Raw genomic sequence first — 1,126,437 nt, 5'->3', positions numbered from 1 at the left:
ACGACTACAGAAAATATGACATACATCGATCAGAATCTAGAAAGGCTATATGGGTCTTGCACTTCCCATTTGCTAAGTGACACAAGCTTGGGGTGGGAACACACTCAGTTGACACAAGAAAATACAGACCTAAGCATAAAACGCTTTTTAGAAACTATGGGAACCGGCAAAGCGTAGGCCTTCCAGGGTGTGAATCCAACCTGAGGTTAAAAAACGCCAGAATAGGTATGCAGGACACTGGAATGGAAAATACAGGAGCAAGGCATATTTGGATCACCAAACAGCTAAGCAGTTGACACTAACAAAATCTGCCAGTGTCTTGTAGGGCCCCAGGGAACATGCAGGAGTGTGAGGGACTCTAGGCCTTAATTAAATGAAAACGTGACGATGGGGAGAGTAAGGAAGAGCCTCAGGGGTAGAAGGACAGGGCATGTTGCGTGAAGACAAGTCTCAGTTATCCCCATGGGTACGAAATGCAGGAAGTGGCTCTATGGGACAAGACAGTGCCCTAACTATTAAAAAAAAGGCTTTCTGTGAGTGTAGGGCTTGATGCTCAGTTCCACAGCGTTGGACTCAAGCTTGGAAGTTTCTCCCAGCTTCACTTAAGATTCTATTAGAGGCTAATATGACGCTGAGTCTGCAAGCTAAGGTTAAATGCCCAGAACTACGGAGAGAATGTAGTTACAGAGGCCGGGAACCAGGAAAGGCCTAAGTAAGGGTTTGCCTAACTAGATTGGATGTTGAAAGTGAATATTTTCTTGTATAAACATTTGACTGCCACCTGAATTTGTCTTACCACAATTGTTCCAATCTTACGTCACCCACCCTAACCTGCAGTAGCTCTGGATCCCCTTCATTTCCATGGGAACATAGAAAAAAGAGAGAGACTGGTTTAACTTGCGGATATCTAGGATATGTTGTTAGCCTCCTGTTACATCCTCATGTCAGGGAAGTAGGCTATTTGAGGTATGAAGCTGAGGGGCAAAAAATTTCAAACGTGAGCTCAAGCCATATCTCGACACTGCAACACCCTTCACAATTTCTCCTCGGGTAAACACCCCCGCCATCACTCAAAGCATTCACATTTCATAACAGGAAAAATAAGCCTATAAATGAAATGTGTGTCTCTGGAGGTCACATCTAGCAGCTATCTTCTCGTGGCCTCTGGCATCTTGGATCACACACCTAGGCATCCGAAAAGTCTGCCACCAAGGAAAATGACTGCATGCAAAGATTTCCTCCCCAAACCAGCTGACTCCACATACAAATCAGCAGCAACTCAGCCCTCGCCCACTGTCTCACAGTCACCAGAGTGGTTAGAGAGAAGAGCACTAAGCAGGGGCACAAAAGCAGAGGCTCCCAGGCCAGCCGGGTGCACTGCACACATCTGCTCCTTAGGCGTGAGGGCACCGTGCAACTCACCACAATGCTTCTCACAGTCCCCTCGTAAGTTTCTCCACAGAACCCTTCAGGTCAAGTTAGTTCATGACGCTTCAAAATGAACAATCAGCAGGAGAACAGCATGTGATCTGTCTCCCAGTGTTGGATCCTTAAAAACGGAACCAGGAAAAACACGGAGACAGACCCAGAGCATTTGAAAACGACCCATGTTCTACAAACATACCAATGAATAACATAAATCGTGCAATATCACATAAAACAAAATGAGGCAAAGTAATTTAAGGTTATTCTCTTAAATGTACAGAATTCGTGGCTGTTGCTGGACCATCCAGTGACATTAAAAAATATATACTGAATTGTCAGTTCCGTTAATACAAAGTGAGGCCAAAATGTATCAACCTGTTTCTCAAGAAACCCAAAAATCCACAGGCAACTCTCTTTTTCTGTCCCTTTCACCTTGCCTCTTCCCTATTCTCCACGAATGTCCTCCTCTTTCTCTCACTATTCTCCTCTGCATGTCGCTTGGCCTTGCCCACAACCATGGCCGACAGAGAACCCTAGAGGCCCAATGTTCTACAGTGGCTGTTTCCAAGAGGGAGGAAGCTACAGCAACTGCCACACCGGATACACTCAGAGGAGAAGGAAAGGGGAGGACCCCAAATGACTCTCACGTATAAAAGCGCAGGATGGCAGGAGGCCTGTGTGGCCAAATGAGCCAGAGGTAGCAAATTATGGGCAAAAGAATTGCAACCCAAGGCTGGAAGAGAAGACCTCTGCCCTCAGCTGTGTCTCTGGCTCCCTGGCATATGCTTCTAATGGGCAGACGCCATTTTCAGAAGCATCAGGCACTGGAAAGAAGACCTCTGCTGCTGGGATTGAAAGGAAGTAACATCCAGGCGGGGGAGAAGCAAGGGCGAGGCTGGTCCCAGAAACAAGGCCTATAATGCAGAAAAAAGAAAAGGGGAGCAGCAGAGAGATGCAAGTCCAACCTAGCCCAGCCCAGCCCAGTCCAAGGAAGGTAGGATTCAAGGAGAAGAAACTGAAAGAGAAGAGCCTTGAACCACATCATTCCCCACAAGGGGCACTCAACAAACCTCACCCTACTCTTTCACCAAGTTACAGAAAGAACTCATTAATCCCTTCCTTTGCTCCTTAAAAGCTTCAACAAGTTCACAGTTAGATCAACTGATAGGAGTTCAAAACAACTGTATTGAGTCAATCTACATGTCCCTTTCCTTCCTCACTAAGGATATTAATTAACTGTACCTAAAATTATAAATGTACAATAATTCAAAATGTATAATTTATAGACTAAAATAATCATGAGTTAATTATATTAATGAACATCTATAAGGAACGTTGAGAAGATTCCCTAATATAAGAGCCTGGGGAAGAGAGACTATGGCATCTGGCTCCTAGGATGTCACCTCCCCAGAGCTCAGCCACGCAAGTGCTGCTGTAGCTCTCCCCTGACTCCCTCCACCCAATCCTATCTTCTTGTGGGGAATCTGGCCGCCCTATTGGTTGTCTCTTACCTTTACACTGCCTGCTCTGTGACATCGTTCTCCCCCTGGACCTACTGCCACCTGGTAGAATCTTGGGGTTTCCATGGAGTTGCTGGTAAATAAATTTGGATCATTGCAAGTGACCAGTGTGACCAGCGACCTTCGTACTGGACACACCGCTCTTTGGCGGCAGCCACTCAGACTTCCTCTGGTATCGTCTCCTCATTCCTTGCATCTGCAGTTGATGCTTCCTCTTCTTTTCTCACCATGTCAGGTAGCGAAAGAAACTTTTAAATGTTTTTTGTTATGTCTTTTTGCCCCCAAAAGAGCATGGAAAAATGAGGGAAAGTATTGAATTAGAAACCTGGGAGAGTAATTTCACATTTTACTTTGACATGCATGAGCTGTGTGACTTTGGACAAGTCGTCGACTCTCTCACAAACTCTGTTTCCTCCTCATCTCTCACATCAGGATATTACAACTGTTGTTCCTTCTGCTCCTTTTCTTTTCTCATATTGAATCTTAAAGGGCACCCAGGTAGAAATGAAATCAGAGACTTCTTGAGAGTGTTCCCTGAGAAACAGAGAGAAATCCTAGGTGATGCAGAAAACTAGTAAAATATACCCAGAGGTTTCATCTGCAATGGTCTCCCTCCACTGACATTTCAACTCTAGTACTTCAAATTTAGGGTGCGTCAAATAGCAATATTCACATGTTCTGGAATTTTCTACCTAAATGAGGTGAAAAGGAAAATAGGGTAGGAGATGGAGAGTACTGGGCTACAGGGGGACTAGTTCTTCAAAGGTCAAGAAGTTGAGGATTGTTTTCATCAGCACAGGCCAACAGGAACCTAGAGGGCTGAGGAAATAGAAGAATGAGGAGGAGAGCGAGGAGGAGCTCTCCAGGAAAAAGAGGTGGTTTGGCATGAAATGCTGAAGGAACCAAAGATTTTCAATTGAAGCAGGAAGAGCACAGAGAGAGATGTGCTCAGAGCAGGATGAAGCACAGCTGACTTCAGCAAACGCTCACATTCATAGCCGAGGAAGGCGAGTAAGGCAGGGGAGGGCATCGCCCGGAAAAGCAGCTTCTCAGACTCAGACTCACTTGTTTGCTTTTTTCTCTTGCCTCTCTGAACATGGATGGCACCTGAGAGTTTGAATATACACATTTCAGAGATCTTTTAGGAATGACACTTCCTATAATCCAGAAACTGATAAAGTCGTTATCCAGAGGGCAGGAGGCAACAGAGTTTCTACTGTTTTATTCTCATTTTTCAACTATGCAGATGTTATGCCTGTTAAAAATAAAACATAAATTTAAAAAAAAATAATATCCCCTAACTTGAATCAGAAGGACTAATTCCTTACTAGCTGTTCCTTGCTGGGTCATGATCAGAGAAATAAGAACGGGCACAGTAACGGAATTCCTTTACACTTAGGATGTTGCTCTCAGCTTTGTACCAGTTTTCACTGAAATATCACTCTGCTCGTATTGTGGCCAGATGTACATTCACATTTATAGCATTTAATGCCTTTCAGGTGAGTTTTATTCATATAGCTTCTCTGTGGGCACGTAATGGCTAGGAATTCATTCAAGATCACCTTCCACTCTGGGCTGGTTTTGGTAAATAGTATTCACTACAATGGAGGCAGCAATACTCACTTTCACGACACAGTATGTGTGATACAGAATTTCATTTATTAGTAAACTTATTATGCTTTAGTGCTTGCTACATACCTCAGTTTTCATATATCAGTATAGTTATTTTTAGTTCTGTGATAAAGGTTTTCCATGATTTTTTACAGAAATTGTCTTTCTCCCTATAACAGATATGCCACATACAACTTTCATTCATGTATGAATTATTACTAAGATTATAATCATTATTACTATAACTACAGATGAGTAACCCGATGCTCAGAGATTAAATTACAGTTTTCTTTCAAAAAGCACTTCTTGGGATGCACACCCTCAGGCAATCCTGTGGAGGTAGGATCAGAAACCAGGCTTGAAGAGGGTAAGAGTGACCCTTTACACCTACCACCCGGACTGACTACTGGGTGAACTCTAGGGAACAGCACGTGAACTGCACGAGCAAACAGACCCTGAAGAAGACAGTGCTAACAGCTGCACTGTTTTCTAAGGGACCAAGAAAACACCTTATTAGGAGGTCTCCTTCTCCCGGGTTCTGGTAGTGGAACAGTCAGAGCAGAGTCCTGGCAAGAAGTCAGGAGACAGGCTCTGTGACCTGGTGATGATGCTGCCATAATGGGAGAATCGGACCACTCCAGCTGACCTCTCTGAGCCTCAGTTTCCTCACTCGTACCAGGAGAATGTTAGAACAGAGCATCTCTGAGGACGTTCTACTTCTAAAATGCTTCTATTCTAGCAAAGAGTAGATGAGTCAGGACTAGGGGAGGCTCAAGGGAAGGATGGACAGCGAGAAGGGGCTTCCAGCCTAGACAACAAGGTGTGAACCACACCGCTTGGGGCTTCTGCACATCTCTGCCGCAGCTGGGAGCACAGGCAGTTACACAGAAAGGAACAAACTGCACCCGGCCTTACAACCACCATAAAGGGGTGGATGTTCGCTATCTCAGTGAGCAGGGGATGAGAGGCTTCCTCATGCAGCAACCTTGAGATGATGCTTCTCAAACATTGTCAGAGTTGATCAGTCTCACTGAGTTTTTCTTCACCCTCTTGTTCCCTACAGAAAATTTCCAAAATCCATTTTTACTTGGAACTCCAAGCTCCCTGCAGCTCTCTCTTCCTGTGGTGAGCGATGCAGCTTCCCTAGCAGGAAGTGTCTGCAATTTCTCCAGAGTCTCTGCTCCAGCCGTCAGTTCAGGATGGCTACTGCCATCAGCCTCGGGCACCTCTTCCCAGCCACTCATGGGCAGCGCCTACCTTTACCAACATTCTAGCACAACCACGCTGTCTGGAGTGACTGGCCAGAGCCAGAGCTCCACCTCAGCTGCTTCCTATCCGGGTCTCTTTGAGTGGGGTGTCCCAGGAAGCACTGCACAGGAGTCCTCTTCACTCGGAGACTGCACTCTGTCACTGGCCACGACACAGCGGTTTCTTCCATGTCTATGGCAGCACACTATGACAGAACTTCAGGTGCCAATAACCCGGTCCCACTGTATCCATCACTTTCCACCAGCCTTGTTCAGGGAACACCATCTCAGGTTCCAAATCAGGGACACAGCCTGTCACTTCCCTACCAGGAAGGAAGCCAGGTGTACTACTATGGTCACGGCACACTGGGGCCTCTGCTGTCTGGAGAACTTGGCCCCTGCCTGCAGTCCTACGGCTCTGTGTCCTACACAGGAGCTGGGGCCTCTGCTCCTCAACCAGAAATGGTGTTGGTACTAAAGGAGATTCAGCCCACACATGTCCTTCCACCAGCCTCCACCTCTGGGGTCTGCTACGCTGCGTCTGCTCCAGCCATCCCACAAACCAGATCTCAAGGTGAGTACAAACAGCAAGAAGGCAGAGAAAGGAGGTCTGCATCCAAAATCAGGGTCAAATCTGCAGCTGGGAAGCGGCGAGGCCACAGACAGGTAGAACTGAAGTCCTGACACGTTAGTGCACACTACCCTCGCTCAGTGCTCCCCATTTCAGACACGACATAAGAGCACATAATACAGGTCAGAAGGGGGCAGTGTAATGCCCACCTACACTTCATGGCTGAGAACCCCAAGAGCACACCAAGGGACCCCACAAGTCTCATTGCTCCACCTGCTAAGTGCCCTGTACCACCACACACAAATGAACTCCCTGTCCTGATGTACAAGTTCAGTCTCCTGGGAAGGCGCTTCAGAACCCTCATTCCCATAGCGTCAGGTTAACTTTCTGCCACTTTCCTGATACCGGGAATAAGACCTTGTCTCCCCAGATCCCGTCCAAACTCAGTGGGCTAAGAATCTGTCCTTACTTATAAATTTCATCAGGAAGAGCTCCACTCCCTATCCTGGTCCGCGGTGCGAAGTGTTCTTATTCTCTCAGGAGAATGCTAGGAATTGTGAAATGTCTCATACTTCAAAAATCTCTTTTACTTTTTAATTCTCCTATGACAATCCTATGAAATACAAAGAAAACCAAGGGACAATGACATCCAATGATCACCAGTAAGAACCAGAACACTCGCCTCTTATCTCCTAGTACAGGGCGCTGTCCATGATCCTTAAGAGCCAGGAGAAACGCCTTGCCCATCGGGGGAAGGGACGTGGTTGCTGCACTGGTGTCTAAGGGGGAACACCTCACCCACCGAGGACTCACTTCATCCTTGCTTCCTTTGTAGTGGTGGAAACGTCCCTGGGGATGGAGACTTCCCTGGGGCTGGAATCGCCAAGCCAGAAAATTTACCTACAGCAAGCTCCAGAATTCCCCAAATCCTGCAGTAGCAGAAATACCCAGATGCTGCAGAGTGACCCACCAGCTGAGCTTGGGGATCTTTCACTGACAGCTCCAGTCCACACTTCTAACAGTGACCTCCTGGCACTGTCTCCAAATCCAAAGAACTGGGATGAGTTTAACACCAACCTTGCAAAGCCCCTGGATCCCGACCAGATCCCAATACAAAACCAAGATCCGCTACTACAGCCTTTAGAAATTCCTGATATTCTCCAGCTCCTGGCCTGCATCGATCCCCTCGGGCCAGAGGACCACCCTGCTTCCGAAAACGCTGATCTGGGAAAGAGTAGCCTGAGTCTTGAGGGCCAAGGGACACTGGAAAACGGGACCGAGGCTAGCGGTGGCCTTGCAGACATCGCTACACTGATGGAGGATGGTCACCTTCCCCAACTATTCGACCCCTTGAAAGACCTTGATCAACCCCAAGGCCCCGAGCTGATCCAAGCCAAAGAGACAGGAGCCATCGAGTCCATCCAGCTGTAGGAAAAGTCAAGTAGCAGAAAGGATGCCTCCGATAACACCAGGAAGAACAAACATCAGGCCTCTGAGCCTCTCGATGGTGCTCCCAAGGCCAAAATCCAGCCAAAGGACCCGGAGTGCCTGTCAGGGGGAGAAGGGCTTATTTGCAATGCTGCAGCCAGTGACAGGGCTCCTGAGAACGAGGCCGAGCACTCCAACAGCAAACCTCAGAAAGCCGCACCCAGCAGGATCAGTACAACTAAGAGCCATGGGCAGGAAAGGACCAAGAGGACCAGAGGAAACAACCCCAAGAAAGCCGGAGAGAGTCGGCAGTCAGGGACTGAAGTCAGGGTGGAAGAGAAGCCAATGATGCCCAAGATGAAGCGGAGGAAGAATCAACCCGAGCTGAGCCAAGAAACCTTTAAGCGGCCTCGAACCAGCCTCGGCCAGCACATGCTGGAGTCGGTGCAGGTGTTTCATGCTCTGGGGAGGAAGAGTGAGAAGAACACCGGGCCCTCTTCCTCCCGGGCCCTGGGAACCTGCAGCAACCCCAAACACCCCCAGCCCTGCCCAGCTATCAAACCGTGGCTGGATACCCCACTCAAGCGTCAAGGTCCTTTGGAAACTCGAGTCCAAGCTCAGAAACCAGATGGCAGGGCTGAAAAACAGTGTCCACCTCCATCCCGGGATGAGCTGACACCTCCTGGGAAGGTCAGGTTGGTACCTTTGCCTTTTCTGTCCGTGGACAAGCCTCCAGCTCGACCTGTTCCTCGGAGGCCACAGGCTCTGGCCTCACATCGGCCTGCTGTGGCAGACCCTGCCCGGCCTGCTTCCATCAACTCAGCTCAACCAACTGCAGTCAATTCCACCCACCCAGCTCCTGCATCTTTGACAGGTCCTGCCAGACCAGCTCGGCCAATTTCCACCAACCCCACCCGGCCTAGCGGCCCTCAGTGTCCTGCTTCAAGGCCTGCACCTTACAGAACAGCATCTTGCACTTCTCTCCAGCAGGAGCCCGTTCCCACTGCTGTGCCCATGCTCCAGGCCCCGCCCAAGCCTCCCGCCCAGTATCTACTGGAGGATTTCAGCAAGCAACCAATTCCATGGAGGAAACCCGTCATTCCAGGGCCAGTGATGTCAGAGCCCATCACACAGGAACAGAGGCCAGAGCGGGAGGCCATGAAGAGGCAGGCTCAACAGGAGCGTGAGAAGGCTGCCAAGTACACCTCTTGGGGGAAAGTGCAGTTTTTCATTGAGAGGGAAAAAGAAATGGAAATTTCTCGATACTATGGCTACGCGATATAAGGCTGCTAGGGCTCTTGGTGCCCCTTTGGGGTCCAGATGTTTTTCTATAGATAGATAAGAGTTATATATTTTGATATTTTAAAAATTTACTAGAACAATAAATAGCAGTACTAGTTAATAGATGAGTAATAAAGAAGCCTTTTGTCTTGGAGATGCTGTTAACTGTGGTTTCTCTTTGGTGGGGGTGGGGATCAAAGGCTTCATGAGAAAAAAGAAGTGACGTTGGATGGGAGAAAGAGGGAAAGGCATACAAAATGATGAAACAGGCAGGAAGTGGGTCTAGGGCTGGGGTAGCCAAAAGGGGAGAGATTTTAGGGGTTTAGAAAAAGAAGCAGGAGTCATGAATGGCAGAAGTCAGAAGCAGGGCCTGAGAGGAGCGTTAAAAGAGTAAAATTGGAATAGAGTTGAAGATGGCAGCTGACGAGTCTAGGTGGACCAGGACAAATGTAAAAACTCTCTCAGGGAGGCTGTACTTATGGCTCGTGATCACATCAGTGTTCTGGGAAACAAGAGATTCAGGACACTTCTCCAAAAGCCCTGGGTCACCTCATCCATGAATGACTATGGCTGAGGACGGTCAGTATAAATCAAAAGGGAATCTATGAGATGAATGACCAGGGCTGAGTCACCTTGGGGGCAGCTGATAACAGGGGCCTCCCCATGGGAGCTGCTGCAGCAGGAGGCCCACCCAGGACAGGGCAGGCAGAGAAATCGCCTTTCCCCGACCCCTGTGCACCAGGCCCACGAACTCACTACTTCAGTTAACCTTTGCAACAACACGCGAGGCCAGGGTCACTGAGCCGCTTTACTACTGATGTTCTGCAGTGGGCTGCAGTCACACTGCCTGCGGAGGAGCAAGGCCTCAACTTGAGACCTGCATGCCAGCAGTGCTCAGTATTGGCTAATGCTTGTTGGTGACCAAGCTGGCTTTCAGATCAAAGCATCTGGACGTTACTGGTGGACGAGATCCAACTTCTGGAGGGGCCTAGATTTTTCTTCTTTAGATGTACTTCATTCTATTTCCCCTTCTGTACAGACTACATCATGTTCCCCACCCAAGTCTAACTGCCATATGTCATCTTACACATCTGCCCCTTACCCCTTTCCTCCTCCTCCCACCCTTTTCCTTCTCGTATCTATGTGTTTGTTTATCTTCCACATATGAGTGAAGCATAGGGTATATGTCTTTCTCCATCTGACTTATTTCACTTAGCATAACACCCTCAGGGTTCATTCACGTTGTCGCAAATGGCAAGATTTCATGTTTTATGGCTGAGTAGGATTCCACTGTGTGTGTGTATATATATATCATCTTCTTTATCCATTCATCTCTCAATGGGCACGTTGGTTGTTTCCAAGTCTTGGCTATTGTGAATAATGATGCAACGAACACAGGGGCACATATATCTTTTCCCATTAGCGTGTTTCCGTGTTCTTTGGATAAATACCCAGAAGTGGAATAGCTAGATCATATGGTAGTCTTATTTTTACTTTTTTGAGGAATCTCCATACTGCTTTCCATAGTGGCTGTACCAGTTAACATTCTGACCAGCACTATACAAGTGTTCCCTTGTCTGCACACCCTTCCAACACTTGCTATTTCTTGTTTTTTTAATAATAGCCTTTCTGATGGGGAGGAGGTGATAACTCATTTTAGTTTTGAATGCATTTCCCTAAAAACTAGTCACGTTGAACATCTTTTCATAAGCCTGTTGGTCACCTGTATATTTTCTTTGGAAAAACATCTCTTCATAAACATTAACTTGAGGCGCCTGCCAGGGCCTCCGCAATCCACCTGGTCTGTTTCTGCCCTCTCTAAACATCGCCATCATCCAAAAGCACACAAGAAAAATCCACTGGAAGCGTCGATCACAGGGCAGGAGAGCGGTGGGAGCACGTGAGCACTGGGTCGCTGCTCCACGAGGGCAGGACGTATGTGCCCAAGGGTCCAGAGTCGCATCTTGGGAGGCTTGTAGGGCACCTGGAGGGGGTGAGCCAGGGGAGGGGGGGCATAACAGGGAATGCTGTGGGGGGTGGGGGAGAGAAGGGGATAGCAGATAATTATCATGGGAAAATTGGTAATTTACATTTCTAAAATTATTTTTATTGAGATATAATTCACATACCATAGAAATCCATCTTTTGAAATTGTAAATTCAGTGGCATTTAGTACATTCACAAGCACAGGCAACCACCAGCATTATCTAACACATCACATTTTCATCACCCCTAAAAGAAACCCCCCTAACCATTAGAGGCTGCTCCTCATTCCCTCTTCTCTCCAGCCCCAGGCAACTACTCAGCTGTTTTCTGTCTCTATGGACTTGTCTTTTCTAGACATTTCATACATATGAAATACACCACAATATGTGACCTTTGTGTCTGGCTTCTTTCACTTAGCAGAATGTTTTCAAAGTTCATCCATGTTGTAGTATGTGTCAGTCTTTCATTCTTTTTTAGGACTGTAAAATATTCTATTGTATGGATCCACCACACTTGTTTATCCTTTCCTCAGTTCATGGACATTTAGGTTGTTTCCCCTAGTAATTTACATTTATTGAGAATTTATATTGTGTTAGGAAGCACCCCTTGGGTCATCAATTCCATTTCACAGATAAGGAGACAGGCTTGGAGAGTGTCAAGAATTGGCCCAAGGTGAAGAGTCAGCAACTGGGGGAGCTGGGGTTTCAACTCAGGCAGGCAGACCTCAGAGGTAATAGATTCACAGGAGAGAACGTGAGAAAGGTACAAAAGGGGATTCAATGGAAATTCACCCTTCTCCCCAAGTTCCCCACCCACCCAATTCCTTCCTCCCTTAGACACATTTACTTTTGCGATGCTGTGGATCCTTCCAGAGAAATGATTTACACCCCAACACGGATGTATCACAATTTACTGACTAATGGGTCCCACTGATTTGAAGTGTCACTCTTACGGTACACTAAATTCTTACATTATGTTTGAATTACTCTTCATAACTGCCCTGACTGTGTCGCTTGTCTCTAATATTTGGCATTTCTCTAGAATTCTTTTTCTCTTCTTATATATTTTTTAAAACTTCCTCCTTTTCTTATTTCTATTAAGGCATTATCCATTGTGTTCATTCACTCTTGTATTATCTGTAATGTCGTCTTCAGACCTGGTTTCTTCAAAGAGTCAAATTCGAGAGGAAAATAAAAAGAAGGTGAGAGACACATGGGGGGAGAACCCATAGATTAAATAAGATGTCAGAAACCTAACAATGAAATGCAAAGTGTGGACCTAAGTTAGACCTAACTCAAACCCCTAAAAACAATTTCTATGACATTTAGGAGGCACCTGAGAATTTGAGAACTGACTGGATATTTAATAATAAAGGAGGATATTAAGGAACAATAGTCTGACACTTTAAATATACATACCAAAAATGGACAGGTGAAATTATATGATATTGGGCATCTGCTTCAAAAAACTATGGAATACGGTGAAACACGTAGGGGTAGAGAGGAAACACGACAGCCATAAGCTGATAAATATTCAAGCTGGATGAGTTCATGGGTGGTCCACGAACACCACAGCATTAGGTCTGCTCCTGTATAACTTCAAAATTTGTGGTAATTGTTTAAAAAGAGGATGACACTGTGGAAAAGTTGTTGGCACTTTCCAAAGGATAGACATACAACTCCTTTGTGATCCAACATCTCTACTCCTACCTATACATCTAACAGAATTGAAAGCAAAGATCTGAACAAATATTTGTACACAGTGTTCACAGCAGCATGATGCATAAGAGCCACAAGGTGGAAACAACCCAGCTGTCCATCAACAGATGAATGGATAAACACAATGAGGTATGTATACACAGTGGAATGTTATTTGGCCATAAAAAGGAAAGACATTTTGTTACATGCTGTAACATGGATGAATCCTGAAAACATTATGTTCAGCGAAATCAGCCAGACACAGAAGGAAAAATATTGCATGATTCCGCTAATGTGAGGTACCCAGAACAGGCAAATTCATGAAGACAAGAAGTAGAATAGAGGTCACCAGGGGCTGAGGGAGGGGAAATGGGGCTGTTATTTTGTAATAGTTACAGAGCTTTTGTTCAGGATGATGGAACTTGTGGTTACAGGCAGTGGTGACGGCTGCACAACATCATGAATGCACTTAATGCCACTGAATTGTACACTTATGAATGGTTAAAATGATAAACATTATGTATATTTTACCACATCAAAAACAAAAGCAAAAGGAATACCCGAGTTCAAGTTTCAATTCTTCCTTTTCTGGGCCTCAGTTTCACCATCTGTGAAGTGAGTCACTGTCACCGTCTATGCTCCGGGCTCAGTGCAGAGGAAGCACTCAGGAGGGGACGTTAGTACCACTCCCACTTCATCAGCAAAGGCCTGCTGTGCGGATTCACTGCCTTAACGTGTGTGCACACACTTTTTAAATGGCAGCTGCTGTACAGGCCTACCTCACTGTACTGTGCTTCGCTCTACCGTGCTTCACAGACGCCGCATTTCTTACAAGACCCCCATCAGCAACCCGATTACAACTCGCTGAAGGCTCAGATGATGGTTAGCATTTATAGCAATAAAGTATCATTTAATTAAGGTATGTACACTGTTCTTCAAGACCTAATGCTATTGAAACTTAACAGACTACAGTGTCGTGCAAACATAACTTCTACATGCACTGGGAAACCAAATTATTAGTGCCACTCACTTTATATTGCGATATTCACTTTATTCAGTGACCTGGAACAGAACCCGCAAGATCTCCGAGGTAGGCCTGTACAAATGTTAAGAGACATTAGGTGTTATTGTTTCCCAAGGCCATGGAACTGGTCAGAAGGAGGATAATTCTTTCTCACTGATAATGCCACACAGGCCAACAGAACGTATGAGTTTCCCTGGTGTGTCCAAAGATATCAGGAAAAGAAAGCATAAAATTTAGAGAACTGTCTTCTACCGAGATGCTTACACGTGCTCTGACAACTATTTAAAATAACTGCTAAAGACATCATGGATATTCCTTTCTTTTCTTTTAGGCTACTACTTTTCTTACTAAAAGTTGACTTGACGTTCAAAATATAGAACAGAGGGGCTGGCCCCGTGGTGTAGTGGTTAAGCTAGGTGCATTCTGCTTTGATGGCCTGGGTTCGCGGGTTCAAATCCTGGGCTCGGACCTATACTACTTGTCAGCCGTGCTGTGGCACTGACCCACATACAAAATACAGAAGATTGGCACAGATGCTAGCTCAGAGCTCATCTTCCTCAAGCAAAAGAAGAGGAAGGTTGGCAACGATGTTACCTCAGGATGAATCTTCCCAGGCAAAAAAAAAAAAAAAAAATATATATATATATATATGTATATGTATGTATATATATAAAGAGAGAGAAAATGGAAGTCTATAGTATTTCTCAAGCATGTACAGAGGCTATTGCCAAATATTATATTTCGATTCAAGTCTCTGATCTCTTTTTGAGACAGCAATTAGAAAAGTGTAATTAAGGAAACCACTTGGTTCCCTTTTTGAAATACTACCCATAAGAGAAGGCCAGCATTATAACTACTGAATTACTATGATTATTACACTATAAGAACAAAGATGGTCTTTTCACTAAGGGTTCCATTTACCTCTGGTTTGTATTAGTGGCGAGTGTGTGTTACATCAATAATCAGTCCAAGTTCTTCATTCTGCTCTCAGATTTTGCTAGAAACATCCAAGGGGTGAAAACATTCTTCTGGAGCAAGATTCTTCTCCAAACTCTGTCAGAGAGAATGAGGTAAGAAAGAACAAATGTGTCCTTAAAATCCTTTCTTATACCACCAATTCATTCAAGCCCTGTGATGCTAACAAACAGTGTGATTCAGAGGAAAGTTTCCACTCTTCTGGAAGTTATGAGCTACATTACAATCCTTTCTTCCAGGGATTAGAGGGAAGAAAATAAGCTCACGTCTATAGAGTTATTTCTGTATTTGTTTCATGTGGGTTCCCAACCAGACTGTAAACTCCCAGAAGGCAGGGACCACATCAGTGTTGTCCACCACTGTACCTCCAGCTCCAAGTGGAGTGCCTATAAAAAGGCACTTATAAATACTCCTAGAATATCTAAATAAATGAAGGATGGCTCTTACTGCTAAATATTCTTTTCTGTATTTCTTTCATTTATGTACTCTGTTCCATCGATCTATTTGGTTATTCAAGTGCCAGCAACACATCTTTTAAAAAAGTAATAGAGGGGGCCAGCCTAGTGGCATAGTGGTTAAGTTCACAGACTCTGCTTCAGCAGCCCAGGCTTCGCAGGTTTGGATCCAGAGTGGTGACCTAGTACCGGTTGTTGAGCCACGCTAGCTGGCATCCCACATGAAACAGAGAAAGATAGGCACAGATGTTAGCTCAGGGCCAATCTTCCTCACACAAAAATAAAAAACGAATAGACTACTTTTCAGAGCAGCTTTAGCTTCATAGAAAACAGAGCAGAAAGTAAAGAGTTCTCACTTTAATCCTCTCTCCTTCACCCCACACAGCCTTCCCCACCATCAACGTTCCACAGCAGTGTGCCCCATTTGTTAGGATCAGTGAACGAACGTCAACACATCATTATCAATCAAAGTTGATAGCTCACATCACGCGTCACTCTGTGTTGTATATTTGATAGATTTCGGCCAATGTACCATGACATGTATTTACCCCTATAGTATCAGACAGATTAGCTTCACTGCCCTAAAAATCCCTTGTGCTCCAGCCACACTTCTAATGTGGCTTAATTTCTGGTACGGCTACATGAACCCCTTCCACTGCTCTTTTTTTTTCAGAATTTTCCTGGCTATGTAAGTTTCTTTTTCTATACGAGCTTTAGAATCAGATGATATGAGATGATGTTAAATTTACAAATTAACTTAGGAAGATCTGACAGAGCTACGATGCTGAGTCTTCCACCGAACATTGTGAAAGGTTTGAAGACTGTATTAATTACAACAAGGCGTACCATCTCTCCTGTCAGTTTCTTCCAGACTTGGAGCTGGAGGATCATTACCATCTCCAGCTATCGGAACAACAGCCAACCTGAGGTAACTCATTTAGTCACAAACCGCTTAGGGAGCCTTCCTTGATTAACCCTGTCTGTTGTCATTTCCCCCTCCTTTCCATTCCTAGGCATTTCTGCTGTGGCATTTCTGTGACACATCATTTGCCACTTGACAGTCCACTGTGCCTGACACTCGACTGCCAAGTACTGAGGCAGCTTTGCCTTGGGTGACTTCCCTCAAACACCCAGGACACCTTGTCCCATTCCGCTGCCACGCAGGGGTCATTCATCTCCCTACCTCTACTGCGTGAACAGGGACTGCACTGGGAGTGGCCCTGCAGCTTCGCAACCCCCTTGATGGCGCCTTAAACAGTCCCAACACTGAAGAGTGCACACAGAACTAGAAGAGGCTTCCTATAACCACGTCACACAGGAAAGATGTTGGCTGTGCGGAAGAAAGGAGACTGAAGAGTCTTCCTGCTTCTCTCTGCTGATGTCCTTGAAGAAAAGGGGCTGAGCAGGGACCCGGGGGAACCTCAGGATCCCCTTGCAGAGACCGTGGAGCAGGGACCGAGGAGTGAGGACAATCGCGGAGAGGAGGAGGAATATAGGAGGAAATTCACAGGCACCGCCAATGCGGGTGGGGGTGGGCCGTCAGTTCACTCATTCAACAAAGACTGGAAAGTAGTTATGATGTGTCCAGGACCACGTTTGGTGTTGCCAGATGTGAATCAGAACTATTTGCTTATCTTTAAGAACTCACTAATGTTTAAGTCCAGAGATGCAGAAGAATTGACAGAGTAGGTGAAAACCCACTCCTGACCTACGAGACACAAATTAAATAAATTCCCAGTAGTCAAAGTGGGCTCTCCCTGACACTAATCCCCGCTGTGCCGGGCAGGGTGATGAGACATGGAATCTCTTCTCACCTTTTTCATGTCAGTCAAATGCCTTCCCCACCTATTCCTTTCTTCCTTCAAACAAAAACACAGTTTTTCAGAGTTTCCATGCTGAAATCCTGACCTTGCTGATCCGGGGCATTTTTGTGGTTGTGAGGATGGGATGGGAGGGGTTTTACTGGCATTTAGTGGCTGACGGGCATGGGTATAACGCATCTTGCCAAATTCAGAACACTCCCACAAGTGGGTCTCACACCTGGATGACTTTTCAAAGTCTTATTCAACATCCATAGAGGTGAAAAACTGTTCACAAGTATCTAAGCCTTAGAACCTAACTCCATTTCACACATAAACACAAAGGGTTTCTTTGCAGTTTTCACGGACATTGAATGTCCAGCATAGAAACCATCTTATCATCCTAGTGAAGACCGTACTTTGTTTTCTTTGGAAATCTACTTAGCGCAGCTCACAATCATTGAAACTCCTGCCACTAAGGCAACATACCCACCCAGATCAGTGAGCATGGGCAGCTTTGGCATTCGTGGTGCAAGCAACTGACAATTCCTTTATTTTTAGTGAAGCCATGCCCAAACATTGACATATGGAAATGTAAACACATATTACTCTATTCTAAATTACTTTATTTTATTTCTCCTTTATTTTATAGTTAGAGCATTACACTGATTTTTTCCCTTAAACTTAAGTGTGGAAGCACGTTGGGTATATATATGAATTTCACTTCAGGAGAGTAAAGGGGATATTACAAAATATTACTATAAAAAGGGGAAATGGAGTCAGATAGGGTGGGAATCAGAGTTCTGCACGGTGAATTCAGATTTCTGAAAGAATACTGAATTAACTTTTCTTATCTTTTTGATAGGAACTTTGAGAACAAGGACACAAGTCCTAGCTATCCGCTGTCCAACTGGGAGACAGTCTTTCCACCTATTAATACACTTTCTGTGAGCCAAATGTGACATTAGACTGTCTCCCTGCGCACAACGGGGCTCCTTGAAAACGGAATTCACAGCCCACTCAGCAGGTCCCCTCTGCTCTCTGCTTGGCATCTTGCTGCTCCCCTTCTTCAGCCCCACCTAGTAACCACCTGTTCTCCCCTTCTTCCTGTTCCCCATCTTGAAAAGATGCAAGGCAACCAAACAGAGCAAAGGTCTCCACAAACAAGGCCTAAGACCACAGACGGCCAGCCCTTCTCTAGCCCTGATAAGCCAGCCCAGTCCTGAATGCTAAGGTTCATCGATACTCACATGCTGACGGAAATCGTTTAGATTCAGTTCTTTCACTTCACGGTTTATTTTTAGTTCTCATACAACTGAAGTCATCAAATTCATTACGTGCGGACCTTCAAATTCATATTTTAAAAGAAAATCAGATGGGAAAGGGGCTGTGAACTTCACTTAGTGCTAGGAGTTACAGTGAAAAGTAATCTTTCAGCTGACCTCTGCAGGATGAGGGAGAACTCACCGAGGTCAACCCAGTGAATCTGAAGCACAGACAGTGAGGGCAAAAGGGGCACAAGACCCGGCCGAAGAAGCAGAGAGGATTCTAGACCAGGCAGACTCTTCAAGGCCAGGGTCAAGAGTTCGTTTTCACTCTGAAAACAACGTTTTTGAGTGATGTTTCTGAGCAATGTTCCAACTTGCATATTAAAAAGATTTCCTGCGTGAAGAATGCATTGGAAGGAAACGACAGTGGATACACGCACACTAGTCAGGACCTACATGCAAAAGAACAGGCACATTCCGTATGAGGATGCTGAGGGAAGTCGGGGGACAGGTTCCAAGATATTCAGGAGGTCAAATGAAAGGGACTTCATGAGGTATGAGCTGGACGAAAGGAAGGTCTCAAGGAATAAAAACGAGCTCACTGCACACAAGAGCAAAGTCTCACAATTAATCGTTTGAACGTGTAGAGGAAGAGCTCTCAGATGAGACCCGGTAGGCAGCTACTGCTGCCCTTCGTGATTCCCGGCAACGACACAATCCAACATTTTCCGCAGACAGTTCAGCGGTTGCGGAGGCCTTCTTCACTCAAACCTGGTTCTCATCACTCACATTTTCCGTGCCCAAACAACACAGTTTGAGGAACTGAGCGGGACTCAGTTTCGATATTTAAGTACCGTCCCCAGCACTGACAGACCATCCTAGAAAGCAGTCCCTCTGCACTTGACCCGAGCAATGGCCAGAGCCTCGCTTTTAAAAGCACGGGGAGAAATCAGAACATCTCATACCGTCCGTTTCAGCCACTGTACGCGGAGCAGCCAGACGGTCAATGCCTCCGAGAAAGGGGCGGAGGGGCCAAGCGCGCGGCCTCAACAGTGACAGGCAGAGACCCCAGTGGACGAGACCCAGACCCAGGAGCCGAGAGGCGGCAGGGCTACGCCCAGGGGCCAAAGCGTCTTACCTTTCGGGAACGTGGTTTCTGCCCTTCCTCTTGGCTGAAGAAGGTCCGCAAAAGAGGGGTCCGTGGACCTGGCCGCGGCGGGCATGAAGCCATTGGCTCATGTGGGCCCCAAGATGCCCCCCTGCCGCCGAGACTGACAGACTCCCCAGTCCGGCGCCCTCGGTGTCAGAACAAGACCCCCAACCACAAGAACCTGCGTGGCAAACCAGGCAGCGCCCAAATCCCTACCACAGCGCATGCGACACCGCCTGTCCTGATGACGTCACCAGGCCGGCTGCCAGAGAAGCCCGATCAGGGAACAGCACTCTGGCGGCTACGGCGCCCTCCTTCGCCGGAGGCCGGTAGTACAGCTCATGCAGATGAGCGCACGCTTGTCACCGCCTTGAGATTTCAAACACTGCAGGCCATGCAATGAAAACTGAAGTCAACTCCCCCAGTTCCTTGTGTGCTTCTCCAGATGTTTTCCAAGTGCTTACGTTCACTCGCATATTTTATATAAAGATTTCTTTGTACCTATATGCATATCCTCTATTTCATGTAAAAGCAGCGTACTCCACATGTTCCACAATCGACCTCTGACCCTCAACTTTCCAGTCCATTTATTCATACATCCATTCTATTCCTTTTAATGCTTGCATACTATTCCATTCAGTACAATTACCAAAATTTATGAGTCCAATATTGATGGACTTTTAGTTGTTTTCAGTACTTTTGTCCTCTGCTACAGAGAGACTGCAGTGTGAACATCCTCACGCGTGAGTACAGCTACTTTTAAATTCCTAGAAGTAGAATTGCTGGAAAGGATATGCAAACTTAAAATTTTTAAAGTACTCTCTAATTCCCCTCCAAAAACACTGTAACAACCTACTCTCCCACTTAGAGTGAAACTTTCATTGGATTCCTACCCTGTGCCAGGTATCATGTTACAGGGTGATGCTATGTATATTTTCAAAAATACCGATAAATAACTGAGAGGGATAAGAGTGGAGCTGAAGACTAAGATTTCCACACAGCATCAGGCACAGGGAGCTGTCCCTGTTAGGAAAACTCTGAATTTGGCTACAAGTGGAACGGCAAAGGACAGCACGTCCTACAGTAGGTCTGAAGGCAGAAGGGGCAATAAATTTCAGATTAACCTGTAGATAATTGCAATAGTGAATGCTTTTTACTGCCTATTTTCTAGTTTCTGAAAATATCTTACAAACACTGTTAATAATCTTCACAACCATTGGAGAGCTAGGTAAACAACAGGTCAGAGAGGTGAGAGTTCTGGAATAAAGGAATAAATGAATGGGTAAAACGATCACTAGCTCTAACATTTCTGGGATAGTCACAGTCTAACCAAGTTGAAATCCACAAGCATCTACAACTCAGGAATATTCTACATATTTCCTAGTAGGTGAACATTAGTAAGTTGCTATTTGCAAAAAGAACGACATCAGTTAGCACAGCAGAGTTTGCAAACTTACAACTTGGCACCTTCAACTTTGAAGTTACATCAAAAAATATTCCTGGGGCCAGCCCCGTGGCCGAGTGGCTAAGTTCGCGAACTCCGCTTGGCGGCCCAGGGTTTTGCTGGTTTGGATGCTGGGCGCGGACGTGGCACTGCTCATCAGGCCACGTTGAAGCAGCATCCCACGTGCCACAACTAGAAGGACCCACAACTAAAATATACAACTATGTACTGGCGGGATTCGGGGAGAAAAAGCAGGAAAAAAAAAAAAAAAGGAGATTGGCAACAGTTGTTAGCTCAGGTGCTAATCTTAATATACATATTCCTTTGGAGTTTATGGAAAAAAATACACCATTGGTGAGCAGTGGCCTAAAAGTACACAGGGTACAGAAAGCTATAGACATGACCACACAAAATGTAACATGAATTGATCAGAACCTAGAAAGGCTATATTGGTCTTGCACTTCCCATTTGCTAAATGACACAAGCTGGGGTGGGACTACGCTCAGATGACGCAAGAAAATCTAGACCTAAGCATAACAAGGTTTCCAGAAAGTATGGGAAGCAGTAAAGTGTAGGTCTTTGGAGGTACGAATCCAACATGAAGTAAAAGAACGCCTCCATGGGTATGCAGGACACTGGAATGGAAAATATAGGAGCAAGGCATATTTGGAGCACCGAACAGATAAGTAGTTGACACTAACAAAATCTGCCAGTACCCGGCAGGGCCCCGGGGAACATGGAGGAGTTTGAGGGATGCCAGTCCTTAATTGAATCAAAAAGGGACAACGGGGAGAGTAAGGAAGAGCCTCAGGGCTAGACGGACAGGGTGTGTTACACCAAGACAAGTCTCAGTTATCCCCGTGGCAACAAAATGCAGGAGACGGGTCTATGGGACGAGACAGTACCCTAACTATAAAAAAAACGCTTCCTGTGAGTGCAGGGCTTGGTGGTAAGTTCCAGAACATTGGACTCAACCTTCTGACGTTCCTCAAGTTTCATTTAAGATTCTTTTAGAGGTAACATGATGCTGAGGCTGCAAGCTAAGGTTAAATGCCTGGAATGACGGAAAGAAAGCGGTTATAGAGACTGGGAACCAGGAAAGGCCCAAGTAAGGGTTTGCCTGAACAGACTGGAAGCGGAAAGTGAATATTTTCATGTGTAAACATTTTACTGCTATGAGAATTTGTCTTACCACAGCTCCCACAAACTTATACTACCCACCCTAACCTGCGTTAGCTCCGGATTCCCTTCATTTCCACATGACATAGAGAAGAGAGAGACCAGTCTCACTTGTGGATATGTTGTTAGCCTCACGTTACATCCTCATATCATGGAAGTAGGCTATCCGGGGTATGAAGCTGAGGGGCAAAACCCTTCAAAGATTTCACGAGCCCCAGCCATAGCTCTACACTGCAATACCCTTCACAATTTCTCCTCGGGTAAGCACCCCCCGCCATCACTCAAAACATTAACATTTCATAACAGGAAAAATATTCCTATAAATGAAATGTGTGTCTTTGGAGGTCCCATCTAGCAGGTATCTACTTGTGGGATCCTGGCATCTTGGATCACACACCTCCTACTCATTTGAACTATGAAAGTCTCCACATAGGTCCACCCAGGCATCCGCAAAGCTTACCGCCAAGGAAAATGACTAGATCCACAGATTTCCTCCCCAAATCAGCTGACTCCACATACAAATCAGCAGCAACTCAGCCCTCGCCCACTGTCTCACAGTCACCAGAGTGGTTAGAGAGAAGAGCACTAAGCAGGGGCACAAAAGCAGAGGCTCCCAGGCCAGCCGGGTGCACTGCACACATCTGCTCCTTAGGCGTGAGGGCACCGTGCAACTCACCACAATGCTTCTCACAGCCCCCTCGTAAGTTTCTCCACAGAACCCTTCAGGTCAAGTTAGTTCGTGAGGCTTCCCAATGAACAATCAGCAGGAGAACACCATGTGATCTGTCTTCCCACGTTGGATCCTTAAAAACACAACCAGGAGAAACATGGAGAAAGACCCAGAGCATTTGAAAACAACCCATATTCTACACAATTACCAATGAATAACATAAATCATGTAATATCACATAAAACAAAGTGAGAGAAAGTGATTTAAGATTATTCTCTTTAGTGGACAGAAACTGCGGCTGTTGCAGGACTACCCAGCAAATTGAAAAGCTATATACTGAATTTTCTGTTCTCTTAATACAAAATGAGGGCAAAATGTGTCCACCTGTTTCTCAAGGCCAAAAAATCCACAGACAGCTGTTTTCCTGTCCCTTTCACCTTGCCTCTTCCCTATTCTCCACGAATGTCCTCCTCTTTCTCTCACTATTCTCCTCTGCATGTTGCTCGGCCTTGCACACAACCATGGCCGACAGAGAACCCTAGAGGCCCAATGTTCTACAGCGGCTGTTTCCAAGAGGGAGGAGGCTACAGCAACTGCCACACTGGATACACTCAGAGGAGAAGGAAAGGGGAGGACCCCGAATGCCTCTCATGTATAAAAGCGCGGGATGGCAGGAGGCCTGTGTGGCCCAAGGAGCCAGAGGTAGCAAATTATGGGCAAAAGAATTGCAACCCAAGGCTGGAAGACAAGAGCTCTGCCCTCAGCTGTGTCCCTGGCTCTCTGGCATCTGCTTCTAATGGGCAGGCGCCATTTTCAGAAGCATCAGGCACTGGAAAGAAGACCTCTGCTGCTGGGATTGAAAGGAAGTAACATCCAGGAGGGGGAGATGCGAGCAAGGGCGAGGTTGGTCCCAGAAACAAGGCCTATAATGCAGACAAAAGAAAAGGGGAGCAGCAGAGAGATGCAAGTCCAACCCGGCCCAGCCCAGTCCAAGGAAGGTAGGATTCAAGGAGAAGAAAGTCAAAGAGAAGACCGTTTAACCACATCATTCCCCACAAGGGGCACTCAACAAACCTCACCCTACTCTTTCACCAAGTTACAGAAGGAGCTGCCAATCCTTTCCTTTGCTCCTTAAAACCTGCAGTAAGTTCATCGTTAGATCACCTGGTAGGATTTCAGAACAACGGTAATAGGTCAACCTAGATGTCCTTTTCCTTCCTCTCTAAGGACATTAACTAACTGTACATGTAATTACTAATGTACAATATATATTATAAAGTATAATTCATAGAATACAAAGAACTATGAGTTAATTACATTAATGAACATCTATAAGGAACGTTGAGAGGATTCCCTGACATAAGAGCCTGGGGAAGAGAGACTAGCACATGTGGCTCCTAGGATGTCACCTCCCCAGAGCTCAGCCATGCAGGTGCTGCTGTAGCTCTCCCCCGACTCCCTCCACCCAATCCCATCTTCTTGTGGGGAATCTGGCCGCCCTATTGGCTGTCTCGTACCTTTGAACTGCCTGCTCTGTGACATCATTCTCCCCCTAGACCTACTGCCACCTGCTAGAATCTTGGGGTTTCCATGGAGTTGTCTGTAAATAAATTTGGATCATCGCAAGCGACCAGTGTGACCAGTGACCTTCATACTGGACACACCGCTCTTTGACGGCAGCCACTCAGACTTCATCTGGTATCGTCTCCTCATCTCTTGGATCTGCGGTTGATGCTTCCTCTTCTTTTCTTGCCATGTCAGGCAAGGAAACTAACTTTTTAAGTGTTCCGTTATGTATTTTTGCCCCTAAATTTGGTAGTAGATTCTAATGTAGCAGAGAATAATGGGAGGAAAGTATTGAAGTAAACCTGGGGACCTAATTTAAGTTTTGACTTTGACATTTATGAGCTGTAGGACTTTGGGCAAGTCGTTGACTCTCTCACAAACTCTGTTCTCTCTCATCTCTCACATCAGGATATTACAACTGTGGTTCCTTCTGCTCCTTTTCTTTTCTAATATTGAATCTTAAAGGGCACCCAGGTAGAAATGAAATCAGAGACTTCTTGAGGGTGTTTCCACAGAAACAGAGAGAAATCTAGGTGATGCAGGAAGTTAGCAGTATATCCCCAAAGGTTTCATCTGTAATGGTCTCCCTCCACTGAAATTTCAACTGTAGTATTTTAAATTTAGTGCTGTTCAAAAGGCAATATGCCCATGTTTGGAGTTATCTACCTAAATGAGGTGAAAAAAAAAAAAAGTAGGAAGAGACAATGGAGAGTACTGGGCTATAGGGGGACTAGTCTTCAAAGGTCAGGAAGTTGAGGATTGTTTTCATCAGCACAGGCCAACAGGAACCTAGAGGGAGGATAAAATAGAAGAATGAGGAGGAGAGCGAGGAGGAGCTCTCCAGGAAAAAGAGGTGGTTTGGCATGAAATGCTGAAGGAACCAAAGATTTTCAATTGCAGCAGGAAGAGCACAGAGTGAAATGTGCTCAGAGCAGGGCGAAGCACAGTTGACTTCAGCAAACGCTCACATTCATAGCCGAGGAAGGCCAGTGAGGCAGAACAGGGCATCGCCAGGCAAAGCAGCTTCTCAGACTCAGACTCGCTTGTTTGCTTTTTTCTCTTGCCTCTCTGAACACGGACGGCACCTGAGAGTTTGAATATAAACATTTCAGAGATCTTTTAGAAATGACACTTCCTATAATCCAGAAATTGATAAAGTGCTTATCCAGACGGCTGGAGGCAACAGAATTTCTAGTGTTTTATTTCATTCTCATTTTTTTTTTTTAAGATTTTATTTTTTTCCTTTTTCTCCACAAAGCCCCCCAGTACCTAGTTGTATATTCTTCATTGTGGGTCCTTCTAGTTGTGGCATGTGGGATGCTGCCTGAGCGTGGTTTCATGAGCAGTGTGATGTCCGCGCCCAGGATTCCAACCAACGAAACACTGGGCCGCCTGCAGCGGAGCGCGCGAACTTAACCACTCGGCCACGGGGCCAGCCCATTCATTCTCATTTTTTTTACTATGTAGATGTTTTGCCCATTAAAAATAAAATATAAGTTTCTAACAAATAATATCCTCTAACTTGAATCAGAAGGATTAATTCCTGTGTGTGATACGTAGGTTCCAAGTCAAGGCTGCTTTTCATCTTTATAAACATTTTCTTCCTGACATAGAGCGCGCACTGAGAAACGGCCACCATCTCTTTCTAGATGTAAGCTGCCCGAGAAGAAAAAGCAAAACTCAAGTGCCCCATCTCTGACTCCACATTTATCTCAGACAATTTCGTGGCATCCTTGGGGTTTTCCTACATTAAATTTTTAAAAATTGGATTCTAGCGATGACGGTGTTTTTAGTCTTTGGGGATGACCCCTTCCTGGATCTTGAAGGTGATAATAATTGAGGTTTTAGGATAAATAGAAAAACCTTCCTGATACCTTTTAAGTACTCTCTTCTGCATCTATGTGGTTATACTAATTGAAGTATGGATTTCTAGTAGGCTTAACTAGCTGTTCCTTGCGGCTCATGGTCAGAGAAATAAGAACGAGCACAACAACGGAATTCCTTTACACTTAGGATGTTGCTCTCTGCTTTGTACCAGTTTTCACTGAAATATCTGTCTGCTTATATTGTGGCCAGCTATACATTCACATTGATAGCATTTTGATGCCTTTTAGGCCACTTTTACTGATCGACTCTGTCTGCACGTACTGGCTAGGAATTCATTCAAAATCACCTTCTTCTCGGGCTGGTTTTGGTAAATAGTATTCACTACAATGGAGCCGGCAATATTCACTTTCATGACAAAGCGTATATGATACAGAACTACATTTATCAGTAAACTGATTCTGCTTTGTTGCTTGCTGCATACCGCAGTTTTTATGAATATCTATATGGTTCTTTTTACTTCCTTGATAAATGTTTTCCATGATTTTTCACAGAACTTATCATGTCTTCCTCCAGATAACAGATATGTCATATATGAATTCATGTATGAATTACTATTATTGTTGTTGCTGTTGTTATTGTAACTACAGATGAGTAACCTGAAGCTCAGGGAGATTAAATTACTGTTTTCTTTCAAAAAGCACTTCTTGGGATGCACACCCTCAGGCAATCCTGTGGAGGTAGGATCAGAAACCAGGCTTGAAGAGGGTAAGAGTAACCCTTTACACCTACCACCCGGACTGACTACTGGGTGAACTCTAGGGAACAGCACGTGAACTGCACGAGCAAACAGACCCTGAAGAAGACAGTGGTAACAGCTGCACTGTTTTCTAAGGGACCAAGAAAACACCTTATTAGGAGGTCTCCTTCTCCCGGGTTCTGGTAGTGGAACAGTCAGAGCAGAGTCCTGGCAAGAAGTCAGGAGACTTAGGCTCTGTGACCTGGTGATGATGCTGCCATAATGGGAGAATCGGACCACTCCAGCTGACCTCTCTGAGCCTCAGTTTCCTCACTCGTACCAGGAGAATGTCAGAACAGAGCATCTCTGAGGACGTTCTACTTCTAAAATGCTTCTATTCTAGCAAAGAGTAGATGAGTCAGGACTAGGGGAGGCTCAAGGGAAGGATGGACAGCGAGAAGGGGCTTCCAGCCTAGACAACAAGGTGTGGACCACACCACTTGGGGTTTCTGCACATCTCTGCCGCAGCTGGGAGCACAGGCAGTTACACAGAAAGGAACAAACTCCTCCCGCCCTTACAACCACCATAAAGGCGTGGGTGTTCGCTATCTCAGTGAGCACTGGGATGAGAGGCTTCCTCATGCAGCAACCTTGAGATGATGCTGCTCCTCAGACATTGTCAGAGTTGATCAATCTCACTGAGTTTTTCTTCACCCTCTTGTTCCCTACAGAAAATTTCCAAAATCCATCCTTACTTGGAACTCCAAACTCCCTGCAGCTCTCTCTTCCTGTGGTGAGCGACGCAGCTTCCCTAGCAGGAAGTGTCTGCAATTTCTCCAGAGTCTCTGCTCCAGCCGTCAGTTCAGGATGGCTACTGCCATCAGCCACGGGCACCTCTTCCCAGCCACTCATGGGCAGCGCCTACCTTTACCAACATTCTAGCACAACCATGCTGTCTGGAGTGACTGGCCAGAGCCAGAGCTCCACCTCAGCTGCTTCCTATCCGGGTCTCTTTGAGTGGGGTGTCCCAGGAAGCACTGCACAGGAGTCCTCTTCACTCGGAGACTGCACTCTGACTGTCACTGGCCACGACACAACGGTTTCTTCCATGTCTATGGCAGCACACTATGACAGAACTTCAGGTGCCAATAACCCGGTCCCACTGTATCCATCACTTTCCACCAGCCTTGTTCAGGGAACACCATCTCAGGTTCCAAATCAGGGACACAGCCTGTCACTTCCCTACCAGGAAGGAAGCCAGGTGTACTACTATGGTCACGGCACACTGGGGCCTCTGCTGTCTGGAGAACTTGGCCCCTGCCTGCAGTCCTACGGCTCTGTGTCCTACACAGGAGCTGGGGCCTCTGCTCCTCAACCAGAAATGGTGTTGGTACTAAAGGAGATTCAGCCCACACATGTCCTTCCACCAGCCTCCACCTCTGGGGTCTACTACGCTGCGTCTGCTCCAGCCATCCCACAAACCAGATCTCAAGGTGAGTACAAACAGCAAGAAGGCAGAGAAAGGAGGTCTGCATCCAAAATCAGGGTCAAATCTGCAGCCGGGAAGCGGCGAGGCCACAGACAGGTAGAACTGAAGTCCTGAGACATGAGTGAACACTACCCTCGCTCAGTGCTCCCCATTTCAGACTCGACATAAGAACACCTCATACAGGGGGGCAGGGGGGACACTGTAATGCTCATCCATGCTACATGGCTGAGAACCCCAAGAGCACACCAAGGGACCCCATACCTCTCACCACCCCAGCTGCTAAGTGCCCTACTCCACCACATACAAATGGACTCCCTCTGCCGATTTACGGGTTAGTCTCCTGGGAAGGCCTGTCAGAACTATCACTATGATAGAGACACGCAAACTTTCCCTCGCTTTGTTCACTCATACCAGGAATAAGCCCTTCTGTCCCGAGACGCTGTCAAAATTCAGCAGGCTAGGAATCTGTCCTTGCTCATATATTCCATCGGAAAGAGCTCCGCTCCCTCTCCTCGTCCACAGTGTGACGTGTTCTCATTCTCTCGGGAAAATGGACAGCATCAAAAAGACTCTATAGGAGAATGTTAGGACTTGTGAAATGTCTCATAGTATAAAACTCTCTTTTACTTTTTACTGCTCCTATGACAACCCTATGAAATAGAAAGAAAGCCAAGGGACAACGACATCCAATGATCACCAGTAAGAACCAGAACACTCGCCTCTTAGCTCCTAGCACAGGGCGCTGTCCATGATCCTTAAGAGCCAGGAGAAACACCTTGCCCATCGGGGGAAGGGACGTGGTTGCTGCACTGGTGTCTAGGGGGGAACATCTCACCCACCGAGGACTCACTTCATCCTTGCTTCCTTTGTAGTGGTGGAAACCTCCCTGGGGAGAGAGACTTTCCTGGGACTGCAACCTCCAAGCCAGACATTTTGTCTACAGCAAACTCCAGAATTCCCCAAATCCTGCAGTAGCAGAAATACCCAGATGCTGCAGAGTAACCCACCACATGAGCCTGCAGACATTTCACTGACAGCTTCACTCCAGACTTCGAACAGTAACCTCCTGGCACTGTCTCCAGCTCCAAAGAATTGGGATGAGTTTAACACCAACCTTTCAAAGCCTCTGGATCCCGACCAGATCCCAATAGAAAACCAAGATCCTCTACCACACCCTTTAGAAATTCCTGATATTCTCCAGCTCCTGGCCTGCATCGATCCCCTCGGGCCAGAGGACCACCCTGCTTCCGAAAACGCTGATCTGGGAAAGAGTAGCCTGAGTCTTGAGGGCCAAGGGACACTGGAAAACGGGACCGAGGCTAGCGGTGGCTTTGCAGACATCGCTACACTGATGGAGGATGGTCACCTTCCCCAACTATTCGACCCCTTGAAAGACCTTGATCAACCCCAAGGCCCCGAGCTGATCCAAGCCAAAGAGACAGGAGCCATCGAGTCCATCCAGCTGCAGGAAAAGTCAAGTAGCAGAAAGGATGCCTCCGATAACACCAGGAAGAACAAACATCAGGCCTCTGAGCCTCTCGATGGTGCTCCCAAGGCCAAAATCCAGCCAAAGGACCCAGAGTGCCTGTCAGGGGGAGAAGGGCTTATTTGCAATGCTGCAGCCAGTGACAGGGCTCCTGAGAACGAGGCCGAGCACTCCAACAGCAAACCTCAGAAAGCCGCACCCAGCAGGATCAGTACAACTAAGAGCCATGGGCAGGAAAGGACCAAGAAGACCAGAGGAAACAACCCCAAGAAAGCCGGAGAGAGTCGGCAGTCAGGGACTGAAGTCAGGGTGGAAGAGAAGCCAATGATGCCCAGGATGAAGCGGAGGAAGAATCAACCCGAGCTGAGCCAAGAAACCTTTAAGCGGCCTCGAACCAGCCTCGGCCAGCACATGCTGGAGTCAGTGCAGGTGTTTCATGCTCTGGGGAGGAAGAGTGAGAAGAACACCGGGCCCTCTTCCTCCCGGGCCCTGGGAACCTGCAGCAACCCCAAACACCCCCAGCCCTGCCCAGCTATCAAACCGTGGCTGGATAAACCACTGGAGGGTCAGTGTCCTGAGGAAACTCAAGTCAAAGCCCAGAAAGCAGAGAGCAGTGCTGAAATGGAGTGTCCACCTCCATCCCGGGACGAGCTGCCACCTCCTGGGAAGGTCAGGTTGGTACCTTTGCCTTTTCTGTCCGTGGACAAGCCTCCAGCTCGACCTGTTCCTCGGAGGCCACAGGCTCTGGCCTCACATCAGCCTGCTGTGGCAGACCCTGCCCGGCCTGCTTCCACCAACTCAGCTCAACCAACTGCAGTCAATTCCACCCACCCAGCTCCTGCATCTTTGACAGGTCCTGCCAGACCAGCTCGGCCAATTACCACCAACCCCGCTCGACCGGGTTGGACCAACCCCACCCGGCCTAGCGGCCCTCAGTGTCCTGCTTCAAGGCCTGCACCTTACAGAACAGCATCTTGCACTTCTCTCCAGCAGGAGCCCGTTCCCACTGCTGTGCCCATGCTCCAGGCCCCGCCCAAGCCTCCCGCCCAGTATCTACTGGAGGATTTCAGCAAGCAACCAATTCCATGGAGGAAACCCGTCATTCCAGGGCCAGTGATGTCAGAGCCCATCACACAGGAACAGAGGCCAGAGCGGGAGGCCATGAAGAGGCAGGCTCAACAGGAGCGTGAGAAGGCTGCCAAGTACACCTCTTGGGGGAAAGTGCAGTTTTTCATTGAGAGGGAAAAAGAAATGGAAATTTCTCGATACTATGGCTACGCGATATAAGGCTGCTAGGGCTCTTGGTGCCCCTTTGGGGACCAGTTGCTTTTCTAGAGATAGATAGATAGATAGATAGATTTCTCTTATTCATTTTGATATATTTAAAAACTTAGTAAAACAGTAAATAAAGTACTAGAATGAATAGATGAGTAATAAAGAAGCCTTCTGTGTTTGGAAATGCTGTTAACTGTGTTTTTTCTGTGATGGGGGTGGGAGGGAACCCAATTCTTCAGGAGAAAAAAAAAGTGAAGTTGGACAGGAGAATGAGGGAAAAGGGAGACGAACTGACGAAAGAGGCCATAATTGGGTGCAGGGCTGGGGAGGCCAAAAGGGGAGAGATTTGAGGGGTTTATAAAAAGAAGCAGGAGTCGTGAATGACAGAAGTCAGAAGCAGGGCCTGAGGGGAGCGTTAAAAGAGTAAAATTGGAATAGAGTTGAAGACGGCAGCCGATGAGTCTAGGTTGACCAGGAGAAATGTAAAAAGTCTCTCGGGAGGCTGGTCTTATGGCTCACGACCACCACATCGGTGTTTTGGAAAACAAGAGATTCAGGACACCTTCCAAAAGGCTTGGGTCACTTCATCCATGAATGACTACGGCTGGGGACGGTCAGTATAAATCAAAGGGGAATCTACGGGATGAATGGCCAGGGCTGAGTTACCTTGGGGGCAGCTGATAACAGGAGCCTCCCCATGGGAGCTGCTGCAGCAGGACAGGGCAGGCAGAGAAATTTCCTCAACTTCTGTGCACCAGGCCCACGAGCCCACTACTTCAGTTAACCTTTGCAACAACACGCAAGGGCAGGGTCACTGAGCCGCTTTACTACTGACGTTCCGCAGTGGGCTGCAGTCACACTGCCTGCGGAGGAGCAAGGCCTCAACTTGAGACCTGCATGCCAGCAGTGCTCAGCATTTGCTAACGCCTGTTGGCGACCAAGCTGGCTTTCAGAGCACAGCATCCAGACGTTACTGGTGGATGAGATCAAACTTCTGGAGCGGGGCCTAAACTTTTTTTTAGATGTACTTCATTCTATTTCCCCTCTGTACAGACTATGTCGTTTTCCCACCCAAGGTCCAATTGCCATACATCGTCCTACACATCTGCCCCTTACCCCTTTCCACCTCCTCCCCCGCTTTCCCCTCTGGTATCTATGTGTTTGTTTATCTTCCACATATGAGTGAAGTATTAGGTATATGTCTTTCTCCATCTGACCCATTTCACTTAGCGTAACACCCTCAGGGTTCACTCATGTTGCTGCAAATGGCAAGATTTCATGCTTTTGATAACTGAGTAGGATTCCATTGTATATATACCACATCTTCTTTATCCATTCACCTCTCAGTGGGCCCTTAGGAGGTTGTTTCCAAGTCTTGGCTATTGTGAATAATGATGCAACGAACATACGGGCGCATCTATCTTTGCCAATTAGTGTTTCCACGTTCTTTCGATAAACACCCAAAAGTGGAATAGCTGGGTCATATGGTAGTCTTATTTTTAAATTTTTCAGGAATCTGCATTCTCTGTTCCATAGTGGCTGTACCAATTTACATTCTGACCAGCACTATATGAGGGTTCCCTTTGCTCCACACCCTTCCAACACTTGCCATTTCTTGTTTTTCTAATAATAGCCATTCTGACGGGCGGGAGGTGGTAGCTCATTTTGGTTTTGAATGCCCTTTCCTAAAAATTAGTCATGTTTCATACCTTTTCATGAGCCTGCTGCCCACTTGTATATTTTCCTCAGAAAAGCGTCTGTTCATAAGTATTGACTTGAGAGACCTGCCAGGTCCTCCTGAATCCACCTGGCCTGTCGCCACCTTTTCTCAACATCACTATCCTCCAAACCACATGAGAAAAACCTGCCGGAAGCGTCTGTCACACTGCGGGAGAGTGGTGGGTGTGCCTGTGCACTGGGTCGCGGCTCCACCTGCACAGGACTTGTGTGCCCAAGGGTCCAGAGTCACTCCCTGGGAAGTCTTGTGGGGCACCTGGAGGGGCTGAGCAGGGGAAGCGTGGGGGACAGGAGGCATACAAGGGAATGCAGTGGTTGGAGGGGAGTGATGTGAACAGTAAATAATTACCGTGAGAAAATTGGTAACTTACATTTCTAAAATTATTTTTATTGAGATATAATTCACATACCAGAAAACTCACCTTTTGAAACTCTAAATTCAGTGGCATTTAGTACATTCACAAGCTCAGGCAACCACCAGCATTATCAAACCCAACACATTTTCATCACCCCTAAAAGAAACCCTCTTAACCATTAGAGGCTGCTCCTCACTCCCTCCTCTCTCCAGACCCGGCAACCACTCATCTGCTTTCTATCTTTACGGACTTGCCTTTTCTGGACATTTCACACATCTGAAATATACCACAATACGTGACCTTTGTGTCTGGCTTCTTTCACTTAGCAGAAGGTTTTTCAACGTCCATCCACGTTGTAGTGTGTGTCAGTCTTTCATTCCTTTGTATGACTGCATAACGGAGCCACCACACTTGTTTATGCTTTCCTCAGTTCATGGACATTTGTGTTGTTTCTGCTGGTCATTTACATTTAATGAGAGCTTATATTGTGTCATGAAGCACCACGAAGTCACTCACCCCATTTCGCCCATAAGGAGACAGGCTTGGAGAGTGTCAAGAATTGGCCCAAGGTGAAGAGTCAGCAACTAGGGGAGCTGGGGTTTCAACTCAGGCAGGCAGACCTCAGAGGTAATAGATTCACAGGAGAGAACGTGAGAAAGGTACAAAAGGGGATTCAATGGAAATTCACCCTTCTCCCCAAGTTCCCCGGCCACCCATTTCCCTCCTCCCTTAGACACATTTACTTTTGCCACGCTGCGGATCCTTCCAGAGAGGTGATTTACACTCCAACGTGGAAGTATCACAGTTTACTCACTAATGTGTCCACTGATTTGAAATATCATTTTTATGCCACACTAAATTCTTACATGTGTTGGCATTACTATTTTCAGAGTTGGCCTGACTTTTTTGCTTATCTCTAATATTTGGCATTTCTCTAGAATTCATTTGCTCTTCTTATAGAATTTTTAAAATTTCCTCCTTCTCTTATTTCTCTTAAGACATTATCCATTGTGTTCATTCACTCTTGTATTATTTGTAATGTCATCTTCAGATAGGACAAACTACCTGGTTTCTTCAAAAAGTAAAGTTATTGAGAAAAAAAGAAACAAAGACAAAGAAAGTGGAGAGAGACATGGAAGGAGAACCCATAGATTAAATCAGACATCCGAGACCTAACAATCAAACGCCAAGTGTGGCCCTAACTTAGACCTAACTCAAACTCTTCAAAACAATTTCTATGACATTTAGGAGACAACTGCGAATTTGAGTGCTGACTGGATATTTAACAATAAACCAGGATATTAAGGAACAAAACTCTGACATTTTAAATGTATATATCAAAGATGAACAAGTGAAAGTATATGATATTGGGGATCTGCTTAAAAAACTATGGAATAGGGCGAAACAGGGAGGGGTAGAGAGGAGACACGACAGCCATCAGCTGATAAATATTCAAGCTGAAGGAGTTCATGGCTGGTCCACGAACACCACACCATTATGTCTGCTCCTGTAAATGCTTAAAATTTGTGTTAATTGTTAAAACAGGATGACACTGTAGAAGACTTTTTGGCGCTTTCTCAAAGGTTAAACGTAGAACTTCCACACGATCCAACATCTCTACTCCCACCTATACATCCAAAAGAATTCAAAGCAGGGATTTGAACCAATGTTTGTACACAATGCTCACAGCAGCATGACGCATAAGGGCCAAAAGGTAGAAACAACCCAAGTGTCCATCAACAGACGAATGGATACACAAAATGTGGTATGTACACACAATGGAATGCTATTCAGCCCTAAGAAGGAATAACATTTTGTTACATGCTGCAACATGGATGAACCTAGAAAACATTATGTTCAGTGAAAGAAGCCAGATACCGAAGGAAAAATATGTCGGATTCCGCTAACATGAGGCACCTAGAATAGGCAAATTCACGGAGACGTGAAGTAGAATAGAGGTCACCAGGGTCTGGGGGAGGGGAAATGGGGCTGTTAGTTTTTCAAGGTGACAGAGCTTTTGTTGAGGATGATGAAAACCGTTTGTTTACAGGCAGTGGTGACAGCTGCACAACATCATGAGTGCACTTAATGCCACTGAATTGTACACTTATGAATGGTTAAAATGATAAATATTGCTTACGTACATTTTACTACAGTAAAAAAAAACAAAAACAAAAACAAGGAATACCTGAGTTCAAGTTTCAATTCTTCCTTTTCTGGGCCTCAGTTTCACCATCTGTGAAGTGAGTCACTGTCACCGTCTATGCTCCGGGCTCAGTGCAGAGGAAGCACTCAGGAGGGGACGTTAGTACCACTCCCACTTCATCAGCAAAGGCCTGCTGTGCGGATTCACTGCCTTAACGTGTGTGCACGCACTTTTTAAATGGCAGCTGCTGTACAGGCCTACCTCACTGTACTGTGCTTCGCTCTACCGTGCTTCACAGACGCTGCATTTCTTACAAGACTCCCATCAGCAACCCGATTACAACTTGCTGAAGGCTCAGATGATGGTTCATATTTTCAAGCAATAAGGTATTATTTACTTAAGCTATGTATGATGTCCCTTTAGATATAATACTATTGCAAACTTAACAGACTATGGTATCGTGTAAACATAACTTCTACATGCACTGGGAAACCAAATCATTAGTCTGACTCGCTTTATTGCGATATTCACTTTATTCAGTGACCTGGAACAGAACCTGTGATATCTGTGAGGTAGGCCTGTACAAATGTTAACAGACATTAGGTGTTATTGTTTCCCAAGGCTGTGGAACTGCCTAGAAGAAGGATAATTCTTTCCCACTGATAATGCCACACAGGCCAACAGAACATATGTGTTTCTCTATTATATCCAAAGATATTAGGAAACGAAAGCATAAAACTTAGAGAACTGTCTTCTATCAAGATACTTACACGTGCTCTCACAACTGCCCAAAATAAGTACCAAAGATACCATGGATACTCCATTCTTTTCTTTAGGCTACTACTGTTCTTACTAGAAGTTCACTTTACTTTGAAAATATAGAACAGGGGGGCCGTCCCCGTGGCGTAGTGGTTAAGCTTAGTGGGCTCTGCTTCGGTGGCCTCAGTTCACGAATTCAGATCTAAGGCACGGACCCACACCACTCGTCAGCCATGCTGTAGCACTGACCCACATACAAAACAGACGAAGACTGGCAGAGATGTTAGCTCGGGGCTCATCTTCCTCAAGCAAAAGAAGAGGAAGCGCGGCAACGTATGTTATCTCAGGGAGAAATCTTTCCTCAGCAAATATATATGTATGTATTTTTTATAATATATACTTTATAAATATACATAGAACATGGAAGTTCATAGAATTTCTTAAGCACATACAGAGGTTATTGCCAAATATTATATTTCAATTCACATCTTTACTCTCTTTTTCAGGTAGCAATTAGAAAAGTGTAATTAAGGAAAGCACTTGGTTCCCTTTTTGAAATACTACCCATGAGAGAAGGCCAGGATTACAACTACTGAATTACTATGCTTATTATACCATAAGAATGAAGACGGTTCCTTTCAATTAAGGGTTCCATTTACCTCTGGTTTGTATTAGTGGGGAGTGTGTGTTACATCAATAATCAGTCCAAGTTCTTCACTCTGCTCTCAGATTTTGCTGGAAACATCCAAGGGGTAACAACATTCTTCTACAACAAGATTCTTTTCCAAACTCTGTCAGAGAGAATGAAATAAGAAACAGCAAATGTGTGCTTCAAATCCTTTCTTATACTGTCATTCATTCAAGCCCTATGATGCTAACACACAGTGTGATTCAGAGGAAAGTTTCCACCCTTCTGGAAGTTACAAGCTAGATTACAATCTTTTCCCCCAGAGATTAGAGGGAAGAAAATAAGCTCACTTCTAGAGATTTACTTCTGTATTTGTGTCACGGGGGTACCTAACCAGACTGTAAACTCCCAGAAGGCAGGGACCACATCAGTGTTGTCCACCACTGCACCTCCAGCTCCAAGCGGAGTGCCTATGAGTAGGCACTTATAAATACTCCTAGAATATCTAAATAAATGAAGGATGGCTCTTATTGCTAAATATTCTTTTACGTATTTATCTTATTTATGTACTCTGTTCCACTGATCTGTGGTTACTCAAGGGCCAGCAACACATCTTTTAAAAAACTGACAGAGGTGGTCGGCCTGGTGGCGTAGTCCTTAAGTTCACCAGCTCTACTTCGGTGGCCCGGGGTTTGCAGTTTGGGATCCAGGGTGTGGACCCAGCACCGCTCATCAAGCCGCACTGTGGCAGCATCCCACACAAAAGAGAGGAAGACTGGCAGAGACGTTAGCTCAGGGCCAGTCTTCCTCATAAAAAAAATTAAAAGTAAAAAACTAATAGACTCATTTGTAGAGCAGTTTTAGCTTCATAGTAAAACGGAGCAGAAAGTAAAGAGTTCTCACTTTAACCATCTCTCCTTCACCCTACACAGCCTTTCCCACCATCACCATTCCATACCAGTGTGCTCCATTTGTTGTAATCAATGAAGCAACATTGACACATCATTATCAAAGTCCATAGCTCACATCACGGGTCACTTTGTGTTGTATAATCTATGGGCTTTGGCCAATGTACAATGACATGTATTTACCCCTAGAGTATCAGACAGATTAGCTTCACCACCCGAAAAATCCCCTGTGCTCCAGCAACACTTCTAGTATGGCTTAACATTTGGTAGGGCTAGGCAACCCTTTTCTACCTTCTTCCTTTTCAGAATTTTCCTGGCTATGTAAGTTTCTTTTGCTATACGAGCTTTAGAATCAGATGATATGAGATGATGTTAAATTTACAAATTACCTTAGGAAGATCTGACAGATCTACGATGCTGAGTCTTCCACCGAACATTGTGAAAGGTTTGAAGACTGTATTAATTACAACAAGGCGTACAATCTCTCCTGTCAGTTTCTTCCAGACTTGGAGCTGGAGGATCATTACCATCTCCAGCTATCTGAACAACAGCCAACCTGAGGTAACTCATTTAGTCACAAACCGCTTAGGAAGCCTTCCTTGATTAACCCTGTCTGTTGTCATTTCCCCCTCCTTTCCATTCCTAGGCATTTCTGCTGTGGCATTTCTGTGACACATCATTTGCCACTTGACAGTCCACTGTGCCTGACACTCGACTGCCAAGTACTGAGGCAGCTTTGCCTTGGGTGACTTCCCTCAAACACCCAGGACACCTTGTCCCATTCCGCTGCCACGCAGGGGTCATTCATCTCCCTACCTCTACTGCGTGAACAGGGACTGCACTGGGAGTGGCCCTGCAGCTTCGCAATCCCCTTGATGGTGCCTTAAACAGTCCCAACACTGAAGAGAACACCTTGTGCACACAGAACTAGAAGAGGCTTCCTATAACCACGTCACACAGGAAAGATGTTGGCTGTGTGGAGGAAAGGAGACTGAAGAGTCTTCCTGCTTCTCCCTGCTGATGTCCTTGAAGAAAAGGGGCTGAGCAGGGACCCGGGGGAACCTCAGGATCCCCTTGCAGCGGCTGTGGAGCAGGGACCGAGGAGTGAGGACAATTGCATAGAGGAGGAGGAATATAGGAGGAAATTCACAGGCACCACCCATGCGGGTGGGGGTGGGCCGTCAGTTCATTCATTCAACAAAGACTGGGAAGTAGTTACGATGTGTCAAACAATAAGCCTGGTGTTGCCAGATGTAAATCAGAACCATTTGCTTATCTTTATGAAATCACTAATGTTTAAGTGCAGAGATGCAGCAGAATTGACAGATTAGGTGAAGAAGAAAGAAACCCTGACCTATGAGACACAAATTAAATAAATTCCCGATACAGTCAAAGTGGGCTCTCCCTGACACTAATCCACGCTGTGCCAGGCAGGGTAATGAGACATGGAATCTCTTCTTACATTTTTCAAGTCAGTCAAAAGCTTTCCCCACCTATTCCTTTCATATTTCAAACAGAAACACAATTTTTCAGAGTTTCCATACTGAAATCCTGACCTTGCTGATCCAGGGCATTTTTGTGGTTATAACGAGGGGCATGAAGGGATCTTATTGGCATTTAGTGGGTGAGGGTCATGGGTATAAGACATCTTGCCAAATTCAGAACACTTCCACAAGTGGGTCTCACACCTGGATGACTTTCCAAAGTCCTGTTCAACGTCCATAGAGGTGAAAAACTGTTCACAAGTATCTAAGCCTTAGAACCTAACTCCATTTCACACATAAACACAAAGGGTTTCTTTGCAGTTTACACATACAGCGAATTTTCTAGGATAGCAGTCACCTTATCATCCGAGAACACTGTACTTTGTTTTCTTTGGAAATCTACAAAGCGCAGCTCACAATCACTGAAACTCCTGCCACCAAGGCAACATACCCACCCAGATCAGTGAGCATGAGAAGCTTTTGTGTTCATGGTGCAAGTAACTGACAATTTCTTTATTTTTAGTAAAGCCATGCCCAAACATTGACACATGGAAATGTAAACACATATTACTCTATTCTAAATTACTTTATTCATCCTTTATTTTATAGTTAGAGCATTACACTGATTTTTTTCTTTTTCTTAAATTTAAGTAGGAAGTAGGTTGTATACATCTATGAATTTCAGTTCAGGAGAGTAAAGGGGCTATCACAAAGTATTTACTATAAAAAGGGGAAATGGAGTGAGACAGGGTTCAAGACCAGAGTTCTACATGGTGAATTCAGATTTCTGAAAGAATACTGAACGCTATCTTACTTTTTTGAAAGGAACTTTGAAAGGAATGAAACGAGTCCCAGTCATCCAACGTCCAACTGGGATTACAGTCTTTCCACCTGCTGATACATTTTTTGTGAGCCAAATTTGACGTTAGCCTGTCTCCCTGCGTACATCGGGGCTCCTTGAGAATGGAATTCACAGCCCACACAGTGGGTCCCCTCTGCTCTCTGCTCTGCATCCTGCTGCTCCCCTTCTTCAGCCCCACCTAGTGACCACCTATATTCCCTTTCTTCCTGTTCCCCATCTTGAAACTAGATACAAGGCAACAAAACAGAGCAAAGGTCTCCATAAACAAGGCCTAAGACCACAGATGGCCAGCCCTTCTGTATCCCTGATAAGTCAGCCCAGTCCTGAATGCTAAGGTTCGTCAATACTCATACGTTGACTGAAATTGTTTAAATTCAGTTCTTTCACTTTACGGTTTATTTTAGTCCTCATACAACTGATGCCATCAAATACAATCTGTGTGGACCTTCAAGTTCGTATTTTAAAAGAAAATCGGATGGAAAAGGGGCTGTGAACTTCACTTAATGCTAGGAGTCACACTGAAAAGTAATCTTTGAACTGACCTCTGCAGGATGAGGGAGAACTCACCGAGGTCAACCCAGTGAATCTGAAGCACAGACAGTGAGGGCAAAAGGGGCACAAGACCGGGCCGAAGAAGCAGAGAGGATTCTAGACCAGGCAGACTCTTCAAGGCCAGGGTCAAGAGTTCGCTTTTATTCTTACAACGTTTTTGAGTGATGTTTCCGAGCAATGTTCCAACTTGCATATTAAAAAGATTTCCTGTGTGAAGAATGGATTGGAAGGAAACGAGAGTGGATACATGCACACTAGTCAGGACCCACATGCAAAAGATCAGGCACCTTCTGTATGAGGATGCTGAGGGAAATTAAGTGACGGATTCCAAGATATTCAGGAGGTCAAATGACGGGGACTTCATGAGGCATGAGATAGAGGAAAGGAGGGTCTCAAGGAATAAAAACGAGGTCACTGCACATAAGAGCAAGGTGTCAAAATTAATCACTTGAACGTGCAGAGGCAGAGCTCTCAGATGAGACGCAGTAGGAAGCAACAGGTGCCCTTTGTGATTCCCGGAAACGATACAATCCAACATTTTCCGTAGACAGTTGAACGGTTCTGGAAGGCTTTTTCACTCAAACCTTGTTCACATCACTCACATTTTCCGCGCCAAAACAACATAGTTTGAGGAATTGAGCGGGACTCAGTTTTCATAGTTTAGTGTCCCCAGCACTGACAGACCATCCTAAAGAGCAGTCCCTCCGCATTTTACCCGAGCAGCAATGGTCAGAGCCTCCCTTTCAAAAGGATGGGGGAGAAATCAGATATCTCAGACTCTCCGTTCCAGCTGCTTTGGCCGGAGCAGCCACAGTGGACGAGGTCCAGTCCCAGGAGGAAGAGGCGGCAGGACCACGCTCAGGGACCAAGGTGTATTACCTTTTGGGGACGTGGTTTCCGCCCTCCCTCTTGGCTGAACAATGTCCGGCAAACACGGGTCCCTGGACCCGGTCACGGCAGACATGATGTCATTGGCTCATGTGGGTCCCAAGATGCCGACTACCCGCCAAGAGTGACAGACTCCCCAGTTCCACGCCCCCAGTGCCAGAACACGCTAGCCAACCGCGGGCGCCTGGGCAGAAAACCAGGCAGCACCGAAATCCTTACTACTGCGCATGCGCCACCGCGTGTCCTGATGACGTGGCCACGCCGGCTGCCAGAGAAGCCCGATTAGCGAACAGACCCTCTGGTGCCTACAGCGCCCTCCTTCGCCTGAGGCCGGTAGTACAGCTCATGCACATGAGTGCGTTTGTCACAGCCTTGAGATTTCAAACAGTATAGGACACGGAATGAAAAGTGAAGTCTCACCCTCCACCCCCAGTTTTTTTGTGGGGTTCTCCAGATATTTTCCAAGTGCTTACATTCACTCATTGTGTATTATATACAAATATTTCCTTATATATATAGGCATATCCTCTATTTCATGTAAAAGCAGCGTACTCTACATAGTCTACAATCTATTTCAGACTGAACTTCCCAGTCCATTTATTCATACATCCATTCTATTCTTTTTAATGCTTGCATAGTATTTAATTGAGTATAATTACCAAACTTTATATAATGAGTACAACATTGACAGACTTTTGATTGTTTTCAGTTCTTTTGTCCTCTATTACAGACAGACTGCAATGTGAACATCCTCATGCATGAACGCAGCTACTGCTAAATTCCGAGAAGTAGAACTTCTGGAAAGAAGGACATGCAAACTTAAAATTTTGAAAAGTACTGTCTAATTACCCTCCAAAACCATTGTAACGACCTACACTCCCACTTACAGTGAAACTTTTATTGGATTCCTATACTGTGCCAGGTATCAGCTAGAGGTTGGCGGTATGATTATTATAGAAAATACCAAAAAATGACTGAGAGTGGTAAGAGTGGAGCTCAAGGCTAAGATTCCCATACAGTATCAGGCACAGAGAGCTGTCCCTGTTAGGAAAACTCTGAATTTGGCTACAAGTGGAACGGCAAAGGACAGCATGTCCTACAATAGGTCTGAAGGCAGAAGGGGCACTAAATTTCAGATTAAACTGTGGATAATTCTAATGGCAAATGTTTTTTATTTTCTATTTTCTAATTTCTGAAAATATCTTACAAACACTGTTAACAATCTTCACAACCATGGGAGAGCTAGGTAAATGGAGGGTCAGAAAGGTCAGAGTTATGGAATAAATGAATGAATGGATAAAATGATCACCAACTTTAACATTTCTGGGACAGTCATAGTCTAACCAAGTTCAAAACCCCAAGCATTTACAGTTCAGAAATATTTACATAATTAACACTGGGTCAATATTAGTAGGTTGGTATTCGGAAAAATAACGACAGAAGTTAGCACAGCATAGTTTGAAAACTTACAACTCGGCACATTCAAGTTTGATATTACATCAGAAAATATTCACTTGGAACTTATGAAAAAAAATATCCAATAGGTGTCGTATTGGCATAAAAGTACATAGGGTAAAAATATCTATAGACATGACTACACGAAATGTGACATAAATCTATCAGAATCTGTAAAAGCTATATTGGTCTTGCATTTCCAATTTGCTAAATGACACAAGCTGGGGTGGGAACATCTCAGCTGACACAAGAAAATCTAGACCTAAGCATAACAGAGTTTCCAAAAAGAATGGGAAGCAACAAAAGTGTAGGCCTCAGAGGTATGAAGCCAACATGAGGTAAAAGAATGCCTTAATAGGTACGCAGGACACTGGAATGGAAAATATAGGAGTAAGGAATATTTTGAGCACCAAACAGCTAAGCAGTTGATACTAACAAAATATGCCAGTATGTGGTAGAGCCCCAGGATACATGGAGGAGTTTAAGGGATTCCAGGCCTTAATAAAATCAACAAGTGACAATGGGGAGAGTAAGGAAGAGCCTCACGGATAGATGGGTGGTGTATGTTACAGCAAGACAAGTCTCAGTTATCTCCATGGGAACAAAATGCAGGAAGTGTTTCTATGGAACAAGACAATACCCGAACTATAAAAAAAGACTTTCTGTGTGTGTAAGGCTTGTACTGTAGAGTGTAGAGCATTGGACTAAAGCTTCTGAGGTTCTTCCTGCTTCATTTAAGATTCTCTTAGAGGTTAAGATGATGCTGAGGCTGTAAGCTAAGGTTAAATGGCTGGAACTATGGAGAGAAAGTGGTTATAGAGGCTGGGACCAGGAAAGGCCCAAGTAAGGGTTTGTCTAAGTAGACTGGATGTTGGAAGTGAATATTTTCATGTGTAAACATGTTACTGCTACCGGAATTTGTCTTTCCAGAGCTCCCCCAATCTTACACCACCAACCCTAATCTGAAGTAGCTCTGGATTCCCTTCATTTCCACAGGAACAGAGAGAAGAGACAGACCTGTGTGTGTGTGTGGATATGTCATTGGCCTCACTTTACATCCTAATGTCATGGAAGTAAGCTATCTGATGTATAAAGCTTAAGGGCAAAAACTTTCAAAGATTTCATGAGCTCAAGCCATATCTCTACACTGCAACACCCTTCACAATTTCTTCTCAGGTAAGCATCCTTTGCCATCACTCAAAACATTCACATTTCACAACAGGAAAAATAGGCCTATAAATGAAATGTGTGTCTTTGGAGGTCACATCTAGCAGCTATCTTCTCATGGGTTCTTGGCATCTTGGATCACACACCTCCTACTCATTCACACTAGAAAAGTCCCGAGACACGTCCACCTAGGCATCTGAAAAGCTTACCACCAAGGAAAATGACTAGATCCACAGATTTCCTCCCCAAACCAGCTGAATCCACATACAAATCAGCAGCAACTCAGCCCTCGCCCACTGTCTCGCAGTCACCAGAGTGGTTAGAGAGAAGAGCACTAAGCAGGGGCACAAAAGCAGAGGCTCCCAGGCCAGCCGGGTGCACTGCAGACATCTGCTCCTTAGGCGTGAGGGCACTGTGCAACTCACCACAGTGCTTCTCACAGACCCCTTGTAAGTTTCTCCACAGAACCCTTCAGGTCAACTTAGTTCATGACGCTTAAATGAACAATCATCAGGGGAACAGCATGTGATCTGTCTCCCAGTGTTGGATCCTTAAAAACACAACCAGGAGAAACACGGAGAAAGACCCAGAGCATTTGAAAACAACCCATATTCTACAAGCATACCAATGAATAACATAAATGATGTAATATCACATAAAACAAAGTGAGAAAGAGTAATTTAAGGTTCTCTTTAGTGTACATAATTCGTGGATGTTGCAGGACCATCCAGCAAAATGAATAAATATATACTGAACTGTCTGTTCTCTTAACACAAAATGAAGGCAAAATGTGTCAACCTGTTTCTCACTGAAACCCAAAAATCCACAGACAGTTGTTTTCAGGTCCCTTTCACCTTGCCTCTTCCCTATTATCCACGAATGTCCTCCTCTTTCTCTCACTATTCTCCTCTTCATGTTGCCTGGCCTTGCACACAACCATGGCCGACAGAGAACCCTAGAGGCCCAATGTTCTACAGTGGCTGTTTCCAAGAGGGAGGAGGCTACAGCAACTGCCACACTGGATACACTTAGGGGAGGAGGAAAGGGGAGGACCCCAAATGCCTCTCATGTATAAAAGAGAGGGATGCAAGGAGGCCTGTGTGGTCCAAGGAGCCAGAGGTAGCAAATTACAGGCAAAAGAATTGCAACCCAAGGCTGGAAGAGAAGAGTTCTGCCCTCAGCTCTGTCTCTGGCTCTCTGGCATCTACTTCTAATGGGCAGATGCCATTTTCAGAAGCATCAGGCACTGGAAAGAAGACTTCTGCTGCTGGAAGGTGACAGGAAATAATATCCAAGAGGGTAAGATACAAGATCGTGGCTGGTCCCAGAAATAAGGTCTATAATGCAGAAAAAAGAAAAGGAGAGCAGCAGAGAGATGCAAGTCCAACCCAGCCCAGCCCAGCCCTGTCGAAGGAAGGTAGGATTCAAGGGGAAAAAACTGAAAGAGAAGAGCTTTGAACCACATCACTCCTCACAAGGGGCACTCAACAAACCTCACCCTACTCTTTAACCAAGTTACGGAAAGAGCTCCCAGTCCTTTCCTTTGCTCCTTAAAACCTGCAGTAAGTTCACAATTAGATCAACTGATAGGATTTCAGAACAACTGTAATAGGTCAACCTAGATGTCCTTTTCCTTCCTCTCTAAGGATATTAACTAACTGTACATGTAATTACTAATGTACAATATATATTATAAAGTATAATTCATAGAATACAAAGAACTATGAGTTAATTACATTAATGAACATCTATAAGGAACGTTGAGAAGATTCCCTGACATAAGAGCCTGGGGAAGAGAGACTAGCACATGTGGCTCCTAGGATGTCACCTCCCCAGAGCTCAGCCATGCAGGTGCTGCTGTAGCTCTCCCCCGACTCCCTCCACCCAATCCCATCTTCTTGTGGGGAATCTGGCCACCCTATTGGCTGTCTCGTACCTTTAAACTGCCTGCTCTGTGACATCATTCTCCCCCTAGACCTATTGCCACCTGGTAGAATCTTGGGGTTCCCATGGAGTTGTCTGTAAATAAATTTGGATCATCGCAAGTGACCAGTGTGACCAGTGACTTTCGTACTGGACACACCGCTCTTTGGTGGCAGCCACTCAGACTTCCTGTGGTATCATCTTCTCATACTTGGATCCACAGCCAATCCTTCATCTTGTCTCACCATGTCAGGTAAGGAAACTAACTTTTTTTTTAAAGATTTTATTTTTTTCTTTTTCCTCTCCCAATGCCCGCCCCAGTACATAGTTGTATATTTTTAGTTGTGGGTCCTTCTAGTTGTGGCATGGGGGATGCCGCCTCAACATGGCTTGATGAGCGGTGCCATGTCCACGCCCAGGATCCAAACTGGCGAAACTCTGGGCTGCTGAAGCGAAGCATACGAACTTAACCACTTGGCCACGGGGCCAGCCCCTGGAAACTAACTTTTCAAAAGTTTTCATCATGTAATTTTGTCCCTAAATTTTGGAGTAGATTCATATAGTATGGGAAAATGAGGGAAATTATTGAATTAGAAACTTGGCGACCTAATTTCAGTTTTGACTTTGACATTTACGAGCTGTGTGACTTTGGACAAGTCATTGACTCTCTCACAAACTCTATTTTCTCTTCATCCATCACATCAGGATATTACATCCATTGTTCCTCTGCTCCCTCTGTTTTCTAATATTGAGTCTTAAAGGGCACCCAGTTAGAAATGAAATCAGAGACTTCTTGAGGGTGTTTCCACAGAAAGAGACAGAAATCCTAGGTGATGTAGGAAACTAGCAATATATACCAAGAGGTTTCATCTGTAATGGTCTCCCTCCACTGACATTTCAACTGTAGTATTTAAATTTAAACATTTTAATTAGTGCTGTTCAAAAGGCAATATTCACATGTTTGGAATTTTCTACCTAAATAAAGTGAAAAGAAAAGTAGGGAGAGACGATGGAGAGTACTGGGCTGTAGGGAGACAAGACTTCAAAGGTCAGGAAGTTTAGAATTGTTTTCATCAGCACAGGACAACAGGAACCAAGAGGCAAGAGAAATAGAAGAATGAGGAGGAGAGCAAGGAGGAACTCTCAAGGAAAAAGAGGTGGTTTGGCACAGAATGTTAAAGGAACCAAAGATTTTCAATTGAAGCAGGAAGAGCGCAGAGTGAAATGTGCTCAGAGCAGGGCGAAGCACAGTTGACTTGAGCAAATGCTCACATTCATAGCTGAGGAAGGCGAGCGAGGCAGAAGAGGACATCGCCAGGAAAAGCAGCTTCTCAGACTCAGACTCGCCTGTTTGCTTTTTTCTATTGCCTCTCTGAACATGGATGGCACCTGATTGTTTTGAATAAACACATTTTAGGAATATGTTTTAGAAATGACACTTCCTATAATCCGGAAACTAATAAAAGTGATTATCCAGGTGGCTGGAGGAAACAGAATTTTCACTGTTTTATTGCATTCTCATTTTAAATTGTGTAGATGTTTTTCCTATTAAAAATAAAATTGTTTTTAAAAAAATAATATCTCTTAACTTGAATCAGACAGACTAATCTCTTTGTGTGATAAGTAGGTTCCAAGTCAAGGCTGCTTTTCATCTTTAAGTCATTTTCTTCCTGACACAGAGAGCGCACTGAGAAACAGCTGCCATCTGTTTCTAGATCTAAGCTGCCTAAGAAGAAAAAGAAAAAGTCAAGCCCCACATCTCTCATGCAACATTTATCTAAGGCAATTTTGTGGAATCCTGTCAGTTTTCCTATACCAAATTTTTTAAAGTTGGATTCTAAGGATGTTGGTGTTTTTAGTCTTTGGGGATGACACTTTCCTGGATGTTGAAGGCAATTATAATCAGGGTTTTAGGATAAATATAAAAACCTTCATGATGGCTGTTAAGTGTCCTCTTCTCCTTCTAATGCAGCTATACTAAGAGAAATATTTGTACTAGGCTTGACATCTGTTACTTAGTCATATTCAGAAAAATAAGAATGAGTACATAATGGAATTCCTTTACACTTAGGATGTTACTCTCTGCTTTGAACCAGTTTTTACTGAAATATCCGTTTGCATATATTGTGGCCACCTATACATTCACATTTATAGCATTTTTCAGCTTGCTATGCAATTTTTACTAATATATCTTCTCTGTCTGTAATGTACTGGCTAGGAATTCATTCAAAGTCACCTTCCACTCTGGGCTGTTTCTTGCTAAATAGTATTCACTACAATACAGCAGGTAATATTCACTTTCAAGACACAGCGTGTATGATAGAGAATTTCATTTATTAGTAAACTTACTATGCTTTGATGCTTGCTACATTCCACAGATTTCATTATTATGTGTATATTTCTGTGATATATGTTTTTCATGATTTTTCACTTTGGTTTTACATATCTTATATCTTCCTCCATAGTATCAATCATATGTAATATAAACATTTATTCATGTTTGATTACTACCATTCCTGTTGTTGTTGTTGTTGTCATAACTGCTCCACAGATGAGTAACCTGAAGCTCAGAGAGATTAAATTACTGTTTTCTTTCAAAAAGCACTTCTTGGGATGCACACCCTCAGGCAGTCATGTGGAGGTAGGATCAGAAACCAGGCTTGAAGAGGGTAAGAGCGACCCTTTACACCTACCACCTGGGCTGACTTCTGGGTGAACTCTAGGGAACAGCACGTGAACTGTACAAGCAAAATGAGACACTGAAGAAGACAGTGGTAACAGCTGCACTGTTTTCTAAGGGACCAAGAAAACACCTTATTAGAAGGTCTCCTTCTCCCGGGTTCTGGTCGTGGAACAGTCAGAGCAGAGTCCTGGCAAGAAGTCAGGAGACTTTGGTTCTGTGACCTGGTGATGATGCTGCCATAATGGGAGAATCGGACTACTCCAGCTGACCTCTCTGAGCCGCAGTTTCCTCACTCGTACCATGAGAATGTTAGAACAGAAGGTCTCTAAGTACGTCCCAGTTCTAAGACACTTCAGTTCTAGCAAAGAGTAGATGAGTCAGGACTAGGGGAGGCTCAAGGGAAGGATGGACAGCGAGAAGGGGGCTTCCAGCCTAGAGAACAAGGTGTGACCCACACCACATGGGGCTTCTGCACATCTCTGCCGCAGCTGGGAGCACAGGCAGTTACACAGAAAGGAACAAACTGCTCCCGCCCTTACAACCACCATAAAGAGGTGGATGTTTGCTCTCTCAGTGAGCACTGGGATGAGAGGCTTCCTGATGCAACAACCTTGAGATGATGCTGCTCCTCAAATATTGTCAGAGTTGATCATCTCACTGAGTTTTCATCACCCTCTTGTTCCTTACAGAAAATTTCCAAAATCCATCTTTACTTGGAACTCCAAACTCCCTGCAGCTCTCGCTTCCTGTGGTGAGCGATGCAGCTTCCTCAACAGGAAGTGTCTGCAATCTCTCCAGAGTCTCTGCTCCAGCTGTCAGTTCAGCATGGCTACTGCCATCAGCCTCGGGCACCTCTTCCCAGCCACTCATGGGGAGTGCCTACCTTTACCAACATTCTAGCACAACCACGCTATCTGGAGTGACTGGCCAGAGCCAGAGCTCCACCTCAGCTGCTTCCTATCCAGGTCTCTTTGAGTGGGGCATCCCAGGAAGCACTGCACAGGAGTCATCTTCACTCGCAGACTGCACTCTGACTGTCATTGGCCAGGACAGTAGTTTCTTCCATGTCTATGGCAGCCGAGTATGACAGAACTTCAGATGCCAATAACTTGGTCCCACTGTATCCATCACTTTATGCCAGCCTTGCTCAGGGAACACCATCTCAGGTTCCAAATCAGGGACACAGCCTGTCACTTCCCTACCAGGAAGGAAGCCAGGTGTACTACTATGGTCACGGCATACTGGGGCCTCTGCTGTCTGGAGAACTTGGCCCCTGCCTGCAGTCCTACGGCTCTGTGTCCTACACAGGAGCTGGGGCCTCTGCCCCTCAACCAGAAATGGGGATGGTTCTAAAGGAGAGTCAGCCCACAAATATCCTACCACCAGCCTCCACCTCTGGGCTCTACTATGGTGTCTCTGCTCAACCCATCACACAAACCAGATTTCAAGGTGAGTACGAACAGCAACAAGAGAGAGGAAGCTGGTCCACATCAAAAATAAGGTCAAATCTGCAGCTGGGAAGTGGTGAGGCCACAGACAGGTAGAATTGATGTCCTGCAACTTTAATAAAGCACTACCCTGGGCCAGCTCTGTGGCCAAGTTGTTGAGTCGCACATTCTGCTTCGTCAGCCCAGAGTTTCGCCGGTTCAGACCCTGGGCGCAGACCTACCACCGCTTATCAAGCCATGCTGAGGCGGCATCCCACATAGGAGAGCCAGAAGCACCTACAACTAGAATATACAACTATGTAGTGGGGGCCTTTGGGGAGGAAAAGAAGAAGAAGAAAAAAAATGAAGATTTGCAACAGATGTTAGCTCAGGTGCCAATATTTAAAAATAAAATAAAGTAAGCACTACCCTCACTCAGTATTCTCTGCTTAAGACTCCTCATAAGAACGCCTAACACAGGTAGGAGAGGGGACACAGTAGTGGCCATCTACGCTACATGGGTGACAACCCCAAATGACAACAAAGGACACCACATGTCTCACTGCCCCGGTGCTCAGTCCCCTGTACTACCACACTGAAACAGACTCCGTTCCCTGATCTATGGCTTTAGTGTCCTAGGAAGGCACTGCATAACTCTCATAGTAGCAGTTCAGGGTTAACTTTGCCTTCATTCATTGACATGAGGATTTAAGACTTTCTGTTCCCAGATCCTGTCCAAAGCAAGCAGGCTAAGAATCTGCCCTTGCTCAGGACATGTCCTGATTTTATTAGAAAGAGCTCCACTCCCTCTCCTGGTCCACGGTGTGAAGTGTTCTTATTCTCTCAGGAAAGTGGACAGAATCCAAAGGACTCTACAGGCGAATCCTAGGCTTTTTAAAACATTTCATAGTTTAAAAATCACTTTTATTTGTCCTATAACCCTATTAAATACAGAGAAAACTAAGGAACAATGACATCAAGTGATATCCTGTAAGAAGTAGGACAGTTGCTTTTGTCTCCTAGCACAGGACACTGTCCACGATCCTTAAGAAGAGCTAGTAGAAATGCCTTGCCCACTGTGGGAGGGTGCATGATTGGTGCACTGGTTTCTAGGGGGGACATCTCACCTACAGTGACTCACTTCTTCCTTGCTTCCTTTGTAGTGGTGGAAACTTCCCTGGGGATGGAGACTTCCCTGGGCCAGACATTTTTTCTACAGCAAACTCTGGAATTCCCCAAATCCTGCAGTAGCAGAAATACCCAGATGCTGCAGAGTAACCCACCACCTGAGCCTGGGGACATTTCACTGACAGCTCCACTCCAGACTTCGAAAAGTAACCTTCTGGCACTGTCTCCAGCACCAAAGAATTGGGATGAGTTTAACACCAACCTTTCAAAGCCTCTGGATCCCGACCAGATCCCAATAGAAAACCAAGATCCCCTGCTACATCCTTTAGAAATTCCTGATATTCTCCAGCTCCTGACCTGCATTGATCCCCTCAGGCAACAGGAGCAGCCTGGTTCTGGAAACGCTGATCTGGGAAAGAGTAGCCTGAGTCTTGAGGGCCAAGGGACACTGGAAAACGGGACCGAGGCTAGCGGTGGCTTTGCAGACATCGCTACACTGATGGAGGATGGTCACCTTCCCCAACTATTCGACCCCTTGAAAGACCTTGATCAACCCCAAGGCCCCGAGCTGATCCAAGCCAAAGAGACAGGAGCCATCGAGTCCATCCAGCTGCAGGAAAAGTCAAGTGGCAGAAAGGATGCCTCCCATCATGCCAGGAAGAACAAACATCAGGCCTCTGAGCCTCTCGATGGTGCTCCTAAGGCCAAAATCCAGCCAAAGGACCCAGAGTGCCTGTCAGGGGCAGAAGGGCTTATTTGCAATGCTGCAGCCAGTGACAGGGCTCCTGAGAACGAGGCCGAGCACTCCAACAGCAAACCTCAGAAAGCTGCACCCAGCAGGATCAGTACAACTAAGAGCCATGGGCAGGAAAGGACCAAGAGCACCAGAGGAAACAACTCCAAGAAAGCTGGAGAGAGTCACCAGTCAGGGATTCAAGTCAAGGGGGAAGAGAAGACAAGCATGCGGAAGATGAAGTGGAAGAAGAATCAGCCCGAGCTGAGCCAAGAAAACTTTAAGCGGCCTCGAACCAGCCTCGGCCAGCCCATGCTGGAGTCGGTGCAGGTGTTTCATGCTCTGGGGAGGAAGAGTGATAAAAACACTGGGCTCTCTTCCTCCAGGGCTCTGGGAACCTCCAGCAACCCCAAACACCCCCAGCCCTGCCCAGCTATCAAACTGTGGCTGGATACCCGACTCGAGGGTCAAGGTCCTGAGGAAACTCAAGTCAAAGCTCAGAAAGCAGAGGACAGTGCTGAAAAAGAGTGTCCACCTCCATCCCAGGATGAGCTGCCACCTCCCAAGAAGGTCAGGTTGGTACTTCTGCCTTTTCTGACCGTGGACAAGCCTCAAGCTCGACCTGTTTCTCGGAGGCCACGGGCTCTGGTCTCACATCGGCCTGCTGTGGCTGACCCTGCCCGGCCTGGTTCTACCAACTCAGCTCAACCAACTGCAGTCAATTCCGCCCGGCCAGCTCCTGCATCTTTGATAGGTCCTGCCAGACCAGCTCAGCCAATTTCCACCAACCCCACTAGACCAGGTTTGACCTACCCCACCTGGCCTAGTGCTCCTCAGACCACTGCTTCAAGGTCTGTACCCTACAGAACAGCATCTTGCATATCTCTCCAGGGGCAGCCTGTTCCCACTGCTGTGACCAAGCTCCAGGGCCTGTCCAAGCCTCAAACCCAATTTCTACTCCAAGACTTCAGCAACCAACCAATTCCATGGAGGAAATCCAATGTTTCAGGGCCAGTGGTCTCAAAGCCCATCACAGAAGAGCAGAGGCCAGAGCGGGAGGCCATGAAGAGGCAGGCTCAATGGGAGCGTGAGAAGGCTGCCAAATACACCTCTTTGGGGAAAGTGCAGATTTTCACTGAGAGGGAAAAAGAAAAGGAAATTGCTCGATACTACAGGTATGCAATATAAGGCTGCTAGGACAGTTGGAGCCACTTTTAGAATCTTCTATTTTTCCAAATATAGATATACATTTTTATTTACTCTGATACATTGTAAAACTTAATAAAACTGAATAAATAAATGTAATATAATTAACAGATGAGTCATAAAGAAGTCTTTTGAGTTTGGAGATGCTGTCAACTGTGGTTTCTGTTGGTGAGGGTGGGGATTTAAGGCTGCATGAAAGAACTGAGAGCTGGACAGGAGAGTGAGAGAAAGGGCATACAAACTGAGGAAGAGGAAAGAACTGTGTCCAGGGCTGGGAAAGCCAAAAGGGGAAAGGTTTTAGGAGTTTATAAAAAGAAGCAGGAGTAGGGGAAATGGCCAAAGTCAGAAGCAGGGTCTGAGGTGAGGGTTAAAAGAGTAAAATTGAAATAGAGTTGAAGATGGCAGCAGGTGAGTCTAGGCTGACCAGGAGAAATGCCTAAAGCCTCTCAGGGATGCTGGCCTTATGTCTCATGACCACTACATTGGTGTTTTGGAAAACAGGAGAAACAGACCTCTCCAAAATGTTTGTGTTGCCTCATCCATGAATGATTATGGCTGGGGATGGTGAGTACAAATCATAAGGGAATCTACCAAATGAACGGCCAGGGCTGAGTTACTGTCGGGGCAGCTGATAACAGGGGCCTCCCCATGGGAGCTGCTGCAGCAGGAGGCCCACCCAGAACAGGGATGGCAGAGAAATCATCATTTCCTCAACACCTGTGCACCAGGCCCACAAATCTCCACTTCAGTTAACCTTTGCAACAACACGCGAGGCCAGGATCATTGAGCGGCTTTACTATTGACATGCAGCAATGGGCTGCAGTCACATTGCACTTAGAAGAGCAAGTGACATTGGAGTCCCCAGTATTTGCAAGCGCCAGTAGGCAGCCAACTTGGCTTTCAGAGCACAGCATCCAGAGGTTACTGGTGGACGAGATCAAACTTCTGGAGGAGCCTAAATCTTTTTCTTTCAGGTGTACATCGTTATATTTTGCCTTCTGTATAGACTACATTGTGTTCTCCACCAAGAGTCTAACTGCCATCCATCATCATCCACATGTGCCCCTTTACCCCTTTCGCCTTCCCCCCACCCACTGTCCCTCTGGTAACTGCCAACTTGTTCTCTGTATCTATGTGTTTGTTCATTTGTTTATCTTTCACATATGAGTGAAATTCTATGGCATTTGTCTTTCTCTGTCTGACTTATTTCGCTTAGCATAACACCCTTCAAGGTCCACCCATATTGTTGCAAATGGTATATTTCATCATTTTTATAGCTGAGTAGTATTCCATTGTATATATATATATACAACATCTTCTTTATCATTCATCTGTCAGTGGGCACTTAGATTGTTTCCAAGTCTTGGCTTTTGTGAAAAATGCCACAATGAACATGGGGCGCATATATCTTTTCCAATTAATGTTTTCATATTCTTTGGATAAATACCCAGAAGTGGAATAATTGGATCATGTGATAGTTTTATTATTAACTTTTTGAAGAATCTCCATACTGATTTCCACAGTGGCTGTGCCAATTTACATTCCCACTAGCAGTGTGCTAGGGTTCCTTTTTTTCCACATCCTCTTCAAAAGATTGTTTCTTGTCTTTTTAATAACAGCCATTCTGATGGGCATGAGGTGATATCTCATTGTGGTTTCGACTTGCATTTCCCCAAAAATTAGTGATGTTGAACATCTTTTCATGCGCCTGTTGGACATCTGTATATCTTCTTTGAAAAAAATGTCTGTTCAGACATATTAACTTGAGGGGCCTGCGAGGTCCTCCTCCATCCACCTTGCCCCCTGCTGCTTCTATAAACATCACCATCATCCAAAGCATAGAAAAAAAATACGTTGGAAGTGTCCAGCTCATGGGGCAAGAGCGGTGGGCGTGCATTCACATGGGGTCGCTGCTCCATCAGCATAGGACGTATGTGCCCAATGGCCCAGAGTTGCTCCTTGGGAGGCCTCATGGGGCATCTGGAGGGGGTGATCAGGGGAAGAGTGGGAGGACATGGAATGGAATTGGAGTGGGAGGAGGGGAGAGATGGGGACAGTGGATAGTTAACATGGGAAAATTGGTACTTTACATTTCTAAAATGATTTTTTGAGACATAATTTCATACCATAAAATTCACCCTTGAAACTGCAAATTCAGTGGCATTTGGTCCATTCACAAGCCTGTGCAACCATCGTCGTCTACCCCATCACATCTTCATCACCCCTAAAAGAAACCCCCTTAACCTTTAGTAGTTACTCTTCATTCCCTCCTCTCTCCAGCCCCCGGCAACCACTCACCTGTTTTCTGTCTCTATGGACTTGCCTTTTCTGCACATTTCACACATATGAAATATACCACAATATGTGACTTTGTCTGGCTTCTTTCACTTAGCAGAATATTTTCAAAGTTCATCCATGTTTTAGTGTGTGTCAGTCCTTCATTCCTTTTTATGAATGTATAATATTCTATTGTATGGATCCACCACACTAGTTTGTTCATTCACAGTTCATGGAAGTTTGGGCTATTTCCACTAGTAATTTACATTTATTGGGAGTTTATTCTGTGGCAGGCAGTACCCCACGAAGTCACTCACCCCATTTCACAGATAAGAGGACAGGCTTGGAGGGTGTCAAGAATTTGCCCTAGGTGAAAAGTCAGCAATTGGGGGAGCTGGCATTTGAACTCAGGCAGTCAGATTTCAGAGGTAATAGATGCACAGGATAGAACATGAGAAAGGTACAAAAGGGGATTCAATGGAAATTCACCCTTTTACCCAAGTTCTCCAGCCACTCATTTACCTTCTCCCTTAGACACATTTACTTTTGCCACGCTGCAGATCCTTCCAGAGAAATGATTTACACCCCAACACGGATGTATCACAATTTACTGACTAATGTGTCCCACTGATTTGAAGTGTCACTTTTAAGGCATACTAAATTCTTAACATGTATTTGAATTACCCTTTTCAGAATTGTCCTAGATTTTTTGCCTATCTTTTATATTTGCCATTTCTCTAGAATTCTTTTTATCTGCTTAAGATTTTAAAAAATTTCCTCCTTTTCTCGTTTCTTAAGGAATTATCCATTATATTCATTCACTCATGTTATTTTTAATTCAATCTTCATTTTTCGAATTTTCTTCTACTTTTAATTCTGTTCTTTGTTCTATCATCTTACCTAGTTCTGATTTATGTTGTTCCTTCATCTTTTTTATTCTGGTAAAATATACATAACACAAAATTTACCATTTAAGCATACAATTCAGTGGCATTAAGTGCATTTACGATGTTGTACAACCATCACCACTATCCAAATTTGTAAAAATTATGTCAAAAGATTGAGCAGGACTTCAGAAAGATGGAGGCAGCAGGATAGGTTGTGATCGCCCCAAACCCTGTCGTGGAAATAGATCAACCCAAACCAAACACCCATGGGTAGCATTTACCATTTCCAAAAGTTTTTCATCATCCCAAACAGAAACTCTATACCCATTAAACAATAGTTTCATTCCCTCCTCAAATATGTTCTTTCATCTTTTGCACTGTTTTTCCTAAAATCTTTTAGCTCATTTTGAATAGCAGGTGATGGTTTTGATCTGGTTTGTGGGCCTGTCCTTTCTGACTTCTTTCATTGTCTGATGGGATGCTATTCTGCTCCTTATTCTCTTTTTTCCATACTACCTTTGTATTGGATCTGATCTCAATCCTTTTCTGTTATTCATTTTTAGGTGAAATCAGTTTTAATGCACTTTGAAAAGGAGGTGTGGTTGAGGATCCTTTTTGTAACTTCACAGAGCTTCTGTGTGTGTTTCCAAGGTATTATTCAAAAACATGAGGCTTGCTTTCTGTGGGTTTTTGGCTCTGTTCCCTTCTCTAACTTTTATCAAGACGTCTCTCTTTGTGTCTGTTCATCCCAGAAGTTTCTCCTCTGTGTGGGCCACATCTTGGAAAGGAGCTCTGGCAGCTCAGTTTGAAGATGTAGAGGGTAGACTGCTCCGGTCATTCAGACTCTATCCCGGGCCTTTCATACTTCTTACTCTGGGGTTGGGCAAAACTCTTCCCAGTCTCAGCTGCTGTTCTCAGAGTGGCCCACAGCACTTTCCAGTGAATACATGCTGGCATTCTGAAGGCCTCCTGCCCTCATGTCCATCAGATGCTTCCTCCTGTCTGCTGCTTTCTCTGGTGCAGATGATGTGACCAGGCAGCTCTGTGCCTGTTAGTGGTGGTCTGCCTCACCCTCTTGTTTTAGAGTTCCTAGTCTCGTGGCAAATGCTACCCGTGGGCATTTGGTTTTGATTGATCTATTTCCATGAGAGAGTTTGGGGAGATTCAAAAACTACGCTGCTGCCCCCATCTTTCTGAAATTCTTCTCCATTGTTTGACATAATTATTTTAAATTTGGGGGCCCTGTAATTTTCAGTTCCAAAGCATAGCCCTGTTTGCCTCACCCTCCTTAGGACTCTGGGTCAGATGAGGCTGTCTGAGTCTCCTCTGTCTAACATGGCACCTCATGTCTGTATTTGCTCAGTCCATGGGGTTTTTTTCTTTTTTTTTAGGAAGATTAGCCCTGAGCTAACTTCTGTTGCCAATCCTCCTCTTTTTTCTGAGGAAGACTGGCCCTGAGCTAACATCCATACCCATCTTCCTCTACTTTATATGTGGGACGCCTACCACAGCACGGCTTGCCAAGCGGCACCATGTCCACACCCGGGATCCGAACTGGCGAACCCCAGGCCGCTGAAGCGGAACGTGCATACTTAACCACTGTGCCACCAGGCCGGCCCCATCAGTCCATGTTTTGAATAAGTCAAAACACTATAACCTAAAGTGCTAATGGGCAGAGGGACATTTGGCCACCATGAGAGGTAAAGCAAGCCTGTGGGCAGGTGGATAGGCTGGAGGCAGGCCCTGGTTAGGAATGTGTATCTTTTCCTTCTCTTTGTATCTACTTATCTAAACAGATACAAAGCGGAACCTCCAATCTGCCCTCCTCCCCAGCAAAGAAGCTGGTCCACGCACAGTTTTCTTCATCTCAGTTCATGGCAATGCCGTTTTCCCAGTTGCTCAGGCCAGAAAGTTCTGAAGTCATTTGACTTCTCTCTTTCCCTCCCAACCACACATCCAGAACATAAGCAAATTCCATCTGCCTTACCTTCCAATTGTATCTAGAATTCGTGCACTTCTAACCACTTTCCTACATTCCCACTCTAGTCCAAGCCTCTATCATTTCCTGCCTGGATTATTGAGAGAGCTTCCTAACTCGGAGGTTCCTAAACTTTCTAGGTTCACAGAACTCTTTGCATTTTATCTGTAGGCTAAAAGAAATACATAACAGTCCCATTTATTAAGCAGTTAGGTTCCAACAATTTAAGAAGTATGTATGCATTAGTAGGCTGGATAATGGCCATCCAAAGAGATCAGGTCCTAATCCCTGAAACCTTTAAATATTACTACCTTATTTAGGAAAAGGGTCTTTGCATATGTGATTAAATTAACGGTCTTGAGACGGGGAGGTTATCCTGGATTATCAGGATGAGTCCTAAATGCAATCACGCATCCTTATAAAATGGAGGCGGAAAGAGATTTGATGCAGACAGAAGAAAAGACAATGTGACCAGGGAGGCAAAGATTGGAGTGTTGTAGCCACTAGCCAAGCAATGCCAGCAGCCACCAGAAGGTGGAAGAGGCAAGGAAGAAAAATCTCCCCCAAGAGCCTCCGCAGGGAGAGTAGCTCTGCTGACACCTTAATTTTTCCCCAGTGATACTGACTTCAGACTTCTGGACTCCAGAACTGCGAAAAAATTAATGTCTGCTTTTTAAGCATTACTTTTTAAGCAGACCAAACTGTGAGAAGCCACAGAAAAAATGCTGCAATAATATAACACATTGTGCAGTCATACAATGTTCTAACAACTAAGTAGACATTTGAAAAATAATACATATAAATTAAAAGAAAAAATATTTTTATTTCACTTTTAACCACAATCACTTGGAATGGAATGTGACTGTTGGGCACTGTCCAACATCTCAAACCTTGGAATTAAATTGGACACTGCCAGCTTCATTTCCTGCTCTACATTGATTTTCAAATAGCACTCGCTTTTTATTACAGCACCTGCCAAAAACCCAGCTTCACAAAGATAAGACAGCATTGAAAGGAATATAGCATGGCCTAATGTTGAAACTGTGAACTACCTACTAGCTAGAGGCTCACACTATCTAACAGTTATCAAGTATTGCTGTGAATCCTTAAAAATTTTTAAATATCCTGCCACACCTCAGTGAATTTTTTTGGTATCCTGGGGGTATCCCAGTGTACCTCATGAGCCCCAGTGTTAACTGGTTCCCTGTTCCCACCCTTTCTTTCTAAAATTTGTCAACCCAGCTACCCTAATGATCCTTTCAAAACATGTCAGATCCTGACCATCTTCTGCTCAAATCCTCCCATGGCTCCTCACTTTTCTGAGTCAAAGCCAACATCCTTATAATGGCCCTACCTACATCAGGGGTCAGCAAACAGTTTCTATAAAGAGCCAGACAGTAAATATGTTAGTCTTTGCAGACCAGATTGTCTCTGTCTCAGCTACACAACTCCGCAGTTGTAGCACGAAAGCAGTCACAAAAAATACATAATTGGACATGGCTGTGTTCCTACAAAAGTTCATTTACAAAGAGAGGCGCACTGTAGTTTGCTCACTTGTGCCCTATGTGATCTACTGCTGTACTTCCTTTCGTTCACTCCACTCCAGTCATGCTGAGCCCTTGCCCTTCCTTAAATACACCAGCAGGCTCCTGGCTCAGGGCCTTTGCACTTGCTGTTCCCTGCCTGGAATTCCTCCCTACCTCCTTCAAGTCCTTATTAAAAATTTTCAATGAGGGTTTACCTCACCACACTATTTGAAATTGCAACTGCCTCCCTGCACTTTTCCTTTCCTTCAATCTTATCCCCTTTACCAAGACCCACTTTCCCATAGTACTTAGAATCTTCAAATACACCATGTAATTTACTTATTTATCTCAATAATTATTTATAATCCATCCCTCCCTCACCCATCACTAGAATGTAAGATACTTGAGGGCACGGTTGTGTTTTTTTGTCTGCTTTGTTCACTGATATATGTGCCCAATGCCTTGAACAGTGTTTGGCACACATTAGGTACTCAATAAATATTAATTGATTGACTGGCTGAATTCTTTCAAAGAGTATAAATACAGTGGCATGCAATTCTTTATCTTGCATTCAAAGCTATGGACATATGCCATAGGACATAGGACAAAGTGCCTGGACATATGCCAATATTTTTGCAGAGAAATACGTAAACCAAATATAAAATGATAAAATCCCTCAACCCAAAGTATCCAACCCAAATAGCCCTAAAGTTTCTTATCTCATTTAACTCTTGTTGAAATATACAACCTTGAGAATGGTGCTCTTATCTAAAACAAAAGGCTTTGAATCATTAGGAAATAAATTATAGAATTCACAGGTAACTAGCAGGTAACAAAGGAAGAAAATACATCTAAAATAAAATCGACCCCTTTTGTACACATTTAAGCATTAATTGTAACAATACACACACACTAAAAACCTTTCCAAGTATGCATAAGAACTCATTTTCCCAACTAGACATTTTTCTTAGCAACAGGAGATACGAGTCCTCAAACAAACTATAGGTGGAGCTCCAAACCTCAGATTCATCTTAATGTTACTGGTTTTACCGTAGTCGTCTTCTCAAGGAACAACTTCTCCATCACATAATTTCAACTCCAAGTGAAAAGGAATACAATTTGTGTTCATTCATAATACACATAAAAGAGCCCGGTGTACTTTCCATATTTCCCTTTTTATGAACAGCTCATACCAGATCTTTTTCTTCCCAAGTATTTACTTTTCAAATTCTATTTGTTATTTTATATTCCCAGTGGGTTCACAGAAAAAAATTGAACAATGTGAACAATTGGTCTTCAGTACACATTCCATTTCTGCTTTCAGAGCACCCCCATTTCCTAGCAATGTTCAAGATAGGCTGTTTTAGTGTCTTAATGCATGGAGCTCACCTAGCATGCCCTTGAGAAACTTACTCATCTTTTAAAGATTTTTTTTTCCTTTTGATGGCTCTAAGCCCTCATCCATGAAGGCCTTAAAACAACAGGAACTAAGTTTTTCTTTTTCATGATTGTGGACCCATCACCTGACATAGATCCATTAACACGATAGGTAGTCAACAAATATTTGCTCAATTAATGAAGGCATTTAGCTTTGGAGGCTTTCTGCTCCAAGCTCTAATTGCCTTGTAGTGAAGACTTGGTCCCAAGAACATAACGGCCACTGTTTTTCATTGTTCATCTCAGTTATCACCATAATTGGCTACCATTGCTTCTGCCTGGACTTCCACAATAACAGTATTTGTTCACTGATGTATCCCTAACACTTAGAATGGAAGCTGGCTCATAGTAGATGCCCAGCAAACATTTACTGAATGAGAGGCTGAATGAGTCAGATTTTGTCCTGTGTTGGCTCCTGCCAGGACCTCACCTGCATCGTGTGCCCTCCCTATGACCAGCACCACCAGTACACCAATTTCTTTAAGTGGAATCCACTGTTTACATTCAGAAGGGAAAGAATTAGTAGAGAAATAGAGTTTTGGAGACACAGTAGAGTGTTTTTACAACTGTCTTCCCAGAGTTATCTGCAGGGGCTCCTGGAGAATACCAACATGTGTCTTTATGCTTGTAGAAACAAAAGAACCTGATAATGGCTTTCAGCCATAAGTCTGAAAAGCCAATGACCACACAGAATCACTTCAAGGAAATCCAAGAGAAATGTGCACAACAGAATAGGAGAAATTGGAGATCTGATGCTGGCCTGGTGGAGGAGGTAACACCTGTGCAGGGATTTTAAGGTAGACCTTGAAGCATAGGTCATGTCATCACACTAACAAACATACAGGGAGGCTCCCAAAATTTGTGGGTAAAGTATCCCAGGTGAGCTACACTTTCAAATCAAGGCATTGTTTCAGAGTGATGATATACAAAGTCTCCTGAGACAGAATAACTAGTGGGTTTGCAAGACCTTTTTGGAAAAAGGCTGTTCATATATTCACACATCCACACACAGAATGTGCCACACTGTTTGTATCTGGTATAAACAACCGCCTTGTCCTGGTGTCCCTACTGCTTTGCACAGTGACCCTTAGAGATGCAACACGCATTTTCGATAGATTTTATTGGTGTTCTGAATTAAAAAGTTAGTCTTATGTTCTTTTCTAGGCAATAAAAGGACTGCCTAATACCTTAAGCCACCAATTTTGTGCAGAAAGTAACACAAGCTGAAATTTTCAGTTTTCCTTTCCCCGACTTAGAAACCCCAGTTAATTTAGCCAAGTACTCGGAAGAGCAATCCCTCCTTGAACTCTGGATTTGTGTGAGGGGCTATCTGGCAGGTAACTCCTGCCCCAAATAAAAATAATTCTAAAGACAAGTCAGCCTGGTCATCGGTTCCTTTAACTACTTGGTTCCCTCTTCTTCCCTGTTGAGTTTCCTTTACCAAGATGGCCGCCGTCGGGCTCTCTCCTCATTGGTCGGTTTCCCGCAGGTGGAGGCTCTAGCCCCGCCCGCCAGCTCGCGGCCCCGGGCGCTCGGTTCCCGGGAATGGAATTGTCAGACCAGCGGGAGTGGGCGGGACGGGACGGGACGGGGCGGGGGTCGGATGTGACGTTTCCGGAAGCTCCGACTGCCATCCGCGGGGACAGGTGGGGAAGGGTCCCGGGAATATGGTGGGGCCGGGGTGCTGAGCGTGGTCGGACCGTGAAGTGGAGCGGCCGCCGTGAGTGTGGGGCCTGCAGCCTTCTCCTCCCCCACGCCCCTTGCCTGACCCGCTGCGCGCGAAGACCCTTAGGGCTCCGGTCCCCAGCCAGGCCCAGTGCTTCCCCGCCCACCGCCCTCGAACGACCCGAAAACGGATGATTTTGCCCCGGCTTGGCAATTTGGGCTTGAGTGCCTTCAAGAAGGGAGCCTCAAGCAGGTGTCAGGAGGTCCCTCCCTACAGTATACGCCCCTCTGCTCATTCCTCCTACTTCCTTTCGCCGCCTCCTCAGTGCTTTACGCCACCTTCCCCTCTCATTCGCGGATGCTACATCTCCTCTTTGGAGTGTTGCTCAGCCCTGTAATACCGAGTACCGAGCTGGCGTCAGGAAGGGGTCCCATTCTCGATCCAAAAGATCCTCTCCCTAGAGGTACTGAGATGCAACAAACATCCTCTCCTTCCGTTAGCTTTAATGGGCTCTGCGCTGAGTTTGCTAATTAGGCGACTAGTGGAGGTTTTAGATTTGCTAGAAGCTTTCTGAGTCTCTAAAAAGGCTTTGTGGGAGATGGAATACCTCTGCCTCCCTCGTAGTCCCTACAGCTTTTGTACTATTAGTGAGGGTGTTTTAGAGAGGAAGCTTGGTGGAGCAAGTGTGACCTAGAGATAGAACTGGCCGAGAGAACACTATCTCTGAGGGAGGGCTTGAGGTGGAAACGGAGAAACAGTGGATAGACAAATGAAACTGAACAGTGAGGATTTCTGGGCACATCAGAATCCTGACTGAAGCGAAAACTCTGTTGGAAAGGAGTAAGGTATAAAATTGAAAAGACAAAATAGGGACACAGGGCCTCGAATTGCAAAATGAATTCTACCGTAGCTTGTATATTCTACAGTGTGCTGGGTAGAGTGCGCTGAAATTCAATATGTATCAAATTCCCAGATTCTTTTTGGAGATGATGTAGAGTAATATCTGATTGGAAGTTGGAATCCCATTTCAATCGCAACAATATCTAGAAAGATTGTAGAATTATTGCAGTTTGAGACCCAGGGTGGGAAAACCCCCAGGTTGTTTGTTGGTTTGTTTTTTGCATTCCAGGTTACCTTCATGCCCTTTTGTGATTCAAAGACTGCTTAGTCTTTGAAGATAGATTTGAGTAAATTGTTTTCAAAATCTGAATTCCTTGCCATGATATGAGGAATGATGTTGTAGATTGACTGGAACAGTGGTTTAGTGAGCGGAGTTAGGATTATGAGCGTTCATTCCCAGACCAGTTCCCCTAACAAACCTTGTGCTCAAAGATGAAAAAGTACACCACCGAAAAAATGTCAGTTACTCTCAGATGAAATAAAAGTGATCAAACTTGAAGTCGGTTAACAATCATAATGAAAATTCATTGAGTACATTCTGCCAGGTACTATGTGGATGGAAGTGGGTAGCCAGGAGGAGACATAATGCAAAAAATAGAAGACACTGTCCTTGCTGTTATGATGCTGAGGGCAAGGCCACCTAATGACAGGGAATGATTAGCATGAAGACTGGAAATGAACCCCCTGTGGCCCAACATGGTTATACCACCTAATTATGGCATAGGGACTGTGTGGTTTTGAGTCTGCCAATCATGATATGGGCTTCCTTGAGGGTCTCAGCCTTCTTGTGGGAAGGAGACCTTATTTGATATGAACCACAGCATATGGTATTTTTCTCTTAATTTATTAGTAAAGTAAAGGTTCATGGGATAAACATACTGTATGCTAGGCTGTCCTGGGATGATGGGGGCCATGGTGTTGATGCTATCTGTTTTCTCCATTCTGTCTCAGAACTTCTTGGCCCTGATGTCTGACCATGGAGACGTAAGCCTCCCACCCGAAGACCGGGTGAGGGCTCTCTCCCAGATTGGTAGCGCAGTGGAGATAAATGAAGACATTCCACCCCGTCGATACTTCCGCTCTGGAGTCGAGATTATCCGAATGGCATCCATTTACTCAGAGGAAGGCAACATTGAACATGCCTTCATCCTCTATAACAAATATATCACGTAAGACACCTCCAGTTTCCTTTTTCTTTTCCGATGACTGGTGCCTTACTTATCCTACTCTTGTGCTCATTTATTCTGCTCAGAATTGCTAAAACTACAGAACTTTACAGCATCATTATCATTAATCATTTTTGCTGGCATCTCCTACGTATTGGCTGTCCTTGACATTCAAAGACATGAGTACTGAAAGTATTATTTTCATGACTCAGTAATTTCATGAGTAAGAGACCTAGCTCTTTGGCCTGTGCCCACATGGCCCAGCTGGTAGGTGAAAGAGTTGGTGGTTAAAGTACACATGTTTTGTATTGATGAATGTTTTTCCTGTCCTTTCTCTATTAAGGCATCCAGTCATAGGATTATTGTTGAGGTTCAGCAGAGGGAAAATTCCTCACCTCTACTTATTTTGTAGCAAATTAAGTGATTCAGAAAAAGTTTTTTCTTCTTAGCCTTTATCACAATCATGCAAATCATCAGATAAGTATTACCACCTACAGTTTGTGTGGCTCATCATAAGAACTTTCACCTTGAATTGCTTAGCATCTTAGGGTAGGCAGCATAAATAGATTTCAGTACAGTCAACAGGGAACAATGCCTATAACCCCAGTGACAATGCAGTGATGTGTAATTTAGGAAGGGAATGATGTTAAGGGGTTTTATTTGTAATTTCTAGGCTTGTTCTTTCATCATACTGGGACTTTTTAAAAACTAATCATAATTACGATGTATTTTTTGGCTCTTAATAGTTCATAGAGTGTTTCACCTGCATTATTTTGTTTGATCTTCGCAGTTCTGTGTGCATTGAGTTGGGTGTGTCATCCTCCTATTCTCCACATGAGGAAACCAGCTCAAGGTTTAGTGATATGCTTTGTTCCACAGTTTGGAGTGACAAAACCCAGATTTTCTAACTCTTAACTCAGGATTCGTTCTACAACATAGGTCCTACCTATTCTTTTTGTTTTCCTTTTGGTAATGTTCTATGAGTTGAAGGCAGTCTTGAGATAATAGTCTTGAGGCCCACTAACTATTTTTTGGTTATTTTTTATTATTGTTTTTTGAATAGGTAACACATACATATGGTACAGAATTCAGAAGGCACAAGAGGGTATAAATATTTGAAAACTAAGTCTCCCTACCACTCCTCTTTTCCCCTAAACTTTCATTCCCCTCCCCAGAGACATTCACTTTTATTAGTTTCTTATCTGTCCTCCCAGAGATGATATATGTATACCAATTATATCACATTTTTTGATCACATACTGCTCTAAAGCAGCGTTTCTCAACGTTGGCATCATTGACATTTTGGGCTGAATGATTCTTTGTTGTGGGGACTGTCCTGTGCATTGTAGGGTATTTAGCAGCATCCCTGGTCTCTTCCCACTAGATGCCGGTAACATCTCCTCCCCCCACAAGTTGTAACAACCAAAAATGTCTCCAGACTTTACCTAATAGTCTCTGAGAGGCAAAATTGCCCCAGTGGAGAACCAGTGCTCTAAAGAACAATAGGTGATAAGAGTGGACTACTTAGGATTCACATTATAATATTAGAGTGGAGAAAAGGAACTACTGTTGTCTTTTTTTTTCTTCCAAGTTTAGAAGTAGTGCCATTTCCTCAAAGATCTTGCAGTCCATCCATGTCATCATGCTCTGACATGTGGCCTCAATGTTGATAAAATGTCATAGAATTATAATTACATTCCTGCCTCTCTTTGCTGTTGTGAGGTTTTCATTCCTAGACACAATGGGCACAAAATTTATTTTCCCGAGAAGTTTCTTTGGCTACTGTCCCTCTCTTCATATACTCTGTTGCTGGTAGAAATAGTATCCTTGTATATTTCCAATAATCTTGTAGATAGTTCTCCTGGAATGAGACCCAGGAGCACCATTCTTTTCGAGAATCATAGTTTAGAAAGTTCAGTAGACTCATGGAATCACTCTACCAAGTATTTTCTGAAGGGCTTTCTGGATCCTGTTGCCCCACATAGAAAGTGCTTTGAAGGCAAAGATCATATTCATTCAACAAATATATATTCTGTGTACCTACTGTCTACTTGGCACTGCGTTAGGTCCTGGACCTAATTAAAATTGCCCCTGCGCTTATTGGAGTACCTTTCTAGTTACAGAAAAGAAAATAAACAGCTAAGCAAATAAATATATAGTCACAAAATAAGGTAAATGCTATGAAAGCAACAGAGAGAGTGCTGTGACAGAATAATCAAGGGTATCTAATTAACTAGGGTAGTCAGAGTAAGGTCTGTCTGAGAAGGTAAGATTTAAACTGAGACTTGAAGGATGCCAGAGAGTTACTTATTCCAAAGCATGGGGCAGAACATTTAAAACAGACGTAACTGTGTGTTCAGAAGCTCTTAGGTAGGAAAGACCTTAGTGTGTTCTGAAGACTGAAAGAAGATCGTTGTGTTTGGAATGTAGCAAGTAAAGGGAGAGAATGACTCCAGATGCAGTTGGAGAGGCAGGCAGGGCCAAATCATGCAGGATCTTATAGGCCATGTTAAGGAGTTTGCATTTTATCTTGAGAGCAATAGAAAGCCATTGAAGCGTTTTAAGTGGGATTGTGACCCAATCTTACTTATGTTTTAAAAATATAAGTTTTGGCTGCTGTGTGGTGAATGGTGGAAGGAGTGTTAAGAGAAGGCAGGGAGATTAGTTAGGATACTTATAGCTGTTTAGGATGGAGGCTGCTGGCTTTAAGGAGTATAATGGCCTGGAAAGAAGCAGATGGATTTGGCATTCTAGAGGCAGAGTCTGCGGGACTTACTGATAGTCTGGGAAAGAAGACAGTATTAAGGTTGACCTCGGCTTTCTGCCTTGAGCAACTTAGGATGTTGTACTCCATTTACTGAGATGGGGAGAATGGTGTCGAAAAGGGACTGGGTAGGGGTCAGGGGTTCAGGTCTGGTTTGTTTGACATGTTAGGATGTTAACTTGAGAGGCCTGTGAGATATACAAGTAGACATGTGCAGCAGGAGGCTGGATGTACCAGTCTGAACTCAGAGGAGAGGTCTGGGTTGGAAATACAAATGCAGAAGTCCTCAGCATACAATGGTTCTGAAGCCATGAGAACCGCTGAGACCTTCCAGCACAGAGGTTCTTAATCCAGGGTCCAGGAACCCACAGGGATCCATTGATAGAATTCGTGGTCCATGAACTTGGTTGGGAAAACTTTTCTTGTTTTTACCAACCTCTAACTGAAATTTAGCATTTCCTTCAATTTTGAATGTAGACCTCAAACCACGCTAGTATTAATAATAGTTGTAATTTTGTCACCAGTAGAAATCAGGGTATTTTCGTATCATACCACAATTGTTGCTGATATCTCAAAATAACATTTACACTTATCACTATGCACAATTTCAGTATAGTTATTAAACCCATGACTAGATCCTTTTTTAAAATGTATTAACAATGCATTAATAAAGAAGCACATATCATAATTTTTTATATTTTGAAAACTATATTTCAGTAGAATTGGTTTCTTTTGTAATCCTTTTTGTTTTGTGTTATATCTTAAAAAATTATTCTGAGGAGGAGACTGTAGGCTACCTCAGATGCCAGGAGGATCCATGGCACATAAAAGGATCAAGAATCCTTGATAATGAGATTGTAGGATGAGAAAGGAAGGAGCCTGGCACTGAGTCCTGAGGTTGGTTAGTGCAGGGAGGGCCAGCAGAGGAGACTTTGAAGGAAGGTTCCAGAGGCAGGAGGAAATCCAGGAGAAAGTGATGCCATGGGAACCAAAAGAGGACAGTGTTTGCAGGAGAGTGGTCAGCTGGGTCAGCTGTGTGAGGATTTGGGTTTGGTTACATGGTGTCATTGGTGATTTTGATAAGCAATTTTACTAGAGGGATTAAAGAGACACTAGAATGGGTTGAAAGATGAATAGACAGTAAGAAAGTGGACAGTGAATAGACTATCACCAAACTTTTTCTGGAATGGGCCACATAGTAGATATTTTTAGCTTTGCAGGCCATTTGAGTCTGTTACAACCTCTGCTTTGTAATGTGAAAGCAGCCATAGACAATACATGAAGGAATGGGTGTGGCTGTGTTTCAATGAAACTTTATTTAGAACAACACATAGTGAGCCAGATTTGACCCACTAGCTGTAGTTTGCCAAGACCTGGCATAGACAACTCTTTGTAGAAGTTTGGGTAGGAAGGAAAATGGAAAAATGAGGAAGCAATTGAAGGAGGACAAGGAGTGTGACAATGTGTGGTGTGTATTTCAAGATGGGAGATTCTAAAGCGTATTTTCTGCTCCTATAAAGGATCCTGTGGAGGAGTGGCTGATGGTATAGAGGGTTTAACTGTAGCAATAAACTCTTCAATAGGCAAAGGGGGTAGGATTAAGAGTACACAGATACTTAAGAAATGGATTTTTTTCTGTGAGTTGGTGTCTCTTTGAGTGACATGATTATCAGTGTTAACAGTGAGACTGATATGGGGAGTCTGTTCCTGTATATGGTTACACTTTTACGACCCTTTAATATGATAAACTAGGCGTGGAGGAGAGCTGAGTTTGAGGGGGGTGGGATGTAGCAGCTCATTTACTTAATTTGTTAGATTTAGGGTTTAATTTAGGACTTGGATTGGCTTTGCCTGAAGCAATGAATGTAGCTACCTTCATTTTTTCTGCAGATTTCTTCTAGACCCTAATTCTGATTCTATGAACTGAACAAGCCCTGGGAGTTGCAAAAAAGTTCTCGGTCTGTTTTTCTAGCGCATTTTACTTGGTATATTCTTGTTGGTAACAGTGGCTCCCTTTGGCAATTAGTACAACCAGGCCGAGAAGAGGGCGGAGGCAGGCACCTAGCTCACGACTCCTCTGCCTCCTCCACTACTAAGAGATTTTCTAGACCTTTTGTGGATACTTTAGTTCAGGATTTTAAAAGGGCTGTTCCTTCTTTTCCCTGGAGCAGTGCAGGCATCTTAATGATCTCAAGCACATTTCCCCCTCGCTGGCTTTGCCTACTGCAGGAACGCTTTGCCTTTTGCAGACCCCAGTATAGAAGAAGGATCTTCAGCACATTAAATCAGTGCATATTTTCATGATGACCACAGATAATAATCCAGGCAGTGGATTCTTTCACAGCTTTTTATGGTCATTGACTGGGCTGCATAGAAGGGAGTTACAGAGGACTTAGGCAATTCCTGTCTGCTGGGTGAGCCTTCTGTAACACAAACCCACTTTCTGAACGTGGTCTGTCACCTGCATTGAAAATATTTACCACTGGGATTGGGGCTTATGCCGGAAGAGGGTTTTCATCTGTGATCATGCTTACTTTGCTGATTAACTTTTAAGATTGGAAGAGATGATATGAGAATCCTTGCTATATCCGTGTTAGAGAATTTCTGCTTGATTTTTTGGATTAGACATTTTTATACACAAAATTAATATTGGCTCATGATTAAAATAATTTTTCAAATCGTACAGCAATGGAGATATTAAAGTGAAGAGAAAAGTCCCAACCACCAGAGGTAACCACTGTTGTGTTTCCTGTGTGAACAAGAAAATGTTTATGCCCATGTAAGCACACAGGCTCACGTTTATCCTTTTTTCTTAAAGCATGAATGACATCATACAATATATCCTGTTCTACAACTCGCTTTCTTAACAGTCTGTCCATATCAGGACATACTGATCCATCTCATTCTGCCTTGGTGTCATTTTTTCTGTTTGGAATCATCTTATCCCAGATCTCTTCATAGCTTACTCTCTTCAGGTCCTTTCTCAAATGCCACCTTCTCAATGATGGCTTCCTTAGCTGCCCTATTTAAAATTTCAGCCCTTCCCCTGTCACTTCCTATTCCCCTTCCCTATTAATGACTTTTCCCTAGCACTGATAATCCACATACTTTTTGTTTTGTTCATTGTCTGTTTCCCTACTGTAAAGTACACTCCATGGTAAGGAGGAATTTGTGACTGTGTCGTTCACTGCCAAATCCCCAGCCTCTACAATAATGCTTGACCCCGTAGTAGATGCTCAATAAATATTTGTTGACTGAATGAATGATTATGTTGTTTTTCACATTTGGGTACACTGTAATTTATTAAATGATCCCCTAATGATGGACATTTCAGTTTTCAGTTTTCCCTACTTATACGAACAATGCTGTATATGTATAGCATTATAGTCTTGTACATGTATCTTTGTACTATTGTGTAGGATAAATTCGTAGAGGTGGAATTGTGAGTTTAAAGGATATACTCATTTTAAATTTTCCATAGTTGTCTCCCACCCCACTCCCTCCCCTAAGAAAAAAGTTCTTATCAAGTGACAGTCAGTCCTGCTAAGAGTGTGTAAGAACACACATTTCCCTACACCCTTGCCTGTACTGCTGATAATCTACTTTTAAACCTTTGCCAGTGTGGTAGATGAAAATGGTATCTCCTCTTAATTTGAATTTCTTTCATTATATGTAAATTTGAGTACCATTTCATGTACTTATTCACCTTTCGTATTTACTTTTCTGCATATCTCTTTTTTTCTACTGTTATATTCGGTTGTTTTGCTTGTGTTTTTGCCAATGCATCATTTCCTCTCTCTAGGCTGCAACTGGATCTAACCCCAGAGAACAGTGTCCATCTGGGCCACAACTAGTCTCTGGCTAGAATGTTTCTGCCGCATGTGAACATCTTCATCTCTTACTCTTGCTCCCATTTTTTGGTTGTTTGTTTATTAGTAAAAACAATCATATAAGCACGTAGCAGATGTTGGCTCTGTGCTAGGCACCGTGCTTAGCACTTTGGGGTTTTTTAAATTTCTTTAAGCATCAAAGCAGTCCTACCAGGTAGTACTAGTTTGTCTCCATGTATATATAATTGATATATATAAAGAAACTGAGGGATGGTGAGGTTAAGTAATTTGCCCGAGGTCACACAGCTGGTAAATGGCACAGCCAGGATTGGAGCCCAGGCAGGGTGGCTGCCGAGCCTTCCCTCCTACCACTGAGCTCTGCTGCCTCCGGTATGGGGCAGAGGTTATGTGACCCATCCTCTCTGCCCTTCTGCCCGTATGTCCCCATTCAGGAAATGGGCTACAGTTGCTAAAACAAGGGAAAGGTTTCTTGTACTGGTCTGAAAGTTTTTATCTTTACGTATAAACTAGATCCCATTGCGTGGTTTAAAGTCGAAATAATTTAGAAAGATTTATGGTGAAAAGTTTCACTCTCCCTCTTATCTCATCCACCCTATTTCCCCTGCCCTCTACTTTTATTACTTTCTGTATATACTTCCTATGTTCCTTTAGATACTTGTAGGCAAATAAATAGATACGTACACACATATATATAATTTTTCCCCTTTCTTATACCTAAGTTAGTGTACTGTATATACTTTTTTACACTTTGGTTTTCTCCCTCAGCTCATCCAGAGGCCTTAAGACCATTTATTCATCAGATGTGTATTGAGTGCCTCTTTCCACAGGGCACTGTGCTGGCTGTAGAGGAGTACAGAGAAGCAGGAGACACAGAAGTCTCTGGCCTCAGGGACTTTACACTCTATTCCTTCAGGTTGGGAGCTAAGTGAACGTAAGGTGTGGGGTTTCTATGACCTGGTACTTTCCTACCTGATTTGAGCTTCGAGGCAAAGCACGTTCAGCCTGCGGAAGGTAGTGAACATGTACCTTGGTCTGTAGGGCGAACACGAGAGAGTTGCTGAATTGTAAGTCTCTTGAATACAAGAACTATCTCCTATTTATCTTAATATCCTCTTCAGGACTTTATGGTTGAACAAATGAATCTGTACTTGTTTTAAATATAAACTTCAAGGAAACTGTTTATATCTTTTTCTTGAACCCAAAGGGAAGATTTTTAGAATCATTTTGATTTTAGAATTCATTCCTGCCTGAGGGGACTCTTCAAATTGGATTGAAGTGAGTTTTCATGTGCCTAGTATTGTACTGAAGGAGGAGGGCTCATCTAGAGAGGGTCTGTGTGGGTAGGGGTCTTCTTCTTTTCCCTTACTGGGGCAAAAAGTGGAAAAGAGCCAGTCAATCCCAGCTACAGTAGTCTTTCAGGACTGTGGGCAAGCTACCCTCAATTTATTTGTTTTGGATCTCAACTTGTATTTATTGCAACTTAATTCTATCAACAGATTCCTTTTTCAGAACCCCTCCAAAGGTTCTGGACATTGCAGGAGCCATATGGAGGCAGTATGGTGTAGTGGTTAAAAGAGTAGACGCTGGAACCGGCCTGCTGCTCTTGGGATTCTGAATCCACCACGCTGGGCTGTGACAAGTTACTGAACTTCTATTTGTTTTCACTGTACCCAAGTAGATATCATAAATGTTACAGGTCTGTGAATTGATTCAAGTTATTTTTCCCACCGAGCTTTATAGCCAAGGACAAGAATTGAGAGAGAAAGTCTAGCATCTTATGTTTCTCTAAGCACTTTTCATCAGAGATCATAGTGCATATTACACATATAACATGCGCATGTCACACACATGCAGCGCATTTACTATCTAAGCATCTTGGTGCTTACTATGATGTAAGGAATATTCTTCATATGAGGGAACATGAATCCCAAAGGAAAAAACCCTAAGTTAAAGGTCACCCAGGGCCAGGAGTACTAATAGAACATGGGTTTTCTCTTAGCCTCCTTCCCTTGCCTGCCAAACTGTCCTCTGGAGAATGTTTTGTAACAGAGACCCCTTCCTTTGGAAGCCTGTCACTATTGCAGCAAGAAAAGAATCTCTTTGGAGGTATATTTTTGGGCACAGGATAGGCTTTGTTCCCATATTTTTGTTGTAGGAGTCTGCTGCTTGCTGCTGCACACTTGCTTTGGGAGGAGAGGGAAATGCTCTGTTCCTCTTTTACAGGGATGGGGATGGGTGCAGAGTACGGCCTGTCTGGGTGTGCCTGTTGCCCCTCCCCTGCGCATCTGGAAACCCGTCACGCAGTGGCTGCAGGATACAGTTCATTGCTTCAAAAGTCTTTCTGACATTTTCTTTGCATCATAATCGTTCTGGTCTGTTCCCTTAGGCTCTTTATTGAGAAACTACCAAAGCATCGAGATTACAAATCAGCTGTCATTCCTGAAAAGAGAGACACGGTAAAGGTGGGTCTTTACTTTCACCGTTGCCCATCTAAAAGCTTCAGAGTGGCACAGACTGCCTCCAAGGTAAAGCTAGTGGTGTCTCATCTGAGCATCAAATCCTGCAATAGGAGCTAAGGCCATTTCACCAGATCAGTTAGGAAGTAGCAGGGACGGGACAGTAGGGGGATTTTAAATTGTTTTTGGAAACATTTTTGCCATTTGCCAACTTGACTTAAGTCTTTTTACTTCTCTACTTAATTAGCTGGAAGTTAATTGTTCAGTTAATTGATCAGAGAATTGTTAATTCTCAGTTTTGTTGTTTTGTGTCTCAGAAATTAAAGGAGATTGCATTTCCCAAAGCAGAAGAGCTGAAGGCAGAGCTGTTAAAACGATATACCAAAGAATATACAGAATATAATGAAGAAAAGGTTAGTATATAACAGCAAAGAAAAAGAAAAGGAGATTGTTTTGGTTTCTTAGACTGTGCCCTGGCCTTGTAATATGATATTTCAGCAGATTCTGTGATTTTAATGTGATATTTTACTTTTTTTGGCAAAGGCCAGAAACTCAAAGAAGTAGAACATAAGTGTTTAGGCTGAGGATTGTACCACAGATTTACTCTGCTTGTCCAAGAGAGTCACTTGAGGGATAGGAAATCCATTGCCTGTCTGCTGTATCCAGAGCAAGAACCTAAGAACATTGAAAATTCTCACTAAAACATAGGCTTTTATTTATTTATTTATTTTGAGGAAGATTAGCCCTGAGCTAACATCTGCTGCCAATCCTTCTCTTTTTGCTGAGGAAGACTGGCCCTGAGCTAACATCCATGCCCATCTTCCTCTACTTTATATGTAGGACGCCTGCCACAGCATGACTTGACAAGTGGTGCCATGTCCGCACCCGGGATGTGAACTGGCGAACCCTGGGCCACTGAAGCAGAACATGCAAACTTAACTGCTGCACCACCAGGCTGGCGCCTAAAACATAGGTTTTTAGAGCAGAGAAGTTTGGGGGTTTGATTCACAGTGGATTCTGCCTGAAGCTGTTTATAATAATTGATTTTTTTCTCAAGCTATTTTCAAATGATTCTTGTTAGGAAGAGTCAGTTAAAGCACATGGAGGACCTCCCAAGGCACGTCCGTGGCCTGTGTCAGATGTGAATACACACTACAAGCACTTCCCCATTCGTTTGCAGCTGTCTGCTGAGCTCTATTCTGGACTCGTGTTGAAGATCAGCAGAGGGGTAGACAGCTATGAGGCATATATTTCTAAGGCACTGAGTGAGGGAAAACCTTAGTGAAGGAGGTTATTACTTGCTATTTCTTACAGTTTAAAACATCACTCTATATTGACCTGATCACCACAAAAAATTCAGAAGCTTCATTTTGGGTGACAATTTGATAGAGACCCCAAACATAGCAGGTATAAGTTTGGATTTGGTTCTATTTTACAGCTTTACTCAGGATACAGAATGTATACATGGCACAGAACATAAAACTGTACGTGATACAGATTATGAGGTGCAGATAATAAGTTGCACCGAGATTTTGGTAAAGAAGAAAATGCGTTGGTTAGAGTCACTGAGGAAGGGCACTGAGAGGACTGTGACTTCGTCCTTGAAGACTATGTATATCGTGGCGAGATTGAAAGGAGTGTGACTGCTCCATGGGTCTAGAGGTACTGAGAGAAGCATGAATGCTGTCCTTAGAAATCAGCCCAGAGCAGAAGGACATTTTGGGAAATCTCCCTGCTGAAAGGCCTGGTCCTCCTGCGGTGTGAAGTCGCCTGAGTATAAAGTGTTAGCCTCACTCCTATTCTTTCTTTGTAGAGGAAAGAAGCAGAAGAACTTGCCCGGAACGTGGCCATCCAGCAGGAGCTGGAGAAGGAAAGACAGAGGGTAGCGCAACAGAAGCAGCAACAGCTGGAGCAGGAACAGTTCCATGCCTTTGAGGAGATGATCCGGAACCAGGAGCTGGAAAAAGAGCGACTGAAAATTGTACAGGAGTTTGGGAAGGTGGACCCTGGCCCGAGCGGCCCACTGGTGCCTGACTTGGAGAATCCCTCCCTAGATGTGTTCCCCACGGCCCCTGTTGCATCCACACAGCCTTCGGACTGTAATACAACTGTGAGGCCTGGCAGGCCACCCGTGGTGGACAGGTCCTTGAAACCTGGAGCGCTGAGCAACTCAGAAAGTAGTGAGTCTGTTTGTTCATGTCCTCTTCCATCTCAGCTGCAGCCAAACAGAGTGTCACTCTGGAGGATCAGCCTAAGATTACCTCATGTTCCCACTCATTAGGCCCTGGCCACAGAAGCCATTTGGTCAGTATTGCCATACTGTGTCCTGTCACACCGGCTATATTATGAAAGTGGCCTTCACTTCAGCCATATAATTCACCTGAGGCCAGGTTGATTTTCTGAAGAGCTAATAATATCCTTGCAAGTCAGACCCTCAGCTTTTAAGAGTTATACAGACATTTGAAATGTTGGATGAATTAGAGACCACTGTTGGCCTGTATGTAAAGGGAATTTGAAAATTATTGTGCCACTTTGCAGTTCAACAACCAACTATTTAAATATAAAAAAAGGCTACTGAATTGTGCTTGCCCTGATAGCATTCCTAATCCTGGAGGAGCTTACTCAAGATAAATATTGTGTATAGTTGGTGATGATTCAGTCTGACCATGAAAACTACTCTTTCCTCCTCTCACCAACAATGGGCTATCTGAGAAAATAACAGTAGCTGCAAAAGGAATGTACCTTGATCATTAGAATAGATTTTTGGGGTAGGAATCAGCTTCAAAGTTGTCATTTAAGGAAGTCAGCTTTGCAGAAGGTCCACTTAAAGGAACAGGAATGGGCAAGGGGGCTGGACTCTGAAGCCGGGCCTTCAGGGTTTCTCCCCATTTACTCGGCACGCTTGTCTCTCCCTACTGTTTCTTCATACATATTCTGTGCTCTGGTCAGACTGGACTCTCGTGTTCCCAGAACAGTCCCTGGATTCTCTTACCCAAAGAGGTTTGTTAACGTTTGTCCTGAACCTAAAATCTCCATTCTCTGTTTCTGCGTTCCCTGCTTTTCTTAAATTTTTCGGTCAGATTCATTCTGTTCTCCTGAAAACTCCCAGAGCTCTTATTATCTGTAATGCAGCAGAGATCACTTACCTGACAGTGTAGCCATTTGTCAATAACTAAATTTTAACTTCTTGCAGATTAGGGCTTGACTTTTATTCACATTTGTGTTCCCTGTGGGCTGAGCACAGTGTCTGCTTGGGGTGCACTTCGTAAGTGATTATTGAACTGGAAGGAAAGGGCTGTGTCAAACCTTAATTCAGAATCCTCAGACACCATCATCAGACTTCCGTGTGACCACATGGCTCCTGGCCTGATGTCGTTACCTCTCCAGGAATTCAGATCTTGCTGTTGAATATGCAGAAGCAGAACATCCTTTTTCAGTTTTTTTTGTTTTTAATGAAAACAGTACTGTGAAAGACACCCCCTAACTTCAGCCTACTGGCTCTCTCTCAGGGTTTCTCCATGGTGTTCAGGGACAGGGTCCCTTCGTGGCATTCTGAAGTAGGCTGACAAGCTGCTTTGTTCGTTCATGCCTGTTTTTGAGCACCAGAATATGTTTTTTGTTGTTTCGTTTTGGCATTTTAACTTTCTTCTAAATGAAAGTGTTCGGAAGTAAATAGTTACCCAAATTAGTTTCTGTTTCTAGAATATATCCTGGTGTATTTCATTGAAAGTCATACTCTCTCATGTTCTTATCTGACATAAAAGAGGTTTAAAATAAAAATGAAAGTTCAGTTGAATGGGGGAGGTTATTGTTTAATCCTTTGTATTAGAGTGTGACAGAATTCCTGAATAGCTCAGAAACTTCTTTTAAGTAGTAGTTTACCCTTGTCTTAACTTGAATGATTAAAGCTGCCTGTCTTTTCTTAAAATAATGTACTCCCAATGGCCATGCCCAGAGATTGGAGAAGAGACTTTACAACCCTTTTTCTTCTTCCATTAGCATGAGATCCCCACTTTCTGCCTACAGTTGGGGAGACCGCAATGATTTGGCATTGCTCTCCCAGGGCTGCCACCTCGGAGATCTGCTTGGGGAGGCTCTGCCCCGTGGCCTCACGCTTTCCCTTTTTCTCCATTACAGCTCCTACAATTGATGGGCTGCGCCATGTGGTGGTGCCCGGGAGGCTCTGCCCACAGTTTCTGCAGTTAGCCAGTGCCAACACTGCCCGGGGAGTAGAGACATGTGGAATTCTCTGTGGAAAACTGGTAAAGAAAAAAACGCTTTCCTGAGCTGAGACCATTTCTTCCCCCTTGGCCTCCTGTGAATCTCAGAGAAGATATCCAGGGTCAGTTACTCTTTGTGCTGATCCCTCTGCCAAAGGAACTATGGATAGCACAGTGTCACTTTGAATTTGGTGACCCTGTATTTGATTGATTTTCAAAGTCCCTTAAATTAAACTGACTATTTTAATGCTAGTAGTAAGAAATACCTAATTCTACCTGAATACCAATTTTTGAGCACCTGCTTTATGGTGAGACCTAGGAATATGAAACAAGTAAGGCACATAGCATGTGTCCACAAAAAGTACCCAAGCACTTTGGAGTGGTGGGAGATATGCACCGAAAGATAAGTAGCAGGCTGAATGGTATGTACAATAAGAGCACAGGGAATCTTGAGGAAGGAAAGATCATTGAATGAGGCGCTTAAAGAACCCATTACTAACTGCTGAATGAGTAAGTGACTAAAGTGGAATAGACTTAAGCTGAGCTTTAAAGGATGAGAAGGACTTAGGGAAACAGTAGAAGAGAAACTACTTTAGACATGAACAAAGCAAGAGAAGTGGTACTATACCCGGAGCTTCTCAAGAATCAGGAGTAGACCCGTTTGGCTGCAGCAAGAAATTCCCCCAGGGCTGTGGGCATCTGTGGCTTTGCAGAGTGCCCTAAACAATGTGCACGAGCAGCCAAGGTTGTGAACCACTGAGGTGAGGGAGTCAGGGAGCATGAAGAAGACTCGTGCCGGAGTGGGAAGCGCCTTCGCTTGTATCGATGTCTAACTTTCCACTGCTGTGGTAGAGTGGGGTTACATAAGTGCCAGGGAATTGTGACGAGCTGTTTTCTCCTTTGACAGATGAGGAACGAGTTTACCATTACCCACGTTCTCATCCCTAAGCAAAGTGCCGGGTCTGATTATTGCAACACCGAGAACGAAGAAGAGCTTTTCCTCATACAGGATCAGCAGGGTCTCATCACACTGGGCTGGATTCACGTAAGCAATTCCGAGCTCTCTGAGGGTTAGTCTCTTCTTCTCTCATGGTGTTATGAACACACAGCTTGTTTCTTTCTTCGAGCAAAGTGAATTGTATCCAGACTATTTCTGTTGGATGCAGACTTGACTTCCATAGCAAACTTGACTGCTTGCACTCCAGTATTGATTTCTGGGAACTATGTAGGGCTAATTTTTTTAATTTTTAAAATTTTTTTCATAATAATGAACCCATTTCCGTAAAGTCCCAATTGCCCTGTGAGTGTGAATGGTGATAGGATGCTGGCCTCATGTATATGGACATTGACTAGAGGCTATGCCTCCTTCATACAAATGATCTTCCTAAAAGGTATATAAATCAAAATATTTTAAATGAGTCAAGGAAGTTAATTCAGATGCTTACGTTTGATCTTTCTTAAAGCAGCATATACCTTTATGTAAACCAGAAGGGCCACTGATATAGGTGATTTTCAAGTGTCTGCATATCTTATGCAGTCTTCTGGTAATGTTTAGGTAAAATATAATTCCATCCCTAAAGATTATTTCTTAATTTTTCTTTCTATTCCTTTTTAACCCCTCACTCTCACAGACCAAGCTGATTTTCATGTTGTGTGACAGGGTTACATAGAAACAAGTTGGCTCATTTCTGGATTGGGGAAGGTTACACATACTTGGATGTTAGAATTTGGGAAATCCTGGCCCATGAGACAGTCCTGTGTGCCTCTGTCCTTTCTTCAGCTCAATAATACGAATATTTGCCTCTTAGTGTGTATGCCCCATTATGGTGTATGGGGGATAGAAAACTTGTTCCTTATCTGCCAGGGGGTACAGATTTGAGTAAGATACGATTTTAGTCTTATAAAGGAGATTAGACAAATAGACAAATAATACCTCTTCCCATGAGGCAGAACGTGCCATGTGCTTCAGGAGGCGCAAACAGAGCACTATGGGAATCAGAGAAGGGAAGGGTCACCCCCCTCCTCCCTGGTATTGATTTTACTAGAATGTTGACAAGAGGAGCCAAGGGAGAGTTCTGTGTGGAATGGACAGCATTGGAATCGGCAGGCTGTGTCCCCGGAGCATGGAGTGGTCTAGTTTGCTGGAGTTCATGGTTCACGTCAGGGACAGTAGTACTAAGCTTTAGTGTGATACATTGGAGCAGTGCTCAAGGGGGTCCTGGGTGGACAAGCAGAATAATTCTGCTTTTTAGTAAGTGCAGAACTCCTAAAGTTTTTGAGTAGAGCAATGGTATGATCAAAGCCATACTTTAGAAAATTTAACATAAAAGCAGTTTTAAGGTAGGCTGAGGCAAGGAGATGACTTAAGAGGTTAGCGTGGTGAGAAAGTCTAATAATAATGAGAGCTGGGGTGTTGGCAGTCTGTTTGGGAAGGAGGACATGAATGTACAATTTCAGAGGATGTGGGGAATGAGTAAGAGGGGATGATGACTAAAAGTCAGTGATGACTTGGAGATTTGGGGCCTGACTCACAGGAGTGGCAAAGATCATCTCTTAAGGAGACACAGGGGCTCCAGGAGGAGAACTCACCTTGGAAATGGGGCAAAGGATGTGTTCAGTTCTGAGCATGTTGAATTTAAGGTACTGGGGAGACATTCAATCGGCGGGAGTGGTTCTCAGGCATTGGAAATGTGGCTGGAACTTGGGAGCAAGGTCAAGGCAGGAAAGAGATCTGGGAGTCCTCTGCATAGAACTGACCTTGGAAGCCTTGCAACTGGAGGAGAGTGGAGAGCCAGAGGAGATTCATTGGCAGCTTGGGGCCAGGCTACCTAGGGGAGCATGGGGAGTAGTCAGTAATGACACAGAGCTCTAAGAGAAGGGTGACAGTAGTGGTAAGGGACAAAAGCCAAAGAAGGAGGAACGTTTTAAGAAGAAACTTCAGGATGTTAACCATATCACGTGCTGCAGAGAGCTCCAGAATGATGATGACTTGGATGAGCCTGTTGGATTTGGTGAGGTCATTGACGACCTCAATTTAGTGGGTTTTAGGCAGTGGTGGGAATAGATTATAAGGGTTTAAGAGGTAATGGGGAATGAGGTTGTGGAGATAATGAAATGGACACTAATTTTCTGAAGCGCTTAGCTCTAGAGGAAAGGAAAGAGATGGGATGATGGCTTAAGGAGTAGCTGGGTTGAGAGAAAGTTTGCTTGATTTGTGGTTCAGTGTGAAAGCCTTGAACATGTGTTTTGTTTTGATTGTGTTTTTTTGAAACCTTTATATTTGAAATACAACATGAAAAAGTACATAAACTAAATGTATGCTTCAGTGAGTCATTAAGCAAACATCTAAGTACATACAATACCTAGGCCAAGAAATAGAACATTGCCACAAGCACACCCCCACCCCCATGCTTCTGCCCAGTCACACTTCCTCCCCAAGACAGGTAATCCCTCTCCTGATGTTTCTGGAAATCCTTTGCTTTCTTTATGGTTTTACCATCTAAATGTATATCCCTAAACTCGACAGCTCAGTGTTGCCTGGTTTGGAACTTCATATACATGAAATTATATAATGTGTATTCTTCTGTATCTGGCTTCTTTTACCCAACATTTTTAAGGTTTATGTACGTTCTTGCATGTAGTTGTCTGAACACGTTTTTATGCCCGGTGAGCCAGTGGAGCAGATATAAAAGGGCAGGAGAGACAAGGTAATGTGGAGATAGCAAGGTATTAAATCAAAAAACACCAAAAGGGGGTTCATCTTCATGTGGGGGAGAAGGCACTGATTCCTCTGAGACAGAGTTGAAGAGAGAGAGAAAGCCACAGAGAGACTTTGGAGGTTGTATTTGGAGGAACTGAGGGAATCATTTTAGGCGATCCTGATTTCAGCAAGGTTGGAGTCTGGAACTGGAAGAGATGGGGGAAAGTTAATAATTACCGTCTAGACTTAGGTAGAAGTTAGCCGCAAATGAATAAAAGAATTTCTAACATCAGTGAGTGCCCAACCAGGAACAAATTTAGAGCCTAAAGTGATAGTATTCCAACTTTTTTTCTCATGATATTTCTGTACCACTCCTTCCTAACTTGGGATTAAAAACAAACAGAAAGTAGACCCTAAAGTTTGCTCAGATCTTAAAATTGGCAAGAGGAGAATGCAAAAGATCAATTCTTCCTTCTGTACCTCGCCAGCTGTAAGCAGGTTCTCTGGTCAAAAGCTTTGTGTGGTCATGTATCGCTCGCCAACTATCGTGTAACCCCAACTCAGTATGCAGGGCCCTCCTTCGCCTTGTCTCGGCCCTGCCTTAGGTCTCATTCCTCTCCCTTGGCTGCTCTGCCCCCATCCATGCACCCAGGCTGCCCTCGGCATTCGCTCTCCTTGCTCATTTCTGCTCCTTTGGTGCATTGTTTTCTCTTCATGAAAATGCCTTCCTCTCCCTGGCATGGTGGACACCGTGGCCATAACTGTTTTTTCAAGAAACTCAACGCTGAAGGGAAGGAGAGAGAGAAGGCACAGTAGTTACGGGGGAGCAAAGGCTCAAGGCAAGGTTTCTTGATTCAGTTTAACAATCATTTCTTGAGCCCCTGTCTCTGCATTGTCTTTCTATCTAACCCAACTTTAGAGCAGAGGTCTAGATCGGCTTTTGTAGGCCTCGTTTGTTACCAGTGAGAACTCCTGGCTCTGACCGTGGGGTGAAAGGTGTTGGCACAGACCATTTGTCCCTAGCAGTCCTATTATCATCCTGTAGATCATATTATTATCAGGTAGAAACTGATTTTCCCTTGCTGTCACCAGAGTTCTTACCTGCCCATGAGGACCGGTGTGTGGATTTGCTGTCAGCACTCAGCTGACATGTCCCTGTCCTGCAGACCTCTTCCACAGGGAGCTGGTCACAGCATTCTATGGAGGTGGTGCTTCTCAGACGAGGCTGCACATAAGAATCATTTAATGAACTTTTTTTTTTTTTGCTGAAGGTGATTACCGCTGAGCTAACATCTGTGCCAATATTCCTCTATTTTATATGTGGGTCGCCACTGCAGCGTGACTGACAAGTGGTATAGGTCCACACCCAAGATCTGAACCCATGAACCTGAGCCACTGAAGCACAGCATGCCAAACTTAACCACTGTGCCACGAGGGCAGCCCCTAATGAGCTTTCTCTGCAGAAAAAAGTTTCCTCTCAGGTTGGATCTTTCCAGGGGTGGGGCACAGGAGTCTGTGCTTTTGACAAGCTCCTCAGGAGCTGCACTTTTGCACAACAGGTTTGAAAACACTGGTCAAGTACGCTTATTTATTTTTTGTGCTTTTCTGTCATTGAAGGTTGGTGGTCTTTTTGAGTCATATTGGGTCCTTCTTTTTGCATTCTTGTTATCTAAGATCACACACCCTCTAAGACGAACATACATCATTATATTGGTGTTCTTTTGTGTACAGAGAATGTGCTCAATAAAACATTAAATGTATAAAAACAAATGAGAATAACTGAATGCACGTTAGATGATGCTTTAACTAATTACCCTCCAATTTCGATATCTTGGTTCTTTTCCCAAATAAGACAGGGTCCTTTGCATGACTTGACTACGCTGGAATCCCAGTCGCCCCTGCCTCTTGTGCCTTGGATGACATGCTTTGACCACAGGACAGCTTTTGCCACTTTTGCCTCTAGAGCCCCAGGCTCATGTTTGACCCTGTAAGACCTCTGTCAGGAAGAAGTCAGTTATCTAACTGTGGTTTGTTAAGCCCTTGACATCTGCCATCTTGAAGTATGGGGCAGCATGTACCCTCTATTCCAGAATGGAGTGACTCTCTGTTGTATGGAGAGAGCTTGTGAGGAGCCAAATAAATCTTGACGGTCAATGGAAATTCTGAGTATCTTCACATACTCGTGTTAAACTATACTTGTTTTCAGTGCTGGACAGGAAGTTCATCACTTATTATGAACTTCGAGCATATCCCTCATGCTGCAAATGCCTTTGTACTTGGGAAGGAAGTTGTGGTCAGCTGTTGAGAACTGTTTGGCTCTGCCTTCCTCCGTGGGCCAGGCTTGGCTGTGTGGTCTCACTGAGGGGGTCTCTGACTTTTTTTCTCTTAGACTCATCCCACACAGACCGCCTTCCTCTCCAGTGTCGACCTGCACACTCACTGCTCCTACCAGATGATGTTGCCAGAGTCAATAGCCATTGTTTGCTCCCCCAAGTTCCAGGAGTAAGTACTTAGGACGTGGTTCAGGTATTATGAGAAGATAATGGGGGAAAAGCCTCGGAGGAAAAGACCTTGTTCTCTATAAAATATATAGATTGTAGCATTAATTGGCTGTTCTAAAAGGCTTCCTTATAAGCCCCATATCCTGATAAACCTACGATGCTTGTTTAAAAATATAGCCAAGCAATGATATAGGTGCTTTTCTAAGAAAAGGACATGAGAAATTTGAAGTATTTGACTTGAAGCAGTAGGAATTTCAAGAGATTGATGTCAGAATCTCAAAATCAAACAGATTATAACTTCTTTTTCATTCTAAATGCTGTTATTTGCTGTGAATTCTCCCAACAAAACTAGTGTGATGTCAGTGATGAGTCATTCTCTAACTCTGATTCATTTGCTGGAGAAGAGACCTATGAGCCAGCATACTTTTTTTTTTTTTTTTTTTTTTGGTGAGGAAGATTGCCCCTGAGCTAACATCTGTTGCCAATCTTCCCCTTTTTGGTGAGGAAGATTGTCCCTGAGCTAAGAGCTGTGCCCATCTTCCTCTACTTTATATGTGGGATGCCTACCACAGCAAGGCTTAATAAGTGGTGCATAGGTCTACGCCCGGGATCCAAACCACTGAACCCCGGGCCGCTGAAGTGGAGTGTGTGAACTTAAGCACTATGCCACCAGGCTGGCCCCATGAGCCAGCATGCTTTTGAAGCTGTCTCAAAATGGGCCCTGCCCTGCCGTGTGTGTGTGTGCTGTGCGTGCGTGTGTCTGTTAGGGATTTGGGGGACATTTTTTCTTGATTCTAGGCCTGCTTTTTTTAATTTCAGAACTGGATTCTTTAAACTCACTGACCATGGACTAGAGGAGATTTCTTCCTGTCGCCAGAAAGGATTCCATCCGCACAGCAAGGATCCGCCTCTGTTCTGTGTATGTATCTGTGTGGAAGAAATCAGGGCTATGCTTCAAGCAGGACGGACAGTCAGAGCTAAGGAGGTGCACTGTCCTTTCTGGCCCACATAGAAAATCAGCCTTGTCATTTATATTTCCAAACCTTCCTAATAAGGACGTATATGGGAAGCAGGGTGGGATAGGAGGGAAGCTGAGTCTTAGCGCTGCCACTCAGTGACTGTGTACCTTTCATCAAGCTTCTTAACCTTCCTGGGCCTTAGGTTTCTCATCTATAAATGGGGATGATAGTAATTAGAATATCCGCTTTACAGGGCTATTGAGAGGATTAGATGAAGTAATGTACAGAAAGTACCTAGTGCAGTAGCTGGCTTACTAAATGTTAGGTTTTTTTCTTCATCAACATAAGTTGCTAAGCCTGTACTTCAATAAGAGATTTGAATTCAAAGAGAAAAAGCCACTTAAGACAGGTAAAGTATACTTGATTGTGGAACTTTGCTTAAATAATACGGATTTTTATGACCTTCTTAGGACGTTTTTTCCCCTAAGTTGTATTCTGTGAATTAAAAGTTTCAGTTGCTGATAAGATCAGCACGTTTCAGTTTGCCCCTCAAGTCTAATGTGATAGTGTTGCTTTACTCCATGCTGACCATGGAGTATTAGTATTTCTTTGGGTTCAGTGAAAAGTGACCAGTATTGAAAAGGGACCCAGAACCTTGTCACATAATAGGAACTGGGTTTGTTTAGAAGAGAAACCCCAGGGAGGATCTGAGAACTGACTTGAAGTGTTAGAAGAATTGTTGTATGAAAAGGTATCAAGTGTATTTCATAGGGCTCCCAGAACTAAAACTAAGACCTCGTGGGATGACAGTTTTCAGCTGAGTATTAGAAAGAACTTTCTGACAGATCTGTTCAGAAATAGGTTCGTCTGCCTTGGAATCTAATAAATGTCTAGGTACCAGGATGTTGAAACAGAGGCTGCACCAGCCCCTTAAAATGTCCGGGTTTTCAGTTATAAAGACCTCTTTTGCATGTTGGAAGTGAGCATTCCCCATGTGAGAGGAAGGGTACTTTATTATCTGATTGACATAACGACCCAAAAAACTGCAATGAATTTAGCAATTCTTTTAAATAAATGTATATTTTATGAATGACTCTAGAATATACATACCTTGTGTGGATGTAGGTATATGGGCCTACGTTGATTCAGTCTACGGGTAGGGCTTGGTGGAAGTAATGATTCCCAGACCCCTTACTAAAGTTACCATTTATTTAAGTAGCAGACTGGCTTTGAGAGTGAGAACCATTAGCTAGAATGAGCGTTTTAAGTAAGGAGTTCTAAAAAATGACTTTTCCAGATTTTCCAGGACTTTCCCTTTCTTTTTTTTTTCCCCACTGCAGAGCTGCAACCACGTGACTGTTGTGGACAGAGCAGTGACCATCACAGACCTTCGATAAGAGTTTGACTCACGCACCTCCCAAGAACTGTAAAACCATATCAGTGTACTGTGGCCCCTAAATTTAAACTTTCCCGAAAGCTCTGGAAGCTTTTTTAGACAGAAGGGAAAGTGAGTATCACCTAGGGGAGAACTGATTTTCTACTTCTGGTTTGAAAAGAAATCGTTGACTTTAACTTTTAGGCAAGTCTGGAAAACAGCACGATAATGCTAAAGCAACTTTTCAGACTGCCTGTAACTAAAACATTAAGTTAGAAGGATGGTATAATGAACACTCACTTACCCTTCATTCTAGATTCACCAATTGTTAACATTTTTCCTCTCAGCTATCCTCCTAATTTCTCTGCCAACTTGTTTCTTGTTTACTTTTGGACTAATTAAGGGCATCTATGCAGAAATTTGGAAGCCATTTAGAAAATCTTTGGGTTTTCCTGTGGTTTGTGGCAATATTAACGAAGCTTATCACGAGGGTGAGGGACAGCTGACCAGATGGTGAGGCTTGAACACCCTAAAGAATGATTTTGTCAGGAATTATTGTTATTTAACAAATATTTCACGATATTTTTTCCTCTACAATAAAATAACAATTAACTTATTTTTTTGTGCTCTAGAGTGATGTATTTGATCAAGCATTGTCTAAACAGGTTAGCCAAAAGGGCTAGTGGTTTTGGGAAAGGTGAGGGGAAATGGAATTTGAGATGTACTGACATCGAAGGGCTGTCCCAGTTCACTTTTAATGGTTCGGTGTTTTTTCTCTGCCTGTTGCCGCCTTCCAGTTCTGTGAAGTCATCTGTTCTTTTGGTGCTGTCTCAAGTGGGTCATCCCATTCACTTCCACCTTATGCCCTAAAAACTCTCAGCTTAGGATAATAGAGCCTTTATTTGGGGTACCAGGTAAAACTCCGAATAAATGATTACATTCCCTAGCCACCCCAACCTCCCAATTTTATTGTATTGACTATTCTTTTCTGACTTAGGCAACATCTAAGAAGGTGTTTGAAGCTGAAATTGATTCTGTATTTTTCTTTCTATGATTTGGGCCTGGTGTTCTAAGGTGGCCTAGAAAGAATGATATTGTTTGTGACCCCACAGGTGAGGGCAGGAGAGTATATACCTTGCACAGGAGAAGAATGATTTCTTTTTATATCAATATTCTGTGGGGAAAAGAGTTTGCAATCGTATAAAGTTTTGCTTTATTTTATAATTTTGTGGCCTGAATATCTTCAGTCTTTATCACTTAGGTTAGTGGTCCATAAACTTTTCCGCTAAAAGGGCCAAGTCTCTATATTCTTATTCTTCTCTTGGGTTCTTAACTCCAAAGATATTGGAAATTCTTTCTCCTGCAGTTTTGGTGTAGGTGGGAATGTGCAAGTGGGTCTGGGCAAAGGGAAGAGCAGCTTTCCTCTGTCGACTTAAAAAAGCAAATTTGCCTGTTATTTTATCCTGAAAATGACTTTATTCGGGAATAGCCAAATGAATTGCAATTCAGGATGTGCATGCTATGGCACAGCACAGGCAAATCCAGCAAAGAAGGGGAGCTGCCTTATAGAGAAAAAGGGGGAGTGGAGAGGGGCTGTTCTACAGGAAAGTCCACTGGGGGAAAGTAACATCGGAGGCGGCAACAGCTTCTCATTGGCTGAGCTGCAGCATTTCTCATTGGCTGCGCTGTTGCCAGGTGGGGAGAGAAATCTTCCTTCAGTGGTAAAGTAGTTTTATTCCTGTACAAGATCTAAGTGTCATCTGGTCTCTTTCTGTTTGGTGTAATTGACGATTTATAGTAGGGCATGAAAGCTCACCCTGCAGGCCTTCCCAACTCCAATTTAGTTAAAGTTTCTTTTATTAATTTCCGTACCTGTCACTGCCGTCCCTTCCCTACTGTGGCCGCAGAGGCAGCCTAGACTGTTCCACCTTGCCCTGACAGTGTTGCCAGTCCTGTGCTTTCCAGGAAATTCATCTCTCTTTCCGTTCTCAGGGCACTGCTTCATTTAGGGCTTTATTACCCCTTACTTGGACTATTCCAATAGGCTTTTATGGGTCTGGGTTTTTTTTAAGTATTTCTTGACTCCAATCTGTTCTGCTCAGTACACTCAGGGAGAACTTCCCACATTACAGCCATCCTCATGTTTCCTCTCTTGCTTGAAAACCTTCAGTAGCTTTCCGTTGCCTAAAACCTAAATTTAGCATTTATTCAGAACTTTGTACATATGGCCACATGAAGTTCTTGCCCCTGGCTACACATTCAAATACCTGGGGAGCTTTTGAAAAAATACTGATATTTTTGCTCCACACCACACCAGTGAAATCCGAATCTCTGGGATGGGGTTCCAGACATTGTTTTTGTTTTGTTTTATTCTTGTCTTTGTCTCTAGAGCTGCTAGAATTCTCAAGCACAGCCAGGGTTGAAAACCACTACCCCAGTCACTTATTCCTAAGATTTGTGAGCTCCCTTAGTTATCTCTGCACATCAGAGATGTTCAGCAAATGTTTGTTGAACCAAATTGAGCTAAATGTATCATATATTACAACCACATTTACTGTTTACCAGATGGCCACATTTTCTTGCCTCTGCACCTGTGCCCAAGAAATCTCAGTGGTTGGATGGGAGCAGGAAATCGGGCTGCAGATGCCTTCTAAGCACGTGCTACCGTCTAGCCACTGCAGAGGCACTTTGCACAGGATTGTTTCCATGTCTCCCTCTTCGCCCTACCTCTGTGGGAGAGATGTGGTTCAAGCCAGTCCACGAGGAAACAAGAGACTGGGTAGGGCAGTGAGAGAGAAAAGGAGCCAGACTTGTAGGGAAAGGAGGAAAGGTATATTGTGAATAAAAGGGAATCAGACCATGAAACCCAAGAAAAGAAGCTTATATTGAGAGTAACAATGATCAGTAAAGAGACTGACTCCTGGGAGCCTGAGCCTCAAAGGCTAGGAGCCTTTTTCGCTCTCCTAAGCTGCACAGGGACCATGCTTACTGATCCGGGCTGAGTTGGGTGAGAGAGGCAGTGTCTGGTTGCATCCAGTTGGCTTCATAGGCACAGACCCTCCAAAGTGCCATGGGCTGGGTCCAGAGAGATTCTTGGGAAGCTGCTTTATTGGGAGTCAGGACAAGGCTGGGTTTTTTCAGATGATCACTTTCACATACTCCTAGTTAAATTCGACCTAAGAGGAAGAAGAAACCGCTTAAGCCTTTATAATGCTGTCTTGGGTACCAGACACCTTAAAAGGGAGCATAGGAAGAAGGAGTCCCTAGTGAGGTTAGTGCCGTGGTGGATATTTGTTTCTTGAGAGGCAGGGGTTTCAGCTTTCATTTTGCCACCTCAGAATTTAAAATCGTAATGCCTATCCCTTTTGACTGTTGGTCACTTCTTCTGGGTTTCAGTTACCCCAGTGGAAGGAGAAAGTTTTCATGTGGGGATTGAGAGGGATGGAGACTGCCGAGAGCGAAGCTTTAATGACATGAAAGCCCAGTGAATCCTGCAACTGTGGTCTCTTTCAAATGGATTTTGAGGGGCCAGCCCCCTGGCTAAGTGGTTAAGTTCCCGCCCTCCACTTCAGTGCCCCAGGGTTTCACCGGTTCAGATCCTGGGTGCAGACCTGGCATCACTCATCAAGCCTTGCTGAGGCAGCGTCCCACATAGCAGAACAAGAAGGACCTACAATTAGAGTATGCAACTATGTACTGAGGGGCTTTGGGGAAAAGAAAAAAAATAGAGGAAGATTGGCAGCAGATGTTAGCTCAGGGCCAATCTTTAAAAAGAAAAAATTGGATTTTGAGAACAGTTTTAGGACCAGACCAGATGTTGTTCCCTAGAAAACAGTTTGTCAGTTGATATTGTACCTCCCGACCCCTCCCCCGGTACCTCAGTGTTTTAACCCTACCTGGGGTTGGAGACCATTTGTCCAAAAATCTTTCAAGCCTGTGAGCCCAGTGGAACTTCTGAGTCAAGGCTCATTTTTTGTGAGGAGCTTTGCTTGGGGCACGAGAAGGCCTATTTGGATCAGGACCATTGACACATTATCCTCTTGAGAGGAAGTGCCAGGTTGAACATTTAAGACTTTCCTTGTAGGCCCAGCTGTTCATTCACCATCAAGTCACTTAACTTTCCAGAGTTCTTTAAAATCTATAAAATGAGGTCGGTCTAATATACCTACCTCAAATGAGGACAGAATGAAATCCATATGCAACTGTGAAAGTTGTAAAATGCTGTAAAGATTTAAGGTACTTGTTATTTCTGTCTTTGAAATGTTAGCTTTGAGGTGCTGTTGCTTCCACCTACTAGACCTCTACCCCACCCAGCTTCCAGCTAGAGGGCTCTTCAAGCAGATCCACAATCTTTATCACTAGCTGGGCCTCAGCTCCAAAAATCTTATCTGCTCTGCTCTGCCCTGATATTCTGAGCTGAAAAACTGAGAACCTCAAGAACCAGAAGAAGCATTCCAAATTTCTCCTCTTTTTCCCTAAGACCTGGAGCAGAGCCAGGACCTAGAGATCGCACCATATCCTTTATCCGTTAGTTCCACCACACTCTTGTTTGAACCTCCCACTCTTGTTATTCCAACTACTTCTTGCGATGAAAGAAGAGGAAGAGAACTTTGACCATCTTCACGGAAGTCTTCACTCCTCAATCCAGGGTTGAATTTTTTGTTCACTTCAGCCTACTTGGGGTTAGAAGCGGGGCCTTACACATCTAGTTTGTGTGTAGTATCACTCATGGTGCCTGTTAGATCCAGAAACCAGCCCTGTCACACTGCCCCACCATGGGCTCTTGTGTCCTTTGCTGACAAACCTGCTTCCCGTGGAGCTTGGCTCAAGTTCTGCCTCCTCTAGTGTCTTCCCTCATTGGTAAAATCATTCCGAGGGCTTCCTTCTTTGAACTCTAGTGACATTTAGAGCCTATTTCCCACAATTAGATGTGTGTATTTTTTTGCTATTTTGCAGTGTTTTCTTATTGCCCTCTTCATGAGTCATGTCTCTGAACTACCACGTAAACTCTGTAAGGGTAGGGACCGTATTTGCCTTCTAGCACTGTGTTGAGTGCCTTTCAGTCACCATAGTGCTTCCTTTCTTCCTTTTGCTTAGCCCTTCCTTGAAATAGTGTCTGTGGTGTCGAATCGTGCTGGGAAGCCAGTTGGACCTGTGCCCTAAGTTAAGCTCTCCTCCACCTCGTGGGAAGCCATCTTAACACCTTGACTCAGACAGTGTATCTTGGGCCTGTGCTGCCACCCCAGTGTCACCTTCTGCCAAAGGGCTGAATACAAACAACAGCTCTCAGCAGAGGGAGCCAGCAGTTGAGCTCTCTTTCCAGCTGCTAGGGCAGGTGTCGTCCTGCCCAACAGGCTCATTTAATGGGTGGTTGAGGGAAGATGTCCCTGCCATGAAGGCTGAAAGGGGGAGATGAGAGAGGTAGGAGGAGAGTAGGAGATAGTGACACCACTATTTTGTTACAGAAACCAAGGAAGGCAACACTTCAAAGAAGGGAAAGTGAGTGGTGCCAAATGGCCCAGGACAGGTTTTCTGGGCCAAGGACCAAGATGAGTGCATAGGATCTGGCAGTTAGCGGAGGTCTTCTCTGACAACTCCATCTAAAACCCTTCACCCCATTGCTCTACTGCATCTCTTTCTTTCCTGTCTGTATAACACTGTCATTAGCCAAAGCCATCCTGTTTGTTTACTTCTAGCTTATGTATCTAAAGCATACTCCTTGAAAACAGCAACTTTCTTGTTTACCCTTGCATTCTCAGCTCCCAGAATAGTGCTTGATACTCAATAAGATAGGAATGAAGGCACAGACTTGTCCAAAGTCACCAGCTAATAAGTGGAAAAGCTTTGGTTTTGGGGGGAACAGAGCAGTAAAAGTGTACACATTTTGAATAATGGTTTTAAAGATTGTACAATTTAAAAATTAACAAGTTAATTATAGAAGCTTACCTCTAAGAAATTAAAAAAGGAAAGCATATGAGAAGATAAAAACTACATAGATAACTATTTGACTTTATTTAGAGATGAATGATAATGCAGTATCACAAATTAAAACTTCTGGCATTTCTACAAATTGTACAGAGAAGGAAATTTCAAACTTTAAATGCTTTAATTATTTAATAAAGAATCAAAAGATATGAATTAAGCCTTTGACTCAAATTAGAAAAAAGAGTACCAGAATATACTAAGAAAGACAGGAAGAAAGAAATATTAAAGCAGATAATACTGAATTTAATGTGAGATGTACACACACACACACACACATGCTGGAATAGTACTCAGCCATAAAAAAAGACGAAATCATGCCATTTGTGACAACGTAGATGGACCTTGAGGGTATTATACTAAGCAAAATAAGTCAGAGGGAGAAAGACAAATAGTGTATGATTTCACTCATGTGGAAGATTAAAAAAACAAACACATAGATGCGGAGGACAGATTGGTGGTTACAGAGGGGATGTGGGTGAGGGGAGGGTGAAAGGGGTAAAGGAGCACATGTGTATGGTAATGGATGGAAACTAGATTTTTGGTGGTGAACACGATGCAGTCTATACTGAAGCAAAAATATAATGATGTACACCTGAAATTTACATAATGTTATAAACCAATGTGACCTCAAAAAAATGTAAAAATAAAGTTAAAAATAGAATTGGTAGAGAAATTCATAAGATCATTCTTTTAAAAAGCAATAAAGTAGCCAAAGAGGAGAAAGAAAAACACGTACAAAATTAGAGATGAAAAAGGGATACAACAAATGCATGTTATAAGAAAGTCCTGTGTATAACTAGGCTAATGAATTTGCTACTCGATGAAATAGATGATTTTCTGTTAAAAAAAAATTATACATGTGAATGGAAGCAAAATTATCTTAAGATAAGTGGCAGACTTGAAAGACGAATAATCAATGTAGAAATGGAAATAGGTGTACAAGTATTATCTCCAGAGGTTTTTATGAATCAGTTCTTTCAAACTTTCAAGGAACAGTTAATTCTCATGCCATTTTTCTTATTATTGTAAAAAGAAATCACGTGACATAAAATTTGCCATCTTAACCATTTTTAAGTGCACAGTTTAGTAGTGTTAAGTATATTTACTTTGTTGTGCAATCTCCAGAACTTTTTCATCTTAAAAAACTGAAACTCTGTACCCACTGAACATCTCCCCTTTTCCTCCTCCTCTCCAGCCCCTGGCAACCACTCTTTTATTTTCTGTCTCAATGAATTTGACTTCTTTAGATACCTCTTATAAGTAGAATCATACAGTATTTGGCTTTTTATGACTGGCTTATTTTACTTAGCATAATGTCCTCAAGGTTCATCCTGTTGTAGCATGTGTCAGAACTGCATTCCTTTTTAAGGCTGGATAATATTCCATGGTATGTGTGTACTACATTTTGTTTATCCATTCATCCATCCATTGACATTTGGGTTGCCTCCACTTCTTCGTTATTGTAAGTGCTGCTGTGGACATGGGTGTGCAAATATCTCTTGCTGTTTTAACTGTTGTAGAGCACAGGAAAATAAGAAAACCAATATAATTCTTTTTTGTGAACACAGCCTAATAAATTGTGTACAAACACACATACATACACTTTACACCAGCCTCAATAATACAGATACAAAAATCCTAAATAAAGTACTAACAAATTCATCAATATAGTATCTTAACTGCCAGTATTTATCGTGCATCCCCATTTCAAACCTGCCCATGATCCTTCAGCTAGTAAGTGTTATGTTAGGATGGCAGCCCAGGTCTGCCTGACTCCAGAGCCCCTGATGTGTTTGGTGAGTTTGTTGAGAAGGTAATGATGGCCCTATAAAAGACATCCACCTATATAATACATCACAGAAGTAGGTCAAAGGGAAAAAAACAGACCCAAGAGTCTCTCATAGATAAGTATTTGAAGATGAAAATCAACATTTTTTCTTTATTTTTAAAACTTCCCTAATAATTTAGGAAAGAAAGAAGCTCCATTAACAAGATAAAATATACCTTCTGAAACAACAGCATCATTCTTAATAAAGAAATAGTGTTGTCAGGGATAAGACAGACCCATTCTAACTGCTGTTATCTAACAGTGTCCCGAAAGGATAATCTAGCCAATGTAATGAGGCAGGATAAAGAGTTTACCATTGGATATGGGAGAAATCTGGAGATAATCAATCCTGAAAAATGGTTAGACCTAATAAGAAAGAGCAGCAAGGTTGTCCACTAAAAGATAGATAGATAGATAGATAGATAGATAGATAGGACTTCTAAAATAGCTTTCTAGTACAGATAATAACCAGTTTTAATTGGGAAAAAAAAATATCATTCACCCTAGCAACCAAAACTAGAAAATGCCTTGGAACAAAATTTACAGGAAAGGTGCAAGAATTACATGAAGAAAACTACTGAACTTTACAGAAGGACATGAAGAAAATAAATGGAAAGAGAGAGATGCTATATTCCATAAGGGGAAGAATTAATGCTTTAAAGAGGTTCATTCTTCTTTAATTAATCGTACATTTAAATGCAAGTCTACAAAAATCTCATTTTTTTAAATTGAAAAGATTAAAAATTGAAAGATTATTCTGACATTAATCTGGAATAAGTGAAATAACCGTTTTTTAAAATTGAAAAAAAATTGGGGGGGGGGATTTTATTACCAGATAACTCTTATTATATACCTAGAAGTTAAAATAGTATCATACTGGTAGAGGACTAGATTAAGAATCAGCAAACTTTGTTGTTGGAGTTAAAATTTAAAGAGATAAAGTTGCCAAAGGAAACACAACTAAATGACTGGTGTCAGACTTCCAAACCCACACTCTTAACCACAACGGAATACTGCCTTCCTAAAATATACATAGATACGTGCATTCACAAAAACTATAAGAAGTATGCTAAAATATTAATATTAGTTATCTGTAGATGATGGAATTATGGCATGATTGGTTTTTTTCCCTCTATACTTTTTTCGAGTTTTCCAAATATTCTACAGAGAACATGTATTGCTTTACAATTGGACAAAAAGGACAATGCCTGCTATTTTCAGAAACCAAAGCTCCACTGCCCTTTCAATGTGGGAATCTAGCCAAGACCTTATTCTTGGACAGCATCAGTGAAAGGGCCTTGGGAATGCTCTTGGGCGCAGCAGTGGAGGCATGTCATATATGGAAACCTTCCATGAGGATGACCTCACCACTGGAACCCATTCAACATAAACCTTGCCTGCAATAGCTAGCAGAGATCTTTGGACAAAACCCCGAGGGTGGAGAGCTGACCTAAAGAAGAAAGAACATCTAGGCTTATGGCCTGAGGAAGTCCTGTGTATCCATCTGGGTTCGGCAGGTCTCCTCTGTGATCAGCTCCTAGGGGTGGATTACTTTTCCCACCTCACCCTCCTCCAAAAAAGAACTCCCACAGTGGCCCAAGGGTTATTTCTGTCTTTTTCCTGGGCCTGGATGAGAACGAAGGATGTTACTTGTGTTGAACAAATAGTAATGGGTCATTGGTGAGTGAACAAAGTGGAAATATCACCTAAAGGAAGTAAGACTATTCTTGGATATTCCTCAGTCCTTCCCTGTGGTTAGCCTCCTTACCCCTGGCAGTCTCCTCTCTTCACCTCACTTTGCCTTTTAAAAAGCCAATGGCATCACACCAAAGCACAATTCCATCAAAACATAGCCTGTGCCATCTACAGCACTGGCCCCTTTGCCTGCTTGAACAGCTCTTAACAACGCTGCTTGCTATGCTTAACCATCTGTGTCTGGAACTTCTCTCACCAAGCCTAGTGTTCTACACCTTTTCCATGGTTTCGGAGTTTTAAATTATTTTTAATTGACCATGGTAGACTCAGGATAAGTTCACACAAATAATTTAGTTCCAGATCCCAGTGTTGCTCTGTAAGCACCAGGCCTCTGATTGTGGTGCTTGGGTCTTCGGCATGGCCCAGGAAGAGACCATATAATGAGAACAAGATCCTGTGTTAGTTTGAATTCTTTTCATTGCACTGACAGAAAACTCAGTTGAAACCGATGTTCAGACACAGCTGGATCCAGTGCCCATTGTTATCAAGACTCATTTTGTATTCCTCTCTTGGCTCTTATATACTCAGCATTTGTATATTTAATTAGGTTTTGTGAATATGCTAGCTTTGACAGCTATAAGTTTATATCCTATTGTCTTGGTAAATCCAGCAGGAAAAAGAGAACTTCTGCGTCTAACAGTTCCAACAAAAGTCCTGGAATTTAGTTGTTGGGTCATGGGTTTGGTCAGGACTTCGTTCTAGGACCAGTTACCATGGCCAAGGAGATGGAATGCTCTGATTGGCCAGGCCTGGGCCATGTGCCTATACCCCATCCGAACCACAGGCACTGAAAGTTGGGGAGCATTCATTCCTCAAAGAAAATTCATGTTGGTAGTAACAATAGAAAGGGGAGTGGATGCAGGGCAGGCAAAAGCAACAGATGTCCACAACAGGTGCCTAGGAGAAAAAGTTAGCGCCTACCGTCACTACTGTGGGCAGTATGACCTAAGGTGAGCAAGTTAATAAAATATAAATGCAAACACCAAGTGCTACTGGCTTTAGATAACAGCATCTGAACTATAGAGTGATAACCCTTTCATTCTCAAAAAGGTGGGACACACATCCAGGCCATGCATTTATTTAATTTGCATTTATTGAGCACCTGCTGTGTGCAGAGCACTATTCAAAGTATACAGACAGTAGATGCTCTGGTCTCTGTCTTCAAGAAGCAAAAAATAGAGGAAGACAAAGGAGCCATACTCCCGTGAAACAGCACAAGAGCAATTTCTTCATAACTGATGCGTGTACACAAGATGAGCACCAACCTCATGCCTGAGTGTTTAGGGAACCCAAGTAGGAGAGAAATGAATGTTTCCATTTTAATCTATTTATACTCCATGTTTGTAAGTTAATTTATACTCTTTATAATTATAATTTATTTGTACTCTACTTTTAATTCTTTCAACAAATATTTACTGAATGCTTACTAAGTGCCAAGCCCCAAGCTAGTAAAAAGGTTTTCCAGGATATGTAAAATATTACAAAGAGAAAATAAATTGAATGTAGGGGGAAAGGAATATAGAATACAAGGATGCGACAAAGTGGATCCAGTAATAGAGCAAAAAATGTGAACCATGATCACTTACATTCCCACCACGGACGGGCCACGTGATGTGTGATGTCATAAATAATATAAACATTTGTGTAATAAACCCAAAGAGCACATAGAGGGTTCTTGTTTTTCCACATAAAAGATGGCATCTCACTAAAGCACAATATAGAATACAAGTAATTCTACTGGAACTCAGGTGGGTGCGGGGGGTGGGAGCAGCACAGCTCAGCTCAGGTTTAGCTGTTTGCTAATCCGGTTTAATGTGGGGACATACTTTGCCGTATCCGGGAGCTCAGATGAACTGCATGGATTTTGAATAATCCCAAATTTCTCTTTGGTGATATTTTAATAAATATTTAGTGACAGTGAACTTGGAATTATAATCTTCGGCAAGTGCGTGGGGTGCCACTGCCGTTCTTTATTGGTGGCTGAGCAAGATCTGAGGATCTTGACTCAAATTGTTTCTGTTTTGTTTTAACACAGTTCACCAAGGGGGAGTAAGAGAGCCCAGAGCCCGCTTACTACATGGATTCCCACTTCACAGCAGGACAGGAACTTACAGCCACCACTGAGGATTTCCGTACAAGCAAATTTGGGAAATCAAATTTTGGACAACGTGGTTGTCTCCTTATTTAGGAACTTGGGAATAACAATGGGAATACCTACCCAGGTGATAACTGTAACGTTAGAGGTTTTGATCTGTAGGCATTCTTTCTGTGCATAATTACTAGCAGGGTATGTTGTATATACAGACCATTCTTTGTCCAGGAAAATAAAGCTGTATCTTCAGAGTAAAAAAGACTATCTCCCTTTCTTTTTTTTATAGCAAGTGGCTATGCAACCAACTCATCCAAAGATAGATTCAGATTTTTTTTTTTTAATGAGTGGAAAAATACTGGTGTCAGAACTCAGCCTGGGCAGCCCGCAGGAAAGCTGTGCCCCCGCTCTGGCCCATGAAGTAGAATAGCACTGCTGATTCCATTCGTCCATGGCCCAGACCAAGGAAAGTCAATAAAAGTTGCAGACAGTTTGATATTATTCTTGCCACTGTAGGGCAAGGATGATGGCAGTGACCTGTAGTGGCACGGCTGTTTGAAGCGCATCTGCTCCATGTGTCAAATGCTGATCTGAGAATCCTGAATTTGCACAACTTGTTAAGGAGCTGGCATAGAATTTGGGTAGAAGGACCAATAAACAAATAGACTTCTAATTTGAGTTGCAGAGGCACAGGTTGTTCTTACTCAAGGAAGATAAACTGGGCTTTGGGTCCAGCTAAACAGAGGTAACTCCAAAGAGTAAAAATAACAATAATAATAATAAACACAATCACTGAATAAAACTGGGGATGGAAGTCCACCATTCAGGAGAAGCATTAAAAACTGCAGAGGCGAGGCCGGCCCGGTGGTGCGTAGTTAAGTTCGCATGTTCCGCTTCTCCGCGGCCTGGGGTACGGATCCTGGGTGCGGACATGGCACTGCTTGGCACACCATGCTGTGGTAGGCGTCCCACATATAAACTAGAGGAAGATGGGCACGAATGTTAGCTCAGGGCCAGTCTTCCACAGCAAAAAGAGGAGGATTGGCAGTAGTTAGCTCAGGGCTAATCTTCCTCAAAACAAAAACAAAAAAAACTCCAGAGGCAAAAAGTCATCCAACGGGCGCTTTTTTTAACTCGAGTTTTCAAATTGTCTGGGCAGGGAGGGACCACAACTGGCGGTAGTCAGAGACTGGCCACGTGTTTATAAAAATGGGGGTGGTTGACTTCTTTCGTGAGCGCTGGAGAAAGTGAACTTCCCGGGTGTTATTCAACATTTGGCCCCCACACAAACTCACTTTCCAGGATAACAGCTCAAAACCCTCTTCTGGAGTCTGCCCTTGTTGTCAGATTCCATTCTCACCACAAGGTGTTATTGAAGGAAAGTATTTTTAAGACAGTGAAAAATGTATTCTGAACTTTAACTTTTATGAGGTCCTGAGTGGCCTCTTCCTATTTTGGTTTCTCACAGCTTCTTCATTTGACTTGCTAAAGGTTATTTTGGCCACCCAAGAACTCTTAAGCCAAATGTAGGAGAAGTGGGCCCTGCATTTGCAGTAATATTTTGAAGTTCAGACTGACTCTGAATTATTTGCATTATGTTGTTATGAGAACTTCACCTTCAGAACATTGGAAATGATGCTTCTACCATTCTCAGCTAGGGCAAGCATATTTTGCCCTGAACATGGAATGCTGAGGGCAATGCAGGAGGTGTAATGCCGAGTGAGGAGCAGGTTCCAGAGCTGGACTGGCCTTGGCTGGACTCCTGGCTTCCTCACTTCCTGGCTATGTCACTTCAATAAGAGCCTTACCCTTCCCTGCTTCGAAGTCCTCAACTCAATAAAGGTGAATAATACCAGCATTAAATAGAGAATGCATACATAGGGCTTTGTACAATTTGTGACACAGACGCAATTGAGTAAATGGCAGCTATCGATAATAACAATAAGAGTAATCATAACAAGGTCCAAGGCCAGTAGTTTGTTCCAAACAGCCCTCTCCACTTTCCAAGCGTCCCAAGCCTTGGGCTGGCCTGGGAGGTGTCCCAGGATCCCTGTTCCTTCCCTCCCTCCTCCCCTTCCCATACTCCTCCTTCTTGGCAAGCATTTGGAGGATGCTGCCCCAGGTCTCTATCCTCAAGTAGGGAGACAGGAAAAGCTGACGGGGGCGACCTCTCTGGGGACTCTGGTTTTGCAGGGGAACATCCTTGTCTTGCCTAGAGAGACGGGCAGAGGATCCTAACAGCCCAGGTTCAGCTGAGTTCCTACATGCTGAGGTCTTTCCCAGGGAAACCACAGCCCCTAACCACACAATGCGGTGTAAGGGGGATCCGGCTTTCTTTCGTTAAAAGCCACTCCTCTGGGTAGACAGGGCTGAGTGTCAGGTAGAGCTTGACTTTCAAAAGAACCATCCAGCAGGGAGGCTACCAGCCCGGCTTTGAAAGCCCTCTGCCCAACCCCCCTCTTCCGCCCCCCAGCTTCTCCTGTCTCTGTATATGAGGATAGGGACCTGGGATCCCGGGGGGACCACCCCCCAAATGCTTGCCAGGAAGAAGGAGTGTGGGAGTGGGAGGAAGGAACTGCCTGATAATAAGTAAAGGAAGGAGTAGGCATCCTGGGGCACCTCCCAGGCCAGCCCGAGGCTCCGGACACTTGGAAAGTGGAGAGGAATGTCATCTGTTTCTAGCTCCTCCAGAGTTGGGTCATCCCAGAGGGCTGGTGGGGAAAGGACTGTGTCTTTTTAGTTAGCCGGCCGATAGCTTTGCAAATTCTCCCCTCTGGCAGTCACTTCTCTGTTTAGCACTGACTGTCCAAATGCTGGCTTGCTTGTAGGGATTGCTTGTGGGGTTTTCTGTGGGTCCTGTGCAAACGGCGTCCCTCACTCAAACTGCACACCTCCTGGACGTGGGGAGCGCGGTCTAGCTCAAACACTTCCACGCTCCCTTATCCCCACCCGCTCCAGGAGTACACCCACAGCCTTCCTCCTGGGTGGGTATTGGCAAGAGGCTCAAGCCCAACCACCTTCCCTTTGCCCTTGGACCTGTGAGGCCGCCCCAAATAGGGAGGGGTCAGTCTGCTCTACAGCCTTCCCCTCTGACTGCCCTGTCTCATCGCCTTCCCCCAACTCCCTACATACACACCTGCCCGGTCAGGTGGGCTCAGGGCAGATCAATACAGCCGCTATACGGGCAGACCCCCAAACAGAGAATGAGAACTATTGTGGGCACTTGGATCTTCCATACTGTCCAGCCTGACTTGGCTGGGGGTGCAGCCCTCCCCACCGAGGAGGGAGAGGATGCCCCCTCCCCACAATGCTGCTCTCCCCACAAGACTGAGGACCCGGACTGGGAAGACTCAGTCTCCTCCTCCCTCCAGCTTTCTCACTGAGATACACGCGGGCTGGCGGCAGCAGCTCCCGGGAAGTAAGGTGGTTGAGCTGCCTTGCAGTCAGCCCTGGGGGAGGTGTGGAACCCCATTTTTGGCCATCTCCTAGAGCCTGTTGTTTGCAGTTGGGGGCCATGGCGACAATGTCAGGGAAACGGAAAAATATTCACTCAACATTCTATCCACAGCTAAGATTCAATCCTGTTGTTCAAATCTTCTATATGCTTCCTGACTTTTTTGTCTCCTTGTTCTATCAGTTACTTAGAAAGTTGTGTTAAAATTTCCCAGTAGGATTGCAAATCTATTTCTCCTTTTGTTTAGTCAATTTTTGTGCTCTCACTGGCTCTCTCTCTCTCTCTCTGCTATTAGATGCATACAAATGTGGAACTGTTATATCCTCTGGGGGACTGGCCCTTTTATATTTTAAAATGTCTCTCTTTATCTTTAGGTCTGTTCCTTGTCTTAAAATCTACTTTGTCTGATGTTGGTATGACTTTCTTTTGATTGTGCTTCTTGTTTTTAATTTTACTGTATCTTTGCATTTAAGGTGTATCTCTTATAAGCAGTATATCGTCGATTTAGTATCACCAAATATCCAGTCCAGCAATCTTTTTCTTTAAACAGGAATATTTACTCACTTTGAACACTGTAATTACTGATATAGTTGGGTATAAGGTTATCTCCTCACAATTTGTTTTCTTTTTTTCCCACTTGTTTTATCTTTCTTTTTCTCTCGTTTCTTGATTTCTTTTGGATTAATGAAGTATTTTTTTATTATTCCAGTTGTTTTCTCCTCTATTAGCTTATAAGTTATACATTCTTTTTCTTTTAGAGATTGCTCTAGATATTATAACACTGCTCCTTGGCTTATCAACATGTGATGTAAAATAGTGACTTTTCTCCTTCCAAGACAATGCAAGGAACTTAGAACACTTTCATTTCATTTACCCCCTCTTGACTTTAGCGTCACTGTTATCATGCACTATAAACCCACATATATTTAACTTTTGTTTTGTATAGTTAATATTCATGCAGATTTATGCAATACTAACCCTTTTCATTATTCTTTATTCCTTCTTGAATTTTTGTGCTTCCTACTGGAATGATTTTCCTTCTCCCCAAAGAATTCTCCTTAAGGCAAGTCAGCTGGTGATGAGCAATCACAGTGTAGCTTCTCTGGAAATGTCTCTATTTTTTTCTTAATTTTTCAGGATATTGTCACAGAGTATATAATTATAAATTGCATCTATTTTCATTCAGCGTTTTACCAATGTCATTCCATTGTGAAAAGTCAGCTGTAAGTCTTATTCCTGTTTTTTCAAAGGTAACATGTGTTTGCTCAGTTGCTTTTAAATTTTTTTTCTTTATCTTAGATCGCCCCAGATACCATGGTTCCACTATGATTTGCCTAGCAGTGGTTAGCTTTGTATTTATCCTGCTTGGGATACAGAGTACTTCTTGAAACTGTGGCTTAATGCCTTTCAACAGCTTTGGAAATTTCTTGGCCATTATTTTTCAGATATTCTTTCTGTCCCATTCTTTCTCTCTTCTGCTTCTGGGATTGCAATTACATATATATCTTTTCACCATATTCCAAATTTCTTTTTTGTATTTTTTATATTTTTCCAAAATATAGATCATCTGTGGTGTGTTTCTATTATTTGGTTTTTTCTCTTTCATTCCTCTTTCCAGATATTCTTGATAATTTTAAAATTGAATACCAGATAGCATGAACAAAAACTTTTAGAGGCTCTTAATAGTATTATCTTCCTCTGGAGAGGATTTACTCTAAATTTTGGCAAGAAGTTAGAGATCACTATTCCAACCCGGAACTGAACTTATTCAGAACTGGGTTCAGTCTTTGTAAGGTCTGGTCTATTTCTGGCTTGCTCTTACTCCTAGAGCACAGTTTTTTAAGGGACCTGTATTAGGCAGGGTTGTCCAGAGAAATAGAATCAATAGAATATGTGTGTGCATACAAACCACCAGCAGGCTGGAGACCCAGGGAAGAGCAGCAGTTTGAGTCCAAAGGCAGTCTGCTGGCAGAATTCCCTCTTCTTCCAGGAAGATCAGTCTTTTTCTATTAAGGTCAACTACTGATTGGATGAAACCCACCCACACTGTGGAGGATAGCCTGCATTGCTCAAAGTCTACTGATTTCAATGTTAATCTCATCTAAAAAATACCTTCTCAGAAACACCTAGAGTAATGTTTGATCAAATATCTGGGTACTGTGGCCCAGCCAAGTTGACACATAAAGTTAACCTTCCCAGGTCCCAGGGGAAAGCCCGGAGTGTTTGACACTGCCCCTCCTCTACAGTGGGCTCTGAACTCCAGTGTTTTTCTCCCAAGTCCGGTAAATCTGCCAAAAGCACTGATAAACTTCTAGTCTCTTAGTTACTGCGTCTTGCTCAGCTTCTTGGCCTCTGCCCTGTGCTGCTTAGACATCAAAAGTTGTCTCAAGAGGAAAATGATATAGAATGTCAGGTTCACCCAAACCTAGAATGTAGCAATACTTCCTTAATATGAAAAAGGATGTGAATTATATTAAATAATATTTAATGGGGACACACTAGAATAGGGTCCTCAGTGGTGTATCGGGACAGAACATGCTTCAATATTACCTGTGTAACTAACAGAACACAGTTGCCCGGGCCCCACTTCAGATTTAATGAATTGGGGTTGGGGTTGTGGCAGATGGGTTAAGAACACTGAACTAGAGGCATTCTCATTTAAGGACAAGGATCCCAGTCACAAGGGCAAAACATCAAACACTGTTCTGAAAGTTCTAAATAGTATAATAAAAAAAGAAATAAATAAAAGGTAGAAATATTCGTTGAAATAAGTATTATTTTCAGATGATATGTTATCTACCTAAAAAAGAAAAATGTCAAAGTCACGAGTTTAGCAAGATGACTAGATATGTATACATATATTATGTGTGTACATATATGTAATGTATGTGTGCATAATAAAATGTAAATATTTGCTATATGCCAGGAATCAGTTAGAATATATAACAAAAATGTTGATATAGCAGCAACAAAAATATAAAAACCTAGTTTAAAAGCAGCAGCATTGTGTGAGATCTATATGATGAAAACTTTGAAATGTTATTGAGAAACATAAAGTTTTGAATAAATCAGAAGACATAAATGGAAAGTCCAATAATGGAAAGATATAAACATTTTCTAAATTAGTATATAAATTCAACGTAATTCCAATTAGGATCTCAAATTTTTCAGAGTAGGTGGAGAGAGAATTTTACAAAATGATTTCAAAGTTTTCCTGGGAGAATAAATGAGCAATACTAACCAAGAAATGTTTGAAAGAGAGTAATGATGCAATATTTACTTCAGCATACATTAAAACCTAGAGTTATATTTAAAGTGGTGACATACTGGAGCAGAAACAAATGGACAAAGGAAGACAGCAGAGTACAGAAAGAGGGAACGTTTCAAATTGTGGCGAGCATGTTGACTCATTTACAAATGACGTCAGCTAATTAATAAGTGGTGTTGGGTAGTAGCCCTTGAGGGAAGAGAGAAGACAGGGTAGTTTGAACCCTATCTCATAGTTCAGAATACCTTAGAATGCGTTTCCGCTGGATTAAAGATTTCAGTATAATAAATTAAATAACAAAAATGCCAGAATTAAATGTAGGCGAGCATTTACATAACTGTAAGTTGAGGAATTCTTTTCTAAACATGGCCCAAAAATAAATACCATGAAGGATAAGACAGACATTATTATGATGAAAATTAAAACTTTATCTTTAGTGTTTACCTTGGGAGGATTATTGATTGGGAGAGGTTACATGGAAACTTGATTTGGGTAGTGGTTATGTGGGTGTAGAGACTCATTGTGCACTTAAAATTTGTGTACTTTTCTGTATGTATGTTATCTCTCAATGTCAAAAAATTTTAAGTAAAACTTCAGTTTGGAAAAAGACATTATGAAAATAATTTTAAAAGAAATGACAAACTGGGAATAAATATTTGCAACATTCATGACATACAGAAGGTTAATATCTTTAATATATAAAGAGCTATTGTAAATCAACAAGAAAAGAGTACGCACTGTAATAAAAATGCAAAAAGCAGAAACAGGCAATTCACAAAAGAAGAAATACACATGGACAATAAACAAGAAAAGATGCATAACTCACTAGTAAGCAAAGAAATGCAAATTAAAACCCAGTACAGCACTATTTTTACATATTAGATTGCAAATATTAAAAGGTTTAGTGCCCTCCAGTTGGGCTATAAGGAAATGAGCACTCTCATACGTGAGTGGAAAAATAAATTGCAATTACTTTCTGGAGGTCTGGCTTAGCAAAATGACTTACAGTTAAAATGTGCCTTCTACTTAACTGAGAAATTTCTCCTTTGGGGATGATCTAAGGAGATAATCCCACAGGTACACAAACACAAGTAAAACATATTAATTACAGTATTATTTATACTAATGACAAGTTGGAAACCACTTACATGCCAATCAGTAAAGGACTGATTTGCTAATTACATTGAAATATATGCAGCCAAAAAAATAGATGACGTTGAAAATCTATATTAGTAGATGCCGAAAAAAATTCCAAGACATTTTTTAAGTGCTAAAAGCAGGATTTAACAGATATTTATTGAGTGCCCATATGTGTCATGCTCTCCTTTAGGCCCTGGGGATACAGTAGTGAGCAAAAAAGAAAAGAAATTACTGCCTTCCTGAAGCTGACACTCTAGTGGCAAATGAAAGTTAATAGGGGACCAGGTGTAGTGGGTTCGGCATGCTCCCCTTTCGTGGCCCAGGTTTGTGGGTTCAGATCCCAGGTGTGGACTTACACCACTCATCAGCCATGCTGTGGCAGCGACCCACATACAAAATATGGGAAGACTGGCACAGATGTTAGCTCAGGGCTAATCTTCCTCAACAACAACAACAACAAAGAGAAAAAGTGAAATAAATTATGTAGTATATAAAGCAGTGTGTACAGTATGATACCATTTTTCTAAATATGTATATATACTGAAAAATGTCTGGAAAGGTTTTTGTTCATAGTGGTTATCTGGATGGTGGGGATTTTTATTTTCTACTTCACATTTTTTTTCCTTAAATTTTTGAATGAATATTCCTTTTAAATCGGGAGAAAATTAATGAATTTCTATTTTGACAAAAATAAAATGACAAAAAAAATTGTTTTAAACAGCATCTGACTGATTGATAATTGTTATTTCCTTCCCTCAAAGAAATTAAAGATCAACTATCAAGTGGGAGAAATTCTTTGACATCAAAAAGAAGTGCATAAATGCAAATCAAAGCCACAATGATGTGGAACAACAGAAACTACCATTTATTGCTGGTGGGAATTCAAAATGGCACAGGCACTTCAGAAGACAATTTAGGAAGCTTCTTACAAAATTAAACATACTCTCACCATATGATCCAGGAATTGCATTCCTTGGTATTTATTCAAATAAGTTGAAAACATGTCCACACAAAAACCTGCTCAAGGATGTTAAGAGCAGCTATATTCACAACTGACAAAACTTGGAAGAAACTAAGACGCCCTTCACTAGTTGAATGAATAAATAAACTGTGGGACACCCAGACAATGAAATATTGTTCAGCACTAAAAGGAAATGAGCTATCAAACTATAAAAAGACATCAAGGAATCTTACGTGCATATTATTAAGTGAAAGAAGCAAATATGAAAAGGCTACATTCTTTACAATTCCAACTATATGACATTTGGAAAAGCCAAAACTATGGAGAGAGTAAAAAGATCAGTGATTGCCAGGGGTTGGTGGGAGTGGAGAGGGATGAATTGGTGGGGCACAGAGGATTTTTAGGAGAGGAAAACTATATGATACTACAATGATGGATACGTGTCATTATACATTTGTCAAAACCTATACAATGTATAACACCAAGAGTGAGCCCTAATGTAAACTAAAGACTTTGGGTGATAATGATGTGTCAGTGTAGGCTCATCAACTGTAATAAATGTACCACTCTGGTTGGGGATGTTGATAGTGGGGGAGGCCATGGGAGAGGGAGATATATGGGAAATCTCTGTATCTCCTGCTCAATTTTGCTGTGAACCTAAAGCTACTCTAAAGAATAAAATCTATTTAACTTAAAAAAAACACAGTGAGATACCACATCACATGCATTAGGATCTCTAATATGAAAAAAAAACAGAAAATAACAAGTGTTGGTAAGGAGGTGGAGATATTGGAACCCTTGTGCTCCGTTGGCGGGAATGTAAAATGGTGTAGTTGTTGTGAAAAACAGTATGGCAGTGCCTCAAAAAGTTAGAAATATAATTACTATATGATTCAGCAATTCCACTTCTGGGTATATATCCAAAAGAATTGAAAGCAGGGTCTCAAAGAGATATTTGCACACCCATGTTCATAGCAGCACTATCCACAATAGCCAAGAAGTGGACATAATCCAAGTGTCCTTCATCAGATGAATGGATAAGCAAAATGTGGTACACACATGCAATGGAATACTATTCAGCTTTGAAAAGGAAGGAAATTCTGACACATGCTGCAACACGGATGAAACTTGAGGACATCATGCTAAGTGAAAGAAGCCAATCACAAAAAGACACATACTGTATGATTCCACTTGTATGAAGTATCTAAAGAAGTCAGATTCACAGAGATGGAAAGTAGAATGGTGGGGCTAGGGGGAGAGGGAAAAGGGATGACAGTGTTCAGTGGGTACACAGTTTCAGTTTTTTAAGATGAAAAGTTCTGGAGATTGCACCACAAAGTAAATATACTTAACACTACTAAACTGTACACTTAAAAATGGTTAGGGTGGTAAATTTTATGTTATATGCGGCCACAGTTAAAAATAAAATTAAAAAAAAGTGCTCGGCCTTCCTAAGAACGTTATCAAACATAGACACCAAAAAGGAAAGACATTTGATGAAACTTGAATAACGCAAATGCTACCAGACAAAATCAAAGGGCACGTGTTGAACTGCAGGGAAATATTTGCAACCCCTGTGATAGGCAAAAGGCTATTAGTATCACTAATGTAATGTACCAAGAACACCTATAACTCAAGAACATCAGAGTGAACCATCCAAGAGAAAAATAGACAAAGACATGAACCAGCCGTTCTCAGAGAAAGACCCCTCATAAAAGATTAGCAAAGGCCAAACATGTTCATTCTCATTAGTTACCACGTAATTTAAAATTTCAATTTTAAAACAAGAAAATGCTGAGTTTCTCCTTTAGAATTTGGAAAAAGTAAGAAGATGGATAATTGCCAATATTCCACATGGGTCTCTTGGGCACAAGGAAAACCAGATGAGCAGAGTGGCTCAGTTGGCACCTATTTCCATATTTCTTTCTTTCTTTTTGTTTTTTTTTTTAACCATTGCATGTTTTACTTTTGTAATCAGGAAAAAAACCTAAACAATCCTAAGGTGGCGATTCATATGAAAATTAACATGTTTCCAAATGTACGAAACAAATGTACTGGACAAAAGAACATTGATACTCAGTGTCTGAAAGCGTGTGCAGAAGGAAACGGTCTCATACACTGTTGACTGGAGTGTAAACTCATACAACGTTTAGGAAGACAATTTGACAGTTTCCATCCATATTTCAAGTGTTCTTGCTTGAACAAACAATTCCACTTTAAGAAATTTACCATATAGATATACCCACACACGCGCACAAAGGCACATATAAAGTTTTATTAATTACAGCAATTTGAAATTTTGCATAAGTTTGCATTAAGTAAAAAATTGGAAATGACCCAAGAGTCCATTAACAGGATATGGGTTAAATAATTTATGGTATAGCCCTACTATGGAAAACCATGGTAAGGTTTTAAAAATTATATGAACAGATGTGGGAAAACATCCAAGAATATTATTAAGAGAACATGGCAAGTTTCAGAACAGTTGTAAAAATATGTTATAACATTGTCCTATTTTTATAAAGTAATATAAAAATGGGGGGGAAATCTGAAAGAACACACATCAGACTGTTAACGGTGGCCATCTCTGACTCAGAGATTGTAAAGGGTGTTTGCTTTCTAAAATACACGTTTTTGTGTTCTTTGAATTTTTGCATTGATTTTTGATGCCAGGAAATAAAAACAAAGAAAGAAATGTTAACGGTGGGTTTCCTCATACTAGAAAAAATTGAGTACCTCTGGCACCTGGTTTAGCCTCCTGCCTCCCCCCCACCTTCTTCTCTCTATCAAAGTCAAAGCAGACTCCACCTCCTTAAGCATTTCTAAGGGCTTCAGTTTTTCCAGGTGGCCTTCCTTCCTGACCTGTGGACTCTTTGGACCCTGAATCACAACCAATCCCTTTTGACAATAGGCTCTTTATCGTTTATCAGCTTATTGCACCAACCAAGGTGGGAACATCCACCCTGGCCACAGTGCCGAGTGATCAGAAGAGAATTCAACCAACCCTAACTCTGTGAAGGAAAATGATGTCCCTTCTAGATCCCTGATCAGGGCAAGGGAGACTGGCACCCTGTCTGTGCCCAGGGAGGAAGACTTCTGGGGGAGCTCACTACCGGGGCACTGGTTTTTAGCCGCCTCAGCCCATCAAGACTGACAGCACTCTGTCCCTGCTGGACAGCTCCCACCTCACCCGCTGCTGCCTTGCCTGCCCCCACCATCCACTGGGAGGGCTTTCTCCAGGGACCTAAAGGCTCAGGGAAGCTTCCCAGAGAGCCTGGAATTTAGACTTAGCCCTAAGCACCCAGGCCAGTGGTCAAAAGATGGGTAAGTATACATCATAAGGGCTACAGTGTCCTTTCTCTACAGGAGACAAGCACAAGCCCTCTGGTAAAGCCTCTCCCAATCTTTCCTCTGGCTTCTCTCGGCAGCAGGCACTCCTTATCCACACCTCTGCCCCTCTCAATCCTCAGTTAACAGGGAAGACAGACCTGCATCCTGCCATTGTGCTCAAAACCACCTACAACTGCCATGCAGTGTCCCCTAAGTGAGCGCAATTGTGCCTTGTCTGGTGCAAGCCCAGGACAGCTAAAAGCCAAGGGGAAATGCCATCCATACCTGGGAAAGAACTCCTGTTTGCCCTCCTCACCTGCCGCCCCTCACACGAGCTCCTAAGCCCTGGGCTGAGTCACCGGGGGGCCCAGGACACCTTAAGCAGGTATTCGATGTATGCTTCTTCTGGTGAAGGGTAGGTATCTTGGGCACCTTAGTGGAGGGAGGTTTGTACAACACAGATGGCTGAGCCCCACCCCCAGAGTTTCTGATTCAATAGGTCTGAGTGAAGCCTGAGAATTTGCATTTACAACCCAGTCCCCGGCCATGCTAATGCTGCCTTCCAGTGAGCCTGGGGACCACACTTTGGGAACCACTGGGTTTGAAGATGGGGCAGAATCAGGAGAGCCAGTCAGGAAGCTATGGCGGCACCAGAACAGACAGGACCAGAGCCTGAAGCAGGGCAGGACCAGCAGGGATGGACCAGAAGGGCCAGAAGGGAAGATGCAGAACCAGGAGGCATTTCTGGGAAGAGGGTCACCAGGAAATGTGTCCCGATGGTTGTGGAGCAAGAAGAATGAGGAGGCTACACTGACCCAGGGGTCTCTAGCTTGAAGGATTGAGGAGAAGGACTGTGAGGTAGGGAACACAAGAGTCACAGCAGAGTTGAGGGTAGGGGTCAAGGGTTCAGGATGTCCAATAGGTAATCAGTAATTTTAGTCTGGATCAGGCATGAGGTATTGGGACTGTGGGGAATGTGGAGTTGAAAGTAACTGCCACAGAGTTGGTAACTGACGGTGTGGGAAATGAAACAGCTACCCAGGGAAAGGACATGAATTACAAAAAGAAGAGCAAGAACCACAGGACTGTGGAAAATTCTGCAAGCTTGTGAGTCTTGTTAGATGTTCCTCAAACCTAAGGTAGCTCCCTTGGTCTGTAACTCCCAATACGTAGGGACCGGTAGAGGGAATCCAGTAAAGAAGGGGGAATGATAGGAGGCAGCGGAGTTCCAGAGGAGGCTTAAGGTGTCCTGGGACCCCTGGGTGACTCAGCCCAGGGCTTAGGAGCTTGTGTGAGGGGTGGCAGGTGAGGACACACAAGATTTCTTTCCCAGGTATGGATGGCATTTCCCTTTGGCTTTTAGCTGTCCTTGGCTTGCACCAATCAAGGCACAATTGCACCCACTTTGGGGACACTCCATGGGTGTTCCAGGCCAACCCTGGGGCAGCGGGAAGCCGGGCCTGAAAAGGGAGGTGTGGAGGGAGGAGGCCCACTGCCATTCTTGGTATGGTTCTCTCTCCAGGAGCAGAGCTGCATCTGGCCTTGCTCTGGGCAGCTTATAAGGCCTGGTGTGAGTTTTGTTTATGCAAGTGCAGCATAAAAGGAACAAATCCGCCAGCACTGGGGTTGTTGCCACTCGAGTCCTTTTGCATACATTTTTCAAATGATAATTCACTCTACCCAACCCCCTTCCCCACCCCCCAAGGCCGATTTATTGAAAAAACCACCTTATATGGTAATATTGCTAACACACCGTCAGCTGGCCTTTTTAGGGACTCTGTTTAAAGAAGATCCGCCTCTGGGGTTTTATATTGCTCTGGTATTTCTGCCAAAGACACACCAGCCCTCAGTCACTGGGAGAAGGACCTCTCATACCCTCGGTGAGTACTGTACAGCTTCTGCTGTCTCTTCCTTTCTGGGGCTGCCTGGCCCCCTGGGTGTGGAAGGAGCCTCCAGATTGGCCTGGCTTCTATGACGCCGGCCCAGGTCACACGTCAAGGCCCTCGGTGGGCAGTGGTGCCTGCAAGCACACTGCTGTCCTCCAGGCAAAGGCATTTCTGGCTCGGGGGCATCCTGGGCAGAGGCAGCCTGGAACTGTGCTCCCTGCCTTCCTAACTGGATGGTAGGTGGCATGTAACACCTGCGGCCTCTACTCACCTTGCTCACCAAGGCCAGCACAGATCTACTCCCTCGGGTCTTTAGTCCTTAGTCGTGGCTCAGAATGTCTGGGAGGCTGTTTGAGGGGAGCAGATGCTTTTCAGAAAAATGGCTTCTTCTCAGAGTATTTGAATCAAATCCAATGGTGTCCCGGGGTCTGTGCGATGTCTGTCCTGAATGGGAGTGCATTTCCTTCAGTCCCCCTGTGGCTCCCACTGTCCTCTGATTCATGCTTGGCTGAGATGAATGGAGAATTTTCTCATTCCTTGAAGGCTCCAGGGTCCCTGGGAGATACAGTAGTCGGGCGGGCAGCAGGGAGGCAAGTGCCCCGTGGCATCATGAGGTTTTGGGGGGCAGGAACGTAGGAACCATGTAATTCATTCTATGAGGAGCACACTGAGGCCTAGAGAAGTTAAGCAAATTGTCCAAAAGATTCACACCCAGCTGTGAAACCACCTGCCGATGCCATTGTCCATCCCTCCCCACAAACACTCTCACAGACATATGCACACAAATAATTAACAGGAAAATGAGACCAAGGGGCTGTTTCCCCTTTGGTGGCCAGACTCTGCTAACATCTCTTCACTTCGCAGGCTGGTGCAGTGGTGCAGGCCTTGGAGGCAGACTGCTGGCTCCCAAAGTTACTGAGGGACCTCAATTTCCTCACCTGTAAAATGGGAGGAATAGTAATACTGTCTACTTGGCAGTTGTGTGTAAGGATTGAATGAGATAGTACATGTTATAAAGTGCTCAGTCAGTGCTCTCAGGGCCTGGCGCCCAGTATGCCAACTTTAAGAATCACCTGGCGGACTAGTTAAAACACTGCTCTTCACCCCAGCCCAGATTCTGATTCAGAGGTTGGGGTGGGGCCTGCTAATTTACATTCCTAATAAGCTCCCAGGCTGCTGGTCTGGGACGTTATTTTGCGTAGGGAGGTTCTAAGGCCTTGCTTTTATTATTCAAACGGGTTAGCCGTTGGGCTGAAAAGAGAGCTTCCTGTGATGGAGATCAATGGATGACGGAGAAACTGTCATGAGCAGAGAGATTCTATAAGCCAGACCTGGGGAACCAAGATGGGCAGTATGACATTGAGTATGACCTCGAGGCAAGATTTCTTTCCTCCTTCCCTTTGTTCATTCCATCAACATTTATTGAGCACTTAGGTGCCAGACACTGTCCCTGTCCCTTAGGGACTCCTTATGGGGTCTAGCCACGAATTACAAGCAAGCAGCTGAGGAGGCTTTAGAATGTCTCCTGCCAGAGCCATTCCAGGAGAGCCTGGCTCCACAGTAAAACCCTTCTTCCCAGGGCAGCGCGGGCCTGCAGGCTCCTCTCCAGACTGACAGCCCTAACCCTGCCCTCAGCCCCCTCCCTTCTCATTTGGTTCTGCCTTCAAAACAGCTGGTTTAAATCCACCTAAAGTGCAGCAGAATGGCATTGTTGACAGCTTTAAGTTGCTGGGTGGCTTGTCTCAGCCGCTGGGAAACAAAGTCTAACACTCCTTCTGTGTGAAGGGAACTCAGCGGGAGACAAAAGCCTTCACTGAAAAGCCAGACAGGCTTGAACTATCAATCACACGAGAGAGGGATGCTGAGGGGACCCTGGAGGGAGACAGTCCCAGAGGGGCAGCTTTGCCTCTTGGCCACCTTCTAGCTTGCAATGTTGCTTTCCCCTCAAGGTGGACCACCTGCTAGAACAGGGAAGCATAACTGTCCCTGTGTGGTTCCAAATCAGGCCATGGTGACCAAGCTGTCATAAGACTGGACGGTGGGGACTTGGGGATCCCAGGGGCAGAACAAATCAGATCTGGGACGGGGCCACTCAGGTGGTGGGATTGTCATCCAACCTTACTGAGCGCCTACTATCTGCTAAACACCGAGATGGGTACGGGGGCTGTAACGTAAATCTAGATGCCGTGGTGGCGTCAGAGCGCTCAGAGGCTCAGAGAAAGAAAAGAACACAGACCCTTTTGTTTAAGAGCTTTTGCTGCCAACAGCTCTAGAGAGACACAGAGGCAGAAGCAAAAACACCAAACATGGAGAAGTTACGCCAGTCTCACCAAGGTGGTGAGGAAGGTGCAGGCTCAGTCCGCAGCTGTCCTGGGCTGGCGCCAGCCCTGCCTATTCCTGGCCGAGACCTTGGCTAAGTTCTTTCACTTCTCTGAGGCCTGGTTTCCAAATCTGTAAACGGAAATAAAAATATCTTCCCTCAAGGCTTTTGTGAGGATTAAACAGATAATATGTGTGAAGAACCCTCAATTTTTTTAAATTAAAAATATTTTTTTACCAAAAATGGAAACACAGAACATACTGCTGTGTTTCACCTAACAAAGCAGCTCGTGCCTTTTCCATTGTATTAAATATTCTGCTCACTCCATGGTATGGAGGTTTCTGGCAATTAATTTACAAACTAATTTATTATTTAATAGCTTTTTTTTACATTACAGTTGTTTTTGATTTCAGTTATTTTAAACAAGGCTGCGAGAAATTGGCTCTTGGCCAAATCTTTGCACTCTCCCATGAGTGTTTCCCAAGGATAAATATTCCTAGAGGTGCCTTTGTGGAGTCAAAGGATATTTACATTTTATATCAAAAGATATATACAGTCATGTACCACATAATGATGTTTCAGTCAACAACAGACCGCATATATGACAGTGGTCCCATAAGATTAGGACCATAGAGCCTAGGTGGGTAGTGGGCTATACCATCTAGTTTTGGGTAAGTACACTGTGATGTTCACATAACAGAATCACCTAATGATGCCTTCCTCAGAACGTATCCTCATCATTAAGACATACGTGACTGTACACTATACACAAAAGGTAAACAAACACACACACACACACACACACATACACACATATACATTTTAAGGCTTTCGATTAGAAATTTTCTAATTCCCCTTCCAAAAAGTAGTTCAGTTTGACATATGTCGGCGGTGAATGTGAGCCCACCTCCCCCACACCTTTTCCAGCAAGGGTGGAATCGGGCACAGGACTCCTGCCAGAGGTGGGGTTAACTTTTGTCCTGGCCACAGCACCCTGCTGACTCCAGGTCCTGCTCACAGATGCTGAACAAGAGCTTTCGCAGTGTGGTTATTTAGACGCACATGCAGAACCTCATATTTATCCCATTAAATTTAATCTTATTGGATTCAGCTTATTTTCTCTGCTGTCTGAGATCTTCTTGGATGTTGATTCTTCCATCCAACGTACTTAATATTTCTCTCTCCCCCAGCTCTGTTTTATCTGGAAATTTGATCAGCGTGTGCTCTATATTTTCATCCAACTCACTTATAAAAATGTCACATGAGAAGGCTCCACCAAGAGTGGAGCCCTGAGGCATTCTGCTGCCTCCAGATTGACCTTGACCCATCAATTAATACCTTTCAGTGACAGCAACTCAGGCAGCTATGCCTAATTGATTTATTGTTCAGCCCACATAGCTTTATCAATAGGGATATCACTGGAGACCTTGGCAGATGCCAAGATCAAGTTAAGCTCAATGTCTTCCACCTTCTCCTGCGTTCTCAGTCCAGTGATCCTGGGGAAAAACGAAGAGCTGTTATTCTGACAACGTTTTTTCTTGGTAAACCATTACCAATGATAAGAAATCACTGCCTCTTTAATAATGCTTTCTTTAATATTGCCTTCTGGAAACCTGCCTAACTTGCACATCAAGATTCTCTGAGGTTTTAGAAATCTGTCTTCTTTCCCTTTCTGAACATCAGAATGACATTTGCCCATTTCCAGTCTGCTGACATCTCTCCACTTCTCCCTTCTTCCCAGATGGTAGGAGGTTGAGGATCTTCTGTGTAACCTAGAAACTGTTCAGACCCAGAGACGATATTGTTTTCAGCAGCTAGGTGCTTTCCTTCAGCCTCCATCTCATCTCAGACCTTGATTTCCTCTTACCGATGTTTGTTCTACCTTTGTTCTGAAAATCTTCTCCTTGACATCCATTGATTCATTCACTCGTTCATTTTGACAAAAATTTAAGAGCCCGCTTTGTGAGGGATATTGTGTTAGGCACATTGAAGAATAGCCTGGGCATAAAACAGACCCAGCTCCTGCCTTTGCAGAGCGACGGATGATGCGGGATCTGCAGAGCTGACCATTGCTCGGGCAAGTTCAAGGTGCTGTAGGGTGCACTGAGACTGGTGTCCAGAGACACCTCATGGGAATGCGCTGTCGACACAGGACTGACAGGTGACAGTGGCAAACAGGTCGGGGGAAGTGTGTTCCAGGCCTTACGTCAAAAGGTCCAGAAGGGAGAAGAGATGACACAGTTTAGAAAATAAGAAGAAACTCCATACAGCCTGAGTGAGAAGGCCAAGAAGGGGCAAGAGGGAAGATGAGCCTGGAGGCAGGGGCTAGACCCTCTTGAGCCCTGTGGGCCGAGTTAGAGAGCTGGGACTTGATCTCCGTGGCTGGGGGAGCGGGTCATGAGGATCAACAGGGACAGAAGCAGAACTAGACACGAAATCATAGTGGGCCTCTCCCCTAGCGTGCACCCTGCTTTGAACATAATAGGGAAGAGCATCCTTTTAGCCTTAAAAATTTTGTTCAGAAGCTTCTGCTAGTCTCTCCCTGGCCTTTCTGACCTCGCATTCACAGGCCCGTGGCTCTGTGTCCTCTTTGCTTTGGTGTTGGTTTTCGCTGTCCGTCTTCAGCATAAGGCCATTGAGGGGCTAAAGTCACAGGTTTCGGTAGCACCTATCTCCTTCCCCTGCTGTGGTCGCACATTCTGAACGAAGCTTCCGTGGGCCTTCCTCCTCCGCAGCCACCGTCTCGTCCCACACCTCGTGCCTCTCTTCTCCAGACTCCTGAAAGTCGGCCTTCCCAACCTCTCAGCTAGGACTTTTCCCACTTCCACTTTATCCCACCTGGGGCTTCCCAGGCTGCGAGGCAACCTGCTCACCACCTCCTGAGCTGCTGTTGCTTCTCCTTTACCACCGTGTGCCAAGAATGCGTCAGATGTTGTCTTTTAACCAAAAAGAAAGAAAACCTGCAACAGACATTGGAAAAATCCATTCCCTTATCACTTTGCAGCCATCCCAATTCAGATACCAGCCTTGGCGGGGGCTTCTCTGTTTCCTCCGTCTGAAGCGACAGGATGCATTGAGTCCAACCCATCGTGAATTCTCTTCCTTTCCTCTCTCCTCTCAGGCTGCGCCTTCCTCCTCAAGGTGCTTCTACCCTTCAGATTGTACATTTCACCAATAACTACCGCAACTTTGTTTCCTTAATATGTTATGTTATTGATTTTAATTTTAAACCATACGTGAATACAGTCTCCTCGTAAAAATTTAAAACATAACAGCTATAACCCGGCACTTCCTCTCCCAGTCCCATTCCCATCTCCAGAGGTAGTTACTATGATTAGTCTTAGACTTTTTTCTAGAACTTTTTGCTATGTGTTCACATCCACTAATGGAAAAGTTATGGAAAATACTTGATATTGGTTTTTTTGCTTTAAAAAGAACTCGCACAAATGGTTTTATGCTCTACATTCTATTCCGCAACTTGCTTTGTTCACTCAGTGGCATGGTTTAGAAACGTATCCATGTTAGTCCATATAGATCTGCCTGGCTCTGCTCTTAACTTTAGGACAGTATCCCCTAATCTGGAGCTTTGGGTAGTTCCAAATTGTGTGTTTGTGTGTTCCTCTAGGTAGAGAATGACATTTTTCCTACATCCTTGCCAACACCTATCATAAAACTTTGAATCTTAACACCATGATGGGTGAAAATGGCCTTATTTCATTTGCATTTTCTTGATAACGAGTGAGGCTGAGCATCTTTCCATATAGTTCTTGGGTATTTGTAGTTCCTTTTCTGTCAATTATCTTTTCTTTCTTTTTTTTTTTTTTAAAGATTAGCACCTAAGCTAACATCTGTTGCCAATCTTCTTTTTTTTGTTTTTAATCTTCTTCTGCTTCCCAAAGTCCCCCAGTACATAGTTGTATATTCTAGTTGTGAGTGCCTCTGGTTGTGCTATGTGGGATGCCACCTCAACACAGCCTGATGAGCAGTGCCATGTCCGCGCCCAGGATCTGAACCAGTGAAACCCTGGGCCACCGAAGTGAAGCACATGAACTTAACCACTCAGCCACAGGGCCATCCACTCAATTATCTCTTCATAGCCTTTGTTCTTCTTTGGGGCTGTTTATTTCTCTCTTATTGATTTGTAAACATTCTTTATATATAGTAAATAATAATCCTTTGTTATGTTATGGATTTTTTCAACTCCCTTCTTAACCTTCAAGTCTTTCAGAGATTCTTTCCATTGGATTAAAGCTTTAGAGCTATTTCAGGTTTTTAAGAGGCAAGTGAATTAATTTGCTAGGGCTGCCATAACAAAGTACCACAGACTGGTACTTAAAGAACAGAAATTTATTTGTCACCGTTCTGGAGGCTAGAAGTCCAAGATCAAGGTGTCAGCGGGGTTGGTTGCTTCTGAGACCTCTCTCCTCGGCTTGTAGCTGGCTGTCTTTGCTGTGTCTGACATGGTCTTCCCTCTGTGAATGACTGCGTCCTAATTTCCTCTTCTTATAGAGGTACCCATCCTATTGAGTTAGTCATATTGGACACCAGTCACATTGGATTAATGACCTCATTTTACCTTAATTGCCTCTCTAAAGAGCCTATCCCCAAACACAGCCACATTCTGAGGTACTGGGAGTTAGGACTCCAGCATGGGAATTAAGGGGGACACAATTCAGCCTCTAACAGCAGGTAGAGGGAAGAAGCTCAACTCCCACAGAGTGGGAGGCGGGGTCCACACCTAGTCCCTCCTGGAACTGGACCCTGGTTGCCCACGGGGTGGAGCCCCAAAACCAAGAAGACTGGCTCCAACATGATGTTGACAAGTGGGTAACGTTCTCTCCTCCCCCAACCCCAAGGTGCTCCAGCCCCTGGTTTACTCGGCCACACTCACCATGTGTGAAGAGGAGACCACTGCGCTTGTGTGTGACAATGGCTCTGGCCTGTGCAAGGCTGGCTTTGCAGGAGATGACGCCCCCCGGGCTGTCTTCCCCTCCATCGTGGGCCGCCCTCGCCACCAGGTGTGTGCTCATTTGGACCCAAGTCTTTGAGCTACTAGGAGTAAGTGCTGCATTGTGAAGACTATGCTGGGCTGTGTGTGCATGCGTGTGTGTGAATATGAATGTGCGTGTGTGAGTATGCGCGTGTACGTGTTGGGGGTGGAGGAATCTCTTCTGAGTTAGTAAATAGAAACACTCAAGACCAGAACCAACCGCTATCAGGCCCGTAATGATAGTACTGTGTCTGGCTTAAGTCTGTGGGGTTGTGAGGTGTGGAAGAAAACTTTTTGAAATATATGTAATCAAACAAGCCCCTTGCCTTTAAGAAACTTACACTCCATGAAGATATACACACAGCTAACTTGAAGTCACAGGCTGAAATAGAGGCTAAATATTACCCCAGGGGAGCACAAAGGAGGGAGAGATTAAATCTGAAGGGAGGGACTAGGGAAGAGAGAGACTATAGAAAAGGGGATAACTGAGGATGAGGTGGGTCTCAGCAGGTGGAGAGAAGAGAGGGAGCAAAGGCTCTCGGAGGAGGGCAAGTACAAGTCCTGTGTGTGTGTGTGTGTGTAAAGTAAGCAAAGGGGAAGAAGTGCATGGATGGGCTTTGTTCTCTCTCAGAAAATTACGTAGTCTTAGGAAAGAGAAGAGAGACAAGTCCACAAGAAATCTTCCACCTTCCCTTCCATCCCTGCCACGTTCATCAGTATCTGCCCCCATCCTTGTCTCCTGCTGTCCTAGTTCCAGGGAAAAAAGGATGTCTTTCCTATCTTCATCCTTCCTCAGAGACCCTGTAATGCCTGGATCCCTCTGAGGGGAGCCCTCAGCCAATTCATGTCCCTCTCCTCTTTTGCGTTGCAGGGTGTAATGGTGGGAATGGGCCAGAAAGACAGCTATGTGGGGGATGAGGCTCAGAGCAAGCGAGGAATCCTAACTCTCAAATACCCCATCGAACACGGCATCATCACCAACTGGGACGACATGGAGAAGGTATCCGTGGACGCCCCATTTAAAGTGCTCATTTTAATGATAATACATCATCAGGACCCTGTCATCCCACAGGCTACTGTGCCCTGTCAACTCTTCCTCTAAAATGTTTCTCACATCCTTCCTTACTTCCTGTCCATTCCATGGCCATTCTCCAGCCTAGGCTGCCAACATCTCTTGGTTATTGCAATGGCCTCCTGTCTGATTTTTTTGTCTCCTGCCTCACTTACCCAATTAATTCTCTATGCTGCTGCAAAGCTTATCTTTCTAAAAACAGATCAGGTCCTCCACTCACCTCCCGAGGAATCTTCAGTAGCTCCTCACTAACCAACAATAGGTTCCTAACTCTTTCTTTGGCATCTGGGGACCTGGTCATGCCTAACTCCCAGCTTCGTCCTTTCACGCAGCTTTCACTCCAGCCCAGTGCTTATTCCATCTTTAAAATGCTGATGCTGCCTTGAGAGAGGCAAATAGACTTCTCTCCCTTTTATTTTCCCTGTCATGACTTCAGATATGTGCACTGATGCTATATTATGATGATGATTCTCTAATGAAAATTTTAGGTAGGAACGTCTAGGGGTTTCTAAAACCTTTTTTTTCTGCATAAGAAAATGCAAGAGGGGTTTCAATTTTTAAATGATAATTGTGATAAACAAAATCATGTGTGCAAAATGCTAATAGAGTCTTTCTAATATTCTTTTGATAAATTCTGCTGACAGTTGTCTGAGAGTTCTCGTTTCTGCAGTGACTGCCTCCTGAAATGTAATAGAGAACTAATTGAGCAGACTGCCCCTGGGAATAGAGACTGTAGATTTGAAATCTATAACGCATACAGACTTCTCTAAATCCTCGGTTGAGTCACTCTGGATGTGAGATAAATAGATAAAATACAATAGCTTCCACTTCACTCAGCGGAGCGGTTAAGAGCACACACGCTGGAGTCAGTGGCAAGGAGACCTGGGCTCCACCCTTCCCTATAAGCCCCAGTTTCCTCATTTGTGGAGGTAAAAATACTTTCTTCATTAGATGGCTTTGGAGATTGAATTCGGTAAATACTTAGTGTAATCCCAAGGCATGGACCATACTTAATGCTCCATAAACAGCATACATCATTCATATATATCTAACAAAACGTAAGTTGAAAACACGATAGACAAAATTTTTTTTTCACAGTAGTAATATGTGAACTCCTTAAAGAAACCCCTAAAAATATGTTCTGGGCTTTAAAAGGAAAACTGAATGACTAAAGCTGTCAGATCTTCTAAAATTAATTAGTAGGTTCATGGCCATTCCAATAGAAATCTCACAATTTTTAAAATTGTATTCATTTAAGGTGTACCACATGGTGATCTGATACATATGTGCATTGTGTAACAGTCACCGCATTCAAGCTGATTAAGGTATCTATCACCTCACATAGTTACCTTTTGTTTTTTTCTTGTAGTGAAACCACTTAGGAACTACCCTCTTGCAAATTCCAAGTATACAGTACACTATTGTCACCTATAGTCACCACCCTATACATTAATCTCCAGAATTTATTCATCCTGGATAACTAACACTTTGTACCCCTTGACCAACATCTCCCCACTTCCCCCTCCCCCCAGCCCCTGGTAAGTACCATTCTTCATCTACTTCTATGAGTTTGGCTTAAAAAAATCAGTTTTTAATTATGCAAAGTAATCATAAAGTATGTTTGGAGAAATAAATAAGGCAAAAATTATGAAAACAAAATGAATAACAAAAATTATGAGGAGATTTGCCATATCCAAATATTAAAATATAGTTATAAAAATTAAAACAATTTGGTATCAGCACAAAAGCAAAGAGGAAATATATGATAAATGAAACTTCCAACACCATAAGAGAGAAAGGATTATTCAATGAATTATTCCGGGACAACTAAGTAAATAACTAATTTGGGGGCTTGGGAATCTTTGTTTATTGCCCTTATCTCATACTATTTTCACTAGGCACATATCAATTGGATAGAAAAGTTAAATATAAAAATTCAAATAATAAAAAAACGCAATATAGTAAGTGTGAGTATTTATCAAATTTCTGGTGAAAAAAGTCAGAGAAAAAGAATGACAAATTTGACTTCATAGAGGTCATAACTTCCAGCATGTGAAAAATCAAATTTAAAAGGCAAATGACAAGCTTCAAAAAAATATTCACAAGTGCAATGAAGGATTAATATAAACAGCAACACAAACTGATAATTAAAAACATCCGGTCTCCCCCAGACAAACAAAGGCCAGGAATAGATAATTTGCCAAACAGAAATTATAAAAAGTCGCCAGTCTGAAAAAGTTTAAACTCATTTGAAACAAATTTAAAAATTCAAAGTAAACCAACTAGGTATTATTTTACCTATCAAATTATTTCGTATTTTAAGAGTGAGAACACTGAACGCAAGTAAGGTGAGGTAGAACAGACCTTTCTTGTCCTGGAGTAAAGAGTAATTTAGTCTTTAATGGTAACAGAAATCAACGTCTTCCAATTGCTCTGCGCTTTAGCCCAGTAATTCCACTTTTAGCCTTCTTTTCTTTGGGAAACATCCTGAATAAAAAGAGAAAATGTTGGGGGCCGGCCCGGTGGTGCAGCGGTTAAGTGCACACGTTCCGCTTCGGCAGCCCAGGGTTTGCCGGTTCAGATCCCAGGTGTGGACATAGCACCGCTTGGCACAAAATGCTATCGCAGGCATCCCACATATAGAGGAAGATGGGCACGGATGTTAGCTCAGGCCCAGTCTTCCTCAGCAAAAGGAGGAGGATTGCCAGCAGATCTTAAAAAAAGAGAAAGTGTAATATGCACAAAAATAGCTACCATAGAATTATTTATAAATGAAAATTGAAGATACCTGAATAGTAATGTGATTAAATATATGATGGAACATAAGGAAATGTTGTGTAAGTATTAAAAATGAATGTTTGTTCAATTTACTAAAAATAAATATTTACTATGAAAAAGGAAATTACATTAACTGAAAAGTGGCAGGAAACAAATTTCAACATAAAAGTACAATAATAATATAATAACAAATAAATAAAAGCATATGAAATAAATAAATGCTAATAATAATAAATTTGAAAATACATAAAAGTGAAAGATTAAGAAAAAGAAAAAACCCAAAATATTAACTGTTTATTGTTAGGTGATAGAAATATGGGAGATTTTTATTCCTCTGAAAAATATTTTTTCTAATTTAAAAATGATCAATATCTTTAATTTTTAAAGTATTTTATAAAAACTCCAAAAGAATGAAATAAAATGCAGTGCAGACGCTTGGGCCAACACCCAGAAATTCTGACTCCTGGGCTGGGACGCAGCCTGGGGACTGCACCTGTAACAATTCTCGAGGGTGGCTCTGGGACAAGCCATCTGGGGCCCACATCTGAAGAAACACTGGCATCACCTCATTAAGCCTAATTGCCATCTCCTTCTCGCTCCTGTGAAACTTTCACAGTCCAGGGCTTCTGCCCGTGCCGTTTCTGCTGCCTCAGATGCCCTTCGAAGCCTCTGGAGACCCTCCTTTGTCTTCAGTGCCTGCTCAAATCCCCCAGAAAATGAACTGCTCCTGCTGCTTCTTTCATCTAAAAAGTGGATATGTCTTTGTATTTTGTCATTTTGCCTGTCTTTCTCCCCTCCAGACTTTGAAACTAACATCTAGGAGCCATGTCTGATTCTCATCAACCCTCATCACATTTAGCACCATCGGAGCACAATGCCGGGGTCCGTAAATATATGGGTACAATGGAATCAAATGACCCTCCGCCCCATCTCTGGGGAAATCAAAGCTCTATGTCTCTGCCACTCTTTGCTGAATCCCTCTGAAATAAAGACTCCTGTTTGGTCATCCCAGATCACTGAAGAGGGAACTGGACACAGAAGGAAGAAATAAGTTCCTCCAAAGCACTGGTTCTCCACCGGGGCAATTTTGCCTCCCAGGGGACATTTGGCAATGTCTGGAGATATTTTTGCTTGTTATAGCTGGAGAGGTGCTACTGACATCTACGGGGTAGAGGCCAGTGCTGCTGCTGAACATCCTATAATGCACAGCACAGCCCCCCACAGCAAAGAATTATCCAACCTACAATGTCAAAGCGCAAGGTTGACAAACTCCACTGTAAAGCATCAGCCTGGTGAACAGTAAACTGAAAGTTCAAGTGTATCTGTCAGGTTCCCAGCAGGAGACAGTACATGCTCAGCTGGGGTTTTGAAATTAACTTAAGGAAGGACTACTTGCAGAGGTGCAAACAGGGTTAAGGCAACCAGAAAGGGATGTTGAGGCACCCAAGTACTAGCAACAGAGGGACGCTCTCACACCCCTAAGGCTGAAACTGGGAAGGGAGGAGGGGCAGTGTCACTAGTGCTCAGTGAGAGCCAAAGCCCTGGAAGAAAAGGAATATAACCCCTCCGTCTGGGGCCCTGTTGAAAAGGAATATAACCTCTAGATGTCAATCAGAGATTCCCAAGGCTGACAGGTCTCCCTCTCCAGATCCAGCCAATCTTGTGAACATTGTGCCACACTCCCCCAGCATGAACATGTCAACTGGAATTTACCAGACCAATGGGAATCTGCTGGGCTCATTTGACTTTTGTCTCGACCAGATCTGGCACCACTCCTTCTACAACGAGCTGCGAGTAGCACCTGAGGAACACCCCACTCTGCTCACGGAGGCCCCCCTAAATCCCAAGGCCAACAGGGAGAAGATGACTCAGGTAAGAGGCCAAGAAGACTTGAGCACTGGCACAACAGCGCAACATGGATGCTAGGCCAGATTTTTCTCCCATTCAGGTATCAATGCAACAGAATTTTCTGAGGCCCCGCTATGTGTGTAGTCCATGCCAGGCCTTACAGAAGGTGGTAGTGGGGAAGTAGGGCACAGCCCCTGCCCTTAATAAGATTACAAACCATCCTGTGGGCCAAGAGGTGCTGTCAATGTTGCCAATCTTTTATTCTGCATTGTCCTTTCAGATTATGTTTGAAACCTTCAATGTCCCTGCCATGTATGTCGCCATTCAAGCTGTGCTCTCCCTCTATGCTTCTGGCCGCACAACAGGTGAGCAGCCCTGTAGTCCTTTCCCTTTCTGACTTCAGGGGGAGGTAAGGAGAAGCTGGGCTCCTGCAGAGTCTCCTGCTCAGAAGAATCAAATGGACAGCCCACGTCCAGGGAAAATCTCGCTTAGGGATAACAGAAGGGAATGCCCACATAGAATGCACGTGCAAGTCTAGCCAGTACAGCTGGAAAGAGTTTACATGAACAAACCATGACTAGTATATCCAGCAAGGGCCATTTCCCTCACAGTAGTCAGTCTGTGAGTTTATACACACTTTGCAACAATATTGGAATGTTGCTGCTCATGAAGCCTCAACGGCAGAAACTGTGATGGTAGATGTATAAGTATGTGGCCGTGGTATAGAAAGGTGCTCAGAGAAACAGAGGGAATTTCAAAATAAAGTGATTTTTAAAATTTTTTTTTAAAGATTTTATTTTTCCTTTTTCTCCCCAAAGCCCCCTGGTACGTAGTTGTGTATTTTTAATTGTGGGTCCTTCTAGTTGTGGCACGTGGGATGCCGCCTCAGCATGGCTCGATGAACAGTGCCATCAGGATGAGCACGCCCAGGATTTGAACCAGCGAAACCCTGGGCCGTCGAAGTGGAGTGCGCGAACCCAACCACTTGGCCACCGGGCCGGCCCCTAAAGTGATTTTTAGTAGGGACTTGACAGCTTCCATGAACATAGTTCAAACATTCAATCATTTTTGTATTCATTGATTTACCTATTCATCCATTCATTCATCAGATATTTTCCATTACTCCCTACCACATGCCACACACTGCACCAGGCCGTGGTCACACTGACAAACAAGATTGACCCTGCCATTATGGAACTAACAGTCTAGTAGGGGAGAGACAAAAGTAAAAGAGAGTTTCACTGCAGGTGACAAGGACAGTATGGGGAAATCTGGGGTGTATACAGTTTTGTATCCTGCACTTTGCACTTGATTTTATGTTGTAAACATCAAATTTAATGGCCACATGGTAGTCATTTACTTATTAATTTATATAAATTATTAATATAAACTGTTAATAATTTACTTACTTATCATTTCTATATTGCTTGACCTTTAGGTTGCCTCCAATTTTTATTTTTCATTATAAAATATGCTGAGATCAACATCCTTGTACAAGAGTAAGCTACAGGTCTCTGGATGTTTATTTTGCATCTGGCCCTCACTGAACCATCTTGTTAGCTCTAATCACTCCTCAGTTGATTCTCTTGGGTCTTCCACGTATACAACCACATCATCTGCAAATAATGACATCTGCTTCCCTTTGATAATAATACCCCATTTCTATTTTCTGTCTTATTGCATTGGCTAGAATGTTCAGGACAATATTAAATAATAACAATACAATAACAATATTAGTGTTTCCCCATCAATTATGATGTGGTCATTGGATCGAAAGAGATTTCTCATCATGTTGAGAAAGCTTATTTCCCTTCATTGTTTACTAAAAATTTCATTGGTAGAGAATGTCAACTTTTTTCAAATTGGCTGGTTTTTATAGTCCTTTCAAGATTTAACGTTCTAAATGCATGTGCATATGTGTTAGTTTGATGCCTGAAGGATGTGTAAATTATCTAGTCCCACTTAAACAATGTGCAGTCTAGATGCAAATTGACAAGTGTGCATTATTGTGAAAGTGTTTCAAGAAATACAAGAGAAGGAGACATTTTACTTGCTTCCAAAAGCCTACATCTCATTTGGGAGAATAAACTGATGTACACAAAAACCAACGTATACAAAAAATATTATGATTCTCACGGTGGGTGAAATTTCTTAGCTGCTGAAGAAAAATATGGTAGTTGAAGACCATTTGGTAACTCATCCCAGAAAGAGACAGATGAAAGACGAGAAAAGTTTTCATAGGTCCTATCCGCTCTGTCCATAGGCATTGTCCTGGATTCAGGGGACGGCGTCACCCACAATGTCCCCATCTATGAGGGCTATGCACTGCCCCACGCCATCATGCGCCTTGACCTGGCTGGCCGCGACCTCACAGACTACCTCATGAAGATCCTCACAGAGAGAGGCTATTCCTTTGTGACCACAGGTATCAGCCCCTTTCCTGATTCTGACTTGAGCTCAAAACCAAATCTGATCTAGGACCAGAAATTCTCAAGACTGATGAGAAGTCTGTGGCCCCATGTCCTCAGACTCTCTTGGGGTAGACAAGGAAGCCTTAGGCTGGGGCTGGACCTCTAGACAAGACCAGATGGTCAAGGCAGCCTTATTTAAAGAGGAAGGTTCTCGACTGACACCCCAGGGAGGGGGACAAGGCTTAGTTCTACTTACCCTAAACAGCATTCGGCTGAGCCCTCCTTTAAGTGCCCCAGGGACCTGCTACATCTGCCCACGTCCACACCAGGATCAGAACTAGTTTTTACAGGGCTGAATGGTAGTAAAAATCTAGTGATGCATTTCATTTCCTAAGGGCATTTATGGTTTGTCTCAGGACACATGGAATAAATAAGGTCTGAATTTCTAAGGGGAAGGTGTCATGCCTCAATGACCCACCGGGGCAAGAGGAGTTTTTAGGTAAGGACATTCCTAGATTCTGTAACATAACATATAAGCCTACATCTAGACTGGAAATGTATCCTGCAAGGCCCTCAGCAAGGCCTGAGCTTTGTCAAGGCAGAGTGAAGGCGGCAAGGAGAAGAGCCCGTACAAAGTTTTGCTTGGAAATCAAGCTTTTATACTCCCACTTTAGAAAGAGGAATGAAAACATTGACATTCATCCTAAGACTGAAGCCGGAGTAGAAATAAGGAGGTTTTCATGGTGGTCAAAATGGGAAAACCAAATTAACAGAACTAAGGATTGACTTTCTGTCATTTCTACTCCTTCCAGCTGAGCGAGAAATCGTGCGAGACATCAAGGAGAAGCTATGCTATGTGGCCCTGGATTTTGAGAATGAGATGGCCACAGCTGCCTCCTCTTCCTCCCTGGAGAAGAGCTATGAGCTGCCAGATGGGCAGGTCATCACCATTGGCAATGAGCGCTTCCGCTGCCCCGAGACCCTCTTCCAGCCTTCCTTCATTGGTGAGCTGCTTCCCGTGGTCCCTGTCAATCGGGAGAGTGGGGGATGGGGGTGGGTGGTGAGGGATGGAAAGAGAAACACCGGGAGTCATGCACACTTTGTTTATTGTTTACAAATAGCCCATCTTTTCCCAGGAAGGGTCAAAAATTTATAAACAATACAAATAGATAAAATCTAATTTTAAATAAAAGGGTAAGGAAAATCAAGACAAAGAAAAAGCAGGACAAGGAATATAACATGGAACTGAAAATGAAGTTAGTATACAAAAGACTTCTTGGATCACTCAACATTTAGGTCAGGGGGGCTGAAACCTATAGTAGTAAAGAGGATGGGTTTGGGGGTCAGACCTAGTTTTAAGTCTTGATTCTTCCCCCATAAGCCCTGTCACAGTGGACACGTTACCTTCTTCAAACCTCAGTGTTCTCATCTATAAAATGGAAATAATGATAGTATCTACTAGATAGGGTTACAACAAGGATTAAATAGGATAATATCTCATACGACAACTACTTTCTTGAGGAATGTATAAGAAAAGAAGGGCTTGCAAGCAAATGTCGGTATACAGGGTAGTGGTAAATAGCAAATTAACTGGACAGAGTGCTATAAGCCTAAGAAATCATTTAAGGCTCCTTAGAGAAGGTGAACATATGAACAGAACCCTGAAGAAGGAGTATCATTTTATGGTATGTGGGGACAGCATGAGCACAGAGCGGGGCATGGCAGGCAAGGCAGATGGAATGGTATGTGCAAAGGTGTGGAGGTGTGTGAAAGGTCATATTCTCTTTGGGACACAATGGGAAAGTTCTGTGTGTAGGTGTGTGTGTGTTTGCACACAGGGGAAATTGGCGAGTTGCTCAACCACAAAAAAAGCATGAGGGTTAATCATATCAGCAGTGGAGATCCCCTGGAAGTTTTCAGGTAGCAGTGTAGCAAGGTCAGGTTTGTATTTTAGGAAGATTCCTCTCTCTGCGTTGTGGAATTTATATCATGTGGAAAAAAGACTAGAGGTGGGGGAGCCCAGGTAGGTGGGCATGAGCTGTTTTGGCATGCAGGGCCTTTCACTGTGGAAGATCTTGGTGCCAGGCTAAGGCAGCTACATATCAACCTGTAGGCAATGGGGAACTGTCAAAGATGATATGAGGATGTCCATACAATGAAATATTATTTGGCGACAAAAGAGAATGCAGTACTGACACATGCTATAACATGGATGAATATGCTTGCAAACATTATGCTAAGTGAAAGGAGCCAGACACAAAAAGCCACCTATTGTATGATTACATTTATATGGAATGTCCAGAACAGGCAAATCTATAGAGACAGAAAGTAAATTAGTGGTTGCCTGGGGCTGGGGAAGCGGTGATGGGAAAAAGTGGGAGTGTCTTCTAATTGGTATGGTGTTTCTTCTTGGGGTGTTAAAAATGTTCTAAAATTAGATTATGGAGATGGTTGCACAACTCCTGTGAATATACCAGAAAGTACTGAACTGTAGACTTTAAAAGGGTGAATATTATGGTAGATGAATTATATCTCCATAAAGCTGTGGGAAAAAAGATGATGTGATGAAAGTGTTGCTTCAGAGACATACCTCAGGCAACAGTATGAAAGATAGACTAGAACAGGTGAAACTAAAGGCAAGGCGAAGACCCGTCAGAGGATCTGATCTTGCAATCCATTTGGGAGGTAATTAGGGGCCTGAACTAGGGTAGGTGCAACCACAGAAGGAGCATTGAGGAGCTGGAGGTGTGGGTATTTATGAAGCAACGGGTGTTGACTGTGGTCTCCACTAGGCATGGAGTCTGCTGGAATTCATGAAACAACCTACAATTCCATCATGAAGTGTGACATTGACATCCGTAAAGACTTATACGCCAACAATGTCCTCTCCGGGGGTACCACCATGTACCCTGGCATTGCTGACAGGATGCAGAAGGAGATCACAGCCCTGGCGCCCAGCACCATGAAGATCAAGGTGGGTCTTGCCCCAGTTTTTCTCCATCCTGTTCTTTGTACAAAGACCTGTCTACTTGAGAGATGCTCAGAGTCAGGCTACCAGGCGAGTAGCTTGGTGATCTCCTGGGTTCAGCATCATCCTGGTCTGGGAGAGTTATATCATCTCGGGGGGTTATGTTCCTTGGGCACTGATGGGCTGGACATACGTTTAGCATGGGCTCTCAAACGTAATCACATGGACTCTATACAGGGACAGGGTGAAAGAATTTGGGATGAAGAGAATATTGAGGAGTTTGGGGAGGAAATCAGAAGGAGGGAAATAAAGGGGAAGAAAAGAATGAGACAATGCTACAGCATCTTTAAACTTTAAAAAGGGCTTGCGTGTTACCCCAGAGGAGGGTGAAATTTCCAAAGAGGGAATGTTTGGCCATGGGGCAGGCTGCTGGTTCAAACTCACAGGGACATTTCTTGAGTCCTGGAGAACCTCTGATCTGCCCTCTTGGCTGGGCCACAGCCTCCCCATGCTGCTTCTCAGCAGGGCTTCTCACCTCAGAGGCTTCGGAGAATGGCAGCCCACCTGTCTTGCTGCTTCTCCCCAGCCTCTGGTCCCCAAGCAATAATACAGACCATATAAGAGCTTCTAAGGACTTTGTTGCTAGCAGGTTTAGAAAAAGAGTTAGGCATAGAACAGAGATAACAAATAGGTTGAAAGTTACAAAGTCTCACAATAAAGTTGGTCTCTGGGGAGCAGGTCTGATCTGAGGACGTGTATTCTCTATGTCAGTATTCTAAGAACCTGCTTCGCAAAGGAAGGTTGCCCCAGGCCTTCCCCCGCCTAGCAGATGGTGCTCAGCACAGGGAAGGAGAGTGGGCCCCCAGGAAATAGGTGCAAACTTGTGGGCCCTTCTCCTCACCCAGAGCCACTGGAGTAGCCATGTTTACTGAGGCCTACCTTATGAGGGCATTATGCCAGGCCTGGGGCAGGGCTTTTTACCAGGACCACGTGTAGCCTAGCCTCACCCCCAGGTTCCAGTTCAGTAGGTCTACACCTACAGTGATAATGAACACCAGTGATTTGATGCGCATCCCAATTTGTGATCTACTGCCCTGAGTTTAGCAACATGTGTTGGCCTTCAAGGAGTTTAGGTGTAATTAGTAGACACAACCAATGGAAGGGCAAGACAAGAGGAGGGGAAAGGGCACTCCAGGCAGGGGAACTAGAGTGAGAAAATGTGCCCAGGGGTACGTGTGCATGTACGAACACCCCAGTCAAATTAGACAGCAAGGTTTGTGAAGAGGAATTGAAGGAGATGAGGCAAGCCTTAAGGATATGGAAGAAGAGATGTGGGGTGGAGGTGGGCCTGAGATTTAGGACCTCCATCCCAAGATAAGCCAGAGTTTTCTCACAATTAAAACTTCCCAGCAATAAAATCTGTCACCTTTTTAGTGGCTGTGCTGGTCCTTGAGGCATCTATCCAAGGAGTGTCTGGGTGACTTTTGTCTGCATGAATAATAAGATAACTTCTAAAGACCCTTCTATTCTGCAATCCCATGATTTCTGCAATTTAGGAAATATGTAGAGAGATTCTAAGGAGATAAAAAAATCAATTTAGTGTCTAGTTTGGTCTAGCACTAAAATTCTTAGACTCTTCAGAAACTTGGAAATGAGTTGACGAGTCACAGTCCTTCTGCATCCACTTTTAGGTGGAGCTCAAAGTTCTTTGATGTGACAATCTATTTCTAAATGCTAAGCTGAGGACTCCCAGTAGCAAGAATGAACAACGTATGTATGAATTTGAGCACATCTCAGATACAAGTGGCTGTTGACACGTGAAGCTCAAGACAGGCCCTGAGCAGACTGGCTTAGACTTAGGAATGGAGGAAGCCCGGCCCGATCTGCCCATGTATGCAAACTAAAGGCAGGAGCAGAACAGCGCTCCCCCTACAGATGTATGTATTGGTCAGTTATCCATGAGCAGCAAGCCGCTATGAAATCTCAGGGTAGGTAATAAGTATTTATTGCTCGTGCATCTGCAAGTCAGCTCGTCTAGGTCAGGCTTAGCTAGGCAGCGCTACAGGTCCAGCCAGCTCAGGTCAGGTCCACATCTCTCAGTAAGGGGTCCAGGCTGAAGGGCCAGCAGCTCCTCAAGGGGAGGTCTTCACAAGAAGATGGCAGAGGCACAAGAGAGCATGCCCTACTGCATGCCTGAAGCACATTCCAAGGCCCTATTTGTGTCCTATCCACTGACATCACATTAGTCAAAGCAAATACAGGGTCCAGCCCAAAGTCACAGGGTGGAACATGCACTCTTCCCACGGAGGGGCAGGGGATAGGAGGAGGGAGAGTAAAAATTTGAACAATAATCTAATCTACCCCAAGATTTCCACTGTTCGTTTCTGACCATGAAGGCTGTCCTTCTCCGGGGCAGCCTGCAGTGTGGTAAGATGATTCCTGGACCACCTTCCCTAGTCCTTGGGGACTCATCATGGTTTGCAACACTTGCTCTTTGCAGATTATTGCTCCCCCAGAGCGGAAGTACTCAGTCTGGATCGGAGGCTCCATCCTGGCCTCTCTCTCCACCTTCCAGCAGATGTGGATCAGCAAGCCAGAGTATGACGAGGCCGGGCCCTCCATTGTCCACAGGAAGTGCTTCTAGACTCAGAAGAGATTCTCTGGGGACCTCCTTGAGACCACCCTATTACCAGTCATGAAACATTAAACCCTACAAGCCTTACTTCTCTGTGTGGGGCTCATTTATTTCCTGGGCTGTGTCTCACATGCGGTGCTAAGGGCTTTTCACACATTCTTTCTTTCTTTTCTTTTTTTTGAGGAAGATTAGCCCTGAGCTAACTACTGCCAATCCTCCTCTTTTTGCTGAGGAAGACTGGCCCCGAGCCAACATCCATGCCCATCTTCCTCTACCCCATACGTGGGACGCCTACCACAGCATGGCTTTTGCCAAGTGGTGGCACGTCGCACCCGGGATCCGAACTGGTGAACCCTGGGCTGCTGAGAAGCAGAATGCACAAACCTAACTGCTGCGCCACTGGGCTGGCCCCTCACACGTTATTTCTAATTCACACAATGACCCTGTGAAGTAGGTACTATTATCATCCCCATGTTACACATGAGGCAACTGAAGCTCAGAGAAGTTAAGGACTTGCTGAAGATCACACAGAACCAAGATTAAAATCCAAGTGTAGCTGACTCTAAAGCTAGGACTCCTACTATACCACCTTGTTTCCTTTTCCTTGACCATGAGTAAGAATGAGGGCTAGAGGATTCTTGTGAGGGCTAAGAAATAAGGGCTTCCAGAGATGTGAGGGCAATACATAGAACAGCAACAGGAGAAACACAGCCTTACAGGATGTGAGTTATGAGTGGTTCAAACACAGCGTTGTTTGAACTTAGGTGAAGGAAGTTCATAGTGGGCTTAAAATCTCTCTGAGGTCCTTTGTCCTTGAGGATTAGGTTATATTTTGCCCCAAAACTAATCAAAAAAGGAGCAGCACCCTTAAGAAGGATATTTTCTCTCCTTCCCTCTGCATCTCCCCCTCCCCCCTTCTTCTTTTTCTTCTTTTCTTTCTCTCCCTCTCTGTCATGATTTGCTCCCCACTCCCTGTCCTTGGTTAATTCTGTTTAATTTCACAAGTATTTACTAACTTTTTGGCATCTAGAATTGCTGGGTAAGGCCCCATGGGATTTAGGTACCCCACAAAAGTGCTTCCTGACCCTCCAGGTCTCACTGCATAAAGGGGGAGACAGACACATACCTACGAGATAATGATTTGAGGTGAAACAGAAGCCCTCACAAAGTACTATGAGAAAATAAGGCACAATAGTGATAGTAACATTTATTGAGCGCTTACAAGATCCTAGGCACTAGATTAAGAGCTTTACATGGATTTCCTCATTTAATCTTCACCACAACACTATGGGTCAGGTACGAGTATCATTCCCATTTTATAGCTAGCTTACTAGTTAACTTGATCACCCAGCTACTTAATGGCAGAACCGGGTCCTCACTTCTTCCTGGTGTACCCCTCGCTCTCTCCACCTAATCAACTCCCATCCTTGGTGCTCCTGAGCAGATCCCACTTGGTCCATGAGCCATCCCAGACACACCTATTTGGAGACAGTGGAGCCCATTGGAAGCACATGGACCTCAACGTCTGTCAGACATTCCTCCTCCCTGCACTTGCCCTCTTGGGGTGGGGTGGAGTAGCACATTTTCAAAAACCCCTAGAGGATTTATGTTTTAGGATGAGTTTCCCAGAAGCAGACCCTGAAATGAGGATTCACATGCAAGTGATTTATTAAAGAAGTGCTCTCAGGAGAAACCAGTGAGCAGAGTGAGAGAGGCGGGACAGGAAAGGGGAGGAAGCCCAGCAGGGGAGCTCTCAAGCAAAGGCTCACAGAAGGTGGCTTCAGCCTGGTCCCCAGGGAGCTCTGGAGCATAAGCCTGACTACAGGTAACAGAGCCAAGCTGTCACTGTCAGCGATTGGCTTGGTGAAGGCACACTGTTGGGATGTCAAGTCCCAGGCTTGCCTCTGGAGCAGTGAAAGGGCTCCAGTAGGCTGAGGGCAAGTCTCCAAAGAAGAGCTACAGGCGCTGGCTATCGGCAGAGAAAGCAGAGGGAGGAGGCTGGAGGATGACAGACGCGCGCGTGCGCACACACACACACACACACACAGGGGATGAGAGGAGATGTGGAGCACTGACAATGCCCCCTATAGAGGGGTGCATTAGAAGCTCCATGTTGGGGGAGAAGGGGAGGCTGACCAGTCATTCCCCCTCCTTGCCCGATGCCGTCTTGCCCCACTTCAAGAAGAGCTGTCCTAGAATTCTTCAGTTGAACTTGTGTTATGTGCTGATAGAGAGGGGGAGGTTACAAGGGCTTGAGGGGAGTAGAAATCCAACAGCAAGTCAATTAAAGATAAATAGAAATACTGTCCCAGGCACTGAGGGCCAAGCTGAAGACAGCCATTACTTATTACGTAATGTCTATTGGGTGGTAACTGTGTGGCAGGCATCGTGTTAAGTGCTGCATGTGGGTTATCTTTCTTAACGGTCACCCCTGGCCATCTGAATCCAGGGCCCACACTCTTAACCACTCCCTAGATGCCTCCCTTTATGACTAGGTGTATCAGTCAGAGCTCATTTAGGGGAGCAGTCACCATGCACATTATAAGGGATTTATTATAGGAATGAGACTTTACCTGAAGGTGGGAAGAGCTGGGGATGTGAAGTTCTGGAAGAATTGTGAGATGGTCAGAGAGGAGTCACCAAGGCCTTGAGGACTAGCTGGGATCCATTGATGGGCACCTCTGTCTGTCAGAGTATCTGATCCCAGAGCTCTCCCCCGAGGAGTGGCTCAGGCTCCCATTCTGCCTTCCAAATCTCATACCAGGTCCTCTTTTGACTGACTCTAACTCAGAGCCCTGTCAGGAGGGGATTCTGGAAACACACTTCCCAGTTTAACCAAATTGATTTAGCACAATCCAGCCCATTAGAATATCTCTGATGTAGATGAGAATATAACTAATCAGACATCCAAGAAGCAGAAGAAAGTCAAGGTCACGTTGGTGTAGGTTTATCTCCCCATTTTAATGGCTGCATAGCATTTTCGTACTATGGGTCGCTATTTTTTTTGTCACAATAGCACTTACAAACACTTGAAAATAGTAATTCCTTCAGAGCTCCACTCCAGGGGTTAAATAGAGGGCCTGGTGAATAGCAGATGCTCAGCACATATCCGGTGAAGAAATGGATGCTGAATGGCTAGAGTCCCCTTAGGACAACGTCTACTTTTACTCAGAAACTCCAGCAGATATCTGACAGCCTCCGGGAGCAGGAAGTGGCCTTATCCTCCAGGTAAACAGGAGGTAATTCTGCTCACCAACATGCACTACTTTCTCTCTTCTGGCCAACACCTAAGGGAGGATGAAAACACTGTGTTTACCACTTCCAGGAGGAAGTGATCACCACTTTTCTGGGGTGTCTTTCTTGCTCCTCACAATCCCTTTAATCACCTTCCTTCCTCGTGCACAGGGGTGGGGCCCCAACACTCACGGCTGTTCCATGAGACCCTATCTTTTGGCCACAGCTGGGCTAATCAGATTCTCCCTCCTGGGAATTAGGAATTAGGACCAAGAAAGATATTGAATTTTTATGCATAGTATAAGATACTAAAACAAGCAAAAAGAAATAAAGGGGAATGGAAAGATCATCACTAATATTGAGATAACCAATAGGCAATTTAGGTAAAAGGCCAGTTAGTTTCTTCGCACTATACATCAAAAAATTCAAAAGCTTTTAGAAGCAAGGAAGAGAGTGAGAGAAAATATTCACAAAGGACCCATATCAAGAGTATATAAAGAACAATAAGTAAAAGGCAGACAACTAGTAGAAAAATGGGCACAGGATTTGAACAGGTGCTTCAGAAGAGAGGTTCCTGAAATGGCCAATAAACATATGAAAACGTGTTCCACTTCATTAATGGTCAGAAAATTGCAGATTTAAACTACTATAAGACACCATTATGTACAGCAGAATGGGTAAAATGAAAAAAACTGACCATACCAACTTTTGGGAAGAATGTGGAACAACCAGAGTGCTCACTCACTGATGGCGGCAGCGTCAGTTGGTATGAACACTGTGGAACTATCTACTCTTTGGGAATATCTACTGAAGCTGAGTATACAGATAACCTATCAGACGGCAATTCCACTTGTAGGTATACACCCAAGAGAAATGCACATTTAACTTTACCAAAAGACATATTCAAGAATATTTGTAGCAACGCTATTCATAATAGTCCAAGTCTAGCAACTCTCACATGTCCACCAATAGTAGCATGGATAAAATACATTCTGGTCTAGCAATAGAGAGGAATACTTCACAGCAGTGAGAATGAATGAACCACAACATATACGTAACATAAATCTCACGGATATTATGTTGAATGAAAGAAGTACTTACTACGTGATTTCATTTATATAAAGAACAGGAAAAACTAATGTCTGTTATCAGAAGTCAGGCTATTGGTTACCTTTGGAGAATAGCAACTGGCAGGGGAAATGGATTCTGGGGATGCTGGTAAAGCTCTATTTCTTGATCTGAATCCAGGTAACATAGGTGGGTTTGGTTTGCGAAAATTTCATTAAACTGTGAACCTATGACACATGCTGTTTTCTTCACCGCATATTATACTTCACTGTAAAGTTTTAAAATAATGATAACTTTTAGGAGCTCTAACTTTTAGGAGCAGGTTATTTGCCCATCTGCACAGAAACCTGCTGACGATTTCCTCATTTAACACGATGACCCTGAGGGCAAGGAGGGCAGCAAGACCTTGGAGGCCCAGAGAGCCTCTCAAACTTTTTTTGGACGAATATTTTCCACGTCTGAGTTTGCATAAAGAAATGTAGGCAGTATTTTTACATAGAGGTGACTGTGGGAGTGGAAGTGGGGGATGGGGCAGACTTTAGCTGCTCCAATATCCATTAGCGCTCCACCCAGGTTATCCTAAATGAATTTATAATCTATTTTTTAAAGTAATGTGCTTAATGTACAAAGGTCATTTCAACCATCCCAAAGAACCATTAATATAGGAAAAAGGTCCTGTGCTTGCTATGCGAACAGCTTCACGACAGGTGTTCCAGCCACCTACCCCTCCCCACCCCACTTGAAATCAGATCGCTCTTTCCTAAAACCTCCCACCTCTAAGTTTGCTGCCCGAATGCCGGTTTGCCTGTTGACTGCTGGTTTGACTCTCGTGGAAGTTAAGTGTGGAAGGCGGAAGCACCCTCCGACAACATTTTATAAATCATTAGTTCTGAGGTCGTTATGACGATGGGGTGTGGCAGGACAAAGCCACAGGGTCTGACCAGGTGGCAGCGGCTCAGAACTGTCCCTGCCCCTCTGCAGAGCACAGTTCTCCACCAACAGCAGGATTCCAGTTTTACACACCAGCGAGTCTCTCTCTATCTGGCTCTTCTCAGCCCTTTACAAATCCCATTCATAATCCCCCCCACCCCGCCCCGCAACCCACTTCACCCCAGCCACCGTTCACGCCCACAGAACCCCATCTATCCTGTTTAAACAAGTTCCAGTCATATCCCTGAACTTCCACTCACTTTAGCCTAATGGGATTTTTGGCCACTATGCAAATCGATTGAGCGAACATTTATTCATTCAAGAGACAAAGTAAGAGGTGGGATGTAATTGAACTAATTTGTTGATTTTTGGAATAATGTGCCAGCATCGTGTGGCGCGTTACAGGGAATGGAAAAAAGTTAATTTGTGTAAATCATCAGATTGCGTCATTTTCCTACTTAAAACCGTCCAATTTCTTCTCTTATTAGAACCAAAACCAGACTACACGTGGAAAAAAGAAACCTTGTTTAAAATGAGTCATTTTGATTTGTCTTTGAAAAATTATGAAATTTATTTTAAAGTTAGACAAAAATGCAAAGGTGGTGGAATTGTTATGTCTCTTTAAAATGTTATTTGTCCAATGAACAAAAACAGAAGGGCTCATCGCGCCGCGGCAGCTCCAGCCATCAGCAAACTGTCCCGCGCCCGAGCGGAAGCCTTTTCCTCCTCTCAACGCTTCTCTGAAAAAACCTGACAAGCACAGAGCCCTCCCTGGGGCCCCTCCCCCTACGCAGTTCAACCCCACCCACTTCCTGCCTGGCCATCGCCTGACGTCAGAGGCGCGCCGGAGCGCGTGAACGGCTCCACTGGGGGCGGAAGTGCTCTGGGCGGAAGTGACTGTTTCGCGGATCGTGGGTGGGATGACTGCGAGCCGAGTCTTGCTAAGGCTGCTGCGAGCACCCTCCGGTTGCATGGCTCAGCGGCCACCCGAGGGCGTGCCCCTCTCCAGGGGCCTGCACGCGGGGCACGAGCCCCGAAGGCTCTCCATCGAAGGCAACATTGGTAAGGGCCGCAAAGTGGCTGCCAAGCCTTGGCCTCCGCCGATCCGGTGCCTGTGAGGCTGGGAAAGGGACCTGGGCCCGGAACCCCCTATCCCCCGGTGTGATGCGGTGGGCCTGCTTGTTCTGAGCTGCCAGGGCCGTTCCCTTCCCAAAGTGCACTGTGGGCCTTTGCCGCTTTGATTTTTAGGACGTCAGGCCTCTGTTCTCTCCCATAGGAGCACATTTGTTGCGACATAAAAGCCACGCAGCCTGTAGATATAACAGCAGTTCTAGCTTGTACTGACGGATCGAAATGGAAGGGACAAGGATCAGGTGCCATTTCTTTGCCTTCCTAAGATAGGCTTGCCAGATTTAGGAGGGGAAAAAAAGGGATGCCCATGTAAAATAGGATTTCCGATAACGAGTAATTTTTCAGTGTGTGTCTCATGCAGTATTTGGGGCATACACTAAAAATACCATTCACTGTTTATCTAAGATTCAAATTTAACTGGGTGTTCTGTGTTTAGTCAGGCAACCCTACGCTGAGAGATTCTAAGCTTCGGTCATTCAGATAGCACTCTCCCTATTTTTGCCATGCCTCTTTGCTAGTCCCACCATAATTTCTTAACGTTTTTCTTAGAAGAAACTCAGCTTTTAAACTTAAAAAATGTATTAAATTGCAAATAACTAAAAATGACGAGAGTAAATAGAAACCCAGTATCTTAAATAAAAAGTAATCCAAAAACAGAATGAAAGCAAAACCTTTCAACTTAATGTTACTAAATTCTCACTTGATGCTTTTACCTGCTAAGGTGCTGAGCCCTAAAAGATTAGCAAGTCTTGAGTTTTGAAGACATACTAGCAGCAAACTGAGAATTTCTCATTTTATTCATTCAACAAATAACCCCTTGAGCCACTTGATATGTCAGCACTCTTCTTGGCCCTGAGGATACAGCAGTGAACAGAGCAAATAAAAGTCTTGGCTCCCTTAGAACTCTAATAGAGAGAGAAAGACAATAGACAACATAACTTAAACAAAATAAACCATGTGTTAATAATGATCTAGCAGAGAGAGGGAGACAATAAACAACATAAATTAAGCAAAGAAAACCGTATGTTAGGAATGAGTGGTAGAGAAAATTTGGGGATGAGGGATTGAGGGAAGTTGCCATTTTATAGGGTAGTCAAGACAGGCCTCACTGAGAAGGTGACATTTGAGCAAAAACTTGAAGAACGTGAGAGAGTGAACCGTGTGGATAACTGGGAGAAGAATCTTCCAGGCAGAGAGAAGACCAAGTGCAAAGGCCCTGAGGTGGAAAGTGTTCAGGGAACAGGAGGGAAGCCATTGTGGCTGGAGTAGAGTGAATGAGGAGGAGAGTGGGATGAGTTGAGGTCAGAAGGTAAAGAGTGGGCGGATTGCGTAGGCCTTGTAGTCCATCATGGAGTATTACTCTGAGATGAGAAACCATTTTTGAGCTATCAAGTGACATGATTTGACTTAGATTATAAAATCGCTGATATGTTGAAAGTAGAAGGTTTGAGGAGGTTATTACCATGATGAATTAACGGTGAGTTGGCCCAGGGTGGTGGCAGTAGCGGTGGTGAGAAGCAATTGGATTCTAGTTACATTTTAAGGTAGGGCCAGCTGGATTTGGTAGCAGACGTGGAGCGTGAGATAAAGAGTGTGGTCAGTGATGACTCCAATCATTTTGGCCTCAGCAACTTGAAAGATGGAGTGCCACTTCTCTTAAATGGAGAAGAATGGGAAGAACAGACTAGGGGCAGGGAGTTGTTTCAAGATTTTGGTTTTAGGCACGTTAAGTTTTTATGTGGTTATCAGATATCTAAGTGGAGATGTTGAATAGGCAGTTGGGTATATGAGTTCAGAGTCTCCCTGGACTGGAGTTATAAATATAGAGATGGTATTTAAAGCCAGGAGACTACGTGTATTGAAGGAAAGAACTAAGCCCTGAGGCACGCAAATGTTAAAGAGATTGGGGAGATGGGAAGAAACCAGCAAAAGAAACTGAAAGAGAATGACCGCTGAGATAGGAGAAAAACCAAAATAGAATGATACCCTGAAACCCAAGTGAAGAAGTCTTCAGGGAGAGCAAATGATGTAATGCTGCTTAAGTAATGGAGGTCTTTGGTGAGCTTGAACAATTTTTAGGAGCAGTAGAGGTGAAAGTCTGGTATAAGTTCAAGGAGAATGAGAGGTCAGGAATTGGAGACAGTGGGTTAAGACAACTGGAAGTTTTCCTAGAAAGGGGAGACATGAGCGGGTAGCTGAATTGGGAAGAGGGTTTGAGAGAGTTGTTTTTATTTTTTTTTTCTTTTTGTAAGAGGAATTAGATCATATTTGTAAGTGGACATGGTCTAATAGAAAGGGAAAAAAGTGGTGACGCAGGAGAGAGGATATGCTGGAATGATTTTAAGTAAGCAAGAAGGAATGGAATCTCTTGCCCAAGTAGAGAGAGGTCGGCCTTATCTTGGAACACAGTTTATCCCTCATAACAGAGAGAATGACGAAATAAATGAGAACTGACTCGAGTAGGTGTGGAGAGAACTTGGGGAAGGTCTTTGGTTATGTCCGTTTTCTCAGTGAAACAGGAAGAAAGATCGGCTAAGAGGGAGTGTGAGGAGAGAGGAAAGACGAGGAGTAGTCTAGTGAGCGAGCGCGAGAAGTGTAGACTTGCTGGGCTGCATTAAGGTCCACTTGGACTTGGTAATCATGAATGTAAAGTGAGACCAGTCACCACGGCTGTGTGTGTTTCTCCAGCCAAATCAAAAGGAATAAGAGAGGGTCCTGCTACTTGCCTGCTGGTGCTGTTTAAAGATGTTCTGTCCTGTACTTTGAGAAACATGTCCCTCAGAACCCAGAAAGGTACCAAAGTACTTCACAAAATAAGTACTTTGGTCTGGCCTTCAGATGAGGTTTGAGCTGCCTGTCTCAGTTTTCCTGACCTTTGCTTCCTAACATTTCCAGATTTCTTGGCTTTCTTGCTTTCTCATTCATCTTAGGCTCACTGAGTGCCTCCTATGAGCATGGACTCGTATGTGATACAACACCTGTCCTTTAAGGAGCTCACAGCTAAATGGGAGAAGCAGACTTCTAAACATAATCTCTCTTCCATGTGATGAGCATGGAAACTCATCCATGTTGGGCATGGAAACTCCGAGTCTCTGGAGTAGGAATTCCCAAGGGGGAGAAGAGGAAAGAGTGTTCCAAGCACAGGAAGTAACATCGGCCGAGGCAAAGCCTAAAGAAACGTGCAGTTTTAATAACAGGGAAGTAACTGGATGTACCTGGAGTTTAAAGGGCCTGTGAGATGATGGCAGAACAAGAGGGTGGAAGGGTAGGATTTGCCAGATGTTGAACAGCCTGTGGGCCATGCTTCTCCTGCAGGCACTGAGAGGCTGCTGAAGACTTGAAGCCAGTGTGTGCCATGACCAGATTAATTTTTAAAAGGAAATTGGCTAGAATGAACGACTAGAATGAGCTTGTCTTGTTTGCTGCGGTACCCATAGTGCCTTGCATCTAGATTGTTGAATGAATGAATAGGAACAGAGTTTGGAGTAGATAGACTAGTTTTGTGGCTGTTGTGGTAGTTGAAGGGAGGGAAGATGCAGGCCTGAACAGAAGGAATGGAGGGACAGAGAAGTGATTGAGAGAAATTTTGGAAGTGGGATTGGCAGGACTTGGGCGCCACTTGAGGTGAGGGATAAGGAAGCAGTGGGGTAAGGAGGGATAAGAGTATGGCAGTGAAGTTTATAATTTGGCTACTGACTCTGAAAACTGAGGATGGGCATGAAGGAAGAGGCTGTCTAGGGAGGGAAGAAAGATGTTTTGTATGAGGTGCCTCTGAGACATACAGAGATAGATGTCTGAGGCACATCCCTGAAGTCAAGAGAGAGGTGGGAGCTGAGATTCAGATATGGAAGTTTTTGGCCTGTGGGGGTAGTTGTTGAAGCCTGGAAGTGAATGCAGTTGCCCAGGGAAAGTGTGACTGATGAGAAGTGGGTGGGGTTCTTAATCTGGCTCCTTCTGGTTTTATCTCCTATTACTGTCCATCACCCCACACACCCTGATGACTCTCCCCAGACCGAATTAGTCACTGCCTCCTCTTCGTGCTCTCATTACATTTTGTACCGACAACTCTGCAGCACTTGAGTTCTGTGAGGTTGTTTGCACATTCACCACCTTCCCTGAGTTGGCCACTTAGTGTCTTGTTCATCTTTGTATCATCAGCACCTAACTGCTTGCCTGACTCATTCATTGTTTACCAGATGCTTGAATCTATGCTGTGATATCCATGTGGAAGTTAGTCATTGATACCTACAAAGGAATTATGTTAAACTGTGTTTACAATCAAATCAGGAATTATCTTGTTCTCTAATCACAGGTGGCATCCCCAGACAAATGGGAATGAGTCCCGTTCAGAAAACTTGAACGGAGGGAGAAGGCAAACCCCTGTCCTAACTGAAGTTAGGGATGTTTAGAGGGGCTTTTCCTGTGGTCCTGCTGCTCTAAATCCTATTAATCTTATCCTGCAGGTGTAGACCACAGTATGTGTAAGGGAAGTGAGTCAGTGAAACAGCAACTAACGGCATCTAGCATGAGTTACAAAGCCCTATGCCATGTATGATTGAAAGTCAAAAGCTGGGTACCTAGAATCCCTTAAAAATCTAAAATGTAAGTACCTAGCCTCTCTTCTAAGTGTATTCATCACTAAAGTGTATTATCACCTTCCAAGGCTAGTTGTTTTATGGTTACAAACCTAAACTGAAGAAAGGGGTACTGTTTGAAATGTCATCAGCAAGTCATCTCAGACCATTCTCACTTTGATTTTAAAGACCCAGCCAGAGAAGAGGAAACTGTTTTACACTTTTGCAGTCTAGAGACTTGTACATAAAGTGCTGGAGAGCTTCCCTAATAACATGTTTCCTCTAGCATTTAAAGTTAGTCACTTAACATCACTAATATGCATCTTTTACTTTTATTGAGTATAAACAGTTGGGCAAAGAATCCTAGGGAAAAAAGACCTATTAATTCCAAACGTATATTCGATTCTCTGTTTCTTTGATTCACCTCATTTCATCCATCTATCGCCATTCAGTACCTGGCTATTTACTCAGGATGCTAAAGAAATAAGGTCAGTCTGTGTCTTCAGAAAGCAAGCTCCCAGTCTAGCTGGAGGGGGTGATGAGTCAACAAATAATTACAGTGTAATACTTTGGTAAACCAGAGCAGGCAGTCATTAACTCTGCCTAGGGATGAAGTGGAGCTGGAGCAAGTTGAAGGAGGCTTCACTGAGAAGGTGACAGTGAAAGGATGAATCATCTGGTGGGCAAAGTGGGGAGGAGAGCATTCCAGATCAGCAAAGTGCTCATGCTGAATGCGTGAGTTTGGATCTTTCTCTGGAAGCTGTGAGGAACCTTTTTTTTTTTTTTCGGTAAACATCATTTCTCATGAAAAGAAAATAAAAGGAATTGGAGCAAAAATATATTAAATTTCTTTTAAGCCTGCTGAGTGATTTTTGTTAAGTTTGCCCAGAATGCTTTTAGGCTCGGGGCCTGTCTGATCCTAGGTACTTAGATTCACAGTTGGAATATAAGTTCCTTGAGGACAGGAACTCAGCTAGTTCATCATTTTAGTTATGGTACCTACTACTTAGTAGCTTGAATGAATGAGTGAATGAATGCAGCATCAAATCCAGTTTCTAAAATAAAGGCTTTAAATTTTCTTTGAATTTTTTGTTTAAAGATAGACTGTTTTATATTTACTGCCTTTGTTTGCTTGTTGGTAAAAGGTTTCAGAATTGGATTTTTCCCTATGTTTTTCATCTTGTTCAGGAGAAGAAGATACCTGGAGGTGATGGTATGTTTAAGAGGCTCCCATGAAATACAATTGTGTTAAATTTAAATACTATAATATGTTATTTTGGGTGTTAAATCAAATACTATCTTACTATTAGATTTTAGCATAATGTAGTATCAAAGTTTGTAGAAAAATTTGTCAGAGGAGAAAACCATGACTTAGGAAAAGATGGACATTAACAAAGGAACTCTTTGGTCCAACTTGTGGGATGAGAATCCTGGTGCTAATAAAAATCAACATGTTGAAGTAATGTACTCTAAGAAAGTACCTCTCACCCTTTTTCAAGTCATGGCACATATAATAAAGTACAGTAATAGCCAAGGCCCAAAGGGAAGGTTTGGTGCTCACATCTGAGGTCTGATACCTCCCAAATTTTATGATATTGAAAAGTATATTGAAAGATAACAGTTAAGCTGAGATCTAACTAACTTGTGATAATGATATCATAGGAGGCTGGTGCTCTGCAGAGACCAGACAGAGAGGAATTTGTCAGTTTGCCTAGTGTTACATGAAGAAGAGCGGCTGTCAGTGGACGTGAGGGTTTGGGTCACTAGGAGGAGGCCTGTGTAGCAGTGGAGAACGAGACACCGCCACTCTTACGAAGCCCCTGGGAACATTTTTAAATGTTTGTCTTTTTAAAAAAAACAGCAATCAAAACTCAAGCAGGAAGAAAAAAAACTGTTACAATCAGGTATCACAGCACTAAAAAGTTATGCTGTCTGGTTGTCATATAAATATATAACTTTGAGTTGTTTTTTAAAATAATTATTCTACATCTGTGGGTGGTGCCTGGCACAGCTGAGTTCCATCGGAATGCAGGTTAAGAAATACTGCCCTGTAGGTAAATGACCCAGGCTCCAAGCCCTACAGCCACGGGGATGGCACAGCCCTTAGGACCTTCTACCACCATTTACTGTCATTGTTTCCTGAAGCTGACTTTTGATTACTAAACTGGCTTTCCAGAAGCTTTGGAATGGGGAGTGGGGTACAGGGTGGGTGTGTGGCCCTGGTGTGATTGTTCCAGTAATTGGAACTGTGTGTTTCCCATTACATCTCATTTGTTGGCATTCCAGGTTTTGGGTGTTTAAATGGCATGAGTCGGTTTCTCAGACTCCTGACTGCCCTTTGATGAACTAATCGTGTCTGATCTCAGAGTTGAACTTCCTAACCCTCAGGGTCCTTCCTTTCCATCTGCAATAGTTTTTTAGGTAATTGTTTTTAACTTTTAAAAAATTTAAATAATTCTAACAATCCTTTAATCCCACTCATTTAACAACTCATTTACCTTCATCTTTTCATATTAATTAAAATAGCTTTTCAGCTGATAGGCAGGCACCATGTTTTAGTTTTAATTCACAACCTGCAATCTAAGTATTGACCATCTGTGCCACATATTTTCAGCTAGGGGCTATTAAGGGCAGGCAGGTATCTGATAATGTACAAACTCAACCAATTTGTAATTCCTGCCACTCTGTTAGGTACTTCCTGATGAGCCCAGAGGGTTTTATTTCGTAGTTTGGTATGTGGTTTTGGAACCTATATTTTTAAAAAACCACCTGTGTTGATTTTGATCAGATCATTCTGGATAACAATCTCAAATGTAAGTATGCATCAGGATCACTTTGGGCATACTTTAAAAAATGTGGATTCCTGGGACCCAACCCCAGAGATTCAGATCCTGTTAGGAAACCAAAATTGAGACCCATGAAACAGTCGAAGCAATTAAATGCTAACCATTTCATAGGCAGTTAATTCTTGTTTGACTGAAGTGCCCAGGGTGGTAGGAATTGGGTGTGAGCTAGAGAAGTCCTGAACTTCCTGGAAGAGGCAGGACCTTAGGCTTGGTGGGGGAAAGGGTTTAGGCCTAGGAGAGCAGGGGAAGGCGTTCATTCATTGAAGTGTGGGAAGAGCAGAGGCTGAGCAAATTTGCAAAGGCACACATGAGTTGGGTGGAGGGGGGACTGTGAGAGGAGCGTGACTGTGCAGAATGCACAGATTCATGTTGTTTGTTCTTACCCTGTGTGTTCAGAGAGGAGTTGGAGTGGTGTGTAATAAATATCACATATTGCCTGTGTAGGCTCTTCTGCTGAGGCATCTCTTCACTTCCAGTTGGTAACCATGAGTGGCTGATAGAATTGACTAGAAGGGTGCCTCTCTTCCTTCTCTTGGTTCCATTTGGATTCCTCCTAAGGCTGGAACTCACTTGAGAAAGGCCATCTCTGATAGAGGAGATTGAGCTCCAGACACATTCTTAAGGTTCACTTTTTGATTTTTAACAGATGTGGGTTTCAGAGGGAACAGAAATTAATAACATATTGTGTTTTATTCATTGTCAGGTTATTAGACTGGGCTTTGGTTCCTGCCCTGGAGGAGCCCCATCTTCTACCTGGAGAAACAATTAAAATTGCAGTGATGGAGTCTTACCCTGAATCCCAGACCAAGCACAAAGGAGGATTAGCAGATCCAGCTTAGAAGTGTCAGGGTCTGGAAAGGCTTCACGCAGGAGGTACATCTGAGCAGAATCTTAAAGGTTGAGTAGGAGCTGGCCAGGTGAGGAGAGGAGGTGTTTCAGGAAATGGGAGAGCATAGGCAAAGTCACATTCGCAGGAGAGAACATGGCATGATTGGAGTTGCAAGGAGTTTGGTCCAGCAGGAGCTCAGGATGCCAGAAGGGAAGCTGAGGCCTGAGTGGTGTGTGCGGGGGCCAGACCTTGGTGTGTCTCCTAGACCATACTAAAAGCTTGGGTTTTGTCATGAGGGCAATAAGGAGCTGTCAGAGGGTTTCAAGCATTGTTATTTTGTGTTCACTGTGGCTGTAGTATGGACGGAGGATTAAAGAGGGCAAGACTGGAGTCAGAGAGGCAAGAGATGATGAGAACCTGGTCTTGAGTGTGGATGGAAGTGGGAATGGAGAGAAAAGGACAGATGGGGAAAATTGGGGATGTGGTGGGAAGTTCGGTGTGGTAGGGAAGATGATGACTTCATAGGGAGTGTACTGACTTTGGAGTGTTTGTGGGACATCCAAGTGGAGATGTTTGGAGGGCTCTTGGATAGTGAGTCTGGAGCCCAGGAAGGTATGGGCCAGACGTTGGTGTAAATGGGAGAAGATAACCCATTGCCCTTAGAATAGATTCAGACTTCTTACCATGGCTACAAGGCCCTGCGTGACCTGGCCTGTCCTGCCTACCTGCTTCTCCACACATCTGGAGCCACTCTTCTCCCTCGCTTGACCATGCTATAGTGGCTCAGGCTTCTTGTAGGCCTGATTTCTCTCTTCTATCTTGTTGTGCACTAAGTTCTTTCTCTTTTCCCAGCCTTTGTTGATGCTGCTCCCTCTGCCAGGATTACACGTCCCCCACCCTTGGCCTGACTAACTTCTTATCTTTCATGTCTTACCTCAGATATCATTTTTTTTAGAGGAAACTTCTCTGACCTCCTGAGCTATAAAAATTCCATCTTGAATTTTTATTTCCTAGCACTTAACACCATTTGTTATTAGCTACTTCTGTGTTTGTTTAGTATCTATCTCCCATACAAGCCCTCTGAGGGCAAAATCCATCCTGTGTTTTGTTTACCATCTACCCCCAGTGCTGGACAGTCCTGAGCACGTAGTAAGCACTCCATGAATATTGGTTAGATTTGTTGAATGAATGATGGCCATAATCTTTATTTCCTATCTTGAAAAACTTGCAATTTTTACAGTGTCACAGAATAAATAGAACTATGATTTAAGCTTTATAAGTTAAGTAGCTGATTTCATCTGCTTTTGATAGTCTAGTACATTTTCAACTGTTATTAAATACACTTTGCCTCTGGGAGGTTGGGACGTTAAAATTGCAAATCAAGGGGCTGGCCCCGTGGCCGAGCGGTTAAGTTCGCGTGCTGCGCTGCAGGCGGCCCAGTGTTTCGTTGGTTCGAATCCTGGGCGCGGACACGACACTGCTCATCAAACCACGCTGAGGCAGCGTCCCACATGCCACAACTAGAAGGACCCACAACGAAGAATATACAACTATGTACCGGGGGGCTTTGGGGAGAAAAAGGAAATAATAAAAATCTTTAAAAAAAAAAAAAAATTGCAAATCAAATCTTAAGGATATTTTTTCTCCCTGTTCCCTGTGGTCATTATGATGAGTCAGTTAACATGGCCTAACCCATCGTCATTCTAACAGTGGTATGGCTGCTGAGTTTTGAAATTGGAAAAACTGGGACTTGTTGCCTTGAGTTGGGCGTTTGTGGCAGAGTTTAGTAGCAGCCTTCTCCTTCAGCCTTGATTTGGGAAGTGTCCCAATACGCGCTGTTTGCATTGCAGCTGTGGGAAAGTCCACCTTTGTGAAGTTACTCATGAAAACGTACCCAGAGTGGCACATAGCTACAGAACCTGTAGCAACATGGCAGAATATCCAGGCTGTTGGCACCCAAAAAGTAAGTTTTCAGTTGTGGTGGGTAGTTGTCAGGGCATGGGTGAATAAACTAATTGTAATAATCTAATTTGCTCTGAGTAGGTGAAGTAGCCCAGTTTGTCTCCTTCTTAAAATGCCTGCATTCCAGAAAACAGACCACATACACCAGAGAGGATATGACTTGTTTGAATATGTTTAGTTTTTATTTTTGTGGTTTTTACATGTCTACATAAGTGACCGCCTCTGTTCTTTGTGGTTTCCCAAAGCATGTCCAGCCATCCTGGCTTTGAAGATTAATTTTGTCATTCCTACCCTTAAGTATGTTACTGAAGCTGAGCATCAGGATTAATAGTTAATTACAGTGATTTTAACTTATTTATGAAGTCTTAGGAATTAGAAGGGACCTTAGAGAGCCTCTTGTCACACTTTGAGTCAATGCAGAAATAATAGCTAACATTTATAAAGTACATACTATGGGCCAGACATTATACTATGCCAAGCACTGTACATTTCACCTGTGCCTCGTACCTTAGGCCCTGGTGTTAGGTCTACTGCTTTGGGAAGGGCCATAGTGTTGTTTTCAACACCAGCCACATCCGTGTGAGTAGGGAAGGACCAGTTAGGACATGAACCTTAGAGGGAGTGGAGAGAGTGGCAGCACCATACCTCAATCTCGGCATACTTCTCCTGCAGCCACTGAGAACATTCACTGAGTGGATCGTTCTGGTTTTTAACAGCTCCAATTGTTAGAAAGTTCTTGTATGAGCCACTTTGCATCCCTGTGACTCTGGCTCGTTGATTCAATTTCTGCCTCTTAAGTCTTTTAACTTTTCCACCTGGCAGCCTTTCCTATAGTTGAAGGCAATGATTTTCCTGCTCTTTCTCCCTATTAGGTCTTCTCTGTTTCAAGCCAAGCACCATTTTCCTCCAGACTGTGTCTCAGTCTGGAGTAACTTTGTCTAGGTGAGGAGCTCCAGTTTGATAGTTTTCCACTTAGAATTCACTGAGAGTAGGACTCAGAGATGAACTGGACATTCTGTCTGGATGTAGTCTTAAACGGTACAGAGTATCATAGAACTAGTTCTGGGTTCCATTTTTCTGTTATTCCAACGCAGAATTGTGTTACCTTTTTTGGCAGGCACATCATGCTTATTGAGGATATTTGTTTTTTAAATTGTTTGTTTATATGTATGTATGTGTGGGAGTATTCGTGAAATTAACTTTTCCATTTAGAAAACAAATTATGTGTCTTTTCCTGAGTATGCCATAGGTCACCTGCTGTGGGGATTTAAAAATATGTCCACAAATTGTTTGATACTCTTTCCTTCAAGATACTCTTTCCTTCAAGGTCAGGGGGACCTTAGTTCTCCCCTTGAGTGTGGGCTGGACTTAGTGACTTACTTCTAATGAATAGAATGTAGCAGGGATGACAGAGTGTGACTTTCTGGGGTAGGTCATGAAAGACATTGTGTCTTCCATCTTGTTCTCTCTCAATCACTTTGGGCTCTGGGGATGCCAGCTGCCACGTCGTGAAGCATCCCCTGTCTGTGAAGAGGCCCACGCAGCAAGGAACTGAGTCCTCCTGCCAACAAGTATGTGAGTGAGTCTTCTTGGAAGTGGATCCTTCAGCCCCAGTCAAGTCTGCCTTTGATGTTAAAGTTTAAAAAGACCTCTCACAGCCCAAGATTATAAAAACGTGTACCTACATTTCTTTCTCTTGCTTTTACTTAGTTTTACTTTTTTGTGCAACTTTAAAAATTATAGAAGTCTAGTTTTCCCCAAATATTTACTTGTCCCAGTAGTATCATTGTTAGTTTATTCCTGAATGGTTATATGTTTTGTTGTTGTTGTGACTGGCATCTGTTTTCCCATCATCTTTTTCAAACTGCTTACAGTCAAGCATTACCTAATGACATTTTGGTCAGTGAGGGACTGTATGTACATTGGTGGTCCCATAAGGTTAGTGCCACATAGCCTGGGTGTGTAGTAGGCTATACCATCTAGGTTTGTGCAAGTGCACTCTATGATGGTTGCACAACAATGAAATCACTTAACAATGGATTCTCAGAACGCATCTCCGTCATTGAGCAATGCATGACTGTATTGCTGTTTTTTAAAAATGCAGTTGATTTTTGTATTTGTTTTGTGTGACTTAATTCTCATATTAATTTTTATTTTTGCTTTATTTGAGGTTTAGAAAATAATAGTTTTCTCTAAATACTAATCATTTGTAAGAGTTTTCCAATATTCATACCTCATTTCTATTTTCTTGTTTTCTTTCATTGGATAGAAGTTCCAGAACAATACTAAATAATAGCAATGATGGTAGTCACCCTTATCTTGTTTTGTCTTTAATGAAATTACCTCTGTTGTATCACTGTTAAGTTCTGTGATTGTTACTCATTTCAATAGACCATGTGGAGGAAGTACCCTTCTATTACTAGGATATTAACTATTTTTTTCAGGATGAATTGTTGAATTTTCATCAAAAGCCTTTTTAGCATCTAGTGAGATAACCGTGGGGTTTTTCTTTTTTAATCTCTTCGTATTAGTCATAGATGTGATGATGGTACCATCTTCACATCCCCAGAATGAACCCTGTGGTCATGGTGTACTGTTCTACTGATTTGCTAATATGTTGTTTGGAATTTTGCATGTATATTGATGTTTAATTGGTATTGCTATTTGTGTGTACAGTTTTTGACAGGTTTTACCATCAGGGTTGTGAAAATGAAGTGAGAAGCTTTGCATTGTTCTTAGCGTAGGAACGATCTATTCCTTGAAGGTATGATAGAAATCATTTTTGAAATTATATGTATTCAGTGATATTTGGGGGAATAGTTATTGGGCAAGTGTTTCTTTTTCAATTATTATTCAGGGGTTTTTTTTAACCTCCTTGAGTCAATTTTGATCATTTTGTTTTCTTAGAAAATTGCCCTTTTTTGAGATTTTTGAAATTTAATAGTGTAAAATTAGTATGTATCCTTTTATACTTTAAACTCTTCTGTATCCAGAAGTGTTGTAGCTTTTGTCTGATATTGTTTATTTGTGTGACTATTTTGGGAGGGGTAGATTTGATGGATGATTTTCTATTTATTTGACCTTTTTTTTTTTTTGAGGAAGGTTAGTCCTGAGCTAACATCTGCTGCCAATCCTCCTCTTTTTTGCTGAGGAAGACTGGCCCTGAGCTAACATCCATGCCTATCTTCCTCTACTTTATATATGGGACACCTACCACAACATGGCTTGGGAAGCAGTGTGTAGGTCTGCACCCAGGATCCAGACTAGTGAACCCTGGGCCACCAAAGTGGTACGTGCAAACTTAACCGCTGTGCCACTGGGCTGGCCCCTGTCCTTTTTTAAAAGACCCAATTAATGGATTTTATTTTTTAATTCTATGAGAGCTTGCATTCTAATTCATTAATTTTTGCCTTTAAATTTGTTCCTTTCTTTCTCAGAATTTCTTTGCATTTTGAAAGCTCTTTAAATTGAATGATTAGGTTGTGTATTTTCTTTTTTCTGCCTTAATAATAGAAGGATTTGCACCTGGAAATTTTCTTTGTGGGATAAATTTTGGCCCTATCTTCTAGATTTTGACAGATTTTAACTGAAATTTCTAAAGAGTTTGTAACTATAGGTTTGATTTATTCTTTGCCCAAAAATTATTTTTAAGGTATTTTACATTTTCTGAGTAGATTTTGTGCATGCTTTATTTTGTTATGGTCAGACAATGTGGCTTAGCAGTTTCTAATGGGGGAACTTACTGAGGTTTTCTTCATGGCTTATGTATGATCAATTTTTTTGTATGATCAATTTTGGTAAAAGTGCCATGGACTTTTCAGAAGAATATGTATTATCTGTAAGGTATGGAGTTTGATGTGACATTTTATAAATTCTAAGATGCCATTGATTGTATGGCGTATAATTTAATAACACTTCTAAGGAATAATTAAAATGTCTGTTAATTTTAACTTAATAAACATTGTAAGATGTATCTCAGTTTCAAATATATGAAAAAAATCATGATTTAGGGTCTTATCCTCCAAGTTCTCATTTTTGGGGTCTACTTCTTATGTTAAATTCTGAGAGAAGTCTGTTAAAGTTTTGTGCTTGTATTGTGTTTTGTCCGTTTCTCCTTGTATTTTTAATTGGTTTTTCTCTATTTTTATATATCTCAATGCTTTGTTATTCCGCATAAAAAGGTTCATGACTTCTTTGTGGCATATTTATTGGGTTATTAGTATAAAAAATTCTCTTGTAGCGTTTAATGCTCTTTTTTTTTAATGCAGTTTTGCCGCATATATTTCCTTTTTATTTGCGTCTCCCTGATGGATTTTGCGTTCATTTCTCTTCAATTATGTCTTCTTGTTTTAGGTGTTTCTCTTATGAACACGATTTTTAGTTTTTCCCCAATCTGAGAGTTTGCCTTTCCTGGGAATTTTTCTCTTTTATTATGATTATGTTTAATTTATGCCTGCCACCTTATTTTGTGCTTTTATCTCCCTTTTTTTCTTTTTGCTATATTTAAATTTTTCTTTCATTTTTCTCCTTCATTCATACTGGAAATTCACTATTTTTATTCTACCAGTGGAAACATTTAAGTTAAAAATACATATGTTTAAACCTGTCTATCAATGTTAATGGAGTCTCTGTGAAAGAAAAAAAAACCCAACTCTACTACTTTTTTATTACCTTCTTCTCCAGATTCTATCCCCCAGATATATTGAAGTCATCTGAGATTGTGTAGATCCAGAATGTTTTTACATTGTGAAATTTCTCCTTTAACAATAGGAATTGGCATTAAACTTCATAACCACATTGATAATAGTTACTTTATACTTAACTCTGTTCTACTGGTTGGTCACTGACCACTGTTTTCTCATTACCACATCTTCCCATTTCTTAACTCTTTATTTTGATTATTTTTTTCAGTTGGTTGAAATATATTTTAGAGAAATTTTTTTTAGAAAGGGTATGTGGGTGTTGTAATTTCTGAGTGATTGCTTGTCTAAAAATGTCTTTCTTTTGCTCCAGAATGTAAAAAGTAGTTTCTGTGCTAGAGAAGGCTCTGATCCTTTTTTCCCCCCCAAAATAAGTAATTCGTGTTTTTCTCCCCACTAGGTTTTTGTGTCATTTTTATGAATTGTCGACGTTTTACCAGGATAGGTCCAGTTGTGGGTACCTCTGTGTGTGTGTGTGTGTGTGTGTGTGTGTGTAAAAGCTGTATATGTAAATATATAAAAAATCTTCTCTGGTACTCAGTGAATTTCTCTGGTGGAAAGTCTCATGTCTCAGAGATTTTCTTCAACTTTTTCTTTGATTTTAGCTTCTTTTTCATCTGATCAGTTCCTTCTAACTATAATTCCTACTGTACCATGGTTTCAAACTTTATTTCTGTTCTTAAATACCTAGAGGTACTACATGTTTCTCTTAAACAGTGATTCTCAGTGATGGTGAAATTTGCTGAGAGGGAGACGTATCTTACAAGTTGTGGTCTTCCTCTGCTCACCTCTTTTTTTGTTGTGGGTGGCATTTCACTTCTGTGTATTGGACTCTTGTCACATGAGAATGAAAATTGTTTCCTTGGTTGGGTAGCTTTGTCTAAGCTGTGGGTACTGTGAAGTTACAGATCATTCTAACCCCTATTTGGGAAGTTGTTTGATACAAAATTGTGTTAATTTCTGTGAGGTGAAACACAAGTGACATTACATCTTGATGTGTCTCTCCAGAGTAAAGAAAGAAAAAGCAAAAAATTACCCTACCACTATATTACAATGTATATTGGATCTCCTCATTGTAGCCTGCATGTCTTTTCATTTCTTTCTTAATTTTCTGCTTTTTTTTTCTTGTTTAGGAAGAATTTCTTGAGCTGATATCATATGTGACATTCACTAAATAGGTTGACTGCAGTGTACGGTCTGCTGGTTATTCTCTTCAGTGGGGGTTTTGTTTTGGCAATTCCATTTTCCCTTCTAAGAATGTTCTTTTCATATTGCTCCTTTTTTATGATAGCCTGTTCTTATCAATGTGGCAATCTCTCGAATCTCATTGAGACTTTTCTGTTTTCTCCTGTTTCTGACTACAACCTTGTCTCCTAAGAGGGTGCTTGTCCAGAGCACGTGGATTGGTCCTCTCCTTTTAAATTGCTGAATATTTTTATGTCCAATGATTGTCCCTCTGTTTGTGTATATGTTTGAAGGGGTGTTTGCATTTGTTCTGTAGCTGAGATGGGTTCTTTCAGAAGTGATGCAGGCCTCTGTACAGTTTTTGTTCTGGAACAGTCTCCCTTTGGTAGCCCAGAGCCTGCTGGTGGAATAGCCCCCGCCCAGTCGACCTAGTACATTCGCCAGCACAGCACCCCACTCTATTCAACAGGGTTCCATGCAGTCTCAGAACTAAGCTACACACCAAGGGCTCCACCGTCTCTAGTGACACCGTCAGATACTCGAGGAGATTCAAATTTGTCCGCCTGCTTCTACCTCCGCTCTCAGCCAGGAGCCATCTCTGAGGCTGGTGTGTGTTTGTGGTTTGGGGGATTGGAAGGAGGGAAATCATTTGGTGATCCACTCTGCTCTACTCATTGCTCCTGCTGAAGCCTCCCAAAGGGCCGGGACCCTTCTTGAGAATCTAGGGGTGATGTTGAGCCAAATTGTACCACTTGTTACCTAACTTTTTCCCCCTCCTTTATCTTTGTCTCCACCTGAAATGCTTTCTTAATCCCCATTTCCACCTGTGGAAATTCCACATATCGTTCACTTCCCAGCTTAATGCTACCTTATTCCAGAAACTTCCTCAGATTTCCTCTACCGTATGTGGTAACCTCTTCATCACAAGTTCTGCCTTGTATTCTAGCTCTTTATATCCTTTTCACTCCCTTTCAAGGAGCATCGTGAGCTCCTTGAGTTTGGGAGCTGTGTCTTGCTTGCCTTTATATGAAGTATTAGAATGAGGAAGTTAGAGAAAGCCAGGTTTGAATCTGCATTCAATACTTACTCGCCATGAGACTTTGGACAAGTAAGTTACTTAACCTTTCTGAGTGGATTTTCTCCTCAGGAAAATGGGCATAACAATGGTACCCATCTCATAAAGCTGTTTTGAAGATTAAATGAGATAACATAGCACAGTGAACGTTGAAATAAATCTTAGTTTTGTCTTCTGTCCTCTTTACAGCACCCAGCCCATGTAGGCCTCATCCACACAAGCCTTCCGTTAGTGGTGACTGAGTGAATGCAGATCCAAAGTGCTTTGTGCAAAACTCCCTTTGGCCCAGAGTAAGTGGCAGAGCCCAGGAGAGAATCCAGGGTTCATGAGTATCCCACACGTGTTCCCACCCACACGGGCCGAGTAAGTGGGTCTTCAAACGCCTTTCATAAAATCTCTGGAAAGGCGGAGGAAGGTTTCTTTAACAAATCATAGCCCTTCTATGAGAGAGAGAACTGGTTGGTTGGTTGGGTTTTCAGATAATCAGTTGCTTTCTTGTCTGGGTTGAAGTTTTATAAAGAAATAGCCACAAATGGAAGATCAAAAGAGAGACAGCGCAGTGTTACAGTGGAAAGATTGGATTCCAGATAGAGTTCTAGGTGGTTGTTGATTGTTAACTCCTCCTCAGACCGACTCCTCAAACCCAGCAATCAGCGAATGCGCTAATTCTGTGTGTGGTTCGTCCTCTGCTCCTCTCTGGTATGTTAAAGGTGGCGTGTCATCTCCCTCTGTCAGATTCTTATCTTACAAGGTCAGAAATCTCTTCCTTGATGATGTGGTTTCGACTAAGTGGGGGATGTGACTCTATCTTTTTAGTGGAAGGAAACTTTTGTAATTGCTTCCCTCATTGATTATTAAACCTGTAGGGGAGGGGGAGAGGTAAACACCATGAAATAAATATGCCTTCTAGGAAATTCTCCTCTTTTGTAATTTCCCCGTAGGCCTGCACTACCCAAAGTCTTGGAAACTTGCTGGATATGATGTACCAGGAGCCAGCACGATGGTCCTACATGTTCCAGACATTTTCTTTTATGAGCCGCCTGAAAATACAGTTGGAGCCCCTCCCTGAGAAACTCTTACAGGCCGGGAAGGCAGTCCAGATCTTTGAGAGGTCTGTGTACAGTGACAGGTAAGACCCGGAGCCCTCCCCGGACACAGGCCCCCATGCTCCGCACTGCTTGTTTTCTCTCTGGTGAAAATTGTACTTTGAAAATTTCCCTTCTTTGTAAGAACAATGCTACACAGATTTGTTCGGACTTATAATTTCACAGAGTTACCGTATATATCAAGAAAGGAAATTGTGTTTTTCATAAACTGAATGCATTTAATTTCCCTCATTGCCACTGATTATGTTTTCTTATTCTTTTCTGGCATAGAGGCAAGCTGGTAGCTACCTACTACAACCGTTACATGCAGGAAGGCAGAATACACACTTAAGTAGCAGCATATGTTCTAGGAAACCAAATGAATCAGTGGTTGGGTTATCACCTTGAAGAAAAAAACGGGGAATTACAATTTGCATTTCTAAAATGACATGAGAAATACATTAATCCTTTTTTTATTCTTCAAGAAAGGATTTCTAAGTAGAAGTAGCACATTTGTGAAACTGGCTTCTGTCTTGGATTTAAGAATCCTTTTTCGACCCCTTATTATGTGACAGGGCTTATGCTGGCCAAAGTCTGTAATGGACATCCAGTGCTGATGTCAGGTCAAGGGAGGGCATCATCTTGACCCCTGAGAGGGTGATGTGGAGTCACCGTGAATGAAGCCTAGCAGCTAGCTTGGGAATTCCGCCGGTGGTTCCAGAGGAACTAGTCCGTCTAGGCTCCGGAGTCCCTGGCTCTGCTGCAAGAACAGGCTGTGACTTGTGTTTAAGCCGTTTGGAGACGAAGTGAGGGTGCCTGGCTCTGGACACTCCTGAGAGCTTTTTTATCTGAAGGCTATGAATGCCTTGTGTCACTGTGAAATGGTGGCTCAAAGCATGACAGTCTATCTTAGCCCCTTTGAGTTATCAAAATGGAAAATGCTGCGTTTTCATTGTCCATTCACTTCTGAAGACACTAAGTTGGGTACCCATTAATTCCAAATTAGACAAACTAGTTCTACTTCTTAGTGCTCCCATAAAGCCTCCTAGAGGAAAAATATAAGGGTACGTTTATACGTGTATGATTTTTTTTTTTAACATTACCTAGAAATCACACAAGATATGTAAAACAAACCGTATGGGCTGCGCATTCCTTCTCTATGTGCCCCAAGAGAGAGCCTACTCTTTATAAAAGCTAACTATGAATTATGAATGGTTGGGCTATAGATTTGGGTTCTTTTTCAACTGTTGGATATACTACTCCCTATTTTCCTCTCTCCTCTCCCAAGCCATCCCTCTTAGACTAGGAAAGTGACTTGCTGTAACCACCTGGGTTGCTTGGAAACATATTAACTGTTGGTCTTTGGATTTCCAGCCCTTTAGTAAGGTAGGCATGTGAGTGACCCCTCAGAAATAGAAATACTTTGTTTAGAAGCTGCAAGATCTTAACACTTACTTGTAAAGGAAGAGATGAGAATTGATTACTCTGTAGGCAGGTACCACATTCTACATGTTTTCTTCAGAGGGGCATTTTTGAGACAGAAAGGATAACTAATTACACATTCTCATCCTGAAGGTAATTGAAAGCCTTTCCAGTCTTTTAAAAATTCATTCATTCATTTGTTGGCTCAGCACAAGTTTATTGAATGCCACCTGTGTTCAGGCACCAGGCTGGGTCTGGGGGCTGCAGCAGTAAGCAGAGCAGACCCAGGCCCTGCCTTCATGGTGAAATCAGCCTAACAGGGGACTCTGAGACTGCACATGTGCTCATGTGTGTTTTTTGTGTTCCAAAGAAGGAGCGCAGGTAGGTTGGGAGAGTGAATAACAGGGAGGAAGAAATCTAAATCTTTTCTCTTTAAATTAAAGAAAACAATAGCATGTGGTTTTAGGGCAGGGACCCTGATGCCCAGGTCCTTAAGCTCGTTCCTCTCTGTAGCCCCTGTACTCAGACTGCAGTAGTTCGCTCCCCTTAGCTCTCAGCACCACACTCTTCTGCTCCCTCTCCCCAGCAGCACCAGCCTGGGAGAAATAAAGAAATACTTATCCTCAAAAAAGGGGAGGGCTCCTTTTATAGGACTTATTAGCAGATGTTTAATTTTTCTTTATAAGATTTAATTTCCATATTGCCTGTGAAGAAGCTGAAAACATTTTTCAGAACTTGAGTTACAAAAGTCACCTTTTTTTCCTTTGTTGCCATCGCCTAGACTATAGCTAAATCATTCCAGACTGGGAGAGTTGACTACTGGCGCTCCCAAATTGGTCTTTTCATAGCCTAGCAAAAAAGTAGTTATAATAACAACTAAGATGTCTTGAATACTGTGTGCCATTCACTCTTCTAAGCACCATGTGAGGATTATGTACCATCCTCATAATGACTCTATGAGTTAGGTTCCTCTGTTATCTCTTTTACAGAGGAAGAAACAGGCAGAGATGGTTTGATGACTTGCCCATGGTGACACAGCTAGTGAATTTCGGAGCCAGGTTCAGACTCAGGAATGTGACTCTGCAACCCATTCTCTTAATTGCAACACTTGTAGCCTCGGATGTGTACTTCCCTGAGCCATTTGTACACAAGGATTCTGAATTTCATTTTCCCAGAACTAGCTAGTTGCTGAGCGTTGCCTTAGAAACTGGAGTTCATTGTTTAGGATGTAAATTGTGTTTTGTATTAAGATGCCTGAGGTTTGAGAGCAGAATTGACCCTTCTGAAGTAAGGGTTTCTGCTTAGCTCCAATTTCCTATTTACCAGATGCTCCTTTAGTTGTGGACGTAAGCAGGGGGCAAAGCTAGTTTGATTTTTAGATTTCGCTTTCTTGTATCTGGATTGGAAGCTCAGCAGCAGAGGAAACGAGTAAATAAGAGCCCATGTGTGCTTTGGAGGAGAGTCTGCTTACTTGGTAATATTGCAGTCAGTAGGAAGTGCGCTTCCTGCTCCAGAGGTGACACCTCTTAAATGCAGTTCCTTCTTCACTTCTCAACTAGAGGAAAGGCTGGCTTAGCAGCCTGAAGACTCAGAAGCCCTCAGTCCTTAAATGAAATGTGGTGGGTGCTTTACACTAGATTGTTTTTTTGCTTAGGAGCTTGCTACAATAATAATAAGGAAATCTCAAAAGTTTGAGTTTACTTGCACCATTTGCTGTATGTTCTGACTGGTTTCCAGAGGGAAGGTTGTTAGGGACCACTGATAGTCTCTTCCAGGGCCCCTTTTCTTCCAGTGGAGTAATCCATCTGGAGAGCTGTGATTTGGACCTCTAAAGGCTAGATGCTATTTCATACCTTAGTGTTGAGCAAGGAAGGAGATAATAGGTTAAAAATTCAGATTTTTTACAGATTTATGAGGAGCTAGAAAGATTAAGTGGTTTGAATAGACATGGAACAAGTTGGTTATTGATTTGTCTGCTTCTCTTTCTCTTTTGCCTTTCACTCCATTTCTCATTTTTCTCCCCTCCCCCATCCCACTTACATTTCCAACCAGGTATATCTTTGCAAAGAATCTTTTTGAAAATGGTTCCCTCAGTGACATCGAATGGCATATCTATCAGGAGTGGCATTCTTTTCTCCTGCAGGAGTTTGCCAGCCGGCTCAGATTACATGGCTTCATCTACCTCCGGGCCACTCCCCAGGTAACACAGAACCTAAAGCTTTAGGCTTTAGGGCCATATTAAACTTAAGAGGTGATGTTCTCCAAGCCCCTGATTTTCTGGTTGGAGAAATTAGATTGCAGGTATTATCTGAAGCACAGAGAGTCATGGGTAAACAGCATCCCATTCTACCACTGAGCACCCATTTCCCATAGGTGTTCTGCAGCAGAAGGCTAAAGCAATTGACTATTCGTAGAAAGGGTTCCTCCTAATGTAGCAACAATAGAGAGAAAATTGGGTGTTGTCTTATCACCCAGGGTTGGCAGGTTGGACCCTCTGACCAGGTAACCATAATCAGTTGTCTCAGCTTTTCCTTCCCTCTAAGTGGGTCATCAGAGTCTGTGGTGGTCTTGATGGTTTCCTGAATAGGATGTAGAGAGGAAGAGATGGAGGGTTTCCTCACCTCATCCTGATACTGCCCTAATTTGTAACCTCCTTTTGAACCTTGAGAATGCCACTGGTAAGGCAGGAAGGACTACAGAAGTTGTATTCCAGGACTCTGACTTGGACCATGGAGCCATTCTAGCTCACAACAGGATGACATCATGGCAGGAGCACTAAAGTCTCTGGAGACAGCAGTGGTCCCTGGCCTCTACTGACAGGCAGTGACTGTGGGCGCCCCTGGAAACCTTTCTCCTGGAGGGGTCCTTGTCTGTCAAATCCAGTGGCTCAGTCGAGTGATCTCTAAGGACTCTTCTGGAGTACAATTCTGAGTTAAGGCAGGAGGTGTTTTTTGAGAGATGTGTTGCTCTCAGGCTTTGAGACATATAGGTAGTGTACAGTCAAATGCCAGATATACCACATAATCTTGGGAGGGAAAGCTCTCTTCAGTCTAGAGGCCGTGCTTTTTAGAGACAGGACTGAGCCTTGTGGACAGGAGGAAGCCTGAGAGCAGACCGGGTCAGAAAACAGCTGGGAGAGGCCCTGTCTGTTGCACAGGCTTGCAAGAGCTGGAGAAGAGAGGACTGGAAAGAAGGGCCTCACTTCAGGAAGGTGGCAGCCTGGAAAGAGGCCCTGGAGTGTGACTGGGACCAGATATTGGGCTCTTTGTGTCGGCAGTTTCTGGAGATTGTGAGGCAGAAGCTAGGTCATGGGAGGAAATCAAGAGATTCCACAGAAATAAAGGTCTAAGGTTTAAAGTGAAACTCAACTAGAGATGCAGTGAAGCCAGAGGGCTGAGAACCTTCTGTGAAAAGAACCAAGCTGAAACTGGCTGGGTCACATTTATATGACTTCTTTCAGTAGTCTTCACTGCCTGGAGCAGGAATAGAAGAGGTAAATTACGTAGGTGACCATCCTGTTGGGGTGGGAATTGGTGTTGGTGTAGGGGAAAAGGAGATCTCTGCCTAAGGGGATGGTTTGAAGTAGCTGAGTGTCGGGTTCAGGATGAGAGGAAAGTCTTGGTCCTCCAGAAGGCTCATGGCCTGGGCAAAAGTTGAAGGAGAGCTCCATGGATTTGAACTGAATTGAGACTATGGTTGGAATTTGAAGAGGTGGCATGTTTTCCAGTAGGAGTTGTGGGATGGATGGCTGAAAAAGCAGTAGGTTGAGGGGCTAAGCATAAGAAGAACTGAGAGTGCTGACCTGATCTTTTCCAAGAGAAGCAGAACTTCAGCGTAATCAGCTCAGTGCCGTGAAGGCGGTGTCGGCAATGAGGAAGTGGGTGGACTTGTTCCTGAGAGTGAAACAGGGTGCTGGGCTGGCTGTAGAGGCTTTGTTTCTGGGGAGCTGAGATCGAACTCAGACACCGGGACCCAGCAAGGGAAGCAAGAAAGTCTGCCTCACGTCTTTGTGCACCCGGAATGACTTTCTGAGAAGGGGACGATGATGACGGTGGTGGTGGTGATTATTACGGTGTGGCTGATACATCTTTTTTGAAGAAACTAATTGAGATATTTCAGCTAGGGTAAAATAAGGGGAGTTGAAGGATTTTTACAACTTAATGGTAGAAAAAGAAAAACTGCATATTCATTTTGAGATTGGATGGGGATTTTGGTGCTGTTTTGATGGCATTAGAGCTGGGGACTCAGGAATGCCGGTATCCTTCCCCTGAAGTCGCCCTGACCTCTTTTGTGAGATTCAAAGGTAACTATATCCAAGAGAAGAGCAGAACCGAAGTGAAAACATCTCTATGTAAAAAGCTATGCAAGTACCCAGTACTTCACTGCAGAGCCCTGGTAAATCTGGAGTTTAGCGCATGAGAGATGGACCTAAGTGGGCCCTTTTGCTCCTGTCCACCTACTCTCCTAAAGTCTAAAAAGTGAGCAAGCCAATAACAAAGAAGCATCAGAAAAGAAATGGCTGGGCCTCAGTGTCCCCACGCAGACCCATGGGATCAAGGAGAGAGAGTGCAGCCAACCAGTGTGCCTGACAGAGCCAGGCCCTGCCTGGGACCGTTTGCAGCTGAGACGGCATGCTGGAAATGCCTGGGAACAAATGGCACCTGAGTTTGGGGCTTGGGAAGCACAATGGCCAGACCCACCAGCAGTCACAGTCTCGTTGCTGTCTCTGATTCCAAGCAGTCTGAGCAGCAGCTCTTCCTAGGGGGAAGTAGGTGAAGGGGGAAGATAGGCAGAAGGGTCCCTCCCTGGCCGTTGCAGCTGCACTATCTTCCCTGTTCACATTCAGCTGTGTCCTGCCATGAGGACTGAGAGGAAGAGGGACCAGACTAAAACACTGTTTGCACAGGATTTTTTTTAAAAGAATTTGTTGTAGCCGTATCAGTAAAGCAAGAATCACGAATTATGCCAAATGCTTAAAATAGGAGTTTAGCTAGATTTCTAGGGGGAAGAAAAGTTTGCTCTGTTAAGTAAATTAATGGTCAAAAGGGAAATGTTAGCCTATTTTAATAGGAGAGACCTTAACATCAATGTTTGCCTGCCAGCAATGAATGAATAATTATAGCTTTTATAAAAAGAATTGCCCTGCCCTTGTGTATAATTGAAAATATAAAGCCACATTTTAAAAGTATGCATTTTCATTAATTCTGATAATATTTTTCTCTCAAGGAGGAAAATTAGGTAGCTTGGCTATGTTTAGAAATCCTGAAGCTACGTTGCTGGTGGCCATGTAAATTTGTTAGCCTCTAAGGAGGCAGTTTGGGAGTGTATATTAGCAAGTGCACATACCTTTTGACCTATTAATAATGCTTCTTGAAATTCACTCCATAAATATGCTCCCACTTGGGCATCATGGCTCATGTGCAAGGCAGCATTGTTTGTAATAGCAAATTATTGGAAACAACCCAAGTGGTCATCAGTAGGGACGAGTTGAATATATTATGCTCCATCCATGCACTGGAAAATTCTGAAGTCATGGAAGAGAATGAGAAAGTACTGTACAATCTCCAAGACATATTGTTAAGTGAAGAAAAACAAAAACAGAGTGTATGGTAGGACACCTTTTATATGTATGGTTAAAGAAAAAAAAGGTGGAGGTAAGAATGTGTGTATGTGTCGAATATTTCTGAAAGTACACAAAAAGTTAATAACATTGGTTGTCAGTGGGGTGGAGAACTGGGTAGCTGGAAGTCAAGAGTTTAAAGCTGTGTGACTGGGGAGGTGGGGAATAAGGGGAAATGTCTTGAAGTCATCAGCAGTAAGGGTGGGGGTGTAGGAGCAGAAAGAAGGGGGAAAAAAGAGGCAGGTTCAGAGTGAAGGAAGTGGAAATGGAAAAGAGGAAGGTAGGAGAAGAAGGCAAATGGAGATAGACTAGTCAGAAATTAAAACATTGAATATATGTGACAAAAATTTATTGACCAACTACCCTGCCAGGCCTAGTACTCAACCCTGAACAAGACGGACTCTGGCCTGCCTCCTGGGTGTCCGCCAGGCACTGTGCCCTCAGAGCACCCTCTGCAGACCTCCCTGTGTCATCCGATTGAGCTGAAATGCCACTGGTGGTTTGTGTTTGCCCAGGGCGTAGCTCAGCTCTCGGAGTGGTGCTCGGTACGCTGGTACCAGAGATAAAGGGGGAGCTCCTGCCTCTTCCAGGAATCGCCTCTCTGACTGCTGGAGCCCATGCTGCGCCCTCCCTTATCTGAACTGCTGCACTTAAGATCCACACCTCACAGTATAGCACTTGATTTGCTATTTTGCATATTTCGTTTTACTTATTATCTAACTAAATTATAGGCAGGGACTTCATCTAACTTGGGACAATAATTGATTCAGGGGAAAGGGAGAAATGTGAGGGGTAAGTGCTAAAAGTATTAACCTATTAGATTTGTCTCTGTTCATCAATTTGAAAAGTTGGACATAAGATCATAAGTGAAATTTGCTTGTATGATTTCGTTTCCTTAGAGGAAAGGTAGGATGAGAAGGAAACTGCAAGGACTCTGCATCTTTGGGAATACTGTGCACGACCTTTAGAAAGTTTTTTAAGTGCTTCAAAGAGGGAAGTCCTAAATCAGTGAGTTAATCCATCTGTTCTTCCCAGGAGAGATGACATTGAATAATGAAATATTTGCCGGGTAGAGAGAGGAAGGATGGAGTTTGGGCAAAACAAACACTTGGAGCAAACATTTTGAGGTGTGAAAGAGCTTGGTCTGTGCTGCAGACAGGAGGTCAGAGCCCACTGCTCTAGCAGTGAGCCCAGGGCGGGAGCTGAGGACACCGAGATGGAGAGGGAGGAGGGGTGCCAGACCCTGGGAATGGCCTTGTGTGACAAGTAAAGGAGAAGATGACATTCTCTGAGCCACTCTGCTTCCAACGTTTCTACCAGGCGAAGGCAGAGTAGAATTATGCACACTCTGGAACGAGGGTTAGTCTCATGTCACTTTTTTTTCTTTGACTTAATGCAGATTTTGCATTGTGCTCCAGAGTGAGTGTTTGATAGGAAGTGAAAGATGTTTCAGATTACTTACCCTTTTGTAAATATGATGCTACTCAAACTTCCTTGAACCTTGGCTGATGGCTGTAGGCAGTAGGGACCCTGTGAAGTCTTTAAGCAAGGAGAGTAATGCCATCATATTGCAGTACTGTGGAAGGGTGGACTGAGGGGGACCAGCAGGAAGGAGAGAACAGCCTTGGCCAGAAACTTGACGTGCCTTACCTCTGAATCCTCACAGCGACCTGTGGGGCAAGGGGAGAATGAGGAACTGGAAGCCCACAAGATTGCACCGCTAGCACATGGTGAAGACAGGAATTTAATCCTGGACTTTCTGGCTTTAAGGCCTACACTCTTTCCATTCACTTCACCGCCTCCAGGAGGCAGAGAGCCAGAAGGCTCTTGCCATAGTCCAGATGAGAGGTGATGAGGACCTGACTAAGGCAGAGGTGAGAGGGAGGCAAGGAGAGAAACAACTAGAGAGAGATTAAAGAGAATTTAGTGACTTCCTGGATGTGGTTGGGAGGAGGAAAAAAAGGGGTAACTTCAGGTTACCGGGGTGGATGATGTTTGCTATTAAGCTGTGATTGAATAAGAAAACAAGACCGCAGAAGCAAAGTCGTGGTTTACAGCGCTCAGGATAGACATCATGAGTGGGTCTGAGAGCCCCAAGACTGCCTTGTAACAGCCAAGATAGCAAATGAGCTCCATGAGGCCCGGGAATTGTCTTTCAGGTGTGTTTGAAGAGACTGCACCAGAGGGCGAGGGAAGAGGAGAGAGGAATTGAGCTGACGTATCTCGAGCAGCTTCATGATCAGCACGAAGCCTGGCTCGTTCACAGGACAACCAAGTAAGCAGAGCAGAGAGCAGCGGCAGACAGAGGCCGCCTCCCACAGCCAGTGTTAAAGTGCAGGCGCTTCAATGTGCAGCCCCATAAGAAGATTTAGAATGTACTGGAAAAGTCAAGCATTGTCCAGCTCAGAAACTTAATATTGGATATAATCTGTATATTCCAAGAGACTTTTTATGAGATTCTATTTCTGCAGCTTTTTTAACATTCCCCTAGATTGAACATGGTGATTGGTGATGGTGGTAGTTGGCTCAGGGTGAAGGGCTGAAAAATTTTAGAGAACTTGTCAGTTTACGAAGTTGACATTGCTAGTTTTGGCCTTTACTCCCTTCGGGCTTGGTCTGCTGTCCACTTAAAACGTTTGGGGCTCTGACCTTCAGTATCATTCTCAAGACTAAAGAGAAATTTCAGCCTTCCTCTTTCCAGCCAGCTTTATTGAATTCTTTTTTTAAACTGCTGTTTGTATGCAGTTTCATTGAGAAGTCACGTGACTTTAGATCTGTTCTCTGAATTACTAAGGCTTGGTGAGTATGTGAAGCTTGGCTCAGCTCTCTTTTTCCTGTTCCCTAAATGTTTGTGCTGCTTATAGGCTGCACTTTGAGACTCTGGTGAACATTCCTGTGCTGGTGTTGGACGTGAATGATGATTTTTCTGAAGTAACTAAAGAAGAAGAACTCATGAGAAAGGTGAGGAGGACCTTAACTCCTGCTTTCTAATGGTTTTCCTTTATTGCACTTTTATCTCTGCTTCAAACTTCAGTGCCATGGACCTTGGGCTTTGCGCCTCAGATTGCATTTCACACTCCAAAGCCTGTGGGGCCTTGTACAAGTTACAAATAGAATCCCTATTCTCTAAAGTATTTTGGGCTAATAATTGTTACATAATTGACTTGTAATATGTGTTTCCCAGCTATCTTCCTCCTCTAAGGTATTCTAGAACTAGGGAAATGAGACTTCTGGATGCTATTCCCAGCTCTGCCACTTGATGCTCTATGACCCTGGGCAGGTCACGTTTCCTCTCCATACCTTTTTTCTCCTTGCTCACAGAAAACTCATGGGCTTGGCTACCTAGGCATTGTGGATATCCTCTTGTACAGGCTACTGAAAATGTGAATTTGATTCTTGGTTTTTCTCGTTCCCACAGGTAAACACGTTTGTGAAAAATCTGTAACCAATACCGGCACATTCTGGCTGTGATCTGGGCTCCCTGACTTTCTGAAGCTAGAAAAGTACTGAGCCACACACCTTTCCCTCCCACTCCCATCTCCTTTTACCCCTGGAGTGCTCTCACACTCAGTTGTATGGCTTCTGTTATCCTTAGACTTGCCATTATCTTCTTTTATATCTCAAGGACTTGTGAAATAAAGTTTCGCTTATTTTGTTAGTCCAGTTCACTCATTTCACTGTGTGTCTGTCGGTGCCTGCTCTAAACCCCCTCTAGACTAGGCTTTTCGCTTGAGAAGAGTCCTAGGTTTGTTGCTTCATGATTTCTTCACCAGCTGGACTTCCCTCTGTGTTCACTCGTTCCCTCTGACACGCCAGGTCAGGAACTGCTCTCAGGACTCCTAACTGAGCCCTGCCATGGACGTGAAGAAGGGAAGTGAAGTGGCTCAGGAGCAGATGGACGCCCAAGTGTGAGCCCACAGAGCTAGGAAATGGAGCCCGAACTCCAGGAAGCCCTTTTATCTCTTCCCATCCAGCACTCTTGGTATGGAGGATGCGATGGGGATTTACACCTTTGTCCTAGAGCTGGAGAACCTCGGCGAAAGAAAAGGAGGGAAAGAACAAATCAGGAGCCCAAAAATTCAGCGTCTGACATTTAGGGCTTGGTCATCCTGGCACTCTGGCAGCCTGCTCTAACCACCTTACCCAGTGAGTTTCAAGTGACCTTTTGGAGTGAATCTGTCTATGCTGGAAAGAAAGAAGGAAAGTAATGTTTTGTGCTGCACTTTAAACTTCAAGGACAATTTACTGTTAAGAGAGAAAAATACATGGCTCTCCAGAATTGAGTGCTCCGTTGCAAGAAGCCTGCAGGTCCATGATTTACTGAGAGCAGAATTCCTGCCCTGAGCCCTTGACAGGTGTGCAGGCACACAGGAAAGTGAATGAGCTCAGGACTCGGTCCCAGAAGACAGAAACTGTGTTTTCCTTTGTGCTTGGGAAAATGAGTGTGGGATTGGTTTCTAACACAGGTGTGATGTTTTGAAATAACAGCACAGCATTTCTTTAACCTACTTTTAAACTTTTTAACAGCTTTATTGAGATGTAACTCACATACCATACAATGCACTCATTTAAAGTGTGTAATTCAGTGGTTTTTAGTATAGTTATAGGGTTGTGCAACCATCACCACAATCAAATCCAGAATGTTTTCATCACCCCAAGAAGAAATGCCATACCAGTTAGCAGTCACTCTCCATCACCCACCCCCCTACAATCCCCACCCATCCTACTCTGCCCTAGGCAACCACCAGTCTACTTCCTGTCTTTCTAGATTTGCCTATTCTGGACATTTCATATAAATGGGATCAAATAATATATGACCTTTTGTGATTGCTTCTTTCACTTTAAAAGTTTTTAAGATTCATCCATGTTGTAACATGTATCTTTATTCCTTTTTATGGGTAAATATTTCATTTTATGAATATACCACGTCTATCCATCCGTTGATGGACATGTGGATTCCACTTTTTGGCTGTTATGAATAATACTGTTATGAAAATTCATAGACAGTCACACATTGCTTGACAGGGAAACGTTCTGAGAAATGGTCATTAGGCAATTTCATTGTTGAGTGAATATCATAGAGTGTACTTAGACAAACCTAGATGGAATAGCCTACTACACACCTAGGCTATATGGTAATAATCTTACAGGACCACCATTGTATATGCAGTCTGTCATTGATCAAAATGTTATGTGGCGATGATTGGATAAAGAAGATGTGGCATATATATATATGGAATACTACTCAGCCATAAAAAAGGACAAAGTCATCCCATTCACAACAACATGGATAGACCTTGAGGGTATTATGTTGAGTGAAATAAGCCAGACAGAGAAAGACGAACTCTGTATGACTCCACTCATAGGTGGTAGTTAACATATGGACAAAGAGAACTGATTGGTGGTTGCCAGGGGAAAGCGGGGTCGGGGGAGGGCACTAGGGGTGAAGTGGTGTAACTACAACATGACTAATAATGTACAACTGTAATTTCACAAGGATGTTAACTTTCATAACCTTAAAAAAAAAGACTACGCTTTCAAAACACATTAAAAAAGAATTAGGTACAAAACAATTTATGAAAATATTTTCTTTCAAATAAGATAGTAATAGTGCTTCTTTTTTAAAATTTACATATAACAATATCTGATTCTACAGTTGAATGATAGTAGTTTAAAAATAACTCAAAAGCTGCTTCTCTTAAAATTCAAAGTAAAATTGTATTTTGGCCTCATTGGAACCTTTTTTCCTTGAGGTAAGTGTTAACCATGCTATTCTGTATATGCTGTTAGAACTATCTTTAGTATTTCTGATCTATTTAGTCATTCTTTTATGCTTCCGGAAAGTGAATAAATCCAGGTAAAAAGAAGGTGTCGATTAAAAAAAAAAATGTTATGTGGCTTGTGACTACAAGTTTTTGTGTGGACGGATGTTTTCATTTCTCTTGGGTACATACTGAGGAATGGAATTACTGGGTCAAATGGTAACTCCATGTTTAAGTCTGAGGAACCGCTAAACTTTTCTGAAGTGGCTGCATTATTTCACATTCCCTCCAGCAATGTATTAGGATTCTGATTTCTCCATATCCTTGCCAACACTTCTGTCATTTTGAGTATAGCCATCCTAGTAGGTGTGAAGTCAAATCTCATTGTGGTTTTAATTTACAGTCCCCTGATGGCTAATAATGTTGAGCATCTTTTCATGTGTTTACTGGTCATTTGTATATCTTTGGGAAAATGTCTATTCAAATTCTTTGTCCTTTTTTTCAATTGGCTTATTTGGCTGCTTCTTAGTGAGTTGTAAGATACTTTATGTATTATGTATACGAGTCCTATCAGATACATGACTTACAAATATTTTCTCTCATTCTGTGGGTTGTATTTACATTTTGATAGTGTCCTTTGAGGCACAAACTTTTTTAATTTTGGTGAAGTCAAATTTATTTTGTCACTTGTCCTTTTGGCGTCACGTCTGAGAAAGTTTTGAATAACCTAAAGCCACAAACGTCTACTCCTATGTTTTCTTCTAAGAGTTAGATAGCTTTAGCTCTTACCTTAGGTCTATGATCCATTCTGAGTTAATTTTTGTGTATGGTGTAAGGAAGGGATTCAACTTCATTCTTTAGCATGTGCATATCCAGTTGTCCCAACACCATTTGTAGAGAAGATTAATCTTTTCTCCCGTTGAATTGTCTTGGCACTCACGTCTAAAATCTGTCCCACTTGTTCTGCTGTTTGTTAGCTGCTCCAGGCTTTGGAGAAGACCAGGGATGAACACGGGGTGTTAGGAACTCAATGGTTTTGGTCCTTTAGCTCTGAGGGGCCCAAATGTTTAATTCTCATTTCCGTTTCCAGGAACCATTAATATGGAAATTACCTGTAAACCCAGAGCAAGAGCACTAGGCCCCCACCCTTCATTTGTTTATTCAATCATCAACAAATATTTATAAGTATCTGCCACATGCAAGAGACCAGGAGATGACAGCAAACACAACAGTAGGCAGACCTCGTCCTTACCTCGCAGAATGTGTCATCTAAAGAGAAGGCGATAGACACTGAAGAAGTCATTGCAGGTGTGGGGAACATTTCTGAAGAAGTACAGGTGTACTGTGGGGGCCTGTCATGGAAGGAGCCCATGTCATCTGGGACAGCCCCTCTACAAAAGTGACAACTACTCTGAATTCTGAAGAATGAATCAGGTAGAGTATTCAGGCAGAGAAAACATCAGGCGCCAAGGCCTTCATGTGAGAATGAGGCATAAGGCCCAGGTTGTCAGAACCAGATGAAGTTCATGAGTTTATCGTCTAGGAACACACTCCTCTCCTTCAGATTCTTCACTTAGTCTTAAAGCCTGAAAATCTACAAATTCGGCATTTCTTTCCATTCCTAAACATTGCCTTTTAGAATGTAAATATTTTCTAAGATAGTCAAAGCCATCAACAGTCTCACCTGGGTGAAATAATTTGCCATTTTCCAAATTGGTAGCTGAGGTGGTGTGCGGAGAGGAAATATTTCAATGAGGAGCAGCCGCTTTGAACCTTCCCTATGGGAAACGGATAGGTCTGCGTGGAGCATTCACATCGGAGATTAGGACCGCAGGCCAGTCCGGGTGCTGTTGTCTCATGCTTTAGGCTCTCCCCCCGAGTCAGATAACTTGTGTGAGCACATAAAAAGAGCTCCATTTCTTTCCCGCTTACAGTGTGGCAAAAAAAAAAAAAAAAAAAAAACCCTGCCGTTCTGGAACCAGAACATTACCTTGATGGGTTTACAATGTGGATTGAGGTTGTGAAAGTTCGCAAACTCTCAGGCTTTTAATGTGAAGGGTTAATTAGTCTTTGGGTGGCGAACATGCTATAATCTACACAGAAATCGAAATATAATCCTGTACATCTGAAATTTATCTAATGTGATAAACCAATGTTACCACAAAGAAAATTAATTAAAAAAAAAAACATGAATGGAGGTGGTGACAATTTCAGGTGAAAGAGGCTGTTATATGCAAATGATAGAATCACAAGGAAAATGAAGCAAGGAAATAACATGCACTTTAAATTGAAAGACTGTTTACTGTCCTTCAGCTCTCACTTTAAAGAGCAGGCCGTTTTAATCTCAGGACCCCTTTCTCACGCTTGGAACTTCTTGCTTTGTTGGCCTCTTCTGGCTCTTCCCCTGCTGGGTGTTTCCTTCTCTCCTTGGCTGACTCTCCTTTCTCTCCTCTGAGGAGCTGGTGTCCCCCAGGCACCCTTGGCTCATTTCTGTCTTCACTCACACCTCTGGGTGATCTTGTATTAGTTTTCTATTGCTGCCATATCAAATTACCACAAATGTGGCTTAACGTAACACAGACTTATTACCTTACAGTTCTATAGGTCAGAACTCTGACATGGGTCTCATTGGCTACAATTAAATTATCAACAGGGCTGCGTTCCTTTCTGGAGGTCCTAGAGGAGACTCCGTTTCCTTACCTTGTGTGTCTTCGAGAGGCTGCCCACATTCCTTGGCTCATGGCCCCTTCCTCCATCTTCAAAGCCAGCAACATTGCACCTCTGACTTTTCTCCCATCGTCACATCTCTCTGACCACAGCCAAGAAAGTTTCTCTGCTTTTAGGGGCCGACATGTCAACATTGGGCTCACCTGGATAATCCAGACTACTCTCCCCGTCTCAAGGTCCTTAGCCTTAACCGCATCTGCAAGGTCCCTTTTGCTAGGAAGGTAACATTCACAGGCGCCAAAGATTAGGATGTGGACATCTTTGGGGTTATTATTCTGGCCTCTTTAGATCTCAAACACTGTCATGGCTCATATCTTGGGGTCAGGACGTTTTAAATGCTTAGAAATGTTATGGAAAATGTGAATCATTTGCAAGCACAGAGAGAAGAGTACAAAGAAGTCCCCTACCCCCATTACCCATGTCCTGGTCCACTCAGCCTAAGATCGCTAGGAACAAACATGTAGTTTGACAAAACCAGATTTATTAACTCACTGCAAAGAAGGAGACCATACACCAGCGGAACTCTGGGGGGTCTCACCGAACAGGCAAAGAGAGAGTTACAGGATTCGGTGGAAGGGTAGCATTTAGCTAACACTTAAATTAAGCAGTATTTTGATAGGCTCAAAGCAAAGCAGGAGTCAACATCTGGTCGGAACTGCGCAGGAGACCCAGGTTCATCTCCTTTGGCAGTACAAAGTTAAGATAAACGTGGAATATTGTGTTCAGAAGCCCCTTATCTGAACCTCTGAACCTAGGTTGCAAATCAGGACAGCTTCTCCGTGTCAAAGTGACTTAGATCCTCTGGGCAACAGAAGGGTTTTTCATTTTTACTGATAAAATTTCAAACGGCCAAGTTTCTGATGGTCCATCATTTTAGGGAACAAGTTTTCTCAGTGAGTCAGAAAGCGGTAGCCACACAGAGAAGGGGGGTGGTTCTGACACTTAAACTGTAGCCTGCATTTGGGAGGAATGTTGTTTCATGGTAACTTTGTAGCTGGCCTTACCTATGCCTGTCCTCCAGCCAGACGAATGGCAGGGCAGCTTTTTTGTTCTTAGTTGGGAGCTAATTGTTACTTTCTCATCCACTTCAGTTATCTACTCATAGCCAATTTTGTTTCACCTATAGCCGACCCGCCATTCTCAGATTATTTTGAAGCAAATCCCAGACAGGAGGATGACCTTTAAAGGTAGAGCTGTATTGACCTCTGGATATCATTACCCAGATATCCCTTATGCCCAGTGTGTACAAACAGAGTACCTACCCCCACCTTCACCCCCACCCCCCTGAGCCCACAAAGCCTGTTTCTCCTCTTCTCCATTCACCCGGTTGACCACATTAGAAGCCTTGGAGTCGTCTTTGGCTCTCCAGCTCTCTTGTTACACCCTTTCTCACCACAATCTGCCTGTTCATCTCTGAAATCTCTCAAACCTTCTCTGCACCTCACTTTCTGTTTCTCTAGTTGAACGTGTAGTGGTCATTGTGGTTGACTCCCAACAGTCCTTCCCTCCACCTCCTCTTTCTTAAGGATCATACAGTTCCCTTCCTAGCAGGGCCAAGCCAAGAGTGGCTGGAACGCCTGTGCCCCTCACTTCCACCTGTTACTACTACCAGTAACCGTCTCTTCCCCAAGCCACCCCAACTAAACCATGTACAAAAAAAGCTGTGGTGGTTATGCAAAAGCACAGCTTCGAGTCAGCTCCCCCACCCCGCCCCTGCCGCCAGAGAGCTGCCCCTCAGCCCTTTGTGTGCGGAAGTATCACAGCTGCCATGTTTTTATAACCTCCTCTCCCACCGCTCCTTCCATAAACCCCACAAGACTGCATACGGTCCCAGAATACATCTTGTGTTTCCCGCGTGATGAAGTGCTTCTCTCTGTCTCCCTCTCACCTCCCCACCTTTTCTTACTGGAAGAACTGCTCATTCTGCCAGTCCCAGGTCTACGCTCTCTGCGAGGCTCCTCCCTCCCCCCACACAGAAGTAGCCAGTCTTTGTGCTCTTGGGCGCCTTGCTTATTAAACTGAGTTAAACTATGTATCAGACCTGAAGGAAAGTTGTCTGGAGACAGCGCTCCCTTCCTAGGCTGTACCATTCTTGACACAGACCACGTCTTGGTCACTTAGCACCGTGTCTGGCTTTTATCTATTTATTGCTGTGTACTGAGAGCCTAATATAGACTTGCTAAATAAATGAATGATGTAACTGGAGACATGATCTGCCCTTTCTGAGGTCAGTGGGTCTGTGAACTCTGTACTACAATCATCAATTTATGAAGTTCTTTCTGTGTGTGAAGCACTATGAAGATATGCAAGAAAATTACAGGCCCAGACCCCACCCTCAGGTTGTCAAAGGAGCTGATGATTATTGAATGCCTACTCTGTGCCAGCTACCCTACTGAACACTTTTTTTTTTTTTTTGAGGAAGACTGGCCCTGAGCTAACATCCGTGTCCATCTTCCTCTACTTTATATGTGGGACGCCTACCACAGCATGGCTTGATGAGCAGTGCCATGTCTGCACCCAGGATCCGAAGCAGCGAACCCCGGGCCACCAGAGCAGAATGTGTGCACTTAACTGCTGCGCCACTGGCTGGCCCCATGAACACTTTTTAAATGTTAATCCTCTCAATAATTCTGTGAAGGAAGTTTAAGCTCTCACTTTTTACCATTGAGGAAACTAAGGCTCAGAGAAATTCAGGAACTCACCCAGGGTCCCACAGTCAGTGGTGAAGCCAGGATTCAACCCCTGGTCCAACCTGACTCCAGAGCCTGTTTTCTTTCCACAACATCAAGGTGCCTGGTAAGGGAGACAGACTGGACTCTCAGAAAAGAAGGCAAGCACACATTTCTTTGGCTGCCTGCCTGGACTTACCAGCCCACTTTGGTGGCCTAGGCAGGAAGGCCTAGCTGAAGGCCCCCAGGTCCATCCTAAAGATGCCTTTGGCCCACTGAGGCCCTGAGCGGGCACAGAGATGCTTCCAGCGGCCTGGACTTCCTCTTCCTGGCAACTGCACCTTCAAGGTGGTAAGCACCTTCAGGCACTGGGCATCGGGGTACATTTGGAAATTTGGGGAAGTTCTGGAATGCCTTTACAGATGCCTTTCTACCTATTTCCCGGTCCAACCTGTCCATTGCTATCAGATGATTCTCTTAAAACACCTTTAATCATGTTAAGATTCTCCATTAAAAAGGTTAGCATCTAAATACAAAGTGGCATCCTAGGCTGGATCTTGGACTAGAAAAGAGAGATTAGTGGAAAACTAGCGAAATCTGAATCAAGTCTAGAGTTTAGTTAATAGTGATATGCCAACGTCAGCTTCTCAGTTTTCACAAATTGGCCACATGTTGTAAGATGTTAGCATTAGGGGAAACTGGATGAGGGTATATGGAAATTCCCTGTACCATCTTTGCAACTTTTCTGTAAATCTAAATTATTCCAAAATAAAAGTTGTGGTCTTTTTAGAATAATACACATTTTAAACAGGTTTTTTTGTGTGGTCTTTTTGGTTTTGTTTTTGCAGGGGAAGATTCACCCTAAGCTAAAATCTGTTGCCAATCTTCCTCCTGTTTTCTTCTTTCTCCCCTCCCCCCCAAAATCCCATTACATAGTTGTGTATAGTTTCGAGTTCTTCTGGTTCTTCTACATGAGCCACTGCCACAGCATGGCTACTGACAGACGAGTGGTGTGGTTCTGTGCCCAGGAAACAAACCCCGGCCACCAAAGTGGAGTGTGCCAAACTTTAACCGCTAGGCCATCAGGGCTGGCTCGAAAACAAAGGTTCATCTTTTAAAAATGTTGGTGCCTTTTACGAGATGATGACCCAGGCTCCTTACTGAGCTTTTGGGGTCCTCCAACCTTATCTTCCCTGCCCCTGTGAAAGAATCCTTTGTTCTAGCTAAATGGCTTATTCACTGTCCTCTGAACACAGTTGTGCTCTCCTCATCCCTGCCTTTGCCCTAGCCCTGTGCCCTGCTGGACTGAGCAACTGCCAAAGAGTCAGTCAGGGTCCTTAATTGCAAACAGAAGCAAGTTACCTATTGAAGCTTCAGCTTCAGAGCCCTCATCTGCAAGGCCCCAGAGGATCCACCGTGACTGTCATGAGGATGTGATGCCCCTGCAGCTGCTGCTGTCTCATAAGGTTCCTCACGGACCCAAGATTCTGCTAGGGATGTCTGACTTGCAGAGTCTGGGCCACATGCCCTTGACATGCCAAGTAGCTGCAAGGGAGTCTGGGAAAGACAGTATCTGATTTTTTCATCTTCACTGTGGGAGGCGGCTCTGCCTCCAACCAAGATGGGTAAGTCCCCAAACACAGGAAGGAGATTCACTCACTGGTTCTCCACAAAGTGGCAGATGTTGACTACAGGTAGGTTTTCTAGAGCCAAAGCTTCCACTAGGGACCATGGAGATCAGGTGACACTTATGACACTCCAACTTGATTTGGCCTCAAGGTTGCATGGTATGGACTATGCTCCTATATTTGGTTCACTAGACCAGGGTCAAGGGGACTTCATCTCCTGAGGGCACTTGAATCAAAACCTTAAAGTGAAAATGGTCCCTGTGCATGTCTTTGGGAGCAGCAATGGGAAAAGGCAGCTCTGGGGAAGTGAGAGCCTACTCCGAGGCTGGGGGCATTCCCTGGGGCAAGAAAGCACTGTCTCTGGGGGGAGACCCTGTGCTCTCTGCATCCGTGGTGACCCCATCACTCCAACCACCCTGCCCCACCGGGAGCATATGACCCCTCCTCTCACTCACCCCTAACATCCAGGCAATCATCTGGGCTAGCAACTCCTCCCCCCTAATATTTCTCAGATCTGTCTCTTCAGCAAGCACCCTCTTCTGGGAGCCCCCTCCCCCCCTGGGTCAGGGGCCCTGCTGTCGTGTTCCTGGAGAGTGCCTTTTGCCTGTATCTTATTGTTGCACTTAGCACATAGCATTAAAATGATCTCTTGTCTCTTCATTAGAGCTCAGGATGCATCTTCTCCCTGTTTGTATCTCCAGTGCCTGGCACATAGGAGTGAGTAGCTCAATAAATATCAGACAAATGAAAAGAAGGAAGAAAAGGAGAAAAGAAGAAGTAGGCTGAGCTTGAGAAGGGCTCCTTGGACTAAGAAATGAACTGTCCCCACACCCTTACCCTTTATGCTGCCAGCCACATGCTACATACTTGCTGAGTCCCAGGCTGGCTCCCAGCAAGGCTCCGAGCAGCCTCTCCACCTCTGGACTGGATTATGTGATTGTCAGATCTGCAGGGTGAATGATGGGGATAGAAGATAGGCAGTGAGCCCTTTGGCTCTGCTCTCAGAGCCCCCCCAGGTGATCCTGGGGGCCACTGTGAACCATGAAGTGCCTCACGAGGAAGGCATTGCTGAAGACAGAAGAAACCCCAGGCTCTGACTCGGTGAAACTGTAACATCAGACCTCCTCAGACTTCTTTTACATGAGAAAAACGTAAACTCGAAGTCACTGTGGTTTGGGACTGTGGCATTATATACAGCTGAGCTAAGAGTCCTGTGGCACTGAGCTTGTGGCAGTATTTTCTCTCGCCTAATTTAGGGCCCTGCTTGCAGGGCAGGTGTGTGGCAGATGGCTTGCAACTCGGGACCCCAGGGAATGTTACTAGGTACTGGGGACCCCCTGTAGTTGATAGGTAGTTCCTGGGCCACCTGTGCTGGCATGGGACCAGAGAAGGAAAGGGGGTAGGGAGAAGCGGTGTCACCTTGGGCAAGTCATCACGCTTCTCTATACTTTAGGTTGCTTGCTTCAAAAACAAGAAAGATGATTTACAAAGTCCTTACAGTCTCGTGCTCAAAATATTTGCCTTACAAATGAAGAAGTATCATGGAATAGATGGAGGGCTTGGGTTTAGGCGTCAGACAAACCTGGGTTCCAAGCCTGGCTAGGCTACTAACCAGCAGTGCAACTTGGACACGTGCCTTAACCTCTCTGAGCTTCTGTCTTCCTTAAATCTGAAAGTGAAACTAACCTTGCGCCTATTTGCAGGGTTGTTCTAAGGATCAGAAATACTGTAGACAAAGTTCCAGGCACAGAGGTAGGTCTGTGTGGGTGGAGACATGGAGAGAGCTGGAAAGTCCTTTACAGAGAGTCTAGCTGAGCTGAGCTTTGAAAGGCGAGGTGAGGAACATTTTGGCAGGCGTGATGGTAAGGACACGCCAGGCAGGTGAGCAGCATGGGCAAGGGAGGGAACATGCACGATGTGATGGTGAAGAGTGGATACAATGTGGTCCCAAACGGGGAGAGACAACATGTCCCTAAGTGTGATGCAAGACAAATTGTAGCAGGTGCCACTTCCAGCCAAAGGAGCCTCACAGATCACGTAGCATTTGAGCTGGGCATCAAACCATAGGGTTTTTAGAGTGAAAAAAAAAAAAGTTGCGGTGAAAGCAGCTTTGGAGTAAACACCACAGGCAAAGACAGGGAGCTAAGAGAGTGTGCCTGGGGGAGGAGAGGCCCTGAGGCTGGAAGAGAGGGCAACAGAGGGCGAGGAATGCTCAAATGCTTTAAATAGAGAGCTCTGAGCTGCTAAGGCAAGCGGCCGAGCCTGCGAGGCTCACGCTGACTCGTACCTGCTTCTCGGCAGCACCTCCGTGTGGGCTGTGTCTGTGAGGCCGGACCTGGAATGCCTGGGTCTGGAAGAAGCCTCTGAGGTCCCCTGAGCGACCTGGCACAGGGGCTGATGCGGGACTTGTGTTCAGAAGGCGGAGGGCTGGGAGAGCAGGCAGGCATTCACTGCAGCTTCCTTCCCGCCTGGCGGCTGGCTGCGTGCCCTGAACTTGACCTCAGATGACCTGTGTGTTCCCTTCCTGGAAACGGTTCCATTGCCAGGAGTGGTTGAGCTCCATCTTTGGCTCTCTTTCTTCGTCAAAGCAGGGACTTTGTCTCAGCTGAAACTGGCTTCTGTGGCTCCCAAAGTCTCCCCATAACCTGAGCGGGACCTTGCCTTCCTCTCTATCGCACGCCAGCTGGGTGTCTGTTAGCAACCTGTTCTTGCCTCCTTGTCAGCCTGCATTGTTCCTAGTTTAGAATGATAACTCTAAGAGTGCGAGATCATCATATAGATAAGGACATAAAGACTAAGGAGGGAGATGTGAAATGCCCCCACCCCCATGCCCTGACCACACAGCTAGTTAATAGCTTAGCTGGACCAGCAAAGGAGTTCTGACTCGCAGGCTGATGCTCTCTGTCCTGGCTATGAATTGCTTAACTCCATACTCCTCATATTCATTAAGGCCTGGAGATGTGGACCTCGGCTAATTTGTAAGTCTGGATTAATGTCAGCATCTTGAAATTGTCCTTGTTAACAACACCATGCTTGGATGTTTTGTAGATTGGGTTGATATGAAAAATAATTCCAAAAATGCCTGGATTTGCCCAGTGTCACTGATTAGCGTTGCCTTAGGAGACTAAATCCAGTATTAGCCTCAGTAAGGGGAAGGAACAGCAACATTTTCTCCTCAGTCAAATGCGTAAGATACACACAGAGCATACTTACCAAACAAAGAGACTGATTTCTAATCAGCATACAAACTAGAATTTATTAATTCCAAATAGGCTGCAGTCGCTGAAAAACCTTTTCAGACTTACCTTTGGAGCCAGTTTATGGGTCCCAGTAGAGAGCCAGGCTCTGTTCGCCACTCAACAAGAATACGTTCAACATCTGGGTCCCAGGCGCTATGCAGGGCGCTGGGAATACAGTGGGTAGACAGACACAAACATGTAGCTTATAAGTGACCTCTTCACTTCTAAACTAAAATGTCTTACCTTGGTTTGAATACCACCTCATCATCAGGTTTGGTTCTAAAGATATTTTTGGCTGTTTTCTAAAATTAAGCTCCTCTTCAAAGGATAGAGAATGAGTTCACCATTGAAAATACTGAGAAAAAATGTAGCATAGACAAAGACAATCTCAAAAGAGGAATTCCCAAGACGTTTTAAGCAATGGCCGCATAACCTCCCAGGGAGCCAATTTAGATAAGAACATTTATTTGGAAGTAGACATTCTGGGGTGTTTAAAATGCAAAGGCACATTTTCACATTTTCTGGAGGCCAGCCACCTCTCAAGCAAGATGACCAAATGGTCTGAACCAACTCAGATCTATTGGCTGCTGTCCACCGCCTATGAGCCCTCGGGCTAGGACTGCCCCTGGGCATCCACATGTGACAGCACCTGCCTCCAGGATCTCCGAATCAAATCAAATTACAAGACTGACACAGCTTAGAAACAAACCTGCTTATTTGCATGGGTTCTCATGTTGCCAAGGATATTGCATTGATCAAAGATAATTGCTATCCTCTGAGTTTCCAGGAGAGAACAAAGAACACATTCTATATGCTTTCTCTTTCACATGGCACTTTCTCATTTATCCTCTCCTTGAAGCCACACCTCAACTTGTGCGGCAGGCATTAAATTTTCCCATTCTACAGATAGACAAACTAAGGTTCAGTTAAACAACTCACCTGAAGCACACAGCTCGAGAGGGCCACTCATGGGGGCTTGAAACCATGACTTGCAATTCCTCCTTCACCAGACCACTGAACTCCTGCCCAAACTTGAGATCGTGAGTGTTCATAGTGGTTCCCAGTCTGGCTGCACATTAGAACCCCACCCAAAGCGTGACCAGATGTTGCCAAGGACACGAGTCTCAGACCCCCATCCAGGTCCATTCAACCAGAATCTCTGAGTGGCCCCTGGGCATGGGTACACCTTAAATTCTCCAGGTGGTTCCAATATGCAAAGTCACAATCATTCTATTAGGAATCAGGATTTGCTTCCTTCTCTCTCAAGGACTTGCTTTAAGGTATAGATGTTCCCCTTGCCTTTTCTCAAAAATAATTCTCTATTCTATTATAGGAATAATATCTATTGTTGTAGAAATTTTAGAAGAAAGTTATGAAGAAAACAAAAATCATCCAGAGATCCATTGTTAATATTTCGATATATTCTCTCCCAATCTTTGTGCATATTTAGTTTTTTTCTTTTTGCAGAAGAAGATTTACCCTATGCTAAATCTGTTCCAATCTTCCTCCTTTTCTTCCCTCCCCAAAGCCCCAGTACTTAGTTATGCGTATAGTTGTAAGTTCTTCTAGTTCATCTGTGTGAGCCACCGCCACAGCATGGCTACTAACAGGCAAGTGGTGTGGTTCCATGTGCGGGAACCGAGCCTGGGCCGCTGAAGCAGAGCATGCCAAACTTTAACCACTAGGCTATCAGGGCTGGCTCACAAATTTTTGATAATATAATACATACAGATTATTTCATTTTTATTTCATATGGTAAATACTTTCCAATGTTACCAAATATTTTTCAAAAACTATTTTAATATTAAAACATAAAAGACTTTTAAAGATATGGTCCACGTCATGAACAGTGATTAACACTGGACTGCAGATTCTTTTAAGATTTTCCTTTTTGCTCATTTGTGTGTTCTTTTTTTTTTTTTTTTAAAGATTGGCACCTGAGCTAACAACTATTCCCAATCCTCTTTTTTTTTTTCCCTGCTTTTTCTCCCCAAATCCCCCCAGTACATAGTTGTATATTTTTAGCTGTGGGTCCTTCTAGTTGTGGCATGTGGCACGCCGCCTCAGTGTGGCCTGGTGAGCAGTGCCATGTCCGTGCCCAGGATCTGAACCAGTGAAACCCTGGGCCAGAGTGCACGCCCCACTTGGCCAAGGGGCCAGCCCCCATATATTCTTATTTTTCTATAACTAACCTGTATTTGTTTAATTTTTAAATAATTTAGATCATTATAATGGCTGCATCATGTTCTAATGTGCTCATATCCTATAAATTAATCATTCTTTAATGTTAGTCATTCTTTAATGAAAAAAATAAAGGAAAGTTTTCACCTGGGGCCCATGGTACAATCCTAAGACTCCCTCCCTTTTTGAATACAGAGCAGAAAATGGGCTTTGTCACTTTCAGGGTGGGGCAGTCTATTGCGAGAGGCTGCACCCTGTTCTTACTATAAAGTCTTTCACGAAGATCCTTGTGCCTAGATTTTTGTGCACCACTTTCCTGGAAGTGAAATGATTGAGTTAGAGGGTATAAACATTTTGAAGGTTATTGATAAACATTGCTAAATTGCTTCCCAGAAGGGTACACGCGATTATGGTCCCATCAGGGGCATATCTTGGGAAAGAAAATTGTTGCAGTCTTTGCAAAATTGAGTATTTTCATTGCGTGATCTGTCAATTTGCTACGATTACTAATGAGATTGAATGTTTTATATTTTTATTTATATTTCTTCTTTTGTGAAGGTTCACATCCTTTGCCCTTTTTTTCCCTTTTGGGTATTCATCTTTTTCCTTACATACTATATAACACTTCAATGTATATAACACTTTTCCTGTTCATTTCTTTTGTAAATATTTCCCCTTGGTTTATCGTTTAATTTGGGTTGTTGACATACAGAAGAGTTTATTGATTTTATGCTTAGAAATACCTTTAGATTGCTGGATCAGGTAAATAGTTACCAACATTTTCTTCCACGGCACTCAGTGAATACATGCCTGCTTATATAAGAACAATTTGTCTGGTTCAGTAGGATTTTATTGGTTTGGACTAAGAAACAGTCCATCTCCTATAGGAACCTGACTTGGAATTATCAAAGCACAATTCCTCGGTAGTATACATTCCTTGAATTACTCTATCCGATACAGGATAATGTAAAAAAAAAAAAAAAAGCAAAACATGTTGGTAGTTCCCACCTACTTTGTAGGGCAAAACATTTTACAAAGCAAACAATAGTGAGCAGTTTCTCACAATAGACAGCCCCACCCCAAAAGTGACAATGCTCATTTCTGCTCTGTATTCAAAAAGAGGGGGAGTCTTAGGATGGTGCCACGGGTTCCAGGAGACTTTCCTTCAGCCCAAACCTGCCTTGCTCCCATACCCTGGGGACAGACTCTAATCCTGAGTAGGGCTGCTCTGGCAAGGTCATATTGGACATATGCATACTAAAAAATTATTTGTTTCTCTGACATTCAAATTTAACTGGACATCCTGTGTTTTTATTTGCTAAATCTGGCAACCCTCACCCTGAGGTTTTCTTTCAGTGTTGATGTTGGGGCCTATGTCCCAGGAGTGCCCACAGGAAGCAGTAGACAGACCTGGCACCTTTGGCATATACCACATGGGGAATTTACCTCATTCTCCAAGAGCGCTCTCAAGGCCAAGGGCAGCTTCCTCCCTGGGCCACTGAGATATTCTCAAAAAGACCCACTTCTCTACACACATGGCCATGTGCTTATAAACCTAAGCTCTTCCCCTCAGCCTCATGGGTTGCTCCCAGGCTTCCCGCACTTCATTGTTCTTCCTCCTTTTTCTAGCAGCTGTGAGGCTCCTCTTGAGCCCGTGGGTCACTGCCTCGCTCAGGTGCCCTTAGCCCACTGCACGTTCATGTTTGAGTGGCCAGTCTACTTGTTCTCTGTGGCCTCTTTCTGCCATTAACACCCTATTTTCTGTCTTACAGGCTTTTGATTCACTACAGATAGATTGCTTTCCAAAGGCTAGATGTTCATTTTCATTTGTTGTGGTTTGAGATGGCCGAATATCAAGTGGATGCGGGTCATCGCCTAGTCATGCCACCATTAGGACAGTCCTAAAGAATGGCAAGAAGACTGAGAGACATCAGCTGATAACTCCCTCCCTGGTTTAGCAGATAAATAGTGCAATGTTGGGAATACAGTGTATCTCCCCAGGAATGATGCTAGAGTGACTTTGAACGACTTGATCCATATGTGCAGGTGTCTCCAAGAATGCCTCTTCCAGCTCAGCAAGGGCTGCCTGTGTCCTTTTTATCTCCAGCCTTCTTAGCCCTGCTCCCTGAAAACTTCTAAGGCAGAGCTGCTCAATCTTCAGGGTGCCTATGAATCACCTGGAGGTCTTGTCGAAATGCAAATTCTGATTCCGAAGCTCTGGAACTGCTGAGATTCTGCGCTTCTACAAACCTCAGTGGCGCCACTGCTGCAAGTCCACTGCTCGCGCTTTGAGCAGCAAGAGTCTGGAACTTCTTTTCCCCACTGGCTGCAGGATGGCCCAGGCACCTGGTCTTTTCAATTCCGGGACTCTGGGTGGGACTGCCCGGGACCCAGGAGGTCTGAATCAAAGGCAATATGATCCACATCTGTGAGAAAGGAGAGCACGATGAGGGCAAGGGAGGGAGGCTGGAGTGGGAGAGCAGGGTAGGGGCAGGAAGCCTGAGGGAGGGGACGAGTTCAGGACCCTTTAGAGTGAAGCTGACAGGACCTAGGGCTGATTGAACGTGGTGGGAGGGAGACGTTTGGAGAACTACTCTCTCCGGCTGGGGAGGCTGAGTAAGGGCTCCACTCAGCGCCAAGCCTCACCCAGGGCACCTGGATATCATTTTCTCTGCTGCCTTAGATAATACAATATCCTCTCTGATTACTGTATATATTTTAACTCTGGTTGTCATGGCTACATATGGTTAAAATATTGGAAGACCCTTTCCCTATGAAGTAGGAAGAGGAGTCAAGGGAGGGGGGGGGATGGAAGAATGAGACAGTGTGAGTGCCTACTGTATACCAAGGTCTGAGATGGGACTTTGCCAGAGCGTGGCTCATTTGATCCTCTGCAAAGGAATCTGCAAAGGAGGCATCATGAGCCCCACTTTCACAGATGGGAATGAAGCTCGGAGAGGGGAATCACCTCCCCCACAGTCATAAACCAGAACATGGAGGAGCTGGAAACAGAGCCCAGGCATCCAGAGGGAGAGTGTCAGTGTGCGGGCGAAGGGGAGGTGTTGTGAGGGGGCACAATGGCCAAGTGGGAAGAACGGGGTCTCTGAGGATTGGGCCCCCTGCACTGGACAGTTCCTGCAAATGGGGCTGGACTCACCCATAAGAGGATGTGCGGGAGGGGAGCCTCAAGGATGAAAGAGGTTTGATATCAAGTTCAGGTCTCAGACGGGACAAGCGGGCTCCTGCTCAGCAGGAGATGGAGTGGGAGCAAGCTGTGGAGGTAAGATAACGGAACAGACCGGTGGAAGCTCAACCTATCTTGGAGGGACCCTCCGTTCTTCCTATGAAGCCTTTGCACTCCTCTGACTGGATTCTTGGGATTCATAGTTTAGGAATTTCACAGTTTTTATGCTATACATATTTTTGGTGGTTTCCTCTCCCTTACTCCCCACCTGTTTTTTGGTTTTGTTTTGTTTTTTAACAAATTCCTTTAAAAAATGCTGACCTTATTGGAGGATTTGATGTTGAAGTCTAACCAAGAGATGGATCACAGGATCTGGGCCCAGCCAGTTTCCCCCATCTGAACCTCAGGCCCCTATATGCACTGCTTCCTGGATCTCTCTGTGGGAATGTTCCATAGGCACCTCAAACAGGACATTGTCCTCATTCGGTAACTTACTCCTCCTCCGGCACCCTTGGTGCTATCATCTACCCTGTTGCTTCTCCAGAAACCTCCTCCTTCTCTCCTCATCCAATCAGCCCCTATCCTGTTGATTTGACTCCTAAATCTTTCTCGCATACTTCCTCCATCCTACCACCACTCCTGTAATGGAGACCATCATTTTTTCTCCTCTGGGTGCCTGCAACAGCCTTCCCGCTGGTCTCTCTGCCTCCATTCCCCATACCACAGCCAGCATCGAGCAAGACGTGGTCCCTGTCCACAGCCTGGTGGATAGAACAGACCTAGGCACTCTTACTACGTGATTGGTGGGCCCAGTCTCGTGAGACCATCAAAGGCTTCCTGGAATGTCACCTGAGTTTAGCCAGGAAGGATGAGTGGAAGCAAATGGCAAGAAGGCAGGAAATGCTTCTGCCAAAGCTATGCTGTTTTAGAAGCTTCCTTTAGCAGGCAGGCCCCAAGTGACACATACACTCTGAGTCCTTTCCTTTGCTGGATTCTTTCTTTATTTACAAATTAATTTATACTGGGTTTGCCCTACTGCTGCTCACCTCTTCTACCATGCTTCCCTCAACTCACGTATCTTTCACCAGGGTCTAAATCTCTGAACCTGCTCTAGTGCAAGGAATGACAACCCATTAGAGTGGGAATCTCAAGTGTATGTCCCCAAAAGGGAAAAGCACCCTGGAAATGGGTAGAGCTGATTGTATTACACATACCTCAAATGCACACATACACATCCACCTCACACACACATATTCCCTGTGTGTTAGCTATTAGTGCTGTTAACCAAATATTTGTGCTTCTCCTTTCAGGCCCACAGGAGCATTTGCATCTATTGCACTTCCCTGCCCCTTGTGACTTGCTTTGGCCAATAAAATGAGAGGAGAAGTGATGTAGGTTACTTCCAAGTAGAAGCTTTCAGAATCAGTGCTCAATTTGTCCTATCCTTGTTTCCTGCCTTCAGAGTTAAGTAGGCAACACGTCCAGTTGCAGCAGCCTCTGTCTCTGAGTAGGTACAGGAAACAGAGTTCCATTGACCCACGATGGCTATATTTCATGATTGAGAAGTAAAATTTTGTTAAGTCAAGCCACTGAGATCTTGGGATTGTTGGTTACTGTGGCACTGCCTAACTGATCCTGACTGATACACGCAGTTAAATCAAGGATGAGGGCACCAGGACCTGTATCCCTGGTGAGTATTCAGTAACCTGAGCCTCTGAGTCCATCAAAGTTCCCTTCCTCCTGCCCAGCGCCCTTAGGCTGGAAGATTTCCAGGTTATTTCATCTCTTTCCCATTACGATGGGGACCCTTGCATTCTCCTTGTAAGTTATGTAGTCTTTTTGATTCAATCTAAATTCAAAATGAAGTCACAGAAATAGTTATAAAACGTGAAAGCATTTGCTGGGCTATTCAAAAGCATAGTTTAGATACCCTTCACATGTTGCACTAACCAATGCATGTCCAAAAGCAATCCACTAACGAGTCTCCCTTTCCCCAGGAGCAAAGCACCAGCTTCTGCCCCATATCAGCCCCGGCCCTGGGAGGCTAGTTTCAGAGGTTCTGGATTATAGGCCTGATGCTGCCACTTAGTAGTGAATGACCTTGGACAAATTACCTCTCTGGGTCCCAGTTCCCTTATCTGTAAAATGACGATGATAATAGTAATAATAACTATGTCACAGAAAGAAAAGGAAAGTAATATTTGCACGTTTGGCGTATTAGCCGCTCTGTGCAGACAGAACGGTAATGTGTGTGGAAGTGCTTTGAAAAAGAAAGCTCTATGCAAATATTAGCTGGTGTTATTTCTCAACCAATACATGACCAAGGAAGAAACACATCCCAAATCAAATGAACTTCCCAATGCCCTTAATCTTTAAAACTGAGCCCAGGTGTGGACATCCATGTATATTTACATTTCTGCAAAACGTCCCATTAGTGCAAAGCTCATTTTTCAAATAGGACAAATTGCTTATTAGCTAAAGACAAGAAGCCAAGTCAAGCACCACAGACAAGGTTAGTAACAGTCATGTGCAGCTTCCGCAGACACACAGCAGTGTTGGTTCCACGTGGTGACATCCCTAAGAACCACACGTGCACACCCAAGTATACTTCTTGCGCCCTTTGCCAAGTGCTGCGTCAACTGCAGTTCATCAATGGAGCTGGAAATCCTCCTTACTCCCCAGCCCCACCTCCAGCCCCATGCCGGGAAACGCCCCCTGCGCCCGGATAGTGCCTGCAGTCCTGCAGGCTCCTTCCCCTGCTTCCAGCTTTCCCTTTCTAGCCCTTGGGGCCTGCGCCGCCAGGTCCTGACCTTGCTGGAGCCGTGGCCTCAAACGCTCTGCCCTCGGCCGCTGGGGGTGGGGCCCGCCACGCCAGCTATAAAGGGAGCCTCCCTCTGTCTGCCTCCTCTAAGCGCCTCAGGCCTGATCTTGGCCGCTGCCTTGGTGCTGAACTTGCTTCTCGCCGGCTTCCTCTAGTCCAGCGCTTCTCAAACTTGAGCCTGCATCACCTGAAAGGCTTGTTAAAACAGAGCGCTGGGCCCCACCCCCGGAGTTTCTGCTTGAATAGGTTTAGGGTGGGGCCCGAAAGCTCGCATTTCTAACAAGTTCCCAGGTGTTGGTGATGCTGCGGTCCGGGAACCACGCGTAGCGAACCACTGCCTCTAGCTTAATGCGGCTCCCAGATAGAGAGGCTCGCTCTGCGCCTCCACGCCGGCGCCAGCTGCTCTCCGGCCCTGAGCGGCTGTGCGGACAGGGAATAACGGGGCAGCACAGGAGGCAGCCCACCGGGGAAAGCAGGGCCTGACGATCTTGGGCTTTATCTTGGGGGTCCCTGAAAGGTTGTGCGGCTAGGAAAGCAGGAAGGAAAAAACCTTGAAAGTCTGTAGGTTCTCGGTGTTACCGTGATATTTGATTGATCAGGTTCTACTGACCTTCATTCAACACATATTGATCGGGTGCTACATCTAGGGTTGTAGGGGTGAAAAGACAGGGTCCCAGCCCTGTAGGAGCTCATAGTAACTGGGAGGGAAATGCGTAAACAATTGCAACGCTGATAAGATAACCGTTCCTAGAGAGGGAGTGTCAAACTTCTGTGGAGGGAGGGTGGGGTTCTGGAAGCTGAGTGAGGAGTCGGAAAAGGTTTCATGGAAGAACCAGCATTTATGCGGAGACTTGCAGGATGAGTGGGAATTTAGCAGGTGGAGGGGGTAGGTGGGAGGGGGCGAGGTGGGGAGGGGTTTCCCCAGGCAGAAAGCATGAGCAACAAGACTGTGGAAGTGCACAGTTCCAGGGCGGGAAGCAGCTGGGAAGACTTGACAGGCAGGTCTCAGGCCTGGGCCCTGTTCCCCTCTTACCTCTCTGGCGGCTCCTTCTCTCTCTTGCTGGCCCCTTGTCAGCTGCTGTCCCCCATGAGCTGGTGTTCCCCAGGGCTCTGTCCTGGCTGCCACTTCCTCTCACTTTCCATGTCCACTCCTGGTGAGCTCCTCCACACCTGAGGCCTCACTTAAGATCTGCTCACTGACGGGGACCACGTGTGTGAGTCCAGCCTAAGCCTCGCCCCCTCGGCTCCACACTCACTTCCACACGGATGTTGCCAGGCATCTTTTGTCTTCTACTATGTCTTGGTGAATGGCAGCAGCATCCACCTAGTTATCTAAGCCAAAGGATTTTGTGAAATGACCCTCTTGTAGATAGCTGGTGAAGAGTAAACTGGCCCAGTAAATTGCTGGTGCCATTCCCCAAGACAGAATACAGGAGGAAAGATGCCAGGCTCAAATTCTGAGTCTACAGTTTACTAGCTGAGTGACCTTGGACAAGTTCCTTAATCTCTCTGTTTCCTTACCTCTAAAATGGGTTTAATGGTAGTATCTACCTAAGGATTAAACAATAATTGATGCCATTTATTAAGCCCTATGTTAAGTACTTTACTTGGATTCTCTCTCGGAAATGGTGAGTATGTTGTCCAAGGTCATGCTGCTAGCAAGTGGGGGAGCCAGGTCTGGAACCCAGAGTTCTCTGGCTTACTGAAGCTACCTTCACTTCACTGTCACACTGTCTATCTGGAGATTGTATAACAAAGAGGGAAATGCTTATGGTATAACGTTAAGTGAAAAGAGGACAGCAAATTGCATAATCAGTGTGAGTACAACCCTGTTATTTTAAAAAAAGAAACTAATCTACAAATAGAAAAGGCTAGAAGGAAATATAGCAAATGGTTAAATCTGGTTATATATGGGTGATGTTTGTCTTCTAATTCTCTGTATTTTCTACATTTTCTTTAATATATGTAATTTTTTTTAAAGTGAAATTATTTAACACGTTAAACATTTATTACACTAAAAACAGTTACAAGTCCACAACCTGTTCTCATGTTTGACTGAAAATTACACTCTATTGGTGTCTCTTCTCATTTCTAGGCTTAGTTTCCTGAACAGATACTCTTCAGTCCGCTCCAAGGCCAGGGTAGGAAGTAGACATTGCAGTGGTGTTCACTGCGCGCCCCGCAGCTGACAACCTGGCCACTCGAGCAGGCTGTCAAAATCAGGCCTGTGAGGAGGCAAGTTCCAGAGGAACTCGGGCTTCTACCGCCTAGGGCTTTCTGGACAGCGCTACTTGAGATCAGTTACTTTTTTTTTTTTTCCTTCTAAATAGCCGGCCGAATGCTCTTTTTCCAGTTCTGGCTGAGTTGTTAGCTTCAGCCGGTTGGGGACGCCTGCCAGGTACCTGGCTCCCTGAGCACCGCCCAAACTGGTCAGGCCAGTCAGCCCCTTGGTTGTTTCTGCCAGAACTTGCCCGCGTGTGTGCGTGTGTGTGTTAGAGACCCACCCTTCTCCCCAGCAACCCAGGTAGGTGGAAGGCAGCTGCCGGCACCAACCTGGCAGTCAGGCCAGATGGGTGGAGCTGAATTAATCTAACCTGGAATTTCAACTTGGCGGGCACAACAGGTGAGGGGAAAAAAGCAGCAGACAGAACGGGCAGTTTGGCAACTTGGAAATATTCTTGTGCCTTGCTCCTTGCCCCCTGCCTGGAAAATAGCCCGGGGTGACTTTTCAAAGTGTCTGCACCGGGTTATAGGGCTCGGTTGCGCCACGGCCCCCACGGAGGTTGTCCGAGCCTCTCCTGAACGTTGTCCTCCTCGGTTACCCTCCGCGACGCGCCCGTTCCCCCTCCTCCGGGAGGCAGGGCGGGGGTATCGGATTAGTCTTTGTTTTCGACGCGAAAGAGCCGAGCGCGGCGCGGGGGAGGCTGCCTATGGCAGGGCCCCGGGGTCCGCCTCGGAAGGGCGCTCGGCCGTGACTCCCGCGAGGGTGCCCCGCAGCCGGCCCGGGGCCTCTCCCCCCGGGGTCCCCTCTCCTTGCCGGCCAGGCTGACTCGGTACGCAAACGCGCGATGTCCCCCATTGTCCTGCCTCGGAATGAGTGAGCGGCAGCCGGGAGAAGGGGGTCAGCCGGGCCCGGAGCTCAGGGCTCCCAGGGGCGCCCGGGCCGTCCCGGACCGCTCGGGCCCGCAGGGAGTGGCAGGAAGTGGGGACACCGAGGCTGGCTCGGCCGAGGGCCTAGGCTGGGAGGTCCGCGGGCTCCACCCCGCGCGGCCCGCCTCGCCCGCCCGGGCTGCAGAAGCCCCGGAGGGCGGGAGCGGCCAGCCCGAGGGGGGCGGCCGGGCCGGGCGAGGGCCGCCCGCTGGGGTAGAGAGGTTCTGCAGGTGCAAAGGCGCGGCGCCGGCCGGGCCCTGCCCCCACCCGCTCGCCGGCCGTCCGCTCCGTCCCCTCCCCACCCCGCGGGCACTCCCCCCTCGCGCAGCCCCGGGCCCAGCGGAGCCGGCGGTGGCGAGGCCGGCGGGGCTCCGCGGGGCCGCACGTGCGCGCCCTCCCGGGCGGGGGAGTCCCCGGGCGAGCACGTGCCGCGGCGCGCGGGGGGCGGGGAGTCCCGCGGACGCCTTCATTGCTGCTGCTGCTGCCGCCGCGGCCGCCGCTGCCTCTTCCTTCCTCCTGCGCCGTCCCCTCCTCGGCCCGGGCGGGGGGCTCCGCGCGCCGAGCTCGGCCGGGCCGGGCGCTCCGGGAGGCGGGCGCCCCAGGCGGCGGCGGCGGCCGCGACGGTGGTGGCAGCGCGCGGGCCGGGAAACTTTGCCCCTTTGTGCGCTCCGCCCCGGAGGCGGCGGGCAGGTCGGTGCAGTCGGTGCCTTTCCGGCTCCGGGGTGGGGGAGGGGCGGCGGGGAGGCGTGGGGGGCCCGGCCCGGGGGGAGGGGACGGCCCGGGGGCAGGCCGGGGGGCCGCTACTTTGTTGCGGGGGCCGGGGGCGGGGGTGCTACGGGTCACAGTGTAGCGGAGCCGGGCGGGGGCGGCGGGGCGGGGCGGGGGCTGCGGAGCCGCCGGAGCCGAGCGGCCGAGGCCCCAGAACAAAGGAGCCCGAGCGGCGGCGCGCGCGCGGCCCGGCCCGAGCTGGAGCGCGCCCCCCTCTCCGCGCCCCCTCGGCGGAGCCGGCCACCCTACCCCGTCTGGCCGGCGGGCGGGGGGCGCGGCGGGGCGGCCCGGGCGCGCCCCCCCTCCAGGCCGCTTCCGTGCCGGGGGCGCCCGGGCAGCCCCGCCGAGGGAAGCGCTCAGCAAACTTTATTTTGTAAGCTCTGCTCCCATGGGGAGGGCCCAGCGACCTCCAGTGACTGCTCTGTGTGGGAATTTTGGTGAAACTCAAGCAAGCCCGTGGGGCTGGGGCAGAGGACAACTTTCTTAAAAATCTTACCTTGACCACCCCCTTAAATTCATGGTCCAGGTCCCTTCAGCCCCCAGTCAAGCCCTGGACCTCCTCACTCAAACAGGGAGCGGGTGCTGGTGCGCCCTGCCAGAGGTTTTGCGCAGAACTTCATTTGAGCAAGCCCCTTCTCTTCCCCCATTTTCTGTTTTCCCAGAAGCAGGAAGAGGTAACATGTGAAAGTTGTGCCTGAGCCCCGAGTGATGCGCTTCCCCTTTCTGTCTCTTTTCAGGCAGCGCTGCCTTCTCCATCATCCTGACCCTGGAGGAGAAGTACCGGGAGGAGAGACTCCTCACCCTGCCCTGCCCCAGCACGCACCCACCTGCTCACCTCATGCCTGGGTCCAGGGCGGGTGAGGGTGAAGAACCCACCCAGCCAAGATGATTCCTTCCCTGGGGACTGCTGCTGTTGTCCTCCCCCAGATCCTGGGAACCAGCAGGTGGGAGAGTGGCCCCCAGCTGAGCCCTATCAGACTGCTACAGAGAAGGTGAAGAGGGGTTGAGAAGAGGCGCCCATCCCGGAGACTGGAGCTACTTGCCTTCACCCTTGCAGACTCTTGACTGTTGTAGAAGAGAAAGACCTGTTGGTGGCCTTGGCAGGCAGGAAGCTGGACTGTGGCTCTGCCCTGGCACCTATGCCCCTACCTCTGGCAGCGTCATGAGCCAGTTTCAGGTGCCCCTGGCAGTCCAGCCAGACCTGCCAGGCCTTTATGACTTTCCTCAGGGCCAGGTGATGGTAGGGGGCTTCCAGGGACCTGGGCTCCCAATGGCCGGGAGTGAACCCCAGCTTCGAGGGGGTGGAGATGGGCGAAAGAAACGGAAACGGTGTGGTACTTGTGAGCCCTGCCGGCGGCTAGAAAACTGTGGGGCTTGCACCAGCTGTACCAACCGTCGCACACACCAGATCTGCAAACTGCGCAAGTGTGAAGTGCTGAAGAAAAAAGTCGGGCTTCTCAAGGAGGTAAGCTGGCCCTTGCTCGGCTGCCCCGTCCCTGGAGGGTGCTGTGTTCATAGGGGTCTTGCTAAAGACAGTTAAGCCCTTACTCCCGTTTTGATCCTATGGATCCAACTTTGCCTGGGGCCATGTGTAGGAATGTAACTGTCATTGGAATCTGGCTTGGGCTCCTTCGCCAGGTGGAAAATTTGTGAGAGAGTCACTGGGCCGCAGAAGGCTCTAAGCTAGCCCTCTCATCGCTGATGTTTGCATTTGACGCGGGACCATGATATCCAGCTCTGTCTCTGGAAGTTTCTTGTCCTGCTTGAAGCCTCAGGTGTATTTCAAGGTGCCACTAATGCTTGGGTTACGTGGGGGAATTATGGTGTCAGGCAAGGGATGGAGGCTGATGGATTTGGAAAGATTTGGAGTGACAGGGTGGTTTTATGCTGCCCTGATGGAGTGGGATGTTTCTTTCCCTAAATCTTTTTTTGGGTACCCTCATTTTTCTCAGAAAGACGGCAGGAGAGCCAGTTGAAATGGTTTGGGAATTTAATAAGAAGCCCATGATTTGGTTTCCCCTACTAGACTGAATACTTCTTGAAGTCAAAGACCATTTATCACTGTGTGTTCAGGACCTGGCTCAGTTCCTTGGCGTGTAGTAAGCACTCAGATACCAACTGACTGAATGAATGATGTGCTGTTGAGACACTGTCAGTCCCAGGGAGGAGTACTCCCTTTATTTGGGGCAGACGTAGAGAAAGGGAGGGAGGAGTTGGGATGAGAACAGAGGAGGGAAATGGAGAGGCAGTGACCCTGCGTTGGCCATCTTTCCCTTCCATCCTGGTGGCGGGCTGCCGGCACGAGGTTGGTGGCAGCCGCGACAGCGGAGAGTTGGCAGAAGTAGGGACAAGCGAAGTTGAGCAGCTTGGGAGGAGCGATGTAGCGGCTGAGGTCGCTCCAGGCAGCGGAACTGGCGCTGGACAGAGACGGAGGCCTGCGCTGTCTGCAGGGCTTTCCCGCTCTGCCACTGATTTGTCCAAGAGCTCAGACAGCTCAGGCCCCCTCTCTGGGCCTGTCTTCTCCCTGGGGAAATGGAGGGGTTGTGCTTGATGCCCTTTGAAGCCCTTTCCAGCTGGGCTGGGAGCCGCTGTGCTTCTGAGGGCCAGGGCACCTGTGGCTTCGATGGGCTGGCAGCTGGCGCTCGGGATTTCCCTGACCACTGCGTGCAGGGCTGTGCCGTGAGCGTGGTGGGGCAGTGGTCCCATGAGGATCCGAGTGTAGGGGGCAGGGGAGGGGTGTTGCTGCGCTGTTTCTGCCCCTTCTCACCTTCTCTTGTCCACTCCCTGAGGAAGCTGCATGTCATGACCCAGGGACCACAGACTCAGTGCCCTGTTTCGCCTGTCTCTGTCTGGTTAAAGCAGACATCTGGGTCACATTTGCAGCTCCCCACCCCAGCCTGGGAGACAGTGTCCGCCACTTACGTTGCTGGTGTTGGGGGGAGTTGGCATCCTGCTGCCCTAGTGCCCTGTGGGTCGTTTCTGAAAGAGGGGTGGGACCAGGGATAGGCTTCGCTCCTGGGAGTGAGGTCTGGTGTTTTGGTGTAAGCTTGGTGCCTTTGCTTCCTCCCTTCCAGTGCTCACCCCCTTCTCCACCCCTGTCTCATTCCGTTCCTCCCATAATCAAACCCCAGGCGTAGGGGGGCTGAGCTTTCCGGGCTGGATGTTCCTGGAACGAGATGCCCTTGTGAACCGTGTTTAACTCTTCTTTGGGCAACGACGAGGCATACCTGAGTGAAAGGGGCTGGAGGGAGGCCAGGGTCCTGTCATCCTTGTGTGTAAGCTGCCGGGTGGTCGTGGTTAAGATACCGGGGATCTGGGTTGGTTGAGGCTTCGAGCCAACCCTGCTGAGGGACGTCTGCCTCCCTGTGGACCTTGCCATGGCTGGCTGCCCCTCTAGATGCCTTCGTGTCGGGGAAAATGCGGCTGGTGGCCTGTGCTATCCCAGGACAGGGTCCACGTGCTGGTCCGTGGAGCAGTGCTGGCCCATGACAGAGTTCTCCCAGTCTCCAGAGAAACAGTGGAAAGCGGACATGGGGTGAGCTTTTCTTCTTAAAGCTAACTTTCTTTGATTTAAAGAGCAGTACTTCATTTTAAGGATAGGTCCTTTCTACTTCTTGATGTTTAAAATGTGCTTTCTTTTCTGAAAGGAAGGTGTTGATAGAACCTTGATAGAATGTAGATTTTTTTTTTTTTAAGTCTTTACTTGGCAAAATCCAAAAGGGCAACTAGTGTCTGTCTCCACAATTTTTTTATTGGTCCGTGAAGGCTGAAAGCGTGGGAACCACTGTCCGGGCTACCCTGCGCTTAATGAAGGTCTCTCTGGCGTAGGCGCGTAGCTGAGACACACCCAGGAGGCTCTGCCTGAGTGAGCCCTGAGAACCAGCCTGGCGTTTACGGCCCCTCAGGGGACTGCTGGGACCTTAACCATTAGATCCGAGCAGCCATGTAGCAGAGAGAGATTGGGAAAGGGGGAGACACATTCCTGGCATCTGAGTTTTCTTTGGTTTGGGCTCAGGAATAGAACTTTAGAAGTTGGCCCTGACTCTTCAGATGGGGTAAGACACCGCATCCCAGGAGGCTCTTGGGAATCAGACCATCTCCTTGCATCTCTGTTCCCTGGGTTTCCTCTGCTGGGCACCCTTTCCTTACTCCCATCCTGTCTCCACCTCTCCCGGCTCCCTTTGAGCTATCTTCTGACAGCTGCTTGGTATCATCCTGTAAAGGGGAGAATGTAATCTTGAGTTTCCCGTCTTCCTTCCCTGCTCTTCACTATTCCCAGTGGGGGGACAGTGGGGGTGTTGGCTGTGGAGCCCCTCTACTCAGAAGAAACGGTGCAGTGTTTTAAGACTAGAGATGACGCCCGGCAATGAGCCCTCCCACCACAGAGGCAGGTGGCTACATCTCTGGGTCCTAAAGTGAGATACCACACCTGAGGGGATCCGTTCCTGTACTGTGGTCTTCCTTCCTAGTTCCAGGAAGGGTTTAGATCCTGGGCTGATGTCGGAGGCTGTTTGACTTCCACATTCTGTTTCCCTGAGTATTGGCTTGGAATACGACGAAGATGGCTGACTGAAAAAGTCAGGTTTGGTGGTTGTGGAGACACAGTAGGCCTTAGAACCCAAAGTAAGCGCCATGCCACCTACTCTCTTGAGATCGGTTTTCTCCTTTGTAAGATGGGGGAACCCTTCTTTGCAGGGTTGTTGTGAGGGTTGAGATAAAATATGCATAATGTCTGGCACATAGTAGGTAACCCAGTGTATGTGGCAAAACAGTCCTAGAATGTCTAGAAAAAAATTAATCTTTGTGCATAAATAATTGCACACATATGCAGTTAGTTTCTGAGTCGTAATTGTAAAGATGCAATACGAAATAAGTGTTTATCTCAAGACATCCTCTAGCTTACTCAGAGCACAACCCTGGGGCCAGGCAAAGGGAGTTAGGAATTGCCAGTCTCTTTGCTGAAGGAGGCAGCTGGACATCCAGGAGCAAGGAGCTGCTGTGGTCCTGGACCTGAATGAAAAGTTGCTCCTGGGTGAGGAAGTAAACCTGATAGGGAGGGTAGGAGAATAACCCTTTGTGGAAAAAAACCTGCATAGAAAAATGTATGCCTAAGATTGGAAGCAAGACTGAGAACATTGTGGGTAAAAAATTGTAGAGAAATAGAAATATATATGGTGTCAGAACACTGTCAAGCTCACAGCCAAGTGGCTTTAATGGCTGAACCAGATCTCTGTGCCAATTCTGAGACAGGATAGCTTGGAATTGGGGATCTCTCAAAGATAGGTGAATACCTGATGAATTCCTGCCTCGCCTGCTGGTAGTCTGTCTTCTTGAAGACAGAGGGTGTGAGGAGGAATGCTTCCCACCAGCAAAGGGAGAGTCAATGGGTGAAGTAGAAGTGATGAGACTCTTTAGAGAAAAGACCCCATCTTGGCCCCATTTGTGAAGCCAGAGAGAAGGCTGGGCAGGAGAGGTGTTCACCAGAGACTTTAGAAAATTGTTTTTCAAATGCAAACAGTTTTTAACCCCATGACCACAGACTCTAAAAGGGAAGTTAGCTGGAGGGATAGCTTTGCTCTTTCAAAAGGCAATGCTGACAGAACAGCCCTGAATGGTACCCTAAGGAGGAAGGTGGTGGGACTGGGGAAGAAATGAGTCATCTGTGGGGCTGCATGGGCTGCTGTCTAGTGAGTGCATATGGTAAAAGACCATGCTCCCTGTGTGGAGAAGGGGTGTGTGTCACTGAAGGCAGATTCAAGAGTGGTCTGACCCCTTACGAGGAGCATCAGGAAGTCCACCGGCCAGAATGTGCTGAGATTGGTGGAAAATACTCAAGACAATAAAAGTCTTACACATTCCCAGCAAGAACGAGAAGGAAGGGGTTGGCTTACAACTTCGGGGAGCAAAACTAGTGACAGAGGGAGAGCAGCCAGTGGGTCCCTGTCGTGTTAGGTGGTATAAACTGAGGAAAGACCACAGCATGTGTGGTTGGGAAAAGAGAACCAGCCTGCCGCCCTGGGTCTGAGTCATTCACTCCCTACTGAACACCTTCGGATATGCTCTCTGACATCTGTACAGAATTATGATGGTTCAAAGAGGGCCGAAAGACAAGAGACAGGCAAAAAGTCCAGTTTTTGAAAGAGATTTTGGGAATTTTGAACGTGTAAGCTTGATGTCAATTTTTGACAGTTCTAGAGCGGATTTTTAAAAAGGTGGCTTGTGGGACTTTAGAAAGGTGAGTGCTGAGCTTTAGGGGTGCCTGTGGTTCTTTACAAAGCAGCCCAGTCAAATGAACGGATCTGGATTTCTGCAAATAGATGGTGGTATCTCCTACCAGCTTCTTGGTCAGATCAGAGGGCCAGTTTTTGATTTAAAGTCATCCTGAAGAGAGGGCACTGGTATAGCTGTCCTGTTCAGACTTTATATCAACCATGTAAATCGGGGGTTCCACATTAGGATCACCTGGGTGCCACCCCAGGGATTGATTTAATTGATGTGGAGTAGACCCTGTTGGGCTGGGGGCTCCCCAGGTCTATATAATATGTATTTAGAGTGGAAATCCTCTGATGCAGTACGGGCTGAGGTGATGGGCACTTATCTGGACTCTTCTACTGCACATGGCTTGCTTGAGTCTTGGGGCACCTGAATGGTTTGCAGCCATACTTCCACCTTGCTAATCACTGGACCAGCAGCATTGGCATCATTAGAATGCAGAATCTTGAGCCCTACCTCAGACCTGCTGAATTAGAATCTGTTCTTTAACCAGATTCCCCGGTGATTTGTATGTCCATGAGAGTTTGAGTAGTTTGAGTTGTTTACAGCACTTTGTAACTAGGAGAAGGGATGGGGCATGGAGAAGGGGACAGAAATAAGTTTTGATGAATAGGTAAAGAACTGCAGTTGCCAACCAGGGTGAGGAGGATGACTCAACCCACTTCTTTGCCCTGTAGGCCAGGGAGACAAGAACCTCTTGAGATTTACTCCACGTTTGTTCTTATTCTTCTGGAGTCCATTTCCTTCTAGCCTAGTGAGTTATCAAGAAAACTCTTTAAGAACTTGTGTATGTGTCCTGGGAATAGTCAGGGAAGGGCTCTTAGAAGATGTTTGCTGCTCAGCAGCCTGGCTTAGGATGTTGGGACCCCATGAGAGAGTTGTCGCTGGTGGTGGTTGTGAAGAGGAGGTGTGTGTCCATAGCATCTTGGGTCTCACAGAAGGGTGTGGAGGCTTCTGGAGCTGAAGGGATTTGTGCCTTCTTCAAATGATGTAGGTAGTAGCGTGTCAGAGCGTGGGTGGGTGAGTGGTGGTGGTGGTGGTGGTGGTGGTGGTGGTGCAGATGTTAAGTTGGGTGATAGAACAGGGGGTTAAGGAGATTGGGACAGTCTGGAACAATGGACCCAAGCCAAACTTGATGGAATTTAATTAAGTTAAATCCACAGTCTGTACTTGTTTAAAAAAGAAAAGAAATAAATGCACAAGTAAGGAACCCTGGTTTCCTAGCAGGTAGAAAGAGCTGAAACTCTAAAAGGGATGTGGATGGTCTGTCTCGAGATCTGTCAGAGTGGTCACATGCAGCACGACTGAAGGAAACAGGGCTGTTCGGCTTGGAAATAAGAAGAGGAACACAGGTTGAGGGGAGTCTTGTGTGGAAGAGTGAGTCAATTCCTTCGTGTAGGGGGGTGTGCAGAACTTTTATTAGTGGGTGGAAGTTATAAGCAGATAGACCAAATCCATGTTAGAAATAAGAATTGTCTGACATTTACAGCTGTTCCAAGAGTGAAGAGCCAGCCCTGTGGCTGCACGTGTCTACGTAGAGGCTGGGTGTCCTGGCAGGGATGTTATGAGGACATCCTCTGTCAGGTGGGGGCTTCCACACTTGGTGTTTCTTGCTAAGCCTATGTAAAGTATAATTGAGGTCTATTTTCATATTCCTTAGACAACTACATTGCAGAAGAAACATCTCTCTCTTACGCCCTAAAGTTTTTGGTCAAGTTCTAGACTTAATCTTATGCCTAGACCTAATCTCAGACCTGGGTTGAAATAGAGTCTGAACTTTCTGAAAACTTTAGCCAAATGTTGTGTGAACATGCGGGGGTGTGTTTTCTCGAGTTAGAGCTCCGTGGTTTTCAGCAGATTCTCAAGAGTATTCGTGACCTCTAAATTTAAGAAGCAGGCTCTACCTGAGCTGTCCAGTATGGTAGCCATTAGCCACATGTGGCTATGTGAATTTAAGTTAATTAAAATTAAATAAAATTAAATTCGGGAACTCAGTCACACTAGCCACCTTTCAAGCGCTCAATAGCTGCATGTGGCTGGTGGCTTGTGTATTGGACAGTGCAGACATAGAACATTTCCGATATCATGTGACATGGAGTTTTCCTGCGTGGTCTCTGAACCCTCAGCAAGGCCTCTTTGTGGGTTGGAGAAATAGTTATTCAGGTTCACCTGTTCTCAGAAGGATTTTTTAGGTTAGGATCCCTGTTGTCACTCTGGTGTGAGTGGTGAGGGCTGTGGCCGGGGACAGTGCAATGGTTAGAACCCCATTGCAAAACTCATTGCTTCTCTTTGAGGGCAAGGGCCGTGTTTTAATTATCTGCTATGGGGAAAGAACAATAGGAATGAGGTGTGGCTCTCCAGAGACTTTCTCTGAAGCTCCACAGCGGGAAGTAGACTCTCTCACCCACAGTCTTGACTAGTAGCTCTGGTGAACTTTGACCATGTTTACTTCTGGCCCCATGCTTACTTCTCACGGACCCCGTCCTGAGTCAGTCATGACCTCTCCGCTGAGCCCTCATTCTGGTGAAGGCAGTGTGGTGACTGGGTGAGTTGAAAGACCACCTCAGGGGTCTCAGGAGCTGTCACTAATTCCTCACTCCCCTCCGCATCACTGCTTTACAGCTCCCTTGTGGGTGGCGGGCAGGGTACTCAGGAAGAGAGAAGGTGTTGGAAAAGAAAGGGACCCCTTTATCTCCTTGACCCTTGCTGCTGCCGGGCTGCCTGTTTCTGGAAGAGTCTTTCAGGGTTAATCTGGGCTTCGACCTGAGTGTGTCTGCGCAGGGCCAAGGCTGCTGGCACACCTGGAGTGGGGACACCCCTCTGTGGCCCTGTCTCTTGTCATTTACATAAGAAATCCGATAACCTAAGTTTTTATTAGTCACTCAGGGAGGGGAAAAAAGAAAGCCGGTGGCCCAGGGTGGGTAACTGGCCGGCCTTCCCGTCACCACAGGTCTGGGGTTGCTGGCTTGCTTCGGGTCACACAAGCTGTGTTCCTGCCTGCTGGCTCTGACCTGTGCAAGTTCGAACCCCGTTGTGTCCCTGCCTCCCCACACCCAGCCAGGGAGTTCATGGGCAGAATACTGCCCTTCCCACTGCTGGTAGAGCAGCAGTTCTAGACTCTCTGAATGGAAGGGGAGCTGCGTTGAGTAGAGTCATTTGGGGGCATTTGCCAGACTGCCTGTGCCCCATAGTCCCCTATTCCCCCTACTTACTGCTGGAGGAAGCCTCAGGAGGGGTGTGGAGATGCTGGGTCAAAAACAGTCACGCGGTACTGGATTAGAGTTTGTTCTCCTTCTGAGCCATTCGTGTGGACAGGATGTTGGGTGGCTCTCTCCTGTCTCCTTTTTTCTCTCACTTTTTATTGATTGCTCTGCCCGCTAAGGGTAAGCTCTGGATGCCCCAGTTCCCTCGTTGATGCTGGAGCCCTAGAAGAGAGGGATGGCGGACTCTCACCGTGAGGGCTGGGTCCTGCCTGGACTGTGTTCTCGCTCAGGATGGGGTGGGCTGCAGTGGGTGGGGGCATGGGGAGCCAGCAGGAGAAGAGCTGGTGTGGTGCTAGGAGGAGAAGGAGAAACACCTTCCTGGAATGTTTCTTCTGTCCCAGGACCTACAGTGTCCCCTGTGTGGGGGAGGGCAGCTCTGTTCTCTGGCGCTGCTTCAGTTTCTGGAGGCGGGACGTCGTCTACCTTTGATTTGTAGACCCACAGTCGCCTTCCCAGCCTCATTCAGCAAATCGCCTGCGACTGCCTGTGTGCGAGGTGCTGGCTGAGCCTGAGGCGCAGGTAAAGGGGAGGCAGCATTTACTCTGTCCTTAATGAGCTCACAGTCTGGGGAGGGAGACAAGCGCGGAAACAAATAATTACAGTACAGTCTGGTTGGGCTGTAAGGGAGCGATGCCTTGAGGGAAGAGACCAGCCTTAGTCACTTTTGGGCCCACAGAGCCCAGCGGGGAAGGGAAGGAACACATTTTGAGAGTTTCAGTGTAGTGATATGTGAAGGATGACAGGGGTGGGGGGGCTGGGGGCGGGAAGGGTGGGGGATGGGCATGACCACCTTCCAAGAGGAGGGAGGCATCTCCCCTGAGCCTGAGGTGTGAAGAGATGCCACTCTACTGCTGGTGGCTGGTGGCAGGGGTGTAGAGGGACTCAGACAGACCACAGGGCGCCACCGGAGGGTGTTCCCAGATCCTTGAGGTGAAATATAAGATGCTTTTGTACTAATTCTTCTTGGAAGTCTTCCCCGGGGCTGCCCCCAGGTTTCTAAACCACTCAGCATTCCTGTCCCGCCTTCTCAACGACCTCTTCAGGTCCCGTGTTATTTGCTTGGGTCCTGGAACATTTGATGGTTCAAGGCTGTTGAATTTGGGGTGGGGAGACCCTGATGAGGTTCACAGACTGTCAGACCTTCTCACAAGCATCTCCGATGGTGTGCAGCTGTGGGCAGAGCCACATTGCTACCTGTCAGCCTGGGCGGCCAGGTGCCTCCTGTTTGTTGGTATGGAAGCATGCAGGAGGAGTTGCTGGCTGGCTCTCTTCCCTCGGACATTGCCGACTGCCAGGGTTCAGTCTGGTTCTGCTGCATCTCCAAGGAGGAGCGTCTTTTCTTTTTCTATTGCTGCTGCTGCTGCTACTGCTGCCGCTGCTCCCCCCACCCTCCTCCTCTTCCTCGTCCCTGCGATTGCTGTTGACACAGACTTCCGCTGCCAAAGCTAATTGTGAGGCCTGATCAGTGAATGAAGGCAAAGGCAGTTCCCATGACAACCGCAAAGAGTTTCAAATATAGAGGATGATGTGTGTGATGGGCTGCAATTACTTGGGTGGAAATTGATGCGTGGACACCGGGGACTTCAAACATAGACTCTGAAGGTGGAGGGGGTGTTGGGTTTCTTGGCAGGATCCTTTGTGCGATGGAGAGGGAAGGGAAGGAGGTCACAGACTTCCCCCACAGTCAATTCCAAGTTCCTTTAATGTGTGGAATGTTGGGCAAAACCCCGTAGGGGCTCTGGAAGGGCCATGATTCCAGCCATTCTGGTTGGAGAGGCAGAACACCCAGAGAGACAAATAGCAGTACCAAGTGTCAAATGAGAAACATTAGAAGTGCTGTCGGCTGGCAGAGGACTGTGGTAACCCGAGAAGGCTTCCTGGAGGAAGTGGGGCTTGAACTGAGCTTTGAAGGAAAGCTTTGTGGGGAGTGACCTCATTCAGGACACAGCCATGGCCAGGGAGGAGGGAAATCCCGTCTACACCTTGCCAGCTCTAGAAGAGGTGGGTTGATATGAAATCATAGAGTTACACAGAGCAGCCCTGACAGTATTACCAAGAGTGAGAGGGTGGCGAGAGCCCAGCCTAGTCATTTTCTAGTTGTGTGGCCTTGGGCAAGGTGCGTTGCCACGCTCTGTCCCCATTTCTCCATCTATAAAATGGGCAAGAATAATTCCTGTCTCATTGGTTTGTTTTGAGGGTTAAATAAGATACGGTACCTCATGCTCCCACTATGGGGCCCGACATGAGGTTGGGGCTTGGTTGATGCTTTTGCAAATCTTCTCAGATCTATGTCTGCATGTGTCCCCATTCCCTAGTCTTTGTCAATCTGTGTGGGTTCTGGCCTGTGGGTATCCGTGCTCCTGAGGTTCTCGGTCTTGGGGTATTTTGTGTCTTCTGAGAATGAGTGAATCCATTCACTTCTCCCAGTGGGAAGGGCTGTGGCCCCATTTCTCCTGCTGGAAGTGCAGTGAGACTGGGGGTCATAATGGAAGGTGGGGAGGGACCCTTGGCCTCCATGCGAGAGACCCTCAGCCCCCGGGCAAAGGGGTCCCAAGTACCTCTGGGTCAGTCACTGTGAAGCCCCAGATGTAGAAAGAGGGGCAGATAGAGATGGGAGAGGGTCAGGTGTAGGGTGTGGAGAGTGTCTCTGTTGGAGGCAGAGCGGCCCCAGCATGTGCCTTTGTGACTCCTTGGAGCTCTGGCATTCCAGGTGCCTCAGAAAAGGGCAGAAGCCCAGGGCAGGACAGAGATGGGAGGAGGTAGACTGTCTCGGGGACCATGGGCTCCTCTAGGGTATCCGCAGGCTGCTGGGGGGTGCACTGGGACCTGTGGTTGGGGTAGGACTGAGTTAGCACTGGGGGTGGGTCAAGCAGAGGATCAGGGTGGCTCCTGGAGGCTGGTAAGGAAGACGTGTGCTGGCTGAACAAGGCTGGGACTCAGCTATCGTTTGGTTGTGGCAGGTCCTGCCACCCAGGGGAACAGGTGTCCCCCCCGATCCTTGGGGACCTCAGAGAGAAGGCAGACCAGGAGAGTGGCCTCTGTGTCTCAGCGCCCAACCCCCCGCCTCTCCACTCTCCTTGTGTAGAAACTCAGCTCAGCACATTCCAGCTCTGCGCAGAGCCTAGTAAAGTGGGGAAGACAGGGCCCCCGCCCACGTGGGGAAGACGGCCGTGTAAATAAATAACCGCGCTTGGTTGTGACTGGTGCTCCAGGAGGGGCCGCGCACTGCTCTGTGAGGCCCCGGGAGGAGTGAGTGATGCTCACGGGGGCTGGATGAGCTGGGAAAGCAGCAGACGGAGGTAACTCTAGGATTGAGCCTTGCACCAGGCAGGGCAGGGGAAGGGAACCCAGGCAGGGAGCAGTGTCTGGAAGGCTCTGAAGTCTCCAAGCAAAGTGGTTGGGTTCAAGTGACCCCACCCCTCTTTGCATTTCCCTGGGGTTGGCAGAGAGTGGGGGTTAGAGAACTGGAATGAGAAAGGCCTAGACTGGAGTTCTAGCCCACCACTCATCACCTGTGTGTTGACAGGCAAGTAACTCAACATCTCTAAGTCTGTTTCCCCATAAGAGGCGAGGTTTTGGTGGAGTAAATCGAATGAGATGCTCCTGCAGCATGGTTGGCACAGGGCCTGGTAGGTAGCAGGGGCTTGATAAATTGTGGCAGCCGCAGCAGCAACAGTATTAATTGCTACTGTTCAAGCAGTGTTGGTCGCTCTTATTCAGCAGCAGACTGTGTGTGGAGTGGGGAGGTGGGGCAGGAGTTTTAGGGACCAGGATAAAGGAGGAACTCCACTTGGCCTGGCCAGGGTAAGATCTAAGAGGTGAAGGAGCCCAGTTTCCCATCTTGAGCCATAGCTCAGGACATGCTCCTTGCCTTGCCTTGTCACCTGCCCTGGGGAGGAGCCCAGGGGGCTGCCCTTTGTCCCCAGAGGCGAGGCAGGTGTGGGCTCCAGTGCCTCCTGTGGTCTCTTCATCAGAGACCAGCTTTACTGTCTCTCCTAGGGCAGCTCGTCTCATTCTGAGTACCCCCTTGGGGCCCCAGGGAGTGGGCAGCAGTGGGGCATCTGTAGTGGAGCAGGTAGCAGAGCGCATCACTGAAACAGGGGCTCTCACACACCTAATTAGTCCTACAAGTCACTTCTCTTTGGCCTCAGCTGCTGCTTCTGCAAGATGAGAAGTAGCACACAGTGAGCTCTCCCAGAAATTGAGTGACAGTAGCCAGCAGCACCTACAGCGTGGCAGGCACGGTGCTGCATTTCTTCACAGAATCCTCACAACTGTGTATGAGGTAGCCGCTATTTGTAGTTCCATTTTACAGATGAGCAAACTGAAGCTAAGAGAGGTAAAGTACCACCGCCACGGTCCTGCTGCTAGGTAGTGGGTGGAGCCAGGGATGGAACTAGATCTGTGAGCCCCAGAGTCTATGGAAGTCCCCTTCCTGGGAAGTGGAAGCTATGGAGTTCAGCTTCAGGGAGGGGATGAGGTAGAGCAGGATGTGCCCAGGAATTAAATCCAGGAGTGGATTGCGGGGCCTTCCTCTCCCCATTCTGTTCTTTCTCCTCCTGCCCATCCTTCAAGCTCCTGGGTGTTGTACCTTCAAAGGCTCAGAGTCTGGGAACTGGAGGCTAGGGCTCTTGGAGTCTGGGGCATCTCCCCTCCTCAGCCTTTCCTTGGCGAAAGGGACCCCTAAGGTCTGGGGAGCCCTTAGGGCCTGGGGGGTTGCCTCCTGTGGCCTTTCTAGGAGAGGAGAAAACATGGAGGCGGGGGTGGGGGTGGGGGCGAGCGCTGTCTGCATGGCGTGGATATGTTCAGGCAGAGGCGTGAGTGATCCTAGGGTGAGGTGTGGGTGTTCTGTGTGTATGGCAGGGCAAGGCCAACTCGGTGAGGCTGTGAGCCACAGGCAGTGTGGGCTTCAAGAAGTCTCTCTTCTGAGGAGAGCGCTGGAGGGAGGGAGGAGTAGGACCGCATAATGGTTAAGAGTCTCATCTTTAGAGCCAGACAGACCTGGCTTGGAGTCCCAGCTCTGCTGTGTTTTAGCTGTGTCACCTTGGGTAAGTTACTTCACTTGGCTTGCCTGTTTCCTTGAATCTGCAAAATGGGATAAAGGTTCATCCAGCCAACGTTTTCCTTTTTTTTCTTCGAGGATTGCAGGGGCCGTTGCTCTTCATGCTGTTATCACAGCGCCCGGCACTGTCCTAGCTGCCGCTCAGATGTGGCAGTTTGCTGGTATCCTGGGGTTAGAGAGTGGCCGGAGGGGAAGTCCCACCAGTGTCTGCTCGCCCTCAGGCGCTGTCTGTCATCTTTGACCTGGAGATGCGGAGGATGCCTCTGGGTATTACCTTCGGGGTCCCCTACGCGGGAGGAGGCGGGGGTGCCCCGGGTTCCCCGGCCTGCCAGGGAGCGTCGGCGGGCCTGGGCAGCAGCCAGCGCGGCTCCACGGCACCCTTGGCGGCGTCCCCGCCTCCTGGCTGGGCAGGTCCAGCCCCGGCGGCCCTGCCCCCGCCCGGCCAGCCACCGGGATTGGCTGGCTAGCGCGCCGCCCCCTCCACACCAGCCTCGCCGGCGGCGGGGAGGGGAGCCAAGCCGGCAGCTGGCCGCCGCCTCCTCTGCAGTGCCTCCCTCCGTGCGCTCCGGCGGGGATAATGGGAGGCCCGCCGGCCGATGCACCAGAGGAGGCCGGCCGAGGTAGAGCGGGCAGGGCGGGGAGGGACGAGGCCAGACCGGACGCAGGAGGAGGGGCAGTGTCCTCCTGGATCTGGGGAGGGTGGAAAAAGGAGAAATGAAAACAAAAACACACTGGAAGGCCAATGAGCCCATCCACCGCGCTTCTGGGCGGCAGCTGGAGGCAGGAAGATGGTCCCTGCTCTCCTTTCTTTCCAAGGCCCCCTCCCTCCCATTCTCCCTCTTCCCCTGCAGCGGGGTTGGGGGTGCAGCAGCAGGACTTTGCTTCTTTCCTGGTGTCAACCTGGCTCATCAGTCTCTCCGGCTTCTTTTGCAGGTGGAAATAAAGGCTGGTGAAGGAGCCGGGCCGTGGGGACAAGGGGCCGCTGTCAAGGTACCTTGTGTGTGTGTGCGCGTGCGTGTGTGTGTGTGTGCGCGCGCGCGCGCGCGCGGCGCGCGCGTGTGGCGGGGGTGAAGTGTTTGACTGGATTGGATAAAAATAAAGGGTCTCCTCGGGTGATCCCTTAATCTCCCACTGTGTGTGTAGCAGCAGCTGAGGGGGAGGGGCGGCGGGGGTGTGGGCGGCCAATGAATTCTCAGGCCTGTGTGGGTTTTGTTTGGATTCTTTTTGCTTTCTCAGCTGGACGGTTTGGGTGCAGTTGGGATTGGGTTTGTTGAACTGTTTTTTTTTTTTAAGACATGCATCCCACTCCCCACCCTTGCCTCTGGAAATCTCCCGAGAATGTCCCTGGCACTGTTGGTTTGCGTCCAATCTGCAGAAATCCCGGGGGGAGGGGGGTGTAAGAGGGAGGGGGAATTGCTCCTGAGTCTGAAGCTGATAGGGTGTCATTAGTCATGCTGCTGTCACCATGGAGATGGCTGGAGAGGAGAGGAGGTGGTGGGGGTGAGGATATTTTGGGTAGGGTGGGGGCTGATGCAACATCATGACTGGGAATCCGGCGGGCGGGCGGGCGGCTGCTGCTGTTACTCTGTGCCGCTTGGTGCCTGGGGGACTGAGAAGGGAATGTTACCAGGTGCGTGGGAAGTGGAGAAGGGGGCACTGAGGTTCTTCATGTGCTTGTCTGAGGGCCAGGGCTAGGGTATTTGGAGCAGGGCAGGGCAGAGTCTGGTGGGGTATCAGCCATTACAGGGAAACACAGATGTTCCTCCCGGGTTGGCAGGGACCAGGATCAGTAGGTTTCCTTGGGCTTTGCCCCTGTTTTCAGGGCTGGGGACCCGCCGTGAGTTTGGGATTACTCAGCAGTATCCTCTGCTGGCCCAGGGTGGAGAAAACAGAGCAGGAGGCAGCTCCATGTGGCAGCCTCTCAAGTTAAGAGCAGAGAGGCTGGGGACTGAGTGTGGGGAAAGGTGGGTAGGGGCAGGACAAAGTGGGACTTCTCCTAGGAGAGAGGGAGCCCCTGCCTCAGCCCCAGTGTCCCCTTCGGCCCCTGGAGCCTGTGGGGAGCTGGGGGAATCTGGTTGCTTAGCAAGCAGGTGGGCGAGCTGCTCGTGTCCCCAGACGCTCTTAGACTTTCCTCCCTGGAAATCCTCCTCCCGATTCCTGGGAAACCTGTGGGAAGCTCCGTGGAGCTGCTGGATGTGGCACCCTGCCTCCTCACTGCCTGGGCGGGGACAGTAGCAGGGAGGGACTCTGCTTCCCCACGTGGGATGGGGGCTCCTGGGTGAGGTGCATCAGGAGCCGGGGTGGTTCCCTGGCCTCCTCCCAAAGAACTTGAGGCAAGGAAGTGCTTGGAGGAGGGCAAGAATTTTGCTTCTGGAGCAGCTGCTAGGGGAAGGAGAAGAACCAGGTGGTGTTGGCTCTCCTGGAGAGCTGGGTGTGCCTTGGTGAGGCTGGGAGGAGTGGGCGATCACCTGGGACAAGACCGTGGGAGGCTCCTGAGGCAAGCAGGGGGTGGCTGATACTGGTGATGCTGTGGGTGGGGAGGAGAGAGCTATGAGCTCACTCCACGCTCTTCTCCGGAGCTGAACCCCCAGGTTCCACCTCCGCTTCCTCCCCTGGCCTCCCACTGCTGCACCAGCACCGTGTGTGCTCTTGAGGGCTGTGGGCACGGAGATCATGGAGTGCACCTGTTCTGCCCCCCACCCTGGGGAAAGCAGGACAGGCGAATGAGGACAGATGGGCTCAGGGAGGGGCCAGTCCCTCCCTCGTCTGTGTCTCCGGCCTTGTGGGCCAGAGCTTCCCCCTCTGCTGGGAGGAAGGACTGCTGGCAGTTTTGTTTACTCCCAAAAGCACCCCTCCTGCCTGGCAATGGCTTCTCTTCAGCTCTTTCCAAGTGTGTTCTTCGTTTCTCCCTGCCTGCGTTCTGCGGGTCCTGCAGTCCTGCTCGATGCTCCCAGCCTAACACCTTGACCCTTAGTGTGGTGGGCATGCGGCAGGGCACTTGAAAAACCAGAGGAAGCCCTTCAAACAAGTCTTCCTCCTTCCCCTTTCTCAGAGTGGGGCCTGAGCTGGCTGCATTTTTAAAACTCTGAGTTCGTGTCGTGCTTGTTCTCGTCATTTGTTGGAGAATCGTAGCTTCCTCTTGGCCCTGCTTGGGCACGGCCAGCAAGCACTCAGATCTGAGCCCCCTGTTCCTGGTGCCACCTTCCCCCCACAGAGTTTTCTTAGGTGGCCAGTTTGGTGCGATGTCCCCTATGCCCTGGATGAGGCAGTTTTGCCAGCTCCTCTTCCGGCATCAGGTCGTGGTGTAGGAAGAACTGTCCAGTGTGTGAGCTCATTCTGAGTTCAGGCCAAGACTGTGGGACACAGAACAAGGGGGTCCCACATTCTGTGTTCCCATGGGACGGGTGCAGGATAGGTTACCCCCGCGGGCGAATGGTATCTGGCAGCCAGTGAGAATATGCTCATCTACTGTGTGCTGAGTCCTCTGTGGTTGCGAGAAGATCCGTGATGCCAGGTGTGCCTAGTGCCTAGCACAGGCACAGAGTTGAGCTCGATAAACGCAAGTTGACGTTTTACTGTTTAGCATGTTATGTGTCTACCCATGATATGCCAAGGAACATGCCATAGCACACACTGTTGCCACCTCCTCCTTCTTGGCAGCCTGGACAGGAGTGAGTGCCCATTGCCAAGAGTACCAGGCTGCCCTGCTTTTGGGCTCCCACACTTCTCCCACGCTCTGCCCCATGGGAACCCTCCAGTGGCTGAGGATGTCTGGGAACTATTTTGGGACCATGCCCAGGATCTCTGCCTTCTGTCTCTCCTTTTGACCACTGCAGAATGGCCCTTTGTCAAGGATCTGTGATTCTCGACTTTCCACACACCGTGGGTCACTCCTACTAGTTCTTTCTTGCCTGCTCTTCCCACTCTTCAACCCTTTGTGAGGGTCCAGCAGGAACTCTTTCCTTCTGAGGTACGCTTACAAGCAGTAGTGAACTTGGGGAGATATGGAAGCAGGTGAGCGTGTCAGGCTAGAGTGGGAAGGGAACCAACCAAGAGGATCCCAGAGCTGGGTTTGAGGATGGAAAGAGAGAGGGCTTCCCTCATGCATAATGAGAACTGGAGTTAGCGTCCCAGAGCTCAGCTCAACCTCCTTGGTCACCTGAACCGTTTTTGAATGACATGGGAAAGGGAGAGGACTTTGCAAGGTAGACAGATGAGCTGAAGGGAGAGCCTTCCTGCAACCGTGGTGCAGGGCCCTGAGCTGCCCATGGGGATTCCTGATGGCTCCTGCAGCCCTCTGGCTGGGCTGGCTGAGGAGGGGCCTGGGCACTGGGCTCCCTCCAGCTGCAGATGGATGTTTCTCTAGAAATGGTCTTTGTGGTCTTGCCAAGTCCCCTCCCATATGCCTGAGGCTGTAGCAAATGGTTGGGCTGGCTGGGGGTGGGGGCAGGGAGTATGGGGAGGGGCTTTGGTTTGGCTCAGCTTTTGGGTCTTCCAGTCCTCTCAAGTCTTGTCTTTCCCACCCTGACCTCTTGGGCTTTTGGCCTCATTTCCCACACACTCTGGCATCTGGCAGTCAGCTGAGGGCTCCCCCTTGTTACCAGCAGGTCTGCAGCCTCTGAGGAGGAGATGGCTTCCTTGTGGATTAGTTTAGGAAGCCTTTGGGCCAATAGGGGACAGGGATGGCTTAGACGATTAGCATCTATAGGTGATCATGCTCTCTAGGACTGTGACGCCACCCGCATTCACTTTATCTCCCTTTTTCCCTCTCTTGGTTGTTCAGCATTTACATTTTTCCAGGTACAGTACTAGGTCCTGAAAAAATAAGAGAGATCATTATTATTTCATCTTCACAATACCACTGGAAGGAAGAGATAAAGACTACCTAAAACCATAAGTCTAGGTGGGAAACCCAATATTGGCAGTTCTTGTTTTTATACCGTGAGCACTTTTGATCTTTGTGTTTAGGGCTGTGAACTTGCACGTGGCAGACCAAACTCTTCACCACTAGATGTTTGCTTTCATCACTGGCTCAGTGGACCTCAAGGGACTTTAAAGGAAGAATCAAGATGCCAACCTCTTTTTTCAATAAGTCAGCATTTCTGGGATCTGGCAATTACCGATTAGAGTAGGAGGATCAGAAATGGACCAGTGGGGAAGAGAGCTTAGCTTTGAAAGGAAGGTGTTGGCTGTGGCTGTGTTGAGTTTGAGATTCAAGTAAAGCTGGATGGAAATACTGTGCCTGGGCAGTTTACCTTGAACCTGAATTTGTCTTCTCATTCGGAGTGTGTGGGTCCCGCAGCCCTTACTGCTTCAAGGGGCTCCCACGAGACCACTGGCTGAGACGACGAGGGTGAGAAGTGCAGTTGGCCAGTTTCTTTTCCTGTCTCTTCCCAGCTCTTGAGTTCTGTCATTAGCCATGGGGCAGTCCCTTAATGTCCCTGGACTTCAGTTTCCTCTGTAAAATGAAAAGATAGCCTTCCAAAGTAAGTTTTGAGAAAAACTTACTTTGGGCCAGTTTTCTTTTTTTCTTAATTTCCAAAACATTGCAGACAGAAACAGGTCCTGCTTTGTACAGCTAGTTTGCGGCTCACACACACACACGGGAGTTCAGCACCATCCAGTTCAGCAGCAATGGTCTGTGAGCCATCGGACGAGGAGAGTCTACAGAATGCGTTCTTGGATGTCACGGCAGGTTCAAATCGCTGTGACAGCCTCCAACGGCTTACTCTTGGTTTCTGTGTTTACGTTACGGTGGACTGGTCATAAGCAGTTACGAGCCATTTCCTGAACAGCATTACTTTTAAACTTTCCTTCTGGGAGAGCAGAGGGTCTCTGTTTTGAGGACATGACTTCCCCTCTCTTCTGTACTCTCCATCTTGTGGACAGAGCCACCAGTTGGAAGAGTAGAGATCTTGCTATCCCGGAGATTCTTTTGGACTACCTCGAAAGATTTACTTGCATCTCAGCTTCTGTAGATAAGGATGCGTCCTGCCTGCCCTTTCATCTCTGGTGGTGGAGTGTCAGAACCTTCAGAGCCCCCTGAAGGCACAGGACTCTGTGTGTGTGTGTGTGTGTGTGTGTGTTTGCGCGCGTGTGCGAGTAAACTACATGGCTCAGAGGAAGAGAACAGCTAAAGGAGAGGCCAGGTGTCTTGTAGATGCCAGGGTGGACTTGGGCCCTGCAAGAAACTAAAGCTCCATTGCCTCAGGCAGGGCACCCTGAATTTTGAGCTTTTTCCATTCAGGGGCTGTTAATAATCTAGAGGTAAAACTCTTTTCCTCTGAGGATTGATCACAAACTGCCCTGATTTCTGTAAGGACAGACCTCTCAATATCGATTGCATGAGTTTGAGCATCTCCTTCCTACTTCGTGCTCCTCCCCTGCCACACACTGTAAATTTTTTTTTTATGCTGAGGATCTTTGGCTTTTTCATTTAAGATGCTAAAGATTAGACAAAATATAAAAATACTAATTTCCTTCTACCCCGGCTGCCTCTTCCTAGAGGAGACTGGGGAGGGGCTAAGGAGTAGGTAACAGAGCCACAAAAATTTTCCTTAACAGGCACACATCCCAAGGACAGTAAGATTAGGGTCTGAGCAAATCCTGGTTCCCTCTGTGGCCTGGAACTCTTGTGCCCTCGGTGCTTGAGTAATTGGATTTCTCAACCCCACCTCCAAGCATTTTTCACGTGTAATCCTAACCTCATGGGCTTTGCGAAGGAAACAAAGACATTGAAAGGGTTTGCGACTTGTCCCTGACAGTGAGCTCCTAAGCGCCCTGGCCCATTGACTGAGTTTTCTTGCTTTGCCTCCTCCGCAGCATGCACACCCCACCCCGCCACCCCCTCCCCAGGAGTCTGCTCTTTCAGCTTGTGGGCCTTGGTTCCCAGCCCCGCTAAACTGACAAGCATTTACAGAGGAGCTGTTTCCTACCAGTTCACCTTCCTGTACCTTAGGAAGTTTCCTTCTCTGATTCTTGCTGGCCACTCTGCAGAAGGAGGAAGAACTGGGAGGCTAGTAACTCCAGGCAGAGGCAGAGACCCTGGAAGGGGTTCAGGCTGAGAGCCTGGTCTGCATCCCCAGACAGACTCCCTCTGCTGCACCTTCTCCCTTGAGTGGGACCCCTGGGCCAAAAGGCTTTTGTCTGCTGGCTTGACCAAGTTCAGGCTGGGTGTAGAGGGTGCCTGTGCCTTCACCAGGTTCTCTGGACCCAGAAACGGGGGACGGTGTCTTCCCAATCGGGATCGTTGTTGCTCTACACCTGAGCTCTGGCGGGGGGGGATACAGAAATGGATTTTCAGTGGAGTGCTGGAGATTGTGCCTGACAGAAGCCCATGCTGTTTTCCCTGTCACTACAGATCCCCTTTTCTTCTCCCGCTGTGCTCTCCATCCTAGGACGCTCTTCATGGCCTCAGCCCGTCCCCACTCTGGCTCCTCGTGCTTCGAGCTCAGCCCCAAGTTCTAGACTGAGCAGAGAGGGCCTCTGACTGCACTGCTTTGCGGGGCGTAGGCCAAGGACTCCTTGTGTCAGAATTATCTAGGAGCTTGTAAAATGCTTCAGGGCTGCTCGGCCAAGATAGCCGTCTGCTGGGGTCAGACCCATGGGTTCCTGTCGCACAGTTAGGTAGAGTGGAGACAGGATGAGGGTGGCATGGGGGCCCCAGAGATTACTGTTGGAAGCTCTGGGCAGGTGGGCCATGTGGCATCCCCTTGCTCAGTGACCCTACCACTTGTCTCTGAACCAGGTCCTACCTGATGATTGCGCTGTATGCTGACCTCTGCCCTGTGGCCTTTCTTCCCACTATTATTTCTCCTTGGTTTCCTGTTTTCCAGCTGTGGGTTCCCAGTGGTGTCATTTGGACCCTGGGTAGTAGTTAGGGCTTAGCTCTGGGGTTGTGTGGTTGGAGTGGTGTATGTCTTGGGGCTGTACTGGCAAGTGGTCCGGAGCAGTCTGAACACCTGGCCGAGAGCCAGAGCCCAGGGTTCTGTGTCCAACCCCCTCACTTTCCAGAAGCTGCCTCCTCCATGTGGGGGGCATTGCTCCCTACTGGGTCTTTGCCTGAGGTCTGGAGGAGGCGGGATGTGGAGGAGGACCTGGGTGTGTGCCAGGGCACTTCAGCCCTAAACACTCTCACCCCCACAGCCTCCACCAGGATGGGCCGGGGCCATGTTTCAACTTGCCTAGAGAGTTTCCAGTGGCAGTCACTCTGGTTCAACTAGTTTAGTGGTTCTCAGTCCCACTGCGTATTAAAATCATCTGGGGAGCTTTTAAAAAAGGAAATATCAGTGCCTGGGCCCCAGCCCCAGAGACTCTGATGTAATTGGTCTGGAGTGGAGCCCGGGCCCCAGCGTTTTTCACAGCTCCCCAGGTGATTCAAATGTGCACTTGGGGCTGAGAGCCACTGCCCTCATCCACTTTGGCCTTCCCTGTGTCTCCATACCCCTGGCTTGCCCCAGAATTTTTTTTCATCCATTGATAATTTTAGTGATAATCAATATAGAGTCTGGAAAAATCAAGACAATGAGACACATCAGACAAAATACTGGATTGAATGTTTTGGTCCATGAAACTTATCTATGAGTTCATATTTATTAAAACCAGAATTTAAGAGGGAGACTCTGTAGCAGATGATGGAAACTGAGTGTATTCCTCTCAGTTTTAAATTTTTTAAAAACTTTTTATTGAAGTATAGCATACACACAAAAAAGCATGTACTGCCTACAGCTTGGTGAGTTCTCACAAAGTAAGCGCACCTGTGTAACCAGCATCTGGTTTGGAAAGTGAGTACCCTCACCCCATTCCCAGTCCAGAATTTCTATGGCATTTGGGCAAAGTCAGGTCAGGCTATGCATAGTAAAGCAGCGTGTGCTGGCTCTGGGCCTGGAGGGCCTCAGCTTGTCCTCCAGCAGCAACGCCGCTGCACGCCTCTGTGGGTACTTGAAACGGAGTTGGTGCACGGTGATGGGTTGCAGGGCCGAGGAGTCTCTCAACCCCCTCCCCAGTCTTCCTTTCTTCTCTGTCACCCTTAGTGCCTTTTCCACCTTGGCCTTTAGGCTTGCCGGTCCTCAATCTTGGCTAAATCCAAAACCTCTATATCATTTCTTAGCTTTTTATTCTCTTTTTTGATTATACAGATAATGCGTGTTCTTGGGAAAAATTACAAAGTGGAAATAGAGTGGGAAGAATTTGCCCATAATTTCACAACCCACTTAAGCAGTGTCAGCTGGAGTATCTCTCCAGACTTGATTCTATCTGTACTATATACTTGTTTTGTGTTGTTCGTAAAAATGGAGTAAGGCCGCGTTACAGTCCACTTTACTCTGTGTAATGACTGGCTGTGATGCTGTTTATGGAGCGCTTACCGTGTGTGGGGCACATGGGGTAAAGTTTTCATAGTTCTCTTCTTTAGTTCTTACGACAACTAAGGCAGGTGGTGTCTCCCCACCTTTCAGATAAGGTGACTGTGATTCAGGCTAGTAGTGGGACCAAGGGCTGACATTTCATAAGGGAGTGGAGCTGGAATTGAGGCCAGGGCTGGCTGGCTTCCGAGCTGATCTCCTTGTCAGTAGACTACTGCCTCTCTCCTGGGACCGTCCTTCCAGGTTAAATTCATTTGGCAAATATTTAGTGAGCAGAGGACATTGTTCTCCTTAGTGATTTTTTTTTTTCCTTTTCACTTTAATGTGCATGTCTCTAGTGTTTTACCCATAAGTGTGGCCCTGCTGATTGCTTGGGTCTTCTATATCATATTAAGGGCATGGTTTCCCATTTCATTTTATTAGGAAGTTTTTTTTCCTATTAGTAGTGGATTTTTCGTTTTGTCACATCTGTTTAGCGTGGTTTGAATTTCTCCTTTGCCTGTTAATAAGATGAATTGTGTTAATACACTTCTTAATATTGAACCATCTTTGCATTCCTTAAATATACCATACTTGGTAATGGGGTATTTTTTTTAACCTGCTGTTTGATGTTATTTATTAACATGGGAGTTTTGCATCTATATTTGTGAATGAGATTGACCTATAATTATCCTCTTGTGTTTTCATTATCAGATATTGGTATTAGAGTAATAGTAACTTCATATAATGGATCATGAAACGTTTATTCTTTATGCGCTGGAACTATTTAAATGATACAGTTTAAAGAATAATTTAATTCCTTAAGGATTTGAAAAAAAATCTGCTCTTGAAACCTTCTGAGCCTGGTACCTTTTTTGAGGGATGGTTCTTTTTTGCTTTCTGATTTATTTTTTCCCTGTAGCTATTGGTATGAAACATTTACTTTGTGCTTTCCACGAAAATGATCTGTTTTCAAATTTATTAGCATAATGTGTATACAGTTATTGCTTTTTAGTTCCCTCAGTATTTATGATTTTTTTCACTTTCTTAATTCCTATTGTCGTATTTAATTTTTTCACTTTTCCCTCCTCAGCTTTGCCAGAGTTTTATGTAATTTAAAAGTGCAGAGATTTGCCAGTTGTGCCTTCTGTTTTCGAAAGCATTAATTTCTGCTTAGTCTTTATTGTCTTTTCTTTAGGTTTATTTGGTATGTGCTTTTTCCAGATTCTCAGTTGGATCCCTAGGACACTCTATTTTTTCTATCTTTTTCTACTTTTCTTTTTCTTCTTTGATCACAAACACATTTAAAAATATGACTCTTTCTCTAAGTTCTACTGTGGCCTCATTCTCCAGGTTTTGATGTTTTGTGTCTTCTAGAGTTCTTTGGGATATGCTGATGGCGTACCCAGGGTCTGAATAACAAGTCCTGATTTAGCCCGACTCCCCCTCCTCCCTACAAGGGCCCCGCAGAGAATCCTTGTACCTGGGACAATGGCAAGGCCAGACTATGTAGCGCTTGATTACTCTTGGGAGCTTTGCCTCCAAACCCCTAGATAAGGACCTAGTAATAGCTTATCAGCTTAGCCCCCAGGACCTGTGGAAAACTTTTTTTTTAATCTATGCAAAATCGGGTTGAATTTATTGTCTAGGATCAGAGCATATCCTAAGGCCAAAAGGAAATTTTAGTAGTATTTAGAAAAGCCTCATGCATTAGCACCAGAGGAAATGAAGCTAAGGACAGTGAGAGAGAGAGGAAAAAAAGTGACCCAGAGCTCAAGGCCCAGTGGAGCTTGCCTAGGCTGTGGGTTCAAGTCTTCCTCTCTGCTTCTGTCTTGTACTTCTGGAAGATAGGGCCCAATTGGTGTCCACAGGCTCAGAAGAGTGTCCTAGGATGGAGAGGATAGTAGAAGAAGAGTGAGGGATCCATAATACCAGGAAAAGCAGGATGGGCATCTCTTGGGGACAGTCTCCAGTGCTCCACTGGAAATCTATTTCCATATTCTCCCCTGGAGCTCAGGAGCTCAGGGTGCAGGGCCACAATGATCCCAGTTGGGAAGGCACAGACTCCCCTCTCTGGGTCTAGCCTGGTCTGGCATGGTGGGGGGAGCCCTCTGTACCCAGCCTGAACTTGTTCAAGCCAGCAGAGAAATGACTTGGCCCAGGGGTGACACTCAAAGGAGAAGGTGCAACACCTTGGGGAGTAGATTATCTTACGTTTTATTTTGACTCTTCAGAGAGCAATAAAGGCCAGGGGGAGGGTATGGGCTGGAGCAATGGACTTTGATGTTCAACCTAGAAACCAATAGCAATATTATTATTCTTTTTTTCCCCAAAATGGAAAAGAAATTTTTAAGCTTTAAATAAAAGTAATACATGCCCATTTAAAGAAATCAACTAATGTAGAAGTATATGAATTGGAAACTGAAAATCCCTGTTTCTTCTCCCTCTTGGTGTAATCTCTATTAACAATTTATACAAATCTTTCCAGACTTTGAAATGAGCACATGAACTTACTACCTTTCCTGCGGTAATGTGTTCATTTTTTTTGCATATTCTTTTATTTGCTCATTATTGTGTTGAGGACATCTTTCCATGTCGGTATGTTTTTCTTAGCCTTTTAAATGGCTGCAGAGTTTTTCATTTTATGGGTTTATTATAATTTTCCTGTTGATGGACATTTACAGTTCCAGTTTTTCACAATTATAAATGATGTAATTAACATATTTTTACATATTTTTGGGTTATTTGTTCACATATTTGTGTAGGGCAAAATCATACATAAGGGAATTTTAATTGACATTACTGATTTATGCTGCCAAAAGATAATTTGATAATATCTATTAAATTTACTGTCTTGGGGGCCAGCCCAGTGGTGCAGCGGTTAAGTGTGCACATTCTGCTTCGGCAGCCCGAGGTTCACCGGTTTGGATCCTGTGTGCAGACATGGCACTGTTTGGCAAGCCATGCTGTGGCAGGCATCCCACATATAAAGTGGAGAAAGATGGGCGTGGATGTTAGCTCAAGGCCAGTCTTCCTCAGCAAAAAGAGGATTGGCAGCAGATGTTAGCTCAGGGCTAATCTTCCTCAAAAAAAAAATGTACTGTTTCACCAACACTGAATAAGGGATTATCAGTCTTTAATTTTTGCCATTTTAATTTCTTTTATTAGTGAACTTAAGAATATTTTTAAATGTTAGCCACTTCGCGTTTATTCTGTGTATTACCTGTTATATGTCCATTACCCACTTTTAATTAGATTGCCCTTTTGTTGATCCTTAAAAGTTCTTAATATATTATCAATATTAACCTCTGTTATAGTTTGAAAAAAAAATTTTGGTCTCTCATTTGTCTTTCATTGTCATATGGAAATTTTATTTTATTTTATTTTATTTTGCTAAGGAAGATTTTCCCTAAGCTAACATCTGTTGCCAGTATTCCTCTTTTTGTATGTGAGCCACCACCACAGCATGGCCACTGACGAGAGGTGTAGGTCCATGCCTGGGAACCAAACCTGGGCTGCTGAATGGAGTGTGCTAAACTTAGCCACTAGGCCACTGGATCTGGTCTGGAAATTTGATTTTTATACAATTGGAATTCATGACTATTTTGGCTTCTGAGTTTTTACTTTATAGTTTTAGATATTTAGATCTCTAAGCTGAGATTTATTTTTGTATATGATAAAAATGGGGATGAATTTTTCCCAGATAGAAAGCCTATTATCTCCAGCCTATTTATTGAATATTTATAGTTTTCCAAATGGTTTATAATTCCATCTGAAGCATTTTATAAATACACATGTATTCATGGGTGTTCAAGAGCCTCTCTTCAGTTCCATTGAATTATTTGTCTGATTCTATGTCACTATTTCATTGTTTTAATTACTGCAGTTTTTATGTAACAGTTTGGTTTAAAAAAAAAAACCCAAAATTCATTTTTTCCACAACATTTTTTTGGCTTTTCTTCTGCATTTTCTTTTCAAAATAAGCTTGTAAGCAGCTTGTCAAGTTCTGTGAAAAATGTTGGGATTTTTCAGTAGGAATCACATGGAACTTAGAGATTATTTTGGGGAGAATGGACAGCTTTATAATGCATCTTCCCATCCAGGGAATGGGAAGTATATCTTTTTACTTATTTTAGTCTTTTTGTGTGTCCATCAAAGCCTGAAAGTTTTCTGCATGTAGATCTTACACGTTTCTCATTGAGTTTATTCCTAGGATGTTGTAGGTTTTGTTGTTGCTGCAGTGAACGGCATCTTCTCTGTTCCCCTTTTTAACGCGTTACTGCAGGTGTGTTGGCAATGCTCTGGTTCTTGTCAGCTGCTCTGTGATGCTGTCCCTGACACGCCCACTCCCTGGGTCCAAGCAGCCCCTTGTTCCCTCAGTCCCCATATGCATCGCCTCTAGCTCTGTAGCAATACTTTAGTGCCTGGTATGAGTTCCTAGTGGTGAGGCGCTCATTTCACTCAGTTTCATTCCCCAGACCCTGGCACAAAGCCTGGCATGCAGTAAATCCTTTTAATAAGCGCTGTGGAATCAAATTGATGAGAGAGAGAGAGTGAGCTTCACCTCCTCAAAGTGTGACAACCTAGGCCAGTGTGAGGAGCAGAATCGAAAGCACCCTGGCCCCAAGCCTGGAGGCTGTGAGCTGGATAACAGAGATGGGGCACCTGTCCTGTCCCCACAGTACAAAGAAGGTTGTGGGCCATTTCCCCACAGGCAGAAATCAGGGAGGAGCCCTCTGAACCCCCCCCCCCAACCATTACCCTGGGACCGACAGGCCACTTGTCGTTAACCCTCATTAGTACTAACCAGCAGGGAGAACTACCTTCTTGGTTCCCAAACACCTGAAGGTAGCATAGAACACAGACTGATCTGCAGCTGCTCTTCCGGGATGAGCATTCATCAGGGCTAGAAGCAGAGCTTGTAAAGGCCACCGGTGAAATGGGCTCCACGTGTATGTGCTTGCCCTCCTTTCTCAAAGGTAGTGTCTTTCTTCTCCCCTTCCTGTTCTCCTCTGACCCCCACCCCCACACAAGTGATTTCTAGGTGAAGTTTATTCCTCTCAATGTGCTAATCCTCCTCCTTGTGTTTGCATTTGAAGCTCTTACTTGTAATTGGGGAATGAAAGGCACCATTTCTTGATGGAGCTGTCCAGTGCAAGCCACTCTGCCCTGCCCCACCACTGTTGTCCCTTAACTCCATAACCCCAGGTCCCTGGTCGCTGCTGCTGCAAGAGCTAGGGTGGAGCTATCTGCCTGCCTAGGAAGGCTGGGTCCACTGGGACCCATGAACGAGAGACCCCCCCCTCATTCCGGGGGCATAGGGGCTACAGACCTGGAGACAGAAGAATTCCCTGCTGCTGTTAAGCAGGAGTCAGGGTTCCTGCCTCTTGCCCTGCACAAAAAGAAAGTAGGGGGAGGGGATCTACTTGGCTTGCGCGTGTAAAAGAAATCACAAGTAGACCTGGGCTGTGAGCCGCTTCCCAATCACTCTGTAACATCGTGCGTCTGGTTCAGTATGTCACCGGGTTGCGTTTGACTGTAGCAGCGAACTGTTCTGGTTTAGGCAGTGGTCTGTGCTTGCCCTCCCCTTCGATGCTTAGGGCGGCAAGGGAGAAGATACGCTTTCTCTGGCTCCTCTGCGAGTTTATTTAAATCCCCCGGGGAACAGTGGAACCAAGAGTTTGAGGAGGGAGGTGGGAGTACTGCTCTGGGCTCCAGCCTATCCACATCTTGCTCCCTCTCCTGGTGCCCACCTGGAGAGGAAGAGCAGCCCCAGGGCTAAGGGAGGTCACCATGGACCTCCGCTTGTGCAGTGCCAGGTCCTCGGGCCGGCGTGGCAGCCATGGCTGTATCTCTGCCAGCTCCGGAGGAGCCGCCTTCTCAGGGTGCGGAGCAGAAACTCTGACAGATGGACCTCGGTGAACCCGTGGAGCTGTTCCACATGCCTTCTCTCGGAGCAGAGAGCGTTCTGGCAGTGAGGCTGCCACGCCGGGCTGCTCAGGGCTTCAGCTCACCTGTTGGAGAAAGCCTTTTCCTCCCCCTGCATCCCCGCCCGCTTGCTGCTCTCTTTCAAAGAGCAGAGGCACTGACCACTGACTGGCGAGCTTGCATGTGCTCGTGGTGGGTGGAAGAGAGTGCTGTTCCCTGCCAACTTGTAGGACCTTCAGTTCACCCAATTTCTGAACCAGTTGGGACTTTCCCCTTTTCTACGCCCATCCTCAGTCCACCCCGTGTTATTGGAGAGGCATTCTCAGAGGGTTGTCTGGGGAATGACTACCTGTGTACCCACATCCCCTCCATAGACACACAAGGTTGATCTCTGGGGGTGGGACCTGGGGGTCTGCATCTGTGCCAGCTTCCTACAGGTGATTCCTCTGCCCACTGGAGTTGGAGAACTGCCCGTCTGTGGACTAATGTAGAAGGGGCTCTGTTTATTTGGGGCTCTGAATACATGTTGGGGACTGAGAAGATACACCTCGAAGCTCTGTGATGGTTTGTGAAAAGGCCAAGCATTATGCAAACACTTGTGAAAACCCAAGAGAGACAGGTGTCAAAGCTGATAAATTTCAGAAAAGATCAAACTCTAGGAAATAGTTAAAATTTTTTTGTTGTCCGTTAAAAAGAATGCAAATTCATTGTAGAAAAATCAGGAAGTTCAAATCAGCAAATAGAGAAGCTAAAACATTCACAATTTTACCACTCAGAGAGAACAAAATTTGGTCTTTCTACAACAATCATATTTTTAAAATTTTAAGTGTGTTTTTTGATTTTTACCCCTGATTATTCAAATAATACGTGTTTATTATAAACTATTTTTGGTGTAAAAATTGGCGTAAAATGTTTAGATTTGCAATTCTTTTATTGCTCTGTTTAGTTGTGATTTGCGCTTCTTTGTGAATCTATTTTTCTTCTTTGTGATTTTTCTTCTGAATTCGTAAGAGGGCTTCAGATATTAGAGGTATTAACGCTTTATCATACCTTGGCAAATATTACAAACATCTTTCCTTTTTTTAATGTTTGTTTTTGTTTTATTTTGCCAAACGTTTTTTTCACATGTTTATATGATCAAATCTCAGTCTAGTAGTTTATCAACTGGTTTTTTTGTTTTTGGTTGTGCCAAACAGAACAGACACAGCTTTCTCAAATTTTAAGAGGAATGGAAAGAGGTTGGACAGATGTGGGCCAGGCCCATGCTTCTCACATGTTGATCTTCATCCTCCTCACCTGGGACTCTCTTTACAGCGCATCTTCTCTTCAGCAGGTGTGGGGGGGGCCTGAGATTCTGCATTTGTTACAAGCTATCTGGTGATTCTGATGCTGCTGTTTGTTGGACCATATTTTAAGTAGCAAGGGGCAAAAGTTTCCAAACCTGACTGATCACAGAGGTTCCTGAGGAGCATTTTGGGACGTGGAGTTTTTCTGGGCCTTATCCTAGAGATGTCAGGCTGGGAGACTGAGTCCCAGCTTGGTCACATCTGGCTGGGTGACTTAGGGACTATGCCTTGGTCCTCTGAGCACTCCGATTCCTTGTCTATACAGTGGAGAGATTGGGGTCGGCCTGGTGGCATAGTGGCTAAGTTCATGCGCTCAGCTTGAATGGCCCTGGGTTCACAGGCTTGGATCCCGGGTGTAGACCTGTGTACCACTCATCAAGCCATGCTTGTGGCAGCGTACCACATACAAAATAGAGGAAGATGGGCACAGATGTTAGCTCAGGGCCAATCTTCCTCACCAAAAAAATAAAATTAAATAAAATGGAGAGACAGTATTTACCTCCTAGGGATCTGGGAGAATTAAATGAAAGAATAAATAAAAGAGATCAACATTTTTTATGAGCTAGAAGAATAACGTAGTAAACAACTACTGGGCCTGGTGCCCTTTTTTGAGGGTAGTTTCTTTGACAAATGTCTACTTGTTTGGTGTTTGATATTTTCAATATTTCCACCTCTTCTTTGAATAAATTTTTCTAAAAAGTCCTTTCATCTATATTTTCAAAGTTTTTAATAAAGCACTACATCTTATTCACTGATGATGGTTATATTCTTTTTCATATTTCTAATATTGTTTATTTATGTTTTTCTTTTTAAAATGATCAGCCTCGCCAGAGGTTTGCTTATTTTATTGGTCTTTTGAGAGCCGTTTCTTAGCTTCATTTGTAAATACCACTACATTTTGTTTTGTAATCAGCTTTTTCTGTCTTTATCTGTGATCCCTTTTTCCTCCCTTTCTTAGTTTTTATTTTCTAGCTTCTTGGATTGATGTTTAATTTATTCCTTCTTATTTAACAAAAGTGTTTATAGAAGCATGAATTTTTCTCTGTTCATAGCTGTTGTTTTCATTGATATTCATTAATCTTCAAGTCTGTAATTGTGATTTTTTTCTACAGAAACAACTCTATTTTCATGCTCATATCAGTTTACATAGTAATAATATTTAAAGTCCATATGTTCTTAACCGTAACAAATACAACTAACATAAACAGATTGGAAATAAATGTAATTGTGATTTTGATTTTTTTTTTTCCCCTTGGCCCCAGAGTTATTTAGGAGACTTAGGATTTCCAGATGTTGTGTTCCTTTTGGTCAGAGAGAGCTGAAGGCTGCCCTCCCGGGGCTGAGCTGCTGTCAGTGCAGGCTGTGGCTCTGTGCTCCACGTGGGCCTGTGTGTTCCGGTGGAGCTCATGTGTGTGTGCTGCTGAAGCTTTGGGTTAGCCCTTTCGGGTGTGCACGAGAGGAGCCGTCTGTGCCCTGTGCGTGTGGAGGGAAGGGGTCTTGGGAGGAGAATGGGGTGCTCCCTGTTCTGAGGTTCTCTGCTGCTCCTGACAGCCAGCCCGACACTGTCCAGGTGGCCCCTTTCTTACTTGCTTTTTGCTCTGTGGTTCTCATCCGGTGCCTGGGGTGATGTCTGGGCTTCCCGTCCCTCGTGGGCGGGAGCGCTGGGTCTGGTGGAGGGCGAGGACTTGAGTTGGAGACCCTAAGTTCTAGAGCTCTCCCACTTCTGCAGAGGAGCCGTCCTCGTCCTGTTTCCTGTTCCCCATCTGTAAAATGAGGATAATGCTACCTTTTCACAGAAACTGAAGAGTCTTAGAGATCATCTAGTAACAGAACTCTTTTAAAAAATATTTTCATTTTGGCACAATTTCAGAAAAGTCGCAAGAATAGTACAAAGAATTCTCTTCACTCAGATTCCCAGATGTTAACATTTTACTACATTTGCTTTCTTCTTTCCTATCTCTTTCTCTATAATTTTTATGAACCGTTTGAAAGTAAGTAGCAGACATGACGTCCTTTACTTCTAAATACTTGAGTGTGGATTTTCTAAAATCACATAACCACGGTGCAATGATCAAAATCAGGAAATTAACATGGATACAACAGACGTAATCTACAGACCTTATGAACATGAATAACACCGATCTACAGACCTTATCCAAATTTTGCCAGTTGTCACAACCTCCTTGGTAGGAGAAAAATCCCCAGATCATACATATTTAGTGGTCCGGTTTTTTTAGTCTCCTGTAATCTGGAGATCTTCACTTTTCCCTGACATTTTTAAAGAATTTTTTAAAAGCAGATGAGGAATTTGAGGCCCAGGTAGGTAAAATGACTTGTCCAGGGCTTTACAGCAAGACAAGGACAGTCTTAGAAGGCCTGGGACTGGGAATCTGGTCTCTCTGCTGAAGGGCTTGCCTAGTCACCACCCCCACCCCCAGCTGCCAGGTGAGCACTTAGCTCCTGGGTCTTTATCATCAGCCGGCTCCTCAGGCAGAGAGGTGGGGCAAGCCCGGGTCCCCAGGGAACTGCCTTCTCCTGCCCTTCCCTTTGCCCCTCTATCTGCAATACCAGCCCACAGAACCTGCCCCCACCCCTTGCCTGACTGGTTAGGTGTTGGCCAGGGATCGAGGCCATCACAGCTGGGGAGAATGAAGGACTTAAAAACTGGTCTAGCAACTGCCTCTCCCTTGAGAACAGGGCTGAGGAACAAGGATTGCAGCCTTGGGTGGGGCACAGCTGCTGCTTTGAGAAGTGACACCCTCGGGTTGGGGCTGTGGGTATCGAGCCCCCTTGGCAGTTTTGGGGTTAGTGGCTGGGCCTTGTTCATCTCCAGCCAGAAGTGGGAGCCTGGGATGTGTCCTGATGCTGGACCAGAGGCAGCTGGTCACCTGTTCACCTGCCCCAGGACCCCTGCGGAGATTCTGGAGTGTTCATTTACATTACAAGGGGGACACCTAACAGATAATTGACTGTAAGGTTATCTTGCTGTGGCAGCATCCTCTTGTATTGTGGGTATTAAAAACATGATTTATTTTTTCAACAAAATGATTTGCATTTAACTTGTTAAGGGCATGCTGATTGCTTAATGTATTTTCCTTGTCTTAATTAGGTTTTATTTTACTGAATCTCTTGCAAACTCACCTCCCCAACTTTTTTTTTTTTAATAATGAGGACCTTTTGAACCAACCTAGATTTCATGTCTGATTGTTGTCTGTGACTCTATTCAGCTGATCAGTGGGTTTTATGTCCACAGTTCTTTGTTTCAGCGACCCCTGCCTCCACATTTTCAGAGCTCGTCTCTTTCTCCCTCAACCCAGAGCTCTTGGCCACAGCAGCTCACTTCCTTCTCCTCTCAGGAGTTGCCAGGCCCTGCTGTCCTGAGGGTTCTTCCCTTCAAAGCTGGGCAGTGCAGTGGGAGGTGGTCTCCCCATCTTGACCGCCACTTTCCCTGAGATAAGACTGCTGCCGTTTTCACGTTCACTTGTAACTGCATGGGGAAGTGAAAGGAGTGATGAACAGTTGTGAGAGAGTCATCTTGAAGAGTTTTCTACTGACGTTCCGGTCGTTTCTCTGTCCCTTTACCTCCACCTTTGGGGTGGGCTCACCAGCTCAGCCCTCCCCTCCTTGAGCAACAGCTCAGTTTCTGCTTTTGTCTTAAAACTTCTTATGGAGATGGAGACGAAGCTTTTCCCTAAAGGTTTTTTATTAATTAAAGTTTTATTGAGATACAATTCACATAACATATAACTCACCCATTTAAAGTATGCACACAATTCAGGGATTGTTAGTATATTCAGAGCTGTGTGACCATCACCACTATCTATTTCAGAACATTTCTGTCACCCCAAAAAGAAACCCAACACAGTAGCATTTACCACCCTCCTTGTTACCCCCAACCCCCTCGGCCTTAGACAACCACTAATTTTTTTGTCTCTAGGGATTTGCCTAGTCTGGACATTTCATATAAATGGAATCACACAACATGTGGCCTTTCCTGTCTGACTTTTCACTTAACATAATGTTTTCAAGGTTCATCCATGTTGTCGCATGAATCAGTACGTCATCCCTTTTCACGGCTTCATAATATTCCACCCCCCTAAAGGCAGACTAGAGACATACCTTCTAATTTGTCACCCAAATGAGATGAAACCCTTGTGCTCAGGTGAGAAAAATTCTACCTGTTGTTACTGAGGTTATTACCTACAGCCTTTGGGGCTGGTAGAGTCTTTCCATTCAGCCAACCAGAACCCTGACTGAGTGCCAGGTTGTCTATCACTGTCCGCAGAGGAGTCACAGCCCCAAATAGAGGTGGGAGGAGGAGGAAAGAAACTACCCCAACAGTCAATACGTGACATGGGAATGTAGCAAAACATGGGGGAACCTAGGCTTTCAACCTCAGGGGCTGAACGTATGCTGTATACATACCAGGGAAAGCAGTGCAGCTATTAAAAATAAAATTCTTGAGGAAGAGTCAACACTATGGGAAAATACTTATGATACACTAAGGGAAGAAATTAGCATTAAAAAACCCAGAATATCGGGGTTGGCCCGGTGGCATAGTGGTTAAGTTTGTGCACTCTGCTTTGGTGGCCTGGGGCTAGTAGGTTTCGATCCCGGGTGCAGACCTACACACTGGTCATCAAGCCATGCTGTGGAAATGTCCCACATACAAAATAGAGGAAGATTGGCATGATGTTAGCTCAGTGTGAATCTTCCTCACCAAAAAAACAAAACAAAACACACCCTGAATATCCTCAGTGACCCCAATTTTGTAAATTAAATGTATGTTGCATAGGGAAAAAAAGGTACGAAATGTAAGCTATGTTCATCTCTGGGAAGTGGGATTTTCCTGTTTTTATGTCTTTTTTTTTTTTTTAAAGATTTTATTTTTCCCTTTTCTCCCAAAGCTCCCCAGAACATAGTTGTGTATTTTAGTTGTGGGTCCTTCTAGTTGTGGCATGTGGGATACCGCCTCAGTGTGGCCTGACGAGCGGTGCCATGTCTGTGCCCAGGATTCAAACTGGCGAAACCCTGGGCTGCCGAAGCAGAGCTCGGGGACCCAACCACTCGGCCATGGGGCCATTGCACTGACAGAATCTCCTGTTCTTCCATCTCTTTCAGCATCTTCTACTGAAATGATTCTTTACCGTCCATGTCATTCTGTTCTTTTGACCTTTATTCTCTTGGGTCATTCACAGGGGTTTTCCCTGGCTCTATAATGACTTTTACTATCAGCTTTCATATTCTGTCAGTAACTACAGAAAGGGCAGCTTCACTCAGAGGTGAACTCACCGTTAATATCCGTTTTCATCACGTAACATAGATTTATGCTGCCACATGCATCAGAGAGCGTGTTCCAGCACCTGCCCTACAGGAGCTCACCTTGGGATGGGACCCAAGACGAATCCAAACATCTAAAAAGTCTCTGTCCACAAGGCTCCCTGCTGTATCCCCAGTGCCTGAAATGATGCTCAGGTCATCAGTGCTCAATGCATATTTGTTGGAGGGAGGAATAAATGAATGAATACGTAATTATATATATGCATGTATATGGAAGGTCTGATGTTCTAATGTGCTGATAGCATCAGTAGGTAAAATTTCCTAATTCTGTGGGGCGACTACAGCTATTTTCACTTTTTTTAAAACTGCCTTCCCCCTTTGTCATTTGCATGCATGGTTTTACATAGTTGTCATCATAACCTTCACATAATGTGGTGTTCTGCTATTTTTTACTGCCCATTTTATCCAACATTTTTCCTTGGTGTTCATAATGTATAGGTTTTGATGACTGTGTAATATTTCACTGAGTTGTGTCACAATTTACCAAACTGTTCCCCTCATCCTGAATTTTCAGTTTCCACTAAGGTAGAAAAGATTTTTTGAAGTGCAAATTTATAACCCTGAGTTCCCAGGAGCAGCTCTATGAGACGCAGAGATATTGATTGCCCTTGATACACTTATTTACCTGATTATTTGTTTGTTTATTTTTACCATTTGAACCAAAAGAGAAGATTGAAGTAGTGGATTAGAAAGCACCGTGGCCTGGGAGTTAGAACGTTCGAGGCTCAAGGGACTGAATATGACTCTAACAGTGGTGTGCTGGCGTGAAAGCAGAGGTGAGGTGGCCATTCAAGGAGCCTCCTACTGCCACTGTCCCCATGAGAGAAGTGAGGAGAAAACAGAGAGCAAGTGGATCTGAAATACTCTCAAGGGGAGCAGTCGACAGGGCCAGGGTCTGCTTGCATAGGGAAGCATAAAGAGGAGGACATCAGAGATGATGGAAGGTTTGAGCCAGGACACCCAGGAGAACGACTCTTCACATGAATTTTAAACAAGGAATGTCTCGAGGAGGAGTTGCTGGAAAAGGGGGACAGGTGCTGAGTTAGGTTTTAACTGTGTTGGGCTTATGTTGCATCCAAGTGGAAGTGTGTCTGGGAGCTGGAGATGGGCCGAGAGCTGGAGGAGCAGTCCAGGAGAAAAGAAGCTTTTGGGTTATTGGTACAGGCTGAATGGCAGAGATTGGGTGGTGGTGAGATTTCCAGGAGAGCTGAGAGGGCGAGGGTGGAAGGATGGAGAGTAGCTCTGTGGAGGAAAAGAAGAATGGAGGAAGACCGGGATCCAGCAGCATCACAGAAACCTGGGGAGGGAGGTGTGGGGGGTGGGCTGGAGGCTGGGGGACTGCCACAGAGAGGCCAGAGGGACGAGCACGCCCACGGCCTTCCTCATCACCCCTAACCCCAGGGAGCAGGTCATGGATGAGGAGGCTGTAGTTCCTTTGCCCTTCTCCTCCAACATCGCAGACCAGACTTAGCCCAAGCACCCAGACTACTGGCATTTTACAGTTATCTGGGCTAGCAGACCAGCAGTGACTGCAGATAATGAGACTCCACACTGAGATGTGTTGTGGGATTTTCCAGGGATTTAGGATAAATAGAATTCATTTGCACTCCCTAATTTCCTGCCTTCTGGACAGCAGCAGGCTTCCCTAAATGACCTATTCTCCCCTCTTCCACTTACTGTGTGAAGTCGGTGTTATGACTGATGGGTGGAAGCCCCTCCACCAAAAATTATTTTCCAGGGGCCGGCCCCATGGCTGAGTGGTGAAGTTGGTGCGCTCTGCATCGGCGACCCAGGGTTTCACCGGTTCCCATCCTGGGTGCAGACATGGCACCGCTCATCAAGCCATGCTGAGGCGGCGTCCCACATAGCACAACTAGAAGGACCCACAACTGAAATATATAACTATGTACTGGGGGGCTTTGGGGAGAAGGAAATAATGAAAAAAATAAAATCTTTAAAAAAATGGAGCATTACTATAAATACAGCAAAGAAAAAAATTACTTTTCCTCTAGGTTTTTGAGTGGTGGCTTATAGATTCATTTCTTTCAAGGAAAAAAATTTGTCTTGTTGAGTCCTTGAGAAAAGAATGGATGGGGCAAACTCACTCAACAGGGGTCCGAGTGAGAGGCTGAAATCCATAGTTCTTACGAGACTGATACGGATGTGGGAGTTCATCCTCCAGAAGATGAGAACCGTGGGAGCCGGGAGGCCACGGGCGTCCCCTCTCGGCTCCGATGTTAGATTTGGCTTTTGCCGGTCGCCAGTTGTGAGCCTGGGAGAATGTTAGCCCGTGCATGCCTCGTCTGCTCGTCCACTGATGAGAGATGTTGGGTTGTTAGAAGACTTGAAAAAGTTACATTTAAACGTGAAAACGCTTACTTACTCCAGAGTTTGGCATCCAGCACTCAAAACTGTCAGCTGCCATCATCGTCCTCACTGTCGTCACCCTGTAGCCCTCGTCCTTTTGACACACCTGTACAGTGGGTTTTGTGGGGTTTGGGGCCCCCTTAGGGAAAGTGCATGGCATTGTTAGTGGTGGACTGGCTGTCAGTGGACTTGGTGTTGGCAGTGTTTCCTTTCCCATTTCCTTACCTTTTTAGACGTTTGGGGTAGGAGGTGGGTGGTGAGAACTGGGTCTGAGCAGCCGGGTGGGTGGAGCTGTGGGAATGCCTGGCCTCGCCAGGAACCGATGGGGGCTTTTCTGGCCACAAGACGTGCACTGCGTGGTTTGGGCGATGGCCCCGTGGCGGCGGCGGCTGGAGGGGTGTGTGTGTGGGGGCGGGGGGGGGGGACGGGGGGGGGAGTCGGGGCTCTTGCTGTCTGGCTGAGGAGCGGCCCCAGCGTCCTGACCTGGTTCTCCTGTGCTGGCGGCTCCCAGGCAGCTGCTGCTCCTTCGCCCAGGCCTCAGATGTGGTCGGCTCGATTTCCTCCTGCTGGCCTCGGGCCGGCCTCCACCGGCTGCTCTGCTCGAGGCGGGGGCTTCCGTCAGGAGTGCTGGCCCTCGCTCCCCTGGCTGCAGATCAAGAGGCTGGCGGGGGAGCCTGCGGCTCTGCTCCCTGCTCCCCGGCCTGGCTGCCTCCAGCTGCTTCAGGGGAGGAGCAGCTGCTGCACGAGGAGTCTGCGGGGGGCGGAGTTGCAGGGCTTTGCTGTGGCTTCTGGGCGGAGACCAGCAGGCTGCAGAGAACTTTGCAGGGTGGGAGTCGCGGGCTCAGCGCCGGCCTCCCCCAGACCTTCTTTCCTCCTGGAGTGCCACTCGTCTTGTAGAAGGTTTCTTACTTTCTGCATTTGTGCGCTCTGTCTGTGAGTGTGTGTTGTAACACAGACAGCTCGCTTGCAACAGAAATAGCAAGAAGCTTCACCCACGAATTCCTCTCCCGGAGGCTCTTCCGGTCCTGGTCCTGCTTAGAGGCATGCATGGTTTGTGCAAAGTGTCAGGTGTGTTGTGGGTGCTCTATTCTTAAACCTTTTCCCCCTAAATAAAAGTGTAATACCTACAGTAAATTCTGGAGACTATGAACAAGGAAATATGCCCCTTCTCTACCACCCAGAGATGAGCCCTGTTAACATTTCTGCCTATTTCCCCTCGGTGTTTTGTGTGTGTGCACAGGCGTGCATTGTTAATGGAAGTGAATTCTTAAATTGGGCAATATCTGGAATGCTGTTTTCTCCCCCTCTTCAAATAGTGTAAACAAATCGTGTTCATCTGTCATAAAAACCCTCAGAAAGCGTCTATGTGTGAGTACACGTACATTCTTGTTTCATTTTTCATTGAAGATATTTGTTTTTGTTCATTTTTTTGAAGTTTTCCCTCTGTTTTTGTGTGTTTATTCTTTATCATTTTAAGAGTTATGCATCTACTGATGAAATATTATATACAGGTGTCCCTCAGAGAGATTGAGGATTCTGTTCCAAACCACTGCCATAAAGCCAATATGGCAATAAAGCGAGTCACGTGAATTTTTTGGTTTCCCAGTGCATATAAAAGTCATGTTTACATGTAGTCTATTAAGTGTGCCATAGCATTGTGTCTAAAAAACGTGTACATACCTTGATGAGAAAATACTTTATTGCTAAAAAATGCTATCCATCATCTGAGCCTTCATCGAGTTGGAATCCTTTTGCTGGTGGAGGGTCTTGTAGAAAACGCAGGACCTGCGACGTGCAATAAAGCAGAGCATGATAAAAGGAACGATGCCTGGATTATCATTTTTTGGATGTACTATTTGAAACATACAGTAGACGTAGTGTTTTATATGGGTTAAACAGATAAGACGTAATAATAAACACACGTGAACTCTCCACCTGTGTTACGATCTGGAACCTTGCTGACGTCGCTGGATCCACTGGGATGTCTCCCCAGCCCTGTCACCCACTTCCCCTCCAGAGGCTGCCACCACCTTGACTTTTGTGTTTATCATTCCTTTGCTTTAAAAAAAAGTGTTAGTTACATATGTTTGTATTCTTATACAATGTATTTATTTTGGCTTTTTTGGTTTGAGCTCTTTGGAATTGTTGGGTGATACATAGTCTTTCGAGGCTTGCTTTTTTTTTTTTACTTGGTGGTGTTTCTCAGATTTTCCCTGTTCCTGTGGTTCGTTCATTCCCACTGCTGTGTAATATTCCACTGTCCTTTCTGTGGTTGGTGGGCACTTACAATATTTCCACACTTTGGTTTTGATGAGTGATGCTGCTATGCACGTGTGTGTACACAGCTCCTGATGCACACGTGCAAACTTTCTCCAGGAGTGGAGTTGCAGGACCATAGGGTACATGCACGTTTAACATGTTATCGAACTAAAATACCCTTTCATGGTGCTTACTGTGTACCTAGCGCTGTTGTAAGTGTTCTTCATATGTTAATTTGTTTAATCCTCGTGACAACCCTGTGAGATTAGGTACTGTTATTAACCTCCAATTTACAGATGAAACAGAGGCACAGAGAAGTTAACTTTTAAGCCCAGATTTACAGACAAAGAGATAAGGCACAGAGAGGTTAACTAACTTGCTCAAGGTCACACAGCTAGTAAGTGGTGGGGGCAAGGTTTGAACTAAACATTCTTGCTCTTAAATTCTCTATTATGGGTATGCAATGGAATGTCACAGCAGTCTTATTTTGGATTTCTCTAGTTACTCATGAAGTTGAATATTTTTTCCTATGTTTATTCCTCATTCTCTTTTCATGAAGAACTAGCGTGACATCTTAAAACCATTTCCCTTTTGTCAGGGCACTTAGGTTATTTGTAATTCTTTGCTATTAATGCTTCAGGGAAAATCTTTGGTGCATGTAACTTTTTAATTTCTTCTATTGTCTTATTTATTTTGTTTACATTTCCTGAAATGAGATTAAGAATACTTAGTAGTTAAAAATGACTGTGCTCTTCTGGATTGCTGTGTGATCTTGGGAAAGTTACTTTACTTCTCTGTGTTCAGCATCCTCATCTATGGAGGTAAATCTCTACCTTGTAGTTTAGGATGACTGGAGGAGAGAAGTGAGTGTGCAGTGGTTGGCATGATCCTCCCCTATTGTAAGAGTGCTCCATCAGAGTTATGCAGAGGCTTTTCCTAGTTCCTCCTCTTCCTTTCCTTTCTCCCCTGAAACCACATTAAGTACCATTGGGTCAGAGGGCATGAACAGTCGCAGTCCTGTGCTTCTGCCAGATATAGTGACCTCAGGGAATTGCCTCGTTTCAGTTTTTTCCCTGTGCATCACCCCAGCCACTGAGATATTTGCTGGCTCTGTCCATTTTGCAGTAGGAAGAGTTAGATTTTGAAGTGTTGTATTGCTGTGTACATAGTAACCACAGGAACCACTGTCTCCCCCCGCCTCACACGAGAATCCCTCTGCAGACGCATGACAGTCTCGAGAAGCTGGCTGTGACCTGCTGAGATTTGCTGTCTGTGGAGAGGGCTTGGTGTGGAGAGTGCAGACACGGGACCGGGCCAGGGTACGCACACATATACACGCTTGCACCTGCCAAAACAGGCAGGTGTGCACATCCTCTGAAAGGACTCCCCTAAAAGTCTCTTTCCCCACTATCTACTGATAGGGATGTTTCATCAGGAAATCCCAGGAGGGGGGAATCCTCTTAAGAGATGAATAATTGATGAACTCTAGACAGACCGTGCCATAAATACAACCCGTGTGCCGTGAGAGGGAGTGGAGCCGTCCTTTTAGGGGAAGGGAGGAAGGAATTGGCCTCGTGTGGAGGTGGCTGCTGAACTCTAGGACGGGGGAAAAGGATGGAGCTGGAAAGTCAAACATCTGAACAGCTGCTGGAGGAACAGAGGAGTTGAGCTGCTGGTGCAGGCGGTGGGGAAAGCACTGGGTGGGATCTCCTGGCCTGCTGGGCAGGGAGAAGCCACCACTATCTTGGAGTCCCATGAGAATTCATTCTTGGAGATTCCACTGTAGAGGATGTGGCCCAGACTGGCCCTGCGTCCGGCCACAGGCCCCTATGGAGGTTGACTGCAGGCTTGTTCGTCCTGGCTGAGAACACCGTCTGGGACATGCTTCTTCTGACGTGGTGTGTGAGTGCTGATGGTCAGCAGCACAGCCTCTGGACCTGTGCCTCTTTAACTTCCCCTTTCCTGGAGGCCCTAAGAAGGTGTGGTCAGCGGGGACGTTGGTCTCTCAAGAGAACGGTCTTCGTCTTCCTGCCCCCTGTTTCCTTTGGTCGAGGACTGCCGGTCTGGTCTCCACGTGTTGATGCTCTGAGAGGCAGGGAGACCTGGAAGACCCGCTGTCGTCCCTGTGCCTCTCGCTGTGCTGTGGGTGGAGCGGAGTGTTTGGAGGGTGGAGTTCCTCACTCTCCAGCCTTGCCTGGCCTCCGGGGTCTGCAGCTCCTCGGGTGGGAGGGCAGGCTGTGGCTGTACACCTGCAAATGTCTGGGGGACCAGCTGTGGGCATTGGGGAGCCTAGAAGGGAGTGGGCCGTAGAGGAGGAGGCAGGTGGGACTTCACAAGGTGCAGGGACAAACAGTGACTCCTGCAGGAAGACTGGAGTCTTCTGAAGGTGAGAATTGTGACTGGGGGTGCCGATGCCGTCTGGACAGGTTAACTCTTCATGAAGTGGAGTGAGGGGTTAGGTCTCTGCTTGGATCCTAGAAGGGCGTTACTCTGCCTGTCTTCCGGTAAACTCCTGCTGCCCCCTGATGAGGGGTGCACACCCCCAGCCTGGGCAACTCGGGGCCTGACATGGGTCAGATCCCTCCTGGTGATACCGTGAGGTAGGGAAGACACTTGGCACGGTCGGATGTGCAGGTCCCAGTGAGGGCAGGGCGGGGTTTTGAACCTGGAACGTGGTGCTAAGAAAGGGGAGCACCAGCACCTTCACTAGGCCTCCCTGCCAAGGGTGAATGGGGAAGGGCTGTTCTGCGATCAGTTGTCAGGTTCCTGAGTCCTGTGTGGCAAGGGCATTCCTGATGGCACGCAGGCAGCTTTGCAGACCTCTACCATGCATGCATTGTGACAGGTGCCGTAATGGAGGAGCGACCACCAGCTCTGCCCAGAGCTTCGTGGGCCATCCTCTCAAAGTCCAGGGGTAAAGACACTTGTCCCAGCCAGGTCTCAGCAAGAAGAAGCATCAGATCTTTCTGAACACGTGCGGGGCACTCTGCTGGGTTCCAAAGGTGCGATGGAAGCCTCGTCCCCTTGGAGCTTACAGAGTAGTTGGTCCTACTCCTAGGAAAAGATCCCCTACAGAAGGTGGCCATGTGTGGTGACTGTGTGGCATCTGGTTCGGACCCTGTGTGGGCAGGACTTTACCAGGAAGGGGTTGATGCCGTTTCTCGTCTCACCCCCTACGTGTATTTAATCATTTGCCTCCATAACCATGCTTCGTCCCCATCTGTCTGCTCTTGACTTAGTTCAGGCCCTTCTTATTGCTGAGCTGGACAGTGGCATTTGTCTCCTAACGGGTCTTTAGGCACCAACCTTGAATCTGCAGTCTGAGCTCTTCAGGGACCCCTGAGTGCCCCTCCTGAACTGTGAATCTGCTCTATGGTGTCCGTGCTGTGAGACACACACCTGCCCTCCCCACACTTTCGGCTCAAGACACGTCTACAGCTTACCCTTCCCTGGGCCTGCCAGGCCTCTCGTGGCTCTGTGCTTTGCCGATGCCCATCCCTCCATCTGGAGAGCCTCCTCCTTCCCCTCCTCCAAAATCCCTGCCCATCTTTCAAGCCTCATCCTGAAGATTACTTTGAGGTAAACCTTTCTGGACACACATGTCCACCTGCCCAGATAGGGGTGGCCCTGCTCCCACCCGTGCCCCTGGCCCCTGTATGGGCTGCTTTGCTGCACTGATATGCTTTAGGGCATTTTCTGTTTGTAGTCTATTTCTTTCCTTTCACCTTATAAACTTCTTGATGTTCCTGAAATATAGTCTGATCTGTTGTTGGGTAGGAAGTCATCCCCAAATTTAGTGGCGTAAAACAATAGTCATTTTGTTATGCTCGTGGGGTCTGTGAGTCTGGAAGTCAGAAAGGACACAGCATGAGTAGCTTGTCTGTGTTCCTTGATGTTAGGACCTCAGCTAGGAAGGCTCAAAAGCTAGAGGTGCCTCAATCACTGGTCTGGAATCCTCCCAGGGCTCCTTCACTCCCACGTATCGCAGATGATACAGCTGTTGGCTGGGACCCTAGCTGGGAATGTCGGCCAGACACCCACATGTGGCCTTCCATGTGACCTGGGCTTCCTCACAGCATGGTGGCTGGGCCCCAAGCGTGTCCCAAGAGAACCAGGCAAATGCTATATATTGCCTTTTATGATCTAGCTCTGAAAGCCATATAGTCTCACTTTCGCCATTGTCACAAGCCCACCCAGATTCAAAGGGAGGGAGCATAGACCCCACCTCTCCATGAGAAGTGCATGTGGGATGGAGGGACAGTCGTGGCCGTCTTTGGAAAATATCATCTGTCACACATGCAGATCACTTGGTGCATACAAATGACATTCTTCAAGTCTAGAGGTTGAGCAAGGGGGGGATATGAGGAGGAGTCATGAAGTTGGTGACTGGGGCTCTTGAAGGATGATGAGATATGACCAACAACAGAGATTGTACGGGGGGAGGGCACTTGAGTGTACAGAAAGTTGCTTACAGGAGCCACGATCAGGTTGGACCATTAAAAAGTGTGTGCACACACACTACAGCCCAAATTAGGAGGGCAGGAGTGGAAAGGGAGGAGGCAGAATAGAGAGGTGTCCTCGTTTACAATTGTTGGATCTGGTGACTGGGCGCGTTGGCAGAGCATGGATGACGTTTGGGCGGGGAACACTGGGGAGTGCAGAGAAGACTGGCAGAAATGGGAGAGTCCAAAAAGGAGCTGTTGGAGGTGGGGATGGGAGTTCAGGTCCATTTTAGACAAGCTGACTCTCAGCGGGCTTGGAGCTAGCTGGAGGGCAGCTGAAAGGCCAGACAGAAAGTGGACATTGAGGAGCATCCTGATGGTGGTGTTTGCTGAGCCCAGAGGGGGATGAGAGCTAAGGGCGAAGGTGTGGAGGGTGTGGGGGTTGGGCCTGACGGAGCCTCCACCCTCCTGTGGCCCAGTCCTGCCTCCCTGCCCGTCATCGCCAAACACCTGCTTGGTTTCCTCTTCAGCACCCCCTGGTTGTTGCCGGGACGGGGTTCAGTGCATTTTTTAGTATCTCTAAGTATTAACACTCTTCCCTAAATTGGGCCTAAGTTCTTCTCTCTAAGGCTTTACCCATTTCCTAATTCACCCCTTAGGGCCCCTTGAAAGGAGTCTAATTCTTTCCCCAAATGATAGAGCTTCAGCTATTTAGGGACCTTCTTCAGCATCGTCTGCCTCAGAACCACGGGAGACGCGTTCCTCTTGTACTTTTTAACCTGTCCTGCTCCTTCTCCTCTGTGCCCCGTCAGAGGGGGCCGCCCCTGAGGGAAGCCTGTGTTTGGGGGGGACTGTCTGGGCAGAGCAGGGCCATCGCTGCCTGTGCTCTATGTCCTGTTGCCGTCAGGTCATAGCTGTGGGTGTGTCCACTTACGGCTTGGGACCCGTTAGTGGACTGTGAAATCAACTTAGAAGGTTGCAACCTTGCAAGCAGAGAGAGAGGATTCACGGATCTAGTAAGGGGAAGTGCTATTTTGCCAACTTGTCATATATATAAATATATAATGGATCGTGTTGTAAAATGTATTCCTTACTGTGGATTGTAGTAAAGAAGTTTGAAAAAACCCTGGGTTATAAGACCTTTTGAGGCTGCCAGATCACGTCGTATTGTGTGTCTCATCAGTAGAGTCTTTCCGCCTTCCTGATTCCTACGACATTTTTGTGTGCACTGTTGCCATTGTTATGTGCTGCTTCTATTTTTAGTTTGCACATATGTGTTTTGAGGCCTAAGTAGAAAACCCTATTTGACCCTGTTTTCTCTCCATCCTGTGGACCTTTTGGTACCTGATCCTGTCACTCAACATGGCTTTATTCTTATTTTCAACATCTGCCTGTTTAATGAGTGTGCCTTCTCTATCATTATTGATAAGTTGAATAGGACAGTTCTGAGGACAGAGCCCTGTGGCAGACCTCTAAAGACTCTGCCCCCAAGTTGATACGCTGCTCATACTTTGAACATGGTCGTTCAGCCAGTGGTGAGCCAGCCTATCTCTGTGGCTGGCCCTGAAAGGGATCACTGGCAGACCTTGTGAAACTTGAACGTCTCCAGCCCGAGGGGCAAACTCAGCTGCCCGCAGGGGCTTGGCAAGTAGTGCAAATGAATGAAGTGGTAATTAATTCAGGCAATTGATAAATAATCCCTGATCCCTGGCCTTGGTTTCACGAAAGCAGAGTCGGGTGACAAAGCTTGGGTGGCTGGAGCGGTGGCCGCTGCTCTTTTGGAGACAAAGTTGCCAGGCAGAAGTGTGGACCTTCCAGGAAATCTGGGTTTCTTGTGAAATTTGATTTTTTTAATGTTGGCAAAACAAACAAACAAAACAGATCTGTGGCAGGTTTGGCTGCAGCCCTCGAGTTTGTGACCTGTCAGCCAGGACGTCTCCCCATCTGCTGGTCCAGCAACCGCACGACGCAAAGCAATGAGATTAGTTGGACATTGATGGGGTGATGGCCTTTGTTGAACCTGGCTCCCTGTGGTTCCTGTTGTTACCCAATCAGGAGTCTTTCCTGGGGCTGTGCTCACTCAGTGGACTGAAAGTTGGGGATGATGCTTGTCCTTCTCTCGCAGGTCTGAGGAGTGTACCAATGGGATCCCGCTGGCTGGGAATGGAATTTAGAGTTTCTTAAAATCTCTGCACCTATCCTGGCTTCGCTCCCCTCATTTCTGTGTCTACTCCTCCCTTTCTTCCTCTTTTTGGTCCAAAGAGCATTTTTCTTCCCAGGGAATTCAGATGCTCCAGAGCCGGCTTAGCCCTTTCTCGCTCTTATTCACACACCAAAAATAACTTTTAAAATCCTTTTAGTTGTCTTGACCATTTTGGGGAAGCCTCAGCTGCTGCAGCATTCGTCTTTCTGACACTGTTTTTGTAAGTCCATGCTGCTCCCTCAGGCTCCCTCTTGGTCGTGCATGTTGTTTCTGTCTTTTCTACGTAAGCAGGTAAAATTTGACCACTTCAGATTTTGTGGCCTTTGCAGCCACATTAGGTTAGGTTTCTAAGAAGGAAAGAAGGGAGTCCTGGTGATCAGCCGCATTCCTAGAGGAAAGGTGGTTGTTCCTAGTTCTGAAAGGTAGTCTTCCATCAAGGTCTGGGAGAGGCCGGCATATTCCATGGCCAGTGGGGGATGGACTGGGAGCGTGTTGCTGCTGCCGCTGTGGACAGGACGCACAGAAGTCATTACGATGTGGACCTCATCTTGAAGGAACTGCTGTCTGGTGGGAGAGGCAGCTACTTGAAGAAATAATAATAGTGGCATGTGATCGGTGCTGATAGAGGCATATGCAAGGTGCCACAGGGCCACAGGGGAAGGAGCCGCAGGTAATTCTGCCAACCAGGTTAGGGAGGAGATGACACTGAGTCGATGAAGGATGAACCAGAGTGGCCTCTCACAGAGGCTGGGAAGGGCATTCCAGGCCATAAGAACTGCATATGCAAAGCTCGAAAAGCATGTTGGAAAAGCATGAGGGTCCTTTGTGACCAGGGTTGGAGCACTGACAAGGATGAGGTGGGAAGCAGAGGCTGGAGCCTTTGCTCGCCTCTTGCAGGCCTGATTCCAAATCCCACCCTCTCCACCACTTTAGAGCCCATGATGGCCATATTTGACAGTCTCATTTTAATCATATTTTTAATACACTTTGTGTTCTACCTGAGGAACTAATTTCTTTTTTAACTTTTTATTTTGGTAGAGTTTTAAAACTTATAGAAAAGTTGCAAGAAGAGCACCTGGAACTCCCACATCCCCAAATTGTTTACATTTTGCCTTATTTGCTTTATCATTTTCTCTATGTGTATATATTTTTATATATGCATGTAACTTTTTCTGAAGCAACTGAGAGTCAGTCGGAGATCACTGTGTCTCTTTATCTCCAAATACTTCAGAGTGTATGTGTCCTAAGGACAAGGATGTTCTTTAGCATCCCTGTGGTATAATGATCTAAGGCAAGAACACTGAGGTTGACACAGTATGATCTTATCCACATCCATACTCAAATTTCACCAGTTGTCCCAGTGATGTACTTTATAGCTATTTTTCCCCAGTCCAAGATCTAACCTATGAGCACGCATTTCACACTCCTGTCTCTTTAGTCTTGTGAAAGCTGGAAGAGGTGTTTATCTTTTTTCCCGTTGAAATTTTTGCGGAGACCCATCCAGGCACTTTCCAGTAGGCCCTCCAGTCTGGGTTTATCTGCTGTTTCCTCATAATTAGGTACAGGTTATGCATTCTGCTGGAGCTCCGTGTGAGTGACGTTACACCTTCTCAGTGTATCGTATCAAGAAGCTCGTGATGTTGGCTTGTCCCAATATTGGTGCTGATGGTAATTTTGGTCATTTGGTTAAGGTGATGTCCAGTAGGTTTCTCCACTGTGAAGTTACTATTGTAATTCAGTAATTTTTGAGATGTTTTGAGACCATGTATATATCCTGTGCCTCATCAAGCTTTCACTTGCTAGGCATAGCATCTGCTGATGACTTTCTAAATCCATCATTCCTTCTGTGTTTTCATTGGCATTCTATTGTAAGAAGGCCCTTTTCTTTCTGGAGGGACAAATCTTGCAAACTTAATTCCACATCTTTGTATTAGCTTTTAACTTGGGGGGCTGGGCCCTCTGGCCCCCTTCTTCTTGGGCCCTTCTGTGTGCTTTGGGGAACATCAAGTAAACAATGATGGTTTCTGGGCTCGGGGAGAGGCCTGGATCTTCTTCCATGCAGCACCTCACTTGTCATCAACATGACTGGCTCAGCATGGGGCTAAACGCACATGGTGTCGGATCATTTGTTAAGTGTTTCCCTCGGGCCTGGGGCTGTGAGTGGGAATGTCATCTTGTCACCAGTTCTCTAAGCTCAGCCTGGGCTTAAGTGAGGGCATTAACGGGCAGAGAAAAGAACCGTTCCTGCTGAGAAGCTATGGCTGACCCCTTGTCCAACCTGAATTTGTTAATCAAAGCTGCTCATTGTCTATCCATACACACACCCACCCTGCACTATGGCACATTGTTACATGGTGTACTTGGTTAGCTTTCTTTCCCTCTTGACAAAAAACAAAGTCAACATGGTCCTGGTGTCACTTTGCTCATTGCAAGTTAAAGACCTTTTTGTGTCCTTAACAAATACTTGATTTCAGGGGAGCCTCCTCATCACTGTGATTGATCTGAGGCTCTCAAAGGGTCTGAGCAACATTCAGAATTCCGCACTAGGATCTCCTAAAGATCTGCCTTCCATTTCTGCCGGTGCGCCTAGCTGGGAAAGGAGATATGGGAAGATGAGCTGAGGTTCAGGCCGTATCAGAGGCAGAGGGCGTTTGCAAGAAAAGCAGGGCTTAGTTGTGCAGTGAGTGGTGTGAGGCAAGACAGTGCTTTTCAAATATTATGTCTCATCCTTTTCCTTTTTTTTCTCCCCATCTCTCTTCAGACAGGCTCAGAGCTCAGCCCAGTTGATGGACCTGTTCCAGGTCAGATGGACTCAGGGCCAGTGTACCATGGGGACTCAAGGCAGCTAAGCGCCTCAGGGGCGCCGGTCAATGGTGCTAGAGAACCCGCTGGACCCAGTCTGCTAGGGGCTGGCGGTCCTTGGCGAGAAGACCAGAAGCCCGACTGGGACGCTGCCCCAGGCCCAGCTCACACCGCTCGCCTGGAAGATGCCCACGATCTGGTGGCCTTTTCGGCTGTGGCCGAAGCTGTGTCCTCTTATGGGGCCCTTAGCACTCGGCTCTATGAAACCTTCAACCGTGAGATGAGTCGCGAAGCTGGGAACAACAGCAGGGGACCCTGGTCAGGGCCCGAGGGCTGCTCTGCTGGCAGCGAAGACCTTGACACACTGCAGACGGCCCTGGCCCTCGCTCGGCATGGCATGAAACCTCCCAACTGCAACTGCGATGGCCCGGAATGCCCTGACTACCTCGAGTGGCTGGAGGGGAAGATCAAGTCTGTGGTCGTGGAGGGAGGGGAGGAGCGGCCCAGGCTCCCAGGGACTCTCCCTCCTGCTGAGGCTGGCCTCCCAGCACCAAGCACCAGGCCGCTCCTCAGCTCTGAGGTCCCCCAGATACCTCCCCCCGAGGGCCTGCCCCTGTCCCAGAGTGCCCTGAGTATCGCCAAGGAAAAAAACATCAGCCTGCAGACCGCCATCGCCATTGAGGCCCTCACACAGCTCTCCTCTGCCCTCCCCCAGCCTTCTCACGCCACCTCCCAGGCTTCTTGCCCGCTTCCTGAGGCCTTGTCCCCTCCTGCTCCTTTCAGATCTCCCCAGTCCTACCTCCGGGCCCCCTCGTGGTCTGTGGTCCCCCCTGAAGAGCACCCACCCTTCGCCCCTGATAGCCCTGCCTTCCCTCCAGCAACACCTAGAACAGAATTTCCTGAAGCGTGGGGCACCGACACCCCACCAGCCACCCCCCGGAGCTCTTGGCCCATGCCCCGCCCGAGCCCTGACCCCATGGCTGAACTGGAGCAGTTGTTGGGCAGTGCCAGTGATTACATCCAGTCAGTATTCAAGCGGCCCGAGGCCCTGCCCACCAAGCCCAAGATCAAGGTCGAGGCGCCCTCTTCCTCCCCAGCCCCATCCCCATCCCCAGTTCTCCAGAGGGAAGCTCCCACGCCATCCTCGGAGCCTGACACCCACCAGAAGGCCCAGACCGCCCTCCAGCAGCACCTCCACCATAAGCGTAGTCTCTTCCTGGAACAGGCCCGTGACGCCTCCTTCCCGCCTCCCACGGAGCCTCCTGCTCCTGGCTGGTGGGCACCACCAAGCTCACCTGCCCCGCGGCCTCTGGACAGACCACCCAAGGAGAAGAAGAAGAAGCCCCTGACACCAGCTGGAGGTCCCCTGGGAACCGAGAAGGCCACCCCTGGAATCAAGCCCAGTGTCCGGAAGCCCATTCAGATCAAGAAGTCCAGGCCGCGGGAAGCACAGCCTCTCTTCCTGCCTCTGCGGCAGATCGTCCTGGAAGGACTGAGGTCCCCGGCCTCCGAGGATGTGCAGGCACATCCACCTGCCCCCGTCCCCACCTCACAGGGCTCTGCTGTCCCCCTACCCCCAGAACCTTCTCTTGCGCTATTTGCACCTAGTCCCTCTGGGGACAGCCTGCTGCCCCCTACTCAGGAAATGAGGTCCCCCAGCCCCGTGGCAACCCTGCAGCCCGGCTCCGCCGGCCCTCTTCCCCCTGCCGATGACAAGCTGGAAGAGCTCATCCGGCAGTTCGAGGCTGAATTTGGGGATAGCTTTGGGCTTCCTGGCCCCCCGTCTGTGCCCGTGCAGGACCCCGAGAACCAGCCAACGTGTCTCCCAGCCCCCGAGAGCCCTTTTGCTACTCGCTCCCCCAAGCAAATCAAGATCGAGTCTTCGGGAGCTGTGACCGTGCTCTCAACCACCTGCTTCCATTCAGAGGAGGGAGGCCAGGAGGCCACACCCACCAAGGCCGAAAATCCACTCACTCCCACCCTCAGTGGTTTCCTGGAGTCACCTCTTAAGTACCTGGACACGCCCACCAAGAGTCTGCTGGACACACCTGCTAAGCGAGCCCAGGCCGAGTTCCCCACCTGCGATTGCGTCGGTAAGTCTGCCTGGGTGTCAGGGAAGGCCAGCGGATGTGGCCTGGTGGGCTTGGGTTTCTAGACTCGGTCTTTCATCTGGCAAACATTTACTGTGTGCCAGCCACCCCGGTGGGGCCTGGGGACACGCAAATGAGCTCACAGGCTAGTAGAAAAGACATGGAAGGAAACCAGTAGTGATGCTGTGTGGTGTGTGGCGTGTCAGTGAAAGTGGACACAGGTGCTTCGTGGCACAGATTGAGATAAAGGCATCCTGGAGGCCTTCCTGTGGGAGGTGGTGCTTATGCTGAGGCCTGAGCTCACTGGCTGTGAGGGTGAGGCTTATTTGGTCTGCTCTTGGTCTGCAGGAGCAAAAAGGGAGAAGTCTGTGTAGGGATGAACAAAAGGTGGTTTGAGAGGCAGGCAGGGTGCAAGGTTGGGACTTTGACTTGATCTCAGAGGTAATAGTGAGCTTCTGAGGGTTTTAAAACAAGTAATGACCTGTCACCTTGTTCTTCTGAAAGACTATTCTAGCTTGTGGTGGGGAAGAACAATTGTTGGGGGCACCTGTAAGAAAGGTGTTGTCATGAGCCAGGTGAGAACTGACAGGGGCCTGGACTGAAAGAGTTGGGTGGGTGGAGGGCACAGAGTGGGTTTGAGGGCCTCTGAAGGAGGGGGGCGTGAGGGGATGAGGACAACTCAGGTCTCCTCCTCGGTGGTGGTGGTGGTGGTGACTGAGAGCGTAGGTTTGACTTCTGTTTGGACGAGCTGAGTTTGAGGGGCCTGAGAGATTGGGGGTCGGGCCCTGGGTTATGGGTGGGCGTGGTTAGCTTTTAGGTGTGGTGTGGGTAGCGGAGCTGAGGAGTTGGGTCCATTTCTGAGCCTTGCCTTCTGGATACAAGCAGGGCCCCGGGGCCGTGAGGACTGCTCTGTGGACCTCTGCTGTCCCGGTGGAGGTCGCTGACACATTGCTAACTCCAGGTCCACTCTAGGCTCCAGCTTCTGCTATTTACAGAGTGTTGTGTAAGAGATACATGTGTTTCAGACGTTGATCAAAAAACGCATTGATGCTGGCAATGAGCATGTTGAATTCTTGTGATTTTGTGATCACAAACGGGTCTTATGAAAAGGCTGTCTTCCTGCCTGTTACGTGTGACTTGTTGGGATGGTGTGTCCTAGTTGGTGAGGAGGACCTGGGCTGTCCTGCCCAGTCCAGCTACTCCAGACTCCTGGGGCACAGGGCAGAGGGGTTGTTGACAAGGAGTCACTTGGGAACAAGGAGAAGATTGAACAGATGTGCAGGGTCCTGCAAAATGCTCACGGACGGGCTCCGGGACCATGGTTCCCACTGACGGGTAACCCTGTTCATTGCTGGATCTGACTAATGAGGACAGGACTTTGAGGCCCCTCATTTCCCAGCACTTGGGAGAAGCTTGTTCTGGTCATAGGGACGGGGCCCCTCCTGTGTTCTTTCTTTCTTCGTGTCTGTGTGTATCTGTCCCGTCTGCTTCCTTAGGTGTTTCTCCCCGTCCAGGGTAGGAAATATCCCTCCCTAGCGCCTGGGACACAGCTGATCCTTAATAAATGTTTTAATTGTTGGATTCAATTATATGGATATTATGTTTGATCAGACTAGTTTTTTTTTTAAATTTGAATTCTAATTCCATCACTTCCTCATGCATAAAATGAAAATGAGAATAGTACCCCCTTCACAGGGCTGTGGTGAGGATTAAGTTGGTTAATGTGTGTAAAGTGCTCAGAGCTGTGTCTGGCTCATAATTACACACTATAGGAGTGTTAGCTGTTATCAAGCCGATTGAGTGCAGTAAGGCACGAAAAAGAAATAAAAACGTGTATCATAGAGGAAAAGTGTTGGCTATTACTTTACCCGTCAATCATTTATTGATTACCTAGCTCTGTACTAACTACCAGGAAGGATAAAAATAAGATATGGTTCATCTTGAAAAACTTTGTGGTTGATTTGAAGAGACAGCGTGAACAATAAAATACTCAGTCACCCATTCGACAGTGTCTGCCAAATGCCCATGCTGTCGTATGGAAGTGCCGAAACTTCTAAGGGTGCTCTGAAACACCAGGCTTGGGTGTCATTATGGAGGGTAATGTTTTACCTAGCAAAGTCTTGTTCAGAGCTGGGTTTTGAAAAATGTAGTGAACACAGATGGGGAGAGGTGAGAAGGTGGCCCCTCCAGACCGAAGAATGCAAGAGCACAGTCTAAGGAGCAGCAAGGAGCAAGCCAGGAGGATGTAAGGCCAGTAGCACAGGAGAGGGCCGGAACGCTCAGCGTTCTCCTGCATTCCTCAGACCAGAGGAGCCCTCCAACCCGAGAGGATAAGTCTCAGCTGGAAGCTAGTGACAGGCGGTGGACTGTCAGCATGAGGGAAACCCAGTGGTTGCAGCACTGGCAGCTTCTGCCTTGGCAGACCAGGAAGGGCAGGGGCAGGGGCGAGAGACAGGGGGAGCAGAGATTCCCACCACTGCCAATCATTTATTGCTCCAGTTTGTATTTGCTGCTAAACAAACCGAAAACTACCCTGTGTTGGTAAATGTTAAATTGTGGGAAAATACTTAGATGAAAACAGCACGCACAAATAGTGTATAAACAATCATCTCACCTAGGTTAAAAAAAAAATTAGAAAAAAAGCTATAAGGAAATATATCAACAGTGATTGTCTCAATGGTCAGACTTTGGGTGACTTTTCCTTCATATGGTTTCTGAATTTTCCATAAGGAAATATGTATTTTATAATCAAGAAATACTTTTGAAAGTGTGTCCTATAAGTAGCATGGGAGATGGATTGGTGAAGGATAATAATCCTGTGGTAAGAGACCAGTTGGGAAGCTATTCATAATAATAATAATATTTAATAATAATATTTATGAAATACTTGCTCCGTTCCAGGCACAGTGCCAAGTACTCTACAGTTACCGCCTCATTTAATCCTTGTAACGTCTATATATGAGGTGGGTACTGTCAGTAGTTCCATCTTAATGATGAAGAAAGCAAAGTTAGACAAAGTAATTTACCAGGTCATAGAGCTAACAAGTGGTGGAAGTGAGGGTTTTGTTTTGTTTTGTTTTTTGGTGGGGAAGATTGGCCCTGAGCTAATGTCTGTGCCAATCTTCCTCTATTTTATATGTGAGATGCCTCCACAGCATGGCTTGATGAACAATGTGTAGACCTGTGCCCGGGATCTGAACTCATGAACCCCAGGCTGCCAAATCAGAGCATGCAAACTTAACCACTACACCACTGGGCCGGCCCCTGGAAGTGAGATTTGAACCTAGGGGTTGGACTCTTAACCACCGTGCTATACTATGATTGAAATTGTTGAGAAATGAGTCCTAACTAAAACAGTGGTATTAGGAATGAAGGGGGCCAAAGAAGAAGGGATTCACTTGGAAACAGTTTCTAGAGGTACTGGGGTTCATGTTAGGGAAAGCCGTCCTGTTTTCCAGAAATGTCTGGACAAGTGCTTCCATCAGCTGGTATGGCAGAATTTGTCTTTGTGAACTTGGGCTCAGGACAAGGGTCAGGAATAAAGCCACTCACTTGGGGATTAGTGTCAGGTTGGAACCATCTCTTATTTCAGAAACTCATCTCCTCAACAGTTCTAGGTAGAGAGGTGCAGATTGCAGGTCAGTATAAGGAAGAATTTTTCATAGATGTGACAGTGAAATTTGGAGACACCATGAAGTGTTCATAATAAATGATTGAAAATTAAGTATGGGAACAGCTTTGTAAAAGCATGAAAAGGTGCTATAGAGTAACAGAAAAACCCTAATATTCAAGCTCCCTGGTGGTTTTTGCCAAATAAGCAACTTTGCCCAAAATGGGCATCCAGGTGACCGAAAACCCAAACGCCAAGTGAAGGTATGGATAGAGTTCATATGGACTTGTTCTCTGAATTTCGAAATACTCTAATTAGAGGCAGCTCGGAAGCTTCAAAGAAATAAACTTAGGTGACATGAAAGAAAATACCTTACTCCAAAAGGTAGTATGGTATATACAGATTTGAGAAAACTTAGCACAAATTGAAGTTCCCTGTTGAATTACTGGAGGAAGAGAGCACTGATATATTTCTAATATTTTGTGGCACACGTTGGAGATCCCCCGACCACCCCTTAAGCGTCCTGTAACACCACTCTCAGAGATAGGACACTGAGCTGCAATGACTGTTGGCTAGGCCCTTTATGCATTTTGTCTATTCTCAGAAATGGGGAGATTCACCAGGAGAGCCAGTTTAGGACAGGGAATGAGTCCAGATGACTTTTTAGTGGGAATAGCACCCTTTGAGATCATCTGCTCCTCACTTTATAGGTAAAGAAACAGCTCTGTGCTGACTTTTAAGCCTTGTCCTGATGTCCCTGAGGAGCAGTCCACAGGCAGCTGGAGACATTAAACCATAGTAAAAGGAGCTTAGGAGACAGATTTTAGATGTTGCCTTCATAGAAATGCTGTATTTTTATCCACTTGATCATCCTGCCCTAAAGAGGTAGCCAAAGACCAATACAAGAACAACCATCTCTTTTGCTGGAACATAGCAAAAGTCTGGGCGAGGGAGGGATGTTGTCCAGTATCCACTGGGTAACTTCAGTGTGGACCACAGTTTTGAATGGGGACACAGAGACTTATCTCTGTTTACAATAATGTAAAGTCTATTTCCTATAGTTTTTATGAGAATGTATTCCCCCCCCCCCCACATTCAGTTTGAGATAAAAAGGAACTCCCTGTCTTTTAAGTATTATTTCAGACAACAGAATATTTGGACTCCAATATAAAGGTGGAGAATCTGACTCTGGGTAGGAGGGTGTCGGAAAGAACTTCTGGAGGAGGTGATATCTGCTCTGAGTTTTAAAGGATAAGTCGAGGTTTAATAGATTAATAGGGAGAAGGCAGAGTGTTCCAGGCAAAGGGACATGAAGATTATGGAGATGAAAAACCACTTAAAGATGTAGAGATGTGACAGCATGGGGAAATACAAGTAGTTCTGGTGTGACTGGTGTGTTAGGTCAAAGATTGGGAGTGGCGGGAGAGGAGAGTTTCAGGGGAAGAGAGGCAGAGAAACCAGTTTGCAAGCTCAGGCATAGTTCAGGCAAGAAATAATGGGTCCCTGAACTAAGAATGACATTGAGTAGGAGGGAGAAGAGAAGGAGGTGGATAAGAGAAGGAAGGAGAAGTAACTGGCTCAGCAACCAGTTGGATGTAGGAGCAAGGAAGAAGCAGCAGTCACAGTTGATTCCTGAGGTTCCAAGTTGGGCGGGGCGACTGGGCAGGGGGTGGTGCCATTCACCAAGATTTGAAATCCTGGGAGGGAGGCAGGTTTGGACATCCAGCCTTTGAGATGTCTGTGGGACCTGGAGGGGTGCATCCGCTTGGATCTGTGAATTCGAGGTTCTTCAGCAAACTCATGGTAGCTGAAGTTTCGATTATGGTCATTTCACCAGGCTGACTGTGTAGATCAAGAAGAGGCCTGAGAATGGATGATGCCGACATTAGGGGAGGGAATCTCAAACAAGAGGCTGTGAAGGAAGTGTGAAAGAGATGTGGAGAGAAATTGAGGAGGCGGTATGTTAAAAAACCAACAGATAGTTTGGGAGGTTGGGAGGGTTAACAGCATCCGTATTGAAGAAGGGTCAAATTTTTGTGCTGGATTCTTCTTTGTCTTCCATGATTTGTTACTATATGTGCACTAGTCTTTTCAGTTAAACCCAAGGTTCCTTAAGAACAGGAACTGAATGTTGTATTTCTATAGCATCTAGACTAGTACTGAGCATATGGTAAGTACTCCACATATTTTTTGGTTAACTGATCAACCTTATTCTACCTCCATATTTAAACTCTACAAAGATGTCAGATTGGTTTAGGCGTGTTCTCCTTACCTCTAATCTTTGTCATTAGTGCGTGTGCCCACTGTTATGAAGGTGTTTCTGTGTATTACCAGCAGGCCCAGCATGCTGCCCATGAGCTCACAGGCAGCTGAGCTGAGATTTTAGTTTTAAAAAAATTCATCTGACACACCTGACCCAGGGTAGGGCCCAACATCTACCTGCCCACGGCATGGATTTGTGACTGACAGGAGGCAATATGCTAGCTGTCAGTTACTGACTAGCATGGAAGTGGAATCTAATTAGTTGTGTAAGCTTAAGCTGTTCAGCTTTACGTCCGCTAAGATTACATCAGGATACTGAGGCATTATATAGGATTGTTTGGAAAAAGGAGATGGGTACAGTAAACCCTTTGTGTGAGCTCGACACCTGTGCATTAGTTGTAGACTGATGATGTACCAATGTCATAAAGAGAAGAAATGCCGCAGCCTAAATCTATACCTGGCCATGAGTTCCCCTCCTGGGAAAGTGTGGGTGCCCTTGTCTCTGTGTAGAGAGAGAAGGGGGAAGGGGGAAGGATCATTTAGAAACGGAGGGTCCTTCTTTCTGTTAGGCATTCGTGAGTAGTTTCTTGTGTTTAGTATCTCTTGCTGATACAGAAAGGACACACTCCATTCTCTCCTGAGCCTAGTGCAGAAGTGGAACAGAGCATGTTTTTCTATTTTAGTGAGTATAAAATTAAGTGCACAGGGCAAAGAAAAGCACCTAGAGCCACATAACGGGCGTTTTCTCAAAAATTGGATTTTGCTCTCCTGAGCTCTACCCCAGGGCTTTCCATTATGTATTTTAGGAAAAAACTTCACTTCTCCGACTACTCAAAGCGAGATGTAAAACCGATTTTTCTTTAAGAAGAGCTGAGCCGTTTCGTTGCCCGGCCACTCTACCTCTGTGGAGAAAGAAGAAAAAGTGGTGATTTACCAGCAAGATAGCCAAATACTCTTTTCCTGAAACCTGGCGAAAGGGACCAAAGGAAACAGAAACAGAAGAGAAAATTTCGTCAACTGAAATTTGGAAATTGCCCCAGTTTTAAACCATGTATTTCAGGGGCTGTCTGCCAGTTTAAGATCAATTTGAATTAAAATAAAGGAGGACATGGGGCATATAACTCCCAGTGTTGGGAAAAACAATAGCGGAGGCTCAGAAGGACCCCTCCAATTGGAGAGATGGCTGGGGACCACCCATCTAGAAGGCATGCTCTCTGGGAAGTTGGGAATGCAAACAGTCCCCTTTTCCCTGTCTGCTCCAGCTTCTGATGGGGATAAGGTCTGGGGTGAGGACGGTTGGCTGGAGAGATGGGAAACCATATCTTAGAAGCCAGCTTTGTAGCTGAGGGCCAATAGCACCAAACAATGGCCATTGTGCAGAGAAAAATATGTGCTGAACCACCAAACAAGAATCCTGTAAACCATGGGACTTCAGTTTAACTTAATTTCTTATCAGAGTGACCGGCTCACTCCCATATGAGGAAATAAACCCAAATCCTAGCCTCAGGACAGAGCACAACCCAACCCCCCCCCCCCCCCCCGCCCCCCGACACACACACACAAACATACATACACATGGAGAGGCGTTGGCCCCGGCAGACAGAGGGCGTGGAGATGCCGTTTCCCAGTCACAGCTGTCCACAGCCAGCCCCCGTTCCCCCATCCCCCTCAGGCTGCTGAACTTCTGAACTAATGGAGACTTCTACAACATCCAGCTCTCTAGCTTAATTTCTAAGGGAGGAATTTGAGCAGTGTCAAGGAAGTAGGAGTAAGGAGATTTTATTTTTGGGCAAGTGAGTCTAGACCAGTGGCTTTCCACTGAGGGCTAATGTATCCCCCTTCTTCCCGGGGCACATTTGGCAGTATCCAAGGACATTTTTGGTTATCACAACTGGTGTGGTACTACTGGCATCTAGTGGGTAGAGGCCTGAGATGCTGCTAAACATTCTGTAATGCACAGGACAGTCTCCACAACAAGGAATTATCCAATTCAAATTTAATAGTGCCCGGGGAGCGGGGGGGGGGGAACCCTGGAGATAAACTTCTTCCATTGAAAGCTTAACAGGCAAACAAAAAATTCAACATGCAACCCATTCAAATGCTGTGGGGAAAAGTGGAGGGGGTTAAATATCACATTCAAAATGAAGATTTACGGGGCCAGCCAGGTGGCGCAGTGGTTAAGTGCCCACGTTCCGCTTCAGCGGCCCCAGGGTTGCTGGTTCGGATCCCGGGTGCGGACATGGCACTGCTTGGCAAGCCATGCTGTGATAGGCGTCCCGCATATAAAGTAGAGGAAGATGGGTACGGATGTTAGCTCAGGGCCGGTCTTCCTCAGCAACAAGAGGAGGATTAGCTGCAGATGTTAGCTCAGGGCTAATCTTCCTTGGGAGAAAAAAAAAAAAGATTTACGTTAGAAAATACAAGAATTTGAACAACTGATTTATACTTTCAAGGAAGTTGGCTAAAATGGTGGTGGTGAAATCAGAAATGAAAGGTGAGGTGCTAGAATAGTTACAGAGGTCACAAGAAGTATGGATATTAAGCTCCAGAAGAAGCGTGCCATTGTACAAGCATTTATAACTGTACTTAGAAGCTGCAAAAAGCAGAATCAGAGTTACAGAAAAAGCAAATCAATAAGGAAGGAGGACAGGCTTGAAAGATCCCTCCAAAACAGGAAAAGAAAATGGAAAGGAGCCTAGCCAGAGTGGAAATAAGAGACACAGAAGAGAGTTAGGAGGGGTCCTACAGACAGAATCGTTCTGTCGGGGATGTTGGAACATTCCATGGTGTTCCCAGGAAAGAGCATGGAACAAACTGAACAAAGGCCGGAGTCAAAGCTAAAATAGAAAGCTTTTTCAAAATGAAAGAAAATGAATAAAAACCAACAAATAATGATCCTGATGAATTTACTGAATTTCAAGGATAAAGAATCGCCTACAAATAAATTAATTAAAAAAAAACTAAATTAGTCACAGGTACTTGGTTTTTTAACTTTTTTTTTTTTTACTGTTTAAAAAATATTTTTTAAGGGGCCAGCCCGGTGGTGCAGCAGTTAAGTTCACACGTTCTGCTACCGTGGCCCAGGGTTCGCTGGTTCGGATCCCGGGTGCGGACACAGCACCACTTGTCAAGCCATGCAGTGGTGGGCGTCCCAAATATAAAGTAGACGAAGATGGGCATGGATGTTGGCTCAGGGCCAGTCTTCCTCAGCAAAAAAAAAAAAAAAAAAAGTATTGGCAGCAGATGTTAGCTCAGGGCTAATCTTCCTCAAAAAAAAAAAATAGTTTTTAAAAACGTCCTTGTAATTGAAACACACATGTAAGAAGGTATATAAATCTTAAGTGTACAGCACAATACAGTTTACAAAAGGCACATACTTGTGTAACCACATCTAGATCAAGAAATGGAGCTTCACGAGAAGCACCCCTATGTCCCCGCCCAGTCTCTTACACCTGACTCCCTAAATCAAACTATGGCCTGCAGACCAACTCCAGCTCCTATCTGTGAGCCAGAAACGGTTTTGATGTTTTTAAATGGTTAAAACAAATCAAAAGAATAATATTTCATGACTCATGAAAATGATATGAAGTCCAAATTTCAGTGACCATCAAGTTTTAATGAAACATAGCCACGCTCATTTGTTTATGTATTGTCTCTGGTTTGTATTACACCGGCAAAGATGAGTAGTTGCCACAGAGACTGCATGCCCTGCAAAGCCTTAAGTGTTTGCCATCTGACCCTTAACATAAATAGTTTGCCGACCCCTGTCCAAAGGTAACTGTTATTCTAACTTCTGACCAGGTTGATCAGTTCTACCTGTTCTTGAACTTCATATGTATGGAATCATATGTACATATGTGTTTATTCTTGTATGTTCTGGCTTCTGTTGTTCAGTGTTGTGTTTGTGAGATTCATCTATGTGAGTGTAGCGGGACCTGTAGGTTATTCCTTCTCATTGCTATATAGTATTCTGTTTTATGAATATACCACCATTTATCCATTAGCTCGTTGATGGTCTTTGGACTGTTTCCAATTTGGTATTGTTATGAATTATGCTGACATAAGACATTCTTACGTATGTCTCCTGGTACATGTATGTATCCACTTAGATGTTGGGTATGTACCTAGGACTGAAATTGTGTACGTTCGGCTTTAGGAGGTAGCTATTTTCCGTTTTCCAAAGTGGTTGTAACAGTTTAAGCTCCCACCACCAGTGGCCCGCATCCTTACGAGCAAACGTGATCACCAGTCTGTCTACCACTGTGGTAGGTGTATGATGATATCTCATTGTGGCTTTAATTTACGTTTTCCCGCTAACTGATGAGACTAAGCACCTTTTTGTACATCCTTGTGGACTACCAGTTCAGGCCGTTTGCCCGTTTCTCTATTGTGTTTCTATCTTTTTCTTATTGGGCAGTAACAGTTCTTGTTTTATTCTGGATGTGAGTTCTTTGTTGGATATACGTATTGGCAGTTCTCAGAGTATTGAGATAAAAAGTTTGACCTGAGAATTCTATACCCAGTAACGTTGCCATTCACATGTAAAGGCTTCATAAAAACATTTCCAAATATGCAGGAACTCAGATTTTCTGGAGATGAATCAGATCAGTCAAGAGGAAGTTGTGGTGTGAAGGGGCTGGCAGTGAACGCTAAATGTAGAGTCTAAATTTAAATAACTGTGACGATTGGCTTTCTAAAACAAAAACAATGTAGCTTACCCTGTACTTGAAATACATTTATTTTATATTAAATATCTCTTTTTCTAATAGAGAGGGGGAAATATGTTATGAGGATACCAACAAAAAGCAGGAGGTAAAATGAAGGAGGAGGTGGGAGAAATTGGAAGAGTGCTAACTTTTTTCTCTCCGAAAGTACCGTTGACATTACTCAAAACATACTATAGATGTTCCAGATTACTGGAGGTCGGGGGTGGGGTAGAAGAAAATACAAAATTTATAGCAAAGGATAAGAAAGAAAGAAAACAAGGAAACATAACCATGGGAAACAAAGTGACAGAAGACAGTGCAAGAAATGTAAAAAGGGCAAACTCACTGAATTTAAGGTTAATAGCATTAAACAGCACCAAGAAGGTGAAGAAACCTTATTTCGCTATGAGAAAACGGAAGCATATATTGGGCACTGATTCAGAGCGTAGATTGTGGTCTATCCAACATTATCCGAACCTTGCAAAATACGGTTACCTGTCTGGCACTGTAACTGAGTACAAGCCCTTTGCCACACAGAAGACGTAGATATATATACAGAGAGAGATTTAAATATATGCAGAGAGAGAGATATATCCTCTCTCTGTATATAATGAAGATATATATATAACAAGGATATGTATATATGTATATATATAATGAGGATATATATATCCTCATGTATGTGTAAATGTGTATATATATGTTTAAATTAGGCTATTTAAATTTGTAAACGTATGCAGTACTAGTTTTATAACTAAGCATACTTGGTTGTAAGTCCAGTTTCTTCCCCTAGAATATCTTCTGCCACGTACAGACGTATGATCAAGGGAAGTGAGGTATACATATATATATGTATAAGGCTGCCTTATAAACTGCTGGAAGGGAGAGACTGGTTTATTGGGCGTTTGGTGCTGCGTGTGCCCTCTGCGTTTCAGTGCCCTCCCCACAGAAACCTGGCCATCCACTTTCCGGGTTGGTGGGGTTTTGCATCTTCCTATCTTTTTTCCCAGCTGCTGGGATGGAGTTGCCAAGATTAGGTTTGCATCTTCGCCCTGAAAATTTCCTTTCTCTGCCCTTAACTTTGTAAGTTTGAAGTTTTTCTGATTTGGGGCAGAAGGTAGTCACCAAAAGCTACATCGTGTTCCAGTTCTAGTGTAAGACCCTGCAGTCAATCCATTGCTTTGACTTTTCTCCAGACGATGGAAACTGAAATGGAGCCCAGAAGTTCTGGCATATTCTTAGGTCCTATTTTCTCTGAACTGTGTGGTGTCCTAGTGTGTATAAAGAACTTTCAGACCGCTACCTCCAACACTCGTGTTCTTACATTCTCTTTCCCTACGTGCCCCCTCTTGGTCTCCTCCCCTCCTCCACTTCACATGCATCCTTCTGCAATCGTCTCTCTCTTATGGTTCGAAATAGTGTATGTTTGGGTCAAGTCATTTTTAATCCTTTAGTTGAAAGTATTAATTCATTCATGAAACACTTAGCCATTGATAGGTTAAGAACTACGCGAGCGACCTTCTCTCTCATCTAATCCTCAACAATTCTGTAATGTAGAAACGTGATTTTTAACTGCTCCGAGGGCTCATAAAGGTTGCATGACTCGGTCACAGTCACACAGTTTGTTTGGCACCTATTGAGTTCCTGTTATGCGCCCAATGCCGCACTTAGCCCTTCACGCATTTTACACACGAAGGCATGAGGATGAGAGAGGCTGGGGAGATAACTCGTTACAGTGGCCAGGGTCTCTGCAAAATCCTTGTTCATTCTGCTGTGCCGTGTTAACCATTGATCTGTGCTGTGATACGTGCTTTGATATTTTTGTTGTCTGCAAGGTGGTCTAGGAGTCCAGAGGGAAACCAAGCCTGAGAAGTCCGATAGGGTTTCACAGAAAAGGTGGCGTTTCAACTAGGCCTTAAGAAAGGAGGTTTTCCAAAGAGAGAAATAGAGGAAGGCACTGTTGTCAATGAGAAGGCATGCTTAAAGACACAGGGGTGTCGCACGGTTGTGTGGAAGGGGCTGTGGTGGCTGTTGCAGGATGCGAGGCCAGGAGGCATGCAGAGGTGGCCTGGTGGGGGCCTTGTGGACTGTGCTCTGGAAGTGTGGGTTCTGCCTTCTGTCCAGCATGGAGTCGCCGCTGGGAAGTGGTGTGACTGGATTTCTGTTTTCAGAGTGTAACTGGTGTTATTGGGTAGGATGGCCTAGGCGGGCCGACTACTTAGGAGATCATGACACTAATTCTGGCAAGAGCCTGACCCAGGACATTAGTGGGGGTGAAGAGCCTCTGTGAGCGGAAGCCGTAAGTGGTAGACAACTTTCATCAGTGCCTCTGCTGTCGCTGCACACATCATTGCGAATCTTTTTTGTTGTTGTTTTTATAAAACCAAGAACACAACTGAACTCATTTTCACAAACTTGCTCTTGCTCATACTTATTCTAGGGTGAGTAATGACGCATATACCTTCATGCTTGCATATGTGTGCATGTTTACTAATGTATCTATGATTGTGTGTACACTAACTGTGGCATGTTATACAGTCTGTGCTGAAATTTGCTTCTTTTCCCACTTAAAATATCTTGGAGGTCATTTTTTGTTAGTAAACCTGGAGCTGCCTAATGCCTCTTGATAGCTGCTTAGTGTTTCATTATATGAATGTGCCATAATGTATTTATAATACATAGTGTATTATGATGGACATTTAGGTTTCTTACATCTTGCCATTTCAAATGATACAGTGAGTATTCTTGTATCTACATATCACTTTGTGCATACGCAAGCATATCCAAATTTCTAGAAATAAATTCTTGGAAGATTTGAAATTCGTTGAAATTGCTGAGTCAAACAGGCTCACGTAATTTTAATATATTGCTGACTTACTTTCCATACTGCCTGCTTTCTTATTCTCTCACCAATACAAGGAGCGATCAGATCTTGATGGTGATTCATCTGAAAGGCAAAACCGGTACCTTATTGTAGCTTTAATTATGTTGGAACCATTTGCCTTTCCCTTTCAAGGAATCATTTCTATCTCATTTTTCGTTTTTCTCTTGTATTATTAACCTTATTTAGCTGCAGGAGCTCTTGATATATTAAGGAAATTAGCCGTTTGTCTGGTATGAGTTCCAAATATTTCTTCCCAGCATGTTGTTTGCTTTTTGGCTTGACTTTTGGTAGTTATTATTATAAAATTTTCTTTAGTTAAACTTATCAGGTTTGCGTGTGTATGTGTGTGTCTGTGGCCTCAGAATTTCATGTTCTACTTAAAGAAGACCTTCTCTCTTCCATGATTATTTTTTAAAACTCTTCCATTGCTTTTCTTCTAGAATTTGTATAGTTTCATTTTTTTTTGTACTTAAATCTTTCAGCCATTTGGGATATGGTATTAAATATGGATCAGACTTTTTTTCTCAGTTGTCCCAACACCATGCATTGAAAAATTAATCTTTCCCTGTTGATTTGAAATTAGGTATCCTTTTTTGTGTGGGTCTTATCTGCCCAGGTAGATCATAAACTTTTTTTTTTTTTTTTTTTGCTGAGGATGATTGTCACTGAGCTAACATCTGTGCCAGTCTTCCTCTATTTCTATATGTGGGATGCCACCACAGCATGGCTTGATGAGTGGTGTGTAGGTCTGTGCCCAGGATCCGAACCTGTGAACCCTGGGCTACCAAAGCAGAGCATGTGAACGTAACCATTACACCAGCAGGCCAGCCCCTATAAACTTTTTAAAGGCAACAATTCTGTGTTATCCTGTCTTGTATTCCCCATGAATCTGCACATAATGTTCTGCATAAAATAGATATGACATTAAATTTTTTACATTTTAAAAATTGTGAATTACATATATAGGAAAGTACACAAAACCTTCGTATACAACTTAATGAAAATGTATAAAGGAACACCTGTGTAACCGAAACTTAGATCAAGAAATAGGCCATTTCCAGCTCCCGGAAGTCCCCTGTTTACCATTCCCAATTGCAGTCCTCTCCCATCCCTCGGAGGTAACCACTCTTTTGACTTGTGACAGTGATTTCCTTGTTTTTCTTTTTATTAATTAAGGTTGACCCATGTGAAATCACCATTTTTTGTAGGTAAAAAATCATTGAGTATCTGCAATTTCATAAGTCAACCTAGCAATATTACCACCTATGGATGGATCTCTAAACAGTATAGTTTAGTTGAGCCTGTTTTTTTTTTAATCTTTTTTTTTTTTTCTGCTTTATCCCCCCAAACCCCCCCCCCCCCCCCCCCCCCCCGGTACACAGTTGTATATCTTAGTTGCACGTCCTTCTAGTTGTGGGATGTGGGACGCTGTCTCAACATGGCCTACGACTGGTGCCATGTCTGCACCCAGGATCTGAACCCTGGGCCGCTGCAGCGGAGCACGTGAACTTAACCACTCGGCCACAGAGCCGGCCCCAAGTTGAGCCTGTTTTTGAATGTTATTTCAATGTAATCTTACCCTATTTGCTCTTCTGTGCTGTCCTCCTTTCCCTCGCTAGGATGTAGTATTCCGCCATGTTGTTGCAGGTTGTCAGTTCTCCTTGCTGGATGTATCCCATCTTATGACTCTACTACATTTATTTATCCAGCCCACTCTTGTTGGATTATGAGTTGTTTCCAGTTTTGAGTGTTGCAAACCACGTTGCTGCAAAAATCCTTGGACATGTGTTTTGATGCATGTGACCAAGATTCCTTCTAGGGTAGGATCAGCAAAGTAGGGCCTGCTGCCTGGTTTTTCGTTTATTTTTTTAAAATGTTGCATTTTTAAAAACTTTTACATGTCTAGAAAAGCAGGGAAGTTGGTACAGAGTTCCTCTGTACCCTTTACCCAGCTGCCCCTAATGTAAACATCTTACATAATTATGGCCCGTTGGAAACGAACACGTTAGTGTTGGTACGGTGCTGTTAACTACAGACTCTTTGGATTTTGTCAATTTTTCCATTAATGTCCTTTTACTGTTGTAGGACCCAATGCAGAATACCACATTGTATTTAGTCGTCATGTCTCCTCAGATAGGAGACAGACTTGCCAACTGTAGCACAGTACTTGTGTAAAGTTCTTTTTGTTTTCAGCCTTAGAGTATCCAGTCAAAACACTGTTTTCCGAAGCTCCTGTCTTTGGGGTCTCATTTCTTTCACTTAGAAAGATTCATTTAAAATTCATCCGTGTTGTTGTGTGAATCGATAGCTTGTTCCTTTCGTTTTTTTGTAGTTGTGGTGAATTTGCTCATTACATAAAATTAACCGTTTTGAAGTGAGCAGTTTAATGGCATTTAGTACGTTCATAATGTTGTGCAACCACCACGTCTTTCCAGTTCCAGAACATTTTCATCACTCCCAGATAAAACCCTGTGCCCGTTAAGCAATTACTCCCCATTTCTCCCTCCTCCCAGCCTCTGGCAGCCACCACCCGGCTTTCTGTTTCTATGACTCTGCCCATTCTGGATATTTCGTATGAATGGAGTCATACGACATGGGACCCTTGTGTCTGGCATCATATTTTTGAGGTTCATCCCCATTGTAGCACGTATCAGTACTTCATTCCTTTCTTTTTTTGTAACTTGTGGTAAAACATATATAACAAAATTTGCCATTTTAACTGTTTTAAGTGTACATTTTAGTGGCATCAGTTACATTCACAGTGTTGTGCAACCATTACCACTATCTATTTCCAAAGCTTTTTCATCACCCTAAACAGAAATTCTGTTACCCATTAAGCAATAAGTCCTCAATGTCCACCCCTCCCAGCCCCTGGTAACCTCTAATCTGATTTCTAGTTCTATGAATTTGCCTAATCTAGATGTTTCATGTAAGTAGAATCATACAATATTTCTTCTTTTGTGTCTGGCTTCTTTCACTTAGCATGATGTTTTCAAGGTTCGTTCATGTGGTAGCAGGTGTCAGAACTTCATCCCTTTTTATGGTTGAATAATATTCCATTGTATAACTATATCACATTTTGTTCATCTATTGATGGACGCTCGTGTTGTTTTTGCCTTTTGGCTCTTGTGAATAGTGCTGCTGTGAACGCTAGCACACAAGTATCTGTTTGAGTCCTTGTTTTTGATTCTCTTGGGTATATACCTAGGAGTGGAGTGGTTTGCCAACCCCAGGTCTAGAACGTGTATAACAGTAAACTGAATTCCAAGTGGTGAGATCACAGTCTAGACAACACTTGGTTTTACCAGATTTAAAAATTTTTGCCAATCTAGTCTGTGTGTAATGGTATTTCGTTGTGATTTGAATTTGTATTTCCTGATTTCTGATGGAGTTGAACACATTTTGACATGTTTATAAGCCATTTAGATTTCCTCTTTTGTATTGTGCCCGTTAATTTTCCTATTGGTGGTTTGCCTTTCTAAGTTAGTGTTGATGAATTGATGTCTCCAAATAATGTTTACTCTGTGTTTCTGCAGAACAAATAGTGGAGAAAGATGAAGGTCCATATTACACTCACCTGGGATCTGGCCCCACGGTAGCCTCTATCCGGGAACTCATGGAGGAGCGGTGAGTGATGCACAGATGTCCAAGGAGAAATGGGCAAGTTGTTAACAGAATATGGATTTTAAGCAGCTGTCATTTTCGTTGCCTTGTACTAGATAGTCTACAGAAAGGAAGCCCTGGTGTCCAGACTGTGGAAGGATGAATGTGGGATTCTCACCCCCTATGCTGCTTCTGCGTTTCTTTCTATCTGTAGGTCTGCCCCCTTATATCCCCCTCCCCCACTCTTTTGCTCTGTCTTTCTTGAAATATTTTTTATTGAAGAAATGGGGTTAAATGGTATATGTCCTAAAGAGGTTCCCATGGTCTGAATTTTGCTGCTGGCTTTCTTGTAGTATTGTGTAACAAGTTCTTCTGCCCTCTGTAAATTGGTAGTTAGATCTAAAGACTTGATCTAAATCAGGTTGCATTTCCATTCTTTCTTGTTTTCAAAACTACTTCATAGGTGGTATTTTGTACCTCTGTTAGAAGGAATGTAATGTCTTGTCTTTTGCCAGTGGGTGTCTCTTCAGGTTGTCTCCTCAGTCCTTTTGACATGGTCCTAGGAGTGTTTAATATCTTTCTTGATTTCTCATATGACAAGGTGTTCTGGGTTCACGTTGTGCATTTATCCAAGAAGTCCTGGTTTTTTTTTATTGGAGGAAAATGTATTGAGAAAACAGATTCTGGGTACTAGGGGTACTCATTGCTACTGGGGTGCTCATTGTTTCTAGGCTGTTGCAGTTGAAGGAGCTAAGATATATGTGTAGGTTTTTGATTTTTGTTTTGTTTAGTGATTTAATATATCATGAGTTTATATTGACGCTTCCAATTCAAACTCAAGACCATAGGGTTTTTACTTAATAGCTCTGTTTTGTTTTTGTTTTTTTTTTACAGCAGTTTGTATAGATAGAGACTTTAAAATCTCTGTACATTTCCACAGCGGATATTAAATAGTGTGAGTTCCAGCATATGGAGAGGTAAAATAGCTTGGTGATTGAGAGCGTATGGACACCAGAGCTAGATTAAGGTCCAGTCCTGGCTCTGCCACTTGCTGCTGAGTCCTTGCTAAGTTTCTCTACTTCTCTGTGACCCAGTTTTCTTATCTGCAAGATGGAGACCGTGATAAAAGTACATACATTGGAGGAAAGTTGTGAGGATAAACTGAACTGATGTCTGGAAAGCACTTAGTGCTTATTAGTAAGTACTGCACGCAGGGTGTCTACCTCATATACATGTGTACTGATTACATTTTTTATAACAAGCATTAGTATTTTAATAATAAAGGCAAAGATTCTGTAGACAGAAACATGTTTGCTCATACATACGCCTACAGATGTGTGGAAGGTTGAGGCGCTTAGAGTTTCTACAAATTTGGAACCAGATTTTCTCTGACCAGGGGAGCCAAATTAATCCTGTCATTAATACAGCAGGGAACATGAGTTTGAACTGAATAACTGTAATGGCATCCTGAATGAATAAAAGGTAAGAGGAATGGAGGACAGTGATCTGCTGTGAACACTTTTAACAGATGGAACCCTGTGCCATCTGGAAACATTTATATTCAAAAAGCATTTGATCAAAGACCCAATCTGCAAATTCAAGCTTGATTGAAGGGGCACCTCTGAGTCCCTGAGAATGAAACATTTAAAACAGGGCGTGTGTTGTACATGTATGCCCACGTGTGCCCACCTACGTATGTCTTGCAGTTTTGAGGTTGGAGCGGGCATCTCTTTGGCCGGTGGTTTTGTAAGGAATCTTGACCCTGTCGTTTTCAAGTTGAGGGCTGTGGAGGAGTCAAATCTTCGAGTTGGATCTGGGACCGTTTTTGTATGTGTTTGTTTCTTGGTAACAGTTTATAAGATTTCTAGAGAGCTCTCTAAATAACTTTTAGTTATAGAAGAGTATGTTTTGAAATGAGGATTAAGAGAGAGTGATAAAGTTGAGATTTGTCCTTTTCTCTCTCATTGCTTTAAAAATAACAGCCAAGTGTGGATTCTCTAGAAACTGATCCAAGGAAGGAATTCCTCTCAAGACCAGGAATACTTGTGTTTTTCCTGAGCAACTGGTTTATTTTTATCTTAAGGACCTTGTAAATCATATAACAGATTGCGATTCCATCTTTATGTTGGCTGCTAGTAAGCTCAGAGCCAGATTTGTGTACCCCCATTAGGAGGCGGGAAGTTTCTCATCTTTGGCCCAGGGGAGCCTATTCACGTTCACTCCTGAGTCCTTTTGCTGTGACCCTAAGGAGTCTTCATTAGCTTGCTCGATTTCTCATTTGTTGAAATATTCCAGACTCATCTTTCAAAATACGCAGAAGACCCCAGTGTTTGCGTTTTGTGTACCAACATCACGTCTGTCTGTTTCTCCTGTTATTCTGGTTTCATCACCTGTTATTTTTATCCTATCGACGTCTTTTTAAGTTCCTTTCCAGAACAAGGAGAGGAATGAACGATTGATGAAAGTCACCTGGCTGGTGGCAGAGGGTGGGAGGGGTCCACTTTGTGAATGGTCCAGGCTGTCTTTTTCCCTAGCCTCTCCCCTTGACCCTCTCTCTGCAGGACCACCCTACTGCCAGGAGCTGGCCAAAGGCAGGGAGAGGGAGGGAACTGAAATCGAGGAGACGGTGCTCTTAGCTTATCTGGCAAAGACTTGGAGAAAGGAGGGGGAGGTTGATAGCAAATCCTAAAATATTAGCCTAGTTTATTTATGGGTTCCATTCCTCCTGGGTAGCCGGGTCCTCATTGTCATAGATACTTGAAGTCAGTTGTTCAAACCCACATCTGAGAAGGGTGTGCTGCACAGAGCCACGTGTCCTCCAGCTGGGAAGGGAATTCTCTGCAGCCTAGGAATTCATTAAATGTTCGTTCTGTACAGGAACAGCTGACACCGTGCTAGCAAATCTGAGTTCAGGGTAACTGGTCTCATTGCTGTGTGATGGAGCTAACGCCGAAAAAGCAGTTTCAGATCAGTGTTTCTCAAGCTTGAGTGTGCTTCAGAGTCTCCCACAGAGCTTGTGAAAGCACAGGTCTCTGGGCCCCAACCCAGTTTCTGACCTAGCAGGTCTGGGATGGGACCCGAGAGTCTGCATTCCTTCTAAGTTCCCAAGTGATGCTGGTCCCGGCCCCATCCTTTGAGAGCCACTGGCTAAAATGATCAGGTTACGCTTTAGAATAAGGTTTCAGCCTGTCCTTGCAGACTTCGCTTAGGGTCTCGGAGTTCATGTGTATACTAGAAGGGCCTCTTAATGGTAGCCAGAAAGTAAGACATTTAAGAAAAAATCCTAAATCCAGAGTCAGTTGGTTCTCTTTAAACACAGAGACAGTTCTAGTTTGAAAAAAAGTCTAGCTGGTCAGTCGTGCTTGGCCCTCTAATTTCTCTTGAATGTCAAGTTCACGGCAGGAAGCATTTCTCACAAGGGCAGGATGGTGGGGCAGGTCCTGGTCAGAAGGCCTGGTCTGCGTCCTCAGCTCACCCTCCTGTGGGGAACCCGATATCCTGTCCCTTGGAGCGAGAGCGGTGCGGTCACTGTTCTTCCCACAGCGACCCCAGGACACACTGAGTGCCCAGGCTCTGTACTTGTGGGCTGCTTCCTGATAAATGCTTGTTCCACTGAAAGTTTTCCAGGAACCAAACAAAAGCAGCGCTCTCTGGTCCTTTCCTCTTGAATCAGCCCAGGCTATGTAAACTCCCCAGGGTCCTGTCTCCAGACACCTTCTGTAAGGGACTGACATAGCCTGGGAATTTTAATGTGGTCATTAGCAGAAACACTTTTCACCTCTTCACTGAGACCTGGAGTGAAATAGAGAACATTGAACTCAGAGAAACCTTAGATCGGCTTTTTTAAAAATATTTGTTTTCTTTTCCAATTACAAAAATAAAACATGTCTATAAAAGGCCTTTTAAAAAAAGTTTAGAGTGAATAAAGCTGTCTAGCAATTAAAGTTGTCTAGCAAAACGAACTTTTTAAAAAAATGTTTGATGCTTACCTTTCAATTTTTCCTAAACATTTACAAAGATATACATATGTATACAGAGAAATTTTGAACCAAATGGGATCAATCATAATATACCCACTACTTGCAAATCTTTGTTCCCCTACTTAATTTCTTCCATGTCAGTACGTATAATTCTGCCGAATCCTTTTTGATGGCTACATGGTTTTCCATTGTATGGAAATTTATTTCATTATTTTATTTAGCCAGTTCTATACTGGATATTTAAGTTAATGAATATCTTGTTCCTAAATCTTGTATTTGTACAGTTCTTTCTCAGGTAGAAATTCCTTAGAAGTGGAATGAGTGAAATGGAGAATATGTGCAACTGTCTATGGATGTATGTAAGGAATATGCGTAACTAATAGCTATGATAGCATTACCCTGTATTAAATAGTTTTTTCTTTAAAGATTGGCACCTGAGCTAACAGCTGTTGCCAATCTTCTTTTTTTTTTTTCTGCTTTTTCTCCCCAAATCCCCCCAGTACATAGTTGTATACTTTAGTTGTAGGTCCCTCCAGTTGTGCTATGTGGGACGCCACCTCAACGTGGCCTGACGAGCGGTGCCATGTCCGCAGCCAGGATTCAAACCAGCAAAACCCTGGACCGCTGAAGCAGAGCGCACAAACTTAACCTCTTGGCTGCCGGGCCAGCCCCTAAATAGTGTATTAATATAATACACCATGACCAAATTGTATTCATGACAGAAATACAAGGATAGTTTGATTTAGACAGTCTGTTAAAATAGCATACCATGTTAATTGATCAAAGGAGAAAAACCATTCAATCGTCTGTGTCCTTAGACATTAGAAATGTATTTGGTAAAAGTAATCAATCCTTTTTTTTTTTAGGTTTTATTTTTTATTTTTCCTTCTTCTCCCCAAAGCCCCACAGGACATAGTTGTATATTTTAGTTGTGGGTCCTTCTAGTTGTGGCATGTGGGACGCTGCCTCAGCATGGTGCAAGGAGCGGTGGTAGGTCCGCACCTGGGATCAGAACCGGTGACACCCTGGGCCGCCGAAGCAGAGTGCATAAACTTAACCACTCAGCTTTGGGGCCAGCCCCAAAAGTAATCAATTCTTGATGAAAAATCCTTACAACAGGAGACCCTTAGTAAAACCCTAAAAAGTAAGGAAGTCTCTGCTTGTATCCCGAAGTCAGCTAGGTTCATGCTCAGTGATGAATAGTTGGGAACATTTCTGGTAAAGTCAGGAAATAAGCAAAGATGCCTGCTAGCACTTCAGAAGCGCTGCCAACACAGAGACAAGACTGAGATAGAGTGGACAGGAGGAGGTGGCAAATGACCCTATTTACAGATGATGTGGTATTGTAAAGAGCCTGAAACTAAAGAGCCGTTGAAAATAAGACAATTCAGGGACCGGCCTGGTGGTGCAGTGGTTAAGTTCATGCTTTGGCAGCCTGGGATTCACAGGTTCGGATCCGATGTGCAGACCTAGCACCACTCATCAAGCCACACTGTGGCGGCATCCCACATAAAATAGAGGAAGACTATTATTAGTCTTAGGAAGATTATTATTAGCTCAGCGACAATCTTCCTCACACACACACACAAAAGACAATTCAGTAAGATGGCTGTTTACATTATTAAGAGTAATTAGTATTGATTGGGGCTCTTCCCTCATACCAGTAACTTGAAAGCACTTTAGATAATGTGTTCCCTGTGGATTATCTCATGTGATCTTTTTCCAAGCCTAAGAGTTAGGAACCATTTTTAACTCCATTTTACAGATGAAGAAGCTGAGGCTTAGAGAAGTTCAGTCATTGGGCCACTGTCCTGTACAAGAAACTGGCTGGGCTGGCATTCATCTCAGTCTGTCTGCCCTTGGCCAAGGCTGTACTGTAACTCGCGTGCCCCCAGGTAGTTGTGTGGCCTTGGGCAGGTCGGTTCAGCTCTGGGGACCATCGTTTCATCACCTCTGAATGTGACGTGTGGTTAGTTAGATGGTCTCAGGATCCCTGAGTGTGTGCATGTGTGTGTGGGCCAGGGCAGGAGTGTGTGCGGTAACCAGACCTGTTTACCTTCCGGGGGAGCCTTGGAGCCCGTTTGTGCCTGGTGGGGTCCCTTCCTCTCGCCTCAGCTCTCTGTCCTCATATTCACGTGTCTCTGCTGGGATTCTTGAAAGAGAACAGTGCGGGTTTCCCCATTTCTTTTCCTTTGTTTATTGAGTTTATAACTAACTCACTCTGAGGTGCCTTAGCAACAGGGCTGGATACAAATGCTGCATTTAGCCTTTCATTTGAGACCCCTTCCTGGAGGCTCAGAGGTAATGTCAGGGACACTCTGCTAGACTGCCCCTCTGCCCTGGGACAGAGCTGGACCACGTGGACCAGAGGCCATAGGAACCTGGGAGGTAAACCCAGCCACTGTGTCTCTGGAGGCTGTAAGCACAGAATAAACACTTAAACCTTTCTCTTTCTTCTCCGTTGCCCCCGTGGTAACTAGAAACCCGAGCTGCAGCACACTGAGGCCCACCTTCTTACCGTAAGTTGCTCTCCTTTGGGGTTCCACTGTGCTAACGGTGGCTTCTGTGTCCCTCTCCAGGTACGGAGAGAAGGGGAAAGCCATCCGGATCGAGAAGGTCATCTACACCGGGAAGGAGGGGAAGAGCTCTCGTGGCTGCCCCATCGCCAAGTGGGTGAGTGTCAAGACCCCGCAGCTGAGGCTGTGCCTCAGTCTCCCCTGCAGGCCAGCTCAGGCTGTGTGGAGGAAACACGTGTTTACTGTGCAGGGGAACTGCAGAGCCAGCATCTGGTGCTTGGTTAGGGCCATTTCCCCCCGGTCTCAGCCCCGTTTGTCCTCATTTTGTTTAAATGCCAGCTCCTGGTGTCCTGGGCTGACCTCAGAACTGCTCTGGTCATTATGCTCAACTCGCAGCGTCCCCGTGGTTCAGGGTTGAGGCTGCAGATGTTGTCTCACCAAGGCTGGCCCCTGCTGGGGACCGTTTGACTGCCCTGCCCCTCCGTGTGCTCTGGAGCTGCGGGTGTTCCCGTCTCCTGTCTGGAGGAGGCGAGGCCCCGGGCAGGGTCGGGGACAGACTTGCATCCGCTTCACTTCTGAACTGCTGTTTCCCTGGAGGCAGCCTGAGTGTCTCCGCAGGGGGAACGTCGATGACTCAGACCCCAGTTTCACCCGAACTTTCCTGACCTCCCCTTAAGTCCTCAGAGAGACGGTTAGGACCACTGCAGGCTCAGTGCTCAGGAGAGCAGGGTCGTCGGGCAGCCGTGAGCTCCGTGCTGTGCAGGGGGCTTGGTAGGGGGAGCAGGCGTGGAAGATGGAAGGCTCTGTCCCCGTGTTCCAGCTGCTTGTGGTACCCTAGAGACACATAAAGTCACGGAGACCCAAAAAATCGAGGGTTAACTTCGAGAGGCAGACTTGGTGTTGTAGAGTTCAGGGGCAGGGGACATGCGTGGCGGGAAGAACATCAGGCTGCGTTTCCCAGAGAAGGTGGACACGCGTGGGGCCGTGAATATGGGGCCGTATCAAAGGGGCTGAGGAGAGGGTAGAAGCACTGCTGGTGAGGAGGGTCGCGTGAGCAAAGGCACAAAGGCTGTGAACGGATGCGTGGCTGCTTTGAGCGAGGCAAGGTGGCGAGATGACCTTTGTGAGCCTGTGTCCATCTGTGCACGTCCTTCTTCTTATCTGGTATATACCCCCATGCCTTTGCACCTTGGGTTTTACTGAAATAGAAGGTATCTGAACCTGAACTACCACATACATATTTGTAGCAATTTTCAGTTGGTATTGCAGAATTATAAACAACAAAGGAATCCGGAACTACTTAGAGCCATCACAGGTGTGAAGAAGCACGTTGTCCCTGCCCTCGTGCAAGATGGTCATTGCAGCGGGAGGTGGACTGATCAGGGTCGGGTGTTATCCACCCAGAGAACCCATCAGGGAAATGGCGTCTGCCCCTTTCTCCTGCTAATTCATGCGGTTGTCAAGGAATTCCAAAACCTTGGGCAGGAATCTTAAGATCCTTGGGTCACAGGTAGAGTGAGGGACTTCTGCAGCTTCAGAAACAGTTGGCACTTTAAGGAAAGAAAACAGCTGGCTGGGGCCGGCCCAGTGACACAGTGGTTAAGTGCACACGTTCCGCTTCTCGGCGGCCTGGGGTTCGCCGGTTCGGATCCAGGTGCAGACATGGCACCGCTTGGCACGCCATGCTGTGGCAGGCATCCCACATATAAAGTAGAGGAAGATGGGCACAGATGTTAGCTCAGGGCCAGTCTTCCTCAGCAAAAAGAGGAGGATTGGCAGTAGTTAGCTCAGGGCTAATCTTCCTCAAAAAAAAAAAAAAAAAGAAAAAGAAAACAGCTAGCTATGGGGGTGGCATTGAAGAAGAGAATATGCATTTCCAGCCCCTGGATGCCTGTGGTGAAGGGTTAACTCTTGCCAGCGCTTGCTTGTGTGGCTCTGCTGAGGACTGAGGAGGGAGGCGCCCAGGTAAAGTGTGAGATCTCCTGGGACTGTGGCAGGAAAGCAGAATGATGGAGGGGAGGAACTCAGTCCTCAGAACGTTGGTCCCCCGGGGTCTGTGGACGGATGCCCAGAGCAGAGCACATGTAGCACAGTGAACTTGAAGTTTTGTCCAAAAGGTGGAACAGCTTGTGGGCATCATGGGATCTGGTGTGCGATGCCGGCTTTGAAAGAAAAGCCCAGGTAGAGGGAAATGCATAGCGACAGTGTTCCCAGGTGTTGAGAAATTCCTGTATCTGATGCACAAAGGAAAAAGGAGAGAGGAAAGAGTTTCTTATGAGAAGAGCAAGTGATGGTAAATCATAGAACTATCACAGTGGCAAGAAAATGACAGCGCTGAGTTATGTTTTTTGTTCTTTTCTATCCATCTCCCTTAGTGTCATGCACCACTCCTATTTTTTGCTAACACAGACGCCAAATACCCCAGTATTTTTGTGGTAGGGCTCATCTGAAGAGTTCCACCTCCTTGGCAGTTGGAGAGGGGCAGGTGTTCCCTTTCCTTGGGGAAGTGACCCACAAACGCCAAGGACAGGTTATTCTTGGTGGCAGCATGGCATCAAGGGCCCAGGCGGTGGTCTGTGGCCATGGGCAGGTGGCAGCATCCAGCTGTCCGTGGTGGGCGGTGCCTCTTGTGCTTCTCCCTGCCCCCTCGTCCCATGTCCAGAGCCAGGATTTTCTTCCAACCAGGGTTCATGTCTGTGTTTGCAACCTGAACACCCAACCAGTACCTTCAACTAAAAGCAGTGCACCTGACAGGTTCTAGATGTAAATGGCCAGGATCTTGAGAGGCAAAGTCGAGGTGCATCATGGGTTCCCAGCAAATGTGTGTTAAGAAAATGATGTGAGAAAGCAGTGGGACGACCCAGAGAGCCCGCTGGTGATCTCTGATTTTAAGGTGTCCTGTACGAAGTATGGAAGTCACCAAGCATGGGAGTAAGAGCGTGACCTGGGTAGCATTTTGAAGGTTCAGAGTAAACAGAGGCATGTCAGAAGCAAATGCCACGGACAGCAGAAATGGGCTTTTGGTAAAAGAACCTCAGAGATGCTTCTTGGGCCAGTCTGTAAGGGTCACAGAGGTCAGAAGGCAGGTATTTGGAGGCCCGTCAGGAGCTTGGTGGAGTGGACTTCTGGGAAGATCCCAGGGGTGGAACTAAGTACCAACGTTGGAGTGATGAGAGGACACATGTGAGTTTCTGCGGGTGCTGTGCTCAGGGTCTTCCTGCCCAGAATCTGGGTGAGAGGTGTGTGATTCTGGGATGGCACATGCACCATCTATGTCACCATGCTCAGTTGTTGGTGTGTCTGTGCCATCTGTTGACCTTTGACTTTTGCCCCTTGTGCATGTCATCCTGCTGGGTTCCTTTGTAGAGTGTGGGTCGGGAGCTCCTCTTGGTTTTCTTACAGTTTTTCTGAGTGTACCCACAGGCCTGGGAGGGTGTGGCCACAGAGGACTGTCTCCTTGTGCCTGGTCACGTTTATGTGTTTGCCACTCAGAAAACAAAAAGGACGTGGCCTCAGTCTCAGCTTTGACAGGTCAAGTGTCTCCCCGTGTGCTCTGAACACATGTAGCACATGAGTGCGATTAGCTGGTCGCTGCCCCGGGCACTGAGTGGAGGTTGACAATAGTGCCTCAGAAACCCTAGTCACAGGGACCGCTGTGTTTGTTATCAGTACCTACCAGGTATGCAGATGCCCTGCTCAGTCTGTGGGAGGCCGGGCAGTCATACAGGGAGTTATAACACCGCAGATGATTCAAGGGCATTTTCATGTGTTACTGCTCCCAGAAGACAGTTTTTAAAATAATGATGTGATTGATGCTTCCATGGTGGGATACCATTATGGCTGTGACTCAAGCAGGAAGCCATCACCCAGAGATGTGTTTTGTTGAGCATGCAAGGTGTCCTTTAAGGAAACTCTGACACATGCTACAACATAGATAAACCTTTAGGACACTATGCTGAGTAGAATAAGCCAGTCACAAAAGGACAAATACTGTGTGACTCCTCTTATATGAAGTACCTAGAGCGGTCAGATTCATAGAGTCAAAAAGTTGAATGGTTTTCACCATGGGCTGGGGTCGGGGGAGAAGGGAGAGTTAGCGTTAAATGGGTACGGAGTTTCTGTTTGGGAAGATAGAAAGTTCTGGAGATGCAAAAGGTGCTGTTGATAGTTGCATATCAGTGTGAATGTACTTAATGTTACTGAAAGGTACACTTAAAAATGGCTAAGACGAGGGGCTGGCCCCGTGACCGAGTGGTTAAGTTTGCGCGCTCCGCTGCAGGCAGCCCAGTGTTTCGTCGGTTCGAATCCTGGGCGCGGACATGGCACTGCTCGTCAGACCACGCTGAGGCAGCGTCCCACATGCCACAACTAGAGGAACCCACAACGAAGAATACACAACTATGCACCGGGGGGCTTTGGGGAGAAAAAGGAAAAAATAAAATCTTTAAAAAAAAAAAAAATGGCTAAGACGGCAAATTTTATGTTACGTATATTTTGCCACAATTTTAAAAAATTGAATCTGGTGCTCACATCTTTAAAAGGAGAGATTTCACGTAAAAATCTGGATTCCTGTTTTCTTCTTGTAAAATTGAAAGAGGTGGTGCTGGCGTTCCCACCAGGTGGTGGTTGATGGGAAGGCCGAGCCTCCCCCTTTGGAAGGGCAGATGCTTTTGCACTTTGCCACGGTCCACGCCACTCCCTAGTGGCACCAGACCTGGTGGCACCAGACCTAGTAGTCTGGCCCCTTTCCCTCTTTATATTACCTGCTGACTGCCTCTTTCGACGTCTCCCTGCCCTGACATACTTGTGACCAAGTTTTCCTTAGCCCCATCCTATTGGGACCTACTGGAAATAGCCACTCAGGTGTTGCAAAGTACCTCAACCTCAGCACGTCCCCAGTCAACTCGCCAGTGAGCAGCAACACCCACACCCACCCACTCTCCTGCGCTTCAGAATGTAGAAGTCTTGTGAGACTTTTTTCCCTGTCCCTCAGCCCCTAAAGTCAGGTCGTCCCAAAGTCACCTTTCTCCTGAACGTCTCTGGAATCCATTCCTTTTCCTGTTTCCTTCCCCACTGCCCTGGTTCAGGACTTTATCGGCTTTTGCTTGGGTTACGTCGGTGGTCTTCCAGCGGGTCTCTTCGTCTTCCCCTCTGCCACCCGTCTGCCCCCCTCTGTAAAGCATGCAGCTGTGTACAGAAGTAAGCCCCCTTCTTGTGGTCCTTTAGGGAGCCCTTGCCTCGAGTCCTTCTCCCTCAGCCTGCCACTCAAGGCCCTTCCCAGTCTGCCCTCATGCCTCCCCTCTTCACAGGCCCCCACATCTTCCCTGGTCACAGAATTGCTTGGGATTCTTTGGGCAGATTCAGCCACCTTATTCCCCAGCTCCCAGGACCCTTTGCCTTGACGTGTCTTTTTGTGAGCCAGGATGCTGTCTAGGGAGTGAGTGAAGAGTGAGGTGAGAACCTGGATGAGGGCATGGCCAGATCCTCTGGAGCAGAGCAGTGCCAAGGCCTTTGCTTTTTTTAACAGCCTTATTGAGAGATAATTCACATACCATACAATTCATGCTTTTTTTGAAGAAGATTAGCCATGAGCTAACGTCTGTGCCCATCTTCCTCTACTTTATGTGGGACTCCTGCCACAGCATGGCTTGACAAGTGGTGCATAGGTCTGCACTGGGGATCCAAACCCATGAACCCCCGGCTGCTGAAATGGAGCACACGAACCTAACCACTGCACCACCGGGCTGGCCCAAACTCATCCTTTTGATCTATACAATTCAATGGTTTTTGGTAGATTACATTATTAATTTTTAAAAATTGTTGGGCCCAGCACCATGGCTGAGTGGTTAAAGTTCTGCATGCTCTGCCTCCGTGTCCCAGGTTCGCAGGTTTGGATCCCAGGTGCAGACCTGCTCCACTCACCAGCCACGCTGTGGAGGTGTCCCACATATAAAAAAACAGAGGAGGGTTGGCACAGATGTTAGCTCAGGGCTAATCTTCCTCAAGCAAAAAGAAGAGGAGGATTGGCAGTGGATGTTAGCTCAGGGCAGATCTTCCTCAGGAAAATAAATAAATAAAAATAAAAATTGTAAAAGTGTACAAAACATAAAATTTGTCATTTTAACCTTTTCTTTCTTTTTGAAAGATTGACACCTGAGCTAACATCTGTTGCCAGTCTTTTTTTTTTTTTTTTTTCCTCTTCTTCTTCTCCCCAAAGCCCTCCAGTACATAGTTGTATATTCTAGTTGTAGGTCCTTCTGGTTCTGCTGTGTGGGACACCACCTCAGCATGGCTTGATGGGTGGTGCTAGATCCACGCCCAGGATGCAAACCAGCAAAACCCTGGGCTGATGAAAGGGAGCGTGCGAACTTAACCACTGGGCCATGGGGCCAACCCCATTTTAACCACTTTTAAGTATACCGTTCAGTGATATCAGCTACATTCACATTGTTATACAACAGTCGCCACAATCTATTTCCAAAACTTTTTGACCCCGTACTGAAACTCTATGCCCGTTAAACAGTAACTCCCTGTCCTCCCCTCCCCCCAGCCCCTCGTAACCACTGTTCTACTTTCTGTCTCTATGAATTTGCCTATTCTAGGTACCGCGTGTAAATGGAATCATACGATATTTGTTATTTTGTGCCTGGCTTATTTCACGTAGCGTAATGTTCTCAAGGTTCATCCACGTTGTAGCATGAGTCAGACTTTCCTTTCTTTTTAAGGTTGAATAATATTCCATCATATGGCTATGCCATAGTGTGTTTATCCACGCCTCCATTGATGGACGCTTGGGTGGTTCCTACCTTTTGACCGTTACATAATGCTGCCCTGAACGCGGGGGTGCTGGTATCGGTCCAAGTCCCCACTTTCACTTCCCTTGGGTGTATTCCTAGGAGTGGCATCGCCTGGTCATATGGTACTTATATGTTTAGCTTCTTGAGGAACTGCCAAAAACTGTTTTCCACAGCACCAGGGTCCTTGCGTTTTAACTAAAAACATATGGGTAGGTGGCATTTTCTCTGCAGGTGTTTTAGGACAAAATGAAAAACTCTGCATATATTTTGGCTTACAATTTCATTTATGTATTTTTACTCCTAAGTCTATATAAATCATCAATAACTTAGATCTTGTGGTGATTATTTTTTATTTTGCTCTTAAAAAAAATAACATTTGTGTTTTTCGTTCCGTAATTATGACGGTCTTTTAGCCTATGTGGTTGCGGACAGCAGGGTGTGACCCCAGGGACACTGCCCTGAAGACCTGCACCCCCAGATCTAGTTGGCAGGGGAGCGTGGGTGCCTGGCTCCCGCGGTTAATGGTGTCCGCCCTGCCCCACCCCGCATCCCCGCAGGTGATCCGCAGGCACACGCTGGAGGAGAAGCTGCTCTGCCTGGTGCGGCACCGGGCGGGCCACCACTGCCAGAACGCCGTGATCGTCATCCTCATCCTGGCCTGGGAGGGCATCCCCCGCAGCCTCGGAGACACCCTCTACCAGGAGCTCACCGACACCCTCCGGAAGTACGGGAACCCCACCAGCCGGAGATGTGGCCTCAATGATGAGTACGTGGGTGGAGTCCCAGCAGGTGGGGTCGGGGCAGCCGGGCCAGGGTTCATCAGCAGGGCTCCAGACGGCAGATGCAGGGGACTCTGTGCAGCCCTGGGAGAGCTCTGGCCCCATCCAGGGCCCTGTTAGTCCTGCAGAGTTAGGACTGTGGTGGAAACAGTGCTTAACCCCGGGTCCCATCCTGGGCTCTGGTCCTGGAGCAGAGGACTCGGCCCAGCTTTGCTTTGTGCCCCAGATTGACTCTGAGGCTCTGATGATGGTAACAGGTGTGAACAAGTGTGAGTGCCCCACTAACATAAGGCATCGATGGTATGCACGAAACCTACCCTTATAGGGTTTGTCCCACTTTTTAAATTAAGGTGTATTTACCTACAGTACAATTCATCCTTTTAAGTATACAATTGGAAGAGTTTTGACAAGTGTTTACAGTCTTGTAGCCACGACCACCACAATAAGATACAGAACACTTCCATCTCCCCTAAAATTTCCTGTGCCCCTTTATAGGCAGACCCTTCCCCCACCCCGGTGACCACCAGTCTTGTTTCCTTCCCTGTGGGTTTGCCTTTGCAAGAATGTCATATAAACGCAGCCATGCAGGGTGTGGCCTTTTGAGTCTTCCTTCTTTCCCTGAGCACAGTGTTTCTGAGCTTTGTCTCTGGATGCGTATCAGCCGTTCCTTCCTTTTTACTGCTGAGTCGTAGTCCACTGTGTGGGTGCATCACGATTTGTTAGCCATTGCCCCACTGAGGGGCATCTGGGTTGTTTCCAGGTTTTATTAAGCGTTGAATTGTAAGGTCAGTGTTTATTTGTTTAAAGGCTTGTCAGCATCTGGGCCTGCAGGAAGCAGGCATGCTCAAACCCTGTGGATCACGTTATTCCTCTATGTGTGTGGTCTGTGTTGGATCTGGTACAGATATTAGAGTTAAGAAAAAATATAAACCTTATTGGGTTTTTATCTAGATTCCTCCCACTCATCTCGAGCAACCCCTGTGCTTCTCCCAACAACAGACTCTCAGACCTTCAGGCTGAGGGGTGGGAGCAGAACAGACAGCTCAGAGCTGGCTCTTTACCCAAGGAAGTTTGGGAAAGGAATAGAGATGCTGGGGAAGGATGTGGTCTCAGTCACTGGGAGGCCAGTGGATGCCGGGCTTTATCTGGGCCGCCCCCTGAGGGAGAGAAGGAAGATTCTGGAACAAAAAACCCAGCTGTGTGCCTAACATGCGATGTGTGTTGCAGCCGGACCTGCGCTTGCCAAGGCAAAGACCCCAACACCTGCGGTGCCTCCTTCTCCTTTGGCTGTTCCTGGAGCATGTACTTCAATGGCTGCAAATACGCTCGGAGCAAGACGCCTCGCAAGTTCCGCCTCGCGGGGGACAACCCCAAAGAGGTGAGCAGAGCTCCACAGGGAACAATGGGACCTGCCCACGTATCTTTAATCGTCCGAGTGGGAGGCAGGATTAGCACGCCGTGACTCAGATGTGCAGAAAATGAAACTTGCTTCATTTTTTTAAAAACTGGCCGTATCTTGCTATGAAACAAAGTATGTGGGGTATGTTGTGTAGGGGTGCAGGGCGTGAAAAGTTAGACTTTCCAGGTACAGGTACCTCACGCCCTTCCAGTTCAAACAGTCTCTTTATGGTAGATATTTATATTCCCCATCAGAATATGACCGTCTTAAATGGTAGTTTCTTCCCTCCATTTTTCCTAAGACATCTTTCTGGGTGTAGGAAGAGGGGCATCTGGGCCCTCGGCCACCTTCTGGGCCAATGCTGGACTTCCCGAGCTGTCCCTTATCCTGCCTGGCTGCTGGGCGGACATCTCTGTGCACTTATCCGTTTATCCAGGCCCTTGCTGTCTCCTTGCTGGGAGCCTGGCCTGGTCCTCGGGCACTGGGCTGGCATCCACACAGTATGGCCTCTAGGCCTGAGGCCTCCTCTCTGCAGCCTCCTGTTCATGCCTGTGCTCAAGGCCTGCTGGGAGCCCCCACAGCCCTATGTGCTCCCCTCAGAGGGCCAGAGAGAGGCTCTGGATACCTGAAACTCTGCCAGGTGTAGGGCTGCTGCTTCGGCTAGGGCAGCACTCTGCCATGGAACTTTCTGTGATGATGGAAATGTTCTCTGTAGAGAACGTGCAGCCACAGGAGCCACATATAGCCACTGAGCATTTTAAATGTGGCTAGTGCAACGGAGGGACTGAATTTTTAATTTTATTTAATTTTAATTAAAACTGATTTATATTTCAGTTGGCACATGTGGCTTGTGACTAAGACATGAGATGGTGCGGGGCTAGAGGATAGAGCTTTGAGGTCTGTGTACCTTTCTCATCACAGGCTCTGGGCCTGGCTGGCTGTGGACTTTCTAGCACAGACCGTGACCACCTCCTCTGCCTTTATTTCCCTGACTTAACACCAGAAGAAGGATCCTCACTTTGTTGCTCACGTCTCTACATGCCTACCACACCACCCCTCTGACCTAGAACATTGAGCACTCAAAGCAAGAACATGCTTTATGGGTTCTGAGTGGCACTGGGCTAGAGGCTAGAAGAGCAGTGGCTTAGCGGTCAAGATGACTAGACCTTCAGACTGTAGCTTCTCCTGGTGAGCTTCAGTGTCTCCAGCTTTAAAAAGGACTTGGCACCACACTCCTCCCAGAGAGACTGCTGTAAAAACACCTGATGACACTTTGCTTCCTACCTTCCTGGTGGCATCCCAATGATAGTTCGTTTCCAGTGGGCAGTTTTCTGGGCAGGGCTGCTCTGGATATGTATGACTGCTCTTCTCTCCACAGGAAGAAGTGCTCCGGAAGAGTTTCCAGGATCTGGCCACCGAAGTCGCTCCCCTGTACAAGCGGCTGGCGCCCCAGGCCTATCAGAACCAGGTACTGGGTCCTGGGTCTCTCTCTGCCCACATGTCATCCACGTGTCTGCCCAGGTTCTGTGAAGGTGGGAATTGGGAGAGTGACCTTTTCTGTGCTCCTTATGGGAAAAGCCCAGCCAGAGAGAGAGCAGTGCTGTAGGTCTTTGATAGACCCGTTTTTCACACCAAGCTGACAGCATCCCAAACCCTCTCTCCTCTAGCCCTCGTCTTCATCCCTTTCCCCTAGTAACCCTCCATCCCGTCTGGTCTGGTTTCTACTGGGGAGGTTCGGGTTTCTCTCCACTGTTACCCCTGCATCTCCCAGACAAGGGGAGGGGGACTCGAGATAACCCGGAAGGAGGTAGTTCCTGCAAGGGCTTCAGCCAGAAAACCGCCTCTCCTGCAGCCCAAGTACAAGGCGGCTGAGGTCCCTAACTGCCCTCCTCCCTCCCTGGAAGACCCGCCCTCCCAGTCCAGAATCAGGGCCACTCACCTCAGGTCACGTGAGCAGTTCTCCTTGGCCATCCACACAGGTGACCAACGAGGAGATAGCGATCGACTGCCGCCTGGGGCTGAAGGAAGGGCGCCCCTTCTCGGGGGTCACAGCCTGCATGGACTTCTGTGCCCACGCCCACAAGGACCAGCATAACCTCTACAACGGGTGCACAGTGGTAAGGAAGCCTGTGACCTGTCACAGCCCGGCCCGTGGGCCAATCCTGGGAGACTGATCTTTGCAGACAGCTGGGCTCAGAGTAGGGAGGGACCTGGAGATGCGATTCTCAGGACTCTGGGAGGAGCCTGCCCGACTGCCTGCTCCCACCCGCTTCTCTGAGAAATGCCTGGGCCAGATGCATGGACAAGGGTGGCCTTGTTTCCATGTCTTAGGTGGAGGCTGCATGCTTGGGCGTCTGGAGTCCCCATTCTCTAAAGCGTGGTTCCAGGTCTCTGTGGACACTAGGATTTAAATCCAAACAACCTCTGATTCGTTCGTTGAGCACATGTTTACTGTGCCTCAGCTGCCACTCCAGTTTCCTGGAAATAAAATGGACTAGGTCCTACCCAAGGATGTGAGATAGTGTCTGTTAGCAATGAAGGCTGTGAGGAAAAGGATAAAGTGATAGCCATTGCTGTCTTAGATGGGGTGGTTAGGGAGGCATCTCTGAGGAGGGGGCGCCTGGGCTGAGATGTGAGTGGAGTGAGAGGATGAGGGCTGAGTGTCTGGGGCTAGAGTGCTTAAGGCAGAAGGACCAGCACAGGCAAAGGCTTGGGGGTGAAATTAGAGGGTGGACCGGGGGCAGGTGGCAGGGAGCCTGGAAGGCCAGGGAGGCTGGTGGGTTGCGCTCTGAGTGTGACGGGAAGCCCTGGGGGCTTTTCACTAGGAGTGGTAAGATCTCATTATAAAGTTAGAAGCGCTCTCTTGCTCCTGCAGATGGAGAATAAAGCATGTGGGGAAGGGGCGAGTAGGAGAGAATCAGAGAAGAAGGCCAGGTAGGAGGCTGGGACAGTTGCCCAGGCTAGAAGTGACAGGGCTTTGGCCGGAGTGAGGCCAAGGTACAGGGCAATTGGACAGATTTTGGATGATTTTGAAGGTATAGCTGAGAGGATTTTGCTGAGGAACTGGGTGTAGGATGTGGGAAAAGACTTGAGGACCACTGCAGTTGCTTGAGCAACTGGGCGAGTGTTGTTATTTACGGAGTTGTGGAATGATGGGAGAAGACCAGTTTTGGGGGGAAGAATCAAGAGCTCTGTTTTGAGATGCCTGCTAAAGGTCGAGGTGGAGATGTGGAGTAGGCAGGGTCTGGAGAAGTGACCTTGGGACTGGGGAGCATGTAGTTCAGTTGGAGTCCTGAGGCTGGTGCAGTCACCAGGGGAGGGAGTGGAGATGGAGCAGGGAGGAGGTTTGGGCTGGGCCGCAGACACCCCGCAGGGATGATGCCAGCTCTCTTCCTGCCTTTGAACTGGGTCCCGGACAGGTAGGGCTCCCAGTGGAAGAGGCGAGGGCACCGGCACATTCATCTGACGGGGAGCTCCCAGAGGCTGAGGGTAGCTTGTGTGCCTGTGGATGGATAGCCCAATCCCAGGATTTCATTTCTCCACCTTGTCCTCCTTCCCCATGTCCAAGGCTGAGAAGCCAGATAGGGAGGGTCGTGTCTACACTGTACTGTGAGGGTTTCTAGCTGAAATATAGAGGAAGGGCGTGCACTCCAGATTAGGAGAGGGACAGGGAAGGAGGAAGGGGCACTGGGAGACAGGAGAGAGCAAGAGCACAGTGAGGTTATTTGGATCCCAGAGCCTCTAGAGTTTGGAGTGAAAAGAAGTAATATTTTTGGGCCAGTGGTTAAGTTCAGCATGCTCCCCTTCAGCAGCCCGGGCTCGGATCCCAGGTGCAGACCGACACTACTCTGTTATCAGCCAGGTCGTGCTGGCAGCCCACATATTAAAAAAAATAGAGGAAGATTGGCACAGATGTTAACTCAGGGGAAATCTTCCTCAGCAAAAAAGAAAAAAAAAAGGTAATATTTTTCCAAAATGAATAATATTGTTTTTCCCCAATTAAACAGCTACTCATTATTTTAAAAATGTAAGTGATATAAGAAAGTAAACAGTAAAAATTTCCTGAAATCTCAGAGATAAAGAATGTTAGCACTGTGATGACCATCCGTTCAGACACCTGAATGTGTGTGTGCGCGCACCTGTACAGCCACATCAATTTTACACAAATGGGATCACATTACATGTACATGCTGTTCTGTGACCTGCTTTTCTTAACTCAAGGGTACGTGGTGGACAGCTTTCTGTGTCCCTGGATGTCGGTTTCCTTCAGCATGTTCTAAGGCTGTGTGTGTATGGCTCTGCCATTGTTTATTTGACCAATCCCCTATGGATGGACGGTCAGTGCTTCAGATTTCCCCTCTATAAACCACAGGGAGGGGCCGTCCTGATCACTTCTTTATGTAGTGGTGTAGTAATCTCCTTGAGGTCCCAGGATAAGGACATTTACGGGCTTTGAATGCTTATTCTCTGACTGACTTGACAGCAAAAGGTTTTCTCGATCTTTTTAGTCTTTGCCTGCCTGAGTGGCAAACATATGATCTCATTTTAATTTGTGTTTCTTGTGTTATTTGAGAGGTTGAACATGTTTTCCTATTTTTCTTGCCCATTTTAATTTCATCTTTGTGACTATCCTATTTATGTCCTTATTATTATTATTATTTTAACTGTGGTAGCCATATCTGTTGACATTTGTAAGGTATCTCTATCTGTTAGCAGTAGAAACACAGCATCTGTCCTATCATCCTTTGCCTTTTTCCTTTGCTCTGTCATGTGTGACACTGGGTTTTAGAGAATGGTAGGAAGCAGGTCTGGTGGTCAGTCCAACCCAGAAGGTATGCAGGGGTCCAGTCAGAGCAGAGTAAGTCTGAAGACCCACACAAACTCTGGAAGCAGCAAATTTGGAACAGCATGACACCGGTGGAGAAACCGTAGATGAAAGGATGAATACAGTTGACCGCATAAAAATGTAGTTTCTGTTCGATAATAAAACACCATGGTCAAAATTGAAAAGCCAATATGAACTGGAAAACAGTATTTGTAACAAGTGACAAACGGAATGATAACCTTCATATGCAAAAATTACTTTATATAATTGATAACAAAATGAATGATCTAGTATAAAAATGGGCAAAAGAAATAAAACTCCCAAAAAAGGGAAGATGATTAGAGAGTTGTGTTAAAATGTACCTGGGGTTTGTTTTAATCAGGTATGATAAGACAGGCAGACGCAGAAACAATTGTCATGAAGGAAAAAGTTCGTACTTGCAGAGCCCTAGAAACGGGACATGGCACATGGCATGCTATGCAGGGCCACATGGGGAAGCCCCAGGGTCACTCAGGAGGCAGAGGTGGGGAGAGAGGGGAGAGCGTGGCCCAGAGCCTTCATTGGGGTTTTCCTGGGAAGGAATGGGTGAGGCAGGGTAAGTAAACTGAGTAAGCTTAGGAGTGGATAGTTTGAAGAATTTCTGTGGGCTCTGGCTTATAGGGGTGGTCCCTCATTGTCTGTACCTGGTCCTGGGGTAGCTTAGGGCAGAAGGAATGTTGGTTTGCTGTGTGAGAGTGTGATAAAGGAGATGGGTGGGGTGTGGGCTCTGGACTGGTTAGTTTGTATGTCAGAGGTACGCTCATGGGGGAATCATTTGCTCTCTCTGGGACTTAGCCCTCAGAGGTGCAGTCCTACAGGATCAAAGCCCCAAATGCCAGAACACCAAGAATACAGAAAATACAATATAATCGGTATGAGAGTAGATACTTGAGAGAAAAATGAAACCTCGTTAGTAATCAGAGAAATGCAAACCAACAACGAGAAACACTTGGATAATGAGCAAAAGGTTTTTAAGAAATTAATGGCAAAATTATTGGCAAAAATGTAGGAAAAGTGAAACTTGGATTCTGCCAATATGAGTGAAAAACTGATGGTAATCATTTCGGGGGACAGTTTGGCAATATGTGTCAGTTCTGCTTCATAGCATTTATTCTAAGGAATTAAGTATTTTAGAAAATTTAGCTGAAAGGATAGAAGTATTATTTATGATAGGGAAAATTGGAAATAAGTTTAAATAGTAATGAGGGATTAGTTAAATTAACTCACTGATACAGTAGAATATTATGTAGCTCTTAAATCATATTGGAGGAGAATATTTAATGCATAAGAAAATATACTATGTTAAAAAAAAAATGAAGTTCTTATAAAACTGTATGCATAATATGATTCTATTTAATTACTAAAAAGTGAATGTGGGGGCCGGCTCAGTGGTGCAGCGGTTAAGTGCGCACGTTCCTCTTTGGCGGCCCGGAGTTCGCCAGTTTGGATCCCGGGTGCGGACATAGCACCACTTGGCAAACCATGCTGTGGTAGGCATCCCACATATAAAAGTGGAGGAAAATGGGCACGGATGTTAGCTCAGGGCCAGTCTTCCTCAGCAAAAAGAGGAGGATTGGCAGCAGGTGTTAGCTCAGGGCTAATCTTCCTCAAAAAAAAAAAATGTGAGTTTATATGTATGTATGCGTATGTGTATGTGACTCTAAATGTTGGTGCTTTTGTTAGTCTGTGAACCAAGAGGAATGTGCTTTTCCGACACACTAGGAAGTCATAGGGAGCATTAGGGCTGAGCTGATGGCTGGTGTCAGGCCTGTGCGGGGGAAGCAGAGGTCACATACGCGGGATGCTCAGCCCCTCCCTCCCAGTGCTGGGCTCCCCCAACCCTGTGCACCCCCCTCTCTCTGCTTGGGGCAGGTCTGCACCCTGACCAAGGAAGACAATCGCTGTGTGGGCAAGATTCCCGAGGACGAGCAGCTGCACGTGCTCCCCCTGTACAAGATGGCCAACACGGATGAGTTCGGCAGTGAGGAGAACCAGAACGCCAAGGTGGGCAGCGGGGCCATCCAGGTGCTCACCGCCTTCCCCCGCGAGGTCCGGCGCCTGCCTGAGCCTGCGAAATCCTGCCGCCAGCGGCAGCTGGAAGCCAGGAAGGCGGCGGCCGAGAAGAAGAAGATGATTCAGAAGGAGAAGCTGAGCACTCCGGAGAAGATCAAGCAGGAGGCCCTGGAGCTGGCCGGCATCACCACTGACCCAGGTGTGTGGGGAGAGGGTGCCCTCCAGGGGTGGCGTTGGCACTGTCGGGTGGAGGCCCTGGACAGCCTCCTCACCGCCCCTCTTCCTGCCTTGAGATAGGACCTCAGACAGAAAAGTCCCGGGGCCTCTCTCAACCATCTGGACCATCTCATTCTCTTAATTTTGTCCGGGCGATATCTGCAGCAGCCCCAGGACACCACACCTGATGGGAGCACCTGGAGAGCCAAATGCAAGGAGGTCTTCCTACCTTCCCAAAGAGGAGCTGGGTTTCTCCTCTAGCTTGCCCAGCCCCCTCTCTGAGAGTCTGTGGAGAGTACCACGGCTTCAGACACGGGCACTGCAGAGGGGGCGGCAGGGTTTATGGGCGTGGGATGGCTCTCGTTTCTCCCGGCCCTTGTCCCTGCAGTGATCCCCGACTGGGGGAGGTGGCCAGCATGAGGAGGGTGCTTCTATGAGGACTGGTGGAGCTGGCCAGGGTAGGGAGGAAGAGGAGCGACCCAGAGGGGCTGTGGGCTCTGCGAGCTGCTTATCCCAGGGCGTCAGTGGGCTGGGTGTAACCGAGCAGTGCCTGGAGCAAGTCCAGCCTCATCTGTCTTGCTTGTCCCGCAGAGGAAACATCTTAGGGGAAGAGGAAGGTTCCATCCTCAGTCCTCCTGCCCAGGATCTTTGCTGCCTGTGATTCTCTCTGCTTCTTCTCCGTCTTGCCCTCTCTTCTCCCCAGGCCTGTCTCTGAAGGGTGGATTGTCCCAGCAAAGCCTGAAGCCCTCGCTCAAGGTGGAGCCGCAGAACCACTTCAGCTCCTTCAAGTACAGCGGCAACGCGGTGGTGGAGAGCTACTCGGTGCTGGGCAGCTGCCGGCCCTCCGACCCGTACAGCATGAACAGCGTGTACTCCTACCATTCCTACTATGCACAGCCCAGCCTGCCCTCCGTCAATGGCTTCCACTCCAAGTATGCGCTTCCGTCGTTCAGCTACTACGGCTTTCCATCCAGCAACCCCGTCTTTCCCTCACAGTTCCTGGGTCCTGGTGCCTGGGGGCACAGTGGCAGCAGTGGCAGTTTCGAGAAGAAGCCAGACCTCCACGCTCTGCACAACAGCCTGAGCCCAGCCTACAGTGGTGCTGAGTTTGCCGAGCTGCCTGGCCAGGCTGTTCCCATGGACACCCACCACCCCGCTCCTCACCACCAGCAGCCTGCTTATCCAGGCCCCAAGGAGTATCTGCTTCCCAAGGCCCCCCCGATCCACCCAGCGTCCAGGGACCCCTCTCCCTTTGCACAGAGCTCCAACTGCTACAACAGATCCATCAAGCAAGAGCCAGTAGACCCACTGGTCCAGGCTGAGTCTGTAGCCAGAGAACCTGGTAAGATGGGCAAAGCGCCTTTGCCCGAGGCATCTCAGAATGGGGGACCAAATCACCTATGGGGACAGTACTCAGGAGGCCCAAGCATGTCCCCCAAGAGGACTAACAGTGTGGGTGGCAGCTGGGGTGTGTTCTCTTCTGGGGAGAGCCCTGCCATCATCCCCGAGAAGCTCAGTTCTTTTGGGACCAGCTGCCTGACCTCCTCCCACTTCCCGGATGGCCAGTGGGGACTGTTTCCTGGTGAGGGGCAGCAGCCAGCCCCCCAGCCTGGAGGACGGCCACGAGGCAAACCGTGGAGCCCTTGCAAGTTTGGGAACAGCACTGCGGCCTTGGCGGGGCCCGGCCTGACTGAGAAGCCATGGGGGGTGGGTGCCGGGGATTTCAACTCTGCCCTGAAAGGCAGTCCTGGGTTCCAAGACAAGTTGTGGAGCCCCCTGAAAGGGGAGGAGGGAAGGATTCCAACCCCGGGCGTGAGCCAGCTGGACAAAGCCTGGCAGTCCTTCGGCATGTCCCTGGGCTCCAGCGAGAAGCTGTTTGGGGCCCTGAAGTCCGAGGAGAAGCTGTGGGATCCCTTCAGCCTGGAGGAGGGGCTGGCTGAGGAGCTCCCCAACAAGGGGGCGGTGAAGGAGGACAAGGCTGGCCAGGGCAGTGGCGTCACAGAGGAGGAGGAGGAGGAGCTGTGGTCTGACAGCGAACACAACTTCCTGGATGAGAACATCGGCGGCGTGGCCGTGGCCCCCGCCCACGGCTCCATCCTCATCGAGTGTGCCCGGCGAGAGCTGCATGCCACCACCCCCCTGAAGAAACCCAACCGCTGCCACCCCACCCGCATCTCGCTGGTCTTCTACCAGCACAAGAACCTCAACCAGCCCAATCACGGGCTGGCCCTCTGGGAGGCCAAGATGAAGCAGCTGGCGGAGAGGGCGCGGGCTCGGCAGGAGGAGGCCGCCCGGCTGGGCCTGGGCCAGCAGGAGGCCAAGCTCTATGGGAAGAAGCGCAAATGGGGGGGCGCCATGGTCGCCGAGCCCCAGCATAAGGAGAAGAAGGGGATTGTTCCCACGCGGCAGGCGCTGGCCGTGCCCACAGACTCAGCAGTCACCGTGTCCTCCTACGCCTACACGAAGGTCACTGGCCCCTACAGCCGCTGGATCTAGGTGCCAGGGTGCCAGGGAGCCAGCGTACCTCAGCGTCGGGCCTGGCCCGAGCTGCCTCTGTGGTGCTTTTGCCCTCACACCTGGGGGCGGGTTGGGGGTGCAGAAGTCTTTTTATCTATATATACATATATAGATACGCATATATATGTATTTATGGTCCAAACCTCAGAACTGACCCGCCTCTCCCTTCCCCCCACTTCCCCAGCACTTTGAAGAAGAAACTACGGCTGTCGGGTGATTTTTTTGTGATCTTAATATTTATATCTCCACGTTGTTTTTTTTTTTTTTCCTCCCTTGTTTGGGGGGCTTTTATTTTCTCTTGTTTTTAAAACTCTATCCTTGTATATCACAATAATGGAAAGAAAGTTTATAGTGTCCTTTCACAAAGGAGTAGTTTTAAATTCCATTTAAAATGTGTATTTATTGGATTTTTTAAAAGCGACAATAGTAATGGTAAAGGATGGGCAGGAAAGGCCAGAAGCACTCATTCCTGCCCAGTCTTGCTGGGCCCAGCGAGCCTGGCCGTCTCGGGAGCTGACGAGGTTCTCTCAGCCATCTGCCCCTCATGAGCCGAGTCCAGACTGTAGCCACCGGTCCATCCCTCCTGACAGATACACCTTCCCTTCAGGGGAGGGAGCCCTCAGGACAGCTTCTGTCCTCTGTAAGGATGGGGGAACCTGTAGAAAAACATGGGGGATCCCTTCTGCAGTCACTGGCTTGGAGTCGGGGAGGGAGGGGCAGGTGCACCCCAGGCCGAGCACCTGAGATGCTGGCGTAGATTTCCCCAGAAACCAGGTTGGAAGTAGACAGCTTCAAGCTTGCTAGTCTCCACACTGAATCCTCTCTGTCCGTTATTTGTCAAGTCACAGGATGTCATGGGTCCCTAGGCAGCACCTCGTGATGGAGCTGGAGTCGAGAGGCTCTTAGGAGCCTTTTCCACCAAGTTGATGAGTCAATGAATACTGGGCTGAAGGAATTTGTCTTAGTGGCAGTTTTTTAAAAAGAAATGCTCCAAAGTCTATGCTGATACTGAAAAAGGGCTACTGTATCTTTAAAAACAAGAAGTCAAACCCAAGCTGTGAAAAGCCAGCGTTGCACGCTGTGCAGAGCCTGGTGCTGTAGTATTGTGCTGGGGCTCCCTCGCCTCTGGGGCAGGCCCCGTCCTGCAGGAGCTCAGCACACCAGTGTAACAGCAGTTAACGCATCTCTCCTTATTCCTGGATTTCCACATTGAACAATGGTGCATGCCTCCCCCCTGAGCCCACCCCCTCTATGCTATCATCTGGGGAGTGGGCCTACACTTAACAATTTTAAAATGCAAGAGTCAAACGTTTTCAGCAGGTAGCTATGATTTTCCTCCCTAATTGGTGCCATTTCTCTATTTGATCATTTTCTCCTTTCCTTCCTCCCCTCTCCACCCACTTTAACACCCCCATTCCAAAATTCTGGTGCATTCGTTCAGTTCTTTGAAATGAGAATGTGGTGCTTCATTTCTGTGACACTGTCGAGAGAGGTTAGGCCTGACAGGTGGAAGCAACATTCGTCGACAGCAAGTCAGACTTCTTGGAGTGTTTGTTTTTCCTGTGGTATTAGCAGAAATTATATCAAACTACCCATGTGGATGTGTGTGGTGAACGGGAGGCTTTGTCAGGACACACCGAGGGGAATATGGCCACACAGTGAATGACAGCCAAGCCCTGAGATGAACGTCATATATTTATTGAGCAGTTTTATTCAGATTCAGATGTGGGTCTTCATGAAATGAGTTTAACAATCAGATGACGATGCTAGAGGCAAGTTCCTGAGCTTCCAGGTGCCTTGTGTAAGAGCTGAGAGCCGACCCGCTGGGCGTGTACTGTAGCTGACCCAGAGCACTGGCGGAGAGTCGCTGTAAGATGTCCTGAGCATTTATGTGGTCTGGTTTTAACTGTAAATAGTGAAAGATTTTTTTAAGCACTTTTGCCTAGATTTAAACAGCAACTTGAAAAAAAAAAAGTATGTTTTAACATGTAATTGTGGGAGAAATTGTAAATAGTAGCTGAATATTTAACATGCTTTGTCTATCCTTCACTTTTACCATATTCTGTAAAGTTGCATTTATTTTACAGGACAAAAATGAAATATTATTGCTTTTGAAATAAATACCCAAGAGCTTATCAGGATTTAGAATTATTCAGAACTCAGATTTATAGGAAAACCTCTGACCTTCAGTTTGACAAGCTAAAGGAAGCAGAGTCTTCAATGAGCACGCTAATTTTCTAGTTTTGAGGAAAAGTTGGGTCCTTTAAATGCTATTTTGCTTATCGCATCAGTACTTTTATGCAGGTCTCATTTGACTCTGTGCTTAGGTAGATGCGGGGGTGCCTTGAAAACTTCATTTTAAATTATCTTAAGCAAGAAATACAATATTTTACAAAACATTTGGAGAATGTGACCGTCTGTATGACCCAGGAAAGCCCCAGGTTGGCTGTTGGTTTGGAAGGTCCCGAGTGTAACCCAGGTGATTCTGATCCTTGGCACGTGTGACCCTTCCTGATGTATGTTAAATATGCTCTTCCCCTCGTCACCCTTTGGTAGCAAAGCCATTAGATGAAAGGAGAAACCAATACAAGCGAAAAGCATGTGATGTCTGTCCCCCCACAGCCCAAACAGCCTTTAGTTCATAAATTTCTAGCTTAGCGAACAGGCTGCTGAGAGGAGAGTCAAGAGGCAGTCTCCATTGGATGTTCCCATCCCCCTCAGAACGGTGTTTCAGAAATTAGGTGGTGCTGGTGCCATGCTCAAGCCCATGCTGATTTTCACACACTACATGTATGACCTACCTCAAATCTCAGTCATTGAAATTAGCATGCTTTAGACATATATTTAAAAAGTAACTATGCACAGCTCTTTATCCCCCCTTGCTGCTGAAGGTTTCTTAAAGAGAAAAATCAAATTTTTATTTTTTACTGGCACTATCATTTTTTAAGTCCTAAAGATGATTAACAGACATTTTTATCATGAGAAGAAAAATAAAGCCATTGCAACTAAAGAACCTAACAGCATGACCAAGATTTAAGAGTAATATTATAGCAACGGGAACCGATGGAGTCTTAAGTCATCTCCTCAGTGCACCCTGTCCACAGACGCCCTCCATGGGCGGTGCAGACGTTTGCTTCCTCTTTTCTGTTTTGTTTTCCCTGCCTTTTGTGTGCAAGGGAAGTGCTTGCAAAGTTCTGTGCTAAGAGATTTTTAAAATAAAAATCGCTTCGCGGCAGGTTCTCACAAAATAACTGGTGCTAGCTCAAGAAACCATTATCTAACCATCAGAAATCTTGACTCAAGGTGTTTCATGGATTTTGAGGTTTGTTGTTGTTATTTGGTGTGTTGTTTGGCAGGGCCCAAGTTCCCCTCACGCTGGCTCCGTGGGTGCTGCTCTGCCCTCACCGGGATGGCAGTGGTGTGCGTGGAAAGAGAGTGTGCCCTGCCCCCTCTGGGTCCTTCCACCAGCCTCTTTTGGAAACGGTAGTTTACACAGCAAGGGATTTTCAAAGTGCTAAAGCAAGGAAATTGGTAGCAGAGCTTAACTGCTTTGTACCAGACAGTCGTAGGTGCGCGAGGACGGCTGACGATGGGTAGATGGTGACCTGATTTCCCCAAGAGAAGTCCAGCCAGACTTTGTGAAGTTTAACCACCGCCGGATGGCAAACCAAGGCAGTGTTGGTGGGACGTTAAAATGATATCCCTGACGTGCCTCAACCGATCTCTCTCCTTTTGTTACTGAAGTGTGTTCTATGGACTAGGAAGCATTTTTATGAATTGAAATAGTCTAAATAAAATGGTGCTATGGTGTTTTAATGTGACTGTCCGTGATCCTGTCCTGCTGAGGTGCTATCAAGGTTCTGAAACCACAACCAACCAAAAACAAGGTGGGCTCCAGTCTCTCTCGGCTCCCCCCCTCCCCTCCTTTTGGTGCTGTCTCCTTAGACCTCTGTTTACCGTGCTATAACCTGCTCTGAGCAGTTTTTCTTTTGTCTTACTGTTCTTCCTTGGTGGCCAAACACAGAAGGGCAAGTTGCAAAGGCAGCCAGCTCCCTCACTGCAGACGGGGGTGGGCCTGCTCGGCGCAGCAGGTGCTCTGGTCTCGTGTCCTCTCGGGCCTCCTGAGGAAGGGAGGGTGAAGGGCTCTGTTTTGAGGAAGGGGAGTTGGGTGCGCCTGCCTCTTCCAGCATAGGTATCTCCACAGCCAAGGACACACGTTTTCCTCCTGCAGCTCGGGGGGCCAAGTAGACATCTCTGAGGGTCCCAGAGGCACTCTGCATGCCAAGGTGGACCAGATGGATCGCCTCCCTGACCTGGCGCTGGCTAGGGACATGGTGGGCAGGGGGCTCGTTCCTTTGCTCCTCACAGCCTTTGCCCCAGCATTGCTTCTGCCTCTCCCTGGTAACCCCTCCTGTTCAAACGAAAGGAAGGAGCTTTCTTTGCTCACTCGATGCCACTGAGGCTGCTTTTTAGTTGGTGCTATTCTACCTTTCTTCTTGGGTCCACAAAAGTTGACGTCTGAAAAACTCAACAGGAAGCTCCATTTCGTGTCATCCACTGTCACAATAATTTTTTTAAATACCTCAAAAACAAGACATTGTGACAACTTGGGGAAAGTAGATTCCACGAGGGTCTGGTACCTGCAGGTTGTCCCTCTGATGACATACTGGGCCTGGAAGAACCTGGGGTCATTTTATTTTTTCATTCTTCAGCAGTTAAAATGGCAAAATGCCGAAAGGAAGGAGCGTGGTTGACTTTATTGCGTTACCTTTTTACGTTTTGCTTTTGAATAAAATGTGAATTTCCTATGCCCATCTCATTGAGCTTTTTCCGTCACTGTTGCTGTCATTTGAAATGACTCCCTCGAAACCTAGTGTCATTAGCCAGCTGCATGTGCTGTAGTGCATGGCCAATGTCCACATACCCTGGACCAAAAGGAACATTCTTTGAGGTGCGTGCCCCCAGCATAGGTCATCCAGTCCCACACCCACGCGTGCACAGAGAGCTTTTCCACGGGGGCGGCCCTGGCGTGGTGCCCCCCGCCCTTCCTCCCGCAGAGCTGCCCACAAGAGCAAAGCAATAGGCTTCTCCCCTGAGCAGAGACTGCAGCACAGAAACGCCAGGTCTACAGTTGCTTTTTGCCTAGGAATCAGCGAGCGATTTGGCCGACTTCTAGTTTGCTTCTATTCTAATATCAGGGATGCTTTTTGTAGTGGTATTGTGTGCTCTCTCTTCTCGTTTTGACTACCCGTCATTCAGGGATTACTCATCACTATTCACATGGGGATCTAAAAAAGTACTATTTGGCTCATTTGAACATCCAAATTTTCTTGGTTCCAGTACATTTTTTTTTCTTTTGAGGGGAAAAAGGAGGAGAAAAACAGGAGTGATGTCATTTCTTTTTCACGTATTCTAATGAAAAAAAAGAAACAAGGGCAGGTCATATTGTGGCATATTAACGCGTTAGACTTAATCTAGAGCCCCTGTCGCTTTTTGATGTGTTTTATTTCTTCTCTCTTTGAATTCCTGTTTGGTTACTTGGCTTCCAATGGAGGTGAACTTAACAACCATACTTGAATATTCCGTCTTGACTTTGTAACTGTGGCTACTTGAAATGAAGTTTATCTGGGGTTGATGGATGAATGGTAGATTTTTGCAATGTCTCAAGGCAATAGGATGTGTATTATTAAACTGTAGATATTCTTAGTACAGTAAATTTATGCCGATAATTTTATTTTGTATAATTTTTACCTTTCTGTTAATATTTTTTCCTCCCACCTGATTGGTTTGCCTCCTGAGCTGCCCTCCTGACCCTCCCTTCTCCCCCAGGGTTTCAGTAAATTTAATTTAGGGTGCCTAGAAATTGCAAGTATGTATCCTCTTTTGATTTGTATTTTATTATAATTTACACAAACAACTGGGTTTGTGAACTGTATTACTCCTGGTATCTTTAAAATATTGTGGGTGTTTTAATAAATTTTATATTTATTTTTTGCACTCAAATTCAGTGTGGGTCCATTTTTTCCCCTCCCTTGAACCAGGCCCAGATTGTGGTATTTAAGGTTCCTTTAATCCCACCCTGCCACTAGGTCGTAGATGCACAAACAAGAATTTACTAACAGCAATGGAAGAAGCTGTCCTTGTCCCCTTCCGCCACCAGCATAAAGTCACAGCGTAAAGCGGGAGACAGAGATGGGCTTTTCTCATTTGTGTTTCTTCTTTTGTTTTTTTTTCCCCCATTTATCTTCTGGTCTCCTTTTTTCATTCAATTTGGAGAAGACCCCCTCTAACCCCACAGATAAAGTTGTTCACTTCCTCCTGTAGTGTTTGCTAAACCATCACTGAATCATGCTGCCTCCTCATGGCCTGAGCACCACGTCCAGTAGGGAGGGCTAAATATGGGACCCTAGATTCTGCTCTCCTTGGGAGAGGAGCTTTCCCATAAAGTCCCATGCCTGGGGCTGCCTCTTTGAATTCAGATCGCCGGTTCTGGTGGTGGCCGATCTTGAAAAGGGAGCTATGAATTGAGGCAAAGAGAAGAGAGAAGGGCAAATGGGAGGGGAAACCGTCCCCTTCTGCTGGAGACATCTGCCTGAAACTGAGTCCGCATCTCTGAGAGACGAGCAACCCGACAGTCCACAAAGTCTTCAGCATCCTTCCTAGGTGATGCCAGCATCCCAAGAGGCCACTAGACAGGAACGCTCCTCTCTGAGGGCATCTGGGGCAATCTCCATTATCATAACAGGTGCCAGGCGACGGGCTCAGAGGTTTTCATCTTCATTTTGTTGTGCTTGCAAAGGAACCCTCTGGAAATGCCTGGGCACACATGGCTATCCGGGGATCCTCATAACACATTTGCATGTTTTACAGAAGTGGGCTCACCCTGTGTTTGGTGACCTGCTTCTTTCCACTGGACATCTTTGAGTGGAAAGAGACCTAGTCCTCTTGCCCAGCTCCCGTCTCACTGACCCCATTTCCAGGGCCTGAGGGGAGGGCTTCAGCGGGGGCTGGCTCACTACTGGGTAACTACAATTATGCCTTCATCTCTTCTCATACAAATTCCATGTTAAATATAGAAAAATTAGAAGACAGAAGTTTTAAAACATTAAATCCCACTACCAGAGAACCACACATTGGTTGCAAACATAGTTTCTGAGTATGTAAATATAACCATATTTGTACGTATATTTTTTAATGGAATAAAACAATAATACAATGTTGTAATCTTTTTTCACTTATGTCTTTAAATATCAGTACATAGAACTGCATCTTTTTAAAGAGCTGCCTAGTATTTCATTGTATAGCTGTAGAAGCATTTAATTAACCATATATTATTATTGAACTCTTAAGATCCCAACTCTTGCAATTATAAATTGAACTAGTCTGAATTTACCTCCATCTAAGTCCCGCCCACTGATTTCTTTCTACTTTAAGAAGCATCCCAATTAATCGCTCTCAGCCGCCTGACTACATCCTTCCTTCGCTGAACCTCCCGCAACATAGCGCCAGATCCCATCCTGCCCCCAGAGGCCTCAGTCTGTTCACACCTAGAGCATCATTCTTTGTACAGGGATCTTTAGAAATGAACTCTTCATTCCCCTGGGCTCTGGCTGACCCAAGGCAAGTCCAGAGACACCAAGGAGTCCCTCAATCTGGACACACCATCCTTATAAGTGCACACCAGGGTTTATTCGCTTCTTAAGCAGCTGAATCATGCTAAGGGCTGTGAAGCTCAGTGGAAAGAACACGGCTCCCTCAGTTCCCTATTGTGTGATGTGAGGTGAGCCGTTTCCTCTCCCTATGTCATCTTCTTTGTCTATAAAACGGGCTAATGATACCACGTAAGACTGGTGTAAGGATCAAAAAACTACTCTAGAAATAAAAGTCCCAGACATTTGGGACATGGCAGGTAACAGAAGCTATCATTATTACTTGGCACGTACAAAGCTTTAGGTCACTAAAGAGTGCAAGATGAGTTGTAAACCACATAGTGACTTCTTATGTGAACACTGCCAAGCCAGGTCCCCCAACTCTAGCCTTTATGCAATTCTTCTTGTGTTTTTAATTCTACACATGGCCCTTGAAGTTTAGCCATCATAAACAGCCTGTTTAACTCTAGTCCTCTGCCGATTTTCAGTCTCAATGTTGTCAATATTGGTTTACCCGGCCCAGTTGTGCGCACTCGCTCAGCAATCTCAGCACAGGTTCTTCTGCTGGTGCTCTTGTGGACTTAACCTTGGAGAGCTGCTGGTCATCTTTGTGTCTCCCTTTGTACTCGGAGAATAGTGGTCACTCACCATCCTGTAAGAGGAAATAAATCCTTTAATGCCCCTGGGGTTTGCCAGTTCAGCTGAAAATACACTCAGCACTTAGAACCCAGAGCACATTCCCATCAGGGCCACCAGGACACCGCAGGAGACATGATCAAAGCTTTGTCCAAATCCAGCTCCTCCCGACGCCTTCCCCACTCCCACTCCTGGCAGCTTTAGCAGATGCCTGCTCCGCGCCTCTACCAAGAACCCCAACCCCAGGCCTGACAAGCTTGCCCGATTTCCCTTACTATGCTTCAAACATCTAATATTTCTGCCTTTTTTCTTCACACTGATCCCTGCTTCTCCGAGCTGATCTGCCCCTTGTTTTCTCTTGAATTGCACCTCACTTCTCTGGGACAAACCTCATCAATTCTCCTCCTCCTGCGGCTCCTCCCCTCACCAGGCCCCCCTGCCTGCCCTGCTCACCACTTTCTCCCTATCGCTGCCATGTTTCCACAGGTGTGGACAACCTCCAGGCTTCAACTTCCCCACCACTCTCTTGCCCATCTCCTTGTGTCTCCAGAAAGCGCTGTCCCCTAGGCCAATGATTCTGCCCTCACTGACCTCTCCAAAGCCTTGACTCTGTGGACCCCCCTGGAAACCCCCTATTCCTAGGCTGTACTGCCAGGAGGATTTCATGGTCCCAGGACCCTGAAGCCCTCTGTCCCTCTCATGGAACCTCTGTGCCCTCATGTCCTTTAAACACAGAGGCCCCGAAAGAATCAGTTCCGTGCTCACTATGGCCTATAGGCTTTCCCTCAGAGGCCTCGTTTGGCCACCAGGCCTCAGCTATGACCCCAATGCCCATGATTTCCAAAACGATGTCTAGTCCTGACCTCCCTCATGAGTTCTGGCTGATGGATAGCTCTGGGTGGCTGTTTGGCAGGGCCAGAGTCTTAATACACCTAAAACTGACTTCTCAACTCTCTGCCATATTTTCCTTTGGCTGTTGATAGCCCCATCATTCCCTTGGTCACATCCTGACAACCTGCCAAATCTGGATTTTACCTACTCAGTATCCTCAATCCTGCCCCTCCTTGCCACTATTATTAGCAGCCCATACTGTACAGTTGCACAGGCTGTGTACTGCACAAGTTTGGGGGGCACCATTCAAACAGACTACCATGTGGACCTTGATCACTGGCATGGACTCCTCCCCCCACGGGCAGGGGATGCTGAAAGAGGACCACAGCAGGGCCTTCTAAAGCCGAGGGCCCAGGGTAGAGGCCTCTCATACCTTGGTCTAAAAATGAGACCTTTCAAAAAGATTAAGTGATTTGCCTGAGACCGCCAAGCTAGGAAGCGACAGAATCCAGACGACTCAAACCCAGGTGTGTCTGACACTAAAGCCTGTGCCCTGTCCAAATATACTCCTACTTCCTCTGCACTTATGAGCCATGTACCCAAGGGATGCACATTGCTCTCGCTGGCAGGAATCTGCCCACACGCAGAGCTTGCGGCATGGCAGGCAGCCTGGGGGTCTACAGGCGAGAGGCACAGGCTGCAACAAGGCGGCTCAGTGAGAAGACTTGTGCTCTTTAGAGCTTTTTCAACAGTATCCATATTTGAAAGGTTGCATCCTAGCCCCCATTTCATCTCTCTGCCCACCACCCCAGAGCCGACCTGGTGACCCAGCTGACCTTCCTGGAAACCAAATCAGATCATGCTATTTCCCTGTGATGCTCCCCAGTGCTCCCCATATGGTCCAGTTCTCAGGATCAACTACGACATCCTAACTTTGTCAGAGGGCCTGGCGGGACCTGGCCCCAGCTCACAGCTCTGGTACTGCTGCAGGCCGCTCAGTGTCTTTGTCTGCTTGTCTCCTCAGTGCCCCCCCAACACCCCTGCCCCAAAGTGGCTTCTCAAAAACGAAGGGCTTCCAGCCTGATGGTAGTGCAGGTAATACCACCAAAAACTCATCCTCTTCAAATCCATTAAAATATTTACATAAACTATAAAAAGGCTCCAAATAAATGATTAGTAAGAATAAAAAATCAGCAAGATTTGGATCAAGGAAGGAGGAATAAACAGGAAGCCAAGCTATGTGAAACCAAAGAAAAACTTCTACTGTACAAAGAACAACAAACATTAAGACTTCAGAGACTAGCAGCCAGTCCTTTGCAAGGAATACAAGAGGTCAAACAGTGATTGCAACCTATTTTCACAAAGATTTTTAAAAATCTCACCTACTCAACAAAAGCAAGATTACTAGATAACAGGCCAAGTAGTATCTGCTCCGAAAGCACAGTTGACGTGCAGAGGACAGAATCACCTGAGCAGGTCAGGAAACAGCTGCTTAACATGAAAGAATGGGTAGGGAGCTGCGAAAGGCCATAAAAGGGAATAGAGCCCTGAAATGCCTCTTGAGAATGCTGGGAATTCCCTGCAAAGAACACAGAATAAAGGGTTCTGAATCAAGAATGAAAGTCCTACGGGAAGAAAAAGGTTCTGAATGAGGTCAGATGAGAACAGACGCCTCCCAGGCTTGGCAGGTGTGGCTCATTCCACCCTGAAGTGAGAGTCCTGGAAATTAACTTCTTCCTAACCGGCTGCGGAGGCGTTTCTGCAAAGACATCTTGACTCTTCAGCCATGTCCTTATTTGGAACCCTGAGCAGAAGCTGCAGCCCCAAGGCCCACAGGTCTCGGATCCACTCACGTGGATGCGTTTAAGGTTCCTCCACGTGTTTTCGTGGCTTGATAGCTCATTTCTTTTTATCGCTGGAATTGACACTTTTTAATTGCATTAATATATGTTTTGAAAAAGGGAGAGAAGAGAGGGGTTTCTGTGGATGTCCAGTAAAGTGTTTCCTAAGGGCAGAGCTGCCAGCACCGAGCCTGGGCGGAAGCCCCGGAGACCCAGGTGAGTCGTCAGGGGGGCGGGGCCAGGAGAGGGCGGGGCAGGAGGGCAGGGGGCGGGGAGGAGTGATGGGCCCGCGTTGGGTTTGGACAGCATCACTCTGGCTGCAGGGTCAGCGAGGAGAAGTGCTGCTGGGAAACGGAAAGTCAGAGGGCGGCCGGGAGTCCCGAAGCCGGGGTCTCTGCCTTAGCGGGGTGCTTCCAGACCCCCGCCCTGAGAAGGCGACGTTGTCCCTGCAAGGTCTAACAATTGCTGTGGTTACTAACAATACGTATATTTCAGGTTAGCACATTTCTTAATACTTTTTAATAAATATTATATTCTGCAGGCAAATTAATCCCTAGTCAGCCCCTGACAAGCGGACCTAGCCGCACGCATTTTCTTTTCTTTTTTTAATTTTTACCATTATTTGGTTTAAAGTGAGTTCTTCCCTTGGCTTCTGTTTACTTAGCGATTTTTAAAATTTATTTTTTTATTGTAAAATATACATCACATAAAATTTACTATTTTAGCTATTTACACGTGTACAACTTCCGTGGCACTAATTGCATTCACGCTGTTGTGTATTCAGCACACGATCGATCCCCAGGACTTTTTCATCATCCCAAAAAGAGACCCTGTATCCATTAAACACGAAATCCCCATTCCCCTCCCTCTCAGCCGCTAGCAACCACCTTTCTACTTTCTGTTTTCTTTCTATTTGCCCTTCCATGCCTGGCTTGATTCACGTAGCATAATGTCTTCAAGGTCCATCCCTCCTTTTTAAGGGTGAATAATATTCTGTCACATGGACGTACCACGTTTTGTAAGAGGCATGCTTCAAAGAGTGAATTTGTAAAGGTTCTGAATCTGTGTCTTTCCACTGATTGATGTCTCCCACTCTCCCTGCCTCCTCCTGCTTTAAATAGTACACTGGAAATAAATGATGGAAGCACAGTGATTGTAAGGATGAAAACATAGAACTTTCAGTACTTCAATTCTGTCGTTCTGTGTGACCACTTGGAATTTTCTTGTACGTTTAACATTTTTAACTTGGAGATGATTTAAATCCACTAGAATCAATCTTGAAAAAACAGACATGGGCATCATTGCAATTTCTGGAATTTATTGTGAAAGGGGATTTTTATGAATCTCTGACAAACATCCATTTGTTTGCAACTCTTCCTACTTTTATATTTCTTCTTCAATAAGCTATAGACTGACATATCTGTCTGTACCATCTACTGAAATGAATATGCAAAGAACATCAGTTTTGACAAATTTGCAGAAATAAGGACTCTAAAGAAGAAATTATAATTTTATTTACTACTATGACAGACCAACATGTAGGTATAGATTTGCTCCTTTAAAAAAGATGTATATTAGGGGGCTGGCCCCGTGGCCGAGTGGTTAAGTTCGCGCACTCCGCTGCAGGCGGCCCAGTGTTTCGTTGGTTCGAATCCTGGGCGCGGACATGACACTGCTCATCAAACCACGCTGAGGCAGCGTCCCACATGCCACAACTAGAAGGACCCACAGCGAAGAATATACAACTATGTACCAGGGGGCTTTGGGGAGAAAAAGGAAAAAAATCTTTAAAAAAATAAAAAAAGATGTATATTAGTACAATTTAAAAGTATTAATCAATGTTTTCCTTTTTGTACTGTAATTTTTATTTGACTTTTTATATTAACTCCCGAACGTAGAAAGTTCTCTCTATAAGTTTTATATGTTGAAATTGTAGCCGTCAGGTGAAATAATGCATACTTCTTACTATAAAATTAATATGCCGCAATAACTAATGACCATTGTGGAAGCTGTGAATTATACAAAAACAATTCTTGAGAATTTACAGATAATTGTAAGTTTAGTGTGCAGGGAACCAGGTAGACGGTTAATACAAAGACTGAGAGGCGGGTTAACTCGGTAGCCTCGGAAGGACCCTATATCCTTTTCAAGCCAACAAATGTTTATACATTTTAAAATAACGTGAAGCAGAATAATAAAAATGAGATTATATCTTAATTCCAATCTTTGTTTGGCACTAACATTGGTACCTTTGGACATACTAAGCTTTGAGAACTAAATTAATTCTAGTTATTTAGTTACATTTAGCCCAGGAGGCTGCCGAGAAAGGACTATTTGAAAATTGCACGCATCACATCAGGATGGAGCCAAACATCACTGGTATACCTTTGCTGCCTCAAAACTTTGCAAGGACAAAAAACTCCCAGATTATGTACAAAAATATCCATGCTCAGTGAATTTCAATCCAAACGTAATAAGGGATATGCTGAAAAAAGAAACTGGCAGGAAAAAGTAGGTGTTCATTTCATTCTTACTAATCTGACTTCCAGACAACAGCCTTTATAAGCATGCTTTAAGGAAAACAATTTTTTATAGTTTTGAATCTATGAAAGTGAAATTTTCTAAATTTTTTTTTTTGCAAAATGGCAATTTTATAGAAAGGTTGCGCAAATAGTACAATGAGCACCCACAGACACTTCACCTAGATTCACCAAGTTTTAGCGTTTAGTTATACTTGTTTCTCTAATACACAGACACAGACACACATGTACATATATACACACCTACATTATATAAATGTTTACATTTACTTATATGTATATATCTACATTTACATATATATTTATGTATACTTTTTTTTTTTTTGAGGAAGGTTAGCCCTGAGCTAACATCTGCTGCCAATCCTCCTCTTTTTGCTGAGGAAGACTGGCCCTAAGCTAACATCCGTGCCCATCTTCCTCCACTTTATATGTGGGATGCCTGCCACAGCATGGCTTGACCAGTGGTGCCATGTCTGCACCCAGGATCCAAACTAGCGAACCCTGGGCCGCCAAAGCGCAACATGTGAACTTAACCGCTGCACCACCGGGCTGGCCCCTACGTATACATATTTTTTGATGAACCATTTGGGAATTCATTGAAAACATCAAGACACTTCCCTCTAAGTACTGCCTGTGTCTGCTAAGAACAAGGTCGTTCTCCTTCATAACCACAATACAATTATTGCACCCAGGAAATTTAACATCGATGTGATACTATCTAATATAGAGTTCATATTCAAATTTATCCAACTGTTGCAAGAATGTCCTTTATAATTGTAGTTTTCCCCCAAACCAGGAGCCAATCCAGAACTGCCCAGTGCATTCAGTTGTAATGTTTTTTTCATCTCTCTTCATCTGCCACTGTTACTCTATCACTGTTTTCTTTGGTGACATTGCCATCTTTTAAGAGTTCAGGAAAATTACTGTGCAGAATGCCCCTCAGTTTTGGTTTGTCTGATTGTTTCCTCAGTAAATTCAAGTTAAGCCTGTTTGACAGAAATACTCCCCAGACGATGTTGCGTCCTCAGTACCTCACACGAGGAGACACACTTGTCTCACTATTGGTAATATTAAGTTGTCACTTGGCTAAGCCAGTGTCCAGTAGAAAGCGCCACTGTGAGGTGCCCTTGTAATTAATAAGTCACCTGTGAGGTGGTGCTTTGAGGCTGTATGAACAACCGGGACCCTAACAATCTTTCACCCAGTGATTTTAGCTTCCCTTGACCATTCTTGCCTGAATCAATTATTAACCATGTTTGTTATAACAATAGAGATTTTCCCAATTTTACGATTCCTGCATATATTGGTTGGCATTCTTATATTTTAAAAGACACTTTTCCTTCTCCCTCCTTTTATATTATTATTAGTATTAGTCTTAATATTAGTATTAATATGAACTTGTAGATTCCCCTTTTTTTTTTTGAAAATTTGCCCTGTGCTAACATCCATTGCCAATCTTCCTCTATTTTTTTTTTCTTTTTGCTTGAGGAAGATTAGCCCTGAGCTGACATCAGTGCCAGTCTTCCTCTCTTTTGTATGTGGGATGCCTCCACAGCATGGCTAAAGACGGGAGTAGGTCTGTGCCCGGGATCTGAACCTGTGAACTCCAGCCACTGAAGTGGAGTGTGCGGAAGTCTAACCACTCTGCCACTCTCAGCCCTTCAGGGGGCAGATTTAGGAAATACATAAACATTTTTTTTAAGTCACGAGTTCAAATTAACACCTCTAATTCCAATCTAACACCACAGGGCTTTTCCTCTCTGTTCTCCATTCTGCATTTGTACTGTAAATGTCCTTCAGCCAAAGACCACTGGGAACACATCCGTAGTTGAACCAATTAGATTTACTGACTTGTTGCAAGAAGGGAAACTGTGCTAGGTGGGGAGCTGTGGGACACCCCAGTGAGAGGGGGTTAGAAAGGACTTACAGGATTTGGCCTTGTGGTGGGTGATTATGGGGGAAGGTTTGAGGAAGCGGGGCTTTGCTCTGGATATTTGCTGTCAGGAAGCATGGCTAATCCTAGAATCAGGTATCTTAATGATTCTCATCTAGAAAGCGAGAAGCATGGAAGCAAGGCGAACCCTGTGACTGGTAGAGAAACAGCAGTCACTCAAATGATTCAGAATACAGGGATGTTGGGCCGTTTTTGTGGTTTAAACAATGTTCAAGTTTTTGTCTATTGTTGGACGTGATTATGAAGTGGCCTTGTTTTTGTTTTAATCCATCACGGTCACAGAGTGGCCTTGTCTGATTTGGTGTTCTATGGAATTGTTTCCATTTCATAAACACCGCAGCCTAGCTCCGAGCGCCAGGCCAGCTCCCGGCCATCAGGGGCTATTTCTCTTTCTCAGTATGTCCCTTTTCCCACAGCGAAATCCTCCTTCCCAATAGTATCAATATATTTAGTCATTTGCTCAATCCTACAATACGCACAGAATAGTTTCAGAATTGTTACGCTCATACCACTACCAACAACAAAATACCAAGTAAAATTCAAGCTTTCTTTGTAGGGTTTTCCTCCTCAGAACATGTTCAGTTAAGAGTACTGTGTTCAAAGGTCCTTGAACTAATTCTATTTTGGTCTTCCGTATAGAGGATTTTGTTATCAATTTGATTTACAGCTAGGTTCATTTTAAAATGAAATTTTAAGTATTTCCCCCATCTTTGTTGATTTGTTTTTATTATTTGAATATGTGAAATATTGACACAGTTCAAAAGTCACAACTATATGAAAAAGTGTATTCAGAAAAGTCTTGTTCCTTTCCCCCTTCTTCCCACCCCATTCTCACCTGGCCCCTCCAGGTAAGCCATTTCACTAATTTCTGGTTCATCCTTCCGATCTTTCCATTTACAAAAATAAGCAGACACACATATAGACGTTTATTTCACTTATTTACACAGAAGCCCGCATTCAAAATATAGTTTTTAATCTTTTTCTGAAGTCAGGTTTATTGAAGTATGATATACATATTCAGTCAAATTCACCCTTCTTAAGTGTACAGTTTGATTGATGTTGACATGTATACAGCCAGGTAACCACCACCAAAATCAAGGCACAGGACATTTCCATCACTCCAAAAGTTCCCTGTGCCCCTTAGCAGTCAACCTTCTTCTACTCCCAGCCTCCAGCAAACACTGAGTTAATTCCTCTATTATTCTACCTTTTCTAGAATGTCATAGAAATGGGATCATACAGTATTTAGCCCTTCATGTCATCTAGCATCTCTCACGTAGCATGCTTTTGAGATTCATCGTTGTTGTTAAAAATACTAGTCGTCCCTCTCTTTTTATTGCTGTGTACTATTCCATGATATAGCCAGCACAATTTGTTTATCGCCCTACCAGTTCGTGGACATTTGGGTTGCTTTCGGTTGATTGCACTTTACCTTATATCTTAACAATATAAATTGGAAATAATAATTCTTTAACAGTTTATAGAGTTTGTGGCAATTAATAAACAGAAATTTCATTAAATTGGAGTCAGGAGGCCAAAAAGGGGAGCTCTTCTCCTGCCCTGTGGCCACCACAGAGCCCAACAGGAAGAAGAAAGACTTTTCTTGCTCAGTAAGAAGCTCAGCCGATGAGAGACTGTCATGACTCAGCCAATGAAAAGCCAGGACGCCTCTGAACTCTTTGTTTACAGCAGCCCTCCCAACTTCCTGTTCCCTCTATAAAGGGGTTTCTCCTCCCCTGCTGCTGGGACTTGCACGTGGCTTGCCATGGTTACAGACCCTGAGTCACAATTCTCTGCTGAACCTAAATAAACCTATTTTTGCTGTAGAAATAACTGGCTATTTTCTTAAGGTCAGTATTTTGGTGGCCCTTACAGGGATCCAGAGAAGACCCCGGATGACCTAGGCTGATGAGCCACCAGCTGTGGTACCCACAAAGGAGCCCATGAGCTCGCTGCTTTTCTGCCCGACCCTGGAGGTTGAGGGTGAGTCTTTCTCCTGGCTCTGAGCTTCTGTCCTTCTCATGTTTGAGGCTCTCCTGGCTGTATCCGAGATCTACTTTAAGGCTCCGTCCTTTTCCAGTTAAGGCCTTGTTCGGCAGCAAGTGCTGGGCTGGCACTTCTGCCTGACTCTTTAAATCAGGCCGTTCCTTGGAACAGAGCTAGTGTTCGGTCCAATTCCTTTTGGAACCCATTTCTACTGAAACTGTGTCAGCCTTTGGTCTGACTTTTGGACTGACTCATTGGAACTGTGCCTTCAGCCTTTTTGGCCTGATTGCTTTGGACCCGGGCTGATCTATTGGCACTGTGCTGTCCAGCCTTCCGCCTGACTCCTTCAGAATTATGCTGTTCCCTTGAACTGTGCTCATATTCATCCTGCAGGCTGTTGGAGCTGTTCGAGCTGTCTGAGTTGCAAGCTGTTTAAGCTCTTTAGGCTGTTTGAAAATTATTCTTTTACTCTAGGGAAAAACCTCTGAGAAATGGAACCCCAGTTATCCAAATATTTTAAGGGCACTGCCCCCTCCCCCCCACCAGGGACCCTGGCTAATTTTATGTTTAAAAACTGCAGTCCTTCCTCATGAGCATTTCTAACTAAACAAACCCACTTAACCAAAAGTGCCTCTTTGCAAAACAAGATTTTAAGATTAACTGAAGCAAACAAACAACTAAAGAAAGAGAAGATGGCTTCTGAAGCCTCACATTCCTCTCCCTGGGTCCTCCTGCTCAGGCCCCGCCTCTGGCATCATCTTCCTCCCTCCTTTCTGTACCGCCTACAATTCCCCTACACTCTCAGTTCCCCCACACCAACTCTCTTCCCAAACTTCCCCATTTCCCTGAACCCCTCCCCCCTCCCTCTTCCTCTGAACCTGTAAGAACCCCTCCCTTTAAATTAAGCCTTCTGAGGATCCAAAGGCTAAACCCTTAATTTCTTATACTCCTTGGACTAAAGCTGATCTGTGAGCCATGGTCAAATGTTTTCCCAAAGCAACCAAAGATCCTCACAGATTTGCTGAGGAATTTAATATAGTCATTCAAACTTATCTACCTGGTTTCTCTGACTCATATCAACTGGTTCATATGCTTGTCGGTGAAGACCAGGCCCAGCATTGGATGAAAACTGCTAATTGTGGAAATCCTGAAAGATTTCTAGAATTACACCCAGGAGGCCAACCTGCTGACCTGTTGTATGATAGGGCTCAGGTAATCCCTGGACGACTTCATCAGGCGATTCCTAGGGCTTTCCCAAAGCCTGGCGATTGGAGCAAAATCCAGGCTTGTGACGAAAACCAGATGAAGCTGTTCATGACTGCTACAATCGACTTCAGATTGTTTTTAAAGAAAATGCTGGCCTTCCTTCGGATGCTGGTTCCAGCTGGGCAGCTTTTAAATTCGCTTCTTAATGGGCTGTCCCAGGACTGTTCCCTTCTAGTCAAAATGACCAGGGTGGAATGGGAAACCATGTCCACTCTAGATTTAGTGAATCTGGCAAACCAACTCTCACACTCTAGATGAGTTACCTGAAGGAAAGACTGCTAAAATTCTTAATCTTCGGCTCCAGCAAATGAAGGCCCCTAAATGAAACCAAAAATCTCCTGGTTTCTATTATTATTGCAAAGATCCAGGACACTGGAAAAGAGATTGTGACAAATGTAAGTGCTTCAAGCGCCTTCAGCCCTCTAACCAGCCTTTCCAATGTCCTCCTAACTCCCAGTGATGGGGCTCCGAGGAGCCACAGGGGCTCTGCCCAACCCTCCCTCTTAGTCAGTCTGGAGAAGCATTTCCCCAGATTGGAGATGAACTGCTTTCTGTCCTTGTTGACGCCAGAGCCACACTCTCGGTGCTCAACCCCACTACCATAAAGTAGCCCCTGCCTCGGAGAACTGAACAACTCAAGTAGTTCAAAATAGTGCTAAGACAGTTCAAACAGCTCTAATAAACCTCAAGAAGTGCCTGTCTCTGACCCTGTTCCCTTTGTTTCCGCCCTGTGTTTATTAATGGGCTGAGAGACATACAGCCTTTTCTCCCTAGTCCCTCCACTCCTATTCATTTAGGCCAAGACTTCTTACAAAAATATCATGTCAGAATTTGTCTCTCCCAGAAGGGGGGCATAATGATAGAATTTGACAGTAGTCATCAGAACAGCCAACCAGGTGAATTAAATGACCCTTTAACATCTTTTATTTGCTCCATCTCTGATGGCACTACAGCTGATTCTGGAAACACAGATCATTTATTCCTACTGAATCAGCTACCACCTCTTTATGGGCAGAATCTCCACCTGACATTGGTAAAGTTCACAGCGCACCTCCCATCAGGATTCACATAGATCCCTCAAAAACCTGTCCCCAGAATTAATCAATACCCTATAAGTGAAGAAGCCCTTCAAGGTATAAAGCCCATAATAGAGGATTACAAAGTGCAAGGCCTCTTTATCCCTTGTTCTAGTCCCTGTAATACTCCTATTTTACCTGTGAGAAAACCCAAGGGCTGAGGATGGTGGTTTCTCCAGGACCTCCAAGCCACAAACAACATCATTATCCCTTGACGCCCTGTTGTTTCTAACCCTCATATGCTACTAACATCCGTTCCCACTGGAAGCAGACTCTTTACAGTAGTTATTTATGCAGTGCATTCTTTAGCTTTCCAGCTGATGAAGCTAGTCCATACCTTTTGCCTTCACTTGGGAAGGAAAACCATTCACCTGGACAGTGATGCCTCAGGGTTTTCCTGAGAGTCCTTCTTATTCTTCACAAATCCCGAAGGCTGATCTGGATGATATGAAGTTCCCTAGGGCGTCTACTTTGTTGCAATTTGTGGACAGTTTTTTCTCTTCCTCCCAAGTCTCTCACAGGAAGACATCATCCACTTGCTAAAGATTTTAGCCTTAAAGGGACAAGGAAAAGTTACAGTTTGCCCAAACCCAGGTTCAATATTTACGGCATCTGATAACAGAACAAGGGCTATGCCTGGATTCAGACAGCCTTCCTGGTGTCCTAAGTTTCCCCAAACCCAAAACTAAGTGCCAACTGTGAGGTTTTCTTGGGCTAGTTGGTTATTGCTGAAATTCAATTCCAAATTTCTCTCTTATGGTCAACCCTCTGTATATTTTACTAAAGAACAGCATTCCCAACCCAATTTTATGGGAAGAACAGGATGACATAGCCTTTAAAGTCTTAAAGGAGAGTTTGATGACCCCACCCGCCATTGGGCACCCCAATGGTCAGATTCCCCTTTTCCTTTTTGTACAGGAAAAAGAAGGGTATGCCCTTGGAGAAGTCACCCCAAAACACAGGGACTACCGTCGACCCATAGGGTACTATAGCCAGCAACTGGACCTTGTGGCATGGGAATACCCCTTGCCTTAGAATCACTACTGCCACTGCCCTTCTGGTTAAGGCCACAGAGAAAATTGTTGTGGGATCCTCTTGAACCATTTTTGTACCTCATGCTGTGGAGACGCTCCTGAATTTGCATCATGCTCAACATTTTTCAGTCATCTGCTTCACCTCCTATTAAACCTTTTTTGTTAACTGCTCCTCACATAACTCTTTTATGTTGTAATCACCTTAACTCTGCTATTTTTCTCCCCTCTGTGACTGATAAAGTCCCTCATGATTGCTTAATGCTGACGGATCACCTCCTGGCTCTTAGTGATGATCTGCAGGAAACTCCTTTGGGTAACGCCAGCTTCTGATGGTTCACCGGTGGTTCTTATTTAAAAGATGACAATGGAAAATATTATGCTGGTATGCCATTGCAACTCCTTTTGATATTGATGGGGCAGCACTTTTACCTATGGCTACTTTGGCCCAACAGGCTGAATTATATACTCTTACATGGGCTTAACTACCAACATTTATACTGATAGTAGGTATGCTTTCAAAGTAGCCCATGATTTCAGAATGTTGTGGCAGCAATGTGGCTTCCTTGCTTCCAACAGAAATAAAATTAAAAATGGCCCCTATGTTCAGGAATTATTAGATGCTATACTTTTACCGGCCATTTCAGCTATTATCAAGATCCCAGGGCATTCTAAACTTGACTCTCTGGAAGCTAAATGAAATCACCTTGCTGACATTTCAGCAAAGAATGCAGCCCTTAAAAGAACCAACAACAGCCAAGCCTTTGTCATGATCAAAAGAGATATTTCCCAGAATGATAGCTTAGAAAAAGTGACTAGAGAAGCCCAACAATTGACCTCAGAAAAGAAAAAGCAAGAGTGGAAATACAACAATTCTTGGTTTAGCAAAAAGAGAAAATTCTGGTGTGGACCAAGTAACAACCCAGTTCTAGCAGAGACTTTAAAATCCCTACCCCTAACCAGTGTACATTATTCTACTGACAAAATGTTAGCATTCATTGGTCTACTGACAAAATGGTAGCGTTCATGAATCAGTATTGGTGGGGAAATATTAACAAGGCTGCAAAAAGTGCCTACCTCATTTGTCCCACTTGTCCAAAATACAACCCTGGGAAGCATGGTCATACTGCTCCTGGACATTTTAAACTGCCTAGTGGACCATTCAAGGTTTGGCAAACGGCTTTCATACAACCTCTCCCATCTCATAGATATAAATATGTTTTAGTCATTGTCCACATGTTTTCTCACTGGACTGAGGCATTCCCTTGCAGACTACTGCTTCTTCTGTGGCTAAAGTCCTTTTCGAAAGGCTTATCTCTACCTAGGGAACTGCTCATGAACTTCATAGTGATTGAGGAACCCATTTTACTGGTCAGGTGCTTCAACAAGTCTGTGCTGTTTGGATGGTTTTACAACACTTTCACAGCAATTACCACCCTCAAAATTTGTGGAGACCCTCCAAATACCTTGGCCAGAAGCATTGCCATTGGTCCTTATAAATTTCAGATCCACCTGCTTTGGAACTCATAAACTCTTACCCTTTGAAATAGTCACAGGATGCCCAATGCATTTGACTTCTGTCTCTCTTGACCCCCAGCTGATAAAAGGAGATATACTCCAATATTGCAAAGGCCTAATTGCTTCTGTTAAGATTAACCATGTTTTGGTAGAGCAATCTTTTCACAATGTGCTCCAGGGAGACAAAAACTTTAAGCATGACATTTTGCAACCTGGATATTTTGTCTATTGGGAAAGACACCTCCAGAAGGACTCTCTTCAACCTTGCAGGGAAGACCTCTATCAGGTACGCTAACCCTTGTGCTGCCAAACTCTAGGGAATAGACTCTTGGATTCTTGTGACATACCTAAAGAAAGCATCAACCCTGACCAGACCTGTACATCAGCTGGTGACCTAAAGGTAAAGATTTCTAGGAATTGAAGCAGACAACATCTGATTAGGCAGCTTTCCAAAGATGTCTGAACCAGACCTGTTGGAAGTTTGTCTGCCAAACCTTTGATGATGACATATCACTTCAGATGATCTCCAGTGCCTATGATCTTCATAACACGTGGACTTCTATTTTTTATTTTATTTTTTTTCTGCTTTTTCTCCCTAAATCCCCCCAGTACATAGTTGTATATTTTAGTTGTGGGTCCTTCTAGTTGTGGCATGTGGGATGCCACCTCAACATGGCCTAATGAGCGGTGCCATGTCCGCCCCCAGGATCCAAACCGGTGAAACCCTGGGCCGCTGAAGCAGAGCATGTGAACTTAACCACTTGGCCATGAGGCCGGCCCCTGGTCTTTTGATAAAAGTTTCCTGAGAATTCTCCCTTCTACTCCTCTTAGTTACTCAAATGTGGCTAAGGTAGGTTTCCAATCTGTGTATTTTCCCTCCAGTGTGGGACATGAACCCAAGGAAAAGTCCTTCCTGGTGTTGAGAAAGAAAAGGCCAATGAAACTGGAAAAACCTGACTCTTGATCAGCTTTCAGAGAAAGATTTCAGTCAGAAGGGGAGAATGTGAGGGAGGGATGTCAGCATCATGGCAGAGTGAGCTCTTCCCTTAGTTTCTCCTGGCTAAGATACAGTGAAGAGGACATTCATAAACCAACAGAGAACATTCACACAATGCAATAGATGTCTGAGAGATCCACACAGCCATATGTCCAAAGGTGGGGGTGCTGGGCCCCCCCAAGAAGCAGTGAAGCAGAGGGCCCCCCCAAGAAGCAGAGGTAAGCAGATGTCCTCTCGCTCCTGAGTGGCAGCAATCTAGGATATGGGACCTCACATGGCGGCAGGTGTGTGACTCTGAAAAGAGATGGGGGAAAAGGCAGCCCTCTATGGGAACACTTGCACTCTCAGAGTTGCCTCTCAGCCTGTGGGAATGCTCCACACCGAGGTGGTTAAGAAATCATGGAGGTGCCCACACCAAGCCAAGCAGCCCAGGAGAGCAGATGGTGAGTGCAGAGTGAGAGTGTGCAGGATTGCACATGTGAGAGAAAGCACCCCAACTCCTCTCCTGCCTGGCATACTAGCTCAGCCAGTCAGCCAGAGCAGAGGACCCCGCCAGAGTGTTGGTGCCTACATGTGTAAAGCAGCAGTGACCAGTGGGCAAATGCAGATAGGCCCTGTTGGTACAGCTTCCCATGGACACGCACTGCTGGGGGTCACAGAGGGCTCAGAAACACCGCTTCTGCCACTCCCAGTAGTGGTAGGTGGAATCTATGACCAGATGCTACCACTATGCAGCAGCAAAAGTCCACCCCATCAAATAGCATGAAGTGTATATTAGCACTCCAGACAAGAAGGAAAATCACAAGTACCCAGAAACCAATCCTGAAATCATAGAAATTTACAATCTAAGTGACATTCAAAATAGTTATCATAAAGAAAGTCAATGAGTTACAAGAAAACTCAGAAAGACAGTTCAATGATCTCAGGAATAAAATTAATGAACAGAGGGAATTCTTCACAAAAGAGATGCAAACTATAAAAACTAACCAATCAGAAATGTTGGAGATGAAAAACACAATGAATGAAATACAGAAAAATCTGGAATCCTTAAAAAACAGAGCTGATATTATGGATGATAGAATTACTAATTTAGAGGACATACATATAGAAAAGCTGCAGATGGAGGAAGGGAGAGAACTAAGACTAAAAGGAAATGAAGAAATTCTCTGAGACATATCTGACTCAATTAGGAAATGCAACATAAGGATTATAGGTATTCAAGAAGGAGAAGGGAGGGTGAAAAGAGGAGAGAGCTTGTTCAAAGAAATAATAGCAGAGAACTTCCCAAATCTACATGAGAGCTGGAATTACATGTGAATGAAGTTAATAGAACTTCTAATTATATCAGTGTAAGAAGACCTTCTCCAAGGCATATATTAGTAAAACTGGCAAAAGTCAATGACAAAGAAAAAGTATTAAGGGCAGCAAAGCAGAAGATCACTTACAAAGGAACCCCCATCAGGCTTTCAGCAGATTTCTTAGCAGAAACCTTACAGGCTAAGAGAGAGTGGAATGATATATTCAAAATTCTGAAAGACAAAAACTTTCAGCCAAGAATACTCTATCAAGTGAAACTATCCTTCAGATATGATGGAGAAATAAAATCTTTCCCAGATAAACAAAAGTTGAGGGAGTTCATTGCCACAAGAACCCCCCCCCCAACAGACACACACAAGAAATGATCAAGAAGACCCTCATACATGAAAAAGAAAAGAAAGGATTTACAAACCCTTGAGCAAGGTAGATAAATAGACAGAAAAAAAACAGAAAATTGCAGCTCTCTGTCAGAACAGGTAAGCAAACATTTAATTATAACATTAAAGATAAAGGGAAGGAAAACATCAAAAATAACTATAACCACTTCGTTTTAATTACAAAATGGAATAAGTTGTGACAACAATAACAGCCAGGGAAGAGGAAAGGGATGGAACCTGCTTAGACTAAGGAAATAAGAGGCTATCAAAAAATGAACTATCTCATCTATGAGATCTTTTATACAAACCTCATGGTAACCACTAAACAAAAAGTCAGAACAGAGACACAAATGACAAATAAAGAGAAAAATGAGAAAACCATCATAGAGAAACAACAAACTGAACTGGCAGTCAGAAATACATGGAACAAGAAACAAGGGGAATACAGAACAACCAAGAAACAAGTGATAAAATGGCAGTATTAAGCCCTCATATATCAATAATCACTATAAGTGTAAATAGATTGAATTCTCCAACCAAATGACACAGAGTGGCTGGATGGATTAAAAAACAAGACCCAATAATATGCTGCCTCCAAGAAACACATCTTAGCATTGAAGACAAACACAGACTCAGAGTGAAGGGATGGAAGATGAAACTCCAAGCTAATTGCAAACAAAAGAAAGCAGGCATTGCCATACTTATATCAGACAAAGTAAACTTGAATATAAAGGCAATGAGAGACTAAGATGCACAGTATATAATGATAACCAGGACACTCCATCAAGAGGACATAACCCTTAATAAATAAATATGCACCTAACACAGGAGCACCAAAGTTTGTAAAGCAACTATTAACAGACCTAAAAAGAGAAATTAACAGCAACACAATAATAGTAGGGAACCTGAACACCCCACTTACATCAATGGATAGATCATCCAGACAGAAAGTCAACAAGGAAACAGTGGAATTAAATGAAAAGCTAGACCAGATGGACTTAATATATATAGAACACTCCATCCCCAAACAGTAGAATGCACATTCTTCCCAAGAGCACATGGAACATTCTCAAGAACAGACCATATGTTGGAAAACAAGGCAAGCCTCAATAAATTTAAGAAGACTGAAATCATATCAAGCATCTTTTCTCACCATAATGCTATGAAACTAGAAATCAACTACAAGAAAAAAACTGAGAAAGTGACAAATATGTGGAGACTAAACAACATGATACTGAACAACCAATGGATCAATGAAGAAATTAAAGGAGAAATTAAAAAACATCTGGAGACAAGTGAAAATGAAAATACCCCATATCAAATTATATGGGTTGCAGCAAAAGTGGTCCTAAGAGGAAAATTCATAGCAATACAGGCCCACCTTAACAAACAAGAACAATCTCAAATAATCTTAAACTAAACCTAACAGAACTAGAAAAAGAAGAACAAACAAAGCCCAAAGTCAGCAGAAGGAGGAAAGTAATAAAAATTAAAGCAGAAATAAATGGAACAGAAACGAAGAAAAAAAGCAGAAAGGATCAATGAAACTAAGAGTTGGTTCTTTGAGAAGATAAATAAAATTGACAAACCTTTAGCCAGACTCACTAAGAAAAAAGAGAGAAAGCTCAAATAAATGAAATTAGAAATGAAAGATGAGAAATTACAATGGATACCACTGAAATACAAAGGATTATAAGAGAATACCAATAAAAACTATATGCCAACAAATTGGACAATCTAGAAGAAATGAATAAATTCTTAGACTCGTACAACCTCTGAAAACTGAGTCAAGAAGAAATAGAGAATCTGAATAGACCAATCACAAGGAAAGGGGTTGAAAGAATAATCAAAAACCTCCAGAAAAATAAGAGTCCAGGACCAGATGGCTTCCCTGCAGAATTCTACCAAACATTCTAAGAAGATTTAATACCTATTTTTCTGAAACTATTCCAAAAAGTTGAAGAAGACAGAACACTTCATAACTCATTCTACCAGGCCCACATCACCCTGATCCAAAAGCCAGACAAGGACAACACAAAGAAGGAAAATTACAGGCCAATATAGCTGATGAATATTGACGCAAAAAATCCTCAAAAAAATATTGGAAACCAAATACAGCAATACATTAAAAGGATCATACCCCATGATCAAGTGGAATTTATACCAGGGACACAGGGATGGTTTTACATCCACAAATCAATTTTTGTTAATGTGATACACCACATCAACAAAATTAGGAACAAAAACCACATGATAATCTCAATAGACAAGGAGAAAGCATGTGACAAAATCCAACATCCATTTATGATAAAAACTCTCAATAAAATGAGTATAGAAGGAAGGTACCTCAACATAATAAAGGCCATATACGACAAACCCACAGACAAACCATCTGAAATATATATGTCATATGTGACATATATATTTGTCATATATTGTCACATATGACAAACTGAAAACCATCCCTTTGAGAACAGGAACAAGACAAGGGTGCCCACTCTTGCTACTCTTATTCAACATAGTACTGGAGGTTTTGGCCAGAAATTAGGCAAGAAAAAGAAACAAAAGATAGCCAAATTGTCAAGGAAGAAGTGAAACTCTTGCTGTTTGCAGAGGACGTGATTCTATATATAGAAAACCCTAAAGAATCCATCAGAAAACTATTAGAAATAATGAACAATTACGGCAAAGTTGCAGGGTACAAAATCAACTTACGAAAATCAGTTGCATTTCTGTACTCTAATAACAAACTAATAGAAAGAGAACTCAAGAACACAATCCCATTCACAATTGCAACAAAAAGAGTAAAGTATCTAGGAATAAATTTAACCAAGAAGGTGAAAGAGCTATACAATGAAACCTAGAAGACATTATCGAAAGAAATCGATGAAGACATAAAGAAATGAAATGATATTCCATGCACATGGATTGGAAGAATAAATCTAGTTAAAATGTCCATACTACCTAAAGCAATCTACAGATTCAATGCAATCCCAATCAGAATCCCAACGACATTCTTCATGGAAATAGAACGAAGAATCCTAAAATTCATATGGGGCAAAAAAAGACCCCAAGTAAGCAAAGCAATCCTGAGAAAAAAGAACAAAGCTGGAGGCATCAAAATCCCTGACTTCAAAATATACTACAAAGCTATAGTAAGCAAAACAACATGGTACTGGCACAAAAATAGACACACAAACCAATGGAACAGAATGGAAAGCCTGGAAATAAAGCCACACATCTATGGACAGCTAATCTTTGACAAAGGAACCAAGAACATACAGTGGAGAAAGGAAGGTCTCTTCAATAAATGGTATTGGGAAAACTGGACAGTCAAATGCAAAAGAATGAAAGTAGACCATTATCTTTTGCCATACACAAAAATCAACTCAAAATGGATTAAGGACTTGAAGTTAAGACGTGAAACCATAAAACTCCTAGAAGAAAATGTAGACAGTACACTCTTTGACATCAGTCTTAGAAGGATATTTTTGAATACCATGTCTACTCAGGCAAGGGAAACAGAAGAAAAAATAAATAAATGGGACTTCATCAGACTGAAGAGCTTCTACAAGGCAAAGGAAACCAGGAACAAAACGAAAAGACAACCCACCAACTGGAAGAAAATATTTGCAAATCATATATCCAACAAGGGTTAATCTCCAAAATATATAAAGAACTCATACAACTCAACAACAAAAAAGCAAACAACCCAATCAAAAAATGGGCAGAGATTATGAACAGACATTTTTCCAAAGAAGATCTACAGATGCCCAACAGGCACATGAAAAGATGCTCAGCATCACTAATCATTAGGGAAATGCAGATCAAAACTTCAATGAGATAGCACCTTACACCTGTTAGAATGGCTGTAATCACCAAGACAAAAAACAAGTGTTGGAGAGGATGTGGAGAAAAGGGAACCCCCATACACTGCTGGTGGGAATGCAAATGGGTGCAGCCACTATGGAAAACAGTATGGAGATGTCTCAAAAAATTAAAAATAGAAATGCCATAGACCCAGCTATCCCACTACTGGGTATTTATCCAAAGAACTTGAAATCAACAATTCAAAGAGATTTATTCACGCCTATGTTCTTTGCAGCATTATTCACTGCAGCCAAGACGTGGATGCAACCCAAGTGTCCACTGACTGATGAATGGATAAAGAAAATGTAGCATATATATACAATGGAATACTACTCAGCCATAAAAAAGACAAAATTGTCCCATTTGCAACTACATGGGTAGACCTTGACAGTATTATGTTAAGCTAAATAAGCTAGACAGAGAAAGACAAACACCATGTGATTTCACTCCTATGTGGAAGATAAAGAAACACATGGACAAAGAGAACAGATTAGTGGTTACCAGAGGGGAAGGGGTTTAGGGGATCGGCATAAGGGATAAAGGAGCACATTTATATGGTGACTGATAAACAATAACGTACAACTGAAATTTCACAATGTTATAAACTATTATGACCTCAATAAAATAATTTTTTAAAAAGAGGGGAAATGTGGAAATTAATAAACAGAAACCTCATTAAACTGGAGTTGGGAGGCCAAAAGGGCAAGCTCTCACTCCTTAGGATTGCAGAGCCCAACAGGAAGAAGAAAGTCTTCCTCTTGACTGGCAAGAAGCTCAGCCAATGAGAGACTGTTGAAACTCAGCCAATGAAAGCCACTACATGTCTAACACTTTGTTTACAACAGCCCTCCCAACTTCTTCCCTCTATGAAAGAGTTTCTCCTCCTCTGCTGCTCGGACCTGCACGTGGCTTGCCATGGTTGCAGACCCCAACCCCTGCACATGGATCCAAACCCATGAACCCCAGGCCACTGAAGCGGAGCGTGCGGACTTAACCACTATGCCACTGGGCCGGCCCCAAGTTCGCCCCCTTAAAGTGTACAATTCACTGGTTTTTAGTATATTCACAAAGTTGTGCATGGATCAACACTATATAATTCAGGAATATTTTCATCACTCCTAAAAGAAATTCCATACCCATTGGCAGTCACACCCTAACCTTAACCCTATCTACTTTCTTTTTCTAAGGATTTGCCTATTCTAGACATTTCATATAAATGAATGTTATATGTGGCCTTTTGCGTCTGGCTTCTCTCACTTCTGGCATAATGTTTTCACGGTTCACCCACATTATAGCATGTATCAATACTTTGTTACTTTTTATGGCCTTGTAACACTCCATTGTATGAATATATCACATTTCACACATGCATCAGTTGATGGATATTTGGGTTGTTTCCACTTTTTGACTATTATGAACAAAGCTATGAACATTCATGTATAAGTTCTTGTGTAGACAAATTTTTACTTCTCTTGGGTAAGTACCCAGGAGTGGAATTCCTGAGTCATATGGTAAAACTTGTTTAACCATCTGAGAAACTGTCAGACCGTTTTCTAAAGTGGCTGCCCCACCAGCCTGTATAAGGGTTCTGATCTCTCTACATTCTCTCCAAACTTGTTGTTGTCCATGTTCTTGATTCTAACCATCCTATTGGGTGTAAAGTGCTATCATGGCAGTTTTGATATTCATTTTCCCAATGGCTAATCTTATTGAGAATCTTTTTGTCTGCTTTTTGGCCACTTGCAAATCTTCTTTGGAGAAATATCTATTCAAATCTTTTGCCTATTTTTTAATTGGATTATTTGTCTTTATTGTTGAGTTGTATGAGTTCTTTATATATGCTTTCTTCTACTACTTGTGTGATTATGTTTTTAACATTTAGATCTCTGATCCATCTGCATATTTTTCTTGTGTAAGAAATGGGCCCAATTTTATCTTTTCCCAAGTAGTTCTCTAGTTTTCTCAACACCATTAATAAAAAATGTCTATCTTTTCCCTGATGCCCCTTATTATATAACAAATTTCCATACTCTGGTCTTTCTATTATATTTCTCTGGTCAGCCTATTCATGTGCCAATACCTCACTATTTTATATTTATAGTATATTTTAGTACTTAATATTAATATTTATAGTATATTTTAACATCTAGTAGGGCTAGTGTCCCCTTATTGCTCTTCTTTTTCAGGAGTTTCTAGCTCTTCTTGCATGTTTATTTTTCTCTATGAACTTTAGAATGAACTTGTCTAGTGCCAGAAAAAAAAATTTGTTGATACTTTTTTGACTCACACTAAATTTGTAAATTAACCAACAAAGATTTTTATGCTACTGAGTCCAGAAACAAGCATTTTCTATTTGTCCAAGTCTGCTTCTGGATCTTTTAGGATGTTTTAAAGTTTTCCTAGTATAAAATTTGCACGTTTCTTGTTAAGTTTATTCCTATACCACCTTTTTATGTTGCATTATAAATGGGGCTTTCTTTTTCTTTTTCTCTTCTACCTGGTTATTGGTTTTAATATGTGAAGGCTATTGATTTTTTCTGTTAATTTTATTCATTGCTAGTTTACTGAATCCTTTTATTGTTTGAGTTAGCTTTAAAGTAGATTTTTTGGGGATTTCCAGATATGCTGTCATCTGCATATAGAGAGAGTTTTACCTCTTCTTTTCCAATTCTTATGCTCGAATTGTTTTCCTGTCTAATTGCATTGGCTGATAATTCCAATACAATGCTAAATAGTAGAAGAGACTATGGGCATGCTTGCCTTGTTCCTGATCCCCATTAAGTTAGATGTTGAATTTAGAACTTATATATACATATATATGTTTAAAAACATCTGCCAATTACTATTTTATTGGGTGTTTTGATCAAGAATAGGTGTTAAATTTTGACAAAAGGCCTTTTCAGTGTACCTGGAGAATATATGGTGAATTACAGTAACATATTTCCAAATATGAGCTATCTCTGCTTTTCTTCCCCCACAGCCCACTTCACTTGCTCTTGAAGATTTATTTCCTTAATTGGCTGTTGGGTTAGGAGTGCAAAGTTTTATTTAATTCTTAAGTGAATTGATTTACAGTTTTCATTTTTGTGCTAGCTACGTCAGATTTATATATTAATTTTGTACTTGTTTACAACAGGATTTGGCAGTTTTCCTTCATTTCTTGGTCTCTGGAACAATTTATTTAGTATTGGGATTACCTGCTGTTTAAGAGTTTGATAGCATTTCCCTGCATATGGCATATCTATTTGATAAATTTCTCTAATATTTTATGGAGATTGGTCTTTAATACTTTCTTTCTCTACAGGGCTCAATTTTGGTAAATTGTATTTTCCTCTGAAATTACTCATTTTAATCTATATTTTCAAGTTTATTTGCATAAAGTGTACAAAATACTCTCATATATTTTTTAACTTCCTCTGATCTAGTGGTTATGTCCCTACTATGTGACTTCTTATTTTGTGTTTTTGTGCTGTCTTCCCTTTTTTTATTTTTTGGAGATTTTATTTTTCCTCCCCAAAGCCCCCGGTACATAGCTGTATATTTTTAGCTGTGGGTCCTTCTAGTTGTGGCATGTGGGACACCGCCTCAGCATGGCTTGATGAGCAGTGCCATGTCTGTGCCCAGGATTGGAACCAGCAAAACCCTGGGCCGCAGAAGCAGAGTGCACAAGCTTAACCACTGGGCCATGGGGCTGGCCCCTCTTCCCTTTTTATATTAGCTTAATTATTGGTTTATTGATCTTACTTTTTTCCAAATAACCAGCGTTTTTATTTATTATCTGTACTATCTTTTGTTTCCTACCTCATTAATTTATACTTTTATGCTTATTATTTCCTTCCTTGTACTTTCTTTTGGTTAACTTTTTTGTTCTTTTTCTAGCTTTTTGAGGAAGCTAAAAATTTAAACAGAGGATAGTTATAGCTTGCCAGCTATTTTCGAGTAAAAACAAAGGGTTTCTTTTTCACTTCTATTCAAGCTATGAATCCTAGAAACAAAGTTCTTTCTAGAAAATTTTACTGAAAAACCTCCTTCCTGAATTAAAGTTAATGATTCAATAAATATACCTGTGAATATGAGCACTTGTTTCAAATGGCAAATGCGTAGGGTACGGACCACAGGAGCAATCCCATCTGGCACTCCTCATCGTTTCTGCACCATACTTTTTCATAACTTTAAAATTTTAAACATAAAATTGCAGATTATTGAAGTTATTTATCCCTGAAGTTAATTCTCTAATAATGGTATTCCATTTCATGCTTAGCTTTGGCCTAACATTTATTTTGTCATATGGCCTGAATTGTTTGGTCCACTTCTACCAGGAAGAGGGCAAGGAGGTTGGGAGGATACACTCTGGTTTAGGGGGAGCCAAGAGAGAAAGGAATGAGGAGGCAGGGGTAAGTGAGGCTTGAGGTGCCAGAGTGAAGACCCAGTAGTGGCCCAGGGGGCCTGCTACCACAGGCGCTCTGGGGCCATCCATGGGCGCCTTTCTTTTCATGTGAAAGGCCTCGTGGATCTCCAGGCTCCTCCCCAGGGTGCCCCAACCCCGGGGCGCTGCATCCTAGGGACCGGTTGGACCTCCTCCCCAGGGTGCTCCATCCGTGGGGCCGGGATCCAGGCTCCTCCTCGGGGCGCTCCATCCCTGGGCCTGGCAGGTGGCCTCCGTGGCGGCAGGGGGCAGCCTCTCGGCAGCGGCTCTCTGCTGGGGCCCGGGTCGCGAGCTTCCGGGGCATCGGCAGGCGAGGTCCCTACCCCTCCATCTTTCTCTTTCTGGTCCTGTGCGCTCCTGCCCTGGATGAACGCGCGAGTCTGCGCTTCTGGACTCTGGCGAATACCCTGGGCGTTTACAAATTAAAGCACGGGGGCGCGGGGCGGGCCAGCTCCCTTTGGTGGGAAGCGCCCGGGAAGAGGGGCCGCTGAAGAGACCCTGGAGGAGGCGGCGGCCGGGAGGAGCGCGGGGGCGACGGGATGGCTGGGGAGGGCCCACAGCAGCCGCGCCCGCCGCGCCGAGCGCCCCTCTCCGCCCCCAGCCCCCTGGGGCACCGAGTTCGGGGATCAGTTTGACTTAGAAAACACATACAGTAGGAAATTGGTATTCTTGAGAAACACATCACGTTTGTCCGGGTAAGGACAGAGATTGAACTCAGCTATGCAAAGCAGCTCGGGAACCAGCCTAAAAAAAACTCGAAGGAGGAGGAACAATACAGGTATCAGTCACGTAAAGCTTTCCTTTCCTGTGTGTGAGTGAAAGGAGCGGTCACGCTGGGCAGCATGGACTTCTCTTTGAGAACTTGAGCTCCCTGATCCCTGTGGAGTTAGCGGGCTGTGTTTAAGACCAGAGCGGGAGTGGAAATCGCACTTTCATGTTGCACAGAAGGTGCAACCATCGATATATACCTGCTGGAAGCAACTTTAATCAAATAAAAGATGATTTGAGCGAGATTGCAAAAAGACTGACAGAGCACATCAGTATTTGGGGGAAATGATCCTGGCATGAACGTTTTAAAAAGTAGATGTTGAAAAGGCACACCAACAAGCTCAGAAGTGGCATCAATGGCAGAGGACAGCAAAGCAGATTACTCATCAGTTCTTCAACAAATTCGACCATGAGCTGTGTGAATATTATCATCCTCATATTTCCAACATTTCTCAGAAAATACAAGAGATGGAGAAAAGGAGGATAGTGAGAAGTTGAGAATCAATAAAGACATGCAGAGGTTGACCAACAGGCAGTAGCAATCAATGGGAAATCCTTGGATAGAATAGTAAAGGCAAATGAATCAATGATCCAAAGAACATCACAGCTGGTAGTAGAAACTTTGAAGTCAAAGTTTGAGCCTGCTGGAGACAGTTGAGGACAACACTTGCCAATGAAGTGTGCTGTGTCTGACAATAGTCTTTCAGATTCCAGAGAAGGCAAACCAGAAGTCAAGTCTGATAGCAAATCCAAAGGAAAGTTACGGCTGTTCATAAAAATAAATGTCTTCCAAACAGAAAATGGAGCTCACTTCTTCAATGAGTTTGTGATCTTAAAACCCCAAATTCTCTGCTTCAAAAGCCAAAAGTGTGGTGGGTGCAACACCAAGAACGTCAACAGTCTTCCTCCTCAACAAAGTAGGAAAAAGGAATAAAAGAAAGTCAATGAATTAAATAAAGAAATTCAAATGGAGATGGATCAAAGGGAAGGCATAACAAAGATAAAAGATGACTATCTAAAGAATCTCAAATAGGAGACCCAGACGGTTTGGGTCATGAAGTAACAAAAGTCAGCCAACAATATAGAAAAACTGTGACCAGAGGCCCAGAAATTTGAAATCTGGCTGGCTTTGGTTGAAGGCAGGCCCCCAGCACCAAGCAAACAGACCTGACAACAGAATAGAATGTACAAAACCCTGAATTACTGTGCACAAGATTGGGAGAACACAGGTGTCAGTCACCTAGAGGAGCAAAGTCAGGAGAGTGAGGGGAAGGTCCTGGCCATGGATTTTAATAATGAATTTGGTAACAAGGAACCCCTTCCCACCCTAGGGACTTGTAAAGCTCTCTACGTATTTGAAAGTCAGAATGAAGGAATTATTTCAGTAGTTGAAGCAGAAACATCGTATGTTAGAGAGGAACATGAAGGTGAATCTGCATCTGGAGTAATGAAGATGAAAAGGGTTACCTTCCTACTTTAACTGTCAAAGTCTATTTGGACAAAAATGCCAAAGGTGCTAAGACGTATATTTAATATCACTTTAAAAAACTTTTTAAGGGGCTGGCCCCGTGGCCGAGTGGTTAAGTTCGCACACTCCGCAGCAGGCGGCCCAGTGTTTCGTTAGTTCGAATCCTGGGCGCGGACATGGCACTGCTCATCAGACCACGCTGAGGCAGCGTCCCACATGCCACCACTAGAAGAACCCACAACGAAGAATACACAACTATGTACCGGGGGGCTTTGGGGAGAAAAAGGAAAAAATAAAATCTTTTAAAAAAAAAATTTAAAAAAAACTTTTTAAGAAAGAACTGGAGTTGTTTCTTCTCACAACCGTGACTGTTACAGGCAGTTCTTCGAAAGATTGGACGAATGGAGAGCACCATAGTATATATTTTTATAAAGTCACATAGTGGCCTTTTAGGCATCGTACACCTCAATTTTCCTTGGCCAGTTTTCACTCTGGTCAAGTTTATCTTGCTAAGGTGAAGTTTTATATTGAAAGCTGCCAACTGCCAATTTACAACTGTGTCATTTGAAATCTGATAAACATTTCTTCTTTTGGCAACATCTATAAATGACAAAAAAGTCAGATTCTACCTCCTAATCATTATTTCTGAATCAAAAAGGATAGCATCATGGGCACGCAGAGACTTCTGCTCTCTTATTTATATACAGTGTCTGCTGTAAATGGAAGTATATTAGAATGTTACATTTTGTAACTTGATAAATTGAACTGTGCTAGTCTATTACCTTTTACCATTATTCACTTAGAGGAAATCATGGACAAAATAAAATGTCACCCTTCTTGAGTAAAGACATAAAAATATTGGTACTAAATGTTTGTATTTTTCCTTGAATAGGGTTAAGACCGTGGTTACTTCATCATGACTATCTTGTCATGTCTATTTGATCCTAAATAACCAATTGAAGTGCAGAAAAGTTTGGGCAGTTAACTTGTTGATTTGACATACGACACCAATTGCTCTTCCCGCCACCCAATTGACACAGTAGATCAGATGTTCTAATGCTGTATAGACATCCTTATATGCAAGCAGTGCAGGTCTCCTTTTCAGCCGCCTTGGTTCTGTTTCTGTTGGAGGTTTTGTGGCAAGAGGAGCTGTATTCAGCCCACACTCCCCTGGGCTAAGCTATACCCGGAATGCAGTGTGGCAGTAACTACATTCACACACAGACCCAGAATTCAGCAGACTGCTTTTCAAATGGTAGATTTTTAAATCATTGACACCTTTAAAATCTCAGTTTGAAGCTCACTGGAATTTTTTAAAGGCAATAAATGTAAAGGCTCACTTTAGAAAATAGTATGATTAACTTTAGCCAGAATAAAATAAAATTTTCTCACCATCTTTAAAAAGCTGGCCCCATAGGATCTGCATTCTTAAATTGGCAGGGAAGCAGAGAATGGATAGTGAAACTAGTCACGTCCATGGACAGCTACCAAATCCAGTGTTTAATTCTGCTCAGGAATGAGATCTACCCACAGATCACAGAGAACCAGCTATAAATGGGTTAGAAGGAAGGTGTCAGGTTGAGATGTCCCTTGTCTTTGCTTTGAAAAAATGTTTATTCATATCCTTCCTACTTTTAGACAGGAAGATTAGCTTCTTGCCTCCACATTATGGGCTCATTTCATAAGCTCAGATCAGAAGATCCGAAAATGGCAGGAGGGACTCACGCTCCTTGCTCTGCATGGCCCGTGTTTCGAGGTTCCAGCAGTGTGTTAGCTCATATTCGGTAAGGGCTAGCAAGTGAAACCTAGTGGACTTTACTTAATGACAGCCTGACTTACAACTGTATGATTTTTAAAATTTTGTAATTAAAATTTCTTTTGAATTATTATGCCTTTACTGACACAATATTGATAAAGCTGCTTATCTTGAGGCAGACCTTGTCAGAGGAATTGTTCCAGTTCTGCTTTTTAAGTATTGTAGCAAGAAAATCAGCTGACCCTTAAACCATGGGGATTTGTTTTAATGAGCCGTAAATGCCTGCCTCCACTTCAGTGCCGCCGGATTACCACCTTTAGGCATTTAACCAAACGAATGGGAGACTGAAGATACTGGAATCTGACTTTCCTATATCAGCTGATGAGCTCCATGTCAAACTGTTAACCACAAAGAAGGCCATCCAAACCCTGAAAAAGCCAAACAGGGCAAGTCCACATTAGCTTCTAAAAAGGCTGCCTTGAAAAACATCCTGTTCTTTGAAGTTTTTTTTTTCTTTAGAGTTGTGCAAATTTGATTCAGAAAATAGCTCAACTGGTTTGAATAGAGCGGGGGCAGGGGGTGCCCTGTGCATAGATTTATGATCATTATTTTAAGTTGCATGCCTCAGTGCTGAGAACAGATGAAGACAGGGACATTGACTAAACACAGTTCAAGACATTTCGTAGTTTCAGTTCCTTTTGTCAATGCTTGAAGGGTTAGAAACAGTATTGAAATAATTTCCAAAGCATCAGGAATTTCCATTTCCACCCAAAGTAGTCTTTGTTTTCTTCCAGTAGGTCCCTGTTAAGTAAAAGAAGGAAAATGTTAGCTTGTTTATAAAGTTTGCCTTCTTTATTTCAGAGAGACACTTCCAGGTGAATAATGTGAGTGTACAAGCCTCTCCTCCCTGACCTTGTTTATAAGTCCACCGCACCTCCCCCCAGACAATGTCCTCCTTTAAACCCATCCTGTTTGGGCGAAGCTGCTACTTCCTGACGTCAATCACCCAAGGCAGTGGTTTTATTCTTAATAATGCCAGCACACTTTTTTGGTGTGGTGTCTAAGACACGATTAATTAACGTTTGCCAGAATGTTTAGATTAGAGTAACTTTCAGTTGGTCGACTGGATTGTGACTTTCTTCTTTTGTGGTTTTGTTTTTGTTTTTAAAATTGCTTTCTGTCAAATACATCTATAATTCCTCCCACGGAAAATATTTGTATGTACGGCTATTTAAAAACTAAAGGGTCATCAAAAATAGGGAAATTCTGAGAAACTGTCATGGCCAGGAGGAGCCTAAGGAAGCATGAGAACTAATTGTAATGTGGTGTCTTGGAGCCGATGCCTGGAATAGGACATTACGGAAAAATTAAGGGAATTTGAATAAACTATGGGCTTTGATGTGTAATAATGTATCAATATTGGTTCAGTAATTGTAACAAATGTACCATTCTCCTGTAAGCTGTTAATAATAAGGGATACTGGGTGTGGGGTATAGGGGAACTCTGTACAATCTTCTCAATATTTCTGTAAATCTGAAACTGTGATAAAAACAATTTTTTTTAAAAAAAACTAAAGTGATTGCTTAAACTTCAGTTGTTTTAACTTTTTACCCGTTTATCCGTTTGTTTAACTGGTGGTTCTGCTCGCTGGAGATCTTTTTGTTTGTATAACTGCCGCCCAAGGCTCTTCCCCTCCCGGCTCAGTGGCCCCCTGGATGCTGCAAACGAGACCATTATAGGCACTTAGGTTCTGAATAAATTGTGTTTGAATAAAGGTCAACACGACTGTTTCTTTTTATTCTTATTCTAAAAAGAAAACAACCTTTGGCATCTTTTAGCTGAACCCTCTTATCTGCCTCTCTAATAAACGTTATTTTTCTTAAAAAAAATTAAATTGCGTAAATGTTCTTTTAAATTCACAGTGAGGGGGTATCTTACTACAACCTAAGAAATGAGATCAATTCCCTGGAATGACGTGCCGAACGATAGAATTAATCCCACCAGCATTATCGGAGCAAACGCAAATACAAAAGATGTCAGAAGTCGGCTCGGTCGGCACTCCAGCGGGTCCCAGTGGAGGAGACTTGGAAGATGCGCGCGGTGTGGCTTGGAGGGTTCTTTAGGTTGCGCGTAAGACAGCCAACTCTGCTGACTCAAGCCGCGGGTTTCTGACGGAGGCCGACCTTTCCTAGAGTCGTCTGGGGGAAGCGCAGGCGAGGATCGCGGTGAGCGGCGGCGGGAAGCAGGGCTCCAGGCCGCGCGGGAACCGGACGACGCTCCCGGGGAAACGGTCCCGCTGGCAGGGGCCTGGCTGGGTCAGCCGCGGACCCTGCAGGCCGGCCCGGTTCGCCCAGGTTAGGTCGGGGGCCTGCGCCCGGCTCTGGTTGCATCGGCGCTCTCCCGCCCTTTACCCTGCGGAATGAGAGGCGTGGGGGCGGCACCCCCAGACGCATGGGGCATGGAGGGGAGATGGCAAAGGAACCGACGACGTGCTGCAGCTCCCTGGAGGGAAGAGAGGATGGGCTGGCCGGAGAGAGCGCTGGGGACAGCATAGCGGAACTAGGGGGAGGGCGTCCTGACTCCTGGGGCTCTAAGGGGTCTGGGCGGTTCACTTCGAGTCTACCTTTTAACTTGACTGGCTGGTCTCTGTAGGTCCACTCTCCCTGCCGCTCACCAGCCGGCCTCTTAGACCCAGGAGGGACCCAGGTATGGGCATTTTTAAATACTGCAGCTAGTTCTAATTTGGAGCCAGATTGAGAATTACTCTCTTGTTTATTATATAGTCAATGCCCGTCATGACATCTCCCGGGCGGTTTTCAACTTTCGCTTCTCCTTGATCAATCTGCCCATGTGTCCCGACGTGAACGCCGGCGTTTGCTTGCCCAGAGCTTTGCACCAGCCATTAGCTGTCCGTAGGTCATTTACTCACCCTTTCCAGTTTGGGTTCCCAAGAAAGGGAATTAGATCCAGTGACTCCTTGCCACTGCTGGTGTCTGGGTGGGGATTTGTGGCCCCAGATTCCTTCCCAGGTTGGAAGCCAGCCTGTCACATGACTGCTCGTTGAGTGGTCTCATCAGGGGGAGAGGGACACTACGGCACCCATGGAACAATACGGGCCAGGGAGGGCTGTGGACTGGGCAGAGTCCTTTAGATTGACCTGTCTGGTCAGCAGGCACCGACCTCGGGACACCTTGGATTTTCCCCTGGAAAACTCTACACTGTTCTTAAAAGGACACTTGGCTCAGAAAAGGTGTCATCTAATTCAGCAGTTTCCACAAGTAGCACTTAATCAAAAAGCTAGGAGTTGGCTGTATCAGATGCAATGTTACACTTTGGACACTAAGATCAAACAATTTTTTCTCTTCTTTTAACCAACTAAAAGGAAACCCTGAGAACAGCTGCAGGGCCAGGGGCAGGGTGTGTGTGTGCTACTTAAAAAAGTTCTTGTTGCCAGATTTGGGAGCAGACACGTGGAAGTGGTAGTAGGATTGACACATTTCACTGGGCCTGAAGAGTCCCCTGGGGTGTGGGTGGGGTGAAGCAGAGGGGAGATGCTGAGTTTCTCTGGTGACCCCAGACTCCTAGGACACCTGCGAGGGCACCTTTTCCTCCAGTCGAGGTCACATTTTGTCCCAGCTTCTTTGCAGAACAGAACCCCTACTTCTTTTGGCAACTGTTCCTCCCTCCACCCCAAACCAGAGTCCAGAGAGAGGCTGCAGTGGACACGACTCCTGGACTCCAGCTAATTAGTCCAGGGTGGCTCCTGATCCAAGAGGGGCTGATCAGAGGACTTCCTTGGCATTCTTTGAACCAGAACTTGGAGGGAAAATTTGCCCTTCTTATGGCCTAGACATTAAGATATAAAAATTGAGAGCTACCGGCAGTATGGACACTGCTGTGTGGTGGAAGCCAATCCAGAGTGAGAGATAATAAAGCTAATCTGCAGAGAGAGGCAGACAGGAGATGCCAAGAGGACCGGGTGGTGTCGATGACATTTAGCTATACCCCTGTCCTTTCTGAAGTTTGGCTCTTTAACCCTTCCTTCAATCTGTGAAATGTCCCCGTGTCTTCTCGGTAATGCACAAGTGTATCAGTTAATCTGTTGCTGCATAAAAATTGACCGCAAAACTTTAGTGGCTTAAAAGAACCAACATTTATTATCTCACAGTTTCTGTTGGTCAGGAATTGGGGAGTAGCTTAGCTGGGTGGTTCTGGCTTGGGTTGCAGTCAAGACATCAGCTGGGGCTACAGTTTTCTGAAGGCTTGATTGTGACTGTGACTTGGAAGGATCCACTTCCAAGATGGCTCACCCACATGGCTCTCGTCCTGACAGAAGGCTCAGTTCCCTGCTGGCGTTTGGCAGGCCTGTTTCCTTGCCTGTTGGTAAGAGGCCTCGGGTGCTCCCCTGGGCTTCTCCACAGACTGCTTGAGTGTCCTCACAACATGGCAGCTACCCTCTCCTCGAGCCAGGAATCCAAGAGAAATCAAGAAGGAGGCCACAGTGCCTTTTATGACCTAGTTCTGAGGCTGTGTATTGTCGCTTCCACCTTATTCTGTCCTGTAGAAGCAGGTGACTAGGTGCAGTTCACCTTAAAGAGGAGGACAATTAGACTCCATTCGTGCAATCAACATGCGTATAATTCTGTCGTCTCTCTGTTCTTGCTGACCGCTGCCTTCTGGCTTCAGGAACTCCAGTCTTAGGTGTTTCCTCACTGCACCACCTAAAAGCTGGCCTCTGGGGGGTGTCTAGCTCTTTCACAGATGTCTCAGGCCCTCAGGAGTTCGTTTTATCCTGTCTACTCAGCTCTGACACAACTGAGCGACTCTATTCCACGTAAAAGGCAGCTTTGCCCTGGCAGGACACCAAGCCCTTCACCCCACCATAGAGATACAGAATATTTTTAAACCAAAAAATGGGGACACAGTACGTGAACAGAACATGTAAAACTTGCGCTGCTCGAAAACTCTGGGGCTCAAGGTTGTTTTACCCACATATTCTTATTTCTTAGGGAGGTAGGAGGGGCCACTGACTCTGCTGCTGCCACCACCCAGAACACCAGACATCAGTGCCACGGCTGCCAGGTGGATGCACCACTGCCCTTGCTTCTTGGCGTCACTTGCTCCCAATTCAAAGTGCAGCGTAGTTCTGTCTGATTGCCTGAGTCTAGCTTGGCCTGTGCCTTATTTGCAAGGGAGCTAGGAAAGCAAGCCTTTTCAGCTTCTGTCGGGGAGGCAGGCTCCACCTCCCACCAAGATGCAAAGGGTGGGGAATTTTCAAACACGGGAAGAAGATCCTGATCATGGCAGCCCCAGATCCTCAGAGTCCACTCCAGGGAGCAAAAAACTGAGCATCCAAGTTCAGGCTTATGGAGGGGAGGGAAAGACAGTGGTAAACTAAGGAAACAGTAAAATCCAAGGATCTTTTCTTTTCTTACCTTTTTGGTAAGATTAAGGGGCCTGAGCAGTTTCAGGGAGGAAAAACAAAAAAGAGTCTTGACAGGACAAAAGGAGCTGGCACTCTGTCCTGCATCTGTTGCATCAGGACAGAACTGTCCAAAAACGAGACCACTTTGGACAAAAGGACATTGCTTTTGAAATAAAGGAAATAGAAGCATGACTAATGACTCTAAAAGCTTCAGTTGTCTGTTGCCATTAATTAACATCTAAATAGATAACAAATTCTTCTATAATTATAATACGGAAATGTCTATGAACAAAATAGATAACTTTTTTGGCAAATGCCTAGGAAAGAATGGTCAAGTTCATCCAAGGTTTTAAGCAACAGCATCTATGCAGCCAGGGCGTGGTCAGTGTTTGGGGACGGAGGTAAATATCCTCAATCCATGCATTCCTTTGATTTCTTCTTTAAGTGCCTAAGTGAGTAAAAGAGCATCATCATTTATTTTGTATCTGACATTGATTACAATAAGTCTCAATGAGAGTATTTTTATATAGCTCTGTATCTGTAAGAGACTCTGCACACACTTTCTTTTAGCAGTTTTTCCTTTTTTTGGACAACAATGTTTTATTTTTTTGAATCAGTATCTAACCTGGCTCAGAAATCAAAAGCTTTAAAAAGGCCTACAGTGAAGTCTCCCTCCCACGTCTGTCCTCCACCCCCCAGTTTCCACCTTCACCCCCAAAGAGAGAACTGTTGTTAGCTCCTTGTGTGTCTTTGTAAGGATTTAAAAATGCATATTCAAGCTAATATGAATATATCTTCTACCCCATTACCTTTTAAAAACAGCAAGGTTAGCATTTCAAACACAGTGTTCTACACTTTGCTTTCCCCCTAACCATGGGAGGGAGAGCTTCCCACCGCAGGCATGAAGAGCACCCTCATTCTTGTCGGCATCAGCATAGTTTTCCATTATCTAGATGGATCATAACTTTCCAGCCCGTCCCCTAATGATGAACTTTTAGGTTGTTTCCTGTGGGTTTTTTTTTTTTTTATTTCAAGCAATGAACAACTGTTCTTTAAAACCACACCAATTAGCACAAATTCCCAATTTTACTTTAGATCAGGAAATAAAGTCAAAGTAATTAGGAAACTTGTTTAAGGTTACAAACAATGTCAGGGCACAAATCTGAACGAGCCACAGTCAAATCGATATTTATTTCCCTGCAGTGCCAGGAGAACAGCAGGACCTGAGGGAGGCTTAGCCCACTGGAGTTTATCATCAGTGCAGAGGAGTCCAGGTCCTTTTACACTAGGCCGGAGCCTCGTCATCATAGTGGGGTGCATGCTTTTTCTCCAGTCTGTCCAGGAATCTCCCTTCTCCTGGGGAACAGCTCTTTTCCACTCTGTATACTTCTGGTGGAACTGCCAATTAGCCTGGTATTGAGGTAGCTACGTGCCCCTGCCCAAGCCTGATTGGTCCAGGGATAGCACATGACACACACTGGGCCAATCAGAATCTCCCCTGGGATTTTCCAGTGAGGATCCATGTCTCCTGGGTCACTCTACTGGAATACTGGCAGTTGGAGGTGGCTGGGGGCCATGTTCTCCACCAAGAAGAGAAAGCCCATCTCCAGCAGGAGGAAATGAGGCCAACACACAGAGAAGCTAAAGCTCAGAGAGAGAATATGAAAGAGAGCAAGCATATTCAAATATACTTAAGACCCTGAATCTAGATCTGCCAGAAACCAGATATTTCATTAAAGGGCCAACTAATTCCCTTTGTTTACTTATGCTAGTTTTAGCTTGGTATCTGTCACGTGTAACAAAAAGAACCCTAACTCATGTGGTTAGGTTTGTAGAGTCAGAAGGAGCCTTAGAAACAATCTAGTCCTGTCTCCTTATTTGATAAACAGAAATAGAGCTTATCCCTAGTCAGCAAGCAAGTGAGTAGCAGAATCAGGACCTGAACCCAGGTATCCTGATGTCCTGGCCATCCTTGGTTTCCCTGGGGTTCCTGTCTAGGCCTATGCCAGAGCTGCTGTTGTGTTGGGAGCCAATGAGCTGCCCGACCATTGACATTTTCACCAACAAGTCCCTTCAACGCAGCAGACAAGCAGAAATGCCTCTGGAAAAGGCCTCATGTCTTTGCTGGGGGAAGGGCACACAGCCCCTGGGCCACATGCACTCTGCTTCCTACAGGTCTGGAATGCTCCCTAGAGGCTGTCCCTGGGCCACAACCAGCCTCCCCTCCTTAAAGCTTCCATGACCAGGTGAGGGCCCAGCCACACCTTCGCATGACAGGCCTTGACCCCTTACGCCCTGCACATTTACCCTTCCCAATGCCTTCTCCCAGCTCTCCTGCCACCCTCAGAGGGCTCCCCAACACGGCTCACTGTATCTTACAGCTATAGAGGGCCTTAGACATCACCTAGGCCACTTCACAGCTGAGGAAACTGAGGCCTGGTAGGAAAGTGACTTGGCCATAGTCTCACAGTTTATAAGATGTAGCTTGGGTAAATGTTTTTTAGCCCACAGTATCATGCTGGGCGCTGGGGACACAGATGAAAAAGTCATAGGAAAATGATGAGAGAGGTGGGAGAATAACACAAATCCACAAAAAATGCACTCAGTGCAGACAGTGATGGACGCTGCCAGACCACAAGCCAGCTCGGTACGGCTGTGGGTGTTTACAGGAGGGAGCATTTGCGACTGCACTGTCCGTTCATGGAGGAGGCGGACCAGGAGCTGGACAGCCAGGAGTGGAAGAGCTGGAGACAGACAGGGCGCTGGGCCCGGGAGAACAAGGCGAGGGAAGGCTGGGAACCTGCCGCAATTTACCAAGAAAAGCCTGGCCTTGAGTCAGGTGCAAGCAGGGAAGATGGAGGCAGACCTCAGAGAGGATCGGAAATCACAGGCTAGGAGGTGGGAAGGGACACCGTGGGGTGCACTGAGGGGCTCTCAGCAGGGGGGACACGGGCAGAGGCACTCTTAGGGGAGGGTGATGGGCAACAGAGAGGAAAGAGGCCATATTGAAGGAGAGAGGGCAACTGCTGTGCACCGGATGCCTTCCATGTGCCAGCATGAGGCTGGACTCATGTGGCTAATACCTCAGGCAATGTGCCAACGAGGAAACTGAGGCTCAGATCCCACTGGGAAGCCAAGAGCCAAGATGAAACCAGCTCCATCCAACACAAAAAAGGGAACTAGGGGGCCAGCTTGGGGGTGTAGTGATTAAGTTCACACACTCTGCTTTGCTTGGGTGGCTCAGGGTTCACTGGTTTGGATCCTGGGCATGGACCTACACACCACTCATCAAGCCATGCTGTAGCAGACATCCCACATACAAAGTAGAGGAAGATGGGCATGGATGTTAGCTTAGGGCCAATCTTCCTCAAAAAAAAAAAAAACATAAAAAACAAAGGGGGAGCTGGTGCTCACTCTTCTCCCTATGGCTGCTCTCCAGGGTGGGAATAGGATGGGTAGAGGAGGGGCTCCTGGGAGGGAAAGAAAATTTGTCATCCTGGACTCCCTGAGCCTGGCCCAAAGCAAATGCCAGCGACTCTTTCAGAAGAGAAGGCTGCTGAACAGGGAGCTGGGAGAGGCTGAGCCACAAGTCGGCAGGGGTCCCAGGGAAATGGCGAGTTCACTCTTGAGGGCGGAGCAGCTGTGAGTTGTGATGCAGGGCACCCAGTCCTGGGGGAATCAGGCAGGGACTGTCTGATGAGAAGCAGATTCCAGCATCAGATGGGCCAGGTGGCCTTTTCTGGGCCTGTTGGGCCTGACAGTCTTGGTCCTACTAGGGTGATTCAACACCATCAACGAGGAAAGTTTCACCTGGCCCAGGACCACCAGGCCCCTCCGACAGCCTGGACACCCAGTGCATGTGGACGGGGCACCGCCCCCCACTCTCACGCACTGTGGAAGAAACCACTTACTCAGCAGCCATGGAGCTGAGGATGCCTTCTCCTCCCCTCCCCTTTCAGCCCTGCCTCCTCCTACGGGGTGCCTGTCAGAGTCTTGATTCCCAGCACCTCTGAACGATGCACAACTAACTCCAGGTCTAGCTCAGACCCCTACAGGCCAATAGACTTGCTCTCAAAGACGTTTTGTTTCACTCCTCCCACATGACTTATCCCAGCCAACACCCGCACACAGTCATCTGAAATGCCCATGACCATATCAGCACATTGGCACACACGCATTACAGCCCAACAGCTTGCTGTGGCTGTGGCCTCTGCTCCAGCTGAAAGTCAGGCTCTGGGATCTCCCTTCCTTCCCTGCCAACCTGCTCCGGTGGCTGTGGGTGCCTGGCTGTGACCTGCATCACCTCCTCCATCACAAGCAGTGCTCGGCCGGGCCAGGCAGCTGCTGTGGTGACCCGGGCTGGAGCTGCTCCAGGTTCAAGTGCACCGATGCCAGGACGTGAATTCTCTGAAAGGGAACGCCTGTCAGGCACCAAACATTCCATTTCTCTGTGAGCCAGTAACCAGGCCCAGGCCAGCTCTCCGTACTGTCTGCAGACTCCACAAACCATGCCTGAGCTCCTTCAGGTGCCAGGTCCTTTGTGAGGTGTGGGCGACATGGCAGTGCACAAAATAGACCAGGTCCACCTGCATGGGGTCCGCTTTCTAGGGTGACGACAGACAAGTGAGCGGGGCTCTCCTGCTCGGACGGTGCTGGGGGAAGGACAAGTTCTGTAGGGGCCCAGAGGAAACCCTGAGCCCCAGATGATGCCAGTGACTCCCCCAAACCACGGGAATCGCTGCCCTTGCCTCTGGACTTGGTGCAGTTTCCACCCAGTTTTGTAGATGACAAGATGGTGATGGAAATGGTGACAGCAGCTGACATTTCCTGAGGGCCTACTGTGTGTCAAGCACTGCTCTCAGTGCTTGGCGTGTACTTTCTCACTCATCCTCAAAACACCCCTGTGAGGCAAGTCCTGTTCGTCTCCCCAGTAACAGATTAGGAAATTGAGGCACAGGGAGGTTGAGTTAACTTGCCCAGGTTGCCCAGCTAGAAAGTAGCAGAGCCTGGATTTGAAACGTAGGCAGTCCAACTCCAGACCCTGCATCCTTCACCACTTGTAACTGTGGCTTCAGGCCAAGGGATGTGGTCAAATTACCTGCACCCCTGGGAGTCCAGTTGCACTAGGCAGCCTGAGTAGTTTTGAGAACAAAACCCAAAGTTCTACTGGTTGGGGAGGATTTGGGACAGTCAGGTCTTCCTTGTCTTATCTTCCACCTTGGTTCCGACCCCTGAGATCACATGGGGCTGGAAGGGCTTCTGGGGAGCGACGTGGTTGCTGTTCCACCCCAGACTGCCCAGGCCGACCACCAGCACACCTCAGGGCCGTAGGTGGTCCCATCCACATGAAGGGCTGACTCCAGGAGGAATCCAAAGATGGATCCAGAAGGGAACCAGCCCACAAAGGGCTGACAGGGCCAAAGGACAGATGGCGGGGTTGTAAGTAGCCAGGACCCAAGGCAGAAAACGCTGGAGTCAGAAGATGGAGGGCATTCATTTCCTGCCAGGCAGGGAGGGGAGGCAGCATTTGGGCTGGGTGGGAGAGGGGAGGAAGGGAACCCAGGCAGGAGGTCGGATCTGGGCAAAGGTCCAAATGCACAGAGAGACCCCAGGGCAGAGGCCGGAGTAGGGGGGTTGTGAGCAGAAGGGTGGGGAAAGGCCCGGAACAGCAGTCTGGGACTGAACTCAAACAGCAGAGCGGCCACAGAGGGAATCTCATGACCAGAGCTGTGCTTTACAAAAGTTAATTAGTTCACAGTGTGCAAGACACTCCAGAATGATGTCAAATACACCTGCTGAGGGAGCGAGTTTATAGACACAGGCCCAAGGGTCAAGGCTGGTACAAACTCCATGTAAAATAAGCCTGGATAATGAATAAACTGGGCCTCAGTCTGGTTAAATCTGATGTTCCAGCCTCCTAATGCCCAGTCACTGGGTCTGGAGCAGCTGGAACAATTCTCAATCATGTTGTGCCTCAATTTACCCATCCGTAAAGAAGTCCTAAAGAGAGGCTAAAAAAAATCTTCAACTCTACAAAAACATCCATCTTTAGTATTCCTATGTTTACAAACACTATTCAATATGTACCAATAACACTAAACATGGGTAGAATTATTTAAGGAAATGCAGAATAACTATTGGGTGACTTGTTTTCAATTGTGAAGAAAATTCCTATTTGCCCACAATCTGATTCCAGATTGTTCCGGATTACATCTTCCTCGGGTCCCGCGGCCTGTTCGTGTGACCGTGGTATTGCATTATTCTTTCCTAGATGGTGAAATACCATCTCCACTCGGCAGGCCCTTTCGGACGCTGGAGACCAGTGACAAAGGAGCGCGGCTGCTTCTACTGACCTGATTCACCATCCTGTGCTGCTGGACAGTTCTCTTCTCCTTAAATTCTTCTGACTCGATTTGGATTTCATACATTGCCCCACAGCCTCCTGAAATAAATGCAATTTGAAATCATTTCAATGATTAAGTTACAGCAGCCACAGGCCCGTATGTCCTTGAAGTACTGCATGATGCAAAGATGGTCTGAATATTACCATCAAACAGAAAGTTGCTAGGACTATTAGAAAAAGATCACAGCTTACAATCTGACCCCATACGCCTCCTGGCGGGCTGCCTCGACCAAAATGTGCTCTTCCTTTTGCAAGGCAGCTGCACTCCCGGGATAATTACTTATGGGGAAGGGAGGATAAGGCACAAAGCATGGAAAACCCAGGAGATGTAGGTTTCCCTCATATTTCCTTTATTGAGCCAACAAATGCCATGGAAGAGGGTGGGAGGGACTGAATTTCAGTGTTCCACCTTCCAAAGGATCAGCAATTGGTATTTTTAAAAGTGCAAAAATATACTAAAATTTGGGTTGAAAATCGTGTGTAATACTATTGAAAGAAAAGGAATGAGGATGCATCAGAGAGGCAGGGACACAGCATTATAATAAACACCGCAGACATACTGGTCACAGCCGGCGGGGGTCTCTCCAGCACCTCCTGCTTTACAAGCAGCCCTGAGTGTTATCCTGGCTTCTGCAGGGAGGGAGCCGCTTTCTGGTGAAGCTCTCCAGGCAGAGCTTGTGTGACCCATCCACTCCCTGCCCAGGCTTTGTCTCTGGCTGATGACTGATGATAAAATGTGCTGCTGTAGCATGACACAAGGTAGGCAAGAAAGAAAATGTCCCCTGTGCTTTTAACACCAGGCCACTGTATGAGAAGTGCAATTTATGCAATAGGCGTGGCTGTGCTTCTCTGATGTGCTCTAGGAGTCCAAGCTTCGGTGAAGCCGGGGTTCCCAGCCTCAATTTTCTTTTGGCATTCTGTCCAGGGCTGGGCAGAGCCAGACTGAAGGTCAAGTTCTAGCTCTGCCCTGCCTGGGCCTGGGCAGGAGCATGACTGGTGACATCAAGGCCTCAGCATTGCCGGAGGACCAACCCCAGAGCGCCCACCCAACCTACCATTCCAATGGATCTTTAGATTGATTAATTTTCTATAGTTTCTAGAATAAAAAGCACTTCCTGAACTTTCTTTCAATTCTTGTAAATGTCATGTTCTCAGAGAAGCCAGTGAGCCACGGTGGCAACGCAGAGTGGCAAAGACTGCGCCTGGGTGTGGGGAGATTCAGGTCGATGCCCATCTTGCTGCCCAGGGCCAGCTGTTGCACATGTGACCGGATAAAGGACCTCTCTTCTCTGTCCTGGGTGCTGAAGTTGATTCCCCAGCTGCTCCTAACACACAGCCAGCCGAACCTTCTGTGGTGCCAGTCATCCAAGAAAGGCGGGGCCTGGCTGGGGCTGGTAATGGGCTCAGGACAGTCTGCCCCGGGTCCTGGTTCTGGTTTTGGTTCTGCTGCCTCCTCCCTGTGAAGGGCTGGGCAGGCTCTTTGGCCAATCTGGGCTCATCTCCTTGTGGGGAAACCAAGGCAGTTACTTTCCTCAAAAGGACAATGTCTTCCTAGGGTCTGCTCCAGCTCTAACATTCCAGGTGTCAGAAGAATGTGGAGAATTAAAGTAAGGCCTTTCTCAAAGTCAAATTAAAGACGGTAGCCCTGAGCCCTGGGGTGACTGAGAGGGACCTCATCCAAGTTGGGCCAGGCTGGTGACTGAGTCCTCCTGGCTGTGGGGTCCCCACACAGTTTCCCTCCAACGTTTCTACATCCTTACTTCCACCTGTCTGGTGTGAGAGGCCGTGTTCCATCCGTCCAAAAGCCACACATATTGAGAAGCCCCTGATGGCAAATTCCCTCTGCTAACCCCCCCCGCCCTCTGCCTTTTAGAGGGCAAAATGCTCCCAAACCCCATGGGAAAGACGGGAGAAAACCTCACCTGAAATGTCGGTGACTTTGATCACTGTTGCTCGAGGAAACTTTTCTTTGAGAATTTGGGTCACTTTGAGCTCCCCCTCAGTCTGCGAGGCAAACATCCGCTGGGCACAGTGGAGAAGAGGAAGCTGCCACGGAACAGAGAAGAGTCACGGCAGAGCAAGACAATGCAACCCCAGGCCAGGCTGGGCCACCAGGCAGGCCCCACCTGCCGTTCCCCTGCAAGGCAGCACTCCAAGCCCTCACCAGCACAGCCATGGGCTAAGTCAGAGGGGCTGCATGGTGTCAGGTGTCCATTTAAGTGCCCCAGGACGCAGAATAAACTTTTCGGGTGCAGGGGAAGACCGTAAACAACATACTTTGATTCTAGAGACAACAAGACCCCAAACCTAATTCAACAGGTGTTTAACTCCCCATGATAATGCTGTGAGAGACCCTACCATGATAACAGTTTTATAGGCGAGGAATCTGAGGCACTAAGTAATCTGCCAAAGGCTGGATCTGCTAGCAAGATGCAGAGCCAGGAGACGTGGGCAGCCTGCCTCAGACGTGCCCTGCCAGGCCAGGGTGCCACTGACTGAGCACTGGTGCTGCCAGATGCCACCCACCCTTTAGGCCTGATTAACATTCCACACTCTCTCCAGTGGGATGTGACCTTGTGACCTACTGCTCAACAAGCCAGCTACGCTTTGCAGCATGTACTAATCCTCACTAGGGAGAGGAAGCAGAAGTCTGTTAAATGACCAGAAGGGGGAACATTTTTAGATTATTTACCACTGGCCACAACACTCCCTCTTCCCCCAGTGGCTACCACAGGGAGCCACTGCTTCTGAAGGGACTGTGTCTCAACCCTTAGGACAGGGGGTCAGAAAAGCAAGTGGGCAGCCCCTTGGCTGGGTCGAGCACATGTAGAAAAGGGAGACTGAAAATAGAGCATGGCAGGCCTTGAATATCAGGCTAAAGATTTTGGACTTCATTAGACAAAGTAACCTGCCCGAAACAGTGCCATCTGAAGCTCATCAGGAAAGATGCCCAGATGGGAGGCCTTAGAAAGGGAGCAGCCCCGGGAGTCGGGCCTGAGTGGAGGGAGAGGGCAGGAGGGAGAACACTAGCGCTGTTCATCAAGTGCTGGTGCTGAAGGTACCACCCTTTCACCCCCAGTCTGGCCCATCTTCAGGCCTTTCCTGATGGGTCCTGTGTTACAGAATCTCGGAGCATCTTCTTTAAAATGACCTGTGCACTTGCTCTTTCACCAACTGGTCTCAAAGGCCAAGACTGTGTCTGTCCTGTTACTGCAGCCCTCCAGAGCTGAGCCCAGGGCAGAGGGATGGATAGATGGATGGGTAGATGAGCAGGGGAAGAACTGTATGATTCAGGGCATGCTTACTGGGCACCGGCAAAGACATTTCGTTTCTGGCAGGCAGTTGAAATGCAGGTCAGGAGAAAGATCTGGACTTAGACCGTCTGAATACTGTGTGGAGGGACAAACTTGATGCTGTGGGCATGGGTAGGATTGGGGGGTGGGGGTGGGGATGGAGCCTCTTCTGAGGACGAGGCTTTGCCGTGCAAAGGCAGAGGGTAACCGGTGGCAGGCAGCAGTGGTCATCACTACAGAGTGAGGATGGATAGCCCTGCAGATTCCTCGGAAGAAGCCTTCCTTTTATCTCAGCAGATCTGTGGGCAGTGGCCTTTAAACCAGCAATCGACTGACAAAATCCCTAGATGCCCATCCTCCACGCTGAAAGTCCCCAGTAGACCTGTTCGGGGGAGGCAGGTCCAAGACCAGCAGGAGGGAAGGAAGAACGGGAGAGGAAAGTAAAGAAGTAGATGAAGTGAGGCAAAGGATGCAATCAGAAAGGGGGCGAGAAAATTAGGACAGCGCGTGTTGAGTGCCCTCTGCTGGGCTTCTACTCCGGGTGTGTGGGATTTGGGGAGGGTCAAGGTCACAGAGCTAGGGCGGACATTCCCAGAAAGCTGACCCCTCCACAGTCCTCCGCGTGGCACCCACGCCGTCGCTCCGCGCTATGACTCCTACGTCTGCGGCTGGGAAAATCGACATTGCTTTTTCCGTGCCCGCTGTACTATGACTGTTTACGTGTCTGTTCCCCTCGCCCCAACGTCCACCCTGCTCGGAAGCTCCCCCAGCGCGCGCCGGGGCCTGCCCTTTTTCCAAAGCCGGGGCCCACCGAACGGACGATCAATGAATGAAGGCAAGAAGGCAGGGGAGGCCCCCGGCCCTGCGCCGCGCCCTCGGGGAGCCTGTCCCCGAGCCCCGGCAGCAGTCGGCCCCGCGGCCGCTCCGCGCCTCCCTCCCCGGAGAGCAGCCCGGCCCCCGCCCGCGCTCACCCCGCGGATCCCGCGGAGCAGAGGAGCTGCTGCGGCCGGGCTCCACGCCGCCATGCCCGGCCGACGCAGCCCGTCGCCCGAGGTCGCCGTGTCGCCCGAAAGGCACGGAGCCCGGGACCGAGAGTCGCCGCCGTGGGAGAGGCCGCCCCCTGCCGCCCGGAGGCCGCGAGCCGCCAGGCCCCGCCCAGCCCGGCCCTGTCCGCGCCTGGCGACGCGCCTGGCGACGCGCCAGCCCGGAGAGCGCCGCCTGGTCGGCTCAGGGCCGCGTCCTCCGCGCCCGCTCGCGCCGCGCTCCCCCAGCCTCCCCGGGCCTCGTTCCCCCAGCGGGTCCTTCCTCCTCAGCCTAGAAACACGTCCGAGGGGCTCGGGCCTCCTTTCCGACTTGCCCTTATCCCGATGCCCCTCGTGCCCCAGGTGGAACTTCATTCCCACTCCCCCCACCGGCAACCTGGCGGTTCTAAACTGAGGAGTTTGGGGTTCTCCCTCCAGAAGGGGGCCTGGGAAGAATTTTAAGCAGGAAAGTCGTTTTCAGGTTTGCATTTTAGAACGATCACTCCGGCTCCTGCGAAGAGCGGAGACTGTAGGGGGCTGAAATTGGAGCCGAGGACAGAAGTTCCGAGGCTATTGCAGTGGTCCAGGCGAGACGCGGCCTGACCTAGAGCCGCGGCAGCAGGTATGGGAGGAGTGGAGTGAGACGCTTGGGAAGCGACTGGAACGGAGGGACTGGATTGGGTGGCGGGGGTGAGGAGGGCGTCTGGGATGACTCCCAAGTTTCTGGCTTGAAGTGGGAGTAGGAGAGTTTGGGCTGAAGGGGGTCGATGAACTCAGTTTCGGATTTGCGTGAATTTAAGGTGCCTGCAGGACACAGCCGAGCAGAGGCGTTGGCTGGAGCCACAGACCGTGGAGCCCTGGGAATGTAGCGGAAGCTGACACCATGAGGGATGGATAAGATTGTCAGCAAACCTGCCTTACCTCTGGAGAACTTCAGACAGATGTCAAGGCCGAAATCCAGCCAAAGCCCTTTCTCTCTCTAGCTGTACTTGTTTGCAGCATATGGTCTGGTATACCCTACAGGATTTACTAGCTCTTTTTGCTACTGCATTCTACCCTCTGCAATCAGGACGTTCAGCCCTGCACTTGGATGGGTGGACAGACCTACGGTTAAAGCGATCAGCTAAAACTGTGCTCATTCATTCCAGTATTGTGTGACTCCTAGGTTTGGCTCTCATAATTTCTCCTTTGGATTACTGTAATAGCCTCTCACATTTTTTGCTTGATTGCTTAAAAATTATGGTTGGTGGAATTAGGGATAATTTGCCAACTTTTAATATTTTCTCACTGATGTAATTAAAACCGCCCAAAGTATTTTTTCCAGTGGTGTAGCGCTGACCTACCCCTTTGCTACTCAAACCACATGGTTCAGATGAGGCAAACCCCTCCTCAGACATGACCTAAATCTGCACAAAGGGATTGGTTTAAGGTTGGTCACATGTCCTGAGCCAGATCAGTGAGAGTTGGCTTAGGGACCTTCTGGAACTAAGGAACAGAAATGATCATTTGCAAATGGATTGCTATGCTGGTAGAATGCCTATAGCTAGTGGCCATCTTCACAATCATGTGGGCAGCGCTGCTTTAGAAATGAAGCAGGCACAGAAAGCAAGGCTGAGAGGAGATGGATGTTTGATGTTGGTTGTGCAACTGGAAACAAGGAGTGCTAGAAATGAGCACTGAAATCATCTTAGTTGGGTTTGCTGCTTGTAACGAAGAGACTCGTTAAACTTACTGATTTGTATTTCCAGAATTCCTCTTTCCGTTTTTGAAAATCAGTACTTTTGCTTGTCTCCTACTTTCCTCTTCCCTGTAATTTAACAATTGCTCATATTATCTGCTATTTTGGACTGCCACTCTGCCCCAGTATCATCCCCTTACCCTGTTGCCACACTGCTGTCAGAGCCATCTGAAATGAAAACCTGTCCCTTATTTGCTTATTTAAATTCCTTCAGACTCCCCATCACCTACAGGCAAAAACCCACTTCTTTCATATGATTTAACCTCTACCTACCTGTCCAACTGAAGTCCAGCCATCACTGCTTCTGCCTCCCTGTACAAAATATGCTGCAAGTTTGGTTGTGCAGTTTCCCACCTTTAAGCCAGTTCAAGCCTCATCTTCCCTGGGGGGCCACCTCGGACTGCCCCACGGTAAACTAAGGGCCCACAATTTGTGCCTAACTTTTATTGCACATATAGCCCTTTAGAACTCTCAGTCTATGTGTCTGTTTTTACCACTGGTCCACAAGCTCCATAACAGGCTCTTGCTTTAGTCACCTACATCAATGGCCCAGCGTGGCAGGGGACAAAAAGTGCCTGCACTGTAATTATGGAACAGAACTGACAGTGGTTTAGCAGTTCCAGAGCATGAATCCGGAGCTTTTTAGAAAAGGATTTGAACAATCTCACGAACCTTGGGCTTCCAAATGAGTTTCAACTTAGCAGGTCGAGAATAAGTTTTTATGATTGAAGCAAATAAAAGATCGGTCTTACTTTGTTGAGGGAAAGTGTAATGTCTTTAGTCTCAATCCCTTCTGCATTTTACTTCTTTGCTCTCAATTTGAGATTCTCTTCTCTTCATCGGCCGGTGACACTCCCAGCTTTCATATTGTAAGACTCACATCTGAGCTACTGCAGGAAGCTCCTTAGGTAGGATCTCTGTGGATGCAGCTCCTTTTTTTATTACCTCATTGGGGTGATTTTTAATTGCATTCATTTTATTTTCTAGAGCTTCCTAGCACTCTTGAACAGAGAATTTTTACAAATACAACCCAGAGAAAGAGACCTACCTTGCTATGAACTAGATAGTTGAAGTCTGAGCTTCTCTGACACTGTCTGGAAAACACTGAAAAATTCCTAACATACTTGTAAATTGCCACCCCCTCCCCAAGTGGCTGTAAGGATTAAATGGGATAACCTGCTAAAGGGCTCTCCTAAAACAGGCAGGTTCCCCTAAGGAAGTGATATTCAAAGTGCTGGTCAGCCACAAAACAAGGAACTTGGCCAGAATCTGAATCAATAATCTACTTCCTTCACTTAGCAAATCTGCTACCAAAAAAAAAAAAAAAAAGTCAGCTGAGCTAAACAGTGTATTTGGATACAGTCTGGTGAAAAGCCCTTATCTTTTCACAGGACAGGAACAAAAAGCTCACAGAGCAGCAGCCAGTCCAAGCTTTTGGACCATCCATCTTAGAAACAATTTTGCTATGAGCTCTCAACCCCCAAGTAAAACCCAGAAACTTCCCCCAGCTTCTCTTTCAGCTTCGATAGCGGTATGTGACCTATGATCTGCCAATCAGAGGCACCCGTATGAGTTTTGATTAGGAACACACATAAAAGGAAGAAGTGCTAGGTAAACTCCTTTATTTTGGTCAGGATAGATGCATCCAGCTTTTGGGAGAAGCTGAGGTAGACTGACATCTAGCAGCAACGAATAGTGCAGGCTGTGGTGTCCATACGTAGCCGCCAACAGTGGGGTATTTGCTAGAGAAGGCCCAAGGCATGGTTTGGACATTAAACACCCTTACAAATGAAACAGTATTCTGATTGATTTTAAGCCTACCAAAATATAACTGTCAAAAAACCCAAAACTGATTGCTAGCTTACTTGTATCCTATACAAAATATGAATGCTAACCCACATTACTTAGCAATATTTAAGTTTTTAATTTTAATTCTACTCAAGGTCAAAACAATTCTAGCACAGCTATTTTGAATAGACCTAAAATTAGGCATCTGTAATTTGGACCTCTGAAAATAACTCTAATATTTCCCCTGCAATAATGAAAAATGGTTGGTTGAGGTGGGGGGTGTCTTACGCATATACTGAGTACTCAGTTTCAAGGACAGAAAATTAATGAATCCAGTCTCTCCTCTTCCCTTTTCTCAATCTCACAACTAGAAATGTGCAAAAGAGGTGGAGAGCGTGGTTAGTTTGGTCAGATGGAAACTCCTTATTTTTTGTCTGGGATGCGTTTTAGCCACTGTAATGGGAGGCATAGTTTTTTTTCTTGGGGCTGGGGTCCTGGTATTATAAGATATTTAGGAACTCCCCTTTCTTCTAAGAGTTAAAACATTTTCACTACTAAATGACAAGTAAGGATAACCTTCCACAGAACCTGCAAAAATTTCAAATTTCACATTTAAATAGAGGTTATGTTGAAACATAATTTGTAATCAGTCATTACCTTCTTTCAATATATTTTATTCTGATGAAGTTACAAAAGTAGATACAAAATACTTTTATTAAAGTACAGTTAAGTGACTTAGAAAAATAGATAAAGCCCCTAAAGGTTTAAAAATACAACATAAATTTTCATGTAAAGAACATTTAAAAATATTTTAGATGATAACCAAGACTAACTGATGCAAACTATTTTCAATGTAGACCAAACATAGAATGTTGTTCTATAATAACTCTACAGCACACTGGAAATCCATCTGGATTTACAGAATACTTGTTTGGAATAGAATCTGATAATGAGAGAAAACCCAAGTGAATTTCAATGCAGTTGCTTCAATAAAATTACTGTGATCACAAGTATCATCCCCCAAAGCATTTTACAGTCTGAAACATCACAATCTAATGCAAAAAACACAGGAAAACTGAGGGATTACTATTTTCCCTCTTTGCCAGAATTCTACAATAGTAGAAACCAAATCCATTTACTGAACTGATATCAGGAGGAAATAATGTCCCTGTCGAAGGTGCTCAGTTTGGTGTCCCAGTGGCATTTTTCAGGCGAGTTCTACAGACAGGAGACGGCCTCCTAGAACCAGGCAGGGGTAACACGAGCACCATGACTGGAGCTGCTCAGGAACAAATTTCTAGGACTTACACTCCTAGGCCTGATTTGTTTATGCTTATGAGGTAATGATTTTATGTTTAGAAGCATCACTTCTAGTATAACTGCTCAAGAGAAGGCCAACAGCATAGTCAGGAAACCTCAACAATGTTTGCACAAGTCAAAATCACCACTCGGGATTGCCCCTCACGCCTCTGCACTCCTAGGAAAAGCCCCCCTTTGTTGTTATCAAAGGCGTGAGGATATAGATCTGCATTTCTCCAGCAGGCAGCTACAGGAGCTGGGGCTCTACAAGTCTGAGATGAAAGGAGATACTTTGTTAGCTGGCAGCCCTCTAAAATCACTTATTCACTGTCTGGAGAAAAATAAAGGATACATTTGGCTGTCAATACAAAAACTGTAGTACAAGGAAGTGTCAATATTTAAACAAAAATCTGCACATCATTGTCCCAACGTTTTTTAAAAGACCTGGAAGTTCAAGCACCATAGGATTCCCTGCATAATTTAGCAAGTACGTTCCACCCCATGCCTGTAATCAGGTGTGAGGATCAGCGATCAGACACAAGGAGCTGTCTTCTGATTCGGAGGGGACAGGGGAGTGAGTGCTGTGCAACAGGCATACCCTGAGCCCAGGGAGATAAACCAAAAGTGAGAGGAGCCAAAGACAGATCGATATCTTCCAACTCTTATCAAAGACTGGTTGGCCCTCTAGCCAAGTCAGAAGGCGCTCCTCTCTCCCCATTCTGCCCCCTTCCTCAGTTCTCCTGCCCTTGGATGTAAACACATAATGTTAACACATGTTTAGGTGCATTGTGGGTTACGCCAGACTAGCTTCAGAACCTGGTAATGTTTTTATTTTTTTTTTTAAAAAGGCCATTCTGAGTCTCAAATTACGAACAAATTTTTAATTTACACCCCGTTAATAAGCTGCCTTTACTACTGTTCTCATATGTGACCATCTTTGGTAAGTTCAGGGGATGAGACGTGAAGAGAGAGGCAGGATTTCTATCATTCTAAATAAATGGAGAAAAGTAAGAACACTTTTGTTTGAGAATATTTGAAATATTATAAATGATGATAAAAGTTCAACCTTAGTTGAGAAATATAATTTCATTCCTTGCAGACTTATTAAAGCCAAGAAGGTTTAAAGTCGAGAGGCAGTAACATTCTAGGTGCATCTAGAAACCTGCTTTCTTGTCCATAAGTGATCAACGGAAACATACAGAACGCCTGACAAGGACCTTTGGATAAGCTTATAATGTGGATTGTGGAATGTTTTGGAAAGGGCTTTTCTCCTTTTTCCCTAAGTGATTATCCTACTTTTTAATTCCTGAAACAAATGATGTACGGTTTCAGCCTAAATTAGATGAAACGTTTTGTTTCCTTTAAAATTCTGGATATAGTTAAGAATTTATTGAAATTGAATTATTAGAAAAATGAAGTTTCTAAGCAATTCTTTATACTCTAGTGGAATAATAAAAATAAATAACAAAAAACCTTATGAAATTGAACCTTTACCGAAGCCATCGACGATGGTGAATACTTTGCAAAAAGCACAGCTCTCAAATACAGAATGCTGATGAACTTCAAGCACTGCCAGTCTAGTATTCTTGTGCCTCAATATGTTTCAAACAGCCAGCTAGAGTTTACTAAATTCCAGAAACCTAATGACAATCAGATCTTTCCTTCACTAATGGGGAAGATTCTTTTATCCCAACAGAAATAGAATAATTTCAAGTTTTTATACAAAAACAATTAAAACAGGATAAAACTCCTATGGGGGCTCAGTCCATCCTTTGACTATAAACAGAATGAAGTCAGATTTTTTTTAACCTATTCTTCCCACTTTGTCGCTTTTAAACACACACACTCACACACGCGCGCGAACAGGTAGCAGACTAAACTTTTAGCTGTGTTATAAAATGTGTACATCTTCAATGCTTTTTATTGTGGTTCTCAAGTTTTATCCTTACTGGGATAAAGTTTGTGCATTTCTACATTACTCTTAACTAAGTATCAAGTCACAATAAAAACATATAGAAGTAATTTTTTTTAAAGGAAACTCAAAACAAAATAATCAAGTACTCCGAGTACTTTCTTACATTCTCTTATCCAGAATTTCGAGGCCTCTGAAAAACAATGTGAATGAAAATAGTGGTTCTGAGACCTAAACATGTCAATTTTTTGAGTTTTCTTTCTCTCAGCCAAAAACTACCTATTAAAATTAATCTGAATGAAGTATTTTGAAATAAAACTCTACAAGACCATCCTTAGATGCCTTAAAAAATTATTTCTGATACACACACCCACTCCTAAAAATTTAGATAGGTTTATGTGAATAAAATTCCAAATAAAGATTAAAAAATAAAGTCATTTTAGAAATAACTTTGGTTACTCCCATACCTCATATGTCATATGATGATTTAAACTGCAATCATGGATTTTGAAAAAATATACAAATATATTTTATCTATAAAAACACTAGCATACAAACTTCAAACTAAAACGTTATCCAAAGTGACACAAATGTTCTAAATCTTAAGGAAACTTAAAAATACCTCTTCTATTTATAAAATAAAAGCAGAATAAAACTGATCTGACCGCCTTACTAGGAAATTCGTTCTGGGAATCGTTAATAAATTATCGGTGAAAACTCTTAACATCCATTTATGTTGTCACCTGAAACAGACTCAATCATTTTCTTCAGTAAAAGAATAAGAAGTAAACTAATAAATTACTGGTTAGTCATCACGTACTACAGCCAAGTATGACTCTGTGACAATAACAGGAGTGGTCACATAGTGCCTCAGATTTGGCTGTCCTGAATTTCTCACTCTGAAGGTATTAAGCCAATCTACGTTTGAGACAATTTTATCACGAGACACAGACAAGAGGTGTCTTTTTATCCTGTTTTCTTAAAGTTTGTATCACTAGTCTAGAACAGATAGCAATGAGATAGCTCTAGCAGTAGCAAGAGGGTAACTGTGTTCTAGAAGAAACATTTATCTGTCTTTTGATCCAAGCTTCTCAATTAACTCCTGAAGAGGTGCCAACTCCCGCCTATCAATCAGATTAAACTCCTAAAAAGAGAAGAAAAATAAATTTTAAAAATAGATCTAAAATTAAAACTGTAAATATCATTAAGAGAAAGGATTCCCAATCCTACTTTTCTGAAACCTGAAAGAATGATGAAATGGTCTCTGTAAACATTTTAAAATGGGATCATTTTTACCCCCGAATATAGGAGACTTATTAAATAATCAACTATATGTATTAGCATGATCCTCACTGTATAAAACATTAAAATCCAAATTGTACATACATTTGCATTTACATAGACATCATCTGAAAACTATACATTGTTAGAGGCCAGCCCTGGGGCAGTGGACCTTTTACTTTCATCTCTCTCTATTTCTATCTATACTATATATCTGTATCTGTGCCATGCACCAATCTCAGAAGGAAGATAGAGAAGAGCACAGTACATTCTCCTTTGTTTGGTACACAGAACTGTAATACACAATCTCTACTATAAAGCTACCATTTTTTTCCACCAAAAAGTAACATCCAGATAGAAATATTTATATTTTGCCTATAGAATTACACATCTCTAAAGTCAGGCTAAAGGAGTCCTGATTTTTCGAGATCTTTTCCAAACAATGTGAATTATTTTGACTTAAGAAAATTCCAATTCCAACTAAGGGCCCATAAGGCAATAGGCCACATCTCTGGAAGGGGATGTTTCTAGCTGCTGACTTCCTAGGATGTGGCCTGAAGTGGGACTTCTGAAAACTTAACTCAGGGGCGGCCTGGTGGTACAGTGGTTAAGTTTGCACATTCTGCTTTGGTGGCCTGGGGTTTGCCAGTACGGATCACAGGCATGGACCTAGGCAGCACTTGTCAAGCCATGCTGTGGCAGGTGTCCCACACATATAAGAAGAGGAAGATGGGCTCAGATGTTAACTTAGAGCCAGTCTTCCTCAGCAAAAAGAGGAGATTTGGCAGTAGTTAGCTCAGGGCTTATCTTCCTCAAAAACAAAACCCAAAACGCAAAACAAAACAAAAAATCTTAACCCAAGGTAGCAGCTAACAAATTCTTCCCAATCTCTTCCAGGCACAGACATCTCATGGCACAATCCAAATGCAGGCATTTTTCCACAGCATCCCTTCAACCAGCAGTGGCGACGGAACAGGAGGGTATGGATAAGCTTTCTTGGGTTTTTGGTGCTCCCTGTCACAAACTAACTAGAGACTTGGGGCAGCCAGAGGCAAAGGGCCTAAGATGGGGGTGATGCTTTCCAAGCTGCTATGCATACCAATGAAACAAACAACATGGAAAAGAGAACAGAATAGAGAACTCTTTTTATACTTAGCTCTACATGTATAAATAAGACATTGCTCTTATTAAAGCTACCAATCCAAGTAAGTCCAAGTCAAAGCACACAGAAGTCAACAGTGCCCAACTTACCTGAACAAAGAAAATAAAGTGCTTAAAGGAGGTGTTGAGGTGGGCCTCCTCTTGCAGCTGCATCACAGAATCAAAGTGCTGGTGATAAATATGGGCATAAACCCTGAAGAGACGCTTTAGAATGGTCTTTGCCACAGACATAAAGTTTTTGGGAAACGGGACACCTGTAATCAAATACACATATATATTGATCAGTCTTTTACCTAATTGAAGATCAGAAAGTGCAGACACTGCCATTAGCAACTCCAACACACAAACACACACATTCACAAATACAAGCCTATTTCCATACATTTTTTGGAAAGGCAAGGAAAAAAATCCCAAACCTAGGTATATGAGGTATCCTCACATACTGCACTTTTTTGGAGTGCCTTGTAGGCACAGGTATCAAGTTATATAAGATGCTACTGAATCAAAGTTAAAATAAACATAATGTTAGTTGTTTAATATTGGAGAGTTTCTTCCCAAGATTAAATGCAACAAGAATAAGTATTTGGACTACAAATAGAAAATTTTTATGTTTTGTAATTTCTAACTCTAAAAAAATTTTTTACACACACACATACATACTCAGCCAGGACTGGAAACTCTCCTAAGCAAAAGAAAAAGAAAGGCAGACTTTGAGTCATAATCTGCTGTTTACAAATAAGAAGTACTTTGTCTTCCGAATTACTCTGAAAAGCCAATTTTCTTTCTTAAACTAGGAGTCCCCAACTTTTTATTTTATTTTTTTAAAGTGCTATTTCTGTGTTCCTGTAGTCTAAGAAGGGGATATACTTCCTGAAAAAGGGAAGAAGGGGATCTCCTTATTTTTCAAAAACAATAAACACCTCCTTTGAAAAGAACAGGGAGAGGGTTTGGTAATCTCTCTCCAAGCAGTGCAGATGGGGATGCAAGGGGTTACATGCCTGAGAATTTGGGATGACAACATCAGAGTCTTTTAGAAAACAGTGACAGGAGAAAGACAATACAACTGGCACTGAGTACAGTAAATAAATACGTAAGGCGGCATCTGCTTCCAAAATAACCCAAATTAGTTGGCCTTAAAGGTCTGTTCCAGAACTCTACTCTTGAAACATTTTATTTTCTTCAATCTTTCAAAAAACCAAGGCTAACACACTTTTTCCTTCCCTGCATTTTGTTTTCTTTAGTTTATTTCTCAATCAGACTGTAATAGCTTGAAATTTAGTCTATTTTGCTCTTGTAAGCTGATTTTTGTGGGTTTTATTCACCAGCCTTGGCTAACAACTTGCCTTTTCAAATATTATTCTGGAGCTTATGGGCATGTTTTTTGAACAGGGTCTTGTACTCACGCATTGAAAAGATGAATTTTTAAGTCAAACTCCTTTACTCTCTGAATTTATAAATGGGCATCTTGCTAATAAAAGGAACAGTAATAACTTGGATATAGTACTTAAAGATGAATAATAAGCACAACCAGAGGCACTCACAACTAGAACATACAACTATGTACTGGGGGGCTTTGAGGGGGAAAAGAAAAAAAAGATCAGAAACAGATGTTAGCTGAGGTGGCAATCTTAAAAAAAATGAATAATAAACAATTCTGCCTAATAAGAATAAATAATCCTCATAAGTAAGATGTGGATAATAATAGTCTAATGAGAGGGAAAAGAATTCCACAGAACATTAGGATGAATTACTGAGAATGTGAAGCTGAGAAAAAAGAATAAAGTAAAAAATATTCCTTATCTTCCTAATGAATCAAGAAATACAAGTAATTTGTTTTAATCTAAGCACTTTTCAAGCTGAATTTAACAGAAACATTCAAGCACAATCAATATGCAATAAAGAATCTATGAGGAAGGAAATAAAAGGTTTAATAATGGAATTGAAAAGTTGACCAACAGCAAACAGACCAAGTGTAACAGCATGATGTACATTTTTCTCTTGAAAGATCCTCTGATTAGACTGCAAAAAGAATCTGCTATGTTCTGAATGTCTGTGTCTCCCCTAAAATTCCTATGTTGAAATCCTAACCTCCCAGGTGACGGTATTAGGAGGTGGGGCCTTTTGGAGGTGATTAGGTCACGAGGGCAGAGTCTTCATGAATGGGATTAGCGCCCTTATAAAAGAGGCACCAGAGAGGTTGCGGCCCCTCCACCCTGTGAGGACCAGGTGAGAAGTCGGCAGTCTGCAACCAGAAGTGAGCCTTCACTAGAACCCCGTCATGCTGCAGCCTGATCTTGGACTTCTGGCCTTGACAACTGTGAGAAATAAATTTCTCTTGTTTATAAGCCATCCAGTCTTTGGTATTTTTGTTATACCAGCCTGAACAGACAAGACAGAATCCAACAATATGTTGTTCATTAGACACCCTTAAACTGAAAATGACAAGTACCGATCGCATCCGTGAATACCAATGCCAAATCTTAATGAGAATATTAGATAATAAAAAATACTCTTCCAGCAGATCATTAAAAAAAAAATACTGGAGAAAACCTTATGGTCATCACCAACAGATATTGGAAAAGCATCTCATAAAATACCACCATAACTGATTCAGAAATCAGTCACACACCTCTAACCAAAAGCAACATTCCTTCTTAATGCTGAAATACTAGAAGCACTCGCATAAAAGTAAGGAAACAAGAAAAGGATGTCTGCCATCATCACTATTACTCAGCACTGTTCTGGAAGTACTAGTTGACGAAATTAGATAAGAGTTACACAAGAAGTATATATATCAGAAAGGAAGCAGCAAAATTAATATTATCTTAATATGAGGTGATTGTATACTTTAAAAACTCAAGAAAACCAACCCAAAACAACAGAAACAATCAGAACCTGATGATCAACTTATATAAAATTTTACATAAAATGTATGTAACAATCAACAGCTTTCCTATATACTAAACAGTAACCAGTTGGAAACCAGATATGAATAAAAAACATTAAATGCCTAGGAATAAACTTAAGAAACTTGAAGGATTAGCATAAAGTAAACTACAGAATTTCACAAGAAGAAATTAGAAATAAATAAAAAATGTGAATAAATGAAGAAAAATACCTTATTCTAGGATAGGAAGTCTCAGAATTGTCAAGAGAACAAGAATCCTGTATTAATCTACAAATTGAATGAAACCGTAATCAAAATCTCACAAAGGTCTTTTTTTTACCTTGGCAAAATGATTCTAAGTTCTTTGGAAGAACAAATATCCCAGAATAGCCATGAATATTCTGAAAAAGAAAAGTAAGGAAGAGAGACGAGCCCTAAAAGATGCTCAAAGATATATGGCCATGGTATTTAAAACAGTGTGGAATTTCCATAGGAACAGATAAACATTAAAAGACTCCAAAATATGTGGCAATTTGGTGTACACATATGATAATGAGGGGAGAAGAGACACATATATTTGATAAACGGTATTGGGAAAACTGGCTAGCATTTATAAAATTGGAAAAAAGTTAAAGGAGCATTGAGAAAAAAATTCCTGAGAGAACAAAGACTTAAATGTTTAAAAACAAAACCACAGAGCTAGTAAATGAAAACATGGGCAAATATTTTAATAATCTTGAAGAAGGGAAAACTTTTCTAATCATTGTATTAAAACCCAGATGTCATAAAGGAAAAGATTAATAGGGCAAAATAAGAAAGTTATATATAGTAAAAACACCTCGTGAACAAAAGGCAACCTGGGGAACACTACATACAACACGTGTGACAAAGAGCTAATACATTTAACATACAAAGAAATGGACAAAGGATATAAAAAGAAAACACACGATGATCAATAAACTAACAAATGCTCAATCTCATCAGTATTTTAAAAACATACACTAAAACAGGTATTTATTCACCCAAATTAGAAAAGATAAAAAAATCAGTATTGATAAAGAAACACAGGCAGACACAAACCTGGCTGGAGGAAAGTATGTATTTACAATCTTTTTGGAGAGGAATTTGGCAGTCTCTATTACATTTTTTTTAAAGTAATGAAGCATTAAAAAGAACACAACACATTTACCATCTAAAAAGAGAATAGTTCTACAACATTAACTCACCAATCTTAGAAGGAAAAAGAGTTTCATCATCAAGTTGATCCTGAACCCAAGTCATCAAATAGTCAATGTATTTTGGTGCAGAACATTTGATTGGCTTTTTAATATTAGTACCATCTGCCCAATGATATTCATATCTGAAGAGAAAAAAGTTTTACTGATAAAGTTTTCAAAAACATGAACAGATGTGCAACTTGTAATCAAAGTAGGTTCACATTTTGTCAAGAGAAGTTATATATATAACTTCAGTAAATTACCTAACGTTCTACTGAAAATCACTGAGAGTTCCCTATAGAATCATTCTGAAATGTGATGGCTATAATTGGAAGAGAAGAGAGAATGTGGCAGCTGGCAGTGCCGGAATTTGTGTTTTATAATGCAGCCCTGGAAAAGATAAAGGAACTGCATTCCTGTCTGCTAGGAAGAGTGCTGAGGACCAGGTATGGGGCTGATAGATCCACCACGTTCTGAGATCCTTGGCCATCAAGTTATCACCAATAGACCAAGACTATAAAACCTCGTTTCCTGGAGAGGGTGTTGAAGAAACATCCTTAGACATGAATCTTTTTCCCCCTCATCTTTGCTGAGCTAGAATTATTAACAAGACTTACACAAAACTTGACTAGGCAAAGCATTTAAGTCATGGAAAAGTTTAATTTTCCTATTTATTTTATTTAAATTTCTTTTAAGGAAATTTGAGGGATAAAACTTACAAGACAAAATAAAAATATCTCTCCTAAAATTATGTATTAAAAATAGGACTACCAAGTCATTGGGGACTTTTTTTTTCCTTTATACCTATACCAAATTCAGGAAAAAAAATTTTTTCCAAGAGGTAAATATCCTGCTAACCTCCATCATCACATAAAATCAGTCATTTATTACAGGAAAAAAGAATGGAAGGAAACACTAAAACATTAATCCCATCACACTGACTGAACATTATGGGTGATAAAGAGTTCCATCTCTTTCTTAATATTTCTTGAAATTTACTATAGTCAAGTTTTTCAAATCTAGCACCTTTAAACTAGATAACTAAAGCAGTACAATTTAGAAATACCTGACACTACACACAAGAAAAAATAATCAAATACTAAAGGTCAACTAAAAACTCTTCCAAGAAATTCATCTAAAAACCAGAAACAGAATTGTAAATGTTAATAAAATTGAAAAAATAACTTTTGCAATGCAAGATAAACCTAACTCAAATTTCTTTACTTTTGCCCCTATAACTGAATACTTACCATAATGCAATTATAAAATTAAAACAAGTACCACATACAAAAGTATTTAATAACTAAAAGTTAATAGTTAAGTATTCAAGAACTCATAAAATTGAACTGCTTTTACACAAGCAAACAGATAAGAAAAATAACAAGTCTTTATTATTTAATTTATATCAATTAGTGATTAGCTTTATTTAGTAATTCAAATACCTATATAATAGGCAGTATATGTACCTTGGACCTGCAGACATGACTGGGCAGCTTGCTTCAGTGCAGAATTCTGTAATAGTTCCATATAACATGTTGATCTGGTTGAAGAAATCCACAGCTTGAAAGATAATAGCAGAATTGTGTTAAAATGTCTGTGTAAACACGATAAAACATCAGATCTCTCATGTGAAGGAAAAATGGACAATGCATTCAAGTTCTTTGCTGAATCCTGGGGAGATTCCACAACCCAGGGGTACTATAAATTCTCTTCTTAAGCTGGCACACCTAAGTTAACTTTTTATATATATTCGCTTTTAATATAGTAAGCTTTTAGCCAGGATTTAACAGCAGGAGAATAAAGTGTCAGAGATAATTCTAACTTAAGGGTGACTGTTATGTCATTAGATAGACCATTTGATTATATCCAAGGGAATGAGAAAATCCATAGCTTCTTATTGACCTGCACCAGACAATACCATTTATGTTAGGAAAGAGATGAAATGTGTGGTGAAATATACCGTTGAGGGAGAAGGTGTATCAGCTGTATCAGGTGTTTAAAAAATCTAATTCATCATAAAAAATTGAGGCCTAATGCATATTGAGGACATAAAAAAGACACAGGATAACATGCCTTGCCCTGGAGTCTCCAGCTCACAGAATGGACAAAATTGTAAAAGATGAATAATACAACATATAAGATAGCAGCCAAAGGCCAACAACAAGTGCTGGAGAGTTCAGAGAAAAAGCGACATCTCTAGGAGCTGAGGCAGCAAGGAGAACTTCCTAAAGGAGCTTCAGCTAGATCTGGAAGAAAATGGAAGAGGAAGAGGTGAGTACTGAACTTAATGGAGTGAAACATATTACTCTGTGCAAAGAGAACCACGTAAGCCTTGGAAAATTTAAAAAATGTTTTAGTTCCCTATCTAAAGGAGTACCTAAAAGCCAACTAGGGCTTTTCCAAGTTTCTTAAAAAACAAGTAGATAGGGGCTGGCCCTGTGGCCCAGTGGTTAAGTTTGCGCGCTCCGCTGCAGGCAGTCCAGTGTTTCGTTAGTCCGAATCCTGGGCGCGGACATGGCACTGTTCATCAGACCACGCTGAGGCAGCGTCCCACATGCCACAACTAGAAGAACCCACAACGAAGAATACACAACTATGTACCGGGGGGCTTTGGGGAGAAAAAGGAAAAAATAAAATCTTTAAAAAAAAAAAAAACAAGTAGATAAAAAAAGTGCTATCTTGTCAAAAGGAATTTTATGCAAAACTTCCTCACTTACAAACTTCCGTCTTAACCAGTCATGTTTCCAAGAAAGTAATACTTAAGCACTCAATATTCATTCAAAACAAAGAATATGCCCAGATGGTGTGCTGGCTTATTGTTCTAAAGCAGCCGTTCTCAAAATGTGATCCAGGGATCCCTGTTTCAGGAGGGATCTGGAAGGCCAGAACCGTTTTAACTGCTCTTTTCACTTTCCTTCCCCTGGGAGGCACAGTGGCATAGTCCAGAGGATCCATGTTGACACCACAACAGACTGAATGCAGAAGCAGCTATGAGAACCCAGCTGTCACCTATTAAGCCAGACATTAAATAAGATTTGCAAACATGTAAAACAATGCCACACTTCTCACTAAAATTTATTTTGGAAAACGACTATTTTTCATAAAAATATATTTATGTTAAAATGTAATGGGTTTATTATTGTTATTCTTGGATAAACTTAAAAATAAGTATTTAAAATTTCTCAGTTGTAATGTCTAAGACAGTAAGTATCACTAGATATAACCTACATAATTAAAAGCTCTTTGGGGTTCTCAATAATTTTTAAGAGAATAAAGAGATCCTGAGAGCAAAGGGTTTCAGCACAGCTGATCCAGAGCAATAAGTCTGAAAGAAAAATCTAAGGCTGAAGAAGGCCAACGAATGCCTTCAGAATAAAAGATAATTTGAATAAGGTTAAAAAAAAGGGGGGCCTCTTTTCTCAATACATAGTCCTTCACATGGTTCACACATATAATGAAAAATCTAAATTCCATCCACTCCAACCCCACCCCTACACACAGGTAACCACTATATTAATTTTTTCTGTCTCTGCTCCCTAAGTTTCTTTATCCTATCTTACACAAAAGATAACATATCACATAGTTCTGCACCTTGTTTTTTTCTCTTAGTAATATGAATAAAGGTTTTTTAATTAATTGAGAAAAACAAAATTTTTCTTAATGTGCTACATTCTATTTCTATTGGACAGAGCTGATCAAGGCAATGATTATTAATAACTGATTAATACCACATAAAAAGACAACTAGACACTGGAAGTATCTATACTGCTGGAAGTATATACCACCACCTCTGCAGTAGTCTTACAAACAAAAATCAAATCTGAATTTGATCAAAGCTCCAAATCTGTGCTAACATGATAGTCACTAGCCACATATGGCTACTTACATTAAAATGAAATCAAATTTAAAATTCAGTTCCAGTCACACTAGCTACATTTCAAGTGCTGAAAGCCACAGCGCAGACATAGAACATTTGCATCCCACACAAAGTTCTATTGGACAGTGCTGCTCTAGATCCAACATTTACAGGAAATCAAAGGAGGAACAGAACATGATAATGGATGCCTTGGGGATATGATCAGCAAAATTCACACTGTGGAAAACAAATGAACTGATTTCAATAACAAAAAAAAAAAATAGAGAGGCAAAAAGGTTGCAATGAGGGAGAACCTATGAATTAACAGAGTTAAAAAACACACATATAGGCCTTGTTGGATCCTGATTTAAAACCACCACATACTTTTTAAAAAAGAAACATTAATAGGACAATCAGGGGAAACGTGAACATTGACTGGATATTTGATAATGTAAAGGAATGACAGTCTTGTCACTATCTTTAAAAGGGGAAGTTCTTATCTTTTAGAGATACTGAAATATTTATAGATGAAATAATATGTCTCAGATTTGCTTCAAAATACTCAGGGTGTGATATAGAAGTAGCACAAGCGGCCATGAATTGATAATTGCTGCAGCTGGACAATTGCTACCTGGGAATTCACTGTACTAGTTCCTCTCCTTTTTTATGTTTGAACATTTCCATTAAAAAGTTAAAAAAATTCCTGGAATATCTGAGATTCCTAACAGGTTTAAACCTCATCACTCAGAACTGGTCTCATGTCAGAAATGACAGATTAATATTCAAATCTCTAGCCTCAGCACACCCTTGTGTGTCATGTACTTACTTTCTTGAACTCAGAGTGACTTTCAGCTCATGAGTCAAGTTCCTCTTGACTACTCCTAAGTCACAACAATCAAGTGAGTGACGATATGAACTGCAATGACTTTCTGTAGACATGGGCAGATGACAGCTCTGGGAGTGGGGGACAACTGTACAGATGGATTCCCTACAAAGTCATGGTCCACCATGGGCAGAATCTTTGCATTTATCAATCTTTTCTTTGACTTTACTCAGCACCACTCTCCGCAGAAATTACCCACAAAGCACTCACCATCTCCCCTCCGGTCTCTGCTCAGCCACAAAAGCTACAACCAAGCACTCTAAAGAGAACAAAGTTTTGGATGTATTTGTACTTATGGTTTCTTTAAAGATAATCCATTATCTTACTTACAACAGTTATACCTATAAAATAAAATTAACAAAAAAATTTTAGCAAAATCTTCCTATAAACCAGCAAAGTTGAATGTTATTAAAAACTTACTGTTAACGGCAATCCATTCATTAAGGTCTTCTCCCTCTGGCAACATTACAGCTTGTCTCAGATTCCCACTTCCCAGAGTTGCTTCTGCATGTTTTAAGAGTTCATACTGATGAGACCCTTCAGGGATATTCTTCTTCGGTTTGAATGTTTTAGAAGAGCGGCTGCTGCTGTTAAGTTAAAAGTAAATCGATTTTTAGGACTGCAAGCAGAATGGCATAATTTTAGGTACACAAATTGCTCTACAAAATAAAATAAAAAATACTCCTTGAAAAGTGCCAGGATGGGGAGGTGGGGAGTGTATGATCACAATAAAAGAATGCTTTAATTTTTTTTTCCTCACATAGAAACAGGATTAGCAGCACAATTTCACACAGAAGGCAATTTTACTATGCCTCACGAAAGCAGTCTGCTGTAACAGAAAGGGCACTTTAACGAGAAGAAGAAATCTGGCTTCTAGTCCTTAATTGGCCCCTATCTCTGTGACTGCCTGAGAAACCTAACCTCCTTTCAGTCTCAATTTCCACCTACAGAAGATGGTGCTGGGAGGGAGGCAGCCCTAAGGTTCTCATAGTTCAAAAATCCAGTTTTCTGTATCAAAATATTTGGGATGCCATCAAAGCAAACCACAGAAGTAACACTAACATTTTGAAGTTTTTTAGCAGGGAAAATAAGTGAGACAGAAACAACTGGTTGTTGGGGGGAAAATAACTTTATTCCTATCTCACACCATCTGTAAGGAAGGTCCTCTTAACAAGACAAAAAACCCAGAAACTTAAAAAAAAAAAAAAGGACAGATTTAAAATCATAACAATTAAAACTTCCACAACAGAGCCAAAAAAACACATAACAAAAAAAGTACTTGCAATATATATTACAAAGGACTAACTGGATAATAAAGGGCTTCTATAATCTGTTAAGAAAAAGGTAAGGAATCCTTTAGAAAAATGGGCTAAGGAGATGCGTATGCAATTCAGAAGGGAAAATACAATGACCAATGAACTTCTGAAAACCTGTTCAATTAAAGTAAGACTTATTTTTCCTTAATCTGAGCATCAAAAGTTAAAACAATTACATTAAGTGTGGGTTAGGGTATAGAAAAATTAGTACTTTAATACACCATTGGTGAAAGTGTAAAGTGTATAACACTTTGGGAGGGCAATACAGCAGTATCTATTAAGACTGAAACGCTTTTCAACCCATTCCTTCTACTTCTAGGTACCTCTCCTAGACATTGATAAGTATGCGTTTTCCAAGAGTTTTATAGTGAAAAACATGGAACAATCCTAAAGCTTCTTAGTTGAGGAATGAATAAATAAACAAAGTATGGTACATCCGCATCGTGGAATAGTGCATAGTAAAGAAGAACAAGACAGAGCTACAGGTATTCACATGGAAAGATCTCAAGACACGGTTAAACACATTACAGAGCCAAATGTAGAGCTGCCCATTTTGTATACGCATAGAAAGTGTCAGAAAGGATACACATCAAACTGATTCTTACTGGTGATCACTTCTAGGAAGAGGAAGAGAACAGAAATGTGGACTTTGACGTTACCTGAGTAATCTGAATTCTAACTAAGACTGATTAAGAAGTAAAAAGGAATTATGAAAACACTAAAAATCAAATATGGAAAGTTTTTAATAGGATAAAGACCTACATTTAATGGGGAAGTACTAAATTAGAAAGAATGGTCCTTTACAAATAGAAAGAAGCTGTGAATGACAAGCTAAAATATGGAAAACTAACACAGAAGATTCAATATGATCTTCATCTAAATTAAGACTTTCATACTTCAAATGGCACTCTCAAGACTGTGAAAACAATCCACAAATTGGGAGAAAATATTCGCAAATCAAAGATAGGATAAGGGACTAGTGTCCAGGATACAAAATTCTTATAACTCAAAAACGAAAGGACAGGGGGCAGCCTGGTGGCACAGCGGTTAAATTGGCACGTTCTGCTCTGGCAGCCTGAGGTTCTCCGGTTCGCATCCCGGGCGTGGACCTACACACAGCTTGTCAAACCATGCTGTGGCAGGCGTCCCACATATAAAACAGAGAAAGATGGGCACGGATGTTAGCTCAGGGCCAGTATTCCTCAGCAAAAAGAGGAGGACTGGCGGCAGATGTTAGCTCAGGGATAACCTTCCTCAAAAACAAAACACAAAAACAAAAACAAAACAAAAACGATCAAAGGATCTGAATAGATGTTACTCCAAAGAAGATATACAAATGGCCAATAAGCGCACGAAACGATGCTCAGTATCATTAGCCATCAGGGAAATGCAAATTAAAATCATGATGAGATATCATTTCACACCCACTTAGGATGGCTATAATCAAAAAAACAATTAACAAGTGCTTGGGAGGGTGTGGGAAAATTCAAACTCACACAGCACCAGTAGGAACGTAAAATGGTGCAGTGCTTTGAAAAAGTTTGGCAGTTCCTCAAAAGGTTAAACAAAGTTACAGTATAACTCAGCAATTCCACTCCTAGATATATACCCAAGAGAAATAAACACATACATATATACAAAAACCTGTACGGGAAAGTTCATAGCAGCATTATTCATAATAGCCAGAAAGTGGAAATTCAAACGTCCATCAACAAAACAAAGTCTGAAAGAAATAAACAGCCTCACATTTAGGTCCAAAAAGCAGCTTAGCAACTGTGCATCCACAAACAAACCACTAACTAAACACTGACTCCTAAGAAAAAGACTTGGGGTGGGAGGGAGATAGTATTCTAGAAATACGGCAATTTGCAACTAAAATCTAAATCATACAGACTTTTTGACACCGTAATCATCCTTTGGAGATCACACCTTTAGGAAAATAATCCAAAGGAGGGAAAAAGTGGTTTGGACAAAGATATTCCTAGTAGTGCTATTTGAGAATAGCAAAATACTGGAAAGAATCCAAATTTCTCACAATAAGTAACTGGGTAGACAGATACACGCTGGTAGAACACCCATACGTAATCATCGGCCAACTGGCCTCAATCCTCTACTTCTCCCTAATTCTCATCTTCATACCACTCGCAAGCACCATCGAAAACAACCTTCTAAAGTGAAGAGTCCCTGTAGTATATCACACATTACCCTGGTCTTGTAAACCAGAAAAGGGGGAAACATTCCCCCCAAGGACTGTCAAGGAAGAAGCTCTAGCTCCACCATCAACACCCAAAGCTGAAATTCTACTTAAACTATTCCTTGATTTCCTCCCCTAAACGACAACAATCCATCCTCATGTGCTATGTCAGTATTAAACTGGGTTCTCAGTAGACAAAGCCACCCTTACCCGATTTTTTGCCTTCCACTTCATTCTACCCTTTATCATCACAGCCCTGGTAATCGTCCATCTACTATTCCTCCACGAAACAGGATCCAACAACCATACACGCTGGTTATGAAACACTAGGAAATTTAATAAAAACGCCAAGTATGTGGGTGATGTCCATAACTAAAAATGGATCTTTAGTCAACCACACCACACACATTTAAGCAATATAGCGAGCAGAGAGAGCCACCTGAGAATAATAAGGCGCCAGAGCAACGCTCCTCAAACCTTAACGAACTTAAGAATCATCAGAGAGTTTACCAACTTTTCCATGTAAGCCTTATTTGGGCCCAGGCGTTATCTCTAAAACAGGATTCTACCGAGGAGAAGTTGATTACAAAAAGTCACAAAGTGGGCTGAATCAGACGCACACAGCGGTGTGCCTGCAAGGCCCGCAGCTAGACCGCAAGCTTCTCAAACGGCCGCACTCCACATCTTCCTGGGGCGGCCTTTTTCCGGGGGGGAAACTTAATACTGACGATAATAAAACCGGACAAACGGGGGAGGAAAAAGCGAAGTCAGCGTGGATCGTTACTGGGAGGCTCAAAACGAGAGAAACCCGGAGCCCTCGGCGCAACCCGCGGCTCCGCCCTCGGGGGCGCTCAGGCGGAAAAGTTCCGAGGCGCCGCCGGCCCCGGGGCCTTTCTGCTCCCCAACCTTCTCGCTCCGCTTCCTTTGCCTCGAGCTTCATCTCCGTCTGCCTCCGCCCACGTCCCGGTCTCCCTCATGGCCCCTCCAGGCGGCCAAGCAAGCGCCGGCCGGCCACCCCGACCCCGACCCCGACCCCGGGCGCCGGTCCTCGCCTCAGGCGCCCGTTCGCCTCCTCCCCTGACCTCGGCCCTCAGCCCTCAGCGGGGCACACTCACAAGAGGAAGCTCATCTTCTATCCTCAACGGGGAGCGGAGGGGCCCCTGGCCCCCGCCGCGGTCAAAAGACGGAGCCGGCGCGGGAACCGAGAGAGCGCGACCGTCCTCAGCTCGCGGACAGCCGAAGCACGGGCCGCCACTGCTTCGAGCCGGGGGTCGAGCCGGTGCAAGCCAGCGCGAGCCGCGGTGCCCGCCTCGCCCGCCTCCCCCACCTCGCCGAGCCGAAATGCGGAACCAGCAAAATCTCGCGAGCGAAGGCTTCGCTCTGCCCCGCCTCACCGAGAGGGACTCGACGAGCCCCCATCAGCCCCGCCCACTCCCGCAGCTCAGCCAATCAGCAGCCTCCGGATCGGGACTTCCTTCTCGCGGAGGCGTGGTGGCCTCGGGGGCCTGGGCCGGGGAAAGTGCCTGGTTTTGTGCTTGGTACGACTTGTTGGTGCTGGGTGAAGTTCCTGCTCAGTGGATGGCGGGGTCTATGTGTGAGCGCTGCGATTTTTAAATTTTTAAATGAAGATATAATTCACACAGCGTAAAATTCACCCTTTAAAATGTACACTCGTGGGGTTTTTTTGTATATTCACAGAGTTGTGTAACCATCAGCTCTAATTCCAGAATATTTTCATCACCCCAAGAAGAAACCAGTCCCAATTAGCAGTTACTGCCCATTCCTCCCTTCTCCCAACCCCTGGCAACAACTAGTTTACCTTTTTGCTATATGGATTTGCCTAATCTGGACATTTCATATAAATGGAATCATAAAATATGTGGTCTTTTGTGACTTGGCTTCTTTTATTTAGCATAATGTATTGAAGGTTCATCCCTGTTGTGGCGGGTATCAGTACTTCATTCTTTTTTATGGATGAATAATATTCCACTGTATGAATATACCATATTTTGTTTATCCATTCATCTGTTGGACGTTTGGGTTGTTTCCACTTTTTGATGTTGTGAATAAAGCTGCTATGAACATTCCTGTAGCAGTTTTTGTGTGGACAAAAGTGTCCACTAGGAGTGGCTAGGTCATACGGTAACTATATGTTTAACTTTTTAAGGAACTGCCAGATTGTTTTCCAAATTGGCTACACCATTTTACATTCCCGCCAGTAAATGTCTGACGCTCCTAATATTTTCAAATCCTCAATAGCATTTGTTGTTATCTGTCTTTTTGATTGTAGTCATCCTAGTGGGTGTGAAGTATCTCATGGTGATTTTGATTTGCATTCCCCTGTTGGCTGATGTTAAGCATCTTTTCATGTGCGTATTGGCCATTTGAAACAGATTTATTTTCATCATCCTTTAGAGTTGCCTCAGGCCCCCAAAGGATGATTGAACAACTCAAAAAGAGATTCTGGCCCAATAACAGTCTCCATTCACTGTCTCTACGACATCACCATCCCTTTGTTCCTCAACACCTGTCAGTCCAGATTCTGTACTCCACCCACCCTCCCACAGAAACTTTTCTCACCAAGCTCCCTAGTGTCTTAATATCTAAATTCCATGGGCATTTTTCAGTCATTATCTTCCTTGCCACTTAGTTCTGTCTGGCCCATCCTACCAGACTCCTCAATTGATCACAGTGATTTTATTTTTCAAGAATCTTTTTTCCTCCCTGTGATCCAGCTTCTATAAGGTGGGAATGGGGGCACAGAAAAAGGGAGCTCATGGCCAGATAGGTCAGGAATAGTCTCCTTTAGCCAGGCTTTTTTGATAGCAAATGACAGAAAGCCACATTCTTCATATTTCTGTCAGAACTGTCTTACATTTTTCTCCCTACTAGAATGTGAATTCCTTTGGGGTCAGAGACACAGCCTGATCATTTGTCATCCCCAGTGCTCAGCACAGTGCCTGGCACACAGAAACTACTCAATAGATGCCCATTGAATGAATAAGGATTAGACTGGAACTCCCAGTATAATAGAGGAGATTAATACAGGAATAAATGGTAATCAGCGCAGTATTACCAGTACTGATAAGATGAAAAGCAGAGGAATTCCAGACTTTTTATGACTTGGCCTTGACTCATTTTCTAGCTTCATTGCTCAAGGTGATGCTCCATCAAACAACTCTTTGCTGTTTCCCCAGTAAGCCCTGGGCCTCCTTGAGTCCACGCTCTGTTCTTGTGATTCTTTCTGCCTGGAATGCCCCAATATCCATGTCATACTTTGTCCTTCAAGATCCAGCAAGAATTCCTCTTGCCATCCTCTAAACCCTTGTAGCCCTTTATCTATATCTTTCTTACAATATATAACTATATTTTGAGTTAAAAAGTTGTATTTACATATTAAACAGCTGTTGTGTTAGGGGTAGGAATTTGAGGATTTGTGTTCTTTTCACTTTTCCTATTCTAATGTTTCTTTAATAAGTAAATACTAATATTATTTCTTAACTTTTTTTTTAAGAAAAACAATATTGAATAGTGACTAAAAAGCTCATGTTTTGGAGATGACTGTCTGGGTTTGAACCCTACCGATGCTACTTAATGACCACATGACCCTGAGTATTTTCATAATCTTTTGCCTCAGTTTTCTCATCTGTAAAATGGGAGACAATCTCCTAGGATTGTAAGGATTAAATGAGTTAAAGTATAGAACTCAGACAGTTCTTGGAACATAGATATACTCAATTAACATTTGCTATGCAAAAAGGAAGAAATTTTGACATGTCTTATCGCTTCTATTAGATGACCACCTTCCTGAAAGCAAATTCCTGGTGTTTTTATCTTTGTATTTCACATATGCCTACTGGGGGGCTTTGTATCAAGGCAGATATTCAGCAAATAGTTGCTAAATGAATGCAATAGGATATTTGGCTAAATATTATTTTAGACCAATTTTTTAACCCATGCGGTCCCTGATTTCAGTAGCTTTCATGTAGCTAGGGAAGTAGTTGCATCTGTTTGCCCAGAGAATACATTCTCACTTTTTTTTTTTAGTCCTTTACCTCCGTGGAGAGCAATCTTTTGATCAAGTGGCAGTGAAATGACCAGATATGACAGTACACATTTTCTGGGAGGGATGAAAGTGCCTGGATCTTTCCCCCAAACACTGTTACAGGGAAACCACGTGAGAAAACCACAGAGATATATCACTAAGATATTGGAATGAGAGCCATGAGGAAAGTCCTATTCTGGTTCTGTACCCTTGGCTTCTGAGAAAGAACACAGACATTAAATGCTAGAGCAGTGGTTGAAACTCAAAACTAGATCTATATGTCTTGGATACCCGTGTGTTTTCTACGAGAATTTTTTTATAGGGTATTTTCAGTTTGTTGTACACACTTTCTCTCTCACACACACATACAATTATTCTAGACTGTGTAGTCTAATAGAAATATAATGTGAGCCACATGTGTAATTTAAAATTTTCTAGAATATATATGTATTTTAAAAAGCAAAAATAAACAAAAACAAAAATGGTGGAATTAATGTTAATATATTTTACTTAACCTAATATGTCCAAAATAATGTGATTTTAACATGGAATCAATTTTAAGTTTTTTAATGAGATATTTTACTGCTTTTTCATTCTAAGTCATCAAAATATCATGTGAGTATATTTTACATCTACAGCACAGCTTATTCAGACTAGACACATTTCAAGTGCTCAGTAGCCGTGTATGGCTGGTGGCTACCATATTGGACAGTGTAGTCCTAGATCATCTGTATGATCCTCTGATAACACAGTTTTAGTACCGTGGGTTCATTTGTGCTTGTTTATGTTGATACCAAAGTGCCAAGTTGTAATGATCTAATGAAACATTAACAGAAGCAAACAATATGAAAACAATGCATTAGCCCCAAGTGACCGTCACATGACACCATGGTGGAATGAAGAAATCAAAGAAAAGGAAGATTGTGGGAGGATCAAATTATAGCTCAGCAAATGACAGTGCAGCATGCCCAGTGCAAAAGAACTCACCCTGTACCTCTCACTACCATATTCACGTTGCAGGTGATTTTATTTCATCCAAATAGAACCCGTCACATTACGTATTGACGTTATTTTGATTTTATTAACTGTAGTAGTTTTCTTGGTGTTTAATTTATAACTGTGTGATTTGATAGCTATACAAAAGCTATAAGCATAAGGACATTTATAGATTTATACTTTTATAATAATTTGTTAGTTAAATAATGTAATTATCATAAAAAATATTTCCAGACAGCACGGGGAGAAAGGAATTCATGAATGCTTTTTCCCCATTTTAAAAATGAGATGGTTCTGGGGCCAGCCTGGTGGTGTAGTGGTTAGGTTCACTCTGTTTTGGTGGCCCAGGGTTTGCCGATTTGGATCCTGGGTGCAGACCTATACACTGCTCATCAAGTCATGCTGTGGTGGCATCCCACATACAAAAAAATGGAGGAAGTTTGGCACAGATGTTAGCTCAGGGACAATCTTCCTCAAGCAAAAAGAAAAGTTGGCAACGGATGTTAGCTCAGGGCTAATCTTCCTCACCAAAAAAAAAAAAGGAAAACGATGGTTCCTTGAGTTGGAGAATTACTGAGGATATAAAAGGCCAGCTATTTATTAGAAAACATTTAAACATTTCAGGATATCTCGTAGGTACATGGTGTGGGGGGAGGTAGGGTGCCTTAGGGGTTTGGGAAAAAAATCCTAGGTCGATGTTTGACCAGGATGTCAATATAGTTCACTGAGGGATTAAAGATAAGATTTGTGTGTGTGAGAGAGAAATTGCTAATTGCTACAGGTCAACCCCCCAGACATAGCTTATAGTTTGCAAAGACTGGGGAGGTTTTACTCCCTGCTTGGCTCAGTTGGCCAGAGAGATCACTGCACACCATCTGGTCACAGTAGATGCCGAAAGCAGAAGCCAAGCAGCAAATTATAAAGCCACCAGCACTGCCTTTTCAGAATCTCTCCTCCCCCCACCTCCACCCCCATTCATTGTACAGTTCCCCTTTCCAGCTCCCTCAGACAGGATTTGCAACCTTGCATTTTCATTCTGTGTCAGTGTCCTGTCTTATCATTTGCAAAACTCTAGCTTTACTGAACAGCCTCACCCACACAAGGCCTCCTCCTACTTTGGTTCCCACAGCAGGGTTCTTGCCCCTCTCAGCTAGTTGGTGCTCTTTGGGGCAGCTTGTGTTTTAGCCTGTGTCCCAAGTGAGTGAAAAAAAGAAGCCAGTAAAGCTGGTAAGCTGTCCCTGCTTGTTATCTCGGGACTCATGTTGCAGATTGTGAAAGAGAACTCCCAGTTTACCAGATGCCAAAAACTCACTCAGCAAAGAAGCCACATGAAAATTTCCTCTTGAAAATGTCTTAGGTCTAAGGTCAGACCTCTGTCAGTGATACACATTGGTGAATAAACTACATGGCCCTTGCTCTCCTGGAGCTTACTTTCACTTGGAGAGGATAGATATTAACCAAATAATCACATAGTTACTACCAGGAGGAAAAGCACAGAATACATTAAGACCATTAAGAGAGTTTAACAGGAGAGACCTAAGAGAGACTGGGGAGTCTTAGGAGATGCCACTTAAGCTGAGACACCAGAAGATGAGTTAGCTAAATGAAAAGAGAAGGAAGAGAGTCTCCTCAAAGTCAACAGCATGTGCAAAGGCCTTGAAGCAGGTAAGAGTTTGCTATGATCAAGGCACTGAAAGAAGCCAGTGTGATGAGGATGTGGAAGGCAAGGGGGACAGTGAAGGGAAATGAAACAAGCCACCAAGAGTCTTGGCTCTTATCTGAAGCAAGATGGCCAGCCATTGAAAGATTTGCAGGAGAAGGATGAGGCCATCCACATTTTAAAACGCTAAAGCGGGTAAGAGTCTATTGTGTCTGTCTGGGCAGAAGATGGAGTTGACAGGGACTAGATCAGTGGAGAGAGGTAGATGGAACTGAGATCTATTCCGGAGAAAGAATATGCAAGTCTCAGTGAAGAGCTGGATGTGAGTCAAGGCTGAGTCCTTTGTTTCTGGCGCAAGCAACTAACTGGTAGCTGATTGTTACCGATTACAGAGATGAAAAAGTCTGGGAGGGAAAGCAGCTTTGGGGGTAGATCAGGTGTTCCGTTTTGAATGTATTAACTCTGAAATGCCAATGATACAGATATATACAGATCTGCAGCTCAAAGAAGAGACCAGGATGGAGTCAACTTGGGAGTTTTCAGCATATAGATATTTACAACCATGGCAGTGGGTAAAATAGCTGAAGGGAAGGTAGAGAGTAAGAGGTACCAGGATAGAAACTCAACGAGTCCTGATATTTAAAGCCTACAAAGAAGAGAAGAAATAGACAAAGGAGGTTGGGAAGGAGAAGCCAGAGAACTAGGAGGGAAACTAGAAGCAGATGTTAAAAAATCAAGAGAAGAGTGTTGAAGAATAAGAGGAAGTCAACTTTGTGGAATGATCTTGAGAGTTCCAGTAAGATGAGGACTGAAGGGAACGGTTATGAAAGTGGTGACCTTGGGGAAATCTTCTGACAGCGTTCTCATCTTCATGCTTCACTGCAGTGATTCAGAAGAAGAGCTTTGTAAATGCCATCAGTGTGGGGGAAGGGATTCAGACAGGATCCAGTTGTAGTTCAGCAGCTGGCCATTTAAAAAATACTTTCACATACATTAACATTGTTAATCCTCACAACAATCCTTTGCTGATGAAGTAGCAGTGGCACTAAAATCTCCTACTGAGTGCTTACTATGCACTAAGCTCAGAGCATAGATGGTTACAATTACTAATTTTACAGATGATGAAACTGAGGCCCAGAAAATGAAGAATTGAAACTTGAACTCAATTATTCCTCCTTTTTTTTTTTACTGTGGTAAAATATACATAAGTAATGTTTATCATTTTAACCATTCATAAGTGTACAATTCAGTGGCATTAAGTGCATTCATGATGTTGTGCAGCTGTCACCACTGCCTATAACCAAAAGTTTTCCATCATCCTCAACAAAAGTTCTGTAACTATTAAAAAATAACAACCCCATTTCCCCTCCTTCAGCCCCTAGTGAGCTCTATTCTACTTCGTGTCTCCATGAATTTGCCTATTCTGGGTACCTCATGTTAGCGGAATCAAACAATGTTTTTCCTTCTGTGTCTGGCTGATTTCACTGAACATAACAGTTTTCAGGGTTCATCCATGTTACAGCATGTAACGAAATGTCATTCCTCTTTATGGCCAAATAACATTCCACTGTGTATACATACCTCATTGTGTTTATCCATTCATCTGTTGATGGACAGCTGGGTTGTTTCCACCTTGTGGCTCTTGTGAATCATGCTGCTGCGAACATTGTGTACAAATATTTGTTCAAATCCCTGCTTTCAATTCTTTTAGAGGTATAGATAGAAGTGGAGGTATTGGATCATATGAGAGTTCTATGTTTAACTTTTGAGAAACTGCCAGCTCTTTCCCACAGTGTCTTGTTTCTAAATAATTATCACATATTTTAAACATATACAGGAGCAGACATAATGCTGTGGTGTCATTGTCCACCCATGAACTCATCCAGCTGTAATATTTATCAGCTGATGGCTGTCATGTTTCATCCGTATCCCTAGCTGTTTCCCTCATTCCATATTATTTAGAAGTAGATCCTAGACATCATGTAATTTTGTCTGCACATTTTTGGTATGTATATTTAAAATATAGGACTTTTATTTCTTAATATTATTCTTTAATATTAAATAGCCAGTCAGCACTCAAATTTGTAAATGTCTCCTAAATGTCATAAAAATTATTTTTAAGAGTTTGAATTGGATTCATATAAGGCCCACACTTTGCATTTGATCGTTAGGTCTCTGAAGTCTTTTATAATCTATAGGTTTTCTTTCCATGTGTATCTCCTTTTCTTTTTTTTCCAGCCTTGAATTTTATCTTTTGAAGAAACCAGGTAGTTTGACCCACCTGAAGACCACATTACAAATATAACAATTACAATGAACACCACAAAAATACAAAGGATTTTAACAGAATATTATTAAAAGCTATACACCAACAAATTGGAATACCTAGAAGAAATGGATAAATTCTTAGAATCATACAACCTCCTGAAACTGAATCAAGAAGAAATAGAGACTCTGAAGAGACCAATCACAATAAAGAGGTTGAAACAGTAATCAAAACCTCCCCAAAAACAAAAATCCAGGACCAAATGGATTCTCTGGTCAATTCTACCAAACATTCAAAGATTTATTACCAATCCTTCTCAAACTCTTCAGAAAAATTGAAGAGGATAAGACACTTCCTAAATCATTTTATAAAGCCAACATTACCCTGAATCAAAAACAGGCAAGGATAATACAAAAAAGAAAAATTACAGGCCAATATTGCTGATGAACATAAATGCAAAGATCTTAAACAAAATACTAGCAAATTGAATATAACGGTACATTAAAAGGATCATACCCTGTGATCAAGTGGGATTTATTCCAGGGATGCAGGGGTGGTCAAACATCTGCAAATTAATCAATGTGATCTACCACATTAACAAAACGAAGAATAAAAATCACAGGATCATATCAATAGATGGAGAGAAAGTGTTTGACAAGACCCAACATCCATTTATGATAAAAACTCTTGGAGCTGGCCCTGTGGTCACGTGGTTAAGTTCATGGGCTCTGCTTTGGTGGCCCAAGGTTCACCATTTCAGATCCTGGGCACGGACCTATATACTGCTAATCAAGCCATGGTGTCGCAGCATCCTACATAGAAGAACTAGAATGACTTGCAACTAGGATATACAACTATGTACTGGGGCTTTGAGGAGAGGGAAAAAACCTCTCATAAAATGGGTATAGAAGGAAAGTACCTCAACATAATAAAGGCTATACTCAATGGTGAAAAACTGAAAGCTATTCCTCTGAGAATAGGAACAAGACAAGGGTGCCCACTCTTATTCAACATGCTACTGGAAGTTTTAGCAGAGCAATTAGGCAAGAAAAAGAAAAAAATGGAGCCAAATTGGAAAGGAAGAAGTAAGACTGTCACTGTTTGCAGATTACGTGATTCTATATATAGAAAACCCTAAAAAATCTTCCAAAAAACCATTAGAAATAATCGACAAATACAGTACAGTTGCAGGGTACAAAATCAACATATAAAAATCAGTTGCATTTCTATACACAAACAATGAACTAGCAGAAAAAGAAATCAAGGATACAATCCCATTTACAATTGCAACAAAAAGAATAAAATACTTAGGAATAAATTTAACCAAGGAGGTGAAAGACCTATGCACTGAAAACTTTAAGATGTTATTGAAAGAAATCAAAGAAGACATAAAGAAATGGAAAGATATTCCATGCTTATGGATTGGAAGAATAAACATAGTTAAAATGTTCATATTACCTAAGCAAACAACAGATTCAATGCAACGTCAATCAGAATCCCAATGGCATTCTTCAGGGAAATAAAACAAATAACCCTAAGATTTATATGAAACAACAAAAGATCCCAAATAGCCAAAGCAATCCTGAGAAAAAAGAACAAAGTTAGAGGTATCACACTCTCTGAATTCAAAATATACTACAAAGTTATAGTATGATACAGGTGGAAAAACAGACACACAGAACAATGGATCAGAATTGAGGCCTAGAAATAAAACCACACATCCACTGACAGCTAATCTTTGACAAAGAAACCAAGAACATACAATGGAGAAAGAAAAGAAATGATCAAGAAAGCCGTCATATCTGAAAAAAAAGAAAGGGTTTAAAAGCCTTGAGCTGGGAGATAAATAGACAAAACCAGAAAATCACAGCTCTCTATCAGGACAGGTTAGCAAACAATTATAACATTAAAGATAAAGGGAAGGAAAGCATCAAAAATAACTATAAACACTTCATTTTAAACACAAACTCACAACACAAAATGGAATAAGTTGTGACAACAATAACTTAGATGGGAAAGAGGAATGGGATGGAAGCTTCTTAGACTGAAGAGATAAGAGGCTATCAGAAAATGGACTATCTCATCTATGAGATCTTTTATACAAACCTCATGGTAACCACTAAGTAAAAAATCAGAAGAGAGACACAAATGACAAGTAAAGAGAAAACTTGGAAACCCATCATAAAGAAACACCAAACTAAACTGACCATCAGAAATACATGGGATGAGAAATAAGGGAAATACAGAACAACCAGAAAACAACTGATAAAATGGCAGTATTAACTCCTCAAATATCAATAATCACTCTAAATGTAAGTGGGTTGAATTCTCCAATCAAAAGACACAGAGTGGCTGGATGGATTAAAAAACAAGACCTAGCAATATGCTGCCTGCAGGAAACACATCTCAGTGCTGACTACAAACACAGACTCAGAGTAAAGAGCTGAAAGATGATACTCCAAGCAAATGGCAAACAAAAGAAAGCAGATATAGCCGTACTTATATCAGACAAAGTAGACTTCAAGATAAAAAAGACAATGAGAGACAAAGAGGGACAGTACATAATGATAAAAGGGACACTCCTTCAAGAAGACATAACACTTATAAATATATGTGCACCTAACACGAAAACACCAAAGCACGTAAAGCAACTATTGACAGACCTAAAAGGAGAAATTAACAGCAACACAATAGTAGTAGGGGCTCTCAACATCCCACTTACATCAATGGATAGGTCATCCAGACAGAAAGTCAACAAGAAAATAGTGGAATTAAAGGAAGTACTAATCTAGATGGACTTAATGGATATATATAGAACACTCCATCCAAAAGCAGCACACTACACATTCTTCTGAAGTGTACATGGAACAATACGTTGGGAAACAAGGCAAGCCTCAATAAATGTAAGAAGACTGAAGTCATATCTAGCATCCTTTCTGATCATAATGCTATTAAACTAGAAGTCAACTACAAGAAAATAGCTGGGAAAGTGACAAATATGTGGAGACTAAACAACATGCTACTGAACAATCAATGGATCAATGCAGAAATTAAAGGAGAAATAAAAAAACATCTGGAGACAAATGAAAATGAAAATACACCATACCAACTTATATGGGATGCAGCAAAATCAGTCCTAAGAGGGATGACATAAAGAAATGGAATGATAGTCTATGCACATGAATTGGAAGAATAAACTACTTAAAATGTCCATACTACTTAAAGCAGTCTACAGATGCGATGCAGTCCCAGTCAGAATCCCAAGGACCATTCTTCACAGAAATAAAACAAAGAATCCTAAAATTCATGTAGCGTGACAAAAGACCCCACGTAGATAAAGCAATCCTGAGAAAAAAGAACAAAGAACAAAGCTGGAGGCATCACAATCCCTGACTTCAAAATATCCTTCAAAGCTATGGTAATCAAAACAGCATGGTACTGATACAAAAACAGACACACAGACCAATGGAACAGAATTGAAAGCCCAGAAAAAAAACTACATATCTACAGACAGCTAATCTTTGACAAAGGAACCAAGAACATACAATGGAGAAAGGAAAATCTCTTCAAAAGATGATATTGGGAAAACTGGACAGCCACTAGCAAAAGAATGAAAGTAGACCATTATCTTTCACCATACACAAAAATGAACTCAAAATGGATTAAAGACTTGAAGGTAAGATGTGAAACCATAAAACTCCTAAAAGAAAATATAGGCAGTACACTCTTTGACATCAGTCTTAGAAGCATATTTCAAATATCCTGACTACTTAGGCAAGGGAAATAAAAGAAAAAATAAACAAATGGGACTACATCAGACTAAAGAGCTTCTGCCAGGCAAAGGAAATCAGGAACAAAACAAAGACAACTCACCAACTGGGAGAAAATATTTTCAAATCATATATCCGACAAGGTATTAATCTCCAAAGTATATAAAGAACTAATACAACAACAAAACAAACAACCTAATCAAAAAATGGCCTGAGGCTATGAACAGAGATTTTTCCAAAGAAGACATACAGATGGCCAACAGGCACGTGAAAAGATGTTCAACATCACTAATCATTAGGGAAATGCAAATCAAAACTGCAATGAGATATCACCTTATACCTGCTAGAACCGCTACAATTACTAAGAGAAAAAAATAAATGTTGGAGAGGATGTGGAGTAGAGGGAACCCTCGTATACTGCTGGTGGGAGTGCAAGCTGAGGCAGCCACTGTGGAAAACATTATGGAGATTTCTCCAAAAATTAAAAATAGAAATACCATATGATCCAGCTATCCCACTACTGAATATTTATCCTAAGAACTTCAAATCAACAATTCAAAAAGACTTATGCACTCCTATGTTCATTGCAGCATCATTCACAATAGCCAAGATATGGAAGCAACCCAAGTGCCCATCAACTGATGAATGGATAAAGAAGATGTGGTGTATATACAATGTAATACTACTCAATCATAAAAAAAGACAAAATTGTCTCACTTGCAACAACATGGATGGATCTTGAGTATATTGTGTTAAGTGAAATAAGCCAGACAGAGAAAGACAAACACGGTATGATTTCACTCAAACATGGAAAATAAACAAATATGTGGACAAAGAGAACGGATTAGTGGTTACCAGATCGGAAGTGGGTTGGGAGTTGGGCATAAGTGGTAAGGGGGCACGTATGTATGGTGACTGACAAATAATAATGTACAACTGAAATTTCACAATGTTATAAACTATTATGACCTCAGCAAAATAATTTTTTAATAAAAGGAATGAACTACTGACATATGCTACAACATGGATGAACTTTGAAAACATTCTGCTAAGTGAAAGAAGCCAGACACAAAGGTCACATGTTGTATTCTTTCAGATATATGAAATGTCCATAAAAGGCAAGTCCATAGAGACAGAAAGCACATGAGTGGTTGCCAGGGCTGGAGAGAGGAGGGAATGAGGAGTGATTGCTAATGGTTAAGGCTGTTTCTTCTAGGGGTGATAAAAATGTGATGGGGTAGAAATGGTGATGGTTGCACAAGGTTGTGAACGTACTAAATGCCACTGAAGTTACAGTTTTGAAAGGTGAATTTTATGGCATGAAATTATGTCCCAATAAATTTTATAAATGTAAATTACCAATTTTCCCGTAGTAACTATACGCTGTCCCATCTCTCTCCTCCCGCCACTCCGTTCCCTTTTACGCCCGCTCTACAATCTCCCACCCCTCACTCCCTCCAGCCGTCCCATGAGGCCTCTCATGGAGCAACTCTGGATCCTTGGGCCCCTGCATCCTGTGGCTGTTGGAGAGGTGACTCAGTGCCCACATGCTCCTACTGCTCTCACTTCAGGCAGTGGAATCTTCCAGCAGATTTTCCTGTGTGGTTTGGATGATGTTTACAGAAGTCAGCATGCACCCGTGTCCATGGAGAAAGACCTGACAGGCCCCTCCACAAGTTGGATCACGTCCACCAGTAACCTCCAGATACTGTACTCTGAAACACAGGTTGGTTGAACACAGGTACTTGCAAATACTGGGGACTCAGGAGGTGTATAGGCCTCGGATAGCGGCTTTACTTTTTGGCATACAATGTGACCTCAGTCCATTGCTGACTGGTGAACTGGCTCAGTGATTCTGGCCTTGTGTGTTGTTGCAAAGGTTAACTGAAGTAGGGACACACCCTGTGGTATAGTGCTTAAGTTCCACATGCACTGTTTCTGCAGACTAGATTGGTGAGTTTGGATCCTGGGGGTGGACCTACACCACTCATCAGCCAAGCTGTGGTGACGACCCACAAGAAAATACAAGAAGATTGGCACAGATGTTAGCTCAGGGCAAATCTTCCTTAGTAAAAAAAAAAAAAGGTTAGCTGAAGTAGTGTACTCACTGGCCTAGTGCATAGGTGCTGAGGAAATGGTGATTTTTCAGCCAGCCCTGTTCTGGGTGGGCCTCCTGCTGCAGCAGTTCCCGTGGGGAGGCCCCTGTTATCAGCTGCCCCCAGAGCAACTCTGAGTCTTGGCCACTCATCTGGTAGATTCCCCTATGATTTATACTCACCATTCCCAGGCATAATCATTCATGGATGAGGCAACCCAAGCCTTTTGGGGAGGTGTCCTGAAGCTCTTGTTTTCCAAAACACCGATGTGGTAGTCATGAGCCATTAGACCAGCCTCCCTGAGAGACAGTTTACATTTGTCCTGGTCAACCCAGACTCGTCGGCTGCCATCTTCAACTCTATTCCAATTTTACTCTTTTAACCCTCCCCTCAGGCCCTGCTTCTGACTTCTGCTATTTTCCTCACTCCTACTTCTTTTTCTAAAACCCTAAAATCTCTCCCCTTTTGGCCTCCCCAGTCCTGGACCCAGTTCCTGCCTCTTTCCTCATTTTGTATCTCTTTTCCCTCATTCTCCCATCCAACTGTACTTCTTTTTTCTCATGAAGTCTTTGATCCCCTCCCCCTCCAAAGAATAACCACAGTTAACAGCATTTCCAAACACAAAAGGATTCTTTATTACTCATCTATTAACTAATACTTGTACTTATTGTTTTATTAAATTCTAAAATATATCAAAATAAGAGAAATATCTATCTATAGAAAAACAACTGGTCCCCAATGTGGCAGCAACAATGCTAGCAGCCTTATCTTGCATAGCCGTAATATAGAGAAATTTCCATTTCTTTTTCCCTCTCAATGAAAAACTGCACTTTCCCCCAAGAGGTGTACTTGGCAGCCTTCTCACGCTCCTGTTGAGCCTGCCTCTTCATGGCCTCCCGCTCTGGCCTCTGTTCCTGTGTGATGGGCTCTGACATCACTGGCCCTGGAATGTCGGGTTTCCTCCATGGAATTGGTTGCTTGCTAAAATCCTCCAGTAGATACTGGGCGGGAGGCTTGGGCGGGGCCTGGAGCATGGGCACAGCAGTGGGAACGGGCTCCTGCTGGAGAGAAGTGCAAGATGCTGTTCTGTAAGGTGCAGGCCTTGAAGCAGGACACTGAGGGCCGCTAGGCCGGGTGGGGTTGGTCCAACCTGGTCGAGCGGGGTTGGTGGAAATTGGCCGAGCTGGTCTGGCAGGACCTGTCAAAGATGCAGGAGCTGGGTGGGTGGAATTGACTGCAGTTGGTTGAGCTGAGTTGGTGGAAGCAGGCCGGGCAGGGTCTGCCACAGCAGGCCGATGTGAGGCCAGAGCCTGTGGCCTCCGAGGAACAGGTCGAGCTGGAGGCTTGTCCACGGACAGAAAAGGCAAAGGTACCAACCTGACCTTCCCAGGAGGTGGCAGCTCGTCCCGGGATGGAGGTGGACACTCCTTTTCAGCACTGCTCTCTGCTTTCTGGGCTTTGACTTGAGTTTCCTCAGGACACTGACCCTCCAGTGGTTTATCCAGCCACGGTTTGATAGCTGGGCAGGGCTGGGGGTGTTTGGGGTTGCTGGAGGTTCCCAGGGCCCGGGAGGAAGAGGGCCCGGTGTTCTTCTCACTCTTCCTCCCCAGAGCATGAAACACCTGCACCGACTCCAGCATGTGCTGGCCGAGGCTGGTTCGAGGCCGCTTAAAGGTTTCTTGGCTCAGCTCGGGTTGATTCTTCCTCCGCTTCATCTTGGGCATCTTTGGCTTCTCTTCCACCCTGACTTCAGTCCCTGACTGCCGACTCTCTCCGGCTTTCTTGGGGTTGTTTCCTCTGGTCCTCTTGGTCCTTTCCTGCCCATGGGTCTTAGTTGTACTGATCCTGCTGGGTGCAGCTTTCTGAGGTTTGCTGTTGGAGTGCTCGGCCTCGTTCTCAGGAGCCCTGTCACTGGCTGCAGCATTGCAAATAAGCCCTTCTCGCCCTGACAGGCACTCCGGGTCCTTTGGCTGGATTTTGGCCTTGGGAGCACCATCGAGAGGCTCAGAGGCCTGATGTTTGTTCTTCCTGGTGTTATCGGAGGCAGCCTTTCTGCCGCTCGACTTTTCCTGCAGCTGGATGGACTCGATGGCTCCTGTCTCTTTGGCTTGGATCAGCTCGGGGCCTTGGGGTTGATCAAGGTCTTTCAAGGGGTCGAATAGTTGGGGAAGGTGACCATCCTCCATCAGTGTAGCGATGCCTGCAAAGCCACCGCTAGCCTCGGTCCCGTTTTCCAGTGTCCCTTGGCCCTCAAGACTCAGGCTACTCTTTCCCAGATCAGCGTTTTCGGAAGCAGGGTGGTCCTCTGGCCCGAGGGGATCGATGCAGGCCAGGAGCTGGAGAATATCAGGAATTTCTAAAGGCTGTAGTAGAGGCTCTTGGTTTTGTATTGGGATCTGGTCGGGATCCAGGGGCTTTGCAAGTTTGGTGTTAAACTCATCCCAGTTCTTTGGATTTGGAGACAGTGCCAGGAGGTCACTGTTAGAAGTCTTGTCTGGAGCTGTCAGTGACATGTCCCCAAGCTCAGCTGGTGGGTCACTCTGCAGCATCTGGGTATTTCTGCTACTGCAGGATTTGGGGAATTCTGGAGCTTGCTGTAGGTAAATTTTCTGGCTTGGCGGTTGCAGCCCCAGGGAAGTCTCCATCCCCAGGGACGTTTCCACCACTACAAAGGAAGCAAGGATGAAGTGAGTCCTTGGTGGGTGAGATGTTCCCCCCTAGACACCAGTGCAGCAACCACGTCCCTTCCCCCGATGGGCAAGGCATTTCTCCTGGCTCTTAAGGATCATGGACAGCTCCCTGTGCTAGGAGGTAAGAGGCGAGTGTTCTGGTTCTTACTGGTGATCATTGGATGTCATTGTCCCTTGGCTTTCTTTCTATTTCATAGGGTTGTCATAGGAGCAGTAAAAAGTAAAAGAGAGTTTTATACTATGAGACATTTCACAAGTCCTAACATTCTCCTATAGAGTCTTTTTGATGCTGTCCATTTTCCCGAGAGAATGAGAACACGTCACACTGTGGACGAGGAGAGGGAGCGGAGCTCTTTCCGATGGAATATATGAGCAAGGACAGATTCCTAGCCTGCTGAATTTTGACAGCGTCTCGGGACAGAGGGTCTTATTCCTGGTATGAGTGAACAAAGCGAGGGAAAGTTTGCGTGTCTCTATCATAGTGATAGTTCTGACAGGCCTTCCCAGGAGACTAACCCGTAAATCGGCAGAGGGAGTCCATTTGTATGTGGTGGAGTAGGGCACTTAGCAGCTGGGGTGGTGAGAGGTATGGGGTCCCTTGGTGTGCTCTTGGGGTTCTCAGCCATGTAGCATGGATGAGCATTACAATGTCCCCCCTGCCCCCCTGTATGAGGTGTTCTTATGTCGAGTCTCAAATGGGCAGCACTGAGCGAGGGTAGTGTTCACTCATGTCTCAGGACTTCAGTTCTACCTGTCTGTGGCCTCACCGCTTCCCGGCTGTAGATTTGACCCTGATTTTGGATGCAGACCTCCTTTCTCTGCCTTCTTGCTGTTTGTACTCACCTTGAAATCTGGTTTGTGGGATGGCTGGAGCAGACGCAGCGTAGTAGACCCCAGAGGTGGAGGCTGGTGGAAGGACATGTGTGGGCTGAATCTCCTTTAGTACCAACACCATTTCTGGTTGAGGAGCAGAGGCCCCAGCTCCTGTGTAGGACACAGAGCCGTAGGACTGCAGGCAGGGGCCAAGTTCTCCAGACAGCAGAGGCCCCAGTGTGCCGTGACCATAGTAGTACACCTGGCTTCCTTCCTGGTAGGGAAGTGACAGGCTGTGTCCCTGATTTGGAACCTGAGATGGTGTTCCCTGAACAAGGCTGGTGGAAAGTGATGGATACAGTGGGACCGGGTTATTGGCACCTGAAGTTCTGTCGTACTGTGCTGCCATAGACATGGAAGAAACCGCTGTGTCGTGGCCAGTGACAGTCAGAGTGCAGTCTCCGAGTGAAGAGGACTCCTGTGCAGTGCTTCCTGGGACACCCCACTCAAAGAGACCCGGATAGGAAGCAGCTGAGTTGGAGCTCTGGCTCTGGCCAGTCACTCCAGACAGCGTGGTTGTGCTAGAATGTTGGTAAAGGTAGGCGCTGCCCATGAGTGGCTGGGAAGAGGTGCCCGAGGCTGATGGCAGTAGCCATCCTGAACTGACGGCTGGAGCAGAGACTCTGGAGAAATTGCAGACACTTCCTGCTAGGGAAGCTGCATCGCTCACCACAGGAAGAGAGAGCTGCAGGGAGTTGGGAGTTCCAAGTAAGGATGGATTCTGGAAATTTTCTGTAGGGAACAAGAGGGTGAAGAAAAACTCAGTGAGACTGATCAACTCTGACAATGTCTGAGGAGCAGCATCATCTCAAGGTTGCTGCATGAGGAAGCCTCTCATCCCAGTGCTCACTGAGATAGCGAACACCCACGCCTTTATGGTGGTTGTAAGGGCGGGAGGAGTTTGTTCCTTTCTGTGTAACTGCCTGTGCTCCCAGCTGCGGCAGAGATGTGCAGAAGCCCCATGTGGTGTGGGTCACACCTTGTTCTCTAGGCTGGAAGCCCCCTTCTCCCTGCCCATCCTTCCCTTGAGCCTCCCCTAGTCCTGACTCGTCTACTCTTTGCTAGCATTGAAGCACTTGAAACCAGAACGTCCTCAGAGATGGTCTGTTCTGACATTCTCCTGGTACGAGTGAGGAAACTGAGGCTCAGAGAGGTCAGCTGGAGTGGTCCGATTCTCCCATTATGGCAGCATCATCACCAGGTCACAGAGCCTAAGTCTCCTGACTTCTTGCCAGGACTCTGCTCTGACTGTTCCACTACCAGAACCCGGGAGAAGGAGACCTCCTAATAAGGCGTTTTCTTGGTCCCTTAGAAAACAGTGCAGCTGTTAGCACTGTCTTCTTCAGGGTCTGTTTGCTCGTGCAGTTCACGTGCTGTTCCCTAGAGTTCACCCAGTAGTCAGTCCGGGTGGTAGGTGTAAAGGGTCACTCTTACCCTCTTCAAGCCTGGTTTCTGATCCTACCTCCACAGGATTGCCTGAGGGTGTGCATCCCAAGAAGTGCTTTTTGAAAGAAAACAGTAATTTAATCTCCCTGAGCTTCAGGTTACTCATCTGTAGTTACAATAACAACAGCAACAACAATAATAGTAATTCATACATGAATTCATATAGGACATATCTGTTATCTGGAGGAAGATATGATAAGTTCTGTGAAAAATCATGGAAAACATTTATCAAGGAAGTAAAAAGAACCATATAGATATTCATAAAAACTGCGGTATGCAGCAAGCAACAAAGCAGAATCAGTTTACTGATAGTTCTGTATCATATACGCTTTGTCATGAAAGTGAATATTGCCGGCTCCATTGTAGTGAATACTATTTACCAAAACCAGCCCGAGAAGAAGGTGATTTTGAATGAATTCCTAGCCAGTACGTGCAGACAGAGTAGATCAGTAAAAGTGGCCTAAAAGGCATCAAAATGCTATCAATGTGAATGTATAGCTGGCCACAATATAAGCAGACAGATATTTCAGTGAAAACTGGTACAAAGCAGAGAGCAACATCCTAAGTGTAAAGGAATTCCGCTGTTGTGCTCGTTCTTATTTCTCTGACCATGAGCCGCAAGGAACAGCTAGTTAAGCCTACTAGAAATCCATACTTCAATTAGTATAACCACATAGATGCAGAAGAGAGTACTTAAAAGGTATCAGGAAGGTTTTTCTATTTATCCTAAAACCTCAATTATTATCACCTTCAAGATCCAGGAAGGGGTCATCCCCAAAGACTAAAAACACCGTCATCGCTAGAATCCAACTTTTAAAAATTTAAATGTAGGAAAACCGGAAGGATGCCACAAAATTGTCTGAGATAAATGTGGAGTCAGAGATGGGGCACTTGAGTTTTGCTTTTTCTTCTCGGGCAGCTTAGATCTAGAAAGAGATGGTGGCCGTTTCTCAGTGCGCGCTCTGTGTCGGGAAGAAAATGTTTATAAAGATGAAAAGCAGCCTTGACTTGGAACCTACGTATCACACACAGGAATTAATCCTTCTGATTCAAGTTAGAGGATATTATTTGTTAGAAACTTATGTTTTATTTTTAATGGGCAAAACATCTACATAGTTAAAAAATGAGAATGAAGGGGCTGGCCCCGTGGCCGAGTGGTCAAGTTCGCGCGCTCCGCTGCAGGCGGCCCAGTGTTTCGTTGGTTGGAATCCTGGGCGCGGACATCACACTGCTCATGAAACCACGCTCAGGCAGCATCCCACATGCCACAACTAGAAGGACCCACAATGAAGAATATACAACTATGTACTGGGGGGCTTTGGGGAGAAAAAGGAAAAAAATAAAATTTAAAAAAAAAAAATGAGAATGAAATAAAACACTAGAAATTCTGTTGCCTCCAGCCGTCTGGATAAGCACTTTATCAATTTCTGGATTATAGGAAGTGTCATTTCTAAAAGATCTCTGAAATGTTCATATTCAAACTCTCAGGTGCCGTCCGTGTTCAGAGAGGCAAGAGAAAAAAGCAAACAAGCGAGTCTGAGTCTGAGAAGCTGCTTTGCCTGGCGATGCCCTGTTCTGCCTCACTGGCCTTCCTCGGCTATGAATGTGAGCGTTTGCTGAAGTCAACTGTGCTTCGCCCTGCTCTGAGCACATTTCACTCTGTGCTCTTCCTGCTGCAATTGAAAATCTTTGGTTCCTTCAGCATTTCATGCCAAACCACCTCTTTTTCCTGGAGAGCTCCTCCTCGCTCTCCTCCTCATTCTTCTATTTTATCCTCCCTCTTGGTTCCTGTTGGCCTGTGCTGATGAAAACAATCCTCAACTTCCTGACCTTTGAAGACTAGTCCCCCTATAGCCCAGTACTCTCCATTGTCTCTTCCTACTTTTTTTTTTTTCACCTCATTTAGGTAGATAACTCCAAACATGGGCATATTGCCTTTTGAACAGCACTAAATTTAAAATACTACAGTTGAAATTTCAGTGGAGGGAGACCATTACAGATGAAACCTTTGGGGATATACTGCTAACTTCCTGCATCACCTAGATTTCTCTCTGTTTCTGTGGAAACACCCTCAAGAAGTCTCTGATTTCATTTCTACCTGGGTGCCCTTTAAGATTCAATATTAGAAAAGAAAAGGAGCAGAAGGAACCACAGTTGTAATATCCTGATGTGAGAGATGAGAGAAAACAGAGTTTGTGAGAGAGTCAACGACTTGTCCAAAGTCCTATAGCTCATAATGTCAAAGTCAAAACTTAAATTAGGTCCCCAGGTTTACTTGAATACTTTCCTCCCATTATTCTCTGCTACATTAGAATCTACTACCAAATTTAGGGGCAAAAATACATAACGGAACACTTAAAAAGTTAGTTTCCTTGCCTGACATGGCGAGACAAGAGGAGGAAGCATCAACCGCAGATCCAAGAGATGAGGAGACGATACCAGAGGAAGTCTGAGTGGCTGCCGTCAAAGAGCGGTGTGTCCAGTATGAAGGTCACTGGTCACACTGGTCACTTGCGATGATCCAAATTTATTTACACACAACTCCATGGAAACCCCAAGATTCTAGCAGGTGGCCGTAGGTCTAGGGGGAGAATGATGTCACAGAGCAGGCAGTTCAAAGGTACGAGACAGCCAATAGGGCGGCCAGATTCCCCACAAGAAGATGGGATTGGGTGGAGGGAGTCGGGGGAGAGCTACAGCAGCACCTGCATGGCTGAGCTCTGGGGAGGTGACATCCTAAGAGCCACATGTGCTAGTCTCTCTTCCCCAGGCTCTTATGTCAGGGAATCCTCTCAACGTTCCTTATAGATGTTCATTAATGTAATTAACTCATAGTTCTTTGTATTCTATGAATTATACTTTATAATATACATTGTACATTAGTAATTACATGTACAGTTAGTTAATATCCTTAGAGAGGAAGGAAAAGGACATCTAGGTTGACCTATTACCGTTGTTCTGAAATCCTACCAGGTGATCTAACTGTGAACTTACTGCAGGTTTTAAGGAGCAAAGGAAAGGATTGGCAGCTCCTTCTGTAACTTGGTGAAAGAGTAGGGTGAGGTTTGTTGAGTGCCCCTTGTGGGGAATGATGTGGTTAAACGGTCTTCTCTTTGACTTTCTTCTCCTTGAATCCTACCTTCCTTGGACTGGGCTGGGCCGGGTTGGACTTGCATCTCTCTGCTGCTCCCCTTTTCTTTTGTCTGCATTATAGGCCTTGTTTCTGGGACCAGCCTCGCCCTTGCATCTCCCCCTCCTGGATGTTACTTCTTTTCAATCCCAGCAGCAGAGGTCTTCTTTCCAGTGCCTGATGCTTCTGAAAATGGCGCCTGCCCATTAGAAGCAGATGCCAGAGAGCCGGGGACACAGCTGAGGGCAGAGCTCTTGTCTTCCAGCCTTGGGTTGCAATTCTTTTGCCCATAATTTGCTACCTCTGGCTCCTTGGGCCACACAGGCCTCCTGCCATCCCACGCTTTTATACATGAGAGGCATTCGGGGTCCTCCCCTTTCCTTCTCCTCTGAGTGTATCCAGTGTGGCAGTTGCTGTAGCCTCCTCCCTCTTGGAAACAGCCGCTGTAGAACATTGGGCCTCTAGGGTTCTCTGTCGGCCATGGTTGTGTGCAAGGCCGAGCAACATGCAGAGGAGAATAGTGAGAGAAAGAGGAGGACATTCGTGGAGAATAGGGAAGAGGCAAGGTGAAAGGGACAGGAAAACAGCTGTCTGTGGATGTTTTGGCCTTGAGAAACAGGTGGACACATTTTGCCCTCATTTTGTATTAAGAGAACAGAAAATTCAGTATATAGCTTTTCAATTTGCTGGGTAGACCTGCAATAGCCGCAGTTTCTGTCCACTAAAGAGAATAATCTTAAATCACTTTCTCTCACTTTGTTTTATGTGATATTACATGATTTATGTTATTCATTGGTAATTGTGTAGAATATGGGTTGTTTTCAAATGCTCTGGGTCTTTCTCCATGTTTCTCCTGGTTGTGTTTTTAAGGATCCAACGTGGGAAGACAGATCACATGGTGTTCTCCTGCTGATTGTTCATTGGGAAGCCTCCCGAACTAACTTGACCTGAAGGGTTCTGTGGAGAAACTTACGAGGGGACTGTGAGAAGCATTGTGGTGAGTTGCACGCTGCCCTCACGCCTAAGGAGCAGATGTCTGCAGTGCACCCGGCTGGCCTGGGAGCCTCTGCTTTTGTGCCCCTGCTTAGTGCTCTTCTCTCTAACCACTCTGGTGACTGGGAGACAGTGGGCGAGGGCTGAGTTGCTGCTGATTTGTATGTGGAGTCAGCTGATTTGGGGAGGAAATCTGTGGATCTAGTCATTTTCCTTGGCGGTAAGCTTTGCGGATGCCTGGGTGGACCTATGTGGAGACTTTCATAGTTCAAATGAGTAGGAGGTGTGTGATCCAAGATGCCAGGATCCCACAAGTAGATACCTGCTAGATGGGACCTCCAAAGACACACATTTCATTTATAGGAATATTTTTCCTGTTATGAAATGTTAATGTTTTGAGTGATGGCGGGGGGTGCTTACCCGAGGAGAAATTGTGAAGGGTATTGCAGTGTAGAGCTATAGCTGGGGCTCGTGAAATCTTTGAAGGGTTTTGCCCCTCAGCTTCATACCCCGGATAGCCTACTTCCATGATATGAGGATGTAACGTGAGGCTAACAACATATCCACAAGTGAGACTGGTCTCTCTCTTCTCTATGTCATGTGGAAATGAAGGGAATCCGGAGCTAACGCAGGTTAGGGTGGGTAGTATAAGTTTGTGGGAGCTGTGGTAAGACAAATTCTCATAGCAGTAAAATGTTTACACATGAAAATATTCACTTTCCACTTCCAGTCTGTTCAGGCAAACCCTTACTTGGGCCTTTCCTGGTTCCCAGTCTCTATAACCGCTTTCTTTCCGTCATTCCAGGCATTTAACCTTAGCTTGCAGCCTCAGCATCATGTTACCTCTAAAAGAATCTTAAATGAAACTTGAGGAACGTCAGAAGGTTGAGTCCAATGTTCTGGAACTTACCACCAAGCCCTGCACTCACAGGAAGCGTTTTTTTTATAGTTAGGGTACTGTCTCGTCCCATAGACCCGTCTCCTGCATTTTGTTGCCACGGGGATAACTGAGACTTGTCTTGGTGTAACACACCCTGTCCGTCTAGCCCTGAGGCTCTTCCTTACTCTCCCCGTTGTCCCTTTTTGATTCAATTAAGGACTGGCATCCCTCAAACTCCTCCATGTTCCCCGGGGCCCTGCCGGGTACTGGCAGATTTTGTTAGTGTCAACTACTTATCTGTTCGGTGCTCCAAATATGCCTTGTTCCTATATTTTCCATTCCAGTGTCCTGCATACCCATGGAGGCGTTCTTTTACTTCATGTTGGATTCGTACCTCCAAAGACCTACACTTTACTGCTTCCCATACTTTCTGGAAACCTTGTTGTGCTTAGGTCTAGATTTTCTTGCGTCATCTGAGCGTAGTCCCACCCCAGCTTGTGTCATTTAGCAAATGGGAAGTGCAAGACCAATATAGCCTTTCTAGGTTCTGATCAATTCATGTTACATTTTGTGTGGTCATGTCTATAGCTTTCTGTACCCTGTGTACTTTTAGGCCACTGCTCACCAATGGTGTATTTTTTTCCATAAACTCCAAAGGAATATGTATATTAAGATTAGCACCTGAGCTAACAACTGTTGCCAATCTCCTTTTTTTTTTTTTTTTCCTGCTTTTCCTCCCCGAATCCCGCCAGTACATAGTTGTATATTTTAGTTGTGGGTCCTTCTAGTTGTGGCACGTGGGATGCTGCTTCAACGTGGCCTGATGAGCAGTGCCACGTCCGCGCCCAGCATCCAAACCAGCAAAACCCTGGGCCGCCAAGCGGAGTTCGCAAACTTAGCCACTCGGCCAGGGGCTGGCCCCAGGGATATTTTTTGATGTAACTTCAAAGTTGAAGGTGCCAAGTTGTAAGTTTGCAAACTCTGCTGTGCTAACTGATGTCGTTCTTTTTGCAAATAGCAACTTACTAATGTTCACCTACTAGGAAATATGTAGAATATTCCTGAGTTGTAGATGCTTGTGGATTTCAACTTGGTTAGACTGTGACTATCCCAGAAATGTTAGAGCTAGTGATCGTTTTACCCATTCATTTATTCCTTTATTCCAGAACTCTCACCTCTCTGACCTGTTGTTTACCTAGCTCTCCAATGGTTGTGAAGATTATTAACAGTGTTTGTAAGATATTTTCAGAAACTAGAAAATAGGCAGTAAAAAGCATTCACTATTACAATTATCTACAGGTTAATCTGAAATTTATTGCCCCTTCTGCCTTCAGACCTACTGTAGGACGTGCTGTCCTTTGCCGTTCCACTTGTAGCCAAATTCAGAGTTTTCCTAACAGGGACAGCTCCCTGTGCCTGATGCTGTGTGGAAATCTTAGTCTTCAGCTCCACTCTTATCCCTCTCAGTTATTTATCGGTATTTTTGAAAATATACATAGCATCACCCTGTAACATGATACCTGGCACAGGGTAGGAATCCAATGAAAGTTTCACTCTAAGTGGGAGAGTAGGTTGTTACAGTGTTTTTGGAGGGGAATTAGAGAGTACTTTAAAAATTTTAAGTTTGCATATCCTTTCCAGCAATTCTACTTCTAGGAATTTAAAAGTAGCTGTACTCACGCGTGAGGATGTTCACACTGCAGTCTCTGTGTAGCAGAGGATAGAAGTACTGAAAACAACTAAAAGTCCATCAATATTGGACTCATAAATTTTGGTAATTGTACTGAATGGAATAGTATGCAAGCATTAAAAGGAATAGAATGGATGTATGAATAAATGGACTGGAAAGTTGAGGGTCAGAGGTCGATTGTGGAACATGTGGAGTACGCTGCTTTTACATGAAATAGAGGATATGCATATAGGTACAAAGAAATCTTTATATAAAATATGCGAGTGAACGTAAGCACTTGGAAAACATCTGGAGAAGCACACAAGGAACTGGGGGAGTTGACTTCAGTTTTCATTGCATGGCCTGCAGTGTTTGAAATCTCAAGGCGGTGACAAGCGTGCGCTCATCTGCATGAGCTGTACTACCGGCCTCCGGCGAAGGAGGGCGCCGTAGCCGCCAGAGTGCTGTTCCCTGATCGGGCTTCTCTGGCAGCCGGCCTGGTGACGTCATCAGGCCAGGCGGTGTCGCATGCGCTGTGGTAGGGATTTGGGCGCTGCCTGGTTTGCCACGCAGGTTCTTGCGGTTGGGGGTCTTGTTCTGACACCGAGGGCGCCGGACTGGGGAGTCTGTCAGTCTCGGCGGCAGGGGGGCATCTTGGGGCCCACATGAGCCAATGGCTTCATGCCCGCCGCGGCCAGGTCCACGGACCCCTCTTTTGCGGACCTTCTTCAGCCAAGAGGAAGGGCAGAAACCACGTTCCCGAAAGGTAAGACGCTTTGGCCCCTGGGCGTAGCCCTGCCGCCTCTCGGCTCCTGGGTCTGGGTCTCGTCCACTGGGGTCTCTGCCTGTCACTGTTGAGGCCGCGTGCTTGGCCCCTCCGCCCCTTTCTCGGAGGCATTGACCGTCTGGCTGCTCCGCGTACAGTGGCTGAAACGGACGGTATGAGATGTTCTGATTTCTCCCCGTGCTTTTAAAAGCGAGGCTCTGGCCATTGCTCGGGTCAAGTGCAGAGGGACTGCTTTCTAGGATGGTCTGTCAGTGCTGGGGACGGTACTTAAATATCGAAACTGAGTCCCGCTCAGTTCCTCAAACTGTGTTGTTTGGGCACGGAAAATGTGAGTGATGAGAACCAGGTTTGAGTGAAGAAGGCCTCCGCAACCGCTGAACTGTCTGCGGAAAATGTTGGATTGTGTCGTTGCCGGGAATCACGAAGGGCAGCAGTAGCTGCCTACCGGGTCTCATCTGAGAGCTCTTCCTCTACACGTTCAAACGATTAATTGTGAGACTTTGCTCTTGTGTGCAGTGAGCTCGTTTTTATTCCTTGAGACCTTCCTTTCGTCCAGCTCATACCTCATGAAGTCCCTTTCATTTGACCTCCTGAATATCTTGGAACCTGTCCCCCGACTTCCCTCAGCATCCTCATACGGAATGTGCCTGTTCTTTTGCATGTAGGTCCTGACTAGTGTGCGTGTATCCACTGTCGTTTCCTTCCAATGCATTCTTCACGCAGGAAATCTTTTTAATATGCAAGTTGGAACATTGCTCAGAAACATCACTCAAAAACGTTGTTTTCAGAGTGAAAACGAACTCTTGACCCTGGCCTTGAAGAGTCTGCCTGGTCTAGAATCCTCTCTGCTTCTTCGGCCGGGTCTTGTGCCCCTTTTGCCCTCACTGTCTGTGCTTCAGATTCACTGGGTTGACCTCGGTGAGTTCTCCCTCATCCTGCAGAGGTCAGCTGAAAGATTACTTTTCACTGTAACTCCTAGCACTAAGTGAAGTTCACAGCCCCTTTCCCATCTGATTTTCTTTTAAAATATGAATTTGAAGGTCCGCACATAATGAATTTGATGACTTCAGTTGTATGAGAACTAAAAATAAACCGTGAAGTGAAAGAACTGAATCTAAACGATTTCCGTCAGCATGTGAGTATCGATGAACCTTAGCATTCAGGACTGGGCTGGCTTATCAGGGCTAGAGAAGGGCTGGCCGTCTGTGGTCTTAGGCCTTGTTTGTGGAGACCTTTGCTCTGTTTGGTTGCCTTGCATCTTTTCAAGATGGGGAACAGGAAGAAGGGGAGAACAGGTGGTTACTAGGTGGGGCTGAAGAAGGGGAGCAGCAAGATGCCAAGCAGAGAGCAGAGGGGACCTGCTGAGTGGGCTGTGAATTCCGTTTTCAAGGAGCCCCGTTGTGCGCAGGGAGACAGTCTAATGTCACATTTGGCTCACAGAAAGTGTATTAATAGGTGGAAAGACTGTCTCCCAGTTGGACAGCGGATAGCTAGGACTTGTGTCCTTGTTCTCAAAGTTCCTATCAAAAAGATAAGAAAAGTTAATTCAGTATTCTTTCAGAAATCTGAATTCACCGTGCAGAACTCTGATTCCCACCCTATCTGACTCCATTTCCCCTTTTTATAGTAATATTTTGTAATATCCCCTTTACTCTCCTGAAGTGAAATTCATATATATACCCAACGTGCTTCCACACTTAAGTTTAAGGGAAAAAATCAGTGTAATGCTCTAACTATAAAATAAAGGAGAAATAAAATAAAGTAATTTAGAATAGAGTAATATGTGTTTACATTTCCATATGTCAATGTTTGGGCATGGCTTCACTAAAAATAAAGGAATTGTCAGTTGCTTGCACCACGAATGCCAAAGCTGCCCATGCTCACTGATCTGGGTGGGTATGTTGCCTTAGTGGCAGGAGTTTCAATGATTGTGAGCTGCGCTAAGTAGATTTCCAAAGAAAACAAAGTACGGTCTTCACTAGGATGATAAGATGGTTTCTATGCTGGACATTCAATGTCCGTGAAAACTGCAAAGAAACCCTTTGTGTTTATGTGTGAAATGGAGTTAGGTTCTAAGGCTTAGATACTTGTGAACAGTTTTTCACCTCTATGGATGTTGAATAAGACTTTGAAAAGTCATCCAGGTGTGAGACCCACTTGTGGGAGTGTTCTGAATTTGGCAAGATGCGTTATACCCATGCCCGTCAGCCACTAAATGCCAGTAAAACCCCTCCCATCCCATCCTCACAACCACAAAAATGCCCCGGATCAGCAAGGTCAGGATTTCAGCATGGAAACTCTGAAAAACTGTGTTTTTGTTTGAAGGAAGAAAGGAATAGGTGGGGAAGGCATTTGACTGACATGAAAAAGGTGAGAAGAGATTCCATGTCTCATCACCCTGCCCGGCACAGCGGGGATTAGTGTCAGGGAGAGCCCACTTTGACTACTGGGAATTTATTTAATTTGTGTCTCGTAGGTCAGGAGTGGGTTTTCACCTACTCTGTCAATTCTTCTGCATCTCTGGACTTAAACATTAGTGATTTCTTAAAGATAAGCAAATAGTTCTGATTCACATCTGGCAACACCAAACGTGGTCCTGGACACATCATAACTACTTTCCAGTCTTTGTTGAATGAGTGAACTGACGGCCCACCCCCACCCGCATTGGCGGTGCCTGTGAATTTCCTCCTATATTCCTCCTCCTCTCCGCGATTGTCCTCACTCCTCGGTCCCTGCTCCACGGTCTCTGCAAGGGGATCCTGAGGTTCCCCCGGGTCCCTGCTCAGCCCCTTTTCTTCAAGGACATCAGCAGAGAGAAGCAGGAAGACTCTTCAGTCTCCTTTCTTCCGCACAGCCAACATCTTTCCTGTGTGACGTGGTTATAGGAAGCCTCTTCTAGTTCTGTGTGCACTCTTCAGTGTTGGGACTGTTTAAGGCACCATCAAGGGGGTTGCGAAGCTGCAGGGCCACTCCCAGTGCAGTCCCTGTTCACGCAGTAGAGGTAGGGAGATGAATGACCCCTGCGTGGCAGCGGAATGGGACAAGGTGTCCTGGGTGTTTGAGGGAAGTCACCCAAGGCAAAGCTGCCTCAGTACTTGGCAGTCGAGTGTCAGGCACAGTGGACTGTCAAGTGGCAAATGATGTGTCACAGAAATGCCACAGCAGAAATGCCTAGGAATGGAAAGGAGGGGGAAATGACAACAGACAGGGTTAATCAAGGAAGGCTCCCTAAGCGGTTTGTGACTAAATGAGTTACCTCAGGTTGGCTGTTGTTCAGATAGCTGGAGATGGTAATGATCCTCCAGCTCCAAGTCTGGAAGAAACTGACAGGAGAGATGGTACGCCTTGTTGTAATTAATACAGTCTTCAAACCTTTCACAATGTTCGGTGGAAGACTCAGCATCGTAGCTCTGTCAGATCTTCCTAAGTTAATTTGTAAATTTAACATCATCTCATATCATCTGATTCTAAAGCTCGTATAGAAAAAGAAACTTACATAGCCAGGAAAATTCTGAAAAAAAAGAGCAGTGGAAGGGGTTCATGTAGCCGTACCAGAAATTAAGCCACATTAGAAGTGTGGCTGGAGCACAAGGGATTTTTAGGGCAGTGAAGCTAATCTGTCTGATACTGTAGGGGTAAATACATGTCATGGTACATTGGCCGAAATCTATCAAATATACAAACAGAGTGACGCGTGATGTGAGCTATCAACTTTGATTGATAATGATGTGCTGACGTTCGTTCACTGATCCTAACAAATGGGGCACACTGCTGTGGAACGTTGATGGTGGGGAAGGCTGTGTGGGGTGAAGGAGAGAGGATTAAAGTGAGAACTCTTTACTTTCTGCTCTGTTTTCTATGAAGCTAAAGCTGCTCTGAAAAGTAGTCTATTCGTTTTTTATTTTTGTGTGAGGAAGATTGGCCCTGAGCTAACATCTGTGCCTATCTTTCTCTGTTTCATGTGGGATGCCAGCTAGCGTGGCTCAACAACCGGTACTAGGTCACCACTCTGGATCCAAACCTGCGAAGCCTGGGCTGCTGAAGCAGAGTCTGTGAACTTAACCACTATGCCACTAGGCTGGCCCCCTCTATTACTTTTTTAAAAGATGTGTTGCTGGCACTTGAATAACCAAATAGATCGATGGAACAGAGTACATAAATGAAAGAAATACAGAAAAGAATATTTAGCAGTAAGAGCCATCCTTCATTTATTTAGATATTCTAGGAGTATTTATAAGTGCCTTTTTATAGGCACTCCACTTGGAGCTGGAGGTACAGTGGTGGACAACACTGATGTGGTCCCTGCCTTCTGGGAGTTTACAGTCTGGTTGGGAACCCACATGAAACAAATACAGAAATAACTCTATAGACGTGAGCTTATTTTCTTCCCTCTAATCCCTGGAAGAAAGGATTGTAATGTAGCTCATAACTTCCAGAAGAGTGGAAACTTTCCTCTGAATCACACTGTTTGTTAGCATCACAGGGCTTGAATGAATTGGTGGTATAAGAAAGGATTTTAAGGACACATTTGTTCTTTCTTACCTCATTCTCTCTGACAGAGTTTGGAGAAGAATCTTGCTCCAGAAGAATGTTTTCACCCCTTGGATGTTTCTAGCAAAATCTGAGAGCAGAATGAAGAACTTGGACTGATTATTGATGTAACACACACTCGCCACTAATACAAACCAGAGGTAAATGGAACCCTTAGTGAAAAGACCATCTTTGTTCTTATAGTGTAATAATCATAGTAATTCAGTAGTTATAATGCTGGCCTTCTCTTATGGGTAGTATTTCAAAAAGGGAACCAAGTGGTTTCCTTAATTACACTTTTCTAATTGCTGTCTCAAAAAGAGATCAGAGACTTGAATCGAAATATAATATTTGGCAATAGCCTCTGTACATGCTTGAGAAATACTATAGACTTCCATTTTCTCTCTCTTTATATATATACATACATATACATATATATATATATATTTTTTTTTTTTTTTTTTTGCCTGGGAAGATTCATCCTGAGGTAACATCGTTGCCAACCTTCCTCTTCTTTTGCTTGAGGAAGATGAGCTCTGAGCTAGCATCTGTGCCAATCTTCTGTATTTTGTATGTGGGTCAGTGCCACAGCACGGCTGACAAGTAGTATAGGTCCGAGCCCAGGATTTGAACCCGCGAACCCAGGCCATCAAAGCAGAATGCACCTAGCTTAACCACTACACCACGGGGCCAGCCCCTCTGTTCTATATTTTGAACGTCAAGTCAACTTTTAGTAAGAAAAGTAGTAGCCTAAAAGAAAAGAAAGGAATATCCATGATGTCTTTAGCAGTTATTTTAAATAGTTGTCAGAGCACGTGTAAGCATCTCGGTAGAAGACAGTTCTCTAAATTTTATGCTTTCTTTTCCTGATATCTTTGGACACACCAGGGAAACTCATACGTTCTGTTGGCCTGTGTGGCATTATCAGTGAGAAAGAATTATCCTCCTTCTGACCAGTTCCATGGCCTTGGGAAACAATAACACCTAATGTCTCTTAACATTTGTACAGGCCTACCTCGGAGATCTTGCGGGTTCTGTTCCAGGTCACTGAATAAAGTGAATATCGCAATATAAAGTGAGTGGCACTAATAATTTGGTTTCCCAGTGCATGTAGAAGTTATGTTTGCACGACACTGTAGTCTGTTAAGTTTCAATAGCATTAGGTCTTGAAGAACAGTGTACATACCTTAATTAAATGATACTTTATTGCTATAAATGCTAACCATCATCTGAGCCTTCAGCAAGTTGTAATCGGGTTGCTGATGGGGGTCTTGTAAGAAATGCGGCGTCTGTGAAGCACGGTAGAGCGAAGCACAGTACAGTGAGGTAGGCCTGTACAGCAGCTGCCATTTAAAAAGTGCGTGCACACACGTTAAGGCAGTGAATCCGCACAGCAGGCCTTTGCTGATGAAGTGGGAGTGGTACTAACGTCCCCTCCTGAGTGCTTCCTCTGCACTGAGCCCGGAGCATAGACGGTGACAGTGACTCACTTCACAGATGGTGAAACTGAGGCCCAGAAAAGGAAGAATTGAAACTTGAACTCGGGTATTCCTTTTGCTTTTGTTTTTGATGTGGTAAAATATACATAATGTTTATCATTTTAACCATTCATAAGTGTACAATTCAGTGGCATTAAGTGCATTCATGATGTTGTGCAGCCGTCACCACTGCCTGTAACCACAAGTTCCATCATCCTGAACAAAAGCTCTGTAACTATTACAAAATAACAGCCCCATTTCCCCTCCCTCAGCCCCTGGTGACCTCTATTCTACTTCTTGTCTTCATGAATTTGCCTGTTCTGGGTACCTCACATTAGCGGAATCATGCAATATTTTTCCTTCTGTGTCTGGCTGATTTCGCTGAACATAATGTTTTCAGGATTCATCCATGTTACAGCATGTAACAAAATGTCTTTCCTTTTTATGGCCAAATAACATTCCACTGTGTATACATACCTCATTGTGTTTATCCATTCATCTGTTGATGGACAGCTGGGTTGTTTCCACCTTGTGGCTCTTATGCATCATGCTGCTGTGAACACTGTGTACAAATATTTGTTCAGATCTTTGCTTTCAATTCTGTTAGATGTATAGGTAGGAGTAGAGATGTTGGATCACAAAGGAGTTGTATGTCTATCCTTTGGAAAGTGCCAACAACTTTTCCACAGTGTCATCCTCTTTTTAAACAATTACCACAAATTTTGAAGTTATACAGGAGCAGACCTAATGCTGTGGTGTTCGTGGACCACCCATGAACTCATCCAGCTTGAATATTTATCAGCTTATGGCTGTCGTGTTTCCTCTCTACCCCTACGTGTTTCACCGTATTCCATAGTTTTTTGAAGCAGATGCCCAATATCATATAATTTCACCTGTCCATTTTTGGTATGTATATTTAAAGTGTCAGACTATTGTTCCTTAATATCCTCCTTTATTATTAAATATCCAGTCAGTTCTCAAATTCTCAGGTGCCTCCTAAATGTCATAGAAATTGTTTTTAGGGGTTTGAGTTAGGTCTAACTTAGGTCCACACTTTGCATTTCATTGTTAGGTTTCTGACATCTTATTTAATCTATGGGTTCTCCCCCCATGTGTCTCTCACCTTCTTTTTATTTTCCTCTCGAATTTGACTCTTTGAAGAAACCAGGTCTGAAGACGACATTACAGATAATACAAGAGTGAATGAACACAATGGATAATGCCTTAATAGAAATAAGAAAAGGAGGAAGTTTTAAAAAATATATAAGAAGAGAAAAAGAATTCTAGAGAAATGCCAAATATTAGAGACAAGCGACACAGTCAGGGCAGTTATGAAGAGTAATTCAAACATAATGTAAGAATTTAGTGTACCGTAAGAGTGACACTTCAAATCAGTGGGACCCATTAGTCAGTAAATTGTGATACATCCGTGTTGGGGTGTAAATCATTTCTCTGGAAGGATCCACAGCATCGCAAAAGTAAATGTGTCTAAGGGAGGAAGGAATTGGGTGGGTGGGGAACTTGGGGAGAAGGGTGAATTTCCATTGAATCCCCTTTTGTACCTTTCTCACGTTCTCTCCTGTGAATCTATTACCTCTGAGGTCTGCCTGCCTGAGTTGAAACCCCAGCTCCCCCAGTTGCTGACTCTTCACCTTGGGCCAATTCTTGACACTCTCCAAGCCTGTCTCCTTATCTGTGAAATGGAATTGATGACCCAAGGGGTGCTTCCTAACACAATATAAATTCTCAATAAATGTAAATTACTAGGGGAAACAACCTAAATGTCCATGAACTGAGGAAAGGATAAACAAGTGTGGTGGATCCATACAATAGAATATTTTACAGTCCTAAAAAAGAATGAAAGACTGACACATACTACAACATGGATGAACTTTGAAAACATTCTGCTAAGTGAAAGAAGCCAGACACAAAGGTCACATATTGTGGTGTATTTCATATGTATGAAATGTCTAGAAAAGACAAGTCCATAGAGACAGAAAACAGCTGAGTAGTTGCCTGGGGCTGGAGAGAAGAGGGAATGAGGAGCAGCCTCTAATGGTTAGGGGGGTTTCTTTTAGGGGTGATGAAAATGTGATGTGTTAGATAATGCTGGTGGTTGCCTGTGCTTGTGAATGTACTAAATGCCACTGAATTTACAATTTCAAAAGATGGATTTCTATGGTATGTGAATTATGTCTCAATAAAAATAATTTTAGAAATGTAAATTACCAATTTTCCCATGATAATTATCTGCTATCCCCTTCTCTCCCCCACCCCCGACAGCATTCCCTTTTATGCCCCCCCTCCCCTGGCTCACCCCCTCCAGGTGCCCTACAAGCCTCCCAAGATGCGACTCTGGACCCTTGGGCACATACGTCCTGCCCTCGTGGAGCAGCGACCCAGTGCTCACGTGCTCCCACCGCTCTCCTGCCCTGTGATCGACGCTTCCAGTGGATTTTTCTTGTGTGCTTTTGGATGATGGCGATGTTTAGAGAGGGCAGAAACAGACCAGGTGGATTGCGGAGGCCCTGGCAGGCGCCTCAAGTTAATGTTTATGAAGAGATGTTTTTCCAAAGAAAATATACAGGTGACCAACAGGCTTATGAAAAGATGTTCAACGTGACTAGTTTTTAGGGAAATGCATTCAAAACTAAAATGAGTTATCACCTCCTCCCCATCAGAAAGGCTATTATTAAAAAAACAAGAAATAGCAAGTGTTGGAAGGGTGTGCAGAAAAGGGAACACTTGTATAGTGCTGGTCAGAATGTTAACTGGTACAGCCACTATGGAAAGCAGTATGGAGATTCCTCAAAAAAGTAAAAATAAGACTACCATATGATCTAGCTATTCCACTTCTGGGTATTTATCCAAAGAACACGGAAACACGCTAATGGGAAAAGATATATGTGCCCCTGTGTTCGTTGCATCATTATTCACAATAGCCAAGACTTGGAAACAACCAACGTGCCCATTGAGAGATGAATGGATAAAGAAGATGATATATATATACACACACACAGTGGAATCCTACTCAGCCATAAAACATGAAATCTTGCCATTTGCGACAATGTGAATGAACCCTGAGGGTGTTATGCTAAGTGAAATAAGTCAGATGGAGAAAGACATATACCCTATGCTTCACTCATATGTGGAAGATAAACAAACACATAGATACGAGAAGGAAAAGGGTGGGAGGAGGAGGAAAGGGGTAAGGGGCAGATGTGTAAGATGACATATGGCAGTTAGACTTGGGTGGGGAACATGATGTAGTCTGTACAGAAGGGGAAATAGAATGAAGTACATCTAAAGAAGAAAAATCTAGGCCCCTCCAGAAGTTGGATCTCGTCCACCAGTAACGTCCAGATGCTGTGCTCTGAAAGCCAGCTTGGTCACCAACAAGCATTAGCCAATACTGAGCACTGCTGGCATGCAGGTCTCAAGTTGAGGCCTTGCTCCTCCGCAGGCAGTGTGACTGCAGCCCACTGCAGAACATCAGTAGTAAAGCGGCTCAGTGACCCTGGCCTCGCGTGTTGTTGCAAAGGTTAACTGAAGTAGTGAGTTCGTGGGCCTGGTGCACAGGGGTCGGGGAAAGGCGATTTCTCTGCCTGCCCTGTCCTGGGTGGGCCTCCTGCTGCAGCAGCTCCCATGGGGAGGCCCCTGTTACCAGCTGCCCCCAAGGTGACTCAGCCCTGGTCATTCATCTCATAGATTCCCTTTTGATTTATACTGACCGTCCTCAGCCATAGTCATTCATGGATGAGGTGACCCAGGGCTTTTGGAGAAGTGTCCTGAATCTCTTGTTTCCCAGAACACTGATGTGATCACGAGCCATAAGTACAGCCTCCCTGAGAGAGTTTTTACATTTGTCCTGGTCCACCTAGACTCGTCAGCTGCCATCTTCAACTCTATTCCAATTTTACTCTTTTAACGCTCCTCTCAGGCCCTGCTTCTGACTTCTGCCATTCATGACTCCTGCTTCTTTTTCTAAACCCCTAAAATCTCTCCCCTTTTGGCTACCCCAGCCCTAGACCCACTTCCTGCCTGTTTCATCATTTTGTATGCCTTTCCCTCTTTCTCCCATCCAACGTCACTTCTTTTTTCTCATGAAGCCTTTGATCCCCACCCCCACCAAAGAGAAACCACAGTTAACAGCATCTCCAAGACAAAAGGCTTCTTTATTACTCATCTATTAACTAGTACTGCTATTTATTGTTCTAGTAAATTTTTAAAATATCAAAATATATAACTCTTATCTATCTATAGAAAAACATCTGGACCCCAAAGGGGCACCAAGAGCCCTAGCAGCCTTATATCGCGTAGCCATAGTATCGAGAAATTTCCATTTCTTTTTCCCTCTCAATGAAAAACTGCACTTTCCCCCAAGAGGTGTACTTGGCAGCCTTCTCACGCTCCTGTTGAGCCTGCCTCTTCATGGCCTCCCACTCTGGCCTCTGTTCCTGTGTGATGGGCTCTGACATCACTGGCCCTGGAATGACGGGTTTCCTCCATGGAATTGGTTGCTTGCTGAAATCCTCCAGTAGATACTGGGCGGGAGGCTTGGGCGGGGCCCGGAGCATGGGCACAGCAGTGGGAACGGGCTCCTGCTGGAGAGAAGTGCAAGATGCTGTTCTGTAAGGTGCAGGCCTTGAAGCAGGACACTGAGGGCCGCTAGGCCGGGTGGGGTTGGTCCAACCCGGTCGAGCGGGGTTGGTGGAAATTGGCCGAGCTGGTCTGGCAGGACCTGTCAAAGATGCAAGAGCTGGGTGGGTGGAATTGACTGCAGTTGGTTGAGCTGAGTTGATGGAAGCAGGCCGGGCAGGGTCTGCCACAGCAGGCCGATGTGAGGCCAGAGCCTGTGGCCTCCGAGGAACAGGTCGAGCTGGAGGCTTGTCCACGGTCAGAAAAGGCAAAGGTACCAACCTGACCTTCCCAGGAGGTGTCAGCTCATCCCGGGATGGAGGTGGACACTGTTTTTCAGCCCTGCCATCTGGTTTCTGAGCTTGGACTCGAGTTTCCAAAGGACCTTGACGCTTGAGTGGGGTATCCAGCCACGGTTTGATAGCTGGGCAGGGCTGGGGGTGTTTGGGGTTGCTGCAGGTTCCCAGGGCCCGGGAGGAAGAGGGCCCGGTGTTCTTCTCCCTCTTCCTCCCCAGAGCATGAAACACCTGCACCGACTCCAGCATGTGCTGGCCGAGGCTGGTTCGAGGCCGCTTAAAGGTTTCTTGGCTCAGCTCGGGTTGATTCTTCCTCCGCTTCATCTTGGGCATCATTGGCTTCTCTTCCACCCTGACTTCAGTCCCTGACTGCCGACTCTCTCCGGCTTTCTTGGGGTTGTTTCCTCTGGTCCTCTTGGTCCTTTCCTGCCCATGGCTCTTAGTTGTACTGATCCTGCTGGGTGCGGCTTTCTGAGGTTTGCTGTTGGAGTGCTCGGCCTCGTTCTCAGGAGCCCTGTCACTGGCTGCAGCATTGCAAATAAGCCCTTCTCCCCCTGACAGGCACTCCGGGTCCTTTGGCTGGATTTTGGCCTTGGGAGCACCATCGAGAGGCTCAGAGGCCTGATGTTTGTTCTTCCTGGTGTTATCGGAGGCATCCTTTCTGCTACTTGACTTTTCCTACAGCTGGATGGACTCGATGGCTCCTGTCTCTTTGGCTTGGATCAGCTCGGGGCCTTGGGGTTGATCAAGGTCTTTCAAGGGGTCGAATAGTTGGGGAAGGTGACCATCCTCCATCAGTGTAGCGATGTCTGCAAGGCCACCGCTAGCCTCGGTCCCGTTTTCCAGTGTCCCTTGGCCCTCAAGACTCAGGCTACTCTTTCCCAGATCAGCGTTTTCGGAAGCAGGGTGGTCCTCTGGCCCGAGGGGATCGATGCAGGCCAGGAGCTGGAGAATATCAGGAATTTCTAAAGGCTGTAGTAGCGGATCTTGGTTTTGTATTGGGATCTGGTCGGGATCCAGGGGCTTTGCAAGGTTGGTGTTAAACTCATCCCAGTTCTTTGGATTTGGAGACAGTGCCAGGAGGTCACTGTTAGAAGTGTGGACTGGAGCTGTCAGTGAAAGATCCCCAAGCTCAGCTGGTGGGTCACTCTGCAGCATCTGGGTATTTCTGCTACTGCAGGATTTGGGGAATTCTGGAGCTTGCTGTAGGTAAATTTTCTGGCTTGGCGATTCCAGCCCCAGGGAAGTCTCCATCCCCAGGGACGTTTCCACCACTACAAAGGAAGCAAGGATGAAGTGAGTCCTCGGTGGGTGAGGTGTTCCCCCTTAGACACCAGTGCAGCAACCACGTCCCTTCCCCCGATGGGCAAGGCGTTTCTCCTGGCTCTTAAGGATCATGGACAGCGCCCTGTACTAGGAGATAAGAGGCGAGTGTTCTGGTTCTTACTGGTGATCATTGGATGTCATTGTCCCTTGGTTTTCTTTGTATTTCATAGGATTGTCATAGGAGAATTAAAAAGTAAAAGAGATTTTTGAAGTATGAGACATTTCACAATTGCTAGCATTCTCCTGAGAGAATAAGAACACTCGCACCGCGGACCAGGATAGGGAGTGGAGCTCTTCCTGATGAAATTTATAAGTAAGGACAGATTCTTAGCCCACTGAGTTTGGACGGGATCTGGGGAGACAAGGTCTTATTCCCGGTATCAGGAAAGTGGCAGAAAGTTAACCTGACGCTATGGGAATGAGGGTTCTGAAGCGCCTTCCCAGGAGACTGAACTTGTACATCAGGACAGGGAGTTCATTTGTGTGTGGTGGTACAGGGCACTTAGCAGGTGGAGCAATGAGACTTGTGGGGTCCCTTGGTGTGCTCTTGGGGTTCTCAGCCATGAAGTGTAGGTGGGCATTACACTGCCCCCTTCTGACCTGTATTATGTGCTCTTATGTCGTGTCTGAAATGGGGAGCACTGAGCGAGGGTAGTGTGCACTAACGTGTCAGGACTTCAGTTCTACCTGTCTGTGGCCTCGCCGCTTCCCAGCTGCAGATTTGACCCTGATTTTGGATGCAGACCTCCTTTCTCTGCCTTCTTGCTGTTTGTACTCACCTTGAGATCTGGTTTGTGGGATGGCTGGAGCAGACGCAGCGTAGCAGACCCCAGAGGTGGAGGCTGGTGGAAGGACATGTGTGGGCTGAATCTCCTTTAGTACCAACACCATTTCTGGTTGAGGAGCAGAGGCCCCAGCTCCTGTGTAGGACACAGAGCCGTAGGACTGCAGGCAGGGGCCAAGTTCTCCAGACAGCAGAGGCCCCAGTGTGCCGTGACCATAGTAGTACACCTGGCTTCCTTCCTGGTAGGGAAGTGACAGGCTGTGTCCCTGATTTGGAACCTGAGATGGTGTTCCCTGAACAAGGCTGGTGGAAAGTGATGGATACAGTGGGACCAGGTTATTGGCACCTGAAGTTCTGTCATAGTGTGCTGCCATATACATGGAAGAAACCGCTGTGTCGTGGCCAGTGACAGAGTGCAGTCTCCGAGTGAAGAGGACTCCTGTGCAGTGCTTCCTGGGACACCCCACTCAAAGAGACCCGGATAGGAAGCAGCTGAGGTGGAGCTCTGGCTCTGGCCAGTCACTCCAGACAGCGTGGTTGTGCTAGAATGTTGGTAAAGGTAGGCGCTGCCCATGAGTGGCTGGGAAGAGGTGCCCGAGGCTGATGGCAGTAGCCATCCTGAACTGACGGCTGGAGCAGAGACTCTGGAGAAATTGCAGACACTTCCTGCTAGGGAAGCTGCATCGCTCACCACAGGAAGAGAGAGCTGCAGGGAGCTTGGAGTTCCAAGTAAAAATGGATTTTGGAAATTTTCTGTAGGGAACAAGAGGGTGAAGAAAAACTCAGTGAGACTGATCAACTCTGACAATGTTTGAGAAGCATCATCTCAAGGTTGCTGCATGAGGAAGCCTCTCATCCCCTGCTCACTGAGATAGCGAACATCCACCCCTTTATGGTGGTTGTAAGGCCGGGTGCAGTTTGTTCCTTTCTGTGTAACTGCCTGTGCTCCCAGCTGCGGCAGAGATGTGCAGAAGCCCCAAGCGGTGTGGTTCACACCTTGTTGTCTAGGCTGGAAGCCCCTTCTCGCTGTCCATCCTTCCCTTGAGCCTCCCCTAGTCCTGACTCATCTACTCTTTGCTAGAATAGAAGCATTTTAGAAGTAGAACGTCCTCAGAGATGCTCTGTTCTAACATTCTCCTGGTACGAGTGAGGAAACTGAGGCTCAGAGAGGTCAGCTGGAGTGGTCCGATTCTCCCATTATGGCAGCATCATCACCAGGTCACAGAGCCTGTCTCCTGACTTCTTGCCAGGACTCTGCTCTGACTGTTCCACTACCAGAACCCGGGAGAAGGAGACCTCCTAATAAGGTGTTTTCTTGGTCCCTTAGAAAACAGTGCAGCTGTTAGCACTGTCTTCTTCAGGGTCTGTTTGCTCGTGCAGTTCACGTGCTGTTCCCTAGAGTTCACCCAGTAGTCAGTCCGGGTGGTAGGTGTAAAGGGTCACTCTTACCCTCTTCAAGCCTGGTTTCTGATCCTACCTCCACAGGATTGCCTGAGGGTGTGCATCCCAAGAAGTGCTTTTTGAAAGAAAACTGTAATTTAATCTCTGAGCATCGGGTTACTCATCTGTAGTTATAGTAATAATGATTATAATCTTAGTAATAATTCATACATGAATGAAAGTTGTATGTGGCATATCTGTTATAGGGAGAAAGACAATTTCTGTAAAAAATCATGGAAAACCTTTATCACAGAACTAAAAATAACTATACTGATATATGAAAACTGAGGTATGTAGCAAGCACTAAAGCATAATAAGTTTACTAATAAATGAAATTCTGTATCACACATACTGTGTCGTGAAAGTGAGTATTGCTGCCTCCATTGTAGTGAATACTATTTACCAAAACCAGCCCAGAGTGGAAGGTGATCTTGAATGAATTCCTAGCCATTACGTGCCCACAGAGAAGCTATATGAATAAAACTCACCTGAAAGGCATTAAATGCTATAAATGTGAATGTACATCTGGCCACAATACGAGCAGAGTGATATTTCAGTGAAAACTGGTACAAAGCTGAGAGCAACATCCTAAGTGTAAAGGAATTCCGTTACTGTGCCCGTTCTTATTTCTCTGATCATGACCCAGCAAGGAACAGCTAGTAAGGAATTAATCCTTCTGATTCAAGTTAGGGGATATTATTTTTTTTTAAATTTATGTTTTATTTTTAACAGGCATAACATCTGCATAGTTGAAAAATGAGAATAAAACAGTAGAAACTCTGTTGCCTCCTGCCCTCTGGATAACGACTTTATCAGTTTCTGGATTATAGGAAGTGTCATTCCTAAAAGATCTCTGAAATGTGTATATTCAAACTCTCAGGTGCCATCCATGTTCAGAGAGGCAAGAGAAAAAAGCAAACAAGTGAGTCTGAGTCTGAGAAGCTGCTTTTCCTGGCGATGCCCTCCCCTGCCTTACTCGCCTTCCTCGGCTATGAATGTGAGCGTTTGCTGAAGTCAGCTGTGCTTCATCCTGCTCTGAGCACATCTCTCTCTGTGCTCTTCCTGCTTCAGTTGAAAATCTTTGGTTCCTTCAGCATTTCATGCCAAACCACCTCTTTTTCCTGGAGAGCTCCTCCTTGCTCTCCTCCTCATTCTTCTATTTCCTCAGCCCTCTAGGTTCCTGTTGGCCTGTGCTGATGAAAACAATCCTCAACTTCTTGACCTTTGAAGAACTAGTCCCCCTGTAGCCCAGTACTCTCCATCTCCTACCCTATTTTCCTTTTCACCTCATTTAGGTAGAAAATTCCAGAACATGTGAATATTGCTATTTGACGCACCCTAAATTTGAAGTACTAGAGTTGAAATGTCAGTGGAGGGAGACCATTGCAGATGAAACCTCTGGGTATATTTTACTAGTTTTCTGCATCACCTAGGATTTCTCTCTGTTTCTCAGGGAACACTCTCAAGAAGTCTCTGATTTCATTTCTACCTGGGTGCCCTTTAAGATTCAATATGAGAAAAGAAAAGGAGCAGAAGGAACAACAGTTGTAATATCCTGATGTGAGAGATGAGGAGGAAACAGAGTTTGTGAGAGAGTCGACGACTTGTCCAAAGTCACACAGCTCATGCATGTCAAAGTAAAATGTGAAATTACTCTCCCAGGTTTCTAATTCAATACTTTCCCTCATTTTTCCATGCTCTTTTGGGGGCAAAAAGACATAACAAAAAACATTTAAAAGTTTCTTTCGCTACCTGACATGGTGAGAAAAGAAGAGGAAGCATCAACTGCAGATGCAAGGAATGAGGAGACGATACCAGAGGAAGTCTGAGTGGCTGCCGCCAAAGAGCGGTGTGTCCAGTACGAAGGTCGCTGGTCACACTGGTCACTTGCAATGATCCAAATTTATTTACCAGCAACTCCATGGAAACCCCAAGATTCTACCAGGTGGCAGTAGGTCCAGGGGGAGAACGATGTTACAGAGCAGGCAGTGTAAAGGTAAGAGACAACCAATAGGGCGGCCAGATTCCCCACAAGAAGATAGGATTGGGTGGAGGGAGTCAGGGGAGAGCTACAGCAGCACTTGCGTGGCTGAGCTCTGGGGAGGTGACATCCTAGGAGCCAGATGCCATAGTCTCTCTTCCCCAGGCTCTTATATTAGGGAATCTTCTCAACGTTCCTTATAGATGTTCATTAATATAATTAACTCATGATTATTTTAGTCTATAAATTATACATTTTGAATTATTGTACATTTATAATTTTAGGTACAGTTAATTAATATCCTTAGTGAGGAAGGAAAGGGACATGTAGATTGACTCAATACAGTTGTTTTGAACTCCTATCAGTTGATCTAACTGTGAACTTGTTGAAGCTTTTAAGGAGCAAAGGAAGGGATTAATGAGTTCTTTCTGTAACTTGGTGAAAGAGTAGGGTGAGGTTTGTTGAGTGCCCCTTGTGGGGAATGATGTGGTTCAAGGCTCTTCTCTTTCAGTTTCTTCTCCTTGAATCCTACCTTCCTTGGACTGAGCTGGGCTGGGCTAGGTTGGACTTGCATCTCTCTGCTGCTCCCCTTTTCTTTTTTCTGCATTATAGGCCTTGTTTCTGGGACCAGCCTCGCCCTTGCTTCTCCCCCGCCTGGATGTTACTTCCTTTCAATCCCAGCAGCAGAGGTCTTCTTTCCAGTGCCTGATGCTTCTGAAAATGGCGTCTGCCCATTAGAAGCATATGCCAGGGAGCCAGAGACACAGCTGAGGGCAGAGGTCTTCTCTTCCAGCCTTGGGTTGCAATTCTTTTGCCCATAATTTGCTACCTCTGGCTCATTTGGCCACACAGGCCTCCTGCCATCCTGCGCTTTTATACGTGAGAGTCATTTGGGGTCCTCCCCTTTCCTTCTCCTCTGAGTGTATCCGGTGTGGCAGTTGCTGTAGCTTCCTCCCTCTTGGAAACAGCCACTGTAGAACATTGGGCCTCTAGGGTTCTCTGTCGGCCATGGTTGTGGGCAAGGCCAAGCGACATGCAGAGGAGAATAGTGAGAGAAAGAGGAGGACATTCGTGGAGAATAGGGAAGAGGCAAGGTGAAAGGGACAGAAAAAGAGAGTTGCCTGTGGATTTTTGGGTTTCTTGAGAAACAGGTTGATACATTTTGGCCTCACTTTGTATTAACGGAACTGACAATTCAGTATATATTTTTTAATGTCACTGGATGGTCCAGCAACAGCCACGAATTCTGTACATTTAAGAGAATAACCTTAAATTACTTTGCCTCATTTTGTTTTATGTGATATTGCACGATTTATGTTATTCATTGGTATGTTTGTAGAATATGGGTCGTTTTCAAATGCTCTGGGTCTGTCTCCGTGTTTTTCCTGGTTCCGTTTTTAAGGATCCAACACTGGGAGACAGATCACATGCTGTTCTCCTGCTGATTGTTCATTTTGAAGCGTCATGAACTAACTTGACCTGAAGGGTTCTGTGGAGAAACTTACGAGGGGACTGTGAGAAGCATTGTGGTGAGTTGCACGGTGCCCTCACGCCTAAGGGGCAGATGTGTGCAGTGCACCCGGCTGGCCTGGGAGCCTCTGCTTTTGTGCCCCTGCTTAGTGCTCTTCTCTCTAACCACTCTGGTGACTGTGAGACAGTGGGCGAGGGCTGAGTTGCTGCTGATTTGTATGTGGAGTCAGCTGGTTTGGGGAGGAAATCTTTGCATGCAGTCATTTTCCTTGGTGGCAGACTTTTCGGATGCCTAGGTGTGTGATCCAAGATGCCAGAGGCCACGAGAAGATAGCTGCTAGATGTGACCTCCAGAGACACACATTTCATTTATAGGCTTATTTTTCCTGTTATGAAATGTGAATGCTTTGAGTGATGGCGGGGGTGTTTACCCGAGGAGAAATTGTGAAGGGTGTTGCAGTGTCGAGATATGGCTTGAGCTCACGTTTGAAATTTTTTGCCCCTCAGCTTCATACCTCAAATAGCCTACTTCCCTGACATGAGGATGTAACAGGAGGCTAACAACATATCCTAGATATCCGCAAGTTAAACCAGTCTCTCTCTTTTTTCTATGTTCCCATGGAAATGAAGGGGATCCAGAGCTACTGCAGGTTAGGGTGGGTGACGTAAGATTGGAACAATTGTGGTAAGACAAATTCAGGTGGCAGTCAAATGTTTATACAAGAAAATATTCACTTTCAACATCCAATCTAGTTAGGCAAACCCTTACTTAGGCCTTTCCTGGTTCCCGGCCTCTGTAACTACATTCTCTCCGTAGTTCTGGGCATTTAACCTTAGCTTGCAGACTCAGCGTCATATTAGCCTCTAATAGAATCTTAAGTGAAGCTGGGAGAAACTTCCAAGCTTGAGTCCAACGCTGTGGAACTGAGCATCAAGCCCTACACTCACAGAAAGCCTTTTTTTTAATAGTTAGGGCACTGTCTTGTCCCATAGAGCCACTTCCTGCATTTCGTACCCATGGGGATAACTGAGACTTGTCTTCACGCAACATGCCCTGTCCTTCTACCCCTGAGGCTCTTCCTTACTCTCCCCATCGTCACGTTTTCATTTAATTAAGGCCTAGAGTCCCTCACACTCCTGCATGTTCCCTGGGGCCCTACAAGACACTGGCAGATTTTGTTAGTGTCAACTGCTTAGCTGTTTGGTGATCCAAATATGCCTTGCTCCTGTATTTTCCATTCCAGTGTCCTGCATACCTATTCTGGCGTTTTTTAACCTCAGGTTGGATTCACACCCTGGAAGGCCTACGCTTTGCCGGTTCCCATAGTTTCTAAAAAGCGTTTTATGCTTAGGTCTGTATTTTCTTGTGTCAACTGAGTGTGTTCCCACCCCAAGCTTGTGTCACTTAGCAAATGGGAAGTGCAAGACCCATATAGCCTTTCTAGATTCTGATCGATGTATGTCATATTTTCTGTAGTCGTGTCTATAGACGTTTGTACCGGATGTACTTTTAGGCCACTACACACCGGTTGGATATTACTTTTCATAGATTCCAAAGGAATATTTTATGATGTAGCACCAAACTTGAATGTACTGAGTTGTAAGTTTGCAAACGATGGTGTGCTCACATATGTCGTTCTTTTTCCAGATAGCAATTTACTAATATTGATCCATGTTTAATAATGTAGAAGATTTCCGAATTGTAAATGCTTGGGCATTCGAACTTGGTTACACTATGATTGTCCCAGAAATGTTAAAGCTAGTGATCTTTTTGCCGTTCGTTCATTCCTTTATTTTAGAACTCTGATCTTTCTGACCCTCCGTTTACCTAGCACTGAAATGGCTGTAAAGATTGTTAACAGTGTTTGTAAGATATTTTCAGAAAGTAGAAAATAGTAAATAAACCTTTGCTATTAGAATTATCTACGGTTTAATCTGAAATTTAGTGCCCCTTCTGCCTTCAGACCTGTTGTAGGACGTGGTGTTCTTTGCTGTTCCCCTTGTAGCCAGATTAAGGGTTTTTCTAACAGGTACTGCTCCCTGTGCCTGATACTGTGTGGAAATTGTAGCCTTGAGATCCACTCTTATCACTCTCAGTTATTTTTTGGTATTTCCTACAATATACATACCATCACCCTCTAGCTGATACCTGGCACAGGATAGGAATCCAATAAAGTTTCACTGTAAGTGGGAGGGTAGGTCGTTACAATGGTTTTGGAGGGTAATTAGACAGCACTTTTCAAAATTTTAAGTTTGCATGTCCTCTTTCTAGTAATTCTACTTCTAAGAATTTAAAAGTAGCTGTATTCACGCACGAGGGTGTTCACATTGCAGTCCGTCTGTAACAGAGGACAAAAAACCGGAAACCAACTAAAAGTCCATCAGTATTGGACTCATCATGTGAATTATGGTAAATTATAAGCCATGTAATACTATGCAAGCATTAGCAAGAATAGAATGGATGTATGAATAAATGGACTGGGAAGTTCAGTGTCCAGGGTTGATTGTAGGATGTATAGAGTGTGCTGCTTTTACACGAAATCGAGTCTATGCATATAGGTACAAAGAAATATTTATATAAAATATACGAGTGAATGTGAGCACTTGGAAAATATCAGGACAACCACACAAGGAACTGGGGAAGTGGGAAAAAAACCTTTCATTCCATGTCCCATATTGCTTGAAATCTCAAGGCCTTGACAAACGTGCCGTGATCTGCATGAGCTGTAGTTCTGTCCTCAAGCGAAGGAGGGCGCTGTGGCCACCAGAGTCCTGTTTACTAACCCAGCTTCTCAGGCCGCCGGCGTGGTGACGTCATGAGGATGGGAAGTAGCGCATGCGCAGTAGTAAGGATGATGGTTGCCTAGATTGCTACCGAGGTGCTTGCAGTTGGGGGACTTGTTCTGTTCCCGAGCGCCCCGGACGGGGGACTTTCTCACTGTTGGCATTCGATGGTCAGCATCTTGGGCCCGCATGAGACAGTGGTTTCGTACCTGCCACGCCCAGTCCAGGGACCCTACTTGTCCGGGCGTTCTTCAGCCAAGAGGAAGGGTGGAAACCATGTCTCCGAAAGGTAATAAGCCTTGGCTCCTGAGCGCGGTCCTGCCGCCTTTTAGCTCCTGGGCCTGGGCCTCGTCCACTGGGGTCCCTGTCTGTCACTGTTGCCGCTGCAGGGCTCTTGGCCCCTCTGCCCTTGCTCGGAGGCACTGACTGGCTGGCTGCTTGCCAGCAGTAGCCGAAACAAACAGTCTGAGATGTTCTGATTTCTCCCCATCCTTTTGAAAACAAGGTTCTGGCCATTGCTGCTCTGATATGAGGCATACGGACTGCTTTTTAGGATGGTCTGTCAATGCTGGGGACAGGACTTAATTATCCAAACTGAGTCCTGCTCGATTCCTCAAATCGTGTTGTTTTGGCGTGGAAAATGTGAATAATAAGAGCTAAGTTTGAGTGAAAAAGCCCTCCAGTACTGTTGAACTTTCTATGGAAAATGTTGGATTGTGTTGCGTCCAGGAATCACAAAGGGCACCTGGTGCTTCTCACCAGGTCTCATTGGAGAGATCTTCCTCTATAGTTCAAATGATTGACTGCGAAACTTTGCCTTTGAGACCTTCGTTTCCTCCATCTCATACCTCACGAAGTCCGCTTCATCTTATCTCCTGAATATCTTGGAATGTGTCACCTTCTTTCCCTCAGCATCCTCTTACAGAACTTGCCTGATCTTTTGCGTTTAGGTCCTGACTAGTGTGCATGTATCTACTCTCCTTTCCTTCCAAGCCATTCTTCACACAGGAACTCTTTTTAATAGGCGAGTTGGAACATTGATCAGAAGCATGGCTCAAAAGGATTGTTTCAGAATAAAAGCGAACTCTTGACTCTGACCTTGAAGAGTCTGCCTGGTCTAGAATCCTCTCTGCTTCTTCAGCCCCGTCTTGTGCCCCTTTTGCCCTCACTTTCTATCCTTCAGATTCACTGAGTTAGTTTCAGTTAATTCTCCCCGATCCTATAGAAGTTAGCTCAAATACTGCTTTTCGCTGTAACTCCTAGCACTAAGTGAAGTTCACAGCCCCTTTTCCATTGGATATTCTTTCAAAATATGAACTTGAAGTTGTGCACTGATTGTGTTTGATGGCATCAGTTGTATGAGAGTTAAAAATAAACCATGAAGTGAAATAATTGAATTTAAACGATTTCAACTCTGGGACAACATAAAGCACACTAACATTTGTAGTATAGATGTCCTAGAAGGAGAAAAGAGAGACAAAGCAGCAGAGAATCTATCTGAAAAAATAAAAGCTGAAAACTTTCCTAACCTAAGGAAGGATACAAACAGCCAGGCACAGAAAGCACAGAGTGCACCAAGCCAAATAAACCCATGAGGCCCACACCAAGACACGTTATAATTAAAATATCCAAAATTAGAGATAAAAAGAGAATCCTAAAAACTGTGAGAGAAAGGCAGTAAGCACATACAAAGGAAACCCCATAAGGCTATCAGCTGACTTCTCAGCCAAAAGATTAGAAGCTAGCCAGGAGTGGCATGGTATTTAAGGTGCTGAAAGGAAAAAAAGAATACTTGGCAAGGTTATCATTCAGCATGGAAGGAGAGATAGAGTTTGCCAAACAAGCAAAAATTAAAGGAGTTTATCACCAAGAAACCAGTTCTACAAGAAATGCTAAAGGACCTTATTTAAGTGAGAAAGAGAAGACCACAATAGGAATAAGAAAATTATCCCCAAAAAAGTCAATGAAATCATTGGTAAAGGCAAAAATACAGTAAAAGTAGCAGATCAGCCACCTATGAAGATAATAAAAAGGTCAAGAGACAAAAGTACTAAAATTACCTATTTCAATGATAACAAGGTAATGGATACACACAAAATAAGATGTTAGATATGATATCAAAAAGAAAATGGGGGAGGAGGGGAGTAAAAGAGTAGAGCTTTCAGAAAGAAGTCAAACTAAAGAGGCCTTCAACTCAATATAGATTGCTGTATACCTAGATTATTATATATGAACCTCATGGTAGTCACAAACCAGAAGCCTATAATAAATACACAAATAATTAAGAGAAAGGAACCCAAACATAATATTAAAGACAGCCATGAAACCACAAGGGAAGAGAGCAAGAGAAAAAGAAAGGAACAGAGAAGAACTCCTAAAACACCCAGAAAAAAAGTAAAAAAGTGGTAATAAGTACATATTTATCAATAGCTGCTTTAAATGTCAATGGACTAAATGTTCCAATCGAAAGGCATAGGATGGCCAATTAGATAAAATAGTAAGACTGAGACATATGCTGTACATCAGAGACACACACTTCAGACCCTCGCAAACTGAAAGTAAAAGGATGGAAAGAGCTACTCCATGCAAATGGCAAAGAAAATAAAGCTGGGATAGCAATACTTGTATCAGACAAAATAGACTTTGAAACAAAAACTGTAATGAGACAAAAAAGGGCACTACGTAATGATAAAGGAAACAATCCGACAAGAGGATATAAGACTTGTAAATACCTGTGCACCCAACATAGCAGCACCTAAGTATATAAAGCAATTATTAACAGACATAAAAGGAGAAATAGACGGTGACAGAATAATAGTAGGGGACGTTAACACTCCACTTACACCGAAGGATAGATCATCCAAACAGAAGATCAATAAGGAAATGTCGGCCTTAAAAAACACATTAGACCAGATGGACTTAATAGATATATATAGAACATTTGATCCCAAAACCGCAGAATACACGTTCTTTTCAAATGCACGTGGAATGTTCTCCAGGATAGAACGCATATTAGGCCACAAAACAAGTCTCAACAAATTAAAGAAGATTGAAATAATACCAAGCATCTTCTCTGACCACAAAGGTATGAAACTAGAGATCAACTACAGGAAGAAAATCAGAAAAGCCACTGATTTGTCAAGATTAACCCTAATGCTACTGAGCAACAGTTGGGTCAATGAATAAATCAAAGGAGAAATCAAAAATACCTGGAGACGAATGAAAGTGAAAATACGACACGCCAAGATCTATGGGATACAGCAAAAGCAGTTCTAACAGAGAAGTGTATAGCAATTCAGGCCTACCTCAACAAACAAGAAAATTCCCAAATAAACCATCTAATGGTGCGCCAAAAGGACCTGGAAAGAGAAGAACAAACAAAGCCCAAATCAGTAGAAGGAAGCAAATAATAAACATCAGGGCAGAAATAAATGACATAGAGACTAAAAGAACAATAGAAAAAAATCAGTGAAACCAAGAACTCGTTCTTTGAAAAGATAAAATTGACAAGCTTTTAGCTAGACTCACCAAAGAACCAAAGAAGTCTCAAATAAATACAATTAGAAATGCAAAAGGAGACATTACAGCGGACACCTCAGAAATACAAATGATCATGAGAGAATACTATGAAAAGCGACACACCAACAAATTGGATAATCTAGGAGAAATGAATAAATTCTTAGACTCATACAACCTGCCAAAACTGAATCAAGAAGAAATCGAGAATTTGAATAGACCAATCACCGGTAAGGAGACGGAAACCATGATCAAAAACCTCCCCAAAAATAAAAGTCTGGGACCAGATGGCTTCCCTGGTGAATTCTACCAAGCATTCGAAGAAGACTTAGTACTTGTCCTCAAACTCTTCCAAAAAATTGAAGAGGAGAGGAAGCTTCCTGAGAAGCCAACATTACCCTGAAACCAAAACCAGACAAGGACAACAACAAAAAAAGGAAATTACAGGCCAACATCACTGATGAACGTTGATTCAAAAATCCTCAACAAAATATTAGCAAATTGAATACAACAATACATTAAAAAGATCATACACCATAATCAAGTAGGATGTATTTCAGGGATACAGGGATGGTTCAACATCTGCAAATCAATCATCGTGATACACCACGTTAACAAAATGAAGAAGAAAAATCACATGACCATCACAATAGACTCAGAGAAAGCATTTGACAGGATACGGCATCCATTTATGATAAAAACTGTGAATAAAAAGAAAGTACCTCAACATAATAAAGGCCATTTATGACAAACCCACAGCAAATATCATTCTCAATGGAGAAAAACTGAACGCTATCCCTCTAAAAACAGGAAGCAGACAGGGATGCCCACTTTCACCACTCTTATTTAACATAGTATTGGAAGTCTTAGCCAGAGCAATCAGGCAAGAAAAAGAAACAAAAGGGATCCAAATTGGAAAAGAAGAGGTGAAATTGTCACTATTTGCAGATGACATGATTTTATATATAGAACAACCTAAAGAATTGACTAAAAAACTTTTAGAAACAATAAATGAATATGGTCAAGTTGTACGATACAAAATCAACATACAAAAATCCATTGTGTTGCTATACACTAACAGTGAAGTAGCAGAAGGAGAAATTAAGAATACCATCCCATCTACAACTGCAACAAACACAGTAAAGTATCTAGGAATAAGCTTAACCAAAGTGAAAGATCTGTACACTGAAAACTATAAAACCTTGCTGAAAGAAATTGAAGAAGACACAAAGAAATGGAAAGATATTCCATGCTCTTGGACTTGAAGAATTAACATAGTTAAAATGTCCATACTTCCTAAGGCAGTCTACATTTTCCATGCAATCCCTATCAAAGTTCCAGCGACATTTTTCACAGAAATAGAACAAAGAATCCTAATATTTATATGGAACAACAAAAGACCCCGAATAGCCAAAGGAATCCTGAGAAAAAAGAACAAAGCTGGAGGTGGCCCACTCCCTGATTTCAAAATATACTAAAAAACTATAGTAACCAAAACAGCATGGTACTGGCACAAAAACAGACACACAGGTCAATGGAACAGAATCGAGAGCCCAGAAAGAAACCCACACATCTATGGACAGCTAATTTTTGACAAGGGAGCCAAGAACATAGAAAAGAGAAAAGAAAGTCTCTTCAATAAGTGGTGTCGGGAGAACTGAACGGCCACATGCGAAAGAGTGAAAGTAGACCATTATCTTACACCATGCACAAACATTAACTCAAAATAGATTGACTTGAATGTAAGCCCTGGAACCATTAAACTTCTAGAAGAAAACCTAGGCAGTACACCCTGTGACATCGGTCTTAGCAGGATATTTTCAAGTACCTTGTCTGACTGGGCAAGGGAAACAATAGAAAAAATAAACAAATGGGACCACATCAAACTAAAAGCCTTCTGCACAGCAAAGGAAACCATCAGCAAAACGAAAAGGGAACCTAACAATTGGGAGAACATATTTGCAAATCATATATCTGATAAGGAGTTAATATCCAAAATATACAAAGAACTCGTACGTCTCAACAACAGAAAAACTAACAACCCAATTGAAAAATGGGCGAAAGATCTGAATAGACATTTCTCCAAAGAAGATATACAGATGGCCAACAGGCACATGGGAAGATGCTCAACATCATTAACTATCAGGGAATTGCAAATCAAAACTCCGATGAGGTGTCACCTCACTCCGGTCAGAATGGCTATAATGAACAAGACAGGAAACAATAAGTGTTGGAGAGGATGTGGAGAGAAGGGAACCCTCCTACACTGCTGGTGGGAGTGCAAACTGCTGCAGCCACTGGGGAAAACAGTATGGAGATTCCTCAAAATCTTAAGAATAGATCTACCATATGATTCAGCTATTCTACTTCTGAGTATTTATCCAAAGAACGTGAAACACAAATGCATAGAGATACATGCACCCCTATGTTCATCAGAGCATTAGTCACAGTAGCCAAGACTTGGAAGCAACCTAGGTGCCCATCAAGGGATGAATGGATAAATGAAGATTGGTATGTATACACAATAGAGTACTACTCAGTCATAAGAAATGATGAAATCCGGCCATTTATGACAACGTGAGTGGACCTTGAGGGTATTATGCTAAGTGAAATAAGTCAGAGGGAGAAAGTCTCAAAACCCGTATGATCTCATTCATAAGTAGAAGATAAAACAATGAAAAACAAACACAGAGAAACAGAGATTGGATTGGTGGTTACCAGAGGGGGAAAGGGGAGGGAGAGTGGGTAATTAGGCATACATGTGTGGTGATAGATCGTAATTAGCCTTTGGGTGGCTCGATTCATGATGTAATCTACACAGAAAGCAAAATATATAATGATGTATACCAGTAACTTGTCTAATGCTACAAACCAATGTCTCCGCAATAAAATAATAATAATAATAAAACAATTTCAGTCAGCATGGGAGTATTGATGAACCTTAGCATTCGGGACTGGGCTGGGTTATCAGGGATACAGAAGGGCTGGCCATCTGTGTCTTAGACCTTGTTTGTGGAGACGTTTGCTCTGTTTTGTTGCCTTGTATCTGTTTTTAAGATGGGAAAGAAGGAAAAAGGGGAGTACAGGTGGTTACTAGGTGGGGTTGAAGAAGGGGAGCAGCAAGATGCCAAGCAGAGAGCAGAGGGGACCCACTGTGTGGGCTGTGAATTCCATTCTCAGGGAGCCTCATTCTACACAGGGAGACAGGCTAATGTCAAATTTGGCTCGCAAAAAGTGTGTTACTAGGTGGAAAGAGTGTCTCCCATTTGGACACCAGATGCTGGGGACTCATTTCATTGCTTTCAAAGTTCTTTTGAAAAGATAAGCAAAGGTTGATTTAGCATTCTTTCAGAAATCTGCATTCACTGTGTAGAGCTGTATCCTCAACCCTGTCTCACTCCGTTTCCCCTTTTTATAGCAGATACTTTGTAATATCCTCTTTACTCTCCTGAAGTGAAATTCTTAGATATATACAACCTGCTTCCATATTTAAGTTTAAGAAAAAAAGTCAATGCCGTGCTCTGACTATAATATAAAGGATAAGTAAAATAAAGTAATTTAGAATAGAGTAAGAAGTATTTACATTTCCATATGTCAATGCTTGGGCATGACTTTACTGAAAATAAAGAAATCGTCAGTTACTTGCGCCATGAATGCCAAAGCTGCCCATGCTCACTGATCTGGGTGGGTATGTTGCCTAGTGGCAGGAGTTTCAATGGTTGTGAGCTGTGCTTAGTAGATTGCCAAAGGAAACAAAGTACAGTCTTCACTAGGATGACAAGGTGACTGCTGTCCCGGACATTCAATGTCCGTGAAAACTGCGAAGAAACCCTTTGTGTTTACGTGTGAAATGGAGTCAAGTTCTAAGGCTTAGATACTTTTGAACAGTTTTTACACCTCTATGGATGTTGACTAGGACGTTCAAAAGTCATCCAGGTGTGAGACCCATTTGTGGGGCTGTTTTGAATTTGGCAAGATGTCTGGTATCCGTGACCCTCACCCACTAAACGCCAGTAAGACGCCCTCACTCCCTTCATCACAACCAAAAAAATGCCCTGGATCAGCAAGGTCAGGATTTCAGTATGGAAACTGAAAAATTGTGTTTCTCTTTTAACTAAAAAAGGGAATATGTGGGGAAAGCATTTGACCGACTTAAAAAAGGTGAGAAGAGATTCCATGTCTCGTTACCCTGCCCGGCACAGTGTGGATTAGTGTCAGGAAGAGCCCACTTTGACTGTATTGGGAATTTATTTAATTTGTGTCTCATAGGTCAGGGTTTCTTTCTTCTTCACCTACTCTGTCAATTCTTCTGCATCTCTGAACTTAAACGTTAGTGATTTCATAGATAAACAAATGGTTCTGATTCACATCCAGCAACACCAAGTTTAGTGTTTGACACATCGTAGCTACTTCCCAGTCGTTGAAGAATGAGTGAACTGACGGCCCACCCCCACCCGCATTGGCGGTGCCTGTGAATTTCCTCCTATTTTCCTCCTCCTCTCCGCGATTGTCCTCACTCCTCGGTCCCTGCTCCACGGTCTCTGCAAGGGGATCCTGAGGTTCCCCCGGGTCCCTGCTCAGCCCCTTTTCTGCAAGGACATCAGCAGGGAGAAGCAGGAAGACTCTTCAGTCTCCTTTCCTCCACACAGCCAACATCTTTCCTGTGTGACGTGGTTATAGGAAGCCTCTTCTAGTTCTGTGTGCACAAGGTGTTCTCTTCAGTGTTGGGACTGTTTAAGGCACCATCAAGGGGATTGCGAAGCTGCAGGGCCACTCCCAGTGCAGTCCCTGTTCACGCAGTAGAGGTAGGGAGATGAATGACCCCTGCGTGGCAGCGGAATGGGACAAGGTGTCCTGGGTGTTTGAGGGAAGTCACCCAAGGCAAAGCTGCCTCAGTACTTGGCAGTCGAGTGTCAGGCACAGTGGACTGTGAAGTGGCAAATGATGTGTCACAGAAATGCCACAGCAGAAATGCCTAGGAATGGAAAGGAGGGGGAAATGACAACAGACAGGGTTAATCAAGGAAGGCTTCCTAAGCGGTTTGTGACTAAATGAGTTACCTCAGGTTGGCTGTTGTTCAGATAGCTGGAGATGGTAATGATCCTCCAGCTCCAAGTCTGGAAGAAACTGACAGGAGAGATTGTACGCCTTGTTGTAATTAATACAGTCTTCAAACCTTTCACAATGTTCGGTGGAAGACTCAGCATCGTAGCTCTGTCAGATCTTCCTAAGGTAATTTGTAAATTTAACATCATCTCATATCATCTGATTCTAAAGCTCGTATAGCAAAAGAAACTTACATAGCCAGGAAAATTCTGAAAAGGAAGAAGGTAGAAAAGGGTTGCCTAGCCCTACCAAATGTTAAGCCATACTAGAAGTGTTGCTGGAGCACAGGGGATTTTTCGGGTGGTGAAGCTAATCTGTCTGATACTCTAGGGGTAAATACATGTCATTGTACATTGGCCAAAGCCCATAGATTATACAACACAAAGTGACCCGTGATGTGAGCTATGGACTTTGATAATGATGTGTCAATGTTGCTTCATTGATTACAACAAATGGAGCACACTGGTATGGAATGGTGATGGTGGGAAAGGCTGTGTAGGGTGAAGGAGAGATGGTTAAAGTGAGAACTCTTTACTTTCTGCTCCGTTTTACTATGAAGCTAAAACTGCTCTACAAATGAGTCTATTAGTTTTTTACTTTTAATTTTTTTTATGAGGAAGACTGGCCCTGAGCTAACGTCTCTGCCAGTCTTCCTCTCTTTTGTGTGGGATGCTGCCACAGTGCGGCTTGATGAGCGGTGCTGGGTCCACACCCTGGATCCCAAACTGCAAACCCCGGGCCACCGAAGTAGAGCTGGTGAACTTAAGGACTACGCCACCAGGCCGACCACCTCTGTCAGTTTTTTAAAAGATGTGTTGCTGGCCCTTGAGTAACCACAGATCAGTGGAACAGAGTACATAAATAAGATAAATACGTAAAAGAATATTTAGCAATAAGAGCCATCCTTCATTTATTTAGATATTCTAGGAGTATTTATAAGTGCCTACTCATAGGCACTCCGCTTGGAGCTGGAGGTGCAGTGGTGGACAACACTGATGTGGTCCCTGCCTTCTGGGAGTTTACAGTCTGGTTAGGTACCCCCGTGACACAAATACAGAAGTAAATCTCTAGAAGTGAGCTTATTTTCTTCCCTCTAATCTCTGGGGGAAAAGATTGTAATCTAGCTTGTAACTTCCAGAAGGGTGGAAACTTTCCTCTGAATCACACTGTGTGTTAGCATCATAGGGCTTGAATGAATGACAGTATAAGAAAGGATTTGAAGCACACAATTGCTGTTTCTTATTTCATTCTCTCTGACAGAGTTTGGAAAAGAATCTTGTTGTAGAAGAATGTTGTTACCCCTTGGATGTTTCCAGCAAAATCTGAGAGCAGAGTGAAGAACTTGGACTGATTATTGATGTAACACACACTCCCCACTAATACAAACCAGAGGTAAATGGAACCCTTAATTGAAAGGAACCGTCTTCATTCTTATGGTATAATAAGCATAGTAATTCAGTAGTTGTAATCCTGGCCTTCTCTCATGGGTAGTATTTCAAAAAGGGAACCAAGTGCTTTCCTTAATTACACTTTTCTAATTGCTACCTGAAAAAGAGAGTAAAGATGTGAATTGAAATATAATATTTGGCAATAACCTCTGTATGTGCTTAAGAAATTCTATGAACTTCCATGTTCTATGTATATTTATAAAGTATATATTATAAAAAATACATACATATATATTTCCTGAGGAAAGATTTCTCCCTGAGATAACATACGTTGCCGCGCTTCCTCTTCTTTTGCTTGAGGAAGATGAGCCCCGAGCTAACATCTCTGCCAGTCTTCGTCTGTTTTGTATGTGGGTCAGTGCTACAGCATGGCTGACGAGTGGTGTGGGTCCGTGCCTTAGATCTGAATTCGTGAACTGAGGCCACCGAAGCAGAGCCCACTAAGCTTAACCACTACGCCACGGGGACGGCCCCCCTGTTCTATATTTTCAAAGTAAAGTGAACTTCTAGTAAGAACAGTAGTAGCCTAAAGAAAAGAATGGAGTATCCATGGTATCTTTGGTACTTATTTTGGGCAGTTGTGAGAGCACGTGTAAGTATCTTGATAGAAGACAGTTCTCTAAGTTTTATGCTTTCGTTTCCTAATATCTTTGGATATAATAGAGAAACACATATGTTCTGTTGGCCTGTGTGGCATTATCAGTGGGAAAGAATTATCCTTCTTCTAGGCAGTTCCACAGCCTTGGGAAACAATAACACCTAATGTCTGTTAACATTTGTACAGGCCTACCTCACAGATATCACAGGTTCTGTTCCAGGTCACTGAATAAAGTGAATATCGCAATAAAGCGAGTCAGACTAATGATTTGGTTTCCCAGTGCATGTAGAAGTTATGTTTACACGATACCATAGTCTGTTAAGTTTGCAATAGTATTATATCTAAAGGGACATCATACATAGCTTAAGTAAATAATACCTTATTGCTTGAAAATATGAACCATCATCTGAGCCTTCAGCAAGTTGTAATCGGGTTGCTGATGGGGGTCTTGTAAGAAATGCGGCGTCTGTGAAGCACGGTAGAGCGAAGCACAGTACAGTGAGGTAGGCCTGTACAGCAGCTGCCATTTAAAAAGTGCGTGCACACACGTTAAGGCAGTGAATCCGCACAGCAGGCCTTTGCTGATGAAGTGGGAGTGGTACTAACGTCCCCTCCTGAGTGCTTCCTCTGCACTGAGCCCAGAGCATAGACGGTGACAGTGACTCACTTCACAGATGGTGAAACTGAGGCCCAGAAAAGGAAGAATTGAAACTTGAACTCAGGTATTCCTTGTTTTTGTTTTTTTTTTTTTTTACTGTAGTAAAATGTACGTAAGCAATATTTATCATTTTAACCATTCATAAGTGTACAATTCAGTGGCATTAAGTGCACTCATGATGTTGTGCAGCTGTCACCACTGCCTGTAAACAAACGGTTTTCATCATCCTCAACAAAAGCTCTGTCACCTTGAAAAACTAACAGCCCCATTTCCCCTCCCCCAGACCCTGGTGACCTCTATTCTACTTCACGTCTCCGTGAATTTGCCTATTCTAGGTGCCTCATGTTAGCGGAATCCGACATATTTTTCCTTCGGTATCTGGCTTCTTTCACTGAACATAATGTTTTCTAGGTTCATCCATGTTGCAGCATGTAACAAAATGTTATTCCTTCTTAGGGCTGAATAGCATTCCATTGTGTGTACATACCACATTTTGTGTATCCATTCGTCTGTTGATGGACACTTGGGTTGTTTCTACCTTTTGGCCCTTATGCGTCATGCTGCTGTGAGCATTGTGTACAAACATTGGTTCAAATCCCTGCTTTGAATTCTTTTGGATGTATAGGTGGGAGTAGAGATGTTGGATCGTGTGGAAGTTCTACGTTTAACCTTTGAGAAAGCGCCAAAAAGTCTTCTACAGTGTCATCCTGTTTTAACAATTAACACAAATTTTAAGCATTTACAGGAGCAGACATAATGGTGTGGTGTTCGTGGACCAGCCATGAACTCCTTCAGCTTGAATATTTATCAGCTGATGGCTGTCGTGTCTCCTCTCTACCCCTCCCTGTTTCGCCCTATTCCATAGTTTTTTAAGCAGATCCCCAATATCATATACTTTCACTTGTTCATCTTTGATATATACATTTAAAATGTCAGAGTTTTGTTCCTTAATATCCTGGTTTATTGTTAAATATCCAGTCAGCACTCAAATTCGCAGTTGTCTCCTAAATGTCATAGAAATTGTTTTGAAGAGTTTGAGTTAGGTCTAAGTTAGGGCCACACTTGGCGTTTGATTGTTAGGTCTCGGATGTCTGATTTAATCTATGGGTTCTCCTTCCATGTCTCTCTCCACTTTCTTTGTCTTTGTTTCTTTTTTTCTCAATAACTTTACTTTTTGAAGAAACCAGGTAGTTTGTCCTATCTGAAGATGACATTACAAATAATACAAGAGTGAATGAACACAATGGATAATGTCTTAAGAGAAATAAGAGAAGGAGGAAATTTTAAAAATTCTATAAGAAGAGCAAATGAATTCTAGAGAAATGCCAAATATTAGAGATAAGCAAAAAAGTCAGGCCAACTCTGAAAATAGTAATGCCAACACATGTAAGAATTTAGTGTGGCATAAAAATGATATTTCAAATCAGTGGACACATTAGTGAGTAAACTGTGATACTTCCACGTTGGAGTGTAAATCACCTCTCTGGAAGGATCCGCAGCGTGGCAAAAGTAAATGTGTCTAAGGGAGGAGGGAAATGGGTGGCCGGGGAACTTGGGGAGAAGGGTGAATTTCCATTGAATCCCCTTTTGTACCTTTCTCACGTTCTCTCCTGTGAATCTATTACCTCTGAGGTCTGCCTGCCTGAGTTGAAACCCCAGCTCCCCTAGTTGCTGACTCTTCACCTTGGGCCAATTCTTGACACTCTCCAAGCCTGTCTCCTTATGGGCGAAATGGGGTGAGTGACTTCGTGGTGCTTCATGACACAATATAAGCTCTCATTAAATGTAAATGACCAGCAGAAACAACACAAATGTCCATGAACTGAGGAAAGCATAAACAAGTGTGGTGGCTCCGTTATGCAGTCATACAAAGGAATGAAAGACTGACACACACTACAACGTGGATGGACGTTGAAAAACCTTCTGCTAAGTGAAAGAAGCCAGACACAAAGGTCACGTATTGTGGTATATTTCAGATGTGTGAAATGTCCAGAAAAGGCAAGTCCGTAAAGATAGAAAGCAGATGAGTGGTTGCCGGGTCTGGAGAGAGGAGGGAGTGAGGAGCAGCCTCTAATGGTTAAGAGGGTTTCTTTTAGGGGTGATGAAAATGTGTTGGGTTTGATAATGCTGGTGGTTGCCTGAGCTTGTGAATGTACTAAATGCCACTGAATTTAGAGTTTCAAAAGGTGAGTTTTCTGGTATGTGAATTATATCTCAATAAAAATAATTTTAGAAATGTAAGTTACCAATTTTCTCACGGTAATTATTTACTGTTCACATCACTCCCCTCCAACCACTGCATTCCCTTGTATGCCTCCTGTCCCCCACGCTTCCCCTGCTCAGCCCCTCCAGGTGCCCCACAAGACTTCCCAGGGAGTGACTCTGGACCCTTGGGCACACAAGTCCTGTGCAGGTGGAGCCGCGACCCAGTGCACAGGCACACCCACCACTCTCCCGCAGTGTGACAGACGCTTCCGGCAGGTTTTTCTCATGTGGTTTGGAGGATAGTGATGTTGAGAAAAGGTGGCGACAGGCCAGGTGGATTCAGGAGGACCTGGCAGGTCTCTCAAGTCAATACTTATGAACAGACACTTTTCTGAGGAAAATATACAAGTGGGCAGCAGGCTCATGAAAAGGTATGAAACATGACTAATTTTTAGGAAAGGGCATTCAAAACCAAAATGAGCTACCACCTCCCGCCCGTCAGAATGGCTATTATTAGAAAAACAAGAAATGGCAAGTGTTGGAAGGGTGTGGAGCAAAGGGAACCCTCATATAGTGCTGGTCAGAATGTAAATTGGTACAGCCACTATGGAACAGAGAATGCAGATTCCTGAAAAAATTAAAAATAAGACTACCATATGACCCAGCTATTCCACTTTTGGGTGTTTATCGAAAGAACGTGGAAACACTAATTGGCAAAGATAGATGCGCCCGTATGTTCATTGCATCATTATTCACAATAGCCAAGACTTGGAAACAACCTCCTAAGGGCCCCCTGAGAGATGAATGGATAAAGAAGATGTGGTATATATACAATGGAATCCTACTCAGTTATAAAAAGCATGAAATCTTGCCATTTGCAGCAACATGAGTGAACCCTGAGGGTGTTACGCTAAGTGAAATGGGTCAGATGGAGAAAGACATATACCTAATACTTCACTCATATGTGGAAGATAAACAAACACATAGATACCAGAGGGGAAAGCGGGGGAGGAGGAGGAAAGGGGTAAGGGGCAGATGTGTAGGACGATGTATGGCAATTGGACCTTGGGTGGGAAAACGACATAGTCTGTACAGAGGGGAAATAGAATGAAGTACATCTAAAAAAAAGTTTAGGCCCCGCTCCAGAAGTTTGATCTCATCCACCAGTAACGTCTGGATGCTGTGCTCTGAAAGCCAGCTTGGTCGCCAACAGGCGTTAGCAAATGCTGAGCACTGCTGGCATGCAGGTCTCAAGTTGAGGCCTTGCTCCTCCGCAGGCAGTGTGACTGCAGCCCACTGCGGAACGTCAGTAGTAAAGCGGCTCAGTGACCCTGACCTTGCGTGTTGTTGCAAAGGTTAACTGAAGTAGTGGGCTCGTGGGCCTGGTGCACAGAAGTTGAGGAAATTTCTCTGCCTGCCCTGTCCTGCTGCAGCAGCTCCCATGGGGAGGCTCCTGTTATCAGCTGCCCCCAAGGTAACTCAGCCCTGGCCATTCATCCCGTAGATTCCCCTTTGATTTATACTGACCGTCCCCAGCCGTAGTCATTCATGGATGAAGTGACCCAAGCCTTTTGGAAGGTGTCCTGAATCTCTTGTTTTCCAAAACACCGATGTGGTGGTCGTGAGCCATAAGACCAGCCTCCCGAGAGACTTTTTACATTTCTCCTGGTCAACCTAGACTCATCGGCTGCCGTCTTCAACTCTATTCCAATTTTACTCTTTTAACGCTCCCCTCAGGCCCTGCTTCTGACTTCTGTCATTCACGACTCCTGCTTCTTTTTATAAACCCCTCAAATCTCTCCCCTTTTGGCCTCCCCAGCCCTGCACCCAATTATGGCCTCTTTCGTCAGTTCGTCTCCCTTTTCCCTCATTCTCCTGTCCAACTTCACTTTTTTTTTCTCCTGAAGAATTGGGTTCCCTCCCACCCCCATCACAGAAAAAACACAGTTAACAGCATTTCCAAACACAGAAGGCTTCTTTATTACTCATCTATTCATTCTAGTACTTTATTTACTGTTTTACTAAGTTTTTAAATATATCAAAATGAATAAGAGAAATCTATCTATCTATCTATCTATCTCTAGAAAAGCAACTGGTCCCCAAAGGGGCACCAAGAGCCCTAGCAGCCTTATATCGCGTAGCCATAGTATCGAGAAATTTCCATTTCTTTTTCCCTCTCAATGAAAAACTGCACTTTCCCCCAAGAGGTGTACTTGGCAGCCTTCTCACGCTCCTGTTGAGCCTGCCTCTTCATGGCCTCCCGCTCTGGCCTCTGTTCCTGTGTGATGGGCTCTGACATCACTGGCCCTGGAATGACGGGTTTCCTCCATGGAATTGGTTGCTTGCTGAAATCCTCCAGTAGATACTGGGCGGGAGGCTTGGGCGGGGCCTGGAGCATGGGCACAGCAGTGGGAACGGGCTCCTGCTGGAGAGAAGTGCAAGATGCTGTTCTGTAAGGTGCAGGCCTTGAAGCAGGACACTGAGGGCCGCTAGGCCGGGTGGGGTTGGTCCAACCCGGTCGAGCGGGGTTGGTGGTAATTGGCCGAGCTGGTCTGGCAGGACCTGTCAAAGATGCAGGAGCTGGGTGGGTGGAATTGACTGCAGTTGGTTGAGCTGAGTTGGTGGAAGCAGGCCGGGCAGGGTCTGCCACAGCAGGCCGATGTGAGGCCAGAGCCTGTGGCCTCCGAGGAACAGGTCGAGCTGGAGGCTTGTCCACGGACAGAAAAGGCAAAGGTACCAACCTGACCTTCCCAGGAGGTGGCAGCTCGTCCCGGGATGGAGGTGGACACTCCATTTCAGCACTGCTCTCTGCTTTCTGGGCTTTGACTTGAGTTTCCTCAGGACACTGACCCTCCAGTGGTTTATCCAGCCACGGTTTGATAGCTGGGCAGGGCTGGGGGTGTTTGGGGTTGCTGGAGGTTCCCAGGGCCCGGGAGGAAGAGGGCCCGGTGTTCTTCTCACTCTTCCTCCCCAGAGCATGAAGCACCTGCACCGACTCCAGCATGTGCTGGCCGAGGCTGGTTCGAGGCCGCTTAAAGGTTTCTTGGCTCAGCTCAGGTTGATTCTTCCTCCGCTTCATCCTGGGCATCATTGGCTTCTCTTCCACCCTGACTTCAGTCCCTGACTGCCGACTCTCTCCGGCTTTCTTGGGGTTGTTTCCTCTGGTCTTCTTGGTCCTTTCCTGCCCATGGCTCTTAGTTGTACTGATCCTGCTGGGTGCGGCTTTCTGAGGTTTGCTGTTGGAGTGCTCGGCCTCGTTCTCAGGAGCCCTGTCACTGGCTGCAGCATTGCAAATAAGCCCTTCTCCCCCTGACAGGCACTCTGGGTCCTTTGGCTGGATTTTGGCCTTGGGAGCACCATCGAGAGGCTCAGAGGCCTGATGTTTGTTCTTCCTGGTGTTATCGGAGGCATCCTTTCTGCTACTTGACTTTTCCTGCAGCTGGATGGACTCGATGGCTCCTGTCTCTTTGGCTTGGATCAGCTCGGGGCCTTGGGGTTGATCAAGGTCTTTCAAGGGGTCGAATAGTTGGGGAAGGTGACCATCCTCCATCAGTGTAGCGATGTCTGCAAAGCCACCGCTAGCCTCGGTCCCGTTTTCCAGTGTCCCTTGGCCCTCAAGACTCAGGCTACTCTTTCCCAGATCAGCGTTTTCGGAAGCAGGGTGGTCCTCTGGCCCGAGGGGATCGATGCAGGCCAGGAGCTGGAGAATATCAGGAATTTCTAAAGGGTGTGGTAGAGGATCTTGGTTTTCTATTGGGATCTGGTCGGGATCCAGAGGCTTTGAAAGGTTGGTGTTAAACTCATCCCAATTCTTTGGAGCTGGAGACAGTGCCAGGAGGTTACTGTTCGAAGTCTGGAGTGAAGCTGTCAGTGAAATGTCTGCAGGCTCATGTGGTGGGTTACTCTGCAGCATCTGGGTATTTCTGCTACTGCAGGATTTGGGGAATTCTGGAGTTTGCTGTAGACAAAATGTCTGGCTTGGAGGTTGCAGTCCCAGGAAAGTCTCTCTCCCCAGGGAGGTTTCCACCACTACAAAGGAAGCAAGGATGAAGTGAGTCCTCGGTGGGTGAGATGTTCCCCCCTAGACACCAGTGCAGCAACCACGTCCCTTCCCCCGATGGGCAAGGCGTTTCTCCTGGCTCTTAAGGATCATGGACAGCGCCCTGTGCTAGGAGCTAAGAGGCGAGTGTTCTGGTTCTTACTGGTGATCATTGGATGTCATTGTCCCTTGGCTTTCTTTCTATTTCATAGGGTTGTCATAGGAGCAGTAAAAAGTAAAAGAGAGTTTTATACTATGAGACATTTCACAAGTCCTAACATTCTCCTATAGAGTCTTTTTGATGCTGTCCATTTTCCCGAGAGAATGAGAACACGTCACACTGTGGACGAGGAGAGGGAGCGGAGCTCTTTCCGATGGAATATATGAGCAAGGACAGATTCCTAGCCTGCTGAATTTTGACAGCGTCTCGGGACAGAAGGGCTTATTCCTGGTATGAGTGAACAAAGCGAGGGAAAGTTTGCGTGTCTCTATCATAGTGATAGTTCTGACAGGCCTTCCCAGGAGACTAACCCGTAAATCGGCAGAGGGAGTCCATTTGTATGTGGTGGAGTAGGGCACTTAGCAGCTGGGGTGGTGAGAGGTATGGGGTCCCTTGGTGTGCTCTTGGGGTTCTCAGCCATGTAGCATGGATGAGCATTACAGTGTCCCCCCTGCCCCCCTGTATGAGGTGTTCTTATGTCGAGTCTGAAATGGGGAGCACTGAGCGAGGGTAGTGTTCACTCATGTCTCAGGACTTCAGTTCTACCTGTCTGTGGCCTCGCCGCTTCCCGGCTGCAGATTTGACCCTGATTTTGGATGCAGACCTCCTTTCTCTGCCTTCTTGCTGTTTGTACTCACCTTGAGATCTGGTTTGTGGGATGGCTGGAGCAGACGCAGCGTAGTAGACCCCAGAGGTGGAGGCTGGTGGAAGGACATGTGTGGGCTGAATCTCCTTTAGTACCAACACCATTTCTGGTTGAGGAGCAGAGGCCCCAGCTCCTGTGTAGGACACAGAGCCGTAGGACTGCAGGCAGGGGCCAAGTTCTCCAGACAGCAGAGGCCCCAGTGTGCCGTGACCATAGTAGTACACCTGGCTTCCTTCCTGGTAGGGAAGTGACAGGCTGTGTCCCTGATTTGGAACCTGAGATGGTGTTCCCTGAACAAGGCTGGTGGAAAGTGATGGATACAGTGGGACCGGGTTATTGGCACCTGAAGTTCTGTCATAGTGTGCTGCCATAGACATGGAAGAAACCGTTGTGTCGTGGCCAGTGACAGTCAGAGTGCAGTCTCCGAGTGAAGAGGACTCCTGTGCAGTGCTTCCTGGGACACCCCACTCAAAGAGACCCGGATAGGAAGCAGCTGAGGTGGAGCTCTGGCTCTGGCCAGTCACTCCAGACAGCGTGGTTGTGCTAGAATGTTGGTAAAGGTAGGCGCTGCCCATGAGTGGCTGGGAAGAGGTGCCCGTGGCTGATGGCAGTAGCCATCCTGAACTGACGGCTGGAGCAGAGACTCTGGAGAAATTGCAGACACTTCCTGCTAGGGAAGCTGCGTCGCTCACCACAGGAAGAGAGAGCTGCAGGGAGTTTGGAGTTCCAAGTAAGGATGGATTTTTGAAATTTTCTGTAGGGAACAAGAGGGTGAAGAAAAACTCAGTGAGATTGATCAACTCTGACAATGTCTGAGGAGCAGCATCATCTCAAGGTTGCTGCATGAGGAAGCCTCTCATCCCAGTGCTCACTGAGATAGCGAACACCCACGCCTTTATGGTGGTTGTAAGGGCGGGAGGAGTTTGTTCCTTTCTGTGTAACTGCCTGTGCTCCCAGCTGCGGCAGAGATGTGCAGAAGCCCCAAGTGGTGTGGTCCACACCTTGTTGTCTAGGCTGGAAGCCCCTTCTCGCTGTCCATCCTTCCCTTGAGCCTCCCCTAGTCCTGACTCATCTACTCTTTGCTAGAATAGAAGCATTTTAGAAGTAGAACGTCCTCAGAGATGCTCTGTTCTGACATTCTCCTGGTACGAGTGAGGAAACTGAGGCTCAGAGAGGTCAGCTGGAGTGGTCCGATTCTCCCATTATGGCAGCATCATCACCAGGTCACAGAGCCTAAGTCTCCTGACTTCTTGCCAGGACTCTGCTCTGACTGTTCCACTACCAGAACCCGGGAGAAGGAGACCTCCTAATAAGGTGTTTTCTTGGTCCCTTAGAAAACAGTGCAGCTGTTACCACTGTCTTCTTCAGGGTCTGTTTGCTCGTGCAGTTCACGTGCTGTTCCCTAGAGTTCACCCAGTAGTCAGTCCGGGTGGTAGGTGTAAAGGGTTACTCTTACCCTCTTCAAGCCTGGTTTCTGATCCTACCTCCACAGGATTGCCTGAGGGTGTGCATCCCAAGAAGTGCTTTTTGAAAGAAAACAGTAATTTAATCTCCCTGAGCTTCAGGTTACTCATCTGTAGTTACAATAACAACAGCAACAACAATAATAGTAATTCATACATGAATTCATATAGGACATATCTGTTATCTGGAGGAAGACATGATAAGTTCTGTGAAAAATCATGGAAAACATTTATCAAGGAAGTAAAAAGAACCATATAGATATTCATAAAAACTGCGGTATGCAGCAAGCAACAAAGCAGAATCAGTTTACTGATAAATGTAGTTCTGTATCATATACGCTTTGTCATGAAAGTGAATATTGCCGGCTCCATTGTAGTGCATACTATTTACCAAAACCAGCCCGAGAAGAAGGTGATTTTGAATGAATTCCTAGCCAGTACGTGCAGACAGAGTAGATCAGTAAAAGTGGCCTAAAAGGCATCAAAATGCTATCAATGTGAATGTATAGCTGGCCACAATATAAGCAGACAGATATTTCAGTGAAAACTGGTACAAAGCAGAGAGCAACATCCTAAGTGTAAAGGAATTCCGTTGTTGTGCTCGTTCTTATTTCTCTGACCATGAGCCGCAAGGAACAGCTAGTAAGGAATTAGTCCTTCTGATTCAAGTTAGGGGATATTATTTTTTTTAAAGCTTATGTTTTATTTTTAACAGGCATAACATCTGCATAGTTGAAAAATGAGAATAAAACACTAGAAATTCTGTTGCCTCCAGCCCTCTGGATAACGACTTTATCAGTTTCTGGATTATAGGAAGTGTCATTTCTAAAAGATCTCTGAAATGTGTATATTCAAACTCTCAGGTGCCATCCATGTTCAGAGAGGCAAGAGAAAAAAGCAAACAAGTGAGTCTGAGTCTGAGAAGCTGCTTTTCCTGGCGATGCCCTCCTCTGCCTTACTCGCCTTCCTCGGCTATGAATGTGAAGTCACCTGTGCTTCGCCCTGCTCTGAGCACATTTCACTCTGTGCTCTTCCTGCTGCAATTGAAAATCTTTGGTTCCTTCAGCATTTCATGCCAAACCACCTCTTTTTCCTGGAGAGCTCCTCCTCGCTCTCCTCCTCATTCTTCTATTTTATCCTCCCTCTAGGTTCCTGTTGGCCTGTGCTGATGAAAACAATCCTCAACTTCCTGACCTTTGAAGACTAGTCCCCCTGTAGCCCAGTACTCTCCTTTGTCTCTTCCTACTTTTTTTTTTTTCACCTCATTTAGGTAGATAACTCCAAACATGGGCATATTGCCTTGTGAACAACACTAAATTTAAAATACTACAGTTGAAATTTCAGTGGAGGGAGACCATTACAGATGAAACCTTTGGGGATATACTGCTAACTTCCTGCATCACCTAGATTTCTGTTTCTGTGGAAACACCCTCAAGAAGTCTCTGATTTCATTTCTACCTGGGTGCCCTTTAAGATTCAATATTAGAAAAGAAAAGGAGCAGAAGGAACCACAGTTGTAATATCCTGATGTGAGAGATGAGAGAAAACAGAGTTTGTGAGAGAGTCAACGACTTGTCCAAAGTCCTACAGCTCATAAATGTCAAAGTCAAAACTTAAATTAGGTCCCTAGGTTTACTTGAATACTTTCCTCCCATTAATCTCTGCTACATTAGAATCTACTACCAAATTTAGGGGCAAAAATACATAATGGAACACTTAAAAAGTTAGTTTCCTTGCCTGACATGGTGAGAAAAGAAGAGGAAGGATCAACTGCAGATCCAAGAGATGAGGAGACGATACCAGATGAAGTCTGAGTGGCTGCCGTCAAAGAGCGGTGTGTCCAGTATGAAGGTCACTGGTCACACTGGTCACTTGCGATGATCCAAATTTATTTACACACAACTCCATGGAAACCCCAAGATTCTAGCAGGTGGCCGTAGGTCTAGGGGGAGAATGATGTCACAGAGCAGGCAGTTCAAAGGTACGAGACAGCCAATAGGGCGGCCAGATTCCCCACAAGAAGATGGGATTGGGTGGAGGGAGTCGGGGGAGAGCTACAGCAGCACCTGCATGGCTGAGCTCTGGGGAGGTGACATCCTAGGAGCCACATGTGCTAGTCTCTCTTCCCCAGGCTCTTATGTCAGGGAATCCTCTCAACGTTCCTTATAGATGTTCATTAATGTAATTAACTCATAGTTCTTTGTATTCTATGAATTATACTTTATAATATACATTGTACATTAGTAATTACATGTACAGTTAGTTAATATCCTTAGAGAGGAAGGAAAAGGACATCTAGGTTGACCTATTACCGTTGTTCTGAAATCCTACCAGGTGATCTAACTGTGAACTTACTGCAGGTTTTAAGGAGCAAAGGAAAGGATTGGCAGCTCCTTCTGTAACTTGGTGAAAGAGTAGGGTGAGGTTTGTTGAGTGCCCCTTATGGGGAATGATGTGGTTAAACGGTCTTCTCTTTGACTTTCTTCTCCTTGAATCCTACCTTCCTTGGACTGGGCTGGGCCGGGTTGGACTTGCATCTCTCTGCTGCTCCCCTTTTCTTTTGTCTGCATTATAGGCCTTGTTTCTGGGACCAGCCTCGCCCTTGCATCTCCCCCTCCTGGATGTTACTTCCTTTCAATCCCAGCAGCAGAGGTCTTCTTTCCAGTGCCTGATGCTTCTGAAAATGGCGCCTGCCCATTAGAAGCAGATGCCAGAGAGCTGGGGACACAGCTGAGGGCAGAGCTCTTGTCTTCCAGCCTTGGGTTGCAATTCTTTTGCCCATAATTTGCTACCTCTGGCTCCTTGGGCCACACAGGCCTCCTGCCATCCCACGCTTTTATACATGAGAGGCATTCGGGGTCCTCCCCTTTCCTTCTCCTCTGAGTGTATCCAGTGTGGCAGTTGCTGTAGCCTCCTCCCTCTTGGAAACAGCCACTGTAGAATGATGGGCCTCTAGGGTTCTCTGTCGGCCATGGTTGTGTTCAAGGCCAAGCAACATGCAGAGGAGAATAGTGAGAGAAAGAGGAGGACATTCGTGGAGAATAGGGAAGAGGCAAGGTGAAAGGGACAGGAAAACAGCTGTCTGTGGATGTTTTGGCCTTGAGAAACAGGTGGACACATTTTGCCCTCATTTTGTATTAAGAGAACAGAAAATTCAGTATATAGCTTTTCAATTTGCTGGGTAGACCTGCAATAGCCGCAGTTTCTGTCCACTAAAGAGAATAATCTTAAATCACTTTCTCTCACTTTGTTTTATGTGATATTACATGATTTATGTTATTCATTGGTAATTGTGTAGAATATGGGTTGTTTTCAAATGCTCTGGGTCTTTCTCCGTGTTTCTCCTGGTTGTGTTTTTAAGGATCCAACGTTGGAAGACAGATCACATGCTGTTCTCCTGCTGATTGTTCATTGGGAAGCCTCACGAACTAACTTGACCTGAAGGGTTCTGTGGAGAAACTTACGAGGGGGCTGTGAGAAGCATTGTGGTGAGTTGCACGCTGCCCTCACGCCTAAGGAGCAGATGTCTGCAGTGCACCCGGCTGGCCTGGGAGCCTCTGCTTTTGTGCCCCTGCTTAGTGCTCTTCTCTCTAACCACTCTGGTGACTGGGAGACAGTGGGCGAGGGCTGAGTTGCTGCTGATTTGTATGTGGAGTCAGCTGATTTGGGGAGGAAATCTGTGGATCTAGTCATTTTCCTTGGCGGTAAGCTTTGCGGATGCCTAGGTGGACCTATGTGGAGACTTTCATAGTTCAAATGAGTAGGAGGTGTGTGATCCAAGATGCCAGGATCCCACAAGTAGATACCTGCTAGATGGGACCTCCAAAGACACACATTTCATTTATAGGAATATTTTTCCTGTTATGAAATGTTAATGTTTTGAGTGATGGCGGGGGGTGCTTACCCGAGGAGAAATTGTGAAGGGTATTGCAGTGTAGAGCTATGGCTGGGGCTCATGAAATCTTTGAAGGGTTTTGCCCCTCAGCTTCATACCCCGGATAGCCTACTTCCATGATATGAGGATGTAACGTGAGGCTAACAACATATCCACAAGTGAGACTGGTCTCTCTCTTCTCTATGTCATGTGGAAATGAAGGGAATCCGGAGCTAACGCAGGTTAGGGTGGGTAGTATAAGTTTGTGGGAGCTGTGGTAAGACAAATTCTCATAGCAGTAAAATGTTTACACATGAAAATATTCACTTTCCGCTTCCAGTCTGTTCAGGCAAACCCTTACTTGGGCCTTTCCTGCTTCCCAGTCTCTATAACCGCTTTCTTTCCATCATTCCAGGCATTTAACCTTAGCTTGCAGCCTCAGCATCATGTTACCTCTAAAAGAATCTTAAATGAAACTTGAGGAACGTCAGAAGGTTGAGTCCAATGTTCTGGAACTTACCACCAAGCCCTGCACTCACAGGAAGCGTTTTTTTTATAGTTAGGGTACTGTCTCGTCCCATAGACCCGTTTCCTGCATTTTGTTGCCACGGGGATAACTGAGACTTGTCTTGGTGTAACACACCCTGTCCGTCTAGCCCTGAGGCTCTTCCTTACTCTCCCCGTTGTCCCTTTTTGATTCAATTAAGGACTGGCATCCCTCAAACTCCTCCATGTTCCCCGGGGCCCTGCCGGGTACTGGCAGATTTTGTTAGTGTCAACTACTTATCTGTTCGGTGCTCCAAATATGCCTTGCTCCTATATTTTCCATTCCAGTGTCCTGCATACCCATGGAGGCGTTCTTTTACTTCATGTTGGATTCGTACCTCCAAAGACCTACACTTTACTGCTTCCCATACTTTCTGGAAACCTTGTTGTGCTTAGGTCTAGATTTTCTTGCGTCATCTGAGCGTAGTCCCACCCCAGCTTGTGTCATTTAGCAAATGGGAAGTGCAAGACCAATATAGCCTTTCTAGGTTCTGATCAATTCATGTTACATTTTGTGTGGTCATGTCTATAGCTTTCTGTACCCTGTGTACTTTTAGGCCACTGCTCACCAATGGTGTATTTTTTTCCATAAACTCCAAAGGAATATGTATATTAAGATTAGCACCTGAGCTAACAACTGTTGCCAATCTCCTTTTTTTTTTTTTTTCCTGCTTTTCCTCCCCGAATCCCGCCAGTACATAGTTGTATATTTTAGTTGTGGGTCCTTCTAGTTGTGGCACGTGGGATGCTGCTTCAACGTGGCCTGATGAGCAGTGCCACGTCCGCGCCCAGCATCCAAACCAGCAAAACCCTGGGCCGCCAAGCGGAGTTCGCAAACTTAGCCACTCGGCCAGGGGCTGGCCCCAGGAATATTTTTTGATGTAACTTCAAAGTTGAAGGTGCCAAGTTGTAAGTTTGCAAACTCTGCTGTGCTAACTGATGTCGTTCTTTTTGCAAATAGCAACTTACTAATGTTCACCTACTAGGAAATATGTAGAATATTCCTGAGTTGTAGATGCTTGTGGATTTCAACTTGGTTAGACTGTGACTATCCCAGAAATGTTAGAGCTAGTGATCGTTTTACCCATTCATTTATTCCTTTATTCCAGAACTCTCACCTCTCTGACCTGTTGTTTACCTAGCTCTCCAATGGTTGTGAAGATTATTAACAGTGTTTGTAAGATATTTTCAGAAACTAGAAAATAGGCAGTAAAAAGCATTCACTATTACAATTATCTACAGGTTAATCTGAAATTTATTGCCCCTTCTGCCTTCAGACCTACTGTAGGACGTGCTGTCCTTTGCCGTTCCACTTGTAGCCAAATTCAGAGTTTTCCTAACAGGGACAGCTCCCTGTGCCTGATGCTGTGTGGAAATCTTAGTCTTCAGCTCCACTCTTATCCCTCTCAGTTATTTATCGGTATTTTTGAAAATATACATAGCATCACCCTGTAACATGATACCTGGCACAGGGTAGGAATCCAATGAAAGTTTCACTCTAAGTGGGAGAGTAGGTTGTTACAGTGTTTTTGGAGGGGAATTAGAGAGTACTTTAAAAATTTTAAGTTTGCATATCCTTTCCAGCAATTCTACTTCTAGGAATTTAAAAGTAGCTGTACTCACGCGTGAGGATGTTCACACTGCAGTCTCTGTGTAGCAGAGGATAGAAGTACTGAAAACAACTAAAAGTCCATCAATATTGGACTCATAAATTTTGGTAATTGTACTGAATGGAATAGTATGCAAGCATTAAAAGGAATAGAATGGATGTATGAATAAATGGACTGGAAAGTTGAGGGTCAGAGGTCGATTGTGGAACATGTGGAGTACGCTGCTTTTACATGAAATAGAGGATATGCATATAGGTACAAAGAAATCTTTATATAAAATATGCGAGTGAACGTAAGCACTTGGAAAACATCTGGAGAAGCACACAAGGAACTGGGGGAGTTGACTTCAGTTTTCATTGCATGGCCTGCAGTGTTTGAAATCTCAAGGCGGTGACAAGCGTGCGCTCATCTGCATGAGCTGTACTACCGGCCTCCGGCGAAGGAGGGCGCCGTAGCCGCCAGAGTGCTGTTCCCTGATCGGGCTTCTCTGGCAGCCGGCCTGGTGACGTCATCAGGCCAGGCGGTGTCGCATGCGCTGTGGTAGGGATTTGGGCGCTGCCTGGTTTGCCACGCAGGTTCTTGCGGTTGGGGGTCTTGTTCTGACACCGAGGGCGCCGGACTGGGGAGTCTGTCAGTCTCGGCGGCAGGGGGGCATCTTGGGGCCCACATGAGCCAATGGCTTCATGCCCGCCGCGGCCAGGTCCACGGACCCCTCTTTTGCGGACCTTCTTCAGCCAAGAGGAAGGGCAGAAACCACGTTCCCGAAAGGTAAGACGCTTTGGCCCCTGGGCGTAGCCCTGCCGCCTCTCGGCTCCTGGGTCTGGGTCTCGTCCACTGGGGTCTCTGCCTGTCACTGTTGAGGCCGCGTGCTTGGCCCCTCCGCCCCTTTCTCGGAGGCATTGACCGTCTGGCTGCTCCGCGTACAGTGGCTGAAACGGACGGTATGAGATGTTCTGATTTCTCCCCGTGCTTTTAAAAGCGAGGCTCTGGCCATTGCTCGGGTCAAGTGCAGAGGGACTGCTTTCTAGGATGGTCTGTCAGTGCTGGGGACGGTACTTAAATATCGAAACTGAGTCCCGCTCAGTTCCTCAAACTGTGTTGTTTGGGCACGGAAAATGTGAGTGATGAGAACCAGGTTTGAGTGAAGAAGGCCTCCGCAACCGCTGAACTGTCTGCGGAAAATGTTGGATTGTGTCGTTGCCGGGAATCACGAAGGGCAGCAGTAGCTGCCTACCGGGTCTCATCTGAGAGCTCTTCCTCTGCACGTTCAAACGATTAATTGTGAGACTTTGCTCTTGTGTGCAGTGAGCTCGTTTTTATTCCTTGAGACCTTCCTTTCGTCCAGCTCATACCTCATGAAGTCCCTTTCATTTGACCTCCTGAATATCTTGGAACCTGTCCCCCGACTTCCCTCAGCATCCTCATACGGAATGTGCCTGTTCTTTTGCATGTAGGTCCTGACTAGTGTGCGTGTATCCACTGTCGTTTCCTTCCAATGCATTCTTCACGCAGGAAATCTTTTTAATATGCAAGTTGGAACATTGCTCAGAAACATCACTCAAAAACGTTGTTTTCAGAGTGAAAACGAACTCTTGACCCTGGCCTTGAAGAGTCTGCCTGGTCTAGAATCCTCTCTGCTTCTTCGGCCGGGTCTTGTGCCCCTTTTGCCCTCACTGTCTGTGCTTCAGATTCACTGGGTTGACCTCGGTGAGTTCTCCCTCATCCTGCAGAGGTCAGCTGAAAGATTACTTTTCACTGTAACTCCTAGCACTAAGTGAAGTTCACAGCCCCTTTCCCATCTGATTTTCTTTTAAAATATGAATTTGAAGGTCCGCACGTAATGAATTTGATGACTTCAGTTGTATGAGAACTAAAAATAAACCGTGAAGTGAAAGAACTGAATCTAAACGATTTCCGTCAGCATGTGAGTATCGATGAACCTTAGCATTCAGGACTGGGCTGGCTTATCAGGGCTAGAGAAGGGCTGGCCGTCTGTGGTCTTAGGCCTTGTTTGTGGAGACCTTTGCTCTGTTTGGTTGCCTTGCATCTTTTCAAGATGGGGAACAGGAAGAAGGGGAGAACAGGTGGTTACTAGGTGGGGCTGAAGAAGGGGAGCAGCAAGATGCCAAGCAGAGAGCAGAGGGGACCTGCTGAGTGGGCTGTGAATTCCGTTTTCAAGGAGCCCCGTTGTGCGCAGGGAGACAGTCTAATGTCACATTTGGCTCACAGAAAGTGTATTAATAGGTGGAAAGACTGTCTCCCAGTTGGACAGCGGATAGCTAGGACTTGTGTCCTTGTTCTCAAAGTTCCTATCAAAAAGATAAGAAAAGTTAATTCAGTATTCTTTCAGAAATCTGAATTCACCGTGCAGAAGTCTGATTCCCACCCTATCTGACTCCATTTCCCCTTTTTATAGTAATATTTTGTAATATCCCCTTTACTCTCCTGAAGTGAAATTCATATATATACACAACGTGCTTCCACACTTAAGTTTAAGGGAAAAAATCAGTGTAATGCTCTAACTATAAAATAAAGGAGAAATAAAATAAAGTAATTTAGAATAGAGTAATATGTGTTTACATTTCCATATGTCAATGTTTGGGCATGGCTTCACTAAAAATAAAGGAATTGTCAGTTGCTTGCACCATGAATGCCAAAGCTGCCCATGCTCACTGATCTGGGTGGGTATGTTGCCTTAGTGGCAGGAGTTTCAATGATTGTGAGCTGCGCTAAGTAGATTTCCAAAGAAAACAAGGTACAGTCTTCACTAGGATGATAAGATGGTTTCTATGCTGGACATTCAATGTCCGTGAAAACTGCAAAGAAACCCTTTGTGTTTATGTGTGAAATGAAGTTAGGTTCTAAGGCTTAGATACTTGTGAACAGTTTTTCACCTCTATGGATGTTGAATAAGACTTTGAAAAGTCATCCAGGTGTGAGACCCACTTGTGGGAGTGTTCTGAATTTGGCAAGATGTGTTATACCCATGCCCGTCAGCCACTAAATGCCAGTAAAACCCCTCCCATCCCATCCTCACAACCACAAAAATGCCCCGGATCAGCAAGGTCAGGATTTCAGCATGGAAACTCTGAAAAACTGTGTTTTTCTTTGAAGGAAGAAAGGAATAGGTGGGGAAGGCATTTGACTGACATGAAAAAGGTGAGAAAGAGATTCCACGTCTCATCACCCTGCCCGGCACAGCGTGGATTAGTGTCAGGGAGAGCCCACTTTGACTACTGGGGATTTATTTAATTTGTGTCTCGTAGGTCAGGAGTGGGTTTTCACCTACTCTGTCAATTCTTCTGCATCTCTGGACTTAAACATTAGTGAGTTCTTAAAGATAAGCAAATAGTTCTGATTCACATCTGGCAACACCAAACATGGTCCTGGACACATCATAACTACTTTCCAGTCTTTGTTGAATGAGTGAACTGACGGCCCACCCCCACCCGCATTGGCGGTGCCTGTGAATTTCCTCCTATATTCCTCCTCCTCTCCGCGATTGTCCTCACTCCTCGGTCCCTGCTCCACGGTCTCTGCAAGGGGATCCTGAGGTTCCCCCGGGTCCCTGCTCAGCCCCTTTTCTGCAAGGACATCAGCAGGGAGAAGCAGGAAGACTCTTCAGTCTCCTTTCCTCCGCACAGCCAACATCTTTCCTGTGTGACGTGGTTATAGGAAGCCTCTTCTAGTTCTGTGTGCACAAGGTGTTCTCTTCAGTGTTGGGACTGTTTACGGCGCCATCAAGGGGATTGCGAAGCTGCAGGGCCACTCCCAGTGCAGTCCCTGTTCACGCAGTAGAGGTAGGGAGATGAATGACCCCTGCGTGGCAGTGGAATGGGACAAGGTGTCCTGGGTGTTTGAGGGAAGTCACCCAAGGCAAAGCTGCCTCAGTACTTGGCAGTCGAGTGTCAGGCACAGTGGACTGTCAAGTGGCAAATGATGTGTCACAGAAATGCCACAGCAGAAATGCCTAGGAATGGAAAGGAGGGGGAAATGACAACAGACAGGGTTAATCAAGGAAGGCTTCCTAAGCGGTTTGTGACTAAATGAGTTACCTCAGGTTGGCTGTTGTTCAGATAGCTGGAGATGGTAATGATCCTCCAGCTCCAAGTCTGGAAGAAACTGACAGGAGAGATTGTACGCTTTGTTGTAATTAATACAGTCTTCAAACCTTTCACAATGTTCGGTGGAAGACTCAGCATCGTAGATCTGTCAGATCTGCCCAAGTTAATTTATAAATTTAACATCATCTCATATCATCTGATTCTAAAGCTCGTATAGCAAAAGAAACTTACATCACCAGGAAAATTCCGAAAAGGAAGAAGGTAGACAAGGGTTGCCTAGCCCTACCAAATGTTAAGCCATACTAGAAGTGTTGCTGGAGCACAGGGGATTTTTCGGGTGGTGAAGCTAATCTGTCTGATACTCTAGGGGTAAATACATGTCATTGTACATTGGCTAAAGCCCATAGATTATACAACACAGAGTGACCCGTGATGTGAGCTATGGACTTTGATAATGATGTGTCAGTGTTGCTTCATTGATTACAACAAATGGAGCACACTGGTATGGAATGGTGATGGTGGGAAAGGCTGTGTAGGGTGAAGGAGAGATGGTTAAAGTGAGAACTCTTTACTTTCTGCTCCGTTTTACTATGAAGCTAAAACTGCTCTACAAATGAGTCTATTAGTTTTTTACTTTTAATTTTTTTTATGAGGAACAGTGGCCCTGAGCTAACGTCTCTGCCAGTCTTCCTCTGTTTTGTGTGGGATGCTGCCACAGTGCGGCTTGATGAGCGGTGCTGGGTCCACACCCTGGATCCCAAACTGCAAACCCCGGGCCACCGAAGTAGAGCTGGTGAACTTAAGCACTACGCCACCAGGCCGACCACCTCTGTCAGTTTTTTAAAAGATGTGTTGCTGGCCCTTGAGTAACCACAGATCAGTGGAACAGAGTACATAAATAAGATAAATACATAAAAGAATATTTAGCAATAAGAGCCATCCTTCATTTATTTAGATATTCTAGGAGTATTTATAAGTGCCTACTCATAGGCACTCCGCTTGGAGCTGGAGGTACAGTGGTGGACAACACTGATGTGGTCCCTGCCTTCTGGGAGTTTACAGTCTGGTTAGGTACCCCCGTGACACAAATACAGAAGTAAATCTCTAGAAGTGAGCTTATTTTCTTCCCTCTAATCTCTGGGGGAAAAGATTGTAATCTAGCTTGTAACTTCCAGAAGGGTGGAAACTTTCCTCTGAATCACAGTGTATGTTAGCATCATAGGGCTTGAATGAATGACAGTATAAGAAAGGATTTGAAGCAGACATTTGCTGTTTCTTATTTCATTCTCTCTGACAGAGTTTGGAAAAGAATCTTGTTCTAGAAGAATGTTTTTACCCCTTGGCTGTTTCCAGCAAAATCTGAGAGCAGAGTGAAGAACTTGGACTGATTATTGATGTAACACACACTCCCCACTAATACAAACCAGAGGTAAATGGAACCCTTAATTGAAAGGAACCGTCTTCATTCTTATGGTATAATAAGCATAGTAATTCAGTAGTTGTAATCCTGGCCTTCTCTCATGGGTAGTATTTCAAAAAGGGAACCAAGTGCTTTCCTTAATTACACTTTTCTAATTGCTACCTGAAAAAGAGAGTAAAGATGTGAATTGAAGTATAATATTTGGCAGTAACCTCTGTATGTGCTTAAGAAATTGTATGAACTTCCATGTTCTATGTATATTTATAAAGTATATATTATAAAAAATACATACATATATTTTTGCTGAGGAAAGATTTCTCCCTGAGATAACATACGTTGCCGCGCTTCCTCTTCTTTTGCTTGAGGAAGATGAGCCCTGAGCTAACATCTGTGCCAGTCTTCGTCTGTTTTGTATGTGGGTCAGTGCTACAGCGTGGCTGACGAGTGGTGTGGGTCCGTGCCTTAGATCTGAATTCGTGAACTGAGGCCACCGAAGCAGAGCCCACTAAGCTTAACCACTACGCCACGGGGACGGCCCCCCTGTTCTGTATTTTCAAAGTAAAGTGAACTTCTAGTAAGAACAGTAGTAGCCTAAAGAAAAGAATGGAGTATCCATGGTATCTTCAGTACTTATTTTGGGCAGTTGTCAGAGCACGTGTAAGTATCCTGATAGAAGACAGTTCTCTAAGTTTTATGCTTTCGTTTCCTAATATCTTTGGATATAATAGAGAAACACATATGTTCTGTTGGCCTGTGTGGCATTATCAGTGGGAAAGAATTATCCTTCTTCTAGGCAGTTCCACAGCCTTGGGAAACAATAACACCTAATGTCTGTTAACATTTGTACAGGCCTACCTCACAGATATCACAGGTTCTGTTCCAGGTCACTGAATAAAGTGAATATCGCAATAAAGCGAGTCAGACTAATGATTTGGTTTCCCAGTGCATGTAGAAGTTATGTGTACACGATACCATAGTCTGTTAAGTTTGCAATAGTATTATATCTAAAGGGACATCATACATAGCTTAAGTAAATAATACCTTATTGCTTAAAAATATGAACCATCATCTGAGCCTTCAGCAAGTTGTAATCGTGTTGCTGATGGGGGTCTTGTAAGAAATGCGGCGTCTGTGAAGCACGGTAGAGCGAAGCACAGTACAGTGAGGTAGGCCTGTACAGCAGCTGCCATTTAAAAAGTGCGTGCACACACGTTAAGGCAGTGAATCCGCACAGCAGGCCTTTGCTGATGAAGTGGGAGTGGTACTAACGTCCCCTCCTGAGTGCTTCCTCTGCACTGAGCCCGGAGCATAGACGGTGACAGTGACTCACTTCACAGAAGGTGAAACTGAGGCCCAGAAAAGGAAGAATTGAAACTTGAACTCAGGTATTCCTTGTTTTTTTTTTTTTTTTTTACTGTAGTAAAATGTACGTAAGCAATATTTATCATTTTAACCATTCATAAGTGTACAATTCAGTGGCATTAAGTGCACTCATGATGTTGTGCAGCTGTCACCACTGCCTGTAAGCAAACGGTTTTCATCATCCTCAACAAAAGCTCTGTCACCATGAAAAAATAACAGCCCCATTTCCCCTCCCCCAGCCCCTGGTGACCTCTATTCTACTTCACGTCTCCGTGAATTTGCCTATTCTAGGTGCCTCATGTTAGCGGAATCCGACATATTTTTCCTTCGGTATCTGGCTTATTTCACTGAAAATAATGTTTTCTAGGTTCATCCATGTTGCAGCATGTAACAAAATGTTATTCCTTCTTAGGGCTGAATAGCATTCCATTGTGTGTACATACCACATTTTGTGTATCCATTCGTCTGTTGATGGACACTTGGGTTGTTTCTACCTTTTGGCCCTTATGCGTCATGCTGCTGTGAGCATTGTGTACAAACATTGGTTCAAATCCCTGCTTTGAATTCTTTTGGATGTATAGGTGGGAGTAGAGATGTTGGATCGTGTGGAAGTTCTACGTTTAACCTTTGAGAAAGCGCCAAAAAGTCTTCTACAGTGTCGTCCTGTTTTAACAATTAACACAAATTTTAAGCATTTACAGGAGCAGACATAATGGTGTGGTGTTCGTGGACCAGCCATGAACTCCTTCAGCTTGAATATTTATCAGCTGATGGCTGTCGTGTCTCCTCTCTACCCCTCCCTGTTTCGCCCTATTCCATAGTTTTTTAAGCAGATCCCCAATATCATATACTTTCACCTGTTCATCTTTGATATATACATTTAAAATGTCAGACTTTTGTTCCTTAATATCCTGGTTTATTATTAAATATCCAGTCAGCGCTCAAATTCGCAGTTGTCTCCTAAATGTCATAGAAATTGTTTTGAAGAGTTTGAGTTAGGTCTAAGTTAGGGCCACACTTGGCGTTTGATTGTTAGGTCTCGGATGTCTGATTTAATCTATGGGTTCTCCTTCCATGTCTCTCTCCACTTTCTTTCTCTTTGTTTCTTTTTTTCTCAATAACTTAGCTTTTTGAAGAAACCAGGTAGTTTGTCCTATCTGAAGATGACATTACAAATAATACAAGAGTGAATGAACACAATGGATAATGTCTTCAGAGAAATAAGAGAAGGAGGAAATTTTAAAAATTCTATAAGAAGAGAAAATGAATTCTAGAGAAATGCCAAATATTCGAGGTAAGCAAAAAAGTCAGGCCAACTCTGAAAATAGTAATTCCAACACATGTAAGAATTTGGTGTAGCATAAAAATGATATTTCAAATCAGTGGACACATTAGTGAGTAAACTGTGATACTTCCACGTTGGAGTGTAAATCATCTCTCTGGAAGGATCCGCAGCGTGGCAAAAGTAAATGTGTCTAAGGGAGGAGGGAAATGGGTGGCCGGGGAACTTGGGGAGAATGGTGAATTTCCATTGAATCCCCTTTTGTACCTTTCTCACGTTCTCTCCTGTGAATCTATTACCTCTGAGGTCTGCCTGCCTGAGTTGAAACCCCAGCTGCCCCAGTTGCTGCCTCTTCACCTTGGGCCAGTTCTTGACACTCTCCAAGCCTGTCTCCTTATGGGCGAAATGGGGTGAGTGACTTCGTGGTGCTTCGTGACACAATATAAGCTCTCATTAAATGTAAATGACCAGCAGAAACAACACAAATGTCCATGAACTGAGGAAAGCATAAACAAGTGTGGTGGCTCCGTTATGCAGTCATACAAAGGAATGAAAGACTGACACACACTACAACGTGGATGGACGTTGAAAAACATTCTGCTAAGTGAAAGAAGCCAGACACAAAGGTCACGTATTGTGGTATATTTCAGATGTGTGAAATGTCCAGAAAAGGCAAGTCCGTAAAGATAGAAAGCAGATGAGTGGTTGCCGGGTCTGGAGAGAGGAGGGAGTGAGGAGCAGCCTCTAATGGTTAAGAGGGTTTCTTTTAGGGGTGATGAAAATGTGATGGGTTTGATAATGCTGGTGGTTGCCTGAGCTTGTGAATGTACTAAATGCCACTGAATTTAGAGTTTCAAAAGGTTGAGTTTTCTGGTATGTGAATTATATCTCAATAAAAATAATTTTAGAAATGTAAATTACCAATTTTCCCACGGTAATTATTTACTGTTCACATCACTCCCCTCCAACCACTGCATTCCCTTGTATGCCTCCTGTCCCCCACGCTTCCCCTGCTCAGCCCCTCCAGGTGCCCCACAAGACTTCCCAGGGGGTGACTCTGGACCCTTGGGCACACAAGTCCTGTGCGGGTGGAGCCGCGACCCAGTGCACAGGCACACCCACCACTCTCCTGCAGTGTGACAGACGCTTCCGGCAGATTTTTCTCATGTGGTTTGGAGGACAGTGATGTTTAGAAAAGGTGGCGACAGGCCAGGTGGATTCAGGAGGACCTGGCAGGTCTCTCAAGTCAATACTTATGAACAGACGCTTTTCTGAGGCAAATATACAAGTGGCCAGCAGGCTCATGAAAAGGTATGAAACATGACTAATTTTTAGGAAAGGGCATTCAAAACCAAAATGAGCTACCACCTCCCGCCCGTCAGAATGGCTATTATTAGAAAAACAAGAAATAGCAAGTGTTGGAAGGGTGTGGAGCAAAGGGAACCCTCATATAGTGCAGGTCAGAATGTAAATTGGTACAGCCACTATGGAACAGAGAATGCAGATTCCTGAAAAAATTAAAAATAAGACTACCATATGACCCAGCTATTCCACTTGTGGGTGTTTATCGAAAGGACGTGGAAACACTAATTGGCAAAGATAGATGCGCCCATATGTTCGTTGCATCATTATTCACAATAGCCAAGACTTGGAAACAACCTCCTAAGGGCCCACTGAGAGGTGAATGGATAAAGAAGATGTGGTATATATACAATGGAATCCTACTCAGTTATCAAAAGCATGAAATCTTGCCATTTGCAGCAACATGAGTGAACCCTGAGGGTGTTACGCTAAGTGAAATGGGTCAGATGGAGAAAGACATATACCTAATACTTCTCTCATATGTGGAAGATAAACAAACACATAGATACCAGAGGGGAAAGCGGGGGAGGAGGTGGAAAGGGGTAAGGGGCAGATGTGTAGGACGATGTATGGCAATTGGACCTTGGGTGGGAAAACGACATAGTCTGTACAGAGGGGAAATAGAATGAAGTACATCTAAAAAAAAGTTTAGGCCCCGCTCCAGAAGTTTGGTCTCATCCACCAGTAACGTCTGGATGCTGTGCTCTGAAAGCCAGCTTGGTCGCCAACAGACATTAGCAAATACTGAGCACTGCTGGCATGCAGGTCTCAAGTTGAGGCCTTGCTCCTCCGCAGGCAGTGTGACTGCAGCCCACTGCGGAACGTCAGTAGTAAAGCGGCTTAGTGACCCTGCCCTTGCGTGTGGTTGCAAAGGTTAACTGAAGTAGTGGGCTCGTGGGCCTGGTGCACAGAAGTTGAGGAAATTTCTCTGCCTGCCCTGTCCTGCTGCAGCAGCTCCCATGGGGAGGCTCCTGTTATCAGCTGCCCCCAAGGTAACTCAGCCCTGGCCATTCATCCCGTAGATTCCCCTTTGATTTATACTGACCGTCCCCAGCCGTAGTCATTCATGGATGAAGTGACCCAAGCCTTTTGGAAGGTGTCCTGAATCTCTTGTTTTCCAAAACACCGATGTGGTGGTCGTGAGCCATAAGACCAGCCTCCCTGAGAGACTTTTTACATTTCTCCTGGTCAACCTAGACTCATCGGCTGCCGTCTTCAACTCTATTCCAATTTTACTCTTTTAACGCTCCCCTCAGGCCCTGCTTCTGACTTCTGTCATTCACGACTCCTGCTTCTTTTTATAAACCCCTCAAATCTCTCCCCTTTTGGCCTCCCCAGCCCTGCACCCAATTATGGCCTCTTTCGTCAGTTCGTCTCCCTTTTCCCTCATTCTCCTGTCCAACTTCACTTTTTTTTTCTCCTGAAGAATTGGCTTCCCTCCCACCCCCATCACAGAAAAAACACAGTTAACAGCATTTCCAAACAGAGAAGGCTTCTTTATTACTCATCTATTCATTCTAGTACTTTATTTACTGTCTTACTAAGTTTTTAAATATATCAAAATAAATAAGAGAAATCTATCTATCTATCTATCTATCTCTAGAAAAACAACTGGTCCCCAAAGGGGCACCAAGAGCCCTAGCAGCCTTATATCGCGTAGCCATAGTATCGAGAAATTTCCATTTCTTTTTCCCTCTCAATGAAAAACTGCACTTTCCCCCAAGAGGTGTACTTGGCAGCCTTCTCACGCTCCTGTTGAGCCTGCCTCTTCATGGCCTCCCGCTCTGGCCTCTGTTCCTGTGTGATGGGCTCTGACATCACTGGCCCTGGAATGTCGGGTTTCCTCCATGGAATTGGTTGCTTGCTAAAATCCTCCAGTAGATACTGGGCGGGAGGCTTGGGCGGGGCCTGGAGCATGGGCACAGCAGTGGGAACGGGCTCCTGCTGGAGAGAAGTGCAAGATGCTGTTCTGTAAGGTGCAGGCCTTGAAGCAGGACACTGAGGGCCGCTAGGCCGGGTGGGGTTGGTCCAACCTGGTCGAGCGGGGTTGGTGGAAATTGGCCGAGCTGGTCTGGCAGGACCTGTCAAAGATGCAGGAGCTGGGTGGGTGGAATTGACTGCAGTTGGTTGAGCTGAGTTGGTGGAAGCAGGCCGGGCAGGGTCTGCCACAGCAGGCCGATGTGAGGCCAGAGCCTGTGGCCTCCGAGGAACAGGTCGAGCTGGAGGCTTGTCCACGGACAGAAAAGGCAAAGGTACCAACCTGACCTTCCCAGGAGGTGGCAGCTCGTCCCGGGATGGAGGTGGACACTCCTTTTCAGCACTGCTCTCTGCTTTCTGGGCTTTGACTTGAGTTTCCTCAGGACACTGACCCTCCAGTGGTTTATCCAGCCACGGTTTGATAGCTGGGCAGGGCTGGGGGTGTTTGGGGTTGCTGGAGGTTCCCAGGGCCCGGGAGGAAGAGGGCCCGGTGTTCTTCTCACTCTTCCTCCCCAGAGCATGAAACACCTGCACCGACTCCAGCATGTGCTGGCCGAGGCTGGTTCGAGGCCGCTTAAAGGTTTCTTGGCTCAGCTCGGGTTGATTCTTCCTCCGCTTCATCTTGGGCATCTTTGGCTTCTCTTCCACCCTGACTTCAGTCCCTGACTGCCGACTCTCTCCGGCTTTCTTGGGGTTGTTTCCTCTGGTCCTCTTGGTCCTTTCCTGCCCATGGGTCTTAGTTGTACTGATCCTGCTGGGTGCAGCTTTCTGAGGTTTGCTGTTGGAGTGCTCGGCCTCGTTCTCAGGAGCCCTGTCACTGGCTGCAGCATTGCAAATAAGCCCTTCTCGCCCTGACAGGCACTCCGGGTCCTTTGGCTGGATTTTGGCCTTGGGAGCACCATCGAGAGGCTCAGAGGCCTGATGTTTGTTCTTCCTGGTGTTATCGGAGGCAGCCTTTCTGCCGCTCGACTTTTCCTGCAGCTGGATGGACTCGATGGCTCCTGTCTCTTTGGCTTGGATCAGCTCGGGGCCTTGGGGTTGATCAAGGTCTTTCAAGGGGTCGAATAGTTGGGGAAGGTGACCATCCTCCATCAGTGTAGCGATGTCTGCAAAGCCACCGCTAGCCTCGGTCCCGTTTTCCAGTGTCCCTTGGCCCTCAAGACTCAGGCTACTCTTTCCCAGATCAGCGTTTTCGGAAGCAGGGTGGTCCTCTGGCCCGAGGGGATCGATGCAGGCCAGGAGCTGGAGAATATCAGGAATTTCTAAAGGCTGTAGTAGAGGCTCTTGGTTTTGTATTGGGATCTGGTCGGGATCCAGGGGCTTTGCAAGTTTGGTGTTAAACTCATCCCAGTTCTTTGGATTTGGAGACAGTGCCAGGAGGTCACTGTTAGAAGTCTTGTCTGGAGCTGTCAGTGACATGTCCCCAAGCTCAGCTGGTGGGTCACTCTGCAGCATCTGGGTATTTCTGCTACTGCAGGATTTGGGGAATTCTGGAGCTTGCTGTAGGTAAATTTTCTGGCTTGGCGGTTGCAGCCCCAGGGAAGTCTCCATCCCCAGGGACGTTTCCACCACTACAAAGGAAGCAAGGATGAAGTGAGTCCTTGGTGGGTGAGATGTTCCCCCCTAGACACCAGTGCAGCAACCACGTCCCTTCCCCCGATGGGCAAGGCATTTCTCCTGGCTCTTAAGGATCATGGACAGCTCCCTGTGCTAGGAGGTAAGAGGCGAGTGTTCTGGTTCTTACTGGTGATCATTGGATGTCATTGTCCCTTGGCTTTCTTTCTATTTCATAGGGTTGTCATAGGAGCAGTAAAAAGTAAAAGAGAGTTTTATACTATGAGACATTTCACAAGTCCTAACATTCTCCTATAGAGTCTTTTTGATGCTGTCCATTTTCCCGAGAGAATGAGAACACGTCACACTGTGGACGAGGAGAGGGAGCGGAGCTCTTTCCGATGGAATATATGAGCAAGGACAGATTCCTAGCCTGCTGAATTTTGACAGCGTCTCGGGACAGAGGGTCTTATTCCTGGTATGAGTGAACAAAGCGAGGGAAAGTTTGCGTGTCTCTATCATAGTGATAGTTCTGACAGGCCTTCCCAGGAGACTAACCCGTAAATCGGCAGAGGGAGTCCATTTGTATGTGGTGGAGTAGGGCACTTAGCAGCTGGGGTGGTGAGAGGTATGGGGTCCCTTGGTGTGCTCTTGGGGTTCTCAGCCATGTAGCATGGATGAGCATTACAATGTCCCCCCTGCCCCCCTGTATGAGGTGTTCTTATGTCGAGTCTCAAATGGGCAGCACTGAGCGAGGGTAGTGTTCACTCATGTCTCAGGACTTCAGTTCTACCTGTCTGTGGCCTCACCGCTTCCCGGCTGCAGATTTGACCCTGATTTTGGATGCAGACCTCCTTTCTCTGCCTTCTTGCTGTTTGTACTCACCTTGAAATCTGGTTTGTGGGATGGCTGGAGCAGACGCAGCGTAGTAGACCCCAGAGGTGGAGGCTGGTGGAAGGACATGTGTGGGCTGAATCTCCTTTAGTACCAACACCATTTCTGGTTGAGGAGCAGAGGCCCCAGCTCCTGTGTAGGACACAGAGCCGTAGGACTGCAGGCAGGGGCCAAGTTCTCCAGACAGCAGAGGCCCCAGTGTGCCGTGACCATAGTAGTACACCTGGCTTCCTTCCTGGTAGGGAAGTGACAGGCTGTGTCCCTGATTTGGAACCTGAGATGGTGTTCCCTGAACAAGGCTGGTGGAAAGTGATGGATACAGTGGGACCGGGTTATTGGCACCTGAAGTTCTGTCGTACTGTGCTGCCATAGACATGGAAGAAACCGCTGTGTCGTGGCCAGTGACAGTCAGAGTGCAGTCTCCGAGTGAAGAGGACTCCTGTGCAGTGCTTCCTGGGACACCCCACTCAAAGAGACCCGGATAGGAAGCAGCTGAGTTGGAGCTCTGGCTCTGGCCAGTCACTCCAGACAGCGTGGTTGTGCTAGAATGTTGGTAAAGGTAGGCGCTGCCCATGAGTGGCTGGGAAGAGGTGCCCGAGGCTGATGGCAGTAGCCATCCTGAACTGACGGCTGGAGCAGAGACTCTGGAGAAATTGCAGACACTTCCTGCTAGGGAAGCTGCATCGCTCACCACAGGAAGAGAGAGCTGCAGGGAGTTGGGAGTTCCAAGTAAGGATGGATTCTGGAAATTTTCTGTAGGGAACAAGAGGGTGAAGAAAAACTCAGTGAGACTGATCAACTCTGACAATGTCTGAGGAGCAGCATCATCTCAAGGTTGCTGCATGAGGAAGCCTCTCATCCCAGTGCTCACTGAGATAGCGAACACCCACGCCTTTATGGTGGTTGTAAGGGCGGGAGGAGTTTGTTCCTTTCTGTGTAACTGCCTGTGCTCCCAGCTGCGGCAGAGATGTGCAGAAGCCCCATGTGGTGTGGGTCACACCTTGTTCTCTAGGCTGGAAGCCCCCTTCTCCCTGCCCATCCTTCCCTTGAGCCTCCCCTAGTCCTGACTCGTCTACTCTTTGCTAGCATTGAAGCACTTGAAACCAGAACGTCCTCAGAGATGCTCTGTTCTGACATTCTCCTGGTACGAGTGAGGAAACTGAGGCTCAGAGAGGTCAGCAGGAGTGGTCCGATTCTCCCATTATGGCAGCATCATCACCAGGTCACAGAGCCTAAGTCTCCTGACTTCTTGCCAGGACTCTGCTCTGACTGTTCCACTACCAGAACCCGGGAGAAGGAGACCTCCTAATAAGGCGTTTTCTTGGTCCCTTAGAAAACAGTGCAGCTGTTAGCACTGTCTTCTTCAGGGTCTGTTTGCTCGTGCAGTTCACGTGCTGTTCCCTAGAGTTCACCCAGTAGTCAGTCCGGGTGGTAGGTGTAAAGGGTCACTCTTACCCTCTTCAAGCCTGGTTTCTGATCCTACCTCCACAGGATTGCCTGAGGGTGTGCATCCCAAGAAGTGCTTTTTGAAAGAAAACAGTAATTTAATCTCCCTGAGCTTCAGGTTACTCATCTGTAGTTACAATAACAACAGCAACAACAATAATAGTAATTCATACATGAATTCATATAGGACATATCTGTTATCTGGAGGAAGACATGATAAGTTCTGTGAAAAATCATGGAAAACATTTATCAAGGAAGTAAAAAGAACCATATAGATATTCATAAAAACTGCGGTATGCAGCAAGCAACAAAGCAGAATCAGTTTACTGATAAATGTAGTTCTGTATCATATACGCTTTGTCATGAAAGTGAATATTGCCGGCTCCATTGTAGTGAATACTATTTACCAAAACCAGCCCGAGAAGAAGGTGATTTTGAATGAATTCCTAGCCAGTACGTGCAGACAGAGTCGATCAGTAAAAGTGGCCTAAAAGGCATCAAAATGCTATCAATGTGAATGTATAGCTGGCCACAATATAAGCAGACAGATATTTCAGTGAAAACTGGTACAAAGCAGAGAGCAACATCCTAAGTGTAAAGGAATTCCGTTGTTGTGCTCGTTCTTATTTCTCTGACCATGAGCCGCAAGGAACAGCTAGTTAAGCCTACTAGAAATCCATACTTCAATTAGTATAACCACATAGATGCAGAAGAGAGTACTTAAAAGGTATCAGGAAGGTTTTTCTATTTATCCTAAAACCTCAATTATTATCACCTTCAAGATCCAGGAAGGGGTCATCCCCAAAGACTAAAAACACCGTCATCGCTAGAATCCAACTTTTAAAAATTTAAATGTAGGAAAACCGGAAGGATGCCACAAAATTGTCTGAGATAAATGTGGAGTCAGAGATGGGGCACTTGAGTTTTGCTTTTTCTTCTCGGGCAGCTTAGATCTAGAAAGAGATGGTGGCCGTTTCTCAGTGCGCGCTCTGTGTCGGGAAGAAAATGTTTATAAAGATGAAAAGCAGCCTTGACTTGGAACCTACGTATCACACACAGGAATTAATCCTTCTGATTCAAGTTAGAGGATATTATTTGTTAGAAACTTATGTTTTATTTTTAATGGGCAAAACATCTACATAGTTAAAAAATGAGAATGAAGGGGCTGGCCCCGTGGCCGAGTGGTCAAGTTCGCGCGCTCCGCTGCAGGCGGCCCAGTGTTTCGTTGGTTGGAATCCTGGGCGCGGACATCACACTGCTCATGAAACCACGCTCAGGCAGCATCCCACATGCCACAACTAGAAGGACCCACAATGAAGAATATACAACTATGTACTGGGGGGCTTTGGGGAGAAAAAGGAAAAAAATAAAATCTTAAAAAAAAAAAATGAGAATGAAATAAAACACTAGAAATTCTGTTGCCTCCAGCCGTCTGGATAAGCACTTTATCAATTTCTGGATTATAGGAAGTGTCATTTCTAAAAGATCTCTGAAATGTTTATATTCAAACTCTCAGGTGCCGTCCGTGTTCAGAGAGGCAAGAGAAAAAAGCAAACAAGCGAGTCTGAGTCTGAGAAGCTGCTTTGCCTGGCGATGCCCTGTTCTGCCTCACTGGCCTTCCTCGGCTATGAATGTGAGCGTTTGCTGAAGTCACCTGTGCTTCGCCCTGCTCTGAGCACATTTCACTCTGTGCTCTTCCTGCTGCAATTGAAAATCTTTGGTTCCTTCAGCATTTCATGCCAAACCACCTCTTTTTCCTGGAGAGCTCCTCCTCGCTCTCCTCCTCATTCTTCTATTTTATCCTCCCTCTTGGTTCCTGTTGGCCTGTGCTGATGAAAACAATCCTCAACTTCCTGACCTTTGAAGACTAGTCCCCCTATAGCCCAGTACTCTCCATTGTCTCTTCCTACTTTTTTTTTTTTCACCTCATTTAGGTAGATAACTCCAAACATGGGCATATTGCCTTTTGAACAGCACTAAATTTAAAATACTACAGTTGAAATTTCAGTGGAGGGAGACCATTACAGATGAAACCTTTGGGGATATACTGCTAACTTCCTGCATCACCTAGATTTCTCTCTGTTTCTGTGGAAACACCCTCAAGAAGTCTCTGATTTCATTTCTACCTGGGTGCCCTTTAAGATTCAATATTAGAAAAGAAAAGGAGCAGAAGGAACCACAGTTGTAATATCCTGATGTGAGAGATGAGAGAAAACAGAGTTTGTGAGAGAGTCAACGACTTGTCCAAAGTCCTATAGCTCATAATGTCAAAGTCAAAACTTAAATTAGGTCCCCAGGTTTACTTGAATACTTTCCTCCCATTATTCTCTGCTACATTAGAATCTACTACCAAATTTAGGGGCAAAAATACATAACGGAACACTTAAAAAGTTAGTTTCCTTGCCTGACATGGCGAGACAAGAAGAGGAAGCATCAACCGCAGATCCAAGAGATGAGGAGACGATACCAGAGGAAGTCTGAGTGGCTGCCGTCAAAGAGCGGTGTGTCCAGTATGAAGGTCGCTGGTCACACTGGTCACTTGCGATGATCCAAATTTATTTACACACAACTCCATGGAAACCCCAAGATTCTAGCAGGTGGCCGTAGGTCTAGGGGGAGAATGATGTCACAGAGCAGGCAGTTCAAAGGTACGAGACAGCCAATAGGGCGGCCAGATTCCCCACAAGAAGATGGGATTGGGTGGAGGGAGTCGGGGGAGAGCTACAGCAGCACCTGCATGGCTGAGCTCTGGGGAGGTGACATCCTAGGAGCCACATGTGCTAGTCTCTCTTCCCCAGGCTCTTATGTCAGGGAATCCTCTCAACGTTCCTTATAGATGTTCATTAATGTAATTAACTCATAGTTCTTTGTATTCTATGAATTATACTTTATAATATACATTGTACATTAGTAATTACATGTACAGTTAGTTAATATCCTTAGAGAGGAAGGAAAAGGACATCTAGGTTGACCTATTACCGTTGTTCTGAAATCCTACCAGGTGATCTAACTGTGAACTTACTGCAGGTTTTAAGGAGCAAAGGAAAGGATTGGCAGCTCCTTCTGTAACTTGGTGAAAGAGTAGGGTGAGGTTTGTTGAGTGCCCCTTGTGGGGAATGATGTGGTTAAACGGTCTTCTCTTTGACTTTCTTCTCCTTGAATCCTACCTTCCTTGGACTGGGCTGGGCCGGGTTGGACTTGCATCTCTCTGCTGCTCCCCTTTTCTTTTGTCTGCATTATAGGCCTTGTTTCTGGGACCAGCCTCGCCCTTGCATCTCCCCCTCCTGGATGTTACTTCCTTTCAATCCCAGCAGCAGAGGTCTTCTTTCCAGTGCCTGATGCTTCTGAAAATGGCGCCTGCCCATTAGAAGCAGATGCCAGAGAGCTGGGGACACAGCTGAGGGCAGAGCTCTTGTCTTCCAGCCTTGGGTTGCAATTCTTTTGCCCATAATTTGCTACCTCTGGCTCCTTGGGCCACACAGGCCTCCTGCCATCCCACGCTTTTATACATGAGAGGCATTCGGGGTCCTCCCCTTTCCTTCTCCTCTGAGTGTATCCAGTGTGGCAGTTGCTGTAGCCTCCTCCCTCTTGGAAACAGCCGCTGTAGAACATTGGGCCTCTAGGGTTCTCTGTCGGCCATGGTTGTGTGCAAGGCCGAGCAACATGCAGAGGAGAATAGTGAGAGAAAGAGGAGGACATTCGTGGAGAATAGGGAAGAGGCAAGGTGAAAGGGACAGGAAAACAGCTGTCTGTGGATGTTTTGGCCTTGAGAAACAGGTGGACACATTTTGCCCTCATTTTGTATTAAGAGAACAGAAAATTCAGTATATAGCTTTTCAATTTGCTGGGTAGACCTGCAATAGCCGCAGTTTCTGTCCACTAAAGAGAATAATCTTAAATCACTTTCTCTCACTTTGTTTTATGTGATATTACATGATTTATGTTATTCATTGGTAATTGTGTAGAATATGGGTTGTTTTCAAATGCTCTGGGTCTTTCTCCATGTTTCTCCTGGTTGTGTTTTTAAGGATCCAACGTGGGAAGACAGATCACATGCTGTTCTCCTGCTGATTGTTCATTGGGAAGCCTCACGAGCTAACTTGACCTGAAGGGTTCTGTGGAGAAACTTGCGAGGGGTCTGTGAGAAGCATTGTGGTGAGTTGCACGCTGCCCTCACGCCTAAGGAGCAGATGTCTGCAGTGCACCCGGCTGGCCTGGGAGCCTCTGCTTTTGTGCCCCTGCTTAGTGCTCTTCTCTCTAACCACTCTGGTAACTGGGAGACAGTGGGCGAGGGCTGAGTTGCTGCTGATTTGTATGTGGAGTCAGCTGATTTGGGGAGGAAATCTGTGGATCTAGTCATTTTCCTTGGCGGTAAGCTTTGCGGATGCCTGGGTGGACCTATGTGGAGACTTTCATAGTTCAAATGAGTAGGAGGTGTGTGATCCAAGATGCCAGGATCCCACAAGTAGATACCTGCTAGATGGGACCTCCAAAGACACACATTTCATTTATAGGAATATTTTTCCTGTTATGAAATGTCAATGTTTTGAGTGATGGCGGGGGGTGCTTACCCGAGGAGAAATTGTGAAGGGTATTGCAGTGTAGAGCTATGGCTGGGGCTCGTGAAATCTTTGAAGGGTTTTGCCCCTCAGCTTCATACCCCGGATAGCCTACTTCCATGATATGAGGATGTAACGTGAGGCTAACAACATATCCACAAGTGAGACTGGTCTCTCTCTTCTCTATGTCATGTGGAAATGAAGGGAATCCGGAGCTAACGCAGGTTAGGGTGGGTAGTATAAGTTTGTGGGAGCTGTGGTAAGACAAATTCTCATAGCAGTAAAATGTTTACACATGAAAATATTCACTTTCCGCTTCCAGTCTGTTCAGGCAAACCCTTACTTGGGCCTTTCCTGCTTCCCAGTCTCTATAACCGCTTTCTTTCCATCATTCCAGGCATTTAACCTTAGCTTGCAGCCTCAGCATCATGTTACCTCTAAAAGAATCTTAAATGAAACTTGAGGAACGTCAGAAGGTTGAGTCCAATGTTCTGGAACTTACCACCAAGCCCTGCACTCACAGGAAGCGTTTTTTTTATAGTTAGGGTACTGTCTCGTCCCATAGACCCGTTTCCTGCATTTTGTTGCCACGGGGATAACTGAGACTTGTCTTGGTGTAACACACCCTGTCCGTCTAGCCCTGAGGCTCTTCCTTACTCTCCCCGTTGTCCCTTTTTGATTCAATTAAGGACTGGCATCCCTCAAACTCCTCCATGTTCCCCGGGGCCCTGCCGGGTACTGGCAGATTTTGTTAGTGTCAACTACTTATCTGTTCGGTGCTCCAAATATGCCTTGCTCCTATATTTTCCATTCCAGTGTCCTGCATACCCATGGAGGCGTTCTTTTACTTCATGTTGGATTCGTACCTCCAAAGACCTACACTTTACTGCTTCCCATACTTTCTGGAAACCTTGTTGTGCTTAGGTCTAGATTTTCTTGCGTCATCTGAGCGTAGTCCCACCCCAGCTTGTGTCATTTAGCAAATGGGAAGTGCAAGACCAATATAGCCTTTCTAGGTTCTGATCAATTCATGTTACATTTTGTGTGGTCATGTCTATAGCTTTCTGTACCCTGTGTACTTTTAGGCCACTGCTCACCAATGGTGTATTTTTTTCCATAAACTCCAAAGGAATATGTATATTAAGATTAGCACCTGAGCTAACAACTGTTGCCAATCTCCTTTTTTTTTTTTTTTCCTGCTTTTCCTCCCCGAATCCCGCCAGTACATAGTTGTATATTTTAGTTGTGGGTCCTTCTAGTTGTGGCACGTGGGATGCTGCTTCAACGTGGCCTGATGAGCAGTGCCACGTCCGCGCCCAGCATCCAAACCAGCAAAACCCTGGGCCGCCAAGCGGAGTTCGCAAACTTAGCCACTCGGCCAGGGGCTGGCCCCAGGAATATTTTTTGATGTAACTTCAAAGTTGAAGGTGCCAAGTTGTAAGTTTGCAAACTCTGCTGTGCTAACTGATGTCGTTCTTTTTGCAAATAGCAACTTACTAATGTTCACCTACTAGGAAATATGTAGAATATTCCTGAGTTGTAGATGCTTGTGGATTTCAACTTGGTTAGACTGTGACTATCCCAGAAATGTTAGAGCTAGTGATCGTTTTACCCATTCATTTATTCCTTTATTCCAGAACTCTCACCTCTCTGACCTGTTGTTTACCTAGCTCTCCAATGGTTGTGAAGATTATTAACAGTGTTTGTAAGATATTTTCAGAAACTAGAAAATAGGCAGTAAAAAGCATTCACTATTACAATTATCTACAGGTTAATCTGAAATTTATTGCCCCTTCTGCCTTCAGACCTACTGTAGGACGTGCTGTCCTTTGCCGTTCCACTTGTAGCCAAATTCAGAGTTTTCCTAACAGGGACAGCTCCCTGTGCCTGATGCTGTGTGGAAATCTTAGTCTTCAGCTCCACTCTTATCCCTCTCAGTTATTTATCGGTATTTTTGAAAATATACATAGCATCACCCTGTAACATGATACCTGGCACAGGGTAGGAATCCAATGAAAGTTTCACTCTAAGTGGGAGAGTAGGTTGTTACAGTGTTTTTGGAGGGGAATTAGAGAGTACTTTAAAAATTTTAAGTTTGCATATCCTTTCCAGCAATTCTACTTCTAGGAATTTAAAAGTAGCTGTACTCACGCGTGAGGATGTTCACACTGCAGTCTCTGTGTAGCAGAGGATAGAAGTACTGAAAACAACTAAAAGTCCATCAATATTGGACTCATAAATTTTGGTAATTGTACTGAATGGAATAGTATGCAAGCATTAAAAGGAGTAGAATGGATGTATGAATAAATGGACTGGAAAGTTGAGGGTCAGAGGTCGATTGTGGAACATGTGGAGTACGCTGCTTTTACATGAAATAGAGGATATGCATATAGGTACAAAGAAATCTTTATATAAAATATGCGAGTGAACGTAAGCACTTGGAAAACATCTGGAGAAGCACACAAGGAACTGGGGGAGTTGACTTCAGTTTTCATTGCATGGCCTGCAGTGTTTGAAATCTCAAGGCGGTGACAAGCGTGCGCTCATCTGCATGAGCTGTACTACCGGCCTCCGGCGAAGGAGGGCGCCGTAGCCGCCAGAGTGCTGTTCCCTGATCGGGCTTCTCTGGCAGCCGGCCTGGTGACGTCATCAGGCCAGGCGGTGTCGCATGCGCTGTGGTAGGGATTTGGGCGCTGCCTGGTTTGCCACGCAGGTTCTTGCGGTTGGGGGTCTTGTTCTGACACCGAGGGCGCCGGACTGGGGAGTCTGTCAGTCTCGGCGGCAGGGGGGCATCTTGGGGCCCACATGAGCCAATGGCTTCATGCCCGCCGCGGCCAGGTCCACGGACCCCTCTTTTGCGGACCTTCTTCAGCCAAGAGGAAGGGCAGAAACCACGTTCCCGAAAGGTAAGACGCTTTGGCCCCTGGGCGTAGCCCTGCCGCCTCTCGGCTCCTGGGTCTGGGTCTCGTCCACTGGGGTCTCTGCCTGTCACTGTTGAGGCCGCGTGCTTGGCCCCTCCGCCCCTTTCTCGGAGGCATTGACCGTCTGGCTGCTCCGCGTACAGTGGCTGAAACGGACGGTATGAGATGTTCTGATTTCTCCCCGTGCTTTTAAAAGCGAGGCTCTGGCCATTGCTCGGGTCAAGTGCAGAGGGACTGCTTTCTAGGATGGTCTGTCAGTGCTGGGGACGGTACTTAAATATCGAAACTGAGTCCCGCTCAGTTCCTCAAACTGTGTTGTTTGGGCACGGAAAATGTGAGTGATGAGAACCAGGTTTGAGTGAAGAAGGCCTCCGCAACCGCTGAACTGTCTGCGGAAAATGTTGGATTGTGTCGTTGCCGGGAATCACGAAGGGCAGCAGTAGCTGCCTACCGGGTCTCATCTGAGAGCTCTTCCTCTGCACGTTCAAACGATTAATTGTGAGACTTTGCTCTTGTGTGCAGTGAGCTCGTTTTTATTCCTTGAGACCTTCCTTTCGTCCAGCTCATACCTCATGAAGTCCCTTTCATTTGACCTCCTGAATATCTTGGAACCTGTCCCCCGACTTCCCTCAGCATCCTCATACGGAATGTGCCTGTTCTTTTGCATGTAGGTCCTGACTAGTGTGCGTGTATCCACTGTCGTTTCCTTCCAATGCATTCTTCACGCAGGAAATCTTTTTAATATGCAAGTTGGAACATTGCTCAGAAACATCACTCAAAAACGTTGTTTTCAGAGTGAAAACGAACTCTTGACCCTGGCCTTGAAGAGTCTGCCTGGTCTAGAATCCTCTCTGCTTCTTCGGCCGGGTCTTGTGCCCCTTTTGCCCTCACTGTCTGTGCTTCAGATTCACTGGGTTGACCTCGGTGAGTTCTCCCTCATCCTGCAGAGGTCAGCTGAAAGATTACTTTTCACTGTAACTCCTAGCACTAAGTGAAGTTCACAGCCCCTTTCCCATCTGATTTTCTTTTAAAATATGAATTTGAAGGTCCGCACGTAATGAATTTGATGACTTCAGTTGTATGAGAACTAAAAATAAACCGTGAAGTGAAAGAACTGAATCTAAACGATTTCCGTCAGCATGTGAGTATCGATGAACCTTAGCATTCAGGACTGGGCTGGCTTATCAGGGCTAGAGAAGGGCTGGCCGTCTGTGGTCTTAGGCCTTGTTTGTGGAGACCTTTGCTCTGTTTGGTTGCCTTGCATCTTTTCAAGATGGGGAACAGGAAGAAGGGGAGAACAGGTGGTTACTAGGTGGGGCTGAAGAAGGGGAGCAGCAAGATGCCAAGCAGAGAGCAGAGGGGACCTGCTGAGTGGGCTGTGAATTCCGTTTTCAAGGAGCCCCGTTGTGCGCAGGGAGACAGTCTAATGTCACATTTGGCTCACAGAAAGTGTATTAATAGGTGGAAAGACTGTCTCCCAGTTGGACAGCGGATAGCTAGGACTTGTGTCCTTGTTCTCAAAGTTCCTATCAAAAAGATAAGAAAAGTTAATTCAGTATTCTTTCAGAAATCTGAATTCACCGTGCAGAAGTCTGATTCCCACCCTATCTGACTCCATTTCCCCTTTTTATAGTAATATTTTGTAATATCCCCTTTACTCTCCTGAAGTGAAATTCATATATATACACAACGTGCTTCCACACTTAAGTTTAAGGGAAAAAATCAGTGTAATGCTCTAACTATAAAATAAAGGAGAAATAAAATAAAGTAATTTAGAATAGAGTAATATGTGTTTACATTTCCATATGTCAATGTTTGGGCATGGCTTCACTAAAAATAAAGGAATTGTCAGTTGCTTGCACCATGAATGCCAAAGCTGCCCATGCTCACTGATCTGGGTGGGTATGTTGCCTTAGTGGCAGGAGTTTCAATGATTGTGAGCTGCGCTAAGTAGATTTCCAAAGAAAACAAGGTACAGTCTTCACTAGGATGATAAGATGGTTTCTATGCTGGACATTCAATGTCCGTGAAAACTGCAAAGAAACCCTTTGTGTTTATGTGTGAAATGAAGTTAGGTTCTAAGGCTTAGATACTTGTGAACAGTTTTTCACCTCTATGGATGTTGAATAAGACTTTGAAAAGTCATCCAGGTGTGAGACCCACTTGTGGGAGTGTTCTGAATTTGGCAAGATGTGTTATACCCATGCCCGTCAGCCACTAAATGCCAGTAAAACCCCTCCCATCCCATCCTCACAACCACAAAAATGCCCCGGATCAGCAAGGTCAGGATTTCAGCATGGAAACTCTGAAAAACTGTGTTTTTCTTTGAAGGAAGAAAGGAATAGGTGGGGAAGGCATTTGACTGACATGAAAAAGGTGAGAAAGAGATTCCACGTCTCATCACCCTGCCCGGCACAGCGTGGATTAGTGTCAGGGAGAGCCCACTTTGACTACTGGGGATTTATTTAATTTGTGTCTCGTAGGTCAGGAGTGGGTTTTCACCTACTCTGTCAATTCTTCTGCATCTCTGGACTTAAACATTAGTGAGTTCTTAAAGATAAGCAAATAGTTCTGATTCACATCTGGCAACACCAAACATGGTCCTGGACACATCATAACTACTTTCCAGTCTTTGTTGAATGAGTGAACTGACGGCCCACCCCCACCCGCATTGGCGGTGCCTGTGAATTTCCTCCTATATTCCTCCTCCTCTCCGCGATTGTCCTCACTCCTCGGTCCCTGCTCCACGGTCTCTGCAAGGGGATCCTGAGGTTCCCCCGGGTCCCTGCTCAGCCCCTTTTCTGCAAGGACATCAGCAGGGAGAAGCAGGAAGACTCTTCAGTCTCCTTTCCTCCGCACAGCCAACATCTTTCCTGTGTGACGTGGTTATAGGAAGCCTCTTCTAGTTCTGTGTGCACAAGGTGTTCTCTTCAGTGTTGGGACTGTTTACGGCGCCATCAAGGGGATTGCGAAGCTGCAGGGCCACTCCCAGTGCAGTCCCTGTTCACGCAGTAGAGGTAGGGAGATGAATGACCCCTGCGTGGCAGTGGAATGGGACAAGGTGTCCTGGGTGTTTGAGGGAAGTCACCCAAGGCAAAGCTGCCTCAGTACTTGGCAGTCGAGTGTCAGGCACAGTGGACTGTCAAGTGGCAAATGATGTGTCACAGAAATGCCACAGCAGAAATGCCTAGGAATGGAAAGGAGGGGGAAATGACAACAGACAGGGTTAATCAAGGAAGGCTTCCTAAGCGGTTTGTGACTAAATGAGTTACCTCAGGTTGGCTGTTGTTCAGATAGCTGGAGATGGTAATGATCCTCCAGCTCCAAGTCTGGAAGAAACTGACAGGAGAGATTGTACGCTTTGTTGTAATTAATACAGTCTTCAAACCTTTCACAATGTTCGGTGGAAGACTCAGCATCGTAGATCTGTCAGATCTGCCCAAGTTAATTTATAAATTTAACATCATCTCATATCATCTGATTCTAAAGCTCGTATAGCAAAAGAAACTTACATCACCAGGAAAATTCCGAAAAGGAAGAAGGTAGACAAGGGTTGCCTAGCCCTACCAAATGTTAAGCCATACTAGAAGTGTTGCTGGAGCACAGGGGATTTTTCGGGTGGTGAAGCTAATCTGTCTGATACTCTAGGGGTAAATACATGTCATTGTACATTGGCTAAAGCCCATAGATTATACAACACAGAGTGACCCGTGATGTGAGCTATGGACTTTGATAATGATGTGTCAGTGTTGCTTCATTGATTACAACAAATGGAGCACACTGGTATGGAATGGTGATGGTGGGAAAGGCTGTGTAGGGTGAAGGAGAGATGGTTAAAGTGAGAACTCTTTACTTTCTGCTCCGTTTTACTATGAAGCTAAAACTGCTCTACAAATGAGTCTATTAGTTTTTTACTTTTAATTTTTTTTATGAGGAACAGTGGCCCTGAGCTAACGTCTCTGCCAGTCTTCCTCTGTTTTGTGTGGGATGCTGCCACAGTGCGGCTTGATGAGCGGTGCTGGGTCCACACCCTGGATCCCAAACTGCAAACCCCGGGCCACCGAAGTAGAGCTGGTGAACTTAAGCACTACGCCACCAGGCCGACCACCTCTGTCAGTTTTTTAAAAGATGTGTTGCTGGCCCTTGAGTAACCACAGATCAGTGGAACAGAGTACATAAATAAGATAAATACATAAAAGAATATTTAGCAATAAGAGCCATCCTTCATTTATTTAGATATTCTAGGAGTATTTATAAGTGCCTACTCATAGGCACTCCGCTTGGAGCTGGAGGTACAGTGGTGGACAACACTGATGTGGTCCCTGCCTTCTGGGAGTTTACAGTCTGGTTAGGTACCCCCGTGACACAAATACAGAAGTAAATCTCTAGAAGTGAGCTTATTTTCTTCCCTCTAATCTCTGGGGGAAAAGATTGTAATCTAGCTTGTAACTTCCAGAAGGGTGGAAACTTTCCTCTGAATCACAGTGTATGTTAGCATCATAGGGCTTGAATGAATGACAGTATAAGAAAGGATTTGAAGCAGACATTTGCTGTTTCTTATTTCATTCTCTCTGACAGAGTTTGGAAAAGAATCTTGTTCTAGAAGAATGTTTTTACCCCTTGGCTGTTTCCAGCAAAATCTGAGAGCAGAGTGAAGAACTTGGACTGATTATTGATGTAACACACACTCCCCACTAATACAAACCAGAGGTAAATGGAACCCTTAATTGAAAGGAACCGTCTTCATTCTTATGGTATAATAAGCATAGTAATTCAGTAGTTGTAATCCTGGCCTTCTCTCATGGGTAGTATTTCAAAAAGGGAACCAAGTGCTTTCCTTAATTACACTTTTCTAATTGCTACCTGAAAAAGAGAGTAAAGATGTGAATTGAAGTATAATATTTGGCAGTAACCTCTGTATGTGCTTAAGAAATTGTATGAACTTCCATGTTCTATGTATATTTATAAAGTATATATTATAAAAAATACATACATATATTTTTGCTGAGGAAAGATTTCTCCCTGAGATAACATACGTTGCCGCGCTTCCTCTTCTTTTGCTTGAGGAAGATGAGCCCTGAGCTAACATCTGTGCCAGTCTTCGTCTGTTTTGTATGTGGGTCAGTGCTACAGCGTGGCTGACGAGTGGTGTGGGTCCGTGCCTTAGATCTGAATTCGTGAACTGAGGCCACCGAAGCAGAGCCCACTAAGCTTAACCACTACGCCACGGGGACGGCCCCCCTGTTCTGTATTTTCAAAGTAAAGTGAACTTCTAGTAAGAACAGTAGTAGCCTAAAGAAAAGAATGGAGTATCCATGGTATCTTCAGTACTTATTTTGGGCAGTTGTCAGAGCACGTGTAAGTATCCTGATAGAAGACAGTTCTCTAAGTTTTATGCTTTCGTTTCCTAATATCTTTGGATATAATAGAGAAACACATATGTTCTGTTGGCCTGTGTGGCATTATCAGTGGGAAAGAATTATCCTTCTTCTAGGCAGTTCCACAGCCTTGGGAAACAATAACACCTAATGTCTGTTAACATTTGTACAGGCCTACCTCACAGATATCACAGGTTCTGTTCCAGGTCACTGAATAAAGTGAATATCGCAATAAAGCGAGTCAGACTAATGATTTGGTTTCCCAGTGCATGTAGAAGTTATGTGTACACGATACCATAGTCTGTTAAGTTTGCAATAGTATTATATCTAAAGGGACATCATACATAGCTTAAGTAAATAATACCTTATTGCTTAAAAATATGAACCATCATCTGAGCCTTCAGCAAGTTGTAATCGTGTTGCTGATGGGGGTCTTGTAAGAAATGCGGCGTCTGTGAAGCACGGTAGAGCGAAGCACAGTACAGTGAGGTAGGCCTGTACAGCAGCTGCCATTTAAAAAGTGCGTGCACACACGTTAAGGCAGTGAATCCGCACAGCAGGCCTTTGCTGATGAAGTGGGAGTGGTACTAACGTCCCCTCCTGAGTGCTTCCTCTGCACTGAGCCCGGAGCATAGACGGTGACAGTGACTCACTTCACAGAAGGTGAAACTGAGGCCCAGAAAAGGAAGAATTGAAACTTGAACTCAGGTATTCCTTGTTTTTTTTTTTTTTTTTTACTGTAGTAAAATGTACGTAAGCAATATTTATCATTTTAACCATTCATAAGTGTACAATTCAGTGGCATTAAGTGCACTCATGATGTTGTGCAGCTGTCACCACTGCCTGTAAGCAAACGGTTTTCATCATCCTCAACAAAAGCTCTGTCACCATGAAAAAATAACAGCCCCATTTCCCCTCCCCCAGCCCCTGGTGACCTCTATTCTACTTCACGTCTCCGTGAATTTGCCTATTCTAGGTGCCTCATGTTAGCGGAATCCGACATATTTTTCCTTCGGTATCTGGCTTATTTCACTGAAAATAATGTTTTCTAGGTTCATCCATGTTGCAGCATGTAACAAAATGTTATTCCTTCTTAGGGCTGAATAGCATTCCATTGTGTGTACATACCACATTTTGTGTATCCATTCGTCTGTTGATGGACACTTGGGTTGTTTCTACCTTTTGGCCCTTATGCGTCATGCTGCTGTGAGCATTGTGTACAAACATTGGTTCAAATCCCTGCTTTGAATTCTTTTGGATGTATAGGTGGGAGTAGAGATGTTGGATCGTGTGGAAGTTCTACGTTTAACCTTTGAGAAAGCGCCAAAAAGTCTTCTACAGTGTCGTCCTGTTTTAACAATTAACACAAATTTTAAGCATTTACAGGAGCAGACATAATGGTGTGGTGTTCGTGGACCAGCCATGAACTCCTTCAGCTTGAATATTTATCAGCTGATGGCTGTCGTGTCTCCTCTCTACCCCTCCCTGTTTCGCCCTATTCCATAGTTTTTTAAGCAGATCCCCAATATCATATACTTTCACCTGTTCATCTTTGATATATACATTTAAAATGTCAGACTTTTGTTCCTTAATATCCTGGTTTATTATTAAATATCCAGTCAGCGCTCAAATTCGCAGTTGTCTCCTAAATGTCATAGAAATTGTTTTGAAGAGTTTGAGTTAGGTCTAAGTTAGGGCCACACTTGGCGTTTGATTGTTAGGTCTCGGATGTCTGATTTAATCTATGGGTTCTCCTTCCATGTCTCTCTCCACTTTCTTTCTCTTTGTTTCTTTTTTTCTCAATAACTTAGCTTTTTGAAGAAACCAGGTAGTTTGTCCTATCTGAAGATGACATTACAAATAATACAAGAGTGAATGAACACAATGGATAATGTCTTCAGAGAAATAAGAGAAGGAGGAAATTTTAAAAATTCTATAAGAAGAGAAAATGAATTCTAGAGAAATGCCAAATATTCGAGGTAAGCAAAAAAGTCAGGCCAACTCTGAAAATAGTAATTCCAACACATGTAAGAATTTGGTGTAGCATAAAAATGATATTTCAAATCAGTGGACACATTAGTGAGTAAACTGTGATACTTCCACGTTGGAGTGTAAATCATCTCTCTGGAAGGATCCGCAGCGTGGCAAAAGTAAATGTGTCTAAGGGAGGAGGGAAATGGGTGGCCGGGGAACTTGGGGAGAATGGTGAATTTCCATTGAATCCCCTTTTGTACCTTTCTCACGTTCTCTCCTGTGAATCTATTACCTCTGAGGTCTGCCTGCCTGAGTTGAAACCCCAGCTGCCCCAGTTGCTGCCTCTTCACCTTGGGCCAGTTCTTGACACTCTCCAAGCCTGTCTCCTTATGGGCGAAATGGGGTGAGTGACTTCGTGGTGCTTCGTGACACAATATAAGCTCTCATTAAATGTAAATGACCAGCAGAAACAACACAAATGTCCATGAACTGAGGAAAGCATAAACAAGTGTGGTGGCTCCGTTATGCAGTCATACAAAGGAATGAAAGACTGACACACACTACAACGTGGATGGACGTTGAAAAACATTCTGCTAAGTGAAAGAAGCCAGACACAAAGGTCACGTATTGTGGTATATTTCAGATGTGTGAAATGTCCAGAAAAGGCAAGTCCGTAAAGATAGAAAGCAGATGAGTGGTTGCCGGGTCTGGAGAGAGGAGGGAGTGAGGAGCAGCCTCTAATGGTTAAGAGGGTTTCTTTTAGGGGTGATGAAAATGTGATGGGTTTGATAATGCTGGTGGTTGCCTGAGCTTGTGAATGTACTAAATGCCACTGAATTTAGAGTTTCAAAAGGTTGAGTTTTCTGGTATGTGAATTATATCTCAATAAAAATAATTTTAGAAATGTAAATTACCAATTTTCCCACGGTAATTATTTACTGTTCACATCACTCCCCTCCAACCACTGCATTCCCTTGTATGCCTCCTGTCCCCCACGCTTCCCCTGCTCAGCCCCTCCAGGTGCCCCACAAGACTTCCCAGGGGGTGACTCTGGACCCTTGGGCACACAAGTCCTGTGCGGGTGGAGCCGCGACCCAGTGCACAGGCACACCCACCACTCTCCTGCAGTGTGACAGACGCTTCCGGCAGATTTTTCTCATGTGGTTTGGAGGACAGTGATGTTTAGAAAAGGTGGCGACAGGCCAGGTGGATTCAGGAGGACCTGGCAGGTCTCTCAAGTCAATACTTATGAACAGACGCTTTTCTGAGGCAAATATACAAGTGGCCAGCAGGCTCATGAAAAGGTATGAAACATGACTAATTTTTAGGAAAGGGCATTCAAAACCAAAATGAGCTACCACCTCCCGCCCGTCAGAATGGCTATTATTAGAAAAACAAGAAATAGCAAGTGTTGGAAGGGTGTGGAGCAAAGGGAACCCTCATATAGTGCTGGTCAGAATGTAAATTGGTACAGCCACTATGGAACAGAGAATGCAGATTCCTGAAAAAATTAAAAATAAGACTACCATATGACCCAGCTATTCCACTTGTAGGTGTTTATCGAAAGGACGTGGAAACACTAATTGGCAAAGATAGATGCGCCCATATGTTCGTTGCATCATTATTCACAATAGCCAAGACTTGGAAACAACCTCCTAAGGGCCCACTGAGAGATGAATGGATAAAGAAGATGTGGTATATATACAATGGAATCCTACTCAGTTATCAAAAGCATGAAATCTTGCCATTTGCAGCAACATGAGTGAACCCTGAGGGTGTTACGCTAAGTGAAATGGGTCAGATGGAGAAAGACATATACCTAATACTTCTCTCATATGTGGAAGATAAACAAACACATAGATACCAGAGGGGAAAGCGGGGGAGGAGGTGGAAAGGGGTAAGGGGCAGATGTGTAGGACGATGTATGGCAATTGGACCTTGGGTGGGAAAACGACATAGTCTGTACAGAGGGGAAATAGAATGAAGTACATCTAAAAAAAAGTTTAGGCCCCGCTCCAGAAGTTTGGTCTCATCCACCAGTAACGTCTGGATGCTGTGCTCTGAAAGCCAGCTTGGTCGCCAACAGACATTAGCAAATACTGAGCACTGCTGGCATGCAGGTCTCAAGTTGAGGCCTTGCTCCTCCGCAGGCAGTGTGACTGCAGCCCACTGCGGAACGTCAGTAGTAAAGCGGCTTAGTGACCCTGCCCTTGCGTGTGGTTGCAAAGGTTAACTGAAGTAGTGGGCTCGTGGGCCTGGTGCACAGAAGTTGAGGAAATTTCTCTGCCTGCCCTGTCCTGCTGCAGCAGCTCCCATGGGGAGGCTCCTGTTATCAGCTGCCCCCAAGGTAACTCAGCCCTGGCCATTCATCCCGTAGATTCCCCTTTGATTTATACTGACCGTCCCCAGCCGTAGTCATTCATGGATGAAGTGACCCAAGCCTTTTGGAAGGTGTCCTGAATCTCTTGTTTTCCAAAACACCGATGTGGTGGTCGTGAGCCATAAGACCAGCCTCCCTGAGAGACTTTTTACATTTCTCCTGGTCAACCTAGACTCATCGGCTGCCGTCTTCAACTCTATTCCAATTTTACTCTTTTAACGCTCCCCTCAGGCCCTGCTTCTGACTTCTGTCATTCACGACTCCTGCTTCTTTTTATAAACCCCTCAAATCTCTCCCCTTTTGGCCTCCCCAGCCCTGCACCCAATTATGGCCTCTTTCGTCAGTTCGTCTCCCTTTTCCCTCATTCTCCTGTCCAACTTCACTTTTTTTTTCTCCTGAAGAATTGGCTTCCCTCCCACCCCCATCACAGAAAAAACACAGTTAACAGCATTTCCAAACAGAGAAGGCTTCTTTATTACTCATCTATTCATTCTAGTACTTTATTTACTGTCTTACTAAGTTTTTAAATATATCAAAATAAATAAGAGAAATCTATCTATCTATCTATCTATCTCTAGAAAAACAACTGGTCCCCAAAGGGGCACCAAGAGCCCTAGCAGCCTTATATCGCGTAGCCATAGTATCGAGAAATTTCCATTTCTTTTTCCCTCTCAATGAAAAACTGCACTTTCCCCCAAGAGGTGTACTTGGCAGCCTTCTCACGCTCCTGTTGAGCCTGCCTCTTCATGGCCTCCCGCTCTGGCCTCTGTTCCTGTGTGATGGGCTCTGACATCACTGGCCCTGGAATGTCGGGTTTCCTCCATGGAATTGGTTGCTTGCTAAAATCCTCCAGTAGATACTGGGCGGGAGGCTTGGGCGGGGCCTGGAGCATGGGCACAGCAGTGGGAACGGGCTCCTGCTGGAGAGAAGTGCAAGATGCTGTTCTGTAAGGTGCAGGCCTTGAAGCAGGACACTGAGGGCCGCTAGGCCGGGTGGGGTTGGTCCAACCTGGTCGAGCGGGGTTGGTGGAAATTGGCCGAGCTGGTCTGGCAGGACCTGTCAAAGATGCAGGAGCTGGGTGGGTGGAATTGACTGCAGTTGGTTGAGCTGAGTTGGTGGAAGCAGGCCGGGCAGGGTCTGCCACAGCAGGCCGATGTGAGGCCAGAGCCTGTGGCCTCCGAGGAACAGGTCGAGCTGGAGGCTTGTCCACGGACAGAAAAGGCAAAGGTACCAACCTGACCTTCCCAGGAGGTGGCAGCTCGTCCCGGGATGGAGGTGGACACTCCTTTTCAGCACTGCTCTCTGCTTTCTGGGCTTTGACTTGAGTTTCCTCAGGACACTGACCCTCCAGTGGTTTATCCAGCCACGGTTTGATAGCTGGGCAGGGCTGGGGGTGTTTGGGGTTGCTGGAGGTTCCCAGGGCCCGGGAGGAAGAGGGCCCGGTGTTCTTCTCACTCTTCCTCCCCAGAGCATGAAACACCTGCACCGACTCCAGCATGTGCTGGCCGAGGCTGGTTCGAGGCCGCTTAAAGGTTTCTTGGCTCAGCTCGGGTTGATTCTTCCTCCGCTTCATCTTGGGCATCTTTGGCTTCTCTTCCACCCTGACTTCAGTCCCTGACTGCCGACTCTCTCCGGCTTTCTTGGGGTTGTTTCCTCTGGTCCTCTTGGTCCTTTCCTGCCCATGGGTCTTAGTTGTACTGATCCTGCTGGGTGCAGCTTTCTGAGGTTTGCTGTTGGAGTGCTCGGCCTCGTTCTCAGGAGCCCTGTCACTGGCTGCAGCATTGCAAATAAGCCCTTCTCGCCCTGACAGGCACTCCGGGTCCTTTGGCTGGATTTTGGCCTTGGGAGCACCATCGAGAGGCTCAGAGGCCTGATGTTTGTTCTTCCTGGTGTTATCGGAGGCAGCCTTTCTGCCGCTCGACTTTTCCTGCAGCTGGATGGACTCGATGGCTCCTGTCTCTTTGGCTTGGATCAGCTCGGGGCCTTGGGGTTGATCAAGGTCTTTCAAGGGGTCGAATAGTTGGGGAAGGTGACCATCCTCCATCAGTGTAGCGATGTCTGCAAAGCCACCGCTAGCCTCGGTCCCGTTTTCCAGTGTCCCTTGGCCCTCAAGACTCAGGCTACTCTTTCCCAGATCAGCGTTTTCGGAAGCAGGGTGGTCCTCTGGCCCGAGGGGATCGATGCAGGCCAGGAGCTGGAGAATATCAGGAATTTCTAAAGGCTGTAGTAGAGGCTCTTGGTTTTGTATTGGGATCTGGTCGGGATCCAGGGGCTTTGCAAGTTTGGTGTTAAACTCATCCCAGTTCTTTGGATTTGGAGACAGTGCCAGGAGGTCACTGTTAGAAGTCTTGTCTGGAGCTGTCAGTGACATGTCCCCAAGCTCAGCTGGTGGGTCACTCTGCAGCATCTGGGTATTTCTGCTACTGCAGGATTTGGGGAATTCTGGAGCTTGCTGTAGGTAAATTTTCTGGCTTGGCGGTTGCAGCCCCAGGGAAGTCTCCATCCCCAGGGACGTTTCCACCACTACAAAGGAAGCAAGGATGAAGTGAGTCCTTGGTGGGTGAGATGTTCCCCCCTAGACACCAGTGCAGCAACCACGTCCCTTCCCCCGATGGGCAAGGCATTTCTCCTGGCTCTTAAGGATCATGGACAGCTCCCTGTGCTAGGAGGTAAGAGGCGAGTGTTCTGGTTCTTACTGGTGATCATTGGATGTCATTGTCCCTTGGCTTTCTTTCTATTTCATAGGGTTGTCATAGGAGCAGTAAAAAGTAAAAGAGAGTTTTATACTATGAGACATTTCACAAGTCCTAACATTCTCCTATAGAGTCTTTTTGATGCTGTCCATTTTCCCGAGAGAATGAGAACACGTCACACTGTGGACGAGGAGAGGGAGCGGAGCTCTTTCCGATGGAATATATGAGCAAGGACAGATTCCTAGCCTGCTGAATTTTGACAGCGTCTCGGGACAGAGGGTCTTATTCCTGGTATGAGTGAACAAAGCGAGGGAAAGTTTGCGTGTCTCTATCATAGTGATAGTTCTGACAGGCCTTCCCAGGAGACTAACCCGTAAATCGGCAGAGGGAGTCCATTTGTATGTGGTGGAGTAGGGCACTTAGCAGCTGGGGTGGTGAGAGGTATGGGGTCCCTTGGTGTGCTCTTGGGGTTCTCAGCCATGTAGCATGGATGAGCATTACAATGTCCCCCCTGCCCCCCTGTATGAGGTGTTCTTATGTCGAGTCTCAAATGGGCAGCACTGAGCGAGGGTAGTGTTCACTCATGTCTCAGGACTTCAGTTCTACCTGTCTGTGGCCTCACCGCTTCCCGGCTGCAGATTTGACCCTGATTTTGGATGCAGACCTCCTTTCTCTGCCTTCTTGCTGTTTGTACTCACCTTGAAATCTGGTTTGTGGGATGGCTGGAGCAGACGCAGCGTAGTAGACCCCAGAGGTGGAGGCTGGTGGAAGGACATGTGTGGGCTGAATCTCCTTTAGTACCAACACCATTTCTGGTTGAGGAGCAGAGGCCCCAGCTCCTGTGTAGGACACAGAGCCGTAGGACTGCAGGCAGGGGCCAAGTTCTCCAGACAGCAGAGGCCCCAGTGTGCCGTGACCATAGTAGTACACCTGGCTTCCTTCCTGGTAGGGAAGTGACAGGCTGTGTCCCTGATTTGGAACCTGAGATGGTGTTCCCTGAACAAGGCTGGTGGAAAGTGATGGATACAGTGGGACCGGGTTATTGGCACCTGAAGTTCTGTCGTACTGTGCTGCCATAGACATGGAAGAAACCGCTGTGTCGTGGCCAGTGACAGTCAGAGTGCAGTCTCCGAGTGAAGAGGACTCCTGTGCAGTGCTTCCTGGGACACCCCACTCAAAGAGACCCGGATAGGAAGCAGCTGAGTTGGAGCTCTGGCTCTGGCCAGTCACTCCAGACAGCGTGGTTGTGCTAGAATGTTGGTAAAGGTAGGCGCTGCCCATGAGTGGCTGGGAAGAGGTGCCCGAGGCTGATGGCAGTAGCCATCCTGAACTGACGGCTGGAGCAGAGACTCTGGAGAAATTGCAGACACTTCCTGCTAGGGAAGCTGCATCGCTCACCACAGGAAGAGAGAGCTGCAGGGAGTTGGGAGTTCCAAGTAAGGATGGATTCTGGAAATTTTCTGTAGGGAACAAGAGGGTGAAGAAAAACTCAGTGAGACTGATCAACTCTGACAATGTCTGAGGAGCAGCATCATCTCAAGGTTGCTGCATGAGGAAGCCTCTCATCCCAGTGCTCACTGAGATAGCGAACACCCACGCCTTTATGGTGGTTGTAAGGGCGGGAGGAGTTTGTTCCTTTCTGTGTAACTGCCTGTGCTCCCAGCTGCGGCAGAGATGTGCAGAAGCCCCATGTGGTGTGGGTCACACCTTGTTCTCTAGGCTGGAAGCCCCCTTCTCCCTGCCCATCCTTCCCTTGAGCCTCCCCTAGTCCTGACTCGTCTACTCTTTGCTAGCATTGAAGCACTTGAAACCAGAACGTCCTCAGAGATGCTCTGTTCTGACATTCTCCTGGTACGAGTGAGGAAACTGAGGCTCAGAGAGGTCAGCAGGAGTGGTCCGATTCTCCCATTATGGCAGCATCATCACCAGGTCACAGAGCCTAAGTCTCCTGACTTCTTGCCAGGACTCTGCTCTGACTGTTCCACTACCAGAACCCGGGAGAAGGAGACCTCCTAATAAGGCGTTTTCTTGGTCCCTTAGAAAACAGTGCAGCTGTTAGCACTGTCTTCTTCAGGGTCTGTTTGCTCGTGCAGTTCACGTGCTGTTCCCTAGAGTTCACCCAGTAGTCAGTCCGGGTGGTAGGTGTAAAGGGTCACTCTTACCCTCTTCAAGCCTGGTTTCTGATCCTACCTCCACAGGATTGCCTGAGGGTGTGCATCCCAAGAAGTGCTTTTTGAAAGAAAACAGTAATTTAATCTCCCTGAGCTTCAGGTTACTCATCTGTAGTTACAATAACAACAGCAACAACAATAATAGTAATTCATACATGAATTCATATAGGACATATCTGTTATCTGGAGGAAGACATGATAAGTTCTGTGAAAAATCATGGAAAACATTTATCAAGGAAGTAAAAAGAACCATATAGATATTCATAAAAACTGCGGTATGCAGCAAGCAACAAAGCAGAATCAGTTTACTGATAAATGTAGTTCTGTATCATATACGCTTTGTCATGAAAGTGAATATTGCCGGCTCCATTGTAGTGAATACTATTTACCAAAACCAGCCCGAGAAGAAGGTGATTTTGAATGAATTCCTAGCCAGTACGTGCAGACAGAGTCGATCAGTAAAAGTGGCCTAAAAGGCATCAAAATGCTATCAATGTGAATGTATAGCTGGCCACAATATAAGCAGACAGATATTTCAGTGAAAACTGGTACAAAGCAGAGAGCAACATCCTAAGTGTAAAGGAATTCCGTTGTTGTGCTCGTTCTTATTTCTCTGACCATGAGCCGCAAGGAACAGCTAGTTAAGCCTACTAGAAATCCATACTTCAATTAGTATAACCACATAGATGCAGAAGAGAGTACTTAAAAGGTATCAGGAAGGTTTTTCTATTTATCCTAAAACCTCAATTATTATCACCTTCAAGATCCAGGAAGGGGTCATCCCCAAAGACTAAAAACACCGTCATCGCTAGAATCCAACTTTTAAAAATTTAAATGTAGGAAAACCGGAAGGATGCCACAAAATTGTCTGAGATAAATGTGGAGTCAGAGATGGGGCACTTGAGTTTTGCTTTTTCTTCTCGGGCAGCTTAGATCTAGAAAGAGATGGTGGCCGTTTCTCAGTGCGCGCTCTGTGTCGGGAAGAAAATGTTTATAAAGATGAAAAGCAGCCTTGACTTGGAACCTACGTATCACACACAGGAATTAATCCTTCTGATTCAAGTTAGAGGATATTATTTGTTAGAAACTTATGTTTTATTTTTAATGGGCAAAACATCTACATAGTTAAAAAATGAGAATGAAGGGGCTGGCCCCGTGGCCGAGTGGTCAAGTTCGCGCGCTCCGCTGCAGGCGGCCCAGTGTTTCGTTGGTTGGAATCCTGGGCGCGGACATCACACTGCTCATGAAACCACGCTCAGGCAGCATCCCACATGCCACAACTAGAAGGACCCACAATGAAGAATATACAACTATGTACTGGGGGGCTTTGGGGAGAAAAAGGAAAAAAATAAAATCTTAAAAAAAAAAAATGAGAATGAAATAAAACACTAGAAATTCTGTTGCCTCCAGCCGTCTGGATAAGCACTTTATCAATTTCTGGATTATAGGAAGTGTCATTTCTAAAAGATCTCTGAAATGTTTATATTCAAACTCTCAGGTGCCGTCCGTGTTCAGAGAGGCAAGAGAAAAAAGCAAACAAGCGAGTCTGAGTCTGAGAAGCTGCTTTGCCTGGCGATGCCCTGTTCTGCCTCACTGGCCTTCCTCGGCTATGAATGTGAGCGTTTGCTGAAGTCACCTGTGCTTCGCCCTGCTCTGAGCACATTTCACTCTGTGCTCTTCCTGCTGCAATTGAAAATCTTTGGTTCCTTCAGCATTTCATGCCAAACCACCTCTTTTTCCTGGAGAGCTCCTCCTCGCTCTCCTCCTCATTCTTCTATTTTATCCTCCCTCTTGGTTCCTGTTGGCCTGTGCTGATGAAAACAATCCTCAACTTCCTGACCTTTGAAGACTAGTCCCCCTATAGCCCAGTACTCTCCATTGTCTCTTCCTACTTTTTTTTTTTTCACCTCATTTAGGTAGATAACTCCAAACATGGGCATATTGCCTTTTGAACAGCACTAAATTTAAAATACTACAGTTGAAATTTCAGTGGAGGGAGACCATTACAGATGAAACCTTTGGGGATATACTGCTAACTTCCTGCATCACCTAGATTTCTCTCTGTTTCTGTGGAAACACCCTCAAGAAGTCTCTGATTTCATTTCTACCTGGGTGCCCTTTAAGATTCAATATTAGAAAAGAAAAGGAGCAGAAGGAACCACAGTTGTAATATCCTGATGTGAGAGATGAGAGAAAACAGAGTTTGTGAGAGAGTCAACGACTTGTCCAAAGTCCTATAGCTCATAATGTCAAAGTCAAAACTTAAATTAGGTCCCCAGGTTTACTTGAATACTTTCCTCCCATTATTCTCTGCTACATTAGAATCTACTACCAAATTTAGGGGCAAAAATACATAACGGAACACTTAAAAAGTTAGTTTCCTTGCCTGACATGGCGAGACAAGAAGAGGAAGCATCAACCGCAGATCCAAGAGATGAGGAGACGATACCAGAGGAAGTCTGAGTGGCTGCCGTCAAAGAGCGGTGTGTCCAGTATGAAGGTCGCTGGTCACACTGGTCACTTGCGATGATCCAAATTTATTTACACACAACTCCATGGAAACCCCAAGATTCTAGCAGGTGGCCGTAGGTCTAGGGGGAGAATGATGTCACAGAGCAGGCAGTTCAAAGGTACGAGACAGCCAATAGGGCGGCCAGATTCCCCACAAGAAGATGGGATTGGGTGGAGGGAGTCGGGGGAGAGCTACAGCAGCACCTGCATGGCTGAGCTCTGGGGAGGTGACATCCTAGGAGCCACATGTGCTAGTCTCTCTTCCCCAGGCTCTTATGTCAGGGAATCCTCTCAACGTTCCTTATAGATGTTCATTAATGTAATTAACTCATAGTTCTTTGTATTCTATGAATTATACTTTATAATATACATTGTACATTAGTAATTACATGTACAGTTAGTTAATATCCTTAGAGAGGAAGGAAAAGGACATCTAGGTTGACCTATTACCGTTGTTCTGAAATCCTACCAGGTGATCTAACTGTGAACTTACTGCAGGTTTTAAGGAGCAAAGGAAAGGATTGGCAGCTCCTTCTGTAACTTGGTGAAAGAGTAGGGTGAGGTTTGTTGAGTGCCCCTTGTGGGGAATGATGTGGTTAAACGGTCTTCTCTTTGACTTTCTTCTCCTTGAATCCTACCTTCCTTGGACTGGGCTGGGCCGGGTTGGACTTGCATCTCTCTGCTGCTCCCCTTTTCTTTTGTCTGCATTATAGGCCTTGTTTCTGGGACCAGCCTCGCCCTTGCATCTCCCCCTCCTGGATGTTACTTCCTTTCAATCCCAGCAGCAGAGGTCTTCTTTCCAGTGCCTGATGCTTCTGAAAATGGCGCCTGCCCATTAGAAGCAGATGCCAGAGAGCCGGGGACACAGCTGAGGGCAGAGCTCTTGTCTTCCAGCCTTGGGTTGCAATTCTTTTGCCCATAATTTGCTGCCTCTGGCTCCTTGGGCCACACAGGCCTCCTGCCATCCCGCGCTTTTATACATGAGAGGCATTCGGGGTCCCCCCCTTTCCTTCTCCCCTGAGTGTATCCAGTGTGGCAGTTGCTGTAGCCTCCTCCCTCTTGGAAACAGCCGCTGTAGAACATTGGGCCTCTAGGGTTCTCTGTCGGCCATGGTTGTGTGCAAGGCCAAGCAACATGCAGAGGAGAATAGTGAGAGAAAGACGAGGACATTCGTGGAGAATAGGGAAGAGGCAAGGTGAAAGGGACAGGAAAACAGCTGTCTGTGGATTTTTTGGCCTTGAGAAACAGGTGGACACATTTTGCCCTCATTTTGTATTAAGAGAACAGAAAATTCAGTATATAGCTTTTCAATTTGCTGGGTAGTCCTGCAATAGCCGCAGTTTCTGTCCACTAAAGAGAATAATCTTAAATCACTTTCTCTCACTTTGTTTTATGTGATATTACATGATTTATGTTATTCATTGGTAATTGTGTAGAATATGGGTTGTTTTCAAATGCTCTGGGTCTTTCTCCGTGTTTCTCCTGGTTGTGTTTTTAAGGATCCAACATTGGAAGACAGATCACATGGTGTTCTCCTGCTGATTGTTCATTGGGAAGCGTCACGAGCTAACTTGACCTGAAGGGTTCTGTGGAGAAACTTACGAGGGGTCTGTGAGAAGCATTGTGGTGAGTTGCACGCTGCCCTCACGCCTAAGGAGCAGATGTCTGCAGTGCACCCGGCTGGCCTGGGAGCCTCTGCTTTTGTGCCCCTGCTTAGTGCTCTTCTCTGTAATCACTCTGGTGACTGGGAGACAGTGGGCGAGGGCTGAGTTGCTGCTGATTTGTATGTGGAGTCAGCTGATTTGGGGAGGAAACCTGTGGATCTAGTCATTTTCCATGGTTGTAAGCATTTTGGATGCCTAAGTGGACCTATCTGGGGAGTATTCTAGTCTGAGTGAGTAGGAGGTGTGTGATCCAAGATGCCAAGAGCCCACAAGTAGATACCTGCTAGATGGGACCTCCAAAGACACACATTTCATTTATAGGAATGTTTTTCCTGTTAAGAAATGTTAGTGTTATGAGTGATGGCGTGGGGTGCTTACCCAAGGAGAAATTGTGAAGGGTGTTGCAGTGTAGAGCTATGGCTGGGGCTCATGAAATCTTCGAAGGGTTTTGCCTCTCAGCTTCGTACCTCAGTTAGCCTACTTCCATGATATGAGGATGTAACATGAGGCTAACAACATATTCACCAGTGAGACCAGTCTCTCTCTTCTCTATGTCATGTGGAAATGAGGGGAATTCAGAGCTACTGCAGGTTAGGGTGGGTAGCATAAGATTGGGGGAGCTGTGGTGAGACAAATTCTCGTATCAGTCGCATGTTTACACATGAAAATATTCACTTTCCACTTCCAGTCTATTTAGGCAAACCCTCACTTGGGCCTTTTCTGGTTCCCAGCCTCTATAACTACTTTCTCTCTATAGTTCCAGCCATGTATTCTTAGCATGCAGCCTAAGCATCATGTTACCTCTAAAAGAATATTAAGTGTATCAGGAAGCACCCCACAAGGTAGAATCCAATGCTTTGGAACTTAGCATCAAGCCCTAGGCTCACAGGAAAACTTTTTTTTATAGTTAGGGTACTGTCTTGTCCCACAGACCCACTTCATGCGTTTCGTACCCATGAGGATAACTGAGACTTGTCTTGGTGTAACACACCCTGTCCATCTACCCCTGAGGCTCCTCTTTACTCTCCCCATTGTCCCTTTTTGATTCAATTAAGGACTGGCATCCCTCAAACTCCTCCATGTTCCCTCGGGCCCTACCAGGTATTGGCAATTTTGTTAGTGTCAACTGCTTAGCTGTTTCGTGCTCCAAGTATGCCTTTCTCCTATATTTTCCATTCCAGCGTCCTACATACCTGTTAAGGCCTTCTTTTCTTTAGGTTGGATTCACATCTCTGAAGGCCTACACTTTGCTCATTCCCGTACTTTCTGGAAACTGTGTCATGCTTAAGTCTAGATTTTCTTGTGTCAACTGAGATGTTCCCACTTCAGCTTGTGTCTTTTAGCAAATTGGAAGTGCAAGACCCATATAGCCTTTCTAGATTCTGAGTGATTTATGTCACATTTTGTGTAGTCATGTCTATAGATGTCTGTGCCCTATGTACTTTTAGGCCAGTGCATGCCTATCGTATATTATTTTTCATAGATTCCAAAGGAATATTTTATGATGTAGCACCAAACTTGAATGTGCCATGCTGTAAGTTTGCAAACTCTGCTGTGCTAACTTATGTTGTTCTTTTTTCAAATAGCAACTTACTAATATTGACCCATTTTTAGTTATGCAGAAGATTTCTGAATTGTAAATGCTGGGGGATTTGGACTTCGTTAGACTATGACTGTGTTAGAAATGTTAAAGAGTGTGGTCTTTTTACCTGTTCATTCATTCCTTTGTTCCAGAACTCTCACCCTCCATTTACCTAGCTCTCAAATGGTTGTGAAGATTATTAACAGTGTTTCTAAGGTATTTTCAGAAATTAGAAAGTAAAAAGTAAAAAACATTTGCTGTTACAATTATTTACAGGTTAATCTGAAATTTAGTGTCCCTTCTGCCTTCAGTCATATTGTAGGACATGCTGTCCTTTGCTGTTCCACTTGTAGCTGAATTCAGAGTTTTTCTAACAGGGACAGCTCCCTGTGCCTGATATTGTGTGTAAATGTTAGCCTTGAGCTCCACTCTTACCGCTTTCAGTCATTAAATGTTAGCCTTGAGCTCGACTCTTACCGCTCTCAGTCATTTTTTGGAATTTTCTAAATATACATACCATCACCCTTTAGCATGATACCTGGCACAGGCTAGGAATCCAATAAAAGTTTCACTCTAAGTGGGAGTGTAGATGGTTAGAATGTTTTTGGAGGGTAATTAGAGAGTACTTTTCAAAATTTTTAGTTTGTATATCCTTCTTTCCAGCAGTTCTACTTCTAGAAATTTAACAGTAGCTGTATTCATGCACGAGGATGTTCACATTGCAGTCTGTCTGTATCAGAGGGCAAAAAAAAAATGAAAACAACTAAAAGTCCATCAATATTGGACTCATTATATAAATTATGGTAATTATAGTCAATGGAATACTATGCAAGCGTTAAAAAGAATACAGTGGGTTCCAGCCCGGTGGCACAGCAAAGTTCACAAAATCCACCTCGGCAGCCCAGGGTTCGCCCATTTGGATCCCAGGTGTGGACCTAGGCACTGCTTGTCAAGCTGTGCTGTGGCAGGTCCCACATATAAAATAGAGGAATATGGGCACGGATGTTAGCTCAGGGCCACTCTTCATCAACAAAGAGGAGGATTGGTAGCAAATGTTAGCTTAGGGCTAATCTTCCTCAAAAAAAAAAAATAAAAAATAGAATGGATGTATGAATAAATTGACTGGAAAGTTCAGTGTCCAAGACAGATTGTAGAATATGTAGAGTATGATGCTTTTGTATGAAATAGAGGATATGCATATAGGTACAAAGAAATCTTTATATAAAATATACGAGTGAATGTAAGCACTTGGAAAACATCTGGAAGAATCACATAAGGACCTGTGGGAGTGGGACTTCAGTTTTCATTCCATGTCTTTCTTGTTTGAAATCTCAAGTCAGTGACAAACATGCCGTCGACAAGTGTGTACTGATGACTTCTTAGCATTCAGGACTGCACTGGCTTATGAGGGATACAGAAGGGCTGGCCATCTCTGGTTTTAGTTAGGCCTTGTTTGTGGAGACGTTTGCTCTGTTTTGTTGCCTTGTATCTGTTTTGAAAACGGGAAAGAAGGAAGAAGGGGAGAACAGGTGGTTACTAGGTGGGGTTGAAGAAGGGGAGCAGCAAGATGCCAAGCAGAGAGCAGAGGGGACCTGCTGAGTGGGCTGTGGATTCCATTCTCAGGGAGCCTCATTCTACACAAGGAGACAGTCTAACGTCAAATGTGGCTCACAAAAAGTGTATTAATAGGTGGAAAGACTATCTCGCAGTTGGACAATGGATGCCTGGGACTCGATCCTTGCTTTCAAAGTTCCCTTGAAAAAGGTAAGCAAAAGTTAATTTAGTTTGTTTCAGAAATCTGAATTCACCATGTGGAACTCTGGACCTCACCCTGTCTCACTCCATTTTCCCTTTTTATAGGTAAATATTTTGTAATATCCCTTTTACTCTCCTGAAGTGATATTCGTAGATGTTTAAAACCTGCTTCCATACTTAATTTCAATGAAAACAAATCAGTGTAATGCTCTAACTACAATATTAAGAACAAATAAAAGTAGTTTATAATAAAGTAATAGGTATTCACATTTCTATATGTCAGTGTTTGAGTATGACCTTTAAATATAAAGAAATGATTTCTCAGTTACTTGCACTGTCAATGCCAAAGCTGCCCATGCTCACTGATCTGGGTGGGTATGTTGCCTTAGTGGCAGGAGTTTCAGTGATTGTGAGCAGCGCTTAGCAGATTTCCAAAGAAAACAAAGTACAGTGTTCTCTTGGATGATAAGGTGACAGCTATCCTGGAAATTCGATGTACATGAAAACTGCAAAGAGAACCATTGTATTTATTTGTGAAATGGAGTTAAGTTCTAAGGTTTAGATATTTATGAACAGTTTTTTCACCTATATGGAAGTTAAATAGGACTTTGAATAGTCATCCAGGTGTGAGACCCATTTGTGGGACTGTTCTGAATTTGGTAAGATGTCTGGTATCCATGACCCTCACGCACTGAATGCCAATAAGACGCCTTCCATCCAATCATCACAACCTAAAAAAAATGCCCTGGATCAGCAAGATCAGAATTTCAGCTTGGAAACTCTGAAGAATTGTATTTCTGCTTGAACTAAGAAAGGAATAGGTGGGGAAAGCACTTGACTGTCATAAAAAATATGAGAAGAGATTCCATGTCTCATTACCTTGCACAGTGTGGATTCGCGTCAGGAAGAGCCCACTTTGACTGTATTGGGAATTTGTTTAATTTATCTCTCATAGGTCAGGGGTGGTTTTTCACCTACTCTGTCAATTCTTCTGCATCTCTGGGCTTAAACGTTAGTGATTTCTTAAAGATAAACAAATGGTTCTAATTCACATCTGGCAACACCAAGTTAACATCGTAACTACTTCACAATCTTTGTTGAATGAGTGAACTGACGGCCCACCCCCACCCACATTGGCCGTGCCTGTGAATTTCCTCTTATGTTCCTCCTCCTCTACGGGATTGTCCTCACTCCTCAGTCCCTGCTCCACGGTCTCTGCAAGGGGATCCTGAGGTTCCCCCGGGTCTCTGCTTAGCCTCTTTTCTGCAAGGACATCAGCAGAGAGAAGCAGGAAGACTCTTCAGTCTCCTTTCCTCTGCACAGACAACGTCTTTCCTGTGTGACGTGGTTATAGGAAGCCTCTTCTAGTTCTGTGCGCACAAGGTGTTCTCTTCAGTGTTGGGACTGTTTAAGGCGCCATCAAGGGGATTGCGAAGCTGCAGGGCCACTCCCAGTGCAGTCCCTGTTCACGCAGTAGAGGTAGGGAGATGAATGACCCCTGCGTGGCAGTGGAATGGGACAAGGTGTCCTGGGTGTTTGACGGAAGTCACCCAGGGCAAAGCTGCCTCAGTACTTGGCAGTTGAGTGTCAGGCACAGTGGACTGTCAAGTAGCAAATGTTAAGTGTCACAGAAATGCCACAGCAGAAATGCCTAGGAATGGAAAGGAGGGGGAAATGACAACAGACAGGGTTAATCAAGGAAGGCTTCCTAAGCGGTTTGTGACTAAATGAGTTACCTCAGGTTGGCTGTTGTTCAGATAGCTGGAGATGGTAATGATCCTCCAGTTCCAAGTCTGGAAGAAACTGACAGGAGAGATTGTATGCCTTTTTGTAATTAATACAGTCTTCAAACCTTTCACAATGTTCTGTGGAAGACTCAGCATCATAGATCTGTCAGATCTCTCTAAGTTAATTTATAAATTTAACATCATCTCAAATCATCTGATTCCAAAGCTCATATAGAAAAAGAAACTTACATAGCCAGGAAAATTCTGAAAGAGAAGAATAACGGTGTAAGGAAGTGATGTAGCTGTACCAGAAATTAAGCCATGTTAAAAGTGTTGCTGGAGCACAGGGGATTTGTAGGGCAGTGAAGCTAATCTGTCTGATATTATAGGGGTAAATACATGTCATTATGCTGGGAGCCGTGGCTACATCATTTGATCGGCTGTTTGACAGGGTCCAGCCGATTAACGCCGAGGGGTGCAGGGTCGCCCCTTGGTGAAGAATAACTGGCCAGCCCCTCACATAGTTCTGAAACCTGTGCTGCTTCTAATTGCCCTTCATTCCTTTTCCTTTCTTAACCTCCAGTTTTCACTCCTTTGGGTGGCTGCTTGGGAGGCACTACCTCCCGTGAGAATTAAATATAGTAAGAGAATGTGACCACCTGCAGGTAACTTTCAAGATATTTTTCTGAGAGCTAATTTCGTTTGATGCAGTTAATTAATGGAGGAACACACAGTCCCTTTTGAGACAAGCAGAAAGCAATCCTGCCCAGATAAGATGTCGAATTAGGTTTGTAGCCTCCATCTGGTTAATGTTTCCTTCTTCCTCCAGTTCTTTGTCTAAATATATATGCATCGTCCTTTCAAGTTTGCTGGTTAATTGGATGATCAGGAAGTATCTATATATTATGCTTGACCTTCTGCTTTCTGTTAAAATGTTATGGAAGTTTTCTCCTAAAAGACAAAGGAATGCTTTCAGCCCCTAAGGGGCGTGGGAATTTAAAGATGTTTAACTACCTGCTGAGAACACAAATATCCCTGGGGATAAGATACCCTGGAGTTGCCATTAACCATCTACACTAATGGCGTAAATGATTGAGGGAGGCAGGGGTGGCTACACCAGGATGTAAACAGACGGAATGCTGTCCTGTCCGGAGGCCTGGACCTTCTCTCTTTGATTTAACTTTACCATGAATTACAACAGATGTCTAGGTACCTATCTCTTTTAGCTTAGAGACAACAAACACTAGTTAACTGCAGAGAAGACTACCATTAACCTTATGCTCTATAGAATAGAATGCTAATAAATATTCTTGTGCTCATTTTTTACTTCCTTATCTCTCTGAGAATATTTGTAGAGCTATTTCTGTACTAATCCTGAAAAATATAAAAACAACACTTGTGCACAGTAAAGTTGGACTTGCTAACACCAACCCAAGTCTCAGGTCCCATTCATTTCTCTCATTGCGTCGACGCCGTCCATCCCTCAGGAACCTGGACTCAGCCAGGACGGGACTCCAGCATCATTATACGTTGGCCAAAATCCATCGAATATACAACACAGAGTGACCCGTGATGTGAGCTATGGACTTTGATTGACAATGATGGGTTGATGTTGGTTCATTGATCCTAACACATGGGGCACACTGGTATGGAACGTTGATGGTGGGGAAGGCTGTGTGGGGTGAAGGAGAAAGGGTTAGAGTGGGAACTCTCTACTTTCTGCTCCGTTCTGCTTTGAAGCTAAAACTGCTCTAAAAATTAGTCTATTTGTTTTTTATTTTTTATTTTTGTGTGAGGAAGATTGGCCCTGAGCTAATATCTGCTGCCAATCTTCCTCTTTTGGCTTGAGCTAGATTCTGCCGAGCTAACATCTGTGCCAGTCTTCCTCTTTTTTATGTGGGATGTTGCCACAGTGTGGCTTGATGAGCAGTGCTAGGTCTGTGGCCTGGATCCGAAACTGCGAAGACCAGGCCGCCAAAGTGGAGCACATGAACTTAACTGCTAAGCCGCCAAGCTGGTCCCCTCCATTAGTTTTTTAAAAGATGTGTTGCTGGCCCTTGAATAACTAAACAGATCAGTGGAACAGAGCACATAAATAAAACAAATACATAAAAGAATATTTAGCAATAAGAGCCATCCTTCATTTATTTAGATATTCTAGGAGTATTTATAAGTGCCTACTCATAGGCACTCCGCTTGGAGCTGGAGGTACAGTGGTGGACAACATTGATGTGGTCCCTGCCTTCTGGGAGTTTACAGTCTGGTTGGGAACCCACATGAAACAAATACAGAAATAAATCTGTAGACGTGAGCTTATTTTCTTCCCTCTAATCTCTGGAAGAAAGGATGGTAAACTAGCTCATAACCTCCAGAAGAGTGAAAACTTTCCTCTGAATCACACTGTATGTTAGTATCACAGGGCTTGAATGAATGGACAATATAAGAAAGGATTTTAAGCACACGTTTGCTCTTTCTTACCTCATTCTCTCTGACAGAGTTTGGAAAAAAATCTTGCTGCAGAAGAATGTTTTTACCCTTTGGACCGTTTTAGCAAAATCTGAGAGCAGAATGAAGAACTTGGACTGATTATTGATGTAACACACACTCGCCACTAATACAAACCAGAGGTAAATGGAACCCTTAGTGAAAAGAAACTTCTTCTTTCTGGTAGTATGATAACTCACAGTAATTCAGTAGTTATAATCCTGGCCTTCCTTCATGGGTAATAGTTCAGAAAGGGAGCCAAGTGGCTTCCTTAATTACACTTTTCTAATTGCTATAAAAAAGAGATTAAAGACATGAATTGAACTATATGTAGCTATAGGCTCTGTTTGTGCTTAAGAAATTCTGTAAACTTCTATGTTCTATATTTTCAAAGTAAAGTAAACTTTTAGTGAGAAAAGTAGTAGCCTAAAAGGAAAGACAGGTATATCCATGATGTCTTTAGTACTTATTTTGAGCAGTTGTCAGAGCACGTGTAAGCGTCTCAGTAGAAGAGAGTTCTCTAAGTTTTATGCTTGCTTTTCCTAATATCTTTGGACACAATAGAGAAACCCATATGTTCTGTTGGCCCATGTGGCATTATCAGTGGGAAAGAATTATCCTCCTTCTGAGCAGTTCCACGGCCTTGGAAACAGTAACAGTAATGTCTGTTAACATTTGTACAGGCCTACCTCACAGATATCGCAGGTTCTGTCCCAGAGCAGTGAATAAAGTGAATATTGCAATAAAGCGAGTCACACAAATTTTGTGGATACCAAGTATCTTTAAAAGTTATATTTACACTATACTATAGTCTCTGAACTGTGCATTAGCATTATGTCTAAAAAAATGTATGTACCTTAATTGAAAAACGTACTTTATTGCTATAAATGCTAACCATTATCTGAGCCTTCAGCAAGTTGTAATCGGGTTGCTGATGGGGGTCTTGTAAGAAAATGCGGCGTCTGTGAAGCACGGTAGAGCGAAGCACAGTACAGTGAGGTGGGCCTGTACAGGAGCTGCCATTTAAAAAGTGCGTGCACACACGTTAAGGCAGTGAATCCGCACAGCAGGCCTTTGCTGATGAAGTGGGAGTGGTACTAACGTCCCCTCCTGAGTGCTTCCTCTGCACTGAGCCCGGAGCATAGATGGTGACAGAGATTCATTTCACAGATGATGAAACTGAGGCCCAGAAAAGGAAGAATTGAAACTTGAACTCAGTTATTCCTCTTGCTTTTTTTTTTTTTTACTGTTGTAAAATATACATAATTAATAACTATCATTTTAATGATTTATAAGTGTACAGTTCAGTGGCATTAAGTGCATTCACGATTTTGTGCAACCATCACCACTGCTTTTAACCAAAAGGTTTTCATCATCCTCAACAAAAGCTCTGTAACCATTAAAAAAACCCCGTTTCCCCTCCCCCCAGCCCCTAGTAACCTCTATTCTACTTCATGTCTCCATGAATTTGCCTATTCTAGGTACCTCATATTAGCAGATCAAACAATATTTGTCCTTTGGTGTCTGGTTTATTTCACAGAACATAATGTTTTCAGGGTTCATCCATGTTGTAGCATGTAACGAAATGTCATTCTTTTTTATTGCTGAATAATACTCCATTGTGTGTATACACCATGTTTTATTTTTCATCTGTTGATGGACACTTGGGTTGTTTCCACCTTGTGACTCTTGTAAATCAAACTGGTGTGAACATCGTGTACAAATATTTGTTCAAATGCCTACTTTTACTTCTTTTAGAGGTATAGGTAGGAGCAGACGTGTTGGATCATACGGGAATTCTATGTTTAACCTTGGAGTAACCACCAAAATTTTTCCACAATGTCTTCTTGTTTTTAAACAATTATGACAAATTTTAAGTATTTGCAGAAGCAAACGTAATGGTGTGGTGTTCACTGTATACCCATGAACTCATCCATCTTTACTATTTATCAGCTGATTACTGTCGTGTTTCATCTGTACCCCTACCTGTTTCACCCCATTCCATCATATTTTGAAGAAGATCCCAATATCATATGATTTCACCTGTCTATTTTTGGTGTGTATATTCAAGATATAGGACTTTTACTCCTTGATATCATTCATTAGTATTAAATATCTGGTCAGTGGTCAAATTTGCAGTTGTCTCCTAAATGTCATTAAAAATTGCTTTAAGAGTTTGAATTAGATTCAAGTTAGATCCGTACTTTGCATTTGATTGTTAGGTCTATGAAGTCTTATTTAATGTGTAAGTACTCTCTCCATGTCTCTCACTTTCTTTTTTATTTTCCATTGAATTTATTTATTTTTTATTATTTTTTATGTGGAATATTAGCCCTGAGCTAACATCTGCCAATCCTCCTCTTTTTGCTAAGGAAGACTGGCCCTGAGCTAACATCTGTGCCCATCTTCCTTTATTTTATATGTGGGACACTGCCTCAGCATGGCTTGACAAGCGGTGCCTAGGTCCATACCCGAGATCCAAACCGCGAACCCTGGGCCACTGAAGTGGAATGTGTGAACTTAACCACTATGCCACCGGGCTGGCCCCCCCTTCAATTTATTTTTTGAGGAAAACTAGGTAGTTTGTCCCATCTGAAGACTGCATTAAAAAAATACAAAAGTGAATGAACATAATGGATAATGCTTTAAGAGAAACAAAAAAAAAGGAGGAAATTTTTTAAATCAATAAGACGATAAAAAGAATTCTGGAGAAATGGCAAATATAAAAGATAAGCAGAAAAGCCAGGACAATTCTGAAAAGCATAATTCAAACACATGTAAGAATTTAGCGTGCCATAAAAGTGACACTTCAAATTAGAGGGACAGATTAGTCAGTGAATTGTGATACATTCATGTAGGATATATATCATTTTTCCAGAAGGATCCACAGCGTGGCAAAAGTAAATGTGTCTAAGGGAGAGGGAAATGCGTGACTGGAAAACTTGGGGAAAAGGGTGAATTTCCATTGAATCTCCTTTTGTACCTTTCTCGTATTCTATCCTGGGAATCTATTAACTCTGAAATCTGACTGCCTGAGTTCAAACCCCAGCTCTCCCAACTGCTAGCTTTTCACCTTGGGCAAATTCTTGACACTCTCCAAGCCTGTCTCCTTATCTTTGAAATGGGGTGAGTGACTTAGTGGGTGCTTCCTGACACAATATAAACTCTCAATAAATACACTACAATACGGATGAACTTTGAAAACATTCTGCTAAGTGAAAGAAGCCAGACACAAAGGTCACGTATTGTGGTATATGTCATATGTATGAAATGTCCAGAAAAGACAACTCCAGCGAGACAGAAAACAGATGAGTGATTTCCTGGGGCTGGTGTAGAGAGAAGGGAATGAGGAGTGACTGCTAATGGTTAAAGGGGTTTCTTCTTGCAGTGATGAAAATGTGATGAGTTAGATAATGATGCTGGTTGCACAATCTTGTGACTATATGAAATGCCACTGTATTTGCAGTTTCAAAAGGTGAATTTTATGGTACATGAACTATATCTCAATAAAAATAATTTTTAGAATGTGAATTACCAGTATTCCCGTGGTGAGTATATGTTGGAATCTCTCCCCCCACTACACTCCATTCCCTTTTTTGCCCCCTCCACTCTAACCCTGCTCACTCCCTCACGGTTCCCCACAATGCCTCCCAGGAGCACCTTTGGACCCTTGGGCAGCTGTGTCCTGTGCTGTTGGAATGGCAATCCAGTGCACACGTGTGCCCACCACTCTCTCTGTGTGATGGACGTTTCCAGCCAATTATTCTTGTGTGCTTTGGATGATGGCAATGTTTAGAGAAGGCCACATGCACCTGAGTGGATTGAGGATGATATGGCGGGCCCTGCAATTAATAGTTACTAACAGACTTTTTTCCGAAAAAGATAAGCAAATGGCCAACAGGTGCACGAAAAGATGTTCAACATCACTAATCATTAGGGAAATTCAAATCAAAACCACAATGAGATACCACCTCCTGCCTGTCAGAATGGCTGTTATTAAAAATACAGCAAATAACAAGTGTTGGAAGGATGTGGAGAAACAGGAACCCTCACATGGTGCTGGTCGGAATGTAAATTGGTACAACCACTATGGAAAACAGTATGGAGATTACTCAAAAAGTTAAAAATAGAACTATCATATGATCCAACTATTCCATTTCTGGTTATGTATCCAAAGAACATGAAAACACTAATTCAAAAAGATACATACACCTCTCTGTGAATTGCATCATTATTCACAATAGCCAAGACTTGGAAACAACCTAAGTGCCCACCAACAGATAAATGGATAAAGAAGATGTGGTATATATACAATGGAATACTACTCAGCCATAAGAAAAGATGAAATCTTGCCATTTGTGACAATGTGAATAGCTCTTTAGGGTCTTATGCTAAGCAAAATAAGTCAGACCGAGAAAGACAAACACCATATGATTTCTCTCATATGTCAAAGGTAAAGAAATACATAAATACAGAGAACAAACTGGCGGTTGCTTACCAGAGGGGAAGGGGGTAGGGGGAGGGTGAGAGGGGTAAAGGGACACATTTACATGCTGAGGGAGGCAGTTAGACTCTTGGTGGGGATTGCAATGTAGTCTATACAGAAGGAAAACATAATGATGTACACCTGAAATAAAAGATTCTAGGTCCCCCCCAGAATTTAGATCACATCCTCTAGTAACCTCCAGATGCTTGGCTCTGAAAGCCAGATTGGCTGCCTGCATATGTTGGCAAATACTGAGGACTGCAGTGGCATAAAGGCCTGAAATTAAGGCCTTGCTCCTTTGCATGCAGTGTGAGCTCAGCCCATTGCTGACTCTCAGTGGTGAAGTGGCTCAGTGATCCTGGCCTTGCGTGTTGTTGGAAAGGGTAACTGAAATAGTGCATTCACAGAACTGCTGCATAGGTGTTGAGGAAATGGTCGTTGCTATCCCAGCCCTGTTCTGGGTGGGCCTCCTGCTGCAGCAGTTCCCTTGGGAAGGCCCCTGTTATCAGCTACCTCCGGGTTGACTGTGAACCCTGGCCATTCCTCTGGTAGATTCCCCTTGATTTGTACTGAGAAGCCCCAGCCATAATCATACCTGGATGAGGTGACTGAAACCCTTTGGAGAGGTTTCCTGAATCTCTTGTTTCTAAAATACCTGTGTGGTGGACAGGAGACATAAGGCCAGCATCCCTGAGAGGCTTTATACATTTCTCCTGGAAAACCTAAACTCATCTGCTGCCATCTTCAATTCTATTTCAATTTTACTCTTTAACCCTCCCTTCTGGCCCTGCTTCTGACTTCTGCCATTTCCCGACTCCTGCTTCTTTTCATACACCCCTAAAATATCTCCCCCTCTGTCCTTCCCAGCCCTGGACCAAGTTCCTTCTTTGTTTTCAGTTCATGTCCCTTTGCCCATGTTATCCCGTCCAACTCTCAGTTCTTTCTTTGGTGCAGCTTTGATCCCCACCTCCACCAAAGAAAAGCCACAGTTAACAGCATCTCCAAACTTTATTAGTCCTCTATTAATTATAGTGGATGTATTTATTCAGTTATATTGTTTTAAAAGATATCAGAATAAATAGAGAAATGTATATCTATCTCTATTTGGATAAAACGTTGGTCCCCAATGTGGCAGCAACAATCCTAGCAGCCTTATATTGCATAGCCGTAGTATTGAGCAATTTCCATTTCTTTTTCCCTCTCAGTGAAAAACTGCACTTTCCCCCAAGAGGTGTACTTGGCAGCCTTCTCACGCTCCTGTTGAGCCTGCCTCTTCATGGCCTCCCGCTCTGGCCTCTGTTCCTGTGTGATGGGCTCTGACATCACTGGCCCTGGAATGTCGGGTTTCCTCCATGGAATTGGTTGCTTGCTAAAATCCTCCAGTAGATACTGGGTGGGAGGCTTGGGCGGGGCCTGGAGCATGGGCACAGCAGTGAGAATGGGCTCCTGCTGGAGAGAAGTGCAAAATGCTGTTCTGTAAGATGCAGGCCTTGAAGCAGGACACTGAGGGACGCTAGGCCGGGTGGGGTTGGTCCAACCTGGTCGAGCGGGGTTGGTGGAAATTGGCCGAGCTGGTCTGGCAGGACCTGTCAAAGATGCAGGAGCTGGGTGGGTGGAATTGACTGCAGTTGGTTGAGCTGAGTTGGTGGAAGCAGGCCGGGCAGGGTCTGCCACAGCAGGCCGATGTGAGGCCAGAGCCTGTGGCCTCCGAGGAACAGGTCGAGCTGGAGGCTTGTCCACGGACAGAAATGGCAAAGGTACCAACCTGACCTTCCCAGGAGGTGGCAAGTCATTCTGGGATGGAGGTGGACACTCTTTTTTAGCACTGCTCTCTGGTTTCTGGGTTTTGACTTGAGTTTCCTCGGGACCTTGACCCTCAAGTGGGATATCCAGCCATGGTTTGATAGCTGGGCAGGGCTGGGGGTGTTTGGGGTTCCTGCAGGTTCCCAGGGCCCGGGAGGAAGAGAGCCCGGTGTTCTTCTCACTCTTCCTCCCCAGAGCATGAAACACCTGCACCGACTCCAGCATGTGCTGGCCTACGCAGCTTTGAGGCTTCTTAAAGGTCTGTTGGCTCAGCTCAGGTTGATTCTTCTCCTGCTTCATCTTCAGCATGGTTGGCTTCTCTTCCCCCTTGACTTCAATCCCTGACTGCTGATTCTCTCCGGCTTTCTTGGGGTTGTTTCCTCTGGTCCTCTTGGTCCTTTCCTGCCCATGGCTCTTAGTTGTACTGATCCTGCTGGGTGCAGCTTTCTGAGGTTTGCTGTTGGAGTGCTCAGCCTCGTTCACAGGAGCCCTGTCACTAGCTGCAGCATTGCAAATAAGCACTTCTCTCCCTGACAGGCACTCCGGGTCCTTTGGCTGGATTTTGGCCTTGGGAGCACCATTGATAGGCTCAGAGGCCTGATGTTTGTTCTTCCTGGCGTGATCGGAGGCATCCTTTCTGACATTTGACTTTTCCTGCAGCTGGATCGACTCGATGGCTCTGGTATTTTTGGCTTGGATCACCTCGGGGCCTTCGGATTCATCAAGATCTTTCAAGGAATTGAAGAGTTGGGGAAGGTCCTTCACCAGAGTAGCAATGTCTTCAAAGCCACCGCTAGCCTCAGTCCCATTTTCCAGTGTCCCTTGGCCCTCAAGACTCAGGCTACTCTTTCCCAGATCAGCATTTTCAGAACGAGGCTGGTCCTCTTGTCCAAGGGGATCGATGCAGGCCAGGAGGTGATGGATATCAGGAATTTCTAAAGGGTATAGTAGAGGATCTTCATTTTCTGTTGGGATCTGGTCAGGATCCAGAGGCTTTGAAAGGTTGGTATTAAACTCATCCAAATTCTTTGGAGCTGGAGACAGTGCCAGGAGGTTAATGTTCGAAGTCTGCACTGGAGCTATCACTGAAATATCCCCACGCTCGGGTGGTGGGTTACCCTGCAATATCTGGATATTTCTGTGACTACAGGACTTGAGGAATTCTGGAGCTTGTGGCAGACAAAATGTCTGGCTTGCAGGTTGCAGTCCAAAGGAAGTTTCCATTCCCAGGGAAGTTTCCATCACTACAAAGAAAGCAAGGAAGAAGTCAGTCCCTAGTAAGTGAGATGCTCCCCTAGACAGCAATGCAGCGATCATATCCCCATCCACAATGGACAAGGCGTTTCTACTAGCTCTTCTTAAGGATCATGGACAGTGTCCTGTGCTGGGAGATAATCCTATAATCCTAGTGTGAGGCCATAGTGTGCCTTGATTATACTTTGTACTGGTCATCATTTGATATCATTATTCCTTGGTTTCCTTATATCTCATAGGGTTGTGGCAGGGAAAATAAAAATAAAAGTGATTTTTAAATTATGAAACATTTTACAAAGCCTAGCATTCTCTCATAGTGTCCTTTGAATTCTCTCCACTTTCCTGAGAGTGTTCACACTGTGGACTAGGAGAGGGAGTGGAGCTCTTCCTGATGAAATGTATAAACAAGTACAGATTCTTAGCCTGTTGGCTTTGGACAGGCTTTTGGGAACACAAGGTCTTAAACCCTGGTATCATTGAACGAAGTGAGGGAACGTTAACCTGGCTGTATCACAGTGAGAGTTCTGAAGCACCTTCCCAAGAAACTAAACCCATAGATCAGGAAAGGAGTCCATTTATGGGTGGTAGTGCAGGGGACTGAGCAGCTGGGGCAGTGAGACCTGTGCGGTCTCTTGCTGTGCTCTTGGGGTCATAGCCATGTAGCATAGATGACCATTACAGTGTCCCCCCTTCTAGCCAGTAATGGATGTTCTTATGTAGAGTCTGAAATAGAGAACACTAAGCGAGGATAGTGCTTAGTAAAGTCTCAGGACTTCAGTTCTACCTGTCTGTGGACTCACCACTTCCCAGCTGCAGGTTTGACCCAGTTTGGATGTGGACGTCATTCCTCTGCCTTCTTGCTGTTTGTACTCACCTTGAAATCTGGTTTGTGGGATGGCTGGAGCAGACGCAGCGTAGTAGACCCCAGAGGTGGAGGCTGGTGGAAGGACATGTGTGGGCTGAATCTCCTTTAGTACCAACACCATTTCTGGTTGAGGAGCAGAGGCCCCAGCTCCTGTGTAGGACACAGAGCCGTAGGACTGCAGGCAGGGGCCAAGTTCTCCAGACAGCAGAGGCCCCAGTGTGCCGTGACCATAGTAGTACACCTGGCTTCCTTCCTGGTAGGGAAGTGACAGGCTGTGTCCCTGATTTGGAACCTGAGATGGTGTTCCCTGAACAAGGCTGGTGGAAAGTGATGGATACAGTGGGACCACATTATTGGCATCTGAAGTTCTTTCACATTGAGCTGCCATAGACATGGAAGAAACCACTGTGTCCTGGCCAATGACAGTCAGAGTGCAGTCTCTGAGCGAAGATGACTCCTGTGCAGTGCTTCCTGGGACACCCCACTCAAAGAGACCCGGATAGGAAGCAGCTGAGGTGGAGCTCTGGCTCTGGCCAGTCACTCCAGACAGCGTGGTTGTGCTAGAATGTTGGTAAAGGTAGGCACTCCCCATGAGTGGCTGGGAAGAGGTGCCCGAGGCTGATGGCAGTAGCCATGCTGAACTGATGGCTGGAGAAGATACTCTGGAGAAATTGCAGACACTTCCTGTTAGGGAAGCTGCATCGCTCACCACAGGAAGAGAGAGCTGCAGGGAGTTTGGAGTTCCAAGTAAGGATGGATTCTGGAAATTTTCTGTAGGGAACAAGAGGGTGATGAAAAACTCAGTGAGACTGATCAACTCTCACTATATTTGAGGGGCAGCATTATCTTAAGGTTGTTGCTATCAGGACGCTTCTCATGCCATTACTCACTGAGATGCCAAACTTCCACCCCTTTACGATGGTTGTAAGTGCTGAAGCAGTTTGTTCTTTTCTGTGTAACTGCCTGTGCTCCCAACTTGGGAAGAGATGTGCAGAAGCCCCATGTGGTGTTGTTCACACCTTGTTCTCTAAGCTGGAAGCTTCTTTCTCCCTGCCCATCCTTCCCTTGAGCCTGCACTAGTCCCGACTCATCTACTCTTTGCTAGAATTGAAGTGTTTTAGAACTAGAACGTCCTTAGAGAGCTTCTGTTCTAACACTCTCATTGTAGCAGTGAGGAAACTGAGGCTCAGAGAGGTCAGCTGGAGTGGTCCGATTCTCCCATTATGGCAGCATCATCACCAGGTCACAGAGCCTAAGTCTCCTGACTTCTTGCCAGGACTCTGCTCTGACCATTCCACTACCAGAAACTGGGAGAAGTAGAACTTCTGATAGAGACATATTATTTTTGTCCATTAGAGAACCGTGCAGCTGTTACCACTGTCATCTTCAGGGTCTCATTTTGCTTGTGTATTTCACATGCTGTTCCCTAGAGTTCACATATAACTCAGCCCACATGGTGGATGTAATGGGTCATTTGTACCCTCTTCAAGCCTAGTTCCTGTTCCTACTTTCAAATGACTACCTCAGAGTGAGAGTCTCAAGAAGTACTTTTTGAAAGAAAAAAGTTATTTAAACTCTCTGAGAAGACCTACTAAAACACCCAGAAAGAAATTAACAAAATGGCACTAAGTACATACTTATCATTAGCTTCTTTAAATGTCAGTGGACTAAATGTTCCAATCAAAAGACATTGGGTGGCTTATTGGATAAAAAAAAACAAGACCCATATATAGGCTGCATGCAAGAGACACACTTCAGACCTACAAGACACTCACAAACTGAAAGTGTTGGGATGGAAAAAGATACTCCATGCAAATGGCAATGAAAAGAAAGCTAGGGTAGCAATACTTATATCAGATGAAATAGACTTTAAAACAAAAACTGTAACAAGGGACAAAGAAGAGCAACACATATGATAAAGGGAACAATCAAACAAGAGGACATAAGACTTGTAAATATCTATGTACCCAGATAGGAGCACCTAAATATATAAGGTAAGTATTGACACACATAAAAGGAAAAATAGACAGTAACACAATATGAGTAGGAGAGTTTAACACTCCACTGACACCAATGGATAGATTATCCAAACAGAAGATCAATAAGAAAACATTGGCCTTTAATGACCCATTAGACCAGATGGACTTAGTAGATATATACAGAACGTTCCATCCAAAAACTGCACAGTACACATTCTTTTCAAATTCACATGGAATGTTCTCCAGGATAGATCACATATTAGGCCACAAAACAAGTCTCAATAAATTTAAGAAGATTGAAATAATTCCAGGCATCTTTTCTGACCACAACAGTATGAAACTAGAAATCAACTACAGGAAGGAAATCAGAAAATCCACAAATATGTGGAGATTAAACAAAATACTATTGAACAACAATTAAGTCAATGAAGAAATCAAAGGAGAAATCAAAAGTTACCTGAAGACAAATGAAAATGAAAATATTACATGCCAAAATTTATGGGATACAGCATAAGTGGTTCTAAGAGGGAAGTTTATAGCAATACAGGGCTACCTCAACAAATGAGAAAAATCTCGAATAAACAATCTAAAAGTGCACCTAAAGGAAATGGAAAAAGAAGAACAAACAAAGCCTAAAATCAGTAGAAGGAAGGAAGTAATAAAAATAAGAGCAGAAATAAAATAGACACTTAAAAAACAATAGAAAAAATCAATGAAACCAAGAGCTGATTCTTTGAAAAGATAAACAAAATTGACAAACCTTTAGCTAGACTCACCAAGAAAGAAAGGGAAAAGGCTCAAATAAGTCAAATGAAAGAGGAGAAATTACAATGGACACCTCAGAAATACAAAAGATTATAAGAGAATACTACAAAAAGCTATGTCCCAACAAATTGGATAATCTAGTAGAAAAGGATAAATTCTTAAAATCATACAACCTTCCAAAAGTAAATCAAGAAGAAATAGAGAATTTGAAGAGATGGATCACGAGTAAGAAGATCAAAACAATAATCAAAAACCTCCCTAAAAATAAAAGTCCAGGACCAGATAGATTCCCTGGAGAAGTCTACCAAACATTTTTTAAAAACTTAATACTTATCCTTCTCAAACTATTCCAAAAAATTGAAGAGGAGAGGAAGCTTCTTAGTTCATTCTATGAAGCCAGCATCACCCTGATACCAAAGCTAGACAAGGACAACACACAAAGAAGAAAATTACAGACCAATATCACTGATGAATATTAATGCAAATATCCTCAACAAGATACTAGCAAATCGAATACAACAATACATTAAAAACATCATCCACCATGATCAAGTGGGATTTATTACAGGGATGCAGGAATGGTTCAGCATCTGCAAATCAACCAACGTGATACACCACATTAACAAAATGATAAATAAAAATCACATGGTTATCTCAATAGATGCAGAGAAAGCATTTGACAAGATACAACATCTATTTGAAGGAAGTACCTCATCATAATAAAGGCCATTTGTGACAAACACACAGCTAATATCATTCTAAATGGAGAAAAGCTGAAAGCTATTCCTCTAAGAACAGGAACCAGACAAGGATGCCCACTTTTACCCCTCTTATTTAACATAGTATTGGAAGTCCTAGCCAGAGCAATCAGGCAAGAAAAACAAATAAAAGGGATCCAAGTTTGAAAGGAAGAAGTGAAACAGTCACTATTTGCAGATGACATGATCTTATATTTAGAAAGCCCTGAAGAATCCACCAAAAAACTTTTAGAAATAATAAATGAATACAGTAAAGTTGCGTGATACAAAATCAACATGCAAAAATCAGTTGTATTTCTATGCACTAACAATGAAGTAGCAGAAAGAGAAATTAAGAATACAATCCATTTACAATTGCAACAAAAAGAATAAAATATGTAGGAATAAACTTAACCAAAGAGGTGAAAGATCTGTACACTGAAAACCATAAAACTGTTGAAAGAAACTGAAGAAGACACAAAGAAGTGGAAAGATATTCTGTGCTCTTGGATTGTACGAATTAACATAGTCAAAATATACATACTTCCTAAAGCAATTTACAGATTCAATGCAATCTCTATCAAAGTTCCAACAACAATTTTCATAGAAATAGAACAAAGACTCCTAAAATTTATATGCAACAACAAAAGATCCCGAATAGCCAAGAGAATCCTGACAAAAAAGAACAAACCTGGAGGTATCACACTCCCTGATTTCAAAATACACAACAAAGCTATAGTAACCAGAACAGCACAGTACTGGCACAAAAACAGACACACAGATCAATGGAACAGAATCGAGAGGCCAGAAATAAACCCACACATCTATGGACAGCTAATTTTTGACAAGGGAGCCAAGAACATAGAATGGAGAAAGGAAAGTCTCTTCAATAAATGGTGTTGGGAAAACTGGACAGTCACATGCAAAAGAATGAAAGTAAACCATTATCTTGCACCATACTCAAAAATTAACTCAAAATGGATTAAAGACTTGAATGTAAGACCTGAAACCATGAAACTTCTAAAAGAAAACATAGGCAGTATGCTCTTTGGCATGGGTCTTAGCAGCATATTTTCAAGTACCATGTCTGACCGGGCAAGGGAAACAAAAGAGAAAATAAACAAATGAGACTACATCAAACTAAAAGGCTTCTGCACAGCAAAGGAAACCAGCAACAAAACGAAAAAGGAACCTAATAATTGGGAGAACATATTTGCAAACCATATATTTGATAAGGGGCTAATATCCAAAATATACAAAGAACTCATACATCTCAACAACAAAAAAGCTAACAACCCAGTTGAAAAATGGGCAAAAGATCTGGACAGAGATTTCTCCACAGAAGATATACAGATGGCCAACAGGCACATGAAAAGATGTTCAACGTCATTAATTATCAGGGAAATGCAAATCAAAATTGCAATAAGATATCACCTCACTCCCCTCAAAATGGCTATAATTAACAAGTTAGGAAACAACAAGTGCTGGAGAGAATGTGGAGAGAAGGGAACTCTCATCCATTGCTGGTGCGAGTGCAAACTGGTGCAGCCACTATGGAAAACAGTGTGGAGATTCCTCAACAAATTAAGAATAGAACTGTACAATCCAGCTATTCCACTGCTGGGTATTTATCCAAAGAACATGAAAACACAAACGCATAAAGATACATGCATCCCTATGTTCATTGCAGCATTATTCACACTAGCCAAGACTTGGAAGGAACTTAGGTGCCCATCAAGGGACAAATGGATAAAGAAGGTATAGTATATATACACAATGGAATACTACTCAGCCATAAGAAATGATGAAATCTGGGTATTTGTGACAACATGGATGGACCTTGAGGGTATTATGCTACGCAAAATAGAGGGGCAAAGTCAAATACCATACTATAGCACTCATAAATAGAAGATAAAAACAACAACAAACACACACATAGAGACAGAGATTGGATTGGTGGTTACCCGTGAGGAAAGGGGCAGGGAGGAGAGCGAAAGGGGTGTTTAGGCATATGTGTATGGTGGTGGATTGTACTTAGTCTTTGGGTAGTGAACATGATGTAATCTACACAGAAATTGAAATATAATGACATACACCTGAAATTTATATAATGTTATAAACCAATATTACCGCAGTAAAAAAAAAAAACACTCTCTGAGGTTACTTATCTATAGTTATAACAAGAACAACAATAATAATAGTAATAATTCATATATGAATAAAAGTGATACATTTCATATGATTTATATGGAGGAATATATAAACATTCTGGAGAGAGAAAAATCATGAAAAAGGTATCACAGGACTAAAAATACATAGATAATAATGAAAACTGTGGTATGTAGCAAGCATCTAAGCAGGATAAGTTTACTAGTAATTGAAGTTCTGTATCATACATGCAATATTATGAAGAATATTTCTGGCTCTATTATAGTAAATACTGTTTGCCAAAAAGCAGCCCAGAGTAGAAGGTGATTTGAGTGAATTCTTAGCCAGTACATACAGACAGAGAAGATATCAGTAAAAACTGCATAACAAGCAGCAAAATGCTATCAATGTGAATGTATAGCTGGCCACAATATAAGCAGACAGATATTTCAGTGAAAACTGGTACAAAGCAGAGAGCAACATCCTAAGTGTAAAGGAATTCCGTTGTTGTGCTCGTTCTTATTTCTCTGACCATGAGCCGCAAGGAACAGCTAGTAAGCCTACTAGAAATCCATACTTCAATTAGTATAACCACATAGATGCAGAAGAGAGTACTTAAAAGGTATCAGGAAGGTTTTTCTATTTATCCTAAAACCTCAATTATTATCACCTTCAAGATCCAGGAAGGGGTCATCCCCAAAGACTAAAAACACCGTCATCGCTAGAATCCAATTTTTAAAAATTTAATGTAGGAAAACCCAAAAGATGCCACAAAATTATCTGTGATAAATGTGGAGTCAGAGATGGGGGACTTGACTTTTGCTTTTTCTTCTCGGGCAGCTTAGATCTAGAAAGAGATGGTGGCCGTTTCTCAGTGCGCGCTCTGTGTCAGGAAGAAAATGAGTGTAAAGATGAAAAGCAGCCTTGACTTGGAACCTACGTATCACACACAGGAATTAGCACTTCTGATTCAAGTTAGGAGATACCATTGTTTAAAAAAACAATTTTATTTTTAATAGGCAAAACATCTACGTAGTTTAAAATGAGAATGCCATAAAACACTGAAAATTCTGTTTCCTTCAGCCTTCTGGACAGTCACTTTATTATTTCTTAATTATAGGAAGTATTATTTCCAAAACATTTCTAAAATGTTTACATTCAAAACTTTCAGGTGCCATCCAAGTTCAGAGAGGGAACAGAAAAAAGCAAACAGGCGAGTCTGTCTGAGAAGCTGCTTTTCCTGGCGATGCCCTGTTCTGCCTCACTCGCCTTCCTCGGCTATGAATGTGAGCGTTTGCTGAAGTCAACTGTGCTTCATCCTGCTCTGAGCACATTTCACTCTGTGCTCTTCCTGCTGCAATTGAAAATCTTTGGTTCCTTCAGCATTTCATGCCAAACCACCTCTTTTTCCTGGAGAGCTCCTCCTCGCTCTCCTCCTCATTCTTCTGTTTTATCCTGTCTCTTGGTTCCTGTTGGCCTGTGCTCCTGAAAACAATCCTCAACTTCCTGACCTTTGAAGACTGGCCTCCCTATAGCCCAGTACTCTCCATCGTCTCTCCCTGTTTTTCTTTTCACCTCATTTAGGTAGAAAACTCCAAAACATGTGCATATTGCCTTTTGAACAGCACTAAATTTAAAATACTACAATTGATATATCAGTAGAGGAAGACCATTACAGATGAAATATCTCAGTATACATTGCTAGCTTTCTGCATCACCTAGGTTTTCTCTCTGTTTGTGAAAACACTCTCAAGAAGTCTCTGATTTCATTCTACCTGGGTGCCCTTTAAGACTCAATATTAGAAGAGAAAAGGAGCAGAGGAAACAACGGATGTAATATCCTGATATGAGAGTAAGCGACATGTCCAAAGTCACACGGCTTATAATGTCAAAGTCAAAACTGAAATTAGGTCCCCAAGGTTTTAGTTAAATAATTTCCCTCATTATTCCATGCTATTTTGATTCTACTACTAAATTTAGGGGCAAAAATATATAATGAAAAACTTTTTCTTTCACTACCTGACATGGTAAGAGAAGAGGAAGCATCAGCTGCAGATCCAAGAGATGAGGAGATGATGCTAGAGGAAGTCTGAGTGGCTGCAGCCAAAGAGCGGTATGTCCAGTACGAAGGTCACTGGTCACACTGGTCACTTGCGATGATCCAAATTTATTTACACACAACTCCATGGAAACCCCAAGATTCTAGCAGGTGGCAGTAGGTCTAGGGGGAGAATGATGTCACAGAGCAGGCAGTTCAAAGGTACGAGACAGCCAATAGGGCGGCCAGATTCCCCACAAGAAGATGGGATTGGGTGGAGGGAGTCGGGGGAGAGCTACAGCAGCACCTGCATGGCTGAGCTCTGGGGAGGTGACATCCTAGGAGCCACATGTGCTAGTCTCTCTTCCCCAGGCTCTTATGTTAGGGAATCCTCTCAACGTTCCTTATAGATGTTCATTAATGTAATTAACTCATAGTTCTTTGTATTCTATGAATTATACTTTATATTGTACATTAGTAATTACATGTACAGTTAGTTAATATCCTTAGAGAGGAAGGAAAAGGACATCTAGGTTGACCTATTACCGTTGTTGTGAAATCCTACCAGGTGATCTAACGGTGAACTTACTGCAGGTTTTAAGGAGCAAAGGAAAGGATTGGGAGCTCCTTCTGTAACTTGGTTAAAGAGTAGGGTGAGGTTTGTTGAGTGCCCCTTGTGGGGAATGATGTGGTTCAAGGCTCTTCTCTTTGAGTTTCTTCTCCTTGAATCCTACCTTCCTTAGGCTGGGCTGGGCTGGGCCGGGTTGGACTTGCATGTCTCTGCTGCTCCCCTTTTCTTTTGTCTGCATTATAGGCCTTGTTTCTGGGACCAGCCTCGCCCTTGCATCTCCCCCTCCTGGATGTTACTTCCTTTCAATCCCAGCAGCAGAGGTCTTTCCAGTGCCTGATGCTTCTGGAAATGGCATCTGCCCATTAGAAGCAGATGCCAGAGAGCCAGAGACACAGCTGAGGTCAGAGCTCTTCTCTTCCAGCCTTGGGTTGCAATTCTTTTGCCCATAATTTGCTACCTTTGGCTCCTTGGGCCACACAGGCCTCCTGCCATCCCGCGCTTGTATACATGAGAGGCATTTGGGGTCCCCCCCTTTCCTTCTCCTCTGAGTGTATCCAGTGTGGCAGTTGCTGTAGCCTCCTCCCTCTTGGAAACAGCCGCTGTAGAACATTGGGCCTCTAGGGTTCTCTATCGGCCATGATTGTGTGCAAGGCCAAGCAACATGCAAAGGAGAATAGTGAGAGAAAGAGGAGGACATTCGTGGAGAATAGGGAAGAGGCAAGGTGAAAGGGACAAGAAAACAGCTGTCTGGTTTTTGGGTTTCTTGAGAAACAGGTTGACAGATTTTCCCTCATTTTGTATTAACAGAACAGACAATTCAATATATATTTATTAATGTAATGCGAGAGTCCAGCAACTGCCATGAATTCTCTCCACCAAAGAGAATAATCTTAAATCACTTTCTCTCACTTTGTCTTATGTGATATTACATGATTTACATTATTCATTGGTATGTTTGTAGACTATGGGTTGTTTTCTAATGCTCTGGGTCTGTCTCCGTGTTTTTCCTGGTTGTGTTTTTAAGGATCCAACACTGGGAGACAGATCACATGCTGTTCCCCTGATGATTGTTCATTTAAGCGTCATGAACTAACTTGACCTGAAGGGTTCTGTGGAGAAACTTACGAGGGGACTGTGAGAAGCATTGTGGTGAGTTGCACGGTGCCCTCACGCCTAAGGAGCAGATGTGTGCAGTGCACCCAGCTGGCCTGGGAGCCTCTGCTTTTGTTCCCCTGCTTAGTGCTCTTCTCTCTAATCACTCTGGTGACTGTGAGACAGTGGGCGAGGGCTGAGTTGCTGCTGATTTGTATGTGGAGTCAGCTGATTTGGGGAGGAAATCTGTGGATCTAGTCATTTTCCTTGGTGGTAAGCTTTTCGGATGTCTAGGTGGACCTATCTGGGGACTATTCTAGTGCGAATTTGTAGGAGGTGTGTGATCCAAGATGCCAAGATCCCAGATGCTAAGATGTGAGAAGATAGCTGCTCGATGGGACCTCGAAAGACACACATTTCACTTATAGGCCTATTTCACCTATTATAAGATATGAGCTTTTTGAGTGATGGTGAAAGATACTTATCTGAGAGGAAATTGTAAAGGCTGTTGCAGTGTAGAGATATGGCTTAAGCTTATAAATTTTTTCAAGGTTTTTTCCCTAGCTTCATACCTCTTATAGCCTACTTCCATAACATTAGGATGTAACGTGAGGCTAACAACATATCCCAGAGATCCTCAAGTGAGACCAGTGTCTCTTTTCTCTATGTTCCCATGGAAATGAAGGGAATCCAGAGCTACTGCAGCTTAGGGTGGGTGGTATAAGATTGGGGGAGCTGTGGTAACACAAATTCTGGTAACAGCAAAATGTTTACATATGAGAATATTCTGTTCCAACATTCAATTTAGGCAAACTTTGAGTTAAGCCTTTGCTGGTTCCCAGCTTCTATAACTACTTTATCTCCGTAGTTGCAGCCACTTAACCTTAGCCTGCGGGCTCAGCAACATCTTAACCCCCAGAAGAACCTTAAATGTCAAGGAATAACCTAAAGAGCATAGTCCAACAACGGGAACTTAGCATCAAGCCCTACCCTGACATAAAGCCTTATGATGATGATGATGATTTATTTATTTTTGCTGAGGAATATTCGCCCTGAGCTAACATCTGTTGCCAATCTCCCTCTTTTTTTTTTTTTATGTGAGCCACCCCCACAGCATGGCTACTGACAGACAAATAGTGTAGGTCTGTGCTTGGAAACCAAGCCCACACTTCTGAAGCAGAGCACACCGAACTTAACCACTAGGCCCCCGGGGCTTGCCCCAAAGCCTTATTTTTACAGTTGTTGTATTGTCTTGTCCCATAGACCCACTTCCTGCATTTTCTTCCCATGGGGATAACTGAGACTTGTCTTGGTGTAACATACACCTGAGGCTCTTCCTTACTCTCCCGGTTGTCACTTTTTGATTTAATTAAAGACTGGCCAAAACCAATAGAATGTACAATTCAGTGTGAATTGTGGACTTTGATTGATAACGATGTGTCAATGTTGGTTCATTGCTTCTAACAAATGGAGCACACTGGTATGGAACGTTCATGGTAGGGAAGGCTGTGTAGGGTGAAGCAGAGAGGGTGTAAGTGAGAACTGTCTGTACTTTCTGCTCACTTTTGCTGTGAACCTAAAACTGCTCTAAAAACTAGTCTATTAATCGTTTTTAAAAAGTGTTTTGCTAGCTCTTGAATAACCCAACAGATTGATGGATCAGAGTAAATAAGACAAATTCATAAAAGAATATTTAGCAGCAAAAGCTACCTTCCTATATATAGATGTTCAAGAAGTATTTATAAGTGCCTATTTATAGGCACTCCACTTGGAGCTGGAGGTACAGTGGTGGACAACATTGATGTGGTCCCTGCCTTCTGGGAGTTTACAGTCTGGTGAGGAACCCACATGAAACAAATAGATGTAGACATGAGCTTATTTTCTTCCCTCTAATCTCTGGAAGAAAAGATTGTAATATAGCTCGTAACTTCCAGAAGAGTGGAAACGTTCCTTTGAATCACGCTTATTTTAGCATCACAGGGCTTGAATGAATGGACGATATAAGAAAAGATTTTAAGCACATGTTTACTCTCTCTTACTTCCTTCTCTCTGACAGAGTTTGGAAGAAAATCTTGCTCCAAAATAATATTTTCAGCCTTGAATCATTTTAGCTAAATCCAAGAACAGAACGAAGAAGTTGGACTGGTTGTTGATTTAGCGTATACTCACCACTAATATGAGCCAGAGGTAAATGGAACCCTTCATTGAAAAGACCCTTCTTCTTTCTGATGGTATAATAACTCACAGTAATTCAGTAGTACTCATCTTATGCTAAGGTGAATCGTGGCCTTCTTTCATGGTAATAGTTCAAAAAGGGAACCAAGTGGTTCCCTTAATTACACCTTTCTATTTGTTATCTCAATGAGATTAAAGACATGTATTGAACTATAATACTTGGCAATAGGCTCTGTATGTGCTTAAGAAATACTATAAACTTCCATGTTCTATATTTTGAAAATGAAGTAAACTTTTAGTGATGAAAGTAGTAGCCTAAAAGGAAAAGAAGGGAACGTCCATGTGTCTTTAGCACTTACTCGGAGCAGTTGCTTGAGCAAGTGTAAGCATCTGAGTAAAAGGCAGTTGTTCTCTAGTGTTTATGCTTTCTTTTCATAGTATCATTTGATATGATACAGAAAGATAGATTGTGTCGGCCCATGTGGCGTCTCAGTAAGAAAGAATTATCCTTCTTCTGACTGGTTCTGGAGCCTTAGGAAATACTGACACCTAATGTTGTTAACGTTTGTACTACTGCTGAAAGCTTTGTCACCCAGGCGTGTTCTGCCGTACTCACTGAAGAGTTGCCTCCTTGTAAGATGTACTCTTGAGTAACAGTGATAGAAATTTAGGTCATGTTGCCTTCAGCAATAGAGAGAGCCCAAAGACCCTAAAGTTTTTAATGCCTTTTCTCTCATGTTTTTTACTTTTTTTTTTTTTTTTGCTATCTGAACTCTGCTGCTTGATAGCTGTGCACCCAGGGAAGTTATTTAACCTCTTTGTGCCTCAGTTTCCTCATCTGTAAAACAGAGATAATAGGACAGATAAGAGGATTGGATAACACATGCGTAATATTTAGAACAGTGTCTAGTATATATTGGCTCTTACTGTTAGTCTCAGAATCTAAAGTTTGTGTTGTTGACTTCTTTCCTTGTCTCTTAAAGTTCAAAAAGCATTATTCTTGAGCTTCAAAAAGAAAGGAAATGGATTTGAAAATTAGATCTGCCATTTACTAGCTGTGTGACCTTGGGAAAGTTACTAACCTCTCAGTGCCTCAGTTTCTTCATCTATAAAATGGAGATAATAGCGGTATACTTCTGTGTAGGGTTATTGTGGGGATTCAATGAGTTATTAAGCATAAAGCATTCAGAACAGTGCCTGGCCCCTAGTACTACCTGTTAGTTATGCAGCAAATCATTTCCCTCAATATTGCTACCACCTTTAATCTTGAGCATAATAAAGTCAGGACAAATAGAAAGTGTGTAGAATTTTCTTCCTGATGAAATACAAGTTGCAGTTTATTTGTAATTAATTATAAGGAGATAATAAACAAAACCATGATGGATTGGGATCTAAGTACTAAAGTTTGGAAGATAATATTTTCCGTAACAGTTTTTGATGGTGCTGTCAGAATCATGTGTTTTTAACCACTTAGGTAAAACATCATCTCTGTTCTTTAAAAAATCATTCAAAATTTTTATGAATGGTAAAAATTTAATAAAAGTTCTTTTTAGCAGGCCAAAAAGAAGAAAAATGAAGAAGAGGAGAATAAGAAGAGGAAGGAGGGAGGGAGGGAAGGAAAAGAAAGGCAGGCTTGTTAGAGTATCACCTTCAGGGAGAGTCATGTCCTTAAGTGTTCTGTAACCTAGGCAGGGTCCCTTGTTCCACATTCTCATCCCTGCATTCTGCCAGACGCCCTGTTGTCAGGCTGACTAACACAACAGTGATAGGCATGTTTTGTGGAAGAACATAGATTTTGGATGAAGACAGACCTATGTTTAATCCTGGCACTGCCATTACCAGCTGGTTACCATGGGCAAATTACTTTAACTTTGTGAATTTGTCTCTTCTTCTATAATACAGAGATAATAATATAATGCCCTCACAGGAACACTAGGATCATATGAATAAATGTAGGGGAAGTATCTAGCTCAGTTCCTGGCATGTGGTTAATGGTCCACGAATTTAGTTCCCTTCCCTACCCTCTGACTCCCTGTCCCCTTTCCTATCCTGTCAATTAAGGTCCCCTTACTTCTCTTTAGAAGAAACTAAGTTGCATCTCCTCAGGGTGCGCACTGACTCCCCCCAGATCCAGAGGAGCCCCTTAAACAGAAGGCATCCCGAGTTCAAAAGACAAGAAAGAGAGGAATTGAAGAAAGAACCTAAATTCTGGAAATTCTGAAGCCAGTATTCTCCAATCAGAGGATCCTTGACCAGCTGCCTTTCACCCCTCAATGGTTCTTGAAGGAGCTATGCAGAGGGGCCCTGTAAATCACTGAAGGCTTTTGTGCAGTCTTCTGTATGAAGGTCGTAGCTTTTTATGAGCTGGGGGGTGGACTACGTGTGAATCTCAAGGTCTCCTTTTCCCTGTCTGTCTGAAGACCCTGCCAAAACGGGTGAACATACTCCTCAGCCTCCTTCCCCCAGCCTACGCTTTCACTATAGCCATAAAAGTGATATCAGACTAAAGGCAAGGAGAGGACTTTGCCATGAGTCAGGGGTCCTTCCTCCAAGCCCTCCAGAGGCCCCTAGGCATACTTGTGTCACTTATCCACCCAACCGCTAACATGATTTCTCTTCTATCCCGCTGTTTAATTATAAACCCGGCTAGTATGAGTTTGCATCTTATATGACTTTTTTATATCCTTCCTTCCAAGCACAACGCCATTTATGTAATCCTGAGTGTCTCTGATTGGTTCTACAGTGGATGTCATTTTGACTCTACTTCTTAGTCTTTTTTGTAGTTTCCGATGTGTGTGTCTGTGTGTGTATGTATTTTAAACAAAGAACATGAATTGGGTGTTCCAGAAACGGAGCTGTCCTGCTTTAGTACTGTCTACTTCAGTGGTATTGAAATAGAAGGCATGTTGGCTAAGAATTAGTACATTCTGAGATGAGAGAAGTTCAGAGAATATGTAATGAGTGGGCCTGGCTCAAGCTGGCCTGGTGTGGAAGCAGAGTCACGGCCCAGGTGTCAATCAATATTAATTTCCCTAGGGAGGGGTCCTAGGGTGTGGTAGATACTCAGGGGGCTTGGGAGAGCAGGTTTTACCAATTGGTACAGAAATATTTCCATGTTTTCACAACTGCAGTGGCTATCCTGGTGCATATAAACTATCTTTGAGCTCCAGGTTACAAGGGTTGAAACTTCAGGGCCCAGCATAAACCTTACTTAGAAAGTGCTCTGAGATGATAAAGGCTCCTTGATTTCTTCAGGTTAGTCAGTAATAGTGGAAGTTTGACCAATGGTGGAATGGGTTGGAGTTCATAAGCCCTGTCGGTCCTTCCAGACATGGAACCCTCTTGGAATTTAGCTGCCAACTTTGTGGGTTTCACCACCAATGCCTCCCCTACCCAAGTGGTCGCTCTCACCCATTTGTGGTTTTAAGTGATTTTGCCCATGTGTGGTCCGGATTCCTCCTTCAGTGTCTATGAAATATTCAGGCCCACCTGAAGTGGAAGGCTAGAGGCAGGCATTCATGTCAAGTCCATGTCGTGGTGGAGCCGGCCTCATCTTGCTGGGAGAGTGACTTCAGGCAAGTGGCCAAGTCTTTCTGAGTCTCAGTTCCTTCATTAAAATGGGGAACATAATACCTACCTCATAGGGTTGTTGGGATTGAAGCAGATGATGTTGAACCCAGTACCTGGCACAGGATGAGTGCTCAGTAAATGGCAGCAAATATTAGAGCATGGGCTCTGGAGCCAGCCCGTCTGAGTTCAATCCCTGCCCTTCCCCTTCCCAGCTCTGTGACCTTGGACAGGTTCCTTAAACCTCCTGTGCCTCATTTCTCCCATCTGTAAGATGGAGATAATAATAGCACTTACCTCATAGGGTGATTGTGAGTAAGTAGGACAATAGACACAAGTGCTTAAAACAGTGCCTGACATGTTGTAAGTGTTCAGTAAAGATGAGCTCTTATTGGAATGATTTTAAATAGATGTTTGGTCATTCATATGCTTTGTGCTTTCATGAGTGAAATGAATCATGAGATATGAGTTGTCTTGATTAAATAAGCCCACCTTGTATTGGGGGAGATAGACAGATGCACAAATAATACCAAGATGTCATTCTGAGGGCTGGAATAGGAGTTTTCCTATATGCTATGATGGCCGAGAGGAGAAGCCATTTCTCTATTCGTATTGTGTCGCAGCAAAAATATGGTTCTGCCTGTGTGTGGTCCTGATCCTGCCTTATATGTCAATGAAATCTTTGGGGCCACTTAAATGCAGGCCTACAGGCAAAGCTTTTAAGTCAGGCAGTCTGGGGGTGCAGCTGTGAGGGATGAGAGCCGTGGTGCTTGGAAGCAGAGAGAGGAGGGGACCAAACACCGGGTAGAAGAACAGGGTGTGCCCGGTGGAGGGCAGAGCACAGAGAGAGAAGGCGGAAGGGCTAGTTGGGGCCCGAGCACCTTCACCCCACAGAATCTGGACTGAGACTTGGAGCATTAAGTATTTTTGTTAAACAAATAATATTCCAACATAATACTGTGGGAACACAGAAGCAAATCCTTTTGTTAAGCTTATTAAAAATATTATAATAGTGTTCTCATGGTTTTACTCTTGAGAGTTCACATTTTAGGAAAAGAGAATTTCCAAAATTTTCAGAGCGTTGAGAGGATTAGGTATGTTAAAATCTGGTCACATCTGATTTCTTCCCCTCTTCACAGCCACTGCTGCAAGGTCCAGTAGCTGTAAGGCCCTCCTCACCACGGCTTGCTGGGGGTGGGCTCTGCAAGCCATCATCCCCAGTCATCTCACCTGTGGGACAAGCTCTGACCTAGACAACCTTTCACATCTGCTGTCTTGAGGGTTCTCAGTACCGCATTCTTTTTCGTAGTTTTTTCTCTTGTTCACTTGTATGTGCCTTACTCCTCAAGTGCCATGAGGGCAGAAATCTTACTCATCTTTTTGTTTTGTTTTGTTTTGAAATGATTTCTGATACACAGAAATGTTGCAGGAAAAGTTCAAAGAATCCTTATATATTCTTCACCCAATTTCCCAGTTGTTACTGTGTCACATTTGCCACATACTTTATCAGTTTCTCTTTACCTATATACATTATTAAGGACTGAATTGTGTCCCCCTAAAATTCTTATGTTGAAGCCCTAACCTCTAGTACCTTAGAATGTGACTGTATTTGGAAACAGAGCCTTTAAAAGGGTAATAAAGTTAGAAGCGAGTGCTTAGGGTGGGTCCTAATCCAACCTGACTGATGTCCTTATAAGAAGAGGAGATTAAGGCATCCAGAGAGGGACACCAGAGGCGTGCTGCCACAGAGAAAAGGCAGCCGTCTGCAAGTCAGGGAGAGAGGCCTCAAGAAAAACCAAACCTGCCAGTGCCCTGAACTTGGACTTCCAGCCTCCAGAACTGGGAGAAAAAAATGTCTGTTGCTTGAGCACCCAGTCTGTGGTATTTGGTTATGGCAGCCCTAGCAAACTAATATTTATGTTATATTATGCTCTGTTATATCATATGTCTTTTTTTTCTGAAATAACTTTTCTGAAACTAGTTGCAGACATGATGCCCTTTTATCTCTAAAAGCAAATACATTTTTTATATAACCACACTATGATTAGTTAAATCAGGAAATTAACCCTGATACCATGCTATTAGCTGATCTACAGACTTTATTAATATTTTGCCAGTTGTTCTATAATGTCCTTTATAGCAAAAGAGACAAAGGGGAAAAAATGAAGAATGAAAAAGAAAAAAATTTTGGTTCATAATCACACATTAAATTGTTATGTCTAGACTCCTTTAATCTAGAACAGTTCCTCATTCTTTGTCTTTCACAACTTTGGCATTTTTGAGAAGTACAGGCTGCTTTTTCTTCTAGACTGTCTCTCATTTTGGGCTTGTCTGATGTTTCCTCATGGTTAAATTAAGACGTGCTGGTACATTCCAAAATTTCGGGAATGTGGCTTTTTCCTGGACTGTTTAACATTCCAGGTCTGTAATCTCTCCTCTCAATGTGTAAATGAGAAATCTGTAACATTTTTTTAGGAAACTCAATGGAAAATCACTTCATTCAATTTTCAGACTTGTTAAGAGTTGTGAAGTGGTGTGTCCTCCTCAATGCATCATATCTTGGGGTACATAAGGTGTGTTTGTCCCATTACTGATGTTGTTAACTTTGATCACTTGTTTAAGGGGATGACTGTCAGGTTTCTCCACTGTAAATTTACCATGGCCCCCTGGCTATTAAGAAGTATTTTGTGGGAGAGATACTTTGAAACTATGCAAATAGGGAGGCCAGGTAAAATACAGGAAGCCCAGTTTAATTTGAATTTCAGATAACAACGAATACTTTTTTGTATAAGTATGACCCCTCTTCCCAAATTATTGGTCTAAAATTCAAATCTAATTGGGCGTCTTATATTTTTATTTGCAAGATCTGGCAACCTTATATGTAACTATTTCGTTCTTCCAACTTCACCCAGTTGTTTTGACATCCATTGATGATTCTGAATCAATTTTAAACCATTTTTTGCCAAATAGTTATTTTCTACTTCCATCATTTTTCTGCATTTATTAGTGGGTATTCTATCTGCCTTTCTTTTTATCCACTCTTTACAGTCCCTAGCACACAGTAGACACCCAGATCTATTTGTTCAAGCAATGAATGAAGAAACTCGCGCTGGCGTTGGCTGGCCTTCCGTGACACCGGCTGAGTCTGGCAGGGGCTTGCCTTCTTCAGCCAATCACGGTATGCTACCGAGGCTTCCGAGCCCTCCAGGGCCTCGCTCTTGGCTCTTCTTGCTCCAATCACAAACAGGGCTTTACTGGGCAACGGCCAATGGGTGCCGGCGGGAGGCGGGGCCTACCACGCGGCCGCGGTATAACGGCGCGGCCCGCGCGCGCGCTTCTCTCCCGGCGCGGACACCGGCGCGGGGTATGGCTGCTGCTTCGTTTGTATCCACGTTGGCCGCCTGGCTGCTCCGGCCCGCCCAGAGCTGCCGCCTCCGCCATAGCCCCTTCCACCTCTCGGCAGTGCGGTAAGCGGGTCGGGGAGCTGGGTCGGCGCCGAAAGCCAAGGGAATCGAAGGCGGGGGCCGCCCAGGTTTGGAGGGCGCCTAGGGACATCCTTCCTGAGCATCTCCGTCCGAACAGTTGTGGCCAACGGGAGAAGTGCGGTGGGGCGACGTGGCAGCCGAGCGCGGCCGCAGCCTGTGACCTGGGCGTTCGCTAGGCGGGGTGGGCTGGTACTGGGAGCCCCCCTTTCGGAGGGACCCGGTCTCCCGCAAGGTTGGGGCGTCGCCCTGTCTCGGGGCCAGTCCGCCGGCGGGACGGGGCCCACCATGCGGAGCGAAGGCGCAGGCGGGCTTTGGGGCGCCCCGATTTACGTGGGAGCATATGGAGGTCACCGACCAAAGCTTGCCGGCCTCCCTGGGCAGTGATGCCGAGAGCCGTCCTGGGGAAGGCGGAGGAGACGCTTTGGCGAGCGCGGCAAGGGTTCTGAATGAGCAGCCTTCCGTGAGCCGTCCTTTCCGGGAACCCTAGCGGCGGAGGGGGTTGGTGCAGTCTGATGAAATCCCGGAGCCCGCTTGCTCGCCCGGTACCCGCACTGCCCTCCTCCCGCAGGTGGGTGTGGCTTGTGCCGCTCTTCTAGCTGCCCCTTTCCATCCAGAGAGAATAAATGTGCTATGGTCACCAGGGTTTTGACTGCAGCCCACTCCGAGCTGGTCAGTACCAGGCTGAGTCAACTGAGGTAATAGGTACCCGGAAGGAGCAGAATGTAAGCTGTTTCCGTTTCCATAGGGAGGTAATAGGTATTTCCTGATCTTTCTGGACCTCAAATTCCCATTCTTAAGCTTAGGTTGAAGAGTCTTTGCGGGGGCGGGGGAGGCGTGATTTCTCCTTATGCACCTCTTTTTCGTTTCTCTTTAGAGCCTTTGCAATGCCAGATACCTAAGACTTGTGAAGCAGCCCCCTCTTATCCAGGCACTGTTCTAGGCTGTGCGGATTCATAGATGATGAAAACTGTGCTTTCCTTAGTGGAACTTACGGACCTGTCAGAACCTCACAGAACACCTGTAATTTCCACTCTGTAAAAATGCTTTAGAGACATTGCCACGGCGCTGGTGGAGCACCGAATGCGGATTAATGCATTCTTGAAAGAAGACTTGAGAGGGGACGCTCAAGGCTTTCTTGGTCTGACCCATCACTCTGTACTGTCTGTTCTCCTCTCTCTTCCCCCTTCCTGAGTTCTGACCACGTGTGCCTGTGGCTTTTATGATTGAAAAGAGATGTGTGAGGATCCTCTAATTCATTACCTAAAGAACTGGACCAGCTTGCTCACTCTCCAGTAACAAATGCCCTCCTTTCACTTGCCTTTCTGAGAACAAGTGGGCTTGTGCCTCTCTGAAGGCAATACTACATTTGGTATTTTTGGTTCCCTTGTATTGCTTTGATCACTGCTGCCTGGTAAATGTGAAATGATAGTATCTTTTTAAAAATATGAGTTTGCATGTATTCCTGTTTTGGGGGAGGGGAGTTGGTGTGCAGGTCTCAGGAACATAAACTCATGGTTAGAGAGACAGTACTGTAGTCTAGGAGACGGTGGGGTATAGGGAAAAATGGACTTCAGAGGCAGAGGGTTGCATTGGAATCTTGTTTCTCCTGTCCTCAGTTTCCCCTTATGTGTAGCAGGGTTATTATAGTAGCCAGCCCCAGGTAACTGAGAGGAATGTATGTAAAACTCTTAGCAAAATACCTAGTGTTTAATAGGTGTTAGTTTCATCCTCCTTTGTGTCTTTCTTCTTTCATTACTGGTTCCATGAATTAGTAGATAACAGAACTCTTTCCAAATAACTTGACCGTGAATTGTAAAATGCATCTGATATTAATTTTTCATGGACAATTACAGTACTGTAAGCTGTTGAGTTAGGAAGAAAGTGAAGTTGCTGTTGACTTGGATTTTTAGCTTTGAATTTTATTTGAACAATCCACTTGACTTCCTTCTATTTTGTTGATTCACGATCTTAATGGAAATGTTTCTAAACACCTGTGAAAGCGTTTAATTCCTAAATGTTAGCTAATAAGTTTGGGATTCCCTGTGGTACTGAACTGGGTCTCCATTTCTGTTTATTTTGGGGTAGCAGTTACTTTATCTGCCCTTTGGCAAACGAGGTGATGGGAAATTGAGTAATGACTCCTTCATAGGACTGTGTTTCACATTTTACAGTTGTGGCAGACAGAGGAGGGCTAAAACACAGTTACATTATGAAAGATATCATTGCATTGTGGCTTTGTTTTGGTTCTTGTTACTCTTTGACAGTTTTTTTTTTTTTTTTAAGCAAATTGGCATAACATCCAGAACTTGACTTTGTGACTTGGAACACTGGGTTCTCGCAGAGCCCTGTGTCCTTAACTTGAGTATGTCGTTCTTAGCCCAAGTGTGTGGCTGCCATTTTCTCTTATTGCTTTCAAAAGAAACTTTTTTTTTTTCCTTTTTCTCCCCAAAGCCCCCCAGTACATAGTTGTATATTCTTCGTTGTGGGTCCTTCTAGTTGTGGTATGTGGGATGCTGCCTCAGCGTGGTTAGATGAGCAGTGCCATGTCCACGCCCAGGACTTGAACCAACGAAACACTGGGCCGCCTGCAGCAGAGCACGTGAACTTAACCACTCGGCCACGGGGCCAGCTCCCAGCAAAAGAAACTTTTTAATGAAGTGTAATCTGAGTTCTCCTCACTGAATATTTATATCTTATGAGTGTATAAATAGATAAATATATTTATTATATATTAAGGATATATATTTATGTGTGTGTATAAATCTAACCAACAAAAGAGAGTAAGAAATTAATTTTTATTGAATATATATGCCTGGCATTTTATATATGTTATTTCATTCAATGTAAATGACTGACGTAAGCCGTTTGTAAGTAGTCTTTCGCTCTCTAGTGTTCCAGGGTTAGGAATGCATTTCTGGGCCGGAGCGAGTATTCCTGGTACTAACATAGATCCAGAATGTTACTGGGGTATTTGTATCAGCAAAGCCCTTTTAATGAAGTCCCTTTCAATTCTAATTCTGAAATGGATTTGTAAATATTAACAAGATTTCAATTCCTTAATATACCATGGGTATATATGAAATGCTATCATATATTTTGTGCTATGCTAGTAACATTACATACAATCAGGGTGAAAGTATTTGGTCTGCTATAAAGTTACAATATCTTCCTAATACCTCCCAAGATGCAAATACAGATTAATATAAAGTTTAGATATAAAATTACCGCATTATATCTAAGACATTGAGATCTGGTTTAAAGTAGGTATTAACCCCAATGCAAATGACAAGGAGGCATTGATGCTTGAAGTCTGTTAAAGCCTTAAAATTCCATTTTAATTAAGAGTGGTCTTGAGAATTAATAACATCTGACCATATCTGACCAGTACCTTGACGTTGTCCCTGAGAATTGAATATGTGCTATAAGGAGAAATTGTTTCAGTATTTCAGACAATTGTATGTGTCGTTGGTCTTGAGTTTGGAGCGTTCTTCACGATCCTGGGGACAGAAACCTAAAGGGAAAGACTTGTTTTCAGGGGGATCTCTTTGTTTAAGGAAGAGGTACTTATCCTACCGTAAGTAATGGGAACTGTATTGTAAGGACATGTGTGGAAATAAGAAAACCAGGAATCTTCCACACTGGAGTCCAGAAGGAGCTGTGTAACCAGTTCTTATCGGGAGGAGACAGCCTTTCAGAGATGTGAACATGGGTTAGGAACTGGAGGTTCTTCTAGATCCTGAGTTTTCTCATTGGCCCACCCCCAGCAGCAGTTTTCTCATCGCTTGCTCTGTCTACCATGAACGTGACTGCTATTCTCTCTGTCTCAGCTTTTTTCTGTCTTCTGCTCCTCCCATAACGGGTCCTCTGTGGTTCTCGTGTGTGAATGTGGTTTGAAGAGAAGCTCTTATTGGTCTAGTTAACTACCACTGTTGATGTTGCACTAAGCTGTTGCACCAACTGGACTGCCTGGAAATCGTTGTCCTTGGCGTCCGATCCTCACTCGTGGTCTGTCAGCTGTGGGTGGGCCGGGGGGTCCCAGGGTAGAGCACTGCCACCTGTGAGATGGAACCTCCTCTGTCCCCCTCCCCACCCTTATTCTTACTGGGAAAGTCTTCCCCAGAAGGGGGTATAGGGAGCAGTAGGCATCTTGAGGTTTGACCTGTTAAACCAGTTCTTTATTGTTTTAGCTGTATAACATAATTCATATATTTTAAAGCATCATAAAAGTTAAAAGTCAGTGACTAACTGGGAAATGATTTGAAATATATGACTGGACGCTAACAACACGGGCAAAAGACAAACTACTCATGGCGTGTAAGCATATAGGAAAAACTAACCTCATGGTGGCGAGGGGTCAAACAAAACAATGCAAATTAAAACAATGAAAACCTTTTTCTGGTTTTTTTTTTTGGCCTGTCAACGATCAGGAGGCAGGATGGTGTAGCATTAAGAGCCTAGAATCTGGATTCAGACAGAGCTGGACGTGAGACCCGGCTTCGCTAAGTACTAGCTGTCAGTTACTTCAACATTCTGAGCTTCACATAAGTGATAGCAACTATCTCCATCAACCTTATCCCCCTAAAGGTGGAGCTGGACACACACTTACCACCCTGAACCTGTCCTGCAGATTCCCGTTGTCCCTAAGATCAGGCAACGTGTATTTTAATCTGAACTTGAAGTTTTGGGTATTTAATGACACTTTTTTGCAGTCTGGTCTTTACTTTTTACAAAAATTTAAGCTATTTGGTTTTACAGCTCTTGTTGTCTTCTGCAGAAATGAAGCTGTTGTCATTTCTGGGAGGAAGCTTGCCCAGCAGATCAAGCAGGAAGTGCGGCAGGAGGTCGAAGAGTGGGTGGCATCGGGCAACAAACGGCCACACCTCAGCGTGGTTCTGATTGGCGAGAATCCTGCAAGTCACTCCTATGTCCTCAACAAAACCAGGGCAGCAGCAGACGTGGGTATGTGTCACCCTCAGATCCCGACTGCCGTGGCATTGAGGCTTCGCCGAGGCAAACCCCATTGTAATTCATTATTCCTTTTTCTGCTTAGAAAACCCAAGCAGAGGAGGCTAGTGGGATTGGACTGTATGTAAAATTTTGTCAGAAAGAAATTGGGCTGTATCTGCCAAGGAGGCCTGTAGACCAGGATAGAGGAGTATGGTTGGTATTCTGGAGGTCTTCTGCATTCTGTCCTTAGTCTTAACGTTGGACAGGTGACCTTGAGCACCAGTGAGAGTGTCCGATGGGACATGTGAGCATTTGATGGAGGAGGCCTCGGGATGTGGCCTCGAGCAGAGTCAGAGATTTGAGGGAAATGACTCAGACTTCTGGGAAATAGCTTGTGATTTCTCCACAATCCATGCCGAAGCCAGGCAAATGGTGCAGCTTAGAAGTGGCTGGAGTTTTGAATGCAGACGACGTGGGTCTGGCTGATGGGAGGTTTGTGTTCTCGGGTTCGGTACGACCTCGTGTGCTGGCAGGCTCCGGGTGGGTGGGCTCTGCTCTGCCTCTGCCCGCTCACCTGGGGTGCAGTGGTCTGAGAGCCGAGTGCCCTGCCCTTCGAAGGGCTGTGAAACCGCATGCTGGCTGGGCAGCATGACTGCACTGTGAGCCCTTGAAGGGAACACTATTCTTTATTGCTGAGGACGGAGGCCTCCTGTCCTTTTCATTGAAAAATCTTCAGAACCTCTAGAAAATAGCAAGCTATGGCTTTTCAAGACAGTGGGAGGTAGCAGTTGAGACATTGGGAGGGAGACATTGGGAGGTGCAGTGGAAAGAACATGGACTTTGGGACTGGAAAGTTGGCCCCATCGCTAGCTGGCTTGTGTTTCAGTTTCGCTGAGCCTCAGTCTCCTTGTCCGTAGGATGAAGTTGCTGAGGGCTGTGTAGAAAGTGTCAAGCTGGCATCCTCTAGTGTGTATATTTGTGAAGCTACTTTATTCTGTTCCCTGTGAACCACTCAAGCTTTTCGGCCACCACGGTGGTGTGACGGTAAAAAACCTCTGTGGAAGAAGACGGTGGCAGGCAGCATAGCATCGCTCATTAGAGGCCTCAGTATTTTTTTAACCTTGAAATTTTCTTATAGGAATCAACAGTGAGACAATTGTGAAACCAGCTTCAATTTCAGAGGAAGAACTGTTGAGTTTAATCAATAAACTAAATCATGATGATAATGTGGACGGCCTCCTTGTTCAGCTGCCTCTTCCAGGTGAGTGTGGGACTTCTGAGGAGGGGAGAGGCTTGGTTACTCTATGTACCCGGCCCCTCCTATGGATTTGACGTGAAGGGGAGGTAAATTCAAGAGAGTGAATGTTTTATTAGATATGGGACAGACCTACTGAGAATAGCAATTCCTCCTTGATTTGGTATCGAGCTCTTGATTCAAAGGAGAGTGGAGGGAGGCAGCTGCACGAGAGGCTTTGATACAGGTGTTTGGCTTTGCCTGGTGTGTGTTCCTTTTGTGCAGATGAAGAAGGAAATCACGGGGGCAAGTTGCAGAAGGGGAACGGGTTTGTGCGACAAACCAGATGAGCTGGAGTCAAGCAGAGCTCACTACGCAGCAGTGACTTAAAGCCACTGCCCGGGCTTCTTTTTCAGAGCACATTGACGAGAGGAGGATCTGCAACGCTGTTTCTCCAGACAAGGATGTCGATGGCTTCCATGTAATTAACGTAGGGCGAATGTGTCTGGACCAGTATTCCATGTTACCAGCTACCCCCTGGGGTGTGTGGGAAATAATTAAGCGAACTGGTAGGTATATCCCGTAATTGTATGCCTGTGTTAGTGTTATAAAAGTAGTACTTGCAAATGGTAAAAATTCAGGCAGTAGCAAAGAGCAGGAAGTCCTGCCCCAGGACCCCAGTCCTGCCCCTCAGAGCCTTCCCCTCTTAGCAGCTGCCTCTGACTGTTTTCACTGTTTAATACAGAAGCCTCAGTGAAGGAGACCTAAGCTTTGACAGTGGTGATAGTGCACATTCATGTAACATTCTGTAGTGGCAAGTGATAGGCCCACTTGACTGATGAGGCAGTGAGCTTGGTGACGTCCTTCATTATCACCATCAGATTCACGTCCTAGGCCATCTGCCTTTCTTTTCCTTTGGTGCCCATTCTAAAATGGTCTGGCACTGCTTTTAATGCAAATATATATATTTTTTCATAGGCATTCCAACCCTAGGGAAGAATGTGGTTGTGGCTGGAAGGTCAAAAAATGTTGGCATGCCCATTGCAATGTTGCTACACACAGATGGGGCACATGAACGCCCTGGAGGTAAGGACATCGCTTTCAGAGGAGGGTCCTCTTCTCCCTTGTGTGAGAACCTTCAGAGTCTGTCCTTGGATGTTTGGAAGTGTTAACTTTGTTACACTTTGTATTTGTTGTAACTTTGTTAACAGATATTTGGGGAGTAACCTTTGGATTATTAGGAGAAGCTGTGCTCCGTGTCTCCTGAGAGTTCATTTATATTCATTTATTATGGAACTAGTTTAGAAGTGGAGACACCTGAGAAGTAAATTTGAGTTTTGAGGATAAACATGGTTGTAGACAATTAGAAATTTTTACTTCTGGCTCTGATAGTTGGAGTAAGGAGCAGTCCTTATTCAAAGTTAGTATCCGGTTCTGTGTCATTTGGTGGAAAAAATCTTAGACTATGGCAAAAGATTGGATTGATATGACTGTAATGTGTCATTATGTCAAGTTCTGTTAATTTGAGGAAAAGTCGCACAGATCAGAGTTATCACATGGATTATCGTAATTTGACCTTACATGATTGTATCAGATATCATGGCAAAACTATATATTTCCACATATCTTTTAGCACAGTTTTTTTAATAAAACCTCAAGAAATTCTAGTGATATTTTGCTTAGAAAAGGTAAAATTCTTAAAAGGCTGTTAAATAGGATAAGGAATAAATTTGATTATATTTGACTCCAAAGGGTAGAGCTAGGACCAATGGGCAAAACTTACCAAAAAACCAGGTATTCATTTTTAAAAAGTAAATGGCTGGGCCAGCCTTGTGACGTAGTGGTTAGGTTTGGTGCACTCCCGGTCGGCAGCCCAGGTTCGCGGGTTTGGATCCCAGCACCATCCTACACCACTTGTCATCCATGCTGTGGTGGCAATGCACATGTAAAGTGGAGGAAGATTGGCACAGGTGGTTAGTTCAGGGCTAATCTTCCTCAACCATAAAAAAAAAGAAAAGAGGAAGACTGGCAACAGATGTTAGCTCAGGGCTAATCTTCCTCAAAAAAAAAAAAAGAAGAAGAAAGAAAGAAAATGGCAATTAGCTGCCCAGAAAATATGGCACATGAATTAATCAATTATTTTTTCAGAGATGTTGAATTCTTACAAAAGTTTGACTAGTTGAAACCTAAACCAATCCAGCTTTGATTCAGAAATCGAGACATCTATTTTTCACTCATAGGTGATGCCACTGTTACAATATCTCACCGATACACTCCCAAAGAGCAGCTGAAGAAACATACAATCCTTGCAGATATTGTGGTCTCCGCTGCAGGTAAGAACACCTGGGAGGGGGACAGAAGGGTGAGGGGGGAGCTCTTCTCTTAGAATTTGCCTGCCTCCCTGCCATCCCATTCATCCTTCCCTGAGGAAGGACACTGTGAGCTGCCTGCCAAAGTGAGGAGAGAGCTGTGGTTGGAATGCTGGTTTCTGGCATTCCGTCGCAGACTTGAAGGTAAACGTTGTTGCCAAAGCCTCAGGCTATTTCTGTTTACTACATGAAGGTTAAGTGGTTCCTTGGTTAACAGTTTTTATAAAACAAGCTAATTAGTCCTTCCAGGGCTCTTGCAATTGAAGTGAGATAAAAGTCTGACAGGTGGAATCTTCTGTCAGTAGTAAATTGATCATTTCCTGCCTCCACTTCCAGGCATTCCGAATCTGATCACAGCCGATATGATCAAGGAGGGAGCAACAGTCATTGACGTGGGAATAAATAGAATTCAAGATCCCATAACTGCTAAACCCAAGTTGGTTGGAGATGTGGATTTTGAAGGTAAATGGTATAATTTTTTTAAATATAAAATCAATAAATATTATCTTTAATGAACGTTTAGGACAGATCATTAACTTTTAAACTTATGTTACTCTGGTAATACCATTTAGAACGCAATCCACAAGAATTAAGAGACATCTTTAAAAAAATTACAGCCATTCTAGAATCATTTTAGGTCTTTGTATCATAAATTTATGGAGAGCAGGCATAAACTTTTTAGGGAGCTGTTTGTTTTTTTCTTCGGATTATTTCATAATTGAACAACTGAATGACTTTTAACAAGTCTGAAATTTTAATGAAGCAATTTCCCTAAACCACTGAGTCTGCTAAAAAGTGTTACCGATTTCTCATTGTCACAGTGAGAGCAGAGGACACAAACTTGGGATGTTAAAATGGTCCAGGGAAAAGCCATATTCTTGAGATTTTGGAATATGCTGTCAGTTTCTCCTTTCAGTTCTTAAGATTTATTTATCTGAATTTTATGCTGATAATCAATCCTATTTCTAGCTTTCTGTTTCTATTAAAGCAGTCAGATTTTTTCCTTTAAGATTGAGTTAAAAAAAACCTTACTTCTCACTTCCCAGAAAATTAGTTTGCTTAGTGCTTTGGGCAAATAGTACAGTTAAATAAATAGAGTAAATAAATAGAGTAAAATGAAGAAAATGTTGTAGGCAGGTATTAATTGAGGTAATGCTTATTAATATTATAGATACCCCTCCCATACAATTAACCTACGGAGATGTTTCTAAATTGATTTAATATGGAGGAAAATTTGACTGATGAATTATAGCTTATTTAGATGTATAAATAGTGATTGAACAACTCTTATGTGCATATTATTTTATTAGTATGTTCAAAAACCTTTTCTCTTGAGTAAGGTAGGTGTGATTTTTTTAATGATTTTGACACGTATGAAAGTGGTTATGTATATTATTGCTTTTTCTTTGCTTCTTCCATGATATGTTAAAATATATACGTTTCCTTTGCCATAACTAAAGTGGTTGCCTGTCCTGTTTCTACATAGAAGTCAGGAAGAAGGCCGGTTACATCACTCCAGTCCCTGGGGGTGTTGGTCCCATGACAGTGGCAATGCTCATGAAAAATACCGTTATTGCTGCCAAGAAAGTGCTGAGGCCTGAAGAGCGGGAAGTACTGAAGTCTAAGGAGCTGGGAGTGGCGACTAATTAACTGTTGTGTTGTCTGTGTCATGAACAGCACTCCAGGCCAGTTCAAGAGGCAACACAGGAATAGAAATGCAATATTTTTTATTTATTCTACTGAAATGGTTTAAAATGATGCTTTGTATTTATTGAAAGCTTAAATGGGTGGGTGTTTGCATGCATAACTCTGCGGAACCTCACCAGGGAGCACACCAGTGTCATGCTGGGTCACGTGATCTGGCCACGAGAAGCCGTTTACTGAGTGATTAACAGGGGACATCGTCACTTTGAGAATGGCCACTTCACCTTGTCAAGCCACTTCCGTTAAAATTTGCCTTTTCTAGAACTGCATTTCCCAAGTGCTATTCCCATAAGGGTTGATGCTCACTTTAGGTTCCAAACCTTCTGAGTTCAACTGGTCAGACCAAAGGAAAAATTGCCAGAGAAAATTAGGGAAAGGGTAAATGAGAAGAAATGATGGTAATTGAGTAAAAAAAAAATGTACCCTAATTTATATATGTATTGAATGATAACCAGAAGAAAAACTCCACGTTAGCAGTATCCCAAGCTGTCATCTTGCGGCGCAGGCACTGGGCCCGGCTCAGGGTGGCTCCACGTGCCGTGAGCCCTCCTTTATGTTTGTTACCGTTCACGAGGTCTCCCATTTTAGTTTTCTAGGATCGAAAGGCTTATTTGTAAATTGTTTGTGTGTAATGCCGTACTTGGCTTTTCCTGTATATTTAAACTTCGTTGTTCAATTTTTGTACTGTTGGGAGTGTCTGTATGGTTTCTTTGATGTATCTTGAAACCTATTTTTGAAAAACAAAACTTGGGTTTGATAATCCTGAGGGCAGCTTGGACACAAGTATGCAACTTACTTTTCCACCAAAGAATTGTCAGCAGCTGCCTGCTTTTCTCTGATGCATCTGTTGGCTTTCCCCTGCTAGGTTTTTGAGAGCTTGAGTTTAATACTGAATTTAATCAGACTTTCTGATTAAAGCAGTTTTTAGTTAGTTTTGTTTTGTTTTTTAAATAAAACACTTTGGACTGATGTGGAATTAGTTTCTGAAATACTGTATCTTCCTGTTACTGTCTTCGTTGTGACCTAACGTGGGTCATTTTTCTCACTGGATGTAATCTATCTGGATATTCCTAAATTTGGTAACAGCCAATCCTCTGCCTTAAACTGGTGTAAAGAGCTGTGGAGAAGCCAACCTCGTCCTTTTAGTCTTACAGCCCAACAGGCTGTGCCCAGCCAGGAGCTTACGCTGTAAGATTCATTTACCTGGTTAGCCTTGTTCTTAGTGTTTTCTAAGTTGTTCTGAGTATTTTCTAAACCATGCATTCAATTTACACATTGTTCAATTTACAAAGAACTTCTTGATGTGCTTGCCAAGTTTTCTTTTTTTCTGTCTCTGTATCTACATATACATCTATGTAATTATTTTTCAATGTGTGTTTGATGTGACGGATTGGGGGGTATTTGCCGTGCACATTTTGGGGCTGTGATAGGCCCTGTGTATCCTCCACCAGGGCTGGCTGGGCGTTCACGCAGGCAGGAGCGGCTCCTGCCCCAGGCAGCTCGAGGCAGAAAGAAAGAACAATGGGAGTGGCCCTACTCCCTCCTCCTTCCTTTGCTGGAGATGTTTCTGTAGATGGGTGGAGCTCATGTCCAGAAGCCATGCCTGCTGACTTACCTAAATTATTAAACACGGAGCAAGATGAGCAGACAGGATTAAGTTTTATTGAATTGTAGTTACAAGTGGAAAAAAGTACCGACTTACTGCACGAAGTAACCATACATCAAGCTGTGAAGCTATCGAAATTAAAATGTTCATGTATATACAAAATATATGACATATAAAGTGAAAATTACAGTGATCAATTTACAACAGCAAAAAAATTAACAGTTTTCCAGCTTGTTTGATTAATCAAGCGCATTTACTCCTGAATCCATAAAATTTCTACAGTTCAATTTGGACAAAGTGCTATTGAAAATTAGCCAAGTTTTAAAACTGAAATGTTAAGCGTAGATTGTTAGCTCTCAGGACTGGTGCAGATGAAGACACAGGATTTCTATTTAAACTCAGGAGACGGTTCTGGAGTGGTGAGCAGCTGAGAGATTCTGCTCTCAGTGGACGTGGTAGAGGCTTAGAGCCTTACCTCTTGGCAGTATCCCTCGGAAGGGAGCTCTGAGATTTAATTTAATAAACACTTATTCTACAGACCAGGCACTGCACTGGGTTCTGGGCATCACAGAGGCAGTTAACTGTCCAGTACTCAAGGTGTTAATGATCGAGTGTCGCCTGTCTTTAAAATGGAAAGGAATAAAGTAGAAGCACCTGCATTTGCTCAAGATTCAACTCCACAGTTGAGAAGGTGAATGTCAGATGCATTGTGCCTTCAGACACACAGTGGCTATTAAATAAACGCGGCTGGCGTTTGTTAATGTGGATTGAAGACAGACTGACCTTAAGTTTCGCGAGGAGAGGGTTTGCTTTATTATTAACCCTTGGGTTTGGGTTGGGTTTTAATCTACCCAACTTGCTTCCAATCATTCCTTTAAAGTACGAGTCTAATATTGCAAAGTTATAACCTTCCAAAATTTGATGTTAGCTCTGCCTAACATACAATGTTCATGTGAATGGGAGTGTGGGAATCAGGCATTGAAAACTTGCAGGAAGGACCAACCCAAATGCATAAAGAAATGTGATTCTGGGTGTGAAAAACCAGTGGTAGCCATTTAAAGGGTCATTTTGTTGATTTAACATGTGGTTTGAGATTTCACTTTAACAAGGACAATTTTATTTTAAAAACATTTATCCACTCAAACGTGTTGGTTCTCTCATTAACAGATGTTTGGAACTGGCTTTTCAATCTGGGAAAGCCCTAGTCACACTTCTGTGCTGGAGAAAGGCTTATAATGCAGATGCTTCCAGCTCTTCCTACGACACTTAGAAAAGGGAATGAGATGGAAAAGTAGGACCTTTGAAGCATTTCTTAATATGCAAAGTTGCAAAACAAATTTTCCAACCTTGGTCTATTGAAGTACGAGTATTTTAATAGTTCTTTCAAGATCGTCTAGATACTTTAACCTTTTAAAAAAAACTCAACTGATAATTTATTTTAAATAAAAATTGACTATTGCCCCTTTATCTTTAGCTACAGTTTGGGGAGGCAAATGTTTTTTCATTTCAAAAGGAATAATTTCTATGGTGGACTGCATTTAAAATAAGGTATAACATTTAGCTTTAGTTATTATAGCTACAAAGTACAGGGGAGAACGTTGCACGTAAGCACTTCTCATTGACAGACCTCCAGTTTTCTATGAAGCGGAGTGACCCCCCCCCCCCCGTTTGGTAAACAAGGAAAGAGTCTCAGAGAAGTTATTGGGCCCAGATGCTCCCAGTGCAGACTTAAACCATGCCCTCACTCTGTGCCCTGTCTGGGGGAATCTGTGTCCTAGAGGATGGTCTCGCCATCGGCTTCTCTTCCGTATCTGTCCGTGTCTGTGAAGTCACGGTCCGACTCCATCTCTATCTTCACCTGTGGCACCGTGAACACTGGGCTCTGTGGGTAGCTGAAAGCAGGTGAAGCTGGACAGGAAATTTTGAAGTGCAAGGTGATGCTGAACAAGGACAAGGAGGAAGAATGACTTATCTAGCATTTGGTATTTCTGACGCCATCCTCCAGAGAAGGGCTCTAATGCAAACAGTTCTGTCTTCGCTTTGAGCTCTTACGTCACGGGAACTAGCCTATCCTCTGCTTTGCCTTCAGCTGTAGTCATTGCTGATCTCGCCCTATTTCAACCTATTTTTCACATTACCGCCAAGTGAACTTTCTGGATCACAAGTCTGACTGCTTCCCCACTGCTCAAAGGATAGACTCCCAGCTCCTTAGCCCGGTGAAGCAGGGCCTTCTCTGCTGTGCTCCTCTTTCCCTCTGGTTTGACGGCCCATCCATCCAGCATCCTTTGCCCTGTGTGTGCAGTATTTCAGCCCTGTTCCCACTGCCTGAAATGCCCTTCCTTCTCTCTTCTCTTTGCTCTGTGTATCTGGCAGACTCCTATTTATTGTTCCCAGACTCTCCAGATGAGACAAATCCTTCCTTAGACCACCGTCCTTTCTCTAATGTGGTGCCCTTGTTCTTGGCACTCAGTGCTGTCTTTCTCTATCCCCAGGGATTAAGCATCATGCCTGGTAGACCATAGATGCTTAATCTTCGTTAACCTAGACCATGTTGAGTCTTTTTCTTCACTGGAACAGACTCCTGTTATTGAGTGGCCTCAGCTTCTGTCTGCTTTCATAGATTCAGTAAAACACCAGTGTGGTTGGGAGGTGCCGTGGCCAGTTACCAAATTCTCTGCATTTCTAACCTTGTCCCATGCTTTGTGCAATTTAATAGGTTTTTGGAAATGCCCTGTCCTGCTCCAAATTCTCTCTCCACTGACTCAAACTGGGGCAAATGGAGATTGATTTTCATTTTAAAATAACCTACACTGAATTCAATCAGGACAGACAGACTGCTTTTCTCCTAAAATATTCATACATACAGATCAGTGGCATTAAGGGCGTGGGAGCCCTGACTGGGGAGGTGGGATGAGAAGGCAGGCAGAGACGTAACTGGGACAGTGGACAGTCCTGGGCTGGAGCGGCCATCGGCCCCCTGCTTAGGGAGGCTTGTGCTGGTGCTAAGTCTCTCTTCTCATCCTGGCGATGTGATAACAGCTTTGACTTCTAACTCGGAAGATCTAGTACACGTTTCCTAAAATCTCTTGGGTGAGTTCCATCAAAGTCTGGAGTTTATCTGCCTCTAGACTTGGGACAGCCTGACCTTTTACTGTTGGGTCTCGTGCAGTGATTCCTGCCTAGTTTAGGACATGGTGTAGCAGTGGGACTGCCCTTCCATACTCCCTAGGAATAACTGAGGCAGACTTTCTTGCCTCTGAATTCCTCTTTTCCATTTTTCAGCCCCCCCTTGTTTTCAATCAAGTAGTCCAACTCTTCACAGGTGGCTCCACCAAGGAATCATTGTTGGCATGGGGGCTGCTGGACTCTGGGCCTTGAATCCTTTCTTGACTGTTTTTATCTCCACTTAATCTTTGACATTTAGTTAGCGTTCCTTGATATGCTTTCTGACCTTTGCTAATTAACTATGCTGCTATTTTCCTCCACAGAGTACTAGAGTACCTGCTATTTTGATCCTTAGAGTTCATTTGTCCTGGCTTTCAATAATATATAACTTAAGTCATGTCTAGTTTTTCTCTTACGTTGTTTTTTAAAAAAAATATTTACTTTCAATTTTCATCCTACTTAATATTTTGTAATAATTTCCTTTTCTAAAGTTGAATACCTTAGTGTGTTGTAATCATGTTATGATGTGAGACAACAGGTGTGTCACTCGACACTCAGTCATCAGTCTGTGCCTTTGTCTCCGAGGAAAAGCAAAGGCTTTTTACTGAGACACTGGCTACCTAGAAACCCCGGCTGCCTGGAAACCCCAGCCCCCTGACCCTCCCGCCTTTGCCTAGTCTCTTGTCCAACACCCAAGGAGTCCACCTCATGGCCATTACCTTCGATCGAGGTCTGAGTCACTGAAGGGAGAATCAGAATGAGTAACTCCAACTGGAAGATCTTTTTCCTGGCAGGAAAATTAAAATGTCAGATGTGGAGCAGGTTGAGGACTATTCTGGAGAATTTCCTCTTTCTCCAGTGCTTCCCTCATCCATTTCTTCTCCTTTCCATTTCTCTAACCCCATGGCCAATACTACACATGAGGAATACAGAGGCCTCACGGGCATGGGTGGCTTCTGGTTCCATTATGCCTTCACCTGGAGAGCTGTTGGCCAGGTCAGGCGGGTGTGAGGGATGGGGAGGGACAGGGAAGAGAGAAAAAGGATGATGGAAGGATACAAATGGGAACCGGGAAGGAGAGTGAGAAACTCAAAAGGAAGAGGTACTTCTGACGGAGGGGGTAATGGGAAGCCCTTCGAGAGCCCTTTCGGGAGCTGGTGGGATCCCTAATCTGGGTCTCTGCGGAAGGGGGCAACCCTATATTACAGCACCAGTGTCAGGACCCAAGTTGGGATCTTTCAGACTATTCCCAGGACAGGCTGTGTTGTCTGGACGACAGGACTGTCCACCAGCAGGGAGCTGAAGCTGGGAGCAGGTCAAGCAGCAACGGAATCCCCCCAGGGTCTTCAGAAGCAACACCTGATCCCTCTCAGGCAGCTCCCTTCCAGCAGGTGGAAGGTGCTTGTGATTCCACAAAACCACAGCCCAACCACGGGCACCTTCACTCTAATTTATAATGCAAATGCTGTGCTACCTGTTTCTCTAAAGGGGATGACTCAGCTTGGATTTGAGCTTTCATTCATTTCAACAACCCCAGAAAACATGGAGGCTCAGCAGGTCAGGTTTGGGTCAACGTGGTCTGAGACCATGCAAGAGAGGCCAGCTGGGGCCACGGCCATCTGGAGGCACAAGGGGAAAGGAAGGAACAAGGAGTTTTGCCTAAACTAAAATGTAGATCCACCACTGGAGCCTGCAGGGTTTGATTTGGGGTTTCCACCTGGTTGGAGTCCCAGTTCTCACGGCCCAGTTCTTTGAACTTTGCCTAGCACTGGAGTCCTCTGGCATCTCAGACCATTAGATCCCCCGAGTTAACGATGGAAATTCCTCACGGAAGCGGCGGAGAGTTAGTAGGAAGTAGGAAGGGACAGACCACGTGTTTTACTTACTGGCGATGCAGTGGATACCGTTTTGGGGATCTGATTGGACACTTTCCATGGGAATCTTTACAACTGAGGGAGGAGGGAACTGGGGCTGGAGAGAAACAGTGGGAAAAGCTGATAAACACACCAATACAACAGGGTTGGCTTTCTTGCCAAGATGGAAAATACAAACATCCACAGAGTACAAACCACCATCCTCTTCACATCCAGACCAAACAGTTAGGGGCCCATGAAGGGCATCACACAGCCTGCTGTCCTGGATGGGACGGAACTCCTCCAGGAATGTCACTCATCATAACTGCTTCCACTGACACGGTAACCAGTCACTTGGGAGGGAACCTCACACAGTATTTGTGTTTCTGTAACAATGTGTGCAAAACGAATTGGTGTAAATTGAATCCTGTTTTTCCAGTGAATATATCATATAATCCAGAGATGCTTTTTCCCCACCCTGGAATAGTTCCCGGCTCAGATATCTGCTGAATGAATCAATGAAAGACTAAGTATTTGTCTTTAAAAAGCACTTAGGCTCTCAGTTTCTTTGTTCTCAGAACCTACCTTTGCAAATCATGTAAATCATCAACGAAAAACGTGTGAAGGAGTGATGGGCTGCTTTCCTTTCTGGAAGGGGACGGTAATTAAGGACCAGGGGAGTTATGGTCTGTCACTACCATCAGAAGATGGTTTAATCACCACCAGTCAGTCACAAGGACCTGCCTTTGAACAGCCTTGATCTGCACAAAGGCAAGATCACCAGGAGACCAGTTCCAGGATGATGCAGGGATGCGGGTTGGGGTCAAATTGGGAGAGTGGGAGCCAGGCATGGTGTTAGGAGATGGCATGGGCAGCTCAGTATACGGGAAATGGTCAAAGTCAGGAACAGTTTTCTTAATTCCCTCTTAGACATTTAGCTGTATGTCCATCTTGGGTAGGTCACCTCCTTTTGGGAGACAGTTTCATCATCTATAATGAGCACTTGAACTAGACCATCTTTCTGCCTAGTGTTTTGTGATTTACCTATAATTTCTGAACTGGCTTCTTGTCTGTTGACCCCCTGAGTGTCTTGGGGATGGAATGGGGAGGAAGCATGGAAGAGGAGAGGGGCAGATGGGGCAACCAGTGGTCCCTGCGCCTAGGGAATGTAGACCCTCCTTTCAGGAGGACACATGCCTCTTCCCTCACCATCCTCCCAGTCCCCTAGGGCAGGCCCAAGCAAACCTTCTCCCCATCCTCCCACCTGTCCAGGAGGCCAGTCTACTAACCAGCTTCCATCAGAACCGTCCCCCAGGCCTGCTCCATTCTTTGGCGGTCAGTCCTCCTCCAAACCTCTTCCATGATGGAGCTGAGTGTTCCTCCCCCTTCCCTCAGGGACCTACACTGCTGTTGATAATGGGCCTGGAGCCCACAAGACTGGGAAGGAGAGGGTGTGGCCAAACAACTTTTCCCTGGGGGCTGGGGGGGCGCTCATTCCCTCAGGCCCACCCTAAGGATATTCACATAAACAGAGGAGCTCTCAGCATCTTAGACCAAGACAAGCAGAGGCCTCAGCTGATCCTGGCCTGGGCTCAGACCACTGCTGCAGGCCACGTGAAGAGCCTCCCCGTCCCTGGCCCTGGCAGAAGTGGAGGGACGGTCTCCTGATCTCTCCCCTCAGCCCAGGCCTCACATCCTCCCCACCTCCTCGTCACTGTCCTCATGGGCCCCTTTCCTTCTCTTCTTCTTCTTCTCTGTCTCCTTTTTCTCCTTCTCTGGGAGGATGTTGTCAATCCAGGCCAGATCATGCTGGGAGAAGATGAAGTCCAGCAGCCTTCGGACCATGACGAGGCCCAGGATCTGTGGTGGGAGTTCAGAGAAAACCACGGGCTCAAAGCCCCAAACTCAGGCAGTTTTTCCTCCCTCCTGTCAGCTGTGTTCAGGGACTTTTTCTGGTGTCTCTGAAGCCATCTCAAAACTCCCACAAACCATTATTCACCCCCTGTCCTCTTTGGTTCCTCTCATCTGGCCTTTCCTCAGTTGAGTGACAACGCCTACCCGTGACCCAGAGGGACAGGTGGGAAGCCAGGTGGAGATCATGGCTGGAGAACTACATTTATTCTTTAAATCAGTGGTTCTCAAACTCGAGCTTGCATCAGATCACCTGGCGGGCAGTTAATACACACACTGCAGGGCTCTGGCTGAGTTTCTGACTCAGCAGATCCAAGGGGAGCTGAGAATTTGCATCTCTAACAAGTTTACCAGGAGACGTGGATGCTGCTGGTCCAAGGGTCACACTCTGAGACCAATTCTCCCTCTGCCTCCATTTCTGAGAGCTGCCAATCTCTCTGCTAACAAAAGCTGAATAAAGTACACTGGGATATCTGGAATTTTTAAAGCAAAGTCTAGAAAATGTGGTTCTGTTCAGGATAAACAAACTAAAGGGAAAAACATGTGCTTTTTGGGGGAAGATTAAACACTGGCCTTTGAATAAACTCAGTGGGTCCAGGGCAGCTAGTGATCAATACTGTCCTCTCACCACCAAGAACTGGCCATTAAATGAGATCAGGCAGAAGCCCCCAGCTGGATTAACCGCCTCCTCGCTGACACTGCGTCTTGGGAGCAAGTGGGGCTCAGGAGTTGGACAGACCTGGGTTTTAAAATTCCTGGCTCTGGAAACAGATAGCGGTTGCTGGGGTCCAGGGTGGCAGGCAGGGTTGTCCACAGAGGGACAGCATGAGGGAATTTTAGGGGAGATGGAACTGTCCCATAACACGACTATGATGGTGGAATCACTACTCTGCATTCGTCAAAACTCACAGAACCACAGAATGAATTTTACTGCATGGAAATTAAAAAAAAAGCAATTGGGGGGGCGGGTATGGATCTTGGCTCTGCTCCTTCCTGGTGAGTGACCTGGGGCTCTCACACGTGCTCTCTTAGCCGCAGTTTTCTTATCTGTAAAATGGGGGTACTAGAGTACTTCAGGGCTGGTGTGGGCCCAGTGAAACAGCACTCAGTACAGGCTGACTGTGACTATGATTGTCCTGTCCCCTCTTCACCTCTGAGCCCCAGAGGGCACTGCTGGGAGGGTCCATTTCCTTCTCCCTGGAGCTGTGGTCTCCAGCTTGTCTGCACATATATGGTCACCTGTGGACTTACTGCAACTACCAACGCCTGGGTTGCTCCAGGAGATTCTGATTTAACTGATCTGGGCGAGGCCTGGGCACATGTAATTTTAAAAAGCTCCCAAGTGACTCTAATGAGCAGCCAGGGTCAAGAATCTCTGACTTAGCACCCTCCCAAGAGGGCACATTTCAAGTCCTGCCTCTGTGTCCTCACTGTGGCCCCAAAGCCAGCCCTGCAGCCCTTTCCCCACGCTTTAGCCCACAGGCTCCAGTCCCTGCCCCGTCCCCAGCAGGGCCTGGGCCGGTTGCCTCCCCTGGGGTGATCTAGGGCGCAGATGCAACATGTCGGCTTTTCCTCTTTTCAGTTTTTATTTTTGAATAATTTCAAACACAAAATGTCAAGAATAGTCAACTCCCATATACTTTCCCCAGCAGTTGGTCTTTTCAATTCTTAATCTCTGATTCTAGCTCTCTCCCTACCCCCTCCGCCCCCCATCCCCACCATTTATCCTTTCAAATTCAGTTATTTTGAACGGAGAAAAGATTTATAGTTAGTACAGATCTACTTCTGCGCTCGGTTTGGTTTCGAGAGCGGGAAACGCGGTCTCCTGGTGGAAGCCGCCCCGCGTCCCCATCCTGCCCCAGAGCCGAGAGGCCGCGTAGCTTCTGCGTTCTCGCTCCGCTGCCCCAACCTGAGCTGAGGTGGGTGTGCAGGCTGTCAGCTCAGCGCAGCGCATTCCTTCCCTCTCTGTCCTCCCGACCACCCCCTGCCCATCTGGCCTGGACTCACAACCCGAATCTTGTTCTCTGCCTGCATCTGTTACCCCGCGAGGGTCAGGCCATCGGGGAGGAGAAAGTGAGGGTGGACCTCCCGGTGGACCCCTGCTCAGGCCTAAACCACCCAGCAGGAGGGGAAGGCCGCGCGCACTTTACCATGACGGGGAAGATGATGGCGGCCACGGTGGACTTGAGGATCCACAGCACCGCCAGGCAGAGTATCTGCACCAGGGTGAAGAGGTGGATCCGGCGCAGGGGCACGTGCCGCAGGAAGGCGTGGTCCGGCTGGTGCTTGGCCGGCATCAGGAAGAGCTTGCAGCGATCCCAGAACTGGTGAGGACAGCACGAGGCTCAGGCAGGCAGTGGGGACCCAGGTGGCCCTGTGGGGCACTGGGGACCGAGAACAGGTGCCCAGGCGGGGTCTCATAGAGGGGAGCCCCTGATCAGGCCTCAAGGACACACAGGAGGGTGACTGGAGGTCCAGGAGGACATACAGGGATGTCTTAGCAGAGGGGGCCTGAGCCTGGTGAAAGGTGTAGCTGGAGCTGACCCCCAATGGACACTGTCCACGTTTAAGGAAACACAACTTAACTGCAACGCAAACTATCCAAGACATCTAGTGTATCATGGGAAAGAATAAAACAAAACAAAATGTTTTCTTCTGCAGAGTTGCCTTAGAGAAGAGAGCGAGATGTAGCGAAATGATCATTGGAGTCAGACTGATGTGGGTTTTGAATTCTGAGCCTGTTTCCTCATCTGTAAAATGGGTATCAGAAGACCTAGTTATATAGATTAAATTATATAACACCCATAAAGCACCTAGTAGAGTTATTTTACTTGGCACAGAGTAAATGGTAGTATCATTGTTACTATTATTCTTTCGTTGACCTAGGAAAGCGAGCACTTGGGGTCTTGGTGACATGGAACCAGACGTGGAGCACTGACCCCCCTCAGATCAGCCTGGGGAGGGGGGAGCCTTACCTGGATGCCATTCAGGGAGGCCACGCCCATGTAGAGGAAGACCCCATACAGCACCGGCAGGGGGATGTACTGAAATGAGATGAGAGGGAAGCAGAACTTTGGACCAGGCTCTAGTGGCAGGCTGTTGGCCACCCTGCTCTGGATGACAGTATCTGCCAAGTCACAGAGGCAGCCTGGGCTGCCTCAGCTGTCCCCAAGCAGTGAAGGAGCTGGATGCTTGGAGGAACTGAGGGTCTTGAGAGCAGATCTGGAGCCAGTGTGTCAGGGGGGTGGGAGATGAGGGTCAGTGGGGCTCTCCTGCCCCCTCCTGTAGCTGGGTGGCTAGCCCAGTGTGAAGCTGCTCTCCTAGCCTGGTCCGCATTTCGGGCTCTGCAGAAGCCATATGGTCTGGCTGAAGACATACCTTCTGGAACATGGGAAAGCTCCACAGACTGCTCCCCCTGCTCATTCCTGCCAGCCCCTTCCCACCCCCAGCCCCAGCTGAGGGCTCCCCAAAGCTGCACTGCTCGCTCATTCCTGCTAGCCCCTTCCCACCCCCAGCCCCAGGTGAGGGCCCCCCAAAGCTGCACTGCTCAGCTCGCAGGGGGCTGGGGACTTTTAGTGAGCTGGCCTACATCAGCAGGGAGTGCTTGCTGATTAACAGCAATCATGCCTCACACACAATCAGATTAAAAAACAAGAAGCAAAACAGAAGTGTATAAACTAACCACCATTAATTGCCAACTAGCCACGAAGGGTCGGGTGGGTATCTTCCCTTCCCATCATGCTCACAGGGAGTTTGTTTGCTTTTCAAAAGTGGGATCACATCAGTCATACTGTTCTACAGTCGTCATTGTGACGCTTTAGAAGCCTTTGAGGTATTCCGCATTGTCCTCTAAGCTGTGTTTCTGCTTCTTTCATCCTCCCCTGTATCTGACCTACAGCTCACGCTGTGAACAAGGCCGCCCCGCGTGGCTCCCAGGGCTGTCGTGCTGGGACGCTTGGGAGAACACAGAAGGATGCCCACCTTCTAGACGCCATTTAGGAATGTCCATAAATCCAACCAATAAATAACCTCTCTTTTAAAATAAATTAGACTGCATTCATTTTTTAACACAAAGCATGATTTGGACCCATGTGCTGTAAACCTCAGTCCAAGACAATGGAACTTTAAAAAAGGAAATATGGGGCCATTGTGTCCTTCCATTTGTATGGAGTTTTTGCCTGATGATGAAACAAGGTAAAGTCATTCTCAGAGGGTGGGAGCAATTGAGAGAGAAATAAAATCTTAAAACACTTAGCTATAATTGGTAATAACTCAAATTTAAGATGGCTTAAAACTTCCCTTTTGTTCTAATGAGTGTGAAAACCACATTAACCAGGAGAACTGTGCTAAGTCTTAGATAATTTTAGTTACCAGTGACTGATTATCAAGTCACTGCATTATCAAGCCTAGGAAACTGTCTCCAGTCCTGTCATTTGCAGGCTCAAGGAGCTTTCTCAGAAAATCCCAGAGGCCCATGACATCCCACTCCGACCAGTGATGGGGCTGTTAGCTCAAATTCTAGATTAATCAGGACAGCACTCCCTTAGATCCCCAGGGAAGGACCCTTCTCAAATGTTAATCACATAGTAAAGTGGCAAAAAGTTGCCTCTAGTGTCAGCTTTGTGTCACTCATTAAGCGGTCAACAATGACCGCAGTCCCACAGACATAAGAACACCATGGCCTTCCTATATCATTTGAGGCTGAGACCATGAGAATAACATGGAGCCCAGGGGGGAGCTTCTGACATGGGCAAGAGTTCCTCTGAGGCAGAATGCAGAAACCCACAGTCCTGAAGAGCTGGGGTAAGATGCGAGCAAAGAAGGAAACAAAACAAAAAGCCTTTGGGGCTTGGGATGGACTGAGAATCTGCAGAGCTGAGTGTGTAGGTCATTTATGCCGCCCATCACATGCATGCCCACTTCACCCCCCAGTGCTCTCATTTGGCAAGATAACCAAAGATTCGCAAATTGGTGATAGAAGGACTGAAGATTATCACTGATCCTCTAACAATAAACATCACTCTGGCTAATATCAGCACAACCATCCATTGATAACATGGGGGGGATTTCATTCCTTGCTGCTCAGTGTGGTCGTTGGACGAGCATCACTGGCATCACCTCTGAGTCTGTTAAAAATGCAAAATTTTGGGCCCCTCTCAGACCTACTGAATCAGTATCTTCATTTAACAAGATTCTCAAGTGATTTTTTTTTAAAGATTGGCCCTGAGCTAACATCTGTTCCCAATCTTTATTTTTTCTCTTCTTCTCCCCGAAGCCCCCCAGTACACAGTTGTATATTCTAGTTGTAGGTCCTTCCAGTTCTGCTATGTGGGACGCTGCCTCAGCATGGCTTGATGAGTGGTGCTAGGTCCGTGCCCAGGATCTGAACTAGTAAAACTCTGAGCTGCTGAAACGGAGCATGGGAACTTAACCACTCAGCCACGGGGCTCGCCCCTTCTAGGTGATTTTTTTTCTTTGTTTTTTTTTTGTGAGGAAGATTGGCCCTGAGCTAACATCCCTTGCCAATCTTCCTCCTTTGCTGAGGAAGATTAGCCCTGAGCGAACATCCATGCCCATCCTCCTCCACTTTGTATATGGGACATCGCCACAGCATGACTTGATGAGCAGTGCATAGGTCCACACCCGGGATCAGAACTTGCGAACCCCGGGCCACTGAAGGAGAGTGTGCGAGCCTAACCATTACACCCCGAGGCTGGCCCCTCCCCAGGTGATTTTTATACACATTAAAATTTGAGAAGCCCTGGAACGGAACTCTACTGGAGGAACTGGTACAAAAACAGGTGTCGTTAATAACTGATATAGAAACACTAATGAAAATAGAAACAGTAGTAACTAGGATCTAGTTTGCACCCTCTAACATTTGTAGCATCAGGGGACTTCTCCTCTGTTGGCTACATAAAAAAGAATGAAAACTTTCAACTGAAGTATGGTCTTGGGTAGACAGCTCTCCAGTGCAAGTTCTCTACGAGTCCAGCGCTCGGCCATGCCTAATTTGACAGACCCGGGCAAACTTACAGTTGCAAAAAGTTAAACAAGCTGTATGGAAAATTTTCTTAATTGGAAATAAATTCTGGGATTAAATCTAAGATCTCAGTATCTACTGGAGCATCAACTGAAGTCTCCCAGTTGTTAAGTGATGCATGACTATAATCAAATCAGAAACCCTAAATCTTATGATCAATAAAATCTAAATAGGTCTCCCTGCTATAAAATTTATCAAACAGATTAATTGATGGTTAAATAAGATGCTGTATTTTCCCACTCCTATTGTTAAAGGACATGGGCAGGATTTTTGAAATCCTTTTATGATAGAATGCGAAGATAATATCAGAGCATTTGGAGCCATGTGGACCCATGAAAACTTTTCCATGACGGCCAGAGTAATACTTAGCATTTCCTATATCTGACATCTTACTCTGTTTATAGAGTCCATCTATTTTGATAAGATGCATGAATGAATACAGAAATACAGTCCACAGCTTGGAAAAGTTACAACGTTTGAGCCAAGAACTGCAGCAGAAAGGAATTTCCATTACTGCTTAAAATAGAAAACTATTACATATCACCCAAGAATGAGAAATGTGACCATACATCATTTAAAGGACGACCATCGATGGCTTTGGCAATGCCAAATCTTATGCACAGAACTATTTTCATTTCAATTATTTTGAGTAGACGCTGTGGGCATGCTATTTATATTAAGAAGATAGACAATATTAGTGCAAAACAAAAATTTACTAAAATCAGATATGTCAAACATCTGAGTGCAAAAGCCTAGAAAATTTATACTCAGAATAAATGTGCCATAGGATAATTGATCACATTGTAAATGGAACAAAAGGAGGGGTACTGTAGTGGAATTTTCTAACTGCTTTGTGTTCTATTCAAACACGCTAAGAGCTGGCGTGAGATGACTAAATCGCTGAACACACTCAGCAGCGGGCGGTGGGCCTGGCACTGCCTGAGGTCTGCCGTGCTCTCGCAGGCACGGGCGCATCGCCATCTGCAAAGTGTTCATAGGAACTTTTGGCCCTAAAGTACAACATTCTTGGACTGGAGCTCTTTCATGCAAATCCTTGTCTGTTAAAGGGTATGGGGAGTGACGTGCACGATGGTTCTTTGGGACCCTCTCCACAAAAGTAAATATTCCCTGGCCATTTAAAATACACTTTTAAATAAACAAAATGCCTGCCTGCCTGTACGTAATCTGTTTCCTGTACAATGGAAACATCCCTTAAAAAAATACCCAAATTCAAACTTACTGCTTGGCTGTGCCCAGCACCAGTTCTCAAGCCAGATATATTTTTCATTGTAAACAAATCAATTAACATCATCGTTCTTTAGTCTTTCTTTTTTACAAGCTTATCCCTGAATCAGCTGTTTTGAGATCTTCAAAGAGGGAAAATATCACAAAGATTGGGGTAACTATAAGGAAGCTTAATTCAAGAAAGGAGTCTTTCGTATGCATTGATTAAAAGGAAGGGCCATTGATATGTTTACGGGCTGAACTGTGTCCTGAAAATTCGTATGTTGAAGTCCTAACCCCCAGCACCTCAGAACATGACTGACTTTGGAGACAGGATCTTTAAAGAGGTGATGAAGGTAAAATGAGGTCCCAAGGGTAGACCCTTATCCAATATGACTGGTGTCCTTATAAGAAGGGAGGGTTAGGACACAGACGTGCACATGCAGAGGAAAGACCACGTGAGGACACAGCGGGGAGGTGCCATCCACAAGCCAAGCAGACAGACCTCAGAAGAAACCAAACCGGCAGCTACGGTGATGTTGAACTTCTGGCCACCGGAACCGTGAGAAAATACACGTCTGTTAAGCCCCCCAGTGTGTGGCACTTCATCATGGCAGCCCAGGCAGACAAATACAACAGGTAACTGGAATGGAGAGACCATTCTGAGGACACATGCTCCCAACATACTCCCAGTTGATTTCGTCTCTTCTAGCTGGTCTGGAAGGACATGAGCAAGAGGAGCTCAAACTGTGTGGGAAAAGGTCACTATGTGCCCAAGACATGCAAGACAGAGGAGCAGAGGACAGGCCCGAGAGCAGCTGCAGACGCCTCCCCTCTGGAAGTCTTAAACTTCAGAAGATGGGTGAGCAGGGAGGCCTCTAGTGAGCCATAAACCACACTAACATGGAAACACAACCAGCTCGGGAGGCCTGTGATCTAAGCAAGGATGGAACTTGGCAGAACTTCCTGAGGGAAGAGTGTTCTCCAGAAAGGCGGGGGTGGGCCCTGGGAGGGGTGGGAAAGAGCAGTGAGGATTGCCTGGTGCTGATAATAAAAGACGCAATATTCCAGAAAACAACGATGATGATGGAACATCTCTTTGGCCTAAGAGGATCCTGCCTTTTTAGGGACCATGTGGGGATCTTCTCCCACCTCTGAGCCATCAGGCCAGCGCTTTCTCAGGGGACGGGGCCCTGGTGGAGGGTGCAGAGTCTCACCTTCAGGATGGGAGCCAGGAAGACGGAGATCCCCGTCAGGATGAAGACGATGGTGCCGGTTACTCTCTGCTCCCTGGCGGAGAAGAGCTCATGGTGAGGGTGGCCTGGGAGATACTCCACGGCCAGTCCAGCCCTCTGGCCCTCTGTGGGCATCTGAAGCTTGTGCCCAAGGCCTTGTCGTCTCCTTGCTCCTCATTCCAGAGAGTAAGCCCACTACCAGAGACCCAGCTAACTGGTGCATGGGGAGAGAGGGCATTTTATAGGGGCGTTCAGGAGCTTGTTGAGTGCAGTGGCTAATAGGGTGCATGAGCCAGACTGACTTGGGTGTGGCTCTGCCACTTACTAGTTGTGTGGCATCAGGCATGAGGCTAAATGTCTTTAGCCTCCGTAGAATGGAGATAATGGCTCCTACCCCAGGGGGTTGTTTGAGGATGAAATGGGATATAGAGCTATTATTCCTGCCCTTTGATTATTACTGATCTTATTAGATCCCACATTTGTGGGGCATGACTCATGAGGCTTCGGGCGAAGAGGGCCTGGCTACTGGAGGAGGGCAGGTGTGTTTTCTGATCACCCAGGCACAACCCAGGTGGGAGCTGGGGGCTCTGGGGCAGATTGCTCAGACCCACCCATCTGGGGCTCAGAGGCCCAGGAGGGGACACAGCCCTGACCAGAGAAACCTCTCTTGGGGCAGGCTGGGCAGCCCAGGTATTCTGAGGCAGTAGGGAGAAGCTCTTAGAAGAGCCACTTATGAGAATGCCAGTGTCTGGCGTGGGCTCACCCTGGAGCCCTGAGAGGTGGAAGATGAGCTTCCCCGCCTGAAACAGGTACAGGACCTGGCATGGGGGTGAGAGGAGGGACAGGTGAAGGAACGAGGTGACAGGCCATGGGCCACAGCCCAGGGATGCGAGTGGTCCTGGGAAGGCTTTCTGAGGAAAGGAGATTGAGCAGGACCTGAACCCACAGGAGGGCTTTCGGGGGCAGTGGGGGCAGGGGGTCTTGAAGGGACAGGTCAGAAGGGGCCCTGTGGGGCCCTTGTGTGGCCTACATAGGTGATTGGTGAGAGCGCGTGTTTAGGGGATGGTGGTGTGCTGCTTGGAATCTATAAAGAAAAAAACACCACTTAGAACTGAGTTTTCGTCTCCTTCTTCTCTACCTTTGGGAATATCACTCCCATCTCTGTGGTTCCTGGGCTGTCAGAGCAGGGCCCCTTTTCACCCAAATACTTTGATGGTAAGAAAAATCTGCTTCCCCTCCCCCAACCTGACCACTCCTGCTCAGGTGGTTCCCAGGCCCTGACTCCCACCTACCTGACTCCCAGGAACTGGGGCTGCTCCCCAGGGGCACTGGTCTCCGTCTCCATCTTGAGGCTGTCGATGTGGGCGATGGAGATGACCGTGGCAGCCACGTACCAGGGCAGCCCCATGAAGGAGCATAGGGCCATGAGGATGCCCACCCAGAACAGGTCCAGATGGTAGCCGGCAGACTTCTGCAGGGCAGCAGGAGGGAAGAAGCTGTCTCAGGAGCCTGTTCCTGACCACATGTTGGGGTAGGGTGGGAGAGACAGAAATCTCCCCAAAGCGGCCATCTTTGTGGAACATGTTGGGGGCAGTGGGGCGGTCTCCTGGGCCTTCTAGAAGGTACTCTGAGGGGGCCACCACCCTGAGGTGCTCAGGCCTTACCAACCCCAGAGTTTGGTGAACCAGGGGAAAGTATACAGGCGAAGGAGGAGAGGAGTGTTCAGCCTTGCAGAGGCCCTGGGCTTGGGTCCTTAGGAAGAAGGGTCCTACCCAGTGGCCACAATATCTCCTCAATGAGGGGCCCAGTTGGCGCAGGCCCTAGACCCAGTCTAGAGAGGTCCAGATTGGGATGGGAAGAGGGTAGCCTGAATCTCTTCAGAGGCAGGGAGGGGAGTTGCAAGGACCAGGAGGGCTAAGTATGCTCCTCTGCCTCCTGGTTCTGGGTCAATATCCCAGTTAGGATCTTCTCAGACTCCCAAGTTCACTATCAGGAGATGCAGAGCTGGAGGGTCCCTTTGGGAGAAGGAAGCAAGCTGTGCCCAGTGACCCACCCTGGGCTCAGTCTGGTCCTTGGATCAAGTCCCCCTGGCCCTGCTGGCCTTACCCCCATCTGGAGGTCACAGTCCTCTCCCCCAAACCCCAGAACTCCGGTCTTCTGGCCTCATATTTTGCTTCACAAATGGCCCAAAATTTTGACAGCAGCACCATCACCCACTTTCATTCCTCCGACTTTGTGGGAAGAAAGAGGTTGTGCCCTGCTCCTAGCACAGCCTTACCCTCAGCTTGTTCTCCTTCCGGTTGACTATGACGGCCGTGATCTGCTGGTCCATGAAGATCAGGATGGTCACCAGCAGGGCGGGCAGGATGCTCGCCAGGTACACCCACCACGGGTTCTTCCCGAAGGGGGCCACGAACCAGCCTCGGTCAGGCCGCGTGGGCTGAGCGGAGCAAAGGGAGAGGGCCCTTTCCTCTCTCCCTTGTCCCAGTGCACTTGCTGCCCGGGCCCACTCTCCCGTCTCCCCGCCATTCCCCCACCTGGGGTACTTTTCAAGTGCAATCTTTTCCCTTAAAGACGTTGGGCATCTGCAACTTAAAAGAGACCACGGAGGCAGACAGACTACGGAAGGGCGTGGTGTCTGCAGAACTAAGATCATTTGTGGCAGCTGCACTGGGACTGGTTGGGAAACAGGGAGATGCAGGGTCAGAGGGCGCTGGGAGAGAGCTTACAGTCACTGACTGCAAAATAACAAGCAGCAGAGATGCCCACAGGCAAGAATTTGATGGGCCAGTGCCTGATGCTTCTGCCTCTCCTCTGAGTCACCTGTCTGGGGAGCGTTACAGAACTGTCTGTGAGATGCTGGGCATCAATTCAGACGTGCATACTGAGAATAGAGATTATCTACGCAGGAGCTGGACTGAAGTTTATCTTTTGTTTTATTTAAGAGAAATAGAGGGGCCGGCCCAGTGGTGCAGCAGTTAGGTGTGCATGTTCCGCTTCGGTGGCCCGGGATTTGCCAGTTCGGATCCCGGGTGCAGACATGGTGCCGCTTGGCAAGCCATGCTGTCATAGGCATTCCACAAATAAAGTAGAGGAAGATGGGCACGGATGTTAGCTCAGGGTCAGTCTTCCTCAGCAAAAAGAGGAGGATTGGCAGCAGATGTTAGCTCACGGCTAATCTTCCTCAAAAAAATAAAAAAGAAACCCATTGTTTAAAAAATAAAAAGAAATAGGTACTTTAATTTTCAAGGTTAGCATGAGTTTTTGAGATGTGTTTAAGCTACTTAGGAGAACCCTGAAATAAAATTGTGAAGGTCAAGACCTCAAAGGCAAGGAGGGTCAGTTCTAGACCCTGCACCTCCCAGCGCAGGGTAGATGGCTGGTGCTCCTTGTGAGGGAGCAGGCTCAAGCTCAGCTACAGCAAATGGCACCAGCTCTGGACTAATGAGGAGTTTCTGAAGCAATGGTTCTCACACTTGAGCAGGCCCCAAAATCCCCTGGAGAGGCTGGGCCCCATCCCCAGATTTCTGATGCTGTCGATCAGGGTGGGACTGACAAATTGAATTTCTAAAAAGTTCCCAAGAGATGATGTGATGCTGGTCTGGGGACCCCACTTTGAGAATCACTGTACTAAGGGATCATTTTCAACAGATCTCAGGTGGCCTCACTAGAAAACCACCAGGGGTCAGGGAATTGTAGACCCTCAAGTGGAAATAAGGGGCTTCAGCTGGGCTGGGGGGTGCATTCCAGCACCTTCCCTACACCATGACTACACAGCAGGATTTCATTGTGAATATGTCCCCAACCCACCGTGTTGGAGGATCACTCCCTGGGAGGCTGTGTAGAGGAAGGGCGGGGCATACACAGAGAACCCACATAGTTGCTTAGCAGAGAGGAGATGAAAGTTTGATCAGTGTAGAGGGGAAAGGATCGGCAGCTGGTGGGCAGGCAGAGCAACTGCCCAGAGCAGGGGTCGGGAGCCAACCTTGATGACACTGGGCACGTGCAGCTTGGGGGTTGCCAGGCCGAAACAGGCATCGATTCCACAGAACAGCAGGATGGAGAAGATAATGGAAAAGTCAGCTACCAGGGCCCGGACCTGCAGAAAGGTGAGCCAGTGAGTGAAATACCCCGCCACCTCAAGGCGGACCCAGTTCTCAGGCAGCAAATTGGAGAAGTGTTAAGAGCTTGGGCTGTGAAGTCAGCAGACCAAGACTCAAATCCTGGCTCTGCCCTGCCAGAAGGCTGACCTTTGGGAAGCATGTCATCTCTTGGAGCCTCAGTTTTCTGATCTGTAAAATGGAGATAATGATAGACCTACCTCATAGGCTTCAGCGAGCTATGACACAGTCAGAGGGCTTGGCACATAACGGCCAAAGTGGGAATTGTTATTATCCATGTGGCGTGGTAGCCATTGCTGAAGATATTTTCTGGAATGACAGACTGAACTAGGTCACCCATCAGGGGTGGCAACGGCAAGGGTTGAAGGAAATCTGAGCTCCTAAAAACCTGTGACAGATTGTTGCACTGCCACCTGAGATGGGAGGGAGGCCCCCAACTCTGCTGGGGACTCCCAGCTACTCTCAGACCTTCTGTCCACTAAGAGTCCTTCACTCTTTTTTTTTTTTTTGAGGAAGATTAGACCTGAGCTAACATCTGCTGCCAACCCTCCTCTTTTTGCTAAGGAAGACTGGCCCTGAGCTAACATCTGTGCCCATCTTCCTCTACTTTATATGTGGGACGCCTGCCACAGCATGGCTTGCTGAGTGGCGCCATGTCCGCACCCGGGATCTGAACTGGCAAACCCCAGGCGACCAAAGTGGAACGTGTGAACTTAACTGCTGTGCCACCGGGCCTGCCACGAGTCCTTCGCTTTTGCTCCTCTGTTTCCAGGTTCGGATCTCACCTCCCTGGCCTCTGACTGCCCTTCCTCACTGACGTCCACTCTGCCACCTTTTCCATATCTCTCCAGAGACAGCAATTTCCAGAGAACAGCAGGAGAGAAGTTGGCAAGGACAGGGGCAGGTGATGGCACACTGAATTCATTCCCTGTACCCTCTACCCCTCTTTAAAATTGTTAATAAAATAACATATATAATTAATTAGAAACCCACATCGTGTAAAAAGCTAAGTCCCCACCTCACCTTTCCCCACTCCAGTCCCCGCTTCCTGATACACCCACGTGTGTCAGCTTGATGTCAGTTGTTCTGGTGGTTTCCTGCAAGTCATTAACTAATATGCTGATACTTCTTATATTTTGATTTACTGATTTAAGGCATTATGTGTTAAGGATCTAGCCTGCTTGTGCTAGCCCTCCTGCCCTTTCCTCATTCCTAATCTTTGAGAATTAGTTTTAAACTCCTTCTTTGGGTTTCCTTTGTACTTTTAAGTTACATAATTAAACCTCTCTTCCCACTAACTTTTGCCAATATCTCTCATTCTCCATCACGTCAGGTGAGGCCCCTGTCTTGACAACACGGGAACCCAGTTCTCTCTGACTCCAAGTCTGTGCTTGTAAGTTGAAACCCATCGTGAGCCAGCGCTGATATGGTGTCCATCCTGTCAGTAGGCCAGAACCCTCTCGGGGAGACCTCGTGCATGGTCTGCCTGTAGGTCCCCTCCTACCTGCAGGATGAGCTTACCTTGGTAGGGAAATAGCGGCTGAATTTGAACTTCTTCAGGGTCAGGGTCATGGAGTACGTCCCGAAGAAAAGGATGAAAGACATGAGAGCCAGGTCTGGGACGAACTGGCAGGAGTTCCCGAGCAGGCGCCCACCGTAGTTCAGACACTCCTTCTTGCTCAGCAGGGACCAGTCCAGCGCTGTGAGGTTAAGGGGGTTGTACTTGGAGACCAAGCACAGGAGAGAAAGGGTCAGGACCTTCCTGGCAGGTCAGCAGTGTCCTCCCCTCTGCAGTCTCCAGGCAGCCCACAACCCCCTCCCACCCTCTGAGGGGCCCCAGCCCTCCTGCCCCACGATAGTGCCCAGCAACAGAGTGATGTTCCTGGGGACAGGCTGCTTCAAGGAATGACAAGCAGGAGGCTCCCTGGGAAGACAGGATCTGACAAGTGTTCTTCACTGTGTTCTAGGATGCACTGTTTGGTTAGTGAGGAAGAACAGCGCAGAGGCTGGGATGCCCTCTCCCTCAGCAGGCCTGGCCCCCGGCTCAGTCAGTCAACCACTGTTGGCACCTCCTTCCTGGAGTGCCTCACATTTATCCTCCCCTTCCTTCCCCTATGCACACCCTTTCACGTATTGGGGCTCACACCCGACCCTTGTCAGACCTCTCTTGGGTCAGTCACTTCAGTCATTGCCCCTTTTGGGGCCCCAGATGCCTAAAATCCAGGGCACACATAATTTTATATATATACAGTCGTATGTTGCTTAACATTCTGATGGGGATATGTTCTTAGAAATGCATTGTTAGGTGATTTCATTGTTGTGCAAACATCATAGACTGCACTTACACAAACCTGGATGGTATAGCCCACTACACACCTAGGCTGTATAGTACTAATCTATGGGACCACTGTCATATATGGGGTCTGTCATTGACTGAAATGTCATTATGTGGCTTATGACTGTATGAATATATATGATAACATATATAATAACATATATTCATACATATATGTTCCTAAGCATATATATGTGTGTACATATATATATGTGTGTATTCACCTATATGTTTTTAAGTATATAAAAGGAGGAATAAAATAAGTAATTTATAAGAAAATTTAATGTATATTTTAAAAAATTAACATGTAATGTTCAGGAACCTATATAAGGAAGTAAACAGATGCTTGCAACTAGCTACACTGGATGTTTGGATTAAGAGAAAGGTGGTAGTATGATAGAATAATGGTCCCCAGTGAATCAGGCCTCCTGGGTCCACACTCCTTGGCAATGTGACCCCTCCCATCAAAAGGTGAAGTCTATTTCTCCTCCCCTTTGAATCTGGGCTGGCCCTGGGCCTGCTTAGACCAAGAGAATGGGGAGGAAGTGGCTCTGAGCAGGTTCTGAGTCTAGGCCTCAAGAGGCCTTGCAGTGTTTGCTCTCACGCTATTGGGTCCCTGAGACCGCCAAGCTATGAAAAAGCTCAGGGTCAGAGAAAACCGCATGGAGGGGCCCAGCCATGTGCTGAACGTCAGCTGCATGCCTCAGTCACTGCAGCGATTAGAAACGCCCCCTGCAGGGTAGCAGGCCTCTGCACGTCTCTGGTCTGGGCTCCCTCCTCGCCCATCTCTCGAGGTTTCCCTGTTCCATCCCCCATCCTCACGCTGTCTCGACCGTGGTCCCCGCACCATCCTCGGAACAGGTTTTATGCTTTTCCCCCTGTGCCCTCTGTCTCTGCTGGTCCCTCAGCCTGGAATGTGCTTCTGTCTACAGAACCAACTTTTCCAACCTTGAAGACCAGATCATGTTCCACTTTCTCCATGAGGCTCTCCCTGACCTCCAGCTTGCAGGTGCCTCCTGCCTCCAGGGCTGGAAGGACACATTGGGCTGGTATTTGACACATGGCATGCTCTGCTTGTGCTATCCCATTACTTCTCAGGTTCGTCTCCACAAGCTTATTGCAGGCCAGTTGGAGCGGGGGGCCACATCTGTTCCTTACGTCTTTTTAGCCCTCACAGTGTGCACAGCACCTTTCATACAATAAGTATTCAGACATAGGCACCAACTGATTCCATTCTCCCCCCGTCAAAATCAGATATTTGAAAAACCTTAGGTTAACTTGCCAACTGAGCAGCCAGCTGCCTGTGCAGGAGTGACTGAAGGAGCAACCTCAGGGCCACTGAAAGTCCAACCATCTCCCCCAAGGCCTTCCAGGGCTGCCCTTTGCCTGGTTTTGGATTCCCACCATTGGAGCCACAGGCTGGGCACCACCTCTTGAGGGCCACTGCACATCATTATTGGGAGAGAGACAAGATCCGGGGGCCAGGGACTCAAGAGCACAAAGGACAGATCAGATTCAGGTAGGGCGGGTGGAGCATTAATAAACTTTCTGGGGCTGGGTGGGAATTGGGATCCTAAGTAGAAATTGCAGGAAGAGGTAGAAAGATGGATGGGAAACTTCACGTACAGCTCCATTTTTGCAGCCCTGCTTACTATTCCTAACCTCTACCGCCCCTTCGTGTGTGTGTGTGTGTGTGTGTGTGTGTGATATTTATGCACATGGATCTAATGGAATGAGGCACGTTTTAAAATGGAATTTTGACAGTTTGTACTTAAAAGAAAGATATGCATTTAAAAAGTTCCACAGGTGACCCTGAAGGACAGCTGAGGTTGACCTCTGCAAGTCTGGGTTGTTACAAGATGGTCTCGGTTTCCTAACTTTTCCCTCTCTATCGACAAACGGCAGCTCTCAAATGACTGACGTAAGAGGAAAGGACTTACCAGAGAAGAGTTGGTGTTTGGTGGCAGCAGGGCTGAAGCATTGAACACAGTTGTATTTGCTGTGGATGAGCACAGGACATGGGGAAGGGTCAGCAGCTGCTGGGCCTGGAGCCTGCGACCCCCTCTCCTGGGCCCCCACCCTTTCCCATCTCCCTCCTGTTCCTTTGAGCCAAGGACTGGCTTCCATTGTGAGGGCAGCTCATCGCACCCCCGCCCCTCTTCACTCTCCTCACTTTGCCCAGTGAGGGCAGGGGTGGTGGAGGGAGCCCGTGCCACAGCTCTGACAGACCAGCTGGGCCCAGCTAGGACAGCTCCTGTCTGATGCTCAAGGGCTGGCTTTAAAAAATGAAGTGCGGAATCTGCTGCCAAGACAAAGTGCCAACACAAGTTGGTGGATAACGTGCCTTGTGAATCCCTACCAGTCACTGGACCCACGTCTGTGCTCTAAGACTTAAAAAACATTTTCAAAGAACTTACTCTATGCTATGCACTAAGCAAAACCTTTAGACACATCATCTTGCTAAGTTCCTACATCCCCAAGAAGTCTCCCCATTTTAAAGATGAGGTAACTGAGGCCCAGAGAGGTTAAGTAACCTGCCCATTGCCCAAGGTCACACAGCTCATACTTGGGGGAGTCATGCTCCATAGCAGGCAGGCTGGCCCAGAGCCATACACCTCCCAACTCTACACAGCAAGCGTCCTTCCCTGCTCCGCTCCTCTCCACATACGCTTCCCTTCTCTCCCGCCTCCTTCATATCTGCTTTTTTTTTTTTTTAGGTCAGCTGGGCCTGTAAGGACTTGTTTATCTTCTCCAATCTGCGCCTTGAATACAAGCCAAGGAAGATTAAACCCAGGTCCAGGACCTGAAGGAGAATCAGGAAGCCAAAGGCACTGCTCTCAGCTGTTTGCCCCACATCCCTCGTCCGGGCACTCCCCTTCCCCAGCCTCAGTGTCCCTAACCGTAAGGGGAGAATAGGAGGGCTCCCTTCAGGGGCCACAAGAAGAGTTGAGAGGAACTGTAATCCCCTCCCTGGGGGGTGCAGCCATTCATTACAAAGGCAGGCCTTGGAGGGCCGTCTTGCTGCAGCACTGCACGGGTGCAGGAGAAGGGCCAGGTCCTCCTCGCCTTCCCCCTCCGAGTGAAGGCCGACTAAGTGTTCCTCTGCAGCGGTTCTGGGGGAGGAGGAGGGGGGCCCAGCAGCCAGTTTACTGGAAATGCACTGCAGACCCCACTGACTTCTGTGGCTGTGGTTAGGGACCTAGAGGGCAGAAGAGGCTATTCTTGAAGCTTCTTTGATCTCCAACAAGCTGTCATGGGAAGATGGGATCACAGGGCCCCTCTATGTTGCCTGCTTCTGGGGCGGTTGCAGCTGGGAGTGGCTAAGGCATTCAGCCTTGACCCAGGGCAGAATATTCCTAGAAGCTCTACAAATCCAGAGGTTTGTTACAATTATCAGGAAGAAAACTTCACTTACTAGAAACGAGGACATCTGCTGCCCTCTACTCCCACCACTGACCAAGAGAACATGACGCACAATTAACAACAGAGCAGAGAAGGTGGGCAAGAAGGCTGACTTGGGGCTACCCACGTGAACGCTCATGGACTCCCACCTAACGCTTGAGCCTGGCGAGTTCCCACGCCTTCCTATGGCCCCAGGTTGTCAGACCAGACATTCCTTTGATGTCTTCTGCTTAGGCTTAGCCATTCTTTTGTATCAAGAACTTTGTAGGATTTATCTGAAAGCCACTTTGAGATGAAGAAGGAAGAAATATAACATGGAAAATTCCAGAGAGGGTCTGAGTATCAAATATTTTAAAACTCTAGTGTTTACAAAGTGGTACTCACTTGGGATTGAAAGCAGCCCAGTCAGTGTGTGCAGCATCCATAAACAGAATACAAATCAGTTACAATGGAAACAAGATTAAATTTAAAAAGAGTGTGCCCCCAAACAAGATCGTATGAGGAAGAGTGACAAAGAGTGGTAGTGTGCCACAGTCAGACTGGGTTTTGCAGTAAAACCAGGAAATTGGAACAATTAGCAAGCAAGTGGCCATAGACTGTGAAAGAAACCCTCCTCAGTTAGTTCCCCCTTCCCCAGTCTCCTAAAGGTCTAGAACTTTCCCTTTCATATTCTGCTAATCAAAACTAACTTGTCCTGGTTCTGGCTCCTTTACTCTGAAGAAAGTGAACATCTATGGCTCAGTATTGCTAATTAATAGTTCAAGAGAGCTGTAGTTCTCAAACCTAAGCATGCATCAGAATCACCTGGAAGGCTTGTTAACATATTGCTGTCCCTACCCTAGAGTTTCTAATTCACCAGGTCTTGGGGGGGGCCCAAGAATTTGCATTTCTAACAAGTTCCCAGATGGTGCTGATGCTGCTTCCAGGGACAACTATGGCAACAGCATGACCCAAAAGAATGAGGCGACATCAGGCACCTGGGAAAGGCCAGAGGGGGCGCTATTTGGAGGCAGGTGGATTCTGTGAGGGCCCTCAGATCCTACCTTGTATGTTCCTACATCCCCTGTTCCTAGGGAACCCCTCTGTTTGATTTCTCCTGTGGGCAGATGATGCTCAGAATGGCTGAAGCTCCCCATGTGACCCCAGAACTTGGACCACTTCTGAAAGAGATCAAGGACGTGTACTTCCAAAAGCCATGTTTGCAGGAACACTTGTGTTCAGTGCGATGAATCCACAGTCCAGAGGACATGAGCAGCAAATGGGAGTGCCCTGATGGGGCCCACAGAGGCAGAATTTGCTCTAGGGCAGAACAAAAAGGGCCTGCAGGTAGGGTCTCCTCAATCCCCTGTGCAAGCAACATGTCATGGCCCAGGACAAAGGACAACTTCACCTATTGTTGGATTTTAATGGAATAACTCAAAATTGGTGATAGAAAAAGTGAAAGAAAAAAATTAAGTCTCAACTTCATTACAAAATCAGTATAGTGACAGAGGAAGAGAGGGTACAACCAAAACCACACTCTCTAAGGTCAGGACACCTTTATCTTCCACAAGGCCTAGGCTAAAGTGGGGTGCACAATCATTGTGCAGCCAATATTTTTGATTGACTTATGATCAATTTTTTATGGATAGTATGTATTAAAGGGCTGAACAACACCGTATCTACTTATTTCCTCCATCCCAATTTGAAAACTTCACAAGAGTTCCATGAGACTGGCAGGGCCAGCGTTGATGTCCCTCTTTTACAGCTAGGCACACTGACGTTCAGTGTGACATTGGGTGATCTCTGGACCCCAGTTTGCTCTTTGAATCCAGCCTGGTGGTGCTCAGAGATATATGAATGGGTCTCCAGCCCCTGCTCTGTAGCATCCTGGGCACTCTGAGCACATCCCACTAAAGGCTCTTTGGGGCACGATTATGACTGTGAAGGAGGCCAGGGGTTCAGACTATGGGAAGCCCTAACTTACAGGTGACAGTTTTTGGGCAGAAAAGAACTTCACGGGAGTGGTACTGAGAATTATCACACAGTTGATTGATTCAGCCTCCCACCCAGTGCAGGGATCCTTTTTATAACACCCTTGGCAGATGGACATCCACGTAGTGGCTAAGTAGCTTGCTACCACCCAAGGGGGCCAATAGTTCTTAGGATGGCAGCTCCCACTGTTGGAAGTTCTTCCCTGAATTCAGCCAGCATCTGGCTCCCTGGAGCTTCTGCTCCTCAGTCTTGTTCTGCATCCTGAAGTTACACAGGGTGAATATGACTCCCTGTGACATGACTGTCCTTCTCTGATACCTCTCTAAGAAGCTGAATAACCTCAGATTTTCCAACAGTTCTTCAAATGACATGATTGCCAGGCCCTTTCCAACCCTGACCAGCCCTCTACCCTGGACATGTCCTCATCTGTAGGTGTGGTCTCACCTTACAGTGTATGGGAACACATTGGCAGTGATGTGTCAGGGAGAGCTCATGGTGTCATGCATTCATGGAGCTGGGAGGGACTTGGACCCCATCTGGTCTACCTCTGGCCTGGAGCAGGAAACCCTGGGCAGCATTCTTGACAGGTATGGGCTCCACATTACCCCACACTGAGGAAAAGCATGCCTTCTTCCCTTCATGGGGTATCTCTGCTCCCTTCTGATTATAACCCTGGGTTCTGGTATTGTGACCCTCATTGGAGCTACTGTTCCTTGGTTTCCTTCCAAAAACTGAGTTCAAGACCCTTCATTTGCTCCCTTCAGACAGTCAGCCCCTGGCTGAACAGCTCCTCCCAGGAAAGCTCATTCTCTTGCATTTGAGTAGAGAGCTGCGGGGAGGGCGGGCGGGGGGCCCAGGGCACGTCTAGGGTTACCGGTCACCTGTATCCGGGGCGACGCACTCGCATTTGTAGGTGGTGATGGAGTCGGGCTTGAAGTCCATGTTGATGGGGTAGTACTTGAAGGCACCGATCATCTTCTTGATGGCATCGTAGATGAAGATGAAGCTGATGAGGGTCGAGAAGCCCTCCTCGGTGAAGCGGGTGATATACTTGATGATAAAGCTGGCGTCTGTGGCCACCAGGATAAGGCACTGGATGGCTGAGTGTAGGCCAATCCAGAGGCGGAACTCCATGTAGTCCAGGCCATTGCCTCTGGAAGGCAGAGGGAAGCGAGGGGCCTCCAGCCCAGGGCCCTTGGCTGTGCTCAGCTCCCCAGACCCACCCTAAGTGGTTCATTTGCCCCTCTTGTGGCACAGATGCCCTCCTAGGAACTGCGAGAGGACTAAGGACAGGGACAGTTCCTGGGTGAGGATGTCTGGTCTTTGAGAATTCTGGGAAAGGATCTCATGGGGGTAGGAGGAAGGTGCTAAGTCATCACAGTTCTCACACATTTGGTAACAAACACCCAGAGTGAACAAAAAGCAGGGAATTTCAGGATGACAGAGCTGGAACAGGCCTTAGAAATGACCTCACGTTGTAGATGAGGCAACTGAGCCCAGAGTGGTGACTAGAACTGCCTGGGTCAGGCTGTAGCCTTCTGACCTCCAGCGAGACTTTTCCTACACTGCCCTGAGTTCCAAGGCGTAAACTGCTCATGAGCAGAGTGGTGTGAGTTGTCTCCTCTTGTCTTGCCTGGATTTATCCCTATCCCTGTGCTAATCTGCACTAAAATGGCTTAAAGGCAGGGAGCTGGAGGGAATCAGGAGGGACCTCCTGGCAGTCCTTCCCAAGGTAAAGCCAGCTTTGTTACCACCTCACCCCTGCGTCCCCATTGGGGCTGTTCTCCGCCCCAGCTCTGGCCCCAGATGTGGGAGCAGGCACTGGGGGCCACCAATGTGCACCTACTTGCTGAAGTCAAAGAGGAGCTTCTCGAAGATGAGGATGGGCCCTGTGCTGCTGAGGATGATGAGAGGCTGTCCCGAGAAGAGGCAGAACAAGGAGCCGGCCATGGCAGTGCCCAGGAAGCTCTCCATCACTCCCTGGGGGCACAAGGAGTGTGAAGCTCAACAGAGGCAGGAGAAGAGGTCTCTGAGCACAGGCTAGAAGCCAGTTATCTCCCCAAGGGCCCCAGTCACAGGGCTCGCCCTTTATTCTGGGCCCTTTCCTCCCAAAATTCTGCTCCCCATTTCCTACTCCATAATCCCTATCATCGCAAATTCACTCTTTCTAATTCTGTTTGGATAAAGGTCTCCTGTGACTTCCTTTTGGCACTGTAGGGCTTAGAAAATGGGCCTGCCAATGGACATGCCTCTCCTAAGTCATTCTACTCCCAGAGGACAGCCCATTTATTCATTCAAAAATCTCTTAGGTGCTTTTAGAGGTCAGATCATTCACTCATTCAAAATCCATTAAGTGCCTAATTGTACTATGTACAAGGCATTGTACTAGATAGTGAGGACCGATCAGTGAACAAGATAATGTATCTTCAGTCCAGTGGGAGATACAGACAAGTTCCCAACAGGCTGTCTCAACCTTAGCACTATCGACATTTCGGGTTAGATAATTCTTTGTTGTGGGGGATGTCCTGTGCATTCCTGACCTCTCCCCACCAGATGTCAGTAGCATCCCTCTCCCGGTTAGAACAACCAAAACTGTCTCTAGATGTTGCCAAATGTCTCCTGGGGGGTCAAAATGGTCCCTTGTTGAGAAACACTGCCAAGGAGTGTGATAAACTGCGCTAAGTTCAGGGTGCCATAGGGGCACACAGGAGGAGTGAAGGGGTGCTGAGGAAGCCCTCTCAAGAAGCAGATACGTAGAAGCTGAGACCCAAAACTTGAGCAGGGAATTGACCAGGAAAAAAGGGCAAGTGGAGTGATGAGAAAGAGTGTCTCAGGAAGAGGGAACAGTGTATACAAAGGCTGGAGCTGAAAGGGAGGATGGCTTTGAAGAACTGGAAGATGATCAGGATTGATGGAAAACAACGCAGAATGGTTGAGGAGAACAGGAATCTGAGAAAGGGCCACGTGGGAAAGCGGGATTTATGAGTCAAGGATGATGTCTGGGCAGCTGGGTGAACCATGGTGTCACCCACTATGCTGGGGAAGGGCCGGGGAGCAGCAGGTCTAGAGGGAAGGTAATGCATGCAACGTTGGCCCTGTGAGTGGGGTTCCCGAGGGTCAGCCATGTGGTCAAGCCCAGAAGGCAGCTAGATATTAGACCTGCAGCTCAGGAGAGTGGTGTGGGATGGAGACAGGCCTTCATCTCAGTTTATCTGGGAAAGTGAGTCTTCACATTGGTGCTCCGAGCTTTTCAATGGTTCTACCCTGAAGGCCCTCACCAGCAAAGACCCTTGCCTGGGTCTTGGGCTAGTGTCTCTGCTGAGCTGATGTTTACCCCAGGGAGGCCTGTGTTGTTGTCATGGAAACAGCTTACCATCTTTCTACATCTGTCTTAACTCCAAGTTAAGAATTAAAGCTGGGTTAAAAAAAAATAGTGTAGGGAGAAGGCCACAATTTTCACTTCAATAAATTGTGCTGATTAAATCCATTCAAACATCAGTGGGAACAGTATCAAATAACAAAGTAGATGATTCCCCTTAAAAGTTTGATCTATTTACATCATCCTTAAGTTTGGTATTTATTAACATGATTTAACTTCAGATCTTTTTAATAATGTTGGCTTATTATTTTTTTGAAGGGTAAAGAAAACTGATGGTCTGAACTGGTCGGTGGATGAAATCCAAACCTTGGTTTGGGGATTACCAGAGGGCGCTCCTTGCCACTAACTGGTAGCAGCAGATTTTACTGAGGTTTGCACTTATAGCCCGAGCTCGCACACACCTGATAATTGTCAGTGGCATCCCCCAGAAGCCCACCAAAGGTGATCGCGTTGGTGATGCAGCCGAGGTAGATGAATAGGATGGCAGAGATGGACTGAATATGGAAGCCGTCATAGAAGTCACTTAGGAACCAGGGCAGCTTCCTCTTGACATCCAGAAGCAGGCCACCGAAGAACCTGCTTGAGACAGGCCCAGGAGCTGCTTTCTCACCAGACACCAGTGCAGGGGCAGGGCTATTTACAGGAGTCTGCAGAGCCTGGGGCGAGGGAGGGAACTTGACCAGGGATAGATGGGAACAGAGACTTTCCACCAGACCATTTAAGACCAAGGAAGAACTCTCACAGGACTAATAGTTGGTGGTCGGTGCTGTCCGCACTGGGAAGGGTGGTCATAGACAGCTGGATGGGAGAGGGACGGTCTGATGGGCATATGTCCTGGGGGAGACCTAACATTCCACGGGGAATGGAAATCCTGAGGTCCACAGATGGCCGTCCTCCTCACGTCCCTGATTAGCAGCAAATGTGTCCAACTTCACAAGATAGAGACAGCCCAGATTATAACACAGATTCATCAAGGGCAGGTTCTGAACCAAAGAACTGAGCAGATTCTTTGCTCTCTGGAACAACTGAGTCCCGCTGCCTTGATGCTTAGGGACAGTGTTTATTGAGGACGCTATTACCATAGCTCCTAACACAATGCTTAGCATGCACAGGATTTCCCAACCTCAGAGCTAATGAAGTTTTGGACTGGATAACACTTTGTTGTGGGGGCTGTCCTGTGCATTATAGGATGTTGAGCAGCATCCCTCACCTCTATCCACTAGACGCCATTAGCATCTCCCCTTCAGTTGTAACACACAAAAATGTCTCTGGACATTGCCAAATGTCTCCTGTGTGGAGGGTGGGGGTGTAGATGGGGTTGGGAAAGTCAACCCAACTTGAGAACCTGTGGCTGGCATAAAGCCAAAGGCATATAAACCATGACTCCATTCTCAAAGTCATGATTTACACACAGCTTTGTAGGGCCATGTCCTTTCCTAAATTCAGGTCAACCTGAGTTAGTCCAAGAGCTAGCAAAGAAACCCAAGCCAGAAATTTCTTCTCTTGTTATCTAAAAAAATAAAATAAATAGTTTTAAAATAGGTAACATAAGGTTAAGAAAAAAATCCAAAGGGTAGTGTTATGGATTGAATTGTGTTCCCCAAAAAGATATATCAAAATCCTAACCCCCAGTACCTGTGAATGTGACTATATTTGGCAATAAGGTCTTTGCAAGTGTAATCAAGTTAAATGAAGTCGCTGGGGTGGGCCCTGATCCAATATGACTGGTGTCCTTATAAAAAGAGGAAAACGCTCCATGAAAACAGAGACACAGGAGGGAGTCATATGATGACAGAGGCAGAGATCAGTTGATGCAGCTGCATGCCATGGAGCACCAAGGATTGGCGGCCACCACCAGAAGCCAGGGAGAGGCAAGGAAGGATTCTACCCAGAGTCTCAGAGGGAGCATGGCCTGCTGCCACATTGAATTGGAACTTCTAGCCTCCAGAACTGTGAGAGAATAAATTTCTACCGTTTAAGCCACCTAGTATCTGACACTTTGTATGGCAGCCCTAGAAAACTAGTACAGGTAACAAAGGGCGTCTAGAGAAAAGCTGGGTTCCTCCTCTTCTGTACTGGTGCAGCTTCCCCTTTCCAAACACAACTCTCCTGCTGATCCAGGAGGGACTTTGAGGGCGGGGAGGGAAAGAGTGCAGGCCGTGGCGTGGCCAGAGTTGGCGCTGGAGGCAGAGGGGGAGAAGGTTCCTAAAGGGTACGTGGGAAGGAGAGAAGTCTAAAGGACAGCCGGCGTCAGGCCTGGGGTGGGCACCTTCCTGTCCAGATAAGCTCCTCCCCGATTTCGTGGACGGCTGGCATCTCTCCATCATCCCTGCTGCTCCCTCCGCTGGCCCCTCCGCCACCACCACCGCCTCCAGCGCCGCCTCCTGCAGCCGCCCCGCCGCCGCCTCCCCCCACTGAGCCATTCATTTGGCCCAGCTCCGTCAGGGAGAACACGGATTTCCTGGAAGGAGAAGGGGGACAGGGGACAGTGGGGCTCCCAATCCTGGGAAGGGCTTAGCTCCTCCAGGACTGTCCCCAGAACACCTCCCACCTCCCCAACAAAAATCATGGAATATCTTAAAATACAGAGAAAAATACAGAAAATGATCTAATAATACCCACCCACAAGTCACCCAAATTTACACATGTTCACATTCAGCATACAAGTATTTGCTTCTGACTTTTTTTGGGGGGGGTGTGGGACGGGGAAGAATAAAATGAACTGAAAAAAAGAGTATAAACCCATGTATGCTGACATCTTTTCAAATCCAAAACAAAGAAAAGAAACGGACAGGCTTGAAGCCCTCTTTGTACTGTGTCATGTAGTGTCTTGCCCACCCACCCCCGCCCATTGATATACACACCTCTTGTCAGCAGAGGGCACCTTCTTGGGTGGCTCAATCCGGATATTGGGGTCCCATTCTCCAGGGGGGAGAACGATGACCTCATCCAGAAACTCATCAACCCCGGCAATCAGATCTTCCCGGTTTCGGGCTTTATAGGCCACGTCGCTGAAGAGCTGGCAAGGCGAGAGGAAGGGTTGCTGACGTCCCCTTCTCATGCACCTCTCAGAGCACATCACATACAGTTTCAAAGAAAATCACTTTGACCCACTTTGAACGCCTAACCTACTCTCAGTTTTTGAGATGAGAACTTAGCTGGGCAGGTGAAACATGGCACAATGGGAACGGCAGGCCTGGTGGGAGACGGCTCCTCCTGGACCTGATGGCCAGGTCTCCATACTCGAGCTGTAGGACTTGGCTAAGTTACCTAACATTTCTGCTTTCAGTTTTCCACAGGGCAAGTTCATTAGAAAATGTGTGCAGAGCCCAGTCCAAGAAGCTCAGATATTTCAAATCTGTTTATAACTTCCTAGCCCCTCACCCTTGGAGGGTCAGCCTGTCATTCCGCACTGTCTCCAGAGTGTTCTGCCTAACTTACAGATCTGAGCTGGTCATGCCGTGTTTAAAGTCCCTAAGGCTCCCCAACGCTTCTGGGACAGAGTGTGAACTCCCAGCTCTGCCTACAGGCTCTGTATAGTCTCCAGCTCACCTCTCTGGCATCACCTCCTGCTCTCGAAGCTCTCTCATCGAGCCTGCGCAGAACCACTTCCATCCAGCTTCTTGGTCTCCGAGCCTGGGCCCCTGTTCCTTTTCTCTGGACCTGCCTCCTAGGCTCGCACCAGGTCTACCTAACTCCTGATCATCCTTAGCTCTAATGCCATCTCATGGGTGAACCCTCTCCTAGCTGCCTGGGCCCGAGCGCACAGCTCACTTTAGGATGATAGGTCTGTCCCTCCCACTCAACTGGTGCTCCTAAAGGGCAGTGACTATTCCCTCATTCTCATAATCCTTAGCACCCTGCACTGCGCCTGGCACACAGTAGGTGCTCAAATGTGCTTGTTGGATAAGCAAATGAATGGAAAGATGGTGTTTGATGCAAGAGCCATGGCATTTAGGAGCACCTGCTTCTTGTTAGCACTTACATCGTCGACCATGAGCGTTGCAATGGCGCGGCCAATTTCATTGTAGGATTTTGCTCTCCCAGAGGGTCCCAGCAATATGAACAGAAATCTGCAAAGAAGATGAAGAAGGAGGAGGAGGAAAGTGAGAAGGAAAAATAGAAGCAGGTGAAGAGAAGGATTCTCTGCCCCTGACCGTACCCATTCTTAACTCTTTAACTGCCAATCACTTGTCCCTTCCCTCCTCTGAATCCCATATTTGCTTTGGAGAGACATTTCCCCTTCATTCCCCTAGCTTCCCCTTGAGCATCCTTACCATGCCCTCATGTCCCAGAGCCCACCCAACAGCGTCTCCCCCAGTTGTTGGCTCCTTCGTTTTTATGATTATTTTAAACAAACTCTCTAAAACTTCCCAAGTCAGACGATTTCCCTCCCCAGCCAATTCCCCAATTTTCCTTCTGCATTTTAGGGGTGTCTCCAACAGCGCTGTTTGCTGACTGCATGGACAGCTGGCTGCCTGAGGGCAGGCACCGTCGGCAGAGTTCAGTGGCCCTCACCTGGTGGGGACGGGCACCTCGGTCACTCCGCCCAGCATGGCCGACTGGATGAGACGCACGAAGGCGATGAATGGCTGGTCCAGGAAGTCCACCTCGCCCACGAGCACATTGGAGGCTTCTGAGTCCTTGGGGATCTTCTTCATGAATTTGTTTTTCCTCTGGTCAGGGAGGGGGAAACAAGATACCCATGGGTATTCACACGTGGGGGTTCCAGCTCGCCCTCCCTCACCCCCTTCAGATTGCTGAGGAGGCTAACTTCACAAAATTCTCCCAGCATTCTCAAGAAACTGAAAGAAATAACCAAACACTCTCCTCCATTCTGCAGATGAGGAGACTCAAAGTTGGTTAACCCCAGGGACCAACGCAGCCTTTGGAGAGAGGAAGGAACAGGCAATGATCCCTAAGACACTCCTTGATGGGTGAAAACTTTGTTCAGCTGAAGTGTGAGCTGAGGGGCTAGAGAAGACAGCCCAGGCTTGCTGGATGTCAGGACTCAGCCCCCAGCTTCCTGCGGCCCAAGCAGATGGGAGTTTTGTCTCAAACTCTGGCCACCCAGCCCTCTGTCTCTGCCTTCCCCGTGGGTGGCTGCAGGAAGGACATGGCCGTGCTGATGCCCAGAAGACCTGCTTTGTTTTCCCTTTGCCACCAGCTTCCTCACTAACAGGAACCCCTGGACCACACCTCCAAGTATGGGAGAGACTTTCATGCCCCCAAGTCACCCCCAAGAGACCTCCCAGGAAACTCATAGCTTCTGAGACTTTCCACAGAGACTAACTGAGCTGCTAGGGGCTAGTGTCTGTTCGGGGCAGGAAGGTCAAACAGGCAGGGCGAGTGAGGTCCAAGGTGAGAGGCAGTGGAGACAAGCTCTCTGTCCAAATTTATTCCCACTCTCTGCATTTATGACTTCATTCCCAGACTTAAGACACTGACTCCTCCTGAGTCCTCTTTTACAATGAAAACACCTCAGGGATGGTCACATACAGCTCTTCTTAGTATTTAACATCTTAGAATGCATTCATTTTTCAAGTTGCTCTCTCTCTAGGCAGCAAGGGGATGGGCAAGGGACGGAGATAATTTCATAGAGAGAGGATGGAGGGGGAGCGTTTGGGGAGGGCAAGGCTGGTGGAAGTCCGCAGTGGCCAACAAAGGAAGAAAGGGCACAGAGGGTGGAACCAAGCCCTAAAGAGAGGTCCCGTGAACACCACAATTATGCCACCCATTCCCCCATGGCTGGATTCTCTCCTGTTTCTCGTAAGCTCAGTGAAGACACAGCTTCCTTCTGTTCCTGGCAAGGGGTCAGATCGGGGCATGGGCAAAACCAACGGGTCCTGCCCCTGTGGGCCCACAGCCATTTTCTGATTTGACTCTCGAGGGGCATGATACACACTGGGCTGAGTGGCCTCCTAGCACAGAAAAGGCACATGAGCAAGGGCTGCACCTTTATAATCTTTTAAATCCAATCAAAACAATGAAACTCTCCAAACCACCCGGACAACAACCCCAGGACCCTAACACAGCGAGAATAGGCAAGGGCAGGAGTTAACGGGAAGGCCGGAATCCCCATGACTCAAAAAGTCTCTTTGTCCCAGGCGCAGTCAGCTGATTCATAAGCAGGTTCTTCAGGATGGAGGGCTGGGTGTGCCAGGGCAGCTGCCATCCCCCTGCCAGCTCCCGGCCCCCCAGCATCAGGCAGGGAGTGGATCCAGGGGACAGGAGGAGAGGCAGGGTGTCAGGAGTGCCCTGGAGACAACAACAGGCTTTGAAAACAATGATTTGGGGCGGCCCAACAAGCACATTCATAATCCAGGAGCGGGGAGGCCCAACAGGGCCTTGGTCCTCCCTTGTAGCTTGTGACATGTTTGGTAAGGAGGACAGGATGGTGAGATCCCATAAATGGGCCATGCTGGCATTCTGGCCACTCTGGCTTGGCCACAGTCTGGACATGAATTTGTCCAATCAGGGCACTGCTGACCCCACTTTCTGAACCCCATGGGGACTCAGGTCCAACTCTGCTGAGTCATCACACACAGCCATGCTGTCTGAATCCACGCTCTGCTCACTGGGAACCCGCCAACATGCCCAGGGCAGATGTGGAATGATGAAGAGCGAGCCTGCAGAGCAAACGCCTCTGGGCTTGCACCGAGAAGGGTGCCCACTGGCCTACAAACTGTTGTTCCACCGCAAGCCACTGCTGCTGCAAATACTGAGAAGCAACATCACCTGATCAGTTAGGAGAGCTGATGTTGGCACCACATCCCTACATCAAGGCAGCATTGCCTGGGGAAGGTGACAGCTGGTGTTCTCATGACCACTTACACATCTGTTAAAATAGGCTATGAAAGACTTTTACTAGGCTAGCTTTTTTATCATGGATCCACTGTCTGTGTGCACGATTATGGCAAAGTGGGGCTCTTCTCTAAATAATATTCCAGAATACTGATTCCTAAGTCACTCCCACATTAAGGGCTCTAGAGTCAGCTTACTTGAGCCAAGTCATGGTTCTGCCACCTTTCAGCCGCATGAACTTGAGCATGTTATTTAACTGCCTTAAGCCTCTATGTTCTCATCAGTAGAATGGAGATGATAATATAGTCATGTGTTGCTTAACGATGGGGATACGTTCTGAGAAATGCATCGTTAGGTGATTTTGTCATTGTTTGAGCATCATAGCATGTACTTACACAAACCTAGGTGGTACAGCCTATTACACGCCTAGGCTGTATGGCACTAATCCTATGGGACCACCGTCATATATGCCGTCTGTTGTTGACTAAAACGTTGTTATGTGGCACACAACTGTAGTACTTTTGTGATGTGCAGAAAACGCTCGGCATGGGATAGTGCACACAGTGTGGACCTTAAATGTTGGTTGATATTGTTACTATTGTCAGTTTATTATTTTGGCCAACAAAGGGCCCTCAGGATACTGACGCAAGGGACTGCGTTTGTTTTGCCTTCCATCAAACTTGGGGGTGTCTTGAAGGCCTGGAGGTCACCCACGCTCCTGAACAACCCTCACCAAATTTCAGGTTTCCTTCATTGCCTTCCTTCCTACTTCTGGGGGCACAGGGAAGGGGATCATGAGACTTCTGCCCTTGAGATGTGCAGGGGTTGGAACTGGGGGGGGCCCTTTTCTGGGCTTCCTCAGGGGGTGTAGTCACGGGGTTCCCAGGCTGTGGGCCTTAGAACTTGGACTCAACCTGTTTGTAGGATTCTGATCTCACCAAGAGGGTTTCAGCCAAGCTGGTAGGAGACAAGAACTGACTCTATCCTGCCCTAGCCAAGGAGAAGACACACTATTGGGCAGTCCCATTGATTCACTCTCACTGCTGTCCCCACAGGGAGGCCCCACTTCTTCTCTATGTGAGCCCAAATCCCCACTCCATCTGTAAAGCTGCTTATGGGTCCTGGAGGAGGTGAAACTCTGTGTGCTGGCCTTCTCTCTCTGACAAATTCCAAGCTCAGGAACAGCTGGCACTTCATCTGATCATGCTTCTCTGTCCCTCACTCACCCCAGGGCCTGGCACAGAGCCGGCACCCAGGGCTCAGTCAGTACCCAAGTGATGGCCTAGGCAGTCACCAAGGCAGCCCAGAGCCCCACCCGTGTCCTTCCTGGGTACTTCAGCTCCTTCATGGGAGTGGGGTTCTGCCCATAGGGGTTCTTGAAACCAGAGGCTTCTTTCTGCCCTGGCCCTTTACTGCAGCCAAGTGCAGGGCCTTTACTACCTGGTCTGGGTTTGGGGTGCGAGAAATATCATTCATGCTTCTGCTCTGGGCGTGACCTAGGAGAGAAGGAAAAGAAGGTCCGTCAGGGGAAGCCTGGCTCTTGCAGGTCATTTTCCCTTGGTCCCTACACATGCTTCTCCCGTCTTCATAACCAAAGCAAGACCTCATCTCCCCTAATCCTACAGCCCCCTTGAGCTAGCATCCACTCTCTTTTCTTCCCTTCAATGGCAGCTTTCTTAAAAAGAGTGGCTAGACTCCAGGTTCGTCTTCTTCCTTCTCACTCCTAAATCAGCTGCACTCTGGTCACTGCCTCCTGCCCCGCCTTCTGGAATAGAGACCAAGAAGTCTGCTCTGTGCCAGGCCCTGGAGGTGGGGAGGGACAGAGACACATTATCCGGTGAGCTGCCAGGTGTCACTAAGCTTGGACTCTGTTGGAGAGAGACCAGTTTTACCTCTGTTCTCCACAACCCCTGCGAGTCTCTAAAGATGGCTGGGAATTTGGGCTGGCAGAGGGAAGGAAGGTGGACTCCCCATGGTGAGAACAGTGGTGGTGAATTATTCGAACTGCCTGATAGTTCCTCCCTCACTTAAGGCAGGAGAAAGTCAGCTCTTGTTTCCCAGCAGCAGCCAAATGCAGAGGGTACTCTCAGACCTATTATTTCTTGACTTTCTGTGGCCTGTGCTGTCCCTTCACTTCCAGAACTCTGCTCTCCCTGGGCTTCCCTCCTCCTATTTCTGTCCAAGATCCTTTCCTGCTGGGCTCTTCTCAGGGTCTTTCTTCGCCCTCATCCCCTTGCAGAGACCTCATCCCTCTCTCCTTCCTCGGTGAGTCACATCCACTCCCATGGCTTCCACGTCCACATTTGAGCTGAGGATGCCCAGGTTGGGTGGTCAGTCCGATCTCTCTCCTGAGCTCCACACTCCTCTGAGCAGCCCCACCTGGCACCTCAAACTTGACACACTGGGAAACAGAAGTCATTGTCTTCCACCAAATGACTCCCCATAGACCCTACTCCACTCAGTGCCCCTCCCTCCCATCCACAGCCCTATCAGAGCAGAAATCTAGGTGCCAGCCTTGACTCCTCCCTCTTCCTCATCTCCTGTTTTCCCCCGGTCATTAAATCCCACCTTGGCCCTTTCCTCTCCTCCATTCTTGCTCTGAATGCGGGCCCAGTCTCTTGCTTCAATCTTGTTCCCTTCTAGTTTATTCTTTCTCAAAGAAAATTTGGCCATAGTATGTGCCTGCTTAAAACTCATTGGAATAAAGGCTTTTTTGCAGGGCGCAGAGGCCCCTTCAATTCGACCCTCTTTCCCTTACGCCCTACAGTCCCGGTGAACTCCTCCCCCTTGCTCCTGGAAAACTCCTCTTTAGTCTCTGAGGCTCAGGCCAGTGCCTCCCCTGTGCATTCTGGGCCAGGCCACCTTGGGACAGGGCCACTGCACACAAAGTTCTAATCACTTATTTGTGCCTTTTTTCTGGGTCCCCACCACTGCAGCATCAAGCGTAAGGGTGACCTCACACACAGTGAATAACTGAGCAGAAGGCTTATCCCAAAGCCATTTGCCGCCCACTGACCACTGCCTCCTGGCACCCCTACATGGAATAACCAAGGCCAGGGGAGACTAAGGGGACCACGGACCAGGGGACTAAGAAGACGCTGTGGTGAACCCCTGCTGTGGCTGAGGCCTTGGGCAGGGGCTATGCTGCCCCCAAATCATTCCTCAGACCTGGTCAGGGGCACAGCCTGGGGCTGCCCTTGTTCATATCTTGGCATTTTAGTAAAGGATTTAAAGAAAGATACTCCTTCACATTGCTTTTTCTTTACATTTTCCAGGCTCCCTCTTTTCTTTGCCTCATAGCTCACCAGTCTGTTCACTCCTGGTGAATGGCCTGAAAAAGCCTTGTCTGTGACCGTGCACCTCACAAGCCCCCTCACCCATTCCTAGCAGACAGGGGACTGCCACTGCCAGCACTTCATCGTCATGGTGGCACAAGACTGTCATCCAGTGATGGGAACATTCTCCAAGTGTCCCAGGGGAAAGGACCTAGCCTGTTTTTAATTCAGTTTCTAAGAAGGCTTTTCACCAAAAAACAGGGCTCATGATGAACTTGGTGAAAACAAAGGTACAGACTGAGATAAAAATGCCTAGCACAGAGGGTGGAGGGTTGATTATCCCAGGACTTGATTTACAGCTGCATTTTTCAGAGTCATTATTTAGAAAATGTGGGTAGTAAATTAGGCTCTGAGGGCAGCCCAGGTTTAGGGGGAAAGGTGGGGTTCTCCTGCGGCCTGAGACTTCTCGGCAGATCCTGGTCTTCATCTCCTCCGCCTATGAAAGTCTATGAAAGCTGACACTCCCCACCGCCGGCCAGGATACAGCGGTCGTGCAGCAGCAGAGGACACACTCACACAGACGGCCGTAACTTGCGCTCTGCCGCATCCTCAGGTCCTCCGTGGAGTGGTGTAGGCTCGGGCCTGCAGCAGGGCCCCGGGCTGGAACGCGATCTGGGAGGAGGAACAGAAGGGGTTTGGCAGCCACGCTGGGGTGGTGCAGCCTCTCCCGTTAGCCCGGTGTCTGTATGTTTACAGTCATTTCACCTCAGTAAAACTCGCCTGCCAGACACATCTCTTCCCCTTCCAGGAAAAAAGGGTGTTTGGGTTATTCTGGTTTTTGTTTTTATTTTGTTTGGGAAGCAAGTTAATAGTCTGAATTAGAGAAAATGCTCGTGCTGTTGAAAGTGAGTTAGATGCGCAATTGATTAAATAGGCATCAGGGGTTGTAGCCTGGATTCATCCCTGATTCTACCACTTACTGGCTTTGTGACCTCAGACAAGTAACTTAACCTCTCTGTACCTCAGTCTCCTCACCTGTAAAATGAGTATGACAAGAGCAGTACCTGGTCACAGGGTTATTGTGAGAATGAAGCAAGTTAACACCCACGGAGCGTTCAGTGCCTGGCACATGGCACTCAGTGCCGAGTGTGTACCTGCTGTTACTGAAATATGCTAAACACTTTCCGTTTTAAACAATACATCAAAGGAGATTCCTCAAGGTTCTTTATTTATGAATTTATTCTGATTACTGCGTTTATCTGACAGGTCCAGCAAGGCTGGTGTCTGGGCATCTCGGCTCTGGGATATCAAGAGTGGAGATTGCAGGTTTGAGGTGTGTGTGGAACAATTCATTCCCCGCTAGTGGCCCTGGGATCTGCTAATCAGAATGACACCAGCTGCCAGGTACACAAGCCCTGGTGCCCTTGAGATGAATGCAGCCCCTTCTACCATCCCGAAGTGCTCCGTTTTCTGCCGAGGCACTTGGCTCCTATTCAAGGGACACTTTCAAGCCCTTTCCATAAATAAGTCATCTCTACCAGCATTTTGCAACCCTGTCTGCTCATGAGAATCTCCTGGGGAGCCTTCTAAACTCCCTGCTCCCAGGCCATACCCCAGACCAGTTGAATCCAACTCTCCAGGATAGGACCCAGGCATTAGGACTCATTTCAAATCCCCAAGGGATTGCAATGTGCAGCCCAGGCTGAGAACCAACTCTCTTCCTAGAAATGGCTCTGCTTTGGTGGGGGGACAACATTGGGGTGTGGCTAGGGTCCCTGCAGGCCTGACAGAGAAGGAGGCTGAGGGACCCCCCAGGACCTCAGAATCTCTCCAGGATCCTGAAGTCCAGAAAGCCTCCAAGTTGCCAAGACTCTCCGGCCACCGAGGGGGGCTCACTGGGCACCAGGGCCTGACACTGGCCCCCGCACGCCCCATGCTCACCAGCCTACAGCCCGACTTACTGGTGGTGGAGGAGACTGACTTTCCGATGTCAACCAAGGAGCGGTGGATGGGCTTCTTGGTTTGGTGACGATGTTTCCTCAGGAGGACGTAGCTGACCCTCTCCCGGAGCTCCGGCCGCAGGAGGCCGTCCTCGATTTGCTTCTCAATGACATCATCTAAGTGGGGAACAAACATACCTTGTCCCCAGGTGGGACAGAGCGCCCCTGGGGAGTGATGGTCTTCAGTTTGATCTGTTATTAGTGGAGTTAAAAGGGAGCTAAAGGTGACAGGGGATCTGGAAACAGTCCCGGCTTTGCCGCAAGCTGTGGAAACTTGGGCAAGTTGGGCACCCTCCGCCCCCTCACAGATAAAAGGATGTGTGTGTGGCTGTGGGTGCGTGTGCATGTGGGCATGTAGAATTCTCTGTTCTCTCTGTCTATCTATTGTAAAAGTAAATGAAATCGTACACATGAAAGAAGCCTAAGAAGCACAAAAGTACTATGTTAAATAGGTTTAGTCCTAACATGAATTCTTTTTAGAAGAGTATTTTGGGCAAAATCAAATGTGCTACAACAAAATTCAAAAAGAATTTTAGGGATGATAAGCAAGCCACCCCCCCAACCCCCTCCCTTTGCCACTCCACTAAATGAGAGGTAATTTCCTAAAGATGAAGGACAATCCATTTACCCTGACAAGAAACAGGTTGCCATGGCAATAGATGTCTCCGACCACGCCAAGAAGCCCCTCTCCCTTTTGCTACATTGCTGGACAGCATTCCAGAGGATGACATTTTCCTCTGTTGGGCTCCATGTGGAACTGAATTTGGAGCAACTGTGACGCTGCCTTGGGAGCATGAGACCATCATAGCCTGGGCTCTGCAGTCAGGCAGGTGTCAGAGTGGGAGCGTCACACAGACCAAGGGTGGGCAGAGGTGGGGGTGTGAGGTGGGGGCCTGCCCCCATTTGCAGGGACCACACTTGTCCCTGCCTCACCTATGATCTGTGGTAAGGAGCCGCTGTCCAGATCCAGCAGCACCGTTCCCGTCTGCAGGCACGTCCGGAGCTCGAAGAGGCTGTGCAGGGACAGTGTGGACACGTGGGGCTTGCTCCAGCGTTCGCCTCCCTCCTCTACCTTTTCTTCAAACTTTATCCACCTGGAAGGGGTGAGGACGGGGCTCAGCATGGCCAGGGCCCTCAGGAGGAGCCCCTGTCTGGGTCTCCTCGGGAGAGGGCTGTCAGCCTGCATGTCATCTTATGCACATTTTGGGGGCAATGGTCCTAGACTCACAGGCAGAAGATCTCTTGGGGACCCCCTCCCTCTGTCCCTCACTCCTCTTGATGCTGTCACGGGCAAAGTGGCTTCCAGAGAATGACCATAAATAGGCACGAAGGATCTTTTTAGGTTTGGTGGAAATGTCCTAAAATTGGATTTCATGATAGTCGCACAACTCCGTACATTTACTAAAAATCATTTAGTTGTACTTAAAATGAGGGAACTTTAGGGTATTCTATAATAATAAAGCTATTAAAAAAATCCTCAACCGGACCCTGGTTACCTGGGGCTGGTCACACACGTGTTCAGTGTCTGCCTTGTGGGCTGTGGTTTGCTGGGAGCGGGGAAACGTTCCCTGACAAACAGACTTCCCCTTGGGTTCTGCTGCAGGGCCTGGGGTTTCCACGTGTCCCACCCTGGATTTGGATTCTGAAAGTTTAGGTTAAAATCCGAATGTCATGTGGGAAGGAAAGAAATTAAACGAAGGATGTAGTAATTTGTCCTTTCTAGAAGCCTTGAAATCATAGGCTGGGTGGAGGCAACCGAGTGGGAAGGCCTTGGACAGTGGGACAGAGGCAGCACCGGCCTGAACGCCCCCCACAGAGGGCAGCACCAGACAGCCCGGAGAGAGCTGCCAGCAAGCAATGTCAGCGGCTCAGCCCAGCTCAGTGAGTAGCCTCCAGCTATGCCAATCAAAATCCCAAGGGAGTATTTTGGGACTGTGACTATCTAATTCTAAAGTTCCTCTCAAAAAGTAAATGTCTGAGAATGGTTGGGGAAAGTCTAAAAAAGAAAAAGAATGGGAATGGGAGGTGCTTTTAGCAGATATGAAAACTTGTTGAAAAGCTTGAGCAGTTAAAACAGTGTGATTCCAGTCCAGACACAGAGAAAGGGATCAATGGGACAACAGTCCAAAAACAGACCTGGGTCCCCGTGGGAACTTGTGTTTTGATGGAGGAGTTTTTTAAAAGATGACCAACCTAAAAATAAAAAAGTTACTTCTCGTCTACTTCTCATCAAACACAGTATTAAATTCTACATGGGTTAAAGTCTAAACAAAAATAAATCTATAATGGAATATTATTGAGCCTTAAAAGGAAGGAAATTCTGACACATGCTACAACACGGATGAACCTTGAAGACATCAGCAGGTGAAATAAGCCAGTCCCTAAGGACAAATACTGTATGATTCCACATATCTGAGGCTTCTAGAGTAGTCAAATTCACAGAGACAGAAAGCAGAAAGGTGGTTATCAGGGACTGAGTGAGGGGCAGTGGGAGCTCCTGTTTAATGGGCACAGAGTTTCAGTTTTGCAAGGTGAAGGAGTTCTGGACATGGATGATGGTGATGGCTGCAGAACAATGTGAATGTTAATGCCACTGACCTGGACAGTTAAAAATGGTTAAAATGGTAGCATTTTATCTTATGTATATTTTTACCACAATTAAAATAAATAAATAAAATTTTTTAAATCTGTAAACAAAAATATAAATATACTAGAAGAAAATACAGGAGAGTATTCTTATATTCTTGGTTGTGGAGAAAGACTTCCTAAACAAGATTTAAAACTGTAAAGGAAAAAAAGGACAGATTCTGTTACATAAAAATAAACTAAAACTTCTGTATAACAAAATAAGACATAAACGAGGTTCAAAGAAATGCAACATATTGGGAAAATATTTGCAACACACAGGGCATCCAAGGACTGATATTTATAATATAGCAAAACTCCTTCACATCAATAAGAAAAACTCAAATTACTCAACTGAAAAGTGAACAATTTTGAGAAGATAGAAAACGTATGAAAGACATTCAACTTTATTAGTAATCAAGAAAATTTAAATATTGCAAATGGAACAACGCTCTTCATTTCTCATATTGGCAAAAATGAAAAAGACTGACAACTTCCTGTGTTGGTGAAAACTACACAGGTCGGGAGGTGGGCACTAGTTCATAGATGGATGTATATAGTGTATGTATGTATATAGTGTATGCATGTATGTACATAGTGTATGTATGTACCTATACACTGTACATCTGTATATAGTGTATGTATACACTGTATGTATGTATATAGTGTATGTATGTATATAGTGTATGTATGTATATAGTGTATGCATGTATGTACATAGTGTATGTATGTACCTATACACTGTACATCTGTATATAGTGTATGTATACACTGTATGTATGTATATAGTGTCTGCATGTACATGTACACTGTACATATGTGTATAGTGTATGTATGCACACACTGTATGCATGTATATAATGTACGTATATGTATACACTGTATGTATGTATATAGTGTATGCATGTATGTATATAGTGTATAGTGTATGTATGTATATCATGCATGTATATGTGTAGTGTGTGTATGTATGCAGTGTATGTATGTATACACTGTACATACAGCAGCACAGCCTTCTTGTTGTGGGGAATTGGGCAATCTCTTTCAACATTTAGCTTGCATATCTTTTCACCCAGCAGTCCATTTCTAGGAAACTATCACAGGACTGTCATGACACATCTGCACACAGGAATATGTACACCAGGATGCTCACTGCAGCTTTGTCTGTTAGGGTGAAGAACTAGAAACCGCCAGTTTCAGTAGGGGCATGGTCCCATCCATTCCCTTTGTCCACGCTGCAGAATGCCCCTCAGAGGTCAAAAGTATGGGGTAAACTCTGCATACTAACAGGATGGACAATACCATCCCATTTTATCAAAAAAAGAAGCACACACATCTGTGTATTTGTGCACGTGTCTGAAAATGCCCAGCAGAAGTTTTGGAAGGATGCCATCAAATGGCTAACAATGGTTACTTCTGAAGAGAGGAGTGGGATTGTCGGTGGGGGAGGATTTAAGAGACTTCCACTCTCTTTGGGTTAATTAGCATAGTACGAGTGTAGCCTGTGGAGCAAGAGACCAGATTTGGAACCCTAGCTGCGTCATTTACTAGCTGTGGACCTTGGGCAAGTTACTCAATCTCTCACACTTTTGTTTTCTTCAGGAATGATAATCGTATATAGCAATTAGAGCAGTGTTTGGCACATAATGCACATTCTGTTAGAGTTAGCTATTAACACAAAAATAAGGAATATTGCTTTTGTAATTTTAGAAACAATAAAAAAATAAGTAAAGGCATTCAAAGCTCTCCCAACCAGAGGACACCATAGTTGATATTTGATGACTATCACTGTAGATCTCTGTGTGCATGAATGCATATGTGCACACACACACATGCACAAGCTCACACACTTTTACACTAATGACACCGAAAGGGTATAATATCTAATGGAATGGACATTCTTTCGTGTCTCTAAGTGTCTATAAATATTCATATCATTTTAAAGGCTCTTTAATATTCCATTGTATGAATGGACCATGATTGATATGAATAATCCTCACCTGATGGACATTTATATTATTTCTAATTATTCTTTATTATAAACAAGGCTTGTTTGAATATCCTTGGCCCCTGCTTATCAATTTCCTTGTGATGATCTCTCATAAGTGGAGTTGCTGTGTCTGCACATTTTTTTTTGAGTTCATAGTAGTTTACATCATTGTAAAATTTCAGTTGCACATTATTTCTTGTCTGTCACCACATAAGTCTGCACATTTTTAAGTGTATGACATACATCGCCAACTGTTCTCCAGAAAGCTTGTGCCAAGTTACACTTCCACCAATGTATGGGAGACCTCACATTTCTCTGAAGTGTCTCAAACTCTACTATTGTCATTCCTTTTCACCTTTGTTCGTTTGGTAATTGAAAAATTATATCACATTTGCATTCTTTTGGTTACCAGTAAGGTTGAACATGTTTTCCTCTGTCAGATTTCCTCTTTACACAATTGTGTAAGTACTTTGCATTATCAGTGTTTAACATCCTGATTCAATTCATTTATTTGAGCCCAGTTAACCAGGTGCCAGTTAACCTGGTGGGGCCCTGGGGGCTTGGATGGACACAGGATAGGGAGGTTTGATTAGAAAAGACCTGGAAGGTAAAGACCTGAAACCTGGAGGCTGGAGCAGAGACCACATAGATACTTGCCTCAAAGACTCATCAAAGTGGTGCTGACTTTTTTAACGCAGAAATCTGTTTGGGAGAACATCATTTAAATTATGGTCCATCCAAGTCTGTATGATACCAAGACAAAGTTTTTCTAAAAGTTGTATTAACATAAGGGTTTGCAAGGAAGAGATCAAAGATAAACCCAAGTGTTTTGGTCAAGAGGATGCTCACTTTCTCCCTAAGAGTCTTTCTCCTATTCAAGCAATCACATTGCCCTTTCTTTTCTCAAAAATACACAAGATGAATTATACTGTCACCTTGCCACTCAAGACCCTTTTGCTACTCCACAGCCTTACCTCATTCACCCAAAAGTGTGATGTGTCCCAATGCACGGGGCCACTTGGGTTGATTGCTCTTTACACTATTACATAAACGTTCTGGGCGGACATTCTTGGGCAGCTCTCTCTCATGACATCCCATTCTTCAGCTTTCTGCGTATATAGATACAACTCTACCTGGAAGGAGTGGGTGAGAACACATCTCCTCTTTGAGACATCCTCTATTAACTCCAGATAGCAAGGACAATTGGTCCTCTCCACTCCCTGGGACTTGGACTATTTGTACTGTGTTAGGTACCCACAAAACATTAGCTCTATGCAAAAACAGACAAGGGCATCAACCCACCTGAGCACAGCCTGCAGAAAAGCTAAGTTACCTATTTCCAGCTTCAGGGCAACGGCAGAACTAGACTCCTGCTACCAGCATCCCTTGAGAACTTGATTTCAAAAAATTCCAGGATACTTGACAACTTCACTAGGGACACATTTCCAGTCCTTCTTGCAACTATTTCGGGAATCCAGATGTTGAAACAGCAAGCCTGTGACCTGAACTTAATTTTGTGTTTTTAATTTGTACAGCTAGAAATTGAACTCACTTTCCCCTTCAGTGAACATGAAAACATGGATGACCTAAGATCTGCAGCTGTGGTTTTCAACTCTGGCTGCCTATTAGAATTGCCTGGGGAGATTATAAAAAAATACTGATGCCTGGATGGTCACCCATCAGGAGGGTGGCCTGGCCATGGAAGCTCCCAGTTTATTTGACTGTGCCCTGAGGGTTGAGGAGCCCCTGCTCTGTAACGCTATAGAACTGTGGGGCTCGGGGACAGTTGGACTTGTCTGGTGTCCCAATGCAGGCAAGCAGTTCTGTGCACAAGGGTCCCATTCTCCTTATACAACAGGGGACATGGCCTCTTTCCCTTGGAATGACTCCAAAACACCAGCTGAAAGAGTAGAACTAGATCTCCAGAGCCTTCTTCCTAGCCTGGCCATTCTATGCTCTTGTGTCTCTGATTTTATAACTGGAGTACATACTCTACACCAGTGCATCTCAAACTTTAATGCACATACAAATCACCTGGAGATCTTGTTAAAATGCATCTTCTGATTCAGTAGGTCTGGGACGAGGTCCAAGGTTCTGCATTTCTAACAAGCTCCCAGGCATGCTGATGCTGCTGGTCTGAGATCACCTTTGAGAATTGTGGGTCTCCACAGTAGAATGTCTTCTTTCCTCTCTGGTGTCCAGATCTGACCCCTCCTTTCTCCATTGCTCAGCAAGAGCGCCACTTCCTCTGCAAAGCTCTTGCACTTATCCTGCTCGTTTCTCCTGTAACAAACACCTAGGACAGGGCTCTCAACCTCAAGCATGCTTCAGTATCACCTGAAAGGCTTGTGAAAATACAGATTACTGGGTCCCACTTCAGTGTTTCTGATTCTGTAGGTCTTGAGTGGAGGGGAGGGAGTGCCAAGAATTTGGGCATTTCTAACAAATTTCCAGGAGATGCTGATGCTGCTGATCCAGGAACCACATTTTAAGAACCGCTATCCTAGGACAATGATGCTTCAACTTGGATGCACATAAAAATTTTAAAATCTTGATGTCTAGGTCATATCCTAGACAAATTTACAGCAGAATATGTGTGTGTGGGGGGGGTGCCCAGTCAACTCTGCTACAGACTGTTCTAGGCAAAGTTCCTGACTTCTGGGGCTCAGAGGCTAAAACAACAATTAATTGTAGTCAATCGTGTTTCCCAGTTGTTTTGGTATATACATGCCTCCCCAAATACACATCAAGCTTCTTAAGGACAAGGACCACTGTTTCCTCTCTGGTGTCACCTTACCGTCCCCTGCCCAGAGCAGCTCCCATTAAATGCTTGCTCCCTCCTGCTTGAGGGTAGTAAGGCCTCACTGATTACTTTGGGTGAAGTCTGGCCATGAGGAAATGACAGGGAAAAGAGAGCTCAACAATCGTGGGACTTAAGTGTGTTTTAAAATACTCAGAGTGATCTAAGCAATGATCATCACAGTCTAGTAACGTCACAGATATGCACACAGACATCAGCTGGGCAGGAGCTGCCTTCTGGTGGACACAGACACTACCGCCTATCAAATAGTCTTGTGAAACACTCAGACAGGAATCAGATAAGCCCGGACCCAACCATTACATGTTAAACACCACCACAGGGATGCAATGAACAAAATCCAGAAAGTGAAAGACCATACAGGACAAATGATGCAGCTTCTTTAGCAATAACAACAACTGCAAGGGAAAAATAAAGGAGGAGGAACCTGTCAATTAAAAATGATTTGAGACACATCTCCCAAATGCAATATGTGGACGAATCATATTAAAAAAATACGAGATGATCTGAGAAATATGGACGCTGCCTGGATAACTCAATGAAAATAAGGAATTACTGTCATTGTTTTTTAGATGTGACAGTGGTATTGTGGTTGTGTTGAAAAGAAAGAGGCCTTTACCCAGAAGAATTGAAAACAGGGTCTTGAAGACATATTTGTACATCCATGTTCACAGCAGCATTATTCACAGTAGCTAAAATGTAGAAGCAACCCAAGTGTCCACCAATGGATGAACCGATAAGGAACATATGTGCACACATACCATGGAATATTAGTCGGCCATTAAAAGGAAGGAAATTCTGACATATCCTACAACATGGATGAACCTTGAGGACATTATGAAAAGTGAAATAAGGCAGTCACGAAAAGACAAATACTGTATGATTCCACTTATATGAGGCATTTAGAGCCATCAAAATCATAGCGACAGAAAGAAGAATGGTGCTTCCCAGGGGCTGAGGCGAGGAGGGAATGGGGAGTTATTGTTTAATGGGTACTGAGTTTCAGTTTTATAAGATGAAAGCACTAAGGAGATGGATGGCAGTGACAGTTGCACAACATTATGAATCTATTTAATGCCACTAAACTGTACACTTAAAAACAGTTAAGATGGTGAATTTTATGTTAAGTGTATTTTATCACAATAAAAAAAATTGGGAAAGAAAGAAAGAGGCCTTATCTTTTAGAGACACATGCTGAAACATTTACAGATAGAAAGATGTGTCAGCATGATCCCATTTGTGTGTCTGGGGTAGTGGGTGAGGCATAGAGACACAACACTGGCCAGGAGTTTGCTGGTAACCACTGAAACTGTGTGATGGGTCCCTGGGGGTTCATTCTCCTCTATACTACTTTTGTATAAATTTGAATTTTCTACAATAAAACATTTAACCACTTTTCAGAATGAATAAAGGCATGGGCTCTTTAAAAAGCTTCTCACTAAAGCCAGGCTTAAAAACTCTTCGGAGCCTGATAAAATGGTTAATGTGTAATCCCAAGCAACTTACTGCAAAGTGACCTTTATACCACAGTTGGCTTCAAAAAGTGGGGAATTAGAGTTGGAGAGGCAGGTCAAGCGGAAAGAAAATCTCTGGCTGGAAAAGGACTCTCGGGGATTTTGTCCTGGCCAGGGGCAGGCAGCTGGGATGGAGCTGAACAGAACCTCAAAGAGTCACATGTCACGGAAAGCAGTTCGCTGTCACGCAAAGTGTGTCTAGAACTCAGGCCTTTTCTGTGACTAGTAACTTGGTCACAGATACCATTAGCAGAAGTCACTGTTCAGTTAATATCAAGAGCAGTAGAAAGCATGTGGGGCAAGTCACCAGGCACAGCCAAGGCTGTCCAACACTCAAACCATAGGATGTGAGAGGAGTGAGGCTCTCCTTTTATCAGGAAAGGGCTGAAAACCAAGAGACCTGAATTCTAGCCCCACCTTCAGAAGGAGACTTAAATTACACCCCCACTGACCCTACCCTGGCTAGCAGGTGTGTCAGCGGCTCTTGGCCTTAGCTGCGTCAGGATCATTGGGAGCTTTTTACACATTCCAACATCCAGCTGAGCCCCAGACTAATGACATCAGAATCTCAGGTGCCCGGGAATCAGACCTCCCTACTTTTTAAAAGGAAGACATAGGTCTTTGAGAAGACAAAATAATGATCTGGCCATTGTGTGTCGTTAGATAAGCATAACATCTGGAGACTAGAGAGGAACACTGTGATAATAAGTACTTGTTATAAGTACATTGTGATAATAAGTAATAAATAAGTACTTTATGTACTTATTTCACATATCCATATGATTAAATTGTGTCCTGTTTAATTTGTTTGCAAAAATTCCCCTTAGAACATGCTAATTTTATTTTATTTTTTTAAATTTTTTTTAAAGATTGGCACCTGGGCTAACAACTGTTGCCAATCTTTTTTTTTTTTTCTGCTTTTATCTCCCTAAACCCCACCCCCGTACACAGTTGTATATCTTAATTGCACGTCCCTCTAGTTGTGGGATGTGGGACGCCGCCTCAACGTGGCCTGATAAGCAGTGCCATGTCCGCGCCCAGGATGCGAACCCTGGGCCGCCGCGGCAGAGCACGCGAACTTAACCACTCGGCCACGGAGCTGGCCCCTGAACATCCTAATTTTAAAGATTTTAAAATATGTAATCTCCTGTGGCTGGCCCTGTGGTGCAGCGATTAAGTTCACACGTTCCGATTCTCGGTGGCCTGGGGTTCGCCGGCCCGGATCCCGGGTGCGGACATGGCACCGCTTGACAAAAGCCATGCTGTGGTAGGTGTCCCACATGTAGGGTGGAGGAAGATGGGCACAGATATTGGCTCAGGGCCAGTCTTCCTCAGCAAAAAGAGGAGGATTGGCAGTAGTTAGCTCAGAGCTAATCTTCCTCAATTAAAAAAAAAGAAAAAAGAAAAGAAAATATGTAATCTCCTATAGAATGCAATCTTTCATGTTAAGGTTATGTTGCCTCTAAATATTTGCTTTAAGACTTACATTTGCATGAATTTGTTTCTTAGATGAGGTTCAGTTTACTTGCCCAAAAGGGGTGAAGTACACACCCACAGTGTGATAATTCTCTATCTAGTGGCCTCATTGACTTTATTCCGTAACTCTCCCATCCCCACCCCATCACCCATCATCCAAAGACTGGACTTCCATGTGTCAGTTACAAAGCATCAAGACATGGAGTTTTTACTTTCTGTTGGTAATAAATTTTGTGACTCTAACAGATTCATTTCTTAAAAGCAATGTGAATGAGTTTTTCCCCATTATCCAGCAAAGCTATTTAACTTCACATTGAGTCATATTAGTGCCCTGAATTTTCCAGCAGAAACCAAAGGCCAGTATTAACTCTCTTATGGGCCAGTGAAGAATTTTCCTGGAGATGTCTGAGGAACCATCAGACACTCCCTAGTTTCAGTTTTGACAGAGGCATCAAGAGGTGATTTACGGGAAGAAAGTTTTCCAAAAGGGGAACTCCTAAGCAAATTCTTGCCCATTCCTACAATATTTGACAAATTCTTACAACATAATAACAAGCACATGCATTAAAATACGTATGTGAAATACTACAAAACGTTTGTACAACTGATTAAAACTACAGGTATGATGTGTATGTTCACAAACTAAACTTTACAGTGAATTTGAAAGATTACAAATTATAGAAGACTGAGTAGGTGGCATGAGTCAAGGGTCAACACATATATACAGAAGTTTCGAAGGTACCAGCAGGAGCTGATAAGCACCAGAAAGACCTCACAGGCTTTTTGGGGTATCTACTCCAGACTGGACTCAGAAATTTGTCTTTTTATATTCCTGGAGATGGTTAAGTCCAGGGATATTGACTAATGCTAACCAAGCTCACAAGAGCTGATGGATAAACCCGCAGGCCAATTATTTAGTTTAAGATGAGATTTACAACAGTTATACGGGTTAGTTACTCTCATCTTCTAGCCCCTGCATTCTCTCCTTTTAGGCAGAGGTACAGGGAAAGCCAAATTACCATCAGAAAGATACAGAATCAGAATGAGGCACATTAGCTAAATGATTCAAATGTTTAACAGAATTAGGATAAGATGTTTGGAATCCTCCATCTCTGCAGCTGAGACTTGCCTGGGACTGGGAGCAGACAAGTGGAGACCTCTGTCGTAGACTGTTCTGGATTGAATTCCACACCCTTCCACAGCTGACTAACTTCCTGAGACAAACTCTCCTTTTGCTGTCCTAGGAGCCTGCTCTCAGGGCCTTCACTTTAGCAGTGAATTTGGGCATTATTGGAGAAACAAGTCCTCCCAGAAAGGGCACCCAGTGGTGCAGCGGCTGGGATGGGGCAGAGCTGTGTCTTCCCAGGAGCTGTGGTGAATGGAATTGGGGTGGGAGGCTCTGTGCCCAAGCTCATGCATTTGGTGAAGCGTCCGTCCCGCTGCACACCGTGTCTTCATTCCAGGGGAAGGGGGAGCCCACAGCTAAGTGAATGGCATCAGACAAAGCTACTGGCAAATTCCTAACTGGCTCCTTCAGGGAAAGGCTTCTGAAGCCAAACATCTCTGAGGACCATTTGTCTGTGTGTCCAGGAGGCATTTATAATCACCCTGTGGGACTGTCATTTAGAGACTTGTCAGTCCCGCTCAGAGTCCGCTGGCTCCTTCTCCTCACTGCTTCTCAGGAGAGGCCCTCTCCTCCCTGTGGATGCTCTCTCTTCCACCTCCACTAGTCAGGGCCCAGTTCAAAGGCCACCTCCTCCATGACAAAGCCTCCTCGGGGGTCCAGCTTGCAGTGACTGCTCCTTCCTCTGACTCCCATGCACTTTGTGTCATTTATCACACAGCACTTAACAATAAGGACAGTGGCTAAAGCTTACCGGGCACTTTCTATGTGCCAGGTGCTATGGTAAGCACTTTACATGTGTTATCTCATTTAATCCTCAAATTGATCCACCAGGAAGGTCTGCTACTATTCTCATCGCACAGGTGAGGAGACTGAGACCCTTAGAGGATAAGGAGCCTGCCCAAGGTCACGCAGCTTATCAGAGACAGGGTTTGAGGCAAGTCTTTCGACGCTAGAGCTGCATTCTCACCACTTCACAAGTACTGCCCTGGGTTTTAGTTATCTGTGTGTATGGGCACACGCCTGCCTTTTACACCAGCTCAGGGTTAAAAAACCATGCCCTATGGCTAACAGTGTCCCACCGCCTGTTTTTGTATGGCCAGCTAGCTAAGAATAGTTTTTATATTTTTTAAATATTGTGAAAAAGAAGGAAAAGGAGAAGAAAAAGAGCAGGAAGAGATCACATAAAGACAAAAAGCTGCCTAAAGTATTTACTATCTGGCCCTTAGAAAAAGTCTGTTGACATCTGCACTAGATCATAAGTACTTCCAGAGCAGATGCATATCTTACTCATTTAAATTCTCCCACAGAACCTAACACACAATCTCTTAAAATGTTTTTAGGATGAAAGAAGAAAGGTGTGGATAAGACGCTTTTCAAAGTTCTCCTAGACCCATAGGGTAGAGCTTTCACTCTCCACTGCTTAGGGATTGCTGTGGTGCTGTAGTGACATCAGTCCACGTCCACGTCCAAAGGTTCAGCATGAGCTCTGAGGTGCTTGTCCAAGACAGGGGAGGGTTTACAAACCCCTGCCATCTATATTCTCATGGAAGACTTCTGAAAGCTCTGGTTGGCATTATGAGTACAACAGCAGCCAAAGACTAGATTATATAAAATGCATATCTTCACCACTACATCTGTGGAAAAGACGTATTTGAGGTGTCCGCTCTGCTGCCATCCATGGGGATGTGCTCCCCAGGCCATGGGCAACCCTCACCACACCTCCTTGTAACTCTGATCTGGGTTACAGTGATGACAACGAAAGTTGGGCAAATCAGATTCACTTTGAAGAATTAGGAATTGGGATTGAGGAACAGCGATGCACTCTGGAATGGTCCCTTGAGTAGAACAGACATACACATGGAGGCTAAGGAATGGCCAAGGGCAGGGACAAGAGGAGGAAGCCAGCTGCTGAAGAGGAAAGAAGATTCCAGAGAGAAGCAGAGATCAGAAGCAAAGAGAGAGGACAGCCTGGTTTCCCAGGTCCAGCCCCTAACAGATCTGACCATCCCTGGGTACTATGATGTCACCCCATATCCTGCTGACGCTGTCCTCTTTTTGCATAAGTTAGCTTGAGTGAGTTTCTGCTACCTACAGCCTAAAATGTCCTGGCAATGACAATGGCATTTCTCTCTCCCTTGAGCATCATACACAGGCCCAGACAGCTCACTCGTACTTAGGCTGTGATTGTTGGAGCTGGACATATGGGATGGGGGGCTCTTGGATTAGCACAAAGAGCTCCTACCAGAGGATTTTCAAAGACTCCTTTGGCATCTCTAAAGTCTGACGGTTCTGATCCTAACAAGAAGGAAGACACAACCACCAAAATCAATGTGTGGACCTTGTTTTGATTCTAAGTTATACAAACCAAGAGTAAAAAAAGATGTTTTTGAGACAATAAGGGGAATTTGAATCTAGACTGGATATCTCATCATATTAAGGAATTCGTCTCAATTTTGTTAGGAGGTATAATGGCATTGTGGTTGTATTTATAAAAGAAATCTAATTTCATAAAGATCTGTACTAAAATGTTTAGAAAATTTGGGATTTTCTTTAAAACATTCCAGCAAAAACAAAACCCCTAAAGGCAAACAAAAAATAAATGGTGGGGAAATAGATAAATATTAATCATTGATGAAGTTGGATGATAGATATATGGAGGTTCATTATACTATTTTCTCTACATTTTGTGTTTGAAATTTTCCATAATAAAAAGTTAAAATATACATACATTTAGATATGTAAATATCTATAGATATAGATATATAGATATAGATAAATCAACTGGGGTCTTGACATGTAAGGTGGTCTGACGGTGAGCTTCCTCTGCTCTCAACAACTGCAACTGTGAAAGCTATCCAAGGATGTCCTTGTTTAGGGGGAGGTGGTCCCCCTGCTGATCAGCCACTAGGGGCTCTGAGGAGCTGCCAGCCAGTCATGCCCCATCAGGAGGAGTCCTGCCTTCTCTCCTCACTTAACTAACCTTCCTATCATACTCATTGGCCAACTCCTATCTTACCATGCTGGGTCCATCATGTGATGGCCTTGCGTCACTGCTTGGCTGTCTGCATGGGTGTGGACTGGTGTTCCCCCAACCTGATTGCAGGCACTTTGAAGGTAGTCCCTGCTGGTCTCATGAAAGACCCCCTCCTCCACCCTCCTCTACCTCCACCCTCCTACCAGCTGGGCTGTGCTAACTGTAAGTGATCACTAAGCCCCTAGGGGAAGAATGGCCCATTCTGTGTTCACATCACTTGCAGGTGAGAGCACTGGCTGGAACCTGGGCCTCTGAGGCCTGGCGGAACCTTGCCCACTTCTACCTGAGACGTGATCCGGGTTCTGATTCATATAAAACCACTTTTTCCCGCTTGCCCAGCAGAAGCATCTGGTATCAGCATTTGACTAATGAAGAGAGAGGGAAGGACCCTGTTAGATATTGGATGTGAAAGTAGCTTGATAATGACAAATAGTGTGATTATTCAGACCCGTAGAGAAGCATCAAGTCAAAGTCAAACAACATTAAAAACCTTCATCTGACCACCAATCTCCAAGCATGGCTCCACTGCAATAAAACAGGATGGCCATGGGGCCTGGAGCTGCTCACCTGCCTCAGGACCACCTGACAATCTGCAGCTCCTCCAGGCTGTTCTTCCACTCTCCTCTCCTCAAACGAGAGACCATTCTGGAAATCACCAGCCCAGAACTCTCTCAACTCCTGCTACGAGCCTCCAAACCTTGCTGCAGCTGCCCTGCCCTCTGCTCCTTCAAGCCTGTCACAGGGGAGAGGTGTGGGCCCTCCTGGCTCAGGGAGCCCCCAAACCTGAGCCCGGGGCCCTGCACCCTCTATGCAGCAGCCCCTCTCTGCTTCTCGCATCTTTAAACCACTCTCTTTCATCTGCTCCTTTCCGTCAGCATTCAATCTGCTCAGATCTCTCTCATCCTCAAAAACAAAACCCAAAATCTTCCTTTGACCCCTGTTCCCCCTGAGAGACTTCTCTAACTCCTGTCCTCCAAGATGAGCATCTTGGAAGAACTGTCCAACTGAACCCACGTTCGTCCTTCTGACTCTCTTCACCCACTGGCCCCATCTCTCCCCCAGGTCTTCTCGGTCGCTCCATCCTTTGGTGCTCTTCAGTTCTTCCCCCACCTGTTGGCCACTCCCTCCATCCTAATGTCTCTCTCCTCCTGGTTTCCAGGATGCAGCACTCTTTTCATTCCCCTCCTACCTCTCTGGTGGCTCCTTCTCAGTCTCCATTGTGGGTTCTGCCTGCTCTGCCCATCCCTTAAATGTTAGTGCTCCTGGGGGCTCTGTCCTGGGCGCTCTCGTCACTTCACAGATCTCAGGGGCCAACCTTATTCCTTTCTATGGATTTGATCTTCATCTAATGTGATGAAGATCTTCATCTAATGTGATGGCTCACAAATTGATGCTTCCCTACTGAACTCCAGATCTCTCTGTCTACATGATGACCTGCTGGACATCTCCACTCGGGGTTTCCTTACACATCACATGCCCAGAATGGAACTCATCATCAACCACCTCCAAAACAAAACAAAACAAATCCAATATAACAGAGCCTTACTACTTCCTCCTCTGGTGTTTCCTAAATTGCTACCACGAGGTACTCACGTGCTCAAGCTGGAAACCTGGGCATCTCGTTGACTATCCTTCTCCCCCATATGACATCTGCCATCAAGTCTTGTCAATTTTACCTGTTAAAATATTTCTCAAACCTAGTAAAAAGATCAGGGGTTGCCAGGGGTTAAGGAGAAAGAAGGAAGGGATGAGTAGATGAAGCACAGAGGGTTTTAGGGCAGTGAAACTACTCTGTATGGTACTATAATGGCTGATACATGTCATTATACATTTGTCCAAACCCCTAGAATGTACAAGTCCAAGAGTGAACCCTAATATAAACTAGGGACTTTGGGAGATAATGATGTGTCAGTGCAGGTTCATTGATTGTAACAAATGTGCTACTCTCTTGGGGGATGTTGACAGTGGGGAGACTAGGCATGTGTGGAGACTGTGGGTATATATGAAATCTCTGTACTTTCTGCTCAATTTTGCTGTGAATATAAAACTGCTCTAAAAAGTAAAGTCTATTTAAAAGGAATTCTATTCTCTATATTATATAGAGAGAAAGCATATAATTATGTTCATATGTATATTACATGCTCAAATTACATATATAAAATAAATTACATGCTCAAAAAAAATATGTCTCAAATCCACCCCTTCTCTCCATCTTGGTTCAGGGTCTCATCATCACCTCTCTCCTAGACAACTCTCCAAACTGGCTGAGTCTTGCTTCCTTTAATCCACTCTCCACACTGAAGCCAGAGCGATCTCTCTCAAACAGACGATCTTGTCCCTTCTCCCACCCCAAACCCCTAAGCAGTGCTCCGAAGGTCTCAACATCAAGTTCAAACTCCACCACATGGGCTTCATAACACTGCATGATCACCCCTGAAACTTCTGGCAATCTGCCTGTTTCTCTGTGTGTCTGTTTTCCCTGTTCCAGAGGCCACTTCTCCCTTTTGTAGCCTTTCCTGGCTAACTTTTAACCCATCCTTGAGGTCTCAGTGTGAACATCTCTTCTTCCTGGACGTCCTCCTTGATTCCTGCTGTCTGGTTAGGCGCCCCTACACTGTACTTTCATAGCATCCCCATCACCAAATGCCTGGTTCTTCACCTCTGTGCCCCATTAGATTGAGAGCCCAAGTGACAGGGATGGCATCTGCTGTCTTCATTTTTGTATCTTCAGCACCTGGTCCAGGGCTCGCAGATAGTAAGCACTTAGCAAATATGAGTTGAATGAACAAATGAGGTTGGCTGACTTCTGCGCTAGGTGCACTCAGCTTCCCACTCTGGTTTATACATAGTGGGCAGCTCTGGCCCCACAAGGGTGATCCCAGGTGAATGGAGAGACCAGAAGGCTGGGGTTGCATTCTGCCCCAGACTAAGAGGGGAAACAATGCTGGGAAGACATTCTACAAGATCTTAAGCTGGAGCAGTCCCAGGGTTGAGGCACAGTTCCGGCGTTCTCCTCCATCACGTATAGAGTGAGAAAGCATTCCCGCCTACGTGCAGAGAAACATTTAGGGTTTTTGAAAATGTACTGATCTGGTTTGACCCAACTAAGCTGACCCACTTCTCCTGCCCCTCTTTCTGCCCTTTCCTGGTCATCTCAGGAATGTTCTCAGAGCATGTGTGCCTCATAAGAACCTCCTGGCAAGTTCACGCTTTTGGTCTGCTCCTAGTGGAGATCAGAGGGAGACTGGATTTGGAATTTGTTTCAGAGCTCTTGGAAGGCTCTGAGCTCCAGCTACTTCTGAGTAACCCCCAAGGGCCCTCCACACTTGGGCTGCTTCCAACTCAGGTCATTCCACCTCCCCCACTCCCTTGCAGCCACACTGACTGGGGCTTGAGAGAGGTTGGAACGCTGGGTAAATTGTTTGCTCACAGGGTCCCCACCCACGCCCCACCTCACCCAGCCCTCCCTTCAGGCAAGGTCAGTGTCAGCATATAGCCAGCTGCATTTCCCTAGCAGGGAATGCAAAAGAGACAGAGTTAACAAAAATCTATCTTATTAACAGGCTGACCTACCAGCATTGATCACATTAGAAATGACGGCTGCATACACAGTCCCCATTATGCACACAGGGGCAAGGCTCAGCAGAGCTGAAAAAGCCATTTAAATCCGTCCAGGGGTGACTCCTTCTCCAAGGCCCAAAACATCCCCCAAATTAATAACCTCCGACAAAGCCCCACCGGGGAAAATTCCTTACGGATTTGAGATTTTTCACCCTGTTAATCTCCTAACTCAATAAAGCAAACACTCCTGCAGCAAATTAAATACTTTTATTAAAGGGCCCCTTTCCCCATTCTCTTTGATGTGGGTTATAGACCTGCAACCCTCCCAGGGCCTGTGCGAGGGGTTGTCCCCACCTCCCCATCATTTCCCCTGTTACTCCAAGGAGGTCTAGAACCCACTAGGATTTGCTGATTCTTGGATTCTGGATACTTCCTAGACCTCCTAAGTGGACCCCACAGACTGTTAGCTGAGGGAAATGCTTCCCATTCTTCTGTGGGGGTGACAGACTCCAAACAGGCCTGGCCCCAAGAACCTCTACTATTGCAGTTTGCCTGAAGGAGGCTGCAGCAGCTGTCCAGGCCCAGGTGGACTTGTTGGCCAATGGCCAAACCCTTCCTCTGACCTCTCTAGAGGCTGGCTGGTCATACCTCCAACAGCGAGCTGGAAACCAGATGGGGTTAGCAGGAGAGATTAAAGGAGGGTAGGGCAGAAGTAGAGAAAAGGGATGGAAGTAGGGAGGCCCTCAGCTTCTCTCCCCCAACTGCTTCCTGCCCCCAAGTTGTCCCTCAGGCTGCTCCTCCCTGAGATCTGCCTGGAATGGGGTTCAGCCATTTAAATTTCTTCTAGACACCACTTCCCTTCACTTTGGTTTAAGGTCCACTCTGGTTATACTGAGGCCCTTCCAGAGTCCCCTTAGACACTATCCTCAGAAAGCCTGCCTTGTGGGGAAAGCCATCAGCTTGCAAATAGTAACCCCTAAGCCCCTTTTATATTTCAGGAGGAGCTTCCTTCTAGGAACATCATCACCCATAATTGCTCAGTTTCATTGCAGGGTCTGTAGTGTGGAAGGCTCTGTGGATCACACTCAGAGAGACTAGAAACTGGGTGTTTTGTCTATGGTGACAGACAATCAGGTCTCTGAGGGCCCTGAGGCCTTCTCAGCAAGTGTTATGTGGGTGTATGTAGTAGGCCCCCTGGAGGGTCTGGTCCTGGCCATTATTGCCAAGGGTTCTGGATACAGACCTTGCTCAGGGTGGGGAGAAGGCGCACTCTCTCTCCTGGGCCTCTAAGAAGGCTCCTCCTAACTTTGCTTCTCTCTATTGGCCAGACTCAGACAGGAAGGGCACTTGCTCAGGCGAGGCACCAGCCCCTCACAGGCACTAAGCCACAATAGCCCAGACTGGGCCCCGATCACTTGAAATGTCCGCCCCTCTCTTGTCAGCCCTGGATAGATGTCCCAGGCTCTGTGGCTGCCCCTTTATCTCCCACCCCAGTGCAATTCCCTCCAGACTTATATCCTTCCCTGGAAATCAAAACAGAGTCCCTGGAAGTTGGAGGAAGGGGAGACAGGTGGCTGAGAAATTGGGGAAAGCATGACAAAGTGCATAAGCCGTCGAGCTGGGGAGTCAGACAGGCCTGGGCTAGGAGCCGGCGTCAGCTCCCTGCGAGCTCTGACCCTTGGCAAGCTGTTTGCCCCTGGAAACCTCAGTATCCTCATCTATAAAATGGGGATAATAATAGTTCCTGCCTCCTCAGGGTCGATGTGCAGCTTGAACAAGATGGGCCTGTGACTCGTTGAGCACACAGCGAGGGCTCACTGAATGAGCTGTTAGCAACAGGCTCAACAGCTTCCAGACAGGGACTGGGCTCAGCCGTGAGGCTAGGAATTCATTCCTTCCCTGAGGCCCACAGGGATCTGCTAGTCCACTCGATGGCCTTTATTCCAGGAGAGATAGGAGCTGGGAAGCTTGGAGATGTGGAAACTGGCCCCTCCCCACTCTGCAGAGCCACTACCCAGGTGAGTGAGGTTGGTGGGTGAGAGAGGAGCCCAGGCTGTGGTTAGTGGCAGCTGCCAGGCTCTGGGCGTCATGGTGGCCCCCAAGCCAAGTCAGTCCTGGGCACAGCTGGCAGTTAGTCCATTCATTCTCAACTGGGGCAATATTGCCTCTAAGGGGGTGAAAATTGGTTCTTGGGGGAGCAAACAATTTCATTTTATTAAATTTTTTTTTGCTGAGGAAGATTCACCCTGAGTTAACATCTGTGCCAATCTTCCTCTATTTTTTAGTATATGAGCTGCCAGCGCAGCATGGTCACTAACAGAGCAGTGTTGGTCTGTGCCCAGGAAGTGAACCCGGGCTGCTGAAGCAGAGCGTGCTGAAGTTAACCACTAGGCCACTGGGGCAGGTGCAAACAATCTTAGATATTACAATGTTTGTGGCATTCCAAAGCTCAACCCTACCTCACAAAATCTTATTCCTTAGTATTTAATTTCTCTTATTAGAAACAAATTAGGAGGCTGGCCTGGTGGCTGAGTGGTTCAGTTTGTGCACTCTGCTTCAGCGGCCCAGGGTTTCACTAGTTCAGATCCTGGGCATGGACGTGGCACCGCTCATCAAGCCATGCCAGGCAGCGTCTCACACAGCAGAATAGAAGGACCTACAACTAGAATATACAACTATGTACTAGGGGGCTTTGGGGAGAAGAAGAAGAAAAAAAAGAAGTTTAGCAACAGATGTTAGCTCAGGGCCAATCTTCCTCACCAAAACAAAAAAAGAAAAAAATTAAGTCAAATTCTAATTTAACAAAGTTAATTTAAATTAAAAGTTTCTTTGGGAGGGGCTAACACAAAAAGAGGTTGAGAAACATTGGTATAGTCTTTCTTCCAGACTCTCTCAACTTCCTTCCTAGGGTCCCTGCTCCTCTCACCAGCCCTGCCTGCTGCCACCTACCATATCCTTCCTTCTCCTCTGGCTCTCGGCAGCCTTTGTTACCAGTGACCAGTCCAGTTCAGTTTAGAGGCCGCTCTGTCCCAAGCACTGGGGTATGGCCAGCACTACTCCTTACCCTGATCCTCCATTGGCTCCTGTGACTTCACTACATGGTTCCCCTCCAGCCTTCTGGCTCCTCTCTTCCTTCTACTGCCCCTACATACAGAGCTCTCTCTGCTCCCCATACGTTCCTCCATAGCTCTACTCTGCTTGTCCCACCACAGACTCTGCCGAGTCCCTTTTCTTCAGCAGCCCACTGGATCACTCCATCTGGATTTTCCCTCGCACACACTTTCCTTCCTCCCGGAAGCCTTCCTGTCTACTCCAGCCCACTTGGTGCTTTCCCTTCTCCTACAGCATTTAGTTTGAACCATTTGGCATGAAAGAATATGTGCCCTTGTATTATTCTCTCATGGTCTCACGGTTTTAATTTCTTTGAGATAAAGACAAAGCCATAAGTTTCTCTTTGCTCATTAGTGTCCAACCCAGTTCTGGACACCAAGGAAGGCAAAGGGAAGGTCTTCAGGGGCCAGGAAGTGCCCTGGCAGAACTCGAGGTGCGAGATGCCACTGACCAATAACCCCTCCCACCGAGAGGGTCGGCTCAGCCTGGGCCCCAGGTGGACCTCAGCAGGAAGCCCCTCTACCTCCCTCCTGGGGCTCTGCCTCACCTGGCTGACTCCTTCCACTCCATCTGGTCTCCATCGTGCTGCAGGGTGTCCATCTCTGTGAAGAGGGTGGGGTTGGGAGCCTCATCTTCCTCCCCCAGGATGTCCTGGAGCTGCTCAGCAGCTGGAGATCCTGCAAAAGGAGGGCAGCAGGGTCTGCTGAGTGCTCCATGGGAGGTGGAGGGGTGCAAGGCCAATTGAAACAGAGCGGGAGCCAAGTACAAGGGAAAAGTATTTCCTAATTCAGTAAAACTAAGCCCAGCTTCTGGGTGAAGCTAGATTCAAGCCTCAGTGGGTTGGAGATGGTTGAGATACTCTCTGAGATAAAAGAGAAGAAAGGATTTAGTATGCATTCGGACTTCAGGGTCTTGTAGCCAATAATGAAGAAGGACAGAAAATGGCCAAAGCCAGGGCAGCAGCAAAGATGGGGAATAGAATAGAAAAGTGAAGTAAGAAAAACTCTGACCCAACTTAAGCAGAGCAAACCCAGAGGGATCCTTTCTCCCACCAGGCCCCAAACCAGTCAACTTCCAACGTTGGCCTTGAAGGGGCAGGCATGTGAAGGATGTGCTTGCGCCAGTGTGCCACATGGGCCCACCTTCTTCATGGGCAAGGTGACAGCCTGTTCCTGAGCTACTAGTCTGCTTTCCAACTGCCCACTGGATGTCACCTCCTGGGTGTCTCTCAGGCACCTTAAAAGTCAGTATTCTGACACTGAACATGTAGCTTTCCCCAAACATGCCTCTCCTTTCTTTCTCTCTTTCTCTCTCTTTTTCTCTCTCTCTCTTTCCCTCTTCCTCCCTCCCTCCCTTCCTTCCTTCCTTCTTTTTTTCTTTCACTCAATGTTTAATGAATGCCTATTATGCGGCTGGCATTGTTCTGGGTGTTGGAAAACAAAGATGTGAAGAAGGGCCATATGTCCTCCCTCTCTTGAGCATCTGTTCTAGTGGCAGAGATGGACAATAAACAAGTAAACCAACCAATAAATGATCATTTAAGGTAGTGATAAGTGTTCCGAAAAAAATAATTAAATGACCAGGGAACTACATTAGACAGCATAATCAAGGAAGGCCTCCCTGAGGAGGGTGTATTTGAATCATTACTTGAAAGATGAGAATGAGCCACATCTGCACATCTGGAAGAAGAGTCCTCCAAGTGTTCCAAAGACCCTGAGGTGGGAATGTACTGGTCAGTGTGTCTAGAGCACGGTGAGCAAGAGACAGAGGTATGACATGACGTCAATGCCCTGGTTAAAGGCATTAACTGTCCACCCAACTGCACAGGCTACACACCCTGGAGTCAGCCTCACCTCACCTCTTTCTCTCATCTCCACTTCCATATTGAGAGTTTTTAAGAATACGTTCCCTCCTCTCTGATCCCATTGCCCCTGCCCTTGGTTCAGTCTCTCATTGACTGTCTCCTGGGCTTCATCAAGTCTTCCCCTTCCTCCAAGCCTCTCTATCCCCTCAGTGTATCATCCCCTTTGGCCCTCACTTATTTCTCCATGGACTCCCAATGGTCAATAGTTTCAACTACTCTTTCATCACACACTCCACTCTCTTACTCCTTGACTTCCCAATAAAACTGGCCAACCAATGTCCCAACAAGAATTCAATGGCCCAGTCTTCATCTCTGCAGGTGTGTCCTGAAGGTATGGGGAGAGGCAGTGTGGTACAGTGGTATGGTGGAGGCAGGGTACACAATGGGCTTCCATCCAGCTAGCGATGGGTGTGAATCTCAGAGTTGCCACTTACTCATGAGTGAAGTCACTCTGAGTAAACAGGGCTGTTGGGAGGAATAAATCAGATAAGGAGAACAAGGCATGTGACACAGGGCCTAGAATGGAATGGGTGCTAAGCCCCTTCACAACCAATCCCAGCACCTAGGCCCATGGCCCCTGCTGGAGAAAACCACCCACCTGTGCAAATGGAGAGTTTCCACTCTCAGCACATCTCAGAAGTACAGCCACCTTCCACTCATCCTTGTTGGCACCCTTTCCCATGTCCCTCGATGCCATTCCTAACCTTTGCTCTTCTCTTCAAGCCTCTTAATCCATCTCCCACCGCACTTCATCAAGAAAATAAAGGCCTCCAGGCATGAAATCCATCAACTTCCTCTCTTTTAGTCCTTCTATGTCCTTACCACTGCTCCTTTGAGCTGAAGAGTCCTTCCTCCAGCCTAGTCTCTGGCCCCATCCATTCCCTTCTGCTGGATCTTCATTTTTGCCAACTAGCCTTTCCTTACCTGGGTCTTCAACTTCTCTCTCTCCACTCTCTTTCTCTCAGCCTATAAACAGTTCTTCTTACCCTCAAATACTTTTCTCTGATCTTGACTGCCTTTCAGGCTCTCCTGCTCTCCTTTCCCTTCGTTATCCCTGTTTCTTGGAGTGGTCTACACTTGCTATCTCCACTTCCTCCTTACCCAATCACTTCCTAACCGGCTGCAACTGGTTCAGCTCCATCACACTAAGGCAGAGATTTCAAAGTGTGTTTAATTCAGCCCTCATAGAGTATAAAAATTTTTGAAATAGGTGCTAACATAAAGAATTGTGAGATTTCATATAAAAATCCAGATTTCTGACTTCTCTTGAAAATTCAGATATTCTAATGACTGTGCCCACATTCCTGCTTGGAAACAATCAATTAGAGCTGAGTGATGGCTGCCTTCTTTGGGTGGGCATATGCATTTTAGTTTGCCACGGTCCCCACTACTCCCTACTATACCCTGCTAATCTCATTTATGCTATGCACCTGAGTTTATAACCCCACCATCAGATCTCTCTTTTTATCTTATTCTCAAACCAACAAGTTAATAAAATCAATGAGACCAACAGCGCTGTGAAGCTATGGTCTGTTTTATTTCTCTTGGACATCAGTGGTACTGACTACTCCCTCTGAATTGAAATGCCACTCTTGGCTCTCATAATACAGCACTTTCTTGATATTTTTTCATATCTCTTTGAGGACTCCTTGTCAATATCCTTCTCTGGCCCCTCTTGCCTGTCTCACTTAAATCCTGATCTTCCCCAGGATTCCTCCTTGCCTTCTTCTCCCCTATCTTTCTGCACTGTTCCTGGTCCATCTTGTGTTCTTTAGGATGTCACCCTATAGACAAGGTCACCCACGTCTCCAGGTCCTGCCTGTATTGAGCATTTCCAACTGCCAACTGGACTGCTCCATTTGGGAGTTCTGCAGCCTTCTCGAGCCAACCTCAACATATTCAAAGCACTCTGCATCCATTCTTCCAACACCCCAACCCTGCCCTCCTCTGTTCTGATCAATAGCACCCCTAACTACCCAGCCATCCAGATGATACATGTTGGACTCACTCCTGAAGCCTCCTTCTCTCATGCCATCCATGTCCAACCAGACACTAACTTCTTTCACTTGCTTCCTAAATATTTTTTAGCTCTCTCCCTTTTTTCCATCTATTGCCACCATCTTGGTTCAGGTTCTTGTTATCTCCTGTTCCTAGCACCACAATAGCCACCTACTGATCCTGCTGCCTCTGGTGTCCCCATCCATCCCCATTCCCTATGTAGCAGCCGAGTTTGCTTTTAAAACATTTCAAACATGTTCATGTGACAGACTCCTGGGAGTCATGGTGCTCATTGGGCAGCACCATAAAATATTGTCCATATGAGTTAGAAATAATTCTAATAGCAGAAAATACTATTAATTCATCTGTATATAGCTCAATGGGCTTCACTTATTTAAGTGGATTTTATTTCTGACTTTTTCTATTACTTTAAACTTACTTTCTTTTCATTGACTTATTGATTGCTGACACTAGCAGACATCAAAGGTTTAAGGAAATTTTACAGAAGAAAAACTAACAATTGAACAAATAACCTTATTTTTTATTTAAATTGGGAGAAGACTGACTGCTTGATTCTGAAAGGGCGCACCAATTCTCCATGGGATCAGAGTTCAAGAACTACTCTTTTAAAATGTAGATTTGACCCTGTTACTCTCCAGGTGAAAAAACTTCAATAGCTCTCTACTGGGGTCTGATTTGGCTAGGTCTACACCCTAGGGTCTATGACATGGCTCAAAACATTCCTTGTGACCTGGCTCTAATCTGCCTTTCTAGGTTCTGTCATGTCCCTCACCCAAATGCCCTGGACCACAGCCACACTCAACCCCAGTCACCCTCAATCCCAGACACCCCAGACCCCAGCCACCCTTGACCCCACGTGCCCTGGACCCCAGCCACATCAGACCACACACAGTTCTCTGAAGAGGAGGGCGCGTCACTCCTTGGACCTTTGTGTCTACCGCTCCCTAAGTATAGAATCCCCTTCCCCCTTCAATGCCAGATAAGAAGGCAAATAAATGGAACAATCATGGAAAGGTGAGACAGGGCAGAGAGCAGGATGCCTGAACCGGCCCGTCTGGGACATTACCTGCTCCCTGGAATAGCTGAGCACTGGGGTCTCCAGCTGTCGGCACTGCCTCTGGCCCCAGCCTTTTTCTGCTGCTGCCACCCTGGCTGCTGCCTCCACACGTCTGTTGCCCACCGGCCACAACAAACTCACTTTTGTTTCCAGTTAAGCACCAGGGGAGGCGTGGGGAGAGGAGAAGATGGAGAGGGAAAGGGCGAGGGAGAGGGAGAGAGAGAAGGAATGTGTGAAAGACTAGGGAGATGGAGAAAGAGGGCTGTGTGTGAGGGAGAAAAGAGATGTAGTAAGTGTGAGAGCGAGTATGTAAGAGAGAAAACTACATAGAGAGTGAATTAAAGATCTTGTGAGTATGAGAGAGCCGTATGTGTGTGTGTGTGTGTGTGTGTGTGTGTGTAAGAGAGAGAGAGAGAGGGAGCGGGAGAGAGGGAGAGAAAGGGGGAGAGGGAGAGAGAGGGAGAGGGAGTTCTCAGGTGCACTGGAGAGAGAATGGCTCAGAGGCCACAGCAGAACCTCAAGCAGGCAGCCGGGTCCCCACAGCAGCCAGGGCGGGGGCAGGTTTACAGGGCCTGTAGAGGACTAGCAGAACTGCCCCTTCCTTCCTCCCCCATGAGCCCTTCCCACCACGCCTGGGGTCTCGAGGGGAGCCCAGGCACCTCTCCGCGGGGCCCTTTATAAAGGGAGAGGTAGGATTTGCCCTGAGACTCCCCAGGGCCTCCTTAAGAGCCTTGGCTGCAGGTGAGCTGGCTGGAGAGTGGCCTGGCAGGGCCGGGTTCTCAGCCACACAGCCCCGGTGGAGGTGGGGTTGTTGGGGGAGGGTTGCTGTGGGGGTCTCACATTTCACAGCAACCACGCTTGGTCTAATAACGTTCCATGCAGCTAGTTTCTCTCCTTCCTCAACTTTAAGCCCAAACTCCCGATCCTCTCCCTCTTCATCTACTTCTAAGACAAACTGTTGACTGTCATCACTTAGTTGGTGTTTTCTGAGACCCCACAGACAGTGGGAACTGGTCACTTGAGGGTGTGTGGCGAACCTCACGGGGGAATTGTTTTGCTCTGCTGAGAAACTCCTAATCTCCTGGGTTCGGTTCAACAAGTGCTTACTGAGTACTCAGAATGTGCCAAGGTTGATTAGAGGTCACGGAGCGGCTGCTGCTTCAAGGAGCTCTGAACCCTGAATTCGCTAAGTCCTAGAGCTGAGAGGGAGCTTAGCGATCCAGTGGTTGAGTCCAAACCCTTCATTTCACTGATGAGAAAACTGAGACCCAGTTTACAGCACAGAAGGCCCCCCAGACCCTAGGTTAGGGGAGCCTGGAGGGGAGCAAAGTCTGACCACGTCCTCCACCCGACGCTGCCCCGTTGGCTGGCTCCACTTCCCACATTTTTATCCCTGAGGCCCGAGGATCAAGTATGCCCACCTTAAAGCTGAGGAAGCAGCAGCAGAGGCTCAAGGGCCTGTGCTTAGTCCTGGGCTCCTAGCAAATGCCATGATCCAGGAGTTCCTGCCTTGGTGGGCTCCTCAGCAGGGCGGGACAGTGAGGAGATGGGCCCCTCCCAGGGTCTCCAGCTCTCCAACTCGCACCACACTGTGGCTGGAGCTGGCCCATTGCCTCCTGAGCACCCCTAGGCAGCCACTGCACGCCACACTGAGTCAGGGGCTGTGGGTGACCTCGAAACCCCAGAGAAACATCCAAGGAGAGATCACCAAGGATACCAGAGGATTCTCTCTACTCATGTGGTGCTTTAAGAGCCCAGATGTGGATTCAAATCCTGACTCTGCTGATTACTAGCAGTAGGATCTAAGGTAGGCATTATGCTGTCTGTGCCTTAGTTTCCCCATCTATAAAGTGAGAAGAATCCCACCTCCTTCACTAGATTGTGGTACCGTGAAGTGAGATATATATGTGATGTGGTTGGCACACTGCTTGGCATACACCACTCACCTAGTAAATGATATCACTGTTATTGTTGTTGCCAACGGGTCTGACACCTTCCTCCCTCATTACCAGTCACCAGCCCAGCCCTGTTAAACATTCCGAGGGCTCGGTCCTTTCCAGCTTCTAAAAGCCGATGATACTCCCGTGCTATCCCCCTACCCCTGCACCCAGAGGCCCCTCCCCTCTCTCTGCCCACAGAAGGTTTAGCACACCACATGCTGGGCTCCTGGATCAGGCTGGCTCTAATGCACTGCTGGCCCTACAGGGCATGTCAGAAGTTAATCCACATAATGAGAAACACCACTGGTATTAATAGCCCCTCTGGTGGATAGCTCATAGGGAGAATCATATAGTGATGACCCAACTGTAGGAATGGACTCAACTAGCAGTGGCTGGGGGAAACACAACCTCAGCAGGAACAAGCCTCAGGAAGCACACTGAAAGAAGCAAGCAGAATCGTGCTCTTACTGGGTGAGGACTGTGTAGTCACTGGATGAGCAAAGCACAAAACAATCTAGTGGGCTGCGAACCAGCAGGCCTTCACCTCCTAGTAAGACCTGGGAGGCATTTAGGACCATCAGAAGTCAGCACGAGGACTTGGTCCTGGGGTCCTCGGGTCTGGGCCAGTCCTTTCAGAGGCTCCCTCCTTCTTAGGCTTCACACGAAACACTAGACCTTTAGCCTCACGAGCTCAGGGTCTGTCTTGCTCCCATCAGGCTGCTGGCCCCCGACACAGGGCTCACACAGCGTGGGCACTCAATCAGTATTTGCTGGGTGAATGAATTTTACTGATTAACACTCATGAGCGTATCAGCTGGGATTAGGCTCAGCAAGAAAGCAGCCAAGAACAAGGAAATGGGCAGAGGGCAGAGCTGGGCATGGGGGAGAGGCCTTTGGGTAGTTCAGGGCCACTGAGCACTGGGGAGTGGGGGACAAACCCGAGGATTCCAAAGTCATGCCTGCAGTTGTATGAGGTGGGTCTTGAGAGGCGACCTGAAGGCCCCAAGTCCTAGTTTCATGCACAGTAAAGTTGTTTGTCTAGAAAGCTGTCCATAAACACCAAATGTGCTTGCTGAGAAACGAAGAAGAGAGAATCTGCCCACTTGTAGTATTTATGGGAATCCCTCTTGTCGTAGGCAGCTTTGGGGATGTTGTCCCAGCCCACACCTCACAAAAGGATGACCCCCTGGCAGCTGTGTTTGTGGAATGCATGACCTGTAGCCCCTGGCTACAGTTAATTGCACCAGAAACAACTAACTGGACACCTGACCCAAGCCTGGAAATTTAGAATTGGGTCTCTGAGATAGCTGGACCTTTCCTGACGGTTTCTGGAAAAGAGAACATGTAAACTGGAAGCTGAGGGCACAGAGAAGCAGAAAGGGCTGCAGAGAGAGAGGAGTGAAGCAAATTGACAGGAGAAGCAGGGGGAAGAGACCATGCCATGCCAGAAAGGGGACTGAGAGGGTGCTGTGCCCACCCCCTGAGCCTGGCCATCTGTTCTGCTGTGGGACTGTGAGAAACTCCGTTCGTCTTATAATGTAAACTCACACACAAACTCTCTCTCTCTCTCTCCGTGCTCAAGGCAGCTCAAGTAGGTTTCTAACACTTGAGATAAAGTTACCCTCTTAATCACGAGTCCCTCTTATATGAAATTCTAGGGTATGGAGATTTTCTTCTGCGTACCTTCTTGAAAACTACAAGTGTAAGAGTTATAAGAGAATGTGGGTCAGTGTAGTAAGACCAGTTAGAATAACAAGGAAAAGGGAATCAGTAAAAGAGAAGGGGGTAAAGTAAAGGCAAAGCAGGCCCAAAGGAAGGAAGGTCAAGGGAAAGAAACCTTGGCCCTGGCCACAGCCCTAGCTAAGGTAGGAAGTTGTGACTGACGGCCCACAGAGCCAGGCAAGCACACGGCTGGCTCCCCAAAAGTTCTTGTGGAGGAACCAAGGCTGGAAGATCTTGATGTGTTGTGAGGGGCAGACTCAGCCAAGGCTGGGTGAGAAATTTAGATAAGAGATCCTCCAGTCTTTCCCGGGAAGAGCATCGACCTTAGTGTGAAGTCAGAGAGACCCTGAGCATTTGCAGGAGACCCCACACAGAAAAGAGAACAATGACGTTCATCTCCTAAGCCCTGGAGGAGGAGATTCTGACATTTCTGGAGAAACAAAATAGTAAACAGCAATTGACTGTATCACATCCATTATTCGTAAGTTAAGATATATGGAATGTCACCGATAGTCTTCAATTAGCATGTGGTTCTTATTGTTTTGTTTTAGTGAATTTAAATATCGTAAAGTGAATAAATTTTTATTAAAATCAAAACAGTCAGTTGCTGCTTCTTCCTTCTAAGCTAAGAGATGCATTCATGAGACTGAATCTTGGTACTGCTTCCTTCCTCTTGCAGAGGCCAGTGTGGAGGGAGAAGGGGGAGAGGGAGATGTCAAGGCTTCTTTCAAGTCTTCAAGGTTGCTGAAGGGCTAGACCTACAGGAGATGGTCTTTGTGTTCCATTCAAGGCAGTATGTGTCTTCAGGTGTGCAAAAATGGGCCCTGAGCCAAGATGGAGACAGAGGGAAGTTGATGTCACTGAAAAGTGAGGGGAGTGAGGGTGTGTGTATGAGGAGAGGGGGCCCAAAAGCTGAGAAGCAAGGAGATGTGAGAGGACTCAGGAAGGGCAGTGGAGATGGGGGGAATTGCCAAAAATATGGTCGGAGGCCGATGGGAAATTCCTGGTGGCCAGAGGGTTTTTAAGAACAGAGCTATCTAGTATCTCGTTTTAAAGGTTGTATGTCTCTGCAACATTAAACTGCTCCACGGTTCTGAACCTTCAACAAAGTCTGCCACTCACATCCATGCCATATGAGACCAATTTGGGGGAAAGCAAAGAAGGTCTGAACTCCATGCCTGAGCCAGCCTGGAGGTGAAAGCAGAGAACAGGTACAGGAGGTAAAACAGCAAGTCTGCACACCCACCAGGGAGGGACTTGAAGCCAGAGTGAGACACTGAGACTGGAGGCCCCTGGGAACTCACAGAAATTTAGGCAAAGGCATGGACTTCCCCCAGGATGTGAGTGAGGAGGCTGGAGTCCATATTAGCTAACTCTCAAGGAATAAGATAAATCCTGCTAAAACATGGCTTATAAAAATTTATATTTATTACAACTTTCATTGGGTCACTTGCAAACAGGCTCTCAACCCTAATTTCCCTTAAGGTCTTAAGGCCCCTAACCCAGGATTGTCTTCTAATAGGATTTTTTGTTTGTGTTTGTGTTTGATTTTAGAATAGCCCTTGGGGCTGGGGAGGGAATGCTGTGTATGTCCACAGCTCCAGGAGATGCAGATTGTAAGGTGTCAAAGAGCAAGAAGAGAGAAAAGAGTAAACACAGGTTTCCTTTGGGAAATTTTAATTTGCCTTCCTGCCTGCCTATCCCCTCCCCCAAGGGGGCATGAAAGGTCTAGAATGATCCTCATTCTTTCCCCTTTTCCTTCTTCCTTCCCCCATTCTCTCTTCTTGTATCCCTCCAAGATATAAACTGGGAAGGAAGACAAAGGTGAAGAAGCCACCCCATTTTAAAGCTTCAAACTCTAAAAGAAACCTAATTTTCTTTGTTCCTACATTAGAAACACAGCCTGTCTCATGAACTCCTTCGTGGAGGAGATGCTTTAGAGATAAATGTGCCTTCTGTCCCAACCCTTGCTCCTTCCTCATTAGAAATGGGGAAAGAAAGACCACTTGAAATATGTCCTTGGTCCTAAGGTCTTGGAACCGTATGAGACTCAAATGTCTGGCTAGAAAACAGCCTTTTCCCCCTTTACTTTCATCCTGGGGTGGTTTTGATCTTTTAGTGATCCAAGCATTGTTTAATACCTGGCAAGTGGAAGAAGGCCTGAATTTTTCGTACCCCTTCCATCAGAAGGATCTCATAAGCTCTTGGTACCAGTGAAGGCAGCCAAACCAAACCAACATCCACTTGTAGAGGAAAAAGATTTGGGCTCCTTGCTCTTAAATTGGGTTAATGGATATCAATTGAACTAAGATATGTTAAGTGCCTACCATGCACCGTGCATCATGTGAAGTATTTTATATCTGTTTACATAGCATTTAGCAACTCACAACAACTTAGCGTGACCAACAACCCCAGTTTGCCTGGTACTGACCTGGTTTTAGCACTGAAAGCCGTTCATCCTGGGAAACCAGTCAGTCCCAGGCAAACTGAAACAGGTGACCCCCTTACAACAATCTTTCACTCTACAGATGAAGATGCTGCGACTCCAGAGTCTACAGCCCCAGGCTGGACTTGGCTAATCTTGTTTCTCCTGGATCTTAGCTCCGGTTCTTACTACCAGCCGAGAAAAGTAGAAATGCAGCCGTATTTCTAAAGCTACTTCTAATCCACTTGCTCCTAATGGCCTCTCCAGAGGTTCTCAGAGCCAGAAAATGCATTCTTTCCAGGAAGGTAGCATGGCTCTTACCGATTCTCACCACAGCTTGAATTCTATTCCTCATATATGTTCTGCTTGAGTCAAAATTGATCGGCTGCTAAGTATTGACTTCCTAACATTATATTCACACTGGGGGAAGGGGTGGTAAGGAGAGAGAATAAACAAACCAACTGCTATGGCATATTATTCCCTACCTACCCATCCCTTTCACCATTAGGCAATTCCGCTGCTTGGAAGGATGTAATTCTCAGCCCGTGTTGAATGTGGTGATTGACCAGTGACGGCTTACGAAGGGCAGCAGTGTGGTGGAAGGAGCACGCACAGGCTTTGGAGTCAATAGACCTGTTTTCAAATCCCAGCTTCACTGAGCACAGCTGTATCACACTACATCTCTTTGAACCTTGATCCCCCAATCTGAAGACGGGGATAACAATATCTTCCTTTTATTAATACTATGCCTTTAGTTAAGAAAATTATAATGAACTACCATTTCCCGGGTACAAAGCTCCTTCACATACATTGTCTTGCTGGCGCTTTGTCATTATTCCGTGAGGCAGGAACTGAAGGGGTCTCTTGTCAATCCTTCATCTGCACAGCCTGCCTTACACTCAGGCCATCTAGCCTCCCCAGCATGGCCCAGGCCCCCCACATTCTGCACAATCACCCTCTCTGTAGTGGGAGTTCCCACTTGGCTATGTGGCCAGGCCAGCTGGACCCCCTCCCTGTGCTGTCTGGATGGATTCACAGAATAGACAGGAGACTCAGAGAGGGAGAACACATGTGGTCAGGTGCCCTACAGCAAAGAAAAGGGGGAGATTCAGGCAATTATCTAGATGATGCAGGTAAAATGATGCTGCACTGTTTTGTTTTCCCTTCTGCAGGTCATTGTCACTGACCCTGTGATGTGGTGTACATCACACATCCATTTGGCTTGGAAGAAGTGAATGACTGAGGAGTGAACCTCTACCACCCCATGGAGAACGGCAGGAATAAGCTGGCCCCACAGGCCACAGAAAAATCGCTGTGGCTATTGACTTGCCAGCAAGCTTTGTGGCTCCCTTAAACCAGTGTGTCTGGAACTGGGGTCTGGAATGTATTCTTAGGGATAGGTGAATTCTATCTGAATTTTTTAATTTTGTGTTTTCATTTTGACGATAATCTTTAAAAGATTTTTTTTATCAGATATAAGGGCAAAACTTTTCTGTTCTTATAATTCAAAATTAGAGGACATTTTTATGGAATAAAACTTTAAATAAGATAGTGTTTCTCAAACTAGGATTTATGGCCCCCCGGGGATCTGCAAATGTACAAATGCATTTTCATGGGTCAACAAGAATTTATTTTCCCTTTAAAAGGGGTCCTTACTTTACTCTAGGTTCAAAGACACAGCCTGAAATTTCCTGTCCTCCTAGGCTCTCCCATTCTCTCTGTCCTATTCCATAGCCATGCCAAGGACAAGCCAGTAACACACAGGCATGGGAACAGCAGATCACGAAGGGAATGTACTGAATGTACAAATGTCTCAAAAGATTCTACATTCTCTCCTCTTTGGTTTCCAGTTAAAACCAGTGTCCCTTTAACTGAAGCAGAAACCACCGAAACATCATAAAATCCACCATTCACGATTACTTCTGTGATGCACCATGTCGTATCAATAAACACCGTTTATTAGGCCTCCTCCAAATCCTTTGAGCAGAGAGCACCAAGTCTAAGTCACTTTCCTCTTCTCTGGCTCAGGAGGGACCCAGCAGACTCAGCTTTCAAAGGGTGACCTCGTCCCTGAATGTGGGAGAGGTGGTGGGGTGCCAGGAGAATGCCCAAGAGAGTGAGTGGGAGGTGTCCAGATCCAAGATGGGAAGCAGAAGGTCTTCCCACCAGGCTTGCTCTCCTCTGGGTCCCCAGTGTGCATGCATGTTTGTGTGGATGTGTATACACACATATTTTAATCAGAGCTCATCTCTTACACTGGACACCTCCAAAGGACTCCTCATTAACCTGTCTCCCACAGACACATTTACTCTGGAAAAGCCACAGGCCCTGGTAGACCTGTGCTCGTGAGAGCATTTGTTCAGGGCGGCTGCAGGGTTGAGGGGGGCTGGGATGGCCTTTGGGAGCATGTATGTCAGGTCTCCTCCTACAGGGACACTAAAACACTGTTCCTGCCTCCGACATTCCTTTGCAGGTTTAGATGGTAAAATAACTAATTTTGCCTTGCTCAAGAGAGCGGATATAGATAAAAGAAACCAATTAAATACTATTAATTGGGCAAATGTGGGATACGCTGGGAGTGAAATCATGTCCTAGAAACAGCAAAGTCTCAAAAGAATAAGATGTCACAGTGGTACTCTAAGGATTCCGTCTTTTCACTTCTCTTAAGATTGCTGCTTTTCTTTCCACAGAAAGGAACAAAAGACTGATTTTTCATCAGCCCAGAACGGATTTCTGCGGCAGCAAAGGAAGGCCTCAGGGGCTTCACTGACCTGGGAGAGAGCTTCCCAAGGGTCTGCCAGCTACAGTGCGGGGCGCCTAGACAACTCTGCATCACTCCTTCAAGCTCAGATGAGGCAAGAGGGTGGAGGTAACAGAGGAAGGAGTCCCCTTCTCTGAGCACAATGCTTCACGCCAATCATGTTTGTTATTGGTTCTTAGGGCAATGGCCGTGTGGCCCCTAGGAGTTTGGAAATGAGGGAAATAATTCTGAGAATTAAACCATGAAATCAACACGGAATGGGATCAGAGCAGAGGTCTCAAAGTCACCAGAGAGAGACGGGGGCTCAGCCTGACTAAAGGCAGCCCTGAGCGGGGAGGCTGGTCCCTAACGGCAGCAGAGCCAAGGGGACCTGGGAGACCTGAGCCTTGTGGGGCGTCACTCACGTATCTCCAGGGAATTCCTCATGCTGTGCCCCATCTGGCACATCAGCAGATGGCTCCCCAGAATGCATCCCTCAAGAACTCACGGGTCCTGCTGACATGCTCCACGCTGCTGTCTCGGCTGTTTCCCATGCTCCCTGCACTGGTCAGTTCCTGCTGTGGCTTGTCCGGCTGCAGGCCCCAGCGGACCTTTTGTAGGCCTGAAAGATGTCCCCTTTGGTCTCTTTTCCTTTGAGGGTAAGTGGGAACTGAAAGTCCGATGTGGATGGAACGGCAGTCTGTGGGCACAGGACAAAAGAGGGGGGAGGCAGAGTTACTGAAAATTGGCATTTCTCCTTAATAGCCTCCAGTTACAGAGAGCTGGGGCCACTGAAGCAGAATGGAAAACATGGGATCCCTGGAAAAGGCCACTGCCCTGAGGCTTGCATTTGACAGAATTCTATTTCTGAACCACTCAACAGTTGCTGGAAGGGATGTCCGTGGTGCTTTAGAATCCTGTTAGAATGAGCAGAGCTCCCAACTCCCCATTCTTGCTTTCCCAGAGCAGCAATGACCACACATGGCTTTTCACACATGGTCCAGGAAAGAGTCTCAGTGGGTCACAGATTTAGCCTCAAAGTCAAGCCTCCTCTTTGGTTGTTATGGGAAAGCCATACGCATTTCCATCGAGGGCCATTTTTACTAACAACCAAGGACGACATGAACTACTTATCAGAGAAGTGAGTTATTAAGGGTTTCTTAAAGCTGACTTTGTAAACCAGAATTTGCAAGAACAAGAGTTACCAAGAACCATAACTCAGAATTCTGCTACGAAGCCTGACTGCTACGTAAAGCCCCCACTAGTTCCATGCACACAGAGGCAGCTGGAATTCCTTCTGCTCTTGGGAAGGGCGTTCTGCTGCCCGTTTCTCATCAGTGTGTCTTGAGTTGGTGAACAATTTTTAAAATAATTAATAGATTATTTTAGTACAGTTTTAGATTCACAGAATAACTGAGCAGATAGTACTTAGAGTTCCAGGTACGTACTCCCACCCTACCCCCACCTCCACAGTTTCTCTATTATTTTTTTTGTTTAGACATAATTTACAAGTAACATTGTATTAGTTTAAGGCATACAACACAGTGATTTATGTGTATATTGTGAAATGATTACCACAATAAGTTAACATCAATCACCTCACATAGTTATAATTTTTTTCTTGTGATGAGAACCTTTAAGATCTACTCTCTTAGCAACTTTCAAATATACAGATTATTAATTATAGTCACCATGCTATGTATTACATCCCCAGGACTTATTTATCTTATCACTGGAAGTTTGAACCTTTGACCACCTTCACCCATTTTGCCCATCCTCCATCCCCCACTTCTGGCAACCACAAATCTGTTCTTTGTTTCTATAAATTTGGGGGGTTTTTTAGGTTCTACATATAAATGAGATCATACAGCATTTGTCTTTCTTTGTCTGACTTATTTCATTTAGTATAATGCCCTCAAGATCCATCCATGTTGTTGCAAATAGCAGGATTTCCTTCTTTCTCATGGTTGACTAATATTCCATTGTGTATATATATATATACACACACACCGCTTCTTCTTTATCTGTTCACCCATCGATGAACACTTAGGCTGTTTCCATGTCTTGGGTATTGTAAATGATGCAATGAACTTGAGGGTGCAGATATCCTTTTGAGCTAATATTTTCATTTTCTTTGGATATAAACACCCAGAAGTTAATCGTTGGATCATATGGTAGTTCTGTTTTTAATTTTTTGAGGAACCTTCATACTGTTTTCCATAGTGAATGCACCAATTTACATTCCCACCAACAGTATGAAAGTGTTCCCATTTCTCCACATCCTCTCCAACACTTGTTATTTCTCGTCTTTTTGATAATAACCATTCTAACAGATGTGAGGTGATATCTCATTGTGGTTTTGATTTGCATTTCCCTGATGATTAGTGATGTTGAGCACCTTTTCATGTACCTGTTAGGCATCTGTTATGTCTTTGGAAAAATGTCTACTCAGTTCTTCTCCCTATTTTTTAATTGGATTCTTTGTTTTTTTCTATTAAGTCATATGAGTGCTTTATATATTTTGGATATTAACCCCTTATCAGATATGTGATTTGCAAATATTTTCTCCCATTCTGTAGGTTGCCTTTCACTTTGTTGATGGTTTTCTTTGCTGTGTGGAATATCCTTGATTTGATGTAGTCCCGCTTGTTGACTTTTGCTTTCATTGCCTTTGCTTTTGGTGTCAAATTCAAAAAAATCATTTCCAAGACTAATGTCAAGGAACTTACTGCCTATGTTTTCTTCTAATTTTATGGTTTCAGGTCTTACATTCAAGACCATTTTGTCCATTTTGAGTTGATTATGCTTATGGTGTAAGATAGTGGTCCAGTTTTATTCCTTTGTATGTGGCTGTCCAGTTTTCCCATCACCATTTATTGAAGAGACTATCCTTTCCCTAATGTATATTCTTGGCTCCTTTTTCATAAATCAATTGACCATGTATGCATGCATTTATTTCCGGACTCTCTATTCTGTTCCATTGATCTATGTGTCTGTTTTTATGCCAATACCATACTGTCTTGATTACTATAGCTGTGTAATTCAGTTTGAAATCAGGATGCATGATGCCTCCAGCTCTGTTGTTTCTCAAGGTTACTTTGGCTTTTTGAGGTCTTTTGTGGTTTCATACAAATTTTAGGATTTTTTGTTCTATTTCTGTGAAAAATGCCATTGAAATTTTGATACAGATTGCATTGAATCTGAAGATTGCTTCAGGTAGTATGGACACTTTTATAATATTAATTCTTCCAATCCATGAGCATGGGATATCTTTCCATTTATTTGTTTCTTCCTCAATTTCTTTCACCAATGTCTTGTAGTTTCAGTATACAGGTCCTTCACTTCCTTGGTTAAGTTTATTTATTCCCAGTTGTTTTGTTCTTTTTGTTGCAATTGTAAATGGGATTGTTTTCTTAATTTCTCTTTCTGGTAGTTTGTTATTTGTGTATAGAAACACAACTGATTTCTGTATATTGATTTTGTGTCCTGCAACTTTACTGAATTTGTTTATTAGTTCTAACAGTTTTTTGTTGGGGTCTCTTGGGTTTTCTATATATAATAGCATGTCCTCTGCAAATCAAGACAGTTTTACTACTTCCTTTCTAACTTTGGTGTCTTTTATTTCTTTTTCTCGCCTAACTGCTCTGGCTAGGAATTCCAGTACTTTGTTGAATAAAAGTAGCATCAGTAGGTATCCTTATCTTGTTCTTGATCTTAGAGGAAAAGCTTTCAGCTTTTCACAATTGAGTACGATGTCAGCCGTGGGCTTGTCATATATGGACTTTGTTATGTTGAGGTACATTCCCTGCATACCCAGTTTGTTGAAACTTTTGATCATGAACGGATGTCGGATTTTGTCAAATGACTTTTCTGCATCTATTGAGATAATCCTATGATTTTTATCCTTTATATTGTTAATGGGATATATTACATTGATTGATTTGCAGATGTTGAACCATCCTTGCATCCCTGGAATAAATCCTACTTGATCACAGTGTATGATCCTTTTAATGTAACGTTGAGTTTAGTTTCCTAATATTTTGTTGAAGAATTTTGTTCATCAGGGATATTGGCTCGTAATTTTCTTTTCTTGTAGTGCCCTAATCTGGTTTCAGTATCAGGATAACGCTGGTCTCGTAAAATGAGTTTGGAAGTGTTCCTTTCTCTTCTATTTTTTAGAGGAGTCTGAGAAGGATGGGTATTAATTCTTGTTTAAGTGTTTGGTAGAATTCACCAGTGAAGACATCTGGTCCTGGACTTTTGTTTGTTGGGGGGGTTTTGATTACTGATTCAATCTCCTTACTAGTAATTGGTCTGTTTAGATTCTCTGTTTCTTCATGGATCAGAAGAAATTGGTCATTTTTTTTTTTTAAAGATTGGCACCTGAGCTAACAACTGTTGCCAATCTTCTTCTTCTTTTTTTTTTCCTGCTTTTTTCTCCCCAAATACCCCCAGTACATAGTTGTATATCTTAGTTGTGGGTCCTTCTAGTTGTGGCATGTGGGATGCTGCCTCAACATGGCCTAACGAGTGGTGCCATGTCTGTGCCCAGGATCCGAACCCTGGGCCGCTGAAGTGGAGCGCATGGACTTAACCACTTGGCCACGGGGCTGGCCCCAAAATTAGTCAGTTTTATGTTTCTAGGAATTTATCCATTTCTTCTTGGTTGTCCAATTTGTTGGTGTATAATTGCTTATAGTAATCTCTTATGATACTTTGTATTTCTGTGGTATCGTTGTAATGTCTCCTCTTTCATTCCTAATTTTATTTGAGTCTTCTGTCTTCTTTTCTTGGTAAGTCTAGCTAAAGTTTTGTCTATTTTGTTTATCTTTTCTATTGTCTTTTTCATTTCTATTCCATTTATTTCTGCTCTGATCTTTGTTACATCCTTTTTTCTACTAACTTTGGGCCTAGTTTGTTCTTTTTCTAGTTCCTTGAGGTGTAAACATAGGTTGTTTATTTGAGCTCTTTCTTTTTTCTTAATGTAGGCATTTATTGTTATGAATTGTATCCCCTGTTATTAATAATTTGCATTAGTGTGGTACATTTGTTACAATTAATAAACCAATATTGATACATTGTTATTAACTATAGTCCATAGTTTACATCAAGGTTCACTCTTAGTGTTGTATAGTTCTACAGGCTTTGACAAATGCATAATGATGTGCATCTACCATTACTGTTTCATACAAAATAGTTTTACCACCCTAAAAATTCCCTGTGCTTCACCTATTCATCCCTCCCTTCCCTCCTATAGGACCTCTTTTTACTGTCTCTATAATTTTGCCTTTTCCAAAATGTCATATAGTTGGAATCATACAGTATATAGCCTTTTCACAATGGCTCTTTCAATTCGCAATATGCATTTAAGTTTTCTCCATGTCTTTCACAACTTGATAGCTCATTTCTTTTTCTCTCTGAATAATATTCCATTGTATGGATGTATCATGGTTTGTTTATCCATTCCTCTATTGAAGGACATCTTGGCTGCTTCCATGTTTTGGTGATTATTAATAAAGCAGCTATAAACATTCATGTACATGTTGCTATGTGCACATAATTTTCAACTCAACTAGGTAAATACTTGAGTGTTATTGCTGAATTGTATGGCAAGACTATGTTTAGCTTTGTAAGAAGCTGCCCAAATGGTTATACCATTTTCATTCCCACCAGCAATGCATGAGTGTTCCTGTTGTGCTGCATCCTCATCAGCACTGGGCATTGCCAGTTTTTGATGTGTAGTGGATCTCATTGTTATTTTAATTTGCAATTCCTTAATGACGTTTGATGTCAAGCATCTTTTCATATGCTTATCTACCATCTGTAATATCTTCTTTGGTGAGGTGTCTGTCAGATCTTTTGCCCATGTTTTAATTGGGTTGTTTATGGCTGAGTTTTAAGAGTTCTTTGTATATTTTGAGATGCATATCCTTTATCAGATATATCTTTTGCAAATATTTTCTCCTAGTCTGTGGCTTGCCTTGTCTTTGTCTTAATAGTATCTTTCACAGAGCAGAAGTTTTTAATTTTAATAGAATGCAACTTATCAATTATTTCTTTCTTGGATGATGTCTTTGATGTATCTAAAAACTCATTGCCAAACCTAAGGTCATCTAGATTTTCTCCTTATCCTCTAGAAGTTTTATAGTTTTACATTTTACATTTAGGTTTAAGATCTATTTTGAGTTCATTTTTGTAAAAGATGTAAGGACTATGTCCAGATTCTTTTTTTTTTTCTAGATGGGTATTCAGTCGTTCCAGCAACATTTGTTGAAAGGACTATCCTTCCTCCATTAAATTGCCTTTGCCTCTTTGTCAAAGATGAATTGACTATATTTGTATGGGTCCTTTTCTGGGCTATTTTGTTCCATTGATCAATCTGTCTATTCTTTTGCCAGTATCATGCTCTCTTAATTATTGTAGCTTTATAGTAAGTCTTGAAGTTGAGTACTGTCAGTCCTCCAACTTTGTTCTTCTTCAGTATTGCGCTGGCTATTCTCAGTCTTCTGTTCTTCTGTATAAACTTTAGAATCAGTTTGTCAATAACAAAACAAAATAACTTGCAGGGATTTTGATTGGGATTGTGTTGAATCCTTAGGTCAGATTGGGGGGAACTGACATCTTAACAACATTCAATCTTCCTATCCATGAACACAGAATCTCTCTCCATTTACTTAGATCTTTGATTTCTTTAATCAGTTTTATAGTTTTTCTTATACAGATCCCATATATATTTTGTTAGATTTATTTCTAAGTATTTTTTGTGCTAATGCAAATGGCAACATGTTTTTAGTTTCAAATTCCAATTGCTGGTATATAGGAAAGTGATTAACTTTTGTATACTAATCTTGAATCCTGAAAACTTACTATAATTTCTTATTAGTTCCAGGAGTTTTTGTTGTTGTTTATTCTTTCATATTTTCTACACAGATGATCATTTCATCTGCAAATAAAGATAGTTTTATTTTTTCCTTCCAAATCTATATGGCTTTTATTTCCTTTTCTTGTTTATTGCATAAACTAGAATTTCCAATATGATTTTCAAAGGAGCAGTGAGAAGGAATATCCTTGCCTTGTTCCTAATCTTACTGGGGAAGCTTCTAGTTTCCCACCATTAAGTATAGTGTTAGCTGTGGTTTTCTATAGATGTGCCTCATCAAGTGGAGGAAGTTTACCCTCTATTCTTAGTTTACTGAGAGTTTATTAAGAATGAGTGTTGGATTTTACCAAATGCTTTTCCTGCATCTATTGATATGATCATGTGATTTTTCTTTTTTAGCCTGTTGATATGATGGGCTACATTAATCAATTTTCATATGATGAACCAGCCTTGAATGCCCGGAACAAATTCCATTTGGTCACGTTGTATAATTCTTTTTTCAGTTTCAGCTTTGTCGTTGTCGTGAGGGTTGGAGTGATCACTTTGAAGCTCTTTACGTGTCAAAATGGAAACTAGAAGTCTTGTTTGTCGTTTTTAATTGTTGCAACTCTCTCTTTCATAAGTTTCTGCTACTGTAGCTTCTGGGTGGACTTCTTTTGGCTAATTCTACAATGCATAGTGATGTCTATTGACACCAACAATAGCTTTGATTTATAATTTTCTGATATCAAGGCTCTAACTTGAATCATCCACCTGCCAAATACTAAAGCTACTTTTGTCCTTTGGACCTTTACATTGTGTTTTATTTTCTTCTTTCTGAAGAGAAATGAGAATGAGTGGAGTAAATGAGTGGGAAGATCTTTTGCCCTGCTTAAATGGACTTCAGTAAAAATGTGTAAAAACCACTGGTTTAGGATAAGTTTGAGTCTGGAATTCCAGGGCGACAGTTTTCCCAAGAGCAGGCTGGCCAACAAATACTGATTATTATAACTATTTTTTTTTTTTTTGAGAATTTTTTTTTTTTTTTTAAGATTTTAATTTTTTCCTTTTTCTCCCCAAAGCCCCCCGGTACATAGTTGTATATTCTTGGTTGTGGGTCCTTCTAGTTGTGGCATGTGGGACGCTGCCTCAGCGTGGTTTGATGAGCAGTGCCATGTCCGCGCCCAGGATTCGAACCAACGAAACACTGGGCCGCCTGCAGCGGAGCGCGCGAACTTAACCACTCGGCCACGGGGCCAGCCCCTATTATAACTATTTTTGAAGCCCAAGAGTGGCAACTGAAAGTTGAAAGGCTGTGGCAGAAAGGGAAGTTAGACCTTACGTTCTTACACCAAGATCTACATTTACTTGTTTTTTTTCCCTGGAGAGGAAGGGCTGCCTTTTGGCTCAAACTCCTGAAATGCAGATACTAGACACCTGGGCACTCATCGGCTGTGGAAATCACACAGGAACCACATCAAGCTAAACCTTGGAGAAGCATGTTCAAGCCTTTTAGAGATATGTTGAGTGTCTGTATGAGTCATTCCTAGGCACTGGAGAGTCAGATTACCTGGATGTCAGTGTACAACCTCTTTAGAGCCCCAGCTTACCTCAACTCACCCCACTGCTTGCTCTTCTGGACCCTCAGTCTCCCTTGGGTATAACAAGGAATTCGAGGTAGAGATTTTTAAGAAGTGCAGCCTCGCTTCCTAGTGGACTAGTATCAAAATGACTGGTGCTCCTCTTTCCTTTTCACCTCTCCCTCCAGCATGGTGTGACTTCCCCTGCTCTGCTACATGTCTTAAGCAAGCTGTAATTCAAGGTAAGCCATGGAAACCAACATTTAGAGGTGAGTAGTTCTACTCTAAGGGCTTAGCATACCTGGGGATTTTCAATGACGACTTCCTATCCTCCACCCTTGAGGCCAGGAATGGGAAGCAGCTGATATGTCAAAAGGTCCTCTACTCAAGAGTCAGCTGCCCTGGGTGCTCCCTGGCTAGTTTTTCACTTGCTCTATGACCATGTACATCTGCCTCTCTAGAACTCAGTGACCTCATCTGTAAAATGGGAATAAAAATCCTTTCTCTGTTTTTTGAGAAATAGGATGGTATATGGGAATGTGATTATGAAAATTATAAAGGGCTATACACATGAAGAATATCCTTATCAAAGAAATCAGGAGAGTTGGCTGTCAGGAAAATATTTTACTACTGGCCTGGGATCTAACTTGTCCCATTTTTTCGAGGTTTCCATCATAATCATCAGAGTGTGGCTGGATAGCTGGTGAACTATGGGGAATGGCTAGCCCTCCCCCCAACCTTCTTTCTTCACTTTGCAGGACCTCTCCTCTCACTGTGAACATCTTACAGTTTGGCTCAGGACAATGCCAAGTTCTCCTAGGAACTCCTCCCTGCATTCCTCTCCGTCAATAGCCCCAGAGTGTCTCTACACATTCCACAGCTCAGTGAGCATCCAGCTGGGCAGTGAGATTAGTGTTTCCCTCCGAGTGGGGCTGGGGTAGTGGCAGGACACCAGCCTGTCTGGCTGCCTCCGCATAAGCCCTGAGGCTGATTCTCTGTAGGGTGTAGGATACTTAAGGGCCTCTGAGTTAGCAATTCGGGAGCAACAGAAATACCTCGACTCAACACCCTCTTGTACTGGTTTTAAATTAGCTGCCATTTCTAGAATCTATAAAATGCTGATATTTGGCATTTAGTATGGTTTGTAGATCTTGTAAAATAAAATGAGCTTAATTTTGCATTGGGGAAGCTATGCTCTAACCCACATGAGTAAGGTGCCAGATTCCTATCTCCAGCCTCACCACATGGTCCCTTTAAGACACAGTGAAGGTTGGTCCCACTAATCTAGAGCAGACACTGGGTGAGTCAGGGAAAGGGACCAGCTCTCCAGATTCCCCAGCTGGAAGGGCTGTTATAAGGATATTCAAGGAATTCTCAAGTTCTCAAGGTGACCTTACCTTCCTGATCCTGACACCTCCTCCTGTAGTTAGTGGGGTCCAGCTTCCCTACTCCAGCCCTCTCCTCCTCCACCTTCATGACTATAAAGTAAAAGATGAACATAGCCTCAAAATGTGTGTAGTACAAAAGGGTAGGATTTCAAGGACAAATGGTCAAACCCACACTCATAGTGGGAGAGCTTAACACACATAAAAAACAAATTAAGGCAAAAGAAGGTATAAACAATTGAAGAAGCTCAAATATGTTTATATATACATCCCTGACAAATAGAGAACACACTCCTTTTTCAAGTACAAACGGAACATTTCAAAGAGAGTGCATATACTAGGTCACAGAAAAGCCTTAAGTAAATTTCAAAGAATCTGTACCATACTTCTATAGTAAATATATATTTATATATATATTTGGAAACTAAAAGTGATTTCTAATCATGGATTTAACAGGAAACCACATGGAAATGATTAAATATTCAGAAACCAACAATTACAACTACTACGTATTGAAACTTGTAGGATGCAACATACTCAGAGGGAACAGGAAGGAAGGAAAGAAAGAGAGACAGAGAGGAAAGAAGAAAGAAAATAAACGTGATAATTTTTCAACTAAAGTACCTAGAAAAAGACCAAGAGAGAAAATCCAAAGAACGTGGAAGAATACAAATATAAAATGTAACAGTGAAAAATAATGAAACAGAAAACAATCAAGCAGAGATGGTTAATAAACCCAAAAGGCAATTATTTGAAAAGATTATTAAAATAGGCAAAAAATACAAGACTAATCAAGAAGAAAAGAGAATATTCATAAGTAAACAACATGAATCAAACAGGGACATAACTAAAAATGCAGTCGAGAATTTAAAAATTTGAAGCATGCCATGAAAAACTTTATGCCAATATATTTTAAGTTAGATAATAATAATAGCTACCACTGCAATGTGCCAGGCACTATTTTAAATGCTCTGTATGTGTGACTGAATTGAATCTTCTCAAGAACCCTGTGAGATAAGTGATATTATTATTCCCATTTTACAGATGAAAAAACAGAGGCACAGAGAACTTAATTGACTGCCAAAATGAGGAACAGAGATTCAAACCCAGACAGTCTATTTCTAGAACTATAGCTCTTAGCCACTAGGCTAATATATGGATACTTTATTAGAAAAATAATAGAAATTATCAAAATTGACTTTAAAAGAACTGGAAAACCTGAATTAACTAATAACTACTAATTGAAATGGTTTTGGGAAAGGCATCACAACCCATCATATATTGATAATTATTGAAGCTGGTTTACAGGTTCAAAAGGATCATTATATTATTTTTTCTATTTTTATGTTTAAAAATTTTCCATAATGAAAAGAAAAACAAACACCAGGAGTGGATAGTTTTTTTTAAATGTTTTATCTGGACCTTCAAGGATTAGATAGCCTCTAACACACAAAGTGGTTCTCAAAAGTAGAAAAAGAGGAAATTGGAGTCAGTAGATACCTCTGAAGACCAGGGTACATGGTGGGGCTGAAAACAGGGGAGTTGGTTGAATATCTCCATAAGGAGTCTGTTAAACCCTCAGATCTCTCTTCCAGGTTCCAGTCTGCTAGAATGTGCCCCCTACCTCAGAAGATGTAGAGGTCAACCCAGAGGACCCTGAATAGCTGAGGGCAAGAAGGAGTCATTTCACTGGGGGGTGGGTGGAGGTAAGTAAAGGCAGTTACTCAGCCTTCTGCTTACTCAACTCCTAGAACACTAATGCAGCATACACACTCCAGGCAGGAGACCAGACGACTTACAGATTCTGACATTTTGGGGACCTCTAACAAAATGTTGAGGGCTCCACCCCATTACTCACCGTGAGTCTATCATTCAACTAGTCCAGCCTGTCAAACAGCTGTTTGGTGGCTCCATCCAAAATATGATGGCGAACCAAGAATCCCCAGAATGACAGAAACCAAAACAAACAGGAAAAGAGAGAGTCCAAGGAAAAGGAGCAAAGTAGGCAGCCAAAGAGCCATTAAAAACCTACATAATTAACATCTCCAAGTAGACGAGGAAAGATATTGTATCCATGGGGAAAAAAAAAGGGGATGTTGTAAACCTGGAATTTTTTTTTGAGGAAGATTAGCCCTGAGCTAACATCTACTGCTAATCCTCCTCTTTTTGCTGAGAAAGACTGGCCCTGAGCTAACATCTGTGCCCATCTTCCTCTACTTTATATGTGGGATGCCTGCCATAGCACAGCTTGACAAGCAATGTGTAGGTCCACACCTGGGATCCAAACCAGCGAACCCCGGGCCGCCAAAGCAGAACGGGCCAACTTACCCACTGCACCACCGGGCCGGCCCCCATAAACCTGGAACTTTTAAAGAATAAGAAAGAATTCTTGAAAATTAAAGATACTTTAGAAGGAAATTTTTTATAAAATAGTTGGAACATAAAGTTGAAAATAGTCAGCTAATAGAGCACACAGAACTTTTTTAAATAGTAGGAAAAAGACAAGGAAATCAAAGGATCAACTCAGAGGGGCCAACATCTAATAATAGGAGTTCCTGAAAGAGAGATCACGAAAAATGGTAAAGAGGAAATTATCAAGAAAATGACATGAGAATATTGCCCAGAACTGAAGGATTTTAATTTCCTGATTGAAAGGAACTGTTGAGAGCTCAGAAACATGAATTTTTAAAAAAATCCACTCCAAGTCACATCCTCATGAAGTCTTAGAATATTACATAAAAAGAAATGATCTTAAAAGCTTCCAGAGGAAGAAAATAAGTCACCTACAAAGAATCAGACATGAGAACTGGCATCGGATTTCTGAATAGCCACCATGGAAGCTACAAGACAATGGAGTCATGTCTCCAAAAGTGAGAAAAAAGTATTTCAACCTAGAATTCCAGTCCTAACCAAGCTGTCAATCAAATGTGAGGGGAGAATAAGGGCATTTTCAGACATAAAATGTCTCAAAAATTTACCTTCTATGCACCTTTTCTCAGCAAGTGATTGAAGGAAGAACTCGCAAGATGAAGGGGCATCTCAGAAAGAAATAAAGCATCTGGAAGATGGGATTTACCAAAAAAGATTGGCACAAGGAGGCCCTAGGAGCAGCAGCCCAGAGAGCAACAGGTGCATCTTAGAGCAGGCTCTGGACAGGATGGCTCCTAGAAAAAACTAGACCTGATCAATTATCTGGATGTGTTCGACTGTTTTGAGAAGATACTGAGATTCTATCAAGAATAAAGGGTCCAAAGAAAGGAAAAGTAATTGTGGTACACTACACAACTCAAATGGGAGCAATATTTGTATAGTTGTAGTAAATGGAAATGAATGTCAATTTTACCAAAACTTGTGGTATAAACGGGTTGGTATTCCACCCATATGCACTGGTATGGCTGCTGTTTGTGGTTGGTGTCCATTCTAAGTGGTCAGGTATCCATTCTGATGGTCTGTGTCAATGCCATACTGCCTGTTACGTATTTTGAACATCCCTGCTAGTTGTAACTATTTGGAGAGGATGGAAAGATATAGGGGAAGAGTGTGAAGACACCTGTGGAGGACACTGCCAGCTACTGCCTGATGTCCATCCCCCTCTCTACTCTGATTTTGTTTAAGGCAGCAGTGTGGCCAACTAAAAATAATCACTTTCCCCAGATACCCTTCAGCCATCTCTGGCTAAAGAGATATAGGAGAAAGAACCTGGGGAGAGATTCCCTTCCTGGATAAAGCCTCTGCAGAAGAAAGTCCCTTCATTTTCCCTTCTTCTTCCTTCCTGGATAGGGTTGCCATTTTTAGCAAATAGAAACACTGTTTTCCCAGTTAAATTTGAATTTCATACATGCAAAAAATAATTTTTAGTATAACTATGTCCCATGCAATATTGGGGACATATTATACTAAAAAAGTATTCACCGTTTGTCTAAAATTCAAATTTTGCTAGGAAAACTGTATTTTATCTGGCAACACTGTTTCTGGAGCTTAGATATGACGCCTGGAAGTGCAGCAGCCATCTTGTCATCATGGAGATGAAGGCCACGTGCTAATTATGGATACAAAGGGAAGAAGGAGCCTGAGTTCTTAATGTCTTCACTGAGCTACTCTACCAGCATTGGACAGCCCACACCTGGGCTTCCTGTTAGGGGGAACCACTAAACCACTTACTTGTTTAAACTACTACAGTTAATTATTGCGTTACTCAAAACCAGACCTGAGTCATGACAAAAGACTCTGGGAAAGTAAACATTTACTGGGCAAATAAGATTGGGTTCTGTTAGCAAGGAAAACAGAGAGAATGGACATTGAGTGGTCATCTAGCAGTGGTTGCTACACTTTCCAGCATCCATTCCCTCTTCTCCTTGCCCATATATAGAACTCCATCTTGTTCAGCTAGAAACAAGAGGCCCTTGATTGCTGTAGACACCTTCCCTGACCCAAGGCATGAACTGTGATCTGTCTAAACCATTCATGATAATCTTATGGCCCTTGGCCAGTAATTGATCTTAGGAGTAGTCTTGTGACCCTATCAAGCCAATGAGATTTAAGTGGAAGCCCAATGGGTAGGGCTGCCAGTAAAGCGTTTATTTTCCTGATAATACGTGACAGACATAGCTGGAACGCATGTTTTGCCCTTTACCCCCCCCCCACCCTTTTCCTTCATAGACCTTGGACATGAGACCTGTAGATGAAGCAGCCACCTTGCAACAATGATGTGACGAGTATGAAGACCAAAGGCACAGGCTAAGAACAAAGCCGAAGGCTAGAACTAACCTGGGTTCCTGATAATATCACTGAGCTCCAGACTGCTTATCTCTGGGCGTCCTGTTATGTGGGGGAAAAAAATCCACCTTACATGTAAACTGCTAATCAAGTTTTATATTACTTTTAGCTGAAGGCCTTTCTAACTGATACATAATGGAATACTATAGAGAGTTGAAATGAATGGACTAGATCTCTATGTATCAACATGTATAAATCTCAAAAACATAATGAGTAAAAAAATACAAACAAAATGACGTTATTTATATAAAACTTTAATACACAGAAAACACTATCAATATTGCTTATTGCTACATTTATAAATAATAGAAGCATAAAATCATGCAGTGGAATGAGACACACCAACTTCAGGTTACCTCTGAGGAGAGGTCAGGTTTAATGGGGATGTTCTAGCTGTATGTTTGATATTTTGGATATATATAAATATAGATATAAGCAAATATGATAAAATCTTAACATCTGTTAGTTCTGGACAATGATATATGGATGTCTGTCATTCTACAAGTTTGAAATATTTTATTAAAAATTTCTAAGAAATAAGAGAACTAATGACATAATGCTGACATAAAATGCTCGGATAAAATGGGCCAAGTGAGTATTCTTCACAAAGAATGACTGGGGAGAAAAATCCTCACACTTTGATATGTCATTATGAAATTTTAGAATACTACATGTGAAGAAAAGAAAGAGCCTAAAAACTTCTAGAGTGAAAGAAACAGGAAGAGGTCACCTATAAATGAGTAAAAATAAGATTATCAGAAGACTTCTCATCAGTAATGTGGATAACAGAAGATGATGAGTCAATGCCTCCAAAATTCTGAGGAAGAATGATCTCCAGCCTCGCATTCTCCACCCAACAAAACTACTGTCAAGAGCGAGGGTAGAAGACATTTTCAGACATGCAAGAAATCATTTTACTTCTCTCTCATAACTTCCTAGGAGGTTCTTTAGGTATGTTATCACCAGGAACCAAGAAAAGGAAGACAGTGGGATCCAGGAGAGAGCAGATCCAACCCAAATAATGAAGGGAGGTTTCCACACAACAGCTGTGCTATGGTCCTGGGGAGCAGTCAGTCCTCAAACAAGAGCTAAAAGTGAGGTTTCAGAAGGAGCCCCCCAAGGAAAAGAGGAAATGCGAGAGATTTCATACACTCCTTCAGAATTTGGAACAACTTAAGGGAGTGACAAAGATGGAAAATGCAAAGGAAAAGAAAGGCAATTAGAAACACCAGTGAAAAATTAAAACTGAAAGAAATAAAATGTGATCATGGTAGATAATCATAACAGTATAAAAACTGATTTTTGCATTAACTAGAAACAGTGATGATATTTCTTCACTGGGAGGATGAAGAAGAGACGATGGGTATGGTGTAAGATAGTTAAATATTCACCTGTAGGTGGCTAATTTCTAACTTTGATAAATAGCAGGAGATACATATATATAATAATTATTATTATTAGAGAGGTGTAGGTAACCAACAGAAAAAGCTAAAAGAATTCCAACTGGTTGTCTTTGGGAAGTGGAACTGTGGGGTGTGTAAAAAGCTGGGATGGAGTTCTGTCGTTTTTTGTTAAAAGCTCTCACATGTCTTACTTGATTTTTAAATTATGGTCGTATATTATTTTTATTTTAAACATTTTAAAGCAAATAATTTAATATGACACATGTGCTCTCCCTTTATACAATAACTATATTCCTTGAAAATCCATGGTTAAATCTATTTGTTCAAAGCAAATCATGTTCAAAATGTTCAGGATAACTACAAAACAAAGAACCTTTAAGACAGCGGTTCTCAAACTTAAGCAGGCATCAGAGTCACCTGGGGGGCTGGTTAAAACCTAGATTGCTGGGTCCCAACCCAGAGTTTATGATTTAGTAGATCTGAATGGAGCCTGAGAGTTTGCATTTCCGACAAGTTTCCAGTTGATGCTGTGGATCCAGGGAACCACACTCTGAGAACCGCTGTTTTAAGGAGATAACTCCCAATTTATATTTTTTGTTAAACTGAATCACCATACTCAGAGTTTGCTTCACGTGAGCTTCACATCCCTAACAATATCACATCTTTTCATTCCAACGGAGCTTGTGGACTGGTAAGCTTAGCAAGCTAAGCTTAGCAACACTGGTAGCTGGGACAGGTTGGTGATTTTTTTGAGAGTTGATATCTTCCTCCTCTGGCCTGGTCACAGTGAGGAGAACAGAGAAGCTGAGTAACAGACCTTCTTCCCAATAGAGAACCGCCTCCAAATGGTTTAGATGGAACTCACTCCACCTCTCCCCAGCCTCAAATAGGAAAGACCATGTGACCCAGTCTGGCCAATCAAACGCTGCCCATCCCCAGTCACAGACATTGGTTCAGGGATGATCCCATACCCAAAGCTAGGCCCATCAGAATTCTTCCCAGGACAGATCCATCCAAAAACACTGCCTCCCTCTGGCTCTGGCCCTAGCTCCCGCCTCCTGAAGCTGATAAGCTCAGGTGCTACTATCTTGCCTGCCACATAGCGAGAAGTATCCAAAGAAAGTAGAGAAACAGAATACTGAGAAGACCAACCCCCTGAATCAGTGAAATCTGAACTGGCCTTCTCTGTTGTGTTGAGCTGATAAATTCACTTTATTTTTCTCAGGTTTAAGTTAGGTTTCTGACACTTGTACTCAGCAGTTCCTGACTGATACAAATGAAATAGAGTTTTCCAGCATGTTTTAAAAATGTGTTCTTTCAGGGGCTGGCCCCGTGGCCGAGTGGTTAAGTTCGTGCGCTCCGCTGCAGGCGGCCCAGTGTTTCGTTAGTTCGAATCCTGGGCGCGGACATGGCACTGCTCATCAGACCACGCTGAGGCAGCATCCCACATGCCACAACTAGAAGAACCCCCAACGAAGAATACACAACTATGTACCGGGGGGCTTTGGGGAGAAAAAGGAAAAAATAAAATCTTTAAAAAAAAAAAAAAAGTGTTCTTTCATATTGAAGTGCTATGGATTTTCAGATTGGAAGCCAAACAAAAGTGAATAAAAAAATGATGATACAGATGCAAATACAGATGAAAACGCCACAGAACCACAGAATTACGGAGCTATAAGGTAGCTTACATTCAGGGAGATGCACACCTCCCAGTTCTACACTAGTTGAGACATTTTTTCCTCACCTCCTCTGTGCTGGGTCCCACCTCCTCACAACTGGAGAGAAGCTCCCTTCCAGGAGTTGCAGAAGGAAGAGAAGAACCCGGCCTGCCCCAGATCATACTCAAAGGAAGCCATCCATTTGAAGCAGAATGTTGGCCATATGGAAAGCATTTAGATTAACCACTGCTCTGATTGGCAGCTGCAGGGTCCCTCATAAAAATTTCCAATCACGACCTAACCCATGAAACAGAATTTCTATCTCCAGCATTTCATATAATGTAGAGAAATTGAATGTCAGATGTTTCACTTTCACACTCTCATTTAATCTTGACTAAAATTCAGTGAGATGCATAATTTTCACCTGCATTTTACAGATGAGGAAATGGAGATTCAGAGAATTAAGTAACTTTTCCTGTGTCAAGGAGCCAGGCCTGGTGCAGCCAAGATTAAAATAGGATTATCTCTGGTTCCTAGACCCAAGGAAGGAAAGAAGAAAGACAGGAAGGGAGGCAGCAAAGAAGGAAGGAGGAAGAAGAGGAAGAAAAGATGTGAAGATGTGGGAAATAGTGGGGGTCTGGGGTGGGTTTCTGACAGCCTTCCACTTCTGAGTTCCAGGCCCTTCCTGAGGTCTAGCCGAATTCCCATCCACAAGGTCTCCCAATGGCCTTATAATGAGCTCCCTGTTCTCTTCAGCTAGTTTCAGTTGGTTTGAATTACTTACATCCAAAGAGTATTAACCAGGCGTTGGTGGTATAGTGGTGAGCATAGCTGCCTTCCAAAGAGTATTAACCAGTACAACCATCCACTACAGTGTGTTGTCAAAGGAATTGTATTAACAACACACCAGCCCCTCACATGCAGCAAATGACAGAACTTGTGTTGGAAGTTTTCCCTACACAAGCTCCTCCACTGCCCAACCAGCTCACCATTACTCTCCCATCGATCTTTAGACCCTGGTGGTAAGCACAGCTTTATGGTGAGGGATCCAACCAAACTGTCTTCTGTCCTGAGTCACTTAAGGGCCCTATTCCACTTGACTGCCCCTGCCACCAGCCTGGAATCACATTTGAGATCCCTGAGAATCCAAACCCTACTGACAAAATCAGTGCCCTAAGCCTGTAAGGATAAGAACCAGAGTGGCACACTGGCTAGCAGTCACTCAGGGCGCCTGCCCAAGCAGCCTCATGTCCACTGCAGCAAGGATGTGGTGACACAGCTAGCCTCATGGGTGGACAGCACATTTGACCAACAAAACCCTGGTGACGGAATCACCAGCCATTTAAGGCCTCCACCCCATCCACAAGGGCACATCAGTTCAGTCCAACAAATCTACTTTGTTCCAGATATTTGCACTAGACACTGAGAACAAACAGAGCAAAATAATTATTAGGGAAGAAGAGCAAAATATGTCAATGTATCTTCAAGATTAGACGTCCATGTCTCTGGAAGAAAACTAACGAGAAAAAAGGTTGTACCACATTCATCAGTCAGCCTTTGGGGAGTTTTTCCTCCTACCCCACCTTTTAAGCCATTTGACTTTATTGTATGGGACCAGCCCAACATAGTATCCATTGAATCCCTCTGATAGCCCAAAGTATTTCAGCAAAAGACCTCCCAGGGACTCATCTGAGATTATTTTGTGAACTTAATTGACAAGAATGACATGGGGTCATGCTGGGCTTTAAGAGAAAGGCCACCTGCCCAACTGATGATTTATCCATTGCCTCTGGGCCCTGCAGACCCCATCCATGCACGCCCCAGGAGAAAAAAACAAAACAAAACAAACAAACAAAATATCCCTAAGCAAACTACCAGTAACAAAGCCAGGTACCATATCCAAAACCTAACAGCAGGAATGTGTAATGAAAGGAAGCCAGCCATTTTTCAGTTTCTATCCCAAGATGTCACAATAACAAGTGTAATTTATTTTCCCATAGTTTTCTGAGCAAGACGTAAGTCTTAGGGTTTTTGCTTACTTTGTAAATATTTCAGCCAGTTTCACAATTTGGCAAAGATGATAGAATTTATGTGCCTAGAAGAAAAAGATTCTTAGTTCCATCAGAGGAGAACAAAAAAGAGCTAACTCACCAGGGCATCCAACAGAATGAGTCTCCTATCATTTCTGTTAATTTGGCGTGAAGTTTTGTGCCCCAAACCAGTGAACTCAAGGCACCAGGGTGACTAATACAGTATAATTGTTTAAGGAAAGGCAAATAGCCAATGCTCATTTGGAGGATTTATCCAGCTTTCAGGGTATTCTCCTTCTCAGTGTGTGAAGCTTCCTCTTAAATACTCTGTGCTCATCCCGTAACTCACATTTTCCCTTATCGGCTTGGCTCTGTCCGCTACATCTGAAGTTCCAAGCTGCAAACTTACCTTCACACTCAGCACTGGAAGCCACGATCTGAGTCTCAGGAAGGCCAGTCACTCGCTCTGTTGCTGTTGGGTGGCAAGAAGGACACTCTGTGATTTCCAGGCTGAACAGTATTTGGGGCATTGGAGATTGACTTGTGGGGCTCATTGGCAGCCAGCCATGTGACCAGGGTGGGGGAAGGGACACTCCTGCAGGATGAGGGACTGATGCCTGGTTGGCTGACAGAGCAGGGTAATGCAGAGTCTGAACAGAGCTGGCCACATCATAGGCAGATGTCTTTGCTCTAAATTTCTTTCTTTCTTTTTTTTGGTGAGGAAGATTGGCCCTGAGAAAACATGCCAATCCTCCTTTTTTTTTTTTTTTTTTTGGTATGTGTGACAATGCCACAGCATGGCTCGATAAGTGGTGGAGGTCCATACCCAGGATCAGAACCCATGAACCCTGGGCTGCTGAAGCAGAGCATGCGAACTTAACCACTATGCCACCAGGCCAGCCCCGCTCTAAATTTCTTCCTGGATTTTAACTTGATGATCTTTTTATGGCACTGTTATGTTTCAGCCTGGATTTTGAAATGCTAGTTTATCTCCCTGCATGGTTTCTATCCCAGATCATTTTTAGATTCTCTCTTGGAGGGATGTTAGAGCTGGAGGTCTAAAAGACCTTAGAGATGATCTCACACCACCCCAGGTTGTCCATTTTATATACAGGTGGCAGCACCTCCAGGAACCTGCAGAGGCCTGGGTCTGGTATTATATACTAGCGTGACCCCAGCTGGCTGGCACCCAAAATTATAGCTCACTTGAATATCTTCAACCTTTAGGTCATTAGAGCTTTGAGGACTGCTGAGATGCCAATAATGGATCTTATCACATTGCAAGTACCTAAATCTGCAGCTGACAGATTAGGACATGGCTTAGAAATTGTGGCAGTTTGTACTTGTCATCAATGAGTTTGTATAAACATGTGTACTTATGTTTATGTATCCTTATCACAATCTTCATAAAATACTCCAAAATGATCTTTTTGGAGGGATCAGGGACATCATGAGCTGGAGAGATCTTTGATCTCAAAGACCTTGAAGACTTCTTGAGAACAGAGCTATGTGAGAAAACCTCTAGTTCATATCTTCCTTTCTACCCACATGGGGTGTGCTGGCTGCCTGCTAACAAAAAGGGAGGTAGTAGTAACGATGGAGGAAATGGTAGAGGTGGAACTGGTAGGTAGAATGGTAGAAGTGGAAATATGGTAGTAGGGCATAAAGGGAGGTGGTAAAGGTATTGATGGAGGTAATGAAGTGCAGATGAAGGTGGTGGAGGTGTAGATGGAGGTGGTGGAGGTGTAACTGGAGGTGGTAGAGGTGCAGATGGAGGTGATGAGGCATAGATGCAGGTGATGAGGTATAGATGGAGGTGATGAGGTGGAGATGGATGTGATGAGGTATAATTGGAGGTGGTGGAGGTGTAATCCGAGGTGATAAAGTGTAGATGGAGGTGACAAGGTGTAGATGGAGGTGGTGAAGGTGTAGATGGAGGTAATGAGGTGTAGATGGAGGTGATAAGGTGTAGATGGAGGTGGTGGAGGTGTAGATGGTGATGATGAGGTATAATTGGAGGTGGTGGAGGTGTATTTGGAGGTGATGAGGTGTAGATGGAGGTGACAAGGTGGATGGAGGGGGTGAAGGTGTAGATGGAGTTGGTAAAGGCAGTAGTGGTAATGGAGAAAGAGGTGAGAAGACCTGAATGATGGAGCAGAATGATTCTTGTTACTGACTTTATTCTGATGACCCTGGATGAACCTGACCTGCTGTGATTACAAGTGTGAAATAGTAAAGACTTGGCATTAGGGGTCTGGAGAAACTTATTCTGTCCCCAGAGCTGTCTGACCTTCAGATAATCACTTCACCTCTCTGGACTTCAGTCTTCTTGGAGCAGAGTTTGCACTTAATAAATGATGGCTTGTTAGGGGGAACTCATCTCTCTCCATCCAAGTACATTACCCTTCCCTACAAAGGAGGTGCTTCTCTCCTTTCGGAAGTCTTGAGAAAAGTACTCTCCACTCACCTCTCTGCCTCCTTACTCCCTCCTACCTAGTGGATGATGAGTGGCTCTTGTGCATGGTGAATTTGGAAGGAAAAAATGGACGTGTGCCCTGACCCTGATCCTTCTGAGAACTGCCTGCCCCAGGGAAGGCCGACTGCCCTCCTCTCCTCCTCTCTTCACACTAAAATTCCCAGGGAGAGTTCTAGCCCTGCAGGTAGGGAGTCTTCCAGCGCTGGATAGATAAGTTTGATTCTGGGGCAGGGAATTGGGAAGCCTAATTGTAGTGGTACAGTCTAAACCAAATTCTCCAATCTGCTTTATCTGTTATGAGGTTATTTTAATTTCCAGCTGTTTGACTCCTGTCTCTTATTTCTCATTTGATTCCAAGTAAAGGGGAATTCCAAGCACAGAGAGAAAGATTGTGAACAAGAATCATCCTCAAATTCCAATGCTGATGAATTAACGAAAGAGCCTGCATGGAGCTGAGTGGACTAAATGGTCTCTAAGTTTCCTTCAAGCTCTAACATCCTGTGATTCTATGAGTCTGTGTCTCTGGAACAGAATAAACAAATATTTATGGAGCTGGGCCAAAGGTGGGAGTCTTAGCAGACAACTTCCTAATCTCTCTCTTCCATCCTGCTTGTCAACCCAATGAAGACCTCTAGTCTTCAAACAGCTTTCTCTTCTCTTCCTCCATCAGCCCCTCATGGCTTCGTTTACTCTCCACTTGATCTGGACCCCATGATGAATCCCTTCACTCCTCCCTCATTGACACCCAAGCCTCTTGTTCCAGCCCTGCCAATCTCTTAGTCTAAATCAGCCCATCCATTAACCTTCTTCTGCACTAAGCTCTCTTTTATCTCAGGAGAAAGCCTGTCTTCGGGGGGAGAGGAAAAAGCCAATCCACAGAGTGGCAGAGGTGTCGGGGGGAGGGGGCTGTGATTGAAAGATGGAATCGGGAGGGAGAGAGAGACCTGGCCCCATGATGCCTATGGCCACTTCTATCCCTGCCCTTCCTCATGGTTTAGTTTTGGGAGCCCAGAACTGTTGAGAGAAGATCTGGCCACCTCTTTTCTCTCCACTCCCTTCCGTCTGGGCTTTTCCACCTTACTGCCAAGGAGACTGGTTCACCCAGCTGGCTTCAAGCACTGAGATAAATGTCTGGGGACTTTCCATTCTTCCTCACCACCAGAGTGCTAACAGCTGAGATCTCTGCATTGACTTAGAGGAAAGGGAAAAGATTGGACCCAACAGTTCTCAGTCAGAGGTGTTTCCCTGCCTCAGGGGACACTTGGCAATATCTGGAGATATTTTTGGTTGTCACACTGGGAGAAGGTAGAGGCCAGGGAGGGTGGCTAACATCCTGTGATGCATAGGACACCCCCACAACAAAGAGCTGACCCCAACTGGCAATAGAGCCAAGGTCAAGAAATCCCAGATTACACCATTCAGCCCCTCTGGTTCTAGGCTCTAGGCTGCCTCTAACCCGGGCCACAGGAGCACTCCACATGGACCCCCTCAATCCTGGACCCTACGAGGAGGGAGGAGGGGAAAAGACTGTCATTTGCAGCTTTGGACCACTGTGCCCCAATCTCCTTTACAGAGCTGGTGGACAGGGGTGGCTCCTCACTGGGACAGATTTCTTTCCATCACCTGGCCCAATGCCATCTGAACCCCACCTGGGTTTAACATATGGGAGGGTTTAGGCAGGTTTGATGCCGGGCCCTGGCATGAGGGACAAAGTTCCATGAAGACAGACTGAGCTTCCTACCCTGGAGAGGCCTGCAAAGTTCAGGCCCTTGCGTTGGTGGGAAGAAGGATTCATTTGGGGGCCCCAGCAGGCTTATCTAGAACTTTTACCCACAAGAAGTTCCCCACGAGCTGGGCAAGACTCACTCCAGTATGCATAATTTTTGGCTCTTGGATTGTTTGTGCTAAGCTTTGGTGGGTGGTACAAGACTGGCTGCCCCAGATTCTTGTCGACTTGAACTGCTTTTGAACTGTAGCCAGGGTTGAGGAGGGAACATGCCTTGATGGTGTCGAGAACATACAGGAGGATGAAAAAAGATGAGAGATATCTTAAAGGGAAGCTGAGAAACCCAAAGAGGGCAGGCCCAGTTTATGCAGTGTATGGGTCCTCTCCCTTTCCCATTTCCATCTACCCCCTGATCACTGCTGTGGCCTGTGGCCAGCAACAGCACAGACCTTGACTTAGTCTGCACCAGTCACACTACATAGCCTTCTGTTCCTCTAATACCTCAAGCTCATTGCTACCTCAGGATCTTTGCACTTACTGTTTCCCCAACCTTCAGCATGACTTGCTCCCTCATGTATTCAGCTCTCTAGTCAAATGCCATCTACCCAAGAAGGCCCTGCCTGACCAGCCCATCTAAAATGCTCCTTTCTAGTCCTTAACTCTGCCTTCTCTGTCTGTATGGCATTTCTATCCAAAACCGTATTATGTGTTTGTTTGCTTACTCATTTATGGTCTGTTCACTGATGCATCCCTGATACCTAAAACAGAGGCTTGTAAATGGTTGGGTTCAAATCCTGGCTCCACTAACTGTGGGATCTTGGGCAAGTTACATATCTTTTTTCGTTTGTTTGTTTCAATTTCCTCAACTGAAAAATGGGAATAGTAATTATATCTACCTAAAGAGTTGTTATGAGAACTGATTCAAGCAAAATACATAAAATCTCAGGTCAGTGTCTGACCCACAGGAAATAATTAGTATTAACTAGTAATATTATTATATTTATTACTCCAAGGAAGCTCATGGCACGTCTGTTCTGAGGAAGCAGGGAGGGGTACTCCTGGCCCTTTACAGGAATGGAGCAGCCATCCTTACTTCTCTGGGAACGGAGATCCCTCTGCAGGCCCCATACAGGGGCCTTTTCTTTCCCCAGCACCTGTTCTCTGCTGCCCTCTGGAGGCCCCAGGTGGAGGCTAGCAAAAGCTGACTTAGGGACTCTCCAGATGATCTAGTCCTCAGAGAAAAATGAGGCTTTCCCACGTGGCAGTCCCCTTACTTAAGCCAGCCAGACTCCCAAGGCAGCGAGCTTGGCCCCTGGCAAAGCTGCCACTTGAGCCATCGTGTGGCGAACGTCATTGGGAATCACTGAGGCCACAGAGGAACTGTGGGCACCTGGGAATTCATCCCTTCAACAGGCTCTGGGAGGGACCCAGAGCAAGCCGACCCCTTCCCTCCCCTAAGTTATACTTCCTGAGCCAGGGGACCATGCTCTGGCCACCTCGGCAAGCCTGAGCCACCCTGGAAAGCCACTGCTCACCCTGTGCCTCACTTCCTGTCGGAGTGTGTGTCACTGTGAGGATTAAGTGATCTTCTTATTGTCAGCCTAAAATGAGAGAACTATGGGAAGCCACTACTCTGGGGGAATCCGATGGGTGATTCATTAATGAGAGCCTGGGGACACCAACACTGCCTCATTAAAACATATCATGGGGAAAAAGATTTCATTTTCAATAGTGACAAAACTCCTACAACATCTAGAAATAAACTTCTAGACGTCCAGAAAGGCACATCTTATATAAGAATGTACGATAACATTTTGCTAAGTAACATAAAAGAAGGTACCATATTTCTGCATGGGAAAACTGAATAGGGCAAATATGTTAAATATTCAGAAATGTCTATACATTTTCAATACAATTCCAAAGGCATTTTGGATGAGAATGACCAAAAAATCATGATTAAAATATTAGCTTAGAATTGGGACCAGCCCCATGGCCTGGTGGTTAAGTTTGGTGTGCTCCGCTTCAGCAGCCTGGGTTCACAGGTTCCGATCCTGGGCACAGACCTACACCACTCATCAGCCATGCTGTGGTTGTGACCCATATATAAGGTGGAGGAAGGTTGGTACAGATGTTAGCTCAGGGCTAATCTTCCTCAGCAAAAAATATATATACATTAGCTTAGAATTTATTGAGCTTTTACTACGTGCCAGGATCTGGGCTGAGAGCTTTACACACACGACCTCAGTTCGTCCTCAAAGTGACTGCATGAGGCCATTAGCATTTATGAAGGGAAGGGCTGGGCAGGGGGAGAGCAGGAGATCACGTGACTTTGGGCAAGTTACTTACAATCCTGAAACACAGTTTCCTCATCTATAAAACGGGAATAATAGTCTCTATCTTGTAGGTTTATGGGCAGGATTAAGTGAGTTAATACACATAAAACATTTAGAATAGTGCTTGGCAAGTGTCAGGACTTAATACAAACTATCATTATCCTCATGTACAGGGGAGGAAACTGGAACTCCAAGAGGATCAAGTAACTTGCCCAAGTTCACACAGCTGGTGAATGGCTGAACTGGCCTGGGGGATGGGGGTAGAGGGGCTTTACTAAAAGATATAGAAAATTATGAAATCATAATAGTTAAAACAGGAAGCACCCCTTGTATAAGACATTTCTATACGCCTCGCAAAATAATGTTCTGAAAGATTAGCCAATGCCTCCTCCAGCCTGTTTTCTTTACCTCCTTTCCTCATTCAAATAGCCAGACCATTCTGTGCTTTGCCTCAGGGAGGGTGTGTGAAAGCAGAAAAGAGATTAAAAGAACCTCTTCCCTTAGGGGAATAGAAAAGAATCCTGGCCTAGACCCAGATTCACATATGGGAGAGGATGGTCATGAGACAGATCAAGGCTGTCCCCCACCCCTCACCCAAGGCAGCATGAAGACATGGAGAGAGACTGAGCTCCACAATGACCTGCAGGCACCAACGAACAAGGACTAGATGGGACAAGGACAGATGACATCAAGTGTAGGTCCCTGAGTCTAGAACCCTGCTCCCCACCCCACCTTTAAAAAGGCACCTTTTTAAAATGAGGGATCAAAACACAGATGGAGAGTTTTAGAAAATAAACTAATGTTTCTTACACACTTGAATATAGGGGCTGAAACTGGTATTCCAAAGGATAGACTTTTTAAGAAAATAGTGTTGGGGAAATGTGCTATTAAAAAAAATCTCATTTAGGGGCTGGCCCCGTGGCCAAGTGGTTAAGTTCGCGCGCTCCGCTGCAGGCGGCCCAGTGTTTCGTTGGTTCGAATCCTGGGCGCGGACATGGCACTGCTCATCAGACCACGCTGAGGCAGCGTCCCACATGCCACAACTAAAAGGACCCACAACAAAGAATATACAACTATGTACCCGGGGGCTTTGGGGAGAAAAAGGGGAAAAAATAAAATCTTTAAAAAAAAAAAAAAATCTCATTTAGAGGAGAAGCTTGGGCAGTGGACAATGGCAGCAATTTAATCATTTGTTGGACTCAGCGCATTTATCTCTGCCCTGAAATTAAATGAGATTGTTCCTTAAGACTGGTTGATCCAAAGAACTTGAAAACGCAAAGGCATAAAGATATATGCACCCTTATGTTCATTGCAGCATTATACACAATAGCCAAGACTTGGAAGCAATCTATGTGCCCATCAAGGCACGAATGGATAAATAAGATGTGGTATTTATACACAATGGAATACCACTCAGCCATAAGAAATGATGAGATCTGGCCATTTGTGACAACATGGATGGTCTGTGAGGGTATTATGCTGAGTGAAATTAGTCAGAGGGAGAAAGTCAAATACCGTATGATCTCACTCATAAGTAGAAGATAAAAACAACGACAAACAAACACATAGCAATGGAGATTGGATTGGTGGTTACCATAGGGGAAAGGGGGTGGAGGGCAAAAGGAGTGATTAGGCTCACATGTGAGGGGATGGACAATAATTAGTTTTTGGGTGGTGAACATGATGTAATCTACACAGAATTCGAACTATATTACGATGTACATCTGAAAGCTATATAATGTTATAATTCAATGTTACTGCAATTAAAAAAAGAAAAAAAAGAAATTAAAAAAAGACTGGTTGAACTGGCATCCCAGTTTGCCTTGCACAGTCCCCATCTGCCCCATTGTCTTGGCCTCATTATTAGTACTGCCCCTTGCATTCTCAAAAGGGTTCCAGTTTGGCGAATAAGATATGTGCTTATCCTGCTTATGATTTTAAAATGAGACCAATCCATGGGTGGGCCAACACTGGGCTAGGTGCTATGAAACAGAAAGTAAGCATTTCCAGGCTGGGATGGCTGTACGCCAGTGGGGCAATGAAGTGAAGCCTCAGGAGGTGCTGAGAATCTCACCCGCATGGGAAAGGAAGAGGCAGGTGGTGTGTTACAAGAGGAGTCGTGGTGAGGTTGAAGGTCAGGTGCTGTGTGGAGGTGAGAGGTCAGTGGTGGGGTCAGATTGGGATGTTTGAACTTAATATTTCAGACATAGAGCAGCTTACAGGGTAACAGCATGGCCCAGATTATAACCACAGGAGCAGGTGGGAGAAATGGAACCCATATTGCATTTAGGGACAGGAATCAGGCAGCTAACGAGAGACTTGGAGAGTTCAATTCCTATTGAATTTTGGATCTTGTGACTGTATTGCCTATTCAAAAAAATATAAAAATAAAATTAAAATGTAAAAGCATCCAGGCTACCTTGCCCATAGATTCTCCTAAATCCACTGTAGAGTCATTTTATCAAGTTTTTAAAACCCATTAGTAAAACAAGTGACCTTTAAACATTTGAAAAGATGTTCAACCTCATTCATTAAAAAAATGAGAGAGAGAAAAGAGGCAAATCAGAGCCACAGTGAAATACCACTTTTCACCTTTCAGATTGCCAAATATCAAAAAGTTTCACAACGGCGACAGTGGAAGGAAAGAGGCCCTCTGCCACACACTGGCTGTGAGACTGCAGGTGCGCACAGACTCTATGGGGCTACTTTGGCAATATTTATAAAACTTAAAAATGCACATAACTTTGGGCGGCAGCGGTTGTCTGGAAAGTTATCCTACAGATATACTCGCACCTGTGAGCAAAGATATGTGAGTGGTTTGGGGTAGTTATTCACTTTCCTACCCTTATGTCAGAGGGTGATCATGGGAATTAAATGATATAATACCTGGAAAAGATGTAAAGAGGGCCTGGCACATAGTAAGTGCTCAGTAAATTCTGGCTCTTATTGTTCATGGCAGCAAAACATTGGAAACAACCTAAGTGTCCATCAATAGGGGACTAATTAAAAAAAAGTTTTGTCTGTATATTGGAAAACCATGAAGCTTTTAAATAGTTTGAGAATACTCTTTAAACAGTGATATGGAATGACTTTTTGGAAATACTGTTAAATGGGAAAAAAGCAAAGAGTAGAAGAATGCTTCTGGTTTGCCACCATTTGTGTGTGTGGTATACATTTGCATGTATGGCCTCTCCAGGGAAGAAGTCATAGGAAACTGGTTACAGCGATGATTCCTGGGAGGGGAACTGGGCGGCAGGGGCTCAGGGGCCACTGTGTAATCTCTTGTACCTTTTATATTGTCCACCAAAGGGATCTATTCTCTATTCAAAAACAAATTCCACTTCTGGGTATACAAAAGAATTGAAAGCTGGGACTCAAACGGATACTTGTATGCCCATGTTTCTAGCAACATTACTCACAATAGCCAAAAGAAGGAGACAACACGAATGTTCATGGATAAATGAATGGCAAAATGTAGGATATCCATACAATGGAATATTATTCAGCCTTAAAAAGGAAGGAGATTCTGGTACATGCGACAATGTGATGAACGTTAAAGACATTATGCTAAGTGAAATAAGCCAGTCACAAAAAGACAAATGCTATATGACTCCACTTATATGAAGTACCTAGAACAGCCAAGGTCAGAAGCAGCAAGTAGAATAGTGGTTATCTGGGGCTAGGAAGAAGGAGGAATAGGGAGTTAGTGTTTAATGGGTACAGAGTTTTAGTTGGGGTGATGAAAAATTTCTGGAGATGGACGGTGGTGATGGTTGTGACAACAATGTGAACATAATGGCATTGAATTGTACACTCAAAAATGGTAAATTTTATGTTGTGTATATTATATCGCAAAAAATAAATAATTTTAATAATAAAAACAGTCCTTTTTTTTACTTTGACTGGAGTTCTGTTAAATGTAGAGATTAATTACAAGGAGCTGTATTGTATGAGCCACAACAAAGAATAGCCCTATCCAAAAAAAGGACTCTTGGTCTCCAAATCTTGGCATTTTCCATGCCAGGCGGACCTGCTCTGCTGACTGACTTTGGGGGGATTCATGGTTCAGAGCAGAGGTGAAAGGCTGAGCCAGGACCAGGGGAGGAGGGCAACTTCTTCCCAGACAAGGAAGTAAAAGGAAGGGAAGAGATGACAGGTGGAGGCAAAAGCAGAGGAAATTTCCACCCAACTACATAGACTTTCTCCATGAGGAAGGAGGTGAGAGGTCAGAGTGTGGTGGTGGGATGGGCAGTTGAGGGGGGTAGAAAGATTGGCCTTCGAGGGGAATAACAGAGGTCAGACTAGGGATGTGTAAAAGAATTGCCACGTTCCACTGAGGAGCCTGGTGAGGCTGGAGATCACAAATGTGTAGGGAGAATTTTCCTACTCTTATCTCTTCTCCTTCCCTAGTCAACAACCCTGATGGGGCTGCAGACCCCTGATAGCTAAATAAGTGAGGAAGAGTAGAAACCAGGACATCCCTTCCAGACCACCAACCACCATAGCCTTCTCTTCAGCAGCACCAAGCTGGGATGGGAAGATGACTCGATTTACATTAAGATTGAAGTTTGGATTATTATTGGGATGGACATCATAATTATTGAAATAAGACTGAGAGCAAGGGTGACCAGAATAATCATGTGACTTGTCGAAATTTCATCCAGGGACAGAGTAAGATCTAGCCCTAAAGAATAAATTTAAAAGAGCATTAACAGGCAAAAATCAAGTTGTTTTCTGATTTTACCCCATGAGTGATGCTTGTTCCATGGAATAGTTACACAATATTATCTTCAGTTGTTAATTAAAATATGCATATATCTTGTATCTCCTATTAGATTATAATCTCTCTGAGGGCGGGACACATGTGCTATTTATCCTCATATTGCCCCTATAGCCTAGCAAAGTGCCTTTCACCTCCCGGTAGGCACTGAAATGGTTGCTGACTGAATTTCTGACCAAGAGGGATTACCCCATATGAGGCAGCACCAGGCTATCACTGTGCTTACATCATGCCTGGTACACAGCAGGTGAGTAACAAGACCTGGCTGAGTTGAATTCAAAGTCTGAAATAAATTGATGTTGCAGGTTGCCCAGACTTAGGGTAAAGGGGGCAGAGATGAAGTAGGTGTGGACGGCCATTTTCCGTTTCTCCATTAGGGCTACTCTTGTTCTGGATTAAGGACAGGAAGGCTAAGACACAAGAGGAGGGTGTGGTCAGACCCAGTTTTCCACCTATGCTAGAAGAGGTGAGCATTGCAGTACCTTATTAGGCCTCAAACCAAGCTGAATCCATTTTTTGAGTAGGAGAATTTTAAAGGACTCCTGTCCTCAAGGTTATATAAAAATCATCCCAGTTATGTACTTCTGAGATAATAAATTAGTAGAAGCAGCACAGAGTCCAACTCTTTAGATAGGGAAGTGGATCTCAAGTAGCTCAAGAAGCAAACTTTTCTACACAGTTGAGAAAAGGAAATCGAAGACCAGTTAATTCTGGTTTGGGGAATGGTAACATTGGAGAACACACTCTACCATCTGTTTCTTGTGACATCACTCGTGCTGAAGTATCTCCTTCGCTGGCATGGCTACCATCCCTGTTCACAAAGTAGGAAGTAAAAGATACGCTTGAGCATCTCTATTATTAAGTCTAAACACTTGATTACCGCCTCTCCGGATGACGAACTTGATTGGAGGGACAGTGGGTAGGCATTCAGTCAAAAAACAAGCCACTTACTGAGTGCTTGCAATGGATGGAGAAAGATGGCTTTCCTTAGTCTGGTCCACCCAAAATAAGTTGGGGGGTGAAGGGGAGAAAGAGCATGGTTGGTGGGTCTTCAGGGTGCTCCTGAGAACATCCCTCTGGTCATGAGCTAGCTCACAGCTCAGTTCCAAATCCCAGGATGTCTGCTTGGAGAGAGGGTAAAACACACTTGCTCAGGGACAGAAGCCCACAAAGCTAAGGCTCTGGGTTTCTAAGTCAGACTTCCATCAAGGGCTAGTGACTTTCTTTGGAAAGCCAACTGATCTCCAGGGATCCTGATACACAAGAACTACCCCCCCCCCCCCCCCGCCTCCGTTACATGTAGAGAGAGAGATATGGACTAGCTCCCTGGCTTCTCATGCATCCCTTCCCTCTCATTCCCTAAAGAGCCCAAGAAGCAGATCCTTGGTAAAAGCATGCCTTCTTCGGGTCGGAAAGCTTAGTTGAAGTGGGGATTTTTATACAAGTCCCATGTTTCCTGGACTCTTAGGAACCTCTGAGAAGATGCTGTAAATAACCCTTATTGAATTGGAAGAAGCATGAATGAGGCACAGGACCAACCACTGTGACTTCCATGGCTGAAGAGCATGGATTGAAGAGGAGTAGTTAGACCTTTGTGCAGAGACTATAATTAGATATAGACCTCAGCCCCTCATTATAGAAGTTTGACATTGCACAGATGCACAGGCGCACACTCACTGCCCTCTCTGAAGGTGGGGACAGGGAGAGCAGAATAGCAACACTACTACAGGGCCACCTGGTCATTATCTCACTTGTCCTTTACTGTGTTGGAATAGTTATAGATTCGGTTAAACAATCACATTGTCCCTTATCTTTGCTCTCTAAGTTTTGCACAGGCCTTTAGCAAAAAGCAATAATATTCTCTCCTGACCCTCACAGGCCGGGAATTCCTGACTATACTACTTGGTTGCTTCACTCACATCCCCAAACCAGCACCTGCAACCCAGCTGTAACTCCGTATATTTAAAATCCACTCTACTCACCCCCAGTGCGGTGACCGATGCTCCTGGGCCCTTGAATCCAGGCCCTTTAGGGTGGGTCTTGCTCTTGGAACCCACCCACCTCTCCTTTTTTCTACCTCTATTAACATAGCCCCTCCTCTATTGCCTCACCACCCAGCTATTTTAGAACCAAAAAGTCTTTGTCTATTCACAGACGCTGTAAAAGTAACATTAGTTTTATGTTTTTTAATCTAATGTCTGTGTCTTCCATGATTCTCAGTGGCTTATCTAATCAGCACGTCCTCGGGAGGGTTATTACTTGCCTATTTAGCTTGTAGAAGCACAAGGGAGCCAGCTGAGGCATTTACTCCTGGAGTCTGCTCCTTAAAAACAGACAATCCTGGGAAAGATGTCAGACCTTTTGCCTCTTCTCTCCATAAGCCTGAGATTAAGGAGAATGTTCCACGTCCCACAGCCACTCCAGATCTGCAAACCCCAATTCTTGACTCTTCAGAGGAGTATACAGACAAGGAAAATGAAGAAGGCATTTGAACAAACCAAACTGCAAGAAAAACGTCATATAGTTTGTGATTTTTTAAGCTTTATGCTGACTTTTGCCCTCATTTTATTAATTCCTTTTTTGTAAGTAGAAAAGATACGATGAGGCAGTAATAAGTGGAAAACAGGAAGTTTGGAGGGAGGCAAGAAGGGAGACAGAGCGAAGGGAAAAAAAGTACCAGTGTGGGGGACAGGCACACAGTGTGGTAGGGGGAAGCAGGGAAGAGGAACATGCTGGGAAGACGCTGGCAGTCATAGCATCTCCAGGCACCAGGTGTTGGGCATGGTACTTAAACACACCTTCTCTCATTTAACTCTCTCAGCAGTCCTGGGAGGAGAGTATTTTCATTCCCAGTCTTGCAGATAGGGAAACTGAGGCTCAGAGAAAATAACACTTGCCCATGGACTCAGAGACATAGGAGGAAGAGCAGAGGTTGGAAGTTCCTTTAAAAGATGAACACCCCTCCTCTTCCACAGGTCCGTCTGTGGATTCTCTGTCTTCAGATCCATATTTCAGGGTTTGCTTTCCCTTTCAGATAGGAAATTTGTCTTCTGCTTTAAAGTCCTCACTTCATCCCTAGATCATGTGGAGTTTTCCCTCAGTGGAAAAGCCACACCCTTGGACCTAGGACTTGCCTGCAGCCAACATGAGGAAAGATGTGTTTCAGAGGCCATGGCTGAGCCATCACATTAACTCCACATTCTAGCTTTTCTTAATGATCCACGGAATCAAGGACTGGCAAGACAAGGGTGGCCAACACATCTGGGTTTGCCTGAGACTTTCCCCGTGTAGAAATTAATAAAAGAAACCTTAACTAAATTAGAGTTGAGAAGGCCTGTAGAGGGAGCTCTCACACCCTATCATACATCACCAATTACATAAAACAGGAAGAGCCCACCCTTGAGTCTTAGGCAGGAAGTAAAACTACTTTACTACTGAAGCAAGATTTCTCTCCCCACTTGGCAACAGCCCAGCCAATGAGAAGCCACTGCAGCCCTGAGCTGTTACTTTCCCCCAAAGGACTTTTCTTTGAGAACAGCCCCTCCCCATCCCCCCTTTCTCTCTGTGAAAGCAGCTCCCCTCCTTTGTTTTCTGGATTTGCCTTTGGTGTGCCATAGCATGCACATCCCAAATTACAATTCTTTTGGCTATTCCCAAATAAACTCATTTTGAGGATAAGATAACAGCGAATTTGCTTTTTAAGTTGACACTGGTTTTAGCACTGAAAGCCCCCAACCTGGGAAACTCCTCAGTCTCAGATCAGGACAGCCTAGGCTGGAAGACACAGTCTGGGGCCTCAGGGAGTTTCCAGCAGGTTGGGGATTACACAAATTCACAAGCAGAAGAATATGAAGCCCTAAAAAGAATCACAAGCGGGAAGGAGGGGCTCAGTAAAAGAGAAACAACATACATTTGGAGAATTCATTCCACAAATGGTCATTGCTTACCTTCTAAGGGCCAGGCCCTAGCCCAGGCCCTGTGTGTTAAAGAAATACTTTCTGGAAAAGATGGCCTCCGGATGGACAGAGAAAGGGTAGGGTGAGGGTAGGATTTGGAACAGCAGAATTGCCAAGGGGCAATTTGAGGCAGAAGAAAGGAGCCGTAAAAATAAAGACCTGAGAGGTAGAAGAACACAGCGTCCTCCAGGAACTGGGGGACAGTTTCTGTTGAGGGCCAGTGTGGGGAGAAAAAGTCAGGGCCTGTGAAGATGGGCCGGGCCACTCTTGGGAGAGGGGTAAACGTCAGCAAATGTGTCTGAACTCAAAGGAATGTGGGATGGGACTTAGTACAAGAACGGAATCATTGGCTTCAGCGTGGATGATAGCACAGGTGGAAAGACCAGTTGGGACGTTACTGCCAAAGTGAAACCCTTTGGTTTCTACCCACCTGTGTTTTGTTTAAATCATTTGACATTTAGTTTAGGTAGCTTTTAGTTTCTGATTTTTGTTTTTGGTTTTCACTTTACACAGGATTTGAGGGTGAGTTTCCCCCTGGGTTGTTGAGGGGATGGGAAGGTGTGGGACAGGGAGCTTTTCCTCCAGGATGCACAGAGGGAACAGCTTTGCAGGCTCAGGAGCCTTCCTGATGGAGGGAGTAGGGAGGGAACTGCCCTTGCAGCAAAGTGCTTTCCTCCTTAAGTCCAGTGTCCACTGGGAGTTGGCTGGAGCACTGCCTGTTCCTCTGTCCAGTCCTAATGCCACCTTAACAGTTAACCAAAGCAAGTTCTTATTTACTTTTGTTTTTTGGCTTAAAACAACAAAGATTTATTACTCCAAGCTTCTGTTTGTCAGGAGTTCTTATCTCCTTTGAGAGCCTTTCTGCCTGGCTGAAGAAGGACAGCCATTCATCTGCGTAATTGAGCAAAGGGACCAGCAGGGTGGAGGGGTGGGGCGCACGCCTGAAGTCCCCCATTACCACTGACTGCCACAATGCCCACTGTCTCAGAGCCTCAGGGTTTCCCACTTGACCTACTTCTCAGGTAACTCTCTTTTCTTTGTGTTGAAAGGCAGGTTCCTCAACAATTGTGACGTTAAGTGTAGTTAATTGGTGTAACCCAATTTACATCCAGAACTCTAGCAGCAAGAGATACTGGAAAGTAAAGTTTTTGGGTTTCCAAGCTCTCCAGTTGGCAGGGTGAAAAGGAGGTTAAGAGAGCCAATCCAGGGGCCGGCCCATGGCCAAGTGGTTAAGATTGCAAGTTCCGCTTTGGCGGCCTGGGGTTTCACAGTTCGGATCCTGGGTGCGTATGTGGCACCCCTCTCAGGTCATGCTGAGGTGATGTCCCACATAGCCCGAAGGACCTACAACTAGAATATACAACTATGTACTGGGGGGCTTCGGACAGAAGAAAAAAGAAAAAAAGGAAGATTGGCAATAGGTGTTAGCTCAGGTGCCAATCTTTAAGGAAAAAAAAAGTGAGCCACTCCAAGCATCTACCACAGGGTTTCTAAGTCTTTACCTGTTGGTAAAGTTATACATGGTTTTCCAATTGACTACTGTGTTTGTTCCATAAAACAGAACCCAAGGTGGGGAGGGTAGTAAGAGGCATCCCTTCCCCTATGGTGCCCAAGCCTGGGCCATTCAGCCAGGCTGGGACACCGGCTCTGTTAGGAAGAACATGGCAGTCCCACATGAACCATGTGGAGTGGGGTTGGAGGACTTTCCCACAGAAGGGGAGAGATGCTGGGCATCAGGTCCCAAAGAATCTACTGTACATCCTTCCCTGTCTTCTAGCACTGCTTTGGAATTTTTCCCTTTTCTTTTCTTTCATTTTTTAAAAAAATGTAACTTCAGTTGGATTTAGGGAGGAAAGATAAGTAAATATAATAATTCAGTTCACCATCTCGAACCAGAGTTTTTGATTGCTATTAAGGCTGAAATTTTTTTAATTGGTGTTGAGTAATTGTATTCTTTTTGGGGATCACTATTCATATCCATGTTTATATTAGTGTGTTTCCCTTCTTATTTATTTATGAGTTGTTTATCATATATTGTAAATATTTTTCTGTGTTTGTCACTCAATCTTGTCTATGGTCTTTTCTTTTTCTTCTTTTCCTTACAGAAGGGTTTAGTGTGTGTATGTGTGTGTGTGTGTGTGTGTGTGAATTTTAATGAAGTCAAATTTACTCATATTTTCCCTTAAGGTTTCTAGTTTTGTTGTCAATCTTAGAAATGCTTTAACCATCCCCAAGTTTATGTACACCTATATTTTCTTCTAGTTCTTTTCTGTTTTTATTTTTTATATTTAAATATTCAATCCAGGGGCCAGCCCTGTGGCTGAATGGTTAAGTTCCCGTGCTCTGCTTCAGCAGCCCAGGGTTTCATGGCTTTGGATCCTGGGTACATACCTAGCACCACTCACCAAACCATGCTGAGGCAGGCATCCCACATGCCACAAACAGAAGGACCTACAACTAGAACATACAACTATGTACTGGGGGGCTTTGGGGAGAAGGAGAGAAGGAGGAAGGGGAGGGAGAGAAGGAGGGGGAAGAAAGATTGGCAACAGATGTTAGGTCAGGGCCAATCTTAAAAAAAAATACATTCAATCCATCTGGACTTTGATGTATGGGATAAAATAAGGATTTATCTTTATTATTTTCCCAAGTATTCCATCACCATTCGTCAAATTATGTACCCTCCATCCACTGGTTTTGAATGCTACCTTTATCATACAATGAGTGTTTCTGTGTGCTGAGTCTGGCTCAGCCAACCACCCTGACAGCATGTTCTACACTTGGTCTCATTTTGCTACCACCCACTCCCCACTCAAACCACTATGTTCTGATTTCTGCCCCCACTGTGTCACAAACATTTCTCTGGCAAAGATCATCATCAGACTCCTAATTGCCAAAGTCTGTGGATGCTTTTCAGGTCTTCTCTTGATGGACCTCTCTATTACATTTGGCACTGTTGACAATTCGTTCCTCTTGAAACCCCTTCTTTCGGGGGTGGTTTTGTTTGCCTGTTTGTTTTGTTTTGGTATATTTAGGGACTTCTGGGTCATTGGATTTGTGCATCTTCATTTTTGCTAAATAATGGCACACTGTTTTCCAGAGGGGTTGTAATACTTCACACCCCCACCAGCAGTGTGAGGTAGTTTAACTGGATTACTTATGGACAAGCGTTGGTAGATCTGGGATGCTATGGGTCTCTGCCCCCTGGCATTTGCTCAGTTCCCCCTTTGTACCTTCTCCCCACAAATCGTGTCCTCTCTCCTATGAGCCTGAATCCTGATGATGGCCTAAGCCAACCCCACAATCATCACTGCTCTCCCCCCAACACAAACCAATTGAGAACTTTAAAGACTCACCTTTCTAAAACCTCATGTCTGCATTTTGTTCCGTGTTCCAAAATCACCAGTGGCTTCCCAGTGCAGTCAAATAAAGTCTGAACTCCTTGGATTGGCACCCAAGGCCTTCCCCTGCCTGGCTTCCTCATTCCTCCCAAGGCTTACCTCCCCACATTCCCTAAGGGGGCACACTTGAATCCTGCCAAGGGGACCCATCCTGCTGGTGAGGGTGCAAACCGGTACAGCCACTCTGTAAAAACAGTGTGGCAATATTTAATAAAGATGAAAATACACATACCTAAGGACCAAGCAATTTCACTTTTGTACATGTGTACCAGGGCACATGAACAAGGATGTTTATATAGCATGGTTTGCAGGTGCTCAAACTTGGAAGCAACCCAAATGTCCATCAAGGGTAGAATGGAAAATTAAGCTCCCATCTCTGCGCCCTTCCTCACTTTGTCCCCCCACTGACATGTTACTTTTTCAGACAACATATCTTCACTTGAAACAGAAGCCAAACTACCTACTTTCCAAATTAAAGAGTTGGGAATTTTTTCCACTGAAAAATGACTTTCCAATATCGTTGTGTTTTAATATGTAGGAAAACTCTAACAAGTTGTGGTCACGTTTTATCATTCTGTTTATCTAAGTGCTCCTTTTTTAATTCACTTTTTAAAAATTTATATACAGTAAAATCCATTCTCTTTTGGGGTTCAGTGCTATGAGTGTTAACAAATGCGTACAGCCTATCCTTCACTTTTTTGTTTTTTACAAAGGAGTATCAAGATAGGTTTAAAGTGATTTATCTCAATTTTGTTCACTGGGGCTTTGGAAAACAAAGTCTGATCTCACAACTTGGTAGGCAAGTTGTGTTTACTCCATGAGTTCACAAAAGTTCAGTTCCATCTATTGGTCCTGGTTCAATTGTTTGAGTAGGTCCCGATTGTCTGCCAGGATGGCCAGCCCTGGAATGACCCTTTCCAGTAAGATCAGAAGGGTCTCTTCTGGCAACACAAACCTGGCTTTTACTCTCTATGGAAACTTGACAAGCCGTTGGTGCCACCAAAGGGCCCAGCCAAGGATCTTTCTACACCAGGTGCCCTTGGCTGCCAAGTATGTAGGCAACCAGAAACTGTAGAGGAGGGTTTGCCATATCTGAGCTACCTTGTTTTCTAGAAAGTGTCAAGATTTGAGGGCCTAAGCATTGAGGGAAAGTGAACAGTTGTCCCTTCAATTTTCTGAGAAAGGCAGGGAACAGTGTACCACAACTGATGATACAGCTTTCAAAGTACATTAAATCAGCTGTTAACTACTTAACTGTAAGTCCACCATTCCATTTGTTCTGACACTATGCAAAAAAAAAAAATTCAAATTTTTCACTGCTAGAAAAAAAAATCTAGGAATACTTGCATGCCATCCCATTAAGAGACCAAACACTACCTCACCCAATATTTCACCCCTCCCCATCCCAGTTATTTTGGCCTTTCTACACAGTGGGTGACTTCACAAAAATGGGATGCTAGGCCTCACCAAGATGGTGACCTTGATGGTTAGCCTCTCTGGGGTGAGTAGGAATTAGCATCTCCTACAAGTTCCCAAGCGATGCTGATTCTGTTGGTCAGGGGATAACACTTTGAGAATCACTATTCTAAATCTAACCAACAATTTATAGGAAATGCAGAAGGTAGAGGAACCTATTAACACCATGAGAATGCATTAAAAAAAAAACAACCCAGGGGCCAGCTCCGTGGCCAAGTGGTTAAGTTTGCGCGCTCCACTGCGGCGGCCCAGGGTTCGGATCCTGGGCACGGACATGGCACTGCTCGTCAGGCCACGTTGAGGCAGCGCCCCACATCCCACAACTAGAAGGACCTGCAACTAAGATATACAGCTATGTACTGGTGTGGGGGGGGGGGGTTGGGGAGATAAAGCAGAAAAAAAAAAAAAAAGATCGGCAACAGTTGTTAGTTCAGGTGCCAATCTTTGAAAAAAAAAACAACCCAGAATCTGAGAAATGGTTCCGTCAACAAATTACAAGGAAAAAGTAAGCAAGAAAGAACCTAGAGATTAAAGAAGACTTAATGGGCATGGAGAGCAGGGCCAGGAGAGTAGCCCAGAGTATAAGCCTTGTCCTGAACATGAGGCTGTGTGTCAACATTTACCAGATTCTGCTCAGGGGCCTTCAATGTGGCTTCAGTCTGGAATTTGGGCCAGCCTGCTTGGACTGGTCATGCCCAACGCACTTTAAAAGGGAAGATTGCCTATATCAACTCGACTACGAATTATCAGGAGCACTCTGTGCTCAGGCACCAGTAGAACAATATCCTGATATTGTTGAGGACACAGTGAGATTGCAGCTTCTACTTTGTAACCTGGTCCCAGGATGACACTGGGAATAGTGCTTTCATTCCTATTTGCTTCACAGATCAGGGTGTTATCTTTGACTTTAATATTCCTTTTGAGAGCCACAACTAGAAGGACCTGCAACTAGGATATGCAACTGTGTGTGGGGGGCGGTGGGGAGGGGAGTTGGGGAGATAAAGCAGGAAAAAAAAAAAAAAAGATTGGCAACAGTTGTTAGCTCAGGTGCCAATCTTAAAAAAAAAAAAATATATTCCTTCTCAAAATCACTTCAAGTGAGTAAAGCAGGTATCTGAGATGTCCAAAGAATCTTTGGAAACGCACACTCATCCCAAGTTGGATCTGGGCTTCAAGGAAAGATAGTTCACCAAGTTAAGTAATGGGAACATTATAACCAAGAAATCACATATTTTGAAGCCTAGGACTGCAAGGGACTGGAGGCCTAAGTTTACTCCCAACCCCACTGGAGACAAAGGCCCTATTCCCCCTCCATCCTGTGAGGTTGCCATCAGCAATCACGTCACCCCACCACCCATTCCGAATCTAACCATGGAGGCAGTGCCACAGATTTCCTTTTAGGGTGGGATTCTCCTGTTCCTGTCATGACACCAGCTCTAGTCTCTGAGCAATGACTTGGGGAGACTCTGGCACTGCATCCAGCTCTGTTCCAAACCTGGCACCACAGCCATCCAACTGAGTCCAGGTCTGAATAGCATTGGCAGGACATCAAGGACAGACTTGAAGACTAAAAATGACCTTGAGCAAGCAATGAATACAATAAAAAAGAAACCCGGGGCTGGCTCCATGGCTGAGTGGTTAAGTTGGCGCGCTCCGCTGCAGCGGCCCAGGGTTCGGATCCTAGGCGCAGACATGGCACCACTCGTCAGGCCACGTTGAGGCGGCGTCCCACATCCCACAACTAGAAGGACCTGCAACTAAGATATACAGCTGTGTACAGGGGGGTTTGGGGGAGATAAAGCAGAAAAAAAAAAAAAAGATTGGCAACAGTTGTTAGCCCAGGTGCCAATCTTCAAAAAAAAAGAAACCCTGTGGAAGAGAATCCAAACATTAAAAACTTAGACAAGGTAAAAAAAACACTCTAGTGAACAAAAATTGGCAGAGAATCTTCAAGAAAAAAAAACCCTGCTAATTTCCTCACCTTTCAGAGTACAGAGCCAGTTGACATTGTCTAGAATTGAAACATCCTTCAAGTAAAATCCCAGCTCAAAAAAAAAATAAATGACCTTGAGAAGATAGGGATGAAAACCCTACCCTTGCAGAACAAAATGAAGAAGGTGGAGTTGTAGAAGGTAGACCTGGTAAAAGAAAGAGAATTTTTTCTAAAGAAATACAATGTATGATGTATGAGGATCATCAGAATCCTTACACTGAGCCAGTGGATATTCTTAAAGACTGTCATAGACTTCATCCCTGAAATGACTCAAAGGCAATGTCAATTGGAAGACAAAGTCGAGTTCAAGTTAAAGATACTGTCTTCTTGATTTGAAAGGAACAGGGGAGTTTGTTACGGTTAAAGTCTTGTTTACTGTGAGTAATACAAGTGAAGAATTGAAACCAGCTAGAAAAGCACTTCATGAGACCTATTATGGATCTTGACACCTTCCGTAATTTCTGACACCTTTTTGTAATTATCTTCTGGGGCAACCATATATAGTAACTGAATATTTTTTATGGTAAGGTCCTGATATCTGTGTAAGTGAAAGATGGAGAAACAAAAAATTTTCTTGTCTTTGATTTTAGAGTGATATTTGAGATTTTAATTGCCTGCCTTTATATTACCATACTTGAATTACGTATTGGGTTTTAATGACCACACAAAAGCTAAAGTATCTTGTAACTCACACAGATCCTTCTGACTTTTGACATCGAAACGATGAAGCAGTACTTGCATCAGGTCTTTGTGCCACTATAGGCTATCCTATAGCTGTTTAATATGTAAAATCTAAATGTCACCTTTGACCCTATGACAGCTGAAATGTGTTTCATGTATTCTCAAATTTCTAGACAACAGTAATCTCACAGATTATTAAAGATAGTTAATTGGTTTGTGTTTATCTTAAGTAGAAGATGATATAGGAATATAGTCTTTTGTAAAAAATGTTTCTCTGTCTTAAAAGATAATTTGTTCTAATATTCTTTTCTTCAGCTAGCATTTTTGTGTGTGTGTGTGTGAGGAAGATGGTCCCTGAGCTAACATCTGTGCCAATCTTCTTCTACTTTGTATATGCGATGCCTCCACAGTGTGGCTTGATGAGTGGTATGTATGCCCATGCCTGGCATCCAAACCTGCAAACCCGGGGCCACTGAAGCAGAGTACACAAACTTAACCACTATGCCACTGGGCTGGCCCCATGAGAGATTTTTTGGAGAAACTAAATTCCATGTGAATGCTTCAGTGTTGGAAAGCTTTTTTGATTTAAAAGCTTTGGGGATTATACATACTATTTGTCAGGTTGTAAGAGAACTCCTTTTCCCAGATCAGATTAAAGCTTCTAAAATAAATGCTTGCAGCAGTAGCTGGAATGGTTAGGCTTAAAAATCTGATGGCAAGATAAATATTCAGGGTAGTGTTTTAACATATTTGTTAGTAGTTGTCCATTGTGGAAATGTGTACTTGACTAAAATCAAATATGGCTGTGGAAACGACTTCCTCAAATTCCCATAGTTCAGGATATACAGATTTTACATGTATTTAACTATACTGTATTAAATTATTATTGCACTTAGCTTAAAATAAAGATTGGAATTCATTTAAAGGGATCAATGAATGTTACTATTTGTGAAACTGAACGTTTTGTGTGCCACTTATAAACACTACCTATAAATCAGTACTTGGGAAAATTCCACATTCTTAACCTATTAATATGAGGAATAAAATATGAAAAATTAAATTAAAAAAATGACTCTGGGGGCACAAATCTTTGAGAGGTTGGAAACCCCTTCTCTCTCCCAGAACTAAAACTGCTAGACAATCTTTTTCTTGGCTTCTCCATTGCCTGCAAGCTGATTTATGCCATTCCTCTTTGTCGTGACTTGCAGTGCAGCCAACAGAGGCTCTGCCATCTCCTGCTCGTTAACCAGGTGGGAAGAGTGAGTCTTCTCATACTTGTGGCTGACTGTGAAGGGTTCAGCAGACCAGAGGGAAACAACCTCTAAAGTCTGTGAAATTCTTCTCCACCTTTTAAATTTCTCATTTCAGGGTCATCTGCCGACCCTCATGTGCTTCTTTGTGAAGTCCTATTTAACAATTTCAAGGAGACAAAAACTCTTGTCATTTCTTTCTCCACTAAGCCAGTCCTCTGAAAATGGATAGACTGGCCTCAGTGTTTCTAAGTCCAGAATTTTGACAGGGATAAGGATGGAGAAAATCGTCTTTCCTGGTCACTATTCTATATCCTTCCTCACTGCATCCAGTGCTGACTGTGGCTCCGTCATCCTCTTGTCTATTTACACGTCTCTTCCTATGATAAGAGGGCTGTGTCAGCGGCACCTCCCCTATCCGTTTCTGTTGGTTGAAAGTGCAACATCTTTGGCCAGTTGGTGTCGCTTGCCAAAGTGAAGGCTTTGGTACCCATCACCTAGAGGATCTCAAAAACAAGTTGCTCTACCATCACTTTCCTTTCCCTCTGCCCGGTCTTTCTACGTACAACGCTGTGAGGAGAGTGCTCCTTTTGAGGTGGATGGGCACTATCTAGTTGGTTCATTAATGGGCAACTTGAGGCAGAAATAAGAGGATATGATTTCTTTTCTTAACACCAATTTGGATGCTGTTATGGATTGGACGTTTGTGTCCCTCAAAATTCACAGGTTGAAATCTAATCCCCAACGTGATGGTATTTGAGGGCAGGACCTGTAGGAGGTGATTAGGTCATGAGTGTGGAGTCCTCATGAATGAGATTAGTGCACTTGTAAGAGGCCAGAGGGTTAGCTTCCTCTCTTTCTGCCACGTGAGGAGGATAAGAGAAGTCAGCAGCCTGCAACCAAAAGAGCGCCCTCTCCAGAGCCTGACCATGCTGCCACCCAACTCAGACTTCCAGCTTCCAGAACCATGAGAAATAAATTTTCGTCGATAAGCCACCCAGTTTACACTATTTTGTTATAGCAGTCTGAGCTAAGACAGATGCTTACACTCTGAATGAAGGGAATCCTTACACTTAGTTTCAAAATATATTCTCTCCTTGACTTTCATCTTTTCTCTCTCTCCAACTTTGAGTCCATTTTTTTCATTGTACTCCCCCTCTGGCAGCTCTGTTCTTATAGAGCCATGGCAGGACATCTTTAAATTAATGCTTTAAATAGAAGACACTAAAAGGAAAAATCTCTACAATCGATAGTCACTAAGTACTGGAACCAATGTTCTCAATCCTCCTCCATGTTGTGTACTTTGTATTCTTAGGATGATAACATATTACATATTTGAATTGCTGACATGTTAAAAATGAAGTTTAAGATAGATGCATATAAAGCATATGTTGAATTGGTGTAATAATGGTAATTTAGAGTATGGGACTCAAGGGACAACTACTTGTAGTATATTATCTTTCTTTGGATCTTATCCAAATACACATACTGTAAAACAAAACGAGACATTTATGAGACAATCAGGGAGAACATTGGATATCTGATGAATTATTTTTTTAGGTGTATTAGTGGTATTGTAGTTTTCTATTTTTAAGAGTGCTCTCTTTTAGGGATACTAAAATACTTTTGGATGAAATGATAAGGTGATGTCTGGGATTTGCTTCAAAATAATCTGGAAGAGGAGAGTGAAGATGGGACACAGATGAAACAAGACCAGTTAGGAAAGTATAAATATGGGCATGTGGAGATTCATTACACTCTACTCTCTTCATTTGTATGTTAAAATTTCCCGTAATAAAAACTAACAAAACACAGGGTGACAGACATGTATTTACTCTGACACCAGTTACTTGAGCAAGACAAATCCAGGTCTCATCCCTAAACTTCCCAGCCTTCTGGAGAGGAATGGAGCCAAAGGTCCCAGGCCACACCTCTAAGCCCCTCAGCAGCAGCAGCCATCTGTCCCCGGGAGCAGCAGTGCCTGTTTCAGCTGGCACACGTGGTAGAGATGCTGTAAGGCTGGGCGAATAGACATGCTTCTATATACTTAGAAGAGAGGAGGGCTACACAGAGCATAACACCCACAGGAGGCAGGAAGGGCCACTCACTCTCAGATCCCTTGTTCTGCATGTGCCCTGGGCGTACCTGACAGGGATCAAGGTATTCAGCACTGTGAAGCTTCCCCAGTTGGGCACCTGGAGCTGTGGAGCACATGTGCTCCTAGTTCACTTTCAGGCCCAAGACTGGGTGGGGCAGAATCGGCTCTGAGATCTTGCACACTTCCTAGACTCAGCCAGCAGAGACTCAGGTCTCATATTGCCCTCACTCCTGCTCCCCACTGTGTGGTAGCACAGAAAATGGGAATCAAGCAGGTAAATTCAAATTGGGGTTGGGAGGAGTGCCACAAACCTTTGCCTCTCCCTCAGCTTTGGCCTGCTAAGAGGAGGAAGAAACAGTGCCTGGATAGTAGAAAAAATATAACCACCCACAGAAACAAGCAGAAAGCTGGGACACCGAGGACTGCCTATCCTTTGGGACCCAAAATATGGTTATTTGTGTCCTAAGTGTATGTCTTGGGAATGTGGCTGCTTGTATTTCATTTCATTTGTTCAATATCAGCCTCTCCCAGGTATCCTTTTTTATGGGGTGCCTGTGTCAAGCATGCTATCTCACTCATCTTCCCCTGAAGAGTACCTGAGGAAGGAATACCACCTAAGGAAGGTGCCAGTAGCCTCATATTACATATACAGAAACTGAGGTCAAGAGGTTAAGCAACTTCCCTGAGTTCACACAGCTTATAAGAGGAAGAGCTGGGATATAAGACTTATTCTTACTTCACAAAGCTGCCTCCATGTTGGGGAAAGTGATACTGACCCTGGGAATCTTCCCAAGAACACCAAAAAGAGAGGGGTCCCTAGGGGACAAAATTGAGACTGTTCATACCCTGCCCCTGCCAACCGCCAGCCAGTCTGCTTGGTTCTCAGGTCACAACTGGCAGTTCTGGGTTTGGGTAGATCAAAGGAGGTTGTTCTCATGCTATGCTCCATCCTTGGTATGAAGTGCCTCACTAGCATCCCAGTTTCCAGAAACCTCTTAGGCCACAGGAGTAGCTCCCATTATTATCTACAGGCAATGATGCTTGTGTCAGCTGTCTGCCATCCTCTGGCCACCCAACTTCCAGGACTGAACATCAGGACACAGTAGTGCACAAATGCTGCTCTCTCACCTTTCTCGCCACCATGACCCAGTTTCTGCTCCCTCTATCCACCAAGACTGCTTTGGCTAGCTCACCAGCCCTTTCGCACTTGCTCACAGTAACTCACTGCACACGAATTTGAGGGACACATGAATTTATGGTCACTATAGACAGGGGCCCTCAAATATGGCACAGGCAAAGCCTCCTTAGCATCCCTTCTCCTCCACTCCTACTCTGAGCCAAAAAGCCCAAGGCCCGTTCCCAATACCACACAGAAAGCACTGAAGCAGAAGTTGCTTTAATCAAGGGGTGAAGTCCTTAATCAGGGTGACCTCACTTGACCTTTGGTGGTGGGGTCTCAGCCTACCCCCACATGCCCTGAGGCCCCTCAGGAAGGAGGGAGCAGCTGAATAGCAAATTACTGGCAGAGGCCAGGGAATGGAAATGGGGAACCCAGGTCAAGGGGCAGGGCACTGACAGGTAGGGGTGAAGCTGAATAGGGTAGAAATAGTTTTACATACATGGTTCTACCTGGGGACTGGCTGAGGTGGCTGTGCATCGGGCAGAGGGTAGAAGGGAACGTGAGGGAAGGAGCACTTAGGAGATGAGGCGACTGTGAAGCTGGTGCAGCTGCTCCTGGGTCAGCACCAGCCGGTGTCGCTGTCCAAGGCCAGCCGCACACGAGAAGGTCACTTTGCCCATGTAGACAGTGTCATCCTGCTGCTCCTCCTTGGCCTGGGAGTTGGTAAGGAGAAGAGGCCTCCAGGTCAGGGGCTCACTGAGCTGTGTGCCACTGACAAGGTCCCTTGGCCCTGAGACCAAACAAGCTCCTGGGAGACAGGTTTTTGAGCTCCTAAGCTACGGTGACCACATTTTCGTAATCAGAATTGGGGTACACACCCTGACAGGGAGTTTTGAGCCCCTCCTGGTGTCAAAAGTCATAGAAGATGTTTAACTGCTGAAATATTGGAATTTCTGGAAGCACTGCAAGCACTCTTGAGTTACTTGCAAGTAAGACTCAGGGAGATAATTCAGGATATGTAGTTGTTGAACCTGAGACCCCAGAGCCCTCTTCAAATTCTGAGGGAGAGGGGAAGGGCCCCCACCTGAGCCCTCCATCCTGCCCATCCTCCTCCCCATGCTCCCTCTTACCCTGAGGAAGGCAGATGAAGGGAAGGTGGCAAAGTCAGTGGGGACCGTGGCACCAGGGCGCTGAGACACGGTCTCCTTGAGGACTTCATCCTGGCATAGGAGGAGGACAACAAAGGTTCATTTAGGGGACCTCCAAAGCCCAGTATCTCCCTGGTTTCAAAGGGACACTAATACCCAGGGAGCAGGAACCCAGTCCTCTCTATGGCCATACTTTTGCTCTCACCTCCAACCCCCTTCCCACGCAACATCCTTACTTTAAGATACTTATCCTTGAAGGCCAAACTCAGGTTCTATGGCCTCTGGGAAGCCATCCCCAACCATTCTACCCCACAGTGATCTCAGCTCTGACTGAAGCTGCACCTGAACCAAACACTTTAAAGGGAATCCTCGCTCAACCCATTTTGGTGACAAGAATCTACCTTCTGTTTGCACCAAGACACTGAGCTCCCAAGGCAGGAACTGTGCCTTCCCTTCCACCTCCCCTGCACTGAGCCGTCTAGCACAGGGCTGGGCCCAGAGGAACTCTGAGAGTGCCTGTGGAAATGAATATGCTAAGGGCTCCACCAGGGAATGCTCTGCAGCGAGCTCTGTTGGCTGAGGAAGGGCAGGGTGTGAACTGACCTTGAGCTTCTCGATGGTGTCGCTTAGGGACTTGAGCTGAGCCACTTGCTCCAGGAGCTGAGCCGATGGGCTCTTGGCAGCTGTGGGGACAGAAGGCTAGTGAGGCCCGCCAAGGCCCAGGCAGGCAGCTGTACTAGATTAAGGATCAAGTACTGGACCCTCTCATGGAACGGGCACATGAAAGGGAGGGGGAATCAAGTAAACTGCACACAGAGGCCAAAGAGCAGCATTGGGAAGAAGCTCTATGGTGTGGGAACTGCCTGGGCAGGGGCTACATCCCAGAGGCAAAGAGAGAGGGTGTGTTATTCATCTCAGGGGTTGGCGGGTCCATACCAGGGCTGGTACGAGTGATGTCTACCACGTGGGTGTGTGTACTCAGCTGATTCAATGTCTCCAGGAGCTGGCTGGTCTTACGATACAGTGCTCCAGCTGCTAGGTCACTGCCAAGGCCCTCATGGGGTGGAAGGGAGAGCTTTGCCACATGCAGAGGGGGCAGGGCTGCTAACGATGCCTTCATTTGGGCTCCCTGTAGGGGAAAAGAGGTGGGGTGGTAAGAGATGACAGAAGGCCCCTGCTGTCTATCATTAATGGAGGATGTATGCTCCACCTCCACCCCAGTCCTCCCTGTGTCTCCTTTACCTTGAGGATGCTGTTCTCATGCTGGAGCTGGGAGATGTGCAGCCTCATGGCAGAGATCTGCTGAAGCAGCAGTGGTGAGTCCTTCACCAGCCCTGGGCCTGGCACAGACCCAGGAGCCTGCCCAGGGGCGCCTCCTGTGGGTACCACAATAAATGTCATCAGCCCCAGGTGGAGAGGGCTGAAGATGGGCTTCATCCCTGCTCATCTGCTTTCCTTAGCCCCTCCCACCTCCTGTCCTGGTTGCTCCCAAGGGAGAAGTCTCACCCTGCTCCCCCAGCCCCAATTTCCACTAGCCCTGGCAATCCCCAGCCAGGGTGTGTCTCTACCTCGCTGCTGTTCTTCTGTGCTCGGGATAGCCCGTGGGCGAGCAGGAAAAGAGGAGAGAAGAATTAGATGATTTGGGGGTTAGGGAGACACACCAGAGGAATCCAGGACAGGACCTCCGGGAAAACCCTTTTTTGCTGATCACCACACCCTCTCTAACAAGCCCCTTCTACCTTTGGGGGAAGAACAAATATGTGTGAAAGAAAGATAAGAAAGGGGAGTAAATATGTGTGAAAGAAAGATAAGAAAGGAGAGTGAGGCCACAAGATAGGATGTGAGGTATGAGAAAGAGCAGCAGTAGGAGTGTGCAATGGAGGAAGCACTTGGGGCCTGAGGTTGGTCCTGCCTCCCTGCCTCATAGTCCACCTCCAAGAAGTGCAGAAGGAATGCTCCCGAGACCCCGATATGCCTGCACCCTCAGTACTTGCCAGCAGCAAAGCTTAAGTTGAGGATGCAGGCGTATTCCCATGATCCTCAGGGTTCCCCATTGCTCTGAGGTAAATGACCCCTTTTTCGGTGAGAAATTTCATAAATTCAGAACCAGTATTTGTTTAAAGAGCCTGTGCTACAACCACACAATGTAGTAATTCTGGAGACCCCTTCCCCAAGAACAGGAGCCATATGTACCACAGGAGTCTAAAGTCAGAAGGTATTTGGTCACCTCCCAAGATCAAGAGGCACCAGCGACAGGGGCTTGGATGAGGATAAGACCCTAGGTGAGGCCAGCTGACAAGACTGTACAGCAGAGGAGGTCTAGAGATCCTGAAGGCTTATTTCCAAGGCAAGGAGTTTGTCTTCTGGAAGTAAGAAGGGTGAACAGGAAACTGAAAAACTATAGGACAGATGAAAACTAAGATGACAGTGGCCACCTCCCTGGTCAGGAAACTAGGGAAGCCAGAAAAATTCCAGATAAGGAGCCCTGACCACACCAAGAGGCCAGGCAAAGCTCAAACACAAGCCCCAAGAGAAAGTGGGAGAATTGATCAACAGAAGAGGCAACCGCATCACAGGGTGAAGCCATGTGAACTCAATGGGGAAAACACAGTGTGCAAGCATAGGAGCAATCAAGAGCAAGCAGGAGGCACAGCTGGACACTGCAGCAGAGGTGGCCCAGCCAGGTACAGGACGACGACCCTCTGGGATTACAGGGCTGGGACAGAAAAGTCAGAGTGCAGACCCAGAAGGGACATCTACTAGAGTCCAACTGTTGTAATTCTGAGCTTCACTGACAACTGAGTAATGCCCTATTGGTCAGAAGGACTCTGTACGTATCTTTGGGAAAAGTAAAAACTTGGTGAAAGCTGACACAGAGTGAAATGCGGCAAGCACACTCCTGGCTACACATCCAGCGATAAGAAGGGGGCAGAAGTCAAACTGAGGCCAAGGACAGAAGGAAGCCCATGCGATCTCCTCTGGGCCAGTGCTGCCTGTCCCACTGCACTCACCACCAGCAATGCCAGAGACCAGGGTAGCTATACCCGAGGGAGGGGGCCCCCGGAGCCCCTCGATTGTGCGCTTGGACTGGCTGTTCAGCCGCTGCTTTAGCTCTGCCTTCTCTGCCTCTAGCTGGTCGATGTCAGCCTGGAGTGCATCCATCGTCTCCTCAAACTCTCTGTGAAAGAGAATCTGGTCTTAGGCAGTGTCCCTTCCCCACAGCCCCACCCCCACTCCTCAGTCCTGACAGGGCCTTGGAGTAGCCCTGCTGGTGAGGGGCCAGGGCCAGCACAGGCTCAGATTGGGGTGACACAATGTGGTTGACAGTCGGGGAGGAAAACAGTGTCTGTTCCCCTAGGGAGTCTCACTAGGAGAGGGCCTGGGTAGGGGATGGGTTAGGAGGCAGAGAGCCACTGGCAGAAGGGAGGGTTGGAGCAAGCAGGGGCCTGGGGAAGGTGCCTGACTTCTCCTTCTTCCGCAGCAGTGCCTGGGTCTCCTCCAGCCGAGTCTGGACTTTTTCGATGCGCTCATCTGCATCCTTGGCAGCACTGTCCAACTTCTTCTCCAAGAGGCTCAGCCGCACGTTGGCCTCACTCAGCTCCTCCCCCTGGAGGGGGAGGGCATATAGCTTCTAGTTCCCTTACATCCTCCCCCGGCCCCCCAGGGCCCTGGGATAGAGAGGTCCCTGAGATAGAAAGCTCCCTAAGGGCCCAGAAGCGCTCCCACTGATCACAGGCACCACTTCTCCCCTCAACCCCCAACACTCACTGTTGCCCTGTGCCCCACCATACTTTCTGGCCCCCCAAGATCCTGAGTCTACCCTACCCTCACCTTGATCTTGAGAGACTTCTTCAACTCCTTGATAACTGTCTCTCGGTCTTCAAGCTTCAAGCCCAGGCCTTCAGCATCTGTGATCTCTGCACGAAGGGCTGCAGCCCGCAGCTCAACTGGAGGAGGCTAAGGGTCAGGGTGGGAGCAGAGAGCAGGGATGGGGAGAGGAGGTCACCACTGTGATCCTTTCAGAGAGATCCAGTCATAGGGAAAATCTTGCCTTCTAAACAGGGCGGGGCTCTTCAGATTTCTTCCCCCTGCCTCCCAGCCCTCCCACAACTAGCAGCAGCTCTGCAAGTCCTGCTCCTCCAGGCCCCTGGAGCCCCTCCAAGGAGCTCCCCACCCACCTTGCTGGGGGGCCGCTCTGCATCATACTCTCCCTCCTGCATGGCTGTGGCCAACTTGTTCATGGTACTGATGAGGATATTGCACGACTGGCGCAGACACTCATAGGGGCTGCTAGAGGGGGTCCCATAGATCTGCAGGAGCCAAGGGCAGCAGTGAAAAACCCACAATGGCCACCTGATACCCCAACACCTTCTGCCCAGCCATCCAGGCCCACCTGCTCGCTTGCTTTGAAAGCCAGCTCCTCCAGGGCAGCCACAGGCAGTCCCTCATTCTCTGCCAATGGGGCAATGAGCTGAGCAGCAGCAGCTGCCACCTCCTGCAGCACAGCCACCACCCACGTCAAGTGTTTCCTGCAGTCTAGGAGTGTGTCGGATACCTGCGCAAAAGGCCAGAGTCAGGAGCCCACCCTGGGTCTAGCATCACAGCTTCCAACTACCTCAAAACCATTCTTGTCCCCTGACCAGATCCAGATCTTGACATGCTGGGTCCCTCCTGATTCTACTCAGCTTCCTTCCCTTTCCCCTTCGCAGCCCTAAACCTGTGGTCCAAAGGCCAGTGCAGCTGGGATCCCAGGAGCATCTGTCCCCGGCATTCGCCTTCGGATCTTCTTGCAGAACTGGCGGATGTCACTGCATGATGTTTCCAGGTCCCGGAGTAGGAGGGCAATATCTGAAGCCTCCTGCCCACCCTACTCAGGGAATAGGAAATGAATGGGGAACCAAGTGAGTATTAGGGCTGGAGGTCAGAAGATGGAGACTAGGAAGAAAGAGGAGCTCAAACAAGTCTAGCTGTGCTCTCACCTGCAAGAAGGCACGCAGCCGCCCCACCTCCACGCTCATGCAGTCCAGGGCACTCTGGGTGAACTGTGAGGACAGAAGCGTGTGGTTGTCAGCCCCAGCAGGAGTCCTTCTGTCCCATCATCATCTCTAAGACGTCTAGACTCTCCACTCACCGCCACATGAATGGGTTCTCTAGCTTCCCTGATGTGGCCTTAATGACCCTGTTCCAGTCTTATGGAACACCCCTTGAGGGTCAGATCTCTTGATCTGATGTTCTCCATTTCTGATTTCTATAGGAGGCTCAAGCAGTGGCCCAGACCCTTTACCTTAATGTGGTCAGCCAGCTGCATGGTACTATCCTCAGGCTGTTCAGCAAGGTGGATGCTGTACAGATGCTGAGAAGAGATGACAAAGAAACAGACAGCCTTTAGACCTTGGAAGGATGGAGAATTCTTCTCAAACTGCAATTTCAGCCCCAGTCATCATGGGACTCCAGAGGTACAAGAGAATCTGAAACCCTCAAGGCACTACATCCTAAGGCAAGTTCAACTAAGAGCAAGCCAAGCCTCAAGCAGCCAGCCTGGGAGAAACCAATAGCCCCCAGCAGGAGAAACCATCCCTCCCTCCTGCGCCAAGCCCAAATTCTCGCCCCAGACCTGGTAGTATTTGATGGCCTTGGTGAGAGGCTCTACATTAACAGTCTCATCCAGCTGATCCTTGTGCAGCAGCTCAATAAGGAAATCCAAGGAGCGCTCATGCGCACTCATCTCAGGGTAGAGGCTGCCCACCTTCTTATACACATCCACACTGCACTGAGAGAGGGCACTAGAGACCAGAGAAGGTTCTGTGAGGCCTGGGCCTGCCAGGCAATCTCAGTTCCAGCCAATCTTGGCCCCATGGCCCTGGAGTGAGGGGTCAGAGGTCACTTACTGTTCATAGCGGTGGAGTGTGGCCTGCAGCAGACTCAGTGAGTACACTAGCCCAGCAGCAAAGCTGAGCTGTTCCCCAGAAGCTCCTCGGAGCCCAGGCCGCTCTGAACAGTTCTCACTTAGTTCAAACTTCTCCTGGGCCTGCTTCCGGATCAGCTCTGCCTGTCGGAAAAAGCACCAGGGATTTGGGGCTCAGAACAGAGGACAGAGAACACAGATTCAGGAACATAGGACACAGAGCTGAGCAACTACGGCGCAGGAGGTGGGGCATGGACATACATGGGGGAGAAAGCAGTTATAGCTCTTAGACGAGCAGGGAATTGGGCAGGGAGTCTCACACGGGGAAAGGGTAATGATGTGATTACTGGCAGCTGTGAGGATTTGAGATGTGCAGATGAAAGGGTAGTGGGACCAGTGGGACCAAGCTCTTTCTTGCCTTAAAGCTGCTGCTCCTGCTACCTTTTAACCTAGAATGCTGTTCTATTATCCTCCCACCAGCTCCTAGTCATCTTCTAGGTCTCAGCTCAAATGTTATTGCTTCAGTGACATCCTCCATCTAAGTCAGATCCCCAACGGTGTTCTCTCAAAGAAGCTACCTCCCCTTCATAACACACTATCTGTAATATACATCCATCTGCGACTTGGTTGACTGCATTCCTCCACTACATCATACACTCTTTCTGAGCAGGGACGCTGACTGCTATCTTCACTGAGCATCTTCAATGCCTGGTTCACAGCAAGTTTAAGAGACTCCTGTGGAACGTGTGATTCATTGGCCATACCTTGCAAATGAGACGAGGCATGAGCAGCAGCACCAGAACACAGTCATGGTCCCCACCTGGCCGAAGGAAGCTGTCAGGCATGAAGGCTGTCAGCAGGGACATGTGCCGGTTGGCCTGGGCCACCTCCATCTGCCTCAATTCCATCTCAATCGCCTGTGAGGTGGACAGGAGGCAGGCTCTCAGCCGGGCTGGAGAGAGCCTCAGAACCACCATGCCTTGGCTCCACCAGGTCCCCAACTTCTAGGACAAACCCAGGCTAGGAGTCTTCCAAACCAGCACAAAAACCACCCCCTCCAGCAGGAACCTGAAGTCCAGAACCCCAGACCAGTCAGCCCACAGCCACACCCAGGTTGGGCTCCCCAACACTCCCCCAATCTCTGGTACCCACTTCCCTGACCTTGGCATGGGCCTTAGTCTCAGCAAATTTGATCTTGAAGTCAAATGTCTCTGGAGGTGGCTGCTGCTGCCTCTCCACAGACGCTTCCTGCTGGTTTGTCAGTTCCCGATTCACATCCTAGGAGCAGAGAAGGACAATGAGGCACAGCTGGGTCTTGAGGGAGCCCTGGGGTGATCATGGGTGGAGATGAAGGGGTGCACAGACACCTGTAGGTGGGCGGTCAGCTGGCGGTACTTCTTGATGGTTTGCTGGTAGTCTGCAACCGTCTCCTGGGCTGCCTCCACACGCTTCTGGGCCTCCCGGACCCGGGCGCCTGCCATGTCCAACTGCTCCCGCAGCTCCAGTTCTGTCTCACGTGCATTCTCCTGCAGCTCATCATTCATCTCATTCATTGCTTCCTGGGAGGCCACAGGTAGTTGGGACAAAGGAAAGGCAGGGTCAGGGTAGCAGGCCAGGGTGGGTCCACTCACTACACACCCTGCTCAAAGCTCAGGGGTTATGTGTCAGTCCCTCTCTTAGCAAGTCCCTTCTAAATACCCGGGCATCAGAGTAAGAGGTCAGGTGTATGAGCTTCTCTTACCAAATCCCCCACAGTCTCTCTCAACTCCCGCACTTTCTCTTCCAGATTCAGGTTCCGGTCTGTCAGCATCTCCACCATCTCCTCAGCACCGAGAGCAGCATCCACCTGTATAAGAGGGAGGGAGCAGGGCTGTTGAAAGGTGCCTAGAAAAAGGAGGCACCAACAGGAGAGTAGGGCTGGGCACTCTGGGCAAGGGGCTGGGCTCCCCAGACCTGTTCCTTGAGTTCATCGATGGTGCTCTCTGCCTGGCTCAGTTCCTCCTGCAGACGCTCCCGTTGTTGCCTCACAACTTCCAGCTCTTGGTTCTTTTTCTCCATGAGCTTCTGCAGTTTCACATGCTCCTGCTTCTCTGAGGAAGAAAGATCCCTCATCCTGTGGGGAAGCAAGGAGAGAGAAAGGGGAGAGCATGTGTCAGAATCACTGGGCAATGGGCGCTCTAATGCATTTGGAGACAGGACAGTGAGCTCTGGAGGCAAACGGTGAGGGCACCCTACCTCACCAGGGCATCCTTCAGGCGGGCGTTCTGCTCCTCGAGCTGCTTGAGCTGATAACTGGACGCAGCCCCATCTGAGCCTGGGGAAGACCATTAACACTTTCAGACATGGTTCCAACCCCACCATCAGACCACCAGCAGCTCCTGGGCCCTTACCCTTCTCTTCAATCTCAGCCTTCAGGATCTCCAAGTCAGTGGTGAGCTCATCCACACGCTCCTTCAGTGCCTCCACCTCCTGCTGCAGGGACTCAGCCCGCTCTTCAGCCATCTCCTTGTCCAGAGTGGCCATCTCGATGGCATCAGCAGTGTCAGCCATCTCCTCCATGTAGCGTTCCTTTGCCTCCAGTGCCTCTTTGGCTTCCTGAGGAGGGGTGGAGGTTGGTGGGGGTACAGGCACAGAGATGCCTCATGCACCCTTTCTCATAGAATGTTCCAGGCTGCACCTCCATTTTGGTTTCCAGTACACTTCCTTGGGGCCCATGCCTCCCCCGGTACCCCCTTCATCCCAAGTCCCACCTTCCGCGCCTCCTTGAGGCGCCGCTGCAGGTCTGCCTGCTGCTCTTGCATTTTGCTCTTCCATTCCTGCACCTGCTCCAGCTGGATCTTGTGTTTCTCCAGCTCTTTTAGCTTTGCCTTGTCTTCTGCCCGTTTCAACCGCAGGGTCTCCAGTTTCTCCTCCAGGTCCCGCACCTGGGCCCTCAGCCCCTCCTCCTCCTGCAAAGGAGAGAGAGCGCTTGGTCTGTGCACAGCCTCCTCCTCCACCTAGGGTTGAGGTGGAGCAGAAAGGACAGACATGTGCAAACATCACTCCAGTCCCAGGATCAAAAGCAAGAGGCATACAAACATCTGTTAAAAATCCATATGGGGAAAGTGTGGGCAGAAGGACAGTGTAGTTTAGTCAGTGGCAGGTTCCCCATATGCTATGTCCCCACCCTTCTAGTCCAAGTTCTGGGTCTCCCCCAACCTTGGGAAATTTCCAAGACCTACCGGGGGAGGGCGGTGGTCATAGTCCCCTTTGGTCTTGGTTCTTCTTCACTCCAACACCAGTCCTTACCTTGGAGGGGGAAGGAAGTGGGGGGGCTGCTCCAGGAGAGGTGAGGGCCGGCGTGGGGATGATGGGTGCTGCCAGTGGAGTCTGAGCTGGAGTGCTGGGCTCACTGCTGCTCAGTTCACCTGCTGATGCTGAGCCAGAGGGGCCCAGGGAGCTACTGGCCCCAGCCACCCCAGTACTGGCTGGGCGGGTAGGCTATTCAGAGAGGGCAGGAGCAGACCAGAAAAAGAGTAGGGGACAGGGGTGGTGAAAGAGAGAAAAAATATAAGAATATGGCCAGGGAAGGAGACAGAGAAGGAAAAAGGCAAAAAGAATATCAAAACACAATGAGAACAGAGGAAAGAGGAGAGGGAAAATAACACAGTCAGAGATGGCGACAAAGGACAGAGGGAGGGGGAGGGCAAGGGGAGGAGAGGAAGACATAAGATTATAAGGCTCCTCCCTTGGCACTGACCCCACATTCCTCCCAGCTCTGGCACTACCCCCTTAGAACAGAATCCCTTACTCTCCAGACCTCCCCTCTGTGACCCACTTGTTATCATTCTAGCAATTTCGTAATACTCCCGCTCCTATCAATGCTCTGGGCCCATGCCCTCCTCCCCCTGGGGGAAAAAGTACCTCAAAGTCATTCCCAGAGAAAAAGAACAGATTGGAGTTTGTTCTCTAACTTTCACATTGCCAGAGAAGGTTGGGCTAAAAATGGGGGTACGAGGCTCTATACCCCTGCTAATCCCTCCCCACTCTTTGCGAGTCAAGTTGATTTTCCCTCCCTTGGTCTACTTCAGGGGACCCTGCAGATAAAAGGGCCAGGGTGAAAGTTGTACTTCTAGGCTCCCCCTTGAAACAAGGTCAGTACAGCCAACCCTCCTGTCATCTCTCTCCCCGAGACAAATGGGTTCTAATCAGGCGACAACACCCAGGACCCTGTGGGGCTGGAGCAGAGAGGCTGCCCTAAAGCCCCAGGCCCTGGAGCAGACAGGCCTGCCCAGTGCTCTCTCTTGCAGTGCTGAGCCCTGAAGCTCTCCTGGTGGGCTAACACTCATAGACCCCATGTGATCCAGACACCTCCAACCAAAGCCCTTCACAGACACACACACCTCCTTATCCCCTGACATATACACTGCCAAGTTCTTCTTCATCCCCCACCTCCACCCCATCAAAACTGGTCAAAATGCCCTTCTTCAAGAATGCCTGCCTTGATTAACCACAACCACTCTCATCTCTCGTTTGCACTCAAGCTACTAGCTCAGACACCCTCCTAAGAGCCGCAAGTCATTTTCCCAGGAGGGGCCTGTCACTACCCTCAGTCCTCTCACTCCCCTGAAAAGAGAACCCAAAATGCACTGTGACCAACTTTTACTTGCTCATACATATGCCCACACACATGCACATGCCTGAAATATGTGTGTACACTCAGCAGTGGCTAGTACAGAGGCCTGTTTTTTCTCACCTTGGGCCGCCGAGTTGTGGTCTGGACAGGCAACAGGAGCCAGAGGAGAAGTAGTCAGGAAAGAAAGGATAATGGCAGAAAGACAGAAAGCAAAAGGGACAGCAATGAGAGCAGAAGAAGTAACAGGAATGGGGCTACGGTTAGCCGCCCCTCCCCACCCCCCATCCCCTTCTCCCTCCAGCGAATCACCTTGTTCCTACTCCAGGAACTCAGAACTCCGGTTTCCCATTGGTTCCTTCTCCCACTTTTGCCTAACCTTTGCAGACCTCACCCGTTCAGACACCCTGGAAAACCCAGAAGTCCCTGTCTCCTAGACCAAAGGCAGCAGTTGGTGGAGAAGGCCTCCAGAGACCAGCCCTTCTGCTTCTCACACTCCAGCCCAGAGCCAGAGGCCCCACCCACGCACCACTCCCACGGATTTTCCCAGGTCAGCCCCTTCCTTCAAGTGCTAGACTCCACAGAGGACTCCCTAGAAACAGCATGTGACAAGAGTGATGATATGAGCCCAGAGTGAGTGATACGAATCCAGCAGAGGGAGATCAGGCCCCTGAGGCAGAACAATGCTGCTGTCCTCCCTACCCCACCCCCTTCCCCAGGACCAGATCCTGCAGCAGTCCCTGTCCCTATGGCAGAGGGCTCAGGTGTCAGAACCATGAATATTGCATTAGCCAGAAGCCCAGAGCTCAGCAAAGTAACCCCACCCAGCTGCAAGAAAGAAGGTGGGGGTGGGCAGCAGCACAGAGAAACTACTGCCCTAAATCGAATCCAGAAAACCCTCAGCTTACTACAAAGTGGTAAATAGATGATTAACTCCAACTCTCAAATAGTTCTTGCTACCCAGTGTCTCACAGCTCCAGCAAAGACAAGATTCGGCTTAGATTCTTCTTCTAGGAGACATTGAGCCCAAGGAGACCAACTCCCACTCCTCCTACCCTGGGCTAAGCCTCCATAGCTGTGAGCCAAAAACTATTCTAGGGTCCCCATCTCACCCAGGGAAAGCCCCTTGATACAACACCCCAGTAGGGGAGGGATGCTGAGAGTACAACCAGGAGTCATTCTAGCAAAGGTCAGGCAAGGTAGGCCTGCTGCAGGCACAAAGACACCTAGACCTGCTCCCTCAGATTCTCTCACAGGAAACTCTCCCAGAAACAGTTTGCAGCAAAAGCTGCCTGAAGCCCAAGCCTGTGAGGCCACTGAGTACAAGGCCTGGAACACAGACTCTGAGCCAAAAGCAGGAAGGCCAGGAGCAAATGCCCAGGGCGTGGGGCATGGCAGTGACACACACCTCTCCCTGCCCCCACCTTCATCCCCACCCGCCTCCCCCAACCAGGTAGACAGATGAAGTCTATCAGCCCCCACCCCCACCCCAGCAGCCTGCTGCCACCATCGCCCTGGCAACCCAGCAGCAGGACCAGAGCAAGCAAGAGTACCTTTCGGGCTGTCGGTGCCTGTCTCATCATTGCAGAAAACCAAAGAAAGCCAGGAGAGGAAAGAGAAGGAGGGGCAGAGGAGGATGGACAAACACACAGAGGAAGGACAGACGAAGGGAGGGAGGCAAAGAGACCGAACAGAGGGAAAGGCGGCGGAGACAGGAGATTAGTGCATCAAATCCCAACAATGCAGCCTTAGCTTCCAGGCCTGGCAGCTTCCCAGCCCGCAAACGGCTGCAGCTCAGACGCATAAGCCCCGGCAGGTGTGCAGAGGGACAGCCAGGCTCCGGCCGGCACCGGAGAGGTGCCTGGCCCAGTTCGCCAGCTTAGGCTGATGGCAGCCTCAGTGGCCGCAGCACCAGCTCCACCTGACGTCATGCACCCACCCTCCTCGGCTCCATGGGGGTGGAGCCACTGCTGCTCGGTCACCTAGCAACCACCAGGCTCTGCTGGCTCCTCCTCCTCCTCCTCATGACTGCACAAAGTCCTGTGCAGAGCCGCCCTGCTGCTTTCTCTAAAGACAGGCTCTGGTTCCTCCTGCCCCTTCCCTCCCCCCAAGAGTTTGCTCCAAAAAACTGGGCTAGGAGCCATCCCAGAAATGGTACCCTCGGGGGCCAGGGCATCACTGGGCAGGGACATAAGACCTCACTGCTGTTCAGTCTCTCCCATATTTGCACTCCCCTCTGCCCACAACCCCATCAACCCTGCTTCTGCCTCTTACACTGACAACACCATTATGGTCCCTCATCAGGCCCACACAACCAGAGCACCCCTCCTGTGACAGCATCACCTCTGAGGGGCACACAGAGAGACTAAGAAACCCTGGGAACAATCAGCAGCAGCTCTAATGACAGTGTCTGGCTCCTCTCCCAACCCTCCCCTGGTTGTAGGCAGAATAAAGCCCGTCTCTAAAGGGCTTCCAGAAAGGACTGGCCACCTTGCAGAGACATCTGGGTTCTCTTCTGCCCTCCCACTCAATGTGCATTCTTTTGCTCTGGATCTAGCTTCCTATTCTCCATGGGGTGAAAGCAGGCACCCTGGGCTAAGTGATCTGCTGCGAGAGAACCACTGGAGAGAAGACCTGGGGGGACTTGGCTGACACTTGGCACCATGAGCAAAGAAAGCACTGTATCCCAGCCTGGGCAGCCTAAGTTGGGCTTTGCCACATTTCCCCAGGCAGCTGTGAAAACCCCAGGATTTGGGCATAGCTCAGGCCCCACCCAGCATCAGGTCAGGCTGTGGTCAGAACTCCTCCATAGAGAACAGACTGTTGGTCCATGCTCTTCTCCATTCAGGGGCCTGATGTGCGACGGGAGCCCCAACCAGGAGACAATAATCAAGGGGAGAAGGCAAGTTACCATGACCTTGGAATAGGCCAACCATCCTTTAAAGCATTGTTTTCCTTCTTACATCCCCAATCCCACCCCAGCCAGGACCCCAAAGCAAGTACCAGCATGTGGTCTCTTCCACGGCAAGACTCAAAATGAGGACCATCACCAACAAGGAGTAGGAAGGGAGATGTTTTCCTCTCCCCTCCCACTGCCCCTATCCAGTAGCTCTCCATGCAAGGTCAAGGGCCTGAGACAGGCGGGCAACAAGGAAATCACAGAATTGTACAAACAGCATGGTACACACAGGTCAGACAGGCACATGCACGTCAGAGACAGCTCGGGCACAGGCTCAAGGCAGGGCTGGTGTGAGGAAGTGGTCATGGCAGTGACTTAAAAGAGTTTAGGAGTCTGGGGGTGGCACAGTTGAGTCCCACTCCAATGATGGCTGATGGAAGGCTGCAAGGGGTGGGAGGTGAGCCTCAGGAACACCAGAGGAAAGAAGAGGAAGAGAAAGACTGATGGAGCAGAATGAAGGTGGGCCTCACGCCAATGCCCACCCAGAGGCCGGCACACAGACTCTCAGGCTTTCCAACTCAGGACTGTTCTTACTGTGCTCTGCGCCCTGACCTCCCGCCTCCTTGCGCAACCACCTCTCTTGGTACTTTCCCCATCCCCAATCCCCACTCCCCAAGTCTCTCCTCCCATTGCCCCTAAGCTTAGGCTAAGTAGGAACCCACTGTAGCCCAGTAAATGTTCTATTTCATGCTGCTGCTATTTACAGTCATACTTGGAGTCTCTGACTAGAAGTCCTGAGGTGGAGGGTTGGGGGAGTGAGGGGTGAGGATCATCCCTAATGAGCCCTACCTGCAGCTGGACACTGAGCCTAATACACCCCTCAAAAGAACTCTGAAAGCCAAAGCCACCATTTCCTCTGGCCATCCCAGCCCCAAGGTCACATACACATGCATGCAGCAGCCCAAGGACATGCAGGACAGCTGGGGAGGGGGCTCATGGCCCTCACCCACCCAGGCACAAATAGTAAACACACCACCTTCTTAGGCTTCAGTCCCCGCTGCATGAGGGGCAGGAAAGGGCAGAGTTAGAGAACAGACATCACATTGTGCTAGCTGGCCAGACATCCTGGGTGTGGGCATTAAGACCAACTCAGGCATACACAGGTAAAAGGAGGAGTCAGGTCACTGTCAAGCCCTGGGTAAGTGAGATGAGGGGTCCCTCAAGGATCTGTTTCTAGGATGTCCACACACTGTCCAGCTAGAGAGTCTGGAGCCCCACCTCACACACCCTGAGCAGAGCAGCAGAGGGGAGCTAGGACAGGCCCTCTGCACACAGCCTAAAACAGGTGGCAGAGGGGCTGGCTCCTCACCATTCACTTGTGAACAGCAGAGCTCCTTCCGCCTCTACTCCTACCTTACCCCTACCCTCAGACCCTTTAGACCTTGGTAGCCTTGGGTATCAAAAGGTAGGAAGATGCTCACAACACTATTAGGGTCAGACCTGTCCTTCCTATCATCCCCAGCCTCAGTCCCATTTGACCCTGAACTTCTGAGCCCTAATAGTTTTTCCCTGCTACCACATTTACTCTACCCCTAAAACAACAACACATACCCAGAAAGCTTCCTTCTCAGGGCGGTTGGAGACTGGAAGGCTAACTCAGTTTACTCACCTACTGCTTCTACCTGCCTGGCATTGGGTCTCCCTCCTCTCTTTCTCCTTCCCCTCCTCTTCTCTATCACTCCCCACTCCTGCCCCCAACTACTCACCAGTTTGCTGGTCTTTGCAGTTGAGTCAGTTCCATCTGTAGAAAGTAAACAGAAACAAAGTGTGTACTTGTATAAGGGGTAGGGGCAGAGAACATCATGGCAGGGTAGGGGAGATATAAGAAGGGAACACAGTGGTGATGGAAAATCTCAGGATCCACTGTGGCCCCATGTTCTGGGGACAAGTCCTGGGGACTCCTGGATGTGGGAAAGCAACTTAAGTGGGTGGTTGTTACCTCTTTTGAGGATCTTTGAGGCAGAAGAATCAGGTGTTTCTGGGGAAGTAGTATCTGCTCCATCTTCAAATACCTGGATCTGAGGCCAAAGAATAGACTCAATATAGCCAGATCAAGGATAGCTGTAATATGGACCCCTCCCCAGGCCCCAAGCAAGCCTGGGGTACAGGGCAGCTTCCCTAAGGATGGATCTCCAATCTTCCCTCCCCAACTACCTCCTACTCTCCCAACAAGCGACATATGCTCATGCCCAAGAAGAGGGAGCACCAACACGCCAGCTGCAGATGCAACAGGGCATGTGCACATGTGCATGAGTGTGCAGGCGAACGCACACACACACAAACACAGAAGCAGGTATGAGTACCTGGGATTGGCGCACAAAGATGCCATGCCCTTCATCACAAGTGAAGTACTTCCTGCCTTGGACAGTTCCATCGTTCTTGCCCTTGGCTTCATCCAGGATCACGCCTACCCATTTGCCAGTAGCAAAGAGTGTGGCTCCAACATAGGCCACAGTGCCTCGGTGCCCTTTTCCAATCACCTCCACACGGGAGCCCACTCGCAGAGGCCGGGCACTTGCCTCCGCACTCATTCTGCTACCGCTGGGCGTCTGAAAAAAAGACAAACATACACAGTTAAAGGTCAAGGATGTCATCCTAATGCATAAAAAAGGCCCCAGTCAGGATCCTGGACTGAAAAAGGACCACAAGTCACTTCCCTGAACTCCAATTGCAGGGAGAAGTGGGCCCCAAAATTCCCTTCTGAAAAATGTCAGTGGTGTGTTCTTCTAAGACTTCTCCAAACTCCTCTGGAATCTGCCAGAATTTTTAAGAGTTTATATTCAAATTTTATAACAAATCAGAATTTGCTGATAGATCTGTGAATGTCACCACATGGCTGCTTTCTCAGGAGCACTGCCCCCTAAAGAGGGGAATGAAGCTCAAGCAAATAACTCAGTTTAGACCAGGCTCCCCACAACCCAATGCCCTGACTCAGGAGCCTGGGCTGGGAAGACAGGCAATTCAGTGTGTGAACCCATACAATCCTGTTCCCCTCCCCACTGTCACCTATCTTCCCTGTGGTTCAAATGACTCTCTTAGGCCTCTCTCTTTCAGGGGCACACAATTGTGCCTCCTTCCAGCCCTCAAGTCACCACCACTCCCTCCTGACCTGACTCTCCCCATCCCCGCCCACACACCCACCATGACACTCCTGGATGCCTCATGGCAGCCTATTCAACCATTTAACTCCCTTCTTCCTGGCCTGAGCCCTGTTCTACCAACTCTCTACCCTCAAGCTCTCGAAATCCTTTCCCCATGCTATGTTGCTACAAAAAGAAAAACAAATGCCAGGTAAATCAGGTACCTCAGGTCTGTGCAGCACTCCCCCAGACTCTGCCCAGGGGTCCAAATGGATGGCTTATCACCCCATGGATGGACCAGGTAAACGGATAGACTAAACACCGTCCTTGGGAAGCTCTCAGCTTCTGACACACCCGTGATGACAGGACACAACATGAAATTAGGTCCCAAATAGACCCATGGTTTAGAAGAAAATCACACCTAAGCCATTTTTAGCTATAGCAGCTCCATGAACCAGGGGCCTTGCAGCAAACAGATGAATAAGACATGAAGAAGTGACACCATGGTCCTAAAGACTCCACAGGGCTCCCTTCTGAGGCCCCCACTTGGCTTTGGAAGGGAGCCCCCCAGAGCCTGTCACTCCCTAACTCCCATCCCCAAAGAGCTCATCCAGGAAGGTGAGGATATAGTTCCCAGGGGCTCCAGGACCCCAACTCATACCTGGGATATGCAAGGTGGCTCTAATGGATCTGACAACAGAAGGAACTGACAGTGACATCAAGGCTGGCCCCGAACTTGGAGACCCCCCAAGCTCCCAACCCTAATAAGCCTCTCAGAACCAGGTAGACGTAACAGTGGGTACAGATTCAATCTCAGCCAGAAGAGAAAGAAAACAAGTGACAGACAACAAAGCCGCTCTAAAGAAAGGCTCCACTGTAAGGCCATTCCAACCCACCGACCCCATTCTGAGTCCCCAAGAAAGTCTGGTCCCCCTCAGGAACCTTTGGCCTGAGGTCCAATTAAGAGTCAAAGGTGGGACCTCGCCAGGCCCCACTGAGGGGCCAACTCTGGGAGGAGAAGTCTGTCCAGCCTAACACCATCAGGGCTGCAAGTGGCCCCATCCCAGCTCCAGCCTGTCTCCCCAGCCCCCACAGCAATGTCCACAGGCACCCAGGCCTTCTCCAGCAGCCCTCCCAGGGCCATCCCAGATCAGGCCCACTTACCCGGCTGTACACGTGCCTCTTGCTCTGAGCCATGGTGCTCACCGGGCCTCTACCCCCTCCCCAGCTGGCCAAAGACAGAGAGAAAAGGCAGAAACCTAGGCAGGAGGGTCAGGGCTCCAGGCCCTCATGGACAGACACAGAAGCCGTCAGGCGCGGCCCTCCCCAGTCCATGGACCTCACTCGGTAGCCTACCAGGGTAGGGGTGGGGGCAGAGATGGGGGCTGACTAGCACGTCCCCTCTGCTGCCCCGAGGATTCCTGAACCCAGAGACACCGAATCCTGCTTGCCAGCTGATGAGTCTCACTCTGCGCTAGTGCTGCTCTAGACTTGCAGGAACCGTGCTGGCCTCTGGGTCCTAGTGCCCCCCTTCTTCAGCTGGGCCAGACAAGAGGGGCAGGGACTAACGGGCTAGGCCCAGCCACAGACCCTCAGCACTCACCTCTAGAGTACACTGACCTAGGGCTGGGAGCATAGCTCTGATGGGTCCTCCTAGTCTGCACCCCTCACCATCACTGCCACCCTCCCCCCAAGGATGTGAGGCCTCAGCAGGACCACAAGCATCAAGTGACACTTCAAGACCATCAGCTGCCTAGGGCCTCCAGAGAGCCAAAATAAAGGTCTCTCACCTCCTTTTCTGGTGCTTTGCTCTCTCTCTTCCCTTTCTAAACTCTGGACCGGCTCCAAACTCATGTTATTAGAGTTTGGATTTCAATCTCACACTGGGCCAGGGGAGCCAGGCCCTGCCTGATACACAGCAAGGGAAGGGCAGTAATGAGGGAAACTTAACACACACTGCAAAGCAAGGCAAGTACCCCAGCTCCCCCTGACGCTGGCAAAGGTTGCCACAGTCACTCTTCCTCCCTTCTGGTTGTTATAAAGAGTCAGGCTCTCAACGCCAAGAGTATCAGCTTCAACTGGATTTTTAAGGGCAGTGGTCAAAAGCAGAGAGCCCCACTTGTCCTTGTAGCACACGGCCCAGTCCAGCTCAGCCATTTGCCCCTCATACTCTTGGCCTTGTCTCCTGAACATCTCCTTAACAGAAAGAAAAAGATGGTTTATTTTCTATATTTCACAAAATTTCTTTAATAACCATGTATTGCTTTTATAATGAAAAACGTTTAATCTAATAAGATTATGCATTCTAGTGAAAGGTCTCCAGAGGGCTATGTGATGATACCACTTCATTCACTTACTCATCTAACATGGGCCAGGAACCAACAGACCAGGGTCCCTGCCCCTAACCAGCCAACAAGGTTGGCCTGGGGTCTGACCTACGGCCCTGCTGGGTGCAGTATCCAGCTAGACCCCCGGGCCGAGGGATACCTATCTTGTCCACCCTGGGCTTCACTGGCCGAACAGCGTCTTCCTCCACTCCACCCACATTTTTTTTTTTCCCTTTCTTCTTCTTCTCCCCAAAGCCCTGAAGTACACAGTTGTATATTCTTGTTGTCGGTCCTTTTGGTTGTGCTATGTGGGACACTGCCTCAACATGGCCTGATGAGTGGTGCCACGTCTGCGCCCAGGATCCGAAACAGGGAAACCCTAGGCTGCCAAAGCACAGCATGCGAACTTAACCACTCAGCTATGGGACCAGCCCCTCCACCCACTTTCTAAGGCAGGCGAGATAGCCTAGTAGTAGAATGATAACCAATAGCCAGATCTGTGGCCCAAAACACCTCTCCATATCTTCAATCCTGGCCAGACCCCCTAGGAAACCATTTCTTCCCTCCCCCGCAAAATCTGCACGCTGCCCCCTCCCTTCCTCATGCACCATTACACAGGTGGGTCAGGGCCTACGGGTCCTTGCAACCTGGACTTCACATGTTCAGGACACTTTACAGTCTACAGAACAGCTTAAAAAACATAATTTTATAGTACCTTGGTTATGAGTACCGGTTCTAGACTCAGGCTGGCTTTGTTCAATTCCTAGCTTCACTACATGGTAGCTACATAAATTTGGTCTAATTACTTAACATCCCTGTGCCTCAGTTTCCTCACTTGTCAACTGGGAATAATCAAACGACATATCTCAGAGAGCTGTTGTGAATATTAGCCAAGAAAATCCATGTAAAACATTTAGGACATTGCCTGGTATTTAGTAAGGACTCAGCAGAAGTTAGCTAATAACAACATCATTATCATTGTATTCAGACATCACGAAAACCCCACAGAGAGGCAGGCCAGGGACAATGCTGACAAGGGAACTGAGGCTTAGAGAACTGGGCAACTTCCCTGAAGTTACACAGAAGGTAAGGAGTGGAGCCAAAACTGGAACCAAAGCCTGAACCAGATCCCTCTGCACTTTCTACTATCCTGACTGTCATCACCTGTATCTCTAGGCTTCCAAGGCCATGCCCTTCCTCTAGACCACACTGCCTTCAAAGACTCAAAAGAGCTCAGGTCTAAGAACAACGTCACAACTCACTAGCCACACAGATATATATAGTCACCTAACTTCTTGGAGGCAATTTCTTCTCCTATAAAATGGGAGTAATATTTCTCTTTTTTTTTGCTGGGAAAGATTCGCCTTGCGCTAACATGTGTTGCCAATCTGCCTCTCTCTCTTTTTTCTTTGCCTCCCCAAAGCCCCACTACATAGTTGTATATTCCAGTTGTAAGTCCTTCTAGTTCTTCCATGTGAGCCGCCACCACAGCATGGCTACTGACAGACGGGTGGTATGGTTCTGTGCCTGGGAAACAAACCTGGGTCGCTGAAGCAGAGCACACTGAACTTTAACAGCTAGGCCACCAGGGCTGGCTCTGCATTTCTACATTAATCTTATGAGGCTGGAATAAGATAAAGCATCTAAAAGTGCTTTGTAAAAGTGCAGAAGCTGTAGAAGTGCAAAGAAGTATATATAACCTATAACAGTATATAAGTCTTAAAATAAAATATCTAGACAATAAACATTATAAGGAATTACAAACAAGGGAAAGGTGAGCTAGAAAGAAAAGGGATACCTGACTACACCTTGAATTATAGGTTGTTTTTTGCATATGTGGAGAGGAAGGGCCTACAAACACTGTAAGACAGAAATAATTTTGCTTGACTAGGGAATATTAAAGAAGACCAGCTTGGCTGAACTGAAGAATTCCAGATGAGTTCTTCTATTAAACTATAAATCTTTTAAAGTAGAGCCCACAACTTTTCCTCTTTATGATCCCATCACCCTTAGCTCATGAAGCCAAATGTTTATTGAATAAATAAACACATTAACATTGAGATGTACTAGAAGGTAAGTATGGATAGTCAGGGAGTTTAACATCAGGAAGAGACAAATGGACTGGATCCAATAACAACAGAAGCCAGTCTCTTCCTGACAGGAGACTGGCATAAAGAAAACTATTTTAGGAAAATCAAACTGGTGGCAGAGTGCGATGGACTGGAGGCAGGAACAACTTGGTAAGGACAGGGATAACAGCAAGGAAGCTGCTGCAATAATGAGCAAGGGATGAGGAGGGCCTGACCCAAGCTCATGAGAGAGACAGAAGGGGAAAGGGGCCAACTCAGAGACACTACAAAAAAGCCCAGAGAACGCCCTATGATAGATCAGATACGGGGGAAAAGGCAGCGGGCTTGCTTGGGCTCTGGAGACAAACAGATCTGGATACCACTTTGGATCTACTGTCTCCTCACCTGTATGACTCTGATCAAGATATTTAACTTTCAGAGCCCCAATCACTTCATCTGAAAAAAGGGGGAAACAATGCCTACCTGACAGGGATGTTGCGAGGATTAAACAAGGTTGAAGTAAAGCATTTAGCACAGTGTCTGGCAGAGAATACGTGCTCTATAAATGGTAGACATTGTCCTCACCATTACTGAGTGGGTACATCAATGATGACCTGCACATAGTAGGAAGTGAAATGTTGTATGAATAAATGGATGGATGGATGAATGCATGAATAAGTAAACGAATGAATAAACTAGGGAATTTTCAAGCAGGAGTAATGGAAGAAGATTCATTGAAAACATTACCAGAATTGGGGGGAAAATGGAAAAGGAAACTGAACATGTTAGGAGAGGGAAAATAAGTTTTGTTCTTGGGGCCCTCTCCGGGGCAAATTTAACTGTGCACACTAACACATGTATTTCACTATCTCCTTCCAAAAGGAACCCGTGATGCAGACAAAAACAGATTCCACTACCTCCATTCTACGGGTGATGGAACTGAGTCTCAGAAGTCAAACGACTCACCCAAGTCTCAAGACCAGAAAATGGCAGGAGGCACATTTGACTAGCTGAAACAGGTAGGCGGTCCTTCCAGAGCACTGGGCCCCACCCTATGTCACATAGGACAATTCTGAGTTACATGTTCCCTCAGTGAGAGAGCAGATTTCTAATCCATTTTCCTCTCCAAAGGTATCAAATACTGCTAAAATGTCTAGGAAAATGGGAAGAGAGGAGGGAAAAATCTCTGATGAATAGGTTACCAATGGTCTTGAAGATTTCAGAAAATGACAGGAAAACAGGTAGATTGTTGGGAATTAAGGAGGAAGAAGTAAGGAGGAAAGGCCTCTTTGGCACCCAGCCTGCACCATTTCTATCTTGCTTTTACTGGCACCGCAGCATCGTCTGAGCCCTTGACCTCCTCTTGTCTTGCCTCACCTAACCCTGATCCTGGGCTAACACAACTGTTTGCTTTCCCTGATCCCACTCATAGAGGAGCTGGTCTGAAACCCAGGCAGGCTGACAGCTGGGTCCACACACTTGAACTGAACTGCATTAGGCACTGGGTATACAGTAGTTTGGTTGCAAAGAGATAAAATGAAACACACTGGTAATCAGCAAGATCTAGATTTTCTTAAGACTAAGGTGAAGCTGTACATCTCTGAAAGCACTAGCAGGGAAGAGCTAAGTGTGGACCTAAGTCCCTCAGGAATCAAGAAAGAAGAGGGTCTTCTCACTGAGTGGGGTTGGAGGCTGGGGAACTGGAAGCTTGGAAGGCTGAATTCCAGAGATGCACAGGAACCCAGAAAGACCACAGTTACAGAGCCTTTTGATCCTAGGTCCTACTCCTGTAACTGCGTTACAGATCTCATACAGATAGGGCCTAGCCCCTAAATGGGCTTTCTTTACCTCTCCAGCTCATTACCCCCAGAAATGTCTGCAGCCCACTCCTAACCTGAGTACAGTTCTACTCCCTCCCAAATATCCTCCCCCTCCCCCGAGGAATACCCAGTGACTGCCAGGGCCACCTCCAAAGGGTCCAGACCTCCAAGAGCCAGGAATGAAAGCAACATAATATGCTTCATTTATCCTCAATAAAGGAACTTTTACAGGAAGGCAACAGGCATTTGAGTGCAACCATGTACTCAAGAACTACAACCCTCCCAGTGCTAGCAGAAGTCCAACTTAACAGCCTGTTCAAAGTTCCTGGCACTAGGACCCTGCAGACAGGAACCCTGAGCCTGCGCTCTAAAGAGAGAGATGCACCATTTCACAACTTCAGCAAAAGCCAAAGCAGCCAACAAAGCCACAGCCACCTCGGCTGTGCTGGGCTCTGCCTTTTGGGCAGCTCACCGGCCACTCCCCAGAAGCAGAGCATTTCGTCCTTTCTCTTTTTAAATCCACGTCATCATCTGATCATAATGGAAATCAATCTCAAGTCACCACGCAAAGGCGTATCCATGGCAACCTCAAGAGGAAGGACACAGAAATGATGCTCCAGTGGCTGCAGCAGGAAAAGGTAAGTCCATTTCCCTTCATCCATGCCATCCCACCATTCTCCCCTTTCACTCAAGGCAGGTGTGCACCTTACCTGCAAATTCTATCACACCAAGGAGAAAAACACAAAAGGTGAGTGTTAATAATCTATGCTATTATGTAAGGTTTTACGTCTACCTAGTCTCAGAACTGGCAGAAAAAAAAATCTCTTCTTCTAGCTGAAGGGGACAAGATCTCTTTTCTTATTCACCATCTCAGGTGACATAGCCTGCAGTAATCACTATGAGTCACTTGTCTTTCTATTCAGGATGCTGGGAAATCACTCAAGGATTTCAGAGTTCCCTACATTGTTGTACAAAGCCAGCAACAACACTGACCCCACTGCCCTGCTCACCCATGCCCATCACTATCATGCCCACAGGCTGGCCTGGTAAGACTCTCTCCTGGTAAGACTCCAGCCCCTTGAGGTCCAGAAATTGGGAGTTGGGATTAAATTCCTGCCTTTCTCTGATGCCTCAGGGGAAGGAAAGCCACTTCTGCAGAGGCAAGAGATTCACCAAACATAAGTACCACCAAGCCTAAGTAATCCCCCATACCTCAATTTCCTCTTCTGTAAAACAGGGATAACAACAATACCTTTCCACAAGACTGCTGTAAAAATCACATGAGAATGCCCGAAAAGCACTGAGACGAGTGCCTGGTATGAAGCACTCCATAAACGTCAGCCATTATTATTATGAGGAAGACTCATAATGAGGAGTCCTTATGTGGAGAGGAGAGGCCCACAGTGCAGGATTTAAGTTCAGAGGGTACTCAAGACTCTGGGAGCAGATCTTACGTCTGCTCTTTCCCTTTCCTCTGGACAGTTGTTTCAAGCTTCCTTTATGACTTTCAAGTCCCTATTCCTGTCCAAGGCCATACCACTGCCCTCACCCTCAGCAGATAACCTTGCTGGGAAAGAAAATTGAGCCTATTAGATGAAAATTCTTTTGCAAATTTAGATATAGCTGCAACCATCATTGCCACTTCCTTCCTACATTCTTTCCTTTCTTCTGTCATTCCTCTTCAAAGGAAATAATGTCCCGTTCTTTTCAGGGCCAACCCCTCCACCCTCCTCCGAGGACCTGATTTAGCAATCATCCTTTCTCTTGTGCCTTCAATTGCACCCTCTCTGCTGGCTCTTACACATCAGCAGAAAACCCATACTCAAGACTTCTATTCTAGGAAAAACTGTCTCTATTCTCTGCTACCTCCTCCGCAAACTGCCACCATCTCTCTTCCTCCCCTGCCAAACTACTCCTAGTGAGTACACCCTTCCTATCCCCTCTTCCCGTCCACTCCTCAGTCCACCTGGCTCCCATTCCTACCACTCCACTGAAGCTGCTCACCCTAAAGAAGTCAAAGAGCCCTGGTGACCACAACCCCCTGACTGCCCAATCTCAAGGCGCAGTTTCCAAGCTCATCCTACTCGACCTCCCTGTAGCAACCGAGGCTGCTGGTCCTCTTCCTGCAACTTCTTCCTCTCCTAGCTTCCCAGACAACATTCTTTCTTACCATGTGCACCAATCCTTCCCATCTCCTCTGACATCTTCAGCCTTACATAAGTGCCACTGGGCTCATCTATTCCAACAGCATCAACTACCACTTACTCCCACTGCCCTCAGACACAGACTCTCTTCTGAACCTCAGACCCACCTTTCCACCTGTCTTCCAAGTGCCACAGACCTTCCACGTTCAATATGACCCAAAACACATGTGGTATCTTCCCCCTGAAAAATGCTCCTCTTCTACATTCCCTCTTTACTACTGGCACCACCATCCACCCAAAATAGAAAACTGAGTCATCCTCAACAACTCCCTCTGTCTTGTTCTCAACAACTAATTAGTCGTGATGTCAGGTTAACTCTGCCTCTACAGTCTCTCACAGCTCCATCCCCTCCTTCCATCCCCACTGCCCTAATCCTTAGTTCAGCCTTAAACCATGTCAGGTTAGTACAAGAGTCTCCTGATGTCCCCAATCCAGATGCTCCTCTTTCAGTCTATTTCCAGTTTCCCAAAATACAATCATGTCACCTCCCTACCTAAACACTGCCAGTGGCTTCCCTGCCCACAAAATTGAATCTTCTTAGCACAGCACTACAGGCCATTAAAAACCTGGCCTCATTATGAACCTAATCTCATCAACCACTTCCTTTGATCTCAAATCTTGTATTCCAGCCACTTGGATCTACTTACCTTCCTTCTTATCCCTCTGCAAATGTTGCAAATGTCACCAGAGCCATTCTCTTGCTTCTTCCTCAAGGTTCAGGTCAACGATCACCCCTTTCCTGAAGATTCCCCTGATGTCTCCATGTAGAGCTAGTCATTCCCTCCTCTGCTCTCACATAGCATTTCAGACATATCTCCATTACAATATCACATTTTATTTAAAATACTGTCTCCCTGGGGCCAGCCCAGTAGTGCAGTGGTTAAGTTCGCACATTCCACTTCTCAGCGGCCCGGGGTTCACCGGTTCAGATCCTGGGTGCGGACATGGCACCACTTGGCACGCCATGCTGTGGTAGGCATCCCATGTATAAAGTAGAGGAAGATGGGCACAGATGTTAGCTCAGGGCCAGGCTTCCTCAGCAAAAAGAGGAGGATTGGCAGTAATTAGCTTAGGACTAATCTTCCTCAAAAATATATATATATATATATATATATATATATATATATTGTCTCCCTTATCCCATCATGAATTCCTCCAGGGCAGAGAGTTTTTATTCAGTTCAGTATCCCAAGCACTAAGCAGAGAGACATTCAATGTTGAAGAGACGCCTGTGCCAACACCAGGCTCTAGGCATGTAAGTTGGCTCTGACAGTTCTCCCAGAGAGCAGCTCCACCCTTAAAGCCCACCACCATGGGGGAAATTAACAGTCAAGCACACATGCATCCCAGCAGATGCAGCTCTTTCCTCTCTAGAGAGGAGCCTAAGAAACTAAAAGTGCAGGGACAGCCCCAGGTCCTGTGGAATTTGGTAGTGACACTAAATCTCAATCTCATACGCTTGCAGGGTAAAAGGACCAGAGAGAGACCTCTAGGCTCTAGTGGAAGTGCAGATCTTCTGGGAAAACAGCTTCAGTGAGGCTTTGGGGGTGACCCTTGTCACCAGTCTCTGCTTCAGTGAAGCCCTGGGGAGGTCAGACTGGACAGCCAATTTGTCCATCGGCCCAGTGGAACTGGAACTAGCCTGAACTTCAAAAGAAAAACTATACAAAGCCAAATTCAGAGTCTCCAGGATGGCAAGGACCCAAAGATAGATTTGAATCAGTCAGTTGCTCAGCAGTTACCTCCTCAGGGGACACTGAGGACCCAGTTCTCATTTCCCTTGCTATGGGACTGATAATCCAAGTCCCCACAGTACCACCCAGCAGCTGCAGACAGGCCAAGGAATCTGGGAATCCTCTACTACAATCCCTCCCAACTCATAACTCCAGGCAGCCACAAGCGATGATAGAGCTGGCAGAGTAAAACGTAGAGTGGCAGTTGTGAATGGTATTATGATCCTCTTAACTATCTTTTTTTTTTTTTTTTGAGGCAGATTAGCCCTGAGCTAACGTCTGCCGCCAATCCCCCTCTTTTTGCTGAGGAAGACTGGCTCTGAGCTAACATCCATGCCCATCTTCCTCTACTTTTATATGTGGGACACCTGCCACAGCATGGCTTGACAAGTGGTGCCATGTGTGCACCCAGGATCCAAACCAGCGATCCTCAGGCCACCGAAGCAGAACATGCAAACTTAACCACTGCGCCACCGGGCCAGCCTCCTCTTAACTATTCTGACTCCTCCCTAACAACTTCTTTGTATCCTCATGTTCAGTCAGGCCCAACCAATCAATTCTTCCTTAGCATTGTCTCCTGCATCTTTCCTTTGTCCTTCATCACCACAGTCATCACTTTGGTCTGCCACTTAATAGCTTTGAGAATTAAGGCAAATCATTTACCCTCTTTGGTGCCTTATCTATTAATTAGGGTAACAGCTGCTCCACCTAGGATCATTAAATCAAATGAGATCATGCCTGTGAAAGGTCCTATAATCTGTAAAATGTTATATGTAAATATAAAGTGTCACTAATATCATCAACTTAAGCCCTCTCTACTAATATGTGAAGCATATCTGGCTCCCTGCCTCTCTCCTTTATAGACCACAGTAAGACAACTACACACTCTAAAATATTGCTCTGCCAGCACATTCACTTGCCCAAAATATTTCACTGACATACCATTCCTTACTTTAGTCAAACAATCCTGGATCTGACATATGCAATGTCATCTCTGCACCACTGTCAGCTGCTTAGGATGCTTTCCTTAGCCTTGCAAGCCCCACCCATGCTTCAAAGTCCAGCTAAAACCCCACTACACTCCACGCAGGACTAAATTTAAAAGAGAGGGATTTGAAACAATGTCATGAAGGAATTAAGTAAAAGAAACCTGGTAGGAACAGCTGTCATCTAATACTTTAAGAGTCATCTTTTTAAAGAAGAATTACACTTTTTTTCTGCTTGATTCTAAACGATAACCTAGACCAACAGGATGGAAGTTGCAGAGATGTATTTTAGCACACGAAAAACTTCCTTATTGAACTACCCCAAGACGAAATGGGATGCTTTAGATGTAGTTAATTCCCCAGTATTAGAAATGTTCACGCTCAAATTGGCCATTGAGCAACGATATTTTAGATGAAATTCAACTATCACCAAGGGTAACTGCACTAGAATCACAGCACTTTAGATCTGAAAGGAACCTTAGAGATCTTCTAGTCCAGCCTCCTATTTTATAGACCTGGACAGGTGAAGTGATCACTCAAGGCAGCGCAGCCTGCTTTGAGGAGCAGGGAGCAGAACACAATCTCTAACTTTCAACCCAGTGACCAACACCCTTGCTACTCAAAGTGTGGTTCAGGGACCAGCAGCGTCAGCATCACCTGGGAACTTGTTAGAAATGTAGAACCAACCAGAATCTGTATTTTAACAAGACTCCCAGGTGGGCGCACCATTCAAGTTGAAAAAGCACTGACCAACGCTGCCCCTTCCACACCTCGAGTTTCTAATTCTGGAACTGCACTTCCTAAACTGTTCCAGATGTTAGACAGAGGCAGCACCCAAGAAAAACAGTATTTCCCATTCAAATCTAGGAGACTCTCCATACCATACTTCCAGAGGGAGTGTCACGGTAAATATTAGCATGCTGAAGGCTCTGAAATACTCTGTAGTAGAGAAAACTTTAACCACGAAGTTTCTAAACATATCTGAGCACAAAACATCTTTTAAAAAAAAAGTTGTCTCTTTTAATATCCCCGTGGCTTTGGCAGGACACCTGGTGAAGAATGTCAATCTCCACTTCACAGCTCCTTGACTCGCAATACCTTAGGCATACTGATCAGTAAGCGGTCAGCACGGGCTGCTCTCCTCACTGCAATAAATGAGGCCAAGTGTCTAAATCACTGCCTCCTTAAAAGCAGCAGAATCCCTCCTCTGTGTGATTTAGCTGTGGTTCTGCCTAAAGACGAGAGGGATGCGCAAGATGACTTCTCAAAGGTCATCCTGCCAGTGAAGGCGGACCCGAGGAGTGGGAGACACAGACCCACCAAACGCATACCCAAGGCCCCCAGGCTCGACTCCTCTTTTTGTTTTTTCCGTTTGACACAACTTCTCAACCATGTGCCCAGGGAAAACCTGTGGCTTGGAATGGGTTTGGCGTGCCTCAGAGGCGCCCAGGAAAGAAGGGGACCCTTGCAGTTCCGGAGGGGTTGGGAGGCGCAGTCCCGCCACTCCCAGGACAACACCGCCAGGCTGAGAGCTCAGGTGGGTCGGACGGCCCAGCCCCAGGCGAGCGCCCACCCCGCCGGCCACCCACTGCTACCCCCGCCCCGCGCCCCGGGCTCCACGTCGCGCCCCCGGACGGCGCCGGGACGCTGGCGAACACGCGGCGGAGGGGACGGTTGGCGGGGTCGCCGCCTCCGTACCTGTCCTGTCAGGGGCTCCGCGCCCGGCTCCGGCCCCACAGGCGACCGACGCCCAAGCCCTCGCCGGTCCCGCCCCGCCTGCCTCGCCCGCGTGAGCTGCCCGCCGCGCCGCCCGAGCCCTCCAAGCCCACCCCAGACCTGAGGCCCAGAGGCGCTCTGGGTCCAGGGAAAACGCTACTCTTCCCCGAAGACCCGCCCGGGTTAAAAACTGCGCGCTGAGCGCGGCCGAGGAGCCATCGATCAGGCACGAAGCTGGACACCTGGAGCGAAATATACGCGTGCGCACTGTGCCTGCGACGCCGATTAGGACCACAGGAGAGCGGCGCGGCGTGGCCAGCGCCCTCTGTCGGCAGAGGGGAGACAGTGCAGAGGGGCTGGGTGACTCCATTGCAGCGGGCAAATAGGTTCCCCAGAGGGTCGCTAAGCTTTTGAGTCCTAAACTACTAATTAAGGCAATAGTGTTAAATCGTATCTCGTCAGTTAGCTTGAGGAAAAGATTACATTTTGCTGCTACTGGGTGTTATTCACATGAGGATACAGGCATTCACAAGCCCTTATGATGGGAATGTGAAATAAGGCAAATTCACATACTGGCATTCTGACGGTTTTTTTATTTAGAGAGAGAAAACATTAAAAAGCACAAACTCCTTAACCCAATGCACTCACTTCTGATAATACAGCCAAAGAAATGAAAGAAGTAATAGAACAAGTATTTAAAGATATTTGTACGAGGATGTCGGGAGAGCCAGGATTTGATAGACAATGGGTTCAAATTCTAACGGCAATACGCTAGATGTGTGAGATCTCATGTTGGTTATTTAACCTCTATGTGCCTCTGTTTCCTCATTTGTAAAATGAAAATGTTAATGATAGTATGTATATTATTAGGTTGTTAGGAAGATTAAGTGAATCCATGTAAAGAGCCTGAAATGTAACTATTGTAATGTTAGGTTTATCTCAGTTAATCTCAGATTGAAAACAACCTGGAAAATCCACAAAGTTGGTGGTGGGCTGGAGGTAGGGGGTAAATACTAGAAAGGATGAATTGGACAACCTCTCCACTACTGTCTCTTTTTTCCCCTATTTCTTCTTCTAAATATTTCTAATTATTATTTTGAGTAGATAATGCCCTTGTATAATTCAAAAATCAAAACAATATAAAAAGTATGCACTGAGAAACCTCCCTTCAACCCTTGTTCCCATCCACTCCTTCCCCCTGGCCTACTACAGGTAACCTTTGTTATTAGCTTCTTGCTTATCCTCTCAATGTTTTATGCAAATGCAAGCAAATATGAATGTGTAGTCTTACTCCTCCTGTTTCTTATGCAAAAGGTAGCATACTATGTACACTTGCACCTTAATTTCTTCATTTAACAATGTATGTTGGAGATATTTCTAAATCAGTAAATAGAGATCTTCCTCATTCATTTTTTCAGCTGTATAACACTGTATTGCATGGATACACATAATTTATTAGCCAGCCTCTTCTAGTGGGATACTGTATTTCCAGTCTTTTGCTATTGCAAACGATACTGCAATGAATCACCTTGTATATATGACATTCCATATGTGAGCAGGTATATCTGTAGGATACATCTGGGTCAAATAATAAATACACCCACAATTTTAGTGGAAATAGCTTCTATGCCCTTCAATTAAAAAGAAATGGTATAAAAAATAAACACAAAGGTTTTAAAGGGCACTGCATATGCATGTTTTTATTGTGGTAAAATATGTATAACATAAAATTTACCATTTTAACCATTTTTAATTCAATACTGAAGCTCTGTACCCATTAAATGCTAACTCTCTTTTCTCCCTTCACCCTACCCACTGGTATCAAGCGTTCTACTTTTTGTCTCTGTGAATTTGACTGTTCTAAGTACCTCATAGAAGTAGAATCATACAATATTTATCCCTTTGTATCTGGCTTTCGTCTTCAAGGTTCATTCATGTTGCAGCATGTGTCAGCATTTCCTTCCTTTTAAGGCTGAATAATATTCCATTGTAGGTATACACCCCATTTTGTTTGTCCGTTCAGCCGTTGATGGACATTTGGGTTGTTTCTACTTTTGGCTACTGTGAATAAGCACATATTTTTTAAACATAAATACATCTCCCACTCATCCCATCCCCAAGATCCCTACCCAAAGCAACTCTTTGATGCCAGTTTTAGCTTGCTATTCCAGAATCAGTCTCTGAAAACTTAAGCATTTTAGATGCAAACAGCAGCTTCCTAGACATACTGTTCTGGAAACTTGTTTACAGCCCCACTGGACAATATATCTTGGTGGTTGTCCATATCAGCACATATTGATCTGCCTTGAAATTTTTTTAAGTGTATATTTTTTATTTGTTCTGGAGCCATCCTTCTAAGTAGCTTTAACAACCTTTAACAGATGTGCTGAATTTTCACGTGAAGCTGCCAGGCCTCTAGTAGAATGGGGGTGGGGATACAGAAAAGACCCAAATGCTTCTTCACACCATGAAAGGGGGTCCCACTGAGTCTGATAAGAGACATATTGTTTCTTTTACATTGGATTAGACTGAGAGATCTTCAAGGAAGATTGGTATTGTCTTTGTCCTATGTGTTTTTTCATAGGTGCCAGCCTGAGGCTCCCTGTAATGAGGAACCTGAACAACACCCCTAGGACCCCAAAACTCTGATTTGCATGACTGGATCCCATCCTCCCAACCTGTAATGCTGAACACAGAAGAACATCTCTGCTCATCTGGGTGGAATCCTAGTCGTCCCAGAACATGGGAAGGAACCGAGAGGGAAAAGCCTCCTCTTGAGAAAAAGAATGCAGTTTCCTAGAGGGAGGAGGTGGTTTTCAGGCTGAGAGACTTGGAGAGGGGACTGGATAAAGACAGAAAGCAAAGGGTCCGCCCTGTGGCCAATCGGTCAAGTTTGCCCACTCAGCTTCCTGAGTGCTGACTTAGCAGCTCATCAAGCCATGCTGAGGTAGCACCCCACATAGCAGAACCTGAAGGACCTACAACTAGAATATACAACTATGTACTGGGGGGCTTTGGGGAGAAGAAGAAACAAAAACAAAGAAGATTGATAACAGATGTTAGCCCAGGTGCCAATCTTTTTAAAAAAAAGAGAGAGAGAGCAAATCAAGGTGACCAAGCCAGCTATGGGGGAGAGGAGATGCAGGCGAGAAACGCATCTAGATTAGCTATACCAGCACTGTCCAATAGAAATAAACTATAAGTTTTAAAATTGTCTTGAATTGAGATGGCTAATAAATTTTAAAGAGATTTTTTGGGGGGAAAAGTTATTACAATTAAATTTTATATAAGCCAGCCACATATATAATCTTAAACTCTCTAGTAGCTATCATTTTAAAAAGTACAAAGGAACAAGGGAAATTAATTTTGACAAGATATTCAAAATATTATCATTTTAATATGTAATAAATATAAAAATATTAATGAGATACTTTACATTCTTTTTTTGTACTAAGTCTTTGAAATCCAGTATGTATTTTGCACTTACAGCACATCTCTATTCAGACGGTAAATTTTCATTGGAAATACTTGAGCTGGTTTAGATTTCACACAATTTATAGTTGAAGAAATAGATTTATGTATACAACTTGTTTCAAACATATTAGAAGTTTTCCAATAACTAGATTGAAATATACATTTTTAACTTAAATGTAACTTAATTAAAATTAAATAAAATTTAAAATTCAGTTCCTCAGTCATATTAGCCATATTTCAAGTACTTAATTGCCACATGTGGCCAGTGGCTTTCATATTGGACAGTCTGGAGATAGACTTTCAACCCTTCTTCCCCCTGCTTTATTATACTTTCATGAGAGGGTCTGGTCTTTCAGGAAAGAAGCAAATGTATATTTACCACTGCCTGGCTTGTTACCACACACTGGTAGAGTGTGAGGAGACATGGTGGCCCACAGAGAGCCAGACCTGCTGTTCCCCGTTTCTTTCTGAAGTAGAGGTAGGGACAGCATGAGGATGGTCCCTCAGGGGACCTTGAAGACTTTGTAATAAGAAGGATCCACAATGTAGGATAAGCCAGAACAACTATGAAAAGTCACTCTTACAGTGGGGACTTAGAACCACACAAGTTCTGCTGTAGAAATCATGGGGAAAACCATATTTACATGTGGAGACGTTTTTGTTGAAACAGATACAGACCCTTGAAGGAATACAAGATCTCATTAGATTCTCTAAAATCAGAAATACAAAGATGCCCAATATCTCTGATTCTAACCAACATGGTATTTTAGCACACAGCCGTTACAATAAGGTAAGAAAAAGAGGTAAAAGGCATAAAAATTAGAAAGGAGGAAATTAAACTGTCATTTTTCACAGATGATATGATGAGATATATTTAAAAGCGCCAAAAGAATCTGAAAATTATTAGAATTGATAAAAAATATTTAGTAACATGGCAAGATATAAAATCAATATAAAAAATCAATTGCATTTCTGTAACCAACAATGAAAAGTTAAATAATATAATTTTTTAAATGAAACTGATGCATCTACTAATAAACTTAACAAAATATGTGCACATTCCAAAATTATAAAATCATGTTGAAGACAGTAAAGAGCCTAAATAAATGGGAGCTATAGCACATTGGTGAACAGGAAGATTTAATGTCATAAAGAAGACAGTTATCCCATATTAATCTATATATTTGAAATAACCCAATCAATAGCCTATTGGATATCCTAGAAGCTTGACAACAAATTAGTAAATTTGTACAGAAAAGCAAAGGGACAAAATAGCCAAGAAACTCCTGAAGAAAAAGAACACAGTTGAGGAGGGCGGCAGTGCTTGTTTTAAAGTTATAGTAATTAAGGCAATGTGGTATTGATGTAAGGATCAAAAAGTAGACCACTAGCACAGAAAAGAGTCTAGACCTAAAATAAACACACATACACATGAAAATTTGACATATGACAAAATTTGTATTATTGATTAGTGGGGGAAAGACACACTATTCAACAAATGGTGCTGAGACCATTGGTTATCCAAATGCAAAGGAAGGAAAGAAAGAAGGAAGGGAGGGAAGAAGAAATTGGATGCTTCCATCTCTGGCAATACAGAGGACTAAATATCACAGAAACTCCACCTGATATAGTACAACGAAAAATGCTATATGCAACATTTAACACACATACACATCTATTTGTATGTCCTGAATGAATCGGTGGGAAAGTAAGGGAATTCCCCAGAAGCTAGAGATGGTATGAAATTATGAATCCCAAGGCACAGATGATCAGTGAAGCCAGTGTTTGCTAAACCAACCCCTGGTGGCCTGGAACCTGGGTTTAAAGGACCATAAGTAGAGACAGAAGACAAAATCTGGAGTTGAGCAGAGATGGTTGAAATGGAAAACTATCCCCCTACACATAAAGCCAGGATACTCAAAGAGTAACACCCCCAGAGAGTGAACTTAAAAACAGTGCCTCATAGAGGGCAACAGTATGGATAAAAGTCTATCTCATCCTTGGTTCTGGGGGTAGTGGGAAAAAAACTTTCTGGTAATTCAAAATAATAAGTTGTACTCACACAAGTTTGGGGCCAGAATGTATACCACATGAATGGCAAAAATAATCCCAAGACAAAAGTGTAATTTAAATTGGTCTCAAGTTGGTATAGTACTCCTGGGAACCTGGCCAAACTAATGTAAACCCTCTCTAGCAGAATGTACTTTAATTCCAGGCCTTAAATAATTCCTACAGCTATAATTCCAAGAACCAGGAACATAAAATCAAAGTCACTAAACACACAAAGAAACAAGCTACCATAAACTATTCAAGCCTGCAAATATTACAGATATTTGAATTTTCAGTTACAGTATAGAAAGTGAATATGTTTAATATGTTTTTTAAAACATAAAGGAGGATTTAAAATATAAGGAAGGAACAAGAGATTATATAAATTGACTAGGTAGATTGGCAAAACAACCAACTATAAAATATAGTAATAAAAATATAATAATTGTAATACAAAGTTATTGATAGAATAAACAAAATATTAGTCATAGCTGAAGAGAGAATTAGTAAATTGGAAAACAGATCCAAAAAAAATGAACCAAAATGCAGCTTTAACATATAAGAAGAAGGAAAATGTGAAAGAGAAGCTAAGAAACATGAAAGATAAAGTGAGAAGGCCCAGCCTTTATCTAACTGCAATTCCATAAAGAGAGATGAAAGATAATGGAGGAGAGGCTGCATTTAAAGAGATATGCAGGATACATGTATATCTTCAGATTCAGGAAATCAAAGGGATTCCCACCAGAATAAACAAAAAGAAAGGCACGTCTGGATTAATAATAGTGAAACTGTAGAAAAACAACCCCAAAGCTAAAAATCTTAAAAGGAGCAAGAGAGAAAAGGCAGATTCCCTACAAAGTCACTGTTAGATTAACATCTGATTTCTCAATAGCAACAATGAAAGCCAGAAGATAAAGAAATGTTATCTTTAAGAGGATAAGAGAAGATAACTGTCAACCTATAATTCTTTAGCCAGAAAAATGACCCCTCAAAAATGAATGTGAAATAAAGAAATTTTCAAAGAAATAAAACTGAGGAAGTGTACTATCATTAGATCCCACATTAGTTTTTCTGCATAATAAATTACTATAAACTCAGTGGCACAAAAGGAATACATTTATTATCTCACAGTTTCTGAGTCAGGAGTCTGTGTACACATTAGCTGGGTCCTCTGCTCAGGGTCTTACCAGGCTGAAATCAAGGAGTCACCCAGAACTGCAATCTCATCTGGGCTCCAGGTCCTTCTTCCAAGGTCACTGGTTATTGGCAGAATTCAGTTCCTTGGGACATAGAGGCCTAGAGGCCATGTGGCACTCTCCACATTGTAGCAGTTTGCGTCTTCATGGTAAACAGGAGAAGCTCTCTGACTTCTGGGAAGGCTTGAACTGTTTAAAAAGGCTAGCCTGGTTAGGTCAGGTCCACTCAAAATAATCTCCCCTTTGATTAACTCAAATTCAACTGATTGTAGGCCTTAATTAAATCAGGAAAATCCCTTTGCCAGGTACATGACATATCACAGGACTGAAATTCCATCATATTCATTATTTCTGCTCACACTCAAGGGGAGGAGATTATACAAAATATGTACACAAGAGGGTAGGAATCTTGGGGCCAGCTTAGAATTCTGTCTACCACAAATCCTTATTAAAGGAACTTCTAAAGGATGCACTTCAGGTAGAAGGAAAATAATCCCAGATGGAAAATCTGAGACATAAGAAAATAGAACAAGCAAAGAGAATATTAAACATATGGGTAAATCTACACAAGTATCGACTACTTAAAATATAACAATATATCTGATTTGTGAGATTAATGAAATAATTAAAATACTGAGTTACAAAAGCATATAAGTTCAAAAGGAATGATTAATGTTAAAGAATTCTAAGATATATGTATTATTTTAAAGAAGAATAAAGGTATTGATTAGAGATACTGTTAAGTTAAATATGCAGGTTAGAATTTTTAGACTAACCACTAAAGAAAGAAATAGATTGTGTACTTTCAAAACAAGATAGGAAGTTTAAAAATGGAAAAAACATCCCACTTCACTCTAAGATGCTCCCAACCAATCCTCTTTCCTTCCCTCCCTCCTTCACTGTGGGTCAGACATATCACAGTCTGGTGGATCTCCCAGCTTCTTCCCCATTTTCTCTCACAGCCATTTCTCCTAACAAATTTCTTGTACATTTAATCCTAATTTGGTATCTGCTTCTTGGGTAATGTCTCCAGACTAAGACAAATCCCCAACTCATCTTATCAAATGACTATATCCGTGACAGCAAGACCAGACAATGGCAGTAGAAGTAAGGAAAAGTATATGCCTATCTCATTATGAACACACTTAAAAAGTTCTAAACAAAAACATGAGTATGCTAATTTAGCAATGTATACAAAAATAACATTATGACCAAGTTGGGTTTATTCCAGAAACACAAAGTTGGTTTAATATTTGAAAATCTATTAAGGTTTTCTAGAAAAAGAAACAAAAGTTATAATAATTGAAAGGGATGACATAAAACTCTTATTATTCCTAGATGGTGTGATTTTCTATGTAGAGAAACCAAAAGGATCTACAGATAACTTATTAGAGTTAGATAACTTAATAAAGTTGTTTGATATATGATCAATATACAAATTTTAAAATACCAGTTACAACGGCAAAAAAAACAAGGTAGCTGAAATTAAGTATAGTAAAACTTGTGAAAGATCTTTATGGATAAAATTCTTTAAAATTTTGTAAGGATATTCAGATTTAATTAGATATGAGTATATCTTGTTCATGGTCAGGAAAACTCAATATCATAAAAATGTCAATCCTCCCAGTGGATATAGTACACTCCCAACAGGATTTGTGTGTGTGTGTGAAATCTGAAGAGCTGATTCCAAAATTTACGTAGATGAACAGACCCCAGAAAAGAAGCAATGGGCTGTCACTCCCAGAATTCACTGGTCTTATTGCATGACTCATCACAGGAGCAGCTGGTTGATGGAAAGGTGGAATGATTATCTGCAGGCTCAGTTACAGTGCCAGCTGGGAGACAACACCCTGTGAAGTTGGAGTGTTGTCCTACAAGACATGGTTTATGCCTTAATGCCGAGGACACTATGTGGTACTTTCTCCCTCAAAGCCAGGAAGCACACATCTGGGAACCAAGAGAACAGGCAGAAGTTTCCTGTCTTATCGGTACCCCTAATACCCACTGGAAGGAGTTTTACTCCCGGTCACCATAAAGTGAGACTCAGTAGGTTTGGAATTCCTAGTGCCCACGGGATGAATACCTCCATTGGAGAACTGGCAATAAAGTAGAAGCTGAAACTGTCCTCTGACCAGTCTGAGCTCTCATGTCACTGAGTCAACAGGAGAAGGAAGAGGCCATTATACTGGACTAGGTGATTGACCCTTGGAGCCAGCAAACAAAAGGCATAACCAGATTAAGGGCTAGAAGTCGGCTGGGGGGGGGGGGGGTTGGTGCGCCGGACGGGAGGTGGCAAGTTACGGCAAGGGTCACAGAGGATCAGTCCATCTTGTCTAGGTTTGTTAGTTGGACTGAGGCATTCCAGAGGCTTTGGGCCACCTGAGGATCCTGAGCAGCTTTAGGGGGAGGACTTATCACACAAGAACTGCTAAAGTATTTTCCAGAAATGCCATCCAGCTCCTTTGCCAAGCTCAAGTAGAGGACTGGGACTGCACCTTGTTTGGGATCCTGTGGAGACATGACGGAGAAGGAGAGAAGGTCATGCCGGCTAGGCTTTAGTCTGCTAAGGACACACAAGAAGCAGAGCCCTGTCCCACCCACTTCAGGTCCAGCCAGCTCCTCCCTTACCTACCTTAATGAAGAAGCTGACAAGCCAGAAAAGGAAGCGGTAAAGCCAAGAGAAATGCTTCATGATCTCCGTGTATACAACACCCGGGTCCACGGAGTTCACAGTCACACCTGAGTGAGTGAGACACAAGTATAAGTGCAAAGTGATGCGAGAGGAGGATATTGGGAAGAAAGAATTAAGTGTGGTTCTACAATGTGCAATGAGGGGAGCATCCTACCAGGGCTGTTGGGTAGAGGTGATCAGAGACTAGGGAGTGGTGCCAGGGCAGCCAGTGCTCTGTAACTTACATGAATGGTGGTGTCCAAGCCAGTAGGCAGATATAAGTATTTTAAAGTGTTGGGTGAACTTTAGGAGGAATGTAACAGATGGTGTTGATATTGGAAAATACTAGGAGGAGAGGGATGTTGTGGGTGATAGGAGAATTGGAAAAGGTTGAAAAGTAGATGTGAAGACGGGGTTGAGAGAAATATACGGTGCACAGACAATAAATGGAGGAGATTTCCAGCTGGCTTGGGGGGTATTGGGAGTATTTTATGGCCAGGACATGTTGGGAGGAGATGTGAAAGGTTGGGAATGGAGGAGTAGGGGGTGTCAGAGGCAGTTACCTGTTCCTTGAAGTCTCCGGGCAAGCTCCCCAGTGAATGAGGTCAAAAGCAGTTTGCTGCAGTTATAGTTCTGGTTGAAGGTCAGAGGTCTACCAGCCCCTGTCAGATGCCCCTCATCAATGTACCCACGTGTTTGCTGAAAGGAAGACACATTCACCACCCGGGCTGACCCTGCCCGTTGGAGGGCCCCTGTGTGGAGAGAGGACCACACTCCTTCAATCCAAGTCCTGGGGTAAACTCTCATAGCCACTCCCCAGCCTGCCCCTCCAGGAGACTCCAGGACAGCAGGGTCCACCCAGGGCTCTCAGAAGAGGGTCAGTGGGCCCCCCAACCAGACACCTAGGCTAGGCACAGGACAGCTTAATGTGAACGGAGACTTCATTTTCATTAGATGCTTTCCCAATGCTCTTCCTCCTCTTTTATTTTAGTGTTGGCAGCTTTATCTTGCTTTTCTTCTACTTGCCAGTCGGAGCGAATTTAATTGATCCTTGTTTGTGTTTTTACCTCAGTGATGGCTAAAACTGGAAGGAGAGGCTGGAGACACTGTGAAAGCTGTCTTTCAAGGATTCATTCATTCACTCATTTACTTGTTCACCCCACAAATTTTCACTAAGCCCCTGGATTATGGCAGATATCAAGACAGGTGCTAAGGACATAAAGATGCTAGCTAGGTTTGCAGGAAAAGAAATGTATGCAGAGATACTTGGGAAAGTGGTTGTTTTTTTTTTTTACAAAAAAAAAAACTATCTTCCAAGGGAATAAAAATAAAATTACAATCAGTAGAACAAGTTCAATCTTAAGAAAGAAAAAAAGTACCCAACTATAGGAAAAGTCTGGATTATATGAAGTATGAAAAAGTAGTAGTTGTCACATGAATTTACAGTATGGTTTTCAAACTGATAAAACTGTTTTAAGCCCTATATTTAAATTAAGAATCACAAAGGAAAAACTGAGCAGGTAGTATTTAGCCAAAATTTGCTGGAGAGAAAAGTATTCTTAAAGAGGACAACGGACCCCAAACTTGGAGACACAGTGACATAAAAACCAAAGGGGCTCACAGCCTAGTTGGAGACTGGTCCTCATGGAGCAGTGTCAGTGTGAGAACAGAGATGTGTACAAGGGGCTAAGGAAGCCCCTTACATGGGTCCAGCTGGGGAAGGCATAGATGTCAGGGCAGGAGCCACAGCACGCGGTATCTGTGCTGAGTCTTGGCAGATGAAGTAAAGTTAGCCAGGCTAAGGAGGTGGGAAAGGATACTCCAGATAGAGGGAACTACATGTGCAGAAGCAAAGCCAGAGGAAAAAGACAGAGCATGGTCCAAGAGCTACCGATTGTCTGGCTAGAGAAGAGGGTGTGGCTTCGGGAAGGGCAAAGGATGAGGCTCTCAGTCAGCAGGGGGTCTAGTAAGTGGAGAGAAGGGACTTAGAGTTTATCCTGTAATGGGTAGAGCACCTTCAAAGGATTTTAAGCAAGAAAGTGATATGGTAAAAGGTGATTTCTAGAAGTGGCAGAAGGGAGAATAGATAGAGGAGGGGAAACAGGAGAAAAGACCTTTTTTTTTGGAGGAAGATTAGCCCTGAGCTAACATCAGCTGCCAATCCTCTTTTTTTTTTTGCTGAGGAAGAGAGGCCCTGAGCCAACAACTGTGCCTACCTTCCTCTACTTTATATGTGGGATTCCTGCCAAAGCACGGCTTGGTAAGTGGCGCATAGGTTCACGCCCAAGATCTGAACCAGCAAACCCTGGGCCGCCAAAGCATGAACTTAAGCACTACGCTGGCCAGCCTGGAAAAGACAGTTTAAGAAACTATTACTACACAAGATACAGACAGGGGTTGCAGCCTGTTACAATTTTGGGGAAGGGGAACAAGCATTCAGACTTGCCAATGCATAGAGTTTTGCCTGCTCTTTGCTCAGTTCCCAATTGAGGCTAATTTAATCTTCCCCCAAAGGTTACACGAGATCCTAGCAACATAGTTGCCTCGCAGGAGCGGAATGAGTAGCTGATTTTCAAGGAGAGGAGACCTTTTTTTTTTTTTTTTTTAACTGTATTGGCTTTTTGTATACTTTCAATTTTGTACTTTGGATGTATTACCTAACAAAAAAATCGATTTTCTTTTAAAGAGGCTATTACACAATCCAGGAGAAAATGTTAGGAAGAAGGTGCCTGCCACCCACTCCACCCCCACCCACCTCCCGGGAAGAACCCAAACTTCCTTCCTCAGAAAAGATTAAAAAATCAGAAATCCAAAGGACTTGGGCCCCAGGCAGTGGTGTGTTCAACCTACATCCGTGGTGGATCCTGAACTCTCTGAGAGCAGGAAGTCAGTCTTCTTGTTCTCTATGTTCCTAACGGCCCAGTGCCGCCCTTGAGAAGTATTTGTTGAGATGACTGACTCTACTGATCTGGCTAGAACTTGGAGCTGGGGGAAGGAGGGAGGGGAATCTTAGATCCCCTTGCTGGCTGTATTTTGGGCTGACTGATTCCATTACCAGCCTCCTATTCCTGACTTGTGCCGGGTGGGTTCCCCTGCTGTGCGCAGCAAAAGCAGACTAGGTCATCATTGCTCAGCAAGCAACTAGGTGCCAAAGGGAAGGTGGTGGCCATGGGAGAGAGGAAGCCACGAAAATGTCAGCGGTATGGAGAAGTGGGGGCAGCACAGAAGGTAGACATTCATCCTTCCTTACCTTTGAGTAGATTTGTGAGCAAAAAGGGCCCAATATAGTTGGTGGCAAAGGTGAGATCAAGGCCCTCTGGGGTAAGTGTCGTGGGGAATCCTGGGAAGAGATGACAACACAGATTGTGATGGAGGGACTACCCTATGGGAAACAAAGTCTGCGGGGGTGGAGGGGGGACGTATTGGGATTCAGTAGAAATGCCACAGGAGCATGTATGCACAAAGATAGGGGCAATGAGGGGCTGGCCCCGTGGCCGAGTGGTTAAGTTCACGCGCTCCGCTGCAGGCTGCCCAGTGTTTCGTTAGTTCGAATCCTGGGCGCGGACATGGCACTGCTCATCAGACCACGCTGAGGCAGCGTCCCACATGCCACAACTAGAAGGATCCACAACGAAGAATATACAACTATGTACTGGGGGGCTTTGGGGAGAAAAAGGAAAAAATTAAAAATTAAAAAAAAAAAAAAGATGGGGTAATGAAGTTTGAGGCTATAACTTAAGGTGGCCTTTTTAGGGTAGTGTGTGAATTAGAGAGTTTCAGCAGGATGCACAGGTTAGGCTTTGGAGATGCCTGCTTTGGGGTCCCTGAGCTGGAAAGGAGGCTCCTGAAATGTGTTCGGGGGAAGAAAGTGAAGGTACCTACCACAGACTGCAGCATTGTTAACAAGCAGATGTATCTCAGGGTACTCCTGCAGAAGCCAACGGGCAAAGCCCCGGATGGACGCCATAGAGCTCAGGTCCACCTCACCAAGAAGGAGGTTGTTGCACCGTAAGGCTGCTTGGATCTCGGCCAGGGCTTGCTTTCCACGCTTGAAGCTACGGCAGGCAAGGATCACATGGGCCCCTCGGTGGGCCAGCTCCTGGGCCACAACCTTCCCAATGCCTGTAGGAGGGCAGCTTCAGAGCAGGCTAGTCTGGGCAGTGACTGGAGGGCAATGGAGCAAGGGGAGGGACAAGGGTGCTGACAGTGGGTGCTAGTCCTCTTCCCTGCCCTCCCCTTTGAGGCTTTTGAAGGCTGAGGCCCCTAGTGAGGTGACAAGGTGGAAGGAGCACTCACCACTGTTGGCCCCAGTCACCACTGCTGTCTTCCCAGTCAGATCTGTGGAGCAGTGCTGGAGGTCCCATAGGTGAGACTTATGCCAGAGCCTCACACATAGTCTAAGCAGGAGGACTAGAATAAGGACAGAGCCAGGACCCCAGACCAGGGTGCTGAGTAGAGACCACAGCAACATAGCAGAGACTGCTGGCTGCCACTGGAAGTGCTGCAGTAGGGTGAGGGTGGAGAAGGGCTAAGCAAAGCTGTGTGGGGATTAGCAGTGAGGCTGGTGTGGAGCTTAAGACACGAAATTTAAGGAGGTAAATACTCTTGGATCTGTTCAAGCACCCTGTTTGAACCTGAAAGTGAGTTCCCTCTTAAATTGTGTGCCCAAGCCACTTGATTGCCTCACCCCGGTCAAAGGTCCAAATCAAATATCAAAAGATCAGGGCTTCCCTGAGCCCTGCACAGCCTCTAATTCATCTATTTGCACTCTAAGGGTGATTGACAGAGCTCCAGGGACTGGAGAAGCAAGAGATCAAACTCCTCATGTCTTGAGTCACTCTGTGCTTAAGCAGGGCCATGCGCTTCCTCCACCTCTCCAGCTGAGGCAGACTCCACTGCAGCCCTTGTCTGTCCTTTGCGGGGAGGTGCATGGTTCTCCAGAATGCCACTGCTGGGGCGAAGCCTCTGTCCTAAAGCAGGGTCTCCTAAGGGTGGTAATGGGGTTATTTCCTGGAGCCAGTGTTCTATGTTCTTCCAGGCCTGTAGGACAACTGCTCCTCCCCAGTTCAGTGAGAGTACACAGCTTTGGGCGAAACGGACAGAGACATTGGGCCAATTCTTAAAGCAACTCAGATGTTTATTTCTGGCAAGCAGACAGAAGGAAGGTAGGATTCCTGCTGCCAGGGGTTCAGGACCCAGAATGAGGCAGGTACTTGGAAGGGAGTGACCTCACTTTGGGGGTTGAGTTCTTCATTAGCTGCGCCACCATCACCTGAGGCTTCGGGGCACCTGTCTGGATGGGCTGCTGCTCAATGGGAGGAGAGGCTTGGCCTTTGTCCTCCTGCTGGGGTATGGCAGAGCTGAGCAGCACCTGGGTGGTTGGGTTCCACATGCTCACACCAGGAGCCAGTTTCATTGCTTCTGGCAACAACATGGGCTTCCACATCACCTGGGACGTGGCCTCGAGGACTTGGGGCTCAGGATGAGGCCACTTGTGAGGATCCAGGCCTTGTGGAGGTACGCCCTGTGGAGATACACGGGCGCGGCCGGCCCACAGGTCTTCCAGTAACTCCACCTCTCCATCCCAGCCACTGGGCCACTTGGTACCCGGCCACAGTTTGGGGCTGGGGTTGCGGGCCACGTCGGGGAGCACTGGGTGCGTGGCGAGAAAGCGGAGGCCGGGACTAGGAAAGGGCAGCTTTGACCCGGAGCCTGGCGACGGTAGACCTAAGCTTAAACTGGGGATTTGGAGGCCGGGGCGGGGGTCAGGGCCGAAGTCACGGGACGGAACGCCAGGCGGGAGAGGTAAGAAAACTGCAGAGGAGACGCGGACGCCGGTGCGGGGGGTTCCGGCTCCGGCTGGGGCCTCGGTCTTCTCGCCGCGCGGGCGTCCGCGGTAGGCTTCCACGGGGCGCGCCTCGGAGTCTGGAAGCAGGACCTTGGCCAGCGGGCTCACCCAGAGGCGCGGCAGCCGCGCGGGATCCAGGCGCGCCCCCACCATCCTGCGGCCCACCATGTACTGAGGTGCGCTCAGCCCTGCCTCTGGGCGCCCCGGCTGCTGCTGAGGCTGGAACGACGCTGAGAGCCTGAGCATGGTGGAGCCACCCGCAGAGGAGCTGGCCACTGACACTGGCGAGGCGATGCGGGGCATCTCCTCCTTCTTGAGCTCCGGCCGGTCCCCAGCAGCGTGCAGCTGGGGCGTGCAATAGTAGAGGTCCTCGAGCGAGAACTGAGAGCTGAGGGCCTGTGCCCTCTCGGCTGAGGCCTCGGGGCTGGCTACCAAGGACAGCTCCAGAGAAGAATGGGGACTGCCGGTGTGCGCCGTCTCCACTGATGGCTGGAGGTTCCCGTTCAAGGACCCAGCCGAGGACAGGTGGCCTATTGCCTGGCCATCCAGTTCCTCTAAAGGACCCCTGGGCCCTGCCTCCTGAAACAGCTCCGGGGTGGGTGGCGGGCCTGGACCTGGGATGACTCTCAGCTCGGGAGAACCCTCCCAAGATTCCATCTGCTCCTGTGATCCTCTATCCATCCACGATCTTCCTATAGGGATCTGGTCCACGCTCCCTTGGTCCTGGGGAAATGCAGCCAGAGTGAGAGGTGGGTAGTGAGACATCGGAAAGGGGAGAGAGGAACTAATGGTGGAAGAGTCCAGAAAGGCCCTGAGAACAAGGAAGACGCGGCGAGGGGGTGAGGAGGGGGATGGGGGGGCTTTGGAGAGAGCTGGGGGCTGGGCTTACTTCGCCTTGGAAGGTCTCCTCCAGCCCCACCGAAGCAGGAGCGTGCAGCACAGGCACGGATCCCTGAGCCCAGGCGTCCGTCGTGCATGCCGAGGGCTCCTCATCCTCGCCCCACGTGGGGTCCTCGGCCACTGCAGATTCTCCCTCATCCCGGGCCAGGAAGCGCCACTCGGTGATCTGCAGCATGGCCTCCCGCGCCTGACTGATGGTGAACGGAATGCACTGCGGGGCAAGAGAGGGTCTTAGCCCGGTAGGGAGGGGTTGGAGAGGGGGGAGATGGGTCTGGCAGACCGGATCCAGGCCCACCTGCTGGGTCAGGTAGACTTTGAAAGCAGAGTCCATGACTCTCGCGAGCAGATCGGCCAAGATGTCCCCAACCACGTCCTCGCCCTCCTCGAGAGCCGTAAACGCCATCCACTCAGCCTCAGTGAGCCGCCCAGGTACGATGTCCACCTGGGGTACCTGCACAGTAGGCGGCCGGACCTTTTCCGCCTTGGATCGGGTCACCCCACGGTCTCGGATCTGCCTTTCCTGCCTCTGTGGGAAAGGAACAGGGCAATCAGGGCAGGAAACTGAGGAGTGGAACAAAGAAGAAGCTATAGGCTTGGAGGAAGCTTTCTCAAGTTGTCCAGCAGGAAGGAAAAGCCTTTTGAAAGGGACAATTTACTAAAAGCCTACTATGCGACAGATGCTTTTTAGGTGACTGGCTTAGCTAATTTAATTTTCATAACAGCTCACCAAGTCCATTTTACAGACAAAGAAACAAACACATGTTAACCATCACTTGCTTGGGATCACACAGTAAACCCAGGCTATATGTAGCTCTAACTTCACAGTCCTTGCTATTTGCACTAATTCAAAGTCCTGAGAGTTCAAAGAACTTGAGAAAGACGAGTCGATAAATGGTGCTGGAATTATGGGTGCTGTTTAGAGTATCCATCCCTGCCCCAAATCAACTTAGATTCTCATTTCACAATATTCATATAAATAAACTCCAGATGGATTAAAGGATAAACACACACACAAATGAAACAAAAATATAAACAAAAAATAAAATGTAGGAAAAATAGGTTAAATTGTCATATAGTCTCTGAGTGAGAAAGAACTGCCTAAACATAAAAGTAATGTGAGAAATAACAAAGAAATAAGTAGATAGGTGTACATATGTAGGTCAAGTTTTCCTGTACTTATTTTTAAAAAGTTCCTAATTACAAGCTGATATTAGTAGTTACAATTTTCTGGCACTTCAAGTATGTCAGTCACATACATTGATTCAATTCATACATTTTTTAGACTCCATAATATTTTTGTCCCCATTTTACAGAATTTGCCCAGGATCACCCAGCAAGGAAGTACTAGTGGAGTCATAATGCATATTCAGGTCTGACTCCAGAGCCTGACTTTATCCTGCTGCTCAAAAAATATTTTCGACAAATATAAAAAAGAATAAATATCCTCAAATATATTAAAAATTCGTACAAAATAAGGAAAATCATAAGACCCCAAGGATAATAAGCAAAAGACCTCACATTTCACACAAGTGGAACTATAGATGACAAACATTTGAAAAGATGTCCAACCTTCAAAAATATCAATTCCATTTTTACAAATACACTCAAAGGTTCTCTGAAATGAAAATAAAAATATATTCTCCAACATATTCCTCGTGGTGTCATTTATAATAGAATATTGAAAACACATTTAACAAGAGAATAGATGGCTAATTGTGCACTATCTATATGATGGAATATTATACAATGATTAAGGTAATCTTTAGAAAGAATTTGCAATCGCATAGAAAAATACTTATCATGTAATGTTAAATGAGAGAGATAGGATACAAAATTACATATCAAATATTATCACAGATATGCAAACCAGTATGTGTTGAAGAAGAGGAAAACACCAAAATTGTAACAGTGGGTATGTTTCTTTCATATGCTCTTCTCAATTTTATAAGTTCTCTACAATGAGTTTGTATCCTTTAATAATCAAGAAAAATCCACTTAAAAAGAAAAAGACTAGTCCCAAATATTCATTTTAGGAACATAGGAATTTACTAACAGATCCTTGGGAGCCTCTTCACTTCCCCACAACAGTCTCCCTGATTCCTTCCAAAATTTACCTGCAAACACAATCTTCCCAAACCTTTGCCTCCCCACCCCTAACCTTATTGCCTCATACTTGATGTTCCCCAAAATTCATTCTTCCCCAAATCTGGTGTTTCCTAAACCTCACACTGAATTCAAGACCCCTTAAGCCTCATTTCCCCTCTCTGGCAAGCCCAGGGAATGGCCAACGGCCCAGTCCAGGCTTGGCCAGAGCAGAGCAGGTAAGGCTGAGAGAGGAGTATACTTTCCCGTCCCAGCCTCTCATGTGACACCCGTGATAGTGACCGTACCTAGACGCGGCCTGGCCAGAGATATTGTTGCACAAAGTCTCTTCAAATCTGTTTTATTTTTTAAATGTTTTGGCTTTTAAACAGTTTGACTTTCAAGTGCAGCCTCAGAGTTGTTTAATCTATTTCTTCCTCCTGAAATTCTCAAAATGGGTAATTTAGCAACGCCTATCCCTAATGCCTGACCAATTCTGGTTTATCTATTTAAATGGGCACCTCAATGTACGAGACTTATTACACACATTAGCTGTTTCCAAAGTCATTTTCTTGTGGACTCTGCACCACCCATTTGACCCTTTCCCTCAGGTTCCGAGTGTGACAAAGCGCGGGAGTGGGCGTAGTGCAGGTGAAAGTTTTCTGCCCAAGTACCGACGTGGCTTCCTTGTCATCTTGAACGCCCGCGTGGCGGGTGGGCGCCAGGTGGCAAGGAGCTGGCCCACGGATCCCGACGCCAACCTTAACGGCCGATCCCGCTCTGGCGCACCCCCAGCTGATTGGAAGCTCACCGAGCCTTCGTGAGCCATCGCCGCAGCTGTCACTCCAACCCTGGGTTTCGGAAGCTCCCACCCGCTTCGCTGCGGCCGCCACTGCCGCCTAAAGGTCGCCCGAGCAACCGCGCCGGCGCGGGGCGGCCCGCCCCGCCCACAGTTGCCCTAGCAACCGTGCCGCTCGCGGCACGTTCGCGGTAGTTGCCCCGCCCAACAGTCGTGCGTACGTGCGTCGTCTCTATGGTGGCGGCGGATTCGGAGGGATCCAAGGACCCTGGAGTCAGGCAAGCGGACCTGGGGCTGCTGGTGTGACCTCTGACCCGGGCCGGGGGCTTGGGGGAGCTGAGCCGAGGGCGGAAGGGGCTGGGGACTACCCTGCCTCATCCTGCCTTGGCTCGGGCGTTTGGGACCACTGGGTCCCCCGCCATCACCATTCCTGCTCTGGGATTCCCCCGTCGCCCTATGACTGAGCCCTGGGGCTCCCCTCTCTTGCTCCAAGAGACCGTCCCCATGCATGTGACCCCCCCATCACCGTCCTCGGGGTCCCCCATCACATCATGACCCAGTCTTAGGAGTCTTCCCCAGGGCTTCATGACAGCACCCCCACCCCCCACAGGAACTCTGCTGTCTTCTGTTTCCCGCGCGCCTCGTGATTCGGGCGTCTCTCCCCTAGGATGTTCCGCCGGGAGCGCTCCATCCCCCTTCGAGGCTCAGCTGCCGCCCTGTGCAACAACCTCAGTGTGCTGCAGCTACCCGTCCGCAACCTCACACATTTTGGGGTAGTCCATGGACCCAGCGCCCAGCTTCTCAGCTTTGCTCCTGAGGGTTTGCCCTTGGCCCAGCGCCAGCTCCACGCTAAGGAGGGAGCTGGAGTGAGTCCCCCACTTATCACTCAGGTGAGGCACGGAGTTGGGAGTGGTGTTGCTGAACCCAGTCCTAACCTCTGTCCTCTCCAAACCTCAAGGAACAGGCCTTCCCTAACTCTTAATTTCCACTCTTCTGAGTCCTCATGTCCCCTGCTCTGACCACTTCTCCCTACTCCCATCCGCCTCCCTCCAGGTCCACTGGTGTGTCCTCCCCTTCCGAGTATTGCTGGTACTCACCTCACATCGAGGAATACAGGTAAGAGGAGGACCTTCCTGCCCTGCCCCACTAGAGTCTTCTCATCTGCTCTCCAAGGCCCCCCGAGGCTTCCCCAATTGCTTCTAAACACTTCCAAACTTTTCACATGCTTACCACACTCTTCCTTATTTCTCATTTTCATTCCTTTCATCTTTTCCAATTCCCAAGTACCCTCTCCAATATCTCCCCCTTTACTAGCTGTATGACCTTGGACAATTAAGGTAACTTCTCAGAGCCTCAGTGTCCTCCTCTGTAAAATGGGGATAAAAGTAGTGCCTACCTCCTGGAGTTGTTTTGAGGATCAAACGGACTAGGGCTAGCATGAGTATGTGAAGTACTCAGCACAGAGCTCAGCAAAAGTCAGCTGGGTTGTGACCCCATCCTTGCTTTTGTCTTCCAGATGTTTGAGTCTGATGGCTCCATCATGGTCTATTGGCACGCACTGGACTCTGGGGATGCCTCTCCGGGTACCTGCAGGACTAAGTGGGGTAGGGGGAGCGAGTGTTTGCTGGGGTGGGGGGAGGTGCTATTTCTAATAGTTTTCTCGTTTCCTACTCAGTACAGGCTGTGTTTGCCCGAGGAATTGCTGCCAGTGGCCACTTCATCTGTGTGGGTGAGGGGACCAAGAGCAGGGCATTGGGGGTGCTGGGGTTCAGGGGTGTGGACTTTGGCCAGGAGCTTGCTGAAGGTCTGAGGAAACTGTGGAGGGTGACAAGGAAGGGTGGGAGTGAAGGGGGTTCTGAGAGACTCCAGAAAGCCATGGAGGGTTTCAGAGGGGCAGGATGGGATAGAATAAGGGTAGTGAATGGAAGGGCAGGGCCTTTGGAGCTGTGAGGGGTGGTTGGTTACTAAGGTTTCTGGGATGGAGGGAGTGCTGAGTGTGGTGGCTGGAGACTCAGGAGGATCAGGAAGCCATCAGTGGGGCACTGGTTCTGCAGGAACGTGGTCAGGCCGGGTGCTGGTGTTCGACATCCCAGCCAAGGGTCCAAACATTGTACTGAGCGAAGAGCTGGCTGGGCACCAGACACCAATCACAGACATTGCCACCGAGCGTGCCCAGGGACAGGTGAGTGGGTTCCCCCTATCTGTTCCTGGGAGCCTGGGAGCCTTCGAGCCTTCCCCACCTTGGGAGGCAGGGGACCTGGGTTCAAGTCTTGGCTCTACCACTAAGCAGCTGGATGACTTTGGGCAAAGTGCTGCACTTTGCTAGGCTAGGCTTCAGCAACCTCAGGTCCAGTGATGAAGCCCGAGATTCTTTGCATTTACCTGGCATTTAACAGTAGTTCACTAACACTTTTCAATAGTGGTGGGAATGGAAGAGTTGGGACAGATGGTTTACTAAGATGCTTTCCAGCTCTGACATGTCCAGCTTCCTTCTCTGGACTTTGGCAAGTCCTACCTATTCAGGCCCACCTGCAGCGCCACCCTCTCCAGGAAGCCTTCCCCCTATTCCAGCTCCCACTGATCTCCCTTAGCTGAACCCTGAATTGATACTGCCCAATTCAAAGCCAACTTTTGTCTCCCCGTTTGGATTGCACACCTCTTGAGAAGGTACGTATCTTCTCATTCATATCTTCCACTGCACCTGGCACTGAGCTGGGCCCATGGGCTATGCTGGCTGCCTGGGTTGGGGGTTGTCAAGAGGCCCAGAGTCTAGTTAGCACTAGGACTGGCTCACTGCAAGACCTCCAGGTCATAACACTATGGCCTCTATTTGGTCATCCATGCAGTGAGGACAATCATATACCCCCTCTGAACACGTGGTGTGGGACAGGGGTCGGGGGAGACTCTACAAGGAGTGTAAGGAAAGCATTTTCAACATTTTATGCTTGCTGAGGGAACCCTGGGTTCAGCTAGTGAGGGCTCCACATCTGCCCTTCCCTGGAGGCAAAGATGCAAATACTGCCTCCGTCCCCCTCCTGCCCTGTACAGACAATCCCCAACTTAGGATGGTGTGACGTCATGATTTTTCGACTTTACAATGGTGCAAAAGCCACACACATTCAGTAGAAACCGTACTTCACATTTTGAGTTTTGATCTTTTCCTGTGCTGGCGATATGCAGTTCTCACGTCCCTCACGATGCTGGGCAGCAGGGGCAGCAAGCCGCAGCTCCCAGTCAGCCACGTGCTCATGAGGGTCAATGACCCCCTTACAACCATTCTGTACCCATACGACCATTCTGGTTTTCACTTTCAGTACAGTATTCAATAAATTACATGAGCTATTGAACACTTCATTATAAAACAGGCTTTCTGTTGATGATTTTGTCCAACTGTAGGGTAATGTAAGTGTTCTAAGCAGGTTCAAAGTAGGCTAGGCTAAGCTATGATGTTCGGTATCTTAAGCCTGTAAAATGTATTTCGACTTGATGTTTTCGGCTTACAATGGGTTTATCAGGACATAACCCCATCGTGAGTTGAGGAAGATCTGTGTACAGGACCCAGCAGAGGAGAAAGGCAAGGGCTGATCCTGCCTTTCCCCTCAGGACTGCGTGGCTGACATGGTGACGGCAGATGACTCAGGCTTGCTGTGTGTCTGGCGGTCAGGGCCTGAATTCAAATTATTGACCAGAATTCCAGGATTTGGGTAGGTGAGGTGGAAGGGGGCCGAGGCCTTCCTGAGGTAGCCGCAGGGTGGGAAGTGGGCTTCGGTCTGGGAAATCACTGTGGGGTATTGCCCTTGCAGGGTCCCGTGCCCTTCTGTGCAGCTGTGGCAGGGGACCGTAGCAGCAGGCTATGGAAACGGGCAAGTGCGTCTGTATGAGGCCAGTACGGGAACGCTACATGTCCAGATCAACGCCCACGCTCGGGCCATCTGTGCCCTGGACCTAGCTCCTGAGGTGGGCAAGGTTAGTCTCCTCCTCCATCTCTCCATACCCTTGTTCCTGGTGCTGGAATGTTGAGAGGAACTCCACAGGCTTGTCTTCGCCACTCAGTGTAGCCCCTGGACCCTGCACCCCAGCCTATACCAGTCCCCTGTCAGCACATTCCAACTCCCCCTTGTCCTCCCTGCCTTTTTTTACAGCTGCTTTCTGCAGCTGAGGATACCTTTGTGCACATCTGGAAGCTGAGCAGAAGCCCAGAGAGTGTCTCCATTGAGGTGTGTGTGGTGAGGGGAGTGGAATGGGGAGCCCAAGCATGGGGCAGCAGGCCCTGAGCAGCCCTCTTCTCTCCCAGGTGGAACACTGTCATGGTGAATGTGTACCCGACACCCAGGTGTGTGGTGCCCGCTTCTGTGATCCCTCAGGCAGCTCCTTTGCTGTGACTGGCTATGATCTTGCTGAGATCCTGAGATTCAGCAGCATGTGAGAGAAGAGCAGCCCTCCTTCCCCCCTGTGGTATTTATAAAGTACCCCCTCCACCCAGCCCTTGTCTGATTACTCAGTATCACACTCATACTTCATAGGGGGTGAGCTAAGCTCCAGGGATGAGGGCATGGGGCAAGTCCAGACCAAGCAGAGAGGCGATCTGTCCTCAAGAACCAGGTGAGGGCTGCTGTTAAATAACTTTAATGGTTGATGTGGGAGTCACAGGGGAGGTGCATTTCCTCCCAGGCTCTTCAGTGCCATCCTCAAAGCTGGTTAGTGCGGGGAGGTAGGCCAAGGTTGGTTCCAGTTTTCTCCCAAGAAGGGTTCAGGGGGTCCCAGCCAGCCCCGGGAATGAGTCCCTCAGCACCATGGCAACCACAGCTTAAGAGGGGCTTCTGTTCCCCCTCCCCAGCCTACTCCCAGTCCAGCAGAAGAAGGGGAGGCCAAGCTGGCCAACCTGCTAAAGACAGCGCCATGTCCAGAGCCCAACTGCACATAGGTCATCTCCTCTTCTGGCCAGATCCTGTTGCCAGCACCCTTCTCTCTCACACTGGTGACTGGAGCCAAGTGCGGGGTGGGCCTTTGCTGCAGAGTCCTCTGGACCGTGGGGATCGCTGCTGGGGAAGAGGGGCCACCGAGCAGGAAGCCCCAAGGGAGTGGTCTGGGGGGACAGCGTCCAGGGAGAACGTTCGGGGTCGCCCCCAGGGCAGGGGGTGGGTCCGGGCTGGGGCTGGGGCCACTGAAGCAGGTGAGCAGGGACTAGGCAGGGCAGGCTGCTCTGTAAACATCACTAGCCAGGGTGGGGGCGTCTCCAGCCTCGCGCCCTCCCGCTGGGCCAGGATGTCTGTCACCGCTGCGATGTCATCCAGCGGCTCAATAGCTGTGGCACCAGGAAAGGGTTGAGGGGAGGGGGCTAGTCAGAGCTTAGGCCCCAGGCCTACCCAGCCCTGAACATCACCTGTCGCTGTAATAGGAGGAAAGCAAAGCCCGGATCTCAGCCGAGATTGCATTATCCTGCAGGAGCAGCCCCTCACCTGGGCCACCTGGAGCTGTGGGCTCTGATAAGACTATGGGATGTGGGGGGCAGGGTGGACAGGGGTGAGAGGTTTCACAAAAGTGGGTGAAGAAATCAAGAAAGAGGAGGAAAATGAAAGCAGTGCCAGGCAAGTGAAGGGTCAGAGGAAGAGACAGGAATCCGCATGCAGAAAGGGAAACAGGAAAAAAAAAAATTAGGAAAGAAATCCATGAAATGAATCTGGTTCTTTGGGGTTTCGTTTTGAACTTTGGTGGAGGTGGTTCTAAGAAGAGTGAGAAGAGAAAGGAATACAAAAGGACTGGGTGGGACTTGGGCCTCCGGAGCTCTGCCCTAGCCCAAGTGTGCTTTCTCTCTGCTTCCATTATCAGGGTTCCCTTGAAGCCCCCACCCACTTCCCATCAGGTTCCCGGAGTGCACTTTCACTCACCCATCTCATGGTACAAGGACCCCTGCTTGGCCAGGACTTGGGGTGGTTTCCGGGGAGCGGGGGTTTCAATTTTCATGACTTCATCACAGCACTGCTTCCACTGACCTGAAGGGGGAGCATTGGTTGGGGGTGGGGAGGGGAAGGACTGAGAGAAGGCCAGGCTGCCCTCTCCCCTGCTACATTCTCTTCCACACATTCTTGAAATTGAAGCCTTTGGTAAAAATAAGAAACCCCAGTCCCTCCCAAAGGTTCAGTCCAGCCCCGTGCTCTTACTCATATCAAAGAAAAGCTGCCACAGAGCCTCCATCCAGCTCTGCAGGGCTCCCCGACTCTCTGTCTGAAGGGTGTGTGTCACCTCGTCCTCCCCATACTGGTTACTGATGCTCAGAGTGAAGGGCCGGCCTGCGGCCTGGTCTAGGTCCCCTGCCCGGACTCGAGTCTCCTGCAGGAGAAAGAAGGGGTCTGCTTCCACCTCCACCATGGTCACAGCAGTCAGCAGTGACATCGGGCAGCTTGAACCTCCTTGCCTTAGGAGGAGGAGCTTGTGGGGCTTTCACCAAGCCCTCTCATTTGCCTCCTACTGACCAGAGTGGGAAGGAATGGCAGGAAAGGACTAGGGATGAGACAGATGGTCCTTGGGGAAAGAGGAGCAGATGGAGACAAGGAAAGAGGGATTGAGCAAGGTGGGGAAGGCACGGAGGCAGGCAGGAATGCTGAGGCCTAAGGTCCCTTAGCACTTCCATAAAAGCTGGCAGGAGAGCCAGCAAAATGGCTAGGGAGCAAAGCAGGGTCATGGACTTGGGTTGGGAGAGAAAACCAGGAAAAGTGAAGTAGATACAGATTGGAATCTGAGGGGAAAGATGGAAGGAGGATGAACAATCCTAGACTGGCTGTAGAACCCCCTCTGAGACTTGGCAGGGGCTGAGGCTGGTGACTAGAAAGGATGATCCTTTTCCATTGATGCGAGTGGAGAATATGGTCCCCTCAGGATTCCTGGCCCTGAAGCTGGTTGTGATGCTGTTAGGAGCAGGAGGCTAGCTTTGATCTCACTGAGGTCTCTGCCCACCCTCCTGGGGCCTGAAGGAGAGGTGCCCTGACCCTGGCACCTGGTGGCTTCACCACCAGGGGACCCATCACCTTGTTGATCGCAATAGTAAACAGCGGCTCTTCCCCAGTATCCAAGTCTTCAGGTTGCCGGTAACAGAAGAGGTTTGTGCCTTTCAGGACTCCATGCACTCGCGCCCAGTCCTGCAGCTCCCCAGCTTGCTGCATAAATGACTCCAGGTTTCCTGGGGGAATCACACCCCCCAACACCCTTCTTCCCAGCCCCCATCAAGAATCTGCTGCTTTCAACTCGCCCTCCTGTCTGATCCTCCTCTCATGTTGCCATACCCCTCCTTCCTCCACCCAGATCTTGAGTTTTCAATAGTCCTTTGATTCCTAGGTGTTCCAGCTCTCCTCTGCCTTCTCCCTGTTCCCTTCCACTCCTCAAGACCCCCTCACCTGCACCCTGAGGGTACCAGTGGCGGTAGGCTGAGTCATGCAGAGAGGCTGAGCCACCAGGCGGCAACACACGCTACCGTAAAGGGGCAGCCAGGCGGGGTTCTCTTCTGGGGAGAAGGAAGTGCAGGATGAGGTGAGGAATGCGAAGAGGACCATCCAAGGCTCCTCTTCTCACCATCCAGCATCCTCCATGCACACACATACTCACCGTGGCTGGCGAGGGTGAGGTCGTGTGTGCGGAACCCATCTTGCACTGCTGCCAGGGTGAGCGTGGTGTGAGCCAAGAGGTGGTAACGAGGACCACTACAGGACAGATAGAGCAGTGGGCCTCAGCCAGGGGAGGGGAGTGTTAGACGGCAGGGGCTGGAAGGGCTGAGCAGGTCTGTTCCATTGATCAGGCTGCCCCACAGAAAACCAGCTTGCCTCCCCCACAGCAGCTGAAACAAACATTTACTGAGCTCCTGCTAAGTGCTGCGTCCTGTGCTTTAAAGATGTTACCCCACTGTATTCCCCCGACAGCCCTGTGAGGTTGGTGGCATTCTTTAGTTATAGATGAAGCAGCTTGAGGCTTAGAGAATTTAAGAAATCTGCCCATAATTTATGGCTGGTAGGTGGTAGAGCTGAAATTTGAACCCATGTCTGTCTCCAGAATCAGCATTCTGTTCATTATGCTAGAGATTCTCAAACTGCTCCTCAGAGGTCCAGTGGTTCCACCGGGTCCCTTCAGGCACCTGGAGGCAAACTGCAGGGTCCAGGCTACTGTGCTCCAACCAGGGTGCTCTGTTCTATCTACATAAGCTGTATTGCTGCTGCAAAAAAACTGAAAACCCTGGGGCCTAGCTCTCCTTGCATTCCTATTGGTCCTGGCAGCAGTGCAAAATAGGTTCTGCATGCACAAGACAGCTCAGAGGTCACCTGTGGTCAGGATACAGGCAGCTGAGGGTGGTGGGGGAATGCAAGGCCTTACCCCACAGTCGGGGTGGGGAGCAGGATGGGACTGCTCCCCGAACCCCCAGCACTCTCCAGCGATGCCCGGACACGCCTCCCTGAGGAGCGGCCCAGGGAGCTGCTGAGTTTGGTGGCAAGCCTCTTGGGGGCGCCAACCAGGGCCCCCTCCTCTTCCATGCAGGCCCCATACAGCTCCAGCCGCAGTTCAAAGTCTGGCCCTGCCTCAGAGCTATAAGAATGTGGGAGGAAGAAAAGAGGATGGTCCTGGGGAAGTCCAGGAATATTGTGGGGTGGGGTCAGGGGGGCGGTTGGGGAGGATGGAGTAGGCTAGAGGATGGATGTGCAAGTACAGAACAGCAGAACAGCTCTCCAGGAAGGCCCGTCTCCCTCTCCTCCTCCTCCCTTGTAGCTGCCTCATCCGAGAATTGGAGCAGAGTGGAGAAAGGAGGGAGCCACAGGGATGCGGTACTCACAAGAGCACACTGTTCTGAAAGGAGATGTCAGTGAGGGTCCTATCCACCAGGATCATCTCTGTGTCCTGAATGTGTTCCCCTAGCTGCAGCAGCAGGAACACAGCCCAGCGGTGCAAGTCTGGGGACAAAGAGGGCCAACTGGTAAAGACTGCCCCACAGGAGTCACCTCTCTGAATTCGTCCCAGCATATGTGGAACTCACCGCCTTTGTTCTTGAAATATTCTGTGTCCTTCCACATGAGTGGAATCCGGAGGTCTACGGGGCAGAGGGGTAGGAATAGATGTTGAGATGGGGCAGGAGGTCTTGTGGTTGGGCAAGGAGTGCCAGCGGCTGGGGTGGTTGTGCTTCTTACCAGAGATGCAGACCCGGCCGCGGCAGGGGGAGCGCTCAGCGGGTGGCCCACTGTCAGAAGGCCTGTGGGCAAATCACATCATCCTAGCCTGGCCTCGTGATGCTACTCCCCCTGGCTCCAGTTCCCAAGGGCTCTAGGACCCCCAGGTCCCCAGCCAGACTGCCATGGCAGGGCTAAGGAACTGTTAGGGAGAGTTACCGACTGAACCCAGGGGGTGCCGGGCTTGGAGACACTAGAGGCATGATTGGTCACACACATAATACAAGCTAGGGGCTCCTCCCCTCCAAGCACCCTCCCTGACCACCTGCCCAGACCCCTGCCAGGGACAAGTGGGGCCTTAAGGGGACAGGTGCCCAGAGACTCCTGTCCAAGGGCTCTGCTCCATTAAACCCCAGGCTTAGAGGGGTTTGCAGGCTTTCTTTTTAACAATAAGGGAGGCAGCTCGTCTCCATCTCATGGCTTCTTTGAAATAAGAGGGTACTGGATCCCTCGGAAAATCAAGCTAACCAGTGTTTGATGAAAGGAGAAAACCCAACCAGGGAATATTTGTGTTCCATTGCCACAGACCTCTCTCCTGCCCTCCCCCCAAGCTTTGCTTTCTGCTTGCTCTCCTGAGTAGACATGCTGAGCCTTCCCAGTGCCCCAAGTTCCCCATCCCCCCTGCAGGGCCCCAGGCACCCAGCCTTCCTCCTCTCCCCCCAGCACCAGGTCTCACCAAGCATGTGTCCCTCTCCTGAGGTGATGATTTATCCATCCTAATTCATAGTGCCACTAATGTAACTAGCGACTTAGTAGGGCCTGATGTAGTGGCACTGATGGCCATGTGTTTAGCTGTCAGGGACTTGGGGTGAACCTCAGATCACACTGTCTGGGCTGCGTGTGGGGACTGGGGCCACACAGAGCCTGTCGATGACTGCCTCTCAGGAAACTAAACTCACAGTAGAAGCTGTCCCCCTGCTTGCCCTTCCTTTAGCTTTATGGGGCAGCCGTAGAGTGGGTGTTCTGCCTTCATAGGTGAGCTCTGGAGGGCTCCTGGCACCCTCTCCTTGTGTTAGTCTTCATGGCTGAGCTGGTATGGGCACCACACCAGTGAGGAGATGGGACCTTCTCCCCACTCCACCTTGTGGGGTCAAGCAGGCCACTTTGCCAGAAACCAATTCTCCAGATGACCAATTTACCAAAAATGGCCAATTCTCAGAATAATCAACTTGTCAAATATTTTCTCCAACCTTTTAGTTTTACCACAGCATCGCCTCAACCATTTCACTAGATTTGTCAGATCAGCAGAGTCCAACATCATTGTAGATTTTGTTTCACATCTAGAAGCTGAGCCCTTTTGGAATGCACAATCTAATTTATGTGAAGGGGTAGGCTTTGCCTTAAATGTTTTTTTTATTATTCACTTCCCAATCCCTGCCTCTGATGGTGAACCCCAGGGATAATGAACTATTGTCAGTTTGTAGTAAATTGGGCATTCAGCAAATTGACCATTTGATGAACTGGCTTTGAGAAAACTGGCTTTCTAGAAACCAGCCAGCCAGCCTCATCAGATCACAGGTGGGGCTTAGTAAAGTCATGCTTTTGCATAACTATCCCTCAGACTGCCAGCCTTTCACCAGATGCACTGGCGTTCCTAGCTACTCACTAGTGCACCTCTGGGTAGCACACTGCACTAGTAAAACACCAAGGTGTCTTCCAGGCCCCTGACAGGTCTTCACGGGGAGGTCATCTTCAGGATGGTCCATACTCCACATATAAATACACGCTGCACCACTACCCCTCCTAAGGCCTTGCCTCCCCGTTGCTCACCGCCGGCCTGTCTTCCCCAGCACCTGCGCTTCCTTGCGTCGCTGCAGCTCGCCCATGTAGTTGAGAATGCGGCTGTTGCACACCAGCAGGCTCTTGGTGGCCTCCAGAGCCTGCTCACGCTGGGAGCAGGCCGCCAGCAGCTTGCAGGCCCCTTCCCTCATCCGAATCTCATGGTCTAGCTTTCTCTGCAACTCTGTGTCCTAGCCAGAGTGGGGAGAAGGATAAGAAGGAAATGTCAGTCAGGGGACAGGTGGAAGCACCCTCCAGTCCCCAAGTGGGCTGTAGCCCAGGAGAAACTGATAAGAAACTTATGTCTCAGGCAACTCAAGAGCGAAGGTTGAGTCTCAACCTCAGCTGCCCAAGAATAACCAGAGAAGCTTTGTAAAACTACAGATGCTGTTGTGCATTTGATGGGGGGAGTTTAAATTCCTTCAGCCTGGGGCTGGCCTTGTGGCCCAGTGGCTAAGTTCACGTGCTCCGCTTCTGTGGCCCAAGGTTTCGCTGATTCAGATCCTGGGCGTGGACATAGCGCCACTCAGGCCATGCTGAGGCGGCGTCCCACATGCCACAACCAGAAGGACCTACAACTAGAATGTACAGCTATGTATTGGGGCCTTCGGGGAGAAGAAGAAGGAAAAAAAATAAGATTGGCAACAGATGTTAGCTCAGGTGCCAATCTTTAAAAAAAAAATTCCTTCAACCTCTTTTGAGGCAATTTAGAAAAATCTATGAAAACTACAAATTCACATATCCTTTGATCCAGCTATCCAATATCTAGGAGTTTCTCCTACAAATACAAACATATGGGCAAAGCCATCTATACAAAAATATTCACAGCAGCATTGTTTTAAATACTAAGATGAAAAGCCTTTCAATAGGGCATTGGTCAAATAAGCTACAGCACATCTTCACCATGAAATATGGAATATTGCAGACATTAAAGAGTGAGGTGGACATGTGTGCAGCTGTGAAACAATCTTCAAAATACATAAAGTGAGAAAAGAAAGCGTAACAGTATTATAGCATGCTACCATTTGTGTGTGATATGGTCATGTGCCGCAACAACACTTCAGTCAACAGACTGCATATACGACAGTGGTCTCATAAGATTAGTACCATAGAGCCTAGGTGTGTAGTAGGCTATACCATCTAGGTCTGTGTAAATACACTCTGTGATGTTTGCAAAATGACAAAATCGCCTAACGATGCATTTCTCAGAAAGTGTCTACGTCATTAAGCAATGCATGTATATATATATTCATGCATATACATATACATAGATAGGCATAAAATAGTGGTTGCAGGACTGGGAGCCAGGAATAGAAAACAGATTTAAGATACTTTATTTATATACATATCCTACTCTACTACTGTACTATTGGAAATTGTTACCTTTTTAAAAAATTAAATCTTCTAAGTTAAAAAAAAATTACCAGGCTCCACCTCAGACTTGCAGAATAAGAATCTCTGAGAGTGAGGCATGTTCATTTTTTTGAAAATTCCCCAAGTGATTCTGAGATACAGCCAGGGCTGAGAACCACCAGCTAAAGGGAATGGCCACGGATAGCACAGCCCAGCCTGGGTTACCCGAAAGACTCAAGTGATGAGGGTGGACATCTAGTTGGCAAGGGATCAGTGGAGAGGGAGCATACCACCTACAGAGTTCACCCGTGCTGCACAGAATCTCGTACACACCCCAAATTAGGGGATCTGCCACCTGCTGGCCCTCTGAGCTTGGGAGCTGAAGACGGAGGCAAAGAATGAGAATAAGAAGGCAGGTGAAGCAGGAGGTCAGGAGTGAGGGGCTGAGCAGGCTTTGTGTAAGGGCCAGAGAGGGGGCACTGGGAGAGGCACCAGGATTCTCAGAAACATTTGCTCAGAAAGGAGTTGTGGAGGTCTTGGCACAGAGCAGAGAGTGAGAGCACCGGTTCAACATAAAACAAAACTGGGTCTGAGTCACAGCCCTGCCAGTCTTGAGAAGATGGAAATAAATTTATTTTAAAAGCACCGGGTAATTTACTGAACCTCCCTAAGCCTCTGTTTCTCCATCAGTAAAATGAGGACAGAAGCAGTCCCCGCATCCTGCGGTTGTGAGGCATTAGTGAGACAGGAACGTGAAGCACTTAGCGCAGTGCCCCCAACATGCTATACGTGAAGGTGAGGATGCTTATTTTAATGATGCTACTTGGGCAGCAGCAGCATTCACCCGACAAACACTGCAGCATCCTTGTGCTGTCCACAGCTCCACATTTCACATCCAGCTGAGAGGTTAGAGATGCAGACACTAATGGCTGCTCCATAAGTGCCATGTCATGGCATAAACACCCTCACAGGAAACAGACTGTTAGCTTCTGGCTGAGGTGATGGGGAAGGCTTCAGAGAGGAGGTAGAAGACTAACCCTGAGACAGTGTACACATCAGTTCAGAAGGCAAGCCAAGTGGAACCACCAGGCTGGAAGTGGGGGGGTGAATGTGACCACCCAAAACCTGTCATCTCCCTCATGCCACCTCTCTTCCACACCCTTTGCCCTTGCTTCTGTCCCTGGTGGCTCCAGCCTTCAAGCCTCCAAGATCTGAATACCCTAAATTTCTGCTTCCAAAAGCCTTGCCCAGCCTCCCTGCAGATTCTTCCTTCACTATTTATTCCTGGCTTATGCCAGAGTCTCATCACCCCCCTTCCCCAGCACTATCCACCTGTTTCCCTTCCTGACCCTTCAGAATTAGGCCAACCCAATCCCAACGCCGCCTCCACCAGGAAGCCCTCCCAGACTACACAGCTTCCTCCACCCCGCTATGTCTGCCTGCACCGGGGTCCCACCTCTGCTATGCTTCGTTGCTTGCCAACTCCCCATCCCATTCTGCATCCAGCTTCTACTACAAACACCCCAAAGGGGTGAGAGCAGAGGAGGAGGAGACACAGAGGTGTCCTGGCTGGCCTTCTGGTCGCGGCCCCAGCACTCACGGATCCTTCCCTAGCCCTGTCCATTGCGCGCGCGGCCCCAACGCAGGCAGCGCGCGGGGTCCGGGGAGCCGGCGGGACCCGGTGCCCGCACAGCCGCCCCTGCCCGCGGCGCTCAGGGCGCCGGTGACATCAGCTCCCAACTGCAGCGAGAGCCACCGAAGGGCTCTAGGACGCGGGTGGTCCCTGCTGGGCTAGACTCCGAGCTCCGGTGGCGCGACCACAGAGACCCAGTCGCGCCGCGACAGTGCCTCCGGGGGCTCCCACATCGCCCAAGAAAGGGCTCCGGGCCTCAGCGCCGCGCTCGGGCTGCAGGAGGCCGGGAGGCCCCTCCTGCATTGCGGTTGTCCTCCAAGGTCACCCCTTGCCCCAGAGCATGGGGGAGGAAGACAGTGTATAAATTGGAATAACTGGGGCCAGAGAGAAGTCCCCAAGCCCAGCCTGGATGGGCCGGACTGAGGGCCCAGAAACCCCTCGCTACTCCCCACCCGCCGCCCTCTGGCCCCAAATCCACTCTCCCACGGCTCCACGGCAGAGAGCGCCCTAGGAATCCCCGCTCCCACCCCGTGGGCAGGGCATCTCAGGAATTCTGCTGTGGGCTCTGGATCCCTGTGCTTTGCCCTCATCTCCCCACCGCAGGGATAGCTTCTTGCCGCCCCCTCCCCACCCACATCTCCCCAGGCAGGCAGCGTTTTCACCAGGCTCCTGGGAAAGTGCCCAGAGCTGGATGTCAGGCCGACCTGGGTCAGGGCCCAAGGGGCTGAAGGAGGATGAGTCATGGGCAGAAGCCCCGGTACACATTAGGCCCTCTGTGGACATCCTTTCCCGTCCCTCCCACTCTCTTCTGTCCCTGACTTCCTGCTCTGCTTCTCATCACCTTCTGTTCCCTTCAGAATCTCTAACCAGGGCTTAGTTCAAATCCTGGCTTAGGAACCTGACTAGTTGTGAGAACTTAAACTCTGGGAGCCTCAGTTTGTAAACTGGGGAGTATCACACCTCCTTCACAGCACTATTTGAGGATTAAATGGGAAAGTCTGACCTCCACCTGGCCCCAGCACGTATTTAAAAACCACCTTTCTCTCACTCCCACCTGCCCTTTACTTGCAGCTTAAGTTGCCTCCTCCAGAAAATCTTCTTGGATTTACTCTTCCAGACTACCTCTCTTGCTAATCCCTGAAACATCAGTGGGCCTCTCTTTTGAGAAGGAGGGTGGGGGAACTGCTGAGCTTCCTGGAGAAAGAACACAGCACCTGCAGCCCATGGCGGAAGGAGAGGTGACGAAAGTGAAATCTCTGCCTGTCCCCTGCCCCAGAATGTGGGCAGAGCTCCTCTGAAGAAAAATGACATGGAGGGATGCACAAGTTACACATTTCAATACCTAGATCGGTTCCGTCCCATAAAATCTTCCGTGATGATGGAAATGTTCAGTAGCCATCAAACACTTGCAATGTCGCTAGAACAACTAAGGAACTAAAGTTTAAATTTCATTTTAATTAATAAATTTTAAATTTAAATAGCCACATGTAACTCGTAACATAGACAGTGCAGAGGACTAGGGATGGCAAATAAATTTTACCTCTTGTGCCAACACAGGATAATAGTTACTGTCAGAATCCCAGCAGGCTCACTGGGCACCTTTTCTGTGCATTAAAAAAGATGGCCCTCTCCAGGCAAACAGGTTAGATAAAAGGACCCCCCTTCCTCATGCAGCCCGAACCCAGGCCAGGACTCCTACCTCTGCCTTGCGGCGCCCTTGTGAAGGACACAACCTGCACAATTTATGGCCAAGCTTGAGTTCATAAAGATTCTGAGGCCACAGCTGGGCTTGTTGGTAAAGAGTGCCATGATTGACTAGTAATGTCTACTATGATCCAGGGATGGGGGCAGGGCTGCAGGAGGCATGGGTAACACATACAAGAAATTGCCACTCCTGATCTAGACTTTTTACTGTTCTGTCTGACCTCCCTCAGAAGCCACCCCCTGCCTAGTCCAGACGGTCACTTCTACCGCTTCTTCCATCTTCCCCATCTCAGGAAATGGCCACACTGCCCAGTCGCTCAGCCACATACCTAGGACTCACCCTGGAGTCAATCTTTGCCTCACCCCTCACGTCCAATCCATTGGCAAGCCCTGTCAGATCTCCCACCACTGTCTGAAGCCCACCCGCTTCTCCCAGTCTCCACCATGAGCGCTTTAATCCATAACACCAGGCTCACTTATCTAGGGTGGTAACAACCTCCTACCTGGTGGTCTTCTGCCACCTTTCTGGCCAAACCTCCTCTCTCCCAGCCCACTGCAGCCTAGCCCATTCTCCACAGCAGCCGTCATTTTAAAATATTAGATGTGTCATCCTCCTGCCTAAGACCCTTCCATGGGCCAGTATCACACTCACAGAAAAATCTAAGTGTTTCGTCCTGGCCTTCAAGGCCCTGCATAACCTGGCCTCTGCCCATGAGCTCGACCCCAACTACTGTCTTCCAGCCACACCAGAACCAGAACTCATCCCAGTTAAGGGCCTTTGCCCTTGCTATGCCCTCTGTCTGGAAAGCCCTTCCTTCAATCTTCACATATCTTCATATCCTCTGGTCTCAGCTCAACGTTCTCCTCACAGAGGTCTCCACTGACCTCCACATCTAATGCTGCCTCCCCTACCTGATGTTTGTTACATCCCCCTGTTTTCACCATAATTTCACTATGTGAGATCATGTATGTGTTTGTATGTTTATCATCTGTTCCCCCAGTAGAATGGACCTTTCCTATCTTGTTCACTGAGGTATCTCATGGTCTAGAAAAGAGCTTGGCATATAGCAGGTGTTCAATAAATGTGTTTAACAATAAATAAATTTGAAAAAAAAAAACATCTCCCTGCCATCTCCAGGGCCAGCAGAATCCTTACATCCTGCTCCAGAGTCCCGGTCGCCTACTCTAGTAAGGCCACATCCTTCCTTGCAAACCTCTCTCACATTGGACTCCTCTCTTCTTCCCATACCTAAAAGGGGCCTTCGGCCCCAGAACGCACATCCACCCCCACCCACAGAGCTTCCAGTAATACGTGTGAAGACCCTGTTGCCCACATAATGCTCTGATTGGCAGAACTGAGCCTGGGTCCACACATAGCACCCAACGTAGGGCATACAGAACCACCTGTCCCTCTCCACTTTGAGTGGGCCCTGCCCTCCCCCATCAGCCCCAGCAGGGATGGGCAGGGCTGAGACCTGGGCTGGGATGCATGTGGAAGAAGTGTACTCCAGGGGTGGGGGTGTTACCTCCAGGCTGAGCGCCATCTGCCGAATGTAGAGCATATTCAGGTCCTCCAGGATGTGCAATCTGTCCTGCATCTCTGTGCCCCCCAGTGCCCCTTCCCTCGTTGACCCCTCCAGAGGGGTGGGGTGGGCCCGCACCACGCTGCCCCCACAGTCCCTCCTCCCGCTGCTCCCCTGGTCTCGAAAGAGGCAGCTCTTGGGCAGACGGTAGAGGCCACCCCTGTCCTTCTGCACTCCTGTTAGACCCCTCTGGCTGCTGTGACAAACTTTCCTTGCCTACCGCTGTTCCAGAGCCCTGGCGGGAGCCGGGCATAACAGCAAAGGAAAGCGAGGTGAGGATGAGCAGGGTCCCAGGAGGGGCGGCCAGCTGCAGAGGGGGCTCTGGGCACAAAGTGTCCAGTCTTGCTTTGGTGGCAGCTGTTCCCCCAGCTGTGGAAGAAAAAGGCCCTTTCATTGCGTCTCTGGCCCCTCCCCAGCCCCCGCCCACATCCCTGGCCTGGCAGACAGAGAATCTGTGTGCCGGTAGGGCGTGAGGGGCAGGCACAGCTGGAAGGGGGCAGGGAGGGGACGTTTCATGCAGGTTCTACGGAGTCGTGGGGTTTGTCAGGAGGTTGGAGCTCTTTGAGAGGGGTTCTGGCTTAGTTTAAGGAAGAAGAGAGTTGAAGGCAAGGACTCGAGGGGAGAGTGAGCCCAGGGAGGGGGACAAAGAGATAACGCAGCCCAACCCCCAGGGCCACCTCATCCAACTTGGGGCCCCCATCCAGCCCGCCCCACCCTGGGCTCACAGTTACCTCGCTTTTCCAGCAGAAGGGAGGAGAGGGAGAAAGGCAGGGGTGTGCCTGTCTGCTGCTGCCCCCGCTCCCCTCTGCGGGCCCCTTCCCTTCCAGACAGGAAACCAGCCCCGATTCCCAGCCAGCTGCAGCTTTGCCCCCCCTCCACCCCGGGCCCACGGAGTCACACTCTCCTCGGCAGCGGGCCGGGCCTTGTGCGGCTCCGCCCCGGCTCCTCCTCAGCACAGGCCCCCAAAGGCCGGGCTTATCCCGGGGGCGGCCCCAGCTCACAGGCCCCTCCTCCTGGTCCCCGGGCCTCGCCCCCCACTCCCCGACGCTGGCCCCACGCGGAGTTGCTTGTGCGGGACCGACAAAGGCCCTCTCGCCCAGGTCCACTAGCTTCTGAGTCAGAGAAGGCCCAGGACAGAGTGTGAAAGGGCCTTTGTTCCAGGCAGGCTGGGGGGAAAGGGCAGAAGCCAGGCCTGGAATCCGGGCAGCGAGGGAGAGGGGGGCGGGAGGAGGGCCCCCTCACTTAACTCTTTCCAGGCCCAGCGGGGAAGGAGAGCTGACCTTGGGGACAGCCTCTTTACGGTTACTACTCTCCCTCTCGATCGTAGCTCAGCCCCACACCTTTCAGCCCCTCGCGAGGGAGTTACAGGTAGGGTCAGACCTGGACAACGACTGTAGAGAGCGGGGGGCTATGGAGGAAATTGTCAGACTAGAGGCTGGCCTCCTCCTAGGCCCTAGGAAAGGAGGCTGAAAGTTTGAGTGTGGGAAATAACCCCAAATCGTTAAAAGGGAACTCCCCCCACACTCTCCCAGCCCTTCAGGGGCACAGAGGAGCAGCAGGGGAGGGCTTCAGGGAAGGGGGCAGACCTGGCCTAGAAGTGGAGACATGATGGAGGCTGTCCCAGGCGCTTGAGACAGGTTGTGGGATGGGGCTGGCGGCCAGCGAAGGAGCGGGCGCGCAGGCCAAGAGTCCGAGCTGCTGGAGCCCGCCCAGCTCCCCACCGCCCTCTGCCCCGGGATGCCGGGGAGGGGCCGGGGTCCAGGCACATTTTGGAAATCGAGCCTGGGGCCCCTTAAATTGGAGCCAACCTGGAGTTTTCCAGGCAGAAGCAAATCATCCCAACTGGGCCAGGGAGTGTCGGGTGGCGCGGGTCCGATTAACGTGCAGACGGTCCGCGCCTTACTTTTCAAGTCAACAAGCACCGGTCTGTAGCCGTTCCGCTGCGTCTCCGCCCCTCGGCGTGCGCACTGGCGGGGGCGGGCGGCCGAGCTGCGGGAGCCTGCGAAGGGCAAGGCGGGGACGCGGGGCTCTCACCTCGGGCGGGTCGCTGAAGAGGCTGAGTCGGAAGCGGCCGCGTTTGAACTCCATCTCCAGGGCGGAGCCCCTGGCCACGGTGACCCGGCTCCGGTGGTTTCGGGAGAACATGCTGGCGGCTCGGCGCCTTTGCCTACTCTGCGCACTCCCCGCGCCGCGCGGCTCTGCCGTGTCTCGTCCGCTTCTGTCCCTCGACGCCCGCCCGCCAGTCCGGCCGGGAATCTCCCGCTGCCTGGTTCCCAAACTCCGCCCCCGGAGACGACACCTGGGCCGGGCAGGGCGCGGCACCCTCCTCCTCCACCCCCGCCAGAGGCCCGGCCGGCCGGGCCAGTCCCGGGGCGCCTAGCAGGCCTGGCCCGCCAGCCCGCCAGCCAGGGCACTGTGCGCCTCCGAGCACTGAGGAGACGCTTCCTCCCTTCCGGCCTGGGTCTCGGGAGCCTCACCTGGGCAAGGGGCGGGTCCAGCGAAGCCCCGCCCACCAGCCGCCCCCACCTGGCAAGCCCGACTCCCTGTGCGCGGAAAATACCGCAGCCGCCTGGGTCGCCGCGTGGCGCTCTGCGGCTCTCGCTCGGCCCTGGGACCGCGCCCAGCCTCATCCCCAAGCAGCTTCCGAAGCCACCATTTCAACTTCCTGCAGTCCCAAATGTCCCTTCTTCTTCCTCCTCCCCTCCTTAGGCTCGCCTCCGCGGCTACCTGCCCATTCTTAGTGGCCACAATTCATGGGGCAGTACTTAAGCACGTCCTGAAACCCTGTTCTGTCACTTACTAACCGTGGGCCCTTCGCCCAGTCATTGAACTCATCTGTTCAATGAGGATGTAGTAATTATCTCCCCCCCCTCAGGTTGCCGTGAGGATTACATATGAGAATGAGTGTCAAATGCCCAGCATAGTGCCTGGCGCAAGGCAAGTGCCCCATAAGCGGAGCTATGAAGATAAAGCAGCCGGTGCAGCATCTTTGTGCCCTTGGATGGGGCACCAGCGACCTCAGCTCCCTGGACCCAGACCGTAAGTGCCTTAAGAGGGTGAGGATACTGGGGACCTCAGTATTGGCTCGCTCTCAGCCGCTTTACTGCATGGCTGAGAGAGGGCTACCCTCTGGGCATCTGCAGGAAAAGGGGGCCTGCCTCATCCCCAGTGAGCCTAGTGGGAGAGAAGGAAATGGCAGAGGCTCAGCTTTCCAACCACACATGAGGAGTCTCCTGGGGACTTCAAAACTCACTGGGGAGAACTTGAGAGAGAGTGGGGCTCCTTCATAGCAGGTGGGCTGAAGCCAGAGAAATACCAGCCTTCAGCTTTAGAGAGCCCAGGTTAGAATTACTCTGATGTGGCAGATTACTCAATATTCTTTTAGAAAACCTGGCTAAATTTCTTCAGCAAAAGAGAATATATATTGGCTTAAGGAACTAAAATATCCAGGCTTTAGGTGTGGCTTGACCCAGGCATTCGATGTCACAAGGATCCTGTCTCTTCCCATCGTCCAGCTCTACTGTCCTCCATATTGGCTTCACTTTCCGCAGCATAACAAGATTGTTGCCAAAAATTCTGGGTCTATATCCTATCAGGCTTAAATTCAGCAGGAAAGAGAGCATCCATTTCCTGAAGTTCCTACACATGTCTGGGGTTGACTATGGGCCATTTGGGATCATTTTTCCATCTCAAACCAATCACGGTAGCCAAAGGGGTGACCAGACCTGAACCAATCATGGTGGCTAAGGAGGATTCTGTGTGCCAGGTGGCCAGGCCTGGGTCACTTGCCCACTCCTGGAGACCAATTGGAACCCAATGGGCTGAGAGAGAGGGGAGGGGAGGGAGAGGTGATTTCCCAAAGACTGTTCCAGGTACTGCTACCAGAAGGTGAGGGAATAGATGCTGGACAGGAAAAAAAAAAAAAACAAACACCGTGGACATGCAAAAATTTACATGGAGAAGGGAGTTCTTCTGGTTAGTAGGAAAGACAGATCCAAAGATTTTACAAAATCAGTGGCCTCTGAGATAAACCTCAAAGGATGAGTGAGGGCAAAGAAAAGGAAAAGCATTGTCTCTTAATTTCTTCAAATATCCATGGTCATTCCTCTAAACTGTAAGGTCCCCAGGGAAAGACAGTCTGTCTTGTCCACTGCTTTATGCCTAGTGCCTGGCATATAGGAAGTGCTCAATACACATCAGTTGAAGTGAATGAACACAGGAGATGCCTAAAGGAAGCATGCAAATTTGAGAATGCTTGACTGGGATGAGCCATGCTGTTGGACTAAAATGGTTCATTTTAAATGTTTGTTTTTAAGCAACAGGATGCTTTTGTTCCCCAAATGAAATCTTACCTGGAATAGAATCAGAGCTGCTATGATGGAAGCAGGGGCTGGAGCCTCACACCTTGTCTTCTCTATAGACCCTTCTAGCCCCCAGTGAAATGCAGAAAACCCCTGGCAAAACATGGAGGAAGGGAAGACATTTGGAAAGGAAGTAGAGCTCAAATCCTCCCTGACAATTTGTTCTCAACGTGACTGAAGATTTTGGGAAAGGGGAGACAGAACTAAAGTTATATTTTAGAGATTATAATCTGGCAGCCCTTTGCATAAATCAGTTGAAGGAGGTTGTGACTGGGGTCAGAGAAGCCAGCTGACACTGTTCTCAACTGAGGGTGGAGAAACAAGGGCCAAAATTTCTGAGGACCTATTTATTTTAAAAAATAAATTCTTATTTGAAAACACACATACGGTTTTTTAAAAAAATACTCCTAATTCTACCATTTAAGAAATACTATAAAGTAAAAAATAAATGAATAAATCCATGCCTTCCCCACCATCAGAGAAAAACACTGAGACAGTTTGGCACCTTGGCGTGCTGAAGACTCACACTGGCTCATGAGAGACAACTGCTGATTTTCCAGAATTGTGCATTCCACTTGTTAAACACAGCTTCAATTAAAAATTAAATTATAAACATTTACAACTAAATAAATTATATTAAAGCAAAAGTGATGAATACTCAAAATTCATCACTTCCTAATTGTTTTACTGCACTTTCCTATTATCTCTTGGGATTGCTTACATCCGTAGTATCTGTATGGTGGGAATGCTATGCATGTAATGGCGAGCTACTGCACATCTCTTCCCAATTCTCTGTTCAATGAGACCACGTTTGAAATTGGCCATAGTGGGAGTATTTACACAACAGAAATAGTAATACTATCAATAAGGGCTGTTTCTTTCTGGGTAGCTTTTGTTAAACATTTACCAGCATGCCACTGGTTTGGTGCATAATCTCTCCAACTTTTTCCTTTGCTTAAATCTGTATCTCTGTTTCCTAACTATGAAGAAGGTATTTGGGGAAGGTGTTGTTGGTCAGCCAGTGTTAAAATCCTCCTCCTATTTCCACACAGTCCCCTACTGTGGACAATATTGGTAGGCTGAGGCTCTGCCTTCTTTATGGCACCTGGAGAAAGACATTCCTCCTGCTTCCCACTTCTTCACAGCCTAAGCCAACCAACTGGAATGCTCCCAAATGGACTTTGGATCTCAAGGGAGTGAAAACAAGACCCAGGGAGACTTCATGATATAGTCTCTGCACCTGCATGAGGAGTGGGTGGTTGTGCCAGCAGGGAAATCCTCGTCAGCAGTTTCCTCTGGCATGACTTTGGTGAGGCCTCTGTCTAACTTCAGTCCTATGTTCCTGCTGCCTGGCCTCCCTTGGTTCCCACCCCTTATCCAAGGAAAGTACAAGATGGGCCCAAAACATTTTCTAGTGCTAGGAAGTAAAAAAGTGCTCCAAGAATGATGGAGACATGTCCAAAGGACACAGAAGCTGTTTTAAAGGAATGCCCACTGTCCAAATTTGGGACATATTTGAGTATCAATAAGTAATGATAGTAATGGATTACAAACCCCTTGACTGAAATAGTAATCCATACTGATGTAAATAAATACATATGTGAATGAATACAGGGAGAAGAGAAAGCTCTTCCTTGCAATAGAAAGCCAACTAATACATGGAGAGGGAATAATGGAAGTAGAAAGATTACCATTTGGCAACTATTGTAAGTTGATTCATACACTGACTTATACATCAATGGGTACTAAGCCTGGTGGGTGGAGGTTTGATGGGGAACAGGATATTAGAGTAGTTTCAGAGAATTTCCCCAGAAAATACTCATTAATTACAAAGGTGCAATGGTGACTTTGCAGTGGAGAGAATTGGCAGACACCACCTTGACCGGGTGATCAAGGTTAGCATCATGGGTGGTGGGATAGGCTGACACCATATGCCTCCTGATGTGATACACTGAGAAGAACCCAGCATAATCTTTTTTGTGTAGTACTCCTGTCAAGAATTTATGAGTCTAGACATGAGGAAACACCAGATGGATCCAGGTTGAGGGATGTCCTACGGAATCAAAGGTCCGTACTCTTTAAAACTGTCAAGGTCGTGAAAGATAGGGAAAGAGTGAAGAAATGTTCCAGATTAAAGCAGATCAAAGAGACATGATAAGTGAATGTAATGCATAATCCTGGATTTGGATCCTGGGACACAAAGGAAAAGGAGATATTGGGCAGTTGGTGAAATTTGAATGGGGTCTGTGGATTGGACGGTAGTGTTGTAGCTTGGTTAATTTCCTGATTGGGAGGGTTGCACAAATGTTATAGAATGGTGTACTTGTTTTGAGGAAATACACAGTGAAATGTTTAGGGATGAAATGGCATCATGTCTGCCACTTGCTCTCAAATTAATCAGAAAAGAAATAATGATAATGAGTTGGGGGAGAAAATGGTAAATCTTAACAGTTGCAGAATATGATTTAAGGAGATAAGAGAGTTCTTTGTACTCTTCTTGCAACTCTTCTATAAGTTTGAAATTATTTCAAAATAAATTATATTTTAAAAATAAGGTTTAGAACTCTTTCAGAAGGACAAAGTTCTTCCTTTCAGCCTATAAACATGCTCAAATCTCTCCCACTCTAAACAAAGCAAAACTCAAAACAAAACAAAATAATGAAGCCAGTGGCTACTTACTGTCACCATTTCCTCCCTGCTGGGCATCAGGATGTTGAGGAAACACAACTGGGCCTGTGTCAGGAAGCCTCTGTTAGAGGCTGTCTTTGCCACTCCCTACCTTTGTGACTTTGGCCAAATCGTTTAATCTCTGTGAGCCTCAGTTTCCTTATGAGGGAACAATAGCATCTGCCTCACGGAGCTGCCATGAGAATCAAGGGAGAGAAGGGATATGAAAGCAGGTTATGAACTTTAACATGTTCAACAAATACCAACTGCAAATTATCCCTCATTTTAACTCTTGGTGATATAGGACTATTGCCTTCATACCCTGCTAGAATGCATCCTCTTCTTGGAGCTCAGCCTGCCCTTTGAAGGACTGTACACAGCCAATCACAGCCTTCATCTGCTGATACTCTCTGCCCTTGGTGCCTTTCTTGCCTCTCTTGACCTCCTCTTCTCAACCCTGCCTGACCCCTCTGTCTTTATGTCCAAGACAGGTGTCCACTCGAATCTGTTCCTGGTCCTTTCCTCTTCGTCTCCTCGCTCATTCTGGAATGTCTCAGTGATTTCCATCCCTTCGGACCTCCATTATTGTGCTGATGACACCTCCACTCACACCTTCTGCCTTGGCTTCGATTCGCAGTATTCCATCTCCATCTGGGTATTCCCACAGGCACTTCAAATTCACCTTGGGCAACACTAAATGATTCCCTTCTTACTTACTTCTCTTCCTATGTTTTCCTTTTTACTTAAAACAACATGTTCCCTCTAAATACTTGGGCCAGAATGGTAGAAGTCATGTATTATTGTTGTTGTTTGTTTCTTGAACATCTACTACGTGGCAGATATCAACCTAGGTTCTTTGCATTCTTGATTTGCTTTATTCCCTATGATGTAGGTCTTACATCATTATGTCTTACAAAGCTGGAATCTGAGTTTCAGAGAGCTTAAACAACTTTGAGTCCAAGGTTACATAGCTAATAAATGGTGGAACTGGGATTTTATTATAGGCTTTTTTGACTCCAAAGTCCATTCTCTTAATCTTAATGACTATACGACATTGACTTCTTCCTGAATTCTCATACATAATTGCTAACAATTCCTTTTAATTTTATCACTCAAATGTCTCTTGAATCAGTTCTTTCCTTTCTTTGTTCAGTGCTGCTAACTTGTTCAGACACACATCTCACACATATTTAAATATATGTGTATAGGTGGTGCTTTTTTCTAATTATGAATATGATATATACGGGCTGTAAGACAATTCATTACGGATCTAGATAGTGAAAGTTTTGCAACCCCAGCTTCTAAAGATGACCGCCATTAACGGTATAGCATACATTCCTCAATTTTTTTCTATGTATATGGTAGCATATCATGCCTTCTTAAAATGGATCATGCCATCCTGAAACTTGCTTTCCTTATTTCATATATCAACACACACAGATCTACCTTGTTCTTTTTTTTTAATTAGGTAAAACATACACATGTTTTATACAAAGTTCAAGAGGCACAAAAAGGTATATTACAAAAAATGTCTCCCTTTACCCTTGCTTCCCAGCCACCAGTCGGAATTGCTGTCACCCACTTCTTGGCTAGTTTTCTGGGGCCTCATTTCTTTTAATAGCAGCATAGCTTCCCATTGTGTGGATGTACCAAATCCATGTACCAAATTATTTCAGTGTTTCATTAGAGGGACACAGATTGTTTCCAATGCTATTACCCACTAGGATCTAAATTCCATGTCAATCTTATCAATTACTTATCATTCAACTTTTGTTAGCAACATGGTATTCCAGATTGGTAGTCGCACCATGATTCATTTATCCATTTCTCTAGTGATGAGAATTTAAGCTTAAATACCATTTGCCCTGCTCCTAGGGCACTTGTACTGTTAGGCACTTCTGCCAATTTGCCGGCAATATTGTTTCTTAGGTACTCCTCCTCCCACTGTGAGCTCCTCAAAGATAGGGGAAAGTGTTCATATTCAACTTTGTATCCTCATAGTCTAGCCCGAATTTGGTCCGGAGTGTATGCTCACGCGCTTGAGTGTAGTAATAACTGAATCGCCCGCGCTGAGTTCTGGAACTAAGCGTGGGGAGGCGGAGCGAGGGGAAAGCCGTGCCCCTTTGAGCAGTCCCGGCCTCAGAGGGCCCGGAACTCTTGTTGGAAAGATCGTTGTTTCTCAGGGAGGCTTTTAGCAGCAAAGCGTGCCCCGCACAAGCATGGTTGCTACGCACCGGAAGCAGCCAGTTGTTTTGCTGGAGTCAGTTCTTCCGCGGGGCGGAAGAGGCATGTCTGCTTGTGTCCAAACCATTTTCAGCCCCCTTTTCTTGCAGGACCCCATGAGTAAGCTGTGGCGGCGTGGGAGCACCTCTGGGGCCATGGAGGCCCCTGAGCCGGGTAAGCGCAGGTCGATAAAGCAACTTGGCCATTCGCAGAAAAGGAGTGCCCTTCTTGCTCCTCGGAGCCTCCAGGGTACTTGGCCACAGGTGGAAGGAGAAAGGCGAAGCTGTTGTGGTAACAGCGAGTACCGCGGGCGGGGAGTGGGACCCCTCAAGGGTATCGGGTTCTTCAGAGCCCTGCCTGCCCTGCTCCTGCCGTACACCGTTGATAGGCTCTCCTCCCACAGGAGAAGCGCTGGAGTTGAGTCTGGCGGGTACCCATGGCCACGGAGTGCACAAGAAGAAGCACAAGAAGCATAAGAAGAAGCATAAGAAGAAACACCATCAGGAGGAGGAGGCTGGGCCTACGCAGCCGTCCCCTGCCAAGCCCCAGCTCAAACTCAAAATCAAGCTGGGAGGGCAGGTCCTGGGCACCAAGAGGTGAGGCCAAGAGGGCCAGGGTTTTACATGGGGAACTTTAGGAGCAGGCAGAGATAGAAGGAGAAGCTGTGTAGGCTTTCCAGAAGACAGAGAATGGACATTGTGACTTCAGGGCCCAGGTTAAGGCAGTAAGAACACAAGAGGGTGTAGGGAAGGCTGGATGTAGCTACTGAGAAGGAGACAGTTGCTCAGCTTACAGAGTGGTTGCTTCTCTGCAGTGTTCCTACCTTCACTGTGATCCCTGAGGGTCCTCGCTCACCCTCTCCCCTTATGGTTGTGGACAATGAAGAGGAACCTATGGAAGGAGTCCCTCTTGAGCAGTACCGTGCCTGGCTGGGTGAGAAGGATCTGGAGGTGGGGAGACTGGGTTTCTCATTACACCTGGTTAAGGGAAGAGGGTTGGTTCTGAGGAGGGTGAGAATTTTGAGTCTCCCAGTTTTAACTTGGCCAAATTAGGGTTCTTCATCTCAACAGTTCTACTTCTAGCTTTCCAACTTTCCTTTCCAGATGAAGACAGTAATCTGTCCCCCTCCCCACTTCGGGACCTGTCTGGGGGCTTAGTGGGTCAGGAGGAGGAGGAGGAACAGAGGTGGCTGGATGCCCTGGAGAAGGGGGAGCTGGATGACAATGGAGATCTCAAGAAGGAGATTAATGAACGGCTGCTCACTGCTCGACAGGTAAGTTGGTTCATTCTTTGTCAATATATATTGAGATGCTTCCACGTCCCAAGAACTTTGCTAGGCAGAGGATATCAGTGTGGTGGAGAAAAATCAAAGGTTTCTGTACTCATGGAGCTGGTATTCTTGTGTGTGTTTTTGGGGGGTAAATAAGTAAATAAATAATTTTGAAAAGCTGTAAGGTTTATAACAAAAATAGGGTGATGAAATAGAAAGTGGTAGAAAAGGGAACAACATTAGATAGGGTAGTTAGGGAACACCTCTCTGAAGAGATAACATTTCCAACCAGAGGAGCTTTTCAGGCAGAGAGACCAGCAGGTGCAAAGATCCTGAGTGGAACATGCCTAGGAGTGCTCCAGGAGAAGAGTAAGTGTGACTAAGCCACGAAAGGGTTGTATGCAGAGAAGTGATATATTTGATTTCTATTTCAATAGATTACTTTGCCTTCTTAGCGGGGGTAAGGGATAGAAGCAAGAGCAGCTAGGAAGCCATTCAAGTAGTCAAGTGAGACATGGTGGTAGCTTGAACCAAGGTGAAGTTGTGGAGACGGAGAAAATCAGATGGATTCTGGATATATTTTTGAAATAGACACTTGTTGGCGCCTGGGGTAGTAGGGGAGAGGAATCAAGGATAACCTTGAGTTTTTGGCTTGAGCATTTATCCAATTGATGCTATTTATTGAGATAAAAAGATTTAAAAGAAAATAAAACAAACCTCCGGAGAGGTGGTACACAGAGTTTTGGTACTCGAGGCAGGCAGATAACATTACTAATGCTTTTCCCCTTGAAAGTCAAGGATCTAAAGCTGAAAGTCGGGAGACCTGGGAGAAGGCAGTATTAAGGGCTCCTGGAGAGGGTGCTCATTCCATCCCTCTCTCAAGGCCTGTGCTCAACACCCAGCTTTCCCTATCTGCTCTTCCCCTCCACCTTTTGAGCGGACCTCGCCTCTCCACTTTCTGACACCAGCCGGTATGTCTCTCCCCAGCGAGCTCTGCTCCAGAAGGCGAGGAGTCAGCCTTCCCCGATGCTGCCGCTGCCTGTGGCTGGGGGCTGCCCCGCCCCCGCCCTCACCGAGGAGATGCTGCTGAAGCGCGAGGAGCGGGCACGGAAGAGGCGGCTGCAGGCGGCGCGGCGGGCAGAGGAGCACAAGAACCAGACTATCGAGCGCCTCACCAAGACTGCGGCGCCCAGCGGGCGGGGAGGCCGAGGGGCCGCGCGGGGCGAGCGGCGGGGAGGGCGGGCAGCTGCCCCGGCCCCCATGGTGCGCTACAGCAGCGGGGCACAGGGTTCCACCCTTTCCTTCCCACCTGGCGTCCCCACCCCCGCGCCAGTGTCTCAGAGGCCGTCCCCATCTGGCCCTCCTCCTCGATGCTCTGTCCCCGGCTGCCCCCACCCGCGACGCTACGCCTGCTCCCGCACGGGCCAGGCGCTTTGCAGCCTTCAGTGCTACCGTATCAACTTGCAGATGCGGCTAGGGGGACCCGAGGGCCCCGGATCCCCACTTTTGGCTACTTAAGGCCCTTACTTAACCAGGACTCTTCGCCCTCTTCCCTACCTCCTGTTTTCAGTAATTTCCCCCACCTATTAAATTTAATCCGGTGCCTCGACTTGTACAGAATTGGGGGAATGGGCTATGGGCAGGTCAATTCCCCGTACAGACATCCCACCGGAGCTTGCGTCGACGCCTGGGAAATGTCCGCCAGGCCACAAGAAGACCGCCGCTCTGCTTCCAGACTCAGGCGGACTTCTGGGCCCCCGCCGCTTCCTGTCGGATTACCTGGCGTGGTCGGGTATTTGACGTCATCCCAAAAATAGGGTTTAAGCCAATCCGGGGAAACTTTGCTCTTCTGGACGGCTGTTCATTGGTTGATAACTCAAAGTCTGTTCTATTGTCCACATTGGCTACCGTCGCTGTCAGTCAGGGCCACGGTCGAACCTTACCCCACTCTTTGTCTGTGCAAGCGCTTGTTGTCTGGGAGAGTGGCGGAGGCGCTGTAGGAGATTGGTCACAGGGAGTAACCTCTAGTCCGTTCCTATTGGCCCGCCCTTCGGAGGGCGATGCTGATTGGTAGGATGGAGAAACCTGGGTCCCAGTTGGCAGAGCTCTCCCCGGATGGAAGCTCCGGCCGCGGAGTGATGGTGGCGGTAGCGAAGATGGGCCGGGCAGGGACCGTGGCGGTGGCGGCAGAGGTGGCAGGGGCGGGGCTGCTGGCGGTAGAGAAGGCTGTGGTCCTCAGGGGGCTGTAGGTGGAGGCATGGCTCGGGCCAGCAGCGGGAACGACAGCGAGGAGGCCTGGGGGGCACTTCGGATGCCACAACAGCAGGTATCCCAACAGCTCCAAAAGCCTATCACGACAGCCATTTATTTCTATTTCCCCTTTCCTTGTCCCTTCCTTTCGGGGGCTGGGGGAGGAACTCACGGAGCCAAAGGCACTGTGAAGTTCCTAAACATGTCCCTTCACTCTTTGTCTAAACTTTGTAACGTAGATGTAGTTGACTTTGCCTGCAGCTTCACAGACCCCATCCCATAGCTGCAGTGGAATCTTGCAGTGGTTCTCCAGTGGCCAGAGGCATAGTGAGGCCCCAGGGAGGCTCCCTCTGTCTTGCAACAGTTATTTGTGATGTTTTTCTGTGTGCCTATTGTCACAACAGAGTCCGGCAGCGTCTTCTCTTGAGGGAGCAATTTGGAGAAGAGCTGGAACCCAGACTCGCGCCCTGGATGCCATCCTTTATCATCCACAGCAATCCCATCTGGTTGGGAGCACTGCTCTGGGTCTCACACTGCCCCTCTTCTTCTCTAGGAAGCCTGAGTCCCAGGGGTGGAAAGATCCAGCTTGGGAGTGGGGAGTGGCAGACCGTGGGGGCTGATGAAAGCATCTTAGTTTTGGAAATTAACCTTAAACCCCTTACCCGTTGTTTGAGACTTTGAGATAGCTCAGACCGTCTTCTGGCTTCTCCGCAAACATTCCCTTAACAGAAAACACCCTGGGGAGCTAGGCTTAAGTGTGAGAGAAGTCTTCTATATACAGAGCTGAAATCTGCCTTTATATGTCCACACCAGGCATCTTATTCTCTAGTCTGATTCTTGCTATTCCAAATCTTCTTCCATGTTAACAGCCCTTCAGATAATTTGAACACTCCTCTCAGCATCACTCTTCCGCCTCGCCATAGATCTCTGAGATAAACTTGGTTCACACGGTGGGATTGTGTATGTGCATGCAGAGTGGGTGGGTGGACAGTGCCTTGGGCTGGAATCTCCCCTGGTTCTAAGTGCCTCCTTGCTCCCAGCTTCGAGAGCTGTGCCCAGGAGTGAACAACCAGCCCTACCTCTGTGAGAGTGGTCACTGCTGCGGGGAGACTGGCTGCTGCACCTACTATTATGAGCTCTGGTGTGAGTCTCCAAGGCGGCTATTCTCGGGTCCTTCTGCCCACCCTCCCTTGGACCTCAGAATTCCAGCCTTCAAGGACCCTTCTCTGCATGGGAAGTATCTAAGACTCTCCCTCCTCACCCCCTGCAGGGTTCTGGCTGCTCTGGACTGTCCTCATCCTCTTTAGCTGCTGTTGCGCCTTCCGCCATCGACGTGCTAAACTCCGGCTGCAGCAACAGCAGCGGCAGCGTGAGATCAACTTGTTGGCCTATCACGGGGCGTGCCATGGGGCTGGCCCTGTCCCTACCGGTTCACTGCTTGACCTTCGTGAGTGGCTTGAGGCTCTGGGCTCGCTACCAGTGGCCCCTCCCAAACCGGGACCTTGAATCATCCCTACATTCTCTTTTCAGACGTTTCAATGCACATTTTTCCCTAATAGGAGACACCACTACCCTACCCCTGGTTGCCTTCAACCAATCATGCCATTCTTTCCTGCAGGCCTCTTCAGCGCCTTCAAACCCCCAGCCTATGAGGATGTGGTTCACCGCCCTGGCACACCGCCACCTCCTTACACTGCAGCCTCAAGCTGCCCCTTGACTGCTTCCAGTGACTGCACCTGCTGCTCCTCTGCTTCTAGCTGCCCTGTCCACTGCGAGGGAACAAATGTGGAAGGTGTTTCCTCCTACCAGAGTGTCCCCCATCATCAGGAGGGTGAGCCTGGGGCAGGGGGGAGCCCTGCCCCTGTACCACCCTCTTGCCGCTATCGCCACCTGACTGGTGACTCGGGTATTGAGCTCTGCCCTTGTCCAGACTCCAGTGAGAGCGAGCCAGTCAAGGAGGCTAGGGCTAGTGCCACCCTGCCAGATCTGGAGGACCACGCCCCTTGTGTAGTGCCTCTGGATCCCATATCCCAGGTCTCTCCTGTGGGGCTGGCTTCCAGTCAAGGGGACATCCCATAAGCAGTTTGGGGTGGGTGGATGGGTTCCTTGTCCACCAGAAATAGCCCTGGTCCCAACTCCTCGAGTTCTCCTTGGCCTTTCCCTGTCCTCCTAGAATCTGCTTTCAGGGCTGGAGTCCTGAGGAGAGGGGCAGTGTCTGGGGGACTGTGCTAGCTCTAACCCCCAAGACATACACAGGAGCCTTTGATCTCATTAAAGAGATGTGAACCAGCTGCTTGTGGATTTGGGTGGACTAGTGCTCAACTCACTGCATTGCACTTGACCTGAGTGGATTTGGAGGGGTCAGGTAATGGCCACTTTTCCCACCTTCTCTGAAGGACAGCAGGCAGCCCTAAGGCCTGGACTGGACTAAGACCTCTAGGTGAGGCAAAGCTGGCAAAAGCAATAGCGTTTGGCATGGTTTTCCAATTTATTTAAAAAAATAGACTCTGAATTCACATTCACCCCAGGGCTATGTGGGATGACAGTAAGGAGACACCTGAGATGAGCTGAGGAGGGTTTGAAGCACTGGTATCTGAAGGCTGGGGACAGAAGCTAGAGACCTTGTCCCTCTAGTGCAGAGTGGCACAAGGGGCCTGGCTCCCCTCCCATCCTTCCCTGTCAGTAGTCTTCAGCCATGACCAGTAGGACAAGGCTGGTCCAGCCGTGGAAAGGGCGGCAGCCCATGCCCCGCCCATCCCGGTCACTGTACTGCTCCCACAGGAAACCCGTGGCCTGGTACTGCCGCCTCACATTGCCCACCACGTTGGCACGGAGCTCACTGTGGAGCTTGGCAGCCCGGGCCTGGTGGGGACCCTTCAGATGCCCATAATGGTGGAGAGCCCCCAAGGCTAGGTAGTTGACGTTGAGCCACACAGCACCCCGCCAGTAGGGGGGATCATGCTCTGAATTGCGCTGGCCATAAAAGGGGCTGGAGGCTGCAAGGGAGCGCAAACCAAAGGGGCTCCAGAGATGGCGGCTGTCAGCTAGAACATCCAGCAGGGGCCCAAGGCGGGATGAATTGGGGTCCAGCAGCCGCAGCAGCAAGGGGAAAAGACTGACATAACCCAAGGCATCCACATACTGTAAGTGAGGGTGGGGCCGGCCCACCACTCGCACCAGCCCCTGAGGGGGCCGAGGCTTCAGTTGCACTGCTTTTGTGTGGTTCCCAAAGTCTGCAAAGACTCCTAGCTCTGGGGCCCAGTGCAGCTCATCCAGGCTCTCTGCTGCCTCCAGTGAGGCAGCCAGAGGACCCAGTTCTGCCACTGCCTCAGCCTCTCCCAGCTGCTTTGCCAGCCGCACCAGCACACGGGCACCCAGTGCCACCCAGCACCGCAGGTCCAGGTGCCGCTCAGTGGCTGAAGGGTGTGAAGCCCGGGGATAGTCATCCAGCCCTGAAGGCAGCGTCTTGGGGTTCAATAGGGTGGGCAAGGCTGGGTCCCGGCCCCGCCAGCGATAAGATAGTGGCACTGGCCCTGCCTGGCTCTGATGGAGCCAGGAGAACCAAGCATGCAGGCGAGGAAAGGCCCTGCGGAGGAAGTCAATGTTGGCAGGGTCACCACTCTCTAGCATGTGGGCTACAGGCAAAAGCAGGGTTGGGGGGTTGGCATGGGCCGCCCGTTGCACCAGGAATTCTGGGGGCACCCGGGCTCGGGCCTCATCCCCCAGCACCTGCTCCCGCCCAATCCAGCCATCAGCATTGAGCAGCCCCAGCCAGTGGCCTAGGGCCTCCCGAGTGAGGCGGGGATCCCACCGCTGGACCAGCAGCTGGTGAAAGCCCTCATCCCAAAGGAAGCCTCGTGGGAAGAATGACCGAGAGGGCACTGCTGTGAAAAGAGGGACAGGTGGAAAGAGGGCTGGGTCCACCTTCTGCTCAGACCCCTCAACCCCCATATCTGGCAACACCAGCCCCTGTCCATAGAAATAGCCAATCCCACCAAGGAGGCCGCTCAGGGCAGCCCAACCCAAAGCCTGCTCCTCAGGGCTCAGGCCCTTCTCCTTCAGCTGGAAGGTGTTCTCAAAGCGCTCTCTAAAGGCTTCAGCATGGCTCTCCAGGGCCTGGGTCAGCAGGCTGCCTGCCAGCTGCTCCAGGGCTTGCCTTCCTCCTACCCGGGCACTGCCTGATTCAAACACCAACTCCATGGAAAAAGGGACTTTCACCGTCACCTGTTGTATCAAGAATTGCCCTTGTCCCTGTCCTTGCCCACTTGGGCCTCTGTCTTCCCACTTCAGAGATCCTGGCAAGCCAAGGTAGCGTTCAGGGGAGGCCCCTGGGGGCCGATGCTGAAACCAGCTATTTAGGCGACTCTTCACCATCTCTGTCAGCAAGGGAAGTCCTGGATTGGAGGTCCAGAAGACATTGTAGCTTGAAGGGAAAAAGATAAATAAGAAATATTATTTAGGAGGAAGTGGTGGGGATTATAAAGAGAAATATAAAGTGATCAGGAGTCAGGATGGAAGGGTCTTGGCAATGCAGAGGACATAGAGCCTGGTGAGAAGAAAAATAACTGGCAGGAAAAAGAGTAGAGTGGGGGAGATAGAAATCAGGCTAAGTCAGCATCCATACCACCCTTACCATCACCACTCACTCTCTTCCCCGTTACCTGCCATATTTGGGGGCAGTATCCCCTGGACTGGTTGGTGCCAGAATTGTAAAGCGGAAGTCACCAAGTTCACTGGTGTGCCCACTGATGAACTTCAACTGCCCTTTGGCCACAGGCTCTGGTACTAGGACTTCCTTGCCATCTGTCACCACATAGAAGAACAGGGACACCAAAGGGAGGGCAGAGGTATCTGAGGCCTGGATGACCAAGGAGGACAGAAAAACCCAGCATTAGGTTGGCAGTCTCTCTTGAGAATCCGCCTTAGTGAGGCAAAGGGACACCAGGCAGGAGCAACAGGGTAAACAATATACATCTGTCAGTGTTGAGGGTCACCGAGGGTAAGCACCCGTGGGATAAAATAAAGAGCCTTGCACAGGGTTCTCTGGGAAATAAAGTACTTTTGTGCCATGTACTATGCTAAGAACTCTACATATTATTTCCTTTAATTCTTACAATCCTGTGAGTTAGGTGCTATTTTTATCTCCATTTTACAGACAAGAAAACCAGGATTAGAGACAGTAAATAGAGATGGTCATACAGGTAGTTGTTTAAGGCAGGCGCTCAGATTCAGACCAGGTCGTCAGACTCAGAGTCCCAGCTATTAGCCCTCACTTCATACTGCACTTCTGGCAGCAAAGGAAGGGTGGAGGGAATCTGGGCTGGGGGAAGGGTGTCCTGAGGCCCTGACCTGAGGCTCTACAGTCACTCTCCAGCTCCAGTCCCCTCCGTGCTGACCCCCAGGCCTCTTGACGAACTCAGTGGTGAGCCGTAAGGCCCCATCCTGGATGTGTTGCCGCCCGAAGGAGAGACCGTCGTGGAACTCCCAGCCATAGGGACCCACGCCGTCCCCCTGCTCACACGTGTGCCTGAGTTTAGGGGTCCCTGGGGTGGCGCCCTGCTGCGCCCACATCAATCCTGGGGGTAGAATGGCCACGTAAGTCAGAAAGCAGGGGACCTGTCCCTCTGGATCTCCGAGAACTTCAGGGTCATCCCTCTTCATAACTCTCCTGATCCACTCCTCCCCACCCTTGCTCTGGCGTGAAGCTGGGGCGCCCAGATTGAGTCCGCCCGCCCGCCTGCTGCGGGGCCCGGTTACCGGTGAGGAGTGGCTGCGGGCTGCGGGTCTTCATGCCGAAGTAGACGTGAGGGCGGTAGGTGCCCCAGAAGAGGTCCGGGGCCACGGCGGGGCTGGAAGAGTCGGGAGGCAGCGCCGGGGGCGCGGAGTGCAGCGTGACGGCCCGCCGCGCACGGTGCCACGCCAGCAGCCAGCTTCCCGACAGGCCCAGGGCCAGACACAGGACCCCGACGGCCAGAGCCGCTACCACGGCCGCGCCCCGGGCCCCGCCGCCCCGGGCGTCCCGTCGTGCTGGACCGCCCCGAGCCGCCCTCTCAGCTGTCCGCGCTCCGTCTGCTGGTGCTCCGCGGCGCCGCCGCTCGCCCCGAGCCATCCTGGTCCGGAGGTCGGCGTCGCGGGGGCTCGGAGAGGCGGCAACGGACCCCGAATCCGCCTGGCCGCACCTGCCGGCCCTTGCCTCCCGCTCCTCCCGCTCCTCTTCCGTCTCCAGCCGGAAGTCCCGCCCCGCCACGTCAGGTTAAGTCCGGGACCCCGGAACCGCCGTCGCCGGCGTGGCATAGGGCTCATCAGCCGGGTCGGTATCTTGGGTCGTGTCCAGTGGGTCAGTGTTTATTTGGTGTCCTTAGGGAGTTCACAAGCTAGTGGAAAAAAACAATCTCACACTGGGCTTTTTTTGTCTTCAAATAACGACTACATATTAAGAACTGGAGACTATTCCGAGTGTTTTACATTTAACCGCTCCCTACCTCCCCCCAATCAGGTGGCTGAAAACTGGCCTAGAAAGTTCAAGTAACTTGGCCCTGGCTACAGAGCCGGGAAATGTCTCGCTTGGAACCCAGGTGTATCTGAATCAGACTGGATCATTTTGCCCACACCCCATGCCTTCTTTCCTAGTGAAGTGGAGGGTGCAGGAGGGGACCCAAGAAGCAGCCTGAGATTTGTTCCAACAATCTTTAAGCAACCCTGTGACTTTAGATGGTCATATCTCCATTCAGTCTAGGATTCTTTATCTAGATGAATCCTAAAAGGACCATAACGGTGGTGCATGAACTAAAAGAATGCCTTTTATTTTTCTTGTCTACAACCTAGGAAGCAAAGGAGCTTAAGGGAAGGATCATTATGTCCAACTCTGGGAAAGCTGTAGGAAGGAGGTAGCATGTGCACCTCAGATTGACCTAGAAGAGTCAACATTGTAGATGGTGGTTCAGAAATGCAACTTAGATTCATACTTCTCAGCAACAGCTCAGCATAAAAGGTATTTTCATCAAGTACAAATCCCTATCATCCTTTAAAAAACCCTTCTCCACACCCTTATGTTACTCTAGCTATCAATGCACCTCCCATCCAAACTCATTATATAAAACTAATACTTGATGCTGCATGCTGACTTCCTATTTCACTATAATCTGACTTCTGGCCCCACTCTCCACTGCTAAGACTTTTTGCTCATTAAGGGATCATCTGCTGACCAAACCCAATGCTGAGTCCTGTCTTTATCTTTCTTGCTATTATTGTACCTGGTCTGTATCTCTATTGTAGCACTTATTACATACCTGAGTTTCATTATTCATATTTGTATCTCAGTACTAGACTAGAGGCACAAGGTAGATGCTAAATATTTGTAAATTCAACAAATGTTTATTGCACACTCTGTATCAGGCACTATGCAAGGTGCTGGGGACACAGAGAAAACAGCCCCAACCCCAGGTTCATAATCTAGAAGCACAGCACCAGCACTCAATCCATGTTCAGAGCGATGTTTGAACCATCCCCATTTTTATAGACGAGGAGAGTGGTTAAGTCTGGTCAAAGATAATAGCAAGTTAACCACAGATATGGGGGACTCAAATCTAGGTTGTCAGTATCCTTTTGACTATGGCATAAAGTCTCTTAGATAACAACACCCATTACACTCCCAGTAATGTTCTAGGTACTTTATAGATATCAATTCATTTAATCTTCTCAACACTCCTATGAGGCAGATACTATTATCCCCATTTTACAAATGAGGAAACAGGCACTGAGAGACCAAGTAATTTGTCCAAAGATACATAACTCCTTAAGGGCAAGCCCGGGATTTCAACCCCACGTACTCTGACTCTTTACTACACTATACTGCCTCCTGGTAGTTTTCTTTTTTTAAAGGGAGAGGGGAAAAACCAGCCCTTTGAAGACAGCACCCTTTTAAGCAGGGAAGCAGTATGGTAATGCTGTGGGAGAGTCATGGGAAATGTATTTGGCAAAGTACACAGCAGCCAGTGTCCAGAGATCCGTGACTGCCTAGCTGAGCATTCAGAGTTCTTCTCTAAACCAGTGGTTATCAACCATGTTTTCCTACAACCAATGATAAGAAATAACTCTATGTTGCAACCAAGCACATGCAGATACACACACACACATATACTTTACACAGTATATATCTAGATCTATCCACCTATCTACATATTCATGATTAAATACTTCCCATTCCATGTGCCATGAACTCTGATACTTTTTATTCTATTTATTCTATTCTGTTTTATAAAGGCTGATTTAACCCCCTAAATTGATTTCATGATCCACACTAATGGGTGGTAACCTAGTATGAAAAATACTAGGCACTGTTCTCTGAAACAAGAAGTGGTGAGACATAAAACCAGTGATGTGCTTTGGAAAGATAAACTAGAACAGCAGCAAAAATTAGAAAAAAGGATACTTGGTGGAAGAATGTAATGATACAAGACAATGAATGGGAATGGACAGAATATTTCAGAGCTTTTGTTTAGACAGAGTATTCTGAACTTACTGACTGGATATACAGGGAAAAGGAGAGGGCAGAACCAGAGATAATGCTGTAGTTTCCAGCCCAGGTGGCTGAGCAGATGAAGTATCTTTAAAAGGAATGGGGGAGTCAGGGGGAGAGACAAGTATATGTGTATGTAAGATTATCAGTTCTATTTTGGACAAAGAGCGTTTGGGATTTGGAGGATACTGGTAGTAGGTAACCTGACTATAGCACAGAAGTTGAGATTAGAGCCAAACAGAAATGCAGGATTTAACCCGAGAGGGCAGTTCAAGATATGACAGAAGATGAGATGCCCCAAAAATAAAGAGAGAAGAAAAAGAAGGATAGAGTAGTACACCCTTACTGTTAAGAAAAGAAAAAGGACCCAAGAGGAAGACAGGTTCCACAAAGGAGTGAATTGAGAGTGGCAGAGGCTACTGAGATGGAAAGATGAGGACTGAGAAAACAGCACTGGATTTGGCTAATAAGTCTAAGAGGCACCTTGAGTGAGTGGTGGGAGAAGCCCAATTCAAAAGCGGTTGAGTGACGGTAGGAAAGTAAAATAAATTCAAGTTTGTCCCGACCCCTCGGTGATCTTGTCTTGTCTCAGAAACGTTGGTTGGATTTGTAGTCACAAGGCTCTTTCGCTGTTGTTGGTGGCGTTCTGTGGCCCTCCAGATAGTGATTTGAGTGATTAAGTCAAGCTCTTAAGTGTCCTAGTCCGAAGCTAAAATCTGCTTGTTGGTCTCCTCCGCGCTGTCAGGACCCGGTCCCAGCGCCTGGCTTGTCCCCGCTCCCCGCCGCGCTACTGGCCTGGGCGCTCCTGGCCTGGATGTGGGAGGCGAAGGCAGTGAGCATTTCCCGGGCGGTGAGGTGGGCGCCGCGCATCACCAGGCGATGCCCGTCTCCTGGCGAGGAAACAAACGCGTCAGGCCCGGGAGGCCGGGGGGCTGGACTGAGGGCGCGCGGGCTGCCTGCCGCCCCTGCCGCCCCACTCCCCACCGCGCCCACCGAAAAGCACGTCCACGCAGGGTTCGGAGCCGTCGTGCCGCACGTCCGCAATCACCGCGCAGTTGAGGTTGGTGGAGCGCACCTTCTCGCTGCTCACCGCCTGGAGGAAGGTCCTGCGGCGAGAAGGCGGCGTGAGATCAGGCCGAGGGGTGCCAGACCCCGGCGGGAGGAAGGCGCGCCCCTTCCCGTCCCCACGCCCTCCCCCGCGTACCTCGTCGACTCCACGTCCTTCTCGAAGGGGCAGAATTGAACCCGAACCTGCTTGACAGACCGCAGCCCGAGCCGAGCCAAGCCCGCCGCCATAGTGACTTCTGCCCCGGAAGGACTCGCGCAGGCGGAAGTGTTAGCTGGACGAGAAGCTGTGAATGGCCGCGCTGCCGCGGACCGGGCCCCTGCCGCCTGCCGTCCGCCGTCGGGCGCGCTGGCCCCCAAACCGCCGGCCCGGCTCCCCAGCCCCACAGGAAGACGAAGGTCAGGAAGGAGAGAGGTGGTTTCAGCACAGGGCATGGAGGGGCCCAGAGTAAGCGGTCAGTAAATACTGCCTATCTTGTGAAGATAGTGAAGACAACGAATACATAGTGCAAAAGCCGTTTGCACTTGGCTCCGATAACACGGCCGTCAGCTGCAGCCTTTCCCCTTGCGTATCCTGCTGTGCCAGGTCTAGGTTAAGGCCATCCTAAGTGCTGGTCTCTTGCAAGGAGAGGGCACTACCACGGCAGGGATTATACACCTACCGGGGGTAAACCCCGCTCAGGTAACTGAAGATTAAAAATGGTGGACTGAATAACCAAAGCTTACATGTGAAGGTCCTATAGCCCATTATTCTTAAATGACTGGAAATAGTAATGGGGAAAGGAGTACAGGGTAATACAGCTCTTGGGACCGATCGAGGTGTAGAAATGCCTATTCCACCTCTGTGGTTCTTGATGAGTTAACTTTGTGTTTAGCCTGGCTCCTGGGACTTCAGAGGAAGTGGCATCTAGGCTCTCTGCTTTCTATTGCTTTTTCTTTTTCCCTTTCCCCTGGGATCCAACCCTATAGTCTTCCCCCCAGCGTCTAGCCCTCCTTCCAGCATCTATGCCTTCACTGGTGGGGAACCAGGCCTGAGCCTCCCAAGGATGCTGACCTCCAGGTTCCAAGCTGTGGTTTTGCCCTTTACTCTGGCTCCCAGGCACTGGAGTAATCTTGGATCCTTAGCTTGTAAGTCCAGGCTCTCTGGAGCTTGTGGTTCTCAGGTATGCTTTCTTCCAAGCTCCCAATTGTAGGCTTTTACAATATGCATTTCTAAATGTCTGAGCTTTTCCAGCCAGAGGTGAGGAGCTCTGACTTGCAGGTTTCAGATCAGGCTCCTTAGGATTCAGAACTGGTCCCCAGGCAGGAAAGAAAAGGCAAGTGCCAACGCCGGCGCTGGTTTTGCCTCAGGGCAAGCCAGGCCTGCTGATTTCCCACCAGGTAAGCCTCAGGGCTGGGTCCCCCTCCCCACAGTGTGCTTAGCCGCTGAGCTGTCTGGGTTGGGGGTCCTTCAGGCCGAAGAGGGGGCTCCAAGCTCTCCAGGCTATTGAGGCTGCCGCTGGGCAATTCCGTGGTCTGGACCTCATTACATGCACCTGGTAAGGCAAGAGTGGAAGGCAGGTGACTGGAAGCAGGGGCGGGAGGATGCTGAAGCCAGATCAGTGATGAAGATGGTGGAGGGGGCACATCAAGTAGTGAGCTAGGGGCAAAAGAGCCTAGAGTTGGGAAGTGAGAGTGACTCACAGCAAAACCTGTGGACTCGAGTCTTGGGCAGGGGCTGCTGCAGTAGGCACAGCAGGGCCCCATCCAGCTGCTGGAAGATGCTGAGCATGAGCAGGGTCTGGCGAAGTTCAGGGGACAGGCCCCACTGCTCCTCCTCCAGCAACTTCCGGACCACTCCAAAGTCTTGTCTGAGCTGCAGCGCCCCCTGCAGGCTGAACGCCAAGGTACAATTTGGCTGCCTGACCCTCCTGCCTCTCCAAACTGCTCTGCCCCCTCCCATGCCCTCCCTTTGTCCAGTTCCATTCATCCCCCTGCCACTGCCTCCTTTCCTCCCCACCTGAACCGGATCTTATGGGTGAGGATATGGTCAAGCCAGGCACCCAAGATGGCAGTCAGCGCCTGGCCGAGGGCAGGGGCCTGGGCTTGAGGTGGCAATCCTTGCAATCCTTGCAACACAGGCTCCAGTACAGTACGGACCACCAACCTAGCATACTCACTAGGAATGCTGGGTAGTTCTGGAGTGAGAGAAGAGAAAGGACAGAATATGAGACTATGGAGATCCACTGAGTCCTTAATGGGGTGTTTGGGGGAAGAGAGTAAGATTGGGGGGTGCACAGAAGGTGAGAACAAGGGTGGAGACAGGAGTGGAGCCAGGATTTGGAGGGGTTGGGAACGGTTACCCCCTGGAAACCCTGGAAAAGAATACTGAGATGAGGAGTTACCAGGACAGAGACGATGCCGCCAGTACCGACCCCGTGGCATGTAGAGTTGAAAGCTCTGTGTAGCTTGTTTATGACATTCTTGGGAAAAGAGACTTAGCGACTCTTCAGGCAGAAGCTGTGGGGATAGGAAGAAAGTAAAAGGGGCTTATCTGTTAGGGACTTGTCAAGTCATGATGCTCTTCTAAACTGAGATGTTTAACCTGGCATCTACAAAGCCCCAGAATGGAATCGTACGCATAACTATATGGGCCTGGGCATTTTCTGAGGAGAGATGCCCTAGCTTTTATTGGGTTTTCCAAAAGGTCTGGACCCAGAAAAGATAATGGACAGCTGCCCAGGATTACCTTGCTCTCTTCAGCTTGGTTCAGAGGATGGAAATACTCCAGGTTAATTTTATTCTATAGGAACATTAATAGGAAAAAAACAGGGAGACAACCTCACCACCACCAATGATTAAAAGCAAATGCTAGAAAGAGGTGTCTGCAGAGCAGACGGAGGCTGAAGAAAGAAAGGGGAATTGTACGATCTTCTGTCTGTCATCTATGAAAGGAAAGCAGGAACTGGAATGTAGACCAAGAGCAAGGACTATAACTTTCTGAGATTCAGGAGCCTTTGGAATGTCCTTACACTGAATATTCTTTACAGCCTACTTCCATTTCTGCAGAGCAGTGTAAACCCATAAAGCAAGAAAAGGCCCATTTGCTGGTTTGGTTTCTTTGGTTTGAGAGGTTTTGTTTTTGGAGGGGGAGAGGACAGCAAAAAAGAAGTGTCTCTACTCCACAACCCATCTTGGAGGAAAAGGACCCCAAGAAATGGGGTATGTGGTGGCAGGTCTGTAAAGAGGTGACTGGATGCCTGTGCGCCTGAAGAGAGAAAGCGGCCCTCAGGGGGTGGGGGTGGGAGGAGCAGACATGAGGACGGGTGGAGTCTATGTGGCTCCTGGTACGTGTGCTGACAACAGCCTATCTAAATCCAAATTCTTCCTCTCTTCTCCTAAAAACCAGAACCCCCTTCTTCCTTATTTATACCAAGGAAATTACCCTTTTATCAACTGATATTTCTTAGAAACTTCTGCATTGAACACTCTGAAGAAATACAAGTTCACACTAAGAGACTGTCTTTCTCTATGGAATATCACTGTCTAGCTGGAGAGAAAACTCACAGTGTCTGATTCTTCTTTTGCATCCCAGTGCTGTATGTGGTGGAATGGCCAGAGCATACACCTGACTCTGCAATCACCAGGCAGAGGAGCAAGGCAGGTAGGGTGCTTTGCACAGTGTTTAGTTCACATGGTGAGCACATTGTCCCTGTCCATTTTGCTCTGTTCTCACTACAGCTACCAAGAGCTGGACCCCTCTCATGTTATGTCTGCCCACCTCCCTTCCATCCTGATCACTATAGCTGGACCAGACTCTATCACTGTCTTTACTCTTTCCCTCCTGCTCTTACAATGGCTCCTCATCACTTATGAGATAAAGCCCCAAATCTGTGGGCTGGTGTTCAGTGCCCTCCACAATTTGATGCGAATTTGCTTACGCCTCCACAATGTCCCACCCCCATCCTGGACATATGCATGTGAAGGCACACACACAGAGCTTCTGCTTTGGTCAGGCCATTTCCCCACTACTCTCCCTAGGAACTATGAACTGCCCACTTCCAGTAACTGCTGCTGCTCCTGTAAGGCCATCCAGCCACCAGTTCGAGCCATAGGCCCTGTATAGAGCTTCTGCCACCACATGCCCACCATGGCCTTCCCTCCTCAGAGCTCCCATGACCATCACTGTCCACCCTACTCATGAGGAGCCTGTTTGGGGGCATGTTGAGCTGAAGGAGGTAGCAGTAAATGGAGGTGGAAATGCCCAACAGGCAGATGCAGATTGTGGATTAAGGCTAAAGTATGGGGGTCCACAGCACCAAGGCACTGTGGGTAAGTAGGAATGCAGAGAGAAAAGGAGCAGAGGGACAAAGACTGTACTCTACAGCCATGCTCCTATTCAAGGCAAAGAGGAGAAATCTGGACAGGAAGGAAAAACAAAAGACAGACATTTTTCTTTTCTTTCTTTCTTTCTTTTTTTTTTTTTGAGGAAGATTGGCCCTGAGCTAACATCTCCTGCCAATCCTCCTATTTTTGCTGAGGAAGACTGGCTGTGAGCTAACATCAGTGCCCGTCTCCCTCCACTTTATATGTGGGATGCCTGCCATAGCACAGCTTGCCAAGTGGTGTGTAGGTCCGCACCCGGGATCCAAACCAGTGAACCCCAGGCCACCGAAGCAGAATGTGCGAACTTAACCGCTGTGCCACTGGGCTGGCCCCAAGACAGACATTTTTCCATAGTAGGAATAGATAATGTACAAAATAGGGAAAAATTAGAAGTATAATAGTTTTATTCAGAAGTTTAGAAGAAAATAAGAAAACATTAGAAGAAACAGCCAAGAGTGGATGAAGGTTACCACCGTGGAAAAGAAATCTGAGGTAGGGGTGGAGGGCAATTAAAGCGCCATTTGTTCATTAGAAGCCTTCTAAAATAATACTCTATTTCACTTTTAAACTATGGACATGTATCACTTAAATAAAAACATAAATTACATGTTTAGAAAAGAGGAGAAACACTGTATCAAAAACTAGTAAGTGAAAGGAAAGATTCAATCATTTATCTTGCTTTTTCTCTACAAAATATACCTCTGAATAACCAAATAATTAATAAGGGAAAGTTTGACTTTATAGGAGTAATCCAACTAATCAGTGCAGAAGGAATAATAGAATTGGAACATCATCACTTTGCACTCTCTAATGAAATAATGCATCTAGGCAGTGATCATCAGTGGCTGTTAATATCACAGAATGAGAGCCTGACTTGGGGGGCGGGGTACAGAGGGAATAAATTGACCGTGACTGGATAATTGTTAAAGGCTTACTGGTAGGAATATGGGGGTCCACTATACTCTTCTACTTTTGTATATGTTTGAAATTTTCCATAATAAAAAGCTAAATAAAGAACAAAAAATGAACAGAGCCAGAAAAGATAAATTTAGCAGAGACTCCAAGGAGATTCTAAGTCACTGAGATGTTCTACCTCCACCACCACCACTCCATCAACCCCAAAACTGGGCACGGAACCAGGTCTTAAACTGCCACTGTCAGGGCCTCTGCTGTCCTCACCTGAATCTGCACAGCCAGCTTCCGGATCTCTAGGCCCAGCTGCTGCTCCACCTCCAGGGCCAAGCTTTCCTCTGAGGCCAGGGTAGACAGAGCTTCTGCCTCACGCAATAGAGGCTTTGGCAGAAACAGGGAGTGAGGTCTGAGCCCAGCCCAGGCTGCTCCCCTACCTACTCCCGAGCTACTCACAGGTAAGTCCTTCTGGATCAGGAGCAGGAAGGAACCTGGGGCCCATGCTGCCAGATGCTGTTGAGCTCTTCCCCAAAACCAGAGCAAGGTGGTCTGCAGGGTACAGAGCCCTAGGGCAAGGGGTGCAGGACCTGGGGGAGTGGGACACAAGTATCTGAGGGACCAGGGAGCTCCTTTGGTAGGAGGCAGGCTCCAAGACAGGGGGAAGGAATAAAGTGGATATCCTCAACTGTTCTATTCCCCTATTCCCAGCCCCTTGTCTTACCTGGAGGCTGACAGAGGAGCAGCCCTGACTTGGGTTCTCGAAGAGCATCCAGGAGAGGAGGGAAGAGCTGTTGCAAAAGCTCAGTGGTGTGAGAAGATGCAGGAAGGCTGCTCTGACCTCCACCAGCAGATCCCAAAGCCTGGCAGAAGCCTGAGGAAGAGGGGGTATGGTTTGATGGGGAAGGGGCATCCTGGAACTTGTGTCACTCCCAATGCCCCTTCTTCTCACCTTGGTCCCAGCTCCAGATAACAGACTGATGAAATAGGTTATCACACAAAGAAGCCAGCTCCTTCTCACACTCCTGAGGCAGGGATGCTAGTGGGAGAAATGACTCGAGCCTGAAAACTAGACCTCTCTTTTCCATAATCACTGCCCACTCGATGAGGGAAGAGGGTAGGCTTCCCCCAAGACGCAAGACTGGGGTGGAAAGCAAGACTTTGCCTTGAAAGCTCTGAAGCTATAGCCTGAACCCCAAAGGGGAAAGGGGGTGTTCATTCTAAAGGGCCTGCTTTTATAGCCAGGCTGGCAGGTGAGTGAGGTGGCTAGGGAGAAGGAAGAGACCCCAGCCTTCCCAAACACGCACCCAAACCCATCACTCACCCTGACCCAGTGCCTGACTCAGCTGTCGTGCCGCTGCCCTGGGGTCCCTCCAGGGTCCTAGACTTAGGTCCAGACTCTGAGCACAGGCTGCCCACAGCAGGGTCCAGTATTGGCTCCACAGGGCTCCAGCCCCTCCAAGCCCCAGTCCACTGCTGGCTGAACCCGCCACGCCCCCCATCAGGCCCAGGAGCCCTGGCAGCAGCTCTCGCTCCTCATGGCACCGGCTTTGAAGCTGGTCCCGCAAGCCCGATCCCCTGAGCGCCTCGTGCAGCTGACCTGCTACCAGGCAACCCCGCTCCTCCGTCAGGAGGCGGAGCACACGGGCCGTGGGGAAAGGGCGCGCTGCCCCTGGGAAGTAGCTCACGGCTTTTCCCTGTAGCTGGTGGTAGGCGGGAAGCGCCAGCAGCAGGTCGGCGAGTTGGGACGACAGGCCCGGGCTGGCGGGCGCCCGGCCCAGAGCGCGAAGCTCCATCTCGATGGCAGCATCTAGGCGTTGGGCAGCTAATCCGACCAGGCGCGCCAGCAGTAGCTGCTCGGGAGTCTCCCGAAGGCCGGTTCGCAGGTTGGCCCCTCTGGAAGGGTGCGGCAGCAGGTCGCGGCACAGCTGATGCAAGGGGCCGGGGCCGGGGGATGGCGCGCCGGGACTCAGGATCCTCAGGAGGCGCACGGCGGCCTGGAGGTGGCGGGCGCAGTCCCGGGCCTGGAGGAGCTGCTCCCGCTCGCGGTGCAGCCGCAGCAACACGGCCCAGAGGCGCTGCAGTGCAGGAGGAATCCGGCAGCCCGCTACCGGCTCCCGCCGCCAGTCCGCGGCGCCAACCTCATGGTGCTCTCCCGCGTCCGCCTGCGCCGCCCACCACGGCTGGCCCCCCGGAGCTCCGCCGGGCCGCGGGGCCAGGTAGGGGATGCTCCCGGCAACCGGCAACTCCGGGTAGCCCCGAACGTTCCCGCCGAGAGCGCCTGTCCGCCTTCTCTCCCACTGCTCCTCTCCAGCGACCTCGGGGTGCGCCCACAACGGCGGCACGGTAGCAAGCGGAGGCAGAAGGCCACCAGAGCGAGACGCCCGGGCCATGGGCTGCGTGTCCCGAACGAACCTAACGATTCCCACTTCCCCGCACCGCCCAACGCCCGCGGTAGCCGGGACTCCGCCCCATCCCTAGAGCCATCGTCTCTTGCCCGGGAGCCGCCAGGACCGTCATGAACTCTCTCGCGGTCCGTCGTCCGAGGCTTCTGCCCCTAACAAAGATGGCTGCCTACTCCGCCCTACCCCGCCCTTCGGCAGGTGTCAAATACGAGACTCTTTCACTTTCGAGTCACTGTTGACGGGAGATGGCGCCGATTCCGAAGACTGTGGGGCGGATCAAGCTAGGTGAGCTGGTGTGACAAGACAAGAGGGCTTCAGGAGACCAGGGCCAGCCCCACTTGGGTCTGTCTGTCTTCAGTAGGATTTTGTGCTTCACGGGGTGGGCGGAGGGATCCGGTCCATCGACCCTCATTCCGCCTTACGCGCCCCCGCCTTCCTTTCCTGTAGATTGCCCTCTGCTGTCTGGCTGCCCGCTGGGGGTCGCTGCTGTCCCCAAACTCTGCAAGGAATTCGGTCCTGAGGACTACGGCAAAGAGGTAAAGCAACCTCTAGCTCCCCCTCTACGTGTTTATCTCGGTCTTGCCTCTTTTCAGCCAGCTGTGCTGAGTCCCTCCACGGTCGGGCGGGCGCCGCGCTGGGCTCCAGGGGTTCTGGAGAGGCGTAGCGCACGGCGAGTGGAGTGGAACGGATGCTGGGGGCCGGGACGACGCTGCCCTGATAAGTGCTTGAAGTGGGCAGGGTTGGGTGGACGAGGGTCTCTGAGTTGAGCACTGGGGAGTGGGTAGGAGTTCCGTGGGGAAAGATATTATGAACAGAGGGAACAGTGTGAGCAAAGACACTAACGCAAGGAAAAGTTAAGAGAACTTCACTGAAATGAGACCTGAGTGGAGGGTTTGTTGAAACCTTAAGAGATGAGGCAGGAAAGAAGGCAGCAAGTGGCTTGAGAGGCCTTGTCTAGCACACGGGTTTGGATGTCCTCAAGTAGGTGATAGGGTTGTTGAGGCAGGGACAGAACCAGATTTGGGAGCTGAAAAGCTACACGTCCAGTTGCTTCCTGGTTATCTTTAAAACCTCAAACTCAAGTCCAGAAGTTCATTCATCTTTGCAAATTGGTTGCTTTTCCTCTAATCTTAGTTTTGGTTAATAACACAAACTTCCATCCAGTTGTTTAATCCAGAAATCTGAGAATCATTCTATATAATCCTCCCCTGTCCTTTACCTCTTTAGGCAGTTACTAAAAGCTGCTTCTGAATTGTCTCTTGAATCAAACCCATCATTTCCATTCCTGCTCCCGCTGCCACTGCCTTAGTTCAAGAACTCGTTCTCTGCCCTGAACAGTTGTAATAGCCTTCTAACGAAACATTCCACCCCGAGACTCATCTCCTTGCCCAGTATTTCATTTGAGTATCACTCCCCAGATCAGGTCCACTCCCATCACTGACAGAACAAGGTCCAAACTCACTGAGTCACACAGGATTCTTCAGATACAGCTCCTGGCTGCATCTCTATTAGCTTCCTCACCAATCTCTCTGCCTTTACTCATTCAGCACACACTCATTGAGCGCCAACTATGTACTAGGCACTGTTTTAGGCATGGGGAAGATAGTAAACCAAACACACAAAAATCTGTGTAGTCAATGAATTAGAAGTATCTAGTGGGGACAGGCAATCAATAAACAAACAATATAGTCTGTCAAATATGAGAAGTGCAAAGAAAAATAAAGCAAAGAAGAAGGATAGGGAGTGCTGAGTGGAGTTGAGAGGTTTCTTGTTTTAAAAGCAGTGATCAGAGAAGGCCTCCCTGAGAAGGTTTAAGCAGAGATCTGAAGGGGACAAAGGCATGAGCCACTCACTGGGCAAAGAGCATTCCAGGCAAAGGAAATAAGACATAAAACAGCCCTTAGATGGAAGCAAACTTCAAAGCAGAGCACTGTAGCTGGAGGAGGGTGAAAAGAGGGTAGGAGATGATTTATGAAGGTTTTGGGGGGCCAGATCATGCATGGCCACATAGTGCATTAAGAGAATAGCATAGACTGTGTTTGGAGAGGAGGAGGGTCAAGGAAGTCCTTTATTTTTTATGATGGCCAGAGTGGGCTGAGGAGGAAGAGAACAGTGGAAGATATAGGAAAGACATTATATATTTGAGTGGCACATCCCAGGGAGGCTGCCGAAAATGGGCCCAGAGCATGTGTTATCTATGCATAAGTTCCAGTAAAGAGGTTGAAATAAACCCACTAGGAAATTGAATTTGAGAAAAGGGCTGGTTGACAGTGCCCAGCAGTGTAAATGAAAATTCCGTTGCATCAGGACTATCTCCTGAGGGGAGCCCTGGATCTAGAATTGTTTAGAAAGTTGATTATCCTTCAGTGATCTGAAGTCCTACCTATGCATTATAGTCGAGCTCAGGAGTTTCATGTGGCTTCTAAGTTTCTCAGTCAGTGAGCCACCACCTAGTCAGGGGCCGGCTCTGATTAGGCCACATAGGGACATGATGATTCCTGTCCTCTGAAGCTTACACTAACTGAGGAAACAATTCTCATCAGAACCAAGAACGCACAGGCCCAGCCTTGAAGAGTCTTGCCTCATTTTGTGAATGAGGAAGCTGAGGTACAGAGAGGTTAAATGATTTGTCCAAAATCAAACGGCCAGGTAGTGGCAGAGCCAGAACTAAGATGCAAGCAGCTTCACTCCAGCACAGTGTGCTCTCCAGTTCCATGAGGCCTCGCCAGTTAAGAGAGCAATAAAAAGCAATGAATAATAATGTTCTAAATTGTATAACACAGACTATGTGAATGCAGCTTGGTTGAGTGAGGGCAGAGACAACTGGAGATGAAAGGGTCTGAGTGGAAGGCTTTGATTGGAGATGGTATTTGAACTGAACCTTGAAGAAGAGACAAGATGTGGTGAAAAAGAAGCTCAAAGCCAGGAGGGATTTGGGGACAGCTGGGGAAAGACCCCAAGGCTAGAAGGAGCCTGGTGGCAGAAGGGAGATGGCAGCTAAGTGGGGGAGAATTTCAAGGGAGGATGGGCAAGGTCAGTTTTTTGGAAGGCTCCAAATCTCAGGCTGAGGAGCTAGTTTCAATCCTACCTGTGGCCCTGGCAGTGGAGGATTACTGGAAGTTTTTGAGGAGGGGAGTGATTGCTGAGAGCTTGGTTTTGGGGAGAAACAGACGAAGAGTAGAGGAGAGGCCAGCCAGGACCTGATGCACTCACTTAAGTGTGAGGTAACTCCAGGGTGGGTTATATGGGGCTGTTCACATTCAAGGATGTGACAGGGGGATTAGCTCGAAGAGCAGGTAAGAGGGCTGCATTTCAGGGCCTCAGTGTGGCTGACCTCGTGGCAGGCCAAGGGGAGGAGATCCTGGATGGTGGAGAAAGCTGGGCTGAGCATCACACTCAACCCTTGGGAAGGCAGGAAAGTAGTGAAGAGAGGTCATGCGCCATGAAAGCCGGAACAGCGTGCTTTGAGGTGCTGAGCAGGGAGAGGTTGGCCAGTTAAGGTTCTCTGGGCTGGGTGGCTGGTTTGTGGTTGCCAAGGTGGAGGGGTCAATCCAGCCAAACCTCTTGCTCTCTCCCAAAGCTCCCCACAACACCAGCCTCCCCTCCCCTCCCCCTCCCAGGACATAGAGGATTTTCTTCGACGGCTTGTGGAGAGTGACCCCCAGGGCCTGCACCGGATCCATGTGGATGGGAGCAGCGGGCGGCTGCAGCTGTGGCACCATGGTGGGGAGTGCAGGGCCGGGCCCAGGGATCGAGGCTGGTACCCTGGGGAGGGCTGGTCCTCAGATTCTCCTGTCTCTCATGTTCTTCTTTCTTTCCCTTCTCTTTCTCCTTCCTGACAGATTACCTCCTGAACCATTTCTGTGATGAGGGGGAAACGATTGGACAGAGTGACAGGGGCAAGGGGGCTGAGGGAGTGGGCACCTACTGTGGTCTCCAAAAGTCCTTCCTGTACCCTTCCCAAGGGTCTAAGACCCGCCCTCAAAGCCCCTCTGCCTCGGCATCCTTCGCCAGTGGCTCAGACAGCCTACTCCAGGTGGCCATGCCCCAGAAGCTCCTGGTGACTGAAGAGGTGAGACTGTCAGAAGCGGCTTCACCTTCGCCCAGGGTTCTTTCAATCCCATGTGCCCATTATCTCTGTTCTCCCCTGATTCGTACCTTTCAAGATCCTTCCATACTACTTGTTTCCTTTTTGCTTTCTCTCTCATTCCCTCTCTCTGTTCCTGTTACCTGCCCTTCGTCCTCCAGGAAGCCAACCGCCTGGCTGAGGAGCTGGTGGCTGAGGAGGAGCGCATGAAACAGAAAGCAGAGAAGAAACGACTCAAGAAGAAGGTAGCTGGAGGGCGAAAGAGTGGGAGCCCAGACGGATTTGGGGGAGGGAAAGAGAGAAGTTTTGCAAGAACAGGAGAGAACTCAAGGGGGCCTGCAGTGGATCCTTTTGCCGGCAGGGCCCGGGGGCTCAGGGCCTGGAGGGTCACCCGGAGGCCTTATGGTGCAGTAGTTCTGGAGTCACTCTATACTGCCTGGGTTGGAAGCTGCCTCCTTCTTACTGTGAGACCTCTGCCTGGTGACTCTCTTGTCTGCTTTTTCACCTGTAAAATGAGGATGATAACAAAACCTACCTCACAGAGTTGCAAGAATAAAGTCAGTGTATGCAAAATTCTTAGCCCAGTACATGACATATAGTATGTATTGTACACATGAAGAATTAGTTTCAAGATACAAATTGTGTGTGTGTGTGTGTGTACTTAAGTATAGTGCTCAAAATACCTCCTCCTTATTATTATTGCAGCGTCAAAAGGATCGAAAGCGACAGGAGCGCTTGGAGCAGGACGGTGTGGAGCCCAAGGTGAGTGTCTACAGGCAGGTACTAAGAGCACCAAGTGCCAGGAAGGTGGGGCTGAGAAGGCTCAAGATGATCCCAATTCTGTACCTGTCCACCTTCCCTCCAGGCCAAGGGTACCGCAGATGGGGATGGGAGCCCCCCATCCAGCCCTGGGAACCCAGCTCCGGGACAGTGTGGTGAGGAAGAGGTGAGAGCCCCCTTCCTTCCCTTCTTGGTCTCTGCCCACACCCCACTCCCCTCCCCCTCTCCAGGACATACTTCATCCCCACCCCCTCCCTAACTGTCCTTTCTGCTCACAGGACTCACTGGATCTATCTAGCACTTTTGTGTCTCTGGCTTTGCGCAAAGTTGGGGATTGGCCCCCCAGTGCCCACAGAGAGAAGGGACTGAGCCAGGAACCCCAAGGCAAGAGCCTGGGCCCCCAGGAGAAGATGGGCCAGGAGGAAGGGAGCTCTCCAAGAGAAGACAGCCCCAGGCAGAGTCCTAAGGCAGAGGTGAGATGGGCAGAAGAACCTCAAGTGGAACCAGTGGAAGGGGTGCCAGAGGGATCTGGGAAGTAACATGATCTAAGGCATGAGGGCAATGACCAGTAGAAAGAGTTCTCTGGCCCTAGGATTAAGAGACCTGGAGTCAAGCTCCATCACTGTCACCCTGACCCTAAGTAGTTTCCTCTGCAGGAAGGTAGAGCTGACACCTCTTGCAGAGCTGTCATGAGAATTACATGAGTTGGGTGATGCTAACTGCAATCTTAACTGTTCAAACAAAGGAGGATTTGGGGAGGCTGAGGCCTCAAGTCTTGCCTCTCTTTGCTCCCTATCCCCAGGCATCTCCAGGACTGCTGGCAGCTGCCTTACAACAGAGCCAGAAGCTGGCAGGTGAGAGTCTTTCTCTCTCCTTCCTCACCCCACCCCCTGTGGGGTAGCCCTATCTGACCCTTCCCACCCTCTCTCCTCCCCAGAGTTGGGTACCAGCTTTGCCCAGAATGGTTTCTACCAGAGGGCTGTGGTCCTCTTCACCCAGGCCCTGAAGCTCAACCCCCGGGACCACCGGTAGGTAGGGGCTTGGTCACTGTGCTGGGAGGTCAGGGCAAGGCAGGGTGCTGAGGACCCAGACTTTTGGTCACCTTATCTTTATCAGGTTATTTGGAAATCGCTCTTTCTGCCATGAGCGGCTGGGTCAGCCAGCGAGGGCCCTGGCCGATGCTCAGGTGGCCCTTACCCTGCGGCCCGGCTGGCCCCGGGGCCTCTTCCGCCTAGGCAAAGCCTTAATGGGACTGCAGGTAATGGTGTGAGGTTGGAGGCTGAAGAGGACTTTGGGTGGGATAGAGTGTGGATCGGGTCTACGTTCAAGTCTTCTAGTATGTTAAGCTCCTAGTACCACAATGTCACCATGTTAGTGGTACTAGAAGCTGGAGCCAGTTTGGGAAAGGGGCTAGTTTTAAGTTCCTTGACCCTGTTGACACCTAAACTTTCCTCTTTCTAATCCCTCTGGGACCAAAGCGTTTTGAGGAGGCGGCTGCTGTGTTCCAGGAGACTCTGAGAGGCGGATCCCAGCCTGACGCAGCCCGAGAGCTCCACTCTTGCCTTCTGCAACTCTCTCTGGTAAGGGAGCCAGGCCCATTCTCATGCTGAGAGGGCAGCAGGGAGAACTGGCTGGGATGGCAAGACCAAGCACCGCCAGGAGTGGGTGGAATGAGGGGCATTGCTGGGCTCCCAGGAAAGAGTATCAGGTGCTCCCCCACCCCCATTCTCAGCAGGATCAGCGAAGAGGAATCCCTGCGCCACCTCTGTCTACTGGGTTCCCTCAGCCATTTCTCCATGCTGAGCTGGGGGCTTCAGGCCTCCTCTCCCTCAGTCGCCCTCGAAGCGCTGCTCCAAGGCCCCCTGGGCTTTTGTCTCCACCTTCGCATTATCCCCCATGGCACCCGAGCCACTCCAGCTGGCCCCTTCCCCAGACTCAGAGTGGAAGACCCCATCCTCTCCAGCTCCAGGACCCCTCAAAGGACTCGGGCATCCTGGGACTTGGACCTCAGCATCTACCTCAGGCCAGATGAAGAAGGACCTGTGCCTCCTAGGACAAGGCCTTGTGTGCACGGAGATGAGAGACACTGTGAGCCAGCAGTTCGCAGCATATTTTGAGACCTTATACTCTCATACCAGAGTTAAAGACACCCCTGGCAGTCATTCCTCTTGCCACAGAGACTTTCTGATGAGAGAAAGGAGCCTTGCGTCCACTGAAACAGCCTTTCTCTGCTTCTCAAGCAGATGGCTTCTTTTGGGGGCGGTAAGGAAATATTTTAAAAAGCCTCAAGAAAGGATCTGTACAAAAGTTCAGGTTTTCAGACTACGACAGACCCAGCAGAGGGGGCATGTGGGGCTCGTTCTGCTTCTTGACCCTGGGGACTCACTGGCCAGCCAGAGCTCTGTGCTCAGGAATGGGGTCACAGTGATGAGGAAGGCCTGAGTCCCACCCTTCAGCTGGGTGGATGTTCACCTCTTCCTAATCCCAGTTCTGGCCCTGTTTTCTCTAGCCCCAGCTCCACATGCCCTGTTTCCTATCCACATGTCTATACACGTTCTGACCTCTCCTCTGCCCAGTGGACTGGTGCTCACCTCCTCCCACTGCTAGAAGATTCACCAAAGGTTTTGCATTTGAGAAGTCTCTTACCACCTCCTGCGGGGAGCTAGCAGAGCCCAAACATCTCCACACTCCCTCACTGCTGGTCTCCCACCAGTGGGGCCCCAGCAGGTGCCCAGGCTGCTGCCACCTTGGCCATGCTTTCTCCCCTCCAGCACTGAGCATTGTAACTAGCTTTCCCCGTGTGAATGTACTGAGTTCTTCCACCAAGGGTCCCTGCCCCCAAAGAAGGCTATAATTACTTCCTGTATAAGAATCATCTCCTTTGGTTTCTCCTGTTAAGATCCTGGCAACTGCCCCTGGCTGGTTCCTTCCTAGCCCACCTGGGACTCTCAATTTATTTAAATGTGGATCTGCAGGGGACTTTTAGGCCTCCCAGAATGCCTTTCCCAGAGGAACCATTCATCAGGATGAATGATTCTTGTTGCCCTTTGGGTCTTGCTCAACTCCATTCGCACCCGGAGATAAGAGGTGTTGGAACACCTGCTTTTATATAGGGGTTTCCCAACTTCTTTTTATTGTTTATGGTTGCAGGCCCCTTAAATACTCTATCACAGGATGAAGTGTGCCATTACTAGTTGGGCCACCTTGGGCAGGTCTCTCAACATCTGTGCCTCAGGTCCCTCATCCATAAAATGGGGGCAATCCCTACCTTACAGGGCTGTTGTGAGGACTAAAAGAGAAAGTGTGAGAAAATACCTACCAAGTGCCTGGGACATAGTGGGTGTTAAATAAACTGATTTTTATCTGCAACTGTCCTACATATTCATGAACCCCACAGTGGGAAGAGAGGAGTATGAGTGAATTGTTGCTTATTTCACAAAATAAAGAGTTCCTGGGACTGTGGTTCTCAAAGTGTGGTCCATGGACCAGCAGCATCGGCCTCACCTGGGAACTTGTTGCAAATGCAGATTCCCAGGCCCCCACCCTAGACCTTCTAATTCAGAAACTGCAGGGGTGAGGCGCAGCCATTTGTGTTTCAGTAAGCCCTCCAGGTGATCCTGAGTGCCCTAACAGTGAGAAGCGGCGCTCTAGGACCTAGAGGAGGAGACACCCATCCAGAGGCCATTTTGGTGATACCGATTTGAGTTTGGTTTATCTGAGGCTTGATTACAAGAGGTGGCAGCACTGGGCTAGAATTTAGGAAGCCTCAAGTGGAAGAGGGTTATGGCTCAGAGTCAGTTAACTCCCCCGGACTCTACCTTCCTAACTAGAATTATTGGCCCCAGGAGTTCTTTGCTTCTGCCTGGTTGGGGAGTGGGGTTGAGGAGAGGTGGTTGTGTTTTTATAGGGGATGATTACATCAGTGACTCCATAAGAGGCCAGTCCATCTGGCCTTCTTGTTCTGGGCTAGGGGATTACTTCTCTGCTTTGGGGATTCCACTAGGGCTCCTGGCTACCTACCACTATTGTGTGGTGTCTCTGCTTTCAGGCTGAGCTGGCTCCTTGCCCTTCCAGCCTCTCAAAGAAATGTCCCTTCCTCAGTACCTCTTAGCCTATCCTGGACTTGAATTTTCTCCAACAGCCAAAGGACTCCTGACACCTTGCTCCCATTTTGCCCCACGTTCACACTGCTAACTGGTAGGGTTCTGACGCAGCAGCCTGAGTTCTGAGTCCCCAGAGCTGGAAGCATCTTGGCTTTTCCTGGGACTGAGGGGTTTCCTGGGGTGTGGGACTTTCAGTGCAAAAATTGGGAAGGTCCTAGGCAAACAGGAATGAGTTGCTCACCCTAATCTAAAGGTTCCAGAGAGGCAGCCTTTACAGAGGGATCAAGGGAACAGGGAAAGGACCTTGAACAGGCGCCAGGGGAGATATGTGTGCCGAAGAGGCAACACAGGGGCAAGGAATACTTTTTGTACATAATGGCTGACAGATTCTTAGCTCTACACTAATAGACATTGTGTGTTTCTATGCAAGACGCCACTTGTATTCCAGTTGCCTAGGTTTGTGAGGTCATCATTGACTCATGCAATCTTCGGTCACTGGGGGAATATTCCTCTGTTGGAACAACCTCCCTCCCCCTCCACATCTGGCCCTTAATTCTCTCAGCTCTTACCTTCTGCAGTAGCCAGAGATACACCTTCCTAAGGTCCCTGCCAGTCTCTGGTCCACCCTGCACATGCAGCCAGATTAGCCTGCCCTAAACATTGCTCTCATGCCTCTCCTCAAAATCCTCCAAGGACCAGGCTCTGTCTACAGTACAATGCCTAAATTCCTACCTTTGGTTCCGTGTCCTCTCTTCTCTCTGTAAACCCTTTTCTTCTGTCAATTAGGCCCAGTCACAGTTATAGGGACAGAACCTGTAATGGCCAGAAGCATGAGCTCCTGAGTCTGACAAGCAAGCAGGTTACTCCCAGCCCCACCACTTACAAGCTTCATGACTTGACCAAGTTTCCTTGGGCTTCTGTGATTCAGTCTCCTTATCCTTAAAGTTAAACTCTCTTATCTCATGGGGTTATTGTGAAGATTAATCCATGCAAAGCACTTAGAACTGTGTTCAGTAAGTGGTAGCTGCTGTCTGAAAATGCCAGGTTCCCCTCTGCCTTCCAGCCTTGTTCACCCTCCCTGAAATATCCTCTCCTGGGACTTCCACCTGCATCTGAGGTCCCAGCTGACCCTCCTTGAACCCTGGATGGATTATTCCCAGATCATCGTTGTGGCTTCTGGGCAGAAGCATGGGAAGATCTGAGGAGGGAGGAAGGACTGAGAGAGAGCAAGGGGAAGCAGGAAAGGCGCCTAAGCCTGGTCTCCTGAAGATGGGTGGGGTGGCTGGGCTTGGGGACAGCCTGTAGCTACTGAGTGCTCCCCTTCCGTCCCCACCACACTGCAGGAGGGTGATTAATCACCAGCGGAATAAATTAATCTCAGAAATGTCCACGGGGTTGGGGGAGGAGGGGTGGACTGGGGTCTCCACCCCGAGGCCTCTACTCCAAGCTCTGCCTCAGCAGGCCCGCCAGCCTCCCCAACTGTCCCGCCACCGCTACCATCCTGGTGGGAACCTTCCCCGCCCAAGTGCAGGGCGGAGGTCCCAGAAGTAGAGGTTTGTCCCCTCTCCCTGCGCGCCTGTCTCAGCGTAGGGTTCCTTCGGCGGAAGTGGGGAGAAGGGTCAGGACCCCATTAACAAATGATCTCAGGGTGGGGAAAGAAGAAAGAGTCGGGCACGACGTGGTCCCTCTGGAGCCGGCCTAGAGGTTAGAAGCAAGGTCTCCGAGGCGGCGGCGGATCAAAGGCCCGGTACAGTCCTGCGACCAAAGGCAGCCAGTAGCGGAGGGGTGGCCGCAGCTAGAGTCCCATCCGCTTCCCCTCAGCCGGGAGTCTCCAGAGCAGGGGGCTGACAAGCACCGGCTCTGAAGCCTAGCTGGATGCCTAGGTCCAAATCCTGACCTAGGGGTTCTTCCTTTGTAAAACGGGCACAATTATATCACCTACCTGACGGAGTTGCTATGAGGATTAAAGGACACATCGCGTTTAAAGGCTCGGCACAGCGCCGAGCGCGGAATCTGCGCAGTAATCAGATTTTGCTCCTGTTGCTCCGGGCGCCAGAACCGAGGCCTGGTGTGGCGGAGTCTCGACTCTATTCTCAACAATTGGGAAAGGCAGGCGTCTGGTCTGTGAGCCCAAGAGGCCCAGATCGACGCGCTCCCTCCACGGGGTAACCGGACAGGAGCGCCGAGGCGAGAAATCCACGGCCCGAGCCCTGGAAGCGGCTTTGCCTTCAATCGTCCACCTGTATCTCCTCGTCTGACAGGTGCGGCCCGGAGTCCGGCCGGCCGAGGCCTGGGGCGCCGTGGGGTAGCGCGAGGCGGCACTGGATTTCGGGGGACAGCGCGTGCAGCGAGGCAACGTCGGCGCGCATTTCCTCCACGTCGCGCTTGAGCTTGGCGCGCCGGTTCTGGAACCACGTGACGACCTGCGCGTTGGCCAAGCCCAGCCTCGCTGCCAGCCCGTCGCGCTCCGACGGCGCCAGGTACTTCTGGCAGACGAAGCGCCGCTCCAGCTCCAGCACCTGCTGCGCCGTGAACGCCGTGCGTGACTTTCGCCTTCGGCGGCCGGCGGGGCCGAGGCTCAGAGCGCCCGGGGCGGCGCGGCCTGTGGGGATAGGCGGGGGTCAGCCTCCAGCCTGCGGGAATCAGGCTTGGCCCGGGAGGAAGAGCTGGGGGTGGGGTCAGGCCAGGGTTGGGGTGAGCGGAGCGAGAAGGCGGACGTCACCCAGAACCACGGTCCCTTACTGAATTGCGCGGGGGGTCAAGCCGAGGTGCGGGGCGGGGGGCGGTGGGGGAGGCGAGGCGGGGCACAAAGTGGAACTGGCCACTGGAGTACGGGAGGCAGCAGGCTGAGCGCATCCTGGGGAGACGGAGGCCTGGGAGGAGGGTGGGACAGGCCAGAGGAGACCTGGTGCAGAGACAGGCCGTCTGGTGCGGGGCCTTTGAGGCCTTCCGGAGCCCCTGGTAGAGGGGGCTTGCCGGTTGGGGCCGGCACCAGAGGCGGGGGCCAGCCCTGGTCAAAGTAGAGGCAGCCAAGCTGGCATGGTGAGTGTAACAGAACCCAGATCGTGTCCTTCTTTAGACTCGTGGGTCCTGTAGGGCACTCTCGGCTTACCCTTTTTAAGTGACACGGACGCCCCCTCCTCCAGCCCAAAAGGGAGATAGGGGGCTTACAAAGGGCAAGGAAAGGTGGAGTGTGGAGTCCCGGGCCCCTTGCCACTCCAAGGACCTTCTGCTCCTTGCGCCCTCTAGAGAAGAGAGTGGGTAGGAGAGGAGCTTGGTCACCCGGAGGGGCCAGAGCCTCGCCTCCCAGCACTTTCTCCGCCGCCCTTGCCCTAGTTCACACGTTTACAGCCTCCGGCTCAGGCCTTTTGTCTCCATCTCTGGCCTTTTTCTGTCGCGATTACCCCGCCTACCGCGAACGTACCGAGGGGTCGCTCAGTTCTCGACAGACTGGCCCTTCCCCCCGCCGCTGGTGGCCTCCAGGAGCGGCTGCGGAGCCTGGGAACTAACGGAAAAGTGGGGAGGCGAGGGAGATGCAAGTCCCAGCACGTGGGCTGAGGGCATGGGGCAGATTAGGGTGGCGGCCAGGGTGAACGAAGGTTTGAGACCGAGAACCTGGAGGAGAGAGATGAGGAGAAGGCCAATTCACAGTGCGCGACCTGGCCGGCGCTATACCTGCAGAGGGCTGCGGAGCGTGTCCGTCAAGTCCGCGGAAAGTTTTACTAGTCAGCTCCTCCAGCGCGCACAGCGGCGACGTGGGACCCGGGCTCGACTCTGGAAGCTGTGACGCAGAGGGTCCTCGGGGAACCACGCGCGGGCCTAGGATGTCTGCGATGCTGAAGGGTGTCGGGGGTGTCCGGGGCTCGGATCCCGAGCTCATGGCCAGCCGGGCTGTGGTAGTCCCGTCGCCCGCTGCGCTCCGCTCCGCAGCCGCCTGGGCCCCAGTGTGCGGCTCCTGTTCTGGGCCCCGCGCCTCGGACCCGCCCCCACGCTGGGCCCGAGCCCCGTGTGCCCCTCCTCCTGAACCCCCACCCCCCCACCTCGGGGCCTCGGTGTTTCTGGAGCTGGTAGATGTCTCGGGAGCGGTATTTCCATAGGATGAGGAGGCGCGGAGAGAAGTCTGCGGAACAACTCACCAGACCCAGCCTCGGTGCTGCTCCGCGCTGCCAGGCGCGGCCTCGTACACACTCGGGCTGGACCCTTCGTGGGCGGCCCCCAGGTTCTGTGTGCCATGGACGCCCCGCCTAACCGCCGCTCCGGCTCATAAATTCATCGGCAATAAAATTGCTTTCCCTGGCCCCAACGGCTGGGGATTTGCAAAATTCCGAGGAGGGAGATCAGAGCAGACTGTGCTAGTATCCCCGATCCCACCTAGGAAGGACCTCAGTCTCTTGACCTGACTCTGTCGTCCCGGCCCCACTCCTGCAGAATGCTATTAAAGAGGTCCTGCCGGCTGGAAGTTATTAGTGCGGCGCAGGGGGCTGGGGGAACTCGAGGCATGGAAGGACCTGGCCGGGCAGAGCGACTGCAATTGGGAATAGTGGGGATGCGATGGGGAGGCAAGCGCAGGTGAGTAGACTCCAGCCGGCTCTCTGGCTGGACCCAAGGCTGTCCCACCAAGCTCAGAGGCCCTGAGGAAGTCAAAACACATGGAGAAGCGTCCGGAGACCTGGGCCTCAGGAGAGAGCACACAGCAAACCCGGAGCTGGTGCGACTGCCCAGAAGGAGTCTTTGCCAGTGAAGACTGGCCTCCATTGAAGGCCTTCTGGTTACTCCATCGGACTGTCAATCGATGGATCTGTCTTTGCCTCCTTATTAAGCTCCTGTAGTTCCAGTAGGAGTTCCCCAGCCTAGGGAGGCAGAGAAACCACCACAGGAGCAGTGGCGGGAGGGGCCACTGGTCACTGCCCAGGAACATCAGGGTCATTCCCTATAGAAGAGTGACTTGAAAGGCAGGCTTCATGGACCCAATCAGATCCTGAGACACAAACCTCTGTCAACCCAGGGACAAACTCTAAAGCCTGGGATATTCATTCCTATGTCATCTGTGTCCTGTCTTTCTCTCTTCTCTCCTACACCTATTCCAGTCCTGGGCTCACACCCAGGTGAACACCCCAAGCCTTCCTTTGTAGGAAAAAGGCAGTTCTGGGACAGTGCTGCTCTGCCAGTGGAAGCCCAACAGGGTTTTGGTGGCATATCACACCCCAAATAGGTGGGATTCACAGCCCAGAGGCAGAGGAGCCCCACCATTCCTGAGGAACTCCCCACTCCTGAGGAACTCACTGCTGTGGGTTTCTTCTAGTTGTTTCAAACAGTGCTATGAAGAATCGGGTTGGTCCCTCCTAGAGTCTCCATTATGTCACCTTCTCTGTAGACCTCTGCACCTCCCACCATTTGTGCAGTGATCCTCTGTCCATCTGTCTATTCCCTGGTGCATGGGGAGCCTGCAGTTGTGGTGCCCCAGAGCTTAGGAGATCAGAGGCACCTGGGCCAAAGACTTCTTGACAACGACCGGAAGGCACTTCGATAACGAGGGTCAGGGAACCTCACATGGCCTGAGGCAGTGACCTTGCCCACCCCAAGAAGTTGGAGAAACACAGGGTCTTCTTGATAAAGGGCTCCCCTCAGTGACAACCCCCCATCCACCAGACGCACCCAGACACTCACATGGTGTCCTAATGGCAGCCTGAGCAACACACTCAGCTGAATGGGCCACTGCTGGCTCAGAGCCACAGAAGAAAGTTGAGATGCCTCAGGACCTTGTTAATTGGTTATTAATGGTGGGGGGCAGGGGAGGGCCAGGAGAGATCCACTGAACCATCCTGATGGTTTCACTTAATCTGCAATTAAAAAGGGTCTCAAGAGGCTGCAGAACTGCCCAGCTCATGTCCCAGGCCTGTCACCAAACAGACACTACAACCTTTACTCATGCATCCTCTATGTAGCTGTCATGCCATCTCTTCTCTGCTCTCAATTACTAGAGTATCTTGGGGAGTGTGGGGCTCTCCTGAAGGGCCTTTGCCTTCTTCCCCCTCATCTCTCTCACCTACCTCCTCCCCCCTGCAGCCCAGCTCAGATAATGGGGGTTGGACAATGGGGTTGAACGATCCCCAGATGTGAGTTTGGGGGAGGAGAGGGAAGGAGAGACTAGGAAAGGGAGGAGGCTGCTGACAGCAGAGCCCGACAAGGGCATCCCAGTGGCCAGGGACTTGTCCAGACGATTGTGGGGCCACAGGAGGAGACTTTTCCCAGCGAAGCCTCTGGAACCTGAGCTGAGGAGAAACCGAATCCGCAGAGGGGGGTAGGAGGAGGGTGAGTGATTAATGAGGGAGATTAAGAGATTAAACCTGTGTTCTGGGCTTGGGGGGGGGGGGTGGGCGCTCCTCTGTCTCATATGCTTCCCCCCAGCTTGGGAGCGCCAAAGCTCTCCAGTACCCGGTCATTGCTCATGTCTTGTGGCCATACCTCCCACCCCCCACTGTCCAACCCTCCCTGCCCTAGATTGCTCTTCCCAGAGCAATCCACGGATGGATGGACCATGAACCTTCACCACCGTCCACCCCTCTCCCAGCATTATCAGGAAATCCCTCCCATCTCCCACCTCCTCTGATTACTCTCATTGTCCCTTCAGACATTTCGGGGTCCTCCGCTCCCTCCCCTTGTAGAGATCCTCACATTCCGACTCCCTGGGGAAGGCCCTCAGATTCCCACTTAAGGATGCTTTCTCACACGTCCTCTCACCACCCCCTTTCCTCATGCCTCCACCTTCTCTCTCACCTTATTCCCTTTCTTCATCACTCCCACCTTATTTCTCATTCCCTGACACAGCATGTCTCATCTGCCTTGCCCACTCAGCCTCTCATCCGGAGGGTTCCTCTCCCAGGCCCGCCCCAGATCAACCCCCCTCTTCCTGCTCTGCTCAATAAATGACCTTTAGTCTCCGGATTTCCCGCCCTATGCATTCCTCTGAATTCTGTAAGTGTACTGGGGGTGGGATTGGGGGATTCTCAGAATAACCCCCTGTGGCTGTGGATGGCCTCTTCCCCCCACGCTCAGGGAAAATCCGTTCCTGGAGGGAGAGGGAAGTGGGGGTTTAGGGAGGAAACTAGGCAGAGGAGCATGGGGCAGGGCGTCCGTCCATCTCGCACACTTCTGGAATTTTCTCTTTTAGAAAACGTTAATGCAGAGTAAACCGATTCAGACACTTAAATTTTAGTTTCAATACTTCTAGGGCCTTGGGTCTGTGAATTCTTTCCGGCCCTTTACCTGGTTCACAAAGAACTCTGCGCAACCACCACGATCCCGGGGATGTGAGGGCTGGGATGGGGTAGCGACAGGATACTCAGACACCCCCCACCCACCCCCACACACGCATACTCCCCGAGACTCACTGTTCCAAGGAAGTCCCTTTTCCCTCTCTCCTCCTCCCCGCCCCCGCACAAGCTCTGGGAAAGACTGCGCAGGCTGAGCGGAACTGGTCCCCCTCTGTGCCAAAGATGGGAGCAAATCTTGGTGCCTCCTCCCCCAGCTGAGTGCGGACCTCGGAAACAGCTAGGTGAGAAAGGACGATAGGGGCAAGGGCGGGCTTGGCCCTGCAGGTGAGGATGACGCCTCCAGCCAGAGCTGCGACGTCAAGGGCGCCCCGGAGAGGGCCGGCTGCGCGCCTGGATGACCCTTCACGACCGTCTTTGAACGCGGCGTCTTTGAACGCGGCACGCGCGTTCTAGGCCTCGGAGCCCAAGAAAACCAAGGGCTTATTCACCCGCCCTGGCCCAGATGGAGACCGAGTGACCCGGGGGGACAGGGTCTGCGTGGGGCAGGTTAGGGCGCGGGGTAATGGACCCATAGATCGAGCGCGGAGCTCGCAGCTGGCCTCTGTCAGCCACCGCGGGAGCCGAGATGTACCGCAGCTGCCGCCACCACCGCCGCTGACAGACAAAAAGAAGACTCCGCTGAGCTGGGGGCGAGGCGGGGCAGCCGCTCCCCGCCCAGATCCAGGCCTGCCCGCCTTCCCGCTGCTTCTTGGCCACAAGCCATGCGTCGTCAAAGGCCTCATCCTGAGGCTTGGTCCTCATGTCTCGGGGACCTCAGGCAGCCTTATCTTCTGACTGGGGCTTCTTGACGCCAAGCTGCTGCCAAGCCCCAACCAGACTACTACCCAACTCTTGCAGCTGCTTGGGCCCAAGTTCCCAGGGCGTTTCTACTCTCCTTCCCCCCAGCCCACACCTCTCCCAAGGAGTCACTCCTCCAAAACGCCCTTTGATGCCCAAACACCTTGAGAACAGCCTGAGTGTGGCGTGCTCCTGTCAGCTGCCAAGTCCCCAGAGCTTAAATTCAGGGAAAAGAGAGTGTGGAACCCCGGCATAGATATAATTAATCAAAACCCCCGAGTTATATGCTGGTGTAGAGACTGGCCCAAAAGCAATGGAAGAAGCCCAATTCTGGTGAGGGTTTCCTGGAGGAGGTGTCACTTAGGCTTTCACAGACAGCTGAGTATGGGGTGAGGGGGAGAGGCAGTCCAGGCCTGAGGCCCTAAACATGGGAAGCCTTAGGAATCTTGGAGATCATTTCAGGAAGGAATTGTGCCAGGCCAGCAGCTCTGCGGTGTCCCCACCCCATCCCTGTTGCCTGCCCAGCGCATCCCAGGGCTCTTCTTCACATGTGCCTTTCTCTTGGCCTAAAAGCTTCATCTGTTGGGGGAGAAGCCCAGGCAGACTGCACACCTGTCGCGAGCTTAGGTTTTTGTCCCTCAAGTCCCTGGCTCCTTCACTATACGCCCCCCTCCAAGTCCTCTGCCACCTGATCTCCATCCGTGGAAGCTTGGTGCCTTCAGCCCTCACCAGCTATGCACAATGACCCCACTGAATTCGTGGAGTCAGACTTCAGCCAGCAAGAGATTTAGGTTTTAAACTTAGGTTTTGGTGACATTTATGCTGCCTGCTCCATCCCGCTTGTCCGGATTCAGCAGCAGCCCATCACGTCCTTCACAAACTCCTTGCTTTGGCCTCCAGTCTCCCTCTGTTACTGTCCTAGTTGGGCACGTTTCTGGCTACCCCACTGAGAGGTCCGTGGAGAGAGATACTGGCTGGGTTTATTTGCAGAGCCCAGTGCTCACGGCTGGGCTCATATAGACAAGGGATGTTTGCTGAATTAACCAACGGAGGTCTAGCCCTGCTGCTTCCTGCTGTTCCTTGAAGCTGCCTTTGCTCTCCTGGGCACCAGCTCCTCTCTTCCTCAACCTCCCTCTCCCCACTCTGACTTCACCTAGCCCAGGTACCTGAAGGCTTGCTGAACCTTGTCTGGACAGCCAGGTCTCCAACGCTGACTATCCCGCATGCTCCCCACGACACCCGCTCCCCCCTCCACCAATTTTAAGACTCCTCCCATAGTGTAATTGTTTAGATTGTTCTTTAACATATCACTGTTCTTCAGTCCTGCAGTGGCCACTGTCCAACCCTAGCCCTACTCTCACCACTCCTGAATTACGACACCTTCACTCAGGACTGTGTCACATGCTGCAACACTCAAGGACCACGAGAGCTCCCCTCCAGAAAGCCTTCCCTTCACCAAAAAGAGCTGGTGCGGGTGGCCTGGTTTCACTTAGCTCACCTTCTGAGTCTTACATGTGTAGGGTCCTCTACCCCTCTCCTCTGGCAATTCGCTGGGGGCCACGGACATAGCAAGGCCCTCCTTCTTGATGAAACTCAGAGGATTTCTGAGGAAGCAGGACACAGGACAAAGCATGAGTGTGTGGTAGGACAAGAAGGAAGAAGAGAGATGCTTTTTTAAAGTTTTTATTTCAAAAAATAAAGCCGCAGTTAATTTCACATAAATATCTGAGGAAGGGGAGAGGGATGGGGTGGGGGCTTGGCCCCTACCTCCTCTTCTCTTTCACACTGTATTGTAAAAGCAAAGGGGATGGCTAAAGAGAGAACAGGGGAAGAAGTAGTCAGCGGGAGCATTCTTACCCAAAAGGCCCACAGCCCACCCCTGCCCTGAGGACTGCCTTAGCGCTGGCTCACCTTGCCGAACCAGCGGGAGAGCCATAGCTGCTTCATGGTCATGTGATCAGGGAGCACTTCATTGTCAAAAAGGAGCTGCACCTGGGAGATGGGGCACAGTTTTTAGGAACTCTTCTCTTGTACATATCAAGAACTACCCTGGTCCACCCTAGACTCTGCCCCTCCCTTTGTAGCCTCTTCCCCCTCAGAGAAAACCTACTGAGGGAATACTCACATGCTGGGGATTTAGCATCAAGCGGTGACACAGGACCCTTCGGAGATGGCGAACCTCAGCTCTAACAGAACATCGGACATATTTGTTCTGGGGGTGAAGAGGGAAGAGAAGGTGTGTGAGGGAAGGGCCACAGAGAGGTGAGTCTCCTTAGAGAGGCCTTCCCCTCAGCCCCTCTCACCTGCAGGACGCTTTTATTCTTGTCTTTGCCAGAACTAGAGGGAAACAGACACAAGTTAGAGAGACTTATCCTTCCCCCTGTCCCCTGCCCAGAGCCATGATATACTCTCTTCAAGGGAACAGACACTCCATCACTTCTCCCCAGCTCTGGGTCATTGACACTGTCACTTCAGACAGCCTACGACCTGCCCCTCACCTCAGCCGCTCCAGACACAGGCTCAGCTGCTCATCATAGCGATAGTAGTGGGCTTTGGAGTGGTCAAAGCTGCTAAAGGGGAGGCCAAGGTTGCTCAGGGCTGGCTCTGAGAAAGACAGAGTAGTGAGAAGGGTGGAACAGGTTCCACACTCCTTTTTCCCCAGAGAGCAAAACTGGGCAGGAGGAATGCGCTAGGGGCTTTACTTTACCCTCTTGCTGCCAAGGGACATACCTTCCCCACTGGGCTGGGTGACACGGTCCAGTCCTCGGGACTGGTAGAATTCTCGAATTCGTTTCTCTTCACCTAGAAGGGAGTGGAGTATCAGAAGTAAAGTTATTAGCCCTCCTTCACTCTTTGTCCCTCTGGCTGTCAACCTCTTTACCTACATGATTCCCTCCAAAGCCCTTGTCACCTCCAGCTGCCTGCCACCCAGCATCACTCCTCTAGAGGCTCCTGAAAGTCAGGTTGGTCACTCACTGTCTTGCAAGCCAGGCACTAGCTTGTACACAATGTCCTGCATGACCCGGTCCAGTTTGAGGTTGAGCAGTGGCTGTGTCTCGTGGATCTTGATGTTGCACATGGGGCAGTACTTGCTGGTTTGGAGGTACTTCACAATACAACTCTTGCAGACTGCAGGAAGAGAAAAGCAGACTCTCAGCCCTCTGAGACTTGGGTTCAGGGGCTGGGCAGGATGCCAGGATGCTTGGGGCAGGCAGCCCAGACGCTGGCAGCCAAGTTGGTGGGGACTAGGGCCTGGAAGAACCACCCAGGGTCCAGGGCACTCACAAGTATGAAGACACTCTGTGATGGTGGTGGCATCCACGAAGTAGCCGGCACACAGACAGCAGACGATGTGCTCATTCAGGTCTTTGATCTTTACTCGTACCTCCTCCTTTAGACATACCCTCCGTCACCGATCACCCCTCTTTCCCCCACCAAGCCCAACCCGTGCGCCTTCCCAGCTTGGGAGTCGCCTCTTTGCTCAGATCCCACGGCCAAGCCCCGCACCCTGCGCGGTCAGCGGAGTATTAACTCCCAGGGGCTGACACTCCTCCTCCGCCCAGCAGAGGGCTCCGCGCACAGCGGGGGATCCCTTCACATGGACTCGCTCGACCTTCCTTTCCCAGGGGAGACTACACGACGTGGGCTGCACAATGCGCAGGCGTCCTAGCCCAGAGTTTGGCAACCCGACCGCAATCGCGCAGGCGCACTGGGCACCCTGTCTCTGCGCAGGCGCACTGGGCGCCCGGCCAGCCACCGCCCGTCCTGTAGCCGGCCCCAGTTCGCACCGCCAGCCGACCACAGCAGTAACCCTGCCGCCTCTGCACCTCGTTCCGTAGCGGGTCCATCTTGTACACTGACTGGAGCTGGTTCCGAAGCCTCATCGCGATCGCAATCTGGCCCCCCTGAGGAGACGCCATCTTAAAGGCTGATCCCGGCCTGCCACTTCCGGTGCCGCCTGCGGGGCGGGACTTGTCGCCCAGCAACGAAGGCTTAGGTCTTTTCGGATTCGCTGGCCGTCTTTAAGGCCCCGCCCATGTCCCTTTCTCCCCGTGTGCTCACCTGAGCCCCACTGGCCCCTCCCCCTCCTCAATCCGTAATTAGGGAATGGGGGGGCGTAGGGAGGGATCCTATCCCATTGACCTCCTGTAGTAACCGTCACAGTAGACCCTAGCCGACCGCAGGACTAACTTCTGGAGCCAGCGAAAGACTGCCCCCTTCTACCCCAAAAGGCCGGGGGATCTCCGCCCGCCACCGCTCAGGGTCGTCGATCTCCTGTGCCGACGACCCTACTAAAGAAGCCCCTCTGGGGCCTTCTCCTCCTAATGTCGCCCTGGTCGGCTGACGCATCTGCGTTACGGAGCTTCATCCCGATGGCGGGCCTTCTCCCGACTCCATAGCGGGAGTTTCTCAGGGCTTTGCGGAGTCTCGGAGAGGGTGGCGGGAAGGGAGGGACCCCCAGGGACTTGGTAGTGATCTTATCCCCCCCCCCCCCCATCCTCCCCCTGCCGCCGGGGATGGGGGGGCAGGCCCTGGTTAATGATGATGATTCAATCATCGGCGCCTGCGGAGGCCTGGGACAGACTAATGCAGAGCAGATGCCGAAGGAGGAGGGGAGGACGACTAGGACACTACCGCACACAGACACGCCGAGGAAGCGGGCGCCTGCGGTAGCATAGGCCCAGCCCCGAACGTGGAGCGAACACAGGGGCCCAGAGCTAGTACACCGCCGTCCCTAGGTACTCAGAGTGGAATTGAAAAACAAAGATGAGTTTACTGTGAAGTATTAACATCAAGTGCAGTTGGAGACTCGAAAAGGGAGAGATCCCAATGGAGACCCTGAAAGGCTTTCCGGAGGAATTTGGGACTTTGGGCACAATTTAGGGATTGGGGTAGCAGGGGGCGGTGGGAGTAAGAAATGTGGTGGAAACAGAAAAGAAAGGCAGAAGAGTGGGGAATGACCGGGGAGGGACAGGAAGGAGGCCAAGGTGCCGATCTGAGAGTAGTGATAGAAGAAGCACGGCCTTACGGAGTTGGGACTTTAGCCTGAGGGCAATAGGGAGCTAGCAAACATTTTTGAAGAGAGGGAGTTACCGTATGAAAGAAACATTTTTGTTCATTTATCTTCAGAGTGAATTGGAGTCGATAAACAGTAAGAATTTAGGAGATTAGTGAATTTTTTTTTTTTAGGAAGATTAGCCCTCAAAAAATTGAGGTAAAATTGAGCAGCTAACTCGAGCTAACTGCTGCCAATCCTCCTCTTTTTGTTGAGGAAGACTGGCCCTTAGCTAATATCTGTACCCATCCTCCTCTACTTTGTACATGGGACGCCTAACACAGTATGGTTTGCCACATGGTGCCATGTCCACACCCAGGATCCAAACCAGCGAACCCCAGGCCACTGAAGCCCAACGTTGGAACTTAACTGCTGCGCCACTGGGCCAGCCGGAAATTAGTGAATTTTTGGTCAACTACTTTTTACTACAGCCACTGCTTTCCTCCCTGGCACAAAATACCATCATCTCTCCTATGGATGATTGCAGTGTCTTGCCTGCTTCCTCTGCTTCCACCTTTGTTCCTCTTTCTTCTATTCTCAACATAGCAGCTCAGTGTGGTTCTGGTAAAACAGGAATAAAAAAGGACACAACGAAAGTTTTTTGAGTTAATGGATAAGTTTATTATCTTGATTGTGGGGATGGTTTCATGTGTCTATACATATGTCAAAATTTATCAAATTGTGCTTTAAATATGTGCAGTTTATTGTGTCAGTTTTACCTTGAAAAATGTTAAAAATAAAATTAAACGATCAAGTGTCTTACTTTTTTGTTTAAAACCTTCAAGTAACTTCCCTTTTCAATCAGAATAAAAGCTAAAGTCCTTCAATGATCTTCAAGGCCTTGCGTGGTCTCTCACAGTCACTCAGTCTTTCCAGTCACACACAGCCCCTCACTGTTTGGTCCACAGATACACCAGGATATATATACTCCCACTGTCACCAGCTTGAAATGCTCAGATATCCAAATGGATCCTTTCTTACTTCAGGTCTTTACTCAATGAGGCCTTCAGTGACCACTCTAGATAAATCACACCCCCCACCACCCTTTCACTTCTTCTCCCCCTTCCTTGCTTTATTTTTCTTCTTAGAATTTATTATTAATATATATTTTTCTTGTTTTTCACCTGCCTCCTCCACTCGAACGTATGTTTCTCAGTGGGGATTTTTTTTTCTGTTGTGTCTACAACTATATCTCCAGGGCCACATGAATAGTAGGTGTTCAATCAAAATTTTTTGGATAAATGAATGAATGAATGTAGATAGTGGCGATGACAGCCTAGATTAGGGTTTTGTCAGTGGAAATGGAAAGGAAGGGCTGTATATGAAACACTTCAAAGGAAAGCATAATAGGAGGAAGTGAATGAGGAGCTTGGGGGCGGGGGGAGCATGTTCTCCAGCCTGTTGCACTTAAGGTAGCTGCAGCAAAGGAGCCAGAAGGCTGGAGCTGGCCAGGAGGCTAGAACAGAGGAGCTGGAGCACAAGTGTCAGAAGCAGGGATGGAGGTCTCAGAGTTTTCTGGGTAGATGTTCTAGATGGGACTATTGGAGTGGATGAAACCTGAGCAGATGTAGGGAGAGATAAAGCTGAAGTCTGAGCTCGGAAGTATGCTCACTCTTCAGTGGCAGAAGCAAAGGCAATGGAGGGAAAACATAAGCAGTGACTAGGAAAGTCCAAAGATGTAGCATAAGACAATATTACAGAAATCGAAAGGGGCATTTTAAGAAATGGTTGGTCATCAACAAAGTAAAACATGTCATAGAAGTCCTGGATAATGGACACTGGAAGTCTCTGAGAAAGGGTCAGTGTAGTGTAGTGAAGCCAGATTGCCATAGGTTAAAGAATAAGTGGTGAGGAAATGGAGGCAGTGTGTGGGGGCAGTACAAGGGAAAAGAAAAACAATTTCTCTTGAGTCAGGCAAAGATTTTGTCCAGATAATAGAGGCCTAAGACAGTTGAGGGTAGGAAAGACTAAGTTGATGAGAGAAATGATGGTACAGGAGCGGGGACCATCTTGAGGAAAGGACACTGCACCAAAAGCAGGAAGGAAGGGAAGGTACAAGAGCACAGGCTGGGAACTTGACCTCTTCCTGTGAAGCTGCAGGCTTGGAGGCCTGAAAACTCGGAGAGTTTAGGGGCCACATGCATGCAGGATATGGTGAGACAGATCCAAAGCGGTGTGTGTGGGAGGCGGGGCGCCAACTCCAGGGCCTCCATCTTAGACATAAACTAGCAGGAATCACTCTTTTCTGGGAAATCAGGGGATCAGAGAGCCAGAGGCAAGCAGAGAAATTCCTAGGACTGCCGCTGACAAAACTGCATACCCTTTTGTTCTTGAAGTGGGGCACTGAAATTTTTTTTTCTTTTAACTCCCCAAAAGATCTGTATGTACTTCCGGGGGCTTGTGAGCATTGTCCTCAAAGGATCAGTTGGTCAATCTCTGCATGGCAGTGCCATCTGTGCTGACCTCAAAAGGCAGGATGTACAGTACACATAGAAGCACGTAGACAGGTCTGCATGCTGCTGCTTTTTTCTCCTTCGTTGATTCACTCATTAATTCATTCAAGAAGGACTTACTCAGCTTGGTTAGAAACACACTAGTGCCCACCCTCTCCTCAGAGGCCCGCCCCCTAGAGTGGGAAAAGGGACAGACAGACTTCTAACTTGCAGGCCAGTCCCCTTCAGAGGCCTTTTCTACTTTGCTGTCTCCCTAGGCTCTCTGTTTTCCTCCGGGGGCAGTGGCCCATACCCTCTCTGGAGGTTTTGCCTGAACAGCAGAGGTTTCATGCTCCCTAGTAGCCCCACCCCTCCACTGCTGAGATGCGTGCTCCGGCTTCTGTGAAGGGCTAGGGGAGGTGATAATGTCTGTCTTCTCCACCAAGACAAAAACACAGCTGCAAAATTGGCAGGAGCCCCCCCCCCCCCCACACACACACCCCTCTTTCAGAAGGGGCAGGATGGGGGAAGGGCTGGAGAAATTGGATGATGGAGGTGGACAGGTTGGGGGAGGATGTCATGTTATTAATGCCCAGTGCCTCCCTCCCCCATGGCTCACCCCCTTCAGACTGAGGCTTCTGAGAACACTGAGGTGTTCTTTGAACACCAGTGGCTTTGGGTGGGGAGAAAGCCCACTCCGTTCTTTCTCTTCTTTCTCTTCCTTCCCAGATGCCCAAATATCATTCCTGGTTCCCTGGAGAGAAAAGACCTCTCACCCTGCCCCAGGCACCAGGCTGCCAGCCCATCTGCTGGGGAAAACAGAGGGGCAGAGTCTTTCCCAGGAGATCCTGGAAGATCCGTGCTCCCAGGGAGACCCATCTACTAGACTTAGAAGGCGTTTCGGTTCACACGGGTAACCGGCAGCCTGGAGCTGAGCACCGGTGTGGGCTAGGGTGAGGGGCTAGGTCTGGCACAGCGGGGCGGAGTCCTTTGGCCACCACGTGTCAGAGGCAGGCCGAGCTGCTCATCGGTGCCCACCCGCCACTGGGTGGTAGGCACATCCCCCTCCTTGCGCCCAGTCTCACCGGCTCGGAGGCGCCAGGGCCCCCCCGGGGCCGGGGCGGGCCGGGGAAGGTAATGTAATTCCGACCCAGCTAACCCGATTATGGCGGCCTGCACCGGGCCGGGCGGCGGCGGGGGCGGGTCTAAGGCGCAGGGGCCCGCCCGGCCGGGGGTCCCATTCCGGGGAAGGACGCAGAGTTCACACACTCCCAGCTTTTGGGTCGGCAGCCAGAGGTCACAAGGTCACCGAGCAGCTTCGGTCTTTCCCCACCTCACTTCTCTGACACGCTCCAGGCACAGTTTCTGGGACTTTGGGTGGGGTGAAGCGTCTATGGGAAGTGAAGCAGCTGGGACCCTCCGAAGGTTTCAGTGAGGTCCTATGTGTCGCCTGTGGCGATTTCGTCCTTCTGCCTTTGATGGGGGGAGTGTGTGAGAATAGATTTCCTAGGCGCAGAGTGGAGGGGCAGAATCCCGCATTGGTGCTCCCCTGTCGGGGACAGAACGCCAGCCCCAAGCTCCCACCGGCCTGCATTGGCCCGGGTTGAGCCACGGGTCTGCTTTACACCTATTTCAGAAAAAACGAAATTTTAAGAAACACAGGGCACTGATTACGGGCGCTCCTGGAAGGAGCTAGGGTCCCTACGCAAGAGGCCGGGAGGTGCACCAGGATCACCGGTCTAGAGTGGTTGTTTCCCGCCCCAGCCCACCGGACCCTCCCTGCCACCCCCTTCCCACACCTGTCCTCCTCCCTGGCCTCCAACTCTCCGGTGCGCCGTTCCCCAACAGCTTCCCATCGCAGCCAGGAAGCCACAACGAGATTTGGTCTTCAAGGACACTTAGGCGGGGGCCACAACGAATCCGAGAGTCGGCAGGCAGGACCCATCGGGAGGTGAAGAATAGGGGCTGTGGGAGGAGGCACCTGCGAGGAAGCCGGTGGGGCTGAGGAAGCTCAAAGACAGAGGCCGGTGAGGATGGAGTTGCGGTGCTCATCTCGGCTGACTCAGCGTGCAGCGGCCAGTGCTCTGGCCCCTCCCGTGCTGAGCCTGGCTCCTAACACCCTCACCACCACCCCCTCAACCCCCACCATTCCCGCTGGCCAGTCTTCCCCGCGCTTGGCGCAAACAGGCGTCTCTTCCCCTTTAACGGGCCCGGCCCCGCCCCTGCCCTACCCCCAGCCCCCACTGCCCACCGAGGCTGATCTGTCAGTCACTGCCCCAGCCGGAGCCGGCCAACCCTCTCCACCCCGGACTCGGGCAGAGGCCCCGGTAGCCCAGCGTCCATCCGCGCTTCAGAGCCAGCAAGGGCGCTCCTGGGGCCCCGGCAGGTCGCGCTCCCCAGGGATGCAAGTCCCTGTGCCGACGCCCGGCAGAGGCCGGCACGAGCGCGGCTACTCCGGGTGCACAGGGATGAAGCCGTCCCGGGGTCCCCGGCGCCTCGCCGTGGCCAGCCCCGCGGGCCCCTGAGGTCGCCGCCCCGAGCGCTCCTCTGCTGGGCTCCCAGAGCTGCCTGGGGCGTCCTCCCCAACCCCCGAACCTCCTGCGGTCCTCCCTGACCCGGACCCATGGAGCCGGCGGTGCTGGCCTCGCACAACCTCCCGCACCACGAGCCAATCAGCTTCGGCATCGACCAGATCCTGAGCTGCCCAGAACCCCCCGGGAGCGGTCTAGGCCCGGGTCGCCAGGGCCAGGGCCAGGGCCATGGGGAGAGTGCGGCGTTCTCGGGTGGATTTCACGGAGCCTCCAGCTACAGCCCCGCGGGCTCGCTGGCCCCGCTGCCCGGTAGCTCCGGCGTGGGCCCGGGCGGCGTGATCCGCGTCCCGGCGCACCGCCCGCTGCCAGTGCCGCCGCCCGCGGGAGGCGCGCCTGCGGTGCCTGGACCCTCGGGCTTGGGCGGCGCCGGGGGCCTAGCGGGACTCACCTTCCCTTGGATGGACAGCGGCCGCCGCTTTGCCAAGGACCGGCTCACGGGTGAGGTTACCCGACCCCTCCAGCGTCGTGCCGCACACTGACTCGGTTTCCTCATCTTTGATCCTTCTGCTCCAACTTAAGGTCCCCTTTCATAGCCCCCCATCATCCCAGGGCATCTTCCCCTAACTTGTCTCTCTCCGTCCCGCTTCTGAGAGGCGATGGGGAGGGAGCTGCCGTCGATGCCCGCGTCCTCCGCTGCAGTCCACTGTCCACACCGCGGGGAGGGCAGGGCGAAGTTAGGGGACGTCTCTCCCTCACTCAGGGGGAGGGCCGTTTGTGCTGGGGCCCTTTTTTGTCTAGGGCAGGGCGAAGTTAGGGGAGTCTCTCCTTCACTCAGGGGGAGGGCCGTTTCTGCCGGGGGCCCTTTTTTGTCTGATGCGGGGCCGAGCTTGGGCACCCGGCAGCCCCACGCGCGGGCGCTCCGCGGCCTGGGCAGCCGAGCCCTCAGCGACACCTCGGGCCGCCCCCAAACGCTGCCTTGCTTTCTCCCTGTAGCCGCTCTCTCGCCCTTCTCCGGGACGCGCCGCATAGGCCACCCCTACCAAAACCGGACCCCGCCGAAGCGGAAGAAGCCGCGCACGTCCTTCTCCCGCTCGCAGGTGCTGGAGCTGGAGCGGCGCTTCCTACGCCAGAAGTACCTGGCCTCGGCCGAGAGGGCGGCGCTGGCCAAGGCCCTGCGCATGACCGACGCTCAGGTCAAGACGTGGTTCCAGAACCGGCGCACCAAGTGGCGGTGAGGCGGGGGCGGGCGAGGGGCCGCGGGCGGAGTCAGGTGGCGGCGCGGGCGGTGCGAGCAGCCTCGCTGACCCCGCGTCTCCGCCCGCCCAGGCGCCAGACGGCGGAGGAGCGCGAGGCGGAGCGGCACCGCGCCGGCCGGCTGCTCCTGCACCTGCAGCAGGACGCACTCCCGCGGCCGCTGCGGCCGCCGCTGCCCCCGGACCCGCTCTGCCTGCACAACTCGTCGCTGTTCGCGCTGCAGAACCTGCAGCCCTGGGCCGAGGACAACAAGGTGGCTTCCGTGTCCGGGCTCGCCTCGGTGGTGTGAGCGACGCCTGCTCGACCGGCCGAGGGCTCTTTTCCGAACCGAGGCGCCGCGTGGAGCACCCAGCTGCCCAACCTGTGGTCCCGTGGCAGCGGAGCGCGTGAGGAGGAGCTGGCCCTCAGGCTACCGTCGAGGGCTCCTCGGCCACCGCGGGCTCCCAGGCCAGTGTTGCGCGGTTGCCCAGCGCACTTAGACGCGGCCTTTCCCGCCATTTTTCATGCAGACCGTTGCACAGAGGCTGGAACCTCGGGCGCCAAGAGGGCGGGACCTGTAGGACGGTAGCCAATGAGGTGCGGGGATGGGGGCGGGCTGGCCAATGGGAGCTGCTCTCCTGAGGGACTCCGGACTCTTCCGTGGGTGGGTCGGAGCTGGGGTACCCCGGAGCCGGTTGAAAGCCGCGTTGGGATGGGGCAGCGGCAGCCCGAGCTGCCTGGGTCCGTACCAAAGGTGTGAAGGAAGGAAGGAAGGTGTCAACGACAGCGGAGTAGTGGAGGAGGTGCTGGAGAGCGAGGGTCTCACTGACTGTGACAGGAACCAGGGGGTTATCCACGCCGGGCATCTCATCCTTCAACTGTAAAATAATCGCTAAGGATTCCTTCCTGACTTTGAGCCTCATGTTGTTCGTGTATGTTCAACTGCTGACTACGTCCTACCACTTCAGCCTCACAAGGCGCCTGGGCGGCAGGCGAGGCAGATACTTATATCCCCGATGAAAGAGAAAATCTAGGAACACTAATCTGGCTGGGTGTCCCTCAGGGATGGAGAGGGGAGAGGGGGGAAGCAGTGGGCAAAGTTAATGGGCCCAGTGGAGTTAGGGTGAGCAGAATTTGGCAAATAATTAGGAAGTGACAGACCTAAGAAGAATCAAAGATAATTCCAAGGTTGGAAATATAGAGGATCAGGAAATCAATGGTGTTGTGGATGATGAAGGGCAATTGGGAAGATAGGAGCAAGATTAACTCTGTAGGCAAAACTAAATCCTAGACCTAGAGAGAATAAGTTCTGGAAAAGCACCGTTGCAGGAGGTCACTGACATCTACATAGAGGTGAAGACAGATGGAATGACGAATCTTCAAGGGAGGAAACTCTAAGAAAAGCAGAATTCTAACGATAAAATCTTTCCACCAAATTCTACAAAGACATTTACAATGTGCAAGATGATGGAGGAGAGCAAAGTTAAGAGTCCAAGGGAAGAAAAGGGAAAGGTGTACCCAACTGGAAAGAAAGGAAAACATGGTGTTCCTGAAGTTGTTAGAAAGACTTTAGCTTGTGGGTGGGCCAGGGGCTGCTGGGAAGCTTGTTGATGGGAAGTTGAGAGTTTGGGGATGGTTGCAATAGCTCTGAGGTTTATGAAGGGGCAGGATTTAAGTTTCATGAGGATGAAAGGGAAGATTTTGTCTGATTCCTATATTCTTCCTCCCCTGGAGGCAGGAGCAGTGTGATAGAAGGAAGTGAGATTTATGCAGGGTCAAAGGCCAATTGTAGTCAAACTTCTCGTGTTCTGGGTTAGTGACAGCTAGGTTGGTCATAGCACAAAGGCCTGACCAGAGGTGGGAATCGGGCAAGAGGATATCTCTGGAGGAGTTGGCCCTGAGTCTTTGATATTGTCATCTCTAACTCATGGATGTTGTATATGCTGCTGCAGAACCAAACTCAAATTTGACACCATAGAAAAAGACCTTTTATAGACCAAAAGGGAGCACAAGGATGGGTTTGGCATAAATTGGGGTTATGGGGAGTATGTCAGTTCCTCTCCAATAAATAGAAGAAAGCTAAGGAAAGGGTTCTACCCTATGTAGACTGCGGCTTACCCGATTGCCTCTACTCCCAGCCCATCGTTTGTTGAGACTCAGGTTCCAGGATTTACATTTGACCCTAAACTGTGGGCCTCTAAATCTGGCTGGCTGCCTTGGTGCTAGCCTGAGGGAGGATCTGATGTGATGAGATGAGCTCAGCTCTATTCCTTGGCAGGTCACTGCAGGACACAGGCATTTCCAAGCTCTTGGGTGGAGGAGGATTCACTCCCTGTAGAAGAATCTGCCATTTCTTCCCTCAGCTGGTTCAGGAGGTCTCTGCTTTCACTGGGGGGCAAGTTACTCAGGAAGTATGGAGGGGCCAATTCCACCAGCCTGACAGAGAGACTCATAATTAGATGATTTCTGTATCCTCTCTTATAATGCAGCTTCTTAAACTTCTCACTACCCCTTCCACAAACCCTGTCTCCTCAAATCATATGCTACTACAAATCACTATGATCCCTTCCTCTTCTTAGGGTTCTCTAACTTCCCAGCCATAATTTTGGCCCCAGGAAAAGGAATGGGCGATGTAGGATGGTGTCAGGGAACTCACATCTGTGGCTGGATCTCAGAAACAATGGAAAGGCAGTTGTCTTTGGAAATGGAGAAATTGTGGTAAAGCACCCACGGTGGGGGTCTGGCTGGAGCCCGGCGGCTTCGGTAGCAGCAGTATGGGGAGAGCTGGGCCACATGCTTATGGGTTAGGAGCAGGTAATTTCCAGTCCCATCTGTGTCTCGGGCCACCTCATTGAAAGGCAAAGATATTGAAGGAATAAGTGAGAGAGAAGCAGACAGTAGAAGAAAGAAAAGGGGGCTGAGAAGGAATTAGTAAGGGTGGTGAAAGTATTAAAAGTAAGGCATTATCTCTAGGTGTTACAGTCCCTCTCACACCATATGGCGTTTTCCATAGCCCCTTGTACTACAAAGACTCAAAAGAAAAGTTTCTCCTGGTTCTAAAGAATCCTTTGAGTGGCCAACTGGACCCCAGTTTTAGAGGTGGTATACCAATCTTTGGTCCCTCTGCCTTCTGCTCCTTTTATGACCCTCACCCCAACTCTTCCCCCTAACCTTGAGGAAGTATCCTGACACCAGTGCTTTCTGAAGGTCTCTGCGATTCTGCTCAGAGCCAAAGGCTGGTTGGGACAAAGGAAGTTCAATTCGTTGCATGAGTTCTAGGAGTTCTCCTCGAAGTTTATGGGCTTGGCACAAAGCTGTCCAGTTTAGACCCCGAGCCTGGCACCAAGCCTTGTCTGCTCCACCTAGGAGAGGAAAGGAGTGGAAACTTCAGCTACAACTAAAGTCCTTGAGATCACCGAAAGAACTCAACCCTTGGCCAAAGGCCTCTTCTTCCTGGGCAGAGAGATCTGTCAGCTGGTTGCACACCACTTCCCCTCTTGGGAAAACCTGGGATTCTATAAGAGGATGCAGAGTGGGCCACTCACTCTGTATAAAGGCTTCATACACCTGAATCAGAGAGCTGTGATCACCATCTGCATGTTCCAGGGCCCGTCGCAAGGCAGCTTCTTCTGCACAGAGCGGAGGACTGGTAAACCCAGGGGCAGCTGGAGGCAGAAGAGAGGAAGGTTGATTTGGGGAATGAGACAAGAGAGCAGTACAGGTAGGACACTGAAAAGGTAGAACTGTCACTTTGGGAGCTTTATTCAAAAGACATTGATGACTTCTAGGTGCTATGCACTTTATCAGACATTGGAGATAAATAAATGAAAGGCAGTCTCTGCCCTCAGGGAGCTTAGAGTCTGGTGGGAGAGAAGAACAAGTAAACAAACTTGATTGGTGTGGGGGCCAACAGCTGAAGTCTGAGTAGGAATTAGCTTGGTGGAGAAGGGACAGAGAGAGTATTCTAGACTGTGGGAACAGCAAGGCACAGAAGTGAGTAGCCTGGCATGTTTGGAGAATTGCAAGCACCTTGTATAAGTGGAGGGAATGGCGTGTGTGGCAGAGTAGCAGGAGATAAAGCTAGAGAGGTAGGTACGGGGGCCAGGGCATGAGAGGCTGGATGTGCCATGCAAATGAGTTTACATTCTGTCTGGGAGGTACAGAATAGCTGCTGAAGAAGAGCTTTTAAGTAAGAGAGTCCATGTGTTTGAAGTTGTTCACAGGAGTAGTTAGGAGGCTACTAAAGGAATCCAGCTGAGCAGTGACGAGGATCTAACATGGGCACTGACAGTGAGTATGGTGAAGAGCAGACGAATTAAAAAAACCATTTAGGAGATAAAAATGAAAGAGCCCGGAGAAAGATTAGTCTAGATGACTAGATTAGAATGATAGTGGAGCTGCAGAGATGATGGTATGATTTTGTGGTGGTGGTGAGGTGTGCTTGAGGGGGCTGCCCGGTGGCGCAGCGATTAAGTGCGCACGTTCTGCTTTGGCGGCTCGGGGTTTGCCGGTTTGGATCCCGGGTGCAGACACGGCACTGCTTGGCAAGCAACGCTGTGGTAGGCGTCCCACATATAAAGTAGGGGAAGATGGGCATGGATGTTAGTTCAGGGCTAGTATTCCTCAGCAAAAAGAGGAGGATTGGCAGTAGTTAGCTCAGGGCTAATCTTCCTTAAAAAAAAGAAAGAAAGAAAGAAAGTGCTTGAGTTCAGTTCTGGGCTGAGGTACTGTGGACCTCTGGTAGAAATGTCTGTCAAAAGTCAGATATATAAATCTAAGATTCAGAAGAATGGTATTGGCAGGGAGATACAAGGTTTGGAAATTTTAAGTGTAAAGGTGGCACTTCTGACCATGGGTGTGGATGAACTTGCTCAGAGAGTTCAGGGAGTGAGAAGATAAAAGGGGCAAGGATAGAACCCTGAAGTCCAACTTCCAGTGGGTGAGCAGAGGACAAAGAGCCCCAGGAAGAGGTTAAAGGGATGGCTAGAAAGGTAGGATGGAAACTGCAAGGAGTGGGTCACAGAGGCTCAGGGAAGGGGCAGTTTCAAGGTGGGAGTGGTTGCCATTCTCAAGTGTCAAAAGAAGGTCATGAATAAGGGCTCACGAGTGTTCACTGGATTAGGTCTCTGGGAGGTCACTAGTGAGCTGAAGGTCATTTCAGTAGTTGTGTTGGGCCTGAAGCTGGAATGCAGTGGGTGAGGAATACACTAGATAGAACAGGATAGAGATTATTCTGTAGAGCTGAAGGGGAGTACCGGGTTGAGGAAGAGAGGTATGGAGTTTAGTAATAACAGATAGGAGAGATTTCAGCAAGTTAAGGGGCAAGAACCAGCAGAGGGAAAAGGCTAGAGATAGGAGAGGGTTAAGTGATCAAGTCTTGTTCTTTAGGCACTGTGAGGGGTGGAGGCTGGAGCTTAGGGTAAGGGCCAGCCGTAAGTGACCAAAATACCCAGGGGAGGACTGAAGTGGCCGTGAGAGCCAGAGAGAGAGGTAATTTATACCGGTGAGCATGGCGGCGAGGGTGAGCATCTCATCCACACAGTCAAACTCGCACGAGGCCAGCAGGGCTTTGGCCAGCTCAGGGGGCAGGGGGAACTCTGAAAGGATGACTCCCAGGTCTGACAGGTCACCGTCATCATCCAGGGCTGCCAGATAGTCTAGGTCTTCCAGGGCCTGCATCAGTGCTTCTGGAGCTGGTGAGGAAACAGGGCTGACAAGGCAGGGGTCCCAGAGCCTGGCGGTCACATGTTAGGACTTGGGCAGGATGGGTGCTCACCAGGCCGGTCCAGGAAGTGACACTCCCCTGGCTCTGCAATCTGTCTCCTCTTTAGTAGTAATAGCAGGGGGCTCAGATTCTCCTCACACACCCTGGGTTGGGGCAGTGGGGGAGCCTCTAGTTCTAGGAAGGACTTAGGATACAGGCAGAAGCAGGATCCTGAGGGGAGAAAGACCTGGGAAAGAAGACCACTGTAGATTTCTCAGGGCTGGCGTGTTGGTGCCTCTGTCGTGTTTGACCTCAGGGAGGGCAAAGGCTCTTACCTGGTGGGACCCCTCTTGCCCGCAGTCGTCTTGCCTCTGCCTGACACCTGCTGATTGGCCTCAATACTTGGGATTCTGCTCGGATCTGAGGATTGTACACCTGTCACCGCCCCCCAATCCAAGTCAAGACAGATCAGAGCGGGCCATTTCCATCTTTAGTCCCCACATGCCCTCATCTCTCTCACTCACACTTCGAAGCTCCAGTCCTGAGTCGATGACATGTCGGATGGAAGGGAGGGAGAAGGAGAAGTCAGCCAGCCAGTGAGTGACCACGACCTTTCGGGCACCTGAGTCTATGTCCTGGTACACAGCCTGAATGGCTTGACCATGGCCTGGGTGAAGGGGCAGCACCTGTGGTGGAGGCCTTTGGAGAGCCAAGTGCCCTGCCTCCCTGGACAAGGATTCACAGCACAGGGAAATTTCCTGAGGAAAGGGGCAGGGCATTAGGACAGTTCTCACCTTTTTGGGTCACAGACCCCTTTGAAAAACTGATGAAAGCTATGGCCCTTCACTCTGAAAAAATGCACATACTCACAAAGGTGGGGGTGTTATAACTTCAGGAATTCACTGAAACACAAATCTCTGCATTAGATGGGATCAAAAAGAGGGTGGTAGACCTCTAGCCTGAAATCCTTGAGTTTTCCCTCAGGACCCCAACAGGGAGTAAACCCTACAACTCTAATGTTCCTAACAAGCACTGCTCCCGTCCCCCGGGCCAGGCAGCTGGTACATGAGTACCTCCTTTTGTAGCCCTTTTACCTCCTCACTGGGCAGGTACACAAGCACATCTCCTGGAGCTTCCTGCTGACACAATTCAAGCACGGCTTGGCAGGCAGCTTCTACTCGATCAGTGGGGACAGAGTCCCTGTAGATGGGAGTGGGACACTCGCCAGGCCCTCTGGGTACATGCACAATAGGAGGATTGCCCCAGAAGGCTTGGAGCTTAGGTTCAAGGGCTGGGTCAGTAACCACAATCACTCTAGGGTCCCCTGGAAGGTTTCCCAGCTTGGCATCTCGCAGCAGCCCCTGGAGCAAGTCTGAGGCCACTGACCGCTCCTGAGCCTCATCCAGCACCAGTACATCCCAGGCTCCAGTGCCCCGGGTCGAGGCCACCTCCTGCAGAAGCAGCCTGTCCCAGCAAAACCTGTTGACATTGGCAGTAGGCAGAGGAGTCAGTGTGGACACTGACCAGCCCCAGAAGTCCAAGCGAGCTTCTCCCCAAGGGGCCTAGACTTTGATAGTGAAGGTCAGAAAAAGACCTTGTGACTGACTTCCTGAGCCTGTGGACTCCTAACTGTGACCCCCAACCCCCAAAACAAGGGTGACACTTTGTTCTCAAGCTGTACTCCAGCTAGGAAAGCGAGACTTTCGTGATGAGGGTGAGGTTGAATGTCTGAGTCCCTAGCAGGTGTTAAAGGGCTTAATTCAGCAGTTGCATCATGCATGATTTAAAGGGTGAGCTGGGCTGAGGGAGGGTATGGTGAGATGTCAGAGAACTGGGCTTGTTTCTACCGGGTGAGGGGAATCAGATATGGGTCAGGCCTGCAGGAGGCCCCACCTGAGTAGGGTGTCAGGCCCAGTGCAGTCCTCCTGGGGGATGCTGTATCCAACCTCATGGCCCAGGGTCAGGTCCATCTCATCAGCAACCCGCAGGGCCAGGCTCAGGGCTGCCAGCGGGTAGGGCTGAGTGACAGTTACCTGGCCCTTCTGGAACCCCCTGGCCAGTACAAACTCTGCACACCACTGAGGGATCTGGGGTAGAGGTGGGGAAGAACAACCAGTCAGTGAGATACAGGACTTGTTAGAAATGCTGGGGGAGCTATAGCCAGTTTAATCTCCTGATTTAGGGAGTCCCCTGGTCCTTCACCAGCCACCCTAACCAGTCTCCCTTTGCCCACCTCCCCTCTCACCCCTTGCAGCCCAACCCCCTTTGTCCAGGGAAGGGCCAGTTCCCTAATCCCTCCCTTTGTCCAATCCCAGAATCTCCCCCGACCTGGGTGCTCTTGCCAGAGCCAGGCTCTCCAGACACCAGCACCACTCCACTGGGGCTACTCTCCAATTGCTCCAAGAAGATAAAGCGAGCAGCCCAAATGGGCAAGGCTCGGCGCTGCTCAAGCAGCTCGTAGTAGCGAGAAGAGAAAGGGAGCCCATCAAAGGGGTTCACAGCCAGTCCAGACTCCCCAGGGCTTGGGCCAGACTCCTCTGCCAGCCCGAGAAGCTGAGAGGCCATGGTGCTGATTGCCAGGACCTACAGAAGGCAGGGCAGTCATTAAGGGCTCATATTTGGTGGCTGACACCATCTTCCCACCTCAGCCCTGATCCCTAACCTGTACCCTCAGGTGATAATGCACTGGGGTCCATCCTTCCCAGCATTTCTTGCCTGCTAGGGAATAGTGAAGACTTGAGTCTCCAAGTAAGGAACTATCAAAAGTGGACTATTACCCTGTAGTCAGACAGTAACAATCCTGTGACTAATACGGGTCCTCAGGGGCAGCAGGAATTATGTGAGACCTGTTAACCTGTGAGGAGGTCCCCAGGAGAAAAGGATAAAGAATAAGAGGAGGAGGGGAGACAGGAACTGGGGAACAGGGCCACAAGGATCCTGGATTCAAACCTGCTTGCAGCTCTGAGACGCGTCAGGATGGCAGCCAGTTCGAGACCCACCCAGCCAGTCACCACCAACCCTGGCCTGGGTGAAGTACAAAGGTAAATTCCGGCTCCACCCTGGGGCTTGGCTCAAATGTTGAATCGTAAAGACTGGTTTTAGGGTGGGGCCATTTGCTCCACCTTATTTAACACAGTCAGGAGCCTATGGAAAACAGGCTCCAGCCACCACACTGAGCATGTGTGAACTCTATAAACACCTGTGTACTGTGCTCATGAGCGAAAGGCATTCTGGGACTTGTAGTTTTGCAGCTGTTTCTTCACAAATCAGGGCTCAACACCCAAGTTACAGTCCAGTTGCTGCTGAGTCTTCAGTTCAGTTACACTTCCTTAATATCGCTCATCTCTTGACACACGGAGGTAATTTCAGACAGTTCCGTTCAGACCACCCCCTCACAAACCCCCCAAGAGGCCCTCACTCCCATTCCCCCAAACCAAGGGAAAAGGAACCTGCTCAAGGGGTTTTTGAGACCCAGAGAAGCAACAGAGACCTTGAGTGAAAACCCTGAATTTAATGTGACATTGGGGGGAGCCCCATCCCTCCCATTTTACCACCCACTCATCCGGCCTGTTGTGAGTTGGGTAAGGGCTGCCCCCAGTCTCCGGCCTGCGGCTCTGGGTGCCATCCTGTGCTCAGTCAGCCTCCTGGGCCTGTCTCTCTGTGAATCGCCTATGGGACACAGGGAGAAGACGTTGTGTGGACTTTGCCATATTAGCTCCATATTTAGCTCCCTTCTCCAACCTGCCCCTTCCTACCCATTGTCCTCTAAGCCCCTCACCTTCTCGCGTATTCATATAGTGCCTGCTTGCGCTCCTGTAGGCTCTCCTGCCGGGCCCAGGAGGACTTGGCAAATGTTAGGGCTGTGGGCTGAGGGGTCACCGGGCCAGAGCTGGGGAACTGAGGTGATCACAATGTCAGAGGGCTTGCGAAGTCATCATCATTAAACACGCATCGAATGCCTACTTTATAAGAGAGGCACTGTGCTAGGGTCTCAGGATTGAAAAAGAGATGTCAGGGCTTGGGAGTATGTAGATTGCCCCATCCCACCCCAAGTCTTGGACCTGACCATTTCCTTGGTCTCACCTTGGGGGCAGAGGCTGTGGAAAGGGACTGGGTCCCTTCAGTGATGTCTTCAGGCATGAAAGCTACAGCTCCCTCGAGTAGATTAGTGATAGTCAAGTCTACACAGCCAGTCCTGGCTGGGGAGAAGGGAAGAGAGGAAAGGGGAGTCTGTTTCTCTGCTCACCTTCTCCCCTCACCACCCACTGTTCCTTTCTGTGCCTGTCTTCTTGTGTGAGGCTACCCCTTCCCATACCCAGGTCTCTCTGGATGACACCCAGTGGCACATGGGGTAAAACCTCCTTGACTCTCTGAGCCAGAGCTGCCAGCTGCACATCAGGAGAAGGGCCAGGGGAGGGAGGGAAAGAAGGCTGGGCTGCAAAAAAGAAATCCAAAATATGGTGAGTGGAAAACTAAGAGGAAGGACAAGCTGACTAGTATAGGATAGGGAGAAAATTACAATAGGCTGGAAAAAACCCAAAAAACTTTGTGTACAGAGACCACACACCTGTCTGGGGGCGTGATCTTGGGTGTCTTTGTCGCTTCATGTGCTCTGCTTTGTCTGCTGGAGTGAGTCGTGTCCCTGTCTGGCCCAATTCTTTGGCCACCAGCTAGGCAGAATTGGAAGGTTGGAAGTGTCAAGGTCTCAAGCCTTCCTCTCCCTCTGCCTAAGGAAAGACCCCACCTCCACCCCGCCTGTGTACCCTACCACCTGTTGTACACGGAGCGCAAACTCCTCATTCCCCTCCCCCAGCTGGCGATGAACAGGACGGAGCCACCTGCAAAAAACAATCCAGGACCATGTTGGGGGCACCTGGGGCAGAAGCTGTCACCCTCTCCTCACTTTGATACTTTTCATGGAATAGTGGTGGTGAGGGTGGGGAGACAGTAAATACTTTGTATTGCCTCTGTGGTGGAACTTGATATTAAAAGATCTGCATATGGACTGGGCAGAGGCAACTACTTCCTTGACCTTGAGGTGAGTGTTTCCCAGCCACCATAAAGTGAGGACAGTTAATACCTTACTTGATACACCGTGAAAGGGACGAAAAGTGACCACAGCAATTCTGAGACCCAGGAAGCATCTGACACCGTCTGAGGGGAGGGCATGAAGTGAGGTCTAAGCCAGGGCCAGAAGTGGGAAACTTCCCCTCCAAGACCCAGAGATTCCCTGTCCAACACACACTCACCACAGAGACTAGGGGTCTCTGGACTCGCAGGGTAAGAGGTTGTACCACATCCTGGATAGAAAACGGCCAGGAACTAGAAAAAGGAAAAGAGGGTAGGGTGAGATTCCAGCCAGCCTAGGCAGCAGCTCACACCTGACTTAAAACAGGAACTGTCAAACTGTACAAGTAGATAAATTGAAAATAAAGAGATTCTGGAGAAAGAACTGAAAGAGGACCGGAGGGAAATGAACTAGGAATGGAGGGAGTAAGGCTGAAGAAGGTTGTGAAAACGCAAGGGCCCCCAAGCCTGACCACCAATCACCCAGTTGGAGACCGATACCTGTGCTCACCCACCTGAAGCGCAGGAGCCCCTCCCGGCCATTGGTGGCCTCTTCCTCAGGGAACAGCAGCAGAGGGGTGGGGGGAAGCCTCGTGGCAGCGCAGAATCTCTTGAGTGACTCCACCAACTCCCCCTGCCCATCCATCTCCATGAAGCCTCGAGACCAGCACACAAAGCTGGGAGGACTATTGAGCAGAGGCTGGAAACGGAGAGGAGACAAAGCAAGGAGAAAAGAATACTGAGAAGTGAGAAAAACTGACAGATGAGGTAGAGATGCAGGGCTAGGAGTAAGGCTCAGTATCTTGTGGTCCCCAAGGAACCACCCCGTGGCGCTATCGGCTTCGCCTCCCCACTCACAGTGCTACAGCTGGTGAGCAGGTTGACTATGTTGTGGTCGAAAGGTGTCACGTGGTTGGAAATGAGGACCCTGACGCGGTGATCCCGGAGTTCGGAGGCCTCCTGCCGGGCCACAAGCCCCAGCACCGCACACATGGTCCGCACCACGAACCTGGGGGGACAGGCAGCAGTGACTGCGCGGCCTCGGGGCGGGCCCAGCCCTGACCCTCCCCGAGCGCCCGGGTCGGCACCTGCGAAGGACGCTCTCTGGTAGTGCGCAGCTGACCAGGAAGACGTGGATCCCAAGAAAGAGGCGCAGGACGAGGAGGCAGAACCCGACGGGAGCGTAGAGCAGCAGCGCGAGGAGCAGGAAGCCGTCACCCGGGAGCCTGGGGGCGAGAGGCGGGGTGACCGGGCGCCGAAGGCGAGTGGACGCGAGAGCCGGCCTCTTCCCGCCAGGACTCTTACCGGTGCGAGTCAAAGAGCCGCTCCGGCCCCGGCGCCGGGGGAGGTTCCATCGCTAATGCTTCAGGGGTGTCGGACCACCGCCAGCGCCATCTTCGCGCCCCGCCGCAGGGGCTCTTGGGAAGGCGGAGTCTCAGGGCATCAACCCAGGGTGCCCGGACCCGAAATCCTGGGGCGCCCCGGAAGGGCTAGCGGTCCCAGCATGCCTTGCGGGCCCTTGGGCCACCTCACAACTTGCGTCCTGCCGGGACCACAATTCCCGGCATTCGCGGGGCGGGGGCGGAGCCGGCTCCTGGAATCCTGGGTTCTGGCGTGCACTTCTGGAGGACTTCAGGTACCGGCGTGCCCTGCGTCCCGCTGTCCGCCAGCTCGCGTCCAGGGCGCCGCCTCTGTGTAGGGCGGGCGAGGAAGCAGCTGAGGCGGAGCTGATGGCTGCACTGAGGGCGGGGCAGGGTGCAGGCTGGAGCCTACGGGGATGGCGGGCTTTGCGGGGGGTTCGCTGGGGGAAGGGACCCCTGTTGACCCCTGACCTCCGGGCCCTGCTGACGTCAGGAACTTCTGACCCTCGGGCCCGAGTGACTCATGGGACCCCCAGTCTCCAGGCCCGGTTGTCTGGGGGGGTCCCTGAACAACGGACATGTCTGACATCGGGGACTTCGGATTCCCGAGCACAGCTGACTGGGGGGAACCCAGATCCCCGGACGCGGGAGGACTCAGGGACCCCTGGAACCCGTCCTCGCGTGTGGCTGGCGGTGGCGCTGGGCGCCGGGGGGGCAGTCCTGTTGTTGTTGTGGGGCGGGGGTCGGGGTCCTCCGGCCGTCCTCGCCTCGGTCCTCGGCTCGCCGCCCACCTCTCCCCGGAGCCAGTACAACTTCATCGCAGACGTGGTGGAGAAGACGGCACCTGCCGTGGTTTATATCGAGATCTTGGGCCGGTAACGGTGGGGTAGACCAGGAGGCACGGAAGCCGCAGGCTAGAGGGCGGGGGGAGCAGGAGGGGTTTGAGCCCCCCCACATCCGTGCTTTCCCCCCATCCCAGGCACCCTTTCTCCGGCCGCGAAGTCCCTATCTCGAATGGCTCAGGATTCGTGGTGGCTGCCGACGGGCTCATCGTTACCAACGCCCATGTGGTGGCTGATCGGCGCCGAGTCCGTGTGAGGCTGCCTAGCGGCGACACGTATGAGGCTGTGGTCACAGCTGTGGATCCCGTAGCAGACATTGCCACGCTGAGGATTCAGACTAAGGTGGGCGTCTGGCCGGGCCCAGTCTGTTTGGGGCTGTGAATTTGCTCATATCGCCAGATGACAGCTTTCTTGTACCCATTCTCCCTTAGGAGCCTCTCCCCACACTGCCCCTGGGACGCTCAGCTGATGTCCGGCAAGGGGAGTTTGTTGTTGCCATGGGAAGTCCCTTTGCACTGCAGAACACAATCACATCTGGCATTGTCAGCTCGGCTCAGCGTCCAGCCAGAGACCTGGGCCTCCCCCAAACCAATGTGGAATACATCCAGACCGATGCAGCTATTGATGTGCGTCCTGATATGAGAGAAATGACAAACTGGGTTGGGGGAGCAGGGAGAGGATTTGTGGTGTAGGCACCAACCGTGATAGATGGTGGATGAGCTGATATACAGAGGTTGGGCTGCAAAAATGTGGCTACTCATTTATGGACTGGGAGAGACTTTGGAGAAATTGCCTACATCCTGGTTATGGTTATGCCCCCAGGCATAGAGTCCCTGAATCTCTTCCATATATTCTCCTTGTCGTGCAGTTTGGAAACTCTGGAGGTCCCCTGGTTAACCTGGTGAGTGGGACATCCTTCTTTCCAAGAATCCCTGCTCCAGGTCAGTGTGGAAGGGGTGGGTTTTCCCTAATTCAACGATGTTTGGTCAAGATTCTGAGCAGTCTCCCAGAATCCAATCAGATCTCCCCAACTCCCCATCGCTCCCTGATACTCTTCAGGTATCCCCATCTCCTCCTATTTGTCGGGGTTAGGGAATAGTGGGCTCTGTCCCCTGCAGGATGGGGAAGTGATTGGGGTGAATACCATGAAGGTCACAGCTGGAATCTCCTTTGCCATCCCTTCTGATCGCCTACGAGAGTTTCTGCATCGTGGAGAAAAGAAGAGTGAGTCTGGCTTAGGGGGAGGGGCATTCATTGGGCCTGGCTGGAGAAGGGTTTATTAGGAGAGGGAGGGGAAGGAAGGATATAGCCGGGTGGGGCTCATTTGTCCCTCTATCACAGATTCTTCTCTTGGAATCAGTGGGTCTCAGCGCCGCTACATTGGGGTGATGATGCTGACCCTGACTCCCAGGTATGAGCTTCAGTAGTGACCTGTAGGACCACCAGTGTACTCAGTTGTGGGCAACTTGGCAGTTCTGTAGAGCTTTGTTCTACTCTATCAATTCTCTCCTTATCTGAGGTGCCTCACATGTGGAGCTATCAGAAGAGCTGTCCTCTCTCGTCATCATGACTTTCTCACCCCCTCCAATTTGCACACCTGCACCAGATGGATTTCATCCCGTTACTCCATTAACCTGTGTTTAGGAGCCATTTTCCATTTGTCTCCAATTCTACCTTCCCACGTGCATATACTTTGTTACAGCCAACCTTATTTCCTACTCCCATGTTTTTATTTATGTTGTTCTTGTTTTTATAGTTAAATATCAGACCCGTCCTTCTAGGGGCAGCTTAAGTTTTACTCTCTCCTTAAAGCTTCTCTTAGGATTTTAGGATGACCTTACTGCTATTGATTTAACATTGTGTGTCATTTGGAATTAATTACCTTTTATATACATGTCCCACTTCCTAACTGCCAGAAGCAGAAAGTGAATTGCCTTTGTCTAGGGTACCTAGTGCATGCCCTGTCCATACAGCTGTCAGTGTGTTGATGAGAGATTTGAGGTGAATCCAAGATGAGGAGAGTGCCTCAGTCTGATTAACCAGGTAATCTGTGTCCTTTCAGCATTCTTGCTGAGCTACAGCTTCGAGAACCAAGCTTTCCTGATGTTCAGCATGGCGTGCTCATCCATAAAGTCATCCTGGACTCCCCTGCACACCGGTGAGGGACACACTGTACTGAGAGGTGGGGATGGGTGAGGTGTGCATGTGCCTTTGAACTGGGCTGGCTACTCCTTCCTTTCTGTCTTTCTTCGTCTTTCAACATAGGGCTGGTCTACGACCAGGTGATGTGATCTTGGCCATTGGGGAGCAGCTGGTACAAAATGCTGAAGATATTTATGAAGCTGTTCGAACCCAATCCCAGCTGGCAGTGCGGATCCGGCGGGGACCAGAAACATTGACCTTATATGTGACCCCTGAAGTCACAGAATGAATGGATCTGCAAGAGTCTGAGTCTCCTGCGCTGATTTCCACCTTGCTGTCCTGGGATAGGCTCTGACAGCACCTGGACAGAGAAGTAAATGAAGCAGTGGCGGGGGCAGGTCCCTTCAACCACCAGCACCAATCCCTGGGCTCTGAGGAATCACAAAAACACTTTTTATATAAAATAAAATTATACCTAGCAACATGTTATAGTAAAAAATGAGGGGAGAGGGGGCGTTGGTCTTTTCACCCACAAAAAGGCTAGAGGTAAAGCTATCCCCCTGCACTGAGGGGCGATACTGGAGCTGACCATCCTGAGCTCCCTATTTGAGAAAACGAGCCACTGCCATCTGTTGTTCTGGGCAGTTAATCAGGTGCTGCTCTTGGTGGCGTGCTCAGCTTGGTGCTGGAGCTGGGAGCAAAGATTCCCCATGCTTGGCCACAGATCAGACAGCTGGCCTAGGAAGGAGGGCGATAACTTCTGCTTGACAGTTCTACATCCACAGCGCACGCTGGATGAGTACGTGGGCCTGCTGATGTCAGGGGTTCCTTGGTAAGCTCCTGAGGTAATGGCAGCCTCACACCCCTGCCACGAGGGGCCAGTGGTGGTTTGCAGAGGAGGGTGGCAGCACCTTAGATGATCTGGTTGCTGGTCTGGCCAGGGTAGCGCTCAAACTTCCTGTTGGCTTCTTCACTCAAGGCATCACCTGTAAGGTGAACGGGTGGTTTGGGCAGGAAAACAGACCGACTGTGGGGAAGGGTGGGTAGAAATGGAGTGGCTGGGAGACTGAGAGGTGGGTGGGAAGACTTGGAAACCACATAGGGAGAAGTGAATGAAGGCCTTTCCCTCCCATCCCTGAGTCTTTCTGGGCTGCTCTTCCCACCAAATACCAATGTGGCAGTTGTGCACCCAGATGCGATGTCCATCATATTTGCAGTTACATTTCATTGCATTGTTGGTGAAGTCACTCTCTGCTACTTCAAAATTGGGGTTGATGACCACCTGTGAGTGGGAGAAAGGCAACTTAACCCGCTGCAGTCCTCAGATCCAAAGTCTCTTTAATAAACACTCCTCCCACTTGCCAGCTGGAAATCTCAGACCCCAGGCACCTGCAGGATGTAGTTTCCTGGCTTCACATCTGTAATGTCGATCCACTGACAGTCGATGTCATGCCGGTAGAGATCCCAGCAACCCACAGTGATGCCCTGCTCTCCAAAGTTGGCACACTCATACCTCTTGGAGACATCTGAAGGGATTGGCATATGTCAGTATGAGGCCAGCGTAGGATGGAGATATTGTAGTCCATTCTAGGCTCCAACTCACCTTCCTGACACTCGGTGTCTTCTAGACAGAAACTAGCTTTGTGGCCCTCAGCCACCTTGGTGCCATTGGGGGTCAGGATGTCATAGTGAGTGAAGATGTCCATACTGTGGTAATGCCTGTGGAGACAAGCAACAAGGGCACCTGTTTCCTTCCCTGCCCTTGCAGGCTTGCCCCATCCCCAGTGGCCTTGCCTTTCTACTTTACCCTCTCACCCATGACACTCGTGCCACACCCAAGAGTGGCGCCCAGCCTTGGGTCTGAAGTCAGCTCGTCCCAGGTTGTGGATCTGGGAGGAGAATCGGAGCAGACGCCGGTGGCCGTAAGGCCAATTGGCTGAGCGGGCCGAGCGGGCCAGGCAGTTCTCTTCCGCAGCACAGTACAACATGTGCAAGGGCCGGTCTTCGATGTAGGCTGTCTCTTGCACCAGTGCTGAGTGCAGCAGCAGATCAGATGCAGCTGCACCGAGGAAAGAAGGAGAGGGTTAGAAGTCACTGCTGAGGGGTAAGGACAGATGGGGTGCTTCTATCCCCTGTAGATTGTGTGAGGCTGGTTCCCCACAGGGAAGGAGTACCCCTCCAGATTACAGCTCTCTCTTTCCCTTCAAAGTGGGTGGCCCTGGCTTGCGTCACCCTACGCATCACTTACTCTCAGAGCAGATGACTCCAGCAGTGAAGTGGGTTCCTGTCCTCTTGCAGGCAATGTGGGTGCTGTGATGAGCACACTGGTCCAGGGACAGCTCAGTCCCTGTGCAGCGCACTCCACTCATCACCACTTCTGTTACATTCCCTGAGTCCCAGTACCAGGTCTCCTGGGGACATATGTAGGCATTTCTGTGAGGCCCCTCCATCCAGCCTTCTGGGTCATGTGACTCGTTTCCATAGTCCTCTGCCCCATCCCAGGCTTTGGAGGCAACATCATAGCTTCCCCTCTCCTTCCCACTCACCTGCAGGCCATGGTTGGCATAGCCCAGTCCAAGTTGCCTACAGGCCACCATGGCCTCCAGTGTCCCCCAGTCATCCCCACAGATGAGGCCCCAGCGAAGGGGACCAGGTCCCCCTATTTGTACTTCGACTCGCCCCTCATGTCGGCTGCGGCCCCCACTGAGTCGGATCTGTAGTGACACAGAATGGAAGCACTGGGGAAGCTTTTGGGGAGGGGTAGTGGGAGTCTGTAGCAGGCATGTGGCTGAAGGGTGATTCAGAGGTACATAAAGGGCTAGCAAGTGGTGGCATCAGGCGGGAGTTGCAGGATGGCATGGGCCTGGGGCAGTGGGGCCATAAGACTGCAGATCATGACCAGGACTGGATAGGATGAGAGATACCTGAACGAAGGTGGAAAGCAGACTGACCTTGGTGTCTACCCCAGTGTATGGCAGGTTGCATCGGACTCCAGCGTCTTGGCTATGGGAACAGTCCTCAGCTGTGATGTTCTTGTGGGGGCACTTCCAGAGAGAGGGTTCCTGTCCAGAGCATCGAACTTCACTCAAGTGTATGGCACCCATGCCTAGGATCAGAAGCCAAAGATTAGAAAGTTGTAACTGCACCTTCATTGTCTCCCCAGGGGTCTCCTTCTTCCCAAGGAATGTACCTCCCAGGAATGTGTACCTCCTCCTTCCCTCTCCCTCCCACCTCCATCTCCCTCACCCTGCCCCATGCGGGCACCACTCAGAGCCTCTCGAGCACTTCCGAAGCCCAGTTCCCGACACACCACGCTGGCTGCCAGCAGGTCCCACTTGCGATCACAGACTGTGCCCCATGTGCCAGCCTTCAGGACTTCCACCCGGCCCTCTCCAGGGTGGGACCCACCCTTTAGACGCACTCGGGCCTATAGAGGAGGGAGACATATCCAACAGCAGTGAATGGAAGCATCAGCCCAGAGAGGGCTAAATAGAATTGGGAGATGAATGAGATTCTGGTGGAGGGAGGAAGTGGTCTCAGGTCTGTGGCCCACCCCCTGGAAGGTTCCTCTATGTCCTCGTAGGTCAGGGCTGTGCTTAGTCAAGGGGGTGGCCAGGCTAGGGGGTTCTCCACCTGGGGTGGGGAAGGTCATAGTCACTGTCTCACACACCTCCCCCTGAGGCTTCGGTTGTTGTTGCTTCTTCTGGCCACTGGATGCTGCGTAGAGAGGGCCTGGCACACAGCTCACCACCGCAGGGGCCCCCCCAGGGCACCTGGCGGTATCATTGGCACGATAGAACTCCAAGGAGCAGAGGGAGAGGTGGGCCTCCGTGCCCACGCACGCCACCCCATGCAGACCAAAGGAGTGTTGCTGCCGCTGGGCCAGCAGCCTGGGGGGACAGGAGTGGGGTGCAGTAGGGTAAAACAATGCTCCTGCCTCTTTGCCCACAACCCTCCTCCCACTCTATGCCTCCACCATCCCCCAACCTTTCACAACCACTTTATCCCTTCTTCTTCCCCTCTTCTCTGCTTCGTTTCCTTCCAAAGAGACAAAGGGAATGGTGAGTTTCCAAGCTGAAAGAGCCTTGGTTCCCCAGACTGGAGGGTCCTTGGGGACCTTCTGTCGCAGAAGAACCCTATAGGAAGGACGGCTAGTCTTGCCCTGCCTGACAGAAACTTTGTTCCAAGTGGTTTCAGGCTGCTGGTCCTAATGGAGGCACAGGCTGAGGCTGCTGTGCAAAGAGAATGGGAAGCCAGAACTGCCGCGCTGGAAGAGATGGGCAGGAGGGAGTGGCTGACACAAACAGGAAGCCTCAACAGCCAGAGTGAGCAGATCTTGCTATTATGCTCTCACTAAAATAACTGAATGAGTCAGGATGCAAAGGAGTGGGTAAGTCTTGAGTCTAAATGGCTTCTCAGAGGCCAGAGAGGCTTCCAGGCCAGAGGCTCTGCAGGCCAGAATATGCAGGGCAGTTATGGTAAGAACAACCAGATGGTGGACACAGGAAAGACTGGGGCTAGCATATGTAGGAATGAAGTATAAATGCAAGACAGACAAAAGTTAGAGAAACCACCAACCAGAGAAGGAGGGTGAACATGAACAATAGAGTGGTAAAGAAGTCTCTAGACCTGAGCCGAGCTCTGAGTCTTCGGTGAGGTAGTCCATGCTTCTGCAAGTTAAATGTAAGAGAAAGAATGTTCCATAGTTACCTGAGCGGGAAAATGGGACTAAACTAGAGATGTTGAAACTTGGAAACGCCGCAGAGAGATGCTTGAGAGAACAAGGGGACTTGTTTATCCACACCAAAGGAATGAGAGATTGCAGTGAGGCATGTGACGAGAGAAGTAAATTCTTCCCAGAACATTTGGTTTGAGTCCAGAGAGGAAGGAACCAGAGAAGGCCTGGAACTGGTGGAGGGGGCCTGTGAGGCTGGTGTGGCAGTGAATTATTGCGGTAATGTGCCCCATCACTTGATGTCGAGGAAGGAAGAAATACGACGACTTGAAGCCATTGGCTACGAAACACTGAGAGGAGGAAAAGTTTATAAACACAACAGACAAAGGAAGCCTGGAGACTTTGCAGAATACCTTTGAAAGCTCAGGATAAGTGGATTCTGAAGCTCAAAGAGATCAGATACTCTTCCAAAGTCCTGTCTGGCTGAAAATGAAAGTCAAAGAGGCTATCACAGGAAAAAGACATCTCTATTCTCAACTCCCTCCTCCCATTTTCCCACAACTAACAAAATAAAAATGGCAGTGTGTACTTTAATGTGGGGGTCAGGGAAGGCCAGAGTATGGCCATGTTGGGCAAAGATGACCCTAAGCTAGAAGGCACTACAAGAATCCCCCCAAATTCCGAGCTCCTTTGAAGCCACCAGAGGGAGGAGCTGGGCAATGAGGGATACTGGGGGACTGCTGGGTGATCCCGGAACAAGCTGAAGAGAGGAGGGGACAATAGAAAGGGATGAATTCTCAGCACCTCAGCCACTGCTGAAGAAGTTATCAGGGAGACTTTTCATGTGCAAATGGCCTTGGCCTTTGAAAGCCTAGTGGGATGTAATCACTGGGATTGGAAGCTTTCCATTCCCCTTGGTTCTGAAGGAAGCCAGGTGGAAAATTAGGGAACAGGGAGCCTAATTGTGTCAACTTGGCCAGAAATGCAGGGACTGTCAATCTGACCCCATCCCCCGTAAAGATTCCAGAGGGGACTCTGAGTCTCACCTCCAAGCTAGTAGCACTTATTTTTAAAAATTAATCAAAGAAAGGTAGGATGGGAACCCTGGTCCCTTAGGCAAACTTAACTTATTCGGGGAGAGGCAAGCATGGGGTCTGAAGGACAAAAGTGCTAGAATATCTACTAGAATCCACTGGGGGAAAACTCAGCCTGTGGAACAAGGATAGTCAGGGGATGAACTTCCACTGAGATTTTCAGAAATCCTGTGACGGCATAATTCCCCAAGACCAACATAAGGGCGAGCCCTACTTGTCGATTCAGTGACTCATCTGAAAGATGGTTTGTAACAGCTGCGGCCGCTCCCCCACCTCTTGGTGGAGGCCTCTCTTGGGCCGCTGCCTGACCACAGCCTGAGTCCCCGACTCGTCCCTCGGTGCTCCCTCTCCTCTCCACCCAGCCTGAACTTTATTTACCTCTTGACTGGCCCCCTGCCCACTTGGGGTTTGGGTTTGAATTTAAGCTTGGTGATTGGTCTGAAAAAAGAAGAAAGAAGTTAGTGGAGGTAGCGGTTAGGGACCGGGCCCAGGAAAGGTAGAGGGCCATTTTTTTCTGTTTCTGGGAAGGAGCCTGTACGCAGACCGTGGGAAGGGATAAGGTGAAGGTGGCCAGATTTTCCACATACACTGACTGCCGCACACCACGGAACTGTGTTTTAGGAACTCATGCTGCTCTCTGGATTCAGCGACAGTGAGGAGCAATCTGGTTATGTCAATCCAGGTGGGTGAGGGGAGAGGAGATAAGAGGAGAGGAAAAGGGAGGAGAGAGAAGAGGGATGTGGGCGAATTAAGGTGAAGGGTGGCGGGAGGCGGGGAAGCATGCAGGTGGCTGAGGCTGGAGTCCAGGCTATTTGGGGGAAGTATGAGGATGAGGAGGATTCTCCTCAGCCATTCCTACATTATTTCGTCCAGTGCTTCCTAAGCTTGCCCCTCCCCACGCCTGCCTCCCCACCCCTTCCCCCTGGAATGGCCCTTTTCCAGTCACATGCCTAATTCATCAGCTTGGGTTCTGGGATGGACATGGATAGGCTGTCTTCCATCCATCCACCTCCTGAAGCCACAGGGGCGAGCAGGAGGTCCCGGGGCGCTTGCCCCATTACCTTCCAAGGGGCTTGGGGCGTCGGGCCGAGGCTTTGGCCGCTCGCTTCCTCAACTTTCTGTGAGGATAAGACAATAGCAGAGTCAGGATCAGTCTAGAACCAAGGGGGAAAGGCTGGTGCAGCTGGGACCGGGGGCCAGCTTTATTTTCCAACAGAAAAAAGGGTTCCTGATGGCAGGTTGTTATAACATCGGATACTCCCAAGGCTCTACCCTTCACAGCTGCGTGGCCTCATAAGCACTGACCAGGCGGGTAGGCTGCAGTGAAGTACATGGACTCAGGACGGATAGAGCCCCTATACCAGGACTTACAGAAATTAGGCTAAGGCAGATGGGGAATAAGGACTTTTGGGTCAATATTAGGGCTGATCTAAACCCGAGAGGAGGGCTAAGGGGAAGGGTGTAAGTAGAAGGGTGTTAGGATTGTTAGGATTGCTGGACTGAGCAAGCGAGAAGAGAGACCTGGCCTGGTCATGCCTAAGGAGGTTGACTGTGTCTTTTTTTCTTGGATGCTCCCTGGCTTCTGGCATTTCCAGGCCTGAGGCCAGTGGACAAGGACCAAGGCTGGATATCCAAGGAGGTTAACTTGGTTTGACTGAGGTGCATGAGGCCAGGCTGCTCAGGATGACAGCACCCTTCCTGCCCAAGTTAAATCCCATAGGTGTTAGTCATTCACAAACTGAGCTCATCTCCCAAATGTCCAGGGAACTAAGTTCTAAACCCTGATTTCTTTTTAATTGGCCTACATATTTGACCTATTTTATTCTTCAAGAGGTTGCCTCGAGTCTAATGTCTGGAACCTAGGTTAGTTTCTCCTCTCAGTCTCCCTTTGCTTTCAAAGACTTTATTTTGTCCCCTCTTTGTCCTGCCCAACTATGTATAGATGAATGCAGGCCCTGTCTATCTGTTCTTATAAGTTCATGGAATTACCTATCATCTTAGTTATCCTTTCTTTGTACGTGTTCCCGCTCTTCTGTTTCTCTGGAGGAGTCATGTTTGGATGTAGTATACTGTGTGGAGATGCACTTGGATCTTAATCTATGGATTTTAAGCTGAGCTGAAGCGGCTTGGTATTTCCTGCCCCGGCTTCTTCCTGAGAATGTACTTAGTTGGTCTTTTTGCGAAAACATCCAACATTCCTAGCAAAGAGTCTACAATAACACTCAGGTCCCTTTCCTGAGACATTACTAAGAATTTAGAACCTTTCATCATGTAAGTATAGTGTGAAACCTTTTCTTCAAATGTCTTTTTCTTAAACATGTGTAAAATGAAATATACTTGGCACTTTCTTTCACCAGTAACCCAGAGAGATCATCTTGATCTCCAGAGTAGTACTCAGAAAAATGTAGTATTACCTAGTAATGTATAAGTATCTCTTCTCTAAGTTATTTAAGGATTTTAGGTTTTTACATCATATTCTATATTATATGGCATTTATAATTACATATAAGGTGTGATATAGGTTATATTAAGGACCTGATACTTGTCTTGATTTACATTTCTTCATTCACAAATGTGCTTGTTTTCCCCATCATTTGTTCCTTCAACCATCAAACATAAAAACCTACCTACATCTGCACATCCTCTTCTCATTCCAACTCTCCCTTCTCTCAGGCCACTCCTCCTAAATGATTCTGAATTCCATCCTTTATGATCCTTTCTTTCCTTCTCAATTGAGAGGTTGCACACAGCTTCTTCTTCTCGATTGAATCCTTTTAAATATGTTCAAATCTCTCTCTCTCTCTCTCACACACGCACACACACACCCTCCACCCCACATCTCACCTCCTTTTCCCAGAAAACTTTTTCAAGAGTTGTCAACACTCACTATCCCTATATCTCCTTTACCCACTCATGCCTTAACCCAGTCTTTTCTGGTTTTCCCCACCCATCACACGGCAATGATAAATCCAGTAGACATTTTCTAGTCTCCATCTTACTGACCTCTTGGTAGCATCAGACACTGCTGTTCTCTCTCCCTCCTTGGCTCTCCTAACAGTACTAGCCTGGTCTGATTCCTAATTCTGGCTGCTCTTGCTTGGTCTTCTTTGCAGGCTCCTCCTCTACCTAGTCATTTAAATGTCTGGCACTCTGTCTAAGGCATTCTTCTCTTCTTACTCCATATTCTCTCTTTATATGTTCTCATTCACACCTAACCTTGTATATTCCATTGCCTTCTTGATATTTCTACTTGGATATCTTAAAGTTATCTAAAATATAATGCAGGTCCAAAAAATAAACTAATAATTCTTTCAGCAAAATCCCCTCCAGAAACTTATGAGTCAACCTTGATACTTCTCTCTTCTTTGGCTCCCAAAGTCAATCCATAACCCAGTCCTGTCAGTATTACTTCCTAAATCTCTCTCCATTCCACCCACTCTTGCTCTTCTTCAAAACATTCTCAGAAGTGCAGTCAAAGTGATCTTTTGGAGCCACAAACCTGATCATGTCCTCTCACACCGCATTAAAACACTTCAGTAGTTCCCATTACTTTTATCATAGACTCAAATCCTTAATATAGCCTGTAAGGTCTTCTATGATCTAGTGCCGAATTACCTCTCTCATCACCTCTGTGTTCTTAGCACCTTGCATGATGCTTGGCAAATAGTAGGAGTTCAATAAATATCTGTCAAACTGAAGTGAACTAGAAGAGTGACTTCTTAAACAGCACTTAAGCTCTTAGAACCTCAATTTCTTTGCCTGAAAAGGGGCAGTAAATGGTTCAATTATCTGTACATTCTTTCCCTCTTCTACAGTGCTACAACTTTCACATGTTCTAGGGCAGAATGACTAGACCAAGTTTAAAAATGATAAATACATCGCATTCTGATTTTCTCCTTCCCTAAATCTTTGTTTTTTTGCTGAGGAAGATACACCTTGAGCTAACATCTGCTGTCAATCTTCCTCTTTCTGTTTGTGAGCCACCAACATAGCATGGCCACTGACAGACAAGTGGTATAAGTCTACTTCTGGGAACGAAATATGGGCTACCAAAGTGGAGCACGCCAAACTTAACCACTAGGCCACCAGGGCTGGCCCCCATTCCCTAAATCTCACTGACTTCCTCTAAAAGCTAGAGGATGTATCTTCTTTCTCTATGGAAGGTAGAGTTATTTATAACTATCTTGCCTATCCTGTATAATTGAATTACCTATGAGAATGCTCTTGACCTGTGAAAGAAGATCTATATCATATTCCCATCACAGAATCTCCCAGGACTCCTGTAATCTCCTTCCCCACTAAGAATGACCTCTGTACTTAGTGGATCTCCTTCTCCAGCCTTCACACCCTAGACTCAGTAAGAGATACCAATATGTACGCAAATATTCCTGATCTCTGAAAATTACTTTAGGTTGTACATACCTAGGGACAATTCCTGGGTCTCAAACTCCCAAGGACGGCCCATTAACTTGAAGTCCAGAGATGCCTGATGGCACCATCCTTCTCTCGAACAGCTTCAGAAGCATTCTAGGTATCTCCTATTTTCTACATTGTATCAGTCATCTTACATCTGTTCATTCCCCTCCCTCTTTGCTGTCACCCTCCTAATCAGCTTCATTTTTCTAACAAATTCCTAACTAGTCTTACTGCATCTAGAACCTCCTCTTCCAATTCACTACTATTAGTCAAACTTTAAAAAATTCTGGCCTTATTTTATTACTGTCCCATACAAATACTTTTATTTTTGATTTTTCCATAAGATAAAGGTCAAAGTCTCGAACCTGGCATTAAAAGTGTTTCATTTTCTGGCATTACTTTATCCATTCACATCTTTCTATTTCTCAGTATAAACCTTCTACTCTAGTCAACTGTTTTTCAAAACATATCCTATTCATCCCCTGTGGGGGTCAACAATGACTTCCATGTTGCTAACTCCAGTGTTCGTTTCTCAGTTCTCCTGTTTCTAGACCCATCAGCAGGACTAACTCAGTTGATCTCTCTCCTGGAAGGACTTTACTTGGCTTCCAGTCCACCACTCTCACCTGGTTTTCTTTCTACCTCACCTCATTGTTTGCATTTTGCCTTATCTCCTGACCTCATAATGTTTAAGCTCCCCAAGGTTCAGTCCTTGGGCCTCTTTTTCTTCCCATTTACACTCACTCCCTTGGTGCTGCTGTTCAGTTACAGGACTTTAAGGACTTTTATTCAACTGAACTCGAGTCATGTACCCAATTGCCTATACAACATCACCATTTCAATGTCTTAAAGAACCCCAAATTTAACAGGTCCAAAAGCAAGTTCCTAATACACACCATCCCCTCTATCCTCCCACAAAACATGCTCCACCCACTGTCTTCCTTATCAAATGAGGCCAACTCCATACTTAGCTCAGGCCAAAAACCTTGGAATGATCCTTAATTCCTCTCCTCACACAGCACACTGAATCCATCAGCAAATCCTGTGGCTCTACCTGCAGTTATATACAGAAGTTAATCATTTCCCACCACTTTCACTGGTCACCACCACCTCTCACTTTCTTTACTTGGCTTTCAGGAAACAATAACCTCCTAACTAGTCGTTCTGCCTCCTTCATTCTATTGCATCCCTTACAGTCTATTCTTAACAAAGCATCCAAAATAATACTTAAAAAATGGAAATCAGATGTCACACCTTTGCTCAAAACCTTATCTCACACAGAGCGAAAGCCAAAGTCTCCCAGATGGCCCTGCATGATCTGCTCCCCATTCTTCCCTGTCGCCTCCCACATCACATCTCCTATCATTTTCTCCCTTGTTCATTCAGCTGGAGCCCCAGTGGTCTCCTGGAGCATGACAAGAATGCCTTCTCCCCTCCCCCACCACACACACACACACACACACACACACACACACACACTCATTTATGATTCCTTTTCCTGGAAATGCTCTTCTAGATTTCTGCATAGCTGGTGCCCTCATCTCCTTCAAATCTTTTCTCAAATGACACCTTCTCAAAAAAACTGCATATTTGAAACCGCAATCCCACTCCCACTTCATAACCCCTTTCCTGCTTAATTTTTATCTATTATACTCTTTGCCATCCTTACATTTTGTCATTTTACTTACTTATAGTTTCTGATTCTTCCTTAGTCCATGAGATCAATGATTTTTGTCCGCTTTGTTCACTGTTGAATCTCTAGTGTCTACAGCATTCCCTAACACACAGCAAGCACTCAGTGAATAAATACTGACTGAATAATCTCTACACCTATTCTCTTCACTTGAAATGCCTGCTATTTAAATAGTATTAATCTTTCAGAACCTGGTGTTTGGATTAGGGAAGATAAAGAACAAGCACAGAGAAAGAAAAAAGCCCCAAGATAGGTAACAGTAAAGGAGTACAGCACATAGCTGTTTTAAAACAGTTTGAGTCTCTAGACCTGAAAAAGCATATTCCTTGGGGCTGAGAGAACTTTCAGATGTGTCTCAGAGCCAAGGCAAGGAAAATCTGAGCAAGTATGGAAAAGACTGGAGGTTGGATAATGTATTGACTTTCAACAAGTGAAAAAGGATTCCTCAATCTACAGATAATATTCTAGAATAAGTTATTAGATGGAAAGTTTGTGAACACTGAGGAAAAAAATATGGTGATTCTTAGAAACCTAAAGGATTTCAGTAAAAATTAGCTCAAACTACCATGATTTCCTTTTTTGATGAGATTACTAAATTGGAAGACTGGGAAATAACTGTGAACACAGTATATCTGGATTTTAGCAAAGATTAACAAAATCCTCCATGATTTCGTTACAGACAAGATGGTGAAATGTTGGCTATGTCATTGAGTGTTTAGTTTGTTTCTAATTGGTTAAAAAAAAATTTCACAACTAATGATGTAAATCTGGAAGAAAGTTTTGTAAGAAGAGTTAAACTTTGGTTTTTAACATTTCAACAATTTTAACAGTCACTCTGATGAAGCCAGAAGGCATGGCTATAATGTCTATCCACCAGAGGAGTCTGTGAGGGATGATAAATGGAAAATAATGGCAGGATAACCTCATGGATCATCATGGCTTTTTAATGGTTTTTAAATGATGTATCAAACTAATTTAATAGGGTCAACTCAACACAGATCTGGGTTCAAACAGGCTGCTCCGTCAATATTGAGGATAAGGGAAGACTTGAATTGGTTTTAGGTGATTACAAGTCCAATATGAGCAGTGGGATGCTGCCTGAACAGAAGGCAACACAAAATCTAAGCACGCTTTAATCAAAGTTCAGCAATGCCCTGATCAGACCCTCTGTGAAATCCCATGCCCAGTGGGAGGTCACCTAGATGCCAAGAGGTCTCGCTGCAAAACTGATGTAAGGAAGAGCTGAAAAGAAGTAAGCATTTTTAGCCTGCAAAATAGATTAGACACTGTAAAGATTTCTAAATTTCTCAAAATGACCAAATTAGATGCTCCAGGGAAGCGAGACGCTGTGGGCACAGAGCTGTTCACCAATGATTCGTTACTTTCGAAGCTGGCGTGCACCAGGGCTCCAGGGCAGAGGGAGATGCCTGGCGCCTCGGCCTAAGGATATTCTGGAACACGTGCCTGGGAGGCCCAGGCTAGCGCACTCACAGACGCGCCCCCTGGGCGGCCTGGACCGAGGGCAGGCCCGGCCTCTCCCGGCGCCCTCCGACCCTCAGGAATTGGTCCTCCGGCGGGGGGACACAGCCCCGCGGGCGCCCCGGGCCTGTCGCCGTCTCAGCCTCCGGGCGCCGCCTCCGCAGGGCGCGGCCTCGCGCTCTCCAGGCTCCGACCCGCGGGTTCCCGGGCCGAGCCGGCGCCTGACCTTACCCGTCACCGCCCGCGGGACCGCCGGGTACTGGGCGTGGCCTCGCGAGACCGGCGCGCGCCCCTGGCGCGGAGACGCTGCGTGCCGGCCGATGGCGTCAGGGCCCGGGCCCGCGACTCGCGGCCGCTCGCTCCGCCCCGGCTCCGGACATGGGAGAGCCGGAGCTTCACGGGTCCCACTGCAGACCCGCCTTGGGGGCCCTTCACGGTCCCACGAGATTTCTCACCTCTCTGGCTTCGCAGGGCCTCCATCCTTCCCCGCATTCCCGAGCCCCGGGCTCCCAGCGCCCAGCCCCTCTCAACAGCATTCCTGACCCAGCAGCCCTCAGCCCAGGCCGCTCCGCCCGCCCGCCCGGCGCCCGCATCCCTTCACCTGTAGAAGGCCGTGTTGACCCTCTTTTCGCTAGGGAAGCCTAGCATCCCGCAGACCACGTGGCTGTTGTGGGCGCTCCAGCCTTTGTCGCACACTTGCGACCAGCCGTCGGGAAGCCGGACTTCCACCAGTCCCTCAGTCACGGGCAGCGGCCGCCTGCCTCGCCCGACGGCTGCTCGGAGTCGCACCTCCTCCACTTGCAGGTTATGCTCTACCTGGGGAAGGACCACAAGCAGAGGAAGGAATTCCAGTAGCACCTGTCATGTGCCTTGCCACCCTGGAGGACCCCTGTTCGAGTGTGCTTGCTGCCAGCCCGATGGCGAGATGGGGCGAGGCAGGGCTGAGGGGCCTGCCTGCCGTCTGCGGGGTGCGGACTGCGGTGTGGGCGCGTGCGGAGTCTGCGGCAGCCCGGAGCGTGGAAGGCCGTGCTGTGCTCTGAGAAACGCTTTAGGGTGCTGAGGAAGGAGCACCTAACCCTGCCTGGAGCATGAAGGGGAACTTCACAGAGGAAGCGGCATGGAAGGAGGAGACAAAGGAAGAAGGGAGATGTTCCAGGACAGCAGAAACATCTGAGGGCAGGATGCCCTGGGGACCAGGGATGAGTTGGAGAGGCTCATGCCAGGTTTAGTAACTTGCTAAAACAAACCTGGACTTTACAGTGTCTAGGAGCTCTGTCATTCCTCCTGTCTCCCCCTGCCCCTCCCCGCCAGCCTCCCATCAACCCAAATTATCCCATGAAGCATATGAGGTCCCCCACCTTCTAGTTATCTCCTCTAACTACATATAGCCACCCTACAGCCTTCTTTGTCTGGCCATCCTGGGTGGGGGGGTGTGTGTGTGTGTGTGAACTGCAGACCTCGATGACATTGAAATCCGAGAAGCCGGGGAGGCGCTGGTCCTTGCAGATGACCCCGGCATCCTCATCGTGGGTACAGTCACTGTTCCCCCAGCCCCGTGAGGCACATTCAGTCACACTCTTTTCAGTCCCACTGCAGCTCAGGTTGTCCAGCCAGATGCGGCCTGTGGAGGGGGAGATGAGGGGACAGAACAGCTTGGGGAGGTAGGATGGGAGGAATGATGGGGATGTTGGGGAGAGTGAGCATCGAGGCTTTGCACCTGGCCATGATGATCCCATTTTTTTGTGGTAAGATAATGGGTGGGGAAGAGACAGGGGACCCTGGAAGGGAATAGGAAAGGGGGCATAGCATTGATGGAGGGTTAGTGGTGATCTGGGGATACTCATGAATCATGGGGATACTAAAAAATCAGGAGTCAACACTGGGGGCTGGCCCAGTGGCCTAGTGGTTAAGTTCATAAGCTCTGCTTTGGTGGCCTGGGGTTCACTGGTTCAGACCCTGGGTGCAGACCTACACACCACTCATCAAGCCATGCTGTGGTGGTGTCCCACATAGAAGAACTAAAAGGACTTACAACTAGGATATACAACTAGGTACTGGGGCTTTGGGGAGAGAGAAAAAAAAGAGGAAGATTGGCAACAGATGTTAGCTCAGGGCCAATCTTCCTCAACAAAAAGCATTAAAAAAATAAAAGGAGAGTCAACAGTGAAGTTCTGATCAGTGCTTCCCCATTCAATGATAGCTACAATTAATCAAGTACCTACTGTGTGTTAGGCACTCTGCCATAGTATGTCCATACATGATCATTCTTAGAGCTGCGAGGAGGTATTATCAGCATTTTATATAAAGAAATTGGGGTTCAGAGAAGTAGCTTGCCTAAGACCACACAGCTAGTGCATGGGGGCTTAGGAGTGTGAGCCATTTGTGAGACTTGGAAATCTAAGATCCTTTCACCTCAGCCTCACATTCTCCCATGTGCCCGCCCTGTCTGTGCTGCCACGTTACCCCTTGTCCTTCTCTTGCCTAGACCATACTGAAATGAATAGCACTGACTTCCTCTCAGAATTGGGTGGACCCTCAAAGGTTATTTGTCCCAGACAATGTGCAGGGACCCCTCATGCATATCCTGACAGGACCTACCCAGCTGCTGCTGGGAGACCTACCTTTTGCCTCACTAGGTCATTGGAACCATCACAAAGTCCTTGTGACTCTTTATGATTTTCTCCCACCAGGTCTAATTCAGTCCTTTGATGCCATCCAGAAAAATCCCTCAGCCAAAGGACTGTCCTCATATTTGAAGACAACCATCATGTAATTGCTATCCAAAGCTGTTTTTTTCATGCCAAACATCCTTGTTTCTTCAGCTAGTCCTCCTTGAAACTTGGCTTCTAATCTTTCACCTCCGGGCAGCTTTCCTCTGAAAGTATTTCCGTTTTCTACTCTCTCTCTTAAAATACGGCATCTACAAGCGCCACTTTATTCCAGAATTGGTCTAGCCAGTGGGAATTGGGGAATCAATTACAGACTGCACCATCTTCTGTCCATCAATCCCCTTGTGGGCTCAGATGGTGCAAGCACCCCCAGGTCTCAGTTAGAGTTGCTCCTAAACCCCTACTACTCACATCCATACCTGTCCTAGAGTTTATACTTGCCCTTAGTCAGTTCCAGCTTGTTGGTTTCAGCTCTGGCCAATAATCTGATTTTGTCAGCTGCAGTATGTGATCCCTTCTGGCTTTGGGACATCCAGACATCATTTACCTGCTCTCAGCTTCCCATGAAATCAACCAGCTATAGTTTAACCATAAAGGGCTCCCCTGCATCAGGGCTGTCCTTGCACGTGGCTTTGTAGAATCATACTTTTACAGCAGAAAGGACCTTAGAGATCATTTAGTCATTTTGCACATGAGGCATCTGAGGCTCACAGAAGGCACTGACCAGCCTAAGGGTGCACAGCTCTGAGAGGTGACTATGTTGGTTGGTTTGTCACTCATGGGTTTACTTGACACTGGCTGTTCTTGGTGTCTTGTGTATCTATGGCTGTGCCATCCTGGTGTTCCCTCTTCCTATACTTAGGAATCTAGGCAATACCTAGGCTGTGCCTGGAGCATTGCTCACCTGTTCCAGGACCATATTTGGCACTGTGGGTCCAACCTGTGGCCTCTGTGAAGCCCAGCTCCCGGCAGAGGACGTGGGCAGCCTGCAGCGTGAAGTCGTCATCGCAGATGGTGCCCCATTCCCCAGCTCGCTCTATCTCCACACGGCCCTCGAAGGGCTTCCTGGGGAAGCCGGCCAGCCGGAACCTCAGCCCCTGGCTTTCAGCCCTCTTCTCAGGGGCCGTGGATGGGGACGGAGATCCCAGGCACGAGCTGCACAGCAGGCACAGCAACAGCCCCCACAGGCTCCACTGCCAGACACTGACAGGTTGCATGGCAGGGAAGGTCTGGGTGCTCCAGAGAGAGAGAGGGAGAGAGAAACTGAGACTGAGCCAGGCCCGGGTCTGAGAGAGAGAGGTCATGAGAGGAAAAGAGACACTAAGTAAGCCCAGAGATAGAGACATAGTGCGAGAGAAAGAGAGGGACCCAGGGACTGAGAGAGACAGTGACACATTAAATACGTTAACATTAAATACATCAGAAACACAAAGAGGCGCAGACTGAGACCCAGCTGGGATGGATGGAGAGAGAGACAGACAGACAGAGACAGAGATAGAGAGAGAGGCTCTCCCTCTGTTTTGTAAAGAGTGAAACTCTCACTATTAGTTGTTATACTTCCTAGTGTCTTTCCCTGGTTCTGCCGTCATCACCTCCATTACCCTCACTCACTGATTTAAGAGACCCAGAGATCAAAAGACAGTGATTAGAGAGCAAGAGTCAGAGGAGGGTCAAGATAAAGAGATACTGAGCAAGAGACACACAGAGAGGAAGACCCAGACAGAGAGGATGTAAGAGGAAGGGAAACTGTGGGACTGAAAGAGGACCAAAGAGAAAGAGACAGTGGAGAGAGAGACAATGTTGAAGATGGATAGAAGGTGATTGGGAGAGAGCCAGGCAAACAGAACTGGGGAGAAACGGAGAGAGACAGGCAACAGGTGAGGAGGACAGGGGCGGACAGGAGCTAAGGAGCAGAGGTGGGAGGGACCCAGATGACCCCATTAAGCTAGTCAGACAGGGATAGATAGCTACTGATTGTGGAGAAAGGCAGGCAAGGGAGTCTTAGGAGACCCTTGGCTCTCCCATCCCCTGAATGGGAGCCAAGCCCAGAGTCCTATCTGGGCAGATTCCAAGGCAGAGAGGGCAGGGATCAGAATGCATGCGGAACCCACTGCACACTCTACCCAGCACACAGGCTCTCACATGCCCTGGAGGGTCAAGGGGCCCAGGAGGGCCAGGCCTCAAGCTGGGGGGGGGAGTGGGGAGTTGTCCAAGCCTCCCGCCAACACTGCCATCGCTGTCACCGGGCAACCGGAGGCCAGGGCTCCAATCGGCTCCTCAGCCAAGGCCTTCCCTCTGTCTGGGGCTGAGAACAGCCTCTTTACAGCGAGGCTGTCCCCCCTACTCCCAACATGCTTCCCCCAACTCAGACAAACAACCCAACAGGACAGCTTTGTTCTGGAGACATTGTGACTCAGGGGCCCAGAGGTGGGGCCTCACAGAGGAGCCCCAAGCCCGATGGTCCTCCTGGCTGCCCTATTTGGAACACTTTACAGCACCCCCACTCCCCAAATATTGCTTCCTCTCTCCACTCTTCTTGTACCTCTCTCTTGACAATAATAAAACCCTCAGCTGGTTGGCTTTCCCTCGACTCCATCCTACATCACTCTTTTTCCCTGGTCCCTCCACCATCCTCTCCATCCGCAACTCCCCTTCCTCCTGCCGGCAGCGCGACTCCCCCTACCTTTGGCTGAGCGGGGCCCTAGGGGCTGGGAGAAGAATGCCGGTCCTGGAGATCAGTCCTAGGACTTCCAAAAAAAAGTGCTCGGCCAGGGGAGGCTGGACCCCCCCCCCCTCTCTTTTCGTCCCTCCCACGTCCCCTTGAGCCCTCCCACATTCCGCCTTCTCCCTTGATTGCTCCCTGGCCAGTTCCCTCCTCTTCTCCTCTTGGTCCTCCCCTCCCCGGTGGAGCTGGCCGCCGCGCTCCACCTCCCCCCGCGCCCCCCGCCCCGACCCTCCCGGCGTGCTCAATGAAGCTTTCTTTTCCCGCGGGTTGGAGGCCCGGCAGCTGCGGTCAGGAACCTGGACACGCAAGAGGCCACCGGGCCGCGAACCGGCCCGGGCAGCGGCCCCTGCGGCGGCTGGAGGCCGCGACTCGGCTCCGGGCTCCGGGCAGCCTTCCAGTCCCCAGCCCCTAGCCCTTCCCCCACGGCCCCGGGTCTGCGAAGTATAAACAGCCCAACTCCGGCCGGGCTGGGGGCGGGTCCGGTCAGGGGAACCGAGGCCATGAGGGCCCACGCGGCCCCTTCAGTACCCCAGGGTGCCCGCCGGCATGTTCGAGGTGATGTCATGGCCTTCACTCTGATGTCATATTGAACATGTGACATCGCACGCAGCCCCCAAGCCCAGGCACCAGAGCCCTCTGGCCAAAACCGCAAGGTTTCTCTTGGAGCCACTTGTGCGCGTCCCAGAGCTGTGGGTAGGGGCCTGGACGTGGACCCCCTCCCCTTCCTTCTTGCTCTTCTTCCTAATCCTTCAAGGACCGCAGGGGCCGGGCGAGGGGCGGGAACGCCTCCAGTGGGCCCGCCCCACCCCGCCCCGCCCCGCCCCGCCCGCAACCCCGGGGCCAGGAAGTGCGAAAAGAACCGCCGCGGGCCATGGACGGGGCCGTCATGGAAGGAACGCTCTTTCTGCAGAGTCAGCGTTTCGGTACCAAGGTAGTTGGGGGCAAGCGTTGCCGAACCCCATCAGAGATGGGGGGCTGGGGGGCGACAGATCCCAGAAAGAGGGAGGAGGCGGGCCGCGGGTTGGAGCGCGGCGCCTGAGAGCCCGGTGACGCTCCCGCGAGGTTGCTCCGCACCGCCGGGGGAAGCGTCCGCCGGGCTCGGGGTACGCCCTCTCTAGTCCTGGGGAGACCAGCGGCTTCCTCGGCCCGGTCGACTACGCCTCCCGTCGGGAAGCCTCCGAGCCGAAGTCGGCCTGCGCCGGTCTCTCTTCCCCGTCGGGGCCCGGGCTGCCGCTGCGCGCCCGCCCCCTGCCCAGCGTCTCTCGCTCTCTCTCCGCAGAGGTGGAGGAAGACCTGGGCCGTGCTGTACCCGGCCAGCCCCCACGGCGTGGCGCGGCTCGAGTTCTTCGACCACAAGGGGTCGAGCTCTGGAGGGGGCCGAGGGGGCTCGCGCCGCCTGGACTGCAAGGTGATCCGTCTGGCGGAGTGTGTGAGCGTGGCGCCCGTGGCGGTGGAAAGCCCCCCGGAGCCTGGCGCCACAGCCTTCCGCCTGGACACCGCGCAGCGCTCCCACCTGCTGGCGGCCGACGCGCCGTCCAGCGCCGCCTGGGTGCAGACGCTGTGCCGCAACGCCTTTCCGGTGAGGGGGCCAGGGCTGCGGCGAGGGGCTCTAGCTAGGCGATGCGGGGGTGGGCAGAGTTACAGCCGCAGAGGAACTGGGTTAGCTCAGGCCCTGGGAGCCGCACTGAGGGAACTACAGGGTCTTCAATACTCTCTTTCTCTTTACCCCAGAAAGGCAGCTGGGCTCAGGCGCCCGCCGAGAACCCACCCAAGCTTTCTGCCCTGGAGATGCTGGAGAACTCCCTGTATAGCCCCACCTGGGAAGGTAGACGCCTGAGAAGCCCGGGCAGGGATGGGGTGGAAAGGAAGGGTGCCCTTGGGAACGGGGTGATTAGAGGGCCCAGGGACCCATGAGGAAGTAGGAAGCTTCTGAGAGCTGGCTTCCAAGTGAGTGCTTGGACAATCCGCCCCAGCCCCTAGTCCTGGCCAGGTGCCCGTCTAACTGTGTATTCCTTCCAGGATCCCAGTTCTGGGTAACCGTGCAGAGGACCGAAGCCGCTGAGCGCTGTGGCCTGCATGGCTCCTATGTGCTGAGGGTGGAGGCTGAGAGGCTCACGCTGCTGACCGTGGGGGCCCAGAGTCAAATACTAGAGCCACTCCTTTGCTGGCCTTACACTCTCTTGCGTCGCTATGGCAGGGACAAGGTGCGGGGGCTGTCAGGGAGGGCTGGCTTCCTGGGTTTGGGCAGCTGTGGGTGAGGTGGGGCAGGACAGGAAGGTGGGAAGCTCTGTCCTCTGGATAACCCTTCTTTGCCTAGCTCAGGACCACACCCACCTCCCCAGGTAGTCTTTTCTTTGTAGATCCCCTGGGTAGTTTGGCCCTGTGACTCACCTCCTCTCATGGCTCCTAGTAATGTGTTTCCCTCCACACCCTCTTCAGGTCATGTTCTCTTTTGAGGCTGGCCGCCGCTGCCCCTCTGGCCCTGGAACCTTCACCTTCCAGACAGCACAGGGAAACGACATCTTTCAGGCAGTTGAGACTGCCATCCACCAGCAGAAGGCCCAGGGAAAGGCCGGTCAGGGGCAGGATGTTCTCAGACCTGATTCCCACGAAGGAGAAGTGGCAGAGCGGAAGTTGGCCTCCCCGACCCAGGAGCTCCTGGTCAGCCCTCCAGCCCTGTATGCCGAGCCCTTAGACTCCCTTCGCATTCCTCCAGGCCCTTCCCAGGATTCTCTATACTCAGACCCCCTGGACAGCACCCCTGCTCCAGCTGGGGAGGGGGCACAGTTAAAGAAACCTCTCTACTGGGACTTGTACGAGCATGTGCACCAACAGTTGCTGAAGGCCAAGCTGACGGACTGCAAAGAAGACCCCATCTATGATGAACCTGAGGGCCTGGCTCCAGCTGCTGTCCGGAGCCTTTATGATCTGCCTCAAGAGCCCAAGGATGCGTGGTGGTGCCAGGCCCGGGTGAAGGAGGAGGGTTACGAGCTCCCCTACAACCCTGCCACCGATGACTATGCTGTGCCACCACCTCGGAGCACAAAGCCCCTCCCAGCTCCCAAGCCCCAGGGCCTGGCCTTCCCTGAACCTGGAGCAGCAACTGGCAGTAGAAGCAAGGGCCACAGCTCAGATGCTGCCCTGTACAGCCAGGTCCAGAAGAGCGGGGCCTCAGGGAGCTGGGACTGTGGGCTCTCTAGAGCAGGCACTGACAGGACTGGGGTCAAGCCAGAGGGCTCCACGTGAGAAGTAGGGCAAGGCTGGGGTTCCTGATAGGAGGACCATGGGGAGGTGGCACTGGGGATCAAAGAAACCTGTTAGGAGAGTGGGAACCAGAGGGCTGGAGGGGCATGTGTAAGACCAGGGGATCAAAAGGATCAGGGAAGGATGATCACTCCCAAGAAGTCCTGAAAGTGGGACAGATGGCAGGGGCTGAGGGATGGGACCTGGGGAGGCCAGCACCCCTAAGTCATCCCTGCCAAGGGATTGGACAGCTGCTGGACCAGGTCTGTGGAAAGCGGTACTTGGTCAGAGTAGCTGCAGTTTGAGAGACCTGTATGGAGGCTATAGGGAGATGCTGGCCTGTGCCTGGATCCTTACCCCTGCATTGTTCTTTGCCAGAGATATATATTTTTTTTAAGTTTTATTCTCATTAAAGTCAGTTTGGGTTTAAGAGGTCTATGTGTGTGAACAGCCACAGAAAGGACAGAGTGGCAGGCTGTGCTGAGTGGGTGTGGAGGGGATCAGGAGGAGAGCCAGGAATGTGTTGGGGGCCAAGAAAGGAGGAAAGGGCCCCCGGGAGGGGAGCCAAGCAGTGTGGTGGTTCAGAGCCTGGGTGGTCCAGTCAGGCCCACCTGGGCTTGACCTGGCTTGGTGACCCTGGGCAAGTTGTATAACCTCTGCAGCCCTCAATTTCCCCCGCTGCCCCTCTGTAAAACAGCAAAGCTTAATAACAGACTCCACCTCACAGGACTGTTTGTATGAAAGGAGTTAAATTTCCCAAGTACTTAGTGCAATCTGAAGCACAGAATAAGCATTTTATAAATGGTAATAGTTATTCTGTAGATGGAGAGGCTGGGCAGGTAAGCAGCGTGGGGAGAATAGGAAGGGAATCGGTCTTTTTCACACCATCCTCTCTCTCTTCTCAGCTATATGTCACCCCCTCAACACAGAGACACACACAAACACACACATTTTGCATGTAGGTACCAAGCACTAACCACTTGTCAATTTGGAGGCTACAATGTGGTGGTGTAGTAGGAGGGGCACGGGCTTTGGAATGAGGCTTGGATTTCAATCCTACTTGCTTTTCATGAGCTCTGAAAACCTATGCTTGTCTCCTGAGGCCCAGTTTCCTGAAGGTGACCTGACCTCATCCACCTGCCTACACAGAGTTACCAGGAGAAATTTGGGCGTAGGAATGCTCCTAACAATGGTGGAGGCTTACTTGGTGTTTAATCTTCATCTGTATTAACAGTATCAATTGATGCAAAAGAAAACGAGAGTCCCTGCTTGGGGAAGGAAGAGGTTTGGGAGTGTCTCTGGGCCTGAGGAGTGGGGTGGTGGGCACTGAGCACAGAGCAGGGGAAGGCTCTGTTTCCCAGTCACCCAGAGCTCACAGAGGCTCAGGTGGATGGGAAGTGAGTCTGACCACAGAAAGCCATCGTGTGAGCCTCAGCTTGGTGGAGTAGGGCAGCTGGCTCTGGCTCTGGTGACTTAGGGCCCTGAGAGATACTCCTCCTCCTCTGCTTCCTCCTCCATGGAAAGCTGGAAGAAGGCTTCTGAGGAAGCTTTGCTGGCTGCTAGCATCTTGTGGGCTTTGCCAGGGGCTGGAGTCATAGTCAGGGGGGCCACTGTGGCTCGAACTCGGTTCATTTGCAACTGCCCAGCCTGCAAAGAAAGTAAGCAGAGCCTTCTCTGAAGACCAGAGTCCTGCTCTCCTGTCCTGTTCCCTGCTGGGCCCCTGTCCTAACTCCTTCAGGTGTCCCAACTCTGGAGTGCCTGCCTCAAGGCCCAGGGCAGTCGAGTCCCCTGGGTTCTAGCCTCCACAGCCCCTGTCTCCTGGCTGAGTGTCCCTCCTCTGTTAGCTTGCCCATCAGCAAACTCATGGTGGGCTCTGCTCCCACACATCTGGTTACTGCTGCCACCTCTAGACTGACTGTAGTTTGGAAACGCCTTTCTTTTGTAATTTCAGCTAAGGCAAAGCAGGAGTTTTCTAAAGGCTCTGTTCCTGGGAAACTAGGAAAAGATTAATAAGGGCAAAAGGAAGCCCAGATATATAGATTATGGATTTTGCAAAAATAACTTTACACCCTCAATTACTCTTCTCTCTTCAGCTCTTGTCACTAGAGCCCTGTCTCCAAGCTGCTAACCTTGGTCAGCCTCCTTTTCCTCCTCTGTAAAATGAGCATAACACTTACCTTGCAGGGATGCTGTGAGGATTAAATGAGAAAAATATATGTGAAAGTACTTGTCACAAAGCCTGGCAAATGACTTCTCAGTACATGCTAATTCCCCTCCCCTTGGGCATTTCTTTTCCCACCTTCCCTTCAGCCTTTTCTGTCAATTGAGGGCTGTGGTTGTAGTTCCAGTGTAGCAGGTTTGCTTAGTAGGACAATGGTTGTTAAATGACTAGGGAGTTACCATAAACACTACAGTTAAGATACCGAAATATTATTCTATGTAAATGCCTGAGCAGAAAAGCCCCCCTGCTGGGGAGGGGTTGTCATTTCCTTTGTCTAGGGCAAAGGGCCACTCTTTCTCTCTCTCCTCTGTTAGCCCAGTTACCCCCTCCACCGGGGGAGATGGGGAGGAGGGCTCTCTTGGATTCTGGGCATAAAGGGGAGGGAGGGAAGTAAGGAGAGGAGCTGTACCTTTCTCAGGGCCCGGCTCTCCCAGCTTGGGTGGAGCCGGCCCTGAGGCTTGACAGAGGCGCTGCTCAGGTGTGAGTACAGGTGGCTCCAAACCTGCAAGGGGTTGTAGGTGGGCTCCAGCTCCAGGCTGTCCAGTGTGCTCTGAGGAAGAGACGGGGAGCTTTACCCAGGGAACTTGAGGTCACAGAACACGAGACGTCAGGCAGAGACCTTTGGGTGTGAGAGGCTGGAGGAGGTATGAGGACCCAGGGCTTCACTGGAGGCTGTGAAATAGATGTGTGTCCCACTGGGCGTTCTGGCCCCCAGGTCTGAGTTCTTGTGAGGTAAGTGTCAGGCAAGAGTACAAGAAATAGGAGCGACCCTGAGTGGTTAGGGGCACCAAACACGCTGGCCCTGAGAAGTGTGTCACGGGATTCTGAGAGGGGCCGGATTCCTGTGAGGGTTACAAGGGAACCAGTGTGCGCAGCTGTAGGGAGGGTGTGTTGGAGGCCTGGGGGTGCTTCTGGTCTGCAAGGCCAGTACACTGAGTTCTTCAGCCTGTGAGGTGAGCATAACCGGAGGACACGCGAGCACAGCATTCCTGAGCAGTCAGGTTTTCCGGCCACAACATCCTGTGCCAGGAACCATTGGCTCCAAAGTGAGACGCTGATCGAGCCACAGCCACTCGTGCCCACCTCTCTCTGCATCCCCACAGCCGCCAAGCCGAGAGCACAATCCCAGGCTCTGTCCTCTCTGCACGTAGGCCGGCGATCCAGCAGTGATGTGGTTCCAGTTCTCCCCACCCAGAGCCCCCTCCTGCCCTCAGCCTGCGGGGGCTGGCAGAGGAAATACCGAATCCAGATCCAAGGAGGAGAAGAGGAGGAGGAGGAGAAAGTGGCCTGCAGAGCTGTTCCCTCCTTTGCATCGGAGTCTCATTTTGAAGCCCTTCCTATCCTGGGAGCCTACATTGGCTGCCTTTTCCTCTTCTCCTCAACAAAGAGATGCACATAAACACAGGTACAGGCACATGACACACAATGCAGAGAAAGAGAGCACACCATCACGCTGGTGCTTCCTTCCTTCTGCCCAGCCTCAGTTCCTACCCTTGCTTTCTCCTCTGCCCCTCTTACCACACCCGTGGAACCCACTTCTCCCTCCACTCGCCTGTCCTTTCCCTCACAGGGTCACTCGTCTCCCTCATCTCTTTCCCCAAACTCCATGAACTCCATTCTCTTCTCTCCCCTCTGTCTCTTGCTTGAGATCTGGGCTCCACTTGCCTCCACAATCTTCAGGCTGTCATCAGGCAGGTCCTCAGGCAGCAGGGGGAAGGGGCTGGGCAGCATCAGTTCCCGTGTGGCCACTGCCTTCACCAGCAGGGTTGGGGAGCGTGATGGCAGGATCACATAGAATGTGCTGGCGGGCTCTCTCATGCTGTGTCCTCCGCTCAGGGGCTCCCCTTTGGCCAACAGCAGCCATTCTCTTTTCTGAAACAAGGACATACATAAATGCTGCTTCGTCTTCCGTCTTTGGCATGTTTTGAAGATCAATCCCAATCGAGGCTTCTCTGAGTTCCTCGGGGTGGGGGGGAGGCAGGCGGGGCGGTCAGGGAGGGCTGAGCATTTTACCCTGGCCCTGGGAGGGAGGGACTTCCTACCTGACTCACCAGTGCCCCAAGGTACTGCTCTTCCTCCCTGGTCAGGATGTGCACGAAAGGATTAACAATGCAGACGCAAGTTAAGGGATGCCCCTTAACCTGGAGTAGGTGTTTACCTCTTAGAAAATGGTAAATGTAGAGTTCTAAGAATTATAATTCCTAAAAACAGTGTCTTGAAACAGAGACTTGTGTGGGGTGTTGTGAAAATTCAGGTCTTATTTTGAGGGTGATAAAATCTGGTTGTATTGCACGACTGGGGTTAGAGTGGACTGACTGTGGAACATCCCTGGGATGCCCAGAGAGGGGGCTTATGAGGAAGGTGGTCAAGGTCTCGGGCCAAGGGAGAGGAGGAGGAGTGATGAGGGAGAGGAAAGCTTTGTACAACAAGGCAGTGGGCGAGGGACAGGGCCCTTGACATCAACTCAACGTGTCACAGGACAAAAAGAAGGGTCAGAATTCTGGGGGCAGTGACTCTTGGAGTGAAGAGTACTGCAGAACAGAGGGGACACTTTGCTGTGTGCTGTGGAGATTACAGAGGTTAGCACATGGATCAGCAGAAGAGACAAGCAGACATGAGCAGATTTTCTAGGTGCACACTTGTAAACCAGGCATGGAAATGAGGCAATTTTCTGTGGTAGTTTTTCAAGGAAAACCACAAAACTCCAGGAAATATGGAGTCAGAACTGTTACAATCATCTGTAAATTGTGTCCTCTTGCTTGAGGTGATCAGCAGTTATACCTGGTACAAACATAACAGTCTCCTTGCTAAATGAGATGAAGGAAAGCACACTAGCTCTACCCGCTGTAACTTTTATGAAAACTTGGAAGAAATAATATAAGAGGAAAGGAAAAAAGGAGAAAAACAAGATGTTAAAGGGATAGAGGAATATCAGTGTCTTCTGGAAGACAAGTGGAATGTGATACAGTGAAGCAGAAAAAACTTGCTAGCATTAGAGTTATACCCCAGAGGGAAAGTACTGGTTGGAGGTGGGGGACAGGTTCTGGAGACTTTAAAGCAGTGTAATCATTTGTGCAGCCCAGAACTCTTGAGGAGGTCTGGTAGGCCGGGCAGGTGGTAGGGTAACTTCAGAAGTTCATGCTTTCTTAACACTTTGCTTATATCTGGAGATGTGCTGTCTTCCTGAAGAATAGATCCAAAATGTGATGGAAAGTCTACCTGATGCTTCTCAAATCCATCAAGTTGGACACAGATGATATAGAAATCATGGTGTATGTGTGGGGGAGGGGGGGCCGGATTTGCCCCTGCTCTGAGGACATGACCTCTTTAAGACTCGAAGGGGTAAGTAGGAATTGCAGGGCGCTCCATTTCAGTTGGCTCAATAACGTCTGATGTTGCTCAGGTTTGGATTATTATTGTTATTTTAATCTTCTGCTTTTACACTGGTTCATGCATTTGTTTGTGAATTAGTTTGTTTATTAAGAATTTATTGAGTACTCATTATGTCCCAAGCACTAGGCATGGATATATAGATATTCATTAGACATGTTCTCTGTCCTCTTAGAGCTTATAATATAGTACATGTGAAGGAAGTATATAGCTTACAGTATAGTATAATAAAGGGAAGGCTTGTAAACTAATGTCTCTAAGACTTAAGATGACTAACTGTTCCGGTTTGCCCATTTTTAGCATGGAGAGTCTTCCGTCCTAGAAAACCCCTCTGTCCTCGGCAAACCAAGGGGGTTGGTCACCATTCCAAGACTCCACGGAGAATAGAATATCTTGCCACTGTGGCAAGTCATGGGGGGGGGGTTGCCAAAACTATGGCAGTGTGACATTTCTTGCACCTCAGTGTGATAGAACAAATTCACACCTGCTACATTGTGGGATTACGAAGAAACTTTGTTGCACACAGAAAAGTTCTTGATCCCCAGAATTTGAGTGTATTGATTTTGAGACAATAGCTAAGATTGTGTTGGAGAAATGAGATGCAGAAATGAGTAAGGTCTCTCAAAAGTAACTCTTAATGTGAGGACTATCAGAGGACTGGGAAGAGACTGAGTTGAAAGGATTTTACAGAATGCTTTAAAACTTCTGGGCTGATTTACAAGGAGGTTGGCAGAAGGTTCTGGAAGGATGAGAGGCAAATGCACCCTTTTTAGAGTTTGATAAAAATATTGATTTATCTGCAATTCCCAGGAGTATTCTGAGAAAGTGAGAGTAGGGAAGATGAGCTTTAAGGCCCCTCTTTTGGACTCTGAATTTCTAACCTCTTCCTGGACAGTGGTTAATGGCACCAGAGACTTGAAGTCCAGGACCCAAGCTTGAACATGTCACTCAAGTCATGGGTTGACTAGTTGGTACAGGCAATTGTACCTGTGATGGAAATGGTTAATTGCCATAGCAAGTTTCTGAGGCTGAGAAAAGGCAGTGGCATGGGGATGTCCCAGAAGACTGCCTTTGGGGTCCTCAAATCAGACAATGCTTAATGACTATAGATGACTGCTAAGTACCTTAGAATATGCATTTGCTAATTCTAAAGAAAAGAGCATGAGTTGGATGCTGAATTTACCAGAAGGCAGGTGAAAAGGTATCTGTATTTATGTTGTGGTTAGGGACTTTGCTACAGAAGGTGCCAGGGAGCTTAGATTTTAGGAGGTGGGGACTGATTCTGTTTAGAACTAATGTGGATGGGGCAGAGTTGAATGACATGCCATACTCCAAGCTAAGCTGGACTAAAGTCATCCTCCCCCACCCCTGCCCTAACTTCTAATTACGAAAGCTGTGAAGGAAGGTATGGCAGCCACTGTTGGTTGACTGGCCACTGCTCTCCCACCCCCCATTCTTCTCCCTTCTCTCTAGCCATTTTTTAGCATTTCAGTGATTGGTCTGGGGTGATATGTGACCTAGATTTAAATAATGAGACATACGTGGAAGTTGCTGGGTAGAGCTTCCGGAAAAGCTTCGTAATTTTCTGGCAGGCTTTTTGCTTCTGCACCCTACCCCTTCTTTCTCCCTAGGACAGGACTTGGGCTTAAGGTGCAGCAGCCATCTTGTGACCATGAGGCAACAGGCATAAGGATGAAGTACACCTGATATAGATGCTGCAGTGGAAAAATGGAAAGTGCCTGGGTCCTTGATGGTGTCCTTGATCAACCGCATCAGCCCTGGAGTTGTCTGTCCCCTAACACTTCTTGTTACATGAGAAAAATAAACTCTTAATTACTCAAGTGAGAGCTGGGTTGTTTTCTGTTAGTTGCAGCTAAATGGATCCTTTACAGATAGCAAAGGGAAGGAAGAGGATGTGGGTACTCACTTCCAGGTAAATGAGGAGACGTGAGTAGAAAGGACAATTTTAACGGCACTGGTGTAGACCTTACCAGAAGGGCAGATGGGAATTTATTATAGCAGGTAAAAGCTCTAATCTCACTAAACCAGCATCCCCTTGGTCTGCCATCAATATGATGTCCTGGGACCAAATTCAGTGATTAAAGAAGCATTGACCAACTCCTGAATGGAAGTGTTTCAGAGGCAGCCACTGAGAGGAGGGAAGAGCAAGAGCACTCATTTCCCTTTGCTTGCGGGAAGAGACATATTTCATTGTCATAATGCATCCAGGAAGAGAAATTACAGCTAGTAATGGAAAAGCTATGCATACTTGGAGGTTTTTGGAAACTGGAAGGGCATCAGGAAGAAATCAGGTTAATTTGGCAATTTTGACTTATTCTCTTACTCTCGAAGGCAGGACCAAGGAGGGAAGAAAAAGAAGCTGCAATGTCCACTACTCTGCTACTCTCACCCTGGCTCCCACAAAGGAGACCAAGGGAAGATGGTAAAACAGATTTGAAACCCTAAAACAGCAGATTATACATTCTTCTCAAGTGAATATGGAACATTCTCCAGGATAGGTCATATAATAGGCCATAAAACAAGCTACAATAAATTTTTAAAGATTGAAATCATCCAAAGTATCTTCTCCAACTGTAGTGGAATAAAATTAGAAAAGAATAATGAAAATAAATTTGGGAAATTCACAAATAATATGAAAATTAACATATTCCTAACTAATCAGTGGATCAAAGAATAAATCACAAGAGAAATTAGAAAATAATTTGAGATGAATGAAAATAAAAAAACATACCAAAATTTATGAAATAGAGCTAAAGCAGTGCTTGGAAGGAAATTTATAGCTGAAAACTCCTCTATTAAAAAAGAAGAAAGATTTCAAATCAATAACATAACCTTCCACCTTAAGAAACTAGAAAAAGAAGACCAAACCAAACCTAAAGCAAGCAGAAGGGAGGGAGTGAAACAAACTAGAGTAGAAAGAAGTGAAATATAGAGTAAAAAATTAATAGGGGAAATCATGGAACCAAAAGTTGGTTCTTTGAAAAGATAACAAAATTGGCAAACTTTTAGCTTGACTGATCAAGTTAAAAACAGAGAATGTCCAAGTTACTAACATCAGAAATAAAAGAGAGGGCATCACTAGCAACCATACAGAAATTAAAAGGATTATAAGGCAATATTGTAAACAATTGTATGCCAACAAATTATATAACCTAGATGAAATGGACATATTCCTATAAAGACCCAAACTACTGAAACTGACTCAGGAAGAAATAGAAAATCTGAATGAATCTGTGTTTCAGGTCCTCAAGACCACTCCCAGGTTCAGTGCTTCACTAAGAGGACTAACAAGACTCAGCTTATAGTCATACTCAGGGATGTGATTTATTAAGCAAAAGGATACAAAGCAAAATCAGCAAAGGGAAAAGGCTTATGGGGTGAAGTCCAGAGGAAACTGGGCACAAGCTTCCCAGAGTCTCCTACCTATGGAGTCACATAGAATGTACTTAATTCCTCCAGCACTGAATCGTGACAAAATGTGTAAAATGTTGTCTACCAGAAGAAGTCATTGGAGCCTCAGTGCCCAAGATTTTTACTGGGGGCTGGTCACACAGTCACTTTGTACCTAGCATGTACCAAAATTCTAGACTCCTCGAAGAAAAGCAGATGTTCAACATAAACCATATTTTTTTGCACAAATAGTTTAGGCACAGTGAGCAGCTCTTGTTATTTAGGTAATGGTGCGAACACTCTTGAAATCTACCTTCCCAGATGCCAGCCAAGGATCAATCTTACAAACAGGACTTTCTAAGGATAGGAGTCTCAGGCCTGCTGTATTAACTTTTCTGCACAACCTGTAACAAGTAAAGATAGAATTAGTAATCAGAAAACTTCCCACAAAGAAAAGCCAAGGCCCAAATGGCTTCACTAGTGAATTCCACCAAACATTTAAAGAAGAAACACTAGGGGCCGGCCCCGTGGCCAAGTAGTTAAGTTCATGCACTCTGCTTCAGTGGCCCATGGTTTTGCCGGTTCGAATCCTGGGCGTGGACATGGCACTGGTCATCAAGCCATGCTGAGGTGGCATCCCATACACCACAACTAGAAGGACCCACAACCAAAAATATATAACTATGTACCAGGGAGCTTTGGGGAGAGAAAGGAAAAATAAAATCTTTAAAGAAGAAACACTAATCCTTCACAAATTCTTCCCAAAAAATAAAATGAAGAAACACTTTCCAGCTCATTCTATGAAGCCAGTATTACCTTGATTCTAAAACTAGACAAAGACATAACAAGAAAAGAAAATTACAGACTAATATCCCTTATTAATATAGATGCAAAAATCCTCAGTGAAATACTAGCCAACCAAATCCAGCAATAAATAAAAAGGATTATACACCACAACCAAGTGGGATTTATCCTAGGAATGCAAGGTTGGTTTAATATCCAAAAATCAAACAATGTCATACACCATGTTACTAGAACAAGGACAAAAACTACATAATAGATGCAGAAAACCCATTTGATAAAATCTGAAACCCTTTCATGAATAAACTAGGAATAGAATGGAACTTCCTCAACCTGACAAAGGCCTCTACAAAAAACCCACAGCTAACATCATAGGTAATGATGAACAACTAGACGTTTTGCCCCTAAGATCAGGAACAAGACAAAGATGTCTGCTCTTGCCACTTCTATTCAACAATGTACTGGAGGTGTATTGAAGACGAGATGGCCACTTCTCACATTTTCTGGACTGTTAGCCTACTAGGATTCTGAGTATGACCCCAGGGAGGGGGAGAGGCACTCATACAGATAATGATTGTGTCTATATCCTAGCACTTGGAGACTAATATTTTCTAAATTTGATTTAGAAAAATACAGTAGGGGGCTGGCCTCATGTCTGAGTGGTTAGGTTCACGTGCTCCTGCTTCAGTGGCCCAGGGCTTTGCCGGTTCCGATCCTGGGTGTGGACCTAGTACTGCTCATCAAGCCATGCTGAGGCAGTGTCCCACATGGCACAACCAGAAGGACCTACAATTAGAATATACAACTATGTACTGGGGGGCTTTGGGGAGAAGAAGGGAAAAAAAAAGAAGATTGGCAACAGATGTTAGCTCAGGTGCCAATCTAAAAAAAAAATAGAAATATGTAATGTGACATTCTCACATCGGACTGCTAAGGTGCGAATTCATACGCTTATCAGTGCTGTGAAAGTCAAGATAGATGTGGCAACAGGTACTTGGGTGGGGAAGGGACAAAAAGGATGAGTGAAGGCAGGCTGTGGTGGGGGGCACAAGAAGAGCTTCATGGTGAAGGTATTTAAGCAGAATCTGGGGAAAAAATCAGTAGATATTTGTTAGGTGGACAGAGGCAAGGGAAAGGGAGCAGCAAGAAAAAAGGTGTGGAGGTGTGAAACCATTTGGCATATTTGGGGAACATTTATTAATTTATTAGCATAGCTAGAGTGGAAGATGGAAGGAGCATGGTGAAAGATGAAGCAAGAGAAATAGACAAGGCTGGGTCACGAGAAGCCCACTGACCCCATGCTAGCCTGCTGTCCTAGCATCTGTCTGTTTCCCCTGCAGGCTCTACACTCTAACTTCATTCTGATCGCTTTTGTTTTTTTAAAAATGGTTTCTGACCTGCCATCACCCCACTCTCGGCTTGGATTCTTGCTCCTGACTCTTCGCCTGATATAACCAAGGACTTTCCATTTCCCCACCCATTTACAGCCCAACCAGGTCATCGCCTGTGTACTCAGACTCCGGCTGGACATGTCCTGGCTTGAATTCTGTCACTTCTGTGGCCAATTAGGGCAGACGTGGCCCATAAAGCTCTGGAATGTGTCTCCAGAGACTCTGACATTTTAAGCGGGAAATTGAAGGACCTAGGTGGTATTTTCATTTCTTTTTCTAGTTCACACAGACATGACTGTAAAAGAAATGAGGATGTGGAAAGTGAGTCACTAGCTACATAACTGGGGCTACACAGTAGGGTTTGGTAATTGAAATGATATTTTCCTGGCGATGGATAGATTCATCTCATAAATACTTGGAAAAAATTAATTGTATTTATTTGTATATGTATATTTATTCCCCACCACATTCCATAAAGCAGTTATGCCAGTTTAGAAAAATGCAACAACACAAAAAGATAAACGATTAAGGGGCTTGGGCAAATGAAAAATAAGGGTAGGGCAACCATAGAGCCAAGATTAAATAAGCTCATAGAAATGCAAAGCACCCACTTTTGCTAGAAGGGAGCCCACAGCTTTTCCTGATAGAAAGTCTAGGAGAAGCTAACTTGTGGATCCTTATTGAGTAGAGGATGTATTTCAGAGAACTCCTGCAATCCATATGATAATGAATTTCATATGGCTATAGAGTAGTTCAGAGTTTGGATCCTGGAGCCAACCTTTCTGGGTTCAGTCCTGGCTCCACCCTTTACCAGCTATGTAATCCTGGGAAAGTACTTAACCTCTCTGGGCCTCAATTTCTTCATCTGTAAAATAGGGATAATAATTCCGACCTCATAGGATGGTTATGGAGATAATATAAATGAATATTTTTGAAGTGTTTAAAACTGTTTGAAGCATATAGTCAGCACCATGAAGTGTTAAATTTTTAAAATAAAAAGTATATTTAATGATTATTAGATTAATGTTTATTAATTAATATTTAATTTTGTTAAATTAAAAATAATTTAGTGATTCTTAAATAGAGATCTATAAAAGCTCCAAAGAATGAAGTCAAAACACATGGCTCTCTTGTGGTCTGGGTTGATCTTCGAGTGAATTTTGCAGGAAGGGATGGATGGCACATACCTTTAGGGAGGTCTGGGAAATAGGTTTATCAGGAGCCTTGCCTCTCTAATGAAGTGATATTCTTCTGAGGAAAAGCAAGTTAAATATTCCAATAAAAAAATAATCTATGAGGAGGACAGAAAGACACAACATTCAATTCTCAAGTAAAAAATTCAGGAAATGGAATAACACTTAAGTCTGCCCTTGACGAAGGTTTAGAGTACGTGTAAAATGTAATCTGAAAAGTTACACAACATTTATAGTTGATGAGGCCTGGTGGGCTGGCACTAATGACTAGAATTAATTATGGCAGTGTGGACTTTGTTCAGAACAACTGCTCCAAAAGAAGAGGCAGAGGAAGAGAGAGCATGAATGAACTCAGCTATGCTTATACTTGTAAGGAAACCCAAGAACCTGAAAATGAGAACATGGGTAAACCAGAAAATGTATTATAGGCTGTCTAGCCAGACAAAGAATGCAAAGAGCAAATACATGAGCATTTACTAAGCTTCTACTTCTGAGTGGTTGATCTGAGTGGGTTGGAGCGGCCAGAGGCAGACTGGTTCTCCTGCCTAGAACAACTAGAAAAGCTGGATAATACACAGAAACCATTTGCCTGAAGGCAGTGAGGAGGTGCTGAGACAATGAAAAGGAGACGTGGGTAAGTCTCTGGAGAGGGAAGAATCAAGAGAGGTGGGGGAATTATTGCAACCGCTTGTACCCTGAGGGTGTATGTTGATTCTGGGTTGGAGGGAGTGAGGGTGGGGGCGGACAGTCTACGATTTGCACCTGCTGAGGCACTTGCAAGGGAACAGGAAACCAGCAGACCTTTTGTTGGAGACTTGGCAGGGGTGGGGTGAGTGCTCAAGCCCATATTTCACTCAGCACATTTGCCAAATACTGGGGCCGCGTGGAGCAGGGGGCAAAAACAAGGACAAAGACTCTGAAAGTAGAGCATTTTAGCAGACTTGGGATAGAGTGATTAGGGTTGGGATTGTCGAAGGGGAGAGATGCACATAATATACCAGGTTTTCAGCGGAAAATCTGGGAGCAAACCAGGAGTAGGTTGAGCCTTAGCAGCACTGCAGCCCAGTCTTGACTCAGCACAGCTCCTGAATGGCGTAGGATGATCCGCCACCGCTCTATCTGCTTAGTGGAGGGCAGGATGAGCCCTCTCGAGAGGAAGCCAACCACAAGTGGAGCCCCAGCAATTTATTTAGACACGATGAGCGTCTTTCATTAAAATATTATCGGGGGCACCAAAAGACAGGACCACGTGTCTGAAAACCAAAGGAAAAAAGAGACAACAGAAACAAAGCCACAGGTGATCCAGGTACTGGGATTAGCAGATAAAAACCTTAAAATAACTGGGATTGGTATGTTCAACAAAATAGGTGAAGAATTTCTCCAGAGAATTAGAATCTGTTTAAAAAAAGAAACAAATGGGGGCTGGCCCGGTGGTGCAGCAGTTAGGTTCACACATTCCGCTTTGGTGGCCCGGGGTTCGCTGGTTCGGATCCAAGGTGCGGACATGGCACTGCTTGGCAAGCCATGCTGTGGTAGGCGTCCCACATATAAAGTAGAGGAAGGTGGGCATGGATGTTAGCTCAGGGCCAGCCTTCCTCAGCAAAAAGAGGAGGATTGGCAGCAGATGTTAGCTCAGGGCTAACCTTCCTCAAAAAGAAATAAAAAAAAAATAAAAAAGAGACAAGTGGAAATTGTAGAACTAGTAACCAACCACTATCTGCAAATTGTATGCCAGACATATGCAATGCGCTTTACACGTGCAACATTATTTACTCATCTTGAAAAACACATGAGGTATATTTTATTGTCTCTCTTTTACATGGGACAGAGACAAGAGTTGCTAATGTGTGTCTGTCATGCACCTTCTCCCCCACTCCACTTCTACTCGTGAAAGGAGAAGCCTTGTGGATTCTAATCCTGAATATTTTAAATAGGCAGAGAGAGACAGGACCTGGGAGGGAGGGGACTATGTCAGAGAAGCTGAGTCAATCTGCAGAATATATATATGGCTGAGAAAGGGAGGAAGAAGATAGAAGAACAGGGACTGCAGACGTAGACAGAGTTTTTGTGTGTGTGTGTGTGTGTGTGTGTGTGTGTGTGTGTGTATGTGTGTGTGTGAGAAAGTCTCTTGGAACAGCTCCAGATTAGATATAACTGAGGAATGGAGGAAGAAAACTTGAGAAATGTCATTGCGGGTAATGAACTCTTTCTTCTCTGATGTTCTTTGGAAGCACAAATAGTTTTAAAATTACTTTTTGGCCCTCTAGATAGTGTTGGTTTTTTTTTTTTTTTTTTTGCTGAGGAAGATTAGCCCTGAGCTAATATCTGTGCCAATCTTCCTCCACTTCATATGTGGGTCACCACCACAGCATGGCTGATGAGTGGTGTAAGTCCACACCTGGGATCTGAACCTGCAAACCTGGGCTGCCAAACTAGAGGGTGCCAAATTCAACCACTACGCCACAGGGCCAGCCCCTAGATAGTGCTTCTTTATATACCATTTAAGCAGGGGCCAAACCACATGGGGCCATGAGATTTGTTAGGGTTACAAATAGATGAATACATTGATGATTAGAAAGGTTAAATATGTTGCTCAAGTTCATACAGTTAAGAAATAATGAAGCTGTCAGGACCCTAGGGCCATGTGATTCCAAAGCCCATGCTTTCAATGGACAATACAAATTATATTTTACCACCACAGATTAGAAAACTGCCTTGCCTTGCCTCCCAAAATACAGAGGTTACCAAGGGAGAATTTCTACTCTGAACCCAAGTTTGACTAAAGCTGAGGAACTGGTTGGTAAAATGGAGAAGTAGAAGAAATGCCAGGAAAAGGCAACCATGTTATCCTGGGAGTCTGGGTAGTCAAATTTATATCATAGACTTTAACCCAAATCATAGGATCATATATTTAAAAAACTAATTGAAAGATGCTTTTCTCTAAAATGAAATAGAGCACAGAAAGGTGTAGTGATAAATATAGGAATCCAGTAAGGCCTCATTGCAGACATGCCACTTGAGCCAGTCTTTCAGGATTGGGTAGGATTTGAATACATGGAGACAGGAGAAGGGACAACATGAACAAAGGCTCAAAGGTGGGGTAATTTAAAGTTTGTATATTAATTTGGTTGGAGTGTATGGTACATGAAAGGGAATAATGGGAGACAAGGCTGGAGTCCGAATACTTGGCTAAGGAATGTGGACTTTAAAGTATAGCCAACAGTAAGCCACAAAGTATCTTAAAGCTGAAGAGGGGCAGGATCAGGGCCATTCCAAAGAGATTAATCTGGTGGCAATATGTAACATGAATTGGGAAGGGGAAACACAAAAGGCATTGAAACAAGTTAAGAAATTATTGCAATATTAAAGGAAAGAAGTAAAAAGGGTCTGAGCTAGGATAGTGATAATAAGAATGGAGAGGAAAACATCCGTGCAACAGACGCTGTGGGCCTAGAACAGGCAAAGCTTAAGTCACCGGGTAGTGGCACCACGGAAAAACATGTGCTAGTCAGGGGAACACTTGAAGACGGTTAATCTGGTCTAATGGGCAGGACAAATCAGAGGAGCAAGAGATTGGAGGTAAGGAAGCTAGGTAGGAGTTTATTGAAGAAGTCTTGGTGAGAACAGGCAGTGGGAATGGGAAGGACAGCACTGTTACAACTCATGTTTTGAGAAGAAAATTGGTCTGACTTAGTGAGGAAGTGGGTGTAAAGGGTAAGAAGACTGGAAGGGACTGAGGTTTCAAGCCTGGGTGAATAGGCAAGGGTGGTGCTGCTATTAACAGAAAGACAGAAGTTAGAATAAGTTAGCTGGAGGGGAAACACCATGATGAGAAAGCGAGGGCAAGACAGGTACATGGGAGCTGACAACATCAAATTTTAAAAGAACATATGAAAAAAGTCTAAGAGGGGGCTGGCCCCATGGCTGAGTTGTTAAGTTCGCGTGCTCCACTTTGGTGGCCTGAGGTTTGCTGGTTTGTATCCAGAGCACAGACCTACACGCTGCTCATCAAGCCATGCTGTGGCGGCATCCCACATAGAAGCACCAAAATGACCTACAGCTAGGATATACAACTATGTACTGGGGCTTTGGAGAGGAAAAAAAAAAAAGAGGATGATTTGCAACAGATGCTAGCTCAGGGCCAATCTTCTGCACCAAAGAAAAGAAAAGAAAAGAAAGAATAGGAAAAAAAAAGAAAAATGTATAAGAAAGAATACAAACCAAGGATGGAGTTAAAGAAGTGCTGAAAACTTGTAAAAATAGGGAATAGGGTCAGGAAGGTTGAAACTCTAAATAATCTTGCCACATAGCAGGTACTCCAAAAATATGTGTTTGTTGAATGAATGCGCTGAAGTTTGTGAAAAATTCTTCCCTCTATGACACACTGCCCTTCAGGCTTTTTTGCTGCTTGGAGAAGACGGCATGTGAAAAGCAAGAAGAAAGAGCCATTAAAACACAATTTTGCTTCTCTTTTTTCCCCAAAAGAAGAGTGGCCTTTAATGTGGACGAGGGGGAACAAACACAGACTACAGAGCACAGTAGCACAAGATGGGGGAGGAGCTGTTACAAGTACCCAGTCACTGCAAGTGAAGTCAAGCCCAGTGAAGGACAGGAGCAGGGGTGTCAAGTGAAGGGGGAATTAGTCTCAGTGTTGGAATCTGGACTTATCTGCCTACATCTGGCGTAGGGAATTTAGCAAAGAAGTTAAAAGCACGGGCTTTGTAGTCAACAGAAGTAGGTCTAAATTCTGACTTGGCCACTTCAGTAGCAGTGTGACCTTTGGTAAGTCACTTGATCTCTTTAGATGTCAGTCTTTGTTAAAATAGAGACAACAACCCCTATCTCACAGAGCTATTGAGGATTAAATGAGGTAAAGTATGCAAAACACTTGGCTAAGTGATTAGCACTTAGTAAGTGCTCCAAAAAATGGGTATATTAGTGATGGGTCATCCATATACTTGGGAGTCTCCATGAGAGAGGAGGGACAAAGAAGAGGCCTCCTTGCCCCTCTGTTGCTGGCACAAAGTGCTTAATAAATATTTGTTGAATAAATAAATAAATATAGATTCTAAAACCCCGAGTTCAGAGGCAGGGAGACTCACGTCTTATGTCTAAGCCAGGATGGAAGAAAATACTCTTTCTCATCCTTATTTTTAATGGCTACATAATATTTCATTGTTTGGCTGAATTACAGTTCCTGTAACCTTTCCCCCACTTTGATTTGACTATTCCTCTAGTTAGGACATTTAGGTTGTTTCCATTTTTTTTTTAACCATTGCAAATAACACTGAGAAGAACATGCTGGTACATGTATCTTTGCTCCCTTTTCTGATTGTTTTCTTGGGCTACACTCCCAGCAATGGAATTAGAGGGTTGAAGGGTATCACTTTCTAGAACATTTACACTCCCTCTAGCAGTGTATTAAAATGGCAATATCTGTTTAAAATATCACACACTGTAAGAATGTTTTGAAACCACTTGAGAGAAATTCCTCCCGAGTGATGTAGCTTCTCTGACATTCAGAGGAATTGGGTGGAGTGAATAGTAAACTGAGCTGTTGGGCTCTAACAGACGCAACGGATCTGTTGTCTCTTCTCTGCAAAGACAGGAGATGGGTGTTCTTCAGATAGGAAACAGGAACTCAGTGGGTGGACCTAAAAGGGAGTGTGGGCCTTGAAACAGGAAAAAAGAAGACTGCTTCTGATAGTGAAAGAGACACACTGCTGTGCTGTCTGATCACCCATATCCCACTAGGTCAGACTGTTATTCATTACCCACTTAGCAGTTTTACTCACGCTTGGATTATATTTGCAGTTGTTTTATTTTGCTTTCTAAGTGTATTACTCTATCACGTATGTGCTCTTTTAGTTTTTCTGTTTCAGGAAATGGTGTCCACTTACTTGTTCAAATCGGAAACCAGGCAGTTATTTGATACTTTCCTCTTCTTTGCTTCCGACGTCCAACCCTTCATCAAGCTCTGACTCTCTCTCTCAAGTATTTCTTTAATGGGTTTACCTTTCTCATCTTGACTTCCAACATTCTAGTCCAAGCCACCATCATCTCTTGCCTAGACTACTGCAGTGCCCTCCTACCTCATTTCCTTGTTTCCATTCTTGCTTCTGCCAGTCCATTTCCAAATTTTGGTGCAAGTAATCTTTTAAAAACTTAAACAGATGATGCCATTTCTCATGATTTCTTTCTGTACTTAAAATAAAGTCTAAAGTCTTCACTGTGGCCTACAAAGTTTTGCATGATTTGACCCCTGCTCACTTCTCCAACCCCACCTTCTGGCTCTCTCGCCCTTGTTCTCTCTGTTTCAGTCACAGTGCCTTTCTGTTCTGGATTTTTCTCTCAGCTCTTTCCAGCCTTAGGGTCTTTGCACTTCCCCCAAACCTGGACTGCTCTTCCTGCCACTCTTCACCTGGCTGATTCCCATTCATCTGGCAGGTCTCAGTTTAAATGTCACTTTCACAGACAGGCTCTCTTATAGCAGCCTCTTCTTTTCCTTCATAAATTTCTTACAATTAAGAATATATACACATGGGGGTTGGCCCTGTGGCCCAGTGGTTAAGTTTGCATGCTCTGCTTTGGCAGCCTGGGGTTTGCTGGTTTGGATCCTGGGTGCGGACTTACACACTGCTCATCAGACCATGCTGTGGTGGCAACCCACATAGAAGAACTAGAATGCTTACAACTAGGATATACAACTATCTATTTGGGCTTTGGGGAGGAAAAAAAAAAAAAGAGGAAGACTGGCAACAGATGTTAGCTCAGGGCCAATCTTAAAAAGAAAAAAAGAATATATATATTTAATTCCATCTCTTCCATTAGAGAGTAAGTTTCTTGAGGCCATAGATAGTGTCTTTTATATTACCACTAAATATCTCGTAGCACAATGTCTGGCACAGACTAGGTGCCTTTCATTTAAATGAACCATGATGTATAACATAGTGTTAGGAAGAAAAGAGGTTTAAAACATAGTTACTTATGGGAAATTCCCAGTTACCATTTAAATGTATAAAATCAGGGATTTTCAAATTTAGTGTTGTATAACTGAATTCAGGAATTATCCTTTATAACATGAAACCAACAAAGGCAAGTCATATTTAGTCCACATTCAGAGTATTTCCAGTTTTTTCCTGTCCTCTTGAGGATTGGGACAGGTTGGGGAACAGGACAGGATTAAGTTAGCTGCTTTTCTGTGCTTGGTACTTTAACACTCTTCCTCTCTCTCACCTGGGGACATGCATACTCACCAGTAGGCTGTGACACAAAGCATGGAAATGCTGCTGATTTGTCTCCAGCTCATCCCAGTCCAGCTGCCAACAGCTTGTGGGTCTGAGGATGAATGGGAGTCCATATGTCAAGGACTCGCAGACCCCACTGGATTTTAGAGCCCTGGGAAGAGACAATGCCAGTGAAAGTCTCCTTAGTGATATCTAGAACCTCAATCCAGATCCACTTAAATTCAGCTTAAGTCTAAGACCCTATGGTGAAATCTTTTATATTAGGGCCTGTGAATTAGTCATCCTAGTATGGCCAGTACCTAGCAAGGTATCTGGTGCACAGCACATTCTCAAAGCCTGTTAACCAATGAATGAAGCAGCCATCATGAAGAGTCAAGACTCTGATGGATATTTCTTCCCCCAAGCTCATTCCATTCCAAGTGACTTCCCTGGGGACACTCCCATAGTACCCCTGCCACAGTGACCATATAACACAATAGCATGTGAACCATCTGCATCCCAGTCCTGGCTCTTTTGTGGTGAGGCACCAACAGAGGATGCATTTAAGGTTCCCAGTAGCACCCATGGTCACAAACCCATGGACAAGCTTACTCAGACACCTGCGCATGGGCACTGTGGTAGGAACTAGGAAGCAGTAAAAGTGGCCTTTGCCATCATTGCTGATTCTACCTTAGACTTGGCTCTCCGAGAAGCAGGAATTCTGGTACTTAGAGAAATGGGAGGGCAGGGGTAGATCCCATGTACGACCTGCTCCTTGAAGGTCAGATCTCTGTCCTAATGCCTAAACACAATAGGTATTCAGTAAATATTTACTGAATGGATAAACACCTTTCTGTTGATCTTGTTTTTCTCTGCATGCAGAGACTTTCTCTATTTCCAGTCCTCATCCAGACCTCAGAATGTACTACTGAGGTACATCTTCCACCATTTGCTCATTCATCTCCACATGTGGAGCAGCCTGACCTTGCTCTTTTACGCCCATACTTGTAGTTGCTGCTTTGAAACTGACTCCCGCCTGCCTGACACTTGGGGATGCCCTCTATCTCTGGACTTTCTAGCCATGGAACCAGTAAGAATAAGCATTGGCCTGGATTGCAGAGGTCCCCTTGGACCATACTTGATCACCCGGAGTTTGTAAGGAGAGGCTGATGACTGTGAAGCCATCTGGTAGAGTGTGCTGAAGTCTCCTTTGGGGTCATCCATTCTCAAGGAGCCATCAGCTGTGCCAGGGAGCAGGGACGGGCTGAGAAGTCGCTCTTGGAGATCACATTTCAGGCACACTACAATAAAAATGGGGTCGGGGGAGGGGTTGTTTGTCACCAGTTATCTCAGGCTATGAGATTAAGAGACAACATCTGCCACCCATTCCACCTCCACCAGGGAGGTAAGGGTTGGGAGGAGGCACAGGAGTGGAAAGAGGAACGTATGATTGGTTTGGGAAGGCAGAAGGAAGGTCTGGAACCTACAGAATTACTCTATACAATAGGTAACATTTTCTGGGTCTGACAGTATTTTTACTTGTTTTGCTTCTGGGCTGGCTGAGCAGTTGCCTCACGGTGAGAGATCTGGCTTGTGACCTAGTCTAAGAGGAACATGTGTCCTCTGTGGAGGAGGCAGCTAACACTACAATAGGCAGAGGCCCTTTAGCAATCACAGAAGGAAATCTTGCCTCTGCTGCTTCCCTGTGGCTAAGCTTTGGCAAGACTACAGGGCAGAAGGAGGAGAAGGAAAGCAGAAGTCAGGCTGTCAGCTGACAGCTACTGTTTTTCTGCGGGCTCTTCTAGGGACATTCGGGAGAGGGGGAGGAATAGGTTCCTGAAATAGTTTATTTTTTAATTCCCCTAAAAAACCAAAGTATAGAACCTTCCGGACCTTGGAGCATCACTGTGGCACCAGACAACAGTTCTGAGGGGGCTTTGACTAGGCATGAGTTATTCCTCATCGTTTCTCGGCCTTTTCGCTAAGATCAAGTGTAGTTAGTCCTCAAGGTACTGTACTCTTCTGTATTAAGCTTCTGCTCCAGCAAGTATATTTACATGCCACAGTGTACAATGTTCTGGTGCACTAGGCTTGAACCCTTGATATTACAAAGTTTTTCAATAAAATGTATGCAGTGTTTGAACACTGTTAACAGACATGAATATATGAATGTTGAGTACTTGTGAGAAGGCTAGTAGCTGATGTTAGTGATTTGTGAAATGACTGTAGTAATTGTAACATGATGTAAAAACAAAAGTAGAAATAAAGTATAGGAAAAAAAGGATGGCAGAATAGATGTCAGATCCAGCTGGCACCCCTGGGCCCAGCAATCAGACCTAGACCTTAATTCTGAGTGAGATGGCTCCTGGCCTGGTGTGTCCCAGTGCCCAGGAAGTCAGTAGGAGGGACTTTGCCTAGGACTCTAGCTTCCCCTCATTTCCTCTGTGCCTGACGTCTCCATTGTGGGGTCCCTGGGCTTTAGGACTGGACACCTGTGTTCATCTGGCTGAGGCTCTTAACTCTGGTTGCAATAAGAATCACCTAGGGAACTTCTAAAAGATACTGCTATCTGGGCCCTACCTCAAACCAATGAAATTGGGATCTCGGGGGATAAAGCCCAGATACTGGTATTTAAAAAAATTCCTTGTGTGATTCTTATTGCAGCCAGGGCTGAGAACTATGGGGACAGTAGTCTGAGCAGAGTGTTCCAAAGCTGGGAAAGCTGTTTTAGCAGGGCTCGAGTCTAGGACAAGGTATCCTTCTCAGCACCCAGAACCCAGGTGCAGAGGTGGCAGATGCCAACACAAGAAATGAGAACAGACACCTATCTGAAGCTGACTTTGCCCTCTGTGCATCAGGAGGCCGCTGAGGGAAGCACCTAAGGAGGAGGTGAAGGACCCTAGGTGGCTACAGAAGCAGGTGGTGTAGACTGAAGAACCTTACAAGGAGGAGTCAAAGTGAACATCTGAGGAGCAGTCCTCAGAAGATTCTACAGTAGGAGAGCTCAGAGCTTTTGTTTTGTTTTGTTTCATTTTTGTAGTGAGGCACATTTCCAGAAATCCACGTGTGGCAATGCATCAGTTTTTTAAACAATGGATAACTACAGTATGGTCTTTATCGTGGTCGTATAAAGTCTCAGGTGGGTCACACCCAGCTCAGAGGAGGCCTGCTTTCCCCAGACCTCATTCCCACTGTGTCTGTGCATCTGGATTCCAGCAAAGTCCTACCCAGCAGAAGAGCTGGCGAGTCTAGAGCTAAGTTCCTCCATGCAGCCTGAAGACCTGTGGACTTTTGAGAAATGGTTGCAGATGGAGGTGAACGTTATGGCTCTGACCCTGGCAGTGAAAGCCATGGAAAGAGGGAGAGCAAAGCAGAGAAATTCTCAACAGTACCATGGGCAAATGCTGCGCAACAGTGGAAGATAGGCTGGTTGCAGGAGGCTGGTTGCTGAAAGGCTGGCCTTTGAGGGCCCCAGTCCTCCTAATAAGAGAAGCGAATCTCTAGCCCCTGTGTTCAGAGTTACTCAGCATGAGGCAGGTTGCGTAGGAGGTAAGGGCCAAGGCTCTGAAGGAGATAGACCTGGGTTTGATGAATGTCCTCTGAGCTGAGAGTAGTCAAATGTACAAAATAGAGATTTCTAATCCCAAAGATTAAGAGCAGGCTCCGGAGTTGCCTAGCTTCAAATTCTGGTTCTGCTATTAACTTTCTGTGCAGCCTTGGGAAAATGTTTAATTTCTCTGTCTCAGTTTTCTCATCTGTAAAACAGGGATAATATTGTATTTAACTGATTCTAAGATGCATTTTTTTTCCCCACATGCTAACATCTCTAGATGTGTCTTAGAATCCTCATTGGCCAAGCAGACACTCTTAAACTTTATTTTCTATTCTAACCTAAAACAGCTCTCTCAGTAAGGATAAAATAATATTTCTAAGTGATAAGAAAGCATTGTCTCATGTTTAATTGGCAGCGTTTTTCCTTCTTAAAGTGGTACATAGGGGCCGGCCCGGTGGTGCAGCGGTTAAGTTTGCACATTCCGCTTCTCAGTGGCCTGGGGTTCGCCAGTTTGGATCCCGGGTGTGGATATGGCACCACTTGGCAAAAGCCATGCTGTGGTAGGCGTCCCACATATAAAGTAGAGGAAGATGGGTATGGATGTTAGCTCAGGGCCAGTCTTCCTCAGCAAAAAGAGGAGGATTGGCAGCAGTTAGCTCAGGGCTAATCTTCCTCAAAAACAAAAACAAAAACAAAACTAAGTGGTACATAAAATAATGGTGTATCCTATAATTTTTTTTTTTTTTTTTTAAAGATTTTTATTTTTTCCTTTTTCTCCCCAAAGCCCCCCGGTACATAGTTGTGTATTCTTCGTTGTGGGTTCCTCTAGTTGTGGCATGTGGGACGCTGCCTCAGCGTGGTCTGACGAGCAGTGCCATGTCCGCGCCCAGGACGAAACACTGGGCCGCCTGCAGCAGAGCGCGCGAACTTAACCACTCGGCCACGGGGCCAGCCCCTGGTGTATCCTATAATCGATGGCATCTTAGATCCAATGACATATGGTAACATTACCTGCCTTATGACTTTTGAGTGAAAACGAAATGGGATAATGCAAGGAAGGGAGTTAATATAGTGCTTGGGGGAAAATGGATAAGAAATGAATTCTAGAGGATGGGATAGGGAGGAACTGGTACTATCAGCCTTGGACAAAAGGGGCGGAAAGGAGGTCCTGGGAAGAAGATTTTACATACAAAGGAAAGACAGATTAAAATCAAGGTAAGTTGTCAAAGACATCTCAGGCCCTAGGTTGAAATAGAGGTTGGGTGGGGGGAATAGAGACCCTAAGTTTATCCCCAGAAATAAAGGACTAAGGTGTGTCTTCCCCTTTGGGGGTGGGAGTCTATACTCCTTTTTCTCATTGAACTCCCACTCTGAAAGGAGAAGACACACCCTTGTCCTTTCCCTTTGGAGCTGGGCCCTAAGGAGTCAGCTTTTCCAAGCTTAGTGTGGCTCACTACACTGATGGGCCCATTTGCAAGCCCTGACACCCTGGGTCCTGAGGCAACCTTCAAAGAGGATGGAGACTAGAAATGGCCTTATCTCTACTATCTAGTGGGACCTGGAATGAAGGACAGTAGTTCCCCCTTATCTGTGGTTTTGCTGTCTGTTTCAGTTACCTGTGATCAACTTTGGTCTGAAAATATCAAATGGAAAATTCCAGAAATAAACAATTCATAAGTTTTAAGCTGCCCGCTGGTCTGAGTAGTATGATGAAATCTTGCGCCATCCTGCTCCGTCCCACCTGGGACATGAATCATCCCTTTGTCCAGTGTATCCACACTGTATATGATACCCGCCCTTTAGTCCCTTAGTAGTTGTCTCAGTTATCAGATCGACTATTGTGGTTTCACTGTGCTTGTGTTCAAATAACCCTTATCTTACTTAATAATGGCCCCAAAGCACAAGAGTAGTGATACTGGCAATTTGGGAATGCCAAAGAGAATTTACTGTTGTTAATCTCTTACTATGCCTAATTTATAAATTAAGGTTTATTACAGGTATGTATGTATAGGAAAAAACATAGTATATATAGGGTTTGGTACTGTCCGTAGTTTCAGACATCCACTGGGGGTCTTGGAACGTATTCCCTGTGGATAAGGGGGGACTACTGTATCAGTGCCAGCCAGAACAATATCTAGGACCTGTTGGCATGCCTGGAACACTGGATTGATCTCTCCATAATTGCCAGAATATGCTTTGTGAACTTGGTCTTAGGCTACTAGCTGTCCTCCCTGGGACCTTCTTCTGGAGTTGCTTTAGTTCCCCTCAGTTTGGTGTCTCCCTATCCAGAAGACCTCTATTTAATCTTCATTTAGTCTTGGTTCTTTTCCTCTACTCACAGGCCCTGTTGATACTGTTGAGGTACCAGCATGCCTCAAATTATAATGTCAATAATATCTACCACATTAAAAATGAAAAGCTTGAGAAAAATATATGATTCATTGTGCTCTTATGTAGTATAGCTGTGGCCCTATTATTGAGATGCCTATGTCTTCGCCCCTAAACTAACTGTCCCTTGCTGTCTGGGATTAATTATGTTCAGTCTTCTAACTGTGGTCACTTTTTTAGAAATTCTTGTCTTACTCCTCGTGCTTACACTGGACAGCCTCATCAATCCTCCTCTAAACCCTAAACCCCAACTACTCTGTATTCTGATGCCTCACCAATCTAGAGTCCTAACCCTAGGTTAGGCTAATCGTAGCCCAGATAATATGTCTTTCAGGGGGTGTATACTTGGATTATCTCTGGCTCTGGAAGTGCTGCTGTAAGACCGTGAAGGAAGAAGAAGGTGCATATGTTCTTGGTCTGTTCCGCTATTATGTAGCCAGGCTTTGAAGAAAATCTCCATGCTGACAATATCATTGTCTATAGTCTGAAGGTCAATGTCAGTTCCCAGGATAGAACTCTCTGCAGAAGAAAGGGAAATAGTGGTTAAAGTGTTTAATTCTTTAATTGTAAATTTTGAAAAATATAAAATTTTAAATGCATACATTTTTTGACCCATTAATTCTACCTCTAGATATCTAGCCTAGAGACATTCTTGGATAGTACACAGAGAGACATATGTGAAGATGTTTAGTACAGCATTGTTGTAATAAATAATCAAAATACCAAACAGGAAGCAATTCAAATGCTCATCAATGGGGAATGTTTAAATAAATTATGGAATATTCAAAGGATGGAGTATTATGCAGTGGTTAACAAACAAAGTAAAGGTAAATGTACTGACATGGAAAGCTAGGAGACGGTAAATGAATACAGAAACATCTGTCGAACAGATGTACAGTATGAGCCCATTTATATGAAAATAAAACTACTGGCCTAAGTACATACATATATATGTAAATGCATTTCACAAAGGTCTGGAAGGCTACTGTCAAACCGTTAACAGTGGACAGCAGTGGAAATGGGGTGGATTTCAGAGACGCGTTCCCTTTTTATTATTCACACTTCTATACTGTTTGAATTTTATTGTAATCATGTATTTCTTGTATTTAAAAAACATTCTAGAATACAAAAACAGCAAAAAAATAATACAGCAATGCAAGTTAAATACTTAGTTAACAAGGAAGACTTCAGCTTTATGTCATTGTTTCACAGTGACAATGTATTCAATCATTACTTCTGTTATAAAAAATTAGTTTTAAAAAGACTAAAAGAAAAAAAAAGATGAACCCCTGGGCTCTACCTTCTGACATATATTATACAAGTTTGTCATTGGCATGCTGCTGTATCTCACAACTGTGATTAGCAGCCAAGAAGGCAAGGATGGGCTGGTGGAGTGTGGTTTGATTCCAAATCTGAATGAATGGAGCTGGGTTGGTGGGGTAATGAGGCTTTGCTGGTCTACTTCCTGCTTCAGGCAACACTAGCTCAGGAATTGGGGTCTACCTCTGGAGGTAAAGAGCCAAATATAAGGGAGTGGAGGAAGCACTGAGAGAGGAAATGAAGCAAGAGCTGGAAAGAAACTGAAGAGGATACCGACTTTTTTCGCCTCACCATGAGGGATTCTCTGAAATACTTTTACAAAGGGCCTCAGAAAAGCCAGTTGCTCCAATGAATTAACTTCTGTGTATGACTCATGAACCCCAGCAAGAAGGCTGGTTTATTTCTAGAACGACATTCCTGAGGACAAGTCTGCAGAGGTGGCAGACTCTCCACAGGGAACAAAGGGCTTCAGTCCAACGTGTTGGTGCCCACACAGGGGAGGTGCAGTGAGAGTTGCAGTATTTCATGGCATATTTAGTGACTTATTGTGTGCCTGAAAAGGAGCACCAAAGCATTTCTCTTTGACCAGTATGATTAAAACTCTACCGTCTTCCATGAATAGTTATGAGGATTCACTAGTTAATTAGTTATTTCATTCATTCCATCAGCCAGTAATATTTATTGTGTACTACACAGAAGATGAAATACCATACAGGTACAAAGATATATGATGATACTCTTTGCCCTTAAGGAGTTTATAAAGCAACATTCTTCTTCTTTTATTGGGAAAAGTATTTATTGCAGTTATAAAAAGAACATTATTCTTGACCATTCCTCCTTTAACTCTCATTTGCCCCATCATGTTTTAGGGTATTATAGTGATAAATATGAAGTCATTGTCAAAGAAACATTCCGCGTAAGCAAAGGGAAACATTCTTTTTTAATAGTGTGAATCTTATTTTGTCACAGGCAAAACAAGAAGTAATTTAATTTTTATGAGCCTGGACTTCAACTTAAATAACAAGTATGGAAATGACTGAACAACTTCTCTCCAGGGAGGCAAAATAGTTATTAAAGCATAAGGAGGCAGATACAGAACTAAAGAAACGGAATTGAGCAAAGGATCTCAGAAAGTAGGAAGGAAAATATTGTTTAGAGTTCAAACAAGAGAATTTTGAAGATGAGAAATAAGTGTTTCTTTTTTTCTCCCCAGGAAAAGGGTAGAAGATTAGAAACTCCTCCTGTGGGCAGTATAAGGGGACAGTAGCAAAGTTATCTCCAATCAAGAACTGCTCATAAGAAAAACAAGGGTTTCTTCAGATAGTTAAACTATAAAATCAACACAGAGTAGTGAGGTTGATGAAAAATAGTTACCTTAAGAAAAGAGAACGACTTCCTGACCACAGCAAGATTTAGCTGGAGCCTATGAATCGTACTGGCTTATCCAAAGAATGAATGTGCCCTTTAGAAAGGGAGAGGGTTGGCCAGAAATGGAGCACAGAGAAGGGGGGCAACAGGGGTACAGGCTGGCAGTGTCCTGAGTGTGGCTCAGAGGAGAGTGCCTGCTGGCTCAGTGATGTGTCCCAATGGCAAGATGTATTTGTCAAGTCTCTGTTCTTCTTGGTGATTATAGTGGTTATCGTTCTCTCTCTGAAATATCTGGCTTATACTTTGGTCTTGAGCTTGATGAGGTAAATCTATCTCTGAGGGGTGCTGACAAAATCAACTTTCTGATCCTTCAAAGCTGAAGAGCCTAGCCTGAAACATGGTGCCTCTATGAAGGAAAATGCCAGTCTTCCCTGCAAATACCCCATCAACGTTCCTGAAGTTGTTTCCACCTCTTTTTTTTTTTTTTTAAAGATTTTATTTTTTCCTTTTTCTCCCCAAAGCCCCCCGGTACATAGTTGTGTATTCTTCGTTGTGGGTTCTTCTAGTGGTGGCATGTGGGACGCTGCCTCAGCGTGGTCTGATGAGCAGTGCCATGTCCGCGCCCAGGATCCGAACCAACGAAACACTGGGCCGCCTGCAGCGAAGCGCGCGAGCTTAACCACTCGGCCACGGGGCCAGCCCCTGTTTCCAACCTCTTAACCTACAGGTTCTTCGGAGAGCCACAGAGCAGAGCTTCTTTCTTTGAGAAAGTTCCCATGTGGTCTCCATAGAGGCACTATGCTTCAGGTTTGAGTCCTCAATTTTGCAGGCTCAGGAGTCAGTAGCCTCGCAGGGACAGTCACATTATCCAAGCTAAAGACTAATATGTAAAACCAGAACACTGTAGAGGGAGAATTTCTTTTCCATTTTCTCTGTCACTGGTCCAGGCATTCATTTCCTTGTGCCTGGATCATGGCAGTGGCCACCTAGCTGTCTCATCAAACTCTGTTCCTTCCCCTCCAATACTTCTTACATATTATTACCAGTTGATTTTTCTAAAACATGGCTTCATCAGATCCTTCCTTTGCTAAAGAGCACATATTGCCTTCTTGCTGTCATCTTCTTTATTCCCCTCACTCATGCTGACTACTCATTATTCCTCAAATACTGCACTCCTCCCTTCTCCTGTGATGGCTCCTATGATTTCTTCCCATCTGTACCTGTTGAGATCCTGTATTCCCATCCCCCATCCCCTAGCTCAGTAGCTTGCATAGAGCTGAAGCTTAGCAAAGGTCTGCTAAATTAAACAACTGCTCCCCCCTCCTCAGCTCTCATTAGCTTTTCCTGTAACTCTTCTGCTTCATCTGAGTTAGTCTCTTTGCCACATGACTTCCTTCCTTCCTTAGTGCTTTTATTACTCTGCCAATCCATGGCCTGCACATCCCCCAGAATTCAACTCAGAACTAACTTTGTCCAGGAAGTTATGCTTAACTAGATCCTCCCTTATTTGGCTTTAATCAGCACCTCCTGGGTATCTGTGAGCTCCATTTGGGCAATACTAGTTACACTTGTTAATTTGTTTCTTCTGAAAGGTTTTCTTCTCTTTCTGTGAGTTTATGAAAGGTGGTGGGATGTTCTGGAAAGACCAGAGTTTGAATCATGACTTGAAAGCTGTTAGCTAGGAGGCTTTGGGCTGAATGGGGATAGTACAATCCATTTCATAGTTATAGTGAGGCATAAGAAGAAGTGAGATGATATCTATGATGACAAGTGGTAAGTTCAACAAACGGCCTTTTCTTCCTTTTCTCTCATCAACAAAATGATTTGCTCTTATAGGATAAGAATGTGCTTTCCTTTTTTTTTTTTTTTGGAGAGGAAGATTATTGCTGAGCTAACGTCTGTGCCAATCTTTCTCCATTTTGTATTGGGATGCCACCACAGCATGGCTTGATGAGCGGTGTGTAGGTCTACTCCCGGGATCTGGGCCCACGACCCCAGGCTGACAAGGAGCATGCAAACTTAACCACTACGCCACCAGGTGGCCCTTGTGTTTTCCCTTTTTTAACCTTTTTTTCCCATTACTTCCCTGGGAGAATGCTTTCTCCCCACTATCAACATATGTCAGAACACCAACACTCCATACTGTGTTCCTCACAAACATAACTAAATGTGCTAAACCCGGGTGATGGGGAGACTTCTCACTTCTCCCACGCTGAAGAGAGTAGGGCACTGGGCACTGAATGAGCCAGGTCCCATTAAGGGTACGAAATATAAAGGGTACTGGAGGGAGCGTGCGGCTCTGAGTGGGAGTTTATGACAAGGGAGGAAGGCCTGGTTCGCTGCAGCCTACACCCCAGTCAGTATTCACATTCAGTTTTTGGACTTCCCCTGCCCCCCTGTGGCCACTAGCAGTGACATCCTTTACGGAGTTCTTTTTAAGCTTTTCTGGAAGGGCCACAATAATGGGAAAAACTAAGAAAGCCAAAAGATTGAACATAAGGTAATACCTAAAGAAGTCCTTCTCAGAAGTCAATCCTAAAACATGGTTACAAAGTGGAAATATGTTTAAAACAGGAGCATTTAACACTTTAACACACTGTATTTCTCTCTTGACTTAGAACATCTAAAGTAGAGGCCCAGGAAAACGGTGCTCCTGCCCAGTCCTGCACATCTTCTCCAGTCTCACGAATGCCTTGACCTATAGGCCAGACCTGGTCTTTTCCAAATGACCCTCATATTGCCTGCCCTTAGGTGTCACAGATGGGCTTCAGGGGTTCTGGGGACCCCCCCGAAATTGTATACAATTTTGTCTGTACATGTATAGGTGTGTTCTGCTGGGTTGGAGGAGGGGGACAGGCCCTTAGGTTTTATCAGATTCTCAAAAGAGCGCTGTGACCCCGAAAAGGTCAAGAACCATTACAGAAACTATGGAATTGTAGTAGGGTCAGTTTACTATCTACTATCAGAATACAGGAGTAGCTACAGGATGTTAACAAATAGGATAAGTAATCAGAGTGGACAAACTTTTCTCAGGAACAACTATGCAGAGTCATTCAACCACTGTCTTTAAATCAACAACGACATGAGGATAATCTCCAACAGCTCACAGGGTTGGGGGCAGTCCAGCTTGTCTTTCTGAGAAGAGCTCATTTGCTTCATTTGTGGAAGTGATATTGGACTCTGGGGCAAAGGAGAAGCCCTTTGAAGGGAGGTGGCTGAGGTAGTGGTGGTTATGGCAGTGTGGGATCTACAGAGGAGTGAGTGCAGGACTGACCAAGCAGTAGCCATTTTGCTGGAGTCCCAAACTACAAGAGAGCTTAAAGCATCACTAGAACTGTAATGAGACAGAGAAAATTTATTTCCCAGAACTCTTCTGAGGGAGAGTACTGTTGTCATTCATTCATTCACTTATTCATTCAGTGACTTATGCATTCATTCATTCTTTCTATTTGTCATTCAAGTAATTATTTATTTAGTGCCTTCTGTGAGTCAACAATGAAAGGGACAAATTCTTTGCTTTCATTGTTTACATTCTAGTGGGAGAACAGACAATATACAAACAATTAAAACAGAAAACAATTGCAGATGATAATAAATACCATGAAGAAAAATAAAGCAGGATAAGGGTATGTATGTATGTGTGTATGTGTGTGTGTGTGAATTTTCACCTTGGCTGGCCAGAGAAGTATTCCTTAAGGAGGTCATAGTTGAGCAGAGACTTGAATGAAGTGAAGGAGTGAGTCATGAAAACCTCTGTGGCAGGATTATTCCTTATAGAGGGATCAGCAAGTTCAGGGATCTTGAAGTGGGAACGAGCGTGGTATGTTGAAGAAATAGCAAGAAGGTTGAAGCAGAACAAGGGAGGAAGGCTGATAAGCTGCTGGGAGAAGGATGAGAACTCCACAGAAGTCTGCTCGTGTAACAACAGGTAGTCACGACACTTGCTTCTAAGAAGGGTGGGTTCCATTATTGCAAGGCTTAGGTTTGCTTAGGGAGGTGTACAAGATTGGGGCAGAGCAGAGCCGGCACTCCTTTCCTTTCTCTTTGCAGCTCTTAGCCCCTAAACAATATTGAATTTGTACTTTAAAAATATTTGTTTGCTGGTGTGCCAAATTCTTAGCTTGTGTGGGATGCCCCCATGTCTCAGCCCAGCCCTCCCACACATGCTTTCCTGTCATGTGGTGGTAGTGGGCAGTGGTGGAAGGAGAGGAAAGGAATCTGGAAGTCCCATCAGCAGAGCTCAAGCAGAGACTCCTCAGCTTGTGGGGGACATGACTCTTTCTCAGACCTAGTCAGATACCCAAGGAGTTCTATGGTCAAGGATCAAGGTGGGGCAGCCTAAGGTGGGCTAAAAAAAGACTTGACTGTTAACTAAAGAATGAAATACTAGTGATCCACAATGGATGCTTTACATCATTATTGACAAACTAAGGAACCTATGGGCCCCTCTATCTCTGGGACAGGCCCTAATCTAATTTCAAATGTAACATTTTAGCCCTTAGTAAGCAGATGAATTAAGAAGGAAAATATTTCCTTTTTAAATTACTTTTTAAATTATTTTAAAAAGGAAAATATTTTCCTTTTTTAATTACTTTGGCTGGGAGAGTAATCTTTTTAGAATCTCTTTTTCTCAAGCCGTGTGTTTCTAAGGGGGCAGAAGCCTGAGACTGGAGGTGGGGACTGCCCTATGGGAGAAGTTGCACTGCATCCCTACACTTCTGGAGCTATGGGAGCAATCCTGGGTGACAAGGCGCTGACAGTATTCCCTGCCAGCCAATCCTGTTTTGAGTTGCATGACTCACCCTGCCCTGGCCAGCCTGAGCAGAAAGGAGATCCTGCAAATGCAGGAAAGGAGGGTCTTGGTTAGGGAAGGGTGTGTGGTATGCCTGTGGGCACCAGATTAGCACCTTATCCATCTCTGAACCCCCAGCACTAGCACAGTATGTAGCATACAACAGGAGCTCAGTAAATGCTGCACTGCATAGAATAAACTAATTGTAATCAGCCTGCTGCTTACTTTCTCTGTGACCTTAGACTAGTCACTTCATCTCTCTAAGCTCAATTTCTCCATCTGAAAAGTGGGAATGGAAAAAACACCTAGACTTAGGGCTCACTGGAGCAGAAAATGATGAGACTTGAAAGCTCTTTGTAGTCTTTAAAGCATCATGCAGCTATAAGGGATGAAAGATGAGAAGGCTGCCTCCCAGCTGTTGCCATGTGAACATTTTAGTCACTAAAAGCCAGTGCCACTTCTTTTTTTCTTTTTTTTGGTGACACTTTTCTCTTCCATAAAGTATATGGTCAAAGTTGTAAGAAAATATATTTTATCTGTGGGTCTCAGCAGCTCTGTTTTCATTTTATTGAAAAAAAATGCAACTCACATGCAAAAGAGATTGATCACTACCGATTGAGCTATACCAAAGGCTAAAAGCATAGTTTGACTTGGGGCACCCTAGACTTAGAAGGTATTTAAAAAGCCTTTTTCTGCACAAACTAACTTACATATTCTATGAATAAAAAAGCATTTAATGTAAATTTGAAAAGCAGAATAGGAAAAAGTATTTTCATAGGCACTGTGGTGGGGGAACAGAGCAGGGAAATGGGTTATTTAGGAAATTTGAGTGAAGGGGATGTGGGGCTAGGAAGGCAGTAAAACTATTGGCATGGCCCCGAGAACAAGACCAAGGAGCTTTGTCTCCTTAACGCCCAAGGGAACTGAGTGAGAGTTCTACTTGTAGATGAAAACAAAAGTAGGAGGAACTAAGAAAGAATATGACTTCCTGGGGAGCTAGGTCGAGTAAGCAAAAGTTTAAGAAAGACACTGGAACCAAAGAAGTCCTAAAACATATCCCAAATAATGAAAAAATCTAGATAGACTCTGTAACAACTTTGTGATCCTGTATATGTGTTTGCATTTTTGTATTGTTGGAGGTGTATCTTCAGGGTATTGGATTCCTAGAAGTGGGAGTGGTGAGTCAAAAGTAAACAAATATGTAGTCTCATTAGATACACCAAATTCCCCTCCAAAAGGGTTGAACCATTGTGCATTCTACCAGCAATGTATGGAAGTGTGGCCTCACCAATAGAATGTGTTGTCACACTTTTTAACCTTTGCCAATCTAATAGGTGGGAAGTGGTATGTGAGTGTAGTGTTAATTTTTATTTCTCTAATCATGAGTGAGGTTGAGCATATTTTCATATGTTTAAGGACCACTTAAAAATATTTTTTGAATTATGTGTTCATGTCTTTTGTCCATTTTTCTATAGGGTTTTGGAGTTTTTGCCCTCAATTTTTAAGTGTTCTTTATCTATTAGAGATACAGCCTTCCTTTCTCTCTGAGATATAAATTGCAAATACTTTCTCCTAGTTTTTCAGTTGTGTTTTGACTTTGTTTATGGTGCTTTTTGCCCTGCCTAAGATTTTGATTTTTACATAGTTAATTTTTATGTAGTTAAATAAATCAATCTTTTGTTTATTGTACCTGAATTTTGAGTCATAGGTAGAAAACCTTTTCCTATGCTGAGATTATAAAGGAATTCATCAATGTTCTGTTCTACTACTTTTGTTGTTGTTGTTGAGGAAGATTTGTCCTGCCCTAACACCTGTTGGCAATCCTCCTCTTTTTTTGCTTCAGGAAGATTAGCCCTGGGGTAACAACTCTGCCAATCTTCCTCCATTTTTTGTATGTGGGATTCTGCCACAGCATGGCTGGTGAGTGATGCAGGTCCACACCCGGGATCTGAACCTGTGTACCCAGGCCAGCGAAGTGGAGCACGGGGAACTTTAACCACTTGGCCACCAGGCTGGCTGCTGTTTTACTTCTTTTTATTTTTAAAGATTGGCACCTGACCTAATATCTGTTGCCAGTCTTCTTTTCTTTTTTTTTCGTCTTCTTCTCCCCAAAGCCCCCGAGTACATAGTTGTATATTCTTGTTGTAGGTCCTTCTGGTTGTGCTATGTGGGATACCACCTCAGCATGGCTTGATGAGCAGCACCCAGGACCAAACCAGGACCAACCATGTTGGCACCCAGGACCAAACTGGCAAAATCCCGGGCCTCTGAAGTGGAGCACATGAACTTAACCACTCAGCTATGGGGCTGGCCCCTGTTTTACTACTTTCAAAATATTCTTCTTTACGTTTAGGTTCCTGATGCATTTGGAATATTCTCTAGATGGCTAACTAGTTGTCCCAGCACCTTTTTGAACAAGTCCATCTTTTTCCTAGTGATTTGAGATGCCATCTTTATCCAATGCTAAATTTATATCTGTACTTGTTTCTATTTCTGGCCCCTATCAATTCTTGTACTGTGCTAACTAGTACTCCACTGCTAGGCATTTGATGGAGCTGATTTCAGATAGAGAAGTGGCCAGACTGTGCCAAGGTTGGCCGGGAGCCACACAAGTCATTTGCCAAGTAAAGCAGGGTCTGCGTGTCTCTCTGAGTGTTAGGGGATGAGAGAGAAGAGTCGGGATTTAATCAGAAGAACTTCTTTTACACCATAATCTCCTAAAGACAGAGAAAAATGATGGAGAGCTTGAGCTTATTGACCTGAATAGAAGATAGAAGAGGAGATAGGGCTGGCCCTGTGGCTGAGTGGTTAAGTTCGTGTGCTTCGCTTTGGTGGCCCAGGGTTTCGCTGGTTCAGATCCTGGGCGTGGACCTAGCACTGCTTGTCAGGCCATTCTGAGGCAGCGTTCCACATAGCACAACCAGAAGGACCTACAATTAGAATATACAACTATGTACTGGGGGGCTTTGGGGGGGAGAGGGGGAGGGGGAGAGGAAAGGGAGGGGGAGGAGGAGGAGCAACATCTTTAACGTATTGAAAGAAAAGAAAATTCTGTCAACTCATAATTCTATATATGAGAAAAATATCCTTCAAGAACGACAGTGAGGGGCCAGCCCTGTGGCAGAGTGGTTGAGTTTGTGTGCTCTGCTTCGGTGGCCCAGGGTTTCACCAGTTCGAATCCTGGGCGCTGACATGGCACCGCTCATCAAGCCATGCTGAGGCAGCATCCCACATGCCACAACTAGAAGGACCCACAACTAAAAAATACACAAATATGTACTGGAGGGCTTTGGGAGAAAAAGGAAAAAAATAAAATCTTAAAAAAAATTATTAAAAGAGTGAAAGTGAAATATACATTTTCCTAAGAGAATTTGTCATCACCAGAACCATGCTACAAGAAATACTAAAGTTCTCTGAGCTCAAGGAAATGATAGCCAAGGGAAAACTGGATCTTCAGGAATGAATGAAGAGCATCAGAAATGGTAAATGTAAAAAATTATTTTTCTCTTAGTTTCTTTAAAATACACGATTGTTTAAAGCAAAATTTATAATATTGTCTTGCAGAGTTTGTAATGTAGATGTAATACACGTGACAACTATAACAAAAAGATAGTGTCTGTCTGTGTGTGTAGGGGATAAATGGATCTACATAGTTGCAAAGTTTCTATATTTTACATGAAATGGTACTATATAAACTCTAAGTAGGCTGTAAAAAAGTTTAAAAATATACTTTATTCCCTACAAAGTTCCTACATTTTATGTGACATACTATATTGACTCTAAGTTGACTGTGAAAAGTTAAGGATATATAATGTAATCTCTAGAGAATCCACTAAAAATAATGCAAGGAAATATAGCTAAATGACAATAGATGAATTAAACTAGAATACTAAAGACATTTAATAATCTAAAAGAAAGTGGCAAAGCAGGGAAAAGATGAAAAAAAAGAACAGAGAAGACAAAGAAAAACCAAAATGGTAGACTAAATTCAACCATATCAATACTCATGGTAAATGATAATGGACTATATACTCCAAATAAAAGGCAGATTAGCAGAATGGATAAAAAGCAAGACCCAATTATATACTGTCTGCAAGAGGTACACTTTAAGTATAAAGATGCAAATGGATTGAAAGTAAATGGATGGGAAAAGATGAACCATAAACATAGTAAGACCCAAGAGAAATCAAAACATTGTCCATACAAAGATTTGTGTATGGATATTTGTAGCAGTCATAATAGTCAAAAACTGGAAACAACCGAAATGTCTACTAACGGGTGAATGGTTAAAGAAAATGTGGCATAGTCATACAATATAATACCACGCAGCAGTAAAAAGAAACTACCTTCTGATAAAAACAACAGCAGGGGTGAATCTCAAAATCTGATCGAAAAAAGTCAGACACAAAAGAAGTACATACTATATGATTCTATTTATATAAAACGCAAACTAATCTACATAGAAAAAGCAGGTCAGTGGTATATGCTGGGCACCGAGGGAGGGATGGAGTGTGAAGGGCAAAAGGAATCTTTTGGGGATAATGGAAATGTTCTGTATGTTGACTGTGGTGATGATTTTGGGGCATACATAGTGGTCAAAACTCATTGAATTGTATACTTTGGATGTAACTTATAGTATGTAAGTTATTCCTCAATACAGTTGGTGAAGAAAATTTTAAAAAACCCCAATTTTCAAATAACATTAGTTTTTCTGTTGAATTCTAAAAAAATTCTTTATTCAATTTTTCAAAAGGGAAGAGTTGCCATTTTTCTGAGACCATGGCTTCTGTTAATGAAATAAAAAATGTCCGTGTTAAAAATCTTTAGGTAATAAATACAACAGTGGTTCTAATTTAGTCTTAACACCACAGGGAAGTAACTTTAAAGTAGTTATCAAAGACAAACTCACTGAACAGCTGTATTTTCTGGTCTATTTTCTAAGACACTGAAGGGGAAAAAATCAATATGTAGAGTCTGACAACCGCACTGAAACATGAAGCATAGAAGAGGGTTGTTTTTTCTTTTCTTTTTCTGGAATCCTCTAGGAAGCAATGAATCTTTATCTTCCATGTTTGGGTTGTTAACATTTGGTGTTTCCTGAGAACACATAAGGATAAAATACCTTTCCAAAAGAGCATGACATCGATCTCTGGCAAAGTCTAGGAGGAAATATTAAACAGATGGTTTGTGAGCTCTTAGAAAGGGAACCTGATATCCTGTGTACAAAGCTGAGAGATGTAGGCTGGTTGACAGCATCATTAGGATGATTTGTAACTGGCTGAAAGACTTACATAGCAAACTCATGCAGACTGCTGTCAACTTGGACAGACGCCCTCTTCATGCCAAAGTGCATTGATCACAGTGGCCATTTTAGTTTTGGCATATTTATTACTTAGCCATTCTTTAGAAAGCTATTATAACATTTTTATCATGTGAAAATGAATACATGCAACATATACGTAAGCTATGAAGCATAACAGCAAAATGAATACTCATGAATCCTTTATTCAACTTACAATGTAGGACATCATCAATACTACAAAGATATCTGTATGCTTCTCCCTGCTCTTCTTCAAGGGAAACCTCACCACACTGAATTTTGTTTTTTATCATTCCTTTCCTTTTAAAAGTAGTTTTATTATTTTAAACACTTTATTATTTTAGTTTTGCTTGAGCTTTCTAAAGAGGTATCATAGGTTATCTGCTTTTTTCTCAATATTGAGCAGATTTGTCCACCTCGTTCATTCACTTTCATAACTGGATGATATTCCACTTTGTGAATATACTTTATAATATTTATTCATGCCTCATTCAATGGACATTTGAGTGGTTTCTAATTTTTGGCTTTTTGAATAATGTCAATATTCACATTATTCTACATGTCTTCAGGTGCACATTTGTAAAAGTTTTTCTGAAGACTTTCTCCTAGGAATGGAGTTGCTGGATTACAGGGTATTGTAAATGTTACTGTACAACAAAATGACAAGTTGTATAACAATTTACATTCTTTCTATCAGTGTATAAGAGTTTTTATTGCTCTGCTATTGTCAACACTATAGTGAGACAATTTTTTTTTTGAAAACTAGTGGGCACAGAATGGTATATCATTATTTTAATTTATATTTCCCTAATTACTAATGATGGTGAGATTTTTTCTTATGTTTATTTGCCACTAAGATTTCCTGTTCTGTGAAATGCCTGTTCAGAGCTTTTGCTCATTTCAAAACTGGATTGTCTTTTTCGAAAAAATTGAGTTTCAGGCATTCTTTATTCTGGAAACTATTTATTGGTCACATGAGTTTGAAATATAGCTATGATTTGTCTTATCACTTTCTTCATGGTGTCTTTTGATGAACAGAAATTCTTAATTTTGAAGTAGTCATATTTAATCTTTTATTTTATGGTTAGGAAACTTTGTGTCTCATTTAGGAAAACTTTCCTCTTCCTCCTTACCTCTGGTCATAACAATTTTCTCCTGTATTTTCTTGTAAAAGTTTTACTTTTCATATTTAAGTCTTTAATCCATCTAAAATACATTTATTATAAATGGTGTGTGGTAGGGGTCAAATTTCACTTTTTCCAGATGGAATACTGATAGTTGCAGTATGATTTAATGACTAGATCCATCATTTTCCCACTGCTCTGCCATGTCAGCTCAGTCACATATCAAGTTTTCACATGACGTGGCTGTCTGCTGCTCTCTAATTTGTTCTAGACCAGACAACTTGTCTATTCCTTTGTCAATACAGCACTATCTTAATTAGAATAGTTTTCTAATCATATTAATATCTACCAAGGCAAACCTTTAGCCTTAATATATATATGTCTTAGCCTCTAATATATATACTAGGATCAGTTTGTCAAGATCATCAAAAAACTCAATAGGATTTTGATTGTAATTGCATTGATAGATCAATTTGAGGAGAACTGAATCCTTAGGATATTGAATGTTTCTATCCATTAACATGCTTCATTTAATGATAACTTCCTTAAGGTGCATCAATAAAGTTTTAAACATTTCTCAATAAATATTCTATGCACCTTTTGTTAAGATTTATTTCTAAATGCTGTACTTTTTTATTATTGTAAGAAGTATTTCTTTAAAATTGAATTTTGTAAGAGTTTGTTTCTAATTATAGAAATACTATTGATTTTTGTATATTGATCTTACATCCAGCCACCTTGTTAAACTCTTACTAACTGTAGTAATTTTTCCATAGAATCTTTTGGTTATTAATGTAGCCAATCAAATAAGTTTCAAATAACAATAGTTTTGTTTCTTTCTTTCCAATATTTGCACCCTTTACTCTTTTTTCTAATCTTACCAGACTATGATAACCATGTTGAATCAAAGCGGTGATGGGGCATCCATGTCTTATTCTTGATTTTATGTTTTTTGGTGAGGAAGACTGGCCCCTGAGCTAACATCTGTTACCAATCTTCCTCTTTTTTTCTTGAGGAAGACAGACACTGAGCTAAAGTCTATGGCAATCTTCCTCTATCTTTTGTATGTGGGATGCCACCACAGCATGGCTTGATGAGTGGTATGTACATCCATGTGAGGGATCTGAGCCCACAAACCCTGGGATGCCGAAGTAGAGTGTGCGAACTTAACCATTACACCACTAGGCTGGCTCCTTATTCCTGATTTTTGAAGGCAAACTTTTTAACATTTTACCAGTAAGAATTGTATTCATTGTAGATTTTTGGTAGATGCACTTTGCTAAGTTAAGCAAGTTATTTTGTATTCCTAGTTTACTAAGGTTTTTCTCTTAAATAATGAATGGATGTTAGTTTTATCATATATTTTTCTGTATCTATTAAGATAACATGATTTTACCTTTTAATCTGTTGATGTAGTAAATTATATTTATATATTTCTAATGCTAAATCACCTTGTATTCCTGGGATAAATCCAACTTGGTCAGTACTGTATTCTCTTTTTAGATAAGACTGGATTATTTAAGATTGTTTAATCTGTTTTCATGAGTGGATTGGCCTGCAATTTTCTTTTCTTACACTGTCCTTGTCTGGTTTTCTACCATGACTTCAGGGATGTTTTCTTTCTTTCTTTTTTTTTTACATCTGGAAGAGTTTGTATAAGATTGGAGTGATTTGTTCCTTGAAAGTTTTATAAATTTGACTGTAAAACCATTTAGGATTGGTACATTATAAGAACCATTCAGATTTTTTATTTGTGAGTCAAGTTTGCTATCTTTTTAGGAAGGTGTCCATTTTTGTCTATTTGAATTCATAGTTCTGTCTGCAGTTAGGTCCCCTTTCCCCAACCCTAACATAGTTTCTTGTGCCTTCTTTTTTTTTTTTCCCTTCATTCGTTTCACCAGAGGATTCTCTATTTTACAAGCTTTTACAAAGAATCAACTTTTGAATTGTTGATTATCGCTCTTTTCAACTGAGGCAGTATAAAGAATGGTTAAACACGTGAGCTTTGGAGCTAGACTGCCTAAATTTGAATCCCTGCTCTATCTCTTAACTCAGAAACCTTGGGAAAGTTAATTTGGACAAGAAATTATGCCTTAGTTTCTGCATCTAGATACATGAAGATTAGATAATATAATATGTGGAAACTATTTAGAATAGAAAGCATTTGGACAGTAAGTAGTCAATAAAATATTGCTGTTATTGTGATCTATAAACAAATATTAGAGTATGTTAAGAGACTGTGGCTTTTAGTTCATATATCTCTTTCTTGAGGCTCGGAACTTATTTAAAAATGAAAAAAGTTAGCAGCATTATTCCTGCCATTGATGGCTCTTCTATGGGATTGACTCTGACTGCTGGAATTGGCAGGTTCTCCTACATTCTAAATTTACGATGAAGATCCAGCATTAGGGATCTGTTCTGAGGTGTAGGGTTGGCTTATATGTAAAGAGGTCACATAAAGATAAAGAAGGCATCCAGCTTTCCCTGTGAGAGGTATACCTCTTCATATCTCTCTTTCATAGACCAACACTTCCTAGTCCTCTTTTAAGAGCAAAAGAGGAACAAAATGGATAAAGAATAGAAAAGAAAGACTAAAAACCTATGGAAAAAGGTTTATAATATTATGTTACATGGAAACAAAAAGTTACATAGATGAATTATAACTATGTAACCTAAACATGATCGTGGCCAACTGAGAGGCAATGTGCAATAATAAAATCAGTGTGATGCGGCAGTGGGATTATGAATGATTTTAAATTAAAAGATTATTTTATGGTCATATCTTCTTTTCAATAAAAAATTATTAGAGTCTGAAATCTTCTCAGTAAAAAGGCATATATAAAAAGGCACTACTACTACTATTAATATCAACAGATAACATTTATTTACTGCTCACATGTGCCAGGCACTGTTCTAAGTACTTCACATGGAAGTTGAATTTAATCTTCATAAAAACTCTATGAGGGCTACTGTTATTAGCCCTGTTTTATAAATGAGAAAATTGTGGAATAAAGAGTTTAAGTAACTTGTTCAAGGTCACTCAGTTCTTCAGTAAAATATAAAAATCTTATTAGATGGTTAAATAAATGGTGATGAATTTACACACTAGAATACCTTACAGCTACTAAAAGGAATGGGTTAGACCTCTATGTGCCAATATGGAAAAAATTATTGGATAAATAGCTAAATGAAAAAAATAAAAATGCAGGGCCAGCCCTGGTTGCCTAGTGGTTAAGTTTGGTGTGCTCTTCTTTGGCAGCCCAGGTTCAGCTCCCAGTGCTGACCTATGCCACTTGTCTGTCAGTGGCCATGCTGTGGCAGCAGCTCACATATAAAAATAGGAAGATTCGCAACAGACGTTAGCTCAGGGCGAATCTTCCTCAGCAAAAAAAAAAAAAAAAAAAAAAAAAAAAAGCAGAGAAGTGGCTGTTATATAGTTTCATTTTTTTTAAAAAGTAGATAATATCAATAACAATAATAATGTTACATGTATATTCATGTCCATAAATGTGTAAGGAAAGCACTTCAGTAGAATGATGGTGGTTATCTCTGGAGGGTGGAATTTTGGGTCATTTTGAACTGCCTATATTAAACTTCTGTGATGTTTAAATTTGTATAACTTATAACAAAAATTTTAAAAATAACCATGGGGCTGGCCCAGTGGCATAGATGTTGAGTTTGCATGCTCTGCTTCTGCAGCCCAGGGTGCTCGGGTTTGGATCCTGGGCACAGACATACACACTGCTCCTGAAGCCATGCTGTGGTGGCAACCCACACACAAAATAGAGGAAGATTAGCACAGACGTAATCTCAGTGGCAATCTTCTTCAAGCAAAAAGAGGAAGGTTGGCAATGGATGTTAGCTCAGGGCCAAGCTTCCTCACCAAAAAGAAAAAAAAAATTAAGAGAGCTAGGAAAGATCTTTCACTAAAATAAAGAAAAAATGAACAAGTTAGACCAAGCAGGAAAGATGAAAGGAAGTGCCATTTATACAATTGAAAGAAAACATACAATAGGCTACACAGGCTGAAAATTTCTAGAAAACCTTATTGATATGATGTAATTTAAAGTTAACCATTTCATTTCAGATTTTCTTAAAGAACTTTTTTTTGGTACACCCAGGATCCAAACCTACCAACCCCAGGCCACTGAAGTAGAGTGTGCAAACTTAACCACTATGCCACCGGGCCAACCCTTAAAGAGCTTTCAAAAATGTGAGTCAACTTTATTAATTTCTATGTTTAATCTTTCTTTGATGATTCTGGATCTTGCAGTCTCCAAGTCGTCTTTGTAATGATTAGTTCTCACTGTGCAGGGCTGCACTAAAGAAGGCAGAATTTAGACTGATCGAAGGACATATTCTCATAGTTACTTTTTAAACTAATCTGAAATGTCAACATTTCCTTGCAACCTGTTTCCTTCTTTGAAAAGTGGGGTACAGACAATTTTTATTTAATTGATGATCATGATTACCAGAGTTAATGAAGTTATAAATAGATTCAAGAAGTGTTTGAATCAATTTATGGTATTCACGGGCTATGAAGGGAAGCTATGGGTGTTTGGGATACGTCCTTAACTATTTGAGCTGATGTCGGAGAGGGTGACCACTACGTCTCCCTGATCATTTGATTTTTTTCCAATCACTCATTTATTTACATATTTATTTATTTATTTATATTAAGATTATGATAGTTAACAACCTTGTGAAATTACAGTTGTACATTATTGTTAGTCATGTTGTAGGTACACCACTTCACCCTTTGTGCCCTCTCCCCACCCCCCCTTTCCCCTGGTAACCACTGATCAGTTCTCTTTGTCTATATGTTAACTACCACCTATGAGTGGAGTCATACAGAGTTCCTCTTTCTCTGTCTGGCTTATTTCACTCAACATAATACCCTCAAGGTCCATCCATGTTGTTGTGAATGGGATGACTTTGTCCTTTTTTATGGCTGAGTAGTATTCCATTATATATATATATATACCATATCTTCTTTATCCAATCGTCTGTTGATGGGCACTTAGGTTGGTTCCATGTCTTGGCTATTGTGAATAATGCTGCGATGAACATAGGGGTGCATGGGATTTTTGGAATTGCTGATTTCAGGTTCTCAGGATAGCTACCCAGTAGTGGGATGGCTGGGTCATATGGCATTTCTATTTTTAACTTTTTGAGAAATCTCCAAACTGTTTTCCATAGTGGCTGCACCAGTTTGCATTCCCACCAGCAGTGTATGAGGGTTCCTTTTTCTCCACAGCCTCTCCAACATTTGTCACTCTTGGTTTTGGATATTTTTGCCATTCTAACAGGTGTAAGGTGATATCTTAGTGTAGTTTTGATTTGCATTTCCCTGATGATTAGTGATGATGAGCATCTTTTCATGCGCCTATTGGCCATCCGTATATCTTCTTTGGAGAAATGTCTGTTCATGTCCCCTGCCCATTTTTTGATCGGGTTGTTTGATTTTTTGTTGTTGAGCTGTGTGCAATCACTCATTTATTTATTCAAGAGACAACTATTGAGAATCTACTGTATGTCAGGTAGAACGATATATGCTGGTGATTCAAAGAAGTACAAGACATAGTCTTATCCTCAGGTAACTCATGGTCCACTTGGAACCTGGCCATTAAAAACAACTTTCAGAAATATTAAACCATTCACATAAAAAATTTTCAAAAATATTAATAATCAGAACGGCTAATTTTTACTGGGCATTTATTATGCACTAAGTAATTAACATATATGATCTCACTTAATCCCCACAATTATTGCATGGAGCAAGAATTAATAACTAAGGCTTAGACAGGCTAAGTACCTTGCCCAAAGTTGCACAGCTAGTTAGAGATAGAACTGGGATTTAGACTCAGGCAACCTAGTTCTGAAACACTCCTCCTTCTGAGAATGAGAGAAGTTGCTGTTGTTAATCTCTTGAGAAGGACACCAAGATGAAGCAAAACATAAATGGAATAAAGGAATTAATTATGAGGAAAGTAAAGGCAAAGAGAAGATTTCAAGCTATGAACCATATATATACTTAACCCACAAAGACGAATTACAAGCAATTTATGGGATGATGTATTATTTATAAGCAAATAGAAAGTTACTGGAAGAATAATCAGCAGTGGCACAAGGTAGAAAGCTGCTTTCCTGCATTTAAAAGCTCTTTTATACAGCTCTAGCCACTAACTATTCTAAACAAAGGCGTCAGGTGGGCTCAGAGTCCTCTGAGCTCTATACCACTAGAGATACAGTAAGTCTTTCTGGGTACAGTCTCTGAAGGGAGAAAAAAACACAGTCCATGCCTGATCTGTCCATGGCCAAAGACAAAGAAAAAGAGCTTCTCTCTCACAGATTCAGTTTGAGAACCCACTGGGAAGGACTCTGATTGGTGGCCTGGGAACTAGGATTGCCTCACCTGGGTCATGGCCTACTGTGTGACCAGGAAGGTGGAGGTGTTACTAGAGAAAGGGGATGCAGGAGATGCTGGGAAGACCAAGAACAGCCTCTACACGTATCATTGTCATCAATTCATTCAACAAATATCTACTGATAATCTAGGATATGCTACACACTAGGACACAGAAATGAGTAAGACAAATTCCTAATCTCAAGGCACTTAAAGTTTAATGCAGAGAGAACAGATATCAAGTAGTTTACAATTTAGGTAAGAAGACAAATTATCACACAATAAAGCAATGGTGAACAATTCTACATGGTCTATAATTAAGGGCTAAATTGTGTGGTGCAGATCACAAGTGATGTGGTAGTTCTAAGAGGACAATTAGTACAGTGGTCACAAACTTGAATTATACCTTAAAGGACGGAGAGGATTTGGCTGGAAGAGGATAGGGGAAGGAGTTCAGAGGAAAGAAGAAGGAATTCAGCAGAAATGACCAGTACCAGTGGAGGGATGGAGACAGAAAGGACAGTCAGTGAGAAGACTGGTTTGAGGAAAGCAGAGTGTGTGCAGTAAGTGAGAGCTCATAAACCACACAGCTAAGTCTGTTTACCCTTCCCCTTCCCCCCATACCAGAACAATGTCAGTGGCTTCGTGATACTGGAAGGGTCCACAAGTGTCAGAATTTGATGGGAAACACACCCTTAGCTACAAACCCCCCGACTTAATTAGGGGGTGAAGGGAAGAGTGAAGTTGTCCACATAGGACCAGGACGCAATCAATAGTGTGAGAACGGTGGGCACCTCCCTGTGTACCTTACCTTGGAGAAGGCCAATATAGAAAGGACTGCTGAAGAGTGAACCATAACTTGAGTGTTGGATAAATTAAAACTGGCCTAAAACCTCTTAAATGTCATAATTTGGGAATCTCTACTTGACTTCCTGACTTAAATCTTTTCATAAATTTCTATTGCCTTAGAATGAAATCCAGATGTCTTAGCATGGCATATACGGCCTTTCTTAATCTAACCATTGCCTTCCTTTACAGCCTCACTCCTGCCTCTGCCTAACAGTCTCCAGACATAGGAAACCATGAGCACGTCTCTGAAAAGTTGACTTATCTTGCTTTCTCATGTCCTTTGGTCTTTGTGTGACCTTTTCCTCTTCCTCTGCTTGGCTAATTCCTATTTGTCCTTTAAGACTCAATTTGAATATTTTCTCTTCTAGGAAGTGTAGAATTATTGGTGGTTTATGTAGGACTTATTGGTAGGGACCTGGGCACCAGTGGTCACTGAGTGGGGGTAGGCAGGGTAGGGACATCGGGGCTAGGGAGCTTGCAACTGAGAACCCATTCTGGGGAGGTGGGAATGATGCAAGAGGTAGGGCGTGAATGCACCAAGACTATAATCTCCTGGCATAGGCTCCATTGTTCCATCAAACTCACTTACAAAACACACATTCAAAGATAAAATTATTAAGAATTTCAAGACAGCAACCAAAGAGCATTAATTCCCAAGCATAGCCCTTTCTGAATGCAGGGCCTTGTTTGACTGCACTGGCCATAAGCCCATGAAGCCAGCCCTACATATAAGTCTGTTCATACAGCATAGGTTATAACAGCAAAATGTAATAAACCAAATTGTTCATTAACAAGTGATTAAACAAATAAACTATGGTTCAAACACACAGTAAAAAAAGAGACAGATCTATAGATACTAATATAGATAGATGTTTAACACACAAAGAGGGTTATAAAATATTGTGTATATCGTGATCCCACTAAAAAAAAAATATATATATATATATATATATATATATATATTCCTATCTATATAAAAGAACATTAGGAGGGATACCCCAATCACTTAAAAGTGATTAGAGGAGGAAGGGATTTTTACTTTTTATACCTATAATATTTCAGGTTTTACATTAACATTTATTATTTCTGAAATTAAAAATACGATTAAAAAATTCAACTCTAACACCTAGAAACACCTGGCTGAACTGCAGTGAAATCTGTTGGCTTCATTTCATTTAAGAACATAGAAAGACCATGGAAAATAATCTTCCTGATCCGTAAAAGACTAGTCATTAAAATTCTTACCATTCTTTTCACCTTTTCCTTTAATTCTTACCATCGTTGCTGGGCTCTTCAACAGGGGATGCTGAGTCCATACCCTCCAGGACTCCCTTTGTAATCTCAACCACCTGAAGCCTCCTGACCCTGACTAGGTCTGTATCTTTTAATCCTTCCTCCAATTGTTTGACCACCTCTTTTCCAGGCTGGGAAGTCAGAACAGTGATCTGGGAACAAATCCAAGAATCAATGTGTGTTCTTTCCCTGACGTACAGAGTGAAGAACATAACAGGTTAGATCTGGAGGATGAAGACAGCAAGTCTGTGGTAATGGCTATTGTCTTCAGAGCAAAGGAGGAGGACTTAACTGTAACTTACAAATCAAATTTCATTTGACAGATTCTGGTGGGAGAGGTCTGGTGGGACAGATCCTCCCAGGACCCTTCCAAACAGGCTGAGCCTACCCCCGTACGTGACCAGTAAGAAGCCATCCCTGTATTTTCGTTTTTAAAGAATGCTTGAAGCACTGGCAGTATGTCTCTCACTCAAAATGCTTTGATTTTATGAGGAAACAAAGGAAATAGAATCCTTAAATTCCACTCACTAAATGGGTACTGAATATCAGAGAGCATATATGCTCCTTTCTCATGGTGCTACTTCCATGTAGATTTCTCTCCTTTCCCAACCTGTATCCAGCTGAGCTGTTTCTTTTGCTCTCTTAACTCTAAAATGCACTCACTCTTCATCAATATATTGGACCTGAAGGAATATTGATGTGTTTGTGTATAATTTGAGTAATTTATTCTACCTGAATGAATACACTATATGTTTTTGTTAACAGTTTTGTCTTAAATTTGAAATTCTGGAAGGCAGGTATTAAATGCATGCAATTCTTTTTTGTACTTAGACATGTTTGACTGAGGAACAGGATGCAGATAAAAGCACAATTATTTTTTACACTCATCTGTTTGATGCCTGAGTTATCAGAGACTGAAAGTGTTTTAAGTCACTCACACACAAGGGAGGATCTAGTCACGACTTATATTTTTAAGATTGTCTTAGTTTGGCACCAGAATTTTAGAAATGTTTACATTTGCACATTTGCTAATCCCAAGAAAATTTATTCAATTTGATGACAAGATTTAATTGAGAACAATGTAAATTCTCAAGAGTACCCAGAAAATATAAATATAGACACCAATCTAGGCAGTTTGATGATTGCTTTACAAGTTTCAAAAACCTAGAGGCAGATGGCATATTCAAATTTTATTTTGATTTCAGTTTTTCCTTATAATTCACTTCAGTCCACATTTTTAGAACTCTTCTTTATGCCTAGCTGTGTAATAAGAATTGCACGGGTTATAGGAAAAAGGGAGCATGCCTCCTGCCTGCAGGGAGCTGAAAATCTAGCCTTGAAAACGACATTCAGTGCGTATGAAACAGAGAACAATACAAGGATGATAAATAATGAAGCACCTAGATGGATTGAAATGGGAAGATGGCTTAGAGTCCTAAAGGCCAGCACCTCTTACCTCCAGGGAAGTGTAGGTCAGAGCTGCGCCTGTGGTCACATGTCGGCTGTACTGTTTGAACTGCTGGAGCCCATCCTCTACTGCCATCTGCAGAGAAGCGCCTTGGGGTCTGAAACAACCCTCTCTCTGCAACATGCGGAGTTCTGAGATGCAGGCCTGCAGCCTAGCAAAATTCCCTTTCACTTGCTGCAGAGAAAAATGAATCAAAGATATAAATCTTGAGAGACCCAGGTTTCAGGTTAATTGGCAGTCTAACTTCATTACCAGTTGCTTCTCAAGAGTCCCCTCTCTTCCTGAGAATCTGTTTGTTTGACCAACATCTACCGAATGTCTATTATGTTCTGGGTACTGCACTAAAATCTTCCCTACACCAGAGGAAAGATAATCTGCAGCCAAAGGGTTTTGATTATGGGGAGTCACCAGAAACAGGAAAAGAAGTGTATTAACTCATTCACTCACCCAAAGGCAGGGCCAGTTGTGACTGCTTAGTTACTTTAAAGTACTTTACTAAGTACTTTAAGGTGGTCTGCAAATTGGAGGTCCAGCAGGGTTACTATTAAACCTTATCTTCATTTCTCAGTCAGTATAGACACTGGGGGCTCCTCTATTCAAGAATGTTTTCCCAGAAATGAGGATTTTGATGTGGTTGGTCATTTCAGAATCAATAAGGTCCTATCTAATCTGCTCTTCAGGATCATGTCAGTTAGGAAGAGATGCTTGGCTTAGAGTCAGCTCATGGAGCCAACAAATAAACCTCTTGGTTCTCCTCATCCTCCTTTGTAAAAACTCACTCTTGGAAGTAATCTAATATAATCTGATTATATGTCAATGTTACTTCTTCTAAGGATACATGCATTTTGAATAAATGTGGAAAGAAAATTTGTGACGCTATTTGAAGGAATTCCAAGCATCAATAGCAGTGGGGTGTGAGGAAGAATTATATTTTGGGATGAGGAAACTTTCCTGACCATAGCAGAACTGAGCAATATTTGCAAAATGTGCATAAAATTCATGAGCATAAACTACAATACTGCCAGGCTACAAAGGCTGCTTGGTCCACCCCTGCCCAACTCAGTTCCACAGCTGTTTACTTTGCTTACTTACATGCTCCTCTCCCTGAGTCTTTGGGAAAAACACAAGAAATAGGGCATAATTCTTACACAAAGAGAACTTGCAATCTAGATAGGAAGATAAGAAACCTACTCAAGCAAGAAATGAGAACAAATGAGACCCTAGGTGTAGACTAGTTGCCTTTGAGCATTTCTTTTCATGTACCCCTAAAATAATCCGAGGAACAATATACTCCTTTATACATTTTTAAGTAGATTTTAGATTAGATTTTAAAATTCTAAGTGTAAGTACTTGCTAAGGATGTAACTTCCAGCATATTTTAAATATCTTTTTTTTTTTGGGAAATAAGAGTGGGAGATTTATTTTTCACCATATGCTCGTGTATAACAAAAATTTTTTCACTGTCCTGTTTTTATTTTTAAAATATTTTTATTATTGCAGTAACATTGGATTATAACATTATATAACTTTCAGATGTACATCATAATATATTTCGAATTCTGTGTAGATTACATCATGTTTACCACCCAAAGACCAATTATAATCCATCACCACACGTGTGCCTAATTACCCCTTTCACTCTCCTCCCTCCCACCTTCCCCTCTGGTAACCATCAATCCAGTCTCTGTTGCTGTGTGCTGGTTGTTGTTTTTATCTTCTACTTATGAGTGAGATCATATGGTATTTGACTTTCTCCTTTTGACTTATTTCACTTAGCATAATTCCCTCAAGGTCTATCCATGTTGTCACAAATGGCCAGATTTCATCATTTCTTATGACTGAGTAGTATTCCATTGTGTATATACACCACATCTTTTTTTAAATTTATTTTTATTTTTAATTTTTTTTAAAGATTGGCACCTGGGCTAACAACTGTTGCTAATCTTCCTTCTTTTTCAAGGATTGGCACCTGGGCTAACAATTGTTGCCAATCTTTTTTTTTTTTTCTGCTTTATCTCCCCAACCCCCGCCCTGTACACAGTTGTATATCTTAGTTGCAGGTCCTTCTAGTTGTGGGATGTGGGACGCCGCCTCAACGTGGCCTGACGAGCGGTGCCATGTCTGCACCCAGGATCCGAACCCTGGGCCGCCGCAGTGGAGCACGCGAACTTAACCACTCGGCCACGGAGCTGGCCCCCTACACCACATCTTTTTTATCCATTCGTCCCTTGATGGGCACCTAGGTTGCTTCCAAGCCTTGGTGATTGTGAATAATGCTGTGATGAACATAGGGGTGTATATATCTTTATGCATTTGTATTTTTAAGTTATTTGGATAAATACCCAGCCGCGGAACAGCTGGATCATATGGTAGATCTGTTCTTAATTTTCTGAGGGTACTCCATACTGTTTTCCATAGTGGCTGCACCAGTTTGCACTCCTACCAGCAGTGTATGAGGGTTCCCTTCTCTCCACATCCTCTCCAACACTTGTTTCCTGTCTTGTTAATTATAGCCATTCTGACCGGAGTGAGGTGATATCTTATCATAGTTTTGATTTGCATTTCCCTGATAGCTAATGATGTTGAGCATCTTTTCATATGCCTGTTGGCTGTGGTATATCTTCTTTAGAGAAATCTCTGTTCAGATCTTTTGCCCATCTTTTAATTGGGTTGTTTGTTTTTTTTGTTGTTGAGTAAATATCACTATTTAAAAATAAAATGATAACATCACTCTTCAAAGAATAATCCAATAGAATCTAAATATCATAGTGATTTGATACTCACCATTATTCAATTTAAAAAGTATATGAGCAAGCTCTTGTCCCTTTTTAACAGTATATTATTCCTTTTTTCCCTTGAACTCATATTTCCATTTCCTTTTTTCCACAGTTTTATCATAATGTAATAGAACTTTTTGATTGGCAACCTTTTATTGAACATCCTATCATACTTCTCTGCATCAAAAATATTTACATATTGTAAGATTATTTTATTTCCTATGACCATAGGCTTAAGGGGGTAATCTAGATTGAGTTATTATTAGAATTGTTGTTCATATACAATTGATCAAAACAAATATATATTACTGATTTTGGCAAATAATTATTGGCATTAAACATTAACTTTAATTGGAAATGCATCCTAATGGCATGGTCACGCTGGGTTCTTTTTTCAATTAGTTCAGGTATATGTGAATAAATAAATGACTTACTGCTTCAATGACACAACACTCAGTATCAATTCTATTTCTATTTTTTCTATTGTTATAATGCTGAGAAACCTTGTCCTCATAAATATAAGATGAGATGTCAATCAAATTGTCAAATTCCTTCTGAGATATGTGCCAAAAGTCACATAGAGATCTACCAATAAAATTACTTTAATATCAGCTGTTATTCAATCTGGTCTTCCTTCAATGTTGTTAAAATTGGAAACCTCTTGGTTGTAAATGATTTTTTTTTTTAAAGATTTTATTTTTTCCTTTTTCTCCCCAAAGCCCCCCGGTACATAGATGTATACTCTTCGTTGTGGGTCCTTCTAGTTGTGGTATGTGGGAGGCTGCCTCAGCATGGTTTGATGAGCAGTGCCATGTCCGCGCCCAGGATTCGAACCAACGAAACACTGGGCTGCCTGCAGCGGAGCGCGCAAACTTAACTACTCAGCCATGGGGCCAACCGCAGTTGTAAATGATCTTTAACTCAGTCATAAGTCACTTACTTTCTTACATTGATACCAACATTTTGAATTATTCCTTTGTTTGGTACCCATGGAAGTTTTAAAATCACCTGGCAATTCACCACAGTAAGATTCACGGGTGAAAGACATGTATTTCTCACTCCTTCCTTTTTATTTTGGATTTTTTTTATGAAATAGAAGAAGAGTTATTGTGAAAATGATGGTGGGAATGGAGAAGCAGCCTGACACCCTCATCATAGGCATAATGAGAGAAGTTTTAGAAAAGAATACAAATGGAAATTGAAGATCTGTATGTTAATTCTTCAAAATTATCTATTCCTGTGCACTCTAGGAAGTCTTCTTGTAGCCCTAGTGGTATGTGAACCCCAGTTTGAAGATGCTTTAGAAGTTTAGGAAAAGAAAGCAAACGTTGTTGGAAAGGAAGTTGGAAAGGAGATTGGGCTGAGAATTGAAAGGGTAAAATTTATGAAAATAATACAGTATTTTATGTGTGTGTGTGGGGGGGGGGTGGGTAGAGAGGCAGAAGTTCAATATAAGCAATGGTATGGAGGTTGAGAGTGAAACCGTGTGCCAGAGAGAATGAGGAAATGTGCCTGACAAGCGTAGAGGATGCTTGATAAGGACTAGTGGGCATTTTGGTTAAAGAAGTACTAATCTTAGCTCAGGCTTTACAGCCAAACAGACTTGAGTTCCAAACCTGGCTCTCCCTTTTATTGGCTGTGAGTCCTTAACCCTAAATTTCTTCAACTAGAAATTGAGGACAATGGAAATACTTATCTTAAAGAGTAAGTATTAAATGAGCTAATTCGTGGCACACAGTATGCACTGTTAGCTGTGGTTATTATTTTTATCACTATCAAACCCTAAAAGCACTTAGGACATTGCTGATTAAACAGAAGGGGTTTGTATTGAATTAATGGCTGTGTTCTACACCTGACAAAACAAGTAAAAATAAATAGTATCTATGTAAATGACATAGCTCTATTCACTCGTCCATTTCTTACAAACATTTATGGTTAGGTGCTTATGATATACTAGGTATCTAAAAAATATATAATTCCTGTAAAATATAACTTTACAAACAAGTGAGATAAGTAGCTTCAGAATACAAAGGGATAAGAGCCATAATAAAATGACATTTTCCAAAGTACGTTGACCAATTATTGTCTGTTTATCTCATTAGAATATAAGCTCTATCAAAGGAGAAACCTGATTTGTGTTTTCATTGCCATGTCTGCAGGGTCTAGACCAGTACCTGGAACACAGCTGGTATTTTTGAATAAATGAATGCATATATAATAAATTTCAGGGGGATGAAAAATGTCAGAAAATGAAAACAGATATACAGGAATTCTCTGTACTAACTTTGCAACTTTTTTATTAACTTAAAATTATTCAAAAATAAAAAGTTTATTGAAAAATAAACCAGAAAAATAGTAGGAAAAAAAAGGGAGATTATTTTGTGGTAGAGAAAGCCTTTGTAAATATGACAACAAAGGTAGGAAACCGTGAAGGGGAAAATGCAGAGATATGACCACATAAAAATTCAAATTTTCTGTAAAGGAAAAGAGAATATGAATAAAGCTAAGGACAAAAAAACCCTAGGTAAATATTTGCAACATATATGATTAGTGTGATATTAATATCTTAATATGTAAAAAGCATCTACAAATATCTGAAACATACTCTTCTAGCACCTTACAATATACACACAAGATAAAACACAAATATCTTTCAAATGCATAGTTGAATTCATGAGAAAACAAGGGAAATCCCCAGATACCAAAGGAGAGGATAACAGGAAATAGGAAACCACAGTGTTAAATAACTATAAACGCCTTGGCTGTACTTGCTGATCATGAGAACTTAAATCCTTGTGTTTCAAGAAAGCAGGAGACAAGGCCTTAGGCCCACATAAGAAGAAGAATTGGAACTGCCACCCTGGCCCAAAGTTAAGACTGTTTAAAAGGTTATTCTGTCAATGAAAAGGTGGGCTAGAAAGAATCCACCCTCCAGTAAAGGGAGATGACAGTAAAACTTGTTGACTGATGTGAGCTCTTGATAAGAAAGAAATTACTGCTGAGAACCAGAAACCACATGCTTCCCCTCATGTGGGTTTGGGATTTGGCTTTACCTGTGGAGTCTAGGAAAGTCTCAGTTTAAAACATAACTTAAAGTCGTCCTGGGTTGATAGCACTTTAAGTCAGCTGGCTCAAGCAAACACAAATCTTCTCTAGAGGTATACACTCTAAACTCAGGTCTCACAGAATTCTCACACATTACGATCAGCTAAACATAAGCTCATCATCCAAAATTACAAAATCAGTGAGAAAATAAACATCGCGGGTGAGAGTCAGCAGAAACAGCAAACAGCAGAATGAGAATTTCAACCATTTCAGATACTGGAATTACCAAACATATTTAAGTACCCTTAAGACATAAAAGAGGAAATCAAAACCATGAACACAGAATAAAAGACTAGCAAAAAAGGACCAAGTAGATTTAAAAAATTACCAAATAGAATTTCTAGAAATTAAATTATAAAAATTGAAATTAAAAACTCAATGAATGGGTTGACAGATTAAATACCACTGAAGAAAGAATTACTGAATTGGGAGATAAAGCTGAAAAAATACTACGGAAGCTAGCACAGAGAGACAAAGAGATGGAAAGTATGAAAAACATGTTAAGAGAAATGGAAGAAAAAGTGAGAGGATCTAATATTCATCTAATCAGAGTCTTGAAGGGATAGAATAGAGATAATGGGGATGAGGCAATATTAAAAGAGACAGTAGGTGGGAAATTTCTAGAATCAATGGAAAGGCATGAACCCTCAGATTCATAAAACACAACAAACACCAAACAGGAGAAATAAAAAGAAATCCATACACACTAAATCCAGACACACTAAAGACAAAAAAAAAATCTTAAAATCAGTCAGAGATAAAAAGATGATTTACCGGGGGCCAGACCCGTGGCTGAGTGGTTAAATTTGCGCACTCCGCTGCAGCAGCCGAGGGTTTCATAGGTTCTGATCCTGGGCGTGGACATGGCACTGCTCCTCCACATTGAGGCAGCGTCCCACATGCCACAACTAGAAGGACCCGCAACTGAAATATACAACTATATACTTGGGGGCTTTGGGGAGAAAAGAGTAGGAAAAAAAAAAAAAGATTGGCAACAGTTGTTAGCTCAGGTGCCAATCTTTAAAAAAAAAAAAAAGATTTACCAAGGAACAATTATTAGACTGACAGAAGACTTCTCAACAGCAATAATGCTATCCAGAATGCAGTAGAGTAATATCCTCAACATGCCAAGAAAAAAATAACTCTCAACCTAGAATTGTTAATGCAGTTAAACTATCCTGATGGCTAATTTTATGTGTCAACTTGCCTGTGCCACAGACTGCCCAGATTAAACTTTATTTTTGGGTGTGTCTGTGAAGGTGTTTCCAGATGAAATTAGCATTTGAGTCAGTGGACCTAGTACCGTAGATTGCCCTCCCCAATGGGGTGGGCATCATCCAATCAGTTGAGGACCTGAAAGGAACAAAAAACAGAGGAAGAAGGACTCCCTCTCGCCTTTTTCTATTCCTGCCTGCCTCTCTGAGCTGGGACCTTGATTTTCTCCTGCCCTTGGACTTGGATTTACACCATTGGTTCCTCTGGTTCTCAGGTCTTCAGACTTGGAGTGGAATTACAAACCAGCAGCTTTCCTGGGTCTCCAGTTTGCAGATGGCAGATCATGAGACTTAACCTCCATAATCACGTGTCCCAATTCTTCAGAAGAAATCTCACAAGTCTCCATATACATATTTATATAAATATACTTATCTTTTTTAAAAATTCGTAAAATTTAATATAAAATTTATAATATATAAATTTGTATCCTATTGATTCTGTTTCTCTGGAGAACTCAAATACAGATTTTGGTAACAAGAATGGTTCCAGAGGAACAGAATGTTAAGAATGAGTTTTCTAATTGGTTCTGGGGTTTCTGGAATTGACTCTCTAATCTGATTAGATTTAAAGATGCTAATGACTCTATTTCCAGTAGTAAAGATAGCACTGATAGTCAAAGGCATGATCTGGCAATAGAGATATGTAAAATATCTGCATTGGACACTTTACTCTGAAGCAACCACTTACAAGAAGCAAGGAGCTGCATGACTATAGTGTAAGCATCTGACAATTAGCTTTTTTTATTGTAATGTAAGTGTTTGACATTTTAATCTCCGAGGCATCCACCTCAAAGACATCCACCTTTTTTTTTTTTTTTTGAGGAAGATTAGCCCTGAGCTAACTACTGCCAGTCCTCCTCTTTTTTGCTGAGGAAGCCTGGCCCTGAGCTAACATCTGTGCCCATCTTCCTCTACTTTATATGTGGGACGCCTACCACAGCATGGCGTGCCAAGCGGTGCCATGTCTGCACCAGGGATCCAAACCGGTGAACCCGGGGCCGCTGAGAAGCGGAACGTGTGAACTTAACTGCTGCGCCACCGGGCCAGCCTCCAAAGACATCCATCGTGAATAAACACACCGCCAGCTACACAACTAGATAAAGAGCTAGGCTACCCCACCCATGAAGTTCCCCTTTTTAGAAATATCTGGTTGACCTAGATAACTGACTGAGTGAACTCCAATCAAGTCCCAAACTTGAGCCAATTTACAGGCCTAGAACCCTTTGAATGAAGGGATGTGGGGTCCCCTTGTGGAAGGACCTCAGTATATTACCAAAAATTTATACTGTTAATCTTTCTCCCAGGCTTCTCCAAAGGGACCTATGGCCTTTTACCAGGGTCACTGTACACTGAGGAAAAGGAAATAATCAGACCTTTTGGGGTCTACTGGACACTGTGTCTGAACTGACACTAATTCCAGGAGATCCCAACATTACAGTGGCCCACCAGTCAGAGTAGGGGCTTATGGAGGTGAGGTGATCAATGGAGTTTTGGCTCAGGTCCATCTCACAGTGGGTCCAGTGTGTCCCCAAATGCATCCTGTGGCTATTTCCACAGTTCCATAATTGGAATAGACATAGTTAACAGCTGCAGAATCCCCCTATTGGTTCCCTGACCTGTGGAGTGAGGGTTATTATGGTGGGAAAATCCAAGTGGAAGCCACTAGAACTGCCTCTACTTAGGAAAATAGTAAACGAAAAGCAATGCTGTATTCCTGGAGGAGCTGCAGAGATTAGTGCCACCATCAAGGACTTGAAAGATGCAGGGATGGTGATTCCCACCCCCTCCCCATTCAACTTGCCTCTCTGGCCTGTGCAGAAGACAGATGCATCTTGGAGAATGACAGTGGATTCTCATAAGTTTAACCACATGGTGACTCCAGTGGCAGTTGTTGTACCAGGTGTTGGTTTCATTGCTCGAGCAAATTAACATATCTGGTACCTGGTATGCAGCTGTTGATCTGGCAAATGCCTTTTTCTCCATTCCTGTCTGTAAGGTCCCAGAGGAGCAGTTTGTGTTCAGCTGCCAAGGCTGGCAATACACCTTTACTGTCCTGCCTCGGGGGTATATCAACTCTCCAGCCCTATGTCATAATTCAGTTCACAGTGATCTTGATTGCCTTTCCCTCCCACAAGGTATCACACTGACCCATTACACTGATGACATTATGCTCACTGGACCTAGTGAGCAAGAAGTAGCAATTACTTTAGACTTATTGGTAAGACATTTGTGTGACAGAGGGTGGGAAACAAATTCAACTAAATTCAAGGGTCTTCTACCTCAGTGAAATTTCTAGATACTTACTCTGGATACCCTAAATAGTGAGCAAAGAGACTGGTAAATAAATGAGACTGGTAAAAGTAAACAAATATTGCCTATATAAAACAATAACAGTAATGTCTAATTTGAGGGTAAAATACTAGAGAACCAAAAGTATGTAAGATGAGAAGGAAGTGATCACAGTTAAGGCATTCTTAGGCATTGTTTAGTGAAGGATAAAGTTATTGATTAATTAAGAACAATCCCTAAGAGAAAAAGATTGTATGCTTTCAAACAGTAGAGGAAACAAATTAAAAACAAGCATCTTGATTAATCCAAAGGAAGTTAGGAAAGGAGGAAAAAGCAAGCATAAAAAACAGACTGGAAAAATAGAAAATACCAAGTAAGATAATGGAAATAAATCCAGATAGATAAATAATTAAAATAAATACAAACTTACTTTCTGAAATTCACCAAAGTCAAATTGTTGGAGCGGTCTGAAAGAAAGTCACTGTTTGCCATCTATAATATACACACTTAAAAAGTGAGAGTAAAAATTGAGAGTAAAAGAATGCTTGAGGTTTACTTTCAGATATGCTGATTTTATCAGTCTTAGATGGGGTCCCATACATCAGTATATTTTTGAAAGTTCCTCAGGCAATTCTAATGTGCAGCAAAGGCTGAGACTACTTTAACTTATTCATTTTTTTTTGCTGAGGAAGAGTCACCTTGAGCTAACATCTGTTGCCAATCTCCCTCTTTTTTTTTTTCACTTGAGAAAGATTAGCCCTGAGCTAAGATCTATGCCAATTTTCCTCTATTTTTTTTATATGGGACACCATGTGGCTGGTGAGTGGAGTAGGTCTGCGCCCAGGATCCAAACCCTTGAACCTGGGCCGCTGAAGTGGAGCATGCAGAACTTTAACCACTCAGCCATGGGGCTGGGCCCTAACTTATTTTTTAATAAAAGAAGAAAGGGTGAAAATTAATAAGGTAAGCATCTGATTTAAGAGGTTGGAAAAAGAATCATACAATAAGTAAAGACTAGTATATCAGGAGAAAAATGGGCAAATTATATGAACAGGCAATTTGCAAAAATAACCAAATACAAATGGTCAATTAATATATGCACAAACTTGCTAATGAAAGATAAACAAACGAAAGCATAGTAAATTATTATCTTATCCCTATTAGATTGTCAGAAATAAAGACTGACATTTTCTAGTAATTAGCAAGGATGTGAGAAAAGAGAAGTTTTGTGATTGGTGGGAAGGTAAATTGGTACTCCCTTCCTAAAGGTGGTTTTAAGATCAAAATTTAAAATGTAAATATCCTGAGATCTAGGATTTTTGCTTCCAGGAATATGTTCTAACACAATCAAACAAGTGTCTGATGTAAGAATAAGAATGTTTCCTGCAACATATGCTGCATTGATTATAATGGTAAGAAAAAAAAAAAAAGGAAACAATCTAAATGCCCATCAACAGATTAATGAATTAATTATGCTACAATTGAACACTGTGTAGCTATTTAAAACTATGACATATATCTATATTTATTGACAGGGAAAAAGCTCTATAACATATTATTAATTAGAAAAATTAACAAAATCAGCTGGTATAGTATTATCCATTTTTTCATCTACCTGTCCTCCCTCCCTTCCTGCTTCCCTCCCTTTCTGCCTTCCCTCCACTCATCCATTATCTGTACAGACATGTAGATGTTTGGAAGATATTCACTAAAATGTTAATGAGTGGTAGGATTTTAGGTAATGTTTTTCCCTTCTTGTACTTATTTTCTTCTTTTAAATTCTCTTTCAATCTTTTTGAATATGTCAAGAATAGAGTCTTAGTTTGTTGCTTACGTACCTTTATCACCTCTAAAACTCACTAATCCCTCTCTTGCTCTCTTTTTCCACACTGTTTTAAAAGAAAAAATTTTTCAGTTTTTATTTTCTTATCAATGGTATATTTGCACATGGTTTAAAGAGTCAAATAGTTTCTGCATAGAGTGAAACAGTTCTTCAATGCTTTTAAAAAAATATTTCATATGTTCCCCATTCCCACTTTAACAGTTTTCTAAAGGCAGTGACTTTCAAGATTTTTAGATGTTTATTTGCTATTTGCTTCATGTTACTAAACAATATGCATTCTCATTATTTCAATTTTAGGTGTTATCTGATGAATTCCTTTTATGGAATATGAGAATTTGTTTCTCTTTTACTATTGTGTCCTTATATTCGCAAACATAACTCTCCTCCTCCCGCCATCCCCAATCCTCTCAATAGTTTTAATTCTGGTTAGATCCACATTGAGTTTACTTAATTATGATTATATAAAATCTATTCATACCTGAGTCATATAATATACTAAAGTACTTTTCCTTTCCGATGCAACTTTTTCCCTGGAGTTAATATTTTCTTTTCCCCCTACTTATATAATTTTCTATGACTAATTAAATCCTAGATTTTTCACCAATTGTCTAAATCTCCTCTCAATATATTCAGACACTTTGGGTATTTTACCAATTTCGTTTTTTTTTTTAAAGAAATCTCTCCTGGGATGGAGCCTTTTGGCCTGCTCCATCTGGACTGTTAGCTTTCTCTGCCAGGTGTACAGCTGTACACAGGAATTGATATTAGCCATCATCCTGGAGTTTTCTTTCTGTGCCTTTGGGTTGGATCCCCTGCTTTCTAGATCCTATACTATCTTCTGTCTAGGTTTATTCCCTCATTTTGGTAGAACACATCCTTCAGAGCTTCCTCAGTAAAGGTTCATGGGAAGCAAACTTTTTAAAAACTTGTATGTCAGAAAATGTCTTATTCTGCTTGCACACTTGATTCATAATTTGGCTAGATAGAGAATCCTAGGTTGGACAGGATTTTCCTTCAGAATTTTGAAGGCCTTGCTCCATTGTCATCTAGCTTCCAGGACTGCTGTTGAGAAGACAAAAGCCATTATGACACCTTTGTCAGTGACCTATTTTTTTCCTCTCTTGAATGTTATACGGTTTTCATTTTTTCTCTAGTATTTTGAAATTTCATGATGATGTGCGTTGGTGTTATATATTTTCATCCATTGTTCTGAGAACCTGGAGGCCCTTTTTTTTTTTTTTCTTCTTTCCTTATTCCTACTTTTTTTTTTATTGAGTTATTGATAGGTTACAATCTTGTGAAATTTCAATTGTACATTAATGTTTGTCAGTCATGTTGTAGGTGCACCACTTCACCCTTTGTGTTCACCCCCCATCCCACCTTTCCCCTGGTATCCACTAAACTGTTCTTGGTCCATAGTTTTAAATTCCTCATATGAGTGGAGTCATACACAGATTATCTTTCTCTTGCTGGCTTATTTCACTTAACATAATTCTCTCAAGGTCCATCCATGTTATTGCAAATGGAATGATTTTGTTCTGTTTTGCAGCTGAGTAGTATTCCATTGTATATATGTACCACATCTTCTTTATCCATTCGTCTGTTGATGGGCACTTAGGTTGCTTCCACGTCTTGGCTATTGTAAATAATGCTGCAATGAACATAGGGGTGCATGGGACTTTTGAATTGCTGATTTCAAGTTCTTTGGATAGCTACCCAGTAGTGGGATGGCTGGGTCATATGGTATTTCTATTTTTAATTTTTTGAGAAATCTCCATACTGTTTTCCATAGTGACTGCACCAGTTTGCATTCCAACCAGCAGTGTATGAGGGTTCCTTTTCCTCCACAAACTCTCCAACATTTGTTAATTTTTGTTTTGGTTATTTTTGCCATTCTAACAGGTGTAAGGTGATATCTTAGTGTAGTTTTGATTTGCATTTCCCTGATGATCAGTGATGATGAGCATCTTTTCATGTGCCTATTGGCCATCTAAATATCTTCTTTGGAGAAATGTCTGTTCATGTCCCCTGCCCATTTTTTGATCGGGTTATTTGATTTTTTGTTGTTGAGTTGTGTGAGTTCTTTATACAGTATAGAGATTAACCCTTTGTTGGATATATGACTTACAAATATTTTTTCCCAGTTGGTGAGTTGATTTTTTGTTTCAATCCTGTTTTCCCTTGCCTTGAGGAAGCTCTTCAGTCTGATGAAGTCCCATTTGTTTATTCTATTGTTTCCCTTCTCTGAGAAGACATGTTGTCCAAAAAGATCCTTTTGATACTGATGTCAAAGAGTGTACTCCCTACATTTTCTTCTAGAAGTCTTATGGTTTCAGGTCTTACCATTAGGTCTTTGATCCATTTTGAGTTTATTTTTGTGAATGGTGAAAAAGAATGGTCAATTTTCATTCTTTTACATGTGGCTGTGAGAATGTAATTTTTTATCAGAAAAAACCCCACCAAATGTATTTTTATTTTGGAAACTAAAACAAAAAGCTTAACTTGTCTCCTGTAATTAAGTTAAAAAAAAAATAGAATGACCTCCTGATGTCTCTGCCAGGAGAATACAATAACCTTTAGGACAAGGAAATGATCTGCTAACAAGGTTTGAAAATATTGTCTATTTGAGCATTGGAAAATTCTGCCAAATGCAATGCTTTTGGAAATATTGAAATCAAACGGTTCTTTCTTACATTAATCAGATAATAGGACCAGTTACTGCTTGAAAACACTCCTGGTTGACAGAAGTAAAATCACGTGACCAAGGTAGAAGAGGATACTTCCAACTTACTGTAGCAGGAGGCCATGCACCAAATTCATCTCAAAGATTGCATCATTTAGAAACAAGCTAAACAGAAAGTAGGCTACAACACAACTGTGTTATATCTCTTGAAAATGGAATCTGATCTCTCAGGAGCTCATTTCTAATCACTTTGATTCTGGAAGTGATTGTAAAATGCAGGCTTTGCAGAAGCACTAATTGCCTAGGCTCTGAAGAGCTCCTATAGTTTGGCCCAGAAACTATTTCCATACATCAACGGTTCATGATAGATTGATAAATGCTACAGAAAGTCTTATATTGTTCTTAGTTTTTTTCCCTCATAAATTACCTAGGCAGCATTCCATACAGCAACAATGTAAATAGTTCAGAGCTGAGTTCCAAATACAAATAATGAGTCAGGGACCTATGGGGAGCTGTTAGATAAGGAGGGAGAGAATGGGTTGTAGGAAGATGAGGCCTGGTGCAATTACTTGCAATGTACAGTCTGAGCAGTCAAATTCCACAACTTTCCCCCTACCTGCTTCCCTAGATGGGAAGTTTGGGGTTTCCATTTTGGAAGCTTCAAATGTGCTCTAGGAAGTTCCTGAGTTGAAATATGGGTCCTTATGATCACTTCTTCAGTCTATTTCCTTCCTAGTGAATCAAGTTCTGAAGTAGACTGTAACATTTTTTTTGGAGTTATTATCTATTATACTACAAACTCAGGTTCTCTGTCTTAGATCATCTGAGTGAGTTTCAAGGTGCAGAGGTGAGTCCCTGATTCCGTTAGGATGGGCTTTGCACAGACAGGTGGAAGTTGGGATGAATGGGTAAGGACTGATGGATGCTCATTACATTTCTTTCAGCTTTTTGTGTAGACTGGTGGTACAGATATGCCTAGAGGATGTTCTCTCCCTAGATCCAATACTAGTATGTTCTCCTTGCTTTAGGCAGTTTATGACAACTCAGATTGATGTCTCAATGGAGGTCAGGTGAAAATATTAGAATATAGTTTAGGTCAGTGATTTTCAAAAATTTTTTTATCAGTAAAACCCCCTTTCATAAAAAAATTAAAATTTACATAGAATCTCAATATGTAAATTGCATTTTATCAGCATAAATGTATTTTTAATATTTCGTTTTTATTTATTTTCAATACATAATACATTCACATTATTCAAAATTCAAAGGTTACAAAAGAGTATATAGAAAAAGTTACCTTCCCACTCTATCCTTTAGCTAAACAGTAGCTTCCTGGAGGCAATCAATATTACTAGCTTCTTACATGTCTTTCCAGAGACATTTTCTTGGCATGAAGAAAATATAAATGATTAACTTTATCTTTCTTCTTACCAAAGTAGAAAACACTGTGATACTTTTTCATACCTTGATTTTGTTGTGTAGTGTATTTGGGCAATCATTTCATTCAATAGATAAAAAGTATTTTAATTTTTATGGCCCAAAAGTATTCCATTAATGGATGGAACATAATTTTATTTAATCAATCCCTTATTGATTGAGATTGGGTTGTTTGCAATCTTTTGCTACTGCAAAAAATGCCAAAACATGACAACAGATAATCTTGTACTTAAGTTATTTTTGCATATGTGAAAATACATCTGTAGGATAAGTTCCTAAAAGTAAACTTGCTGGGAAAATGGTATGTAAATTGTGATACTGTCACCAAATTGCCCACCATAGAAATTGTGTCTATTTATACACCCATATATCTTTATATGCTCAGGAACAGTATGCTATTAAACTTTTAAAAAATCTTTGCCAGTCATAGAGGTGAAAAATAATAGCATCTCAATATAGTTTTAACTTACATTTCTTTTATGAATGAGGTTGAACATACTTTTATATGTTTAAGAGTCATTTTGTATTTCCTATTCTGAAAACTGTCTATGTATACCGTTTCTCATTTCCTATTGATCATTGATCTTTATCTTATTGATTTTAAGGAACTCTTTATGAGATTAAGAAAATTAACTCTATGTGATATAAAAGCAAATTTTTTTTTCATATTGTCATTTGTCTTTAGATTTTACATGCAGTATGTATTTTTTCCAAGCATATATTTTCTATTTTTATACAGCTGAATTTATTAATCTTTCATTTTTGGGATTTTGGGTTTTGTGTTGTAGTTAGAAAGGCCTTTCTTACTTTGCTTTTTTTCCCCATGGTCTGTGTGCTAATTATCAATTTATTGCCTCTCAGCTCCAAATTCATCCTTCAATATAACTCTTCAATAATGGACAGAATCCCTTTAAGCTTTTCTCCTTGAGAGTAACCATGATGTTAAGACTTCTGAGTAGAGGGCACTGGAGGAACACTGCAGGAGGAAGGCCCTCTCCTGCTGAAAGCAATTGGGTGTGAGGACATTTCATAGCGCTCCGCTCAAGTGCCCAGAACTTACATACCCTTGATGTTATGGACTGAATGTTTGTAGTCCCCTTAAAATTCATATGTTGAAGCCCTAACTCTCAATGTGATGGTATTTAGAAGTGAGGCCTTTGGGAGGTAATTAGATTTACATGAGATCATGAGGGTGGGACCCCTACATGGGATTAGCACCCTTGTAAGAAGAAAAAGAGACATTAGAGCTCTCTCTCTTCACGTGCATGCACTGAGGAAAGATCACGTGAGCACACAGCAAGAAAACTGCTGTCTGCAAGGCAGAAGAGGGCTCTCACCAGAACCTGACCATGCTGGCAACCTGATCTTCGACTTCTAGCCTCCCAAACTTCGAGAAAATAAATGTCTATTGTTTAAGTCACCCAGTCTGTGGTATTTTGTTATGACAGCCCGAGCTAAGACAGGCAACCTCCCAGCCCTAGCCTGGTAATCACCTTTCAGCAGTCCTCTCAGCATGGACATGCATGCTTCAGGCTTCCTGCCTGCACTGATGCCTGACTCCCTCTGCTCATCTGTCCCTCCTCTCAGAGGTTTGTCTCCTGTGGCCCTCCCACTGCTGCTGCTCTTCCCTCTGGACACTGGCTGCTCTAGGCCTCCTGCTCACATTGGCATCTCCCCTCTCTCTGCATGCTTGTGCACCAGCCACTGATTATAGCTCACCTAGCAACACCAAGAGGGTTGCTTCCTGCTTTCCCAGTAACTATGGGCTAGCTCTGGCTTGGGCAAACAAGTGAAGTTCTCTGCATCCAGTGAGCTGCATCTATACATTCTCCAACTGGATCTGAACCCCAGCCTTGGGAAAGGGTCCCCTTTCCAAGTTTGTCCTTGCTTGAGACGTTTCCCTCAGCCCTAGGGTACCATAAAAAGTTCTTTTATATCTTATAGTTGCTATATTATCATAGTCCACTGTATTAAACCATGTTAAAATTTCTATATAAACTTCCCTTGTTTATATCACTGTGTGGTTTCTGTCTCCTGATTGAACCCAGACTGATACTAGCATTTATAGTTTCAACTTTTACTTTTAAATCTTTGATCCATTTGGAGTTTATACTGGTATAAGCTGTGAGTATGGATCTAACAATTTTTCTCATGTGGCTATCCAGTTAACCCAAGAATTTATTGAATAATTTTTTCCAATTAATTTAAAATATCATCTTTATTATACACTAAATTCCCACATGCATTTGGGTCTATTTCTGGACTTTAAATTGTATTCTATTGTTCTGTCTTTTCAATCTCCAGTATCACACTGTTTGAACATCTGTTTAATAGTGGAGAGGAATAGTCCTTAGCTATTCTTGCTTGTTTTTTTTTCTGATTTCAGCTTTATTATCAAGATGTCTAGTTTTCCTGTTGGAAATTTTTACTGGGAATTGCATTACATTTATAAATCAATTTAGAGATAACTGACATCTTTCTAATCTGTCTTCCCCAAATGACTTTTCATTTGTTTAAGTCTTCTTTTGTGTTTCTCAATAGGATTTTAATTCAGATAAATCTTAGACATTTATTATTAATTTCAGGCCTAAATATTTATTTGATCATTTTGGTTACTGCGATGAGATCTTTTCTGCCATTTTAACTTCTAACTTGTTGTTTTTGGACCTATAAAAGGTATTAATATCTGTATTAATTTTTGTACCAGATCATTCTTGTGAATTCTTTCATCATTCGAAATGATTTCCTAGTTGATTCTGTTGATTCTCTAGGACATTATCTTAATCTGCCAATAACTAAAATTTTATTGCCTCCTTTCTTATTTTTATATTCTAATTTATTTTTCTTGTGAATTGCATCAGTGAAAAATCTCCAGGACACTGTTAAATAATAGTGATGACAGTAAACTTCCTTGTCTTGCACAGGAATATATTCAGTGTCTTTCCATTAAGTATGATCTGTTTCTTGAGTTGTCATAGACATATATTGTGCTCAGGGAATAGCTACCTATTCCTATTTTATTAAGGTTTTTGAAAACAAGATTGGATGTTGTATTTTATTAAATGCTTTTTTCAGTACCTACAGAGATGAACGTGACCATATTTTTTCTTAGACGTATTAACAGAGTAATACAGAGTAAACTATATTAATAGATTTCCTACTATTGCGCCACCTTTTTTATTCCTGGCATATGACCCTTTTAATACAAGCTGGATTCTATTGTCAATACAGCTGGTCCTCCGTATCCACGGGTTCTGTATCCGTGGATTCAACTAACTGCAGACTGAAACGCCTCTGATGATTGCGTCTGTAATGGACATGTACAGACTTTTTTTCTTTCATTAGACCCTCAACAATACAGTAAAACAACTATCTATATAGCATTTACATTGTATTAGGTATAATAAGTAATCTAGAGATGATTTAAAGTACACAGGAGGACGTGTGTAGGTTACATCAAACACTACACCATTTTATATGAGGGACTTGAGCATCTGTGGATTTTGTTACCTGTGGGGGTTCTGGAACCGCTCCCCTGATGATACTGAGAGATGACTGTACTTAATTTGGGATTTTGAATAGATATTCACAAGTGAGATTCATCTGTAGTTCTTCTTTTTGTGCAATATTTCTTGGGTTTTAGTATCAATATTATATTATCTTCATAAAAATAGTTTGGAAGGTTTTTTTCTTTCTGTGGTATGAAACAGTTAAAAAACACAGTAATAATGGTCTGTTCTTTAAAGGTTTGGTATTCCCCAGTGACCATTTGGTTTTCCCAGTGCTTTAGTTTTAAGGAAGGTAGTTCTTCGATAACTTTCTCTGTTCCCTTTATGGGAATGGTAAGTTTAGATTTGTCTATCTCTTCTGAATTCACTTTCGGTAATTATATTTTCATGGGGAATTATGCATTTTACCCAAGTGTATCTGTGGTTATTTTCCCTTTATTTTACCTTATTTTGTATATATGTACCTTTTCTGTCTGCCCGTTTCCTAAAACCTAGCTAACTAATGGTTTATCTACTATTTTTCCCCCAAAGAATATACTTGGATTTATTAATTTGTTCTACCATTTTATTTTTTTATATTCATTATGTTTTGCTTTTGTCTTTATTATTTCCTTCCCTCAGTTTTCCTTAGGCTTCTTCTGTTTTTCTTTTGAGTTGGTTGTTTCATTTATTTTCAGTTTTTCTTGTTTACTAATTTAAATTAATTAAATTAGTAGTTTAAAGTTATGAATTCCCCTCTTAGTACTGTTTTTTTCGTATCCCATAGGTTCTGATATGTAGAGTTTCATTATTATTTTCTAGATATATTGCAATTTTAGCTTGGATTTCCTCTTTGACTCAAAAGTTATTTAACAGTTTAAAAATTTCCAGATGGTAGGGACTTTCTGTCCTCTGGTTTTGTCATTTAGTTCTAGTTTTATTACAGTGTGTTCAGAGCATGTTGACTGGACGATTTATACTTTTGAAATTCTTTGAAGTTGTGGGTTTATTTGTGGCTTAATATAAGGTTGACTTTTGTTAATATTCCATGAGCACTTAAGGAGGGTGAAGATTTCATATATACATATAATCATATTTTTCTTAAAAATGTTGATGCTATGTTATTTGGTACATAGGTACTCAAAAGTGATATATTTTCAATAGACTCCCCCTCCAACAAACCTTCTGTGCTGAATATCTTCCATATACCCCTCTTGATAATTCTCTACTCTTCTCTGCTTTGTGCCCTAGCATCAAAGTGCCATTCTTAGTCTTATTTAGTGCTTTTTGCTCCAAATTCAACCTTGTCTGATATTAAGATCATGCTCTTCCTTTTTTGGGAGGGGGTTTGCATTTGCCTAGTATACCTTTGCTCTTCCTTTTATTTTCAACCTTTCTGAAACATTTTGTTGTAGTTGTGTCTTTTGAATACAGCAGAGTTTTGCCTTATAATCAAATCTCTATGTTTTAAAAGTATTTTAATAGGTGAGTTTAACACACTTATATTTAGTGATATGACAGTTATGTTTATTTTTAATTATATTAAGGTATACTCTATTTTCATAGCTTTTGAAAAATCACTATACTGTGTAATTTTTGTTTGTTCTATATATGTTTTTTTAAATTAAGATGATGATAGTTAACAACCTTGTGAAATTACAGATGTATATTATTGTTAGTCATGTTGTAGGTACACCACTTCACCCTTTGTGCCCTCCCCCCAGCCCCCTTTCTCCTGGTAACCACCGGTCAGTTCTCTTTGTCTATATGTTAACTACCACCTATGAGTGGAGTCATACAGAGTTCCTCTTTCTCTGTCTGGCTTATTTCACTCAACATAATACCCTCAAGGTCCATCCATGTTGTTGTGAATGGGACAACTTTGTCCTTTTTTATGGCTGAGTACTATTCCATTGTATATATATACCATATCTTCTTTATCCAATCATCAGTTGCTGGGCACTTAGGTTGGTTCCATGTCTTGGCTATTGTGAATAATGCTGCGATGAACATAGGGGTGCATAAGACTTTTGGAATTGCTGATTTCAGGTTCTTAGGATAGATACCCAGTAGTGGGATGGCTGGGTCATAAGGTATTTCAATTTTTAACTTTTGAGAAATCTCCATACTGTTTTCCATAGTGGCTGCAGCAGTTTGCATTCCCACCAATGGTGTATGAGGGTTCCTTTTTCTCCACAGCCTCTCCAACATTTGTCACTCTTGGTTTTGGATATTTTTGCCATTCTAACAGGTGTAAGGTGATCTATATATGCTTTTATTGTCATAGTTAGAAAGGTGTATTAGTTTTAGTGTTTATCTTTATAACTCCATGTTTACATAATTCCTTTATTTCTTTAGCAGTATCCATTACTGAATAATAATGAAAATCTCCACTATGAACAATGACAAAATTTGTATATTTCCTTGTGTTACTCTTCCCCTCCCTCTCCTGCAGCACTCAATTATAGTCTATTATATTATCTTTACTGGAATACTTTATGCTGTTTAGTATAATATATCCCTATTATTTGCCACTTTTAAAAAACTTTTTATTGAGATTATGATAGTTTACAACCTTATGAAATTTCAGTTGTACATTATTGTTTGTCAGTCATGTTGTAGGTGCACCACTTCACCCTTTGTGCCCACCCCCTATCCCCCCTTTCCCCTGGTAACCACTAATCTGTTCTCTTTGTCTACATGTTTAACTTCCACATATGAGTGGAGTCATACAGAGATTGTCTTTCTCTATCTGGCTTATTTCACTGAATGTAATACCCTCAAGGTCCATCCATGTTGTGAATGGGACGATTTTATCCTTTTTTATTTGCCACTTTTAATGATTGTATTCGAATGTCAGCTATTAAGCATGAGGAAATAAATGAGACAGACAAATTAGAGCACTATTAATCCTAAAATCTCATTGTAGGTCATATATGATTTAAATAACTTCTTTGTTCTCATGAAAAGTTAAAAAATTGGTAAGATTTTCACAGTAAGGGAATTCTTCTGAAACTCTACTTTGAGAGGAGATTAATCATTTTGGTCAGATTTATTTATATTAAGGGCACAATGGATATAAAAGGAATTCTAATATTTTAATTATGATTCCTCTGTCTTTATTCCTTATAAAAAGTTCAGGATTATTTGATTCTACTCAGAAATTAAATATGAGGAGATATATTGAAGTGTTCTTCTTGGGCAAGATTTCCTACCTGCTATCTTTCTTCATTTATATTTTGAGCTAACTCTGCAGACAGAAAATGTCAGATATTTATATAGGTCAGAGACAATGGATTTGAGGTAACATTTTTCCTTAAACGAAGATTGGATTGTTCCATACATAAGGTTACGGCATTGTTCCCGTGATTTTCTTGAGCTTTTAACCAGGGTTGAACATATTGTTCTTTTGGAAGGAAATTTTGGCTTGCAATTTTTCCTGAGTTACCAGTCAGTGGTTTTTAGTCAAGAACAATCTGTCTTTCCTAATGGAGTGACTAAGGGATCAAGGGACTCATCTAGGGCCAAATGTACTGAAGAGTGCCAGAGGCATATAACACAGTCACTTGAGGAGGTAAAAAAAATCCTTTTACCTTTGTTTGGGACATGAGCTCATCTCCCAAAAAGCCTCCTATACTGGATATCCTCCATTTGTCCTTCCAGATGACTCACTAATTTTTTCTACCCCTGTTGCCTGACAGAAGATTGATATCACAGCCAAACGTGGTCATGGGACAGACACACACAAGGAAAATGGCACAATAGAGGAACAAACCCACCACATTGCCATAAACATCACTGTCACTTTCACTGTGTCCTCAGTGTACTCATAGGATGTATGATCACTGGATTATATATGATGAGAGTTATACACTTTACTTATCCATTCACCAGTTAATAGACATTCTGATTATTTCCAGTTTGGGTCTATTATGAATAATGCTGCCATGAACATTCATGAACGTGTATTTGTGTGGACATATGTTTCATTTCTGTTGGGTAGATTCCTGGGGGTGGAATTGTTGGGTTATATGGAAGGTGTATATTTACATTCTAGTAATATCACCTTTGTTTTCCTTTAACTTTTTATTTTCAAATAATTATAGATTCACAGAAAGTTGCAAAAATTGTACAAAGAGGTCCTGTGTACCCTTCAGTTTCTTCCAGTGGTTACATCTTACGTAACTATAGCACAATTTCAAAACCAAGAAATTGACCTTGGTACAATGTGTGCATAGAGTTCTATACCACTTTATCACACATGTAATATTCCATCACTACAAAGATCTCCCTCATGCTACCCCTTTATAGTCGCCTCCACCTTTTACCATCCCTAATCCCTGGCAACTATTAATCTGTTCTCCATCTCTATAAGTTTGTCATTTCGAGAATGCTCTACAAATAGAATTAATATGTGTGTCTATATGATACTGACTTTTTTTTTCCACTCAGCATAATACTCTTTGAGATCCATCCAAGTTGCTATGTGTGTCAATAGTTCTTTTCATTTTATTGCTGAGTAGCATTCTATAGTATGGATATACTAATACTAGTTTGTTTAATCATTAACCTATTGAAGGACATTTAGGTTCTTTCAAGATTTTGGCTATCACAAATAAAGCTCTTGTTAATATTTGAGTATGAGTTTTTGGGTAGATGTAAATTTTAATTTCTCTGGCATAAATGTCCCAAAGTACAATTGCTGTGTCATATGATAAGTGTATATTTAGATTTTTAAGAAAGTGACAAACTATTTTCCAGCGAGTTTACATTCTTAGCAGCAATGTATGAGAGATTCAGTTTCTCAGCATCCTTGCCAGCATTTGGTATTGTTACATTTTTTATTTTAGCTGTTCTAATAGGTGTGTAGGATAATTAAGACTCATCATAGTCTCAATCTGCATTGCCCTAATGGCTGGTGATGTTGAACATCTTTTCATGTGTTTATGTGCCATCCGTATATCCTCTTCAGTGAAATTTCTCTTCATGTATTTTGCCCATTTTGAATTGGATTTTTTTTTCTTACTGTTTCTTTTGAGACTTTATATATTCTAGATATGAATCCTTTGTGAAATATGTGGTTTGAAAATATTTTCTCCCATTCTGGAGCTTGTCTTTTTATTCTCCTCACAGGGTCTTTTGCAGAGCAAAGTTTTTAATTTTGATGAATTACCTTGATGAAATTTGATGAAAAACTCCTATGTTTTCTTCTAAAAGTTTTAGTCTTATATGTAAATCTGTGATTCATTTTGAGCTATTTTTTTTTTTTAAGATTTTATTTTTTCCTTTTTCTCCCCAAAGCCCCCCGGTACATAGTTGTGAATTCTTCGTTGTGGGTGCTTCTAGTTGTGGTATGTGGGACGCTGCCTCAGCGTGGTCTGATGAGCAGTGCCATGTCCGCGCCCAGGATTCGAACTAATGAAACACTGGGCCGCCTGCAGCGGAGCGCGCGAACTTAACCACTCGGCCACGGGGCCAGCCCCCATTTTGAGCTATTTTTGAAGAAAGTAAGAGGTTTAGGTCAAGGTTTATTTTTTATCATGAGTGTCCTACTGCTCCAGCACCATTTGTTGAAAAGGCTATCCCTCCTACATTGAACTGCTTTTGCATCTTTGTCAAAAATCAGTTGACATACTACTTTGGGCCTATTTTTGTGTTCTCTATTCTGTTCCTTTGATCTATGCATCTAGCCATCCACCTATACCACATAATCTTGATTATTGTAGCTATAAGATAAGAGTGATTCCTCCTACTTTTCTTTTTTTCAAAATTGCTTTAGCTATTCCAGTTCGTTTGCCTTTCTATATAAATTATAGAACAAGCTTGTCTATTTTCAAAAATAATTTTTCTGAGAATTCTATAGGAATTCCATTAAACCTATATATCAAGTAGGAGAGAATTGATTTCTTTACTATGTTGAGCCTTCTGATACATGAACATGGTATACCTCTCCATTTATTTCGATTTTTAAAAACTTTCTTTCACCAGCATTTTGTAGTTTTCAGGATGTTTTGTTAGATCTATTCCTAAGTATTTCATTTTATTAGAGCCATTGGCTATTGTTAATGGCAATATATTTTTCAGTTTCTACATGTTCATTGTTAACGTATAGAAATACAATTGATTTTTGTATGTTGATCTTTTATCCATAACCATGCTGATTCACTTATTAGTTCTGTGAAGTTATTTTTCTTTTGGAAGATTCTTTTGAGATTTTTTTATATGTACCATCATGTCATCTGCAAATAGGGACAGTTCTATTTCTCCCTTCTTTATGCTTTTTAAATTTCATTTTCTTACCTTATACCTAAGTGCTAACTAAGATTTACAGTACTATGTTGAATAACAGTGGTGAGCACAGACATCTTTGCTTCATTCCCAATTTTAGGGGTAAAGCCTTCAGTCTTTCACTGTTAAATATGATATTAGCTGTAGGTTTTATCATAAATGAGTGTTGAACTTTGTCAAATGCTTATTCTGCTTCAATTGATATGATCATGTGATTTTCTTCTGTAGCCTGTTAATATGGTGAATTACTTTAATGATTTTCAAATACTGAACCAATCTTGCATCCCTGAAACAAACTCTACTTGGTCATGGTGTATTAATCCTTTTTGTATATTGCTGAAATATATTTGTTAATATTTTATTAAGATTCTTTTTCTGTGTGTCTATATTCATGATAAATCTTGGTCTTTAGTTTTTTTTGTATTATCTTTGTCTATTTTTGGTATTAGAATAATAACTGGCCTCATGAGTTGGTAAGAGTTCCCTTCCCTTATATTTTCTGCAAAAGACTGTGTAGAATTGACATTAATTCTTCTTTAAACATTTGGTAGAATTCTCCAGTAAAACCATGTGGGCCTGGAGACTTCTTTTTCAGGAATTTTAAGACTATGAAGTCAATTTCTTTAATAGTTATGGGACTACTCAAATTATCTATTTCGTATTGGATTGTGGTAGTTTGTGCCTTTCAAGGAATTGGTCCATTTCATCTAAGTTGTCAGATTTATGTATGTAAGCCTGTTCATAGTATTCTCTTATTATCTTTTGGATGTCTACTGGGTCAGTAATGATACTCCTTGTTTCATTCCCGATATTGGTAATTTATATCTTCTTTCTCTATTTTTCTTTGTCTATCTTGCTATATGTTTGTCAATTTTATTGATCATTTCAAAGAATCAGCTTTTTATTTCATTGATTTTGTTTTTTCTGTTTTTAATTTCATTGATTTGTGCTCTTTATTATTTTCTACCATCTGCTTGCTTTGGGTTTATTTTGCTCCTCCTTTTCTATTTTCTTGAGGTGACAGCTTATATTACTGACTTGAAACTTGTGCTTTTCTAATGTAAGCATTTAATGCTATAAATATCCTTCTCTGCAGTGCTTTAGCTGGATACCACAAAGTTTGATACACTATAATTTAATTTTAATTCAATTCAATATATTTAAAAAATTTCCCTTGACATTTCTTCTTTGACCCATGAATTATTTAGAAATGTGTGGCTTAGTTTCCAAGTATTTGGAGGTTTTCTTGTTATTTTCTGTTATTGATTTCTAGTTTGATTCCATTATGATCAGAGAATACACTGTATATGACTGCAATTTGTTCAAATTTGTTGAAGTTTCCTTTATGGCCCAGGATATGGTCTATTTTGATAAATGTCGTGTGGGTGCTTGAAAAGAACGTGCATTCTGCTGTTGTTGGGTGGAATATTCTATAATGTCAATTAGATTCTGTTGGCTAATGTTTTTCCACGTCCTTGCTGATTTTCTATTTGTTCTACCAATTGTCAAGAGAAGGGCACTGAAGTCTCCAACTATAATTGTAGATTTGTCTATTTCTTCTTTCAGTTCTATCAATTATTGTTTCATGTATTTTGCAGCTGTGTTGTCTAGTGGATGATACATATTTAGGATTGCTATGTCTTCTTGTTGGATTGACTCTTTTATCATTATTTAATATCTCTCTCTGTACCTAGTAATATTTGCTCTGAAGTCCACTTTATTTGATGTATTAATACAGCCACTTCTGCTTTTTTTAAGATCGTCACCTGAGCTAACAAGTATTGCCAATCTTTTTTTCTGCTTTATCTCCCCAAATCTCCCCAGTACATAGTTGTATATTTTAGTTGTGGGTCCTTTTAGTTGTGTCATGTGGGACTCTGCTTCAGCACGGCCTGATGAGCGGTGCTATGTCCATGCCCAGGATCCGAACCGGTGAAACCCTGGGCCGCCAAAGTGGAGCATGCAAACTTAACCACTTGGCCACTGGGCCAGCCTCTGCTTTGTTTTGAATAATATTTTCATGGTATATCTTTTTCCATCCTTTTACTTTCAACTTAATTTTATTGGGTGTGAAGTTAGTTTCTTGTAGATAAGATATAGTTGGGTCATCTTTTTCCTACTCTGCCAAACTCTTTCTTTTAATTGGTGTATTTAGACCACTTACATTTAATGTAATTATTGATATGTTAGCCTGCCAATTTATTTGTTTTCTGTTCGTTCTCTCAGTTTTTCATTTCTCTGTTTTCTTCTACCTATCTTCCTGTGGGTTACTTGAATATTTTTTTTTAGAATTCCATTTTGATTTATTTCATAGTGTTTCTGAATATCTCTTCACATAGATTTTTTTAGTGGTTGCTCTAAGTGTTACATTATACATATATACTTATCATAATCTACGGGTGTCAATATTTGACCAGTTTGAATGAAGTGCAGAAATCTTAACTTCCTTTAAGTCTCTTTACCCTCACCTGTTTATAGTGTACTTATCATAAACATTTCCTCTATATACATTAACAATCATATCAGATAATGTTATAGTTTTTGCTTCAATTGTCAAATATAATTTAGAAAACTCAATAGAAGGTCTATTATATTCATCCACATTTTATTCTTTCCATTGTACTTTTTTCTTTCTGGATATTCCAAGATTCTTTCTTTTATAATTTCCTTTTGGTTTCAAGAACTTTTAGCCATTCTGTTAAAGTAAGTCTGCTGGTGACAATTCTCCTAGTTTTCCTTCATTTGAGAATCTTGATTTCTGATTCATTTCTTAAGGATATTTTCACTGGATACACAGTTCTGAGTTAACAGTTCTTTTCTTTCACTGTCTGAAAAGTGTGACACTTCCTCTGGTCTCCATGGTTTCTGATTTAAAAACCTATTGTTACTTGATTGTTTTTTCTTTATAGGTAAGGTATTCGTGTCCTGCTTTCAAGAGTTTTTCTTTGTCTTTAGTTTTCAGAAGTTTGATTACGGGGGCCAGCCCGGTGACACAGTAGTTAAGTGAGCACGTTCTGCTTCGGGCGGCCCAGGGTTCGCAGGTTCGGATCCTGAGTGTGGACATGGCACCGCTTGGCAAGCCATGCTGTGGCAGATGTCCTACATATAAAGTAGAGAAAGATGGGCATGGATGTTAGCTCAGGGCCAGTTTTCCTCAGAAAAAAAAAAAAAAGAGGAGGATTGGTAGCAGATGTTAGTTCAGGGCTAATCTTCCTCAAAAAAAAAAAAAGAAGTTTGATTATGATGTGTCTTAGAAAAGATTTTTCGTTTGTTTGTTTATCCCATATGGGGCTGGCCAGCCTCTTGAATATTTAGGTTTATAACTTTTGCTAAATTTGGGAAATTTTCAGTGATTGTTTCTTTGAAATTTTTTCCGGCCCCCCCCCCCCCCCCCGTCCTTCTCCTTTTCTCTTAGACTCTGATGATATGAAGGTTAGATCTTTTGTTATAGTCTCACATGTCTCTATGACTTTGGTCATTTTTTTAAAGTCTATTTTCTCTCTGTTGCTCAGACTGGGTAATTTCTATTGTGTCGCCAAGTTCACTGATTTCTTCCTCTGTCCTTTCCATTCTGCTGTTGAGCCCATCCACGGAAGATGTTTTGGTTTTTTAAATTTAGGTTATTGTATTTTTCAGTTCTAAAATTTCTATTTCGTTTTTCCTTATACTTCTATTTCTTTGGTGAGACCTTAGATTTTTCCATTTGTTCCAAGCATGTACATAACCACTTGTTGAAGCATATTTGTGATGGCTGCTTCAAACTTCTCTTCAGATAATTCCCACATCTGTATCATCTCAGTGTCAGTGTCTCTTATCTTCTCATCCAAGTTGAGATTTTCCTGGTTCTTGATACGATGAGTGACTTTTTTTTATTGTATTCTGGCCATTTTGGGTATTACGTTATAACTCGAGGTGTTGTTTAAATCTTCTGCCTTAGCAGGCCTCCTCTGACACTGCACCAATGGAGGAAGTGAGGTTTCCACATAATTATTGCCAGGTTGGTGTGTAACTCTATTTGGCATGTGATTATACCCCAGAAGGGAGGGTACCCTGTTACTTCCAGGTAGGAGTGGAAGTTCAGGTTCCCCACATGGTCCCCACTGACACTCCGGGGGTGGAGAAGTTCATTACTATCAGGTAGGCACAATAGTCCTGGCTTTCCAAAAGGCCTTCACTGATACCACCCTGCCTTGGAGGTAAAAAGGTGCTTCACTGACACTCCCCCCATGGCCTCCACTCTGCCTCCTCCAACACTACCTCAACAGGGAGAGGGAGAGATACCTTGTTAATGTTGGGTGGGGGGCGGGGCAGGAGTCTGGGCTCCCACATGGCTTCCATGGACACTACAGGGGAGGAGGTTTTATTCACACTAGGTAAGGATAAAAGTCCTGGCTCTCCACTAGGCCTTCTCTGACTAACCCAGCAGCAAGGCTGCCTCAGGAAGGGGATGCGCTAGAACCTCTGAAGTCTCTCTCGTCCCTGTGATTCTGAACTTTGAATAGGGGAGAAAGTGAAGATTTGAATTTGTTTGAGGAGGAAGAGATACAGTTGTTTATGTGTGAGGGAACTTTGCAAAAGCATTGCCCCGGCCCAGTCTTTCCTTCTAAAACTCTACGGGGAGTTTCATGTGGAACTGCAGAGAAAATATTTTCATGTTTCTGTACAGTTAGGGCTTTCTGAGCAAAGAAACTAGAATCTGGGTTAAAGAACAGTCTTGGAAGTTAAAGGGTGATTGAATAGCTAGAGACCTCTGAAGAAATTCAGACTTATTTCCTTGTGTTTGCATTTCAAAAGGGGATAAAAGGGATCAGCTGCTTACATTCCAAAGGACTATAAATGCCAAGGTTTCTCTCCCTCTCTCAGGAGTGGAGGGGGGCAAGATGTGGCCTATTTTAACTCCCATATTAATTTTGGGGTTTCTCTTCTGCAGTATAAATGCCCCATGTGCAAGATGACAATTGGCTCTCATTGCGTTGCCTGTGGGGTACTGAGTGTGGGAAATGGGCCCAATTATTGCTGTAAGTAATAATAACCATGCTATCTGCTCTAGAAACTTCATATTTGCTTTCAGGATAGAATTAACAAACATAGTTATACTCACCACAAAGGGGAGGACGCATTCATGCTGATTCCGTACCATGTATAAGCTGAACAGGGACATGCGGCTGGGGCCCATCAAGCTACAGGCTAGAGAGAAAAAGTTCTGCAGAGCCTCACAGAGGTTTGAGCAGATGTCAGCCCAGGATGGTAGAGCGATATGCACAATGAGAAGCCTCGGAGGTTGCTGGTAAATCTGCGTGGGAGCAGAGGGTCCTTTAACGGAAGTTCGTCTGTGATACATGGCAGCTAGGTGGAACAGCAGCCACTATCTGGATGTTCTCTACACCTATAGGGAAGGAAAGAGAAATCCCTTGCTTTCACAAAACTGAATTATATGCCATGTTGAAACAAAGAACACAGGTCTTGGGGACTAAGTCCAGAAAGGAGTCAGACTGGGTGCTAACTTAAGCTTCTCTAGGCTATCCCATCTTAACAGTTCCCAAGGGCTCTAGAGGTTTGCCTGTAATGTAAGGCTGACAATGCTCGGAGAGGCTGAGTGGAACTAAACAAAAAGTTACACAAAAGTCAAACTTCAGTCTCAAAGTAAGCTATCTGCCCTCAGAAACTTTGTTTCTTTATTGTACTTATTGTACTGAATTTTAATTTGTTTCTATGACTGCCTCTCCCACTTATATTGTGAGCTTTCCAAGAGAAGAGAACCTGTCTCATCAACTTTACTTATCAGTGCTTAGCACAGTGTTTATTTGGTACATAGTAATTCTTTTTTTTTTTAGATGTTTCTGATTGGCCTTCTTCTTTTTTTTTTTTTAAAGATTGGCACCTGAGCTAACAACTGTTGCCAATCTTCATTTTTTTCCCCCTGCTTTTTCTCCCCCAATCCCCTCAGTATATAGTTGTATATCTTTAGTTGTGGGTCCTCCTAGTTGTGGCATGTCATAGTAATTTTTAAAGATGAAAATATGACCACGTTTTCCCCTTCAAGACCCATTCAAGATCCTTCACGGCTTGATCGTCGGCCTCACTGGAGGCTATTCTTCACCTCAAGTTTTTCACCAAAATAAAACCAAATATACCACACACTTCAGTGCATTTCCTCATGCTTCTTTCTCTGCCTCCAACACCCTTGCCTTCTTTCTTTACTGGCTACTTACACTTCTCCCCAGGGCTCAGATTAGGAAAGGAAAACAAATGAGAACACTAAACCAATATTAGGAATGAGAAGGGGACATCATTAAAAATGATCAAACATGGAAAGGATCATAATAGGATATACTGAAAAACTTTATGCCAATAAGTTTGATAGAATGGATAAGTTCCTAAAAAAAAATCTCTAACCAATTCAAATCAAAAAGAAAATTTAAAAACCTAAATAGTCTATAATCATTGAAGAAATTTAATTGGTAGTCAAATATCTTGCCACAAAGTAACTACAGGGCCAGATGATTCCACTGACAAGTTCTATCAAACTCTCAAAGACCAAGAATTTCAATCTTAAATTCTTTCAGAGAACAGGAGAGGCAACACCACTCAATTAATTTTACTAGGTAGCATAACATTTGATACCAAAATCAGATAAGAGTATTATAAGAAAAAAATTATAGGACAATCTCATCCATGAACTTGGATGTAAAAATCCTAAACAAAACATAAGTAGATTGAAAACAGCAATATATAAAAAGAATAACACATCATGACCCAGTTAGGTTTGTCTCAAGAATGCAAAGTTGATATAACATTAGAAAAAGTCACATTCATCACATTAAAAGATTAAATGAGAAAAATATGATCATCTCATTAGATGCAGAAAAAGCCTTTGTTAAAATCAATGTTCATGCATGATAAAGAATCTCATTAAACTAGGAATAGATGATAGAAATAATCTGATAAAATATGTTTACAAAATCTAGAGCAAATATTTTTAACGGTGATGTTGACAACTGCCCAAGACAAGAAGCCTGCTACCATCACTTCTATTCAACACTGTAGTGAAGGTAGCAATAAAGCAAGACAAATAAAGAAAAGGCATTGCAATGGAAGAAATAAAACTGTCATTGTGGGTAGATGATATGATCATGTATACAGAAAATCTAAAAGAATATACAGTTTTATAGTTTTCCCCAAAAGAGCTCATCTTTTGTTAAATTTTATTCTTAGAGATGTTATTTTTTAAATGTTAATTTACATGACATCTTTTTAAATTTCATTTTTAGTTTGTTGCTAATGTATAGAATAAAACTGATTTTTGTATATTGATTTTGTATTTAACAACCTTGCTGTACTCTCTTGCTAATTATAATAATTTACCTGTAGATCCTTTTGAAGTTTTTGTTCACAGTCATATAATCTGTGAATAATGACATGCACCAGGATACATGAACAAAGTCAGATCATAGCTGCAAAAAGACTATTCATAACAGTCTCGTTTACAATTACCACAAAACTGCAAAAACAAATGTCAATCGACACTAGAATGGATAAATTCTGATATATTTACACATACAGCAATGAAAATGAATGAGCTAGAGTTACATGCAACAAAATGGATGACTCTAAGAAACCTAATATTGATTAAAAGGAGCAAGACACAAAGAATACATATAGTATGATTCCATCTATACAGATGTAAAAAGTAAGCAAAAATAATGACATTGCTTAGGGATGAGTACATAATGGTAAACTGTTTTACAAAAGCAAGGGAATGATTATCACAAAAATTAGGGTAAAGATTTTCTCTGGAAAGGAAGGAGGGCATTATGATTAAAAAGGAACAAAAGGGGTGGTTCTAGGGTGTTGGCAATGTTCTATTTCTTGATCTGTATTGTGGTTACATAGGTGCTCACTTTATAATTATTAAACAATGTGTTCGTGTTTTATAAAATTTTCTCTGTCTATATTTAACAATAAAAATCTTTCAAAAAGAACGTTAGGATAATCATAAAAGAAAATATTTTTTAGATTGAAAACAACATGTCCCCACCTCTGGGAACTAAAATGATTCCATATAATTGTTTTTTAGCTAAAGAATGCAGGGAAAATAAAAGCTTCTTTGATTTCCCCTGAGTCCAACAAAAGAATATTTATGATAACTTTTAGAAACACGTTGGAATTTAGTATTTTTAAAAATGATCTAAGAGTGCAGAGATAAATGTGCTTCCCAAAATGAATCTGTGAAGTTATTTCCCCTCAAACTTTCCTTTTTGGATAGGGGAAGTTAGCATTTGTTCATTCAACAATTTTTTACTGAGCTCCAATTATGTGCTGGGTATAGCAAAACACATAAATGAATGGATATGCTAATCTGACAAAAGTAATCTTGAACAAGAAATCCAAATCAGTGACCTATGTGTCTACCAAGAAAGCACATATAAATATCTTTTAAGTGTACTTGAAAATTAAGTGCATGGGACCAATGTAATGCTGAATTTGACACTGACATACAGATTCACATAGACAAACAGGTACCCAGACAGAGGCTTATTTAATGTAGAATGAACTGCTATTCCTCTCTATCTTCCCTCACATCTGAAACTCTTGTCATTTTAGAGTATAGGCAGTTCTAACTTTGCATGTTTCCAATATATACAAATCTCAGTTACTACAGTTTAGTTAATTAACACCAGTCGCTCATCAACACAGTTCAAATGTCAGTTGCCATAGAATATTAACTGTAATTACATAAAGTACAAATCACAGCTGGCTCTTGAGTCCACAAATCACTGCATAACAGGTGCACATCATAATCAGTGATCAATTACGTCACTTCTTTCAAAGTTTGTTGGTGACTGGTCACTGCAGATCTCAGTTTAAGCACAGATAGCAAAGTGTGTAGTTGTTTTACCTCCTTGTCTTCTAGTGATAAACCCATATGACATTTTACAAAAATGGATAATTAAAAGAAGAAATTGGCCAACAAAGATGAAACAGTAAGTGGTAATGCTGAAAGTGAAAGTTGATTGGAACAAAAAGGGAGTTACAGAGGAAAGCTGACTGTGAGAATATTGACAATGCTGCCATTTGACAGACTATAGACAAGCAGCCAGAAGAACTCAATGAAGGTGAACTTATCAGCATAAATGAGGAAAGTGGTTGTGACAAAGAGTTTGAAGATGTCCCAGAGAAAGTGCCACTGGCAAAACACTTCCTATTAAAGGAACTCTTGGAGATATTTTATAAAATTGAAAGCACAAAGGATAAAATGATGGAAGCTGATTGGCACTCAGGAGTATCACAATTTGGTAAGACACAGAAAAAATGCTTGCTCTGTCCTAAGTTATACCACGAGAAGACAAGCACAAGCACTGTTCGAACCACTCTTGATAAGTTTTTTACAAAGAAATAAAACACTTTAATTCTCAATGTTTCTAATGTCTTAAATTACAGTGTGCTAAACAGATACCAGTTTTACTATTTTTCATTTCCCTGTACACTTATAACTGAGAGTAAGAGAGCTTTTAATGTTTTTCAACAATTTTGAGAGGTTCCAGAACAAATATAATTTTTTTCCATTGGTTATAAGATCACTTTGAAGCATTTCAGCTTGCACAGTCCTTTTTAGATCCCACACTTATGTGCAATTCCAAGACTGTACTTTAAATGACATAAGAGACAGCTGTCTTCCCTACATGCTCAAACACGATCAATTAATGCATCTGATGCATCTGGCCATAGTAATAAGCAGCATCTGACTATTTCTGACCCTATACTCTTCACTTTTCCCAAGAACACTCACTTATTGGTGTCCCCCTGCAAACTGGTTAAACCTGGAACTGGGCCTCGAACCACCAAAAGCCGTCAAGTTATTCCCTTACTAAAAACCAATGGCTTCTAATCACACTTAGAACAAAATCTTAAATCTTGACCCTGGCTCCGAAATTCTGCATGTGTCTCCTTCCCAATTCTCCATGCTCCTGCCATGCCATCCCTGCCCAGCCCCTTCCCATCCCACCCCTGTCCCTGGGGCAGCTTTCAGCGCCACAAATGGGTTTGGCCTCTGCCTGTGGATCCTGCTGCCGGACATTCTTTTCTAAGCTTTCCCCCTCCTTCACCCTAGTCATCCTTTAGGTCTTATGTTAGGACCCCTCTACACGCCCTCATAAAAGCACCTATACCATGCTTTTATAGCCCTTGGACACTTTGTGTGTTGGATAAATGATTCAACGGTGCTCCCTCCTGCAGGGCTGCATTAAAAATTTCGTGGATCCTAAGCACTGTTGCCTTCAAGGGCCCCTTCCTCATTTAAAAGAGAAAAATTAAAAGATTTTCGTGGATCCCAAAAATTTCATTTTTTTTCTGAGGTAAGAAAAAAAGGAAACATTTTCTTCGACCCTAAGGGTTTTTTGGTTTCTTCCGACTTTACGAGAAGTTAAAAATATTTTCGCGGGCCCCCTACTGTCGTTGGCCGTAGGCACAGCACCCACCGCGCCTGACGGACGGGCGGCCCAGCCCCTAGGCCCCCGAGAGCCCGCTGAGGACACCGGCGGCTGCCTGTCCTGTCCTGTCCTGTCCTCAGAAACTTGTGCGGAGGGATGACTCGGACCCGAGGGAGAGCTGGGCCTCTGGGCGTCGCTCCCGCCCAGGCACCGGCCAGGCCTCAGGTGGGCCCTGAGGGCAGGCGCGAGCTCGGCCCAAGCCCATTCCGCGAGGCGCTGCCCGCCCTCGGGGCTGTCTTCCCTCCCTGAGGCCCTCAGACCTGCCCCTGCCCCAGCTTAGGAGCAGTGCGGACGCCCCGCCGTCCTTAGGAAGGTAAAAGCCCCTTTACCTGGTCCTTCCTGCTCTCCGTGTGCGCCTGCGCCGCCGACGGCGCCCCCCGCAGGCCGGCGGCGTCAGGGCTCTGCGAGCGCCGCCTCAGGGCCCGCCTCAGGCTGCGCCCCAGGGCGCTCCTCCGGACGCGCTCTCCAAGGCCCCGGCGCCGGAAACCGCCCTTCTTTGGCCCTGAGGTAGAGTTTTGGATCTCTGTGGACAATATTATGCTAAAGCTGACACTTCCTCGTTAGCTCCTCCCATGAAACATTCCGGTGGCTTTAACCTTTCTCTTCCACGTCATTCATTCACTCATTCAGTCACTCTTCAATAAATATTTGTTGAGAGCACACTGTGTGCCAGGCACGGTGCTAGGACTGGGATAGAGTGGTCACACGAACAATGGTCCCCGCTCTCAGGGAAGTTAGAGTTTAGTCTTCCCTCTGGGAGTTCTTTTAAGTCTTTTCAAGCCTCTACATTCCAAGGGGGTCTGCCCCTGTGACTCATACTCATTCTCATTCACTGGCTGTTAATTCCTATAGTCCCTTTGACAAAAGCCAGTTGGGGATAGGAGTGTCCTGGTCCTTATTAGTTGGCTGGTCTGGGTCTTCAGCTCTGTCTTGTTGGATGAACATTCGTCTCTGAATTAGCCCACAGGAGAAGAAAAGGTAATGCTAGTACCAAACCGGAAATGGACATTTTATGATTATTTTTCCCCTCTTTATGATTAGTTTTCCCCCACTCAGTTTATTGCCTGAGATGTAGGTTGCGGGAGGGAAGGTCAGTTTACCAATGAGTGGTTCAGGATAGGATAGCACCAATAGGAAAAGAGCCACCTGCCTATGTTCTAGTCCCTCTAAACCACTTGTGCTCCTCTCAACAGCTCCTCAGAGTAAAACCAGAAATATTTAACCCAAGTGTCCCAGTGTTGTAATCTGATGTCCAACAGACTTCCTGTGTTTCAATATAAGGGATAGCTTCTCAACAGGTCTTTCCCACATAGTCCAAATTAGTCTTCCAGTCTCTGATCTCCAGATTATCCTTTCAATGATGTTAGAATTGTCCTTGTAAAAATATATTTGGTCATGTCATTCTTTGGCTTAAAAACTGTTTGTGTTTCCTTTCTGGTTACAACTATTATAACTGACCCCAGCTACCTTACCAGGCTCAACTCCAACAATACCCTTACTCTAACTCCAACCCACACCACTGTGGAAATTAATAAAAGAAACCTTAACTAAATTGGGGTCGGGAAGGCCTGAAGAGGGAGCTCTCATGCCCTATCACACATGTCAACTCACCAACAGGCAGAGACAGAGGCTTGCCTCTTCCACGGAAAGTAAAACTACTTCACTACTGAAGGAAGATTTCTCTCCCCACCTGGCAATGGCCCAGCCAGTGAGAAATGCCCAGCTCAGCCAATGAGAATCCGTTGCTGCCCTGAACTGTTACTTTTCCCCAGTGGGCTTTCCTATGGGACAGCCCTTCCCTACTCCCTCTTTTTCTCTATAAAGGCAGCTCCCCTTCTTTCTTTTTTGGAGTTGCCTATGGTTTAATAGTAGGCACATCGTGAATTGCAATTCTTTTGGCGATTCCCAAATACACTTGTTTTGAAGCTTTTCAAGTCAACACCACCTTTTGCTGCCAGCTATAATAAATTTATCTCTGTACTGTCTATAAGTTGTCTTATCTGTCTGGAGTGGTATTTATTGAAAAAATGTGCCAAGAACCATGCCAGACATGGAAGACTATGACATGATTCCCTGAAGACCCCACTAAACTCTGAGGATGACAAACTATAATTGCTGAGAAAGTCCTTGCAGACTTTCAACTACAAGGAGGGTATTGACCAACAGTGTCAGTTGCTGCCTTAGAAATCCACTGCCGTGATAGCATGGAGACCACATTTCCCACAGGCTGCTCCCAGTCGATGACTGAGTATGGCCGGGATATTAAGGCAGACTTATTCCTGGGAGACATGGGACTCCTCTCATGGGCGGCTTTGGCTCGATGATTCCTCAACAGCCTTGCTGAATTTTCAGAATGCTTCCTTCCCTCTTGTCTTCACTTGGGGTCAGACTTGCACCACATCTGACTGCTCTGGAAGCCTTTCCTGGCTTCTTCCTCATTTTCTCTCATAGGTGTTTTGCCTATAAAATCCTTGTAAATTTAATCTTGTCTTAGTATCTGGTTCTTGGAGGACCCAGACTGACGTGAATATTTGAACAAGTAATTCCAGACAAATGTAATAAGCACCAATAAAGGTATTAAGCAAACATTCACCAAATATTTACTGACTGCCTACTATATGCCAGACACTGTGCTAGGCTCTGAGAATAAAATCACATCTGCCCTCTTGGGGCTTAAAGTCTATGGAGGACAGTCAATGGCAATGTGCTGTCATATGAACTACAGCAGTGGAAACAACAAGGTTATGGGGGCACATAGGAAAGCATAGACTTGGAGATTTGGGGCAGGCCTTTTGGAGAAAGGGATTATCATTCTGAGCTGAATCAATGAAGTGAATAGGAGTTAGCCAAGCAAGGGGCATGGAGAGCACTCCAAGAGAGGGGATGCTGAGGGAATGAATAAACTCAGCTAGCCTGGAGCATAGTATATGGAAGAGGTAGTCAAGGGGCCAGAACATGTAAGGTCTTGTGGACTATATTAAGGATTTTGGATTTCATCCCATAGCAAAGGTGAGGTGGGGAGCTGGACTGAAGTGTTTTAAGCAGAGGAGTGATATGATCTGATTTGTGTATTGGAGAGAACATTCTATCTGCCCTAAGGGGAATGGATTGGGGGCTGGAGTTGGGGTGGTGGTGGCTGGGCATGGAGGTAAGACTGGAGTAGGAAGTAGCCCAGGCAAGAGATGATGGTAGTTTGAATTAGGGTGTTGGTAGGGGGATGCAGAGATGTGGTGGAGATATTTAGGGGTTAAAAATAATAAGTCTTGGTGATTGATTGGATTGCTTAGGAGGAATCTAGAATGACAGAGCCTAGAACATAGTAGGCATTCAATGAATATATTGAATAAATGAATGCAAAGTTTCTGGCTTGGACAGCTGGAAAGACAGTGGTGCTATATATAGAGATAGGAAACTTGTTTCTACCATCTACCACCCAGTTACTCAGGCTGGTGTGGAGGTGAGGATGACAACTCAGTTTTGGACATGCTGAAATCAAGTTCAATATGCAGTTGGATGTATGTGTTGGAACCTGAAAAGAGAATTCTAGACTAGAGATGTAGATTTAAGAAATAGCTATTAGTTAAATTAGTATGAATGAGACTACCTAGAGCAGCAACTTTTTTCAAAGTGGGGATTTTGGCCCATTAATAGGTAGCAAAATCAATTCAGTGGGTTGCAACCAGAATTTAAAAAAACAAAATAGAATAACATGCAATACAATAGAAAATATCAGGGTTTAGCTCTTGAACTAATTATAATGTGTGACTTTGTGAAAAGTTTACTAATATATTATGAATGTATATACTCGTGTGACTAGGTTGCAATGTAAAATGAACTTCTTATTGTGTATTGCTGTCAAAAAATTTGAAAAAGAGTTTTGAAAAACTCAAAAGACAATCAATGCCTAAACCATGTTCAGAGAAGGGACGAAGGCCTAGGGTAGATTGCTGAGGAGCAGCTAGGGAAAGGCATATATCAGTGCTAGAGGAAGAAGCTCAGAGGAAGGTCCCATTGCGTTGAGGCTAGTGTGTTACAAAGAAGGTTTCAGAGAGAAGATTTGATGAACCAATCTCAAATATCTAATTTCCCTTCTAGACAAAGGAATTTGAATTCAGACATCATATTTTAACCATCTTCTTATCTTTGGTGCTTACCAAAATGCCTAGCAGATAGTAGGCCCTCAATAACTATTGAATGAATAAACCAGAACTTGCACTTCAGAAAGATTACCCTTTCTGCCAATCCCAAAGGGGAGAGATTGGAGATAGGGTGCTTTTTTTTTTTTTTTAATGAAACTATTGCATAGTCTAGGTGAGTGATGATGAAGTCTCGAACTATGACAGTAACGGACAGAAAAGAATGGATTTGTGTATGAGGCAGAATTATCAGGACATGGTGACTGCTTGCATGTGGATGTAGCAGGCAGCTTCCAAGATGGCCCCTTGAAATCCTCATATTCCATCCTTGTGTAGTCGCTTCCCACAGTGCATCCAGGTTGGCCTGTGTAACCAATAGAATATGGCAGAAATGATTGTACGTTACTTGTGAGGCTAGGTCATAAAAGACATTGTGACTTTCGCTTTGCTCTTTTGGATCACTTGATTTGAGGAAGCCACTCCATGTTATGAGGACATTCAAACAGCCTCATAGAAAGGTCCATATGGAGAAGAATTGAGACTTATTGCCAACAGCCAGCATCAATTTTCCAGCGTGGAAGTAACTCATCCTGGAAGTAGATCCTTCAGCCCCAGTCAAGCCTTCAGACGACAGCAGCCCCATCCAATATCTTGACAGTAACCTCATGAGAGACTGGGAGCCGACCACCCAGCTAAGCTTCTTCTGATAAGCCTCGATAACTAATACAACGAGGAATGAAAGAGGAGAAAGCAAGAATTACCTGCAAGACTATAAATTGGAGGATTAAATGCTTGAAGAAGGAGCAGGGATTTGGATGTGAGAGAGAGTGAGTTATGTTCAGGCCCTATGTTTGTCTTGTCTGTAGGATAGCCAAGCGGACATGTCCATTTTTGCCTCTTGCCCTAAAGGGCCAACTCATCCTCAAACACTCAGTTCAAATGTCACTTCTGTGAAAATTTCCTTATTTTCTCAGGCAAAACCTATCCCTTCTGAGCACTTATTGCACGTTATTATAGCAAACATGAGTCACTTTGTATTGCGATTATCTATTTGCAGTTATTTGTTTACATGTCTGTCTCATTACACTGTGAGCTCTCTAAGGGCAAGGACTATGATTTTTTGTATTATTGTATTTTTTTGTTGTCGTTTTTTGTGTGTTTTGCATTGTGGCTGGCACAAAGCCTTCACTAAATGTCTGCAAAAGTAGTAATTCTGAGAAACTTGGTGCGTGTACCCATTTACCCACATGCTTTCCCTATTGGCACAGATATGAAAATTTGAGTTTTTAGAAAGGCCCGAGCAAACCTGCGAAGGACACCTCCAGACCAGTTCCGAGGTAGGACTCCCACCTACACCTGGGTCCAGCTGCTTCTCTACCTGCGTCGGGCTCTAGGGCTTCTTAGCCCCGCCACCACTCATCCCCGATTGGCTAGAGGAGGAAATCGGCCCGAACATTGGTCCCTTCTTTAAAGGGCGGAGCCGGGTTGCGTTTGGTCCGGCCGCCGCAGGCCGAACTCGGCTGGGGAGAAGGCAGTGGGGCGGAGGCCGGCGGCGCCGCCGCTCTTGGTGGAGGCGGCAGGGCGCGCCCCGCTCGGCGGCCAGGCGGAACCGAAGATGCCGGCGTCTGCCGCGCGGCCCCGCCCGGGCCCCGGGCCGCCTTCGGCCTCGCCCTTCCCGCTGCTCCTGCTGGCGGTGCTGAGCGGCCCGGTGTGCGGCCGCGTCCCCCGCTCGGTGCCCAGGACCTCGCTTCCCATCTCCGGTAAGGCGCGGGCGCCCTCCCCCGCAGACCTTCGCGCCGCGCCCAGGCCCCGCCCGCAGGTGCCCGCACCCCCCTGCCCTCCCGAGTGGGACCGCCGCACCCCGGGGCCTCCTAGCGCTGCGCGCTCTGTCCCGCGCCGCCCACGCCCCGCCAGGTCCGGGCGGGTCCCCCACGCGGCGCTGCTCCACCGCATCCTGGGCGCAGGCCTCACGCCTCGGCTCCCGTGACACGCCCAGGCGGCTTCTGAGGCCCCTTATTCGCAGACCTGCGGGAGAGTCAAGGCCCCCAGTGCGGACGTTGAGGCCCAGGGAGGAGGTGGGGGCTGCCCGAGGTCGGCCGTTTCGAAAGTCCCTCTCCCTTATTTCCCAGTTCCCGCACATACACCTGAGTCGGTCACGCCGGCTTGACACCCTTTGTGCTTCCAAACACATTGGTCTTTCATTCTACTCCAACCGCCCATCCTTCTGATTACCAGCTCATCAGTTCCATCGACCTGCTTCTCAAATTCATTCCCTTATCATCAGTTCTCCCTTCTCCAAGCCTTTTGCCCTGCTCGTAGCCCTAATCTCCCTAACCCACTTCCCAGTCCTCTCACTTCTCTGACACCAGCTCCCATCCTCCCATTATGCGCTCCATCATAACTCTCCTGACTTCCTAAACGTTCCCTGCTCCCTCTGCTTATTCCCCACAATGAATATTGGGAAACCATTCAACGAGTTGATTTAAAATTCTGTTTAAATGATTTTGAAAATCTTCAGGAGAAAAAAAGAAGGAGGGAGATGTGGTCCTTTCAAAAGATGTGGAAGAAGCCAGGGGATGCTACAGGGTTAAAAGTGGTCATTGATGTGATTCACAGTTCAAAGGCTCTCTGCTAAAGGCTCTCTGAGAATGGCCATGGACTTTGTTTTCTTCTCAGGGGGCATTGAGTGATAGCGTCCTGGGCAAACAGAACCAGTGAAGCAGAGAGTACAACCTGTTGGTAAAAACTCACCACTGGATAAAAGTAATTTAGAGTCTAAACTTCAGACTGATAACATACATATAGGGATGCCATGACTCCAGAAGATCAAGTTGTGGTCAGAGCCTTGGCTTTCAGACTCTGCTGGAGTAACAGCCACAACACAGAGTTGAGGTTGCCAGGCTGGGTTGATCTCCAGGAATCCAGAGAGGTCTAGATGGCAAAGTGAAGCAGAGCTGGGGATACAAAGGGAGGTTGAGTGATCCAGGGCTTATTACGAATCATGAGAGAAGAGGCAGGATACAGCACAGTCCTGAGTATGGGTGTGGGAGGATGGGTGAGTGGGCCACCATACACCAGTACATCTGGGAGTGAATGGCTGCTGGCCATTCTGTCATTCTTGAGGATAGCTGAGCAGATGAAGCAGCTAGAACGGAGTTGTATTGGTGCAGAGATAGGGTCCCCAGAGCCAGAGGTTGAGCTAAGAAGGTAAATTCATGCTAACTTATTTGTTATAATCTTTAAATGGATAAGAGTTTTGAGTGCTACTATGAGGTTTAGATTTGGCCAAAACAGAGCATGTGCCTAAGGAGGGAAGAAGGGACCCATTTGTGAATCTTGTAGTATGTGTCAGGTGCTTCCACATATGTTATCTCATTTAATTCTCCATACAACCCTGGATGGTGGTGATGAGGAAAGTGATGCTCAGAGAGGGCAAGTAACTTACTCAAGATTGTACAGCTGGTAGGTGAAAGAACCACATTTAAACTCTGGCTGATCCATTTCTAAAGCACATACTCTTGCCTACTACACTCGCTACCTTTTTGGGTGGAATGGAGGGGAGGTCAAGTATGGTGGGAAAGAGAGGAGATAGTCTCTTAAAGTGAAAAGAGTGAAGCATTTCCCTTCTAAGTAAAAAGAAGTTACTAGTAAGTAGTGATTTAAAAAAAAGGAAATTCAGAGAGGAAAGTACTCGTACCTCCTATAGGTGTTTTCAAATTATATATCATGTTGCCATGAATAGAAATTACAGACTTAATATTTATGCTTTATTTTAATAAAGTCTTCTATTTTTATAGAAAAAGCATACTTGACAGGATTGTATGCTAATGTTCTGGCCTTATCAGTTAGCTACCTCTGGGCATGTGTAGATTTGACCCACCAAAGCTCTGTTTTTCCCCTGATGGCTGCTAAATAAATGGTACTTGGAAGAAAACAAGTTGTCCCCTTTGGCTTTGCCCTTGTGAACCCAACCCTTATGAAACGATGCCTGATGTCACTGTCCCCTTTCACCCTCTCTCCCTGCCAGAGGCTGACTCCTATCTCACCCGATTCACCGTCCCTCAGACATACAATTACTCTGTTCTCCTCGTGGATCCTGCTTCCCACACGCTTTATGTCGGCGCCCGGGACACCATCTTCGCTTTATCCCTGCCCTTCTCAGGGGAGAGACCCCGCAGGGTGAGAGATGGGAGTGAGGAGGACCCCAGACCCAGAGCATGTGATTAGATCGGTGGTTTTATGGGATGTGAGGGGAGAGTGTTGTATGAGGAGGAGTGTTGGTGAAAATGAATAAGGGGAGATCATCAACTTCATTGGCTCCACTGAGGGTGATGACAGGGGGGTCATGGTGACTGGGGAGGCTATGAGGGAGGTTCATGATGATGGGGAGGAGGACACAGTGGCCAGATTTTAGGTGACAGTGGGCAGAGGAATCATTAGAATCACAATACTCTAGGGCAATAGCTTTCAGACTCTTTTTGACGACCCCTTAGTAAGAAATATACGGTACATTTTGACCCAGTACACAAAGTGTGTACTGAAAGAAACATTTCTTGAAACAATATCTACTCTCCTATATGTGATACATTCTTGATATATTGTTTCATTAAAATAATGTTGGTTATGACTTCACAATTTATTTCATTACTTATTAATGGGTGGAGAGCTCCAGTTTGAAAAACAGTGCTCTGGGGGCGGGGGATGGCTCTCAAGTTCCTAAACTGATGGGGGTTGTGGAACTGTGTCACCTACCCTGACTTGGGAGGGTTTGGGGGGGAATCTGAGGGAAATGGTCACTCCTCCTTTCTCAGATTGACTGGATGGTGCCTGAGGCCCACAGACAAAACTGTAGGAAGAAAGGCAAGAAGGAGGTAGGTGTAAATCTGGGCCTTGTCCTCAATGTCAGTTGAGACCTTGGCCCAGCCCTGACTCTGTGTCAGTCCCATGCAGTGCTCCCATCCCAATGGGCCCAGGCAGGGACTCTAACACCATGTCATCACCCATCATCTCTGTTCCCAGAGCTGCATCTAACTGTCCTGATACTACCCTACCTTTCCTTGTACCTGCTGCTTCTGATTCTCTCTAACCATCTCTGACCCCCAGGATGAATGTCACAATTTTATCCAGATTCTCGCCATTGCCAATGCCTCTCACCTCCTCACTTGTGGCACCTTCGCTTTTGATCCGAAGTGCGGGGTTATTGTGAGTGATGGGGGGGTGGATGGGAAGGGTCTTCTGTGAGTCACCATGATGGGGTGCATGCTTAAGGCAACCCTTGTGCATGATAAGCATTGAGGGTGAGGGATGTCCTTACAGGGTGGAGCCTTTGTCTGCCGCTGAAAGAGGGTAAGAAAGGAAGGGGGAGGGAGGTTGTCTATAGAAGGTGAGGTATACAAAGTGTAAGGAGAGACATAGTGGGATGGTGAAGGAAGTTAGGGATTCTAGCTGGGCTGGGGAGAGGATAAATCTAGGAGAGAGACCAGTAGCTCATGTTTCCCTTGCCCTGTGTTTGCTTTGTCCAGGCAGCCTGGGTCCATTTCTTAATCAGCACAGTCCGTGCCCGATTCTTCCTCCCATAGCATGTGACTGTTTCTCACTGCCTTCTCCCACCTCCACTGCCAACCTCATTCTATGTGGGCTGTGACCCTCTGCTCTCATGGCCTCTGGGGTTACTACTCACTAATGTATTCCCTCCTGATCCCATACTCTGGATCTTGCCTTCAAGATGGACACTCTGTCATCCATGTTTTCTTCCAGGTCCTGTTCATTGTTCTTGAAGCCCTGGGCATCTCCACCCTTACACTCAGGCAGGATTGGGACATGTATACCCCTTATCACATCTAGTCTAGTCATGGCCACAAAAGTCCCTGGGACTGGTGACATATCAGGAAAGGTCTTAATATTTTTGAATCCTTAGCTTTTCCCATCAGTTAACCAGTAGTTAGTTACTGGTCTTCTGGCAGCACACATTTGTGACAAGGCCCTGGGATGAGTCAAAAGCCTCATATGTCCTTTGTATCCAGTGGCTTCGCTTTCTCCTCCATAGAGCAATAAGAGGGAGTGCAACGACTCCCTTTCCTGACCCTGATCCTTAACTGTAGATCTTGGCTTGACCCTTCTGCAGCCTGCAGTAATCCTTGCCACCTGGATCTCGTCAGTGTGTACCTCCAAACCTTTCTTTGTTAAAGACCATCCTCATATCTCTGGCTTAGAATGCTATAGTTGCATATGCTTGATTGCCCCAGTTAGTCTCTCTATGCTGCCTTTGGAATTAGTTTGGCTTCTGTTGAGTTCTTTTCATAATGCCAGTGATAGACTCCCTACTGGGGTATGGATAGCTCCCGTATCCTGGGAAGGTTTCCCAGTTCAGGGTGGTGTTGAAAATCTCTATATCCCATGAAGTAATGTTGAGGGTCTAGTTTCCCTGTAGTTCTCACAAAGCTCACAAAGCAGCAGTGGAACTGTCATTGCCATACTTGTCCTTTTCCAGTCTGCACAGTTTCAGGGAGCTCAGGGGTATGAATACCAGAACCATGGCTTATAGACAATGAGATGGCACCAAGTTAGTCTTCCAGGCCCTTCTATTCTTCCATGGCTTTCTGAGGTGGGACCCTCATAGTTGTTAGCTAAGTATCTTGACAGAAAATGTTCTGGGTGCACCTGTCAGGATTGATGCGACTCAAACCCATCTCTATTCTTGAGGAACATCAGCAACCAAGAGTGAAGCCAGGGGCCCGTGTCCTGTGCTCCTACAACTTCCAGCCCTTTCTCTGAACACTCTCATCTAGCAGGCTCCGGAAATGAAGGACCATCCTTTGGTCAAGGCTTGTTTGTAGAAGAACATAGGACACAGCTGCAAAAAGATCAGCAATGTTAACCCCTCAAGCCACAGCCTGAGACTGCCCTCTAGACTTCCGGAATGCTCTCTCCTGCCTTTACCTGTCTTATCCTACTTTATTCTTGTTCTTGCCTTATTCTTAGCACTGAATCTCTCATGTCCCAGACTGATGACTTTAAGACTATCTATAACTATTATCTGAGAGCTTTGACTAGCTGATCCAGACACAACAACTTGCTCATAGTTGATTTCTCAGAGAAATGAAGGTTCTTACAAAGGGAAGTTCAAGTACTGGACCTACTAGCTCCAACGATGTGGAGTGCTGTCCTTCAGTGACAGCTCCTCAGACATTGGAGGAGAATATTTTAATTTGTTTTCTTGAGGGAACTCCAGCAGTTGACAGAGAAAAATGTTAGACTTACAACAATAACAACAAGACTTCCCATTCACTTGAGTATCTACTCTGTCCCAGGCTTGGTGCTGGGTACTTTACATTCATGATTGAGTTTAATTCTCATCAGATCATGATATTTAGGTCTTATTTATTTCCATTTTACAGGCAAGGAAACAGTTCTGAAAAGTTAGGTACCATCTCTGAGATTATATAGCTGGGAGAGGCAGAGTCAAGATTCAAATCCAGGTTTGTCTGGCTCTGCTCTACTCTGCTGTCCCTCTAGCCCAGCTTGCAGCCCAGAAGACCTTAGCTGGCTTCAATCTCTTGTGACATTTGACCTGCTTCATGTAATGGAGACCATGTATATATATATATATATGTATATATATATTTTTTGCTACCCACCTGGGAAAGGTCCTTTATGTACTCTGTACCCTTCTTGACCAAGGCCAAAGGACAGATTCTAACCCCACAGCTCAGTGAGAGCCTTCCTACCTATCCCTGACTTTCATCTTGAGGGACTTGCCTTCACCACAGCTGATGCTGAGAGACTGTGCTGATGGACACAATGAAGATACAGTGAAAAATCTCAACATTTAGGTAGGGAATGTAGTAGAATGATCTTGTCCCTTTCAGATCCTAGTTAAATGTCACTTTGACCATACAGTAATCATAACCTATCTAGTTAATAGGAGACTCACTTGCTCAAAGGCTATAAACCTAGATAATGTGATGATGCCATTTTGGGAAACTGGAAGATGACTAGTTTTGACATGTTGAGTTTTATTTTATTTTATTGAGGTCAACATGTTAAGTTTGGAGGAGCTGATAGATGATCTCTGTGAGGTAGTCTAGCAGTCAAGTGCAAACATGAACTAGAGTTTGGAAGACATCAGACTCGATTAATCGATTAAGATTAAAGAGAATGAGAACTGAGAAAAGGCTCCATCCTTTCAGTCCTTGGTGACATATAATGCGGTAGTTTCAGGCATAGAGATGGGAAAACATAGTTTGTTTTCCAGGAATAACAGGTGATTCAGTTTGGTTAGACAAAGAGTTCATTTTGAGAAGTATTAGAAAATAAGTAGTTTGGGCTAAGAGTTCGTACTCCAGTCAGTGATGAATCATTTTGTCATTCTCTTGCTCAAAAATTTATCAAGTCGGTGACTAATAGTCTAGGAATTTTAATTGGGGGTGGATATGTAGAATAAATGGGGGGTAAGGCTGGGCAGTGTGGAGAAAAGGTTACTGCCATAGTTCAGGTTAGAGGTAAGAAGGGCCACAGCAGCAGATATTAACCCCAAGTCCAATGTGCCCCAGACATCTTGGTAATCTCTCACTGAACTGTCATCTTTCTCCTTAGGTTAGGATGCTCCCACTGCCTCACAAGTGAGGTGCTTGTGCCTCCCTGGGGTCCTCCATTCCAGAAACTCTCTTGACCCGGTATTCCCTTTTTGGGGACTTCAGATCACATCTGATTTTAACAGGCGTCCTTCAAGACTCTCAGTAAAATAAAACATTGTTTGCCAACTATAGCAAGTAAATGAGCAGTCAGAATGGGCCAGTGGTATACTGATGCTCAGGGGATATCTATGTTGCTACTCCAACTACCATCAAAGTAATTAGGCTCCAGCAACACCGTATGTCACCCTCATTTGTGAACTAGAGATGTCATGCCTGGCACTTCTATGCGATAACTTTGATTCCTAACCAGCCACAGTTAACTGCCGTGTTAGTCCCAGGTTGAAATCCTCCATTCCATTTTTGGATGTTATCTTGAAGCCTCTCTTAATGCTGGATGCTCAGCTAAGGTAATTTCTGGCTGGCCCTGGTGGAACTCTTACACTTCTCACTTCCTGCCCAGGTCAGTCCCTCTGGAGTCCCTGGATGAGGAAGGCACTTAACCAAATCCTCAAATTCTGACCTGAGCTTCAGGTCTTCACTGACTTTGCAGATTCCCTTCCCTGCTTCTCTATATCCTTGACTCTGGTCCTGTCTTTCATTCTTGGGATGGGAGTACGGGGAGGAGGGCCCTTCTCTGGGTTTCAGATGGTCCTATTATCAGCCTGTACTTTCCTTACTCTTCTTAAGGGCTCCAGCCCTCAGGAGGCCTGCTTTCGTCCCAGGTCCTCCATGTTCTGTAGCACACTTCCAGCCAGTTGCAAACCCTGCAGTTCAGCAGCATTTCAGAGCAAAGATCTGCCTTTCAGCCTTTTAGTGTTTTCTAGAGGCATCGTAGGGGTTCTTTCATCAGGGCTTGAGGGTGTTGGGTACTAGGGAAATTGAGGAAAGAGGAATAAACTGATGAAAAGAGGGATGGCAGAGGTGGGAAATGCAGGAATGGGTGGGGCCATCAGGAATAGCAGACTAGGAATAAGGGAATGGTAGCAGAGGAATGGGAGATGAATGGGAATTGGGCTTTTCCTTCATCTGACCATTTTGTAATTCTCACCATGAACCTCCTCGTGACCCCTAAACCAATTGCCCCCTTCTGGTCTGTAGGATGTGTCCAGTTTCCAGCAGGTTGAAAGACTTGAGAGTGGCCGGGGGAAATGTCCTTTTGAGCCAGCTCAGCGGTCAGCAGCTGTAATGGCTGGTGAGTGGGGAGAGACAAGAACCTGTGACTTCTTGCTGTAATTGCTTTCTTCCCACCCCTGCTGTTGAAATTTCTGTGTCCTTTCTTTCCTTTCCTTGGAATGTCTATTATTCCCATTTCTCTTTCTAGCCTTTCCTGTTCTTCCCAGAGTGCTTGTGACCTCCTGCTTTTCCCCACAGAGTATTATTTCCCTGGATTCTCTCTAGAGAATGTGTTCTCTGCATCTCTAGTGTGTGTCTTTCCTCTGTTAACCTCATTTTCTTTTCTCATAGTGTTTCTTTCTGTTTATAAGAGGAATCTACTACAATGCATATTGTAATAAATTTGGAAAAAGTATGAAGAAGGACATAGGAAATCTTCTAGAACAGCACTGTTGAAAAGACCTTTGTGTGACAGTGGAAATGTTCTATATCTGTGCTATCCGATACAGTAGCCACTAGCTACCTGTGGCTTTTGAGCCCTTGAAATGTGACTAGTGTGACTGAAGGAAGGAATTTTAAATTTTATTTAATTTTAATTTAAATGTAGATAGCCACATGTGTCTAGTGGCTCCCTTATTAGTACAGTTATCTCTACTCAAAAACCACTGCTAATATTTTAGGATATTTCCCTCTGGCCTTTTTAATGTGTATGTGCACATGCATATAACTCATGCACACGTATTTTTCTGGTCAGTCCTTTGTTGCTCAGAGGAATCAGTCATGACTACTAAGTAGACTGCTGCTGTTATTTCCTTTGAACAAGCTATATACAGTTGCTCAAGTGTGGAATGGTCACAGATCATGCCTAAATCTTGTCAGGAGAGTGACTGCCTAATTCTTCAGTAGCCACAAAGTGAATCGTTTGTTTGCTACATGGCCTGTGTTTTAGGTTAGACCACTCCACGTATACCCCCCAAATTCAGGGAGCATTCAGCCATTTTCTCATAATAGTGTAAAACAAGCAAGTTAATAGAGATTTTATGAATATATTATAAAACTTTGGAATGTCATGCTACATGGATATAATTTTGAATTTTGTCATGTAACTTTTATGTCGTAGGCATTGCTATATAATTTACAAATTCTTTGTAAAGAAAATTTTTAATGACATCATGCTACACATCATGTAAGCATACCATAATTTAGTTAAAAAATTCCAAATCATTAATTTATAAGTTAAAGTTTTTCAGGTTTATTTAGTTTACTTCAAAGTTTTTGCTATTATCCATAACACAGTAATGAACATTTTTGTGCATGAATTTTTATCCTCATTTTAAATTGTCTCCTTAAGATTCCTGGAAATGGTTTACTGTATCAAAGGGTGTGAACATTTTGTGTCTCATTATCTATTGCTAATTGAGTTTTTAGAAAGGGTGTATCAGTTTACACCCTAAATCAGCAGTGAATGAGTGTTTTTTTTCTCACATAAACTTCACCAGAATGTATTTAAAAAAATCTTTGCTAATTTGAGACTAACAATGACACCTTATTTTAGTTTATATTTCTTTGAATATTAGTGAAGTTGAACATTTTTCATGGTTTAGTACTTATTTCTATTTCTTCTTTGGTAAATCCTCTGCTCATGTTCTTGGGCCAATTATCAGCTGGGATATTAGTGTTCCAATCCATATGTTTTCCTTTGTGAATATATATATATATATATTTTTTTTTTTTTTGAGGAAGGTTAGCCCTGAGCTAACATCTCCTGCCAATCTTCCTCTTTTTTCTGAGGAAGACTGGCCCTGAGCTGACAACCGTGCTGACAATCTTCCTCTACTTTATATGTGGGACACCTACCACAGCATGGCTTGCCAAGCGGTGCCGTGTCCACACCCGGGATCTGAACTGGCGAACCCCAAGCCACCAAATCAGAACGTGTGCACTTGCTGTACCACCCGGCCGGCCCCATGTGGTTATATTTTTTAAAGCTAAATCCTTCAGTTAGACAGCAGATAAAAGTTTCTTCTTAAAATTTTTTTCCCCAAACATTTAACTCTTGGATCTGTTTGAAACTTACTTTGATGAATCGCATGAGATGAGAATCTAAATTAATTTTTCCTGATTAGCTAATCAGTTGACTCAGCATCATTCATCACACTGTTTTTTCTTTCTTCACTGACTTTTACTGCAAACTTTATCATAAAGTTATTTTTTACTTATACTTTTGGGCAATATTTTATGAAAAACAAAAATCGGGATATAGGATCTAACAATGAAATTTTTTTCCTATGCATAACTTTATTTATAGGGAAAGTCTTAAAAGCTATATAAATTAAATCATTCTTAGTCATACAGTTAATGACTTACCTTTTCTGAAAAGTAAAATAACATAAAAGTTTTTGAAAATGAACATAAAGTACATATGTAGTAAATTCAATATTTGGTTTGTCATTTTTATCATTCATCTACAGTTGAAATTGATGAGACTTTGTTTATACTCAGACACGTTTTAATAAAACCATTTAATCAAAGTTTATTTTTATTGACTTTTCTCAAGCATCTTTGGCAAAACTCTGAGCCAGTCACGGGGATCATTAAGAAAGATCTCTCGGTGTTAGCAGTTGTGAATGTCTCTTGATTCTACATAGTTGTTTATCAACAAAATGACTTCTCAAATGTAACAATCTAAGATAATCAGTTATCCTACTATCTTTGTTTCAAGCAGCAATCTTAAGTATATTCAGTCTTCTGCATGTAATTTCTGTGTTCCAGTCAGCAAGTGGATTCGCATTAGTGATTTAAGAACAAAAATTTCATAAATAAGATTATTGCATGACAAAGAACGTTTTCAAAACGGTTTCAAGTCTTTTTTTTTTTTCAGTTAATGAAATTCAGGGTTGCCCTTCAGCTGATAATTGATGGAAGTGGTCAGAAATTACTTTGTAACAGTTCGGAATGGCTAGCTTTAGACAGTTAACATAGAACATCCATGTCTCTTTCTGTCTCAGATCCAAATCACAGTCAATACTAATATTGTAAATTTCCTCTGAGGTTCTTACTTTATAAGGCTATAATTTAAATTTTTTTCTTGATCTAACATCAGTGCTAGTATTCAATTGGAACTTTCAATGTTGCTCCATTATGTCCTGCTGCCCCTCTGTTTTGAAAAAAGCAGTATAGAAAATAGTGGCAACAGTATGTAGGAGCTAGAACCAAAATTCCCAGTTGGGATCTGTAAAAATGTCCTTAAGGATAGAGAGATATTTTGAAATTAAAAGAAGAGATTTTAGTAATGAAAATATTATTAAATATAATAGCAGGAATATTTCTTATTTTAAATTATAAAAATTACAATGTGCATTGTAGAAAATTGAGAAAATATAGAAATGTATAAAGAAGAAAATGAAAAGTTTACTTATAATTCAATCATCACCAGATAACAACTATTATTATTTTGGAGTATTTTCTTCTACTGTGTGTGTGTTTATAATAAATTGGAATTATCATGCATATTTCACTTAGTATTGTATACTGAGCATTTTCTCATTATAGAAATTAATTATTCAAAACATGATTTTTAGTCATTTCCTACTCTTCCATCATATGAGTGTAGCACAATTTAATTATTCCCATATAATTATACATTCAAATTTTAAAGTAAATTATTGCTTTTATAAATAATACTGCAGAAGAAATCCTTTTACATAAATCCTTTGCATGAGTCTGATTAATTGCATGTGAATCAATCCAAAAAGTAGACTTACTAGGCCAAAGGGTGTATAGACTTTTATGGTGCTGGATGGATTTGGCCAAATTGCTCTCCAATTAGTGCCGTCAGCAGTGATGTGAGGGCCCGTTTCATTGCACCCTTATCAGCCCCGAAGAATATGCTTAATAAACATACAAACAGTGACCTCCTCCAAGTCCAGTTTGATGTATATTTTGATTTGCTTTTCTGTTAGTGAGGTTGAACAACTTTTCATGTGTTTATTGGTACTTACATTTCTTTTTGGGAAAAGCCTCAGAAATCTTGTCTTCAAATATGACATTTATGTCCACTGCACTTAGATAAAATGAACGAAATGATCTCAGTGTCTCTTTTTGTACTATTCAAATTTGGAAAACTGCAATTATTTTGAGAGTAATGTTCACATTAACTTAAGGCTCTCGGTCCCTTTGTAGGGACTTTGTCTTCTGCCCATCCTTTAAATGGTGGGGTTCCTTAGACTTCCACCCAAGATCCTCTGCTCTTCTCATTCTACATGGTTGTGATCTCAACCAGCCCCATGGAATTCTGTTTTCACTGCATTCTGATGCCTCCCAAGTCTGATGCCTTCCAAATCTCTCCAAACCAGCCCAGTGGATTCTGTTTCCACTGCATTCAGATGCTTCTCAGACATTATCTGGAGCTACAGCCCACATATCCAACTGCCTTCCAGATGTCTCCACTTGGGATGTCCCACAGGAATCTGAAAATCAGTATGTCCCAAACTGGGCTCGTCATTGTCACTCAACTCCCCCTAATATGCTCCTCCACCTCAAGTGGCCCCTCTTCTGAGTACATAGTTCCATTATTCACCCAGGTACCCAACAGCAGTCAGCATCTTTGATCTTCTCTGTCACATCCTATAATAAATAGGGCTTTTATCAAGAAGAGCAGAAGGAGGGAGCTTTTGCTCTTTCTCATTGGGAAGCTGTCCTGGGGTTTTATCATCTCCTTTTGGTTTCATTGCATCTTGTGATTACTGCATCTGCTGGGGAGCACTGCAAACATTCTGCACACACTGGGAGCTGCCAGCATTTTGAGTCCAAGGCTACCTCTTAAATCTAGGTGTGTCTGCCCCAAGACTAGCATTCACACACGGAAACAAGACAGTTATAGAAATGCTATCTGGCCAAGAGAAAAAGGTAGAGTAAACACTGCATCTCTAACTATCTAATTATGTCCTAATGATAGGCTATTTTAAAAAAGGTATCTGGCTGGCCCAATCCTTAGATAAGGAGATAGAGACTGTTCGAGTAGGAGCTAGCTATCCTGCAAAGGTCTGACCAGGAGAAGAAAAGGGAGTGGAGGACGGAAGGCAAGGGCATGTTTAAAATCCTCTTTTTAAAGCTAATGAATGGTAATTCCTACTGTAAGCCTTCTTTAAAGGTGATCATGTTGATACTGAAGTGAAACTTTGAACCCCCCAGGGTGCGGTGAAATATTCACTGCCTTGATATTACCTTGGCCTGTCAGCGTCGTATTCTAACACATCTGGGAGGCCTGTGTTCACAGGCTTTACATCTGGTCAAGTACATATCTACTTGCCCAGATTCCACAGATAATTGTGATTCTTCACCTCTTGCAGCTTTCAATCTTTATTTTTTGTATTTCCAAAATGAAAATATCTTAAGTTTTCAGGTTATAAAATTAAAAGATGCTGACTACAAAAAACATTCAGTGCGTACAAAAAAAGTATAAAGGAGAGAATAAAAATCACTTGTAATTTCATTAGTCAGAAACAAATATCGTTAACACTGTAGAATTGTAGCTCCTTCAACAATCTTTCCTATGCCCGCAGACATGTATACTTATTTTTTAAAAAATAGGGTTGAATTGTACCCGATCTTTTGTTCTAACAAGCTTATTCACTGAACTCAGCACTGTGGGCATCACTCTCCTTTGCACGTCATCTTTTGCCAATAGCAAATGTGTATTTTGAGGTTTACTGACTCGATCTATTCAGTGGTAATTTGCCAAACAACTGGACATACAGGGATATTTTGTTATATGAACAGTCACAGATGATTGGGAATTGAAACTCTCTGGAGAAGCTAAGACATGTGGTGAGCCTTTGCCCTCCTATGGATTTCTACTCTTCTTGACTGCGATGGCTGCTCTTCCTTCTCCAGTGTGTGTGTGTGTGTGTAAGACTGTGTTGCAAGTCCCTTGGTACTCTTGGAACACCTGGAACCCCGCAACTTCCTCCCAAAGTGTCTGATCCCTCCTGCTGTCTCTTAGTGTCAGTGACCCTTTGCAATTCTAGGCTCCAGAGTTGCTGACTGTCCTCACTGATGCCTTAGAAAGTTTTAGGACCCTTTACCTCCATCCACCACTTGCCTGGTTATCTGTGGTCCTTTACTGTTTCCAGAATATTTATGATTGTACCCGCCTTGCCCCCCAAACACCAAGTCATGTTCCCAAAATATTCATTAACCGTCTCCTCCACCTCATCTCCCTCCGTTCTCAGGGTATCCATGACAGAGCCTCTGCCAGAGTTTGGTTTTAGAGCGGTTTGTGTATAATGCTCTTAGGGAAATTTTTCATTCCAGCTCTGGCTTCTGTATCAGCTTTTTCTCCCCTTTGGAGGTACAGATGATTGGCTTATTTGCTGCTCCATTTGCTGCCAGGACCTTTGCCCAAAAGCTGTTTTTCTCCCTCATGAAATACTCTGGAAGGGAATAGGAAGCCATTTTACAGTTGTTGTCGACCCCCCTCCCCCCACCAACCCTTCTGGCAGCAAATCGAGCATATGGCCCTTTGAGGGTTCATAGGGAGCTGTAACTAACATGTATTGAATGCCAGCCATGCACCAGGCCCTGCCTGGGGCTCTGTGTTTGTTATCTCATTTAACCCTCAGCACTGCTCTGAAGGGAGGGTGTTATTATCCTTTCTACGTTTGAGAAACTTGAGGCTTAAGATGGTTAGTTTGCTCAAGATCATGCTACTAATAAGTATTCAGAGTTCAAACCCAAGCCTTCCGGGCTCCACAATCCTTGGATTCTTTTCGCGATCTCAAGTGATAGCATAATCTCCCCTCCCCAACCCACAAGGGGGTTTCTGACCCTCCACTGCTGCCTCAGAGGCCTCCTGACCCTTTTTGCTCCGCATAAAGTGTTTCTATTACTAGTGGTTATTTTTCCAGTGCCTGCAACGTGCAGCTTCACGTGAGCATCTGTGACCCCAGGATGATCATGCTCCCCTCAAAGTGGCCCTAGTCTCTGCACTCCCTTCAATGTGCACAAAGAACCCCCATGGCTCTTGCTGGGTTACCATGCACTGGCTTCCAGCACACCCACCTTTCTTGCTTCTCCAGCCTCTCTGATTTGATCTTCTGGTTTGCCTTCAGTATCTTCTCCCCTTAAATAGTGGTGTCCCAGGGCTTTCCCTTTCTCCCTGGCTATCACACTTATGTCATGACTTAAACATCACTCCCAAGTTGCCTGACTCTGGCCCTGCTGCCCAGACCCTTCTGTTTGATTACCTTCCAATATCTCGGACCAGATCTCCTGAAAGTACTTCAACCTTAGCATGTCCAACATCTGAACTCGCTTCCTCTCCAGCTACCTCCTTTATGGGCCTGCTGCTATTGTTTCCTGGCTTGGTTCATAATAGCACCATCTGCTATCAGCCATCTTATCAGCTGGAAGCCTTAGAGACATTATTTTACTCCATTCTTGCACATCTCATGTTCAGTTGATTTTCAAATCTTGTTAATGGATTCTACCTCAGAAATCTCTCTCAGATCTGTCTTCTTTATTCTCTCTGTCACTGCCTTAGTTCAGGGCCCCTCTACTCTTGTCTGGGCTGTGCAAATGGCCTTTTACCAGCACTTATCTTCTTAAAAATCAAAAATGATTATGTCACTCTCCTCCTCAAGAAAATCTCTGCAGTTTTGCTCTTCCTTGTAAGATAAAGTCCACATTCCCTGGCATGGCAGAGCAGGCTCATCCCAACTGGGTGCCCATCTCTACACCTCCAGCTTCCTCTTTGCCCACTTGGCCTGTGTCCCCTGTGCCCCACATCCCTGAACATGGCGCCCTGCTTCCCCACTTGCTTATCTTCCTCCTTGAAATTGCTCATTCTTCAGACTCAGCTCAGACATCACCTCTGAGATGCTGCTCCCACAGGTAGCAGGCTGGGTCCTCCTCTGTGCTCTCACATACATCTATGAGTCCACGCCTCCTGGTATCTGATTACACGTTTGTCTTTCAGACTCAAATGGAAATTCTTGGGGGCAGTGATGTGCGGAGCCCCCGGCACAGTGCCTCGTACATAGTAGGTGGTGAGGAATGCCACACCGATGTGGTGAGGAATACCACACCGTTGTCTCCAGAGTCCCCATGATACTCAGAACTCCTCTAGGGGGTTTGTGACCTTCTACGACCCTGGGAATCATTTTCTCCTACTCACATCCAAGTCCTTGGCCTCAGGGTGTAATCACTCAGAGTGATTACAGTTCTCTCACATTCAAACCACAGAGCAGTACCTTCCCTTCCTTCCCACAGTGGCTGTGATTTCCCTCTTCTCTAATCGCCCCATCCCTAGAGCGCCTCTGCCCCTCCACTGTACCAGGAGGGAGGATCTGCTTCTTCATTGCTTCCCCAGGCTGGCTGTGAAAGCTCCATTAATCCCTCAGGCTGATTTATCTCAAAGTGAGGTCCTGAACACCCACATCAGAATAAATGTGACTGCTTGTTCGAAACACAGTTCTTGGTCCACCGCCCCCGCCCTGCCCCCCCCCCCCCGCTCTCTTGAGGGATAATTGCTGGGCAGGGGGCCCAGGAGTCTGCATTTTGATCAATTCCCCTAGTGATGCTGGTATACCCCAAAGTTGTGACTTGTTCCAGAGCAGTGTACACTCACTAATGTTAGCAAGAACACTAGTTCCCTCAGACATTTCCCATCGTGGGAGAACTTAAGTAAGATTGGGACATGCTGGCAAAGCAAACTCCCTTCCTGGAGAGTCACAGTATAATTAGTATATTACAGGGCAGCGATCTCCCTAAAACAGCAACAACAAAAAACAAACCAGCAATCAAAGAAGCCTGGTTTCCAGAGGGCAGCCTTTATTCTCCCTTCTTGCACATCAGCATTCCGCTGTGTTCCCTTACTGCCCTGGAGCACTTCATTTCTCCCTTGGTTTCAAGCAAGGTGATGCCTATCATGTGCTTAGCAGTGCCCTGCACTAACGGGTGCTCAGCCCCTGAGAGTTCCTGCCCCTGCTTTATTCCCTGCTCTGCCTGTGACCCCTTTTGCTTCCCTCAGTGGGTCCCTGACAGCCCCTCTCCTCCCTGTCGCCCTGCAGGGGGGGTCCTCTATGCTGCCACTGTGAAAAACTACCTGGGGACGGAGCCGATTATCTCCCGGGCTGTGGGTCGAGCTGAGGACTGGATTCGGACAGAGACCTTGCCATCCTGGCTTAACGGTGGGGAGAGGGGGAGGGATGCTCCCGGGACAGAGTGGGCGGAGGCCTGGGGGCCCCAGGCTGTGTCTGTGGGATCTGAGGCCGCCGGTCTCCCCAGCCCCAGCCTTTGTCGCAGCGGTGGCCTTGAGCCCAGCCGAGTGGGGAGATGAAGACGGAGATGATGAAATCTACTTCTTCTTTACGGAGACTTCCCGAGCATTTGACTCATACGAGCGCATTAAGGTCCCGCGGGTGGCCCGCGTGTGTGCGGTGAGACCCCAATCCCAGCTGTCTATTTGTCATCTCCTGCTCTGCCTGTCTTCTTGTCTTTTCTTCTCTGAATCTCTGTCTTTGCATATCTCCTCTGTCTCCTTTTTTCCTCTGCCTTAAATTCTTTTCTGGGAGCTTGAGGAATTTGGGGAAAGGGCTCTGGCCTCTTTGAACCTCATAATTACCCTTGTGACACACTGTCCCAGGAGGTGGACTAGTGTAGAAATTGAAGGCAGAAACTGTTGACAGACCTGGGTTCAAGTCCCAGCTTTACCACTTACTGCCTCTGTGACTCTGGGCAAGTTCTTGAGTATCTTTGAACCTCATCTGTAAGATAAGGATATGAATACCCCTAGAGATAAGTGTTGTTTTGAGGACTAAATGAGGTAATTTATGTAAAGTGCATGGTACAGTGCTTCATAAATGCACAATGAACTTAGTCACTGTCATTGTTATTGTGACCTGTCCACCCCTCTATCTCATTATCCTCTGCAGTTGCTCTGTCTGTGTCTCTGTTCTTGCATTTCTCTGCATCCGGCTCCCCATCTGTTTGTGTCTGCCCTAAAGTCAGGGGGAATCTTGTATTGGTGTTCACACGCTGCCCCCAGTGTTGGTCTTCTAAAGAGAATTTCCCATTCACTTGTTACCCCAGGGGGACCTTGGGGGCCGGAAGACCCTTCAGCAGAGGTGGACGACGTTTCTGAAGGCTGACCTGCTATGTCCAGGGCCTGAGCATGGCCGGGCCTCCAGTGTCCTGCAAGACATGGCCATTCTTCGACCTGAGCATGGATTGAGGACCCCCATCTTTTACGGCATCTTTTCCTCTCAGTGGTGAGGGGGTCCTAGTGTGGAGGAGAATTACAGGGTGGGAGATACGTGGGGTTGGCACAGGGTCAGCGCTGTCTCCTCCAGAGAGGGTGGACTCTCCCTGGAGCCCTGCTGCCTCTGCCCTGGAGCAGGCTGTGTGGCATCTCATTTGACAGGGGATGAGTTGCTGTCCCCTAGTTCCTTCCAAATATCTGGCTCCAACCTGTGACTCTTCCAGGGAGGGGGCTGCTATCTCTGCTATCTGTGCCTTCCGACCACAAGACATTCGGTCAGTGCTGAATGGGCCCTTCAGAGAGCTGAAACATGACTGCAACAGGGGACTGCCTGTCATGGACAATGATGTACCCCAGCCCAGGCCCGGAGAGGTGAGGGGGCTGGGGCAGCGCTTCACCCCATGCCTGAATTGTCCCATTAGGGCAAGAGCCCAACTAAGCATCATGGCACTTCCTGGCCCTTGGGAAACTTTGTCACCCATGCTATGTCTCCTCTAGTGCATCACCAACAACATGAAGCTCCAGCAGTTTGGCTCCTCACTCTCTCTGCCTGACCGAGTGCTCACCTTCATCCGGGACCACCCACTCATGGACAGGCCAGTGTTTCCAGCTGATGGCCACCCCCTGCTGGTCACTACAGATACAGGCTATCTCAGAGTTGTGGCCCACAGGGTGACCAGCCTCTCAGGGAAAGAGTATGATGTGCTTTACCTGGGGACAGGTATGTTTAATAGTCAAGCAAGTTGCCCGTCCAGTGCACACATGCTCTCGTCACAGAGAGGGTCCCATACATACAGGTGTCAGAGTCCCAGGCACAGGTATGGTTATGTCATCATGTCTTGCACCTTGCCTGCTTTCTAGAGGATGGACACCTCCACCGAGCAGTGCGGATTGGAGCCCAGCTCAGCGTCCTTGAGGATCTGGCTTTATTCCCAGAGCCACAGCCAGTTGAGAATATGAAATTGTATCAAGTGAGTTGTAGATTTTGGGGAGTCTGGTGGGGAGACATCTGAATTCAGAGCCAGTTTGTGACCCTGGGGTCTGGGAGATCCAGCATATTCCTCTTCCTCACTCCCCTTCTGTAGAGCTGGCTCCTGGTTGGCTCCCGTACCGAGGTGACACAAGTGAATACAACCAACTGTGGCCGTCTCCAGAGCTGCTCAGAGTGCATCCTGGCCCAAGACCCTGTCTGTGCCTGGAGCTTCCGGCTAGATGCGTGTGTGGCCCATGCTGGGGCGCATGGAGGGTGAGTGTGTCTATGCTTGTCTCTTGTCTGCTGTCCCAGGGCTCTGGCCCATCCATATGTCTATGTCTGTTTTTCATCTGTTAGTGCTGCCCTATCTGTGTGTGTGTGTGTGTGTGTGTGTGTGTGTGTGTTTATTCTCTCTGTTAGTGGCACTTGTGTGTCCATCTGTCAGTCCATACTAACTCATCTGTCTTTCCATCTGGTGCTGCCTCATCAATGTCCTTGCCTCTCTGCAGGACCTGCCCAGACCATGTGATTGACCTCCATGTTGCTATACGCTTCTCAGTTTTCATTTTACAAGAGTTCTCAGAAGTGTTTTCACAGTTGACTACTCTCTCCTTCCTTGAAATTTTCTTTCCTCTTGACTTCTATGATTGCATTCTCCTGGTTTTCCTCCCTGTCTGACCTGCCTGTCTCCCTAACTGATTTCTTTTCCATCCAACTTCTGAATGTTGATATTCCTCAAGATTCAGTCCTCTTTGCACTTCCACACGCTCTCCAGGCTATTTCACTCCCATTATTTCAACACTGTCTGAGTGCTAATGACAACCACGGATGTATCTTTAGCTGAGCTTCAGAATTCCCTATCCAACTGCCTATTTGATATTCCCCTTGGATGCTTCACAGGCAACTCAAACTTAGCAAGTCTTAGCATGCACTGTGTCCTTTTTCCCTCACATGCTTCTCCTCTGGTTTTCCTTATCTCAGAAAAGGGAGCTCTATCCATCCAGTTGCTTAAGCCAGAAATTTCCCACATTGTATTGCAATTTATACTGACTGTAGCTCCAAACCATCCTCAGTCCACACCCACTTCCCTCCATCTCTACTGCTATCGCTCTAATCCAAACCATCATCTCTTCTTAACTGATTACTTTAATAATCTCCTAATTGGTCACCTTTTGTCCATTTGGGGCTCCTACCATCCATTTTCCACTTGGCAGCTAGCTTAAAAATGTATGTCACATTGAAGCAAATCCCTGACATCATATTCATCTAAAATATTTCAATATATATCTCTACCAGATGAGGACTTTCTTAAAAAAATTTTGTTATAGGGAATTTCAGACATTCAAAAGTAGAGAGAATAGTATAATGAATTCCCATGGCTAATCGTATTTTATCAATACCCTCAATCACTCCCAATTATTTTAAAGCACATCTCAAGCATCATATCACTTTTTCTATAAATCTTTCTGTGTGTATGTCCAACACAGAAGGGCTTTTTAAAAACATAACCATGTTATCATGATCATGCCAAAAACTTAATTTTTTAATGCCATCAACTATCCAACCAATGTTCGAATTTTCCCAATTGCATATACTTAAAAATAGTTTGCTTAAATCAGGATCCAAATAATGTCCATCAATTGTAATTGGTTGGTATGCTTCTTAAGTCTTTTAATCTTTAACTGAGATTCCCCTTCAGTGAAGTATTTTTAACTGGTTGTTTGGAAAGTTTTTTTTTTAAACGACTTTGAGATTTCCTATTTGAAGCCCAGTTAATTTACAGTATATTTGAACATATTACTGAACCCCATGGTGACAAATATTTTAGAAGAAAAATATTTGTCTCTGGGAATCCATTTTTGGTTAAGAATTTTGACCTGGTCTTTTAGTTTCTCTGGGGAGAACTTTTTTTTTTTTTTTTAAAGATTTTATTTTTTCCTTTTTCTCCCCAAAGTCCCCCAGTACATAGTTGTATATTCTTCGTTGTGGGTCCTTCTAGTTGTAGCATGTGGGACGCTGCCTCAGCGTGGTTTGATGAGCAGTGCCAGGTCCGTGCCCAGGATTCGAACCAACGAAACACTGGGCCGCCTGCAGCGGAGCGCACAGACTTAACCACTCGGCCACGGGGCTAGCCCCTCTGGGGAGAACTTTTAATTGTCTAAGACAAAAGCAAGTGCCTTATTCTTTCCTTTATTGTTTTAATATCCATTAAAATAAGATTTCATTGTTCTTGGGTATCCTGTGTACTTGAGCCTCAGGGTCCCCTTAAGATGTATATGTGTGTGTGGGATGTGAGGTGTGTGTATATGCCAGTGTATTTCTTGGTAATACAAGAAATTTCCAAGTGGGTACTTCTGTGCACTCTATCCTCCATACCTCAGTTCATACAAGGGAGGAAAACAGAGATTATGAAGTTCCTGCAGCTGTAGCTGCACATATAGCCTTCCCATGCTCCCCGCTCTCAGCTAGACTAAGCAACCTTGGTTTTACCCAGGAGGCTTTAATGTATTCATACCAGTCTTAGAGCTCATTTCAAGGGCTTCAATTCATATTGAAGGAGTTCACACTCAAACAGAGTCTGTCTTTGGTTGCAGCTTTTGTGTGTTCAGACCAAACTTCCGCCTGGTTACCTCGTCTTCACTAACGGTGCAGTAGAGATCTCACTGGCCTCCCTCTTTCTGGGAGTGGTGCCAGGGAGTTCAAAGTGAGCAGTCTGTCTTGCTATCCCTCTGTCAGACACATTCCACCCAAATCCTGGAAGTAGCAGGATTGTCTTTTTTGAAACAGATCCATTAAAGGCCAATATATATCGACAGTTGTCGAAGACAGAGTTCCTATGTAAAAACAAGCAGCTTTTATGAAAGAAAAAAACATCTCACTGACCCTCACAGAACTGTGATTAGCTTTTACGGCAAAGATGTTTGCTTTCTCTTAAATAACAGAAAAAAATAAGCTGTAGTTTTTATATTCTTTTCCAGAGAAATCTTGTGGTTGTGGACAACCAGCTACATTTCTTGGAAGTTTCCATGTTTCCGTTAAAGGACCCACCAAGCATCTTTCTAACAGACCCAGTGCAAATTTAATTCTCTGTGGTCTGCTAGAAATATATGTAGGATTTGACATGGCAACTGTCATGAGGAGTATAAGGGTTTGGGGGGAAGATTTAGCAGAGAAGAGTATGTTGACTGATAATTCCGGGAGTCATTTATGAGATGATGGGAGCTGTAATGAGTGAGTGAATGTTCAGTGGTACTGAGGAGGGTAGAAGGGGATGTTGACACTTTATTTACCAAGTATTCTTTTCTTTATAGGCTGGTCCAAGACATAGAGTCAGCAGATGTCTCTTCTTTGTGTCCCAAAGAGCCTGGAGGTCTGTATGGTTTAAGGAAATGTGGGTGGAGTCGGTGGAAAGGGGCTAGAAAGTTGTCCATTTTGGACCCACTTTAAAACTTGGGTCCTGGAAGATATAGCAGCCAGTGACCCAGGGCCTTACCCTCTTTGGAAATCCCCTTTTTAGCTTGTCCACCATGGCCCCTTCTCATATCTGATATCACTCCACATTTCTCTCCATCACATCCCCAACCTATAGCCTCACCACTTTTTGTGCCTCTGCTATCTCTTTGCAGAACACCCAGTAGTGTTTGAAGTTCCTGTGGCTACAGCTGCGCATGTGGTCTTGCCATGTTCTCCAAGCTCAGCATGGGCGTCCTGTGTGTGGCACCAGCCCAGTGGAGTGACTGCACTCACCCCCCGGCGGGATGGGCTAGAGGTGGTGGTAACTCCAGGGGCCATGGGCGCATATGCCTGTGAATGTCAGGAGGGTGGGGCAGCCCGTGTGGTAGCTGCTTACAGCTTGGTATGGGGCAGCCAACGGGGCCTCCCAGGCCGAGCCCACACAGTGTGGGCTGGACTGGCCGGCTTCTTCCTGGGGGTTCTTGCAGCATCCCTGACTCTCCTCCTGATTGGTCGGCGTCAGCAGCGACGGCGACAGAGGGAACTTCTGGCTAGAGACAAGGTGGGCTTGGACCTGGGGGCCCCGCCATCTGGGACCACAAGCTACAGCCAGGATCCTCCCTCCCCCTCTCCTGAAGATGAGCGGCTGCCCCTGGCCCTGGCCAAGAGGGGCAGTGGCTTTGGTGGCTTTCCTCCACCCTTCCTGCTTGATCCTTGCCCGAGCCCAGCCCACATTCGGCTAACTGGGGCTCCTCTGGCCACGTGTGATGAAACATCCATCTAGGGCTGGGCAAGTGACCACTAGTGCATGGTGACCACTAGAATGCAATGACCATTGAGAAACTGGGGATCACTGGGCCTAGACGCCTGTCCTGGCCCCTGAGTTCTCTTTGGCCTTTGAGTGATCAATGTCTGCCCTCTCTGGGCCTGGGTGGGCTCGGGGCCAGGCCTTTACCTGATTCCTGATTCTCATGAGAGATCAGAACTGCTCTCTGCAGTGAATCGAGACTTTTCCCACCCCTCCCCTCCGAATCCCTGTGACCGCTTTAGCCCTGGCCCACTATCTTGGGCTCATTAGTTTGGGGACGGGGCACAGAACATGGCTATGAATTTGCTTTCTGGTTGAACGCTGGCCAGAAGGAAGAGCCATAGAGGTGGTTGGGGACCAGTGTGCTCTGAGTCCTGGGGTGGTTTTGCAGATTCTCCCAGTTTATTTGATTCTCTGTGGGGAGTGCATGATCCCTGTGTTGCAGCGTGGAATCTCTGCCCTGAGACCTCCCATCCCAGTTTTCCTTCTTCCATGAAAGAGCGTGTGTAAATACATGGGTGTTCATAGGAGACCTGGCCTCATGTCCTTGAATGACTGGGCCAGTGCTCAGGTGTGTTCATGGGGGGTAGGGAGGGAAAAGGTTGGGATGGTGGGCATTGCCTGCAGAACTTTAGACCCAGTAGCCAGTGGAGGAATGGCTTTCCTTTCTAAAGGAAACAAACCACTGCCCCAACCCCCGCCCTCCCCCCCCCCCCAACCCTTCTCTTGAGTAGAGAAAAACTCCCAAAGTGACCTTCTGGGTGGAAGGGCAGTGATACATGTGACCCCATCATTCTGTTTGTTTCTGCCTCCTGGCTACCACCACTGCCATGCACAGCTGCTCTTTCTCTGGCTGGCGTGTAGGCTGGACCCCGTTTCCTTAGCTCCCATTCAAAATAAACTTCATGACATTCTCAATGTTAGAGGATGACAAAAGGGGAACAGTTACAGGACATATCAGCTGCATAAAGATAGGTTTGTATCAGTGACTTTACTCAGGGTGACACCCTTGACCTAAAGCAGGAGTTCCCCACTTGGGGTCCACGGACTCCCTGAAATTGTATGCAAAATGTTGTCTGTACATGTATGTCTGTATTTTTCTGGGGGAAGGTTTTATGGCCTCCATCAGATTCTCAAGGCCTTAACAAAGGTACAGGACCACTGCCCCAAGGTCACCATGTGTTGGCCAAGCTGAGATGGTGCCACTCATCGGCAACTCTTCCTGCCCAGCCACACCTGCCCCATGGCCAGCCCCTGGACTTGCAGCCGCTGGGGCCCTCTTGTTTCTCCAGTCCCTGGAAGCTGGCCTCCGTGCATATTTGAAGACACTGTCAGCTCTCACCAAACTTTAAGACCTCTTCCTGCTTCACAACTCTCAGCTGCTTTAGACTTCTCCTGCTCAGTTCCAGTCTTGGCCTGTGAATGTGCCTCATTCATCCCTGGCGAGGGATCCCCTTGAGCTCCAGTGAGTGATCCAGCCCTTCCCAGTTGAAGTTTTCACTTCTACTTTCCTCGGCAGCAGCCTGTGAACTACTCAAAAGAGTCCCTTTGGGTTTGGAATTATCAGTGGCTTTGTCACTAATAAGTGTGTGATCTTCAGCAAGTAATCTAACCCAGGAACATTTGTTTACTCATCTGTAAAGTGGGGATAATAATACCTACCTCAGGGTTGCTGCGAGGATTAAATGAGAGAACACATAAACAATAAAGCACTATCTATACCAGTAGAGGTCGTTATTGTAAAAATTGACCCATTATGCCATAATCATATAGCTTAACCATCTGATGCCCATGACACATGCAACTTTAAGCCCCATTCGGTGGAAGGAGGGTCATTGCTTCACACAGACGTCCTGTCTGGGCTCGACTCTAGCCAGATCTTAGCTGCCAGTGTCTAGGTTTTGGGAGGCAGGGCCTGTAGTTCTTATAATCCTCAGATGTGTCTGACCTTAGTGACCCTGCTCCTCCTCCTCTCTGGGCATGGAGGAAGGCTCGTGTTCTTCAGTTTATCCTCACTACACTCTGCTCTCTAGGTTAAGAGTTAGTTTCATTTTGGGGGAGGAAAGGAGATGAGAAATGTCAGAGGGGTCTGGGGTTCCTGTGAGGAGGGGAGGAGAAGAATTTTCCAAGGAGGGGAGGGACCAACCTACAGTGAATTGGGGGCATTTGGTTCTTGGACACTGGCTCTGATTGGAGGAAAATGGGATGAGGAATTTAGGAAAAATGAGGAATGATGGAAATAGGCGTGAAGAAGGGGAGAGTTGCATCTTAGATGGTGGAAAGTTCAAATCCCAAGAGTGAGTGAGAGCACAGGAATGTGAAATCCACTCCAAAGAAATAGTGTGAATCACTGATTGCATTATCTTTGGGCTGTCGGGGTGTGGAATGGGAGAGAACCCAGGGGTGAGGGAGCTGGAAAAGGTGCAGGGTTCCTCAGCAACCAGGAGGAGGGGTGGGGATGGATGTGTTTGTATTTACTTCCAGACTGCAAAGATTGCCTATTTTCTGGTCCTCACTCTTGAATTCCCCTCTGTTTTTGGCTCTGGTCCATAAACTGTGACTCTGGGCTTATCGCCCCTAACCAGTGGTCTGTTGCTCCCCATGTGACCTTACTGAAAGTAGAGCCAGAAAGAGATGCTCACTGTTGGCTCTTAGGAGCCAAGCTAGCTCCAGCGCACCACTGGCCCTAACCCAACCGGAGGCTGACTCACTGCCTTTCCCCCGCAGCCCCACAAGTCGACTGGTGGCTTCAGTGATGGCAGGAAAGGGCTCCTTTCAGTATCTGCTGGGCCCTGACTCTCCTGGCTACTCTGCCCCTGTCAGAGGAGGGCAGTCAGGGCTTCAGCACACTGTTCCTGGTCAAATGCACACAGATCCTGTCTCAAGGATGTGGAGATAGGACTTGCCTTTTTAGTTGTTGCAGAGGCAGGCAAGGTTGGAATTTTTAAAGATTGTTTTCACCAACTGGAGGAAAAACTAGCAATACAAGTAAGAAATCTTTCTGCAGTTTTAAAATTCTCCCTGGTGGGGCCCAGGGACAGGCTTCTCTGTGACATGGCAATTTGTGTGGCCAGGAGACAGCAGGTATGGTTCCAGAGAAGTCCATCTGGATTGATGTAAAATACCAGGTCCTGGTAGAGGCAGGGAAGGGCAAACAAAGAGAATGATCCAGCTCCCTGAGGGTGTTGGATGGAGCCAGGGGTGATTGGAAGGGCCAAGATAAGGGGTCAGGTTCACAGGGCTTCCCCAGGCCCTGGGAAGAAATAAGTGCAAGCCAGGAACTCTCTTCCTTTCTTTTTTTTCAAGAATTCCCAGCCGATGGGACTAGGGTTTTCCCTAGACACACTGGGGCAGGGGTTTAGGGCTACAGATGAATCCTGGACCTGCCCATTGGTGGGTATGGTACTCCTCATTTATGTCACAGTTGGCACCTCTCTCATGGAGTCGAGGACCCCATGACTTGGCAGTGCTGAAACACAGGCTAAAGGCTTTCACCACCTGCAGCTAGAGCCATGGTTGGAGCAGGAGGAGTCAGCAACTGATGCTGGATCCAAAGACCAACATCCCACCCTCAGGTTCAAGCAAGCCCTTTGAGTTGAGGAGGCTGGGAAGAAAATCCTCCCAGGGCTGAGCTTCACTCCAGGGACTCTCTGAAGGTTAGGTGTTGAGAAGGCTAATTAGACCTCTCTGATCAGAAGCTGAGGCAGAGCACTCATGGGGAACGCTCGGGCCTCAGGTCTCCTAGGCATACTTCATATCTGTCAGGTACGGGGTGCTAGTCAGCCTCAGATGGATTCACTGGAATTCTACCCTGCAACCTCAAGAATGCAAAGACTTGGCACTCATTCTCAGCATTCTCAAGACATGCTTAATCATGGGTGATAGGTAAGCTCCCATTCCTTCCTCCCTAAGAAGTGAGGAGGCAGAATTGGCCCTTCTCTGAGGCCAGGATGGGGATGGCTGTTTTGTTCTTTGAGTGATGGAGATCTGTGCCCTGCTTCCATGCAGCTGCTTCAGAAGTGACACAAGCTCTGGTGGGATGGAAGGTATGGATGCTGGAAACAGTCATGGTCTTGAGGATTATGGGGAAGTGTCCCCGTGCTTTGGTGTGGAAGGATGGAGCTGCCTACCCTTTGTGTGGGCTCAGATGACGAGCTTCTCAGTGATCATAGGAACCAGAGACTCTTCTGCCCTTTGCTGGGAGCCACATGAGTCCCCTGAATTCATGTTCAGTTCTAGGGAGAAGGATGACTACCCTTAAGATGGCTGAGATAGAATGTTTTCCCCCTGAAGTGACTGGGAGCTCAGAATGAGGTAAATTTAACTTATGGAAATAAGATAATACTTTTTGTACAGTGTGAGTTTGTGGAGAAAAATTCATCCCCACTATAACTAATATCAGCGTTTCTAAAATTAGCTGAGACCAGAGCACCTGCCTTGTGAACTGGCCGATAGCTTGAGAGAGCAGAACTGGCTGTAGACGGGGTAGAGTTGAATGAGCTCTTGGTGCCTGAAATAAGAAGGAGGGCCTTTTTCCAACCTTCTGCAGGAGCCGTTCCCTGTAAGGTAGCTTCCCCATACATATCCACCAAATTAATCTTTGATCAGACTCAAAATCCGTCACTTCTCAGGTTTACTGGATTTATGCAATTTTTCTGTGGCTTCATCATAATACTATAGCTTACCATAGATTGTGATCACCTTGTAATTCCCAGGTAAACATCCTCGGGAAGAACGTGAGCATGAACCTGTGGGGTCCTGCTTGACAAACTGAGGTGTCCACATACTACCTCTAGGAAGGTTTATGACAAAGCTGCCATTAGGAGCTTTGCTAGATAAGTTCTTATTGTTTTGGTTGTTTATTGCTGTACTAGTCACGACAGGCTTTGTTATGACACAATAACAAACAATCCTATACTCTTAGTGGCTTAGAACATGTTTATTTCTTACACTACTTAAAAAGGAAGGAGATTCTGCCATATGCTACGACATGGATGAACCTTGAGGACATTATGATAAGTGAAATAAGCCAGGCACAAAAAGACAAATAAGCATGATCCACTTATATGAGGTACTTAGAGCTGTCAAAGTTGTAGAGACAAACTAAAATGGTGGTGACCAGGGGCTGGGGATGAGGGTAAAGAGGCGTTATTGTTTAATGGGTATAGAGTTTCAGTTTTACAAAGTGAAAAGACTTCTGGAGATGGATAGTGGTGATGGCTACACAATATTATAAATGTCTTTAATACACCGAACTGTGTACTTAAAAATGGTTAAGATGATAAGTTTTGTTATCTGTATTTTACCACAATAAAAAAAATTGGGAAAAAAAGTGAATAACATACAGTCCCTGGGGCCAACTAGTGGCATAGTGGTTAAGTTCATGTGTTCCACTTCAGTGGCCCAGGGTTCACAGATTTGGATTTTGGGTGTGGACCTACACACCACTCATTAAGCCATGATATGGTAGTATCCCATATACAAAATAGAGGAAGATTGGCACAGACGTTAGCTCAGGGCCAATCTTCCTCACCCCCCCCCCCCAAATTACAGTCCCTGCCTCCTTGAAGCTCCTGATTCAGTGGTGAGGCAGACAAGTGAGTAGATAACTCAGTTTGAAAGGCGCTATTGTCAAGGTTTGTCCCAAATCCCGAGGAACCCAATGATGCCTTGTTCTGCTTACATCTTTTCTTAGCTGGCAGCTTGAGAAACAGACTTGAGACACCAACAAAAGGCTTCGTACCCCCACACTGGACTCTGAAGCTACGGAGACAGTGTAATGTAGTATAGTGAGACAAATATATGACTTATTTGGGGTTTTTTTGTGTATCCAATTTTACATAATAAAACTTTTAAAAACAGGATGTTTCTCTGTCTGTGAAACTGGCAAACATAAAAAAAAAGTGGATGATACTTTGTGCTTAAATATTATCCTATTCTGTTGTCGGAAGTGAAGTTAGTATAAACTCTACAGAAGGCATTCTGGTAATATCTATTAAAAACTTTAAAGTGTAGGGGTGGGCCCTGTGGCCAAGTGGTTAAATTTGCATGCTCCACTTCAGTGGCCCAGGATTTTGCTGGTTCAGATCCTGGGCACGGACCTGGCATCGCTCCTCAGGCCATGCTGAGGTGGCGTCCCACATAGCATAAGTAGAAGGACCTACAACTAGAATATACAACTATGTACTGGGGGTCTTTGGGGAGAAGAAGAAGAAGGAGGAGAAAAAAAAAAGATTAGCAATAGATGTTAGCTCAGGTGCCAATGTTTGGAAAAAAAACAACTTTAAAGTGTATATATCATTCGACCCAGTAATTACAACTCTGGATATTTATTTTAAGGAAATAACAGTATAAGTGTGCAAAGATGTATTTCTAAAGGCTTCAATTTTAGTATTAATTATAAGCCTAAAATATTAGAAAAATCCAGTTATTCAACAAGAAAAATTTGGTTAAATAAGACCCAATATTGACTTGAAAAACTGTCCACAACATTGTTAAGTGAAAAAAAGAGAAAACCGTAAGAAAGAGAAGCACAGCCCCTGATAGCCAGGAACTGGCTTGGCATCACAGCGAGGTCTTGGACTTCTCCTGTTTCACAGGACACCAACGTCAGATAAGGCCACTCTGTGATGTGACAGATGGAGATGAAAACAAGACCATGCCATAATTACATCTGCACACAGACCAAACAGGAGCATTGTGCAAACCACAAAGATGACCAAGCATCCACCTGTCCCAGCTGATAGGAGTGGGTGCTGCGGCTGTCCCAATTCTTCACCAGCTTTAGCCTCGTGTAGTCATCCCTCCTGGATGAGGTTTACTACGGTACCCAATCACGGAATTACTCACTTCCTGGCAACATCCAATTCAGAGCAAAACCCTGCTTCCTTAAACCCTCCTGCAAAACGCCTAGCACAAGCCCAAGTGCTATAAATTCTTTCTAATAGCTTCTTAAGGAAGTGCCCCACGATCCCCATGTGTGCCTTCTCCCTCACTGCAGAGGGATGAACCCAACTGGCTGGATGACAGGTGTGTTCCTGGTGGTCTTTCAATGGCAGCCAGTACAGCCTGCTGTTGTTTGTAGTAGATATGTATTTCCATTGTCATAAAAATGGGTGGAATAATGTGAAATAATACACACCAAGCTGTTAGCGATGGTTGTCCCTGATGAAGGAGTCTATTTTTTATTTACTTTTTCTTTTTTTGGGTACACCGTGCATGGAAAGAGAGAAGGAGAGAGAGAGAGAGAAGGGGAAGGAGAAGAAAGAAGAAAGAGAAGAATGAAGAGAACAGTGATGACCATGGCAGTGGCAGTGACTCTTAACTAAGTGTTGAATAAGTGTTGATGATGATGTTATTGGATGATCTTTATTTTCTTCTTTAAATTTTCTACAATTAATATTCAGTACATTTGAATATGAAAAATAATAGAAGTTATTTTTAAATGGAAGAAAATTGTGATTTTTTTCCAAAGAAAATACTATATGGCCGTTTTTAATTTTTATTTTTACAATGGTATCTTGTCCCTGACTAGAATTGTGCATATCGTCACAAACCGTGATTGACGTTTGAAGCCTTCTGGTTTGCCCGGTCAGTTGCAGTACGGTTATGATGCGGTAGGTGTCGCTCTTTCCCCAAGAATGGCGTATTGCTCAGGCTGGCCGGAAGCCCTCTCTGAGCAGCGCCCAATTCTGTCAATTATCTGTCTGTGAGATACACCTAATCACTAATCTTTGAGTACTTTGTACTTGTAATTTTCCTTCCTCTTGTAATTTTAATCTGTGACTCAATCTAGATAAGAGGAATTACTACACGAATACACTCCTTACTCTTTTTTGTAGATAGAACTGTTACATAGCCATCCTATCTTCACAGTAATCTTTTCAGTACCGCAGGCAGGTATTATATGCTCCATTTTACAGATAAGGAAACTGAAGTTAACCAGAAAACCTAAGTCATTAATGGTTAATTGATCTGGCTTTCTTTCCCCTCTGTTGTCTAGGTCTAGAAATTAGCACATATGTAGCAAAACATCACTCTTTGTGCTTTAAATATATTAATATATAAATGTATCGACAGTAAAAACACATTTGGATCGGTTTCTGAGAACTGCCATCCAAATGATGAGGATCGACCCATGCTGCTTGTGCAGCGTGGTTGTGCAAAAGCTTCTGATGGATGCCCTGAAAGAGCAGCCTCTCAACTTTGGGCAAGGTGGGCAGCCTTCAGAGGTCTGGGAGTTCTTTGCAAACACCTAGGCATCCTTGGGGAGGATGCTGAATGTGACTCCTGTGTGGGTGTGACCTGGGGTTACCATTATAAACATGAGTTCTTGTGCTCTGTGGTAATTTCTGACGCACAGGATGTTTGCTTCTTCCCTCTGAGGGCTCACACTTTTTTTTTTTGAGGAAGATTAGCCCTGAGGTAACATCTGCTGCCAATCCTCCTCTTTTTGCTGAGGAAGCCTGGCTCTGAGCTAACATCCGTGCCCATCTTCCTTCACTTTATATGTGGGACGCCTGCCACAGCATGGCTTGCCAAGCGGTGCCATGTCTGCACCCGGGATCTGAACTGGCGAACCCTGGGCCGCCGAAGTGGAACGTGCACACGTTATGCTGCGCCACCTGGCAGGCCCTGGTCTTACACTTTTGAATCCTTACCTGTGATCCTTCTCCAGCTATCACTTCCTGATGCTGTCTTGTAGCTGTGCTTTCCCCTTTTCTAGTCCGTTTTTCCTGAAATGGGATGGAGTAAGAAATCAAATAACCAAGCTAGGTAGAAATGAGTATAAAGTTTACCAGGTTCAAAGCAAATCTATTTGAAAGACGTTTGTATTTGTATGTTACTTCCTGATTCGTGACTGAATTATGGAAGGCTGAGACAGATAGGGAGCTGGTTCTGGAGAGACGAAGAATGACCCTGCCAACCTTTTTTAAAGTCCCAAGATAATCATGGGCCAGCCTTGATCTCAGTCCGTTGAGTCACCCTGGGACTTGGTCCCTCACTCTAATGCTGCAGTGATTCGAAGGGAATGCTCCAGGCTGGGGTGAGGATGTCCAGACTTATGGAGCTAGTCTGACCACCCTCTGATGGTGTGGTGGGTTCTGGGCCGGAGGGAAGTTGGTGGGCTGTGGGGCAAGTATGAGGCAGAAGAAGAGGCTTCAAGGAAGGGTTTCGAGATCATGACTCGAGCTGAGACAGGAAGATGGCAAATCCAATCCTCTTCCCAGCAGGCATTGAGACCCAGTAGGGGCCCTCTTACAACCTCCAAGGTGCAGAGTGGAGAATCAGTAAGAGGACTGGATGCACAAACAGCAGCATCCTATGCCAGGCAATGTGTCTACAGTGGGGTGGGCAATGGAGATGCAGGGTTCACACACGAAATGGTGGCCGGCGGAAATGAGGTAGCGGAATGGACCCAACCAGCTGTCTAAGCCCCAGCCCTGTGCCTTAGACAGCTGGTTGGGTCCATTCTGCTGGCCCCAGGGAGGGGACACAGGTGAGGGAGGTTTAATGTCCTCAGGAGACCGAGGATGAGGTTACTGGAACTGGCAGGCTCTGGCCATCACCTTCAGCCCAGTAGTGGCGCAGAGCAGCCTGGCACATGAAAGCTTGAGGCTGCCAGAATGATTTCCGAATCTACCCACCAGGCAGGCAGAAGTTTTTGCTGGATGACCACAAGGAAGAGCCCTCTCAACTTCGGGCAAAGTGGGCAGCCTTAGAAAGCTGAGAGTCTCTGCAAACAGCTAGAATGGGGCTAGCCCTGGGTGTAGGTGCTCACACCAGGGGTCATGGTCACCTGGGAATCAGGCCCAGACAAGGCCTTTCTGGACCCACAGATCTAGGGCCCCCCTTCAAAAGGGAAGCGGCGAGGCAGAGCAGACCAATCTGGTTTTTCAGGGAGGTACGGATGGGTGGGAAAGCTGCCTTAGGTCACAAACACTAACCACTTGGGGAGAAACACAGCTCATCCTAATGGCCTTAAAATGAGTTTTGGATGTGCGTCCATGTGCACATGTTTGTGGGTAAAAGAGATTTATTATTTTTTTCAATTATAGAAATATGCTTATTATAAAGCATTCAGAAAATACTGAAAAGTGTAGAAAAATAAGAGTCACTTGGAATCCTGTGGGCCAGAGACATAATCTCTAAATATATTTTGATGAATTTCCTGCCAGACTTTTTTCTCTGTATATATTCAACATAGGTATACACATATATATTTTTTTAATTAAATCATAGCATAATACTGTTTTGTAACCTGCTTCTGCCATTTGCTACTCTATCTTGGACACTTTTCCACAATAATAAATGTGGCTTTACACTATCCCCTTTGGTAGCTGCATAGGATTTCTTTGCCTGATATTTCTTATTTTAGTGAGTCCTCTATTGCTTAAAATCACATCATTTGAAAATAGTGATAAATTTCTTTCCTTCTTCTTTTTCTTATTTCAGCACATTGACTAGAATTTCTAGAAAAAGCCCAGAGAGAGCTTATTCTTGACTTGAACTCGATTTGAGTAGCAGTGCCTTTGGGATTCACCTTTGTTTTTCATGCTTCTTGTTCGTTTCTAATATGTTTATAGTATCAAGGGCGTGTCCTTCTCTATCTCAAACACTAACAGGGTTTTACATTTTTCTTCTACGGGAATCAGGATGGATGTTGAATTAGGTCACACAACTTTCTAGCGTCCATCAAGATGAGGGCACAGTTTTTCCCCGTTAGCTGGCTGGTATCCTGGTGTGGAGCCTGCCTTGGTCTCCTGGGATGAATCGTGTGTTAGTGATTTTGTAACCCTGGAAGGGGAAGTGGCTGCTCTTGGAAATCTTGTTGAAAGGGCAGCATGCTTCGTGCCCTGAGCTAAACCTGCTCTTTTCAGTGAACAATACAACGAGGAAATTATCCCCTGTCAGTTCATAGGACATTTCCTCATTCTTTTTCATAGCTACGGAATGCCCCTCTGTGAATGTGTTAGTTTATTCAACCAGTTCCCTAGTGCAGACAGTTGGGGTGTTTCCAGTCTTTTGCTGCAGTGAATAACCTCAGAAATACGTTATTTCATAGATGTGTGGGTATACTGTAAAAGAAATTCTCAGAAATGGGACTGCCATGTGTTAGAATGAATTGGGAAGCCTTCAGCCTTTTATAGACAGGCAACTAGACAGACAAACTCTGACTCAGATAAACTCAGAGTTTAGATAACTTGGCAATGATCTATTCCTATGTTTGATAAAACGTCCCCAGCCAAGATAGTTGGGTCTGGAACTCTTGCATGTATGTGTGTGTGTGTGGCAGAGGGGCGGGTGGGGAGCAAGTGGTTGGTGGATATCTTTTATGCTTCCTTCTTGATGCCCATGCTTTCCCAGAGCTGTGTACATCCTTCAGCCTCTCAAGGGTTATTCATTTAGATTTTCCAGGACACAATGGAAGCAAGGAAGATGATAATTGTTATCACACACTGAGCACCTTCCCAGGGCCAGGCACCATGCTGGGTGCTTTAGATGTATTATTTCTAACCCTTATTTCAACCACCCCAGGAGTTCTTTTGTGCTCTTTTCTACAGATGAGGAACCCAGAGCTGTTTGCTCAAGGCCACCAGCTAGGAAGTGGTAGATGCAGAATTTGAAGCCAGGTGCACCTCTCCACAGCCATGACCTATTAACCAGCTTTGCTGGCATTCCGATTCTGCACTTAACAATGGCCTGGGAAAGACTGACCAGTAGGGATATGTCCTGAAGGTTAACAACAGTAGCCTTCAGCTTCTGGAGTATCTTCTTGTAAATAACAGCTCTGTGCTGCTAGTTCCATGTGATGTCAAATCAGGTCTAATTAACAAATGCTTATGGAACCTCTGCCGCATGAAAGGCAGCGGTTAGCCACTGTAGAGAATACAGAAATGTAAATCAAGACTCGCACCTGGACAACTGAAGCCCAGTCTTCAAAGCAATGAGTAAGCTGACTGGTTAACCTTAAAAATAACTACTCCCACCAGATGATGTTGCCAAGCTGATTTCCCAGAAGCGGGACTCTGTAGGTTATAAAATAAACACAATCAATCAAGACTAGTTTGTGCTCCTTCCTGGGGCTCTCATACCACACACCAAAGTAAACTCCTGGTTTAGAAGCTTATTAAACATCTAAATCAAGTCATGGAAAAACTAGCAACGATTAGAGTATTCATTTCTATGGCAGAGAAATAACTTTAAAAGAATTGAAGCTACAGAAGAAAGTGATAAGGAAAAAGATTAATAGACAACAATGGAAAATTTCAAAAAAATTTAGATAAATAATATAGTAAGATGATATGTGTCAGTGTGATGGATTATACAAGAATTTATGAAGGACATTCAGAGTTTTACAATGAGCAAGCATTACTTTTTTTTAATAAAAATAATGGTTACGGTAATTTAAACCCGAGTTTAAAAAGCTTATTCAAATACATGAGACAACAATACTGTGACCCTAAATATCGCCCAAGAAACGTAAAGAGATGATCTGCCTGATTGTGTTACTAATACCTTCCCAGAGACAGGATTAGGTCAAGAAAGGAGAAAAAGTAAGAAAGTAATGAAAATGTCCACCATGTTCCTATCCTTAAACCTAGTTATCCCCCTCCTGAGAATTTATTCTAAGGAAAATTTTCTAAGGATAGAGAAGCTAAATGTACAAGGAGCTTCTGCATACTAGGGAAATGGCTAACCCAACCACAGTGTATCTATACAATGGAATATTATTCAATCATTAAGATAATCATTATGAAGACTTTGAGGCCACATGCTTATAAAGTAATGTTAAATGAAAACAACAGAAATTTACCTACATGACTATTCCACTTCTGGAAAAGTAAGAAGTTCGTATGATCAGGGCCTGGAAGGAAGATATGAAAAGAGTTGTGTTCGGATGAAGGTAATTAGGGTTTTTTTCCCTAATTTAAAAATTTTAAGTTTTTGGACAAAAATGATTTTTAAAGAAAAAAGGAAGAAAATTGTGGTGCTAGGATCTCTGGGCATCTCAGTGGGTTATACCAACACTGTTTACACCAGCAGCAGGCACTTGGCTGGATATGACAACCGAGTGCCGCCTCTATAGCTGGGCCCAGACCCAACCTCGAAGTTGGTGTCTTACGTTCACAGAGCTCCTCTCTTCTCCTTTAGCCTGTGGCCTAGCCTCTCTCTCCAGGCCTCTCCTATGATGTGTCTCCCTAGCACAGCCTTCAGCACATAGCACAGCAGGGCTTCTGTCCTGCACACAGTGTGAAAAGTCCCAGGCACGGCATGCTCCCCTTTCTGGCTCTCCCCCAAGACACAGCAGAACAACCCGGCTTATCTCAGCTTCCATATCCTACACCCACGGGTTTCTGTCACCCCTGCACCCTCACTCCCACAACCTTTAATAGAAGTAACTCTAAATGAATGAATAAAACAGAACTGGACTTTGTCACGTCGAGGGTAATTACCCAAGAAACAGGATGCTGGATTAAACTTTTATGATTTACGTTTTATATAACCAAATTGCTTTCTAAAGGGATTAATCCAAGTTAAAGTGCAAATTTCAAAGCCTCTGAATAAAGCATAAGAGAGACGCACAGGGGCATGGACAACTGACAAGTATAATCCAAGAATGAGAAGTAACCAAATAGGGATCGTAAAATTCTGAGAATTCTCTGGAAAATGGTGCTGAAGAAGCTCGGTCAACTTGCAATTATCTTGTACAAGTGAAAGGGCATGGAAAGTAGCAATGATATAAAACAGGGCAGGATCCAGGAAAGGATCTTATTTATAGAAGAGTAGGCCTGGAAGGACTGAGAGCAGACGGGGCCACCTCCTCTTGTCTTTCAGCTGAAGAAATTCAGGACAGCTAGAGGCCCAGCCAGGAGTGAATCTGATCTTCTACTGCCCAGTCCAGCACTCTTTGCCCTTCTGGATCTTTCCACATCAATGCATAGAAACCTTCCTTGTTGCGTTTTAAGATATTATGTTCTAAGGATGGACCATAGAATATTTAACTAGCCCCAGTTATGGATCGTTGATTATTTCTTGTCTTTTGCTTTTACACCGTGTGTTGCTGTAAATAACCTTGTATATATGTCATCTTGTAAGAATGTAATCGTATCTGTGGGATAAATTCCAAGAAGTGGGTTTGCGAGGTCAAAGGATAACTGCACGTGTACTCTTGAAAGATATTGCCAAACTGCCTTCTGCAGGAGCTGCATCAGTCTGCATTCCCATTAGCAGAGTAGAAGTTGCCTATTTTCCCACAGGTAGAGTCAGTCCATGCTGGAGATATGTCTTCCCTGGTTATATTCTGCTTAGACTAACATTAAATTTTCTTTCTCCTTTTGAGTAAATACCAGTTAGCATCAATTGAGGGGCATTGGTCCCAAGGCATGCTGGGTAACAGGGGGAAGCAGCTTAGACTTAAAAAACTTGGTACAGCTAGTACGTAATATATAGTCTGGAGTATCAGTGTCTCTCGCCTCAAATTAGCTCTTCCCAGCACTTCTCTGTGAGAGACCATTGCTCAGAATAGCCTTGGATGTTGGGCAATCAGGTGGTCAATTCTAATTTTATCCTCAAACTGATTCTGTGGGATGTGAGAAGTACTTCTTATGATTTCCACTTGACAGATGAAGAAACTGAGGTACAGAGGGGTGAGAGAGCACTCTCTTAGTGGCCTCTTCTCTCTTGGGGTGGGACTCAGATGTAAGACTGAGGTCTCGATGAGCTGGAGAGAGTTTTTAGAGGGGAGAATTTTGAGTGGGCCAGGGGGTGGCGGGGTGTTGCCCCCTTCTGGGGAGATGCAGGTCGTGCAGAGGGAGTAGAGAGTAGCACATTGAAGGCTGGCTCTAGGCTCCAGGCTCAAGAGAGAAGAAAGAAACAATCTTTAGTTCAAGTCCTACCCTAAATCCTGGTTTACTGCATCCTTGAGTTTCCTTGGGGCCAGAGATTGGACCTCTTTCACCTTCATACCTGTCACCTCTAGGATTTGCAGGGCCCAGGGCAAGAGTGCAAAAGGAAGATGCCAGCCTCTAGCTGCCCCCTTCTCCTCCTTGTTCTGCCTCCAGCCTGCATTTTCAAGCGGCCCTGTGCACTGGCCTCAGCCACCACTCAGGCCTAGAATTTCACATAAGCAGTAAGGTCCACCGTCCAGACCCAAGGAAGAGGCCTGTGCAGGCTCTAGAAGGGACTCAGGACTGTATGGACAGGGAATTCTGGCAACCTAGGTACCTGGAGGATGGCCTAGAGGGAGGCTAGGACTCCAGGTGGGCACATTCCTTTGGGGCCATAGATTCCTTGCCAGAGCAGAACTCTCTAAAATGCAGGGCCTATGGGTGGTACTATGGAAAAGAATCCAGTCAAATTATCAATCATCAGGTGGAGCTGGAAAATCCAGGTGCGCAAAAACCAGATGGAAGTCAGGGAAATCCATCCATAGTGAAAGGGCTTAAACAGACAGAAGGGAGGCAGAGGCTGTAGGAGCCCAGTGAGCAAGAAAGCACCAGTACAATGCATGTTATAGGATGGGATGGGATGGCCCAAAGATGGGCAGGCAAGGAGCTGTCTTAGAGCTGGCGTGTCTTGTCATATGAAGGTGCATGGAGCTGGCTATAAGTGGGAACCATCCTTTTTCAGACGGTAATTCAAGTCCTCTTTTCTCTCCTCAGAAGGCAGAGATATCTGTAGACTCAGGCACAAAAGTCCCCTCCAGCCTGATCATCAGGCCATTAGGTTCCACCCAGATTCAGGGGTTCCTGCCTCAAATGATACCTGATTAGTTTTGTTGAAACAGAATTTTAACTCAAAGTTCCCTCTATAATATGAGTAATGCAAAATCCACATTGACTGAGTGGCTCCTTAAAAATACAACTAAGTACAAAAACCTCTGAGAAAGTCATGCCATGGTGAATTTTCTTTGACTATCAGTCTTTTCCCACTTGAGCGTTACTGAATTTCCTTGGTTTCTTCAGCTCTCCTAAAATGTCCCTGCTGTCATTTCTGTTTCAGGTGATTAGAGACTCCAGCCAGCAAACCAATGCCGAATTGGCACCAGTATTACCAAGTTTTACTGCATTTGGTCAAATCTTCATAAGCTCAGTTTTGCTTTCTCATGGAATCATAGGCTCCTGGAGTTGGACGGAATTTAAAGCCAGGTGCTCGAATGCTCTCAGTAACCAAGGTCTCACAACCTTCCAAGGCAGCTGACCCCACCTTTGAGCCACTCTGACTTCCAGAGGGTCTTCTTTAGGTTCAGCTGAAAACTGTCTTCTCTAATTTTCCAATCATTGGTTTGCATTTGACCCCTTGGGCTCCATACAGAATAGCTCCAGTTCCTTTCCCAGTTGACCACCCATAATCTGGCCCAGTTTACCACCATAATCCATCTGAGTTGCCTCTGTGGATCAGACACCTCTTGTGTCTTCAACTATTCTCCACATGGTGTGGTTTTAGGAACTATCCCCTAAACTCACGTGCTGAGTTTGCAATGTTTCAGGGGGCCTTCAAGTGAAGATGCTGCATGAGCTGTTGAATGGATAATCTGATATTCAGGAAAGAGGACTAAGCTAATGGATATAGATTTCAGAATCATTAACTTGTGTAGGGGTGATTGAAACCTACACAAGTAGATAAGCTCACTCAGGGAGGTTGTGAGGTGAAGAGAGGGTGGAACCTGGGGGAAGATGGATTGTTCAAGGATAAGTGGACAAAAGGGGAGGAATTCATGAAGGACAAGGAGAAGAAGTGGTTGAAAAGACAGGGGAATGACCGGGGAGAGGGTTACAACAGAAACCCAGGGAGGAGAGAGATTAAAGCAGGGGTAGCAGTGATGTCTAATGTAGCAGAGGCCCAGGCATTTGGTAGTTGCGGAATGTGTCAGTTTCTTAGGAGACGTGAGACCGGGAGCTAAAAGAACAGAGTTGAGGGTGGGAGGGGAAGAAGCAGAGTCAGTGAGTGGAGATGACTTTTTGAGATGCTGGGCTGGGAAGAGAAATGGAGGCCTAAGGAAGGGGGAGTCTATGCAGATCTATTTGTCCTTAGAATGAGAGAGACCTGAGCTTGTTTCATAGCTAATGGGAAGGGGGCTGAAGAGATGAGACGACACAGAGAGGTGGGACATATGTGGGGAGTGGGGAGAGAGGGGATGACTGGTGGGACAAGTCCTGAGGAGGAGTGAGGGGTTATTGAAGGACAGTAGGAGAGATTCTTCTTGAATAGGCATGGGCACCTCATTCGCAGAGATGGAGGAAAGGCAAAGCAGATAATTCTGAATGCAGAGTAGAGAGCGGATGGCAAGATGCCCAGTTTCTCCTTGACATAGTAGGTGTGGTCATGTATTGATGACCAAGGGGAGCAATGGCAGAGTAGGGGTTTGAGTAAATAGCAAGGTTTGGAATAGATGCCCCTTCTCATAACAAAATGGTATATCTCCTGCCCGAGTCTGAGCAGCACCACAGCTCCTGCTGCCTCTCCACCCCGTCCATGTCCATGAGATTGGATCCCTGTGGATCCCACTATTGGCCTCACTGGGACCCCAGTTTATTACCTTCAACCTTGAGGGCAAATTTCTGGTTAACCTCCTTTGTGTCCAAACTCGTCTTTTGGATGAGACAGAGCCTGGCGGGGGGCGGGGGATGGGGACAGGGACCCTTCCAAGTGCTTTAAAAGTATTAAATTATTTACTCCTTAAGCGACCCTGTGAGGTAGGCACTGTTATTATTTTCATGAGGAACTGAGGCACAGAGAGGGTAAGGAACTTGCTCAATGTCATTCAGTTGGTAAATGGAAGAGAGGAGCTAGGATTAGAATCTCAGGTAGCTGGTTCCAGAGTCCAAACTCTTAAGTTTCTTCAGTAAGAGAGAATGAAGGTAATTTGTAGAGCAAAGGAGAGAAGGAAGTAAAAAGGGGGTGAGGATCCTAATGGTGTTTCAGTCCCTAGTGCTGTGGTTTGAGCTTTCCTGGGTCCTGCTTTCTTGAGATTTAATTCTTCAGCTATGCCTTTGATACTGTGAGATATCCCCATACATTCTAGTAAAAGGTTCAGCTGGAGGGGCTAAGTTGTTCCCAGGAAACCGAGCCTTCATTTAGCCCTGATATCTAGGGATGTATGATGGGCAGGGTATGGCATGGCCACGAAGGATTGGGTAGGATTCTGCTGTCTTACTTGTGGGAGGGAGTGAGGCCATTGAGGTTACTGAGCCAGACTGGGCGTGGGGGTGTCGGCGGCATTAGTCTCCTTTGTCCTGGACTTGCCTTTCCTGGGTTTCCCCCATGATCTGTCCCTTTGAGGTCCTCGTGTGTTCACCCACTGCCTATCTGAGCTAAGACACTCTGGGTGTCAGTTCCTTCCAGTTTTACCTCCTTCTCCTCATCCATCCTGGGCCCCACTGGTGATTGTTTCAGCTACATTCTCATCCATGACCCACCACTTGCTCTTCCTATGTACCTGTCAGGCCATTTCCCAACCGTGAAGCGGCCCTACTCTTTGTTTTCTCTGCTGGAGTTCAGCTAGAGAAAATTCCACAGCCAGGCTGACTGGGTCCAGAACAAATTTACGATTTCCAACCTTAGCTGGATTCTCAATGTTGCTAAAAACTCTTTTTATCCCTCCGTCAGTCAGTACTTCTCAGATACCCTATGCCAACAGCTCTGAGCTCTGCCTGTCCTCCTCTCCCCTCCTCTCCCCTCCTTCTCTGTAATCTCCATCCTCACAGCTGGGGGCAGGGATGGGATGCATATTGACTGAATCGTTAGTAAAGGCAGGACATGCTATGCCCTGAGTATGAAAAGAAAGGAAATGAGAGGGTCATCAAATCACACTCTGAAATTGGTGTCTGTGCTTCAGGTCAGAGATGTACAAGGGCCCTGGAAAGAGACAAGCTGGATCCCAGGCCTGGATTGTGGTTTTAACATATCTAAACAGAACATGTCCATTTACATGTGACTTGGTCATCCATGCAAGCCCAGGGGAAAGGGAGTCCCAGAGGCTATCTCTAGCGTTAACCATTTCAGTGTTGAACAATTGCAACTGATCACACACACACTCATTGAATCCCAGTGGGAACCCCAATGAGAAGGGAAATATGGCAGACTTGAGTTTTGTAATGCAGCAGCTGCAGCACTGCAGGGAACAATGAAAACTCTACATGGCACTCGTCGACCTTCGAAAACATTTGACACAATCTTCAAGACTGGGGTTCTGACAGCTAAGAAGCAAGTTTGGCACCTCTGAGGCATTTGATTTAGACAAGATTCCATGATGCTGTCAGTTCCCAAATTTATGTCTCTAGTCCTCTTGCTTGAACTTCAGACTTGTGTATCCAACTGTTTATGCAACATCTGCTCTTGAGTGTTGAACAGATATCTCAAATTCAAGATGACCAAAACTTAACTCCTCTCTCCGCCTGTAAACCTGCTTGATTTACAGTCATCTCCAGCTTGGTTAATGTTTGTGGTGCAGTTAAAATTGTTCATCAGCACCTAGTGAAGAAATCTCAGTGATCAGGAACTCTTTTGGTTTTTTTTTCAGTTGCTTTTCGTACAATAAACTTAGCCTACATGAGTTCTCTGGGTAGTAGCTGGTTGGGCATCCCCAAGACTCAGTCTGTCATGATGGAGAAGGCTGGGCTGGCCTGACCAGGACCTGACGATCTTAGAGAAGGAAGCTCAAGAGTCATCCTGGATTTCATTAAGGCAGGAAAGCAGAGCGGTGATCAACCATAATGGTCTGGGTTCAAATGTGGGCTTCAGCACTTACTAGATATGAGGCCAGGCAAGTCTTTACTTTCTAGAGATTCAGATCCTCATCAGTAAAATGATGGTTTTAACAGTATCAACCTGGGGGAGAGGGGTGTTAATTAAACGAGAATATATATATAGTTACTGGTGCACAGTGAACACTCAGTTTAAGTACTGGTGGTTATTCCTTATCTTAGGATTTCCTAAGCTAGAAATAAAGAAATTGATTTGACAGCCTAAAGAAATTCTCCTGAAATTTGTAAAGAGTTGTACATAAAATACTCATTGAAGAGCTGAAACAGAAAAAGATCATCTTCCCATAAATACTGGAGCTTTGTTTCATAGTTTTTTCACGTTACTCATCTTTAATTCATCCATGAATTCAATACACGTTTATTGAATACTTAGTGTATGCCAGGCACTGTCCTAAATGCCGGAAAAAAAATCAGTGAACAAAGCAGAAAAAATCCCTGTCTTTCTGGAACTAACCTTCTAATGGGGGTCAGATATTAAACAAAATAAATAAGTTATATCTCAGGTTGGAGGGGAGGGGATGATTCATTTGGAGTTTTAATTAGGGTGATTGGGGAAGGCACACAGCCTCATGTTCTGAGCTGGGGGAAGATACAAAAATATCCTAAAATATAGTCTCAGCCCTCCAGAAATGCACAATCTGGTCAAGGAGACAAGGCAGCATTCACATGTCAATGAGTGATGAAACAAACAGGCATTATGTGAATGGCTGATGGAAACATCAATGTTCTAGGAGGTCAAAGAAGCTGGAGAGCAAGGGAGGGATGCAGCCCAAGGACTTGTTGGCAGGAGTGGTCTGGAAAAGTTTCATGAAGGGAGTGGAATTCAGCTGGGAAATAGTGAGGCACCCTGCTCCGCCCTTTGCTCTCGTTAGCTGCCAGGAAGCAGCTTGTGTTGCAATGGGTCAAAATGAAATACTAATCTTGGCCTTTTCCAGGAAGACGCTGTGATGCGAAGTTACTGTAACAGGGACAGAAAACCAGCAGTGGCTTCAGTGGACCCCCACATAGCCAGTCAGAACAGGTTGGAGGAAGAACACAGCTTTCAGATAAAGGCCAGAATATGAACTCAGCAGGAACCAAACTCCTGGAGACTCAGTAACAACCTCTGCCTCAAGGTGATTCCAGATCTTTGTAGCATGAAAATGTGAGTGGGCCACAGGTGGTCCTGGGTCAACCTTGGTAGGAGCTGCCAGCAGGAGGGTCCTTCTTGTCTCTTTCCTAAGTCTTTGAGTTTACACCTGTTCTCTACAGATGTGGTCAAGTCCCACTTAAGGGTCTGTGTTAGAGGAGCCCCAACAAGCATGGACACAAGCCTCAGGGGTGGTGGCCAGGTGCAAAATGGGGCCTGAGAAGTGTGAGTTCCTCACACTCATTTTAGATTGGATTGCAAAGGGAGAAAGAGGTAGGATGTGTGAATCAGGACAAAGATTGGTTCTTTGGTCCTAAAGAAGTGTCAAATCTCCAAGGAGTCAAGTACAGTAAATTCACCCCTGCTTGGTGAGGCAGGCACTGAGTTGCTCTAACAAAGTAGACAGGGAAAAAAAAACAATCAAATGCTTAGATAATTGGGGCCTTAGATGAGCCACCAGAGTGGACTGAGGGTGGAGGAAGGAGAATTCTTGATCTCCTTCTCCCATCCTCCATGTGGAATTGCTCTTGGAGTCTTTTTTTTTTTTTTTTTGAGGAAGATTAGCTCTGAGCTAACTACTGCCAATCTTCCTCTTTTTTGCTGAGGAAGACTGGCCCTGAGCCAACATCCATGCCCATCTTCCTCTACTTTATATGTGGGATGCCTACCACAGCATGGCGTGCCAAGCGGTGCCATGTCCACACCCGGGGTCCAAACCAGCTAACCCTGGGGCGCCGAGAAGTGGAATGTGCGAATTTAACCGCTGCACCACCGGGCCGGCCCCTGCTCTTGGAGTCTTACTTTTATCTTCTCATGGCTGTTTGGCCTTCTACTTGAACTAGTATCTAGTACAATTCTTGTGCTGGGTAAAGATGGTGGCCCTTGTAAAATGTGATCAAAAACTTAGACTTCGAAGAAAGACAGGCCTGGGTTCTCATCCTGGCTTCCTCTATTACTAGCCCTGTGGCCTTGAGCAAGTTGTTACAACTCTCTGAGCCCATTTCCTCATCTGAAAAGTAGGAATAACGATAGTGCAAATTTCATGGGGTCATTGTCAAATTAGATAAAGCAACTAGAGTATAGTACTAGCTTGTGGATAACACCCAACAAATATTAGTTATTTTTATTATTCAGCCAGTTGGGAATGAGGAAAAATTATTATTAAGGGACACATGTTGTACAACAAGCTGACAGAAGAGAGAGTAAAAACTGTTACCTGTCTACCAATGTGGGCTGGATTCAAACTTAACAGATATCTCCAACAATGTTGCCAACTAGCAGAGCCCTGATTACCTTCAGAATGGTCACTGGGTTTGTCCCTTCCCATCCTCTCTGCTTCTCCAAACCCAGCCCTGTCATCCTGACCTTCATTCCTGCCTTCATGGAGGCCATGATTCATCCCACTGCTCTTCAGTTTCTCCCAACACTGCAGATGTCCTTGTCTCCCATGCTTTTTGTCCTTCAATTAGCTCCATCCAAATTATGATCATCTTCTCTTCTTGACCACTCAGCTTAGACGAGGAAAGCTTGCAAATGTGTAGATGGGTTTGGTTTGAGGATCAGAATGATAGAAGAAGTACATTCATTCAGTTCAACATTTACTAAACACAGATGATATATTTTAAAAGGAAACTAAAATCAGTTAAATATCATTTTCTCTATGGCAAAGATGAAAAGAATGACTATATACCTTAAGTAGGTGAGGAATGTAAATTGATACAATCTTTTCAGAGAGCAGTTTGGCAATGTGTATCAAAGGGTTCATACTCTCATGCTGGGGATTTTCACATACTCTTCATCTTAGCAATTCCACCCAAAGGAATTTAACTGAGAATGACAGCAGAGATTTACAAGCTGGTTCATCACAGCAATTGCTTAGAAACAGTGAAGAGAATTACAAATGACCTGTGTTCAAGAGTAGGAGATTGGCTGAGTAAGTTGAGACACAGCCTTGTATGTGACCACTCTATAGCCTATATAGATAATGTCATATAAATCTGTTTATAGGCAATGAAAGATGTCTGTCATATATTATCATATAAAAATCAGACTATAAAGCACTGTGTATCATGTGTTATAATGAATATTTATATGTTTTTAAAGCTTCAAAAGATAGGTACCAATTTATACACTAGTATCTTTGGGTTTGAAGATTACAGAAGATTTTCTATCTTATTTTTTACTTCTCTATATTTTCTATTGTTCTATGATGAGTGTGAATTAGTCATGTAGTTATAAGCCATTATAATTTGCATAAAATTTACCAGCAACATATTTTAGGCTTTAGAGATTTAAAAATGAATAAGGGACTAACATTTGTTGAAAGTTTATAATGTGCCAGGCCCTTGCATAATTTATTTCATTTAATTTTCACCATAATTGCATGAGACATTATGGTTCCAGTTTACAGATAAAACCACTGAAGCTCATAGAAGATTAGAAACTAACCCAAGGTCATACATTCACTGGAATTTGAAACCAAGTCTGACTCCAAGGCACTTATCATAATTCACCCAGATTTTTTTTTTTTTTTTTTAAAGATTTTATTTTTTCCTTTTTCTCCCCAAAGCCCCCCGGTACATAGTTGTGTATTCTTCGTTGTGGGTTCTTCTAGTTGTGGCATGTGGGACGCTGCCTCAGCGTGGTCTGATGAGCAGTGCCATGTCCGCGCCCAGGATTCGAACTGACGAAACACTGGGCCGCCTGCTGCGGAGCGCGCGAACTTAACCACTCGGCCACGGGGCCAGCCCCAATTCACCCAGATTTTTACTTCCCCCAACACCACAGGAGCTGGCATTCTGGGAGGGGCTTAGAACCCACATGCCTAAAGACATTAGGCCTAGGCAGACCCAGATCAGTGGCACATGAGTCACACAGCAGAGGGCTGTGGAGTTACAGAGCTGCAGCCCTCTGGCTGCCGTAATCAGGGACCTGATGTCAGATTTCAGTAATCAGCGACTAGGGCTAGGGCTTTCCCAGAAGCCACACAATGGCAAGGAGGGGCAGGTGGGAATGGATGGGGAGCCTGGAGTAGACATGAGGAGGCTTCTGGCACAAGCAGTACTGATCTAGGGTTGCTTGGAGGAGAGTTGCTGACTCATATTTCATGGCTGATCCCTTTGCACCTCATTTATTTTCTAGCAGGAAAGCTTTTGTCTCATTGATTTTCACTCCTGAGTTTGCCTGTTTGAAATCTCTTCATTGCCTTTCGATTAGCCTTTGTGCCCTGCTGAGCACTTCTGAGTGTTTCCACTTCACACACATCAAAGAGCCAAATGAGGAGGGAAGACATTCTGTCTGTAGGGGCCAGGTAGAGGTTCCCAGAGGCAGTGACCAGGCAGGGTCCCTGGGGTACCACTCCCTCTTCTTTATCATCTGGAAGCTTCCAGGACACTGGGAACATTAGAGAGGAAGATAAGGAGAGGAGCAGAGAGCAGAGGTAGAGACATGGGAGAAACTTGAACAAACTAGGGATGGGGCTGGACTATGGGGACAGAATCCCAGGCCAGGCCTAGCCGGGCAAGGCTGGCATGTTGCCCTCTCTACTACAATTTGACCAACTAGAGATTCATCTGGGTTACATTTTAAAATATGTCTTTGAAAAGTAAATGCAATTCATGATTCTGGATTGGATTCTGGATTTAAAAAATTATTATAAAGGACTGGCAAAATTTGAATGCAGACTATATATTTTATAAAAGTTTGTTAATGCTAAATTTTCTGAATTTTTAAATTGTATTCTGGATTTATAAGAGAATATCCTTGTTCTTAGAAGACAGATGCTGAAGTATTAGGTGTTAAAGGGCATGGTGTCTGCAACCTGCTGTTAAATGGTTCAGCAAAAACAATAATGATGTGTGCATGCATGTATATCTGTACCTCTCTATGTATAGAGAAATAAAACAAATGTGGCAAAATGTTAGCAATTGCTGGATCTTGGTAAAAGAGTGTGTAAGCATTTATTGTACTAGTCTCACAACTTTTATGAAAGTTTGAATTTTTTTTTTAATAAAAAGTTGAAAACTTCTCTGGGGAACTTCTGATCTGGCCAAGATGGAATAACAGGTTGAAATTTACCCTCCTGCCTGAAATAATGATAAAAAAAAACCCCAAAACCAAAAAACCACATAAAAAATATATGAAGCAATGGTTTTCAGGACATGGACATCAGATAACGAAGGACACTGTTTCCTGAGAGGTGAGTCCTACAATTGCTCCACCTTACCATCTTGGAGCAATTTCTAGGCCACAGGACAGGGAGGGGAACCTTGGTGGAGCCTGGCAAACTCTCAGTGTTGAGGAAACAGAGAGAGGAGTCTAGGAGACCCAAGCAGTTAGAGTTTTCAGGACAGAGAACTGGGGGGGGGGGCGGGGGGGGGGGCAGAGAGCCACACAGAGAGAGCTCTGGAGCTCTGCAGAGAGTCCTTCTCAAGAGTTCAGCTGAGTACCGATCAACATATGTGTGAGGAAACTGACTGAGAGGATGAGAAGTAACAACAGACGTCTGGGAACAATGTCCACTCCCACCAACCAGATTGGAAAACCTCACGGCTCATGGAGCACTGGGTAGTGTACACAGAAGGGCCTTGCCTCGGGAGTGGGGAATAATAGCCCTAGATTGAGCACTTCTCGAGACTCTTCCAAAATATCATAAAAGCAAAACCTAAAAGGATCAAATTGTTTCCAAGTAACTTAACTATATCCCAGTACTAAGCTCAACAATACTTATAGGGATACAAAAATATCTAACATGCAGCAAGGGAAGGTTTACAATGTCTAGCACCCAATGAAAAACTACGAGGCATGCAAAGAAGCAGAAAAATATGATCTGTACAAAAAACTTTAGCCCCATCTCTGTCAGCAAAGGCAAGGGCAAAGTGGGAAGTCCAGATTTCTGCCCTCACCGAGCTGCAATGAGGCACCCCACTCCTTCCCTGCAGGAATGGTGTCCCCCATACTAACTCCCTTGTGATGTCAGGAAAGGCTGTGTGGGGAGCTGGAACTCTCACCCCCACCCAGTAATGAGATACCTCTCCTATATTGGAGTGTCAGTGGAGGCCAAGTGCGGAACAGGGACTTCCACTCCCACCTGGCAGTAATGAGGCAGCAACTCTCTTCCCCTCATGGTATGGTGTCAGAAGCAGCCTGCTAAAACAGAACATTTAAATAAAATCTAGAGTCTTAGGACACAAATTCCCAAGTGTCCAGGATATAATAGAAAATCACTCCTTATGTCAAGTACAAGGAAAATCCCAAATTGAATGAGAAAAGACAGTCAACAGATGCCAACGTTGAGATGCCACAGATGTTAACAAAAATGTTAAAGAAACTATTATAGAAATGCTTCAATGAGTGGTTATAAACATCCTTAAAACAAATGAAAAATAGAATGTATCAGCAAAGAAATAGATGATATGAAAAAGAACCAAATGGAAAATTAGAACTGAAAAATAACGTCCTAAGTTTGAAAAAAATAATAACTAAAAATTAGCCAAATTTGACAAGAAACATAAACCTAAAGATTCAAGAAACTGGTGAACCCCAAACGGTATAACCCCAAAAAAACTACACCAAGGAACATCATAATAAAACTTCTGAAAACTAAAACAAAGCAGAAAGAGAGACATGACACATTGCCCAGGGGGAAAACAATTTGAACGACAGCAATTTCTCATAAGAAACCATGGAGTCTGAAGGAAGTGGCAAAAGCATTTTTCAAGTGCTGAAATTGAAGAACTGGTCAGACCATAATCCTATATTTAGTGGAAACATCATTTGAGAATAAAGGGGAAATCAAGACATTCTTAGATGAGAGAAAATGAAGAGCATGTGTAGCCAGCAGACCCACTCTACTCTAAAAAAATGGCTGAAGGAAATTCTTGAAACAGAAGGATCAAAGAAGGAATCTTGGAACATCAGAGAGGAAAAAGAACTATGGAAAGAATAAAAATATACCCTAGCTGCTCACCATTTGAAGAGGTCATCACAACCCTCAGAAGATAGTCCGAGAAGCAATTTAAGAATAACATGCTGCCTTTAAAAAAGACCAGCGCCCATGCTGAACTTGGTAATGAGCTCCAGCAGGAACCCAACTGAGGCTTCCAGGTCAGCCTGACTATCTAGGATATTAGCATTTTATACAAAGCATTTTTATGATGTTATAAATTTCACATTTTTCACAGGTGTTTGTCTTATCATGAATACGATTCCTACAGCTATCTTTGGTAAACAGAATGAGTATTTCCTCATGATATGAAAACGCTAAATTGTCACTCGCTTCTCAGGGGCTTTGTGGCTTACTATGACCTCTTTGATAGTCTGTCATTGTCTACCAGCATTAAAGTATCACAATTTAGCCTAATGTAATTTTCCAGGCAGTTTTTAAAGTCAGTTTTTGCTGCTTTCTGATGTTCAAGATCGAAAAAGTCATTTTATGAGCAACTTGAATACAAAATAATGGAGATGCCAACTTGTAAACTCAGCACATTTTCTAAGCTTATATAGCACACTTTAAAGCATTTCATTGTAACATTCAGCACCGTGTAGTCCATAGTTTTGAGTTGTTTGGTTCAGTATTTGTCTCTTGAGCAAATATTTTGTTTGTTTCCATTTAGAATCCTTTTTTATAGAGCTTGCTTTAATTCACAAATTTGAGTTTTGAACTTGCTCTTTCTTTTCCTGTATTTAATTCCTTTTCAGGTTACAAAGCTTTCAGAAGCAGAACTAAGCAATTCTTGGATCCAGAAGCTTTTGATTGTATCTTTGAGCTGTTTAATAACTTAATGAACATTCTATATTATTCCATGGTAAATTATTCTTATTTTTTCATTTGCTGGTATTTTCTTTATTGATCTGTGTCTTTGGGTAAATAAAGAACATAAAGTATGGAATGTTTTTACAAGACAATAAATTAAACACACTACTCTTGATTTAACCATGATAAAAAAGTCAATAATAAGAAAACAATTCCCCTTCTCCCAAATGGGCCAAATATTTGAACAGCCACAAAGAAGACATATGGACGGCAAATAAGTACATGCAAAGGTGTTCAACGTCATTGATTATTAGAGAAATGCAAATTAAACCACAATGAGCTACTAATGGTTATCTGTTAGAATGACTAAAATGAAAAATACTGACCATACCAAGTGTTGACAAGGATCTGGTGCACCTGGAACTTTCATACACTGCTGATGGGAATGTAAAATGGTACAGTCATTTGGAAAATAGTTTGGCAATTTCTTAAAAACTTAAACATATACCTACCGTGTGATCTAATCATTCCACTCCTAGATCTTTACCCAAGAAGAGTGAAAGCATATGTCCATGCAAAGAGTTTAGATGAATGTTCATAGAGGCTTTCTTTGTAACAGCAAAAAACTGGAAACAACTCAAATGTCCATCAACAGGTGAATGGATAAACAAATTGTGGGCTATCTATACAATGGAATACTACTCAACAATGGAAAGGAATGAAGTATTGATACATGCAGCAACATGGATGAATCTCAAAACGCTGAGCAAAGAAGCCAGACCAAAAACAGAGGACATATTATAAATTTACACTTAGATAGAAGTCTATAAAATCCAAAGTAATCTATAGTGACAGAAATCAGATCAATGGTTGCCTAGGCACAGGGCAGGGAGGCAGAAAGAGGGATGATGAAAGAGTATGAGAAAACTTTGGGGGTGATGGATATGTTTATTATCTTTATTGTGGAAATGGTTTCACAGGTGTATCATATATGAAAACTTATCAAATTGTACACTTTAAATGTATGCGTTTTATTATATATCAATTATATCTCAATAAAGTTGTTTAAAAAACTTAAAAAAAATCATCTGTAGGAAGATTATGGGGTATAAGTCAGTCACACATTAATTAGTTTTCTAAACTTTCTTATTCCGTGAGGATCAGACAGAAAAATAAAGGGAGACAGATTTTGGTTCAGTAGAACAAAAGTAATCCTAAGAAGAAGAATTAAGAGTGTGATGAACCGCTGTTGCGTTTCCCATACTGTGTGTGTTTAAGAGAGACTGCCTACTTGCTTTCTGGAAAAGTGGGATTTGTGAGTTGTATAAAGATCTTAACTTTTAGGTTCCTTCAGGATGTGGGATTTTGGGCGTCTCTGAACCTTTTTCTCATCCATAGCACGTGCCCCCCATCTTCTCCTTCCTGCTTGCCCTCCCTTCTGAACACCTTCCTCAAGAAACCCTCTCTCTCTCCTTGCTCTCTGAGTCCTCCTCCCTGGTGGTATTCTTGGTCCCTCAAGGAGCCTTACTCTGAGTGTATCCATGGACCTCCTGCACTGGAAGAGATCCTGTTGATCCTGAAGGCTCTGGGCCCCACTTCAGACCCCAGGAATCACAGTCTCTGGGGGGAGGGGCCCTGGAATCTGCATTTTGACAAGCTCTCTGCATGCTTTCTCTGCATCTAGGAGTTGAGCAGCTCTTGTTCTATGGCCTCTGAAGAAGCTCAGAACTTCCTTTCAGGATCTCCACCTACTTTTCCTCCTTCTCTAGCTGTGGTGCTATGTCAGCATAGAAGTATTCGGTTTTCTTCTGTCTTCCACAGGTAGTTTCTGGGGCCTGCCACAGGACCCAATGGTTATTTAGACCCAGATATGACAGGAAAATGAGTTTGGAATTCTACAAAACCTTTGAAAAGTTTAAAAAAAATCTTGGGAACAGAAGCCATGAAAGGTCTGGGACTACCTGTACAGTTATTGCCGAAATTCCTGGAGTTGTTGAGTATTTGGAATCAAATCCCAGAAACAAATTGGCTGTGTGCACAGTCAGTCATGAATGGATCCGGTCCTAAGAGGTTTGGTGGGTACGGACAAACAGGGATGCGAGAAGAGAATGGGGTGGCTTCAGGACTGCAGGAACCAAGTGGAAACATTTGGCCTTTGGGGCCAGGAGCATGTGAGGAGCAGCTGATCCTGTGAGCTGGGCATTTGGGACCTGCTGTGGGAGAAACAATGTCTCTGCCTGGCTGATCGTCATCAGAATCACTCAGCGGAGGTGTGGGTGCAGTTCGCTAGGAAGGCAAGTGCCCCTCTGTCACATGGAGGGCTTTGCTGATCTCTTACTCCGACACTGGATATTCCCCCTTGCCCTGGTGCCAGGAACCCTGGGGCCCTCTGGGGCCTGTGTCACGCCTAGGAATGCCAGGCAAAGGTGGGGAAGGAGCCAAAGAAGATGACTTTGGTATAAACCCCAGCTGCTTGAGGTGGAAAATAAATCAAAGAGAAGGAATCAAGATGGTTGGGGTAGGAAGTGTTCATACACTCGCTCCATCCCTGCTCCACATCAGGCAGCTCCCCTGTGCAAGCCCAGCAGCAGCTGCCCCACCAGTCCTGGGAAGTAGGCTGGGCGGAGATGAGAGCCTTCTCCGGTGGTAGACACACCTGGGTTCAAGATCCAGTTCTGCTGCTTTACTTGCTAGCCGTGTGAAGCTGTCCAGCCAAGCTCCCTCTCAGCCTGCTTCTTTATCGGTAAAATGAGGATGACCAGAGTATCTGGTCTATGGTGTTACTGTAGGACTTGAATGACACATGCAGCATGCTTAGTTTAGTGGTACTCGTGGTTGGCATTTGATGGATGTTATTGTTACTAATCAGGAAAGGAAGATCTTCAATGAGATATTTGGCCAAAAATGATCAGATCTATTCCTGATCTCTTTGTCTATAGATTGAGATGGATCTGTTATCAAGTGTTCAAAGAAATAACATCTTGTTTCCTGACTCCTTTCAGTGAAGAGTGTTTCTTCTCTGCAGAAAGGAAAATGAAAGAGCTTTAGAGAACTGGCATGTTAGGTAGTCTTGAGCTTCACAGAGCTCACAGTCTGTCAGGGAAGAAAGAGGGAGAAATAAGTAATTTCCCTACTGCGGGTGAGCATTTCAAAAGGGGTCGTGAGAGGTGCCAGGACTGTGGGAAGAGCACAGGACTTAATGCAGTGGCGGTTCTTGAGATGCTGGTCCTCCCCCCGCTCCGGTGGCCTGACCTATCTTCTCCACCCACCCCTCCAGAAGTAACAGCTAATAGGCCAGTCCACTCGTAAGTCATGAAGAAAAAGTTTGTTCCAAAGAAAAGGCTCTAACTGTATTCCTTCTAGTTTCCTTGAAATTTTGATGGCTGGTTTTAGGAAGTTGCGGGAACTTGAAAAATTTCAGCTACTGCCTAGATAGCCGGCAAACGGTTGTAAAATAAAATATGTATCCATCATTTTCAGAGGAATTATAAAGCAGCTGTGATAGAGTGAAAAGAACCCTGGTCTTGGGGAGAGAAGAGCTGGTGTGCATCCTGGTTCTGCTTGCCGTATGACATCAGGCTAGTCACTAAACTACTCTGAGCCTTAGTTTCTTCATCTGCAAAATAGGATGAGGACATCTTCCTCCCAAGGAGGTAAGAGGATTACATACAATTGTACTCAAGGCAACTATAAGATGATGAGTAAACAAATCAAATTGTTTATCTAGGAGTCTAAAAACCAGAATCTTTCAAACAACAGAATGCTGAAAATAACAAAAACTAGTTTAGGCTTAAAAGACTAATATTTGGGTACTTACTGTGTCTAAGCATAGTAGATATATTTAAGTCCAATAAATAACCTGTGAGATGGATACTCTTGTCTATCATTTTATAGGTGAGAAACCCATGGCACAGAGAAGTGAAGTAACTCATCCCATATCCCCAAAACTAGCAAGTGGAAAAGCCTGAACACACCATCAGATGGTGCCTTTGCACAACGCAGCCTCTAGTGTGCTTTGCAGGTCAACTTGGGAGCCACTGGACGCTTTGAGCTCAGGGCATGCTTTCTTTCTCAGCATACCATACTGTGGGTATGGTATACTGCTCCCATGTATTAGCTTATTTAAAATGCAACAATCCTGTGGGGACTGTATCATCATTTCCATTTAATAGGTGAGGAAACTAGACATAGACAGAATACATGACTCTCTCAAGGCCACAAAGTTAAAAAGTTGGAGTCAGGATTCAAACCCACACAGCCTGACCTCAGGGCCTGTACACTTAACCATCACTTTAATGGAACTGTTCTAAAATTATTTTTTAAACAATCATTCATTTAAAAAATCATAGTATTGGAATGCTTGAAGAAAGAGTCACTATGGCACAGAGTACAGTGTGATGGAATATCCCACTGGGCTGTCAGTGACCCAGATGACCACCAGTGATGTCCAAGCTATTAATATAGGCGAGGCAGAGCTGACCGTGATGGAAGTCACAGTAACATCATGGAGGTGGTGCTCATCCATGTGGATCAATTACACGCTTTGGTGGCGAACATCTGTTTTACAGCACTGAATCGCATTTGTGCAAGTATATATCATCAATTCCCTTCCAAATCCACAAAACGGAAGACAAACCAAAGGGGAATCTCCAGGGGATGTGCGGAGGCTCGATCAAGTCTTTCGCCAATTGTTGTGCTCTTCGGAATAAATATATTTAAACGTCAGTAGTTCCAGTGACCTGAAACACGCTCTACCCCGTGCTGAAATCCTCCAGTCATTGGCCGCCCAGCTACTGTTCGCTCAATTCCCCCTTTCGCCTGCAGGTGGCAGCACCAGTGCCGACCGCTGTCCGGTGAAAGCGCTAGGGGACTGTGAGTCAAGGGAGAGTAACTTAGAGACAGAAGATGAGAACCGGGTTAGAGACAGAAATAGGATCCCACGAACTCCGACTCCGGATAAAACAAGGCATTCATTTAAACCCCTCCAGTCTAGGTGAAACTGAAACTCGGCGTGAGCAGGCCTCGAGGGCCCAGGAGACCTGCAACACGGGGTGGGCCCGGGGAGGGCAGGCGCAGCATCCTTTGCCCGGCCTACGTCGAAGCCATTGCGAGGGCGCTGTGGACAGGGGCTTGAGCCGTGTCCTGTGCGGGTATCAGTCCTTTCACGGCCTTACTGCAGCACCAGGGCCGGCCCCTGGCGTTTCATAAGACTTTACATAGCTGCATCCACCGAGGATCCGCGCACAGTCAGCTGCCCTGCCACGACGTGCTCTCCCTCGGGGGGACAGCCGTTACTCCGCACGTCCGAGGGGTGGGCTGCCGCGGAATCCAGGCGCTGACTACCCGCTTACCACAGGATTTGCAGAAGCACAGGAATCGGTCCAGGCTCGGCAGTCTCGGGACGGGAGGCCTCATCCTTTAGACCAGACACGGTAGTGCTGACTTTGCCCTCCGCTTTTCCTGTGTAGGGACCGGTCCTCCATGTCTTTCTATGTCTTCTCTCCTCCCCTCAAATGAATGCTAATCACATCCAAACCAAAAGATCAGAGACGAAAAGTGGCCTTCTTCAAGAAAACTTACGTTTGTAAGAAGAGAACTGGACACAGCTGCATGATATATAAGGGCGTCATTTCGGGCATGTGGACAGACTCCTGGGGGAGATCTTTGGGAGCGGTAGGTTTCTTTCTAGGATTCCTGAAGTTACATTTCATAACTCACAACTGGCTCATGCCTTACTTAAGGCCACACACACGTGGCTGAGAGGGAAGTCTGACTTCCTGGCAAACCTCCTTCTCTTCGCGAAGCGTGGAGATGGGACCTTATTAATTTGAATAGCAACTTAGAGCCTCAAAAGAGAAGAATAATAAAATGCAGAAACTTCTTTAATCAAAGCTGATTCTCTAGGAATGGCAGTTGCTTTTATTTAGCCACAGGTTTGAGAGACAGACGTTATTCACATGGACTTCTGACAGGTAAACGTTAATCCCTGGTGTTTATAATGATGATAATTACTGCATGTGAACAGCGTGGCTGGCATCCATTGTCCTCTACTGATACTCCAGCACAAAGAGTCATTAGCTTAGTAGGTGGCACACTCATTAGTTTATCTGCGCTCCTCCCACCCCACCCCTTGCCAGCAGGTATAATTATTCTGCTGTAAAATTACCCTTCCTCCTCTCCCTGCCTGAATTCCTCTGCCTTTTGGGGATCCCAACCTTCTAGTGAAGATTTCTGCCACTGCCCCTCCCCTCCTCCCCTTCTAACTCCTCCAGACTCCTCCCTAGCTTGACCACCCAGGAAACTGTCTGTCTGGATTACATAGTATGAAATTTGATTACAGTTGATTAAACACAGTGTTAAATATTGCCCCAACTTGTTCTCAGTTTTCTTTCTGAAAGTATCATCTTCTGAACTAGGCTGTAAGCATCGACAGGGTAAGGACCATATTCATTAATCCCAGGCTTAATAAGATGTATTGATAAGATTAATAGGATGCGTAATAATTGTTTGTTCAATAGACAGGTATCAAGATGAAACTTTATTGTTGAGAAACAGGAAATGTCATCCACTTAGTCATTTGATTAAAGTTTCCCAAGTTTTAGCTCTGGGCCAGACCCTGTGTGGGGCTGTGGAGATGATATTAAATATGAGTAAGACATAGTCCTGCCCTAACTGGTAGGGAGATAAAGCATTCACGCACTCACCAGGAGGCAGTGTGAATCCTCAGGAGTGTGGGAAGCGAAGATCCCTAACGTTCAGAGGGGCAAGGAGAGAGCTCTTGTGGCCGGCGGTGGAGAAGTTCAAAGAAACGGCGTCTGAGTGGGGCCTTTGAGTATGGGAGGGATTTCAGAAGGTGGAGATGATGGGTGGAAGGTGCAGGCAGAGGGAACAGTATGAGCAAAAGTAGAGGGATGGGAAATAAATCCTAGAACTTGGGTGGGGAAACCAGGCAATTCAGTTTGATTGTAGTGATGTGACAAAAATAATAATATCGGACATTTATTAAGAACCTCCTGTAGGCCTGGTATTACGCTCTGTGTACTTTATCTCATCCTGTCCTCCCAACGACACAGGAGGTAGATGCTGCTAATACTCTCGTTTTACAGAGAGGGGAGCAGAGGCTCAGATACCTTTACAGGCTGTGGCACTACAGTCATACATGGCTTAACAACGGGGACACGTTCTAAGAAATGCATTGTAAAGTGATTTCGTCGTTGTGTGAACATCATAGAATGAACTTACACAAACCTAGATGGTATAGTCTACAACACACCTAGGCTATATAATCTTATGGGACCACTGTCATATAGGCATACTGCAAAGATATTGCGAGTTCTGTTCCAGACCACCACAATAAAGTGAATATTGCATACGAATTTCATATGCATATGAATTTTTGGTTTCCCAGGGCATATTAAAGTTATATTTACATTATACTGTGGTCTATTAAGTGTATAGTAGCATATGTCTAAAAAAATGTACATACCTTAATAAAAAATACTTTGTTGTTAAAAAATGCGAACCATCACCTGAGCCTTCAGCCGGTTGTAATCTTTTTGCCAGTGGAGGGTCTTGCCTGGTGACTTGCCCAGTGGACAAGTCAGCAGCCGTCACCACACTCCATCTTTCTCCATTCAAATCCTCTGTCCTGCTACTTCCTCTGGCCACACCCTGACTTCTCTAAGGGTGCGACGTCCTGGTCCTGGGCATGCCCGCATCCTAGCTATGCTGATGCTGATGGTTCTGGAGGGTCCTGCTGGCTCTTTTTGGGGATGGGAAGGTGGAGGGGTGATGAGGGCTGAGGGGCTGACCTGGCTCGGAGAGTGAGCCTCTGCCTTTGGCTCTCAGTGCTGCCGAGATCCCATTCTCTCAGAAGCGGGGCATGCAGGAGGTCAGAGGCAGCAGCGGCACCCCCACCAAGTGCAAGGCTGCCCAGCCTGGGGAGCTCTCCTCCGCAGCTGGCTTGGCAAGTGGACTGGAGGAGCTGCCTCCCCAGTGGCTCCCAAGCTCACCTACAAAGCACACCAGAGGCTGTGTCATGCGAAGGCACCATCTGATGGTGTGGGGCTCTGGGCACAAGTTACACCTGCCTCCTCTAGCACCAACCAGCCAAAGTCTCAAAGGCTCAGGGTTCACTTGGGGTGACCTAACTTCCAGGCACTTCCACTCCCTGTCCCTGTGGCCTGAGCAGGTCAGTCACACAGAGCAGTCCTCTGCAGAAGGCTGCCGGGGCCCATGATGCAGCAGCTGGAGGGCTGCACATAGAACCAGCAGGACCACCTCACCTCCTGCCAGCCAGTTTCTGACTCCATTCCCGTTCTGGCCTCTCAGTGGTGGCTGACACATCATCTGACCACACCTGCTTCCCTGAGCACTTTCTTCATGTGGCTTCCAGGACACCTGTAGCCTGGGGGCCAAGGAAGTCACAGTTGCCCTTTCCCAGCAGGGTGACTGCACATCCTCTGTGCCCACCCATGTCCTGTGACAGTGAGGAATGTCCCTTCACCCTCAAAGGGGCTTGGCTTGGACAATCAGCCGCCTGCTTTCATTTCTCAGAAGGGACTAGTTTTTCTCTGAAGTTATGTCCTTCCCAGTTGGTGGGAAAATCTCCCTCCTTATATGAGAAGGTGACAGTGTAGATGGAACTGCACTTCGTGTTCTTATTTCTGGAAATAGAAAGGTAGTGACCCTATGGCATGCCCTGGAGTGTTACTGACTTCTGAAATCAAAAGTGTGGGAGTCCTGCTTTGGGATGCCCCACCCTAGAGTCCTGGGTCTGGAATGTGGCCCCTTGCCGCCCACACCCCTTCTAGCCCTGGTGCATCATTTTTCTGTGCAAACATTCGTTCAACAAACCTTGACCGAGTCTCTCCCTGCACCATCAGTGTGTGAGGGACGCCCTGGGTGGAGTCAGACTGGGAACCAGAAGAGACAAGGTCACTCTCGTGTGGCTCCCAATACCCCAACCCAGCCAGAACCCAAGTGCCTCTCAATACAGCAATTTCCACCAACGTTTGTAGAGAAAAATGTTCACCTACGTCATCCCCCAAAACGCAACGTGACAGAAAAGTGATGTGTGAGAAGCGTGAGTTAATCCCTCTCGTGGCTGGTGGGAACACCCGAGCTCTGGTGGCCTTTCACAAGCTGGCGAGTGGCTGAGACTCGAGGCACCAGCACCACCCAGATGCTGCTGGTGCGAACAGCCCGTGAACTAGACCAGGCTATGACCTTTCCAGCTGTCAGCAGGCAGACAAGCCACCATTTCTTTTATTCAGATGTTTCTCTGTGCACTAGAAAACTAGTTCTTCACTTGCCTTTTCCCATTTCAGGAATGAGTCTGGTTTTCTGAAGTGGTGGACACATGAGGCCACAGATGCTGCCCTGAGGAGCGTGGGCCGGGAGGCAGGTGAGGCCAGCATCTGCTCCGCATCAGTGCCAAGCACCTGGAGCCTGGACAGCACCCTGACATGCATGGCTGTGGGCCCCTGGGAGCCGGGGCTTCATCCCCTCCAGTGGTCCTGCCAACCCAGGGCTCTGTCTGCCTCAGGAACTCGCTTCCACTTGCATTCGATGCATGGTTCACCAACAACAGGGCAGGCCCGTACTGGGTCCAGGGGAATACCCTGTCCTGTTCATGGGAACTATGCTCTAAGGCACAGGCACTTAATAAAGATTTAGGGGTCAGTGTGGGACCCATGGATGAACAGCTACTGTTTCAAATATTACTCTACACGGCACAGAACTAGATCGAGGTGGACTGTTTCTTTAAATGTGGCCTGCCCTAAAGAGCAACACACTCATTAGAGCAAACTAATTACTGGGTGCTGACTAGATTGAGGGGTTCAGTGCAGTCCCTGTGCCCACCAGGGTCATGTTTGGGGCACAGTCCAATGAAGCAATCACCATGACTCTAACAGCCTACTGGGACCAGTGTTTGAGGAGAACAAAGTGAGCTCAGGGGATGGACGGAGGGGCTGGGTAACATGCTAGTTTTGGGTGAAGGCCTTCTCTGCAGGGGTCCCGGGGGGGTCCTGAAGGAGATGAGGAGCATGGAGATGGGGAGGAGGAGGAGTGGCCAGTGAATGAGGGAGTGACATGTAGGCCTGTGGGGCTCCCGAGGGCAGAGCCGGGCGAGGAGCTTGCATCCTGGAAGCAAGGAGGGCCTGCAGGATGCAGCAGAGGTGGTCAGCCGGTCACTCAGGCTCCCGTGGGGAGAATGGTGGCCCGGGAGTGGGGGAGCGTGGTTGTGGTGATGGGGGCGTGTGCCAGGAGGAGGAGGGCCAGGAGGACACTTTGGTTTGGGGCGTGAGCAAGTGGGAGGATCAGGCCACTTGCTGGTGGGGAGTCAGGAGTGATCGTCTCTGTGGGATTTGTGGAGTTCTTCCATGGACCCCAGACCCCCCTCTGACCTCCCCTCCCACTTCTGTGCCCAGTGCTCAGCACAGCCCGTGCCCTCGATGCCCAGTGGTCATCTTTATCAAATGGGTGGATGGCAGACAGAGTCTTTCGGTTCCATCCCATTCTGTTGCCTCTTCTTTCAACTCATTCTGTGTGTTTAGCAACATTTATATTGCTCTGATTCAGAAATTACCACATGTTCATTCTGTTTTCCTGTGGCCAGCAGGACAGAGGCTGCCCCAGGGCCCTGATTGCAGATGGTCAAGGAACAAGGGGGCCTGCAGGGCCAATCAGGGCAGAAACGGGGAGGGGGGGAGTCTTTCTTCCTGCTGAGCCATGGGAAACAGTTTACTGCAAATGCAGCAAATGAATGAGTTATATTTTAAATTTGCGTTGGAAAATCTGAAATTCAAAAACGGAACACTGTAATATCAGCTTTATCTCTGTGATTTGGCCCCAGAGACCTGGTCACATGTTGTTGTTGAACCTGATCTCTCCACTTGCTGTGAGTTTTACTTATTTTCATAGTAGGAAGCAGATGTCTACAAATGCAGGGCCTTCTACGTGTCACTGCACAGTGATGCTCCCTCAGGCTGACTGTCCTGTGATACCCGCAGAACCCTGAGTCATGCCCAGGATATCTCTGTGGCTGCACCCTGAGCCACCTGCTCCAGACCCAGCACCCTGTGGTCCAGGCTTCTCACCACCACCACACTGAGGAGCCTGAGATGAACACGGTGAGCTCATCTTTGAAGAAGTCTTGTGGAATTGAAACCCCTGACTTTGAGAATGTGGTTCAGGCCATCACTTCCATTTCAGGAAACCTGCTCCCATGCAGGAACGGGTCAGGGTTACTTTTGGGAAAAGAGTTTCCCAAAGGTAGATTTTCATTAGCCTGAGTGAATGCACTGCCCTGTCTGTGGGGCCAGCCATGATCAACCTGAGGTTGAAATACCTGAACCAAGCTTTAGGGGGATCGAGGATAGTCCTCATTCTAATTGGCATGATGTGAAAAGGAAAATTATTTCAGGAGTACTATATCACCTGGGTTCTCTGGTGCAACTGTAGAGGCTGGCCTTGGCTAATCTGAACAAGAGGAAACCCATTGGAGGCACCTGGGGCTTGCAGGCCGGAGGAGGCTGGGCTAGGCCTGAGAATGGTCCTGGGTGGCTGGCTGCCTGGAGGAAGAACCCTCCATGAGACGCCTGGTCCTGAAGTTGCTGGTAAGGTGTTCATTTCCCTGAGGGAGTGCCCAGGTGGATGTGGGAGGATCACAAACCTGCCCTGGGCTGATACAGGGAGAGAAAGAGATTGGCCTTTGGGGCTTCCAGGTGGGGTGACCACCAGGGTGTTCTCCCTTTGTGACTACACTTTGGTGGTAGGGATAAAGGCAGAGGTCATTCCTAAGCAGGAAATTGAGGGGAGTGGAAAGGGAGAGGAATATGTGTCCCATCTTATACCAGTACGGTGCTCCAGCACGTTGGCAGAGCTAGCTCACCCTTGGCTCACCCCCTGGCCCAGGCTCCCTTTGGGGGTCCTGGAGGATGATGCCTAGGATGAGGGCACCTAAGAAGGGGATGCCTTGATTTAAGTTTTGAGTGAGCCCAACATCAATACCAACTATTCCAGTAAGTCCATCCATATTGATTCCCATCTGCACAGGCTAAACTTCTCAAATGCACTCAACATGCAAAACAGACATTTCTTGAGGCACCTGTCATGGACTCCCCACTCCCAACCATAGTTTTGGTGACTACAAAGTTCTCACCCATCCTTAGGAATAAATTTGGCAAACAACATGTTGTTAGTTGGCATGGGATCTCATCGGTGCCTGCAGGGGAGAGTACCTTGATGACTTGACTTCCCACACAATTTGTTCCATAATTTCCCAGCTGTGTCTGACCAGGCTGAGCAGCTGTAGTTTTGGTCAGACTTAAATTTGCTCCATCTGGTTTGAGCACATAACTGGGGCTGCACTTGCTAGCCACACTTTATAGTCTCATCACCTGATAACACATAAGATATAATAAGATCCAGAAACTCATAAGACAACACCCAAAATATCCAGGATACAATTGAAAAACATTCATCATCTCAAGTACCAGAAAAAAATGTCATCTTGAACAACATAGACAATCAAAAGACCCCCAACACCAAGATGACACAGATGTTGGGATTATCTGATGAGGATTTTAAAATAGCCATCATAAGAATGCTTCAACAAGCAATTGCAAATATGATTGAAACAAATGAAAAAATAGAAATTCCCAGCAAAGAAACAGAAACAATAAAGAAGAACTAAACTGAGAATTTAGAACTGAAAAAATACAATAACTGAAATTTTTAAAATGCAATAAATGGGCACAATAGCAGAATGGAGAAGACAGGGAAAAGAGTCAGTAAACGTGAAGATAAGACAACAGACATTACCTCATCTGAACAACAGAGAGAAAACTGAAAAAAAGAAAAACAGAACTCCAGGTACCTATAAAACTATAGCAAAAAAAATGTAACATTTGTATCATCAGAAGCCCAGAATGAGAAAAGAAAAAAAGTGGGGATTAAAAAGTATTTGAGGAAAAAATGGCTGATAATCTCCCAAATTTGGCAAAAGATATAAACCTAAAGATTCAAGAAACTAAGAAAAACCCAAACAGGAGAAACTCAAGGAAATCCACACCAAGACACATGCTATGGACTGAATTTTGTCCCCTCCTCAAGTTCACATGTTGAAGGTTTAACTCCTCATGTGACAGAATTTGGAGGTGGGGCCTTTGGGAGGTAATTAGGTTTAGATGAGGGCAGGACCCTTGTGATGGAATTAGTGCCCTTATAAGAAGAGACACTGGAGAGCTTGCTCTCTGGCTCCCTGCCATGTGTGGACACAGCTAGAAGGTGTCCATCTGCAAGCCAGGAAGAGTGCGCTCACCAGAACCCGACCATGCTGGCACCCTGATCTCAGACTTGCAGCCTCCAGAACTATGAGAAAGTAAATGTCTGTTCTTTAAGCCCCCCAGTCTATGGTATTTTGTTATGGCAGCTGAGCAGACTAAGACCACACATAATTATCAAACTTCTGAAAACTAAAGACAAAGAAAAGGTCTTGAAAGCAGTGAGAGAGAAATGATGTTTTTCCTATAGGGGGAGAAAAACCACTCGAATGACAGTGGATCTCTCATTAGAAACCATAGAAATCAGAAGTGGCATATTTTTTAAGTGATGAAAAATAGCCAGAATTCTATATTCAACCCAATTCGAAAGTCAACCCAAGATTCTATATTCAGTGAAAATGTCTTGAAAGAATGAGGAGCAAATCAAGACTCTCAGATGAAAGAAAACTAAAGAATTTATCACCATCAGACCTACTCTAAAAGATTAGCTCTGGGGCTGGCCCCATGGCCAAGTGGTTAAAGTTCCACACACTCCACTTTGGTGGGCTGGGTTCATGGGTTCGATTCCCAGGTGTGGACCTACTCCACTCATCAGCCATGCTGTGAAGGCATCCCACATACAAAGTAGAGGAGGACTGGCACAGATGTTAGCTCAGGGTGAATCTTCCTCACCAAAAAAAGGGGGAAAAAAAAGGAATGGCTAAAAGAAGTTCTTGACAAGAAAGGAGAAAAAAAAGAAAAGAGGGCTGGCTTGGTGGAGAAGTGGTTGGGTTTGCATACTCTGCTTTGGTGGCCCGGGTTTGTGGGTTTGGATCCTGGGCACAGACCTACACACCGCTCACTGAACCATGCTGTGTCGGCATCCCACATACAAAATAGAGGAAGATTGGCACAGATGTTAGCTCAGGGACAATCTTCCTCACCAAAAAAAACAAAAAAAAGAGAGAATCCTAGAACATCACAAAAGAAGAAAGAACAACAGAAAGAGTGAAAATATGGGTAATTATAGTAGACTTTTCTTCTCTTGACTTTTCTAAATTATGTTTTATGGTTGAAACAAATATTATAATATTTTTGTCTGATAGTGGTTCTCAATAAAAGTAAAAGAAATGTTTAAGACAATTATACTATAAACAAGGGAAGGTAAATGGACCTAAAGGGAGGTAAACTTCCTGCCCGTCACTCAACCTGTATAATGTGGAGACCAGTAGATTATGATGTTTTGTGCATATAATGTCATACTTAGAACAAACACAAAAAACCATACAAAGAGATACACTGAAAAGCACTTAAATCAAAATGGAATTCTAAAAAGACATTCAAGTCACCCTTAGGAAGGTAAAAAAATGGAAACAAAGAACAGAGAGAAGAAACAGAAAACAAAAAATAATATGACAGACTTAAGCCCTAACATATCAACAATTATATCAAATATAAATGGTATAAATAAAACAAATAAGAGACAGGCAGAGTGGATGAAAAAATATAACCCAGCTATATTCTGTCTCCAAAAAACTCACTTCAAATATATCAATATAGGCAGGTTGAAAGTAAAAGGATAAAAAAATGATATGTCATGTAAATATTAAAAGAAAACAGAGGTGGCTATATTAATATCAGATAAAATAGACTCTGGAGCAAAGAAAATTTCCAGAGACGGAGAGGGCCATTACACAATGATAAAAGGATAATTTCACAAGAAGACATAGCAATGCTCAATGTGTATGCAACAAACAACAAAGCTGCAAAATTCATGAAGCAAAACTGATAGAACTGAAAGAAGAAATACAACTATGGTTGCAGACTTCAACACGGCTCTCTCAACGAGTGATGGAACAGCTTACGGAAAATCAGCAAGGATACAGGAGAAACTCATTAACACCAGCGACCAACAGGATCTAATTAGCGTTTTCTATTTTAACCAATTTTATTGATTGTCATTTCATTGATTTTTCTCTATTTTTTTTCAAGTTCATTGATTTCTGCTCTTATTTTTTGTTGTTGTTGTTCTTTCTTTCCTTCTGCTTGCTTTGGGTTTATTTTGCTCTCCTTTTTTCTTAAGGTGCATGTGTAGATTATTGACATAGACATTTATAGAACACTCCACACACCAACAGAAAAATTCATACTGTTTTCAAGAGCCCATAGGACATATAATAAGATAGGCTGTATGTTGGATTGTAAACAAACCTCAGCAAATTTAAAAGAATTGAAATCATACAGAGTACATTTTCCAACCACAATGGAATACTACTAAAAATAATAGAAAAATGAGAAGAAAATTTCCAAACACGTGGAAACTAAACAGCACACTTCTATATAATCTATGAGTCAAAGAGTAAGTCTCAGGGAAATTAAAACCATTGAACTAAATTATAACGAAGTACAACATATTAAAATTTGCGGGACACAGTTATGCAGTCCTGAGAGGGAAATTTACAGCACTAATTGCTTACATGAAAAAAGAGGAAAAGTCTCAAAGCACTCATCTGTCTTGCACCTTAAGAAACTAGAAAAAAGAGCAAAATAAACACAAGGCAAGCAGAAGGAAAGAAACTAAAAATGAGAGCAGAAATCAATGAAATTGAGAAAATCAACGAAACAGTGATCAATAAAATTGATAAACTTTTAGCAAAATTAATAAAGAGAGGATGCAAATTATCAACGTCAGAGATGAAACGGTCTATCAGTCCAGACCCAGAAGACATCAAAATAATAATAAGGGAATACTCTACCTACACAAACTGACACCTTAGGTGAAATGGATGGGTTTCTCAAAAAGCACAAAATACTCCACATCCCCCATTTGAAATAGCTAATTCAAATACCCCTATAACTATCAAAGAAATTGAATTTATAATTTTAAAGCCCCCAAAAGATATCTCCAGGCCTAGACTGTTTCATTGGAGAGTTCTTCCAAACATTTAAAGAAGAGTTAAGGGGCCAGCCCAGTGGTAGAGCGGTTAAGTTCGCATGTTCCACTTCAGTGGCCTGGGGGTTCGTTGATTTGGATCCCGGGTGTGGACCTACACACTGTTTGTCAAGCCAGGCGGTGGCAGGTATCCAACATATAAAGTAGAGGAAGATGGGCATGGATGTTAGCTCAGGGCCAGTCTTCCTCAGCAAAAAGAGGAGGATTGGTGGCAGACGTTAGCTCAGGACTAATCTTCTTCTTCTTCAAAAAAAAAAAATTAAAGAAGAGTTCACATCAATTTTACACAATATTTTGCAGAAAACAGAAAACAAAGGAGCACTTTCCAATTTATTTTATGCAGTCAGTACTACCCTGATACTTAACTTGACAAAGATGGTATAGAAAAAGAAAACTACAAACTCATATTCAGCCTGCATAGAGATGCCAAAAATCCACAACAAACATTATCAAATAGAATTCAGCACTATATAAAAATAATACACCATAACCAAGTGGGGTCAAAGGTTCCCTGAGGACCCAGGGCCCCAACCTGTGGGCACCGAGCAGCAGTGGAGGAGACAGGAGGGGTCTGGGGAATACAGGTGCTGGGCTGTGGCAGCCTGTGACGGAGAGGGGCAAAGAAGGCCAGGTGTGGGGCGGCGGCAGCCCTGAGTGCTCTCCTCCCAGAGCTGATGTTCTGCCTTTGGGAAGGAAGGGCCAGGACCAGGAGTTGGTTCACAGTGGACCCTTTCTCCCTGGGATTCCATCAGTCCCCTGCTCCTGACGTCCCCTCCCCAACCCTGCCATCTCCTGCCTCCCGCTCACCCCACCCCATTCCCGCCCAAGTCATCAGCATTTTACAGATGAAGGAACTGGGGATCCGGAAAGGGTGAGCATCTCCAGATCACACCCCCAAACTTGGGTCCTGGTCCCTCTGGCCTCCAGGAGGCTGCTGTGTCCAGGGACCCAGGGTGTGGCTTAGCCGGGTCTGAGCAGCTGAGCAGAGGAGGTTCCCAGTGCTGGGATCACACAAGTGCACCCTGTGCCCTCTGACCTCTGCCCCTCAGACCCCACCCAGTGCAGGAGACCTGGGGTCTCTAGGGGACGGGAAATGAATCTGAAATGCTGCCTCTCCTGTGGAAGGGCCAGCTCAGAAGCCAGGTCACACACAGTGTCTAACCCCACTTCAGACCTTCGCCAAAGTTGCTCCTCAAACCGCACCTCCTCCAGGTCCTCACTGTCGGATGTGGACATTTATTTATTTTTTTTTTTAAAGATTTTATTTTTTCCTTTTTCTCCCCAAAGCCCCCCGGTACATAGTTGTGTATTCTTCGTTGTGGGTTCTTCTAGTTGTGGCATGTGGGACGCTGCCTCAGCGTGGTCTGATGAGCAGTGCCATGTCCGCGCCCAGGATTCGAACTAACGAAACACTGGGCCGCCTGCAGCGGAGCGCGCGAACTTAACCACTCGGCCACGGGGCCAGCCCCCGGATGTGGACATTTATTACATTAACACCAGCTCTGAGTCACTTCCTTTCAGTTGGTGGTTATTTGGACTCCACCACCCTTCCGACCTGCTCCGGACACCAGCAGCCCTCAAACCAGCTCAGACACCTCCAAGTCCCCTCCAGCTCACCTCCCCGACCAGACCCACTTTTCTTTATGACTGTCCCCGGTTTAGGCCAGTTTACTATGACGTGTGCCTCCAGCATCACCCCTGGGCCACAACCTCAGGCTTTCCACCTCCACCTTGGCCTGAGCCACGTGGGGTCCCAGCTCATTGGGATCCACGCCTCACCTGAGCTCCAGCTCTTGGAGCTGAGAGGGATGGTCACCAGGAGGGGGTGAGCCTGGAACCCTGGCGTCCTCCTCCCTCCCCGACCCCCTGCATCCAACTCAGAGATCCTCTTGGAGGCAGCCACCACCCTCCATGTCCATGGACACCCTCCAGTCTTCCAGACGTACCTGTTCCCAACTGTCTCCTGCTCTGCTTTGCTGTCCATCCACCCCTGCACTTAGAGCAGCCAGAGCAAATCCTGTCTCTCCCCCAGTCCTGCAGGGCTTCCGTGGCTCTGAGCACGCAGCCCACCATCCTGGCCCCCTCTCCAGTCTCTCCCCTGCTGCCCTCACCCCACACCACCTCACCCAGACACAGAGGATGCATCCCATGCCTCTGGCCTCTCTCCAGCCTCGTCTTTCCCTCACATCTGCTCATCAAAGGCCCTAATCAGACAGGAGCCTGCGGGTGAGAAGCACCTGCTGCCGTGGCTGGAGTTTGGAGCCATAACATCAGGGCCAAAGCCAAGTTTTGCCACAAACTTGCTGTGAGGTCTCAGGCCAGAAATGGTCTACACAGAAATACCTGTGTGTGGACACTCTGCTTCTGCTTTCCTTTCTAACAGAATGGCACCCACATCAGTGGTTGGCTTTGAGTTTTAGAGGAGGCAACAACTGCGAAAAGTGTTGACGGGGAAGGGCAGGCTGCGCTCAGTGTCAGCTCTCTGGAGTTCACCAACACTTTCTCAGAGCCGTGGAGACCCCTGCCCGCCTCACAGCTCTGTTCTGAGGGCCACATTAGACGCTTGCCCTGTGGAGACCCAACCAGCTGGAGAATGTGACAACTTGTGTGGCATGCTGCTGTGACCGTGATCCCAGGCTGTACATCACAATCATTTGGGGACACTTCTTCTGCATTGCAATATATTGAAAACTCACATACATCATGCAGCTCATGCCACCTCCATCCAAGGAGGTGACTCACATTCTGCCCCAGCTCCTCTTCTATGTACTCCTGGGGTGGGCACACGCAGGGATGTCACCTCTAAGTGCTACTATGAAAATGTTGCCTGGAAGGCAAAAGCTTCCAGGAACCCCTGCATTTCAAAGCAGAAGCCTTCCAGCTCACAGACGTCGGCCTGCCACTCACATCTCTGCTTGGCCTGTTTTTGTAGCATGTCCACCTCCCTCTCCAATTGGGAGGACCTGCCCTTAGCCTGGAGGAGCTTGGCCAAGGACTCTACGCGCAGGGCCGGGGACTCCTCCGGACTTGCTCATAGTTCCCCTCCTCATCTCCAGCCATGTCCACGGATGTCCTGTCCTCTGGCAAATTCTTTAAATCGTGTCTTTCCTGTGACGCCAAGTTGACAAGCAGATTTTTCAGCTTTTGGTTTTCTTCTTCACACAGTTTTAGGGAATCCTTTAGCTCAGAGACATTCTCAGGCAGATTCTTACTAATTTCCCTGCTGGTGTTAAGAGCTGTTTTTTGTCAGTTTCAGCTTTCCCTCAAAGCCTGTCAAACCTTTATAAATCGGATTTCCATGGACAGCTCTTCCAACTCTGGTCATTCTCTGGTTTGAAGGCATGGCAGCCTTTGCTCCCTCTGAACAAGAGAACTCCCAGAAGAAAAAGGCTCCCCAAGGGATATGCCACCAGGACAGCTGAAGTTGGTCCCAGGCCAGAGGTCTTCAGGCCATGAGCCCACCAGCACCTCAGCACAGTGACCCATCGGGGGACCGCACTCTGAATGGCCCCAAGCACTGGCTAGGCCACAAACCATGGACGTTTCTGAGCCTGCCTCCAACAGAGGCAGCAACCTCTGCCCTCACAGACAGCCCCTGACCTGGTCCCTCCACTGGAAGATGGATTTCCGCTTGGACTGGTGGCTTCGGATTTCTCATGTCTGGGTCAAGATACCCACATTTTTGTGTTCAGGTTGTTTTGTCGAGTTTTCTGGGCTTCCTTCTGTTTTACAGATCGATTGAATCGTGGTGGGGTTTGGGGGCAGCTGGGACTGGTTCTTCTCTTTCTGGTGGTTGGGGCACCACCTGGGGGCCAGGGACATGGCCAGGGCCAAGGTAGCCAGGAGGCAATGAGAAGTTTCTGAGGCTGCTCTTCTCACTCTCTGCAACTTCTGACCTCAGATTGTCTGAGTGCAGTGTGGTTGAGGGGGTGGCACATGACTGGTATTCGGTATTTTTTTTCTACCAGGTAGCAGCCTCTTCCAGCCAGCTCACCTGGGCCTGGCAGGGGTGCTGACCATCCCAGGCAGAGGAAGGCTCGCAGAACGAAAAGGGAAAACTTGGGGCCAGACACCTGGTGTGCAACTGGGTTGGGGGGTCATTGGTAGCCCTTTGTTAGGCTGGGGGTGGGAGGCTCCTAGTTGGCTAGGTGTCCAGGGCGCTCACTGACCCTGTGCTGAGCTGGCTCAGAGGGCTCCTGATTGGCTGGGTGTCTGCCGCTGTGTGCTGACGTGGTCGGAGGGCTCTCAGATATCCTATCCTGAACCGAGTTTCAATGCCGGAGATCTGAAGGTCCCTGAGCCACCAGCACCTCAGGTGAGTGGTCTGTTGTACTCTGACTCCAAATGGGAATGTAGGTGAGGAGCGCCTCCTGGTTTGGGTCCCTGAGGCGCCAGATGCAGGTGCGGGCCTCGCGGGACCGCAGAGGGGCAGGAAGGTGGGGCGAACAGGAAGGTGAAGCCCATGGTGTGGGTGAGAGGTCTGGGGCGGGACGATGGGCGGAGGGCGCGCTGTCCTTCGGGTTGAAGAATGTGGTGGAGATGGCCAAGCGATGGAGTAGAGGCGGAGGTGCCCTCTCTCTCAGCAAGGCCTCAGCTAGGTGCCATTTATAACCACCCTGACTCGTCACAATGCCTCCCTGTGACGTCACAGCTGCGCTCCTGGCCAATCGCCAAGTGATTCTCAGCTGGTCTTGCTTGTGCGGCCAATCACCAGGGAGCTTGGCCGGCCAATCGCCAGGCGGCTCTCACTGTGGCCCTCTTGACGTCACGACCCTGACACCATCTCCCATCCCCTAGGGGTGGGGGGTGTTCACACCGACCCTTGCCCATTGCAGCACCCAGTTCTCGCTCCTCCTTTGCACAGCCTTCCTTTCACAGGTGGAGCAAATGGGGGTGGGGGCAGTGACCGGCCCACTCAGGGCAGCCACCTGGTGCTCCCAGGACCACAGGGGATCTGAGAGCTGGCGTAAGGGGGGCTGTTCCTCACGTGATGTGAGTCCTCCCTGGGGACCCGCCCATCGCCAAAGCTCCGCCCAGGCGTTTCCATGGTGACCCTAACCACGCCCCGGATTCTGAGGTTCCCTTTGCTGCCTAAGCTTCTCCCATCTGATATCGGTTCTGAGGAGGGGACCTCTGGGAAACGGAAATCAGTGCGGGGTGGGTGGGCTGCTGTCCGAGGGCCTCGGTGAGAGCCTCTGGAAGAGGATCCCAGAGGAGCTGCCATGGCCTGCCCCTGCTGACAGGGTGAATAAAAGCTGGAGCCTCCTGACTCTGGACTCGGTGAGATCATAACCACCTGCACTGAAACTACCTTGGGCCAGAAATTGTTACACGAAGCTGAAGCATCCTAGCGGATTCATTTTTATCTCCAGAATAATCTAAGTATCTAAATAGTTCTTGAGCCGATTCCACTTTCTAACTACCAAAATTTCTGTTTATCCTGATGAGACATAGGCCATTGTAGATCAAAGGCATAGCTTATTCCCTTTGAGTCCTCCAGTGTCCCAGCATCTTGCTTACCTCATAGTCAGTGCTAAACATGTGTCATGAATAAAAGACCATTTACAGCCTGGCCCACCACCAGAGCACAGCCCTCACCCAAACCAATATCTTTACTAGTATAAAACAAAACAAGCACAAAATAAAAACAAAAACAGAGAAAGAGATCAAGAACCTGAACAATACAGTGTACTCCTTGTGGTCACTGCTGTGAAAGCAAGTCAGAGGACAAGTCTAGGCCTGGCCCACAGGAGGGTGGATCCCGAAGATGAAGGGCCTATGTTCCCCCATCCCTGCAGGGAGGAAACCTGCCCACAGACCAGGAATTCATCTACAAACCGATCAGATGAGCTTGTCGGGAGATAGGCCAGCAAGGTGTTGGCAGTTGTTCAGGCAGCTCCTGTCACCTTAATGCACACACCCTCTCCTTCCTTTTCCTTACAGAACCATGCACCCATCCTAAGAAGACTAGTCTCTTGGCTCCCTTGAGCCTGTCACAATTGTAATTAATTGGACTCACATTTGTGAGTATGTGTGATTAGTGTCTCCCTTCCCCAAGACACTGAGCAACCTGAAAGCAGGAAGCCCTGTGTGTTCCCCTCCGTATCCGCAGTCCTTAGCATGGTCCCTTACACGACATGTGTAAGGTGCTCACACATGCCAAGTCGTGGCCTCATGAACCTTTGTGTTTCTGCTCCTATGAGGTCAAAATGCTCCTTGTTAGCACTTCTCTTCTGTGGCTTTACTCACAAGCAGTGGTGTTGGCCTCAGCCAGAAAGCCCTAGCATAGATTTTCTGCCCAACCCCTTTCTCACTGTATAATTTCAGGCAGGTGAAAGAGGAATTTCAGTAGAGTGATAGAGATTGAAGCTAGATTTCGGGAGTTAAGAAAAAAAGGGGAGAAAGGAAATAACTCATTGGCAACATCTGGAAAAAAATGGAAACAAATGGAAAGAAATTAGGGAGTAATTTCTTTTACTCAAGGGAGTAGCAAGATTAGGATAGTTTTTTAAAAATTTGCTTTTAAGGCTGGAGAACTAAACTTGCAGGCAAGAAAGCCAGAGGAGTTTGAAAATACTTGAATACTTTGAAAATACTTTGAAAAAGTAAGATCGTTTGCATGTGTTTAAAATTTTCTGTAATAAAAGTGTTTTTTAAATAAATGAAATAATTGATTTTACAGTGAGGGATAGGATCCAGAGCAGAGTTGGGTTTGCCTGGACAAGGAAATAAAAACATCACCTTTTCCTCTAAAATAGGAGCAACCCAGGAGAAGATGGATGTGGACAGAGAAATGCTAAGGTGGAGAGAAATAGAGTTGAGGTAGTGTATGCCTGAAGACTTTTTGCTTCACAGGAAATTGAAAATGACCTTCTCAGATGAAAGAGACGTGGGGACGAAATTGGAGACTTGTGGAGTCTAGAAATTCTTTGCAAGGGAAGCAACAGACAGCCAATTTCAGACGGATAACCGTGGGAGCAGGAAGGGCCAACATGTGGTTGCGGAGTGGGAATACAGGCCCAGTGGTACAGTTATAATACTTTTCTCTAGCAAAATTTGGCAGCCCTGGAGTGAGCAGATGGTGGGTGACCTAGAGTAAGGGTTGGTGTTGGAAGCATTGGCAGGTAAAAGGGCCAAAGGGGCCAAGGATGTTAGCAAGGGCAGCACTGAATGCCTAGAGGCCAAGAATTCTGTGGTAGACTTGCCTGTCCCTGGCCCCACAGTGTTACATCAGTCATCATGACATTGACTTTGATATATAGAGTTCTTGGAAATTCTTTGTTTAGCCAAGGAGGATAGTTATTTCAGCAAAGGCCAAGTCATAAAATGAGAAAGCGAGGGTTTACCTTTTTTGTAGGTTGTTCCACCTCTTGCAGATCCGTTCTCTCTGGATGAGCCACTAGTGGGTTGTTAATGGCTCCACAGACATGAGTCTCCCTTCTCTTCTGTGGCTTTACTCACAGTCGGAGATTCTTGGCGTTGATTACTTCCTCAGGTGGGAGAATGGGCATTTCTGTCCAGCAATTTCCAATCACTGGAGTTGGTTCTTTGATTTCTCAGGTGGGTCCTGGGAACAAACTGACCAATGACCCAGAAAAGTCAGCCCTGCACTCACTCCTCAGGTTGAAGAGCATCCTATAGTGTCAGAAATACATGCCTTACTCTGCAACCACTGCTTCCAGCCCCCTCAGAAAGGTGGCTTTGGGGAATCATTCCTCACAAGAAAGTGAAGAGGAGGTAACTTGAATCTAGGAACGTGTTTCCAAAAGGATGGTATATTTTTTTCTAGGGCTGCCATAACAAAGTACTACAAATTGGATGGCATAAACAGCAGAAATTTATTGTATTACAGTTCTGGAGGCTACAAGTCCAAAATCAAGGTGTTGGCAGGGTTGGTTCCTTCTGAGGGCTGTGAGGGAAGGATCTGTTCCAGACCTCTCTCCATAGTCTGTTGATGGCCATCTTCTCCCTGTGTCTCTTCACATTGTCTTTCCTCTATGTGTGTCTGTGCCAGTGTCTAAATTTCCTCTTTTTATAAGGATGCTAGTCATATTAGATTAGGGCCCACCTTAATGACCTCATCCTAACTTAACTAATTATATCTACAATGACCCTATTTCCAAATAAGGTCACATTCTGAGGGGGGTTAGGACCTCAACACATGAATTTGGGAAGGACACAATTCAAACCATAACAGATGGATTGGTACAGTCTCTTCTTTCTCTCTGCCTAGTCACTTCCCTTCTATAGGCCTTCATGACCCTCTGCCTGGGGCAGTGAGCTTGCTTCCTATAGGTCCTTGTCTCCTGTCCTTCAACCTCCAGTCCACCTTGCATATGGCTGTCAAATTCATCTTTCTAAAATTCCCACTTCTATCATGATTCCTGATTACAAATTATCCATGGTTCATTGCCTAAGGAAGGGATTTCAAAACTTTCAAGTTTGTTGGAGTCATGTGGCAACTTTAAAGAAATCGGGGTTCCTGGGCTTTACTCTCTGACATTCTGATTTATAAAGTCTCTCTGGCATTTTAAAAAGCTCTCCAGATGATTTTAATCCTCAGATCCACTGATTTAGAGAGGAGACTCAAATTCCTCACAATCTGACCCAAATTTACTCTCCAACTCCATCATCCTCTGTCTACTTACTGGGCGCCAAAAGTGCTGTGAAAATCCTGCCCAATATATCTTCCACTTGGACCACCTGAAGAGGTCCTCGCTCCTCCACTTCTCTGACTTGCCCTAGTCCTTCTCAAGTCTCACCTTTTCTTTGATGTCTCCCTACCACCCTGTCCCACTGTCACCTCCCCTTTTTTGACCTCCTGTATCTTCCTGTCTGTATTACTCATTAGGCAGAGAACTCCACCTTGTGAAGTTTCATACATCACAGAGGCCAGGGCTGAGAAAGCCCTAGAGACCGCATGTGTCTCAAAGGCCCTCAGATTTCAGAGGAAACTGAGGCTCCTCCATGACATGCTCAGGGTCACACAGTGGTAGAGCCAGGAAATGGTTCAGAGTGTGACTCTAATGGTTCAGAGTGTGACTCTAGACTTCACATCCCTTTTCCTACCTCACACAGCCAGGTGATTGAACACTCTGGCAGGGAACAGGAGCAAATGCATTCTCTGCAGAGACTGAGCCAAAGAAGCTTTGGAGTTGAGGACTCAGAGTACAGCGGGGGGCAGAGCAGAGTACCAAATGGAAAAGAGTGGGATTAAGTGAGAGCCCACATCCTGAGCAGGCTCCCTTCCCCCATACGCTCTCATCAGAAATACCTAAATCATGTTGACCACTTCTACCCAGGTAGAATCACTTCTAGCTGGAAGAACTGACCAGTCTAAGAGGAAATACTGACAGAAAGGATTTATCAACAAAATGGCTAGTTTTCAATAAGCCCCACCACGTGCACTGGACAGCAGCTTTTTGGCTTCTCATTTTTGCATATGAGTAAATAGTCATGATCACCAGGAACCAAAACGGACAGACAAACAAATGAAAAACACAGGAAACAAGGAAGGTCCTACAGTCCAGAGAGGAGTCCACAAAAGGAGAATAGTTTACATATAAAGGACTGAGAGGCAGAATAACATGGGACTTTTCAATGGCAACTTGAAAATTAGAGGACAATGGAACAATACCTTCAATATTCTGAGGAAAATAGTTTTCAACTTAGATTTTCTTACCCAAACAAACTGTCCATCAAGTCTGAGAGCAGGCCAATTCAGACATGCAAAATGCTTATCTACTGTGTATAATTTATCATGAAGACACTGCACAATGTGAGCCTCAAACACCAAGAAAGAGGAAGCTTGGGATTCAGGAAATGGAAGATTCAACGTGAGAGAGAAGACATCCAGGACGATAGGGAAGGAACTTTCCAGAACAACAACTATGCAACAGGCCTCGAGATTAACAACCTGCCTGGAGAAGGAGGGTACAGGGCTCCAGGAGGAAAGAAAAATAAAAGAACTGATGGATCATCTGATACATTTGACTATGTGGAAATGAAAGGCTGTTACAGAATATGGGAAGACATAACCGCAGGAATCAAGAAGCTTAACAGTCAGAAACACAAGGTGGGAGGACAGAGGACTGCAAGGAAGGATGTAGCTAAGGAAAGAACTGAGCTAATGACTCCTGATGTGTTTGTATTGAGAGGAGTTCTATGGTTCTATGTGAGAATTTTGGGGATGAAATTGAGCCGTAGAAAGATAAGGCAATTATTAAATCCAGGAAAAACAGAAAGCTATACAAGAAAGGAAATGTTATCATAGCATGTTACATGACTCGGCTCTAAACAATGTTATATATTAACCATAACATAAACAGTAAATATAGATTTAACCAAAAGTTCAAATATAACTATATTGTCAAGATTAGGGCAGGATAAATGTGTGTGTGTGTGCACCAGTTATTGCACTATTGTGTCTCAGCTTCAAACCCACCCTTCTACACTTTGCTCTGTGATGCTGGGGCCAGAACTTTGCAAACTGCATTTTTCCCTTGCCAGCTGGCTCCATGTTAGGCCCTGTCAATAAGGGAACTAGAGGGATATTGCAGAGCTGGAAGAGGAAAGAACTTACGCCTTTCTGTCTGCTTCCTTTGCTCTCAATGTTCATTCATTCATTTAATTATCCAACAAAGATTTATTGAATGACTACTGTGTGCCAAGCACTGTTCTGGGTATTTAGGACTCATCAGTGGCGATACCTCTGCCTCCATAGAGCTTACCTTCCAGTAGAGAAAGAGAGATGATAAAAAATGTACATAATAAACAAATAAATTACATAGTGTGAGAAAGAAAAAGCAGAGTGAGAGCAATTGGGAACGCATGAGTGAGAAGCATTACAATTTTAAATAGGGTGGTCAGGGTAGACCTCTTTGGAAAGGAGACATTTGAGCAAAGATTCGGCCTTAAAATGAGAATGGCACAGCGATTAAGTTCGCACGCTCTGCTTCGGCGGCCTGGGGTTCACCAGTTCGGATCTAGGGTGCAGACATGGCACCACTTGGCAAGCCATGCTGTGGTAGGCGTCCCACATATAAAGTGGAGCAAGATGGGCACGGACGTTAGCTCAGGGCTAATCTTCCTCAAGAAAAAAAGAAAAAATGAGAGTAGGCCTGGCATGTTGGAGGAACAGCGCAGAGGCCAGCGTGGCTGACCGAAGGGAGGGCAGTGAAAGCAATGAGGAAGCTGAAATCATTTGCCTTTGGGAGAAGGGAACTGGCGTGGAGGAGGGTTTGGGCAGAAGACTGCGTTTCTTTGTTACAAGTCACATACGATCATTTCACCTTTTAAACCATAAACGTGTACAACCTTTACAAAAATAAAGATTAAATTTTAAAATAATGCCTCACAAAATACAATGGTATCCTGGGACAGAAAAAGGACATCAGTGGAAAAGCTGGGGAAATCGGAATGAATGCTAGTTAACCATAATGTACTAATATTGTTTTCCTCGTTTTGACAAATGTGCCATGTACTGGAAGATGTTAACATTAGGGGAAACTGGGTGAAAGGTATACAGTAATTCTCTGTATTATCTTGGCAACTTTTCTGTAAATCTAAAATTACTCCAAAATAAAATGTTTATTTTTAAAAAATCCTTTGATACAAACAGAAAATTGAGTCAAGTGGTAAGATGCCGCCCTTTCCCTCCCCCGGCTCCCAGCCCTGTACCCTTTCTTGGGTTTGAGCAGTTGGTTATTTACCTGGTAGAAGGATGTGATTTACCCATGGACCTGGGCTGACCCCCAGATGGAAGGAAAAAGGCCAGCAGGGGCGACTTTGTGAATCACATCTGTGGAGCATCCCGCTCACGGATCCTTCTTGGTGGATGACGTTCAGAAGCTGAGAAGCAGAAACTGGGACAGAGGCATTTACGCAGAAAAAGCATGAATGTGCAATTCCCTTAAGTTTTTGAGAAAGCAGAGTACCAAAAGTATCTTCACAGGACTTCACTTCTTGCTTAATCTCTGTCTTTAGGGAGCTGTAAAGCTAAAGGAATGGCTTCAAAGCAGAAATAACTCCAGACCCTCACTTCAAAGCTTCCTAAATCTTTTTGGTGGGGGTTCCTGTTCAGGTGTTTCTGTGGTTGCTGCTAAAATATGGCCTTATGTCAATGCTTTCCATGTGTAGTTTTACATTCTTTAGTGTATGAGTTACTAGAAAGTTGTTTAAAAAATTTTAGACAATTATTTAATATTAGTTAAAAAAAAAGCTCCATCTCTGGGGCCAGTGATCTGAGGCTTCCATCCACAATCTTTCTCCTCTCCCTGTGCTTACGCCATGAAGGAGAGTATTTGGCATGTTATTTTTGTTTTCTGTCCCATTGCATACCTCCCCTGAGATAGGGCAGGCTACTCCTTAAATTGGGGTGAAAGGAAAAGGGAAAGAGAAAATGAGAAGGAAGAAAAAAATGCACATTTCACCATATTATCCAGCCACATTTAGTCCCTTTTTCTAGCGTCCAGGAGTCTGCTTGGCATATTTTCTAGGATTGTGAGCAATTGAGTGGTGATGAGCAGTGAGCGCTCAGGAGTTTGTTTTCATTTTGTTTTCTTCACACCTTTAAAAAAAATTACATAAGAAATACACATTCATTGCAGAAAATATTTAAAAAAACACAGATAGACAAAATATTAAAATAAATAAAAATCACTTGGAATCTCAGAAATAATCACCCTGGTCCAGCGTACCACCAAGCTCTCAGTGCAAGAACCAGCACACACACAGAAACAGAAGTGAGGGAAGAAGCCTGAAGCTTGTGAACCTCCAGCTCTAGGAGCTTCTGAGACTCAGATGCCTGCCCTTCTGGTGGTGTGGGGGTTTCATGTTTTGCTCATGGCTAATTGTCACCATCACACTAACCTTCTGTATCAGATAGGACTTTTTTGGTTGTAAGTGACAGAAACCCAACTCAAATTTATGTAAAAATAAATAAAAACAGGACATCTGCTCAGATCGTGTGAGTTTGAATACCAGCTCTACAGGATCTTTAGCATGTTCCTTGACCTCTTAAAGTCTCTCTGTTGCCTCGTCTGGAAAACAGTACCCATCTTCTCAAGAGGTTGAATGAAATAAGGCCTGTGCCTGGCACATGATAACCACTCCATCGATGGTAGCTGGTGCCAGGCGTCACTCAGTAGTATCTGGTCTCCTGAGGAGTGGGGACAGTTGTGTTGCTAGAGTGTTATCACTAGAGGAGGTTGGAAGGCAGGCAACAAAGGGGAGTGAGGTAGGAGCTTTCCTTTTGACAAGTACACACCCTCGTGAAGCCCACATGACCCACTGCAAGGATTGCTGGTGTGGACAGCCGTGCTGCGGACGTCCTCCTCCACGTGAGCTCCCCAAGGAGTGCTCACAGTGCCCCGAGTGGCTACTTCTTGACTAACGGGCAGGCCCCTGCAGCCAGAGTCCAGGAGAACTTCAAACTCCGTCTATCATGAAGGGGGATTTCTCTGCGCATCACTTGGGCAGCTGAGAGCTCTGCAGTGTGAGATGGTGCTTTCAGGCCTGCCTGGAGGCAGAAAATCGTGTGAGACACCACTGAGAGTTTAGGGCTGCTTGTTCTCCAGACGGTACGCTCACACGTTGTGTTTATGGCCTAATTCCATCTTTTTGTCTCTTTTGGTCAAATCAATCCATTTTGCAGGGTATTTAGGATCTAGTTAATAAAAAATGTAATGAAAAACCAGTCAAAGTCTGGTAAAACCCTCCTCAGAAATGATTACCTTAATCTCTAATTCATGGATCTTCAACTGTTCTTACTAAACATTCAAAGGTTCCTTATGGGATAGTTATGGAAGCACTCTGGTCTGCAGAGCCAGGTCAATGTCAATGTCTAATCAGAATTTGCGATAAACTAACGTATACAAACAATCAGATCTGGCTTGAGACGGCCTAGATTGAAACTATAGGCTCAGAAGGGACGTGCTGTTTCTCCTCAAGTCCCAGGGTCAGGCTGGTGAGGCCGTAAGGGATTTCTCTTCCTAGGCACTAGGTCTGTAGCCCAGGTAAAGCTGTCACCCGTGTGAACCGTGAGCTTGTGATCCAAGCAGACAGGTTTTTCCTAAGTCTGGCTAACTGAGTCACAAACTATAGCACCCCACCCAGCCCATTTATGTTTTTTTCCTACCAAAATAAAACTCTCCATTAAAACCAAACAGCAATTAAACAATTTCTAATCTTCACTGTACATACAAGGCAACCTGCAATTTAGAGCAAGATTTAAAGAGATAGACACATCTCTTAGTTTTTTCCCACCAATCTGCTTCAATAGCTGGGAATCTTTGTTTAATCTGACTCCAGTTCTTACTTTGTGTTTGAGTAAAACACTCGCCCTGCCTCTTCTGCGGCTTCTCCATGTCCCAGTTGCAACTGCGGGAACCCTGATCAGTGGCATCAAAGTTGTAATTTAAAGCTTTTGGGAGGCCCATGCTTTCTTTGTGTGAGGCAGTTATCAGTCCTTGCTATCGAACCACTTATTCCCTCTTTGTTGTTCTGTGTAACAGAGAAAGCACGTCCCGCTCCTGGTGACTTGGCAACACACTGAATAAGAGAGAGAGATGGTGGCCATAGCAGGTGTGCACAGCAGGACCCTTCCAAGACCTCCTCCTCTGTGGTCCTTTGCTAATCAGAAGGAGTCATTGGTTTCCCTTTTCAAAGGGGCTGGTCTACTTCGCCTCATCACAGGGCAGAGACTAGCTCAGTGGTTAAATTCAGCATCAGAATGAAGCAGATCTCCCTGCTCTCTAAAGTTTCCAGACTACTTCTACCACAGCCATATTAACGTCTTGAAATGAAGTTTTACTTTCGTCTAAGAAGCACACACTTAACTTTAAAAGTTAATGCCAAAAGGATCCTAAGGAAAAACAGTTGTCTCCTGTCCCATTTACTAAACTATTTTTAACTTATTTTTTTCTTTACCATTTATCTCTACTTTTTCTATGTGATAGGCACATATCATTGGTTTGAGTTGTGAATTTTAGACTCTATCTATCAGCTTTCTCATAGGTTAAATGGGATACAGCTTTCTTGCTGTCTTCCACATCGACTTTCCACTCTTCTTTCTGCCAAGATTGTAAATTTTGGTTATATCCATTTGCAGCATTTGTATTATTTTGACTATGTAAATACTGTCATTGCAGAGCCAAGCATAATTGTAATTATGCTTCCTTTCTTATAAACTTTTTGATATTCCTAGGGCTAATAATTCCCCTCTACTCCCACCGCCATTTGCTTAAATTTCTCAGTCCCTATGGATGCCTTCTTAATATGATTATTCACATAGTTAAATATACCAGAGAAATAACCTGATAACTTTCCTTCCTCCGTCATCTTGCTCCAAGCTGACTTGTCGCTCTCTGGGCCGGCTATGCAGCTATGGTTCAGGAACTTATCATCATCATCCCGGAAATCCTCTTTGTCTTTCACCTGTGGTTCATCCTGTTTCCTGGATCCTGTGTCTTCCTCTTTTTTGGTTTATTAACTCCTTCATTTTCGTGGATTACATTCTCAAATAGTTTCCTGAGAAAGAATGCATGGGAGAAAAGTCTTTTGAGAATTTTCAAGCCTGAATTTTTTTTCATCCTTATACTTGATTGATAATTTGGCTAGGTATAGAATTTTAGACTGAAGATGATTTTTTCCCTTAGAATTTTGAAGGTGTTGCTCTATATTCTCTAGCTTCCAAATTACAGCGGAGAAGTGGCCACTCTTATTTCTAGTTATTTTTGATGTAACCTTTTTTTTTTTCTTCTCCTTAGAAACCTCTGTTCATCCCTGGTATTCTGAAATGTTATCATGATATGGATTGTATTCTTTGTGTTGGCACTTGATGGACCCTCTTAATCTAGAAACTCAAATCTTTCTATACTAGGAATTATTCTTGAATTGTTTGTTTGATAAATTTCTTCCCTTCTCAATTTTCTGTTTTCTGCTTCTAGAATTCTTGTTTATTGGATATTGGACTCCTTGAATTGATCCTCTAATTTTCCAGCTCATTATCTCCTATTGTCTCTCTCTTTGTTATTTTGTTCTGTTTTCTGGGAGACCCCCTTGAATTGACCTTTCACCCTCCTATTGATTTTTTTTCAACTTTGGCTATTGCTTTTTAAATTTTCAACTGCTCTTACAGATTTTCTACTTCTCCTCCTTTTATAGTATCCTCTTCTTTCTATTATCTCTCCAAAGATTACATACAATTTTTCCCTGAAGTTTTTTCTTCTTGATCTTTTCTTCAAGTCACTGTTTCCTGTCTATTTGTTCTGGCTTTTGTTTTTCACCTTGGGGGTCTTTTTCAAATATCTGTGGATCCTTAGCTGTTCGTTAAAGTTTGGGTCAATCACTACAAGGCTGATAGGGGGATCCATAAGCATGGATAGGGTTTTCTTCTGGTGATCTTCACTGTAGGACAGTGGTTCTCAGTAGGAAGAGCTCCTAGGGCATTTTGGAAAGTTGTGAGGATTTCTAGTTGTCACACTTATTGGGGAGCTGTGACATAATAAGAAATATGTATATTTTGTCTTTACCCTTGTTTCCTGGCACAGAGTTCCTAAAACCCTTGCAATTTCCCAAGTAATAGGGGTGCTAGAAGCGTCTTACACAGAGTTCCTAAATCCCTTGACTTATTTCCTAGTGATAGGAGCATCTTTTGTTCTAATGAAGCATCTCTTGGTGGGCTTTTGGATAGCTTCAGGATGGGGGTTGGTCACCAGAAAGGCCAAACCATGATTAAAAGGTTGGAACTTTCAGTCCCACCTCCTATCCTCTAGGGAGGTGAGTAGGGCTGGAGATCAAGTTAATAACCAAACATGGCTACGTGATGAAGCCTCCATAGAAATCCCTAAGCTACAGTGTTTAGAATGCTTCTAGGTCTGAGGTGTTGGGAGGATAATGCACCCAAAATTCTATGGGGATAGAAGCTCCTGTGCTCAAAATTCTTCCAGATTTTGTCTTATGTACTTCTTCATCTTGCTGTTCATCTTTATCCTTTATTATATCTTTTATAATAGACTGTTAAACATAAGTAAGTGTTTCTGTGAATTTTGTGAGCCATTATAGCAAATTATCAAACCTGAGAAGGCATTTGTGGGAAGTGTGATTTATAGCCAGTTGTCAGAAGTAAAGGTGACAACCTGGGACTTACGATTGCTGTCTGAAGTGGGGGGCAGTCTTGTAGGACTGAGCCCTTAACCTGAGGGGTCTGTGCCAACTCTGAATAGTTAGTGTCGAAGTTGAATTGTAGGACACCCAGTGGATGTCTGGAGAGTTGGAGAATTGGTTGATGTAGGGGAAAACCACACACATTTGGTGTCAGAAGTATTGTGAGTGTAGAGGAACCAAGTTTTCCTTGAGGGGCCTACTAGTATTTAGTATGTGGGGGCCAAGGATGCTAGTTGACTTGTAGGACAGTCCCATACAACAAAGATTGCCATGTGGCTAGGGTTGCCAGATAAAATATAGGACAACCAGTTAAAAGCAAATTTCAGATAAACAACAAATGTATTTTTTGTATCAATATGTCTCAAAAATTGCATTTTTATCTGGGGTTCCTATCTGTGTTCTACTCCACTTTCAATGACCTCCTGTAGGTGAAAAAGCATTTTTAATTATTTGATTCAGGATATCAGCTCTGATTTATATATAAATACAAATCTTTTTTTTGGTATGGACTTAATAAACCCTGAGGTTTCCATAGATTTGCATTTCTAAGAATGTAACTATCACGTGAGTGAAGGGGAGACTGAACCTCGTGTTGTTTAGAACTTAACCAAGGGTTGAGCACTATTTAGAAAGATGTATCACCGACAATAGCCCAGCTTGTGACCAAATATGCTGATATAAATCTGCAGTTGTAGCTGTCTTACTCATATTGATTCAAATATACTAATTTAGACCTTATTTCAAAATGGCAAATATAAGAAATATAACAAGATATAACGAAAGAAGTATCAATATTATTCAGTTGAATATTGCCCATCTTATCTTGAATTCAAACTTATTCAATGTAAGAAGAGGAAAATATCTAACTATTACTTCTTCCTGGGTGAGCTACCCATGTGCTTTCATAGTGAAACACAGTTATTGTATCATAAATTATCTTCCTTTCCTTTCTCCTTTGTCAGGGTGTTATAGTATTTTGTAATAATTATGTGTAGGTTGATTATTTTAACTATGAATTTAATTTTGGATCATAAAGTGGATATTTCAAAATGTTTATTTTAAAAAGAAGGTGTTTGGTATCTACAGCATGGTCAAACCTCAAAATAATTACGCTTCGTGAAAGAAGCCAGACAAAAAGAGTACATGCTGGGCCTGCCTAGTGGTGCAGTGGTTAAGTTTGCACGTTCTGCTTCAGCAGCCCAGGGTTCTCTGGTTCGGATCCCAGGTGCAGAACTACGCACCGCTTATCAAGCCATCCTGTGGCAGGCATCCCACGTATAAGGTAGAGGGAGATGGGCACGGATGTTAGCTCAGGGCCAGTCTTCCTCAGAAAAAAGAGGAGGATCGGTGGCAGATGTTAGCTCCAGGCTAATCTTCCTCAAACAAAACAAACAGACTAACAGAGTACATACTGTATGATTCCATTTTTATAAAATTCTTGAAGATGTAAACTAACCTTTAACAACAAAAAGCAGGTCAGATTGCCTGGGAAGGGAGGTGGGACAGGGAGTGGTGGGAGTGGCAGGAGTGGGGATTACAAAGGGGCACAAGGAAACTTTTGGGGGGATGGGTATGTTCGTTGTCTTGATTGTGGTGATGTTTCAGGAGTGGATGTGTATGTCAAAACTTTCCAAACTGTACACCTTACATGTGAGCAGTCTACTGTATGTCAATTATACCTCAAGAATGCTGTTAAAAAAAGGAGAGAGAGAAGGTGTTGGGTCTGATAGAGTTGATGGGGCAATGATGGGACTTTTGCACTGAAGAGCTTCCAAATGTCAGGATCTGTAGGATCTGTAGATCTTTCTCCAAGTGTGATTCAATTCTCCCAATCAAGATGCTTTAATATCTCTCCTGGGAGATCTGAATCTGGCTGCCAGCATTCTTAGAACTAAGCAGAGGAATGGTGAGGGGGTCTCACCATTCAGTGTGTAGACTTTTACTTAATCCCTTGTTTTCAAGCCATCTCCTGACCCCCCTTCCACTCTTCCTGCTCTCCCAGTCAGATGCCTCTCTCACTACTGTGAGTGTTTTTGGATCCCCTTTCTCTAGAATACATGCTCTAAACATGCTTGAACAGAACGATCATAAAAAAGAAAAGATTTTCTGAGAATCATTTATTTAGATAACTCTTGGATGACAGGATCAGTTGATTGTCAAATGGGACCAGGACAATATTTGGGGTAGAGAGACGGCATTTTAAGCTTTTGTGGAGGATAATGAGAAGACGACCTATTCCCACTCGGACAATCCCTTGCTGCCACTGCCGGAGACCACAGCAGGTAGGATGTGGCAGTTCAGGTGTTCTCACACCTGGATGTCAGCAATTACAGAGCAGGGACCTGGAAAGGATTCAGGTCACACAGCGCCTACATTGCTCGTGGGGCTTTGAGGTCTTCACAGAAAGGCTCTGGACGGAGATTATCAGGACGATTGCCGTGTCTGGGACTCGGCCTGATGGCGGCATTCCCTGGGTGCTCCCGACAGGAACTCTCCATTCTTTGTGAAGGCAGTGGTGCTTCTGCCATGTAAACAGTAGCTACCACTTGGTGAGCACTTACTCTGTGCCAGGCACCATGCTAAGCACTTTCCATAAGTTATTTCAGTGATTTGACAACAATCCTATTGTTTTTATCCCCATTTTACAGACAAGGCAACTGAGACTCAAATAAGTTACGTAACATGCCCAAAGTCACTGAGCTGGGAAGTGTCTGAGACAGAACCCCAGCCAGCCAGCCAGACAGGCTCCAGGGCTGGAGATTCCACTTGAATCCAAATACTATTTCCTTAGGAACTCCAGCTATGAGAGTTTTAAGTAGAATTTAGGGATTAAGGGGAAACTCTTTGGGGATCATTCTTGCCAGGGCTGTGTGAGGAGAGCAAGGAGCCGCAGGCTATGGTGAAGTGGGAACCACTTGACTCCCTGCCTGAAATAGAGGGGCAATATTCCCAATAGATCATCATGTCTCCACGGCATGGGCTTGCTCTTAGAAGACCCAGGTTCAAGTCCCCATCCTGCTGCTATCTCACTGTGCGACCTTGAGTGGTGGCTAATGTCTCACTGGACCCTGGAGACTGGGCCTCAGTGCCCTCATCTGTTAAAGGGGAAGATTCCACTGGACAAATCTGAAGTTCCTCTCAGCTTTAAAATGCTGGGATTCCATGCATTATCTCTTCCAGAAGTATGTGCATTGTGGAATGAAAGGTCTTTGCTGCTGTCCCAGAGAGGCATTTTGCAGGTCTGGGGATCCTCTCTCAATGCCCCGAACTCAACCATCTTGAGCAGCTGTCTACCCAACGGCAGCCCTCTCCTGTGCCAGGCTGTGGCAGCAGAGGGGTTAAATAGCACGCTTTGCCCTGCTCTAGGCAGAGCAGTTGTAGGGACTTAATCATCTTTCAGCTGTGCTGCCAGCTGTGACTCATTGCTGCACTGTGATTATGTAAGCCCCTAGGAACAGGCGGCATCACATACATGCCGGCAGCCACAGACCTCTCCCATTCGATTCCCTACCATTTTTTTTATCCTTCTTCTGGAAGCAAGCTCTTTGAGTTTGTCTTTGGAAAGGAAATGGAAGCATTATTGGAGAACAGGCAGAAAAGGAATTGTCTGTCTGTTGGAGACACCCCGACCCTTGAAGGAGGCTGAAATTAGAACGTGGACTCCCTGAGCCTTGAGTCCCCATTGCCCAGCCCTGGCTTACTGCTCTCGCTGCCTCTCCCACCAGTTTGTGGTGCATCTTCCCTCCTGGGAAAACCCCCGCGGTAGCCCCACCTCACCAGAAGCCCCAGGCAGGAAAAGTGAGACCCAGCAGAGGGACTGTCCCTGGGGACATGCAGTGAGTAAGTGTGTATGTATGTTTGTGTGTGTCTGTGGAGGGGGAGACAGAAATAGGAGTGCCTGGATTCTGTAACTGAGGCAAGGACCTCAACAACATTTCTCCAAGGAAAGGATAGAAACTGGCTTCTCAGGTTCCTCCAATCAGATTGCATACTTCAACTCAGCTGTCATTCCAAGGGAAAGCTGAAGCTTAGATTTTAGCTTTCTCCCCATCTCCATTGCCTGACATTTCCACTGTCAAAGATTCATTCTACCTCCGGGTTTGTTTCCCTAAGTCCCTTCACCTGCCTGAAGCTCCCCTTCCCGTCTTTGCTCTGCATCCACTCCCTACAAACTACCACACAAAACAAGCAAACACAAGCCTCCTCCTGCACTGGGTTCATCACTCTTCCTCTGTCTTTCCTTTCGCAAATTTCTTGAATGTGTGAGTCTGTCTTTGCTGCCTCCACTCCTTCATCTCCCATTTGTGTCTAGCTCTACAGGGCAATGAACTGTCCTTGCAGTCCCCGGTGACCTTCACATCGCTCAATCCCAAGGCCTTTTTTTAGTCCTCATCCAATTTAACCTCTTGGCAACGTGTGACCTGTCAACCAGCTGCTTGCTACCTGTTCTAACTCTCTCCTCTGGGCTTCTGTGACCCATCTCTTTACAACTCCATCTCCTCAGAAATAGTCACCTCCTGCTCAGTCTCTCTTGCCATTTTCTCTTCCTTGGCTTGGACACCACCTACATGTATGAACACACGTACTTGCAGGTAGGCAGGTAGGATCCCCTGTCCCATTCCAAAAAGGATTTCAACAGGTGACAGAAATATGCACTACACCAGGATAGTAAAAAAGGAATCAGATGGAGGTGGCGGGGAATTAAGAGTAAACTGTAGCCATAATAAATAAAGAATGTAAAACTTTATCCAAAGGAACCATCAAATCATTAGTCCACCCAACAAATCTGATCATGACTCTTCTACCAAAACCTCCTGGATGACTCACCCTTGCCCAGCTCCTTAGCTTAGCCTTACTCAGTTGAATACTTTTCCAGCTCATTTCCTGCTCTGGGCCTTGGTACAAGCTCATCCCTCTACTTAGAATATACTCCTGTGCTCTCTCCTCTTCCTCACATTGCCCACTCGGAAAACTTCTACTTGTTTTTTAAGACAGTTCCAATATCACCTCTTCTGTGAAGGCTCCCCCAGCCCCTCCTGTGATAATTTATCACTCTTTTTTTGGTAGCAAATGAATAAATTTCCTTAAGCCTCAGTTTTTGCATCTGGACAATAGGAATAATAATAGAATCTTCTTCATTGTGAGGATTAAATGAGACACATATGCAAGGTGCTTAACATAGCGTCCGGCATACTGTAAACATTTGCTAGGTGCTAACGACTAGGTATTTTACCCCTGTTATAAATGAGAGGACAACAGGCAAGAAGGCTAAGCTGTTTTCTTAAGTTAGTTAGAATCCTAACGATGGAGCTTAGAACAAGGCACCGATTCCTCTCGCCTGGGCCACAGGCTATTCTCTCTCTTCCTAGGTAGTCTCCCAGGTGTTGCTCTTCATCAGTCCCTGGCTGTTCCTCTCTGGAAAATCCTTTCTACCCCAAAAGCTAATCTTCTCCAGTTTAAGCACTACTAGCCTGTGTAACTTTATGGGCGCCCATGCGAGCACAGGTGCTCTTCGGCTCTAATCCTGCTGCCTCAATCTTGCTGAGACGGTCGTCTCTATAATTTGCTGCTAAGACAGTCTGGTCTCAACGTGCACTGGAACTGCCAAACGGATTCAGAAATCAGGGACAAGGCATCCCAGTGTCAGCGGCCAGCCGGCTGCAGGGGCCACCAGCCCCAGCCAAGGCATTTGCTGGCTCTTGGTGCCAGGAAACCCTGGGTGACCTGAGTCTGGCTCACAGCTGCCCGGGGTGGGTTCCTGAGCAGCCCTCTGCCTGAGGGCACTCAGCAGAGCACATAGGTGTGTGCATACCTGTGTGTGTCTCTGTGTGTGTAACTCTCCCTTTGGTGGGTTCAGGGACCCGGTGTCATTTCTCAAGATGTCACATGTCAGCTAAGAAACATCCCTGGACCAGAGTCAGGGGCCAGTGTCACAGTTACTCAGCAATATGTCTTTAACTGGGGGCTGGGGAAATCTCTTAATAAATCCACCACTACTAAGTGGTAGCTAGTATCCACGCGCATCCAGGGAGAGGAAAAAGGAGGCTCAGAAGGCCAAAGGCCTCACCGGAAGTCACTCGGCTCATGAGTGCTGTTTACACGAGGTCTGCCTGACCCTGAGCCCGGGGCCTTTCTTGTATGCCTCATGCTCCTTTCGGAAAAGTAGAGGAACACATGAAGACTTTGGATAACCGTTTAAGCCACCCTGCGAATATAAGCTACTGAATTCTTACCTTGCCGAGTTCCCGGGGCTACCCCACACATGCAGAAGAGCTCCAGTGAACATGCTTGGGGTGACACATATGTGGATGTACCCTGAGGAGGGGACTCCCAGGCCCTGGAGAGCAGCAATTACACATTCCAGTTGGAAGAGAGGGCAGAGCGAGCATGTGCAGAGCACTGTGTTGGTGTTGGGAGGCTGGGGTTCAGCTCCAGGATCTTGAGCAGTTTTCTCTCAGTTTCTCCATCTTAATATGAGAAGTTGGGGAAGATGACTTTGAGGTTCCTCTCTTTATGAAAATAAGGGGTTTTCATGTGGTGTCAAATCTTTCTCCTGAGATGAGGGTTATTTTTTTTATTTATTTATTTTTTCTGCTTTATCTCCCCAAACCCTCCCCCTCTGTACACAGTTGTATATCTTAGTTGCAGGTACTTTTAGTTGTGGGATGTGGGACACCGCCTCAACGTGGCCTGACGAGCAGTGCCATGTCCGTGCCCAGGATCCGAACCCTGGGCCGCCGCAGCGGAGCGCGCGAACTTACCCACTCGGCCACGGAGCCCACCCGGAGGGTTATTTTTTAAGTTACAGTGAGCACTTAGCATCTCATATGTGTGGAGCCTCCTTAACACTGTCCCATCGCAGGTTCACGTTCAGAGGTGCGTTTCACTTTAGCTTATTTTACAGGGCACAATATTTTTCATATTATATGGTAACTGAGTAATTAATTTTTCATGGCACCTTCCCTCTGATGTGCTCCAGGAAGAATACCTGTCGTTTTCATGGTAGACATTTACCACCTACAGACCTCAAGGAGCGGGACAAGCAGAGTGGTGTCCACCAAGGGGACAGACAAGGACAGGCCTGGAGAGAGGGTGACGCACTGAAGGCTCCAGGGGGTGACCTGGAGAGGTGGCACAAGCTGATGGCCTGCAGCTGGGTCTGGTCTGGCCCATGCAGTGTTTTAAAGAAATTCAAAATAGTTGCTAAAATTGAAAATCAGGATATTTCACATTAAAAAATCAGCACTGTGGGCTTCTGTTGAAAAATGGGGAGATTCTGTTGAAAAATGTGGAGGGGCTGCACTGAGCCTGTATTCCCACTTGGCCACCTTTGGCCAGATGCCGCTTCATAGGGAGCCTGCACTATCCAGTCCAGCCCAGGGCCCACTCCACGCTCGTCCCTGTCATCTGCATCTGTGGGCACATTCTCTGAGTACTCAGCCCTCTGTGTCCAGCTACGTAGGGGCTTAAGTCGTTCTCAACAAACCTATGGGCAATTAAATTTCCCAAATGTGACATTGCAATCTGACCCAATCTTAATTGCATCACCAATGGGCTGCCAAAAGATTTGAGCTTTTGTACATGCTGGTGGATTATATTTTCCAGATGAGGTCTTGAAAGCAGACCCTCTATGCTGGGATCACTTGTTCCGTGTCAGGCACTGTTCTAAGTATTTTAATTGCTGCAACCACCTCATGTATGAGGTAGCTACTAATAGCTCCATGTCATACATGGGGAAACTGAGGCACAGAAAGGTGAAGCAACTTGCTCTGTGTCACACAGCCAGGAAATGGCAGGACTGGGATGGGAACCCAGGCAGTTAGACTCCAGAGGGCATACTCCCAACCACCCTGCTACACCACCTGGCCGCATAAGACTTCTCTGAGTCTGTCTTCTCATTTGTGAGAGGCGTGCCGGTCATCCCTGCCTCACAGGGGGCAAATGAAATCGGGTGTGTGAAGCACTTGGTAAACTGCGTGGTGCTTTATAAACATCAGTTGTTACTAGTAATTACTATAACCTGCAGGTCAGGATTCAAACCAGAAGCCTGTGGCTGAGGCTAGCCTGCCTGTCAGTCTCCCTCCAGCTGTGGTTCTGTGGCTGCTGGACAGGAAGGGGGTGTCACTAGCACCGATTCTTGAAATTCCAAAATGGTGTGAAGAAAGAATCAATTAGAGGCTACGCTCCAGGGTGGCAGCTGAGGTGTGGGGCCGGTTTTCAAAGTCACAAAGTCTAGTTTATTTCACCATCCTTTCCTCCCACCGCTGAGTGAAGCCCCCCTACAGTCACTGCTCCCTGTTGGGAGGTCCAGGCTTGCCCACAGCCAGGGAGAACAGGAGGGTTCACACACCCTCTCCCTGAGCAGTTCCCAGGGCATCCATGTACAGGAGTGCAGTCTGTGGACTGCACACAGATGCTGACGAAGGGAACACATGGGCGCTGAAATCCAGCTCATGCTCTGTTCACAGCTGTGTGTCCTGTTCTGGGCTCTCCCCATAGGAAGAAGCAGAGTCTTTGTGCAAAGGCGCCATCTGGGTGCCTCTGGTGTGTCTACTCAATTGGTCTCCCCAGAGGGGGCACCATTTTCAGTTCATAAGAAGGCCCATGTGGGCTAGTGGGGGCCCTGGTTATGTACCCGAAAGAGACAGATGACAGACTCCTGTGCTGCGCAGCAACTCAACCCCTACCTCTAGCTGCCAGTTCCCCTCAGCCGGGCCCATGGATCCCCTCCGTGGTAGCTCACAGTTCTCATCTAATCCATGTTCTCCCATGGCTGTGGGCCTTTCATTCCCCTTCCCCCTCCTCCATCTGATCCAAGACAAGGTTATCTGGGGCCAGCTCCCATGATCCAAGGCCAAGACCCCATTTGCTTGCCCTTTGGCCTCTGTTCCTGGTCCCAGTTCTGGTAACCTCCTAGGACCCCTGCTTCCCCGCCTGTACCTTCCAGTTCCCTGGCCCCAAGGCTGGAGAATTCTCCTAAATTCCGAGCTCAGCTGCAGATTCCCACCTATGGATAACCTGCTTGACCAGACTTCCAAGTGCTGCTCTGCTGATGTTGCCAGCACTCCACCCACCTGCCAGGCTAACCCCTGCTCTGTCCCCCACTATTCACTGTCTGTTTCCACCAGCACTGGAGACGGTCCCGTGACATGACACCCAGCCTCACCGGGCTGGCTGAGCCTCACCTGTTGGCTCACATCCCTCAGAAGCCATCCCACCCCAATGGTGAAGCTGAGCTGGTTCAGACCCTCCCTGCTGGACTGTCTTGTGAGGAGACAAGTCCACAGTGATGACCCCGTGGAGCAATGGTTCTTGACCTGCGTCTGCCCCAGGACCCTGAGGAATCCACACATCGCGCCAGATCACAGGGCGCGCTCAACAGTTTCTGAATCTTGGCTGTCAAAACTGCAGTCATTCTTACCCAGAAGACCATTCGGAATTTCTGTAGGTGGATATGGTGGTGGCTGGAGGGAATTTAAAAATGCCCCCTCCTCCTACTGAGAATAATATCTACCCCCGCCCCGCTTAGAGGCTTGTCCTCTTGCAATCACTGCACTAGAGTTTCTTTGTTGACTTTGACTCAGATGTGACAAGCTCTAGGTCTGAGGAGAGGGGTGGGTTCCTCTATTTGTAACTTGCTGCTTTCTGTATCATCTCTAAGGATACATGGCTTTATTCCTATCAGCTTGGCTCCCTGCCTTTGATCCACAGATGGTTTTGGGGGACCAAGGTGGTTGGATCCCAAACTTGCCACAAGTTTGGAAGCCCCAAGATTGAGCTGCCCTGGGTTGGAGACGGCATCCCTTATCCCCTCCTCTCAGACCCAAGCTGGCTGGGGATCTCAAGGCCAGAGGTCCACCCAAGGGGGCCCCATTCCACCCTGACACAGGCTCAGGGAAGCCCCATCTGAGATGCCATGAGTACACTCTCCAACCTAGGAGTGCCCAGTGCCAATCACTGGAACAGAAAGTCAAACTTGGGAGCGTGAGGGGTGTCAGCTCTAACATCTCCCAGGCCCTCCCCTTACCCACAGGGGCAGACAGGAACCGGACTCATTATTACTGTTAATACTCTGGTCCGGGAAGTGGCAGGGCACATCAGAAGGCCAACCCAGAGGGAATGCCAGAAATCCTACTGCCTGGCGCCTCTCCTCTCTGAGCCTTTGGAGGGGCCACTCTGGGGCTTCGCAGGCAGCTGGGCTCCTTGTGGTGTCCTCAGCGGTCCAGGATTGTGCAAGTCTCTGGGCCGCCCCCCCCCCCCCCCCCCCCCCCGCCCACACCCACACCCTACCCAGCCTGGCAGGGCCCTGACTCATTTCCACGTGATTGAGCAACCAGTCTTTGGAGATTGACCTCGGCAGGAGGAATGGTGAGGCAGAGCTCAGGACGGACTGGGAACAGCATCCACCACGTGTTCGTCCTGGTCTCACAGAGAGGGGTGTTTGCGAGAAGCAGGGGACAATGGACTCTGCTGCCTTTCTCCTCTTACTCCCCTATTCCGTCCCATTCTCCCACTCTCTGGAACCCAGTGCCCTCATGCTGCTGCCCCTCACTCCCCAGGGGTCAGATCTACTCAGGTGTTCAGATCAGTGCTAACGACTGTCTGTCCAGTTCTCCTTGCCTCGGCTGCCTTACTAGACATCACACCTCCGCCCACCTGCCTGCACCCCCCACACTCGCCCCTCCGTGGGTCTCACCTCTTCCCGCACGCCCCCTTGTCCTTTCCCTTCCTAGTGTCTCCTCTCTTGGTGTCTCTCACTCCTGAGAGCACTCACGTGCGCTCACGCACACACACACCTTTTTTAGTGTCCTGATTAATTTACTCTCAGGTAGCTGTTAGGTTGGAAAGGCACTGACAGACTAGGTCAGTCTACCTGGGGTGGAAGGTCACTGCTGTATAGTGCTGTTCCCCAGGAGCATCTGCAGCCCCTAACTGCAGGAAGAATTGAAAAAGCTCTTCAGCGGTGGGATTTCAGGTATTAGCAATAGTCAATGGACAGGGGGATTTGCAGCTAGGGGTGTCTTTCTGCTCTCTATGGAATCATGCTTTGCAGAGAGGGCAGTTACCCAGGTTGCTGAAGAGGGGCAGCTGTTCTCTTCCCTGGGTCCCATCTCTGCAGGTTTCTGGACCCTGAGACGCGGCAGTGCACTTACTATTCGAAGGGGTCCTACCGCAATATTGGCTAGCGTGTTTGAGAACTGGTAAAACTCTCAGTGTGTATCACCCATTTACTGAAATAGGTGTATCTCCAACTCTGCCAGTCAGATGCTCTTGGTCTGATTGTTTAACAGATTGTGGGGGAGAAAGAGAAAGGAGGAAAAGCAACAACTTTCTGTAAGCACAATAATAACGTTTTAACTTGAAGTGAACTGAGAAAGAGCTAGAAAACACGTTATATGAATGCATCTATAAATGTTCCAGAGAATCTGGATGAATTCCTGTAAAAGAAATCGATTATTACTCTGGGTGAGCTGTGAATGGACACAGCTGCAGACAGAAAAACTGGCAATGATGCTCTGGAATGGTGGATATACAGCAAGCTCATGATCTGAATACATGCACCTAACCGCACTGTAACAGGGACACTAAAGGATTGCTTAGATGTGATTTTTACAACTGTTCTGCTTCTGTTTTACTTTGGGAAAAAGTTGAGGATTTTGCCCCAGGATGACTTTTATTGTGAGATTCCTGAAGGGGACGTGAATGTGGAGCTACAGCTGGGATGCCGGAAGGCAGTGGGAGGACCAGCATTCGGATACAACAGCACCTGTGAAACCCCACCCAGGATTTCTGCTCGGCCTGTGTAGCAGCCTCTCTGTTTGGGTTTTTGTGAACATTTGTGATCTGATGCAAAGAAGAGTCAGAGAGTACTGTGAAAGACGCATGGAAGCCTGGAAACTACCCAGCGTAAATGGCTGGGACTGCAGTTGCTGAATTGCTGTGCCCAGCGTATTTTCTGGGCCATTTTTGATGTTTGGGCTGGAATGTCAGAGGCAGTTAGCATGTGGCTAAGAGTGCAGACTCTCGAGCCTTGCTTGGAATCAAATTCTAGGTCTAGCTGTGTGGCCTTGGGCGAGTTACTTGAGCATTCTGGTCTAGATTTTCTCCCCTGTACAGTGAGATAATAATGTTGCTGTGAGGATTAAAAGAAGAGTGCCCGGCACACAGTTGGCACTTAAGCATTAGCTTTTTATTGCTTTTATTATTTAGAGAAGGATCTCAGATAGAAATTGCATCAGACTGATAGTAAAAGGCTGTAAAAAAACTGTGTTTTAAACAAAATATGAGCTTTTTTTTATTTTTTGTAGAAGTCCAGAGGTATGAAGTACAAAACTGGCATGAAGGACCCATACAAGTCCCTCTGTCCATCTGCTCTGTCTTCCATAGTGTACGACTTCCATCTCTGGGTTGCTCATGGTCTAATATAGCTACTGAAAATCCAGCCATCACGTGTGTGTTCCAGGCAGGGAGCAGGAGCAAGTGGGGGAAGAACAAAAAGAGGAGCAATCTCCAGTTGCTTGTCCCCCTTTAAAGAGTTTTTTCTGTGCCCTGTTCCCCCTCCCCAGCAGCTTCTTCTTACATTTCTATACCTAAAGAAGTATCACATGGCCATACGGTTTTAAAGGAGGCTGAAAAATGTAGTTACTCCAAATAGAATTGAGATTGTGTTACTGAGGAAGAAGGGGAGAGTGGTATTGGTTGGGGAGGCAACCAGTAATTGGTACCTAGTTATATCCTATACACGAAGCTGTGCTTTAGGATAGTCTTGATTGGTTATTTTTATATGCTGAGGATTTGGAAGATGCTAACTAAGGTGTAAAGCATCTGTACCCGCACAAAGGCCCCTGATGGAACTGTAATCTGGAAATGTAATATGGCTCTTCAATACCTTTATGAAGTCCTTTGATAGCTGATCTGATCTAATCTGTTTGGTTATCTTTAAAAACACTAGCCGAGGGGACTTCTGGATTAACAGCCTTTTATACAGCATCTCTCACCTTTTCAATAAAATATCTATGAAGCCATGGCAGTGAGTGGTGATGGGGAAGCTTACAACCCCCCTGAAAACTAAGTCTAATAGACAGCATACACCCAGAATGTCAGAGAAATCTTTAAGACAGATAAACGAAGGTTAAGACAAACCTTCACCTCATTTGAATCATGAAACAGAACACACCTGAAAAAATAAGACCCTTCAGTCCTCTGCTCTGCTTACTTCTTGACTCAAAGACTCACCTTGACCCTCTACTGTGGGGTCCTGTGTGGTAATCAAGGTCAATTCTCCTCCTTCCGTGTTATCTTTCTGCGTCTATTTAGAGACAGCAATTCCCTAGAAGTTAGCTGGAAAGTAAGTAGTGGGATGCTGCGTGTTGGGAGGCACCGGGATGGGAGGCTGGCAGTAGCACCTACATCCTGGGGGATATAATCCTTACAGGTAAAGAGCTAACAGCGTTGGCATTGAGAGAAAGAACTGCATCGGAACCAGTCAGAATAGTAGCTTTTCAACAATCACAGCAGTTCAGAGTATCAGATGCAGGATGTAAATGGATGAACACCTACTGGAAATCAGAAATAGGCTGGATGTTATACGCCCCAAGCTGCCCTTCAGCTGTGGAAATGAGAATGGAGTTTGACCTTTACATAAGCAGAAATGGAGCCAGGGGAAATCTCCACACATTGTTTATTGTCAAACATCAAGTTTAGATAGTATTTACCTTTTACAAATGATTCAATATGACTGAGAGGAATATAGCATTGATACTCTGGAGCCAGACTGTCTGGGTTCAAATTCTGACTCCACCATTCACGGCTCTGTGAGCTTGGGCAACTTACCCAACCGTGGTGTCTCAGTATTCTCATCTATAAAATGAAGTTAATAATGCTTCTTTATTCATTGTTGTTGTGAGGATTATGTGAGTCAATACATGAGAAATGCTTAGAACAGTACATACTAAGCACTGAATAAATGTGAGGTATATTATGATGATGAAGAGTATGCTTACAGAGAAAACCAATTTAATGTGAACCTGTAAATAAATTACAGAAACAGGGGAGAGGAAATAGCAGGTCAAAGATTCAGAGGCCTAAGATCTCTTCAGAAATAATGTACTGCAGGCTCCAAAAGAAAATTTCAGGAAGCTGTTTGGTATCTTCAGTAGAGAAAAAAAAGACATGATCTTTAACAGACAGGACAGAAACCCACGAAGAGATAAAAGAATGAGATAACAAAATTTAAAAATGCACTTTGAGCCAATAAAGAAAAGAACTAACATAGAAGATGAAAGCAGGAATATATGGAGAATAAGCTTGAGAAATTCTTCCAGAATGCAGAGGAAAAAGGAAAAAATGTCGTGTGAGACATTGTAGTAGACATAGAGAACAGAAAATTGAGACATGACTTACAAATAATTGTTTCTGATAAAGAGAACAGAACAAATGGGGCAGAATACTTCATTATGGAATAGAAGAGTATTTTCAGACAGCCAGAAAGAGCTTTCTGTGTTGATTAAAAATTATTTGCTCCTTCCATACAGAATTAATGGAGACTCACATTTGGGCACACACAGGCACAATGTGTAAAGCATGAAGGAGGTGTGCTTAAAAATTAGACAGACTGTATGCATTTCCTCTGTAACACCGAATCCTAGGAAGAGACAAAAGCATGGCCATTTGCCAATGTATTATTATCTACCTGGAAAATGTAACAGAAGCAGCAGAAAAGAATTTCCAGAATTATAACCAAAGTTCATTGCCATGACCAGTTTGAAACTAATAGATAAGAGTAGCAATTTTCTTATTTCCCGACAATAAGCAGTTTACTGGAGTGCTTGCCCATCTTAGAGAGGGTGGCTGGGAGGCTGAGTGACACATTCCATAGCCTCATGGGGTGAGGACCCAAGTGGAGTCCAGGGCTCACCAAGATGGAAGCCTGATGAAGCTTTCTCCCTTTAGATTGCAAGCTCAAAGGGAGGCCTGCACCCTAAGAGGAAGGTTGAACCGCAGGTAAACAAGCCTTTGGAGGGATTTCAACTCAGCTTTAATTATTGAGTCTCTGAAAGTGGATTGTTACCCCAGGTCACAGTGCCCAGGCACATGGCAGAAGTAACATAAGTTCACTCTGGAGAAAGATAGGATTAAAGATTTAGTTCACCAAGACAATATAATAATACTAAATATGTATGTACCTAATCACATTATAAAATATGTTGAGCTGAATAATAAAACAAATACTATATATCCAAAGTTGTGGGATACAGAGAAAGCTGTGCTTAGAGGAAAATTTATATATAAAGATAAAATATATAAACAGATATAAATAATATATAATAAATAAATGCATTTATAATATATATTTATGTAAGTTTATATATTTATGGACATAAATATATAATATATAAAATAATATATAATAAATATAATATAAAATTAATTAATTTAATGTAAAATAATATACAAATAAGAATAATATGGAAGAAATTACTCTAGCTAGCAGTATCAAGATTTATTATAAAACTATAGCAGTTAAAGACTTTGTGGTATTAACTCAAGTATGGACAAATTTATCAATGGATTAGAACAGTAAAACAGATATATGGACCCCTGATTATGTCAGGTAGCACTGTAGAGCTGTTGGAAAAAGAAAGTCTTTTCAATGAATGTGCTGGGATATTTGAATATCCATTTGGAAAAAGATACAAATTAATTTTTGATTCACATATACACAAAAATAAAATTCAGGGAAACTATTATTTTAAAGGAAAGGCGAAATAATAAAGTTCCTAGGACATAATATAAAAGAATATCTTTACAATCTCAAGATAAGGAAAGACCTCTTAAAAAGAACACAAAAAGCACTAACTATAAAGGAAAAGATTGATATATATGAATACATTAAAACTTCTGTTCATCAAAAATGACACTGAAAAAGTGAAAAAATAAAAAGCCATAGAGGGGGAGATATGCTATACACATGATTGACAAAGGGCTTATATCCCTTTGAATATATATATCAAGACCATATAAAGAATCTACATGTTTATATCTCTGAATATATATAGAATATATAAGGAATATATAAAGATCCAGGGTTTACAGGATCTTAAGTTATGTGTTTCTTTAACTTTAGTAGATAGTGACAGTTTTCCAAAACGATTGTAGCAAATTATACCCTAAAGTGCAACAGCTGAAGCAAAAGTTACTATGAACAGAGAGACATTGCAAAGGCTGAGCTTAGAAATCCTGAGATTGGGGAGAACAGCTAGAGAAGACCTGGAAAACATTGAACAGGAGATAACAGTGGTGGAGCGTGAGACAGAAATGAGGAAACTTAGTACAATGAAGTGGAAACAAGGATTAAAAAGGATTAAAGAGAAAATAGTAGATGTAGAAAACAGTCAAAGGAGGTCCAATGTAGATATAATTGGCTCCCCCCAAAAGAAAATCAAAACAATGTAAAAGAAAATATTTAAAATGTAATAGAAGAAAAACAGGTGATTTCTTATACAGTTAAATGTACACTTATCATATGGCCAGCAACTCCATCCACTCTTAGGTATTTACTGAGAGAAATGAAAACATATGCCCACATAAAGACTTTTTACATAAATACTCATAACAGTTATAGGAATTTGACAAAATGATTCTCTATTTCGTTCAAAAGAATAGACTTAAGGATAGTCAATAAGATTTTAAAAGTGATAATGGGAGAACTTTCACTATCAGCACTTTAAATATATTTTTAAACTAGAGTTTTTATTAAAAAGTATGATACTACTGTAGAAATAGACAAGTAGATGAGTAGAACAAAATAGATAATCTGTATATGTGTGTATATGTGTTTTGTTTTTTGCTTGTTTGTTTGTTTTTTCAAGATTGGCACCTGAGCTAACAACTGTTGCCAATCTTCTTCTTCTTTTTTTTTCCTGCTTTTTTTCTCCCCAAATCCCCCAAGTACATAGTTGTATATTTTAGTTGTGAGTCCTTCTAGTTGTGGCATGTAGGACGCCGTCTCAACATGGCCTAATGAGCGATGCCATGTCTGCACCCAGGATCCAAAACGGTGAAACCTTGGGCTGCCAAAGCAGAGTGGGTAAACTTAACCACTCAGCCATGGGGCCAGCCCCTATGTGTTTTTATGTTTAATAAGTGCAGGACTTAAATTAGTGGGAAAGAGTACTGACTATTTAATATATAGAACTAGAATAACTATTAATGCCATATACCAGGAGTTAACAAAATTTTTTCTGTTAATGGCAAATGTAAATATTTTAGGCTTTGTTGGCCATATCATCTCTGTTATAACTACTTAACTGTCATTGTAGTGTGACAGCAAGCATGGGCAATATATAAACAAATGGTGTGGCTGTGTCCCAATGAAACTTTATTTACAAAAATAGGTAGCAGGCTGAGTTTGTCTTATGGGCTATAGATTGTTGACTTGTGCCATTTACTAACATAAGTGAGACCATAAACACACAAGAAGAAAATTGAGAGGGATAATTTCATTATCCTGTGATAAAGGAGCCTATCATAATACAAAAGCAAAAACAAAAAACCAAAAAGCAAAGAGAAAGATGGATAATCTAATCATTTAAGAGCTAAAAACTTTTTCACCTCGAAAAAACTATTAACAAACACAAATAGCAAACAAATAACTGGAAAAACATTTGCATATAGAAAGAGCTCTTATAAATCAATAAGAAAAAGGGCCACCAATTGAGTAGAAAAATGAACATAAACGTTTTTCAAAAGAAAAAATATAATTGATGTCAAGTTCTTTCTAGCTCTTGGAAAACATCAGAATACAGAGGATTGCATGAAACATTTGAATTAACACTAACAAATATGGTGGCTGGTTTTTATTCAACTGGCAACTATAGTAGAATTAAATTGACCAAAAGAAGTCTCCAAAAATATATTGTACCTGACAAAATTAATTAACAACTCCCGGAAAAATTTTTTAAAAATCCTGCTGGCAATAAGCCAGGAAATCAGAATAATGTTTTTAAATTTGTTTTTGTTTTTAAAATAATGGTATCCTGTCCAAGAAAAACTGATGCATTCTTTGCTTATAACCCAGGCTGGAATACCTTTTTTCTTTTTCTTTCTTTTTTTGTTTTTTTAAAGATTGGCACCTGAGCTAACATCTGTTGCCAATCTTCTTTTATTTTTTAAATTTTTTTCTTTTTCTTCTCCCCAAAGCTGCCCCAGTACATAGTTGTATATTCTAGTTGCAAGTGCATCTGGTTATGCTATGTGGGACGCTGCCTCAGCATGGCTTGCTGAGTGGTGCCATGTCTGCACCCAGGATCTGAACTGGCAAAACCCTGGGCAGCTGAAGCGGAGCACTCAAACTTAACCACTTGGCCATGGGGCTGGCCCCTCTTTTTTGTTTTTTTTTTAAATATATAAGGAATTTTGTGTGTGTGTGTGAGGAAGATTGGCCCTGGGCTAACATCTGTTGCCAATCTTCTTTTTTTTTTTCCTCCAAAGCCCCAGTACATACTTGCATATCCTAGTTGTAGGTCATTCCAACTCTCCTATGTGGGATGCCACCACAGCATGGCTTAATGAGCGGTGTGTAGGTCTGTGCCCGTGATCTGAACTAGCGAACCCCAGGCCACTGAAGCAAAGTGCACAAACTTAACCACGTGGCCACGGGCCAGTCTCTATACTTTTTTCTTTTATATAACATGTACATATGAAAGAATGTATGTAACATATTAGTACATAATAAAGCATGGTAATAACAAAACTGTTTATAACTTAGAGCCACCCAATTTATAACGTAAAACATTACCCATTCTGTGGGAGATCTATGCATGCTGCTTTCATCCTCCTGACTTGGTAATACCCAGAGGGAGGAACTTCTATCTCACTTTCGTTTTTATCATTCTCTCGCTTTTTCTCTCCCTTAAAGTCAGAGTGATATTTATTTAGCTGAAGATTAAATCTGGTAATTAGCAGTTTTGTCTCATGATTAGTAATGAATGAAAGACGAAGCATGATTTGACAAATAACTATACTGCATTCTAAGTAATTAAAAAAATTTTAAGTATAGTATATTTATTATACATATGTGTATATAAAATATATAAAGCCTTGATGTATTTTCCAATGCTAAGGAAATTCTTTGTGAGTTAATGTTGGATAGATCCTGATATCAAAATTTGTTTGATATGAATGGGAGAGTTTTTGGTTATGATTTTCTACTCATTCCTTCTTAAACATGCTCATGATACGTTTGAAATTAACACAGTGACAAATATGACGGCTTGCTTTTGTTTAACCCACAGCTGATAGAAGAATTAAATCGACCAAAAGATAGCACCAAAAATAGATTTTACCTGACAAAATTAATTAACGTGGGTTAAGGTCAGCATTAGGATTAGGGTGTGAAGCGAAGAAACAGAAGTTGTGCTTTGGGCTATGGGAATTTAAACGCTGTATAAGAAGACATTTTCCATTAAGATTTTGACCCATAGCAAATGAAAGTTTCCAAATGGACTCATCTTTGTAGCAGGCTGCCTGAAGAACTCTTCTGAGCTGTTCCTCCACTGACGAATTACAAACACGTGCCTTGTGATGAAGCACAGGTCTCGGGGATCCAGATCATAATCTTAGATCCTGAATGTAAAAGTAAGAAAATTCAAAGACTCCTTTGGGGAGGAGTTACTAGGGAAGTAACATGCAATGGTTGGAAATTTGATTGTTCTTAATTGCAGTCTGTCACCTTTACGTTAATAGCAGGCTCCAATTTCTAGAAGGAGCCAACGAACCTCTTTGCCAAACGTTTTCATACACATTAGGGAGGAAAAAGGAAGAAGAGATGGAAGAGGAAGAAGAGGAGGAAAAGAGGAGCTTTGATATGGGTCAAAGTCAAGGAAACAATTGGGCCACAATGGTAGAATCAGTAAAGCATTAAAAGCCTTCCTGCACTATTCTCTTTTTTCTGTTGGTATTTCTTTAGATTCTTTCTTTGGAGAGCTCCTGGCTCTTAGCCCTCTTCCTCTTGAGCAGATGGCTTAGTGAAGGACTCTCTGCCCTGGGGTGGGCCTTGGCTAGCTTTGTTCTAGAGGTTGGAAAAAACCCTCTACTACTTAGGTCAAGATTAAGTTTGGGCCAGGAGTAAGTTTGAGACCGGAGTTAGTCTGAACTTTGGGGTAAAGCATCCACAAGTTTCCTTATGCTTCATGCATGGTCTGGCTGAGCTCACAAAGTTTAGGAGATCCATGTGGGGATTTGGGGCCAAAGTTCTCTGGTAGTAAATACTCGACATCTGCTTATTTTCTCAGGAACTTATGCAAGGGATGAGCAGCTGACCATAAATTTGGAGATTTGGTGTTGTAGGAATCTCCCTCCCATTTTCTACTGGGAAAGATTAACATTATACATGACCATAATAATTTGCTGGAAGTTGTCTTTGCTGTTGCTGCCAAAGACAGATGGAGAGGATTATTTGAGAGAAAAGATCAAGAAAATAGATCTTTTTGAAGAAATATGAAAGAAGGAAGCCAATCCTTGGTGACAGCATACTAGACAGTCAAGCTGACTTTAAGAACATGCAAGTGAGTCCAAATAATAGAAAAATACCTAACCTTATATGAAAGTATTGACACATGGGCATCTCGTGCATAACTTTCTTGGGGATGTTGTTGAACGTGGTATATATGATGGGAAACACCCTTGAAAGCGCAGAGGAGCTGATGACCATAGACTACAAAGGGATCAATTGAAGAGAGAAAAATGGATCTGCTCTGGTGAAGAAAGCCTATGTAGAAGAGAAAGGCTCATCCAGGTAGTTCCTGTAATTACTCCTTCTCTCTCCTGCATCATTGGTTTCTCTTTCTACGCAGTAATTCTCCCGTGTCATACAAACTTGCCACAGTGTATCCCTCATCTTAAAAACAAACAATAGCAAAATCTTCTTCCAATCACTCTTTTTTTATTTTGCTATTTAAAAATAATTTTTATCTTTTTAAAATATTTTCTATTTGGTGAAACGTTGTCCTCAGAGCTTCCTTTAATTATTTATACACGGTTTCCCTTTGTTCTTTGCATATACTTATAATGGCTGCTTTGAAGCCTTCACTCACTAAGTCCCACGTCTGGACCACTTCAAAAGCAAATTCGGTTGCCTGCTTTTTTTTCCCCTATGTATAGGTCACCCTTTCCTATTTCTTTTCATGTCTCATAAATTTTGGCCAAAAATTGGAAACTTTCAATACTGTATTGTTGCAACTTCTGGGTACTGATGCCTTCCCCCCGCGGGGTAATGTTACAGCTATTTGCTTAGTCATTTATTTATTTGCTTAGTGAATTGACTAATCTGACTCTGTGAAGTCTATTTCCCCTTGGTGTGCAGCCTCTGATGTCCCTGTCAGATATTCTTTCTTGTTTTTATCTTTTAGCCCGTCTACTGGGGGAAGGTCACATTCCAGTCACTCTTTAACACATTGGTATGTTCCATTTCTCCCAGGCCTTAATACCTGAAATGTTTTTGCATATCTATTTTTTTTATTTATTATTTGCCTCCCTAATCTAGGAAATAAGCTCCATGAGGGCAGAGATCTTATCTTTCTTGTTTCTTGCTATTTCCTCAGGGTCCTAGAATAGCATTTGGAACATATCTTGGGCTCCATAAATATCTCTCAATGGAATGCTAGAAGTTGAATGGCATGAAGATATGGGATATAATTACCCAGGTAAAAATAGATTCCTTTCAAAGGTAATTATAAGTTCCAAAAACAGAAACAATGGGCTGAACTGTGACCCTAGGAATAATAGGAAAAGCGATTTCATAATCTAGTTGGTTATCAACCAAAGATGACAAACACGTGACATACATGTTGCCACTTCCCCATTCTGCTTTCAAGACAGATATCACTAATGTATCACAGCTTTTTTCCTACAGAGAATGTTTCTGCCTCTCTGATGTTGAATCCCTAATACACATGGAAGGGTGAGATTTTGCAGAGAAAGACAGGTTTGGGAGAAGACCTTACCCCATATGGAAGGCCATCGTCCTTCTCTAAATAATGCTGCCTGACCACCAACTCTAGAGTGTGAATAAGTAAAAGAAAGAACAGTTGCATGACTTTACTTTTTTCCTTCCTAAACAAACCAAATGACACCACAGTTCAGTCACCCCACATGTGTTGATCAAGGGGACCGATTGGAGAACTCAGCCTTTAGTCAAGGACAGGTGGCACAACCAAGTCAAGAAAACCTGCATGGTGACATCCAAAAGCACAGGACAGAGGTATGCCCCACTTGGCCCTGACTGGCAGCTGTAACTCACTTTCTTGGAGAGCTGCTGGCTCCAGGGAAGCACTTGGATGGAACACTGAGAATAAAAGGAATGCATGGGCAAGACTAGGAATGAGGCAGCTCTTCCCCCGTTTCTGAATATTTTTGTTTGGGGAAGGAGGCAAACAGGGAGGGGACAGCAGCTGGGATGTTGCCTTTCATTAAGGTGTGAGTGGAACCAACACTAGCGCTGTAAAGCTGGGGCTTCCTACAACAAGCAACGAGTATTTACAAAGAGTCAACAAGCATTTACAAAGCCTACAATGGCCTGCGTGGGGAGAAACGCTGAGAAGCAGCATCCCTCCCATGGTTCTCCCTACCCTCCCCCCCACCTGAGCACTGCTCTATTTTATGCAGCTGGCACATGAGTTGCCTCTAGAATGTGAGAACACTGCTCGTGACCAGTGCGCGGAACTCTGGTTAAGAGACAGACTTCTGACCAACATAAGTGATCAGAAGGAACTTTGCAGAATTCTTGTCCAGATAGTGAACATGTCAAGCAAACAAGCAAAACCATAGAGAGCAGAAGAAATTCTCCATTTGTTTAGACATCCTGCTCTGTCCCTGCTCCCAACCTCGTAATCCAGTGATGGGGCCCTGAAATGACCTGCCAAGAAAGGCTAGGCAAACAGCTTGGTTAGACCTTGCCTGGACACTGCCCTCTTCCTCCAGTGGACTTTTCTGTGGGTGAATCATGTGAGGCAGGACCACATGAGACCAAAAGAATGGGTTTGTATTGTCTCCACTGGGAGTGGCACTGAATACACAAAGGAGATGAAGGGTAGACATGGGGTGAGGTATCATGAGGGACCTGTTTGCTCAGGGGAATCTGTGGAACTGACTCACTCCTCGGATGTGCAATGGATAGGAATAGCACCTTCCAGGTGAGTCTTCTTGCAGGGATCGTTTCCCCACTGTCTTCCACCCTCACGTGTTGGGCCTTCTTCTCTCCTTCTTATTCCTCTGTGCCCTCTAGTACTTCAGGTCTCCTTATTCTTCAAGAAGCCATCACCTGTCTCCAATTCCCCCTCCATCCATCACATCATCTTTTTCCATACTTAAACTGCTTGGGCCACATTGTCTACACTGGCTACCTCTTTTTAGCATCCAGATTTCCAGACACTGTGCAAGGCAATTTATAGACATCACTGCCTTTAGTGCTATCAGCAATCCAACACTACAGCAATGAACTAGCCATTATTTCCTCATGTAAGGAAGCTCAGAGACATTAAGTAACTTTCTCACGGTCCAAACCAGTAAGCGATAAGAGGTGGGATTCAAACCTAGGAGTTTCTGCTCTTAACCTCTTTTCGAGTGTTTTCCAAAGTGTGTTATTTAGAAGATAAGTATCCCATAAGATTTAGATAGGAACACCACAAAGAAATTTGAAAACTTTATGTTTCAAAAATAAATATTATGTGCTTAGTCTTCTTATTATGAAAAAATCTGCCTCTAAAAATGGTGTGTCATATCTTGCACTACCAGTATTTCCCTATCGGGGTGCTGTTGGCCTATAGTCAGAGTCTGTGCAGTGTAGAAGGTTCAATTAGTATCCCTGGTCCCTGCCAGCTAAGTGCCAGTGAGGTTCTTAGTCAATATGCCACCAAGAATGCCCCTCTGTGTCCAAATGTCCCCTGAGGATATGGATGTTACTGCTTCCAACTGAGGACAACTAGCCCTAAACTATAATTACCATGAAGCCAGGGACTGTGTCTTTCTTACTCCGCACTGCATCCCCAGCAGCTGGCTCAGAGGAGGCCTTTAGTAGAAATCAGGAAGTCATCTAATGCATGGATGTGTGATGATTAATAGATGGGCAGCATTTAACCATCATGGTGGATGTTATCTAATCTGATCTCACTGGGCATCTGGTCTATATAATCTCAACATGTCTGTGATATTATTCAATGTTTATTATATATTACATGCAGAAATCAAATCTTGATTATTTCTTGCAGCAATTAAATCATCTGACTGCTTTAATCCAAGCATGAGGTTTTCGATCTCATGAGCTCTTGTTGCTGCCCCATCCATTTACTGGAAATTACAATAGTGTTTCATGTTTAAAAGTTTGGGTCAGGCCATGTTACACAACACTGCCTATTGACAGTTACCAATCAACAAAAAGCATCCAGTCTCTCTCACCCTCTGTTGCTTTTGATTCCCTTTCGTGAACAGTTCTGAGACCCCACTGTCCTCTTGCTCTTCTCTTTATTCCTAAGGGTGGTGCTTCCCCTGCTTGCTTCTCATGTTGAGCTCTTCCTACAGGAACACTCTTCTTCTCAAATCCAAAGATATGATCCGAACAGAAAAACAGCTGTGGACCAGTGGTGGCCAGTCGTGTGTCCACGCATCTCCAGTGGTTCATTTTCAATTCCAAGTTAACCAGAGTCCATCCCAGCCAGCCCCTGGCTGGAGTTCCCTCTGGTCATTTCTTTGTCTGACTCCCAGAATCTGTTTTTTTCATTTTCTTGTCCTCTCACTGGTTTCAGTGTCTCTGGTAGACACAGGAATAGGCATTTATGGAAGAAAAGGTGGGGAGGGGTGCGGTACTGACTCCAGAGCTACCCAGTGGGAAGGAGCAGGCCTTGAGAGAGCTGATCCAGCCAGAGAGGCTACAGCAGGGCATCAGGCTGCCAGGCAAGCCAGAGAGGCAGCAGTCTTGAGGCGAGGTCCAGGCAAGCTATGGGCCAAAAGGGAGTCAGGGGACATGAGGCAGAGTGAGGAAGGAGCTGGGATGAAGGGACTTGGAATCGCAGGCATAAAGCCAGCCATAGAGGCTGCCCTAGGGAGTAAGCCCTGTTTACACAATGAGAGTAATCTGAGATGGCTTTCACAAGGAGCTGGGACTGGATTTGGGGCTTGAAGAAAGGGTAGAGTTGAAAGGAGTATGACAAGCTGCTTCCTGTGAGGTGAGAACACAGATCACTCAGTGATTTGCACCTAAATTGGGCATTTCCATGTTTTAATTGGCTGAAATCTCCTGCAGGCTAATGGGCCCAGCCATCAGGCCAAGCTGTTGGCTCACAGGGCAGCTGAGGTAACTCCTTCTCAGGGAAGTTACCTTGCACCTGGTTTACACTTTATAGGGAATACAATTGTTTTTACTTGTCCTAACCAAATTGAACCAATCCAGTTCAGCAAGGGAGATGACCCCAAGTACAAGGTTTCTCTTTAAAACACAGTTGAAAACACAAGTGTGCATATAGTGTTTATAAAGTTTAAGCAAACTATACTTTGAATGAAGAGAGACTGTGTTTCCATTCCGTGGCTGAGTGTTAAATGAGAGGGGAGTTTATTAGCCTGGGTCCTCAAAAGCTCTTGCCCATGGGAAGCCTGAGGTCAGAGGTCACAAACACAAGTGTTTATTGGGAAGACAACATAAATAATGAAACAAGACAATTGTGATGCAAGAGGAAATGGTGGAGACTATGGCTAAGCAGAGAACACACACCCTGTTTAAAGAGGACAGCTGCTGTTTTCTTCTCTGCTTTGTATCTGTACAAGAATGAGAGTCCGCTGTGACCAGATTTTCTAATTTTTCATCAGAAGCCAGAAATGCTTTTTGTAAGAAATTTCCCAATCTAAGAAATATTGTATGGAGTGTTCCTTTCACGGAACACGAGTTTCCAGTCTTTGTCCTGGAGGCCATCTATTTATGGAAGTCACCCGTGTCTGTCCTCGCTGTCCCAGAAGGGAGAGTGGACATCTGTAGGAAAAAGTCCCGTCTCCCTAGTCTGACAGGAAAGACCGTTGCCTACTTCCCCAGACTTCTGTTTCCCTATGCTCCCCTCATGCTTTACCCTTCAGCCCTGCTGAGCAAACTGTAGCTTGTCTAATGTGCAAGGAACAGAGAATCAACTTTCACCTTAATCTAAACCCTTAGGAACATGGAGTTTCCTAATAGAGCTGAACTGAGCCTGTGTGGAAATTCTAAAATATGTTTGCAACTTTTTTCTACTCTCCTTCCACTAAGTAATGGGCTTGAAAACTGGTTGGGCATTTGTGACAAGCTCAACCAAGAGAGGACGTGATAGTGACACTATAAGACTTCCGAGGCTAGGTCATACAAGGCGATGCAGCTTCCACCTGGCTTGCTGGAACTCTCCGTCTCCAAGCCTTCGGCTGCCATGTGAGCAGCCTGATTGTGCTAGAGCCACTGTGCCAGGAGGAAGCCCAGACTAGCTCATGGGCAGAGACACCATGGAGAAGTTCTGAGGTGATGTAAACAGAGAGAGTTGCCCAACCAGTCCGCAGGTGTTACAGCTCCCTGCTGTTCTGGCTCTTCTCAACCTGACTACAACTGCCCAAGAGACCCTGTGACAGAGTCGCCCAGCTGAGCCCTTCCCAGATTCCTGACTCATGAAAATTGTGAGACAAAATGATTATCTCTGTAATAAGCTACTAGGTTTGGGGACGATTTGTTATGCAGAACAGACTTGAAGTAGAACTCAAAATGTGGGCAGGGGCAGAGGCAGCTTTAGTGTGTAGTGTCTAGACTGGTCTGCTGTCTTGCTTCTCTGCACTGACTCTGTTCACTTACTGGCCAAGTCCCTACTGTTCTTCCCACGTAAATTCCAGGGGGAGCCAGGGCAATTGGCTGATTTAGTTAATATCACTTATATTGAACACCTCATAGGACACCCAGGCCAGCCTCAGCCTTTGAATCTGGTGCATCCAGCCAATCAGTAGCTACTCTTGTTGAAGACCCACCTATCACAAGTGTGCCAGTTCACGGGCCTGTGGGCATGGCACTTTCAGTCCAAAAAGGAGGTTAGGGTGGAAGCACCAAGTGGTCCTGTCCAGCACCTGTGCCGTGCTCTCTTGCCTTTCAATGCTGCGCTCTATGCTTTAGAATCACCCCACTCCCAACACCTCCTCCTCATCTATTGAGTCCAAATCCAGCATTACTTTCCTCGTGAAGCTTGGCCATTCCCCTTGGAGCCTCCCTCTGTCTCTTTGCGCTCCTGCCCCACTTAAGAGAGCTCACTGGCTTCCCCATCCATCTCTCCCATGAGGCTAACCACTCCTGGAAGCCTGGGCCTGGGGCTTATTTGTCTCAGTATCTCCAATGCCTGCCTCTGCCACTGGCTCTTAGCAGGGGCTGGAAGGAGCCATAATATTAGCTACTCTTGAACTTGGAATGCTTTTGATGTCTGGGTCAAGAGACCAGGTTCTGTTTCACTGCCTCTTGCAGCATTTTGACACTGGCTCATTGATTATGTCATTCTGTTACCTGCAGGAGGAGCAGGTTGTGTCCGAAGTGTGTGGTCTGGAACTTGAAGCACATTTCCCCGCATGGAAACGATGCTGCAAGGCAGGGGTTTTCAAATAAAAAAAATAAAACAAACAAGCAAAAAAGTTATGAAACTCTCTCTTCAAAGGACATTGTTCCTCGAAACTCATTTCCCCCTTTGTCCCCTATACCTCTTTCACCCACCTTACTCCCAGCAGATCGCCGAGGGACTCCTGGAAACTCAGATTGGAAACTACAGCCATAAATGAGCGTTGGGCCCCAGGGCAACCTAGGAAGCCCAGTGACCACCAAAATAAAGGCCTCAAGCTACTGTAAACTGCCTAAAGCTTGTTGGAGTGAGGATCACCTCTAAAATACCACCCCGCACAGGGAGTAGGAACACGGCCAGAGGCAGTAAGAAGGGTCTACAGGAGGGAGAATAATGAAATGAATTTCCATTTATTCAGTGCTCACTTTAGGTGTATTATTTTGGTTAATTCTCACAATGGCTCTATGAAATTAGTGCTTTTTTTTTTGCTAAGGAAGATTAGCCCTGAGCTAACATCTGTGCCAATCTTCTTCCACTTTATATGTGGGTCACTGCCACGGCATGGCTGACGAGTTGTGAGGTCTGCGCCCAGGATTCAAACCCACAAACCTGGATCACTGAAGTGGAGAGTGCCAAACTTAACCACTGCACCATGGGGTGGCCCCAAAATTAGTGCTATTTTTAATCCCCATTCTACAGGTGAGGAAACTGGGCTCAGAGAGATTAAGGGATGTGCCTAGGGTTGTGCAGGCTGTGAATGACAAAGCCAGACTCAAAAGTCAAAAACACTCCTTCTCGCCACACTGTGAGGCCGAGGTAATTTGTTGTGGCTGGCTGGGAGTGGACTGCCCATTGCACACTAGCCCAAACACAGCTGGGCAGATGGCAGAGGGGTAGTAAGCGAGAGGCAGGTGGCCTCTGACGTCCAGCATGGTTAGTGTGTTTCCCTGGGTGGCAAGTGGTGCTGAATGCCTACGAGAAGAACAGCCAGGCACAATAATGCTTTAATGTAAGTTCCTACGAGCCCACATTATTCGCTTTACCTGCATGGGGCAAAACCTTCATAAATCTACAAGAAACTCAACTTGGGAAGTCAGCATCGAAGTTTACATTGGAACTGTTCTCTAAGCTTTGCAGGAACAGGAGAAGACAAATGTGTGGGGGACCACAGAGTTGCCACCCAGAGGAAGGACACTCAGGTGGGTGCCCCAAAGGTGCCAGCCCCAATGTGGGGGATAGGGATCTAGAAATATACTTAATTTAAAAAACCCCTATTTTACATTTAAATGGATTATGTACAATAATGATAGTGCAGCTTTTATGATATTTTTGTGTTTTAGCACAGTTCTTTTAGCTTTCAAATTCCTATCTGGGTGAAAAGTTAAAAAACACAGTTTTTTTACCCTGATTTCACACACAGTAAGCATTGCTTATTATTCTATGTATTATTTCGGGTACAGTTCTTTCCTTCCCTCCCTGCCCCCTTGACCTGTTCTCAGGTCAAGAAGCTAAAAAAAAAAGATGTGGGGCCAGCCCTGTGGCCGAGTGGTTAAAGTTCTGTGCTCCACTTTGGTGGCCTGGGTTGGCAGGCTCAGATCCCGAACCCTCATCAGACCTCATTGGACCTACTCCACTCATCAGCCATGCTGTGGATGCATCCTGCATACAAAGTAGAAAAAGATTGGCACAGATGTTAGCTCAGGGCCAATCTTCCTCAAGCAAAAAAAGAGAAGGATTGGCAACGGATGTTAGCTCAGGGTGAATCTTCCTCACTGAAAAAAAAAAAAAAAAGGATGTCTGGTTAGGGCTTGGTTCCTGGCAGCCTTGGAGTGGTTCACTGGGGCCTCAGCCCAGGCCTTAGCGTGCCTTGTGGGGCGGATTCCGGTCTGTGTTCCATGAAAGGCGTTCTCTCTCCCTCCCAGTGTTGCCCAAAGGCTGCCCAGTCCTGCTGGGCCTGGCCTGGCCTGAGAAGGCTAAGATGGTGAGAAAGCTGTTGCTTTCAGTCTCCCCTCTTCCCTCTCCCACATGCTTGAATTTTGGTCCTGTTCCTCCCCAAGCTACCCTGGGGCTGCAACATCCATTCCCGCACCCCAACCCCGAGCCCTAGGTAGGTCCTTGGGCTGTAGCCAGTCCCACCAGCATATTGCCTTCATTCTTACCAATTCTTATGTCTGTCATAACAGACAGCAACCCAGTCTGCCCAGGGGCAGAAAATGGGGCTGGATGAGCTTGGTCTTTGGAGTAAGAGACAGTGCTTCAAATCCTAGCTCTGCTATATCATGGGGGTGGGGTGGGGGTGAGGGGTGTGGGCAAGTCACTTACCCTTTCTGAACTACACTTTCTTTATCTATATAATAAGGAAAATGATAAAAATCTACCTTGGAGGGCATTGGGAATTAGAGAGAATGTACATAAAATGCCTGATGCAACACGGCCTATAATAAATGTGTTTTGATTGTGTGGCCTTATCCTCAGTAGGCCAAGAAGTCCCATCCAGCCGGGAGGGTTTTCCTCTGGATTGTCATGTGCCCATGGGTCAGGGCCTCCAGCTTCATGGCAGATGGTGAGTGCCTGGAGGGGTCACATTTATCGGTGGCCTGTGTGAATGATAACCATAAAGCATTTACATGACAGTGTGTGGGGGAAAGATACCTCTGTAGACAGTGAAGGGTGCCCAAGTGGTCAGATGTTCCTCAGGAAGGTTTGTAACGTGGGCTTAAGCATGCTAACATGGAATTCAAAACTCTTGGGTCCAAACCCTTGCTTTTCCAATTACTGGCTATGTGCATCAGTTTCCTCAGCTGTGAAAAGCAGATGATGATGATGGTGATGGTGATGAGTGACAATACCCATTTCCTCAGTTGATGGAGGATTAAACGAATTGATGCCTATGCGAACAGAGCACACAGGAACCACTTACAAATGTTAGCTGGCATTATTATACTTTTCCCCTCTGCTCCTGTAGCTAGTGACAGAAGCATCGAGCTCACCAACAAGAATGTCCCTCACCCTTTTCCATCTTTTTCTTAGCCTGTAGATGTTTTGCATCTCCAGGCTGCTGAATTAGAAAGTCTGGAGTGGGGCCCAGCCATCCATATTTTAATAAGGCTTCCAGGAGATTCTGAGGCATCCTCACAACCGTTGGAGATCCAGCGTTTAGAATCACTTGCTCTCTAAGCTCTCACAAGTCTTGAGTTGGGTATGTAAAATAGATGCTTCCAAAAAAGACTGAGCTCTTGAAAATTTTTCTACTTGCTGAGATACCATATTAAAGATAGCATTATTTTAAATGTCCCTGGACCACTTTTAGAAAGAACTTTGGGTTGTATATCTAATTCTCTTCTAAATTCTAGAATGGAAAGGAATTTCCTATAGCTAGCACCTGTCATATGTAGTTTGGTTTAGATAGACCTACTCTGTGTTACTATAGATTACTCGTTCCTTCATTTGTCACTCATTCAAGTCATTACCATTCAGCTCTTTGAATTACTGAGTTATCATCCATCAGTTTATAGCAGTCGTTTATGTATTAGGAAAGACGGATCTTTTATTGTCAGATTTTATTTTCATAATAAATATTTTCAATGATATTTTGAATGAGGATGTAAAGAATATGAGTGAGGTGAGAGAAATGTTCTTTTGCACTTTAAAGTGTCTGAGGTCTCCTTAACCCACCCTAGTACCAAGATAAGGGAAGAGTTTCCAGGATTTTGCTGCTCTCATTGAATTCTGGTCTTCAGGTGCAGGAATTTTATCCCAGTTACTGGAAGGCTTGCAGGATAGAGGAATGGCCCCAATGGTGCTCTTCGAGCCATTTTAGCGTAATGACAGAAGGCTTGGAAGGAGAGCCAAATAAAAGTCATTTGGATGCCCAAGGGAGAAGAATGCAGATTGCTCAAATACCACTGGCTGGGTATGGCTTCAGTCTCAGATAGAATTCTAGGCTAGACTATTTAAAATAATAATAATAGTAATTTGGGGCTGGCCCCGTGGCCGAGTGGTTGGGTTCGCGCGCTCTGCTGCAGGCTGCCCAGTGTTTCGTTGGTTCGAGTCCTGGGCGCGGACATGGCACTGCTCATTGAGCCACGCTGAGGCAGCGTCCCGCATGCCACGGCTAGAGGGACCCACAGCGAAGAATGTGCAACTATGTACCAGGGGGCTTTGGGGAGAAAAAGGAAAAAATAAAAAAAATCTAAAAAAAAAAAAATGATAATAATAGTAAAGTTTGGGAGATTTTTGGAAAAGCAGCGATCCCTGGCATTTAGCATGAGGTTTTTAAAAACAAAACATGTCAGCCTGACCTTTTCCTTCCTTAATATTGCTTTGGGACTCATCTATTCAGGAAATAGACACAAGCTCCAGAGCATAATAGAGGCTCAATCCATATTCATTGACTGAACAAATGAAGGCTTTTGTGAGGCTTTTGATAAGGTCTTTCATGACCCGGTTGATAAAGTGATAGCACAATGCAGGCTGGATGCAAGGACAATTAGCTGGGTTAGAATAGCGCCGAAAATGCCGTTCATACCAGCCTGGAGGCAGAGTCCTCATGCTGGGCCATCCCCCCTCAGAAAGCACTCCATGACATGGATGCAACACAGAGAACAGGCTCTTCCAACCGTGCCGGGCGGGGCAACATACCTGCCGAGGGATGGACTCCGGAGCAACAGGACTTACTGAGCAGTTTTTAAAACCTTCTTTTCCCTCCCTGAATATAAGCAATACCTGCTCACTGCAGGCAATTTGAGAAAAACAGGAAAGACTAAGGAAGAAAGTAAAAAGGGTTCATGATCTCCCCTCACCCAGATATAACCTCTGCCACCATGTTAGTGTATTTCTTTACAGTGTTGTTTAATGTGTACACATTTTCAGCTAGAGGAGTTAATTTTATACTCTCTCTTCACTTAAACTAAACTCTTTTAAGGTATAATTTATAATGATTATGTAGCATTCCAACATATATGCATTGGATCTGCGCATGTTCACTGGCTGAGCCAAAACAAATAATAGCAAATATTAATATGACATGTTACTAAGACCGAGGTACTGTTCTAAGTGCCTTAAATTTATGAACCTTTTTAATCCTCGAAATAACTCTATGAGGTATCATTATCATCCCTCTTGCACAGACAAAGAAATTGAGGCATAGAGAGTTTAGGAAACTTGCCTCAAATCACCCAGATACTAAGTGGTAGGAACAGGAATTTTTCTTTCTTCCGAAGTCTGTTTTGATAGTTTACATTTATTACAAGGTATTGGAATAATTGAATAGCCATCTGGAAAAAAATTAGGTCGACTTTCACATCACACTTTACCTAAGTATAGATTCCAGATGAATCAAAGACTTGAATATAAAAGATGAAATCTTGAATATGCAAAAACACTGGTTCTCAATACTGGTGGAGCTTTAGAATCACTGGGAGAATTTATTCAAGAATTACCAATGTCTGGGTTCCACCCCAAGCTGTTTAAATCAGAATCTCAGGAGGTAAGACCTAGGCACTGGAATTTTATAAAAACTCCAGTGGTGATTGCAATGTAGCCAGGGCTGAGAAGCATTGAGCAAAAGAAAAAATATGTAGATTTAAAAAAAATCTAGGAAAAGAGAAAATTTTTCTATGTGTTATATAAACTTCAAAAATTCTAAAGAAAAAGCTGATATGGGGCCAGCCTGGTGGTGTAGTGGTTAAGTTTGTGTGCTCCACTTTTGTGGCCTGGGGTTCGCAGGTTTGGATCCTGGGCTCAGACCTACCATCACTCATCAAGCCATACTGTGGTGGCATCTCACATAAAAAATAGGGGAAGATTGCCACAGATGTTAGCTCAGGGACAATCTTCCTCTAGCAAAAAAACTCCCAAAAAACAAAAACAAAAAAAAAAGAGAAAAAGCTGATAAATTCAGTAGTGAGGCATTATTATTCAATGGATATGGAGGTTCAGTTTGGGAAGACACAAAATTCTAGAGATAGGTGCTGATGGTGGTTGCACAACATTGTGAATGCCCTAATGCCATTGAACTGTACACTTAAAATGGTTAAAATGGTAAATTTTATGCTATATATTTTTTACCACAATAAAAATTGCATAGGCATGATCAAAATATAAACAATGGATTGGAAAAAATAATGTAACCTATCATAAAAGGGAACTTATATATAAAGAACTTCCACAAATCAATAAAAAAAGAGCAACCCAATGTAAAATGGGCAAAAGATATGAACAGACAGTTTACAGAAAAGAAAATACAAATGATTCTTAAACACATGAAAAAAAGACCATTCTCACTTTGTAAGAGAAAATAAAATTACAAAGACACTAAAATATCATTTTCACTTAGTTTGAAAGAGATAAAAAAAGGTTGACTAACAATTGTTGGTAAAGGACTTAGGAACAAGTCAGTCTTATTCCTTGCCAGTGGGAATAAGATATGATATAAATTGATATATTTTCTATGGGGCCTATTTGGCAGTATCAGTTGAAATTCCCAACATGCACACAATTTGATCCCATAATTCCACAGCTGGGATTTTATTCTATAGAAATATTCATACATAAAACAACATGTATAAAGTTATTAACTACAATAGTTTTGAAATAGCAAAAGATAGATTTCAAACATCTATCAATAGAAGATTTAAATAAATTTTGATGCATCCATTGTGTGTGCTTTGGAGTACTTTGTGGAACATTTAAAAAAATAGGGCAGATCTGTATCTGCTAATATGGAGTGATTGTCACTGAGAAAACAGCAGGTATAAATCAAGAGAAAGGATAGGTCTATGCATGTAAGAAAATCGTCAGAAATGTGGCCTCTGGGAAGAGACCTGGGATGTAAAGACATTTTTCATTGTGTCTCTTTTTATATTGATTTAAAAAAACCTGAATGTTTAAGCTCTCCAAAAGAATTCTTTTTTGTTTAAATAAATCTTCACAGCGGAAGGAAAGACCGATAGAAAATGGCACCTGGAAGGGACAGAGTGAGGGGTTGTTGTCCTCCGTTTGTTTTTAAACAGCTGGGGGCAGACTTGGGTCTGCTCATGTGATGCAGGGATAACATCGGGAGAAAGGAAAAGACCGAGGCAGCCAGTTATCTGGGGAGTGAAATCAGCATCACGAGGGAGGCCGTAGGCTTAGGGCAGGGGCTGCCGCACCTCCTTCCTGGATGTGGAGGAGATAAAGGAAGGTTAGTCCCCTGGAAAGATGAAACTGGGGGAATGGGGTGGGCTTGAGGGAGCTCCAGCCTCACGGCCACTATTTTCTCTGGAAAAAATGAGATAAGTTATCTGCTGCTAGAGAGGGAGGATCTGGTGGCCCCGGGCGCACAAAGACAGTGGTTAAAATTTAAAGTAGATAACGTGTGAAAGCAAGCAAGCATTGAAGGGACTCAGAAGGTTAATAATTGGCAGCTTCAGCTTCGAGGGCTCATGACCCTTCGGTGATGGAGTCTGCAGGGCCGAGTTTTCGTTAGCAGTTTTTGGCAACCTAGGACGCTGAGCAGAGGGCCAGCAGAAAGTGAAGGAGGGAAGGGGCTGGAGGATGGGAGGTCAGAGTGGACCAGGTCTGAGGCCAAGTGGGGAGAGGGTAAGCAGTTATGTCCTGTGGCTGCCTCTTTGTCTCCTCAGTGGACTGGGACCCCCTTCCACTCCCAGGGCAGGGAGCCCCATCTCATCCCAAAGCCACTTCTTGTGGTCCCCAGGGCCTAAGAAGGTGCTTGCTGATGGAACACATCCATAGAATGTTTCTGAATTATTCAGGAACGCTACAAAAACAAAAACAAACAAACAAAACCCAAGTCTTCATCACTTTATTAAAGCTGTAAGGAGTCCCTTATCCTGAACGGCATTATCCAGCTTATTTACCCGCCTTGTTCGCCAGACTTGTTTGCTGTTGCCAAATATGAAAACTACTCTCAAAGGAAGATATTGAAGATAGATGTTTTTAAATGTGCTTCAGGCTATGATTATGATGGCAAATAAGTTGCAGGACTCCAACTGTCCCCTCTCGTTTCCGAAAAACATTTTCATCACTGGTGCTTGAGACTGCACTCTTAGTGATCCATTGCTGCATACCTTCCTCCCAGAGTGTGTGTGCTTTGGCAGAGGTGGGTTGTGGGAGGAGGGTTCTGCAGAGTGAGGGGAGCTCACGCCCTGGGAGAGGTAACACCGTGTTACTGACTCCTTGGTACCGGTGGTTTGTAGCTCAGAGGGGCCAGCAGACACTCGGTATATGAGGAGTGAAGAGGGAAGGCTCTTAGAAGCAATCAGACCAGTGTATGTCCTCCGTGATTGGAGAGGGTGCACCTTCCTCTCCCCCAGGCTCTGCTGCATGCTCTGCTCTGGTTTTCTCTCACCTCCACGAGCAGAAGAGCTTACTATAGTCTCAGGGAGAAACTCTCATTTGCTCAGCCATTCATCCAACAGTATTTAAGCATCTGCTGCATGCCAGGCCCTGTGGTAGCTGTCCAAGTTCTGGACCCCTCCCTAGATGGCCCGCAGACACGTGCCTTCAGCTCCAGCTGGTACAAGGTCCCACAGATGCCTTTGGATATTATTATCTGAATACCGAGATTAAAAACTCACTCCCGAACCCTGAGCGAGTGAGAGACAGGAGTGCCCTCCAGGGACCTGGCAAAGTGCACATGCCAGGCGGCACGTAGCTGCTAGGGCAGGGATGGAGACGTCGCTATGGAAACTGCCCAGGCAGCTTTTCCACTCACAACCTCTAAGTTCCTTTGTGCCATTCATTCCAAGGAGACACATGCATAGCTGTCTCCCCTCCTTTTTCTCAACTCTGGGAAGCTACAGAGCTGAGGAGGAGTTGTGGGCAAATGGGGTAGGGAGAGGCTACGTGGAGCCTGGGTAGGAAAACAGCTGGTGGGTCAGGGGCTCCCAGCAGAACAGTGGCTCGTGCCCCAGCCCACAGCTCTGCCACCATGGCTGGAGAAGCCCCTCAGAGCTGATCACATTACACCACATCCACTGCCCACCCTCTCGCTGTCCCCACAGGCCACATAGTGTTTGGGAACAAGGCTAGGCAGAGCAGGACTGCTATTATGAAGCCCAGCTCAGTTTCCCAGAGCTGGATGCAAGGGTCTTGGGACTCTGAGGAGGACAGTACATTTGAGAGAGCACTGGAATTGAAGTCAGGAAACCTGGATTCTGGCCCTAACCCTAGCACAGTGTGACCTTAGGCAAATTATTCCTATTCTCCTGGCTCAGTTTGCTCATCTGGGAAATGAGAGGACTGGAACAGAACAGTGATTCCAAAATGCTGCATCAGAACCATCTGAGAATCTTTATGAAGAAATGCAGATTTCCAGGGGCTGGCGTGGTGGTGCAGTGGTTAAGTTCAGCATGCTCCACTTTGGCAGCCCAGGGTTTGTGGGTTCACGGGTCCAGGCATGGACCTACACCACTCATCAGCCATGCTGTGGTGGTGACCCACATACAAAGTGGAGGAAGATTGGCACAGATGTTAGCTGAGGGCTAAACTTCCTCAAGCAGAAAAAAGAAAGAAAGAAATGCAGATTTCTAGGCCAAACTGCAGGAAGTCCTATTAAATATTTCTGGGGTGGGCCCTGGGAATCTGTATGAAGGTAAATGTAAATTCAAATCATTTGGAGTGTCTGCTGATAGACTTGAGTTAATTAGAGACACTTTAAGAGCAGTCAGACCAGGACTGTGAATCACTGAGAAATAGATGCCAAGTACTCTCAGATAATTGCAGAGGACATACTAAGAGTACGTCATCTGATTAGTCCCCAGCCTTTATGGCAGCAATACCACTTACCTCATTATGGAGTATCTTTTAGTACAGGAAAAAGCGACCATCACGGAAACCCTCGTGGGCATAACTTCAAGGGTGTACAATAGTCCCCCGCTTATCTGTGGTTTTACTTTCAAATTGGCTGGACACAAGGCAAGATGGGAGTCGGGGTCTGTGAGAGATTCTCTGAGGAAATAATATTTGAGCTGAGATCAGAAGGATGAGTAAGAATTATGTAGACAAAGAGAGGAAGAAATCATTCCAAAAAGAGGAAGCAGAATGTCGAGGCCCTGTGGAGAAGAGGCTATCAATGGCTGCTGCCTGTATAGAATCAGTGGGCTCCCCTTCTATGGAGAATGGACAAGAGCTCAGGAACCTTACACACCTGGTTCCCATTGGCCAGGCCCTGGAAGACATCAGGAAGCCTGCAAAGAGGACAGAAACTGGGAAGGAATCTCCTTCCTAAACGAAGAGAATATTAATGATCATTGCGCAGTTGGTCTGAGGGTCTTGAGGTGGCCAATTTGAAGGGCCCTTCTTCATCCCTTAGGCATAGCTAGGTGGTGGGAAAGGAGACAGGACATTCTTGGATATAGTTACATATTTTACTTCCCCAAAGCTACACACCTCATAATGGGCTATTATTTCGCTTTAAATAGTCAATTGTCTTTTAAAAACTTAAGAAAAGAAAGACAAGTAGATTAAAAAATATTTCCCAATGTTGATGCTTTTCACTCCTCTCTGTAGATCTGAATTTTCCTATGGTATCATTTCCCTTCAGCCTGAAGAACTTCCTTTAACATATCTTATACATGGATTGACTCATGATAAGTTCAGTTTTGATTTACCTGGAATATCTTTGTTTCACTTTTAATTTTGAAGGATATTTTCACTGGATACAGAATTCTAGTTTGACAATATTGTTCTTTCAAAAATTTATAAATAATATTCTATTGTTTTCTGATCTCTATTATTTCTTGTGAGAAATTATAATTGTCATTCTTTTTTTTTTTGAGAAAGCTTAGCCCTGAGCTAACTACTGCCAGTCCTCCTCTTTTTGCTGAGGAAGCCTGGCCCTGAGCTAACATCCATGCCTATATGTGGGACTCTTGCCACAGCATGGTGTGCCAAGCGGTACCAAGTCTGCACCCAGGATCCGAACCGGTCAACCCCAGGCCGCCAAGAAGCGGAACGCGTGCACTTAACTGCTGTGCCACTGGGCCAGCCCCTAATTGTCATTCTTATCGTTGGTCTTCTGTATGTAATGTTTTTCCCCCTTTTGTTGCTTTTAAGATTTTCTCCTTCTTTTTGATTTTTAGAAATTTAACTGATAATGTAGTTTTCTTTGTATTTATCTTGTTTTGATGAACTTCTTGGGTCTATAAGTTGGTATTTTTAATAAAACTGGAAAAAATTTGGTCCAAATTTTTTTAAACTGTCTTTCTGCTCAATTCTCTCACTTATCTCTTTCTGGCATTCCAACTGCCTGTGTGTTAGACTTCTTACTATCTCCTAAATCACTGAGGTTATCTTTGTTTCTTTCAATGTTTTTTCTCTTGGTGATTCAGTTTGGATAAATGTTATTGACCTATTATTAACTTCGCTAACCTTTTCTTCTACACTGTCTGATCTACTCTTAATCTTATTCAATGAATTTTTTAAAAATTTCAGATATTAGAATTTTCAGTTTTATAATCCCCATTTGGTTATTTTTTAGAATTTTCATATCTCTCCTGAAACTTCCCATCCTTTCATCCATTGTATCCATCCAGAAATGCTTTAACATATTTATCATAGTTATTTTAAAATCCTGTCTATTACTTTCAACATATGGGTTGCCAATATGTCTGTTTCTTTTGACTATGTTTTCTGGACTATAGATCACAATTTCATGCTTTTTCATAAATCTAATAATTTTTTTTATTATATATTCAATATTGTGGATGTTAATTGTAGAGACTCTGGGTTTAGTTATCTTACTCCAAAGAGTGTTGAGTTTTGTTCTGGATGGCAGCTACATTACTGGTGGATCACTTTGTTCCCATGGAAGCTTCATTTAGACTTTGTTGTGGCAGGGATATTTTTCTCTTAATCCCAGGGTTTAGCTCTTAATCTTGGGATATAGTTCTTAATCCTAAAATATGGCCCTTCTAGGGTTTCATTGGAAAACTAAGATCCTCTAAATTGGTGGTAGTTGAACTTCAAACTCAGTCTCCTCAGTATCAGACAGCTGTTGAAATCTCTCGTAGCCTTTCAGTTGTTGTCTTTGCTGGATTTCTTGGATTCTTTTCCAGAATGTGTCCAGTTCAGTGAGCAAGAATTGGAGGAGAATTTGTACAGATTTTGGAATTCCTCCTCTGTGATTCCATCCTTTCCAGGATTTCCCCCTTCAACATCCAGGTGCTTCAGTAGCCCCAGTCTCTGGTCTCTGACTCCATAGCTGAGTAAGAATGATGCTTTCTGCTTGAGCTCTATCCCCATGCACCACACAACACAACCCTTAGAGGAAAGATTAGATAAATATGGATCTAACCCAGCGTATTTTCCTTCTTTTAAAGACCAAATTCTCTCCAGTTTCTGCCTGTGCATCACTGCTCTCCAGTGCCTTCAAACAATTGTTTTTAAAAAATACTTTGCCTAGAGTTTTAAATTATCGACAGGGGGATTGATCCAATATCCCCATATATCACTGGGATGGGGATGGATTGAAGTGAGTTCATTCCCTGCATCTGATTTAAAAAGTTGTGAATTCCAAGTAGAAGTGATAAGAATGACTCAAATGACTTATTTGGATCTGAGGGGAGTTTAAGAGCCAAATCAGCACTCAGAACTGTGGTGATGGAAACCAGTGAAGAGGCTGAGATCTGTATATAGGCATGTCTTGAAGGCTTATTTTACAGGGCCGGCCATGGAAACAGGACTGGGGTAGGAAGGTTCAGCTAGGCGAGTGGACAGACGTGGGGTCTGAATAAGGAGGACAAAGGAGTGGGGAAGAGACAGAGGTAACCTCTCAATTTTGATCTTGGAAGATAAAAGACTGAAAAAAGCAAGGAAAAGGGCAAGAGTTGTTACAGGTGGAGGTGATGACAGTACCTGTGAATAGTTCGAGGAGATGGTATTGGGGTCAATTAGGGTGGAGATGGTAGTCTCTTTGAGGGAGAAGTTCTGGAGAAAGACAAGTGGAGACCCAGGGACTAGTCTTTGGCAAACACTGGCATTTAGAGGATGAGAGGAGAGAGTGGAACCTTCAACAGACCCAGAGGAGGGATCAGAGAAGTGGAAGGGGATCTCTAGGAGGGGCTGTTAGGAAGGGAAGTTCAGCATATGGGGGCCTGGACAGTGGTGAAAGCTCAGGAGCCCAAGTTGGGGGAGAGGCAAGGGAAGACCACCACAGGCAAGCAGGTGGTCAGCGATGACTTGGTGAGGGTAGTTTCTGGAGAGTGGTGAGAACAGAAGTCATCATAGGAGATTAAATAGGAAGTGAACTTAATTACGTAAAAAATGTTCTCAGCCTTTAATGTAAATATTCCTCAACCTCCACTCTTCCAATCCAGGTCAGCCCTTTAGTAGGCTCTGATCTTCCCAGAGACTGGTGGTTGCAACTGTTACCAAGTAAGTGGCTTTTAACAGGCACTGTCAGCCCTCTGGCAATTAGCCACCCAAAAGAGGATCCGGCCCTGAGGAGAGATGGATGAACACGTCAGGTGGTCAGGTGAGCAGCCTGGCCTTCTCTTATTTGGAAGATAAATGTGTCCCCACCCTAGAATTTTAACTTGGGCTCTCCAAACATAGCTAAGATAATGGATAACACCTAACTGCACACCTGCCCTCCTCAAAGCATTTTGAACAAGATTCTCCCAGGATCCAGATTAGTTAGAGATAAGGCAGAAGGGAGACTTTGTTCCTTAACACCATTTTCTCTCTTACAATCCCAGCAACAGCTTTGGGAGCTGGCCTCAGGTGGGGTTAGCCTGGAGCTGAATGTGGACACAGCAGGCTCTGGGCACCCATTAAGGTGTCCCTCCCAAACTGACGGGCTAAGACATAGGTTAGCTGAGCCTGGAGAGGAGAAGCATGGCTGAAGGAGGGAAGGAGGGTCTAGCGTGATGAACAGAGAGGCCGTTAAGCAAGACAGAGAATACAGGAGGGATAATGTGTTTGGGGGAGAAGATCGTGACCTCAGTTGTGAACTATTGGGTTTGAGGGGCCTGTAAGACATCCAGGTGCTGTCCAATAGTCAGTGAGCTCTATGAGTCTAGGGTTCAAAAGAGAGCTTGAGGGTGGGGATAAAGGGTGAGGAGTAACTGGGATATAGGCCCCTGGGCATGGTGCCCCTGCATGCTTGGTGGAGTTGCTCCAGTCTTTCCCAAAGTCCTTCCCATGGGTTGAGAAATGCTGCCCGAAACAGCCTAGGTGGAGAACCACTAAGAGCAGAACTTTCAGAATAGAAAGCGCCCCAGCAGACAATCACGATACTGGGTTCCAGTTCCAGCTCCATTTAATTCCTTGTGTGACCTGAGGCAAAGAGCTCTTGCTTCTGGGACTCAGTTTTCTCACTGGAAAACGAGGGGATTAGCTCTTGCCGTCTTCTTTCACGAGCACCTATGCTTCTACAGCCATGTCTTAAAGTGGCCCTCCCAATGAGGAAGGTTAGAAGGAATGGGACATTTGGACAAAATACAGTCAGGCCTTAGAGCCCTAGAAAGAGTCCTGGAGTGGCATCCTTGAGAGTCAAGGAAGGGAATAAGAATTTTTACCAATTTACTGAGCACTTTTAATGCACCAGACGCTGAGGGAACACTGCTTCCATCATGTCATTTGATTCTTGCAACCCTCTCATTCCCATTTTCAAATAAGACTCTTTCCTGAGTTTATGTGGCTTAGAGAGTGAAGGAGTCAGGATTGAAATCCAGGGCGTCCTAATTCCGTACCAACGCTGGTCAACAACAAGTGCCAGTGAACAGAAAGCTAAGTGGGTAGTGGGGCGAAGGGGTAATTTGAGATAAAGCCTTTCTTTTACTTTGATTTCTGTAAACATTTTTTGATGTTGTGTAGGTAACCAGTAATAACAGTGATAAGAGTTTTAAAAAGTCTCTTCGTAGAAGTGCTTAGTAAATACTAAAAAAAAAAAACTTTCTTCAAAAAATTCCAGTCCTTTTTCAGATAAGGGAAAGGATCCCTCAACTTAATTTTAGTGTAATGACAGCTTTCAGCTTCTCGGACCAACAGGGGGCCTATCCCACCACCTCTCCTCGCTCCAAGCCAAGCACAAGACTGAGCACGGAGACTAGAGAGGGTCTGAGCGGGCCCTGGGCGGGAAGGTGGCTCAAGGGTCCCAGGGGTGGGCTGTGGATGGCTGGCCGGGGCGTGGTGGGGCGGGGTAGGTTGGTGTTGCCGCGTGGGGAACTAGGCAGGTCGTTACAGAAACAAGCACAATGTCTGGCCCACTGTATGCGCTTAATAAATGGCAGTTGTTATTACTATTTGTACACTATTATTTTTCAAAGCACTCTGTAAGTAGAAATCCCAGACAATACAAACGCTAATAGATATGAAAATGCAAACGAGTCTAGGATGGCAGGGACCATATCCACGGTGGCGGGAGCAGTGGAGATGCCTTCACCACCACAGCCACAGGGCCCAGCAAACTACCTAGCACATAGTAAGTACTCAATAAATACTTATTAATCTAAATAAATGAATAAATAAAGTCAAGCCAAATCCATTTCTTTCTGCAGAGATATAGTACAATGTGCTAGTTAAAAACACAGACTCCAGAGCCGGACTGCTGGGGTTCCCATCCTGGTATTGACTAGCTGGGAGACCTTGGGCAAGTCACTTACCTACTCTGTGCCTCAGTTTCTTTATCTGAAAAAGGGGATGATAATAAAAGTAACTCCCTCAAAGGGTTGTTGTGAGGCTTAGATGAGTTAATATCTGTAATGTGTCTAGAACAGCCAGAGCACATAGTAAGAGCCATATTTTGTTATTATTATTATCTCTTTGAGAAGCGTTTGCATTCTTAAAAGAGACTCTAAATGCAGAAGAAGTATTTGTGACTGAGTATAGTGCAAAGAATGAATCATTAAAGACTGAATTCCACTATCTTTCAGAATACACCGAAAAGGCACTGTTACCCAAGACTCAGTTCAGGTGCTATTTTGCTGGGACTAAGAGAAGATTTAGAAATATTGCATGGGCAGGGTGGTTCTTGGTCCCAAGTAGCCAGCCAAATTGCTACCTTCTGTTTTCTAGAGGGGAGAAGCTTGGGAGACGGCCAAACTAACTCTCTTGTGAGAGTGGGAGGCAGGAGGTGGCTCAAAGTGACGCTCAGTCCACCCACCTCTAACACGGCCTGCACCTTCCTGTTGGCCCAAGACTTGAGAAATTTTCATAGCACCAAAACCTTTCATAATTGGAAATGCTTCTTATACAGGTTGGGATCTAGAAACGAAGACATTTTCACTTACTCAGAGGATCACGCATGGCCAATAACAGAAGTTGGGAATTAGGATAGAGGTGTTCTTTAATATTAATCCTACTTGTAATAACGTGTGTTACTTTATTTGCATCAGTCTGAGGTCAGTCAGGGAAGTTGAACCACTATGAATATTGTGGAGTAAAGAACTCAGAGGAAGTAGACCTTACACAATTGTGGGAGAGTCTGAGAGAGCACGGGTCTGAAAAGGGGATTTGAAAGATCATGTTAAGTGTCACTAATCAGCCCTAAAGCTGGTAAATGAGCTGAAACTTGTAGGGGAATCTGGAAGCCGGGCACATCCTACAGCTGGAGTTACCCTGGGAAAGGGGCTGGTGTAGAAGTCTGTGAAAGGTGGAGGGTTCAGTGTGGCTATTGCCTCTGTGGCTTTGAAGCAAAGTATCTGGTGGTGGGAGCTGGGATCACTACTGGGCCATAGGGCTGGCAATCAGGAAAGAGCGCTGGAAAAGGAGATGGTCATGTAGTGGGGAAACTGCCTGTACCTTTGCAGGTGTCTCTCACCTCCTCTAACATATGAAGCAATGGCTGCTGCTTCTGCCCCTCATCTCCTCAACTCCTCAACATCTCCTCAACTCCACTTCTGAGACCCATGACCACATAGTCAAGAGAATTTTGTGAGACAGAGTTCCCAACATAGCCAAGTTGATGATGGAACAATCAAGCACATTGTGACAAGGACATCGTTCAAGGTTGTTTATATTTTTATTAATTCATATTTTTCCTTATTTCAAAAAGAGATTTCTGAAGAAGCTTGGAGAAACATTTACAACTGAGTGGAATTCTTAAAGGAAGTGATGGAGGCAAAGAGAAAAGTATAGGGCAATAAAATAATTCTAGAGTAGTTTCAGTGTTCAAGAAAATTGTCTAAGAGCCTGTTCATTGAAGATGGGGCTATGGATTAGGCTCAGAGCATCCTTCGAGCCAAAGCAAATATTTTGTGACAAGGATTGTCGCAAAGGGAGTGGCACAGATTTTCCTGGTCCTGAGACCTAAGAGAAGTATCTCCTGGGATCCTCAAAAACAGCCCTGCTATCATGCCTTCAATGAAGCTGCACTATGTGGGGTTAAAACAAACTAGACCTAGGATGAGCTCCAGGCTCTCTTGGCCCTGTCCACACTCTCCTCCCAGAATAGGGGCAGGAAACAATTTCTAAATATTCTATCTAGATAAATGGACGATCTGCATATTCTTCAAGCCAGGAGTGGATGAACTTTTTCTGTAAAGGGCCAGATAATAAATGTTTTAAACTTTAGGGCCATTAGGCTCTGTTATGAGTGCTCGACACTGTCATTGCAGAGTAAAAGCAGCCATAGAAAATCTGTAAACAAGTGATTGTGGCTGGGTTCCAATAAAACTTTATTAAGCAACACTAAAATTGGAATTTTTTAAATAATTTCTCTATGTCACAAAATATTATTATTCTTTAGAGTTTTTTCCCCCCGACAATTAAAATGTGTAAAAACCATTCTTAGCTTGTGGACTGTTGCCATATAGAACAGGCAGCAGGCTGGATTTGCCCATGAGCCATGGTTTGCTGACCTCTGCTTTAGATGGTCCTCCATAAAGGGTAATTTTTACAACTGATTAAGAAAGGAGCACAGGCCAGCCCTGGTGGCCTGGTGGTTAAGTTTGGTGCTCTCCACTTCGGCAGCCTGGGTTTAACTCCTGGATGTGGTCTACATCATCTGTCAATGGCCACGCATGGTGGTGGCTCATGTACAAAAAGAGGAAGATTGGCAACAGATGTTAGTTCAGGGTGAAACTTCCTCAGCAAAAAACAAAACCAAACTCCACCCCGTCCCCCCAAACCAAGAAAGCAGGAGATGAAGGGTTTGAGGTTAGTTTGGGCAATGCTCGCTACTGTAACAGACAACCTCAAAATCTCAGTGGCTTATTATTATGAGTGTATTTCTGCTCATATAAAGTCCAGATAGATCCCTGACGGGTAGGTGGCTCTCTCCAAGGGTGACTCAGAGACCTGGGCTCCATCTAACTAGTGGCCCCACCACCAGTCAGCAGATGGGGGATGACAAGGTGATGATGGGCCCGCCTCTCAACCATATCAGCCCAGAAGTGGCACATACAACTGGACCACGTTTCAAAGGAAAGGGGAAATGGTGGGAGTGCTGAGGAAGACAGTAGCTGCCTACTGTCTGGTACTGATGCTCAGCTGTGAAAGGGAGTGCAAGTCTGTGTTGGGTTGCTAGCCGTCCCTGCCATGTGATGTTCTTGGGCAAGAACTTGAGTGTGGATAGTGATGTCGATTACGGGTGGTTCTGTGAACCAAGCTGAGTAGAGAGAGGACATTCTTCTGTGAAAGTTAAAGTTACTAAGCAGGCCACATGCCTGGCGTACATGGAGGACCAAGACTTCCCTCCGGAAACCACTCTGAGTATGCCCAGTACAAGCTCCAACACGTAGGTGGTGGAAGCCTCAATGTTCTTCACACAGAAGAATGAGCGTAACATATTTTGTCTGGAAAAACTTCAAAGAGTTGCGACCAGTTGCCCAATATGGTCATAAAAAATCATCAACAAAGAATTCAGGGAACTTATAGTATTAAGCAATATAACCTCCTGTTGAACCTTCCAAAATACAGTCATCTTAAAATATATTTCCAGGTAACTCAAGGGTTCTCAGCTTTGGCACTCTCTACGTTTGGGGCCAGATAATTGTTGTGGGGGCTGTCCTGTGCATTATAAGACATTAGGAGCTTCCCTGGCATCTACACGCTAGATGCCAGAAGCATCCTCTGCCCCTCTTCCTCAGTTGTGACAACCAGAAATATCTCTGGACATTGCCAAGTGTTCCCTAAGGGGCAAAACTGCCACAGGTTGAGAACCACTAAGTAACTGAATGATAGAACTTACTGAATAAAAATTATTGAAAATAAGCCAAGTAAATGTTGCAGGAGGGAACATAAATGATAATGTTGACTCTAGAGTGGTTGGTCTTGAGTCATGCTTTCTGACAACCATTAGGAATTGGGCTGATCGGTTAAGACCTCTCGTGGTAGAAGATGATACTCAGTCTGCACCATAGCCAATAGCTGCTGCCTTCAATACGTTCCTTTCAATTCTCAGCAGCAGCAGGGCATTCAGCTGCATATCCCACAGTGGCTTCATGTCATAGATTTAAAGTAAATAAAATAAAGGGTACGGGATTGGGGCTAAAATATGTCAGAATTAACTTGCTTAATAATATTCTTTGATCAGCCAGATTGTTCCTACCAACCCTGATCCTGGAGGTGGTTCTAAGTCACAGGTTCCTAGTACATGAGTACTGCTCAGAGCCGCTGACCTTTGCTATTTTCTGGCTGTAGTCTCAAAGGCCAAGATATGATCAACAAAGGCTGAAAACTGAACCCATTTCTGAGTGCAGGCTCTACGATATGATGGAGAATGCACTTAGCCTCACCGCTGAAACAAAGCAAACAATAAATGTTAGTTATCTCTGTCATTACTATTGCTATTATTATCATTCTAACAAGGGGCAATCTCAGAGTTGCTTTGCTGAAGGCTATGCAAGCTCGTAGCGTAAAACATCTCTGCCTTGTAATACATTAAAGAGGAAATTAGAACAGAATACGATCCAGACTCTTTAATATGGCCTTCAAGACCCTGAGTGGTCCAGCCCCTACTAAATCTAAGTGCATCTCTCGCCATCTTCCACTGGCTCACCAGCTGTACCACCTTGACTTTTTAAAATTCCCCACCTCTGGCAATCTGGCTTCAGTAGGTCTGAGGTGGGCCCAGGAATCAGTACCTTTTTAGAGTTTCCCACTGGTTCTGATGGGCCAACAGATTTGCAAATTGTGGCCACAGCTGTGCTTGGCTCAAACCTCACCTGGCTTCAAAGCCAGACAGCTGCCAAGTGAGGTAAAAAGCAGGTGCTCTATGAAGCCAGGACTTCCCGTTGATGACTGGGGTGGCTGGGGTGTCAGCAGCAGTGTGGGCTGAGACTGGACTTGCTGAGAGTGAGGGACAGGGGGCACGAGCCCCGGGAGAGAAGAGCCTAGTAGGCAAAGTGAATAATGTGATTTCCACTTCAGGACTGCCCTCTCCTAAGCCTGGAGGATGGGGGGTGAGCTCAAGGCTTCAGCACAGAGCTAGACTCTCGGGCAGCAGTGGAGTCCCATGGGGGTGAGTGGCGGTGGCGCTTAAGGTCAAACTTTCCTATTGTCAAAATGTCCTTCAAAGGCCTCCGTTTGCCCATGAAGTCCAATGTTCAGGTTGTGCATATCGCACCCTGCCTAGGAATTCTTTTGCACACTAACATCTAACATTTAAGAGCCACTAATCATGGTGGTACAGCTGTGCAGACGTAATGAGTGCCACTGAATTGTATACTTAAAAATGGTAAATTTTATGTCATATGTGTTTTACCACCCCACACCCATCCCACAAAAGAATCACTGAACTAGACTAGAGAGTCAGATAAAAAACAAATACATATGTGGATGTGGGACATTTAAATAATTCCCATTTAATTCCAAAAGGAGTATGGGTGAAGAATTCCAAAGAGTTCTTGCTTGTCTGCAGGATTTATTCTTTTCTGACTTTTCTCTTTTTGAACTTTTTATTGAGGAAATTGAAAAACTCTCTTAAAAAGTGAAGAGAATTGAACAATGAATCCTCTTTGAATTCAGGACCCAGCTTCAACAACCATCAATTTTTTTTTTTTTTTTTTTTTTTTTGCTGTGGAAGATTCACCCTGAGCTAACATCCGCTGCCAACCTTCCTCATTTTGTGTGTGAGCTGCTGCTACAGCATGGCCACTGGCAGACAAATGGTGTAGGTCCATCCCATGCCAAAGCAGAGAGTCCTGAACTTAACCACTAAGCCACCAGGGCTGGCCCAACAACCATCAATTTTTCTCCTCTTGTTTACATATCCCTCCAACTTTTTTTTTTTTTTAGTATTTTAAAGCATATCATAAGCTTCTTAACAGTTCATCCATAAACACTTCAATTAGTCTATTCTACTTTAACATTAAGATTTCATAGCTTAAATCTCATTAAAAGATTCATTTGATGTGATAAGAATTAAACAAAATACGGATGTTAGGTTCATAAGTTAGCTCGGTTCCAAACTAGTATTTGATTCTTACTCCATATTATAGGTGGTCCGGCCTTCAAAGAGTTTACACTCTACCTGGAAAAATAAACTATTGATGGAAAATAAGATTGTGCAGAATTAAAGGCTATACTCACCAAACCACAAATGCCAGAGGGCGGCCAGTGTATATTCTGTAATGAGACCTGAATCCTGCGTGTGTCAGTTGTACAGAAATCCAAGAGAGGGCTGGCTTTCCAAGCCAAGCAGCTTGAGAGGTCAAGAAGCTGCCAGGAATGGGTCTGAAATAGACAATGTTGTCTGTTTCTCTTACTTTGGCACTGGACATTTGGCGGCCCTCACAGGATCGTTTGTAAGTGGCAAGCTTCAGAGATCTAGACTCCTAGTCTTCTGCTTTCAAATCCTTTGCCTCATCTGATCCCCTCGTTCCTCCTATGACCTTCTTATGCCACTGGACCCCCACCACAGTCTCTCTATTCCAGTTCTCCCCTTGGTGAGCTTCCATCCACTCCCTGCTTCTCCCACCCCAGGACCCCTAGGACTCTGCTCACACTGGGCCCTGGGAAGGCGCTGTCCCGTGAGTCTCCTTCCAGCCTCCTAGTTCTTTAGTGGGGCTGGAGTGGAGCCCACTGCTGCTGTTTGAGACCAGTGAATCCTGTACTTGCTTTTGGCACTTGAACTAGCCATGAGCCCGGAGAACCTGAAGGGCAAACCCATGTAAACGATGAAGGCAGGACTCTAGCGACTAAACAGCAGAGGGTAGGGGAAGGAAGGGATGAATCAGGAGTGTAGCTGAGGCTGTTGAAAAGCCTGGCGACAGTGGCAGAGATCCAGTGCTCAGAGGGCCTGGGAGCCAGTTCAGCCAGAGGACCTGATCGTGACCCCCTGATGCGCTCCCAGTCTGCCCAGGGCATGTCAGGGAAAGTTCAAGCAGGAATGTAAGGCGGGGTAGGGAGAAACCGATTCTGCAGGGAGACAGGAAAGATGACTTAAGCTGGAAATAGACTGAACGCAGGTAGTCACTGCGCCTCGGGATGTCGAACCCGGGCTCTCTGTATCGCCCAGCCTCCTGATCCAGATGCTTGCTGCTTCTAGGGGCATCTTGGGGTATGCCGCATCTGCACCACCCGGGAGGTTGTTAGCAATGCAGAACGACAGGCCCTGCTCAGACCTGCTGAATCAGAAACACTGGAGGTGGGGCTCAGGAATCTGTTTTAACTCATCCTCCAGGGAGTCTGATGCCCGCTCAAGTTCAAGTGCTTCTTAACCAGACAGTGGGGTGTACAGAAATGTAGGGCTATCTCTCCAACTTTGTGATTCTTAGCCAGTTGCTGTAGCTGAATAAAAGAAAAAGCAGCTGGGGAATGAATGAGCTGTTGAACTAAAAGTATGCAGTATTCATTCTTTGATTTAACAAATGTTTATTGGGTCAGGCATTATTCCAGCATTGTGGAAACAACTGTGACAAAATAGACACAAACTCTTGCCCTCAGAGAGCCTAGATTCTTGTAGGGGAACGATAATTGAGACAAAAAAATAAAATATATTGTATTTAAAAAGTAAAATGTGTTAGGGAGGAAAATAAAGCAGGGAAGTGAGATGGGCAGTCTGGGTGAGGGCAGAGGGAGGACTTGCCATTTTAGACAAAGTGGCCAGGGAAGGCCTCACTGAAAAGGGGCAGTTGAATAAAATCCTGAAGAAAGTGAGAGAGGGAGCCATATGTATATCTGGGGGATGATCTTTTCAGGTGGCAAGGAAATAGCGAGTGCAAAGGTCCTGAGGCAGAGCAGCAAGGAGGCAAGTGTGGCTAGAGCAGAGGGAGCATGGGGGGAGAGCTGCAGGAGCTGTGGTCAGAGAGGTAAGAGGGGGACATGTCATAGAGGGTCTTACAGCCACTGTGAGGACTTTGGCTTTTATGGTGTGTGACATGGGAAGTGTATTAGTTTTCTTATTGCTGCTGTAACAAATTGTCCCCAGCTTAGTAGGTTAAAACAACACAAATTTATTCTCTTACAGTTCTAGTGGTCAGAAGTCTGAAATGAGTCTTATGGGACTAAAATCAAGGTGTTGGCAGGACTGGTTCCTTCTGGAGACTCCAGGGGACAATCCGTTCCTTGCCTCTCCCAGCTTCTAGAGGCTGTTGACATTTCTTGCCTTTTGGCTACATCACTCCAAACTGTGCTTCTGTGGTTGTCATCTCCTTCTCTGACTCTGACCCTTCTGCCTCCCTCTTAGAAGAACACCATGATTACAGTGGGTCCACTGGGTAATCCAGGATAATCTCCACATCTCAAAATCCTTAACTTAATCCCATCTGCAACATCCTTTTTTACGGTGTGAGGCCACATATTCACAGGTTCTGGAATTAGCATGTGGGCATCTTTGGGGGACCACTATTCAGCCACCATCGGCAGGCGTTAGAGCAGTGACACAAGCTGATATACGTTTTAAGAGTCATGTGGCTGCTGTGTTGAAAATAGTCTTGTGGGGGCAAGAATGGAAATAGGAAAACTAGTTATTATATTAAAGTCAACCTCTTCTTTAACTCCTCAGGACCTTGTATGCTGCTCCCACACAAATGAGCATATAATTCTGTCATGGGCTGAATTGTGGCCCCCCAAAATTCATCTGTTGAAGGTATAACCCCAAAATCTCAGAATGTGGCTGTTTTCGGATATAGGGCCTTCAAAGACACGATTAAGTTAAAATGAGGCCGTTAGGGTGGGTCCTAATCCACTCTGGCTGGTTTCTTTGCAAGAAGAGAAAATTCGGACACACAAAGAGACACCAAGGATGCACGAGCATAGAGGAAAGGCCACGCGAGGGCACGGCAGGAAGGCAGCCAACTGCAAGCCAAGGAGAGAGGCCTCCGGAGAAACCAACCCTGCCAACACCTTAAACCTGACTTCTAGCCTCCAGACCTGTCAGAAATAAACGTCTGTGGTGAAGCCGCCCAGTCTGTGGTATTTGGTTGTGGCAGCCCCAGCACAGCAGTACAAACTCCAAATGACTTCCTGAAGCTCAGAGGCAGCCCCTCCTCCTGACCCCTCGGTTCAGGTTTCCTGTCAGCAGGGCAAGTTGCGTAGCAGGCAGAATCTTTCTAAGGAACTCCACCGGGGATGACCACTTAGAAGGAATCTTTTGCTCTTTAAAAGACATTGTTCAGAAAATAAAAAGGCAAGCCATAGGCTGGGAGACACTATCTGCAAAACACATCTGATAAAGGATGAATCCAGAACACACAGACTCCCTAAATAAATCATGGGCAAAAGATGTGAACAGATGCTTCACACTAGAAGACATCTGGATGGCAAATAAGCACATGAAAGGATGCTCAACATCATTAGTAATTAATGATATGCAAATTAAAGCCATAATGAGATATCACTCTATACCTATTAGAGTGGCTCAAAAAACCCTGGCGACGCCAAGTGTTGACAGAAATGAGGAGCAATGGAAACCTCACTTCTGGTGGCAATGCAAAATGATATAACCCCTTGGGAGAACATTTTGGCACTTTCTAAAAAGGTTTAAACATACTCTTACCTGATGACCTAGCAATCCCACTCCTAAGGATTAAACCAAGAGAAATAGAAACATTTTACTGAAAGATCTGTATGGGAATTTTATAGCAGCTTTATTCGTAATACCTCAAAACTAGAAACAACCCAATGTCCTTCAACTGGTGAAAGGAGGAGCAAATTGTGGCACATGCACACAATGGAATAATACTCAGCAATAAAAAGGAATGAAACATCAATACATGCAACAACATGGACGAATCTCAAAATCATCAAGCTGGGTGAAAGAAATCAGACACACAAGGCTACATATGGCATGTTCCATTTATATGATGTTTTGGGAAAGGCAAAACTATAGGAACCTAAATAGACCGGGGACTGCCAGGGCTGGGAGGGGGTGAAGGGATTGATTGCAGAGGCACCTGGGGGGATTTTGGAGGGGTGACAGTACCATACTATATAATTGTGGTGGTCCTTACATGACTCTATACATTTGCCAAAATTCACTAAATTGTGTGTTAAAATTGCTAAATTTTACTGTGTGATTCATACCTCAATAAAGCTGATTTAAAACAATAAGACCCCCTCCTACCTGGACCTGGGGAGAGGATCACTAAAACGACCTTGGGACAGATACAGTTCCTGCACCTGAGTGCTGCTGGGCTACTTCTGCCAAGGTCACTCTACCACAATGGTGGAGACAGGAACCCCAGCCGTCCTTGTCCGTGGAGGAGACAGCAGGTGGATCACAGTCAGCTGTGACAAAATCTTCTTCCTCAAAGTAGCTGAAAATCAGGGAGGTCATTTTAATGTACGCTAAAGTCTGAAAACCACTGGTTTAAAGGATTGGTCTTTACAAGTAATATGTGTGTGCACAGAAGGCACTATCTGTGTGTGTGTGTCTGTGTGTGTGTATGTGTCTGCTGATAGGAGGCTGGGGGAAAAAGGAGCAGGGACGTTTTATAAGTGCAAATAGAACAGGCAGGAAAACCTATGAGATTTTAATACCTGAGATAATCGGGGCCCAGACAACTTTGGGAGAGCTAAGAGCTTGTTGATAATCATTACCTGTGGCTTCAACTACCTTCTCTACCCTCTTTTCCCTATGACCCCAAAGCCTCTCCCCATGGCAGGCTCTTGCCTTCTCTTTGAGCTTTAGGGACTTGCCATTGTTTTCATATTAATGAGAGCTGCTTAAATCTATTGCTCACTTCCTCACTGTGACACCCTTATTATTGTCCACATTTCACAGATAAACAGGTTTCTTGTCTCAGATGGCCCTGTGAGTAAGCGGTTGCCTTTCGGGCCTCCAGCTCCAGGGTGCCCTGGGCCACACGGTCTCCATAACTTCCCACTGCCCTTTGCCATCCAACAGTCTAATCTGGAATATTCCCTTTGTGACCACCTCTCAGAGTGAGGAGGGAAATGGGGTAACGGGGAGAGGGGGACTGACAACAGGGTGCAGAAGTGACCAAGAGACAGAGACTAGGGGATGAGGATTTGGAGCTCCCTGCGGTTTCTGCCCCGGGGGGCGGGGTGGGGGGGGGGTGGTGGTGGCGGCGGGTGCACCTCTACAAGAGAAAAAGCTGCTAAAAGTGGCAGTGTGGGGGCTGGCCCCGTGGCCGAGTGGTTAAGTTCGCGCGCTCCGCTGCAGGTGGCCCAGTGTTTCGTTGGTTCGAATCCTGGGTGCAGACATGGCACTGCTCATCAGACCACACTGAGGCAGTGTCCCACATGCCACAACTAGAAGAACCCACAACGAAGAATACACAACTATGTACCGGGGGGCTTTGGGGAGAAAAAGGAAAAAAATAAAATCTTTAAAAAAAAAAAAGTGGCAGTGTGATTGTTTTTGTCAGGAGACCACCTCACAAAATAGTCAACCACACTGTGGTCACAGCTGTGAGACCTCGGGAGAAAACCTCACCACGCGGGCAGAGCAGAGCCTGGGCCAGAAGGCCAGGATCGCACGACTTCTGTTCATTAGACCTTGAGCAGGTCAGCAACCTCTCTTAGCAAACGCTTAACCCAAGTAAGACAACAGGATGCCAAGACGTTTTATAAAATGCTACACAAGAACAAGATATTATTCCTCAAATGGGCAAACCTTCAGTGGGAGAGCAAGCCCTGTGACAGGAGAGAACGTCTTGTTCCACCTTTCCTGGGGCAATGGTGCTGCTGCTTTACACTTGAGCGCTTAAAAGCAGGCACTCGAGAGATTTATTAGCAAGCATTGCTCCAAAGTAACTTGCTGGCAGCTCACTCAATTCTCCCTCACCAGGCACAGCCGAAGGTCAGTTTCAGTTATCTCTGGGTAGCAGAATTAGAGATGACTCTTATTTTATTTTTGATACGGTTCTGCATTTTAAAACATAAAGGCATGGACTGTGAAATAGTGGGGAGGTGTTCCGGACCCACAGGAGCTCAGGTGTGGCTGGAAGGTGGGGTGTGAGGAAGTGGTGGATGGGGCAGGAACTCGTTGATGGCCACGATAGAGACTGTGTTTGTGAAGTCCTTTTTCCAAAGTCCCTTAAACCGCCCTGCCCTGGGTTCAGAGCTCTGGCTCTCAAACTGTGGGACCCAGACCAGCAGCTTTGGTCTCACTTGGGAACATGTTAGAAATGCAAATTCGCAGACCCCGGCTCAGACATGTTGCATCAGAAACGCTGGGGATAGAGCCCAGCTCTGTTTGAATAAGCCCACCAGGTGATTTTGATGTATGTGGAAGCCTGAAAGCCATTGGTTTAAAGTGTCCCAAGTTGGGACAATGCTCTCTGCCCCCAGGGAGCTAGCAAAAAAGACCCAGTTACCTCGATCACCTATTAGCACACCCCCTTGTGTGGGGTCCCCGGGTTGGTTCTCCAAGCCCTAGAGCAGTCCTCTCCTCTGACATAATGGTAGTGAGGTGAGGACTCGCCTCTGAACGATGAGTTGGGATCTTATTTACAGGCAGAGAAGCGTCTGGGAGCGACGATCTTCACAGTGCTTGCTCAAATCTATTGCATCTCTCTTTGGGTTAAAAAGATCTGGAAGTAACCCAAAAAACGTCCTCAGAAGGCACTGGGTCATCTAGTTCTAGGGTGTTACAATGTGTTCCCTGCTGGGTCTCCAGACTCTGCAGCTGTTCCCTGCTTGTTCCTATTATCCAAGGATGGAGCCTCCCACTTAGGCCTCCCACAGAACTAGGAGGCCAGGGCTGCACTGAATTGCCGTGAATCCCTCAGGGCCAGCTTCAACACCTCTGCCTCCCAGATCCCTCACCCGGAAACCATCTCCACTTCACCTGCACTTGTTCTACTCCCAAACTCTACCTGGAATTACAACCATTCCTCTATGTCTTGTCTTCCTGACAGTCTAAAGTGCTTAGCATATAGTAAAGAGCTCAATAAAGGATAGTTACTAGTATTGTTGTTATTATTTTCTTTTAAACAGGGAACAAGAGGGGAAAGGCCATCCCAGGAGATGGAACAGCAGGGTCAGCTACATAATTTGCAAGGCGCAGTGCAAAGTGAAAATGTGAGGCCTGGCCAGGGGGCTGAGAAACCAGTCTCTGGTTTCCATGGGCCCACTTCCCCCAACCTGTGTCTGATGGGCCACCCCCAAGAGATTGCAACCTCTGTGCAGGGACTTGCTCAGAACCTGGACCAGGGGTGGGCAAGAGGCCTCCTCTGAGTCACCTGACAAAGACCATCACCAGCGCATAGCCAGCCCAGGGCAGGGATGGCAGCCACTGTGTCCTGCAGGGAACATGCCTAACCCTCGCCCTCCCCACTCATGCACCTGGGCCCTGGCTGGGGCTAGAGGGCAATGGAGGAATGACCCAATTGTTACCTGGGCAGAGGCTGGTAGCTGTCATGGAGTGGGAGAGGGAATATTGGGCTCCAGGGGCAGGGAGGAGGTGGCCAAAAATTTACCCAAGAGAGGTCGTGGGAGATGGGACCACACATGAGCCGAGGCTCTAAGCCCCTGGTCCACGTTCCATTGCCCATTGGACTTCACTTACAAATTCAAAGACACAATTATTAAGAATTTCAAGACAGGGACCACAGAGCATTGAACTCCAAGCACAGAGCCCTCTGAGAGTAGAGCCCTGTGTGACTGCACTGGTCACATGCCCCTGAGGCCAGTTCTGTGGAACAGAATATGTAAAGATGTGGTTTATTAGTCGAACCGCAAGATGGTTCATTGTTAAGAGAAGCGTAGGAGTGACTAATGAGGTGAGGAGGGGTGGGAAGTGAGGTGAGAAAGGCAGGCAAGAATACGAAGTTTAACAGCTAGGCAAAAGGAGAGCAATAAAACTTTTAAAGGTAAAAGATATAGTGAGACATAGTTGACACAGAAAAATTTGAAATACAGAACTGTATTACTTTCCTAGGGCTGCTGTAACAAATTAGCATAAACTGGCTGGCCTAAAGCAACAGCAATTTATTCTCTCATAGTTCAGGAGGCTTGAAGACCAACATCAACGTGTCGACAGGGTTGGTTCCTTCTGGAGTCTCTGAGGGAGAAACTGTCCAATGCGTCTCTCCCAGCTTCTCCTAGCTTCCTGGTCGCCAGCAATCCTTGGCTTGTAGATCCCTCACTCCACTCTCTGCTTCCGTTTTCATATCACCTTCTCCCCTGTCTTCTCTTCTTATAGGGAGACCAGTCATCAGATTTGGGATCCTCCCTAAATCTGGGGTGATTTCATCTCAAGATCCTTAGCTAATTACATCTGCAAAGACCCTTTTTCCAAATGAGGTCACATTCTGAGGTTCTGAGTGGACATAAATTTGGGAGTAGGGGGCACTCTTAACTCCCTACAGGGACAGTAAAAAGAAGAAGAGAATCACCCAGGCTTCTGCTACCTAGAGCTAACACTGGTGAATACTTTATGGTATATCCTTGCAGTGTTTTTATGCATAGATTTTCTTGAATATTTGTTTTACTTAATGATGATCTTCTGATATGTACAATTTGCTAAAGGAAAATTTTTTTTATTGAGTTCATAATAGTTTACATCATTGTGAAGTTTCAGTTGTACATTATTTCTTGTCTGTTACCACATAAGTGCTCCCCTTCACCCCCTGTGCCCGTCCCTCACCCCCCCTTCCCCTGGTAACCACTGAACTATTTTCCTAGTACATGTGTTTCTTTATATTCCACATATGAGTGAAATTATCTAGTGTTTGCCTTTCTCAGTCTGGCTTATTTTGCTTAGCATAATACCCTCCAGGTCCATCCATGTTGTTGCAAATGGGATGAATTTCTCTTTTTTATGACTGAGTAGTATTCCATTGTATATACATACCACATCTTCTTTATCCAATCATCAGCCAATGGGCACTTGGATTCTTTCCATGTCTTGGCTATTGTGAATAGTTCTGTGATGAACATAGGGGTACTACGAACATATGTTACTTTGGATTGTTGATTTCAGGTTGTTTGGGTAGATACCCAGTAGTGGGATAGCTGGGTCATATGGTATTTCTATTTTTAGTTTTTTGAGGAATCTCCATACTGTTTTCCATAGTGGCTGCACCAGTTTGCATTCTCATCAGCAGTGTATGAGGGTTCCCTTTTTCCACACCCTCTCCAACATTTGTTATTTTTAGTCTTAGTGATTATTGCCATTTTAACAAGTGTAAGGTGCTATCTTAGTGTTGTTTTAATTTGCATTTCCCTGATGATTAGCGATGTTGAACATCTCTTCATGTGTTTATTGGCCATCTGTATATCTTCTTTGGAAAAATGTCTGTTCATATCCTCCACCCATTTTTTGACTGGGCTGTTTGTTTTTGTATTGTTCAGTTGTGTGAGTTCCTTATATATTATGGAGATTAACTCCTTGTCGGATATATGATTTGCAAATATTTTCTCCCATTTGGTGGGTTGTCTTTTTGTTTTGATCCTGGTTTCTTTTGCCTTGCAGAAACTCTTTAGTCTGATGAACTCCCACTTGTTTATTTTTTCTTTTGTTTCCCTTGTCTGAGAAGACACGGTTTTTGAAAAGATCCTTTTAAGCTTGATGTCAAAGAGTGTACTATCTATATTATCTTCCAGGAGATTTATGATTTCAGGACTTATTTTCAAGTCTTTGATCCATTTTGAATTTATTTTTGTGTATGGTGCGAGATAACGGTCTACTTCCATTCTTTTGCATGTGGCTGCCTGATTTTTCCAACACCATTTATTGAAGAGACTATTTTTTCTCCATTGTACCTTCTTGGCACCTTTGTTGAATATTAGCTGTCCGTAGATGTGTGGTTTTATTTCTGGGCTTTCAGTTGTGTTCCATTGATCTGCGTGCCAGTACCATGCTGTTTTTGTACCAGTACCATGCTGTTTTGATTACTATGGCTTTGTAGTACATTTTGAAGTCAGGGATTGCGATGCCTCCAGCTTTTTTCTTTTTTTCTCAGGATAGCTTTAGCAATTCAAGGTCGTTGGTTGCCCCACATGAATACTAGGATTCTTTGTTCTATTTCCGTGAAGAATGTCATTGGGATTTTGATTGGGATTGCACTGAATCTGTAGATTGCTTTGGGTAGTAAGGGAAATTCTTAAGCGAGGGAGGTGATCTTGCTTAAGATACAATGGTGTGTTGGAGCGGTTCATTATGGCTCCAAAGAGGAGACTATGCCCATCTCATCTCCCCTTCCTGTCCGGTGTCCTCATCTTGGTAGCTTGAAGGCAGCCATGGTGGGAGTGTTTCCTCTACAGAAATTGGCAAATGCTACAAATCAGGGCTTATGTGTTTATTTTTAGGACAGCCAATTTATTAGTACATCAGTGGATTCTTACTTGGCAGAGGAGAGAGAAAACATTCTAGACAGAGAATTATAAGAGACAAAGCAGGTAGGCAAGGAAGGGCTGGCTTGTTTGGGAAAGCCAACCCTCTGCTGACCGGGCTGTGGTAGGCACTAAGGTTGGAGCGAAGGACGGGAGGCTGCATTGGGAGGGGCCTGTGGGCCATGCAGAGGGATTGGAGTTGTATTTTAGAAAGATATTAACTGAGCAGAGTAGTAGGTGGATGGATGTGCAGTGGGACTGGTGGCAGGGAGACTGGTGAGGAGACGCCTGTAAGAGTACAGGTGACAACAACGAGAGTCTCAACAGAGCATTGCCAAGTCTCTGCTTGCGCTGGCCCCAAGGCAATTCTAACAGCAAGATTTCCTTCTGGACCCGAGCCCAGCTAGTCCCACCAAGCTTCAAATGTCTGTTACACTCGGAATTCAAGTCCCATTCCAACATGTCTCTGGAACCCTTGGTTATGGTAAACAAATCTCTTTATAGCCTGAATCTCTTTAAAAATGAACAAACAAAACCTTCCATTGCCTCCCTGCAATCTGGCTCTCTCTAGAGGGATTGGGCTGTTTATTCACCAGCTCCCATCTAGGGAGAGGGGGCAGGTTGTCAGAATTCTTCTAGGGTCTTGTTTCTCTTCCCAAAACATTTTCCTCCACCCTCTTCTAAAACCCTTTCTCCTTTGGGGCAGTACCAGCCCGTCTTAACAGTGTGCTCTGTGGATGCTCTTCCTAGTCCTTGAGGTCCTAGGGGCCCAGCCCATAGTGTTTTTGACAAACCCGAGTTCTGTGTCACCCTGGGCAACTTCAACCGTGAGCTTGATCCACCCTATATCTGGTTTGCACGTTCCCTGATCTTATGATAGATTTAATAGACCTATATTAAATTTTCTATCTTACAGACAGATACTACAATGTAGTTTCCAGCATTCCTGGGATATTTACCAGGAAGCAGAAGTTATCACTATTCTCCATACTCTTTCCTAACACACCACTCCTCCACTGTGTCCTCTGCTTTTCAGAAACCAACTCTTTTGAGAACCATGTCATCTGACTGTGTCTCCCTGTCTCGTTACTGACATTGATGGTTCATGGGCATCTGATCTGAGTAATCACACAGGGCCTCATACTCAGGAGGGCCCCATACTTGGTTTAATGCTCTGCTGTTGGCATCCTGAAATTCTTAATAACTTTGTCTTTGAACTTGTGTTTAGTGCATTAAGTCTAATGGGACATTGGAGCATGCACGTGAACAGAGGAAATACGTTCAACACGTGTGTCTGCCATTCCTTGCTGCCCGTTTGTATTGCATTCATGACCCTGCATAAGAACAGAATCCTGGTGGACTCATGATGTGTGGGAGTTCAGTGAGACATAAAATGAGTACCTGGGAAGTGTGTTGTGTCTATGACTGAATAAGGGGGTTTTTATAGCCTCAGAGGCCATACTTTCTGTTCCCATTAGAACTTGCTTCAGATTCAGAAAGGAGACATTTTAAGAATCAAAAACAATCAAGGAAACTTATCATATCCTTTCTCTCTGTATCAGCCAACCACTTACTCTGACATAGGAGGAAAGGGAAAGATTGGGCAACTTGAGCTCTTTTTCCTTCAGTGCTTTCTTACTCATCAGTAAGCCAAAGGCAGAGAGCGTTGGGAGAATTGTGTACACATCAAGAAGTGAAATAAAAACAGGTGGGTTAGTTTTGTTGCGGTAAGAATGAAATACACGTGCGTGTACCAGCTACAAAATACAAATCCTGTGATTTCAGTGATTCTGCATATGAATTAAATGTTCCTGTGTTTGCATTTTAAAACAAGCATTGCATGCTATAAAGATCAACAGTAAAATTCATGCTCATAATTTAAAATTTTAATTTTTCTGTACTCATAATGACATTAAATAGCAAATGAAAAACACCATGACAATGTAAGAGAGAGAACGTAGAAGAAAGGAGAAAGCTTTATAAACTCATGCTCATGGCCCAAAGGCTTGCTCTTGACCCTAGACCTGTCATCATGCTCTGCAAATTTCAAAAGTCATTCGGTTGATCCACAGTCCAGAGATACATGTTTTGGAAAAGACAGTGTATCGTCTTAAGATACAAAGTTGTATATGCATGAAATACTTACAAAAATTGATCCTAGCATGTTTATTCCAACACTTCTTATAATAGTAAAAATTTGAAACAATATATATGGAGTATAATAGAATGCAATAGCAACTCTTCCCTGGGTCTCCAGCCTGCTGGCCTGCCCCTCAGATTTCAGACTTGCCGGCCCCCACAATCACATGAGCCAACTCCTTAAAATAAATCTCTCTTTTTATACATACATGTCTTATTGGTTCTGTTTCTCTGGAGAACCCTAATACAAGGTTCTACACTTTTCTTCACTTGTCCTCTTCCATGACCCCATCTAGACTGCATCCTGATCAGAACCTGTACCACCTCTGGAATCTGATACCCATTCAGAACCTCAGGTACGGCTCTCTAACTCTTACACCAGTGTCTGCACACCCATTTCTTCAGTCTCATTGAGAGCTCTGATTCTGTCTTCCTTCTGTTTTCTCACATTTCCTTGTATCCTTATCTCTGTTTCTAACCCATCCTTGAAATCTTACGGAATAACATTCTATGCCCTAAAACAATGAAAAGGCATTTCATCAATGTGTGAATGGACCCAGAATTAGAGGTAAAGAGGTAGAGAATAAATTGAGGATTCCCAGATGTAAGAGAACTGAGACCCTGGGAAATGTGGCATTATGCTCTCGCCCAAAACACTACAAATACCAAGTTGGTCACACATCTGCTGGTAAGGAGAGAAGTTTGTTTCACTGTCTGTACTACTAAAGACCAAGGGGAAGGCTCGCTCTCAGCTGCTCCAGAAAAACTATATGAAGTGTGGTCCACAACGTATGGGAGAATGAAAAATGTCAAGCACATTAGAAATGAAAGCTTCTTTGTCCACACTCCCTCGCTGAGGGATCTCATCCTTTTCCATGGCTTTAAATATAAACTTATGCTGAGAACTCCCACATTTTCTCTCCAGCCGGATCTCTGATATGAACAAAAACTCATAGAGCCAGCTGTCTACGTGTCATCTCCACTTAGATTATCACAAGCATTTCAACTTAGCATGTCCAAAATGGAACCCTGGATCTACCTACTAAATCCATTCTTCCCTGTATTCCCCTGTCTCAATAAACGGTACCACCCACTTGCTCAAGCCAGAAACCTGGAGTCATTCTTCACCTCTCACATCCATTCCAGCAGCAAGTGCTGTCAGTTCTGTCTGCAAACATGCCCTGACTCCATCAGCTTTTCTGACTCTTTGCAGCCATCATCCTTTGCCAAGCCACCTTCATCTTTTGCCTGGTTGACTCAGTGGCCTCCTAACTGGTAACTTACTTCCTCTTCTGCTCTCTTCTAACCCATGCGCCAGACGGTAGCCAGAACGGCTTAAAAATATTTATACATTGAGCCACGTCACTCACCCTCTTACTACACTTTAGAATGTAGAATAAAAATCCCCCCTTCCTCTCCCAGCTTTCCAGATTCTCCATGAATCTGAGCCTCATCGCATGCCCCCCTTCTTGTACGCTGCTCCTGCTCTGTACTTCTCACAGTGCCTTGTCCTTGCCGAAATGTTTTCTACTCTGGTGACTTTGAGCATGCTGTTCCCTCTCCTAGAAGGTGTTTTGGCTCCACTCTGCCTGGCTGGCACCTGGGGATGCCATGCGCATTGTGTTTTCCGTGTGCGACGGCCCCTGGAGCTGTGCATTGAGGCAGCCTTCTTTCCTAAACAGTCTAGAGTAGGCAGCCGGCTTCTCACTCTCAGAGCACCACATTTCTTCTCTTATAGCATGTATCCTAATTTGTATTACATATTTATTTGGGATTTTACTTTTTAACTGTCTCCTCCCTAGACTGTAAGCTCCACAAAGGTAGGGGGTCATATTTGTCACATTCACCATTGTCTCTCTGGGCTTGATGCAGTGCTGGGCATAATAGGTACTCAATAAACTCCTGTGGGATGAATGGAGCCTATAGGGCAAGGGGAACGGGGTCTTACAGGGCTGGGTAAGACTGAATTAAGCAGCCACACGGCACCAATACTGAGAGAACTGGAAGCTTGAGGGCATGACATGCTGAGTGCGTCTCTGAGAGTCCCATCTGTCAAAGCTCTTAGAAGTGTGTACTGATGGTTCTGTAAGTGGGGATGAATATTAACACACCATCATTACCTCGAATGTGAACTCAACCTGCGCAGTACTAGGTGAAGGCCTGATCTCTTGATAGGTTCATCCAATACACAAATGAAGAGAGATCTGTATTCTCTGCTTCAGCCACGCCGAAGCTCTGCCTTTCCCCTTCTCCTACACCCCTACCCCACACCCTGATATTCTTTGCCCTTTCAGGCGGCTGTGTTCTGCCTCCGCTATTTAATTATTTTTTTGGTGCTCCCTCTCCAGGCCTCGAAGGCTGCCCTTTCTTTTTGGCACCTTCATTCCAGAGGGGTCTCAGGCCTTCTGGCTCTTGACTTAGGGCATGATGGCTGACTCAACAATCCCTAGGCTCATGTCTTTCCAAACTGTCTTGGCCAGAGAACCCCTATCACCTGTCTGCCCCCGCCAACCAGCACTGGCTCTCACCGATCAGCATGTCATCTTTGCGACCTGATGCCCACTCTCTAGGCTATCTGTCACTCTCTCTCAAGAAGGAAGGAGAGCCATTTTTCACGCACTTGTGGTTTGAGAAAGTAGGTATTACTTCATCATTAAATGCTTAGAAAAACCAAACCCCAGAATAAAAACGGAACTTCTCTTTATAGTCTCTTTCTACTTCCTTTTTAAACTTCCTTTTTTCATGTGTCTGTATATATAGTCAAAGAAATTAGAACCATAACTCAGTCAACATCAAAGTTTCTGCTGGAAAAACTGGTAGCATTTGATATATTTATTCCTTATTGTTTAAAATTTTGTTGAATTGATAATAATGCACAGGCTATAAAATTCAATGGGCATGAAAAGGTAAACACAAAATGCTAAGTTTCCCTCCGATGTCTACACTTCTCCCACTTCCCCTCTGTGTTTCTTGCGTAGCCTTCTAGAGATCTTTTATGTGATTACAAACGTGCGTATATGTTCATTCTCCTTCCCCTTCCACTACTTTTGCATTCTTCTTGTTCCTTTTCGGAGTGATGTTCTGCAGAAATAATCCATAAATGTGACAACTTTTTATAGCTGTATAGTATTCCATTAGTTAGACAAATCATACTTTACATTAATAAATTGACGTGTAATTTCACACATATTCAAGTACATTTGTGAATACATTCCTAGAAGTCCAAGGGTAGGTTCATTTTTAATTTGACAGAGACGGTCAAATTGCCCTCTGGAATACTTTTCGAGAGTGCCTGTTTCCATACATCTTTTTCTGTATGGTTTCTAAAATCTTTTGATTTTGTCAATCTGTGAGCTGAAAAATGCATTGACATTGCAATTTTAATCTGCACTTTTCTTATTATAAGTTATCTCAAGTGTATTTTCATATCGTTAGAGCATTTATAGTTTCTCTTCTATGAACTCTTCATATTCTTGCTTTTTTCTTATTGATTTGTAAAAGTTATTTATGTTTTAAGGAAGTTTGTTTATGGTGGGTTTGCCTTGAGGAATTAAAAAACTTGAATGTAGCTAAATTCATCTTTCTTTTGAGGGATCCAGGTTTTGCGTGATGCTTAGAGAAGCTTTAATCAAAGGCTATTACAAAAATACTCCCATGATTTTTTCTAATAATTTAACTTTTTACATATAAATCTTTACTTCATCTGGAATTTATTTTGTTATAAGCAGTAAGATAAGAATCCAAATTAATGTTTCTTCCCAGATGGTCACCCTGATGTTCCAAGATCATTTACTAGTTAATCCATCTTTTCCTCGAGGATTTGAAAAACCAGCTTTAGCATGTACTAAACCCCTTTATGTCTTTGGGTCTGTTTCTGGGCTTTTTACTCTGCCCACTGGTCGAATCATGTCTGGCTGGATGTTTTAAACTCTTTAACTTCTCCTATCATCATGTCAAAGGGGTTACAATAGTATTTCAGGCTAGAGTTAGGTGTGCTCTTGGTATCTGGCAAAGGTAACTGGGCCACATGGAGACTGAACCCTCAATCGTGGCCTGAATGACTCTTCATTCAGCCCTTTGCCAATTACGACAAAACAGGTTCTGACTTAAGGAGCAATGGGCTGGAGAAGTCTAGATGCCACATCCTGCTCTCAGTTAAGCCTCACAACCACCCTATGAAGTAGTGTGTTGCTTGGGTTACCTTGGTTGCAAGAAACAGAGACTCACTGGGGCTGGTTCACATAATAAGGGGTGCACTGTTTTCCTATATAAGTAAGGGGGACATGGATCTCCGCCACATCATCAGGAGAAACAACACAACGAGACCTCATAGGAAAATCTCTTACATGTTTTTCTCTTTAAATTATGCATCATTTATGTAATTTAAAAACATAAGCATATGAAACTCATTTTACAAGGCTGAATTAATGCATATTTAAGTATCCATATTGAACATTTTAGAGTGCTGGCCTATGACAAAGCTGGAGAGGAAAAGGGCACAGGTATGAGGGTTGAAGGGTTAAATGAAAATGAAAAGGAAAGGAAAAAACTACAAGTAGAGGGACCTTTTACGGGCTGATGAGAGTGTGCTGTGTGTTGAAGAATAGTGAACCACTTACATCTGAGATACTTTAAAAAATTAAAGGTCAAAATATAAGACTCCAGGCAGAAGCCACTGTTCACTGGACTCCTTGTGAGGGGTCTCCTGTTGCTGGGCTGGTTACATGGGGATTGATTAGAGCTCAAAGAGGCAGCAGTGGGCTCTCCTCTTAGGAAGAACAGGAAGCCAGGACAGTTGGGTCTCATGGACACTTAGCCCTTTGTGACTCAAAGTAATGTCCATGGACAGAGGCATGCCCATGACCTGGGAGCTAGTTAGAAATATGGAGTCTCAGGCCCCACTCCAGACCTGCTTAATCAGAGTCTGCCTTTTAAAAAGATCCCCAGGTGATTAGAACACACGTTAAAATTTGAGAATCTCTGCTCTAGGACATAGTTTGGGAAGCGGAAGGTTGCTTAGGATCCAGTGCAGCTCAACCTACTGAGCTATCTCATTGTCCCTCCAGAGTGGTCATCACAGCTTCAACCGCAGAAGAGAAGCAGTTCTGAGAGGTGACAAGGTTTAGAATATAGCCTGAGATAGAGTGGCCAGAGCACAAAGATGGTGGCGGTCTCTGGATTTGGGAAGGTCAGGAAGCTGTGAGGCCAGGGCGTTTGTGGTTGTCCATAGGGTCATTGAAATCTCCCAGGATTCTGCAGAACTTAGAGAAGAGAGAAAAACTATGATCCAGGTGCCCAAGAATGCAGTGAAAAAGGAGAAGTGACTAGGATGTCAGTAAAATGAGGAAAGACCTGTGGTGACCTGACTGGAGGCCATCAGTCTTAAAGGAGTGGGACTTTTACTCAAGGATAGAAGTAGCATTGGCACTGGGCATACCTATCTTACCTTCCAACCCTCAGGACTTTGGTGTATGGGAGGAGAAATCTCTAGAAGAGAGCCAGGGTTCAGGTGAGGCCCAGAGATGAAGGACACATTCTGGGGAGAAGCTAAGAATGCAGGCGAATTTCTCTGGGACAAAATTGGGGCTGTATTTTAGGTACACTGTAGATTTGGGGATGTGAAAAGAGGAGCAGGACATTAGACAGAAGAGAGCAAACCTGCAGCAATTCAGGGAAGAGACAGAGGAGGATACAAATGACAGGAGGGGAGCTGACATTTTGGGAATTCTATTAGTCAGGATAAAATAGGCTATGCTGTTGCAACAGATGATCCCAAATCTTAGCGGCTTAGAACTACAGTGTTATTTCTTGCTTATACTACTTGTCCATTACAGTTTGATGGGGCCTCTGCTCTATGTCACCCTCACGTAGGGATCCAGGTTGATGGAGGCTCTGTCGCTGTGCTTCCATGACAGCTAAACTTCAATTTTTGTGTGCATTTGCTGGAGCTTTCCTTGGCCAAAGCAAGTCACATGACCACACCTAAATTTAAAGAGGCAGGGTTATGCAACCCTACCTTGAATTTAGAGGGAGAAAAAAATATTTGGCCGCTAGAAATATTTGGTGACTAGAACAAATGATTACGACAGGTAATGACGATAACTTATAGGGATGTGAGTCATAGGGTGAATTAACCCAACTTTAAGTTTTAGAACAGAACTCTGGGACAGAGTCATGTCAGCCTGGAAACCAGCTGTTATCCACTAGGGAGTGGCTGAGTCCTGATGACACCAGGAGTCTGTGCCTGTTCTGTAGGCATGAGTTAATTCTCAAAATATTTCCAGAGGCTTAGTCATCAGAAATCTACACAGACATACACAATTTCTAGGATAGTATGTCAACCCTGCTGTTTGCCCTAAAAAGTTGGTCTTTTTAATTAATGGTTTTGTTTTCAGGCCAAAGAAGTAGTGGATAAATAACTGTCTCAGCGAAAAAATAGAACAGGGATATATTGTTCTTCTGGATGTTTTAGTTGATACTTTAATCTTCACTCCCTGAACTCCCGTATCTCCTTAAGATACCCACCAGTGTTGCAAGTGGGAGCAGCCAACCTCACATTTTCCCTGTTGGCTAAAATCCTACCGATAGTGATATTACACTTTCCTCTCTGATAAGTTAGAGAAGCAAATTTGTAATGTTCTCAGATACGCCAATGAGCAAGTGTCCTGTGGCCATTTTGAGCGCCAGCCTTCTAGTTCTGCAGAAATAGAAATACTAAATCAAGAATGTTAGAGGAGTAGGGGTTGGGCAAAATGGGTGAAGGGAGTCAAAAGGTGCAAGCTTCCAGTTATAAAATAAATAAGTCATGGGGATGTAATGCACAGCATAGTGACTTTAGTTAACAATGCCGTGTTGCATATTTGAAAGTTGCTGAGAGAGTAGATATTAAAAGTTCTCATCACAAGGAAAAAAAAATTGTGTGGTGATGGATGTTGACTTTTTGTGGTGATCATTTCACGATAGATATAAATACTGAATCACTACGTTGAACACCTGAAACTAATCTAATGTTGTATGTCAATTATATCTTAATTTAAAAATTAAAATAAAGATTAAAAAAAGAATGTTAGCCTCACTGGGTTCCAGGACAATAGATGCATATAATCTATTATGATTAGACCACCAATGTCTCAATTCCCCATCTGGATTACTCTGCAGGAAGCCAATGCTGCACTCCAACACCTATGAAGCAGTGATGTAGGGGATGTTGTTGGCTGCCTACCACATCCCTTCTTCTCCTGGAAAAAAACCATGCTATTGTTTGGGATCCACCAAACGATGACGGAAGGATGATGCTGTCCTCAGCTCTACGGGTGGGCTCTGGTTAGTCTAACCCGGCTGTCTCAGTCTTGGCACTATTGACATTTGGGGCTGGATAATTCTTTGTTGGAGCCAGCTCTGGTGGTCCAGTGGTTAAGATTTGGCCCTCTCACTACCATGACCGGGTTCACTTCCAGGCAGGGAACCACACCACCCATCTATTGGTTGTCATACTGTGGTGGCTGCCTGCTGCTGTGATGCTGAAAGCTCTGCCACTGGTATTTCAAATCCCAGCAGGGTCACCCATGGTGGACAGGTTTCAGTGGAGCTTCCAGACTAAGGGAGACTAGGAAGAAGGATGTGGCCACCACCCACTTCCAAAAATATTGGCCATGAAAACCCTATGACTAGCAGTGGAGCATTGTCTGATATAGCACCGGAAGGTGAGAGGATGGCGCAAAAAGACCGGCTGGGTTCTGCTCTGCTGTTCAGAGAGTCGCTAGGAGTCGCAATCGACTCGACAGCACTAACAACAAGATTTTTTCTTGTGGGGGCTGTCGTGTGTATTATGGGATGTTGAGCAGCATCTCTGCTGGTAGCACTCCCAACCCCAGTTGAAGCAACCAGAAATATCTCCAGATACTGTCAAACGTCTCCTGGGAGGCAAAATCACCCATGGCTGAGGAGCGCTGGTGTAAGCCAACAATGCTAATCCTATTCCTCTTTCTAGATATCCTGTTTAAGAATGGGTATGTGACAATCTGGCTAATGAGATTAAGGGGGAAGCAGACTGCTGGGGAGTTTCAGGAGACCCAGGAGAAGACAGTATCTTTCCCTTTCTCTGGATCTTGCAGTGGATGAAACCTGGACACACTGCGGCCATCCCACTACCAGCATGAAGATGAAGTCGACTCAGAGAGCAAGGCAGAGTCAAGCGATTCTCAGAGGAGTTGGGCCAGAGCCCTGGCTCACCCAGCCTGGAGCCCGGCCCATGGCTGGCCAGTTTGTTATTTGAAACAACAAATACCTTCATTGTTGGAGACCGAAGGTTCTGTTCTTTGCACCTGACACCATCCAAACTGAAGTCATTGGGAGAGAGTGGCACAGAGAGAAGCGGGGCCCTCACTCATTCCTGCTGGGACAAGCATCCTCTTAATTAAAAGTAATACATTTCCCATCATTGAAGCAACAGGAGGTTAGGAAGTTTACCTGGGTTTTTGGCAAATTCATAAGGAGAAAACTGAGCTCCTGCTGTCTAGAGGGAGGGATGAGGCAGCTACAAAGATAAGGGCCAGATGCTGCTGGGCGGGGAACAGATACAAAGATCAGGGACCTGGGGCTAGCGGGTGGAAGAGTCAGATTTAGATGCTAAGGCTGACCCAGGATCAGCCGATCCCCCAGCACTGAAGCCAGAACACCCCGAGTCACGCTACAACCGTGGTGTTTATCACTGGCTGCACATTGGGATCAGCTGGGAGCTTTAAAAACTACTGATGCCTGGGTCCCACCCCCAGACATTCTGCTACAATGGACTGTGGTATGGCCTTGGCATTTTTTTTTTTTAACTTAAAAATTTTAATTTCTGGTAGATTCAGGTGTCTAATCCCATGTCCTTTTCACTGTATTGTGTGCCTTTACACCAGTAGATTCTTATCTTAATTTAATTCCATTGTTTTTTTGTGAATCGATAATACTTGCACCTGGTACAAAAGACTGCGCGATGAAGTCTCTCTCCCTTGCCTGCCTCCCCATCATGCAGCTCCTCTGCCTAGAGGAGAGCTCACGACTATACACGGGGATACCTCTATTTTCAGTTCCCTTTTCTACACTAATGACTTTGTATGTACAGTGCTCTATATCTTATGTTTTTGACTTAAGCAGATCATTTCATATTAATACTTAGCTTTTTTTTTTCCTATATGGCAGCTAAGTTATTGCATTGTATAGATGTGCTTTCCTCTACTTACCCAGTCCCCAGCTCACAGGATTTAGGTCGGTCCCAGCCTTGATATGACAAACAAGGCCCAGTGAATAACCTTACACAGCTTGCATGGGTTCACCCATAAGAGAAATGGGATCTCAGGGTCTATGGGCAGGTGTACTTGTAATTGATGGAGAGTGTCAAGGTGACCTCATGGAGGCTGTGTTCTCCTATCAACAAGGTGCTGGGAGAAAGCACCTCTTTCCCCAGGGTAAGATGTGTTATCATTATTTGATTTTTGCCAAGCTGATGGGTGAAAAATCGTTTATTGGTATATTTTAAATTTGCATTTTCGCTGAGTGATGCTAATCATCTCTTTATATATCAAATAGCCATTTGTTCCTTTGCCGTGAATTCTCTGTCTGTATCCTTTACCCAAGGGTTCTTTGACTTCTTTCTCTTATTAATTTGAAGAAGCTCTTTATATAGTAGGAAAATGAGCCTTTTGTATCCAATGTATATTTTTGTCTAGGTCATCTTCTGACTTTGCTTAATAGAGGCTCTTTTATGGATCTTTTCTTTTATGACAGGTTTTTAGTCTTAGAAAGGGCTTCACCATTCTGACATTAAAAAGCAAATGAACAAGCTTCTTCCCATGGTTTGCAGAATTTTGGGGGATAGCCTTGTTTACTTTTCCATATGAGCATTAGAATCAACCCAGTTTTTTTTTTTTTTAAAATCCATTATTTTTAGATGGTTGCATTTACAGTGTACAGGTTTACCTAAGAGGAAATGCAACCTGGTGAAGCATACTGTTAAGCTTCCCTACTTCTTCTAGTTGTCGAATATCTGAGTTTCTTGTATGTTGAAGTTCCTAGATATTTTGTCTTTTTTTTTTTTTTTTTTTGAGGAAGTTTAGCCCTGAGTTAACTGCTGCCAATTCTCCTCTTTTTGCTGAGGAAGATTGGCCCTGAGCTAACATCCATGCCCATCTTCCTCTACTTTCTAAGTGGGACGCCTGCCACAGCATGGCTTGACAAGCGGCGCCATGTCTGCACCCGGGATCCAAACTGGGGAACCGCGGGCCGCGGAGAAGCAGAACGTGCGAATTTAACCGCTGTGCCACAGGGCTGGCCCCCTATTTTGTCGTTTTGTTCACTATTACAGTGGAAGAAAAGATGACATTAACATCTGTTGATTGTTTATACGGCATCAGGATTTAAAAAATCTCTCCATGTGATTCTGCTAGAGTGGATACGTAAGGGCAGGAAGGGGCTCTGCGGGGAGGGCCATCAGTTGTAATCCAGGAAGGCGTATTTTGTCACTGACATTGTTTAGAATTGCCAACCCATGGATGATAAGAAAACCAGATTGACTAAAGGTTTTATTATTGTTTATAAATTCTTTACAGCAAGGCACCCCTCATTGCCTGTACCCAGGGCCATCCGCCCCACCGCTTGGTATACCCCTCTTCCAGAGATGCCAGCGGTGAGAGCCACTGTCTTAAGAGTCTTCCCAGTTCCCACCCCTCACATTTAGTCATTTATCACGTCCTGTTTGGGCTACCCCTTACTTTTCCCACTTCTTTCACTTCTCAGCCCTTCTGCCATAAGACTAGTAAAGTAGAGGCCTTGAGCATCTTTCCCCAGGACTCTGTTCTCTCTCCCCACCAGTCTCGTCTCCACATTGCTTCCAGCCCAGGCGTGTGCCTTTGAGTGCTGATAGGATTCTATTACTTCCCTTTTGGCTGAGCCCTCTGTCTACCTGCCCAGCCTCCCTCCTGCCATTCCCCACTGAAATCTGCTCTCTAGACCAGAGCACTACATGCCATTTGGAACAAACCAATCTCTCCCATGTCCCTGAGTCTCTGCATTCGCTGTTTCTGACATTGGGAATTTTCTTTGATCACTGAGTTCTTATTGCATAGAAGACTTGTATTTAGGATCTGCTCTGTACCAGGCTCTGAACTAAAGGCTTTGCATATTCTATCTCATGATCTCCACTTTGCAGGTGAGGAAACTGGGGCTCAGAAAGGCCCAAGCCCACACAGTGTTCCCCCGCTAGCCTCAGCATGCTTTTCTCAGGCAAACTCTTTGGGGGATATATGGCCCTATGGCCATCAGAATGAGATGATCAGACACGATAGCCCTCATATTTGGGATGGTATTGGAGGGGGTCCTCCTGGCAATGTTTCACAGTGGTCTTTTCCTCACTGACTGACACTGAATACATCTGTGGGCAAGCACGGGTTACAGAATGTGTGTGGAGAGCATGAATCACCCAGCCCATGTCAATTCATTTACAGTTAGTTTTCCTGGTGTCATTTGGCCTACTGACTGCTTTCTCCGGAGTTTAACTCCCATTGAGTACAGATATCCTATCTTTTAGTCTTTTTGATATATTTTGGATTTTTAGGAAGCCAGTGTGTCTAAGGGCACTTTAAACTTTGCAGTGTAGCACACTCAGTGACTGTTGGGGTGGTGGATGTTTGTCAAGCTTGGGGTCTGCCCAGTCCCTTTGAACACCTTTTTTATATTTTAGGACTTCTTCAAATTATGACTCCTGATTCCCTGGGCCTTCTTTCCCAGCTTCCCTTGCAGCTGGGGCATGGGCGTGTGACCCAGGCTCTGGCAACCAGCTGCAAGATGTCAGTTTGGAAGCAAATACCATAAAGAAGGAGGAACTGTGCAGAATTCCTTCTAGCAAGGATGCTGAGAGACAGACATCCAGCTGTCAAAGGCAGCTGTGGTACATCTGGCTATAGAATACTGTGCCCAGCATTAGGAGTGTGGGCCGAGATGCCTGAGCCCAGGGGCTGTAGCAAGAGCATTTCCGCTGGTGGAGTTTGATGGTATAACTTGAGCATAGCTCTTAAATGGCTAGCCTCCAAGCCTGATTCTCTGGCTTTCCTGAAGATCTTGAAAGGGATTAAATATTCTTCAATAAACTCCTTTTTTGCTTAAACTAGTTTGAATGGGCTCTGTTTGCAGATCTGACAGACAAAATGAGGTTGCTGTGGGGGCCGGCCCGGTGCCGCAGTGGTTAAGTGTGCACATCCTGCTTTGGTGGCCCGGGGTTCGCTGGTTTGGATCCTGGGGGCAGACACGGCACCGCTTGGCACACCATGCTGTGGTAGGCATCCCACATATAAAGTAGAGGAAGATGGGCATGGATGTTAGCTCAGGGCCAGTCTTCCTCAGCAAAAAGTGGAGGATTGGCAGCAGTTAGCTCACGACTAATCTTCCTCAAAAAAAAAAAAAGAAAAAGAAAAAATGAGGTTGCTGTGTATCCTGTGGCTTCCATTTTTCTATTTTAATTGCTTTTCAATGCCTTTCTTTTTCAATCCCCCAAATTCATACATTGTAATTGAACTACAAAACACAAGAGATTGTGGTGACCATTAGGGCCCAATATACAAGACAACACAATGCAAGGAGTCCTAAGTATTTATAGTCAGGGCAGTCCCACCCTCAGTTTTAACATTCTCTACATAATCCTATCACTTATAATAGCTGCAAGCTTGATCAGTCCTAATTAGAAAAAGGAATATTTGCCTTTTTTGAATATCTATCACCTAATTCGAAAAAGGAATATTTGCCACCCGTGGCTGACTCTGGCCTATGTCTCTTCCTCCTCCCAAACTCCATCACATATAAAGACACACACACGTTTGGCTCTCAATGACAGACTTTTCCATTCTGTAATAATTGTTTTACGTGTTGGTTTTATATCTCTGATTAAACAGTTAATCCTTCAGAGGTAAGAACCACATCCTGTGTTTCTTTTGTATTTCTCACAGCACTGAGCAGACTGTCCTGAACGTTGTAAGGATTTGTTTAATAAGTATTTGCTGATTGATTTCTCTCTTGGGGCTGTGGAGTGTAAAAACCATTCTTCAACATTTGCGTGTGTGTGTGTGTGTGTGTGAGAGAGAGAGAGATCTGAGAATCAATGAATAATAAATTCCAAGCATGGAGTTTGGAACTAGAAAAGGTGAAGATGCAAGTCTCAGCCTTGTGTGAGTAACCCGCCCTTAGTTTGTCATGTATAAATTGCGGCTTATAACAATACCTACGTCCTGAGACTGGGAGCTTTGTAAGAGATAACATGGACTTAAAATACCTTGTGATTGTTATCTGGTCCACATGAAATGGGACCAGCGAGGGAAGAGGAAAAGAGGCTCTAAAATTGGTGTGTGGACAAGAGATCATAGCTGATACAACCCACTGGGTTTGGACCCACCTGTCTGGGGCCAACAGGTTTGTGGCACTGGACTGTCGGGTTTCCAAGTATTTCCAGGCAGCAGGCATCGTCCTTTTCATCCCCCACTCCGAGCCAAAGTCATCAGTTCTCCCTCAGACTTGAAAACATCTGAACCCACCTGGTCCAGCTTTGGCTTCTTTCTGCCTCTGGTCTCTGACCTCCTCCTCCCCAACTACATGCAGGGCAGTTATTGCCCCCAAAATTTGATCATATTACTTCTCTAAGAAACTCTGTTGGATATCTAAACCTATATATCTATGGCATTCTATGTCTAAAGTGGGAAGCCCAATTATGAGGAGGTGCAATCAGGTGAGAGATGTTGGGTGTGTGAACTTGGATAGATGGAGAGGTGGGAAAAGACTTGAGAAATAATATATAAAACTATAAAGTCTCTCTCTCTCTCTCTGTATGTGTGCGTGCATATTGTTACACAATATGTGAACAATGTTTATCTCTAAGATTTCTTCTATCATTTATCCAACATATATTTATTGCATGCCTACCACATGACAGGCACCATTCCAGGCCCTGTGGATGTGAGGGAACAACAGATCCTGCCCACTTGTTGCTCACACTCTAGTGAGGAGAGAAAGAATATACAGAAAAAGATCAATAGGAAATCACTTAGGGCACGTGATAGTGACTTGAGGAACTGCTTGAGGTCAACTGGTCAGGGGAGAGTCCTCTGAGGAGGTGATATTTAAGCTGAATCTCAATGAGGAGGAAGAGTCAGCTGGAGACAGATATGGAGAGTATAGGAGAAGAAAAAGCAAGAGTAAAGACCCTTGGGTGGGAAAGAGTTTGGTGTTTTTGAGGAAAACATGCCAGTGTGAGTGCCAAGCACTGGACTGGGGAGAGTAGTATGGGATGGGGTGGAGAGGGATGCAGGGGCCATATCATATAAAGACTGAGAGGTCATTGTCAAGAGTTTGAATTTTTATTCTAAGATTGGAAGCCACTAAATGGCTTTGAGCAGGGGAGAGACACAGCTTATATTTTAAACAGGTCACTTTGGCCCCTGAGGGAAGAAGAGACTATAGGGGTCAGAGTAGGCATAGGCATGCATGGAAGCGGGGGGCAAGGGAGGACGATGTGGTGTTGGCTTTGGCCAAGATGTTGATGGCTTGGCTAGCAGGTGTCCAAGGACACAGAGAGAAGTGGCCAATTACAGGATCTATTTTTATGGGTCAAATTGCTTACTGATGGATTGACTGGACATGTGGGTGAGTGGCAGGAAGGAATGAAGGATGACTTAGGGTGGATGGTGACGCCATTTGCTGAGACAACTGGGAAAGGAATAGATTTGGGAAGAAAAGTTGAGTTCAGCTTTGGACATGTTAAGTGTGAGACGCTAGTCACTTCATGGAGATGACAAATGGTAGCTGGAGAAATAAGTCTGGAGTTCTGGGAGAGGTCCTCGCCGCTGGTTTACGTTTGTGAGTCATCACCATGTGGCTGATATAACAGTCGTGGGGCTGGGAGGGATCACCCAGGGAGACAGCATAACCAGATTCGAGAAGAGGGTGGAGGACAGCCTTGGAATACCCCAGCATTTACCAGTAGAGAAAACAGGGCTGAGGAACCTGGAAAGGGAGGTTGGAGGGAAACCAGGAGGGTGGAGGTTGTCCAGATGGGGGATACTGTCTACTGTTCATCCCTCAGAAGTGGAGGAAGACAAGGGGAGAAAAGAGGTGAGAACACAGGACTTGGCATCATTCACCAACATTTCATTGTGGTGACTATGAAAACAGCAGTTTGGGACCCAAGTCTGACTGGAGTACAGGGGAGGAGAGGTGAGAAAGTGTAGTTGAGAAGGGTACACAGCTTTCAAGAAGTTTTGCTGAGAGGCTGGATCATGTATGTTTTTTGTTTTTTTGTTTGTATATTCTTATTTTCCAACAATGAACATTTATTACTTGTGTAACAACAATAATAATAAATACGTTGCAGATGTACCCATGTCCAGGATCATTCGGTTACACACACCATCTACCCAGTTTCACACACGTATCCGTCCCACAGCTGCAGACAAAGCTCCTTTCCTGCCTCTACTTCCCCGGTTCTTAGAGCGGCAGGATACTATAACAGGGAAAAGAATAGGGCCTCAAAGTCAGACGAACGTGGGTTCCTACCTCCATCTGCCACTTAGCAGCTATGTGACCTCGGGTAAATCTCTTAACTGCCCTGGGCCTCAGCTTTCTCATCTGTAAAACGAGGTTAATAAAACCCAGATCGTATCAGTTTTGCGATGCCTGGCACAAAGCAGCAGCTGCGGCCGCTCTCTTTCCAACAGCGTTGCGCAGATGCCTTGAGACAAAACAGGTGAAAACTAAGGTGCTTTAGAAATGTGACCTGGCCGTGAGGGCCCCTCACATGACCCCGAGATGTCAGATGGCGTCTCTCTCCCCGCACAGGGCGTGTGCTGGTCCCATGACCCGTCTTTCCAGTCGCCCTACACTCCAGGTCTGTGATCATGCGCCCCCCACCCATAGCTTAGCCTGACGCGGCGCTGGCTCATGCGCCTTTCCGCCCCAGCTTCTCACCACGGACCACACGTCCCATCCTTGCCGCCCCGCCCCGCCTCCAGCCCCGGGCGCTACCCTCCTGCTCGCCGGCTCCGGTGTCAGATCGGCCGCGCCCGCGGGCCGTGCTCCCTGACTGGCTGCTCCGCGGCGGCGGGCGGCCCGTGGGCGCACACACCCTCCCCGAGCAGCCAATGGGCGTGTGCGCGTCACTGACCGGCGGCCCGCGAGCCGGCAGCTCTTCAATAAGCCACATTGTTGCATGAAACTCCAGCGCAGGAGTCCCCGGCCGCCGCTAGCACCGCTGTGTCACCCGACTGAGAAGATCCGTGGGCGAGAACAGCGCGCGTGTGAGCCAGAGAGGTCCGATCGCCCTAGTGCCGCCAGGCTGCAGTTTTTCCCAACTAAAGCCTTAGTGATCTTGCAGCTAAAGTTAGCGCCCTGACGGTGGGACAACCCGACACGTCGCCGGGAGTGATTCTTGGGCGCTTTCTATACTTGTGACTCCCAAAACCTGTTTCTAGAGACCCGAGACCCTCCAGCCGGGTGCGCCATCGCCGTTAGCCTTTTTTTTGTGTGCCGCCCGGACTCAGCGCACCGGGCCCCGCCGCCAAGCCCGGGTATAAAGCGGTCCTACCGCGCCGCCCTCCCCGCTCCCCGCACGCGCTCCGGTCTCGGTTTCCCAACTCGGCGCTGTCGGGCTGCGGCAGGATGATCGCCTCGCATCTGCTCGCCTACTTTTTCACGGAGCTCAACCATGACCAAGTGCAGAAGGTAAGTAAGCGCGGCCGGGGGCGGCTGGCTCTCCTCTGACAAAGTTGTGTGGTCCCCGGCCCTCTCTCCGGGGTCCCGAAAGTTGCGTGGTCCCCGGCCCTCTCTCCGGGGTCCCGGCCGGCCAGGACTCACCTGTTTGACCCTGCGGGGACCCGCGCCCACCCCATTCCGGGCCGAGGACACAGAGGAAGTCAGGGCGGCCGGGAAACTCCCAGGCGCGAGAAGCCACGTCCGCTAGGCATCGGCCGGCGTGTGCGCGCGTGCGAGGCTCCGGGGCTCGCGCACCGCGCGGCTCTCTACCTCCCTGCCCTTCTGCGCGCACTCGCGCTCTTTTTTTCTATGTTTCTGGAGGGGCTGGTCACCCAGCACGTAGTCTTAGGCTGCTGTGCCCACGTGGGAGGAGCCCCCCTTTCGCAGCCGGAGTTCCGGTGAGAGCACGTGGGGAGAGTAGTGGCTTGGGGAGGAGGCTGGGCTGCCGCGTGGGGCTGCCTGGAGCTTCCTGCGCGGAAGGACTGCTTTTTGGGGACTTGCGGTTCCTCTTGACGTTCCTCACGGCCTTGCTGAGGTGGGCTTAGGGAGAAGCCGATCCGGGAAGGAGCTGGGACCGGGGCAGAGGAGCTTCGCCCGCCGCGCCCCCTCCCCGGAACTGAGGCTCCGCTAGGGGCGGACATCCCCCTACGATCTGCCTCCAGACCGTCAGCCTGAGTCCCCCGGGCCCGCCATCAAGTGGGGGGCGGACTTTGGTTACTTCTCGTGCTCCTCAAAGTTACTCGGAGAGGACCCCCCCTTCTCCACACACATATTTTCCTGTCTTCTTGAGGTTCTTGTTCCTAAAACGAGCTTTTTCCTTTCCTAGGCCCCGACCTGTCTGTGCCCACCTCTCTCTCAGCAGCCCCCAAAGCCCGAGCTGTGCCTCCAGCCAGGTCATTTACATAAGAAAGAGCCTCTGGCCCAGCCAGGAGCCCAGCTCTCGGTGCCTCCGGGTATGGGGTGGGGGTGGGGCTGGGCTGAGCCCGAGGCGCGCTCTCTCTGGGGAGAATTGAGTTTCAGAAATGCTTGGGATTTCAGGATTGGCTCCTGGCCCTGGGCATCAGCTAAGACTTGAGAAGAGAGAATGAGCTGGGGCGGGGGCGGGGGTGTCTAGAGCTGTGAGGCAATGACCGAGCGTTACTCAATTACATACTTGAAATTTCTGTTTCTTAGTGGGACCACATTTTTGGGAAAATGTCTTAGTATTATTGTTCGGTAGGGTGACCTACTTGTACTCCCATTCTGGGGATCCTGAGAGCAAAGGAGAGGATAGTGGGTTACCCTTTTGGTGTTTTCAGAGCTGTGGCAGATGAACCCCCAAATAAAGCATGACATTACCCAGCCTCAGACTGGAGTAGGGAGCAGAGGACGGCTGGTTTAGTTGAGTTTTACTCTGCTTATAAACGGCTGTTACTCTCTAACTCGTTCCTGGGATGTGGCTCTGCTGAGCCCTTTAATTCGGTTTATTTAAGAACGTGTCTGTGAGCCGGCAGGATCTTGGCAACTTCGTTGGGCTTGTCTGCCCAAGAAGTGAGTTAACCCTTGGGGAAGGCTCATCTCTGGGCAAATCCTAAAATACAAAGCTGGAGGATCATTAATCCAGGGGAGGTATTCTCAGTTGGGTGAATATTGCCCCAGGACATTTTAATTCTTTTTACAAATTTATTCTCCCCCATTCCAGAGGAGGGAAGCTATGCCAGAATTGTGGAGTCATCCCACCCTCCCAGTCTGGAATGGGGTCATCTCTTTGGGCCCAGAGTGGAAAGAATTAGCCAGGCTATCTGGAAATGAGTTCTGATCTCGGTTTTGTGGTGTATTAACCACAGGACCCTGAGGAAGTCACTTCACCCCTCTGGACCACCGATTTCTTCTTTTAAAACGGGGGTGGCATCAGTGGCCTTGTCCACTTTGTGGTGTTGTAATGTGTCCAGCAGTGTGGAAGAGTCTTTCTTGTAGGCTTCTCTTCTCTGCTCTTGCAGCTGCCTTTCAGCCTGTGAAGTGTCTCGGGGACACTTGGATGTATTTCCTCTAAATTACCACTGGGGGCAGAATTGAGTCCAGCCTTTCACTCAGCAGGTGTCAGCTGGGGAGTAACCCTCCTGGCTTAGGTGAGCGAGCTGTTTGAGTTCAGCTGCAATTTGATAGGAAGTAGGAAGAGAACCAGAGAGAATATTTTCGAAGCATCTTTCCAAGTTGCTGCCAGAAGGAAGAATTAGGAGAAAAGCATGAAATGAAGCTTGAGTTTAATTTTACAGTCTTTTGAAAAGGCCTTGATTTGGACTCTTCTGAAATCCCCATCATCTCACATATTCTGGATTGTAGTGTGAGGCACAGAAAGCTTAGAGTCACCTGCCAGCAACTAGACTCTTCGGGATCGCTTGTCTCCTGATCGACAAGCCCAGGGTTTTGTGCCATTAGGAGGAGAGTAAGGGTTACTTGCTCACTTTTGCTGATTGACATTTTGAAACTCAAGAGCAAACACATGTAGCATCTACTGTGTACCAGGCACTGTTTTCAGTTCTTTACATGTATTAGTTCATCAACATTCACAACAAGCCCATGAAGTAGATGCAACTATTTTCAGCATCCCTGTTTACTGGTAAGGAACCGAGGCACAGAGTAACCTGTCCACAGTCACTAGCTTTTTTGTAAGAGCTGGGAATTGAAGCCATGCAGTTCGGCTCCAGAGCCCCATGCTCTTGATGACACTTGCTGGCTCTGGGGACATTAGCGGACTCTGTCCTGGCCCGTGTCTGCATTCACTCTTGGATACTGGCAGCACCCTCACTCAGCATGTCCAGAAATGCAGCTAGCTCTCCTCTTGGTTAGATTAATGACACCAGTACCCTCTGGCCCTTCTGGCTGAGAGCCCTGGACTCATTTCACTGACTTTCCTTTGTGATTGCTACACCTTTGTCAACCGGTCTCTGGTTACTTCAGAGGCCTCCTAGGGTTTCTTTCTTTCCAGTCTCATTCTGGATCATTTCAGAAGCCTTTTAAGACTCTGCGTACTCACTCGTCGCCTCAGTCTCATCTCTATCTTCATACCCCTAAGAGGGGAAGCACCATTCCTCTAACCGTCATGCGCGTTCACACTAGGTGCTTTTGCCCTCTGGTGGCATTTGTCATTCCACTGTACATAGGAGCTGGTAGTTTTCAGTTCCAGTTCCTTCCTCAGGGCAGGGAGAATCCTGGCTGTTTACCTTTGTAGCCACAGTTTCTGACCACTGGTGAGGTGCTCAGGGAGTGCAAGAATAGAGGAGACCTTCCTGGGGAAAGAAGCTGAGCAAGGTCTGCAGGAAGTAGAGAGTGAGAGGCTATTAGGGACAAATGCTAGTCCCTGGCAGAAGGGATGGGTGGATAGGTGGCCCCTTAGAGGGAAAGGCAGTGGGCTATGCCTTCATCAACACCTGAGGTAATCCTAAGAGGAGAGGGCATTTCCTGTCCTCTAGCAACCGAGGCTTTAAGTCCTGTCTGTGGAGAGATAGAGGATTCTTTTTATTAATTGAGGTAAACATGGAAGTGAAATGAAGTATACATGCCTTCCTTTGGCCATTGACCAATTTGTGTAACACGCATAGAAGGCTATATATTCGCTCTATTCCTGGAACATAGATAGCTCACTTGGGCTCCTTGCTGTATAGTGAGGGATAGCTTTCACCTCTGGACTTAAGAGAGGGGGGAATATCTTGGAAGCAGAAAGATTCAATAGAGCCCCTGACAGTCAAGATAAACAAGAGTTTGAATGTTGTTTGAGAACCTACTGCGGGTACAAGGCCCTCTGGATACTCTGTGGGACATTGAAACTAAGACACCTTTCACTTGTCTGGTGAGATAAGACTCCAGGAGAAGATACTTCCCAGTCCCTCGGGGCTGTAGCAGTCAAGAGAGGGTGCATTACCATGGAGTGGTGAGTTTGGGACCTCCAGGGAGCCCTGATTGATATGTTTTAAGCACCTACTATGTGCCTTAATCTTCAGATAAGGGATTAATTTACTAGGGGTAAACTACTGATTAAAACTTTAAGATTATTTTTGACTGACATTGACACGAACAATTTGTCTCATTTGTTCAACTTGTAACCTAATACTTAGTATCCTAATACTGTCCCTTCCCAGCTCAGAAGACAAGTGATGGTAGTAGGGATATTTTGTAGCTTTTGATAACCATCCATTCTCGCCAAACTTGTATTTCAGAGAGTGCTAGGAAACTTTCTTCTTTACCCCCAAATGAATTAAAATTTCCTCTGAGGCTCCTCAGACAAAGCCAGCATTTTTTTTTTTTAATATCATTTTTCAAAGTTGAACATTTCCAGCACCCTGAGGAGTTTGAGGGCAGTTAGGGGCCCTTTTCCAGGGGGAATCAAGACAACACAAACCAAAACAGTTTTCTCGAAAAATCTGGCAGCCAGAGTAAGGAGACAAGGAACCCCAGAAAACTGGCTTCCTTTGTTGAGATACTTCCAGTTGAAAAGGCCACTCTTGATAACAGGTTCTGCATTATCATTGTTGAGTTTTGAAGTCAGCAAGTTTGGTTTGTTTTCCAGCCCTGTTTGTTGTCTGTCTTTCTTTTCCAAAGCAGTGGGGGTGGCGGGTGGCAAATCCAATCCCGGAGTTCACTGGCTGTGTCTGAATCATACACTGTGGATCACAGGCGTGCTTCCTTGTGCTGGAGTGGATGTTTCTGCTTCCTGCTAAAGCAGGTCTCTCAGCCTCAGTGCTGTTGATATTTTGGGCAGGGTGATCTTTTGTGAGGGCCTATCCCAGCCTATCGTAAAGAGGAAGAATGTTTTTTTTATACTATTCCTTTAGAGCAGTGGTTTTCAACTGTTAGCAATTTTGCTCCTCAGTGAACTTTGGCCATGTCTGGAGACATTTTCGGTTGTTACAAGGCTGGTGAATGAGGATGTGTTACTGTATCTAGTAAGTAGAGGGGAGGGTTGATGCTAAACGTCCTAACAATGCACAGGACAGCGCCCCCACAACAAAGACTTTTCTGGCCCCAAATATCTATCGGTTGAGAAACTGTGTTAGGAGAACATAGTCCGTCCCCTCTTTCGGTTTTGTAGTGCTTTGCTCGTGGTCATACCGGTAGTTAGTGGTAGCTGCGACTAGGACCATGGCTCTCAGCTCTCAGTGTGCCTTTTCATGGGACAGTGATGAAGGGAAGTGGCCTTTTACAAAGGATGAATTTAAGGTGAGTCTGCAGACCACAGTGGTCGGCAGATGTCTGTGACCCCTAGCTGAAGTTTAGGTTAGCTGGGTTACTGTTTTTCTGTCCTCAACCAGAAAAATGTGTGCAATGTAAGAACTCCAGGGAGCCAGTGGGGGAGAAGTTTGCTCACTTGTCCCTGGGAGAATCTCACCCTGGCTGTTGCTGGGGTTTTCGTGGAGGCCAGGCATCCACCAGGCCTCTGAGCAAGGCGAGCACCTGAGCTAGCGGAACATGAGCTCAGGAGCTGTCATAGCTGGGAGCAGAGAAGAGGGGCCGGTGACATCCTCTGAGGGGCAGTCCAGCAGTCATGGGGAGAGGCTGCACTGTGAGGTATAGAGCCGGGGGCCCTGGGGTTGAATCCTGGCTCACCACCTAACCGATTGTGTGAACTCGCGCCTGTTAATTTAACCTCTCTAGGCCTCAGTTTCTTCCTCTTGTAAAATGAAGAGTGTCTGGATGACACCTTAATAGGGTTGTTGTAAGGATTAAAGAAAGCTAATCTATGTGAAGCTCTTAGAGCTATGAGTGACACATGGTCAATACTTTATGGGTGAAATATTAGTGCATAGAGAAAGACACACTCTGAGATACCCTGCTGTGCTATCCATCTGGGCAGGAGCAGAAGAGGCCCTGCTGGTTTTTTCCCGAGGGCTTGAGGGCGTATGGGTTTTGGCCCATTTATGCTCTCTGTCTGATGTCAGATTAGAGCAGAGGACAGGGAGGGCAGACGGATGGAAACTTCCGACAGACAAGGAATAAGGAAGCATCCTCGCTGCCCTCTCGACTTCTGAAACCTCCTCTTTCCCGGCACAGGAGACCCAACCTCGAGCTTTTCCTCTATCTTGCTTTCCTTCTGGTCCCCTGGGGAGATAGCATCCCCATTGGGGGTCTCTGAGATGCCCTGGCCGTTGGTGCACCTCAGGTTGAAGCGTCCTCCTTGGGAAGTCATGAGAGACACAGCTGCACTGAATAATCACAGCATTGGTTCAGCCGCTTTTCACTGCAGAAACCTCATCCTCTCCCCCTGGTACCTCCCCCAGAAGGCAGAGGGCAGAGGGCAGAGGCTCTGAGGGCAGTTGCTGAGGCCACTGACGCTGGAGTTGGTCTATGAGATGCTTGCTCACTCTTCCTCACATCTGCCCCAGACTCTCGCTTCCCACTGGGGAAGCTGCTTAAGGTGCCTTGTGTTGGCGAGTCACAGGACCAGGGCTTGGAGGTTTCGGTCCCACTCAACCTGTGGTGTTTCACTGAAGGGAAGAGTAGTTTGCACATTTTTTTGGCACATAGGGTGGAAGATCCCCGGCCAACTTGCGTCTCAGCAGAGAGCTCTTTGTCTTTCCTATGCAGATCTGGACTGTCCAGTGTGGCCCCCCCACGTGATGCTGCAGTGCCTGGGGTTCTTGACAAAGCCCCAGGGGACCCTCTGTGTAGAACCCACACTCTACTCCCCCATACTACAGCCTTTGTCTTTTGCAAACCCAGTCGGGAGTCTTGGCCTTGTTGCCACGGGAACAAGAGCCAGAGAATCTCATTTCCCCTGAAGTGCTGCCCTCTTTTAGGGATGGCCATGGTTTTTGCACTTTCCTCTGTGGATCTCTAAGCATTTCCTTGACATTCCTTCTCTGGAGGTGGCTCCGTCAAAGCTTATCCCAGAGTTAACCAAGAGAAAAGTCAGGGCTGAGAACTTGGCCTTAGGAGCCCTTGGTGTGCCCCCCCCCACCCCCACCCAGGCCTTCTCGCCTCTCCTCATCCCTCAGCTCAGCCTCCCGAGAGGCCTGGAGGTGGCTCATGTTCTTAAAAGGCCTTATTCCCAGCCTCTTCCTTCTGGCATCTTCATAAGGTCTGATAAACAAAGGAATAAAGCCAGATAAGCTGTCAGACAGCTTTAATTAGGGTTAAATAGGGCATTTGAAGCTGCCATTTTTTCTTTTTCCCATTTGAAGGACTTCCTCCTGCTTCCTCCCAAGTTTTCCTGTCTCAACCCCTTTCCTGAAGCCTTCCAGCCATGTCCTGTCAGTTCCTCTTCCTCTCAATTCCCAAAGGTCTCAAAGTAACAAGCAGATACAGTGCTTACTAAGCACGGGGCTCTGTCTATGTGCTCTACGAGAACTTAGGGCATCCTCCAGCAGCCTCCAGGGTAGACATTATTATTCCCTGTTACTCAGATGAAGACACTGAGGCACAGGAAGGGACAGTACCTTGCTCAAGGCCAAGCCAGAGTTCAAACCCAGGCATCCTGACTCTGGAGCCCAGGCTCTTAACCCCAGCATGGTGCTTCCCAGAACACCTAGAGATGGCCGGTTGTGTTTCAGTTTTCATGGGGCTGTGAGTCAGGTGTCAGCTGGGAAGGCACCTTTGGGATCATGTAGTCCAAACCCTTCATTTTACAGATGAGGAAACCAGGTGCTGTGTCCTCAGGGACCAGCCACAGCTTACACAGGACAAGCCCCAGAGCTGGAACCCAGTTTCTCCATCCCCATCCTGTGTCCTTTCAGCACCATTCGTGCAGCTTGAGTTCTCATCATTCAGGTGTGGGCTCCCCAAGAATAAAGGCAGGATTTGCTTTGTGGCCTGTACCTAGGGTGACCCTATAAATTATTGTCTTAACTGGGCCAGTTTTCAGAGTAAAAGGGGACACTATTAATGGTTATGCTGCTACCATATGTAAACTGGGATTGTCTTGGGCAAACTCGGACAGATGATTGCCCTGCCCGTGGTGGGTGTCATGTGGGGTGCGTGGGGCAGACTGGGAGGGTCTGCAGCTGGACGGTGCAGAAGGACAGGCCCAAGGGGATTTGGTTCAGCAGGTGGACGGTTGGCAGAAGACAGGAGTGGGAAGTTTAGATGCCCCTGTAGGCAAGACGCTCAGGGGTAGACTCTGGTCCTGGCATGGGGCTGTCCAGGAGAGGCAGAGTCTGACCCCTAGGGAGCCTGGGGAACTGGCCTGGGCAGCCAGGTAATGCAGAGGAAATGATGGTGCTGCCAGGATCACGTGCAGTGAGGGCCCAGGCCTGAAGAACCGGGTCAGGCTCTGAGCATCTGGCAGTCTGGAGTAGCCAGTTCTTCCCTTTCACCCAGGTCACCCTTCACCCGGGTCCCTCTCCCCGCCTTCTCTCCAGCATTCCAGCAGCCCCTCGTATGTTACCATAGCAAATATATCTTGAGCACTACTCTATCTCAGTACTCAGGTAGCCGCTGGCATCACAAACACGAAGTTGGGAACATGGAGTCAGTGCCTTTAGTCCTCTGGGACCAGTGAGGGAGGGCGAGAGACACAAGGTGACAAAAGTGTGTTGGCATCACCTGCCGAGGGATTTGGGGAGAGGCCATTTGTGCTGAAGGCAAGTGGGAGTTTATTAGGCCAGAGGAGGAGAACATTCTAGGCATGAGATCAGCACGTACACATGTTCCTAACCTTTTCAAGACAAATGCTCCTCAGATTGATATGGATGTGTGTGATTTAAGGGATTATAAGTCTGTATAGTCATGTGTTGCTTAACGACAGGAACGCGTTCAGAGAAACACGTTGTTGGCGATTTCATCACTGTGTGAGCATCCTAGAGTGTACTTAACACTAAACCAAGATGGTACAGCCTACTACACACCTAGCCTGTATGATACTAGTCTTATGGGACCACCATTGTATATGTGTTCCATCGTTGACTGAAACATCGTTATGCTGTGCATACTGTATTTTATTACATTGAAAGAAACTGCTTACTCTCTGTCCTTAGCTTCAGTTTGTAATTACGTATTGACATATTTGCCTCTTGACGATAGACTGAACCCCTTGCAGACAAAGATTGGGGTCTTCTTTATCCCAGGATCCTCAGTGCATTAGTGCTCCATCAGTATGTGTTGGTAAATGAGCTGTGCCATGGTCATGGACATCTGGGAAGTATTACTCCTTTGCCCTGCTGCCCCACAGTCAGAACAGAGCATCTGAGGACAGGAGGGTCCCAAATGCCCATCTCCTGGACCCCTGACAGGTGCTGCCACCTGAGGTCTGTCTGGCTGTAACTCGATGCAGCTGAGAGCAAGAACTGGAAGAACAGGAAACCATGTGACTCACGGATGGGGCAACAGGATCTTGGAGGAGTGGCGGGTGAGCCTCCTCCGTCAGCTCCACACTCGCCCTGGCGCCCCAGGCTCCTGAGCGCATGATGCGTCAGAGCCGGAATCTCCCTGAGGTGGCACGGTGGTGGCACCAATGAGGGTCTGCTGTGTTCCATCTGAAGAAAGTGTTGTGGCAAATCTGTTGCTTTTGGTTAGCTGTGTTTCAGAGGACAGGAGACTTAACGAATCCAGAATCTGCTGTGTCTTTTCCTCCCCGACTCATCTTTTTTTTTTTTTTTTTCAATCAGAAACATCTGGCCTTGTCTTGGCAACTTTACAGGCTAAACTTGCTCTTTGCACAGCCTTGGTCCTCCCAGGAGGAGTCTGTGAAGGCATTATTAATGAGGTCACTGACAGCAGATACCTGGCTTTGCAGGTTGGTTGCACCTGTGCCTCAGGTCAGGCCACTCAACTGGCCCCTGGATGTTGTGGGTCCTGCCAGGGACATCACCTGTGGCTTGGGGAAGCTTCTCCAAGCCTTGGTTTCCTCGTCAAAGATTTGCAGTAAAACACTGGCAAAGGAATAATGCAAAAATAGGAGATTCTTTTGAAACTAAATTGCAAGCGTGTGTCAGCACATACTCCCTGGAAGGCTGCGTATGGCTGCATCTAGACTTTGGCTCTTCCTTTTGGTTTGACCTCTTTTGACGTCTTTGATCTCCTTTGGCCCTCTGACCAGTGCCCTCTGCCCTTTTTCCTTCTTCTGTTTTTTTAATTGAAGTGTAATATACTTAGGAAATAACACACTGGGTAACCACCACCCAGATCCAGTAACAGATCATAACCAGCACCAGCACTAACCCCCACTAAGCGTAATTGCTATCCTGACTCTACCAGCATAGATCTATTTCTGTACTTAATATAAATGGACTCATACGGCATGTTCCATTTGTGTCTGGCTTCTCTTACTCAACCTTATGTTGTGAGATCTGCCTATGGATGTTGTTACAGGTGGCGGTAGCCAGTGCATTCTTCTTGCTGTCCAGTGTCCCTGCCCTTTCACCCCCCAACCCTGTCCTGGCTGTGGTTGAATTAAAGCAGATGAAACTAGTCAAAGCCCTTCACTTCAAGAGGGTGTGGTCCTTCCCAAATTTCTTTCCAGAAGGCCAGGTTGGAGCCTTGGGGCCTTGGCCTAATATGTAGGTGACCTGGTTATATCTTCAGGACAAGAACGTGAGTGCTAGGGAAGCTGAAATTTAATCAGTTGGTCTTCTTGGGGTCTAGAAGAATCTAAAAGGTGGGAATTAGCTAGTGTTCATTCCAGGCCCCCTGGAGTTTTTCTAGGTATTAAATCAGAAATACCCAAAGGCTGGAGAAAAGAAGTCCACCTGTACCTCAGGATGCCCCTGTGACCCTGCTCCTGATGCTTACCTGATTGTGGAGTCACTTTCTTATTCGATTTGGTCACTTGAGTTCGCCCTTCTATCAGGAGGGTGTGTCCTGTAGAAATGACTGGTGAACACTTGCTTGATCATGTATTGTTTATTTTCTGTCTGCTTACTAAAAGGGTCAGGTGATGGTTCAGCTTTCAGTAAGAGAACTTCCTGAACAAGAGTCGTGGAACAGGCAGTGTTGATTACCAAAAAACTTAGACTAAAGGTAGTTCACTGGAGTTGAGTACAGAGCTCTGAGCTTCCTGACAGTCAAGGCAAAAAGGACAGCTCTCTTTGAGGGAGTCACCTGAATTTCATTGGCCCGTAGCAGGAAACACAGTGAGTCTGGGCAGCCACACTTTCTCCTGACACTAAACCCTGCAGAGAACTGACTGGTCGGTGAACAACACAGCAACTTCGTATGGTGGGGTGATCTTTATGATCCTTCCCGTGATCCTTTGATTAAAATTGATAGGATTAAATCATACTAGTATGAAGGTATTGCAGTAGGGAGCTAATGTAATGTAGTGAGGTGAGCAGTTTTCTGGTCCTAGAATTCATAATCTTGTTCCAAGATCTTGGGCTTGCCCACACCTTCTGAGCCTTTTCACACAGTGTCTCTACCGTCTCCAGATCCACTAACATGTATGTCATCTAGGTATATGTATGTCCTCAGCCCAGAGGCAATCGCCCCTGAATGCCAGTTTCATCGACCACTTACCCTGTAACACTTCCCATGAGCTGCCTTCTACGGTGCTTACTTTTCTTTCTTTCTTTTTTTTTTTTTGAGGAAGATTAGCCCTGAGCTAACATCTGCTGCCAATCCTCCTCGTTTTGCTGAGGAAGACTGGCCTGAGCTAACATCCGTGCCCATCTTCCTCTACTTTATATGTGGGACGCCTACCACAGCATGGCTTGACAAGCGGTGCCGTGTCCGCACCCGGGATCCAAACTGGCGAACCCCGGGCCGCCGAAGAGAAACGTGCACACTTAACCGCTGCGCCACCGGGCCTGCCCCTGTGCTTACTTTTCTTGATCTATTAAGACCCACCCCTCCATTCATTTCAGAGGCATTTATTGAGTCTATACTATGAATTGAGTTCTTTGCTATCTTGTAAAGTTCTGAGAGCAGGAATCTTGATTTCTTTAAAAAAATGTTTTGATTGTGCTACTATGTATATACATATCCATAGATATCATAAAATTTACCATTTTAACCATTTTAAAGTGTACAATTGAATGGCATTAAGTAAATTCACTTTGTTGTGCAACCTTCACCAGTCTCCATCTCCAGAATTGGTTTCTTTTTAAATTATGCTTCCATGTACTCTAGCGCTTTGCATATAATTGCTTTTTAATAAAGGCTCTAAAACGGGGGACGCTGGGGTCCCAGCAGTGGTCAGGGATCCAGGGGTTAAGTGATATGACTCTTACAGATTTAGAAGTTGAAGTTTAAGGTTTTTGTCTAATTTCCTTTGAAACCACTTAAGATATTCAAGGTAGAATTTGTAGTCCTTTATTTAACAAACTGTCAAAGTTGGAATATTGCTCTCTTCTAGATATAAATAGTTTGATCAGGACCATTTTCCCACTGGGACCGGATCAGGTGGCCTCAGGATCCGGGCCGTGGTCACCAGCCATTCAATCAGACTTGGCCTGGAAGATGAGATGGGCCCTTCTGGACCAGTGGTAGGATTGTCATTTATTGTTTTTGACAGTGGAGTGAGGCATCTGGGTGATCTAGTCTCAAGTGTGTGACCTTGGTCAAGGCTACTCCCTGGCCTCATTTTCTCTAAGTTCCCTTTCCGGCTCTCACCTCCAGGCCTTTCCTTTTGGGGCTTCCCCATACCTGGCTGGGGCTGTGTCTGCCCCACCTAGGCCACTGCGCACGTTGAAGTGGAGCCTCTGTGAGGGTGACCTTTTGCTCCCGCCATTCCTTACATCATGGCTATGACACAATTTCTCCTCCTTTTAGTGCTAGTCTGGAGGAAAATGCGGGCACTTAAGGAGCTGAGCTCCCCATTTGGGGTGTTAACTTATTTCATAAAGAGTAGGGTTAATTTCTCTTTAGAGCTTCTCCTGCCTCTATCTGCAATTCTAGAGAGGAAGAGGGTAGGTCAGACTGGTGTGATATGGGAAGAAAGAAACTGACCAGAATTGCCCAATGAGGAAGTTCTAATCTCAAGATTGCTAAACAGACATCTAAAACTGCTATCTCTTTAATACACACCCTTGCCTCCAAGCAGGCAGGTAGCCTTCCCACACCTCGGCCAGGCTTTGCAGCTGGGCTGCCTCTGGTTCCCCAGCCTGGAGTGCCCCCTCCTTCCCCTCTTTCCCCCTGATAGAGATTTAGAGAAGCAGCCCCGTTGTGAGAGGCCACACACCCACTGCAGAGAGAGAAGGAACAATTTGGGGAAACAGCCTCCGTTTCATTAACCCCGAGGGTGACTAAGCAGGGTTAGGAAATGTCCTTGATCCTCCCAGGGTGCCACATGGCAGAGGGAGTCTAGGAGAAAAAGAGGAGAAGGGGTAAAAAGGAAGGGGTGGCCTGGAGCTGTACGCTTCTCTCCACATTTGTGCCAGCAACTCTGGTGTGGGGCTCTTCATCCTGTTTTATAGGGAGGAAACTGGGGCTCAGACAGAGACTGAATCATCCAGTGTGACACACCGGTACAAGTACTAGAGCCAAGATTTGCACACTGATTTTTCTGATGCCACAGCCTGTGCTTCACCACCACCAGCTATCAAGTGAGAGTTGGCCTGAATGATTCTGCGTTGATAGTTTCCAACAACTTCAGTCTGTTTCCAACAAGGACAGGGTTTGTCTTTCCAACTCTCAGCACCCAGGATCCACACAGGTTATCTCACAGGGACACACTGAGCCTCATATCTTAACTATTGACTTGCAAAGATCCCAGGCAGCAAAACAGTAAAAATGACCTGAAGCAGTGTTGACAGGAGCACAGCCCACCCTTGTCACTTTATTGGCATGTGGATCCCAGCCCAAGGAGAGAGGAAAGTGTCTGAGCACCCAGCCCTAAAGGCATCACTTTGGTTAGTCTGCAATGAGGTCTTTGGAATTCCTGTTGTTTTTTAAAAGCACCTCCTGTCATTCTGATGTGCAGCCAGGTTTGGGAACTCTTATCCCAAGTGGCAGAATGGAGACTAGACAGAAGTCATCAGAAAGTTGTCTCAGATTGAGGAGAGACTTTCTAACAAATAGAACTGACCCGACAATAGAAGCTAACCAACTTAGAGAAGTAGTGAGTCTGTCATGCTTGGAAGCATTCAAACCTAGGCCATATGACTATTGGGGTGAGAGAGACAAACTAGACAAACTTAAATGCTGTCTATGTTCGGTGGATTTTGAACTTGTTACCCCTTTCTTTTTTTCTTTTGCTGAGGAAGATTAGCCCTGAGGTAACATCTGTGCCAATCTTCCTCCACTTTATATGTGGGTCACTGCCACAGTGTGGTTGACAAGTGTTGTAGGTCCATGCCTGGGATCTGAACCCGTGAACCCAGGCTGCTGAAGTGGAGCATGACAAACTTAACCACTACACCATGGGGCTGGCCAAGGGCCTTTGTAAGAGTGAGTATTTTTTAGCCATAGTCCTACTGCCTGGTGTCCATTTGGTGTCTCCTAAGTGACTTTCTCCCATGACGTTGGCCTGGTGCTCCCACCCTCTGGCTGCACTGTAGGTGAAAGTTGACAGGATTCTGCCAACTGCATTTACTTTCTTCCCAGTCCAGGAAAACCATCTTTATGTGGAAGGCTGCTTCTTAATTCTAACTTCTGCTTCCCTTGGCCACCCTTCACCCAACACAGCAGTGAGGCCAAAGCTGGGTGGGGCCCAGTGGTGTTTTTAGGAAGCTGTGACAGTAGGTGATTAATCATCCCTTCCTGAACAGCCCTAATAAACCTGGGGTGGCTACATTATCATGCTGTCAAGGAAGGGAAATTTGGGACAGGGTACCACAATTGTATTTTTCACAGCTGTCTATATCCCTTCTTAGTCTCATGTGATGGAGAAGAAACCAAGACCTTGGTTTCTCCAAGAAACTGCAAGGCAGAGAGTGCCCGCCCACACCAAGAGGGTCCACAGGACAGGTGAGGGTGGTGGTTCCAAGGCCTGGCTTTAGAGCCAGACACACCTTAGTTTGAATCCCAACTCTGCCACTCACCACCAAGTTGACCTGTAAAACAGGAATACAGAAATACAATGGAGGTCAAGTCAATAAAGCCATAGGATGGTGCCTGGCAGGTAAGAAATGCTTGGTAAATGTTTAGCGACTGTAATGATCATCATTATCATTTTCATCTGTCATAATTAACACTGAAAGATGATTATAACCTATTGGGTGGAGGGCAGCATGACTTAGTAAAGGCTGACTGTTTAACTTGTTAGACTCTTCGAGGGTTAAGAATGGGAAGTATAGACTGGATTTCCAACAAGGCTTGTAGCAGCTTAAACATCAAAGTTAAACTAAAGACGGCTGCTGGAGAATTGTGGCCAGTCTGCTTTTGCTCTTTTGCATCTGTGACCTCACACTCCAAGAAGTGACAACTTCTTAACAAGGCAGTACCGGCTTTGCTCTCCCATCCAGGAACTCTTGCTTCCTTTGCAACACCCAGAGCCATCTATGGAGGCAGGGGGTGGGTGGCTTCTGGCCCTCTCCTTCTCTCTTGGGAAAGTAGTAATGTGGGAGCTCCAGCTTGGTCATGTGTCAAACTCATGATAACGTCCAGAGATATGTCTACTGCCCTTTGACATATCAGGCCAGCCCCGTGGAATGTGCCCTCCACTGCTTACCCTTCATGTGTGCGTCGGGGGATGACTGGAATAGAAGATGGCCTTTTGATGGACGTGGCCTGCCTGAATGCGCTGTGAAACCATTTGGCCCATACGGGCCCCGCTGTTCAGCAGAAGAGGGGCCTTCATCTAGCAGAGCAGACAAGAGCACAGATGGGCCGGGCGGCCCAGTCCAATCCCGGCTCGACCCTTGGCGTCTGTGTGACTTTGGGCACGTTGCCTTCCCCTTTCGGTAGAATGGAGGTAATAACACTGCCTGCCTCACAGGGCTGTTGTGAGGATTAAATGAGTTGCTGGGTGTAGTGGGTGTAAACCCTTGAGAACGGGATCAGTGCCTCATCAGGGTTTGCTGTTATTACTATGACCCATGAGGACATCTAAGGTTGTTCCCAGACGTGGCCTGGAGTTTCGGAGCTGGAAAAAGCAGAGTCCTTTCTGGTGCCTTAGTTTGCTGATGAGGCTGCGAGGACCATGACCATCACACCTTGAGGGCACAGCTGGGACCTGGCCCAACGGCCCTGATTCTATCCCTGTCCTTCCACGGTCAGCATGCTCTCCTATCCTGGACACTGCTGCGGAGAGCAGGGATATTCTGGAAATGTCGGTGCCTCCTTGGGTGGATTCCTATCCTGATAGGAGAAAACTGGGAGTATCCATGGCCAAGGCAGATGAGAACTTTCAAGAAGGAAACTGTCTGAGAGGGACTCCTGATGTTTCTCCTTTTCCCAGTTTAAATCTGGGAAAAGTTCACGTAAATTAATCTTGGAAACAAGATCAATGAAGTAACTAGGGAGAGCTGCCCCTGCCCCAGCCTCTGAGGACAGGAGAGGTTGCATTACTCTGTAGATGGAGCCTCTGTTAGGTGTCAGGCACAGTGTGAGGCTCCAGGCATGCAAGGGTGTACAAATAGACATGGGTCTTCTTGCCCTTGGTGCTTATGATTTGGACACTAATAAATAGATATTTCCAAATTGTGGATGGTGCTGTAAAGGGAAAAGTTCTTAGAATAACAAGGAGTCCTGACCATTTATTAGGAAGATCAGAGAAGGCCTCTGTGGATGGAGGCCTGAAGGATTGCTAAGAGATCAGCAAATGAAGAGTAGGATAAGGTCTGTAGAGCCTGTGTGAATGGGCTCCAAGGCAGGGGAGGGCAAGTTGGGCGAGACGGGGCATGGAACCAAGGATAGAGTCTGCACAAGGGTGCAGAGGCATGCAACAAGATTAGGAGTGGGGAGAGGCCAGATCGTATAGGGCCTTGGAAGGATTTTGGGTTTTGTTCTAATTAGAAGCCACTGCAAGGTTTTAAGCAAGAGAATGGTATATTGTGGCCGGGGGTGGAAAATGGACAGAAGAGATAAGAGTAGAATTGGGGATTATATATAAGTCCAGGCAAGAGGTGATGGCTGCTTGGCCTAGGGGGAGGGGAGTAAGATTGGCATGACTGGCCTCATGAAGTATGGGGGGAGGGGGGCAAGAGATGAGGGTCAGTAATGAACCTCGGTTCCAGGGATATTGTCACAGACACTGAAACTCAACCTTTCTGAAGAGAACTCTTCTCTTTCCCAATATGCCTTCATCATTCTCCAGAAATAAAGTTAAACCTGTTTTTCTAATTTTAATTTTTAGTTTAGTTTTTTTTCCCTAAAAGACAAAGTCTTGTCAAATAGATTCTGGTTAAATGATCTTTAACAACCTGTACAGAACAGATTGTATTCTTTTGAAGGGCTGAGTGATGATGTTCCATGACATAGATGTATACCATAATTTATTTAACCAATGCGTCTCTACTCTTTCCCCTTCTTTCAGGTTGACCAGTATCTCTACCATATGCGTCTTTCTGATGAGACCCTCCTGGAGATCTCTAAGCGGTTCCGCAAGGAGATGGAGAAGGGGCTTGCAGCCACCACCCATCCCACGGCTTCAGTGAAAATGCTGCCCACCTTTGTGAGGTCCACTCCAGACGGGACAGGTGCTGCACCTGGGGGGATGGCTCTGGGTGCTCCATTACCAGGGGGAGATGTGGGTGGCTTTGCTCAGGGACCCAAAGAACTACATGCCAGTGAAGATTCTTGGGTTTCAAGCTTCAGAAAGCAACCCTGGCTGATTTAAGCATACAGGGAATTTAACAGAAGGCTGTGGGAGGGGATAGGCAGGAAGACTGGCAAGGCAGGCATCCTTGGCAGTCAAGGTAGAAGTAAATCTCTGTCATCCTACCAGGGCATGGCTGCCTGCCATTATTTCCCATCCGTGTGCTGAGAAAGGCTGCTTGGCTCAGTTTGGGATTTGGTAGTCCTGCTGAGATTGCGTACAATGATGGCGACAAATGGCAAATGTGCCTAAGGTGATCACATGGCACTCGCTCTCTGGTACCCCTAACCGGCACATTCCACAGGCTTGCTGGAGAAACAGTGTAGTACATGTTGTCCTAGATTGTTCTTGAACTCCATGAAAAAAAGAGTACTAGAAGTCCAAATAAACTTGGGAGAATGCGAAAAGCCACGGCGCATATTAAGGTATTAAAGGCTCTGAAGTTGTGCAATAAGAACTTGTCAAGCTTTGTTTAATCCCTTTGTTAGATACAGACTCTGTATTTCGTGATGCGCCACCCAGCAAGTGATTTAATCAAATCCAAGAAAGGTGAGCATGGGGGAGAGACTGAAAGGTGTTGAGGGGCGCGAGCAGAACTGTCGTGGGAATGCACATCAGCAGCAGCATATGTGGAGGGGATGGGGGAGTGACAGGCATCTGGTAGAGCACAGGACATGGACCTGGTGGGATGTGGTGGGCAGGGACGAAAGAGGATTCTCAGGGGACGTGGATGTGGAGCCCAGCTGCCTGGGGGGTGGCAACATCCTCAGAGAAGGGAACAGATCTAAGTTGTGTCAGCGCTTTCACACTGAGTGTTGCATTTAATCCTCACGATAACCCTCCATTTTAGAGATGAGGTAACTGTGGGGCCAGCAGGAGTGAGGTGTGTGGAATAGCTCCCCACATCTACAGGGTGGGAGAAAGAAACCGAGAGGCAGCTGCCAGGGTGGTAGGAGAACCAGGAAGCTAGAGTCTGAGAACCTGAGGGAGGAGACTGCCGAGAAGCTGGTCGCTGGGGAGGCATCTGCAGAGGAGTCCTGGGAATGGGGATGGGGAGGGCACGGGACAGGGCTTGTTCCTAGGCCACTTGCCTTCAGCCTTTCCATCACAGCTTTGTCCTTGAGGCTTACCTTCCTGAGAGCCTCTAGGGACCTGGTTTGTCTAACGAGATTTGTACCTTTCTATGATTTCTAAAATGAGTGTGTGTTTGCTGAAGCCTTGGGACCTGGCCTGGACCCAGCACTGAGGCTGTGACCTTGTTCAGGATTGTTCTCTGAGTGTGTGTGTCTCAACCCATCAAAGAGGTCCTTTAGGTGAGGGGCCTCCTCCAATTCCTGGATATCGCTTGTATACCCTCTAGAATGGCACGTTTACTGTACCTTCCACTCCCTCTGCCTGGCAGCCACAGTTGCTTCCATTGTTTGACATTCCAATAAAGTTATTAGCTCCTTAAGTCTGGGGACCTTGTCTTTATTTCAGGGAGTAGCACTAAGCAAGTATCTTAAATATTTCCTGAACATATCTTATGGGACTAATGGCTTTTCTGAGCACCTATGTAGAGTAACTTATTTACATTTCACAAAACCCTATAAGATAGGTACAAATTTTATTTACATTTCTTGTAGATGACGCATTTGAAGCTTGGATGGTCAAATAACTTGCCCAGGCTCACACAGCTAACGAGAAGCTGAGTCAGGATTCAAACTCACATGGGCCAAAGGTCAGGCATTGAGATTGTACCCCATCTATTGCGTGTGTGCGGGCACGGGTGGGCCTGTGTGCTCAGCACCAGAACGCATGGCACACGCTCAGCTGAGATTTTTTAAAATGGGGTTAGGGCTGGATGCCTGGCCTGTATTATAGGCAGGTGAATCAGTTTCTTGGGGCAAACTAGGTATGGGACTGGCTTTTTACTTTTTCGTTGCTTCCCTGAGATTGAAGGCATGGAGACTCCCTCTGCCTCTTGAAGTGTGCACCGGTTACTGCACCGTGTGGCCATTGAGTCTCCTTCCCTGACCTCGGGCTGGAGTCCTGAGAGCCTGCCTGTGGCCCACTGCTTCCCCAGAGTGGAGCAAGCAAGTATGCTTTTGGCTTATAGGAATGGGAGTTGCCTGGACCGAGGACCGGAGCCAGAGGCTGACTCCTGCAGCCAGCTTTCTGGGGTGGAAGGGTCTGGAGCAAGACTTGTCTGCCTGACCTCCTTTCCACACAGGAACGGGGAGATTTTACATGACTTTTGTGATACCCAGAGTGCCTCGTTATAATCTCAAATTCTACAGTGTAAATGGAGATGGTGTGTAGAAGGATTACAGTGTATTGGAATGTTTTGTTCACTGAAGTAGAGAAAGTGCCCCCTAGAGTGCTGGAGCCCAGACTGTAGGGAGCCCGGCCCGCAGCTCCTTCGTTCCTCACTTGCTCAGGGCGTCTGTGGACCAGCTCCTCACCCTGTCTCTCTGGGAGTCACAGCCTTTTCTCCTTTGTAAGATAAAGAGGTAGATGGCAGCAGTCCCAAACTGTTCTGCGTGTGTACTAGAACTAGTGGGTTAGTATATTTACTCACAAAGTTCATTGAAATATTGCGATGAGGGAAAAATCCTTAAAGTTCATCATATAGCTCAATTAATGCGGGAAACGGTCCTCTACAACTTATCATAAAGTTTGAGATAGATTTGTCTATACTGCCATGTGCTGCATAACAACATTTCAGTCAATGACTGACCGCATATACGACAGTGGTCCCATAAGATTAGTACCATAGAGCCTAGGTGTGCAGTAGGCTGTACCATCTAGGTTCGTGTAAGTACTCTCTGTGACGTTCACACAATGACAAAATTCCCAGCGATGCGTTTCTCAGAACGTATCCCCATGGTTAAGTGACACATGACTGTACAGTATTCCTATTCTGTAAACTCATGTGTATATGTGTGTGTACAGATTAATAAAGTCTCAAGGACATATATTGAACTATTAATAGTGGTTATTCTGGGACGTGAGGTTGGCAATAACTAGGTTAGTTAAAAATATGTATATATGACAACTCAGCAATTCTACTTCCAATTATACGTTGCACAAACTCCCATATGAACTCAAGGAGACATGCCTAAGAATGTTCATAGCAGTGTTGCTTATAATGACAACATATTGGAAGTAGTTTATGGAATATCCATGTGGTGGAATACTAGACAGCATGTTACATAAAGGAGCATATATAAATATGAATACATCTAAAAAACAATGAGTGAAAAATTTTTTTAAAATCCCTCAAAGCAGTGCTATACCTTGCCTATAGAGACACACAGATAAAATTATTAGAATATAATTTGATAGGCTTATTAGAATATAATTTAATAGGCACGGGTGAGTCAATGCCTGGCCCTTAGGTGCATCACTAGTGGCACGTTTTATGTTTACCTACCCCCTACACTGCTAGCACAATGCATTAATTCTTCTGTTAGTAACTCAACCCTCGCTGTTCAGTTTGTTCCATAGAATCCCCTCTGAGGCTGGTCCTCGTGTCCTGCCTTTGAAGAGTAAATGATAGGGGCTATTTCTGGAAAGAAGGAAAGGAAAATGGAACTGGGGAGGGGAACATGGGGGAGTGTAAGGCTTTCAAGTTTATCATTTGTTAGTTGGGGCTGTGAGTTATGGAATATGGTGACAAGGATTGGTGACTCTTGAATAGATGAAGCCTATCAAAGCTGGAAATTCTCCTTTGTTGTTGGCACCTTAGTAAAGTGCTGAGATGAGGGACTGAGGAGCAGCTGTGTGCAGGGACGACTGCCTTTCCCCCAGATGTGGTCACAAAGCCCGTGGGGCCTTGCTGGTGCATCTGCTTCGTGGCCCAGGCCACAGTCTGGGCTTTGTTGCTGCTACGTGATGTGTGTCTCTCCCATAGAAGGCTGGAGGCCTTTGCTCAAGTGCTGCCTGCTCCAGGCTGGCCTCATTCAACCTTTCTCAGCCCATTGCTTCCCAGCGTTACCTTTCAGATCTGGAAAATTAAACCTCAGTGCTAAACCTCTGATCTAGAGGGACCTAATCTTTAAATCAGTGGCTCTAACTTTTCTAGACTATATACTCATAGCGAGAAACATACATGTACATATTGAAACACAACTGAAACAAGTTCCAGGAACCCGCGTTCATTCTTAAATGTGACACAGTCAGATTATTATTTCTATTCTTTAAAAAAGTTGCTAGTCAGGACCCACTAAATTTTTTTCAGCTTTTATTTCGAAAGCCACTGCCTTAAATGCTCTTCACCCGGTCTTGTCCTAGACGGGCATTTGTAGAAGTGCCTACTTCTTGCCAGAGATGAGAGGTGGATTCAGGGCAGTGTGCGGTGAGGGGTGGCGATCAGAATTCTAGGCTTAAATGGGGTTGACTTCAAGCTGTATGCTTTAGAGCAGTTCATTTATGCCTCATCCTTCTTTCCCTCATTTGTAAAAAGAGGAAACACTGGAAGGTTGGCCGTCTGAGAATTAAGAGGACAGTCGGATACATGACCTTCTCACTTGTGTTGTGAATACAGTCCTAGGCAGCCACAATGCACCACAGCAGGAGGCACGCCCAGCACCATGTCTACCCAGACGGAGCCTCTGCCCCCCTTCCCTGAGTTTTGAATTATTTTCACGGGTGAGTCAATGCCTGGCCCTTAGGTGCATCACTAGTGGCACGTTTTATGTTTACCTACCCCCTACACTGCTAGCACAATGCATTAATTCTTCTGTTAGTAACTCAACCCTCGCTGTTCAGTTCGTTCCATAGAATCCCCTCTGATGCTGGTCCTCGTGTCCTGCCTTTGAACAGTAAAAATTGTCCTCGGGGAGCTAAGGCTTACACAGATGAAATGATTACAGAGTGATACTGGGTCATATAACACAATTACACAATATGATAAAGAGAGACGAGGCTGGGGACAGCTTGCAAAGAGGCTGGTAAAACCCTGAAAAGAGCCCTTATCTTGGTTGCTCAGCATTATATCAACAGCCACGCAGTGGAGACTGATCAATAGCTAGCACACACGCAGGTTAATAACTGGGTTTATATGGTGCCTGTAATATAAACTAGAGATTGCAGTGATAAATAGCCACCATACAGTAGTCGCTAGAGTTTACGAAACATTTACATGCATCAGGCATTATGCCAAACACTTTACACATTCATTCATTGCATTGAATCTTGACCAAAACCTGTGTGCTTGTGTGTGTGTGTGTGTGAGTCCTGGGGAGTGGAGGGAAGGTGCTGGCTAGGTAGGTTATTAATATCTACCCTCTTTTAAGAGATGATGAAATCTGAGTATCAGATTTCTAATAATTTACCTGAAATCATATGGCTAATCCATATTAAAACGGGATTTGAACCCAGGTCTGCCTGCCTGAAAATCTCAACACGCTCAGCACATTGAAATAACCACGTTTTAATCTTTTGAAGAGCAGTTTCACATCTCTGGAGCTAACGTTACGCCTGTCTGACTGGCACATATTTTGAGCTTAAGAAACATCTCCTGAGTATGAAGGCACCAGCACGGTGCTCTCTGATGGTGCTCCGGGAGCTTGGGGGCACTCAAAATGTGTTTATGTGCTCCCAGACCCTCCCTTCAATTGGAGCAGCTCTGTGTTTCTCTATTTCTATCTTTTGGCACCCTGTTGCTTAAGATGGTTTGAAAACCAATGATGTAGAAGATCAGATTACCCTCATCCTTGAATGTACCAGACACCAGCATTAACTGACTATGTGATTTGATAGCTTTAGCAACATGGGGTCACTTTATTTCTGAGCTATTGAGTGGAGATGGCATTGTATTATGGTGGAGTAGCTGGGATCCTGGAGCTTACCGGATGTTATAGGGACTGTGGTGGTTCCATGTACACGGGAAATAGGTGCCTCGAATCCTGTATCTGCCACAGGTAGTTTTGCTGGATTACTTACTTGAGACCTGGAGGTTTATCTTTTTAGTCCTTTTCTTAGTTGGTGTCCATGCCATACATTCTTAGAGTGGCCCATTGCTAGCAGGTACTTGAAAACTAAAGGATAAACAAGGTCCCCCTCAACCCAGAGCCACTCCATGGAGGAAGATTGGAATGTTCAGTGCAGTCACCTGGGGCCCCTGGAAGCATTCCTGCTATTGCAGGGCAGGTAGCAACAGGTTCCTTTGGGGGCATTGAATCATTATAGGGCCACTTCAGAAACTGGATGTAAAAGTATGGATGTATGTCTTGTACCTCAAAGTTGGAGGCTGCATGTCTTGGACGTTGGGTGACAAAGAAAAGCTGATGACCCCATGGTTGGATCTAACGTGGCCCTGGGGTGACCAGCCATCCCGGCTTTCCTGGGACTCTCCCAGTTTTAGCACTGAAACTCCCATGCCAATCCTGGGCAAACAAGGGTGACTGACCACCCTACATGGCCCTGGAAGGTAGGCCTTCATCACTGCTCAGCTAGACCATATTGCAGCAGCCTCTCACCAGCCTCTCTGGCTCAAGACCCATCATCCACAGTGCTACTGGAGCCCTTTTGAAAACACAAATCTGACCTTCTGATTAAAAGGCAAAGTCCTTGGCCTTAGTGTTTGCTGGGTGTTTGTAGCCATGTCATAGGAGCCCTGTGTTGCTGCCACTCCAGACATGCCATTCCTTGAGCACACCATGAACTTCCACATCTCTTTATGTGCCCCCTTTTCTCTCTCTGGCAACTGCATATCCGTCCACTAAGACCTGGCTGGCTCCTGTTGCCTCCCAAGAAGGCTCCCTTGTCTGAGCAGAAATAGTCGCTTCTGTAACACTCCTGTCGTGGTTCTCGCCACAGCGCACCTGGTTGCTCCCTTTCTTCCTGTCCAGTCAGGGACTTGGGTTGCATATGGCACTAGGCAGCTGAGAAGCTTTTAGTAACTGTCTTCAGTGCTCAGTGTTGAAATAACTCATTGCAGAATTGGGAAGTATTTTGTTGGGAGATCCTAGAATAGATTCAGTGTTTGACTCTCAAAGTAGTGATTTTTAAAACATTTTTGAAGTAGTGGACCCCACTCCCAACTTTAGACAGAATGAAATCTTTCATGTACGCCATACATAAGACAGTTAAGAGATAAAATTGGAACTGAGGATGTGGGAGGTGAGGCTGTGCCTTAATTGGCCTCTCTTAACCCTCACTAAGGGCAGAATTGGCCACCTTCAAGGATCCCCAGAACTCTGGGAACGCTCCATAAAATCCACTTGTTTAAAAAGGAGGCTTGTGGAGCTTGTGATTCCAAAGAAGTCCATTTAATCATGTGAAGAACCCTGGGGGTGAGGGGTTGGGCTCTGGCTTCAGCCTTAACCAGCCAGGGCACTGCCACTTCTGAACGCAGGTGCCTTTGACAAAAGGGCACTGCTGCTTAAAAATACAAAACCAAGCCAAATCTGTTTGCTGGTCACTCTTAGAGCACTCGTTGGCACACCACTTCAAGCTCCTGATGAGAGGAACAGGTGGCAATCTATTTTAATTAGTGGCAAGTACCTAATGATTGAAAATAGACCCTGTTGGAAAATTCAACTGGCCCTTGTCCCTCACCCCTCAGAAACCGCGTGGACATTGTCAGGTACCAGGCCACCTGGTAGTGAGTGACTTTAACAATGCTGGAGTGATGGCCCGCTCAAATTCATTACTGATGTTCCATCAACTAAGATGACGGTGACTTAGCGTTCAGGCGGTTAGTCAAATGCCATTTTAGTCCTCAGCCTTTCCCTGAGACAGGTGGGTTCCTAGGAGAAATTGAAGCCTCTTTAGCTTGCTGACCTTATGTATTTGATAAGAACCTCACTGAAAGTTGGCAGGATGACAGTGCTGGATGGGAAATGAGTCAACAAACAAACTCTGCCAAGGGGAACAACTTGAATCTTAACTGCTGGACAGTTTGATGGAGGATGGCACAACCTCATACTCCTATTGCCATTTTCCCTTAACTGTGAGCCAGCATCACTTCTTTGAGCACTTGTTTTCTTTTAGTAGAGGGTTGGTACCTCTTGTCCATTTTTGGAGGGGTATGCATTTAATTAGGAGACACTTCAGCAGAGAGGGCTTGGAGAGTGTCCGGTAAGGTTGGAACAGAGGTTTGGTACAAGTGTATGAGATGGCACCAATTTGTGGCTCCCAAAAAAAGCCTGCATTGACAAGCTTTAGCAGGTCCTGGGTTCCTCTGGGGAGAAGGGCATGTTGCCTCTTTCCAGTGGACGTGTGTCTGCCACTTCCCGCTCAAGTCTGAGAGCACTTTCCCATTTAGAAAGCCCCGGCTGGGCGGGGAGGGGTGGGGGCACAGTTACTGATATAGATTAGGGTGTGTTTGCTTTCTTTTTCATCACTTTATGGCTTATTTGCTTCCATCCTGGATTCTGAGCCAGGTAATCCTCAGCTTCCAGGAACCAGAGCCAGGAGAGATGTGGGTGTGGTGCAGTGGGACAAGCATGGGGCTTCAGGGTCAGTTCAAATCCAATGGTCATTTATCCCTGCATGACCTTAACCGGGTGACTCAACTTCTGAACCATAGTATCACTTCCTCTACTGCCCGGGCCAGCGTGGAGGCTGCTGGTGACCCCTGGGTTTTAGGCTCTGGGCATTGTTAATGAAGAACTCCTTATTTGAGGGTTTACAACTTTCCCATGAGCAGCCCCTTTGCTCATTGCAGTAGAAAACTTTGCTAGAGAGCCAGACCTGGATTTCAACCTTGGTTTCAATTCCTTGATCTGAACCTTCATTTTCTCATTTGAAAAATTTGGATTATAATGCCCAACAGGATTGCTGAGAGTTATATGAATGAGATCATGTTTATAAAGAAAGTGGCCATCACTTGGCAAACATTAGTTTCTCTTCCATGGAAAACATCAGAGGGTCAGAATCTTCCCTCTGATCTACATGAAGGGGCTTTTTTTTTTGAGGAAGATTAGCCCTGAGCTAATAGCTGCTGCCAATCCTCCTCTTTTTGCTGAGGAAGACTGGCCCTGAGCTAACATCCTCATCTTCCTCTACTTTATATGTGGGATGCCTGCCACAGCATGGCGTGCCAAGTGGTGCCATGTCCGCACCCGGGATCCGAACTGGGGAGCCCTGGGCCGCTGAGAAGTGGAACGTGCTCGATTAACCGCTGTGCCACTGGACCAGCCCCGTACATGAAGGCCCTTTAATCAACTAAATCTTTCTCACGCCTGCCTCTGCCTTTCCATTGTTTTATCACCTTGACAATCCAGCTGTAGGGGGGAAAGTCCAAACTCTCTCCTAGGGACAAGAGAGATGAAGACAGGGTTCTGGGCTTCATTTTTCAAAAAAGTCAGATAAGAAAATGGAAGATGAATTTGGTCTTTTAAACAAAACTATGGCAAAACTTTGCTTCCCTTATTTTGGCAGTGGTGCTGGCCGCATTTAGGAGGAATTGGAGAGATTCAGGAAGGGTGGTGACCTCACATCATCTTCTTCAGAATTTCTTGGGAACACAACATAAGACCCAGAAACCATAAATATTTTGAAAACATAAAAATTAAACATTTCTGCATGGCAGAAATACTATGAACAAAATTAAAAGACAAACATCCAACTGGAAAAAAATAATTCCAAATAGACAACCAAAAAACTATTTTCCTTATTATACAAAGAGCTCTTCTCGGTTACTAAGAAAATAATGAGTTTTTTTAAAGGCAGAAGACACTTATAGAAAAGTCACAGGAAAAGGAATTCAAAACCCCAGCCAAAAATTCAAAATGTCTAACCTTGCTCAAAAGAAAGAAACCAAGTTTAAAAAATGAGATACCACTTTGACCTAGAAGGCTGGCAAAGATTAATTGCTACATAGCATGGACTCTGGTGACAGTGAGACTCACCTGTTGGTTTGTGTGGAAACTGGTGAGAACTTTTAGGAAGATAGTTTGGCAACATCTTCCAAATTAAAAATACATAACCTTAGAACTAGTGATTCTGACCCTTTTCTTGGAATGTGTTCGTTAACAACCTGCACTGTCTTTATAAAATAAGAATACCCAAGAAACATTAATAGTGGTTACTTTCAGGATGTGGAGAAGAAAAAGAGATGTTGGCTTTTGATTTTTTTCCACTTTTGTACTCGATTCAACTTTTAAAGATCAAATGTTTGTATTTTTTTATTTTTAAAAAGTTAAAATTGTTTTCCTGACATGTAAGTATGCTTAACAATAAAAGAATCTTCCCTCTGATCTGACAGTCTCATATATAAATCCCATGGTTGACACTCAAACATTTTGTTCAACAAATGAACCATCAGTGAGCAAATGCAATGTGAGATGTTTACTTAATACATTGCCTCAGAACAAACTATGATATTTAACAGAATGATCTTTCTGGACCTTGCTGGGTCCTCTGCCACGTGGCTTGTACTTTAAGAAACCTGCTACAGGCATACTTTCCTGCCTCAGAGCCTTGCTCCTGCCCATCCAGTCTGACTGTCCCAGGTCCACAGTGATCCTCCTTCACGCTCCATCACACACTCAGACACTCTCTGCTCTGGGCTTCTGGAATGTCCTGGAAGGTTCACAGTGGAGGCAGGACTTGAGCCAGGAGTAGGAGTAGGTAGGGATTGGAGGGGCTGAGAAGAACTGGGAGAGGAGCTACATTGTCAAACAAAGGAATAATAACAGTGACGAGAACAGTCATTTATTGACGGCTTACTGTGTGCCTATATATTCACATATAACATGTTCTGTATTTCGTGTAAGCCTCACGACCCCTGGGAGAAGTCAGCATTATGAGCCCTGTCCTGCAGGTGAGTTGCCATGCTCAGAGAGGCCACACAGATAGTGCAGCAGCTGAGCTGGAATTCACAACAAAGCCTGCCGACCCATCTCTAAGGTCCAGCTCTTAACCGCTGCTCTGTGAGGGTTTCTCAGGCTTGGTGTGGAGCTGGACACTAGGCGAAGGACCTGTTCACTGTCCCAAGGGGTCACCTCGGGATTTAGCTCCAGAAGTCATAATGCTGGGCCTGCCTCAGAGATTTTGAACTCTGGAAGGAATATAGTTCCTGGCTGTAGTAGTTGTGATCATGTGTATTTGTGGAGGGGGATGCTGGGGAGAAGAGATGCAGAGAAACGTCTGTTCTGTCAGAGCCTGAAGAGAAAGCACGAGTTGACATTCCTTCCTGGGAACAGAATTATCAACTGTAAATATTTGTGGTTTCCCTCAGTCCATCGGAAAATACTGCCAAACCACCCTTCTTGATGGAGCTGCGCCCCTCCAGTGAATCCAGCTGGGCTGCCCTTGAATCATACCATCGAGGGGCAGCCTCAGCCGCCTCAAACCCTCATGGTCGCCAATTCAGCGGATTGCATGTATCCTGTCTGCAGAGTGCTGATGCAGGCAGTTCATCTTTGATTTTCCTTTTCATTCCCCATGACAACCAGCACATAGCTTTTTCTGCAGTCTGGCTGAGGTCCCACTACCGGGGGAGGCTCAGAACTAGAGTGCCTGGAAAAGTTGCCCATGGCCGTGAGGTGGGCAGAATCACCCTAGGTGGGGTTGAGATTGCCCCAGCTATCTAACAACTGTAGCTATTGGGAGAGGGGGGCTCCAGATGCTGGGGAGGGGATGGAAAATTAGTACCCCTGAGGAGGAATGCTGAAGTCGCTGGAACAGATTCCAATGGCTTTTCTTGGACTGTTTCTGCAGTCTCCCCTGGCAATGTTGATTTTACTTTTCAGTCCATGAAGCATCTCTAACACTGAGAGACTGAACCGTGGGCGTCAGGCAGTGTTTGCTAAGAGCCTGGATGGAAAGTTTCTAGTACTTATTGAGTGTGTCCTAAGTTCTTGGCACTGATGAGTGCTTGAAGCCCATTGTCTCATTTTTCCCCTCACAACAAGCACATGAAGTATGACTTCCTTGTTTTAGAGATGAGGCATCTGGGGCTGAGAGGCTCAGGAACTTGCCATGAGCAAAAAGCGGCTGGAGTTCTGACGTAGGTAATAGGCTCTTCAGAGCCAGTCTCTGTATATAGGTACTACCAGACCGTGACTATGTGGAGGCAAGTCCCTGGGGAATCTAGGGTGGATGATGTCCACCCCAAGTTGCCCCTCTGAACTGTAGAGGCTGTGGGTAGTGTCCTTAGAGAGCCGGGCAGACATAGCTTTTCTTAGGGCTGAAGAGTTATTGCTGCTAAGGGAGCCTGGGCCCAGAATAAACCCTCACTGGTTCATTTAGTCAGAGCATTTCCCTGACCCTACTAGCTATTCTGCCCTACTTCAGTGGCAATCTCCCATCAGGAAAGGGGCTGAGTGTTGACAAACATGCCGGTAAGTGAATCCCCCAGGAAATAACCCTGTATCCTTTGAGAAGGTGTGCAGCAAGGCAGTGGAAGACTGATAGAACCATTACTGATGGAGCCATTACTGGTTGAAGAGGCTGCCAAGGGGGTGAGCCCACCTCCTCCCCCAGCCCTTGCCTGCCCCGTCAGCCCCCAGCCCTAGCTTTGGCCTCTGCGCCTCTTCAGCACTTTCATTCTATGCCATACAATGGAGCACATCCCTTCAGCTAGCTGTATTATTGTCTAGAATCTGGATGTTTCCTGTCCGCACTGCTTGTTTCCTGGAGGGAAGGGACTGTGCTGTCCTGGTGACACCTGAAGATCTTGCCCTACATGTGTCTGTGGAGTCTCCCTCTCCCCCTTTCAACCCAGCTCTGTGACTTGTCCAAGTGGGACAGTGGAGTGGCCTGACTCTTGTCTTAATACTCTTGGGTCAGTATTTTCTCATATTTGAATAAGCCTGGGTTCTTTTGGGGGCACCTGCTTGGCTTATATGCTCGATCTCTTAATTTATTTGGACCCCATTCCACTCCATCACCTGACCCTCTCATTCTGCCATGGGATGTTGTCATCACTGTATGCAAACATTAAAAAGTAAATTTTGTATGGGGCTTACCATTTGGCAGTAGGTCCAGGGGCTCACAGGCTTGTAGCAACATGAGGAGTGTGTTGGGGACGTGGACTCCTGGCTCAGGACTTGATGCATCCTGTAAGCTCAATGGAGACTTGGCTGAAAGTCCTTGGGAAGTAGTCAGCTCTCCTGAGAGGATGGGCACCCCATCATTGGATGTGAGACTATCTCATTGTTTATGTGAATTCTAAAAGAGTATAAAAGTGCTTAGTATTAAGAAAAAGAATCAGACGATACATAAAGGTGCATGGAAAAAAGTCAGACCCACTGGCCGCCCTGTTACCCAGAGATGACCAGTGTTGATGGAGGGACTCATGGGTTTTAAGTCTTCATCTCGGTGAAGCAATTTGATCTTATCTTTCTCACACTAATAGTGGCCCTTCTTCTCTCTGCAGAACATGGAGAGTTCCTGGCTCTGGACCTTGGAGGGACCAACTTCCGTGTGCTTCGGGTGAGAGTAACGGACAACGGGCTTCAGAAGGTCGAGATGGAGAACCAGATCTATGCCATCCCTGAGGACATCATGCAAGGCAGTGGCACCCAGGTATGACCCTTCTCTCAGGGTGGCCACTGGGGCTCTGGGCCCCACAAGAGCAGATGTTGCTCCTTCTCTGTGGTCCGGAGGGAGGAGACCCTGCCTGAGGCTCGGATTTCCTGACCCCTCTCTCTGTGGTGACACTCCTCCATACCTGGAGGCTAGGTGGGGCGCCTCCATCTAGAGAGGTGCGCATGGGCTGGAGAGCAGGAAGCATGTGTGTGAGAACCTGGGGTCTGGATGTGCTGCAGTGGGAGGTGTGTTTTGTTTTGTTTTGTTTTCTGAGGAAGATTTGTCCTGAGCTAAGATTGGCCATGCCAATCTTCCTCTTTTATTTTTTTAGTATGTGTGCCACCAATACAGCATGGCTGCTAATAAAACAGTGTAAGTCCATGCCTGGGAACCGAACCTGGGCTGCTGAGGCAGAACATGCTGAACTTAACCACTAGGCCACCAGGGCTGGCCCAGGAGGTGTTTTGATTTGCCATCTCTTTTAAGGTCTGCTTGTGTGCACTGGTTGTTGAGGAAAACCTGCTGTTAGGAGGCTGGACCCACACTGCTGGACACCTGTGGTTGTTAGTGGTGTTATTGAGTGGTGAGTCAGTAGGATACGCAATTGTGGTTTGACACCACCACCTGCCACTGTGGTCATTCTGCAGCCCTCTTTGACGCAACAGTTGTTGCCCTAGTGTTGCATGAAAATGGAACCTACTCCTTTGCCTCTGTGGTTATTTGCTTTCTCCTCTTGACCATCTAAAACAGAAGAGGTCTGGGGCCGGCCCTGTGGCACCGGTTAAGTTCACACGCTCAGCTTCAGTGGCTCAGAGTTCACGGATTCAGATCCTGGGTGCGGATCCCAGGTGCGGACCTATACACTGCTCCTCAAGCCGTGCTGTGGTGGCAACCCTCATACAAAACAGAGGAAGATTGGCACAGATGTTAGCTCAGGACCAATTTTCCTCACCAAAACGAACAAACAAAACAGAAGAGGTTTTGCACACAAGGATGGGAGCCTGTTGAGAAAACACCAAAATCCAACTTTGGGATGTCTGTCCTATTTGGCATTGCAATGGGCACCATGTATTTCCACATTGGCCTTAAACCATGCTTAGTCATCTCCATATCTCAGTGGATTCTAGAGACAAGTTTTATACTCAGCATCTACACAATAAAAGGAGTGGATGTGGAAGAAATGTGAAATCCAAGTAAGAATCCTCTGTGTAATAGTAAGAAAAAGATGAGCAAGGATGGAACTGCCATTGCAATAGTCTCCAAACATGTATTGAGCATCTGCTATGCATTGGGCACTGATCTTTGCTGGGAATCAAAGTCCTGGCCCTTTGCCTCCAGGGCTTAAAGCCCAACTGGACCAACAGGGTATACATACCCCCCACAGAAAGTAATAAATGTTGTGTTGTAACAGATAGCAGCCAACAGGGGGAGGAACTGACATATGATGACCTCATGTGTGTCAGGCAGAGGAAAAGCACTTTGTATGGATTTCCTCATTTTATCCTCACACTATGAGGCTGGGTGCTCCTGTTATCTCCACTTTATAGATGTGGAACTGGGCTTTGAAATGTTGAGTGACTTGGCCTTATGTCACAGGCATGGGAGGGGCCAGAGGCAAGACACAGAGCCAGATCAATATGATCAGAGCCTGTGTTTGTAAACTCTAGGGGGCTCTGTCCACTTTGTAGGCCGTGTGATGTGGTCCACATGAAAGGTGTTTCCAGGAACTAGGCAACGTGGTGATCCTGGGTCCTGACTACCTGCTCCCACTTCCAGAGAGGGAGGCACTCCCTGAAGGGGCTGGTGCTCCTGCAGACATGAAATCTTATGGAGGAGGCCCTTTGGGGGCTTTCCCTCTCAAGAGTTCCCTCAGGGAAGCCCTCCTACAGAGGGGACACTCACTGCCACCACACCACAGGTCCAGCCTTTATTCTCTGTTCTTGGGTGTCCATGGAAGCTGGTATTCCCTTCACCTGCTCTACAAAGGCCTTCCTTGGGACGTTGTTTCTGCTCCTTCTTCAGCTTCTCTCAGTTCATGGTTAGGAGTCACCGAAGACATTCCAGGACACTGACACAGGTATAGGGATCACTCTGGGCTTGAGCGCTGGCTATTGCTGCTGTATTTTATGCCCAGTGTGTTTGCAATAAAAGAGTGAATGGGAGATAAACAAACACATAGATAAGGAGAACAGTGGTTACCAGAGGGAAAGGGGGTGAGAGGGGTGTGTGAAAGGGGTAAAGGGGCACATATGTATGATGATGGATAAAAACTAGACTATTAGTGGTGAGCACGCTGCAGTCTATACAGAAACTGATATATAATGATGGACGCCTGAAATTACACAATGTTATAAACCTATATGACCCCACTAAAATAACTTAAAAAAAAAGAGAATGGAGAAAATGGAATCCAGGTAAGATGCTCTTCCAGCATAGGTACCTCTTGGGCCTCGGGGCTTGGGGCAGGTGGAGCCTTCTTACTCCCACTGCACTGTCCTTCGCACCACGCCAGCCTCCTCTCGGGAAAGGAATTTTGGACCGTGGGTAGAACATGTGGGGGAGATATTTTTAGACCCTTTCGATGTCTTTGGGGGTAGCCCCGGGTCAACCTGCTTTCCTTGTTTTAATGCTGGGGATGGACAAGGGAGGCCAAGTCCCTGGGATTATGGCATTTTAGCTCTGCTGAGGTTGTCACATAGCTTCGGTGTACATACACAAAATGTTTTGGTCCAAATTAAAAAAAATTCTGTGAGATCCACCTGGAAGAAACTATAAAACAATTGTGATATTAAAACAGTTTCGAATAAATGGAAAAAGGGCTATATAAAAATGAAACATATAGCAAAGTAGAAAAAATATAGGTATTTCACCCTAAGGAAGAGAAAGAATACTATATGCCTAAAAGTGGCAGCAAACACTTGGTAAAAGAAGGAAATTCAGAGTGGCTTTTTTAGTGGCGGGATTACTGGTGTTTTTTCCCCTGTATTTGATCTCAGGTATCAATCTTTTACTTGGAAGAAAACCAATAAATTTTTAAAATAAAATTTAGTTAAAACCAAGACCAAATCACCAAACCTAACACTTGCAAAGGTTTTTAAAGCTGTGAACCTGGCAGTGTGGGTCCCTGGATGAAATCTGTCTTTCAGTACACGAACTTCCACTTGAGAGCAGTGAATTACAAATTGTAGTAGCAGCCACTTAAGATTTGTAAAGTGCATCTTGTGGGAACGGGAATGAGCAGATTCTCAGACCGATAGGGAAAAGGAAACTTGTCTAACTTCATAAAATGGTGCCCTTTGAGCCTTTTTATGGCAGGAAGGTGTTGACTTTTCCTCCCAGTATCTTATCCCTAGATCATCAGCTAACAGAAAAGGAGATAGTCGTCCAATTAAGGAAGCAGATGGTTTCCTCTTCCCCACTTTGAAAAAAGTGTAGGTTTTTCTAATCCAGCTCTGTCCAATAGAACTTTCCCGCAATGGTGGAACTGTTCTGTATCTGCTGTGTGCAATATGGTAGCCACTACCTACCTGTGGCATAGAGCACTTGAAATATGGCTAATGTGATTGAGGAAGTGACTTAATTTTTTGAAATTCTAGTTAAATGAAGTAGCCACAGATAGCTAGTGGCTAGTGTATTGGGCAGTGCGTTATTTAATGCCTCTTCACTGCCTCTCTGTTTTTTCTGTCTCCTGTTGGCAGCACAGTTGGAAAGGGAGTCGTGATCAGGGCTGGGTGAGGGGACACCATTTTGCTTTTCCCCCATCTAAAGCTTCCCCTCCCCCCATCTCCGATGATTGGCCTTATCTCTTTGCACAGCTTCTGCAATTTCCTTTTTTTTGGATAAAAACTATAGGTACTAACGATCATTTTGGCTAGAGTACCAGGAAGAAGGTGCTGGAAATTTGTTTAACCATCCGTGAATTTGGCTCTGATCGAATTCCCAACAGAACGGAACTTGTTGAGTATCTATCTCGAAACCCTATTTACATATTAAAATACTTGACCTCTGCTCAAGGGAGTTGGCACTTTTGTGTTGTTGACCTTTTAGTGAGAGAATCCTGTCCTTGCCCAGCCTTTGCTCTTGAGAATGTTTTGGTTTGGAGATTGAGAGTTTCAGCAGCAGCTGAGGTTAATTTTTGCATGTGATCAGACAGAGGGACAGGATTGATGCAGGAAGTTCAGTTAGAGCTGGCCCCCTTCTAGATGGGGGTGGCCATGTCTTCCTGGATCCCTCCCAATGAGCATACTCCAGACATCTGGGGAGCAGTGGGCCTTTCAGCCTACCCTGCCACACCCAACCTCTCACTTCCTTTGTAAATGCAAAGACTTTTCATGGTTTAGTGCAGTGGTTCTCAAAGGACTGCTTCTGGATCACTTGGAGGTCTCCCCCCCAACAGTTTCAGAGTCAGCATATTTTTAGGGCTCTAGAATTTGCATTTATAACATGATGACGGTGATGCTGCTGGGAACCCAAAAGTTTAGTGGAATATTCCTTGCTTCTGCCTGGAGAGGAAAAGGAATATTTCCTCCATCTCCCTTGGCTTTTAGATTTTGCCATCTGGTCAACCTGGCCCTTGGAATCTGCTCACTTTGGCCGCTGCTTACTTTTTGCACCAGAATGCTCCTGGCCTCAGCCTCTAAGCATCTGGAGGGGTCACCAACTTCTCTTTGAGGATGTTGAGTGGGCAAGAAGGAAGCCATGGGGCTGTGGGCTTTGGGACTGATTGAAAGCCTGGATGATTGTGAATACAGCTTTTTCTTAGGCTTAGGATTTTTCTTTGGAGTTAGCGTGGTCACAGGTGTGAGGCTACCCATCCACAAAACCCTATTTATTCTTCAGCACGCTTCATGGATTTACTGGGTATTCCATTTTGAAGTTAGAAGATGAAGATAACTTCTTTGAATTGCCCCAAAGAAATTAGTTTTCTAGAATGAAGGAAAAATATAAAAGTTACTTGTTTTGTTGAGTTCGTTCATAGAATGCCAAAAGAGAATGTCCCACCCACTCCCCCAGTCACAGGAGACAGGCATGCTAAAATACTTCTTGGCAGTGAGATGGGCTGCCCTTTCTGGTAAAATAAGATGGGCTGCCCTTTCTGGTAAGATAATCAGCCATGCCTTCATGTCAAGGGGGCTTCTGACAGGGCCACCAAAGGATGTTCTGTTGCCAGGGCATGTGATGACTTTCTGATTGGCTTTGGCTATGATTACCCCTGCCTCATGGGGTTATTTTGACAGTAGTTTGGATAAATGGTTTCAGTGGAAGACCATATTTAGCAAGCACTAACTAATGTTAAGCCCTTGTCTGTATTGACTCATTTAATCCATTTGGTAACTCTCTGAAGGCAGGACAGTTATCACCCCCATTTTGTAGATGAGCAAAGTAATGCTTCAGAGGGGGATACATATCTTGTACACATTGGGTTAGTTCCTTTCTGAGCCCAAAGTCCATGCTCTTAATCTGTATGCTTTTCTGACTCCCTGCTCATCTTCCTTTATCGTGTACCCTTAGCTGTTTGACCACATTGCCGGATGCCTGGCCAACTTCATGGATAAGCTACAAATCAAAGACAAGAAGCTCCCCTTGGGTTTTACCTTCTCGTTCCCCTGCATCCAAACGAAACTGGACGAGGTAAGATGAGTTCTTCCGACACTTTGATTCCTTCATTCTTTGGCCTGGGAGGACTGGGAAGAACTCTGAGCCACCGGCTTCTGTGGTGTTGGAGGCCGCTCTGATGGACTGCATGGACGATGTTTGAGTAAAGAGAGTTCTGTCCTCTGGGTGAGTATATGTCAGCGTGAGGGGATGGTGAGGAAGTATCAGAGAAGGGGGTCTTTATCACTCTCCCCTCAGAGAACGACGTGCAACCCCACATACATTGCATGTTATCTTTATCCCTCTTAGGGAAACAGGAATGAGAAATTAGTCAGGAACTCCTTTGATCTAAAGTGTTACGATAATGATCCTTGGAGGAAAGATGTCTGGGGAGTTAGTGATGTGAGCATACAAGTATCTTATTTTGGCAGTTCTAGAGCCTTCTCCTTCCACTTCTTGGGGGCAGTAAATCATGAAAGAATCATTCAGTGAATCTCCTTTCTTGGTCTTTGACAGGGCCCAAGTTTTTCCTTCCTAGGCTCTCCAGGAAACAATACACAAATTCAATCATGACTTGAGTTTATCCCCATGGCAGGAGTCTCCTAATGATGATTAGATGAGGGGTGTGGTCTGAGTTTGGTGAGGAATTAATGTTCGTTCCGTCGTCCTTTTCCAGAGTTTCCTGGTCTCTTGGACCAAGGGGTTCAAGTCCAGGGGTGTAGAAGGGAGAGATGTGGTAACTCTGATCCGGAAGGCCATCCAGAGGAGAGGGGTGAGTGGGGACAGCAGGGGTGGGAAGATGGGAGCTTGGGGTCTGGGGGATCTTTACATTCTTTTGGGTACACTCTGAAGTCTTTCCCTGACCTCAAATCAACACAGGAATCTTTTGTGGTTCTTAAAGAGAGATTTTCTTTTCTTTTTCCCTGCTATGTTTACCCAGTAATCTTTATTTTATTTTTTATCTTTTTCCACTTTTATGGAGATATAATTGACATACAGCTCTGTATAAGTTTAAGGTGTGCTACATAATGACTTTACTTACATATATTGCAAAATGTTTACCACACCGCTAATCTTATCTATGGTCAGATGCCTTTGGGGTCTTCAGATTAGCATGATGGATAAATAATCTTAGCCTTGGTGCAAGAAAAACCCTTTAGTTCTTAACCTGAAGAAGACTTGAATATCATTTTCAAGTAAGAAAGTTGGAATGATGTTGGCATTAGGGTGGAATGAGGCAGAGAGAGGACAAGACCTTCTGGGAAGGAGAAAGAGAGAAAGAAAAGAAAAAAGAGAAAGAGAAGACAGTGATGACAATACGGGCTCTTCTTAGTGTAGTGATGGCTGTGAACTAGATTACAGGGGCTGGTGTCAGGAAAGTCTTCCATGTTGAGGACAAGCAGGGTGGGGAGGGACATGCATTATTAGATTGGATCTGGACCTGATTTCCAGCTCTAATCTTTGGCTTTGAGTGGGGTTACTTAAGGGGGCAGCCCTATTGCCCTTGAGCTGTGTGTCTCACTGCTCTTTCTCTCCATCTTCCCATCTGTAACCTTTCTGTGATGATGACGGTCAGAGCCCCCCTTTTGTCCCCACAGGACTTTGATATTGATATTGTGGCCATGGTGAATGACACAGTTGCGACCATGATGACCTGTGGCTATGATGACCAGAATTGCGAGATTGGTCTCATTGTGGGTACGTGAACACTGGCCAATGGATGGGGGTGTGGGCTGCAAAGGGAGGAGGGGTCCATGGCCTGGAAGTTCCTTTGTACTTCATATTGGAAGATAATTATGTGTTCACTTTGGAGGGCTGAGCCAGGACTTGTGGAGTTGCGGGGGGTGGTGGATTGGACCATGTTGAGATGCCCTAGGAGTCTGCACGAAGGAATCCCAGCCACCCTGGGACACCACTGTCTCAGAACAGTGGAATAAGAGGGAGATGTGGGCTGGGGGAGGACAGTGCAGGTGGGCACTGAGCAGTTTCCTGTTTTGCCCAGGCATGGGCAGCAATGCCTGCTACATGGAAGAGATGCGCTACATCGACACGGTGGAGGGCGACGAGGGGCGGATGTGTATCAACATGGAGTGGGGGGCCTTTGGGGACGATGGCACACTCGACGACATCCGCACTGAGTTTGACCAGGAGATCGACATGGGCTCCCTGAACCCTGGGCAGCAACTGTGAGCAAGCCCCTGTGGGCGGTGGGCTTGAGGGGTGGGCTCAGGAACTGAAGTGGGAGCTGGCCAGGGCCAGGGAGTGGTTCTCATTTTTGCTTTGCAGTCTCATGTCCCTGAAAGGTTGCCAAGGCACCCACTGGTTATGGGAATTTTGTGCTTATTACACACATTGTGACTGTAAGTTGCTGAGAGGGCTCTAAAAAAGATAGAGCAAGTGGACAAACCAGATTTTAGATAATTGTTTGGCTCTGTCCTTCAGAACAGTCACGTTGGAAGGTCATATTCTGAGTCTCAGTGTGTAGCCCTGCTCTTGCTTTCCACCTTCAATTTGTAAGTTGTCTGTAGAAACAGTTTGTGAGCCACATGAGAAAAGTGTTGAGATGGCCAAGATTAGGGCCTCTGAAAGCTCCTTTTGTGCCTCCCCTCCCCATCACTGCCCAGACGATGAGGCTGACAGTTGGCTCCTAGTTCCTGGCTGAGGCTCTGATTCAGACCTCTAGCAGAGCTACCTGTGAGCCACGCTGGACCCCACAGAGTCCCAGGGCCTCCTGTCCCAGCTGTAGGCAGACCCAAGGCCTGTGGAAAAGTTGGCTAAGGAGCCTCCTTGGCCACCTTCCCAGGACCTGTGGCCCAGCCAAGGTCCTGGAGTAGACAGGAGGGGCTCTGACATTTTGGACCCTGACTCTTCCGCCTGGCCAGACTTGGTTTTTAGTTACTTTTGACGCTTACAAAACATTATTTCACTCTCACAAACATTTGCTTAATGTCCCTATTAAGATCTTGAAACAGGGGTTGCTGCAAGCTCTGAAGGCAACTGCAAAATGTTTTGAGCCATTCAGGCCCTCTCTGGTCTTCTTGTTGCTGTGGCTGTTCCAGGAAAGCTTCTAGCACAGATCTCTGCTTGGAGAGGAAAATTCAACCCTATAAACCAGCTCCATGAGGAGGAGACTCTTTTTTTACAGGGAGAGTCCTTGCTCCCTCAAAGCATGGTTAAGTCACAAGTTTCTCTCACATGTTGAAACGTGAGTCCATTTACTTATAACTTTCATAGGAAGACGCCAGCCGTGTCTGCCATGGCTGGTGGGAAATTTATGGACTGAAAAGTCACTAATTCAATGCCTGCCTCCATGAACGAGGCACACCGAAGCCATTCCAAGGAGCCATATGCTCTTTGAAGTGTCAGAAAACAGAATTGTCAACCCAGCCTTGGCACCAGAACACCAGCTTAGCCTTAGACAAATCAAAGGCTAGGAGGACATAGACCAAAGTGTCAGCTGTGGGAGCCCTGAAGTCATTGTTAGACTCGTTGGAACTTTTTTCTCACTCTTTGTATGCTCCTAAATAGATATTTTCCAAATGTTGGCTGGAAAAAATGTTTTTAATAACTTGAATAAAAGCTTTTATAAACCACCCATACTGCGGAGCCCCGCTGGCCCCCTCCCCTGTCTCCCATAGAACCAGCTATTTTGGAGAAGGTGCAGATGCAGACACAGGAGTTCCTTACTGTCGAGGCCGGGCTGCCTCGCAGATGGTGTGCTTCTGCTGGTGCTTAAACATTTTAAATGCATCCACCGCTCAACCAATTATTTTGCCAGCTCTCCACTTAGCTCCAATTCTGCCTATACCTGGCTTTGGGTCTTGAGTATGTCACTTCCTGAGGGCCTGGCTTCCTCTCTTGTAGATTGCACCAGGTGATGCCAGAATCTCTTCCACACCCCTGTTCTAGACCTTGCTGAAGCCCCACCTAGTTAGTGACCACAGGCCCTGGGTGCCTCCTCTCTCTTGGACCCAGATCCTTTCTGATACATCAAGAAAGGGCCTTCTTTGCCAAAAAGAATTATATGGGGTTGGTTTCACCTAGTCTGAGCCAGAAAGACTGTATTCCAAAGAAAACAGTGTCACCTAGTGTTGAAAAAATAAATTGCCTGACTGCCCTCTCTGCTTGGGGGCCTGTCTCTGCCTTTCTCAAACATGCCTTTATCTTGTCACTTGCCTGCCCGGAAACTTCCAACGTGTCTCACTCCCAGATTCCTGAGACCACCTGACATTTAGAGCTCCTTCTCGTCTGTCCCAACTTGCCCATCTAATCTTGCCCATTGCCCCGGGGCCCTGGGTTGTTTTCATAGGAATCCACAAATGGCCTTGCAAGGGGAGGGACAGTGTGAGGTGAGGAGTTGTTGGGCCTGTGCCCCAAATTTAATCAGATTGATCTTTTTCTCTTATAAACAAACATTGAGATTCTAGATAAGGTTTCATTTTCAAAAAGCATTTCCTTGCTAGGGAAAAATTTTTAAAAATCACTACCCTACATGTAACTTACTTTACCTCAAATTCAGGTTGTTCCAGAATGTTCCACATTCCCTAGATGTTTAGTTCGGCTGTTAAAGGCCCATCCTTCTCCGTGGTTCAAGGCCCACTCTCCTGCAGAGACAGCCCAAGCTCCTCAGCTCCTCCAGCCCCTCCTGAGCGGTCACTTCTCCACTCATCTCATTCCTAGTCATTGCCACACAAGTTCATGCTTAACTGTGCCTCAGCCTCACGTGTGTGCATGTTGCCTCCGCAGGGAAGTTACGAGTTCATGGATGGCAGGGACTTCATCTTTTGGTCTGTATCTCCCTGCAGATTTGAGAAGATGATCAGTGGGATGTACATGGGGGAACTGGTGAGGCTCATCCTGGTGAAGATGGCCAAGGAGGAGCTGCTTTTCAGGGGGAAGCTCAGTCCAGAACTCCTCACCACGGGCCGCTTTGAGACCAAAGACGTTTCAGAAATTGAAGGGTAAGCTTCCGGGTCCTTCTCTGTTCACTGGGTCCCCGGAAGAGTGGACAGGCAGCTGGGGAATGAGAAAGAGGTCCTGGCCCTTGACCCTTCATATGTGGACAGCAGGAGGTTCTCACCCACTCTGGGTCATGGCGGGCCTTTGGCTTGACTTCACTCACCAGGTTGTCTCCACTCTCGTCTGTTTTGAGCATGCTGTCTGCTAAAGTGACTCACAGTGCCAGAAAGGATTGGCATTCCTGCCTGGCATGGCGGAGAGTGGCGAGAGCCTGGCTTACTACTGCTGGAGGCTCCCAGTGGGCCCCTTCATGACTCACTTGCGTCTACTTCCTTTCCCTTCTCCTTTAGCTCTGACATTTCATTCTTTATTGGTGATTCTCAAAAGGGGCTCTATCCTGACCCCTGCTTCTTAGCAGAAAAATACATCTTTGGGCGACCCCGAGATTTACCCATTTAATTCCAACAAGGAGAACTGAGGCCTGCATTTTCACAGAGCAGCGGAGGTGGGAGTGAGGCTGGTCTTAATTTTTGTCTTTCGGTTAACAGTATCCAAAGAGTTGGGCCTAATTTCCTATCTTGAGACTTCCACTTGTCGCTTGAGGAGGCCCTGCTCTTTCAGGGGCCACACGGTGGAGAGGAGATGATTTTGGTGCTAAAGGGAGCAGCGAAACTGTTCAAACGACTTGAAGTGGGAACTCTTGAATGAACTGTGCCTACTTGTTAACTCTGAGGGGGTGACAGTCCTATTTGTGAAGCGCTTAGTTCCCCTGAGAAGAGTGCTAATCCCATAACACCAGCCCTTTGTCACCATCCTTAGCACAAGTGAAGGCAGTGCCCACTCGGTTGTGAAATGCAGTAGAGCACAGACTCACACCCACACAGCTCAGTGCATAAAGCTCTGAGAACAGGGCCTTGTCCTTATATACTCTGTGTGTAAGAAATATTAGTTTTTCTCATCAGGGAAAAAGGTATATCTGAAGCACTGAGGGTGTGTGTGTGTGTGTGTGTGTCTGGGAGAGGAGCCTCAAGTTGGCCCTGTTGTGTTTTCCCCCCTCTTGTTCTACCCACCATATGTAGGCGGAGCGAAGTGAGTATCTGCCCTCCCTGGGAGATGGCGTGTGCTGGAGCTGAGGGCTTTCCTTGTCAGCCCACACACCCTTCTCCCACTGGCCACAGTGGGTTGGACACGTGCCCACGAGCTGTCGTTCTGTTTCCCAGGGAGAAGGATGGCATCCAGAAGGCCCGCGAGGTCCTGGTGCGGCTGGGCATGGACCCGACACAGGAGGACTGCGTGGCCACTCACCGGATCTGCCAGATCGTGTCCACGCGCTCAGCCAGCCTGTGCGCGGCCACCCTGGCGGCTGTGCTGCAGCGGATCAAGGAGAACAAGGGCGAGGAGCGGCTGCGCTCCACCATTGGGGTTGATGGCTCCGTCTACAAGAAACACCCTCAGTGAGTTGGTGTTTGGGGACCTATAGAGACAGAGCTCCCAGAGCACTCGGGGATCCCTGAAAGGCTCGGAGTCGGGAGGCCCTGGTGACCATGGCTCAGAGCAGCCGCCACCTGAGCATTTCTGTCTGAACACACCTATTGTCTTTAGTTGTTCAGACACCTTTGGGGTTGTTGGCAGAAACTGGCCAGAAAGAGGCCAAAATCCAGAAAAGCATTTCTGCTTTTTCTGTTTTGGGTCTTTTCCAGGCAGCATCTAATGAAATGAGTGATGAAACATGAATAGTAGTGATGTCAGGATCACCTGATTCCATTGGGCTGCTTTGGCAAAAAGGCTTATGCGTTGGGCAGAGGAGCTGTGGCCTGTGGGAAGAGGAGGTCTTGTGTGACCTCATGCAGGGGACTTGGCTTCCTGGAAGGGTCCTTTCCTTTTAGCAAAGGTTAAACCCAGCCAGTGTGATCACCCTTGCCTATGTCAGCTTTTTTACAGTGACCCATGACTTGGGAAGGAGTGGGTAAAGGATGTCAGGGCAGCATCTGCTCCCGCAGGTGCCCTCTGGCATTTGGGCTGAGGTGGGGAGGTGCTGCCCCAACCCTTTGCACCATTGACCTAACTCTGGACACCCATCTCTTACCCCATCTCGGTGACTGCAGTTTTGCTAAGCGTCTGCAGAAGACTGTGCGGCGCCTGGTGCCCAACTGTGACATCCGCTTCCTCTGCTCCGAGGATGGCAGTGGCAAGGGGGCAGCCATGGTGACGGCAGTGGCCTACCGGCTGGCCTACCAGCACCGAGCCCGCCTGAAGACCCTGGAGCCTCTGAAGCTGAGCCGTGAGCAGCTGCTGGAGGTCAAGAGGAGGATGAAGGTAGAAATGGAGCGAGGTCTGAGCAAGGAGACTCATGCCAGTGCCCCTGTCAAGATGCTACCCACCTACGTGTGTGCCACCCCTGATGGCACAGGTACGTGGCAGGGCTGCCACCCAGCTCACCACCGTGGGCCTTTGTCCTGGTGCTGATGCTCTGGGAGGACTCTTAGCTTTAGCATTAGATGTTTGGACCAGAACTTATTTTTCAGCTACAGTAGTAGGAAATCCTAGTGTTCAGTAAGCTTGACCAAGGCATTTCTCTGCTAAAAATTGAACGGTAATAATAGTAAATATTTTTTGAATACTTACTATGTGTCTAATACTTCTCTAAGTATTTTATACATATTAATCCATTTAATCTTTAACTGTTAACAGAGATTAGTAGTTAATTGTGTTTATTAGCAAACTATTGTGTTTGGCATAAAACTGAGGCACAGAGAAATTAAGAAACTTGCCCAAGTTCACACAGCTCGAAAATGGCAGGGCTGGGATTCAAACCCAGGAATTTTGGTTCCAGAGCCATCTCTTATAAGCCCTAGGTCAGGGGTTGGCGAGCTAAGGCCCATGGGCTAAATCTGGCCCACTGCCTATCTTTGTGAATAAAGTTTTATTAGTACACAGCTATGCCCCGTTTGTCATGTATTGTTTATGGCTGCTTTGCACTACCATGGCAAAGTTGTGTGGTTGCCGCAGAGACTATGGCTCATAAGGGCTGAAATATTTACTGCCCAGCCCTTTGCAGAAAAAGATTCCTAACCCTTGGTCTAGGTCTTGCAACCTAAGAAATGGTGGTCTTTCCCAATTCAGAGAAAATGATCGAGGAGGCCAATGTAGCACCGTTGGTACAGGTTCCAGAAGTAGAGATGGGGACATGGTCCCTGCTCTACCCTCATCTGGCTGCGTGGTCCTGAGCAAGGGACTCAGCCTAGCTCAGCCAGGTTTTGTTCCTCCATCCTAGGGGAACGCAACGCCTCCCTCTCAGGGTGGCCTAAGATTGCGTGAGGACTGCATGAGGCACATAGCACATTGTGATTGCCCAGCAAAGGACAGTTTTCTCATTTAAAAAGATTTCCCTTTAATGTCCTTTAAAAAGTAGGACTCTGCTGTTCCTTCTGTATTCTAGAACCTAATGTAAGGTGGCCTTTGATTTAGTACGAGTGGTGTGTTTGGATACTTTTGAGTGTACTGTATCACCATTTCCAGTGTTCTGCAGAGCTCATTGTGACTTCTGGGGCTTCACCACTCGAACTCATTTGAGAACAATAAGGAGCTAGCAGGTCTCTTGTCCTAAGATCTTATTTTCTTTACTGTTAGGTGGAGCTCACAATCCATCACCCTTGAGGTTGTTGAGGGGCTCATGGGAGAGCTCCCCCTTAGAGGAAGTTTCTTTAGGCTGTCACCGTCTGCTGTGGTGAAATGGTGATGCCCCAACTCATCATCTTCTCGGGTTTTTTTTCCAGAGAAAGGTGACTTCCTGGCCTTGGACCTTGGGGGTACCAATTTCCGGGTCCTGCTGGTGCGTGTGCGGAACGGAAAGCGACGTGGAGTGGAGATGCACAACAAGATCTACTCCATCCCACAGGATATCATGCATGGCACAGGGGACGAGGTGAGGCAGGGTGGCACCTCCAGGAGGGGACCCCCAGTAGACACCCACTTCTTGCCTGGGGGGACAGTGCTTTCTCTATTCACCCATGGTCCCGGGGACGGCTAGGTGGGCCAGGTCCCTGGCCTGGTCTTCACTTAGGTTTGTGCCTGAGCTTGCTTTTCTCCTGGGTGGAGCTCTCAAGCTTGCACTCAGGCCCTGCAGGGGGCAGCCTGCCCTGGCCACTGCCCTCCTCACTCAGAGCCCACCTCCTCCCTGCAGCTCTTTGACCACATCGTCCAGTGCATCGCCGACTTCCTTGAGTACATGGGCATGAAGGGCGTGTCCCTGCCTCTGGGTTTCACCTTCTCCTTCCCCTGCCAGCAGAACAGACTGGATGAGGTAACAGTGCCTTCCTGGAGGGCTCTTCTGCGGGCTTTATTGACTCCCAACCAGCCAGAGCTTGGAGCAGGGGAGGAAGTCGAGCTGAGAGAAGGAAAAGAAAGCCTTCCAGTGTCCAATTGTGGGGCGGGGGCCTGTTGATGGGAGTGAGTAAGTCAGAGCTGGTGGAGGTTAAGAAGGTAACAATCTTTAGGATGCTGCTGCTGCTAATCAAAATATCAACAACTAACATTTTTAAAGAACTTGATGCCGGCTACTATTCTAGGCTTCCTATGTGCATTATTTCACTTAACCCTCACAGCAACCATATAAGGTAGATGTTTGTACCCATTTTGCAGAAGAGGAAACAAGTCTATAGAGATAGCAAGTATCTTGCACCAGATCACATAGCTTGGGAGTGGCCAAGCCACGATTAGAGTTCCAGTTTCCTGACACCTGAGCCCATGCTCTCAATTTGCTCCTCTGCTCCTGAGGCCCTTGTTTTGGGCTCAGGATGTTTTCATTTACCTCCTGTGTTTAGATGCCTTGGTGCTTCTCTAGTCACACCTTTGCTTTTCATTCCTTTTCAACTTGCCTTGGATGATGAAGCTGGTGGGTGAAGCTGTGGTGCTCCCAGATATTCTGGACTTGGTGAGTTGGGAAGTGTAGGAGAGCTGAGTAGGCGATGCCTGGGCTTGTTCTGGGTCAACAATTGGTGTATTAGATGTCAGAATACTGTTAACTTAAGACTCTGCTCCTCTGTTCCAATCAGTCAGCTAGAAGCTTATATGCATGGTACAAGTGGACAGGATGCTGTGGACGGAGTTGCCAGGGTACAGAGGCTTGGTTCCTGCTTTAGATGCTTTCAAACAAACTGGGTTGATGAAGCAAGCTCAGAAAAGCCAAAGCTGCTGTTTGGAATGTGGCACCAATGGGATGCTAGAGCCCTGAGGATGTGCAGGGTGATGTTGTTCTGAGCACATCCCTGGAGGGCACGAGGGAGACTTGGATCATCCAAGTCAGAAGAATGAGTTGTTGGGGAAGAAAGGCAGACAGGCCTGGCCGTGTGGAGGAGGGGGTGGAGGAGGACCACGGGGTCCCTGGAATGGCAGCCCTCATGTCGCTCAGCTGAGTTTTGTAAATGCCTCCTGCTCCTCCCCCCTGAGAGTTATATTCACCCTGTGCACTAGTACAGTTAAGGTTTGGGGACGTCCTGCAGAAACCTTGCCTCATCCAGTATTTCCCAGCCCTTGTTGACCTCTGTCCAGTGTTACTAGTCCAGGGTTGCTCTTAGCTTTTCCAGTTTCTTCGTCTCAGCACATTATTTTTTTCAGTGTCAGTACATTGGGTTTTCTTTTCTTTTCTTTTTTTTGAGGAAGATTAACCCTGAGCAAACATCGGCTGCCAATCCTCCCCTTTTTGCTGAGAAAGACTGGCCCTGAGCTAACATCCTTGCCCATCTTCCTGTACTTTATATGTGGGATGCCAATCACAGCATGGCTTGCCAAACAGTGCCATGTCCGCACTCGGGATCCGAACCAGGAACCCTGGGCCGCCAAAGCGGAACGTGCCCACTTAACTGCTGCGCCACCGGGCTGGCCCCAATACAGTGGGTTTTCAAAGCCTTCTCGTTTGCATCAGTTTGGCAAAGGGAATTATCAAACATGGATAAATATTTATGCAATTTTTAATGAAATATTATTTATTGTAACAAAGAAATTAGAAACAAACCTAATTGTTCAACAGAAATAATAAACTATGAGCCATTTGCTGCCTCCTATCAGCTACTAGTTTTTTGGAAGAAATTTCAATGATATGGGAAAATATGGATGGTACAACTAAAATAATTTTTTAAAGAAAAGTATAATCTCTATAATATAGAAACATCCCCAAAATGCAATTAATAGGAAAATACAAACAGAACACTCCAGTGTATGTGCTTCTGGGCTGTTCCCACTGAAATATTTTAAAACAGATACTATCTCACTTTTCATGCTGACACGGATGTATCTTTAAATGTTTACCCCTTGGCCCCAAGACATGTTAACTGTTTCTGCCTGAACTGTAGGAGTCCAGGTCATCACACTAGATTTTATTCCCTATGTTCTAAGTTTCCATAAGGAGTATGTATGTGTTCAGTCTAGAATTGTAAAAGTTAAGAGCAAATGAAGTTCCGTCTGTTGTTCCAACTCTCTGTAACCTGGCTTCTGTTCTGGTGAGATCATTCTGTTAATGGAAAAACCAGCAGGTGCGGAGGCCTGAGGCCTCAAGCTGCTTTGACTGGCTGGTGGCCTTGGGCGAGTGTCCCCAGCTGTTGGGGCCTCTGCTTGTCTTGTTGTGAAGGACCACATGGAATAATGTTGTTTGCACATTCTGTAAACTTCAAAGTGCCCATACAAAATTTCCTCAGGGATATGAAGCTAATCGGTAGACAGGAAAGTTGGGTGGAGGTCAGCACGCAGTTGTTGATATAGGTGTGTAAACCAGGACACTGCCAGATTGTGCTTTGTTTTTCTGAATCTCCCAGGATCTGAACACAGTGTGACACATCAGGTTGACTTTTGATACCAAACTCCTGGGCCATGAAATGCCAACCTGATGGGCATGAACTACCGAACAAGGCCTAGAGGAACCACGCAAGTGGGTGGATAGTGAGCACACAGCCCATTTATGGATTTTGGCCTCACGGGAAGGGGGCCAGGGGTCTTTGACACTCGTTCCTTGAGAGCCGTGGCAGCAAAGAGGGAATCCTGGATCAAAACCTGGAACGTTCCTCCCACGTTCAAAGCCACCGTGTATCTGCTCCTCGAGGGCCTTGTGACACGGCGAAGGGCCACACTGGAGGCGAGGGGGCTCCGGGGGACTCCAAGGAGCCTGGAGGTCTCCCCTCCCTGGAGCTGTGGTGAAGCCTAGATGTCACCCCAACTATGGGCAGGGCGCTTGTTCACTCCATACTGGAGTTTGAAATTTAAGAAACACGCACCGACTCCTCTGATGTAAATATAGGACAGGGACAGGGGAAACTGCTTTTCCCAGTGAAGGAAACAAGTGTGTAGAACTTAGTTCCTGGCAGGGGCAGGTGTGTCGTGCTCATGAGCCCATCCATTGGAGTCGGTGGCCCTGGAGGGTATCCCACTCGTCTCCTCCAAACTGCGGGCCTTGGGCAAGTTACTTGTAAAATAGGCGTGATAATGATAAATATTTCGCAAGGTTGCTGTGAGGGTTAAATGAGGTAACACGTGGGATGTGCTTAGCCCGGTGCCTGTTGCACCTTGGCACTCAATAAATCCAAGCAAGTGGAACAGGTTTAGAATCATTTGTGGGTGAGATGATTGGTTATTAAAGGAAATCTGTGTAACCCGGGAGGTGGAGAACTGGCCACACAGCCGGCCCCTGGGAGTGATTCCGTCTCTGAGACCCTCATCCATGCTCGTGTGTGATTTGTAGAGCATCCTCCTCAAGTGGACTAAAGGCTTCAAGGCGTCTGGCTGCGAGGGCGAGGACGTGGTCACCCTGCTGAAGGAAGCCATCCACCGGCGTGAGGTGGGAGAGATATGGCCTGAGGCGTGAAACGATCTGTGTTCAGAAAGTGGGGGAGATGTTGAGTGAAGGGCGTTTTGGTTGGGGGGAGAATTAACTAAGTCCTCCAGCAATTCTTGAGTGCCCACTGCGTGTCAAGCCCTGCTCTTGGCACTGGGATTCCAGAGTGGCCACGACAGACTCTTGTTCTATAAACAAACCCATGAGCTAATGTCAGGTGCTGTGAAGGAAAATGAAGTTGGGTGAGTGCGCTGGGGAAGAACTCTCTTTTTTGAATATAAATAAATAAATAAATATATATAAAATATAAAAATATAAATAACCAGGGAATGTCTCTGAGGAGGTGACATTTGAGCAGAGACCTGAATGAAAAGAGAGAATGAGCCGTGCCATATAAGTTTTCTTTACATATAAATCTCCTTTGCAAGTGTCCAAAGGGAGAATGTTGTGGTTCATTTGTGGACTGGGGATCTGCTCTTGCCCTCTCAGGAGTTTGACCTGGATGTGGTCGCTGTGGTGAACGACACAGTCGGGACTATGATGACCTGCGGCTATGAAGACCCTCACTGTGAAGTTGGCCTCATCGTTGGTAAGGACCCGGGCTGTCCTTCCTGCATGGGGACCCATGGCCTCAGGTGGGTGGGAGGAGGGTGCTAGGTGAGGCCCCGACGTCTCTGTGATTGGCAGGCACGGGCAGCAATGCCTGCTACATGGAGGAGATGCGGAACGTGGAGCTGGTGGAAGGGGAAGAGGGGCGGATGTGTGTCAACACGGAGTGGGGGGCCTTCGGGGACAATGGATGCCTAGACGACTTCTGCACGGAATTTGATGTGGCTGTGGATGAGCTTTCCCTCAACCCTGGCAAACAGAGGTAGGCACCCAAGTACATGTGGACCCTAGTATGTATATCCCAGAACTGGACAGTGACAAGTGAAGAGAATCTGTACAACAGCAAGTCCCAGGATGCTCATTCTCTAGAGATGTTAATAGATGAGGATTTCCTTGGAAAGGGTTTCTTGTCAAATACATCTGGAAAGTTCTAGATTAAGTCCCTTTTCCCCCTGCTGGACTGGACACTTTCAAAGTCCAGTTGGGAAAACAAATCATAACAATTATGTTGCAGGGAGAATTTCATAAGGGGTATTGGTTACACAGGTTGTAGAGGGATGAAAAGACAAAAAGGAGACACTGAGGAGCACAGAGTCAGTATGTGGAAGAAGCAGCCACCCCTTGGGACTGGGAGAGAGTTAAAACCTAGGTCTCGGACTGCGGAACGACACATATCCAGTTGAACCACCTGCTGCCAAAAGACCCTCAAACCACTGAGTGGTCACCTTCAGTTTTAGTGGCCAGGACAGGAGAGCTCCAGCTGGCCCTAGTTACTTGAGTGATAATGATTAGGTCGAAAAGAAAGTGTGCCAAGTGCCTGCTGAAGTTAAGGATTAAAACTCTGCGTTCTACCCTTCTCCTGGAAGTGTGGTGGGGTGTGTATTCCTTCTTGAGGAGTCAGGAGTAAGCCTTGGGAAGGAAATGAGCCCAGAAGGTGGGCCCAATCCCAGGGAACCCTGTGGGCCTTGGGCGCTGTGGTCAGTTTCACCAAAGGCTGTGGGTCATCATGTGCAGACACCAGGAATCCTGCCCAAGTGAGTCAACTAGCATTTCCTTTCCCACCAACAGGAATCTGCACACCCTCTACTTTCTAAAGCATTTGGAGTGACTGAGCTGATATGCCCTGTCTCAAAACATCCTACCACCTTCCTACGTAATCTCCATGAACATTACCCCTATTGCAGGTTTGAGAAAATGATGAGTGGCATGTACTTGGGCGAGATTGTCCGTAACATCCTCATCGATTTCACCAAGCGTGGGCTGCTCTTCCGTGGCCGCATCTCAGAGCGGCTCAAGACAAGGGGAATCTTCGAAACCAAGTTCCTGTCTCAGATTGAGAGGTGAGAATTCAAGGCCCAGGGTAGGGTGGGCCGGTATCCTCCTTCTCGTGGTCAGACAAGCTGAAGGATTTCCATAGCTCAAGTAAGACCAGGGTGCGCCTTACACAGAGGTTAGTTTAGCAGCTAACACATTCACATCTATAGTGTTTATTTAAAGTACTTTATGGAGAGTTGGCATTTTAAGGGAAAATATATAACATTCTCATGAAAAATCATGCTACAGAGCTGGCATGAGCCCAGGCGAAGTAGTATTGTTGGGTTAGACCAAATATCAAAGTTGGAAAGATACCTGCTCATAAGATGCAAATTGGATTGCACAGAGGAAGATAACCTATGAAAGCACTTATGCTTCCCTGGAAGGTTCTTCTTAACTGCTGGCTGCAGTGGTAAGGCAACCGAGATTGAGTGAAGGTGGCATGTCAGGCATTGAAGAAACAGGCCATGCAGTGGGCGGCTCATTAAAGCAAAGCATCCTCCTGCAGTCTAATGGTGGAGAAGTCTGCTCCAAATGAGAATGCTGAATTTCAGAGCCCCTTAAAGATTCATGCTGTGTCGTTGCTCTCAGGCGTATAGAAAAACAGGAACTGGACGACTGCCATGAGTGGGGCCCTAGGCTGTCTGCACTGGTGACTAGAAAGAATATGTCCTACCGTGTCTATGTGCAGGAAGATAACTCCAGGGTTCTCAAATAATTCTCTTTATATGATAGGGTCCATTTTCTCCCTGCAGTTTTATTAGTGTTTGTTTCATAAATAGTGCACAAGTAGATTTCAGAGCGGCCCGGGGCGGGGGGGGGGGTAGAAATAGAATAGGATCTGACGTTGGTTGGTGATGCTTGTCCTGCCAACCTGTGAGCAGCAATGAGAGAATAGACATGGATGAGCCTTGCAGCTGCCACATACGAGCACTGTCTTAGCTTTATTGTTTCCAGCTGAGTGGAAGACAGAGCCAGTGAATTTCCTTTTGTTCTGAGTATCGGTTTTCTGGTAGCAATGCCCAACCTTGCCTGGGCAAAGTGGAACAGGTTGCTGTTTCTTTGTATTCCTCTCACACTCGGGAAGAGTCTGTGTGGTCCAGTGGGATGAGCCCTGGTTCCTGAACTGAGTTCAAGAACGAGAGCCGCCTTGCAGGGCAGTGGCCTTTATGCCCAGCTCCCAGATAGCCAGGCCTCCATGGAACCTCTCCTGAGAAAGGAGCAGGCCCCTGGAGCGGTGGGCCGCCAGCCCCTCCTGGTGCGTGACTGACCACTTGCTGTCTCCCTCCCACCTCAGTGACTGCCTGGCGCTGCAGCAGGTCCGTGCCATTCTACAGCACTTGGGGCTCGAGAGCACCTGCGACGACAGCATCATCGTCAAGGAGGTGTGCACCGTGGTGGCACAGAGGGCAGCCCAGCTCTGTGGTGCAGGCATGGCAGCGGTGGTGGATAAAATACGAGAAAACCGCGGGCTGGACACTCTCAAAGTGACAGTGGGCGTGGATGGGACCCTCTACAAGCTACATCCTCAGTGAGTGCCTGACCTCCACCCTACCTGTCCATCTTTGTCCCTCTGTCTCTTCGTTCCTTCCTGTTTTCCCTTCTCTCTCTGCACTTTAGAGCAAATAACCAGGCATTCAGAGTGTATATGATGTGTACCCTATAGATTAAAGATGAATAACCAGAGGTAGGCCTATGTTCCCCACCAGCTCGGAAGTCCCCTGTGAGCCCCTCCCCAACTGTACCCTTCAGTCTCCCTGCCAGGGGTGGGTGCTCTGGTAACTGTCCCTTGCTCCCTTCTCCCCACGGATCTAGGACCACATCTGCGTTGTTTACCATAAGGGGAATCATATGGCATCTCTTCTTTTGTGACTGACTTTTCTCACACAACACTTATGGTTTGAGATGCATCCACACTGAAGTATGCACTTGTAGTTCGTTAATTTTCAAGGCTGTATAGTGTACCTTTGAATGAGTATACTATAGTTTATTCTATTGCTAATGGATATTTGGGTCATTTCTAAATTTTGACTATTACAAACAGTGCTCCTCTGAACATTCTAGTAAATGTATGCCGGAACTCTGGAGCAAGATCTTTTCTACAGTCTAGAGTGAGGGCCGTTAGATTACAGCCACGACTGCTTTTGTAAATAAAGTTTTATTGGAATGCAGCCATGCCCACTCGTTGATGTACTGTCTATGGTTGCTTTGAGCTACAGTGGCAGAGTAGGCGCAACAGACTACATGACCCACAAAACTGGAAGTGTCTACTGTCTGGCCCTTCATAGAAAAAGTTTCCCCCCACCCCCTAGTATGAAAGTACTGAATTCTCTTTTCTTTTACTCTTTTCCTTGTCTTTCTCCATCTCTCTTCTCCTTTCTCTCCTCTCATCACCATTTCTCGTCTCCCTTCTTCACTCATTTGCATATGTTTTGAATAAGTCATTTTGAAGTCAGGAAGTGCCTCAATCCCTTTCCCCTGAAAGCTTTTCAGCTCAAAGTTAAAAGAATAGAGCTGTGCCCCTGGCCTGGGCACCTGGAGTGAGGATGGGGACACTCCTTGATTGAATTGTTGCCTGCTCTCACCATGATTGTCTCAAGGAGCTAAGAGACATGCCTAGAGTCTACAGTTAGTGAAAAGAGTAAACCTTGAGAAGTTCCAGGTCCCTTTTCTTGATGATTAGTGTCCCTGTGAAAATAGGAGCCTCAGTCCCAGATGAGGATTGGGAGGGAGACAGAAGCCCGAGCCACAGCACTGGGGCTTGGTCTTGCAGATGGGGAGGGGCATCCTGACCCTGCTGTGTTGGGGCACATGATGACTATCCCTTTCTCTAGTCTCATATTGAAAAGATCTGTGATCACCGAAGTGTCCCAATAGCAACCCTGAAGCCTGCTCCTTTTGCCTTTAATGCCATTTGGGTTAGATGTGAGTCTGATTGAGTCAATACCCCTGGAAAATAGAACATCACATGTGTGAGGCTTGGTCCTTCCCTTTGGAGATATGAACAGGTTATGCACTTCTGCAAGGCACACGGTGGCGTCCATGACTGTTGAAGTTCTCTTTCACTGATTGGTTTTAAGAGCACAATTTCCCAGAATCTCTGACAGTTGTCCCACAGTTGAATCTTAGCTCCCCATTTGCCCCCTGCGACATAGAATCTGGGCATGTTGCTAGCCTCTCCAAGCCTTGGTTTTCTGATACAAAATACATAGTAAGTGTTTCATACGTAGTGGCTGTTATCCTTTTCCTCATGTTAATTATTCCTGGGTTCTCAGCATCACTTCTTAGGGTCTTATGTCTGAGGACACAAATCAGTCATGACTAAGGTGTTTTTTTCTGTGTCTTCCTCCCAACTTTTCCAGCTTTGCCAAAGTCATGCGTGAGACAGTGAAGGACCTGGCTCCGAAATGTGACGTGTCCTTCCTCGAGTCAGAGGACGGCAGTGGGAAGGGGGCGGCTCTCATCACTGCCGTGGCCTGCCGCATCCGTGAGGCTGGACAGCGATAGAGTCCCTGAAATCGGACGGGACTTCCGGTTCCCCCTCCTTCCTGCTTTAAATTATAGATGCCATCCCCCGTGGCAGAGACAGACCCCTCGGCTTTTACTTGGCAGAGAGGACCCTATCAGATTGGGTTTTATCTCTGTGTATACTCACTGTAGAGTTTGGTGCCCAAGCCTTGGCCCTCCTGAGATCAATACAGTTTGAAGTAAGGATTTGCTCACACCTATCGCAACTGTTCCCATTGGTTCTCTTAAAACTTAAAACAAATTTTAACCTTTAGTAATCCCGTTGGCCAAATTCCACATTCCTGTGTGATCCTACAGGATGGGGACAATAATGGAAACATACAGTTGCTTCAGATGGGACCCTGAACACGACATTTCTAGGTGGAGAATGTCCCTGGCACGGAGATTGAGACTGTTTTTCCTCTCAGAGATCTATGAGGTCTCCACTAACTTGAGCCTGATTCTCCCACAGCAGAAGGTGGGGGAAGGAGGGGTGGCAATAGGATTCACCTTTGGCGGCCCCTCTTCAACCTCATCTGCAAGCATATGCCTGGTGGGTTCCAGCAGATGCTCTTCCTGGAATGGAAGCATCCTGAGTCTGAGCAAGCAAAACCAAAGCCAAGAGCTGATACTTCCTGCCGAGTGGGCTTGTTGTCGCATCTCCTTGTGGGTTCCTGAGTCATCCATGAGCAATAGACCTTTGGGGGGAGGGGAACTTTTTGGTCTGTTTTTAAAATTTTTCCTGAGAAGTGGAAACACTGTATTTTCATTTTAATTTATGTTTCAAATTTGTTTCATTCGTGAAGTACATCTGCTCCTTCATCTTGATACTGTATGTAGCAATCAATTGTATGTAATGTATTTATATGTTAATTTGTTATGTATATAGATACATGGGGGCTCTTCAGACTTGGCCTCACTGGTAGTTCAGTGTAGTTAAAGGATGGAAGGTGAAGATACTGACTGCTTACTAAAAATACCTCATTCGCCTGCGGGAAGAGAAGAGAAGACTCTTCAGGGTGAGTGAGCGGCCGAGCAGCTCCTTCCTGGCTCCTCATTTCCCTGCAGACTTGGACACTCGGAAGGCAGCTGCGAGGGAGGAAGTGAAGGAGGTCGGGCCTTTGGGTTGAAGAAACACAGCAACTGGCTGCTCTGTCCAGAGACTTTCCTGGGGCAATATTACACGGGATGTTAACCAAAGGAAACTGAGATTGTTTCAAACAGACTCACTGTTTAGGAATCTTTATTCTTAGGCAGCCAGGAGTCTTTTAAAGACAAGATAAAGGAAGCCACTAAAAACATTTTTTAAAAATTGTGTCTAACTGTTGATAGCAAACCAAAACAAAACAATGAAACAATCATACAAATAAAACCTCAGGGACAACACTTTCGGTGGATTCGTGCCCTCCTAGCAAAATTGGTGTGTTTTGTAAACGTTTTACAAGAAGTGTTGTCCAAGGCCTTCTCTAGGCTGAGCTGTTTTTTATACTCAGTATTTATATTTTAAACTGCTGGGGGTGGGGTGGGGGTGGGAGTGGCATAGAACCCCTCCTTTTCAAAAGTGTAGTTAATTCTGAATCTGAAGACCCACATCTGCCCTAAAATGTGTACACTCACACACATTATACCTGAATACTACACGATAAAGAGGGAATGGTCTTGTAACATTACAGAGTAGGATACAAAAATCAAAAGAGCAAGATGGAAAGACACGACTCAATAGCACCCAATTTTCTTTCTTTCTTTTTTTTTGCTGAGGAAGATTCGCCCTGAGCTAACATCTGTTGCCAGTCTTCCTCTTTTGTATGTGGACTGCCGCCGCAGCATGGCCACCAACAGTGGTGTAGGTCCGTGCCCGGGAACCGAACCCAGGTCGCCGAAGCGGAGCACACCAAACTTAACCACTATGCCATTGGGCTGGCTCCAGTAGCAAACAATTTTTGTACACTTACCCAACTTATACTGAGAACAGTGTCTAGATTGGTGTCTCACTAAAGGATGGCTGAGGAATAGAGATGAACTTTTACTTTTAAACTTGGAAATTAGGCACCATTTATGCAATTGCACACTTTTTAAAGGTAGAGCTGTGTGTGTGGCTATGTGTTCTTGGCTTCCAGAAAGGAACGCCGGCAACTGCATTTTGGATGTTTGTGTTCTCACAATTAGGTGACAGTTCCTTGCTGACGCTGCTTTGCCTGATGTAAATACAGTGAATCTCATCTCTGTCTTTGGGACGTTTTGAATAGTGGGTCATCTCAAATCCTCACATTCAGTCTAGTGAAGATGTCTGTACAATAAAGAACTAGTTGAATTAACTATGTGATGTTAACTATTATTAATAAATTTTAACATTTTTCAAAATATTCAAAGTGTGATTCCTGAGCATTTTCAAGAGGGCAGTCATCTTTGGGGCAAATTAGTACTTCCTGGCCAGTATGAGTAATTTACGGGTGTTGTGATTTTGACTGTATGTGCTTGAGAGGCGAGTGGCCAAGACTTGGCCTTGACCCCAGATATTTCTCTTCCCAGAAACTCAGTCCCACTGCAACTGGAAGATGACATTTCCTAGGCCATCTTTGATCTAGATTTCAAGCACCACTGAAGAACCAGAGCTGGTGCTGCAGTCTGCTGTTTGGCTGAGATGTAGCTGAACCCTCAAGGGCTCTGGCTGGTCTCTATAGTCATATGCGATGCACACTCAGGATATACAGTCATGCGCCGCATAACGACATTTCAGTCAATGATGGACCACATGGCCAACGGTGGTCCCGTAAGATTAGTACTGTATAGTCTAAGTGTGTAGCAGGCTATACCTTCTAGGTTTGTGTGAGTACACTGATCGCACAACAACAAAGTCGCCTAACGACGCATTTCTTAGAACGTATCCCTGCTGTCATGGGACGCATGACTTATATGAACATCTAAAACCCACCTGCCTCTGTCCTCTCCTTAATAAGCAAAACACAAATCTGGGAAATAAATTCCTCAAAAGTCCCTAGTGACACCCACTGACGTTGATATTGCCCTACTTGACATTACCAGGGAGGAAGCTGACCAAGGCTAAAAGGACACTAGAGATCGCCAAAACAAAATTTGGCCTTCCTCATGGTGAAGAAATTAAAATTTGACCCTGTTTTTCCGACTTAAGATTGGTGAAATTATGGGCCCATTCTCATATGCTACTGGTGGGAGTGAGAGTCGGTACAACCATTTCAGAGGGAAATCGGTCATATGCATCAAGAGCATGTTTTGTGTAATTTTCTAGAAATTTGTGCAGAAGAAATACACATAGTTGGGGTCTCAGATTTAGCTTTAAGGGTATTGGTTACTGTATGGCTTCTAATAAAAAAGGGGACCTCCATACAGCGGGTCTGTCCCCCAGTGTCAGGGTCTAGCCAGTAAGACAATTCGCTCTAGTTATTTAAAGGAGATTTTACACAGGGACTTGGTTATACATAGCCAAACAGAAGGGCCCCAGAGATTAGCAACATCCAGAAAAAAAAAAAAGGCCACTTCTATCCCACTGGCTGGACTAGAGTCCAAAAGCTGGAGAGGAGGTGCAGGGGCTAGAACCACAGGGCTTCTCCCTCCCACCCTCTAGTTTTCTGCAGGTCTCCCATTGACTGCATGTTGCAGGAAGTGAACTGGCACAGGAGGCCTGGAAAATGGTACCTGTGAGACAGAGCCAGCGCAGGGAAGGGCGGGGCCTGCAGCCCTACGAGGAACTGGCATGTACCCTGTAAAACCATTACAGTGTTACAGAAGGATATTTAATATCATAGAAAGTGTTGATGGCATCCTGCTTCATGCTGAAAGTATGTTACAGAGCAGTAGGTTATGATCCTGTTTTTTGTTAGTAAACTATATATGACATAAGAGGTATAATGTGTTTCCCTGAATGTCCCTCCTGCCCCGTTGGACTGTGGACATGGATGAGGCCCCCACCTCTGTGGTAAGGGCTGCAGCCCCGCTCCTCAGCAGCCCCGTTCAGATTTGCCCCCTGGGAGGCGGGGCCCCGCCGGGCTCTGGAGCAGCCCCTCCCCAGCTCGCTGCTGCCCACCCCGCAGAACTTGGGGAAGGGCTGCTCTCCCTTTTCCTACTGGGCTCCTGGGTGGACATGCACCCTTAAAGCCCCACAGATTATACTACTGGGCAAGACACTCCCGACAAAGGGAATTTTCTCAGTGTATCATTTAAAACGGGTCTTGCACTTGGAGGCCCTCAGAGCCCCTGGGCCACTTGCACTCACCGGCTTCCCTCAGGCTCCCTCCCTGCCCCACTCCCACCTCCTCCGTGGGGTCCCACACCACTGGGGAAATCCGTTTCCTCCAAACAAATGGACAGCCTGCACTCAGGCTGCCTGCATCTTGGAGATAGCTTGTCCAGCTTCTGCCAAGCCCATCAGCCTCTCTTCTCTTTCTTTGTTGCTTTGTTTTCTTTATTTTGGGTCCCAGGGGCGGAATCCTGCAGTATCCTCCTCCTCCTCCATTCAGGGCATTTTCTAATCTTTGCAAGGTCCTTTCTTGCTTTTTTATCTTCTTATTTCCTTTTATCCTCTTTCTCATTCTCCACCCACGATCGGCAACCATATGATTGTGTTGATGTGCAACTTATTTGTGTGTCTTTGTGAAGCACGTATTGTTTTGTCTGCATGCTTTTTTGATTTACAAAATGCAATTGGCTAAAAGCCACTTTTTGGTTTTTGTTTTTTTCTGCTAAGTGCCGTGATTTAAGGACCCAGCGATGCTGCTATGTGTATATCTAATTCATTACTTCCAGTGACTGCATCATATGCCATTGTCCCCATGCGCTCGCTCTCTTCCCACCCATGCTCCCAGTGATGGACGTGTGGATTGACTCAGCTCGCGCTGCACAAACACATCATTGCAACAAGCATCTCTGTACATGTCCCCTTAATCATCTTTGTGCTAATCTCTCTGGGCGTGTACCCAGGATGGAGAGAGCTGGATCATAGGGTGTGCGTTTTCTTAATTTGACCCCATACCGTCAGGTTACTCTCCTGAGAGGGTGCCCCGCCCCCAAACCCCCCAGTAGGGAATTCCAGCAGCACTTGGCATTAGCCAGTTTTCTTTCTTGCTTTCTTTCCTTCTTCCTTATTCTCCCCAAAGCACCCCAGTAAATAGTTGTATATTCTAGTTGTGGGCCCTTCTAGTTGTGTCATGTAGGACACTGCCTCAGCATAGCCTGATGAGTAGTGTCATATACACGCCCAGGATCAAACCAGCAAAACCCTGAGCTGCTGAAGCAGAGGGCAAGAACTTAACCACTCGGCCACAGGCCGGCCCCAAGTTTTCTAATTTTTATTAAGGTGCTGAGTGTAAAGTGAGATTGTGTGGTTGTTTTAATTTATGTTTCTCTAATTATATGGAGTTTGAGCATCTCTTTATATGTTTCTTAGCCTTTTAGGTTTCCTTCAGTTAATTGTCTGTCCATATTCTTTGCTGATTTTTCATCGAGAGTTCTTTCTTTTTCCTTGCCGACTTGCTGGAGTCCCTTGTTGCTTTAGATATTGCATGCGTCTTCTCCCAACCTGTTAATTTGGTCCACGGCATCCTTCGCTGACTAGGAATCCTTTCCTTTGATGTAATCAAATCTACTGATCTTTCTTGCTTTATGGTTTGTACTGCCGACCTTTCCCACTCTTAGCTCACTAACATTG

At 45.8% G+C, this 1,126,437-nt stretch overlaps 36 protein-coding genes, 5 long non-coding RNA genes and 5 pseudogenes across 129 annotated transcripts; 22 read left to right on the top strand and 24 right to left on the bottom strand.

Annotated features, from left to right (window-relative positions):
- The first annotated feature begins 2,087 nt into the window (after positions 1-2,087).
- Positions 2,088-9,191, top strand: LOC139045471 (uncharacterized protein C2orf78-like; annotated as a pseudogene).
- A 1,975-nt stretch (positions 9,192-11,166) lies between these two features.
- LOC139045502 (uncharacterized) lies at positions 11,167-19,697 on the bottom strand. Its single transcript, XR_011503930.1, has 3 exons — positions 19,426-19,697; positions 14,712-14,843; positions 11,167-13,862 (listed from the first exon to the last, which is right to left on the bottom strand). It is a non-coding gene; the product is annotated as an uncharacterized lncRNA (long non-coding RNA).
- A 1,920-nt stretch (positions 19,698-21,617) lies between these two features.
- LOC139045470 (uncharacterized protein C2orf78-like) lies at positions 21,618-31,243 on the top strand. The gene is made up of 4 exons (XM_070511479.1): positions 21,618-21,675; positions 24,411-24,491; positions 27,591-28,352; positions 29,221-31,243. Exons 1-4 carry the CDS (start codon positions 21,618-21,620, stop codon positions 31,119-31,121), a joined length of 2,802 nt encoding a protein of 933 aa, XP_070367580.1. The 3' UTR covers positions 31,122-31,243.
- Positions 31,244-41,519: 10,276 nt separating this feature from the next.
- On the top strand, positions 41,520-53,133 carry LOC106828131 (uncharacterized protein C2orf78-like; annotated as a pseudogene).
- Positions 53,134-62,771: 9,638 nt separating this feature from the next.
- On the top strand, positions 62,772-87,432 carry STAMBP (STAM binding protein). Of its 7 annotated transcripts, none has more exons than XM_014829823.3 (10): positions 62,772-62,902; positions 64,774-64,991; positions 73,990-74,065; positions 74,377-74,472; positions 75,873-76,239; positions 78,197-78,321; positions 79,187-79,324; positions 84,369-84,481; positions 85,300-85,399; positions 86,780-87,432. In XM_014829823.3, exons 2-10 carry the CDS (start codon positions 64,789-64,791, stop codon positions 86,834-86,836), a joined length of 1,275 nt encoding a protein of 424 aa, XP_014685309.1. In that variant the 5' UTR covers positions 62,772-62,902; positions 64,774-64,788; the 3' UTR covers positions 86,837-87,432. The 7 variants fall into 7 exon arrangements, with proteins under 7 accessions (XP_014685309.1, XP_070368053.1, XP_014685307.1 ...); XM_014829821.3 differs by having other exon boundaries at positions 62,851-62,976; XM_044772674.2 differs by having other exon boundaries at positions 62,882-63,174.
- A 24,777-nt stretch (positions 87,433-112,209) lies between these two features.
- Positions 112,210-133,619, top strand: ACTG2 (actin gamma 2, smooth muscle). Its single transcript, XM_014829824.3, has 9 exons — positions 112,210-112,504; positions 119,687-119,848; positions 120,692-120,820; positions 125,432-125,542; positions 125,799-125,883; positions 127,782-127,943; positions 128,742-128,933; positions 130,722-130,903; positions 133,398-133,619. Exons 2-9 carry the CDS (start codon positions 119,723-119,725, stop codon positions 133,539-133,541), a joined length of 1,131 nt encoding a protein of 376 aa, XP_014685310.1. The 5' UTR covers positions 112,210-112,504; positions 119,687-119,722; the 3' UTR covers positions 133,542-133,619.
- Positions 133,620-139,593: 5,974 nt separating this feature from the next.
- On the top strand, positions 139,594-171,090 carry DGUOK (deoxyguanosine kinase). Of its 8 annotated transcripts, XM_070511950.1 has the most exons (10): positions 139,660-139,826; positions 148,019-148,188; positions 149,995-150,107; positions 157,256-157,356; positions 157,695-157,765; positions 158,008-158,195; positions 161,626-161,773; positions 167,353-167,468; positions 168,058-168,154; positions 168,612-171,090. In XM_070511950.1, the coding sequence occupies exons 6-10, from the start codon at positions 158,044-158,046 to the stop codon at positions 168,636-168,638; spliced, it is 540 nt and encodes a 179-aa protein (XP_070368051.1). In that variant the 5' UTR covers positions 139,660-139,826; positions 148,019-148,188; positions 149,995-150,107; positions 157,256-157,356; positions 157,695-157,765; positions 158,008-158,043; the 3' UTR covers positions 168,639-171,090. The 8 variants fall into 8 exon arrangements, with proteins under 8 accessions (XP_070368050.1, XP_044628612.1, XP_014685305.1 ...); XM_044772676.2 differs by lacking the exons at positions 157,256-157,356; positions 157,695-157,765 and having other exon boundaries at positions 139,630-139,826; XM_070511948.1 differs by lacking the exons at positions 148,019-148,188; positions 157,695-157,765 and having other exon boundaries at positions 139,693-139,826.
- Positions 171,091-191,800: 20,710 nt separating this feature from the next.
- Positions 191,801-294,187, top strand: TET3 (tet methylcytosine dioxygenase 3). Of its 7 annotated transcripts, none has more exons than XM_070511946.1 (12): positions 191,801-191,928; positions 194,060-194,787; positions 208,854-208,910; positions 243,908-246,041; positions 263,037-263,127; positions 269,663-269,756; positions 276,954-277,162; positions 278,403-278,553; positions 279,953-280,042; positions 280,554-280,691; positions 285,311-285,650; positions 286,371-294,187. In XM_070511946.1, exons 2-12 carry the CDS (start codon positions 194,485-194,487, stop codon positions 288,161-288,163), a joined length of 5,400 nt encoding a protein of 1,799 aa, XP_070368047.1. In that variant the 5' UTR covers positions 191,801-191,928; positions 194,060-194,484; the 3' UTR covers positions 288,164-294,187. The 7 variants fall into 7 exon arrangements, with proteins under 7 accessions (XP_070368047.1, XP_070368045.1, XP_070368046.1 ...); XM_070511944.1 differs by having other exon boundaries at positions 191,898-192,027; XM_070511945.1 differs by lacking the exon at positions 191,801-191,928 and adding an exon at positions 192,114-192,457.
- Positions 294,188-322,795: 28,608 nt separating this feature from the next.
- On the top strand, positions 322,796-323,947 carry LOC106823852 (formin-binding protein 1 pseudogene; annotated as a pseudogene).
- Positions 323,948-325,325: 1,378 nt separating this feature from the next.
- On the bottom strand, positions 325,326-341,764 carry BOLA3 (bolA family member 3). Of its 3 annotated transcripts, XR_006529332.2 has the most exons (5): positions 341,584-341,745; positions 339,242-339,365; positions 337,270-337,358; positions 327,103-327,209; positions 325,326-326,292 (listed from the first exon to the last, which is right to left on the bottom strand). XR_006529332.2 is itself a non-coding variant. In XM_044772689.2 (4 exons), exons 1-4 carry the CDS (start codon positions 341,635-341,637, stop codon positions 326,116-326,118), a joined length of 444 nt encoding a protein of 147 aa, XP_044628624.1. In that variant the 5' UTR covers positions 341,638-341,740; the 3' UTR covers positions 325,326-326,115. The 3 variants fall into 3 exon arrangements, 2 of the variants coding, with proteins under 2 accessions (XP_044628624.1, XP_014685262.1); XM_044772689.2 differs by lacking the exon at positions 327,103-327,209 and having other exon boundaries at positions 341,584-341,740; XM_014829776.3 differs by lacking the exons at positions 325,326-326,292; positions 327,103-327,209 and adding an exon at positions 329,621-331,364 and having other exon boundaries at positions 341,584-341,764.
- A 4,054-nt stretch (positions 341,765-345,818) lies between these two features.
- MOB1A (MOB kinase activator 1A) lies at positions 345,819-364,558 on the bottom strand. Of its 2 annotated transcripts, none has more exons than XM_014829774.3 (6): positions 364,282-364,558; positions 360,077-360,243; positions 356,384-356,477; positions 354,927-355,060; positions 350,904-351,067; positions 345,819-349,515 (listed from the first exon to the last, which is right to left on the bottom strand). In XM_014829774.3, exons 1-6 carry the CDS (start codon positions 364,293-364,295, stop codon positions 349,438-349,440), a joined length of 651 nt encoding a protein of 216 aa, XP_014685260.1. In that variant the 5' UTR covers positions 364,296-364,558; the 3' UTR covers positions 345,819-349,437. The 2 variants fall into 2 exon arrangements, with proteins under 2 accessions (XP_014685260.1, XP_044628625.1); XM_044772690.2 differs by having other exon boundaries at positions 360,077-360,240; positions 364,282-364,511.
- A 14,205-nt stretch (positions 364,559-378,763) lies between these two features.
- Positions 378,764-383,805, bottom strand: LOC123286222 (uncharacterized protein C2orf78-like). Its single transcript, XM_070511477.1, has 3 exons — positions 383,757-383,805; positions 381,533-382,369; positions 378,764-380,664 (listed from the first exon to the last, which is right to left on the bottom strand). The coding sequence occupies exons 1-3, from the start codon at positions 383,803-383,805 to the stop codon at positions 378,764-378,766; spliced, it is 2,787 nt and encodes a 928-aa protein (XP_070367578.1).
- Positions 383,806-400,677: 16,872 nt separating this feature from the next.
- On the bottom strand, positions 400,678-409,504 carry LOC139045469 (uncharacterized protein C2orf78-like; annotated as a pseudogene).
- A 1,746-nt stretch (positions 409,505-411,250) lies between these two features.
- On the top strand, positions 411,251-424,758 carry LOC139045499 (uncharacterized). Its single transcript, XR_011503922.1, has 3 exons — positions 411,251-411,483; positions 421,077-421,208; positions 424,153-424,758. It is a non-coding gene; the product is annotated as an uncharacterized lncRNA (long non-coding RNA).
- Positions 424,759-426,732: 1,974 nt separating this feature from the next.
- On the bottom strand, positions 426,733-435,700 carry LOC123286224 (uncharacterized protein C2orf78-like). The gene is made up of 4 exons (XM_070511476.1): positions 435,643-435,700; positions 432,831-432,911; positions 429,623-430,384; positions 426,733-428,754 (listed from the first exon to the last, which is right to left on the bottom strand). Exons 1-4 carry the CDS (start codon positions 435,698-435,700, stop codon positions 426,854-426,856), a joined length of 2,802 nt encoding a protein of 933 aa, XP_070367577.1. The 3' UTR covers positions 426,733-426,853.
- A 1,936-nt stretch (positions 435,701-437,636) lies between these two features.
- MTHFD2 (methylenetetrahydrofolate dehydrogenase (NADP+ dependent) 2, methenyltetrahydrofolate cyclohydrolase) lies at positions 437,637-524,491 on the top strand. 9 transcript variants are annotated; one of them, XM_070511938.1, is made up of 16 exons: positions 437,637-437,891; positions 442,485-442,616; positions 445,096-445,263; positions 445,558-445,661; positions 456,513-456,639; positions 464,543-464,674; positions 465,903-466,050; positions 467,154-467,321; positions 467,616-467,719; positions 518,023-518,207; positions 519,334-519,456; positions 519,846-519,998; positions 520,408-520,515; positions 521,670-521,762; positions 522,135-522,260; positions 523,285-524,491. In XM_070511938.1, exons 9-16 carry the CDS (start codon positions 467,706-467,708, stop codon positions 523,446-523,448), a joined length of 966 nt encoding a protein of 321 aa, XP_070368039.1. In that variant the 5' UTR covers positions 437,637-437,891; positions 442,485-442,616; positions 445,096-445,263; positions 445,558-445,661; positions 456,513-456,639; positions 464,543-464,674; positions 465,903-466,050; positions 467,154-467,321; positions 467,616-467,705; the 3' UTR covers positions 523,449-524,491. The 9 variants fall into 9 exon arrangements, with proteins under 9 accessions (XP_070368039.1, XP_070368038.1, XP_070368041.1 ...); XM_070511937.1 differs by lacking the exon at positions 465,903-466,050; XM_070511940.1 differs by lacking the exons at positions 442,485-442,616; positions 456,513-456,639; positions 464,543-464,674; positions 465,903-466,050 and having other exon boundaries at positions 437,658-437,891.
- On the bottom strand, positions 448,119-459,850 carry LOC139045468 (uncharacterized protein C2orf78-like). The gene is made up of 4 exons (XM_070511475.1): positions 459,609-459,850; positions 454,889-455,037; positions 451,030-451,791; positions 448,119-450,161 (listed from the first exon to the last, which is right to left on the bottom strand). The coding sequence occupies exons 1-4, from the start codon at positions 459,848-459,850 to the stop codon at positions 448,261-448,263; spliced, it is 3,054 nt and encodes a 1,017-aa protein (XP_070367576.1). The 3' UTR covers positions 448,119-448,260.
- Positions 460,751-462,581, top strand: LOC139045500 (uncharacterized). The gene is made up of 3 exons (XR_011503924.1): positions 460,751-460,888; positions 461,011-461,105; positions 462,448-462,581. It is a non-coding gene; the product is annotated as an uncharacterized lncRNA (long non-coding RNA).
- LOC123286406 (uncharacterized protein C2orf78-like) lies at positions 470,177-477,094 on the bottom strand (the record flags this gene model as incomplete). Its single annotated transcript, XM_070512766.1, has 3 exons — positions 470,177-472,219; positions 473,088-473,849; positions 476,947-477,094. Coding segments are annotated over 3 exons (2,811 nt in total), but the record flags the coding sequence as incomplete, so codon positions are not given.
- Positions 478,565-486,427, top strand: LOC123286655 (uncharacterized). The gene is made up of 3 exons (XR_011503923.1): positions 478,565-478,697; positions 482,007-482,081; positions 486,295-486,427. It is a non-coding gene; the product is annotated as an uncharacterized lncRNA (long non-coding RNA).
- On the bottom strand, positions 491,787-502,451 carry LOC106823840 (uncharacterized protein C2orf78; the record flags this gene model as incomplete). The annotated part of the gene is made up of 3 exons (XM_014829752.3): positions 491,787-493,816; positions 494,701-495,462; positions 502,340-502,451. Coding segments are annotated over 3 exons (2,769 nt in total), but the record flags the coding sequence as incomplete, so codon positions are not given.
- A 653-nt stretch (positions 524,492-525,144) lies between the features above and the next one.
- SLC4A5 (solute carrier family 4 member 5) lies at positions 525,145-641,263 on the bottom strand. Of its 3 annotated transcripts, none has more exons than XM_044772693.2 (28): positions 641,170-641,263; positions 622,952-623,014; positions 612,688-612,768; positions 603,360-603,551; positions 589,632-589,761; positions 568,763-568,923; positions 567,791-567,946; positions 566,406-566,501; positions 563,995-564,050; positions 560,269-560,426; positions 559,736-559,823; positions 558,615-558,769; positions 558,020-558,211; positions 556,152-556,326; positions 554,218-554,351; positions 553,253-553,524; positions 548,936-548,994; positions 546,182-546,382; positions 544,525-544,638; positions 542,818-542,979; positions 541,832-542,010; positions 540,522-540,594; positions 535,013-535,081; positions 534,188-534,361; positions 531,831-531,986; positions 530,160-530,244; positions 528,993-529,060; positions 525,145-527,048 (listed from the first exon to the last, which is right to left on the bottom strand). In XM_044772693.2, exons 3-27 carry the CDS (start codon positions 612,764-612,766, stop codon positions 529,026-529,028), a joined length of 3,351 nt encoding a protein of 1,116 aa, XP_044628628.1. In that variant the 5' UTR covers positions 612,767-612,768; positions 622,952-623,014; positions 641,170-641,263; the 3' UTR covers positions 525,145-527,048; positions 528,993-529,025. The 3 variants fall into 3 exon arrangements, with proteins under 3 accessions (XP_044628628.1, XP_044628627.1, XP_070368033.1); XM_044772692.2 differs by lacking the exon at positions 641,170-641,263 and adding an exon at positions 634,809-634,926; XM_070511932.1 differs by lacking the exons at positions 603,360-603,551; positions 612,688-612,768; positions 622,952-623,014; positions 641,170-641,263 and adding an exon at positions 594,034-594,165.
- An 843-nt stretch (positions 641,264-642,106) lies between these two features.
- On the top strand, positions 642,107-645,991 carry LOC123286225 (transcription initiation factor TFIID subunit 13 pseudogene; annotated as a pseudogene).
- Positions 645,992-650,092: 4,101 nt separating this feature from the next.
- On the bottom strand, positions 650,093-680,657 carry DCTN1 (dynactin subunit 1). 17 transcript variants are annotated; one of them, XM_014829782.3, is made up of 32 exons: positions 680,374-680,508; positions 666,760-667,005; positions 666,396-666,474; positions 666,163-666,197; positions 665,433-665,453; positions 663,051-663,068; positions 661,621-661,641; positions 660,174-660,365; positions 659,636-659,833; positions 659,276-659,480; positions 659,121-659,199; positions 658,839-658,998; positions 658,627-658,731; positions 658,253-658,444; positions 658,047-658,163; positions 657,650-657,802; positions 656,869-657,029; positions 656,595-656,763; positions 656,265-656,333; positions 655,960-656,022; positions 655,698-655,847; positions 655,374-655,535; positions 655,159-655,290; positions 654,812-654,937; positions 654,445-654,587; positions 653,992-654,158; positions 652,549-652,563; positions 652,223-652,356; positions 651,917-652,109; positions 651,584-651,663; positions 650,963-651,052; positions 650,093-650,545 (listed from the first exon to the last, which is right to left on the bottom strand). In XM_014829782.3, exons 2-32 carry the CDS (start codon positions 666,985-666,987, stop codon positions 650,408-650,410), a joined length of 3,795 nt encoding a protein of 1,264 aa, XP_014685268.1. In that variant the 5' UTR covers positions 666,988-667,005; positions 680,374-680,508; the 3' UTR covers positions 650,093-650,407. The 17 variants fall into 17 exon arrangements, with proteins under 17 accessions (XP_014685268.1, XP_014685263.1, XP_014685267.1 ...); XM_014829777.3 differs by lacking the exon at positions 680,374-680,508 and adding an exon at positions 668,701-668,866; XM_014829781.3 differs by lacking the exons at positions 652,549-652,563; positions 680,374-680,508 and adding an exon at positions 668,701-668,866 and having other exon boundaries at positions 654,025-654,158.
- Positions 680,658-687,108: 6,451 nt separating this feature from the next.
- Positions 687,109-694,363, bottom strand: LOC106823860 (retinol dehydrogenase 11). 2 transcript variants are annotated; one of them, XM_070511930.1, is made up of 6 exons: positions 694,078-694,363; positions 693,664-693,903; positions 693,032-693,121; positions 690,345-690,533; positions 689,743-689,849; positions 687,109-687,299 (listed from the first exon to the last, which is right to left on the bottom strand). In XM_070511930.1, exons 1-6 carry the CDS (start codon positions 694,250-694,252, stop codon positions 687,255-687,257), a joined length of 846 nt encoding a protein of 281 aa, XP_070368031.1. In that variant the 5' UTR covers positions 694,253-694,363; the 3' UTR covers positions 687,109-687,254. The 2 variants fall into 2 exon arrangements, with proteins under 2 accessions (XP_070368031.1, XP_014685288.3); XM_014829802.3 differs by lacking the exon at positions 687,109-687,299 and adding an exon at positions 689,282-689,618 and having other exon boundaries at positions 694,078-694,355.
- A 498-nt stretch (positions 694,364-694,861) lies between these two features.
- On the bottom strand, positions 694,862-699,544 carry C6H2orf81 (chromosome 6 C2orf81 homolog). The gene is made up of 4 exons (XM_070511919.1): positions 699,423-699,544; positions 696,825-697,055; positions 696,519-696,740; positions 694,862-696,352 (listed from the first exon to the last, which is right to left on the bottom strand). The coding sequence occupies exons 1-4, from the start codon at positions 699,438-699,440 to the stop codon at positions 694,970-694,972; spliced, it is 1,854 nt and encodes a 617-aa protein (XP_070368020.1). The 5' UTR covers positions 699,441-699,544; the 3' UTR covers positions 694,862-694,969.
- Positions 699,486-703,910, top strand: WDR54 (WD repeat domain 54). 2 transcript variants are annotated; one of them, XM_014829800.3, is made up of 10 exons: positions 699,486-699,688; positions 700,078-700,300; positions 700,464-700,526; positions 700,927-700,993; positions 701,086-701,139; positions 701,465-701,592; positions 703,014-703,114; positions 703,214-703,376; positions 703,553-703,627; positions 703,705-703,910. In XM_014829800.3, exons 1-10 carry the CDS (start codon positions 699,645-699,647, stop codon positions 703,834-703,836), a joined length of 1,050 nt encoding a protein of 349 aa, XP_014685286.1. In that variant the 5' UTR covers positions 699,486-699,644; the 3' UTR covers positions 703,837-703,910. The 2 variants fall into 2 exon arrangements, with proteins under 2 accessions (XP_014685286.1, XP_014685287.1); XM_014829801.3 differs by having other exon boundaries at positions 699,609-699,688; positions 700,021-700,300.
- An 81-nt stretch (positions 703,911-703,991) lies between these two features.
- On the bottom strand, positions 703,992-719,256 carry RTKN (rhotekin). Of its 7 annotated transcripts, none has more exons than XM_014829794.3 (13): positions 717,397-717,594; positions 716,609-717,034; positions 710,384-710,583; positions 708,575-708,636; positions 708,424-708,477; positions 708,223-708,340; positions 707,769-707,978; positions 707,010-707,104; positions 706,802-706,908; positions 706,436-706,564; positions 705,572-705,740; positions 705,299-705,403; positions 703,992-704,715 (listed from the first exon to the last, which is right to left on the bottom strand). In XM_014829794.3, the coding sequence occupies exons 2-13, from the start codon at positions 716,678-716,680 to the stop codon at positions 704,381-704,383; spliced, it is 1,656 nt and encodes a 551-aa protein (XP_014685280.2). In that variant the 5' UTR covers positions 716,681-717,034; positions 717,397-717,594; the 3' UTR covers positions 703,992-704,380. The 7 variants fall into 7 exon arrangements, with proteins under 7 accessions (XP_014685280.2, XP_014685278.2, XP_014685282.2 ...); XM_070511924.1 differs by having other exon boundaries at positions 703,998-704,902; positions 717,397-717,555; XM_014829792.3 differs by lacking the exons at positions 716,609-717,034; positions 717,397-717,594 and adding an exon at positions 718,700-719,256.
- A 284-nt stretch (positions 719,257-719,540) lies between these two features.
- INO80B (INO80 complex subunit B) lies at positions 719,541-728,833 on the top strand. Of its 2 annotated transcripts, XM_070511929.1 has the most exons (6): positions 719,541-719,704; positions 726,027-726,090; positions 726,320-726,512; positions 726,731-726,849; positions 727,020-727,189; positions 728,174-728,833. In XM_070511929.1, the coding sequence occupies exons 2-6, from the start codon at positions 726,033-726,035 to the stop codon at positions 728,702-728,704; spliced, it is 1,071 nt and encodes a 356-aa protein (XP_070368030.1). In that variant the 5' UTR covers positions 719,541-719,704; positions 726,027-726,032; the 3' UTR covers positions 728,705-728,833. The 2 variants fall into 2 exon arrangements, with proteins under 2 accessions (XP_070368030.1, XP_044628643.2); XM_044772708.2 differs by lacking the exon at positions 719,541-719,704 and having other exon boundaries at positions 725,918-726,090; positions 728,174-728,832.
- A 271-nt stretch (positions 728,834-729,104) lies between these two features.
- Positions 729,105-731,725, top strand: WBP1 (WW domain binding protein 1). Of its 3 annotated transcripts, none has more exons than XM_014829763.3 (5): positions 729,270-729,512; positions 729,841-729,942; positions 730,477-730,579; positions 730,707-730,883; positions 731,055-731,725. In XM_014829763.3, exons 1-5 carry the CDS (start codon positions 729,444-729,446, stop codon positions 731,513-731,515), a joined length of 912 nt encoding a protein of 303 aa, XP_014685249.1. In that variant the 5' UTR covers positions 729,270-729,443; the 3' UTR covers positions 731,516-731,725. The 3 variants fall into 3 exon arrangements, with proteins under 3 accessions (XP_014685251.1, XP_014685249.1, XP_070368032.1); XM_070511931.1 differs by having other exon boundaries at positions 729,281-729,512; positions 729,841-729,961; XM_014829765.3 differs by lacking the exon at positions 729,841-729,942 and having other exon boundaries at positions 729,105-729,512.
- Positions 731,726-731,911: 186 nt separating this feature from the next.
- On the bottom strand, positions 731,912-735,669 carry MOGS (mannosyl-oligosaccharide glucosidase). The gene is made up of 4 exons (XM_014829754.3): positions 735,194-735,669; positions 734,786-735,012; positions 734,098-734,294; positions 731,912-733,859 (listed from the first exon to the last, which is right to left on the bottom strand). Exons 1-4 carry the CDS (start codon positions 735,543-735,545, stop codon positions 732,116-732,118), a joined length of 2,520 nt encoding a protein of 839 aa, XP_014685240.2. The 5' UTR covers positions 735,546-735,669; the 3' UTR covers positions 731,912-732,115.
- Positions 735,670-736,218: 549 nt separating this feature from the next.
- Positions 736,219-739,294, bottom strand: MRPL53 (mitochondrial ribosomal protein L53). The gene is made up of 3 exons (XM_044772714.2): positions 739,159-739,294; positions 738,948-739,060; positions 736,219-738,844 (listed from the first exon to the last, which is right to left on the bottom strand). Exons 1-3 carry the CDS (start codon positions 739,248-739,250, stop codon positions 738,696-738,698), a joined length of 354 nt encoding a protein of 117 aa, XP_044628649.2. The 5' UTR covers positions 739,251-739,294; the 3' UTR covers positions 736,219-738,695.
- Positions 739,295-740,073: 779 nt separating this feature from the next.
- CCDC142 (coiled-coil domain containing 142) lies at positions 740,074-746,683 on the bottom strand. 2 transcript variants are annotated; one of them, XM_014829757.3, is made up of 9 exons: positions 745,615-746,683; positions 745,243-745,329; positions 745,015-745,164; positions 744,750-744,880; positions 744,564-744,677; positions 741,404-741,518; positions 741,019-741,196; positions 740,703-740,893; positions 740,074-740,554 (listed from the first exon to the last, which is right to left on the bottom strand). In XM_014829757.3, the coding sequence occupies exons 1-9, from the start codon at positions 746,681-746,683 to the stop codon at positions 740,298-740,300; spliced, it is 2,292 nt and encodes a 763-aa protein (XP_014685243.3). In that variant the 3' UTR covers positions 740,074-740,297. The 2 variants fall into 2 exon arrangements, with proteins under 2 accessions (XP_014685243.3, XP_070368014.1); XM_070511913.1 differs by lacking the exon at positions 745,243-745,329.
- A 113-nt stretch (positions 746,684-746,796) lies between these two features.
- TTC31 (tetratricopeptide repeat domain 31) lies at positions 746,797-754,931 on the top strand. Of its 7 annotated transcripts, none has more exons than XM_044772707.2 (13): positions 746,797-746,980; positions 747,143-747,231; positions 750,316-750,418; positions 750,538-750,767; positions 750,944-751,027; positions 751,488-751,544; positions 751,648-751,728; positions 751,841-752,035; positions 752,365-752,416; positions 752,500-752,590; positions 752,679-752,820; positions 753,041-753,083; positions 753,295-753,503. In XM_044772707.2, the coding sequence occupies exons 1-13, from the start codon at positions 746,941-746,943 to the stop codon at positions 753,363-753,365; spliced, it is 1,278 nt and encodes a 425-aa protein (XP_044628642.1). In that variant the 5' UTR covers positions 746,797-746,940; the 3' UTR covers positions 753,366-753,503. The 7 variants fall into 7 exon arrangements, with proteins under 7 accessions (XP_044628642.1, XP_014685246.1, XP_014685245.1 ...); XM_014829760.3 differs by having other exon boundaries at positions 746,798-746,980; positions 753,041-753,142; positions 753,298-754,931; XM_014829759.3 differs by having other exon boundaries at positions 746,800-746,980; positions 753,041-753,142; positions 753,295-754,931.
- A 2,828-nt stretch (positions 754,932-757,759) lies between these two features.
- Positions 757,760-759,684, bottom strand: LBX2 (ladybird homeobox 2). The gene is made up of 2 exons (XM_014829762.3): positions 759,341-759,684; positions 757,760-758,267 (listed from the first exon to the last, which is right to left on the bottom strand). The coding sequence occupies exons 1-2, from the start codon at positions 759,543-759,545 to the stop codon at positions 757,894-757,896; spliced, it is 579 nt and encodes a 192-aa protein (XP_014685248.2). The 5' UTR covers positions 759,546-759,684; the 3' UTR covers positions 757,760-757,893.
- A 1,728-nt stretch (positions 759,685-761,412) lies between these two features.
- On the bottom strand, positions 761,413-767,759 carry PCGF1 (polycomb group ring finger 1). Of its 4 annotated transcripts, none has more exons than XM_044772712.2 (10): positions 767,604-767,759; positions 767,062-767,167; positions 766,753-766,905; positions 766,507-766,578; positions 766,275-766,380; positions 766,080-766,113; positions 765,902-765,988; positions 765,688-765,768; positions 765,275-765,380; positions 761,413-761,932 (listed from the first exon to the last, which is right to left on the bottom strand). In XM_044772712.2, exons 1-9 carry the CDS (start codon positions 767,694-767,696, stop codon positions 765,303-765,305), a joined length of 810 nt encoding a protein of 269 aa, XP_044628647.1. In that variant the 5' UTR covers positions 767,697-767,759; the 3' UTR covers positions 761,413-761,932; positions 765,275-765,302. The 4 variants fall into 4 exon arrangements, with proteins under 4 accessions (XP_044628647.1, XP_044628645.1, XP_014685252.1 ...); XM_044772710.2 differs by lacking the exon at positions 761,413-761,932 and adding an exon at positions 762,864-763,593; XM_014829766.3 differs by lacking the exon at positions 761,413-761,932 and having other exon boundaries at positions 765,174-765,380.
- A 2,249-nt stretch (positions 767,760-770,008) lies between these two features.
- On the bottom strand, positions 770,009-774,791 carry LOC139045498 (uncharacterized). The gene is made up of 3 exons (XR_011503921.1): positions 774,244-774,791; positions 773,064-773,245; positions 770,009-772,891 (listed from the first exon to the last, which is right to left on the bottom strand). It is a non-coding gene; the product is annotated as an uncharacterized lncRNA (long non-coding RNA).
- On the top strand, positions 773,507-775,937 carry TLX2 (T cell leukemia homeobox 2). The gene is made up of 3 exons (XM_014829827.3): positions 773,507-774,293; positions 774,789-775,026; positions 775,122-775,937. The coding sequence occupies exons 1-3, from the start codon at positions 773,888-773,890 to the stop codon at positions 775,336-775,338; spliced, it is 861 nt and encodes a 286-aa protein (XP_014685313.3). The 5' UTR covers positions 773,507-773,887; the 3' UTR covers positions 775,339-775,937.
- On the bottom strand, positions 775,454-783,910 carry DQX1 (DEAQ-box RNA dependent ATPase 1). 7 transcript variants are annotated; one of them, XM_070511916.1, is made up of 12 exons: positions 783,682-783,801; positions 783,061-783,315; positions 782,626-782,819; positions 781,827-782,211; positions 781,257-781,490; positions 781,068-781,167; positions 780,805-780,963; positions 780,530-780,721; positions 778,574-778,693; positions 778,200-778,390; positions 775,778-775,906; positions 775,454-775,603 (listed from the first exon to the last, which is right to left on the bottom strand). In XM_070511916.1, exons 2-12 carry the CDS (start codon positions 783,295-783,297, stop codon positions 775,454-775,456), a joined length of 2,091 nt encoding a protein of 696 aa, XP_070368017.1. In that variant the 5' UTR covers positions 783,298-783,315; positions 783,682-783,801. The 7 variants fall into 7 exon arrangements, with proteins under 7 accessions (XP_070368017.1, XP_070368015.1, XP_070368016.1 ...); XM_014829825.3 differs by lacking the exons at positions 775,454-775,603; positions 775,778-775,906 and adding exons at positions 776,991-777,464; positions 777,685-777,875 and having other exon boundaries at positions 783,682-783,910; XM_014829826.3 differs by lacking the exons at positions 775,454-775,603; positions 775,778-775,906 and adding exons at positions 776,997-777,464; positions 777,685-777,875 and having other exon boundaries at positions 781,068-781,152.
- A 313-nt stretch (positions 783,911-784,223) lies between these two features.
- Positions 784,224-787,238, bottom strand: AUP1 (AUP1 lipid droplet regulating VLDL assembly factor). 3 transcript variants are annotated; one of them, XR_011503920.1, is made up of 12 exons: positions 787,105-787,238; positions 786,888-787,025; positions 786,658-786,808; positions 786,315-786,499; positions 785,982-786,054; positions 785,813-785,886; positions 785,504-785,570; positions 785,300-785,402; positions 785,048-785,167; positions 784,816-784,931; positions 784,511-784,694; positions 784,224-784,401 (listed from the first exon to the last, which is right to left on the bottom strand). XR_011503920.1 is itself a non-coding variant. In XM_014829814.3 (12 exons), the coding sequence occupies exons 1-12, from the start codon at positions 787,152-787,154 to the stop codon at positions 784,365-784,367; spliced, it is 1,233 nt and encodes a 410-aa protein (XP_014685300.2). In that variant the 5' UTR covers positions 787,155-787,238; the 3' UTR covers positions 784,224-784,364. The 3 variants fall into 3 exon arrangements, 1 of the variants encoding a protein (XP_014685300.2); XR_011503919.1 differs by having other exon boundaries at positions 784,511-784,691; XM_014829814.3 differs by having other exon boundaries at positions 784,511-784,629.
- A 196-nt stretch (positions 787,239-787,434) lies between these two features.
- On the top strand, positions 787,435-790,447 carry HTRA2 (HtrA serine peptidase 2). Of its 3 annotated transcripts, none has more exons than XM_014829811.3 (8): positions 787,435-788,035; positions 788,140-788,344; positions 788,434-788,628; positions 788,871-788,903; positions 789,121-789,226; positions 789,344-789,413; positions 790,065-790,160; positions 790,268-790,447. In XM_014829811.3, exons 1-8 carry the CDS (start codon positions 787,530-787,532, stop codon positions 790,431-790,433), a joined length of 1,377 nt encoding a protein of 458 aa, XP_014685297.2. In that variant the 5' UTR covers positions 787,435-787,529; the 3' UTR covers positions 790,434-790,447. The 3 variants fall into 3 exon arrangements, with proteins under 3 accessions (XP_014685297.2, XP_014685298.2, XP_014685296.2); XM_014829812.3 differs by having other exon boundaries at positions 787,440-788,035; positions 789,154-789,226; XM_014829810.3 differs by having other exon boundaries at positions 787,440-788,035; positions 788,871-788,943; positions 789,095-789,226.
- A 147-nt stretch (positions 790,448-790,594) lies between these two features.
- LOXL3 (lysyl oxidase like 3) lies at positions 790,595-809,003 on the bottom strand. Of its 4 annotated transcripts, XM_014829806.3 has the most exons (16): positions 808,854-808,983; positions 807,075-807,406; positions 804,959-805,122; positions 804,103-804,317; positions 796,975-797,031; positions 796,292-796,351; positions 793,815-794,034; positions 793,391-793,571; positions 793,096-793,250; positions 792,691-792,858; positions 792,393-792,555; positions 791,960-792,203; positions 791,748-791,863; positions 791,534-791,670; positions 791,315-791,426; positions 790,595-791,130 (listed from the first exon to the last, which is right to left on the bottom strand). In XM_014829806.3, the coding sequence occupies exons 2-16, from the start codon at positions 807,385-807,387 to the stop codon at positions 791,057-791,059; spliced, it is 2,379 nt and encodes a 792-aa protein (XP_014685292.1). In that variant the 5' UTR covers positions 807,388-807,406; positions 808,854-808,983; the 3' UTR covers positions 790,595-791,056. The 4 variants fall into 4 exon arrangements, with proteins under 4 accessions (XP_014685292.1, XP_014685294.1, XP_014685295.1 ...); XM_014829808.3 differs by lacking the exon at positions 796,292-796,351; XM_014829809.3 differs by lacking the exons at positions 796,292-796,351; positions 796,975-797,031 and having other exon boundaries at positions 808,854-809,003.
- Positions 809,004-809,508: 505 nt separating this feature from the next.
- DOK1 (docking protein 1) lies at positions 809,509-814,358 on the top strand. 3 transcript variants are annotated; one of them, XM_070511927.1, is made up of 5 exons: positions 809,509-809,826; positions 810,175-810,474; positions 810,631-810,720; positions 810,915-811,099; positions 811,335-812,857. In XM_070511927.1, the coding sequence occupies exons 3-5, from the start codon at positions 810,684-810,686 to the stop codon at positions 812,139-812,141; spliced, it is 1,029 nt and encodes a 342-aa protein (XP_070368028.1). In that variant the 5' UTR covers positions 809,509-809,826; positions 810,175-810,474; positions 810,631-810,683; the 3' UTR covers positions 812,142-812,857. The 3 variants fall into 3 exon arrangements, with proteins under 3 accessions (XP_070368028.1, XP_070368029.1, XP_014685306.1); XM_014829820.3 differs by having other exon boundaries at positions 809,669-809,826; positions 810,627-810,720; positions 811,335-814,358; XM_070511928.1 differs by lacking the exon at positions 810,631-810,720 and having other exon boundaries at positions 809,510-809,826.
- M1AP (meiosis 1 associated protein) lies at positions 813,612-897,788 on the bottom strand. Its single transcript, XM_044772725.2, has 10 exons — positions 897,656-897,788; positions 891,938-892,222; positions 861,641-861,826; positions 860,168-860,336; positions 838,058-838,231; positions 832,910-833,072; positions 831,802-831,943; positions 816,025-816,231; positions 814,769-814,909; positions 813,612-813,785 (listed from the first exon to the last, which is right to left on the bottom strand). Exons 2-10 carry the CDS (start codon positions 892,175-892,177, stop codon positions 813,612-813,614), a joined length of 1,596 nt encoding a protein of 531 aa, XP_044628660.1. The 5' UTR covers positions 892,178-892,222; positions 897,656-897,788.
- A 5,159-nt stretch (positions 897,789-902,947) lies between these two features.
- On the top strand, positions 902,948-928,430 carry SEMA4F (ssemaphorin 4F). Of its 3 annotated transcripts, XM_014847282.3 has the most exons (14): positions 902,948-903,222; positions 905,490-905,641; positions 906,274-906,333; positions 906,566-906,664; positions 911,197-911,290; positions 920,283-920,402; positions 920,500-920,651; positions 921,304-921,482; positions 921,697-921,844; positions 921,971-922,193; positions 922,334-922,443; positions 922,558-922,718; positions 925,757-925,815; positions 926,072-928,430. In XM_014847282.3, the coding sequence occupies exons 1-14, from the start codon at positions 903,078-903,080 to the stop codon at positions 926,680-926,682; spliced, it is 2,313 nt and encodes a 770-aa protein (XP_014702768.3). In that variant the 5' UTR covers positions 902,948-903,077; the 3' UTR covers positions 926,683-928,430. The 3 variants fall into 3 exon arrangements, with proteins under 3 accessions (XP_014702768.3, XP_014702769.3, XP_014702770.3); XM_014847283.3 differs by lacking the exon at positions 906,566-906,664; XM_014847284.3 differs by lacking the exons at positions 905,490-905,641; positions 906,274-906,333; positions 906,566-906,664; positions 911,197-911,290.
- A 136,748-nt stretch (positions 928,431-1,065,178) lies between these two features.
- HK2 (hexokinase 2) lies at positions 1,065,179-1,123,120 on the top strand. 3 transcript variants are annotated; one of them, XM_014847279.3, is made up of 18 exons: positions 1,065,179-1,065,849; positions 1,083,203-1,083,365; positions 1,096,800-1,096,948; positions 1,102,463-1,102,582; positions 1,103,223-1,103,318; positions 1,104,145-1,104,244; positions 1,104,549-1,104,732; positions 1,107,352-1,107,507; positions 1,108,726-1,108,959; positions 1,109,611-1,109,915; positions 1,111,282-1,111,430; positions 1,111,689-1,111,808; positions 1,115,235-1,115,330; positions 1,115,817-1,115,916; positions 1,116,015-1,116,198; positions 1,117,121-1,117,276; positions 1,118,548-1,118,781; positions 1,120,613-1,123,120. In XM_014847279.3, the coding sequence occupies exons 1-18, from the start codon at positions 1,065,787-1,065,789 to the stop codon at positions 1,120,755-1,120,757; spliced, it is 2,754 nt and encodes a 917-aa protein (XP_014702765.1). In that variant the 5' UTR covers positions 1,065,179-1,065,786; the 3' UTR covers positions 1,120,758-1,123,120. The 3 variants fall into 3 exon arrangements, with proteins under 3 accessions (XP_014702765.1, XP_044628652.1, XP_044628651.1); XM_044772717.2 differs by lacking the exon at positions 1,065,179-1,065,849 and adding an exon at positions 1,066,178-1,066,277; XM_044772716.2 differs by lacking the exon at positions 1,065,179-1,065,849 and adding an exon at positions 1,066,336-1,066,414.
- The last annotated feature ends 3,317 nt before the right edge of the window (positions 1,123,121-1,126,437 follow it).

This window comes from Equus asinus, chromosome 6, assembly GCF_041296235.1.
Source record: "Equus asinus isolate D_3611 breed Donkey chromosome 6, EquAss-T2T_v2, whole genome shotgun sequence".
Taxonomy (NCBI): Eukaryota; Metazoa; Chordata; class Mammalia; order Perissodactyla; family Equidae; genus Equus; species Equus asinus.
Note: the sequence above shows the minus strand (reverse complement) of the source record. Positions and strands in the feature narration are given on the sequence as shown.

Excerpts from the sequence above, each read along its gene's own strand:
- LOC139045470 (XM_070511479.1), top strand. The coding sequence starts at position 21,618 with ATGGAGGAGTTTGAGGGATGCCAGTCCTTAATTGAATCAAAAAGGGAC. Across the intron at positions 21,676-24,410 it reads AAAAAGGGACAACGGGGAGA|CCACTCAGACTTCATCTGGT; the intron begins GTAAGGAAGAGC and ends CTTTGACGGCAG. Across the intron at positions 28,353-29,220 it reads CCCACAAACCAGATCTCAAG|TGGTGGAAACCTCCCTGGGG; the intron begins GTGAGTACAAAC and ends CTTCCTTTGTAG.
- STAMBP (XM_014829823.3), top strand. The coding sequence starts at position 64,789 with ATGTCTGACCATGGAGACGTAAGCCTCCCACCCGAAGACCGGGTGAGG. Across the intron at positions 78,322-79,186 it reads GAATTCTCTGTGGAAAACTG|ATGAGGAACGAGTTTACCAT; the intron begins GTAAAGAAAAAA and ends CTCCTTTGACAG. Across the intron at positions 84,482-85,299 it reads TGCTCCCCCAAGTTCCAGGA|AACTGGATTCTTTAAACTCA; the intron begins GTAAGTACTTAG and ends TTTTAATTTCAG.
- ACTG2 (XM_014829824.3), top strand. The coding sequence starts at position 119,723 with ATGTGTGAAGAGGAGACCACTGCGCTTGTGTGTGACAATGGCTCTGGC. Across the intron at positions 125,543-125,798 it reads ACAGGGAGAAGATGACTCAG|ATTATGTTTGAAACCTTCAA; the intron begins GTAAGAGGCCAA and ends TTGTCCTTTCAG. Across the intron at positions 127,944-128,741 it reads CTATTCCTTTGTGACCACAG|CTGAGCGAGAAATCGTGCGA; the intron begins GTATCAGCCCCT and ends TACTCCTTCCAG.
- DGUOK (XM_014829817.3), top strand. The coding sequence starts at position 139,685 with ATGACTGCGAGCCGAGTCTTGCTAAGGCTGCTGCGAGCACCCTCCGGT. Across the intron at positions 167,469-168,057 it reads CTCGTTCACAGGACAACCAA|GCTGCACTTTGAGACTCTGG; the intron begins GTAAGCAGAGCA and ends TGCTGCTTATAG. Across the intron at positions 168,155-168,611 it reads AAGAAGAACTCATGAGAAAG|GTAAACACGTTTGTGAAAAA; the intron begins GTGAGGAGGACC and ends TCGTTCCCACAG.
- TET3 (XM_070511946.1), top strand. The coding sequence starts at position 194,485 with ATGAGCCAGTTTCAGGTGCCCCTGGCAGTCCAGCCAGACCTGCCAGGC. Across the intron at positions 278,554-279,952 it reads CGGGGGACAACCCCAAAGAG|GAAGAAGTGCTCCGGAAGAG; the intron begins GTGAGCAGAGCT and ends TTCTCTCCACAG. Across the intron at positions 280,692-285,310 it reads TCTACAACGGGTGCACAGTG|GTCTGCACCCTGACCAAGGA; the intron begins GTAAGGAAGCCT and ends TGCTTGGGGCAG.
- BOLA3 (XM_044772689.2), bottom strand. The coding sequence starts at position 341,637 with ATGGCGGCGTGGAGCCCGGCCGCAGCAGCTCCTCTGCTCCGCGGGATC. Across the intron at positions 337,359-339,241 it reads CAAAGTCACCGACATTTCAG|GAGGCTGTGGGGCAATGTAT; the intron begins GTGAGGTTTTCT and ends CATTTATTTCAG. Across the intron at positions 326,293-337,269 it reads AGCACAGGATGGTGAATCAG|GGACCTACTGGAAGAAAACA; the intron begins GTCAGTAGAAGC and ends TTTACTTAACAG.
- MOB1A (XM_014829774.3), bottom strand. Across the intron at positions 351,068-354,926 it reads TCTTTTTCCTTCTAAGATTG|GTGTCCCGTTTCCCAAAAAC; the intron begins GTGAGTTAATGT and ends ATTTGATTACAG. Across the intron at positions 349,516-350,903 it reads ACTTTATTTTCTTTGTTCAG|GAGTTTAATCTGATTGATAG; the intron begins GTAAGTTGGGCA and ends TTCTCTTTTTAG.
- LOC123286222 (XM_070511477.1), bottom strand. The coding sequence starts at position 383,805 with ATGACGGTGTTTTTAGTCTTTGGGGATGACCCCTTCCTGGATCTTGAA. Across the intron at positions 382,370-383,756 it reads CCCCTTCCTGGATCTTGAAG|ATGATGCTGCTCCTCAGACA; the intron begins GTGATAATAATT and ends AGCAACCTTGAG. Across the intron at positions 380,665-381,532 it reads CCCACAAACCAGATTTCAAG|TGGTGGAAACGTCCCTGGGG; the intron begins GTGAGTACAAAC and ends CTTCCTTTGTAG.
- LOC123286224 (XM_070511476.1), bottom strand. The coding sequence starts at position 435,700 with ATGGAGGAGTTTGAGGGATGCCAGTCCTTAATTGAATCAAAAAGGGAC. Across the intron at positions 432,912-435,642 it reads AAAAAGGGACAACGGGGAGA|CCACTCAGACTTCATCTGGT; the intron begins GTAAGGAAGAGC and ends CTTTGACGGCAG. Across the intron at positions 428,755-429,622 it reads CCCACAAACCAGATCTCAAG|TGGTGGAAACCTCCCTGGGG; the intron begins GTGAGTACAAAC and ends CTTCCTTTGTAG.
- MTHFD2 (XM_070511933.1), top strand. The coding sequence starts at position 459,849 with ATGAGCCAATGGCTTCATGCCCGCCGCGGCCAGGTCCACGGACCCCTC. Across the intron at positions 519,999-520,407 it reads GGAAATAATTAAGCGAACTG|GCATTCCAACCCTAGGGAAG; the intron begins GTAGGTATATCC and ends ATTTTTTCATAG. Across the intron at positions 522,261-523,284 it reads TGGAGATGTGGATTTTGAAG|AAGTCAGGAAGAAGGCCGGT; the intron begins GTAAATGGTATA and ends GTTTCTACATAG.
- LOC139045468 (XM_070511475.1), bottom strand. The coding sequence starts at position 459,850 with ATGTGGGCCCCAAGATGCCCCCCTGCCGCCGAGACTGACAGACTCCCC. Across the intron at positions 451,792-454,888 it reads TTCTTGTCTCGCCATGTCAG|AAAATTTCCAGAATCCATCC; the intron begins GCAAGGAAACTA and ends TGTTCCCTACAG. Across the intron at positions 450,162-451,029 it reads CCCACAAACCAGATTTCAAG|TGGTGGAAACGTCCCTGGGG; the intron begins GTGAGTACAAAC and ends CTTCCTTTGTAG.
- SLC4A5 (XM_044772693.2), bottom strand. The coding sequence starts at position 612,766 with ATGAAGGTGGAGGAGGAGAGGGCTGGAGTAGGGAAGCTGGACCCCACT. Across the intron at positions 548,995-553,252 it reads GTGCGTCGCCCCGGATACAG|CAAATACAACTGTGTTCAAT; the intron begins GTGACCGGTAAC and ends GCTCATCCACAG. Across the intron at positions 542,980-544,524 it reads ACGTGCCCAGTGTCATCAAG|CCCACGCGGCCTGACCGAGG; the intron begins GTTGGCTCCCGA and ends TGCTCCGCTCAG.
- DCTN1 (XM_014829777.3), bottom strand. The coding sequence starts at position 668,733 with ATGGCTCAGAGCAAGAGGCACGTGTACAGCCGG. Across the intron at positions 660,366-661,620 it reads CCACAACTCGGCGGCCCAAG|CCTACCCGCCCAGCCAGTAC; the intron begins GTGAGAAAAAAC and ends CTCTCTGAATAG. Across the intron at positions 651,664-651,916 it reads CATCACTCGTACCAGCCCTG|CTGCCAAGAGCCCATCGGCT; the intron begins GTATGGACCCGC and ends CTGTCCCCACAG.
- LOC106823860 (XM_014829802.3), bottom strand. The coding sequence starts at position 694,252 with ATGTTGCTGTGGTCTCTACTCAGCACCCTGGTCTGGGGTCCTGGCTCT. Across the intron at positions 693,904-694,077 it reads GGTGACTGGGGCCAACAGTG|GCATTGGGAAGGTTGTGGCC; the intron begins GTGAGTGCTCCT and ends GCCCTCCTACAG. Across the intron at positions 689,850-690,344 it reads CCGGAGACTTCAAGGAACAG|GTGTGACTGTGAACTCCGTG; the intron begins GTAACTGCCTCT and ends TCACTCACTCAG.
- C6H2orf81 (XM_070511919.1), bottom strand. Across the intron at positions 696,741-696,824 it reads AAGTCTACCTGACCCAGCAG|TGCATTCCGTTCACCATCAG; the intron begins GTGGGCCTGGAT and ends CTTGCCCCGCAG. Across the intron at positions 696,353-696,518 it reads AGGAGACCTTCCAAGGCGAA|GACCAAGGGAGCGTGGACCA; the intron begins GTAAGCCCAGCC and ends GCATTTCCCCAG.
- WDR54 (XM_014829800.3), top strand. The coding sequence starts at position 699,645 with ATGGTGGCGGCGGATTCGGAGGGATCCAAGGACCCTGGAGTCAG. Across the intron at positions 699,689-700,077 it reads TCCAAGGACCCTGGAGTCAG|GATGTTCCGCCGGGAGCGCT; the intron begins GCAAGCGGACCT and ends TCTCTCCCCTAG. Across the intron at positions 703,628-703,704 it reads CAGAGAGTGTCTCCATTGAG|GTGGAACACTGTCATGGTGA; the intron begins GTGTGTGTGGTG and ends CTTCTCTCCCAG.
- RTKN (XM_014829792.3), bottom strand. The coding sequence starts at position 718,810 with ATGTTCTCCCGAAACCACCGGAGCCGGGTCACCGTGGCCAGGGGCTCC. Across the intron at positions 707,979-708,222 it reads TTTCAGAACAGTGTGCTCTT|CTCTGAGGCAGGGCCAGACT; the intron begins GTGAGTACCGCA and ends ACATTCTTATAG. Across the intron at positions 705,404-705,571 it reads GCAGCTTTTCTTTGATATGA|GTCAGTGGAAGCAGTGCTGT; the intron begins GTAAGAGCACGG and ends CTCCCCCTTCAG.
- INO80B (XM_044772708.2), top strand. The coding sequence starts at position 725,982 with ATGTCTGCTTGTGTCCAAACCATTTTCAGCCCCCTTTTCTTGCAGGAC. Across the intron at positions 726,513-726,730 it reads CAGGTCCTGGGCACCAAGAG|TGTTCCTACCTTCACTGTGA; the intron begins GTGAGGCCAAGA and ends GCTTCTCTGCAG. Across the intron at positions 727,190-728,173 it reads GGCTGCTCACTGCTCGACAG|CGAGCTCTGCTCCAGAAGGC; the intron begins GTAAGTTGGTTC and ends GTCTCTCCCCAG.
- WBP1 (XM_014829763.3), top strand. The coding sequence starts at position 729,444 with ATGGCTCGGGCCAGCAGCGGGAACGACAGCGAGGAGGCCTGGGGGGCA. Across the intron at positions 729,943-730,476 it reads ATCCACAGCAATCCCATCTG|CTTCGAGAGCTGTGCCCAGG; the intron begins GTTGGGAGCACT and ends CCTTGCTCCCAG. Across the intron at positions 730,884-731,054 it reads CGGTTCACTGCTTGACCTTC|GCCTCTTCAGCGCCTTCAAA; the intron begins GTGAGTGGCTTG and ends TCTTTCCTGCAG.
- MOGS (XM_014829754.3), bottom strand. The coding sequence starts at position 735,545 with ATGGCTCGGGGCGAGCGGCGGCGCCGCGGAGCACCAGCAGACGGAGCG. Across the intron at positions 735,013-735,193 it reads CCCGCAGCCACTCCTCACCG|GATTGATGTGGGCGCAGCAG; the intron begins GTAACCGGGCCC and ends TTCTACCCCCAG. Across the intron at positions 734,295-734,785 it reads GAGTGACTGTAGAGCCTCAG|GCCTCAGATACCTCTGCCCT; the intron begins GTCAGGGCCTCA and ends TTGGTCATCCAG.
- MRPL53 (XM_044772714.2), bottom strand. The coding sequence starts at position 739,250 with ATGGCGGCGGGCTTGGCTCGGCTCGGGCTGCGGTCTGTCAAGCAGGTT. Across the intron at positions 739,061-739,158 it reads AAGGACGTGGAGTCGACGAG|GACCTTCCTCCAGGCGGTGA; the intron begins GTACGCGGGGGA and ends TTCTCGCCGCAG. Across the intron at positions 738,845-738,947 it reads CTGCGTGGACGTGCTTTTCG|GAGACGGGCATCGCCTGGTG; the intron begins GTGGGCGCGGTG and ends TTTCCTCGCCAG.
- CCDC142 (XM_014829757.3), bottom strand. The coding sequence starts at position 746,683 with ATGGCCCGGGCGTCTCGCTCTGGTGGCCTTCTGCCTCCGCTTGCTACC. Across the intron at positions 744,881-745,014 it reads GCTCCTCTGTCAGCCTCCAG|GTCCTGCACCCCTTGCCCTA; the intron begins GTAAGACAAGGG and ends CCACTCCCCCAG. Across the intron at positions 744,678-744,749 it reads TGATCCAGAAGGACTTACCT|CCTCTATTGCGTGAGGCAGA; the intron begins GTGAGTAGCTCG and ends TTTCTGCCAAAG.
- TTC31 (XM_014829759.3), top strand. The coding sequence starts at position 746,941 with ATGGCGCCGATTCCGAAGACTGTGGGGCGGATCAAGCTAG. Across the intron at positions 752,821-753,040 it reads AAGCCTTAATGGGACTGCAG|CGTTTTGAGGAGGCGGCTGC; the intron begins GTAATGGTGTGA and ends CTGGGACCAAAG. Across the intron at positions 753,143-753,294 it reads GCCTTCTGCAACTCTCTCTG|CAGGATCAGCGAAGAGGAAT; the intron begins GTAAGGGAGCCA and ends CCCCATTCTCAG.
- LBX2 (XM_014829762.3), bottom strand. The coding sequence starts at position 759,545 with ATGAGCTCGGGATCCGAGCCCCGGACACCCCCGACACCCTTCAGCATC. Across the intron at positions 758,268-759,340 it reads CGCTCCGCAGCCCTCTGCAG|GCCGCGCCGCCCCGGGCGCT; the intron begins GTATAGCGCCGG and ends CTATCCCCACAG.
- PCGF1 (XM_044772712.2), bottom strand. The coding sequence starts at position 767,696 with ATGGCGTCTCCTCAGGGGGGCCAGATTGCGATCGCGATGAGGCTTCGG. Across the intron at positions 767,168-767,603 it reads TGGACCCGCTACGGAACGAG|GAGGAGGTACGAGTAAAGAT; the intron begins GTGCAGAGGCGG and ends GTATGTCTAAAG. Across the intron at positions 766,114-766,274 it reads CTGTGTCTGGAGCGGCTGAG|TTCTGGCAAAGACAAGAATA; the intron begins GTGAGGGGCAGG and ends GTTTCCCTCTAG.
- TLX2 (XM_014829827.3), top strand. The coding sequence starts at position 773,888 with ATGGAGCCGGCGGTGCTGGCCTCGCACAACCTCCCGCACCACGAGCCA. Across the intron at positions 774,294-774,788 it reads TGCCAAGGACCGGCTCACGG|CCGCTCTCTCGCCCTTCTCC; the intron begins GTGAGGTTACCC and ends TTCTCCCTGTAG. Across the intron at positions 775,027-775,121 it reads AACCGGCGCACCAAGTGGCG|GCGCCAGACGGCGGAGGAGC; the intron begins GTGAGGCGGGGG and ends CCGCCCGCCCAG.
- DQX1 (XM_070511914.1), bottom strand. The coding sequence starts at position 783,297 with ATGGCCTCTCAGCTTCTCGGGCTGGCAGAGGAGTCTGGCCCAAGCCCT. Across the intron at positions 782,212-782,625 it reads GGGCCTGACACCCTACTCAG|GTTTTGCTGGGACAGGCTGC; the intron begins GTGGGGCCTCCT and ends CAATGTCAACAG. Across the intron at positions 778,391-778,573 it reads GTATGAAGCCTTTATACAGA|GTGGAGCAGACAAGGCTTGG; the intron begins GTGAGTGGCCCA and ends TTCCTCTCCTAG.
- AUP1 (XM_014829814.3), bottom strand. The coding sequence starts at position 787,154 with ATGGAACCTCCCCCGGCGCCGGGGCCGGAGCGGCTCTTTGACTCGCAC. Across the intron at positions 785,403-785,503 it reads TTGCGCTCCGTGTACAACAG|CTGGTGGCCAAAGAATTGGG; the intron begins GTGGTAGGGTAC and ends AATTCTGCCTAG. Across the intron at positions 784,932-785,047 it reads TGTCATCCAGAGAGACCTGG|CCAGGACTGGCTGTGTAGAC; the intron begins GTATGGGAAGGG and ends CCTTCTCCCCAG.
- HTRA2 (XM_014829810.3), top strand. The coding sequence starts at position 787,530 with ATGGCTGCACTGAGGGCGGGGCAGGGTGCAGGCTGGAGCCTACGGGGA. Across the intron at positions 789,227-789,343 it reads GCATCGTGGAGAAAAGAAGA|ATTCTTCTCTTGGAATCAGT; the intron begins GTGAGTCTGGCT and ends CCTCTATCACAG. Across the intron at positions 789,414-790,064 it reads ATGCTGACCCTGACTCCCAG|CATTCTTGCTGAGCTACAGC; the intron begins GTATGAGCTTCA and ends GTGTCCTTTCAG.
- LOXL3 (XM_014829806.3), bottom strand. The coding sequence starts at position 807,387 with ATGCAACCTGTCAGTGTCTGGCAGTGGAGCCTGTGGGGGCTGTTGCTG. Across the intron at positions 797,032-804,102 it reads GTCAACACGGCCTTCTACAG|AAAGTTGAGGAAGCGAGCGG; the intron begins GTGAAGGGATGC and ends TTATCCTCACAG. Across the intron at positions 796,352-796,974 it reads CGCCCCAAGCCCCTTGGAAG|ACCAATCACCAAGCTTAAAT; the intron begins GTAATGGGGCAA and ends TTCTTTTTTCAG.
- DOK1 (XM_014829820.3), top strand. The coding sequence starts at position 809,767 with ATGGACGGGGCCGTCATGGAAGGAACGCTCTTTCTGCAGAGTCAGCGT. Across the intron at positions 810,475-810,626 it reads TGTGCCGCAACGCCTTTCCG|AAAGGCAGCTGGGCTCAGGC; the intron begins GTGAGGGGGCCA and ends TCTTTACCCCAG. Across the intron at positions 811,100-811,334 it reads GTCGCTATGGCAGGGACAAG|GTCATGTTCTCTTTTGAGGC; the intron begins GTGCGGGGGCTG and ends CACCCTCTTCAG.
- M1AP (XM_044772725.2), bottom strand. The coding sequence starts at position 892,177 with ATGTATCACAGACGAACTTCCGTTAAAGGACCCTCTGCTCCCACGCAG. Across the intron at positions 833,073-838,057 it reads CAGAGCCAGAGATAATCCAA|TGTGCCTGAAATGTGATCTC; the intron begins GTATACACCCCC and ends TTTTTATTGTAG. Across the intron at positions 831,944-832,909 it reads TACAAACTCCGGGTGATCAA|GGCTCTAAAATCCAGTGGGG; the intron begins GTATGGTCCAAG and ends GTCTCTTCCCAG.
- SEMA4F (XM_014847282.3), top strand. The coding sequence starts at position 903,078 with ATGCCGGCGTCTGCCGCGCGGCCCCGCCCGGGCCCCGGGCCGCCTTCG. Across the intron at positions 906,665-911,196 it reads ATCCGAAGTGCGGGGTTATT|GATGTGTCCAGTTTCCAGCA; the intron begins GTGAGTGATGGG and ends TCTGGTCTGTAG. Across the intron at positions 925,816-926,071 it reads GTGTCCCAAAGAGCCTGGAG|AACACCCAGTAGTGTTTGAA; the intron begins GTCTGTATGGTT and ends ATCTCTTTGCAG.
- HK2 (XM_014847279.3), top strand. The coding sequence starts at position 1,065,787 with ATGATCGCCTCGCATCTGCTCGCCTACTTTTTCACGGAGCTCAACCAT. Across the intron at positions 1,108,960-1,109,610 it reads GTCTACAAGAAACACCCTCA|TTTTGCTAAGCGTCTGCAGA; the intron begins GTGAGTTGGTGT and ends CGGTGACTGCAG. Across the intron at positions 1,115,331-1,115,816 it reads AAGCCATCCACCGGCGTGAG|GAGTTTGACCTGGATGTGGT; the intron begins GTGGGAGAGATA and ends TTGCCCTCTCAG.